The 1,153,433-nt window shown below is 40.1% G+C and overlaps 3 protein-coding genes, 3 long non-coding RNA genes, 1 other non-coding gene and 7 pseudogenes across 17 annotated transcripts; 8 read left to right on the top strand and 6 right to left on the bottom strand.

The window, feature by feature from the left end:
• The first annotated feature begins 7,493 nt into the window (after positions 1–7,493).
• Positions 7,494–44,886, top strand: LOC105713587 (tubulin beta chain-like; annotated as a pseudogene).
• Positions 15,028–15,146, top strand: LOC135276002 (5S ribosomal RNA; annotated as a pseudogene).
• LOC135275987 (U1 spliceosomal RNA) lies at positions 29,903–30,066 on the top strand. Its single transcript, XR_010343563.1, has one exon. It is a non-coding gene; the product is annotated as a U1 spliceosomal RNA (small nuclear RNA).
• Positions 44,887–92,480: 47,594 nt separating the features above from the next.
• Positions 92,481–93,633, bottom strand: LOC105713588 (thioredoxin-like; annotated as a pseudogene).
• Positions 93,634–106,173: 12,540 nt separating this feature from the next.
• LOC135275896 (uncharacterized) lies at positions 106,174–152,109 on the bottom strand. 3 transcript variants are annotated; one of them, XR_010343483.1, is made up of 4 exons: positions 151,720–152,109; positions 131,205–131,235; positions 120,171–120,262; positions 106,174–117,286 (listed from the first exon to the last, which is right to left on the bottom strand). It is a non-coding gene; the product is annotated as an uncharacterized LOC135275896 (long non-coding RNA). The 3 variants fall into 3 exon arrangements; XR_010343484.1 differs by having other exon boundaries at positions 120,171–120,259; XR_010343482.1 differs by lacking the exons at positions 131,205–131,235; positions 151,720–152,109 and having other exon boundaries at positions 120,171–121,950.
• On the bottom strand, positions 138,938–139,050 carry LOC135275953 (U6 spliceosomal RNA; annotated as a pseudogene).
• A 65,823-nt stretch (positions 152,110–217,932) lies between the features above and the next one.
• Positions 217,933–225,538, bottom strand: IL12A (interleukin 12A). Of its 2 annotated transcripts, XM_012447326.2 has the most exons (7): positions 225,508–225,523; positions 224,362–224,507; positions 221,244–221,357; positions 220,740–220,781; positions 220,623–220,664; positions 220,390–220,533; positions 217,933–218,088 (listed from the first exon to the last, which is right to left on the bottom strand). In XM_012447326.2, exons 1-7 carry the CDS (start codon positions 225,521–225,523, stop codon positions 217,933–217,935), a joined length of 660 nt encoding a protein of 219 aa, XP_012302749.1. The 2 variants fall into 2 exon arrangements, with proteins under 2 accessions (XP_012302749.1, XP_064234589.1); XM_064378519.1 differs by lacking the exon at positions 221,244–221,357 and having other exon boundaries at positions 225,508–225,538.
• Positions 225,539–320,598: 95,060 nt separating this feature from the next.
• SCHIP1 (schwannomin interacting protein 1) lies at positions 320,599–894,750 on the bottom strand. Of its 7 annotated transcripts, none has more exons than XM_064378864.1 (8): positions 894,105–894,750; positions 454,336–455,034; positions 351,988–352,106; positions 331,249–331,366; positions 329,630–329,827; positions 328,593–328,716; positions 325,763–325,856; positions 320,599–321,245 (listed from the first exon to the last, which is right to left on the bottom strand). In XM_064378864.1, the coding sequence occupies exons 1-8, from the start codon at positions 894,165–894,167 to the stop codon at positions 321,194–321,196; spliced, it is 1,467 nt and encodes a 488-aa protein (XP_064234934.1). In that variant the 5' UTR covers positions 894,168–894,750; the 3' UTR covers positions 320,599–321,193. The 7 variants fall into 7 exon arrangements, with proteins under 7 accessions (XP_064234934.1, XP_064234935.1, XP_064234936.1 ...); XM_064378865.1 differs by lacking the exon at positions 894,105–894,750 and adding an exon at positions 456,161–456,314; XM_064378866.1 differs by lacking the exon at positions 894,105–894,750 and adding an exon at positions 455,341–455,387.
• On the top strand, positions 408,225–408,376 carry LOC135275996 (U2 spliceosomal RNA; annotated as a pseudogene).
• LOC105713591 (uncharacterized) lies at positions 450,867–454,092 on the top strand. The gene is made up of 3 exons (XR_001106589.2): positions 450,867–450,905; positions 450,979–451,169; positions 453,732–454,092. It is a non-coding gene; the product is annotated as an uncharacterized LOC105713591 (long non-coding RNA).
• On the top strand, positions 455,902–484,576 carry LOC135275895 (uncharacterized). Its single transcript, XR_010343481.1, has 3 exons — positions 455,902–456,381; positions 456,603–456,757; positions 483,015–484,576. It is a non-coding gene; the product is annotated as an uncharacterized LOC135275895 (long non-coding RNA).
• Positions 490,583–496,905, top strand: LOC135275907 (splicing factor C9orf78 homolog; annotated as a pseudogene).
• On the top strand, positions 730,937–731,804 carry LOC105713552 (histone deacetylase 6-like; annotated as a pseudogene).
• A 5,960-nt stretch (positions 894,751–900,710) lies between the features above and the next one.
• On the bottom strand, positions 900,711–1,091,502 carry IQCJ (IQ motif containing J). Of its 2 annotated transcripts, XM_064378869.1 has the most exons (5): positions 1,091,297–1,091,502; positions 923,595–923,659; positions 915,147–915,227; positions 904,462–904,597; positions 900,711–901,849 (listed from the first exon to the last, which is right to left on the bottom strand). In XM_064378869.1, the coding sequence occupies exons 1-5, from the start codon at positions 1,091,303–1,091,305 to the stop codon at positions 901,661–901,663; spliced, it is 480 nt and encodes a 159-aa protein (XP_064234939.1). In that variant the 5' UTR covers positions 1,091,306–1,091,502; the 3' UTR covers positions 900,711–901,660. The 2 variants fall into 2 exon arrangements, with proteins under 2 accessions (XP_064234939.1, XP_064234940.1); XM_064378870.1 differs by lacking the exon at positions 915,147–915,227.
• Positions 1,091,503–1,153,433: the final 61,931 nt, after the last annotated feature.

Raw genomic sequence — 1,153,433 nt, 5'->3', positions numbered from 1 at the left:
TAACCCCAGGATGTGATATCAACAGGGAAAACACCCAGTAGGATTAAGGGCCTGGGCCAGGGTCATGGAGTTTGGGAGAAATCTATAGAAGGGCCTAGGCCTGTGCATGGTGCTGGCCCCGGTCCGGGTCAGGGCCGGGGCCTGGTCCTGTGGCTGGGGCTCGGTCTTGGGCTGGGACGTGGGGTTCGGGGTAAAGCTGGGGCTGGGGCTGGGCCTGTGCCATCTAGTTGGCGTAAAGCTATGGCTGGGGCTGGGCTTGGGGCTGGTACATGGAGCTGAGCGTAAAGCTGGGGCTGGGGCATGGCCTGGGACATGGAGTTGGGGGTAAAGCTAGGGTTGGGGCTGGGGCTGGGGCTGGGGCTGGGGCTGGGGCTGGGGCTGGAGCTGGAGCTGGGGCTGGGCCTTGGGTTAAATCCGTAAGTTTGGCCCGGTTGTTAAAACCAGGTATCTAAATCCAGTTAAATTAGGAATATTTCAGTAACCTCAGGTTGAGAAATCAACAGGGAAAACACCCATTAGGCTTACGGGCCTGGGCCAGGGACATGGAGTTTGGGAGAAAGCTATAGCTGGGCCTAGGCCTGCACATGGGCCTGGGCCCGGGCCAGGGTATGGCCAGGGGCTCGGTCTTGGGCTGGAACGTGGAACTGGGGGTAAAGCTGGGGCTAGGGCTGGGACTAGCCGTCTGTGCCATGGAGTTGGCATAAAGCTATGACTGGGTCTGGGCTTGGGGCTGGTACATGGAGCTGTGGGTAAAGCTGGGGCTGGGGCATGGCCTGGGACGTGGAGTTGGGGGTAAAGCTAGGGTTGGGGTTGGGGCTGGGGCTGTGGCTGGACTGGGGCTGGCGCTGGGGCTGAGGCTGAAGCACGGCCTGGGTCGTGGTGTTTGGGGTAAACCTAGGGCTGGGGCTAGGGCGGGGCCGTGGAGTTTGGTAAAACCAGGCAGTGGCTGAAAGCCTGGTAGAGAAAACCAGAACGCTAAGGACAGTTGTGAAATCTGAGTGTGGATCCATGTGGGTCATGTATACTCAGTAAGAGGTGGCCAATCTAGTTGGCTAATACAGGGTTTTAAGGCCACGAAGTTACGACCCACAGGGTTATATCAGCTGGAAAAGGCGAATGTGGTCGGGCCAGGGCTGTAAAATGAGGTGGGTAAGGCAACCAGGCAAGGGCAGGGGAGCAGTGGCAGGAGCTTCAGAAGGCAGGTGGGTAAATCATATCGGGTAAAATCAGCCGAGTCTGCTGGGAAACTGAGGCCAGCAACTTACATCCAGGTGAAGAACACGTGGACAAAGGTAGGAAGTTATGGCCAGTCCGGTAAGGCCAGGAGTTTTCTGCAAAGTCATGAAGACTGGGTGAGTAGGGGAAGGAGGTGACTAAGGCCAGATGGGTAATGTCAAGTTCATCATCCCATGAGGATAAAATAAGGTGACGAATGTAAACAGATCTGTTAGGTTGGCTGAGTTTGGCCAGGTTGTTAAAACCAGGTATCTAAATCCAGCTAAGTTAAGGAATATTTCAGTAACCCCAGGTTGTGATATCTACAGGGAGAACACCCAGTAGGGTTAAGGGCCTGGACCAGGGACATGGAGTTGGAGAGAAAGCTTCAGCTGGGCCTGGGCCTGGAGTTGGGGGTAAACCTGGGTCTGGGCCTGTGCCATGGAGTTGGGGTAAAGCTAGGGCTGTTGCTGGGCTTGGGGGCTGGTACATGGCATTGCGCATAAAGCTCAGGCTGCGGCATCTGCCTGGTACATGGGGTTGCGGGAGAAAGCTACACCTGGTCCTGGGCCTGGGCCAGAGTCTGGTCCTGGACCTGGACCTGGGGCAGGGGCATGGGCTGGGACTTGGAGTTGGGGGTAAAGCTGGGGCTGGGCCTGTGCCATGGAGTTGGGGTAAATCTAGGGCTGGGGCTGGGCTTGGGGCTGGTACACGGCATTGCGGGTAAAGCTGGGGCTGGGGCATGGGCCTGGTACATGGAGTTGGGGAGAAAGCTACACCTGGTCCTGGGCCTGGGTCAGAGTTTGGTCCTGGACCTGGGTAGGGGCATGGGCTGGGACATGGAGTTGGGGGTAAAGCTGGGGCTGGGCCTGTGCCATGGAGTTGGGGTAAAGCTAGGGCTGGGGCTGGGCCTGGGGCTGGTACATGGGGTTGCGGGTAAAGATGGGGCGGGGGCATGGGCCTGGGACATGGAGTTGTGGGTAAAGCTAGGGTTGGGGCTGGGGCCCGGCCTGGAGTTTAATCAGTAAGTTTGGCCAGGTTGCTAAAACCAGGTATCTAAATCCAGCTAAGTTAAGGAATATTTCAGTAACCCTAAGTTGTGATATCAACAGGGAAAACACCCAGTAAGATTAAGGGCCTGGGCCAGTGACATGGAGTTTTGCAGAAAGCTATAACTGAGCCTGGGCCTGGTCCTGGGGCTGGGGCTGGGACGTGGAGTTGGGGGTAAATCTGGGGCTGGGCCTTGGCCATGGGCTGGGACCTGCAGTTGGGGGTAAAGCTGGGGTGGGGGCATGGGCCTGGGACATGGATTTGGGGTTAAAGCTAGGGTTGGGACTGGGGCTGGGGCTGGGGTTTAATCAGTAAGTTTGGCCAGGTGGTTAAAACCAGGTATCTAAATCTAGTCAAGTTAAGGAATATTTCAGTAACTCAGGTTGAAAAATGAACGGGGAAATCACCCAGTAGGATTAAAGGCCTGGGCCAGGGATATGGAATTTGGGAGAAAGCTATACCTGACACTGGGCCTGGTCCTGGGGCTGGGGCTGGGATGTGGAGTTGGGGGTAAAGCTGGGGCTGGGCCTTGGCCTGGACCTGGGGCAGGGGCATGGGCTGGGACATGCAGTTGGGGGTAAAGCTGGGGTGTGGGCATGGGCCTGGGACATGGAGTGGGGGGTAAAGCTAGGGTTGGGGTGGGTCAGGGCCTGGGGTTTAATCAGTAAGTTTGGCCAGGTTGTTAAAACCAGGTATCTAAATCCAGCTAAGTTAAGGAATATTTCAGTAACCTCAGGTTGAGAAATGAACAGGGAAAAGACCCAGTAGGATTAAGGGCCTGGGCCAGGGACGTGGAGTTTTGGAAAAAGCTATAACTGGGCCTAGGCCTGATCATGGTCCTGGGGCTGGGGCTGGGGCTGGGGCAGGGGCTGAGGCTGGGACATGGAGTTGGGGGTAAAGCTAGGGTTGGGGCTGGGGCTGGGGCTCGGGCTGGGGCTTGGCCTGGGACTGGGCCCGGGGTTCAATCAGTAAGTTTGGCCTAGTTGTTAAAGCCTCGTATCTAAATCCACTTAAAATAAGGAATATTTCTGTAACCTCAGGTTGAGAAATCAACAGGGAAAATACCCATTAGGCTTACAGGCCTGGGCCAGGGACATGGAGTTTGGGAGAAAGCTATAGCTGGGCCTAGGCCTGTACATGGGCCCGGGCCTGGGTCAGGGCATGGGCGGGAACTCGGTCTTGGGCTGGGACGTGGACTTGGGGTTAAAGCTGGGGCTGGGGCTGGGGCTGGGACTAGGTCTGTACCATGGAGTTGGCATAAAGCTATGACTGGTGCTGGGCTTGGGGCTGGTACATGGAGTCGTGGGTAAAGCTGGGGCTGGGGCATGGCCTGGGACGTGGAGTTGGGGGTAAAGCTAGGGTTGGGGCTGGGGCTGGGGCTGAGGCACGGCCTGGGTCATGGTGTTTGGGGTAAACCTAGGGCTGGGGCTAGGGCGGGGCCGTGGAGTTTGGTAAAACCAGGCAGTGGCTTAAAACCTGCTAGAGAAAACCAGCACCCTAAGGACAGTTGTGAAATCTGAGTGTGGATCCATGTGGGTCATGTATACTCAGTAAGAGGTGGCCAATCTAGTTGGCTAATACAGGTTTTTCAGTTACGACCCACCGGGTTATATCAGCTGGGAAAGGCGAATGTGGTCGGGCCAGGGCTGTAAAATGAGGTGGGTAAGGCAACCAGGCAAGGGCAGGGGAGCAGTGGCAGGAGCTTCAGAAGGCAGGTGGGTAAATCCTATCAGGTAAAATCAGCCGAGTCTGATGGGAAACTGAGGCCAGCAAATTACATGCAGGTGAAGAACACGTGGACAAAGGTAGGAAGTTATGGCCAGTCCGGTAAGGCCAGGAGTCTTCCGCAAAGTCATGAAGACTGGGTGAGTAGGGCAAGGAGGTGACTAAGGCCAGATGGGTAATGTCAAGTTCATCATACCATGAGGATAAAATCAGGTGACGAATGTAAACGGATCTGTTAGGTTGGCTGAGTTTGCAGGTTGTTAAAACCAGGTATCTAAATCCAGCTAAGTTAAGGAATATTTCAGTAACCCCAGGTTGTGATATCTACAGGGAGAACACCCAGTAGGATTAAGGGCCTGGGCCAGGGTCATGGAGTTTGGGAGAAATCTATAGAAGGGCCTAGGCCTGTGCATGGTGCTGGCCCCAGTCCGGGTCAGGGCCGGGGCCTGGTCCTGTGGGTGGGGCTCGGTCTTGGGCTGGGACGTGGGGTTCGGTGTAAAGCTGGGGCTGGGGCTGGGCCTGTGCCATCTAGTTGGCGTAAAGCTATGGCTGGGGCTGGACTTGGGGCTGGTACATGGAGCTGAGCGTAAAGCTGGGGCTGGGGCATGGCCTGGGACATGGAGTTGGGGGTAAAGCTAGGGTTGGGGCTGGGGCTTGGGCTGGAGCTGGGGCTGGGGCTGGGCCTGGGGCTGGAGCTGGGGCTGGGCCTTGGGTTAAATCCGTAAGTTTGGCCCGGTTGTTAAAACCAGGTATCTAAATCCAGTTAAATTAGGAATATTTCAGTAACCTCAGGTTGAGAAATCAACAGGGAAAACACCCATTAGGCTTACGGGCCTGGGCCAGGGACATGGAGTTTGGGAGAAAGCTATAGCTGGGCCTAGGCCTGCACATGGGCCTGGGCCCGGGCCAGGGTATGGCCGGGGGCTCGGTCTTGGGCTGGAACGTGGAACTGGGGGTAAAGCTGGGACTAGGGCTGGGACTAGCCGTCTGTGCCATGGAGTTGGCATAAAGCTATGACTGGGTCTGGGCTTGGGGCTGGTACATGGAGCTGTGGGTAAAGCTGGGGCTGGGGCATGGCCTGGGACGTGGAGTTGGGGGTAAAGCTAGGGTTGGGGTTGGGGCTGGGGCTGTGGCTGGACTGGGGCTGGCGCTGGGGCTGAGGCTGAAGCACGGCCTGGGTCGTGGTGTTTGGGGTAAACCTAGGGCTGGGGCTAGGGCGGGGCCGTGGAGTTTGGTAAAACCAGGCAGTGGCTGAAAGCCTGGTAGAGAAAACCAGAACGCTAAGGACAGTTGTGAAATCTGAGTGTGGATCCATGTGGGTCATGTATACTCAGTAAGAGGTGGCCAATCTAGTTGGCTAATACAGGGTTTTAAGGCCACGAAGTTACGACCCACAGGGTTATATCAGCTGGAAAAGGCGAATGTGGTCGGGCCAGGGCTGTGAAATGAGGTGGGTAAGGCAACAAGGCAAGGGCAGGGGAGCAGTGGCAGGAGCTTCAGAAGGCAGGTGGGTAAATCATATCGGGTAAAATCAGCCGAGTCTGCTGGGAAACTGAGGCCAGCAACTTACATCCAGGTGAAGAACACGTGGACAAAGGTAGGAAGTTATGGCCAGTCCGGTAAGGCCAGGAGTTTTCTGCAAAGTCATGAAGACCGGGTGAGTAGGGGAAGGAGGTGACTAAGGCCAGATGGGTAATGTCAAGTTCATCATACCATGAGGATAAAATAAGGTGACGAATGTAAACAGATCTGTTAGGTTGGCTGAGTTTGGCCAGGTTGTTAAAACCAGGTATCTAAATCCAGCTAAGTTAAGGAATATTTCAGTAACCCCAGGTTGTGATATCTACAGGGAGAACACCCAGTAGGGTTAAGGGCCTGGGCCAGGGACATGGAGTTTGGTAGAAAGCTGTAGCTGGGCTTGGGCCTGGGGCTGGGATGTGGAGTTGGGGGTAAAGCTGGGGCCGGGCCTTGGCCTGGGTCTGGGGTAGGGACATGGGCTGGGATGTGCAGTTGCGGGTAAAGCTGGTGTGGGGGCATTGGCCTGGGACATGGAGTTGGGGTAAAAGTGTCATTGAGGCTGGGGCTGGGCCTGGGGTTTAATCAGTAAATTTCGCCAGGTTGTTAAAACCAGGTATCTATATCCAGCTAAGTTAAGGAATATTTCAGTTACCCCAGGACGAGATATCTACACGGAAAACATCCAGTAGGATTAAGGGCCTGGACTAGGGACATGGAGTTTGGGAGAAAGGTATAGCTGGACATAGGCCTGAACATGTGTCCGGTCCTGGGCCAGGGTATGGGCTGGGGCTCAGTCTTGGGCTAGGTCGTGGTGTTGGAGGTAAAGCTGGGACTGGGGCTGGACCTGGGTCTGGGTCATGGAGTTGGTGTAAAACTGTGGCTGTGGCTGGGCTTAGGGCTGATACATGGAGTTGTGGGTAAAGCTGTGACTGGGGTATGGCCTGGGACATGGAGTTGGGGGTGGAGCTGGGGCTGGGGCTGGGCCATATTTTTTTGTATAAACCTGGGGCAGTGTCTAGGGCAGGGCCATGGAGTTTGGTAAACCCAGGCATTGGCTTAAAGCCTGTTACAGAAAACCAGAATGCTAAGGACAGTTCTGAAATCTAAGTGTGGATCCATGTGGGTCATGTATAATCAGTAAGAGGTGGCCAATCTAATTGGCTAATACAGGTTTTTAAGGCCACGAAGTTATGACCCACAGGGTTATATCAGCTGGGGAAGGCGAATGTCATCGGACCAGGGCTGTAAAATGAGGTGGGTAAGGCAACAAGGCAAGGGCAGGGGAGCAGTAGCAGGAGCTTCAGAAGGCAGATTGGGAAATATTATTGGGTAAAATCAGCTGAATCTGATGGGAGATTGAGGCCAGCAAATTACATCCAGGTGAATAAGAACACGTGGCCAATGGCAGAAAATTTTTGGCAGTCCGGTAAGCCCAGGATTTTTCCGCACGGTCATGAAGACTGGGTGAGTAGGGCAAGGAGGTGACTAAGGCCAGATGGGTAATGTCAAGTTCATCATACCATGAGGATAAAATAAGGTGATGAATGCAAACAAGTCAATAAGGTTGACTGAGTATGTCCAGGTTGTTAAAACCATTATCTAAATCCAGCTCAGTTAAGGAATATTTCAGTAATCCCATGTTGTGTTATCAACTGGGAAAACACCCAGTAGCATTAGGGGCCTGGGCCAGGGACATGGAGTTGGGGAGAATCCTACAGCTGGGGCTGGGGTCTGTCCGGGTCTTGGGCCAGGGTGAGGCTCAGGTTGGGGCTGGGACATGGAATTGAGGTTTAATCTGGTTTGGGGCTGTGGCTGGGCCATGGAGTAGGAGTTATAGCCTGGGGATAGGGCTGGCGCTGGGGCTGAGGCTTGGGTTAATCTTGAGGCTGGGGCTTGACCTGGGCTTATGTCTGGGGCATGGAGTTGGATATAAATCTTGGCCTGGGCCTCGAACATGGAGTTAAGGGTATACCTAGGGCTGGGCCATGGAGCTAGAGGCAAAGCTGTGGATGGGACTTGAGCTGGAATATGGAGTTGAGGGTAACGCTAAGGCTGAGATTGGGGCTGTGCCGGGGCCTGAGCCTGGGATATGGAGTTGGGCATGAAGCTACGGGAAAATGGCAGGGTGGTGTTGATACCAGGGGACAGAACCAATGGAAGTAAACCCAGAGGCTTGTAGCCTGTTAGATAAAATCAGAAGGCTAAGGACACTTGTGAAAACTAGCTGTGGAGGCCATGTGGGTCATGTATGATCCTTGAGGTGGGAAAACTAGGTGGCTAATACAACTTTTTAAGGCCATGAGGTTAAGACCCACAGGGTTGTATCAGCTGGGGAAGGCGAGTGTGGTTGGGCCTTAAATAAGGGCTGTAAAATAAGGTGGATAAGGCAACAAGGCAAGGGCAGTGGCAGGATCTTCAAAAGGCAGGTGGGTGAATCATAATGGGTAAAATCAGCTGAGTCTGATTGGTTATTGAGGCCAGCAAATTACATCCAGGTGAGTAAGAACACATGGACAAAGGCAGGAAGTTATGGCCAGTGGGTAAGGCCAGGAATTTTAGGCAAAATCATGAAGATTGGGCGAGTAGGGCAAGGAGGTGAATAAGGCCTGATAGGTAATGTCAAGTTCATCATACCATGAGGGTAAAGTAAGGTGACGAATACAAACAGGTCAATAAGTTTGGCTGAGTTTGGCCAGGTTGTTAAAACCAGGTATCTAAATCCAGCTCAATAAAGGACTATTTCAGTAACCCCAGGCTGTGAAATCAACAGGGAAAACACCCATTAGGAATAAGGGCAAGTTGCCAAGCCAGTCAAATAATAACTGTAGGTAAATACTAGGTGGGTATGACTGGAGTGAAGGCTAGGAGGTGGAGGCCAGCCAAATGAAACAGGTGGTAAACACCAGTAGGACATGAAGCCAGCAGATTGTTATCCAGGCTGAGGCCAGGCAACTGGAGAGGGCAGGTGTGTATTGTTGAGAAACATTAATTTCATCCTGCCCCCATGGCTCCTTTGTGGAGGATACCTTTTAGTTTGTAATTAGTGGGAGGCGGTAACAGCTGCCTACTTGGTATATTCTTGCATTGTGTGGCTAATGGGACGTGTTTGATTCCAAAAGGAATGGGGAAGCAGGAGTGTAAATATAGGAAACAAGGCAGGGGAGTACACCTAGGGAGATACATCCAGGGGTAACTCCTGGTAGATAAAATCAGTTAAGGACATTTGTATCAACCAAGTGTCAAGGCCATGTGAATAGCCTATGGTCTTTAAGACTATATAGGAAAACTATGTCGCTATTACCAGTTGTTAGGCCATGAAGTTAAGGCCCTTAGGCTTAGGACAGATGAGGAAGGCTAATAGGGTCTGGCCAGGGCTGTAAGATGAGCTGAGTAAGGTCAGGTGGGTATGCTAGGTGCATAAAGCCAAGAGACTCCTAATGGGTGAAATAGGTCAGGAGGTTCATAAGATAGGTGGGTACATCTAGCTTGGCAAACCCATGAGGTTAAGACCAGATCAGGAAGCCAAATGACTGAAAAGTCTGGAGGGGCTTACACCAGTAAGTTAATGCCTTCCGAAATAGAGGTAGGTTGCTAACTCTACCTGGGTAATGCCAAGAGGTTAATACTAGGCAGACTGGGCCATGTGGTTAAGGCCGTGTGAGTTAGAATGAAAGGTTAAGGCCAAGTGTGAATGCCAGGTTGGGAAGATCATGAGGTTAAGGCCATGTGGGTAATGCAAGATGTCTAAATATGGGGCTGGGGCGGGGGCATGGAGTTGCAGGTAAAATTAGGGAAAAAGGGCAGGGAGATGATAAAACCAAGGAAGAAAACCTAGGGAGGTAAATCCAGGGGCTTAAGTCCTATTAGGTAAAATCAGAAGGCTAAGGACAATTGTGAAAACCCAGTGTGGAGGCCATGTGAGTAATGTAGAATCAGTAAGAGTGGTTGGGAAAACTAGGTGGCTAATTCAGGCCAACAGGTTAAGGCCTATAGGGTTAGGCAAGGTGGGGAAGGCTAATTCAATCTGTCCAGAATCTTATGAGGTGAATAAGACCAAGGAGCAAGGGCAGGGGAGCAATGACAGAAGCTTCATAGGGTCATAAGGCAGGTGGGTGTTGAAGGGAGATTGAGGCTAGCAAATTGCAGCCAGGTGAGTAAGAACAGGTAGACATAGCAGGAAGATAGCCAGTTGGGGTAGGGCAGGATTTTTAAGCAAAGTCATGAAGACTGGGTGAGAAAGGCCAGGAGGTTAATAAGGCCAGATGGATAATATCAACTCTTGGAACACATTCAGAGGATGAGAGGGGACTACTGTACCTGTGAGGGGATCAGCTCATCTTCAGCTTCCTCTACTCTCATGGGGATGCTCCCTGTCTCTGAACATTAGTCTGGGTGAGTATCTGTGAAGTTCTTAGTTCAGCACATGACCATTTTTTCATTAGTGCCCCTTGTCATGGTCTACTGTAGTAACTTACCTGCATGGGACTAACTTACCTGCATGCTGGAAAAACAAAATAGTAGCTGTCAAAGGACATCTGCCTTCTCACTTGCTCAATGTCAAGGCCATGCCAGACCCCATGTCCCCTGCAGATCATTGCTCTCCATGACAACCCCATTTCATAACTCTGTAAGGGGGTCATTTTGCTACTGACTTCTTTCTTCATCATGACAACTTACGAATGAAGGAACACTTTTTAAACTGCACATGGTCAGGGACTGCAGGTAGGAGGTGTTCCCTGCCTTGGGTAGGGAATTGGCTTTACTCATGGTGGAGAAGGGTGGAGCCGAGGCTGCTCCTCATCCCTGTGGCAGCAGAACATGTAGAACATTCAGAAGACACCTCACAAACAGGATCTGTTTACTGCCTGGTGCAATGGCTGAGGATGCAGCACACCCACACACAGCCCAGGCAGGAATACAGTAATGCCAGCTGTTGTACTCACATTTATAAATCCCATTATGTTGTTGTTCACAGCAGTCAGTCGCAGCCCTGGAAGGAGGTCCTATTACTGCCATCTTTTTAAAAAAATGCACAAATGACCACAATTCTCATAACCCTGAAGTTGCATTCATTGCCCACACAACAGGTGCAAACTCTTAAGAAAGAGACTGTGCAGAAAGGAGATGGTGCCCTGCCCACCCTGCCTCCCACTGCTCCCCCTCCAGCTTCCCCTCCCAGCCTCTCAACACCCTGGCCACATGGCCCTGTGGTGACTGTGCCTGTGTTGCTCAGTTCAGGAGACTTTCCCTGGGGATCCACAGGCCCCCAAGGAGGGCACTGATGAGAAAAGGTGTGAAGACAGTCCATTACTCTGGAAGGTCCCTGTGTGAAAGGAAAGGTGGGGTCAGCACACAGGTGGAAGGGCAGCCAGGTTGGGCACAAACCCAGAATACCTCAGTGCAGCCTGTGTGAGCTTCCCACTTCTGCTCATCACTCCCATCTTGACTCTTCTTGAATTTTCTAATTTACTGTACACTCTACTTATTCTTTATTGCCTATATCCCCCACTGAAGTATAAACTCTGTAAGGGCAGGAATTTTGCCAGGTAATAAAAGTGCTGAAGGAAGTGCCCTTCAGTCTAGGGTAAACAGGCACAGGGCCGGGTGTGGTGGCTCATGCCTGTAATCCTAGCACTTTGGGAGGCCGAGGTGGGTGGATCACCTGAGGTCAGGAGTTCAAGACCAGCCTGGCCATCATAGTGAAACCCCATCTTGTAAAAAAAAAAAAAAAAAAAAAAATGCACAGGAGTGGATAGGGAGAGGCAAGTAGAGGGTGGAAGAACTTTCTCCTTAAAGGGCTGCTCCATAAATAATTCAGGCTTGAGGGTCCTCCTGTCCTCATTACAAGTTCTCAGCCACACCACTTTAGCAAAAAAGCAGCCAAAGGTGATTGTAAACAAATCAGTGTGGTTGAGTTTTAACATGAAATTAACATTCCAATAAAAAGATACAGATAAGAACAGCAGATGGGGGGATCTGGCCCACAGACAGTAGCTTCTTAGCTGAAATGCAGGTGATGCTCCAGCACAGAAGTAATGGAAGAGGAGAGGTTTAAGTATAATAGTGACACAAAAATCTGAAAATGAGGCCACAGAACAACATTACAACCAACCTAATTTGTAGATATTCGTTACCAGGCACAGTGAAAACACCTACTAATGGTGAACCGGAGACAAAGCCACACATGGACATGATAGATATCTGCACATATTAATGTCCACACTGCCTCAGCAATGGACTTGATAAGGTTAACACCCACGCTAATGGCAAAGGCAACTTTTTACCCACTCGTACATCTCAACTCCATAATCAGCACCATGATTAACTAGTCAAAGGGCAGAAGCACTGAGACAGGCAAGAATGCTAAAGCCACCTGGTGGCAGCTGCACCAGTTCCACAAGGGAACAGAAAGACACAAATTCACCACTCTTTGCCCCCGTGAACATCAATAGAAAAAATAATAGCTTTTCTGTACATAACCAATAATGTGGTAGATAAATCATTTTTGCAATAGCCATTCAAATGCAAAATACCCAGGAATAATTGTAATACTAAACAAGTATGCAAAGCCAAGAGGAAAGCTAACATATCCCACGTTATAAAGCAGAAAACAATAATACTGCAAATTAAAATGCATAATACACTTTTAATCAATACACAAGTTTTGAGTGTGATTTTAAGAAGCTGAGAAACAGATTTGGGGCATAAAGCAGAGAACACTAATATTACAAATTGAAATGCATAATGCACTTTTTGTCAATACAAGTTTTGAGTGTGATTTTAAGGAGCTGAGAAACAGATTTGGGGCCTGGCACAGTGGCTTGCACCTGTAATCCCAGCACTTTGGGAGGCTGAGGTGGGCAGATCATTTGAGGTCAGGAGTTTGAGAGCAGCCTGACCAACCTCGTCTCTACAAAAAATACAAAAACTAGCCAGGTATGGTGCCGCATGCCTGTAGTTCCACCTACTTGGGAGGCTGAGGCAGGAGAATCATGAAACCAAGGAGATGGAGGTGGCAGTAAGCTGAGATTGTGCCACTGCCCTCCAGACTGGGCCACAGAGTAAGACTCTGTGTCAAAAAAAACAAAACAAAACAGATTTTGGAGAGCCCTGGAAAGGAGACTAACCAACCCTACAAATACAACTGCCTCATCAGTGGGAACCTTATGCCAATGCCTCAGTTGTGCCCCACTGGAGCCCTGGCCCCCCTTGCCACAGCATTCAGACGGTCTCCACTTAACCCATTCTTGCAACTCCTATGTAGGCACTTGAGATACTCGCTCAGACTTCAGAATAAATACAGCCCACAGACAAGAAGCATCTTTCTTCTGTCTGGCCATGGACCCAGGCAGTTACAGCATGAGGCTCTTGGAGGAGAGGTTTGCTCTGGGGCTCAGCTGTTAGAGCCTCAGCCTAGAGTGGCCAGTAGCTGTCTTGGCACCTGAGGGAAGCAGGCCTCAAAGAAATCCCACTCCCTCAGGTAAAATGTAGAGACCTCCAGGATGGCCCAACTATCCTGCCATCAGAACTTATGGCCTCATCTAAAGCCCTCCCTTTGTGAGAGCTGATCTTCTAGTGGACTGATCTACTGACTTGCTTCTATTTATGGGGTCTGGCAGAAGTGAGATCAGGTCTCAAGAAACAGAACATGACTTGTGTCTTATTGGTGTATACTCACATTATCTGAGGAAGCCAGCTATCATAATGTGGTCAAGGAACCAAGGGAGACTCCAGCCACATGCCCACTACACACTGAATCCTGCCAGGAAACCTGGGGAGCTCAGAGGTGAAGCCCCACATAGAACAAAGGAACAGAATCAAGGGACCAGAAATGAAGCCACACATTTAAAGCCATTTAAGTTTGCAGAAAGATGACAAAAGCACACAATGGGGAAAGGACAGTCTCTTCCTAAGTGGTGTTGGGAAAACTGGACATCCACATGCAGAGTGAAATTAGACCCTTATCACACACTTACACAAAAATGGAATCAAAATAGGTTCAATACTTAAAAGTAAGACCTGTTTCTGACCAGCTTGGCCAACATGGTGAAACTCCATCTCTACTAAAAACACAAAAATGGGCCAGGTGCAGTGGCTCATGCCTGTAATCCCAGCACTTTGGGAGGCCAAGGCGGGTGGATCACGAGGTCAAGAGATCGAGACCATCCTGGTCAACATGGTGAAACCCCGTCTCTACTAAAAATACAAAAAATTATCTGGGCATGGTGGCACGTGCCTGTAATCCCAGCTACTCAGGAGGCTGAGGCAGGAGAATTGCCTGAACCCAGGAGGCGGAGGTTGTAGTGAACCGAGATCGCGCCATTGCACTCCAGCCTGGGTAACGAGCGAAACTCCATCTCAAAAAAAAAAAAAAAAAAAAAAAAAAAAAATCTGGGCATGGTGGCTCACGCCTGTAATCCCAGCTACTTGGGAGGCTGGGCAGGAGAATCACTTGGACCCAGGAGGCAGAGGTTGCAGTGAGCCGAGATCACACCACTGCACTCCAGCCTGGTTGACAGAGCAAGACTCTGTCTCAATGAAATAAAGTATCCAACAGGCAATGAAAAAATACCAAGCAGACAGGAAGGAAAAGTCATGACCTAAAAGCACAACCACAGAAACAGACACACGAGGTTCGCCAGGAGTAACCCTAAAAAAAAAATTATATGTCCAAGATATTAAAGCTCAAGATTGAGAATTTCAACAAAGGAACTGAAAACCATAAAAGACATCTAAAGGAAGTTCCTGGGGTTGGGGGGGAATACATTAACTGTACAGTAAATCCTCACAATGGAAACTATGTCTTTAAGCAAGCCTATAACAAAAGAATCTTAGGCTAATTAATATAAGCCAGAGTTAAACGGCGTATTTCTGATCACAAAATGTCAGCAAACTTCTAAAGAAAGATTAAAAACATTTTTTAAAAAGTGAAGGCAGATTAAAAACATTTCTAACATTATACATTGAAATAAATGTGAGCTATAGATCCATTGAATATTAATAAAAAGGCAATTAATGAAGTTTTGATGAATGAGTGCGTGATGGCGATTGCGGTGGTGATAGGCTGGGCATGGTGGTTCAGGCATGTAATCTCAGTGCTTTGGGAGGCCGAAGTGGGTGGATCACCTGAGGTCAGGAGTTCAAGACTAGCCTGACCGATATGGTGAAATTCTGTCTCTATTAAAAATACAAAAATTAGGCCGGGCGTGGTGGCTCACGCCTGTAATTCCAGCACTTTGGGAGGCTGAGGCGGGTGGATCATGAGGTCATGAGATCGAGACCATCCTGGTCAACATGGTGAAACCCAGTCTGTACTAAAAATACAAAAAATTAGCTGAGCATGGTGGTGCGTGCCTGTAATCCCAGCTACTCAGGAGGCTGAGGCAGGAGAATTGCCTGAACCCAGGAGGCGGAGGTTGCGGTGAGCCGAGATTGCGCCATTGCACTCCAGCCTGGGTAACGAGCGAAACTCCATCTCAAAAAAATAATAATAAAAAGTAAATAAAAATACAAAAATTAGTCTATGGCTATACCACCCTGAACGCGCCTGATCTCATCTGGTCTCGGAAGCTAAGCAGGGTTGGTCCTGGCTAGTACTTGGATGGGAGGCTGCCTGGGAATACACGGTGCTGTAGGCTTTAAAAAAAATAAAAAGCACAAAAATTAGCCAGGCATGGTGGTGCACATATACTCTCAGCTACTGGGGAGGTTGAGACGGGAGAATTGCTTGAACCCGGGAGGTGGAGTCTGCAGTGACCCAAGACCGTGCCACTGCACTCCAGCCTGGGTAACAGAGCAAGACTCCATCTCAAAGAATATATATATAAATTTGAAATAAATGTTTGTAAAGCCACAATTGGAAGGAGCACCTCCACCACACCATACAGTCACGATCACAAATATGAGTGGATGCTTTCAAACTACATCGTTTATTGTCATAGGATTGTATAATTATGTTTCAGGAATTTTGATTTGATGTTAATTTGTTTTTTTGGATTTCCAACCTGCTTATTCCACTTCAGGGTCTCAGGTAGCCAGAGCCTGTCCCAGTGGCTCGTGGCACAAGGCACAAACTGATCCTGGCCAACACACCATCCCATAGCAGGGTGTTCTCACATATGCCCACCGTCACTGAGACTGTGACCATAGACCCACCAATTCACCTCAGGAGTGCAGTGTAGGATGTGGAAGGAAACTTGAGTACCAAAAAAAACTTGCAGACAAGAGGAGAACATACAAACAAAACCCAGACAGTGGCTCGACAGCTGATTTGTTTTCTCATCAGTGTTATAACAAAATTATTTGCGAACCTGCTGTGAGACAAAGCTAGAGAAAATATCCAGATTTCAGGAGTTCAAGATCAGCCTAGGCAACAGAACGAGATGCAGTCTCTGTAAAAATAGTTTTTTAGGCCAGCTGCAGTGGCTCATGCCTGTAATTCCAGCACTTTGGGAGGCCGAGGTGGGCAGATCACCTGAGGTCTGGAGTTCAAGACCAGCCTGGCCACAGTGTAACCCTTTCTCTTCTAAAAATTACCAAAATTAGCCAGACATGGTTGTGGGTGCCCATTATCCCAGCTACTGGAGAGGCTGAGGTAGAAGAATTGCTTGAACCCAGGAGGTGGAGGTTGCAATATGCCACCGCACTCCAGCCTGGGTGATGAAGGCTTTGTCTGGAAAAAAAAAATCTAAGGTGCACAGAATAATGTAAAAAGCCCTAACAAATGTGTAATTTGAATGGAAGAAAACAAAGACTAATGCAGAAGCAATATTCCAATAGAAATAGGCAGATCAATAACCTTTTCATCAAAAGAAGCCCTTAAAAATTTTTAAAACAAGCCGGAGATAGGGAGGATATACTTGCAATACTTAGACACGACCCAGGTCCAAAATAAGACAAACCCTACAAATCACCATACAAAGACAAACAGCCCCCCCTTTTTAAAGAGATGCAATCTGTTGCCCAGGCTATGGGGGCAACATGGGGTCTATGCAGTGTTGACCAGCTGGTCAAAGCTATCACCAAAAGGTGTGAGCCACTGCGCCCAGCCAAACAACCCATTCTTTTAAGTGGACAAGAGCCTCTAACAGGCATCTGACAACAAAGGTTATTTGAAAACCAACAAGCACAAGAAAAAGTGCTCAACGTGCTTAATCACCATGAAAAACAAATCGAAACCCCAATGTAATCAATGCACACCAAATAAAAAGGCTAAAAGCTGTTATACAGTGACATGACACAACATGCAGGTAACCAAGGAACAGGAGAAGGGCCCCACATGCTAAGTGCTCTGTGTGCGCTGGAAAACCGTTGGACATGAGAGGGAGACCCCATGGACTTGCCACTTGCCCTACCACCCTGCTGTGCCGCCCTGTTAAACACTCAGTGGGAGCACAAACAGATGTACACCAAAGCCTGTGGCAAGATATTCAAAACTAGTTTATCATCATTCCTAAAAATGGAAAATAACCAAACTCAACTTTTAACAATAGAACAGGCCAGATGCAGTGGCTCATGCCTGTTATCCCAGCACTTCGGGAGGCACCACTGTACTCCAGCATGGTGGCAGAGTGAGACTCCGTCTCAAACAAACAAAACAGTAGAACAGATAAAGGAGGCCCGTTCAGTGAGCAAAGTATTGCTGTTGCAAGCATAGTTAACTTAGGCTTGACATCGAGCCTGAGATGCAGAGGGAAGGCACTGCCCAGGATGATCTTGTATGGTTTGTAGTATCACCTGGGTGGTAGAGACACAAGTGTGCAAGGTTTTTAAAAATCATTGAGCTCTATATTTAAAGCTATGCATTCTGTAGTATGTGATCATTCACATTCAGGTTTTATCAGTCATAAGAATCCTTGAGAAAAGTAGACAAATATCCACAAAAGCAAATAACCAATGCAAAAATACAATGGGGAAAAACTCACTGATGACGTCATTTAAAATGTATATATAGTAACCTATAAACTTACATGCAAGGTTAACATTTACAAAATGTTAAAACTTTCCTGAATATCTTTATTTTTAGAACTAAAGAAAAACTGTATATGAAAGGACAGTCAGACCAGGCTTTGAATAAGAACTGTTAAGTCAATTAAAACACAAATGCCTCCTAGAATACCAATTTTATAAAAGACCCTAAGTTCTGAACACATAAGCCACTGCATTCCATCCCTTTCATACTGAGAGAAATACAAAGGAAAACCTCCACCGCTGGACCTACAGAGATGCGAGCAGAGACAAATCCGGCTCTGGTGCCCAGCTCCTGCCTAACCCTGCCTAACCCTGCCTGACCCTCCCAGTCCTTCCTCCTTCGTGACTCTGTAACTCCACTTCCAAGAAGCCAGCAAGAGGAGCTGTGATGTCCCCCAGTTCTCCCACTTTCTCTCCTGTCCTGATGAAGAAACACCAGGTGCTTTGACTGCTCTGAGCTGGGCAGCTCATTTCTCTTGCAGGCTTGAACCCAAGCTGGGGCCATGAATATTCCCAGGCACTAAACAAAGATGTTAGAATTGTTACCCAAAATGCGGAAAGAAACTGGCACCAGCCCTGAGCCAAATTCCTGAATCTTTCCTGTAAACTCCATACCATGACACCCTTGACAGGGACATACCTAAGCAGAACATCCTTTTCTCTCAGTGCCTAGCCAAGCATAGGCTACACCACGAGATCAGTTCCCCTAATGAACACTGGACCAACCACCCTGGAGCTTGGTGCTTCCTTCTTTGGAGTCCCAACAAGTCCCATTTTCATAGAGACTAAGGCACTCCCATATGGGAATTCCTCTGCCACACTTTTGGGGCAACTCCAGCTGGAGGTTCAGCCTGAGGAAATGAGAGCCAAACCCAATTCTAGTATATTCATCACAGATATGATTAAATAAAGGCAAACAACCTAGATGTCTCTTCGGGCTGCTCTACGAAAGCACCAAAGCCATGATGACTTACAAACATTATTTCTCACCTTTCTGGAGAGTAGAAGTCAGAGATCATGGCCGCTTTCTGGTTGCTGAAGCTGGCTACTCACTGAGTCGTCACAAGGTAGAATGAGAACAAACTCACGCTCGGACCTCCTTTAAGACAATGTAGGCTGGGCGCGGTGGCTCACACCTGTAATCCCAGCACTTTGGGAGGCCACGGCGGGTGGATCACGAGGTCCCATGTTTGTCCTGATGGGCAAATCATTCCTCCAGTGCAAGGGCAAACAGCCTTCATGGGAGGATGGAGGACCTTAGGCCTAGGGGCCTCAGAGGCAAGTTGTCTGCACAGCCCTTTCCTGAGACCGTCCTGGTCAATATGGTGAAACCCCGTCTCTACTAAAAATACAAAAAAATTAGCTGAGCACTGTGGTGCGTGCCTGTAATCTCAGCTACTCAGGAGGCTGAGGCAGGAGAATTGCCTGAACCCAGGAGGCGGAGGTTGCGGTGAGCCGAGATCGCGCCATTGCACTCCAGCCTGGATAACAAGAGTGGAACTCCGTCTCAAAAAAAAAAAAAAAAAAAAAAAGACAGTGTAGATACAATGTGGCGGCTCTACCCTCAGGACCTTATCCATCCTTAATAACCTTCCAAAGGCCCCACCTTCTAACCCCACCCCCTTAGAAGGATAGAGTTTAATTATGTAAATTACATTCAGTTCATAGCTCATCAACAGGATAGATTAAATGAGGGTACAACCAAATAGCATACCCACACAACCAATGAAAAATAATTTAGAACCTGATACAAACAAACTCTGCCAATTCTGAGACAAGAAGGGGCTCCAAACACTGCCTATGTGACAGTAATAATGAATTATTATTGTTAACTGTTTGGGGTATTCTTTTTTTTTTAAAGTTCTTTTTGAGGCCCAGTGTGGTGGCTCATGCCTGTAATCCCAGCACTTTGGGAGGCCAAGGTGGGTGGATCACCTGAGGTCAGGAGATTGAGACCAGCCTGGCCAACATGGCAAAACTCCATCTCTACTAAAAATACAAAAAATTAGCTGAGCGTGGTGGCAGGTGCCTGTAATCCCAGCTACTTGGGAGGCTGAGGCAGGAGAATTACTTAAACCCGGGAGGTGGAGGTTGCAGTGAGCTGAAATCTCACCATTGTACTCCAGCCTGGGCAGCAGAGCAAGATTCTGTCTCAAAAATAATAATAATAAAAAAAAAGTTCTCTTTGAACAATACAAACTAGAATACTTAATGACTGTTAGTGAAATGATTACCCTGGCCATGCACAGACAGTTATCTAAGACCGCAATAGGGATGCAGGGCATCAGCACAATCTCTCTTCTTTTGTGTTCCTCTCAACTGTTTCACAAAAGCTTCTCCACTCACTCCCTCCACTCCCCCAGATGGAGTCTCACTCTGTCACCCAGGATGGAGTGCAGTGGAATGATCTCTGCTCACGGCAACCTCTGCCTTCCGGGTTCAAGTGATTCTCTTGCCTCAGGCCCCCAAACAGCTGGGATTACAGGCACCCACCACCATGCCTAGATAATTTTTGTATTTTTAGTAGAGACGGGGTTTCACTGTGTTGGCCAGGCTGGTCTCAAACTCCTGACTTCGTGATCCACCACCTTGGCCTCCCAAAGTGCTAGGATTACAAGCATGAGCCACGGTGCCCAGCCTTTTTTTTTTTTTTTTTTTTATCTTTTTCTTTTTTTCTTTTCTTTGAGGTGGAGTTTCACTCTTGTTGCTGAGGATGGAGTGTAATGGCAAGATCGCAATTCACTGCAACCTCCTCCTCCTGGGTTCAAGCGTTACTCCTGCCTCAGCATCCCAAGTAGCTAGTAGTGGGATTTCAGGCATTTGCCACCACACCCAGCTAATTTTGTATTTTTAGTAGAGATGGGGTTTCTCCATGTTGGTCAGGCTGGTCTCAAGCTCCCAACCTCAGGCAATCCACCTGCCTTGGCCTCCCAAAGTGCTGGCATTACAGGCATGAGCCACCTGCCCAGCCTCTCCCAGAGTTCTGATCAGCCCTGTTAAGAGCTCCTAATTTCTTCAAAGCTTTGTATTTCCCTCTTTTGAATCTGTCCAAGTTCAGCCAGAGACAGGGACAAGCATCTGCTGTATTACCTCCTTTATCCCTCAATTTCCTGGGAGGATGGTATGCCTGACAGTCTTCTTTATTTTTCTTTTTTTCATTTGAGTCAGGGTCTGGCTCTGTCACCTAGGCTGGAGTGCAGTGGTGGGATCTCAACTCATTGTAACCTCTGCCTTCTAGGCTCAAGTGATCCTCCCACCTCAGCTTCCAGAGTAACTGGGACTATAGGTGTGTGCCACCACACTGTGTAATTTTGTAATTTTTGTAGAGATGGAGTTTCCCCATGTTACCCAGGCTGGTCTCAGTCTCCTGGGTTCAAGTGATCTACCCACCTTGGACTCCCAAAGTGCTGGGATTATAGGCATGAGCCACTGCACCCAGCCTGTCACCCTTATTTTACAGAATAAACTGAGGATCAGGAAAAGTATTTGCCTAGGGTCACAGCCTGGGCAAGTGGCAGAGCTGAGAATTAAACCAAGCCATGTAGATCCACTCAGAATCCTCTGCCCCATGCAGTCTCCTGCTCTGCTACAAGCCATGTTTGTCCTGATGGGCAAATCATTCCTCCAGTGCAAGGGCAAACAGCCTTCATGGGAGGATGGAGGACCTTAGGCCTGGGGGCCTCAGAGGCAAGTTGTCTGCACAGCCCTTTCCTGAGAATACCACCAACCCATCCCCTTCAGAGGAAGAGACAGTATCTGTTTGTCTAGCCTGTTTATTTCATTAGATAAATTTAATGATAGCAACACACTGTAATAACTTATCTTCTGCATAACTTTTTCCTTTTACAAAATTTAAATTTCCATTTAAACAAAAACTAAGTCACTCGGCCAGGTGAGCGGCTCATGCCTGGAATCTCAGCACTTTGGGAGGCCAAGGTGGGTGGATCACCTGAGGTCAGGGGTTTGAGATCAGCCTGGGCAACATGGTGAAACTCTGTCTCTACTAAAAATACAAAGTTAGCTGGGTGTGGTGGAGTGTGCCTGTAGCCCCAGCTATTTGAGAGGCTGAGGCAGGAGAATCACTTGAACCCAGGAGTGGAAGTTGCAGTGAGCCGAGATCGTGCCATTGCACTCCAGCCTGGGCAACAAAAGCAAAACTCCATCTCAAAATAAAACAACAACAACAACTAAGTCACTCAAGGATATGCACTTTGACAGAGTGACCTACCATCCTTCCTCCAAATCTGTCCTCCAGGGCCTCCCTGAAGCCCACAGTCTGGAATCAATGCAGGGCAATAATCCTGGCTAAATGGGTGGTGTCTGACCACAGGACCCAGTGTGGACAGTTCTGCTACAGTGGGCCATCACCATTTATTCTCCAGCAGGGTCCTATGACAATCTATGAAATGTGCCATGTGGCAAGTTTAGGCCTCAATAAAGGAATGCACAATCTCCTCACCATTAGCCTTTCAGACTAACACCCAAGTTAACAAAAACAGGGGCCCAAGGGAAGGAGTGCTCAAAAAACATGGACAAAGTAGAGTTCCAAGGATCAAATGTCACTCAAACGATGACCTATGATTTCTCTTTTATGCTACACATTATTCCAAACAAGATGTTTCAATTAATAAATGACAAATTTTCAAAGAAAGCTCTAAAATTATAATAACCTCCAAAAATAAATAATTGGATTAAAAAATCTCAATTATTTTAAAAGTTACACCAGACTGAAGACGTATGATTTTATGACTGATCCCCAAACTCTGCCATGAAGACAAATTTAGAGGTTGAACACTCACCATAAATATCTCCCTCTTCATCCTTCTTCCTTACAACATATGATTTAGGTTCCAGCAACACAGGTGTCATAAAATATTTTAATTCAAACCCTGATATTTCTGAAGGGAAAAAGAAACATCTGTCCAAAAAATGGAAGCATATAAAATACTTCAAGTCATCGTTACTTTTAATCAGAGAACATAACGTATTATGCAGTAGTTGCAAAGATCCGATGTGCTACAACTATGCTATTCTGTAATCCTTTACCTGAGACATTCCAAGAGTATACAAATTACTGTTTTAAACAGGGATCTCAAAGAATCTTGATGATCATACTGAATAAACATGAACAAATATGTACAAAAATTAACCAAATAAAAAAAATTTAAACTACCCCCAAATTGTCTGTATTAAGTGTTAAAATCCAAGATATGTCCTCCATAGGCTTCTATTAAAATAAATGACAGTTTCGATGTTGCTCAATGAAAGAAGCAAACATAATGTGAACATTTTGCTGTCAGTGATGGACTAAGGTTTATTATCCTTAATTAATAAAGAGTAGAGCCTGGCGTGGTGGCCCCCATCTGTAATCCCAGCACTTTGGGAGGCCGAGGCGAATGGATTACTTGAGGTCAGGAGTTTGAGACCAGCATGGCCGACATGCTGAAACCCCATCTCTACTGAAAATACAAAAATTAGCCAAGTGTGTGGCACATACCTGTAATCCCAGCAACTTGGGAGACTGAGGAACAAGAATCACTTGAACCTAGGAGATGGATGTTGCAGTGAGCCAAGATTGCACCACTGTACTCCAGCTTGGGTGACTGATAGAGTGAGAATCTATAAAAACTAAACTAAAATAAAAATAAAGAGTGGATGCAAACCAACAGGAAACAGGTAAACACCTGAACAGAAAAGTGAGCACAGGTTATGTTCATCAGGTCACAAAGAAAGATAATGTTTTTAAAAGAAAAATAAGCATTTGTTTATCAAAAATACTAAAGATGCAATTTAAAATTTCACCTATCAAACAGCACATTTTGTAGATTTTTTAATTGTCATCTAATTATTTTCTTTTTTGGATTTAATTTTTTTTTTTTTTTTGAGACAGAATTTTGCTCTTGTTGCCCAGATTGGAGGCCAATGGCATGATCTTGGCTCACTGCAACCTCCACCTCCCAGGTTCAAGTGATTCTCCTGCCTCAGCCTCCTGAGTAGCTGGGATTACAGGCATGCGCCACCATGCCCAGCTAATTTTTTTGTATTTTTATTAGGGATGGGATTTCACCATATTGACCAGGCTGGTCAGGAACTCCTGATCTCAGGTGATCCACTAGCCTCTGCCTCCCAAAGTGCTGAGATTAGAGGTGTGAGCCACTGTGCCTGGCTATTAAAATATGTTTTTTGAGATGAGGTTGTGCTCCATCACCTAGGGTATAATAGAGTGGTATAATCATGGTTCACTGCAGCTTCAAACTCCTGAGGTAAAGCAATCCTCTCACCTCAGCCTCCAGAGTAGCTGGGACTACATACGGGTGTGTGCCAGCATGCTTGGCTAATATATATATTTTTAATTTTTAGAGACATGAGGGTCTCCCTGTGCTGCCAGCTGGCCTCAAACTCCTGGGCTCAAGGGATCCTACCACTTCAGCCTCCCAAGGTGTTGGGAATGGAGGCGAGGTGTGGTGGCTTACGCCTGTAATCACAGCACTTTGGGAGGCCAAGGCAGGTGGATCATGAGATCAGGAAATCACAACCATCCTAGCTAACATGGTGAAACCCCATCTCTATGAAAAGTACAAAAAATTAGCCAGGCATGGTAGCACATGCCTATAATCCCAGCTACTTGGGAGGCTTAGGCAGGAGAATTGCTTGAATCCAGGAGGCAGAGGTTGCAGTGAGCCAAGATTGCACCAATGCACTCCAGCCTGGGTGACAGATTGAGACTCCATCTCGAATAATAATATTACCAGGAATAGGCTGGGTGAGGCTGCCCTTGCCTGTAACCCCAGCACTTTGGGAGGCTGAGGTGGGTAGATTACTTGAGGTCAGTCAGGAAGTTGAGAACAACCTACCTAACATGGAGAAACTCGGTCTCTACTAAAAAAAATACAAAATTAGCTGAGTGTGGTGGCATAAGCCTGTAATTCCAGTACTCGGAAGGCTGAGGCCCAAGAATCACTTGAACCCAGGAAACAGAGTTTGCAGTGAGCTGAGATTGTGCCACTGCACTCCAGCCTGGGTGACAGAGTGAGACCCTGTCTCCAATCAATCAATCAATACCAAGAGTGAAGAGCTTTTTAAAACAGTTATACCTGAGGCTGGGTGCAGTGGCTCATGCCTGTAATCCCAGCACTTTGGGAGGCCGAGGCAGTTGGTTCACTTTAGGTCAGGAGTTTGAGACCAGCCTGGTCAACATGGTGAAACCCAGTCTCTACTAAAAATACAATAATCAGCCGGGTGTGGTGGTATACACCTATAATCCCAGCTACTTGGGAGGCTGAGGCAGGAGATTTGCTTGAACCCTGGAGGCAGAAGTTGCAGTGAGCTGAGACCATACCACTGCACTCCAGCCTTGGTGACAAAGCAAGACTTCATATATAAAAAAAAAAAGTCTGGAAATTTTTCTTTCCTTAAAAATAAAGACGAGCATCTTGCTTTGTTGACCAGGCTGGTGTTGAACGCCTCACCTCAAATGATCCTCCTGTCAGCCTCCCAAAGTGTTGGGATTACAGGTATGAGCCACCACACCTGGCCTAGCCTGGAAACATTTGCACCTGATCTAAGAGGTTGTGTTAAGTGTCTTTAATGTTCTTTTATATTCTGAGCTGGGCACTGTGGCTCATGCCAGTAATCCCAGCACTTTAGGAAGCTGATGGAGGCAGGTCACCTAAGGTCAAGAGTTTGAGACCAGCCTGACCAACATGGCGAAACCCTTGTCTCTAATAAAAACACAAAAATTAGCCAGGCATGGTGGTGTGCGTCTAATCTCTGATACTCAGGAGGCAGGAGAATCGCTTGAATCCAGGAGGCAGAGGTTGTGCAGTGAGCCTAGATCTCTCTCCATTGCACTCCAGCCTGGGCAACAAGAAAAAAACTCCATCTCAAAAAAAAAAAATGTTTTTTATGTTCTGTCTTTATTCATCCATTCTACAAAAATAAAAACTGGATATTACAGGGATGGTTTAGACAAGAAACTGAAATAAGTGGATCCTCTTTCCAAGAACAGGCTTTATGCCTGTAGCCAAAAGATTGCAAAGTGAGACGGCGAGGTGGCTCAGACCTATTATTCCAGCACTTTTGGAGGCTGAGTTGGATGGATCGCTTGAGTCCAGGAATTCAAGACCAGTCTGGGGCTGGGCGCGGTGGCTCACACCTATAATCCCAGCACTTTGGGAGGCCGAGGCGTGTCGATTACGAGGTCAAGAGATCAAGACCATCCTGGTCAACAAGGTGAAACCCTGTCTCTACTAAAAATACAAAAATTAGCTGGGCATAGTGGCATGTGCCTGTAGTCCCAGCTACTCGGGAGGCTGAGGCAGGAGAATGGCTTGAACCCAGGAGGCGGAGGTTGCAGTGAGCTGAGATCATGCCATTGCACTCCAGCCTGGGTAACAAGAGCGAAACTCCGTTTCAAAGACCTGTCTGGGCAACATGGCAAAACCTCATCTCTATAAAATATACAAGAAAAAATGTACTTGTAGTCACATCTAGGAGGGAGGCTGAGATGGGAGGATTATTCCAGCCCAGGAGATTGAGGATGCATTCACCGGAGACTGCACCATTGCACTTCATGCACTCCAGCCTGAGTGACAGGGTGAGACTCTATCTTAAAAAAAAAAAAGAAAAGAAAAAAAGACAAAAGATTGCAAAGTAAATAAATATACTGTTGTTTAAATTTAAAATAAAGTGTTTATACATATATTTTATTTTCCATATTCATTCACTTCTTCAATAACTAAATATCTACTATTTCCTAGCATATAAAATAAATATATACAGCTCCTAAAAACATGGTGCAAGTCCAGGAACATTGGCTCACACCTGTAATTCCAGCACTTTGGGAGGCCACGGTGGCAGGATTATGTGAGCCGAAGAGTTTGAGACCAGCTTAGGTGACACAGGGAGATCCTGTCTCTACAAAACAATTTTAAGAAAATTAGCTGATCATGGTGGCATGCACCTGTGGTCCCAGCTAATTGGGAGGCTGAAGTGGGAGGATCATTTGAACCCAGGAGCTTGAGGCTGCAATGAGCTATGAGGCTGGGCGCAGTGGCTCGCACCTGTAATCCCAGCACTCTGGGAGGCCAAGGTGGGCAAATCACCTGGGTTCAGGAGTTTGATACCAGCCTGACCAATATGGTGAAACACTGTCTCTACTAAAAATATAAAAATTAGCCGGGCGTGGTGGGTGCCTGTAGTCTCAGCTACTTATGAGGCTGAGACAGGAGAATTGCTTGAACCTGGGATTACTTTTATTTCTTCATTAAAAAAAAAAAGAGTGTCACTCACTGTCACCCAGTCTGGAGTGCAGTGGTGAGATCTCAGCTCACTGCAATCACTTCCTCCCAGGTTCAAGTGATTCTCCTGTCTCAACCTTCCAAGTAGCTGGAATTGCAGGCATGCACCACCATCCACGGCTAATTTTTATAATTTTAGTAGAGATGAAGTTTCACCATGTTGGCCAGGCTGGTCTTGAACTTCTGACCTGAAGTAATCTGCTGGCGTCAGCTCCCCAAAGTGCTAGGATTACAGGCATGAGCCACTGAGTCTGGCCTAAGATTATTTTTATAATCAGAAGAAATATTACTTAAGTTTTTGTTAGTCTCCCCAACTTTTCATGTGGAAATGCTACTAAATTGATAATCAAAAACATGATTGTGACAGAAAAGGCCTTTGGTGCTACATGAGCACTTGGAGGTCACTCAGTAAGATAGAAACTCAGTTTCTGTGGAGAAGGGACTACAGTGACACAGAATAAACCTTAGAATGACTGAATTTCCTCTGCAGGATAAACCACAGGGGAGTGCACAGCACCCCAGTCACCCATGGGTGGGGGGACACCAAGAGACACAGCAGGGAGGAGGGGGGCAGGGCAGAGCTGGGGGAATGCTCTGGAAAGGTCAGAGTCTGGGTTGATCCTGTTCAGATTTCTGACTTCTTTGTGCTCATCCTCTATCAGAGCTGCTCACACTGTCTCCTTTTCTCAGACCCTAGGGCTTAAGTGATGAGTTGTTATTGAACCAGAGACCAGGGTGCACAGGACAAGCACCTGTGTTAAAAGGTGCTGTATCCTAGAACCACAGGGGACACACAGTGGTTTCATTCCATCAAATAAATTCTTTTTGGATGGTGTAAATACAGGATTTGATGTAGAGTCTTAAGTTCGGCTGGGCATGGTGGCTCACGCCTATAATCCCAGCACTTTGGGAGGCCGAGGCAGGTGGATCAAGAGGTCAAGAGGTCGAGACCATCCTGGTCAACATGGTGAAACCCTGTCTCTACTAAAAATGCAAAAATTAACTGGGCATGGTGGCACATGCCTGTAGTCCCAGCTACTCGGGAGGCTGAGGCAGGAGAATTGCTTGAACCCAGGAGGCGGAGGTTGCGGTGAGCCAAGATCAAGCCATTGCACTCCAGCCTAGATAACAAGAGCAAAACTCTTGGCCGGGCCCGGTGGCTCACGCCTATAATCCCAGCACTTTGGGAGACCGAGACGGGTGGATCATGAGGTCAAGAGATCGAGACCATCCTGGTCAACATGGTGAAACCCCGTCTGTACTAAAAATACAAAAATTAGCTGGGCATGGTGGCACACGCCTGTAGTCCCAGCTACTTGGGAGGCTGAGGCAGGAGAATTGCTTGAACCCAGGAGGCAGAGGTTGCAGTGAGCTGAGATCACGCCATTGCACTCCAGCCTGGGTAACAAGAACGAAACTCCATCTCAAAAAAAAAAAAAAACCAAAAAAAACCCAAAACAAGAGCAAAACTTTGTCTCAAAAAAAAAAGAAAGATTCTTTTTTTTTTTTTTTTTTTTTTTTTTTTGAGACGGAGTTTCACTCTTGATACCCAGGCTGGAGCGCAATGGCGCGATCTCGGCTCACCGCAATCTCCGCCTCCTGGGTTCAGGCAATTCTCCTGCCTCAGCCTCCTGAGTAGCTGGGATTACAGGCACGCGCCACCGTGCCCAGCTAATTTTTTTTTATTTTTGTATTAGTAGAGACGGGGTTTCACCATGTTGACCAGGATGGTCTCGATCTCTTGACCTCGTGATCCACCCGCCTCGGCCTCCCAAAGTGCTGGGATTACAGGCTTGAGCCACCGCGCCCGGCCAGAAAGATTCTTAAGTTCAAAAGTTCAAATTTTGATAGGAAGACCTATATAAAACAATTTATTTACTTTTTGACATAAGGTCTCCGTCTGTTGCCCAGAATGAAGTGCAGTGGCATGATCAGGACTCACTGCAATGTTGACCTCCCAGGTTCAAGTGATCCTCCCACCTTAGCTTCCTGAGGAGCTGGGACTATATGTGCTGTCATCACACCTGGCTAATTTTTTTTATTTTTATTTTTATGTGGAGATGAAGTCTCCCTATGTTGCCCAGGCTGGTCTGGTACTCCAGGACACAAACGATCTTCCTGCTTGGGTCTCCCAAAATGCTGAATTGCAGGTGTGAGCCACCAAGCCTAGCCTTGAATTCTTAAAATCATCTGTAGCACATGTGAATAGAGTTTGTGAACTGTACACAAACTTTAAAGTCATAATATGCATTAACCTAAGAACATTGTAGCAGAGTTAGCCTTTTGCAGGAATATCAGCCAGCCAGTAAATATTCACTAAACAATGACTCTTTTCAGGGCCCCCGAACTGTATACAAAGACATAGATTCCTTAGTAGTTGTCAATATCCCATTAATTATGATCATTTGAATAGAAGGTGCCTCGGGGTGAGGGGTTATTAATTCCAGTATCTGATTCAGACAATACTAACCCCCAGGCAATCTGGCGCCAACCCCATTTGTACTGTAAGCTATTGTTGCCAATTCTCTCTCAGAAACACTTTAGAAACATAATCCCTGGTAAAGAACAGCAGAAAGCTACACTACAGGTAAAACAAAATATCAATTCCAAATGTAAACTGTTTGACAATAAAAAAATACAATTTAAATAATAGTAGGAATGGGCTGGGCAGGTTGGCTCATGCCTGTAGCCCCAGGACTTTGGGAGGCCGAGATGGGCAGATCACTTGCGATCAGGAGGTTGAGGCCAGCCTGGCTAACATGGAGAGAAACCCGGTCTCTACTAAAAAAAATGACAAAAATTACCCAGGTGTACCTGTAATCCCAGTTACTCAGGATGCTGAGGCCTGAGAATCACTTGAACCCAGAAAGCAGAGTTTGCAGTAAGCTGTGATTGTGCAACTGCACTCCAGCCTGGGCCACAGAGTGACACCCTATCTCTAATAAATAAATAAATAATACCAAGAGTGAAGAGCTTTGAAAAACAGATATATGTGAGGGTGGGCAAGGTGACTTGTGCCTGTAATCCCAGAACTTTGGGAGGCCGAGGTGAGTGGTTAAGCTGATGTCAGGAATTTGAGACCAGCCTGGTCAACATGGTGAAACCCCGTATCTACTAAAAACACAAAAATTACCTTGCATGGGAGATACCATAATCATGAAGGTGGTTTTCCCAGGGCGAGGCTCATCCACTGCACTCTCGATGTGCTGACCCGTGTGATTTCCCCAAATGTGGGAAACTGGACTGCAAAATTTGTGGTAATGGGGGACTGTGTTTGTGCATTCCCCTGATAAAAAATAAATAAAAATAAATTTAAAAGTTAGCCAGGTGTAGTACATGCCTGTAGTTCCAACTACTTGGGAGGCTGAGTGAGAAGACTTGCTTGAACTCAGAGGCAGAAGTTGCAGTGAGCTGAGATCAGGCCACTGCACTCCAGCCTGGGCAACAGAGCAAGACTCCATATCAAAAAAAAAAAAAAAAAAAAAAAAGGCTGGAAATTTTTCTTTCATTCGAAATAAAGATGGGGATCTTGCTTTGTTGACCAGGCTGGTGTCCAACTCCTTGCCTCAGATGATTCTCCTGTCAGCCTCCCACAGTGTTGGGATTACAGGTATGAGCCACCACACCTGGCCTAGCCTGGAAATATTTGCACCTGATCTGGGAGGTTGTATTAAGTGTCTTTAAAGTTCTTTTACATTCTGAACTGGGTGCTGTGACTCACGCCAGTAATCCCAGTACTTTGGTAAGCCAAGGGAGGCAGATTACCTAAAGTTAAGAGTTTGAGACCAGCCTGGCCAACATGGTGAAACCCCGTTTCTATGAGAAATACAAATATTTGCCAGGCATTATGGTGTGCATCTGTAATCCCAGCTACTCAGAAGGCTGAGGCAGGAAAATCCCTTGAACCCAAGAGGCAGAGGTTATGCAGTGAGCCGAGATCTCTCACCATTGCACTACAGCCTGGGCAACAAGAGCAAAACTCCATCTCAAAAAAAAAGAAAAGAAAAGAAAAGAAAAAAGATCTTTTACATTCTTTCTTCATTCATCCATTCTATAGAAATCAAAACTGGATATTACAGGGATGATTTAGACAACAAACTGCAATGGGTGGACCCTCTTCCCAAGAATGGGCTTTACACTTGTAGCCAAAAGATTGCAAAGTGAGACAAGGCAATGTGGCTCACACCTGTAGTCCCATCTAGGAGGGAGGCTGAGATAGGAGGATCATTCCAGCCCAGGAGGTTGATGACAAATTCACCCAAGACTGCACCACTGCACTTCATTCACTCCAGCCTGAACCACACGGTAAGACTCTATCTCAAAAACAAAACAAAAAAAATTGCGAAGTGAATATCCTGTTGTTTAGAGTTGGGCATGGTGGCTCACTCCTTTAATCCCTGAACGTGGAGTGTCCGAGGTGGGCAGATCATGAGGTCAAGAGTTCGTGACTTCTCTGGCCAATATGGTGAAACCCTATCTCTACTAAAAACACAAAAATTAGCTGGGTGTGGTGGCAGGCCCTGTAGTCCCAGCTACTCAGGAGGCTGAGGGAGGAGAATCACTTGAACCTGTGAGGTGGAGGTTGCAGTGAGCTGTGATTGTGCCACTGCACTCCAGCCTGGGTGACAGAGTGAGACTCCATCTCACAAAAATATATATATAATATATATATTTTTTACATAAAAATATGTATATATACAGTTTAAATTTAAAATAAAGTGTTTAGGCATATATCATATTTTATTATTTTCCACATTAACTCACTTCTTTAATACTAAATGTCTACAATTCCCTAACATATAAAATAAATATATACAGCTTCTAAAAACATGGTACAAGGCCAGGCACAGTGGCTCACATCTACAACCCCAGCACTTTGGCAGGCCACAGTGGAAGAATTACGTGAGCCCAAGAGTTTGAGACCAGCCTAGGTGACATAGAGAGATCCTGCCTCTACAAACAATTTTAAGTAAATTAGCTGATCATGGCAGCATGCACCTGTGGTCCCAGCTACTTGGGAGGCTGAAGTGGGAGGATCACTTGAGCCCAGGAGCTCCAGGCTGCAGTGAGCTATGATTATGCCACTGCACTACAGCCTGGGTGACAGAGTAAGATCCTGTCTCAAAAAATAAAAAATAACAAAATAAAACACGGTAGAAAAAATGACTGATATGCTAAAATACTGATAATACATTTAGATGAAAAGGAAGATTAGAACAAAATGTTCAGTACCTTCACATCTTAGTAAAGTATGCCTTGTTGCATATCACTAATTAGAAATCCAACAGGAGTCTACTACAAAATCCTAACAATTCCTCCCAGACATGAACTAACAGATAATTTTATTTTCTTCCTTCTGCTTTCCTTGGATTCTGCAAATCTTCTAAAACTAAGATTACTTTTATTTCTTCTTTTTCTTCTTCTTTTTTTTTTTTTTCTGAAACAGAGTCTCACTCACTGTCAGCAATGCTGGAGTGCAATGGGGGCCATCTTGGCTCACTGCAACCTCTGCCACCCTGGTTCCTGCCTCAACCTCCCAAGTAGCTGGAATTACAGGTGTGTGTCACCACACCTGGCTAATTTTTGTATTTTTTGTAGAGACGAGGTTTCACCATGCTGGCCAGGCTTATCTTGAACTCCTGGCTTCAAATGATCTGCCTGCCTAGGCCTCCCAAAGTGTTGGGATTACAGGGGTGAGCTACCTCATCTGGCCTAAGATATTTATTTATTCATTTATTTATTTATTTTTGAGACAGAGTCTTGCTCTGTCACCAGGCTGGAGTCCAGTGGTGCAATGTCCGCTCACTGCAACTTCCCAGGTTCAAGTGATTTCCCTGCCTTTGCCTCCTGAGTAGCTGGGACTATGGGAGAATGCCACCATGCCCAGCTAATTTTTATTTTGTATTTTAGTAGATACCGGGTTTCACCATATTGACCAGGATGGTCTCAATCTCCCGACCTCATGATCTACCTGCCTCTGCCTCCCAAAGTGCTAGGATTACTCGCATGAGCTGTAGCACCCAGACAGATCATTTTCATAATCAGAGGAATCTTTCCAACTCTTCTTGTGGGAATGCTACTAAATGCATAATCAAAAAATGATTGTGACAGAAAAGGCCTTTGGTGCTACATGAGCACATGGAGGTCACTCAGAGACAGAAATTCAGTTTCTGTGGAGAAGGGACTGCAGTGACACAGAATAAACCTTGGAAAGACTGAATTTCCTCTGCACAGCACCCTTGTCACCCGGGGGTAGGGGGACACCAGGAGACACAGCAGGGAGGAGGTGGGCAGGGGAGAGCTGGGGGAATGCTCTGGAAAGGTCAGAGTCTGGGTTGATCCTGTTCAGATTTCTTACTTCTTTGTGCTCATCCTCTATCAGAGTTGCTCACACTGTCTCCTTTTCTCAGACCCTAGGGCTTAAGTGATGAGTTGTTATTGAACCAGAGACCAGGGTGCACAGGACAAGCACCTGTGTTAAAAGGTGCTGTATCCTAGAACCACAGGGGACTCACAGTGGTTTCATTCCATCAAATAAGTTCTCTTTAGATGGTGTAAATACAGGATTTGATGAAAAGAGTCCTGAGTTCAAATATTAGAATTTGGTAGCAACATATAGATACAATGGTTTATTTAGTTTTTGGGATAGGGTCTCCTTCTGTTGCCCAGACTGGAGTGCAGTGGCACAATCACCACTCACTGTAACCTGGACCTTCCAGGTTCAAGTTGTCCTCCCACCTTAGCTTCCTGAGTAGCTATGACTGCAGATGCTATCACCACACCTGCTTAATTTTTGTGTGTGTGTATAGATGGCATCTCCCTATACTGCCCAGGCTGGTCTCAAACTCCTGGACTCAAATGATCTTCCTGCTCGGGTCTCCCCAAATGCTAGAATTGCAGGTGTGAGCCACCCTGTCCAGCTCTGAATTCTTACAGTTATCTGTAGCACATGTGAATAGAGTTTATGAACTCTACATGAACTTTAAAGTCATCATAGGCATCCACCTGACAACATTGTAGCAGAGTTAGGCTTTTGCAGGCATCTCAGCCAGTCAGTAAACATTCACTAAACAATGACTCTTTTCAGGGCCCTGTGCTGCATGCAAAGATGCAGATTTCATAGCAGTTATCACTATCCCATTAATTATGGTCATTTTAATAGAAGGTGCCTGGGGGTGAGGGGTCATCACCTCCAATATCTAATTCAGACAATGCCTACTCCCAGCCCATCCAGCACCAACCCCATAGGCACTCTAAGCCATAGTTGCCAATTGCCTCTGAGGAACACTTGAGAAATCTACACCCTGATAAAGAACAGCAGAAAGCTATACTACAAAACCAAGCTACATATCAATAGCAAATGTAAATTTTCTTTTTTCTTTTTTTTTTTTTTGAGACGGAGTTTCGCTCTTGTTACCCAGGCTGGAGTGCAATGGCGCGATCTCGGCTCACCGCAACCTCCGCCTCCTGGGTTCAGGCAATTCTCCTGCCTCAGCCTCCTGAGTAGCTGGGATTACAGGCATGCGTCACCATGCCCAGCTAATTTTTTGTATTTTTAGTAGAGACAGGGTTTCACCATGTTGACCAGGATGGTCTCAATCTCTTGACCTCGTGATCCACCCGCCTTGGCCTCCCAAAGTGCTGGGATTACAGGCGTGAGCCACCGCGCCCGGCCCGCAAATGTAAATTTTCTAATTGTCTGACAAGAAAAAAATGCAATGTAAATAACAGCAGGAATGGGCTGGGGGTGGTGGCTTATGCCTGTATCCCCAGCACTTTGGGAGGCTGAGATGGGTGGATTACTTCAGGTCAGGAAGTCCAGACTAGCCTAGCTAAAATGGAGAAACCAGTTCTCTACTAAAAAAAACCCAAAAAACAAAAATTAGCTGAGCATGGTGGCATGGGCTGTAATTCCAGTTACTCAGGAGGCTGAGGCCAGATAATCACTTGAACCCAGGAAGTGGAGGTTGCAGTGAGCCGAGATTGTGTCACTGCACTCCAGCCTGGGTGACAGAGTGAGACCCTGTCTCCAAAAAATAAGTCAATAAAGAAATAATACCAAGAGTTAAGAGCTTTTAAAAACATATATGTGAGACTGGGCATATTGGCTTATGCATGTAATCCTAGCACTTTGGGAGGCTGAGGTGGGTGGATCACCTGAGGTCAAGAGTTTGAGACCAGCCTGGCTTACATGGTGAAACCCCATCTGTACTGAAAATACAAAAATTACTCAGGTATCATGGTGGGTGCCTGTAATCTCAGCTACTCAGGAGGCTAAGGCAGGAAAATTGCTTGAGCCCATGATTTGGATGTTGCAGTGAGTCGAGATTGTGCCGTTGCACTCCAGCCTGCACAAGCCCGACTCCATCTCAAAAACAACAACAAAAAAATAGGCCGGGCACAATGGCTCATGCCTGTAATTCCAAAACTTTGGGAGGCCTAAGCAGACAGATCACAAGGTCAGGAGTTTGAGACCAGCCTGACCAACATAGTGATACCCAGTTTCTACTTAAAATATATAAAAATTAGCCTGGCGTGGTAGTGTGCAATTGGAATTCCAGATACTCAGGAGGCTGAGGCAGAAGAATCACTTGAACCAGGGAGGCAGAAGTTGCAGTGAGCCGAGATTGTGCCACTGCATTCCAGCCCAGGGGACAGAAGGTCAGGAGTTGGAGATCAGCCTGTCCAGCTTGGTGGTGGGTACCTGTAGTTCCAGGTACTATAGAGGCTGAGACAGGAGAATCACTTGACTGGGGAGGTGGAGGTTGCAGTGAACCAAGATTACATTACCGCACTCCAGCCTGGGTGACAGACTGAGACTTTGTCTCAAAAAAATTTTTTTTTCTTAGAGGCAAGATCTTACTATGTTGCCCAGGCTGGTCTTGAACTCCTGATCTCAAGGGATCCTCCTCCCTTAGCCTCCCAAAGTGCTGGGAGTGCAGGCATGAGCCCCCATGCCCAGCCAACAGAAACATTTTTAAAATGAAATGTTACCTAATAATCACCAAGGACTTAGAATTATTTTCATATATAGCTGGAAAATATGGTGTTTCTTTAAAAAAAATTAGTGTTTTGTTTTCTCTAGATATCTATTTTATTTTTGTTTTATTTTATTTATTTGAGACAGAGTCTTGCTCTGTCACCTGGGCTGAAGTGCAGTGATCTGATCTCAAGTCATTGCAACCACTGCCTCCCAGGTTCAAGTGATTCTTCTTCTTCAGCCTCCCAAGTAGCTGGGACTACAGGCATGTGCCACCATGCCAGGCTAGTTTTTGCATTTTTTTTTAAATTGCATTTTAGGTTTTGGGGTACATGTGAAGAACATGCAAGATTGTTGCATAGGTACACACATGGCAGTGTGATTTGCTGCCTTCCTCCCCATTACCTATATCTGGCATTTCTCTCCATGCTATCTCTCCCCAACTCCCCACTCCCCACTGTCCCTCCCCTACTTCCCCCGACAGACCCCAGTGTGTGATGCTTCCCTCCCTGTGTCCATGTGTTCTCATTGTTCAACACCCACCTATGAGTGAGAACATGTGGTGTTTGATTTTCTGTTCTTGTGTCAGTTTGCTGAGAATGATGGTTTCCAGGTTCATCTATGTCCCTAAAAAGGACACGAACCCATTGTTTTTTATGGCTGCATAGTATTCCATGGTGTATGTGTGCCACATTTTCCCTGTCCAGTCTGTCATTGATGGGCATTTGGGTTGGTTCCAGGTCTTTGCTATTGTAAACTGTGCTGCAATGAACATTCGTGTGCATGTGTCCTATAGTAGAACGATTTATAATCCTTTGGATATATACGCAGTAATGGGATTGCTGGGTCAAATGGAATTTTTTTTTCTAGGTCCTTGAGGAATCGCCACACTGTCTTCCACAATGGTTGAACTAATTTACACTCCCACCAACAGTGTAAAAGTGTTCCTATTTCTCCACATAGTTTTTGTATTTTTAATAGAGATGGGGTTTCACTATATTAACCAGGCTGGGCTTGAAATCCTGACCTCATGATCCACGCACCTCAGCCTTCCAAAGTGCTGGGATTACAAGTGTGAGCCACCACACCAGTCCTCTAGATATGTTTTATAAAAATATGTAAAGGGCTAGGCATGGTAGCTCATGCCTGTAATCCCAGCACTTTGGGAGGCTGAGGCGGGCAGATCGTGAGGTCAGGAGTTGGAGAACAACCTGAACAACGTGGAGAAACCTAGTGTATTCAAAAAAATTGCCAAAGGTTTATGTGTGTTTTAGAAACAGAACAGTAGGCATAAATTTATAGTTGATGCCAGAGCCTACACTTGGCAACTGACATCCACCTGACTTGCTCTGAAACTGATCTAATAGTCCCATAGGGAGTTTTTTTTTTTTTAATTAAAATCTTATGACTGGGCATAGTGGCTCACATCTGTAATCCCAGCACTTTGGAGGCTGAGGTGGGTGAATCACCTGTGGTCAAGAGATCAACACCATCTACTTGGGAGGCTGTGGTAGGAGAATTGCTTGAACCCAGGAGGTGGAGGTTGCAGTGAGCTGAGATCACACCACTGCACTCTAACCTGGCCAACAGAGCAAGACTCCATCTTAAAAAGAAAAATTAGAAACTTACCCTTCTGATCTAAAAGCTGGAAAAGCTATACTTGTTTTATCTGAGCTCCTCCTCAGCAAAAGACCTCCAGGCCTCTCAAAAAGTATCAAAGACCTGGACTCACCAGCCCATTGGCTCCAGACAGTGAGATGCCTGGCCCTCATTCATCACGACTGCTTCCTTGTCCCTCCTGTGTTCCTGTTTTCCCACACATGGTTGCATTTCTTTCCTGCTATATAAACCCCTAGTTTTAGTTGGTCAGGGCTTATGAGTTGGAGATTGATCTTCCACTTCCATGGCTGCAGCACCCAATTAAACTCTTCTCTAGCAAGACTCCCCTCTCAGTCACTAGCTTTCTGTGCTGTGAGCAGGACTCCGGCTGAAACCCTGGCATTGTCGTAACAGCTGAATGTCTGCAGAAAGACATATACCACAGGATGCATGAAAAGTTCCAAGTTCTTTTGGAAGGCATCTTAGCAAAAAGGATCCCTAAAACTTACCTTACTAGCCAGGTCCAGAATTTTAAGTAGAACCTCCATACTGCTCAATCCCCTTCCCACTTCCCACCAACCCTGCTCACATCCCTGCTCACTCCCCACCATGCCAGCTCACTCTCCCATTTGGTATCCTTTTGTGTGATATCTCTTTTCCCTCTGTTGGACACTATGGGCTGTAAAGTATGTTCCTTGGTCTAAAGAAATGCAAGCCAGTGGTTCTACATGGTATACTATATCTTTTATTTATTTTTATTTTTTTTGAGAAACAGGGATAGTTTGACCTCCTGTCTTTCTATTTGCATGCCCATTATTTTTTTCTCTTGCCTGATTGCCCTGGCCAGGACTTCAAATACTATGTTGAACAGGAGTGGTGAGAGAAGGCATCCTTGTCTTGTGCCAGTTTTCAAAGGGAATCCTTCCAACTTTTGCCAATTCAGTATGATATTGGCTGTGCGTTTGTTATATATGGCCATTATTTTGAGGTATGTTCGTTCAATATCTAGTTTATTGAGAGCTTTAATTATAAAGCATTTTTGAATTTTATTGAAGGCCTTTTATGCATCTATTTAGATAATACTGTTGTTTTTGTCTTTAGTTCTGTTTATGTGATAAATCACATTTCTTGATTTCCATATGTTCAGCTAACCTTGCATCCTGGGGATAAAGGCTACTTGATCATGGTGGATAAACTTTTTGATGTGCTGCTGGATTCAGTTTGCCAGTATTTTGTTAAGGTTTAGGTTTTTGTTAATTTTCTTCAAAAATATCAGCCTGAAGTTTTCTTCTTTTGTTCTGTCTTTGCCAGCTATTGGTAGGAGGATGATGCTGGCTTCTGAGACTGTCAGGGAGCAAGCAGTCACTTTTCCTCAAGTTTTTGGAAGAGTTTCAGCAGGAATGTATCTAGCTGTTATTTGTACATCTGGTAGAATTCACCTGTGAATTTGTGTTGTCCTATGATGCTTTTTGGTTGGTAAGGTATCAATTAGCTGGGCGTGCTAGTGCACACCTGTAATCCCAGCTACTCAGGAGTCTGAGGCAGGAGAACCGCTTGAAGCTGGGAGGCAGAGGTTGCAATGAGCCAAGATCGAGCCACTGCACTCCAGCCTGGGTGACAGAGACTTCATCCAAAAATAAAAATAAAAAAGGAGAGGGCCGGGCGCGGTGGCTCATGCCTGTAATCCCAGCACTTTGGGAGGCAGAGGTGGGTGGATCACGAGGTCAAGAGATCGAGACCATCCTGGTCAACATGGTGAAACCCTGTCTCTACTAAAAATACAAAACATTAGCTGGGCATAGTGGTGTGTGCCTGTAGTCCCAGCTACTCAGGAGGCTGAGGCAGGAGAATTGCCTGAAACCAGGAGGCGGAGGTTGCGGTGAGCCGAGATCGTGCCATTGCACTCCAGCCTGGGTAACAAGAGCTAAACTATGTCTCAAAAAAAAAAAAAAAAAAAAGGAAAAGAATAAAGAATAGAAGTTTATTTGGCTTGGAGGCTGAGGAGTCTAAGATCAAGCGACCACAACTTGTCAGGGCCTTCTTGCAGTGCCATACCATAGCAGAGGGACAAGTGTGCACAGGACACTGAGAGTGCAGGGAAACAACTTACCCTTTTATCAGAAGCCCACTCCCTGAATAACCCAATCTACTCTCCGGATACCAACATTAATCCATTCATGAGGGCAGAGGCCTCATGACCTAATCAAGTCTTAAAGGCCCTACCTCTATTCTTTTCTTTCATTTTCTTTTCTTCTTCCCTCCTCTCCCCTTCCCTCCCCTCCCCTTCCCTCCCCTCCCCTTCCCTTCTCTTTTCTTTTAGATGGAGTTTTGCTCTTGTTGCCCGGGCTGGAGTGCAATGGCATGATCTCCACTAACTGCAAACTCCACCTCTAGGATTCAAGTGATTCTGCTGCTTCAACCACCAAAGTAACTGGGATTACAGGTGCCCAAGATCACACCCGGGTAATTATTGTGTTTTTAGTAGAGATGGGGTTTCACTATGTTGTCCAGGCTGTTCTTGAATTCCTGACCTCGGGTGATCCACCCACCTCAATCTTCCAAAGTGCTGGTATTACAGACATGAGCCACTGTGCTTGGCCAGGTCTCACCTCTTAATGCCATCACAATGGCAAATTTCAACATGAGTTTTGGAGGCATTCAAACCACAGCACTTACCTTGCCTTGTTCTTCTGAATCTCTTGGGATGTCTTCCCAAATTGTTTCATTTCTTTGTGGAAGGGATAAAAACAAATAGTTGTGGTTTATCATCAAACATCAGAATTCAGAATGATTTATTTCCTTTTTCTTCTTTTTTTCTTTTTTTTGTCAAGAAGGGTACTGCTTACTGAAACCTGAACTGATTTCACAGAACTCAGAATAACTCTAAATTAACCCAGGATTTAATTTGTTCCACTTTTCCTTTATCCTCCCTTCCCTTTCATCAATGCTTGACAGGCTCACTCTTGGAACAGTTTTTCCTAACCCACTTTCAAGGCCCAACAGAGCATAGAAGGAGTCAGAGAGTGTTTATATTTGACCCCAACACCTCTGAAGGTGCAATCTCAGCTCACTTCAACCTCCACCTCCCAGGTTAAAGCAATTCTCCTGTCTCAGCCTCCTGAGTAGCTGGGATTACAGGCGTGTGCCACCACACTCAGCCAATTTTTGTATTTTTAGTAAAGGCATGGTTTCACCACGTTGGTCAGGCTGGTCTCGAACTCCTGACCTCGTGATCCACCCACCTCCACCTCCCAAAGTATTGGGATTACAAGTGTGAGCCACCTCACCTGGCCCTCTATTAATCTAAACATTTTAAATAAATAAAACATTTGTTAGGTGTATAGTAGCTAATACAAAGGTATCTGAACATAAAATTAAGAAACAGCATATTGAACCCAGAAGCATATTAGAAAAGACAAAATAAAGCAGCAAAGTGGCCAGGCCTCCTCTGGGTCGGGGGACTGGGTCTGGGATGGGTACCCTCCTCATCAACAAGATCCAAGAGGAGTACCCAGACAGGATCATTAACACGTTCAGTGTGGTGCCCTCACCCAAAGTGTCAGACATGGTGATGGGGCCCAACAATGCCACCCTCCCCATCCTCCAGCTCATAGGAAACACAGACGAGACCTACTGCATTGATAATGAAGCTTTCTATGACATCTGCTTCAGAACCCTAAAGCTGCTATGCCCAAGTACAGTGACCTGAACTACCTGGTGTGTGCCACCATGAGTGGGGTCACTACCTGCCTGTGCTTCCCAGGCCAGCTCATTTCTGACCTGCAGAAGCTGGCTGTGAATATGGTCCCATTCTCCCACTGGCATGTCTTCATATCCAGCTTTGCCCCACTGACCAGCCAGGGAAACCAGCTGTCCCAGGCCCTGACAGTGCTGAGCTCACCCAGCAGATGTTGGATGCCAAGAACATGATGGCAGCCTGCGACCCCCACCATGGCCTCTACCTGACAGTGGCCACCGTGTTCAGGGGCCACATGTCCATGAAGGAGGTGGATGAGCAAATGCTTAATGTCCAAAACAAGAACAGCAGCTACTTTGCTGAGTTGATCCCCAACAATGGGAAAATGGCTGTCTGTGACATCCCGCCCCGAGGACTAAAAATGTCTGCCACCTTCATTGGCAACAGCAGAGCTATCCAGGAGCTGTTCTAGTGCATCTCAGAGCAGTTCACAGCCATATTTTCGCACAAGACCTTTCTGCACTGGTACACAGGCGAGGGCCTGGACAAGATGGAGTTCGCCAAGGCCAAGAGCAACACGAATTGCCTGGTGTTCAAATACCAACAGTACCAGGATGCCACAGCCAAGGAGGAGGGTGAGTTCAAGGAGGGGGTGGCCTAGAGCCTCCAGTGACCAGGGAAAGCAGGGAAGCGGTGTGAACTCTTTATTCACTGCCAGTCTCTCCTCCGGCCTGTCCCACTGTGTGTGCACTTGCTTTTTTCCCTGTCCATGTGCCATGCTGTACAGACACCATTATTAAAGCATTTTCATAGTGAAAAAAATTTTTTTTTGGTGTATTTCCATGTGATCTTTTTTTGCCCAATATACATTTTGTCTTCCATAAAATACCTGTGCACCTACTGAATACTTCCGTGTGTGGCTGCATATGTGTCTGTACATCATGAAGAATAATTATCTACATATCACAGATATAGATTTCAGAGTTTAACAGTGTATGCATTCCTATTATCTCTTCTTCTTGCAAGAATCTGAATTTTAATCTTGGAGACAAAGGCTATCCCTTATCTTTTGAAACAGAGATTGGAAATCCCTGGGCCTGAGCTGTTACACCCTAAGGTTAGTAAACTTCAATGAACATCTTTTGCTGATCTTCTGAGTGGGAATATTTTTATTTAACCAGTGGGAGGGATGAGGTTCTCCCTTTTAGCAGCTATTTTGCAAGATGCTTTCCTCATGGGATTGGTCTCCTTGTCCTCACCATGACCTCATAACCACATCAGTCCCAGCGCATTTCTGAGAATTGGTGTCTGGGCTCAGGTAGCAGGGACACAGTGAAGGGGGAGGATTTTGCATGTCAAGGTTGGGAGAGGCAAAGCTGGGAGTTGCAGGGGGAGAGAGGTTGCTGGGGATAAGATGATGCCAGAACAGCTTGGGATTGGCCTTGAATTCCCCACCAGAGTTGACCTGATTCTGAAGACCAAGGCCACAGCTCCAATAAACCAGACCCATCCTTATTGTTAGTCTGGGGCCAAAAAAACTAGGGAGACACGGTCCCTTGACAGAACCAAGTTAAATTTCCCAGAGCTCTAGGCATTCATTCACCCTGATCCAAGGCCTTCACATGTCCAGGGAAAGAATCATGCCTACAGATAACAGACTAAGGCCAGTAGGGCAATGAGGAAGTGCTGGGGACATAATTCCCTGTGGACACCCAGCCATCTGAGCTCTTCCATGGCAGCTCTGTGGGGCCCTCACACAGCTTTCATGCTCCTGCTCACACTGCTTGCCCAGCCAGGAGCCTTCCAGCTCCACCTATCACACAAACCCCCAAGTGAAACCAATCCATTTCAGCCTTCTCTTCCATAGCCTCCTATTTATTCCCAGGAGATTTGGTCTCTTTCTTTTGCACCCTGGGTCCCTTCACTTGTGCTTCCACTGTGGGTAGTCACAAGCTCTGTGCCCTTTGGTGTGGATCTCTCTGTTGGAGGACCCAGGATGCCCTGCAAGTCAGGGCAGGTGTCATCCTTCGTGGAGATGGCCACGTGGCCCAGATTCTATACGCACCTACAAAACTGCTATTTCTGGCTTCTATAAACAATCTCTGGCTGGGCTGGTGACTCACACCTGTAATCTCAGCACTTTGGAAGGCTTAAGTTGGCAGATGGCATGAGTCGAGGAGTTTGAGACCAACCTGGGCAACATGCAAAACATGGTCTCTACAAAAAATTTTAAAAAAAGGATTACAGGTGGCTCACACACTTTTGGAGGCCAAGGTGGGTGGATCACCTTAGGTCAGGAGTTCAAGACCAGCCTGGACAATAATGGTGAAACCCTGTTTCTACTAAAAATACAAAAATTAGCCAGGTGTGGTGGTACATACCTGTAGTCTCAGCTACTCAGGAGGCTGAGACAGAAGAACCACTTGAACCCAGGATGCAGAGGTTGCAGTGAGCTGAGATCTGAGATCGCACCACTGCACTCCAGCCTGGGTGACAAAGTGAGACTCCATCTCAGAAAGAAAAAGGCAGGGCACTGTGGCTCATGGGTGTGATCCCAGAATTTTGGGAGGCCAAGGCAGGCGGATCATGAGATCAATAGTTGAGACTGTCCTAGCCAATATGGTGAAATCCTGTCTCTACTAAAAATACAAAAAATTAGTTGGGCATGGTGACATGCACCTGTAATCCCAGCTACTTGGGATGCTGAGGCAGGAGAATCTCATGAACCTAAGAGGTGGAGGTTGCAGTTTGCAGAGATGGTGCCAATACACCACAGCCTCATGACAGAGTGAGACTCTGTCCCTAAAAAAAAAAAAATAAATAAAAAACAGCCAAACATGGTGGTGCATGACTGTAGTCCCAGCTGCTCCTCTGGAGGCTAAGGTGGGAGGATCACCTGAACACTGGAGATGGAGGTTACACTGAGCCCGGATTGCACCACTGCACTCCAGCCTGGGTGACACAGTGAGACTCTGTCCCCACAAAAAATAAAAAATCTGTCTTTATCTACAAGAGATACCTGCTGCCAAACTCATGAAGAGAAAATAATGCAACCGACTGTGTACTCTCAGAAACTTGAGAAAAGTGAGCAGGATCTCAGCCAGTGTTACCCTTGTACTCCAAAGCCCTGCAGTACCATCTGTGACATTTCTTTCTATTCACTCAAAAAAAGAAGAGATGGTTTTTTTCTTTTTTTACAAATTACTTTATACCATTCAAATCAACACATCAAGTGGTGCATTTAGAGGTGTTGTTCGAGGTCCAGAGGCCACGTGACTAGAGGAGGGGGCTGAAGTCCGAGAGGACACTCAGGTAAAGGTTGAGTGTCGGTTGAGACAGCAGGTCAGCCAAGTGAAGGAGTTGACTGAAGGACTAGAGAAGACCTAGGTGAAGGAGGTGGCTGAGGGCTAAGAGATCATGAGTAGATTATTTAAATACTAGAGGAGACTCATTTGAAGGTGTTATCTAAGAGAAGCCACTAAGGTAGAGAAGGTGGCTGAGGTTCCAGAGACCACTCATGTGAAGGTGGTAGCTGAGGTCCCAGAGGCCACCAAGGTAGAGAAGGTGGCTGAGGTTCCAGAGGCCACTAACTGGAGAAGTAGGCTGAGGTCCCAGAGGCCACACTGCTGGAGGAAGAAGATGATGTCTCCCAGGACAGACAGCTGGACCAGGTGGATAAGGTCCCTCAGGACAGACACCCGGATGAGGTGAATGGGATGCCCCAGGACAGACAGGTGGATGAGGTGGATGGGGTCCCCCAGGACAGATACCTGGATGAGGTGGTTGAGGCAACTCAGGACAGACAGCTGGATGAGGTGGATAAAGTCCCATAGGAGATGCAGCTGGAGGAGGTGGTGGAGGTCCTACAAAACAAACAGCTGAAAGACATGAAGGAGGTCCCAGAGGACACTCGATTGCTGGAGGGACTGCAGTTTCAGAAGATCACCAGCTGGATAAGATGGTAGAGGTACCAGAGAGCACTTGACTGGAGAAGGTGACCGTGGTCTCAGAGAATCTTCACTTGGAGAAGATGGTTGAGGTGGCACAGGACACTTGAGTGAAGTAGGTGGTTGAAGTCCCAGAGGACATGCAAGTGAAATAGGAGGTTGAGGTGCCAGAAAACACTCAAGTGGTGGAGTTGCCTGTGGTCTCAGAAAATCATTAGCTGAAGAAAGTGGTACAGCTAACAGATTAAACTCGGGTGGAGGTGTGTGTGGGCTCAGAAAATCTTCAGCTGGAGGTGGTGGTAGAGATATCAGAGAACACTCAAGTGGAGGTGTGTGAGGTCTTAGAACATCTTCAGCTGGAGTCAGTGCTGGAGGTACTAGTGTACACTCAGGCGCAGGTGTCTGTGGTCTCAGAAAATCAAGAAGATGAAGAGATACCAGAAGACCCTCTATTGAAATAGGTAGTTGAGGTTCCAGGGGACACTCAAAAGGTGGAGCTGCCTGTAATCTCAAAAAATTATCAGTTGGAGAAAGTGGTTGAGATCCCAGAGGACACTGGATAGAAGGTGTGTGCGGTCTCAGAAAATCATCAGCTGGAGATGATAGTAGAGGTTCCAGAAGACACTGGGGTGGTGGTGTCTGTGGTCTCCAAAGATCGTCATCTGGAGAAGGTGGTAGAGGTATCAGAAGACACTCGGGTGGAGTTGTGCAATGACTCAGAAAATCATTGGCTAAAGGTGGCAGAGGTAACAGAAGACACTCATGTGCAGGTGTCTGTGGTCTCCAAAGATCATCATCTGGAGAAGGTGGTAGAGGTATCAGAAGACACTCGAGTGGAGTTGTGCAAGGACTCAGAAAATCATTGGCTAAAGGTGGCAGAGGTAACAGAAGACACTCAGGTGCAGGTGTCTGTGGTCTCGAAAACTCATCATCTGGAGAAGGTGGTAGAAGTACCAGAAGACACTCAGGTGGAGTTGTGTCTGGGCTCAGAAAATCATTGGCTGAGGAGGGTGGTGGAGGTGCCAGAACACATTCAAGTGTAGGTGTCTGTGGTCCCCCAAAATCATCAGCTGGAGAAGGTGGCTGAGGGCCTAGTGGACACTGGAGTCGAGGAGCTGTCAGAGGTCCCAGAACACCTTAAGCTGATGGGAATGGTTGCGCTCCCAGGTGACACCAAGATGGAGATGGCCAGCAACCCATCAGTGGTCTTGAATGGTCAGCCATGATGTAGGGTGAGTAGGGCAATCCTGAGCAATGATGATGCTGTGCTGCAGCCATATAGACCTGCAGGCAGAAGGAGGAAATGTTTTGAAATATATTAATTTGACAGACAGAACCACCACCACCAACACAGGCTGCACCTTATGCTGCTGCTGATAGTTTTTTGCACCTTTCCATCCTCCAGGTTTCAAAATAGCATCAGTGTCATGAAGTCACCCTTCCTCTAAGTACCGCCAGCAGCCAGGGAATGAAGAAAAGTCATTGGGACAAACTGTTTTCTCCACATGACACTGTGTCTTTCTGCCAGGCAGGTTGGGGGCCTGCCCCAGGGAAGACAGAGTCATAACGCAGTAAGGAAGAAGCATATTTGAGACACAGGAGTGTCTGTGTCTATCCTCATTCCTCCCTCACCGCCATCACCAGAGCATGCTCCTTGCATCTGACAAACAGCGAATAAGAGAGGCATGAAAAGCCCATTGTCCACACAGGTGTTGCAGCTTCTTTTTGGAGAATGTTCTCCCAGCTTTTTGTGTTCTATCTTCGATTCTCAGAACTCTACAAGTCAGTGTGACCACCCTGCTCCAAATCTAAGAAAACAGAGGCTCCCCAAGGAAGGAGAGCATGTGCCCAGGGTCACACAGCTTGCAGGAGGCAGAGTGGAAGTTGATTCCAGCTCTGCCTGCAGGACCCTCTCATTTCCCTTCTGCTTCCCTTCTTGACAGAGGGTCTTCTTCACTCTGGGCATGCCCCCTGTGAGCACAAATGGCTCTGGGGAAGTGTGGATTCCTGAAGACACGCAGGGGAACTGGGAAAGGGTTTTCTGACAGAACAATCTGACATACAGAAGTCAGTTAGGCATGGCTAGAATATTTCCTTTAACTCCCAGGTAATACAAATTTTAAGTGCATTATGACAAAAATAATACTTTTGCCCATGGAAAAATGAGATGGGAATTCTGAAAAAAGTGAGTTTTAGAAAAGTGTTTGATTTCAAGTATACAATTCCCATCATGTGCAATCATGGGACTTGACAGCTGTTGAAGGTATAGAGGCCACGTGAGAACAAGCATAGCTGAGCATCATTTAAGGACTTTGTTGGGAATTGTTGCTGTGGGTAATAGGTTACATTCACTTTCACTAATTCACAGTCGAGGCATATTTTCTATTACAAATGTGGAAACCCTGACACTTAGAATATTAGATCAGGGGCACCACCAAACGGGGGTGAAAGCATTTTGGCACAACACAGTTACCAACAGGAATGGGACTGTGATGAACTATGGAATTGACCTTGTCAAAGAGCATTCAAAATTGCACAAAGCACATATTAATGTTGGATTAATGAGTTTTCACTTTCATCAATTCTGGGAATACAGCAGATATTTCAACTGTTAATTACCTACTTTATAGAAGAAAACAAACAAAATCACAGCAAAATAAAAGAAAACCCCACATATTTCAGGAATAGACCGCACAGTATCTTGAGTAAAAGCGATCAGTCAGAGTTCACTGGACCATGAGACCTACAGCAGTGGAGGTCAGTCCACTCAAAATGACCAGCTGGAGAAGCTAGTCCCAGAAAGCTTGTGGGGAAGATTTTGCTTCTGAAAAAATCCAGACAGAAAAGGTATCACAGAACCCACAGAGCAGATGCCAGGCCAGGAGAGGGAGATGGAGGAAAATACTACAGTGTCCTGACACAGGCAGAGTGAAAATGACCCCAGCATTTACCTTTGTCTTCTCTGTGTTTTCAGTTGGGACACACCTGCTGTTTCTCACAGGAACTGAATGAGATCCTGAATCTGCTAAGGGCCAGAGAAGGGAAGGGGCTAAATCTGGCTTGCATGTTCTGTGCAGAATACGAAACCCTCCACGCCCTCCGCTGCCACCTCACACTCTTTGCCACACTCAGGTCCCTTACCAGAGGCACAGGGCTTATTGACCAGATGACTCAGGGGGCCCTGGAGCCCTCTGGGCCTCAGCCTTGAGGAAGAAATCTCAGAGACTTGGTCCAGGGGTTTTCTTAACTCTCAACAGGCTGTGGACAGGTCGGGTGCTAACCAGCTGGAAATGAGCTTTAAATCATGCTCATTTAAACATGTTCCCAGTACATATCAAAGGAAATCACCCATCATGTGAGCACAGACTCAAAATTAAAATAGAAACAGCTATGGATGGAAAGAACATCTATAGGCCCAGGACAGGAGCTTCACTGCTCCTTTTCTTCAAGCTATAGGGGCATTTAAAATTCTGTGGAATCACAATGAATCTAACTTCCATATCTCACCAGGCATTGTCAATATTTATGAACAGAAATGAACATCAAGAGAGTAACAGTCATGAGAAAAGGTAAGAGCTACCTAAATTAAGTGGAGGCGAGATGTGGTGGCTCACGCATGTAATCCCAGCACTTTGGAAGGCTGCGGCAGGCAGATCACTTGAGGTCAAGAGTTGACAAGCCTGGCCAGCATGGTGAAACTCTGTCTCTACTAAAAATACAAAAAGAAAAATATTGCCAGGCATGGTGGCAGGCACATGTACTCCTGGCTACTTGGGAGGCTGAGGCAGGAGAATTGCTTGAACTCGGGAGGTGGAGGTTGCCGTGAGCAAAAATCATGCGATTGCACTTCAGCCTGGGTGAAAGAGCAAGGTTTTCTTTTCTTTTTTTTTTTTTTTTTTGAGATGGAGTTTCGCTCTTGTTACCCAGGCTGGAGTGCAGTGGCATGATCTTGGCTCACCACAACCTCCGCCCCCTGGGTTCAGGCAATTCTCCTGCCTCAGCCTCCTGAGTAGCTGGGATTACAGGCACGTGCCACCATGCCCAGCTAATATTTTTTTGTATTTTTAGTAGAGATGGTGTTTCACCATGTTGACCAGGATGGTCTCGATCTCATGACCTCGTGATCCACCCTCCTGGCATCCCAAAGTGCTGGGATTACAGGCGTGAGCCACCGCGCCCAGCCCAAGCAAGGTTTTCAAAAAGAAAAGAAAAAAGAAAAAGAAAAAAGAAAAGAAAAGAAAGAAAGAAAAAGAAGGAGAGAAAGAAAGAAAAGAAAAGAAAGAAATCAACTGGAAAGTTTTAGGGTCACACTTCAAATGTTAGAGGAGTAATATTACATAGAAATTTAGCTTACTAAAGGAGTTATATAATTCACAATAAAAAATTTAAACAAGCAAAAAGAATAAAGGAAGTTCCAAAGAGTGCAAACAAATGCTTCCTTTCTTAAAGCAGATCTCATGGTACTGATTTATTGATCCATGAAGACATTGCCTAAAAATCTCTGCTCTCATCAGCACTTTCAGCTCCAATTCTAAAATGCTATTGTTGTTACTTTTCTCAAATGAAAGAAAAGTAAAGCCTTCACATTGGCTCAAGGTGGGAAGCGGAGCCCATTTGCCTTGCAGACTCATCTTCACAGTTAAAAGTAACCAAGATGTCAGGATGAGGCAATGTCCACAGTCAGTGCAGGGGCCTGAACTGCACCAATCACAGGGGACCAGCCAAGAGCCATTCACCTAGGGCACCTGAGAAAAATGGAGTCCTGCCATCCAATGGGATAACTGTTCTCTTCATAAGTGCTTGGAACTGTTTCCAGGAAACATGTCAATTACCCCACCTGAGCCCTCACCCCCAAAAGGAGAAGCAGAGTGTGTGGACTGTGCAGCAGAAATTAAGCGGCTGCCTTCACAGGAGCTCCTACCTCTCTAGAAAGGGTTCTCTAGGCCCAGGCATTTCTGGGCCGACTCCTCACTCACATGTCCCTGGCACTCTCTGCTTTTTCCTCATTTCCCATCTAGAAGACAGAGAAAGAATTGACTTGAAGAAGAATTAAAACACCACATTCTTTACTAGACACTCAAAGCTTCATCTTAAAAAAAAAATCCTTGCCGGGCGGTGGCTTACGCCTGTAATCCCAGCACTTTGGGAGGCCGAGGCGGGTGGATCACAAGGTCAAGAGATCGAGACCATCCTGGTCAACATGGTGAAACCCCGTCTCTACTAAAAACACAAAAAATTAGCTGGGCATGGTGGTGCATGCCTGTAATCCCAGCTACTCAGGAGGCTGAGGCAGGAGAATTGCCTGAACCCAGGAGGTGGAGATTGCAGTGAGCCGAGATCGTGCCACTGCACTCCAGCCTGGGTAACAAGAGCGAAACTCCATCTCAAAAAAAAAAATCCTTAAAAATGGCCATAGCAACTGGGTGAGGTGGCTCATGCCTGCAATCCCAGCACTTTGGGAGGCTGAGGGGGTTGGATCACCTGATTTCAGGAGTTCGAGAGCAGCCTGACCAACATGGAGAAACTCTGTCTCTACTAAAAATACAAAATTAGTCAGGCATAGTGGTACATGCTTTTAACTCCATCTACTCAGGAGCCTGATGTAGAGAATTGCTTGAACCCAGGAGGTGGAGGTTGCAGTGAGCTGAGATTGCACTATTGCACTCCTTCTGAGCGACAGAGCCAGACCCCTGCTCAAAAAGAAAAAATAATTCATCACAGTGACCTACCTGTGCTGCTTGTAGGCAGCCTTCCTCTCTGCCATCTCCCTATCCAAGGCTTGAGCACAGCTGTGGGGAAAAAACACATCCATGTCCTGACCTGGCTGACTATGCCCAAAATCAAGGAAAACAAACAAACAAAACTTACCCAGTTGTCAAGAGCCTTTCTTGCAGAAGGGGTCATCTGAAAAAGCCACCACGCCCAGCCTGAAAGAACATCTTTCAAGTTCTTTGTAGAATTTGATTTTTCTGATTTTAACTCCTAAGTAAGATTTTAACTCCCAGGCAATACAAATTACCTGGGAGTTAAAATCAGAAGTGGTACATTAAAAAAATTCCCTCCCCAGGCATAGTGGCTCACATTTGTAACCCCAGGACTTTGAGAGGCCGAGGCAGGTGGATCACTTGAGATCGGGAGTTTGAGACCTGCCTGGCAAGCATGGTGAAACCCCATCTCTACTAAAAATACAAAAATTGGCTGGGTGTGGTGGCGACCGCCCGTTGTTTCAGCTGCTGGTGGGGGGGGGTTGGGGGGTGGGTGCTGAAGCAGGAGAATCACTTAAACCCAGGAGGTAGAGTTTGCAGTAAGCCATGATCACACCATTATACTCCAGTGTGGGTGACACAGCCAGAGTCTGTCAAAAAAAAAAAATTATAAAGAAAGAAAACTTCCCCTAATTTATATGAACAATTCTCTCTTCAGGACTAAGTGGGGTAGAGACTGTTAAATGTGGCAGAGCGTGGTGGCTCACACCTGTAATCCCAGCACTTTGGGAGGCCGAGGTGGGTGGATCACCTGAGTTCAGAGTTCGAGATCAGCCTGGCAAAAATGGTGAAATCCCATCTCTACCCCAAATACAAAAATTAGCCAGGCATGGTGGTGCATGCCTGTAATTCCAGCTACTTAGGAGCCTGGGGCAGGAGACTCACTGGAACATGGGAGGCAGAGGTTGCAGTGAGCTGAGATTGTGCCACTGCATTCCAGCCTGGGCAGGAGACTGAGGAGAGACTGTTAAATGTGCCTAGATATCTTCATAAGTCATCTATTTTCTGTTTTCTTCATATCTTGAAAGGCAGGTGCTCAATAAACACTTGAGGAATCAATGCATGTGGGCTCCACAGTCACGCTGTTTAGATGCTATTCGGCCTCCACTACTTATAAGCTGAGTGATCTGGGCAAGGTAATTCACCTCTTTATGTCTCCGTTTCCATCACTATAAAATATAGGTAATAAGAATCCCTAGCTCCTTAGATTGTTGCCAGAAGTGAATGATTTGGCACACAGTAGGGGCTTTTTAAACATTAGCTGTGATGATCTCCTTCCAAATCTTCCTTTTCAGAGCCACAGATGAAGCCGCAGTGCCGCCTGGTGACCCTAGAGTGTAAGTACACATGATCGCCAATATGCTCTCTCTCCACTACAGGTCCCAGACTGGCTGGTTACCACTTGGAAGTTTCTGCTGCATCTGCCTTCTCAGTGCTTAAGTAAAGACTTTTGTATTTTCTTCCTTGCATCCCTGCAGATGGGGTTCAGGTTGCCCAGCACAGCTGGGTGATCCACACAGGGCAGTGACCGCCTGTACCAGCCCTGTGAAGTAGCTGGAGAATGTTCCTTCTCAAGCTCTGGGCAGATGCCAGGGCTGGGGTGACCCATGCCCTGAAGTTTCTTGCTTTGGAGGGTCACATTTTCTGTTGGCAAGGAAGGCAAAGCTCACAGGAAGGCAGAGACCCGGGACCTCTCTGTGCCATGGACCCAAACAATAAAGACCTGAACACTCTATGCTAAAAGCCCAAGGCTCAGGTGCTCCCCAGGACCTTATGGCCTCTGCTGAGGGAGGATGAATACTATGTTCTCCCAGAGCTTTGGGAGCTGGTAGCAAGCAGCCTCCCCAGCACAAAATCTCTTGGAAACCTCAAACTGTGTCTAAAACATTCATGTACATTTTGCATCCTATTTCCCATATGTAAGCATGTTTTAGAAAAAACCCTCAATTTCCTAAATATGCAAGAGAAATGGGCATTGTAGGACAATGTGGCTTTTTAAAGCATGTTGTTATTAGGCCGGGGATGGTGGCTTATGCCTGTAATCCCAGCACTTTGGGAGGGTGAGCTGGGTGCATCACCTGAGGTCAGGAGTTCGAGACCAGCCTGACCAACAAGAATAAACCCCACGTCTACTAAAAATACAAAATTAGCCAGGTGTGGTGGCGCATCCCTGTAATCCCAGCTACTTGAGAGACTGAGGCAGGAGAATCACTTAAACCTGGAAGGCAGATGTTGTGGTGAGCCAAGATTGCCCCATTGCACTTCAACCTGGGAAACAAGAGCAAAACTGTCTCAAATATATATATAATATATATATTTAAATAACCATATATAATATATATGGTTATATAAAAATCTTCCCCACCCCCTTTCTGAATTCCAAGAATGACAAATACTTGTTCAACAAATATTATTAAATGCCTACTATGGGCCAGGTGCAGTGGCTCACATTTGTAATCCTAACAGTTTGGGAGACCAAGCCAGGTAAATCACTTGAGGCAAGAGTTTGAGATCAGCCTGGTGAACATGGTGAAACGCCATCAGTACTAAAAGTACAAATATTAGCCGGGTGTGGTAGTGCATGCCTGTAATCCCAGCTACTAGGGAGGCTGAGGCAGGAGCCACTGCATGCACTCCAGCCTGGGCAACAAAGCAAGACTCCATCTGTAAATTAATTAATTAAAATAAATAAATAAATGCCTACTATATGCCAGCCATGATTCATGGTCTTGGGCTATAGCAGAGAACAAACTGACAGGGTTCCTCTCTTCTGTAACTTACACTCTTATGCGATAATGATCAGGGTTAACATTAACTAAGCTGTTACTACATGTTAGTCATGGTGCAAAGTCATTCCCACACATTACACTTAAACCTGCTAGCAATCTTACAAAAGGACATAGTTATTTTTCCCTGAAAAACAGTATTGGACAGGCATGGTGGCTCACGCTTGTAATCCCGGCATTTTGGGGGGCTGAGGCAGGTGGATCACAATGTCAGGAGTTGGAGACCAGCCTGGCCAACATGGTGAAACCCCATCTCTACTAAAAATACAAAAATTAATTGGGCATAGTAACAGGGGCCTGTAATCCCAGGACTCCAGTGGCTGAGGCAGGAGAATCACTTGAACCCAGGAGGAGGAGGTTGCAGTGAACCAAGATCACGCCATTGCACTCCAGCCTAGGTGACAAGAGCAAAACTCTTCTCAAAACAAATAAACAAAAACAAACAAACAACAACAAAAAACTAAGTCTCAAAATGATGAAGAACTTTGTCCAATGTGACACAGCTAGTAAATGTTGAGACCTCGCAGCCAGTCAAAGCCTATCTCATTCTAAATGCCATGCTATGTGTTCTCTAGCCCATAGAGAATAATTTTAACACAGTCGATGACATTTCTACACAACAATATTCTTGTCTCAAGTCCAAGAGTGCCTCCTATACCACCTACAATACTGGCTTTCCAGTCATTAAAGATACCATTCTAATGTGTAATCAGGTGGCAAATGGAGATATGACCAAAGTCGTCATGTGTGTACACCCATAACCCTGTACACACTCGTCCTGTATTTGATTAAATTCAAGTCTTCATTTTGATTACTGAGCAAAACTGAGCTTTAAAATGGTTAAAGGTTTTTTGTTTATTTTTGAGACTGAGTCTCTTTCTGTTGCCCAGGTTGGAGTACAGTGGCATGATCTTGGCTCACTGCAATCTCTGCCTCCCAGATTCAAGTGATCCTCATGCCTCAGCCTTCCTAGTAGCTGGGATTACAGGCATGCACCATCATATCTGGCTAATTTTTGTATTTTTAGTAGAGGTGGGTTTTTGCCATGTTGGCCAGGCTAGTCTCGAACTCCTGACCTAAGGTGATCCATCTGCCTCAGTCTCCCAAAGTGCTGGTGCTACAGGCATGAGCCACTGTGCCTGGCCTAAAGGGTTATGGTTTTTATATCCATATCCATGTAACTTTCTGTATTGCTTTTGAAGAATCTGGTTAAATGAATATTCTTTATTTATTTTTGAGTCTGAGTCTTGCTCTGTCACCCAGGCTGGAGTGCAGTGGCACAATCTTGGCTCACTAAAACCTCCACCCCCTGGGTTCAAGTGATTCTCCTGCCTCAGCCTCCTGAGTAGCTGGGACTACAGGCACTTGTCACCACACCCAGCTATTTTTTTTGTATTTTTAGTAGAGACGGGGTTTCACCATGTTAGCCAAAATGGTCTAGATCTCCTGACCTCATGATCTGCCCACCTTGTTCTCCTAAAGTGCTGGGATTACAGGCATCAGCCATCATGCCCGGTCTGCATATTCTTTTAAAAGTGACCTGTGATTCTCTTCTGATCAAGTGTTTTCAAACTTGGTATCTTTGATGGGTTTTGCCAGCATCAAAATCCTAAATCAAGTATTTTTGGTTTAAAATTAACTTTGGGATTTTTCAGCTGTGTCCCTTGGGAGTCTAAAGAATGTATCTCTGATCTTGTAGAGATATTAAATGATTAGATTTATTTGGCAGGTTGTATGGGTGGACATTGTCAAATGTGGTGACAGTAGATCTCATCTCAGTTATATTTATGGGTATATTGTGGATATACATGTTCCAGAAGTTATATACATTTATACAATTTTAATATGTTATGATTTGTAATTTTGATCATTATGCTAAATATTTGCTAAAGTCATATGTGTATAAGCATGTTATTAATGGCTTGGCATGGTCGCTCATGCCTATAATCCCAGCACTTTGGGAGACTGAGGCAGGTGGATTAACTGAGGTCAAGGAGTTTGAGACCCACCTGAGCAATATGATGAAAACACATTTCTACTACATTTTTTTTTTTTTTAATCAGGGTCTCACTGTCATCCAGGTAGGAGTGCAGTGGGGCAATGCGGGCTCATTGCAGCCTCAACCCACACCCCCATCCCAAGACCCCTGGGCTCAATCAGTCCTGCCACCTCAGCCTCCCAAGTAGCTTGAACAACAGGCATGCACCATCACACCCGGCTAATTTTGTAGATTTTTTTCAGAGACCAGAGCTCCGTATGTTGCTCAGGCTGGTCTCGACCTGCTGGTCTCAAGCAATCCTCCTGCCTCAGCCTGTCAAAATGTTGTGAGCCACCCCGCTTGGGCAGAGTGAGGATGTTTTTGAGGACTGTGGTAAACAGCCTCCTCATATTTACGTCCTGTATAATCCTCTTCCTTTGAGCATGGGCTGGACCTAGGGACTATAGGGACTCTTTTCTTTCTCTCTCTTTTTTTTTTTGAGATGGAGTTTTGCCGTCTAGGCCAGGCTGAAGTGCAATGGTGTGATTTTGGCTCACTTCAACCTCCACCTCCTGAGTTTAAGTGATTCTCCTGCCTCAGCTTCCCAAGTAGCTGGTATTACAGGCGTGTTCCACTACATCCAGCTAATTTTTGTATTTTTAGTTGAGACGGTGTTTCACCATATTGGTCAGGCTGGTCTTGAACTCCTGACCTCAGGTGATCTACCCACCTCAGCCTCCTAAAATTCTGGGATTACAGGCTTCAGCCATCATGCCTTGCTGGACCTAGGTGCTATTTTCTAAGTAGCAATAGAATACCTAAAAGTGATGGGATGTCACTTCTGGTATTAGCTTACAAAAAAGGACTGTGATCTCTCTCTCATTTTCTTTTTCTTTCTCTTTCTCTTTCTCCTCCCTAACCCTGGGGCAAGCCACCTGCTTCTTATGAAGAGGTACAAGTCCAGGAACTGAGGTCTCCAGCCAACAGACAGAGAGGACCTGAGGCCTGCCAGCAGCTGTGGAAGTGAGTTTGAAAGAGGATTGTGAAGCCTTGAGAGAGCTGCAGCCCTGGCTGACAGCTTGATTGTATCCTAATGAGAGCCTGAGCCAGAGGACACAGCTAACCTTACCCAGATTCCTAGCCCATTGAAACTGTGAGGGAAAAAAAAGTGTATTGTTTATTAAGCTTCTAAGTTTGGGGAGACTTTTACCCAACAATAGGTAATGAACACAAGGATATTGCTTATTACTCAAAATCTCTATGTAAAGCCCCTGAAAAATTGAAAGTTGCGCCGGGCGTGGTGGCTCACGCCTGTAATCCCAGCACTTTGGGAGGCCGAGGCGGGCAGATCACGAGGTCAAGAGATGGTCCAACATGGTGAAACCCCGTCTCTACTAAAAAATACAAAAATTAGCTATGGTGGTGCTCGCCTGTAGTCCCAGCTACTAGGGCGACTGAGGCAGGATAATTGCTTGAACCCGGGAGGCGGAGGTTGCAGTGAGCCAAGATCTCACCACTGCACTCCAGCCTGGCGACAGAGCGACTCTGACTTAAAAAAAAAAAAAAAAAAAAAGTTGCAACAAAGGAAACACTGAGAGTCTCCAAGAACACTGTGTTTCTTCTTAGAGACAGTGAGAAAAGCACAGACATGTGCTTTCCTTTTAGTTTTGGCCACCAGGAAGCTCAGAGCCAATGTATGACCCAATTTTAATAACTGTGTAAGCCCCTATGACTGGTTTATCTGTGTTCTTATTCCTGGCCTTTCATTTTATTCTGACTTTTTTTTTTCTTTCTCTTTTTTTTTTTGAAAAAAGACAGTTTCACTCTTGTTGCCCAGGCTGGAGTGCAGTGGCGCAGCTCACCGCAAACTCAGCCTCCCAGGTTCAAGGGATTCTCCTGCCTCAGTCTCAAGAGTAGTAGCTGCGATGACAGTCATGCATCACCATGCCCGGCTAATTTTGTATTTTTAGTAGAGACAGGGTTTCTCCATGTTGATCAGACTGGTCTTGAACTCCCGACCTCAGGTAATCCGCCTGTCTCGGCCTCCCAACGTGCTGGGATTTCAGGTGTGAGCCATCACGCCTGGGCCTGACTTTTCCTTTGCTTCGTACTGATTTTATTAGCTCATCTATGTTTTTCTGTATGATATGGATTACGGTAAGGCACCTCAAATTCAGCTTACAGAGAAGCAAGGCGTTCATAAATTTTTTTTTTAAAATTCCACCAAACATTTAAAGAACTAGTACCAATCCTACTAATTTTTTTTTTTTTTTTTTTTTTTTTTTAAGACTCTTACTCTATGGCCCAGGATGGAGTGCAGTGGTGCTATTTTGGCTCACTGCAACCTCCACCTCCTGGGTTCAAATGATTCTCGTGCCTCAGCCTCCCAAGTAGCTGGGATTACAGGCACACACCACCATGCCTAGCTAATTATTTTATTTTATTTTTTTTAGTAGAGGTGGGGGTTTCACCATGTAGGCCAGGCTAGTTAGTCTCTAACTCCTGACCTCAAGTGATCCACCTGCCTCAGCCTCCCAAAGTGTTGGGATTGTAGGCGTAAGCCACTGCGCCTGGCTCATAAGTCATTTTTGAAAAATAGTTTTTTAATTTAAAACATAGTTTTTTAAAAAAAAAAAAGTTTTGCACAGGTTGAACACAAAGTGCCTGGAGGTGGTGATGGGAAGATCAGGTCATAGGAGAGTGGCTCAGAAGCCTCAAGCTCTGGACAGGAGTGATTTGGATTGTGTCAGAAATATCAAGTGATGATAACGAAAAAGGGAAAAAGGATGGTTGCCATCCCTGAGGGAGGGGCTGAGGGTTCACCCAGCCACCCACAGTGGGATCCTTGCTAAGTGATCCTGGCAACTGCTCCCCTAAGTCCCTCCCACCTAGTCCTGCCCCTCCCCTAGGCCCCTCCCCCACCATGGGCCCCGCCCTTCACGCGCCCCGCGACGCCCCGCCTCAGTCACCGCCAGCCAATTTGGCTTCCTGGAGGGTTGCGCGCACAGCCCCGTCCATTCGTGCCCCTGCAGCCTTGCGCGCTCTGCCCGCCTCATTTCAGGGCAGTTGGGCTGCGCCTGTGGGGGTGGGGTCCGGAGCAAGCGATGGAGCCAATGAGGCGCGGCGGCTGCGTCGGGCTGACTGACAGCAGCCGCTGAGGTGGAGGCGGAAGGAGGCGGTGGCGCAGAGGGGTAAGATGGCGGCCCTCGACCTCATGAGAGTGTCGGTGCTGTAGTAGGAGCTGGTGGCCCGATAGACTGTGCGCGGCCGGGATCCTGCTCTCCGTCTATGCCTACCACGTGGAGCGGGAGTAGGAGCGGGACCCCGAGCACCCGGCCCTCTGCGACCTGGGGCCCTGGGTGAGGTACTTCACCGTCCTTGCCTCCAGGTAGCCCTTGGGGAGTGGGCCGGGAGCGGCCGCGCAGGGCAATGGTGGAGGAGCTCGCGGCGGGAGCTCAGGCCTGGGCCACCAGGGACCTGGCCACGGGGAACGGAGAGGGCGGGCTGGGGCGGGCGGGGGAGTGGCAGCTGGGCGCTCCTGCCCCAGGGGCGGCCCGAGCCCAGGCCGCGGAGCGGAGGTGGCGGGGCCGCGAGGCCGCCGGAGAGGGATGGGGTGACAGAGTGCAGCCCGGAGTCCTGGGCGGTCGGGGTGCGGTCGGGCGAGCGGGGGCGGCCCTGGGCTGGAGCGCGAGGGTCTCAGGAGGATGGGTCCCGGCCACCATGACAGGTTTTCAGGTTCTCGGGAGGCGGGCCGGGGTGTGGGACCCTGTCCGCCGCACCCGCGAGGCCAGCGGCCACCTCTTGTCCCTCCATCGCTGCAGGCGAAGCTTTGGGGCCTGCGCAGACTCAGGGAGGTTGCGTTTCCCAGTGTCTTTCTGGTCAGGCCACTTTGTACTCCAACGCTAGTGAGAATTTGCAGACTTACTGGGACGGTGACATTTATGGGCAAACACGAGTTTTGAAGAAGATACCGGCACTTAACATATCTGATTTCTTGGATTTCCCCTCGTATATTTCAGTGTGGTAAGAGGGGGAAATGGTCTGAGTTTGAGTCTGAATTTAAGTTTCATTGGAGTAAAGGACAAGCATGTTATGTGTATGGTGGTGTTTTAGGTACTGGGATGACTTTTAAAAGTCGTTGCTTATTAGTAAATAGGATACCCACAACAGATTAAAAACACACGCTTTGCTAAACTTCGATTGGTTTGTGTTACTGATCATTTTAGTTTTTTTTTAATGTTGTAATTGGTTTGTCTGTTACATTTTATTTTAACGCGTTAAATTTTCCTAGGCAAGTTACTTTGAAAAAGGGAGTAATTTACATTTTAAAGGTTGCTCCCCCTTTTTTTTATGGGAGGGTATTACAAACAACAATTTGAAGGCGTGATTTCAGAATTGATAGTTTACGATTTTAATAGAGACTATGTCTAATATTTAGATGTTCGTTAACATGTTTGTTAACAGTCACATTTGAGCAATTTCTTCCCCTCCTGTTGATTGGTAAATTGGTATGTAGACAGAAATGTATAACTCACTAGTTTATTTTGACTCACATATTGTTGATTACATGAACAAGGTAGCACTGGAGTTTGTCTTGTTATTGGTTACAAACTTCAGGGTGCAGATCTTTCCACTTAGCCTTCTAATGGACCAGATACTCTATCTCATTTGCTCTTAAACCAAAATCCTGTAGCTTTTTACAGGGGGAATAATTATCACATGGCCAAATGAAACATTTTGAAAATGCATTTAAAATGTAGGTATTAGTTTTCAGGGGAAAATACATAGATGTGACAAAAAGCTCACAATTGTTGTTGGTGTTTATTCCGAACCAAGGTAATAGGCTGATTAGACCCTCAGATACCCTTTGAGAACCATTGTCTTTTAAGCAAAATGTTTATGTTATTTCCACTTTGGGAAAGGACTTTTAAACTCATAAATACCTTCCACCTGAAGTTAGTTGATTGAATAAATATGTAAGGAAAACATTATGCAGCAGCACATATCAAGTATTTAAGAAACGAGAACTAAAAATAATTTTTGATCCTAGGTTAATATGGAATTTAAGCAGAATTATTACCAATTTTAGATTTATTTTTGAAACAAGTAGTCTAAAATAAATGGACCTTTTAACATAGTGACATGGAAGGAGTATATTGTATATTTAAGTTCTTAAAATTGACTTTTTTTAAAAAAGAGTTTTGAACCATTTAATAAGCATACACTCTAAATATTTTCATAGTTAGATGTCCTGCAAGAGCTGTGTGTGCATCATAAAACATCAAGAAGTATATTAAAAGTATATATAAGTACATGTAAGATTAAAGGTAACTGGATTTCTTTATAGTTTAAATTTGAATTTAATATGTTGTGACTGAAAGGGCCGGGCACAGTGGCTGATGCCTGTAATCCCAGCACTTTGGGAGGCCGAGGCGGGTGGATCACGAGGTCAAGAGATCGAGACCACCCTAGTCAACATGGTGAAACCCCGTCTCTACTAAAAATACAAAAAATTATCTGGGCATGGTGGTACGTGCCTGTAATCCCAGCTACTCAGGAGGCTGAGGCAGGAGAATTGCCTGAACCCAGGAGGCGGAGGTTGCGGTGAGCCGAGATCACGCCATTGCACTCCAGCCTGGGTAATAAGAGCGAAACCATCTCAAAAAAAAAAAAAAAAAAAAAAAGTTGTGACTGAAAGTGTTGTTTCAGTGTGTAACTGTAGACATGAAACAGTTTAATTTAAAAAATAAGATATGCTAATAAGAAGAGTGAATACTTGCTATCTATACAGTGAAATTATTTTAAGAAATTCTGTTTGATCAGGCTGTTTATAAACTCGCAAAAATCAAGTAGTTTATAAACTCATTTAATAAATGAATTTACAGGTCAGCTTATTTTGGAAATAGTTTATAAACAGGCTGATCAAAAATCACATATGTATATATACATATATAATCCATACACACACACACACACACACACACACACACACACACAGAGAGAGAGAGACTAATTTTCTTTTGGAAGTAGGTAGACAAAACATTGAAAGTTTTTATTTTGTCAAACTGAAAGAGACCTTAAATGAAACCTGGTTATTGGACACCTCAAGTTAGTTTCTTTTGAGTAGTGATTGCCATGTAGCAGTACTATTCAAAGATGTGACTCTTAGGAAAAGAAAGTTTGAGCCCAGGCTGGGTGTGGTGGCTCATGCCTGTAATCCCAGCACTTTGGGAGGCTGAGGTAGGTGGATCACCTGAGGTTGGGAGTTCGAGACCAGCTTGACCAACAAACATGGGGAAACCCTGTCTCTACTAAAAATACAAAATTAGGTGGGTGGGTGTGGTGGTGCACGCTTGTAATCCCAGCTACTCGGGAGGCTGAGGCAGGAGAATTGCTTGAACCCGGGAGATGGAGGTTGCAGTGAGCTGACAACAAGAGCGAATTTCTGTCTCAAATAAATAAATAAATAAGAAAGTTTGAAGCCACCTGGCTCACGCCTGTAATCCCAGCACTTTGGGAGGTTGAGGTGGGTGGATCATCTGAGGTCAGGAGTTCAAGACCAGCCTGACCAACATGGAGAAAACCCGTCTGTACTAAAAATACAAAATTAGCTGGGTGTGGTGGTGCATGCCTGTAATCTCAGCCTCTCAGGAAGCTGAGGCAGGAGAATCACTTGAACCTGGGAGACAGAGGTTGTGGTGAGCTGAGATTGCACCACTGCACTCCAGCCTGGGCAACCAGAGCAAAACTCTGTCTCAAAAAAAAAGAGAAAAAATGTTTGAGCCCAGAGAAAAGTTAACAGATGAAAAAGATTCTGAAGAAGGCCCTCTTTCAGGATCCAGTGTTAGCACATGGTTTTGAATTGCTTATACTCAACTTTATTCTCATTTCACAATCCCAGATGTCCTAATCCAAACAGAATAAGGTAGGGATTAAAGAGAGAATCTTGAGGGGCATGTGTTATCTGTGTGTAGAGTCCCCTATTATTTTGGGGCCATAATGATGTAAAGGGCCAGACTTTTAGATTTCTAAAGAAATATTTCAAGGAGGGCGGGGAATAAAAAAAAATTAAAAAAAAAAATTTTCCCAAAATTAGGAGGCTACAATAGAAATGCGGATTTTTTTTTGTTTTGTTTTTTGAGGCAGAGTCTCTCTCTTTCACCAGGCTGGTGTGCAGTGGTGTGATCTCAGCTCACTGCAGGCTCTGCCTCCTGGGTTCAAGTGATTCTCCTGCATCAGTTTCCTGAGTAGCTGGGATTACAGGTACATGCCACCATGCCCAGCTAATTTTTGTATTTTTAGTAGAGATTTTTAGTAGAGACAGGGTTTCACCATGTTGGCCAGGATGGTCTCGATCTTGACCTCGTGAGCCACCATGCTTGGTCTGATCTTTTATTTTTAACAGGTATAGCCAATAAAAGTAAATATCACACCACTGTCTCCTGTCACCATCATTTCATTTAACAAAAGGATATTTTCACTCAAATAATTTGAAAGAATAGAATCTCTCACAATAAATTTTATTTTTTTATTTTTTTGAGATGGAGTCTTGCTCTGTCACCAGGCTGGAGTGTGGTGGCATGATCTTGGCTCACTGCAACCTCCACCTCCTTGCTTCAAGTGATTCTCCTGCCTCAGCCTCCTGAGTAGCTGGGACTACAGGCATGCACCACCATGCCCAGCTAATTTTTGTATTTTTAGTAGAGACGGGGTTTCACCATGTTGGCCAGGATGGTCTTGATCTCTTGACCTCGTGATCTGCCCACCTCAGCCTCCCAAAGTGCTGGGATTACAGGCATGAGCCACTATACCTGGCTAGAATAAAAGATCTTTAAATGGAATCATTTAGTTATATTAAAAAGTTTACTTTCAGACCAGCCTGGCTAACATGGTGAAACCCTGTCTCTACTAAAAACATAAAATTAGCTGGGCATGGTGGCGTGCACCTGTAATCCCAGCTACTCTGAAGGCTGAGGCAAGAGAATCACTTCAACCTGAGATCAATTGAATCAATTGCACTCCAGCTGGGCTACAGGAGTGAAACTGTCTCAAAAAAGTAGTTTATTTTTGTGTCCTTACTTTTCCCCATTTTCCCATAAATCAATGAAAATTCTGCTGCAAACTTATACCGGCCTGCCAGCTAACATTAAGTTAGCCCTCCCTGCCTCCTTGGTTTGGTATACTGAGCTCAAATCTAAGAGATCTGGCAGGGGGGCTTCCAGCTTTCCCAGTTCTTAGACTTGTGGCCTTATCTTCATGATACCTCAATTTCTTATTTTAAATAGGGATTTTTACACCTACTTAGGGCCTGGCTCACACCTGTAATCCCAGCACTTTGGGAGGATGACACCTGGCAGATCTCTTGAGCTCAGGAATTTCAGACCAGCCTGGACAAAGGGCAAAACCCTGTCTCTAAAACAAACACAAAAATTAACCGGGCATGGTGGTACATACCTTTAGTTCCAGCTTCCTGGGAGGCCAAGGTGTGAGGATCACTTGAGCCTGGGAGGCTAAGGTCACTGTGGAATGAGCCATGATGGTGCCTCTGCACTCCAGTCTGGGTGGTAGAGAGAGATCCTGTCTCAAAAAACAAACCAACCAACCTACTTTTCCAGATGAATGTTAGGATGAAAAGTGATTACATAGTGTTGCTGAAATAAAGTCTGTCCTCAGTTATAGCTGTTACCATTGATTGGAGATGTTATTTATTTTTTCAGTGTTTGATAAATGCCTTTAAGTATAATAAGTTTCTTGTATATAGTCATTTATGTGTTTCAACATTGTTTTAATGTATTTTATTGCTGACTTCATGACATAGCATAAAGATGTGTTCATTTAAAACACTTTTTTTTTTTTTTTTTTGAGACGGAGTTTCGCTCTTGTTACCCAGGCTGGAGTGCAATGGCGCGATCTCAGCTCACCGCAACCTCTGTCTCCTGGGTTCAGGCAATTCTCCTGCCTCAGCCTCCTGAGTAGCTGGGATTATAGGCATGAGCCACCATGCCCAGCTAATTTTTGTATTTTTAGTAGAGACGGGGTTTCACTATGTTGACCAGGATGGTCTCGATCTCTTGACCTTGTGATCCACCCATCTCGGCCTCCCAAAGTGCTGGGATTATATGCGTGAGCCACTGCACCCGGCCCATTTAAAACACTTTTAAAGTTGTGCAAGAGAAACTAATTGGAGAATATTCTTTTTTTTTTTTTTTGAGATGGAGTCTTGCTCTGTCATCCAGGCTGGAGTTCAGTGGTGCAATCTTGGCTCACTGGAACCTCTGCCTCCCAGGTTCAAGTGATTCTCTGCCTCAGCCTCCCAAGTAGCTGGGATTACAGGCACCCACCACCATGCCCAGCTAATTTTTGTATTTTTAGTAGAGACTGGGTCTCGCCATGTTGGCCAGGCTGGTCTTGAACTCCTGACCTCAGGTGATCTGCCCACCTCAGCCTTTCAAAGTGCTGAGATTACTGGCATCAGCCACTGCACCCAGCCCTAATATGTAGAATATTGTATGTAGGTATTTTCTATATATTGGGCCCCCTCTAAGAAGGGTTGCTATGTAAGAATAGTAAAAATGATCTGGAGGTTAATAGGCTTGACAAATTTATGCTTCTTAACACTGTAAAAGTAGTCCGGTTTCCTATGGTATATGCATAGGACATATACCGTAGGGGCTTGGTTCCAGGACCCCTATTTCTACCAAAATCCTGGCATACTCAAGTCCCCACTGTGGGCCCTGCAGATCCTGAATGTGTGAAAAGCTGGGCCTCTGTATATGCAGGTCTGCATGTGGTTCAAAAAGATCCACATATAAATGGGCCCATGCAGGTAAAACTGTGTTATTCAAGGGTCCGCTGTATTTGAAAATCAAGTCCACAAAAAAAGTTGCCTTGTTTTACAAAATGTTGGATTACTACCTCTCCCATACCTTAAAAAAAAGTACCATCTATTTACTACCCCGTTGAGATAATAAAACTTTTAGAATAGAACCTAGGGCCAGGTGTGGTCATTCACATCTGTAATCCCAACACTTTGGGAGGCTGAGGTGGGCAGATCACCCGAGGCCAGGAGTTTGAGACCAGCCTGACCAACATGGTGAAACCCCATCTCTACTAAAAACATAAAAAATTACCCAGGTGTGGTGATGTGTGCCTGTAATCCCAGCTACTCCTGAGGCTGAGGCAGGAGAATCACTTGAACCCTGGAAGTGGAGGTTGCAGTGAGCCAAGTTCATGCCACTGCACTCCAGCCTGGGCAATGAGTGAAACTCCATCTCAAAAAAAAAAAAAAAAAAAAAGACCCTAGAAGTATTTATTGCTTCTTGCTTTGTCTGAGGCTCAGAGGTTAAGTGACTTGCCCAAGATAACAGGTCATAGCAAATTGAGACTTGACACCTGGCTTCCAGAGTACTTATTTAGAGTCACCTCTGCACCCCCATTTTAAAAATTAAATCTTATCTAGGTAATGCATTTTCTGCTTCATATTTGAAAGATAACAAGGCATGTATAGTGAAAAGTCTTACCCTTCCCACAATCAAACAGTTCTCCCTGTCAGTAGGCTGCTCTGAAACTTTTCAGAGCCATTTGACACACAAACATCCATATGACCATATTATTCCTCCCTTTTTTTTTTTTTTATTTTAACAGAGAGTGTCATGTGTATGTTCTGGGATAGATAGCCTGCTTTTGGCTTGGCATTTGTTCCATTACTCTTGTACTTTAAATGCTGGTATTTATATTTAATGAAATGTTAATAACTGCTAGGATGTAAAAAAGAATTTGTTCTAGTAGTTTTGACTAACCAAGATGAATTTAAGAAATAAAATTCTTAACATTGTCATTGTTTCTTGGTATGGAAATTTTTGAAGCAGGTTGAACTGCAAACAGTCCAAGAGGAACAGAGAACTATCACAAAGAAGTGAATCTGGACTGTAGTAGAGATAAATGTTAATACTTACAGATAATACTTACTATGTGCTAGGCAGTGGTCTAAATGCTTTACATGTATTATTGAAGTCTCACAACAGTTCCATGAGGCAGGTAGCTTTTATCCCCATTTTACAAATGAGTAAACTGAGCCACACAAACTAAAACTGGATCCAGGTAGTACAGTGGCAGAGGCCTGGTTTTAACCCAGGCAGACTAGCTCAAGAGTTCAAGCCCTTTACCATTATTTCTTTCTGTCTTCCTGTCTTTCCTTCTTTATTTCTTCCTTTCCCTCCCTCTCTCCATCCTTCCCTCTCCTTCTCTTTCCTTCCCTCCCCCTTCTCTCCTTTTTCCTGCCTTCCTTTCCTTCCCTTCTTTCCCTTTCTTTCCTTCCTTTCCTTTTTTCTTTTCTTTCCTTTCTTTATTTTTTGAGACATTGTCTCACTCTCTCTTCCCAGACTGAGTACAGTGGTGCAATCAGGGCTCACTGCAGCCTCAACCTCCCCTTATCAAGTAATCCCCTCACCTCAGCTTCCCAAGTAGCTGGCTCTACAGGTGCATACCCCACCACACCTGGCTTATTTTTTTAATTTTTTCATAGTGACAGGGTCTCACTTTGTTGCCTGGGTTGGTCTCGAACTCCTGGCCTCAAGTGATCCTCCCACCTTGGCCTCCCAAAGTGCTGGGATTACAGGTGTGAGCCACCACAACCAGCCTTTTACCACTACTACAAATTCTATTTAGATTTAATATTGTCAGAGCAATAACCATATCAGCGAGATTTTTAGAATTGCCAAAAAATAAAAAATGCTGGAATTTTTGGTATCTGTATGACAAAAACATATAGAGTTTGTATTATAGCTTTTACCTGTTAGAGCACACTTTGGAAAGGCAGGGAAATTACTGTGAAGGTATTGGTATTCGACACATAAGTTTCTGGAGTGTTTGCCTTCTAAACCTGAGGTGTGAGGAGTTGGTTTGTCACACCTAGTTAGCTAACAGATAGGCAGCGGGGGTGAGCTGTCTGGAAGATTTAGCATTAGCCTAGGGAGGAAGGAGATAGGGGATCTAGGCACCTGGAGGGAGGGAGAGGGAGAAGAGTTTGTTTGCATCTGTCCTAGGTTGGGGTAGCTCTTTCTGAGGGAGGCCTTGTCACGTGGACCTGCTGCACATAGAGATGGGCTAATTGGACCCGAGTTGTGGTGCTAGCTAAAGTACCGCACAGATCTGGAAATTTAAGAGGATTTCATTCATTTGATCATTTCTAGGAAGAACTTGAAAGGATAGCAAGTGGTCATATTTGAATGTAACATACTCAACTGGGTTGGGAAAGAACTGGAATCTAGAGCTTGGCCATAAAAAGTGCAAAACCAGGTGTTCTTGTAAACCACGTACTCTTGTAAACACTGATAAGACATAGCACTCAGCCCTGGGCCTTTCTTCTATAAAGTGCTTGTACAGGCTGAGGATTTCTATTCTAAAAATCCAAACTCTGAAATGCTCCAGTGAGCATTTCTTTTGAGTGTCATATTGGCAGTCACAGTTTTGGGATTTTGGAACATTTCGGATTTCACACTTTCAGATTTGGGATGCTCAACCGGTATATAATGCACATATTCCCAAATCTGAAAATATTCCAAATCCAAAGTATTTCTGCTCCAAAGCATTCAGATAAGGAATACTTAACCTGTAATGGATTGTAATAGACATATTAAATTATCAGTTTTCAAAATTTGTATCTCAGAATCCTTGTTCTGTGTCAGTGAACCAGGGATTTCATACACCTTTGATTCACATTTTAATGTTTTAAACTTTAAAATATTATAAATGTTTATATACACTCAAGGGCATATCATGCTAAATTTTAATGTATTAGAACAACTGATTTGTACCGCCAGATTATCTCAAGAGAGTTATACTGAGTGAAGGCCGAGCATGGTGGCTCACGCCTGTAATCCCAGCACTTTGTGAGGCCAAGGTGGGTGGATTACCTGAGGTCAGGAGTTCAAGACCAGCCTGACCAACATGATGAAACCATGTCTCTACAAAAAATACAAAAATTAGCCAGGCATGGTGGTACATGCCTGTAATCCCAGCTACTAGAGAGGCTGAGGTGGGAGAAATACTTGAACCCGGGAGGTGCAGATTGCAGCAAGCTGAGATTGCACCACTGCACACCAGCCTGGGTGACAGAGCAAGACTCCGTCTCAAAAAAAAGAGAGAGAGAGTTAAAGGTTACGTACTGTATGATTGCATTTACATTATTGAAATAACAAAACTGCAGAGATGGAGAACAGATTTAGTGGTTGCTAGGAGTTAGGAATGGGAGGTGAGGGGTGGTGTGGTTTAAAGGGTAGCATGAGGGAGCTGTGTAGGGATGGAACAGTTCTGTGTCTTTGGTGCGATTATACAAAGCTGTAGATGTGATAAAATTTCATACAGCCACACACACACACATACTGCATACAAATCCTAGCATTCTCAAGTCCCATTTTGCGTACAAAACTGGTGAAACCTGAATAAACTTAGGATTGTACCAAGGTCAGTTTCCTGATGGTGACAGTGTACTAGAGTCACATAAGTTACAACGTTGGAGGAATTTGGGTGAGCATACTTTGGACCTCCCTGTGTACTTTTTTGCAAATTCCTGTGGTTTGTAATTATAGTACTTTTAAAATATAAAGGTGGCCAGGCATGGTGGCTCACACCTGTAATCCCGGCACTTTGGGAGGCTGAGGCAGGTGGATCACCTGAGGTAATGAGTTCGAGATCAGCCTGGCCAACATGGTGAAACTCCATCTATACTAAAAATGCAAACATTAGCCGGGCATGGGGGGCTGTGCATCTGTAGTCTCAGCCACCTGGGAGGCTGAGGCATGAAAATTGTTTGAACCTGGGATGCAGAGGTTGCAGTGAGCTGAAATCACCCCACTACAATCCAGCCTGGTTAACAGAGCAAAACTGTCTCAAAATAAAGTAAAAAGTAAGAAAGCAAAAAAAAAAAAGTGCATTTAGAAGGCCGGGCGCAGTGGCTCAAGCCCGTAATCCCAGCACTTTGGGAGGCTGAGATGGGTGGATCACGAGGTCAAGAGATCGAGACCATCCTGGTCAACATGGTGAAACCCCATCTCTACTGAAAATACAAAAAATTAGCTGGGCATGGTGGCGCGTGCCTGTAATCCCAGCTACTCAGGAGGCTGAGGCAGGAGAATTGCCTGAAACCAGGAGACAGAGGTTGCGGTGAGCCGAGATCACGCCATTGCACTCCAGCCTGGGTAACAAGAGCGAAACTCCGTCTCAAAAAAAAAAAAAAAAAAAGATTTGTATTAAATATTTGCACTGACAAATTGAAAACAAAAGTACTGTGCATTTTATTCTTAACTAGGACTTGGGCAGCAAACTCCAGGGTAGAAGACTGGAATGAGCCCAGCTGATACTGGAATGAGCCCAGCTGATTCATGTGGAAATGCTGGTTTTTTTGTAATCTAGTTAAGCTTAAATTGTTTCAAACTAAAGCAGGCCATGAGAGGAATGCTTTTCATCTCCCCAGTTCTCAAACACGCGGAGATCTTCCCCAGGTTTCACTCCTTTCTGTCAGTTGCCCCAGGTCATGTAACCAGAGTGAGCCCATTTGCCCTGGCTGACTGCTGATCTGGCCTTGGACACCTGCCCTGGCCTTTTCTGCCCAAGCAGTAGGTTTGGCCCTGGCTGTCACAGACATTTGGGGGTACAGTGAAACTTCATGTAAGTAACATGGAAGAAGGAGAAAAGTGAGCTCGCATCTGTGTGCTGAGGTTTTAACAGTGATGCTGCCCAGTGACACACAGAACCAGTCAGTGTTCTAACATCTGCCTTCCTCCTTTCTGAGAATCAGGAGAAAGAAGAGCTCAGACTTGATTTCTCACCTCAAAAGACAGCACATAAAAACTTGCAGCCATTCTCAGAAGTATTGGTTTTCTGTTAGGTTGTTGCTTGTGTCAAGTCAGCCAGAAAGAGGTAGAATAAAAACTGACTTGCTGAGAATTACACGTAATCCATGTCACCCCCCAGCTATGCATCAGCCTGCAGAGTGACTTCTTACTCTTGAGATGTTCTTTCCTCTTGCTTAATGGTTCATGACATGTTCTTCATTTTCCTCCTACCACTTTCAATTTGTTTTTTCTGTTTTTTTTTTTTTCTGGCTTATTTTCATGTATTTGGCCATTAAATGTTGATGTTCCACCAATCAGCCCTAGGCCCTTCTGTCATTCTTCTTTCCCTAAACAGTCACATCCATATCCATGGCCTCACTCCTATAGGTAAATCCAACATTTTCATTTCTACCCCAACCTCTGCTGTTGAGAACTCCATTTGCTAATACCTAATTGCCTAGTGGACATCGCTACATGAATGTCTCAAAAGTATTCTAAATTCAGCATGTCCAAGATTTATTTCATATTCTTCCTCCAAAAATGCTGTTTGCTATCTTAACGAAAGGCATCACTGGCTGGGCATGGTGGCTCATGCCTGTAATCCCAGCACTTTGGGAGGCCAAGGTGGATGGATTGCCTGAGATCAGGAGTTCAAGACTAGCCTGGCCAAAGTGGTGAAACTGTCTCTACTTAAAAAAAAAAAAAAAAAGCACAAAAAATTAGCTGGGCATGGTGGTGAGTGCCTATAATCTCAGCTACTTGGGAGGCTGTTGCAGGGAAATCACTTGAATCCAGGAGGCAGAGGTTGCAGTGAGCAGAGATTGTGCCATTGCACTCTAGCCTGGGTAACAGAGCAAGACTCCATCTCCAAACAAAAAGAAAAGAAAAGAAAGGAATCACCACCCAAGCAATTGTGCAAGTCAGAAACCTGGGACTTGTCCATGAATCTTTCTCTCCCCTCCCCTCCCCTCCCCGACCAAATTCAATCAATCACCAGGTCCCATTGGTTGTTAACCTTGTTCTATTGTGAACTATAACATACACACAGGGCCGGGTGCAGTGGCTCACACCTGTGATCCCAGCATTTTGGGAGGCCAAGGTGGGGGGATTACATGGTCAGGAATTCAAGACCAGCCTGACCAATATGGTGAAACCCTATCTCTACTAAAAATACAAAAATTAGCTGGGCAAGGTGGTGCACACCTGTAGTCCCAACTACTCATGAGGCTGGGGCAGGGGAATCACTGGAATCCAGGAGGCGGTGGTTGCAGTGAGCCTTGATCATGCTACTGCACTCCAGCCTGGGCGACACAGTGAGACTCCATCCCCTCTCCCAAAAAAAAAAAAAAAAAAAAAAAAAACACAAAAATCATTGAGCGGTGCATCTTTTGTTGGTATAATCAACAAAGTGTAACCCTGTAACCAATATTCAAGTCATTAAATAGACTAATGCTAGTGCTCCTAAGAGCCCTAATCAGCTATATGCCTTCTCCTCCTCAAAAATGTTACCTCTCTCCTGACTTTTATGAAAATCATTTTCTTTTCTAAGATCGCACCCAAACATGGTAGTTTAGTTTTCCCTGCTCTTTGGACTTTATATAAATGGAACCATTTAGTTTGTTTTATTTACTTGACTACTTTCACTCAGTGTCATTTTGTGAGATTCACCTGTGTTTTATGGAGCTGTAGTTCGTTTTTTAGACTGCTGAATAATACTCTACTATGAATCTAACACAATTGTTGTATTCCCTCTCTCTCTCTTTTTTTTTTTTGGAGACTGAGTTTCACTTTCTTCACCGAGGTTGGAGTGCAATGGCTCAATATCGGCTCACTGCAACTTCCACCTCCCCGGGTTTAAGTGATTTTCCCACTTCAGCCTCCAGAGTAGCTGGGACTACAGGTGTGCACTACCATGCCCAGCTAATTATTGAATTTTTAATAGAGATGGGATTTCACCATGTTGGCCAGGCTGATCTCAAACTCCTGACCTCAGGTGATCTACCTGCCTTGGCCTCCCAAAGTGTAGGGATTAGACGAGAGCCACCATGTCCAGTCTTCACTCTCTTTCTGATGGATATTTGTCTCCAGTTTACAGCAATTATTAATACTACTGCTATGAACTTTTTTTATATCTTCAGTTTTACTTAGTAATGCCATGCTATTTTTCAGAGTGGTTGCACCAGTTTAGGTTCCTATCAACAATGTATGAGAATTCCTGCTTATCCACCTCTTTGCCAAGGTTTAGAATTGTCAATCTGTTAAATTTTATTGCCCATTCTGGTAGGTACATAATAGTTTTTTGTGTGTAACTGAGGTGTATGTCATAAACAATAAAATATGAAAATGTGCAGCCTAAAAGAATATTTTACTCATAAATGTATCTATATAACCACTACACAGATGAAGATGTAGAATATTTCCATCACTCCAGAAAGTTGTCTCATGCTCTTTTCCAGAAAGAAGCTGCTATTCTATCCACACTGTTTTGACTTTGGCCACTATACATGTGTTTTGCTTGTTTTTGAACTTCATATAAATGAGCTCAGACAGTATGGACTCTACTGTGTCTGGCTTCTTTTGCCTAGCATAATGTTTTTTTTGCAATTTATCCAAATTGTTGGTTACTCTTTTTCTTGCTGTGTTCTGTTGTATGATTATATTACACTTTGTTTATTCATTTTTTTTTTTTTTTTTTTTGAGACGGAGTTTTGCTCTTGTTACCCAGGCTGGAGTGCAATGGCGCGATCTCGGCTCACCACAACCTCCACCTCCTGGGTTCAGGCAATTCTCCTGCCTCAGCCTCCTGAGTAGCTGGGATTACAGGCATGCACCACCATGCCCAGCTAATTTTTTTTTTGTATTTTTAGTAGAGACGGGGTTTCACTATGTTGACCAGGATGGTCTCGATCTCTTGACCTCGTGATCCACCCACCTCGGCTTCCCAAAGTGCTGGGATTACAGGCATGAGCCACCGCGCCTGGCTGTTTATTCATTTTCTTAATGATTGTTTCTAGGTTTTGGATATTGTGAATTAAGCTGCTGTCAACATTCTTATATATACTTATTTCTCTTGGGTATATATCTAGGAGTGGATTTCTGGGTCATTGGTTAGGTTAGTGTTTAGCTTTATTAGAAATGACAGAACAGTTTCCCAAAGTGGTTGTACTAATTAACACTCCACATTGGTTTTAACTGTCATTTCCCTGATTACTAATGAGGTTGAGCAGCCTTTTATGTGTGTGTGTGTGTGTGTGTGTGTCTGTGTGTGTGTGGCCATTTGTATATCTTCTGTTTGAAGATCTCATTGAAGTCTTTTGCCTAATTTTCTTGTAGGTGTTATTCATTTTATTGGTTTGTATAAGGGATACATATATTGATCCCCTCCCCTCCCTGCCTCATATCTGTGTTGCTGCTATCTTTTACTAGGTAGTGGCTAGCCTTTTTATTCTCTTAAAGGTATCTCTTCGCTAACAGAAACATTTTTAATTTTTGTTTTTAATTATTACAGATACATAATAGCCATACATATTTATGGGGTAGATGTGGTATTTTGATGCAAACATACAATGCATAATTATCAAATTAGGGTAGAGTACCCCACCTGAAGCATTTATTGTTTCTTCTTGTTAGGAATATTCCAATTCTAGTCTTACTAGTTATTTTGAAATATAAAATAAATTACTGTTAACTGTATTGCCCTATTGTGCTGCTAAACACTAGGGTTATTCATTCTTTTAAACTGTATTTTTGTACCCATTCACCAATCCCTCCTTATTTCCCACTTCCCTTCCTGTCCTCTACTCTGTCTACATGGGTTCAGTTTTCTTTAGAGTCCACATATGGGTGAGAACATGCAATGTTCGTCTTTCTGTGCCTGGCTTATTTCACTTAGCATGATGTCCTCCAGTTTTATCCATGTTGTTGCAAATGGCAGGATTGCATTTATTTTGATGGCTGAATAGTACTGCATTGTGTACAAGTACCACATTTTCTTTATCCATTCATCTCTTGATGGACACTTAGGTCGATTCTGTATTATGGCTATTGTGAATAGTGCTGCAGTAAGCATGGGAGTGCAGGAATCTCTTCAATGTACTGATTTCCTTTCTTTTGGGTGTATACCCAGCAGTGGGATTGCTGGATCACACAGTAGTTCTATTTTTAGTTTTTTTGAGGAAACTCCACATAGCGATTGTACTAATTTACATTCCTAACAACAGTGTGCAAGGGTTCCCCTTTTCCCACATCCTTGCCATCATCTGTCATTGCCTGTCTTTTTGATAAAAGCCATTTAAGCTGGAGTGAGATGATATCTCATTGTAGTTTTGATTTGCATTTCCCTGATTAAAGAAATTCTTAATTTTAATGTAGTTGAACATTACTGACTTTTCCTTTGTAATCGGGTTTTCGTATCCCTGTGTGAAGATAAGCTACATTATTTTCTGTTATCATTTGCCTTTCACATTTAAATCAACAATCTCTGGAATTTGTGTGTGTGTGGTGTGAGATGGGATCAGTTTGTTTTCCTAGATGACATGATGATGATGATGATGATGATGTTGATAATGTTGTTTAGTTCCATTTATTAAAAAGGCCATTCCCTCTTGCTCTGTAGAGCTTCCTTGGTCACAAATCAGGTGATTGTGTATACAAGGATTTTCCTGTTTTGGCTGGGCATGGTGGCTCATGCCTGTAATCCCAGCACTTTGGGAGGTTGAGGTAGGCAGATTGCCTGAGGTCAGGAGTTCCAGACCACCTGGGCAACATGGTAAAACCCTGTCTCTACTAGAAATACAAAATGAGCGGGATGTGGTGGCACATGCCTGTAATGGCACATGCCTGTAATCCCAGCTACTCAGGAGGCTGAGGCAGGAGAATCGCTTGAACCTGGGAAGCAGAGGTTGCAGTGAGCCAAGATCATGCCACTGCACTTCAGTCTGGGTGACAGAGGGAGACTCCTTCTCAATAAATAATTAATTAATTTTCTGTTTTAATTTCTAATGTGATAAGCATAATAGTTATAACCCATGTTAACTAAAACATTTTAGAATCTCAATAGTTTGCAGGAATGTCACACCAGAAAATTTGAGAATCATTCATCTAGTTTTATGTCTTGATATCCAGTGGATAATAAATCTTGGTTATATGTGGACCTGGGCCCTGTGCATTTTTTCCACATGGATTTTAGAATCAGCTGTGATGTTCCACAAGAATATCTGTTAGGATTTTGATTGGAATTGTGTTGAATTGGTTTGGAATAATTGACATTTGTTTGTTTTGTTTTTAGTTACACCTGCTGTAATAATTTGAAATTTGAAATCTTTATACCATTGAATCTTCTGATATTCATAAACTTTATTTCTCCGTGTGTTTTGGTTTTTATTTTTTTCTCAATATTGTTATATAATTTTTTGTATAAAGGTTTTGCACATTTTCCAAACAGAATTTTTGAAGGAAAAAATTCTATTTAGAAATAAACTGGCCAGGCACAGTGGCTCATGCCTGTAATCCCAGCATTTTAGGAGAGAGGGCAAGGTGGGAGGATCATTCAAGCCCAGGAGTTTGAGACCAGTTTAGGCAACACATTGAGACCCTATCTCTACAAAGAAAAAAGTAAGATAAACTTAATAATTAACAAGACTTAACAAAAAAATGAAAGATACTTCTGAAAAATATTATAGAACTTTACTGAAGCTCATAAAATAATTGAATAAATGGTAAAACATATTTTATTCTTGAATAGGATAGCTCTCACATTGATGAGATGTAAGTATCCCCTCTAAGTTGCCGTATTTTATATTGTTAGAAAGACACTTTTTTTTTTTTTTTAATCTTTCATGATTTTTGAAGTTAAGGTATGCCTTAAAACTGATGACATCTTCCAGGTACTTCTGGCCATGTGGTAATTATGAAGTTAGGTTAGGAGCATCTTAACCAATTTATTTTACATAACTTTTCTTTCATTATAAGCACAAGTCAAATGTGATATGAAAACAGAAGCATTTAAGTCTACAGAGAGTTTAAGTCTAAAGAAGCTCTTTCAATTGGCAGAAAATAACTGTGCATCTTCCATTGAAAATGTCTTAGATTTAGTGAAATAAGCCAGGCACAGTGGCTCTCACCTATAACCCAGCACTTTGGGAGGCTGAGGTGGGAGGATTACTTGAGGCCAGGAGTTGGAGACCAGCCTGGGCAATATAGTGAGATGCCATCTCTGGGGTGGTGGTGGTGGGGAAATATATGTATATATACACACACACACACACACACACACATAATTTGTGTATTTAAAGTATTCCCAATTAATATTTCAATAGGCTTTTCAAAACTTGATTCTTAAGTTTATATAAAGAACAAAAATAAAATTTTTCACAAAAATTATGAAACTCTGTTCATGAAGGGGGTATTAGTGCTGTCAAATATTAAAGTGTATGTTGAAGCCAAACCAATTTGAGCACCAGATCATTGGCACAGAGTTGAGAGCACTGAAGTAGCCTCATTTATAGGAATGTTTTGTGTGGCCAACAGTGGTATATGATGAAAGTAGTGAATTCTTTAGTAAATGGTGTTGGATGAACTGAGTAGCCATTTGGGAAAAAAGAGAACTAGCCTGCTATCCCACATTTTTTTTTCTTTTTCTTTTTTTTTTTTGTTATGGAGTTTCCTTCTCACCCAGGATAGAGTATAGTGATGTGATCTTGGCTCACTGTGACCTCCACCTCCCAGGTTCAAGTGATTCTTCTGCCTCAGCCTCTCGAGTAGCTGGGAATACAGGCATCTGCCACCACACCTGGCTAATTTTTTTTTTTTTTTGGTAGAGAGAGGGGTTTCACCATGTCAGCCAGGCTGGTTTTGAACTCCTGACCTCAAGTGATCCACCCCCTTTGGCCTCCCAAAATGCTAGGATTACAGGCATGAGCCACCAAGATCACACCACTGCACTGCACTCCACTCCAGCCTGGGTGACAGAGCGAGACTTCTCATATACAAAACAAAACAGACAACCTTGACATGGCAAAAACTCTAGTATAAACAAAATGGGGACTCTAGTGATAAGCTGGGAAAAAGTAGGTGCCATACAGCATGGTCAAAGGGCTAATTTCCTTTACAAAGCAGGATCACTTGCTGATAGAAAAGGCCAACAGCTCAGTAGACAAGTGGGCACATTAGAGACAGTTCAAAGGAAAGACAAGTGGCTTTCATACATAAATGTATGAAATGTTCCTCATTTTCAGTCGTTATAAGAGAAAAGCAAATTGAAACTATCCTGAAAGCATTTAAAAAATATCCGATTAGCCAAGGTTAAGAATTTTGATTAGCTGTTGGCTAAGGTGTTGGAAAATAGCTACTTCCATATATTAATGGTAAGATTCTAAACTCTATGGAGAACAATTGAATAATATTTATTAAAATTTAAGAATGCACATACTTTGTGTAGTATAGCTAAGTTTAGATAAGTTGTGATGTATTTCCATAATGGGATACTATAGAGCAATAAGAATGAATGAATTACAATTCCCACAACATGAATGGCTCACAAATATAATGTTAGGTGAAAGAGCCGAACACAGAAATACATGTTCAAAAACAGACAAAATTGTTGTGTTAGAAGTCAGGGTAGTATTACTCTTGGGGAGCTCATTGGATGGAGACATGAGGGGCTTTTGGAGGCTTATAATCCTTTTTTTTTGTGTGTCTGTGTTAGGTGGGATTCTATTGGGAAAATTCATTGAGCTATAAACTTAAGAATTATGTACTGTTCTGAATGTATGCTATACTTTGATACACACTTTTATGTAAATAAAAATAGCGTACATACATGCAGTCACAAAGAGTGCACATAACTTTTGTTTTAGCAGTTTTATCCTAGGCATATAACATATATTTACACACACTCTTGTACAAAGGTATTCATTGCTGTGTTTGTAAGCACAAAAGTTCATACAAAACCTAATTACTCATAAGTAGGGAACTGGTAAAATAATTGATATAGTCATATAGTGAATTAGTAGCAGCTCTTAAAAGGAGTAAGGCAGCTTGATATAAAGTAATTTAGTAAAGTCTCTAAGGTATAGTAAATGAAAAGACCAAAGTGCATGAACAGTACATGTAGTATGCTACTATTTGTGTTTGGGTGTGTTTTGTCTCAAAAGGTATATATTTGCAAGGATATATAGTTAGAATATATTTGGAAAGATGAGACTATATCCTAACATTGGCTGTCTCTGAGGAGTGGAAGTGAGTGGCCAGAAGGCACAATTGGGTGATACTTTCTATACTAATTTGTGACTTAATTTTTTTAAAATGTTTAATAGTGATAAAATGCATATACCAAAACTTACTACCTTAAACATTTTAAAGGTACAGTTCAGTAGTGTTAAGTATATTCATGTTGTACAACCAGTCTCCAAAACTTTTTCATAGCCATTAAAAAAGTACTTAATACTTCCTCCTGCCCTTGACAGTCACCATTCTACTTTCTGAATCTATAAATGGGACTACTCTAGATAGCTCATGCAAGTGGAATCATATAGTATTTGTAATTTTGTAACTGGTTTGTTTCACTTAGCACAATGTTCTCAAGGTCCACACTATTTTGTGACTTTTGAATTCTGTACATTTTTCATTTATTACCCATTTTCAAGAGAGCATTAAAGTAAAAAGACATGACATTATTCAGAGCCGGTTAATTACATGGTAGGAACTTGATGGCTGGTGTTTCCTTTTCATTTCAACCAATATTAAATGCCAGTTTGGGCAGCAAAACAACTTTATGCCAAAGCACCATTTGAAGCTGGGTTTATGACTGTTTCTCCTTTTGTCCTCTATGGGTACCCCCAAAATGCAGGCTCAAGTCCCCAGCCTCTTGACTCTGCTCAACATTTTTCCCCCTTGGCTTACAGTCCAACTTTGGCCTGCTCTTCCAAATCTACCTCTTTTCCCCAGGAACAGCCTGCTTTTATGCCAAGGTTATGGCTTCCTCCTTGCAGATTTTCCTCACATCTGTGACCTGGAAAAAGGGGTGTTTTTCATTCTGCTAGCTTTTTAGTGCTCCTTTGAGATTAGTATTCTGGAGCCCTCTGCAGTAATATTGTTTCTCATGGATTGAAATTCATTGTTCCTAGTAGGATTTTTGACTAGATGTGGGAACAGAAAAACAAGTTGAAATGACTCTGAAGCTTGTAGGAGGACTGGGTATCTTTAACTGGCACAAAGGGAGACAGGCTCTATGTGGAAGATACGTGACTTGCTTTTGAAAATAGTGGTGTGAGATTCTGGCCTGCAAAAACAGCTGGAGTTATGAGCTAGAAATGGGGACTTAAAAAATAGGTGTTGGTGTGTGTGTGTGTGTGTGCACGCGCACATGTGTATATTGAAAGTACAGAAAAATAAGATAATGTTACCCATAAAACAGATAATCATTCTTAACACTTTAAGTGAATTAACTTCTGTTTTTTTTCCTCTGGCTGTATGTGTATAAAAGTATTTTTGTAGCCAGCATGGTGGCTCATGCTTGTAATCCCAGCACTTTGGGAGGCTGAGGCCAGTGGATCACTTAAGACCAGGAGTTTGAGACCAGCCTGGCCAATGGTGGAACCACATCTCTACTAAAAATACAAAAATTAGAGTCAAGCATATTGGCACCTGCCTGTAGTCCCAGCTGCTTGGGAGGCTGAGTCACAAGAATTGCTTGAACCCCAGAGGCAGAAGTTGCAGTGAGCCAAGATTGCACCACTGAACTGCCTGGGTGACAGAGCAAGACTCTGCTCAAAAACAAACAAACAAACAAAACACACACACATTTTAAAATGTAGAAATTATATTTTGTATTCATCTTTTTCCCCCCTCTGTGAATGAAGAAGTCCAAGGCCAGTCACATAGTTACTTCTGTTAGGAGCCCCAAAAGAGGTCATGAATGAATTTGTGGGACTTGTTGAAATTTCACAGGATGAAGTCCTACACAGATGTAGAAGAAAATATGGCAAGAATAGGATTTTGGAAACTTGCCTGAACTTTCCTAAAACTTTCAGGATTCAAGAATCAGAAATCATAATCAAAGAGGTAGGAGAATTAAGAGTTCGGTGTCAAACTAAAAAGAGCAGAGCAAATTCCAAGAAAAAAGGAAGAAAAATATTGTTTGTTGTTTTAAAGAGGTAGAGCTCGATGAAGACTAATCCTTGAGATACTAAATTGAGGGCGTAATGGCATGCACATGCTTTTAATCCCAGCACTTTGGGAGGTCTAGGTGGAAGGATGCCTGGAGCCCAGGAGTTTGAGGTTTCAGTGAGTTATGAGCCAGCTTGGGTGAGAGTGAAACCTTGTCTCAAAACAGCAACAACAAGATATGACATTGATAAACTGTTACTTGAATATATACTTGAATATATATTCTGTCCAGCAGTGATGGAATAACAAGGAATGGATTTACCTTGCTATTTTAAGCAACTAGAAAACTGGACAATATGTGAAATAGCAATTTGTAATGCACTGGGTAACAGGCAACACAAGACTGTGGTCACTGAAAGGTGGGAAACAAACCTGCTGAGTTCTGTGGTTGCTCCAATTTATTATCTGGAGGTAGTTTTCAGTGTGCAGAGCAGGGTTGGGGAACCCAAATTAAAGCCTGGTGTCTTACTGAATTGAGAGGACAAGATGGGGATTGGCAGGGAGCAAAGATTGTCATAATTTGTAGGGCAGAGTACCAGAGATGTGGGAGTTGTACACAGAACTCCAGAGGCAGGTGGAGGATTCTCCTGAAGTCAGATTGAGTCCTGACCTACACATGCATGAGAGGAGAGCACCTGAGGCCAGAGAAAGAACCCCACTGGAAAGGAGCAGGCCAAATGATTCCTGGAACTCGCACAGAGCTGGGAGTAGTCTGTGTTGCCATTAGCCAGAGTATATACAAGGGCATCAAAAGGTCATGGCCTTTTGTAATGAGGCTAAATTAGCCCTAAGTTAAAGGGTACTCTGGACCTACTCTAACAATGAAAAAGCAAGTCTTGGAAGATCCATCCAATTTAAAGAATCTTACCTGTGTGTGAGAACAAAGTCCAGTACTATTTAAGGAAATACACAAAACCTAAAACTCAAAACTCACAATGTTAGGCATTCAATAAAATAACCACACATGCAAAAAACAGGAAAATAATGGCATAAGAGAAAAATCAACTAGATCCAGAAATGACAGAGATGATGGAATTAACAGAGACATGAGAACAGGAATTACAAATATGTTCTTGGTTCAAAAAAGTAGAGGAAATGGTTAACATAATGGAAAGAGAACTAGAAGGTATGTTTTGAAAAGACCCAAACAGAACACCTAGACTTGGAAATAAATTTTAAAGTACAATGATAGCATTAACAGTAGTTGAGGCACTGCATATCAGTGAACTTCAAGACAGCAGTAGAAACTGTCCAAAGTGAGAACAGAAAGAAAAGTGGAAAAATTGATAGAGCATCAATGACTGTAACAAGGATAATTGTTAGAGATAGAAACAGTCTAACATATATGTAATTGGAGCCCCAGAAAAGAGGGAAAAGGGAGAACAGAAAAAAGATTATAAAAAAAGAATGACCAGAAAATTTCCAAATTTGATGAAAATTATAAGGCCACATATTTAAGATCCCAAGGAGAATAACTATAAAGGTAACCACACCAAGGCACATCATCATCACATTGTTGGCCACCAATGATAAAGAGAAAATCTTGAAAGCAGACAGAGAAAAAATACACATCAGGTACAGAGTAATAGAGATAAGAATGACAGCAGACTTCTCATCAGAAACTTAGCAAATCAAAACACAATGGAGAGACCTCTTTAATTAATTAATTAATTAATTTTTTTTGGTCTGAGACAGAGTCATTCCTGCCCAGGTTGGAGTGCAGTGGTGTGATCTTGGCTCACTGCAACCTCTGCCTCCAAGGTGCAAGCAATTCTCCTGCCTCAGCCTCCTGAGTAGGTGAGATTACAGGTGCATGCCACCACACCTGGCTAATATTTCTGTATTTTTAGTAGAGATGGGGTTTCACTATGTTGGCCAGGCTGGTCTCAAACTCCTGACCTTGTGATCTGCCTGTCTCGGGCTCCCAAAGTGCTGGGATTACAGTTGTGGGCCACTGCGCCTGGCCTGGAGAGACATCTTTAAAGTACTTTTTTAAAAAGTCTACTGGAGCTGGGTGCAGTGGCCAACACCTGCAATCTCAGGAGTTTGGAAGGCTGAGGCAGAAGAATTGCTTGAGTCCAGGAGTTCAAGAGCAGCCTGGGTGACATGGCAAAACCCCATCTCTACAAAGAACACAAAAATCAGCCAGGCATGGTGGTGCACCTGTGGTCCTAAGCTCCTTGAGAGACTGAGATGAGAGGATCGCTTTAGCTTGGGAAGCGAGGCTGCAGTGAGCTATAATTGAACCACACTGCACTTTAGCCTGGGTGACAGAGCGAGACACTGTCTAAAAAAAAAAAAAAAGGCCTACTGGAACTTGTTGCTGGTAGACCTCCACAGGAAATGTTGACGTTGTTCAGGCAGAAGGAAAATCACAAAGGATGGAGAAGTATTAGAAATGGTAACTATGGGAGTAAAAATAAGACAATTTTATTTTTCTTTTTTAATCTCTTTAAAAGAGATTGTCATATTGAAGGTGATTGCTAACAAGTACAGGATTTCCCTTTTTGTGTGATGGACATGTTCTGTAATTAGTGGTGGTGGTTGTCCAGCATTGTGAATTAAAGAAATAGTAGCTTTAAAAAGTTAGTTGTTTAAAGCAAAAATAGTAATGCATTATAAATTTTATAATGTGGGAGTAAAAGGTATGATAGTAGCACAAAGAATGGAAGAGGATGGGAAGGGTATAAGAAACCTTACTAAGGCTTTACTTATTTATTTATTTGACAGAGTATTGCTTTGTTGCCCAAGTTCTATTTATTTATTTGACAGAGTGTACCTTTGTTGCCCAGGCTGGAGTGCGGTGGCATAATCCCTGCTCACTGCAACCTCTGCCTCCTGGGTTCAACAGTTCTGTCTCAGACTCCCAAGTAGCTAGGATTTCAGGTATGCACCACCACACCCAGCTAATTTTTGTATTTTTAGTAGAGGTGAAGTTTTACCATGTTAGCCAGGCTGGTCTTGAACTCCTGATCTCAGGTGATCCACCTGACCTCATGTGATCTGCCTTCCTCAGCCTCCCAAAGTGCTGGGATTGCAGGCATGAGCTACCATGCCTGGCAAAAACCTTAGTAAGGTTCTTAAGCTGTACATGAAGTGGAATCATCAAATTTACATCTAAAAAATTAAAACAATTTATGTTCCCACTTCAAATGTATGAGAGTGCCAATTTAACCATATCCTTGTCCACGTGTGGTATTCATTTAAAAACATTGCCACCCAGATGTTTTTAAAAACTTGATTACCCTAGACACCCAATCCTCACCATGCTTGAAGGATACTTTGTCTCTGAAATCTTTGAAATTCTATCAGAATCTATTTGCCTTAAATTTGGCTAAAACATAAAATGTATACATTTATTTTTTTCCTTTCCTTCTCTTCCTACCCCCTTTCTTCATAAGAATAGTTTTCTTCAGTAATTTCTTTAGTTACTACTTCAGCTTCATTTGTTCTAGAACATGGATGTTTTGAAGACACATTCCATGTCTCTCTTATTCTCTATTGTATCATGGCTGTAGTATAGTAGATGCTCGATGCTCAATACATTTATCAAAAAAAAAAAAAAAATACTGTTTTCTTCCTATCCACAGTGTTGGTAAGGTTGATCTGCATATTTCTAACATTTTTTTCTTTCATCTTGTTAATCTATTTTGTCCTTTTGAGTTGTAGGATAATTCATTTATTGATTTTTTTGTGTTACTAATTTTTGTTTGGTTATATTTCATCTGCTACTTATTGCTTTTATTGCTGTTTTAAATTTGGCAAATCATGCTTTTCATCTCTGAAAATCTTTTCATCTCTGAAATCTTTCCTCAGATTATTCTGATTTCATTTTTACAGGTGCAAAATTCACTCAAATTCTTTTAAAATATTAAACAACTTGCATTTCATTATTTTTTTTCAACTTATACCAGATACTGTAAGACTGTCAAGTTTTTAAATCTCTTTTTCAGCTCTAGGGCATTTAAACTTTAATATTAGTGTGTTTAAAACCCCTGAGGACTGGGAAATAAAAGAAAATGGAGTACCCATTTATTCCTTCAATCCAGCCACCTCAACACATAATTAAAATGTGGTATTGGTGCTGGACACAGTGGCTCACACCTGTCATCCCAGCACTTTGGGAGGCTGAAACAGGCAGATCCTGTGAGCCCAGAAGTTTGAGACCAGCCTGGGGAACATGGTGAAATGCCATTTCTAAAAATAATTAACCACACATTGTGACTTGTGCCTGTGGCCCCAACACTTGGGAGGCTGAGGTGGAAGGATTGCTTGAACTCAGGAGGATGAGGTTGCAGTGAACTGTAACTGTACTCCAGCCTGGGTGACAGAGCAAGACCCTGTCTCAAAAAAAAAAAAAAGTATGAAATTTTTTAGTGGTATAAAGTTAGGTCTAAGAGTTTTATTTGCAAAGATTATCATGTGGGAATAATCTCTAGACATTTTTTCCTTCCTGGCCTATTTTATAAGATCCCCCAAAGGTGGAGAACTGGATCAGGAAAATAAGCAGAGCTCGAATGCACACTGCCATTTTTGAAAGGACCACGAATTCAGAACTTGAAAGAACTGGAGTTATTTCTTTCCTTAATTACACTTTGGAGTTTTGCCCTCAGGACTGAGAAATGAATGTGAGTTCCTCTTCCCTAGGAGTCCAGTCTAATGCTAGACATACATGGTAATAAGCACAGTCAGTGCGACAGAAATCGGTGGTGTGAAGGTAAAGTGAAGAGACCCATAATTCATGGCTGATGTTTTCCACTGAGGGGCCAGCATTGGTTTTATTAAAAATGGAGAACATTTGAGAATTCATTTTGGGGTAAAAGGAGACTGTAACCTGGGATGGGTAAAAAAAAAATTACAAAGCAATGCTTATACTCAGGTTGGAAACCTTAAATTTGTACTGGCGCTAATTATGGTTTTTTTCCTGGTAGTATTTACCACCCCTATACAGGGGTGGAAAATGAAACTAGTGTATTTTCTCAAAATAGGTGATTTGAAGGAAAATGGGACTGAGCAAATTAGTACTTTATAATCAGCCCCAGTTTTCGGGATAAGACTGCTAGAGACTCGTTACTTTTCACATTATAATGTGAAATTAATCATTAAAACCTTAAGTAAAAATGGAGGTTTTTGGCCAGGTGCAGTGGCTCATTTCTGTAATCCAAGCACTTTGGGAGGCTGAGATGGGTGGATCACTTCAGGTCAGGAGTTCAAGACCAGCCTGGTTACCAACAGGGTGAAACCCCATCTCTACTAAAAATACAAAAATTAGCCCAGTGTCTTGGCTCATGCTTGTAATCCCAGCTACTTGGGAGGCTGAGGCGGGAGGATCACTTGAACCAAGGAGACGGAGGTTGCAGTGAGCCAAGATCACACCACTGCACTCCAGCCTGGGAGACAGAGCAAGACTTCATCTCAAACAAACAAACAAACAAACCAAACATACATGGTATGTTTCAGTCCGTTGCACTTACTCTCCTTATCCAAGGTCAAATTATCCCTTTTTTAGCCTGCAGTCCCACTTCTGCTTGGCTGTTGGGCCTTGTAACAATCCTGTTTATGCTTAGATTCCTTGTTGTTCAGTGTGACACAGTGGTCTTGGCTTATCTTGCATATTTCCTGCCCAGCCACTTTTCCAAGAAGAATGTGAATGTTTAAAACAAAAAGGTTTCAGGGCCCCAGTAGCACCCCAAACCAGCTTAATCAGAATCCCTGGTGAGGATAGGGCCCAGATACAGACAGGGTCCCCAGAGTGGAGTGGAGTGGTGGGATCTCAGCTCACTGCAACCTCTGCCTCCTGGGTTCAAGTGATTCTCCTGCCTCAGCCTCCTGAGTAGCTGGGACTACAGTTGTGAGCCACCACTCAGCTAATTTTTGTATTTTTAGTAGAAACAGGGCTTTGCCATGTTGGCCAGGCTGGTCTCCAACTCCTGACCTCAAGTGATCTGCCCGCCTTGAATTACAGGCATGAACCACCACACCCTGCCAGGATACAGTATTTTTTAAAAAGCACACCCAGCCTTGGATGGAAAACACTTCAGGAGAGTATGCTGCCTTATCAGGCTCTGTAAACACCTTATCTCTGCACAAGGCTGAAACTTTGAGTGGAGTCCTTGGCTAAAGCTCTCATTGCTACATGGTGACCTTTCTTCCTCTCCTGCTTAAAGTTTGTGTTTCAGAATTTTGACCCGAATGCATCTATGTTGGAAGCCAGGCTTGGTCTATCATCCCAGGACTCTGTGTTGGTTTCTTTCCTTGCCTGTATGTTGAGTTGGGGCTCATCTTCGTGCTTCTGGGAAATAGGTTATTTGATAGCTTGCTTAGAGTCTCTCAGTACTTTCCCTTGCCCTTAGAATGAATACCAAAATATGTGGCCTGCAGTGTAGACTGTGCACAGCCTTCAGTGTAGACTGCTCAGGTCCCCTCTTGGTACCTGGAGTCTGCCATGCTTCCTTCTACCACCAGTCCTTTGTGCATGCTGCTGTCTGCTTGGAATGCTTTGCCTTTCTTTGTTACTTTGCTGTCCTCTACTCATCTTTCAAGCACTAGCTTGACTGTCTTTCTCGGGGGAGCTTCTCTGACCTTGGTACACCAGATCAGCCCCCATGTGCTGACTTTGTCCCATTGGTAATATTTCTCTACCTTCAGGACACATATCAAGGCCCAGAAGTTGCAGTTTTGCATTTGTTTGTGTGGTCATTTGATGCATGTCTCTCTGGAGCCTGACTCTTTGGGGCTCACATCCTGTCTCCACCACTTTTAGCTGTGGGACCTTGAACAAATCATTTAATCTCTGGTCCCCAGTTTCTTTTAACTGCAAAACAGGGATGCTGTAATACTTTGACCTACCTTGTGAGGTGGGGATGAAGATTAAATAGGGTAATTTGTGTAGAGCACTTAGAACAGAGCTAGGTATTAATAGTAGAGAATCTTGGCAGGTATTACTGATGATTACTGCAGTAGACAAGCTCCATACATGCAGGGGTCATTTCTGTTTGTTTAGATTTGTATGCAGTATGCTTGGCACATGGATGGTGCTCAGGAAATATTTGTTGGATGAATGAATGAAGTGGAGATAGTAGTAATACCATGTTTGTAGAATTCCATGAGGATATAAAATAATGTAAGTATATAAGTTCTTGGTAGCATGTCTAGCTCATAGTAAATGGTCAATAAATATTCAATGCCTGAATGAGGAAAATGGGGACAATAGTAATACCAGCTTAGGAGGTTGTCATGGGGATCTAAGGTAACCCTGTAGTACCTTGTAGAGTGCCTAGCACATAGTAGGTGCTCAGAAAATACTTGTTGAATGAATGAGTGAAGTGGGGATGATGGTAACACCAGCTTCTAGGGTTGCTGTGGGGACAGAAGATAAGGCAGGTTGATAGGTTGTTGTATTGTGGTTGCATCTGGTAGACACTGTTGAGTGAAACGAGAGGAGCTACTATTAGTTTCTTTCTCCTGGGGCTTAGGAGAGAATCCTTTTGGGGTGCAGAATGGTATGGAGTGGACACTGGTCCTCTTGAAGGAAGAATGGGCAGCTGACTACTCCTTGACAAGCTCTGACCTGGATGAAAAGTTGAATCATTCCTTTCCCTCTTCCTCCGTAACTTGTTCTTTTTTTCCATTAGAATCCTTGCCCAGCATCCAGCACCTCCTTCCTGTCCAGGATCACCTTCTGGTGGATCACAGGGTAAGGCTGGGCCCCCGAGACCTCAGGGAGGTGGTGGGGAATGAATGACTGAATGAATGAGTGAACATGCTGAGTTCCCTGCTTGACTTCTCTCCTTCGCTCTTCTGCAGAGTTGTCTTGAATCTGCCTGTGCTGGCCATGTGGTCTCAGAGACACCAACTCTGTCCCCCAAGTCCATCACCTTGAATCTGATAAACACATGAGCCATGAGCAGCTTAAATATCTACAGCAGCCTTGGCCTGGGACAGCCATACACTGGACTGCTCTTGCTTTAGCTTTAGATTTGGGTTTTTACTTATTTATATATTTCTTGCTTAGACATCATGTTCACCCTGACAGATTTGAGTTTTTTAAATATTAGGTATAGTTATTATTGACATTTTTCCCTCCCATGCCCCACTCCTTAGAAAAATAATAGTCTCACCATAGGAAACATGGGTTAAAAAAACACATGTGCAGATCAGTAGTAAGGAAACACCCAGAGGCAACCACTATCACCATTTTAGTATGCCTTCTTCTGGTCTTATTTTCTTTTTGAGATGGAGTCTCACTCTGTCTCCCAGGCTGGAGTGCAGTGGTGCGATCTCAGCTCACTACAACCTCTGCCTTGGGTTCAAGCGATTCTCTTGCTTTAGTCTCCCAGGTAGCTAGGATTACAGGTGTGCGTCATCGTTCCTAATTTTTGTATTTTTAGTAGAGACAGGGTTTTGCCATGTTGGCCAGGCTGGTCTTGAACTCCTGACCTCAGGTGATCCACACACATCGGCCTCCCAAAGTGTGGGATTACAGGTATGAGTCACCATGCCCAGTCACCTTATGGTTTTCTTTTTTTACTTCTATTTCTGCCCATTGTCAACATCTGATTGGGGATTATTTGAAGAATCTTTCTTTCACCCTAATATGCATCATCTTTTTGGTTTTTTGGAGACAGGCTTTCACTCTGTCACTGAGTCTGGAGTGCAGTGGCACAATCGTAGTTCACTGCAGTCTTGATCTACTGGGTTCAGCTGATGCTCCTGCCTCAGCCTCCCAAGTAGCTGGGATTATGGGCATGCTCCACCATGCCCAACAGATTTTTGTATTTTTTGCCAGATGGGGTTTTATCATGTTGCCCAGGCTGGTCTCCAACTCCTGAGCTCAAGTCATTCTTCCACCTCAGCTTCCCAGAGTGCTGGTATTATAGGAATGAGCCACCATGCCTGGTCTCATTCTTCTCTTTATGAACATTTTACAAACATCTTTTTAAAAGATTAGATGTTTTAAATAATTTCTTCAAATTACTATTAAAGAGAGTCACTGGGACAGTTGATGTAATTTATATATGACTGCAGGACACTAGATGCATGCTAATAACGTTCATTCTTGTTTTGGAAAATTGTGCTCCAGTTACATAAGAGCATGTCCTGGATTGTAAGGGGATACCCCCAGCTTTTTGGGAGTAAAGATATGTAGAGCCTATGTCTTACCTTTTTTGAGACAGAGTCTTGCTCTTATCCAGGCTGGAGTGCAGTGGCATGATCTGCAGCCTCTGCTTCCTGGGTTTAAGTGATTCTCCTGTCTCAGCCTCCTGAGTAGCTGGGATTATATGCATGCACCACCATGCCTGGCTAATTTTTGTAATTTTAGTAGAGATGGGTTTTCACCATGTTGACCAGGCTGGTCTCAAACTCCTGACCTCAGGTGATCCACCCACTTCAGTCTCCCAAGGTGCTGGGATTATGGGTGTGAGCCACTGTGATAGGCTTTTAACTGTCTGAATGGTTTAGAAAAAGATGATGTGTTTGCGTGTGTGTGTGTGTGTGTGTGTGTGTTTGAATAGAGACAGAATGTTACTGTAAACTTGGCAACATGTTAGTAGTGGTGAGTTGAGTGAATTCTTAGTATGATTTGAGTAATTTTTCTATAAGTTTGAAATTATTTTAAAACAAAAAATGAAAGTGTTTTACTTTTTATTATAATAGTGTTCAGTTGGCCGAGTGTGGTGACTCACACCTGTAATGTTAGCACTTTGGGAGGCTGAGGCGGGTGGATTACCTGAGGTCAGGAGTTTGAGACCAGCCTGGCCCATGTGGTGAAGCCCTGTCTCTACTAAAAATACAAAAATTAGTCGGGCATGGTGGTAGGTGCCTGTAATCCCAGCTACTTGGGAGTTTGAGGCAGGAGAATCGCTTGAACCCAGGAGGCGGTGGTTACAGTGAGCCGAGATTATACCACTGTACTCCAGCCTGGGTAGGGTCACACAGAAAGACTAATAAAATAAAACTCAATAAGCTTATCACCCAGATTTCATGATTGTTAATGCTTTGTCATGTCAGCCTTTTTTTTTCCCCCTTCAACCTGCTTTTTTTTTTTGGGTCTGGCTCTGTTGCCCAGGCTAGAGTGCAATGACACTATCATGGATCCCTGCAGCCTCCACCTCCTGGCCTCAAGCAATCCTCCCACCTCAGTCTCCTGAGTAGCTGGGACTACAGGTGTGAGCCATTATGACTGGGTTTTGTATTTTTTATTTTTACTTTTTGTAGAGATAGTCACCCAATGTTGCCCAGGCTGGTCTTGAACTCCTGAGCTCACGAAGTCCTCCCACCTCGGCCTCCTGAAGTGCTAGGATTATAGGCATGAGCTACTGGTCCTGGCCCATATTAGCCTTTTTTAATGTAAAATTTTTAAAAGTTGGCAGGGCATGGCGGCTCATGCCTATAATCCCAACACTTTGTGAGGCCAAGGTGGGAGGATTGCTTGAGCCCAGGAGCTCAAGATCAGCTTAGGGAACATAGGGAGACTCTGTCTCTACAAAAATAAAAAATAATTAGCCAGTCATAATTGCTCACACCTGAAGCCCCAGCTACTCAGGAGGCTGAGGTGGAAGGATCACTCTAGGCCAGGAGCTGGAGGCTGCAGGGAGCCATGATCATGGCACTGCACTCCATCCTGGGTGACACAGTGAGACCCTGTTACCAAATAAATAAATAAATGAATGAATGAGGCCGAGCATGGTGGCTTATGCCAGTAATTCCAGCATTTTGGGAGGCCAAGGGGGCCAGATTGCCTGAGCTCAGGAGTTTGAGATCAGCCTGGGAAACATGGTGAAACCCCGTCTCTACTAAAATACAAAAAATTAGCCAGGTGTGGTGGCGTGTGCCTGTAGTCTCAGACTTGAGAGGCTGAGGCAGGAGAATTGTTCGAACCCAGGAGGCAGAGGTTGCAGTGAGCCAAGAACACGCTACTGCACTCCAACCTGGGTGACATAGCGAGACTCTATCTCAAAAAAACAAAAAAATAAAACATGAATGAATGATGAGAAAGAGTGAATTAGAGCCATCTTGATATTTCCCTCCTAAATTACCTTTTTTTCCCTAAATCTTTTCTATGCACCCCCACAAAAGAAAGCCATTTTTCCTTTATGACCCTACAGAATGAGCTGTAATAACCTTGTAATACATGCAAATGTCTATCCAAATTCAGACATCCCCAGCTCTGTGGCTGCCTTCATTCCCAGCGGGCAGTTGTGCTTGGGAGGGGCGCAGCCTCGGCATGCTTGTGGAATGAGTGAGCCCCGTCCTCCTCCTCTCATTGCCTAACTCCCTTGTGTCTTGGCCTCAGGTTGATCATCTGGGGCTACCAGCAGCCCCTGGAGAACAATGGCCTCTGGTCCTTAAACAAGGAGGACACATTGGAACAAGTCATGCCTGTTTTGGTAAAGAACTGGGAGAAGAAATTCACCAAGTCTAGGAAGTAAGTGTGTTTCCTTGTCCTCTAGAATGCCCCAGTTCCCTCCTTCCCACTGCTATGGCCTGAATCCAGGCTGCAGCCCTGGCAATGCTGCTTGTTACTAGCTTTGTGGTTCTTGCTTCTCCTCCGGGCTTTGGTTTGTTTTTCTGCCAAATGGGATAAAAATCTCACAAGTCATTAAGGCAACTGAGTAGAAAAGAAGATAGAAGCTGGGTATGTGCCTCACGCCTGTAATCCCAGCACTTTGGGAGGCCAAGGCGGGTGGATCACAAGGTCAGGAGTTTGAGTCCAGCCTGGCCAACATGGTGAAACCCCATCTCTACTAAAAATACAAAAATTAGCTGGATGTGGTGGCAAGCGCCTGTAATCCCAGCTACTTAGGAGGCTGAGGCAGAAGAATCGCTTGATCCCAGGAGGTGGATGTTGCGGTGAGCCAAGATTGCACTTCAGCCTGGGAGACAGTGAGACTCCATCTCAAGAAAAGAAAAGAAGAGAGAAAAACGCTGCCCAAGCAGGCAGTTGATGTTGTTTGCCATAGCACATGACTGTCCCTCCTTGAGTCAGTCTCACTTTTTCTGTCTCTTTCTGAGCATCTGGTATCCCGCCTGTTCCTGCTGTTTGAAGTGTTTCTGTCCAACACACCAAGCTGACCCTGTACATTTGTTTAGCCAAAGAAGCTCCATTTGCAGGTGATTTTGGCTGTACTGGATTTTAGACTCTACCCCCTATGTAAAGCGTTCCCCACTGTACCACCTCTGTCGTTCTTTTGGAAATCAGGTCAGGGCCTCCACTGTACTTACTTTAACTCTTCAAATCTGAGACACCATCAGTTGCACGATACGTTATTATTGTGTGTAATAGTAAGAAAGAAAAGCAACTGCCAATTAAACAAGGACATAAGATGCATCCCGAGCCCAGATGAGCTGGAAGGTGAAATTGCAAGTGATGTGGGGGCAGTGGATTGTGGCCATGGGGGCAGTAGGGTGGCTGTTTTGTTTTTTTTTTTAAAGTATGAGAATTAATGATTTGTTGTCACCCAGATGGCAATTGGATTTTTAGTCTTTATACTTTACATTTTTTTGTAAATAAAAAAAAAGACAAGTTTTAAATAGCCAATGCTGGTTATGTTTTCAGAAAACATGATTAGACTAATTCATTAATGGTGGCTTCAAGCTTTTCCTTATTGGCTCCGGAAAATTCACCCACCTTTTGTCCCTTCTTAAAAAACTGGAATATTGGCATGCATTTGACTTCACACTCTGAAGCAACATCCTGACAGTCATCCACATCTACTTCAAGGAATATCACATTGGAATACTTTTCAGAGAGGGAATAAAAAAAGGCTTGATCATTTTGCAAGGCCCACACCATGTGGCTGAGAAGTCAACTACTACAAGTTTATCACCTGTGGCATCCAAGGCTTCCTGAAAAGCGTCCTTGCTCTCGATCTGCTTGACCATCTTGGCTGCTAGGGTCTGACAAGCAGCTGCTAGGACCGATGGAAACAGATCCAAAGCACCGAACTGAGCTTGGGTGGCTGTTTTTGTTTCTGTTGCCTGTTCCGGGGTAAGCTTACTATGGTAAGCTGTGACAAAGCCAGCCTGGGACACTGGATTCTCCACACACCTGTTGGCCTTACAGAGAAATCCCCAGACCCAGGTTCAGTTCCTCATTCTATTCCAGGTATGCCAAGGATACAGGCCTTCAGTCAGACCCAGATGGTGCTTGGAAATCTGGGACATCCATGGTGCCAGCCACTAGGACATCAGCAGAGGACCTTGTGACCCTGGTGGGAGGCTGTTTGGGTGGTCCAGGTGATGGGAGAAATTTTCTCATGGGAGAAAGATAGAGCTTGGGCCTCCATGGCTGAGCATTGTACAGAAATGGCCCATGTCCATGACCCAGTTGAAGATTGTTGGCAGGCAGATGTGGCGTCCCTGTTTATTACATGGAGACAGAACTAGTAGGATGAATGGATGATAAATGATAGATTGGTAGATGATAGGTAGATGATAGATGGTTAGATAGTGGATGGATACCGGATAGGTGGATGGATAGATGATAGATGGATGATCGATAATGGATGAGTGGATGGATTGAGGATGAGAGGGGATCTACTATGGAAACTGGATCATGTGATTATGGAGAAGTCCTGTGCTAGGCCATCTGAAAGCTGGAGAATCTGAGAAGCTGGTAGCATGGCTCAGGCCAAGTCTGAAGATCTCAGACCCAGGGAAGCTGATGGTGGAATTCTCAGTCTACAACCAAAGGCCTGAGAACCTGGAGTGACTGGGGTAATTCCCAGAGTCCAGAGGCCAGACAGCCTGGAGTTCTAGGGGCAGGAGAGGATGACATCCTGGCTACAGAAGAGAGATCACATGAATTTACCATTTCTCTGACCTAATTTCTTGTGTCTGGACCCTCTGCTGATTGGGTGGTGCCCAGTCACATGGGTTGAGGATGGATCCTCCTTATTGAGTCCACTGATTCAAATGCCAGTCTTGTCTGGAAACACCCTCACAGGCACACACACTGAAATAACACTTTACCAGCCATCTGGGTATCTCTTAACCCTGTCAAGTTTACCCTTAACATCACTTATCACCTGGATTCCTTCAGCCTCACCTGCAATGTTCTCCCTGCTATTAAGGCCACATTTGTAGCATGGACTTCAGCATTCCTCATCACCAGTGCCTCTGCTGATCACCTGTCTTGGCTTTCTTTCATCAAAGAAGGATACCTACCTTTGTGTTCCTGGAGCTTGCCAGGTGAGCAGTTGTTGGAGCCACCATGGCAGAGGCAGAGCCTCAGGAGGAGGACGGAGTTTGAATCAAGAAGCTCCTCCACTGACCTGGCTTTTAATTCATTGAAGAGTTGAAACTGACTACTGTTTTTGTGCTTAGTGATGTTTAGTCCCCGAGGGTTCAGAAAGTGGAACAAAATACGTATTTTTTTTTTTTTTTTTTTTTAAGACAAAGTGTTGCTCTGTCACCAGGTTGGAGTGCAGTGGCATCATCTCAGCTCACTGCAATCTCCACCACCTGGGTTCAAGCGATTCTCATGCCTCAGCCTCCCAAGTAGCTGGGATTACAGGCCTGCACCATCATGCCTGACTTATTTATTTATTATTTCATATATGTATTTTTTTTTTAGACAGTTTCACTCTTGTCACCCAGGCTGGAGTGCAATGGTGCAATCTCAGCTCACCACAACCTCTGCCTCCTGGGTTCAAGCAATTCTCCTGCCTCAGTTTCCTGAGTAGCTGGGATTGTAGGCGTGTACCACCACACCCAGCTATTTTTGTATTTTGAGTAGAGACAGGGTTTCTCCATGTTGGTCAGGCTGGTCTGAAACTCCCAACCTCAGGTGATCTGCCTGCCTTGGCTTCCCAAAGTGCTGGAATTATAGGTGTGAGCCACTGTGCCTGGCCTTTAAAATTTTTTTTTATTTTTCTTTTTCTATAGAGACAGGTATCACTGTGTTGCCCAGTTTGGTCTCCTGCTCTTGACTTTCAGAGATCCTCCTGTCTCAGCCTTCCTACTAGTAGCTGGGATTACAGGTGTGATCCACCATACACAGCTGAGTTCTGGTTTATAACAACCCAGGCTGCCCTGGGGAAGGTGGATATTAGGGATGAGAGTGAAGGCAGATAGACCTGGGTAGGGACCTCAAGGCCTGTCCATGAAGTTCCTTCATATCTCACTGGGAGCCTCCATTTTATTTATTTATTTTGACACAGGGTCTCACTCTTTTGTCCATGCTGGAGTGCAGTGGTGCCATCTCAGCTCACTGCAGCCTCCATCGCCTAGGCTGCAGTGATCCTCCCACTTCAGCCTCATGAGTAACTGGGTCTATGGGCAGGCACCACCACACCTAATTTTTTTTTTGTAAAGATGGTATCTTGCATATTGCCCAGGTTGTTCTTGAGCTCCTGAGCTCAAGCAGTCCACCTACCTTGGCCTCCCAAAATGCTGAGATTACAGGCACAAGCCTCCATTTATTACCCAGAGCATTTTCTGAAAATTCAGTGAGATAAATGTCATAATAAGCTGTGCCCTAGTCCTTAGTAAGTGCTGGGCAGGTTTTAGTTGTACAAGTTGTATTTATTCATCTCTACACTTCCATCTTGCCAGGGAGGGTGTGGTGAGAACTGGCTCATTGGGCTTGAAAGCAGGCCACCTGAAGGGGGGCTGGCTCTGTGAGTACCTTGCTGTTTAGGGATGCTCAGCTTGGAGCCAGGGCATCATTTCCTAGGGACATTGATAGATGGATCGGTTGCTTTATTCCCAGAGGCATAAGCCAGATCTGGCACCTTTAACCCCTGTGGAACTGGAGAGAATGACAAGAACAACCCTGTCTTAGGCTGGAATTTCCTGATGTGGCCCTTTATACCCAGATCCCTTTAGTTAACCGGAGAAGGGAATGCAGCCCATGCAGCTCTCGGCTGCTGGGTTTCCTAGGCTCAGGGACTGGGTGAGGGAGGCCTGGGCTTGGGGGTTTACATGGCTTCTTGGACCCCTTTACAACATTTCTTCACCCCTCAGTGACTTCCTCTCAAAAGCCAGGTGTGCTGGGGCACAGTAGCTCATGCCTGTAGTCAAAGCACTTTGGAAGGTGGAGGTGGGAGGATCACCTGAGGTCATGAGTTCGAGACCAGCCTGTCCAACATAGTAAAACCCCATTGCTACTAAAAATACAAAAAGTAGCTGGGTTTAGTGGTACTTGCCTGCAATCCCACCTACCTGGGAGACTGAGGCATGAGAATTGCTTGAACCTGGGGAGCAGAGGTTGCAGTGAGCCGAGATCACACCACTGCACTCCAGCCTGGGGGACAGATTGAGACTCCATCTCAAAAAAAAAAAAAGCAGGTGTGAGTGATCTCCCTGCTTCTACCTTTGGGTTTGAAAATGCAATGCTTCATTGGTTTGTGTGTAGTAGTTTTATGTTCTCTTTTTTGTGTATGGCCTCTTAGAGCCTAGGGCCATTTTGGATTGAGGTTTCTGCTGGCATGACTATAAAATGCTTCTGTGACTCTGAAAGAGTTTGGCAGTTTTTTTCTTTAAAGTTAGACATAGTTACCATACAGCCAGCCACTCCCTTCCCAGACATCCACCCAAAAGAGCTGAGAACATATGTTTATAAAAGACTGATACGGGAATGTTCTTAGCTACTTTGTTTGTGATAACCCAAACTGGAGATAAGCCAGACATCTATTAGCAAGTAAACATACAGATTTACCCATTATGTGCATCTGCACAACTGAATAATAAGTTATGTACAAGAACGAACTATTGACTGGGCACAGTGGCTCATGCCTATAATCTCAGCACTTTGGGAGGCTGAGGTGGGTGGATCACCTGAGGTCAGATTAAGACCAGTCTGGCTAACATGGTGAAACCCCATCTCTACTAAAAATACAAAAATTAGCCAGGTATGGTGGTGTGCATTTGTAATCCCAGATACTCAGGAGGCTGAGGCATGAGAATCACTTGAACCTGGGAGGCGGAGTTTGCAGTGAGCCGAGATGGAACCACTGCACTCCAGCCTGGGTGACAGAGCAAGACTCCATCTCAAAAAAAAATTTAAAAAAAAAAAAAAAAAAGGATGGTCGTCGTGGCTCACGCCTGTAATCCTACAAGGCGGGTGGATCACCTGAGCTCAGTTCAAGACCAGGTCGGTCAACACGGTGAAATACTGTCTCTACTAAAAATACAAAAAATTTAGCTGGGCAAGGTAGCTTGCACCTGTAGTTCCAGCTATTTGGGAGACTGAGGCAGGAGAATCAGTTGAGCCCAGAGGCAGAGGCTGCAGTGAATGGAGATTGTGCTACTGTACTCCAGCCTGGATGACAGAGTGAGAATTCATCTCTTAAAAAAAAAAAAAAAGAGGTTGGGGATGGTGGCTCATGCCTGTAATCCTAACACTTTGACACTTTGGGAAGCCGAGGTGGGTGGATCACCTGAGGTTGGGAGTTCAACCTGACCAACATGGAGAAAACCCATCTCTACTAAAAATACAAAAAAAAAATTTGAAGAGAAATAAAGAGTTCGTCAACACACCCTGGTAAAGTTAAGGGACTAGGGTGTAAGAAGAATGTGCTGTACAGGCGGAATGCAGGGGCACTGGAGCTAGAAGTGATCTTGGGGAACATGGAGTCACAGAAGAGCAAAGAGATGCCATTTCTTGCTCAACTCCAGTCCACTGACAGCAGTCACCTGGAGGGCTGCTTGCACGTAACTCAGTGAGAAAGAACGCCATGAGTGACTATGGGTGTCTGCTGTGTGCATGAGAAGGAAGGGAAGGGCCCAGTATTTGAGATGCTTGAGATCTAACCCCTTCATTTTCAATATGACAAAATCTAGAGCCAAGGAGATGAGCTAACCAGCTTCAGGGACACACTGTGAGCTGGCAGTAGAATGTGGCAGGTGATCTGATTCTCAGAAGAACATTCCTGTAAGCCAGGGGCTGGCCAAAAATGGACTGAGGTCCACATATGGCTCATGAGCTCAGCATGGATTTCATTTTTAAATTTTTTGGAGACAGAGTCTTGCTCTGTTGCCCAGGCTGGAGTGCAGTGGTATGACCTTGGCTCAACATGACCTCCACTTCCCAGGTTAAAATGATTCCCATGCCTCAGCCTCCCAAGAAGCTGGGATGACCGTCATACTTCACCTTGCGTGGCTAATTTTTTTGTGGGGCACAGTGTCTCTTTTGTCCAGTCAGGAGTGCAGTGGCATGACCTTGGCTCACAGCAACTTCCACGTTTTGGGTTCAAGTGATCCTCCAGCCTCAGCCTCCTGAGTAGCTGTGACCACAGGTACACACCCCACGCCCAACAAATTATTTTATTTTTAGTACAGACCAGGTTTCACCATGTTGGCCAGGCTGGTCTCAAACTCCTAGCCTGAAGCAATCTGCCCACCTCAGCCTCTCAAAGTGCTGAGATTACAGACATGAGCCACAGCGCCCAGCCAGATTTCATATTTTTAATGGTGAAAAAAAAAATCAAAAAAATATTACATGACAGATGCTAATTCTGTAAAATTTAAATTTTAGTGTTTCTAAATACATTTTTACAGGAAAACAGTCAGACCCATCAATTTCTGTATTATCTAAGGCTACTTTTCCACTACTAGGGAAGAGACATATTTGTGACAAAGACCATATGGCCCAGAGTGCTGAAAGTTTCCAGAAAAAGTTTCTTACTCGCACTTTCTTCCAGTGTCTCTTGAACTTTAATGTCCACACACACCACCTAGAGAACTAGTTACAATTCAAATTCTGTTTCAGTGGATCTGGACTGAGGTCTAAAATTCTACACTGTTAATAAGCACCAGGTGATGCCGTGGCTGCTGGTCCACAGACCACACTTTGAGTAGTGAGGATCAACTCCAGCGTGTCTCTACATGTCAACCCGAACCAGCAGCAGCAGTACCTGGGGATGTGTTAGGAATCCAGATACACAGGCACACCTAGACCTGCTAAACTGAAAATCTGAGTGGGGCCCAGAAAGCTGCATTTTATAGTAATAAGCTATTGGCCAACACAGTGGCTCATGCCTGTAATCCCAGCACTTTGGGAGGCTGAGGCAAGTGGATCACCTGAGGTCAGGAGTTTGAGACCAGCCTGGCCGATATGGTGAAACACCATTTCTACTAAAAATATTTTTAAAATTAGCCAGGTGTGGTGTTGCATGCCTGTAATCCCAGCTACTCAAAGGCTAAGGTGGAAGAATCACTTGAACCCAGGAGGCAGAGGATGTAGTGAGCCAAGATCACGCCACAGCACTCTAGCCTGGGAAACAGTGATACTCCATCTCAATCAATCAACCAACCAACCAAATATATTAAGCTATCCAGGTGATTCTGATGCAGCTTGAATTTGAACACCATCTCTCCTGCTGGTCCAGACTCTGAGAGATTTAAGGTAAGACTAAGAAAATTCAGTGTCAGCATTAGCATGCTTTCACAAATGCTGAAAAGGCTAGAATTTCCTTAAACATTCCACCGGCAACTCAGCTAACATGAAGCAGATGGTAGTTTAATGGATAAAGTTCATATTTATAAAAATGTTTAACGCTGCTTCACAGAAATATTTGTCAACCTGACCAAGAAGGAATAGTTGTAATGAGCACAACATTGCAAAAAGAATGACACAGTTAATAATAAAAAGACAGAAAAGACATGGGGCATCATCTGAAGTCATCCTTCACCATTAACTGTTTTTAACTGTGCTTTAAAGGGAATTTCCATAGTCCATCTGTATATGGTCTCCTGATATGGGGCCAGCTTTGCAAAATGGCACGTTGCACTGTCTTTTTTTTTTGTTAGATGGAGTTTCACTCTTGTTGCCCAGGCTGGAGTGCAATGGTGTGATCTCAGCTCACTGCAACATTCGCCTCCTGGGTTCTAGTGATTCTCCTGCCTCAGTCTCCTGAGTAGTTATGATTACAGACATGAGCCACCACACCCGGCTAATTTTGTGTTTTTAGAAGAGACGAGGTTTCATCATTTTGGTCAGGTTCATCTCGAACTCCTGACCTCAGGTGATCCACCCCCGCCTCTGCCTCCCAAAGCACTAGGATTACAGGTGTGAGCCACTGTGCCTGGCCTGCATGTTGTCTTTAAACTTTTCAAAGCCAGCTAGGCAGGGATAGACCTGTCACCATACCTCAGGACAGGCATCAGAATACTCAGTGTAGCATGGATCATGATAGTAAAAAACAGGGAACAACCTGTTTTTGCAATGAATGGGAGAAAGGTAATTCCAGCAGGGCACATCCACATGCAGACAAGCATGTATCATGAACACAAATGAAGCAAGCCAGGCATGGCTGTGGTGCAACTGCAGTCCCAGCTACTTGGGAAGCTAAAGCAGGAGGACTATTTCAGCCCAGGAGTTCAAGGCTGTAGTGAGCTGTGATCACACTATTGTATTCCAGCCTGGGGGACAGAGCGTGAACCCATTTCAAAACCAAAACTAAAAAATGAAAAAAAAAAAAAAAGATCAGAATGAACCCAGATGATATATTATTAACTACAAAAAGAGAACTCTATGTAGAGTATGATCCCATTTAAGTCTGCCAAAATATTTTTTAAAAGCCTATATGCTTATACATTTTTTTCTAAAAGCATGCACAAAACTCACTTTGGAGGAGAGGAACTGATGGAAGAGAAGACAATATACTTTTATATCTTTCTGTATGATTTTTTTTTCCTACAGTGGATGACAAGTATTTGTTCAGCACCTGCTGTGCATTGTTTTATGTACTGAGGATACAGCAGCCCACCTGGAGCTGACATTCTAGTGGGGAAAGAAAGTAAGTGTACTTTAAAAAATTCTTACTTTTAATTTTTTCTTTTTTTGAGACAGGGTCTTGCTCTGTTGCCCAGGCTAGAGTGCATTGGCTCAATTTTGGCTCACTGCAACCTCTGCCTCCCAGGTTCAAAGGATTCTCATGTCTCAGCCTCCTGAGTAGCTGGGATTATAGGCATGCATCACCATGCCCAGCTAATTTTTTTTTTTAAAGCAAAGACAGGGTTTTGCCAGGTGGCCAGACTGGTCTGGAGCTCCTGGCTTCAAGTGATCCACCTACGTTGGATTTCCAAAGTTCTGGGATTACCAGTGTGAGCCACCATACCCAGCCCAAAATAAGTAAATTTTAGAGTGTGTTTAGACCATGCCATATCTGTGGTCTAACCACATTTGACATGTGGTCCATAGGACACTGACAATCCACACTTTGTGAATAGTTGGTGATAATATGAGGAGGCAGCACCATAATGGAGATCAACTATGGCACCATGTGTGCCATTTAGCTCAGCTCACATTTTTGTTTTCTTACAAGGCTTAATGCAGGAAGCAGAAGGCACTGGTTTCCATCCTGGCACAAATGTCTTAGCCTGCCACGTTGGCCAGACTGGTCTCAAACTCTTGGCCTCAAGTGATCTTCCTGCTTTGGCCTTGAAAGTGCTGGCATTACAGGTGTTAGCCACCATGCCCCACTGCCACCTGCTCATTTATCGAACTCTGCGATTCATTTGCAACCAAGATTGAGAATTCCTGGTGCAGAGTGCCTCCCTGAGTCCAGGAATGATATGCAGCCCCTGTTTCCCTTCCAGGCATGTCTGTGTCTCCCTGTGATTGTTTCTGTGAGACCCTGTATTTTTGAGTTCTGCTTTTATTTGTGTCACGTGAGCATGTGTTCACAGTCACCCTGACCATGCTGCCAGCTTCATATTTATCCCTTTTGTATCTTCTGTCCTGGGTCCTCTCCCACCTCTTCTGGGGTCAGTCTTTTCTTGCCTTACATTGTGTTGCTTTCTCTCCTGGCACCAAAGAATGAGGCAGCCAGTGCAGAGTGGGGACTGTAGTCATCATCATCACTGAGGTATTGTGAACCAGGAAAGAGATATGATCTGTTTCAACACAGTACAGTGCCTGAGTACCCTGATAAATGTTGGCTGTCGTTGTTGTTGATGTTCTGGTGATTATTGTTGATGCTAGGTGGATTCTTCCTGGGATCAGGGGAGATACCCAGCTGTCCTGTCCCTTGGTGTCCTTATCAGGGTCCTTCCCTAATTCTGCAGCTAAGGCATCTGCCAGGGCTGGGGTCTCATCAAGATTCAACTGGGGAGGGGCCCACTTTGAAGCTCACCTGGTTGTTGGCAGAACTAGGTTCCTCAATTGTTCAAATGTTGAAATACTTCCTTATTGCTGTGGAAACAGCCAGTTCCCCAGGTACCTTTTACAATGAACTCTTGAGAGCTCTGTGATCTGGGCACCAAAGGGTTAATTCCTGGCACTACAGGGGTCCCTGGGCATCTGCCTGTTGGATGATGCCCTTGTCAAACTGGTTATCTATTTTGAATATCACCTCTTCTTGCAGTGCTTGGGAACCAGGGGGCTATGCCATTTCCCTCCTGCAGTTCCTTGCATCCTGGTCCTGGGAAAGTTAGCTTAACACAGCAGAGATACTGTTATCTGGGCTGGGTTTTACCCATCTCTGCTGGTACAGGATGCTGGCTTGGGCCATGTCCCCTCAGTGGATGGAGCTCTCTGCACAGCTGCAAATCACCGTTCCTGCCCCAAGGGACTGAACTCCAGATACCACCTGCCCCTCAACCGGACAGCCTGTTTATGGCCTTTGCAGAGCGGGTCTACTTTGTGAGCATCCTGGCTGCCCGGTGCTCCGCTGTCTCCTCCCTGAAGTGGCAAATTTTTCTTGCCCTTTTAGCATCTGACTCATATAACTCCCCTCCCCTCCTTTGTCTCTTTTTGCCAGGGGTCATGGGCATCAGCAGTCCAGGGAAGGAAGCAAAGCAAATGGAGAATGGCATGCTGTGATAGACAGTGCAGGGAAGCAACTACAGAGGTAAGTGGGGGGAGGTAGCCTGACTCACACAGGCCTCATGATTTCACCATCTGCCCATGCTTCTGACACTCGAGTTTCCTACATGGTGTGGATCTTTGTTTATGTCACTTGGGAGGGCCTGGAAGGTTCAATCTTTGTGAAGCAGCATTCGATATAAAACTGTCTCAAGGCCAGGAATGGAGGCTTATGCTTGTAATCTCAGCACTTCGGGAGGTCGTGGCAGGAGGAACACTTGAGGCCAGGATTTTGAGACCACCATGGGCAACATAGCAAGACCCCATCTCTACAAAAAAGGAAGTATTCTCATGTTTGATTATAGAGGGCTTCCTTAGATCCCTGGGAATTTATAGCATATGCAGTATGTTAACCATGCTTTTAAAAACTAGCTAAGTTGGCTGGCCATGGTGGCTCACAACTGTAATCCCAGCACTTTTGGTGGCTGAGGCAGGTGGATCACCTGAGGACAGGAGTTCAAGACCAGTCTGGCCAACATGGTGAAACCCTGTCTCTACTAAAGATAGAAAGATTAGCCAGGCATGGTGGCAGGCACCTGTAAATTCTAGCTACTCAGAAGGCTGAGGCATGAGAATCATTTGAACCCAGGAGGCAGAGGTTGCAATGAGCTGAGATTGCGCCATGGCACTCCAGCCTGGACAACAGAGTGAGACTCCGTCTCAAAAAACAAAAACAAAAAAACAGGAAAAGAACAACAACAAACATTGACAATGTCAGAGCCTAAACATACTGGACCCTGGGATTTGAGAAAGGATGGTGGACTTGCAGTTGCTCTAGGGGTCAGAAGAGGGCAAAGATGATGTGGCCTAGCACTGTGCCTTGGTACATGTCGCTTTTGCCATTGTTATCATCTTACACAGCCTGCATTCTAGTGGGAGATTCCAGACAGTGCATGAGTGCAGAAGGATGTAAGATTTTAGTCTGAGGTGCTAGCTTGGATTTGTGAAGCCCTAGGTCATGAAGCAGGAAGCCCCAGCACCCCACCTGAATTCTATATTTCATCCAGAGTTGGTTCTGATTCTTCCCTCTGCTGCTCCCTGAAAACCCACACTTGCTTTTGGATTTGAGGGCCACTTCCACCTCACTTGGCCTTAACCAAAGACCTTTGCACAGATCTCATTAGCAAGGAAAGGTTACCCACCCCCTGGCCCTAGATCAAAGAGGGGAGGTGCTGGAGGTTCTCGAGGTTTATTTGGCCTTCAGGAAGTGTTTTCAGGGGACACAGTTTTGGGGGTGCAGTGATGAGTCACATGGGGCTCGACCTCAGGTAGCTTGTAATCCTGTTCAGGAGATAAGTAGGTAGAGGAAGGCATAGAAAGTGCTATGGCAAAGAGCCACATCTGTGTTTTGCATGGCCTCCATAATTTCTTTTTTCTTTTTTTTTGAGATGAAATCTCCCTCTGTTGTGCAGGCTGGAGTTCAGTGTGCAGTGGCACCAACTCAGCTACTGAACACAAAACTGTGGGCAATGCAGTCTGTGATGTTCTCTGGTGTCTGCATAAAGATAATGACCACTGACGTACAGAAAGTCCTTTTTTTTTTTCTTTTGAGACAGGGTCTCTGTCGCTGAGGCTGGAATGCAGTGACACAATCATGGCTCACTGCAACTTCTGTCTCGGGGTTCAAGCGATTCTACTGCCTCAACCTCCCTAGTAGTTGGGACTACAGGTGCCTGCCACCATGCCTGCCTAATTTTTGTATTTTTAGTAGATATAGGGTTTCACCATGTTGGCTGGGCTGTTCTTGAACTCCTGGCCACCAGTGATCTGCCTGCCTTGGCCTCCCAAAGTGCTAGGTTTACAGGGGTGATCCACCGCACCCAGCCAAAAAGTGCTTTCTGAGTAACATGCTTGCATGAAGGAGCAGCCAGGACAAGATCCCACCGCAACACCCACCACCTTTGTAAAACAAGAAAATTGAAAGAACTAGGTACCTTGCCCTATTTTTTATCGTTTCATATTTCAAAACTTTTTCATGTTTGAAAGATAATAGATGTGTCCTTTCTGTTTTATCTTTTGAGATCAATTAGAATTGCTCTTTAAAAAAAAATGCATGCACTTTTTGCATATCAGTGGTCATGGGCTTTTTGCAGACCCCCAGAGATCATCACAGATTGTTTTCCGCAGGCCTCATTCCTGTCTGAGACATTCCCTTTCTCTGGGGACCTGTAACCCTGGGGACTGACATGGCAGTGGGGGTTGCACATGTGCACATGTTCATATATATGCTTACATGTATGCCTGTGCAATTGACATCCCTGTGCTTTCCTTCTCCAGACAGCTCAGCAGCTCCTCCTCCTATAGCAGGGACATCAGTAGGCACCACAACAGCACTGCAGAGCTGCAGAAAGCCGAAGCTGATGGAGGCTGACAAGGCACAGACAGGGCAGGTGAGATTTTCTCCTTCAGTGATGATGGTGGCTGCAGCCTACAGAGCACCCACTGTGCAAAGTGCTTGTCTGTAATACACCATAAAGGTACTATTTTCTGCACCAGAAACTGAGGCCAGAGAGGTTTAGTGACTTACCCAAGGTCACTGCTTCTCGGGGATACAGACACTCACTACCACGCCCAGCTAATTTTTGTCTTTTTAGACACAGGATTTCACCTTGTTGGCCAGGCTGGCCTTGAACTCCTGGGCTCATCTTCCCTCACCCTCCCAAAATGCTAGGATTACAGGTGTGAGCCATTGCACCTGGCCTGTTTTTCATTTCTGATGTAGTCCTTATGATTATGTCCCTGAGAAAGTCTCAATTGGGTCCTAGCCTGCTTTTGGTACCTAACAGCTGCTAGCCTCTCTTTGTAACAAGGAGAGTGGGTTTCGAGCTCCTGTTTTATTTTTTAAAGATCATCTATTTTGGGCAAGTGTTAATAATTCTCCATTTATGGGAGTAATCGAAAGTTTATTTTAAAAAATAAATGTGATTATGCTTTTTAAAAAATAGGGAATGGAATTTTTAACAGTAAAAAATAAGCATACAGATAAAGAAAAACAACAACAAAAAAAACCATGAAAAGTGGTAGCGGGGGAATGAGGCTGGGACACTTTCTTTTAGATCTGCTCTATTGTCATAATTAAAAGAACTAGAGGAGCAAGATCAAACAAATTCAAAAGCTAGCAGAAGACAAGAAATAACTTAAGTTCAGAGCAGAACTGAAGGAGATGATAGAGACACAAAAAACCCTTAAAAAAAAAATCAATGAACCCAGGAGGTGGTTTTTTGAAAGGATGAACAAAATAGACCACTAGTCAGACTGATGATAAAAAAGAAAAGGAATAAGAATAGATGCAATAAAAAGTGATAAAGGGGATCTCACCACTGATCCCACAGAAATACAAACAACTACCATCAGAGATTAACTACAAACACTTCTTGCAAATAAACCAGTAAATCTAGATGATATGGATAAATTCCTGGACATATACACCCCTCAAGACTAAACCAGGAAGAAGTTAAATCCCTGAATAGATGAATAACAAGGTCTCAAATTGAGGCAGCAATTAATAGCCTACCAAACAAAAATCCAGGACCAGACGGGTTCATAGCCGAATTTTACCATAGGTAAAAAGAGGAACTGGTACCTTTCCTTCTGAAACTATTCAAAACAATACAAAAAGAGCAAATCCTACCTAACTCATTTATGAAACCAACATCATCCTGATACCAAAACCTGGCAGAGACACAACTGAAAAAGAAAATTTCAGGCCTATATCCATGATGAACATTAATGGGAAAATCTTCAATACAATACTTGCAAACTGAATCCAACAGCACATCAAGAAGCTCCATCATGATCAAGTCAGCTTCATCCCCGAAATGCAAGGCTGGTTCAACATATGCAAATCTATAAACATAATCCATCACATAAACAGAACTCAGACAAAAACCATGATTATCTCAATAGATGCAGAGAATGCTTTCAACAAAATTCAACAGCTCATTATGCTAAAAACTCTCAGAAAACTAGGTATTAATGGAAGGAATCTTAAGAGCTATTTATGATAAACCCACAGACAATAACACAGTGTGTAGGCAAAAACTGGAAGCATTCCCTTTGAAAACTGGCACAAGACAGGGATGGTGTGTCTCACCACTCCTACTCAACATAGTATTAGAAGTTCTGGTCGGGGAAATCAGGAAAGAAAAAGAAATAAAGGGTATTCAACTAGGCAAAGAGGAAGTCAAATTGTCTCTATTTGCAGATGACATGATTGTATATTTAGAAGACCCCCATTGTGTCAGCCCAAAATCTCCTTAAACTGATAAATTCAGCAAAGTCTAAGAATACACAATCAATGTGCAAAAGTCACAAGCATTCCTGTACATCAATAACAGACAGCCAAATCATGAGTGGACTCCCATTCACAATTACTATAAAGAGAGTAAAATATCTAGGAATACATCTAACAAGGGATGAAATTACAAACCATTGCTCAAATAAGAGAGGAAACAAACAGTTGGAAAAACATTCCATGCTTATGGTTAGGAAGATCAATATTGTGAAAATGACCATACTGCCCCAAATAATTTATACATTCAATGCTAACCCATCAAGCTACCATTGACTTTCTTCACAAAATTGGAAAAACTACCTTAAACTTCATATATAATCAAAAGAGAGCCTGCATAGCCAAGACAATCCTAAGCAAAAAAACAAACCATGACAACAACAACAACAAAAAGCTAGAGGCATCATGCTACCTGACTTCAAACTATACTACAAGGCTAGAATAATAAAAACAGCATGGTTCTGATACCAAAACAGAGATTATAGACCAGTGGAATAGAAGAGAAGCTTCAGAAGTAATGCCACACATCTACAACCATCTGATCTTTGACAAACCTGACAAAAACAAGCAACGGGGAAAGGATTCCCTATTTAATACATGATGTTGGGAAAACTGGCTAACCATCTACAGAAAGCTGAAACTGCATCCCTTCCTTACACCTTATACACAAATTAACTCCAGTTGGATTAAAGATTTAAATATAAGGTCCGTAAAAACCCTAGAAGAAAATCTAGGCAATACCATTCAGGACACAGGCATAGGCAAGAACTTCATGACTAAAACACCAAAAGCAATGGCAACAAAAGCCAAAATAGACAAGTGGGATCTAATTAAACTTAAGAGCTTCTGCACAGCAAAAGAAATAATCATTAGCGTGAACTGTCAACCAACAGAATGGGAAAATTTTTTTCCAATCTACCCATCTGATAAAGGGCTAATATCCAGAATCTAGAAAGAAATCAAACAAATTTACAAGAAAAAACAACCCCATCAAAAAGTGGGCAAAGGATATGAATAGGTGCTTCTCAAAAGAAGACATTTATGCAGCCAACAAACATGAACAAAAGCTCATCATCACTAGTCATTAGAGAAATGCAAATCAAAATCACATTGAGATACCATCTCATGCCAGTTAGAATGGCTATCATTAAAAAATCAGGAGACAACAGACGCCAGAGAGGATGTGGAGAAATAGGAACACATTTACACTGTTGGCAGGAGTGTAAATTAGTTCAGCCACTGTGGAAGACAGTGTGGCAATTCCTCAAGGATATAGAACTAGAAATACCATTTGACCCAGCTATCCCATTACTGGGTATATACCCAAAGGATTGTAAATCATTCTATTATAAAGACACATGCACACACGTTTATTGAGGCACTGTTTACAATAGCAAAGACTTGGAACCAACCCAAATGCCCATCAGTGATAGACTGGATAAAGTAAATGTGGGACATATACACGATGGAATACTATGCAGCCATAAAAAAGGATGAGTTCATGTTGTTTGCAGGGATATGGATTTAACTGGAAACCATTCTCAGAAAACTGACACAAGAACATAAAACCAAACACTGCATGTTCTCACTTATAAGTGGGTGTTGAACAATAAGAATAAGAACACAGGGACACAGGGAGGGGAACATCACACACCGGGGCCTGTCAGGAGGAGAGTGGGGTAAGGGGATAGCAGGGGGTGAAGGGATTGGGGAGGGATAACATTAGGAGAAATATCTAATGTAGATGACAGGGATGGATGTAGCAAACCACCGTAGCACGTGTATACCTATGTAACCTGCACGTTCTGCATATGTAACCTAGAACTTAGTATAATTATTAAAAATAAATAAATGTATCAGATGCAACCTTGTTATGTTGCCCAGGTGGTTCTCAAACTCCTGGGCTCAGGCAACCTCAAACTCCCAAGTAGCTGGAACTATAGGTGTATATCACAACACCCAGCTATTTTTTCTACAATTTTTAATATTTTACTCTCACTACAGAACCAATAATATAAGTAGAGGAACAATTCTACCAAGTATATAATACACAAATAATAAGTGTCCAAGAAAAACATCTATATGCTATTTGTTATACAGTTTTTCAACTAAATGGTGCCAGGGAGATTCCATCATTACCACAAGCAATTTAATCCACTGAAGATTTATACTGGCAAAAATATAGATGTCACACTAGTATGATTTAAAAGTCAAAGTATTAATATTTATATAATTAAACCTTAACCAAATTTCATATTTTCTCTATTGGGGAAAGCATTTCCTAATGTGATTTTTCTGTTGCTATGTATCTTCCAGTTTAATTTTGTTCAGCCCACACCCTGTCACAGTACTCATCAATATTTTGTTAGTTACCAACATTAAATAAAATTTTTAAATCAATTAGCCCTATGTCTATGGTTTTCTCTGACCAACTTCCAACTTTGTATTACCAACATAAAAAAAGATAGATAAACCACTGCTAAATTTAAAAAATTTTTAAAGTAAATACTATGCAAAAGTTGAATGAGTGAGAAAATTTTGCAAGAGACCACTTTACCTTCATAATAAGTCAAGTCTTCATCATCTGGTTTAGGGCATGAATCCACACACATTTAGTGGAAAATGCTTCAGTGCAAAAATATAAAATAAAAATGAGCAAGTTGATTTTTTTTTTTTTTGGTAATTTTTTAACTGCCAGTTCATGTTCAGCTTCCTCCTTCAAAAAACAAAAACACAATCTGGGAAAAATCAGTCAGCCGTCTGTATATTAAATAACATTTCTTGATACAATTAAAATATGGCCTCTGTTCTAAAAATAATTTTGGTTACCTATTTCTGCCTCCAGCTGTCTAAATAAATAAAATATTCAATGAAAACTGACCTTGAGCTCCATAACAAATGGTGACAGCTAATATATTGGCAGAGCTTGACAATAACTTACCCTCACAAATTATCTGTCCTGAAGCAGAACATGAAATTCAATTAATGGATGATATAACTTCTGTCACCTAAACTGGAAGGAACCTTATGACCTAAAACAAGGTAGAAAGATCCACTGTCCCTTGTCCATTATCTATCTTTGGTTAAAAGACTAATCTGTGTCACTTCAAAATGGCAGTCTTGATTCCTCAGCATGAAAACCACTTAAGAAGGTCCCAATGCTTTCCTTTGTCCTAAAAGAGTGCAGAGAATCCCCTGCTGTATTTGAAATGTATGAGAGCTAAATGTACAAAAGTCTAATAACAAAGGTGTATTTTCTTATTGAGGATACTCTTCCCAGAAAGATTAAAACAACAATTTTCAAAATCCAATTATTTTCACTCTACAGGTCCTACCTTATTCAGGTCCACATCAACTAAAACCTTCATAGTGCCCTTAAAAACCTTCATAGGCACTCAGATATCCAATGAGAGAGACTGCTGGAAGAACAGCGTCCTGGCAGTTGTACCTCTATTCCCCTAAGTACTATCTAAATATCTTTCTTCCTATGGGTTCCCACTTCCAGATTCTACTTATGCAGGGCTCCATGGCAGTTTCCAATAATCTTCAAATCTTCAGTCTATGAAAGTACAGATTCCTGAAAAGATGGCCTCAAATGACCAGGAATGGGAGTGCTTTATATCCCTCCTCCTGAATAACAACCTAACTGGAGTCTTGACTAACTACCAGCACAGACACACCTCCAACTACCCAGCTGAACTTCGTGACTGATTTGACAGCCAATGATGCCCCTGACCCAGCCTGCATGGCTATGGAAAGGACATCAGTGATTTGGGAAGAGAGGTGGAGATGAGACACCTGCCCTGGTCCACAGATCTTTGTAGTTCAGCAATCTCCAGCCCATCAGTACTCAAGGGGCTCTGAGCCACCCCTCTGTAAGTCAGGATGGAATTAGATGATACCACATTTCTGTCTGCTGTAGAGACTCCTCCCAGTGTCTCCAAATGTTTTAGCATATTACAGCAAAAATCATTTGTCAATTCTTGATTTAAAAAGAGCACAGCAATCTGTTTAGAGCTTCCTCGAACCCTCTATTTTAATGTGCCTTTGTAGTTAATTCACAGTATCTTGTGTCCTTCATCTTTATAATTTATCAGACTTGTCATAAATCCCAATATTCTAATCTCTTATTGAATAATCCATATCCAGTGTCGTTTCTCTTCAAACTTGGCCTTCCCCTGCTCATTCCATTCTTAGCCATTTTCATTGGGTTCACCAGCTAATTCCCTTCTCATTCTATCCACTGGGTGCACCAGACCCACTCCCACTTTGTATTATTAAAACACATGCCAGGCCGGGCATGGTGCTTCACACCTGTAATCCCAGCACTTTGGGAGGCCGAGGCAGGCAGATCACCTGAGGTCAGTTCGAGACCAGCCTGACCAACATGGAGAAACCCCGTCTCTACTAAAAAGTACAAAATTATCTGGGCATGGTGGTGCATGTTTGTAATCCCAGATACTCAGGAGGCTGAGGCAGGAGAATCGCTTGAAGCCAGGAGGCAAAGTTTGTGGTGAGCCGAGATTGTGCTATTGCACTCCAGTCTGGCAACAGGAGTGAAACTGTGTCTCAAAAAACAACGAGCACAAAAACAAAAAACAAAAAACAAACAAAAAAACCTGCCAATGGAATAAAAAAAGAAGGAAGAGTATTGGGCTTTAAACAAGTTCAAATCTCATTTCTACCATGTCTTATGTCCAAAAATAAACATCCTTATCTCTTTGAGTCTCAAGTTGTCTATCTGGAAAATCATTTGACCAGAACATTCAACACAAATTGAAGTACTAGAAGATACTTTGATTAGTCCTAAGATTCCTTAAATACCTGTAATCTATGTGCTTTTGGTTCTGTGTATAGGAAAATTGGGAATACATAGCCAGCAGAATTTGAAAATATAATGGAAGAAACACCAAGGAAGAAAAGTTATGGAAAAAGAAAAAAATAAATAAAAAAGCATTATGGAAGTAGGCAGAAATACTAGCCTAAAAGGAAATCAAAACTGGGAAGTTAAATAATTTCTCTCCAAGACTTGCCAAATCTTGGTTTTGTAAAACTTCCAGTCCTATGGCCAAACCTTTACTCTGCCCTAAAGGCTTTGATGGTTAATTTAAAAAAAAAAAAAAAAAATGCTGGTTACCACAAAAATTGTCAGATTTATTAGGACAAACTCAAGGACTAACCTCATTTCTAACAGTAATCTAAAATGAGAGTTTAACTTATTTAAACTCATTCATTTAGACATTAAAATTAATCTAATCTTATTCAGACCTATACATTGATCAAAGTGCTGCACAGATATCTCTATTAATCTGTACTGAGGAGTAAGAGAAATGATTTGAAAGCCAGATAGCCTGATGGTCAAACTGTGGGTCAGCTACTTTGTGAACTATGGGATCATGATCTAATTAATCAACCTCTCTAAACCACAGTTGCCTATTTAATAAAAACAGTAGGTTATAAGAACACAGATGTTGTGAAGGCTTTATGAGATAAATGCATAGCACATAATAGGGTGGTTAGCCCAGAATACAACACTCAACAGATATTAGTTTCTTCCATCTATATTTTCTTAGTTAACATAATTTTTTAAATCTGTAAAATCCTACCTGACTGCAGATTAATCAGAACTCCCAGAATCTATTAAAGGAAAAGGTAAAATGCATTTTAAATCAATAATGTATAGAATATTAAAACCATAAGAAAGTACAGTGATGCATGCCTGTAATTTCAACTATGGATGGGAGGCTGAGGAAGGAGGATCACTTGAGAAATCCAGAAGTTGGAGGCTTTAGGAAACCTTGCAAGACTCCACCTGCATAAAAAAAAAAAGTATGCACAGTTGTGTACATGATTTAGTTGTGACATCATTTTTCTTTAAAGTATAGGACTGATGCTTTGTTTCAAAGCATTTATTTGAGAGCATACCTGGGACCTTATTAGAATTAATATAAATTATACCTATTGGTATGTAATTAATGCAGTAAGAACTCTTACTTCCCTTATTTTGTATTTATTAAATGCAAAGAATAAATTTATCAAAATTTGATATCTACAAGTGAACTGCTGCAGTATACAAGTCATACTAGCCAAACCCTATGAAATTGGCTAAAAATGGTATTGTTAGCAGAACAGATGGAATGAGTGACCAGTGTCAAACAGCATGATTTCTGGACCAAAATATGAGGGGGGCAGTTAAAACAGTAAACAGTAGTACCCCTTATCCACTATATGTGTGGAAAAGACACACTTGCCATGTTTTTCTCTGCTCTCACACCACAGCAATAATCATCAACAAAGAAGGCTTCTGTGACCAAATGTGTGGAGAGGTTTTCCCCAACAACAAGAAGAAGCAGTCACTTCTGCAGATGACACACACTGGGTGTCCTCTAATTCTCTTCTCACACTGTCTGCAGATAGCATCAGATTCCACAGGTAAAGGGCTCAGTACCATGAGACTGCCTCTCTACATCAGTCCTAAGTCTGAAACTCCAGAACTTCTGACCAATCTGCTTCAAATTGGGGTTCCCAGGATTCCTTCTTTGGGTTAAATTGAATTGCTGGAATGGCTCAAAGTACTCAGGGAAACACACCAGCATACTATGGATGACATTACAAAAGGTACAGATGAAGAGATGCATAGTTCAAAGTATGGGGCTAGTGGCACAGAGATTTCCAAGCCCTCCCAGGACACACCACTCTCCAGGAACCTCCATGTATTCAGTGATTTGGAAGCTCTCCAAACCCAGTCCCTTTGGGTCTTTATGAAAGCTTCAGTACATAGGCATCACTAATCAATCACTGGCTGTTGGTGACTGACAACCTTCAGCCCTTCTGTCCTCCCCAGAGTTTGCAGAGTGAGACAAAGGATCTCAACCCTCTAATCAGTCATGTCTTCAGGATGGTGACCAGTTCCCATCCTGAATCGACCTAGGAGCTTCCAGCCATCAATCATTAGCATGCCAAAAGTCATCACTTTGGAAATTCTAAGGAGTTTAAGAATTGTACACCAAGAAATGAGTCAAAGTCCAAACAGGTTTTACATCTTCAGTTTTGAATTATGTGGTTATGGCTACTAACAGTTAACTGTATTCCAAACATATTACATTGAAAACTCCAGAAATAAACAAGTCATAAGTGTTAGTGTGCCAGTCTGAGAAGTACAATGAAATCTTGAGCTCCTGCCCTCTATCCATCCCAGGATGTGAATCATTCCTTAGTCCAGTGCATTCACACTGCATGTGCTGTCCAGCCATTAGTCATCAACATGATCTCCTCCTGCATCCAGCCATCAACATCATTAAGTCCTGAAGGTCCAGAAACACTCAAAGCTGATAGTCTTTTTCTGACTTAAGAGTCAGGGGGTGAATAGTGGCCTAACACTACATGACAATGCCTACATCATTCACCTCACTTCATCTCATTACACAGGCATTGTATCACTTCACATCATCACAGGAAAAAGGGTGAGAACCATACCGTATATTTTAAGAGACCACATTCAGAAACGGATTCTTGCAAAAACTTTCCAGCTGCCAGTGGAGAAAAGCTCAAGAGATATTAATGTGTTACTCTGGCTAATAATCTTGGGGAAGGTGCTGGGTGTTTTACTAAGTTGTAGCTATGTGCTCTGCCCTACATATAACAAGGCCCAAATCACCTGTCATTTTATCCCCCACAGAAAGAACCAGTGGAGAGATTACTGCTTTAACAGCTTATCTACTCTGAACCACATCATAGAACAAGACTCTGTCTCAACAACAACAACAACAACAAAGAAACAAACCTAATTGTTCCCATGTAAAAATAAGTCTAGGTCCACATTGGACCTGAAGAGTTCTCTGTGCCATGAGACAGGACAGATATTAAATATTAAATATTAAAAAATTGTATTCCTGCTTTCTGTAGAAATAAAACTTGAATTTAAGCTTTTGTAAGACAAGTCTGGAAAAAGAGCAAAAAATGCAAAAGTAAAATTTGAAAGGCCATTTCATCATCAAGGGCTCATGATCACAAGACATTCACAAACTATACATATTGTTCAAAACTTTCATTCTGAATTTTGACATAAGTTGCAGTTTCATTTGAGGATGTCTAAGGTCAAATAAGATGTCATTTGCTATTTTCAGTTTTTTTTTTTTTTTTTTTTTAGAGAACAGTAAACTTCTTTAGAGAAATGAATTGTCATAACTTCATAGACTAAAGGCTCATGAGTCATAATTCTAAAGGCATTTGTAAAACATGTTGGTGCATGCCTGCATTCTGAACTTCTCAGCCTTAAACTCTCATATAGTAAATATTCACAGATACAAACTGATTAAACAAAAGCCCTTTTAATCTGACATTATTTTTCCTTTTCTTTTTTTGTTTGAGACAGAGTCTTGCTCTGTTACCAGACTGGAGTGCAGTGGCACAATTTTGGCTCACTGCAACCTCTGCCTCCTGGGTTCAAGTGATTTCTGTCTCAGCCTCCTGTATAGCTGGGACTACAGGCATGAGTCACCACGCCCAGATAATTTTTTATATTTTAATAAAGATGAGGTTTCACCATTTTGGCCAGGTTGGTCTTGATCTCCTGACCTTTTGATCCACTCGCCTCAGCCTCCCAAAATGCTGGGATCACAGATGTGAGCCACCATGCCCAGCCTATTTTTCTTTTTCTTTCTTCATTTATCAGCAACAGGAGAGAGTAATTAAATGTGCTAGAGTGGTATAAGGGAATACAATAAAAAGTGTAAAATGAATTAAACCAGAGCTAATCATATCAGTGTGAATACATCTGGAAAATATAATAGAAAGTACGCAAAAGAAAGTGGCAGAAAGATATGTAAAGTGTAGAATCACTCACCTTCCATTTTAGGACACAAATAAAAATTCTGCATAGTATTTCTGAGCATCACAATATGGGTAAGGATTTCAAAAGGGTACTGAAATGGAAGACAGCCAGTGATGTTGGTAGCCTCAATGATGTTCATGATGTTGGTCGCCTCTATGCAATTATTTTTTTGAAAGACTTTTATACCAAAAAAAGTCTCAAAACCACCATTTTAAAAGACTGTCTTCCAGTTATGAATGAATACTTTCCTAGTTCTTAATAATCAAAGATGTCACAAACACACCCATACACACACATGCATACATAGTCTGCTCATTAGAACATCTCATTGGCTTTAGATTATCAGTGTAATATTAACAGGAATTCTTTAAAGACAGAAACTGACATCTAAGTAAAGCATTCCTTTAGGTAGATACCAGAACTCCAACTAGCACATAAGACACGGGAAACATCTCAGAGTCTCAAAATTCACTGCTTTCAATCCCTGACAAGTATAAAAATTTCATATTGGAAATGTTATGCTATTCAAAATATTAAAATAGAAACATCTGAGTTAAAACTCCTATTTTTAAAATCTTGTTTTCTTCTAAATTTATTTTTATTGAACTATGGACACTAACAATAAAATTTATGTCAATGCCTTCCATTCAATTTAGAATAAAAAGAATTAGGGGTAAGAAGAATGTGAGTACTTCCAATCATTTAGTGTACTTATTTCCAGCATTCCATTTATATTGAAAATGTACCTGCTCTCGATGTCTGTACATTTTTTCTTTGTATATCTTCTCTCTCAACAGGATCTTCCATTTCAGTGGTAGGCTGAATGGGTTTTTAAAGAAAATAACGAATAAATCATATATTTTTTATACAATATAAAGTTAGTAATTAAAAATAAATATATATAATTATCTTCAAGGAAGGATGTTATTCAGGAGGCCCTACAAAGCAAAGGGGACATGTCATCAATTATATGTAGGTATGACTGGGCCAACCAAACATTTATGCAGTGAAAGTATCAAGCTGAGTCCTCATGCCTGGCTATGAAAATAATTACTTTCTTCTTTTTATTGCCTAGGACAGCAATGTGATGGTAATATACTGAGTAAAATAGGAAGATAGGATCCCTAAATCACAAAGTTTATTTTTCAAAGTAAGATTGTTTCAAATGCCTATAACTAAAATAGAAGAGTATGGATATTAATGTGAACACGTCGGGCTGATAAGGATACAAGGGACCATTAAACAGTGGAGCAAATTATAACAGAGAATCAATGTCAAGGCTGATGGTGAATGCTCCAGAGTATTTAAACTTCAAACGTCAGAGGCGTTGATGCCAGAACACCACAAATATTTATCATGTGCTTCCCCTTGTTCTGGCACTTAGGAAATACACAGCTGGGATGCCAGTTCAGGTGAATGTGTGATTCACCTCTCATCAAAGAAAGTGTTCTAAATTGATCAGCTATGATACACACTTATGAAATAACAGTTTCTCAAAATTCTCATTTTCCCATGCCCATGTGGCTACTGAAGCACCTACATTTCTCATATCCTCTCGTTTGGCCTTAAGATTTCCTTGATCCACTCAATGCAAGACTTAAAACACATCAAATAAACCATATAGAATAAGCTTTCAGGCTGGGCGCGGTGGCTCACGACTATAATCTCAGCACTTTGGGAGGCCTAGACGGGTGGATCATGAGGTCAAGAGATTGAGACCATCCTGGTCAACATGGTGAAACCCCACCTCTACTAAAAATACAAAAATTAGCTGGGCATGGTGCTACTCGGTAGGCTGAGGCAGGAGAATTGCTTGAACCCAGGAGACAATTAGGTTGCGATGAGCCGAGATCGCGCCACTGCACTCCAGCCTGGGTAACAAGAGCGAAACTCCGTCTCAAAAAAAAAAAAAAAAAAAAAAAAAAAAAAAAAAAAAGAATAAGCTTTCAATATCAAAATATTTATCAAAAGAGAAAACTGAATTGCCACAGTCTTGATAGAAAAGAATAAATGTTTATATTTCAAGATCAGTGCAATATTCTTAGAAAATGACAATTTTGGTAGTCACAGAATGAATTTTATAATGTGACTCCTAAAATTAGCTAAGTTTGGCATGTAATTTTACTCTGTAAATGACTTTTATAAAACAGCTATCATATCAAAGAACTGGCTGACCCCCCCTCAAAATTAGCCAAAATGCAACTTAATCACATCTTATTCCCTCATGTCAATGAAACTTCTTGCTCTGAGACCTGACACTTATGAAGAGAAATTAGCTGCCATGGTTTACCCTAATTCTAGCATTCGCTCCTGCCTCCAGTACTGTCCACAGCAATAACTGATTTAGTTAGACTGGGCATATGCCCAAGGAACTGGAAGTGAGGTGTCTCAAGCTTCCTTGGTTTTAACTCCAAAGTCCCCCAACAAGCTTTCTTTTCTTCCCCCTTCCTTGCCCTTTCCCAATCCCTCTTCCTTTGCAAAAGTAATCTTTAGATCTGTCATCCTGATGCTTCTTTTCCTAACTGCTTTTTATGGATAAATTGCAACCACTTTTTTCATCTGTATTCTGCAGTAGTATACACCAACAATTTCTGTTTTCATCTCATTCGGCTTCCTCTGTGGCTAGAATCCTACTTCAGAAATAGAAGGAGATTAATGCCTTCCCTTGATTCTGTTATTTTTTAAAATTGCTGTCCAACGGTTCTTTTTCCAGATTTCTCTAAGGAAGGCTATTTCCTTGTTATTCTTAGCTCTGTCCAAGGAACAGCACCAACACTACCTGAGTACTCCTGAGAAGGGCAGAATCCCACACATGCCGAATGAGAAAATGTCCATTTTCCAGAAGCTCCTCAACTAATTCATGGAAATTTGGATGCCCTGTTCTACACTAATGTGCTTCCACAGTTGTTTACCTTAATTGCCCATCTGGAACTTAGCCTGTTTCTTCCCTATTAAGACCCTGAATTTAATTCTGCATTATAAGCCATGATGTTTCTAATACACTTTTAATCAGGCTATACCTTCTCTAACTTCCTCTCCATAAATCACATGACACTATTCAATTATGTTAATTTGTCCTATATGATACTATACGACGGAGTTATAACATTTTCTATAAAACTAAATTATGGCCATACATGGCTGACCATTTATGGTGATATTCATCTATGGTAAATACAACAAAGGACTGTATGGTGAGGTACCTCAATCCTTAATGCCTCTCTAATAGTGAGAATGAGAGCAAGGGCAGGAAGATGTTACTCTAATTCTCTGACACATTTTGGTGCTGGAAGCTGACATGACCTTCTTTCCTATTTCTATCACCCTGCTCTTCCTTCTACAAATCAATGTGACTTTACTGCCCTCCTTTACACACTCCCGCATACTGTTTCTTCATTTATTCCATGTACACTCTGCCCTCCTCATTCTTTCTTTTATTCATTTCATCTTCCCTCTTTCCTGATTTTCTTCAGATCTTAGTATCTTAAAATGGGAACTAATAATTCAGCTCCTTGAGTGGTACTCTCAATAAATAGACTCAACTGCTCACCCCTGATTAGACATACAACTTCTCACCATTTTACTTCTCCTTTACTTACTATACATTTAATAGAACATTTTCTTTAGCTATTTGAATATATTAGTGCTCATATATATTTTTTAATTCCATCAAATGACTTTTTAAATAAAATAGTATTCTTACCTTCTTTTACATTGACCATACTGTGTTTTTTGTTTCGTTTTTCCATTGGCAGGTCCAGGTAAAGGCTCTGACACTTTGTCAAGGACACACTGCTGAGGTAATATCAAGCATGAGTTTCCATTTAAAAAATTATAATGAGTTGCATAAAGACTTTCTTATCAATTTTTTTCTTTTTTTGAAACAGGGTCTCTGTCACCGAGGGCTGGAATGTAGTGGCAAGATTATGGCTCACTGCAGTCTCAACCACCTGACCTCAAGCAATCCTCCCACCTCAACTTCCTGAGTAGCTGAAACTACAGCTGTGTGCCATCATGCTAGGCTACTTTTTTACTGTTATTTTTGTAGAGTCAAGGTCTCACTATATTGCCCAGGCTGGCCTCAAACTCCTGTTGTTGTGGGGTTTTTTTTGGAGACAGAGTCTTGCTCTGTCACCAGGTGCCAGGCTGGAATGCAGTGGTATGATCTCAGCTCACTGCAACCTCTGCCTCCTGGGTTCAAGCAATTCTCCAACCTCAGCCTCCTGAGTAGCTGGGACTACAGGCATATGCCACCATACCCAGCTAATTTTTTTTTTTTTTTTTGTATTTTATTAGAGATGGGGTTTCACCATGTTGGCCAGGATGGTCTCAATTTCTTGACCTCATGATCCACCCCCCTTGGCCTCCCAAAATGCTGGGATTACAGGTGTGAGCCACTGCACCTGGCCCAAACTCCTGGTCTTAAGTAATCCTTTTACTTCTGCCTCCAAAAGTGTTGAGATAACCAATGTGCACCACCACAACTCAGGACTAATCAATTTACTTAAATAAATCTCAGTTTACCCAAACTTGGTGGTTCACTCTTACACTCCTAGCCCTTTGCAAAACCAAGGTAGGTGGATTCCTTGAGCTTGGAGTTCAAGACGGGCTTGGGCAACATAATGAGAACCTATCTCTCTATATTAAAAAAATACCAAAATGAGTTAGTCATTGTGGTGTGTGCCTGTAGTCCTAGCTACTTGGGAGGCTGATGTGGGAGGATTACTTGAGCCTGGGAGGTGGAGACTGTAGTGAGCCAAGATCATGCCACTGCACTCCAGTAGGCAACAGAGCAAGACTCTGTCTCCCCTGAAATTTCAATTTTGTATTTTAAAACTAATTTGACTTAAAAAATAAGAGGAGAAGCATGTACTGAAAACCAAAGCATTTCAGTAGAGAATGTCATGTACACTTTCTAGATCAGCCTCATCTGTTATCTTCATATGCCCACTGACTTGCTTATCCAAGCATGGCAGTCCAAAGGAAACAAATTCACAGACAAAATACTAGCATGTGCACACCTCAGTCAGGAACTAGCTTCAAAGTACCTTAGTCTACTTTGCAATCTCCATCAAAAACAAGAAAACCTTTTAAAAATAGGTATTGGCAGCTGAGCATGGTGTCTCATGCCTGTAATCCCAGCACTTTGGGAGGCTGGGCATATCACAAGGTCAAGAGATAGAGACAATCCTGGCCAACATGGTGAAACCCCGTCTCTTAAAAAATACAAAAATTAGCTGGGAGTGGTGGTGCATGCCTGTAGATCCAGCTCCTTGGGAGACTGAGGCAGAAGAGTTGCTTGAACCCAGGAGGTGGAGGTTGCAGTGAGCCTAGATTGTGCCACTGTACCCCAGCCTGGCGCATGGCAACAGAGCAAGACTCTGTCTCAAAAAAAAAAAAATATATATATATATAACATACATATATATAAAACAGACATATATATAACATATAAAAATATATAAAACATATAACATAAAACATAAAACATGTTTTATATATAAACATATATGTAAAAAACATAAAATTATATGTTTTTTAATATATATAGAGAGAGAGAAGAGAGAGAGGAGAGAGAGAGAAACCAGGTGCATTGGCTCATGTTTGTAATTTCAGCACTTTGGCAAGCCGAGGTGGGTGGATCACCTGAGGTCAGGAGTTTGAGAGCAGCCTGACCAATATGGTGATACTGTGTCTCTACTAAAAATAAAAAAAAAAATTAGCCTGGATTGGTAGTGCGTACCTGTAGTCCCATCTATTTGGGAAGATTAGGCAAGAGAATTGCTTAAACTCAGGAGGTGGAGGTTGCAGTGAGCAGAGATCATGCCACTGCACTCCAGCCTGGGTGAAAGAGCAAGACTGCATCTCAAAAACTTATATACACACACACACACGCACATATATTAAAAATATGTAACATAAATATATTAGTGTAATACAATGTTAAATTTAAATATCCTCATATAAATATTTCAGTCTTCAGATATATATGATAGAAAACTTGGAATATGTCATATTGAGCATCAACAGAACACCATAGAAGATGCTTCATTTAGGTAAACAAAGACTTGAAAAAACCTACATGTTTTTTGATAAAATCTTTACTGATAGGAAAAAAATGGTTCAATAGAATAATGTAGTAATAAAATTTATATTACATTTAAATAAAAGCAAGTGAAGATGTGATCAACTGTGCAACTATTTTATTTTTTTTTTTATTTTACTTTAAGTTCTGGGGTATATGTGCAGAACATGCAGGTTTGTTACATAGGCATATACATGCCATGGTGATTGGCTGCATCCATCAAGCCAGGGGCAGTGGATCACACCTTTAATCTTAAGAATTTGGGAGGCCAAGGTGGGTGGATCGCTTGAGTCTACTAGTTTGAAAACAGCCTGGGAAAAGTGGTCAAACCCTATCTGTGCAAAAGACACATAAGTTAGCTGGGCATGGTGGTGCATACCTGTAATCCCATATACTCAGAAGACTGAGATGGAAGGATCACATTACCCTGGAAGGTCAAGGCTGCAGTGAGCTGAAATTGTACTACTGCACTTTAGCACAGGAAACAAAGTGAGACCCTTTGAAGAAAGAAAAGAAAAGAAGAAAAGGAAAGGAAAGGAAGAGAAAGAAACAAAAGAGAGACAGAGACAGAGACAGAGGAAGAACGAACTTCAAAAGTGTAGCAAGCTGTCTTTAAAAGGAAAAAAAAAAGAACATTTATTTAGGAAGCACCTAAAATGTGCCAGGATTCTATTTCACATTTGTTGTACATATTGTAATCATAAAAAACAATGATGATGATGGCTTTCTGCCCATTCCAGGGTGCTAAGAGCAAAATGATGAATAGATGTGACCCTTTGTTCTCTCCATTCAGAATTTCCCTCTCTTAGACTTTCACATGGCTGGCTCCTTCTCATCCTTTATTTGGCAGCTTAAATATCATACTCAGAGAGGTCTTCTCAGACCACAGATTTCCATTCCTCTCCCATTCCCATCCTAACTACAAACTTCCTTGCTATCTTCTTTTTTTTTCAGACGGAGTTTCGCTCTTGTTACTCAGGCTGGAGTGCAATGGCACGATCTCGGCTCACCACAACCTCCGCCTCCTGAGTTCAGGCAATTCTCCTGCCTCAGCCTCCTGAGTAGCTGAGACTACAGGTGCATGCCACCATGCCTAGCTAATTTTTAGTAGAGATGGGTTTAAAATTTTTGTATTTTTAGTAGAGATGGGTTTTTTTTTTTTTTTTGAGATGGAGTCTTGCTCTCTTGCCAGGCTGGAGTGCAGTGGCGCAGTATCGGCTCACTGCAACCTCCACCTTCTGGATTCAAGTGATTATTCTGCCTCAGGCTCCCAAGTAGCTGGGACCACAGGGATGTGCCACCACGCCTGGCTAATTTTTGTATTTTTAGTAGAGACGGGGTTTCACCAGGGCCAGGATGGTCTCGATCTTTTGACCTCGTGATCCGCCCGCCTCGGCCTCCCAAAGTGTTGGGATTACAGGCGTGAGCCACCGTGCCCGGCGAGATGGGGTTTTATCATGTTGACCAGGATGGTCTTGACCTCTTGACCTCTTGATTCACCCATCTTGGCCTCCCCAAGTGTGGGGATTATAGGTGTGAGCCACTGCGCCCGGCCGTTATCTTCTAACATTTTCTATTTTCTTTATAGAAAGCATTTATAGTGAAAAGTATTTGCTCTTTCTTTCTTTTTCTGTTCCTACTACTATAGCATAAGATCTCATCTTGTATATTCAGTGTCTCACTGACTAATATACTCTGTGATCTATAATAAAAATAAATTCTAGGTCAAAACACTTAAAATTTCATCAGAAAGTCTCATATGCGAAACTGCTATGTTCCTACAGGACATCTTCAGTCATAGTAGCCTGCCGAAATTGAACACACCCCTACCCCAAATTTAAAATCCCCATGCCATTTCCTACTTTCCTATTCTTTTCTTGATGCTACTGCCATTTTATCATCCTTCAGGTTTACAAAAATTTTCCTTGAGTTTTACTAAGTCACTGAATACTGTTGTGATCATTTTATCTCACATTTGTAAACATATTTTCCAATTTACAAATGTTTTTACATTTCCCACTACTTTTGTTCATTACACATACCTGAGAGGTACCGTTAGTACCATTTTTATGAACGAGGTCAATGACAATCAAATAAAGAATATTGCCCAAGGTCCCATACATCATAAGTGGCAGAACCAGGATGCTAACATGTCTTTGGACTTCTACTTGTGCTGGTAAAACTATGCACCAGCTGCTTCTATTGAAAAGTCAGGCCCCTCCCATTTCTCTCCAAAGTCATAGCATTAGAATTCACCATTATTATCTTATACTTCTGCTCTAAGTGTGGCTACCACGAAAGTCCTCAGTGTGTTCTCTTTTTGAAAATGACTTCCACTTACTACAACACTAAACTAAATTGTTGTTATTACAGTCCCACATAGTTACTACTCTCCAGGTTTTTTTCTTAACCTAAAATGTTCATTGTAGATCTATATTGGACAATCAAAATACATAAACATACTAAAATCTTAGCATTATCTTTTCAAGTTCCAATTTCATTAAAAACTACAATTCAAACTATTTCTAACTCTCCTTATGATGTTGCACATGCAGATATACCACAGAATGATACATTTGGCCACAGCTTAACCTGAAATAATTCTTTAGATTTTAGATAAACTTATTTTCAGAACACAAAGTGATTTTTTGCACATTCTAAACTTTATTTTTCTGGCAGTATACACTTGCTTCTTAAACGAATCTTGCAAATTAGTAGAATTATACTATGAAGCAATAATTTACTTAGCACATAATTACTTTATTATGAGCTAAAAACATGAGAAAATAATTCATTATTGGCATATGCAGGAGGTAATTATTGGCATAAATCACTTCTTGTGGGGGAAAATGAGAATTTAGTTTATAGTAGTATCTTATTTAAGTGGGTTGGCATTGCAAATAGTGTTAGTTGTTTTTATTCCGTTTGTCAAAAAGATAAAGATAAGTGCATAAATTCAGCTCTTCCAAAGAAAAGAAAAACAACAACAACAAAAACAAAATGAGTAAATCTTGTGGGCAATAATTGTTGAATGAAAGCCACATATAGACAACTAAAGAGAAAGCTGTAACTAAGTATGCTGACAATGAAGACACAGATGGACTGAAAGACCAGTCACTAAAGAAATGAAATCTGTGAGAAAAAATTAGGTGGGAAGAAATCATTTAAAAAATGTGAAGATGAAGGGAGAAACAACAAAGAAGCCTAACTAGTCAATTTAATATGAGCTTCAGCCAAGAGAGAAAAGAAACAACATGATGTACCATAAAGTACGTGGAGAAATAGATCTGTAACAGACAGAGCCTTTTGTTCCTTTACAGCCCTAACAACAGTTAATACTTACACTACAATTAGTTTTTTAAAAATATTTCTGTGATACAGAGTTTAATTTTATTAATATAAAACATTCAATTAGCTAGCCATGGTCATCTACCACTACCTGAAAGACCGTTATTATTACAGAGAGGGAAAACCAGAACTTTCCATCAACTTTTGACCTAGAGAAAGAATTAGTCACCAGAATTCTAAAGAGTAATGCATGGCTTATAAAGGTTTGTTTATTAGAGCATGAGTTGGGGCTAATAAAATGTTTAAGAAATTTTAGTCTAAAATCATAATCTAAGATTCCAGTTGAATTATACCAGAAAATACATTGTAGCCCTCTTTGCTATTAATGACTATTTCTAATTTATTTCCTTTTTTTATGGCATAATTTCTCAAAATAACACATCAAAACTTATACATCCTTAAACATTAAAAAATAATATAAATGTAAGCAATATTTTCAAACTGCAGTATTTAATCAATAGATACATTATGTATATTACTTATTACATTCCATTATATAAAAATTCATTCATCTATTTATTCAGATTAAACAACTATTAAGGCTGAATGTGGCAACTCATGCCTGTAACCCCAGCACTTTGAGAGGCTGAGGTGGGCATATCATGTGAGTCCAACAGTTAAAGGCTGGGCAACAAGGCAAAACCCCATCTATACAAAAAAATGCAAAACTCAGCCAAGCATGGTGACAAAGGCCTACAGTCCCAGCTACTTGAATGGCTGAGGTGGGAGGATGACCTGAGCCCAGGAAGGAGACTGCAGTGAACGAAGATCCCACCATTGCACTCCAGCCTGGGTAACAGAGTGAAACTCTATCTCGAAAAAGCAACAATTACATGCTTCTTACATGGAAGACTGCATTCCAGGTACTCCAGGATACACACAAATATGTCTATGACCTCCAGTAGCTCGTAGTGTGCAGCAACTTTAAGTGATTATTTAAACAACTAAATATAAAAATTCTGAAATTTTAAATTTCTGAATGTAATATAAAGACTTTGAGTGGATATTTTAAATAAACTACAATTACAAAATTATGGTGTTAAAGTCTTACCATATTGGTATTGAGTCCACTTATATAACTGGTTATTTGCAGCAAAATACATGTTATTCATTAGATGAAGTGTTTTACATATACCCTTTATGGACAACTTATAAAACACACAAAAATCAATTTGTAATACAAAGTTTGGTAACATAAATTTAAATTTTTACATTTCTACTATTTATATTTTTAAAGCAGATACAATCTGGTTATATTGCCCTGGCTGTTCTCAAACTCCTGGGCTCAAGCAATCCTCCTGCCTCAAAAGCCCCAAGTAGCTGGGACTACAGGGGTACACCACCATACTCAGCTAGTTTTCTACAAATTTCAATATTATTTTAGTCTCACTACAGAAGTAATAATAGAAGTAGAAAAAAAAAACCTCTCCTAAAAACTATATGGTACCAAAATAATAAGTGTCCAAAAAAAGCTATATTGCTGTGTGCTGTAGAGTTTTGCCAATAAAAAGTACCAGGGAGATTCCAGGATAACTACAAGTAATTTGATTCACTGAAGATTTATACAGGCATAAACATTATGAAAGTAACACTAGTATGATTTAAAAGCCAACATTAATATTTATCCAAATAAACCTTAACCAAATTTTGTATTTCCTTTATTGGGGAAAGCATTTTCTAATGTGATTTTCATGTCACTATGTATTTTCCAGTTCATTTTCTATCAGTCCCCACCTCATCACAGTACTTAATCAATCCTTTGTTAGTTAACAAGTTTAAACAATTTTTTTTTAATCAACTAGCCATGTCTATGCTTTTCTCTGACCAACTTTGTATTACCAACAGAAAAAAAGATAGCTAAACCACTGCTAAATTTTAAAAGTGAATAATATGCAAAATTTGACTGAGTGAGAACATTAATTTTACAAGAGGCCACTTTACCTTGGTGGTAACTGTCAAGTCGTCATCTGGCTTAGGGTATGAATCAACACACAGTTCATGGAAAATGCTTTACAGCAAAAACATACAATGAAAATGAGCAAGTTGATTTCTTCACAAATTGTTTAACTGCCAGTTCATATTCAGCTTCTCTCTCCAAAAAACAAAAACACAGTCTGGGGAAAGGTCAGCTATCTGTACATTAAATAATGTTTCTTGATATAATTAAAATATGGCCTCTGTTCTAAAAATGGATTTTGGTTACCTATTTTTGTACCTCTACCTGTCTAAATATATACAATATTCAATTAAAAGTGACCTTGAGCTCCATAACAAATAGTGATAGCCAATATATACCAGAGCCTGATGATAATTTACCCTGACATATTATCTATCCTGAAGTTGTACTTAAAATTAAACTAAAAAATGACATAACTTTTGTTACCTAAACTGGAAGAAACCTGATGACCTAAAACAAGCTGGAAAGATACACTATTTCTTGTCCATTATCTATCTCTGGTTAAAAGACTAATCTGTCACTTCAAATTGGCAGTCTTGATTCCTCAGCATAGAAACCACTTAAGAAGTTCCTATTGCTTTCCTTTTTCCCAAAACAGTAGAGGGAATCACCTGCAATATTTGAAACATGAATGCTAAGTGCACAAAAGTCTAATAACAGAGGAGTATGTTCTCTTTGAGAACACTCTTCCCAGAAAGATCAACATACTAACAGTGATAAAAACTCACTTACACTCACTCGGTACATCCTACCTTTTGCAGGTCCACATTAACTAGGAAGCCCTTAAATCCTTCACAGGTAGGGTCGGGTGCGGTGGCTCATGCCTAAAATCCCAGCTCTTTGGGAGGCCAAGGGGAGCAGATCACTTGAGTTCAGGAGCTCAAGACCAGCCTGGCCAACATGGTGAAACCCTGTCTCCACTAAAAATGCAAACATTAGCCAGGCATGGTGGCAAACACCTGTAATTTCAGCTACTAGGGAGGCTATTATGCTTGAACCCTGTAGGCAGAGGTTGTGGTGAGCTATCATGCCACTGCACTCCAGCCTGGGTGATGGAGCGAGACTCCCTCTCAAAAAAAAAAAAAAAACTTCATAGGCACTCAGATATCCAAGAAGAGAGACTGCTGGAAAAACAGAGTTCTGGTAGTTGTACTTCTATTTCCCTAAGTACTATCTAAATATCTTTCTTCCTATAGGCTTCCAGATTCCACTTGTGCAGGGCTCTATGGCAGTCTCCAATCTTCAAATCTTCAATCTATGAAAGTACAGATTCCTGAAAGGATGGCCTCACATGACCAGGAGTGGCTCTCTACATCCCTGCTCCTTAATAACAAGCTAACTGGAGTCTCCATCAACTGCCCCCAGCATAGACACACCTCCAATTTCCCAACTGAACTTCACAACTGATTGGCCAGTCAATCATGCCCCTGACCCAGCCTACATGAACATTGGAAGACCATCAGTGAATTATGAAAAGAAGGAGCGGTGAGGAGGCACCTGCCCTGGTTACAGATCTGTTGTTCAGCAATTTCCAGCCCCTAGTACTCAAGAAGCTCTAAGCGACCCCTCCGTAAGTCAGAAGGGAAGTATGTGATACCACATTTCTATCTGCTGTAGAGACTCTTGCCAGTGTCTCCGAATGTTTTAGCATCTTTCAGTAAAAATCTTCATTTGTCAGTTATTGATCAAAAAAAAGCAGCAACGTGTTTAAAGCTCCCTTGAACCCTCTATTTTAATGTGCCTTTGTAAATTCCCAAGATCTTGTGTTCTTCATTTGTAATTTATCTTTATTAAACTTGTCATAAACTCCAATATTCTGATCTCTTACTGAAGATTTCATATTCCTATCCAATAAGATATTGTTTCTCTTCAAACTTGGCCTTCCCCTGCTCATTCCATTCTTAGCCACTGCCATTGGGTTTAACAGTTAATTTCATTCTCATTCTATCCACTGGGTGCACCAGACTCACTTCCCTTTGTATCATAATCATCATCATCATCATTATCTGAGACAGAGTCTCACTCTGTCACCAGGCTAGAGTGCAATGGCATGATCCTGGCTCACTGCAACCTCCACCTCCCAAGTTCAAGCAATTCTCCTGCCTCAGCCTCCCGAGTAGCTGGGACTACAGGTGCCTGCCACCATGCCCCGCTAATTTGTTTTGTAGTTTTAGTAGACTGATTTTCACCATTTTTGCCAGGATGATCTGGATCTCTATTTGGGAGGCTGAGGCAGGAGAATCGCTAGAACTCAGGCAGCAGAGGTTGCAGTGAGCCTAGACAGCACCACTGCACTCAAGCCTGGCTGAGAGAGCAAGACTCTCTCAACAACAACCACCACAAAAAAAAAAAAAAAAAAGCCAAAAAATAAAAAAAAGAAGGGTGAGTACTGGGCTTTAAAATGAGTTTAAATCTCATTTCTGCCACTTCCTATGTCCAGAAAGAAAACTATCCTAATCTGTTTGAGTCTCAGGTTCTCTAGCTAGAAAGACACTTGACCAGAATGTTTAACACATGTTGAAGTACTAGAAGTTATTTTAATTAGTCCTATGATTCCTTAAAATTCTGAAATTCTGCATGCTTTTGGTTGTCTACAGGAGAATTGGGGATACATAGCCAGCAGAATTTGGAAAAATAGTAGAACAAAAGAAACACCAAAAGCAGAGAAGAACACTTTAAAACATCAAGAGAAGGTTATGGAAATGTCATGGAAGAAGAAAAAAAGACTAAAGAAAAGTATTGTGGAAGCAGAAATACCAGCCTAAAGGGAAAACCAACCTGGGAAGTCAAGTATTTCTAAGACTTGTCTAATCTTAGTTTTGTAAAATTTACAATCCTATGGCCAAACCTTTACACTGCCCTAAAGCCTGTGATGGTAAAGATAAGATATTGGTTACCACTGAAATTGTCATATTTATTAGGACAAACTGTTAGACCAACCTCATTTCTAACAATAACCTTAAATGAGTTAACATATAGCTAGATTTGACTGTATTCATTAATCTGATTCTAACATATATCTTGATCCAATTGCTGCACAGATCTTTATCCATCTATGCTGAGGAGCAAAAGGAAGATTTGGAAGCCCGGCAGGCTGATGGTTTAACTGTGAGTCAGCTACTTTGTTAACTGTGGGGTCATGAGCCAGTTAATCAACCTCTCTAAACCACAGTTGCCTATTTAATAAACAGTAGGTTATAAGAACACAGATGTTGTGACGGCGTTATGAGATAAATGCATAGCACATAATAGGGTGGTTAGCCCAGAATACAACACTCAACAGATATTAATTTCTTCCATCTATATTTCCTTAGTTAATACAATTTTTTAAATCTGTAAAATCCTACCTGACTGCAGATTCATCAGAACTCCCAGGATCTATTAAAGGAAAAGACAATATGCATTGTAAATCAGTAACAAATATATAGGATATTAAAAACATAAGAAGGCATAGTCATGCCTGCCTGTAATCTCAACTACTTGGGAGACTGAGGCAGGAGGATCACTTGAGAAACCCAGAAGTTTGAGACCAGTTTGGAAAACAAAGCAAGACTCTACCTTCATAAAAAAAATTATGCACACTTGTGTGCATGCTTTAGACCATTTTTCTTTAAAGTATAGGACTGATGCTATGTTACAAAGCATTCCTTTGGGAGCATACCTGAGACCTTATTAGAATTAATATAAATTATACCTACTGGTATGTGATTAGTGCAGTAAGAACTCTTACTTCCCTTATAAATTTATCAAAATTTGATTTCTACAAGTGAACTGCAGTATACAAGTCATCTTATGAGTTGTAAGTATACAATCACAAACCATATGAGATTGACTAAAAATGGTATTGTTAGCAGAACAGGTGTGATGAGTGACCAGTGTGAAAGAGCATGATTTCTGAACCAAAATATGAGGGGCAGTTAAAACAGAGTATACAGTAGTTCCCTTATCCACAATGTGTGGAAAAGACATACTTGCCACGTTTTTCTCTGCTCTCACACCACAGAAACAATCATCAACAAAGAAGGCTTCTGTGATCAAACACAGGGAGGGTTTTTCCCCACCAACAAGCAAGCAATCATTTCTGCAGATGACGCAAGCTGGGTGTCCTCTAATTCAGTTCTCTTACTCTATCTGCAGGTAGCATCAGATTCCACAAGTAAAGGGCTCAGTCTCATGAGACTTCCTCCCTACATCAGTCCTAAGTCTGAAACTCCAGAACTTCTGACCAATTGGCTTCAATTTGTGTTAAACTGAATTGCTGGAATGGCTCAAAGTACTCAAGGAAATCATTTACTAGTTTGCTATGAATGACATTACAAAAGGTACAGATGAAGAGTTGCATGGTGCAAAGTGTGGGGGAAGTGGGACAAAGATTACATGCCCTCCCAGGACACACCATCCTCCGGGAACCTCAATGTATTCAGTGAACTGGAAGCTCTCCAAGCCCAGTCCCTTTGGGTCTTTATGAAAGCTTTATTACATATGCACCACTGATTAAATCACTGGCCGTTGGTGACTGAAAACCTTCAGGCTTTCTCTTCGCCCCAGAGTCTGCAGAGTGAGGCGAGATCTCAACCCTCTAGTCAACATCTTCACGATAATGACCAGTTGCCATCCTGAATCTACATAGGGGCTTCCAGCCATCAACCATTAGCATACAAAATGACATCAGTTTGGAATTTCTAATGATTTTAAGAACTGTACACCAAGAAATGAGTCAATGTCCAAACAGATTTTACATTCGTAGTTTTTATTTTTGTGGTTACAGCTAATAGTCAACTGTATTCCCAAAATATCACATGGAAAACTTCAGAAATAAACATGTCATAAGTTTTAGTGTGTCATTCTGAGAAGTACGATGAAACCCTGAGCCCCTCCACGCAGACCAGGATGTGAATTACCCGTTTGTTCGGTACATTCACACTGCATGTGCTGTTCACCCATTAGCCATCAACACAGTCTCCTTCTGCTGTCAGCCATCAACATCATTAAAGCCTGAAGATCCAGGGTCACTCACAGCTCATGACGTTTTCTCTGACTTAGATTCAGGGGTGCATAGTGGCCTAACACTGCATTACAATGCCTACCTCATTCACCTCATTTCATCTCATTACACAGGCATTGTACCACTTCACATCATCACAGGAAAAAGGGTGAGAACCATAACAATGTATTTTATGATGAGTTATTGTTGTTAATTTCTTACTGCACCTAATTTATAAATTAAATGCTATCATAGATATATATGTGTAGAAAAAATTGGTATGTGATTCAGTACTCTTTGTGGTTTCAGGCATTTACTGGGAGTCTTGAAATGTATCTCTTGCATTTAAGGGGGGACTACTGCACTTACTTTGTTGAATACAATACAGCCTCCCTAGCTCTGCAGTTAAAACTGTTCAGGTTAGGATAAAATGACTGAAGAGCTCAAGAGAGATCAATGTGTTACTCTGGCTAATACTCTTCTGGGGAAGGTGCTGGGTGGTTTACTTAGTTGCAGCTATATGCTCAGCTCTACATATAACAAGGCCCAAATTCACCTGTTATTTTACCTCCCACAGAAAGAACCACTGGAAAGATCACTCACTTAAGAACTTATCCACTCCGAATCACACCTTATATTCAGAGAGAAGCTTAAGAAACACGGGAGGTGTGGCAGGCTGCCAGGCAGCACTATCTCATGTGAAAAATGTATAGAAAGAAAACTATCAATGCCCTCTTGCTGCTAGAATGTGCCAATGCTTTCCCCTCTCCCTAGTAGGAGAAAAAAATTCTTTTTTTAAACCCATATAAAGCAAAATTGTGTGATTTCCTTGCCCTCCCTCATGATAGAGAATCTAGTTATAGGTGAGTCATGTCATCATAACACAGAGTGTTTTCAAACTCACCCCTCAAAGGAAGAGGATCAGTGAGGAGTGTGGGTATTTACCTATAGCATTCACTGCCTGGTCTTATTTCCAACTGAAAGTACGTATGGAAGACTTTGCGATTCCAGTTTTATAAAGTACAACCGCTTGAACTTGTTCCCTTCCAAGGAACAGAGAGTCTATCTGAACCCACTCCATAAACCAAGATGCTCCAGTGTGTGCTGTGTGGTTAATGCATGGTGTCATTCTCCTCAACCCTTTCCGTTATGTGGCAAATATCTAAACAAATCATGTTTTCTAAATATGTAAAGCACATGTCACCAGATCTTATAATTAAAAAAGGAAGAAAAACAAAAGGACAAAGTACATCTTAAATGACTACGTTCAATTACCATAGAACTTTAACTGTTTAACTAGTGAAAAATATATCCACTGTATTATTTCAACTATATGACTCTTCTGAAAAAAGTAAAACTATGAAGATAGAAAAGATCAGTGGTTGGAGTTGCCAGGAAGAAAGGGAGAGATGAACATAGTATTGAGAATTTTTAGGGCAGTGAAACTGTTGTATCATATTAAAATAATAGATACATGTCATTATACATTGGTCCAGATTCACAGAATGTACAGTATTAAGAATGAAGCCTATGTCAACTATGAACTTTGAATGATTTTAATGTGTCAATGTAGGTTCATCAGTTGTAAGAAATATACCACTTTGGTGGAAAATACTAATAATGGGAAGGGCCATGCATGTGTGGGAGGCATGGAAAATAATGACAAATCTCTGTACCTTCCTCTCAATTGTGAACCTAAAACTGCTCTAAGAAATAAAGCTATTGATCTAAAAAAGATACTCATTGTCTATGCATCCCAGGATTTCCAGAACAAAAACGAAAATGAAAAATAAAAGATATTCACTGAACCTATTATGACATATTTAAGCAAGACATGGTGACCTCCAAAATTGGAGATCATTAAAGACCAAAGTAATAGCATGTAGACATTATTTCTCAAATTGAAGTATATAAAATATGTAAAACAAATAAATTTAATTGCATGCTCAGGCAAGAAAATATTGATAAAATGATTATTTTATCTTATTTCACAATTCTAAACAGGGAGTTAGCACAAGATGAAAACTAAATTATTCATGTAGTAAAAATAAAAGACCATTTTTATTCTAATTTTAAATCAGAAATTATTAGATTATTTAATTTAACAATTTTACTGAAAGGCTAATGAGATAAGGAGGACAGACTGTAATTACCTAATACTGCTATGGTAACTTACAAACAAATACCTGTTAGTCACCAAAACTCAAAAAAGTAACCAGCATTGCAACTAAGGATGGATCATACGACAGAAACTAGTACCAAGTGACCTTATCTTAGATTATTTGCTGTTAAAATAAAATTTTAAAACAACACCAAAAATTAAGTTGGGGCTAAAACTTCTGTGCAGAAAAGATTTCATATAGCAGGCAAAAGACTGACATCCTTAGAAGGGCCTCCATGCAAGGCTGGCCCCTTGGTGGATGTTTAGGAAATTGAAATTGAGAGTTTTCCCACCATTCCCTGAGAAGAATGGCTAACTGTGTCTAAAGTGTTTAGAGAAACAACGTGGTTATGCTGAACAGATGCTTTCCTTCTGGGAGTCTGGAATTCGGGTACATGTGAGGGAGATGAACCTCCATTTAAAACACTTAGGTCCTGAGTCTCTAATGAGATTCTGGTGCTGGTAGACATAACTGCAACTGAGTTGCCAAAATGTAAGCCTGGGAGAATTAAGCAGATTCCAGGAACTCCACAGGATAGAACTCCTCGAAACTTGTGCCCGGTTTCCTGCAGACTTGACCACATGCACCTTTTCCCTCGAATTTTGCCTGTACCCTTTCAGTGTAATAAATTAAAGATCTCAGTATGATTATTTTGTAAGTCCTGTGAGACCTTCTAGTGAATTGCCAAACCTGGGGGTGGTCTTGGAAACTCTGACACAAATGCATCATGTAAGATTTTTACTAAATTGATATATGTGACTGTCATCAGATGGTTATTTCACAGAATAACTTTCCCTAATCTGTTTTTCTTTTATTTTCTTTCTTCTCCTTGATATTTGACTTGGGGATTCTTGTATTTCTGTATCTAATTGCATAAAGCCATTGATGCAGAAGGATTATTTGAGCTCAGAAGTTCCAGACCAGCCTGGGCAATATAGTGAGACCTCATCTAAAACAAAAAATACATACATACATACCTTACAAAAAATAATAGCTAAGCATGGTGGTGTATGCCTGTAGTCCCAGCTACTTGGGAGGCTGAGGTGAAAGGATCACATAAGGCCATGAAGCAGAAGTTGCAGGGAGCCAAGACTGCACCACTACACTCAAGTGCTAGCAACGCAGGGAGACACCGTCTCAAAAATAAACAGATAAACAAACTAATCCATCAATAAATAATTGTGTATCCAGCTGGATGTAACCACACATGACTATGGTCCCAGCTACTCAGGAGGATGAGGTAGCAGGACTGATTAAGCCCAGAAGTTCAAGGCTACAGTAAGCCATAATTGGACCACTGAATAAACACTGTATTCACAACATAGAGAGACCCCATTTCTTATAATAATCATAATAAATTAATTATTTAAGTAACTTGTATACCTGGAGAAAAACGTGACTACCGAGTAAAGTACAAGTCTACTACTGATCATAGAGTTCCCTTTACTTGCTTCTAATCTTTTTATTTCTTATAAAACTAGAAACATGGTTCACCCATTAAAGGCAGTTAATCACAGAACAAGTCAAAAAATCAAAAGAACTGCATCCAAAGTGTAGGATGTGTTATCCGCTGCTCCCTGCAAATAGTGGATTTGGTCATAAAGAATCAGCAGGGATTTTAACTTATTAGTGTGTACATATGCACGTGCAAGAGCACATGTATGTGTGTGTATATGTGCATGTGCATATGTGTATGTGCGTGTGTGTAAACAATGACAGATAAAACCATTCTGCTTGTGTAAGAATATGTAACATAACTTGTACTTCTCACAAAGGAAATGTTTTTCTGTCTTCTGCACCCGGTAGGTATCTCCAAAACATAATCTCCAATTTGTATGGGTGCACGCTGGTTCAATTGTACAGTTCTTATTGCTATTTACTTATGGTACAAGAAAGGGACTGTTGAGTTCCCAGTTGTAAAGATAGTTACTTTCTTAGTGACAAAAATTAATATGTAATACAGTTAACCCTTGAACAGCAAGGGTTCGAACTGCAGGGGTTTACTTATATGCAGATTTTATTCTGCCTCTGAAATCCACAGACAGATGAAGACCTTTGTGAGGATCCACTTATGTCTTATGAAAAGTCAGTATATTTTTTCTGATGAGTTTCTTTCTAACAGCTTCATTTCTCTACCTTACTTTGTTGTAAGAACACAGTATACAATAATGCAGCACAAATAAAATAGGTTTTAATGGACTGTTTATGTTATCAGGAAAGTTTCCAGTCAATGGTGGGTTACTAGCAGCTAAGATGGGGAAATTAAAAGTTATACTCAGATTTTCAACTGCACAGAGATTAGAGTCCCTAACTCCCAAATTATTCATGGGTCAACTATAATTATTTATTTACTAAATACAATTTATTATAAAAATGAAATAGAAGATCCCTATGTATAACAACTTCAATTTGCTATAATGTGACTACAGAGAAAACATACAACATACTTCCTTAACGATCTTTTTTCTTATCTATGCAAAAAATATTATACAGTGTTTTTGGGATTGTAATTAAGTAAATGATTTTTTTTCAAACAATACTGTTTTAGATTATAAATTAGATACAACTACCTTCTTAAATAACTCTGAATTCTAAACTAAAGTTAAATTTTGAAAATTAATTTACATATATGTATATACATATATATATTTGCAATTTATACATATTTTAAAACTGGTCATTTTCCATTAAAATTACCTTAATCTTACATCTTACTTTCTTTTTTATCAAGAGTAGTACCAACAAGATAAATGAGAAATTTACTATAAGAAATCTTACTTGTCTTGAAGTATCTTCTTTTTATGTTCCAAAATTTGGTGTCAAATTCTATGTATAAAAAAGTAATAATGAAAATTGCTATTTTAATACTAAAATAAAAAATATTTACCAAATATATTAAATTCTTAAGCCATTTCAGGCAATATCAGCACTAATACCAGAATTTAATTTCTGTCCCGTACATTTCAAAATTTTAAGCTTTACAAGTTTATTAACCTTTTAATTAAAGAAAAAAAAGTGAAGTACTCATAAATGAAGGGATCGCAGCTCAGTAAATTAACTATAGTTAGCTGGACATCATGCAAAGTGTCCTGCACTCAGAACAAGTCCTTGCTCTGTAACCAATAGGTATTTGTGTTCAGACAAGCTGCTTCTCTTAGGCTCCATGGTTTCTTCTAAAAAATAACAATTTTGCTACCTTACTTCACTAGGTTGTTAGGAAGATGTCATGAGATTCCATGCTTCAATGTTCAGAGAAATAGTAGAGCAATGGAATAACTTATTCTTGAACTTTATGGCTGAAGCTATTTTGGAGTCCCAAATGAAGCTTGATGTGTGTTTTTCCATACGTTCTAATATTCAAATGTTGCAGTTTTCATAAAATGTTATTAAGTGCTAATTTTGTTTATTAGCTGTATTTATTGTGGCTTGTAATTCAGGGCATTTTAGCTAATTCATAATTATAACTAAATTTATATATAAATATCTCTAGATAATATAATTGTCCCCTATTACTGAGCTCATCAATCACACCAAGAGCAGAAAATTAACAGATGTCAAAACCTGGCTTGGACAACCACCACTCCTTCTCCACCTCCTCAAACTCTGAGCCAGCACATCTGTGCCAGGATGCTGGATCTCCATGGTCCTCTCCAACTAACACACAAGAAGACAACCCTGCTTTTATTGTTTTTAAGGTTTATGAGGGAAATGCAAGTTGACATTTTCCCATTTCCAAGACATGTACTAACAACATATTTGCATGTAACATCCCATATGTTACTCAGCTCTGTTCTCATTTCATACATCACCATACATCAATAGTTTTACAGTGATAATCACAATTTTAATACTGGGTATCTCCTGTTTTGGTTTGACTCACACTGCTTCCTTGGAGCTGATCAAGAAATAGTCAAATGACTTTCCAGGGGCAATGCAAAATATGGAATGCTGTATGAATTTGTGAGTCATCCTTAGGCAGCAGCCATGCTTATGCTTATCTGCTCCCTATTAATCCAATTTTAAAGTATATGCTGCTGAAACAAGCAAAAAACCCTGTTTTATACATGGATACTCATGAGTCATAGATGAAGCTTAGCTCTGTTCAATCCAACTCACCTACTTGAGATTCAGAGAATTTTATCCAATGGCTTCCTGTGAAGTGGAACTTTAAAATATATTTGAAACTTGAGGTAGATATGCAAATAGCCTGGGAGTTTTTTATTACTATAGAAATGGATTACTTGAGGGGCCAACTGCAAGTTGGTTCCCATTGCTCTGTGGAAAGATAACATGGAACCTTCTGCTATCTAACCAAAGCTGCTGCACAGGATATAAAAAAGCCTCAAGATACAAATCTGATAGCAAAAGGGAAAGGGAATGCTAATCTCTTCCTGCAACATTATTTGAACATCTCTAACTGGTGGGAACAATCTCAACTAGAGAAAAGACCAACAGTGTCTCAAAGGATAACTTACCATGAAGGCCTAGGCTAAGTCTAGCTAAGATGTGGGCTCCAAATAATGTTTTTAGTGTAGGGGAAGCATCAATTTGCTCACTATTTGTGTGGGTAAAGCTAGGAGACCCAGATCCCAGAGCAGGGTGCTGAGAAAAATGGCTGAGCATAAGTACATAAATTAATAAACACCGTAGCTTTGAACACTATGCATGAATCACCATGAAAACTGAGGGGTCTGAATCAGTGAATGCATCCTGGTGGCAAAGGTCAATCATTATCAGATTGCAGGACCAGTTACAATGGCAACAATACAGCAAGTGAATCCATGAAAACAACAGAATAATTAAAATGGCCTATTTTCCCCCTTCTGACTTGTAAAGAAAGACTGCCTTCCTTGGACTTAGAAAACACCTTAGCTTCTTGGAAAATTCAAAGAAGGAAGACACGGGAGATAGCCCCAGGGGACAATACAAGATTTTCTGCTAAATTGAACATCTGAAGACCCAATAACTCATTAGAAAAGTCAGGCCAGGCATGGTAGCTAACACTTTGAGAGGCCAAGGCAGGAGGATTACTTATGCTCGGGAGTTCAAGACCAGCCTTGGCAACATAGTGAGACCCTGCCTCAAAAAAAAAAAAAAAAAAAGAAGAGAAAGAAATGAAGAAAAAAGAAGTCAAAGATGTGGCTCTATTTTTATCTGATGCATGGCAATTATACTTAGAATAAAATGAACCACATTGAGATCCCTAGGCATAAAGGTCTTAAAAGTCCTGAAAGGGTCTTGCATTCTACTTCTAACTAATCTAGCCTTCTGCTTGACTTCTAGCTAAAAAGTGGACTAACTCTTGCTATTTCAAACTATCTGAACCAAACTATGAACTCTCACTTAATCTATAAGATTCAATGGTTGCAATTATTTTAAACATCAATTTAGTATTAACTGGCCTTTTAATACAAACACTTACCTTGTCAAACCATGATAAATAGCACAATCTTCTGCATCTCACAATACATAACTTGAGTAAAGACATTAATATTTTGCTGCAGAAAAATATTGACAATATCTGATGAGCCATAATGTACAGGAAGCATGACGGCTGCTCTAAAATAACAAAGAAATAACTCCATTCAAGAACTTTAATAAAGTCATTACTAAACAGCTAGTTTGATACACTCTATCAATTTAATATCCTGCCTGTCAATGTAGACATAATAACCATTTACATATGCTAGCTTGTGTCTATAAGCATCTTGGCTGCTCAAGTGTTCATCTTTGTAAATTATCACCAAAGCTAAAAGGGATGACAAGGAAGTCTCTTGTTCCACTGGGGTATGACATAATACAAGTTGCTAACTTATAGTCCCTTGATGGCCAAAAAACTGTGCTGAGGTCATTCATCTAAAGTAGGCAAAGATTTAAATGAAGATTTCCCCATTGCTTTCCTAGTCTGATATATTGTAATTCATATCAGCTAGGAGTCAGATAAGAGCTATCTACAGCCTGAAAACAATAAATAATAACAATAATGGCAATACTAGTCAAACTAAAAGTCCACACTTCAAATATTAATAATACAAAAACCTTTAGCTAATATAAGATTACAAGACCAAAAACATCAGATTACAAATAACAAAAACTCTGTAAGAGAAAATGAATCCTACTATATGTTCTTTACGTTGCTTAGTCCAAATATTTGCTTTTCTACCCAATTTGTGTTGATATTTTTCACTATATGCCAATAATTATGTTAATCTTATTAATATTTCTGACTTGAATGACTCCACTCTAGAACACTCGTTTTTATTTTAAACAAGAACGACTGTACTGTCTCAGCCTATCAACAGCATGTATATTTGCTTGTTTTTTCCCTAAAAATTCTACCATTTGCAGTCTCTTGCAAATTAAAGCAAATAAAAGAGGTGTGTTTCCATCCTATAAAACAGGAAAAAAAATTTCAAAAAATTAGAAATTTCTCAAGTGAACTAAAAATCTCTAAGATGTTTGAACTTCAACATACAATATAGAAAGGAAGGAAATGAAAACCAGTCCCTTCCTTCTCACTCTGTGCTTTCTGAAGCACTGCTCTTTGCCTTGCAAGCACCCCTCTTCTGCCTCCCCGCATTAACTGTGGTCATCACCAAAACTCCCTTCAAACATACCAGTCCCAAGAATCCTTGCTTTGATCACAGCACTTAGCATGGTATATTGTAATCACTTCATTGTTTCCCACTGAAACCAAGATTTTCTTGAGGGTAAGGCCTATATCTTTTATCTCTATAGCCCCGAAAACCTAAAACATAGTAGCAAATACTTTAAGATTTTTACATAAATTAAGATCTAAATTGTTATCTCTAGAGCAGTCTTTCTTAAACTATATTCCAAAGAATATTTGCTTATTGTAACCCAAGAGAAAGACTCCATGATAATCTGCATATGAGAAGTATTACAAAAGTGTATTTTATATCCAATAATCAAGAAATCTCTTGAACTTTACCTAATACCCATTTGACAATACATTTTGTGGCAAATATTACCATTTAAGGAATTAAGAGTCTCAGAGATACAGTTTCCAGAGCTTCCCAATACAGCTGGAGGTTTCCTCTGGGTGGTACAAACTTGCTTGATTTGCTTCTATCAATGATATCAGGATCCCAGATGCCAATGTCAGGCACTCCTGCTCCAAATGGGTCACTAAGGAAATGAGCTCTGAATTAAGAGTGATTGGCTTCTAATGTACATATTTTCCATATTATTAAATAGTCCATGGGTTTCTTTTAATACAAGAGAACAGATTTTCATGTTAACTGTTACAAAGCTCAGTATGTTCTGTGTAAGAGAGAGAGAGGTTAAAAAACTTAAAAATAAATATTTTAAAAAACCAAAGCTCAGTAAGAAATTCTATTTTCAATTGTAATGGTAATGCTGGGACCCTAATGCAACTCTACTTTTTAAATCCATTTTTACTGGTTTCCATTTAAATGGCTATTTAAAGTTATTTTTTATTTTAGGCTAAATATAAAGCAAATACAAATATAATGGCTTATCATAAAAGTTCTCATCCTGATCCATATGGCTTATTTCTAGCATAATGAAAGTCAATAAGTCACTTGCATTTTTAAGGAAGACTGCTAAGGAGAAAGATATAACGTCTGCAATTTTCATAACTATCCAACTATAACCAGGAATAACCTAAAAGAAACTTCTAGGCATTCATATGGGAAGATGATTATTTGTGGTATAGATAAAGAAAAAGAGATTTAAACTAAATTCTAAAATTCAACCCCATAACTGAGGGATTTATATGATCTATAGACTGTATATTGTAAACAAATGCACATTGACTTAAAAGCCTTGAAATCTTTATCAAAATATACTACAACATAAGAGTTGTAAACTCAAATACTTACAAGGACAAAGGAAGGTGATCTGAGTAAGGAAAGTACTGACGTGGCGCAGCAGCAGCTGGAGCATATACGCCTTTTATAAAGGAGCATCCTCTGCACAGCAGCAAGCTGGAGCATATACGCCTTTTATAAAGGAGCATCCACCGCACAGCAGGCCAACAGTGACAGAAACTCAGGGGACACCATAGTTTATTTTTTAAGACAAGTCTGAAGTCCAGATTTCTGCATAAGTCTTTTAAATTTTACATATTGGCTCAATTTATAGAGGCAAACAAATCTGTGCACATTTAGAATATAGCCCTTTTATTTTTATATTTGCTATGAATGTGTAACTAAATGGTTGTGTATAATCCAAGTATTTGCATGTAAAATATTTTCTTTCTCTAGTATCATATGTTTTACCAAAAAAAATCAGGCCCTCATATATAATAAAAATTACTATTAAGAATCATAATACCCACTTCAAGAATTTTTCCAACATGTATTCATTTACAATCTATGTGTATATAATTTTCCCAGATTGTTAGCCAAATCGATAGCTTATATGACTGCCAACACTAAATTATTAAAATAATTTCTATGGAAATTCTCTTAATCAAAAGAATTTTTATTTATATCAAATTTATATCAACTTCATGGATTTCAGGGTGCAAAGCTGACATCCTGGTTATGCTAAAGATCTATAAACTTAACAGACATACTGAGATAGTTCATAATACAACTTCAACTAAAAAAAAAAAATTAGGATTGGCTATTATTTGAGAAAACCCAACTTGTAATGAACATTTGTTGACACATAATCACTTGTATGGTGACAAAGGGACATGAAATCACTAAAGAGTCAGCTTCTACTTATTGAAAGATTACCCATAAGCAAATTTTTAAAAACTCTCTGAATAGCAGGGAATGACTAATGGTGGGAAAAAATGGTGTTATTCTGTAAGCTGAGAGATACTGCCAATAATATTCCCTTTCACTTCCCAGTCACAGGCAGAGAAAGACAGGTAAGTCAGGCTGATCTTACTGAAAAGGAGAACTCTGAAGAAAGTAGCAACTAGCAAATGCCAACTCTTCTAGAGATGTTTTACATTTTTTTTGAGATACAGAATGTATATGTTACACTTATCTATTCTCGGGTTCTTAAACAGGAGTGTATCCAAACCTGAAGGTTTTTCTTGTTTGTTTGTTTGCTGTTTTTGTGGTTAGAGATAAGAGTCTCACTATGTTGCTCGAGCTGGACTCAAACTCTTAGGTTCAAGCTGGGACTAACGGAACATGCCACTGTGCCCAGTTTCAAGAAAACATTTTTAAACATACACATTCAGGCCTCATTAGATCTATTACATCCAAAGCTTCAGGGGAAAGACTAAAATTTTAAACAAAATTTGCTCAGGTCACTATAATGCACAATTCTGAGACTTCGTGCAGCAGGCAATCACTTCAGTCTCATCCCTCACCCACACGGCTAATTCCCTTTATCAGTTGTAGATGTGGCCAAAAAGGAAAAGAGTAAGAGACAGAGTCATTTATTAAATCTACATTTAATTTTCATGGGTATGAGCAGAACAGGGACAAATAAACTCAAAATAATAGCTTATTTTGCTATTAATAAGCTCCTTATCTCCCATGTTTCCATCAAGACATTCTAGATTTGAGAAGAAAGTTTAGACTCTTAGATCTAAGTGGCTGTCTCTGCCTGGATGGGTAATAAGTCAGTTAATAATTTGTTTCATCTCCTGTTGAGTGTTTCTCATATTGTCACCACATGTTCACTGCCAATATGGTTTCCTCGGAGTCCTCCTAAAATTAATCTCTAGGCATGTTTCAACTCACTCTCTATTTCAAACCAAAATGTATTAGCCCCAAAGCTAAAGAGCATCTTGTCTCAACACATAAACTGGAAGAACAGCAAACTAAAAAAAAACTCTTCTTGGCACTTTCCCCTATTACCTAATTTCCAAGCGACCTGCGTACTCCTGATGGCTCTCCTTTTCCCTTCCCATTTTTCCCTCTTAAGCCTCGCCACTGAGAGATGATACATCAGGTTTTTAGAAAATTGTCAGCAGCAGCAAGATGTCTATTTATTCTAAGTTGCTTTGGTTTTGTTTGAGTTTTAAGATAAAGCCTATTTTCAGGGCATATTTTCTTTCCTGTGTTGTTTTACATTAATGAGGGGGGTAGGAACCCCTGCATTTAAAAAAAAAATTGAAAAGGTTTTACCTTTAAGAAATTCACAAGTATTTTCCAAAGTGTATTTTAAAAATAAAATACAAAAAAGTTGTGCCCTTTAATGCTTCTTTCAAAGTATCATTATTTAAAATTTGATTTTAGATAATTAAGCTATTTCAAAATAACTTAATTTCCTTGCATTCAGTGAATGCTTGAGCTTCCAAATATAAAACATTGAACCTTACCTATGTCAAGGTTAAAACAAATATTTTGAAAAGAAAGTTGATTGATCTACACCTTGTCCATTGCTTCAATATTTGCATCACGAGTAAGCAGTTTTTCTGCCAGTAACATACTCTCATTAAACCCAGTAAAATGGAGAGCAGTGATGCCGTAGGTATCCTTAAGATGTGGGCTGGTGGAGGAGAGACCCAAGATGGCTGATCACTAGCAGCTTGGGATTGTAGCTCTCAGTAAAAGTGCAGAGAGCGAGAGGACGCCACACTTTCAGACAAATTTTTGTTGCTCACAGACCAGGAGATTCCCAGTAGAGGAGCCCCACGGGTCACCAGCACAACTCTTGTGGCCAGCACGGCAGTTTTGCTGGCACCTTGGCACAGCGTTTCTTGGTGCAGAGTGAGCGGGACTGGGTCCCCTTTTGGCCGATGTTGTTTGGAGCTCCGGGAAGACAGAGTCACCTATAGAGCTGATTGAAGGACGGACTCAAGAAGGGAGCTAGACCGGAGATTCCTGGGCAGAAAAGCACCATCAATCTTAACACCGCTGTTTTGGTCGGCACAGTGGATTGCTCAGATTTCAGGGCTGGGAATCAACAAGTTAGACGTCCACTCAGAGACCTAATTTGAAAGTTGGTAATCACAAACACGACAGGTGGATAAATTTACAATGATGGGAAGAAAACAGTGTAAAAAGGCTGAGAATACCCAAAATCAGAATGCCTCTCCCTCTGCAGGGGATCACAGTTCCTCATCAGCAACGGAACAAGGCCTGATGGAGAATGACTGCATTCAATTAACAGAAGTAGGCTTCAGAAGGTGGATGATAAGAAACTTCTGTGAATTAAAAGAACTTGTTCTAACCCAATGCAAAGAAACTAAGAACTTTGAAAAAAGGTTTGACAAAATCCTAATGAGAACAGACAATTTAGAGAGGAATATAAGTGAATTAATGGAGCTGAAAAACACAATACGAGAACTTCGCAAAGTATGCACAAGTTTTAACAGTCGAATTGATCAAGCAGAAGAAAGGATATCAGAGGTCGAAGACCAACTTAATGAAATAAAACGAGAAGTCAAGATTAGAGAAAAAAGGATAAAAAGGAATGAGCAAAGTCTCCAAGAAATATGGGACTATGTGAAAAGACCTAATCTACGTTTGATAGGTGTACCTGAATGTGATGAAGAGAATGAATCCAAGTTGGAAAATACTCTTCAGGATATCATTCAGGAAAACTTTCCCAACTTAGTAAGGCAGGACAATATTCAACTCCAGGTAATACAGAGAACACCACAAAGATATTCTTCAAGAAGACCAACCCCAAGGCACATAATCGTCAGATTCATTAGGGTTGAAATGAAGGAGAAAATACTAAGGGCAGCCAGAGAGAAAGGTCAGGTTACCCACAAAGGGAAGCCTATCAGACTTACAGCAGATCTCTCAGCAGAAACCCTGCAAGCCAGAAAAGAGTGGGGGCCAATATTCAACATCCTTAAAGAAAAGAACTTTCAACCCAGAATTTCATATCCAGCCAAATTAAGCTTCACAAGCAAAGGAAAAATAAAATCTTTTGTGAACAAGCAAGTACTTAGAGATTTCACCACCATCAGGCCTGCTTTACAAGAGCTTCTGAAAGAAGCACTACACATATAAAGGAACAACCAGTATCAGCCTTTCCAAAAATATATCAAAAAGTAAACAGCATCAACATAATGAAGAACTTACATCAACTAATGGGCAAAACAGCCAGCTAGCCTCAAATGGCAGTATTAAACCATATATATTATTAACTGGATAAAAAGCCAAAACCCTTTGGTACGCTGTATCCAGACCCATCCCACATGCAAAGATACACAAAGACTCAAAACAAAGGGACGGGGGAAGATTTACCAACCAAACAGAGAGCAAAAATAAATAAATAAATAAAAAGCAGGAGTTGTAATTCTCACCTCTGATAAAATAGACTGTAAAGCAACAAAGACTTGAACTCAGACCCGGAACAAGTAAACTTAATAAACATTTATAGAACTCTCCACTTCAAATACACAAAACACACATTCTTATCAGTACCATATCACACCTATTCCAAAAGTGACTACATAATTGGAAGTAAATCACTCCTCAATAATTGCATAGCATTTCATAGGTTTAAATGAAATATTGGTTGGCTGCTTATTTTCTTCCCTTATTCCTTCCTGTCTCCATTGTTAAACACAATTATTGGCTTAAAGGGTTTTTCAATACCCATTTTTAGACTGCATTCTAGCCTGGGCAATAAAGCAATATTCCCGTTCTCTCTCCCTCTTTCTCTTCCTTTTTCTTCCTCTTCATTTTTTAATTTCTTTTTTTTCTTCTAAAAAAAAAAGAAATTATTGTATCAACAGAAAGACATTTCTGCAATTAGAAAAAGATGTAGGTTGGTGCCATGTTTCGGCAGAATGATGGCACAAGTCTCTTCCTGGCAATGTACAGCCTGTCCATATTAGACCAAGAAATAGATTGTAAATTCTAAGAATTCAAAATACACATTCCACAAGTTTCACCAACTAGTTATATTTAAATAAGACAAATTTATTTAAATTTTATACATATAAATCAAACCCATATCGTGCTGAAAGTGCTGACTACTATATACCTATATTAAAGGTGTTCTGTTTTGTTTGCCACAAATGTCAACCTGGTATTTTCTGTTCACCAGGAGAGTGACCACTTCCACACAGCCACTGGCACAGGCCAAACGTAGAGCAGCAGTACAAGAGTGAGAGGGCCTTTTAGGAAAGTGTAGTGCAGTATCTCAAAACATACAGTCATTGCATAATTGTAAATATTGAATAGCATGTTTTTCCTCTTCCTTATTTTTCTTGAACAAAGTACAATACTTATTAGCTCTTATTGCTCACTACCTTAATGAAAACAGCAGCCTATTTGAATAGAAAGAGCTCAGTCTTTGGATTCAGTTCAACTAGGGTTTCAGTCCTACTTTAAACTCTGTCATTTACCAGCTATTACTTAGCCTTTCTGTGCCTCAACTTCCTCATTAATAAAAACAACAATAATAGCTATCTCATAGGACATCATGATGCTTAAATGAGAAACTATGTAAAGTATTTAAAATGGTTCCTTCAGCAACAACTCAAAATTGTTAGGTTTTTGTTTTTTGAGACAAGTCTCACTCTTTTGCCCAGGCGGGAGTGCAATGGTGTAATCATACCTCACTGTAGCATGGAACTCCTGGGCTCCAGTGATCCTCCATACACGGCCTCCTGAGTAGCTGGGACTACAGATGTGGACCGGCATGCCCAGCTACTAATGTGAAATTTTATGCAGAGCAAGAATCTCATTTTGTTGTTCAGACTGGTCTCAAACTCCTGGCATCAAGCGATCCTCCCACCTCAGCCTCCCAGAGTTCTAGGAGTATTTCTATTACTACTACTTAACAACAAAATTTTAATTAAGTAAAATAAAACAATTATACTTACTTTGTAGGATGACTTAAAGAGTAGGTCACATTTTAACACCTCTGATATCTGAATGTCACTTATAATTCATGATTTATTACAACTATAATTGGTAGCATTTTAAAAATTATTGTATTGAAATATATAATAATGGGGCATCACACAATCCATGAGTCCTTACATTAAGTAGCATATGGTATACTCAGCAGATCTAGGGCAGTTCTAGGGATATAACTGGCACTTAAATACATTTCAGTTCTTAAAGGTACTATGGGGAAAAACACTGAAATAACAGTAACACATTTTTTTAACAAATTAATTCTTGGGTTTTTCAAACAACTTGAAGTCAAAGGAAACTCATGATTCAAATGAATAGGTATGGATCATTTAATTCAACACTTATATTTAGAGAATATATGCACATCAGACTTTCTGATGATTAATATTAGTGTTTTCCCAAGACTGATAAACTTTTGAAAGGGCAGTTAAAGGTTATCTTCTACTATTTTCTAACTTCAGAAATTCTTTCGTTTGAAAGATGGGAGATAAAGTTTAAATGAGATTAAGTCCTAATATCCCCGTTTCAAATCTCTCAGCTTGTGCAGACAGGGCAGGTAAACATGAAGTTTTTAAGGATGGAAGGGTCCTGAGATAGTAGAATATGTCTGCCACATAATAGGTACTCAGGTTATGTTTGATGAATAAATTGAATGAAAGAATGGATAAATACAGATGGGGAGTTCAATATTTTTAAATAAACTCCTATAAAGCAGTATTTTTGCAATAGTAATCATTTATATTTATTTTCAAAGAATACAAGTAAAACCAAATGATTAATCTATCATTGTTTGCATATATAAGGTAATCTACATGTAAGAAAAATATATGTACATAATAAAATATATACATAAAATCTGGAGACAGATAAAAACATTCCCTTTATTTCTGAAGAGGCTAAAAGTTCAAAAATAATAACACACAACAATAATAATAATGATAAAAAATAGAAAGTGAGAAATTATTTTTATCTGGGCAAGATTCATATTCCTTTTCCCAAGAATTATTCCATTAATAATAAACTTTTACTAGAAGTGTTGTTCATGCTCACTGCAGCAATCACAGATAAGAAAAACTTTGCTTAAAATGCAAATGCCCAGAAATTAGAAATGTTATCATACTTTGTACACATTTTTTTTTTGTTAACACAAGACCATAGTATGTTTACGTGTATGTATAATCAACTGATTCTTTTTTCCTTGCTGGCTGTAACAAAATACATATTGGCACGTCAACATACTTCTATACCTATTGTCACATTCAATGGTCACATATTATTCCATCCTATGGCTGCAATAGAAATTTACTTATAGAATTCATTCAATCTGTTCTTTTTAAAATAAGTGCTGCAAAAAACAAAGTGCATGTATCTCTACTTCCTAAGGGCATTTTAGTGTAATGGAATGGATGGGTAAATAGTATACACATTTTTTAAATGTAGTACTTACCACCAATCTGTCTATTTAAAAAGTTATCAGCAACTTAAACTTTCAGCAGCAGCACAAAACATCCTCACACATATTGTGGACAGTAAACAGTTTCATTCCTCTTTTAATTTAAATTCTTATACCAGAAACGCACAGGATTTTTTCCTATGTACATAAGTAACTTGTAAATCTGCAAAAAAGTTGTTTGCCCGCTTTTATTAGAGCTTTTGATTTGAATTTCCTGTAAAATGAAGATGCGCTTTTCATCTAATGTGTATATATGTAACTTTCCATCTAGTTTGTATATATAACTGGTATACATATAACATTATGTATGTAATATATATGCTATACATACCAGTACTATACATATCACGTGATATATAATACAATGAATTCCCTGTAAAATGAAAACACACTTCTCATCTGAATATGTATATAATATAGGAAATACTTTTCAAGTATGTTTTCTTTCATTTCTTTTTTTTTCTGATATACAGGCAGTTTTAATGTTTAGTTTGCTAAATCAACCTTCAGAATGCCTGCCTCTGAGGTCATTCTTAGGAAGGCCTTTGTCAACATAAAATATACCTGTAAAATGAGCATTTGTGTTTTCTTCTGGTATTTTTCTCACTTGCATATGTAAAAGTTTCAATCTGTGTTCCATCAGGCACTCATGTTTGTGATACAAAATTTCATTAGTTTTCTTCAAAGAGCGGGCATTTTTTCATTAATAATTCATCCTTTCCTATTCATATCTGTGAACATTATCAATCCTTACATATATCATATCATTTCAGTGTTTCTGAATTTCCTATTCTGTTCTATGCATTTATCTGCATTTTCAGCTGTTAGTAAACAATTAATTATAGAAATTAATAGCACATTTTAATATCTAGAGAAGCCAGTATTTTTTCAGTCCATTACACAATTATTTAAAATGTCATCACAATAGTAAAAGACAGCAGGTGTCGTGCAAAAATGTTAAAACCTTGATATTTTCATTCGGTTTACGTAAAATTGATACACACAGAAAGAGCTCACATTTTGAGAAAAATGTGTCTTCTCATTCAAGAACACAAAACCCATCTCCCACTTCCAAGTTTCCCTCTAAGACCCTTCAGTAAAGAACCGAGCAGTTCTGAGAAATTTGATAGAACTGCTGTAAAACGAGCAGTTTTGTCTGAGAAATTTTCGCCTACTTAAAATGACTCCCGGTATTTTTGATAGGGGACTGAGTTCTCTCAGTAGGGACCTCCTGTAATGTTTAAAACACCACGTTCTAAACGTGAACGTTAAAAATAACAACACTGCATATGCCTAACTTAGTGAGTTAAACCACTCACATTCTCCACGAAGTGCTCCAGCCGGGGAATTAGGAGGGATAAAGCAGCTGAGGCTCATTTGGCTCCGCTGCTCCGAGGGTGCCCGGCGCCCTCCAAGGCCCCGTTCCAGGGGGGAAGCCGGGCCTAGGGAACCCTCCCACCCCGGGCTGAGCCCTGCTACCTGTGCGGTTGTCCCAGGCGTCCAGGTCTCCGCTCCTGCACGCCAGGCAGCTCCACCTCCGCGGCGTCGCCCCTGACAGCCTCCCTGTGGATCTTCCGCGGTTCCGCGTCCCGGATTTGGTGCCCAGAAGCGGTGTAGACGGGGTCTGTGGAGCCCAGGACCTGAGGTTCTGCTCTGCCTTGGTCCATGGCTCCCGCCGAGGAACTTCTTCAAGGTGGTGACTTCTTCTCAGACCCCCAACAACCAGCTGCTGAGCCATGGCTTCTCCCACCCACACCTGGCGCCAACCCCAATCTGCAATCCCAAATCTGCTTTCTAGCCCAGAATCCGAGATCCAGCCGGGTCCACTACAGCCTTCAGCAGCAACACTCGCAGCCTACGACCTCTCAGACTGAGGGAGCCCCGCAAAGCCCTTAGGCGCGCGCCTGCGCCGCGGTGGCCGCCCGGCCCGGAAGCCGCTCCCAGACATGCGCAGGCAGGTGGGGCTGCAGCTCGGGGCAGGCACAGCTGCGCTCCGGGTTCACCTGTGCTCGCCCGGGCTGCCCGAGGACCACAGGTGCAGGATCTCAAGCGCAATTTTTATATCACAAACATGAGTTCCTGATGGAACATTATCAATCCTTACATATATCTCATGTAAGGGAGGAGGGAGAGGCCTGTCTGACCCTGCGGCCTCCCCGCTCCTCAAAGGGAGATCGGATCTGGCATGGGCACTCCGCAGCACTGGAGCAGCTTCGCGGATGGCCTGGCTTCAGCGCTGAAACTCTGGCCCCAGGGTCTGCCTGGCAGGTGTCGCGGAGCGGGAGATGCATGGAAAGTCAGGGTTTGCTCCTTCCGCCAGCGGCCCCCACTGCTGCCAATTGTCGGTTGCGCAGTTTTCAGGTGCAGCTCTCGTACTAGTGTGGGATGGTGGAGCTTCCCTTGGGTGGCATCACGGTCGCTGAGTGCACAGCCCATCCGGCCTGAGGGTTCGCTCCTCTTGGACACCTGTCCGGATCCTGGACCCCTGCGCTGGGCACTCTTCATCCACACCGATGAGGCTGAGCGGCTGCTGGTGGGCCGACCACCTGACTTTGCCGCCTGGGCGCCCAGACTTGGGATTCATGCTGCTGGAGGTGTGGGCCTGGTCTGGGGTGTCCAGCCACTTGCTACTCCCATGCCACGTCTAGGCTGCAGGGGTGACTTGGGCGCCAGCAGTGGATGGGGGGCCGGGTACCTGATGTCCTCAGGGTCAAGTGCATTGCCTGCCCACCTGAGGGTCTGCTCTGCCTTGGCCTCCTCCAAGAGTGCAGGGGCCATCAGGTGGCAATTTAGGAATGCTTAAATTGAAGGAAATATTCTTTATCTCTCTTTGAGAAATAAATGGTGATTTTGTTTTGTTTTTGATACTCAGCTACAGCACAAAACAAAGGTGATGCAGAGGTGAAGGTCCACAGCCAGTTCCTCTGTCGATTACCTCCAGACCTAAATGTTCAACATAACTGCTTTGCTTGTCACTTTCACCTCAACACTTACATAAGCCTACAGATCTGTTCAATCACAACTGTTGGATTTAGAATTATTTAATACACAATTATTTCATAATAATTTAATACACAAACTACTTTTAATAGTTTACCATCTCTGCAATCCTGAATTATTCATTTTTTTCTTTGTTTATAAAACCATTGCTATAGTAAGATCAAAATCACAAAACTCACATTTCATTTGGTTAAAAAAACATTAAAACATTATACGTGAAAGATGAGAAAATGTATTTGTTTCATCATAAAAATTATGGGTTTGCAAAATTTTTATATGTTTAGCTACATTCCTGTGATTCAACTTTGACCGCTCAAATCTTATGTCCTCATATTTCAAAACCAATCATGCATTCCCAACAGTCCCACAAGTCTTATTTCAACGTTAACTCAAAAGTCCACAGTCCATAGTCTCATCTGTGAAAAGGCAAGTCCCTTCCACCTGTGAAGCTGTAAAATCGAAAGCAAGCTAGTTACTTCCCTTGAATATGAACTTAGTGCCCTGCTTCTGTAAGTAGAATACAGCAGAAATGTTGCTCACAACCTGCCAAAGTTAGGTCATAAAAGATGATAGTGTTTCCACGTGACTCTCCTTCCTGGGATGGGTGCACTTAGAACCCATTCACCACTTTGTGAAAAAGCCCAGACCATGTAGGGAGGTTACGTGTGAGTGTTCAGATAGCCCCAGCTGAGGCCCTAGCTGACAGCCCACATCAGGAGATATTTGAGCAAGGAAATCTTCAAGACTATTCAAACTCCATACTGTTTGAAGGCAACCACATCCTGAGCCAGAACTGCCTAGGTGAGTGTAGTCAGCCTCCAGAATTGTGAGAACACTAATAAGCATCACTGTAACTTTATACCTTGGGGTGGTTTTTTGGTGTGTGTGTGTGTGTGTGTGTGTGTGTGTGTGTGTGTATGTTTGTTTTCTGAGACGGAGTCTCACTCTGTCCCTTAGGCTGGAGTGCAGTGTGATCTCAGCTCACTGCAACCTCTGCCTCCAGAGTTCAAGTGATTCTCCTGTCTCAGCCTTCTGAGTAGCTAGGATTACAGGCATATGCTACTACACCTGGCTTTTTTGTATTTTAAGTAAAGACGAGGTTTCATCATGTTGGCCAGGCTAGTCTCTAACTCCTGACCTCATGATCCACCTGCCTTGGCCTCCCAACTGCTGGGATTACAGGCGTGAGCCATCCTGCTGTTACATAGCAATAGGTAGCAAATACACAAAGTCATCTTCCAATATAAATATTATGTCACTTTTCCACGTGACAGCATTTAATGGTTTAGAATTGAGTGTAAAATAAAGACAAAACCCAATCCTGAATCCATCTGACAAGGGATTAATAACCCTTGAGGATATAAGGAGCTCAGGGGATACAAAACCAATAGGAAAAAAAGCTCTAATAATCTGATTTAAATGGACAATAGGTCAGAATAAACATTTCTCAAAAGAAGACATACAAATGGCAAATGAATATGTGAAAAGGTGCTCAACGTCACTGATTATCAGAGAAATGCAAATTAAAACTACAATGAGCTATCGTCCCGCCACGGTTTTAATGGCTTATATCCAAAAGCCAGGCAGTAACAGATGCTAATGAGGATGTGGAGAAAAGGGAACACTGGTACACTATTGGTGGGAATGTAAATTAGTGCAACCACTATGGAGAACGGCTTGGAGGGTCCTCAAAACACTAAAAACAGTGCTACTTTATGACACGTAATTCTACTGCTGGGTACATACCCAAAAGAAAGAAAATCAGTATAGAAAGAAATATCTACATTTCTATATTTATTTCAACACTATTCACCGTAGCCAAGATTCGGAAATAATCTAAGTGTCCATTAACAGGTGAATGGATAAAGAAAATGTGGCACATATACACAATAGAATATTATTTGGCCATGAAAAAGAACAGAATCCTGTTATTTGCAACAACACAGGTAGAACTGGAGATCATTATGTTAACTAAAATAAGCCTGATACAGAAAGACAAATTTTGCATGCTCCCAGTCATTTGTGGGTGCTAAAAATTAAAACAATTGAACTCATGGAAATAGAGTAGAATGATGGTTACCAGAGGCTGGGGAGGGTAGTGGGCTGGAGGAGGTGCACAGGAATAATTAACGGGTACACAAATACAGTTAGAATGAATAAGATGTAGTACTTGGTAGGACAACAGAGTGACAATGGTAAACAATAATTTATTGTATATTTTAGAATAGCTAAAAGAGGCCAGGAATGGTGGCTTATGCCTGTAATCCCAGAACTTTGGGAGACCAAGGCAGGAGGATCACCTGAGGTCAGGAGTTCGAGACCAGCCTGACATGAAATGAAACACTGTCTCTACTAAAAATACAAAAATTAGCCGGGCTCGGTGGCGTGCACCTGTAGTCCTAGCTACTCAGGAGTGCAGTGGCGTGATCTCGACTCACTCCAACCTCCACCTCCTGGGTTCAATGGATTCTCCTGCCTCAGCCTCCTGGGTAGCTGGGATTAGAGGTGCACCACCATGCCTGGCTAATTTTTGTATTTTGTATTTTTAGTAGAGATGAAGTTTCACCATGTTGGCCAGGCTGGTCTCGAACTCCTGACTTCAAGCAATCTGCCCGCCTCGGCCTCCCAAAATGCTGGGACTACAGGCATAAGCCACCACACCTGGCTATTCATTCATTCTTATATTCATTAATTCCACTAATAACTACTGCCTGGTTATCATATCCCTGGCAGCATTCTAGGCTTTGGGGAGACAGCAATGAACAAAACAAAGTTTCTGCTTTCTGAATGGATCCATCATTCTAATGAGGGGGAGAGAGACAGGTGAGCCATAAACACACCAGTAACACAGACGGCACATCAAGTGGAAAGCACTATGAAGAATAAATACTAAAGCAGGTGCAGCCAGGTGTGGTGGCTCACGCCTATAATCTCAGCGCCTTGGGAGGCTGAGGTGAGTGGATCACTTGAGGTTAGGAGTTCAGCCTGGCCAACGTGATTAAATCCCATTTTTACTAAAATTACAGAAAAAATGAGCCAGGCATGATGGCACCTGCTTGTAATCCTAGCTACTCAGGAGGCTGAAGTGGGAGGATTGCTTGAACTTGGGTGTTAAATGTTGCAGTGAGCCGAGATTGCACAACTGCACTCCAGCCTGGGGAACACAGCAAGACTGTATCAAGAAAAAAAAGGAAAGGAGAAAGGAAAGAAAACGAAAGGAAAGAAAAAGCAGGTGTGGGTGTAAGGCGCGCTAGCATGAGCAGGGTTGCAGTGGTGGTGGTGGATAAGGCAATCAGGGAAGGCTTCTCTGTGAATGTGATAGAAGTGAGGGATGAGCCCTGGGGACTCCTAGGGAGAGATTTCCAACAGTGGGAACAGCAGGTGCAAAGGCCCTGGGGCTAGAGTATGCTGCAGGAGATCAGGGAACATTATAGAGACTCAGGAAGCTGGAGTGAAGCCAGGAGATGATGATGGGAGATGGGGATGATGGATACCAGAGCAAGGTGACAGGGACCTTGCCAGGTCACGACTTGGGCTTTGACTCTGAGGGAAGTGGGGAGATCACCTGAGGTCAGGAGTTCAAGACCAGCCTGGTCAACATAGTGAAACGCTGTCTCTACTAAAAATAAAAAAATTAGCCGGGTGTGCTAGCACCTGCCTATAATCCCAGCTACTCAGGAGGCTGAGGCAGGAGAATTTCTTGAATGTGGGAGGGGGAGGTTGCAGTGAGCCAAGATTGCACCACTGCACTCCAGCCTGTGCAACAGAGTGAGACTCCATTTGAAACACACACAGACACACACACACAAGTGGAGGGCTGGATTTGGCCTTGGGGTCATAGTTTGCCAGCTCCTGCCCAATCCATAGCTCCAGATGCATATATCCTGTGTCTTGGACATCTCTGTCCGGACCCTTTGGTGAGGCCCAGAGAGGGGAAGCAATTAGATCAATGTCACCCAGCAAGGCAGGGCAAAGTAGACAGGAGTCTAGTCTTCTCACTCTCAGTTGTCAGAGCCCCTCACTGCCAATCCCTAACACAACTCCTTGCCCCTCTCTTTACGTCCATTTCTATTTATTGATTAATGATTATTTATTGAGCACCTAGTATGTGCTTGACACTGAGCTGAACCCTTCTTCTCCCCCACTTCCCTGACCACTCCTGCATTCTCCATCATATTGCCCATGATGAATCGGGGACCCAAATGATCCCCAACTGCAATGCCTCCCTGATCCAAAACACCCCGACATTCTCACCTGATCCCCAAATGAAGTGTGGACTCCCGCAGGGAAGCTGTCCACATCTGGCCATAGGGGTACAGGCCTCTAGGACTCTCTCCAGCCAGTCTGGGTCAAGCTCCTGCCCGAGGCACACTTCCTCCACCACAGAGGTGTTCTGCACCCAGGCCTCCTGGAGCATGTAGGCCACTGAACACTAAAACACAACTTACTTTGGTCACAGAAGGATGATGGGGACAGAGGTATAACAGGTTTTGAGGAGCAGTGGGAGCTGGGCTCTTGGTGGACGGGTGGTGGAGAGAATGAATGAAGGCGAGCTTGGCTGAGATGGGGGGGTGGAAAGGCAGTGAGGAAGGAGGACTTTCAGGATGATGGGGACATCCTCGCAGACAGGCAGGGGGTGGCCTCACCTTGATGCTCACAAACCCCTCCACCTTTGACAGCTCCCCAAAGAGGACAGAGAGCAGGGAGGACTTCCCTGTCCCCACTGGACTGACTACAGCCAGGAAACAACCCTGGGGTATGTTGAGTTTTATTCTTTCAATGCAAGAAAGGAGACATGACCTTGGTTAGGGCCCAGCCCCCACCTTTGAGGAAGGGTGAGCCCCAGATAGAGCCGAGCTTCCCTGCTGTGGGAGTCTAGAGCACCTGTTCTTTTGGGCTGTTCTTTTCCCAGTCCTTGTCTAGATATTTAAGCAACCATCCTCTACACATCTGTGCCTGTGTGCATGCATACACACACACAAAGTATGCACACATGCATGCACATTTGCACACATACAATCATGCTAGCGTGCACAGCAACACACACAAGGTGGGCACACATCCACACACATAAGTGCAAGCGCATACCCAAGCAATCCATGCTCACATGCATACATGTGTGCACACATGCATGCCATGCACACACACGCATGCACGTCCACCCACGTGCACACACAGAGTTGGCAGGAGCCTGAGGGTTTCACCAGCCTGGCCTCCTGCTTTGGCTCTTGCAATAAATAGGCTCTTTCCTCCCCTCCCTGCCCCTGCTCTTGGTCCCTCCCCACTCCTGTCCGTGTCCCATAGCCCATCCTCCACCCCGTGACCAGAGGGATTTGTTAAAACCCAAGTCAGGAGTGGCTCATGCATGTCATCCCAGTACTTTGGGAGGCCACGGTGGGCAGATCACCTGAGGTTGGGAGTCCAAAACCAGCCTGACCAATATGGAGAAACTTCGTCTCTACTAAAAATACAAAAATTAGCTGGGCGTGGTTCTCCAGCTTGGATGACAGAGTGACTCCATGTCAAATAATAGTAAATACTTATTAGAATACATATTATATATTTACTTTTAATGATATAACTATAATAATTATTATAACCATTATAATCAATAATAAATATTTCACTGTGACAAGTGTAATTAGATTACTGGTTCTTGATCCTTAATACATAGTTAGAATCTCCTGAAAGATTTTCTAAAAATCAAAGTTCTCATGGCTCAGCCCAGATCAATTAAATCCATTCTCACAATCAGCTGCTGTGATGATTGATATGCCCATTTTGCAGATGGAAACATGGAGGCTGAGAGAGATGATCTACTTGTCAGGATCAACCAGCTAGTCAGTGCTGGGGCTGGAATTTGGACCTGGGCAGTCCAATGCCATAGGCTAGGCTTTTTACAACTAGGTGAGTGTTTTTCAGGTACAGAGTTTGGCCAGGTTCTTCAGTACAACAAGGGGGATGGTGTCTTGGTCCGTGGGGTGACAAAAGGATGGGGTGGAGGGGCAAGCCCAGGTAACTTGAGTTTGGGGACTCTCATCGTGCAATGACGCTTGCAATGATGCTATTTTCTTTTTTCCTTTCTTTTTTTTTTTTTTCCTGAGATGGAATCTCACTCTGTCACCCAGGCTGGAGTGCAGTGGCATGATCTTGGCTTACTGCAACCTCCGCCTCCCGGGTTCAAGTGATTCTCCTGCCTCAGTCTCTTGAGTAGCTGGGATTACAGGCACACGCTACCACCCCTGGCTAATACTTGTATTTTAGTAGAGACAGGGTTTCACCACGTTGGCCAGGCTGGTCTCGAACTCCTGACCTCATGATCCACCCACCTCGGCCTCCCAAAGTGCTGGAATTACAGGCATGAGCCACCGTGCCTGGCTTGCAATGATGCTATTTTCTAGCTTGACCAAAATGTTGCCATGCTCATCATCTTGGACTTTCTGCGTGAGGACAAGGACCTGGTCTGTTAGAGCAGGAGTCCCCAACCCCCAGCTCACAGACTGGAGCATGAACCCTACTGTGAACTGCACATGCAAGGGATCTGGGCTGCATGCTCCTTATGAGAATCTAATGTCTGATGATCTGTCACTGTCTCCCATCAACCCCAGATGGGACCATCCAGTTGCAGGAAGACAATCTGAAATCGTTATTTCATTACATATTACTGTAATAATAATAAATGTACAATAAATATGATGTGTTTGAATCATCCCAAAATCATGCACCCCACCCCGGTCCATAGAAAAACTGTCCTCCACAAAACCAGTCCCTGGTACTAAAAAGCCTGCGGACCACTGTGTTAGCATGTTCCCTGCTGTACACCCAGGATGGCACAAAGTGGATGCTCAGTGAGTGGTTGCTAAAAAGCTAACAGAAACAGCAGCACGATGTCTGTTTCCAAGTGACACGCAGATGCCATGATCTGCACGTGCCAGTCCATTGCCCCATCCTCCCCTAGCGCTGATGATGGCTTGCCATTATGGGCCAGGGCGGCCCCCATGCCCTCATCTCTCCCACACCCCTCCTGCCAGACTCGGTACTCACAGCGTCCAGAGGGACTGAGTCCACTGCACCAGGCTCAACTCCTTCCAGGCAGAGGAAGGCAACCAGACGGTCAAAGGACACCCAGGCCTAGGGAAACCAAAGCCCCAAGTCACCCAGCCAGAAGAGCAAAGAACTCGGGCTTTGGGTTTTGGTATCTCAAGATGTGTGGTAACAGCTTCCTGTCTACCAAGTTCTGCATGTGCAAGGCGTGGGGACAAAGCTTTCCAGTTCATGGGAAACAATGCACCTGAGTGGTGATCTTGATGGTGGCAATCTCCCACCTCTGCGCTCCTACCACTCATCTGCCATTCCACAGACAAGATCTGGGAAGATGATAGTGGCTTTTCCAATAAGGTTATCAAGCCATTATATGGAACAATTTCAAATGTTGTCCACCTGGGGGCGCCCTCTCTCAGTCACAAACCCATCTTTGGGGAAGAAAGAGACCAGTCCTTAAAACAGAGATTAGGGGCTGGGTGCAGTGGCTCACACCTGTAAGCCCAACACTTTGGGAGGCCGAGGCAGGTGGATCGGCCTAAGGTCAGGAGTTCGAGACCAGCCTGGCCAACATGGTGAAACCCCGTTTCTACCAAAAATTCAAAAATTAGCCAGGCATGGTGGTGGGCACCTGTAATTCCAGCTACTCAGATGGCTGAGGCAGGAGAATTGCTTGAACCCAGCAGTCAGAGGTTGTGGTGAACAAAGATGGCACCACTGCATTCTACTTTGAGTGACAAGAGCAAGACTTCATCTCTAAAAACAAAAACAAAAACAAAAACAAAAACAAAAACAGAGATTAGGTTAGGTGCTGCAGCTCATGCCTGTAATCCCAGCACTGTGGAAAGTTTGCGAAGCCAAGTGCAGGAGAATCACTTCAGGCCAGGAGTTCAAGGCCTGGGCAGCACGGCAACACTCCTGTCTCTACAGAAACATTACAAATTAGCCTGATGTGGTGGCCCATGCCTGTAGTCCCAGCTACTCAGGAGGCTGGGAGGATCGTTTGAGGATTCAGTAGGCTGAGTTCACGCCACTGCATGCCAGCCTGGGTGACAGAGTGAGACCCTATCTCAATAAATCTGAGTGTGGTGGCTCATGTCTGTAATCTCAGCATTTTGGGAGACCAAGGTGGGCAGATCACCTGAGGTCAGCATTTCAAGACCAGCCTGGCCAACATGGTGAAACTTCACCTCTAATAAAAATTCAAGAAAATTAGCTGGGCATGGTTGTGCATGCCTGTAGTCCCAGCTACTTTGGGAGGCTGATGCAGGAGAATCACTTGAACCCAGGAGGTGGAGGTTGCAGTGAGCCAAGATGGCATCATTTGCACTACAGCGTGGGTGACAGAGTGAGATGCTTTCTTATAAATAAATAAATAACAAATAAAATAAAATAAATAAAAATAAAAAATAAGAAACATAGGGATGGCTCAGGTATGCCACCATTTCTTGTTTATATCATGCTGAAAGGACTAGAGATAGCAAAAGAAGAGAAACAAAATTGCTGTGTATAAAAAAGGGAACTGACATGATTGCTTGTATGTGGAATCGCTCAACAAATGGATAAGCCTGCACATTCTGAGGGTGTTTGTGAAGAGGTCCACACATTATACAAAACATTTCAAATGTTATCCATCTGGGGGTGCCCTCTGCCAGGCACGAACCCATTTTTTGGGGATCAGGCCAGGTGTAGCAGCTCATGCCTATAATGCCAGTACTTTGGGAAGCCAAGTGCAGGAGGAGAGCTCTCCTGGTTCTAAGTGATGGTACTTGTGACCAGCCTGCTACCTGGAGACCAGCCTGACCAACAGGAAGAACACCCATCTCTACTGAAAATACAAAAATTAGCCAGGCGTGGTGGCACCTGCCTGTAATCCCAGATCCTCAGGAGGCTGAGGCAGGAGGATCACTTCAACCCAGGAGGTGAAGTTCGCAGTGAGCCTAGATGGCACAACTGCACTCCAGCCTGGGTGACACAGCAAGACTCCATCTCATAAGAAAAAAAAAAAATTCAAAATATTAGGTGGGTGTGGTAGTGGAAGCCTGTAATCTCAACTACTTGGGAGGCTGAGGCAGGAGAATCACTTGAACCCAGGAGGCGGAGGTTACAGTGAGCCGAGATCGTGCCACTGCACTCCAGCCTGGGCAACAGAGCAAGACTCTGTCTCAAATGAAAAAAAAAAAAGAAAGAAAGTGAAAAGACAACCCACAGAAAGGAAGAAAATATTTGTGCATTATGTGTCTGACAACAGTCTGCTAACCACAATGTTAATTTGCGTAACTCAACAACAAAAACAACCAAATTAAAAAACAGAGAAAGAATTGAACACACACTTCACCAGTAAGACATGCCAATGGAAAACAAGCACATAAAAGGATGATTAATGTCATCATCATTATGGCCACCTAAAGGGAAACCACGGTGACATACTCCTTCACACACACTAGAAAGGCTATAATCCAAGACATGTAAAATAACAAGTGTTGGCAAGGTCAAAGAAAAATCACAACCCTTAAATACTGTATGGGGAATATAAAACTGTGCAGCCTATTTTTAACATAGTTTGGGGTTTCCTCAAAAAGTTAAAAATAGGCGGGCTGGGCGCGGTGGCTCACGCCTGTAATCCCAGCACTTTGGGAGGCCGAGGCGGGTGGATCACAAGGTCAAGAGATTGAGACCATCCTGGTCAACATGGTGAAACCCCGTCTCTACTAAAAATACAAAAAATTAGCTGGGCACGGTGGCGCGTGCCTGTAATCGCAGCTACTCAGGAGGCTGAGGCAGGAGAATTGCCTGAACCCAGGAGGCGGAGGTTGCGGTGAGCTGAGATCACGGCATTGCACTCCAGCCTGGGTAACAAGAGTGAAACTCCATCTCAAAAAAAAAAAAAAAATAGGCTGGGTACAGTAGCTAATGCCTATAATCACAGCACATTGGGAGGCTGAGACAGGTGGATCACTTGAGTCCAGGAGTTCAAGACCATTCAAGACAACACAGCAAAATGCTGTCTCTACTAGAAATACAAAAATTAGCCAGGCATGGTGGCATGCACCTATAATCCCAGCTACTGGAGAGGCTGAGGCAGGAGAATTGCTTGAACCCAGAAGATGGAAGTTGTGGTGAGCCGAGATTGCCCGATGGCACTCCAGCCTGGGCAACGAGAGCAAAGCTCCATCTGAAAAAAAAACCTGGGAGGAAATGGTACATTCAGAAATGAGGACTTTTCTGCTGAACTAGAGTTTTCGATGAAGGTGACAGTTTACCCTTCAGTCTCTGCCGGCCAACAATTTGCCATCCAGCAGGAGGCAGCAGAGGGAGCGCAGTCCCATACCAGAGGTGTGACATAATTACATTCCCTTACTCATTTCACTACTTACATATTAATAATTCATCTGTTTAAATATCTACACTTATGGCTGCACACAGTGGCTCACACCTGTAATCCCAGCACTTTGAGAGACCGAGGCAGAAGGATGAGGTCAGGAGTGTAAGACCATCCTGGCCATCATGGTGAACCCCCATCTCTACTAAAATATAAAAAATTGGCCAGGTGTGGTGGCCCTTGCCTGTAGTCCCAGCTACTCAGGAGGCTGAGGCAGGGGACTTGCTTGAACCCAGGAGGCAGAGGATGCAGTGAGCTGAGATCGTGCCACTGCACTCTGGCCTGGGCAACAGAGCGAGACTCCATCTCAAAAAAAAAAAAACCACTACACTTACTTCACCAATTTTCCATTGTATAGATGGAGAGGTTTCCAAATACTTATATAGTTTATCATGATGTGGACAGGACTTTTTGATAGTTTGATTGACTATATAAAATATAAAAGTTTAAACATAAACTACCCTGCAACTGCTAACACAAAGCTACAAAATATAGCCAAGTAATAATCTGTCCACTAAATTCTTCTAAAATTCTAAAATTTCTTTTCTTTTCTTTTCTTTTTTTTTTTTTTGGAGACAGTGTCTCCCTCTGTTACCTATGTTGGAGTGCAGTGGCACGATCTCGGCTCACTGCAACCTCCAGCTCCCGGGTTCAGTTATTCTCCTGCCCCAGCCTCCTGAGTAGCTGGGACTATAGGCATGTGCAACCACTCCTGGTTAATTTTTGTATTTTTAGTAGAGACGAGGTTTCACCATCTTGTCCAGGCTGGTCTCAAACTCCTGACCTCAAGTGATCTGCCCATCTTGGCTTCCCAAAGTGCTGGGATTACAGGCATAAGCCACTGCACCCAGTCTTCTTCTGAAATTTCAATAATCAACTGTGCCGCTTGCCTTTCCTAATTATCTCAAACATAAACTTGGTTCCAGGGAACTAGTATTTCCTTGATTTATAAATTGAGAGTGGCTGAGCATGGTGGCTCACACTGGTAACCCCGGCACTTTGGGAGGATGAGGTGGGCGGATCGCGAAGTCAGGAGTTCGAGACCATACCGGCCAACATAGTGAAATCCCACCTCTACTAAAAATACAAAAATTAGCTGAGAGTCGTGGTGGCTCCCTGTAGTCCCAGCTACTCAGGAGACTGAGGCATGAGAATCATTTGAACCCCAGAGGTGGAGGCTATGGTGAGCAGAGATTGTGCCACTGAACTCCAGCCTTGGCAACATAGGGAGACTCTATCTCCAATAAAACAACTTAAAGGTCATCCCACAGACGATCTTATAAATAATGAATTACTTCCTTGTCTTCAGAAAAATCACATTAACTTTTCTACTTTTAGATAACATAACTGCTGTGACTTTATGGACTTATCTAGAAAAAGCCTTAAAAAACTAGGGTGGGCACTGGGTGAATGGGTTGAGGTTACACACATAAAATCCCCGAGACGCCCGGGAGCCCATGTACCTATGAGTGGGACTGCAGGCAGCAGTAGTGGACTGGATGTGCGAGAGCAGCAGGCTGGAGCACTTGAGATCCAGAGACCACGGTTCTAAGGTTTCCATTGGGAAACCATTGGCAAAGTTAAATCCGGAGCTTGACAGGATGAAATCTGTGGTTGTAAATAAATATTTGCCAGTGAGAGTGAGATTGCCAGTGGTGGTGGGATGGATGGAAGCTCCTCCAGGTGGGCTGCAATGAGGAGAGCGCAGCACCAGGCCAGGGTGTTCCTGCTGGGAATGCGGGGTCTGCACCTGTTCAGGAGGAAATGGTGGGCAGACCCAGCTTGGAGTCATCTCAGCTCTTTACATCTGTCAAGGCTCTGAAAACTAAGAGAGTCAGCTGGGCGTGGTAACTCATGCCTGTAACCCCAGCACTCTGGTTGACCAAAGCAGGTGGATCACCTGAGGTCAGGAGTTCGAGACCAGCCTGGCCAACACAGTGAAACCCTGTCTCTATTAAAAACACAATAAATTAGCCAGGCGTGGTGGTGGATGCCTGTAATTTCAGCTACTCAGGAGGCTGAGGCAGGAGAATCTCTTGAACCCAGGAGGTGGAGGCTGCAGTGAGCTTAGATTGCACCATTACACTACAGCCTGCACAAGAGCGAAATTTCATCTAAAAAAAAAATTGAGAGTCTCAGGAACAGTTCCCAAAAAGGAAAATTGGGCCTCCATGGAAAGAGACATTTTTGTCTCAGCTGGGGCAGGCAGTGAAGTGAAGTAGGTCTGCAGACCGGACTTTCACATAGAAACCATATATTTTCAGCTGGGCACAGTGGCTCATGCCTGTAATCTCAGCAGTTTGGGAGGCTGAGGCGGGCAGATCATAAGGTCAAGAGATTGAGACCATACTGACCAACATGGTGAAACCCCATCTCTACTAAAAAAATACAAAAATTAGCCTGGCGTGGTGGTGCGTGCCTGTAGTCCCAGCTACTTGGGAGGCTGAGGCAGAAGAATCACTTGAACCGGGAGACAGAGGTTGCAGTGAGCCGAGATTGTGCCACTGCAATCCAGCCTGGGGTTAGAGCAAGACTCTGTCTCAAACAAAAAAAAAAGAAAGATAAAAAATTAGCCGGGTGCGGTGGCACACACCTGTAATCCCAGCTACTGGGGAGCCTGAGGCAGGAGAATCCCTTGAACCTGGGAGGTGGAGGTTGCAGTGAGCCGAGATCACACAACTTCACTCCAGCCTGGCAACAGAGCAAGACTCCATCTTCAAAAAAAGAAAAAAGAAATTGTATTTCCAGATTTGGGGTTATATGGGGGTCACCTGGAGGAGTGTTCCTGCTTTTGGTGAAACACACGGGGGTATTTTGTGTGAAGCTGCAAATCTGGCACAGCAGTAACTGCCGGAGAATCGGAGAGAAAGGAGAAGGCACACTAACTGCAATTGCAAGTTTCTCAGAAGTACGACATTACTGGGAAGTCAACTACTTTTTTAAACAACCGTGTCAATACCACGTCAGAAAGGCAGAAAAAACAACATCACACTTCGTAACAGGTCAAATCCAGCCCAAACCCAGTCGGCATAGGCTGTGAACCCAGAGCCCTGGCAAGAGCTGGAGGGTCCCCTTCTTAGTGCTGCGGGTGCTCTGAGTGGGCTCCAAAGGCCATGTCTGCGTCCCGCGCAATATGTGTGTTCTAAGGGACATGTGTGTTCCAGAGGTTATATGAGTGTGATGGGTGCTGTGTTAGTCTGATGGTGTCATAGGTGTTCCAGGTGATATGTGCGTCTGAGACACACATGCGTGTTCTGGGGTTTATATGAGTGTGACGGGTGTTGTGTTAGTCTGACGGTGTCACAGGCATTCCGGGCATTACATGTTTGTTCTGAGGGACATATGCACATTCCGGGGGTTATATGACTGTGACAGGTCTTGGGTTAATCTGATGGTGTCACTTGTGCATTCTGAGTGATATAGGCACTCTGAGTCTGACACTGTCACAGGCGTTCCGGGCATTACGGGTTCTGAGGGACACATGCGTGTCTCGGGGGTTATGAGTGTGATGGGTGTTGAATCAATCTGATGGTGTCACTTGTGCACTCTGAGTCTGACTGTGTGACGGGTGTTCTGAGCGTTACGTGTGTGTTTTGAGGTACAAATGCTGCTCCAGGGATTATACGAATGTGTCGGGTGTTGGGTTACTTTGAGTGTCATGGGCGTTCCGGGTGATATGTGTGTGCTCTGAGGGACGCATGCATGTTCAGGGGGTTATATGAGTGTGATGGGTGTTCGGTTAGTCTGACAATGTCACGAGCATTCCGGGTGATATCTGCATGCTCTGAGTGTGACGGTGTCATGAACGTTCCAGGTGTTCCGTGCGCTCTGAGGACACATCCGCATTTCCGGGGTCAGACCTGCGCAGCGGCCGCTGCGTTCCCCTGATGGGTGTGACATCTATATAACGGGTGCTAACACCAGTGGCACAGACAGAGCCTTAATGGCATCATGGGGGTTATTATCAGTGTGGCGGGTGCCCCATTTGCTCTCCTGATGCTGCATTTCTGTTCCGAGCCCGATGCTTGGTCCTGTGGCCGCCTCGCCTCGGTTGCGCTGGGTTCACCGGGGTTTTTGGCTTCTAATTTTCCACGTGAAGGGTCTCTGCCCCTCAGCAGTCAGGGTGGCGAACAGGAAGGATTCTACTCACCGTGGACGCAGGCTCGAGGTGTCCAAAAGTGAGGGGCGTTCCCCGGTCTGCGGCTAAGAAGAATGCGGCTCTCGCCCTCGCTGGGCGCCTGTGCTGAGGAAGTGGGAGGGACACGGCGGCCTCCGGCGTAAGAAAAGCTGGGCTGGTACGCCCTCTGCTGGTGGTGAGGGGCACTGCAGGGCCCTTGGGCGCCTGAGGAGGCACGCCCTCTGTTGGCTGTCCCACTGCACCACTGAAAGTCGGAGCAGAGTGTTCAGCACCATCGTTCTGGAAACCCAAACTGACATGGACCCACTAGCCCATGTGTTTCTAAAAAGGAAGACGGGACAATTAATTGGAAACCATAGGAAATGAAATAAACATGGATGCACATTTTACAGCTTATGCAAAAATCACTCAACATGGTCTTCACACTTAAAATGCAAAGCTGTCAGAGGTGTCTCAACCTCAGTGACTTTATTTTAAATAAAAACTTAAAAAAAAAAAGTTAAATCCAGACAGGGTGCAGTGGCTCACGTTTGTAATCCTAGCACCTTGGAAGGCTAAGGCAGGAGGATCACTTGAGATCAGAAGTTCAAGACCAGCCTGGGAAAATAGTGAGACCCCCTCCATGTCTACAAGAAATATAAAAATTAGCTGATGTGGTGCCAAGTGCCTGTGGTCCCAGCTACTCGGGAGGCTGAGGTAGGAGGATAACTAGAACCCAGGAGTTTGAGGCCACAGTCAGCCAGCCACTATCACACAACTGCACTCCAGCCACGGTGACAGAATGAGACCCTGTCTCTCTCTCTCTCTCTCTCTCACACACACACACACACACACACACACACATGTACACATATTAAATTTGTTAGATTATATATTTAGGGGGTTGAGCACTTTTGGTTACAGAATATTTGTGGTTTCAGGAACAAGTTAATAACTAAATAAAGACCCTAAACTCATAAAAATGTGCCAGTACTTTAAGAACAAAAAGCATTCTTAGTTTAAAAATGTTTTTCTTTAAAGATAATATTACACTCATAAATTCTTGTTAAAATCAACAGTAATGTAGAAAAGTAACAATACCAATAGGCTGTCACAAACTGATCACAAGCCTCTTTATAAGAGACAATACTATTCTTAGTACCCTATATAAACAAACATTAAGGCCAGGTGCAATGGCCATCACCTGTAATCCCAGCTCTTTGGGAGGCGAAGGAGGGCAGATTACTTGAGGCTAGGAGTTAGAGACCAGACTGGCCACCATGGTGAAACCCAGTCTCTACAAAAAATACAAAAAGTTAGCAGGCCATGGTGGCGCACACCTGTAATCCCAGCTACTTGGGAGGTTGAGGCAGGAGAATCCTTGAACGCAGGAAGCAGAGGTTGAAGTGAGCCAAGATCATGCCATTGTAACAAGAATAAAAGTCTCAAAAAAAATTTTTTTTTGTTTTAAGAAGGTGTGTTCCTCCTCTTGCTTTCTGAGGACGCCCTGCTCTGTAACTGAGTAGTTGCTAATCAACTCTCTTAACGTCACTAGACTCTGTGAGTCACCATAAATTCTTTCTGGTGTGAGATTCAAAAACCCATTCTTGGGATCTGGGTCAGACCCCTTTTCTGGTGACAAAACTATGTAAATTCTTTTTTTTCTCTTATTTACTTTTTTTTCTCTTTTAGACAAAGTCTTGCTCTTTTGCCCAGGCTAGAGTGCAGTGGTGTGATCTCGGTTCACTACAACCTCTGTCCCCTGGGTTAAAGCGATTCTCCTGCCTCAGCCTCCCAAAAGTAGCTGGGATTACAGGTGCCCACCACCACGCCTGGCTAATTTTGTAATTTTAGTAGAGATGGGGTTTCGCCATGTAGGCCAGGCTGGTCTTGAACTCCTGACATCAGGATATCCACCCACCTTGGCCTCCAAAAGTGCTGGGATTACAGGCATGAGCCACCATACCTGGCCCATAAAAGTATACAAATTCTAGAAGAAAACATAGAAAGAAAGCTATGTGACTTTGGATTTGGTCATGAGTTTTCATATACGGCACTATCAGAGACATTTGAACCACAGCGACTCCATCTTGAATAGGTGTTGGGTAAAATAAGGTTGAGACCTGCTGGGCTGCATTCCCAGGAGGTAAAGTGTTCTCAATTGCAGGATGAGATAGGAGGTCGGCACAAGATATAGGTCACAAAGACCCTACTGATAAAACAGAATATGGAAACAAACAAACAAAAACAGGCCAAATCAAGATGGCAATGAAAATGGCTTCCAGTTATCCTCACTGCTTGCTATACACTAATTATAGTGCATTACTGTAACCGCCCAAGTGGTTCACCTTGCCCTCTACCTAGGTAGAGCTGACTGATCAAGACAGGAGAATTGCAATACAGAAAGAGTAATTCATGCATAGCCGGCTGTGATGGAGACCAGAGTTGTGGTATTATTCAAATCAGTCTCCCCCCAGCCATTCAGGGAGCAGAGGTTTTTTTTTGTTTTTTGTTTTTTTTAGACAGAGGCTTGCTCTCGTCACCCAGACTGAAGTGCAATGGTGTGATTTTGGCTACTGAAACTTCTGTGTCCTGGGTTGAAACTCTTCTCCTGCCTCAGCCTCCTAAGTAGCAGGGATAATAGGGGTACACTACCACACCCAGCTAATTTTTGTATTTTTAGTAGAGACGGGGTTTTACTATGTCTTCCAGGCTGGTCTCCAACTCCTGACCTCAGGTTATCCACCTGCCTCAGCCTCCCAAAGTGCTGGGATTAGAGGTGTGAGCCACCTTGCCCACCAAGGGAGCAGAGGTTTTAAGGATAACTTGGTGGTTAGGGGAAAGCCAGTGAGCCAAGAGTGTCGATTGGTCAGAGATGAAATCACAGGGAATCTGAACTGTCTTCTTGAGCTGAGTCAGTTCTGGGGCAGGGACCACAAGTTCAGATGAGCCAGTTTATTAATCTGGATGTTGTCAGCTGATCCATCAAGTGCAGGGTCTACAAAACATCTCTAGTACTGACCTTAGGAGCAGTTTAGAGAGGGTCAGAATCTTGTAGCCTCCAGCTGCATGACTCCCAAGCCATAATTTCTAATGTTGTGGTTAATGTTAGTCCTACAAAGGCAATCTAGTCCCCAGGCAAGAAAGAGGTCTGCTTTGGGAAGGGGCTGTTATCATCTTTGTTTGAACTATAAACTAAGTTTCTCCCAAAGTTAGTTCAGCCTACCCCAGGAATGAACAAGGACAGCTTGAAGATTATAAGCAAGTTGGAGTCAGTTAAGTTAGATTTCTTTCACTGTCTCAGTCATAATTTTGCAAAGACGGTTTGAGTAGCATGCTAAAATACACTTTCACCAGTGACATGACAGTTTACAAATGCCATGGCAACGTCCAGAAGTTGCCCTATATGGTTTAAAAATGGGAGAACCCCTGAGTTCTGGGAATTGCCCATCCCTTTCCCAAAAAACTCATGAATATTCCACCCCCACCCTCCCACTCCCACACTCATTTAGTATATGAATAAGAAAAGTTTATACTCTGTGAAAGATCTTGTATGAAAAATAAAAAAGACAGGCTGGCCAGGCTTGTAATCCCAGGCAGGAGGATCACCTCAAGCCAGGAGTTCCAGATACAGGGAAGTTCTGAAAATAGAGTAGAAGTTAACCTTTTATGAGGGAAATTTACATCTCTCAAGAAAATCCCCATTTTAACTGGAGTCTCCCTCTCAGTAACAAGAAGAGAATGATGACTAAATCAACAGAGGTTCTTATCAAGGGACTTCCAGAAATGCCTTCACAAATACACCCAGAAATAGTGCTTTACCAGGTATGTGAGTATCCCTTGATCCTGTCAAGGGGACACCTAAAATTAACCATCACAGTATTTATGCCTAATTCGTGGCTAACATTTATTTTTTTAATTATTGTTATTATTTTTGAGACGGTGTCTCACTCTGTTGCCCAGCCAGGAGCAGGTTGTTAAAGAGTCTAGCTTCCTTGGTTTCTCTCTTACTTTCTCTTCTGCCACGTGATCTGTGGTGCACACTGGCCCCCCTTCTGCTTTCCACCTTGTTTTGAAGCACCATTAAGCCTCACCAAACGCAAGCTGCTCAATCTTCGCTGTTCCTGCCACCAAAATCATGAGCCAAATGAAATGAACTTTTTTTTTTTTTTTTGGACAGGGTCTTGCTCTGTCACCCAGGCTGGAGTGCAGTGGCGTAATCATGGCTCGGTGCAGCCTTGACATTCCTGAGCTCAAGCATGAAGTGATAAAAATAGCACTTCACCTCTGTGATCTGCTTCCCCCAAACCCATTACCCCGGTCAATTTATCAGAAAAGCACCAGGTAAATAACAATGTGAGATATTCTACAAAATGCTTGACCAATCCTCCCTAACACTGTCAAGGTCATTGGAAGAAGGAAAGTCTGAGAAACCATCATAGCCAAGAAGAACCAAAGGAGCCGTGACAACTAATGCCATGTGGGATCCTGGGGGGGCCGGGGGAGGACAGAACTCCTCCTCCCTGAAGGGGGGAAAGATAGAACTAAGGAAACCCAAATAAAATATGGGCTTCGTTTTATAATAGTATGGCAATATTTATTCATTCTCTGTGACAAATGAAATGAGACATCCTGACAGAAGATGTTAATAAGAGAGGACGCTGGGTTGCAGCTACATGGGAAATGTGTGTTTTCTTTGCTATATCTGTGTAAATCTAAAACAACTCTAAAATAAAACTTAATTTAAACAGTGTTATATTTTTTCAAACACCTGCTTAATAATTTGTACTGTTAATTACTAGTAATTGACCCTGTTAACTATTCCTGTCTCTTAATAAGAACATTTATGACACAAAAATTAAATCATACAGATGAATATATAATTCCAAATAAATGCCTCTTTACATGTTTTAAGTTAAAGTAATAACATAGATGTATAAACTTACTTAACATAATTTGTTCTGGTATTGTGATTGTGTCTTGGGTTCACTCTCTAAAAGGGTGGTCCTTTTAGAGAACCAAGAAAAAATTCCTTTTAGAGACTTTCAATTCATGGTTGAACACTGTCAAAAGAATGACTATAAAAAAAGGTCCTTTCGAGACCGTCCTGACCAACATGACCAAGTGAAACCCTGTCTCTACTGAAAATATAAAGCTAGCTGGGCATGTTGGCGCATGCCTGTAATCCCAGCTACTTGGGAGGCTGAGGCAGGAGAATCATTTGAACCCGGGAGTTGGAGGCTGTGGTGAGCCAAGATCATGCTATTGCACTCCAGCCTGGGAAACAAGAGTGAAACTCAATCTTAAAAAAAAAAAAAAAGTTCCTTAGTATCCAAGACCTTTTGTTGTTATTCTTGTTGTTTTACTATCCAAGATTTAGAAAAGAAAATGTTTCAATGACAAATTGATTCCCTGTGACTGGATCACTTACTCCAAAATATCCCTGTCTTTGTTTTCCATGCATGCTTTTCAGCAATTATATAACAGAATGCAATATTGTCCACTGGGAAAAAATATTCTAAGAAAGAAAGAATGTGAAAAGAATTTACAACCACAATGATTTAATGTTTCATTGTGATGCTTTCTAAAACAGAAGAGTTTAAGAATATTTAAAGTCAATTTCCTCAATGATACTTTGCAGAAAGTGATGAAACTAGAGAAAAAAAATGGCTGAATATTCTGAGTGATTTTAGATGTTGCTATGTTTTATGGGAAAAAATAATTTACCTTTTAGAGAATCACAGATAATTATTGGAAGTCCAAACTCTAAAATGTTTCCAAATTTAGTTGAACTTGTAAGTAATTATAATGTCAATATAGCTAGTCATGAAATTAATCATAAAAAATGATCTGTGCCTTATTTATGAAATAAAATATGCAATGAATGATTAATGCTCCTAGGAAAATACATTTGACTTAAATTTAATTGAGAGTGTCAGAATCAAAATATATTTGATTATATAACCGAAGTAGCCCATCATGAACAAATGTATCATATCATAAGGTATGTTCATGTTAAATATACTGTCAAACCAGTGGGAGAAAGCTGTATTGCCTTTGTTGAAAGGAAAGAATAATGGAGACAGTCTAGCCTGGGGAATTATTACATTGGAAACATGCAATGCCGACATAAGAATGTCCTGGACAGGGATGTAATGTGAACAACCCTGGCAGGTGTAGGAAAGGATCGAAGCCATCATATCCCATCCCCAGATGCTCAAGCTAAATCTGCACTTTGTTCAGCTCACAATCTTTATATATCTATATAGTAGTACGTGGTACATGTTATTTTGTTTGGGGAGGTATAAGCAATATATTTAAACTTAATGTTTTTAGTTATTGTATGCCTACTGTTAAATATTTCCTGTTTCAACTACTTTAATGCTGTGAGACAAATGAGCTATTAAAACATGAGTGAAAGTATTCAAAAATATTCAAAGAAAGAAAGAATGTGAAAAGAATTTGTAACCACACAAATTTGTGACTCCCTTAATCTAAACCCACTCTAACCGTTACTGTAACCCTAATAACCCTTTCACCCTAACCCTTCACTATAACCCTGACCTCTCAACCTAACCCTGTTATTCACCCGATCTCTCCCTCTAATCTCTACTATGCAGCTCCCAACCACCAACCTGAACCTCCTATCTTGACGTCCTTATAACATAATCTTTAATTGGTAAACTCTGAACCCTTCAGCCCTTATCTCTTGATTCTGCAATACCCGGACACACTAACTCTAAATACTAACTGCAGTCTATACACAATCTCATGCTCATCTATCCTACTCAGCGTCATGCCACTTCCAGGACTGATCTATAACCTCAGAAATGTAGACTTAATAATCCTCAACAAAATAATAGCAAATTTAAACCAACAGCATTGTGAGAGGATCAAACACCATGAACATGAGTTTTCATCCCAATAAATCAACAGTGGTTCCACACACTAATGCCATTCATGTAACACACAGTATTGTTAGAATGAATGGGAAACACCCCATAATTTTCTCAGCTGTTGCAGAAAGGGCTTTCAACAAGGCTAGGATTACAGGCATAAGCCACCATACCCAGCTAAGTTTGTCTTTTTAGTACAGACAGGTTTTCACCATGTTGACCAGGCTGGTCTCAAGCTCCTGACCTCGGCTGATCTGCCTGCCTCAGCCTCCCAAAGTGCTGGGATTACCGGCATGAGCCACCATGCCTGGCCAAAAAATCCATTTTATACGTATACACTAGCAATGAATACTCTGAAAACAAAATTATAAAAATTCCACTGCAAATAACACCAATAGCAATAATATGCTTAGGAATAAATGTAATCAAAGGATAAGACTTAAAAAGGGAAAATTATAAGACATTGCTTAAGGAAATTAAAGCCCAAATAAACGTAAAAACATGTCATGTTCACGGATTTGAAAACCATATTTGTTAAGTTTGCCGAACTACACAAAGCAATCTACAGAGTCAATGTTATTCCTACGAAAATCCCAAAGGCCTTGGGACAGAAATGAGAAAGCTGATCCTAATGTCTGTATGGAGTTTCAAGGAACCCTGAGAAGCCAAACCAATCCAGAAAAATAACTCCAAATCTGGGGATTTGCACATCCCAATTTCAAATCTTATTCCAAAGCAATAGTAACCAAAACCGCATGACCCTGGCATAAGAATAAGCAGAAAGATCAAATGAACTGAATTGGGAGTCCAAACATAAAACGATACCTCCATGCTCAACTGAGTTTAGACAAGATCCATATCCATTAAATTGGGGAAAAAATGCTGTCCTCAGCAAGTTATGTAAAGCAGCTTGCTGTCCACCTTACCTATTACCACATTAAAAAAAAAAAACTTAAAATGGATCAAAGACCTAAATATGGCAAAACCAAAAACTCTATAAGAAAACAAACAGCTAAACCTTCATGACCTTGGATGTAGCAGTTTTGTTCTGGAAAGTCCTACCTGACAGGCAACCCAAGTGGCACTCAGGGGAACAGAGGAACACACTTTATTACACCGGTGGGCCCAGAAGGGTTCACACCCAAAAGTCTGGACCCTGCCTAAGAAAAGTACACAGTTTTTATAGGTGAAGGGGCAGGGGAAGTAACTCAGGACTTCAGACAACGCAGCAGGTTTTATTTATTTATTTATTTTTATTTGTTTTTTTTTAATTGCATTTTAGGTTTTGGGGTACATGTGAAAAACATGCAAGGTTGTTGCATAGGTGCATACGTGGCAGTGTGATTTGCTGCCTTCCTCCCCTTCACCTATATGTGGCATTTCTCCCCATGCTATCTCTCCCCGACTCCCCACCCCCTGCACAGCAGGTTTTAGACGACGTGGCAGTTTTCTGAAGGCTTTCCAGTTAGGAAGCAGTAAGCTGAGGCAGTTACTAACAAAAACAGGGACGGTTGTGACAACGTGCTGACAAAATCCTGGGCAAAATTTCCACTTCACTCCCTCCTTTGATGCTCCCTTATGGATATCGGGGAGCATCACCTTTTACACCTTGGTGTCTGTACTTAGCTGCTTGTACCCACGGAGAGCTAGTAACTGAGCATTTGTTTTTCTAATTACTGTGGCTTCAACAAAACGCCAGAGTATGTTAATTAGGCAAGGGCCAAGAAGATTATTCATAGCAAAACAGGAAGTGATGTATTACACCAGACATGGATAAGGAATGTCCCTCAAGGGAGGACAATGATGACAGCACAACAGTAGAACAACAAATGCTATCAGAATAGTTCTGAGTATTAAGATTTCAGTCCACATTTGCTGATTCGGTGGAGGCTCCTCAAGCTTCGGCCATGCGTTGACTGGTCAGCTTCCGGTTGTGTGACTAGAGCAGGGCTTAACGAGTTCTCAGGATTCAGCTCACCGGAGCATGATTTTTTTCGGGTGCCGAGGGTCTGGATGAGCAGTCCACTGTCTGGCGATGTGTTTGGGTGGGCCCTCTTGGCTCTGGAACAGTGTACCCATGGAAAAACTCCTGCAACTTTGGGAGCAGTTGGGGTGACAAGGATTACAGTATGGGGCCCTGTGCAGACAGGTTGGAGGGGTTCCTTTTTCCAGTCTTTCACCCAGACCTGGTCCCCTGGTTGGAAGGGATGTACTGGATTGGCTAGGGAGATAGGTGCTCTTTCTATTACAAACTGACCTGGGACAGCACCTTCCCCGATGCCTGCAGCTGGGATGTTATGCTGGTTTCCCCTAGCTGTCTGAGGTCTCCCCTCACTTCGTTAACCAGAGGGGGGTCTTCCCAGATAGTATTTCAAAGGATGAGTAGCCAGTGGGTCCCAGTGTACACCATAACCACAACAGGGCTAGGGGAAGCATGTCTACCCAGGAAGCCTGGGTTTCCTGACAGAGCTTTGTTAGCGTAACCTGCAGGATTTGATTCATGTGCTCCACCTTCCCTGAACTTTGTGGCCTGTAGGCCGTATGAAGTTTCCACTTAATCTTGAGCATGCTCGTGAGGGCTTGGATGATCTCTGCCACAAATGCTGGCCCATTGTCACTGTGAATGGTGAGTGGAATACTGTACCAGGGAACAATTTCATGAAGTGGGACTCTTACTACTTCTCAGGCTCTTTTCGCCTTAGTTGGGAGTGCCTCAGCCCAGCCTGAGTATGTACATACAAGGACCAGTAGGTATATGTACCCTTTACTGGGCTTGACTTCAGTGAAGTCCACCTCTATGTCCTCAGAGGGGTAGCCTCCCACTCGTTGCACTCCTGGGGCAGGGTTCAGCCGTGGTTGGGGGTTGTTTTTAGCACAGGTAAGACACTGATTGCTTACTGCAGCACAGAGTTCAGGGAGGGTGGCAATACAGTAATACCTGTTGAATAAGGTCTCCAGAGCAGTTTTACCTAGGTGGGTGAGACCATGGCACTGAGTAACGACAGTATGAGCCAAGTTTGTGGGCACCGCCGGTCGGTTGTCAGGGAGTAGCCACCGTCCCCCAGCACTCTGCTCTGCGCCCTCCTGCTGTGCCCACTGGTTTTCTTCCTTAGAGTACTCCGGCTTTCCCACATCCTTTTGGAGCCAAGGGGTGACTGTGAACAAGTGAGCAGGGGCCTGCACAGGCTCTTTTGCAGTGCGTCTCACCCAGCTGGTTTCCTGTAGAGATAAGATCAGTTCCTCTTTGGTGGCCCTTGCAATGTATGACAGCTACCTCTTTGCACTTCCAAACTGCTTCCAGCAGTCTGAGAATTTCTTCCTTATTTTTGATTTCTTTTCCTCCTGCTGTTAGCAGCCCTCTTTCCTTGTATATCGCCCCACGTATGTGGACAGTTGCAAAGGTGTACTTGGCGTCCGTGTAAATATTGGCCGCCTTACCTTCCGTGTGGCACAGGGCCTGAATGAGGGCATGTAATTCCACCCATTGTGCTGACCAGCCTCTGGTCAAGGGGGCTGCCTCAACCACTTCAGTGGCGGGGTGACTTCATACCCTGCATACCTCTCCCCATTTTGGACATAGCTGCTTCCATCAGTGAACAGGTTGAAGTCTGCCTTTGGGAGGGGACAGTCCTTGAGGTTTGGCCGACTAACAGAGACCTCATCTACCACTTCCTCACAGTCTTGGTCCAGGGCTCCCTCCTCCATGGGTAGAAATGTGGCTGGGTTGAGGCCACAGATGGTCTCAATGGTGATCCGTGGGTTTTCACAGAGCAGCTCTTGGTAGTGGGATAAACAGGCATTTGAGAGCCACCAGTGCCCCTGACTGCTCAAAAGGGTGGTCACTGAGTGGGGCACTTTGATATGGACAGTCTGGCCCAAGGTTAGCTTGTCAGCTTCCTTCATCAGAATGACTGCTGTGGCTAAGGCTTGGAGACAAGGGGGCCATCCCGATGCCACTGCATCCAACTGTTTAGACAGATATGCTACTGGTCTCTGCCAAGGCCCAATGGTCTGAGTGAGGACCCCAAGTGCTATTTTGTTTCTCTCCTGAACAAATAGATTGAATTCTCAGGTGACATCTGGAAGTCCTAGTGCTGGGGCACTTTGGAGCAGTGCCTTGATTTCCTGGAAAGCCACGTCTTGGCTACCACCCCATTCAAGGGGTCTATCTTCTGGCCCAGCTAGGGCCCCACAGAGGGGCCTTGCTATGTCCAAGAAGCCAGGAAGTCATATGTGACAGAAGCCTGCTGCCCCAAGACACCGGAGCTTCTGCTTGGTGTTAGGAGTGGGCATGGAGCAAATCACCCTTTTTCTCTTTGGTCCCAAGGACTGGTGTCCTTTGGTGTTGAGGAACTCCAGGTTCCTCACCTGTTGTCTGCAGATTTGGGCCTTAGCCATCCCTGGGGGGTTTGTCTCTTCCCAAACTGTAGGGGAGGCATCCAGGAATTCTGGTGGGTTTTTCCCTGACCTCTCGGCAGTGTGCAGTTTCCATTCTTCCTCACATGGAAGTGTGACTGCCAGGACCAGGCCCCCCTTTGACTCACTCAAAGTCAGACTGGCTGGGCCCCCTGGTTCAAAGGTGATTTGCACCCCCAGTTTGCTTAACAAATCTCTCCCTAAAAGGGGGACAGGACATTCCGGTAGGTAGAGGAACTCATGGCATGCCTGGTGCCTCCCCCCAATTGGCATATCCAATCTTGACAGAACAACCGGGGCTCTACCTGGCTGCCTGTTGCTCCCACAACAGTTGCCTTCCAGTTGCAAAATGGGGCAACCGGAGTGGTGACCACCAAGTACTCCATTCCGTGTCTACCGTAAAAGTCATTGGGTGGCTCCTGACCTTCATCCTGACCATGGGCTCTCAGGGGCCAAGTTTCATAAAGCCTGACCTGTCCTAGTCTGAGTCCATCCTGGCCAAGCTGATCAGGTGGGCCTGGCTAGGCTCTGGCTGGTATTCTGCCTTCCCTTGGTGGGGATGTCCCACCTGGGACCGTCCGCTTGGGGCACTCGTTCTTCCAGTGTCCCACCTCTTTGCAGTATGCACACTGATCTAGCCACAAGGTCGGGGGTGCTCAGATCTCCCCACTTTGCATGGTGGGTGTCTCAGGCAAGGCTGGTGGGTTGGTGCTGGAAGGACATAAGGGACATAAGTTGGTGGCAGCTCCTCCTGGGGGTCACCCTGATGAATGGGTTGCTTGGGTCCCTTAGTTGCTTGGGCCATGAGGACCTTGCACTGTCCCTTCTTGCCAGCACAGAATTGAACCCACGGGGGAAGGGTCTGAGCTATCTCCAACCAGGAATCAATATATGGGAACTGATTTGGGTATCTTCCTGGGGTCATTTTAACCCCATAATCTCCAGAAAAGTCCTTCCTGAAGTTTTTGACCATACAATCTGGGACTGTGGGCTTAGATTGACTTTTTCCCATGATGTGTGTCCCCTTCTGACCAGTGGCACAAGACAGACAAAGGAGGGGGTGTCCCATGATGGACCACTCAGGTACCCACCTGGCCATGTCCCTTGCGGGGACTTAGGCACATCTAAGCATCAGCAGATCGGTATAATCCCCCAACTTGGATTGAGCTTAGCTTGCACTCAGCTCGATACTGCCGTAAGCCTTATGAGGTCGCCAGGGAACCGCAGGCTCGGGCCCTCTCGGACTCTGTAGTTTACACTGTGGAGCCACAGACTGGAGGTTCAAGGGCAGGCCCTTGAGCTCCCCATGCACTCACACACTCACTCAGAGGTTACCACATTCCCACCCTAACCTGGGAGATCTGCCTGCTGTCTCCAAATGGAGACCCTGGGAGGTGATCAAGCTCCCCTTCCATCTGTAGATGGGCCTGCCTAGGGTTAGGTCCCGGGACCTTACCTTATACGGAGCTCCCTTCAGTTCAGTCCGTCTCCCCTGAGAGTCCCGCGAGCCGCAACGCTGGAGCAGCAGTGGTTCCCCTTCCAGGGAAGGAGGCCTTGTAGAATCTTACAGGGTGGGGGGGCCTTCCTCATTCCTCAGCGGGGAACAGGCAAGTTGTCCATCCTTTCTGACCTCAAACTGTGGCTCAAGGGGCCAGCGCAGTTGGGTTTCCCGGTCAGGGAACCAAACGTTCTGAAAAATCCTGACAAGAAACCCGAGTGGCACTCAGGGGACTGGAGGAGCACACTTTATTACGCCGGCGGTCTCAGAAGGGTTCACACCCAACAGTCTGAACCCCGGGTGAGAAGAGTACCCAGTTTTTATAGGTGAAGGGGCAGGGGAGTAACTCAGGACTTCAGACAACGCAGCAGGTTTTAGACGACCTGGGGGTTTTCTGAAGGCTTTCCAGCTAGGAAGCAGTAAGCTGAGAGGCACAGAAGCAGAAAGAGGCAGTTACTAACAAAAACAGGGACGGTTGTGACAACGTGCTCACAAAATCCTGGGCAAAATTTCCACGTCACTTGCAATGCAGGAACAATATCAAGGAACTGACACCGAGGAGAAGCCAGACCCCTCACCTGTCATGATTGCCTAACTGACCACCTGCTTCCTCTTAAGCAACTCCTCTTCCTCACCCTTCTCTAATTCTTGTTTTCCTAGTGGTTACATTTCTTCCCTCCTATATAAACCCCTGATTTTAGTTGGTCAGGGAGATGGATTTGAGACTGATTGTCCATCTCCTCAGCTGCAGCATCTGATTAAGCCTTCTTCCCTGGCAAGACTCATCGTTCAGTGATTGGCTTTCTATGCAGTGAGCAATTGTACATAGATCAAACTCCTGGCATCTTGGTAACACTTTTTTTAGGTAAGGAAGTTGAGAAATGTTACATGACTTCCTCAAGTTCCTATAGCCAGAAAAGGGCAGTGCTGGGTTGGAACTCAGCTGGTCTAGCAGCTAAAGTTAATGTAAGTAAGCGATATGCTAGCCTGTCTTCCAACAAAACTATGTGAAAATGAACCCTAGCTTTTAACTTAAAGCCCAGCAGCCCTGTGTGAGCTGTGTAATCTCAAAGAACCTCAGCTAGCTCATGTGGGAAGGGGGCGGAATAGTTTTCTTGCACTGTTGTTGGGATGTGTAAGTAAGATAATTTGTCAATGCTTTCCAGCCAGACACCACTAGAAACACACCTATAGTTAAGAAAGTTGAGTTTAATTCTCACTGAAAAGAGGGAAAATGCAAACAATGGGAAACCCTGGGGGTGTCTCAGTGAGAGGATGTTAGAAAACATTATTAAAGGGTTTGAGCTTTTGTTAGCTGCCTTGGGAGAAGTTTAAGAAAGCATAGCTTTTGAGTTGGATAGGATCAGGAAACTGGTAATTCTATGAATGTGTATCCTCATAAATCTTACCCACACGGCAAGCAGACTACACCAAGTCTAAAGCTGTAATTAGGCTGGGTGTGGTGGCCCACACCTGTAATCCCAGCACTTTGGGAGGCTGAGGTGGGAGAATTGCTTGAGCCCAGGAGTTTGAGACCAGCCTGGGCAATGTAGCAAGACCCTGTCTCCAGAAAAAGCATTTTTTTTTAATGGAGTCTCACTCTGTTTCCCACGTTGGAGTGCAGTGGTGCAATCTCGGCCCACTGCAACCTCTTCCCGTTGGGTTCAAGCAATTCTCCTGCCTCAGCCTCCGAGTAGCTGGGATTTACAGGTGCATGCCACTGCACCTGGCTAATTTTTTGTATTTTTAGCAGAGACAGGGTTTCACTGTGTTAGCCAGGATGGTCTCTACCTCCTGACCTCATGATCCACCCCCTCCGCCTCCCAAAGTGCTGGGATTTCAGGCGTGAGCCCCGCACCCAGCCATCACAATTTTTTTTTCTAAAAATCAGCCACGTGTCGTGGTGTGTGCTGTGATCCCAGATACTCAGAAGGCTGGGGTAGGAGGATTGCTTGAGCCCAGGAGGCGAAGGTTGCAGTAAGTCACTGTGCCACTGTACTCCAGTCTGGGTGACAGAGTGAGACTCTGTCTCAAAATAAAAGCTACAATTGGCAACGAAGCAGCAGCCAGTTCTATTAGTCAAAACAACTGCTATATTTGTGGGTTGAACAATGTTTGTGCTTCGTCTGTTTTCAGATATGATGCTGGAGTGGGCTTATTCTGGTCTAGATTCATCCTGGTCACAGAGGAGTCTTGTCTAATGGTGTTGTGGAAAATTGTTCATGTTCATGTCCAACAAGAGAACATGGCCCAGGATAGCACCAGGCCAGATCTATTGCAGAGTATAAGGTATCCATCCCAGTGCTGGACTCACAGGTGTTGGAACCACAGGGGTTACGACTCTAATGGTGCATACCCAAATGCCATCCCAGACCTCTGAGCCACAGTGACACAGGTAGGTGCATTCTGGAGAGGCTAAAAGACAGATGTCCCATCAGGGAGTAATGACTCATTTTCTTCCTTGGCTTCAGACATTACATGAAGCCATTTCCATGAGGTCAGTGGTATTTCAGCCCAGGGAGAATTGTGGATACAGCAAAGAGGGGCCTGCAAGTTACATGCCCTATCCTGTGCTCTGCCTTTACGTCCTTCATGCAGAAACTATGTGGTGCATCTCAGAGCTGGGCTAGATACTGTGACACCCACCACATCATGAAAAAAGCAGAGAAGCAAAGTGTCTAGCTGAAAAAATGTAAAAGCATGTAGTGTTCAGTGATGGCAGTGGTGCCCACACTTTCCTATGCACTGGAATCACCTGTGAATCTTTCAAAACACTAATGACTGGAGTCCCATCCCACTGAGTTAAGTGACCGGGGCTTCCACTCCGGGCTTCCAGCTTTTAAAACCTCCCTGGATTGGCAGGGTGCAGTGGCTCATGTCTGTAATCCCAGCACTTTGGGAGGCTGAGGCAAGTGTATCATGAAGTCAGGTGTTGGAGACCAGTCTGACCAATATGGTGAAACCCCGTCTCTACTAAAAATACAAGTATCAGTCAGGCATGGTGGCATGTGCCTGTAATCCCAGCTACTCAGGAGGCTGAGGCAGGAGAATTACTTGGACCTGGGAGGCAGAAGTTACAGCGAGGCGGGATCATGCCACTGCACTCCAGACTGGGCAACAGAGCAAGACTCCATCTCAAACAAAACAAAACAAAACAAAACTCCCTGGGTGATTAATGTGCAGCCAAGTTTGGGTACTACTGGTTTAATCCATCATTTTTGCAGGTTTGGTGGGGGTTGGAGGGGCGGGGTGGGGATGGGGAGTGGGCAGTGGGGGGATCACAGATGTTGAATTGGATAAAAGCTTTTGTCCCTCATTCCAGGCACTTGCATTTAGATGTAAAACGTGGCATAGTATTTCAAGAGATTTACACATCCCAAGAAGAGAATAAGGGAATGCCTGTGGGTCTTGTCAAGTAAGAAAAGTCCAGCTGCAGGAGTGTCCACCTCCAATCAGGGTGACAGGAGCTCTCTGTCCTGTCCAGAATGGTGCTGGCCATTTGTGTCAGTCTTTATGTGCTGTAATAACAAAATACCCAAGACTGGGTAATTTCTAGAAGACAAAACAACAACAAAAAACCCAGGAATGTATTTCTTACAGACGCACAAAAGAGACCAAACTCCCTTCCTCAAGCCCTTTTACAGGAACACTGAGACGCTGACAAGTGCTGAGCCCTCGCCTCTAATGCATGTTGAGTTGTTTTGAAGGAGACCCATTCAAAGCATTGCACCCTTCCACTTCATAGAAGCTCCGGCCCTGTTGTCAGCAAGCCAGTTCCCCCAGGCAGAGCTCCAAGAAGCAGTCCAGTTGATCTCAAGGCGCACAAGTGCGCTCACCAGGCTGCACGCTGGCGGGTCGGTGCACAGGGGCAGGGCGACTGCTCGCGCGCGCGCGCGCTTGGTTCGGGGATCCCAGGCTGCCCCCACCTGCGGCTACAAAAGTGCACCGAGTCTCCTTGCTGACCTAGTCGCCCCACCTGTCGGCGGCTGGTCGCCTTGCGGTGCACCGCTGGGCACGCGAGCCCCTCCAGCGGCTGTTCTCAGCGCAAGCACCAGCCCCGCAGAGGTCTCGGGGAGCAGGTGAGCGCAGCCTCCTGGCTGGGGAGCCTTGGAGAAGAAAGGGCTCCTGGGTACCACGTCCCGCTAACAGGACAAGCTATGCCCTTTCACTATCCCCTCATCCCTGGCTCTGCTTCTGATCTAGGAATAAACAAGAAAGTCCGTAGTCTTTGAAAAGAGAATTATTCTCAATTATTCTCAAATACAAAAAAAAAAAGTTAAAAAGTTAAATATTACATGTTTGTTTGGCTCAAAATAATTATACATGCTTTTAGTAGGGAAATCCAAAATTCACAAGCCCCTTGATTTAAAATAATTTAAATATATTTGACTTGAGATTGTGTGGTTACGATCCTTCAGAAACATCGTGCCAACAAAACATACCACAGCTGATGGGAAAGTGGTTTACTTCCCATTAGGTTGCAAATGTCTTAGAAACGCACTCCTGGACCACAGCTTCAAGAGATCCAAGCAATCACTTCATCTGCTGGTTTCCAAGCTGTCCTGCCAGGAGCAGGTCAGGGGCTCCACAGAGCTCCTCATTAACTCCTCAAAAGCCTCTCCCATCAATAGCCCCACCAGAGCATCCCTACTTTTGAACGCTTTTCCAATGCAGGTTCCAGGTAAGATTTCCTTTCACAAGTGACTTCCGTGGCTAACGAAAAATTAAACACTCCAGAACGAACCCAAGTCCCTCTCTGCAGCGGTTTTTGTAAGAAGCATTTTGTAGATTTCTAAGCTTGCTGGAAAATAAAACACTGCTATAAATGCATAGACCCTTCTCCCTTGTGAAAAGGAAACTCCTGCCAGAGGTGAAAGCAACAGCAAGAGTGGCGTTGCGCAGAGTAAGGGTGACTAACTCCAGTCTTCCTCCCTGGGGATTTACGTCAGGATTGTAGCATATAAGATGTAACTCCACCTGTGGGCTCCAGGGTGAAGTTGGAGGTTCAAGCACCAGGGAGCTGGGGTCAAAACAAATGGAATAACAACTAAGGAATAGGATGCTTTTTTTTTTTTTTTTTTTTTGAGACAGTCTCACTCCGTCTCCACGAGGGGGTGCAGTGGCATGCTCACTGCAACCCCCAACTCCCGGGATCAAGCAATTCTCCTGTCTCAGCCTCCAGAGTAGCTGAGATTACACCACACCCAGCTAATTTTTGTATTTTTAGTAGAAACGGGGTTTCACCATGTTGGCCAGGATGGTGTCTATCTCCTGACCTCGTGATCTGCCCGCCTCGGCCTCCCAAAGTGCTGGGATCACGGGCATGAGCCACAGCACCTGACCTAGGATGCTTTAATATATGACTTGTGGCTGGGTGAGGTGGCTCACGCCTGAAATCCCAGCCTTTTGGGAGGCTGAGGTGGGAAGATCAACTGAGGTCAGGAGCTCAAGACCAGCTTGCCCAACATGGTGAAACCCTATCTTTACTAAAAATACAAAAATTAGCTGGGCATGGTGGTGGGCGCCTGTAATCCCAGATGTTTAGGAGGCTGAGGCAGGCAATAGTTTTTATATACAAAAATTAGCTGGGCATGGTGGCAGGTACCTGTAATCCCAGCTACTAGGAAGGCTGAGGCAGGAGAATTGCTTGAACCTAGGAGGTGGAGGTTGCAGTGAGCCAAAATCATGCCACTGCACTCCAGCCTTCGGGATAGGGCAAGACTGTCCCCCCGACCCAAGAAAAATGACTTGTAAGTAAATAATGACACAAAGAAGACACAGGAGCAGTGTCAAAAGGCAGGTTTATTTTTCTTCCCTTCATCCATAATTTAGGGATTCTTCGAAAGAGCTTAAACAAAATATATCCAAGTTGTTAATCACTACATTCACGATGCGGGTGGCTAATTCAGTTGGTGAAATGGTTTTGTTGGTCAGTAGAGTAGCAGTGTCTATATGCACCAACAAAACCATTTCACCAGTTAACAAAAGCCAATGTGGCCCATTGTTCTCTGTGGCAAGTCTCCTTTAAGAAGTGGCATGCACCTGTACTCCTAGCTGCCTGGGAGGCTTGAGGCCTCCTTTAGCCCAGGAGTTCCAGGGTACAATGAGCTATAATTTGCCACTGTGCTGCAACCTGGAGGACACAAATCCTGTCTCTACCAAAAAAAAAAAAAAAAAGAAGAGAAGGAAGTTTAAGCTACTTCTGAGTGGCATTCTTCCCCCACCCTGAGAGTAAATGATTCCATGGTGAAAGACAAGGAAAGAACTTCTCCAATGGGATGAGACCACCCTTGAGCTCACATACCAGCATCGCCAGATGGGTGAGAATTGCATTCATTTCTAATCTCTTGAGGCTTCAGCATTGCAAGACTAGATGGTAGAAAACTTCAGCAGCTCTCCAGACAAAGCTGGCTGGGGGGTTCAGAATGCTCGCCCACCATGTCTGAAAAGCATCCAGAGAGATCATAATGACTTCTGATACAACATTTTGGGGTGTTTATGTACTTTTACATGCTTTAAGGAATAAAAAGTCTAAATAGAATTCTAAATGCAAAACCTCTCTCTGCATTACTGAGGATTCTCAGAAGGAACACTACATTTGTTAACCATGGTAACAACATATATAATCAAAGTTTTGCATTGTTTTGAGCTTGGTTATAGCAATGTGCTACATCCATCCACACACACACAGAAAGAGAAGTGCTTGAAAACCAATACAGGTACCCTGTGGTTTCCTGGATCAAGACCAAGAACAACCCCCTCCGAACCTCCCTGGGCTCTGCTTTCTCCCTTTCCCTCTTTGGTGGTTGAACTTTGCTGGTGTGACCTCCATCCCCATGAGCCACACTTCAGTGCCCCAGAAGGCCCAGAAGACTCAATGTCACCAGCCCTGTCTCAAGTACCAGAGTGACATGACTGCTGTCTTACTGATCCAGACCCCCTGCCTGAATCTTTTTTTTTTTTTGAGATGGAGTCTCACTCTGTCACCCAGGCTGGAGTGCAATGGCAAGATCTCGGCTCACTACAACCTTCACCTCCTGGGTTCAAGTGATTTTCCTGCCTCAGCCTCCCAAGTAGTTGGGATTACAGGCTCCCACCACCACACCTGGCTAGTTTTTGTGTTTTTAGTAGAGACGGGAGTTTCACTACGTTGGCCAGGCTGGTCTCGAACTCCTGACCTTGTGATCCACCTGCCTCGGCCTCCCAAAGTGCTGGGATTACAGGCATGAGCCACCACGCCCAGCCCACCTGCCTGGATCTTGATGTGCCTAGTCGCCTTTCATTCTCACCACAGCCCAGGATATAGGAGGACCCATTTTACAGATGGGAACAGAGAAGCTTCAAGTTAGGTTGAGGCTTTGCTTACACTCCCAAAGCTACCCAGCACCGGGGCTGGGCTTCAACCCTTCCTCTGACTCAGCTGCACACACCATCCTTACTAAACGGATGGCAACCCCATGCTTGCTGTTGCATTTGCATTAACTCTCTGAACCCAAGCTTGTAAATGACCAAGCAACATGTTCCGTACTATACATTTGTTATTCCCAAACACACAGCTTGATTCCAAATAAAATGACCAAGTTTATTTTTTTGCTCACCTTCCAGCACATCTTGGACTTCAAGAGAGATGACGTCTTTCAAGCACTTATGTAAATTCTATGTTGTGGCAAGCCTCTGATCCTTTTCTTGCCATGTCTTCAGCATCCTAAACTTGCACATAATAACATTTTTTTTGTCCTCCATCAGATATCATTGGTATTGCTAATCTACAGTGCCAGGTTGGCCGTAGTGATTTTTATCCACTCATCTCTACATTCCCAGAAAGAGTATTCAACTTAGTATCTATTCGGGTGGCGGGGGTATTAGTCTTTGCTTCATCTAAAAGTAAATGAGGAATTCAGTAGTTCCTCTGACCACTTCAATCACTTACAGACACATATAACGAAAATATATTCTTCTTACTTAAAAAAGATGACCTGAGGTCAGGACTTTGAGATCAGCCTAGCCAACATGGTGAAACCCTATCTCTACTTCAGAAAATTGGAGGTGAGGGGCTAGTGGCCTCAATGAAGTAGTAAAACAGGGTCTAGGCTGGGGCACAGTGGCTTACGCCTGTAATCCCAGCACTTTGGGAGGCCAAGACAGGCAGATCATCTGAGGTTAGGAGTTCGAGACCAGCCTGGCCAACATGATGAAACCCCGTCTCTACTAAAAATATAAAAACTAGCTGGGGATGGTGGCGGGCACCTGAAATCCCAACTACTCAGGAGGCTGAGGCACAAGAATCGCTTGAACCTGGGAGGTGGGGGTTGCAGTGAGCCAAGATTGTCTCACTGGACTGCAGCCTGGGCAACAAAAGCAAGGCTCTGTCCAATCAATCAAATAAAAAAGTACACCATGATTGGGTACTTTAACCACTTTATTTATTTATTTAGAGACAGTTTCGCTCTGCCACCCAGGCTGGAGTGCAGTGGTGCCTCACTGTAACCTCCGCCTCCCAGGTTCAAGTGATTCTTCTGCCTTAGCCTCCTGAGTAGCTGGGATTACAGGTGTGCACCACCATACCTGGGTATTTTTTTGTATTTTTAGTAGAGATGGTGTTTGACCACATCGGCCAGGCTGGTTTCAAACTCCTGACCTCAGGTAATCCACCCTTCTCGGCCTCCCAAAGTGCTGGGATTACAGGTGTGAGCCACCGTTCCCGGCCTAACCACTTTTTAAAATATATTTAAGTGCCCCTCCAAATCACTGCTTTCTAAACTATTTCAAAAACTGAAGGGTACTATTTCTATAATAATAAATTGTTAGAGTATAATATTCATAGTGGTAATTCAGGTAATGAGAATATTTTATAAGGCAGAACTAATTATTTTTTTATTTTTTAAATTTTATTTTGTTTTATTTTTGAGATGGAGTCTCACTCTATTGCCCAGGCAGTGGCGTGATCTTGGCTCACTGCAACCTCTGCTGCCCAGGTTCAAGAGATTCTCCTGCCTCAGCCTCCCAAGTAGTTGGGATTACAGGCATACACCTCCATTACTGGCTAATTTTTGTATTTTTAGTAGAGATGGGGTTTTACCATTTTGGCCAGGCTGGTGTTGAACTTCTGACCTCATGATCCACCCGCCTTGGCCTCCCAAAGTGCTCAGATTACAGGCGAGAGCCACTGCGCGCAGCCGGCAGAACTAATTAGGTTGGAATAAAACAATATCAGACACCAACAATAACTCATGTGTCTCAGTGCCCTTGCCCACCTGTTCTTTATCTAAATATTAGCTCCACACACTGACACCACTTTAGTGGCCTCTAAAAAGAACAGCAAGAGCTCTGAATTTTAGTCTCTGTTATGCCATTTCCTGGCATTTAGGGGGAAAGCATATTCACAGAAAAGTCATGGGCTGGTACTATCTATTTTGTGTCTAATTTATAACAAGTTATCCCTAGATACAGGGTCATGCCCTTGGAAGGTGTGATATTGTGAAATATGTATTTGGTCTTCCTCATATTTTCCTGACATTGGGTTCCTTCAGTCCTTGCAATCTTCTGTGCTAATGAGGTGACTGGAGGCTGAGGGTCTGTAGTTAGCCCCAGGGTGGGAGCTTGTTGCGTGAAAAATCAAGGTCTGATTAGAGGTCAGTTCTAGCCCCAACCTCCAGGGAGGGAAGTGGGGCTGAAAATTGGGTTGATCATCAACAGCTAATGATATAATCAATCATGCCTACAAATGGAAGCTTCCATAAAGATTCAAAAGGACTGTGTTCAGAGATGTCTGGGGTTAGTGAACACCTCCACATGCTGGGAGGGTGGTGCACCCCAATTCCATAGGACTGAAGTTACTAGGATTGGATCATTTGCTGACTTCACCCCACGGATCTCTTCATCTGTATGCTTTACCATATTCTGTCTTTTAGGCTAGTCAAGTGAACCTTTATTATATTCTTTATTTTTATTTATTTATTTTAAGACAGAGTCTCTCTGTGTCACCCAGGTTGGAGTGCAGTGGCATGATCTCGGCTCACTGCAACCTCTGCCTCCTGTGTTCAAGAGATTCTCCTGCTTCAGCCTCCCAAGTAGCCAGGATTACAGGCACACACCACCACACTGGCTAATTTTTTATTTTTGGTAGAGATGGGGTTTCACCATGTTGGCCAGACTGGTCTGGAACTCCTGACCTCAGGTGATCTACCTGCCTCAGCCTCCCAAAGTGCTGGGATTACAGGTGTGAGTCACCGCGCCCAGTCAATTATATTCTTTATTAATAAACTGGTAATTGTGTTTCCCTGAGTTCTTGTGAACTGCTCTAGCAAATTAATTGAGCCTGGGGAGGGGCATGTGGTAACCTTAATTTGTAGCTGGTGGGTCAGAAGTTCTAGAGGCTCAGATCTGCAACCAGTATCTGAAGTTGGGGACAGTTTTGTGAGACTAATCCCTGGACCTGTGAGATCTAACACTGTCTTTAGGTAGGGAGTGTCACAATTGAATTGAATTAGCGGACACCCAGCTACTGTCCACTGGAGAACCTGTTGAAAATTGGATTGTTTGGTGTCTAGGGTAAACCTCCCCCACATTTGGTCACAGAAGTATTCTGTGTTGATTGAATGAGAGCAGAAAAAACAAACAAATGCACGCTTTGATTTGGGTTTTTCTTCTCTATCTCCTATATTGCACAAAAGGGCATATATGTTGCCAATAAAAACCATTGACCACATATAAATATCAGTCCTATCATTGAGCTAGTTTTCCTTAGCTGGTTGTGCTACAGGGTAGCACAGCTACCTGGCTGCAGAGTTTTAGTTAAGGATCCTCAAAGCATTTCAAATACTGGAGGTGACACTAGGGGGGAGCAAGAGGTGAGAGGAACTCTTTCTGCCCTTTCATCTGCACCAACTCTTTATGAAAGTGGATTTGACATGTGTACTTGGACTCTTCCCCACTTTACAGGATTCCTCTCTGATCACTTTCTAGACTAAGGAGTGGGCTCTAAAGGATGGCCCCTGCCATCTAGTGGCTTCCTGATGGATGGCAGATTGCTCCTGGCTTTCAAATTTCCGCATCATGAAAGATGCCCAGAGAGCCTATGAAAAGCCCAAGACCTGGCTGGGTGTGGTGGCTCATGCCTGTAATCCCAGCACTTTGGGAGGCCAAGACAGGTGGATCACCTGAGGTTGGGAGTTCGAGACCAACCTGGCCAACATGGTGAAACCCTGTCTCTACTAAAAAATACAAAAATTAGCTGGGCCTGGTGGCAGGTGCCTATAATTCCAGCTACTCAGGAGGAGGCTGAGGCAGGAGAATCACTTGAACCTGGGAGGTGGCGGTTGCAGCAAGCCAAGATTGCACCACTGCGTTCCAGCCTGAGTGACAGAGCAAGATTCCATCTCAAACAAACAAACAAAGAAAATGAAAGAAAAGAAAGAAAATCCCAAGACCTCAGGGCCATCCCCAAACCTTCTGTATCACATTCTGAATCTACCTTTTCTTTCCTCTTAGGAGACAGGCTCTCACTCTGTTGCCCAGGCTGGAGTGCAGTGGCATGGTCATAGCTCACTGCAGTCTTGAACTCCTGGGCTGAAGCTCCTGAGTGGCTGGGACCACAAGTGTGTGCCACTATGCCTGACTATTTATTATTTATTTATTTTTGCATAAAAAGATGTCTCCCTATGTTGCCCAGGCTGGTCTTGAACTCCTGGGCTCAAGCGATCCTCCTGCCTCAGCTTTCCAAAGTGCTGGGATTACAAGTGTGAGCTATTGCCCCTGGCTGAGTTTGGGATTTTAACTTGCTTTCCAACACATCCTCTCAGCCAAATCTTTCTCAATCTTAAGTCATTTACCTTCCATTGTATGATTTTTCCCATACGCCAGCTGAAATGTGATTTCCTCAATATTTATTTAAATTCATAACTAATATAAATGGAACATTGGTATCATTTGCCATATGAAACAAAAGTCAAAAAGAAACATTTAATAATTTATTTTCAGAAATTCCCCCTAAAATAATCTCCAGTATCATTCTGTACTTTGGGAGCTCCTTCTGGACATTTCACTCTGATTCAATACCACATTCCCAGTTTGAAATTTAGCTCCTTTTCTAACAGGTGTCTATGTCTTATGCAGAACTTCCATAGTTCCTTTCGGTGAAGATGCCTTAATAGTGATGCATAGTCTCAATTAGCCATTGGCTTAGGCCTGAAAAAAGAGTCGAGACCAGAAACATCTTACAGTGCTGATAACTATTAAAGAGATTAAATTTAAAAATTATTAAAAAGGTTAAACTAAAAAATTAAACCAGAGGTCTTTTAAAGTAGTTTTTTAAATAATTAAGATAATTAATCTAGAAGAACCAGTTATTCTGGTTGCTACAGCTTGAATACTTCTGTATCATTTGTGATAATATAAAAGTAATATCTTTCACCTTCATTTATTTGAACAAAGCAATGACTATCAAGAAAAATAACATAAGCCCTGACATGCAATGTCCCTACTAGGACTCTTTATGAATCAAAAATTTTAGCTTGAATAAACAGGCCTGTTTTAAACTGGCTAATTGAAGGGTAAAATATTGAGAGCAAAAATCAGTCACATCCATAGGAAAGGCTGAATTCCAAAACAATTGAGAATCAAAAACCATTTCCTTTTGAAAGATAAAGACATGGGGCCGGGTGTGGTGGCTCACACCTGTAATTCCAGCACTTTGAAAGGCTGAGGTGGGCAGATCACAAGGTCAGGAGTTTGAGACTAGCCTGGCCAACATGGTGAAACCCAGTTTCTACTAAAAATACAGAAAATTAGTGGTGGCATTCACCTGTAATCCCAGCTACTTGGGAGGCTGAGGCAGGAGAATTGCTTGAACCCAGGAGGTGGAGGTTGTGGTGAGCAGAGATTGCACCATTGCACTCCAGCCTGGGTGACAGAGCAAGACACTGTCTCAAGAAAAAAAAAAAAAAAAAAAAAAAGAGAGATTATGGGAAATAATGATCTGTAATGATCATAATTCTGTGTCTTGGAAAACAGACATCAATGGATGACTGGTGCAGAGGAATCCTTCTTCAGTAGTTACAGAATCATCTGTCCACATATAACTTGATGGATGCCATAGAAACAAGTTGAAAAATTATTCAAAAGTTATTCAAATAAGTAGATGTACAGAACACCTAACAGATCCCTGATATTACATTCATGCAGCAAAATAAAAATTCTGAAGGACAGAGGCCAGGTGCAGTGGCTCACGCCTGTAATCCCAGCACTTGAGGCCAGGAGTTTGAGACCAGCCTGGCCAGCATGGTGAAACCCCATCGCTACTAAAAATACAAAAATTAGCCAGGCGTGGGGGTGTGGGCCAGTAATCCAAGCTACTTGAGAGGCTAAGACATAAGAATTGCTTGAACCCAGGAATGAGGTGGAGGTTGCGGTGAACCAAGATTGCACGACTGTACTCCAGCCTGGGCAACAGAGCAAGACTCTGTCTCAAAAATTAAAAAAAAAAAATTGGAGGACAGAATAAAGAGAAGAGTGGGTTAAAATTCCTTTGATGTCCAGCGACTTAGCCACTTGTGTGGCTTTTCAGAATGATATAACCAACACTGGGTTGTGTGTGTTACTTACTGGGAAAATGGTGAAATATCATAATCCAAAATGTAAAAGATGCAGAAATCAAATCAATCAAGCTTCTGTGCTGCTAAAACAAACCAAACCAAACCAGTTCCACTCATGGCTGAGCACACCTACTATCTGATGGGTTCCCACACTCCCTGTGTACTCCACTGACCTCCAGAGATTTGGGCTGTGTGTGCCTGTGGAACCAGGGCCAGTACCTGTGCTCCAGCAGCTGGGGGCTTTTGTTTTGCTTAGTCAAATCTTTAAATGTAATAGTGATGGGACAATTACGTTTCTTTATTTCTTTTTTTTTTTCCGAGATGGAGTCTCGCTCTGTCACCAGGGTGGAGTGCAGTGGCGCGATCTCGGCTCATTGCAACCTCTGCCTCCTGGGTTCAAGTGATTCTTCTGCCTCAGCCTCTCAAGTAGCTGGGATTACAGGTGTGTGCCACCATGCCTGGCTAATTTTTGTATTTTTAGTAGAGACGGGATTCCACCATGTTGGCCAGGCTAGTCTTGATCTTCTGACCTGGTGATCTGCCCACCTCGGCCTCCCAAAGTGCTGGGATTACAGGTGTGAGCCACTGCGCCCAGTTGACAATTATGTTTTCTTACTACTCTGTCCCCAGGTCCACCCACCCCACCCTGAAAACAGAGTTTATTTATTTATTTTAAATTTTTTTTTAGCGACAGGGGTTTCCCTATTTGCCCAAACTGGCCTTGAACCCCTGGGCTCAAGTGATCCTCCCACCTCAGCCTCCCAAAGTTCTGAGATTACAGGTGTTAGTGACCATGCCCAGCCAAAGCCAGAGTTTTGTTCAAGATACAATTTACATTATCTCAATTTTCTGTCCATATAAGTTCCTCAGAATCCATTTCAACCAAAAGTAATTTAAATTCCACTGGTTTCTCCCAATACATTTCAATATAACTGTTTTATGTTATCATTTTTTGAGACAGGGTCTCTGTTGCCCAGACTGGAGTGCAGTGATACAATCGTAACTCACTGCTGCCTCAAACTCCTGGGCTCAAGAGATCTTCCTGCCTCAGCCTTCCAAATAGCTGGCTACAGGTACAGGCCACCACACCAGGCTAATTTATTTTTATGTATGTATGTATTTATTTATTTATTTAGGCTGAATTTTGCTCTTGTCACCCAAGCTGGAGTGCGATGGTGTGATCTCAGCTCACTGCAACCTCTGCCTCCTGGGTTCAAGTGATTCTCATGCCTCAGCCTCCTGAGTAGCTGGGATTACAGGCGAGTGCCACCACACCTGACTAATTTTTGTATTTTTAGTAGAGACCGGGTTTCACCCTGTTGGCCAGGCTTGTCTTGAACTCCTGACCACAGGTGATCCACCTGCCTCAGCCTCCCAAAGTGTTGAGATTACAGGCATGAGCCACAGTCCCTGGCCAATTTTATTTTTTGTAGAGATGGAGGTCTTGCCAGTGGCCCAGGCTGTTTTTGAATCTTGGTCTGAAGGCAGCATCCTGCTGCCTCTGTCTCCCAAAATGCTAGGATTACAGGTATGAGCCACTGCACCTGGCAAACTTTGTAATTTTAAAAGTGATTAATTAATAAATATCAATTTCCTTTAAGATAACTTTTTAAATTAAAAAGTTGGAGAGAGACCCAAGATGGCTGATCACTAGCAGCTTGGGATTGTAGCTCCCAGTGAAAGTGCAGAGAACGAGAGGACGCCACACTTTCAGATGAATTTTTGTTGCTTACGGACCAGGAGATTCCCAGCAGAGAGCCCCACGGGTTGCCAGCACGACTCTTGTGGCCTGTGCGGTGGTTTTGCTGGTGCCTCGGCGCGGCGGTTCTTGGTGCAGAGTAAGAGGGACTGGATCCCCTTTGGCCGATGTTGTTTGGAGCTCCGGGAAGGCAGAGTCGCCTATTAATCTGATTGAAGGACGGACTCAAGAAGGGAGCCAGACTGGAGATTCCTGGGCAGAAAAGCACCATCAATTTTAACACCACTGTTTTGGCCAGTGCAGTGGATTGCTCAGATTTTGGCGCTGGGAATCAATAAGTTGGACGTCTGCTCAGAGACCTAATTAGAAAGTTGGTAATTACAAAGATGACAGATGGATAAATTTATAATGAAGGGAAGAAACTAGCCTAAAAAGGCAGAGAATACTCAAAATCAGAACGCCTCTCCCTCTACAGGGGATCACAGTTCCTCATCAGCAAGGGAACAAGGCCTGATGGAGAACGAGTGCATTCCATTAACAGAAGTAGGCTTCAAAAGATGGATGATAGGAAACTTCTGTGAATTAAAAGAACTTGTTCTAACCCAAAGCAAAGAAACTAAGAACTTTGAAAAAATGTTTGATGAAATACTAACGAGAATAGATAATTTAGAGAGGAATATAAGTGAATTAATGGAGCTGAAAAACACAATACAAGAACTTCGCTAAGTATGCACAAGTTTTAACAGTCGAATTGATCAAGCAGAAGAAAGGATATCAGAGGTCGAAGACCAACTTAATGAAATAAAACGAGAAGACAAGATTAGAAAAAAAAGCGTAAAAAGGAATGAGCAAAGTCTCCAAGAAATATGGGACTATGTGAAAAGACTTAATCTATGTTTGATAGGTGTACCTGAATGTGACCAAGAGAATGAATCCAAGTTGGAAAATACTCTTCAGAATATTATTCAGGAGAACTTTTCCAACCTAGTAAGGCAGGACAATATTCAACTCTGGGTAATACAGAGAACACCACAAAGATATTCCTCAAGAAGACCAACCCCAAGGCACATAATCGTCAGATTCATTAGGGTTGAAATGAAGGAGAAAATACTAAGGGCAGCCAGAGAGAAAGGTCAGGTTACCCACAAAGGGAAGCCTATCAGACTTACAGCAGATTTCTCAGCAGAAACCCTACAAGCCAGAAAAGAGTGGGGGCCAATATTCAACATCCTTAAAGAAAAGAACTTTCAACCCAGAATTTCATATCCAGCCAAATTAAGTTTCACAAGTGAAGGAAAAATAAAATCTTTTGCGAACAAGCAAGTACTTAGAGATTTCACCACCACCAGGCCTGCTTTACAAGAGCTTCTGAAAGAAGCACTACACATATAAAGGAACAACCAGTATCAGCCTTTCCAAAAATATATCAAAAAGTAAACAGCATCAACATAATGAAGAATTTACATCAACTAATGGGCAAAACAGCCAGCTAGCATCAAATGGCAGTATTAAACTCATATATATTATTATTCAAACTGGATAAAAAGCCAAAACCCATCGGTATGCTGCATCCAGACCCATCTCACATGCAACGATACACAAAGACTCAAAACAAAGGGATGGAGGAAGATTTACCAACTGAACAAAGAGCAAAAATAAATAAATAAATAAAAAGCAGGAGTTGCAATTCTCGCCTCTGATAAAATAGACTTTAAAGCAACAAAGACCAAAAGAGGCAAAGGACATTACATAATGGTAAAAGGATCAATGCAACAAGAAGAGCTAACAATCCTAAATATATACGAACCCAATACAGGAGCACCCAGATACATAAGACAAGTTCTTAATGACTTGTAAAGAGACTCAGACTCCCACACAATAATAGTGGGAGACTGTAACATCACATTGTCAATACTAGACAGATCAACGAGACAGAAAATCAACAAGGATATCCAGGACTTGAACTCAGACCCGGAACAAGTAAACTTAATAAACATTTATAGAATTCTCCACTTGAAATACACAAAACATACATTCTTATCAGTACCATATCGCACCTATTCCAAAAGTGACTACATAATTGGAAGTAAATCACTCCTCAGTAATTGCATAGCATTTCATAGGTTTAAATGAAATATTGGTTGGCTGCTTGTTTGTTATTTTCTTCCCCTATTCCTTTCTGTCTTCATTGTTAAGCATAATTATTGGCATAAAAGAGGTTTTCAATACCCATCTCTAGACTGCATTCTAGCCTGGGCAATAAAGTAATACTCCCATTCTCTCTCCCTCTTTCTCTTCCTTTTTCTTCCTCTCCTTCATTCTTTTTTTTCTTTCTCTCTTTCTTTCTTCCTTAAAAAGAAAAAATGTTGTATTAATTGAAAATATACAATATCAAGATATAAAATGATGACAATTAGAAAGGTTAGTGATTGCTTGAGTGGTAACTGAAACTTTGGCCTTGGGAATCCCCCTCTGGAATCACACACCTTCTTTTCTTTTACTACCAGCCCCTCCTTCCAGATCCTGTTTTTTTGTTGTTGTTGTTTCTGAGACACAGTCTTGCTCTGTTGCCAGGCTGGAGTGCAGTGGGTGATCTCGGCTCACTGCAACCTTCATCTCCCAGATTTAAGTGATTCTCCTGCCTCAGCCTCCCAAGTAGCTGGGACTACATGTGCGTGCCACCACACCCAGCTAGTTTTTGTATTTTTAGTAGAGACAAGGTTTCACCATGTTGGCCAGGATCGTCTCGATCTCTTGACCTCGTGATCCACCCGCTTTGGCCTCCCAAAGTGCTGAGATTACAAGGTGTGAGCCACCACACCTGGCCTAGACCCTGTTTTACTGCTTCATTGAGGCTTCTGGCCCCTCACCTCCATTTTTCTGAAGTCTTATTTTTCTGCCCTCTCATAGTTTCACAGTGTTTCATGTTTCAAACTGGAACATGAGTTTACCACCACCAACTGTTTCATAAAAGCTTTCTAACCTCCTAACCATCTTTGCTTGGATCATTCTCCAATCTGGAATTGATTCAGCATTTACAGAAGTAAGCCAGTGGCTTAACTGCCTACCCTCACTGAATAACATATTTCCCTAACAAACCCTCTTATCACTATGAGCTTGTTGTTGTTATTGGAGATGGGGTTTTGACATATTGCTCAGCCTGGTCTCAAACTTCTGGGGTCAAAGGATGTGCTCACCTTGGCCTCCCAAAGCGCTGAGATTACAAGTATGAGCTACTGCACTCAGCCTTATGACTATGTTATAGACAAAGAACCTCAGAGCAGCTACTGGTCTCAAAATCCCAGCCTCAGGTGATCTGCCCACCTCAGCCTCCCAAAGTGCTGGGATTATAGGCATGAGCCCCTGGCCTGTCTCATTTTAAGACTGCATTGGTGTGGAGCTGTGATGGTTTGTGCAAGACAATTGAAGTGCAGTTTATTATAATATTGCTAAAGACCAATCTGTGGAAAAGTTCACTTTATCTGGGGTCTCATCATGGGGTCAGAATTTGTTACTTTAGTTTCTCTTATGAAAGAGTGCGTTTGGGTGTATTTGAATGATTTATTTTATACTCTTTGAAGTCAATGAACCCGTTCCTGTCTCCATCCCACTGCCTGAGCTAAGGGGCCTCCTACAGTTGATCTGGAGTGTTCAAGTGCACTGTACTCGAGTACGCTCCTGGGTTGAAGCTGCCACCTGGTACTCCCAGAGCCTGTGCCTCTGAGGCTTCCTCTTGGGTTTTGGCTCCATGAAAGAGCCCTTCCCCTGGGAACTGACATTTCACTTAGAATAGGGAGAGAATGGAAGGTCTTGACTGGCATTTCTGGAGAAGCCAGATAAGGCTGATAATTCCTGTAAGATTCCTTCTTAAGATGTTTGCCTACGTGTTCATATTCTATATTAGAAACATATGCTACTTTTCATTTAACAGTCTATTTTTCAAAACTTTCCTCTGTTATGAACACTTTCTTGATTTTTAATGGATTCTCCAAGTCATAACCATATTCTAGAAGACTGTGGCATTTTGTTAACTGGAAGTAACCACAGTTTGAGCATTGCTCCAAAGACTTAGATGCTCTTCTGGCTGTCGGTGGAGTCTGCTTCTGATATTTTACAGAAACACTTGACAAGCCCAGCTAATTTTTGTATTTTTAATAGAGACACATTTTTGTATTTTTAGTAGAGGTGTGGTGGCATGTGCCTGTAGTCCCAGGGACTCGAGAGGCTGAGGCAGGAGAATTGCTTGAACCTGGGAGGTGGAGGTTGCCGTAAGCTGAGATCATGCCACTGCCCTCCATGTTTCACCATGTTGGCCAGGATGGTCTCAATCTCTTGACCCTGTGATCCGCCTGCCTCAGCCTCCCTAAGTGCTGGGATTACAGGCATGAGCCACCGCGCGTGGCCTGACATCTTTTGCAACTAAAGAGTGGGAGGATAAAGCCTTGCCCACAGATTGTTGTCATGTTCTGGAAAATTCTACCTGACAGGAAACCCAAGCGGCACTCAGGGGAATGGAGGAACACACTTTATTACACCGGCGGGCCCAGAGGGTTCACACCCAAAAGTCTGGACCCTGGCTAAGAAAAGTACACAGTTTTTATAGGTGAAGGGGCAGGGGAAGTAACTCAGGACTTCAGACAACGCAGCAGGTTTTAGGTGACATGGCGGTTTTCTGAAGGCTTTCCTGTTAGGAAGCAGTAAGCTGAGAGGCACAGAAGCAGAAAGAGGCAGTTACTAACAAAAACAGGGACGGCTGCTGACAACGTGCTGACAAAATCCTGGGCAAAATTTCCACTTCAGTCACACAGGTGTAACCTTACATTTCCCCAAATAGTCTTAAATGCCAGTATTGTTGAGTGGCATGCACCTTTTCAATTATGTAATCTGGGCATATTGTATACATTTATTTTTAAAATTTTGTTTAAAAGTGCCAATCACATTTATTTTACTTCATACATATAAGTAACATTTTTTCTATCACATACAATTTAATAAAATCCAATCTCACTGTGAACACTGTACTGCTAAAAATGCATTTTTATTATAAAATAGGGTTCTGTAAATTGCTTTAAGAAAACATTTATTTATATAGTACTTACATATTGTAAGGTTAGCCTAGAGAAAGAAGAGTAGACCCAAAGTCAGGCAAGCAAGTTTTATTAACCTGCTGGGCTACCCTGTAACAGAGGAGGCAGCCCCAAGCTTATATAATGAGGGGTTTATGCGGGGTGAGAGGGGAATAAGGGAGTTTCAGGACTAAGATAATTTAGCAGCTTTTAGCAGGCACTGAGATAGTTCGTTAACTTGTGATAGACTTACAAGACATCATCCTGTTACTTTTGTGGTCGTGGTTTTTTACAAAACAGGATTTTACAGGTATGTGTAAAAGGGGAATTTACAAATATGGATAACAAACATTTGTTTTCCCTCTCCTCCCCTGAGCTGCAGCTGCCCAGATGGCTGTAATCAGGCTTTGCTTAATTGTAGCACCTGGATAGAAGTCTAGGAATGCAGCCACACCCAATCAGAGTTGGGGGGGTCAGCTTGCACGGAGGGGGTTTGCTGAGGCAGCTTGTCCCTAAGACACATTTTCTATGTACTTTTCCCCAGACACACATAGTGAACAAGTGAACACTGGGCTCCTTTCCTGGGTACAGTTTTTGTAAGTAACTGTGAATGCAGGATACCTAATATCTTTCATAATTTAAGTTTTTACATAAAACTAACTCTAGTAGGAGAAAAACAGAGGCATATAACTCACGTTCCTACATCTTTGTAATCACTTTGATTGTTTTCTTGGATAATGATGCTCTGTTAGAGTGCTATTGAGTTCTCTTAGTGCTCCTCCCCCCTTCCCTTTCCCCCTTCCCCTCCCCCTCCCCTCCCCTCCCCCCTCCTCTCCCCTCCTCTCCACTCCTTTTCCTTTTATTCCTTTCTCTCTTTCTTCTATTTTTGAAAGAGTCTCTCTCTGTAGCCCAGGCTGTAGTGTGGTGGCATGATCTCAGCTCACTGCAACCTCTGCCTTCTGGGTTCAAGCGATTCCCCTGCCTCAGTCTCTTGAGTAGCTGGGATTACAGGCACCTGCCACCATGCCCAGCTAATTTTTTGTACTTTTAGTAGAAATGGGGTTTCACTGCATTAGCCAGGATGGTCTCAAACTCCTGACCTCGTGATCTGCCCGCCTCAGCCTCCCAAAGTGCTGGGATTACAGGTGTGAGCCACTGCGTCCGGCCAATCTTAGCTGTCTTAATGTGAATGTGGGGTCTCCTCTGTGTCCTGGGGGTGGATCTGCACTCTGCCTGATGGCCCAGCTACTTTGTCAGACGCTGCCTGCTTGGTCTTCGCTGGGTTGCTCCTGCACGAATGGTTACAGCCTTGGCATGGGACCGCATTTACCCTGTTGAATGTTGGTGCTGGGAAGCCCTCTTGCAACCACTCCTTTAATCTCCTCCTCTCTCCTGGGAGAAGCTGGAGAGAGATACAGGTCACAAGGGCCTCCTCTGGGAGAAAGGAGATGGAGAGAAACACCAGATACCCCTCCATCTCCTGCAGCTGTTTTGAGTTTGATTTCTCATTCTATCTGAAGGAAGCTTTTTAGAACAACATACACACGTATAGTAAACACATTTTTGAACTTCAAGAGGGGCAGTAGCAATGGGATGGAAGTGAGGCCACATGGGTCCAGTTCTAGCCCTGAAATTCACTGGCTCCATGTGGGAGCTCAAGGCTGCAGTGCCATCATCTACAAATAGCATTGAGGTTTTACCTGCCATTGATACAAGTTTGAAGTAGATATTATTTCTGCACAGTTTGCATTTTCAGTTATGATACTTCACCTCTTTATCGGTATCACACACAATTCAGTGTTGTATATGATATTCTGAAAAGCACACAGGCTGGGCATGGTGGCTTATGTCTGTAATCCCAATGCTTTTGGAGGCAGAGGTGGGTGGATCTTTGGTGCCAGGAGTTTGACACCAGCCTGAGCAACAAAGTGAGACCCCATTTCTTTTTTTTGAGACAGAGTCTTGCTCTCTTGCCCAGGCTAGGGTGCAGTGGCGCGATCTTGTCTCACTGCAACCTCCACCTCCCAGGTTCAAGTGATGCTCCTGCTTCAGCCTCCCAAGCAGCTGGAACTACAGGTACCCACTACCACATCCGGCTTCTTTTTGTATTTTTAGAAGAGATAGGGTTTCACCATATTGGCTAGGCTGGTATCGAACTTCTGACCTTGTGATCTGCCCGCCTAGGCCTCCCAAAGTGCTGGGATTATAGGCATGAGCCAACTGCCCCGGCCGTGATACTCCATTTCTATAAAAATATTTAAAAATTAGCAGGCATGGTGGCATGTGCCTGTGGTCTCAGTTACTTGGGAGGCTGAGATGGGAGGATAGTTTGAGCCTGGGAGGTCAAGGCTGTAGTGAGCCATGATGGCACCAGTGCACTCCAGCCTGGATGACACAGTGAGACCCTGTCTCAAAAAAAAAAATAAATAAAAATAAAGCATACAAATGATTTTACTAGTTGAACATAAAGGAGTTTTAACCCATTCTTTTATTTCTTCTCTCTCTTAAAAACTACATGTTGCCCACAAGAAATTATATTTCTTCTGTCCTGTAAAATTTTTATTTCACTCCACAAATTTACATTTATGTAAATGACAGAAATGATATCGGGATATCATGGATCTGTTAAGTATTCTGTAGATCTACTTATCATTTAAATAACTTTTGAATTGTTTTTTAAGTTGAAAGTTTGTATTATATCCATCAGGTTATATGTGGACAGATGATTTGGTAACAACCAATGCTGACGCAGAATGAGTGCTGTGCACAGGCCATCCACTGATGTCTGTCGCCTATCGCATCTTTATCTCTCAAAAAAAAATTGTTTTGGAACTCAGTCATGTTTGGAATTCTCAGTCCCAGTTTAAGCATAAGCCTCTCCTATGGATGTGGCTGATTTTTACTCTAGATATTATCCCCATTCAATTAGCCAGTTTAAAACAGGCCAGTTCATTCAAAGCTAAAATTACAGTCCTGTAAAGAGCTAGTTTGGACTCTGTATGTCAGGAATTGGGTTGTTTTTCATGGTATTCATTGCTATGTTCAAATAAATGAACCTGAATGATGCTACTTTTTCATCACTGCAAATGCCACAGTAATAGAGATATTTAACTGGTAGCAACCAGAATAACGGATGTTCTTCTACACTGATTTTCCTGGCTGTTTAAAAAACTACTTTATAATACTTCTGGTTTACTTGTTTAGAATCTATTTTAATGATATTTTGCACTGTAAGATGCTTCTGGTCTCTGCTCTTTTGTCAGGCATAGGGCAACAGCTAATTGAGACTATGTATCCCTAGTAAGGCATCTTCACTGAAGGGCACTGTGGGAGCGCTGTGTGAGATGCAGACACCTGTCAGAAAGGGGGCTAAATTTCAAACAAGGAACAAGTGTTTCATCAGAATGAAGTAAGTAAGTAAGTGTCCAGAAGGAACTTCTGCAGTACCGTGTTTTCCAAAGTGCTGAGTGAAATTGTAGGAGTTTATTTATTTATTTATTTATTTTTAGCTGGAATTTCTATGAATACATTCAAAATAAAAAGGTTTTTTTTTTGAGATGGTGTCTTGCTCTGTCGCCCAGGCTGGAGTGCAGTGGCATGATCTTGGCTCACTGCAACCTCCGCCTCCTGGGTTCAAGTGATTCTCCTGCCTCAGCCTCCCAAGTGGCTGGGACTACAGGTGTGTGCCACCACACCCAGCTAAGTTTTGTATTTTTAGTAGAGGGGGGTTTCACCATATTGGCCAGGCTGGTCTTGAACTGCTGACTTAGTGATCTGCCCACCTTGGCATTCCAAAGTGCTGGTATTACAGTGTGAGCCACCGTGCCCGGCCAAAAAGTGTTTTTTTAATATTTAAGTTTTTTGGTACATAGTAGGCATATATATTTAGGGGATACGTGAGATGGTATACAGAAATGAAATGTAAAATAAACACATCACGGAGAATGGGGTATCCATCACCTCAAGTGTATATCCATTGTGTTACAAACAATCCAATTACACTCTTTAAGTTATTTTAACATGTACCATTAAGTTATTATTGACTATAGTCACCCTGTTGTGCTATGAAATAGTTGATCTTATTCCTATTTTCTAATTACTTTTTTGATATTCAAAATAAAAATTTTTTTAATGACTTCCTTCTCCATATACCAGTGATAGCAGTGTTTTATTTGCAGTAATTACAGATTTTTTTTTTTTTGAGACAGAGTTTCACTCTTATTGCCCAGGCTGGAGTGCAATGTCACGATCTCGGCTCACTGCAACCTCTGCCTCCCGGGTTCAAGCGATTCTCCTGCCTCAGCCTCCTGAGTAGCTGGGACTACAGGCACCCACCACCATGCATGGCTAATTTTTTTGTAATTTTAGTACAGACAGGGTTTCACCATGTTGGCCAAGCTGGTGTTGAACTCTTGATCTCAAGTAATAGGCCCAACTCGGTCTCCCAAAGAGCTGAGATTACAGGTGTGAGCCACCGTGCCTGGCCTCAAACTTATATTTGAAATTTAGAAAGATTGCCAAGACCCTAGAGTTTTGCATGTTCTCACAAATTGATTTTGTTAGTTTAAATTTCATATCACTTTTTCTAATTGACAGTTCTTACACCTTGACAGGTGACTGAGTTCAATGTGATCAGAATTGAACCATTTCAAAAAGCACAAGCGATGATTGCCAGTAACCAGACAATAACCGAGTTTGAGCGCCCTCTTCTGCTCCTTCCCTCTGATGAATTCTCATTTTCCCTGGCCTCCCCCATTGACATTCATCCAGTGCCCATGGATCAGCCTTCCTGGAGCCACATCCAGCTTAGAAAGATGAAGGACTTCCAGCCTTTTGGGAGATGACAATATGTTATCAAAATCAACAAATTAATAGATTTACTTCCTTTGTGTATTTTTGCAACATTCTGTGAGATATCAAGTCACTTTCCTGGTAGTTTCTTATTCAGTGTTTCACTGTGCTGCTTAAAAAAAAAAATGGTCAGGCCTCAACTCTAACAGGGTCACTTTGAGATCCTGTTAAAAAGTTGGGTTTAGAGTCTGGTACAGGTTTTGAGATGGCCCTGAAAACTTAGGTTTTTCATAGACTCTCTGGGAACTTTCAATGAGCAGTTTAGAAAGCTAGGAGCAATCTGCCAGGCATTGAGAAACCACTAGAGGGCGGGGCCATCCCTCGGAGCCCATTCTGCAGTCTAGAAAGTGGTCAGAGAGGAAACCTGTGGAGTGGGCAGAGTCCAAGTACACATGTTAAATGCATGTTAATAAGTGGATGGTGCAGATAAGCTGAGGTGTTGGGTCTTAGGGGGAGAGTGGGAAGGATTCCTGTCACTTCTTGTCCCCTTCTAGCTTCACCTGCAGTATTTGAAATGCCTGGAGGATCCTTAACTGAAACTCTGCACTAGTCAAATGTGCTGTGCCATAGCACAACCACTTTAAAAGGTGGAAGTAGGAAGACTAGCTCAATGAGAGGGCTAATATTTTTATGGGGCCAATGATTTGAATTGGTAGACATATATGCCCTCCTACATGATATAAGAGATAGAGTGCAAAAACCAAAGCAAAGTGTTTTTTCCTACCCTCACTCACCACACACTACGACTCACATGCCCAGCAAGCAAGCAATTTCTCTGCAGATTCTGCATTGCACAACAGCTGGGTGTCCTCTAATTCAATTCAATTCTGACAATAGCTATCTAGAGATAGTGTCCGATCCCACAGGGTAAGGGGTCAGTCCTATAAGACTGTCCCCCACTTCAGAGGCCAGTTATAAGACTGAACTACCAGAACTTCTGATCCACAGGCTACAAATCGGGGATCCCAAGACTTTCTCGAAGGGTTTGATTAATTTGTTCGAGTGGCTCACAGAACTCAGGGCATCGCTTTACTTACATTTACTGGTTTATTAATCAGAGGTTTAATAAAGGATACAGATGAACAGCCAGATGACAAGATACCCAGGGAGCTGTCTGGAACGGTCCCAGCACTGGAGCTCCTGTCCCTGTGGAGTTAGGGTACACACACTCCCAGCATGTGGATGTATTTGCAAACCTGGAACTTCTCTGAACCCAGTCCTTTTGGTTTTATAGAAGCTTTAATTTGTAGACATGATTGATTACATCATTGGCCATTGGTAATCAACTTGATTTTCAGCCCCTCCTCCCTCTCTGCTTGTTATGGGGTGGAGCCGGAAATCCTAACCTTCTAATCCAGCCTTGGTTTTTACTGTGACCTGCTCCCATCCTGAAGCAAACCAGGGGCCCTCAGCTACCAGTCACTTCATTAACATATAAAGGAGTATATGTGAATTAATTAGCATATATTATTATGTCATATAATAATATCTATAATTACATGCTATATTATATATGTTATCTAGTACTATAATTAGCATATAATCCTTTGTATGCCAATATATTACTATGCCATATAATTAGCATGTACACTCTAAATGCTCCTTAGATTTCAAGGATTTTAGTTTTATGCCAGGAAAAGATAAGGAAGACCAAATGTATATTTCACAAAATCACACCTTCTAAGTGTATGACACTTTTTAAGAAATTGGCAATGAGCAGATATTACAAATCAGGTAAAAAACAGATATTCCCATCCCATGAGGTTTTTTTCTTTTGAAATGTGCATTTCCCCCCAAAACCAGGAAATGGCATAATGGAGATGAGAGTTCAGATCTCCTGCTTTTCTCTTTAGTGGTTACTGAGGTCACTAAGTGTCTCAGTGTGCCCCTAACATTTAGATAAAGGCAGGTGGGTAAGACCAAAGCTGTATGTTTTTCTTTTTTAAGCCACTTGAATTATTTTTGGTGTCTGAATTTCTCAAAATTCCAACCTAATTTGTGCTGCCTTCAAAACAGTCTTATTATTGGAATTATCACTGTGAATGAACATTACACTCTAACAGTGTAATATTATATGAAATAGTACTGTTTAGTCCTTAAAATTGATTGGAAAGCAGTGATTTAGGGGGCATTTAAATGTATTTTAAAAGTGATTAAAATAACAGTGCTACACTTTTTTTAAATAAGGAGAGCATATTTTCGTTGTAAGTATCTATTAATGATTGAAGTGTTCAGAGGAACTACTGAATTCATCATCTGTTTTTAGATGAAGCAAAGACTAACCCCCCCTTAACAGTTACTCAGTTGACTACCCTTGCTGGCAACCTGAGGAAAGAGAGGATAAAAATTGCCACTGCCAATCTGGAGTTGGAGGTTATCAAAACTGACGCTGTCTGGGAGAGGGCAGAGCATGTTACCATCTGCAAGTTTAGGATGCCTGAAGAAATGGCAAAAAAGGGATCAGAGCCTTGCCACAGCCCAGAATTTATGTAAGTGCTTGAAAGACATCATCTCTCTTGAAGTCCAAGATACACTGGAAGGTGAGCAGAAAATTATCTTAATTATTTGTTTGAAATTAAATGTCTTTGGGAATAGTTACAGAACATGTTGCTTGGTTATTTAAAAGCTTGAGTTCAGAGAGTTAATGCAAATGCAACAGCAAGCAAGGGGCTGCCATCCTCTTAGTAAGGATGGCGTGTGCAGCTGTCAGAGGAAAGGTTGAACCCCAGCCCCAGTGCTGCCCTAGCTTTGGGAGTGTAAGCAAAGTCTTAACCTAACTTGATGCCTCTCTGTTCCCATTTGTGAAATGGATGCAAACCCCTCACGACCTGGGCTGTGATGAGAATGCAAGGAGACCATGCACATCGAGATCCAGGCAGGTGGTCTGGCTCAGTAAGGGAGCGGTCACATCACTGGTACTTGAGACAGGGCTGGTAGCATTGAGCCTTCTTCTGGGCCTTCTGTGGCACTAAAGCAGGGTTCATGGGGGCCACTGGGTGGCGCCAGCGATGTTCAACTGGCTAAGATGGGAAGGGAGAAAGCAGAGCCCAGGGAGGGCTGGAGGGAGTTGTTCTTGGTCTTGAACCAGAAAACCACAGGGTTCCTTGTCTTGGTTTTCAAGTACTTCTCTTTGTGTGTGTGTGGTATGGACGTAGCATATTGCTGTAAGTGAGCTCAAATCAAGTCAAGACTTTGATTATTATACGTTGTTACCATGGTTAACGAATGTAGTGTTTTTTTTTTAAGAATCCTCAGTAATTCAGAGAGAGGTTTTATTTAAAATTCTATTTCGACTTTTTGTTCCTTAGGACATGTAAAAGTATGTCAACACCCCAAAAGGTTATATCGGAAGTCAAAGCATTATGATCTGTCTGCATGCTTTTCAGCCATGGTGGGTGAGCGTTCTGAACCCCCGGGCCAACTTTGCCTTGAGGACCACTGAGGTTTTCTACTCTCTAGTCTTGGGATGCTGAAGCCTCAAGAGATTAGAAACAAATGCAGTTCTCTCCCACCTGGCAATCTGGGATGCAAGCTCAAAGGTGAGCTCCTCATCCCACTGGAGAAGTTCAACTGGCCAAACACTACTTTTCCTGTACTTTCTACGGTGGGATCATTTACTTTTCAGGAGGAAGGCTGTACTCAGAGACAGCTTTCACAGAACCAAGGGAAACTGTCTTCTTTTCTTGAAAAACACTTGCCTCAGGAAATAACGGGTCTCATTGGCTCTTGTTAATTGGTAAAATGTTTTTTTTTTTTTGGTCTGTGTAGATACTGGCACTACCTCAGCATCATGAGTGTGGTGATTAATATTCTGGATATATTTTACATGATTTGATCCATAAATTCATAAATCATGGATGATAGGAAGAAAATGAAATCTGCTTTTTGACACTGTTCTTCTTTGTATTGTTTACTTGCAGGTCCTATTTCAAGCATCCTGTTCCTTGGTTGTCATTCCTTTGGCTCTTTGGCAACAGTTGGTTTTGATCTCAGCTCTCTGGCTCCTGGGCCAAGGCTAAATGAGTGTCAGCCAGGGCAAATTGTTCACCAGGTGTTCACACAGCTTCAGGACAACCTGCATTGTCCCCACAGCCCTTTTGCCACAGGAGTAATTATGGTTTTTCTCCCCTCCAAGGATGAGAAGGTATGTTTTTATTCAAAACCAGGGAGATTCCTATTACCTCCTCATCTGTGCATTTGTCTTGACAAGGGATTTTTCTGCACTTAATGTTTCTCGTTTGGTCCTTTTGCAGTATTCCTTTAGGGGAAAAGTTTCTTCCTGCTTTTTCATGAGAAAGCACATTTCTCTTCATTCTCTGAAGAGAACACCATAGCTGCTGAATTTTTCATGTGTTCCTGAGAGAATGGTGGTTTCCAGCAGTCAGCCTAGCTCATGGCTAGTTTTCTGGAAGTCCTTCCTGGGGTGAAGCAGCACGCTGCTTGCTGAAGAGTTTGATCCCAGGGATTCACTGCTGGTGTCATGTTTTCAGGTGACAGGCGTTCTGAGCCTCCTGCCTACATGTCAGGGTTTGAGAAGTCCTGATAATGGCTCTGCAGCCGGTGATGCTAACACAGGCCCTGGGGTTGAATTCCAGGCTCTGAGTTTTGAGGTTCCTCCTGATTCTTTTTTTTTTTTTTTTTTTTTTTTGACATGTCACCCAGGCTGGAGTGCAGTGGCGGCAGGATCTCGGCTCACTGTAACCTCTGCCTCCCGGGTTCAAACAATTCTCCTGCCTCCGCCTCCCAAGTAGCTGGGATTACAGGCGTGTGACACCATGGCACTGGCTAAGTTTTGTATTTTTAGTAGAGATGGGTTTTCACCATGTTGGTCAGGCTGGTCTTGAGCTCCTGGCCTCGGGATCCACCCACCTCGGCTTCCCAAAGTGCTGGGATTACAGGTGTGAGCCACCACACCCAGCCGGTTCCTCCTGCTTCTTAGCTGAGCTCTCCGGTTCCACCCTGGAGTCCACTGCAGATTTAGACCTAATTTGTTCCAATCCTGGTGTAAGTCCTCAGTTAGGAAGTCTAGAGTGAGTCAGCCACCTTTATTCTTTGCAATCCCATTCTTGCTGCTTGTTCTAACCTCCTAGCGCAAGTTTCCTTTTCAGAAGGGAGGATGCGCTATGCTTTTATAGCAGTGTTTTCTTTTCGAGCTAGCTTGGAAATCAACAGGTGGTTCTGTTATAAAAACAACTGTGGCGAGGGGCTTAGAGTTATTCGGCATGTTTTCACTTTTCCTTACCCACAAAAACCTTTTGTGAAAGGAAATCTTACCTGGAACACGCACTGGTAAACTATTCAAAAGTGGAGCTGCTGTGATGGGTCATTGAGGGGAAAGGGATTTCGAGGGCTTACTGAGGAGCCTGCAGGGCCTCTGACTTGCTCCTGGCAGGGCTGCTTGGAAACCAGCAGATGAGATCATTATTTGGATTTCATTTTTTTTTTGTTTTTGTTTTTGAGACAGCGTCTCACTCTGTCAATCTCAGCTCACTGCAACTTCCGCCGCCCAGGTTCAAGCGATTCTCCTGCCTCAGCCTCCTGAGTAGCTGAGATTACAGGCATGCACCACCACGCCCGGCTAATTTTGAATTTCTAGTAGAGATAGGGTTTCTCCATGTTGGTCAGGCTGGTCTCGATCTCCCTATCACAGGTGATCCACCTGCCTCAGCCTCCCAAAGTGCTGGGATTACAGGCGTGAGCTACCACGCCTGGCCATTATTTGGATTTCTTGAAGCTGTGATCCAGGAGTGTGTCTCTGAGACACCTGCACCCTAATGGTAAGTAAAACACTTTCCCATCCATAGGTGTGATGTATTTATTGGCACATTGTTTCTGAAGCATAGACATATACCCAGACCGTAGGTATTTAAATTATGATAACTAAATCAAAAGGTTTATGAATTTGGATTTTTCCCCATTATGAACATATATAATTATTCTGAACCAAGGAAGCATATGCATTTTCAATTTTTTTTTTTTTTTTTTTTTTGGACAGTCTTACTCTGTTGCCAGGCTGGAGTTGAGTGGCATGATCTCAGCTCACTGCAACCTCCGCCTCCTGGGTTCAAGCAATTCCCCTGCCTCAGCCTCCAGTCAGTTTTTTAACTTTTTTTTTTTTTGAGACAGAGATTCGCTCTGTTGCTCAGACTGGAGTGCAGTGGCGCGATCTTGGTTCACCGCAACCTCTGCCTCCTGGTTTCAAGTGATTCTCCTGCCTCAGACTCCCGAGTAGCTGGGACTACAGGTGCATGCCACCACACCTGGCTAATTTTTTTGTTGTTGTTGTATTTTTTTTTTAGTAGAGACGGGGTTTCACCGTGTTAACCAGGATGGTCTTGATCTCCTGACCTGGTCATCCGCCCTCCTCAGACTCCCAAAGTTCTGGGATTACAGGTGTGAGACAAGAAGCCTGCCTTAACTCTTTATTTTTGTAATTGTGCCCTCTGTCATCCAGGCTGGAGTGCAGTGGCACGATCTTGGCTCACTGCAACCTCTACCTCCTGGGTTCAAATGACTCTCTTGCCTCAGCTTCCTTAGTAGCTGGGACTACAGGCATGTGCCATCACACCCAGCTAATTTTTGTATTTTTAGTAGAGACGGGGTTTTATCATGTTGGCCAGGATGATCTCAAACTTCTGACCTCAGGTGACCCACCTGCCTTGGCCTCCCAAAGTGCTGGGATTACAGGCATGAGCTACCACGCCCTGCCTTTTTTTTTTTTTTTTTTGAGACAGTTTCACTCTTTTTGCCCAGGTTGGAGGGCAATGGCACGATCTCAGCTCACTGCAACCTCTGCCTCCTTGGTTCAAGCAATTATCCTGCCTCAGCCTTCTGAATAGCTAGGATTACAGGTGTCCCCCACCATACCTGGCTAATTTTTTTGTATTTTTAGTAGAGATGGGGTTTCACTATATTAGCCAGGCTGGTCTCGAACTCCTGACCTCAGGTGATCCACCTGCCTCGGCCTCCCAAAGTACTGGGATTACAGGCGTGAGCCACGACGCCCTGCCAATGTAAATAATCTTCGCTTTCCACATCCATAAAAAGGGTTATTAGGATGATTATGTTTATTTGTGGTAAACTCTTAGGAACATGCCTGGCACTTAGGAATCACAATTGAACAGTTGCTATTACTTTTTTTGTCTCAGATTCCATAAATATATTGTTTTTGATATTATATAGATCTAATTCATACTCATATTTTTAATGTAAAATTGAAAGATACATGAATATAACTAAGGCTTTTGTACTTGTTCTCACCAAATACATTTCAAAAGGTTTATACACATCCTATTTCACTTTTTTAAATAAAATATTTCAAGTACAGAGAATTCAATTGTTGGGAAATGCAGCTGGATTTTTTTCTTACTTAACATACTGTAATGCAGTTTGCTTTAAGCTAGGAAGCCAAATTATGCTAGCCAGAACCAAGTTTTTACTCCTCAAATAAGGATAATAACTGAATGGCCAGCGTGACACAGGGAAGAGGACTTACGACGGCCGTTGGTGCTGCCCTGACAAAGCTGGTGTTCTTTTCTCTTTGTCTGTAGTTTCTTATCTTCCTTTGGGTGTCTAAGGCTGTTTTACATCTCTTGAGTTTTCCAATACCCACCTTTGGATGTCTGGCCAGACCATGTCCTAGAACTGTTCTGCCTCCCCAAAGTCCTGGACTTTCAGTGGGGGCAGCTGACAGCTAAATATTTTTCATGTTAATTCTCTAATTTAGTCATTCTTAGGTGTGAGATACACTTTCAAAAGAAACTTCAGTTTCTTTTGAATAAAGTAGTTTGTTAATCAAGTGAATCTCCAGCTGACTGGGGAGTATTTTTAGATGGGAGCAGTCCTTGGTTTCGATAAGTTATTTTGCTCCCGGCTGGGCTTAGTGGCTCACACCTGTAATCCCAGCGCTTTGGGAGGCCAAGGCAGGTGGATCACCTGAGGTCAGGAGTTTGAGGCCAGCCTGGCCAACATGGTGAAACCCCATCTCTAAAAATACAAAAATTATCCAGGCATGGTGGTGGGCTTCTGTCATCCCAGCTACTTGGAAGGCTGAGGCAGGAGAATAGCTTGAACCCAGCGGGTAGAGATTGCAGTGAGCTGAGATCGCACCGTTGCACTCTGGCCTGGGTGACAAGAGTGAAACTCCATCTCAAAAAATATAAGAAAGTTCTTTTGCTCCCCATCCTTTGTTCTTGGAAGACAGGGATCCTGCCTTTTACCCTCATACCTCACACTAGGCAGCTACTTGTGCCAACCACTCATAATATGCTGGGTGCCATGGGGGCACAGTACATCAGCGAGGTGTTCTGAAGCACTGTGGGAACTTTAACAAATTTATGTTAAGTAATAACTAGGTGCTGGCACTGCATTGTGTTATTTAATCTTCACAATAACACAGTTAATTAGGTCCCACAGTTTTCTGAATTTCATCAATGAGGAAATAGCAGCAAAGAGGATGTAACCAATTTGGTGCAGGTGCCAAGCCCAAAGACCAATCATACATTTCAAAATTTGCTTACATTTTTTGTGCACTTACTATGTGCCAGGTGCAATGCTGGTCCTTTGCATGAGTTGTTCCATTTTATCCTTCCTCTGATCCTTCGAGGGAGGTGATAGAACTACCTTCCTTTTTCAGAAGAGAAGACCAATGGGGAGCGTTGGAACGATTTGGTTGCAAGCATGCTACACAACTTGTAAACTGCAGACCAAGCTTTTTAAAAAAAAAATGAAAAATCACCATATAATAAAGAATGGGCCGGGTGCGGTGGCTCTCACCTGTAATCCCAGCACTTTGGGAGGCCAAGGCAGGCAGATCATGAGGTCAAGAGATTGAGATCATCCTGGCTAACACAGTGAAACCCCGTCTTTACTAAAAATACAAAAGTTAGCCAGGTGTGATGGTGCGTGCTTGTGGTCCCAGCTCCTCGAGAGTCTGAGGCAGGAGGATCACTTGAACCTGGGAGGCAGAGGTTGCAGTGAGACAAGATCGCGCCACTGCGCTCCAGCCTGGGTGCAGCCTGGGTGACAGAGCGAGACTCCGTCTCAAAAAAAAAAGATAGACTTAATCATGAAGGTGTTTCTGTGGCCAGTCATGTTTTTGAAGCATATCGCATGTTAATTTCTAGAACAGAAGAAACATGTATTCTTGTGTATAAACCCAGTCCATGGAAGACACAATTTCGTTGTCCCTCCTTATTTCTGGGCCCAGACAACCAGTAATCACCATTCCCAGTGAGGAGTGGCTGCAACTCTACAGCCGCATTCGTCTCTCCTCACCATCAAAGCTACTGAGACCCCAGACTTGACACTTGAAAGAAACCTGTGTCTGTGAAGCACTTGCAGAGCACTCAAGATTGTGGAGGAATCACTCAAGAAAAGGAGATGGGTGATGGGATGTAGCTTCTGGTGATTCCTATTTTATTGAATGTCTAATAGGGCAAGAATCTGAAAAACAAGAAAGTTTGTCATGCAGGAGGACCTGGGAAAGAGATAATGCATTCTCCTCCTGATTCACAGGGATAAAGATTGGGATTCAGTTGGGAGGAGTAACTGAGGAAAGGGGTCACTCTAAATATTGTGTGTTTTAGGTCCTTTTTCTATTAAGGAGGAATGTATTATCAAAGCCTTAACATTACACTGTATTCTGTCAGGTGAATTGCCATGGTTTGAATGTGGTGTGTCCTCTCCCAAACTCATATTGAATTTTTTTTTTTTTTGAGATTGAGTCTTGCTCTGTAGCCCAGGATGGAGTGCAGTGGTGGAATCTCTGCTTACTGTAAACTCTGCCTCCTGGGTTCAAGTGATTCTCCTGCCTCAGCCTCCTCAGTATCTGGGATTATAGACATGTACCATCGTGTCCAGCTAATTTTTTTTTTTTTGACAGGGTTTCATCATCTTGGTCAAGATGGTCTCGATTTCCTGACCTGGTGATCCGCCTGCCTTGACCTGGGATTACAGGCATGCTGGGATTACAGGCGTGAGCTACTGCGCCTGGTATTTTTGTATTTTTATTAGAGATGAGGTTTCACCATGTTGGCCAGGCTGGTCTCGAACTCCCAACCTCAGGTGATCCACCTGCCTCGGCCTCCCAAAGTGCTGGGATTACAGGCGTGAGCCACTGAGCCAGGCCTCACATTGAAATTTAATTGCCATTGTAACAGTATAAAGATGTGGGACCTTTACGAATTGATTAGGCAGTGAGGACTCTGCCCTTCTGAATGGATTAATGCTCTTATCATGGGAGTGGGTTCCTTAGAAAGGGACATGCTCAGCACCCCCTTGTTCTCTCTCTCACCTTCCACCATATGATGATGTGGCACAAAGGCCCTCATCAGATGCTGGCTCCTTGTTCTTGGACTTCCTAACCTCTAGAGTAGTAAAAAAATTAATGCCTGTTTTTTACAAATGACCCAGTCTCCAATATTCTGTTACAGCAGTACAGCCTTTTTGGCAGCAGGGGCTGGTTTTGTGGAAGACAATTTTTCCACAGACCCAGCGGTGGTGGGGCGGTGCAGGGGGCAAGGATAGTTTCAGGATAAACTGTTCCACCGTGCATTATCAGGCATTACTTAGATTCTTTTTTTTTTTTTTTGAGACAGTCTCGCTCTGTTGCCCAGGCTGGAGTGCAGTGGCACAATCTCGGCTCACTGCAACCTCCTCCTCCCAGGTTCAAGCAATTCTCCTGCCTCAGCCTCCCGAGTAGCTGGAATTACAGGTGTCTACCACCATACTCAGCTAATTTTTGTATTTTCAGCAGAGACGGGGTTTCAGGATATTGGTCAGGCTTGTCTCGAACTCCTGACCTTGTGATCTGCTCGTCTCAGCCTCCCAAAGTGTTGGGATTATAGGCATGGGCCATCGTGCCCAGCCTACTTAGATTCTTATAAGGAGCATGCAGCCTAGATCCTTTGCATGTGCAGTTCACAATAGAGTTTGTGCTCCTATGAGAATCTAATGCTGCTGCTGATCTGACAGGAGGTCTCAGGCAGTAATGCTTGCTCACCTGCCACTCACCTCCTGCTGTGGGGCCCACTCCCTAACAGGCCATGGACCAGTACTGGTCAGTGGCCTGGAAGTTGGGGACCCTTGGTTTAGAGAATTAAAAAGATGGAATTTAACATTTAGCTCATTAAGAGCACATCTCTTAAGCCAAAGTAAAGCAATTAGCCATGTGGTTCAGGCAAAATTTCCATACAATTTTAGGTAAATGGAGAGATTTTTCTGGTTGTAAATTAGAGACAATTTTTCTCTCAGAGCCCAAAGGGTCATGAAAATTAGAATAATTAGGCTAGAAGACCTCTTAGTGACTTTTTTTTCTGGTTGAAGAATATTACGATGTATTTGTTTAATGCATAGCATACTTTTAGACTCATGTTGAACAAAAATAATAAACTCTCAAAAACCATTACTCACTTGGCTGCCTTAATAGTAAAGCACATCTTGTCTTACTAGGGTCCTTTTAAAAATGAGATGAAAGGAACTAGGAAAGGAATAAGAATATTGTGGCATTCTTTCCAAAGTAATTGTGTTGAAGTCTCATCAGAGTTTTCAGTTTTCCCACAATGTGTATTTTAACACTTAAAAGTACATTAAAAAATAGGAGAATCACTTTAATTCAATAATTTTATTTTCAGAACACTTAATATTTTTCAAATCTACTTGATAAATAATTTAATAAATATAACATAAATAAATATAAGTTAGTTCAGATGCATTCATGATCACAAAGCTATATAAATAAATATTTTATAATAAATTACGCTTGCATGTTTGTTTCTACAAACACTTTGGTACAGAAATAGCTTATAAATTCTTGCTCTTCTATTAAAGTGAATGAAAAACATTTTCAGGATGGACATTTTCCCTCCTTAGCAATTTGTTTATGAAAACTTAAAAACAATTTATCCACAGTAAATATGAAAAATACTTGATCAGAGGTATCATGTGAATGTAATAGTCCCATCCTTCAAATTTTGGTGGTACACTATTGTAAATATAAGCATGAGAACTTCTATAGGAGATTAAGTAGGGCCGAGTCAAGACCCCCCTCCCTAGTTCTTAATCCACATCCTTATCAAAATTTCTTCATTTCAAATTCTTATAAAAATGGCAATGGTCTGGAGGGACCTCGCTTTTTAGGAAGCATTCAGATAGCTCATCACTCTATCAATGGTCACTGCCCGAATTCTGAAAGCATGAAGAAGTATGCAGAGCTTGGTTTTAGTTCTATAAAAATCCGGTTCTTCAAGGGAGGATTTTTGTGGCACAGTCTCACTGTTGAAATTCAGGTCCTAGGAGAATGAACAGTAAGTGTGACCTACATAGTATTTCAAAATTAAAATATTCATTTATAAAAATGTGTGAAACCAGTGAATGTCTCAAAGCCTGCAATTCAGTCCCTCATTCCACTCCTAAACCCAGCCCAAATCTACTGTCAGCCAGGTCACCAGGCAGAACCTGAGAAAAGAAATACTCCTTTTCCAAGCACGTGCATCTTCAATGAGCTCTGAAAAGATCCTTAAAACTATTTAGAAAAAAGTCATCAGTGGGAGTTGTGTTTTAGAAAGGAACAGTTCCTTTAAAATGACATCTGTTGCAATATCTAATTAAATTTATATACGTTACATTAAAAAGCCACTTCCGTTTTGCACAGGGAGGTGATGGATTGCTACCGATCAGAACTCAGTAACAGGTCTGTTTACTGAAGACATGCCATTTGCGTTAGATAAATAAACCTGGCAATGGATTTCCCGTTTAGCACTTTGATTTGACAACACAACATAAAACCTTATATTTGCACCCTTGATGAATAAATACTTTCATATGTTCCTCGCAAAAAGTCTGAAAGAAAGCTAGAATAGATAAAGTCACCCCATTTTATACGGGAGGAAACTGAGGCACAGAGGGGTTAAGTGACTTGGGCATAGTTGTCTGGTTACTGGTAGAACTGATTCTAGCACCCAAATCCCCCAACTCCTCTTGGTCTTAAAAATAAAAGAGCCACTACAGCTCTCTAGATGGTAACATTCTTTGACACTTGCATAAAGCTCATTGCCTTTCAAACAAGTAATCTGGCACACACACACACACACACAAACACACACACAAACATGTACAAGAAAAGAATAAAAGTAAATCAGTTACTTTCCAGACAACGATTTCTGCCACTATATTTTTATTCCATGTCCTAGTCACCAAGGCAATCACTTTCTCTTATGTGAATATGTCTGTTTTATATTCGCATCGTATTATGGTGATTCAGAACATTACAAAGCAAGCTGTGCCTATGAGTAACATTATAGATGCCCCAGATTATAGGTCATTCTTTTTTTTTTTGAGACAGAGTTTCCCTCTTGTTACCCAGGCTGGAGTGCAATGGTGCGATCGCGGTTCACCACAACCTCTGCTTTCTGGGTTCAGGCAATTCTCCTGCCTCAGCCTCCTGAGTAGCTGGGATTACAGGCATGTGCCACCATGCCCAACTAATTTTTTGTATTTTTAGTAGAGACAGGGTTTCAGGGTTTCACCATGTTGACCAGGATGGTCTCGATCTCTTGACCTCGTGATCCACCCGCCTCGGCCTCCCAAAGTGCTGGGATTCGCGCCCGGCCCTATAGGTCATTCTTTTATTTGGTTCACAATGGGTCATAATTAGGCACCAATCTTGCTTGTTTTCCCAGAAATATTTGCAGATCATACCACAGAATCAACACTTTGAAGTCTGGTTTTCTCTTTTTTTTTTGAGACGGAGTCTCGTTCTGTCAGTAGGCTTGAGTGCAGTGGCACAATCTCAGCTCACTGCAACCTCCACCTTCTGGGTTCAAGTGATTTTCCTGCCTCAGCCACCTAAGTAGCTGGGACTACAGGCGCACGCCACCATGCCTGGCTAATTTTTGCATTTTTAATAGAGACGGGGTTTCACCATGTTGGCCAGGATGGTCTCTATCTCTTGACCTTGTAATCTGCCCTCCTCAGCTTCCCAAAGTGCTGGGATTACAGGCGTGAGCTACTGCCCCTGGCCTGGAGTTTGCTTTTTTTAATGTAATCTGGAGTCTGCTCTTAATGTGATCTGCTCACATCTATGCTCCCTATAGAGGGTACCCTCAAGGCTGTCTCCTTGAAAATGTAGGTCTGTTAGGCCTTTAAAAGAGTGGGGGATGGCCGAGCGCAGTGGTTCACGCCTGTAATCCCAGCACTTTGGGAGGCCAAGGCAGGTGTATCACCTGAGGTCGGGAGTTTGAGACCAGCCTGACCAACATGGAGAAACCCCATGGAGAAACCCGTCTCTACTAAAAATACAAAATTAGCCGGGTGTGGTGGTGCATGCCTGCAATCCCAGCTACTCAAGAGGCCGAGGCAAGAGAGTCACTTGAACCTGAGAGGTGGAGGTTGTGGTGAGCTGAGATCGTGCCACTGCACTCCAGACTAGGCAACAACAGCAACACTCTGTCTCAAAAGGAAAAAAAAAGGCGGATGGGGGAGTGATTCCAAGCCTTTAGTAATCCAGAAAGAGCTAATTTTCCACCTCTTCCTTGAGGATGCTGGCTGAAAAGCGTGAAAAACGTGCTCTCACTGATAGAATGAAGTCTTACCTGCATCAGCTTGTCAATAACTGCCAGCATGTTTTGATCTAGAAAGATCTGCCTCTTAGGATCCATCAGAAGCTTTGCATTCATGGCCTTGAACTCCACCTGGTACATCTTCAAGTCTTCATAAATACTACTAAGGCACAGGGCCTGGGTGACATGACAAGATGGGGAAGTATCCATTGAGATGGGCTAAAAACATTCCCCCCATTGCATTTGAGGAAAAAGCTGTGTCTTACCATCATAAAAGAGGTCTTTCTGGAGGCCAGGCAACTCCCATTCTAGAAGAAAAAATAAACAGACATCAATGATATGATTTCATCATATGAGCTGAAACCTTTCATTTTTTGACTTACAGTTATAAAAGAGGTCTCTCTGGAATTTAGGCAACTCTCATTCTAGAGGAAAAAGAAATCATATATCAAAGTATTAATGCTTAGTATAAATCTTTCTGACTTTACAGGTAAAACTTTTTTATTATGGTAAAAACACATATCGTAATATTTGCCATCTTAACTATTTTTTTTTTAGAGACAGGGTTTCATCATATTGGACAGGTTGGTCTCCAACTCCTGACCTATGGTCATCCACCCGCCTCGGCCTCCCAAAGTGCTGGGGCTACAGGCGTGAGCTACTACGCCCAGCCCATCTTAACTATTTTTAAGTGTTAAGTATATTCATATTGTTGCAAAAAAAAAAAAAGAAAAAAAAAAAAACCGTCTGTCTTTATAATTTTTCTCTAAAACCTAACTTCTGAAGTAGGACCAGTTAAAGTCTCATCATGATGGATACCAGAAACGTGAATTTGTAGAAGCAGGTGAGGTTTGATGCACATGCTTTGGGAGGAAAACTCCCCATACCTTGGTTAATTCCAGTGGTAAACAGGCCTCCACTGTGCTGGTTTTGTCTTTTGTGATATCTTCATGATCAATCTCTTCAGAAGTGCAAGGGTAAAATTTTAGAGTTTGTCTGGCCTATAAGAAATGAAAAAGAAACTCAGTTTCTAACATTGATAAGGCACCTGGCACCCTGCAAGGCTGATACACCAGGGTGCCAGGCAGGCTCCAGCTGGTTGCCCTTGACCTCTGTCTCTTTGACCTGCAGGAAATTCTAAGGAAATAGATTCCTTACATTCTGTCTCTCACCCTCCTTTCCCTATGCTTGGGACATGTTTCTCTGGATGACATATTTTTTCATTATATAAACACAATAAATCATGTCAACAGCCTATGCTAACCAGCCTCCATACCACACTGTAACACTTGCTTCTGGTGAAAACTGTTTCTTCTTTTACTAAAGTGATTGTGTTCTATGAATACCTATTTAAAGTATCACTTCTAAAGGGGGAACTGTTAAGGTCACAGCTTGATGGATATAATAACCATGCAAACCCTTAAGACAAGCTGAGACTTAATTTGCAGTGCACACACACACATACACATACCCAGAGATGTCATCTTAAAAGTGTGTTGGAAACCTTTGGGTAAAATTATGAAATGTATCTTAGGAAATAAAGGACTTTATGATTGAAGATTATGATCATTTTTCCATTCAACACCCTGATGGGTGCCAGGCACTCCATTAGGTACTAAGAACATGACAGAGAAGGAAACCATGTATACTCTCCTGGATTCCAAGTTTAGCTACTGAGACAGACAAGTGCCCAAATGACCAGGAGGCATCAGCAGGCGAGATATGCTGAGAAGGGCATGAAGCTTCGGAGGAGGAGCAGGAAGGGAAGCGAAGTTTCCTAGAGATGGTACATCTGCCTTGAAAGGAGTAAAACTGGCCAGGTGTGGCGGCTCACGCCTGTAATCCCAGCACTGCGGGAGGCCGAGGCAGGCCTGTCACGAGGTCAGCAGTTTGAGACCAGCCTGGCCAATGTGGTAAAACCCTGTCTCTACTAAAAATACAAAAGTTAGTTGGGTGTGGTGGCACCGCCTGTAGTCCCAGCACCTTGGGAGGCTAAGGCAGGAGAATCACTTGAACCTGGGAGGTAGAGGTTACAGTGAGCCAAGATTGTGCCATTGCACTCCAGCCTGGGCAACAGAGTGAGACTCTGTCTTGAAAAAAAAAAAAAAAAGTAAGATGTTGACAATGGAGGAGGGAAATTTCAGACAGAGGTGAAACACGATGAAAAACATGAAACAGCATGAGCCAAGAAGCAAGGCCTGAAAATGCAGAATACATTTGGGCACAAGTAGTAGAATCCCTTTCTGTGGTAGGCAGACCGATTCCCCATCTCCAAAGACATCCACCTCCCAATCCCTGGAATTTAGTAATGTGCTATGTGACCTGCCAAAGAGGAATGAAGGTGCAGATGATATTCGATTTGCTAATCAGCTGATCTAAGAGCAGAGAGATGATTCTGGATTATCTGGGTGAATCCATTGTAAGCAGTGTCCTCAAAAGTAGAAGCAGGTAGAAGGTCAGTCCAGAGGGAGCAGCATGAGAAAGACTCAAGCAGACATTGCTGATATGGACAATGGAGGGGGCCACAAGTCAAGGAATGTGGGCAGCCTCTAGACCTGGCAAAGCAAAGCAGCAGATTCTCCCCAGGACCCTCCAGAAGAGCGCTACCGCTGTGCTGACACACTGATCTTAGCACATAGGACCCATTTTGGACTTCTGATGCCCAGAGCTATAAGATAATACATTTGTGTCGTTTAAACCCACTACGTTTGTAGTAATTTGTGACAGCAGCAGTAGGAAAGGAATACACTATTCCTCGAGGTGTTTAAACAGACCTGTACAACTCCACTATTCTGAGCAGGTTAAAAAGAGATTCGGAGGTGTCAGTCCAGTGTTGTTCTTCAGGTCTTTTTAAGAGAAGCTAGAAATTTGAAATCTTAATTGAAATGTCTGGTTTTTGACTGGCACCAAAATAAAAAATAAACGTAAAGCCCAAACTCTTCAAACCTGGATACGGTCTGTGAATCACAAGCATCTACCTCCTTTGTTTTCTACTGCAGCAAAGTTGATAAATAAATGATGCACAAAACATGAAATTGATTTCTATAATCTTTTGGCCCTTAGGACCGTATCTGGGAGTAGAGGCATCAGCTTTTGCACACAAAACATCTATATGCATTGGAGCATGTACAGTTTACCCATTTTGAACGTTTCTTCAGGAAACAAAGCAGTTTTCACCTGAGCCCTGTGTCCAATTAAGATTAATTGAATTGTGAGGAGCAATGCACAGCCCATTATGAAAGATTAAAAGGGAAAAAGAGCCCTTTAAGAAGGCTCGGTGACACTGAGCTTTTTTAAAGATATTCATAAGGCAACAAGCTAGAAAACACTCAAGAAAGGTTTCCTAGAGAGCAGACAGGAAGGGGACATCTTTTAAAACACTAGCCTTTAGCCCTTGCACCATAACTACTGGAGTAGTTTTTAAAGGCAATATTTTTTGCATTAAAATATGAAACCTAAAAAAAAAATGAAGAGAGCTGCGAACAAAATTAGGTAACTGTTCCCTAGAAAATGAGGGCTACGTGTGCGCCGTCGCAGTCCTCCCCGAGACGTGTCGCTCTGAGGAGGACCTGTGTCGCCAAGCAGAGGCTGGCGGGCAGCAGGAGGGACGAGGCTACTTCATCTTCATCACCCCTACCCCCCAACACAGAGTATGCTGTTTCTGGGATGGATCAGTGGTGTCAGAGAAACCGTGTGGACCTGACACAATCCTCTCTCTGTTGGCAGGCTACAGGAGCACTGTAAATATCCACTTTACTCTGTGTAGACACAGCCAAAATCACCATCATTATAATTTATTACTACTCTTACTTTCTCTGGAGACGCAATTTCACCAGGACTCTCTAACGCTCGGGCCATTTGTAAAGTTCCCTCTCCTGCTGTTGACAGCTACTAATGAACTTCCACAATTTCTCTGCAGTTCCCTCAGGTGCCAGAGGATAGGACCAGAGGCTCCGTCCTCAGGGAGGGCGCAGGTGCACAGTGAAAAGGACAGGAAAAGCTCACCTTCTGGAGCATGCTGCTGACGGCCCTTAGCAGGGTTTGCGAGTGGTGAAGGCACGGGAACATTCCTGGGCCTGGGGTGGCCACGGGGAGGTTTCTGGCCAAGCTAAGGCAGTCCAGGAGGACAAGAGTGGCCACAAGCAGGAGGCCTGGAAGGGAAGGGAAGGGAAGGGGCAGGAAGAGGAGCTTCAGCCTGGATGGGCTGCCTGCACCACTTTTCCTCCATTCTGGCCACCTTTGCCCATCCATTTCTGCTTGGCACCCCCTCATCCAAAGACATGCTCCCTCCACCTGTTTCCACCACTTTTCCTTCAACACCTGAAAGATGACTCGAGTTATTACTCAGCACCACTCTATTCTAGGGCTAGAGGCCAGCTCCCTGTGAGGGTCTGGGGATGAGCTTGGACATGGGTGTTGAACCCTGTGCTCACCCAGAGAAAGCCTCCATGTTTTGATCAGAAAAACCCAGACCAGGTGTGGCTATGTCAGACTTAGGACCCAGTGTTTTAAAAACAGAGGGGTGAGAAAGCCTTTTTTGTTGTTTTTTTAAAGACGGAGTCTTGCTCTGTGGCCCAGACTGGAGTGTAGTGGCATGATCTTGGCTCATTGCAACCTCTGCTTCCCTGGTTTAAGCAATTCTCCCTGCCTCAGCTTCCCAAGTAGTTGGAATTTCAGGCACCCACTACCACACTTGGCTAATTTTCATATTTTTTTAGTGGAGACAAGGTTTTGCCATGTTGGCCAGGCTAGTCTTGAACTCCTGACCTCAGGTGATTTGCCCACCTGGGCTTCCCAAAGTGCTGGGATTACAGGCATGAGCCATTCACCTGGCCAAGCCTGACTTTAGAGCTGGCTAGGATCTGCCTTCTACTTGTAGCTGAGGGATCCTAGGCAGGAAGGCAGGAAATCTCCCACGCTGGGCCTCAGTTTCTCCTCTATGAGTGGGCATAATGATAGCTCATCAGGCTGTTTGGAGATGAAAAGAGACTTGCCTGTTTAGCGCATGGTGAGACCCCTATTTATTCCTTTTTAGTGGAGACGGCTGCTGTTCCCGTCTCTCCTTGGGCAGACCCGAGTTTCTATCCCTCTTCCCAGGCAGCCGCCCCTCCGCACCGAGCGAGCGGGAGCCCGGGCCGGCTGGGTACTCACTGCGCGCTGGACACATGCTGGGCCGGCAGTGCAGGGACACTGGGCGAGCCGCTGGATGCAGACCTGTGGCCGCGGCAGGTGAGGGCGCTGGCTGCAAGGCTGACCCAGGGGGCCACAATTTTATAACTGTCTCGAGGCGCGGCAGGACTTTCCCGGGACTCTGGTCTCTTGCTTTCTCTCTCTCTCTCTACATCAGCTTCTCGGTGACACGTGCGGCCTGGCCGGCCCGCGGGGTTTGCGGCGCTTTCGGATTAACTCCCGGGGTGCCCGGCCGCGCCGTTTTGGGACGGCCCCGCCACCTCCAGCTCCGCCCAAAGTGGAAGCGAAATTTTCGCAGTTACTGCGCGGGGTCCACAGGCGGGCGGGACACCCCGCCCACCACCCTGGTCCCCCGGCCTCTGCCCGACGCCCCTCGTCTCAGCCACCCGCCCCGCAGCCGTGCAGCGCCCCCTGCTGACGCAGCGAGAGTAGTGCCACCCGGGGTCCTTGTCCTGCGTAGGGATGAGCCCAACCCCGACCTCCAGCCTAGTTCTGGAAGGGGTGGGCAAATCATTCGTTCATCATTCGTTCCTTCAGGTGGCCCACTGGATGTCAGGCCGATGTTGCGCCGGGCGCAGAACACCCAGGGAGAACAGGACCCTTAGGGGCACTGTCACACTAAATCAGACTCAATGCGTTTTGTTCACGAGTCTTTTCTGAGACCTGAAAAGGGATGAGAGCTGGCTGTGTGGGAAAGAACGATGAGATAAATGCACAGGGGCCTGGGAGGAAAGACCTAGAGAAAGAGTCCAGCTCAGCCGGCGCAACGGGGTCCAGGAGGCAGCAAACGCTCCCAGGGGCCCCAACCTGAGTGTTAAAAACAAGCAGGCATTAGACAGCTTCCAGCGGGGTGGCATGCCGAGTCTAGCCAGGGGAAACAGGGATCAGAGCCCAGTCATGGAGGGTTGAGGGAGGTGGGGGTCTAGGTGTCCTTGCAGAGTGTGAGGCTGGAGAGCTGGATGGGGCCCTGCCATGAGGGCAGGGAATGTCATACTAAGGAGTGTACCTTCTGTGCTGAGAGTAGTGGGGAGTCGTCCTGGTTTTTTGTTTGTTTGTTTTTGAGATGGAGTCTCACTCTGTCACCCAGGCTGGAATGCAATGGCGTGGTCTGAGCTCACTGCAACCTCTGCCTCCCAGCTTCAAGCGATTCTCCTGCCTCAGCCTCCAGAGTAGCTGGGATTACAGGCACGTGCCACCACACCTGGCTAATGTTTGTATTTTTTTTTTTTAGTAGAGACAGGGTTTCACTATGGTGACCAGGCTGGTCTCGAACTCCTGACCTCATAATCCGCCTGCCTTGGCCTCCCAAAATGCTGGGATTACAGGCGTGAGCCACTGCCTGGTTTTCCCAGGCTTTAGGCAGGGAGATGTGGCGGAATTTTCACGATGGGAGGATCCTTCAGCCACAATGTGAAGGATGGATCCAGGGGTCAGGAGTGAAGCAGAGGAACCCTTGACAAGGTCAGCCAAGTCCTTATTCAGTATGGAGAACACAGGGTAGGCAGGAGGGACTCTCAGGGGGCCTGTGAACCAAGACTTGGTAACTCCTCAGGAGAGAGGGAGATGAAGGCCCAGAGAATGGGGAATGGAGGTTGTTCTAGCTCCCGCAGCAGGGATTACTGTATAAGAGGACTGAGTTTGAAGGAGATGATGAGAAGTTCCATTTTGGATATGCTGCGTTTGAGGTTCCTGTGGGACTTTTTAGTTCACTTATTTTTCCCACAGGCGTTAGTCACCCTGGGCGTGGGTAGCGGGGAAAATGCGTTTGGTCTATGACTTGGAGCTTCCAAAGGGCTTGACTACACCCAGGCTCCAGGACCTAATAACTGGAGCTGCCTTTTGGGTGGCTCATCTGCTTGAAGCTAATGAAGCACCACCATAGGGAGTTTTAGGCGTGTGTAAAATAAGAGAGATGGCTGATCTCTAAGGCCCCTTCTAATGCTGTCCGTGAATTCCCCCATGGGGACACAGAGCAATCTATTGTCAGAAACAATTGTATTTAGCAGTTTGTGTGAAGCAAATGACAGGTGCAGAACTGTGTTGGCCACAGGGGTTTAGTGTGGAGTTGAATGTATTTACAGTCAGGATAAAGACAAGTATATCCCATCTAAGCTGTTTCTCCCCTGGAAGGGCCATCTCCTATTGAAAAGTAATTTCCATTGCTTAGATGAGCACAAGACCACTGTTAAAAATGGATTCTTGGCCACCAGACACACTTTCTAACCTATATTTTTTGTGAAACTGTTGCCTGATGTGCTCCATGTACTCTAGCTAAGGAGAAACGGAAACCTTCAACGAGGAGTATGTGATTTTTCCGTAAGCGACCTTCTTTGTCCACAGTCACTATTTCACAGTGTGCAGCATTGTCGTGGAGGCCTCAGTCAATGATACGAGGAAAGAAAAGGAAATTAGACATTTAAACATTGGAAAAGAAAAGGTAAAACTGTCACTATTTACAATTGATATACAAAAAGAAAAAAACAAAATTCATAGACTATTAGAACTAAGAAGAGAATTTAACATCACTCAATGCACATATCAACTTTAAAAAAAGCAAGCTATTTTCTTTGTAACTGCAGCAACCCATCAGAAAATATAATAAAAAGAAGATGACATTTAGAGAAGCGGCCAAACTGTGAAGTAACTGCTGATGGCTGCAGAGGCAGCATAACGGCCAAGAGCATGGTCTCTAAACGATGTGAATCCAGGTTCTGCTCCTTACCTGCTGTGTGTTCTTAGGCGAGTTATTTATCTCTCTGGGCTCAGTTTCCTCATCTGTTAAATGATGATAACAAAAGTACCTACAATATAGAGTTACTACCGTTACTACATGAGCTGGAATAACTGCAGAACAGTCTTTGGAGAAAAATTTTAAAGTTCAGTCAAGAACATAGTGTGATTTAATTAAATAATTCTATACCCTTGGCTGATAGGTTTCTCTACATAGAAAGCTTAAGTCTCTTATGATTAATTCACATGCTCAGTGTAATTCCAATACAAGCTACAGATAAATTTTCTCAGAAACTTAGTAATAAACCTACTCTAAAATACAGATGTAAGAACAAAATCTATGACTATCTAAGTAAAAAAATTTTTCTGGGAGACATGGTTTTGCTGTGGTGGCACAGTCACCACTCACTGCATCCTTGACCTCCTGGGATCAAGCCATCCTCCTACTTCAGCCTCCTGAGTAGCTGGGACAACACCACCATGTCCAGCTAATTTTTATTTTTACATTTTGTAGAGGCAGAATCTAGTTTTGTTGCCTAGGCTGGCCTCAAACTCCTGGGCTCAAGTGATCCACCCACCTTGGCCTCCCATAGTGCTGGGATTACAGGCATGAGCCTCTGTGCCTGGCCTTAAGTTAAAATGCTAAAGGAGTAATGAAAAGGGGGACTAACCCTACCTCATATAGACATAATTTAAAGCCATGGAAATAAAAGTAGTGATATTGGCAACAGATCAGGCGTATGGACCACTGAAACAGAGTAGAGAAATTAGAGACAGATTTGTATATTTGGGTATTAAGTATAAGATAATACTGATGACCCCCAGATCAATGAGGAAAACATGCAGTATTTAGTAGAAGATGCTCAGTGGGCTGGGCACAGTGGCTCACACCTATAATCCCAGCACTTTGGGAGGTCAAGGCAGGAGAATTGCTTGAGGCCAGTTCAAGGCCAGCCTGAGCAAAAAATCCCTACAAAAAAGTAAAAAAAAAAAAAGTGTTTGGCTCAGCACGGTGGCTCACACCTCTAATCCCAGCACTTTAGGAGGCCGAGGTAGGCAGATCACCTGAAGTCTGTAGTTTGAGACCAGCTTGGCCAACACGGTGAAACCCCGTCTCTACTAAAAATACAAAAATTAGCCGGGCGTGGTGGCACATGCCTGTAATCCCAGCTCCTCAGAAGGTTGAGGCAGGAGAATGGCTTGAACTCCGGGAGGTCGAGGTTGCAGTGAGCTGAGATTGTGTTATTACACTCCAGCCTGGGGGATAAGATCAAGACTTTATCTCGGAAAAAAAAAAAAAAGTTCAGTGTATGATGAAAAATAAAACTGGACTCCAATTTAAAACAACAGAGGTGAATCCATTTGGAAGTGAATTAAAGACTTACAGTAGTAGAAGATAATATAGAGGACTATCTTTTACACTTAGAAGTGGGAAGGACTTTTTAAAAACTTCTAAAACTCCAAACCATAAGGCAAAATACTGATTAATTAGATTACATAAAAATTACGATTTCTGTCGTACACATTTCTGCTATGCATGAACCAAATGAACAGACGGCTGACAGATTGGGAGAAGATATTTTTCAGTGTCTAAAACAAATATTTTCAATGTCTAAAAATAAGGAACTCCCGTAAATTAGCAAGAAAAAGACAGAACCACTATAAAAAATGGCGAAAGCTCATGAATAAGCAATTTATAGAGAAGAAACCCCAAAGGCTAAGGAGCGTAACTGGATGCTCAGTTATATTACATCAGAAAATGCAAATGAAAACAAGAGTGAGATATCTATTTACACTTCTTAGACTGACAAGTTTAGAATATTGGATACCGGGCCAGGAGTGGTGGCTCATGCCTGTAATCCCAGCACTTTGCCAAGACAGGCAGATCACAAGGTCAGGAGTTTGAGACTAGCCTGGCCAAGATGGCGAAACCCCATCTCTACTAAAAATATAAAAAATTTAGCCAGGAGTGGTGGCACATGGCTGTAATCCCAGCTACTTGGGAGGCTAAGGCAGGAGAATTGCTTGAACTTGGGATGTGGAGGTTGCAGTGAGCCGAGATTGTGCCTCTGCACCCCAGCTAGGGCAACAGAGCGAGACTCTGTCTCAAAAAAAAAAAAAAAAGAATATTGGATACTGATAAGCGTTGGGAGCATAAGGGACTACAGGATCTATTATATCGCACAATGCCAGTAGACTGATATGGCTGTTTTGAAAGGTGTTCTGGCATTCCTTGGCCGGATTAAGTGTATTCATGCCCATGACCCAGCTGTTATACCCTGGGTGTACATCCCGTGGAGATTCTCACACAGGTCCATAAAGGAACACGTATAAGGATGTTCATTAAGTAATTGTTTGTAGTGATTGGGAGCTGGAGGCAATGTCGCTGCCCATTACTGGGGGAGTGGGTGGGTGGAATGTAGGGATCCACCTCATGGAATATTCTGCTGCAGTTAGAAGTTATAGATTAGATGTACATGCAGTAATATGGATATCTATTAAAAATATAATACTGGGTAAAAACAGAAAAACAGAATAAGATATCTCTATATAATGTATAGTAGACAATTAGAATCTTTGGAGGGCTGGGCACAGTGGCTCACGCCTATAATCTGAGCACTCTGGGAGGCCAAGGCAAGTGGATTGCTTGAGCCCAGGAGTTTGAGAACAGCCTGGGCAACATAGGGAGACTCCTTTTCTACAAAAAATACAAAAAATAGCTGGGTATGGTAGCACATGCCTGTATTCCCAGCTACCAAGGAGGCTGAGGTGGGAGGATCACCTGAGCCCAGGGGGTCAAGGCTGTAGTGAGCCATGATTGTACCACTGCACTATAACCTGGGGAACAGAGTGAGAGCCTGCCTTAATTAAAAAAAAAAAAGAAAAAGAAAAGAAAAAAGAAAGAAAAAGAAAAAAAATGAGGGGGGGGGTCCAGATTTGTTTTGGAATTCAAAATACTTGGAATTTAGAAAAGGAAGAGGTGGCGTCACATGATCAAGCACAATAATGTAGGAATAGTTACATCAAGTGGCAAAATAACCTCAAGTAACCTCATTTCGCTTTGGTCAGATTTTGCTGCTAAATGAATTTAAGGGAAAACTTTTGGTGTCCAGAGCTGTGTAAGTTTAAGAATAGGGAGTAAGTGATTGTGGAACTCTGTTGACTTCAATGAGAATGATATCTTTAAAACAGCATACATTATACAAAGACAAAAACACAAGAATATATGTTAAACACATTAGGAGAGGTCCCACTGGGGAGTGAGGGGAATGAGAACAAGGAATAGGGATAATGAATGTATATAAATACATTTATATATATATATGTATGTATGTATTTGACGGGGACAAATAATGCCATGTATTAAAGAATATGGTCCACTCCATCCTCTTCCTCTGAAGTCCTTTGTCCAAAAGATAGACAAATAGACACCCTTTCTAAGCAGATGACTCAAGGTAGCTGTTTGCAAACTTCAATTGCCAATTGGTACATTCAGATAGCTTTTATGTTAGTTAGCTTTCACATTGAGTTTGAGATATGAGTCAATCAGGCATCTTTCATCACCGAGAGACAAGGGTCTTTTCGAAAACTTGACAGAATATACTAAAGGTCTATTTCTGTGGTTTTCAGTTGGTGATGATCTTGCTCTCCAGGGGACACTTGGCAATGTATGGGGACATTTTGAGTTGTCATAACTGGAGAAAGGGGGTTGTGACTGGCATCCAGTGGGCAGAAGCATGCTGCTAAGTGCTGCTGAGCATCCTACAGCACACAGGATACTTCCGCACCCTCCATCCACCCCCACCCCCAACAAAGACTTTCGTGATTCAAAGTATCAGTGCTGGAAGAGAAACCCTGGCTGATTTGAGTAGGTAGCCCGGTGTGCCTGCCTTCGTCGTTATTTTTCCTGACAAGTAGACAAGGTCAGAGTCAAGCTCCTGAGCAGAAGATTTGGGACTATATCTTTGGTGCCATAATTTAGAGTGGCAGCTCATCCTCAGACGAAGTGAGATCCCAAAGAGGCTTGTGATCAGTTGAAACTAAATTTGCATGTGTAGGTCAGCACTGTAGACGCTAGTTTCCTTCACAAAATAGCAAGGTGTCTGCTATCAGTTTTCCTGCAGTTCTTGTCCATAAATATCATTCAACTTGAGCATAAATCTGCCTGTGCCCACATGGCATCAGACAATCTGGGCTCCAATCCTGAGCTTCAATCCTGAAAGGTGGCCTGTCAGGGTAAGAGGCAGAGCTCTGTGTTCCTTGTTGAACACCAGCCGCCAGTGTTACACGCTGAAGAGGCTGGTTCTGTGGAGTTCTTTCTTCTTTGCTGAAATGTCTGAGCAGCAGGGGAGAGATAGTGAGTGAGCGGAGCCAGAAAGGCTATAGCTCTAGAGAAACTTTGGTCCTACGATCAAAAGACCTAAGTTCTAGTCTCTTTCTGCTACTTGATACCTGTGTAAGCCTGGGCAAGCCACTGCTTTTCCTAATTTTCATATTCTGCAAAAGTGGAGATAGTAATATTTTGTTGTGCTAGTTTTGTCATGCAGATCAATTATACAGTGAACAGTTAAGAATTTTGTCAAGTGGTAGAATGTCATCATTATGAGCTATCATTCTACAGTGAGTGATAGTGAGGTATGGTTATTAATTTTGGATTAAGACACACACACAGGCCAGGCACAGTGGCTTACGCCTGTAATCCCATCACTTTGGGAGGCTGAGGGTTGTGGATCACCTGAGGCCGGGAGTTCGAGACCATTCTGGCCAACGTGGTGAAACTCTGTCTCTACTAAAAATACAAAATTAGCTGGGCATGGTAATGTGTGCCTGTAATCCCAGCTACTTGGGAGGCTGAGGCAGGAGAATCATTTGAACCAGGGAGTCGGAGGTTGCAGTGAGCCGAGATCACTTCACAGCACTCCAGCCTGATAACAGTGTGATACTCTGTTTCAAAAAAAAACCCAAAAAACAAAAACACACACATACAGTTTCTTCCAAAACTTCTTTGTTCTCTTTGAAATATTAAGTGGCAACTTCTCAGTAGTGGTGGAGGAGAGTCAGCAGTTTCTACAGGCAACATCCAAGTGCCATCTATACTATTGTTGAAAGACTTCAAAAATCTTGACAATGGGCTTCAAGAAAAAAAAAGTCCAGAAAGTTGCCATTTATTGCTTATTGATGCTCCAGAATAAAGATTTTATGAATGCTTTTGCAAAGTTTTCTGCATCTTGAGATAGTTTAACAACTTCTCTGAATATGATACACCTGCTGGGCATTGTAGTCTCATGAATAACTAAGATTATCTGATGCCCAGACATTATAAAGAAAAAAAAACAAATTTGACTGTGAAAATCAAACATTTCTGCTAGGATAATTATTATAGACAACCCTTAAAGAGAAATTACAACCCAGAAAAAAATTTACATAAACATGTAACAAACCAAGAGCTAATATCAGTATATAAATGTAAATATCAATAAGAAAAAGGCCAATAATTCAGTTCAAAAATGGGCGAATGATATGAACAGAGTTCAGAGAAAAAGATACGCAAATTACTTATAAACATAAGAAAAATACTCAGCTGCACTGATAATTGAAGAAATGTAAATAAAAGTAATAGATAAAATATTTAACGTGCAGTTTGCAAAGCCAAAAGTTTGATGGTTTCTAAAGTGTGTAAGAGGATGTGGAAATGTGTAACCTAGTGAAATCTATTTGGAGGGCTGGTTGGCAAGAGCTATCAAAATTAAACATGCACATACACTCATTCAGCAATTCTACTTCTAGTAATGTATCCTATAAAACTACTTGCACATATGCATAAAGACTTATTTCCATTAAAAGTATCATTTTTATTAGCAAAAAACTTGAAATGCTTCAAATGTCTTATTAACGAGAAACTGTTTAAATAAAGGATGACTCATCTTTTCAAGGGACTATTATGCAGCTATTAAAAAGATAGGTAGATTTATATATATGACAGCAAAAATCTTCATTACTTGAAAAATCATGTGAAAAATCAAGGTTCAGACTAGTGTGTAATATGCTTCTGTTTGTACAGAGAAAAAAGTGTATTCATGTACATACACGTACAGATACAGGTGTAGTGTAGATACAGATGCCTCTAAAGAAGTAGATTGAGTCTTTGCAGTAGGAGGAAACCTGACCTTTATTGAATATACTCTGTACTTTTTGAATTATTTAACATGTAAATGTATTATAGCTTCATTTATTTTTGTTTGGTTTTTATTTGTATCTTAACTGCTAAGACAGCTGCTGTTGCTACTCTGACAGCTTTTGAACAGAGAATTTCCTCTAGGTAGCAGCATTCTTGCAGGATTTACCATATGAACATAAAACATTGACTCTGTGAGTGGATTAACCCTCTACTCCCAAGTCAGGGGCTTTGTGTCTGACTCCATATATCCATCTATCTTTTTATCCATCCTTTCATCCATCCATCCACCCATTCATTCATCCATCCATCTATCCATCCATCCATCCATCCATCCATCCATCCATCCATCCATCCACCCATTCATCCATCTATCCACCCACCCACCCATTTGTCTTCTCACTCTGTTTTGTAATTATTTGCTGTGCAATTTAAATTTATAATACCATTTTAACTCTATTATATGTACTAATGTAATTTAACTGGCTAGATTTTTTCTGGCCTGTGGCTTTGTAGAGTGGAAAGACTATGGGTTTTGCAGTTCAGGCTAAAATCCAGTTCCCATCCCTTTCCAGCTGTGTGATCTTGGTCATTTCCTTAATGTTTCTAAACCTCTATAAAATAGGGAGAAAGACACCTGGGTGGTGGGGTTGCTGGGAGTAGATATTGGATACTGTATACACAGTGAGACAGAAGATAGAGCACTGTAGCACAAGCATCATTGCCCCAGCAGGCTGTCAGTTTCCTTTCATGGCATTGATCACCAAACGGTGACTAATAGGGCTTTAAGTAATTCCTCAAGGGTCCATCACATGCCCTCTTTGGTGAGTATTAGTAATACTATGATGCTATTTGGGCTCCTGTGGAAGGAAACAGCATATTCCTAATCAAAGTCTTATTTTTTTTCTTTAAGAAATGAAAATTTCTCAACACGAGACTTGAAAGGCAGGCTGCTAGCACTAGTGGCCGAATAGCCATTTTTATTGTTTTATACAGTCATTCATGTTTAGCTTCCAGTGTTTATCTTTTTTTTTCTTTTTCATTTTAGAGACAGGATTTCACTCTGTCACCCAGGCTGGAGTACAGTAGTGTGAGCGTAACTCACAGTAGCCTGAAACTCCTAGACTCAAGCTATCCTCCCACCTTTCACCTCCTGATCTACAGGTGTGTGCCACCATGCCTGGATAATTTTAAAATTTTTTGTAGATAGAGGAACTCACTATGTTGCCTAGGCTGGTCTCACATTCCTGGGCTCAAATGATTTTCCCAACTCAGCCTCCCAACGGTGTTTTTCATTCATTTCACTTGTATGTGCTCTTCCACCAGTGATAATGTTCCTTCTACCTCAAGAGCAAATGCCTTTAGACTTTTTAAAAGCACAAGCCTGCTGGCAACAAATTCCTTCACCTTTGTTTGTCTGAAAATATTTTTACTTTGCCTTAATTTTTGAAATATATTTCTGCTTGTCAGTTCTATTCTTTCCTCCCTTTAAAGATGGCATCACAATGCCTTTGGCTTCCATTGTTTCTGTCAAGAAGTCAGCCCTCAGTCCTGTGGGTGCTTCTTTGATGGTAACTTGTTGGGGACAATTATCTGACTGCCATTAGAATTTTCTTTCTGTCTGTTTTTCCCCTCTAGCAATTTACTTATTACATTCTACGTCTTTTTTTTAATTTTTTTTTTTTTTAATTTATCCTGCTTGAGGTTTGCAGCATTTGTTGAATCTGTAGCTTGATACCTTTAAATCAGCTTTGGAAAATTCTTTGTCATTACCTCTTCAAATATTGCACCTATTGCTCCCAACTCAATTTCACTTTCCTACCCTTCTAGAGCTCTAATTACACCCATGTCAGACCTTTTCAAATATCCTGTTTTTATGGTATTTCCTACATTAAAAAAAAAATTTTTGGGTGCTTCCATAGGGATATTTTCTACCAACCAAACTTCTATGTCACTAGTACACTTCTTCACCTGGGTCTAAACTGTTGTCAAATTTATTTATTGAATTTTAAATTTCAGTTGTCGTATTTTACACGGTTTTATAATTTTCACTTGTTTTTCTAAAAAACACATAGATTTCAATTTTCTTGTGAAATTCTCCATTTTATCATCAGTTTTCTTAAACATGTTAATCACTGTTATTTTATATTCTATATCTGACAATTTTAGTATCTGGATAATCTGTGTGTTTGTTGTTGTTTGTGTGTGTGTGTTTGTTTCTATTGTATATATATATTTTTAATCTCTTGTTCCTGTCTTTGTATGCCTGTAATTTTAAGTTGAATTCTAGACATTCCATACGAAAAATTGTATAGGTGCTCAATGATGTTAGTTTCTGTCAGGCAGTCAGAATAAAGCAGAACACTTTAAACCAATCAGGAAATAAGCTGATTTGAACCTGAGTTGCAATGCTTATGAAGGCTGATTTATGTCTCTGTAGTGTTATTTTTAGGATGTAATTCCATGAGTTCCTGCTAGAAGCAAGAGGTGTTTACCATGGCCCGTCTGCTTTGGTGGGCTCTGAAAGTCAATGTTTATTTACCTAGCACTATGAGACTGTCACCAGCTCTGTCTTGTTTCTCAATCTCTTAGCAGCCACTTTTTGTTTTGCCTCGCTAACTTTTGGCCTGTTCTGGGTCTGCTCACGGTTTCAGTTGCAAAGTTCAGGCCTCAGAGTAATTATGACAACTGATGATATCCTCCTATCAGACATAATATACTGCCCTTGGTACTAGACGGGCTGTGAGGGACATAGAATAATAATAATAAAAGCCTGTAGGGTAGGCATTGCAATTATCATCCCCATTTTTACATCCCCATTTTACAGAGAAAACTGAGGAACAGAGAATCTAAGTCAGTCACTGAAAGTCATATAGCTAGTAAATAGCAGTGCTGGGATTTGAATCCATGTGGTATGACTCTTGAAGCTATTTTCTTAACAGAAACGTAGACCTTCAAATAGGCTTTTATTGCCGAGAAGGCTAGATGGCACTCTTTCTCTCCCCTGTCCCTCCATGTATAACAAACAATGAGAAATATGAAAAACAAACAAAAGCCCTTTTTTCCATAGCATCTTTCAGGAACTCACAGACGCATTCTTCATCTGTACACCCTGCATGTCTTGCATAGAACTAGGCACATGGAGATTCACCATAAAAACGTTTTGATTTCCACATTAGAGCCTAGGTCAGAAGTTGTATTTTACCACTCGTCCCTGGTGCTTTTCTTGTGTTACTGCAGGAATTAAGCAACACATATGTGAAAATAAAATGTAGGATTGCACCGTACAGACCAGGGAGGTAGTTTGAGGCAAAGTCTAGCCTGTGTTTTATTTGTCAAACTGTGATCCTTACTGCAGCATGAATGAGAGGGTACCTTTTCCTTATTCAGACTCTGGGTAACTCTAAGATAGAATTTTTCCCTAATCCATCTCACTGGACTAGTTTCCCATCTTTTCAGGCAGAAAAAGTTGGCTGAAAAGTTGACAGTCTAAGCCTAACCGTTTATTATCACACATCTCAGTTTAATTGGTGACCTGCATGGGAAATTTATAGGTTCTGATGGCACTGAACTTAGAGTAAAGAGAAGGAAAATAGAACAGGAAAACACTGGGCATGTTTGTATTTCAGAAAGGGCACAAATCTATTGCATCAGCTTTCTGTTCCCAAATACCTCCTTCAGTGTCAGACTGAAGCTTTTTATTTAGTAGATTCCCAGAAAAGAAACTCCAGGTGACAGCAGTAGCTAGGACCTTTTATGATATCCTACAATTTCATTTCCTCTGTTGTTTTTACATCATGAAATGCCCCAGTGTTTAGTGACACAAATTTACCCAATGTCAAAAAACTCCAAAGAGTTTAGAAGAACAGATTCTGTATATTTACCCCCTGGTAGTAATATCCTTTTTGACAATGGACACAGAACAATTTTGAGTAGTTTATTTCCAGAAGCTGAATACTAATGTTCCCACGCCTAGTAAATATGTAGTTCTGTAAAAGGATTAAGCAAATGTGTGCTCATAAAGCAACAGAAAATAATCTATTTTGTATTTAAATAGAGCTAAACCAATTTCATGCCATTGTTTCAGGGCATCCACCTGACAACAGCTTTCCACAAGTGATTTTGTTTATCTTGGGATCATCTCAACCAGAAATTCTGGGAACAATCAAACAAAAAATTGACTGAATTCTACACAAAATTCCAGAAAACTTTTGAATTAATTGGAATGGCTTTTCTCAGTTAAACTGCTCAAGGACATTTTTAAAAGGCTTATCACATAGATCTCTTTTGGAGGGGCTGAGGACCAGACTGTGGCAGATTGATACCTGTGAGATCTGCTTATGATGATGAGTTATGAAGCTATTTATGTGGACTTCATCTTTTTCTGTTAAAAAACCTTATTTTCCAGGTTGGAGCCATTTCTCCTTAAATAAATTGGTTTCTCTTGGAATAATAAGGAAATATATGCGATTGTCAAAATAACATATAGAAGGCAGAAAACATCTTCCCGAAGATTCTTTTTATCTCCAGTGGTAACCAAATAGGCTATTATTTTTAGAATACTGAGTTCTCTTGTGTGGATACAATAGTTGAGTGACTTCAGCCATTAAACCATTTTATTAAACAGGGAAACTTGGTACTTTTTCCAACTGCGTTTAGGGGATTTTGCACCCAAATATTACTCTGGCCAGGAGTGATTTGGGGAAGAATGATATTACTGGTTACTGGTAACAGTTGCTAACATTTATTGACTGTATATGTTATTTGCCACAGACTGTACTAGACAATTATACATTATTGCTTTATTAAATTCTCATAGGAACCCTGTGAGCTGTGTATTATTACTACCCCTGTGTTATAGACAAGGAAACTGGACATTAGCAAGGTTATTAGCAAAGCTGGGATATAAACCCAGCATATTTTTGCTACCCTCTTAAAATATAATGTGGCTTGTCTTTTTATTCTTTTAACAAGGTCTTTTCCAGAGTATACACTTTGAGAGGGATGCTTGAGGGTAGGAGAGTATAAATTAATACAACCTTTTTGAAAAGCAATTTTGAAGTTCTTATCAAAATTCTGTAAAATTAGCATACATTTTCATCAACTAATTCCACTTCTAGGTCTCCAGTTTAAGGTATTAATCAGAGATTTAGACAATGGTTATTTACAAGCATGTTCACTGCACATTATGTACAAGACTTTACAATAGAGGAAAGAAAACATACTGTTTCCCTTTTCCTCTCACACTCAACACAGAACACTTCTGTGGCCATATTTATGATTCTTCCCACTCCCCTCCCAAAACCAAGCAATTCTCCAGCAGACGCCAACTGGGTATGCTGTAATTCAATTCTGAGGCTATCTACCTGGAGACAGTGTTAGATGCTACAGATCTAGGGCTGAGCCCAATAAGATTGCCCCCACTCCAAGTGCCAAACACAAGTCCAAGCCACCCCTACTTCAAACTGACTGGCTACAAATTGAGGTTCCCATAACCCCCTCCTTAAGTTCCATAATTTGCTAGACCAGCTCACAGAACCCAGGGAAACACACACACACACACACACACACACACATACATATATATATATATATATTTTTTTTTTTTTTGAGACGGAGTCTCGCTCTGTTGCGCAGGCTGGAGTACAGTGGCTGGGATTACAGGCATGTGCCACCACACCTGGCTAATTTTTTATTTTTAGTAGAGATGAGGTTTCACCATGTTGGCCAGGCTGGTCTCGAACCCCTGACCTCAGGTGATCCACCCACCTTGGCCTCCCAAAGTGCTGGGATTATAGGTATAAGCCATCGCCCCCGACCAGAAATGCTTAATTATATTTACTGGTTTATTATAAAGGATATGACAAAGGATACAGATGTGTTCATCATGTTTCCAGGTGGAGGGATGGATAGGGTAAGTTTTAGTGGGGCATGGAGCTTCCATGCCCTCTCTAGTCATGCACCCTCCCAGCACCTCCATGTGTACAGCTCATTAAATCTTATTGTCCAAGAGTTTTTAGAGAACTTGATCTCCAGTAACCCCTTCTTTCCTAGAGGTTGTTGTGTGGGGCTGAAAGGTCCAATTTTCGGAAAAGCAGGGTAGGTACAGGGAAGCCTTGATTATAATGCTAAGGACTTTCATTTGTTTGATAACAAGTTGCCCTCTGCTTTTGGAAGCTACTGTGAGAAGGGAGAATCTGAGGGCAAGGATCAGAGAGCAGACTTTAACCCATTTATGCTGGAGGTTGCAATTTTTTTGTGTGTGAAAATCAGACCTTGGCAATGACTTTGAGCAGTAGGATATAAATAACTCCCACAGGTTTAGCATTCTAATAATGGAACACTAGGCATAAGTAAAACATTGGCTAGACAGACAGGATCAAAGAGAGAGGCTTTGATCAGGAGGTATCTTTAGGCCCAGCATTGGACTGGATATTTACAGGTGTGTGAGTGGGGAGGAAATGCACAGACACAAAGGAAACTCTGAGGCTTTCAGCCTGAGTGATGGGAGAATGATGATGCCATTTATTGGTTTAGGGAAGAAAAGGAGGAAAAGAGTCATGCATAGACCCTACTCATTGTCTACCCAACAGTCATGTCACTATTCTTAACAGAGCCCAGATTTTGTCAAATGGTTAACCCACCCTGAGCCCCTGAGGAGTGTCCTAATTGGTGTAAGCCAGTCAATTCAAGGCATCCCCCTGCTGACTGTTCTTGGTTCAGGGATAGACAAGGCACTGAAATTGGCCCTTTCATATTGAGTGCGTATTTTGTGGCTGGGGATGCATACAACATATGTTGGGAAGTACACGGAAGAGTAGGGTAACTGAATACTCAGACCGAAAAGGGAAGCCATAGTGAATTGGAGAGAATCAGAGAGATCTTGGAAAGAGAAAGGCTCAGAAAATCCACCCCGTAGAGTTGTTTATGAACCCCAGGGCTCCCCCTTGACCTGCACTTGTGTACCTCTGACCCTAGATAGAATACCAGACACTATGAGAAGTGAACTATGAGACTGGGTGGCACACATGAGACAGATCCAATTAGGCTTGCAAAGGCTTTGTAAACTGAATCGTCATTAAAACTGTAACCCACAGAAGCTGGTTGGGCTTTTGATCTGAACCCAGCTGGGTTAGTTGCCTGCTAAAACAAAAATATCAAAATTCTCCATAGGATTTAAACAAGACTCTGAGTCTCATAATGTAACATTCAGAATGTCAAGAATACAATCCAAAATTGCTCAGTATACAAAGAACCAGGGAAAATGTCAACTTCCATGAGAAAAGATAGGCAACAGATGCCAACACTGAGATGACACAGTTTTGAAATTCTAGCCTTTAAATATTATAGAAATGCACCACAAAATAAGCACAGTCTTGAAATGAACGGAAAGATAAAAAGTCTCAGCAAATAATAGAAAACATAAAAAGAAGCAGATGGAAAATTTAAAACTAAAAAATATAATAACCAAAATAAAAACTTTTTCAGATTGACTGAATAGCAGAATGAAGATAACAAAAGAATCAGTACATTTGAAAAAAGATCAATAGAAATTATCCAATCTGAACAACAGAAAAAAAGACTTGGCAGAGGTGGGAAGGGCAGAAGCACTTTTTCTCCTGTGGAACATCAAAAATTCTAAATTTATATTATCAGAGTCCCAGAAAAAGAGTAGAAGGGGTAAACTTCAGAAAAAATATTTGAAGAATAATGAATGAAAACTTCCTGAATTTTGAAAATGAGCAACAGAGATACAGGATAAGAACAAGGCAAAAAATACATGTCATAGAAAACAAATAAGGATTAAAAAGTTTTCAAGACATCTGAATGCCCAATAGTGTCTCTTTCCTCATTGTGTGATCTTGGAGAATTTTACTTATCTTTCCTCATCTGTAAAATGGGTAGAATAAGTCTAAAAATAAGGATGTCATGAAGATTGAATGAGATAATCTAAATTAAGCGCTTAGCACAATTCCTGACTCCCAGTAAGTGCTGAATAATGGCACTTATTTTTAAATGGGAAGGAAGGAGATCAGCAAAGGTGTCGGGAATGATGAGGACTCTAAAGAGAACTCAGGGCTTTGCAGGGTGAAGATGATCCTCTGAGACTGTTTTGGTTGCATGTTTCAGAGTAGGAGCCAGACTATCTTGAATTGAAAAGTAATTAAGAGCAGTGGAAAGGGAGGAGGTTGACATAAACTTTTTGACAAAGTTTGATGGTAAGACTTGCCTGAGAATGCAAATCTGATAGAATATACCTTTCTTTTTTAAGATGGAGAATTTGATTCTGTTAATAAGCTAAAGGGGAGGAGGGGTAGAGAGGAAGAGGTTAACAGTTCAGGAGAGAAATGCATGGCTGATATCCCACGGTCCTGCAGCAGATAGGAGAGACGCTAAATCCCACGGGTGTTTTGTTGTTGTTGTTGTTGTTGTTGTTGTGTGTGTGTATTTGCAGAAGTTCTCACTGATGCAATGGTTTAAGCAGAAATTAAAACTCTACAAAATTAGCCGGATGTGGTGGCGCATGCCCGTAATCCCAGCTACTCCGAAGGCTGAGGTAGGAGAACTACTTGAACCGGGAGGAGGAGATTGCAGTGAGATGAGACTGTACCATTACACTCTAGCCTGGGCAACAAAAGTGAAACTTTGTCTCAAAAAACAAAGTCTAATTATTATCAGAGAATATTTAAGATTATCATTATTTGCTGATAATATGCTTGCTGCTCTCAAACAGTAATTCCCAACCTTTCCACATTATAGAATGTGAAAAAAAATGATAATATCTGTAAGATATACTGGAGTGAACCATAGGGGATTCAGAAGCAATTTTCTTTGTATAATTACGGTAATAAAAATAAAATGTAAAGTATGAGGGAATACATTAAATATCAAATTTATATAAAACATCCAAGTAAAATATTCTCACATTGGTTACCTAGAAACTTTGGCTTATTTCTGTGGACAAAACTTTCATATCAGATCATATGCCTGAAAAAGCTATAAATATTTATTGATGTCAATTTTTCAATCATCATCTCTTGGTAGTCAACATGAATGAGAAACTTTGCTCATATTAGTTGCGGACAAAATATTTTATTTTTTATCTATCAAATTTACAATAGTTGCCAAGAGAATGTAACAGCTCTTTTATTCTTCTAGAAAAATGTGTTGTTGAAATCTGTTATGATAATGCAAATAGATTTTTTTCCTTTTTTTCAGAAGCAAATAGATTTTTTTAAAAACATATATTTTTTTCCCCTTTAGATTCTCTTTTTAACTTTTAGGTTCAGGGGTACAAGTGCAGGTTTGTTATATAAGTAAACTTGTGTGATGGGGGTTTGTTGTACAGATTATTTTCACCCAGGTATTAAGCCTAGTACCCATTAGTTATTTTTCGTGACCCTCTCCCTCTGCCCACCCTCTACCCTCCAATAGGCCCCATTGTGTATCGTTCTTCCCATGTGTCCATGTGTAAACAGAAATTTTATTACACCGTGAATTTCGAAGTAGTGAGGAAGCACTCATGTGAAGGAAGGGCATGTGTTATTGGAGCAGTCATCTTGCAAGTAGTTTGAATGTCACTAAAAAAATCTATCAGCCACAAAATAAATGACAGTATGTGCTTAGTGTCAGGACAATGATTCCAAGCTGCCAACAGGTGAAGCATCTGCCCCGATCCCACAGTCTATTGCACCTTGGGCTGTGATCCAAGTATGGTGGGCACCTGGAACCCAGAGTCCTCCAGCACCTTGTAGACCCAAGTTCACATGGCACAGAGACGCGCTCTGCTGCCAGCCAGAAGTTGCTGCCCAGGCTGTAGAGTGCTTCTTTGGCTGTGTGTAGGTCCGGTCAGGAAGCTGGGAGTGCTGCAAATTGGTGTGGGGAACTATGCTCAATTGCTAATGGTGACAACACATAGTCAGAAATACTCTGCTTAGGGCTCCCCTCAGGGGATTGAATGAGCCTGGGAGGTTGAGGCTGCAGTGAGCCATGATCAGGCCACTGCACACCAACTTGGGCAAGAGAGCCAGACCCTCCAAGGATTTCATGATTGCAGGTGACCAGCTACAAGTGGTGGCCCCAGACTTTCCTTGCCTACTGGGACAGTCAGTATCTCACAGAGGACCAGGATCCCCATGCTTGCCACACCTGAGGGCTGCATGCACACTCATAGGAAAGCTCTGGTCTAGAAAACCCAAGGGGATTGTACGAGAAAGTATAAAGTATTAGCATTAATAAAAGAGTGAAAAGAATGACTTAATAGGCTGGGTGTGGTGGCTCATGCCTGTAATCCCAGCACTTTGGGAGGCTGAAGCAGGTGGATCACGAGGTCAGGAGTTCAAGACCAGCCTGGCCAAAATGGTGAAACACATTCTCTATTAAAAATAAAAAAATTAGCCAGGCATTGTGGCCCATGCCTGCAATCCCAGCTACTCAGGAGGCTAAGGCAGGAGAATCACTTGAACCCAGGAGGTGGAAGTTGTGGTGAGCTGAGATGGCACCACTGCACTCCAGGCTGTGAGGCAGAGCAAGACTCTGTCTCAAAAAAAAAAAAAAAAAAAAAAAAAAAGAATGACTTACTATATGAAAGATACACACATATAAAGAGAAACACATGAGGCTAGGCACGGTGGTTCACGCTTGTAATCCCAGCACTTTGGGAGGTCGAGGAGGGAGGATCATGAGGTCAAGAGATCAAGACCATTCAGGCCAACATGGTGAAACCCTGTCTCTACTAAAAATACAAAAACTAGCTGAGCGTGGTGGTGTGCACCTATAATCCCAGCTACTGGGGAGGCTGAGGCAGGAGAATCACTTGAACCTAGGAGGCAGAGGTTGCAGTGAGCCGAGATCATGCCACTGCACTCTAGCCTGGCAACAGGGCAAGACTCTATCAAACCAAACAACAACAAAAAATTTAAAAAAAGAAAAAAGAAAAATTACCAGATTTTCTAGATACTAACTATAACCAGAGAGGAAACATAATGGAAAAATATTTCATTCCCAATATAGCATGTTTCTTGTTAGGTTATTCCTAGTTAGTTATAGTTATGTCCATAGAGATGAAATACCTAGGAATAACTTAAGAAATATGAGAGATTTGTATGAAGATATAATAAGATTTTACTACAAGATATAAAAAAGACTTCAATAAATAGAGCCATTATGTTCTTGGATGGGAGAACTGAATATTATAAGGTTGTCAATTTCTACCAAATTAATTTATAGTTTAATATGGCTCCAATCAAAATCACAATAGGGTTATTTTTGGAATATTACAAAAATCATTCCAAAGTGCATCTGGAGGACAAATAGGCAATAGTAACTCATCCATTTTGAGGGTAAATAAAGGGTGGTGGAGAGGGTTTAGCTTTCCAAGAAAGTAAAAGGCAACAGAAGATAACATAACGTTATCAGTTTATCTCTCCAGCTAGAATAATTTAGCAGGACAGAATAGATAGGTCAGAAAGAGGCCATACGATATATATGATGATGATAATGATGATGATGATAAAGACATCACAAAGCAGGAAGGAAGGGAAGGATTCTTCAATGAATGGTGCTAGATATTGGTTGGGGGTGGGCACGGGGTTGAGGAAGAAATGGAGAGAAATGCTTTTCCTGAGTGTGTGTTTCTATGTACTCCAGCTACAGCTGCACTTCTGGGTTCTCTCCCAGTCTTCATTTTCTCTCTTGGGTCAGGAAGAAGGAAATATCTGATTGATGAGTTTAGAAGAAACAGATTGTGTGGCTCAGGCCCCTCCTCTCTTTCAGGATCTGTCTGCTTGCGGAGAAGCTTCAAGCTGGTCTGCCTTAGCTCAGTGGCTCTTAAAGAGGCAGTTTCTGCTCCTGCCCTTAGGGAACTCAGTAGGTGTCGAGCATGGCCTGGGATTGTGTGAATGAGGCAGCTTAATCCAGGGTAAGGTATGGTTGCAGACTATTTTGGCTGCTTATCTAAAATTACATTTTCTAATCAGCTTTAATTAGGAATAGAGAAAACAACATCTGAGGTGGGAGGATCACCTGAGGTCAGGAGTTTGAGATCAGCCTGGCCAACATGATGAAATCCCATCTCTACTAAACATACAAAAAAAATTAGCCCTGTGTGGTGGCAGGCTCCTGTAATCCCAGCTACTTGGGAGGCTGAGGCAGGAGAATCTCTTGAACCCAGGAGGTGGAGGTTGCAGTGAGCTGAGACAATGCCATTGCACTCCAGCCTGGACAACAAGAATGAAACTCCATCTCAAAAAAAAAAAAAGAAAAAAGAAAAAGAAAAGAAAACATTTACCCACATTATATGTATATCTCTTAATTGGTTTCTAACTCATGAAGGGGAAGGACTGTTATTTGTTGGTCATGTTAGAACTCCAAAACTGGAATAATTGGCTGGAGAAAAATGTATGTTCTAACACATGTAATATTGAAGGTATACAAATTTTTTTTTTTTTTTTTTTGAGACGGAATCTTGTTCTGTCTCCAGGCTGGAGTGCAGTGGCGCAATCTTGACTCACTGCAACCTCCACCTCCTGGGTTCAACAGATTCTTCCGCCTCAGCCTCCCAAGTAGCTGGGACCACAGGTGTGTGCCACCATGCCCAGCTAATTTTTGTATTTTTAGTAGAGACGGGGTTTCACCATGTTGGCCAGGATGGTCTCGATCTCTTGAACTTGTGATCCACCCGCCTTGGCCACAAATGTTTAACTATTAAAAATGTTAATGTTATAAATGTTTAATAAAAATAAAAAGATATATGATCAAATTTTTGGATCAAGGAAGACTGTCTAAGATTAAAAGCAAAGAGACATAGCTCTAACAAGATTTTCATAGAGTGTGTTGCTCAGGCACAGTGGCTCATGCCTGTAATCCCAACACTTAAGGAGGCTGGGGTGGAGGATTCTTGGGTCCAGGAGTTTGAGGCCATCCTGGACAATATAATAAGACCTCATCTCTTCAAAAATTAACCTGGCATGGTAGTGTGTGCCTGTAGTCCCAGCTACTTGGGAGGCTGAAGTGGGAAGCTCAGTGGGCTCTGGAGGTCCCGGCAGCAGTGAGAAGTGATTGCTCCACTGCATTCCAGCCTGGATGGCAGAGCAAAATTCTATCTCAAAAAAATAAGTAAAATAAAATCGTGTGTATATAGAGTAATAAAAATGGAAAAACAGAACAAAAGGCAGTTATTAAACTGGAAAATTATTGTTCGTAAATATTATACATAATTACTACATGAAATTTATTAAGAACATAGACAAAATAATCAGGAAAATGAACATTTCAGTAGATGGTTAGAAAAATATTAAGAAGGAATTCACAAAAAGAAAAATACAAATAGCTAATGAATGTGTTTAAAAAGTCATATACATAAAAGATCAAAGAGATGCAGTTAAAATGAAATACCATTCTTTGTCTATCCAGTTAGAAAAAAATTATAGAATGAGAATTCCTAGGCCTGGTGAAGGTATAATGAAATGGTCACTGTGAGGCGTAGGAACAAATCAGTGTGACTTTTCTGAAAAGAAATTTGGCAACAATCACTGTGAGTCTTAAAATGTTTATACCTTTTAACTCCAGTAAATCTGGGAATCTACCCTAAGGAATTTGCAGAAATGCAAAATAACGGCTATGTCCCAAGATTTTTGTAAAAACAAAATAAGTGGAAAAATATATGTCCAACATTAGTGAAGGTTTACATGATCACATAATGGAATATTAGGCAGCCATTAAAATTAAGTTTACAAAGAGCTTTTGGAAATCACCTAAGAATATTAAAAATATAAACGTGTATAACCTCTCTGTTTAAAAAGAATAATAATTTAAGGCAGCTCATGAGTAGACTTGAAATTTAGCAAGATTGCCTAAATTAGAAGTAGATGAGAAAAAGAGAAGACGACAAGAGCAGGAACCTATTGCAGAAATGAAAACAGTTGCTGGAGTCTGAACAGTGGCTATGAGTGAGTTGAAGATCTCACTCTGCAAATCCAACAAGGAAAGGTGTTTTAGAACATCACAGCATGGAGTTTGCTGGGGACGTAACAAGATAAAGACAAGGTTTGTCAGGCATGACTGAGGCATGTGTGGGGTTTAGCAATACAGTTTTACAGTGGATCCTCTTGGCAGATGGCTATGATTTTCTACAGTAACTCTCACCAGCCTGAAAATGGCCTGAAAATAGCAGAAGCCACAGTATCAGAGGCTGAGAAAATGATGATTGATAAATTCAAGTTCAGAAGTTGAAACAATAAAGTGGGAGGAAGCTTGGGTGGTGAAGGCATCTGGGGTGCTTGTTTGAGCAATCATTTATTCATTCAACAAAAAGCTATTGAACACATACTGTATACCAGGCATTGTCTTAGTCATTCTGGGGATACATTGGTGAACATAACAAAGATCTCTAAACTTTGTTTACAGATAAAGTGGGATGAGGAATATATAATAAACAGAATATATCATGAATACAATGAAACTGAGTGCTTGGGAACAAAGTAAACTAAGGAGTAGGGGATAGGGAATTGGGAGTATAGAGTGTGTGTGTGTGTGTGTGTGTGTGTGTGTATGTGATTGAGAGAGAGCGAGAGAGAGAGAGACTGGGCAGTGAAGACCTACAGGAGGCGAGAGAGTGAGTCATGAAGATATCTGGGGGGAGAATGTCAAGGAGTGAGATCATCTGGACCACTAGGATCTAGAATAGGCAGTGAAGAAAGAAAGGTAAGGCAAGGACCTGTCTCAGATGGAGAAAACAGAGATGAGAGAGGTACAATTCACTAGGGAAAGAGAGAGTAGTCCAGAGGTCATCAGCCAGACCAGGGAATTCCTGAGCCTGGAGTCATAGAGCTTTACAGCTCTCATCTGAAATCGACCGCCTTTGCTCACAGGACTGTTGTTAAATGTTCCAGTGACACAGTCTGCAGTGTACTCCCTTTCCCAGCTCTGAGTTCAGAACAAGTGCTAGGCGGGCAGAGTGAAAATTAAAATTTCGTAGGAGAGAACTTTTTGGTAAAAAAAGTATGAAAAGAATTGAGTGACTTGCACATTCAAATATGTCTTTAGAGGTTTAAAAACAAAGGTAGAGGTCAGGAGTGGTGGCTCAAGCCTGTAATCCCAACAGGGAGGCTGAAGTAGGTGAATCACTTGAGGTCAGTAGTTGGAGACTAGCCTGGCCAACATGGAAAAACCCCATCTCTACTATAAATTAGCCAGGCGAGGTGGTGGGCTCCTGTAATCCCAGCTACTCAGGAGGCTGAGGAAGGAGAATCACTTGAACCTGGGAGGCAGAGGTTGCAGTGAGCCAAGATCCCCCCACTGCACTCCAGCCTGGGTGACAGAGGAGACTCTGTCTCAAATAAATAAATAAATAAATAAAAAGATAGAATTCTGAGGCATATAATTGTATCAATAAGATGATCACAACATTGTGAGATAACACCACCTAAAATCATATTCATAGAAAAAAAGGATAGAAGAAAACACCAAAATATCTACTGTAGTTGGGTATCGTTGGGTAGTGGGATTACACAAGCTGTTTTCTATGTTTATTTCTACTTGTTTTACTTTTAATAACGGCCGAAGAATTTTTACTTAAAAGTAGGCTGTGTCGGTTTAAGTATAGTCTCCCTGGACAAGAAGAAAATGCAACAGGAAGAGTACAAACAGATAACTAACATAAGAAATAAAAATAGTAAAGACATGGAAATATATTCAGCATCATTAATAACCAAATAAATGAAAATTGAAAATTGAAAATTCAAACATTGGTAATTTTAAAGAAGACTTATAATGTGGAACTAAAAAAAAATGGGGGCAAAATAATCAATGAAATCATTTGATAAAGTTTACTAGAACTAAAGAAAATTGAGAGTCTACTAAGTTGCCATCAACATAGATGAAAGTAGCCTCATATCAAGGCATATTTTCACAAAATTTCACAACACAGGGGACATAGATAAAATCCTAGGGAGAAAATAAAACAACTTATGTAAAAAAGGATCATGGAACAGGATGGTTCAGGATTGTCCAACAGCAAAACTGGAAAATTAAAGAAAATGAAGGAATGTCTTCAAAATATAGAGCAGAATAATTTCCAACCTTTAGTTTTCTATCTGCCAAGTTATTAATCAAATGGGGATAGTCATTTTCGAAATATAGTGAATTTACCTCTGATTCATTCTTTCTCAGGAAGGCTATTGGTGGGTGTGTCCACAAAACTGGGGAGTAAACCAAGAAAGAGAAGAGCTAAAAGAAAAGGCAGGAAAAAGGAATATCTAGAGTGGCATTAAAGAAAGACCCTAGGCCAGGTGCAGTGGCTCACATCTGTAATCCCACTACTTTGGGAGGCTGAAGTGAGAGACAGGATGGCTTGAACCCAGGAGTTCAAAAGCAGCCTGGGTAACATAGTCCCATCTCTACAAAAAATAAAAAAATTAGCAGGAGTAGTTTAATAAAAAGTTAGTGGTGCACATGTAGCCTTACCTACTCAGGAGGCTGAGGTGGGAGGATCACTTGAGCCCAGGATGTCGAGGCTGCAGTGAACTGTGATTGTGCCACTGCACTCCAGCCTGGGCAACAGAGTGAGATCCTGCCTCAAAAAAAAAAAAAAAAAAAAAAAGAAGAAGAAGAAGAAGAAAAAGAAAAAAAAGAAAGACCTAAAAATGGCAGCCAGTTCAGATCAGAGGTCAGAAGTCTCCAACACAAAATTCTTCAGGGCTATGATTTTATAAATACCTGATGCTTCTAAACACCTTGAGAGGAATTAAGATGATCCACAGAGACCCTGTGATTGACACAATGGAAAGTATATTTAGAAAGAAAATTAGTAATTATTAACTCTAAAAAACTCCACAAAGTTGTACAGGAAAGGGACTATAAATCCTAGTATAGCTTTTGACTCATTTCTGAATAATGTCTAAGTTGCCATCAGAATGTAAATACTGAATATCTCTAGTCGAATTGCGATATAAGTCTGTTGGGAAGACAGGGTGCTGAGAAGGGCTATGTGTGGGTTGGAGAGAAGAAAGTGAAATCGTTCTCTCTTATGGAAGGCAATTTAAAAAGAATACCTAAGCCAGTTACCCCTTCTTTCTGGGCATTCTCATGTTGGGATGGGGAGTTATGAGAAAGGCAAACAGCCTGAGGATGATGGTGACACACTGAAGACAGCAGAATGGAAAGCAGAGACTGGGTCCTTGATAATCTGTGACTGAATTAGCTAATCTCGGAATTGGTCGACCTCCAATCATTTGTGTAAGGTCCTCAGTGAAGATACTCTGAGCATCTATGGCTTCCACATTCAAGGCTTTGCACAACTATCTCCACAAACTGGCACAACTTCTTAGACAAGGCATATAAAACTCCAGAGGCCAAGAAAAAGGACAATGTTAATCATAAGATATATTATTATTAAGCACTGACACGCCATGTCCTTCAGGCTACCTGAAGATTGATAGCCCTTTCCGACTGTGAGTTTTACTGCCTCTGGCCTTAAATCTTTGCATCCACAGAATTATTGAAAGAAAAAATGACTTTATTGAAAATAGCCACACTAATATTTGTATAGAATTTTATACTTTTAAAAAATAATTTTGACACATGACAAGTAACTATTCTAAACAAATACATTATTATGTGTTACCTACTTCAAAAATGATAAATTAAGGAAATGAATAAGGCCACATATACATTTCTACAAGAACTCTTTTTTTTTTTTTTTTGAGACAGAGTCTCGCTCTGTCGCCGAGGCTGAAGTGCAGTGGTGTGATCTCGGCTCACTGCAACCTCCACCTCCCAGGTTGGAGCGATTCTCCTGCCTCAGCCTCCTGAGTAGCTGGGATTATAGGCATACGCCACCACGCCTGGCTAATTTTTGTACTTTTAGTAGAGATGGGGTTTTACCATATTGGTCAGGTTGGTCTCAAACTCCTGACCTCATTATCCGCCCGCCTCGACCTTCCAAAGTGCTGGGATTACAGGTGTGAGCTACCACACCCGGTCTGGCCCAAGAACTTTTAAATATAGTTGACCATTGAACAACATGAGTTTGAACTGTAAGGGTCCACCTGTTTGAAAATTTTAAAAATGAATATATTTGAAAACTTTTTGGAGATTTGCAACAATTTAAAAAAACTTGCAGATAAACTGTGTGGCCTAGAAGTATTTTTAAAATTAAGAAAAAGGTATGTCATAAATGCATAAAATATATATAGACACTAGTCTGTCGTTTACTACCATAAAAAATTCAGAAATCTATTATAAAAAGTTAAAATGGGACTATGACTCAACACAGTGAGACTCTGTCTCTACAAGACATAAAAAATTAGCCAGGCATAGTCCCAGCTACTCAGGAGGCTGAGGTGGGAGGATGGCTTGAGCCCAAGACTTCCAGTCTGCATTGAGCCGTGATCCCCACTGCACTCCAGCCTGGGCGACAGAGCAAGACCCTGTCTCAAAAGAAAAAAAAAAAAATCACCCACACAAACACAGACTTTATATGGTGCTAAAGGTAAACAAATGTAAACTGCAATATTAAATCATAACTGCATAAATTAACTGCAACAATACTGTAATACTGTATTACTGTAATAATTTTGTAGCCTCCTATCATTGCTGTTGCAGTGAGCTCGAGTGTTGCAAGTAGCTGTTTAAAATGCCATTGTGACATAATCACCTCCCAGTGCACAGTTCATTCCTCCAGTAAATTGTGGATTTCAGTAGAAAGTGATCTCTCCCAGTTCTCCTGTATTTTTCGTGTTTAGTGCAGTAACGTAAACCTGGAATAACACCATGAAACTCATATGATGTGCCACTAGTGATGCTGGAAGTGCTCCCAAGAAGTGGAGAAAATACATGACCTGCAAAGAAAAGTTGAATTGCTTGAAATGAACCACACATTGAGGTCTGCAGCCGTGGTTGCCTGCCATTTCAGACAGATGATTCACCTTAAATACAGACAATGTAAACCTACCGTGTCAATAAATAGAGTGTAGGGTTGTAAATGTATTTTTTCTTCCATACGATTTTAATTTTCTTTTTTCTTTTCTACTCTTTTTTTTTTTTTTTGAGACAAGGTCTTAGTCTATAGTCCAGGCTGAAGTGCAGTGGTGGGGTCATGGCTCACTGCAGCCTCGACCTCCCCAGGCTCATGTGATTTTCCTACCTCAGCCTCCTGAGTAGCTGGGACTGCACGTGTGTGTAATCATGCTTGCGGATTTTTCCATTTTTTATAGAGACAGTGTTTCCCCATGGTTAGTCTTGAACTCCTGGGTTCAAGAGATTCACTCACCTCAGCCTCCCAAAGTACTGGGATTACAGGTGTGAGCCACTGCACTTTGCCTCCATATGATTTTCTTAATAACATTTTCTTTCCTTCTTTCTTTCTTTCTCTTTCTTTCTTTCTTTTCTTCTTTCTTCTCTTTCTTTCTTCCTTTTTCTTTTTTTTCTTCTTTCTTTCTTTCTTTCTTTCGAGATGGGTCTTGCTCTGTTGCTCAGGCTGAAGCGCAGTGGTGTGAACAAGCTAATTGTAGCCTTGAACTTCGATCCTCTCACTTCAGCCTCCAGAGTAGCTAAGACTATACTACAGGCACATACCACTACACCTGGTTAACTTAATTTTTTCTTTTTTTTTTTTGTAGAGACAGAGTCTTGCTATGTTGCTCAGGCTGGTCTTAACTCCTGGCCTCAATACAATCCTTCCTGGGATTCTAGACGTGAGCACCACACTTGGCCAATGTTTTCTTTTCTCTAGCTTATGTGAAGAATATATAATCCATATAGCATACAAAATATATGTTAATTGATTGTTTTATGTTTTCTGTAACCAGTCAACAGTAGGCTATTAGTAGCTAAGTTTTGGGGGAGTTATATGCAAAAGTTATGTGCAGATTTTCAACTGAAAGAAAGATCCATGTATGCATTATTCAAGGGTCAATTGTGCTGTATACAGAATCAGAAAAAAAAATTTTGTCTGTAACCTCACAGGACAAGATAATGAAAATAGGTAGAATTTTAAAAAACTATGAAACTCACCTTTATAATAAACATTATGATCACAAATGTTGAAACTAATCTTATTAATGTGTTTGTTGGATGGGTAGGAATTCAAAGAAGCTTCAATCTCTAACCCTTTATCCTTAGCTGAAAAGGAATTCATCTGTAACTTAATACACAACAGTGGCAATAGCTTATAACTAGTAAGTTTTCTGGATATGTTAAACACCATATTCAGTATTTCATGTGCAGTTTTATCATCTAATTTTCACATTTATCTTAGGAAGGGGTTATTATTATTGTCCCCATTAGGCTTGAGAAAAGTGTAATTCATGGAGGTAAGATTTATGCTTAATTCCAGAGCCTGGGTTCTTAACCTGTGTGTTATATGCTCTTTCATTAACTATGAAGAAATCTGAAATCAAATAGAATAATAGTACCTCATCCACTTTCTAATAGATTTCTATATCAACTATTTCAGCGTAGGCTAATATGGGCCAGATGCTCTCTGATTGCAGGTGCATACATTCTAGAAGCTCCACACCTCATATTCCCACAGCTCCAGTCTCTCTTCATGCACAGATATACTTGACCCTGGACTGGATGAACTTTATCAAGGCTGCTTTCATATTTGCTTGGGATTTTAGTATTCTGTCTGAAGGTCTTTCACTTGTTCACCATGTGGTATGTGATGTCTGGTTTTGAATGCATGTGCCCAGAGACCACGGAGTGTGTCTGTCTCTCATGCTTGTTACAGAGTTGCCACAGTCACAAGCTTTTCCAATTATTCATGCAATCTATGAGTAAAAAAAAAAAAAAAAAATGAGTGGGAAGGAGGGCCTCAGTAAGGGGAAGACAGTGTTCATACCCCCCTCAGATATGGAGCCTGGGAGCTGTCTGAACCAAGTACCCAGGGAAGCATTGGCCCTCCCTGCACCAAACAGAGACACAGAGTCTGAATTCTTCTGATATGGGCATTGCCGACCTGCCACCCTCCAAAGATATTTCATTTGCTTGCCATGGAATCAGGATAGAATGCCTTGTAAATAATGTCCCAGCATGCTCCTGATGAACCCCAAAATGAGATTCGAAAGTGTTAAACAGGATTGGATTGTCAATAAATGATATGTAAGAACACTGACATAAAAAGCTTTTTTATCTGCCTCAGTTATTTAATCTCTGCCAGTTCAGATGTGCATCTTCCCTGCCCTGCTGATAATACATACTGACATCTGAAGTGAAGCGAACTGTTTCCATATCCTTTGGAATAGAAATGGAGGTGTCAAGGGAGCACAAAAAATAGAAATGACGGAGTGCTGTTCATCATAGTAGTGCTAATTGAAAACGCACAATGATGCCATCAGGGCCATGGGTTTATACAGTGGGTCTTCTGGATGATAGAATGTTAGTCCACACTTTCATCAAACAGAGGAGGGAATATAACGCAGAGAGAAGAGACAGCTTGCTAAGATCAAAGTGATGATTTATGTCAGGGTCCGGAACAAAACCCAGGCCTTCTGGGAGTTCTTCCCCCTGCTCTGCAAGGCCTTCCCTAGCAAAATACTCTGTTGTCTGTTAATTCATCTGTGAGACACATTCTCACATGGTGCCAACAAGCACATGGCTTGGCTGACAGGACACGCCCATCTTGTGAAAGACTGGTCTGATCTTTCTCTCAGGCACCCAAACTCCTGGGATCATACTTGCTCAGCCATGTTCTATTATTTCTGTAGGGTGTATCATGGGTGAGTTTATTTTTTTCCCTTTTCCTGTTTTTTAATTAAAAAAAATTGTTGTGAGTACATAGTAGCTACGTAATGGGGTACATGAGATGTTCTAATACAGGCATGCAATGTGAAATATTGCTCCTTTTTCAAAAAGTTAGAATTTACACTGTTTCTCCTATAATTAGTCTGTATTTTTTTGTGTGCTTTAAAATAAAATATTTTAAAATGGATTTCAAGGTCCAAGATAGGATCATCAGAATAGGTGATTGGATCGGAGCAGAATGTTGAAGCTGGGGGAGGGGGATGTAAACATTTGAAGACCAGGTTGTCAGCTGATTTGGCCATGTAGGTGTTGAAGTGATGATGGTGTGAGATGGATCAGAGTCAGAGAGAAAGCTGGGAGTCAGGTGCCAATGTCCTCTTCAATGAAGGGGCAGGGGCATGGGGGATAGAAATCAAGAAGGACAGTGGGTGCCTTAGCAAGGTAGCACCGACTTCAATGGAAATAGGAGAGTTATACTCTTGAAGCAGCATTGAGGCACTGAAAGGGCAGGAGAGATGTGGGTGAGAGTCAGAGCTCCACCAAGAAAAGAGGATTTAGTAAATGTTTTCTTTGGAAGTTGAAGGTATAGAGAAGATGAGTTTCTCATTTTCTATTCTTTTTATTATAAAATATAACACACATAGAAAGAAGTATGTTAAGACCTAAATGTACAGTATAACGAATAATTATAAAGCATATAGCCATGTAACTGCTGCACTGTTAAAGAAACCGTTCATTGTTGGCACCCCAGAAGCACTCTGTGGTGTTCTCTCTTTACTACATCCCCTTCCCTCTGGAATTAACCACCATTCCTGACTTTTAGGGCAATTACATCCTTCCTTTACATTTATTGAGGGTTTTTAAAAATTCCACTTTTCCTGTCTACTCATCTGGAAGTTATACATTACTTTTGATATGACAACCTGTATTCTTAATATATTAAAGCCTAGTGTTACCCTCCTCAAGAGTAATACAAAAAATTAAGCTATCTTAATTCTATTTGCTGTTTTCCTGGTATATATGCTATTATTGTCATATATTTTAATTCTATATATTTTAAAGGCACAAAGACACTATTATCATTGTGGTTTTATACTGTCTGTTCATTTAGCTTTATACACATACTTCCTACTTTCTTTGCTCTTTTTTCCTTCTTACAGCTCAGATCTCTTTTTGTAATCATTCTGTGATGGGTGTCTTTCAGCATTTCCTTTCATACGGGTGTGATGGTGACAACATTGCTGTTTTGTTTATTTGAAATGTCTTTATTTCACTCTCTTGTGGGATATATTCGCTGTGTATAAGATTCTAGGTGGCAGTAATCTTCTTTTAGCACAATGGAAATACCATTCCATTGTCTTCACGTTTCCATTTTTGCTGTTGGGAAATTATATGCCAGTTTAACAGATACTCTTTTGAAGTTAATCTGTTTTTTTTTACACCTCTGGATGGTTTTTGAGGTTTTATCTTTGCCTCCAGTTTTCTGTAATCTCACTGCATTAGTCTGTTCTCATGCTGCTAATACAGACAAACCTGAGGTTGGGTAACTTATAAAGGAAAGAGGTTTAATTGACTCACAGTTCCACAGTTCCTGGGGAGGCCTCACAATCATGGCAGAAGGTGAAGTAGGAACAAAGTTGTGTCTTACATGGTGGCAGACAAGAGAATCTGTGCAGGGGAGCTCCCCTTTATAAAAGTATCAGATCTCATGAAACTTATTCACTACCATGAGAACAGCATGGGAAAGATCCACCCCCATGATTCAATTACTTCCCACTTGGAATTATGGGAGCTACAATTCAAGATGAGATTTGGGTGGGGACACAGCCAACTCGTATCACTCACTATGATGTATCTGACATTTTAGCTATATTGCTTAAGAGTTGTAGCGATTGATTCTTAAATCTGTGGATTGATAGTTTTCACGAATTCTAGAATATGCTCAGACATTATCTCTTCAACTATAATCTCTGTCCCATTATATCTAGCTTATTCTGATACCAATTATGTGTATGGTAAATTTTTTGGTCTATCCTCTATGTTTCTTCTCTTCTGTGATTCCCATTTCTATGTCTTTCTTTGCTACACTGTGGATACTTTTTCTGACTTATATTCTAGTTCACCAATTTTCTCTTTGGCTATGCCTGGACAGTCGAAGAGAAAGCTGGATACCATCTGGAGGCTGAATGAACCTATATTTATTCACTAAATTTTTCTTTGTGGATTGCATTTTTCTTTCACAGTTCTATTTGGTTCTTTTTAAAATGTGCTATTTTGCTTTTTATGGTTTTCTTGTTCCTGCAGATATTTTCAAGCTTGTCTTTGTAACTTAAACATCATAATTGTCAGTCTTTGTCTGACAATTTCAATATCTGAAGTCTTGCATGTGATTTTTATTTATTCTGGTGCTTGTTGCTCTCAAGTTGTTAACTATGATTGTGTACTTACAATTATATTCGGAAGAAAATTATTGTTTGCAATTGAAGGCTTAGGATGACTAACCAGAGAGAATTTTCTGTGCTTGGGATCTTTGTCCTCCAATAGTCAAAGGCCACATTATATCAAATTTAAGAATTGAAGTTCCCAGAATGAGCCAGATAAGCCTTATTCTGAGGCTGTAGTCCTTTGAGTTCTAGCTTACTATGGACATGTTTGTGTGTCTCCTGTTAGATCTTTCATCTTGTGCAGGTCTTGGAATTGATAAATGTTCCTTTTTCCCCACAAGGATGTAAACACCAGAGTTTAAACTTTTCAGAATAAGGCAAATGCCCTCAGTAGCTTTTCTGGTTATTTAACTCACTGGGTTCTCATTTTCTCTTCAGTTTTGGAGTTCCTTGCTGTCTTCTCAGCTTTTGGATGTTTTTAAGAAGTCTTAACTGTAAATTTAGCTTTTTTAAAAAGTCATTTCTAGCGGGATGTTGTTCCAAGTAACCTATGATCTTATCAGAAATAAAAGGATTGGACATTTTCTTACATAAAGTGAGAACTCCAAAGGGAATTGTAAGTTTTCTTAGGAAACAAGGGTCATAGTAAAAGGAGGTGGAGAGAGAAGCTTCAAGGAATATAGAATTAACAATATATGAGATACTAGAAACCCAGAGAGGCTTACCATTTGAATATGGAATATGAGGAATTACGGGTTAATTGGTCTCTTAAGATCCCATTCATATCAGTCCCATAACTGGCCAGACTTGGAGACTGGGGCTATGAGCACTAGATTTGCTGGGACTGCAATAGGGCGTTGTTCTAGTAATCCTGGAGATTCCTCTCCCTGGTAGTTTGGGAAGGGAATTCTTTAGTTCTAAGAATGCTCACCTTGTGAAAAAAAATAACCAGCAGCACTAGGTGGCTTGGAAGCCTCTGTGCCCTCACTATAATTTTGAATAACATCTGCAGTAGGAATTATGAACATTACTCATGTTAAAGGACCAACTCTTCATTTTATAATTTTTTAAAGATTATAGAAGTTTGTGGACATCGCAGTGTTTTGTGGTACATCCTTTGTGGTCTCTGCAATGTATAGAATGCTGAAATCCAAATCAGAAGGCAATCCCAATTATAACAGTGTTTCTATGGGAAAACAGATCATTCTTCTTAATGTTATAATTACGGATATATTAACATATGTACAGAAAAAATTCTCTAAGAAAACACATCAAATTTTGACAGGAAATTTGTTTTCTAAAATTTATCAATAAGTATATATCATTTGTATAATCGAAAAATAATAGAGGTTATTTTGGAACAGAAACAAGGTGCTGTCTGCTCCACAAGCTGAATCAGAACAATCCACAAATCTTCTGTAATGTGGAATTAGAATGCAATGACACTATAATTCAGAATCAGAACGTACCAAAGAGTAAGTATTAGGAATATGGAAGAAGGTATCTTACGTTCTCTGGTTTAGGGAGTAAAGTCAAAAGCTCCTTGAGGATAGGTTCCAGGGTTGTCTTGTTATTCCCAGTGCTTAACCCTGAGCTGGGCACAGAGTAGGGAAGAATGACAACAAGATTAAGTCACCTTCAAAGGACTGGGGAATGTTTTTAAACATATGCTGCAGAGTCTGAAGGCAGTAAGCATGTGTTTATTAAATGCATGCTACTGCAGGCACTAGGCTTACTGTAGTGACTCAGAGATGCAGAGGACCTAGTTTTTATACCTGAAGAGGTACAGACTAAAGGAGACAGAGGGGAAGCTGGCAATCAGGTGTCAGTAGGACATGTTGTGGAAGAGCTGAGGAGGAAGGAAATCAGCGTGATGATGGCATTTTATGATGTGATTTCATTGTTCACTGATTCGGGTGACAAATGCTGGCCCTATTGTTAAAACAGCAGTCTAATGAGATAGGGTTTTATTTTTATTTACTTATTTATTTTGACAGAGTCTCACTCTATCACCCAGGCTGGAGTGCAGTGGCGAGATCTCGGCTCACTGCAACCTCCGCCTCCCAGGTTCAAGCAATTTTCATGCCTCAGCCTCCTGAGTAGCTGGGATTACAGGCACGTGCCACCACGCCTGGCTAATTTTGTGTGTGTGTTTTTAGTAGAGACGGGGTTTCACCATGTTGGCCAGGCTGGTCTCGAACTCCTGACCTCAGGTGATCCGCCCACCTTGGCCTCCCAAAGTGCTGGGACTACAGGTGTGAACCACTGCACCCGGCCAAGATAGGGTTTTGAAGGACCCATCTAGGTTTGGCTTGGCCTCAGATAAAGTTCTCTTATTGCCCGTCCTTCATTGCCTGACATTCCCTTTATAGCCTACCCCTTTAGAGAATAGTAGTATTTGCTCCAGAGTTGTTAAAATATGCCCATGTCTTGCTGAAATGATCTAACAGTAACTCACATCCTCCAGACACCCCAGGATGATGGAAGTCATCCTGACTCCTCCATCTCGCTTACCTCACACCTCTGGTCACTCTTCATGTCCTACAGATTCTTCTTCCTCAGTGTCTCTCACATCTGGCCCTTCTTCTAACTCTCATGGTCACCATTTTAGTTCAGGTAACTGCCCCTGGAATTATCTTCTTGGCTTCAGGCTCTCCTCACTGTGATCCATTCCACTGCTTGAATGATAATCTGCTGACAATAGTATTTGAAAATCTTCTGTGGTTTGCCCAAGCTTTTAATTTAGCTTTCAGGGCCGTTTGTGAGTCGATTCCAGCTGGCTTTTCTAATTGTGTGTGGCGGTGATTTCATTAGGAGACAGATGAGGCAGCTGTAAGAAAAAGACTCCAAGTATGGTGGTAGCGTAAACGCAATAGGTGTTTATTTCTTTCAAAAGCAAAAATCTGAAAGATGGTCCAGGGCTAACATGTGGTTTAATAGTGACAGGGGCCGTGGTAACCTGCCTTCAAGATGGCCCCCAATAATTCCTGCCTCCTTCTGTTCATACATTTGTATAGCCCCCTCAAGATGTACAAAGGTAAATACAGACAACTATTTTTATTTATATTGTGTGATGATTTATTTTATGTGTCAAATTGGGCTAAGAGATGCCTAGATAGCTGGTGAAACATTTCTCGGTGAGTTTGTGAGGCTGTTTCTGGGAGAGATTAGCACTGAATCAGCAGATTGAGTGAGGAAGATTGCCCTCATCCATGTGGGCAGGCATCATCCAGTCCACTGAGCGTCCACTGGAATACAGCAAAAGCGAGGAGCAAGGGTGGATCCTCTCTCACTTCTCGAGCTGATATATTCATCTTTTTCTGCCTTCAGACTCAGGGACTTACACTAGCACCCCCTGCCCTCCTACGCCTACTCCAGTTCATGGTCTTTGGACTCAGACTGAATTACACCACTAGCTTGCCTGCTTCTCCAGGTTACAGATGATATATTGTAGGACTTCTGGTGAAATGAATGAAATCAAACATTTTCCATCGATTCAAATGGTTACTCACAGGGTTAAGCAGTGCCCTCACGCCCAGAGGTTATACTCAGTCACATTTATCCTTCAAAATTATTTTCAGTTAAATATATTAACAAATGATGAGTAACATCAAGAGGGGTGTGTGCCCCCCATTTCCTCCTCCATCTTTTTAATTAATCAACCCTTCCCCTTTTCTGTTGGCTCAGAGATAGAAAGATTTGCATAATATCCTGGTACCGGGCTGATAACGTCTTCTTTGTTAGTTAACTCTTAAAGGAGGAGTCATGTAAAAGCCTGTAAATGACCATATGAATTATACATAAAGGACACAACTCAAGCCATGCATATAAAATGGGTATTAAGAACACAACCTTGACTCTCTCACTCTTTTACAAATAGACTCCCACAGGGCTTGCTAGCCTAATGTGTACCCTCTCCTAAGCACAGAATGGAGTTTGCTTTGTTGGTTTGAACTAATTTACAAAATTAAGACTACTAAGAAAATAAAATTTTATAAATGCAGTTGGTATCTGGTTAACAATCATAATATCTTTAAAATTTTTTGTGTATCAGGTTGGTGCAAATGAAAAACCACAATTAAGTTTGCACCAACCTAATACCTTGCAGAACATTGTATCACATTCTACACACACAGTGACTGATGAAAGCTAACTTCTTCTTTTCTTGTGCAGACAAGAAGAACCAGTTTTAGACTGGTGAGTGACTCGCTGAGGAGTCCAGAGGGAACCAGAGGAGATCCATAGTTGCATTAATCAGAGGACGCCAAATAAATGGAACCAACAGGAGATGGGATGGGGAGCCTATGGTGGACCTCCTGGCCCAAGAACAAGGAGTCCCAATGTCTGAGGGCAGGAGAAGATGGGTATCCTAGTTCACCCAGAAGAAAATTCACCCTTCCTCTGCCTTGTGTTCTATTCAGGCCCTCAGTGGATTGGATCATATCAACCCACATTGGTGAGGGTGGATCTTCTTTACTCAGTTTACAGATTCAAATGCTAATCTCCTCCAGACACACTCTCAGAGACACACCCAGGAATAATATTTTACTAGCCATTTGGGCATTCCTTAGCCTAGTCAAGTTGTTGCATAACATTAACTATTGCAATACTTAAATCCTGTCTCCTGTTCTCCAACCATACTTCTTGTGGCGCCTTTGAGGTCAAAATTGCATCTCCAAGGCCTTTTGGGTTGTGGCCTTGCCTAACCTAACTAATTTTGTGCCACACTGCCCCTGGCCCATCACTTTCCAGCCTTTAGCTTCTTTCTACTTCTTGGGCACAGTAAGCTGATGTCTACCTTAGGCCCTTTGCATTTACTTCTTTTGCCTGGAATGATCTCACCATCCTATCTTGACATTTCCAACTCCTTCTTGTCACTTATGTTTCTTACTAAATGTCATTTTCCCAGAAAATCCATCCCTGATCACCCAATCTGAATTAGTAGTTCTAATACATAACTTGGTTTTATTTTTGTCTGATCTTTTCCTGATACATGCTTGTTATTTGGTCTTTTTTATCGTCTGTCTTTCCCCTACCACACTGTAAGCTCTGCAGGCAGGAACTTGTGTGTCGTATTCTCCATCGTGCCACCAGTGCCCAGAACATTGACTGGCACTGGCTGACACTCAGCGTTTGTTGAATGAACAAATACCTTTGTTTTAGTTTGAATCAGTCATATTGGAAAAATACATTGGTTTATTTCCATTTAAATTGATAGTCATTTTATAAAAACAAGTCTTTTCCAGTTAAGGCCAATTTATAGCTTAATAAAAATTATTAAGTGAACCAATCTAAGCTTCAGCAATTAGTGTGCCATACCCCTTACATAAACAATTCAGATTCCTGACTCAAATATCCAAAATGTCATTTGAGTTACAATTGTTGGTTATGGGACTGTCTTCCTTTTTCTGAGATCCTAGACCCAACTCAAGCCCCGTGTCTTCTGTAAAGCATTCTTTGACTACCCCAAACTCCTCTCCTCTTCTTCCTCTTCCCTTTTATAGCATTTAGTATACCAGTTGCTCATAGGGCCTTGGGTAGAGGTGACTTTTAGATAGTCTTGCTCTATGGGGATGTATTTGCAGGTGGGTTGTTAACACTTGGAAGGCAGGGTGAGAATCTATGTATGTCCTTTATTTCTCCTGGGCTTCTGGCTTGGACCCCTTCACACAGTGTTTGTCTTTTGGATATTCTTTAAATATTCAACTTCAGTGAGTTACTCCTCCAGTTTTGTTTGTTTTAAAATAATCATCTGCTCTTGGCAGAAGTGGGACCCCAGAATGGGCTGGTTGTAACCTTGGCCATGGTCAGTGGCAGTGGGCAGGGCAGAGTTAAAAACTGGGACTCTTTCCAGGATGCCAGAAGCATGAAGGACACTTCACCTTTTCTTTGCAGTTGAGATCATCCAGTGAAGTCATTCTTAGCCAGAAACTGGTTGTAAAAAGGCAAGAACTAGATTCCTTTACTTCCCCATAATAACTTTCTACCAAAGAGGGAGCTCCTGCCAGCTGCGATAATGCCTAATTTTAGCTGATGCTGCTGGACAGACTCATGATGGTCTCCTCTCCATGGCCAGAACCCAACTCAGCACCTCCTTACCACATAAATAATGACGCATTAGCAAGAGACTCCCGGCATCGTCTTCCCCTGAAAAGGGCTTTGGACCTTAGGAGGAATTGTGTCCTAAGCATAAAGATATGGTAAAAGTCCTACTTTTCTCAACAGCAGACAAGTCTTCTCCTTCCCACGGAGAAACCTGTTACTATTGAGTGATTCTTTTAACAAGATACTTGGCATGAGGGTGGGGGCATTTGAGTTACAATCTTGAGTCCTAAGACTGACTTCTAAGGGGAGTGGATTCATGGTCCTAAGACTGATGTCTAAGGGGAGTGAAATGTGTGAGGAAAATCCCTGCCCCCAAATCTTTATTACTCGTAAGAAGTTTCTACCCTACAGATGAATTCCTTTTCATCTTGAAAGTCTTTCTGTCTTTTAGCACTTTTGTTCAAATGCAACTCTCCCAGACAGGGGTAAACTGTAAGGCATTCATCAGGTGATGAATTATGGGTATAGACCCTGTCTTTTTCCTGGATTTCTATGATAATATAACTGTCCCATATTGGCAGAACTTACTATGTTTTTTTTTCTCATGTCTGTGACCCCACCAGGCAGACAGGTATCCCAGAGAGCAGATAATATATCTTATCCATCTTTTCACTCCCAGGTCCTGGCAGAGCCCCTGGCACATAAGAGGTCCTTGATCATATTTCTGAATGAATGACTGACATTACTAGATGCTTCCAAATCTAGAAGTCAGCTGAGCTGAGAACAGAACACAGATGCTGGGACAGGAATATTTGTGGAGAGAAGGTCTCTATTGTGAATGGTATAACGAGGCCCAGACTTCCGAATCTTCTACTCTTGGCCACAGGAAACACAGATGAAGATAAGGAGAGCTGCTTCAGCAGGGAGGAAGTGAAAGTTCCCTGGAACTGCTATCTAAGTCTCTTGTTTTTGTTTTTTAAATAACATGTATTTTCTCTTTCCTACTGACAAGCCAAGGCTCTTCCTTCTATGACTGTGATGACTAAGAGAAGTAGTTTCATCTCATTGCTAATCAACAAAATTCTCTTCTTGCCAAAGCATTTGGATTGGGAAATCTAAAGATAACCCCAGGAACGGCTCCTTCAATAAATTGGGGGAATCGATACAGCCTTCAGGGTTGCCTGTGCCTGAGATAACGGCAACTAGATTTTCTCAGGTCGCATCTCCTCCTGCAAGAAGCAAGCAGTGCTTCCTTGCCGACCACATGCTGAGGGCCAGGGCTGTGTCTGACTGTGTGGCTGTGGGGTGTTCCCATAGTGCACACTGTGATAGAACTGGAGGCATCAACCCTGGGGCAGCCCTCAACCAGGGTAGCCCCCATGGCTTTCCAAGCCTGGAGCGAAGCAGGACTGTAGCTGGTGGGATTCTAGGGGCTTGGCTGGAATGCCAGCCTCCTAAAGCAGAAGGCATCAGCTCAGCAGAAGGCTTTTTGAGAGTTGCTCGAATGCCATCAAGATGCATATTTGACACTGAGGGGTGTGTGTGTTCCTCTGGCACTTCCTTTCTTGAAGCTGTTGCGGCTTCTGTTTAGGTTTAGAAACAACAGGAACAACAATAACCTTTGTTAAGCGTTTACTATGTGCTAAGCAGAGTTCTAAGCAGACTTCACCAAGTGCTTACAATAGCCCTACGAGAAAGAAAGGCACAGTTTAAGGGCCACGCCTTAGCCGTTCTCTTCTCATTGGAGAGTGATGTTTTATAAAAAGGTCTCAGCTTTTAAGTTTTCCATCTCAGAGGGTCTCCATGCTCCTGGCCCTGTCGTCTGATTTGCCTCCCTTTTCATGGCTCCCGCCCTTCATTTCCATTGCAGGTCCGGCTGTTGATGTGACCTTGTCTGTCTGAGTGCCCTGGGCTCTGGACTTACAGCACACAAACCAGCCCCGCCTCATCCTAGCACCCAGCTGGTCTCTGAAACCCCTGCCTGGGGCCAGATGGGTGGTTTCACAGGCTGCCAGGGTCTGGGATTAGAGAATATCATTGGGTGGAAACACCAGGTCCTCTTGCTAAAGCAGATACTTAGCAATGGGCAGGTCTCCCAGTGCTAAGTATTAATGTGTGTAAGAAGCACATTAATATTCCATTTTCATCATCTGGGATTCTTTCCATTTTCTGAGTCGTTCGAGAGTAAAATGGAGCCATAGATAATAGAGTAATTTCTTTTTTGAAGAGTCATTGTTATCACCCAAAGTTCATAGTTTATATTAGGGTTCACTCTTGGTGTTGAACATTCTGTGGGTATAATGTATCTTCACACGCATCTATCATTACACTACTACACAGAGTGGTTTCACTGCTCTAAAACTCCTCTGTACTCTACCTCCTTCTCCCGTAACCCCTAGCAACCACTGATCTTTATACTGTATCCATAGTTTTGCCATTTCCAGAATGTCAGAATTGGAACCATTAAGTATGTAACCTCTTTTAAAATTCAACCTCCTACTTTACATCTGTCAATAATCTTCTCTGCCAGGTCCTTCTCAAATATGATGTTTGGATCCTGAGGTATCTTAAGTAATCACATCGTGAGCAGAGCCTACAGGCTTCCCCCAGAGTGAATGAACCAAGAGAGAGCCAGGAAGAGGCCACAATGCCACTCATGACCTAATCATTTCCACCATCTCTTATTTGTTAGAAGTGAGTCACCAAGTCCAGTCTATGCTTCACATTCAAAGGGGGGGGGCATTGAAGAATTTGTGGACATATTTTAAGACCTCTGAACTTATGTCGTATGTGCTTGTGCAGTCTGGACTCCTGGGAAAGTGGAGATTGAGAGAGAATGACAGATAGATTGAGAGACAGAAAGAGAGAGAGGTGATTATCTTAGTCTGTTTTCTGTCGTTTATAACTTTCTTGGTGGTGGGGATTCTGCAGAGTCCCAAGGCAGTGCAGGGTATCACATGGCAAGGGGGCTGAGCATGCTCATTTGTGAAAGTGCTTACTCAGGTCTCTCTTCCTCTTTTGTAAAGACACCCGTTTCCCTCCCATGACAACCCATTAATCTATTAACCCATTAATTAATCAATAAATGGATGTAATCATTCGTGGGGGCAGAGCCCTCATGATTCAGTCACCTCTTAAAAGCCCTACCTCTCAGAACTGCCATAATACATTGGGGATTAAGTTTCAACATGAGTTTTGGAGGGGACATTCAAACCATTGCAGTGATGTAGTGGACAGAATAACCTATTTAGCAGCAGAAGACCTGGCTTGGTCACTGCTCACCAGCTGACAAATTGCAAGTGCTCTGAATCTTAGTTTTCTTGGTCAAAATTCTATAATCAATCATGCCTTCCTATAAGCTGCAAAGAGCCTTATAGAGGGCTAAAGGTTATGTTTGTGAGGCCTATTTGCACATCACAAAATACTATGAAAACTCAAAGTACTTTTATTTTACTTAAGTGGGCTGTACATGTGGCTGAGGGAAATATTCATAGCAAAATTTTTCCACACACAAATGTCCCCTCTTCTCCTATGCAGTCACCCACCCCTTTCTCATCATAGAGTACAGGTCTCAGAGCTCCTGCCCAGGTTAATTTCAGGATGAAATGCCAGAGAGAAATTCACAGGATCAGGCCTTCTTGTTACATATTCTTTGCCAAGCTCATTCTGAAGGCCTGGGTGGAATATTCTATGCAAGCTGTAACCCCTTTTCTTGTGGAAACAAGTTGGAAACATCTCTAAGTTCAGATAGATTTGAATTCAGAGAGAAGATTCTGCTTTTTGTGTGTGTGTGTAACTGATCATTTCATATGTAGCCATATCTCCCTATTGTTAAGCTTTATTTGATTTTCTGTTATATTCACTTACATAGTAACACATTTTCAGCTCAAACATCAAAATGATATAGGCCAGATTTGTGATGTGGGGATGCTATAATTTCCCTTCCTTTAAACTCACTACCATTGATTATTGCATTTCAGTTTACTTCTTTAAAGAATTTTTATGACTAAGTCATCAAGCACAGGAAAATGTCTTATGATAAGAAGTTTAAATGGTGTGTTTGCTCCAAGGGATGCTGTGATTTCCACCCCCTGCCATCCAAATATTTTTCATGTTGGGAAGGTTCTTGGAAGTAGAAAGAGAATAGACATTCCAATTTCAGGGAGTAATCAGAGAAATCAGTTCATTAGTGTAGCCATCTAAGCAGGCATCATCTGAAATACTCTAGATACACTTATGGAAGAAATGCATCTTGGAATGCATTTCTTGGAATGCTCACCGGAAATGGATTCTTGCAAAGTTCACCATAACCTTTATTTCTCAACCAGGTTTTCTGTGTGGCTTTCTGTGGTATAGTGTCTAAACAAGACACAATTTTTATCTTGTTGGATTCTTGATCTGCCGAGTGTTTTCATTTTTCTGGAGTATGGTGGGCCATAGTAGTTTGAACTCAGATTGTTTTCAGGGCAAATCTACCCTTGGAACACAGTTAGGAGATTTCTGTTGTCTCAAAGTATCCAAAAACTCTTACAGTTAAATCAGTTTAAGTCCTCTAGAAGATATTTAATAACAGATGATGAATAATTTCTTAAAGTGTTGGGGGAAGTAAAGAAAGTGAGGGATTATCATGGCTCCCAATTGGAAACATTCATTTTCTACCAAATCTCCTTTCTTTTCTATGGCAGAGATTGCCAATTGTTCCAATATCAGAGCTGTTTTCTTAGATTCTGGAATCTAGGGAAACATGCCCCTAGTTTCTAGCTGGATACATGATCACCCAACATCACTTGCAGCTGGATGCGCCATGTGACTAAGTTCTGAACAGTGGAATATAAGCAAATAGAGTCTGTGCCTTTCAGAATGTTTTCTAGAAAACAGGGGTGCCTGCTCTTCTCTTCTATCAACCTTCCTAATGACTGGAATGCAGATATGATGACTAGAGTTGGAGCAGCCATCTTGGACCAGGAGATTATGTTGGGAAGGGAAACCACACATGGCAGAGCCTTGAGCTAAAAGGTGTCTGAGTGAACACCATGGAGAATGATGCCCGCCCTGGCCCATTCGTCAACCCTGTATATCCAACTGAAAGATGGTCCAGCTAGCATCTTTACCCTACCATGTTCCCTCTTAGAGTTTCACTCAGAAGAGCAATGTCACCTGGTAGTTAAGAACGCTTGCTTTCAAAGTCAGATGATTTTAGGTTGAAATCCTGGCTTCACCACATACCAGCTATGTTACCTTGGGCAAACTGTTTAACTTTTCTGTTATGATTTTGTTGCCACATTAAGAATTCCCCCTGTATTGTATATTCATAAATTTGGAGGTCAGAAATTTAGACAAGGCATAGCAGGACAATTTGTCACTGTACCAAAATGTCTGGGACCTTAGGTGGAAATTTCGAAGGTTGAGTAGCAACTCAACAGCTGGGAACTGAGATCATCTAAAGGCTCATTCACTCACATGTCTGGGACCTCAGCTGAGACTTTTGGCCAGAGAACCTGAACATGACTTTTTGAAGCTTGGACTTCTGCATGTTGATTGTAATCCACCAGTAGGTGTTTGTAGAGAGAGATCTCTGGAGAGATAACAGTGAAAACTGTTACCGCCTTTGCTAACCTAGCTCCAGAAGTCATATATCACTTCTGCCACATCCTATTCTCCGAGACAGTCACATGAGCTCACCCAATTTCTAGGAGATGGGAGATAGACTTCAATTCTTGATAGGAAAGCAACAAGTTTCTTGAAAAGCATGTATGTCTGGAAATTATTTTTAGCCAATTTTGGAAAATAGAGTCTGTCTTACTCCTTAAAGCTTCTAGTTACTCATTTCCAAATAAAGATAATCATATCTGCTCCACAGGCAAGGATGACATTAGAGATAGTTATGTCTATCTGGTACATAGACACAGGTACAGGATGGTCACTGATCAATCACAACAGTCACTGGCATTAACATTTTAGTCCTGGATCATGAAACAATCCTGGAAGTGGAAAGGTAATGGTAGAATATGTATGCATGAGTGGGAGGGGGCTGCTACTCAGTGGTGTCAGGGCAGTGAGTATATACCAACCAGTAAAGAAATACTTCTGCAGTTTAACAGTCTACTGTTGTGTACCAGCTGAGTGTCAGCTTTGCTGCTAGGATCATTTTAAAGATTAAATAAGATATTGCATATGAGGCACTTAACTCATAGTAAATACAGAATAAATGGCAGGTATTATAGCTGTTTTTGGTAATTTTCCATTCTAACATGCAGCATAGAAATTAAAATCTTAAAAACATAAGGCCCTAATGTTTTCTCTTTCTTTTAACATAAGGACAGACTCCACTTCCCAAGAGCTAATACATCATGCAGCATCAAAGGTCTTTAACGGAACAAGTAGATGACATTTTAATGGATAGATTATTCTTAAGAAATAAGGAGTCTGGTTTTTATCCCTCCTTTTGGAAACCATGAGTCAATGGCAGTATTGCTTTGTGTAAGTCTCTTTCAGCAGTTATACAATGCTTAAAAATTTCCTAGAAGTTTGATACAAGTTCTCAGTTAATTAATGTGATAACAGAATAGAAACAAAAGAGTATTACCCAACTGAAATTTCAGAAGGGATTTCTGTGGCTTCATACAGAAGTGTGCATTGCACCATGGAATCCCATATTCTAAAATTAAAATAGGCCAGGAGGTACAGAGTCCAGGTCTATAGTTCCTCATAGAATAGTAACATTTTCTAATAATGAAATTATGCTTGGAGGGCCTGACTCACCAACACATTTCCTGGACATAAGTGAGCTTCCCAGAGTTAGACTGGCAGATATCTGAACTATCTGGAAAAAGGCTGATTTGTGCTGAAGGATTTTCCACAGTGCTGAGGGGTCCTATTTTTTGACACACCACGTCAGCTGGGAAAGGTCAGACTGAGTTCACTAATAAAGGTGACAGGAATGAAAGCTAACTTCAACTTTGCCCAGCTTCCCAATGATGGGGCTCAGAAGGTGGTACCTCAAAGACTGGTGCTTGGACACACTGAGGGGCCTTAGAAGCTGCCTCAGAACCAAGGTCCCGCTAGCCTTGTCTTGTTCTTTCACCTGAAGTGCAGGGAGGGGCTCTCTCTGGAATTCTCTTATCTGAGTGAGGAAAACTTCTTGCAAAAGAACTGGCTGGGCGCGGTGGTTCATGCCTGTAATCCCAGCACTTTGGGAGGCCGAGGTGGGCAGATCATCCAAGGTCAGGAGTTCCAGACCAGCCTGGCTAACATGGTAAAACCCCGTCTCTATTAAAAATACAAAAATCAGCTGGGAATGGTGTCAGATGCCTGTAATCCCAGCTACTTGGGAGGCTGAGGCAGGAGAATTGCTTGAATCCAGGAGGTAGAGGTTGCAGTGAACTGAGATCGCGTTGCTGCACTCCAGCCTGGGTGGCAGAGTGAGATTGTGTCTCAAAAGAAAAAAAAAAAAAGAAGAAGCGCAATTGTCTTAAACCCCTTCCCCAATAATCTCATCAAATAACCAGGAAAGATTAGCCGCCAGAGAAGAGAAGAAACAGAATTGTCACCATGCCCAGACAGACTTTTCTTTTATTCTTCTAAGGTCAGCTCTGAGAAATAACTTGGGGGTCTTTTCCTACATAGTAAAATAACCTTTGTTTCTGCGCAGTTTTCCCCCTCACCTTCCCAAAGAAAATTATTTACTAACCATTGACCGAGCATTGGGTCTATTCACTGCCCCATTTTCCTCTCTTCTATGAAGAGGGAATTTAAGCCTCAACTATCCGGCCCTCTTTGAGTTCATATTTTGTATGACTCCTACACACATGTGTGCATGTAATAACTCGGTTATGCCTTTCTTGTTAACCTGTTTTTGTTGTTGTTGTTGTTATGGGGTGTTGGCTGTGAGCCTCTGTGATGGAAGGAAAGGGATCACTCCCTTTTTGCCCCATAGCAACAGTATTCATCTCAGGATTCTCCTTTCCTCAAAGTCTCTCAGAGTCTCCATCGCTCTTCTTGATGCCTTTTCGAGTATTTCTGTGGCTGCTGCAGGCTCCATACTTCGTCTCTGCAGAGTCTGAGCAGGAGCTGCTACTGCCACAGTCTCCTCTGTCCTAAGGATGAACCTTAAAGCCATCTCTGTGAGGACATTATTGCTGGGAAAGTCCACATTTAGCGGACTGAGAGGAGATAGGCCCTCCCCTCCAGTGTTACCTATCCTGAATTAGCACAGAAAGGATGCTGTATAGACTCAATTTCTAATCACTCTCTCTCTCAAGGATTGGTACTAACTTCACTTGGAGCAAAGTTAGGGTTCAGCTTAGTGGCATCAAGCAGGTGCCCCTTGGAAATGTCTCTCCTCACTAACCTTCACTTGGTTTCCATTCATTCCAGCATCTTCTCTGGCTTCTGAACCTGTTCCTGATCCTCCTGAGGGGGAGTTCTCTCTGAGACACTAGGCTTGCCTTCACTCCCTTTCTCCTATGCTCAGAAGTCTGCCCCAAATGTAATTATTCTTCATCTCCCAGGTGTTCTTTGTCTTCTAATGCAAATAAACATCCTCTGGGCAGCTCTCACTGGAATCTGCCATTTATGGGATTGGAACGCACATCTCCCAGATCCTTCACTGTAACTTGGAGACCTTCACTTAATCCTGGTAATTGCAAGAGGAGGAATTCTAATTTCAAAGCCAGACATGTACTATGCAAGCAAATCTCATTAACCCTCTGGTTACTGAAAGAAGTTAACAAATTTAAATGTGGTACATCACCTAGTGGACCTTTAAAAGATAGATTTGCTCATTTTTAAATTCACAAACATTTAGGAAGTGCCTAAAACTGCATATCAGGCACTGAGTTGTGGGAACGCAGGGATACAAAACAATTCCAGCAGCAAGGGACTCACAATTTGGCGAGAGACAGATGATGAGATTGTGACATCTCTGCATGGTGAAGTTGCAATGGAAGAACAGAGTGGGACCACTCGCTCAGCATAGGTTCACCAGGAGTCTGTGCCCAAAACTCAGTGCACAACCCTAAAATGAGCAAACATTTAAGATCTGAAGCCTTCTTAAGTGGTTAAGAAAAAGGCATTTAAGAAATGATCACCCGTGTTTCTCTGTCTCCTCCTTGGATTGAGGATTAAGGGTTGGGAGAGAAGCTTCAAGACACAGTGAAAAACCTGAAGGGCTGTTCTCACATTCGTACAGTGAGCTGTCAGGTTTGTAGAAACGAACACTTCGGAAGTGCTTCCCACTTAGTCCAACAATTGTGGAAATCTGGTAGTCTGTGTTTTGAAGAATTTTTTACTTTGAAGATCATGACCGGTGCTTCTCAGTGTTTTTAGACTGCAACCACAGTAAGAAATTCATGTTTACATCGCGTTCCCATAAACATGTATATTAAATCATTATTTCAACCAAAAGTTGTTTCACAAAACAGTACTTACTCACACTGTATGAAATTCACTTGTCTCTCTCGTTTCCCCTTCCTTCTTCCTCCCTCCTTCCTTCCTTCCCTTCCCTTCCTTCCCTTCCCTTCCCCTTTCCCTATCTCCTTCCCTACCTCCTTTCTTTCTCTTCCCCTTCCTCTTTCTCTTCCTTTCCTTTCCCTTCCTTCCTTCCTGTACCCCTCTTCTTTTTCTTTCCCTATTTCCTTTTTCTTTCTGTCATGTTGGTTACTACTCACTAAATTGATCCAACAGATAGCTAATGAGTTTTTAAAACATTGCTCTAGAACACTGAGCCAAAAACCTCCAGTTGTCAGTCACCCGCTTCTAGCAGCTGAATGACTCATAATGAGATGCTATCTTCATGTCTTCAGTCCCTCTCATCATGTCTACAGTAAAGGCAACTAGAGCCTAGAAGTCAAGTTTGGATCACTGGCTGGGTCGGAATGGCTCACTTGGAGCACTGCTCCGCTCTGTTCTGCCCAATTGAGTAAATTAATTTTTCTGCCTGTGGATGATGAGGCTTGCAGGACTGGCCAAAGTAGGCAGTTGGTGATGGTGTGTCTGTCATATAATAATTTTATTCTATAATCCTCAGAGCTTACTTGGACGTAATAAGCCTAAATATTTGAATTACTTCAAAATGTATTCAGAGCCATTTTTAGAAAAATTAGCTTCAGAATCAATTCGTGATTATGAAGAATATGTGGGTCGTGGTGAATCCATTTTCATTTTTTGGACCGAGCTTCAGTAGTGGTTAGAAAAGTCTCAGTGTGTTGTAGTGGTGGGGTTAACACACTCTGAAGTCAGGCTTTGCTGCCACTAAGCAGTCTGAGCCCCGTTTGCTCCTCTGTTAAATGGGGATAATTACAGTCCTGCTGGCATGGGGTGTTACGAGGATTAGATGAAGGCATAGCTGTAATATAACATGCTTGGTGGCTCATGGTATGCATACAGTGGCAGCTGAGGTTCGTTGTTGTTATCATTCTGCACTACTGCAAACTCATGTCCTTACTCACTTTGCTCAGGTCAACCATCCCTGCCACGGCTGTGGAGACACAGTTCTGCTGAATGTAGATTCTTGAGATATTAAGACTTCCTTTAGATCCTTCTTGGTTCCTCCTTCAGGCTACCATCCTTCATTTGTTGAATGACAGGAGAGAACCTTACATTAAGAAGGAAGAGAAACTCTCCACTGCTCTTCAAGAGGACATGTAAGGGAACGTGCCAGATTCAAAGTTCTCATAAATACATTTTTTCAAATTTTCTTGGGGATGCCCTTCACCTAGTAGACTTGTCCCTAAGTGGGAGATACTGAGAGAAGACTCTTGGATCTACCTGAATTTGGATTAAAGGCTGACGGTAACGATTTGTGATTTGGGGAGGAGGAAAATGAGGAGAAGTGGTGGGTCTATGAATAACGGAAATCCCAAGAACAGTTTTTACAAGCATTTATTGTACACCTACTGCTCATGTTTCCCTGTGCTAAAAAATACTGATTCAGACCTCCAGGAACTGGCCTTATAACTGGGGGTTAAAGTATAATGATATATATTGACATTTAAGAGCAGACTGGGTGCAGTGGCTCACACCAGTAATCCCTCCACTTTGGGAGGCCAAAGTTGGGGAATTGCTTGAGGCCAGGAGTCTGAGACCAGTCCAGGCAACGTAGTTAGACCCTGTCTCTATTTTAGAAATAAAAACAAAATATAATAAACATTTAAGAGTAATCCAGGAGAACTTATGGGCCATTGGATAATGTACTCACTATGAGTTCTAGACATTCTCCAAACAGGTCTTATGGAGGAGAAAGGACTGAAGCTGAGTCTTCCAAGCTGTAGACTCTAGATAAGTGAACAGGATGGGGAGGGAAGTGTATATGGTGCAGAGGAGTGATCTTGGGAGAAAGAGAGTGTCAACTGGGATGGACCACAGGATGGATACTTGAAAGAAAAAAAGCTGAGCAGGTAGACTGAGGCCAGATTGCAGAAGATAACCAAGATGTCTGTTTTTAAAGACGAGATTTGTTATGTTCCTGCAACAAGCCTTTCATCAGTGTTAGTAACAAGCAATGAAAGGACCAGGGCTGGGTTAAGGTCAACTGATGCCCTAAGCACGGAACAGTAATGGTGCCCCTTGGCCCTGCTATTGCTTAAAACAAACGGTTGGTTACACAACTCAGCTGATGAGTTAAAAGCTAGTCAGACCCAGCCCTTGTGTTTATATTGTATGGAAGTGAAACTCTCACACCATGAGATGGAAACAAATGAGGTATCTGGTAACACCTTCATGCCAAACTTTTAAACTTTAGTCACTCACTGTGCCAAAGAAAATGTTTTTTAAACAATGCAGAGTAAAGGTGAGCATGGCAGATAAGGACAATTATGAAAACATTCTACTAAAACTGAGAGTGGCAGTGAAAGAGTGAAGGGCATGAAATCTACAGGAAAACTCCATGGGCTGAAAAGAACCAGGAAAAGAAGAAGGGGGAATGAGTACTTTCTAGGCTTATGTAATGAGTCTGGGATAACTGATAATGCATAATTGTGAGCTCCTTGAAGCCAAGGCCATTGTCTCATTCATCTTTATTTATTATTATTATTTTTTTTTTGAGACGGAGTCTCACTCTGTCACTAGGCTGGAGTGCAGTGGTGCAATCTCGGCTCATTGCAACCTTCGACTCCCTGGTTCAAGCAATTCTCCTTGCCTCAGCCTCCCCAGTAGCTGGGATTACAGACATGCACCACCATGCCCAGCTAATTTTTGAATTTTTAGTAGAGACGGGGTTTCACCGTGTTAGTCAGGATGGTCTCGATCTCCTGACCTCATGATCTGCCTGCCTCGGCCTCCCAAAGTACTGGGATTACAGGTGTGAGCCACTGCGCCCAGCCTCATTCATCTTTTTACCCTCAGTGTTTAAAACAGGATCTGTCACATAGAATTCAAATTAACAAGCATGTATTAAATGCTACTATGTGCCAGCAGTCAGAGCTGTGAACAGAAATATGAGTGAGACCTGGGCCTTGCCTTTAAGATGCTCACAGTCTGGTATGGGAGACAGGTAGGTGAGAAAGCAAAATATAGTGTGATCAATTTATATAATTATATAATAATCTATTTCATTATATATAAGATGTAAATATAGATTGAGTAATGCTATATGTATAAAAGTTGAGTTTTTACAGGAGCAATATAAAAGCTCTTTATTCTGCCCCATTCTTCCCAAGGTGGATTGTTTCCAGAGTTGAGAGATCACCCAAACTTGTGGATAAAGTGATTATCTCAGGAAAGGATCAGAATTAATATAGCCAGGCTCATACGAGTGAGTACGCTTGCTTCATTCTATTACCATCTATTTCACTTTACTTTCTCTCCTCAGAGGTGGTCGGGTGAGCAGAGCTCTAGGATCAGAAGCAGAAAAGTATAGGTTGAGTCTCTCCTGCATCCCACCAGGGGTGCCTTTCTTTAACTTTAAGGACTAGGCAGGCCTGGGCTTCAGAGGCTTCCTGGGAATCTTTACCCGTCATGTCCTGACCACATTTACACCATAGTGCTTACCTTGAATCCCTACCCCATTGGTAATAATATGCTTTTAGTTTTATAGTCCCTCTCAGAGCACTTGCATACACATTATTTCATTTGAAACTAACAGTAGCTCTTGCTCTGTGCTTTATTTTTACAGATGAGGCAAATGTAGCCCAGATCTCCAGACTATAAAAGGCCTCTGAGCTGAACCAGCCTGTTTGATTTGGCTAAGTAGCCACAATTGTTCCTCCCCTGAGAAGGAGACATATATGCCTATAAGCAAAGAAATTGACTACTTTTTTTTATATAAAGAAAATAGCCTTCATGTTTTCCTAGTGCTATAAAATCCAAAATGCCCAAGCAAGTTTGTATGTGGGGGGTGTGTGTGTGTGTGTTCTACAAACTGTTTATTAGGTAACAAAAACCCCTCAATAAACGTTAAAAGTAGAAATATTAAAGACCATTTTTTCTTAAAAGGCAATAACATCAGACATTAACAATAATAAAAAGGGGGAAAAACTCCCACCACTAAACCAGGAATTTAAAAACATTATCTTTGGATCCACAGAGCAAATAACAGAAATAGTAATATCAAGAAAATAACAATAATGAAGAATCTTTATTTCCCCAATCTATGATTTAGCCTTTGCCAAATCATTACTCAGAGAGAAATTAGAACTCAATCCAGTGTTGTATTAGGTAGCTGTTGATACAAATTTGATCATTAATGTGGAGAAATAATACAGAAAGCTATAAAAATGCATGTTGATTTAGTCCTAATTGAAGGCCACTTATAGTAGAAATAATTTTTCTAATTGTGTTAGGTCTTCTCTCTAAGGATTACCAACAGTTCTACAGAAGTGAACATGTTTTCATATACAAAAATATCCCCAAAGCATACAGAAATAAAGTTAATTCAATAAGCAAATATGAATGCTTACAGGTAATGAAATAAAGGTTGTCACATAACTCAGATTTTTAAAGAAAATTCCAATTTATAATGATTAAAAATTGCATAGCTTGTTATGTATACATGTATAGCTAAATCTATTTTTTACATGAATTTTGCTTCAATAAAATAATTTGTTAAGTATACCACTGAATGTGACTCGTAAGTCAGAAGATGATTTGTCATTAGACTTTATGTACTAATTTTTAGTTTTGAAAAATATAGTCATTACGTGTAAAAGAAAAAATACATTAGCTTTTGAATTAGTGTGTCCTTAGGGTAGACTGGCCCCAAACTGACTTTAAGTGGACCAGATTGGTACAATGCAGGACTATATCTGCAGAATGTGGCAGAATTCGGATGGTGAACAATGGGTGTGCTACTGTTAGGGCAGGACTCTGTAAAACCAGCATGATGCTGGGCCATTGAGTCATACCTTTTTGTCTGTCTTCACCAAGGTAGATTGCTTCCAGATTTGAGAGATCTTTCAGACTACAGGTGTAAAGTGATAGTGACCACAGCTATAAAAATAAAAAAAAAAAATGCCAGGACAGGGAGTTAAGTAGATCATTACAATAGAGACATTTGTCCATCATGCTGAAGAGCCCCAGGCTGCTAGTTTTTTTTATTTTTAACTCTTAGAATTTTAAACTTGTTTTTATACTTTTACACAAATTCTTAAAATTGTTAGAATTGTGTATGATATAAAAGTAAATTGGCTCTGAGTGATGATATAGAAGTTGCTTATAATGAGGAGGATTGTAAATTTCAAGGCATAAACAATGGAATGTCTTTTCTGGACATTGTAAGGGCGTTTCACCTTAACATTTCCTTTCTGCTTTTGGGAAGTTATTTCTAAGTAGATGAAATATTGTTATAAATAGTTGTGAATACACATGGGTCACAGGATGCATGGAAACCTTCAGGTTTTTAAAATATCTATTGGTTGATGTATTTTCTTGGCATCCACAGAAGGCAGGAGGAGGTGGGTGTCTCACAGATGCATGGGACACTGAGGCTCAGCTATGTTAAATGTTATCTGATACTTAAGCCTCTAGAATAGATGCCCCTTAAAATAAAGCTACTGCATAAAAACCATACTGTTATTAAAAACTATGTGATATGCTTTCGCTGTGTCCCCACTCAAAACGTATTTTGAATTGTAGCTCCCATAATTTCCACATGTTGTGGGAGGTACCCGGTGGGAGGTAATTGAATCATGGGGGCAGGTTTTTCCCATGCTGTTCTTGTGATAGTGCATAAGGCTCATGAGATCTGATGGTTTTATAAAGGAGAGTTCCCCTGCACATGCCTCTTGCCTGCTGCCATGTAAGATGTGACTTGCTCCTCCTTCACCTTCCGCCATGATTGTGAGGCTCCCCAACCATGTGGAACTGTGAGTCCATTGAACTTCGTTTTATTTATAAATTGCCCAGTTTCAGGTATGTCTTTATTAGCAGCATGAGAACAGACTAATATACCGTGGATACCAAATTTTATTTGTTTCAGGTATTTTGGGACAGAAAACAACACAACAAATGACCAAAAAGCTTCTATTTTGGGGGATTCAACCAATCACTCAAGATCTTTGGTGCATATGACTCTTCTCTAAAGGGCCAATAATTATCTTCTATTGGGATCTTTTGGAGAATTCTATGGAAAGGTTTAAGCACATGTGGGAAGCTCTCTTTCATGATTTTGATGAAAATATACTTGATTATAATAAATAGTTAAAAATATTTTAGCAAGTTGTGGTGGTTCATGCCTATAATCCCAGTACTGTAGGAGGCTGAGGTGGGTGGATCACTCAAGGTCAGGAGTTCAAGACCAGTCTGTCCCACATGGTGAAACCCTGTCTCTACTAAAAATTAAAAAAAAAAAATTAGCCAGGCGTGGTGACATGCACTTGTAATCCCAGCTACTGGGGAGGCTGAGGCAGTAGAGTTGCTTGAACCTGGGAGGTGAAGGTTGCAGTGAGATATGATCACGCCACTGCACTTTAGCCTGGGTGACAGAGCAGGATTCCATCTTAAAAAAATTTTTTTTAAAAGTAGCTTTGGATCAAAAATATATGACTGGCTAGAGTGTAGTGAATATATCATTTTGGAGAAGAAGAAACTGGATCAGCATTTCTCACACTAAGTTCCTCTGCATAACAGTGTTTCATAAGATGATACTTGGTGTCCAGTGAAAAATAAGAGTGAGATCCCTTGGGCAGGTTTTAAGAAAATTATTACTTTCTTAGAGATTTATAGTGCACACCAGAACATTAAAGTTTCTGAGAAGTCCTGTAGATTTGTATTTAGTTCGTACATTCAATCAACAATACTTACTGTATACCTATTATGTGCCAGGCACTGTTTTAGTTATAATAAATTTAAACGTAGCATTTATACCACTTTCTTGACCATGAAACCTTGTCTTTTTGTAATATGCTAACATGACTTGCTGCAAAGAGTGTCATTTGGGAGATTTGGCTAGGTCTTCCTGATCTTTTGTTAGCATTTGGCAATCTGGGATAGACGCTCCTAAGCACCTAGGATAGAGACCCCTTAGTAAAGTTGCTGCATGAAAATCTTACCAATATTAAAAACTATGGATAACAACTTTTATTTGATTCTCATATTTTGGGCCAGAAAACAACACAACAAATGTCCAGAGAGCTGGTTTTCTCCTCCCAGAGAAGAGGAGCCTTTTTTTTTTCTTTTTTTAGGCGGAGTCTTACTCTGTCACCAGACTGGAGTGCAGTGGTACGATTTCGGCTCACTGCAAACTCTGCCTCGTGGGTTCAAGCAATTCTCCTGCCTCAGCCCCCCGAGTGGCTGGAACTACAGGTGTGTGCTACCATACCTAGCTAATTTTTGTATTTTTAGTAGAGATGAGGTTTCACATGTTGACCAGATGGTCTCCATCTCTTGACCCTGTGATCCACCCACCTCGGCCTCCTAAAGTGCTGGGATTACAGGCATGAGCCACCGTGCCTTGTTGAGAAGGGGAGCCTTCTTCAGGGAGTTGAGCTGTGGTGTTGGAGCTGATCAGTAATGTTGGGTAGGATTTGCCCTTAGGCTGTAAAATATGAAACTGAAGATGAGGCAGCAAATGAACTAGGGCTGAAAGAATAAACAAAACCAGCATCTCAGGACAACTGAGTAATCCACCCAGAGACTGTGGGAAGACTCTAGATTTGGCAGAACAGGATGGCATTTTAGGAAGCAGGACTAGAGAGAGAGAGCGCTCGAAGCAAGTGTGATATGAGAGAATCCTAGAAAGTTCTCAAAATCTTTGATGCCTGGTTATCAGCATTTTTACAGGGTGCTGGTGACCTTTGCCATGGTGGCTAGGGGACTATCAAGGACAGTTGTGATAGCTAAGATAATGTGTCCACTCTTATGAAATCCTGTATTTTTAGTGATCTTATTTCTGTTCAACAGTGGTTAATAGCTACATGACAGCCATTTTGAAAAATGAGAGCTACAGAGATAAAGTCCTAGAATGAGTTTTACATAGTTTTGAAGCACAAGCAAACTTCACGATTCTCTAAATAGCTTTTGAAACACAGGATAGTAGTTGGGGGAAGGCAGTGTGCAAAATGGGTTAAGGCAGGGGTCCTCAGGGTAAGGGTACCCCACCCTTGGGCCATGAGCTGGTACCGGTCCGTGGCCTGCTAGGAACCAGGCCTCATAGCAGGCGGTGAGCAGTGCCAGTGAGCATTACTGCCTGAGCCCTGCCTCCTGCCAGATCAGCAGTGGCATTAGATTCTCATAGGAGCGCGGACCTTATTGTGAACTGCACATGCGAGGGATCTAGGTTGTGCACTCCTTATGAGACTCTAACTCATGCTTGATGATGTGTGGTAGAACAGATTCATCCTGAAACCATCCCTGCCTGCCGCTCCTGTGGAAAAACTCTTCCAGGAAACCAATCCCTGGTACCAAAAAGATTGGGAACCACTGGGTTAGGTGACTGGGTGGCTAGTTAAGTACATTTTCTCACTTTCCCCCCGTGGATTTAAAAAATCTTGCTCACCATTTTTCACATACCTTGTTATGTGTTTAATGACACTTACTAAGTCTCTCCTCCCCAAAGCCCCGTCAGTCTCTGCGGGCTTTTTCTTCAACCCATTTCTCCAGATGAAAAAAGAATTCAATACTGTAGTTTTCCTACTTAACAGTCAGTTTCTCAGCCCATTTATCATTTTCATTGATTACCGAAAAAGACTCTTGGTTTATGAGCTCATCTTTAGGAGCCAGACTTAGTCAAGGCTGGTCCATGCTAGTGCATGCTAGTCATACGTGCATCAATCAATACTCTCCTCCTGGTTGGGTACAGTGGTTCACATCTGTGATCTCAACACTTTGAGAAGCTGAGGCAGGAGGATCACTTGAGCTCGGGAGTTCAAGAGCAGCCTGGGAAACATAGCAAGACCCTGACTCTACAAAAAACTTTAAAAAATTAGCCCCATGTAGTGGTGCGTGCCTCTAGTTCCAGCTACTCAGGAGGCTGAGGCGGAAGGAAAGATGGTTTGAGCCCAGGAATTTGACGCTGCATTGAACTATTATTGTGCCACTGCACTCCAGCCTGAGCAACAATGAGACCCTGTCTTTAGAAAATAAACAAAAATAAAAATACATGCTCTCTTCTCAAAGCCCAGTGCCTTGGTAAACCTCAAACCTAGACACTTGAGTTGTGGTATTCAAAGATGGGAAGACATGCTTCCATGGAAGAATTTTTACTGTATACACAGTTTGTGAAATAACTGCTTGTTTCTTGCTTGAGAAGTGCTCATCATTCCTGGGGTGTATGATTCAAGGCATGGTTAATAGTTATACATGTCAAGTTTTCATCAGTCTTTTTTCTTTTTGAGGTGGAGTCTCACTTCGTCGCCCAGGCTAGAGTGCAATGGCGTGATCTCACTCACTGCAACCTTTGCCTCCTGGGTTCAAGTGATTCTCCCACCTTAACCTCTCAAGTAGCTAGGATTACAGGCACCTGCCATCATGCCTGGCTAATTTTTGTGTTTTTAGTTGAGACTGGGTTTCACCATGTTGGCCAGGCTGGCCTCGAACTCCTGACGTCAAGTGATCCGCCCACCTCAGCCTCCCAAAGTACTGGGATTACAGGCTTGTGCCACCATGCCCGGCCTCATTAGTCCTTTCAAAATGGATTTTCAAAGGCAAAGACTAGTGGGAACTTTTGAATACTAGAGCCTCATTTCTTTCTGAAGCTCCTCTGAGGATGAAGCCACGTGCAGGCAGAAATGGAGGGGTCTGTTCGGCCTAGAGACCGGCCTCAGGAAACCCTTGTTCCTGAACAGCAAGAGGAAATCCTGCTCCCCTTGGCTCCACTCACAGAGCCACAGTTCACATTTGTGGTAGTTTTAGTTTCCTTCTTTGTGAGGTAAGCAGCTTTCTCCCAACCACCCCCGCGTCCACGCCCCTTCTTTATTTTGGCTTCCAGAATGAGTGGTGGAGTCCTGCTGTCACTGAGGGCAGGGCCTGGACTTCCTGCAGGCCCCTCCCGACACAGGATGAGCTCACAGGCCTTCCCCTCTCGTGTTTCCCTCACCACTACTGCTGAACCTTGTGGAATTTTAAAACCATTCTTTTTGAGGAATGCGACTCCATCAGGGTGAGTTGTTTGTGGAAGTAATGCTGTTTCAATGTTTTGGTATTGCTATTCATACCTGCCTGGAGGCCAAGAGAAAGTGAAAGTTCATGTTTACTCTTTTATGGGAAACATCCACATCTCTCCTCACGCTTCTTCCTCAAAGACCTGACTTTGGTTCCCTCTGGTGTTCACTACAGCAAGTGAGCCAGACAGAGCTCCTGTTGGTTGGCCGTGACATGGAAGGCTTGGTTTTTTGCAAGACCTGTGACCAACGGAGCCCTGTTGCAGCCTCTACAACATGGCCCAGTTGGATTCCATAACCTAACCAATCACAGCCGGGGCAATCACGGTTTCCAACTTCCATTCACATCAAAGCTCTGTCCCTGCTCCCCAGGCAAGCTAGAGTGGTCGGGGGAGGCCTATCTGAGGAGGTGATGGCAAGCCCAAGGGCCAGCTAATTTTTTATTTTTTTGAGACAGAGTCTCACTCTGTAGCCCACGTTGGAGTGCAGTGGCACGATCTTGGCTCACTGTAACCTCTGCCTCCGGGGCTCAAGTGATTCTCATGCTTCAGCCTTCTGAGTAGCTGGGACTACACATATGCGCCACCTCACCTGGCTAATCTTTTGTATTTTAGTAAAGATGGGGTTTCACCATGTTGCCCAGGGTGATCTTGAACTCCTGAACTCAGGCGATCTGCTGCTTCGGGCTCCCAAAGTGCTGGCATTACAAGCGTGAGCCACTGCGCCCAGCCAGGCCAGTTCATTTTATACTGGCCACGGAATCATGGCCATGGAATACTGAGCCAGACACACTTTTGCTTACATGAAACTCAACAGTGGCTTCTGCTGTCCTCATAAGTACAACTTCAAACTTGGTTTACAGGCTCTTGGTGACCTTGCCCATCCCTGGCCCGGCAGCCTCCTTTCTCCACATTCCATTGCCATCTTATCCTTCACATTCCTTACAACATTCCCTAATTAAAAGCTGAAGATTTCTTCACAAACCAAGACTTCTGCATGTGTTCCTCTCTCTACCTCACATCCTCCTCTTTCACCCAGTTCTCCTTCCTCTAAACTCTGCTTGTTTAAACTCTATTCATGTTTTAATCTCAGATTTCCTCCAGAAAGTCTTGCCTGGCCCCACAGACTAGGCTAGCTTTCCCACTCCTACAATCGTCAGTCTTTGCTGTGATTGCCTGTGTCTCCACTGGACCATGTATTCTGTAAAGCAGGGAACCGTATTTCCCTTATTTACCACTTGATCGCTGGCATTGAGCACAATGCCAAGCACATATTGTACAATATGCTTAATAAATATGGAATGAATGATGGTTTTAAAGCGGCTATTGGCCAGGCACAGTGGCTCACGCCTGTAATCCCAGAACTTTGGGAGGTCGAGGTGGGCAGATCACCTGGGTTTGGGAGTCCGAGACCAGCCTAACCAACATGGAGAAGCTCCATCTCTACTAAAAATACAAAATTAGCTGGTGTGGTGGTGCATGCCTGTAATCCCAGCTACTTGGGAGACTGAGGCAGGAGAATTGCTTGAACTTGGGAGGCAGAGGTTGTGGTGAGCCGAGGTCGTGCCATTGTACTCCAGCCTAGGCAACAAGAACAAAACTCTGTCTCAAAAAAATAAATTAATTAAAAGCAGAAAGCAGTAGCAGAGTTAGAAGGCTGCTCAGACCAGGTTCCTTGTATTGCAGGGATATGAAGTAGGCTGATGCTTGACATGGTTGGGACCCAGAAACATTAGCACAGAGGAGACAAGTCTGTCAGTTCTTTTCTGACAGCAGGAAGTAGCTGCAAAAATGTGCTGAAAGGCGAGGAGTGGCGCATGTGCAGCCCAGGCTCAGAGCTGGCAGGCTCGAGGTCTCTGTCCAGATTTCCACAGACCTGCCTTGCTCAGGGCCAGCTGGAGTGCTTTGCTTGAGAGCCCCCAGAGGGGACTTTGGACTCGATATTTCATGAGGCCCCTGGATCTAATCCGCAGATCTGTCTCAACCCATCTGTTGAAGTTTCTCCACTCAAATGTCAGTCCTGATTGGAGATTGATGATTTGTTCCCTCAAAGTCAGGCAAAGGCCAAAAGAGGCTGCAGGACTTGGTGAGCGAGGAGTGGAGAGGGCTCAGCTGCAGGACTTGGTGAGCGAGGAGTGGAGAGGGCTCAGCTGCAGGACTTGGTGAGCGAGGAGTGGAGAGGGCTCAGCTGCAGGACGGGGGCTATTTGCTTGGCCGCCATTGTGTCTCCAAGGGCTTTTCTGTGTGACTTGGGAGATGCTGGGAAACCGCTCTCCCAGGCTGACTGAAGGCTGGGAGAAAACAGCAGAGAGTAAGCTCCTCTCTCAATTGTTACCTGGGCTGCCACTCACACCACCTCTGCTCTCTGCCTCAAGACCAGGCCTTGTCTGGCATGCTGGGTGATGATGAGGGTATCCTGACATCATCAGGATACCCTGCAGTGGACCCAAGGGAAAAGGGCTGGTGTCTTGCAATGGACCCAAGGCCTGGCAGCTCCCAGTGGGCCCATGTCCTACTCCCCAGTTAGTAAGACAGACAGGTTAGTGGTCCGCAGTGGACTCTGAAGCTGGGCCTTCTGGGTTTGAATCTCAGCCCTGCCATTTATGCCTGGCTTTGCAATCCTAGGTGAGTTACTTAAAAGTTCTTTGCCTCTGTTTCTTTGTTTGTACTTATCTCTTATTTTCAAAGTCCTTAGAATATGGTAAATATTTAGAATATTGAAGCAGGATTTTCATCTATAAAATGAGAGGATTGGACTCAGTGAACCTGAAGAACCCTTTTGATGTAAAACTCACAACCTGCCTGGGTTTAGATCCTGACTTCACCACAGACCAGCTGGTGGTTCTCAAGGTTAGGGACTGTACCTGTACCTGGCTCAACTCTGGTATGCCCAAAGTACCTGAGACAATGCCTGGCACATAATAGGTACCCAGAAAATGTTCTTGTGGTGGTTAGTTGGTTTTTTAGAAACAGGGTCTTACCCTATTGCCCAGGCTGGAGTTCAGTGATGCGATCATAGTTCACTGCAACCTCGAACTTCTGGGCTCCTATGATCCTCCTGCTTCAGCTTCCTGAGTAGCCGGGACTACAGGCACACACCACCATGCCTGACTGATTTTTATTTTTATTTTTGTAGAGATGGGGGCTTGCTATGCTGCCCAGGCTGATCTCAAACTCCTGACCTGAAGTGGTCTTCCTGCCTCGGCCTTCCACAGTGCTGGGATTACAGGTGTGAACCACCACTACTGGCTGGTCTGTAATAGGAAATTTTGAATGGGTGGTGCGTGAATGAGAATCCTATGAAGAGGTATAGAAAACTGCTATGAAGCAATGAATACTGGTTTGCCTCAGCCCAGGGGCAAAATCCTTCAGGAAGAAGAAAAGGCCTCCTCTATCTTAACAGATGGGTTTGTGGTCTTGAGGAGCAATGAAGCCCTGAAGAGAAAAGGGGAAACTGGGGTTTGGGAGACCAAGAGTAGAGGAATATGCAGAGGAACCCATCAGACACTGTGGCCTGGCCTTCTGAGCAGGGAGACTTGCTTCCTGCCGACCTGGAAACCAGCTGTCCAGCAGAATGGAGAAACAGGCAGACTCAGACCCAGAGACTTTTGGGTAACTCCAAACCTGCTCTTCTCTACTGCATGCCATGGCATGGAGCACGCACATGCCACAACAGACAACTGATCTTAATAAACTAGATAATGATACTTAAAATACTTCTTATAATATTGAGAGAATGAATGACTGAGAGCATCACCAAATACCTTCCCAGGATGCTAAATATCATGGTTTTTTTTTTTTTTTTGAGATAGAGTCTAGCTCTGTCACCCAGGCTGGAGTGCAGTGGCACAATCTTGGCTCACTGCAACCTCCATCTCCTGGGTTCAAGTGATTCTCCTGCCTCAGCCTCTGGAGTAGCTGAGATTACAAGCTCATGCCACTATGCCTGGCTAATTTTTTATATTTTTAGTAGAGATGGGGTTTCAGTGTGTTAGCCAGGATGGTCTCGATCTCCTGACCTCATGATCTGCCCACCTTGGCCTCCCAAAGTGCTGCGATTGCAGGAGTGAGCCACCACGTTCGGCCAACTTTGTCTTTTACATGAAAATTTGTAGTTTTCAAAGTGGTTTTAACGTACTTTCCCATATACAGAATACCCCTGCAGGGCAGGAAGCTTTCTTCTGCCCATTTTGGAGATTTGATTCAGAGCAGTTGCTCAAGATCTGTGAGCTAATTTGAACTCAGGTCTTTGGACTACACATTTTTCTTTCTGCTCTGCCTCCTAGTAGGTGGCATGAATCTCCACACTAATGTGAGACCTTTTGGATGGTTGAATAAGGAAGAAATCTGGAGAACATATATGTGGGGTAGAAGTCATTATGGCTCTGAAATCTCAGGCTGATGCCATCATTACTGGGAACTGGAGACAGAGCTGAAGGACCCACAGAACTGGCCAGCCCAGCTATTAACACCTCAGGGAGCTCAGCTTGTGCATGGATGAGGCATCCAGGAAGGCAAGACAAGGTAGATGCCAGGCTCCTAGGAGGGAAATTCTTCTAAAGAAGGGAAAGCACTGGAGGGAAATAAGTGTAATTGCTTCTCACTTGAGATTTTCAGCAATGTCTGATGTATGTCTCCGGAGAGGATACTCTCCGTTTAGGGGAGGATTTGAGAACTTGGTTTGGGAATTCTAAGCCTAGTATGAACAGTGAAGAAAATATTTTATGTCTCTTTACAGAATCTTCACCAAGCCATGTTCATGCACATATTCATTCATTCTCAATTCTGTGTACCTACAATGTGCCAAGCACAGTCCTGGGCTTTTTGGAGTGGTGTAAAGTTGATTCAGCTATCGTCTCTGACCTTGAGGAACTCCTGGAGTCTTGGTTGTATAGTCAGGATTTGAACCCAGACAATTTGACTCCGTGCTATAAATTAACACCATGCTACCTCAGTTAGAAAACACACACGACTCGGCCTGGAGGAATCCAGGAAAGCTTCTAAGAAGGAATATCAGCTTTGAGTTGAGTTGAATTGAATTCAGCAAGTGGATGGAAAGGGAAGGATGTTCTAGGGGAGGACAATAAGTTGTGGTAATATGTTGAAAGGCTAAAAGGTGTAAGGAGAGAAAGGCATATTCAAGGAAATGTAAATTATGAGGAATGACATAACAATAATGACAATAATAGTAAGAGGGTAGAATGTGTGTAGGAAGTGGAAGGAGAGGAGGCCGGGGACTGAAGATGGGCCCAATCCACAAAGCACGTTGAACTCCATGCTCAGTCTTTTGTCTCAATGGCGTTGAAAAGTGGTGGATATGCTTTGGGCAGAGCAGTGACATGGCCAGCACCGTGACATGGGGCATTATGTGAGGAGCTTCCTCTAAAACAGTGTGTCCCAAACCCAGTCATTTACTTCCTGGAGTAACCATTTTTTCTTCTTTGAACCCACCCCTTCTCCAGCCTTCCTCATCTCAGTAAATGGTACTCACAAATGTCTGTGTCTCAGGTCAAAAATCGAAGGGTCATCCTTGATTCCAGCTCTTCCTGTACCACGTACATCCAACCCATCAGCACAGTCTCTCAGGTGGCTCCTGAGCCCATTTGCTTCTCTCATATCCATCGTCTCAGGCCTGGACAACTCTGTCTGCTTCCTACTCAGGTTTCTCCTGCCTCCCTGCAATCCGATGTCCACACAGAAGCCAGGGGATCTTTGGAAAGATCAGATACTGTCTGTGATAAAGAATAACTTGAGGAGGTATGCAGGAGACACAGAGTGCAGAACCAGATTGTCTGGGTTCAAATCCTGACACCATTAAGTAGCCAGGAGTTCCTTTTTAAAGACAAAAACTTTTTTTTTTTTCCCCCTGAGACAGGGTCTTACTCTGTTGCTCAGGCTAAAGTGCAGTGGCATGATCATAGCTCACTGAGGCCTCAACTTCCTGGACTCATCGATCCTCTCACTGCAGCCTCCTGAGTAGCTGGGACTATAGGCACATACCACCAAAGCTGGCTGATTTTTAAATATTTTGTAGAGAAGAGGTTTTGCTACGTTGCCCAGGCTGGCCTCCAGTGATCCTTCTGCCTGGATCTCCCAAGGTGCTAGGATTACAGGCGTAGCCACTGTGCCTGGCTGACCCCTTCTTAAACCCCCTTCAACAGCTCTTGGAATTTCATTACCCATGGAACACAATCGAAACTCCTTATGATGCCACAAGAGTGCTGCCCCTTCAGCCATCTCAGGCAGGTCCGCTCGCTGTCATGTCAGCAGGCTCTGGCCAACTGGCCATCTGACCCTTTCCGGAACCTGCCAAGCTCTTTGTGACTCATGGTTTTGCACTTTCTATTTCCACCCCTTCCCTGAGCAGTGCTATGGCCTGCTCCTTTTTCTGCTTTCCAGCTCAAATATCATTTTCAGGGAAGCCGTCTGCACACCTCCTCAAGTTACTTCTTATCACAGCAACTTATTACTTTCCTTCATAGCTTATTTTAAAAGATTTTTTTTTTTTAGATGGAGTCTCATTTTTGTTGCCCAGCCTGGAGTGCAATGGCACGATCTTGGCTCACTGTAATCTCTGCCTCCTGGGTTCTAGAGATTCTCCTGCCTCGGCCTCCCAAGTAGCTAGGATTACAGGAGCCCACCACCACACCCAGCTAATTTTTGTATTTTTTTTTTTTAGTAGGGACGGGGTTTCACCATGTTGGTGAGGTTGGTCTTGAACTCCTGACCTCAGGTGACCCACCCACCTCAGCCTCCCAAACTGCTGGGATTACAGGCATGAGCCACCACACCCAGCCTAGAAAAAAACCTATATAGTCTTAATTTGGTCTTTCTGCTTGGTTATTTAATGTCTGTCTTGCCCTGGAGGAATGTCAGCATGTCAGTCTTTTCACTGTGGTGCCCCACAAGGCTGGAACAGGGGCTGGAGTGTGTAGGCATTCAAGAAATATTTGTTGAATGAATGAATAAATGAGTGCAATTTAATCCTCCAGAGCATGAGTTTTTCCTTAAGTTACCCCTCTCATTTTAATAAAGGAAGAGATTCTGAACAGGAAAAAAAACCCCACACAACGATGGTTTATTCCCTTTAGTCTTGTCTTTCTCTTTTGCCAGGCTTCCCTAACTGGTTATGAAGATGAATGTCTGACACCTTGTTTTCCCCCAAGATGCTCTTGTAGAGTGCTGACTGGTTGAAACCTGTGGCGACAGCTTTCATCAAGTCCAAGAGGTGTTGCTTGCTCCAGCTGGTCAGAAAACAGCACTGTGTCATAGCAGGGGAACAGACACAAAGCCAGATCATGCATGAGTGCAAACTGCAGAGTGGCAGGGACTTGAGAAAGCGTCTCAGGCCCAGCACCCTTGATGTATAAATGAGGAAACTGAAGCTTTGAGAGGCCAAGGAAACAGAACCCCTTCTCTTTTTCCTGACACCTCTCACCAACCACAGCCCACCCCTTGCCTTTCCTCTCCCAGTGAGAGCCTGGATCTGAGTTGGCTGGTGACACTGTCATCCTCTTGTCCATTTCTCATCAAGGTTTGTTCCAATGCGGCCGTGTAAGGCCATGTTGTCAACAGCCTGCGTGACCTTCTTGAGCACTTAGGGATGCGCCTTACATCTCTGAATACCCTCAGCAACTCTTAATTTTGGTTATACCATCTGTGAATTTGGTGAGACTTGAGGGGAAGCTTATTTTTATTCTCACCCCTAATTGTGCCCTAGGGGTTAATGAGGTTCCTCATTTTACTGCTTATTATGTAGCAGTAGAACTTTACTTATCTTTAATTAACTCCTCATAAAAGCTAAGCCAGGAACCACCACAAGCAACTTAAGAGTCTTATTTGGCTCCACTGGCTCAGGGCAAGTGTCCTTTGTTGAACTCCCACAACTAATTTGAACTAATTGGCAACACTAACATTTGGGCAGTTTTGCATAATAATTTGAGATTATGTCTTCTCTTGAGAAATAAGAAAACCTGGCAATTCTGGGACTGTGATCCTTCGTGGTAACGGTTAGCTGGAACTGAGTAGAGGCTGCCCCATTTAGACCTGGGGAACACTCAGTTAACACAATCACCACCATTCCTCATTGCATTACATGCAGCTGGCTCTACCAGCTGCATGCTCTAACCAGGCAGTTACTTTACCTGCCCAGCTCCTGAAAATATTTTGAGTTGTATTCCTGAAATATCCTTCCAAAGCATTCTGGAACTTGAGATCTGTGATACATGATCACATTCATGATCTATAGATTTTTAGGATCGTATTCTTCAGACTTGGTCTTCCTTGTGTGAAACCCAGCTTCAAGGACCTGCGCTGGTTGCTCTCCAATGGGGCATAATCATCAAGTGCTTTCTCTAGAAAAACTGTGAGAGTCAACTTTTCTACGTAGACAATTATTTCATAAGCAAATTACAATGTTGTGTTTGCTGACTCAAAAAATGTCTATTATTTCTCCTTTTCTTTCTGTCTCTCCTCTCCCTTCTTTAGACCCTCTTTCCCTTCCTCCTCCTTCTATTTTTGGTCTAGTTTTCTTAATTTTTGAATAATTTCTTTTTTTCATTTATAACAACTTTATATATATATATTATTGCATTTTAGGTTTTGGGGTACATGTGAAGAACATACAGGATTGTTGCATAGGTACATACATGGCAGTGTGTTTTGCTTTCTTCCTCCCCATCACCTATATCTGGCATTTCTCCCCATGTTATCCCCCAACTCCCCACCCCCCACTGTCTCTCCCCTAATTCCCCCGACAGACCTCAGTGTGTGATGCTCCCCTCTCTGTGTCCATACGTTCTCATGAGTGAGAACATGCGTTGTTTGATTTTCTGTTCTTGTGTCGGCTTGTTGAGAATCATAGTTTCCAGGTTCATCCATGTCCCTACAAAGGACACAAACTCATCATTTTTTATGGCTGCATAGTATTCCATGGTGTATATGTGCCACATTTTCCCTGTCCAGTCTATCACCTATGAGCATTTGGGTTGGTTCCAAGTCTTTGCTATTGTAAACAGTGCCACAATGAACATTCGTGTGCATATGTCCTTATAATAGAATGATTTATAATCCTTTGGATATATACCCAGTAATGGGATTGCTGGTCAAATGGAATTTCTATTTCTAGGTCCTTGAGGAATCACCACACTGTCTTCCACAATGGTTGAACTAATTTACACTCCCACCAACAGTGTAAAAGTGTTCCTATTTCTCCACATCCTCTCCAGCATCTGTTGTCTCCAGATTTTTTAATGATCGCCGTTCTAACTGGCGTGAGATGGTATCTCAATGTAGTTTTGATTTGCATTTCTCTAATGACCAGTGATGATGAGCATTTTTTCATATGTTTGTTGGCCTCATATATGTCTTCTTTTGAGAAGTGTCTGTTCATATCCTTTGCCCACTTTTGAATGGGCTTGTTTTTTCTTGTAAATCTGTTTTAGTTCTTTGTAGATTCTGGATATTAGCCCTTTGTCAGATGGGTAGATTGCAAAAAATTTTTCCCATTCTGTTGGTTGCCAGTTCACTCTAATGATGGTTTCTTTTGCTGTGCAGAAGCTCTGGAGTTTAATTAGGTCCAATTTGCCTATTTTGGCTTTTGTTGCCAATGTTTTTGGTGTTTTAGTCATGAAGTCCTTGCCTATGCCTATGCCCTGAATGGCTTTGCCTAGGTTTTCTTCTAGGGTTTTTATGGTGTTAGGACTTATGTTTAAGTCTTTAATCTATCTGGAGTTAATTTTAGTGTAAGGTGTCAGGAAGTGGTCCAGTTTCTGCTTTCTGCATGTGGCTAGCCAATTTTCCCAACACCATTTATTAAACAGGGAATCCTTTCCCCATTGCTTGTTTTCATCAGGTTTGTCAAAGGTCAGATGGTTGTAGATGTGCGGTGTTGCCTCTGAGGCCTCTGTTCTGTTCCATTGGTCTATATCTCTGTTTTGGTACCAGTACCATGCTCTAACAATTTTTGAGACATAATTAACATACTGTACAATTGACCCATGTTAATTGTAAAATTCAATGTCTTTTAGTGTATCTTCACAGCTATTGAACCATCATCACAATCAATTTTAGAACATTTTCATCACCCCATAAAAAACTGCATATGCCTTAGGTGTCAACCCTCAATCCTTCTTCTCCAGGCCCTAAGCAACCACTAATGTGTTTTTTGTCTTTATAGATTTGGCTATTCTGGAATTTCATATAAATGACATGATATAATATGTGGCCTTTTGTATCTGGCCTCTTTCACTGTTTTACGTTTTCAAGCTTCATCCATGTTGTAGCATGCATCAGCATTTCATTTCTCTTTTTATTGTGGTAAAATATAAATAACATAATATTTATCACCTTTAACCATTTGTAAGTGTAAAATTCAGTAGCGTTATATACAATCACCATGTTTTATACCCATCACTGCTATCTCTACTCAAAACTTTCTTATTGTCCTCCCCGAAAACACTGTAGCCATTTTATAAGTCTGTCTTCCCCTACCCTCCAGCCATATAAGTTGAATCATATAGTATTTGTTCTTCTGTGTTTGGGTTTATTTAACTACGCATAACGTTTTCAAGGTGCGTAACGTTTCATTCCTCTTTATAGCTGAATGGTATTCCATTGTATGTATGTACCACATTTTGTTTAGCCATTCACCTGTTGATGGATATTTAGGTTGGTTCCACCTTTTGACTATTATGAATAATCCTGCTATGAACATTGGTATACAAATACCTGAATCTCTGCTTTTTTTACTGAGTTATTTTCAGTTCCCTAGGAGTGGAATTGCTGAGTCATGTGGTAGGTCTATATTTACTTCTTGAAAAACCAGCCTGGGCAATATGGTAAAACCTCATCTCTACAATAGATGCAATAAAATAGAAAAAACACCACCACCAAACTGCTGTCTTCAGTAACCACACTTTTATATTCCCACCAGAAAAGTACTAGGGTTCCAGTTTCTTCAGATTCCTGTCAATATTTGTTATTTTCTCTATTTAAAAAGTTATAACCATCCTAGTAGATGTCAAGTAATACTTATTGTGGTTTCGATTTGCTTTTACTTTATGACTAACGATGTTGAGCATCTTTTAATGTGCTTATTGGCCATTTGGAGAAATTAGTTTTAGGAGTTCCTTGTATATTCTAGATAGAAATCTCTTATCAGATCTGTTTTTTTTGCAAATATTTTCTCCCATTCTGTAGATTGTCTTTTCACTTCCTTTGATGAACAAGTTTTTAGTTTTGATGAAGACCAGTTCATAGGTTTTTATTTGTTGTTGTTGTCTATGCTTTTGGTATTATATACACGTAGTTGTGGCCAAATCATGTCATCTTATTGCCAAATAACATTCTATTACACAGATAAACCACATTTTATTTAGCAATCTATCACTTTATGGACATTTGGGTGTTTCTGCCTTTTGGCTATTTTGAATAATACTGTTACAAACATTCATACATTCATGTTCTTGTATGGACATGTTTTTATTTCTCTTGGATATATACCTAAAATAAAATTACTGGGTCACATGGTAACTGTCTGAGGAACTGCTAGGCTGTTTTCCAAAGTGGCAGCACCATTTTACATTCTCATCATCAGCGTATGAGGGTTCTCACTTCTCTACCTTCTCACCAACAATTGTTTTTATCTGACCTTTGATCATAGCCATCCTAGTGAGTTTGGAATAGTGTCTCATTGTACTCATATTTATGTGCATATGTTTTATTTTGTTCATTAATACACAAAGGGTTAGCTTGTATTTACAGGGTTTTGTTTACATTTCCTTAATGACTAATGATGTTAAGTGTGTTTTCATGTGCTCATTGGCTATATCTTATTTGAAGAAATACCTATTCAGATCTTTTACCCATTTTTAAATTGGCTTGTCTTCTTGTTATTGAGTTGCAACAATTCTTTATATATGTGAAAATGAGTAATCCAAAATCTAAGCTATTGTAACTCTAAATTATTTTAAGCCTGAAAGGAATGTGATTATGAAGCCTGAGTCACATGACGGGCAGCTATAACCTAGGCAGCTATAACCTTTGTTTCTCTGATTATAGATTAGCCTTCTTCCTTATCTGCATTGTTTTATAAAGTATTGTATGTGACTGAAAGGTGCCAGGGAAGGCCCCTTCTCTCTTCAGTGTTGATCTTCATTATAAATTAACTTCCCTCTTTCTCACAGAAAGACTTCATAGCTATCACATTGCCTTAACATGGAATGTTAAATATACTCTTTTAAATTGGAAAGAAAATCAAAACAAGCCATACAGAAAGAAAACAGATTGTAATTAATTAAATTATTGTAAATCATAAACCAGCTTTGTATAAAAATGCTATAATCTTGTTAAATTTCTTTGTTTCCTGCCTATATAAGCAAGAACTTGACTTTTAACTTTGGAATATTAACCCCATTTCTCTGGAGTCTGTGTCTTCCGAATGGCCATTCCCAGCTTTTTGCTTGAATAAACTCTTCAACACTGAATTCTGATTCTTTTAATTACATCGGGTTGACGTATATTTTAGATAAAATTTTTTTATTAGATATATGATTTGTCAACATTTTTGTGAAAGTGTTTTTTAATGTGTTTGTTTTGCTTCTTGAATTTTCAATAATTTCTTCAGTAACCATGGATTTTATTTAAAAATTTAAAAATCTGTTTATTAATTTTAAATATATATTTCCTTGTAAAAAATAAAAGCTTTTAAAAATAAGAAAATGTAGACATTATAGAATAAAGTTCTTGCCTAACTTCTGTAAGTATACAGAGCACACATTTACTAATTTAAAAGTAGTATTATATAAAAATGTATATAGGTATGATTTATACACATACATGTATGTATACTTAAACACATGGTTGAATGTATGATTTACACACCTACCCTCTTTAAATCTCACTGAAACGACAGCACAGAGGTAGCTCCAAAGAGATCAAAATATGAAAACAAATCCTGAAGAGGATAATGAAAGGTAAAACATAAAGAGAGAAAACCCTACCAAGTTCTTAAGAAATGACGGTACCAGTTACCCAGGAAGGTGAGGATATAAAGCAGATGTGTTGAAAGAGCTGACCATCTCTTCTTCCTTCCTGGCTTCAGTCAAGAGTTAATTCTTCCAAGAAATGAATGAGGGAGGCTCCAAACATGGAAATACCAGACAAGGACATTTCTCTAAGATACATTGGTAAGTGAAACAAACAAACATGTTGTAGGTACACATGAGCAAATCTCTTGAATATTAACAAACAAAACAAAACATATGTACATAAACATAAATGTGAATGTATAGAGAAGGCGTGGAAAGATACACCCAGAATCTGTAGCCACATTATAATTTTTTAGGACTTGTTTCTGGGGATATTTTCTTCTCTAAATTCTCTCCCTGGGTGATTTAATCCAATTCTGTGACTTTAAATGCTGAAGACTCCCCAGTTTTCTTCTTCTTTGGGTGCAGCTCCAACTCTGACTCAGCATAAACCAACCGGGGAACTGCATTCTGCAACCACAGTGATGGGTTTAGGAATGGGGATACGACCTAGGAGGTATGAGCCCATGGATTGGATGGGGATATGAGCCCATGGACTGGGTGGAACTTTGAGGCAGACCTTTTTTCAGGTAGCTTTGAACCTCAGAGGAAGACAGATCTTGTAACGTTCTTGCTATTGACTGCATCAGTTCACACTGCCACCAGCTGTTACTAATCCTGGGTATTAACAATTATCCCCATATGAAGAATATGTGCTAGTTTGCATTTTGGTTGTTTTTAGTGAGACTAAGCATATTTTTATACTATGTAGTCATTTGCATTTCTTTTGTAAATTGTCTATTCACTTTGTTTTGTCATTTATAAGTTGCATTGTTAATCAGTTTCTAATTGACAACTAAGAGGTATTAAGATATTGTGAATAAAATATCTTTGTTATATGTGCTACAGATATATTTAACATGTGGTTTTAAATAACTTTTTTCTAATTACTTTAATGCTGTTATTGTTGCTGAATGTGTCCTGGGACAGTCACTAATCTACTAAACCTATAAATTTACCTGGGAATAAAATGGCATAATGGGATCTTTCCTAGTATTTATTCCTGTAATAGCATCTTCCAGTGATGGCTTAGTGTACATCAGTAAAATATGAAAATTCTCCTCCACTGACCATTCAAGTTATGAAAGCACAGGCTAAATTCTTATTAACATTTTAAACAAATGGAGCAAAATATTTGTGAACTTCTTTCCTCTTTTTTTCACTGAAAACGCAAATTGCATTGAAAACATTGGCTTACCATATAATTTACCTTATTGATTAAGAATAATGTGAGTTTGTGTCTTAAAAAATAAACCCATTTAGTGCTAAGTTTTTGTGGTCTCTTTGCGTTCCATGGAACAGCAGTTAGGAAGTGTAGGTGTATTTGACTAGTAAATAATATAATAAGAATGAGTAAAAGACTAGCCAACTTTTATAAGCATCAATATAATAATGTGTGAGGCATCGTTGTAAGTGTGCTACACACATTACGTCCTTTATTTCTTAAAGCAAGCCCGTGAGGCAAGTACCATCACTATCCCTATTTTCCAGATGAAAAAGCAGGCACAGTGAGGTTAATTAGCTTATTCAAGCTCACATGGCTACTTGAACTTAGATAGTCTATGTTCACTGGCGATTGAAACATCCATGCATTCTTAGCGCTTCTTTTCTTTTGGCTTAATTGTCTTAACCTTGATTTTATCATTTAAAGCCACGTGATGTATATCTGAGTTTGTGTTATATAGCATGACAGTGGGAATGTATACTGAGTTCTCCAAATGGGGTTGGCCATCTTTCTATCTTTTTAAGATACTAAGAATCATTTAAAACGCTCCGTGGTGACTTATGTAGCCCTAGCAAGAACTGAAGTCAAATTCTGAAAAAAATTATAATTTTGAACTATACCTAGAATGTGGTACTCACTGAGTTTGTCTTTATCAAACTGGTGGTTGGTTGGTTCAAATGGCCAGAAAGGCAGATCCAAGCAGTCCTGGCAAGTTTACGGGATTCCAAAGTGCCACTTTAGGGAATGTTGGCCATTGCCTGCAGTCAGGTTGAGCTAGTAGGCTGGCCTGGGCAGTACAGGCTTACAGGGACCTGGCTACAAGAGCTGAAGGGAAGCCCTAGGAAAATCCAGGTCAAGGGCCCTCTGATTCTTGGATGCCCACCTTGGGGAGAGTGGTGCCTCATCAGTAATCCTGTGGTCCAGCACGGTGGGGGCACAATAGCTCAGGAGGTAGAGGTGGGATGAGCCCGAGGCGCTCCCAGACATGTATTTGGGAAGCATGGTGGCCACTGGGTCATTCTGAGTGGATTTGTGATTATTTTATAGGGCACAATTTCACATCTGGAAGCAAAACCACTCTTGGTCTGCTGCTTTCACTCCCTTGCTCTACCCTAGTGCTAGTAAGAAAACTTCCTGGTCAATAGGGAAGCCAAAAATAATTAAGTTTAAAAATATTAATAAAAACAGACATCTACTGAACTCATATCAAGGGGTAGGCATGATTATAAGGCCTTTCACATGTACCAACTTTCTGAGACAGGCATTGTCATTGTCTTCCGCATTATATAAGTAGGGCAGATGAGGCAAAAGGAGCTTATGAAAGTTGCCCAAGGTCACACAGCATGTAAAAGGGGTAAGATTTGGTGGGGAAAGAATTTGATCTGAGATAATTTGGCTCTAGACAGCTACACATCAAGCTATTTTGCTATATTACCTTCTCGCTATTTTAATAAAATGAATTTTCTCTCTAGGTTTAAGAGGAGCACTAAATTTACCACATTCCTTAGAATAAAATGTCAGTCTCAAAACAATAGTTTCTTTCAGCCCCACAGATTTGTCTCGGAATTCTAATTGTACATATTCCTATGTGAGGTGGCCATTTGTCTGAAGGTCTTTAAGTTTAGATTTTCTTGGGCTAAGGAAGGGCTTAGGTCTCAGCTTTTAATTCACAACAGGAAGTTTTATTTACACCGTGGATACTTAATATATATTTTTCATTGCTGCTTCTCTTGTCCAGTTGGGCTCATGTTACCCATGAAGTTGCCCCTGAAGAACCAAGTCAAACTGTGTAATGCTGGGAAATGTCTGGCTACTTCCTGATTGACAGTCTGGCAAGGTAGCATTGGGCCCTGGCTTTTCCTCTCAAGGCATCATCACTTTTTCTTTTCTTTCTTTCTTTTTTTTTTTTTAGAGACAGCGTTTCTCCATGTTGGCCAGGCTGGTCTCAAACTCCCGACCTCAGGTGATCCGCCCGCCTCAGCTTCCCAAAGTGTTGGGATTACAGGTGTGAGCCACCATGCCCAGCTGGCATCATCACTTATAGGGAAATGTCTGCTGAAGGCCAAGGCCCAAAGCTGCTGGAACACTGGGAAGCTCAACAAAGGAGAGCTGCTTCTCACAAAACCTGGACTTCCAAATTTCCAATAGGGTCTAGAATGAGCAAGTTAGCAAATCATCTTCCTTGGAAACAATGATAAAACTAGACAATGTTGTCAACAACAGCCATATTAGAAATCTAGAAATTGACCAAAGGCAAACAACAAACTGAGAAGCATTTTGTTTTTCGTGAAAAATGGCTGTATTTCTGCAAAAATAGTGGGAGTTTATGGCTTCTCACCCAGGGCTGCTTTGCTCCCCACCCCAGCTCAGTCTGTATAAAGGTTCTTGCAGCATGAAGCAGACTGAACAGACCTGAAGTTTCACTGCCGGAAGAAACTCACTCCAGGTTTGGCAGAGGGTTAGAAACCTACTCCCAGCCATGTTGTCGGGTGACACAGTGGTCTTAGGGACAAGCAAATAGGGAAGGCCAGCAATTCATTAACCTGAGGTTGCAGTCCTGGTTGGGAAAGCATCAGAATGGCAGACAAACTAGAAATTTAGTAGAGATAAGCTGGAAATGAGACACTCCCAAAGGGGCTTGACCCCAAAGTTGTCCACACACCCTGGCTGCCTTCTGAGCAGGTGCAGGGAAAGACCAGAAAAGGCCTAGGCTATCCACACATCCCTGGCTAACCCAGGCTGTCAAGTGTGGAAGAGACACAAGAGGTGGATTGATACTAATGGCACATGGGGGATCTTACTGGGTTGACAGGAATGTTTTCAAATTGGATTGTAGTGATGCTTGTTTATCCCAAATTGCTAAGCTTTACACTGAAATGGGGTGAATTTTAGGGTATATAAATTAAACATCAGTAAAGTTGTCATAAAGCATTCAAGTTCTAATAAATGGCTCTAGGAAATATTGTTTTGAAAATTTTCCTTTGGTCTATTACGGCACTCCAAAATCAACTTCTGTCAGAACAATAATTAGCTATTTCTGATAATAGATATTGGCCATCTACAGTGATTTCTTCAGTCTTTTATGTCCTACATAAGATCTTAGAAGGCTTTAAATTTCTACGACCATCAATAACCAGGACTCACCTGAAAACTATATATATTTTTTAAAAGACATATGCTCTGGGACACCATATGCCAACATTTGTTGAGCACACAGTTTGTCACAGAGGTTAGGAGTGTACTATTACTTATTTATTTATTGAGATGGAGTCTTGCTTTGTCTCCAGGCTGGCGTGCACAATCTTGACTCACTGCAACCTCCACCTCCTGGGTTCAAGCGACTCTCCTGCCTCAGCCTCCCAAGTAGCTGGGACGACAGGTATGTGCCACCATGCCTGGCTAATTTTTGTATTTTAGTAGAGATGGGGTTTCACCATGTTGGGCAGGATGGTCTCAATCTCTTAACCTTGTTATCTGCCCACCTCAGCCTCCTAAAGTGCTGGGATTACAGGAGTGAGCCACCGCTCCCGGAAAGGCGGTGTACTGTTTAAAACTAACTTCCCTCAAGGGGCTCACACGATTACAGCGGTAAGCTAAAGAGATAGAAGAAAAGAAGTTTATATATAAAATCTCAGTACTGGGGTGGGGTTGGTAACAAATGAGATGCTGCCACTTACACTTGATAAATTATGAAGTATCTACTGCACTACTGCATTCATTATTACAGGCTGACCCTCATAAAAACCTTGTGGGTACTGCCAGAAGACAGGGAAACTGAAGCTCAGAATGGGTCAGCAACTTGTTTGAGGTCAAGTATCTCATGTCAAAGCTGAGATTTAAACGTGTGTGGCTAGGCTGGGCATGGCGGCTCACACCTGTAATCCCAGCACCCTGGGAGGCTGAGGTGGACACACTCCTTGCTTGTGTCCAGGAGTTAGAGCCCAGCCTGGGCAATACAATGAGACTTCATCCCTATAAAAAATAAAAAATTAGCTGGGTGTGGTGGCATGCATCCCTGGGTCCTTGGGAGGCTGAGGAGGGAGAATGGCTTGAACTCAGAAGTTTGAAGCTGCAGGGAGCAGTGATTTTGCCTCTGCACTTAGCCTGGGTGACAGAGTAAGACCCTGTCTCAAAAAAATAAAAATAAATAAATGTGTGTGGCTGATTCTCATGCAAATATTGATGAAAATCTGGTAGCAATGTTAATTGGCAGAACCTCAATGGGAGATAACTTTGCAACATCTATCAAATAAAAATTGTGTGTATCCTTTGTTTCAGGAATTTCACCTCTAAGATGCTTTTAATATAGCAGGAATGGTTATCCATAAAGAATTAGTTCAATAAAGCTCTATCTGTAAAATGGAATGAAATGCAGCTGTTAAAAAGGAGGCATATCTGAGTATACTAATACAGAATGGTCTGCAAGATATATTCAGTTTTTTACAAAAGCTGTTCCCCACACTTCTTTGTGTTGTTTGTTTTTGTTTGTTTATTTGTTTGTTTTTGAGACAGAGTCTTGCTCTGTTGCCCAGGCTGGATGGAGTGCAGTGGCGCGATCTCGGCTCACTGCAACCTCTGCCTCCCGGGTTCAAGTGATTCTTCTGCCTCAGTCTCCCCAGTATCTGGGACTACAGGCATGTGCCACCATACCCAGCTAATTGTTTGTATTTATAGTAGAGACAGGTTTTCACCCTGTTAGCCAGGATGGTCTCTATCTCCTGACCTCATGATCCACCTGCCTCAGCCTCCCAAATTGCTGGGATTACAGGCGTGAGTACCGCACCCGGCCTCTTTGTGTTGTTTGAAAGACATAAAGACTCAGACAGGCCTTCATTGTGACTTGCCCAGTATGAGTCGCAGGCCTGAGATTCCTACTTAGATGTCCAGATTTATAGGTGTCCTCCTTGCTTTATCCTATCTCATAGACTCCTCTTGCCAGAGTCCTGGAAGGGCTTTAAGGAGTGGAAAGGTAGGTAATTGGGTTTTCCTTTTTGAAAGACTGTGAGGAACAATGTGGAGGATGGACCGGAGTCAACCTAAGTGGAGGCTCGAACTCCGCGCAGGAGGTTTTGGTAGCAGCCCGGGTGAGAACTGATTACTGCACTAGGGCATTGGCCCTAGGACTGCTGAGGAGGAGAAGGCTGTGGATTGACCTAGAAGGCAGCAATGACAGGGCCTGGTGATGATCATATGTGAAGTGCTACAAGACAAGGAGTCAACAATAAGTCCCAAGTTTCAGTCTTGGATACCTGGATAGATGGGAGGGCTGTTTGCTGAACAAGAGGAAACAGAAGAAAGAGTAGTTTTAGGGGAAACACTCATGGTAATAGATTTGAAGTGTCTTCCAGAAGCAGGTGGGAAATGCTGGCTTAGAATGCAGAAGAGCTCAGGGATGGAGCTAAATGCCGGGAAGTCATCATCAGCAGCTGAAGGATTGCTGTGAAAGGATCTCTTCTTTTGGGTTCCTTGGCCCCTGCCCCTGAGTGTGATTTCCAGGGTTTCTTATTTGAAGGCCATGAGCAGAAACTTCTCACGGCTCGTCACCACATCCAAATGCCACAGAAATGAAAAGTGAAACCACTGGGAACAGACTCAGAAATCAAAACAAAACAAATTCTCCTCTCAGAGGCTCTCTTTATTCATTCACTTGGTTTCCATGTGTGCCAGTGTAATTGAACAACTCCTTCTTTCTTTTACTTGGAACTCTTCATTTGACCACCAGGAACTTCCCTCTGGCAGGAGCAATAGCCACTCCAAGGACTTACCCAGAGATTTCAGAACAGAAGCAACTGCATTTCCTCTTGAACTGTTATTTCTCTGCCCAAGGAATCTTCTTGACCATCATTCCGCTAACCCTTCATGGGAAATTTGACCTCTAGGCTCTATAACAGATCTCAAACTCATAGTGAAACCGTGGAAGACTCCCATTCATTAAAAATCCCATTCATATTGTGCATGTGAAAACAAGAAACCACACTTTGGGTGGGTTGTAGAGGCAGCCACTCAAAATGACCCTCCTGACCAGTTGTTCCTGTTATAATGTACATTTCCTGTGAATTCCAAGGAATTCATTAAATAGTGGAAAAAAGAAGCATTTTCTTATTTCACTTTTTATATAGACACTAAAGCTCTGTTGGGAGGTTACATGGGTATGGGCCAGGGACATTTTCTCAGTGGCAGCTATCTAACAGGGGCTATGTCACGGATGCAGAATTTGCCTGGATTCAAGGTATCTAGAGATTGTTTACTTGCTAAAACACGATCTAATGCTGACTAGACTGGTGACCTCGGCAAGCCACTTCATCTTTCCAGACTTCATTTTTTTTTCTCTAAGTAAAACAAATGAGATCCAGTGGCCACTAAGTTCCCTTCTGGACTTCAAAACGTTATGATTTTACAAATGACACTAAACTAATTAGACAAATATGTTTTGGGAGCCTACTATGCGCCTGTCACTCTGCTTGGTCCTGGGGAAACTGAGGACAAAGGTCGCAGTACATTGCCCTGGTGGGCTATAAGACTGACATGTTCCGAGAGCAGCCACAGCCTGAGCTTCCTATTTCTGTCACATCCTTAGTTTGCTCGATGTCAAACTGTATCAAATTCCAAAGCTTTATTATCTGTCTGCTCCACTAGCATAGAGGGCAGCAATTTTGTCTCTTTTATTCCTTGTTGTAGCTCCAATACTTGCAAAAATGCCCAAAATATTTTTGGTGATTGATGTACATGGTGCAATGATGAGATACAAGTTTGAAGGATACATTGAAAGGTCATGGACGAATGAGCTACAGGAATGGTCTTTACACTGCAGTATGCTTATCTCAAAAGAGTTTACAGAGACTTTCCAATGGATGTGTGGGCATGGATAGCTTTAGAAGAAGCAGTTTCCAGATCCTGAACTTCTGCGTGAGCCATTTCCCAAAGTTCACCTGTCTGAATGTCTACTGAGAGAGTGGTCTTGCTGGCTTCTTTCCCCTCTTAACTTTCTACACGTGTTCTCCTCTCACTTAGTGAACGAATGGCTTTTTTTTCCTAGTCTTCCTGAGATGCATTCTCCCAAGTGGTAAAAAGAAACAGAAGAAAGCCTTAGAGGTTTAGGTACAGGCTTGGGTCAGCAAGTGGCTGTAATGACTGGCTAATAAATTTTTGCGACTCAGATGCTCTCGAATTTTTTGTTGCCAAGAAAATTTAAGTAGAACCTAATGGAATTTTCAGCAATAGATTTTTTTTTTTTTTTAAGACAGATTCTCACTCTGTCACCCAGGCTGGAGTGAAGTGGAGTGATCTCAGCTCACTGCAACCTTCACCTCCTGGGTTCAAGCAGTTTCCTGACTCAACCTCCCAAGTAGCTGGGATTACAGGTGCCCGCCACCATGCCTGGCTAATTTTTTGTATTTTTAGTAGAGATAGGGTTTCACCACCTTGGCCAGGCTGGTCTTGAACTGACCTCGTGATCCACCCGCCTCTGCCTCCCAAAGTGCTGGGATTACAGGCTTGAGCCACTGAGCCCAGCACAGATAGATCATTAACAATAATTTTTGATGCATCCAGGTGTGGTGGCTCACACTTGTAATCCCAGCACTTTGGGAGGCCAAGGCAGGCGAATCGCTTGAGGTCAGGAGTTTGAGACCAGTCTGGGCAACATAGGGAAACTCTGTCTCTACAAAAAATACAAAACATACCCAGGCATAGTGGCATGCACCTGCGGTCCCAGTTACTCAGGAGGCTGCGGTAGGAGGATTTTATTTTATTTTTTTGAGACTGAGTTTCGTTCTTGTTGCCCTAGGCTGGAGTGCAGTGGTATGAACTTAGCTCACTGCGACCTCTGCCTCCTGGGTTCAAGCAATTCTCCTGCCTCAGCCTCCTGGGTAGCTGGGCTTACAGGTGCCTGCCACCACACCTGGCTAATTTTTGTATTTTTAGTAGAGATGAGGTTTCGCCATGTTGGCCAGGCTGGCCTTGAACCCCTGACCTCAGGTGATCCACCCACCTCAACCTCCCAAAGTGCTGTGATTACGGGGGTGATCCACTGCGCCTGGCTGTAGGAGGATCTTGAGGCTTAGAGACAAAGGCTGCAGTGAGCCAAGATCCTGCCACTGCACTCCAGCCTAGGTGACAGAGAAAGACCCTGTCTCAAAACAAAACAAAACAAACAAACAAAAAACCCAATAATTCTTTATGAGAGATCACAATGTGATTTTGGTATATAATTCAAAGGGAACTCAAAGAATTGATTGCTGTTGCCATCACAAGACTTTTCCCATTTCCACCTACTTATTTATAAACAAGTTTTCTCAAGGTTTACAGCTATAAAAACAAATAATAGAAATAGAATTGATGGAGAACTCTGTCTCATTCTGTCAATAAATAATATTCATCAATAGATACATGAGTGATTGGAAAAGAAAATAGGCTTCTCTTTCAACAAAGGCACATTTCCAATAGTTTTCCTATTTATTCTATAATTTTGATCAAAATTTATAACATTATTTTAATCAAGTGATGATTAGTAACAGTAATTATAAAAATTAAATATAGAAAAATTTTATTACTTATAACTTTATGGTCACAGAAAACATTAACAATTTAGGTTGATATTTTTATACATATTCTGGTGCAACGAAGTTTGATAGGATGATCAATAAAACATTTCTGAAAATGAAATAAAATTACATTAGGGCTAAATTCTGAGGGGGATGTAGAAATGGAAATAAATGTAAATTCAAGAATAAAGGATGTAAAATTTCCAACAGTTAAATAACAGCTCATTTATCCATTTTTTAAAAAAAATTGGATAAATGATCTAACTGCTCTGGTGCTTATATTCCATTTACTGTATTTAAAAGACACATTATATTGGATATATCAGATATATTTAAAATTTTTCATGTTTAGAGTGATCTGGAAATGATATTTTTGCAGTTCCTTAAACATATGAAAAACATTGTGAGGTCAACTTAGAAATATGTGAGTAGTATATGGCTTTTTTTCTTTTTCTTGAGACAGGGTCTAGCTGTGTCACCCAGGTTGCAGTGTGGTGGCACAATCATAGCTGTCTGTAGCCTCAAACTCCTGGGCAAGCAATCCTCCTGCCTTAGCCTCCTAAAGTGTAAAGTGTTGCGATTACAGGAATAAGCTGCTGTGTCTGGCCCAGCATATGGTTTTAAACATTTTTCTTTTTTTTTCCTTTTTTTTGAGACCGAGTCTCACTCTGTTGCCCAGGCTGGAGTGCAGTGGCATGATCTCAGCTCACTGCAACCTCTGCCTCCCAGATTCAAAGAATTCTCCTGCCTCAGCCTCCCAAGGAGCTGGGAATACAGGCACATGCTGCCACTGCCTGGCTAATTTTTGTATGTTTAGTAGACATGGGGTTTCACCACGTTGGCCAGGCTGGCCTCAAATTCTTGGCCTCAAGTGATCCTCCCACCTTGGCCTCCCAAGGAGTTGGGATTACAGGCATCAGCCGTCACACCTGGCCGGCTTTAAACATTTTTCTGGGGGCTTTGCAAGCAGCAAAGTTTAAAGACCATTAGGCTAATAGTATAAGTGTGGCATTCTAATCCTGACCCAACTATCAAACCTTGGGAAATGCCCTTCTTAACCCCTCTGCATCCATTTCTCTTTCTGTAAAATAAAAATCACATCTGCTTCCTTTTCCTTATTCTTAGGAAACTTCTGAGATCATAAGAGATAATGAGATAATGTGAAAAGGTCTAAATTATTTCCTGGAGACAAGTTGAACACCTCTGGGAAGTTTCAATAACTTTTTCAGGCCAACAGGATACCGGTTAGTTCCTCAAAGAACATAAATAAAAGATAGTCTTATTACTGCTTCTACTTTACCACTTCCCATTTTCCCCAGCTTTGATTCAGCCATTGGGCGTCCAACATTGTAACGTTAATCTCTGCATCTCTGTATCATAAGGTTAGCAAGAAGGAACCTAATTCTATTTCAGGGCTAAGCCCAAGCTTCTACCTGGATGTTCAGTAAGTGAAATCACAGACATACACAACAGGCAAGCCAAAAGGCCTAAACTCCCTTCCCAAAGCACACATATCTTAGCCCAGAAAATACTGATAGAACTTCTGCATATTGCCCCCTATTCAGACAGCTGGGAATGGTCAGCCCATACCACATGAACCTTATTTTTTGCTTGCTAGGCTATCTGTCATCTGTCTTGTACTCAATCCCCTTCCTGTTAAAAAGATGCTTATACTTTTGTAAATAATTAGTAGACAGTTTATAACTTGAGCCTGTCATCTCAGTTTATAAAGCATCTTAGGTTCTGATATCTAGCAGGCTTAATATACTTCAGAATTTGCTCTGTTAGAGACCTTATGAGAACATTGCGTCTCAAGTGGGGGCTTTTAAGACACTCGTTATCTTGAAAAGACATGGAGTTTTAAGTTGCTGCATAAGGTCTAAGAATGGTGGAGAAACAGATTGGTGAGGAACTGCATGGGTGGTGAGAAGCTAGGAGTAGAATTTCTCTGTGAGATGGTATTGAACACTTATTCATTCACCTCTTCAACATGTTTATGAGTATTTATTTAGGTCCTATTAAGTACCATTTTCTAGGCTGGTCATGAAAAAAAAGACAAATGACCTTCCCTGCCCTCAGGTGGCTTATAGTCTGGTTGTAGAAAGGCAAAAACAATGACAATACTATACAGTTTCTGAAAGGAGGACACAGTGGAAGCAAAGAGGAATAAACAGCAAAGTCTAAGAATGCAAAGGAAGGCTTTCCAGAGGAGATGACATTTGAGCTCAAAGTAGACTTGGGCATCTTAGGAACAAAGAATGTCATAGGCAAAGTCCGGGAGGCCAAGGGGAGCTTAGGATCAACAAGGAGCTCAAACTTCTCATGCTCGAAGACTGAAGGGGAGAGGGCCTAAAGATAGGGTGTCCAGGGAGGGAAGACAGAACACACTAAGCTTTGAATATCACGTGAAGCATTGGTATTTTGTCCTGTAGGAGACAGGCTTTTAGGAAATTGGGCAAGGCCATGTCAAGATCAGATGTCTGTTAGAAACATTACAAGATTACTTTGACAGCTGTGTAGGACGGATTGAGATGGTATAGAACCATGAGATTAGAGACAACAGTACAGTCAGGATGCTTTCAGTCCTGACAGAAAGTCTATGTAAACAAATACAAGCAAAATGGAGTATTACTGACGATTATTACGATAAAGATGTTCAAGGGAGAAACTGGCTTCAGAGGAAATTCAAGACCTCAGGATATCATCAGGGCTCTTTCCTTCTCCTGCACCGTCTCTCAGCTCTCTGCACCTCTTGGCTTCTGTTGTGAACTCTCTCTCCTATAGTGGACAGAGATGACTGTCAAGCTCTTATTTTCTCATTTTAGCATCCCAGTATCCACAAACCAATTCCAGAGAAGCTTCTGATTGGCTTTGCTGAGGTTACATACCCATTAATGAACCAATTATTAGTGGAATGTGGGGGAATTTGTGTTCTGATTAACTGCCTGGTTCATGCCTGTGATAAAGGGGACACATAGCCAAGTCTGACGACAGTCCCGGTGGAACCACATGGGAGCTGAGGAAGAGATCCCGGAGAAACGAGAAGAATGAGAACATGCAATGGCAACATTAAAACTGTAGTTAACACTGACCATGAGAGCAGAACTTGATTGCAATATGATAGTGAAAATATGGACAAACAAAAGATGTTTGGGGAGGTACAATTGAAATCAGGACTTGGTTTTTATTCACTTAAACAAATAGATTACTGCCTTTGGCAGCTCCCTGGATGCTTCCCTGGGAGAAGATTCCAGGGGTTGGTAGCCAGTGAGGGCTAAATAAATATACAGTTACATTTGTAAATAAAAATCAATACAAAAAAATTAAAAAGATATATAGATTTATTTACTTGTGATAACTTTTCTGGTTCCCCAAGATATATATATTTTTTCTTTGAGACAGAGTCTCACTCACCAGGCGCCAGGCTGGAGTGCAGTGGCGCCACCTCGGCTCACTGCAACCTCTGCCTCCTGGGTTCAAGCAATTCTCCTGCCTCAGCCTCCTGAGTAGCTGGGACTACAGGTGCGCGCCACCACACCCAGTTAATTTTTTTGTATTTTTAGTAGAGACGGGGTTTCACCATGTTGGCCAGGATGGTCTCGATCTCCTGACCTCGTGACCCACCCACCTCGGCCTCCCCAAAAGATTTTGAGTCAACTTAGAGGGTTGGTACAGCAAAGTAAGAGTCACATTACCCAACGCTCTCATCTGACTTTTCATAGGTGGGCTGCAAATTTACTGCCTTGCTTCCTGGAAGCCAGTGCAGGCAGGATAATGTCATTATCAGTCAAATAATTTACAATGATAATCAGAGAAACTTGACTATTATTGGTATTGACATCTGAAAGGACTATCTCCCCTGGTGCTCATAAAGTTGCCATTGTGTAATGCAGTAAATATTAGGCTGTCAGTAAACATAATCATGAGTTTTGTGGGACTCTTTTTTTTTTTTTGAGACAGAGTCTCTGTCACCCAGGCTGGAGTTTGCCCAGGTTGGAGTGCAGTGGCGTGATCTCAGCTCATTGCAACATCTGCCTCCCAGGTTCAAGCAATTCTCCTGCCTCAGCCTCCCGAGTAGCTGGGATTATAGCAGCTAAGTTTTGTATTTTTAGTAGAGATGGAGTTTCACCATGTTGGCCAGGCTGGTCCTGACCTCGTGATCCACCTGCCTTGGCCCCTGAAAGTGCTGGCGTGAGCCACTGCGCCTGGCCTGTGGGGCTCTTGCTTTCTTAAAATGATTTTCAGTGGTGACCAATGTCATATAGAGAAAACGGTTAATAAAAGTAATGTATTTTGTATGATAAATTCAGATATTTTGAAATCTGAGAAAAGCAGGTCAGCCCAGGCCAGATAAGTTGTATTTACTTAGCGGTGAATCCCCTTAGTCAGGGCATTTGCTCCTCGCCACTCCTGAGTCTTGTATCCTGCTTGCTTCAGTTATTTATTTGTATTATCAGTCTGGCCCCTAGAAGCTTTTGTATCTGTGACACTTGGAAAGATACGCATGACCAGGGTCTGTCTAGCCCTTTCCCCTTCTCACTTTTCAGCTTCCATGTTACTATACAGTGAGTTCTTTTCCTCTTCCCAGCTGCCTCTGACAGTAGTTTTATCAAATATTTCTTCCATTCTCTTTCAGTCTTCTTTGAGGAAGGAGTGCTCACATTCACTCTTCTCCTGCTCTTGGCTTTAGAACCTGGAGGATAAAGCCACTGACTTCCTGAAAACCCAGAAGCTCCACTTGCGGTGCGTGAGAGGTCCATATTTGTGGAAGGCTTGCATGACTGGCCTGGAAACTGATGCCAAAGGAATTCTCATGAAGATGCTTTTGTCTTGAGCCAAGGAGCCTGGGGTAACTTTGAGTAAAGATTGATCATGAGTACTTGTTTCAGAAATTTTAAGTAGCCTCAAGATTTGGCTTTCATTTTCTGGTGTGATGTGAAAGAAATGCTGCTTGCCCAATTAATTGATAGTAGAGGAAAATCCATGCAAGCACCTGAAATGAGAGTCATTTGTATGTGAACTTCCTGCTTTCTTTAAAATCCAGAATTCTCAGAAGGATGAGTGAGGGCATTTGGCCCCAGCTAGCAAGTACTGTTGCTCTAAAAGCATCATGTGAAGTCAAGGCCATTGGGATGTTTTACAGGAGCAGTTAACTATCTCAACATCAACCCTTTCATGATTTTACAGCCAAGAATTCTTGATGATGAGCATAATTTAGGAAGTGATACATATGTGTGTACTTTTTTTAAAAAAGGAAGTGGGCATTTTGACTTTTTATTTTAGCCGACTGGAGAGGGCATTATTAATACAATATTGGCACACTATATGTAAATTAGGGGACTGAACTGAAAGAAATGAGAGGCTTTGCATATTCTCACTCATATGTGGCAGCTAAAATTTTAAAAAGTTGAATTCATGGAGATAGACTAGAATGAGGTTGCCAGAGGCCAAGGGTAGTGGGGAGTGGGGGACAAAGTGATGATGGCTAATGGGTATAAAAATATGGTTAGAATGAATAGGATCTAGTATACAGTAACACAATGGGGTGACTACAATTCACGATAATCTATTGTTTATTTTAAAATAATTAAGAGTGGAGTTGGAACGTTCCTAACACAAAGAGATGATAAATGCTTGAGGTGATGGATACCCCAGTTATCCTGATTTGATCATTACACATTAAACACCATATCAAATCATTACGTATATTCCATAACTACATACAACTATTATGTACTTACAATAATTTAAAATAAAAATAAATGAATAAAGGAAATGAGAATGAGAGAGAGAAGACCGGAAATACAATTTAGATTCAAAAGCAAGATGAATTAGCTAGGACTCTTTCTTGTAAGGAGAAAATGAATAACACATTTAAAATGTGGCCGAAAAAGTACAATTCAAAACTTTCGTGTTTTACTGTTTATTGTTGGCTATGCCCCTGCCCTCCAAACCACATTCATTTATTGATAGTTTTTGAGTTACTCTTGCTTACGTGTTTGTGGGGAGGTAGCCCCCCAGATCAGCTTGGGAAGTAGGGGAAACTAACAAGAAGTTTGTGGGCTGGGTGCAGCGACTCATGCCTATAATCCCAGCACTTTGGGAGGTCGAGGCAGGAGGATCACTTGAAGTCTGGATATTAGCTAGGGCTACAAAGTGAGACCTTGTCTCTACAAAAAAATTAAGAAAAAAACTTAGCCAAGCATGGTGGCATGTGCCTGTCATCCCAGCTACCTGGGAGGCTGAGGCAAGAGACTCGCTCAAGCCCAGGAGTTCGAGGCTGCAGTGAGCTGTGATCGTGCCACTGTACTCCAGCCTACGTGATACAGCAAAGGCCTGTATCTAAAACAAGACAAAACAAAAAATTGTATGTATTCACATATTGCCCTCCAAATTCATTAAACCTCAGTTATTTAGCCCCTTCAAAGCTGCCTCTGGCAAATGCCCTCTAAGCCTTAGCACTCGTGGGGTGGGCCTGGCTCTGAGCTTCCCTGGGTCCCACTGTACTGTCCTAAGAGTGTCCTAATAGGAAACTGCAGATTGGTGACAGACAGGCCTGGCAGTGACTCTAGTCTTAACTCTCCTGAAGGCAAAACCCACCAGGCACTTTTTTGGCTAATGGGTTCAAGACACCAAAACGCATTTGGAGGTGTTGGCCAGGGCGAGGCCTGCAGTGGAGCTGGCAAGTCTGCAGATGCTGTCCCGGGACCCCCGGCCTCTCACTGAGCAGCTCTCTCATTCCCCAGTCCTCTTGTTCAGCCAGGTTTCCTCTCGTGCTCTTACGCTGTCACCCTAAAGGCCCGGCGCTCTCACTTGCAGTGTGTGAGACAGGTTTGCAAACTCCAAAAAGCCCCATGTCTGTCTTACTCCCACTCTTAGTTTAGCCAGAACTGCAGCGAGATCGATTCATTACTCCCATACAAACATCCCCATACCTAATTATTCTTCCTGAGGCATTCATTACTTCCCTTAAAAAAATTACTTAGAGCACCCGCCTGGTGTTCTATTCTCAATCTGATTTGCATCCGAGACAATGACACATTCTCGAATCAGCTTTCTTGAGCAGCAGGGACAAGAGTCCTTCGCTTCGCTGGAAAGAGGAAGTGGATGTCCTGTGATAAATAGTAAAGTCTTTTCTCCCCACTGCCTGTAAAAGTCAACATCATTTTCACCTTGTACCCTCACATCGAATTTGCTCTCCAGGTGAAGCATGGATCCCTGGCTGACTTTCACATGCCCTTTGTAATCCATGGGGATGTTACGTGACCTAAAAAGCTCCTTCACAAGGTGAGATGAGACGTCATTACAGACTGTAATTTCTACTGAGAACTAACACACATCTGGAAGGAAGTAACTTTATGAGGCAGAAAATTAAAGCACTTACTTCCAGCCTTGCCTATGCTTTACCACGGCCAGGATACACACCACTATTTTCTGAAAAGCCAAAAAAGCAAATAGGGATTGACTGAATACAAAAGAAAAGAGAATCTAGTAGTAAATAATAAACAAGAAAGTTTGAATGGCTAGTCTGGAGGGCGAACACAAAATCACTTTCCCTGTAAGTATCACTTTGCTGCCTTGTGCTCTTGTACTGTGGTGCAGGAAAGTGGATTCAGTTGCAGAACATTGTTCTAGAGCAGAGAAATGTACAAAAAGAAGTTTGCTACAAAAAAGAATTTCTTATGACCAATTAGTCTTGGTGACTCATTTCTTACCAAAGCTACCAAATGAAAAGGCTCTAGGATACTCACTCAGAAATTAAAAAGGCATTTCATTTTGCACAGCCAGATCATTAACTCATGAATTATTTAATATAACGTTAATTTATACTGACAACTGACTATAAGCCTCAATTAAAATATCCTGGAAAACTCATTACCCATCAACCTATCTCCTAATGAACGTGTCATATCCTATTTAGAAAAAATAAATGAACACCAGTGCAAAAGGTAATTGTGTTTTGTAAGCATCAGAATTCAGCTGGGGTGGCAATAATCAAAGTGTGGTCTTAAAGACTATAGAAACCTAAGACTTTTCCAGATAGATACCAAAGAGGTCACCTGTTGCCACTTAACAATATTCGTGTTTCTGGCATCATCATAAATTCCATATTCTTGTTTCTGGCATAATTTGTTTGTTCATGATGAATCTCATTTTGATCAACTTCTGATTTCTGTCCTAATGGCTAAAGGAAAAGATAGAGCAGGGAAAAAGATTTAAACTAAACCGAGGAGGTCCATCAACTGACAAAAGGGTCAATCTCTGGCCTAGAGGAGATTTTCTATAGAAAAGAAGCAGGTGGCATGGTGGTTGAGAACGCAGGGTTTGTCTTCAGAGAACTGGGTCTGTGTTTCAGCTCTTTCTGAAACGATCGTGGCTGTCCTTGTTAAGGACGTGCATTAGTTAGCATACTGCTAGCTGTTGTAACAGATTCAATGCGGTATGAAGGCACAAATGTAATCATTGTTTATTTTTCACTTTATTTTTTCCAGTTTGAGGTGAATCCTTTTGGGTGGCAGGTAGCTCTCTCCATGCAGTGACTCAGGCACCCCGACTTTTTCCATCTGGTGGCTCTGCATCCCTCTAGGTTCATGTGATTGTAGCTGGTACAAGGAGAAAGAGATTAGAGAGGGCAAACCCTTTCTTCCAAGCCTTGGCTAGAATTAAGGGCCATCACAGCCACTGACATTCCACTGGTGAAAATGTGTCATGGGATCACATCTAGGGCCAAGAGGCAGGGGGCTGGGAATGTTCCTGTCTCTCTAGCCATTTCCCAATAACAATTCCAAAACTATAAACATGGTGGAGAGGCATGAATTTTAGCAGATGGCTGGCTAAAAGGGCTGTTTATCAGAGATGACAAATTCTGTGGAAGGAAATTTTTCTGGTCTTAGATTAGATTTCTAGGTAGGTGAGGAATTTAAGAAAGAAAAAAAAAATCAACCAGTTGTCGGGGATTAAACTTGAGAACAGTGAGATTAAACCCGAAGGAAAGTCAGTCCCAGGGGCTCATCCCTCAGCTAAGAGGAGAGGCATCACACATCAGAAGAGTAGAGTGAGGCCAGTTAACGGAGGCGTCGAAAGGCAGAGTCCTAATGATCAGAGCTTCTTATTGGGCCAGGCGTCAAGCGAGGACTGTCTGCTTGGTTCTGTTCTGGCGGCTACAGTTAACAAGGGTGGCTGAAGTTTGCCTCTACCCTCAAAGAGGGAATAGAGAAAAATCTGTACTCAGGAGGCAGAGGAGAGTTTTGGAGGCTACCTGTGTGTGTGTGTGTGTGTGTGTGTGTGTGTGTGTGTGTGTGTGAGAGAGAGAGAGAGAGAGAGAGAGAGAGAGAGGCCCTAGCTGAATCTTTGAAGAAGAAAATGCGTTGGTGTGGTCCAATTTCATTGCAAGGAATCAGACTTCTCTGCAATGACCCCTCCTGGTCTTCCCTACCTTAATTAGCTCTCTGTACTCTCAAGTATTTAAGCAGTACCAAGCAATGGTTAAAGAAAAAATGAGGTACTCACAGAATAAAAGGTATATATAGATGTTAAGTAACAAGCATGATTATTGCATCATTGCTTTTGGTGGCAGAAATCTGGAAAGATTCTTAATGTCCATCATTAAAGGGAATGGCTGAGTAAGTTATGTTCCACCAACACTGGGGATTACTATACAGCTATTAAAAAGAATGACTTTGGGCCAGGTGCAGTGGCTCACGTCTGTAATCCCAGCACTTTGGGAGGCTGAGACAAGTGGATTGCCTGAGGTCAGGAGTTCGAGACCAGCCTGGCCAACATGGCGAAACTCTGTCTCTACTAAAAATACAAAAATTAGCCAGGGGTGGTGGCACATGCCTGTAATTCCAGCTACTTGGGAGGCTGAGGCAGGAGAATAGCTTGAACCCGGGAAGCAGAGGTTGCACTGAGCTGAGATCATGCCACTGCCCTCCAGCCTAGGCCACAGAGCGAGACTGTCTGAAAAAAAAAAGAACGACTTTGATCTGTACATCCTGACCTGGAAGGATATCTATGGATAAAGCAAGTTGCAGAGATCCTACCTTTGTATAGACAAACGGAAATATAAAACCCATGCATGTGTATCTGTATAAGCATAGAGAAATGTGTTAGAATGCATTCTAAGTTTTAGCACTGGTTATTTGGAGGAGGGGGTGGGACTTGAAATTATTTTTTCCTTAAGCATGACTGTTTTGTAAATTAATAATTAATAAACAAGAAACAAAGTCACAAGGATGCCTTAAATCTCAGAAACTGATAAAATACAGAATGCTCTCACTGCCTGAGAGCTATTTACTTTTTATTGAACACTTATTCATTCAGTATTTCTTAGGTGTCAGGTGCCTTCATAAACATTATCCAATCTTTTTAATAATCTGAGGAGATGGTATTTATAGGTGATGAGATAAGACACAGGCAGCTTTAGGAACTCGCTTAGGGTCACATCCTTGGGAAGATCGAGTCAACATTTGTAGTCAGTCCCTTCTGGCCCCAGAGCCTGCGCACTCTGATCTACCCTCACTCTAAAAATGGGGAAGAGAAGCAGAACTTGATTTTTTTTTTGAGACAGAGTCTCGCTCTGTCACCAGGCTGGAGTGTAGTGGCTTGATCTCAGCTCACTGCAACCTCTGCCTCCTGGGTTCAAGCAATTCTCTTGCCTCAGCCTCCCACGTAGCTGGAATTACAGGCGCCCACCACCACCATGCCCAACTACTTTTTGTATTTTTAGTAGAGATGAGATTTCACCACGTTGGCCAGGATGGTCTCGATCTCTTGAACTCATGATCCGATGGACTTGGCCTCCCAAAGTGCTGGGATTACAGGTGTGAGCCACCATGCCTGGCTGGCTGGCAGAACCCTATTTTTAAGATTGGTTAGTCCAGCATTCTAAGTCTGGTTAACTAGTAAAGGTCCTAGCTCACATGTGGGAGAATGACTTAGTGCAGGTAACAATCCTGTTGGATATAATCCCAGTCTTTGATGGCAAGCTTAAGCAAAAATACTGGAAAGACTCATCTTGAAAGAATCTCCTTAGAGGAGAATCACTTGGTGACATTTCTACCACAGGCAGAGAAAGCTGAAAGAAACATCAGTAAATTGAATGTAACTCTCCTCTGAGTATCTTAGGGTGTGGTGGGAAGGACTGCTGTACTACTAGGGAGGCTTTGACCCACAGGTATTCTGAGAGGCCCTTTGTAGGTATAATGTCATTTTCTCTCTTTTATTCTCCAGTTGGGAGCTATTTGGTTATGATTATAGGCTTCAAACAATTAGAAGAGCTTAGATGCCACGGATTTCTTCACAACATGCATTCCCAGCCAGGGACTGCATTGCTTAAGACATAGAGAAAACGCATTTCTATCTTTTTACTGGAACTGGCAGTTCCGGCAATGACTTTAAAATGTAAGTCTTTTGTGGTGTGCTGAGTTTTAGTGCCAGGCTCCATGTTTTGAGTGTCACCACAGGAGGTTCAGAAGGCCACACTACTTTTTCTTGCTGGAACACAGGCATTTTCCATAGCCCTCTTTCTAGGTCTGCTCTCCCCACAGATTGCAAACTAATAGGAATATAATATTTTTTAATTAGGAAAAAAACCATGTACTTAGAAACATGGTTTAACAAAACCAAAGAAAAGAAGAAAGTGGAAGGCAATAGTTTCCAACATTAGAATCTTCTGGAGACCTTTAAATGTCTCAAATGGCTGGGCACCTAATCCCAGCACTTTGGGAAGCCAAGATGGGCGGATTACGAGGTCAAGAGATCGCAACCTGGCCAATATGATGAAACCCCATCTCTACTAAAAATACAAAAATTAGCCAGGCGTGGTGGCGTGCGCCTGTAATCCCAGCTACTCAAGAGGCTGAGTAGAATCTCTTGAACCCGGGAGGTGGAGGTTGTGGTGAGCCAAGATCGTGCCATTGCACTCCAGTCTGGGCAACAAGAGCAAAATTCTGTCTCAAAAAAAAAAAAAAAAAAATTCTCAATGCCCAGGCTACCCCCCAGACCATTTAAGTCAGTCCATGGGGGGTGGACCTGCAGGCACTAGTGTTTTCTGAAGTTCTCCAGGTGGTTCCACTGTGCAGCTAGAGGCAAGAGCCATTGGATCACTGACCAACATTCTCACCCAGTAGAAGCAGCAACGGTCCAGCAGCTCTGTTTGGATTCGCAGGGCTGGATAGTCTCAGGAGATCCCTGAGAGCTGGTGTGGGAATTCAGGGCCCAGTTAGAGACCTTTTGGCGGAGAGGATTTAGGGCCCCATCCTTTAGCTCAGGGGCGAGGCAGCAACGTGTCCTCCTCAACAGCCAGCTCACAAAAACCAAAATATATTTATGAACCGTGTTCTTTTTCTATTCTGAATGGAAATAACTTGCTTGAGGCCCATAAAAAGTGACTAGTGTTACAATTTAAGATTACCTATTTTGAACGGGCATGGTGGCTCACGCCTGTAATCCCAGCACTTTGGGAGGCTGAAGCAGGCGGATCATGAGTTCAAGAGATCGAGACCATCCTGGTCAACATGGCGAAACCCCGTCTCTACTAAAAATACAAAAATTAGCTGGGCATGGTGGTGCATGCCTGTAGTCTCAGCTACTTGGGAGGCCGAGGCAGGAGAATTGCTTGAACTGGGAAGGTGGGGGTTACAGTGAGCTGAGATCGTGCCACTGCACTTCAGCCTGGTGACAGAGTGAGACTCCATCTCAAATAATAAAAAAAAGGTTATCTATTTTGCTAAACACAAGCCTTCTAGGAACACTGGCAAACTTTTAAATTCCTTACAATACTTACCTATTTTTGAGAAAAGAAAATGGAGGCAGTTTTTTTTTTTTGTATTAGTAGAGACGGGGTTTCACCGTGTTGACCAGGATGGTCTCGATCTCTTGACCTCATGATCCACCCTCCTCGGCCTCCCAAAGTGCTGGGATTACAGGCGTGAGCCACCGCGCCCGGCCCAGTTTTCTAAAGTTCTATCTTCAGATTACATCATGGACCTTAGAGTGAAACCAGGTGGTCTGTGGGTGGTTCTGGAACGTGGAATTGCTCATCTTTGCTCTAGTTTATTCTTCCCTAATCCCTACATGAACATTAGTTAATTAAATCTATTTTCTGAAACTCTCCACTTCTTAAGAAACAGTCTGTAATCTGCTTTAGACTTGGAATCTTCTTTCATGAGACCAACAGAATGGTTAAAAATTTGAAAATAGCAACAATTGGCCTTGGAGAAAGAGTGAATGCAAGCATCATTTGTTCACGTGGTAAATTTAGTACATGGAGTTTGATACAATCATAGTGCTTAATAACATCAGCAGCTGTTAAATACGAAAGTGCTAAAATTCCAGACTGATCACTCTCAGCAATAGTAGAAGTGCAGGCTCTGATGTGACTGACCTTCAGTGTTCTTCGGACCACTCTGTCACACACACATACTCACACACATGCACTCACACGCATAATTTTCTGGGCAATTTGTCACCCTGCTTGTCCTCTGGAGCAATTCGTTTTTTTCACTGATAAACACTTCCTGGTGGGGAATTCAGCTGCAGTGGGGTTAAGCCAATATAAGGCTTGCTAGTGAGCAAAAAGACATATCATATGAAACAAAGTTTTAATTTTTATTTTACATATTTATACATAAAACTTTCAAGGAACCCTCTGAATCCAACAGAATGTTAATAGCACGTCTAAAAAGGAACTTCAGGTAGTCAACATTCACAAAATGTTGAAAACTGAGTAAAATATACATATTACGGAGAGCTACAACTTCACTACGAGGCAGGCATGTATTTTTTGACTTGTATAGCACCGTCATTTACAGTTCTTCTTTAAAACTACAGTGAAGAATGAAAAGTAGTCAATGGGAAAATACTGCTCCAACTTAAAATCTCTAAACAAATAAAAATAAAGTTAAAACTACGCTCTTTTATTAACCGTGTTTCGTGGTGGTGTCAGTACTGTACATATTTTTGTAACAATATTTTATTAAAATGCCTGATATTAAGTGGCACAAGTAAAAAATTAAAATAAATTAAGAAGCAAAGGCCAATCACTGGACATTAAGCTTCAGACATTATCAATGACTAACACTGATATTTGTTTGTTTCTGTGCTGCCTTTAGCAACAGTATTTTTACAACCACAGAAGCAAAATAAATTCTAGCTTGTTCTCTGGTTGAATGGCTTCTTTTCACTTTGCAGGCATTTTCTCTGCCATGTGCTTCTGCTGACTTTCAGCATGTCTGCAAAATAATTAATACAATTATTTAGCATTATATAGAAAGATCCAAACTGCTTTCCAATCAGTAACAACAGCATCCTGCAAACCGAAGTCCAGAGTTACTGACAGTGAAATACATGAGAATCAAGAAAAAGTACCTTATTCAAACTCTCTGAACTCTGATCTGAACTCTTTAATTTTTATACTTTGTGTATGATTCCTTTTATTTAGTAAGCCACTGGGTGAACCTGAGACTTATAGACATCATTACTTTTAAGAAGAAAAGTTCTGTTTGAAAATGAAAATAAATGTCTGGGATACGTTTATCAACAAGTATTGAGTATGTGTCTTCCATGGGTCCTGGTACTGGGGATTTGATGGTGAGCAGGACAATGAGGTCTCTGTTCTCGTGGGGAATATATTCTAATGGAGAGAGACAAGAAAGGAGTAAATAGCGAACCAGGAAATACAGGTGGAAATAAGCACTAAGCAAAAAGTCAAAACAAGGTGTTATGACGAGAGTAATGAGTGACTACTTTATCTAAGGACACACGCAGACACAGACCTAGATATTAACCAAGACACCGATAGAAACCTGGAGCCAAAAATCTCATTCACTCCTGCAAAAACCAATGTCTAACAAAGAGCAGGTCTTTGTGGATGTAAAGCTATTTCATGTTGGCATATTCTTCCTGCCAATTAATCCTAAGGGCATGGTCTTGGCAGTGAGGATAGGGTGAGTCTTCTTATTTATCAAGCTCTATTATGGGCCAGGTGTGGTGGCTCACATCTGTAATTGCAGCACTCTGGGAGGCCGAGGTGGGTGGATCACCTGAGGTCAGAAGTTTGAGACCAGCCAGGCCAGTGTGGCAAAACCCTATCTCTACTAAAAATACAAAAATTAGCTGGGCATGGTGGCAGGTGCCTGTAGTCCCAGCTACTTGGGAGGCTGAGGCAGGATAATTGCTTGAACCCCAGAGGTGGAGGTTCCAGTGAGCCGAGATTGATCCATTGCACTCCAGCTTGGGCAACAAGAATGAAACTCCATCTCAAAAAACAAACAAACGGAAAACCAAAAACATGTTCTATTATGACCTGTGAACCCAAAGATAGGTCAATGCAGCAGCTAGACAGTGGGGAAGAGAGGGAGGAGTGCGGCCAAGCTGTTTATATCACCTGAATGGTCACTTCTTAAAGAATAATGGGGTTTGAAGGCTGCAAAGGACAATGGTTTTAAAGGACGATTTTAGGAAATGATAAATTTGGCAAGAGAAAAACATCTAGGACTGTGGTTTCCAGCTATAATCAAAGGTTTAGGAATAGTTTGTGTGTGCTGCCTGTACTTGGGTAGTCAGTGACATCAGGTTGAACTTACTGGTTTTATGCAGAATGTGACACATCTGTGGTACAGGGAAGACAAACTACCAATACTTTCACAAACAGGGAAGTGACAACGGTGTCCTTCCCAATGGCGCTATTCATCTGACAATAAAGCTACTCAGGAAAAAGTACTTTATCAATAGCTCTCCGTTTCCTAAAAAATCTGTCCCCTTTCACAGACCATCTCATGGATCTGTTTATGTGTAACAAGAATCAAACATTTTCATAACTAATTCATATGCCTCACTTAAGCAAATCCAGCATAAGATATTTTGATGCCCAGTGAACTTGATTCCACTGTAGCTAATTACATTACAGTTCTCACAGCAATTTAAAAATATACTACGACGTACATGTACATGCACACTCTACTCTGCCTATGCACACACATACATCAAAAGGTTTCTGAGAAGCAAAGAAGAGCAGACGGCAAGCAACTTCAGAAAATATTGAAAATTGGGTGATTTTTTTGAGACATGCATAAAATAGTGAATTTCATTAAAATTTTAAACGAAGGAGGGAAAGAGTTTTAGTCCATAAAACTAAAAGGTTCTTATCAGCAAGTTATATAAAAGTCCCTGTTAGGATTTGTTTCACTGAAGCCTCACTAGAACTCTTTTTTATTTTTTAATCAACAATTGCTATTGAGGACCTACTATGTGCTTGGCAGGCCCTGTGCTAGTAATGAATGAAAATGATATCATCTCTGTCTTCAGGGAATTCATAGTCAGGTGGGGACAGACAGCAGACAAATGAAACCCAGTGCCATTAGGCTCCACACAACAGAGATGAGATGCTGTTAGGAAACCTGAGGAGAGGGTTCTAACACAGTCTCATGATCAAAAGCAGGTCACATAACTGCCAGTGCTGCTCTGTAGACCCACCACATGGCTGTTCATGGGCTGGAAACATGCCAGCATGGAATGACTCTAACACGCCAGTCTCAACCCCCCTGGGAACAGTCCTGATTGACATGGAGGTGTAATAAGTTTAATGCACTGACAAACCACACAAGGGGAGAATGAATGCTAAAGACCAAATGTGTGGAGGTCAGGGAGGGCTTCTCCAAAGAAGCATCATCCAAACCTGTGGTTCTCAAGTTTGGCTGTGCATCACAATCACCCAGGAGCTTTAAAAAAGTCTTCATGCCCAGGCTAGCCCACAAAAATAATTAAATAAGAATATCTGGGGTAGGATCCAGGCATCACTACTTTATAAGCCTCCCCAGATGGTTCTGTTGTGCAACCCAAACTGAGAACTACTGATTTGAATGGACATCTGGAATGGCAGGAGTTGTACAGGTAAAGGGAGGAGGTGGACAACATGTCCCAGCAGGCCCCACAGACACCTCCTCAGCCTTCTGAGATCTGGCTGCAGGACTCTGGGGCTGCTGCCTGTAGGAATGTTTAAGTATCCTCAGGTCCCTCCAATGAGAAAAGTTACTTTTCTGCAGCCAGGTGCAGATGTAGAAGATTCTTCCCACCAAGAGGAAGGCTCGGCAAGGAGATCATGGCCCCTCTCATGGTAGGACTGCTCCAATTCCACGGGTGCCTCCAACACCTTTACGTTCGTAACTCCTCTCCTTTTAACTCCATGGTTTTGCCTGCCCTGTTTCCGGTGGTCACACTATCTGAAACTTACAAAAACATACACCGCAAACCTAAGTATTAGCCTAAACACTTAAGAGAGAAGGGGAGGGGCCTCTCAGCATCCTCCTGGCCAAAAAGAAATGCCAATACTATTTTTAGAGACAGAGAAAAGATCTCTACTGTCACAGGCAAATCACAGTTCACAAGAGTTTATATATATTTTTAAAAAAAGTAGGTCCTGATTGCATATTTCACCACTGGTTTCCCATCATCTTAACACCTGCATGCACGTGTTAACGTGGCCAACTTCTTAAACTAACAAAAAAGGGATGCTTTCTAATTGTTGGTGATGCAGTGCCTGAATACACCTTTAGATGGCAATAATATTATTTGAGTGTTGTTGTGATATTTCAGATGCAGGCAAATATGTTCAAAGAGTATGAGAAGGCTTACTGTTTTATTTTTGGCTAGGGATAAGGCAATACAGTATGTAAAACAATATGTAAAACATACAAAACAGTGCTGCTTACAAGTCTTAAAAAAGAAAGCTGAAACGTATTTTTCCAGCATTTATTTTGCTACCAAAACTATTTTTTATATCACTACATCATTAGACAGTTATTTTACCCAGCTCTACACATTAAGATGCGGTCCAATGGTAGGTGCTGGGAGTATTATTATCACTACATATGTTTTCAAGCTTCTATGGGATTGTTGTAGATCATGTGGTTAACTCCTTACACCATGGTGACAAGAGGCGTTCCTTCTTCAGGGAGCCTTCTACTCTCTAAATACTATTTCTGGGATTAATAGCAATTATTGTTCCTTGGTTTAAAGACTCCATAAGGACTGTCTCGGAAAAGGTACCATAGTAAATATGTGCTCATAGGAATGTTTACAGTATTCCATGTACTTTATGTACTTACAGTGACACGCAGGACTGCAAGGAAAACTACAAAGAAATGCAAAATGTTGACCAGCATTAGCCTAGTTTCCTTGTCCCCTAGGGAGGGAAGCATTCTTTTTTGCTCTTTACAAAGAGGCAGCTGGAGCAAAGCCCAGCTAAAAACTCAAGTCCTGGAGTTTCCCCATGGTGAGAACAATCTGGTGGCTCTGTGGCTGCAGAGAGATGCCAGTGTCCCTGCCTTCTGGGCATGGCAGACGCGATCAAGAACTGGATCACATAAGAGCTTGTGCTTTGGAGAACTCACCACATGGCTACTTGTGCTGGAAACCTGCCAGCATGAAATGGCTTATGGCCAGCTTCCCAGGGGACAGTCCTTCAGGATAAAGCCCTCCAAGACCAGAACTACTGACCTGATTTAGGTGGAGGTGTGAGAAGTAACACACTGGCAATTCATCCCACGGCAGGGATAATTGCTAAAAAGCATGCATTTGGTAGGGAGAGCGGAGTTCTGCTTCCCCTCCATCTGAACAGCTGGCACGAGCAAAGGCTCGGTGGGTTATTCATGGAGGAAGAAGTTCTCTAGAGCTAGTTTTTACCTAATTCTTACATTTCGGACAGCCCTGGGCTTCTTTTCTTCTTTGGCAAGAGTGAAGCCACACTGACCTGGTCAAGTCTTCGATGTCCACCAGCATGGCATCCTGCTCTGTGTGCAGCTCATCTCGGATGAGAAGCAGCTGGACCAACTCTTCATTCAAGCCTGAGGCAAATGCAAGGGCATTTAAAAACAGATAAAACCACCTCCAAGTCAGAATGTATAACTATTTACAAACCAGTATACATACAAACAGCTAAACATGACAGGAAAGATATTTTTGTAAAAGGTTAGATTTATGTTGCAGAAACTTGTCTAGTTTGCATCATTATAGAGGTGTTGGAAGAAAAGGAGTAAACTATTTCCAATTACCTTGACATTAAGGTGGGAAAAGAAATTGCTAGCTGTTAGGAGAATAGCTTGTTAGAAAAAGCAAGATTTTGTTGTGAAGAAATGTGAATAAAGCCTGGAGCACATTAAGTTTTCCACCCTTCAGCTTCAGGATGCTCCTGCCATGCTGACAGTCAGGAGGGCCCCTGGGGCCTGACTACTACATCAGATGCCCAGCTGGAAAGGAAGGTATGTCAGGGATGCTCAAAGCCTTCACATGGCCCTAGGAAAGGAGAAGCCCTATGTGGAGGTTGTTTTCGGAAAAGTATTATCTGAAGATATCGGAAAGTCAGATTTGTAATATAGTTAGATGTGCAAGACCTTAAGAAATAACCCCAGAAATTTCTAAACAGGGTGCCAAGGAAAATATCACTTAAGACTTATACCAGGAATGAAATATATAGAGATAGAAATATTTCTGTTTCTTTTTTTTTTTTTTTTGAAATAGAGTCTTGCTCTGTCACCAGGCTGTAGTGTGGTGGCACGATCTCAGCTCACTGTAACTGCCACCTCCTGGGTTCAGGCAATTCTCCTGCCTCAGCCTCCTGAGTAGCTGGGACTACAGGCACATGCCACCACGCCTGTCTAATTTTTTGCATTTTTATTTTTAGTAGAGATGGGGTTTCACTGTGTTAGCCAGGATGGTCTCGATCTCCTGACTCATGATCCGCCTGCCTCGGCCCTCCAAACTACTGGGATTACAGGTGTGAGCCACCGCGCTCGGCCCCTGAAGTCAGTGCACTGGGTTAATTGGGCTCCTGCCACTGACAATCATGAGCAAGCAAAGGCTCTCTCTTGCCTTTTCCCTCAGAGAAGCTAAGCATTACAGCTGCTAGGCCCAGGCGCACGGAAGAGAGTACCCAGGTAGCAAGAGCTCTGGGCAGGGAAACAAAAGATAAAATAGGGGTGATCAGAAAAGTCCCCCTTGGAAATGCTTTTAGATATCCTGACTTCAAATGATGCATTATCTGCCTTTAGGTCAAACTAGTTTCCAATTTTAAAAAGAGAAAAAAAAAATCATACAAAGACGTCTAAAATTTCACCTATTCCTGAAGAGGACTAGATGGCAATTTTAGTGTTTAAAAATCTAAGGAAGATGTTTTAGTGGTGAAATATCAAAAAGTGTTTGCAGTCCTTGAAAAAATTCTCAACTAAAATTAAATACAGTTGTAGAATTTTTAAAAAATCCTGTGAATCTATGGTTTCTTATCAAAATGTCTGACCCTTTCTCTTAATTTTAAAACAATATTAAATGTGTTAATTGGCACTGAATACATCCATTTTTTTATTTGGATCTTGTGGAAAAATTTCATTTTTTCCAGTGTGCACTTAGGTAGCCTTTTATAATGTCACTTAGTAAAGTGTCTGCATATCTGAACCCTTAATGCATAGATTTTTTTTTCCAATATGAAGTTTTAAGCTTTTTATTATGGAAAATTTTCAAACTGCTACAAAAGCAGCAAAAATAGTTTAATGAATTTCAATGTATCCAACTAGCTTCAACAATTATCAACTCATGGCCAAGCTTGAATCATTTCTCTCTAACTTCTACCAGATTATTTTAAAGCAAATTCCAGATATCTCATTATTTTATCTGTAAATGCTTTAGTATGTATCTCTAAAAGACAGGGGCTTTTCTGTTTTAAATTCATATAACTGTAACACCTTTCTCACACCTAAAATAAATCATTCTTGACTAAAACATTCAGTTAGTATTCAGATTTTCCTGTTTGGCTCATAAATGCTCTTTTCTTTTTATAGTTGGTTTGTTTGAAAATATTTGGTTGGCATATCTCTTCAATTTCTTTTAATCTATAATACCATATAATTATATAGACTCATTCCTCCCAGGGGCTGAAGAGATTGTTAATTCATCTAGCTTAACCACACTGCCTAAGTGAGAATGTTCTCTGTTTCATCAGGCCAAGCAACTGCCTATTCTCTGCATGACCAATCACCTTGAGTGAGCACCACTCAGCACTCCCTGTGGCCACCTTTGTTAGAGGTCCTTCTTTATTCTGGGGAGAAAAGTCCATAGATTGTCACCCTGCAGTTTTCACATATTGGTTCCACATACTTCCACCACCTGGCGTCCCAGGAAATGTGTCTAATTGATTTTATTGATGATGATGATGATACCTGTGATGTATGTGTATACTAGTAAAGTAGAAGGTATACTTGTACAGCAAATGACTTGTAACTATTGAATTGTGTTCCAGAAACAGATGTGGTAAGTCAGACACATGCACTGTGCTAGGAGCAGGGGATTTAAGATAAATAAAAGAGACCTGTAACTGTTGTGAATCTTGAAAAATTTTTAAAGCTTCTGAACATTTTACAGCCAAAACAAACAACAGCAACAAAAAACAGCTTTGTGATTCTCTAATTTTCCTTGCAGTCACACAGGAACCCAATGAAATGTTGTATGAAAAAACCAGACCAATGAAGTAGCACACTATTCCATGATGTTTTACATTGAATATCCTATTTTCAAGGCCATCTGACACTTACTTTCTATCTGGGAATGGAGATCATTGACAATCACTTGTAGCTGCCCAATAGTCATGTCTCTCAGGTCGGTGGGTTTTAAACTTCTTTTCATCAAGCATTCACTTATATGAGGCATGTGTGGCAGCTGAAGATACAAAGGGGAAGAAATGGAGGAGTGAATAGAGCCACAAACTCACTGAACGTAACACCCAGTTTTCTCTTAGAAGACCCACTCATCCACCCCCTGCAATTCAGTGATTGAAAGCTTTCCCTATCTGTATCTTTCCCAATGTGGACCCCTACATCCACTTTACATTACCTAATATGTAATTGGCATCAAAACACAACACCACCAGCATCAAAAGCTTTTTGACTGGTCTTTAATATGGGTCATGAGTCAATGTTATAGCCACAAATGAATTACCAAGGAACATCAATAATATCAATGACATGGAAAAAATTAGTATCAGCTACTTTTTAAGAATTTATACCATGCTACAAGCACTGTGCTATGTGCTTTGAATACTTTATCTCACTGAATCCTCACAATCATATTCTGACACAGGCATTATTATCCCCATTTTGTAGATGAGAAAACCGAGACTTAAGTAACTTGCTTAGAACTTCATAGCAGGTCAATGGCAGAGCTAGATTTAAACTCCAAAATCCAGGACTCCTATTCACTATGCTATATTATCTTTACTGAAACATAAGAATGAGAATTATAGCAATAGTAAGTTTGCCAAGATCAATAGGTTTTTAGACTGAAATTGCTTTAAAGGAATTTAAATACCCCCATGACAGCTAATATTGTTCCTAAGAAACAGCAGATATCAATCAAGAGCAAACTTTACTTTTGCGAAATCTATTGCTTATGTATTTTTCAGTGCTACAGTAGGAAAGAGAAAGAAACAAACCTAATCATTTCTCAATGACAGGACTTTTTACAAACTGCCTTAGAGAAACCCAAGTTTGCATAATTCTGGGAAAGGACTGGGACAGTATCAACCATTTCCAGCCCCCAAACACTTGCTTGCATTTCAGCCTCTGCTGCTTACAAGATCAGCGACAGGAGACTTTTTCCTGTTCTGTTTCTCCACTTCTACTTGCATTTTGGCCATTGGTTTGGCCATGGCGAGGGCCATTTTGGCTTCAGCTTGCAATTTCTTTTGCCTTGTAAGGAAGTCCATGTCATCCAAGGATTCAGATTCCTCTTCAGTAGTGTCTCTATCAGAATAGGAAGAACTCTGTTTGCTCTGCAAAGGGAAAAAGGGCAGCCTGAGCCTTCCACACATGCCTGCTAGCGTCCACTTAGAGATGGGCTACAACATCCTTTGAGCCTTCTCTCAGGACAGCTCATAGTTCCCTCTGCCGATGCAACTTGCTGCTTGAGTTGATAAATCTCAAGTAACATTAAAAGGATCTAGTTCAAAATAGATTTTAGCATAAATAGAGCAGTATAGTTAATAATGGGAAACATATCTATAACAAACTTGAAATATTTCTTTGACTCTTCATCTCAAAACTTTCCTGAAGTGACCAGACACAACAAAATATTGACTCAGAGCCAAGGCCCTACGGAGGTTCTTCAAGTGGACAGGATCTCAGGTATCCAATGACGTTCTGCTGTTGCACTGCACTCAATGACAACAGTTTCCTCTTTGTTGGTCTTTGGTAGGAAAAAAAAAAAAAGGCTATAGACAGACCTCACAGAGAGCAAAGAATTCCAGCAACAGGCAGCCATGATTATTCAGCCAATTTCATGAGCTCTTATTTCGAAGCCCAATGGGGAAAACTGGATTTAGCTTATTCTCCCTTTATAATTTTTAGAGCATATCTAATTTCTCTCTCTCTCTCTCTCTCTCTCTCTGATATGGTTTGGCTGTGTCCCTACCCAAATCTCATTTTGAATTGTAATTCCCACAATTCCCATGTGTCATGGGAGGAACCCAGTGGAAGGTGATTGAGTAATGGGGATGGGTCTTTCCTGTACTATTCTTGTGATAGTGAATGAGTCTCACCAGATCTGATGGTTTTAAAAATGGGAGTTTCTCTGCACAAGCTCTCTCTTTGACTGTCACCATCCATGTATGATGTGACTTGCTCCTCCTTGCCTTCTGCCATGATTGCAAGACTTCACTAGCTATGTGGAACTGTAAGTCCATTAAACCTCTTTCTTTTGTAAATTGCCCAGTCTCGGATATGTTTTTATCAGCAACGTGAAAATAAATTAATACACTCTCTCTCTCTTTAGAGACAGGGTCTCACTGTATTGCCCAGGCTGGAGTGCAGTGGTGTCATCATAGCTCACTGCAGCCTTGAACTCCTGGGCTCAGGTGATCCTCCTGCCTCAGCCTCTAAGTGACTGGGACTATAGGCACCATGATCAGCTAATTTTTGTATTTTTTATAGAGACAGGGTTTTGCCATGTTGCTGAGGCTGGTGATTTCTCTAATAGTTTAATATGAAAGTAGTTATTAACTTTAACAAAGCTTATATATCTTTATTTTATTACAACTTTGACTTTTTAATCATTGTCAAATTTTAGGAGCATGCAATTCCAAGAAACTTTGCTTTTTTAATCTCTGAAATGTTTGTTCCTGATTCACAACAGAAAAGAAGCTAAATGGCCAGGAAATCACAACACCGAGCTTCAGCTGGTGCTGTTTGGACTCACCATGGGAGACAGGGGGGTGTCCAAGCTGGTTTCAGTCTTACTGTCATCAGCATCGCTGTCCTTATCACTGCCACTGTCGTTGACAAAGCATATCTGCAAGTTCATCCCACTCTGCAGTCTGGGCAGAAACAACAGGACACTAGCCTACTTAGCTATTTGTTACTTGGCTTCAGTCAATAGAACTGTCTGATTTTGCTAACAGAAAGTAGTCTTATGCGTTCTTCACATGGAGAAGTGAGCAACCAATATTACTCTCCACATATAAATGATAACTTTTAGTAGAGGATTTTCCAATGTTCTGTGAGTTTTCTTCCTCACCAGTTTCATGTTAAGTGAAAAATAATTTAAGGCCACGTGTTAGAGCACCCAGCACAACAGCAAACACACAGTTGGTGCGCAATAAAAATGTGCTGAGTCTTTGAGTTTACAGTCCTGTCAATCAAGATGAATGGGGTCCTCGGGCAAATGAGGCTGCCTGGTGTCATCTAGAGTCCCTTCCCAGGGGGACAATCAAAGACACTCTCATTGGAGCCAGCATCCCAAGGCCACAGCTCTCTGAAGAAAGACTCCTTTTCTCTCAAATAGACAGAATAGGGTCATCTGAAGGAAATCTTTAAGGTAGATGCCAAAAGCCAACCAAGGGAGCTCATTTATATCATTAAGAAAGAAAAACACCACAGCGTCACACTAAAACAAAAAATGTAGGGTGGGCACGGTGGCTTACACCTGCAATCCTAGCACTTTGGGAGGCCAAGGCAAGCGGATCACAAGGTCAAGAGATCGAGACTATCCTCGCCAATATGGTGAAATACTGTCTCTACTAAAAATACAAAAATTAGCCGGGCATGGTGGCACGCACTTGTACTCCCAGCTACTCAGGAGGCTGAGGCAGGAGAATCGCTTGAACCTGGGAGGTGGAGGTTGCAGTGAGTGAGATCGTGCCACTGCACTCCAGCCTGGCAACAGAACGAGACTCCATCCCAAAAAAAAAAAAAAAAAAGTAAGGAAGCCCCAAACCCAGGCAGAAAGGCGCAGCCTTAGTAGACAGCAAGGTTCTGCAGACTGCCTCCTGCACACAGAACCTCAGGGACAGAGACCCCCAGGAAGCCACTGTGTATGTGGTGAACCCTGAAGCTCCAGGGCGGGGGTTGTTGGAAGTGGAAGCACAGTCACAAAACGTAACCCGGCCACGTAGCTGCCACATGCAGGACAGACTGCACAGCCAACATTTTATCCTAGTCTTCTTTTGAAGAAGTTGAACACATTTCAATACTGTTTGGTGATAACGTGTTTTTAAAGAAGTAGTTTTCCTAGCATTCCTCGTAGCCCCAGTCTCTGTGTAAGCTTAGGGAAAGAAAAGGCAAAGGAGGTTCCTATGCAAGAAGAGATCCCAAGGAAGCTGATCTAAGCCAGGTTTAGGGCAGAGGACGCTGAACTTCTCTGGCATTATTACTGCCATAGGGACAAATGCCAGGAACAACTTACCTGAGATTTGACTTTTCAACTCCAATGATAGGAATGTTTTGTAGAAATTGCTCAGATCACTCATTTAAAGTGCTTCTTTTATTGAAAACAACACAGAACCCAGAAAGAGAAAATCTGATTTAACACGGACACCATAATTGTTACGGGTATGCACTGCCACCTATTGTTAAATTCCATAATTACTGAAAGTCCCAGCTTCCGTCCCCTGTAAGAAAATGCAGCCGTTCCCTCAGTCTGCCCAGCCCTATTTGCTCCCTACCCTAATGGCACAGGTGAGGGGAGCCAAGCCCAGAGCCAGGAGTTAGAAAGCAACATACCCCACTCTGATCATCTGAAGGTGCTTGGAGTCAGCTGAACTTAGGTTCTGAATCCTTACTTCTTTCTCCAGGCACATTACAAAAGCCCTATGACCCTCAGTTTCCTCATCTGTAAAATAGGCTGAATAGTAGCCAACACAATGTTACGCAGAAAGGATTAAAAGAGTTCGTTCAGAGCTTAGTGCAGGGCAAGTGACCTGTACATGTTAGTTGCTCTCCATTCTCCGTTTACTGAAAACCTAACAAAAGGAACATAGAATCTGAGAGGTGAAGTGACTCTCTAAAGTCACTTACTCTAATACCGCTTGTCCTGTCACAATAATCCCTGATGTGGAATCAACTCTCTGAGACAGCACATTGTCTGTTAGGCAGCTTGTTCTTCTACTGAGCTGGGATTTGCCTCCTTTTAACTTTTATCCATTGGATATACATACTTATACACACACACACATATACATACACATATATATACACATAAACACACACATTTTTTTTCCTGCAGAAATCTAATATGTTCAGGTTACCGTTTGATTCCATACAGGTTTAGAAATTTTAATGTCTGTCGGTCTAAAAAAATAAAATCAAACCCCTTTTAATAATAAAACTCGACCAGGCATGGTGGCTCACGCCTGTAATCCCAGCACTTTGGGAGGCCAAGGCAGGAGGATCATGAGGACAAGAGATTGAGATCATCCTGACCAACATAGTGAAACCCTGTCTGTACTTAAAAAAAAAAATACAAAAAAATTAGCTGGGCATGGTGGTGTGCCCCTGTGGTCCCAGCTACTTGGGAGGCTGAGGCAGGAGAATCGCTTGAACCTGGGAGGCAAAGGATCACGCCGCTACATTCCAGCCTGGTGACAGAGTGAGACTCTGTCTCAAAAAAAAAAATTAATAATAATTAAAAAAACTCAAGATCCATGGGTTGAAAGATGACGGGAAAAAACTGCAAATAAAAACAGACACATTTTAAAGACAAACCCTAATGTGAATCTAGGATTATGTCGCATTTTCTATTTACTGAATTAAGTCTTGAGAAGTGTCTGGCTACTGGATACACAGATTTAAAAAGTATAAAATAACCCCCAATACAAAATACAAAGAAAAATAGAGTTTACAGTGTCCAGAGATATACATTTTCATTCAGAAGAAAGTTTGATCATAAATTTTGTTGTCCTGCTGCCAAGCTGACTTCTTTTTGAAGGGTTAACCCAGACTTATATCAAACATCCCAGAGAGTCTAACTCAGGAAAGGAAAAAAAAAAAAGAAAGAAAAAAGTTGGGGAGATTTAGTAGTCTGTGTAAAATAAAAAAAAAAAACGCCTCAGGTAGAAATTCAGAAAATGGCCTTGGTACCACATTATCCCCATGGGAAACTGAAGAGAGCTTCTTATAGGGTGACACATAATTCCTTATAGTGGTAATCACCAAGAACGTTACTCTCAGGAAAAGGAAATTATATGACATAACAGCTAATGGCTCAGAGGGGATTTTAGTAAAGACATCTTAAAACAGGCTCAGGTTTCAAGAAGGATTTGTTTGCCTTTAGCCTTTAAGAGGATTTTAGGATGAAGTTGGCTCTCGGTGAAACTCAACCACAGTTCCCAAGCAATCTGAATGGATGCATGAGGCCACCTGGGGCTGCTGACGACCTCTGTGCCCAGGATGAAAGAACAAATAACCCCTTTTCCAGGACCCTGCCCACCCTGGGAGACATGGCTGTTCTTGAGGCTCACATTTGAAAAACTGAAATTCCTGGGACCTCTGTCCCTCACACGGCAATGTATCTGGCCGCCCTCATAACCAGTCTTGCAATATTCAGGCTGCAGGGGGCCTAATTTACCTAGATTTCTCAAGCACAGTGTGAGGTGAAAACAAAACATGATCCTCATCTTGTTAATTACAGATATAATTTCAAGGTATCCGATTCAAGGTTACTTGATGTTTCTAGTGGCATTTAGCAGAGCGCTGTGCAAAGGCTGCTGGAAGTCAGCCTTGCCTGTTGATTTTATTTCTGAAAGGTCCGTCCTGGTTATCCTAGAAGCCTCTTCTCCCTTACACACCACAAGGCAATTAAAAACAACACTGCAGCCTGGAGCTACTGACGGGGGCACCAGGGGTCTGGAAAGAGCGTGTCCTCGGAGAATGCCCAGAAACATGAAGAGATAAAGACTAAGTATGTCTTTTGGACATCTCAATGTGAGCAGGAGTGGCCTCCGTGTGACAGTGCCTACTGGCCAGGAGCAGGAGGGCACTTGGTTGGGAGGCTGCATAGCAACCACGTCAGCTTGGCATTTACAGTGAGGAAGGCTGTTATTTAGAAAACGCGTGTGCTGGCTTCCAACGACTGTTACCAGGGATACTATTAAAATATGCACAGAAATTGAGAGGGTGGCAGAGATAAAAAGTTTTTTTTTTTTTTTTTTTTTTTTTTTTTTTTTTTTGGATACAGAGTCTTGCTCTGTCGCCAGGCTGGAGTGCAGTGGAACGATCTTGACTCACTGCAACTTCTGCCTCCCAGGTTCAAGCGATTCTCCTGCTTCAGCCTCCCTAGTAGCTGGGATTACAGGTTCCCACCACCATGCCCGGCTAATTTTTGTATTTTTGGTAGAGACGGGGTTTCACCATCTTGGCCAGGCTGGTCTTGAACTCCTGACCTCACACGATCTGGCTGCCTTAGCCTCCCAAAGTGCTGGGATTACAGGTGTGAGTCACTGCACCCGGCCAAGATGAAAAGTTTTTAACTGCAAAGAGAACATCTCAAAAACTCAGCCAAGTGGTAATATGATTTTGTATAAAGATAACATTTCTTTCTTTTTTTTTTTTTTGGAGACGGAGTTTCGCTCGTTACCCACGCTGGAGTGCAATGGCACGATCTCGGCTCACCGCAACCTCTGCCTCCTGGGTTCAGGCAATTCTCCTGCCTCAGCCTCCTGAGTAGCTGGGATTACAGGCATGCGCCACCATGCCCAGCTAATTTTTTGTATTTTTAGTAGAGACGGGGTTTCACCATGTTGACCAGGATGGTCTCTATCTCTTGACCTCGTGATCCACCCGCCTCGGCCTCCCAAAGTGCTGGGATTACAGGCGTGAGCCACCGCGCCCAGCGGTAACATTTCTTTCAAAACACAGGGGCAAGAGCAGTTTATTCCCTGAGAGAAACAATGGCATGGCCCTGAAGTTTGCTGGTGACTTCTAGAGGAGCAGTGGCCATTGTGCATTGACCTTTGTTCTTGGCTTTGGGTTGGAATGACCGGGATTGGGCTGGTCTGAGGCCAGCTCTGAAGCCTGGAACTACTGCTTTTCTCTGATTTTAGGAATGGGAATCTCCCAGCACCTGCTTAAGACCACTAGTATCTACACATAAACGTTTAAGATTCATTGGTAAGATTTTTACCCCCCTGCCCATAGCACCTTAGTATACTTCACTTGAACTGATGCATTAAATTTTAAAGTATGTTCACTTACATTCTCTCCATGGGCTGTATAATCACCTGTGGATTACAGGCAAGATACAGTTACAACGGAGAAGTCCAATCACTTGCCCCAGACCTGCAACAGCCTCTTTATAAAAATGGTCTCAATTCTTCCTCTTGTTATACCCATCTCCTCTGTAATGTGACTCTGTAGCTTCTCCCATTGAGATGTGGAGTCTATTTCCCTAGCCCTAGGACGCCTTGAAACTTGTCCTTGCCAGTAGAATGCAGAGGAAGTGAGGGTGTTCTAGTCTCCCCCTCAGGGAGCCCTGCCACTGCCCTCAGAACAGGTCCAGGCTAGCCTGCTGGCGGTGTGACTTCATAGCAAAGAGTTCAACCGCCAGTTGTCTCAATGGAAGCCCTAGACACATGTGAGAGCCCAGCCAAGAGCAGTAAAGACACCTCAGCAACCTGTAGCTGACCCCAGATGCATGAGTAAGCTTGTGCAAGCCTAGCTCTGATCAGAACCACCCAGCTGACCTATAGGATCCTAAGTAGAAATAAAGGTTGATCGTTGCATGCTACTGATGTGGGTGGCTTTTTTTTTTTAATTATGCATCATCATTGTGGCAACAGGTTACTGGCACAGGGTCACAAAGCAAGAGGCTACAGGCTGGACTTCTGATTTTAGAATCCAGTGGCCTTTCCCTTATACTACACGTAACCTCAGGTTTGGATTTATTAGATCCTTTCTGTATCTGGCAGTATAATTTTAAAGGGCATATGCCTCCTATACGTTCTTATAATTTCAAGGCAATTGTATGGCTTTCCTTAGGAAACAGAGTGAAACGGAATTTCCCATATGCCAGGGATTTCAAACATGCATTGCTCATTATCTGCCTACAACCAGTGTGGCTTGAGAGCCATTGGCCCTGCTATGCCATTCATTACTCAATATCCCCAACTAGTTTGTGGCTGGGTCATTAAAATATATTATTTCCATTTATTTTAAAGGATCTTTGATGCATTATTCAAAGATTTTATATATAATGAAGAATCACCCATATTTTTATACCATATCTTTTTCTGTTTCATGAGAATTTCAAAAGTGATGAAACATAAAATATGGATTGTAACTACTCAAGGGAAGCTATAAACACATTTCATTTTTCTGAGACTCTGTCATGAAGAAAGAATGTGAGATAATTAAGGTTTGGTAAGCTTTAGATGTACTGCATGTGTGATGGTGTCTCTATAAAATCTGTTCAGTTAGGTTAAAATGAAGTATTGCTACTCCTTGTAAATTGTAAAATACTTTTCCCATCCTGCAAATTCTGCCCCTTTCCCTTCTTTTCCCTACCGACTGCTCCATGTTGATATTTACCATGAGAGTTACAGAAATGCCTATTACTACTTAAAAACACACAAAAAAAGAAAGGAAAGGCAAAGTTTCTGCTTCCCAATATTTGTTATGAAAATACATGCTTTATTTTAGCAAATATTGCTGGTCCAACATAAATGATCACACATACAAGGACTATAAATGATTTTCATAACAATATAAGGAGAGAAAAAAGAGTTAGATGTCCATGTATGCATGCATTCACTCATTCAATCATTCATTTGATGATCAGGCAACAATAGTTCTGTAAATTTCATGGCACCAGTAGGCTGGTGCTGAGTAGCTGCTGTCCCCTTCAGCCAGGGCACACACTTTCTAGTTTGCTGCAGTACCCAGTATTCTCTATTGCTTTTTATCTGTGCGACTTCACTCATTTATGTTTCTTTTTAGCTCCTGAAGGCATTTTACGGTTCATGGCCCGTAATTAAGTGGATGCAAATAAAAAATAGGTCTTCTAACAGATACCAAGTGCTTGGATCATTAAATTACAACGTATAAATAGAAACGTGGAATACACAGAGCATCGGAAGGGACCTCAAGAAACACTTAGTAGAATCTCCCTGTCTTATATATGGAAAAATGCTTTTGCTACCCGGACATTAATAAAGTGTTAACCAGAAGAGTGAAAGAGCAGAGAACTGCAGAAGGAAGGAGGTCTTGGTGAACTGAGGTTTGGGGGAATAAATGCGGGAGAGAGAGAAAAGCTGACCCTCCAGTACTTACGTGCCCAGAGAAGTACTTATATGCCAAAGAGATGATTGGGGAAGACATGATGTCTCTTTATACCCTGTCCTGACCCCACACCTTATAGGACTCAGGTGTTTGACTTCCTCAGCAGAAGCTGATGAAGGCAGGTCCAGAGGTAGCTGGAGTGTGAATGGCCCTCTCTGGGTTTTCTCCTCCTAATCTTACGCATACTCTCTTTTTTCTGCTTGCTCTTCTAAGACTAGTTCTGAACCCTTCCATCTGTACATGTTCACATAATGGCTGGTAAGAACACTAGCCATTCTGTGGTACCACATGGCCACAGAATCTCCTCACTGACTCAGGCAAATAATAGAAAAGGGAAACTACCACTCACCAGCTTTTCTTTGGAGAAGCATCCCCCCTGTATCCTAACCCAACTCTCCAGAGAGCTATAAATACTTGCATTCCTCAGACAGCTGTTGGTTCTAATTCTACATCAGTGTCCATTTCCTTCACTAACGACCACTTTCATGTAATTAAATTTGGAATTATAGGATCTTAATGTTGGGAAAATGCATTTTCAACAGAAATGTTCTCTAGCATGAATGAAAGACCAGAACGAGGCCTCTTCTGATACTAGAAATAAAACTGCCATCTCCTGTAGGCACCAAATGTTATCTACTTCCATCTTAAATAAGGCCAAGTAATTTCCAAGTAATCTGTATTCTGAAATAAAAAGTTACTGTTTTTGAGCATCTACTGTGTGCCAGGCATTTTACTATTTTACCTCTAAATCTCAGGTACACATGAAGTCGGCACTGTTAATCCTGTTTCACGTATGAGAAAACAAAGGCACTGGGAGGTTAAATTACACACTAGCACAACACTGGTGGTACTTTAGGAAAGTCCGTCTTGAGATGTCAGGGCACTTTAAAAAGAATGACATAAATTCATTAATGCTAGCAAAAAAAGCAAAGAAAGATTTTAAAAAAGAAAGCAAAACAAAACCAAGCAAAAACAAAAAGCTGGCAACAACTTAAATGCCTCACATTAAAAGACTGATAAAGTATATTACAGTGAAATATATGATGGGTTATTCTGCAGCTAGTAGAAATACTAATCATATGAATAAGATTAGTGCCATATTATTAGATTGGCTGAATCTTATGAATAAGATTAATCCAATATTATTAGATTGGATGAAAGTTTCCAATGTACTGTTAAGTGAAAGAAAGTAGGCTAAAAATAGTACCTATGCTATGATTCCAATTTTATAAACAAAAATATGGAGATACATGCATAGAAAAAAATGTCAGGAAATGTAATTTTTTTTTTTTTTTTGGTGAAAGAGATTCAGTTGGCTTTGAATTTTCCTCTTTTGAGCACCTCTGAGGTGCTACATATGGGTATTTGGCAGGAATTTATTTTTATTTTTTTGAGAAAGAATCTCACTTTGTTGCCCAGGCTGGAGTACAGTGTGCAATCTCGGCTCACTGCAACCTCTGCCTCCCGGATTCAAGTGATTCTCCTGCCTCAGCCTCCCAAGTAGGTCAGACTACCGGTGCCCACCACCACGCCCAGCTACTTTTTGCATTTTTATTAGAGAAGGAGTTTCACCATGTTGGCCAGGCTGATCCTGAACTCCTGACCTCAGGTGATCCAACTGCCTTGGCCTCCCAAAGTGCTGGGATTACAGGCGTGAGCCACTGTGCCCAGCCTTGGCAGGAATTCAAAAAAGAAAAGGAAAGAACATGACCGAGTTTATGATTTGTACTTGTGTGGTGGAGAAAAGGTGAGTAGATCAGTGTTTGACAGGTGGAAGAGGATGGCTGTGTGTCTGACTCAGCCAAGTCTATGCAGGGACTGACTCACACATGAGTCAGGCTGGGCTTCTGTTTTTGGCAGGGTGCTGGGGGTGGTGGGAGATCCGTGGGCAGCAAGAAACATGTTTTATAAGTGAACATTTCTGTGGATGGACTCTGATTCAACTGTTAACATCCCTCCTCAATCCAGTCTCGAGCTCATTCTCCCCTTGGATCTGCAGTAAATTATAGACTCTAACGTAATTGATATAAATTTAACTGTATTTTTAAAGCCAGGCTGCCTATTTATTCCGCTCAGCCCAGACAGAGTTTAAACTTCTATCTGCCCCACCTGCTGACGAGTTTCGGCTGTTGAGGCAATGAAGGTTAGAGAAAATACTTTTCCCCTTCCAGACTTGTGAAAATGTTCACGCAGACGGGGTAAAAACATGGCAGCGGTCAGGGCCTGTGTGTGTTTCTGAGGCATATGCCGAAGTAGACGGAAATCGTAATTGCAAATTATTTTACTCTTTTGACCAATGAAGCACTGCTTTTACCACTCATGTTTAAAAACATTTTAGGGCCACCATTTAGGCTTGGTTCCATGGCAAGCTTCATCTCAAAAACATTGGCTTTCATGATTTAGTTTGTGACTGTCTGAATTCTAAGCAGTTGTGAAAAAGAATGCAGTGGATCATAGCATTGCATTGATTCTATGAAGCATGGTTATTTACGTTTTGCCATATTTATTTATTTATTTATTTTTATCTTTTGAGATGGAGTTTCGTTCTTTTCACCTGGGCTGGAGTGCAATGGAATGATTTCGGTTCACTGAAACCTCCACCTCCAGGGTTCAAGCAATTCTCCTGCCTCAGCCTCCTGAGTAGCTGGCATTATAGGTGCCCACCACCATGCCTGGCTAATTTTTGTATTGTTGATTCTATGAAGCATGGTTATTTATATTTTGTTATCTTTATTTATTTATTTGTTTTTTGAAATGGAGTTTCACTCTTGTCACCCAGGCTGGAGTACAATGGCATGATCTTGGCTCACTGCAACCTCTGCTTCCAGGGTTTAAGTGATTCTCCTGCCTCAGCTTCCCAAGTAGCTGGGATTACAGGTGCCCACCACCATGCCTGGCTAATTTTTGTATTTTTAATGGAAACTGGGAATTTCATCATGTTGGCCAGGCCAGGCTGGTCTCGAACTCCTGACCTCAGGTGAGCCACCTGCCTTGGCCTCCCAAAGTGCTCAGAATTACAGGCATGAGCCACCGCGCCGGGCCTAAAATTGAGATGTATCTCAGTTGCTGTACCTCAGGTAGGTGGTGGCATGATTGCAGTAATTAACCCTATCAGCCAACAAACCAGGTAAAAATCCTCAAGGAAGAGGTGGGCACTGGTTGTCCACTCATGCCTTCGGATAAGAACAACAAAGCTCCAGCATCAAACCCTGCGGATGGAGGGACGATGGCTTGGAAGGTGATGTACTCCATCTCCTGATGGCCCAAAAGCTGAGACATGACAATCCTCAGGTAAAGTGGTTAAGTGGAGAGCTGGATTGTAAATGTGAAAAAGTTTTAGGACTACTTTTGCCAACGTATTTCACCCTTTCTTCTTCTTTTGTGTGTACAAAAGACATATGATAAAAGCACATGTCCAAACAAGTATAAAATGAGACTTTCACTAACTAAAATAAAAACTCTTAAGTGTTAAGAAGGCATGTGTCACTGTTAAAATGGCAGTGGTTTTTCTTTTTTAGTGGTGCATAAAATAACTATTTGTTTTACAATCAGTAGTGTCTAGGAGTAAATAAAAAGGATGATGAAATACTGTCGTAGCACCTACCTATGCAGCACTGACTCTCGTCAGGCACCCTTCTGAGTGCTTGCCTGGTCTTCCTCACAGTAACCCCATGAAGTAGACACAGTTATTATCCCATTTTGCAGACAAGGAAACTGAGCCACAAGTGAAGTCATTATTAAGTGCTAGTAAGTGGCAGAGTCAAGATTCCAAGCCAGGCCCTCTGGCTGCCAATACCCCGCTCCTACCCACCATGCTACATTGCCTGCCTAGTGAACAGACCTGAAACCTACTGATGAGTGAAAAAGCACGGTGATTAACAGAGCTTGTGGATACACCATCTCACGATAGATGGTGGAGGAACAAATACAAATCCTGGAACAGTGATTGTCTCTGGTGAGAGAAACAGGGAGACTAGAAGAATGAGGGACAGATATGGCAGGATCTGAGCTTTTTATAGTGTTTTCAATGACACTGATTTTCTAACACCATACATAAATATTCTGTCCACTTAGAAAACACTTCACAAATTATAGCCATTGGATCTTATCTTCCTCTTTGTAATCTGTTGATTGCACTAATGGTTTCTGTTCTCATCAGAAATCTCTTCCATGGTTTGTTTTGTTTTGTTAAGAGACAGAGTCTCGCTGTGTTGCCTAGGCTATCCTCAAGCTCCTGGGCTCAGGGGATCCTCCCATCTCAGCCTCCTGAGTAGCTGCGACTACAGGCACATGCCACTGTGCCTGGCCTTCCATGTGTTTTCAATGCATGCAATAATCTGAATGAGAACAATCCAAGCAGGACAGAAAATGTTACAACAAGATTGAGTAAAAGGGTGATGCTACACCTTAGATGACATGGCTCACCTGCAGTCATTGAGAATGTCTTGTAGCAGCAGTGCATGCTTTTGCACACTCTCAATGAAGCCCTGTCACATGAGCTCTGTGTGTCTAGATACATGTGTGGGACCACTGTCCAAAGAGAATGCAAACTGCAGTAATAAAGTCATCATAGTTTGTCAAGGGTGATGCACTAATGAAAAATAATTCCTGGAAGTTCTTTTAATTAAACATTCAGCTGTCCACTAGAGCCATTTTTAAATATAAAATGCAGCCCTGTGGTCTTTTTCTTCCCACCTCCCCCTCTTTTGCAATAGCTCAGGCAATTGAATTCTCATTGGTGATAAAAAAAAATTCATAAGACAGGGTACAGCTGGTTATGCCTCTAGCAAGATGTCAAATTCAGCTTGCACAAAATTAATTGCACCTAATTAAACCAGGGTCATTGGCATTATTGTAAAGTGAGGCTATTTATTAGACAAAGAAAATTTCACAAATACCAATTTGCTTTTCTTTCAGGTTTGTGAAGGAGAAGAATTACCTACATAATTAAATTTGTTTTGCCATTTTAATCTTATTACTCCTCAAAAGATCCTTCAAATCTTGCTTCACTCTTGAAATTGTATAATATTTTAGAATACTGGAAATAGTCCTTGGAGGAGGGCATAAAAGATGATAGTTTTTTTTGTAGATTACCCAGGGGTTTTTCAAATAGTATTAAAAAAGAATAAGTCATAAGTTACCATTTGCAATGACACACACCTTGGAACTACTTATATCAAGGGTTTTTAAAACAAATCTTTAGTACATATGTATGACATTAATATGAAATTTTAAAGCTATGTTGCATGTTATAAGTAGGTCGCTGGAGTATGCACCTATCATTTCAAGAAAGATGCCACAGACAGGCAATTTCACTAAGTTGGAACAAGATGACCTCTTTCCTCACTAATACTGGGCAGATATAACCATTCTGCTTACTTCTTCCAGAAAATTATACAAAAATTATTATTGTTAGAGACAAAAGGATGATTGACTTTCTTGGCAAAATGTTGCTGGTTCAATCTGTGAGTCTGTGGCAGATTGTATATACAGATTCCCAGTTCCTCACTTTTAAAGTCCCTGTGAATCCTATTTCTCTGAAGTCTTTCTGGATTCAGTGTTATTGGTCCAGTTGATAACAGCTCCCTGGTTAGGGTGCCCACCACTCCTTGCCCTCCAGCCCAAACACAAAAGGAGATGGCAGGTGTCCATTATTGGCCTTGTCTCAGCCATTTACCAATAAACCTATAAGGCCAAGAAAAAAATGAGTTTTGATTGGGGGATGTTGGGATGGTTGAGTTAACTAAACAGTAATCATTCAAAGCGACTGCTCAAAATTCTCTGGGGAATTTCTGTTTTTCATACTATTCAGTGTTTGGAGAAAAATGGAATAGCCTATTTTAGGTTACATCATCCCATTGCATACTTTATAAAAAAGACTGTATTCTACTGTATTTATATTTATATGTATGTAAATAAGATCTCTCTTGTGGTAAGGTAAGAAGAGAGGTGAGAATCAAATTTATTTTGTGATTACTTGGAGAAAAGGAGAAAGAAGGCAGAGAAAGTTTCCTCCACAATATTAGGTCAGGTTGTAATGTTTGAGAAATAAAAGATTACCTAGATATCTATTAATAATGACCACTCTATCCTGTGTTCCCACAGCAGCTAAGCCTGTTTCTACTCTTTTAATACATTAAGCTATATAAGCTCATAAGCTGAAATATAATGCTAATTGATAGTTTGTCCAATGAAAACATATTTTATAGGAAAGTGTTATACTAGGAATAATAGAAAAAATATTTTTTCAAGAATATTACTAAACCTAATATGACTAAGGTTCTTAGAAACCTTATTTCAAAAACAGATAATTCATTTTTCTCAATTCTTTTTAAGCTTTAAGAAACTTTTTACAGAAACACTTTTAAACAGAAAAAATGATAAAGGTTATACAGTTTCAGTTTGAAAAAGGCTGACAATGTGTGGATTAGCAAATTTTAAAGAAAAAATGACACTCCCTTGCCACATTTCAGTATAAGTCAAATTTAATTAGTTGAGTTACGAAGCAACATCAAATATTATTTTGCTGCAGTATTAGGCATGAAATGTCTTTATGGGATTATTGTAAGCCTAGCTTTCATTTAATAGCTTGTCACTCTTAAGAAGTGCTTTAGGAGATAGTAACATCTAGAAAAATCCAGCGGGGCTAAAACCCAACAGACAACTGAGAGGAACTCATGCTCACAGGAACAGCTGAAACTCCAGTTTTCCCAGACCCTCATGTTACTTGATAATTTCTCACATACTGTGTATGAAGTTAGTTTTTACAGGCAAATATACAACTTTTAAAAAAACATAAAAAGAATTCCACTCATTTGCCAAAGATCCCACTCACCTCAGTAGGCTCTGCCCCTAAGTTCACCATTCAGGAATCCATTGCTTGGTCAATTAATTTTAATCTTCAGCCTCATTTAAAATTGGGCGTTGAGTTCTTCAGAGTAGTACATTCATGTCAGATTTACCTGGTTTTAACCTTATTACTCCTCAAAAGATCCACTTAAAATCTTATTTCACTGTTGAAATTGTGTACTATTTTATAATACTAAAGGTAATCCTTGGAGGAAGGCATAAAAAATGATAGGTTTTCTGTAAGTTACCTAATGGCTTTTCAAGACTTTTCTCCTACAATTATTACTGATGAGAAGGATGACAGTCAGTCTTGGCAAACTTTAAATTTACAGGGACAAAGTGATATTTCTTAGAAACATTTAGTCTCATTATTAACCATCATTCTGACAGAGATCGTGTTCTCAGTCATCATGTTCTCAGAGGATGATCTCATCCCAGAATGTGGAGATGAAAGTATCAGAAGGAACAGGATATAAATAATTTTCCTTATGGTGAGTCAACAAGTGTAGCTTGTTATGAGCCACTGTGAAATACATATGTGTTTAGATAGCTGTGTCTCTGCAGGGAGCAGATGACTCAGTGATTTTCAAATTCTGCTCTGCCAGAAGAGTTTTAGGTAGGCTTCGGGGGCTTGTAGAGGAAGGAAGGAGAGAGAGGTACCAAAAGGGAGGGTTGGAAAGGGGCAACTAGGATGGGGGACACGTTTTCTGGGCAGAGTATCCCAGTCCCTCTCCTTTAGTCCACCTGAACCCAAGGAGGACTGTCAAACTGGGTTTCCACACAGGGTTTTAGTCAACATATTTCTGCTATTAAAAATCGTGAAAACCTTTCAGTTAACATGGCATATTAAGCACAAGTAACTACTCTCACTTCTGAAATCCTACTAAAGTAATATTAAAGAAAAGAAGAAGGCATAAATCTACACGGGCAAAGAAAAAGGAAATGGAAACAGCATGCAAGAGATTTTGATGAAATTTTGGAAGAGAATATGTAGATGGGTGGGGGGTATTTGACTCAACTACCTCAATCTACTATGTGCCCACAAGGAAGGTGGGTAGAGGAAGCACAGGCATTTCCACTGCAGAATCCTGGAAATGCTCAGGTACATGTGAAAGCAGGGGAGTGAAGTAGGACTGAACACAAAGAAAGATTGATTTCACACCTGAAAGGACCCTCTTTGCCCTGCCATCTTCCCTGACCACCTTTGACCTGGCAGAATCTGGAAATTTACTGTCTTAAGAGACTGAGAGTAGAGCATGCTTAGGCACAGCTGAGGTGGCAAAGAGATGCTTTACTGAAATCAAGGAAATTAAGTAAAATTTTGCATGCTATGGTTCCTAGCTTTCCCCTGCTAGAGTCTTAAAACATTGGCAGCCAGGTTTAAAATGCCTTAAGATGAGGTTGGAGGGTTTTAGCCGCAATTCATAGCCCAAGAGAAAAGACCCCTAGATACTTTGAATTACATGTATCCCAATGAAAGAGCTGTGTCCTTCTTCAGGCATTCTAAAGTGAAGTTCACCAGTCATTTGTTCAACAAATATTTAGTGATTATGTATTAGACACTATTTTAGGCAATAGTTACAGTGGTGAACAAAATAGAGACAAACCCCTGCACTCTTAGAACTTATATTTTAGAGCTAGACTAAAAACAGATTAAAGTATACTACAATGTTAGGTAGTAAAAAGGAACACACACACACATACACACACAAAAAAATCAGGGTAAGAAGATAAGCAGGATAAGACTAGTAGATTGAGGTCAAAGTGATGAGTACTAGAGTGTTTACTTTTAATAGGGTGGTCAGGGAAGGGCTCTCTAAGCAGATGAGGTATGCCAACTAGCCCCAACCACAGTTTATAAACAGTTTTTAGTGTCTTATACTTAGTTATTGGTGGGCAGAAGGCAAAACAAACAAAAAATAAACTCAGAAAAAGTCATGATGGACAAGAGATCAGAAGAAAACATTTTAAACAACTTAATTAAAATGAATACTTTCAGCGAAATGAGAAAATATCATGCCAACAATTTTGAAAACAAAGAAAATGGACACATTCCTAGAAAAATACGACTCATCAGAACTAATTTGAGGAAATAAAGAGCATGTATAATATTATAACCACTTAAGAAACAGAAGCTGTTGTTAAAGCAAATAAACAAAATAAACACCAGGCCCAGAGAGAAATGAGTCCTACCAACCTTTATAGAAACAGATCATAAATATTTTATATAAACTTTTCTTAGACAAAATGAAAGAGGGAATAATTCCCAACCCATTTTTAAGCCAGCATAATCCTGATACTAAAACCAAACAAAAATATCAGAAGAATACAATAGATTCATGTCAATTATGAATATAAACCTAACAATCCTAAACAAAATATTATAAATAAAATATGAATATTTATAATTTATTTATTTAGATTTTATTTATACTATTAGTACCTGAAAAACTATAATACTCCAACAGTATCTGAAAAAATATAAAACTCCCCAACCAGGTTAGGTTAGACTGGGTATGCTAGCATCATTTAACATTCTGAAAACCTATAAATGTAATTCATTAATTCATCTAATAGATTAACAGAGTAAAACTGTACTTTTTCTTCACTTCAACAGATAAAGAAAAAACGTGATAAAGTTAAGTAACCATTCATGATCAAAATTATTTGTAAGTTGTAACTGGAAGGGAACATCATTAACCTCATAAAGAAAATCAAATAAAACACAAAATTAATATCATTTGAAATGGGAAAATAGTAGAAACATTTCATTTATTATGAGAAATGAGCTAAGGATTCCAACTACTCCTATTTCTAATCTTCACTGTATTAGGGTACCTACCCAATGCAGTAAGACAAAGAAAGAAACCAGAGGCATGAGAATTGGAAACAAATAAAGTTGTCATTATTTTTAGATGATGTAATTGCTTAAAAATTGCAAGGAATCTACAGACAACTTTATTAGAAACAACAGGAGAGTAGAGAAATAATAGGAGCAGTAACAAAGTGGCTGGATATCATACTAGTATACAAAGTTAATTGCATTTCCGTTCACCAGCAGCAAATGAGAAAACATTACTGAAGAGAATTTAAGATATCAGAATAGCAAGTATCTAGAAATAAATATAACAAGAGATATATGTGTAATATCTCTAAATGGGAAATTATAAATCCCTATTAAGAAATATATAGTAAGATCTAAATAAATGGAGAGGCAGACTATATTCATGGATGGAAAGATGTGAAAATGTAATGCTTCCTAGACTGGTCTATAGAATCAATTCAATTACAGTCAAAATTACGAGAGAGTATTTTGTTGAACTTGATTATATTATTTAAAGTTTATGTAGAGGAATTAAAAAAGTCGTAACAGGCAGCATACTTGTAAAGAAAAAGAATAATGAGAAGGACTTTCCTTTCCAGATATCAGAACTTATTTGGAAACTATTGTAATTAAGACTATAGTTTTCCTGCTGGGATAGAAACAATAAAATAGAAGATAGCTCCATTAATATACAGTATATATGGGAGTAAAAGAGGGTTTGTTCAATAAATATGATGAAAAAATGGTCTATAAGGAAAACAATCAAATTTGACTTCTCCATATCATATCAAGAAATCAACTTTTGATTGAGTGCAGACTTTTAAAAACTCAATTCTTTCAACTCTTGGTAGGAAATCTAATGAATGTCTATTTGATCTCCGGGTAAAATAAAATTTCTTATACAAGATACAGGAAGCCATTGATTAGAAAAGTTTGATAAAATTCACTATGAAATTAACCCGTAAAATTAACTTATGGTCATAAAACACATATCAAAAAAGTGAAAAACAAGTTATAACCTGGGAAAAGATACATGCAATTCATACAATATATTTAAGGATTTGTATCATGACTGAAGAACTTTGATATGTCGATAAAAAAAGCATAAAGAATCCAACAGAAATCTGGCATAGGACCCAAACGGATATTTCACAGAAGAGAAAACAAGTATGGCTAATAAACACAATATAAACCATTTTATACCTATTAAATTCACACAAATTTAAAAGAAATTGACAATATCAAGTGCTAATAATGTTATGGATCCATAGAATGTCTGAAACATTGCTGGTAGGAGTATAACTTGTTGCAACCATTTTGGAAAACAATTTGACATTATCTTCTAAGTGTGAACATTCATGTATTTTCCTAGTAAATCCACTTCTAGGTATGCACCAAAGAGAAACTCTTGCTTATGTACAGCAGAAGACATGTACAAGAATGTTTATAAGTAGCACTATTTACAAGAGCAAAACTTTTGAAACAATCCAATGCCCATTATCAGAAGAGTGTCCAAATAAAATGTGGTATATTCGAACACTGGAATACAAATGCAGTCCATGGGGGAAAAGGAGGCAATTCTAATTTCGGGACAAAGAAAATAAAATTTCTCAAGTAATTATAGTTTACTACATGGTTCAGTGAGAATAATGCATGATCTTAATAGTGTAAACATTAAATAGCTATTTGACCCTAAATTGTGAAATAACTATAGAAGAATAGAAGAGATGATAGTCTTTGGGAGGGCTGTAAGAAAAAGCTAAATCCCTATTTTTTTATAGTAGGTACTCTGATGGCTAAAATAAAAACTAAGAAGAAAGCATTTTATTTAGAGATATGTAAGTAAATACCAGAAGAAACAGTTGAGCAGTGAAAAGTTATTTCTGGAGAGTGGGACAAGGATAGTATAAATATACTTGCAGTATACATATACATGCATACACACAGACACATATACATCCATGTATACTATGTACATATACATATATATGGATTATATCTATGTACATAGGTATATATGTGTGTATATATATTATATATATAATATATGTATCTTTGATTTTCAAAACCAAAACCTCTCATTTGTAACAGATGGATACAACACTGCTGAACAGGGAGATTGGGCTTCTAAAAGAAGATATTTTGGCACTCTGGGAAATATTAGAGAGCAGTAGTAGAGATCTATGAGATTTGGTCCAATGCTCTCATTTCACAAAAATGAGGAAAACGAGACATGGTAAAGCTAAGTAAATTGTTAAAGTCTCAAAATTAGAAGTGTACTAGGACTAATCCTCAGACCTCCAGGTTCCTAGGCCAGAGCACTTTCTGCCACATCTAACTGGGAGGGGAAAGAGGTGCTCCCAAGAGAAAGGAGAGGGCTGACCGTCTAGTTCTGGAGGGATCTGTAGAAACACAAGGGAATATTCTGAGACAGAGCTGGCAGCCAGCTGAGGAAGAGATGCTGGAACACTGCCTGGTGAAACTGGAGCTCTTGGATGTACTGATCTGCCTGCAGTGCCTCACAAATAGGTGTATGTGTGAGCACGTGTCTGCTTTCTGATTTTTGCTGATTTAGAATCTCTCAGGATCATACAGTAGTACAAGCTTTATTGAAAACGAGATGGAATAAAGATAGATATTTTTTAAATGCCTAGTTCCAGGCCTCACACGAAGCAGAGACACAGAAGAAATATGTTGGTTAAATGGATGCATAAATACTACAATTTGTTTCCAATGCCTAGCTTAAGATGGTAAAATAACTGAGTATTTTAACAGTATATTTGCTTTTAGCCAAAAGGAAGACTGAAAGGAAACAGACATTTGGGGAGCGAAGGGAGACCATGAGAATGCTGATAGGTCATCAGTTACTCTCATCTTAGTAAAAATGTTTTATGCGCTTTCATTACTTGGAATATCCATATTTGTAATACCTAATTTTGCAGACTGTCTATACTTTCACTAATCAAAGTAGCCTATGGAATGGAAGCATGACTATCGCAGCTGGGAGCTTCATAGAAATGGAAGATCTTGAGTCCCACCTAGATCTATTGAATCAGAGTTTTCATTTTAAGAAAATCCCCAGATGATTCGTAAGCACATTAAAGTTTGAGAAACTCTGGCCTACAGCATATTTTTTTTTGGATGAAATTATAATTTAAATATATCTTACTTGGAATTAGAAGCTATGCAAATGACCAATAATATCCTGAAATAAATTATGATAAAGAAAAACCACCTGGAGGACAGGTTAAGAACTGTAATAAACATTGAATGATCAAAGCGGGAATTGTATGTCTCAGTTACGAGTATTTATTGCAATCAAATGTATCAGGGGGGTGATTCTGGGTGATCTGGGACTGCTTAATGGGAAATTTGGTAGTCTGCCACATGTCTGTAATCATAAGTCAGCTTGCTTAGGCGTGTGGCTTGATTCCTCTATCCGTGTACAAAATCAGTATTAGGTCTAGAAAAAAATGGAATATAAAAATCTGACCTCAAGTAGCTAGCCAATGAGCCAATGATAACAATAGCAACAACAAAGAAACCAACGAACAAGTGGGGAAGGGTCTGTCTAAAATCCAAATAAAGATGGCAGTGTTATGCAAAGAAAATAAAAAACTACTAGAGGATTTAAAGGCTATTTTATTATTAGAATAGTCAAGTGACAAAATCCATGGGGTGTATATCAGAAATTCAACTCAAAAGAACACTCACCGGGAGGAAAGGCTTGGCTTTCCACTTTTGCTACAGCTGGTATAAATTCCTGGGCCATCATCAAAGAAGCTTCCAAGTGCCAACTTCTGTCTGATAGACTCTCTCTCATTTTTCTGTGCCTAAAATTTCAAAAAAATAAAAAATGCTGATAAGTGGGCAGATACATCACAACCACAGGCAGTCTAACTTGCTAAGTTTCTTAGAACTGTAACATTAGATGAAAAACAAATAAATAGGCTGCAGCACAAGAGCATTTGAATTATTAAAAGCTGAAATTTTACCAGTCTCTTCTGGCTTGAATTTCAGTTCTTCAGAGCCCATTCTAATCTCTAGTCTAAGAAATCACCATCATGGTGCTAAATGATTTTCACCAGGATAGAACTAGATTATTTGTCATTGTAGTCTTTCTTCTTCTTACCTGCTAGGTATAGGTAAAGTTGTGGAGGGCAAGTACTTTCTCCTGAATCAAATCACTTTGATCCCAAATGTGGCCTTTCCCTGACCTTGTCTACTCTCTTCTTTACATGTCCCTTTAGCCAGATCATTTTCTCTATGGCAAGAACAGTAGTTCACTTCACCAACATGCAGCCTCTGGGAGCTGGCAGACACCACAATAAGGCCCAGGACAAGAGAGACAGCACCTGCCTCCATGCAGCTTACAGTCTTGTTGGGGACTGTTGTTTCTGTCCAAGTGCTAGCCTCATCTCACCAGGTTTTAGAATATGAGAAACCTTGACAATAATGTCTGGAATCACTGGAGAATTCTAATTGGACCCATCTGTTTCATATTTTGAAGGGAGGTCAGGTCAGTGTGCATAGAAAAATGATTTGGTAAACTATACTACCGTGATCATTTGGATATTTACAATGCTTGGCTTCCCATTAAACACCTCGTAAAAACTCACCATGCTGAACTTTTAAACCCTTTAAACAACAGGAGAGAAGGTTAAAAATGATTTCCTTAGTTAAAAATGAAACTACTACAAAAAACAAGCCACACGAGTCAAAAATCCTGGGCTGAAGATGAAATTTTAGTTTTGTGAGATGACAAAGGCTTTGAGAAGTACCATTTGATGCACTGAGCGAGGGTTTGAAGACCACACTGCACAAATTATATTACAAAATGCAGGTCATGTGACTGGGTGTGGCTACTAAAGGCCTGGTGATGCCTTCATTCTCCTAGTAGGAGGTTCTGGAGCATCACTGTGTCACAGCGACAAAATGCACAGCCTGCTGTAAGGGTGCGCTGAAAATAATTTCATTCCCAAGTGAAGGACAGTATAAAATAGGTTAAGGCTGCTCTGTCTAATGTGGTAGTTATTAGTTTCATGTGGCTATCTGCATTTCAACTTAAGAATTAATTAATTAATTAATTAATATTAAACATTCAGCTCCTCGGTCACACTACATTTGAAGAGCTCAACCATCATAGGTGGCTAGTGGATACTGTATTAGACAGCACAGAATAAAATATATGACAGCAAAGTACAGCTAAGACGGTGGTTCCCAAGATCCAGCTTCAACAGGCAGCTTCAGAATGCCCCAGACTCTAGTGCCAGATATTTAATTTCAATAGGTTTGAGAACTTCTAGTCCAAAGAAACCTCATCTCTACTCTCATTTTCTCTCACACTTTTTAATCCTTGGACACCATAAGCATTCTTTCAACTGTTCACATCTGGCGATTATCTCTGTCTATATAGATAGCATCCTATTTTAGCCTGTATCAATGAAACTGCATCATACTAGGAGCTAGAGTGTGTGTGTGAGTGTGTGTGTGTGTGTGTGTGTGTGTGTAGTACAGCCATCAAGTGAAAGACTACTTTTATACAGGTTTTGTTTTTTTTTTTACAAATGTGAAAGACTGCTTTCATAGTTTATATATATATATATATTTTTTTTGCTGGGCTAGCCCAAAATCAAGCTTTAAGAAAGTAACCATAAGGTTATAGAGGAAAGCAAGAATGCCTTTTATTTCACTAACCACTTGCAACTGTACTGCTTGGAACCTTAATTGGAGCAAACCACCTTTCCAAATACACAAGGCTGGCACTTGGGATGGTCCAGCCAAAACAGAATCACATCACTTGACATCTTTATTTAAAACAAATTCATTTCAAATCCCCATATCTGCCAGGCAGATTTTGTACAGTCAGTGAACCTATTTCTCAATCCGTTTCACAGACAAAAGAGATTCTCACCAAAGTCTTCAATAGGCAGAAAACTATTGAGTAGAGCTGAATATCCAAATATAAAATCAGTAGAAGCAACATGAATGTTAATGATTAATGTTCAACAACACACTGGTCTGACATTAGCCTAGGGTCTGAACCAGGCTTAAAAGAAAACACTTATCCCAGGGCTTTAAAGAAAACACTTATCCCAGGGCATGAATGTGTGAATATACCCTTGATTCCATGTCTCTCTTTCTTAATTCGAGCTACAGATATTGGAGGAGGCCTTAAAAATATTTCTATTTACGTTAATTGCAATTTTTTACAGCTGGCTATGTCATCAACAGTTTAAAGAGGACTCTTTTATAATAATTCACTCTCTTTCCCCCTTTCTCCTTTCTCTCTCTCTGGATACCACTGAACAAATCAAGAAAAGCATGAAGAATATAAACGTCATCCATAATCCCACCACTTAGAGAGGGATGATTGCTAACATTTTAGTGTATTTCTTCCTAGTTTTTATCATATGTGTGCATTATTTTCCTTTTTATAAAGTTGATATAATGTTGTTTATTATATTTTGAGAATTTCCCTTGTATCACTTCATATTCTTTAAAAACCCAATTTTAAAACATTTAAAAAATTTTTCCTCCAGAGCAGCCAGAAAGGAATAAGACACAATTTTTAATGGTTGCATATCATTCCATCCTATGGAGTTATCCTCTATGGTTAGCCATTTGGGTTGTGTTAAATTAAAAATAACATGGAAGTTAGCCTCTTTTTTTTTTTTTTTTTTTTTTTCTATTTTGAGATGAAGTCTTGCTCTGTTGCCCAGGTGGGAGTGAAGTGGTATGATCTTGGCTCACTGAAACCTCTGCCTCCTGGGTTCAAGCAATTCTCCTGCCTCAGTCTCCTGAGTGGCTGGGACTACAGGCATGTGCCACCATGCCCAGATAATTTTTGTATTTTTAGCAGAGAGGGGGTTTCACTATATTGGTCAGGATGCTCTTGATCTCTTGACCCTGTGATCCACCCGGCTCAGACTCCCAAAGTGCTGGGATTACAGGCGCGAGCCACCACACTTGGCCAGAAGTTATCCTCTTTACGTAAATCCCTGCCCACATGTCTGATTATTTCCTCAGGATAAGTTCCTGGAAGCGGAATTACCAGATCAGCTGAGTGTGAACATTTGTTGAGGCTCTTGACACATTTTGTCACATTGCTCTCAAAAAAATCTGTTCCAATCCACATGCCCGCCAGCGATGTAAGAGGGTGCAGCTTTCACTACATCCTGGCTAACACTGAACATTTTCACTTAAAAAAACGTTTTAAAAAAATTTGATAGGCAAAAAGTAATGTTTTTAAATTTTAATTTCTTTGATTACTGTGAGAGTAAATATTTAAATGTTTTTAGTGACTGTACTTTCTTTTCTCTGAATTACTTATCCTTAGCTTTGCTCATTTTTCTACAAATGTCTGAGAATTTTAAACATTTTATAGTATTTGTCCTTTTGAGTTTCAACTGTTAGTGTTATGTAGTGTTGTCAATAGCTTGCTTCCCCTGTCATGCTGTCAGTGGCTTTTGTGCTTGGAAAGCCCTTCCCAGTCCAGAGGTAAAGGCTCTCACTTGATGCTGGAAGATTCAAAGAGAAAACTTAGGTAAATTACTTCGCAGCTGTACCTGACCCATGGTAATGTAAATCTGTGATAGATGGTAGCAGTATGATTCATACTCCAACAATTTCTGCTTTGATGAGGAAACTGAGGGAGATGAAAAGTTACCATCCTGTTAGGCAGGAGCAGTAGGATTCAAGTCCATGCTTTCTAATCCCAGATCTTTCTGCTTTTTCACATTACTCTTCCTCATTAAAGAGTAAAGTGTTCAGACTAATAACAATGGTGGATACCTTGTAGGGGATAAAATGTGACATGAGGAGTTATGGGTCTACTTCTTCCCGAGATAGATGTGATGTTTTCTCAGAAAAAGAGAAAACACCTGCAAAGCATACATACCACGGGCTAATCGTAACCACAAATATCCACAATACAAATAAGGACCGCTCTTCCTATCACCACTGCTCAATCTTAAAATTAACAATTAGAACCTAATTTTTTTTTCAGTTGCCCACATGTGTAAAATACGTGTGTGTGTGGTTTCAAAGGCTGTTTGTTCTCTGAGGAAGAGAACAAACCATAAACTGATGGTTTCACTTAGCTTAAATCCTTTAATGGCTTCTTCTTTGATATTGTTTGGCTGTGTCCCCCTCAACCCAACCAAGCCCAAGACGCTCCAGGGTGAGAAACAGCAAAGTGTACAGGAAAAGGAAAAGGCTGACTCAAAACACCACTGTCTGGCTGCACTTACGACAAGCAGAGTCATGTCCACTCCTAAAACAGCCTTGGGAAATGCCCTCATAAAACAAAAGTAAAACATCTAAAATTGGTATTGCTAGCAAAAGCAAAGGGCAATTGAGGAATAGGGTTCATCACTAATGGGCAGAAAAGGTATTCAAGCCCCAGATGAGAGCAAAAATGTGCTTAGAAACTCACCGTTATTCAGCCCCAGGAAGTTTTTGTTCTTATCTGTCACTAAATTCCCTAATGCCACCCACTGTGCCTGAGCAGATAAGGCTCACAATGACTTTCAATGACACCAGGCAAGCCACCATGATCTTAGAACACAGACCACTGAGCACTTATAGACTCAACACCAACGCTCAGCCTTGCCTGATACGCCCTGTTCTACTGCAGTTCCCCAAACTGGACAAGAACAAAGGGGTATTCAGTAATGAAATGAAAAGCAAAATGTTCAGCATGGGTAAGTTTCATCTATCTTCAAATCACATAGGTCCCCAGGACCTTTCCACATTTTTGTTTGGGATATGGCATGGCCTCATCCTTTATACACCAAGGTCATTCCTGCATCCCCTCCCTAGGTTCTGCCTTCTTGCCTTTGGCCCAGCCCACCTTACTAGCAGCATTATGGTGTCTCAGAGGCAGGGGTCACCTAGCCTTCAGTACGCTAATCTGCACGTAAATTTACAAGTGGAAGATTGGGTGTTTTCTGCATTTTCAAAATGTATTTAATTGACAAACCGTACTTTTTGTGGGGAAACATGGGGGACCCTCTAGCGTTATCAGGAACACACTGCAGGAAATAACATCTTAAACCTGAACCTAAAGCCATCTGGTGCTTAGGATACAACAAACAGCTGCTTCCTTCTGAGTCCTGCACAGATGATGAAACCCACGCAGCCGGAAAGGGCCTGTCAGACCAAGAGGAAGGGACTCCTTAAACTCCCCTGAGAATGAACGGATTTAAAGAAACCTGGCCTAGAGAATCAGGGGACCAGGCAGATGAGAAAGGCTCAGAGGTGGGAATAAAAGCAGATGTAAGATTTGGAGCAGGAACAGTTGCAGGCCTGGACAAGATTCAGTTGTGGGAAGGAGGAGTGGGAAAAAAAAAAGTGTTTCTCCCAATTTCCTGTCTTTCTGCCCTTCCCTGGATTGAGCTTCCCCTTCTCCCAGATTCATTTGTTTCTCACTTTTCACTTTTTGCCATGGGAACTGAAATAGACTTTTTAAAATTATTGGATGGACTTGTTTTATAATGTTCACTGTCTCAGTACTGATTTGTTACTAACCTCTACAGATACCATGTTTAGCATCCTCTTTTTCACATTACCTGGTGCAATACTTCTCAGGCTTCAGGGTACTTATGAGCCACCTGAAGATCCTGCTAAGATGCATGTTTCTAAATTAGAGGCAGGGCCTGAGTCTCTGCATTTCTAATAAGCCCCAGGAGTTGCAAGAGGTTAGAGGTTTTGCAGGAGATCTTCTCTAAGCTTAAGAAGCCTCGCAGGCCTTGACTGCTCTTTCTCTGTCTTCTACACTGGTGTTATCTACAGGCCTCAGGAAGTGCTTGTTAAAGCAATGAAGTAAATACTTGCCACCAATGGTAAAAAGGAAAACAATATGCCACTGACGAAAACCTTCCTAAGGATTATGGGCTGCATCATCCCAGAAGCTGATGACTACACTGGTCCCCCATGGCCCAGAAAGGAACTCAGGATGCCAGGGGTTGCTGGGACACTGGTCTCCCAAGTGGAGACAGGCACAGGGAGGAAGATGCATGTATACATGTGCAGACACACACACATACCCTCTGTGTCACATATTTCTTTAAGCCAATAGCTCTAAAAAGTGATTGATTGTGCAAGAGGATTATCTGGAGGGCTTGTAAACACACAGTCTATTTTTCTATTTCAAGAAAGTCTGGGGTGGTGCTGAGAATGTGCATTTCTAACAAGTTCCCAGATGCTGCTGAGGCTGCTGGCATAGGCACTTTGAGAACCACAGCTTTAAACAACTGAGCAGATCAAGTAGCTAGATGAAACACAGAGTTGGTTCTTCTGTAATTGAGCACACATCTGTTCCATGTGGCATGGCCAGACTCTGGAGCCAGGTGGATTTCATTTGTAGCAGCCTGGCCTCTGCCAAGGCCTTACCAGGATGCTTGTTTTGAAGCAATTAATGATCCCATTGCTTCAGTGCAATCTATTGCCTAGTGATATCTGGCATCATCACCATTAGCAGCATCCGCCAGGGAATGTAACCGGGATTCTGAAGCTCTCTGTGGAAAAATACTCTTCCTTTAGGAAAGTGGTAGTCGCTCTTATGTCTTTCCCCAGCTTGTAAGACAGCTTTATTCTAACATTTATAGGAAGCATTACAGTGTGAGGTGTCTGAAGCTCTTACACATTATGAACCAGAAGTATAGAACTTATGTGTTATGTTAATTGTATTAATTTTCTTTGAAACGAAAAGGCCAAAAGAAAACCCAAACATACTGACAGTATTTTCTAATTATTTTCTCATTGAGACAAACCATGAATTTTTCACTAGACCAAAATATAAAAACAGCATTCCATAAGAAAATAAATTGTATGCTGTTGAATGTCAAGTGCATAAATTCTTGCACCAGCCAGGTTATTTTAAATTCTTGAATCTTATTTTATCCCCTGGGAAGTGCTTTTTAATTGGTAGTGGAAACATAAGTTAAAAGATAATATCTCTCAATTGCATCACTGAATGGATAGTAAGTTAGGACACTTTCTTTTCATTTTATATTCCTGACATTTTCCATTTCAGTCACTTACACTAAACATCCAGAAAAGTCAAGATGAGCTGCCAAATACTGGTTTCCCGAAATGCTGTTGAAATTTCTTATCTTTGCATCCTCGTACCAACCTGCCTAAACATGTTTCCCTAAATAAGTGTCAGCCTGGGCTGCTGGGCAACATTGAGGCCTTTGGGTGTAAATTGCTCAGGACCTGCACCCATGAGAGAGCTAGCCTCGAATATCTAAAGCCCAGGATGGGCACCCAAGGGGAGGGACTCTGGGGCCCTGCATCTTCTGACACTTATTTTACTTGAGTATTGGCTGACATCAAAAGAACTGGGATGCCAGTCCAGAGAATACAGATATTTATGTACAATTAGTATAACCGTGAGGACGGTTTTGCCTAATGTTGACTGCATTCCTTCTCATGCTACAGGGAAGAGACATAAATAAAAGCAGGCAGGCAGAAGTACTGCGGCGCAGAGTCCTTAATGCTTGAAAATTCTGAATGTGAAGGTAAGCAAAGGTATTTAACAAACACCTAGGGTTAAAGTTCAGTAGCTACTTCAAATGGGAACCTTGCTGAAAGTGAAGGAGTCCAAGGTGCAGTCCACAAAGATGACTACTGTAGAAGAGGTGTTTCAACATTAACTCCTCAGAGATGTGGTGGAAAACTAAATGAGTGTCCTCCCCTGTGAGCAGCATATCCAAAACACAACTGCTAGGAATGTACCTGAGCTCATTCTGCTTCTCAAATGGTTGCCTAACAGAGACTACTTTTTAGCACAAGACAAGGTTATCTGGCAGCTCTATTTTTAACAGGTGCCATTTTAGGAGCCTGGAAACCCATCACAGTCATTCAGTATCACTGTCAGGAACGCAACAGTCCCAAACTCCTACTGCAGGGTTATGAAACAGCCAAGCCTTAATCAGCAGCCAGGAAGCTGGTGTCCTCAACCTCCTGTGTCAGAATGGACTCAGGGTCTGGAGGAGGTAGACACAGACTCATGGCGAGAAAGAAGGTGGGGAGGAGTATTTGGAGTCAAGAAGACCCTGGTTAACTTGTTGACTCTGACACTACTACGAGTTACTGAGACTCTTTGAGTCCCAGTGTCTTTGGAAGAAAAGGAATAATACTTATTTTTAGGTTGTTTTAATAATTACATGAAATACTATATAGAAAGTGATTGGAACAGTGCCTGGCACAGTCAGAAAATTTATTAAGTGGTAGCTGTTATCGGCCAGGCGCGGTGGCTCACCTGGGATTACGCCTGTAATCCCAGCACTTTGGGAGGCCGAGGTGGGTGGATCACCTGAGGTCAGGAGTTTGAGACCAGCCTGACCAACATAGAGAAACCCCGTCTGTACTAAAAAAAAATCCAAAAATTAGCTGGGCATGGTGGTGCAAGCCTGTAATCCCAGCTACTCAGGAGGCTGAGGCAGGAGACTTGTTTGAGCCTGGGAGGTTTGCAGTGAGCTGAGATCTCGCCATTGCACTCCAGCCTGGGTGACAAGAGCGGAACTCCATCTCAAAAAAAAAAGTGGTAGCTGTTATTAACGTTAAAGGGAAGGGGTGGGTAAGGTAGTGAGAAAAATGGAGAAAGGAAGAAAAAAGGAGCCAGAAATGTCTGAAACAGATCCATTTATAAATACATAAAGTAAATTAGTGGTTGTCAGAGGCTAAGGGAAGGAAGGCTTTGGGAGTGACTCCTGATGGGTACAGGGTTTCTTTCTGGAGTGATGAAAAATTTTGGAATTAGATGATGGTGGTGTAGCCTTATGAATACACTAAAAACCATCGGAGTGTATACTTTAAAATGGTGGCTTTTATGTATGTGAATTATATGTCAATTTTTTTAAAAGCCATACACATAACGAAATGAGAAGAGCTAGAAGCCTAAGAAAACTAGTGAGAAGAAGGGAAAGAGATGGCTGAGGTGGGTGGATCACAAGGTCAGAAGATCAAAACCAGCCTGGCCAACATGGTGAAACCCCATCTCTACTAAAAATACAAAAATTAGCTGGGTGTGGCACGCGCCTGTAGTCCCAGCAACTTGGGAGGCTAAGGCACGAGAATACTTAAAACAGGAGGTGGAGATTGCAGTGAGCCAAGATTGTACCACTGCACTCCAGGAGACTCTGTCTCAAAATAAAAATAAAAATAAAAATAAAAAGGAGGAGGAGGAAAAGAGACAAAGTAGGGAGTGCTGCAGAAGATGACCATGACATGGAAAGGGGCGTGGGTGTGCATACGTGTGTGCATGTGTGTGTGAGAACCAGAATACATTTAACACACTTGCATTTAACTGGAAATTCTAGTTACCTGAAACAAGCCATTCCCTGACCACGCTGGCTAACCGAGGTGTGCCAGTGGGGTGATATGATAAGAAACCTGAACCAGGAGCCAGGAAGCTTTATATTTATAACATCTAAGACCTACAAGGCGAATTCCTTCCTTTTAAGAAAAGGAGACCCTGGCCCAGAAAGCGGAAGAGATTTTTCCCAGGTGGCTGAAGTGGGGCTAGGTCCCAGGCTTCGGTAACTTAACATGGTTCTTCAAGCGTATTCAGCCCTCACAGGCAGGAAGATGTGAGGGTTAATGGAGGTCGACGGCTGCTTTTCCTCAGTAATTGTGTGGGGAGGGCAGAGCGCTTGCCTGGAATGGCAGCTGGCATTCTGTGTTACTGTTTATTGCAGTTTATCTCAAGCAGTCATTTCCATTCACCTTTTAAAAAAAACATGAGGCGCAGCTGTGGCTTCACTTTAAATATTGTTCCTTCCAGCCTTTTAATTTCTTCACAGGGTCCTCCCTAATCTTTCACCATAATTGGATGCACAACACTAGAGACAGCACCCCTGAAGAACAAAGCGAGCCGAGCGGCTGGCCCAGCCCTGGGCCCACTCACCGCCCTGCTGTCAGCTCCGTGATTCTGTGCCCAGTAGCCTAGGAAGAGAAGGTAAAGCCAGCTTCCCTGCGTTTTCTCTGCTCTGGGACAAAGTTGGAGCCAGCCTTCTGCCATATTCTATATTAAATTTTCACGATTTCCTTTTCTCTCTCTCCATTAGTGTCATTTAGATCTTTCCCTGCCCCAAGAATGTACACATGAACAATTCCATGCTTAACACGTTCCTGGGGCAGGGGAAGATCTAAATGGCTGCACACTTTAGAAGCCCACACCGGCTATCTGGATACTCCAGGCAGCATCAGTTCCGTGTAGTTTTTGTTCCTTTATGTACCTCCCCCATTGGGACTGTAAGCTCCAGGAGGGAAAGCTCAGTCCCCCTTGGGGGATCCTAGCGCCATGCGTAGTGCCAGGAACATGAGAGGGCTCTTGGTAAGTGATGGTGAAATGAATCACGACACTGACTCAGATGCTGTGGACCACGCTGGTCCTGAAGACAATCAGCTCTGTGGTTCTTTATCGGGATCAGAAGTTGCTCAAAGCAGGGCAGGGAAATAATGGGCTGAAGTATACACCTCGGATTCTGCTAAGGTCTGCACTTTTCTTCTTAAACACTAAGATATGTTTTCTGTTGAGTGCAGTTTTACTGTTACTATTGAATAAACCAGAGGACCTTAATGCAACATCTTTCTTACCATCAGAAGCTTCCCCACGGAAAAGGAACAGATGCATAATCTTTTTCTTCCTTTGCCTCGGTGGAATCTAATTTTAGTCATCAGAAAGTGACCTTTCCCCCTGAAGGCTGTTTGTCTGGCTTTAAAACAACCCTGTAAAATAATCCCTATACACATGTGGTATTTATTAGTGCAATTGGTTCAGGGAATTCTATGGTACCTAAGCAGAGGTATACCAATTTTTTTTTTTATTGTTTTTGACAATTGACCTCAAAATGGGGTGAAAGTATCACAGGAGATTAAAAAAGTTACAACTTTTACTTATATTTATATTTTAAACATTTTATTCTTTAAAATATCTATTTATGCATATGTTTTATTGTATATAAAACATGTATACTGTGTAAACAAATGTATATTGTGTATCAATATAAATATGGTGGGTGCTATTTCTGAATAAAATGTATGTATATTACAGGCATGGACTCAAAATCGTCTTACTGATGAATGCAAGGTAAAAAAAAAAAGGCTGCAGAGCCCCAGTTTATGACATTTAATTTAATTTTCTACTTAGCCGACAAACAGCAAAAATAGAGAAAAAATTAGGAAAAGAAGATTCTAATTAGGGAAAGTCATTTTTATACTAGGTAACTATTTTCTTATTCCTCATATTTTTTAAAAAAGCGTATGTTATCTTGTTTCACTAGAAGCTCATAGTAAAATTACAAAGCGTGGGTTTAAAAAAGATGGAAAATTATAATGAAATCTTCCTAATAAGCATGATACACATAAAAATTGAAAGCACTTTGCCTGAGAAAGGTATTTAAAAGGCTGGAATGACAAGCGAATGACTCATCTTTAAGGTCCAGAACACAATGAACTGATCTCTGAGTACGCCACACATCTAGAAGCTTCATCTCTCAGTTTTTTGTACTAACCTATCAGACACTGAAATCATATGCAGCATTTTACCACCTTGGTTAGAAAATGGTTACACAGTGCAATTCTGTTTTGTTGTTGTTGATGTTTTAAAGCTCCTTGAGCCTCACATGTCTGTAGCTTTAGTCAGCCCTGTCTCAGGTTGCTGGCCTATCATTGCTTACTTATTCCAGGCATCTGGGTTCTCTCTCTGTTTCTAAGTAGGATAAAACTACAGTGATCGTGACTTCATTGTTAATGCATTAGTAATGGTATGTCTTTCATTTTTCCTAAGTGCAAACTGACCTGTACTTTTCTATCTGAGAAATGGTTTGACAAAGGAAACCATGACCAGTTCTTTGACACTGAAAATAGCAGAAGTATGAGATGGCTACGTTTGCTCTGCAGAGTTGGATAAGCAATCTGACTCTTATGGCAGAGTGTCCCACGCATCTTTTGCACACTGCTTCTGGCAGAAGCAGACAGCTGAGAAGTGTTAGGGTTATGGGACTCAGCGAACTATCACCTTGGGTGCTCATTCTTGTCTTGGGGATCACAAGGGGTGAAAAATACAGAGGGCAACATGGCAGGTCACTGAAACCTCTTTTATACATTTAAGTTTCAGCTTGTGGAGAAAGAACATAAGCTGTTGTGAACTGCGCTAAGAAGTACAGTATATACTTAAAACAGCCCCCACACTCATACACACATATATATGTATATAAGATATAACCTATCATATTTTACATTACTATGCATAAGGATCTATCATGACAGAAGCTTCTTTCTATATCTCTCTCCAGGGAAAAAAGGTAGTGATGTATTTGATCAAATTAAAAATCAAGTAGCATTTTACTGTTCTAGCAGGCTGTATTAACTGATATTTGCCTCTGAGGTAAAGAGGTTCATGATGGAAGGGCTCATTTCCAGACTCATGATGGAAGGGCTTTTATTTTTCATCTTATGCCGTGTTGTGAACTACACTTGACTTACGGCAAATAATGAAGAGGGAAGGACATAGTGTGTGTTTTAGGCTTCTGTGGACAGATAAGCATATACTTGTTTAATTTCATGACCTCACCCGTGTAACTAAAGCTATTTTTACTTGGGCCTGTTATTACCAGAACATTACCATATAAAACATTCTCAAAATATATTCACTGACTTTCAAAAAAAGGTAGGCAAAAGATGAATAGATACTATATCAACTTTTAAAAACTCCAAACATGGTAACTAAAACTTTGCATTTTTTCATTGTCAAAAATGTCAAACAAAAAATTGGAAAAATAGCTTAAACATTCTAGTAATTATTTTTTGCTAGTGAACTGTCAATATATGTCAATAATTTTTTTAAAATTCCTTCATATAAAAAGCCTGCCTAGCAATTAAATGCGTGATAGAATTTTTTCAACTTCAGAATAACAACATGTGTGTTTTAGTTACTGCTGTAACATTATTAATGAATATAAGCTGGGAAAAGCAGAAAGAACTGTCCTAGCTTAATGCATTGGATTCTGTGCATTTAACTTTCCCTGACTATATTATGGCAATAGCCACTGAGTGTGGAATTTGGCCACTCCTCAAGGGTGATCTTTCTTCCAGTTAGAAAAATGGTCCAATTGTTTATAAACAAAAGAGCTCTCCCCCCTTACCTTTTTATAATTCCCCTCCATATCCAATGAGGATTCTTGACTGATGATGTCATCCATTCCATCACTGTCCAAATTCATCCTTTAACTCTTTAGAATTTCACTTAAGAAATAACCTCCCATGAATTCTGATAGGCTGATGTGCCAATCGCCCAGTTCCCTGCTTACTGCTCATGCTGACATGGAGAGCTGGCTAAGAGGCTGTGCCCGGCTGTGGGTGTTCTTGCCCCGCTCTGTCCCACAGACACTGCCCCGCCCCGCCTCCCTGGCCTTTCCTTGCTCTGGCACCAGGCAGCTGCTGTTCTCTGAGCCTCACTCTGCCCCTGACACTTGGCTTGCTGACTCCGGCCCTCACCATCTGCTGTCACCTTCCCCTGAATGATCCCGCCCCATTCCTCTCCACAGCACCTTTCCTGTTCCCAAGAAAGGAAAAGAGGCACTCAGCTTCAGCCAGCTGATTCAACGCCCCCCGCCGCCCCCCCGCCCCCCACCCCGTTCAGGGCCGAGTGTGGACTGGAGCTCTGTGAGGAAACTAGCAATCTGAACCAAGGGTAGACTGTGTGGGATAAAAATAGATGTGAAAACTTCCAGCCCAGGCGGCTTCACTACTGAGTTAAAAGCCGGGTATCCCATGACAAAACGAAAACTGTATAATTTAATTTAAAAGCTGACCTGTAAGACAGATGTCTGCTTTTCTCCCCTCTAAACTGATCATTTCTTAAAATCAAATGTAAGAGTCTCATCTGGTAGGAGCTCCAGGACGAGACTGAAATTCACTTCCAACACAGAGAAGGACCCTTCTGCCCTAGGCGCAGGGCTTTGTTCTATGTTAATAGAACAACAGAAAAAGATCCATCAACTTTGTTTTAAAATTCAACCGGTGGCGGGCTTTTCCACAAAAGCAAACGCTCTTTTCTGCTGCTCTCTTTACCCTTTTCCCATGGCTTCTGGTTTTGTTTACAGGCTTTACTAAAGAGAGGGAAAAGGCCCACAGCTGGAGGATGTTTTGGTACAAGAGGCAGGCAAGCAGAAGTGCACACACAAACACACACTCATCAGGATCAGCTTGCTATGGTCATAAACTAAAAATTACGCACACTATTTATTTCTAAAACATAAAGTTACTGTTTGGAGGAGAAATAGGCCAGAAAAGAATTCAAAGGGCAAGCCTTCATTTAGCAACACCGTCTTACACTGACATGCTTAGATAGAAAGCAGCAAGTATATTAGTCAATAAATTTTCCAATATAGATTCTTGTGCAACCACAACACTGTTAAGAACAGTTCTAAAAGCCAAAAGGCCATTCAAGATAACCTTCTGGCATGTGAAGCTCTGCTGACATGCTCACCTTCAGTGTCTACTTATTTCTCTCCATCATTTTAAAAATTCAATTTGTAGAAGACTTGTGGCATAAAGATGTCTCAAGATAGTTTATAATAGCCCTACTTCTATAAAGCAAATACTTTCCTCAATAGTCTGAGCCAAAGTGAAATCCTCCCTTTACTCCATTCTCATTGCCCCACCTCAGTTCCCAAAAGAATAAATTGCATGTTTGTCAGATGCAATTTACAACAGCAAGTTGTCTCTCATGAACCACATTTGCATTTGGGCAGGGCTTTTCCCTGGAGGAGATTGCCCTTGTCTTACTCTCCTCCAAACCCCAGAACCCTCACTCCAGATGGGGGTTCCACTGTCTGCACGCAGGCAGCCCAGAATGCTTCCTGGGGCTGTGGCAATGCTGGCCACAGACTGCTGCCCCCAGTGTCCAGTGCAGGTGCCCAAGACACAGGGAATTCACCAAGGCTAAGGCTTTGGGGTTAAAGTATGCTCTAGTTTGAAGAACCCTATGTATGTTAAATCCTGCCAAAGGAGGTTAATAAAAATGAAGGAAGCATACATCTTCTTCAATGGCATATATACATATATATATTTTTTTTAGGAAGTGATGTAAGTCGCACTCTGTTTTCTATAGAGTATTAGATATCTATTATTGGGTCTGCCTTTGCAGATTAACCTTGCCTTTCTCAGAAATCATCTTTCTATAATTCACGGATCACCTCTTGATTGTTTCCCTATTTTTTCTTTTTTTTTTTTTATTGCATTTTAGGTTTTGGGGTACATGTGAAGAACATGCAAGATTGTTGCATAGGTACACACGTGGCAGTGTGATTTGCTGCCTTCCTCCCCTTCACCTATATCTGGCATTTCTCCTCATGCTAAATGGCATATATTAACATAACAATAGCTACCCTTTATTGAAGGAGGAGTTGCTATGGTAGACACTGTCTATGTGCCTCCTATATATGTCTTTAATCCTCTCAATAATCTTCTGGAGTAGATATTACTATCAGTTGCATTTTATAGCAAAATGAAATAGTTCAGTGAGGTTAAGGAAGGTGAACATGGGCTCTCTGCCTCTGTGGTCCACACTGTAAATGGATGTGTCAGACCGACCCACACTGGCTGCCTCTGTAAGAAATAATTGTGCCCAATAAAATAATCAAACATAGCTTTTATTGATTTATTTATTGAGACAGGGTCTTGCTCTGTTGCCCAGGCTAGAGTACAGTGGCATGTTCATGGCTCACTGCCACCTTGACCTCCGAGGCTCAAGTGATCCTCCCACCACAGCTACCCTGAGTAGCTGTGACTATAGGTTTGCACCACTATGCCTGGATAATTTTTAAAAATTTTTCATAGAGATGAGATCTCACTATGTTGCCCAGGCTAGTCTTGAGTCCCGGCCCCAGGTGATCCTCCCATCTCAGCCTCCCAAAGTATTGAGATTACAGGTGCAAAGCACCATGCCCATCCAGATGTAGCTGTTAAAGATTAGAGTTCAACACAGACAAATCTAGCAGAGCTCCTGATATGTGGTTTGGATCTGTGTCACCACCAAAATCTCATGTTCAGTTGTAATTACCAGTGTTGGAGGTGGAGCCTGGTGGGAGGTGACTGGCTCATGGGGGTGGTTACTAATGGTTTAGCACCATCTGCCTAGTGCTGCTCTGGTGATAGAGCTCTCATGAGATCTGGTTGTTTAAAAGTGTGTAGCACCTCCCCCGCTTTCCCTTCTTTCTGCTCTGGCCATATGAAGATGTGCTGCTTTCCCTTCTGCCACAATTGTAAGTTTCCTGAGGCCCCCCCAGCATGCTCCCTGTACTGCTGGCAGAACCATAAGCCGATTAGACCTCTTTTATTTATAAATTACCCAGTCTCTCGAGTTATACAAAAAGAAATAAAAAAGAAAAAAAATTACCCAGTCTCAGGTATTTCTTTTTTTTGAGTTGGAGTCTCACCCTGTCACCCACCCTGGAGTGCAGTGACACAATCTTGGCTCACTGCAACCTCTCCCTCCCAGGTTCAAGTGATTCTCCTGCCTCAGCTTCTCAAGTAGCTGGGATTATAGGCACCTGCCACTACACCTGGCTAATTTTTGTATTGTTAGTAGAAACAGGGCTTCACCATGTTGGCCAGGCTGGTCTCAGACTCCTGACCTCAGGTGATCCACCTGCCTCAGTCTCCCAAAATGCTGGGATTACAGGCATGAGTCATCATGTCCAACCAGGTATTTCTTTATAGCAGTGTAAGAACAGACTAACACAGCTCTCTGTATAACAATATCACAAGCTGAACCAATATTTTCCAACTCATACATCTGGAACGCCCAGCATGTATTGTTACATATCTCTTCCTGATGAGGCATCAAGAAATGAAACGGAAGCTACTTCACTGATGTCAGGACCTAGCACACTACAAGATGAATTTTCCTTTCCAGTTTACCATGGTGTTTTTAGCACCACTGTTGCTTCTTTCCAATGGTGATTGTGGTTTCAGGCTCTTTTCTAAGGGAACAGGGATTTGTGTTTATTCAACTTGTTTACCCCATAGCATCTAGAACACTGCCTTGCACACGATAAGTACACAATGAAGAGCTGTTGACTAAGTACGTGAACAGAGGAAAAATGAATGCACTGCTTAAAATGTTTCCTCTAAATGGCGTCCACAATAGGAAACATTAATAGTGCTTTTCAACTGAAATCTTCTGTGGAACCCACATATGTTCAAAAGGAAAAAAAGGTCTGCTTTGATTGAACGAGGAGGGCTACCACGCCCCACCTGGGTGCTCCATTCTCCTATTATCCCAGCCCCAGCACAGCCTCTCAGGACAGCTCTGTGGAAAAAAGCCCCAGGACCCTGCAGACCCCACTCACTCCGCAGAACAGAGTTTGAAAAGCTCTAAGGACCGTAAAAATGTCTCTTTCACAGTAGCAGCAAAGCAGTATTCTGCACCTGGCTCCATGACTGTACTGATTTCCAGACCTCAGTCCACTCCACTTGGGGTCCAGCTGCTATATGAATTGCATTCTTATTTGGGTTAGTATCTTAGTTCACTTAGCAACCTATAATCAATAGCTAACATGGATGAAATTACAAAAATCTGGAGCTTGCAAGACTCAGTAATATACATAAAACAATAAGCCTAATTACTAATATCTTTTTACTTTGATTTTAACTGACCAAAAGACCATTCCACTCCTCTACCTGTTAACTCCTTTTTTGTCATAAGTGATTCTCTAATAAGTGCTATACAGAGACAAGTGATAGAACAACTGCTCCTGAAACATGGATGCAAGAAGTTGAGGGCAGTTCTCAGTGGTGGTGACATCATGGCTCATCCTCCCTAAAGAAGCTCAGCACGTAGATAGGCTCATGGCCCAAACCCTTTCCAGATGGAGTTGTGCCACCCTTTTCAGGACAGCTTGTGCCAGCTTAAAATAGAGTTTCCTATAATGTGTGGCATCACTGATCTGTGAAACTTTCTAGAGTTTTGCTACTCAAAGTGTATTCTCCAACCAGAGCATCAGCAGCACTGGGAGCTTTCTAGAAATGCAAACTCTCCAGTTCCACTCCAGAACTACTGAATCAAAAATTGCATTTGAAAAAAAAAAGAGATGCCTAGAATTTTTGAATACACCTTAAATTGTAGAAGGGCTGCTTAAACCACATTTCCAGGCAGGGTGGCAAGACCTTGACTACATGCTTGGGATCAACACTATAATTAATTTCACTTCCATGTGGTCCAAATGAATACAGGAATGGAAAACACAAAACCAAACATCACCTTGGCAGAGACTTGCACTGAATGTAATGCTTGATGGTTCGGCAGTAGCTGTGCAAACGGGGAGACAGTCAGTCACTCTTCTCCTTCTATGGGGATTGTCTCCTCTGCTGCTCCCCTCTCTAGAATAAACTGTCCATGCATAAGATGGGCCCAGATAGTAGCGCTCTCCCTTAGAACACCTACTCACAGTCACTGAGAATCCCTGAGGTTGAAAGGGCCTCTTCCCACTCCCTGCTCTGATTTTCAAGGACTAGCACGAAGAGCTTCGGTTTCCTGTTGAGCCATGATCTGAATTGCAAGGCACACTGCTCACGTGAGTTAATGCTTTTAAATGATCATTATCAGCCACTGGTGGAAATTATTGACTCTGAGAACACTGACCACATTACTGAGAGATCACTTATACACTGTCAAAAGATTTTCCTATTCATACATGGAAACTTGATTTCATCCTGATTAACCCTTCATCTCCCATTGCCTTCTCCTTGGTCTTAACATCCATATTCCATATACTAGATTTATAATCTCTTTTCAAATAATTTTTTTCTTCTTTGCAAAGTTCACCTAAATTTGATTTGCACCTAATTTAAGGTATTCTGATAGCTAGAAAAGGCATGAAAATTTGCAGGCCATTTGAAGGACTTTGCTGTATAGATTTTTTTTTAAACTAAAATAATGGTATTAGGAATGTGGGGTGGGGAGGTGGCAGTGTTGGGAGTAGACAGATTTTCACACATTTTCTCACATCTAAAAGAACATGGGCCATAGTTGTAAATCTTTCTGCCCAACTAAAACTGAGCACGAGAAACTCAACTATGGCCACTCTGACGACCATGGTACAGCTTCCAAGTGGAACCAATTTTAATGTCCTCATTATGTTTCTCTGTGTGTTCTTTCCCCATTAATGGCTTTCCTACATTGATTGTCACTTAGGCCTCTCTGATGGTTGTTTTCTTTTGAATTCAAGCAGTTTTGTCAAATTACTTTCTATTTCAGGAAGTTTGGTAGTTTCTGATTCTTCTATATAGTGCACAGGGGAATACTAAGTATATCAAGATTTCAAACTTTTCCTTGGTATAGAGAATATAAATAAATAATGGGATATGACTTCAATGGGATACAGTTCTATTAATGCTGAGCTTCTGCATGTGAAATTGTGATTAGTTACCCAAGATTTTATATATTTGTGTGTATGTACGTGCATGAATGGGGGATCTCTACTTTCAAACAAGCATCAATGCAGTGTGATATTTTCTATAGAGATGCTCCATTTCCTTCCCATCCCCCATCACCACCTTCCTTTCCAAGAATAAATACTAGACCTTTGGCTTAAAATATGTTTTACATAGTTACTTCTTAAAATCACTCTAAGCCTGAATCATGAAGTTTGAGGCTTCTTTAAATAGAAATGATGTGTTTGTACTGAATTTCTATTTCAGATCAGGCCCATAATAAAGCCCTGCTGATTTTTTTTTTCCATGTGAGACTCTCATCATTGTGCTCCTTTTGTGGTAAAGCATATAAATTAGATTTTCAGACATCTGAGCTAAAAAAATGCATATGACTTTATATCCAAAATTATTTTCTTAATTTCAAAGGTTACTACCTCTTTGAAAAACAGAACTATTGCTCTACAAGTCGGAACATAATTATACTTTAAACAGGCAAAACAATGATGACCAAGTACTCTTCAGCACTATTAACTATAGAAAAAAATTTCCCCATCAAAAAAATCTATAGACTAAAACAGAAAATTGTTTCATTGAAATTGCATTTAAAAGCCTCCATCAAATACAGCACTAAAATGCTTTGAAAATCCCTTTTCCATTCTAATATCTTTTTCCCTGCTGTGGATGAAACCAGGCTTAAATTGGGTGGAATCTTGAACTCAAATTTGATACCCTGTTTTCTCAATCACAGGAAGGAGGGATTGAGAGACTAGTCCTCACCTATTCTAGTGTCGATAGGGATAGAATATATTTGCTTTCCTTTGTTAACTATTAAACGACCCACTAGAATCTGGGCATAAAAGGCTATTTACTACTTTCTCCAGCAAGAATTTTAAGAATATCTTGATGTGCTAGTTAAACTGATATATTCCCTAGTTTTATCATTTAAGAGCAACATAGGGTGTCTTTTATTTTATTTTCTGGGTATGATTCCTCAATTTGGCTGAAACATTTGGCCACAGAAAACTTTGCTGTTCCATGAAGCAGTAAAATTATCCCTTTATAAGGCAGATGGATGTATTTAAACTTTGCAAAACTCATCATAGTAAGAAAGGCAGCTTTGAGATGAGTACTTGCAAAGCACTTGGGAATAGACCATGAGGTTCATCTTGAGAAAATTCTCTGGATGAAGAAGTAGGCATGGAAGTATTTTCTTAATGCATTGTTTCTGGGAAGGCTGGAATGTCTGTGCATCCCATTCATTCATTTATTTTGTGCCTTGCACTGCACCCCCCATTCTGGCACATAGAATGTTTAAAGTGCTGGCAACTGGCCAAGAGGCTGAGAAGCCAGGTACATGGACTTCTGAGGTTAGCTTCAGAACTCCTTGTTACAGTATATGGACCTGAGTTTATCTCTGGGATTTCAATGGGAAACCCTGATCCTAGGGACTCAGAACAGCAACAATTGCAGAAAGTGCAATTCAACCCAACAAACATTTATTGAACACATACTCTGTGTATAAGGCAGAGACTTGTGAAAATTAAAAGAAGGTCTCGTGTCTTCAAGAAGCCTGTTGTCAGCCAGGCATGGTGGCTCACACCTGTAATCCCAGCACTTTGGGAGGCTGAGGCGGGAGGATCATCTGAGGCCAGGAGTTTGAGACCAGCCTGGCCAACATGGCAAAAACCCATCTCTACTAAAAATACAAAAAATTAGCTGGGCATGGTGGTGGGTGCCTGAAATCCCAGCTACTTGGGAGGCTGAGGCAGGAGAATGGCTGGAACCCAGGAGGTGGAGATCACAGTGAGCTGAGATTACACCACTGCATGCTAGCCTGGGCAATGGAGCAACACTCCATCTCAAAAAAAAAAAAAAAAAAAAAAAAGAAGCCTGTTGTCTAATGGAGGAAACAGATCTATATGTAAATAGTTGTAAATAAGTGCTAATAGAAGTAAAAACAAAGTGTACTGAGCAGGAGAAATCTGGACTGAGAGATAAGTGGGAAAAGTTTCCTGAAGGAGGTGGCATTTGAGCCTTGAAAGCTGCATTCGCCGCAGTGGGTGGGAGCAGGTGGTGTGTGGTAGGAGATGTCTCAGCCTGAGGCACTGCAGCAAAGAACTGGCATGAAGGCAGGAGTAAAGGGTCTGCAGTGAGAAGTGTTTCTGCCCAGGGTTCAGAAACCAATGTCGGGCCTTGAATGCCATGCAAAGTAGCCTGAAATTTATCCTAAGCAGGGAAGCATTAAAGATTTCTGACCATCTTCTCATGACCTAGTAAGTGTTTGAAGAAGGGACTCTTTATGCTCCCAAGGGAAGAAAAAGATGAGACTTATTCACACACTATTTGCGATATTCTTCTTCAAGTCTCCATTCCCACAGTAGCTAAGAACGTAAGGGTGTGATCTGTATCTGGGGTGGTCATAAGGTAATTTAAGCAATGGCAAAAAAGGTATGAAAGCATATCACTGTTTTTATATACACACTTATCCCAAAACCCCACTGCAGGGAAAAGAGAAAAAATATTTAAGAGCTTTTAAGCAAAATGAACCCTTCGAACTAAACTTGTGCTTTCAAGTTTACAATATTTCTAAGTTGTCTATCAAATTCTATTTAGAAAAATTTGGCCTTTGAAGGCTGCCAGGCCTGAAGCTGTGGGCAAGTTTCTTTCCTGAAGAGACTGGCTTCCTCCCAAGACTGGAAAATGGAGGTCGATAGCTCTATCTTTTAACAGGGCTATGACCAAAAATGACAACACATGCCTCAGTAACCCCTTTGCTAACATAAATCCTGTGAGGAAGAAAAGTATATGAAGATGACAATGATGTGAGCACCTTTAAAAACAAAACAAAACAACCATGAAAAATTCTGCATGAGAATTCCTTCTGTTTATTCCTCCTTGGCTTAAGTGGTTCAAAGAACAGCGCATAAAAACCCTTGCTTACAATGGGTGCTCGGGCTCTTGGTAGCAGTGAAACTCTTTTTCAAAACAATCATCCATTTAGAAAAGCAATATATAAGAATTTGTTGTATTTCTACATATTAGCAGGATACAACTGGGTACTGAAATGAGACATGGTTTCCCTGGGCCACTGAACAATCCTCACAGAACCCCTGATGTGCTCAGAAGAAATGACACAGAAGAAGGTGGCTCTTAATTCACGATAACTGACTTGTTTATGCAGAAAGGCAGCCTCTGGCAGGGGATCTGGCCATTCTCATGCCAGGATGTCAAATGGGAAAGTCTCCATTTCACAGATGAGAAAACTAACAAGAAACAAGGGGATAGACAGCCAGCCCACACATAATGAAAACAGTACAGGTTAATGGTGGGAGGTGGGGAAGGAGTAGGCCTGAAAGTCATAATAGAAGAAACCACAGTGTCGTAGAATGTTTACATGCCTTTTTTACTAGTCAATTTTACAAATAGTAGACATATTCATTGTATTACTGGAGAACCTATTCTAAGCGCTGGGAAAGCAGACAGAGCAAGGATAAAATCCCTGCCCTCATGAAGTGAGACAGCGAGGAAGTCAGAAAATAGACAATTAAGTAAAATATGTATTACAATAAATGGTGATAAATGATAAGTATAAAAATAAATTAGAGAAGCATGATAGAAATATTGGGATAGGCTTGGTGCAGTGGCTAACACTTGTAATCCCAGTACTTTGGGAGGCTGAGGTGGGCAGATTACCTGAGGTCAAGGGTTCGAGACCATCCCACTGGCTCTACTAAAAAAGCAAAAATTAGCTGGGCCTAGTGGTGGGCACTTGCAGTCCCAGCTACTTGGGAGGCTAAGGTAGGAGAATTGCTTGAGCTCAACAGATGGAGGTTGCAGTGAGCCAAGATTGTGCCACTGCACTGTAGCCTGGGTGACAGAGTGACTCAGTCTCAAATAAAAAAAAAATTGGAATAGAACTGGAGACCTGGAAGTTTACAGATTACATCCAGAGATGGCTCACCTAGAAGTGACATTTGAGCAAGGACTTGCAGAAAGTGAGAGAGTGATGAATGGGGGTAGAGGTGACAATATAAGGTAAATATACATCAGATGTAAAATATAAGATGCCTGGTTGAATGTGAGTTTCAGATAAACAGTGAACAATATTTTAGTACAAGCATGTCCCAAATGCTGTAAGTTACTTGCTAAATCTGGCAACCCTACATGGTGTGGGGGGTGGGGGTGCTGTCGGGGAGGTGGGGTGCATGCCAGGCAGAAGCAATAGCAGGTGCAGGGCCAGCCCAGCATGGTGCGAAGGTAGTGAGGAAACCGGGAATGTAAGAGCGGAGTCCAAGAGGAAGCAGGGAGGAGCTGATATAGAGCCCTGTGAGGTGTTGGGATTTTTACTCTGAGCAGGGTGATAAACTAAAATTTTTGAGACATGGAACATGATCTGTCCTCAGTTTTAAAAGCTCATTTTGGAAACTGTGTTGAAAATACACTATGGGGTGTGGGCAAGGGGGGTACGTAGAGCAGATAGAAGGCTATTATTGCTGTAATTATGATGACAATAACCACCACCACAACAACGATGTACATCTGTACAAAAGCACCAAAATGCACATGCAATTTTCAGGGGAATGGCCCCAGAGTCCCATTCATGGACTATCCATTAAGAAATCTTGGTATACATCATTTATGGGAGAAAAGAAATGAATGTTTCAAATGAATTCTATCAACTGACTAAAGATGCTAACCTAAGAAATTTGCTTTTAAGCACTGCAATATCATCTTTAAAAAAAATAAGTCCTTGTAAAATGGTTGGGGGGAGTTTCTGAAAGCCATTCAATTACAGATATCATCAGTGACTGCAAACATCAAGCTAAGGACTTAGAAAAAGCATCTTTTCTGAATCCAATTGCATGTGGTGCCAGCTGGGTTCTAAAATGAAGGTTTCTAAGTAGGATTAAGATTTGGCTTCAAGGTTAATGTTTCTGTTTTTGCTGAGCTACGTTTAAAGACAGAGCACTTCAAAAGAACAGACACATGAAGGTAGTTCTACTATAAAATCCCATGAAGATGCAGAATCTATTGACCATTATTACCCAACCCGTACACTTAATTTTATTGTGGAAATAAGCAATAAATACTTCAAAACTATTAAACACACGATGACGCCGTTATATATTGCAGCTCATATAAAATAAAATCAATTTATCTTCCTTTGGAAGAAGCAGAATGCTAACATAATCCCTTCTCTCCAGATGAAATTGCTGTAAAATATTTGACCAATTTTCAACCTACAAAAAAAATGCTTTCATATTCAAACTAATGAAATGACATAGGGAATAATCTTATAGTAGCTTACCCTTCAAAAACAAATTAAATAGCTTCTTTGAAAAGAGAAAGTTGTTTTAATTATTTATTATAGTAATTTAATCACCTGGAGCCATGCCATGCGTAGATTAGGCTTTCTATAGATACTTGACATCCCCTACCCTCAAGTTCTGTATTATGTGTGTAAGTGACATGTTGATTGTTTTCTCAGCATCTCTGACCGCTTTCTCATGGAAAGAATTACTGGGAAGCATGAAGCTCAATATTTAGGATCTATGGCCCTAAATGTACCATAAAATGAAAATACTGTATACAATAAGCCTGTAAGTACAAATTTCTAGTTATTAAGCAAGACAAAGTATATAAATACATTTTATAGGCACACTTTACTTAGCTGAGAAACCACTGCCTTGAGTCTTGTGAAATGTACTATTTTGCCTGCACATATTTCCCACTGTGAAATCTGACCTTATGAGAAACACTTGCTTGTCTCAGGTAACCTACCTCACACAAGGAAGAGGCATTGTTAAGTTAGAGAACTGGTCTCTCAGAGATCCTAAACTCAGTCAGTTGAGAAATATCCTAATATTAACTCTCCAGGACTTGGACCAGCCATGCCTGCTGCTGTCTGTTTCTAACAAAGATACTTTCAATGTTGCCTCAACAGTCCCAATCCAACCAAGGAGTTACTGAACACTCTAGAGCTGATCTTTTGAAATTGTCTAAGTGTTTAATTCATAACTCCACTAGCAAATTAGTATACAAATGAATATGTATTTCTAAGATTTTTCTATTTGGAGTTTTTGATGCATGTTGATACTTTAATGCTTATTTACCAACCATTTAAAACAGCATACTAGTAAAAATAAGTTCAGAAAGACACACAAGTGCAACTTTAAACATCAAGTGCATACTGGCTGATTTTTGAAAATGTCTAAGATTATCAATCATGACTTTCTATTTACATAATCACATCCTATGCAACGAGCAAAAATTGCATTTTTCAATTTTATCGATGTGAGATTCCAAATAGATTTTCCTCTGAAATCCCTTAAATTCAAATTACAGTCCAAAGCAATTCCTCTTATTTGCAGACACACAGAATATGCAAAGCACAGATTACCTCCGTGAATTTCACAAATGCTTTAAAAGCCAAGGAAGCAGTGTTTTCTGCCCCATTACTCCCCAGAAAGCCTAATTACAATTCAGATACTCTACGTGATGAAGGCCAGGCGCAGAGGATGGCAAAAATCCCTTGAATATCCGGAAAGAGGCAACCTGCTGCTTTGGAAGAGGAAGGCCTCCTCTCCCCAAGGATGCCGGCCTCAGAATCAGGCTTTAAATTTTACCTGATACGAGCAGTTCTCCTGATGTACCATCTCAGTGCATCCTAGGGCGCAGACCCCAACGCAGGACTGCTGAGCGAGGCTGCGGAGGGCAGGCGCGGAGCATCCACCGGCGGGCGGAGAGAACGCCCTGGTAAGACAGGGGCTCCCCGCAGATTAAAATGGATGCTGTTTCGCTGATCAACCTGCGCAGTGGCACTGCCTGTGCCGGGAAGCGCGCAGCTAGCTAGCCGAGCTGCTCTCCAGTCCTCCGAAACCAGTGAGGCAGGCTTAGGAACATGGAGCTGGGACCGGGCTGGGGGAGGGGGCGCTCATCACTCGCACAATCAGCCAATTATATTATAGGCACAAAGAAAAGGATCAGTCTGGAGCTGGTGTGACCTTCTGGTGCTTTATGAAGGCAGTTAACTGATGTGGAAACATTCTAGTCCTCATTAACGAGAAAAAGGCCAGCGAGGGAGAGGGAGAGAGACAGACACAAATCAATGTTGCATTTGAACATTTCTAACCTCAGGCATCATCCTTCTTGCCCACTAATGCTGCTTGGCTGGTGCTTATTAAAAAAAAAAAAAAAAAAAAAAGCCTTAAAGATAATTTTGGAACTTTTAACATGCTAAAGGGAGAACAATCTATTCTGATTACCGACAATGAAAGGATATTTTTCTATGTTGAGTTTTTCAAGTGTTTGTCAACTTTATAACCGAAAGGAAGGTCTTTACTCTTTAAAAGGATTATTTTGTAATTCTTTAAATCCCCCACTTATTTTTGGCTCCTAGCTATTTTTAAGTCAAACAGAAATAAGACAGAATAATTGCTGTTACAATTTTTTTAGGGAGAGAGCTTATTAAAATATTAAAGTCACTATAATTTACTGCATGAAAACTAAACTCTTAATTGCAAGTTTTTTTTTTTTTTTTTTTTTTTTACTGTAAGGCTGTGTACATACATTATTACCCAGTGCTGTGACTTGAAAATATGGACACCCGCAATGTAGCACATACAATTCTTGGAACAGACCCACTCTCCCTGAAAGAGAGTAACTGGACTTGCAGACGATAGTCAAAGGAAATACAAGTCAGACAATACATGTTTCTGAGGAAAAACTGGGGCCAATTTCTGAGTGGCTTCAGGGCCACTTTAGGACTTGAGGATATATAAAAAGAAAAAACTGGGCTGCAAATTCTTCAAGCTAATGTAATGAGAAAATTAAGGGGAAAAAGTTAAATAAAATGTTCTTATTTATATTTCTTGGTTGCCACAGGCAATTAGTTTTGTTGTTTCTTAATAAAATAGCCCTGAGCACATAAATGGTATCTAACAAAAATGTGACTGAATTTAAACCATCAAATTAAAAAAACCAATAAGGACATTATTTTTAAGCTATTTTAGTATCTATCTGTCCTATGTCCTATTTACACAGCTGTCTCAAGAACTCTTCCTCTTCCCATTAACCACATAGTTTCACCATGCTACTGACAGAGAAAACATGTACTTTTTTGCGCAAGGAATGGAACTGACATGTTTGACAAGTTTTCATATCAAGCACTCTCTTAAGGAATGGTGGGAGTTTGTGTTAGGAACATTTGGTCATGCACTTCTAATAACTTACCTGTTTTGTGGAATAGAAAAACTGTTTTTTAGAAATATTCTTAAGTTTTACTATTTGAGGTTCAAGCAGGAGCAAAGCCTGCTATCTCAATTTGACTCCATTGACGTACTCACATGCACACTCATTTCAGCCTTCCTAGTGAAGAAAATGAAAAGAGCCACGAAACTCAACTCCTGGTATCCTTACAGGCTCAACTTCAGCACCAGGTTCAAGGAAAAGTACTCTGGAGACTCACCCTGCGGAAGCTCACTGCCCTTGTCCTTCCAATCCAGGAGACAGGTGGGCCACATAACATGTGCAGGACCTTCTAGGCCTGCTCGATGGCTGCACAATGAAAGCTTGATGAATGAAGCAGAAGCCTGGGGGTATGGAATGAGTCTTCTTATATAAATAAGATGAAGAAAAGAAGATGGAAACTTTTCAGGGAAAAGAAACAATAAACAATATACCCCCATCCTAAAACCCCATTCTTCTCTACGGAATAATCCATGCAGTACACAGACTTCTGTGTAGAATGCCTCGCAATACAACCATCTAATGAAGGTTCTGGAATCCTTCTTTTTTTTTTTTTTTTTTTTTTTTTTAAATTCTGGGGTGGACTCTCAGTCTGTTGACCAGGCTGGAGTGACGTGATCAGCTCACTGCAACCTCCGTCTCTTGGGTTCAAGTGATTCTCCTGCCTCAGACTCCTGAGTAGCCAGGACTATAAGCATGCACCACTACACCCAGCTAATTTTTGTATTTTTAGTAGAGATGGGGTTTCACTATGTTGGCCAGGCTGGTTTCAAACTCCTGACCTCAGGTGATCCACCAACCCTGGCCTCCCAAAGTGCTGGAATTACAGGCCTGAGCCACTGTGCCCAGCCAAGGTTCTGGAATTCTAAGTATGAGCAAGGAAGAGCAGGCCAAAGGAAAAAAGGTACCTTCATTTTGCAAGGTAGCAGATAAGATGAAGTGGAAATCTTTTGTTTAATATAAAAAATACTTTCCAAGACAGAACAGCTCTAACTTCAAAGGCTATTAAAACCTTACTCAAGTTACTACCTTGACAATCTATAACCCTAAGACTCAGGAACATGCTTCGAAGCTGTGCAAAGCTTAAAAAGCTGCTTCCTGGACTCCATCTCTTCTGAAAACTGAAGACACTGGGATATATTACATAAGCTCCCAAAGACATTTATCATGTGTTGTTTAAAAAAAAAGTCTAAACATGATTCCACTCTTCACAGTTGCTGTTCCATAAATAGCGGAAGTGACTCAGAGGTGGCTCTAGGGAGAACAGATTTCTGACAATTGTATCCCAAATCCTGTCAAAAAAACTCTCCCAAGGTATAAACAAGATGAAAAAAATGAATATATTAGACAGACTTCTCTTTAGAGTCATTCATTGGAAAGAACTTTGTGTTATAATTTGAAGTATGATTTGCTGGTGCAAAAAATTTTAAACAGAAACCAGCTGTTCCAAGAACACTTAAGCTAGAATAATTTACCAAACTGCAGTAACATTGTTATCTTTAACTACAAAGTATTGATGAACTTTTTATGTGAAGCACAGTCTTTGTAGCACAGAGATGATTTTTTTTTTCTTCTCAGGTCTTCACAGCTTCCCTTCCCATAAAAAGTATTGAGTTTCAAATTTAGATGGGACCTCAAGAGATCATTTAACCTAACACTGTTATTTTTCAGAAATGGAAACCGGGGCCTGAGAAAGTTGTGGCATGCCCAACAACAAAAAGGCATCAAAGCAAGGAAAACAAAGAAACAAACATGATTTTCTAGGTTCATACCAAATGAATGTGTCCTATAGAAAACAATGTTCCTATGATCTGGATGTCTGTGTCCTCAAACTCCACATGTTGAAACCTAATCACCAATACGATGGTATTAAAAGGTGGGGCCACTGGGAGGTAATTAGGTCATGAGGGGGAGGCCCTCATAAATGGGATTCATGCCCTTTTTAAAAGAGGCCCAGGAGAGCTGCCTTGCCCCCTCTGCTGTGTGAGAACACAGTGAGAAGATGCCATTGCCATCTATAAATCAGGAAACGGGACCTCATGAGACACCAAATCCGCTGGTGCCTTAATCTTGGACTTCTCAGTCTTTGGAACTCTAAGAAATACATTTCTGTTGTTTATAAGTTACCCAGTTTATGATATTTTGTTATAGCAGCCCTAACAGAGTAAGACGAATACTAGATCAGGACTCACTAGACTTGGAGAAATAAACCCCTTTTGACTAAGCCAAATGAGGCTGCCCTTGAAATCAAAATCTATCATAAAGTAGGAGTGAGATTGCAGTGTGAGTCTGCCTAAATCTCAATTCAAGGCATGTTTTAAGGGAAGAAAAATGTGATTATTTCCTTATTAAAACATTGTTTCTGCTACCATACAAACTACTGTGTCTTTAAATTCAGAAAAGCATTTTTTTCCAATGTGGCAATTAACAACAACAGAATGAAAGGGAGTTTTGGACAATAAATATAATAGTAAAAGGTTACATCCTTAGGCCATCTGAGCATACAGTTTTCAAAGTCAATAACTTGGGTCAGGAACTGACCTAGAAGAGGCATAGGAAACTTTCTGGCATAAGCTGTGTGAGGTGATTAAATGTTTGGCTACACAGGTGTCTATATCTGTCAGTAACATTGAATAAAACATTACAGGATGTGCATTTCTTTGTACATAAAATTTATCCTGAAAGAATAAACAAGGATAAACATGAACTCAAGTTGATGATATGCAGGCTAAAGCATTTAAAGCACTTACTGATGTCTGCATCAAGTAAATGAGAGGAACTGATGGATGGGTAGACGGACAGCTCAGTGGAAAGCTGTGACAGAGCAAGTTCATTAAACATCAATTGTAGAATCTAAGTGGTGCAGCAATGGGTATTTGTGGAAAGAAGTCCACTTGAAAGTCAACTCTTGCACTTAACGCAAACGGCTTATGCCAGAAAGTTCCCTGTGCCCCTTCCAGGTCAGTTCCTGACCCCAGTTACTCACTTTTGAAACTGTATTCTCAGATGGCCTAGGATATGACTTTTTAGCACTATATTTATTGCCCAAAAATCCTTTCCACTCTGTTCTTACTATGTTACTGTTCTGTTCACAATGAAATGTTAGAAAAAATGAAGTATTGGGGGTGGGAAAGATGAGCAGGGAAGTCACCATCTTAAGTAATAACTTTTAAGCTTTTCCTTAGGAAATTAGGGAAAGCAAGTAGACATACAGCTTAAGTGGCAGGGCAATTAAAGAAAAGGATTGGTGAGAACAATTAATGCCATGGACATCAGGGAAACTAGGTCCTTGAATACCTCACCCAAAGGAGAATTACTTGTCACTACAGATTGAGTAAACCTTATCCACAATGCTTGGGAGCAGAAATGTCCTGAATTTCGGAATATCTGCATATACATCATGAAATACTTTGGGGATGGGACCCAGGTCTAAACACGAGATTCATTTTTGTTTCATATGCGCCTCATACACATAAGCTGAAGGTAATTTTATACAATCTTTCAAAATAATTTTGTACATGAAACAAAGTTTTGACTTCATTTTGACTGCAACCTGTCAGATGAGGTCAGGTGTGGAATTTTCCACTCGTAGCATCATGTTGGCACTCAAAAAGTTTGGGACTATGGAGCATTTCAGATTTCAGATATTTGGGTTGGGGAATGCTCAACCTGTATTGTTGCCACCAACAAAACAGGCATCATCTACCGACAATAAACCTTTGAAAATGCTTCACAGAAACACAAAGGGTTTTCCTCCACATCTCCCTTGATTTTTGTAGTTGAAACAAACTTCTATCATATGCCACGTGAGGTAGTGTTTCTGCTCTCAAGAAGTTTGGTAAGAGAAATAAGGCAGTACACAAATGACTATATATGATGAAGATGAGTTAAATGCCTCCAAATATTTTGTTTGCTCACTAGAAATTCAAGAGGCGTACACTTAGCTAGAGTGAACCCAGAGACTGCAATAATCTTGTTCATTTGGTTATTCACTTCTTTAATGTCTGTCTTTTGTAGATCTAGATTAATGTAAATTTCCTTAGAACTTGGATCTTGGTTGGTTTACTCAGTGCTATATCCCCAATGTCTGAAATAGTACCTGGTTCTCAATAAATATTTTGAAACAATTGAATAAATGAATATGACCTTCAGAGAGCTATCACATTTCTCTTTGCCTTAGTTTCCTCATCTAGAAACTAAGAATGTTTATTCCTTGCTCACTGGGTTGGTAACATGATGAAATGGGAGTAACGTAAAACAGCTCTTAAGTACTCAGGAAAGGAACAGAAATGGATGTTTTCCTCTCCTAATTAAGAACAACATCAACTGTCCAAGGAATGGAGTCCTGTGGAGGATAGAGGAGATCATGGGACTGGAAGGGCAAAGACAGAGAGATACATCCCAAGACACCGAAAAAGGAACTGATGGCACTTAGGCAGTGATCTACGTGGGGGAGTGAGGAAGATAAGGAATTGTGAGGTTTTGAGACCATTACTGGAGTAACAACAGTGCTGTGAAAAGAAACAGGAAAGTTAGGAGAAGGAACTGATTCTGAGGGGGTTGGGGTGCAGTAAGGAGGTTTAAATTTTCATCATAAAATTTGCAGTTGAAGGTGTAAGACACAGCTGGGGCTCAAGAGAGATCAGGCCGACAGGTAGAATTTGGTGGTCTTTTGCACAGAGAGGTCTGTGGAAGCTGTAAAAATGAATTAGATTAAGGGAGAGATTGTAGAGGCAAAACTAGAGAGAAACACAGGTATCACTGTGGAAGGCACAATAATGCCTCTGTGTCTCCTGGGCCAACTGTCTACAACCTAATCCCCAAGTGGCAAAGTAAAGTTATGATTAGCCAGCTGCCTCTGAGATGGCGAAAGTAGCCTGGTTATCCAGATGAGCTCAACGTAATAATCACAAGGGTCTTATAAAGTAAAAGCCATGGAGGCGTAAGAGGAAGAACCAGAGAGATGGCAGCATGAGAAAGGCTTGGTCCAATGTTGTTGGCTTTGAAGACGGAAGAAGAGGCCACAAGCCAAGGAAGGTGGGCTGTCCCTAGAAGATGGAAAAGGCCAGGAAACGGATTTTCTCTAGAGCCTCCAGAAAGAATGCAGCTCAGCGGACACCTTGATTTTAGTCCAGTGAGACCCATTTAGGACTTCTGACTTTTGGTATTACGATATCAATAAATTTGTGTTGATTTAAGCCACTAAATTTGGGATACTTTGTTATAGCAGAAATAGAAAAACTAACATAGCACTCACCTCCTTATCCAAGGTGAATACATTCCAAGACCCATAGTGGACGTCTGAAATTGAAGATAGTACTGAACCTTATATATACTATGTTTTTTCCCATACATACATATCTGTGATAAAGTTTAATTTATAAATTAGCGCAGTAAGAGATTAACAGCAATAATAACAAAATAGAACAATTATAACTATATACTGTAGTAACAGTCATGTGAATGTGGTCTCTCTCTCAAAATAGCTTAATATTTTCAGACCACAGTTGACCGATAGTAACTGAAGCTAAGGAAAATGAGACCTCAGATAAGGGAAGCCCACATTTAGAGGGCAAGGGGATGCAAAGGAGACATGGTCAACGAAGTGAGAGGAAAATGAAAACTAACACAGTGAGGAGTCAAGAAAAGAGAGGGGAGGCTGACAGAGCCCAGTTTCTTCAAATACTGCAGGGAAGTGGAGGGGAAAACGATCAGAAGCCATTAGTTTGGACTATTAGAAAGTCATGAGTTATGCTGAGGGAATAATTTCAGTAGTTGTGTGTTAGGGGTGGAAGCTGGGTGGTTGTGGCTAAGAAGTTGAGGGACTGAGTTGAGAGTTTGTGAACAAGTTTGTTAATAAATCAGAGCATTAGGGTGGTAGCTTGGAGAGGCTGCTGATGTAGCTGATGTTTAAGATCTGGGAGAACCGAATGTCTAGGTGGACAGCAGGAAAGGAGCCAGCAAAGGGAGAAATTGATGATGGTGAATAGAAAATAAGGGCCAGGTGCTGGAAGAACTGGGTCAGGAGCGTCTGGCAGGCATTCATTCAGTCTTGGAACTGAAGATATGGTGAGTAAAGTTACAAAGAAATGTTGAATAAAGAGAAAGTTGTGGTGGTGATGGGGGAAGATACAGGAGCACAGATGGCTGGGCGGCCTTGATCTGGTCCCTAAAGCTGCTTGGTTTGAGCCGTTGCAGGTTAAAACCCTTAGGGCAGGTAGGCTGGCTGAGATGGAATCAGAGGCTGCACCAGTAAGGAGAAAGTATTTCCAAGAGATTTTGTAGGGGCTTTGTTGTATTATTTAGAGTAGTCAGTTCTGCTACAGAAGAACAAGAGGAAGAAGATGGATGAAACTCATAAATGTGTGTTAAGTACAAATAATGACTGTGTAGTAGCTTATAAGACACAGGTGAAATGTATGTGTTAGATTTAGATAATGAGTAAGTAGGTAGACATATAGTCGTTCACCCTTATCCATCGTTTTGCTTCTCAAGGCTTTAATTACCTGTAGTCAATCATGGTTTGAAAATATTAAATGGAAAATTCCAGAAACAAGCAATTCATAAGTTTTAAATTCTGTGGCATTCTTCTAATGAATTCTCATGCCATCCATCCCAGGATGTGAATCCTCTCTTTGTCCAGCATATCCATGCTGTGGACACTCTACACCCCTGAGTCACTAAGTAGCTGGCTCAGTATCAGCTTGACAGTCTTGGTATCATAATGCTTGTATTCAAGTAACCCTTACTTTACTTAATAATGATCTCAAAGTGCAAGAGCTGTGATGCTGGCATATTGTTATATTGTTCTATTTTATGATTAGTTATTATTGTGAATCTTTTGCTGTGCCTAATTTATAAATTAAACTTTATAATAGGTATGTATAGGAAAAAAACATGATATATTGGATTTGGGACCATCCACGGTTTCAGGCATCCTCCGACAGTCCTGGAAAGTATCCCTGGCAGGCCAAGGGGGAGACTACTGTAGTCAGAAATGATGAGGTGTGTTAAATATCAGTAACTAAGTTAGTTAACAGATTTGTTAGGCCTAGATCAAGTGTGTAGGTGCCAAGCATAGAAAGGGACAAAATGCCTCGTAATACTCATGACACACTAAATAACCTGAGGCATGTGAGGACCTCATTCATTAGATCTTATGCTGGTTTCCCATTGGTGACACCCATTCTGGTCCTATGTGTCCTCTGCCTAAGAAATGTAAACACAGGCCCGGCACGGTGGCTCATGCCTGTAATCCCAGCACTTGGGGAGGCTGAGGCGGGTGGATGATGAGGTCAAGAGATCGAGACCATCCTGGTCAATATGGTGAAACCCCGTCTCTACTAAAAATATAAAAATTAGCTGGGCATGGTGGCGCACACCTGTAGTCCCAGCTACTCAGGAGACTGAGGCAGGAGAACTGCTTGAACCCGCAAGGAGGAGGCTGCAGTGAGCCAAGACCATGCCATTGCACTCCACCCTGGGCAACAAGAGCAAAACTCCGTCTTAAAAAAAAAAAAGACAAAAGAAATGTAAATGCAATCCTCAGCTTCTCATCAAGCTAAGAGGCAAGCTACAGAGAAAGCCAGAAGGAATTGCCTCTGTCTCTTACAAGCAAGTTGTGTGTCATTGGCAGATATCTTGTGTCTAAGTGGAATGGGAATCCTTTCTTAAACCTCAATTGTGGCTCATAACCATATTCTCAATAGGAAAGGCTGTTGTGGCAGAGAGGCTGGACATGTAAATATTGCATAACTCACATTTATTAAGAGTAAAATATTGCATAACTCAAAGTCCCTCCACACTCCTGTGCCATATCCTAAGTATGTCAGCCCATCCCATCTCTTTCCATTGCTTCTTGCTTTGCATTTTAAATAGAGGTAATGAACTGTGAGATCTGAACATCTTAATTTGGCCTGTGACTTCTGGGATAGAATGTCTGGTAGTGCACTTGCAGCTACTATTGCATCAAGGTCATTGCCCATACTACAGAAGACCCAGAAAAGGACAGTTGGGGTCAGGATACTTCTCCATTTCTAGCAATACTCTGAGGCCCAAAAACAGAAAGTGAGGGAAGAATAAAAATGAGATAGGTTATAACTTTTTATAATATTTTAAAATCCTTATAATTATAAATAAGAAATTTACCTGAGAGTCTTATAGCCTATGTAAATTAATTTACTCAGAAGTTCAGACTATTCTGACCCTGGTTATTCTCATGTTTGTTATTTCACATTATATGAAAACATAGTTTCCTGAGCAAATTATTAGTGTGAATCAGTAATTGTCACTTTTTCTTCTATTTTCTTAAATACTAGAATTTGCTTTTAAAATGAAAATCAATATGAAAACCAATGTGCAAAACAATCAAATGTTTTTAGCAGGATAAAATTATTCTGAGTTCAAATCTATATTTGTGTCTCTCAATGAGAACATGACGCTGTTTTGTGATACAAAAACAACAGAAGCAGAATTGATAGATGTCAGTTACAATCTTATTCCAGATGTAGCTTTACGTTTAGTTCTATGTAAAGCCGCATCTGGAATAAGATTTTGTTTGGCTGTGTCACATCAAAAGAATCCTGTTTCACACAAATAAGTAGTTGTAAATGGTAATGGTTCTTTTTAATGGATTATGCTGCAATCTCTGAATATTCTTCATTAAATATATCCAGAAGCTTAAAAGCAAAGTAGCAGGAAATTTATTCAAAATTGACTTGCTAACAATATATAGCAATTGCTCATATTTCTGATTATAAACAAGATAAGACAGGGTACCCAAACTTACAATAGGCCATTAATCTATAACAGGACCTTCTCATTTGATATATTGGGTATTTGCTTGTCATTGCACAACTGACTATTAGGCTTGATGAGAGACTGTGCCAAACAGATGTGCCTGACCCTAACCTGGCACGGAACCAAGCTGGGTCTCTGGACAACTTGTGTAATTTTATTGCTTAGGCATGCACAGGCATGAATTTTTAAGAAAGGCCATGAGCTGTATGAGCTACCACCTCTATGGTCAGTGACACATATTTATAAGTTCATTGATTTTGAGGACTGTGAAAGACTACTTCTCCTGGCAAAATAAATTCAATATGCTGATGTTGAAAAAGGGGGTTGAGAGAAATATTTTGCACAGATCATGAGGGAATTATATGAAAACAGTTTGGGTTGAAGAGTTATATTCTTCTTACCACAGCTTTACAGGACTTTTCTCCAAAGTTCCATAGACTATCTCATTTGTAGTTGTATTCTGAATTATGTTCACATTTCAGAACTATTTAATATCCAGTTTGATTTTTTTTTTCTGGGATTGGGGATAAGGTGTTTAGCTGCTCATGTAATAGGTACAAATTAGTCTCTAAAAATACCTCCAGCAACCCTGGGTTTCTACAGACACAGTTTGAAACATAATGCATTAGACAGTGCTATAGCAGGCAGCCTCCCTTTGCCTCTAGAATAATGAGATAGTTTTATATTTCAATAGAATCTGCCAGAATATTTGTTAATTATATACAATCCTATTCTTTTCCCCATAGTATTTTCTGCCCAGCACTGACTGAAATTCACATGCTGTAGAAAAACAGCAGCTGACGCATCGGTAAATTTGGGTGAAGTCTACGTGGTTTCTGTCCCAAATTCATGTCAACATTTAAGGACCATCTCTTTTAGTCTCTGTTTTCCAGCATTTGGAGTCAGAGAAAGCAGTGGCAGAAAAAGTGAAAAGTAATATAAATTTGCCAGGGCTAAGGCAAGACTTTCCAAATAAAAATAAGTTGGGTTGTCAAGAAGAGCTAAACCCAAATTAACACAAAGTTTGTGTGCATACGTGCATGCGTGTACGTGTGCAGGGGAAGAAGGGTCATGCTTCCCCTTTATCCTTCCGGGTTTCTTAGTGGCACAGATAGCCTTGCCCACCAATATACATGCATTTTGCTAAAGCAATACATGTAATCTCTGACAATAAAAAAGATTTTCAATGCTCCAAGACGACAGTGGTTGATTAAAACCAGGTTAATAGAGTATTGAGGAAGGGAACTGACCCTGATGCTGAAGAAAGGTGCCCTCTAGTGGACTATTGTGTTTTTTAATCTGTTCGAAATAGGAATAGGATTATGAAACAAAAACAATGTTAAAGGTACGATACATTGTCTTATGAACATTTCAATAATACCTTTAATAACTGTAATATGGACATATAAGTCTTCAGCTACATTAGTAAAAACTATATATATATAAATGTTACACTAATGCCAATTCATCCAAAGTTACAATCTAGGCCATCTTTGATGGCTCTGGAGTTGATAAAACTTTGGATCAAATCGAAGATCTGGTTCTGGGCTTTACTGCACTTCTTATTAGGTGTGTTTCCTTGGGCTACTGCTTCATAGCTGTCAGCCTCTATTTCCTAATCTACAATATGAATTGAGTTATAAACTGCCCCAGTCCCCCCACTTTCAGGCTGTCAGATGGCTGTCTTTTTATATCAATTTCATTTTATATCATGAGTTTTCCACATCAGCAAGACAAAATAATAGCACAGTAATATATCATATACGGCATTGGGTGAGTCAACAAAAAAATTAGATTTCAACTGAAGGTCTTACAGAAATTTAATGACAGTAAAGGTGATTTTTTTTTTCTTTTTACATTGATCATGGACATTTCAAAAACTAAACACACTAGATCACTAGTTCATTATGAAAACTGAATTTACTATGAAAATCAGAGTTACTATTTTCAAAAAATTATTTCCAGAGTTACTATTTTAAAAAAATATTTCACTGGATAAAGTAGAATAGTAACAAAGAGAAACAATTTACATAGCATATCTTTTCTAAAAATGTATTTTCCTAGTACATCACTGAACACAGAAGAGAAACATAAAATTTATGAATAAACTGTTAACATCATCTCTAAAGCAGCTATTAAATTTGTCAATGGTCCCTAAACTTCTTTCCTTTTTATATACAGAGGTAGTGTTGAAATGCTATTACTATTAGTTATAATGGAATTTTGTACATAAGCGTTTCCTTAGGTCTGTTCTCTGACCAGTTTTTCTAGGGCCAGTTAAGCAGCAACATGTTTTTACATCCTTTCTCATTCTCCTTCTCTCAGAAGAGATATTAAAATGATTTTAGTCATTTGAATAGTAGAACAAACACTGTTCTAAAAAGTTTTCTGGGGCCGGGCGCGGTGGCTAAAGCCTGTAATCCCAGCACTTTGGGAGGCAGAGGCGGGTGAATCACGAGGTCAAGAGATGGAGACCATCCCGGTCAACATGGTGAAACCCCGTCTCTACTAAACATACAAAAAATTAGCTGGGTACGGTGGCACGTGCCTGTAATCCCAGCTACTCAGGAGGCTGAGTCAGGAGAATTGCCTGAACCCAGGAGGCGGAGGTTGCGGTGAGCTGAGATAGCGCCATTGCACTCCAGCCTGGGTAACAAGAGCAAAACTCCGTCTCAAAAAAAAAAAAAAAGAGTTTTCTGAAGTATAATAAAAGTGCCAGGAAAACATTGATAATGAGCTACTTAATTTGCTTTATCTTAAAGCTATCAGGAAAGTTTCTCATCTTTTAGAAGCAAATTATTTCAGAATTATAAAGGTACTAATTAGGAAATTATGCTACTCCCAACACATGACAACAGGTAAATTCATTCTCAATGAGAAGGGTTAAAATCAGTCACAGATGATGCATATGCAGTCAAATTAATCTGCACATCAATCCCAACTCTTCTCAAACCCCCTAATTTAAACCAGTTTTCCTTGGTAAATAGCAAAGAGAGCCTCTTTGAGACACATAAGTTGGGTCCACAAAATGTTCACTTGCTGAAAGTACTGGGGCTTTTGTATTATTTACTAAGAATGTCAAGACAAAAATGAGCAGTCCTTTCGAGTTTCAGCATCTTACAGCTAAACCTACCTATCTCATTCCGACATCTCTCTTCTCCCCTTATCTGAGACGATGCTAAGAGACTTTAGGGTCGGTTTGTTTTCACTCTTGACATTCAATCGAATTTTTTAAATTTCGGGAAATGAACACATCCACCATGCCCAAACACCCACACTTGCTCTCTTCCTCTCATGGCCTCTGATTTCCAGCACAACTGAGGAAGAGCAACCAGCTGAAGAAGCACACATTTGCATGGCAGGCGCCAGTGGAAACCTGTACCGATGGTTTAAGCTACTTGTGCTTTGTTTTGAGGTTTTTAAAATCAAACTTGTTTTCCGAAGGACAGAAGGGATTTCTTCAGCAGAGCTGTCACTACAACTGAAGCCATCAGAACTCTGACCTGATTTCAGATGTCACAAATTTAGCCCCACTCAGTCACCCAGCTGCCCCTGATTTGATCATTTTGACGGTTTCATGCTCTTTGATTCGTTCCCAAAGTGCAACAAAAAATTAAGAACTTGCCCTTAATTAAACCTTACCCTTTGTGAATTAAAAATACTTGTAAATACATAATCAGATTTTGTCACATCTCGGTTTAAAACTACTCGGTTTTCCACACATTTAGGATAAAATCCTAGATCCCTAATGCTGTTATCCAGCATTACGTTATTGGTCCTGATCTACCCTCCCAACTTCTCTGCACCTGTCAAAATCTGGCTCACTAAGCTCTAGGCACACTGGTGGCCTTTGAGTTTTCTGGAAAAGCCAAGCTCCTGCGTGCACCTGGCTCAGGGGCCTCACACAAGCTGTTTCTCAACCTGTATACCCTCCCCCCTCACCTGAGTCACCTCTCTTGCTTAAAGTTGGAGGCTTTTCCTTAGCCCCCTGTCTAAATAAGGTCCTGCTTTACATTCACTTAGCATCCTGTTTTTTTTTCTCTAATTTGTGGGATTTGTAATGTGGATTTGCCCCACCAGATTGTATGCTCCGTGAGAAAGCAAGGGCCTTATGTATCGAGTCGACCATTGCACAGCTAGCATCTGGCAGTGTTAGGCATATAGTAGGTGTCCAAAAAAATGTTTGAATAAATGAAATTCTCGAGAAGTTCTCTCACTTTAGGGCCTTGGGATTGAGGGCAGGAGTATGCCTGTAACCAGCTGTCATTAATTCTATTGACTACCTGTGGGAAAGCTGGTCGAGTGGCCACTTGCTCACCTCACGACAATGAATGAAGCTGCCCTGGACGCTAAGTGACTGCTGGCTTGTGAGCTAAGCCTGGCGAGGCCCTTGGGCTGTACTTCCCTCCTCACTGTGAGCTGTGGCTTGGACAGGCTCAAAGGGGCCTGTTCACTCTGCAGATGTGCCTCAGGTACGGGGCTGACTGTGCCAGCTGAACCTGAGGGTCAAATAATAACTTATAGCTTCCCGGGTAAGGTACACACTTACTCAACTGCAGTAACGAGATGCCCCCAATTTGATAAAAATTAGCTAAGAAGAAAAGAAAAGCCTAGTTTTTTTCCTTTTCTCAATTTGCCACCTTTTGTGATAAATTTTTAGCTCCAGAGGATAGCCCAGCAAAACAAGCAAATAACTCGATATTGCCAACCTGAACACTTCGAAAAAGCCTACTGATAAGTGTAAAAAGTTAGGATTCTTATATCTAAAGAATAAAGTATCTCGATTAGTTTTTAAATCAAAGAATAGAAGGCAAAATGACCAGCAGGAAGATAAACTGGGTTTTTGAAAGACATACTTTTTTTTTTTTTTGAGACAGTCTTGCTCTGTCACCCAGGCTAGTGTGCAGTAGAGTGATCTTGGCTCACTGCAACCTCCACCTCCCGGGTTCAAGCAATTCTCCTGTCTCAGCCTCCTAAGTGGCTGGGATTTCAGGCGCTCGCCACCACGCCCAGCTAATTTTTGTATTTTTAGTAGAGATGGGTTTTCACCATCTTGGCCAGGCTGGTCTTGAACTGCTGACCTTGTGATCCACCCACCTTGGCCTCCCAAAGTGCTGGAATTACAGGCGTGAGCCACTGTGCCTGGCTAAAAGACACACTTTTAAATGTGCCTGCTTACTCTGGGGGTTTAGGTGAGAGAAAAAAGTAAATAAAAAAGAAAAAGTAAAAAAAAAGAGCATGTTCGTTTTCTTAGAGGAAACCAAACAAATAAAAATGACAGTTAAAACCAAAAAACAACCTACAATTTGGGCCGTGGCTTTCCAAAAAGTATTCTAATGTTTGAAGAAGAAATTGTGGCTGTGGTACGTCTCTCTCTAATCTAAATGCTGTCTCTCTAGGAAATATTTGCTACGTTTTATATTACAGCATCATTACTGTGATTTCCACATTAAAGAACTACTAAAGTTTCAGTACTCCGGGCACTTGCTTGCCTGTCTAGGTGATAAATTACTTCTGAATCCGGGTCAAGAGTACATAGAGTATAGGTCTGGCCCTGCTGAACCTAGAAAGCCCGTGTGGACTCTTCATTTAGCATTAGTCACCATAATCTAAGTTTGATGGCTATATCTGTATAGGGAGTTTGTTCTTCCCCAGCTGGTGAGTGGAATGAGGCCAGTATGCCCTCTGTCCAGATAAATGACAAATGACGATCCAGTCTGGTATGCACGCCTGCCCTGCCCATGTTATTTCTTTCCTCATCTCAAGGCTACAGCTCTTGGATGTACACGCTGGAGGAAACAGATGCCTCCTGTAAAATTAACAAGAGTGCTTCTACATCCAGGCAAGAAATGCTCTAAAGAAAGAATTCAGTGCTTTGTTTGGCATGAATAATAATAATTCAGTCAAGCTTCACTTGTTACGAATAACTTTCAGATTTTCAACTTATTAATACATGGGGATAATGACAATAAATAATCTTTCTGAAAGTGACACTGTTTCTTCATGCTGAAAACAGGATTAAAAATCAGGAGTTCATAGGGGTTTAGATGCACTCAATTATTTTCTTGTTTACAAAGGACATGGTTAAGGTGTTTTCCGTTACTTTCAAAATATCCTTCATCCTGAAATGCTGACATATGAATGGGATGATAAATCAAATTACCTGACTGCCCTGTGGTCATGTTTACCAGTTACTTAGTTTTTAGGAGTTAGAATGGGCACTTTGTGCAAAATGTAAATGGAGAACCACTGTTCAAAAGTAAGAATTTTAGGGTGGCAACAGCAGAACATTAGACCAAGAGCAGGGTCTTTCAAAGTCTACAGAGGTCACATACCCACGAAGCTCGTCAAAGGTGGGCAGATGGAAGTAGAGAAAAACCAGACACACGGTCATTTATGTCGAGAGTTACACAGGTTCTCAGTCTTGGAAGGAAAAAGCATCTTTGTCTTTTGGCACGCAGATACCAATGGAAAGACAACTTCCCTTCATAGGAGAGGAAATTCAAGAGGGAGCTGAGGGGGGAGAGGAGGAAACTGACAACTGCTGGGCCCCACACTGGCCCTGACATTGTCATCATTTGTCCTTGCCTCAACACTCAGCTCTACCATAGGATTAACTCCACACTATAGAAGAGGAAGCTAACTGAGGCCATTGATGAGTTTAAGCCGAATTGCTTCAAGTTTAGAAAGGGCAGGTTAAGACATTCAGGCACTATAGGACACCTGGGGGGTATTCCGTAATTTTTGAGGAGGTTTCCTTCATGACCCTCATCCTCTTCATAAGATCACCCACCTCCAATTGCCATCAGTCCGAAGATCCCAGAGATCTTGCTCTGAGTCAGAACTCTTCTCTTGCCTCCCACTAACAGGTAGGCACTAGCAGCCTCCCCTCTGCTGTCTGTCTTAGAGACGACCAAGCTTCAACCCAAGGTGCATCTTACTCCAACTTATACTCCTCAACTCCAGGTCATCCCTCATTCACCTCCTCATTCACTCTCCTTCCCATATGGCCCTGTCCAACCCTCTATGGCCTCCTCCTATTCCTCCCCAAATCCATCCTAAGTCCTTTCAGTGAGCCCTCTCCCCTGAGCATTCCTTTCACTGTCTTGCTCTAACAGAGCCTGAAGGCACTGCCTTCTTCTATGGCTCTCAAGAGGTGGCTGTTTTCTCTCCCACCTCCCTCTTGCCAAAGGGTTTATTGGATGAGTAGGTATCTCTTGCTTGCAAACAATTAATTGTCTGTCCTTCCTAACATCCTGCTCTGAATCTCCTACCTACAGACTGCTGATATCAACACCAGTTAGCCTTCCTAGTTGCAGTCACCTATTCCTCCTCGGATTACTCTGCCTCCTGCCTTGAGGAGTCATTTTTCAATGTTAGTGCTGGTATTAGATTGGTGCAAAAGTAGTTGCGGTTTTTGCCATTGGAAGTAATGGCAAAAACCGCAACTACTTTTGCACCAACCTAATATAATTCCTGGAAATTTCCTTGTCGATTAGATGATCCCTGCAAAATTTTGGCCTGTAAATTCCATCTTCTTCCATTCCATCTCAGTTATACCTGCTCCCATGGCCATATCCTACCTTGCCATTACCAAGAACTTCATGCCCTCCATAATTTCATCTTCAAGCCTCCCGTTCTCCAACAATCTTGCATTGTCATTTCAGCTCATTCTTTCTAACTACTTAATCCAATAACTGCACTAAGCCTTACACTCCATATACTGTCCACTTTTTGCCATACCATACTCTCAGGGTATCCTCCCTCCTCTCTGTGTCTTACATTCCCTGACCTATCACTGCAACCCTCAACTCAATCACTTCTCACTTGCCCCCTCACTTCATACTCAATTGGTTAAATCCCATACTCAATTGGCTAAATCCCAACTGTGGATAAATTCATCTGTTTGCTACTAGTCTGTACCTGCTCTCAGCTGACATATGTGGCTGGGGAAAAATACACAGTGTCTCCTCTTATCTGCCATTTCATTACCCACAGTCAACAATGTTCCAAAAATATGAAATGGAAAATTCCAGAAATAAACAATTTATAAAATTTAAACTGAGTGCCATCCTGAATAGCAAGATGAAATCTCACACCATCCTGCTCTGTTCTATTCAGGACTGAATCATCTCTTTGTCCAGTGCATCCACACTGTCTACAGTCCCTGCCTGTGAGTCAGTTAGTAGCTGGCTTGGTGATCAGATGAACTGTCACAGTATCACAGTGCTGTGTCCAAGTAACCCTTATTTTACCTAGTAATGGTCCTGAATGAAAGAGTAGTGATGCTGGTAATTCCCATATGCCAAAGAGAAGCAGTAAAAGGTTTCCTTTAAGTGAAAAGGTAAAAGTTCTTGACTTAATAAGGAAAGAAAAAAAAATGAATGCTGAGGTTGCTAAGATCTACAATAAAACCAAATCTTTTATCTGTGAAATTGTGAAAAAGGAAAAAGAAATTTGTGCTAGTTTCACTGTCATGCCTCAAACCGCAGAAGTTACAGCACAGTGTACAGTTCTTAGTTAAGACGGAAAGGCATTAGATGTATGGGTTGAAGACATGAACAGAAACATGTTCCAGTTGATGGCAATTGGGTTCAGTACTATCCATGGTTTCAGGCATCCATTGGGGGTCGTGGAATATGCCCTTGGTGGTTAAGGAGGGATGACTGTACGACTACACTAACTGATCTCATTTAAATTCATGACCACTAACCTCAAGTACGCCCTCGGCACTGCCTGGCCCCTCTACATTTTCCCAGTCTGTTTACTCCCAGACTCTCCTAGACAACCATGAAACTCCTTGAAAGGCTTGTCCAGACTTGCTGTCTACAATTTCTCTCTCCCTTTTATTCTCCTTTGAACACCTTCCAGTCAGGTTTTTGTCTTCAACACGCTACACCATCCTAAATCTTCCTCATACTAGATCTATGAGCAACATTCAACATAGTTGGCTTCTAAGACAACATTCTCCTCTGGTTCTTTTCCTGCATTAAAGGACTCTCCTCTGCTCACCCCACATTGCTTCCACTCTCACCCACTGGAGCTGTAGTCACTAACTACACATGGCTATTTAAACTGAAAAAAAGTATAAATTCAGTTTCCCAGTTGCACTAGCCACGTTTTAAGTGCTCAACAGCCACATGCGTCTAGTGGCTGGCGTATGGGACCGTGACGAGAGAGAACATTTCCATCTTGGAAGAAAGTTCTGTTGTACAACGTTACACTACAATATCCAAGGCTCAGTCCTTGGGGGTCTTCTCAATCTAAACTCACTCTCTGGGCAATGTCATCCATTCTCTTGGTGGGTCACTTGTACCTCTACCCTGGACCTTCCTCTGAACTCCAGACTCCTTTATCCAACTACCTATTCCTCATTTCCACTTGCATATTTACTAGGTATCTTAAAGGTATCATGCCTAAAAAATAAACTCGTGATCGATCCCAACCCTGACCTCCTGTCCCTCTCGCACCCACGGTCTTCCTTTCTTACTTTTCTTCAGGTTTCAGTTACTTTACTTCCCACTACTATAAACTAAAATTCATTTCATTTCAGACAGACTGAAAGTTAAATATTTTAAAATATTCTATATCCTATTGATAAACTCATTTGAAAATGTATACATATATATTTTTCTTTAAGGATTTGTGTGCAATCATAATTTGTGGAAATTTTAATTATTTCATCTCACAGGAAGAAATTATAGTTTCAAGTGTTTAGGCTTGGTGTCTGATTTATCCTTAAGTGGAATAAGTTCCTAATACTCAGTTTGATTAAGGTAGGGTTGTGGGAGTTGGGGTGGGTGTAAAAACACCTGTATTCTAGAATTGGTTCTGCTCCCTTAACCCCAAAATCACTTTAAACTACAGAATTAACCTTAGGATTGCCCTTTTGGGGCCACAGAAGTCTTTTTTTCAGAATGTTCACCAGGAGTTTGGTCAGAGGGGTGGGAAGAGCCAGCAACAGAATTCTCCTGGTTGTCGGGTGTGTGAGCCTGGTAACCTTGTACAACTTTCATTCAAGTCTATGTGATCCCCTACAAAACTGCCAGAAATATCTGGCCAATCCCAGCCAAGATCAACTGGCTCTGGGAGACATGGCTCCCAGGACCTGGTTATCTGAGCCATCTGCCCTGTGTCTGGGCATCTCATGCAGGAGTGGGCTAGGTGGTAACCCTCATTCTCTGAGGGCCAGGCCTCACCTAAGGGTGACAGGAAGACGAAAGCACCTGCAGAAGAATCTGTGGAAGGCCCCAGGCACCACCAGCTCAGCCACCTGGTGGCTTCCCTTATGCTACTGGACTACAGTACAAAGAATGGAAGTCAGATCCTAGATATACTGCCTGGTCTACAGTCAGGGCTTAATCAAGAGGACAAACTATTATTATCTCTACACTTTCCAGTCGCCATAAATTCCTTTGAAAGGTAAATATTTCTCTGCTATGCAAACACTCCTTATGATGTAGTTTAGGGATGGGGAAATGTTTTTTTAACTGGAGCCACTGGTGACCAGAACATGCAAGTGACAGTCAAACAGATAAAGAGCAGTGCCATTTACTTTTAGTGGTGATGCTGGTTTTTTTTCTGTCTATTTTTGTTTTGTTTACTTCAGAAGATTTATATATATGGGTTGGGGAAGGTAAGTGGTTTTCAAATATGTCCATAAATTCTTTGATACTCTTGCCTTGAAAAGGAGAGCTTGATTCCCTTCCCCTTAAGTGTGGGTTGGACATAGTGACTTCATTCTATAGAAGCAAAAGCAGAAATGACATACCTGCTAACACGAAGACTAGGCTAAAAAAGGCACAGCAGCTTCATCTGTCCATCTCTTTCTCCCTCTCTCTCTCTCTCCCCCCACTCCCCCAACACCCCATGCTCTTTCTTTCTCTCTGATCACCAGCACTGGGGGAAGTTATCTGCCATGTCATGAAAATATACAACAGCCCATAGAGAAGACTACGTGGTGAGGAACTGAGGCCTCCAGCCTCCAGCCATGTGAATGAGGAGGACCCTCCAGCAGCCCCAGTGCACATTCTGCCTAAAGTCTCATGAGAGATTCCGTGCCACAAACACCAGCTAAACAGCGCTGAGATTCCTGACCATCAGAAATGGCGAGACAGTAAATGTTTGTTGTGTTAAACTGTAGTAAACTATTATTTATGAAGCAATCTAGTCAGTAATTTGCCAAAGGGTCCCATGGGTTAATTTTAATCTAATCTAATTAGTATAAGATGGTATTCTTTTGTTTTAGTAATCCATGAAGAAAAATATGCCAAAGTTCAGGCATTTTAAAAAGTCAGCTACAGAGTCGCCACACAAAAGTGAGGAAACTACTTTAAACCCAGCTTAGCACTCAAAGTGGTTCTTTTTCACTGGAAACCACATACAATTCAATGTCCATGTTGCTTTATACCACACTGAAGTCATTAGAATCTGCTCAGTGCTACTCTCATTGACAATGCACCTCCCTCCCGACCCCCGCCACACCCCACCCAACACCCCGACCCGTTGCTGGCTTTTCTTCAGACTTCACCAGCCATACAAAGAAAATTCTTTACCTAAGAATTGGTTATATTTCTGATGTCGATGGGTTGCTATTAGCTTAGTTTTATTCATCATAGGTATCGAATTCCTTCATTTAATCCATACATATTTATTAAGTGCTTGAAATAAATGCAGTCATGATAATAGGCACAAGGAATACAGAGATAAGACACATTCCCAGCCTCAAGTCAAAGTTAGACACATAAACAAAGAATTACACTATATATCATACTTATATTATTTATTTATAGCACAATATATATAATTGGTTAGGGCCCTAATCAGGCCTGGGGGTCAGGAAAGATTTTCCGGCATGGGTGACGTCTGAGCTCTGGGTTTCAGTGATGAGTAGGATTACCCGAGCAAGGAAGAGAAAGAATGGAGAAAACATTTCAGTCAAAGGGAACCACAAAAATAAAGGCATGGAAGCTACAGACAGCACGAGTTAGGAAGATCAGCAGATTGGTTTTGTTAGACTACAAGGGAGTGGCAAGAAATGAGACCAGAGGTCAGCACGGCTGATATGGGAGTTATTTAAAGCTGAATTTAGGTTAGGCTTTACCCTATGGAAGTCATTACAGTGTTTGAGAAGGAGACACACTTGAATAGACTCTCAGGTAGGTAGATTAGGGGAGGGGCTTAAAGAGTACAGGATCAGAGGCAGAGGCCGGGCTAGCTTCTGTCTGTAATCTCAGCACTTTGGGATGCTGAGGCAGGAGGATCACTTGAAGTCAGGAGTTTGAGACCAGCCTAGGCAATAAAGCAAGACCCCTGTCTCTACAAAAATTAATTTTTAAAAAGTCAGGTGCTGTGGTGTTTGCCTGTAGTCTTAGCTACTCTGGAAGCTGAAGCAAAAGGATCCCTTGAGTCCAGGAGTTTGAGGCTGCAGTGAGCCGTGATTGCACCACTGCACTTCAGCTTGGGTGACAGAGCAAGACACCATCTCAAAAATGAACAAATAAAAAAATTTTTAAAAAGACCAGGGGCAGACTGGGCAAGGTGGCTCACACCTGTAATCCCAGCACTTGGAGAAGCCGAGACAGGAGGATCACTTGAGGTCAGAAGTTCAAGAGCACCTGGCCGACATGGTGAAACTCTGTCTCTACTAAAAATACAAAAATTAGCCAGGCATGGTGGCATGCATCTGTAATCCCAGCTACTCAGGAGGCTGAAAAAGGAGAATCCCTTGAACCTGGGAGGCAGAGATTGCAGTGAGCTGAGATGGCACCAACGCACTTTAGCCTAGGCAACAGAGCGAGACACTGTCTTAAATAAACAAACAAATAAATAAAAAGGACCAGAGGCAGAGAGACTACATGGAGGTTGAGGTGAGAGTTAATAGCATTTGCGGAATGTGGGTGGTATCTGGGATGGAAAGAAGAGTAATTTGAGACACATTTGGAAGGTAAAATTGGCACAACTTGGTGACTGATGGGTTGTGGAAAATGAAGACCAGGGAGGAACCATGGGTGTGTTCCTGGAGGCCACCACCGTCATCTGAGGTGGAGAGAACTGGCATAGAAGGATTAGAGATGATTGTGAGTTATTTTTGAACACGCTGCACTTGAGAGGGTTTAAATAATTTATTCTCCTACTGTCTTCAAAAGGTAAAGGAGTATATACAGTAAAGGTAACTGTGGTCTAAAACAAAGGTGGAGAATGCTGTTGTTAATGGGTGACGTGACTAATACATCACAGCACTCCTGTTCACACAGCCGAGACACACCTTCCACATGCTTTCAACATGTTTCATCCCCACAACTGTAAGTTTCAACACATGATGGCTACTACTACTATTCCAATGGAGAGTGTACACCTTGGAAAGCCATGTTTCTCCCAGTCTAAGAGCTTGAGAGAATAACATTCTTTAAAACATACATGTCTTGAACACAGATTTGGAGGTATCCTTGAAGTAAATTATACCTCACCAAATGTCAATAACCAAAACCGCATCAATTGTTGAGTGCCAGCATCATTGGGAGCTCTGCGTTTCTGAGACTCCTAACTTAGTTTAAGGTTAAGGCAGTGCAGACCGTGGTAATCAGTAGAGTCTAATTTGACATTTATTAACTGCCCATTATGGGATGGGACAAGGCTTCTCAATATGACTCCAGCAAGATCCAGGCATTAACACTCCATGGAGGGTGCTGGTAGCAAGAAGTCTTTCTGATGGATTGAGACAATTCGGATTACACCCCCTCCTTAAGGAACTCAGAAGGAAGAGCAACATACAAAAGCCTGAGAAATCCTCAGAAATCAATTTAATTTAGTTTGGTCTAGTGCCACCCAGACATATTTGGCCATGAAATCCTCCTGTCACATGACACTCATGAAGAGCCCCTGAAATTAGGATCTTTTCAATCCTCAAAGCACACCCATTTTTCAAATGAGAAACACAAGTTCTAGAATCACAAAGCCACAACATTGGCAAGGGAGACCTAAAATCAAATCTCCCAGTTCCAGCTTCAGGGCCCAATTCATAGGACTGCAGCTGAAGAGGACAGGAAGTAGCGAAGATCAGAGCTGATACCTGGGCTACACACCCACTTTACAAAGGGAACATCGGGGTCCCAGCAGTATCCCTACTCGGCAAAATGTGTGTCACATGGGTCAGCTATAGCTTTCTGGGGGGTCCCCATCAGGGCTGACAGCTCATTCTATCTTCAAAGTCCTCCACCATTGTTCCTTTCTTTTGTAGCCACTATGAAACACTACTCTGTTTACCCTCTGCTACACCCATGAGAGGAATTCTGGCCTTTGAAGCATTTCCTGTTGCCTAGAAACCTTATAGATCACTGGGTGCAGGAAGCTGACTCTCAGGTAGAGATTCACAGGCAGGAAGTTTACTCAGGGTGCTCTGGGGCAACACCTGTGCCGGAATACAGGCAGTAAGGCAGGGCAGAGGGAGAGGCTGAATTCTGATGAAGCTGCAAACAAAGGCATCGCTGATCCAGGAGGATGCTCTGCAACGGGGCTGGGCCTTCAGAGTGGATCCAAGCCGGGCGAAAGGGCCAGACCTTCATGTCCCTGCATTAACCTGTCTTTGGATATGGGTTACTCCTGCTCCTACCTTGGACATCCTAGTTCTCCTCAGCCACAGGCAATCCCAAGGAGGGTCTCAGCTGAGCACTGTCAGCTGCCAACACTACCAGCAGCTGAAGCAAGTCCTTCCCTCCTGGGAGCAGGTAGAGGGAGTGCTGTAGATCTGGGCTGCCTGACAGCATCTTCTGCATTGCTCAGGGCATGCTTCCCACTTAACTACTCAGGTCTAAATAGTTGTCTGCTTTCTATAGATGCTGCTAGAACCTAGAGTCTGGACTGTGGTCTCCATTATATTGACCCTAGCTTTACTATGTTTCATGTTAGTTTTATCTTGGTACCTATAAAGCTTTCCAAAAGTTTTATATTTCTCTTGCCTCCTAGCAGGGTTTAAGGAAGTGATCAATAATCAATATGGATGTACAGGAAAGAGTAAGAGATTTGGAGCTTGAACTCCTAATTTTCTTTCTTTTTCTTTTGAGACAGGGTCTCACTCTGTTGCCCAGGCTGGAGTGCAGTGAGGTGATCGCAGCTCACTGCAGCCTCAAACTCCTGGGCTCAAGTGATCCTCCCACCTCAGCCTTCTGAATAGCTGGGACCACAGGCACACACCACACCTGGCTAATTTTTTTTTTTTGAGACTGAGTCTCGGTCTGTCACCAGACTGGAGTGCAGTGGCGTGATCTTGGCTTACTGTAATCTCCAACTCCCTGGTTCAAGTGATTCTTCTGCTTCAGGCTCCTGAGTAGATGGGATTACAGGTACATGCCAACACACCCAGCTAATTTTAGTTTTAGTTTTTTTTTTTTTTTAGTAGAGGTGAGGTTTTACCATGTTGGCCAGCATGGTCTCAATCTCCTGACCTCGTGATCCACCCACCTTGGCCTTCCAAAATGCTGGAATTACAGGTGTGAACCACTGTGCCTGGTCTAAGTTTTAAACCTTTTGTAGAGATGGGGTCTCGCCAGGTTGCTCAGGCTGGTCTAAAACTCCTGGGCTCAGGAGATCCTCCTGCCTCCTGGGCTCAAGAGATCCTTCCAAAGTGCTGGTATTACAGGTGTGAGTCACTGCACTCAGCAATCACGGAACTGCCATTTATGGAAGAATACAATTACACACATCACTTAATTTCCGTCAATCATTTATAATATGGGAATTTTAAAAAAGCTCTATTTTACCCAAGCTCTAATGTTACCGTGAGAACAATAAGATGGTGAATTGAAAATGCTTTGTAAAGTAAAAAAAACTAGGGCCAGTATTTCACAATAGTGAGTATAAAATAGATTGCTGCTATGATTTGAATATGAATCGGCTCCCTCCAAAACTCATGTTGAAGCTTGGTCCCCAGTGTAATGGTGTTGAGAGGTGGTGGGACCTTTAAGAGGCATTCGGTTGAGGAATCCACCCTCAGAAAGGGGTTAATGCCATCTCTTAGTTACTGAGAGAGCAGGCTGTTATAAAGCAAGGCTGCCTCTCACGTTTTGTCCCTTTTTGTACACTCCTGCTTTCCCTTCTGGTTCTCGGCCTTTCTCTGCCATGTTGTGATACAGCACAAGGCCCTCACCAGAAGTGAGCAGATGCCAGTGCCAGGCTTCTTGGACTTTCCAGCCTCCAAAACTGTGAGCCAGACAAACCTCTTTTCCTTATAAATGACCCAGTTTCTCAGGTATTCTGTTATGGCAACAGAAAATGAACCCAGACAACACCTATTAAAGGAAAGCAATATTGAGCCGATACATGTAAAATAAGGTGTAGATTCCTTTTGCTAATAACACTTATAAAAATCCAAAAGAATTTACAAAATATAAACAAAAATAAAATACAATTAATTTCAATTAACAATACTGATTATTGTGCCAGATGATGTTGTTTTATTGGCTTATATACATATGGTACTGAGTGTACGGACGAGGTTCATTTGGACTGGATATGCATGCCACATAATCATTCCGTTTTCTCCATTGTTTCCACTGTGAAACTGTTTATTTACACAATGCACCATTTGGCTTTCACATAGAAATATCATTTATGTGTATTCAGTACACTTCCACTTCTTTAAATTTTCCATTTTATTTGGCGATCAGAATAGGTATCGTGATTTCAGTTTGGCAGTATGTATCAGAAAACCCATATAACAGTGACTTGAAAAATTAGGGAACAAAAGAAGTGCAAGACTTATACACTGAAAACTACAGGCTAGGCATGGTGGCTCACACCTGTAATCCCAGCACTTTGGGAGAGTGGATCACTTGAGGCCAGTGGATGGGTGGATCACTTGAGGCCAGTAGTTCAAGACCAGCCTGGCCGACATGGTGAAACCCTGTCTCTACAGAAAATACAAAAATTAGCCAGGTGTGGTAGCACATGCCTGTAATCCTAGCTACTTGGGAGGCTGAGGCATGAAAATCACTGGAGGCTGAGGCATGAAAATCACTTGAGCCTGGGAGGCAGAGGTTGCAGTGAGCTGAGATCACACAAATGCAGTCCAGCCTGGGTGACACAGCGAGACTCTGCCAAAAGGAAAAAAGAGAGAAAGAAAAAAACCCCTATAAAACATTGCTAAGAGAAATTAAAGAAGATCTAAATAAGGGAATTGGAAGACTCAGTATTATTAAAATAGCAATGCCCCTCAACATGATCTATAGAGTCAACATAATTCCTACAGAAATCCCAGCAGGCTTTTGGGCAGGAAGTGACAAGCTGATCCTAAAATGTATATGGAAATGCAAAGGACCTACAAAAGCCAAAACAATCTTAAAAAAGAACAAAGTTGGAAAACTTAGACTTCCCAATTTTAAAACTTACTATAAAGCTACATTAATGAAGACTGTGTGGTGCTGGCATAAGGGTAGACATACAGATCAATGGAACGGAATTGAGAGTCTAGAAATAAAACTTTACATTTATAGCCCATTGATTTTTGACAAAGGTGCCAAGGTAATTCAATGAAGAAAGGACAGTCTTTCCAACAGATGGTGCTGGGACAACTGGATATCTGCATGCAGAAAGATGAATGTAGATACCTCACACTATACACAAAAATGAACTCAAAATGAATCATATGCCAAGTGTAAAAGCTAAAACTATAAAACTTGTAGAAGAAAACAGAAGGTCTTTGTAACCTTATGTTAGACAAAGCGTTCTTAAACACAACACCAAAAGCATAATCCATGAAAGGAAAAATTGAAAAAATGGACATCATCAAAATTGAAAACTTTTGTGCTGCAAGAACCATCAGTAAGAAAATGAAAAGCCACAGTCTGGGAGAAAACATAGACAAATACTATATCTGGTAAAGGATTTGTATCCAGAATATATAAAAATCACTTGCAAGTTAATAATAAGACAAGCCAATTAAAAATGGGCAACAGTTGAATAGACATTTCACCAAAGAAACATGAATGGCTAGTAAGCATTTGAAAAGATGCTCAACATCATTAGTCATAGGGGAAATGAAAATTAAAACTACAATGAGATGCTATTATACTTCATGCCCAGCAGAATGGATATAATAAAAATACAAAATAATTTTTGATAAGAATATGAAAAAACTGTAAACCTCATGCATTGCCAGTGGGAGTATAAGATAACGTGCTTACTTTGGAAAACAGTTTGGCAGTTTCTTATAAAATGAAACATAAATTTATCATATGATCTCAGAATTCCTCTCTTAAGAATCTACCCAAGAGATGAGAAAACATACATCTATACCAAGATGTATATGTATTAATGCAACATTATTCATAACGTCTAAAAAGTGAAAACAATCCACATGTCCACCAACTGGTAAACAGACAACCTGAATATAATACAGCCACACAACAGAATATTATTCAGCAACAAGAAGGAACTACTGATAATGTGCTACAGCATGGAAGACTATAAAAACAACATGTTAAGTGAAAGAAGCCAGATATAAAAGATTGCATTCTCTATAATCCCATTTACATGAAATGTTCAGGCCAGGGGTGGTGGCTCAAGCCTGTAATTCCAGGACATTGGGAGGCCGAGGCAGGTGGATCACGAGGTCAGGAGATTGAGACCATCCTGGCCAACATGGTGAAACCGTGTCTCTACTAAAAATACAAAAATTAGCTGGGCATGGTGGCATGTGCCTGTAGTCTCAGCTACTCAGGAGGCTGAGGCAGGAGAATTGCTTGAACCTGGGAGGCAGAAGTTGCAGTGAGCTGAGATTGTGCCACTGCACTCTAGCCTGGCAACAGAGCGAGACTCCGTTTCCAAAACAAAACAAAACAAAACAAGAAACTATGCTTACTAAAAATCAGTGTACATTTATAACAGGTGAATTTTATAGTATGTAAATTGTATCTTTTTTTTTTTTTTTGAGACAGGGTTTCATTCTGTCACCCAGGCTGGAGTGCGGTGATGCGACCTCGGCTGACTGCAACCTACGCCTCCTGGGCTCAAGTGGTTCTCCTGCTTCAGCCTCCCAAATAGCTGGTACTACAGATACATGCCACTACACCCCAGCTAATTTTTGTATTTTTTTTGTAGAGACAGGGTTTTGTCACATTGGCCAGGCTGGTCTTGAACTCCTGGGCTCAAATGATCCACCTGCCTCGGCCTCCCAAAGTGCCAGGATTACAGGCATGAGCCACTGCGCCTGGCCATAAATTATATCTTAGTAAAGCTGTTTTAAAAATCAGCTTATTTTTTCTACATAATGAAGTGTCTGCAGACAGCCACATCCTGGGCTGGTATAATGAGGATTTTTTTGTTGTCATTAGAGACCGAGACTCCTTATATCTTTGCCTCCACCACTGCTAAGATATGGTCTTGCCCTCATGGTCATATCTCAACTTCCTTCCTGGCTACATGAGGAGAAAGAATGGAGAGTGAGAAAGACATTGACCATTGCTTCTTGACCTTTTGTCTGAGATCAAATGTAGCACCTGCTCTTATCAGTTTAATACCTGATATGTCCTCTATCTCAAGAGTCAGGATCTTTTAAGGATCCTTCTGGGAAGCCTCATCCAGTAGCTCAGATATCATGAGCTAAAACCTTGCCACATGAATATTCGTAACTGCAAGGGAGTTTGAGAAGAGTAGGACTATTGCTGATTCCAGTCGAACAAGGTTTCTGTTAGTAAGGTAGAAGGGAAGAATGGATATTGGGTAAAGTAGCTTGAAATCTTTGGGGTTGAGAAACACGTCTTGGTGTCAGTGTAAACACAGATAGAACCAGCATGACTTATATCACAGAGCAGTCCTTGCTTATAAGGTGATAAACCGGAATATACTTAATATTAATGGGTTCTTATCAAAATAAAAACAAAACAATTAAATTCTTAGTGAAAGCATAAGGGCTCCAGAGAAGCTATCTTTTACTCTGTTGAGAAACACTAAGCTGAACAAATGTTCCTTGTTGATTGTATTTTTATTTCTAAGATAAAAGCTTGAGGGCTGAGCCATTTGGTATGGTATGAAAAACAGGACTTTTGAGTTAGAAATGTCTAGATTTAAAAATTGACCACACTGTTTACCTATGCTTTGGGCACATTCCATAACTTAGCTAAGCCTCAATTTCCTCTTCTGTACAACAGCAATAATACCTGCCTTACCGGGTTATTGGGAGGACTTAAGAATACAGCCATGTGGCCAGGCGCGGTGGCTCACGCCTGTAATCCCAGCACTTTGGGAGGCTGAGGTAGGCGTATCATCTGAGGTTGGGAGCTCGAGACCAGCCTGGTCAATATGGTGAAAACCCGTCTCTACTAAAAATACAAAAATTAGACAGGCGTGGTGATGCACGTCTGTAAACCCAGCTATTCAGGAGGCTGAGGCAGGAGAATCGCTTGAATCCAGGAGGTGAAGGTTGCAGTGAGCTGAGATTGTGCCACTGCACTCCACAGCCTGGGTGACAGAGCAAGACTGTCAAAAAAAGAAGAAAGAAGAAAAGAAAAGAAGGAGGTGGGGAGGAGGAGGAGGAGGAGGAGGAGGAAGAGGAGGAGGAGAAAAAGGAGAAGACAGCATGTGTAAAACACTTGCCTGTACATTTGTTTCCTTCATAACTCACACTGCAGTGACACAGCCCCGCCTCATGCACCAGCAAAGAACAAGTCCTCTTTTTTCTTGCCAAAATTAAACAGCTGTCCAGCTATATTTTCTCCACATTTCCTATGCTGAGACTTTTTCCCAAGAGAATTCCTACTTAGAGATCATCTATTCAGCGCGCGCACACACACACACACACACACACACACACACACACACATTATGATGTGGGGCAAAGCAAAACAAACAAAAACCCACTGAAAATAAAATTAACACATGGAGACAAAATTCTAGAAATACTCTTCTATTTTTGTATCCAAAGTTTTGTAATCTTCCTAATAGCTAATCTTTTTACAGAATCAGAGAGATTATGTACTTGGCACATTAAGAAAGGTAGGTGCTTTGTCAAGTGCTTGTGAAAGCAAGTGTGCAGGCGGGTCGGCTGGCATGAACCCCAGGTCATCCATTACTTGACCGTTCATTCATACATCAGTGTGACTAAGCCAGCGTGGAGCCTCTTCCATCACTTTCTCCCTGAAGCACAAACACAGGTTAAAACAGGGCACTGTTCAAATGGGTGGACTGTGATAGACTTACAATTCTTAAGTGGTTTGCAACTTCAGTAGCTTTTAAAAGTCTCTGTAAACACTGATGGAACAGGGCCGGGCATGATGGCTCACACCTGTTATCCCAACACTTTGGGAGGCCGAGGCGAGTGGATCACCAGAGGTCAGGACTTCGAGACCAGCCCGACCAACATGTAGAAACCCCGTCTCTACTAAAAATACAAAATTAGCCAGGCATGGTGGCACATGGCTGTAATCCCAGCTACTCAGGAGGCTGAGGCAAGAGAATCATTTGAACCTGGGAGGCAGAGGTTGCAGTGAGCTGAGATTGCACCATTGCACTCTAGCCTGGGCAACAAGAGTGAGACTCCATCTCAAGAAAAGAAAAAAGCAAGCAAAAAATCACTGAACAAAATCCGTATTTCTGCAAGAATGTGATGTCTCTCAAAGAAGGACTCAGAAGCAAAATTGTGAAATTTGTCAACTGAAATGTAGAACCAATATTTAGCATCTATCTTTATTCTCTACAAAATAACAAAAGTGTAATCATGACCCTTTTGATCATACACAGCATTTAGTTTACTTATGAAGAGACAAGTGCAGGCTGGCAAAACTGATACAATACTTAAGGACACAATGTTACAGTGTGGTTTTCCAGTCACTCTTTCCCAGTGATTTATTTTTTCCCTATCCCATGACCTACCAGATCGCTAAGACACGTATCTGCCCATTTTTCTCCTCCCCTGTGAAAAGGTGAAGAGAAAGATGGCGCATGCCTCCTCTCCAAAGCAGGTCTTACAGGCACCGTGGAAGGGGAGGGCCCTGCCCAGGAAGCAGCACAGCTTCTCCAGCTTCTCCAGTGAGCAGCAGCCCCGCCTGCCAAGACCAGACAGCTGTCGGGACTTCTACAGCTGTGGCTGCCGCTGTTTCCCAGAACTTGCCCTCAGCTCCCAGATTGGGAAATCCTCTCTGTCCTTTGGTGCCCCCCACAGCTAATGGCAGTGACATTCTAATACTGTTTGTGCAAAGTTTCTCCAATCCTGAGAGCTGCCACATTTCACGCTTGAATTACAAGTCAATTAAGAGCAAAACAAAACAAAACCTATTTTCTCTTTACTTGAGGCATTCTATATTATAATTACCATGCTGTTGCTTTTCCTCTCTATTCCTCACCCAAATCATGAGGCACAGGAAAAGTCTTGTTACCTGACATGCACAGACCAGTGAAGAACTCCTTATAACACAGCATTGCCTACTGCTCAAAGAACTCACAGTAGCACTGTTGATATGCTTGTAATAAAAAATTCTGCTTCCTCTGCTGACCAGATAGTGAGTGTTCCACAACACAAAAACAGCTGCTCAGATGTGTGTTTTGGGTTGTTGGAATGCTTTCCCATTTGTTTAATGTGCAGTTTCAAAACAAAATTGATTGCTTAGTTGTCTTATTAGGAGTACAATTGGCTGGGCGCGGTGGTTCACGCCTGTAATCCCAGCACTTTGGGAGGCCAAGGTGGGCGGATCACCTGAGGTCAGGAGTCCGAGACCAGCCTGGCCAACATGGTGAAACCCTATCTCTACTAAAAATACAAAAATTAGGCTGGGCACGGTGTATGCCTGTAATCCCAGCACTTTGGGAGGCCAAGGTGGGCAGATCACGAGGTCAGGAGATCGACATCATCCTGGCCAGCATGGTGAAACTCCATCTCTACCACAAATACAAAAATTAGCTGGGTGTGGTGGTGCACACCTGTAATCCCAGCTACTGCAGGAGAATCGCTTGAATCCAGGAGGTGGAGGTTGCAGTGAGCTGAGATTGCTCCACCGCACTCCAGCCTCCATCTCAAAAAAAAAAAAAAAGGAGTACAATTAGCTGGTAGAGCTGATATTTATAAGAGAAAGCACTGATTATGCAAGGGAGAGGAGAGTTGAACAACAGCGGGGTCTTTTGTTTGCTCATACAAGTGTCCACTAAGCATGCAGGAGCTCAAGTTGAGGAGCTGGGTGTTTTGCACTCAGACTCCACCCTCAAAAAGCACGCCCTCTGTCTAGAGAGAAAGAACACTGTGGACGACAATTCACAGGTGCGAAAAGAACTACAGAGAGTGTTCTGAGGTTGCTGGTCAGCAAGATCAGGGAGGCCTAAGTCTTAGAGTGTCTTTGGAAGACTTTTTTTTTAACAGACAGAGTCTCGCTCTGTTGCCAGGCGCCATGCTGGAGTACAGTGGCGCAATCTCGGTTCACTGCAACCTCCGCCTCCCAGGTTCAAGCAATTCTCCTGCCTCAGCCTCCTGAGTAGCTGGGAGTACAGGCACATGCCACCATGCCCAGTTAATTTTTGTATTTTTTAGTAGGGACAGGGTTTCACCATGTTGGCCAGAATGGTCTCGATCTCTTGACCTTGTGGTCCACCTGCCTCGGCCTCCCAAAGCGCTGGGATTACAGGCGTGAGCCACTGTGCCCAGCTGGAAGACTTTCAATTAAACTCACTTATTCATTAAAGTACTTCTAGAAGTTTTAATTTGCTTACAACCTCCTTGTGTGTGAGAAGGTGGCACAGCCACTGTGATTCTTATGAGAGGTAAACCCATGCCTCTGGATTCTAGAGCCAATGCTTTACTCAGACACTAGGGGTCAGCAGCTTCCAAGAGTTGTGAGTCCAGCTAAGAGCCCAGTTCCTTGGGTGCTGCTAGGAGTGGGTTGGAGCTGATGCTCACAACAGGAGTCTAATTGCACTGTAGTTGCTCTTCCAACCCCACTCTCCTTCTTTTAGTAACTATCTTGGCTTTTATTTGAGCACCCTCAATTCCTCCTGCAAGGCCATTCTGGCCACATGCTGGGGCTTGTGGTGCATTATCCCATCCCCTGGCTTCACATACGGGTTCAAGGATAAACACAAGACACTATTTAGGCCAATGAGATCGAGGAGAAATCTGCTGAGGATGACTGGGAAAATAGTTCCTGGCTCTTCTGAGAGACTTCCGGGGAGTGACCATTTCTTTTTCTCTCTCTCTCCCTAGATAGTGATGAAGAATCTCAAAGCCCTGAAGAGGAAATGCAGACAATCATTTGGCAACCGGAAGGTGTGTTGGGACAGCTGTAAATGAAACTGACTGCAAAAAACAGAGAGGTTTAAAGGAAAAAAAAAAAATAACAGGGTGACTGGTGATGCCCCATTGGGTCAATGAAACAAACACATTCTGAAGCCTTTCCTAACCAGATCTTCCTGCTGCAGGAGCCAACCAATCTCGTCACTGTGAAGCCAGGTTAGTTTGGTTTTCCAGGATTTTCATCTGATTAAAGGCATCCCAAGTATACACTGAGGGGACAAAAGCAGCAACTACCAGCAAGCTTTGGAAAATGTGGTAGCAAGTGATCTGCAAGCTACTACTTACTAAACTTTATGCCAGCTTACTCTACCCTGCAGACACCAAGCAGCAAATAAATGAGAGGGAGGGGATCCAGAATGCTTAACTGGGGAAGAAAAACTGGGTGAGGAAGACGTTGTATACCCACAACCTGCCTCTTTTCCAGTTGGCTGAGAAGCCCTTTTCATTAATTTGTTCCATTTCCTTGCCATGTCCTTAGTAGTGGAGATATATTTTTTTGGAAATGTATTGATTACAATTATATTTCCCTACACTGGGAGGACAAGGAGATTTCCTGCCACAGACCTTTGAAAGTAATGAACTGGCAGAGAAAACAGGCCTCCAGTTCCAGCTCTCTGCTACCAATCTCTCTCATCTGCTCAGCCCAAATCAGTCTCTAAATCCTCAGAGCTCCCAAAGAGCGGGATTTCCTATAGTTTATTGTGGGGTTTTACCTGTAACTCAGTAAAGAATCATTGAGAGGTGAAGGGAGCCCTATTACAACTGCAGGGACCAGGGAAAGTTGACTCTACCTGTCTACTTTCCTTAGGTCATTATACAAAAACAAAACATCAAAGGGGTCATTGTACTATTTTTCAAAGGTGTGAGGCTATCGTGATACAGGGTGTGGATTTGAGAGTCCAACAGATCTAAGTTTAAATCTTGGCATATCTCCTTACTAGTTGTGTGACTTTGTTTCTGAGCTTCTACATCTGTAAAATGGGAATGTATAAAGCCTATCATTCAGGTTGCTCTGAAGCTTAAGTGAAATATACATGTAATTGGTTTGGTATTTAAAAAACAGTTGCTAGGATTATTATTTCAGTACTCCTCTGGAGGAAGGAACACTGTGACAGAAGAAAACAGAAAAGTAGCCAGCTCCCTAAATATTCCCAATGTATACATATACTTCCCTGTGTGCATGCTGATGAAAGCAGTGCAAGATCTTCAAAATTCATGCCCCACATGCAGGCTCTTTATCTACGTTAGGGAGTTCAGACTTTGTAATGGAAGTCATAAGCTTCTGAAGTAACTGCAGATTTGGACTTATTTATTAATGATCTAATTCCTTAGGTAGGTCTTATTTGTAGTGAAGTAGTATACAAAGGAGCTGCTCAAAAAATAAAGGTTATGGTTATCTTTGCCTTTCTTTTTTTCTTTCTTTTTTGAGACAGAGTCTCCCTCTGTCTTCCAGGCTGAAGCGCAGTGGTGCGATCTTGGCTCACTGTAGCCTCCACCTTCCAGTGTCAAGCGATTCTTCTGCCTCAACCTCCCGAACAGCTGGGATTACAGGTGCCCGCTACCACACCCAGGTAATTTTTGTATTTTTAGTAGAGACGGGTTTCACCATATTGGCTGGGCTGGTCTTGAACTCCTGACCTTGTGATCCACCTGCCTCGGCCTCCCAAAGTGCTGGGATTACAGGCATGAGCAACTGTGCCTGGCCTTTCTTTGCCTTTCTTTTTAAAGATGTGGGCTCCTAACAATTTTTATAATTCACTCAGAAACAGGTGCTCAGAGGAAAAGTTTAGAACTTACACCCACACATCTGTTCTAGGATTCCTGTCCTAGGCAAAGGACTTGGTAGGTATTCTGGGACAGAGGCTGGAATGGAGGTAATCTTTCTATGCTGCATGGTTAACCGGTTTTCATTGATTCTTTCTATGGGTCTGACTTTATTCATTTTTTCCCAATATTTTTTCTCCTTTTTCCTTATTGGCAGAACTCCCCCCACCCTTTGCAACACACACACACACACACACACACACACACACACACACACACCCTTTTAGCTCGGCATATGGATGCTTAGGATAAGAATACATTCTCCAGCTTCTCTTGCAGCATGTATGTGGTGTCACAACGATGTGACTAAATTCTGGCTAACTGGATTTAAGCAGAGGTGTCACAGGTAACTTCTGGGAAGTGTCCTTAAAGGAAGGGAGATGTGTTCTTCTTCTTCCCTTTCTCCTTCCTACAGTCAACTTTAACACAATAGCAGTTGTTTAAGCAGCCAATTTGGACCACGAGGCAGAAAGCCATGTATTGAGGATGAGCAGGATTGAAAAAAATAAATAAATAAATACAATGAAAAAAACCTTCAGTCATCTTGAACCTGCCTTAGACTCCTGAACTCCACACTTCTTTTACATGCACGAGAAATAAAATCCTATCCTTTCTGAAATCCTGGCATTTTAGGTTTTCTATCACTTACAACTAAACCTAATCCAAACTGATACTTTGCTATATTCATTGTTTATGTTTTCTCTGTTCATCTTGTACTGTTTTCAACATGACAAGCCACTTATAAATGGAGTATGGATTCATCAGCCATTCCCATCATATTCCCAAAATCCCACTCACATTCTCCAGAATGAATTCTACCCACAGTATAACATCAGAAAGGTCACGTCTCAGACATGGAAAGAAATAGATTTTTTTTTTTAACCAGGCACAAAACCCTTTTGCTTGTTTTACAGAAAACGCTACCTATTAAAGATGACTACTTCATGCTACTTTAGCTGGCTATTTTATGAAATGAAGAAAATGTGCTCTAGTTGCAAGTGACACAACCTCTTAAATGCCTACTATCAATTAAAAGGAAAATACTTGCTACTTGCAACCATCAATTAGATACAGTGTACTCTAGAAGGAGGTCAGGGCCTTGGCATTCAGACATGCAAGCGTTTTTTTTTTGGGTTTTGCCACTTACTCGCAATGTGACCTTGGTAAGTGACTTAACCTCTTTTTCAGTTTCTTTATCTATAAAATGAAACCTCAAACAGTACCTGCCAAAAATAAAAATAAATAAATAAATAAGCTAATATGGGCAATGCATCCAGCACATAGAGGTGTGATGATAACAAAATGCCCTCTTTGTTTTTTCTGATTTTTTTTATTGGTATAAATGAAGTGTTATGGATTTTAAGTCCATAGATCTGTGATTTAGTAAGTTTTTGTCTCTAAAATTTACTAATTTTATAACCATAGTGGTCTTAATTTCCTTAAGACTTAGTTTCTTCCACTGTCAATCAGGCTTATAAAACAACAACAGTGACATTATTAATTGTAGCAATAACAACTGTAAACACATTGTATGGCTAGCAGATGCTGACGGCTGCATCAAGTTCTTTGTTTTTATTATTTCATTAAAATCTGGGTTTTTTTCTACCTCCTAGGGATGTTTTTAAGGCTATAAATAGAATTAAAAAGTGATTATAAGGATACTGTATGTAAGAGAATTTTACAAAATTGTAAAGCACACAGAAATATAGAATTATTATTGATTGAATAGATAACTCCCTTTAAAAAAAATCTTGATTTTTAGAAAGCAGAAGATTTCGATTGTAACAGGGGGTTAATTTTTTTTCCTTTTCAAAACCTGTATTTAAGAAGTAATGTAAAATTATATAATGCCAAAATAGAGGCACATGCTTATGGAACTGTTTACCGTAAAAGTGACAACAGAACGTCCATGCAGAATAGACTGGTTTTCTCTCTTTTCACCTTTAAATGGTCTTCATTATTTGATCCAGGAAAAAATATCTGATAATTCCTAAGAAAAGTATGTTATGTACTCATATGTACTGGGTATAATTATGGATTTAATGCATCTGCATGTACTTTCTCTCTTTTACTTACAAACAAATGTTTATGTTCCAGAACACAGGTTTGCAAACTGATTAGAAATCAGAAATTTCTCTCCTTAGAGAAACAACATTTACAACAGTATCTTAGTTACAGTAACTGTGACCATCCCCAGCTGAAAATTCTTCCTGATATAAAATCCTTGTATACAGAAACTTACTTTTGTATACAGCTTTTCCATAAATTCAAGAAGATTTTGGCTTAATTTGAGTCACTCCAATTTGACTTAATGAGGGACTAAAGGACCCAGGATTGGGAAGCGAAAAAGAAGAAAAGCAGATGCCGGCAGTGGAGGTTTGTACAGAGCAGCTTTAGAAAAGATAAAGGGAGAATCCAGCCCACAGATAATTAAAAACTGCATGTTAAAAAACAAACACACGGGCCGGGCGCGGTGGCTCAAGCCTGTAATCCCAGTACTTTGGGAGGCCGAGGCGGGTGGATCACGAGGTCAAGAGATCGAGACCACCCTGGTCAACACGGTGAAACCCCGTCTCTATTAAAAATATAAAAAATTAGCTGGGCACGGTGGCGCATGCCTGTAATCCCAGCTACTCAGGAGGCTGAGGCAGGAGAATTGCCTGAACCCAGGAGGCGGAGGTTGCGGTGAGCCGAGATCGCACCATTGCACTCCAGCCTGGGTAACAAGAGTGAAACTCCGTCTCAAAAACAAAACAAAACAAAACAAAAAAACAAACACACATACACACATATACACAAAGACACAGACTTAGTTGCCAATATTTAAATATAGAAATTTTCACATAAAAATCCCATGACCTGCATTTTTGATGCAGCCACAAACAGCTGGCCATGCACACTGCTATTGAGGTCCTCTTAGACTGGCCCACTTTCACTCTCCATTTGTGGGGAAGCATACCTCATTTAGAAATCTGTCTGGATTGTATTAAAGGCATATGAATTTAAGGTATCTGAGCTTGCACACATACCTCTGCCCTGTATATAAATGAAAGTCAGTGAAACTGCAGGTCATGGGCCCTTAACAAAGAAAGAAAGATCTAGCATGGTTATCTTTTCCTTATGTCCCTGGGACCCTCATGGGCCACCAGTCAGTAAAGAACACATGTGGAGAATCACTGCCATGCAGCCACAGACCAGCAATCACTATTGAGGTCAGTGTTCCTCAGACCCAACAGCCTTGTTGCAAAGTTCACCTTCTCGCGCCAGACCCCATCTGTGTAACACAAAGCTCTTAACGATATTCTGCCCCTTTAGGTGTCTGAGTTTGCGACCCCGGCTTTGAATCGGTTCCCTTCCTGTATCTGTTAGTGAGGGAGGGGCAGCCCCAGAAAGGGCTCCTGGAACAGGTTAATCAAGTCAGAGATATGCCCAGAGAAATGCACTGGAGAAGCAGACATGATTAACACCTGCTCAATTACACTTGACTCCTTCTAAAAGTAGGATCAGGGAGGTGAGTATCAACTAGGTCATAAAATCAGTGTTACCTACGTTTTATTTATATTCATTCACTCATAGATTCATCTGTTTGTTTGGTTGTTTTTTTTTTTTTTTGACAGTCTCCCTCTGTCGCCAGGCTGGAGTGCAGTGGTGTGATCCTGGCTCACTGGAACCTCTGTCTCCCGGGTTTGAGCAATTCTCTGCCTCAGCCTCCCAAGTAGCTGGGATTACAGGCAGCCACCACCACACCCAGCTAATTTTTCATATTTTTAGTAGACATAAAGTTTCACCATCTTGGTCAGGCTGGTCTTGAACTCCTGACCTCATGATCCACCCGCCTCGGCCTCCCAAAGTTCTGGGATTACAGGCGCGAGCCACCATGCCCCATCCACTCAACTGTATTTTATGCTGAATGTAGCTCCACTGAGGTAAGGACTTTGTTTTGTTCACTATCATACCCTTGGAAGTTAGTGGATGGCACATAATAGATACTCAATTAACATGTGGGGAATAAGTGAATGAATGAAATCACCACTTTCTTCTTACCGGAAGCCTTTTCTTTCCAAGATCAGTTCTCCATCATCTCTCATCTCGAAGACTTCAGCTGGGGGTCCCAGCTGAACTAGATCCCAGGTATTGGTGTAGCTACCCCTCAAATCTAATCTCTACCTTGAGCTATCTTTCTAGAATCCAAATCTGTTGCATCACCTCTCCACTTAAAATGCTGCAATGAGTTTCTCACTATTCTTTGGATACAGTCCAAATTTTAAAATGAGGCTGAGAAGGTCCTTTTAATCCGGTCCCAACACATCCCTCCCGTCCTAGGCAGCCTTACGAAACTTCTCTGTGTGCCCAGCTCTCTCTTACATACCCATCAGACTGTGTGGCAAGCTCCTAACTCACTCAGCAGGTCTCAGCTTAAGTCTTCAATTTGTTCTTCACTATTACCCCGTATTCCCTTATTATCACACTTACACCTGTTGGATTATCTGTTGCTTGGCCAGCAGGCCTGCCCGTCTTGTGACAAGACACCTGTGTCCCTGGTCACCTGTATCCCTGGCCTTCCTCAAGGTGGCAGCAAGGAGACTTCTATCGGATAAACATATTTTATTTTGTGCTAGGTTCAGGGCCAGGCTCTTTGTAATCCTCCACTTCATTATCTCATAGATGAGAGAGAAGCTGAGGCTCAGCGAGGTGAAGTAGTTTGCCCAGGGTTAGGAGTCCAGTGTGAGTCCAGGGACCCTGCAGTCTGCTTCTGTCCACTGTGCTGCATAGTGGTCTTGGCTTTTCCTTTCTAACAGAGAAGCCGAGGCAGCATACCTGCGTCTGAGGGCCCCAGTGGCGTGCACATCTGTTACCTCAGGAAGAAAGAATGTCTGGGGAGATGGAATTTGCAACCGGTTACAAAGGACCACACACGCAAATAGGAATAAAGCCTCTTGAACTCCAGAGTAAAGGAATGTAGGTCAAATAATTGCCCTGCCCAGTGTCTCCCTCTCCCTCTATTACCCAGCTCCTCTTATTTGCATATATGAGGCCCCAAGTGGCAGACAACTTGGTGGGAAATTCCAGAAGCTTTGCAACTATCATAGAAACCAAAAGCTCAAGAAATAAGGAAGGGATTTTAAAATCACTGTTTTAACGCATGATTATTCTAATTGAAAAGCTCAGATTTAGTAATGTGTTGAGAGCCAACTAGGCATAGAAAACTGTAGTAGGCCCCTGGAAAAATAAGTCTTGTTTGGCTTTTTTTTTTTTTTTCAAGACAGAGTCTTGCTCTGTCACCTAGGCTGTAGTGCAGTGGCATGATATCAGCTCACCGCAACCTCCGCCTCCTGGGTTCAAGCAATTCTCATGCCTCAGCCTCCTGAATAGCTGGGATTACAGGTGTGCACCACCACACCAACTAATTTTTGTATTTTCAGTAGAGGCAGGGTTTCACCATGCTGGCCAGGCTGGTCTCGAACTCCTGACCTCAAGTGATCCACTTGCCTTGGCTCTCAAAGTGCTGGGATTACAGGCGTGAGCCCCTGCGCCTGGCCTTATTTGGCTGTTATGAAAACAAAGCAAATCATGATAATGAAGAAGAAAAAGATGAGGAAAAATAACTAACATTAATTATGAGCCAGGTACACACACTGCCACTTAATCCTTCTAAAAAGTCTGTGAAGTTAGGTAGTATTAATACTCCCATCTTACAGATGTCAAAATTAAGGCACAGAGAGGTCAAATAATTTGCTCAAGGTCACACAGTTAGGAGAAACAGAAAAGATTAGGATCCAGTCCAGCTGTTTCCAAAACCTGCTCTTATTCTGCAGTGCCAACTTTCCAGTTTGTGTAATACTAATTGTTAAATAAAATTTATAGGAGGCCATTGGTTTGATCTAAGCTCCTGTGCTAGGCCCAACAGACCAAAACCAAAATAGCGTTATTCATGCTGAAGTTCCATGCTACCAAGTTGAAACTGAGTTGTTCATCTGACCTTTCAAGAAACCAGGAGAGAAAGGTAACAGCCAGATTCTCGAACAGGCCAGTTGTAGCAGCATGATAAGGAAGCCCCCTCTGCTTTAACTTTTGCAAAGAAAGTAACGGAAACAAACAATCCATTTTCTGCTCCCTCTTCCTGCTTTCCTCAGCCCTTTCCTGTCTATAAAGTCAACTTCCTCTGCTCAGCTTATTGCAATACTCATTCTGTTCTACAGAATGAGGCGTTGCCTAATTCTAGAATTGCAATTAAAAACCAAAGATCTTTACATTTGCTTGTAATTTTGCTTTTTGAGAAATGTAAATGACATTTTCTATAGTTAGATTTATATTTTTTCCAGAAGCATTTATTTCAAAATACAGCACAGAATTAGACTAATAACATTTCAGTACTAATTTGTATCTTACCAATGTGTTCTTCACAATAAGAAACTGCATGAAGTTGGTATTGTGCTTAATTCATTTTAAAGTAAAAATCGAAAGGAAGAAAGAAAAATCCTTTGGAGGGAGAATCCGAAGGTAAGACTGAGGAAATTACAAGTGACTTTAGAAGTTCCACATTTTAACCTAAGAGAAACTAAAGGACAGCCAATAAAATCAAGTTTTACAATGATGTGCTAGATACTGTCACCAAGAGGGGCGAAATAAACATTCAGGTTCAAAAGCATGCAACAACCTTAACCTATAAACAGTATGCTGCAGAAACGAGTCGTACTATTGCCTCCTATTAATCTAGAGGATTTCACAAACAAAACAAAACAAAAAAACTGCTGTTTATGTAAAAAATAACTGTGAAGAGTTTGAGGTTGAACAATGGAGATGTGGATCTCCTGGGCAACAGAAAGCCTAAGACCAAACATAACAGGAAAAGTCAGTTAGTCATGGAAAACTAGAATAATTCAGTAGCTGGTTAAGTCCTTGTTCTAACTAAATGACATCATCTGGAAGAAAGACACGCTTGTCCAGACAACTTCAGTCATTTCCCTTCCTATAATACAGAGTATATGGTTTTAGTTTTACCTCCCTTTCATGATTTTTGCCTTGGTACTGTCTAAGGCATTTACTTCGCCATGGTCAATGTCAGGTCTCTCTGTCACCAAAATATTTAATAGGTCAGTACTTTGCTGTAAGGCAATGGTTCTCAATTCTTTGCATTGCATCTTATGTCTCAAATCAAAACTCCACATTTTTTTACAATCATGATCATGAACTAATAAGTGTCACAGGAAGAGGGGGGCTGTAGCTAAGCAGTTGGCTTTCTCCCTGTCACCTGCAGATGTCATTGCTCCAGTCATGCTATGTTCACATTTTACATCTCTGCTTTCCTCTGGGAAATCTGGGAAGGCTGGGTGCATGATCACTCCTCCCTGGCAGGTCTCCCTTGCAAGTAGCACGTCAAAGACTCAGTGAGTTCCAACCAGTCACTTTGTGCCAGCCCAACAACCAAGACTCCTCTGACTCTGCTCCCCCTCCCCTCTCCCCCTAGCTTCTGATGATTTGACATGCTTTATATGGCTTGTGTTTCTGCCATTCTCTCTTCCACTGCCCCCACCTTGTCTTAGTTCAGGAGTACTTTTTCTTAAAACTAGTATCTCCCTACTAGAATGCGTTCTCACCACCACCAGACACCACTCCCTGGCAAACCTCTTACATTCCATCTTCTACACTGTGTCCGGTGATCTATCTGACATGCAGATTTGTGGCTCTGCCCCAATCCAAGCACCTTAGCACACACAGACCTGCTATGATCTACTTTTTGCCTCCAGCCTTGCCTGTGCTTCACCAAACCTTAGTTCTTATACCTTCATATGGCTTGCTTCCTTTAACATGCAGATTACCTCAGTGATTTTGATTCATTACGCCTGGGGGAGGCCCAGGATCTGCACATCAAATGCTTCTAATATAGATCTGATGCAGCAAAACCCTGGAGAAACACTGCTCCACAGCCTCCCTCTTACCACTGGCTTCCCTCAACACATCCTACTCCCTGGCCATATGGTCCCCAACGCAAACCACTCTTCCTTGTCTCTGAAATTTTACATACACTGTTCCCTCTGCCTGGAATGTCTCCTTCCACCTCCTCCTGGCAAATTCTAATTATTTTTCAGGACCCAGCTCAAGAGTCTCCTCTAACCTACAAAGTGAACACTTACTTCTACCCACCACTGTGTCTATAGCATAATTTTATCACATGTATTACTCAGTCCAGGGACTGTCTGCATGTCAGAGACACCTCTGTCTGGGTATTAGAGGACCCTGACTGGCTGTGATGTCCTGGGCAAGTGACTTGGCATCCATAAGTCTCATCTGTGAACTGAGCCAACAGAAGTACCTATCCCATTCACCTGTTGGTACCATCCTGGAAGTATTATTACTAGTGAGGAAATGAAGGCAGAGAGATTGAGTAAATTTCCAAAGATCACAGAGCTAGTGAGTGGAAGGGCTGGGATTAGCCTTGAAGCAGTCTGGCTCAGGCCCACATTCTTAACCACTGGAGACCCAGCTTCCCTACTAGGAAATAGGCTGGCTAAGGAAGGTTAGTTGTGCTGCCAAATGTCTAAGTTTGGTTCTATCCTGCTCGAAGGTCACAGATAGTCTTTAGCAGATGGTGCTTAGCAGAAGAATTGGAGCAGGAACAGGGAGGGCTAAGGGACTTATTAACCATATCTATGTCCCAACTTTATAGAGCAGTTTACAGCTCCTTTACTGAGTCCATGATTTCTGTTCTGCTCTCTTAGGTCTTCCCATTCTACCTCACACCTCCAAGACCAAACACAACATCACTTCTTCTGTGATAGATGCCAGAGTCCCCAGGCCAATCAAATCAGAATCTCTAGGAGTGGGTCCCTGATGCTCATGCTTTTTAGGAGGGCATCACCCATCATCCCAATACGCAGCTAGAGTTGGAAACCACTGCCAGGAGCCTTTCCCCTCCCTTGGGCAGCTTCTTCCATCTTGAGATCATCTTTGTGGTGAGACCTACCATTTTATCATAATACTATCTTTTGGCCTCTCCTAGGGGTCCCTAATGATTTTTGTGCCACAGAGGGCCCTTCTGGCACTCTGGGGAAGCCTGTGGACCCTTTCTCAGAATGGTATTTTTACATGCATATAGTAAAAAACAGGATTACAAAGAAAACCAATTACATTGAAATACAAATATATTGGCCACTAGAGATGAGTTATTTGACTTTGACCTGGAGGTTAGGAATCTAGTCTTTTTGTGTATAGGGGTCTAACACACACTTGGTAGTCAAAAAATTCTTGTTGGAAGAAAAAAAATCAAGAATAAGCCACACCTACTCCCTGTTGAGAATCACTGTATTAGTAGCAGAAAAGTTCTCTACCTGAGGGAGACTTCAGCAATACACCATGGCAGCGCTACGAGACCCAACTGTTACGCAATTCACTTCTGAAACAAGCTATTAAAGCACCTGAAAATCTAAAAATTGGCAGCCTTTTAAAGAAATCATAAAATTAAAATTCTGAACATGGTATTATCACTTAGAGACTTTGCAAAATCATCCTCTCTTACCTATCAGAAACTGTAGAGGAGAGAAGCTGTGGCTGACTCAGGTTTCTGTGCTCGAATGAGAAAAAGTAGGGATTTGAATTTTGATCTTGCTCTGGGAGGCAGAATAATGCCCCCATCCTCCCATATGTTTATGTTCCGATCCCCAGAATCTGTGAATATGCTGCTTTACCTGGCAAAAGGGACTCTGTAGATGTTAGGACGTTAAAGGTGTTGCTATGGGGAGAGTATCTTGGATTACCTGGGTGGGCCCATGTAGTTACATGGGTCCTCATAAGAGAGAGGAATGAGAGTCATAGAGGAGATGTGATGATAGAAGTGGGGGTCAGAATGATGTGGGGCCATGACCCAAGCAATGCAGGCAGCCTCTAGAAATTGGAAAAGTCAAGGAAACAGGTCAGGCACAGTGGCTCACACCTGTAATCCCAGCACTTTGGGAGGCCAAGGCAAGTGGATCACCTGAGGCCAGGAGTTTGAGACCAGCCTGGGCAACATGGTGAAACCTCATCTCTACTAAAAATATAAAAATTAGCTTGGCATGGTGGCACATGCCTGTTATCCCAGCTACTAGGGAGGCTGAGGCATGAGAATCGCTTGTACCCAGGAGGCAGAAGTTGCAGTGAGCCAAGATGGCACCACTGCACTCCAGCCTGGGCAACAGGGTGAGACTCAGATTCTCCCCCAGAGCCTGCAGAAGGAATCAGCCCTGCCAAAAACCCGATTTTAGCCCTGTAAGACCATTTCAGACTTCTGGCCTTCAGAAGTATAAAATAATAAGTATGTGTTGTTTGAACTTGCCAAGTTTGTGGCAATTTGTTAATGAGTCAATAGATAACTAATATATCTGCCTGTATCAAATACGCAAGAAAATAGCCAACAGACACAATATAAGAGAAAGAACCAAGTGCAAAGGTTGGTTTTATCCTTTATGCCAGTGGTTTTTTGATCCTGACGGCATGTTAAAACCACCTAGGAAGCTGAATTAGAGAGAGAGAGAGAGGGAAAGGGTTGAGGGGTGGTGGAAGGGAAGGAGGGAGGCAGGGAGAGAGAGAGAGGACAAGCGTGCACACGCTAATGCTAGGGTCCTAAGTGAATCAGAATATCAGAATCTTAGGGTGGGGTGGGGGTGTGATTTCTTCGATCTGAACATGTTAAACGCACTCAAGGATTATGATACATGGGGGGGCTAAGAACTCTGCTGCACATTAACAAAAGTAGGGTAAGTTACAGTTTGCACACAGCTCTTTTCATCCAAGGTAAAAAATACACTAGTTGCAAACATTTTCATTAATTCTTATAAGACCATTGTGAGTCAAGGAGATGGCAAACGCACAGTGAAAACAAGCAAGGAGAATAAAACAGGTTGCTTAAAACTGTGGACAAATTCCTGACTTGGTTAAAAATTGCATCCAAATTCTTTCTAAAATTTCAATTCAGTACTCTAGCCACGAGAACAGAACACATCTCCACACCCCACCCCACATAAAATCTCCATTCCAATAAGCAAACTGTCAACTTGTAAATAAATATGAAAACCAAAGGCCTGAACAATGGTTAAAGCATTTGCATGCTTAAAACTTTTCTTGTTAAAATCTTATAAATGACAAGTCAGCCACTTCAAATCCTTACTAGAGATGAACAAGAGAACTGTAGCCACTTCCCTTCTAGGCCAATGACTAAAAACTAACAAACAACTAAAATGCCAACTAATTGTGTGAATGAAATACAGATATCCAAGCAAATGAAACTCTACTATTAAATTTATGATGTCTAAAAAGTCTGTACCCAAACCGTAGATGATTATCAAAATAATAACAATATGTCACCATTTATGAAGACTGTATTATGTTCAGGACAATTGTCAAGTGTTTGACCACATACAATCCTTTCACAGCCTTGCAATACCAGCGTTCATTCTCACATCCAGGATGAAGCAACTGAGCTCTGCAGGGTGAGATGCTTCAGCGGTACAGCTGGATCATTCTCAGCAAACTGACACAAGAACAGAAAACCAAACACTGCATGTTCTCACTCATAAGTGGGTGTTGAACAATGAGAACACACAGACACAGGGAGGGGAACGTCACACAATTGGGGGTCTAGGGGAGGAATAGCAGGGGGTGGGGGGATTGGGGAGGGATAGCATTAGGAGAAATACCTAATGTAGATGATGGGGCTGTGGAGGCAGCAAACCACCATGGCATGTGTATACCCATGTAACAAACCTGCACAATCTGTACCTATATCCCAGAACTTAAAGTATAATACATAAATAAACAAATAAAAAGTGGTAGAGCTGGAACTCAAAGCCAAGTCTGTCCTTTGCCCAAAGCCATGCTCTTCCACATTGCCTGAGTCTCCTCTGCCTCCATATCTTTGGGGCACAGCCTGGCACTTGACAGGTCCCCTAATAAAGGCTCATTGAACTGAGCTGAATACAATACAAGGAGGCACTATCAGTACCAACTCCATCATCTCCAGAAATGAACAAACAAAGGAATTGTACTAAAAAGAGATGCCCATGGAATTCTAATCTTTAAAAGAAAATGAGTCATTTTTTTTTTCTAGGCCCAAGATAGACACACACAGATAAGAATAATTATTATGGGCACACATGTTCATACCCCAAATAGAATATGACTTTTTTTAAAATGTCAAAAGTTAAATAAGAATATTACCCAGCATTCCATTTTCCAGGATTTTCAAAACAAATTGAGATTTTTTTTTCATTAAGATAAAAGTATTTTCTAATAATCACTGGGGAATAATCTGTATGATAATCAAAAGGGATTAATCTATTCCCTCCCTTGTTCTTTATAAACAACAGATTCCTCTCTCACTAATACTACCCGGTTTTGTAGACAGATAAGTGAATACAACTGATAAGAATGCCACAAGGAAGGCGGAAGGCAAAGGAAGAATGTTTCCCAGGCTCCCTTCTCACCTGGCTCCCTGCCAGATCCTGTCAATGGGAAGCACAGGGGAATGGCCAGCGTGGGATACCCCTCCAGCAGCTGCAGAGAAAGCTGCCCTCAGGCACCCCTGCTGTGATTTGACTGGGGCTGCCAGATGCCCCAAACAGGACTCCGTCTCCCCTCCCGGAGGGCTATGCCTGAGCCACAGCAGGTACCTGTGGGAAGGTTCTGGTAACCTTGCCTTTTCCCTTTTGTTGCCTTGGTCCCGGGGTGGTGGCTGCTTCTTGCAGTTACTAGTCTCTGGGTTACCTTGGTGTCCACCTTGTGCTCTTTCTGTGGTTTTTCACTTGTTTTACCGATTCCTTGCCTTAAATCTGCTCCCTGAAATTCTTAGAATGGTTTCTATTTGCTGATGGGCCCCTGGGCTGATAGGACAATGAAACCGGGAGGTTAAACAAGAGAGGAGATGGACTGCACCTCCCTACACTGAGTGGTTAAGTTTACTTCTTATCTGCACTGAGGTCCCTATTCCTTTGGGGCAGTTCGAAGGCCACCTTATCCCCTTGTCCTAAGGCTATCTATTCAATTGTCTTTCACAAGAAGCCTCAGGCAAGGTATGAGGGGTCCACCCAGACTCAGCCCACATTCTGATTTCTCAGAAGCAGTTTTAGGGTCAAACTTTCCACGCTGTGGATAACTGCATGATTCTAAAAAAAGAATATTAAAACAAAAACATAAGCACAACTTTTTCACAACCCAATTTGGTTCAAAGGATTAAGAAACAAATCCCATTTTTAATGTAAAAATCTTTAAATAGCATCACAGAGGCAGAAAGCCAAAGCTTAGGGAAAAAAAATTGCTTCTAAATGGACATAGACAATTTTGAAAATGTGAAATGTGTAAGTATTTTACGAAGTCAGATCCAAATGTGCAAGGCAAGATGGAAATAGCCTTTTTTTTTTTTTTTAGACAGAGTCTTGCTCTGTCACCCAGCCTGGAGTGCAGTGGCTCAATCACTTGGGTTCAAGAGATTGTCCTGCCCCAGCCTCCCAAATAGCTGGGATTACAGGTGGGTACCACCATGCCCAGCTAAATTTTTGTATTTTTAGTAGAGGTGGGGTTTTACCATGTTGGCCAGGCTGTTCTCGAACTGCTGACCTCAAGTGATCTACCTGCCTCAGCCTCCCAAAGTGCTGGGATTACCGGTGTGAGCCACGGCGCTCAGCTGGTAATAGTCTTTTAAATGAAGATTGTAACTTCACTCAACTTATTACCAAGAAAGGAAACCAAGCATATGAAGGACATACATTAACACATTCTAATGCTGACCAAGTTCCTCTTTCATAAAAACAGTATCTAACTTACATCCAATAAAATGTTTCTATAAAATCTAATATTTTAATGATTCACTAAAAGCATTTCCGATTTCCATGGACTTTGAGCCCAGCTGCTGAGTAGAGTCTCAGGAGCAGAGAGGAACATTCTTTCAGACCAGTAAATACTGAAGCTTTCCACTGAAAACATCCATTCCCCCAAAGTTGCCCCTGTCTTAATCCAAGTACAAAGTCCAGGGAGAGGGAGCCTTGGCTGGGGACTGAGAATGTGACCCTTCTGGTGGGGCGGGCGGGGGCGGGATGGTGGCAGCAAACAATGAGATCACCTGTGTGAGATGATTGGCTGGGATCCCCAGCTGCTTCTGATCACTGACTGCTCATCTTTCGGTACAGCTACCCACAGGGTGGACTGCCCCTCCCAGGCTGATAGGATTGTTCTGCTCACTACCATAGTTTTAGTGTTTATCATAAATCAGTAAATTGGCATTGCTATGTTACACATCGGGTTTGAAATCTTGGTTTATTGGGTACATCCCTGATAAATACAATGATCTTTCTTATGATAACAAAATCAATTTCTGGGCCAGGAGGCTAAGGGTCAGACTCTGAATTATGTAATCTTGTCATTCTCAAAGTATGACTCCCCAGACCAGCAGAATCAGCACTACTTGGGACTTGTTTGAAATGCAAGTTTTGGGGCCCAACTCTAGACCTCCTGAATCAGGACTGTGGAGCCCAGAAACTGTATTTCAAACAAGTGTTCCAGGGGATTCTGATTCCTGCTTAAGTTTGAGAGCCACTAAATTGAAATGACAGTTATTTGGAGGTGGGTGGGGCTTATGGTTAATTTTGTGTCAACTTGGCTAGGCCATGGTGCACAGTTATTTGCCAACACCAGGTGAGATGTTGCTGTGGAGTGCTTTGGATGTGATTCACATTTAAATCAATTTTGAGTAAAGCACATTACTATCCATAAAATAGATCAGTCTCAGGCCGGGCGCGGTGGCTCATGCCTATAATCCCAGCACTTTGGGAAGCCGAGGCGGGTGGATCACGAGGTCAAGAAATCGAGACCATCCTGGTTAACAAGGTGAAACCCCGTCTCTACTGAAAATACAAAAATTAGCTGGGCATGGTGGTGTGCACCTGTAATCCCAGCTACTCGGGAGGCTGAGGCAGGAGAATTGCTTGAACCCAGGAGGTGGAGGTTGCGGTGAGCCGAGATCGCGCCATTGCACTCCAGTCTGGGTAACAACAGAGAAACTCTGTCTCAAAAAAAAAAAAAAGATCAGTCTCATTTAATCAGTTGAAGACATTAAAAGAGTGAGGTCCCCTGAAAAGGAAGAAATTCTGCCTCCAGACAGCCTTCAGACTCAAGATTACAACATCAAGTTTCGCTAGAATTTCCAGCCTGCTGGCCTGAACTTGCCAGCCCCCACAATTGCATGAGCCAATTATTTAAAATCAATCTCTGTCTCTCTCTCTACACACACACACACACACACACACACACACCCTGTATACATACACATATACAGGTTTAGTATCTCTTATCTGAAATGCTTGGGACCAGAAGGGTCTCAAATGTTGGATTTTGGAATATTTGCATTAATGCTTACTGGTGAGGCATCCCTAATCTGAAAATCTGAAATACTCCAAAGAATTTCATATAAGCATCATGTCGGCCCTCAAAAAGTTTAGAATTTTGGAGCATTTTAGATTCCATATTTTTGGATTATAGATGCTCAACTTTATATATATATATATTATATATATGTTATATATATATAATAACATATATATAATATATATGTATATATAACATATATATTATATATGTAATATATACATATATAGTATATGTATATATAACATATATATTATATATGTATATATAACATGTATATATATAATTATATATATAATAGATACATATATATTTATTTATATATATATTTTTATAAATATATATTTATATAATTTATAAATATATAAAAATACATAAATATATAAATATATATACATATAGTTATATAATTATATATAATTGTAATTATATATATAACATATTAATATATAATATATTAATATGTATTGTATATATATTATATATACATATATACATGTTATATATACATATATACATGTTATATATACATATATACATATATTATATATACATTATATATAATATGCATTATATATTATATATACATATATAATATATACAAATATATAATATATAATGTATATATAATATATAATGAATATATACATATATTATATATTATATATATACATGTATATATAATATATACATATATTATATATTATATATACATGTATATATAATATATACACATATATTGTACATATATGTACATATATACATGTATAATATATAATACATGTATATATAATTTATACATCATAATATATTATTATATATTATATTAAATATAAATGTATTATATATACATGTATATGTAATATTATTATATAATATATACATGTATATATAATATATATTATATAATAATATATTTAATATATAATATTATAATTATTATAATAAATTATATATAATATATAGTGTAATATATAGTATACTCTATTGATTATGTTTCTCTGAAGAACCCTGATAAATACAGGGTTCATGTGTTCATATGTTTAATGCATTTATCCGATATTAGGACTAGGATTTTATCTTTTTTATTTTTAGCACTGTATGCTCAGTGCCTAGTATATAGTAGTTAGTCTCACCATGCATATTTTTGGTGAATGAATTAACTGTAGTGAACTCACTGAGAAAGGGAATTGGATAATTTGGCCCTGAGAGTGGGTTCTTGGAAATCAGCCAACCCTAAAAATACCTCCACTGAATTCCTTCTGGGTAATAAACCTCTCCTCAGGAATCTTCTAGAGCATGCAGATGAACCAACAGGAAATCACATCCAGCAACTGTATTGAGTGTCTCTGTGTTTAATTCCTCACAAGTGAAAGAACCTCTACACTCGGCAGGCCCCGCTTCAGCTGTGTTTCTATCCACGGGCCGTGACTTGAAGTGCAGTTGACTGCATCTGGCACTTCTGTAACGCCTTGTATTTAGAACCAGCTGTTAGAGTAGATCCCTATCAGTACTTTGTTTTTCTGGAAAGAGTGAAATTGAAACTTAGCCTCAAATACCATCTCTTTTAGTGTCAGCTCCAATACATTAATCTAAGGAAGGTGCTTTCCTGAGCAATGACACAGACTTTGAGGCCGACACTCATCTCTACTCCCACGCCACACCCTCTGTGGGGCCAGCTCACTCAGAACAGCAGCAGGGCTCAGCTGCGGGGGTTGTTGTAATACTATTGAAGACCGGTCAAAAGTCATCTTGATAAGATTATTTTGAAACCTCCAGGATGGAAATTCCATCGCTATATGAAATCAGAAAAAGTAAACATTCCTTGGTTAACCTTCATCATTCCCCTACATAAACCCCGATCAAATTTCTTTGAAACCATGCCAGATTTTCAGTGCTGGCTGACGGGATTCAGGCTCAGATGCGGGGAGTTGGTCCAAATGTGTGAAGTGGACAAAAGTGGGGAGGGGAGGACTTAAGGCCCAACTAATGCTTCTTCAACTGAGTAGCCAGTCCTCAGCTTAAAACTTTGACAGTGCTGTTCAACTGCAAAGTGCTCCTTTGGAGGAGGAAAAAAAATAAGAATTAGTTTGGTGAATTTGTTCTCCGCTTACCTAAAAAAAACAGAATACAAGGAAAGGCATTCATTATTTCACTAGGAATCCATGAGCTCACTAAGCTCCTACCAGATGTTGGAGCAGCCTCTAGGACAGGCCCCCGGTAAGACTGACAGTCATCTAGTGTCCCGAGAAGGAACCAAGAGGACTGAGCCAAGTGTGTATGGATATATGTGGGGTAAAGAGCAATGGAAAAAGTAGAGGGAGATGGCTCAGCAGCTTCTAGTGTTTACAAAGACAACGAACACCTAAGCCAAACAGAAAGACTGGAGGCTCGGCAGAGGCTCATATTCCATGTTCAGCCCATATGAGAGTTAACCTAAAGTAAATTTTAATTAAGTCACTTTGAGTTGGAATTCTAACTCATCCACTTACCAGCTATGTGGAAGTTACTAAATCTTCCTAGGTCATAATGTTCTCGTCTTTTTACTAAAAAGGGGTACAAAGGTTGTTGAGAAGACAAAAATAAGATTACATGGGTCGAATCCCTGGTATATTAGCCCCAAAGTCAATCCTCAACAAGTCTTCTCTTTGCCAGTCCATATGAAAGCTGGCCAGCCACGTACCTGCCGATACTCCATGTCTGGACTGTGGCTTTCCGTGAGTTAGTTCTTCTTTGTCTTCAAAACTGTCTTCAGCGTTCACTTTAATTTTTACAAAAATATTGGGCTTTTTAAAGGGGGAAAGGGTTACTTTAAATTATTTGTCTTGTAAACTGAGGCCCCAGGGAAGGAGTCTACACACTGTGGCTGGTCCAGCTGTGATGCTTCATTTCTTAACCAGCCCCCACTATGCACAGACCACAACCACACCACAAAACACACACACACACACAGAGTGCACACACACATACATACACACACACAGTTTGACTCAGAGTCGCTTCGCTGCTTATCTGACTAAGGGTGAGAAACTAAACTACAATTTATGACCATTCCTTCTCATTTAGGTTTCAGCAGCACGAAATCCATTTCTCAGTACATTTCAAGGAAGAAAAGTCATTGATATTTAAGAAAAATTAATTTTTTTGAAAAGACATATGCCAATACCTCTAACAAGAATTAATAACAACTCAATTCCATATGAAACCATTTTGGCTTGATTTGAATAATTTGAGAAATATAATAATCTTTAAAAGTATCTTTTAATTTCATTATACCTTGAAGATAGTGATGTTGATATCCAAATGACCATCGAAATAAGGGTATTATAGATTATTTAGAGGTTAGAAAATGTCTATTAAAACTTGTTGGAATAAAAAGCAGATTTTTTTAGATTACTGTATTTGCTGAAAAGGAGACCTATGCTTAAATCATTCTAAGTAATAAAGAATAAACAGATTTTGCTTCATGGTTCTACAAACAGCCGTTGAGTAAGTCTTCCTGGTATTTCCTGCAGGGTTTAAAAGTCTTGGGATTAAAAAAATAAAAGATCTTATAATGAACCTTATTAACAGAAAGAAGTGGAATAAAAATTATCTTTAATTTTCCCCATGGAAGGAGGGAAAGTATAAATTGAATATTTTAAACAGACATTTAAAACAACAAAAAAGAAGCTGGGCACGGTGGCTCACGCCTGTAATCCCAGCACTTTGGGAGGCTGAGGTGGGTGGATCACCTGAGGTTAGGAGTTCAAGACCAGCCTGACCAACAAGGAGAAACCCTGTCTCCACTAAAAATACAAAATTAGCTGGGCATCGTGGCACATGCCTGTAATCCCAGCTACTCAGGAGGCTGAGGCAGGAGAATCTCTTGAACCTGGGAGGTGGAGGCTGTGGTGAGCCTAGATCGCGCCATTGCCCTCCAGCCTGGGCAACAAGAGCAACATTCTGTCTCAAAAAAAAAAAAAAAAAATACAGATACAACAAAAATAAGAAATAAGATGTTTTAAAATTTCCCAAACATAAATTCATGTCCCCAAAATAAATCTGATGTTTCAACTAGTTTGTTTCATATAAACCAAATAATCAGTGTCTGTGAACGTGTAAGCTGTCCCAGTGATGGACAGCTCTTTTCTTTCTACAAACAGCGTGTTCGGTGGGTACCCTGGATGTTTTGCTAAAACTTCTAACTAGTATTCTATTTATTATGCAGATTGATTAGAAAAATAAATTTTTCTTTTGACAGTTGTGTTGCTTTTTAAAGAATTACTTGTTTTAATTTACACCCTTCTATTGCAACACTTGAATCTGACACCTCAAGCATAACTCACAACTTGTAGACCCCCCATGTCCCAACAGGAAAAACAAAACAAAACAAAACCTATGGCCCAGAGAGGATGGCTCTGTATTTATATTCGGCATCATATATCAGCATTTACCAGGGTGAGGCTAATGGTTGTCAACTCCTGGCTCTTAGTCAATATTTAATCACTGTGCAGTTATGTAGGAAGAAGGAAACATTCCCTCTCCCGATAACATGTCTCTAATATGAAAAAAGCTTTCATTACATTTATGGAAGCCTGGTTATGCTTTTTAGAAAAGCTATCAAACTGAGAAGTTGCACAACTGTTCTGATATGGCATTTTAAGTGCATTGCCATTGGTAGGTGTGTAAAACGGTAACACTTAATCATGATTTTTAAAAAGTATTACAGAATTTTGGGTTCATCCCGCAACCTTTTTATTTTATTCATTTGCTTATTTATTAACGGAGAAAGGTGGCTGGAGAAAAAATGTATGAAATCCTCGTCTAGTTCATAACCTCTAGCTCTGGTTCAGTCTGTGGGACATGAAGCAAAGCAGCCATACCAAGGAGAAAATTCACATTGGCTTTTTGACTTTTACTTAATCTAAAAGATTCCACAGTTTTGTTTTTTGATAGACCTTTGTAAATAATTTTCTCAGACCCAGCACCATGATTTAAAACCATTTACTTGGGCTGGGCATGGTGGCTCATGCTTGTAATCCCAGCACTTTGGGAGGGTGAAGCGGCTGGGTCACTTGAGGTTAGGAGTTTGAGACCAGCCTGGCCAATACAGTGAAACCCCATCTCACTAAAAATATAAAAACCAGCCAGGCGTGGTGGCATGCACCTGTAGTCCCAGCTACTTGGAAGCCTGGATCAGGAGAATTGCTTGAACCTGGGAGGTGGAGGTTGCAGTGAGCTGAGATAGCACCATTGCACTCCAGCCTGGACATCACAGCGAGACTCCGTTTCAAAAATAAAATAAAACCATTTACTTTCCCATGTATTCTATAGGATAACTAAAGCAGCACAAGGCATAAGTTAAGGGAAAAGAGCAAAGGAAACGGATGGGAAAGCCCACATCACTGGGATTCCTTAGATTCCTACCTGACAAAATATTTCATGTTTCTTGTGTAGCACATAGCTATTCTAATGAACTGATCAGCTGAGCTGCAGACGTTTTTACCACTTAAACAAGACCTACACTGTTCCATAGGGAAGGCTCATGCGATCCTTATAGTGTCAAGATGAAAGAAAAATTGCAGAGAAGGTGAAAGCTGGAAAGTGAAACAGAGTAATAAGTACTGAAAATGTCTTAGCTCAAAGGCACACAGTTTCTCTCTTTCATTCTTTCTGCTAACCCATGACCAGATGAACAGGTGTAGACTTTCTCAACAGGATGACATGTGGCAGAAAACATTTTCGCTTCAAAGCTGCAAACCATATTTGACATTCAACAGCTTTTCATTATGGTAGGTAGAAGAGAGAAGCTTTACCTCAGTTCGTTACAATTCATTGGTGGTGCTCTGACATAGTAATTACCCTTTGCTCCTAACCAAGACTCCCCAGTCCAATCATCACATATGGGATGGAAGGAGGACTGCAGGGGTTTCTCTAACCTCCTTGGACCTGCCTACAAAGCATAGAAGGATTTTAGAAAGAAGCCCCGGGGTGGAGTGCTCACGTGGCTGGCATGAGAATATCTGACTTTCTCTTGGCACCTGGCATTATAGCGCCTTTACTTCATATTGGGTTAATGTGCCTAAAGCTTCAGGTAAATCACAAATAACTCATTAGGAAAAACGCTGGGACCTCTGTGTTACTATATTCCCAGCTCACAGCTTCCAGTAGACCTGCGAGAAAAACCCACAAATATGTCAGCTACTTTAAACCAACATACTCAAGAAACTCCTGGAGCCTGAGAAATTTAACACTAATTCATTACCGGATTCAAGCAGTGTCTTCCCACTTACTTCACTAAAAGTCTCCATTCTCCACTCCACACCAGTTCTCCCAGTATAAGGAAGTGACATTTCAAGCATTATGCCTGTTACTAAACTCCTTGCAGCATAAAAATATTTCAAATCAACTACAGGAAAATTGCAAGTTTATTTTATTGTGTGCAAGATGGCTTTTAAAACTGGTGGAAAGTTCCATAAATGAAGTACAGACTCGATGCCTGGGAATGATTTTGGTGAGGGTCCCCCTGGTGCAGTTTCCATGAAACTTTCCAAACTCCCTCCTGCTCCGAGTCGGGCAGCTCTTGCCATTCCTCCTTTCACCTGGCTCCCAGGAGCTCTTCGGGTCTCCACTCAGCTGTCAATCCCTCAACACTGCCTCTGGCTCCGCAGCTAGCCAAGTCAATCTCCAAAGTCAACTAAATCACTTATCTTGGATGTTAAATAACCAACTTCAGTGTTTGTTTGATGTCCCTCTCCCTCAACGAAATAAATAGACCACTTGGGAAGAAATCCTAGCTAGGTTGACTCCCTATGGTCTAGCAGAGTGCAGCTACTGAGTAAATAAATGACTATTAAGTGAATAAGTAAGTGAATGGGCAAAAACATTGCAGAAGGTAGCGGATTTCCCTGTAGCTTGAGCACCCTCAGCTTCCCCTACCCAAACTCGTCTCCCTTCCTGGTCTTTCAGTGACAGTCTCTTTGCTGGACATGGTGCCGCAAATGAAGCTATTGCTGGATGTGATTTCAGGATTTCCGGGAGGAGAGTTCTCCGGGTGTGTTGCCACCAGGTGGCAAGGGCTCCCAAGTCATGCCCATCACAGCAAGGCTGCCCATAACCTCAGAGACCCATAGTCCTATTCTACATATAAATCAATTTATAAGGAGCAGCTAGCTTGGCATCAGGTGTCAAGAGAGCAGTACACATGAAATGCATCCTTGAACCTCTCAGAGCCTCTGCTAAACCTAAGGATCATTACAATCCCTTCAAGCAATATAGACAGCAAGTTTCTAACTGAGCCTTAAGACTGGATGGATTTGATAATTAGAAGTAAGCACAGAGGTGGTGGTGGGGGCCTTCAAAACAGAAAGAAGAGCACAAAGCCATGCATTTATGTTTAAATAATTTTTTGGCAAATTAAAGTTTCCATTTATGAAAAAATCATATATAGAAGTCCATAGACATAGAAGGTATTACATACCAAGACATAACAGTATTCAGATGTGGCTCTTGGTATTAGCAAAGAGAAACAGCTATCGTGTGATGAAGGTTACAGAGGCTAACTTCCAACTATTTGGTGTAGTAGTTTATAACTAAAAGTGGAAAGCACACTCACTCTGTGGTTTCACCATAAGCTTCAGTTTCCTTGTCTGTAAAATGGGATGAATAGTACTCATCTGCCCCAGTATGAGCATGTAATGAAAAGTATGTGGCCCAGCACTCTACCCTAGCTTGAGCACCCTCAGCTTCTGCCTACCCAAACTTGTCTCCCTTCCTGGTCCTTGGGTGGGAGTCTCTTTGCTGGACATGCTGCCGAAGGTGAAGCTACTGCTGGATGTGATTTCAGGACTTCTGGGAGGAGAGCTCTCTGGATGTGTTGCTACCAGGTGGCAAGGGCTCCCAAGTCATGCCCATCGCAGCAAGGCTGCCCGTAACCTCATGGACCCAGAGTCCTATTCTACATATAAAGTCAATAAATAATAGCTATTATTATTAAATACCACATAATGTGAACATGCTTGCTTTTTTATAATTTCCGGCTATTTTCTAGATTTTTAGTGTAAGGGTGTGAAGGCTAGTGGTCCTGTGCCACAGAGAAGCCCTGTCCTGGGAAGGGATGACAAGTGACTCCTTAGCAGGTTTAGTGTGTGTCTGTCCGCTTCTTGCAGCATCGTCCCCCTCCTAGGACACATCCACCACATTTGTTTGTTGATGTGATTTCTGTCAGTCTTCCCTGTGTGACCACAACCTCTATGACATGACAGTTCCCTGTCAGCTTCCGATCCTCCTTGTCCTCCGTACCTAACACATAGTAGGCATTCAATCTATATTCACTCATTGAATAAAGTTATAAAGAAAAAATCATGACATATATTAAGAAAATTCTTGGCAGACATCATTTTGTGCACTATGCCTTGCTAAAAAGCTTCACATAAGCAATTTAAAAATAGAACTCATGGGCCAGGTGCGGTGGCTCACACCTGTAATCCCAGCACTTTGGGAGTCCAAGGCAGGTGGATCACGAGGTAAGGAGTTCAAGACCAGGCAGACCAATGTGGTGAAACTGCATCTCTACAAAAAAATACAAAAATAAGCTGGGTGCGGTGGCAGGTGCCTGTAATCCCAGCTACTTGGGAGGTTGAGGCAGAAGAATCGCTTGAATCTGGGTGGCAGAGGTTGTAGTGAGTCGAGATCGGGCTACTACACTCCAGTCTGGGCAACAGAGTAAGACACCATCTCAAAAAAAAAAAAAAAAAGTAGAACTCTTGGCCAGGCGTGATGGCTCATGCCTGTAATCCCAACACTTTGGGAGGCTGAGGCAGGTGGATCACCTGAGGTCAGGCATTCAAGACCAGCCTGGCCAACATGGTGAAACCCCGTTTCTACTAAAAATGCAAAAATTAGGTGGGCATGGTGGTATGCACCTGTAATCTCAGCTATTCGGGAGGCTGAGGCAGGAGAATTGCTTGAACCCAGGAGGCGGAGGTTGCAGTAAGCCGAGATCGGGCCATTCCCCTCCAGCCTGGGCAACAAGAGTGAAACTCTGTCTCAAAAAACAAACAAACAAACAAACAAATAAATAACTCTTGCTCCAAAATGGATTCAGAACATTTACCCCCTCAGAACTCAGAGACTTTCTACACTTAGAACACACAAAAGCAGATTCTACAAGATAAGGAATGGTTAGAAAGCAATCTTTAATTCACATTAAAAATATAAAATTTATGCTGTAAAACTACTTGTTTTTATCTCAATAATCATAAGGAGATGATGATCTGATTCCTAGGGCTACTGATAACCACCTCCTCATGCACAGTCTCAGCCGCATCAAGTGGACGCATCTGAGCTGGCATCAGAGCACACAGGCACACCTGTGGCTGCAGCTAGACACTGACATTTCAGCTCTGTGTCTGAATCGTGGTATTAACACTACCAGAGTCACAGGTCGAACCCTGCGTCAAAGATAATATTAAAAATGTTTCCTATGTTTCTAAAGAAACATGAATAAACATCCCAAAATTGTTTGTTTGGAATCTGTTAACTTTGTACTTAGAGCCAGTAGTTCCAAAGAGGAAAAGAGTCTCAACTTTTATATTTTCAATAGGTCCTCCACGATATTATGTAGTGACAGCTGCAATTAAAGAAAACCTCAATATGACTGAGCAATATTGAGGTTTCATTAGATTCTGTGTAACAAGAAATTTTATAAAGACTCACCATCACCCCTTGGAATTAAATTGTCTCAGGTGAATTTCTAGCAGATGAAACAGCTGAAGCCACATATGTGTGTGTGTTTACATTTCAGATACTGTTCTTAAAGAGTTCTTCCCTTTTTATTATTCATAAATAATAAAAAATAAATGATACATTTCCCTGATTACAAATAACAAGTCAATTTTTGAACTGCTTTGAAGATGAAAGAGAAAAGTAAATGCTAAGTAATGAGATGTGTATAAAAATTAAGTGAAGTAGGTGTGTAGTGGGTCTTGTTTTTTTCCTTTGGATGTGATTATTTCTAATTATTTTAAGCATTTAAAGGAGAAAAAAAGCTACTCTGGTGTCAATAAATAAGAACAACCCTCTTTCACAGGTTTTCCTCCTTAAAATCTCTTCTACAAACTCACCAGACCTCTTGGCAAATGATCCCACTTGCCCCAACTCATTCTCATTTCAGGTAAGACATTTAGCCTCTTTGGATCTCAGTTTCCTCATATGAAAAGTGATGAGGTTGGATTAGGAGCGGGATGGGTAACTGGTAACCTAGAGGCAGTATTCTGGATAGCAGATACTTGTTAGTCTCACAAACGTACATGTGTATTTAAAGATATTTGCCAATATTTAATAGTCAAGATAGTTCTCATGACATCTCAGGCATGGATCTTGGGCTTCTCCTGACACATCAGAACACTGAGACCATGTTCTGGTATGGCACGAAGTCAGGCAGCAAGTGACAGCAGCCGCCCTTTTACCCCTGAGACATACCCTCTGGTACACCACGGTCCTCTCCTGCTGGGCTCCCATAGGTTACCTATGTGACCTCTGGAAGTAGCCGAGTTTGCCACCCTTGCTCTGGAGTCCCTTTCGGCTCTAATATTCTCATTCCCAGTGTGATTGTTCACTAAAAAGGGAGCTTTGATTTGGCTTTCAGCACACTGGAACTCTATAGGGGTTTTACTCGTGTTAGCACAGACACAACTGTTCATCTGCTTTGTTTAGAGTTTCTGTATGAGACACAAGAAAAATAAATCTAATATTTAGATCACTATCCCACAGTAAAGCTGTGAAATGTTTTAAAGTTACTGCTGACTAGAGTTCGTCTAGAATGAGCTCTCATTTTAAAGGTTATTTGGATCAGACGATGGGGTCAGTGTAGGATGGATAACAACTCTAACAGATTACTGGTTATACAATTTAGGTGTTCAAAAATAAAATTCCAGTGTTATACTCTCTTATTCCTTGCAGAACCAATTTTAGAGTGGAAACAAAAAGGACTGACTACGTAAGACATAGTTGTTCAAAATGAAATGTCAGACTAGGTCAAAATGGACCAAAACTTACGTAAGACTGCATAAAGAAAAAAAATTGTCTGCAATTTTCATAAGTAGAGTCATTTTTAGCTACTGGTGTCATGAAGAGAAAAACAGGAGACTGAATTGGTTCTGAAACTGTTTGAAAACATGTTTTTTTATGAGTGTAGATTAGCCTTTAGGTTCTTTTCTAAGACGATGCTGTATCACTTTCCTAGAGGCTGAGACTTCTTTTATTTTGGAAATAAGCCAACACTACTCTTTCTTTAGGTGAGGAAAAGAAGTAAAAGCTATAATGCTGCTGGACTTGACATTAAAAATACCCTGGCATTTCATAGCACAGCAGGGTTTTTGCTTTTGTTTTTATTTTTTAGTACTCTAACCTCAAATCTAAATTTACAACATTGCCGGAGATCTTAGGAATTATGAGGAAATTACCTCATTCCCTTTAAACTTTTTCAGAAAGCAAGGTTCTCTCCATATATGGCAAACCAAGAAGGAAGCAGAACCACGTTACTTTCATTTAGGAGCTGCCAAGACTTAACAATTGTTTTGTTTCAGGCACGCCTACAACCCACGTGTGAGCAAGCTGACCCTGGCACAGCTGGGTGGCTAGGGAGTGAGTGCCTGTCCTCCTCATCTCTGCAACATCAGGCAGTACAACAGTGGGCCTGGAAAGGAGTCCTGGCCACTAGAGGCACCCTGTGCTAGACGAACCACTTTCTTAGGGACTTTGAATTGGTAACCTGCATAGGAGAGAAAGGTGAAACAGGCAGGCTGAGGACCACAGTGGGAAGATCCCAGAGAAGGAAGAATGGGCGTGTGGGGCTGAGGAGTAACAGCATGACCCAATGAGCTGGGATGTGCCCAGGGAGGCACGGACAGACCATCTGCTGTCTGCAGGCCTGGCTGGGAGGCTGTAGAGATGGTTTCCGGCCTTTCCTAGGCATCCTGAAAAGCAGCCCCATCAACCTCTGGCAAATGGAGCATCACCTGCCCCCTGTACCTGGAAAAGCCCAACCTTGCACACTTTCTTGGTAGAAGTTTCTCGTAAAACAAAAACAAACAGGGCTAGCACAGTGGCTCATGCCTGTAATCCCAGCACTTTGGGAGGCTGAGGCTAGCAGATCACGAGGTCAGAAGTTCAGGACCAGCCTGGCCAACATGGTGAAACCCTGTCTCTACAAAAAATACAAAAATTAGCCGGGCATGGTGGTGCGCACCTGTAATCCCAGCTACTTGGGAGGCTGAGGCAGGAGAATCACTTGAACCCGGGAGGCAGAGGTTGCAGCGAGCCGAGATCGCGCCACTGCACTCCAGCCTGGGCAATAGAGTGAGACTCTATCTCAAAAACAAAAACAAACAAAACAAACAAAAAACAACTCTGTGAATAACTAAGACATACTAAGACATTTATTTCTGTAAGGCAGAGTTTTGAAGGGATCAATCATCTCAGACATGGGCAGTAAAACCCTCTCGAACTGATGAATTTGCAGAAATCAGCTGCAGACTAATGCACTGCTTCTTCTAATCCATAAAAATTGAAGCTTTTTGTTTGGGTCTACTATGCTAATATCCCAAGGAAGAAAGATTCACAGTCACTTTCATGAACCATAAACACTAAGAAGAGACTTTGAGAAATGGAAGAAAAAAAAAAGAAAGAAAATGAATAACGTGATATTGCTGCTGATGGATAAGCCAGAGGTTATTTGATTACACATAAATATAAAATGTTTGGGTGGAAATACAGAAGCATCAGTGAAATGTATGGATATAAGTGGGAATTATTAGAAAACCTGATACACAAGATCAGACTAAAAAGATTGGTAACTCTAGCTTTCTTTCTTTCTTTCTTTCTTTTTTGAGACAGAGTTTTGCTCTTGTAGCCTAGGCTGGAGTGCAATGGCGTGATCTCAGCTCACCGCAACCTCAGTTTCCCAGGCTCAACTGATTCTCCTGCCTCAGTCTCCAAAGTAGCTGGGATTACAGGCATGCACCACCATGCCAGGGTAATTTTGTATTTTTAGTAGAGGTGGGGTTGCTCCATGTTGGTCAAGCTGGTCTCTAACTCCCAATCTCAGGTGATCCACCAGCCTTGGCCTCCCAAACTGCTGAGATTACAGGAGTGAGCCACCACGCCTGGCCCAATTCTTTAGTTTTCAGTAAGTTTGGCTTTAATATAACCTCATGTTGGTTAGAGGTAACAAAAAAATGAGTTTACAAGTACCTTTTAAAAAACTATCAACCTGGGGCTGAACAAAACTCTGAGATCATTCCTACTACCTGGGCGTTTCCGAGCCTAAATATCATCTTTGAACTAACTACGCTTTACGGCAAATACACCACAAGAGTAGGGGGAAAAATTTAAATAACATAAAATGATGCAAATATTGAAAAACAGATTAGTGGAGAGAAAAAAATTAAGTATATGTATAAATGAGAACAGATAAAGACCAGTGATGAGGAGCAGTGACACAGCATGCTCGACATAATTAACAAATATGTATAAGAAAGGCAACAGTTACTTTTTGTTTTATTTTATTTTATTATTTTTTTATCTTCCATTTTCAGAAGACAGGAAGATAATTATTCACAAAAGGGAAGTAGTAGCCAAAACGAAGCCAAAACAAATACACAAACATCAACAACAAAAAGCAAGAGCATCTGAGAAACTAGGGGAGCACCTGCAGATCTGAAGAGAGACTTGGTGAGTTAAGGAGAATGATTATTACAACTATCCTGGACAGGAAACAAATAATTAAGGACACTTCAGCCCTACAGATTTAACTGGGGAAACACACAAATAAAAACCCAAATGAGGCCGGGCTTGGTGGTTCATGCCTGTAATTCCAGCAGTTTGGGAGGCAGAGGAGGGTGGATCACCTGAGGCTGGGAGTTCGAGACCAGCCTAACCAACATGGAGAAACCCCGTCTTTACTAAAAATACAAAATTAACCAGGCGTGGTGGTGCACGCCTGTAGCCCCAGCTACTCAGAAGGTTGAGGCAGGAGAATTGCTTGAACCTAGGAGGCAGAAGTTGCAGTGAGCCAAGATGGTGTCATTGCACTCCAGCCTAGACAACAAGAGCAAAACTCTGTCTCAAAAACAAAACAGGCAAAAAACAAAAACAAACAAACAAACAAAAAACAAAAAAACCCAAATGTATTTCTCTTTCCTTATATTCATTTTTCTATTTCTTTCTCTCACCAGGGAACACTCAAAAACACTAAAAATCAGAAAGCCTTTTAAATTCTAAGTACAAATAAGTGGCATACAAGTGGAATAAGAAGTTCTCACACATATTCTAACTACGCCAGGCATCCTAATCTAGACTATTTCATGAGCTGCTTCTGAACCCCTCAGATACCTTTCCTATTAGCCCTTTCTTGGTTTTGTTATTTCTCCTTTTGGGGGGGTACTCTTTAGCTAGAACAAAATCTATCTTCACTTGTGGGGTGAGCCACACAGAGATCTTCTCTCCCTTAGCTTTCTTTTTTTTTTTTTGAGACGGAGTTTCACTCTTGTTACCCAGGCTGGAGTGCAATGGCGCGATCTTGTTACCCAGGCTGGAGTGCAATGGCGCAATCTCGGCTCACTGCAACCTCCGCCTCCTGGGTTCAGGCAATTCTCCTGCCTCAGCCTCCTAAGTAGCTGGGATTATAGGCACGCACCACCATGCCCAGCTAATTTTTTGAATTTTTAGTAGAGACGGGGTTTCACCATGTTGACCAGGATGGTCTCGATCTCTTGACCTTGTGATCCTCCCGCCTTGGCCTCCCAAAGTGCTGGGATTACAGGCGTGAGCCACCGCGACTGGCCTCCCTTAGCTTTCTATCATCCAGGGAGAGCACTGTTCTGTTGCTATAAATACACACAATGATGAGCTGAAGTCTAAAAGGAAGAAAACAATTTTATAATTATTCTGACAACACAGGTTTAACAACAAAATGAAATCTTTTCTATCAAATGATAAAAATTAGAATCTACTTCTAGATTTGGAAGCTCTTAAATTATGAAACTGGATCTGTACTCCAAATTAAATTTGGGAAACACCCATTCTTGAAAAAAAAAATTTTTAAAGGTGGCATCTACTGAAGCACTGAAGCGGGGCAGAGGTCACTAAAAGTGGGAATTAGAAGCAGGTGACTTGAGGCTGGGTCAGGCTTGGGCTGAGGAAGTTGGATGACGATATTTAATCTTCATAGACCTCAGTCTCCTCCTTTGAAACAGTGAGACTTTGATGAGATGATCTACCAGAATCCCTTTCTGTCTCTAAAACCCTATTACCTTTCTACTGAAAATGCTCAATTTCACAATTGACACTTGAATTTCTACAAAAGTTTAGTGCAAAATGGTCTCCCTGTAACTGACAGTAGAAAGTGTGCTTAGAGCACAGGGAGTATCAAGCAGCTAAGGAAGAGCACCTGCAAACGCTGTTTTCATTAAAACACTAAGGACCGAATTTCAAAAGTAGGAAAGCAAGACCATTCATCTCCTCAGGGGCAAAGGTCTAGAAATAAAAACAAATTTCTATTTTAAAATGTAAATGTAATATCACAGCATTTGGATAAGCTTTTAAGAAAGGACCTGGAATTAGTACCTTAGCACTAATGAGAAGGTTTATAGTGTAGCAGCTTTGAGTAAATTAAAGAACTAAACAGAAAGGCTTGCACAAAATACATTCACCAACCAGATAACAACCATACATAAAATGTCTACACTTCAGGGAATGTGCAATATGTGTTTAAAGGGGAAGGGAAACTTAAGATAGTTGGACTGTTAAGAGACATATCCATAAGAAGACAACAGAGAATTCAAGATAAAAGTAATTATGAGCCGGGCATGGTAGCTCACGCCTGTAATCCCAGCACTTGGGAGGCCAAGGAGGGTGGATTATTTGAGGTCAGGAGTTCAAGACCAGTCTGGCCAACATGGCGAAACCCCATCTCTAAAAAATTAGCTGGGTGTGATGGTGGGTGCCTGTAGTCCCAGCTACTCCACAGGCTGAGGCACGAGAATTGCTTGAACCTGGGAGGTGGGGGTTGCAGTGAATCAAGACTGTGCCACTGTACTGTAGCCTGGGCCACAGAGCAGGACTGTCTGGAAAAAAAAAAAAAGTAGTTATGATGTCACCAAAACAGCAGGGAACCAAAATCAGAAATTGACAAGTCGGGCCTGATTTCTGTCAGGTGTGAGATTTCTGTCAGGTGTGAGATTTCTGTCAGGAATGCCAGCAAGGAGTCTGGAACTGAAAGTGCAGGCAGAACAGGAAGGGATGGAGGGAGGCAAGGCGATGCCAGTGGTGAGATGTTCAAGAAGCTCTGCCAGTGTGTGATGAGAATATCTGCCTCTGTTTTTTAGATGTACATCCTGAACATTTTCCTGCGGATGTCTAAAAGGTCCACTATGTGCAAACTAATTGGTAGGCAAAGATTTCTTTTAATCAAACTACATTTTCAAAGACTTGGACAATACGATGATACATCCAATAATAACTTAATTGTACACACACATAGATAACCCCAGAACTAATGGTATATTTTCAAAATTTTAAGAATTGTTTACATGTGGTTTACCTGCAACCTAATTTAAAAACAAACAAAACCTAACCATATTTCTTTGAAGTCTAGAGTACATGCCAGTAGACAGAGCAGCTTTTGCAGCTCTTAAGCAAAAATCATCATAAATAGGAAAGTAGGTAAGAACCTTTCATTATAGTACTAGATATTTCAAGGTAAAAGGTTGAAGCACAGAATACATTTCACCCTGGTAATTTCCAGTTATAAAAATAAAAAAATTAACACTGTCATGTCATGCTCTCTAACTAACAGAAATAAGAGACAGCTGCATTCCACACAGAATGTTTTCAATGCTGTGCCCCAGGCTGCAGAATCACACAACTTATTAAACTTACAAACTTTACTATATTTTGTAGGAATACTAAAGGCATCTTAATTCAAGTCTACCAAAACAGAAACTCATATGATTTAAACATAGCCCAAGTAACTAAGAAATAAACTACTCAGCCGTTCAAGCGACTTTAGTAGTATCATTGATGGGGAAGGAGTAACTGAGCTGTAATTCTTACAGAATAATACATTGAAAATAACCTATAATTAGTGCCATTCTAGGAAGAAATGTAGGTAATTTAAAAAGTGTGCTACTAGCTAATAGTAAAAACTAATAAAAAAGACAAATTATTTTCAAGTACTTTGGAAATAACTTCATCAGAAGAATTTGCTTTCAATTAACGTGTCAATTAAAATTGTTCTTATCTTCTCATTAAATGAGGAAAATCCACCTGTCATAGACACTAAAAAATAATAAAGCCGCACTTAAAGTGTGTTGAGTCTACAACTAGAACTCTTCTCTAATTTAAAAATGGTTCATTTCCTTCTTTTAAACAACAGGAGTAAAGACTAGTTGGATGTGACATGTGATCTCATTGCTCTCTTGTTTTCTCTTAAGAGAGAGGGCACAGGCCGGGCGCGGTGGCTCAAGCCTGTAATCCCAGCACTTTGGGAGGCCGAGGCGGGTGGATCACGAGGTCAAGAGATCGAGACCATCCTGGTCAACATGGTGAAACCCCGTCTCTACTAATACAAAAAATTAGCTGGGCATGGTGGCGCGTGCCTGTAATCCCAGCTACTCAGGAGGCTGAGGCAGAAGAATTGCCTGAAACCAGGAGGCAGAGGTTGCGGTGAGCCGAGATCGCGCCATTGCACTCCAGCCTGGGTAACGAGCAAAACTCCGTCTCAAAAAAAAAAAAAAAAAAAAGAGAGGGCACAGCCACCCAGCCACCTGAAGGGCGGTATCCGAGAAAGCAGGGTGAAGACGGAATAGCGCAATAGGAAAGAAGGAAAACCTCCTTCAGTGCTTTAAGCATCATGGGATGGCAAAATAAAATAGTACTTCTTTGGAATACAGGAGGCACCTTCTTATACAAGTAAACATATACCTACAATGTGATCAAGCCATTCTCACTTCTAGTTATGCACCCAAGAGAAATGGAAGTATATATTCAGGCTGGGCACAGTGGTTCATACCTGTAATCCCAGCACTTTGGGAGGCTGAGGCAGGTGGATCACCTGAGGTCAGGAGTTTGAGACCAGCCTGACTAACATGGTAAAACCCTGTCTTTACAAAAACACAAAAATTAGCCGGGCATGATGGCTGGTGCCTATAATCCTAGCTACTAGGGAGGCTGAGGCAGGAGAATCACCTGAACCCGGGAAGCGGAGGTTGCAGTGAGCCAAGATCGCACCACTGCACTCCAGCCTGGGCAACAGAGCAAGATTCCATCTCAAAAATAAATAAATAAATAAATAAAGTGTATATCCACACAATGACTTGTACATGAATGTCCACAGCAATTTTATTTGTAATAGCCAAAACCTAGAAACAACACACGTGTCTATCAACAGATTAAAATGGTATATCCACAAAATGGAACACTACTCAGCAAGAGTTGGAACAAACTAATATACATAACATGGATGAATCTCAAAATAATCACTTGTTGAGTGAAGGAAGCCAGACAAAAATCCATACATATGTGTGATTCCACTTATGTTAGTTTTAGAAGACATGAACTAATCTATAACATAGAAATCAGATCAGCTGGTTGCCTAGGGACAAGATGGTGGTATTACAAAGCAGTGCAAAGATACTTTTGAGGATGCTAAATATATTCATTATCTTGATTTTCATGATGGTTTCACAGGTGTCTCAAAACACATACATACGCCATACGTACGTCAAAACTCATCAAACTGTACATTTTAACTATGTACAGTTGATGTATGTCAATTATACCTCAATAAAGCTATTTTTATTTTTTATTTTATTTTAATTTTTGAGACAACATTTTGCTCTTGTTACCCAGGCTGGAGTGCAATGGCGCAATTTCGGCTCACTGAAATCTCTGCCTCCTGGGTTCAAGCAATTCTCCTGCCTCAGCCTCCCAACTAGCTGGGATTACAGGCGCCCACCACTACGTCTGGCTAATTTTTGTATTTTTAGTAGAGATGGGGTTTCACCATGTTGGCCAGGCTGGTCTCAAACTCCTGGCCTCAGGTGATCTGCCCGTCTTGGCCTTTGTAATCCCAAAGTGCTGGGATTACAGGCATGAGCCACTGATCCCGGCCAATAAAGCTATTTTTTTTTCTTTTTTTTGAGACACAGTCTCGCTCTGTTGCCAGGCTGGAGTGCAGTGGCATGATCTCAGCTCACTGCAACTTCTGCCTTCTGGGTTCAAATGATTCTCCTGCCTCAGCCTCCCGAGTTGCTGGGACTACAGGTGCCCACCACCACGCTCAGCTAATTTTTGTATTTTTAGTAGAGACAGGGTTTCACTATATTGGCCAGGATGGTCTCCACCTCTTGACGTCATGATCTGCCAGTCTTGGCCTCTGAAAATGCTGGGATTACAGGCGTGAGCCACTGCGCCTAGCCAATAAAGCTATTTTAAAGGAAAGAGTCAAAGTGGGCTGCATCTCCAGGGACAGAGAACAGGCTAGACATGGAAGAACACACCCTCTGAAGGAGAGGAACTCTCAGGGAAAAACACAGAGAAAAAGATGTGTAATTATATTCCATTTAGGAGGAAGAGTACACTGAGGCAGTAACCCACTGCCCTCCTTGGCAACAGGTCCACCAGAGCCTTCTGAATAGGAGGAAGAGGGCTACAGTGATGCACTAAGGCCCTGGAGAAGCAGAAGAGAGAAAGCCGACTATCTGTGGCTTGCTCTCTAAAGAGGGAAAACTGTCCAGTCCTGTGCAGCAGAGTCAGAATAGGCAGGAACATAAGAATTTAAGGCCAGGTGCAGTGGCTCACACCTGTAATCCCAGCACTTCAGGAGGCCAAGGTAGGCAGATCTCGAGGTCAGGAGATCGAGACCATCCTGGCCAATACAGGGAAACTCCGTCTCTACTAAAAATACAAAATATTATCCAGGCATGGTGGCAGGCACCTGAAGTCCCAGCTACTGGGGAGGCTGAGGCAAGAGAATCACTTGAACCTGGGAGGCAGAGGTTGCAGTGAGCCAGTATCATGTCACTGCACTCCAGCCTGGGTGATAGAGCAAGCCTCCGCCTCAAAATTTAAAAAAAAGGAATTTAGGAGAAACATAACTTCTGCAAGCAGGACTCCTAATCTGACATCAAAAGCACCAACCCCAGAACCTTTCTTTACTCCGTGTATGGCCCTTGAGTTTATAAAGTGTTCACCCACAAGAGGGAACGCAAACCCAGGGCAGGACTGTGAGCAGCACGCTGACACCAGATGAGCAGGGGCTGGCCATGGAAGAGCACTTCTGGGAGTAGTTCTGGTTTTGGGTAGAGTCCCTCACCCTCTCTGCATGCGTCAGGCATTTATTTGTGCCAGGTACAATGCCAACTCCTGGGGATATGGCTGCCCCACGTGCTGACATCACAGTGGAGGGCTGGGTCAGGTGCTGGAGGTCTATCTTGAGCTCCCAGCTCTGAGATGGAGCAAGGATCCAGTCACCAGAGTGTTTCCATCAAGATTCCTCAGGCCCCTCCATGCTCTGACACCAAAGACAGTTCCTGACAGCATCCAAGCTCATCACCCTTCACAGATACCAAGAGGGAGATTAGCTGTTTAAACCCATCACAAAGTGAAGGTCAGTGCTAGCTTTAAATCCCACCTAAACATTGCGTGTTTTTAAATTTGCCTCTCAATCTTCCCTGAATTAGGGACAGCAGATTGCCAACCCATTGTTGAGACTTCAGTCATCCTTCTGTGTGCATCACAGCAACTGAGTGGAAGGAAAGAGCACTGGATATGGAGTTAGGAGACCTGGATTCTGTCACTATTCTGCTCTGTAGAACAGTATGTCGTTAAAACAAAACAATATAAAACACTGTCTGTGAAAGGAGACTCATAAGTAAGAGGATTTTGATGATTCCCAGTTCACTTATGTCCTTAATTCTAAGAGAGTGCAATAAGGGACTTGTCAATAGGAAACCCTTTAAGTTTCAGGGAGGTGGGAGCGCCTTCCTTTACTTTTATTTCAAATTATTTTAAGCATTAAAATGAGGGGGGTGGGGGGGAACTAGTCTGCTGTCAGAAGAAAGAACAATACCCCATTCATAAGTTTCTCACTGGGCCTAAGGCAAATCACTTAACCTCTCTGGGTCTCGATTTTCTCCAACTGTAAAATTAGGGAGTTGGATTAGGTCTGGGTTGTGTTGCTGTTATAAACCATTCATTCATTCATTCATTCATTCATTTGATATTTGAGAAACTACTCCATCCCAGGCATGTCCCACACAATAGGTTATAGAATTAAAAAACAGGCAAAAACCCTGCACTCCTGCCTACATTTCAGAGATAACAATAATAGAGAACTAAATCACATGATGTCAGAGAGTGACAAGCACCAGAAAACAACACACCAGGAGTGCTTGAGTTGGAGTGGAGTGCTGTTACTTTACTTCAGGAAGGTGGGTGGGCAGCTTCTCTGAGCCAGTGAGAGTTGAGCTGAGTTGATAAGGAACCAGACACTTGCTTCCAAGCAGAGGTAACAGATGGGTAAAAGCCCTGATGTGGGAATAGGCTTACTTGATGAAGAGAACCTATTCGCCTTTCATCGTATACCCTCCTCCTAGTGGTGTGTATTAATGTCACTTAAATGTGTTCCTACAAGACATTTTAAAGAGGAGTAAAATATCATTGGATTTGAACAATTCCTTCAAGACAGGCCTTCTTTTCCACATGACTCCTTTGTTCTTCTCAGGTTTCTGTCTTCATGATCATAAATTCCCATACTTATTCCAGGCAACACTAAACAGGATTTAAATCACTGCTTTTCAATCTTTTATAACAGCGACCCATAGTGAGAAATAAACTTTATGTTGCGACCCAGCGTACATATAAAACTAAACAAAACTTTTAAAAATCACCAACTTTACTATGACTCCCTATAGTACACTATCATATATTCTATTTTATTTAATTTTTTAAAAATGCTAAGGTGACTTCATGGGTAACTTACAGTTTGAAAAACACTATTCTAAACCACCATTGACTAGTGACTAGTAATTTTGTTCAAACACAAACCAAGACACGAAAAAGTCCAGCATTAACCTAAAAGGCCATCTCCCTCTTCCTTTTGTCTGTACACATCCTTGTTTTGACACTGAAATCTAAATCTCTCTCTGTGTAACTTGTAGAGGAAATGACCAGAAGGGGCATTTTCAGGAAAGCTGGGAGTGAAAGAAAGAAACTCAAATATGCAAATATGCAAACTGTTCACTAGGTGAGGATACACCATGGTTTCAAAGACTGCCCAAGAAGGAAAGATTCATAGTCTTCACAATAACGAGAAGAGGTATGTGTGTGTTGGGGGTGGGAGTGTGAGGTGGTGCTACGTAAGCCATCAAAGTTTAAGTTCCTGGAGGGAAGGCAGTCTGTATCCTTCCCTTCCCTTACCCCATGTGGACTGATGTGTAACTACAGCACTCAGAACCATCCCTGACACACAGCACATACATGGGTGCTCAAGAAAATTTTGTTTCATAACTTTTGAATAATGGAGCTCGTCGTCACCATCAAACCCTAACTTTGCATGTATACTCAATTATTAAATTTTCCTGGAATGTATAAATGTCATGCAATAGTAAACTAACCGCTTGCTTATTTCCCAGTCATTGTTCAAGTCCAGGTATTAATGAGGTATTTTTCTCAAGCGCAAAGTGGGAAAAGGCTGTTTTCTATTGCAAGGTACAAGAGATAGTATTGGCTGCAAAGGAAAGATTCCATGTCTGTTAGTGGCCATGGTAAACTCCTAAACAGCTGGGATTAAAACGAGTATGTTTAATCTAGTAAGTGGTTTCCCAAGGGAAACTAACCAGTGGGCTCTGTCAGCCAAGGGTCTCTCTGATAGAAACCATGGCAATTTCTCTGTGAAACACAGTTACCATCCTCACCCCTGAAGTCAGAAGTGTATGCACCCAATTTTCAGGAGCTCCGGGGTCCTAGTGTCGCAAAAATTACACCTGCAAGTCAAGCATTTTCCCACCTGCCACACAGCTGCCACACACAGAAAGCTCCTTTCAACTGTGCTCTTCAGCCCTAATTAGGGTCATCATTAATGATTTCAAATTACAACTGTTACTTTATCTCAAAACAGTGCTAAAAAGGGGAGCTAGATTCATGATGGTTTTAAGTCATTTATCTGCTCTTCTCTCAGGGGCAAAAATGATGTTGAGACACGTGTGAACCTGCCAGAGCTGCTTCTTATAGATGCGGCCCTCCTCTTCCTCCCCCTTTTCCACTCCAGCACCCCTCCCTGTCTGGCTTTCCTGAATTGAGGAAGTAGCCTCCGGTAAGAAACTGTAAGTGGCTCCCTTATCAAAACAAGGAGGGATTCACAGCAGAGGGAGTGAGTCAGGCGACCAAGAACCGCTCCCTTATCCTGACAGGTCCATTTACCCCATTCCCCCAGGTCAACAATAACTTGTGTTTCATAAAGGAAGAAAGTCTTAGAGAAGGAAAATCAACCCATCCAAATACAGGAGCATCTACTTAACGCAAGACAGAACCAACCCCGCTGCCAGACCGGTGGTGTGGGCAGGCGAATGTGTGCGTGTGCAGAGGGACAGCCTATATATGGATGAGACATTAGTGGCAACGACAGGAGAGACACCACGATTGACAAAGCCACAACTATTACGACTTGAAATATCCCCCGCAGGCACTGACTTTCGGTGCCAGAATCTCCCCGGATTTATTTTCAGGCAAGTGACTCACAACCTGGTCTCCATAAGTAATTCCATTAAAATGAGTCGCCGGTTCCACTAACCCGACTTTCCGCTGCCCTCTAGCTGCTCCTCCTTCCTCTCCGCCCATCCTGCAAACCCAGACAGCTCAAAGACTGAGCAACCTCATCCCCAGGGGAGCAGACAGCAAGCCCGCCGGCCCAGACACTACCCTCGGAAAAGGATGAATGGGGCCGCGGGCGGGAGGAAGCGCAGTGAGGGGGCGTGCGGGCTGTGCGCGGGGTGTGTACGCGTGTGTGCGCGCGTGGGCACGCACCCCGGCCAACTTACGGAGGTGGAGTTGGTCCTCGCCTGGCTCTGGTTCCGTACCTCCTGCTCCCGGAACTGCAGCCCGGCCAGATGCTTCTCCAGCGCCTCCCAATCCATAGGTGGCACGGGGGGCTCTTCGGGGACGCACGTCCCGCCGTCCGGGGGCTGAAGGCAGAGCCCCTCAGTCGCCGGGCCGCGGCCATCCCGCCGGCCCCCAGCCGGCTGGGGCTTTTGGATCGCCCGGCGGGGGCCTCGGGAACTGCTCGGCCGGCCAGCCACCACCACGTTGCCATTGTGCCTGAGGTCCTGGGGGTCGTGCTGGTGGAGGTTGCCGTTGGGCACCGGGGGCGGCATGGCGGTGGTGGCGCTCCTGCCCCCGCCGCCGCCGCCGCTGCGGGTCCTGGCGCTTAAGTCCCTCGGTTCCCGGGTCGGACAGCGGTCATCCCGGTACCCTCGCTGGTCGCGCTCGTCCTCCTCCTCCTCCTCCTCTCCGTCCTCCTCCGGCGCCCACTCATCAATCACCTTCTTCTGGTAGACCGGGAAGCGCTCTTCATAGTCCTCCAGGGCAGACACCAAGTCCAGGCTGCCCCCAGGCGACGATGAAGATTTGCACTCGGAGCAAGGGGTCACTTTGGTGGAGTTGGACTGTGAACTGGCGCGGCTGCTGCTGCTGCTGCTGCCGGCGTCACTGCCTAGATCCATCCCATCCTCTCGGTAATCCTGGGGGGAGGAGGTAGAGAGTAAGCCGCTGGGCCGAGCCTGCTCCAGCCTCCCGCCGCCCGCCGCGAACGCCCCGGCCCAGTGCCCCGCAGCCTGCGCCCGCTGGGTCCGAGGTGCGTCCCCCAAGGAGGCCTGGGGGGCGGGAGCCTGCACCAGCCTGAGGCTTCCCTCCTGCCTGCCTTTCCTCTCGCACAACCAGACTTCCTGCCGGTAACTAACCCTCAAATTAGCAAAGGGGTGCCCAGCCACCGGCGCGCACACTTTTCATACAAGGGGCCCCGCGGCGCGCGCAGACTTTGTATTAACCATTTTGCGCCGGGCGCGCCCCTTTACCCCGCCCCAAGGATTCTCCGAGAACCAGACACTTTCCCAGGAAATTATAATTCCCCGGGGGCGGGAACTGAGAAGGGGGTGGGCGGCTACTAATTTCGCACCTCGCTCGGCGCCACCCCCGCCCGGCCCCGCCCCTTCCCCGCCCGCGGCTGGGAGCCCGGGTCTGCGCGCGAGCTGAGCTTTACTTTCTAAGGAACGCCGGGCAGTCGGAGGTCTCCCGCCTCCGCGCCTCCACGGCCGGCCCCTCCTCCCACCCGCCGGAAAGCTAGGGGTCTGGGGCGTTCTCAGCCCGCGCCGGGAAGGGCGGTCACCCGCCTCCCCAAAAGGTGTGCCTGGCCGGGGCGCGGCGACGGCAGTAGCTGCAGGCGCCGCCACCGCCCTGGGGGAGGGAGGACGCGCCCTCCTGGCGGCGGAGCCGGTCCCGCCACCGAGCATGCCCAGAGGCTGCCGGGCGCGGCGTAGTCCGCAGTCCCGGTTTTCGCGGCAGCTGGCTGGAGCGGGAGGCAGGCTGGGATGAGGTTGGAGGGGCCCAGGATAGGCCCCAAAGAAGGGGGCACTGGGCGTTAGGGACGCAGACTCAGCCAGTCAGCCAGGGCGGCGAGCTGGGGAGAGTGCTATATTTTCACGCCGACACCCGTATTTTCTTGGCGTGCCTCAAGCCCTCTCTGCGTGACTCGTTACCCCGCCGAAGCCACCTGGGACCCCAAAAGCACAAGCCTGACGCCTCCTATTCCACGCGGAAGTGCCCGAGTGACCCTGTGAAGAGCCTCCCTCCCCTCACACACGCACATACACAAGCCCATGTGGGAGCCCGAGTGACGTGTGCTCGGTGGTCATGCACCATCATTTCCCTTCCACCTTCCTCCTCGCCGCTTCCTCTCCCTCCACCGCACAGCTCCAGCTGCCCCGCCACTGCCGCATCCCCTTCCAAGTTCAGACTGTGGGTGGAACCTGTTGCTTTAGCTCGCGTTTCCTTTCCCCTCTGGGCTGCACACTGAGGATGACCTCGGCGAGGTGTGTACGGGGAAAGGAGGGTAAGGGCGAGAGAGGGCTGCTGTCTGGCAGTGGGCCGGGGGGAGGAGGTGGGGGGGGCGTCTGTTTTAAAGGGTTGGGCGAGCCACCAGAGACTCTTTCCTACACCTCCAATCAAGGGGACCTTAAGGGAGGGGAAGAGGTAGACATCAGGTGAGGGTGCCCCTGGCACATCGCTGCCTTTGCTTCCCTAAATATTTCAGCTACCTGAGTCAAAGAAACCTATGCTGGCGTTTTCGAAAACACACGGGCCTTTGGAAGAAGGTTCTGCGAAATGAAAAATACCAACACTTGGAAAGACATGGATGCATCACAGAGCGCCTACTAAGGATTTCCTGTGAACCAACCATTCTGACCTGTAAGAACTGGGAAACTAGGAAATGCCCTTTTCTCTGTGGTGATTATGAAAAATATTAATTTTATAACAAAGTGGAGAGAACCAGTTTCTCTGAATTTCCAGATTTGGGCCTGTTGCTAATTATTCCCAGTGAATTCTAGCCTGGACCAAATGACTTCCCTGTCGTGGCACAGTCCAGATGGAAGAAAAGGGGAATGCACGGGGATTCCTAAGTAGGGAGTGGCTGCCACCCTGAAGATTCTTCTAAGCCCCAGTGGGATGTGGTGCTGAGACCCTTTTTGAAGTGATTTCTGTGAGGCACGACTCTCATGTCCTAGGTATACCTGAGCTAGGGAAGATAATCTAACCTTTCAACTCCTCTGGAAGCAGAAATCTTAGGAATAACAGGAAAAGGGGCCTTCTGGTCTGGCCAGCTCTTTTGTAAAACGGTACTGATGGTGATTTAAATTGTCTTTTACGGTAACATCTGTAAATAGCCTGTCTTGTGCCCCAAAGATGGTTTGATTTCGAGATTGCTGTGGAGCCCTGCCTGCCACTCTAGCGGGGTGGAGGTGGGCCTCTGATTTGGAAGATGTGAGTAGAAAACATTGGTATGCTGGGAATTAGATAGCTGTTTTTCAGTTCACCATATGACCTGGCATGGCTTAGATCACAAAAAGCTCCCTGCTCTGCGGCAGGACACAGGTAGACATTTAAGTACTGATTACCTGGGGTGATAAGGGAGACTTGTGGTTTCATTCCAAGTTTTGAACATTAGGGCCTCCTAAGCCACCCACCCAGACTCCCTCTGAGCTCTGGGCTCATCCCCCTGTTGCCCAGATGGTCCATGTTCAGGGAATGCAAAATAAGACCTAAGAAAAATGTTCGGGAAAGTCAGTCTACTGCCAAAAATGCATGGCATTTCAAAGCCAAATATAAACATCTTTGAATTACCTGTGCTTTTAAATTGTTTTCCGAACAGATATTTCTGGATCAGATAGGAAAATACCAGGTTTCCCTTTTTCTTTTCTCCTCATGGAAGGTGCCTGGCTAGCCCAGTTTCCTTTCTGTTTCCAGCCTTCCATCTCCTGCCAGGAGCCCTCCCACTTTGGAACAGGAAGCCCTGCCAACTCCTAGGCCCAGCAACAGCCTGCAGATATGTCCAGCAGGATGGGGAGATGATTTGCAAAGTGATTGAAAGATTCTGTCTTCCTGTTTACAGGAACATTTTTTTCAAGTTAGGGGCTTGGAGACTTAGTGTCTCCTGAAACCTTTGTAAATTAGACATCGGAGGTGTGGGATAAGCACCTTCATGCTCTGGCTCCAGCACCTTTCCCCATCAATCAACAAGTCCTGTCAATTCTACCTAAAGACAAGGTCCCTCTTAAATACCCACTGTCCCCACTCCAGTCTAGGCCACTGTGTCCTGAAATTACTAAATAGTTTCTCAACTGATCCCTGCCCATTCTCTTCAGGCAGCCAGAGTGGCCTTACTAAAATGCAAATCTGAACAAATCTCTTGCTTCATTAACTACTCCTCTACCCACCCAGGTCTACTCACTGCTCTTAAAGGAACTACTTCTCCTCCTCCACCCCACTTCTTTTGGTAAATTTTTACTCATCCTTCGAGTCTCAGCTTAAATGTTACTTCCTCAGGGAAGGCTTGCCTGATTCTCTGTACCTGCCCTTACTGGGTCAGGTGACATTGCGTGTGCCCATGACACTCACTGCATCCATCTTATGCACTGTGTTGAGGTTGCTGTTTAATTGCTCATCTTCTCTGCTAGACTTATGGTGAGAAATACATTTTATATCAAGACATAGGCCACACATTCATATAAAAATATATGCAAGGGAAAGAAAGTTTCATAAAACACTTATTTTATAAAATTGTATTCTAATTCATTTAAAACAAAATCTGGTCACACTTTACTGCATTGACTTCCTAACCCTTAGATGGGTCAGGGCTTCTATTGTGAAAAAAATACTCTAAATTCCGTGAAGAGAGGGACGATTTCCTTCATTCACGGTACATGGAATGGAATAGGAGCTTAATAGGTATTTGTTGCTGGAATTATTAAGGATAATATCTAAATCGTGTAATCCTCAAAGAGCCTATGAAGAAACTACTATTATCCCCACTTACAGATGAGGAGGCTGAAGACAGTAAGGTTAAGTAACTTGCCCAGTGTCAAAAAGCTGGTAAGGTAGATGGCAGAGCCAGGATTTGAACCTGAGTAGTTTGCATTGCCCCTTGCATATTATTTCATGGATGAATTTACCAAGCAAAAATGTCAGAAAGGGTTTCCTTGCAGCAACTTCAAGCTAGATCTCAGTCTGCCCTGCAGAGGCTCCTTGTGCAGTATTTATGTCCGTGCAGTGAAGACGGCATCTGGCAAGAACAGCTGTTCCCCTTTGCTCACATGTGCTCAACCTCCTCAACCACCAAGTCCAGCAATATTTAGCAAGTAGGGAGATTTAATTGTGTAAAGGAAGAGTACAGATACTTTCAAAAATGCAATTTCACATTGTTAGGAACTATGTGCTATATGTTCCCCCGCAAAAAACAAATCCTTTAAAAAGAAAGCCACCAGGAGATTGGGGTATTTATTTTGTCATCCATAGGAAATTGTCTAGATTAATACTCAAAGATAAGGGTAAGAAGATAGTATTCCTCAGGGGTCAGTGCTATTTATAGGACTTTAATCCGTAAAGGCAACATTTGGGAAAGGATATGATTAAAATATTAGAATCGAAGAGTATGAATGGGAAAATATTTATTTGCAGAATTCCCTAACTAATTTTTACATTATTAGCCCTGATGCCGAGCCTTAAGTTGTGCCATTTAGAGTAATAAAGAAATGGCTGGCAAAGGGTTGTATTTCATCTTTATTACATGAATTACATGCAGGTCACATGCAGTACACAGATGTTCTCCTATTTCATCATCTGAGTATAACTACATGGAGATATTTAACAGCCCTGTGGGGTAAAGTGTCCTGGATACAGAACATCTGGGGTTTGTTTCTGACCTTATCGCTAACCAACTTTACGACCACAGTTTCCTCATGAAGGAGCCCAGACACATGATCACAGTGTTTGGCAAATAGTAGCAATTAATTAAATGAATAAATAACGAGGGAACTAAAAAGCTTCTCCCAGCTTGAAGACTATGGATTTCATTCTAGAAACTATGAGAAATATAGTATAAAAATGTCTCTGAATCTTTTCATCACCTTCCTTGTTGGGGGATATAAAGCTGGTTCTTCCACTAATTAAAAACCAAGGTCTATCTCTATTAGGCAGGTTGGCCTTCTTGGGTGCATGGTAGTTCTTTTTTATTTCTGTAGAGCCAATGGGTTAATCTTAACTTACTAGTCTATACTTGTAGATATTTTGGAAATGGATTCTATGTACACTTAAAATCATTTTCTTCTTACTTTCACTTACAGAGCTATATTTTAATGAAAATAGTTCCTTTAAAAATTAACATATTAGGGCTGGGCGCGGTGGCTCATGCCTGTAATCCCAGCACTTTGGGAGGCCGAGGCGGGTGGATCACGAGGTCAAGAGATCGAGACCATCCTGGTCAACATGGTGAAACCCCATCTCTACTAAAAATACAAAAAATTAGATAGGCATGGTGGTGCGTGCCTGTAATCCCAGCTACTCAGGAGGCTGAGTCAGGAGAATTGCCTGAACCCAGGAGGCAGAGGTTGCGGTGAGCCAAGATCACGCCATTGCACTCCAGCCTGGGTAATAAGAGCAAAACTCCGTCTCAAAAAAAAAAAAAAAAAAAAAATTAACATATTAAATGTTTTTATTTTCTGGCAAACCATGAGATTATATTTGTTTTCAACATTTTCCTGAATTAAAAAAAAAATGAAATGGTAAAATATAGGCAAAATGGCACTTAAAAGATATCTCCAGTGACCTATTTTCCAAACTTGAAACCAGGACACGTCTTGACAAATACTACAGTGCTTACAGAAAGTAGGTGAATGTATGTTTGAAATGAAGATTATCCTGAACTATCTGTAGACATTGGTAAATGAAGCAACCCTAATGGCAGCAGAGGAATGGTGTCTTTATCAGAGAAAAGTCACACAGAGGGTGCCAGTCAGGACCTCAGCATGTGGCTGTACAGATTGTGTCCTGTATAGTGCCAGGATTATGAACCATACAACAGGTCTCTTCCAGGAGGGACCATTTGGCACCATTCACATAGATGACAATGTGAATGGTGTCCTCTGGAGTTGTGCAGTGCACAATCTGCATAACAGTACACGGAATCTCTGCAAGAATTCCACTGGTAGGAAATGTGCTCTCTTGACAAATTGGAAGAGGGAGGCTGGTGTTCTTTTGCTAATAAAGTCATTCCTCAGATTGGATGGCAATGTCAAAAATTCAACTAAATTCTAGTGTTTTTTTCTTTTCCCAGAAGTTTTTTACCACCATATTCTACTTTCCTTAAGTTCCTAGCAATTCTTAAAAATGCAAGTCTGGGCTGGGTGCAGTGGCTCATGCCTGTAATCCCAGAACTTTGGGAGGCTGAGGCGGGTGGATCACGAGGTCAGGAGTTCGAGACCAGCCTGGCCAACATGGTGAAATCCTGTCTCTACTAAAAATATAAAAATTAGCTGGGCGTGGTGGTGAGTGCCTGTAATCCCAGCTACTCAGGAGGCTGAGGCAGGAGAATTGTTCCAACACAGGAGGCAGAGGTTGCAGTGAGCCAAGATTGCGCAACTGCACTCCAGCCTAGGTGACAGAGCAAGACTGTCTCAAAAAAAACAAAAGCAAGTCTGTAAGCAACTCTGAACTTACTTTTTAAACTTCATTGAAGGAAATAAATTGAACAAAAGGGCGTTTAGAAAAAGCTGGGTATGTTTGTAGACAACCGCAAAAGGTCAGGGAAGCATTATAAGTCATAGGCATGGAAGTCCATGTATACATGACCCTAATATAAGATGAAATGTCTCCGAAACTGTATGCCTTCTACTTTAAAGTGTTTTGCTTATCAAAGAGGAACATTTTCACAAGATACTCTAGGAAGTTAAGACTGTTTTGGTCACGTCTTGACGTAATTCTGGAAACCTTATAAAGTCAGAAAATAGCTACGCAGCAGTGCCACACAGCAGGAGGAATGGAGGTAGCTCGGTGGGACAGGAGAGAACTCTTCAGGAGACTTGGCTCTGCCTCTGACTAGCTCTGTGTTTATGGGCAAGACCATCCCTGCAGCTAGCTCTCTGGGCCACTGGCTTCCTCATGAAAGTAGAGTTGTATGAAATTATCTGAGCCTTAGAAACTGCCAGAATTTCATGGGCTGTAACTTAGGTGCCTCCAGGGCCCAAACAGGTGAGGTAAATGAATGAAGGGGGCACCAGGGGTGACAGGGAGTTCCAGAGCTGAGTCATTGAGTCAGTGAACCACACAGCACAAAGGCATCTAATATAGCTTGGCTCTGTGTCCCCATCCAAGTCTCATCTTGTAACTCCCATAATTCCCATGTGTTGTGGGAGGGACCTGGTGGGAGATAATTGAATTATGGGGGCAGGTATTCCTGTGCTGTTCCGGTGATAGTGAATGGGTCTTATGAGATCTGATAGTTTTAAAAGTGGGAGTTTCTCTCACAAGCTCTCTTTTTGCCTGCTGGCATCCACATAAGATGTGACTTGCTCTTTCTCGCCTTCTGCCATGATTGTGAGGCCTCCCCAGCCATGTGGAACTGTAAGTCCAATAATCCTCTTTCTTTTGTAAATTGCCCAGTCTTGGGTATGTCTTTGTCAGCAGCATGGAAACAGACTAATGCAGTAAATTTGTGTCAGTAGAGTGGGCCACTGCTGAAAAGATACCTGAAAATGTTGAAGCCACTTTGGAACTAGGGAACAGGCAAAGAGATTGGAACAGTTTGAAGGGCTCATTAGAAGACAGGAAAATGTGGGAAAGTTTGGAACTTCCTAGAGACTTGTTGAGTGGCTTTGCTCAAAATGCTGATAGCAATATGAACATTAAGTCCAGGCTGAGGTGGTCTCAGATGGAGATGAGGAACTTGTTGGGAACTGGAGCAAAGGTGACCCTTGTTACATTTTAGCAAAGAGACTGGTGGCATTTTGTCCCTGCCCTAGAGATTTGTGGAACTTTGAACTTGAAAGAGATGGTTTAGGGTATCTGGCAGAAGAAATTTCTAAGCAGCAAAGCATTCAAGAGGTAACTTAGGTGCTTTTAAAAGCATTACATTTTAAAAGGGAAACAGACAATAAACATTTGGAAAATTTGCAGCCTGAAAATGCAGTAGAAAAGAAAAACCCATTTTCTGAGGAGAAGTTCAAGCTGGCTACAGAAATTTGCATAAGTAACAAAGAGCCGAATGTTAATCCCCAAGACAATGGGGAAAATGTCTCCAGGGCATGTCACAGGTCTTCATGGGGGTCCCTCTCATCACAGACCTAGAAGCCTAGGGCGAAAAGTGGTTTTGTGGGCTAAAGGCCGGGCCCAGGGTCCCTGTGCTGTATGGAACCTAGGGACTTGGTGCCCTGTGTTCCAGCCACTCCAGTCATGGCTGAAAAGGGCCAGCATATAGCTTGGGCCATGTCTTCAGAGGGTGCAAGCCCCAAACCTTGGCAGCTTCCATGTGGTGTTTAGTCTGTGAGTGCACAGAAGTCAAGAACTGGGGTGTGGAAACCTCCAACTAGATTTTGAAAGATGCATGGAAATGCTTGGATGCCCACGCAGAAGTTTGCTGCAAGAGTAGGACCCTCATGGAGAACCTCTGCTATGGCAATGTGGAAGGGAAACGTGGGGTCAGAGCCCCCATACAGATGTGACTGTCTAGTAGAGCTGTGAGAAGAGGACCACCATCTTCCACACCCCAGAATGGTACATCAACTGACAAGTTTGCACTGTGCACCTGGAAAAGCCACACTCACCCACAGCCCATGAAAGCAGCTGGAAGGGAGGCTGTACCCTGCAAAGCCACAGGGGCAGAGCTTCCTAAGGACATGGAAATCCACCTCCTGCATCAGTGTGACCTGGACGTGAGACATGGAGTCAAAGGAAATCATTTTGGAGCTTTAAGATTTGACTGCCCTGCTGGATTTCAAACTTGAATGGGGCCTTTAGCCCCTTTGTTTTGGCCAACATTTCTCATTTGGAATGACTGTATTTACCCAATGCCTGTCGTATTTACCCTCCTGCCATTGTATATCTAGGAAGTAGCTTGCTTTTGATTTTACAGGCTTATAGGTGGAAGGGACTTGCTTTGTCTCAGATGATACTTTGGACTATGGACTTATGAGTTAATGCTGAAATGAGTTGAGACTTTGGGGACTGTTGGGAAGGCATGATTGGTTTTGAAATGTGAAGATATGAGATTTAGGAGGGGCCAAGGGCAGAATGATATTTTTTGGCTCTATGTCCCCATTCAAGTTTTATCTTGTAGCTCCCATAATTTCCATGTGTTGTGGGAGGGACCCAGTGGGAGATGACTGAATCATGAGGGCAGGTCTTTCCCGTGCTGTTCTCATGATAGCGAATGGGTCTCATGAGATCTGATGGTTTCAAAAACAGGACTTTTTCTGCACAAGCTCTCTTTTTGCCTGCTGCCATCTGCGTAAGATGTGATTTATTCCTCCTTGCCTGCTGCCGTGATTGTGAGGTCTCCCCAGTCATGTGGAACTGTAAGTCCAATAAACCTCTTTCTTTTTTAAATTGCCCAGTCTCGGGTATGTCTTTATCAGCAGCATGAAAATGGACTAATATAGTATCCAAATTAAAATTTAGAATGAAAAGCAGGTTTCATCCTCAGTTCATCCCTAGATCACCACTTGGATCTCTGCTCCATATTTCCAGGGTACCAAGTCTGCATGCACATGAAAGAGTCAGGAAGATTGTACATCTCGGCCAAGATGGTCCTACTTTATACCTGTTGTCCTGGCATAATTAGTAACGGCACCCTCCTTAACTCTCAAAAGTGTCCTAGTTTACGTGAAAAGTCATACGGCCATCCAAAGTAAGGGGGAATCAGCAGTGACTAAACATAAACTTTTGGGAGCGGGTTTATTTATTCATATCTGTCCATGCCTTCAGATGAAGCTAAGTAGATTTGGCATTGTTTTGTAAGTGTACAGATAATTTATCTAAATAAACTTCCAAAATATCCCAACAAAAATGGTTCAATAAAAGCAGTATGTCATGAATTTTAAAATCACAGACAATGTAGGAAAGGCTATCAATATGTGAAAAATGTTGAACTTCACCAATAATCAAGAAAGAAATTTCAATAACAATAAGGTAACATTTTCCCTAACAGAATATTTAAAAATTACTTAAAACTCTAATACCCAGTGTCAGGATAGGTGTGATCAAAGGAACACTCATATACTGCTGGTAGGTTTCTAAATTGGCTAATACAAACTTTCTGGAATGCTATTTGATAACACGTTTTAAACTTCTTTATGAAGTTTATATTCCATAACCTGTTATTAATTCAGCAAATGCTTATTGAATACCTACTACATGCTAGGCACTAAGGGATAAAGTGGTAAAAGAGATAGGTGCTATTTTCTCCAAATGGGATTTCAGTCTAGTGGAGGAACAGACATTACAGGGAAAAAAATACACAAGAATTTAAATTACAGTTTGCAATAAATACCCAAAAAGTAGACTCACATGATGCTGAGAGAGGAACATGTGGTTAGTGCATGTATTGGGGAGGTATTAGGAAATGGGTTGAGCTGCTGAAGAGGGAGGGAAGGGTGAATAAAGGCCTGAATAAAGGTTTTGAGGCTGGAAGAAGCTTAGCACATTGGAGTAAAAGGAAAGAACCACTAGGTTGGAGTAAGAGAGTAAGAGAAAAAGTGGCAAGCTGAAGGTAGAGAGTGAGGAGGGACTGCAACTAAGATTTTTATCTTAACAGCCACTCAAGGATTGTGAAAGCAGATTGGTATTTTTGAAACTCTCTGATGGTGGCTTCCATGAGGGTGGGGAAGACAGAAAGAAATAGAAATATTAAGATATTTAGGAAGTAGAATCAACAGGATCTAGTGACTAAATAGATGGGGGTAGTGAGGGAGAGAAGAGAAATGTCACTGATGGGTTCCAGTTTTGTATCATAAGCAACTTGGTGGAAAGATGGTGTCACTTTACTGAAATGGGCAATAGGAAGAGGAGGTTTTGGTAGGGGAGAAGAAACAAGGAAGATATTGAATCTTTTCTGGATATTCTATATCTAAGATGTTACAAGACATACAAGTGGAGATGACAAGTAGATATTTAGCTATGTAAGTTTGGAGCTTAGCAGAGAGATCTGGGGCTGAAGATATAAAGATGGGAATCATAGCATAGGGATGGTATTTGAAAGCTTCGGCTTGGGTGACATGGTCTTGAGACAAATATGGAGTGAGAAGAGAAGACCAAGTTCCTAGTCCTAATGGACTCTAGCCCTTATAGAACTAGGAGAAGAAGCATGAGTTTGTAAGGAAGACAGGGGGTGGAAGCAGGGAAGGGCCAATAGTTACTTTTCTAATAGTCTAGCTTAGGGACACAGAAATGAGGACCTAGATAGATTTATGCATGAAGAGGCTCACTATGGCATTTACAGTAGTGAAAAATTAGCTTCAACCTCAAATGTCAAAAAAAAAATAGGTGTTTATATACATTGTGACACATTAATTCTGGGGAATAAATGCAGTCAAATAAGATGCTTTTGAAAATTATAACATTAAGTGAAATGATACGGTTTGGATCTGCGTCCCTACCAAATCTCATGTTGAATTGTAGTCCCCAGCGTTGGAGGTGGGGCCTGCTGGGAGGTGGTTGGATCACGGGGTGGATTTCTTAGGAATGGGCTAACACCATCCCCTTGGTGCTGTTCTCATGATAGGGATTTTCAAGACAGCTGGTTGTTTAAGGGTGTGAAGCACATCTCCCCCTGGTCTCTCTTGCTCCTGCTTTCACCATGCGAGACACCTCACTCCCACTTTGGCTTCTGTCATAAGTAAAAGCTCCCTGAAGCCTCCCCAGAAGCAGATGCTGCCATCCTTCCTGTACAGCCTGCAGAACTGTGAGCCAATTAAAACTCTTTTCTTATAAGTTACCCAGTCTCAGGTATTTCTTTATAGCAATACAAGAACAGACTAATACAGTGAATAAAAGAGGGTATAATATTATACATACAACATTATCACATTTTTAAAAATTAAATGGTTATATTCTTAGGAAAAAAACGTAGTGGAATGTTAACAGAAGTTAACTATGGATGGTAAGATTGCAAATGATTTCTTACCTTTGTATCTATTTGTATTCTTTAGTTTCTTTGCAGTAATCACAAGATTGGTGGTGTATTAGTTCATTCTTGTACTGCTATAAAGAAGAGAGGTTTAATTGGCTCACAGTTCTGTAGGCTGTACAGTAGCATAGCAGCTTGTACCCCGTTTCTGGGGAGGCCTCAGGAAACTTACAATAATGACAGAAGGTGAAGGGGGAGCAGGCACATTTTACATGGCCAAAGCAAAAAGAGGAGATAGAACTGTGCCTGGGGTTATGGGGGAGGGAGAGTGGGAGAGGGTGCTACATACTTTTGAATAGCCAGATCTTGTGACAACTCACCATCACGAGAACAGCCCCAGGGGATGGTGCTAAATCATTCATGAAGTATCCACCCCTAAGATTCAATCACCTCCCACTAGGTCTCACCTCCAACATTGGGGATTACAATTCTACATGAGATTTGGGTGGGGACACGGATTCAAACCATATCAGCTGGTAATATTTTTACAAAACAGAGGAAAACTTATGCATATTTATTTTACTTGAATGATTCTAAAATTTGTTAAGGAATTGCATTAAGAAGTAATTGTGGGCCGGGTGTGGTGGCTCACGCCTGTAATCCCAGCACTTTGGGAGGCCGAGGCGGGTGGATCACAAGGTCAAGAGATTGAGACCATCCTGGTCAACATGGTGAAACCCCATCTCTACTAAAAATACAAAAAATTAGCTGGGCATGGTGGCGCGTGCCTGTAGTCCCAGCTACTCAGGAGGCTGAGGCAGGAGAATTGCCTGAACCCAGGAGGCGGAGGTTGTGGTGAGCCGAGATTGAGCCATTGCACTCTAGCCTGGGTAACAAGAGCGAAACTCCGTCTCAAAAAAAAAAAAAGAAATAATTGCTCAGAAGGGCTGGAATTAATTTCTATAAGTTCTGTGATGAATCCCTTATGAAAAATAATTTTATAGTTCCATAAATCATCCACTAATTTGAAGTTTTTGAGTATCAGATTTTCTTTCTCAATATAGACTGCATCAGCACACTATGGTGTCATGACAGACTGAAGGACAGGTTGGCAAACTTTTTCTGTGAAAGATTAAATAGTAAATATTTTTGGCTTTGTGAGTCATATGGTCTCTGTTGCATATTCTTTTTCATTTTTTTAAAGCAACCTTTTAAAAATGTAAAACCTTGTAGCTCCCAGGCCATAGGAGAATGGATGACAGGCTGGATTTGGACCCTTGACCACCGTGTGCTGACCCCTGGACTAAAGGATGAATGCACAAGAACAATGCATACATACTTTTAAAATAAAAAGCTAACATAATATTGGAATTGTAGGTGAATCTTCGATCATTAGAGTACTAGAACCAGTTTGTATCTGTTTTCAACAGGAAGCAGACTAAATGGAAAAGATCTAAAAGAGCAATATTTAACAAGAAAAGTATGAGTTTTTAATGGAAAATTGATCCCCCGCAATTATGTCAAAGAGTTGTTATTTTTAACCTAGAAAAGTAAAAGCTAAAAGGATTTTTTTTTTTTTTTTTTTTTTTTTTGTAAAATGAAGAGTCTTTTAATATTTCTTCTAAAATCTTAGCTTTTTGATATTAGGAGGGGAGCATTGCTGTTATATACAAGAAGCTATTCAGTTGTTCATATCACAAATTTGGGAGCCATCCTTGTCTCCTTCTGCCCCCTGCCCCATCACAAAATGTGGTTAATGCTGTTAGTGCTCCAAGCAGATTCAGGTTCCTGGCAGCTGTATATGACCCACCCTACCCCCAGCTGCTGTGAGTGTTTAGCTGTGAAGGATGCACAGCTGTCCTCTATGGTGAAATTTATTCCTCTGCTTTCATCAGGCCAAGGATAGACTATCTGATTCCACGTCCTACCTGGCATTTCCTTCCTCTCTATCCTGCTTCTCTCACTTTCTTACCAGTTTATCACTTAACAAAGTATCAGCATCCAAATCCCTATCTCTAGCTCTGCTTCTAGGAGACCTGATACTGGATACCAAGTCCTAGTGATTCCAGCTTCTAAATATATTGGGCTATACACCTACTATGTACCCACAAAAATTAAAATTGAAAAGTTAAAGATATAGATTATATGTATATGTATATATATGTATATGTGTGTGTGTGTGTGTGTGTGTGTGTATACACATATATGTATATGTATGTTTGGCTTTTTGACCAGTGCATCTGCTTGGACAAAGCATATTGAAGTAATCTTATAACTTTATTCTACTCTATAAATAGACTTCTAAATTTAGTATATGATATCAATACTTTTTATGAATATCAGGAAATAGTTTTAGTGAAGTGATGCTCCAGTGATCTGATAAACAAGAACTCCCATAAGGATAAACAAAGAACTTGGAAGAGGTTTAATTTTCAACTGATATTACTTTATAGAATTATTGCTAGTATTACTTGTACTAGTGAGTGGAAACCACTGTACATCCAGTATTATCAATTTTGCTAATTGTTACTGATTATGTTTTAAAATTACACTAATAACTAATAGCCTACAAATAATTTTCTAAGACCTTTCCACTTTATTATACTATATAACATTCATTGATGTTTAATAGGATGTGAATATTTGCTGACTCGAAAGAATACCTTTATTAGGACATGCATATGTGTTCAATTTATCTTCTCAATTATACCTACATTAAAACCTTAAAAATTAAGTTTGCTAAAACAGGCTATGTGCAAGTCGTGGAGCCTCTATGACTTGTGACCTTCTGCTCTATTGCATTCTGGTTAATGATTCACAATAACCTTCAAGAATAAGCACTGAATAAATCAAAGGGTCCTGCATGGCTCTCTGGGAAATGTTGCACACAATGCCCAGCAATCTAAGGCTCCACCTAGTGCAGGATGGGAGCTGGGAGCACCATGAACACAAATCCACAGCAATGGCCAAGGAGATGGGGTTTTCCCAGTGGAAATTCACAGCTTTCCCCAACTCCATCTAAAATGGTTCTCTCTTCACTTTTCTTATTCTGGAAGTAGGAAATTAGCTGTTGTTGCTTTTTTTTTTTCTTTTGGAATGGGGGTCTCACTCTGGTCACTCTGTTGCCCAGGCTGAGTGCAGTGGCACAATCTCAGCTCACTGCAGCCTTGATCTCCTCAGGCTCAAGTGATCCTCCCACCTGAGCTGCCCCCATCCCCCCAACCTCCACCCCACCAATAGCTGGGACTATAGTTGCACACATTTCCCTTCCTCCAGTAGTTGGGACTACAGTAGTGCACCACCATGCCACTAATTTTTCGTATTTTGTGTGTGTGTGCGCGCATGTGTGTGTGTGTGTGTGTGTGCGCAAAGATGTGGTTTTATCATGTTGCTTAGGCTGGTCTTGAACTACTGGGCTCAAGCAATCTGTCCACCTCAGCCTCCCAAAGTGCTGGGATTACTGGCACGCACCACCATGCCCAGTTAATTTTGTACATTTAGCAGGGACGAGGTTTCATCACGTTAGCCAGGCTGATCTTGAATTCCTGACCTCTGGTATCCGCCTGACTCGGCCTCCCAAAGTGTTGGGATTACAGGCATGAGCCATTGCACCCAGCCAGGAGGATGGAAATTTTTGACCGAAAAAGTTGGATATGCTACTTGATAGTTTCAGACAAAGTTGAGGATCCACATTAATGAGACAAATCTGTCCATTGTTATATTAACTGACATTAAATATCTGAACTTGCATGGGGATGTGGTTGGAAAGCTCAGAAGATATTTGACCACTTTATGTGCTGTAATTAAGTATACATGTATGTACTCTGCAACTTCAGGGAGTGACATTTCAACATATCACTGAATAAAACACACACATGCCTATGGAATTCAGTGTATGAAGTCTCACCCTGTTAGGGATCCTGGCTGTCTATGCTTCTCATGGGCATGAACCCGTGGTCATGCCCATGAGAAGCATAGATAGCCAGGATCACTAATAGGGAAAGGAACATCTCTGAATATACATGGGCACCTCACCCCTGCTTTATGAAGTTAGGGTAAGGTTGATTACGTTGGCCCTACCTATATTTGTCTCATCCTAAACAACATTCTGCATGAAATCACAGATCTTATGTGCTAAATTTTTCCCCAAATATAAATGAATGTACATAGAAGACTGCCAAAAAACATTTAGCTGAGTATCACTTAAAAATTATCTTCTCCCACATTTGGAAAACACTTGTGTAGATAAAGCATTTAATAGGAAGAACTCACAGAGAAAAGGAAGATTGCGTTATATAGCTGGAGCCAGATGCACCAGGTGATAAGCAGAGAAATTAAGAGGCCAAGACTGGAGGAGCTTCCCAGGTCCAAGATTGTTGGCCCAAACTTCTAGAGATGGCCCTTGTAGGAAGGTGCTACCTTAAGAAAATGACATAGTATTCATTTATCCATCTCTCTGTTCATTCAGTTACTCTTTCATCCAAATATCTACTATATGTCAGGTACTAGGTTGGGTTCTGGGGAGAGAGAGCTGAAAGAGGTCAAAGAGTTTATGGCCCAGAAAGGAAACAAAAAATACTCATGGTTAACAGTTGGGTTTCAAAGTATTAGGGTAGACAAAGACAAAGAGTGCTATGGAAGAGGTGCTGGAGAGGTGTTTAACTCAATGTGGACAGCTCAAGGAAGCCTTCCCAAATGAATCATGCTTGATTTGGGTCTTGAGGTGTAAACAAAAGTTGCTGAAGTTCCCCAAAGACTGAAAGATAGAGGATATTCCAACTTTGGGGAACAGTATGGTCAAAAGTTTGGAGATGTAAGAAACCATGGTTCGGCCGGGCGCGGTGGCTCAAGCCTGTAATCCCAGCACTTTGGGAGGCCGAGGCGGGTGAATCACAAGGTCAAGAGATCGAGACCATCCTGGTCAACATGGTGAAACCCCGTCTCTACTAAAAATACAAAAAATTAGCTGGGCATGGTGGCGCGTGCCTGTAATCCCAGCTACTCAGGAGGCGGAGGTTGCGGTGAGCCGAGATCGCGCCATTGCACTCCAGCCTGGGTAACGAGAGCGAAACTCCGTCTCAAAAAAAAAAAAAAAAAAAAAAAAAAGAAACCATGGTTCATCTCCCACAAGAAAAGGCAGTTTGGTATGGAATAGCTGGAAAGAGAGTGAATATTGGAGGATATAGGGAAAGAGGCTGGAAATGGTAGGAAAAGCAAGAGTAGATATGAAGGATATTGAACTTGACTTTAAACCTGAAATCGATAAAGAGATCTGAAGGATTTTAAGACAGAAATGGCTGGATTATGTATGTTTTACGTGTTGATTGATGCTGAGAAAAACTAAATTTTATATCAAAACATACCTAAAGGCTTTAGCCAGAGCACCAGACAGTCAGCAATATAGATTTGTACCACTTAAAAAATGATTTAGAGTCTAATCAAGGAGTAGTGGTGACTGGAAGGGAGTGAGAGTGCAGATGATTAGTGTTGTGGATATAAAGCACTGGATAAGCCACACATCCAGTAATCTCAATGTAATCTCCCACATGAGAAGTAGGGTTTTAAAAGAAAGAAAGAGAAGAAGCAAGTGCTAAACTTCTCAATGAATGTAAAGAAATGGCTGGACCACCAATAGATGAAAAGACAATGATACGATCAGGTAGAGGAGGATAGAGGAACTCCCCTTCTGTAAATCCTAAAGGAAGAATTCATAGGAACTAATTTTCTATCTATAGATCTATATTTTTTGCTTTTAAAAAAATAATTTTCATTATGGAAACGTTCCAGGCATTTACATAATTGCATAGAACAATGAACCCCATGTACCTATGACCTCACTCTAGAGACTATCAACCCATGGCAATTTTATTCCACCTATTATGTTCCTCTCACCCCCACTAGATTATTTTGAAGCAAGTCTCAGACATCATATCATTTTAAGACGGTGGTCTTTATTCTTCTCAGCCCAAACTTGTGTCAGAATCACAGGATATGATAAACCTTGCACTGTGACTAATTAGACAAACACTGAAAGTAACAAATATAGAGGCAAAGTCTACTCTCTAATAAAGAGAAATAAAAAATAAGACAACATTAACATGACTACAAGTCATTTGGAGAAGAAGATAAAATAGAATAATTTCTAAATAATGGTAATCTAGCAAACAAGGTTACTAGCAAAATCCCACAACGTGAATTAAACTAGTGAGGTTAAATATGTGAGCAGGAAATTCAATTTTAAAATGTGTAAACGAAAGCATTGATGAAATAAGCTATGAAATAAACTGCTAGACTTCAGTGAAAAACCTGAAAGCAGAAAGAGACTTGGGCTGAGGGCGCAAATGGGAAAGCAAGTGAAGTACAAGTTAGAATATGGCCTAACCCGTTTAAAAGAGATGTCAATTAATTCCTCCATTTGGTGATCATTACTATGCATCTGTCATAGAAGGACACTGTCTGGTCTCTGGAATTTTTAGTAAATCACCTCTTCTGCTTAAAGAAGACACTGTACCTAGAAGCAGGTGGGGCATTTACTTGATTCAACACTCTACCTGGGAGCAGGCAGGGGCGTTTACCTGATTCTGCCCGACTCTCATCCAGATTCTTTATTAAACACCTGGCTCCTTGAAAAATGGAGGCAACTGGAAGAAGTTCAAAGAAGTGGAACAGAAGATAATTAGAGGAAGAGATTGATTTTAGCAGAAAGATCAAAGGAAGCAAATGCAGAGAACTTGGCTAAGCAAGGCCTCAGGAAAAAGTGAGCTATTTGAGACACATGAAGAGTGAAGCAAATAAGAAATATGGAACTGCTGCACAGGGCGTAACGAACAGCCCTGTGATGGACATACACACAGGGAAAGGCAGGCCGTGGGCGGGAGAGGCTGCTCACCCGGCACAGGATGGCCCAGCAGCCCCGTTGAACACTCTCTGACATTCATTCAACAGCCTTCTGTTCAATGGCTACCTTGAACACCAAGCTAAAAGAATGCCAGCTTCCAGACAGGTAGGCATTATTTTTAACCTTTCAACTTTGGACAGGAAAGTGTGCTAAATCAGTACTGCTCTGGCAAGCAAGATGGGCAGGGGGAAAAAGTATTTCTCTTGAATGTAATTTATAGATAAGTTCTAGTGCTCCTCACGCCTACAGAATTTTTTCTAGTCAGCAAAATTTTTACCAGTGAAGGCAGACACAGAGAGAGAAAGAAAGAGATTGATTCTGTCTGTACTGGTTCTAATGGGTTATATTTTAAATTTTTGCCTAAGGTCTTATTGACCTCATTTTGGCAACATTATAAAGTTCTTGATCAGTTTCTTTCAGACCCTGGGTCTTTATGTTCTGTGGAGAGTTAAAATTTATCTTTTTATTTTTAAATATATCATACATACAAAGCAAAATATAAAAACATGTATGTGTAGTTTAAAGAATAATGTTTAAATGAATTCCTGCATTTCTCACTTCCCCACTTTAAGTCAGAATATTTTGTTTAGTACCTTTGAGGCCCTCTGCGTGTCTTACTTGAATGACATTTCCTCTTCCACCTCTTCCCTCTCAATACTATCCTAAAATTCACCTTAATTCCTTGCTTTTCCTTATAGTTTTACTATAAGGTACAGTATATATACTGTTTAAAAATTTGGGGGGTGCTTCTTTTAAGACTGTGAGTTAGGGGTTCATCTCTGTCCATTCATTTAACTAGTTATTTTTTTAATTGAACTTTTAATTTTGATATTATTGTATATTCATATGCAGTTTTAAGAAATAATATAGAGAAAATATAGACAAAAAGCCCTTGTGCCCTTTACCCAGTTTTCTACCAATGGTAACATTATGCCACCCCCTTCAGCTCAGCCTGGGCACAGGATGCTCCTCCCCTCAAATGAGAATTGAGTTGTTCTGCAGGTGAATTGACAAGTTTCCACATTGTCACTTTGTGAATCTCTGCATTTGCAGAGACACACTGAGGTTGGTCTGGGGGCCACTGGCTGTGGAGCTGCAGAAAGAAGAGTTGGCTATGAGGAGGGACAAGAGGAGAACAGCAAGAAGTTTCTGGTCTTGGAAGCTGAGTTGCCTTTGTCAGGGCGGAGCCAATGCACCTGGAGACTATCTGTGAGGCTTTAATGCCTAAGTAAAATGAGTACTGAAATACCTGAATCTCTTCAAGAGATTCCGACATTCAGTGTTACTCTTTCAACAGAATAAATGTATTCTTGGTCCCAGTTATTCATGTAATTAGTCTCCCGTTTAGTAAAATGATGTATGTAGGCTAATTCATATTGACCCTCAGAGAAAAAAATCACATATTGTTATTCAAGAAGCACAAGTAATTTTATCTCTTTTTACAAGCCCAAATCAAATAGATTACCTTTCTGAGCAATGAACAACTTGAATGCAGATGGATATGCAAGGTTAAAGAGCAAGGGGATAAGGACTTGCATTTGAAAGAGCAAGGTCTTCTGTAATTTGGTGCCACGAAATTCTCTTAAACGTATGTAGAGAAACGAGGGGATTCTAAAACTGAAAAATCTCTCAAGGAAAAAGAAAAAGATAACACAAAGGTGTCACAGGAAACAGCATTTTATATGTATTTAGCAGTCTTCTTGAAGGAAAAACACTTCTCAAGACCTTTGCCAGTACTCCTCTTGTCCAGGCCACCGTCATCTCTGTTGTGGACTACTGAAAGAGCTTCCTATTGAATGTCCCTCTTTCACCTTTGTCCCTTACAATTCACTTTCCACTCAGTAGCCAAAGTGATCTTTGAAAGATTGCCTTTTAAAGCTTGCAACTCTCCAATAGCTTCCCATTGTACTTAGGATAAAATTCAAACTTCTTAGCCTGGCTTTAAAGGCTCTTTAGGATTTCTCAATAGAGACAATTTTTCAGGACAATATGAGCAAGACAAATCTTGTGTAAGTCTATCGAGAGCAGTGCAAGATGTTTATCTCCCTGGTCCCTGTCCACTAGAAGCCAATAGTGTTCTGCCCTCAAATCTAGCATCTTATATGCAAATTGCCACCCGCACATCTTCAACCATCCCATAGGCAGAAATAGAGAGGTTGCAGCATCCCCAGCTGAAACTCCCTACCAGCCTACTCAATCTGGCTCCTATGGACTTTTAACCTCAGGATCTTTGCACTGGCCATTTTTTTCTGCCTGGAATGCTCCATTCCCAGACCTATCCATGTTTGGTTTCTTGTCCACATTCAATGTTACCGTGTCAGAAAGGCCTTCCCTGACCACTTGTAAAATAGCAAAACACACACACACATATGCACACAAATACACACAGAGTTTTTCTCACTCCCTGAACACACTTTGTCACTACATACGGTTTTCTTCTTTGTTTACTCATTTATTGTCTGTCTCTCCTCTCTAGAATGTAAGTTCCATGAGAACATTATGTTTTGTTTGTTGTTATATCCCCAGTGCCTGGGGGTACATTTTTGTAAATATTTGTTGATCAAATAAAATAGATGCCATTAAGTTATATGTCATTTAATCACACTTATAATAAATGTTAAGATGCAGCAGGAAAACATTATTTAATTCATTGTTCATATAAAGCACTGAGGCATTAAAAATAACAAGTCCCACAGTGAATATGAACACGGAGAGAGGAACTAAACTAGAAATGTCATTACCTTCCTCCTAAATCACACTGAATTATTTCAGTATAAGACAATCCATTAGATAGGTCACATTGAAAGATAGAAATATTCAAAGACTGTAATTAACATGACTCCCTTGTCCGAGCCACTTTAGGGCATCATACTTACGTTGGTTACTACTATCTATATACCAGTTGCATTTCCTTTTGTTTTTTTTTGTTTTGAAATTGAAAGAAAAAATCTATTGAAGGTCTGAAAAACAATTCCTAAAAGGTTGACTTTTCCAGAAAACTAGCTACACAACGCATTGTGTCAATCATGTTAAAACATGCATTAGACACAAATATAAAAACCAGGACTATTTCATTTCACTTTACAGTTTATTATACCTCAAATGTAGACTCAAAAACTTAACCTAACCTTTCAGAAAAAGGGACAAGGAAATAAATTTATTGTTTCCTCTGGAATAAACTTAAATACACGTATTTCATCAGATTCCAGGTCCTAACAAAATTGATCCATGAACAAGGCAAAGCATCATGTGAGGTTGCAAAGACAACACACACCCATTGCTACTCTCCACTCCCACACCCGTGCAGTGTAGCTCAGCAGTTCTAGAGCTCTCTCCTGCCCAGCACCCATCCCACCTGAAACTCCTCAATCCAGTGCTCCAGGCAGTTGCTGCCAATGAATTGGAGTTGACAGCAAGTTAAAAATCTATTTGCCAGCCCTGGGATCATGGAAAGAGCTAATATTTTTCACATAAATCTGAGTTCGAAATCTTCTCTTTATCACTTGTAAGATCATGGTTATTTAACCTCTTTCTGTTTAATGATACCAAATTTGTAGTTGAAATAATATATGTCTTGCTTATTACAATTAGAATTCAATAAATCATAGCACATAACTGCGGTGAGAAGGCTATACTTCACCTCCAAAAATGGAGGAGGTATTATATAGAAAGGCGGGAGTAAGTGCAAGTTACTGGGAACACTAGAGTGAGATTTATTGTTGGACTAGAGGAGCAGTTCCCAAAGTGTAGCCCAGCTCACCTGTAAACTTGTTAGAAATTGCAAACATCCAGGCCCCGGTTGAGACCTACAGATCAGAGACTCTGGGGATAAAGGCTGGCAATCTGTGTTTTAACCTTCCAGGTAATTCTGATGCATGCTCTCGAGTTTGCGAGCCACTGCATCAGAGGGGGAAGTGGGAGTGGAGAATAGAAGTGATGAAGTCAGGGAGGATTTCTACTTGCCTGATGATTAATCAGGCGGAAAACAAGGAAGTGCTACCCCTCACAGAGGCTTTGACCATATCAGCACTCCCCGCTCTAGTGGAAATTTCCCATAGACAGGATATCAATTTGCCACAAACACAAAGTACAGACCAGACCCAGAGCATACTAAAAGAAGATGGGCTTGTATTACAAGTGTGGGTGTGGGGAGAATGTTCCCAGTGTAGCCCCAGTACAGGCAGGAAATAGACTGGACTGCAGTCTCTTTCCCTTGGAAGGGTAGGTAGCCATGGTTCCTGATTGCTTCAAGTGCAGCTTTGAATGAAGGCAAGAAGCTGGCCTAGACACTTCTTCAAGCTTCCCCAGCTTGGTGGTTTCATGAACGAATTACATCTGAAAAGCTAAAGGCGAATAGTTGGGCGGTTGGGGAAGAAGGGAGTCAAAGATGTATCAAGAGATTTAACTTCACCAGGATCTCTCATCTCCATCTAATTAATGCTTTCCCCATTCTAACTGCTTCTGCCAGTGTACCAAACACAGAGGTACTTGCCTGGGGGTAAAAAGTTAAAAAATATTTTTGGCTGGGTGCTGTGGCTCACACTTGTAATCCCAGCACTTTGGGAGACTGAGGTGGGTGTATCATACGGTCAAGAGATCGAGACCATCCTGGCCAACATGCTAAAACCCTGTCTCTACTAAAAATACAAAAATTAGCTGGGTGTTATGGCAGGCGCCTATAGTCTCAACTACTCAGGAGGCTGAAGCAGGAGAATTGCTTGAACCTGGGAGGTGGAAGTTGCAGTGAGTCGAGATTGTGCCACTGCATTCCAGCCTGGGCGACAGAGTGAAACTCCATCTCAAGAAAAATAAATAAATAAAAAATATTTTTAAGGAACACAGCCAATCCAAAGCTGTTTGAGACCCAGCAGCTTTTAAACCACATCTGCATTTGTAGGCTGTTTCCACAGTGAACCCCTGTAGCAGGTCTATGATTGCCTCAGCATCTATTTCTGTTTGATTCCACCTAATTAGAAACATAATTTACATTTTTATTAAAAATAAAATTCACACTTCCTTAGAAACATGTCCATACTTGCAGATTGTTCTAAAGTGTGTAGACAAGATCTGGGGCCATTACCTTATTAAGTTACCAGACTTTGTTAGAGACTATTAGGCATTCAGATCCAACATAATTACTGAGCAACTGTCCTGGCACATTTCATACTTTCCCTCAACCACGTGCATAAGTATCATTATCATTCTCATTATGCAGGCCATAGATCAAGGCTCAGACACGTGTAGGAACTAGCCCAGAGTTTCACAGCTACTTGAAGTGGACAAGGGTAGACTCTAAACACCAGTCTCCTGACAGAGGCGGTGTTAATCCATGACTAGAAGATTGGCTATGTGTGTGACCTGTTCTTAGTTGAGTTAAAAATGGCATGCTCAATTCCCAGCTGATGTATGTGCTGGGATGTGTGTTTTCAATGGAATGTTTCTGCCGCTGAAATTTGTCACCACCTTTCTAAGCTGGTGATTTTTTTGGTTTGTAAGTGAATCATACACAGACTCATTGCAAGTAAGGCAAACTTACTCTTAAAGTGACCTAAATAGGCCAGGCGCGGTGGCTCTCACCTCTAATCCCAGCACTTTGGGAGGCCGAGGCAGGTAAGTCACGAGGTCAGGAGTTCGAGACCAGCCTGGCCACATAGTGAAACCTCATGTCTGCTAAAAATACAAAAAAATTAACTGGGCATGGTGGTGTATACCTGTAATCCCAGCTACTCAGGAGACTGAGGCAGGAGAATCGCTTGCACCTGAGAGGCGGAGGTTGCAGCAAGCCAAGATTGTGCCACTGCACTCCAGTCTGGGCAACAGTATAAGACTCTACCTCAAAAAAAAAAAAAAAACGACCTAAACAATGAAAATGCTGAAAGTAAAGAGAGTCATGTTCTTAAAGACAGCTGTGTGAATGGGTTAGTAGATTTTATAGAAAAGTAGCAATTGGTTATTTTTGAAACACTTGTAAAAGGTGCCTTGTAAGAACCAACAAAATTCCTTTTTAAGCTTATTATTGGGATAGACCACTTTTATAGAGATTCTAAGATAACTTACTATTGTTCTTTAAGCATATGGAGTAATTTTATATTTAAAAAATCAACAATTATTGACGTCTCTGAACACAAAATAAGTGGAAGTAGGTTTGCTTTAAGAGGAGTTTCCTGCCAGGTGTGGTGGCTTATGCCTGTAATCCCAGCACTTTAGGAGGCTGAGGTGGGTGGATTACTTGAAGTCAGGAGTTCAAAACCATCCTGGCCAACATGGTGAAACCCCATCTCTACTAAAAATACAAAAATTAGCTGGGTGTGGTGGCGCATGCCTGTAATCCCAGCTCCTCAGGAGGCTGAGGCAGGAGAATCGCTTGAACCTGGAAGCCGGAGGATGCAGTGAGCCGAGATTGCGCCACTGCACTCCAGCCTGGCAACAGAGCAAGACTCAGTCTCAAAAAGAAAAAAAAGAAAAGAAAAGAAAAGAAAACTGAAGTTTAGACTGGCTAAGTAATTTGCCTATGGTTATGGAAATAAATGAAGAAACCAGAAATTTAACTCAGATCTGCTCAATTCTAGGTCAGAAACTGAGGCACAGAGTGAGTGGCCTGTGTAAAGTTGTAAGATCCATATGTGACTGAGGGCATGGAGAGTCACTGTGTGAAATGTTCGGGAAGACATGTCTTTTTTTTCCTTTGAAATGCCTTGATTTATCTTATAAAAGATAACAGTATAGTACTTTTAGCGATTTTTCAGCTTGGGGATAGAATTTTCTTTTTCTTGGGGGCATCTATATTTGAAAACAATGTATTTGACACTGCTTTCTGGATTTAGCTTGATGCAAAATGAAGCAAAACTATACCCATGCACTCTGCTCTCTTCCACATTGTGAATGCAGAAGTTAACTTTATGCTTGGGACACCAGTGCTTCTGAATGAGAAAGGTCCAAAGTAGAGCCCTTTGTGATTTTAGAGTCAAGAACAGATATTTCTCTTCAGTAAGCAATAATCACCACTTTGCCCATCCATCAGAAGTGAGGAGGAGAAGACAGGAGCCCTTACACTAACAGATCCCTCTTGGTAAATCAAAATATTGATAAAACAAAATCTTTTTTTCATGAACATTCTGTCTTTAGAAAGCACTAACAAGTGGATAGAGCACTTGTTAGTTAATAATAAAAAGAATTCTTCAGTGACGACTCAGATGAATGAATATTTTTAAAAGGCATGGAGTATGTAAGGAATGTTAATCCAGCCTCCTTGTTCACTCCCCCACACAACAACTGTAGAGAAACCACTGACCTCTGCATGATGAATGGCCCTAGACTCAACTAGGAGGGAAGAGGACCCCAAGCCCTGTAATTTAGCATCTCTCTTTTAAAATTCCTGGGTGGACTCCTTTTTTGGCTGTAGTTGATGAATGGGCTCAGTTAAATGGCTTTGGATATTATATAAAATGACCATCAAGTGTTTCTCCTTCTACACCACACCCATCTCTTTTCATGCTCTTAATAAAATCCCAACCTCAGCTGTATATATATATCTCAATCTTCCAGAGAAATATTCTCTGCTAGCAAATCTTTAGCTATTAAAAAGTTTTATTAGTTAATTTCAAATAAATATCGTACACGGCTCCAGATCATGGAGGAAAAAAATTCAAGAAGCTGAATTAGTAAATGACAGAGCAGTAATTAGCTTAAATGAGATTTCTTCCAGCCCTTTGCTGGAAGAAGGATGACACAGAAAATCGGAGATTTTTCTGTGGATGACACAGAAAATCTGAGCTTAGAAAATCTCTCTTCTCTGCACGTGGTACTGTGGGGATGCCAGAGATGCATTTCCACAATCACAGTCTTGTTTATTTATTTGGTCTCCTACTGCAGTACTTCACACATGCAGCCCCACCTCCTGCTCTGTGGCAGCCAAACCCTAATGGTTAACAAGGCAGGCTGCATAAAGGGTTAAGGCTGCAGCCTTCAGGCCCATAGACATTCCAAACATTTGTGTATACTTTCCCCTCTGCAGTCAGTCCTGTAGCTCCAGCTCCTGGAAAGCCTTCAGCACTTGCAGAAGCAGTGTTTCCTGCTGGTTATGTGTGGTTTTAACTTGCAGTTCACCAGGTTATATAGCTCAAGAGTCTAAGCTTAGCCCTGCATGGTCTTATCTAGAATCTGTCCCTCCTCCCCTGCTGAATTTGTTTCCCCTGCCCTGCCCTGCCCTGGAAATGCCTCAGGGCCTTCTGTAACCTTGCTGTCTTCTCCCCGCAGGAAGTTAGATGCATCCTCACTGGCTGCATTACTGCACATTTCCCTTGTAACCTTGTTTTTTCCTTCAACTCAAACTTCTCCAAACGACACCATCTCTGCTGACCCTGAAATTCTCTAGCCCCTTCATATCAGTATTTCTCACCCGCCATGAGAACAATTATAGAGGGCAAATTGGGGAGAGAAGGTTTGGGAACTCACCTGCACAGCAGCAAAGATCAGACACTGGATGGGGCTGCCCGCAAACTTCCCAGGGACTGTCTGCAGCCAAATCTCTTGGCCTTAAAGGGACAGGGCGCTTTTCACCATATAAGGAAGACAATTTCACTTGACTGCTTTGGAACCTGTTTGGGCAAAGCAGCTCCTTCTCTTGACATTGCCTGCCAGGTTTCAGCCTTTTGAAGAAATATGGAGCCTGACAATTCACAAGGATCTGCACATAGTAGGCAATTTAATAATTCCCGAATAAGGGGCCAGGCATGGTGGCTCACGCCTGTAATCCCAGCAGTTTGGGAGGCCGAGGCTGGCAGATCACCTGAGGTCAGGAGTTTGAGACCAGACTGGCCAGCATGGTGAAACTTAGTACCCAGTCTCTACTAAAAATATTAAAATTAGCCAGGTGTGGTGGTGGTCACCTGTAATCCCAGCTACTCAGGAGTCTGAGGCAGGAGAATTGCTTGAACCCAGGAGGCAAAGGTTGCAATGAGTCAAGATCATGCCATTGTACTCCAGCCTTGGCAACAGAAAAAAAAATCCTGGATAAGGCACAAGAAAGATATTTGGTGGGCTGCTTTTAAAGGCCAGAAAATGCTTTATGTGGGGCTTATTCTCTTACAAAAAGGGTTTCTGGAAACTGTGAAGTCTTCCTCAATTATATGAAAGGGCTTCTGCTTCTGTTTCAGGTTTGGCTTCCTTGAAACAAATGATCTTGCTCACCTCAAAGAGGAGGGGCAGTTTGCCCCCTTCCTCCTGACTCCGAGACAAAAGAGAGAAGACTGGAGTGGTAAAACCTGTGGTGTGAAATTTGGATTATTGTCAGACACATTAGCACTGCAGCCTGAAAACAGTGAAGTGGAGATGATTTTGCTTTTTCGGCAGGTAGAGAGCCCTTCCGAAACAGATGAACACGCACAGTCCTCAATGGAGGCCCTTTACCAGCCTCATCTATTCCTGAGCACACCTCTTGGAGTCCCTTGGTTAAGACCACAGATGAAGTTTGAGGGTTCCTTTTACCTTCTAGCTGTCATAGACGAGGATGTGCTTTAGCAAGAGCAAACATTTTCTGCTGATAATATTCAAATACAAAGCTGTCCTGTTGATTTGGGGGTGGATTAAAAGTAATTATAAAATGTTAGATTCTAAGAAGACAGAATAACCTAATTTGGTCATCACTTGGATGGTAATATACTTCTTTCTTTGCTGCCAACTGGATATTGGCTTTGAAAATGCTTTGACGTCTGCCAGGTGGCTCTAGCCAGCACCTACTCTTTTTTTGTTTTGTTTTGTTTTGAGACAGAGTTTCACTCTTGTTGACCAGGCTGGAGTGCAATGGTGCAATCTCAGCTCGCTACAACCTCTGCCTCCTGGGTTCAAGCGATTCTCCTGCCTCGGACTCCCGAGTGAGTAGCTGGGATTACAGGCATGTGCCACCAAGCCCGGCTAATTTTGTATTTTTAGTAGAGACAGGGTTTCTCCATGTTGGCGAAGCTGATCTCGAACTCTCGACCTCAGGTGATCCACCCGCCTCGGCCTCCCAAAGTGTTGGGATTACAGGTGTGAGCCACTGCACCCGGCACCAACACCTACTCTTTATTGCTTAGTTTACTATGCCTAATATCTAATGTCTCTATCACAGATTTGTTTTTTTTTTTTTTTTTGAGGCAGAGTCTTGCTGTGTCTCCCAGGCTGGAGTGCAATGGCACAATCTTGGCTCACTGCAAACTCTGCCTGTTGGGTTCAAGCGATTCTCCTGCCTCAGCCTCCTAAGTAGCTGGGATTAAAGGCACCTACCACCACGCCCGGCTAATTTTTTTGTATTTTTGTAGAGACGGGGTTTCACCATGTTGGCCAGGCTGGTGTTGAACTCCCGACCTCAGGTTATCTGCCTGCCTTGGCCTCCCAAAGTCCTGGGATTACAGGCGTGAGCCACGGCACCCAGCCTGGGATATTTTAAAAATGGAATTTGGCTCCTGATTGTAGAGTCTCATACTATCTTCACATCTTACTTTCTTGCATAGATTTTGAGTTTTAAAGACAAAGGCCACTCCACGTTCCTCCATCCTCTGATTAACACCCAGCATGGAATGGAACAGGCATGTAGTAGACTGGGAAATCCTTGTTGGATTTAATCAACTGAATGGAACCCTGGGTTTTTGTATGGTGTCTAGATGGTTTTATGAATGAAGTAGGTGTTTACTAAATTATTGTTGCTGTTGTCAAATAAATACATGATTTCTTTGCTTTACTCTTTTATGTCGACTAGTAATTTTCATATCATAAAATTTTCTTTAAGTGAAGAGGTCAAAGGAATATCTTTAAAAGGTAATTATTGTGATCACTATTTGATTCAGCAATCTGATTTCTGGGAATTTAATCTAATGAAATAATTAAACAGAAACAAAACATTATATTAATAGAGCTACTCATTGCATTACTATCTATAATAGCAAATAACAGGAAATGACTTACAGGCTCTAAGGTTATTTCATACAGCAATAATAATAGCTCATGCTTACTGATTGCTCATCATGTACCAGGCACTGCTCTAAAAGCTTTATGCAGATTAACCAACTTAATCTGTAATCTCACTTAATCTGTCTCAATCCTCATGACAAACCTATGAGGTAGGAATGGTCATCATCCCCATTTTATAGGCCAGAAAAACTAAGGCACAGAGGTTGAAAAATCCCCATTTGGGCTGAGGTACTTTGGCACCAGCACTTACAGTCTTAGCATCATTGTTTGCTTTCATTAGGACTATATAATAGGCGTATTATAATAGGCACTAGGGACATCTTTTTCAGTGTTTTATACATTTATTTCCTCTTATTTAATTGGGTAGTACTTAAACAGTATTTGTTAAATATGTTAAACAATGTTGCCATTTCCTAATATTATTGGGAAGGCTTTTTGTATTTCATCAATAAACAACATGCTGCCTTGGAAAAAACAGATAATTTCTTACCACCACCACAATATTATAAAGAGAGTTTTATCTGGAACACATCTACTTTTTCTTTTTCTTTCTTTCTTTCTTTTTTTTTTAATCGAAGTCTCACCCTGTCTCCCAGGCTGGAGTGCAGTGGTGTGATCTCAGCTCATTGCAACCTCTGCCTCCCGGGCTTGAGCAATTCTCCTGCCTCAGCCTCCCAAGTAGCTGGGACTACAGGCACACACCACCACGCCTAGCTGATTTTGTATTTTTAGTAGAGACGGGGTTTCACCCAGGCTGGTCTTGAACTCCTGACCTCAGATGATCTGCCTGCCTTGGCCTCCCAAAGTGGTGGTATTACAGGCGTGAGCCACCACACCCTGCCTTAACACATTTACTTTTGATGACTAAACCTGATAGCTCCAAAACCCCCTGGACTGACTGCCAGGAATAATTCTGCTTCTAACTGTCCCCCACTATTTCTCTTTCCCAAGGCAGGTTTGTTCCCTCTACCCTGCTGCTACTACCGCAAGTGACTTTCGCAAGGTGCTCTGAACCTAACCTTCCTCTGCTGGTGACTACTGCAGCTAACTCATCCCAGCCTCACTGCGAAAGAAGGGGAAAGGGGAGCTCCTCTTTCTTTTGTTTCTCCAACCAATGTGAGACAGACTCTCCCCTTTATCTCATAAGACAGCTGATACCAGAATAAAACTTAACAAGGCATTACTGGAAGTTGGAAGTGAGTAGGGGAGAAGTAGTATAGCACATCCTAGACTGGCCTTAGGGTCCCCTGTGAAGCTGGTTATCTGCATCATTCTCCATCCATCTTCCTTCAGATGTCAAGAGAATTTCTATCTCTTGAGGCTTGGACAATATTGGCCACCTACCCAGAGAGAGGAGGAAGATAATCCCTGACATAAATGTAAGGCCCACTTCCTTAGTCTTTATCCCCTGCCCAGGTGTGATCAACTCTCAGAATGATAGTGAAAAGATCCATTTCCTTCTAGGAGGTACTCATCTACCCACCCACAGGCATATGGTCTGTCCATAAGGCACTGGCAAGATAATCACAGCATAATCTGACATCATGCAGTTTACGTATTTTAAATGTGCTCTGGGGAGGTAACAATGGGTGCAGATTTATTAAAGTTACTGTTAAATAACAGACTGCCTTTTTTTAAAAAAAAAGAATTTTTAGGCCGGGTGAGGTGACTCACACCGGTAATCCCAGCACTTTGGGAGGCTGAGGTGGGTGGATCACAAGGTTAAGAGATTGAGACCATCCAGGACAACATGGTGAAACCCTGTCTCTATGAAAAATACAAAACATCAGCTGGGCATGGTGGCATCTGCCTGTAATCTTGGCTACTCAGGAGGCTGAGGCAGAAGAATCACTTGAACCTGGAAGTCGGAGGTTGCAGTGAACCGAGATCTCAAAACTGCATTCCAGCCTGGCGACGGAGTGAGACTCCATCTCAAAACAACAACAACAACAACAACAACAACAAACCAAAAAAACCCAGAAGTTTAAAATTTGATGATCTCATGGCTGTGACAAAAAAAATATATATATATATATATATATATATATTTTGGAGCCTGAGGGAGCAAAACCAGGAATCATCTGAACACCCATATAGGGGAAGGACTGACCAGAGCATGAGGCAGCGTAGATATACTGAATGGGGCTTACTAATTTGTTGACTGTGATGAAGGCTTTGCTAACAGCCCTTTGTTTCATATAAAAGTATAGGCATGGAACCAAGCCTATATTCCCTATGTGTTGGCCACACTTTGCCTTTTTCCCCAGACCCACGCTAGCACAGGAAATCAAAGTTCAACCTAACCACTTCTTCTAGGAAACTCGATTCATCCTATAAGTAACATCCCTCAATCCTCCAAGCCCTTTATTGCTATACTTAAGCACCTAAAAAAAACTGGAATAAATATGTTAATAAATATTACTGATATTTGGGGCTTCATTTTCCAACCCTTGTGAGTTTATGCACCTTCTTAGGGTGGGAGTTTATTCAGTCATTTGATAAGATTTACAACAAGCTGGGCTCTTCAGAACCCTGGGGATACAGCAGTGGAAAAAAATAGGCAAAAATCCTGATGCTTATGGAGTTTATGTTCTTGTAGGAGGCAGACCAGTAAATAAATAAAGAAGAAAATGTCAGGCAGTAATAAATTCTGTGATGAAGATAAAATAGGATACATGAAAGAGGTGACTGGGTGTTGATCAGGAAAAAACTCAGAATTCTTGAATTTTAAGCTGATCACATTTTTCTTTTCTTTTTTCTTTTTTTGAGATGGAGTTTCACTCTTGTTGCTCAGGCTGGGGTGCAATGGTGGGATCCTGGCTCACTGCAACCTCCGTCTCCTGGGTTCAAGAGATTCTCCTGTCTCAGTCTCCTGAGTAGCTGGGATTACAGGAACTCACAGCTAATTTTGTATTTTTTTTAGTAGAGCCAAGGTTTCCTCCATATTGGGCAGGCTGGTCTCGAATTTGTGACCTCAGGTGATCAGCCAGCTTCAGCCTCCCAAAGTGCTGGGATTACCAGCATGAGCCGCCGTTCCTGGCCACATCTTTCTTTTCAGAAAAGATTCTGCAGCATCTACCAACCAGTTCACCTTGCAAATGATTAGTTTTCAATAAGCATTATAGGATGGTTTAAAAAATATTTTTTTGGAGCCTGATAAAAGTTTCTTTTTCATGGCCTTAACTACATTAGTTCACAGAGGATTTGTTTTTTGATCTCTAAATCAGGTGGTGTCCTCAGTGGGTTTTAACGTAAGCTTCCTCTCCTGTGTTTCCAGCATATCGCCAATTGCCACTTATACAAGTTACATAAAAGCAAATGTAAAAATAAAGTGATCTCAAATTCTGGTCAAGAAACACCTGCTAAATAATTGGCATTATCCTTAGACAATCTTCTCTTCAAGCAATTTTGGAAACTCCCTAGTTGTACTTCTGTAAAGGTTTGCACCTGGGAAATGGCACAGAGGCTTTTACGAGAAATGCTATTATAAGCCTCTCAGTAAGGCTGAGAGAAAAGAGAGGCTGCAGGGAGCCCTATTTTATAGTACAGTAAGGTTAGCCATTTACTATTCCCATAAGTTATTTCACTTGCAATAAAGGTCAATGGGCCTTTTTAGGGAGGAGAGCTAGACCCCTGTCTAAAACTGCCATCTTCAGCAGTCAAAAAGACAGGCTGCTTTAGATTCTTCTGGAAAGTGGTAGGAATTTTAGTTAGCTGGGAGAGTGGTTCAATATGATCAGCTGATAAGCAAGGCAATAAGAATTCAGACTTCAGAGTGGAAGACTTAAGCCCTAAGGTAGCTTGACCACAAAGCTAAGCGGGGCGTGTCAGGCTGTGGCCCTGCTTATTACCTTCATGTATGAATTTTGCCAAAAAATGTAACATTTCTGTCCTGGGAACTTTTTATCCGTAGACGTCCTGAGAAATCGGTGTCCTAAAGGACAGTGGCTTGCAGCGCACAGAGCTACAAATACAGTACAGCAAAAGCCGTCCTACTGACAGCTGATTTTTTTTGTGAGCTTCTAAATAATGAAATCAAACTAAGTGAGTATTTGCTTAAAAACACTGGGCTTCGACATTTTTGTTCAGTATCTCCTAAAGGAATTTTGAAAAACTGTATACCTTCCTTCAGTTTTATGTTGTAATTTAAAAATATTCATCAAAACTTAAATGGTTGCAATGGGTGTAATGTATGGTCTGTTGTAAATATTGGCTTTCAAAAGTAATACTGTTACTCAGCTTGTTACAATATATCTAATGGAATATAAGTAGCATAGCACCGTGACACCCACCGTCATCCACTAGGTAACAGGTAGGAATTTTACATCATTTCTTTTTCCCTTTATTTCCACTCTTTTACAGAATTTTATCCTAATCAAAGATCTTTCTCTGCTTAGGAGTATTTAAATATTACCTTAGTATAATTTTACCTTAGTTTTCTATATTAAATATAAAGCGAAATTACAATTTCTTTCTTTCCCGTGACCCTTGGCTTTGTTAAAAGACAATGCATCTGGATGGGGCTGTCATTGCGATTATTGCTGGTAGTACCTGTGGCAGAGACAGTGCTCTGTGCTCACCACACCCTTTTTCTTCCTGAACATCCAGGAAATTTATATTTCGTGGTTTTCCACTGAAAGACTGGGCAGAAATGAAGTCTTGTTTCCTATCCTAAGCAGTTAAAAGTGGATTGAGGCCCAGCGCCGTGGCTCATGCCTGTAATCCCAGCACTTTGAAAGGCCGAGGTGTGCAGATAACTTAAGGCCAGGGGTTCAAGACCTGGCTAACATGATGAAACCCTGTCCCTCCTAAAAATACAAAAATTAGCTGGATGTAGTGGCGTGCGCCTGTAGTCCCAGCTACTCAGGAGGCTGAGGCAGGAGAATCACTTGAACCCAGAGGCGAAGGTTGCAGTGAGCCTCGATCGTGCCACTGCACTCCAGCCTGGGCAACAGAGGGAGAAAAAAAAAAGAAAAGAAAAGTCGGTTGAATTTCTCTGTCTCTCTCTCTCATCTTTCCAGTTGGAACTAGAAACTCTGGCGGTAGAGATACAAGATGGAAGCAGAACTATCTTGGTCACCCTTCAAAGAGAGTCCCCAAGAAGGTCTCCTCATCTGCATCAAACTGTGAGGTAAATGAGCAATCAAGTTTGTTGTGTTAAACCATTGAAGTTTTAGGTTTATTTATTACAGTTAGGTAGCTTCTACTGTCTGATGATTATAGGGCATAACTGATCAAAACAATATAAATATATTACAACTTTAGACGGGTGATTAGTAAGAAAAAAAAAACAAACCTTAAAATGCATCTCAGTAAAAACATTGAGAAATCTTGTTTGTGTAGATGGGCATGAAGGCAGCTATAGCAATGTCACTCAATTCCCATTGAGTTATAATGCACAAGGTGATTTATAAGAAATTTTTTTTTTTTTTTAAGAGACGGGGTTTCACCATGTTGGTCAGGCTGGTCTAGAACTCCTGACCTCGTGATCCACACACCTCGGTCTCCCAAAGTGCTGGGATTACAGGCGTGAGCCACCACGCCCGGCCAAGAAAAAATTTTTAATAATCCGTCAACTGACAATTGAATTATCTTCTTTAAATTTTATTGAAGGCAAAGATTTAGCAACCACTTGACTTGCAAAGGAATTTTTTTACCCAGGGATTAGAGTCATTCTTTTTCTTGACATCCTCCCCAGTATTTCAAATTATCATTTGTTTGGAGCTCCAGAGTGCTTTATACCCCCTTGCAAATCACCATAGCAAAATTTGGTAAAATGGGAGCAAAATACTGGAAAAAGGAGGTGGGTAAAGATTTCTCAGGCAGTCAATTTTATGAACAAGTTATGTGAAATTTGAAAATCCATAAATTAATTCCCTAAGAACTATCTGTCTATATACCTTTTGAAAGCCTATGAATGCCTGGGGAAAAAGATGCTGGTGTAGGGAAGAGGGAGAGGAATCAGGAGCTGCAGTGTCTCCTGGCCTAATCCTCCTTTGGCTGCAGAACTTCACCCAAACCCTTGGGCCATCTCTCCCTGCCCCTCTCCTAACTCACATTAGCATCCAGCAAAAAAGGTCCTTATCATGATTCAAGTCTGTAACATATAAGGAGTTATTTTTAAATCAATGAGAAAAACAGAAAAAGATGAGCAAATGATATGAAAAGGGAATCAACAAGAGAAGAAATACAAATGGTCGATCTCTGTAGAAAGTCTTAAAACTCATTCAGAAATCATAGATAGGCAACTTAAGACAATGAAATACCATTTTGAAAATCAAATTGGGAAAAATACATGAACCTCTAGTGGTGGATAGAAGGAAAATAAACTGGTTCAACTCTTCCAGGTAGCAATTTGGCAATATGCATCAAAAGTCTTAAAACATGTATAAAATCGAGCTAGCAAACCCAATTCTAGAATTATTATAAACAATTATGAATATGGAAAATGAAGATTCAGCCTCAAGCTTCATCACAGTGTTTTAGCCAAGGTTCTTTTGGTTGTTAAGTATTAGGTTGCAAAGTACCTTTCATTTGAAATGCCTCCTCTCTACTGCTTTTGCTGGGTCTCAGTTAAAATTCTTAATTGATATAGACTGATTGCTTGCTGAGTGCCAGTAGATTGGCCTCATCCTTTCAGCTGTTTGTCTGGGAGAAGAGGTGTCTTATCACGTATAGGGCTGCTTCTTCCAGGTACTAAATGGGGTTAGGACTGGGTTGCATAATAAACAGAAAATGAAATAAACATAGCATAGCTAAAATGATGATGAACAGAACTAATTTAAAATTCTGACCTAGTATGTGAAGCAAACTGACATCATGCAACGAGATAGTCACTAAAAATGTTCTTATAGAAGATGACTTAAAAACATGGGAATAGACTTGTGATACTTTTCTATTTCTAGAGAAAACACAGAAACATTGCAAGAGAGAATATATAGTATAATTTCATTTAAAAAATTATTATATTTATAAAGAATCAATATATAGCAAAACTGTAGTAATAGAAATATATGAATGGTGAGCTTACCAGCTACTATTAATTTCTTATCTTTATGAAACCATTATTTTCCTAATTAATTGCAGTTAATATGTTTCAGTATTTTGATAAGAAAAACAATATTAAGATTCAGCAAGAGTTCTCCAATCTCTAAGAGGACTGAAAAGAAACAAAGTGGAACTCAAATTTTGGATGAACTATTAATAATTAGGTTCTGCTCAGGGATTCAGACAACAGGCTGCAGAACGCCTACCCAGCTCCTGGAAGCGCTGAGCACACACGGGCTCAACAGCTTCAGCAGGCTCCAATTGCTATAGCCACGGGAGGAAAAGGTGTCACAGAGACGAGTCCCCACATCTACTCTTCCTGCTCCCCACTTTTCTCCAGAAATTCTAAAGCTCTTCATCTATATTTTGTGATTTCTATAGGAAATCATGTAGTTTAGGGCAAAGAAAATTGGATTCAGAAACAGAGGATTCAAATCTGTTCTAATACTTTACTAATCTTCACGAAGCCACTAAATCTCTTTGAGCCTCAGTAAAATGGAGAAAATAATAGGCAACTTGTTTATTCATATGGTTGTTTCAACAATTTAATGAGACAATATGTGAAAGCATGTGAAAAAATGATATGCATACAAGCACACATGCATATATCTCTCACACACTCTATACAGATACACACAAACACACACATACACACATGCACAAACACAAAATATTGTGTCTCAAATGTATACATTAAGCAACTGGGGAAATAAAAATTGGAAACTTAAATCCTTGATTGGGCCTTGACTAAATGTAAATGAAATTATAGATCCTGTGGATTTGATGAGATGCCTTGAGAAGGAAATGTCTTATTGACTTGAGTACTTTGAGAAGTGCCGATTATTACTCTCTCTATAAGACAGAAAGAGAAGACTTTCTGTCAGTGCCAAGCTGACTCAGAGTCAGAAGAGGATGAACAGGACTCAGAGGAGGTTTGATTAACACTGGAAGAAACAAGAGGGTGCAGAACTGGAGGAAGAGGTCCAACAGGCTGAGTGCTGTGGCCTTGCTGGTGGGAGAGAAGGTACAAGGAGACCACTCTAGTGGATGATCCCTTTCAGATGGTATCCACCATAGTCTCCTAAAGAAACTAAAGGAAAGGGGCAAAGATAAAATCAGTAAAGAGGAAGACCCTGGGGACATCGTTTTCTGCAGAAACCACCTGAAGGGATGAGGATACAGACATAATAAAGTACATTGAGACAGAGCTAAAGAGGAGGAAAGAGATTATGGAACAGGAGGAACAGAAAGTCAAGCAGAAGAACACAGAGGACTGCCTTTATGAACTTCAAGAAAACATTTGTGTTTCTTTAGCAAAGAAGAGATGCTTTCCAGCCAGATGCTGAGTGGCACCCCCAAAGTGGACCTCAGCATCGATGATAAAATAAAAAATAATATCATTTCCATGGAGGATGCCAAGGCCCATCCGGGGAAAGAACAAGAAGAAAGACAGTGATACATCCTTCACGCCTACCAATGTGGCTGTGAATTATTTGCTGCACAACAGATTTTTTTTCTTTTCTTTTTTTTTTTCTTTTTAGACAGAGTCTCACTCACTCTGTCACCAGGCTGGAGTGCAGTGGACTGATGTTGGCTCCCTGCAACCTCCACCTCCTGGGTTCAAGTGATTCTCCTGCCTCAGCCTCCTGAGTAGATGGGATTACAGGAGCCTGCCACCACACCTGGCTAATTTTTGTATTTGTAATAAAGACAGGGTTTCACCATGTTGGCCAGGATGTTCTCAATCTCCTGACCTTGGGATCTGCCTGCCTTGGCCTCCCCACCTGTAAGCCACTGCGCCCAGCCCCGGTTTTTATCATGAGGAGCTCAACAGCCTCATACACAGAAACAAAGAAGAGCCTTGAAAGCAGGTGATGGGGAGAAGCCAGAGCCCGAGTGGTCCTTTCCAATCGGCAAGCATCCTGTTAATGAGAAGGTCTCTGATGACCATCACTATGAGAAGTTCAAGAAGATGAAGGTGGTACTGAGATGTGTAGAATGGGATGTAAATACCAGTTCTTTCTCCCTCCATCCCTCTCATGGAAAAATGCTTCCTGGATAGACGCATGCTCATTTGCCAGTAGATAGTTACAAAAACAGACTATCTTACTCCTGCTTCTTACCCGCTGGATTTTTCAAGCACTAAATTTGTAACTTTTTGAAATAAAACAATGCATAGATTTCCTATTTAAAAGCAAACTCCATTCTTGTGGGCACTAAATCTTGTTTGTAAATGTATTGGCTTTCGCTTAACATTTGTTCTTGGTCAGGAGGAAACAACTATGTGTCCATGTTATGCTATTAATAATACCCTTTAGATTGTGCTTTTATCATTACATATGCAATCATGTCTTCTACTTTCACATAAATACATTCTTCATTGTTTAGAGTGGGTTCAGCTGACAGCAGAAAATACTAGAATATCAGTATTCAAAGGAATATTGGTATTTTCTGACCTTTACAGTTTCTTATCAAGAAAGAAAAAGCAAAACTATATATATATTTTTATCTCTTTTTGAATTTAGTTATTAAATACAAAATGAATTTTAAAAATGAAAGTTAAAGAATGTTTACTTTCTGGTGAAAACAGGAGCTAAATAGGCCAGGCATGGTGACTCACACCTGTAATCCCACCACTTTGGGAGGCCAAGGCGGGCTAATCATCTGGGGTCAGGAGTTTGAAACCAGTCTGGCCAACATGGCAAAACCCCATCTTTACTAAAAACACGAAAATTAGCTGGGTAGGGTGGCAGGCCCCTGTAATCCTAGCTACTTGGGAGGTGGAGGCAGGAGGATCACTTGAACCCGGGAGGCAGAGGTTGCAGTGAGCCGAGATAGTGCCACTGCACTCCAGCCTGGACAGCAGAGTAAGACTCTGCCTCAAAAAAAGAAAAAAGAAAAAAAAAAAAAGAGCAAAATAAACAGGAAGCATTGCTGAAAGATAAGGGAACAAAGGTCTTATTTAAATTTAAATATTTGACTATAGTTTAGAATATAATAAATTACAGCTACTTTCTTTTAATGTTTACTGAGAAGGGGAAGATGTTCTCTAAGTTATTCAATTTTTTTTGTTTGTTTTGAGACAGGATCTCGCTCTGTCGCCAGGCTGGAATGCAGTGGTGCAATCTTGACTCACTGCAACCTTGGCCTCCTGGGTTCAAGCGATTCTCCTGCCTCAGCCTCCTGAGTAGCTGGGACTACAGGCACCTGCCACCACCCCTGGCTAATTTTTGTATTTTTAGTAGAGACGGAGTTTCACCATGTTGGCCAGGATGGTCTCAAACTCCTGACCTCGAGTGATCTGGCCACTTAGTCCTCTCAGTGTTGGGATTACAGGCATGAGCCACTGTGCCCGGTCAGTTATTCAAATATTAACAGTAAGTGTGACCATTAGCCACAAATTCTGAGATTACCACAAAGCTTGTAAAACACCTGATACAGAACATTGTATTTGTTTGCTTGACTATAAAATATATTATAAGAAATTCACTTTGCTCCTAGCTGAATATGAGCTATCCATTTTGGAGAGGTCACCTATTCCTCAGTCACTAAACTCACCAGCCAAATTAACCCCCAACCATACATATTGGCTAGGTTATCTTATTAGTCCAACACCTTGGGTCTAGCTTTCTCTGTGTAGACTCCCTGAATCAAAGGATGCTTCTAGCAGATTCAACTTCTAACACAGGGAAGCCTGACTCATTTCATGTTATTGCAGGTTACATGTGGGAAGTGGTAGTGGGCAGAAAAAGAAGATAAACTAAATTTTACTACATGCATTTATGTGTTGTGGAAATATTATTTTATCAAGAATTTACTACTTTTGTAATAATAAATACATTTGTCAGTGCTTTGAATATAGCACAACACTATAATCATTGTTATTCATATATGAACTGGATCCGGGGGTTGGGCTTCACATCTTCCTCCATGCACTGAAGTGAACCAAAAGCTACCCTCCAGTTACTTGTCCTGAAGCTGAATCTGTTCACAGAAGCATTTTCTCCCTTCCCCCTCCCCTTCCCTTTCCTTCCCTTCTTCCCTCTTCCCTCCTCTCCCCTCCCCTTCCCTCCACTCCCCTTCCCTTCCTTTTCCTTTTCCTGATTCTTTTCTTTTTTTTTTAATACAGAGTCTTGTTCCATCACTCAGGTTAGAGAGTGGTGGCATAATCATAGTTCACTGCAGTCTTCAGCTCCTGGCCTCAAGCAATTCTCCCACCTCAGCCTCCTGAATAGCTGGGACCGCAGGCGTGCCACCATGACCTACTAATTAAAAATATATATTTTGTTTTAGTGGCAGGGGCTCTCTATGTTGTTCAGGCTCGTCTTGAACTCCCGGGCTCAAGCGATCCTCCTGCCTCAGCCTCCCAAAATATTAGGCTTGCAGCCATGAGCCACCAGACTGGGCCACAGATGCATTTTCCTGACGTCTACATTATTGGCCTCCCTATCCATTAATTAAAAAAAATTGAATTAATTGCCAGCATTAAAAAGCTCAGATGATCTTTGCCTAAAAATACAACAAAGTGAATAAAATGGATTTTTACTTTGCATACATTCTGCATATTGCCACTCCCTGCCCCCGGAGGCCGGGCAGCTAAAAGGGACATTTCTAAGCTGGGCATTCAGATGTGATTTAGCTTTAACTTTGACCAGCGAGATGCATTCAAGTAAGATTTAAAAGGCAGCAGTCCTGGCTGCTCCTGGTGGCAGGCATAATCAGATCAAGCCCACTTTGGGTTTTTTCTGTAGCAGTGTTCCTGCCACCAGCTTTGTAAGGGTCAAAAGGTGGATGGTGTCAGCAGCATCTTTAAGCTGTTGTTATTTTGTTGTTAGCGTGACCCTGGATGAAGCCTGGCTCTGGAACCAGCAGCAGCAGCAACAGCAGCAGTATCTTCCTAATCTCCAAGTTATTCCCAGAGCAAATTGCTCGGGAGGAAGCTTACTGACTTCCGGGCCTCTGACTCAGGCAGGGTTGGCAGCCTCCTTCAAGGCCAGCTCTTCATTGTTCCCTGTCAGCAAGTCCTGGAGGCCTGGCCTCAACACATTGTAAGCACCTAATTCCCTGTGTTGAAGCCCTTTGCCCTTTATGCTTAAAATAGCTAGAGTGGTTTCTGTTTTCTCTAATAGAACTCTAATACACAGGAAAAATAAGAGACCTAGTAACATCTGGCCCCATTTCAGTTCTGATAACAATAGACTGGTTAAGAGCCGTAGGCTCTAGGCCGCCTAGTCCCTATCACACCTGATTGTACTCCCGCAAATGAAGACCATTTGTCAAATGCTATTTGATTATTGTATTTGTAGTATGTTTGTTTCTAACAGGCATCCATTTCTTTTCATTATTTTATCTTCTTGCACTCTGTAGGGATTTGAGTTTGAAACCCCACTAATACCTGAAGCTTGGTGGAAAACATTTTTTAAAAAATTTCTTAAAGAATGTAATTCTTGGCTGGGCGCGATGGATCGCACCTGTAATCCCAACACTTTGGGAGGCCAAGGTAGGCAGATCACCTGAGGTCAGGAGTTCAAGACCAGCCTGACCAACATGGAGAAACCCTGTCTCTACTAAAAATAAAAAATTAGCTGGGCATGTTGGCATATGCCTGTAATCCCAGCTATTTAGGAGGCTGAGGCAGGAGAATTGCTTGAACCCGGGAGGCAGAGGTTGCAGTGAGCTGAGATTGCGCCTTTGCACTCCAGCCTGGGCAACAAGAGCAAAACTCCGTCTCAAAAAATATATATGTAATTCTTTTATTTTGAACATACTCCGAAATGTCCCCTAATTAAAGCTGGAAAACTGTACACCTAAACTGCATTATTTAGGTCCCGGTTAGAACTGTTTCTTACTGAACAATGAAACTAGTGTTATTAATCCTAAGGATGTTGTTAACTGTGTGTGTCACCTCTGTGGGGACACAACAAAGAGATTTCTTTCCAGTCAAGTTTTATCTTATTGTCACGTAATAGGTCACAGTTGCTTTTTGCATTGGCCGTACATGGTACATGGCTTTATTTAGGCTTTTTTTTTCACATGTATTTATTTATTTTTCTTTCCTTCTTAATATACTTTAGGTTCTGTGGTACATGTGCAGACCGTGCAGGATTGTTACATAGGTATACACGTGCCATGGTGGCTGTGTACTAGCCCTACTCCTGATTGAGTCTCATGGTTACTATCCTGTTTTTCTCTTTCGAAGATTTATTCATATTTTTAAAAATTCCATTGTGCTTTTTTTCTTTTAGTTTTACAGTTTCAGATCTTACATTTAAGACCTATTTTGAATTTCTTTCTTTCTTTCTTTCTTTTTTTTTTGAGATAGAGTCTCGCTCTTGTTGCCCAGGCTATAGTGCAGTGGTGCGATCTTGGCTCACTGCAACCTCCACCTCCTGGGTTCAAGTGATTCTCCTGCTTCAGCCTCCTGAGTAGCTGGGATTACAGGCACCTGCCACCATGCCCAGCCACCGTGCCCAGCTAATTTTTGTGCTTTTTTTATTTTTAGTAGAGACGGGGTTTTGCCATGTTGGTCAGGCTGATCTTGAACTCCTGACCTCAGGTAATCCGCCCGCCTCGGCCTCCCAAAGTGCTGGGATTACAGGCGTGAGCCACCGTGCCCAGCAAGTTGATTTCTTTACATTTAATTTTTATTTCTTATTGACAAATAATTACATATTTATGAGGCAAATATGATGTCTTAGTGCATGTATACACTGTGGAATAAACAAAGTAGACTAATTAACATCCCCTCACATACTTATCATTTCTTTGTGGTAAGAACATTTAAAATCCACTTTTAGGAATTTTGAAATATACAATACATTATTTTACCTGTAGTCACCTTGTGCAGTAGATCATCAGAACGCATCCATCCATCTAACTGAAACTTTGTACCTTTTGGCTAACATTTCCCTTTGCTATGCCCGCTGCTCTCCCCTCCCCTACCAGCCTCTGGTACCAGAGAGATCATGCAGTATTTGTCTTTCTGTGCTTGGCTTATTTCACGTAGCAGAATGTTCTCTGGATTCCACTATGTTGTCTCAAATGACCAAATTTTGTTCTTTTTAAAGGCTGCATGTTATTTCATTGGGTATATATAGCACATTAAAAAAAAAGCGATGCATCTGTGGATGGTCACTTAGGTTGGTTCCATATCTTGGCTGTTATGAATAGAGCTGCAGTGAACATGGAAGTGTGGACATCTCTTCAACATACGGATTTCTTTCCTTTGGATGTATACCCAGAAGTGAGATTGCCAGATCATGTGGTAATACTACTTTTAGTTTTTGGAGGAATCTCCATGTTGTTTTCCAAAATGACTGTACTACTAATTTACATTCCCACCAAGAGTGTGCAAGGGTTTCCTTTTCTCCACATCTTTGCCAATACTTAGATCTCATCTTTCTGATCATAACCATTCTACCAGGTGTACGGTTTTTATTATACTATGTTTAATACCACTATTAAATCTTCTTGTAACAAGATGGAGAATGAACATTTTAGTAAACTGCCTTCACTTCCCCTGCTCTATTCCTTTGATTATTTCTAGTAGATATCTGTTCCTTAGTTCTCTCTGCCTTCCTGTGCCCAAGCATGCATTTCCTTCAGTGTCTTAACAGACCAAAGCTATTCATGGATGTGTTTGGGATTTTGCAGTCTAACAAATATTCTAAAGATATGGCCAAGTCAAAGAGTGAGGAATTTTTGGCAAAAATCAATTTGTTTATTGATCGTTGCTAAGAATCACAGGAGTTATAGATTTCTTTGTAAATCAAATGGAATACTCAGTCGTTTTTGGAAGCAAATAATTATACTTCTTTTGATGACGTAAGACTGAGAAATATCCAACATCTGATCCTAAGCTAACCTTTTTCCTTTTTTAATTAAATATTTTATTTTGAGATAATTATAATTCACATGCTATTGTAAGAATAATACAAGGGCTCTTGTATACCTTTACCCAGTTTCCCCTAAGGATATACCTTACAAAACTAAAACAATATCACAGCTAGGATGTTGATATAGATACAGTCAAGATACAGAATATTTTCATCCTCACAAGAATCCCTCATGTTGCTCTTTTACCAGGATTTCCAATCCCTGGTAACCACTAATATTTTCTTCATTTGTATACTTTTTAAATTTCAAGAATGAGCCAATCTCTTTGGCTGGCATAAATATTCATCCCCAGTCAATATGCTACACTTGCCAGCACCCTTCCTCCACTGTGATCCATTATTTGCTCTTCTCTAACCTACTCTGTGCCTGAGAAAGCTGACCTGTGAGGATCACATCAGCCAGGCTCCCTGTTTTCTGGCTTCCAATTGGGTTGAGCTATTGGAGGAACTGGCAGAAAATGGAGGGAGTGGGAGAAGAGGGATGTAAGAGTATTCAGCCCTCTGTGCACCTCCCCCTTTCCATTCCTTATGATTCGGGCACTGGCTCCATTAGCTGTATTGGAAGATTGCAGCTCCAGTTAGGTGGTCCTACTTCCATGGCTTGAGGTTCTCTCTAGACTCAGGTAACTTGGTTCATTTCCTTTTCAGCCTAAAAGTGACAGCTCTCACTCTTGCTAGTTCCTGTGTACCTCACCATCTCAGATTGGTTTCCCTAACCCTGCCCATACCTCTGTAAATCTGTGAAGGTCTCATAAAACCTTTCTCAACCAAACTCTTTCAACGGGCTGTTGGTGCCTGCCAAGCCCTCATTGATAGAGTGATTGTAAAGATTGATTTAAAAACATCTGCCCCTTGTTTAGCTTTTAAGAGAGAGAACCTTTCATTCATGCCCATTTCAATTCATCTACGCAACTTTAAAAAAATTTATCCTCTCTCTTTTCCTCTGTCCATCCCGCTTCATCTTATCTTCTTGAGCACTGACCTCACTCCAAATGCTAAGTCTAAGCAATTTAAGCTTTCTCCTAAGCGACCTCCAACTTAGCCTTTTATCTTACCATTTTCCTTCCTTGGCCTTGAAGCAAAGGATGCAACAAATAATCTCTGGAGACTCATCTTAAATGTAGGACCTATTTGTCTCACCACAATTGCCTACATTTGGAGTGAATGCATAGGTTATATGTTGAATTCTTATTTGCAACCTCTGCCTCCCAGGTTCAAGTGATTCTCCTGGCTTAGTCTCCTGAGTAGCCAGGATTACAGGCACCCGCCGGGGTTTCACTACGTTGGCCAGGCTGGTCTCGAACTCCTGACCTCAGGTGATCCGCCCGCCTCGGCCTCCCAGAGTGCCGAGATTACAGGTGTAAGCCACAGCACCCGACCTTTGTGTTGAACTCTTGTGCTTTCTTCTCTGTGCTTTTCCTTCTTCTCTTTGCCAGAATGGACCTAGCCCTTTTGTGTCTCCTGACTTAGGGGTTTTGGGAAGACTCAGGCCTATTTTGTGTCAGGCCCTGTTCCAGCCTTGGCCATCAAAGACACTGGCTTTGTGTTCTGGAAGACAGGGAGAGACAGAGACATTTTGAAAAGAGGGAAGAAGAGTAGAAAGAGAGAAGGAAGTGGGAGGGAGAGAGATAAGAAGAAAGAGGAAGAGGAGAAGAAAAACCAGAGAGGAGAGAGTGCATCAGATGAGAAAAGAGACAGAAACCTTGGCCAGGTGAGTTGCCTGCTGTCAAGGGGTGAAGAAGCTATCTTGGAAAATGAATTTGTCAGGCACCATCTTGATGAACTGAAAATTAAGGGGGGACAAAGGAATCCAATAATAATTGAGATTGCATTCGTCCATCTAGAACAATTGTTTGATCTACAAAAAAAGTTTCCTGATGTAGGTAAGAGTAATATTTAATTAGGTTCAAAGAAAAATGAAAAATAGTGGGACTTTGTTTGTAACAGATTTGTGGACTATGGTTCATATTACTTACTATTAATGAAATTTGATGCTCCCAGCCTTAATGCTGAGATTTTTAGGATCCAAGAATGGACTGTTTTGTAATTTAAAAGGTTCTTGTTCTATTTTCTTTTTTTCTCTTTTGAGACGAAGTTTTGCTCTTGTTGCCCAGGCTGGAGTGCAATGGCATGATCTCGGCTCACTGCAACCTCCGCCTCCCAGGTTCAAGCGATTCTTCTGCCTCAGACTCCCAAGTAGCTAGGATTACAGGCATGCGCCATTACGCCCAGCTACATTTATGTTTTTAGTAGAGATGGGGTTTCTCCATGTTGGTGAGGCTGGTCTTGATCTCCCGACCTCAGGTAATCTGCCTGCCTTGGCCTCCCAAAGTGCTGGTATTACAGGAATGAGCCACCATGTCCGGCCTCTTGTTCTATTTTCAATAAATAACTTGTCATCGTCACTTCATGTCCATTTGTGGATTATCACAAAATTTAATAAACGCTACATATTGACTTGGGCTAATCATTTTTTATTCCTTATTTCATTTATCTTAGTAAGAACCCTGTGAAATATATATTTTCCCAATTTTGCTGATAAGAACCCTTAGGTGCTGAGAGCTTAAATAACTTACCTAAGGACACACAACTCATATGTGGAAGGTATGGCATTCAGTTCTATCTTTTAATGATGATGCCATATTATTACCTTTTGATGAGGCATACTTTATTCTCTACCTGGAAATGAGAAGACTGTTCTTTCCAATGATCTTGATTGCTCTTCTCTTTGCTCCTGGGTAGCTTCACAGGTGGCATGAGAACACCTATTGATAGAAGGAATAGCAAAATAGCCCCTCCACCCATGCTGTTCGTAGTGCTCTTTCAAGCTATGGTTAGTATCTCAGCCACATAGCTCCTTACACATCCTTTGGATCCCTGATCAAGAGTCATATCCTTAAGAGAGGCATCCTCATATCCATCCTGCTACTGAACTCCAACAGTTCTGGGTGGTCTTCTGATGTTGACCATCTTCTCCACCAAACCTCTTCCCTGAGTGACCCCAGGTCAGGTTCTTCTTTCCCCCATCCCTGACTCCAAGTGCTGTTCCGTCTCTATTACCTGCCAGCTCTCCTTCGGGGGATGCTTAGGTCTTGGCCCTTCATCTAGAAAGCTGAACTCTTTCTATTTCTATGTCATGATCTCTGGGCTCCCTCAAGATGTGGCTTTGGTTCTCAAAAGCATGCTTCAGAGTCACAAAGCTAAACATGTACCATTTATTCTCTTTCATTCTCAATGTAACCATCCTACTTTCCTTGAGACAAAGTGGTCACATACAAAGAAGATGGAAAAGAAAAACACAAAATTAATTTTTGAAAATGTTGTAATGTTGGTCAGGTGTGTTGACTCACACCTGTAATCCCAGCACTTTGGGAGGCCGAGGTGAGTGGATCACCTGAGGTCAGGAGTTTGAGACCAGCCTGGCCAACATGGTGAATCCCTGACTCTACTAAAAATACAAAAAATTAGCCAGGCATGATGGCAGGCGCCTGTAATACCAGCTACTTGGGAGGCTGAGGCAGGAGAATCGCTTGAACCCGGGAGACAGAGGTTGCAGTGAGCTGAGATTGCGCCAAAAAAAGAAACTATTGTATTGTTACAATTGTGTTGCTGCTAAGCTTTATCTGTATTTGTGCAAGGATCTCTTTTGGCCTCAATTATATGATCTGAACACTTTTGAATGGAGATTGTTTTGGTGTTGAAGAGATTATTTTGTTTAAAGAAAATTCCCATTTTAATTTTTAATGGAATTGCCTAATATGAGATATAGTCTTTCAATAAAAATGCTCATTTATTTAAGAAAGGTTTATTAGGTGATTGCTAGAGCTAGGATGTTTGCTTTTCTACTTTCCTTATTTAAATAGCGTGTGCCTGGGAATTATCGGAATCGACATACTCTGATAATGAACAAGATAGTCTGTTCTAATGGGCTAACTTCTAGTGCAATTTTTTTTTTGAGATGGTGTCTTGCTCTGTTGCCTGGGCTGGAGTGCCACGGCATGATCTTGGCTCACTGCAACTTCTGCCTCCCGGGTTCAAGTGATTCTCCAGTCTCAGCCTCCTGTGTAGTTGGGATTACAAGTACATGTCGCCACACCTAGCTAATTTTTTGTTTTAGTAGAGATGAGGGTTTCACCATGTTGCCCAGGCTGGTCACAAACTCCTGAGCTCAGGCAATCCACCTGCCTCGGCCTCCCAAAGTGCTAGAATTACAGGTGTGAGCCACTGCGCCCAGCCTAGTGCAATTTTAATATGAATATATTCATGTATTCATTTGACATGTTTTCTGAGTCCCAGCTTAACCTCTGGCACTCAACAAAGGAAAGACATGGCACCTATATTCAACCATAGTGGAAAAAATAGACAAATAAGACAATAATTACTTTAAAGAGTCTTTAAGGTTATTTGATGCAGACAAGGAAGGCCTCAAGTCAGGGAGGACTTCTCAGAGGATATGAGCCTTGGGCTTTAATTGTGGGGATGAGAGGGAGTTTACCAAGTGAGGAAATATGAGATAGAGGCTTCAGAACTTACAAAACACAGAGACAAGAGAATGAAGAGTGTGTTTGGAGAATGACAACCTGTAGACCAAGCAGAATGACTTTTGTCCAAATATAGCTCAACATGTAAGAAAGAACTGCAGTTCTCTGAATCCCTGTGTTCCTTCTTTCTTAACAAGAATAAAAACTTGACAGCCTAAGTGGAAGCCATCCACCTGCTTGCTGGTATGAATGAACTGTATCATGCTGAGAGACACTGGTACCTCAGAAATGCTTCAGCACACTAGAAAGCAGAGAAGGGTCAGGGGTTGGCTCCAGAAGTGAGAATGCTTGGGAATCCTTTTTTTTTTCCTAAAATATTATGCTATGTCCTGCTGTGGGACCTCTAGTTCAATCCTGCAGCATTTTTCTGACACAATTTACCTATATCTCTATGGTGTATCAGCTACAAATCCTAGGAAAAGCTCCATACCAGGCTTTGGTAGATATCACTTACTATCAAGCATGATCTCAACTTTTCCTCTGTCCGGTGTTCTTAGGTTAATAATAGGAAAATAGTTTTGAAAAGTGAACGTTTATGGAGGACAGTTTGGTAAAACAATTTTCTTCAATGTAAATGGTCGATGGAGTTTTTATTTATTCAACCTGTAAGTGCCCCGAGACGCTCCGTGGTACTGCAGCTGAAGTTCTTGGATCATTTGATTCTTTGTGACTCACCCTTCTTCCCTGCTTCAGTCCAAACAGAAAAGTAACACATTGAGTTCTAATTACCCAGCTGAATTAAGATCAAATCTGTAAATTCAGCTCAAGATCCCAAATAACAGCCTCCTCCTTTACACCTCAGCACTCAGAGGATGACAAGTAGATAAAGAATAAATGTATATACTATGCCGATTATACTGACAATTGTTTAAGGAAGAATTGCCGATTTTTAAATGGAAATGCAAGTAAAAAGAGATCATTGACCTTTTAACTGATAGGTCTATTTGTTTCAAAAGGTCATCACAAAATTTTGCTATATCTTGGTCTTGAAAATAGCCCTTTCATTGAACTGGAAAAAATATTTTAAAGTTTTAAAATGTACAAACCTTGTATAATAAAGTTGGTATAGTTGAACCTCGGAAAATTAAGTGCAGGAGTACAATCGCACTTTCTGTTTCAAGTGCTTCATTCATTTTCTGAAAATTTCACTAAGAAACTAACATCAAGCTCTAAATTAACTGACTAGGAGGAATCTGGACAAGTTATTTTCAGAGCGCATTTTTTTCTTTCAAGAATTCATCTTAGCTTCTTGCTTTTAGTTGATTTTTCCAAATGTAGAGAGCTCTGTATAACACATTTGAAGTTAGAATATGACTATATGGGCAATTACTTTGCAAATATTTTCTGGTTAACAGCAATTTTTTTTCCCTTTCCATGTACAACATTTGTAGGTTATTTGCTTAAAGAGTCTCAAAAGCATAAACCTGTAAGTTTGCCATTGTGAACAAACATCAATTCAGGAACCACATTTTTAAGAGTCAGCTAGTCTCACTCACTCCAGACACTTTCATATGTTTAGTACCTTTTTTTCCTTTAAACTGAAGAAATGTTATGATAAGTCCTTGCTGCTCTAGGATGTCCTGAAGTCTTGTTTAAGATGATGCATAGGTTTTTCTATTTATTAAAATAATTTTGTTTAGAATTTTGACTTGAGATACAAAGAGGGATCAAAACACAGCATGTAAGTGCTGTGAAGGTGAATGTTGATTCTTTAGGAAGTCATCTTGTTTGTGGCTATTTGGTATCAGATGGAGGTCACAGGTATCTGATGCTCAGAAAGCCAGGGAGATCACCTACATGTGTGAGGCAGGCCGGGTGCAGACTATGGACACCTGGGGAGTATGTGTGCCATCTAAGAAGAGCAGAGCTTCTTAATTCTAGTTGACTGTAGCCAGACAGCAATATGGGTCCAAAATTCTGTGGTTTCTGTATTTGCTGGCTCTTCCAAAGAACTTCCAAACTTGTGTTTCTATTTGAAATATCTTGATTAAAAATTAACATGCTGTGTGGGGCAGATGTTTTCAGCCTCTGGTGTAAACCTGTATTAATTCATTGCATTAACTATTTATTAAACAGACTAGAATTCTCCTCACCATGGGCCATGTCTTACTAACTTTGGTTTCCTTAATTCCCAGAACACTGCCCAGCACATAGTAGAGGCATAGATAATTGTTATTACACTAAACTGAGCTCTGAAATGAGGGCCAGAGAAGAGAAGAAGGTGTTTTGTTTGTCTTTTTTAGAGCTGGACAAACCTGTGAAATCTTTCCTTTGGAAAGTTAAATATTCACAACTGTTACACACTGTGTCCATTCCAGACAAGGTATTCCTTTTAGCCATCTGCAGACTTTGAAGCTCACTTCTTTAGATGGATTTTGTCAGGAGAAGATTAGGCTTGGCTTTATGAACTGTCATGGAAAAAGAGAGATAGCCAGAGGGTCTTAATTTACATAGGAAAGTGAAGGAACAGGCATTGAGTAAAATCCTGTTATTACTTTGACAATTAATAGTTTCTTGGGGTATTAGGAATATTATGAGTGAATTAATAGATTACTTTGGTTTAGTCAAAGTTTACTCACAAAGTGATAACTAAGGAGAGATTTCCTCCTGCTTTTGGAACATGCGATGAAGAGTTTGGGGGATTTCTTCTTTATCTGCATCTCATTTAGTGCCTCTGAAAACTGAGGTGATGAAGCAGTGATTCAGGAAAAATGACCAATTACACTATGCCAACTGGAGATTTTATTTTAGCTAGGAAAGTTTTAAAAAAATTCCTTTTTCATTACTACGAGTAAGTAAACTCTCCCAAGCTCATGTATTATTCAACATCAAAATGGATTTATTTCCCAGTTAGGACTTTCAGGAAATTTGTCAGGCTTCTGCAATGCCCAGCCTATACCCCAGGGTACCTCAAAAGTGTAGATTTGGATTGGGGTAGGTACAATGATCATCAACTACATTTTACAGATGAGTAAACTGAGACCAAGCGTTGGAGCTTGGACTTCGGTCTAGATCAGCCTTCATTCAAAAAACATGCTAGTAACCACTATGCTATTCTGACTCTCATATGGCTTGAAGTCTCTTTCCCTCATGCTGCCTTTTTCTCATGCAAACTATTTGCATGAGAAAATAGAACATAAGGCCAAAAAAGATCACTAAAGATTAAAAGGGCCACTACATAGCCTTGAAAAATCTAAGAAAACTATAAGACAAATTACAAGAAAAATGGACAAATACATGATTGTGATCCAAGATTTAAAAGTATATATATAAAACAATAGATCACATAGAAAATATATAGAACCCAGTATACAGAAAATATGCTTTCTTTTCAAATATTTACCATGTATTAGGTTATAAAGGAAAATAAAAGTTATATAAATATAAGTTCTTAAAGAATCAAGATCATAGAAACTATTTTCTTTGATGACTATGCAGTTAAATATCAAATTAATATTTAAAGGTACCTATTTCTTTGAACATTTAAAATCACACCTAAAAACTCATGGTTTAAAGAGGATACACTGTTGACAGTAGGGAAGGTTGTGCCTGTAGGGGGACAGGCAGTATATAGGAACTCTTTACTTTCTGCTCAGTTTTGCTAAAAACAGAAAACTGCTCTAAAAAGTAAAGTTGATTAGCTATAAAAAATAATGCACATATACTCATAATGAAAATGACAAAACTGTTAAAATTGAATGACAATGAAAGGCTATTTAAAATAGAAAGGGTAAAAATGTTCACTATAGTTCCTTCTCTAGATAGAGATAATCATTCTCAAAAGTCTGGTGTATATTTTGGAAGCATATATTGAATGCTTCCTCTGACAGGCCTTGTGCTTAATGTTATTGTATTTAATCTCATAATATCCCTATCAGACAGGAACTTTAATCATCCGCATTTTAAAATGAAGAAATTGAGTCTTAGAGAGGTTAATTTGCCCAAGCATGTTAAAATCTAGGTTTTCTGATTACCATGCCACACCATATCACACCATGCCATGCCATGACATACTGTACCTACATATGTTGCTTCGCTTCTGCCTTAATTTATTTTTCTGTCTCTAAACTACATCTTCTTCTTTCTTCTTTTTTTTTTTTTGAGTCAGAGTCTCGCTCCGTCACCCAGGCTGCAGTGCAGTGGTGTGATCTCAACTCACTGCAACCTCTGCCTCCTGGGTTCAAGCCATTCTCCTGTCTCAGCCTCCTGAGTAGCTGGGACTACAGGTGCATGCTGCCATGCCCAGCTAATTTTCATATTTTTAGAAGAGATGGGGTTTCACCATATTGGTCAGACTGGTCTCAAACTCCTGACCTTAGGTGATCCACCCACCTCAGCCTCCCAAAGTGCCGGGATTATAACTAGGTTTGAGCCACTGAGCCTGGCCCAAACTGCATCTTTTTTTACGACTACAAACAATAAAGCAATGAAAACTCACCTACATACATCTGTACTCTCTTCTCTAGTTGTTTACTTAAGAGAACTTACTATAAGTTGTATTATTACACAACTACTGGTTTTTACATTAATATCTATTAAGTATATTTTGTTCTATAATCTATCTCCCCTGAATTTATGCCATTAATTTTCTGGAAAAAAACTGGGTAATTTATTTTTGGAGAAAGTGCATCACTTGTCCTACAGAATATAGGATTTGCCTGAGTACTTCATTTTGGTGTCACTTAGCTCGTTTCGCTATCCCATGTATATCATAAACTGATCATTATGTGGACGTTGGATTAGGTTTAGATTCAATCTTTTAAGCAAGAATACTTTATAAAAGCCAGTTGTATCCAGTGAAAGCAATTCATGTACTTCTGATGTGGCACCATCCCATTTTCTTAAGGTAGAAAAGTTTCTATGGTTACCTCTGAGGTCTGCACCCTGTGAAATGAGATGGGTTGACATTATAGAACATTAGCACCAATTGCACGCATTGTATCTTCCTAGTTATAATTTTCAGAGACATGAGATCTCTTCCTAGCATACCTTCTCCATCTCCCCTTTCCTTCTTTGCCTAATTTGGAAAGCCTTTCTATTGTGCCTTTCATGAGTCACTGGGAGAAGCTCTAGCACAAACAACTCGCCACCTGTTTCTGGGGTCCCTTTCCATTGTCTTAAAGATATTCTCACTCTATTTTCTTATGTCATCACTAGGTATTGTTTGAAGGAGAATTTTAGAATAATCCTGCTGTACCTCATCTCAGTATGAAGACTTGGAGAGAATTCTGCTAAGATCCAATACTAAGAAGCTAAGATTCTCCAGGTTACCAATGTCACTGCTTATCTTCCTATGTCCATCCTTGCCTCTCCCTGTGGATGTGATACTTCCCACAGCCTTATAACCACAGTTTGAGCAGCCCTCCAGCATAATCTTGATTCTCCCTTCCTTGTTCACCTCTTAAGTCTGCATTTTGTGGATAAACATCCCTGATGACTTAACTCAACACTCCTTCCTGGGTGTTACCTGCCTCTACTGGGTTCACTCCAACCCTTGGAGAGAGACGCAGCCAGAAATCCAGATATGACATAGTGGTTGAAAGCACTCCAGGCTCTGGAGCTGGCAGATCTAGGGTTGAAATTCACCAATAGCACTTTCTGTCAAATTACCAACATATACAAGTCCCAATTTCACAGTTTGTAAAATGAGGATGTTAATATTTATTATATAAGGTTGTCATGAATATTAAATGAGATACAGCAAATGCCTAGGTCAATGACTGATATGTGGTAAATGGCCAAAGAATAGAAACATTATTATGAGTGTTATCATATTCCCATACTCATGCTGTGTTCCTAGATCTTTAGCTTCCACTGGGCACAGAGACCTAGTATATAAAAATTTGCTAATTAATAGAGAACATAATGAAGCAAAGTCAAATTTGTTAAAGTCAAATTTAACAAAGTAATAAGATGTTTTTGAGGATAGAATGGTAAGACTATTGAGCTACAAGTGATCTTAGAGTAACTAAATCCAGACCATTGCAGTGGCTCACAACTGTAATCCCAGCACTTTGGGAGGCCGATGCAGGCAGATCACTTGAGGCCAGGAAAAACCCCATCTCCAATAAAAACTCAAAAATTAGCCAGCTGGGGTGGTGCACACCTGTAGCCTGTAATCCCAGCTACTCAGGGGACTAAGGTGTGAGAATTGCTTGAACCCAGGAGGTGGATGTTGCTGTAAGCCAAGACTGTGCCACTGCACTCTGACCTGGGCGACTGAACAAGACTCTGCCTCAAGAAAAAAAAAAAAAAAGAGTAAATCCAATTCCTCATTTTACAGTTGAGACAAATAAGACCTAGGGAGGTTGAGGGATCTTCTGTACCTACCAAGCAAGTGCACTGCAATGCAAACCCATGTCTGTCTTTGGCCAGGATGCTTTCCGCCACAATGCACTAGTAATAATGACTCACTTGCCATCTATCTTTTGGCCTTGCACAAATGATGGATTACATGCCAAAATTCAAAAGAAAAATTTCTGAGTGTACTTGTACTTTCTAGGTATTCTGATTAAATGAAAGAATCAACAAAAATTTATTTGAGAGAGGGAAAAAAAGACATGCTTGAAAAGTACTGGGGAACATATCCTTTCTTTGAAGAGTGAGACTGATATTTATTACCACTGCTGGCAGACACTGTTTGGTCTCAGGGAATGTATTCCCACATTTAAATGTTATTCCCAACAAAAGAACAAAAAGATTCAAAGAGTTTCCTTTGAATATAATTATAAAATTACCATGATAATACACAAGAAGAGTTTTGTTGTATCCCCACATGTAAGTTCTGTGAGGGGATCTAGTGGAAAATGAAAAGCAAGCCACCATGACGAGCTGTTGCTGAAAGCAGATGTGTGTGGTGCCAAATGCGGGGCTGAAAGGTTGCTCGTTCTGGTTTTTCTTTAACTATCCTTTTAATCTCTTTGTCTCTTGCTAATTATCATGCATAGAAAAATACATATAACAAATTTTAATTGCTCCGTCACACTGTACAAATGATGATAAAATAGCATTTGCAATCTGCTTTCATAATTTTTGGACAGAAACTATGCTTTAATTTGTACAAGTGAAATGAATTTCCTTTGTCTTCAGAGTAGTTATTATTCTGCCCAACTTTTTTTTAGATTATCCATTTCAATATCACTTTACTAAAAATTTGATTGATACATATCAGTACCACCCAATTTTTGTATTGCAATATTTTATATTAAGGAAGATTTTCAAATTAAACATAATTGTATTTCACACTGTTAATTAATTTTCATTAAATTCAGTAAAATTACCAAAGCACCTACTCTGTTCCAGAAACAGTATCAGATCCTGGAAATGCAGAGGTAAATAATGTATGATCCTTGCCTCACTAGACCTATAGTTTAATGGAATTATATCCACCCCCATGGCCTTAATTACAATCTATGTGATAATGACTTTCAGGTCAGGCGAGGTGGCTCTCGCCTGTAATCCCAGCACTTTGGAAGGTTGAGGTGGGCAGATTACTAGGTTAGGAGTTTGAGACCAGCCCGGCCAACATGGTGAAACCCCGTCTCTACTAAAAATACAAAAATTAGCTGGGTGTAGTGGCGTGCGCCTATAGTTCCAGCTACTCGGGAGGCTGAGGCAGGAGAATTGCTTGAACCCAGGAGGCGGAGGTTGCAAGGAGCCGAGATTGCACCACTGCACTCCAGCTTGGGTGATAGAATGAGACTCCATCTCAAAATAAATAAATAGTAAATTAAAAAAGATAATGACTTTCAAATTTCTAGACCTGCCTCTGTCATGTCCTTTGACCCTAGATTCTTGCATATTCAGATACTTACTGGATAACTAACTACTTGTTTTAAAAGGCACTTCAGAATCAACATGTCCTAAACTGAGCTCATCATCTTTCTCTCAAAGCTGCCTCTATCTCCATCCAAAAATTCCCAGTTGCAGCAATGGCACCCATAACTACCTAAATCTAAATATTTGGGAGTGTCCTTTAGTCTTTCTTCTCCCGCATGTCTTTTTTTCCTAATAAGTCAATAAATCCTGTTAATTCAACCTCGCAGGCAGCTTTAAAGTTTGTCTACCTTTCTTCTTTCCTACTGGTACTCTCTAGTCCAGCCACTAGCATCTCTCACTTGAATTAGTAACAGTATCCCAATTACCCTCCCTGCATCTCTAATGGGCAGCCAGAGGGACCACTCCAAACGGCAAGTCTCACCATATCACCACTCTTCTTAAAATCGCTCAGTGACCTTTCCATTGTTTCAGGGATAAACAAATATGACTTCCTTAGACAAGGCTTTTACAACTTTCTACTGGCCAGCACTGCTGTGACCCCTCCATCTTGCTGTCTTGCCTGTGCCCTGCCTTTTTCCGTTCATAATTAACTTATTTCAGTTACCTGAAGAGAGGCCCCGTGCATGTGCTCTCTCATCTTTAGTCCTTTAATGGGCTGCTCTCTTTTCCTGGTACATACCTCAGGCTCAACCGAAGGATGGCTCCCTTAGGAAGCCTTTCCCGACCTCCTGGATTGTATTAAGAATCCCGACACCCACAGAGTCTTCTACTTTACCACCTATGATCCACTATTGTTACTTCTGAATTGCCTTTCTCCCTGCTAGCCTATAAGAATCAGAGAGTAGAAAACTTGTCTAAGTTGCCCACTATTGTAGGACACATAGTAATAAATATTTGTTGAATGAATAAATGAAACTGACAAAATAAATATGTTACGTATGGTAAATGCTCTAGTAGAGGTATTTAGAGTGCTATGGAACCCAAATGAAGGGCACCTAAGTTGGAGGTGGGATTTGAGGAATACATGTACTGCTCTCAGCACAGTGGGCGACACATGGAAAACTCAGTTTGAGGGACTAATAAGAGCAGTAAGAGTTAACTTCACTATTCATGGAGAGAAGGGCATTCCAAGTAGAAAAAATAGTCGGTGTATGTGAAATAATGGAGGTGTGACTCAGCTAGTAGGGCCTACAAGAGCAACACACTGTTCTATATGGGTGACATAGACAATGCATGGATGGATGGTAGGGTGGTGGAAAAGAAGCCACAAATGTAGGTAGGACCTTATCGTAAACCATTTGTTATATACTAAGGAGTCCGCACATTATTCTGAAAGCCAAGGGGATTCAGAACATGAAGTGACATATGTTTTGGAAAAAAATGTGATACGTTGCATAGAGATGAATTTGATGGGTAGCAATGGTGGCAGCAATGTGTTGTTTGGTGATGGGTGTTGGTAGATTTGACTATCAATGAGGTGGCGGGGTTGCAGTAGGGCAATAAGTCAGGCCAGAGTGATAAGAACCTACATAAGGCACTGACAGTGAAGATGAACCCATAAGGCTTGGTGAACGAGTGGATGAGGAAGGTTAGTGAGCAGGAAGGGCCTTGGATCAACTCTAGGTTTCTGGATGATTATATGGATAGTGGTCTCTTCACTGAGAATTCAGGCTGGCTTAGGGGGAAAATGAAGAGGGTAAATGGGCTGTACGGAACATGGAAACATTTACCAGTAGAAGCAATGGGACAAATAGTGACTAGATCCTCACAGTAGTACTACAAAGCTTTTTTAACCAGTATGTAGCCAAGGTGCAAATCCAAGTCCCACACTCATTTATTGTACCCCATTAAGCCCTGAACTGTTCAAAGACAAAAGCCACATGGTGCCTTGATTCTCCCTGAGTCTTGACCACTTCAAAATCCTCAGTGAGAAGAGAGATGAAGGTGGAGATCAAAGAAACTAGGTATGAGATGGAGCAGCTAAGTGGTTCTAGGAGTCAGAAGGTAGAACACAGGATCAGAGTGAGATTGGGGATCAAGTGGCAATTTACATGCTACCAGCAATGCAAGAGGAGAGTAGTGAAGTCTTAGGAGGGAGGGCCAGTAGTAGGGCAGGACCTTGGAATATAAGATGAAAGCCTGTAATGGAAGAGGAAAACCTGGCAGTGGCCATTTCGTAGCCATTTTAAGGGTTTGGTCACTGCGAATGGCCTGAGTGAAAATCTTCTCTAACACTGTTCACTGTGCTATGGATCCTTATTAGAAGCCATTCAAGGTGTTTAGTTACAGGGTCAGCATAGGACCTCCAGTGACAGCACAACTCCCTGCACATGGTAAGGCATTCTATAAATATTTGTTGGATCTATTAATAAATGAACACCAAACATGCAATGATTTCATTTAGAAGACAATCTTGCCATAAGAGAACAGTGGAACAAGAAGCTCTAGAGTAGTTGGGGTGGAGCTTGTCTTCCATGGTGGGGACAAGTATTCTAAATAACTCAGCCTGCTAATTGTACTACTCTGCAGTCAGTCAAGCATTGGGACCTAGTATGATAGATACATTGAGATTCCCAATCAACCAATTTATTGAGATTGATTCCCAATCAACCAATTTATTGAGAATCATAAGGTAATTGAGACAACCAGTTAGAAGGGACTGAAGTGTTGTTTCACGAACCCCAGATACACAGTTTTAAGGCAAATTGAGCTGAAATATGTCATTCTATTGGTCCAGTTTCTGGAATTAATGAGCCCAAGAGAAGATATTTTTTGAATCAGTGACAGAGTTGTTACTCACTTGTAAACTTAGGGGATTTGGATTATTCCATATGCAATCCTTTGATTTTTAAAACTATGCTGTTGGTCATAATTTCTTTTTTTCTTTTAGAGATGGAGTTTTTCTCTTGTCGCCCAGGCTGGAGTGCAGTGGTGTGATCTCAGCTCACTGCAACCTCAGCCTCCCAGGTTCAAGTGATTCTCTCGCCCCAGCCTCCTGAGTAGCTGGGATTTTAGGCACACGCCACCTCGCCCAGCTAATTTTTGTATTTTTGGTAGAGATGGGGTTTCACCATGTTGGCCAGGCTGGCACAAACTGCTGACCTCAGGTGATCTGCCTGCCTCGGCCTCCCAAAGTGCAGGGATTACAGGCGTGAGCCACCATGACTGGCCCATAATTTCTATTACAAAATATTTTAGTATACTTCATGGGATTTGAAAGCCCTGATAAGGCTTTGTTTATTCCAACCTTAAATGTTAAGTAGATCATGACATGATAAGAAGAAAACCTTAGTCTTATGAGAAATACTCTATCACAGATAGCTATGTGCACACCTATATTCACCTACAGGTGCTCACCTCAGGCCTAAATTTACAAGCACAGGCTGAATAAAGTGCAAAGTGAGGATTCAAGCAGACAGAGCTGTAGTTGCTGTGGAAACCATAGCACTGATCTTCATGACACACGTACACTCAGCTCTACCATTCTACAAATGACTTAATAAGGGATATTTACTTTTTGAAACAATTTTGAAAACTTATTAACAGAAATATTAAAAAATAAGAAGGTGCTATAGTTTGGTTTTGTAAATTTCAGCTCTAGGTGAATTTTTCTACATACTTAAATCCTGGAAATTGGAGGATTTTCATTGTTGTTGTTTGCTTCCCAGGTGGATGTACAAAATAAATGTTGATTTCATAGGACTGATGTGAACTCTACCTATAATCACAATCAGGAATATGCAAATAAAATCATGGGTATCTTGGTGTTTTCTTAATGCTTTCTCCAGTTTGTCTTTTAGACACTTCAATTCTAGCTGAAAGAGTCACTATACTCTCCCATCTAAAACATTAATAGCCAGTGTACCAAAAGTGGCAGCTCAATTACATATGGACCAGGATCCAATTAATCCATTCTGATAACTTTATCTACTTGGTCTACACCCAATACTTCTGGCAGGAAAATTGTCTCTGAATTTCCTTCCAAATATAAAGTTGGCAGATTTCATTTACGCTCTTTACATATATATATATTCCTTGAAAGAGAGATCTTAGAATTTACATTATTTTGTGTGAAAACAGTTTTTGCTTCAATGAAACTAAAACTATTTTTAATAATATTAGATATTGTACTATTTTTAGATGCTGAGTCATTTTTGAATTGTCAATTTATAGCATCAATTCTCATTAAAAACAACCCATCCCTACTGATATTCAGAGGTGATATAATCACCCTTGCTGGTGTCGGTAGAGCACTGTTAATTTTGAGATTGAAAAAAGTTTCATTCCATCATCATAGCTAATAGGGTAAATATGTCTTTATTCAAAATCTTCATTTATTGCAATAACACTGTTTCTGACCTGTGAGAAGTGCATGGTAAGTTAATTCAGTTTGCCAGTGGCCTGCTCTTGAAACCTGTGAACTGATGAAATCCTTATATAACAAAACTCTGTGGGTCCCACATTTTTTTTTTGTCACAGGATGATTTTGTTACAACAATTTTTTTTGTTAAATATGTTTTCTTTTTGTAAGCCAGAAGAGAGTGGAGGCCAATATTCAACATTCTTAAAGAAAATAATTTTCAACCTAGAATTTCATATCCAACCAAACTAAGCTTCATAAGTGAAGGATAAATACAATCCTTTAAAGACAAGCAAATGCTGAGGTATTTTGTCACCACCAGGCCTGCCTTACAAGAGCTCCCAAAGGAAGCACTAAATATGGAAAGGAAAAACCAGTACCAGCCACTGCAAAAACAAACCAAAATGTAAAGACCATTGACACTATGAAGAAACTGCATCAACTAATGGACAAAATAGCTAGCTAGCATCATAATGACAGGATCAAATTCACACATAACAATATTAACCTTAAATGTAAATGGGTAAATGCCACAATTAAAAGACACAGACTGGCAAATTGGATAGAGTCAAGACCCATTGGTGTGCTGTATTCAGGAGACCCATCTCACATGCAAAGACACACATAGGCTCAAAATAAAGGCATGGTGGAAGATTTACCAAGCAAATGGAAAGAAAAAAAAAAAAAAGCAGGGGTTACAATCCTAGTCTCTGAGAAAACAGACTTTAAGTCAACAAAGATAAAAAAATACAAAGAAGAGTATTACATAATGGTAAGGGATCAATGCAACAAGAAGAACTAAGTATGCATCCAACACAGGACCACCCAGATTTATAAAGCAAGTTCTTAGAGACCCACAAAGAGACTTAGACTCCCACACAATAATAGTGGGAGACTTTAACACCCCACTGTCAATATTAGATCAATGAGACAGAAAATTAACAAACATATCCAGGACTTGAACTCAGCTCTGGACCAAGTAGACCTAATAGACATCTACTGAACTCTCCTCCCCACATCAACAGAATATACATTCTTCTTAGCACCACATAGCACTTATTCTAAAATCGACCACGTAATTGGAAGTAAAATGCTCCTCAGTAAATGAAAAGGAACAGAAATCATAACAGTTCGAACCATAGTACCATCAAATTAGAACTCAGGATTAGGAAACTCACTCAAAATCCCACAACTACATGGAAACTGGACAACCACTCCTGAATGACTACTGGGTAAATAACGAAATTAAGACAGAAATAAATAAGTTCTTTGAAACCGATGAGAACAAAGACACAACATACCAGAATCTCTGGGACACAGCTAAAGCAGTGTGTAAAGGGAAATTTATATCACTAAATGCCCACAGGAGAAAGCCAGAAAGATCTAAAATTTACACCCTAACATCACAATTAAAAGAACTAGAGAAGAAAGAGCAAACAAATTCAAAAGCTAGCAGAAGACAAGAAATAACTAAGATCACAGCAGAACTGAAGGAGAGAGAGACACGAAAAACCCTCCAAAAATTCAATGAATCCAGGAGCTGGTTTTTTGAAAGGATCAACAAAATAGACTGCTAGCTAAACTAATAAAGAAGAAAAGAGAGAAGAATCAAATAGATACAATAAAAAATGATAAATGGGAGATCACCACTGAGCCCACAGAAATACAAACTACCATCAGAGAATACTATAAACACCTCTACACAAATAAACTAGAAAACCTAGAAGGAATGGATAAATTCCCGGACACATACACCCTCCCAAGACTAAACCAGAAAGAAGTTGAATCCTTGAATAGACCAATAACAAGTTCTGAAACTGAGTCAGTAATTAATAGCCTACCAACCAAAAAAGCCCAGGACCAGGCAAATTCACAGCCATATTCTACCAGAGGTCTGAAGAGGAACTGGTACCATTCCTTCTGAAACTATTCCAAACAATAGAAAAAGAGGGTCTCCTCCTTAACTCATTTTATGAGGCCAGCATCATCCTAATACCAAAACCTGGCAGAGACACAACAAAAAAAGAAAATTTCAGGCCAATATTTCTGATGAACATTGATGCAAAAATCCTCCCTAAGATACTAGCAAACAGAATCCAGCAGCACATTAAAAAGCTTATCCACCACAATCAAGTTGGCTTCATCCCTGGGATGCAAAGCTGGTTCAACATAGGCAAATCAATAAATGCAATCCATTACATAAACAGAACCAATGATAGAAACCACATGGTTAACTCAATAGATGCAGAAAAGGCCTCAGATAAAATTCAACCCCCTTTCATGCTAAAAACACTCAATAAACTAGGTATTGGTGGAACTTATCTCAAAATAGTAAGAGCTGTTTATGACAAACCCACAGCCAATGTCATACTGAATGGGCAAAAACTGGAAGTGTTCCATTTGAAAAAAAGCACAAAATAAGGATGCACTCTCTCACCACTCCTATTCAACATAGTGTTGGAAGTTCTGGCCAGGGCAATCAGGCAAGAGGAAGAAATAGAGGGTATTCAAATATAAAGAGAGGAAGTCATATCATCCCTGTTTGCAGATGACATGATTATATATTTAGAAGACCCCATCGTCTCAGCCCAAAATCTCCTTAAGCTGATAAGCAACTTCAGTAAAGCCTCAGGATACAAAATCAATGTGCAAAAATTGCAAGCATTCCTATACACCAATAATAGGCAAACAGCCAAATAATGAGTGAACTCCCATTTATAATTGCTACAAAGAGAATAAAATATCTAGGAATACAACTACAGGGTATGTGAAGGGCCTTTTCAAGGAGAACTATAAACCACTGCTCAAGGAAATCAGAGAGGACACAAACCAATGGAAAAACATTCCATGCTCATGGATAGGAAGAATCAATATCATGAAAATGGCCGTACTGCCCAAAGTAATTTATCGATTCAATGCTTTTCCCAGAAACATATCATTGACTTTCTTCATAGAATTAGAAAAAACTACTTTAAATTTCATATGGAACCAAAAAAGAGCCTGCATAGCTAAGACAATCCTAAGCAAAAAGAACAAAGCCAGAGGCATCACACTACCTGACTTCAAACTATACTACAAGGCTACAGTAACCAAAACAGTATGGTACTGGCACTAGAACAGATCTATAGATCAATGGAAGAGAATAGAGGCCTCAGAAATAACACCACAAATGTACAACCATCTGATCTTTGACAGACCTGACAAATACAAGCAATGGGGAAAGGATTCCCTATTTAATACGTGGTATTGGGAAAACCAGCTAGCCATATGCAGAAAATTGAAACTGGACCCCTTCCTTAAACCTTATACAAAAAATAACTCAAGATGGATTGACGATTTAAACATAAGACTTAAAACCAGAAAAACCCTAGAAGAAAACCAAGATCATACCGTTCAGGATATAGGCATGGACAAAGACTTCATGACTAAAACACCAAAAGCAATTACAACAAAAGCCAAAACTGACACATGGGATCTAAACTAAAGTGCTTCTGCACAGCAAAAAGAACTATCATCAGAGTGAACAGGCAACCTACAGAACGAGAGAAAATTTTTTCAATCTATCCATCTGATAAAGGGCTAATATCCAAAATCTATAAGGAACTTAAATTTACAAGAAAAAAACAACACCATCAAAAAGTGGGCGAAGGATATGAACAGACACTTTTCAAAAGAAGACATTTATGTGGCCAACAAACATATGAAAAAATGCTCATTATCACTGGTCATTAGAGAAATGCAAATGAAAACCACAATGAGATACCATCTCATGCCAGTTAGAATGGTGATCATTAAAAAGGAAACAACAGATGCTGGAGAGGATGTGGAGAAATAGGAGCACTTTTACACTATTGTTGGGAGTTTAAGTTAGTTCAACCATTGTGGAAGACAGTGTGGCGATTCCTCAAGGATCTAGAACCAGAAATACCATGTGACCCAGCAATCCATTACTGGGTATATACACAAAGGATTATAAATCATTCTGCTATAAAGGCACATGCACACGTATGTTTACTGCAGCACTATTCACACTAGCAAAGACTTGGAACCAACGCAAATGCTCATAAATAGACTGAATAAAGAAAATGTGGCACATATACACCATAAAGGACTATCCAGCCATAAAAAAAAATGAGTTCATGTCCTTTGCAGGGACATGGATGAAGCTGGAAACCATCATTCTCAGCAAACTAACACAGGAACAGAAAACCAAACACCTCATGTTCTCACTCATAAGTGAGAGTTGAACAATGAGAACATACGGGCACAGGAAGGGGAACATCACATTCTGGGGCCTGTCGGGGGTGGGGGGCAAGGGGTCGGATAGCATTAGGAGAAATACCTAACGTAGATGATGGGTTGATGGGTGTAGCAAACCACCATGGCACATGTATATCTATGTAACAAACCTGCACGTTCTGCACATGTATCCCAGAACTTAAAGAATAATAATAAAAAATAGGCAAAAAAGAAAAGAGGTTTTCAAAGTGAGATCTTTCGACTGTGAGAGCAAGCTTCTGAATAAAAGAATTTTTTTTTTTGAGGAGAAGGTTATTATTTGTTTGTTTTTTGGTTCCAAAATCTTGAATATCAAAACAAAGCCTGGAGGTCTCAGAGCATAGTTTATTCAATAAGCATAAAATAGAAAGAATTCTTCAATAAACAGAATGTCTTCTTGCCATTCAGAGAGGGGACAGACTCATTTCTGAGATGGGTAAGAAGGTTGACAGAGAAGGAGAGGAGAAAAAAAAAGAGCTTTTTTTCCCCTATTTTGTTTGAGTCTGGCTGGGGAAAGGACTGGGATTGTGCAAGAGAAAACACACAGATAAGTTTGTGGATCTGATTGTAAAGGGGATTTTTCTCCTACTTTCTGTCTGAGAAAATACAGCTTCCTAGATGGGACTTCATGACCTGAGACAGTCCATGGAGATTTTGAGTCTCCAGAGGGTAACCCAGCAGGTGAAAAGTTTGCATGTTTTCTAGAAGTACAGGCGAGGACTAGATGCAAATCAGAGGACCTAAAGCAGACTCATAGTTCAGATTGGCAGGCGCTATCAAGAGAGTGTGGGCACTTCTGTAGTGGGTGCAGTGAGGAAAGAGGTCCAATAAATGCCTAAGAATGAAAGAAAGTAGGGTTAGTGCAGAGCAGAGGACAGAGACCTCACAGACCAAACTGCCCTCCAAGGATGTGCCAGACCCTGGAACTTAGATTGGTTCTTAGTTACTGACTACTAAGTTATCATTTACCCAAAAGAGACAGAGTTTAATCTGGAGGTCACTGAGTTAGCTTTAATCATGAATACATTTGTAATTTCCACTATCAGCAGAGATAAGGACTCAGGAGCTAAGTTAAATTATAGAAAAAAATTTTTCATATGGATTATTATATTTTTAATTTCTAGGGCTATTTGCCTCTTTTTAAGAATGGCTTTGACAATTTTTGTAGATTCTTGTGGCTTTCTGTATCTTCAAGCTTTAAAAATTCCTTTCAGTATAATAAACATTTTTCTTTAATAATCTCTGTGTGGTAATTCCAATATCTTATGTTTGCAAATGTCTGATTCTGCTGTCTGCTGGTACTTGCTCATGGTGCCTTGTTTCTTTGTGCTTGGCTATCTTTGATTCTGTGTTACTCATAGCACTTGAAAACTATTCCTGAGGATTCTCAAAGACCTACTAATAGGAAGATACGTTCCTCTGTAAAGGTCTGTATTTTCTTCTTTTAGAGAATTAGGTAGAATATCAGTCTGGTACTACTCTAAACTAGACTTTTGGCAGTAGTACAAAGTCGGGGCTGCACATCAGGGCTTCAGATATTCCTCTGGTTACAGCCTCTTATGGCTGGATTTCCTTTTTCTTTTCCTTCTGCTCTGCTTTGTGCTGAGCTAAAGCAACTCTTTCTGTAGTTGTCTGAGCATGAAGGGAGGGAATGGCTTTACCTCTGGTATGGCCTTTTGTGTTTCAGTTTAATATGGGGTTGTCCTGTTATATTCCCCACTTTTGGTGGGCCTTGGGATATGATTTTCATCTGCCTCACCCCAGGAATTCATTGTAGCCATAGCTCAGTTTTACAGTCCAAATAGGCGAATGCCCTTGGAACAAAAACAGCTTCTAGTGGTTGGCCTACTTTTCTGCGCTCTCATTTATTCTTGGTTTTGGCCTGATAGTGCCTTACTTATGTTTTGGCATATTGATGTTTTAAGTAAAGATTAAAACATATTTTATTCAGTAGTTTTAGTAATTTCCAGTGGAAAAAAGTGGTCTGAATAAGTTAGCCCATCATTGCTGGACATCAGAAGTCATATCTGAGTTATATGTGGGTAAAATTCATGTTGAGTACATTGACAGTGAGGCAAGAAAAAGCAAGTGTTTTGAACCAAGAAGAGGAAGAGGGGAACTGATGGAGTAACATGTTCCCCTTTTAAAACTCTTTGTGGTTTTTGAAAGTAAAATAAATTGTTGGGTAAACTTGAGAATTTAGACAAGCTCTTCTTATAAGGGTAGTAGAGATATTTAAGAAGAAAGTAGGAGAAAAAATTATATCATTTTGATTATAGAATTAAAGAGTTGTAAATAATTGTTTATTTTTTTCTCTCTAAATTTTGGGTCTTTGAGTCTCAATAGAATCAGAGATATGGGCAGGAAGCAGTTATAGAAAGTGTTGTTCATAATTATTTTTTAAATAGCCAGAAAATAAAAACTTTTTACTCTGAGTTTTGACAGTAAGTCGTGAAATGGCTTTGTCATTAATTTTATGTTATGTTTTCTGTAATGAATGTAATTAATTACTTTACTGTGTCCTATGGGAAGATGCAAAACAAGTAGGAGAACAACCTACTATTGTGGAATTTACAATCTCTGGGGAAGTCATGCACGCGAAGATATAAGTTCCTTGAGGGACAGGGGTTTTTGTCTATGTTGTTCAAGACTATGTTTCTGGGACCAAATGCAGGTTCTGGTACATTGTGATGGGTCAATAAATATTTGTTGAATAAATAAATAACTGAGACAAGTATAATTTAAGAACTAGGGCTGCACTTGCAGTGAGGTCACCTGAGCTCTGGATGTTAAAGACAATCTGGAGGCTGGCAAGTTAAGCAGGATCCAGCTGCATCTTGAAGAAGGTTTGGAAGTTTGATGGGCAGTTATGGATTGTTGACAAGGAAGCCTTAAATGTGAGACAATATGTTTTTGAATCTACCTGAGATGTAATTTACAGAGGTATGACTGACTGCAACATGGAAAGGCTAATGCCATTGAAAGGAGAAAGTATTACTCACATTTCCCAATAGAAGGAGGCATACACCTGGCCACAGTGAGAAAACACCAGTGGTGTCAGGAGACAGCAAGGAGTAAGGAGAAAGCCTAAGCCAGAGCCCTTATTAGGGTTTTCGAGGGAAAGGCAAGGCAGGGCAGAGTGAGCCGAAGGCAGGGTGGAGTGAACAGTTTAGGACTGGCTAGTTTGAATAACATCAGTGGTTTCTGGGATATAGGGGTGGTCTCTAGTCAGCTATCTGGCTACTGGGATACTTTAGAGCAAGAGAAATATTGGCTCAATGAGTGAGAGTTAGATTAAGAGGTGTAGGTTTGTAGACTCAGATTGTTTGGTTTATGTATAAAAGGTGTGCTCAAAGCCCAGCAGAGCCCTTTGTTATCTCTCAGGGTTTCATAGCCCTGGGAGAGTCAGTCTCTCCCTGGCCAGCAAGATTTTTACGAGGCCAAAACATCTTTTAAGATACAGAAAATGAAAACCATGATTAGTACAGAGGGAGAGAAGTTTTACACAAAGGAAAGAAGTCTTTGCAGACAGGAAAGGGGCGTAGTAAATTTAATCCAGGACGGTGCTTTTTAGAAGATTGTTCTGTACACCTGAATCTTATCTTCAAATAACTTCTATGTGAAAGCACAAGTGGAGCTCTGGTTGGAATGAAAATAGAGGGTTCTAAAAACTCCATCTCTCACCCTGTCTCCCACAATGGTGGCCCCGACGGTCCTCTATGGAAACTCCAAAGCTCTGCTGAGCACACTTTGAGGACATCTTATGTTAGCCCAAGTGGACAACTGAGCAGAAGATGAGTTGGGAACAGGGCTAGTGACATAGTGTGATGGCATTGGAAAGAGAAAGGGAAGGCCTTTCACCATCAAGGGATAGGTCTAAACAGAATGAGGTGATTGAAAGGAGACATGCCAAGTTCTCACTGAAGGAATGGCACACAAAATCTAGAACCTGAGAAAGAATATTACAAAAGAAAAACACAGTGGAGCAAGAACACTAGCTAAGGATCTGAACCTTAGTGTTCATGTGAAAAATCTAGATAGCACATGTAAAATGCAGGTTCCTGGGCCAGGCGCAGTGGCTTGTAATTTCAGCACTTTAGGAGCCCGAGGTAGGCAAATCACTTGAGGTCAGGAGTTTGAGACCACCCTGGCCAACATGGTGAAACCCTATCTCTACTAAACAACATAAAAAATTAGCTGGGCCTGGTGATGCGCGCCTGTAATCCCAGCTACTCAGGGGCGCTGAGGTAGGAGAATTGATTGAAACTGGGATGTGGAGGTTGCAGTGAAGCGAGATCCCACCACTGCACTCCAGCCTGGGCAACAGACTGAGACTCCATCTTAAAACTAAAATAGAATAAAATGCAGATTCCTAAATCATGCTCTCAGAAATTCTGAGTGAAGAGGTTTGAAATGGGGCTTAGGAATCGGAATTTTTAACACCATCCCTAATAATTCTGATGTAAGTGGTCTGAAGATCAAACTTAGAGAAATACTCCTATAGCTAAATATTTCTCACTTTCACCCTCCTCATCATCTTTGCAGTTAAAAGTTTATCAGAAATAAGGAAAAACTACTTAGTTCAACACTACATTACGTTGAAGGCATCAGTGGAATATACAAATGAAACAATGGTTTGAATGTCAGTTGTGAAATTTGAGCCCAAATAAAATTTTGTTATTTCTACATGTTGGTAGAAATAACCCGAGCTGCCAAGGGACCTAGATCAAGTAGAATCAAGCTCAGATTCCACACTTCATCTTGTGTGCTCAGGTCACCGGATGGTCTGTCAATTCCAGTAATATTTCTATAATGTCCTCAGGAGACTTCTTGGAGAAGTACATAGTTTCTCTCTAGATTTAGAATTGTCAGAGATTGAGCAGGTACCTCAATCATTTTCCATTTTGTACTTATCATCTATTCATTTAAGCTCTTTTTAAAATTTATAGGTCACTGATATCACTGTACCCAATATGTAAACAGTCAGGATATAATTAAGCAGCCAAACTCTGAGTGGGTGTACCAGCTACCTTCCCATGCCACTTGGTTGGAGCTGAGTCCTTTTCTCAAGAGTCATTTTATGCTGAATTGGCTTTTCTGGCAGCAATTACTGAACCTTAACAGTTGTCTTCTTTAGACATTGATATTTACTTAACATAGGAAAGGAAAAGGGAAGGGGGAAAAACTAGTATTTATTGAGTGCTTACTATGTGTTAGACCTTCTAAATCTGTTATCTCATTTGGGGGAAAGATGAGGATACTAAAGCTCAGAAAAGATAAACAATAAAGGATAAGTAAGTTGTCTGCATTAAATGCTCCCCTAGTACATTCAAGGACAGGACTTCTCCCTTATCATCCCTCCTGCACATAGCACACAGCACCTGTTAGTATCTTATGGGAAGGTCTGTGGAACGTGGTTTGAGTAACATTGAGTTAACCCAAGTTAACCTAAGTTAACATTGAGTTAACTCAAGTTAATCTACATTGGAAGATTTTGGTCAAAGTACAATTGATAAGAAAAGATGAGAGAAATAGCCCAGGAAAAAGGACAACTTCTCCTGAACAAGTAAACTCTGTGGTACATCAGTGACTCCACAGAATATTATTCAGGCACAAAAATATAATTTTGAAAATGCTAGGGTAATGTTTATAGAATATAATTATGCAGGGAAAAAACCCTAATACAAAACCTTTATCCATGCTATGGATACAAAACTTTTATCCATGCTGCGATTGCAACGATATGAAAAATTACAAGTGCATGTGAGCAGGAACTAGCGGGAAATATGTAATAATGAAAACAAATCTTTATTAGGGTCATAGTCTCAGCAAAGACTTTAAAGAATTTTATTGTGATGATGTTAGTTTTACAATAAAAAGTAAAAATAAAAAAAATTGCTTGAGAATTTAATTCTCCCTTCTTTTTCTTTAGTTTATTTTTTAAAATTTATTTTATTTACTTATTTTTTTCCCTTTCTCCTCTTCTGAAAATCCAAACATTCTGCAGGATAATAATAAGTTCTGGAAACTGCTGGTGTGCTCACTCACTCCCACCTCTTATCCGTTCCCACCAAAGAAGAACTCTCTGAATACATTGTGTATCTCTCAGTTGCTGCAGAGAGATTAACAGCCACACACCAAGACCATGTGTGGCATATGATTAAAACATGGCACCCACAGGTCACAGAGGAGCCAGTCAGTAGCCAATTCTTGATATGCACCATATTTTTCTGCCTTCTTTCAGATAAATCAAAGATAAGTAAATTACAAAGCCAAGCTTCCAGAAGTTGATATTCCAAGAATATGTAGCAATATACTGGCTTTAGGACTTTCAGTCATATTGATACAAAATAAAAGTTTAAAAATTTATATTTTTAGACTAAACATTCAAAAAATAACCAGGAATACTATTCCTCATAGATCATGCTATTCATGCTATTTTGTGTAAAACTCCAAAGAATATTAACCACTGGGTAAAAAATTACTTTACCTGTAGGTGGGGAGGCAAAGTATATACTCTCTCTTTTTTTTTTGAGACAGAGTCTCATTCTTTCACCAGGCCAGAGTGCAGTAGTGTGATCTTGGCTCACTGCAACCTCCACCTCCTGGGTTCAAGCGATTCTCCTGCCTCAGCCTCCCAAGTAGCTTGGACTACAGGTGTGTGCCACCACACCCAGTGAATTTTTATATTTTTAGTAGAGACGGGGTTTCATCATGTTGGCCAGGCTGGTCTCAAACTCCTGACCTCAGGTGATAGGCCCACCTCAGCCTCCCAAAATGCTGGGATTACAGGCATGAGCCACCTTGCCCGGCCCCACATAGACTATTAACAAATGTTCTAACATATTTATTTAGAAACATGTTTTTGCCTGCCTAGTGTGTTCCCGGTGCTAGGCATATGGTGGTGAAAAATCCCTGTCCTCACAGAGGTTATATTCTAATGAGAAGACATCAAATGAACTGAATAGAAAGTAATGCATGTGATGTGGGAAGTACTGAGGTGATAAATAAAGCAGAGCAGGGAGCTTGGCAATGCAACAGGGACAATCTCACAGGAAAGGGAGGATTTGAGTGAAATATCCGAAGGAGGGTGGCTCTTGGATGTCTGGAGTGGAACACTCCAGGCAGAGGGACCAATGGGGCAAAGGTCCTGGGCTGAGTTGTGCCTGGTATAATGGCAGAGGAGTGTAGAGAGAGCACAGAGGTCAGTGACAGTGGTGAGGGGCATTGAGCAGAGGACGGTGAGCACAGTACTGCTCTCAGGGGTGGGGAGGGGACAGCAGGAGGTGTGCCAGTGGGCACACTTTCTACCGGGGCTACCATGGGGAGCTTCCCCAGAGCCTTGTGCTCCTGGGAAACTGACAGTTAAAAAAAAACCCTCCCTGTTTGCATTCTGACACAGGTGACTGTAAATGATCACTCTTCCCTATGTAATTTAGATAAGACTTGAGGAGGATACCTCTGTTTACCCATGACAAGACCAGACACGGAGCCTCCAAATCCCCCTTTGTCTCAAAAATGATTAGCTAAACTATTTGTCCTGCTGAAACTAGCTAGACACAGAGGTAGACGTTGCCTGTGTACGACAGAGAGAAATTCCCCCAAAGACAAAAAAAGCATTTCTAACTGTGAAATTATTTCATCTACAGTTTGTCTACTCTTCCCCATAAGTCTGAGGTGAAATCACCTGTTGAGAGGCTCTGAACTTCAGATCTGTGATCTCCTGATTGCAATTGGGAGAATAAAATCAATCTCCTTCCTTGTTCCATGTTTGTCTTTGAACATGGTAGTAGCTGTATTATAAACACATTTGAGAGAGATTTTTTTTTCTTCACAACGTGTTTGACAACAAGCCATCTCTAAATTTTGAAGTCACTCTCTTGGGTTGAAATCACCTTCAGATAGGCTTGAAGAGCAAAGACAATCATGATTCAAATTTAATTATTAAATTCTAAAGTCATACTTTGTGAGAATTAAATTGGGAGATAGAGGAGAGAGTTCATCAGTCAAATCCTTTGGGCATTATTTAATATTGAGAAAGTAAGTGATATAGTTTGGCTCTGGACCTCCACCCAAAACTCACCTTGAATTGTAATAATCTCCACATGTCAAGGGTGGGACCAGGTGGAGATAATTGAATCAAGGGGGCCATATCCTCCATACTGTTCTCGTGATAGTGAGTGAGTTCTCACGAGATCTAACTGTTTTAAAAGGGGCTTGCCCCCCGCCTTCCCTTGCACTCATTCTTTCTCCTGCCGCCTTGTGAAGTGGTGCCTTCCACCATGATTGCAAGTTTCCTGAGGCTTCCCCGGCCGTGTGGAACTGTAAGTCAATTAAGCCTCTTTCATTTACAGATTACTCAGTCTCAGGCAGTTTCTTATAGCAGTTTGAGAATGGACTAATACAGTAAGTTTCCCTTCTACTTTTCCAGCCAGTGCCATTGGTCCATCAATGAAGTTTAATTAGTTTACGTTCCTTTAGATACTTATGTGGAATATTTTGTTGTTAGTCTTAGTTATAAATTATAAAATTAAAAATATATGTTATCAATGTCAGTAAATTTTTGCTCTAAAAACTTTACCGATAAAAAAGCAAAAATTAACACCTGCCTTATCCCCAAAATGTGTCTACTAGAGTCAGCAGCTGAAATCACTCACTTTGTTTAACCAGAGCTTTTTGAAATAGTCAATTATACTTGAAATAGTAAGAAGGGGACTATCAATCATTCATTTCTCAGTGTGAATTAGTCTCTGAAGACAGCTTTTCTTTCACTTGGATGAAATAATCTTCAGTGAGGAAATGGGACTTGTAACAGACTTGTAGGGAAAGTGAAAAATTGGACAATTTAAGGGAGTTCAGACGTGGGTGAGTGGAAATATTGGCTAGCTTGAGAATAGCACAAAAACTCTGGCTTCAAAAGAGGAGATGAGACGAAACAAAAGACAGGTGAGATACTAGTGGCACAGTCTGCCCTTGGAAGAGAGGATGTGAGGCAGAAGTCTGTGTAGGTCAGAGAGTAGGCTTGCAATAAAATTCCCTCAAATGACCAGGGAATTCTAGGGTCTTGAGTACCTGAATCATTGCCTAGAAGGGGAGGCTTGGGTTCCAGGTGGGCAAGAACTTTTGGCCCCTTGAACTCCTTGCTATGGGGGATGGAAACTGTGTCTGAGAACGTGGCTCTAGGATGGCCAGAGATGGTCCTGTAAAGCATGTGGCCTTTCTTGCTAGGGCAGTGTTAGTAGGTGTAACCCCGCAGAAGTTCTGCCTCTACTGTGTGTAATGTGTTTGCTTTAGACATAATTATTCACTAAATATATTTCATTCCATAATGTGGACTTAGATCTTCTCAAGGACCTATTATTGTCTCTCTAAAATCCTGAGTAGAAAGACTTCCTTTGGGTTGCAGGGAGGTTGGGTGGTTGGATGATGATGGTGGTTGATCACGGAGCTTGGAGCATGCAGCCCAGGTGTCAGCCCTCCTGGGAAATGCTGCTCAGTCGTAGATTACTCCAGCTGGCTGGGGCATCAGTCTGCCACTTCTATCCGCCTACGTGGGTTTTGAGGGTTAGTACGCACCTAGAGGAAACTGCTCAAGATCTTTCTGTTTACCCAGGAGACTCCATGTGCTGAAGGAATGCAGAAGACTTGAAGTTTCAGAAATGTTTTGTGTTGTTTGTTTTAAGGATCTTGAAAAAAACTTTGTCACAGATTCAGGCCAACTCGGTATTCTACGTAATGAAAAAAGAAAGCTCCTCACAATAGGGGATCCCTAAAGCATTCATTCTGACAGTGAAATAGAGATTTTTGAAGTACTCAATGAGTTTAATTTGCCAAATAGTAATTAGCTATGATTTCAATGGAAGAGTATTTCAAGAGCTGAACAGAGTAACACTGTTTATCTTCAGCATAATCTGAGTAATTGACTGCTCTCAAACTTTGATGTAGATAGAGGAAGCTACCTACTATCTGTTTCCTTAGAATATTTTTGAAAAGAACTATAAACCCTTCTGGAGCCCAGTACCCCTTCCACATCTAAAGGAGTCCATAGATTTCGTATGTAAATATTAACACACACTTCTGACCCCAGACATGACTCCAAGTTTTCTGCCATGGACAAGGGTGAGGAGGCATCACTTTTCTTTGCATAGATGTCAATTTCCAAGCAGGAGGGACTTTTGCTTTCTCTCAGGTATGCCAGGGAGGATTTTTATGAAAGTAAAACTGGCTTAATAAGTGAAAATTGCTTAGGGCTGTCAACGTTCCTGAACTATCCTCACCAGAACTTCTTAAACACATAATTCTGTCTAAACACTTGGTGCAGACCAAATTTATGCAGGCCTGGAAGGCAGTTTGCTGACCTTTTGGTGGAACCATCCCGAAAGATTTCATAGTGATGCACATTGTGTTCTTTCTACTTAAGGTGACTATTTTTAGAGTGTGAAAAACAAAGCCCATGATTTGACATTCACTTAAGTTAATTTACTCATCATGCATAGTTGGAGATGGTATCAACCTTCACTGCTCATCTGTGTGTGTGTTTCAGAGAAGCAATGGAATATATCTGTAGCTATATTTTTTCTTAATCTGCAGGGACTGTGTAATTTAATAAATGCATTTTCCTCTTCACCAGCATTATTAGACATAGCAAACATGGGGTTTTTCAAAGCATAGAGAAGTTGTGCCTGTAAACTAAAAGGTCTTTCCGCCTTGTACAGGAGATCCACTAGCATGTCAAACCAACAAGTTCAACTTTTCTGCCTCTGAATGTCTAAAACCATACAAACCAGCTACCTGTCTGTTTTCTCCACCTCTGCTTCTGCCCTTGTCAAACCCTGAAGCTAGACTCTTTAAAGCACGGAAAACAAAGAGCGCAAACCAGAGTCGGTGGCCTGGGCTCCTGCCTGAGCCTTCCTGGTTCAATTTAGGGTATGCATCCATCAGTGACCTCCTCTTCCCTGCTGCTGGGGTTGACACAAAGTTGCTCCCAACTTTGAGTGCTGTATACCCTGCTGCCATTGTAGGGCTCTTTACCATCTCTCCCTGATTCCTGCCTCTATTCCATGAGTTGTGGCTTCCAAGGAGGCCTGTGCCCATATATTCAAGAGGTGTGCCCAGTGGGTCCAGGTACTAGAGTCATGTCCTAATTGGAAATGGCCCAGCCTTTGGGGTTGCATTTTTTCTAGGTTCTCACTTAATGAGCAGTGGCCTTGCTTATATACACCTTGCCTCCCTTTTTATCCTACTTTTAATTCATATCTAGTTTTTCTAGGGCTAGCTTTTCCAAGCTTTTTTTTTTTTTCTTTTTTTGGAGGTTTAAATCCTGACTCTATATGTAAGAACAGTGGATCGAAATCCTGCTATGCATGGACAGGTTTCCTCCAAAAACAGCTGCCACGTGTCTAACCTTGATCTTTCAAAGACTGCCAGGACTCCCAGTTGTTATATCTAGTTCACCTGCTGGATATGCTAGCCACAGACACTGGAAATTAGGTCCCTGGGCACTCTGCATGGGCTGCCCAGACGCCCTCTCAGGGGCACCTTCTCTAAGTGGGCCAGTCCTCTCGAGGCCCTCTTCAACCAGTGCTGGGGACTTAGCGTGGTGCCCCTCTCCCTCACCCTTCTAGCCAGTTTGTTGGGGATCAATGATTATGACTTTAGCTTAATTAATGTCATAAATCGGCCCCATTTTAAATGAATTTATAAGTTACATTTTATAAATATATGAAGGAGATGGCAAGGGGTGATGGAGAGTGGAAGTTTGTGGGATAAATGGAGCATGCCCATCACCTGGTGCAGGTTTTGCAGATGAATTCGATTTGGAACTAACTTTGAAGAACAAATGAAGTATTCTGATAAAAATATGTGAAGAGACAGTTTCAGGTAGGTTAGATAAGCTCCCGGGAAAGGATTGGGTAAATACTTTCACAATACGGGGTACCAGGGTAGAAGGAACTGCAGGAGAGAGCAGCACACCGGGAACATCCTGATGGCCGTGACTTGTTCATTTTTGTATCCTGGGCCCAGCACAGTGCCCCAAACATGGTTGGCATTTGGTCAACATACTGTAATTGAATGAATGTTAAATGAGGCTGCACATGGTGTTTTTTATGTTAAGCCATTTCCTGGTGGGAAACAACATATTAGGCTCAGCTCTCCCCTCTGACAAAGGGTAAGCTGGCTTATGCATTTCTAGAGATAAACGGGGACCTCTCTTCAGGGGACCTAGAAGGATTTGCAGTAAGGCTTATTTTCTTCCTAGAAGAAAACTCCAACCCCTGGGCCTGTATAGCTGCTCACATGAGAACTTTCTGAAATTCTTTCCTGCAGGAACGTGTTAGTTGTCTGATATTACTGACAAGAGTTTGGAATCAGGTGAGAGATTGCCAAATCAGCCTCGGCTATGCCTTTTTGATCAGTTTACTCAACACATTCCAAAGCAATGATATCTGCATACTGAAGAAATGGCCTATAGCAGTATCAAGAAGTCATAGACATATATGGCTATAGTTAGACAGGATGGAGGAACAGTGCATTTTCTTGGAAGTGCTTGAGAAGTAACCCCAGAGTAGGGCCATGCAGACTGCTCACCTGGCTCAGCTATGCTTAGCCTCAGCTAAGCTTTGTATCTTACTGTTGTACTTTTTTTTGGAGAAGGTATTAGCTTAATTAAGGCGGAGACACCGTGTCAACAATAACCAAGTAACTAACAGAACAGAAACATTGTTTCAAGGCCTTGTCACTGGACAACTGGGATTTTCCTGTATTGGAGGAGGCAGGAAATAGTGAAGAGAAAAACAAAACAGATTTGTTATTTTTTTTTTTATTTGGACAACAAAAACCTACATGGTTTCAGAGACACTCTCTCTTTCCTGTGGTGTGAATAGGGAGAGGCATGTTGCATTAGAAACTGCAATACTCCGCCTGGGTATGGTGGCTCACGTCTGTAATCCTAGCACGTTGGGAGGCTGAGAAGGGTGGATCACAAGGTCAGGAGTTCAAGACCAGCCTGGCCAACATGGTGAAACCCAACTCTACTAGAAAAAAAAAAAAATTAGCTGGGTGTGGTGGCAGGTGCCTGTAATCCCAGCTACTCAGGGGACTGAGGCAGAGAATTGCTTGAACCCTGGAGGCGGAGGTTGCAGTGAGTCAAGATTGCGCCACTGCACTCCAGCCTAGGTGACAGAGTGAGACTCCCTTAAAAAAAAAAAAAAGAAAAGAAACTGCAGTACTCACCACCACCCTTCTATTATTACTGGTGTAACTAACCATCAGGATTTTCTGTGCCAGAGACTCCGCCACGTGCTTTTCATTTACTTTTACTTCTATTTTATTTACCACAGGCTTGCAAGTAGAATGTTACTACTTCTCCTTTCTAGTGATGAGGAGACTAAGGACCAGTGAGGTTAAATACTCCAGCAAGGTCCCAGATAGAGCAAAAATTCTCAACTTTGGCAGTAATGACACTTGGGATTAAATGTTTGTTGATGTTGTTGTGAGGTGAGGGGCTGTCCTGTGCATTGTAGGATGTTTAGAATCCCTGGCTTCTGTCTATGCTAGTAGAATATCCCCCCAAGTATGACAACTTAGAATATCTCAAGACCTTGCCAAATGTCCTGGGTAGGGGTGCAAAATTGCCCCAGTTAAGAATCATTGTTCACGGTAGAGTTAAGTGGCTGACCTGGGCTTTATTTTATTTATTCTTTTGAGATGAAGTTTTGCTCTTGTTGCCCAGGGTGGAATGTAATGGCGTGATCTCAGCTCACTGTAACCTCTGCCTCCTGGGTGCAAGTGATTCTCCTGCCTCAGCCTCCCAAGTACTTGGAGTCACAGGCGTCCGCTACCATGCCTGGTTAATTTTGTATTTTTAGTGGAGATGGGGTTTCTCCATGTTGGTCAAGCTGGTCTCGAACTCCTGACCTTGTGATCCACCCGCCTCAGCCTCCCAAAATGCTGGGATTACAGGGATGAGTCACTGTGCCCGGGCTGACTTCGGCTTTAAATTCCCATCTTCCTTGGCTTAGCTAGAAACTAAAGTAGCATGTAGATCATGAAAATAGCACTCATGTGAAGAGACTGCCTTGCATGGCAGCAGAATGACCCTGATCTACTTTATTTATCACAGTAGTTAATGTCATTTCAAAATAAGGGAATATGTAGTAACAAGAGCTAACATTTATTGAGTGCTTACTGTGTTCCAAGAATTGTGCCAAACATTTGCTCATTTAATTATTTCCATACCTTGTGAGGAATGATAAGCCAGCAGCCCCAGCAGATAATAAAATAGATTCAGAAAAGAAAATTTTGCCACTGCAGCAGCAGGAGGACATCCTGTAATGGCTAATAGTTTTGCAAAGTTCAATTGTAGAGTCCTTGTGAGATATCAGATTTTGGTGACACTTGAGGTTCCAATTAGCCCCAACTATGGAATGCACCTGGTTAAGCTTGCTCTCTCAAAGAAGGGTTGTTTTGAACAATTTTCATGGAGTACATCGATTACATAATATGATCACACATTCTTTTTAGTAGCAAGTGCTCTCCTGGGGTGGAACTGCATGTCACTTCCTGTTTGGAGAAATGCATGGAGGCTTCTGGGAAAATGGGATTCGTTCAAAACTGGGTTCCTGCATTTCTCAGACTCTAACACTGTCTCCCCTAAAATGCCATCAGTTTTGAAAACATTTTCTAAATCAAAGTCACATTCTTAGGGGAAAAAAAATGATTGTGAACTCATTAGTTTGAGTTAAATTAATAACTTCATAGTGATCATTTTAAGGGGAGAAATTTAAGTCTAATGCCAGGCAAAGGCAGCTCTGGCATCTGCACCCTACTGCCAATAAATAACAGGCTGACCCAGAAGCTGGTCTAAAAACTTGACAATAAACTGACCCATATTATGGTTCACATAGAGAAGACTTCTGACTTACAGAGCATGATAAATCTTTATTGAGTGCACTGTTGGGGTTTGTTTATGAGATCCAATAATTTGAACAAGGAATGGGGGAAGAAAGAGCTTGGGGAGTGAGGCAGAGATGCTAATTCTAAAGTAGAAGATACCTGGACTGAGAAGGAGGCCAAAGGGGACTAGAAAGAGGAATCAATGAAGAAAAGAAGCTGACACTGTGCAGGGCTCAGAGTGGGAACTATATTGCCCAGATCCACGTCAGGAGATCTCCCGAGGCTTCACTGTGCTCACAAGGGACTTGCGCTTCCTTTCACAAGACACAGTAGAGTACTTGGTATGCGTAGAATAGGTTGTGCCAAAATGTGTAGTGGGACTTAGCTGGGGGATGCTATTGAGAAAAGCTTAAGTATCGGTGAGGGAGGGCTTCTGGAGCATATGAGGACTTGTGTAGTGTTTAAAGCTCAGCACCTCCTGCTCCATTCATCAGCAGCAGGGCCAGGTCAGCGGATGTGTGACCTGTGTAGTTGCACAGGGCTCTGTGCTCAGAAGAGTCCTATGCTTGGTTTAATTGCTCTGTTGTTGCCATCCTGAAATCCTTAATTTTTGAACAAGGGTCCTATGCAAATTATATAACTGATCTCACACACTCACACACACACGGAAAAAGAGAGAAAGCAGGAGAGGGAGAACACTATCTGGATATACCTTTGTGATGTGCCACATCTACAGTATTCTAGGACCCCAGGGAGGGTGGGGGTTGTTTAAGGGGAAGCTCAGTAGTAATGCACAGGACATTGTATTGCCAGTTCTCAGAGAAAAGCAATGAAGTACCTTATTTTTTTTATTTTATTTTATTTTTTTTGAGATGGAGTCTCACTCTGTCACCAGGTTGGAGTTCAGTGGTATGCTCTCGGCTCACTGCAGCCTCTGCCTCCTGGGTTCAAGTGATTCTCCTGCCTCAGTCTCCCTAGTAGCTGGGATTATAGGCATGTGCCACCACACCCAACTAATTCTTGTATTTTTAGTAGAGACGGGGTTTCACCATATTGGCCAAGATGGTGTTGATCTCTTGACCTCATGATCTACCCGCTTCAGCCAAAGTGCTAGGATTACAGGTGTGAGCCACTGTGCCCAGCCGAAGTATCTTATTTTTAAAAATGCTAAGATACCATCAAATATGACTTTCACTGGCTTGGTGACAGCCTCTTTTTTCATTGAAAAGTAAACACATTAACTGTCCGTATAGGATATCTGACATGTACTGATTTAATAAACATTACATTGTGCAACAAAAAGAAAAGCATATATTAGAGTGGCAGATAGGCAGTTCATGATGCATTTTCATAGACCCTCAGATTGACTTTCGGACAGCGAAAGGAAGCATTCACCTAGCCTGGCTGGTCTGTTTTCAGTTCAGAGAATTTTTCTGGGCTGCTTAAATTCAACTAAACATTGATATACTTTGTCAAAGAGCAATAAAAGAGCTCTTTTACTTGTGATTAGTTGAAAGATAACTAATTGAAAACAACTAGATACACAGACTCTGAGACTTAACTTTGATGACATTGAACATTAGTGAGAAGAGGCCATTTGAATATTTCTTCTTGATGTTTGTTTATTCTGCTTCAAACTTTACAATCTCAACACCTTGAATGGTCTGATCCAGCTGAAAATCAAACAGACATATTTATATAACCAAGATTTTGCCTGCAAGCAGAACATAAAGTCCCTTTTCAGGATACAAATATTCCCTACAACAGATCACTTTCTTAGAGTTTTGGTTGACATCATCCCTCAAGGTGTGCTCTCTAGCTGTCCTGGCAAATCTCGTTTCATTAGAGAGCCCCTTACCAAGGAGCTTCTTGCTCACAATAGGCACGGACTCACACAGCTCTCTTATGACAGGCTCAGGCCCTCTCTTCCTCACACACGCCTCCTACCAGCTCTGACTTGAAAGGCGATTCATCACATTGCTTCCTCCTAGGGCTTGTGGGCAGAACACAGTGGGTTGTCTCCAAAAAGGGCCTTGGCATTTGCTCTTTATCTCGAATCACCAACAATGCACTAAAGCATAACCTAGGTTTCCAATTCAGTGTCATAGAATGGTCTAATATTTATCCATCGAGGAGAGTTTTGCTAAACATTAATACCTTCTAAGTACATGGAACGGAGTGGGTGAGGGTTGGGGAGAACTTGAAGACAAATGAAGAGAGTCTGCGATCTGGAGCGAGGTGGGAGAGCTCTTAATCTAGCAGAACAGAAAAGATCCGTGCATAAAATCTGTACCAGTGAAGACACTTGTCTAATCCCACTTCCTGTAAACTGCTAATTTCACATTATTAAATAGAATACTATCACATCACATCCATGTTATCCTTTTTTTTTTTTTTTTAAGGCAGACTCGTTCTGTTGCCAGGCTGGAGTGCAGTGGCATAATTTTGGCTCACTGCAACCTCTGCCTTCCAGGTTCAAGTGATCCTCCCGCCTCAGCCTCCTGAGTAGCTGGAAGTACAGGTGCATGCCACCATGCCCAGCTAATTTTTTTATTTTTAGTAGAGACAGCATTTCACCATGCTGGCCACGATGGTCTCCATCTCTTGACCTTATGACATGCCTGCCGTGGCCTCCCAAAATGCTGGGATTACAGGCGTAAGCCACTGTGCCTGGTCTGTGTTTTCCATCTTAAAGACCTTCCTATTGGATAGGCACTGGGTCCAATATTGTTTATATAGTGATGTGAAGAGCAGACTGCCTCATAAATACTTAGTAAATGATGACGACAGTCATGATCCATTTCCGATTTGGTTCTGTCTAAATGAGCTGGGCTTTCTTTGGGTCTGTCTAAAAGGAAACTTACGACTATGACAACTTCTCCTCCTTTTCCTCAGATGGCGTTTCAGAATCTTCATGTGCCTGGCCCTCTCCTTTGCTTTATGTACATTGATCCTTTACAACACCACCACAAGTTAGTTATTAATAGCCTTCTTTTCCAGAAAAAGAAATGGAATGTCAGAAAGTTGAGTAACTTGACCCGGGGGTGGAGCTGGAGTTCAGGCATGGCTTGCTCCTAAACACCCCACTGCAGCCCTTCCTTAAATGAAAATTCTGGTCTTTTGCAGCCCTTCCTCCCAACAGGAGCATCAGGGATGAAAGCTCAGGTCTTCTGAGAGCATGGGGAAGGGCCTGAGGGTAAAACAGAGACTGCATTGCTTCAAATGGAAGTTGCAGATGTGAGGTAGAACCTACTGTCTCATAAATGTTTTTTGTTTTGTTTTGTTTTCATATAAGCCTTAGCATTCTGGAATAGCCAGAGCATGCACGTGCTTGCGGAAAAAATACCGTAACATTTTAATTTGAAAAGTCTAATGGCATGAAGTGAGGAAAAGGAAGAAAGTTGTATACTGCAGAAAGAAGAAAGGGAAGAGTCAAAGGGAAAGCATTTCTAGAAAATTCAAGTAATGTCTGAACAATTTTGAATAGTTGTTCAGCTCTCCCCAGCTGACGGGAACCTAGACTCTGAACATCCTTAGAATATATTCAGAGAAGCCGGGTGTGCCAACCCCAACAGAGCACGTGACCTTGACTCTGTTATTAAGAACTTGCAAAAGCCCAGGTGAAGATGATGGGACACACCATTCACCTAGCCCTCCAGGTTTCCTGTATTTATTTTTAACAATTTTTAGTTTTTGTGGGTACATAGTAGGTATACACCTCCAGGTTTCTTGAATGCCTACTGTGTATAAGGCATGAGAGACTCAAGTCCTTCATGGGACTCTTTTAAAGAGACAGGGTTTCACCATGTTGGCCAGGCTGGTTTCAAACTCCTGACCTGAGGTGATCCGCCCGCCTCAGCCTCACAAAGTGTTGGGATTACAGGTGTAAGCCACCACGCCTGGTGGGACTCACCCTTTAACCTAATTTGCGGTCACATTACAGGGTGAGGCCTTCGGCTGTTACTAAGTGTCTGTTCTTTTTTTGAGACGGAGTTTCGCTCTTATTACCCAGGCTGGAGTGCAATGGCGCGATCTCGGGTCACCGCAACCTCCGCCTCCTGGGTTCAGGCAATTCTCCTGCCTCAGCCTCCTGAGTAGCTGGGATTACAGGCACGCGCCACCATGCCCAGCTAATTTTTTGTATTTTTAGTAGAGACGGGGTTTCACCATGTTGACCAGGATGGTCTCGATCTCTTGACCTCATGATCCACCCGCCTCGGCCTCCCAAAGTGCTGGGATTACAGGCGTGAGCCACCGCGCCCGGCCTAAGTGTCTGTTCTAATGAATGTTTTCTCTCACTGGCTTGGACCCAGGGTCCCCCAAAATAGGCCTTTCTGCAAATTTTTCCTTAAAGCAGTATTTTCAAAACTGAAATAAAACAGCATTAAAAAAATAGAATGGGTATGATAATGGCAGAACACAGTGTCCGGGGTGGGACTACGAGCTGTTTGGTGGAACTCGTTTGGTTATTATATGTGTACACATGTACTGGGATGTGATGTAGAATATATTTCTCATGATAGATTATGGGCTGAAAAGTTGGACAAGTACATGAGGGAGCTCTCTGTCCTCTACTTCCTGACTTCTCCTTTTCTTGTCAGGTCCCATAAAAGACATTTCCCTGTGGGGGTCTTTCTGGCTTTGTGCCTGTTTTTTGGACTCAGTGTTTCAAACTCTTTCCTTCCAGAGGTCAGCTGATTTGGGACTAGGATTATGGCTGCTGTGTACCCCATGCCCACTATGTGTGTCAGCCTCCTTCATCCTTCCACCCACCGCGCACACCAGGCTGTGGCTTGAGTCTCCAGTCTGGCCAGATCACTGGATGTCCTGATCATCACTCAGGAATGACTCAAGAACCCATAACATGTGGGGGTTCCTTTTGCATTTGCAGCAAAACTACTGCTAACCTAATAGTTATTTCTATTCCATGTCACCCACTGGTTGCAAAGTGATGCTTTAAAGAAGAGCAAAGGCTTGCCTGAGGGGTGGAAACTGGGCTTTGTTTAAAGTCTTGGGTACAAAGGCTAGTCACCTCAGGATTTCCCCAAAGGCTCCTCACTCTGGCTTCCTTGCCCTGTCTCCTCATGTGTCCTTTGATTATAAATATTCCTGTCTGCTTTGGGCATCTTGGCGTATAACTCTAGCATCTGATCTGAGCTACAAGCTCTCACTCCCCCTCTACCATCCCAAGCTTCAACAATGAGAACAAACATATACTGAGGGCTTGCTGTGGAACAGATGCTGTGTTAAAATGCTCATCATTGCTGTTGCTTCATGCACTCTCACAGGTAGGCCATAAGGTGGAAAACATTTTACTTCTGTTTTATAGGCAAGAAAACTGAAGCCATGCTAAGCAGCTGGTCCAAGGTCAGCTTGGATTTGAGCCTAACTGGCTGGCTTAAATGCTTGCAACCTTGACCTCTATACCAGGCAGGCTTTGGGTAGACATAGGTATCTACCAAAGTTCCACCCTCCCACCCAATCTCACCATTGCTACCTGGCCAAGATGGGAAAGTACATTAGCTTCATAATGATACATTTCTTTAAGGATTGAGAGTCAGGAAAAGGAGTTATGCCCTTAAAGTTTTGGTATCTTTTCATCTATTAGCTAGGCATTATAAAATTACATTATTTCTCTATTTTGCATTTGCTTCCAGAAGACTTAAATGTAATGTTTACAGTAAGTGTGTTAATTCCATGGTTAGTGTAATTTCTTTATCCTTTTCACTTCTTCAGTCTTTCAATTCCGTTTATGTGAACATATGTACGTATATAAATATAACTCTAAACCACCTCAGATTTGTAACAGGGAAGGAAATAAACTAGTAAGCATTCTATTTATTCAGAAAGACATCTGATTTTCTTGAGCAGATGAGAATTTGAATGACTTAAAAGAAGTCTTGGTAACATCATTATAGAAAATTATGTACAGCAGGGTCTTTATTCCTAGTTTGTCTTGGAAAAAATGAATGTACAGGATTATCCTTTATTATTTGTCTGAGCAAAGCCTCAGGGCTAGTTGGCAGGGCTTTCACATACAGCTGTGCAGATTATGTGCTGCACAACTTCAAGGAGTGCTATTCACTTTGCAGTCTATGGAGTTGCTCAGTGTGCAACCTGTACAACTATGTGCAGGAGCTCTAAGGGTTTAATTGGGCTCATACCATTCTGCTTTTCATTAACTACTGACTGGGATTGGAGTTAGTTATTTGGAGGGGAGGTGGCTGTAAAGCAGGAAAGTATTCCATTGCTCCTTTTTCTTTCAAGGCAAACATATTACTCTCTGCTCTGGCTTGAAGTTCCAGGAAATGTAGGCAATAAGGAGAGCTTTTCCCTCTGCAGAGTAGCATGGAGTCTGGGAGGCAGGAGGAGGAGGGGAAGAAACCAAGGAGACACTAAGCTGAGCAGGCAATCAATCATCTGAAAACCTCTCCTGCATTTCTTCTGGCTTTATTTTGGGCACTAATTGGAAAGGCCTGCCCCTTCACAGAGTCTGCTCTCTCACTAGAAAGGAAAGAAGGTTCCAGCTGAGCCTGGGGATGCTGAAAAGAAATGAGACAACTTTTCACACTGTTGGCATCTTCCACTGCTGCTTCCTCCAGAGCCTCACTTTGGGGTGCTTGCATGTGCTGTCATTGGCAAGGGAAGTCCTGTGTATTCTGGGTTCCCATATCTGGAGACCCCTGGGCAGGGGATAGAGGGGATTTTATAAAGTGTGTTGAACGTATGGCCTTAAACACATACAAACACACACACACACACAAAACATATATAGAGTATGTTTGACCAGTGTGAAATGGGAGCAAGGGCTCATGTGAGCCCTGCTGTTGGAAAAGGGTGGGGGCCATGCTCTGGGAGAGAAGAGACCAAGTTCTGACTTGATCTTTCTTATAGCACTGGCCTCAGCAATATTGCTGGAGTCATAATTAATTTCTGAGAAAAGGTTCATTGTTACTAGAAATGAAATGAAGATAAAACGACCCCACTGAAGAAAAATCATTTTAAAGTTGGCTCCAGTTTTGGGAAACAGTGGGTCTGAGTGCTGTTTTTGCGCACACTACATCCCAATCGTGTTACAGATTATGAAACTTAAGTTGGAACCAGTGGTTCTAAACCTGGTCCTACATTGAAGTTACCTGGTGAACTTTCAGAAAATACCAATGCTGGAGCCCATCTCTCTGATTTAATTGGCTTGGGTGGAGCTTGGATGTCTGTACGCAAAGCCTCCCCGGTGATTCTAATATGCAGGAGAAATCTTTCAGCTTGGTCTACCCTCCTGGTTTTCAGGCCTTTGGAACCAAATTGGAATCACCTGGGGGCTTGTGAAAGCACAATTTCTAGGCCTCCTTCCAGAGTTTTTCATTCAGTAGATCTGAGATGGGGCAGAGAATCTGCTTTTCTCAAAAGTTCTCAGATGGTGCTGGCACTGCTGGTTCTGGGTCACATTTTGAGGGCCACTTGTACACACAGCGAGTGACCAGCAAGATCAGGTGTTCTCTCCAGCCTCAGTGCAGTTCTTGTCTGCTACCTCTTTACATTCTGTTCAGTCCATCCAGAACATCATATGTGCCTCTTCAACACGTGGTGCTCTCTCTGCCTTATACCCCTCTGAACACACCTTCCTTTTGCCTGCAACACCCTCCCATGTGGTAGCACACGTTTCATTAATACCCCATAATTTAATTTTTACTAATTGGCATTAGAGTTCCTTCAGTGACATAAATTAGGAAAGTTCTATTGAACTTGTAATGTTAATATGTACGCTTTTACAACATGTAGTTTTCTTTTTAAGATTTCATTTCATAAATTGAAGTAAATAAGAAAATAAACTATGGCTGTTCATTTTAAAAAACACGTGAGATGCTTTAATGAATTTTAAAATATGCCATTATATGCTTTTAAAAATCCATAATTTTAAAGGAATGAATAAGGGAATGAATATAACTGCTATATTAATAATAGAATCACAGATGTGATATTGAGCAAGTATATATCGGCGTAAGTAAATATAAAGTAGATTCTACATCTCTCCACCCTCCACCCACACCAGCTAGAGACTCATTTCTCTCACAGTGACTTTGCCTCTGGGGAAAGGGCACTGTGCTGAGTGGGGAGAGATGAATGAAATGCCCTTTGCTCCTGCAGTTTCTGTGCAAGTTTCCCTGATCTGTTAGTGCCTTATGACCCTTCTTGGCTTCCGCTGCTTCCATTAAGTCCTGTCAAAAGGACCAAATAAAAAGAAACCTCAAATGATGGAATATGAGATAGTGTTCAATGTAAACTTTGTGTTTTTATTTTTCACACCAAGTTAGTGATTTTAAAAGTAAGAAAGATTCTTATGTCTGTTAAAATTGAGGCCCAAAGTAATGATTTTATACCTGATATCCTAATATATTGTGTTGAAATGAACAATTTTGATGTCCTTTTTGCTAGCGAGGAATTGCTGGATAAATGCAATTAATATATATCCTATATATTCCTCCTGTTACAAGTTGGCTTTAATTTTTCTGTCCTAGGGCTTGTCCATCTAGGAAAAACAATTTGAAATGAAGAATATTTGAAAGACTTCGTCTGAACAATGTAAATAGTTACTGCATGTGACAGTTATTAACGTGCCAGTCATTGTTCTAAGTGATATGTGCATATATGTGTCATATACACATACACGCTTATTACCTCGTTTAAGCTTCACAAAACACTGAGGGTAGGTACTATTATCCCCATTTTACACATGAGGATATTGAAGGTCTGCTTTCTGGAGCAGACACTACATTGGAACTTGATGGCTGTTGAGGATCATAGAGACCCATCCAGGTGCTGATGTGTTTCCTTAACCATGTGAAAAACAGATTCTTTTCACTGAGCCACTCTCTCAGCCCTCTGTCTTCTGCTTCTTGTGGGAGGTCACCTCAGAACTTCACCCGGAACCCTCCCCACCTGTCCTGCCAACAGGCACCCTTACATACACACTCACTCCAAGGGTTACTCAGCTTTTCAAAATCCTGCCTCAGACCTGAGTCACATTTAAGTGAATGGCCTCAAGGACATTCATTTACACTCACACTATGAGGGACCATCTCTATGGATTAGGTTTTGGGCTATACATGTCCCTGGAGACTTAGAATTCTTGGGGTTAGATAAGGTCTTTCTGACCAAGAATATCAGAGTGACAAAACCCATTTCCCATTCGAACCTTCCAAGAGATCTGAGGAAAATGTCATCTGAAAGCGATTATGATCTTTCTGTCCAAGACACACATCTCCCAGAATGTAGCTCCAATGCTGTTTATGGCAGAAAGGATACCCACAGATGCTACATCTAGATTAAAGCAACACAATTCAATAAAAAGTGAATATTCTATTGTCTAGGTCATTCTACCTTTTTAAAATTTTTATTTGTATTATTTATTTTTGAAACGGAGTTTTACTCCTCTTGCCCAGGCTGGAGTGCAATGGAGTGATCTCGGCTCACTGCAACCTCCACCTCCCGGATTCAAGCGATTCTTCTACCTCAGCCTCCCAAGTAGCTGGGATTACAGGCATGCACCACCATGCCCAGCTAATTTTTTGTATTTTTAGAAGAGACAGGGTTTTTCCATGTTGGTCAGGCTGATCTTGAACTCCCGACCTCAGGTGATCTGCCCACCTCAGCCTCCCAACGTGCTGGGATTAATGGCATGAGCTACCGCACCCAGCCTCTTTTTTTTTTTTTTTTTAATTGACTATTTGATAAAACAGACTAACATGCCCAAAGAGGCAGTTTAAAATAACACATAGACTCTAAAGTGGAGCTGAGTTCATATCTCGGCTCTGCCTTTCATAAGCTGCACGATCTTGGGTGTGTTGCAGAGGAATACACAGCAATTATTAATGGGTTTGACCTAGAGGATAGGAGACTAGGAATTTTGATTATATACTACTTTGAGTGGTTTGATTCTTTTAAAATGTGCCTATATTTCTGTTCTTTCCCCCACAAAGGCAGAATTTAAAAGTATACATACAGAAAACAACCAATGAAGCAAAAGTTGCTTAGTTGATTCTGATGTGTGGCTGGATGTAGAACCCAAGAGGGCTGCCTCATGTGGCATTTGGAGTGGTTCACATGAGTTACCTTGTCTCCATGTCTAGAAGCCAAAGTGCTGGAGGGCAAGGACCCCTGAGCACTGACTTTGGGAAGTGAATTAATTTCCCCTAGGCTACTTTTCTTCACTTGCAAAAGGAAGGGCTTGCATCAGGATTCAGGGATTATTAAAGTCTTTGCACAAAGCTATGAGAGGGTGCCCTGGAAAGCACAAGACGTGGAGCCTTACCTGCACCCTCCCCATACACACCTAAGATAAACATTTAAATTAAGCAAAAAAAGACGTTGGCCCAAAATGGGCACATTTCACTTGCGGGTCACCATGAATTAGACAATTTTAAATTTCTTTCTAGGCTAACCCTACTGATCATGTGTCCTATGTTGCAAAATACTAGGGGATAAAATGTATATATTTGTAGTATACATTGTGAGGGTAGCATAACTTTCTAGCACAAGGGTTGGCACATATCGGGCTCATATAAAAATCCGCAAATATTATTTGATTATGGGAATGGTCTATAGGTAGCTGTGATTGAGCAGGAAAAAGTCATTTATGTCAGTTCTTAGTATATGGAGAGATAATGGAAAATGCCTCTAAAACATAAATTATTATATAAGTTACATGGTGTAAATAAAATAGGAAATTCCACTTTCATGTAGCTTAATCTTCACAGAAAGGAGTTGCTTTCTGACTCTTAAAAGTCTGGAATCTTAAATAGCTTTGTGATGAATAATTGTTGCCCCCTCTTTCCATACCCAGAGCCCACTACTCCCTTCTCATCATAGCCCAGTATATGATAATCAAATTCTGGGTTTCCTTGTTTCTCTCACCCACTGGGGTGAGAGCTCAGTGAAGCGAGGGATTCTGGTTTTTATTTCATATCCACAGTACCTTGCATAGTGCCTGCATTTGTCTACACTCAGTATGTAAACAGATGGGCAGAGTGAATGGGTAGATGGATGGATGGACTGTCCTTTCCCCAGTTGCAGACTGCTGCCTGATTCTGTGGGCTGATTTCTTTACTTTTCCATTTGTTCTAATCCCTTTGGGACAACTTCTAAAAGACAACCTGCAACAGATAATTTATGGATTGACTCAAGTATCTATTGATTTATCTTCTCTGCTGAACCTCTGAAAGAGAACTTTAAATTCATAGTCTTCCTGAGATTTAGTCTTGCCCTAATCACTTAAATCCTCATTCTTTATTAATTTGAGCCTTGAGCACACTCATTGTAGTTAAAAGAAATTCTTTGCTCCTCCGTTCAAATATATTCATTGTATGTGTGTATGGGTTATATGTATATGTATATGTGTGTGTATAAAATATACCCACACACATTAGACCTGTATGTATATATGTATATATGTACACACACAGGTCTACATTATGTGCATCTGATGGAAATTCAGTCTTTTGAATATTAACCCATGACTATATGCACAGCTAAAATAAACTCTGCTTTCATTTGGCACACTATAGCTCAAAAGTAGTTTCAGGGGAAAAGACAATGAGAAAAAAGATATTAAAGCAAAAAGGTAGCTCTGTCACCTTTTATTCGTGGCCTACTCACAGTCAGCATCTACACTCTAAGCTTCCTTTCAGGCCATTTCATATCCAACTCCCATCATCGTTTGCGTGGTAGAGATAAGGAGAGAGGGCACCAAACCAACTGCTACCAGCGCTGTTTCCTGCTTTCCTTTCTTCTCAGTGGCCATTCCTTCAGGATTTGGAGATTTGAGTTCAAAAATAGACTCTAATTTCACTGGGCATCAAACATTCAGTCTTAACTCTCCTCAGCAGCTGCCAGAATCAGAAGGAACTAAATATGGTGTCAGAAGATTTCAGTATAATCCCCTCAAAATGACTAGGTGGTGTTCTATGTTGCTTGAACTTCTGTTAACCCTCTGAATGCAAGGAGATCGCTGGAATACACAGTATATCTGCCTGTCTTTCCAGAAGCCCCCTCCCCTGTTTTTCCTGCTTTAACCTTTTGCAAGAAGGGGAAAAAAAATCAGTGTCTTATTTGAATTATTCATGGCACTTTCTGTTCTGCCAATTCCAGGACACATTTGAAATCATTAATATGTCATGACTTTCCTTCATCTAGCTTTCTCAAGTTTTTTTTTTTAACTGTGAAGCACCACAAAAAGATATTATGATTCATTAAAAGGATATTTTTATATTTTTAGTTCACTATTCTCAGTCTTAGCACAATTTTAGAAGTGCTGAATGTTCGATGAGGTGGCACTGAAGATTGTACACCTTCAGGGAGCTGTCGTAAGCAATTCTGCCAGACTCACAGTGGCACTTGGAAATGAAGCTGCATGGTTTGATGGTTCTTGTAGCAGTGCCATGCAGGTAAATATCTCATCCACTCATGACATTCTCATAAACATCAAAAAAAATGGCACACCATTTAGAGATGCTGAGGGCTCAGTCTCATCCCTCACTCGAACGAGAGTGACTCTCACTAGTTCACCAGCAATCTTCTTTCTCTGGTGAGCCTTGTACCTGCTAACCTTGTGCTGGGCTTTGTGCTGGCACAACAGAGAGCACAGCAGGCATGGTCTCTGTCCTCAAGGAGATTTCATGATCAGTCGGATCACCACAGCATCAAGCATCCTGAAAGCAAGCCCAAGGACATGCCAACTAGGAACAACAACGAGGAGGTGGCTAAGGGCTTCTCTGTAGCTTTTCAAAAATAACTACAGATGAATGTGAATCTGATCGACAAAATCCAGATTCAAATCCAGCCAATATTTTCAAGTACGTACTACATGCTGGGTCCCAGACAGCATTCACAAATATAATCTCATTGAATCCAGAACACAACAAATGCACCTACTCATATTCATTAAGTGAGAGAGGCATATGTCTAACGGAATGAATTGTTGAGCTGACAGGTACACGTGTTGGTATCTTTTGGGAAAACCAAAAGAGTAAACATTTGCTGGATTAGATGTGGGGTGCAAGAGTTGAGAACTTCAAGGTTTTTGGCTCCTACAACTAAAGCGGAATTATTTAGTGAGATGTAGAAGACTGGAAGAAGAAGAGGATTGTAGGGGAAATATTAGAGATGCAGTTTTGGGCTTGCCTGATGTGCCAGGTAGACATCCAAGTGGAGGTGTTGAGTGGAGAGTTGGATATATAAATGATGGTGTCTGGGTGGCATGTCCAGGCTAAAGATGCCTATTTAAAAGTGGTCAGGGTGTGAATGGGTTTGGGATGTGAAAGGCTGAGAGACTGGATTAGATTGCCCAAGGGAGTGAGTACAAACAGATGAGAACTGAGACTCAATATCTGAGCCAGAGACAGCCCAATGTACAGGATTGTGGAGATGAGAAGGAGCCAGCAGGGGCATTGGGAGTGCGGCATCCTGGAAACAAGTAAAGGTAGGACAACATTCCTTTCTTTAATCTTTCTCAGGTTCTCAAATTTTAATATGCATGAGGATATCTGAACAGTATGTTAAAAACTAGGTATATTGTATCTGACTTGCAAATTAAGGGGTTTCCAACCGTTATTTTAAATAGCTGCCATTGTTCCCTTTCTCACTGACTTCAGAATCTAACCCTTGTTCCCCAGCCTCAGATTTTGGAAGTAACTCCATGATACTGTCATCTAGATATCATAAACTTAGAATGGGGACTGGTGAAAAAGCCAGATAACATGTTTTGTCTTTGAATCAGGAAGAACATCAGTTCTTCTGATGTGTGTTCTGATCAGTGTTCAGAATGAATTTTATGAAATGAATTCACACATCTCATCACAACGTCAGGGCTCCTGTTCACTCATTCTTCCTCTCCATATGCACAGGCAATTTGCTGCTCTTTCTAGTACCTACCAGAGGGAGAAGCTGGGCTAGGCACCACTCCTGGAACATTTGCCAGACTTCAGTGGCATTAGCCCACAAGCTGCTGCTTTTGCCAAGGCAGTGCTGGAAGCAAAACCGCCTTTGGTGGAACCCTGGAAGCTTCATAGCTGTAAGTCAGAGTGGGCTTCATATGGACAATGACATCCTAGTTCCAAGCATCCTGTATTCCAGCTTCTCTCTCCTGGAGAACAAACCCATCACCATAGCAACGGCATCCACAGAATGCACCTCTAAGCGCCCCTCAAATCCTATCAGTTACTTCTCCCCCATTGATGGCACTTATTAATTTAAAATTGGATCTAACAATTAGCTTATCTTCAGGAGGCTAACATCTCTTTTAATCCCCACTGTTGCGCTTACGCCTGGAAGGTTCAGCATGCTCATCGCTGTTTCCTGAAGAGTTAAATGACATTTAGACAGTAGAAAACTGGTGCCAACAAGATCAAAACCTAAACCGGTTGCCTTTTATTATCACTTAAATTATTCTCTCCACTTGACATGGATTTATTGGTCAGTTTAGACTCTGTGACAGATTTGGTTGTATTCACATGGAGTGTGACCAACAGGCTTCACTACAAGCCTGTAAATGGAGTGTGATGCACATGTACATTATCACCATCTAATAATATCTGCGGGCTAATTATATAAAGGCTAAAGTAAGTGAACACAACAGTGACTGCCATGCACGAGTCCAGAGAGACCCATAAATGTGCTTTGGCAGCTGACTTGGACTTTCAGGTGGAGCTGGGGTAATTGAGGAGGTCACTGATCTGTGCTCACATCCCTTATTAGCACCATGTCTGCTGGAAGATGGTCACTTGCATCTATTTCATGGTGATTTCATCTCTCCTGGAAGCTTATTTTAAACAAAATAATTAATACAATGTTTCTGGCTATTTTAGTATGTGTAGGTTTATAGTAGCACATGTAGTTGTATGGGGAAAACCCATTATGCTTCTAGTAATTTATTTGGTATGTGCATTCTAGATTGGGAGTATGCACGAGGAGGGACCCCCCACCCCATCACACACCCTGAACACAGGCATTGACCCCAAATACCCCTGGATGTCACTTCCAGGGCATACATTATTACAACAGAAGAGGACGGGTGGACGGGAGGCAGATGACCTGGCTTGGAACCTTTTCCTTGTCACTCTGAAGCAGTGTGTCTGGGCAGTTTACAAACTTCTCTGAGCTTCAGCCTTTTCTTCTGTAAAACGGAGAAAGTACCATATATATATATATATATATATATATATATATATACATCCTGAATGAGCTGCTGAAACTAGTGGCAACTCTGGAACCAACATTTACGGAACTATGTTTAGATGCTTTCTAAGTCCTTTATTCGTATGACTTAACTTTTTCCTCATGGAAACCATATAAGGTGGGTACCATGTAATTCAGATGAGAAAACCGAGGCAGAGTGGATGAATGACTTGCCCAAAGCCACACGCCAAAAATAATTTGTAATCTACAGAATACCATGCCGTTGTATAGGATATTTAAGATTGCTAACATTATTAACATTATCATCAATAGATTAGTCAGTTGCCACCTGGGAAGGGCAGGAGAAGCCAGGTGGGCTTGCCATTCTTTGGGAATTCTCTAAGGTCCAAGAGGAGGTTGTGGGGCAGCATGGGCTTAGGAATCGGGAACATCAAAGGATCAAATGCCAGTTTGCACTAAGTAACTGTGAGATTCTGGAAATGTCAACCTTTATTAAACTCGGTTTCCCTATCTGTAAGAGAGAATGATTCCTACTCATAGGATGTTTGGGGATTACTGAGTTCATGCATGGGAAGTACCCAGAGCACCTGACAGATTGTAGCTACTCATTTAATGTGAATTCCATCCTCTTCCCATTCCCTTTGCTTATCATAGAAGTCTCTTCTCACCAGATCTGTCCTCATGTCTCTGAAGTCTATGCCACACAATGATACATCTGGTCTTCTCTGAACAGCCAGGCCATCCACAGCTCTGTGCCTTGTGACTGCTGTTCTCTTTGCTAGGAATACTATTCCCCCACCTTTCCTTCTAGAAAACTCTCATTCATCCTTGAAGACCTAGTCCATTAACTGTCTGTTAAAGCACCCACTCTAATGCATCGCAGTTTCTTTCTCTTTGGTTCTATGTCCACCTCTCTTTTAGTAACGTTCCTATCTCCAGCTTCTGATACATCACCCAGCCCTGAGAAGGACCAGGGACTTCAATGTTGTCCTACCTGAGAGAGCTGAGCATTCAAGTCAGCCTCATACTGACTGGGCCCTTGTTAGCTCTTATAAGTAGTAGCTATCGACATAATCATCATCATCACCACCATTACCACTACCACTGCTGACATTGTCACATGCTTCAGAATCCTGGCCCCTTGTTAGCTCTTAATAAGTGGTAGCTATCATCATCATCATCATCGTCGTCATCATCATCACCACCACCACCATCACCACCACCTACTACTACTGCTATCATGGTCACATGCTTCAGGATCTTCTCCAAAATGTCTTTCCACCTACTTGTTGACATTTGAAAATTGTTCACAGACTTTCATTTCATACTTAGAGATGCAAATACAAGTTTATTCACACCCAAGTCTTAACTATACAATAGTAGTAGCTGGTGGCATATTAAATACTGTTTGCCAGATATTTTATATTCAATTTTCATAAAACCTATGAAGTAAGTTCAGAGAAATCAAGTGACTTGCTTAAGGCCATGCAGCAAATAAATGATAGAGCTGGGAGTTGAACCCAGAACTCATCCTCTTAAGGACTCTACTGCACTGCGCTGAACAGGGACTATAAGTGACTGGCAGCACAGCCTTCCTGTGTTATGAAGGAGGTAGTTCGTGGGCAGCAGACACTAAGGTGACACGAAGGGCCTCAGGGTGGCCAGTCCCATCACTTCTGGTCAGCACTGCTCACTGACAACCAGCTGGTGACAAATCAATGTGTCACTTTGAATGTATACAGATTGTCTTTGCATAATTTGTGAGGATTTTTTTTTTTTTTAAGTCATAAACCATGTTGTAAAGTAGCTTCATTTTTCAAGGAGGTAGGAATTGAAATTGAAGGATCCTGTAGCTCCATCCATGCCAACACCCCAATTTTACATGGGTCCTTACTGCCTTCCCCGTGCCGTGCCACCTCTGTGGAGCTCATGTACACTAAACACCTTCCTTCCACCTGCTTTCATCACCTTCTTCACACAGACTCATCTCCTCAGATTACCAGCACCAGACACACGTAGGCTGATGCACTCGGAGTAAGGAGGTGGAGAGATGACTGATAATATATATAAGTGGGGGAGGGGTTTGTAGCTAGTGAATTGTAGACCAGAAAAATGTTGGACTTGAAAAAGACATTATAGATAATCTAGGCCAGCCTCATAATTTTATAGGTGCAGAAACTGAGGCCCAAGGTGCCTCAGCAAATTAAATGGGTCTGCAGAGTCAAATGGTAAATAAGAAGTGAGTACCAAATCTGAGAGAGAGTAGGGAACAATGAGCTAGAGATGAATAGGAGAGAGAACGAGTGAGGTTGCAAGGGGGAATGAGCATGGTGCCAGAGACTAAAAAGTAGTTCATTTTTATTAACACAAAAATTCTGTAACTCAGAAGAGTATCTTGGAGGAAGCTAGACTAGGGAGTTTTCTGACATCTTTATGTGATTTGCATGTGAATATCTTCCTAATTATTTGTAAGTAAGCAATTAAAAACTATATTTGAAAAGATAAAAAGCAAGAAATAGTGACTGACACCAAGTATTAAGGGCAATTTCCCCAGAATGTATGATGGCATATTTTAGATAGCAAAATCTGAGATTATATTCTTCGACCAATCATTTTTGAGGGGTACATGTGATAATTTAGTCACATAATTTGTAAAGATGAAATTGGTGTAATCGGGATATCCATGACCTTAAATATTTGTCTTTATGCTAGAAACCTTCAAATTATTCTCTTCTACCTCTTTTGAAATACACAGTAGATGAACATAAACTATATTCACCTACTGATCTATCAAACAGATTTTTTAAAATTTTTACTTTAAGTTCTAAGATACACGTGCAGAACGTACAGGTTTGTTACACAGGTATACATGCGCCATGGTGGTTTTCCATACCTATCAACATGTCATCTAGGTTTTAAGCCCTTCATGCATTAGGTATTTGTCCTAATGCTCTCCCTCCCCTTATTCCCCACCCTCCAACAGGCCCGGGTGTGTGATGTTCCCCTCCCTGTGTCCATGTGTTCTCATTGTTCAACTTTCATTTATGAGTGAGAACATGTGGTGGTTGGTTTTCTGTTCCTGTGTTAGTTTACTGAGAATGATGGCTTCCCACTTCATCCATGTCCTTGCAAAGGACGTAAACTCATCCTTTTTATGGCTGCATAGTATTCCATGGTGTATATGTACCACATTTTCTTTATCTAGTCTATCATTGATGGGCATTTGGGTTGGTTCCAAGTCTTTGCTATTGTAAAGAGTGCTGCAGTAAACATAGGTGTACATATGTCTTTATAGTAGAATGATTTATACTATATATTCCCAGTCTATATATTTACACCCAGAATATATTTATACTATATATTCCCTTTGGATATATTCCCAGTAATGGGATTACTGTGTCAAATGTATTTCTAGTTTGAGATCATTGAGGAATTGCCACACTGTCTTCCACAGTGGTTGAACTAATTTATACTCCCACCGACAGTGTAAAAGTGTTCCTATTTCTCCATGGCCTTGCCAGCATCCAAACGGTAGATATTATTTCCTCTATCAAACTGTGTATTTGTACCCTTGATTAAACTCTCTTTATCCCTCCTTCGCCATACCCACCTGTGGTCTCTGACAACCACCAATCTACTCTCTAATTTTATAAGATCCATGTTTTTAGCTCCCAGATATGACTGAGAGCACATGTTTGCCTTGTTGTGCTTGGCTTATTTTATTTAACACAGTAATCTCCAGTTTCATCCATGTTGCTGCAGAAATAGATCATTTTAAAAGAAACGAGAATAATTTATCATTAGAAATTAGTCCTAAATGGTTAATTTTAAAGATCACCTTATCCTTGTTTCCTTCATTGCTCCTCCAATGCCTCATCCTCTTACGTGGCTTATTTCACTGCTGCCTTTTAGGTTTCAGCTCAGATGTCATTTCAGCAGTCGTCACTATGTACCCCTCCCCACCCACCTTATCCATGAGGTCCTTTCCTTTATAAGCACTCTTAGTATGTCCTTCATGGTTCTTATTGGCTGCAATTGTCTTCTTTACATATCTGCTTCCTTGTTTCTCTCCCATTAGGACTTGAGCTCCACTGGGCCACAGCCCACCCCAACTTACCACCTGACAGTGTAGGTACCCAAGGAAAACACACGGCTGGTCGGGTTCCTCTATTGGCTTACGTAAAGATAATTTTTCAAAACCTGAAAATTTGTAGTGACTGTTGGTTTTATTCACTTCTAACTTTATGTTGTATTTAACCATGTCTAATGCTATGTTAAATACATTAAAAACCACCGATCACTACCTTAGCAAAAAATAATAAATGTAGCAAAAAATGCCTTACCAAAAATAAAAAATATGATTTTTTCTTCCAATAATGCTCAAAAAGAAATCTTGAAGGTGTTCTAACAAATCCTAATGAAGCTGGCAGCCTGAATAATGAATAAACTGCTTATAGACCATAAACATGAGCCAAATATACAAAAAGCAGCAAAAGCACATTGGACCTGTTCTTTTAAGGTTAAATTGTAATGTATAATTTTGCTCTACTTATGGTAATATTTTGTGTAATTCAACAATAAAATGCTTTAGGCTTTCAAACTTGATGCTAGAGTTTTCAGTAAAATGAAAGTTTGCTTACTAAAAAGTAATAGAAAATGATATGAAAAGTTGGGTATAATGCTTTCATAATTACACAATTTGCCTTTTATCTTGCAACTGCTCTCTACAGAGGTGCTAATGGAAATTGACAAACCTTCAGTGCACTTATAGAAACAAAAATGCGTTTTAATGTGATTGAGGTGATAACCAAACCACTCTATTGTTAGTGATAATGGTAGTAAAACTGCTTAAGATGTTGTGCTCTTACAAATGGGAGAAGGAAAGCCACAGTCTTTGTGGTCAAAAGGCTTCCGGGAGTGTGGCCGTCTACACTGTTCATCTATGGGAGATTCAAGTGCATGGGGACACTTTAAATTTACCTGATACACTTTACTAAAAAAATCTTTCCTGCTTTTTCTCTTAAAAGTTTCAGTCATCTGAATTGGAAAAGTAACACACATTTGTTGCAAGAGTTTGAGCAAAAGCCAAGTATATAAAATTCGTTATTTTTGCTTCCCCCTCTAATGCTACTCATTTCAAATAACTGATGCTAGATATTTAGGCTATGAATTTCATATTTTCTCTTTTGCTTGTATAAACACAAATATTGATATAATAAAATGATAGCAAATAACACTTATGTAATAAGTGTTACACTTATGTAATGCTTAGAATATGTAATACTTAGATATATGTAATACTTAGAATATGTAATACTTATGTAATGCTTAGAATATGTCTGGTGGTTTTTTTCTTCCCCCTCCTAGGTGGAGGTTCACTCTTATGCCCAGGCTGGAGTGAAGTGGCATGGTCTCAGCTCACTGCAACCTCAGCCTCCCGGGTTCAAGCAGTTCTCCTGCCTCAGCCTTCTGAGTAGCTAGGATTACAGGTGCCCGCCAGCATGCCCGGCTAATTTTTGTATTTTTAGTAGAGACAGGGTTTTGCCATGTTGACCAGGCTGGTCTTGAACTCCTAATCTCAGGCGATCCACCTGCCTTGGCCTCCCAAAGTGCTATGATTACAGGCGTGAGCCACCGTGCCTGGCCTATGTCAGATGTTTTTTAAGGACTTGACATATACTATGCTATTCGTATGACACTATGAGATAGTACAAATATTCATCTTACTTTATAGATGAGAAAGATGAGGCACAGAGAGGTAACATAATTTGCCTGAGGTCACACTGCCAACGTATAGCAGACACAACATTTTAATGCAGGTAGCCTTAATTACTAGACTATACTGTCGCTCACACTCAGCTTTTCTGGTTGGTTTATGTAAAGAAGATAGTACCACATGTCTCCCATACACTTTTCACATACCTAACACAATATCACTGGTCTTGTTCCAGTACAATGAAGGTAGATTGAAGACATTCTTGCAAATGGCTGCATGACTTTCAGTCACCTGGAGGGATCATACTTTGTTCCACTACTCTCTCGTGATGAAGATGTAGATGGATTCCACTTTTTTGCTGTTGTAAACAATAATGCAATAAACAGCTTTGTGCATAAATTCCAATGCACTAGCTCTTTGCACTTTTATTTTTCTCAAAATTGGACTTCTTGGGGGCTCAAAGAAAATATACATTTAGATTTCTAGTAAATGCTGCCAATTAATCTTCCTCAAATATTATGGAAATTTATAGCTGTGCCACAAGTGTATTAGGTTACTTCTTCTCTATACCCACTCTACATCTTTTCTCACTACCTAACATTTTAAATAAGACAAATTTTGTGACTATGTAACTTTTATAACAATTCTATTATTTTGTAGCTTTTGATATTCTGTGCTATTCCTGAGAACTTATGTGTAGGCTAGTCATAAAATAATTAGCGCAAGTAAAATAATTTAATGGTGAAATTATAAATAGCAGTTTGGAATTTCCCCCTTTTTCATTATTTCAGATATACAGCATTTGTTTTTCCCTGCCAACAGTGTTCATTTCTTATTCATTCTCTTCTATCTCTCTTGTGCTCCAGGGAGAACCAAGAGGGGACAGAATACCATCTGTCCTGGGTAGTTTGTACCAGATGATCTCTCAGAGTCCCTTCCAGCTCAATGATTCTTTGAGAGTATGAGTTAAAAAAGAATAAAACTACAGACTCTATGAGGCTGGCTTGTGATTTCACGAGGCTTGTGTGTGGTTCTATGAAAAAGTGTAGCTATGCTATTAAAACAAATAGAATGTACCTATGTAGCTAATGTCTTGGGAAAATAGAATTTCTGGAAATATGGCAGCAATGAGAACGTTCTGGAGGTCGCATATTCAGGACTGTGTTTGGGGCACAGGATATTTGGATCCCCCTGCACTTTGGTCCTACTATTTTGACGCAAAGGACACGTTAAATGTGTATTAAATATACATATTTCAATCCAAATTATAACAACATTGATGAACTTTCACTGAGGAAACAATTCCTGAAAGGGACTTCAGCAAGCCAATGGAAATCTCTCCATCAATCATCCATATGATGTAGTCACAGCATACCTATCTTGTTCAATTTACGTTTTTATTTTGCTGAAATTATTTGCATTGGCCTAAGTTCTTTTCCAGTTAACTTTTACAGATTTGATTCATCAATTAGTTTTCTATCTATATAAAATATATTGATTTTATCTGCTGACTTTTTTTTCATGGTCATTATTTCTCAGTGCATGTTTTGAGTCTACTTTTGCAGGTCTAAATTTTGTGATGATGATTTGGTTCTTTTGCTATTTTTATTCAATGTTGATTTCACTTTTACCTTTTTAGCCATTGTCAGTTTGGTGTTTATTTTCAACCATCAACATTCATTGTTTATTATAAATCGGAATAAAAGACTGATGGTTTGCATTTATTTCCTAGCTAATTCCTGATAAAATTGTGAGCACTTTTGTGCTCTATTAAGGTAGGCATTATTGTCTTTATTTAAGAAATAGGAAACTAAGACTGAGAGATGGAAAGAAATTCACTGAACTTTGTATAATGGGTAGTAGAGACAGGGGTCTAAACAAAGTTAGCCTGACCTCAGGGTCATGCTCTCAATCATGATACTATTTCCTGCCTGAATATCAGTCCGGTGTGCATGACGTCAGGACAGAGGTATGCAGCTGCCCCACCCTAACTTCCTGTCAAGGGCAAGGCCAACACTCTTTCCTTTCACTTTCAGAGAAGGGAAGTTGAGGCTGGGAGTGGAGAGGAGTGTGCCTGGGATTGATGGTTTCAGTCTTCCACTTTCTTCCCCCTCCACCCCACCCACCACCCCCCGAGATGGAGTCTTGCTCTGTCACCAGGCTGGAGTGCAGTGGTACAATCGACTCACTGCAACCTCTGCCTCCTGGGTTCAAGCAATTCTCCTGCCTCAGCCTCCCAAGTAGCTGGGACTACAGGCATGCATCACCATGCCCAGCTAATTTTTTTGTATTTTAGTAGAGATGGGGTTTCACCATGTTGGCTAGGATGGTCTCAATCTCCTAATCTCATGATTCTCCTGCCTTGGTCTCCTAAAGTGCTGGGATTACCGACATGAGCCACCGCACCTGGCCATCTTCGACTGTCTATTTCTGTTCCTTTCAGGAAGCTCTTGCAGCCTCCTTCCTCAGTGCTGGCTTGGTAGCCAATTTCTGAAAAAACCTGGGCCATGGGCAGGTTCAGTTTGTTTGTTTAGTGGGATTTGGGGGAAGAAGTGGTTTGCCTGTTCCCTGTCTTATGAGCTTTACTTCTAGACCAAGATCTCCAGAAAAATCAGTTCCTCCATGACCCTCTGGAATAACAAAGTCTATTTTTTGGGAGGGAACTTCTTAAAGAAACGTATTATTTCTAAAATTTTCAAATCTTTTCTGCTCCTTAAGGAAACAAAAAGGGAAGAAATACTGATTTAGTTCTTATGGGTTTCCATTTTTTATTCTGTCAGCAATTAGACACAATTAAGCTTCCAGACAGGACAAAGGAAAATGAATAGTGCTGAACAATTGTTTTATCTCGGACCAGTCCAGTGGGTAAAAGTAGTAAAAAGCATCAGAACATTAGCGATAATGGCTTTGTAGGGCAAAGTGCGATGACTATGAAGGCACACAATTAGCAGAGTCATTTCTTCTAATAAACACTGCTGGTACAGGGCAGAGCGATCATGGGGACTTGCCTCTCCATATGAAGTTTACTGTTATTGTTGGAAATTCTCACAAGCACATTGTGATCCTCTAATCCCAAGGAATCTGAGAAGCACCCACATCCCCTTCCCTGCAGCCTTGTCTCTCTCCTTCAATCCAGTGACAAGGTTCTTGAAAGGGCATTGGAGACTTTGGGTCCCCATCTCATTCTCTGTTCAACCCTTTCCTCCTCCCGCCTCCCCATGCTCCCCAGTGAACTCATTTCACAAACATCTTTCATTGCCTACCACTTCCTTATTTTTGGATTTCTCCCCACTCTTGGCTATTTCGACAACATTCTCTTCTGATTTTCCTTTTCCCTTTCTGCCTTTCTACTTTTCCCCTGTGCACTAACGTCTTCTCTCCTCTCTGTCTTCCCTCAAATGCTGATTTACTTTCTGGTTCTTCCCTTGGCTGTTTTCTCTCTTTCCTTAGCACATCTTTTTTTGGGGGAGTGTTTCTTTTTTATATACATATATATATATATATATTTGCACTTTAGGTTCTGAGGTACATGTGAAGAGCATGCAGGATTGTTGCATAGGTACATACATGGCAATGTGGTTTGCTGCCTCCCAAACCACCCAAATCTGGCATTTCTCCCCATGTTATCCCTCCCCAGCTCCCTACCCCCCGCTGTCCCTCCCCTAGTCCCCCCAAACAGACCCCAGTGTGTGATGTTCCCCTCCCTGTGTCCATGTGTTCTCATTGTTCAACACCCGCCTATGAGTGAGGACATGTGGTGTTTTTTTGTTCCTGTGTCAGTTTGCTGAGAAAGATGGTTTCCAGGTTCATCCATGTCCCTACAAAGGACACTAACTCATCATTTTTCATGGCTGCATAGTATTCCATGGTGTATATGTGCCACATTTTCCCTGTCCAGTCTATCATCAATAGGCATTTGGGTTGGTTCCAGGTCTTTGCTATTATAAACAGTGCTGCAATGAACATACATGTGCATGTGTCTTTATAATAGAATGATTTATAATCCTTTGGATATATACCCAGTAATGGGATTGCTGGGTCAAATTTTTTTATTTCTAGGTCCTTGAGGAATCACCACACTGTCTTCCACAATGGTTGAACTAATTTACACTCCCACCAACAGTGTAAAAGTGTTCCTATTTCTCCACATCCTCTCCAGCATCTGTTGTCTCCATATTTTTAAACGATTGCCATTCTAACTGGTGTGAGATGGTATCTCAATGTAGTTTTGATTTGCATTTCTCTAATGACTACTGATGATGAGCATTTTTTCATGTTTGTTGGCCTCATATATGTCCTGTTTTGAAAAGTGTCTGTTCATCTCCTTCACCCACTTTTGAATGGGTTTGTTTTTTTCCTGTAAATCTGTTTTAGTTCTTTGTAGATTCTGGATATTAGCCCTTTGTCAGATGGGTAGATAGCAAAAAAATTTTCCCATTCTGTTGGTTGCCGACACACTCTAATGATTGTTTCTTTTGCTATACAGAAGCTCTGGAGTTTAATTATGTCCCATTTGTCTATTTTGGCTTTTGTTGCCAATGCTTTTGGTGTTTTAGTCATGAAGTCTTTGCCTATTGTGTATTCAGTCTCAGTTACCTTATCTCCTAGTCTTCACTTGACAACCACACACCATTATCTTCCAGTCCTTAGCCCATCTCTCTCTCCTGTGTCCCAGATCTACATGGATATCCAGCTCCCTTAGTAGATGGAGCTGACAGTGCTGGTGTACTGCCCTAGGCACCCCGGGTCCCTTTTAGTATTCTTGGTTGTTTTCTTCCCCAGCCATGAGACCTGCCTTTTCAGCTCTTTTTCAGAAGTCTGTCCTTGGATTACTGGAGCAGTTCTGCCTACATGCCTGGAGAATTGTAGCTTTCTGGGAGTTTATATGTTACCCCCCAACTTCCCCATCTGCCCCATTGTCAGCTCTTAGCCAGTGACTGTTCTCTACAAGGTATGATAGACCAGCTCCCTTGTATTCAGTGTTGTGTTGGGTCTGCCAGGGAGCAGATGACGAGATGGAGTTTGAAGTTATCTTATTACTACCTTACTGAAGGCCAGGTCTGTGAAAGGTTAAGGGGAGAGGGAGCAAGAGTAGGCAGAGAAAACCTCTAGACCATGATGATGAGCTGATTCCTGTAAAGGAGAGGAATCAATCCAGAAGGAAGGAGGGTGAGATAGAATAAGCCTCAGACTGCAGTGCAGCTCTGGGAAAGTCTCAGTCAGTCCATCTGGGTGCTCTTGTGCAAAGACTGCATTGTAGAGGAGAACCAGAAGTGGTAAGGCATTACACTGCCCCTGTGCTGAGCTGCTCACTGGAGGCTGCCTGGGAGGCACGTGGTCTAAGCTAGAAGCTGAGGCTGAAAGCACCAACAGCTAACTGATAATAGCTAATTGTACCTTGCGGAAGGTTTTCTCTTGAGAGGCACTCTGAGCTGCTTGCATCCGTGGCTCCACAGGTAGAGAGGTGAGGTGCATCTTACCCCATCAGAATTCCCCCATGGATCAGAGTAAAGCTTGTGCTCAGTGGAGTTTTTGCTTCAGATCAAGGCCTTGCTTGGCTTGCTCCTCTTCCCTGGATTGCTTTGCCCACTGTCTTACTAATCTCCCCTGGGAGCAATTTTTAAATAAATAACTTGCATATGACATCTTCACTTGCAGTATGATTTGGAGGACCCAATTTAATACAGGGATAAATTCATTTTTATATTCCATAGAATCTTTAAACACAATGCTATCAAAACAGAATGTGTTTTCTTTTCATTTAGACTTTCCCTTCGCCACAGCAAGCAGCAACGTCACTCACCCAGTCACCCAAACCTGAAATCTGGGCACCACCCCTGATTTTCTTCCCTATGGTCATTCACCACATCCAATACATGACCAATTCCTATTCTTTTTGCTCACTGGTATTTCTCTACTTTTCCTCTCCAACTCTATGGACGTGGACACAATGGACATCATCTTTTTCCTGGATGCCCTTGATGGCAATGGCTCCCTCACTGGTTTTGGCCTTTAGGATACCCGGCACAATCCATTCTCCACACTCCTGCCAGAGGAGATACCAACACATACAGAGAGTGTCTGGTGGAGGCAGAATGTGTAGACTATTGAAAGACTACAATGGTCATTCTGAAAGTTGCAAGCAGTCTATCCATTCTAGTGTGTAAAATGGAATTTACTCTGAGGTTAACCTATCACTTTGTTCTGGGAAGAACCTTTTGGGTTGTCTTTTTTGTAGATATAAGGCAAGCTTCTACCCACTGTTCTTGCAGGAGTTAATGTGTGATGAGCACTTTTTGGCTCTTTGGCTCTCCAAGGAGCTTGGATGTGTTGGTGAGTGTAATAGGCAGCCTGCCTTGTTTCAGATAAGCCTGATTGGAGGGTCAGGCTTGGGGAAAGAGGTGATCTTAATTGAAGGAGGGTTTTTCTCTGGTTTGTGCCAGAGCCGTGGCTTCTCCAACTCTGGCTTACATGGGTTGTCTTGCCCTTGTAAGAATTTCTAAAAATGAAAACAACTGCATTGACCTTTTCTTCCCACTGGAATAGTGATTTATTAGATAAAATAGGAAATAAAATCAAGGCAATTTGTTTGTATATGTTTGGTTAAAGCAGACATTCTCTGCCTCAGACTTTTAGGGGATGCTTGCATAGCTGTGTTTCAGGGATCAGTTAGAAGGGTATCAAGATTTAGTTAAATATTAGTATTCCAGCCTTTCTTCCCTCAAACTAGAGTGTTAGATCCTTGGAGGCAGGATTTTTGTCTGCTTTAGTTTTTATTCCCCAAAATTTCTGCATGTGGTAGGTGTTCAGTATTTTTGTCTGACTGATAATCTCTTTCCTATGTTGCAGAATGCTTATACATTAAATGCCACAAGATAAGCACAGTACTTAAAAAAGTAAAGAAAACGGATAATGTTGTGATTTTGTAAAATAATGAAGTTAACTTCTGATTTGACTTTAATGGGCGTTAGTCGATACACAGAGTCATGTTCCACCTTGTTTACTTTTGGAATAACAAGTACTTTTATGGCTCTATTTATCGATCAGTGTGAGATGAGCTTTTTAGCTAATCGTGTTTCAATCTTTTTGTGGTCACCAACGTAAAAGAAAAGTGGCTCACACAAAACTCCAAATGAATAAAGAGTAAAAGATCAAGAAGAAATGTGGTTGATGCATTTATATCACACCAGAATTACAGATAGCCTGGACAAGGTCGACAAAACACTCACTTTTTGTAGAAATTCATTCTGTACTAGGTACCCAGATATTTACATAGTTCCTGATCAGTGATAAACCAATTTTAACACATTTGATAGTCTGTAATAATGGGTCAAAGTATGCAAAATGAAATTTAATAGAAGTAAATAAAAAATACTACTCAAAATCTAGAGATGTTTAGTTTAATTTAAAAAGACAATTCAAGAGATTTAGTTTAAAGCTCAAGGTAAATCAGCAATGCAGTATTTCTGCTAATTTGTTTAACAAATTCTCTAGAGTACGTTATTGGAAGTATAGCGTCTGAGGAAAATGGGTGGGCAGGTTGGAGTTTCTGTGAGCCCCTCAAAACATACCTGGAATATTGTGTTAAATTTAGGTATAGCTTTTAAGATTGACACTCATAACCTAGAAATATCTCTATTTTGCATGGGGAAAAGCAAAGAGCAAATTCAAATTCACTGTATCTGTTATCAGAAAACAGGGTTGATGATAAGGGTGCTCTCTGCCCTGCCCACCCTCCTCTGCCCCTAGATAGAGAAATGATGGAAACAGACTTCCCAGAGTCAAAACATCAAAGGCAACATATATTGGATGAGAAGAGAGAGAGTTTAGGCCAGATTAATTATGCATTAAACAAATCTAAGGAAGAAAATATCAATTATTGAGGTGGATCATAGGAAAAAAATGAGTCAGAGAAAATGATCAGCCATGCCCAGCCTAGTCCAGGGCAGAGAAGGTAAAAAGTTAGTTTTGCAAATAGTCAAGAACATTTCTATTATGATGAATGAATACAACCTTCTGTTGTAGTTTGGTGCCATTAAACATTCAAATCATCTCTTCCCTCATGCCATGAGTCTGTATCCACTGAGCTACCCTCTGGTTACAAATGGACTTCCCACATAGGCTTGCTACAAGGAGAGAATGTGCTGGTTGTGCCATGTGAGTATTCTGGGACGTATGACAGTAATGGCTCCCATTGTAAATGAGTCTGTTGGCACTCAGTCTCTCATGGGCTTGGCTACTGCAAATCTGTCCTGCAGGGTTAGAATCACTCTTGATGTGCTTACAGAATCCAGTTTTAGAAATTGCAAAGCTGAGCCACAGACTCTGGGTCATGGTAAATTCATCGAAGTAACAAATTCTACCTCATTGAGAGTTCTTGGAAAACAGCTAGCATTGTACTTTGACAATTTCAGTCTGTTTACTGAAAATTAGGATAATAACCTTCTTGTGAATACCTGTAGCAGGCATGTCGTTTGATTCTTGGGTATTGCCTCATTCAATCTTGACTTCTTGGAGGGACTGAGTTTCATTCCTTTGGTGTCATTTATAATACCCGGCACATAGATATTTCACCAACCAACCGGTATGCTATCCCTCACCACCCTAGATTTGACTATTACTCTTCATGTTCAGTGCTTACTCACCTTTACCTCCCTCCATTCCACTAGAACAAGCAGGACTAGCCCCTTCCCCAGCAATCTCCTCTCATTCCCCAAGAATACTCTAAATTCCGTAGAATCGCAGCCAATTCTCTGTTCTCCCCCTACACCACAGACCTCACGCTCTCCTTTGTTTCTGTCTCTGAGTTCTTACAGTCTCTCCTGTCTAGCAAGCATCCTTGGCTTGCTGACTACTATAAGATGATTCAAAACACCGTTTCTCCTAATTGGCTTCACAATCTGCAACCCATGAGCAAGTGGTGCTCTGTCCCTGTGTCCAGCCCAATATTTTATATCCTCAGATGTTACATTTGATTTTTATTTCTCGCCTATGCCTTAGAGCTTTTGGACCTCAGCTTATCTGGGAGAGGTGGTCTGGCAGTGCCCTTCATAGAACCTTCCACATAATAACCCTTAATCCAGTGTTTGTTCATTGAATGAATAAATTAACTATATTATTTGAGTAATCTGTGAACATGTCAGAGAAAGTTAAACAGAGATGCGAAACCACAGGAGGATGTAGTTGAAGTCTTCACATATTGGGTATTATGCCATGTGAATAAGGAATTATATTCGTTATGCCCTGAACCTGAAGGAGGTGCGGATAGTAGTTTCCTGGAGGCAGAGGTGGGTGTCTATGTAGAGATAGGGGATGTGGACCTGATAATAGAATCATACTTCCTTAGACCAAGGCAATGCAAAAATCTCAATGTCAGTATTACTATTATCACTATTGACACTAATATTACTACACTGAAATTAAAGTTTATTTAGCACTTTACAGTATATTGAAGGCTATTTATATGTACTTTTTCATTAATCCTCCTAATAAATGTTGAGGTAATTTTTATTGGGCTTTGCCATTTTACATATGGGGAAACAGAGTCTCCACAAAGTTAAAAATCACTGATCATAGAGTCAGTGGCAGAAGTGAGTGGTATTCAAAATCAGGTCCTTTGGCTTTAAATCTCCTCCTCCACATTTTCCCTCAGTGTACTGCTTGTACAATAAGGCTGCAAAAGTGAACTCGGCTTGAAGATCTAGCTCAAGGTGAGATCACAAGTGATGAAAATCATTTAATGTATTAGTATAACAAAATCATTTCCTCCTTCTGCTTCAATGTGGACTTTCTTCATGCTACAGTAAAATGTCCATAAAGAATTTAGCACCAAGATTTCAGAGACTACCACTCGTTTTTCTTCCTTGGTAAGTTATCCACTGTGAAGAGTGGGGCCTTTAAGTATTTCCAAGTGTGCTGTAAACTGCCCGTGTACAACCCACTTGGGTGAATTACACTCAGGAGCCAAGGCAAATATCAGACATTCGTTCTGTAATCTATGCTTGTAATTTTTCTGAATTTCCTTTGAAACACGGCCCTATTTGAGTGTCATTTCTCAGTAGGTTATAAGATAACGGTTGCCATTTTCAAATGAACATTTGAAAATAAAAAGCACTATTTGTATCCAGCCACAGAAAACCATTTAAACTCATCTCCATGAAATTGATGTTAAAATTTAAGAGCATAACTTTACTAACTTTTGAACAAATGAGAAAATAGGAATGGCTTTTGCAGAGCATAGCTCTATGCAAATATTAAAATTCATAGAAGTAAATCTTTAAATTCTATTTTTGATGCAGTAAAATAATTAATACTGAATTAGTATCCAAAAGAACACAAATCAAATCAATGATAAATGGTTCTAAAAACAGAATTAAAATTTTTTGGTCAAATTTCCATGTTGGAGGGATGAGATAGAGGGATATAAACTTAAATAAGAAACTTCATTTTATTATTTAATGCAGATTCAACAACACCTATTGAATGGCTATTACGTACCAGGTATGCTGTAGATAATTTTTAACATCTGTTCTTTCAATCAATTCTCCCCGCAAAATTTATGAGAATGTTGGATACCCTAATTTAGGCTGCTTTTTCAAGCTCACATAAATATTAAATGAAAAAACCAGAATTCTAACTAAGGTCATTTGATTCTAAGTCAAAAAAATGTGTGTCTACTATGACATGGCACCTGCCACATTATGCAGATTTAACCATTGTCTTTCTAATGTTGGCAAGAACTGCTTCAGAGCTGATTAACCTTATATGCATTTCTGCTCAGAGGGAACTATCAGCTGGAGAAGCTGATCTTTCCACAGCATGATCAGTCCCCATGGCTGCATGGCGTGTGGGCTTTGCTAACCATTCAGTGGTAACGAAACCAACAGAAAAGTTGGGCCTGTGTCTCAGGGAGACAGCCTCTCTGATTGTGACGCTGTGCCTTCTCACGGCCTGACCCTTTAGAGTAACCTGCTTTCTTGTTTTGGGGCTAATGATTAAAATTCAGGTCCAGTTTCTTACAAACTAAGGCAGAGAGTTGTAGAAGATGAAGTTGACTATCTCTGCCTTTTTTGTGTGTACACGTATCCACTCTCATACTGAATCTAATCTGACTATATATGGGTAGAAAAACCAACATTCCCTGCTTCCATCGAGAAATAAGATCAGGTTTATCCCCAAAGATGGAGGCCAGAGGATTACCCAAGTCACCAAATGGAGAGGATTAGATTTGACCGCCCACGCCCAGAGACCTGCATTGTGGAATTGACCCTGAGAAAGGATTTGCAGATCTATCATACACAGTCACTGGTAGAATCAGGATTAGAGCACCTCAATTTCTCACTGTACCTCATAGCTCAGATAACTTCATACCCTGGGAATCGATGTTCCGTATGCTGGAAGAGCAGAGAGGCCTGCACAAACAGACGTTTTGTTGTTATATTGTTAAACTATTTTATTTTTAATCTCTAAAATATAACAGGTCCTCAGAACATCGTTTACTTCTATGAAGTTAAATAAAATTATCAAAGTGTCAGCGATTACCTGTTAGTCAATAGAAAAATTCTAAACATTAACTCCAGATAAGATAACTGCTTTGTACTAAATGGGAAAAAAAGATACAAATCATAATCTTTACGGATTTGAAAGAATAGCAAAAATACTTGCCATTTAATATCTGCCCTTTTCTGGCACAGAACTAAGAGCTTTATAAACACCAAGTCTTTACAACCAGGTTAAGAGGTAGTGTTCTATTTTGCAGAATAAGAAACTGAGACTGGGCCAGGTGAGGTGTCTGATGCCTGTAATCCCAGCACTTTGAGAGGCCAAGGCAGGCAAATCATGAGGTCAGGAGATCGAGACCATCCTGGCTAACATGGTGAAACCTTGTCTCTACTAAAAATACAAAAAATTAGCTGGGCATGCTGGCACACGCCTGTAATCCTAGCTACTTGGGAGGCTGAGGCAGGAGAACTGATTGAACTTGGGAGGCAGAGGTTGCAGTGAGCTGAGATCATGCCACTCTACTCCAGCCTGGGTGACAGAGCAAGACTCTGTCTCAAAAAAAGAAAAAAAAAAAAACAGACTAGGAGGTTAACCAATTCAGTTGTCTAGTGTCACATGGTTAATGATGGACTCTGGTTTAAAGTCCTCCAAAATCTGTCTGTACACCACATTACCTTCTAAACTAGGTGGAGAGACTAGCATCTACAGTGGGGTCTATGAAGAAATAATAGATTGTTAAAAACCATAGACTCATATGATTCCTTTAATGTATAAATTGTGTATATACTGATGATAAAGATGCTGTCGTTCCTCTTTTGATTTACTGTTGGAAATCTAGCACATACTGTTTTAAATAGCCCCAAGGATGCTAAATATTTGCTGTTATTTTTAGCCATAAAACACACCTCTTCTATGGTCTGATTTTTGGAAATGGTTAAAAATTTTTAATGGCTTAAGTAAATGAGTAAGATGGGTCATAGAATTAAAAAGAAACAAAAATAAAGTATAATCATAAAAGGATATGAATGCAATTCTATACTTCCTGGAGTGTTTGTTACCAAACCAGTATTACTATCTTATTGTCATGCTTCATGTGCATATAAAAAAGGATTTTCCAATAAGAAGGAAAACACATTCAGGATCCAATAAATGGTACATAAAAATGAGGGCTAAGGGTGAGATTTTGGAGGGCTGAGATGAATCAATAATTTTAATGGTAAAGATTTGGTCTGATATGTGCCTGCCAAGCTTGACCTTCATTTACCTCTTTTATTAACAGTAATGGCAAAATTGACTGCCTCTCACAAAAATATAAAAACTTGGGGATTTAAAAATTAAAAACATTTTACAATTTTAAATAAGCAGTTATTGAGAATTATACAGGATTAAAAATGAATAGATCAATGATGTAAATGTCTGGGTCATTCAGAAGAGTCAGCACTTTAAAACAACTGTCTCCAAGTAGGGCATTTGAGATAATCCACAAGAGTTCAGAAAGAGTATTGGAACTTCAATTTCTATTAATTTTTAAAAATCTCATACTTTGAAAATTCTCCTTCTGTTTATATTTTATAATCTACATGACTTAATAGTTCAATATTATGCAAATATTATAAATAAGTATGCATATGTAATATATAAATAAAAGAATGTAAGTATATTTATATATTATTTGATGAGGTGGTACGTGATCAGAAATCCCAGGACCACCGCTCTAGACCCATTCAGGAGAGATTAAGTGGAACAGGCTCAATGGAGACAATATAATGCTACCAGATGGCAGAGGCAGCACCCCCTCTAGGTAATTGTTTTTTTTTTTTTTTTTTTTAAATAATAGGGCCATAGGAGGTTATCTGGAGAAAGGTTTTTTAACGCTTTGGGTGTCTGCCACCTTGAAGTCTTTCATATTCTTTGTGTACTCTGACTTGGGCTTGGGGTGATATAGTTGAATGAGCAGCCCTTGCTGGGCAAAAGCGTAAAAGAAGAGCATTGGTCTAATGTGCTCTGCTTAAGGGTGGAGAAATACAACTATGACTCAGGTGAGACAAGGCAAGCTACAGTTAATAAGACCCTTGATCTCCATAGATGGGACTCTTGCTGAAGAAGTGTTTTTATTGACTGGTGTCGGGAAATTCATTAGGATGTCAAACATGAAGTGAAAATCTTGTAGAGTGACTGTTAGAGCTGAGAGACCTTAGAGGTTATCCAGTCTATCATCTCATTTTACAGCAAAAAATTGAGGTCCGTGGAAATTGTGTAGGTACATCTCATTAATACAGGGGGCAAGGACAGTCTATGTCTTTTAGGCCAGTCCAAATCTTAGCTGAGCTCAGAAGGAGGACTTGGAACTTGAGAACATGAGACCATTTTACTTTATAAGGAATGCACATTCCACATAACTCATGTTAATCTTGTAATTCTCCATTTATATAGGGAAAACTATGTTATGGAGAGACAGTTTTGAAGAGTTCACATTGTGATACATAGATGGACTACATGAAACCCTTCTAAAAATATTCAAATATAGCACATTTTAGTCTTAATTTTATGGGCATAAGCATTTAGCATTTTATTTACCCTCTGAGGGACAGAAATTTTAAATATTATAGAAATATCTTGTAATGGCCAATGCTGGCATTTTCCCAAGCATTTTTATAGCTAATCCTTGGGAAGTTTTCCATATATATTTTATTGAAAGCAACAGAGAACATAATGCAATAATAACTCTCAAAAGGAAAATGTTAATTATTTTACTCTGTATGACTTTTCTAGAAGGAGATTTTGAGCCTCTGTGTGTCTCATTAATTTAACACTAGATTTTCTCTGAGGACTTCCAGTCTGAGTTTATGCCTTTGCAATTCCACATGCATTTCCCAAGTTTTCATACCCTCTGTCTGGCATATCCTTCCTGCCTGGCTATTTCCTTACAAACTTTCTTAGCAAGCTCAGGGGTTGCTTAAGAGACTTTCCCTTGGTTACTCCTATATCCTACCCTTAGCAGAGAGGAGAGCCACGTAGGGGTGTGTGTGTGTGTGTGTGTGTGTGTGTGTGTGTGTGTGTGTGTGTGTTTGTGTTTAGCTGGGGCAGGGGTTTCTTTTGTTACGAAATCTCTCAGGCTTTGCTGAAATTATCTGTGGAATTGTCTGTTCCCTGCACTAAGTCTTTAGTTCCAAAATGTCAGAGATTGTTGTTTATGTCGACATTTTCAGTGTGGTGATAGTCTAGCACATAGTAGCTCCTGAAGCCTGTTACTACAGAAACACAATTTATTCTCAGAATCTTATTAAAAAACAATGAAACATATCCTGAAATCTAATGGATACTAGTTATAATGATTTGATATTTACTTCAAATGATCAACGATTCTTATAAATAAACCATTCAGTTGCTTGGAAAGAAACAGCCTTGATTTGATTCATATCAGTAGTGTAATATAATAAGTTAACTCCCCTTAGTTTCAGATTGAGCTGAGAGAATTCCAGTTAATTATCTTTTGAGAACATGAGTAGCTAAAACTACAACTAATAAAGTATTGGAGAGGCAAGATGATACTTTGGCCTTAGTCTCTTTGAAAATTGTTTATTTTGGTCTATTTCTATCATCTTACATTAATAGCTGTAGTTCAAAAGGAATTATTACTTTAATATACTAGAATTTTCTTTTTGTCCTAGGCAGCCATGCAATGCATGCTTTAAAAGTGTAGTCCCTTGATAAATTTATTTCATGCCAATTTCTCTCTGGACGAAAAATAAATGTTTTAACCTATGAATTCATGTTTCAGATCCTGCTGGTTTGGCACATTATAGATGCCTATCACTTCTACATTTAAATTAAGAGAGGAAAACAGCTGTAAATTTTATGGCCTAGATAAAAATCATATTCCTTTACAATTCTTTATCCTTATAGCTTGATAACTTCTTAGGTCCTGAAATTGATTCAGAAAAAATCTAATTTCCTCCTTACAATTTATGGATTTCTTTCCCTTTTTGTTCTTCAATTAGCTCCAGAGAAAACAGAGTTGCCAGTGTGGTGCTTATGATTTGATTCTCTTGTATTAATTTAAAATATTACAAAATTATTATTTCTAAGTGAAATAACTCAGGAATGGAAAACCAAACATCATATGTTCTTACCCATAAATGGGAGCTTAGCTCCGAGGGTAGAGAGGCATAAGAGTAATAAAATACTGTAGAATTAAATCACTGTCAGTAAAATCTCAATTTTTTTCAAAATAAAATTTTTAGCATGAGATCTTTTCCATTGCATTCCATGCCTGCCTACAAAACTAACAGTACAAGAAGTATATTTCATCTTTCTCCCAAATATCTATTATGACAATGATAACTTTTTTTTTCAAGAAAAGAGCACAGTTTGATTCCTGAATGTTTAAGTTTCTTGTCCTCACAAATAACTGTATTTGTGATTATGAAATGTCCTTTTTAACCTAAGTTTTGGCATGTTTTCAAATGAAAATATTTCAAATGAGAGTAAACAGAAATCCATGTTTAATAAATCATGTTGGGAAAACTGCCTAGCGATGTGCAGAAAGCAGAAACTAGACCCCTTCCTGTCACCTTACACTAAAATTAACTCCAGATGGATTAAATATTTAAACATAAAACCTAACACCATAAAAACACTAGAAGAAAACATAGGCAAAACCATCCAGGACATAGGCGAAGGCAAGGACTTCATGACTAAAACACCAAAAACAATGGCAATAATAGCCAAGATAGACAAATGGGATCTAATTAAAATTCACAGCTTCAGTACAGCAAAAGAAACCATCATTAGAGTGAACTGGCAACCAATAGAATGGGAAACAAATTTTGCAGTCTACCCATCTGACAATGGGCTAATATCCAGAATCTACAAAGAACTAAAACAGATATACAAGAAAAAAAAAACCCATTCAAAAGTGGGTGAAGGATATGAACAGACACTTTTCAAAAGAAGACGTATATGAGGCCAACAAACATATGAAAAAATGCTCATCATCACTGGTCATTAGAAATGCAAATCAAAACCACATTGAGATACCATCTCATGCCAGTTAGAATAGCGATCATTAGAAAATCTGGAGACAACAGATGCTGGAGAGGATGTGGAGAAATAGGAACACTCTTGCACAGTTGGTGGGAGTGTAAATTAGTTCAACCATGTGGAAGACAGTGTGACAATTTCTTAAGGATCTAGAAATAGAAATTCCATTTGACCCAGCAATCCCATTACTGGATATATACTCAAAGAACTATAAATTGTTCTATAAAGACACATGCACATGTATGTTCGTTGCAGCCCTCTTTACAACAGCAAAGACCCTGTTTACAATAGTAAAAACCAACCCAAATGCCCATCAATGATAGACTGGACAAAGAAAATGTGGCACATATACACCATGGAATACTACACAGCCATAAAAAACAATGAGTTTGTGTCCTTTGTAGGGAGTTGGATGAATCTGGAAACGATCATTCTCAGCAAACTGACACAAGAACAGAAAACCAAACACTGCATGTTCTCACTCATAGGCGGGTATTGAACAGTGAGAACACATGGACTCAGGGAGAGGAGCATCACACACTGGGTCAGTTGGTGGTGGGGGCTAGGGGAGGGACAGCGGGGTGTGGAAAGGGTGGGGAGGGATAACATGGGGAGAAATGCCAGATATAGTATGCACCTATGCAACAACCCTGCATGACCTGCACATGTACCCCAGAACCTAAAGGAAGAAAAATAGTTTTCAAATGAGAATAAGGAAGCTAGACTCAGAAAGGAGAAGAAATAATTTGTCATTCATTACTCATTTACTCATTCAAACACTCATCCAGAGGAAGCATTGTGTTATACAGATAAGAATTTGAGTCTCAATATCCCCTCAAACTTACAGACTAGAAGGAAGAAGCTATATTATAACTATATTATAGACAGGCTTGAATCACGCGGAATGGTATTTCACTATGCATAGATACTGCTCTATGGGTTATCAAAACACAAAAATACTTCCATATCAATTAGTTATAGCTACTGTTCTGGCCTCCCAAGCACCACTGTTGCTCCTCAGGTCCCTGACCAGAGACTCCCTAACTCCTTTGGTCCAGCAAGTAAAGGTGGAAGGCTCGTGCTGGCTAGGAGCTCTGGCCTGACTGTTCCTCCGCTTGCTTGGCCCATGCCTAGGCAGTTGTGGTTGTGAAACATTTGACTTATCACTCACGGATAAACGATACAAAGAGAACACGTTCATTGGGAAACAGCTGCCAACTTGATATCAAGTATCTGCAAAGGTAGAATTGTAAAAAGCAGAGTAAGAGGAATTAATTGAGACTCCATTTTAGAGCCTAGGTTTGCGGAATATCTTCAGAAAATTGATTCTTCTTGCAATACAAAGAACAAGGTTGTAAGCAGGGCTGGCTGCTAAAACGTGTGCCTTTATAGATCAGGTGGAGCTCTCAAAAAACACAGGCATGGAAGTTTAGTTGCTTTGTTTGCCACCCATGATTTTCAGCTTGTGTTGTCAAATTTGCATTTGAAGGCGCTATTAAACCACGGCATCAAAATAATGATGACAGTTGTTGCAGAATATAAGAAATCAAAAGAAAAAGGAGGGGGAAAACTTCTGAAGAGAAGAATGGCTCCAAATGTGGTAATTATGCAGAGCTGTGACGAGCCTCATTCACATATAATGTATACTTTGGGCAAAGGAGGAAGTGCTGTACAAACAAATCTGAGAATAACCTACAATTCCCATCAGCCACACACCGTGCAGGGGCCACTCTTGCGGTCTAGACAAGAGTGACTCAGAAAAATAAGTAATTTGTGTCAGAGCGCAGGCACTAAGGGAAATTTGTCAAAATCAGCGTGGAAGTCATAACAAAAGGAAGACAAATTTGGTTGTTTGCCTTGGTTAAGCCAATGACTAAGCTGAGAGGTGGGTCTCTAACTGTTCAACATTTCCCTTTTGTTTATTCTGGCCGGAAAAACTTGGATTCTTACAGATTCTGATGAAATCTGATACACTGGTTTAAAAATAAATATTTGTTAACCAAAGTAATACCTAGTTTTTTCTCTTTTTTCCTTATTTTTACTATACAAAACATTACTAAAAGTAAACCAATCGTCTTCCATTCTTCATTTCTACCTCCCAGAGGCAATCCATTTAAACTCTTATTGACTTTTTTTTAAAATACACACTCTCTGCATTTCTAACTAGCATCTTGATATCACTATTGCTTATTTAACCAAGTTTAAACATAATCTCTTGATTTTCTGTTACTAAGCTCTCTAATTTACCTCCAAAATCCTTGAAAAACAAATCCCCCAAACTTTCCCGTATCCCATCCCTTCATATATCACAATATTTGGTTAAATCTATAGTCAGTCTTTATATTTTTGTCACTAAATATTACTACTAAATTGAGTAGTGTTCTCACATTACAGGCTGCTTTTTTTTCGAGAGTTAATTACTGCTTTTTCTCTCATTATGCTTAGGTCCATGTATGTATTATTTTCCCCACTCCAAGTATTTCAGAAAACCCTCTGATGCCTATCATTAATCCTTTCCAAATACTACATCTCATCACGTATCTGATCGTTCCACCTGTTCTTTAGTGGAAACTCTTTTTTGGTTTATTCCCTTGTTTTGCTAAAAATGAATTCTCAATGTACTTCCTAATTAAGAGTGCATAGGATATACATTTCTTGAGCTGTGTATATGGAAAAATAGCTTTTGCTTGTGCACTTGAGTTTTGATATGTCTGGCAGAAAACTTCAGGTTAAAATTACCTCCCTCAGAATTCCAAGGGCACTACTCCATTCTCTTCTTGCTTCCAGTGTTGCTGTTGAGGAGTCTGATGTCATTTTAATTTTCGAATTTTGTATCTGATTTATTTTTCTTCTCTGAAAGTTGATAGGACTTTTTCTTTACTCCCAGCGTTCTGCAATTTAATTGAGATGGTGTGCCCTGTGGATGGGGCTCTTTCTCTCTCTCCCACCTCCAAAATGCCAGGCATTGGTGGCACCTTTCAATTTGGAGACATATGCTTTTCAGGTCGGCTGCATTTTTACATACTACATCTTTAATACGTTTCACCCTCGGGCTTTTCTGTTGTCCTTGTGGGATGAGTTTCCTTAGAGAATAAATTCAAGCTTTATTATGTGTGTATAGATGCCTGCATTACAGTGAGATATCTCAAAGGAGAAAAACACATGGAAAATGAAGATTTTTTTGTTAAAATCTGTGTCCCAACCCTTAGTTCAATTCTGAAATCATGAGACGGCAGAGTTTAAAAGGAAAAGAATGAAATTCCAAGGTGTGAAATTTTGGGGTATGGTCTGAGTTTTCAAGGGTGTGGCCATAAGTTTTCTCAGACATAGAAGAAGTTTCTCACTGTTGGTGCTTGTTTCCCGGGGCTACAACAGAACTAAATGTAGTCAACCTTCTGAAACAACTTTAGGAGAAAAGGCAACTTTCATCTTCAGCACCTTATTTAGAAGTCTCACACATGTGCCCTTAACAGTTAAGAAGCTTTCAACCTAGGGGTCTACATGTCCCCACCTTGTGGTTTAAACCTATCTGCTTTTGAAATATGCTGAGTATCGTCAGCATAAGGACAGATTTCCTGGGAGCTCATCATATTCCGTCCTCCCTTCGCAGTTCACTTAGACCAGCTCACGACAAAACCCTGAGCAAACTGGCAGTGCCCTAGGTCTTTGCTTGATGATCCAATTCCATGGCAGGGCCCAGCTCTAAAACTGTTTCAAGTTTGATATACATGGCTACAATACCGTGTGTGCTTTCTCTCTGACAAAGGGAAGGAGAGCAGAGGGCCAGAAGCCAGTTGCTAATACAACAACACTAGCTTAAACCTCCTTTCCCCAAAATAAAAGGGGAAAAGCCTTGGTGCCCAGTGTTTGGTCCTACCCAGCCAAAGGCCTTGCTCTGAGGGAGTTCCAGGAAGAAACTGGTTGATGTTTGCTCCCACCTCCTAGTCAGTGGAAAGTTTCTACCAGACTCTTCTCTTCAGGCCAGCTGGGCAGCCGCATTCCAAGGGAGAAGTGTCTCTTTGAAGCTGGAGTCTTTAGACATCTTGCCCTACATGGGGCTGCAGCTGCCCTACATGGGACTGCAGTGCAAAGCTAAAGCTTTGCAGAAGGCTCACAATAATCAGCATTCAGGCTACATCTCCTCCAAGAGAGGTTTTCTGGGGCAAGATGACACATAGCCACATTTTTCTAGCCCGCAAATGAGCTGGTTGCAAGGTTGTTGCCAGCCATAGTACAATCTAGATGATGTCCTCTCCATTCCCAAGGCACTTCGTACATAGATAAAACAGATTTTAAAAATCTTACCATATTTGTTTTGTTCTTTCTTTTTTGAAAAGTAAAAATTAGAATTTTTAAAAACGTAAAATACACATGCATTAAGGAAAAAATAATACAAATAAGTAGAGAAAGAAAGAGATGAGGTCGGGGTGCGTATCACAGAGAAACCATTGTTAATGTTTAGAGATGTTTTTCCATTAATTTTTTCCCACTGCTTATTTAAAAATTTTTTTTGTGGTAAAATATATGTAACATAAAATTTACTATTTTAACCATGTTTAAGTGTAAAATTCAATGGCATTAATTATGTTCACAATCTTGTATAACCATCAGAATTATCTATTCTAGAGTTTTTCATTATCTCAACCAGAAATTCTGTAACTATTAAGCAATAACTTCCTATTCCCCACTCCTTTCAGCCTCTGGTAACCTTTATTCTAATTTCTGTCTCTGTCGATTTGCCTGCTCTAAATAGCTCATATTAGTGGAACCATACAATATTTGCCCTTTTGTTTCTGGCTTATTTCACTTAGCAAAATATTTTCAAAGTTTATTGAAAGGGTAGCATGTGTCACAGCTTAATTACTTTTTATAGTTGAATAATATTTTGTTGTATGTATTTTGTTTGTTCATCTGCTGGTCAATACTTGTTTTTACCTATAGAAACCAATACCTTGGCTATTGTGACTCGCACAACTGTGAACATTGGTCTTCAAGTATCTGTTTGAATTCCTGTTTTAAATCCTTTTGAGTATATACTTGGAAATGGAATTACTGGGCCATATAGTAATTCCATGTTTATGTTTTTGAGAAACCATAAAACTGTTTTCCACAGTAGCTAAACCATTTTATATTCCCAGCTGCAGTGCATGAGGGTTTCAATTTCTCCATATTGTTGCCAACACTTGGTATTTTCTGTTTTTATTTTATTTTTTAGTAATAGCCATCCTAGTGTGTGTTAAGTAGTATCTCATTGTGGTTTTTGTTTGCATTTCCCTAATTACTAATGATGTCGAGCAACTTTTCATATGCTTATTTCTCCTTTGTATATTTTCTTCAGATAAATATATTTTCAATTTCTTTGCCGAAATTTTATCTTTTTTTTTTTTTTTTGCTACTTTCCTTGTAATTCAACACTGGGTGAAAATGCACCACTACCCAAATCAGGAGGTTTGAATACTACATCTAATTTTAACACTGTTCTTTTTTAAAATTTTACTTAATTTTACTTTTATTTCAGTAGGTTTTTGGGGAACAAGTGGTGTTTGGTTACATGAATAAGTTCTTTAGTGGTGATTTCTGAGATTTTGGTGCACCACCTATCACCCAAGCAGTGTATACCATACCTAATTTGTAGTGTTTTATCCCTCACTACCCCTACTTTTCCCTGGAGTCCCCAAAGTCCACTGTATCATTCTTATGCCTTTGTGTCCTCATAGCTTAGCTCTCACTTATGAGGGAGAACATATGATGTTTGGTTTTCCATTCCTGAGTTACTTCACTTAGAATAAGGGTCTCCAGTTCCATCCAGGTTACTGCAAATGTCATTATTTAGTTCCTTTTTATGGCTGAGTAGTATTCCATGGTGTGTGGGTGTGTGTGTCTGCGTCTGTGTGTGTGTGTGTATGTATACTACATTTTCTTTATCCACATATATTCATTGATTGATGGGCATTTGGGCTGGTTTCATAGTTTTGCAATTGTGAATTATGCTGCTATAAACATCTTTGCCCATTTAAAAATTGGATTGTTTCTCCTTTGTTTTTAGTCACTTTTATACATAATTTTAAAGATTTCTATAGATGAGATCATACAGTATAGAATTTTTTTCTTAATTTTCCACATAACCATTGAGTTTAATCATATGTGTGTTTTTTTCATCAGATTGAGTCCCTGAAGGTCACTAATCGACATTATGTCTCTGCTTCATTTTATATATTCCCAATGTGCAGCTCATATTTTAGTAAAAGGGAAATTGAAATAGAAACTTTACAGTTTTATAAATGTGTAATGCTCTTATATGCTTCTGGGTCTTTGCACATTCCCTTTGGCTGCCATGTCTTTCGAATTTCCTTCATCTGCCTAGTCTCCTTATCCCTCAAATCCCAGCCTTTCCTGACTTTTAGAAGAGAGTTGATAACCTCCTGTTTTGTTCCACCACTTATAGTGTCTTGCAATACTTAATTTACTTATCTGTCTTCCCTCCTGGGCAATAAGGTCCTTGACTGCAGAGTGCATGCCTTACTGGTCTTTGTATCCTCAGTGCCTATCAGGGATTCTAGAACACAACAGATATTTAATGAATGTGTATTGAGTGAAGGAAATATGGAAATTTGTTTTTTTAAAGTACAGGATTTTCCTATAAATAAAAATGAGGGCCATGGCTTTTACATGGTCTATTTTGTTTAATCTCTACCACAGCCTTGTGAAGGAGGTGGAATTGAACCCACTTTACAGATGCAGAGGCTCAGGGAGGCTGCGACTTGCCCCAGGTCACATGCTGGCAAGTGTCATTCTGCAGCAAGGAACTTGCATTCTGGAAATCACACTTTGCTGCTGATTGCAAGTGCCATGCCTGTTGATAGGCACGATTCATCCTTTAAGCTAACTGCCTGATCCCTGAACAACAAGATTTGGTAGGAATAAAGTGTTAATTCAGAAGCTCAAAGATAAAATGAAAGGTTTTGGAAAAGCAAATTAATGAAATAAGCAAATAGAGGATTTAGCCAGAAAAAGAAAATTCAATAATTTAATGTCTTGGGGGTTTTTTTTTTTTTTTGGACAGGGTCTATTTCTGTCACCCAGTGTAAGAGTTCACTCAGGGTGGTGGCAAAAATATTAAGGGAAAAATATTAGAAAAAGTTACAGAATATAGCCACAAACCTTCTTGGAAGGCCAAGACGTTTTCATAGTTTCAGTAGAAGTTTCAGCTGAAGGCAGCCTTATCCCCTTTACCTTTAGTTGATAAGAAAAGCAAATAGCTAGGAAATGTGGGGGATTTTATCTGAATAACTTGTCTACTCATGTGGTCCTGTAAATGAACCTTTGATCATTCTGGATGGCTCTTTCGGGGGGAGGTAGACCAGGGATATTACTCTCTAATGGTGTTTGCTTTAGGTCTCAGAACCTGTCCTTTAATCTTTAACCTCTAGTGGTGTTGACCCAGTTTTTGTCATTTAATGTGTGCTGAATAAAGGCCAGTGAGGCCAGCAAGTCAGGGCTGGGAGTTGCTATCTCTTTATAGCACTCTTCTCAAGTGTCTATTAGTGGCCTGGACACCCCAGCCTGCTCATTCACTGTAATCTGTGTGTGAGTGAATTGATTCATCTGTTGTTGAGTCAGGGTCTGCAGGATAGAACCCTGCAGGTGGTGACCCCAACAGTGGTGCCCTGTGTGAGGCAACTTGGCAGCCCAGGGTGGAGTGCAGTGGCTCCATCACAGCTCACTGCAGCCTGGACCTCCTGGGGTCTCAATGTCTTCTTAAGAGAATAATGTAATCAAGTTGTGTGTATGTATGTGTTTTTTTTTAACCTCAAGTAACTTGGTGAGTTACAGATACAGAATATATTATACATTCTCATTACTGTATTTTCAGCATGTATAATTGATAGAATGTGCTCTTTTGGATTTATCATCTATTATATTTAGGATAATGTCTAAATAAAGATTCACCTTTTTTACCCGATGTTTTGTGCATTTTATAGAGACAGTTTTTTAGAGTGACCTTGTCCATTCTCCAATTGTGTATGTTTTTTATGATTTTGCTTTTTAAAAATAATTTTTCACACATAATCTGTAAAACGCATAATTCAGGATTTTGGTCTCCAAGTCCTGGCAGCCTCAGAAGCTCTCCAATAGATTTTTAAAAATAATTTTATTCAGCTTATCAAGTTGTTCTTCAGATGAGTATTTTTTTTCATCATAGGCTCAACCTGGCCAGGCCATCTCAGTAGGTGATGAACTCCCAGCTAAGCAACATAGCACAACTTAGTGGGAGGAATATGCCTGATAGACTTAGGTGCAACTCCTGGCTTAACCAGTTTCTAGCTCTTGGGAAACTATTTTACATCTTTGATTCTTCATTTGTCCATCTGTAAAATGGGAATTATAATAATACTTCCCTCATAGGGGGAAGATTAAATGAGGTACTTAGAATAGTGCCTGTTGGACTACAAGTGCCAAGTAAATGTTCTTTTTCTGTTCTTTCTTTGCCTAGAGGCCATTCCTGTGGATAAAATATATTTGCCTCACCATGCAGTCTGAGAGAAAAGAAAATATTTAAATCAACTTTTAAGAATAACTCAGAAGAGTCTCTGCTCCCATAGTGGTGCTGAGAAGCCTATTGGCTGTAATTTGACTAATAATTACAGAAATGCTGCAGTCTTTGCAGGGACATGGATAAGGCTGGAAAACATCATTCTCAGCAAACTAACACAGGAACAGAAAACCAAACATTGCATGTTCTCACTCATAAGTGGGAGTTGAACAATGAGAACATGTGGACACAGGGAGGGGAACATCACACACCAGGGCCTGTCAAGGGAGTATGGTGGAAGGGGAGAGAGAGCATTAGGACAAGTAACTAATGCATGTGGGGCTTAAAACATAGATGACAGGTTGATAAGTACAGCAAATCACCATGGCACATGCATACCTACTTAACAAACCTGTACATTCTGCATGTGTATCCCAGAACTTAAAAAAAAGAAAAAGCAGCTGGGCATGGTGGCTCACGCCTGTAATCCCAGCACTTTGGGAGGCTGAGGCAGGTGGATCATGAGGTCAATAAATAGAGACCATCTCGGCCAACATGGTGAAACCCCATCTCTACTAAAAATACAAAAATAGCTGGGCATGGTGGTGTGCGCCTGTAGTCCCAGCTACTTGGGAGGCTGAGGTAGGAGAATTTCTTGAATCCAGGAGGCAGAGGTTGCAGCAAGCCGAGGTTGCAGCAAGCCAAGATTGCACCACTGCACTCCAGCCTGGGTGACAGAGCGAGATTACATCTCAAAAAAAAAAAAAAAAAAAAAAAAAGCCACAGTCAAATGGCAGCTGACTGGCAGTATAGTACTCTCTTGTCTGGGATACTTGGCAATCCCAATGCATGTACAAAAGGGAGGGCAGAAATGCTATCTAGGAGACCAGCTTTTTCAGGGACTGCCTCAGGAGACAACAAACTGCACAACAGCCTGTAGAATCCTCACATGAGAAGGGTACTTCTTATAGCTGGATGGTCTGGTTAGTTTGGTCTGAATGTGAAAAAGCTAACTACTATCTACACCAGGCAAACTATTTTGTTTGCTAAGGTTTGTTTGGTTGAAAAAATTTTTTGACCTCTTAAGTTTATTATTACATTGTATAATATAATGGGTCATTCACACCCCAGATGACCCTTGGTGGACCACTGATAGACACAGAGCCACTACTGTAGAAACTAGTGACATCATGTCTGATTAGAACCTTCAAGAAACATGGGCAGGAACAACTGACTCCAGGTACCATCCGAGACAGTGGCCAAAAGTAGCAGCCCCTGAGGTGAAGGAAGATAGACTCAACAAGCCCTCATTCCCAAAGTAAATACCTTGTTTCCTTTTCTTTTGTTCTTTGGTTAAGGTTAAAAAATATATGAGCCGGACTCCAGAGTGGGGAGTCCTTTAATCCTAGTTTTAGAAGGTGCTTCAAGTTTAGTATAGAGTAACTACCATCACCGTTCATGTCAAGTCCTTCTGAAGGGAAGGCTACTGTTGACCCAGTAGTGGCTTAACAGCATCTTTTTCCTATTCCACCAGACAGCCCTGTATTTGCTAACTGGTTTCTTCTTTGTCCTCTACATATAGAGAGAAGCACAGTTGATCTACATATTAACTGCTGAGACACAGGGAGAGTAATATAGGAAGAAGCGAAGCTGTGAAGCTTGAGAGTGAAGGATGAGTTTATTCTAGGGACAGGTGGGTGGGGATAAGTTGGGAGTTGAGGAGAAAGGCTTTGGAGAAGCTGTGGGTTGGAGCAGTGGTGTGCTGGTAAACCAGCTTTCTGGAAACAAAAAAAGAGCCCATTTGTAGCATTTGCCCAGTTCCATGGTGTAAGTATTCCCACTACGGCTGATTGCAAACTACCAATGTGAAGCAAACTCACTAGAAAAATTCAGTGCAACATTAGGTAGGAGGGAAATAAAGAGAAGAGGAAAAAAAAGATTTAGTATTTTAATCACTTTAATGTTCTTTGAGAAAGAGGACTGAAGAATCCTGTTACTTTGGGCTCTTGAACTATGTGTTGAAATGTAATGCTATTCGAACTGGTCCCCATGAGTCCTCCTGGTTAATAAGGGTGACTCTAGAAGAAAAGAGGGAAAGAGGCTTTAAGTAGCTGAACACTTATTATGTGTTGGCTCTTTCACAGGCTTTATGCCATTTACGCCTTCCAAAACCCCTAGGAGGCAAGTGTGATTGGCCTCATTTTACAGATGAGGAAGTGCAGGTTCAGAGGTTCAAAGTAAGGCCATAGGGTTAGGAAGTGGCAGATTTAGGATGTGGACCTGGTTTCTCTGTCTCCAAGGACCAAGGTTTTATCAGCACACTGTGCTGTACAGATCCCTGGTTCCACTCACCCAAGGAAAAGGTCACTGTGTTGTCTTACGTTTGTTGTTTGTTGCTTCTCCTCAAAGGACCCCTGTTCCCATGTTCTTGCTTTCTCTAACTGCCTCTTCCTCTCCTGTAGTGGCTCCTTTTATTCCAAAATTGATATATAGTCTTGGTTCAAGTGCAGAGCAAACTTTCATCTCAGTGTGAGAGTTTCAGAGGGTATAGACCTTACACACAAGGAAAGCTACAAGTTTAGGCTCAGGCTATCCAGGGAGCTTTGCCAAAGCCCCCAAACAAGTCCCTCAGGTGCTGTGACTCACAACCTTTTAGTTGAAAGACTCTTCTAGTTCTTCCTTGGGGCCCTGGATCTCTGGATGGTGGGGGTTCTTACTAGCTTAGCTCAACATTGCTTCCTTGGCCCAAATTGAGCTATTATTTGCGGCTGTTTTTTCAATCTCCAGCTAAGTGGATGCCTATCTGCCTTCCTCCCCCAATCTCCATGGCCTTGTTAAGTGAGCAAGTCTATAATCCATGAATTTTGGGTAAAACACACACCGCTAGATCCAGTGATTATTCTGTCTTCTTCTAGCTGCTTGTTCTCTGCATGGTTTCTCCCTAATTACCCTGCATTTCTCCACCTCTAGGATTTGTCTGTCCTGGATACAAGTCACCTCCATGCTGGGAGGATATTATATCTTGGCCAGTTAAAGTCAATTGCTGAGTTGTCTAGGGAAAGCCTGGTAGACTTTAATGTAAAAATGTTAGAAGTACCTGGATGAGTACTTGGAAAGGTGGAGTGTACAGGTCTATTAAAGTATGGTCCTGGCATCACAGGTTCCTTCAGTTCATTTCCATTTAACAGCTAATTTATTTTCAAATCTCACGTTTTTGATCTGGAATATGGAACTATCAGTGAAACATATTTTACGGGTTGCTGTGAGGATCGAATGTGATAATGCATATCTAATGCTTAGCACAATTCCTGGGTCAATAAATAGTAACCATTATTATATTTTTTTCTTAGAATGTAGTATTATACATAATATTTCACAAGCTGCCTTTGACATATGAAATTAACAATTTGTGCTTTTATTGGCTTGGAACACATTAACTTGGAAACATCAGATTTCTGCCTCGGGAGAATCCTGTCCCTCCCATAATCAAGAGGCTTAGACTCAGGTAGAAGGCAATGGGAATAGCGAACACCTTTTATTATGGACCTAGCATTCCCAAGTTGTCTACTTTTGCCAGAGAATATGGGATATGGGCAAAAAAGGGATTCTTTTTAAATCAAGGCAGAGCTTAAATGTGATCCCAGTAGGGTTTTGTGGGATACACTACATTCTCTCTGCAGGATTCTTTTATCCCAAACCTTACAAATTTTATACAAGTACCCTACAGCCTGCACCTGAACAGTTACTTTTTCCACTAAAGATAATGTAGGAAGCAGTTGCCGTGTAAAGTGGAAAACTCTTTGTTTGTTTGGAGATGGAGTCTCAGTTTGTGACCAAGGCTGGAGTACAGTGGCACGATCTTGGCTCACTGCAACCTCCACCTCCCAGGTTCAAGCAATTCTCCTGCCTCAGATTCCCTAGGAGCTGGGATTACAGGCATGCACTAGCATGCCCGGCTAATTTTTGTGTTTTTAGTAGAGACAGGGTTTCACCGTGTTGGCCAGGCTGGTCTCAAACTCCTAAACTCAGGTGATCCACCTCCCTCAGCCTCCCAAGGAAAACTGTTTATTACCTTTCTTTTTTGTTACTCAACATTAAAACAACTTTAAACACACAAAAGAGGTATATTTTTCAAGTTTCCCATTCCTATAAAAATTTTTCTCCCTACTTTAAAAATATTTCCTTTCAGGTTTTGTTTATATGCATTTATTATTTTTTTCCACAATTGTATCCATAGAATAAATACAATTTTGCAGTTTACTTTTTAAAACACTTACAACTACATCATGAGCATTTTCAAGTCTATATGACCTGAAAGTCCATTTCTGTTGCCTGAGGATCATTCATTTAAGAGAATTTGCTATAGTTCAATCAATGCTTTTCTAATAGAAGGTATTCAGTCTGTTGCCAATCTTACAGATGACACTGCAACAAACAATTTTGAATGTATATTATATATTTGTGTATAGACACCTATATTTCCTCCATGTAAATTATTTCTTTACAAAAAATTATTGTAATTTGGATTATCAAGTTAAGGGAAACATTTATATAGAGGCCAGTGTTTTTAAGCATTCACTTGTGAGGATTAATGAAATTGCAGAGGTCTTTACGATCTTGAGATATAAAGAACTCTAGTGACACTATAAACCTAGTATATTACTCCATGAAATAAAGCTATGCTCAGCTTCTGGGAAAATTCATCAAAAATAAATACCGTTTCTTTTCAGATCATGCATATCTCTTATGCCTACAGATGCTATTTGTTTATATAATTATCTTAGTTGAAATCGGCAGAGCCCTTTAACCCAGAGTGGAACCATTCCTGGCAGTCAGATGTGTTGACATTGCTGTCTTGGACTTGCCCCCCACACGGCTCCATTCGTTTCTGGTCAGCTGTGCCCCTGCCTGTGCGTTCTGGTGGTGCCTTGCCTGCTTAAGAAACATGATATCAGCTTTCTAGGTCCAAGCCTGAAGCAAAGTGGGTTCTGGGAAGCCTGACTGAAAATAGAGCTGCTTTGGGATTGTCCTGTGCATCTCTGGAACTGTTTACTCCTTTACTTCTGTGATAAAAAGGGCCGCTGCTGTGTTGAAGGGAAGGGGTTAGAGGTTCTGCCAGGGGCCTTGCAGCTTGGAGACAGATGCCTTATTAAAACACACATGCAGGGCCGGGCATGGCGGCTCACACCTGTAATCTTAGCACTTTGGAAGGCCAGGGTGGGCAGATCACCTAAGGTCAGGAGTTTGAGACAAGCTTGGTCAACATGGTGAAACCCCGTCTCTACTAAATATACAAAAATTATCCACATGTGGTGGTGGGTGCCTATAATCCCAGCTACTAGGGAGGCTGAGGCAAAAGAATCACTTGAAGCCAGGAGGCGGAGGTTGCAGTGAGCCGAGATCATGGCATGGCATTCCAACCTGGGTGACAAGAGCAAAACTCGGTCTCAAAAAAACAAAAGAACCACACACATGCACACCCACTCTGCTTCAGCTGCCTTTTAAAAAAGAAGCAAATGTAGTCATTACCTTATTAGAAAATGAAAGGATTAGCAGCCTCATTGGGGAACACAATGGCTTCACTCCAAGTTACCTTTACTGTAGGCACTGGTGATGCCAATGAATACTGTGAGATAAAGAGTTGGAGATATTTGAGGTATATCAGAATTGCAAAGATTAAAAACTGTTAGTGGCTATGAAGAACTTTTCTGCCCTTCAGAAACCCTGAGTTACTTCAGCTAAGTACTCAGAAATGGAAGCAGTCTTTAATGTTAGCTTGAAATTGTCAAATTTCCTCCCATTATGGTACTTATAGTACACTTGGCATCTACAGAGGTGGTGCTTCTTTGAAACATGTACAACTCTTGCAGATTCTGTCCACTCATCACCTTCCTATCCCAGCTTTCTCCATCCCAGGAACCTGCAGGCTTTTAGATGACGACAGGAGCACACCTGCCAGTTATATGATGATACCCCATCAACAGTGTTTCTCATCATATAGCATGCCACTGATTTCCTTCCAATCATAGTAATGGATGACTTAGTTGGGATGTCAGAAAGGTGCTGGTCATTTGCTTACTTAAAAGGGCGTGTTGAAATGTGATATCTATATACGCTTAACATATTTGTGCAAATACCAGAAAATACAAGCTTACAGCTATAATCCAACAGTCAGGCTAATTCCATGATGAGGTAATTTAAGGGATGCCGTGATAAAAATAATTAAAATAATTTTTAAAAAGTCTGAAACTACATTCAAGGAAAAGAAAAAGCTTTGCTCACGATGCTCTGTGGTTTTGTTACTTTCCTGATGGGGTCAACTGATCTCTACACCCAACAAGCCAAACACAGGCACGACACACCCATGATCACACAGAATGTGCCGGGCACTGCACCAGGTGTGAGGACAGAGCTGAGTGGGACCCAGTTCACAGCATCTGCTCTGCCTCCAATGGTGCCTTCTCACAATGTCCTGCAAAGTATATTATTTCTGAAGAATTACAAGGTCAGTTCACTTGAAAAGTCTGGGCATGAAAAGAGAGAAGGGACATGGTTGCTATGTTACTTTACCAGACTTCTTTCCAGTCACCACAAAACTCGGATGAATGCCATTGTCTATTTCTTTCTCCAGTTGAAATTGGGCTTTATGCATGTCATAGTTTCCAGATGAATTAAATCTTCAAAGGAACATGCCGTTCCACAGAAGCAAGCATGGCCTATCATGTCATTCTTAGTGCCATCTTTCTTATCCTCTCTGCTACCCATTTTCCATTTTGGATGAAAACAAAAGCTCTAATAAATATGCAACACTCAGCGAATCAGAGATACATTTTAGTATTACACAATTAATAGAAGCTTTGTCACAATTTTTTTATAGGGCCTTCACATGAAGTGTTATGCTTCAAAATTAATATCTCATATTCTGCAAGGCAGGGAGCAAGCACAGAGGGTGAGAACTCTGAGACAATAACAGAGACACTGTCTACCTCCAGCTGATTCTGTGTTTCTGTAGTGAATGAACTGAGAATGGGATGGGTCCTGGACTGAGTCAGTATACATATCCATAAAATGGGATAAATGTATTTTCCGCTCACCTAGATACACTGTTGTTATGAAGGTAAATTTGATTTTATTAATGCTTTTACTACTGCCCACCATGGACGTAATATTTTAGTATTCCCCCTTTCTAAGATTCTATTTTGAAAATGATAAGGCAAATACCAAGCACTAGAAACCTGTAATATATGATGTTACATGAAGCGTTGCATTTGTTTTCTTTTTTCCAGGCCAAATAAAACTAGAAAGCAAACCACAACAGTTCACTCATGCTGCAAACTTTTGGACTGCAGCCTAGATTAAAAACAATAACAACAAACAAAATGCGTACAGTTTTCCCAGCTACAGAAATTTGTTTTATGGACTGCAGTAAATTCTTGGTAAATAAACAATCTGCAGCCTTTATTTGGCACAGGTCAAAGGTTATCCATTTACAGGGATGTTAAGACAGTTTTCCTCGAAAGAGATGGGTGCTGAGGTTTGAAAGGATTCTGGCTGGCAGAGGAAAAAGCGTGTAAGCCCAGTGATGCTGGTGGCTCAGCGGGGTTTCTCTTTCAGTGTCTGCTAATCCCTCTGTTTTCATAAGCAAGCGGGAACCAATGGCGATGGCCCCAGTTGCACTCCAGAGTATAGGCTGTCAGGCATGCATGTCTGCAGCTGAAAGCATGGGGTCGGTGAGAAGCAATGGTTGGTGACACTGAGGATCTCTCTCTATTTCCAGGCATTACCAGAGAGGTTTATGAACCAGGCTGTTGAAATGCTTCAGTCAGTTGCTCTTCATGGATGTTTTCCTTTTTTCTTTTCCATTAAAAAAGAGGAGAAAAGAAATACATTCACTTTTTTGAATGCAAAGATAAATGCTGATGGAAACTTTATTTTCTGTATTTTCTATCTTCTTTTTAAATGGAAAGGCTTTCCATGGTTGACCTGGTAGAAATTTACAGCCCAGGCTACCAGCCCTGAAGTAAATCTACATATATATTTTATTGAAAGTCACCTTTAAAATTGCTGAAGTGGCACTGTTTACCCTGCCAAGGAATGCTCCAAAGGGAAAGAGAGGAGTACTGAGGTGAGATGATGTGATCTATTCGGCCAATCAGAGAGAAAAATGGCCTAGGCCCTGTGGCTTCTGAGATGAAATCAACAGGCCACCAGGAGCAGGCCGCCACACTCCCATCCCAAGCAGGACTCATGAAGCAAGGGTTGCGGGTCACAAGACTTATGGCCAGCACTCAGAGGGCTGGAGGACTTGCTGCCAGAACCAGTTTCCCCAACTCTATACAGAAAACAAGGTTTCTGCTCCAGTGCTAACAAATATGCAAGAACTGTGTACTCACTGACAGTCTAAGTTTTTGTTGTTTTTGCATCTAAGAAGATGGAAAGCTGGTAGAAGGACTACTTTAGAAAAACAAAAAGAGTAAGACAAATGCCGCATACTTAATAGTCTCTTCATTATAGTTGGACACTTTGCACAAATTTGCTTCCTTAGATTTTCAGGATTTCTAAGGAGCCTAATCAACCCAGATCAGTCTGATAAACATATACGTGTACATACATACTTTTTCTAAGCAGTTCAGCATATGAAATATGAAATAGACTCATTTCTTACCTGTATACTCATAGTTGTTCATGCTTACAAAGGCTTTTAAATGAATAGGTTTGTAACGAAGCCAAAAATACCTACCCAGCTTCTTTAAGGCCTTTCTGGGAAATTACAAGTTAGAATTTGAGTGATATCATGGAACTGAAGGGTAAAAATGAAAAGACCTGGGAAATAGTATTTTCCTTCTCCAGATAGAGCATCTCCAGTGCTTTGAGATGGTCAAGTCTGTTGGTCAAGTCACTTAACCTCTCTGAGCCTCAGTTTCCTCATATTTAAGGTGGAAATTACAGCATACCTACACAGGGTCATTTTGAAGATAAGGTGCATAATGCAGATGTTGAGCCCAGTGAAATGTCTTTTAATTTAATTCTGAGCTCACAACTTCCTTGAGATATCTTGGAGCAAAACACTAAATTACTTTTTTTTCTGTTCGGTTTTTCACATGCCTGAATTATGAGTTTTCTCCCTGTTCACATCCTGGATTATAATAAAGGTAAGGGAATGGCGAACTCTTTTGAAGTCAAGAATGGGTACATAGGGGTGACGGTCAAGTTTCTGCTCTGCCCCCTAAATGTTCACTGAAATGAACTGAAAATAGGTCAATAGGAAGAAAATACATGGAAAATTTATTAATATCCATAAGCATGGGAGCTGTATCAAATATGACACACTAAGTAAGGCCAGATGGTTGAAGCTTATGTATTCCATTCCTAGGGGTGGTAAATGGTTTTCAGGAGAAATGAGTGAGCCTAAAGAACAGTAGCCTTGGACAGAGTTCCTCTGAGCTCTGGGGAAGATGGTGGGAAAGTCAGGGCTGGAACTTGACTGTGAACAAAGGTGGTCTTATTATGCAGATAAAATCTCCCAGATAGTCTCTCAGAACTGCACACAAAAGAACAGATGAAAAGTCTGAGTGTGATGAAGACTGTGTTAGTTTCTTCCCTCTTTGTTGGTCAGCCTTTTCTGGTTATTTAATGAGATTGTTAGGGAGAGAGTTTTAAGACAATTGCATTTTTCCTGGAAAAAACTTTGCTTAATCAGGTAAGGGAACCTCAGAAAAAGTCACTTCTGGTTACTTGCAGAAAGAAAGGATATCTGAGAGACAAGGAGGCAGGGAAAGATCAGAAAGAGACCTTGGTTCTAAGGCTTATTTCTGAGGACTTTCCTTTAATTCAAAACATTCGACATGCCAAAGTGCCATATTTTGGGGTCTCTTTCTCTGCACCTCAACAGGTCGTTGTTAATGTTGCTTACCAGATATCTCTAGCTCTTTGTTTTCAGAGCACAGGAAGGAATTGTACTTTTTAGACCCTAGTGGTTGGATGAGACCGCATTACATTTAATTGTTGGTGCAAGAACCGGAAAGCCCCAATGCTCTAACTCAGCATGTCTAGTAGAACTTTCTGTAATGATAGAAATATTCCCCATCTATATTTTCCAATAGAGTAGCCATTGACCACATGTGGCATTGAGCACTTGCAATATGGCTATGATAACTGAGAAGTTAAATTTTTAATTTTATCGAATTTTAATTAAGATTTATATGGTTACATGTGGCTAGGGACCACCATATTGGGCAGTGCAGATCCAGATAGTGGCTTCTCCGTTAGCCTGAATCCAGGAGTGAGGACACTGATGAGGTAAAAGGGAGCCCAACCCACCTGCAAGGGACAGGGGGCATGCATGAGAAACAAGCCTGTGTTTTTCTATCTATTAAGGTTTGGGGGTTATTTGTGACCACAGCGTGGCCTAGCCTATCCTTTCTGATATACTACCTGAAGGAAGATATTGTTAAATTGACAGGGGTCTTATATCAACCAATAATAAATGATTCCTGAGCCACTACCTCCTCTATGTGGCACTGTGTCTAGTCCTGGAGTTCCTGGAAGAAATCATCCCTGACCCCAGCCCTCATATTGATCATTTCCTTGGTAATTTCTGATACGGTTATTATGCTCTGTTAGAGAGGAATAGGCCCCCTCCTCTGTCCCAGCTGGATACAAGGGAAAGCCTCAGAATGCCATCTTATGGCTCGGCGTGGCAGCTCACACCTGTAATCCCAGCACTTAGGGAGACTGAGGCAGGTGGATCACTTGAGGTCAGGAGTTTGAGACCAGTGTGGCCAACATGGTAAAACCCAGTCTCTATTAAAAAGACAAAAAAAATTAGCGGAGCGTGGTGGCACGTGCCTGGAATCACAGCTACTCGGGAGGCTGAGGCAGGAGTTAAAACCAAACAAAAAAACACTATCTTGCCCCAGAGTTTGGAAGCTCCAAACTCTGCTCATAGTATTCCAGGTCAGCTCTCAGGAAAGCCCCAATGTGCACGTGGCTCTCTGAGAGGACTTGTCCCCCACATTGCCATCACTGAGACTGGGAAAAGAGAAGCAACTCTAGGTTTGATGGAGTGGGGGATGTGGTGTAGGCCTCAGACTCTCAGGGGCCATGGGGCAACTGTACAGGGCACAGAGAAAGTGACATCCTGGTAGAATTAGGCACTGCTGATCATCAAGTGGCCTTTCTGGATAGACAAATACGTTTTGATTCTCCAGCATGTGTGCATTGAAAGCATTCATTTTGACATAGTTCCCTGTTCTTTCAAATCAATTTTTAGCAATTTTTCTTTTTCTGTAAATAGTACTGTCATTCATCCAAATTAGAAATCTGAGTCATCCTAGACGCATTATTTCTGCATCTCCCACATTCCTTTCAGTTCTATCAGGTTACCCTTATTCCTCCTCACCCCTCACATCATCAGCCAAGGCCACGGTATGTTGCATGTGCCGAGCAGTTTGTACCCACACAGAGGCGCCTGGCTAAGGAGGGTGAGGGTCATCTTCATCCAAGCCAATGGAGCTTCTCAGCCTGAGTGAGGAGGTGCCTTTTTCTAAATCCCATAAAGGTGCCAGGCCAACTGTGGCGCTCTCAGTTGCCTTACTATTGCCCAAAGTCTTTCGCTCTTAACGAAACAGCCTCCTAATCAGCCACCTCGCTCTTTTTCCTCTACTATTCAAGCTGCAACCAGAGTGATAATTCACAAATACACATCTGATATTAGCACTCTCCATTCTCTTGCTTAAAATCCCAAATGGCTTCCCACTCCCATCAGAAAGTACAAACTTGTTTAAGTGTGGCCTCCAGGGCCAGCTGTGACATGGGCGTGGTTACCTGTCCAGCTCTTCCCTCCTCCTCATAACACTGAACATGATCTGATTGCCTTGTAGAACCCCGAATGGGACCTGTGGTTTAGAGTCTGTAGATCTTTGTCCCTCTGTGCCTTCTGCTTGGAATGCCCCTACCTCTACCCGCTTGTTGGGCTGGCTGCCTTGGAAACTTTTCTTTTGAGAGTTAGCCAAAGCATCATACTTTTGAGGAGACTTTTCCTGACTACCACCAAGAATAATTTATGCTTTCTCTTTCACATCCTCACTGAACCTACTATCATGGCACCTGTGCATTTTTAAATTCTCACGTTTGTCTTCCTGTCTGAATCTCCTGACTGTCCTGTGACCTCTTGGAGGACAGTCTGTCAAGCCTTATTTCACTTCATGTCCCTTGCACCTAGAGCAATGCCTGACTGATAGCAGGCTCTTCTTAAATATCCATTAAATAAATGAATGAAAGGCAGTTTCATTTTATTTTTAGGGATCAGGTGTACAGTTTTCCAGTGAAAGTTAACAGAAATCGAAGTTACTTTAAATTTAAGCTTCCTTCTTTCATTTAAACACAGTGGTTTAAACCATGCAATTGCCTTTCTGAACATGGTCATTTTCACAGTCTTATCAGAATTGAGAAGGGTTGAGCTAGGAGTTGGGAGTGAAGAAAACATTACCGAGTTTGCTGGTATTACTCCATCACTCCTCTCACCTGATCCTCCCAAAATGCAAATGCAAAAGAACAACAACACCGTGGTTAAGTTTAAAGAGATAAGGCAACTGTAACCCACAAACGGGGTGAAAAAAAACAAGATAAGGACATTAACCTAGGATTCTTAGGGTATACTGAATTCTAAATGGCTATTAAATTGTAGTCAAACAAGAAAGGGAAACTTTAAGATGAGAAAATAAAATCCATATTAGAAAGGACCCACAAGTATAATTTTGCCAAAGAAATTATGGCCTTTAGATTTATAGTTGCAAAGGAGTTGCCTTCCACGTTAAAGAGAAAATGTGTCTAAAGTTCTCAGCTGGTTGCTGTAGAGAAGAAATTTAAATTTCTGCATGCAATCATTTTCTTCCCAAAACCCACACTATTCTGGGGAGGCTGAACTCCACAGGCTTTGGAACCACACTACGTGTATTCATATCCTAGATCTGACATTTTCTAGCTGACTTTGGGCAAGTTATAGGATCTCTCTGAACCCTAGATTCCTCATCTGTAAAGTGGAGATGATAATGGCACCTATCCCATAAGGTTTTAGTACAGGTTAAATATGTATGAGCTTAGAACAGCAAGTGCTTGGCTGGGCGCGGTGGCTCACGCCTGTAATCCCAGCACTTTGGGAGGCCGAGGCGGGTGGATCACGAGGTCAAGAGATCGAGACCATCCTGGTCAACATGGTGAAACCCCGTCTCTACTAAAAATTCAAAAAATTAGCTGGGCATGGTGGCAGGCACCTGTAGTCCCAGCTACTCAGGAGGCTGAGGCAGGAGAATTGCCTGAACCCAGGAGGCGGAGGTTGCGGTGAGCCGAGATCGCGCCATTGCACTCCAGCCTGGGTAACAAGAGCGAAACTCTGTCTCAAAAAACAAAACAAAACGACAACAACAAAAAAAGGGAGTGCTCCAGTAAAGGTTAATATACATTATTGTTATTATTAATTGAAGGCTGCAATAATTTTTTCTTTGAGATGGAGTCTCTCTCTGTTGCCCAGGCTGGAGTGCAGTGGAGCAATCTCAGCTCACTGCAACCTCCACCTCCTGAGTTCAAGCGATTCTCCTGCCTCACCTTCCTGACTAGCCAGGATTACAGGCGCACACCACCACACCTGGCTAATTTTTGTATTTTCAGTAGAGACGGTGTTTCACCATGTTGGTCAGGCTGGTCTCAAACTCCTGACCTCTTGATCCTCCCACCTTGGCTTCCCAAAGTGCTGGGATTACAGGCGTAAGTCACTGTACCTGGCCAGCTGCAATAATTTAAATCTGCCGAGGAACACAACCTTGATGATCTCTAAGACAAGTGATTCTCTGAATGAAACCCAGGTTTTTGTTGGAATGCTTTGTTGTATATAATCAAATATATACATAGAAAAATGAGCAAAAATGGTCACATTTGCATGTTAACTTCTTTTTGAGGACCTATAAGTCCTCCAGCCTGGGAATGGGAGGACTAGCCGGTATAACTACTGAACCAAGATCATGATCCTTTGGTAGTAGATCTTGCTGGCTTCTCTAGCCAGATGGTTAGCTGCACAACAGCGGCTTCTGAATGAGAGCCCTGCATATTCTGCTACAGGCTGTCAGGATTCATCCTAAGTTCAACCTGTAGGTCATATAATCACCTTAACAGGAAATTTTAATTAGGGAAAATGCCTTCAAACAGGAATATCTCAAACAATGTTTAAAGTTTTAAGTGAAATCAGATATACATAGCAAAACTAGAGAAACAAATTTTGACAGAATAAATTCATAAACCTATTGATTGTTTACTTGACTCAATTTTATATTAGTTGATTTTTTTTTAATTGCATAATGTGCTTTATTATCTTATGATTGCTCTGAATGAAGTGTCTAGTTCAATATTTAAATATTGTGTCTGGCCAGCAGCATAAGATATAAAAAAATCAGATTTTGAGGACTTAACCTCAGACTCCATTATTCATATAGATTCAAGGGTGTCACTCATATTCTATCTTGCAGAATTTCAAAAATGAAAAAGGAAGATTTTTGTCTTGGTTTATATAGTAAATCAATTTTTTGTTATTTATCAAAGTGAAAAAGTGTTTTCATTGCTTTAACTGTGCCATTTATATGAGTAATTCGCTAAGTCTTCTTCTTATGTGACCAAAAATGACTTTTTGCCTTGGTTTATTTCTGACTGACTTCCATGATCTGTTTCCATTTATAATAACTTAGAATTTAGTTTTAAAAATTGTTAAATAATTTAAAACTTATCTGCCTCATATAGTTATAGAAACAAAATAAACTGTATCTGGCTAATCATATGATTAAATAAATAAGGGAAAAATCTGTTTCACCGTCTTCATCTGAAAGAGATGAAAACCCCAGTCCAGAGAAGAGATTTTCCTGGCTAAGGAAATAATTTATAGACTTTCAGATATCCGAAGTCACTGGTAAAAGACTTTTAGCATCCACTGTTTTGTCCTAAATATTTTGACTCCAAGGACATTCTTAATTAAAACATTTCAGTCCGAATTATGCCAACATTAAATAATTTGGTTCAACAAAGTATTTTCTGGCATAAAAACCTCTAGGCCATTTTAATTTCCTGATTAATTTTCTATAGAATGCATTTGATGGTTTTTAATATTTTTCCCTTACCATTTTTTTTTACTAAAATTATTTTCATCAGGATCTATTCTTTTCATTTAAACTTTATGTCAGTATTCATTTTTGTCATTGATAAGTTATCTTAAAAAATGATTACAGCTTTGGTCATAATGAGTTTTTATCTTATGGCCATGATTTCTACAAAGTAGAGTTTTCTTGAGTCAGTTTTTTCCTAACCAAATTTTCTTAAGAATATTTTATATTTTCACTAATTTTTAGTTAATAAGTTTTATTGGATACAGTTTTAATGCTTATCAAGTTTTGATTTTAGCAGTAATATTAATCATTCCCATCCAGAATAATTCATAATAAATTGTATAAATTATAATTTGCATTTATGACAAAAATTGTATGGAATTTTATACGAGAGAGATTGAGAAATACACAGGGGGTCAAGAAAAAGACACTGAAGGGAGGAGTGGAGTGAGTGACAGTGAAAGCCAGCAATGCAGGTGGGGTCAGAAGCAGAGGGTCTTCCGGTTTATTGATAGGCATCTTCTTCAGTTCACTGCAGTTTACTGTTGGGGTCAATTTACTCATATATAAAATATTAGAGTGGGTTTACCTGTGCTATTTTGGCAAAATAACAGCAGCAGAGCTCTTTTTTTTTTTTTTTTTTTTACTTTAAGTTCTGGGATACATGTGTAGAACGTACTGGTCTGTTAGATAGGTATACATGTGCCATGGTGGTTTGCTGCACCCATCAACTCATCATCTAGATTTTAAGCCCCACATGTTTTAGGTATTTGTCCTAATGCTCTCCCTCCCCTTGCCTCCCACTCCCCAACAGACCCTGGTGTGTGAAGTTCCCCTCCCTGTGTCCATATGTTCTCATTGTTCAACTCCCACTTATGAGTGAGAACATGCAGTGTTTGATTTTCTGTTCCTGTGATAGTTTGCTGAGAATGATGGTTTCTAGCTTCATTCATGTCCCTGCAAAGGACATGAATTCATTCTTTTTTATGGCTGCATAGCATTCCAAGATCTCATATTTTTAATCAGTTGCACTCTGAGTGTGTCCTACAACTTCTCAACTATCTCATCTCTGACATTCATAAGGACTGGAACCATAAGCCTGGCTCCCCAGTCTTGACTGTGCTAAAGGAGTTATTTTTCTAGAAGTTCATGAAATTGCACAGAGTTTGAAATAGGAAAGAGAATTTCGCTTCTGAATTACATTTCTGCCTTGTCTGTATTGGCTTTACACCACAGAGCCCATGGACAAGTCACCTAACTGTTTGAGCCTGTTTCTTCTTCTGCATATGTAGATAATAATTCCTACTTTGCCTGCTTCTTAGAGTTATTACGAGGGTAAAATGTCATAATAAATATGGAATTATTTTTAAACCTGTGAACTGCTAGATAAAAATAAGATATTATCATATGTGGAGGTTGACTTTCGAAACACAAATACACCTGCCATGGAGGGTTAATCTGATTTTCAAACTCTTGCTCTGGATGTTTCATTGAGCTCTTTGCTGAAAAATGACCAGAATTTTATATCTCAATGTTTCAGCACAATTAAACATCTTCCATGCATGCTCTGAAGGCAGTAGAGATTTTTTAGTGGCATTCTATACTAGACCTCTGGTCCAAGCAAAAGATGATTTCATGCTAATGATAGCAGGGACTAATATAACCAGTTTTCCAGCTTTACAAGAATGTTGCCAATAGCTTGTTTCAAACTCCAAATGGTAGGTGTTTGATGTGGAAAAGTAAACAGAGATACCCTAATGAAAACAGAGGGAGGTAGGAAGCCTTTGGATACTTCCACTGCAAGGGTCTTTGAACCACATGTGGCATTCAAAGTGAGAAAACAAATTGAATGAGCTCTGAAAAGAACAAGAAAATATACTGAATCCAACTTGGAAAAAAACACAAAGAGGTCAGTGACAGCACATCACCTGCCACAAAATCCTGGATTCATGCCTGGAAAATGAGTAAGTGAACAGGTAGGTAACTCCTCATTTTCTGAGGCTGTCAGTCCTCAGTTTCTATCAGTTCCACCTCTGAAATCTACTTTATATTGTTTGCTGCTCTTTACCACCGACTCCACCTCCATCCCATGTCGTATCTCATCTAGGGGGAAGTTTCGTGCAGAAGAGAGAATACTAGCTTTAGAGACAGACAAACTTAGATTTGAATTCCAACTTGACCACTTACCCAGCTGTGAGACCCTGAGCTTGTCTGTCAGACCTGTCTGAGCATGGGATTCCTCATCTGTAAAATGGTAATAATATCATCTTTATAAAGTTATGAGGATTACATGAGACAATGCTTATTATGAGGCAAGTTATGAGGATTAAATGAGAAAATGTCCCATATAGTATGTGGCACAGCACAGTCCCTCATAGCATAGGTCCTTCTACTCCTGTCTCTTCATTTCATCTTTTCCCATCAATTCTTACTTTCCATAACACATGTCTGATTAGGTCATGTCCCTCCCTGCTTGCTGTGGTTTTCCATCATTTAGCAAATAAATTCTAAATTCCAGAATGTAGTTATATCAGTGCTGTAAAAGAAATAATTTAAATGCAGTTGCTTAAATAGGACAGATGTTTATCTCTCACATGACACTCAGAGGTGAGTCATCCAGGGCTGGTAGGGCAACTCTGCTATCTCTAGGTTTTTTTTGTGTTTTGTTTTGTTTTTGACATGGAGTCTTGCTCTGTCGCCCAGGCTGGAGTGCAGTGGCGCGATCTCGGCTTACTGCAACTTCCACCTCTTGGGTTCAAGAGATACTGCTGCCTCAGCCTCCTGAGTAGCTGGGACTACAGGCATGCACCACCATGTTAAGCTAATTTTAGTAATTTTAATAGAGACGGGGTTTCACCATGTTGGTCAGGATGGTCTCCATCTCTTGACTTCATTATCTGCCCACCTCAGCTTCCCAAAGGGCTGGGATTACAGGCGTAAGCCACCATGTCCAGTTGCTATCTCTAGGTTTTAAGTGGCTGCTCCTGTCGGTTCCATCTCTCAGCCAGTAGTAAGGGACAGGGCTGGAGGAACTCACACTCGGCTTTTTAGGGGGCACATTCTTAAAGTGGCACTTAACACTTATAATCTTACTAGCTGACCCTTAGTCATGAGGCTACATCAAGCTGCCGGGAAGGCCAAAGGGAAATATCATCTTCAGCTAAGTGGCCACACACTCAGCCAAAACATGGGAGTTATTTCATTGAAAACAAAGGATCCTGGATGTTTGTAAACAGCTAATAGCCTCTTCCATTAGCTGAGACATAAAGAGACATAAAGGAGCATTCTTCTAACTTTATTTCAAGTTTCTTCCCTTCTACATACCTCATGGCCTGTCAACACTGGATACTCACTACTCTTCAACATACAACCTGCTTGTTCACCCCAGTGCCTTTGCACATGTGGGCTTCCCCTCTGTCCACCTAGTGAGCACCTCCTCATTGCTAAAGGATCAACCAGAATAGCTCTTCCTTTGTGGAACCTTCCTTGATGCCCTCCTTCCACTGGAAAATTTAGCCACTACACTTGTCTTCTCTTGAAATGTTGATATAACTCGATTGGAGAACTTTGTTTATGGATCCATCTTCTCACTAGGTTGGAAGCTCCTCAAGAGTAAGGGTTATATTTTCTTCTTATTTTGAATCCCTAGAAATTAGTATTTGCCTGGTTTATATTTATCTAGGTATGATGAATGGATGGAGTTTAAATAAAAGTGGAAAAATCAAGCCAGTGATTCTACATTAACCGCTACAAAAGTGATGGCTGACCCCTTGTAAACTGAGAGAGGGCATGGACGCAGAAGCAACAGACATAATTGGAGTAATTCATCAACTTTAGAACACCAGCTATCTGTTGCTCACACAGCCTTAAACAACCAAATACTTATTCTGTTCATTTTAAGATGGCGAAATTAAGGCCCAGAAAGGCAAGAAACTTATCCGTGGTCGTTCAGGTCCTAAAAGCAGAGCTAGACTCTTGCTGAGGTCTCCAAGTTTTCTTTGTAGAGCTACTTCCTATATCCCACTGCTCTAAAAATAATTTTATGCAAGATGGCAAATATTGAAGTACTTAACTGGCTGACTGAGGTTGGATGGATTTATTGTACAGCATTTTGAAGAATCTCCGGTAAGTTAGTATGACTCTGAAACTTGTCCACAGTCTGACACATTACTGGCTGAAATAGTAAAAAGGGAACAGACGGACAGAGTGTTGTGTGCAGCAAAACAGTAACTGTCCTAGTCCAAAAATTGTAACAGTTTGTGGCCTAGTAAAGAGTGAAATATGTCACTTTTTCTTTTTACTCATGACAATTTCCATGTATATATTTTGAGACTGATTTCTGAGAATGTACATTTTAAGTAACGTGCTTATAAAAATCAGTATTGGAGACAGCATGAAACTCTCAATCCACGAATTGAGATTTTACTTCAATTCCATAAAGGTAACAAGTTGAATCGGTGAGGTCTTCTTGGCCAATATCAGATACATCATCATAGCTTTCCAGAATTTAGTGTTTAACTCAGATGCCCATAGCAATCACCCTGTCTTGTTGAGCTTGAAATAACATTGCCTTGAGAGCCCGAGTCTGACTTTCAGAGGGCAGCCCAATGGCTTCCTCAAGAGTCTTGTGAATTCCTGTGACTCGTGTTCTCTTGGTCCCTCACAGCTCCTAGAGTCCATGGCCTCTGGATTCTCAGTCATGGTAGGGGCTCTCCTCCCACACTTCAGACTTCCCTGCTTCATGCTAAGCCACAAGTGTCACTCAGCTTTTTTTTTTTCTTCCCTCAGACCATCCATATAAGACATTTATATGTATGTCAGAGGTTGACTGAAGTTTGAGTTTATGGAGGAAGCATTACATTATGGAATACAAAACTACTAGACATCAGATATCCCTCGTTCTTCACAGCCCTCTGTCCCAGGTACCCTGCAGGGGCCTCCTGTTCTCCTCAAGCTCTGGCTCCACGCCATGTTACTCAGTCCTCCTACACTCAGGTTTCCTACCTCTCTTTCCTCCTGTTTTCCGATTGTTGACAACCTCTGAAAACTCAGTTTCTTTCCCACTTTTGTGCTACATGGTTTTGCAGCTATTTTCTGTGGCCCTGGTTCTCCCTTGGATACCCAGAGCCTCATTAATGTTCTTAGAGAAAGAAAGGGCCCCTTCATTTTATCAGCAAGAACAACTGACAGAGGCGTTGATAGTTGAATGTCTTCTTTATCCCTTCCTTATCGGTCTCTGTTACAATTTTGGAATTTAGTTTTCTACTGATACAAATATGCTACCTACCTCTTTCCTCATCAGAAGTAGCTAGGATCAGGTTCAGTTTTAAGCAAAAAGTTCTGCCAGATTGCTATTTATGATTTACGAACAAATCAAGCAGACAGTGTGTAAATAATTATTGGAACTGAATGACTAATGGTGGTAAATCCCAAACTTACTCAGAACAAGAAAGTTTTAGAGAACAAAATGTATGTTTATATAGAATTTAGGGCCAGGTGCAGTGGCGCATGCCTGCGATCCCAGCACTTTGGGAGGCCGAGGCGGGAGGATAACCTGAGGTCAGGAGTTTGAGACCAGCCTGACCAACATGGAGAAACCCTGTCTCCACTAAAAAAATACAAGAAAATTAGCCAGGCATGGTTGTCCATGCCTGTAATCTCAGCTACTCGGGAGGCTGAGGCAGGAGAATCTTTTGAACCTGGGAGGCGGAGATTGCGGTGAGCCGAGATAATGCCATTGCACTCCAGCCTGGGCAACAAGAACAAAACTCTGTGTCAAAAAAGAAAAAAAATTAATTCATACATCAGTACTGAACTCTTCAATAGGAAAATGGCACTAGAAAGAAGATGATAGTATAAGAAGGGTGGGCATATGAAAACATCCTCAAGACTGCTCTTTTGCAGTTGAGTCCATGTAAAGAGTTTTAAGTTTCTAAGACTGAAGTGCTCAAAAGTAGAATGACCACCTATTATAATTCTGAAATTATTTGTTTTGTATGAGTATTCTCCATTCCACTTCTTTGTCCAGCCACCAGGTCCATTCTTCTTTCTTCTTCACTTTGCTTTAGGCCCAGGAGGTTGAGCACTTGTGGATCACGTTATCTGGGCTCTCTCCTGGCTTCCAGTTGGATTCAGCCAATGGAAAGTCCAGCAGGAATCTGGAGCACAGGAGAAGTCAAGATACACCTTTCCTGCTCCTTCCCTACCCTGAGTAGTGTTTTCTGCAGATGACTGTGTTACTGCATGACTACATTATTTGCCTGGTGGCTTCAACTCTCCTGGGTAGCCTGCTTCCTCCTCGCGTCCTTCAGGCCTGGGTGGTGACAGCTTCCCACCCGTGTTTGCCATGGGTGTCCTGCCATCCTTCTTGTTCCCTGAACTCTGCCCCTACCTCTTAAGTAGCCCCTTCACTAAAATTTCTCAAACTATCTTAGTTGGAATCTATTTCCTCTTAAAGCTGTTAGTAGATACTCTGAATAAATGTTTGTGATGGTAAAGATATTTTCTGATGCAGTAACATCATGGTTTCCAAATGCTGTCTGCGGGCTGGTTGGAAACAGCTCTGACAAAGGTTTCACTGGTCCAGTATGAAACGAAACTTTAAAAACAAGGGCAATATAGATTTTCATAAAGTTGAATTGGTACTATATTTTTTTCATTATATACTTCCTTCCTACTTTTTTGAGGTTAAAGTGATTCTTTTTTGATATAAATGTATACTTAAAAAATGTTCTCGCTTGGCAAAGTAGAAAGCTACCGGTGAGCACTGTGAATTTATTTGAAAATGTACTAGTCCGTAAAATCTGAACGTTGAGGGACTACTGGACTCTATGTTTATGAATCAATTCCCCCAGAAAGACATTTACAGAGACTGCCAATTCCGCAGTATTTTATGAACAGAACTACCTGGGGAGATTCATGTAAGAACACTCTGCCCCAGATGTCACAGTTCGAGTGCTTTCTGCGATGTGTGAGGCAGCTGTATCGTAGATTTAAGATTCCACTGCAGAGTCCTGTGAGGTAGTTCTTGCATCTGAGTTCCTCACGAGCCTGTGATAGGGATGTGGGGTGAAATTACTCTTCTTATTTTTTCAGAGGAGTGAGTCTCCAATACCTTAGGAAGTAGACTGCTCTAGTTTGTCCCCACCGAGATCCTTTAGCTACCCATTCACCCGAGGTAATTTCTTTATATGATCAGAGTTGACAAGAACTGTGGTCCTCAATTAAAGGATTCTAATTAATTATTTAAATGAGACTTAACTTTGATTCATCAGTTTGAATATCTGTACTATCTGAAACTTTAACATAGCTGTTTTTTTCTACTCATTTGATTGCATTTTTAGGTCAGCTGTCATTTCATATACTGACATGTCAAGATTTTATGTGTATCCTCAAGTGCAGACTCTGTTTGGTAGACCTGCCACTGCCATTAACTATCTGGGCGACCTCGTCTAAGTCCCTTAACCCCTCGGATACTCAGTTTCCTCATCTTAGAGGATGATGGGATTGGTCAGGAAGATCTCTACATTTCTTTCCAATTCTAAAAGTCTATGATCTAAGCCTCAATTATTTCCTAGCACTGAGTTCACTCAGGAGTTCAAAACCAGTTCAAACCCATAAATTAATTACTGGGATTTTAATTCATTTTTGCCAGTATTATAATGCCTGTCTGTGCATGTGGCACTGTGAAATTTAATTTGGTAGATTAGTAACATAGCTGATTAAAATTCTTGTCAAAAAGATATGCTCCCTGAAGCCCAACATTTATTGTTTCCTAGCCCACCCTCCCTCTAATGCTTCACTCTTTTAAATCTTGCCTCTGACTATGAACTACAGGTTTCAGCCTCATCTAAATTTCAACTCTACTAGCTTGGGCTTTCCTGATTGTCATTTTGGATCAGCCCTGTGGGTGCATGCTTTGTTCATCTCAGGTCCCTTGATTGTTTTTCTCTGGTAGAAGAAAAGCAATATTTCAAATTAAATCAGTGGCTCTGTTACCAAATGTCATTGAAAATTTCCTGGGTCAATTAGTAGCTGCTTCTTGTTTCAAAATTTGGTCATTTTAGTGGCTTGAGGTTATTGTTGATCATCTATGAGAAATTAGTTTTTTTGGGCTGTATCTATACTATTTTCAAGTAACTTCATGAAACGTTTTAATGTAAGAACTCTGATTACCTGTTGGATACAAGTCATGACAAATATTCTTATGAGAAACACGTGAACTGTCAACAGGCAAAATGTGCCAACAAAATCTGAAATTTTTACCTTTAGATTGTGTTTAGGTATTGAAACAACTTCAAATGTAGATCTAATTTATTTGCCTGTTTTTGGTTCATGGTGGAAAGGTCACAGTGGCGCCCTCAATTGCTGGTTTACTTGAATAACTTCTCTACTAAGCTGTAAATGAGCTGGGGCAGGCCACTGTCATCTGCCTTCACTTATCTCAGTATTTCCAGCCCCTGACACAGTGCCTGTCACAAAGAAGCCACTCAGCAAATTTCACTGTGGGCACCTATATCATGCTTTGCCCACTTGTGACCAAGCTCTTGGCATGAGGAAACAGTAAGGTAGAGGGAGATGTGAGTCAATTTCATCTAAATGATTCTCCTCTTGGGTCTGCAGACTTATTCAAGAGAAGATACTATAATCATCTTCAAAGAATGTGCCTGCAATTCTCAGGCTGCTTATGGCTTCCTTAGGAAATTGGAGATAGGCACACGGCATAGAAAAGGAATCTTCCTAAAGATGAATGTTGGTTATTATTACATTTCACGCAAATGTATCTGGAAAATTGCCAAAAAATGAATCATAGTTACATTTACATTTTTGATGAGTTTTTCTCTTTCAGCCCTGTACTAGATTATGGGGTGCTATAGTTTGCATGTGTCTTCCAAAAGTTCATGTGTTGAAAACTTGATCTCCAATGCAGCAGTGTTGAGAAGTAAGACCTTTAGGAGGTGATTCGGTTATGAGGGCTCATTTGTTCATTCATGGCTTAATGGGTTATCAAGGGGGAGTGGGTTAGTGATGGTAAGAGTGAGTCTGTGATAAAAGGCCGTTTAGCCATCCTTGTAAGCCCCTTATCATGTGATGTCCTGTGCTCCCTCAGGACTCTGCAGAGTCCTCACCAGCTACAAGCCTCTAAACAGATACAGCCCCTAGATGTTGAACTTCCCAGTCTAAAGAATGGTAAAAAAAAAAAAAAAAAAAAAAAAATATTTCTTTATAAATTACCCAATCTTAGTTATTTGGTTATAGGAACAGAAAATGGATTAAGACATGAGACTCTAGGTATCAGATAGGGTTGGAAATGATTCAATAATCAGGAAATTCCTTAAAACAAGATAGAGACTTTCCTAATCATTGATATTGCACAATATATATTTGGTCTTCTTTCCCAGTGTTCTGGCATAGAACTCTAAAATCCTTAAAACATTCAAAGTTATGTGTTATTTTGTATGTTAATGAGTTCAGTGATAGCTGGCGGCCCCAAGATAGCTTCAGGATGGTGGCTTATCACTGGAAACAAGGCAGGACTGGAGAGTTGGGACTTTAAGCCTCACCCTGCCACCAACCGCCAGGTAGGGAAAAAAGTCTGAAGGTTAAACTGATCACCAATAGCCAATGATTTAATCAATCATGCCTATGTAATGAAGCTTCCATAAATCCTTCAAAAGGACAGGGTTCAGTGAGCTTCTGGATAGCCAAACACATGGAAAGTTCTTGGAGGGTGGCATACCTAGGGAGGGCATGGAAGCTCTGCCGTTTCCCCCATAACTCATCCTATGCATCTTTTTATCTGTGCTTATATTTTTTGTAATACAGTTTGTAATAAATGGATAAACATAAGTAGTTCTTCCTTTAATTCTGTGGTCCACTCTAGCAAATAAACTGAACCCAAGGAGGGCATTTTCAAAGAACCCTGATTTATAGCCAGTCAGTCAGAAGCACAGGTGGAAAAAAAACCTGGGGCTTATGATTGGCATCAAAAGTGGGGGACAGTCTTATGGGATTGAGCCCTCAACCTGTGAGATACCACGCTATCTCCAGGTGGAGAGTATCAGAGTCGAATCGGAGAACAGCCAGGTGATGTCTGTGGAAGTGCTGCTTGCTTCGTGTAGGGAAAAACACTTCACACGTTTGGTCACAGAAGTCTTCTGTGTTGATTGTTGAGTGAGAGTATAGGAAAATAATTTTGGTTTGTTTATTCCTGTATTTTCAGACAATCCAAACATTAGGCTGATGTTTTCTTTTAAAGTTTAAATAAGATCTGGATTCTGGTTCACAATGGCTGACTAGAGACATCAGGCACCTGTTGTCTCCAGAAAAAAGGGCAAAATTATAGGCTATCATGCCTCAAATAGAACATCTAGGAGAGAATACTGGAGTCCAACAAAAAACTCATGGGAAACACCCGATGCACAGATGAGAAGGAAACAAGTGGCCAGCTCAGCCAAGATCAGCCAGGAGCCTGGAGGATCATGGTATTGAGGGGAAAGCAAAGATTAAGTGAGACAGCTTCAGTGGGTCACATTTCTACCACAGACTGTTGTAATGTGAACCATGGTAGAGCTCCTCTAGCTACCTGAAATCCTGATAATAGCATGGGTGGCGATTTGGAGACCCCATGAGGTTATTGGGCCAGACAAGGAATTTGTTCTGCATTACTCACCCTCTTCAATGAGACCTAAATGGGTATGGCAGGGTACACTTTTGGAGCACAGCCATCAGGAACAGCATCCTGCTCTGGGAACAACAGCCCTTGTATCTCCCTGTCCCGGGAGCTCTTGCTGACATTACCCAGTGACCACTTGGAGGTCTGCAACAGCATACCACTGGCTAGAGCCAACGGTGCTGCAAAGTCCCCAGTACTCTAGTCCTCAGGGAGTGCCACGGTCTGGGAAAAGGATAGTGCAGTGAACCAAAAGGCAGCCCATGGGAAAAAGAAAACCAAAGTGTTTGCTTTCTGAAGCTCAAGAACTTCCTGTCTGGGGTTGTGGGAAATGACTCCACCCTTAGCAGCAGCAGAAACTCTGCTCAGCTTTGCAAATGAAGAGTGAAATCCTTTGCCACTGGCAGAGCATCCTCTGTGCTTAAGCTGTCATATAGAGAATATCACTCCTCCCCCTCTGCATACCTGCTCCTACTGCCACCAAAGGCTAGGGTGGGTGAGCTGGAGGGCTACCTGTCTGAGGTGGTGAGTGAAACTACAACCTAATGGGCAGCATGGTCTCTGTGCTGAGACTTCCTTGCTAAGGCACAGTGTCTCTCCCCTTCTCTGTGGTGCTGTGTTGCTGCTTCCATAGAGGGCAGAAAAGCCTGATAATAGTGTATTGGGAGCTATTGGGGGTGATCCCATACCACAGCTACTGTTAACACCAGCCCATACCACCGAAGACCCAGAGGGTGTTCCTACCACTGCTACTGTCATCACCCACACCATGCCAGCTGCCCAGAGACCCAAGAACGCACTCATCTGCCCAGTCCACTGCTGCCACTAAGGCGTTTGAGCAAGGCACCTGGAGGCTCAAGAATCATCCCAGTGGTGGCTACCAACACAAGTGCCAGTGTACACCACTCTGGGGCACAAAGACAGGTATGGTCAGACTACCACTGCCACTCTTGGGACCTGAAGACTGGCCCACCTGACTTTCCAGGCCTCAACACAACTTCACCACAGCCTACACTAATAGCCACACACTAACCCTCTGAGGAAATCACCAAAAGCACTAATACTGTTAGTTAAATAAATCATGCAGAGAATAGACTACTGCATGCATCCAGAATCAAAGCCAAGAGGTCCTACTCAACCAACATCACAGATATATCTTCAGGAAAAAGTCTTTTCCTGCTAAAGTAAATTCAGAAATAGGAGATGTGATTGTTAGACCAGATAGGCAGATGTCAATGTAAGAGCACAGGAAACATGAAAAAAGCAAGGAAATATGACATCTTCAAAGAAACAATAATTCTGTAGCAATAAATCTTAATCAAAGAAAACTTCAAAATTTCCAATAAAGAATTCAGAATATTGATTTTAAAGAAGCTTAGTGAGATACAAAATAATTCTGAAAAAAAAAAAGCAAAAAAATTGGGGATATGAATGAGAAATTTACTAAAGTGACAATTTTTTTTTTAAAAGAACTGAATAGAGTTTCTAGAACTGAAGAATTTATTGAAGGAAATGCAAAGTGCATTTGAGAGCTTCAACAATACACTAGACCATGTAGCAGACAGTATCTTGGAACTTGAAGACAGGTATTAAAAACAACCCAGCTGGACAAAAAATAAAGAAAATGCTGAAAAAGTATGAGGAAATCCTTCATGACAAGTTGGACAATATAAAGTATCTGAATATACAAATTATCACTATCCTTGAAAATAGAAAATGTAAGGATTAGAAAATTAATATTTCATAAAATAATAGGTGAAAACTTCTTACATTTGGCAAGAGAATTAGGCATTCAGATATAGAAGGTTCAACAATCCCCAGGTAGATACAATGAAAAAGGTCTTCTCTATAGTATTTATACTCAGAATCCCTAAAGTCAAAGATAAAATGTGAGCCCTAAAGACAGCATGAAAAAGGTGCTTAGTCACCTATAAAGAAAACCCCATCAGACTAACCACAGATTTCTCAGCAGAAACCTTACAGGCCAGAATAGAATGGGATGATACATTCAAAGTATTGAAAGAAAACAACTAGCAACCATGGATACTATCTCCAGCAAATTATCCTTCCTAAATGAAGGTAAAATAGTCTTCTGGACAAGCAAATGCTAAGGAAATTTGTTACCAATAGACTGATCCTACACGAACTGCTTAAGGAGTCCTACGTTGGAAGCAAAAGGATGACATCTACCATCATGAAAACACATACAAGTACAAAACTCACCGATGAAGCAATAACACAAAGGAGAATGAGAAAAGGCTCAAACAGGTCCAATACCAAATCCACCAGAGCACAATGACAGTAAGATATAAAGATACTTGCATATGCATGTTTATAGCAGCACAATTTGCACTGCAAAATATGGAAACAGCCCAAATGCCCATCAACCAATGAAGGGAAGAATAAAATGTGATATATGGTTAGTATTTTTATAACAGTGTGAAAATAAACTAATACACATTCAATCCAACAATCTCATTACTGAGTATTGACCCAAAGGAAAACAAATCAGTATATTAAAGGTATACTCCACTTCCATGTTTATTGCAGCACTCTTCAAAAAGCAAAGATATGGAAACAACCTAAATGTCCATCAATGAATGAATGGATAAAATGTATATATACACAATGGAATATTCTTCAGCCTTTACAAAAAAGGAAATTATGTTATTTGCAGCAACATGCAGGAACTGGTGGTCATTCTTAAGTGAAATAAGCCAGGTCCAAAACCAAAAATATCACATGTTCTCACTTACATGTGGGAGCTAAAAACTTGATTACATGTAGGTAAAGAGTGGAAAGATAGTGGACAGAATGACTGGGAGGTGGGAGCATGAAGAGAAATGGGTTAAAGGATACAAACTTATGTAAGAAAGAACATATAAATTCAATATTTAAGAGCAGAATAGGGTGACTATACTTAATAAAAATGCATTGTACTCAGGTGATGGACACCCTAAATACTCTAAATTTATCATTACAAGTTATACACACACAACAAAATTTCACATGTACCCCATAAGATCGTACAAATAAAAGATCCATATAATAGTTTATAGTTTCCATATTTCATTTTACAACCTTATGCCATTTGATTTTCACAATCAATTTATATGGTATGCATGCCCTGGGCTGGTGATATTTCCCCCACTTTATAGAGTAGGAAACTGAGTTGATGGTGGTAAGAGAAGTCACAGTAGATTAGAAAATGACTTATCGAGATTTAAATTCAAGTTCCGTAATTCAAGCCTAGGGTTCATTTCTACTCTGCCATGAAGCCTAACTGGGTTCCTGAATTCTCAGTTGTATTGTATTTGCTTTGTTCTGAGAACAAATGAGTCCAGTTCAGTGAATAACAACTGAATACCAGGCATTTTCATGGTAGATACCAATCTTATTTACAAAAGTACTCATAAATTTTCCTTTCTAGGCCAAGATCAAAGCAGTTTATCTTTTTATGTCTGTAAAAAAACACTTCTGGTGTTTTTTTAAATAGTAGTGATTTAGGGGAATTCGTATTTAGGTTTAAAAATCTGAAGTTTTCATCTCAAGGGCACTGTTGATCATGTGTGTGGTGGTAGAATTCTGACCATTGTCTTGTGTTTTCAGATCAGGTTTGTATGGCTCCTGAAGGGCAGAGACCTCTTCAGAGGCAGGCCTTGGTCATCTACTTCCTCATGTTCTTGGTCTCCCCTTTTACATCCTTTCCCAGCCTCCATGGCACCCAGTCCCTTGATCTTTGTGATTTCTCTCTCTCCCCTTCCCCTCCCATCCCCCCTCACCTCCTCTCCCATTCCCCCCTCCTCCCCTCCCATTCCCCCCTCCCCTCCCATTCCCCCTCCTCCCCTCCCATTCCTCCTCCTCCCCTCCCATTCCCCCTCCTCCCCTCCCATTCCCCTCTCTCCTCCCCCCTCCTCCTCCCCCTCCCCTTCCTCCCTCTCTTCCCCTCCTCCCCTCCCCCTTCCTCCCCCCTCCCCCTCCTCTTCCTTCTCCTTCCCCCTCCCCCTCCCCCTCCTCCCCCCCTCCCATTCCACCTCCCATTTTCCCTCTCCCCTCCTCTCCTCCTCCTTCACTGCTGCGGCTTCTCCTCCTCCTCCTCCTTCACTATTGAAGCAGGAATAACCTTCACATCTCTGGACAGTTATATAGGCCCTCCTCTCCAATTCCTTGATTTGAGAGCTATAGATATCTGTTCTTCTGTTTTTAGGACAGTTTTAGAGGCAGGGACTCAGTAGGCATGAGAATTGCTCTGTGTTTGCTAGCAGTGGTACATGTAGTCAGCATCATGGGGTCTGCCCTCCCTGGATCAGTCTTTTTAGATGTTCTCACATGCATGCAATCCTTACCACTAGCAGAACATGCCTCAGCCAGTGACTAATTGAATCTCATTTGCTTTGTCACTCGCTGGTTGACTGCAGTCTTTCCCTTGAATTTAAGACAGATTCTGGCCAAAGAGCTCTTTAGAAATTGCGGGATTTGGGGCATTTTAAGAGAATTAGGCTCTGAGTCTACACAGGGTTGGAGACCTGACATCCTTCCCATTTTTCATCTCTACAGATCCAACAACATAATAGTCAATTAAGTGAACAACCAGCCTTCCTGCTTTATTGGGTATTGTTTCCATCATTGAAGAACTTAGCAGACTGAACAATTTGTGTATTTGGGGTAAACATATTTCAGAAATGAATGCATCCAGTGATCTGAGTTTATATTCAGAAATAAAATTATAGTTAAATATAGAAACAATTGGCTTGCCTCTATGCTGAAGATGTTGTTAATGAATTTTTTAGAGATAAGCACCATCGCTTTCTGTATTCCAGTGATGTTCAAGATTCATGGTTTATAGATCCCTGCATCATTTGTGATGGGCATGGAAGCCTGGATGACTGATGGCTGGTTTATTGGAAGCCAAGCTCTTAGACATTATGTGCAGATTTAGGAGTCACCGTGGCTATAATTTCAATTGTCCTATGTTACCTAGAATGGACTGAGTCCAATATTTTTATTACTAACTTCTTTCAATTAACTTTGCTTTATCTTAGTGGGCAAACATGTCTTATTGTCACTCAGTGTCTGAAGGCAATTAACCAACTGACATAACATTTTTAAAAAGTTCAAAGACAAAACACATTTGTTCAGGAAAAAACACTTGGTGATTTTCTCTTCTTAATTAATTTCCCAGCCATCAACACCAGCCTCTAGCTTTTGTCTGGCCACTTTCCTTTTTCACCAAGTTGCCATTTCTTCAGCCTTGTAAACACAGGAAGCTGGTGAATTGATCTAAGCCATACTTTGACAAAGAAATGTAAGCAGCTGCATCCTGAGCATCTGTTGCCTTCTGGAAATGTGTCAAGGTTCCTTTCCCTACACAGGGGCAACCAGGGGTCAGCAGAGGGAAATGCTGAGAGCAGCTCCAGAGTGAATTTGTGAATAATCTTGGTGTTTTCTACTCTGTGCAGGTGAGGGCTGGGGCCAGTAGCAGAGGTGATCACAGAGGCAATCAGGAGAGAATCGCATCTCCCTAGTTGAGCCAGGAGCTCTGGATGCAGCCAGAGAGCTTTTACCCTCTACTTCAGAGAGAAACATTTGGAAAGAATTGAACAACATTCACAGAAGCATAGTCTATGCAAATTCTCCCACAGTACAACCCCTGTGTGCATTTCCTATTTGGACACTTGTTAAGAAGGGCCCAGATCTCTTCTTCCAGAGTGTGCAGCAGGGGGAGAGAGTCAGGTTCCTTCTGTCCAGGAGAGCCCTCAGTTATCTTTGTTTTACATCGGGTCACCTGATCTTTTGAGGGCAGCCTCTTGAGGACCTCTCTTCACTCCACTATCTCTCACCAGAAAGGGCATTACAGATGAGGGCATGGATCCCCAGAGAGGCTGGGCTGCTCTCCTAGGTTCACACGACTACTTGGTGATGGAGGCAGCTTCTTCCAGAATCCCCACTCTTGCTTAGGACTGGGATATTCTGGGCTGGGGCAGCAGACCTCTGCAGAGTGGGGCCTAAACCAGATGAGTCCTCCATCAGCTGGGTCAGAACGAGGTACCCCATAAAGAGGGCAGACGATTGTTCAGGAGGGCGCTTCTCTGGGGCTCCTCGGGTGTGTCATTCCTCAACTCTAGAGTTAGGCTAAATGCCTCTTTCTGATTACACTTAGGTACCTACTCTTGTATATTGAATTTGCCTGTCTTCTCCAACTGATTATTATTAATGGCTAGTTTTAATTAAATATTTACTAAGTGCCAGGGTCTCTTCTATGTTCTCTAAAGTAGTGTCTTTTTAAATTATCACAATTGTATAAGGAGATTGCTATTATCCCCATCTTGCAGATGAGGGAACCAGAGCTCACAAGGTATAAATGTTTCTGGAAGGCACACAATTAAAAGGTGATAGAGTTTGAAGCTCCCTCTCCCCACTCCAGGGCAGAGCTTTCTGCATAGCAGATGCTCAATAACAGTTTGTGTCATCTGACTTATTTTTATAAGGTTAGGCAAGATCTTCCACTCTGGAAGAACAGAGGGGCCAGTAGAGACGATGTTTCTTACTTAGATGAGCAGGATCCCACCCTCAAGCACCAGCCCATTGTTGTTTCCTCTCTCTGCGTGTAGTCCAGTGTATATTGTTCATTGCACAGGGACAACAGGCCATGACTCGTGTTATGAGGAAGGTTCTGTACAAAGTGTTATATAAACAAAGTAGATGGAGCCATAAACTGCTGGAGGAGCAAGAAAAGATTTCACATTGGACTTGGGCACTGCAGGATGTGTAGGAGTCCTCCAAGTACAGGCAAGCAGAGGGCATGCACAGGAACAGCACGTGCAAAGGCAAGGTGGCAGGAAGGGGCCTGATGTGTTCACAGAAAGGAGAAGTTTGGTGTTATTGTCGGGTAGGGGATACATGGTAGAGATTTTAAGGACAGGAAAGAAAAGGAAGGGAAAAAAATCCATGAGGCTATGAAAAGGCCTTGTGCTGTGTTAAGAAGTTTGGAAGGCTTTTTCAATCTATAATTTATACTGCAGGATGGAATTATTATTTGATTAGGAGGTGGAGAAAACATTGTGGCAAATGTATATTCAGAGGTACTTTCCCTAATAAAGCAGAAAGGGTAGAGAGCCTTGGCAGCAGAACACCTTGGAGATGACAAATTTTCATGGATCCCTTCTGTTCAGCAAGTCAGAAAAAATGGGAAATGAGGGTTAAAAAAATCCCATTTCAGTTCCATAGAACCCATACAAGACAACAATTCTGTTTTAAAGGCTATGGGGATAGCAGCTGAGTACATCAACTTGTGTTTGCTGCAGAAGTGAGAAAGGGATTTGACCAGACCCCAAGCAGACTAAAAGCAAGCCTGGGCAAAGAAAATCCACACTCAATTTCTTTTTCTTTTTTTTTTTTTTTTTTTTTGAGGGCACCCTGTGTTTTTTAATTTTTATTTTTTAAATTTTGCTTTCAGTTTTGGGATATATGTGTAGAATATGCAAGTTTATTATGTATGCATACATGGGCTATGGTGGTTTGCTGCACCTCTCAACCGTCATCTAGGTCTTAAGGCCTGCATGCATTAGGTGTTTGTTCTAATGCTCTCCCTCCCTTTGCCCCCAACCCCCACACAGGCCCTGGTGTGTGATGTTCCCCTCCCTGTGTCCATGTGTTCTCATTGTTCAACTCCCACTTACGAGTGAGAACATGGTTTTCTGTTCCTGCATTAGTTTGCTGAGGATGATGGCATCTAGCTTCATCCATGGCCCTGCAAAGGACATGATTTCATTCCTTTTAATGGCTGCATAGTATTCCATGGTGTTTATGTACCACATTTTCTATGTCTAGTCCGTCATTGACGGGCATTTGGATTGGTTCCATGTCTTTGTTATTATAAATAGTGCTGCGGCAAACGTATGTGTGCATGTGTTTTTATAGCAGAATGATTTATAATCCTTTGGGTATATAGCCAGTAATGGGATTGCTGGGTCAAATGATGTTTCTGGTTCTAGATCCTTGAGGAGTCACCACTCTGTCTTCCATAATTGTTGAACTAGTTACATTCCCACCAACAGTGTAAAAGTATAGTATTGGAAGTTCTGGCTGGGGCAGTCAGGCAAGAGATAGAGAAACAAGAAGAGAGGAAGTCAAATTGTCTCTGTTTGCAGATGACATGATTCTGTATTTAGAAAACACACTCAATTTCTATGGGAAAATTCTAGGTTAGGCTCTAGGAACCAGAAGAAAGTTCAGAATATCATTTGGGGGTCTTCAGTAGTTAGTCTCGCTCTGTAGCCCAGGCTGGACTGCAGTGGCATGATGTCGGCTCATGCAACCGCCATCTCCTGGGTTCAAGCAATTCTCCTGCATCAGCTTCCCAAGTAGCTGGGACTGTAGGCATGTGCTACCATGCCTGGCTAATTTTTGTATTTTTAGCAAAGATAGGGTTATACCATGTTGGCCAAGCTGGTCTCGAACTCCTGACTTCAAATGATCCTCCTGCCTCAGCCTCCAAAAGTGCTGGGACTGTGACTGCTTTAGGTGAATGAAAAGTTTGGTCCTTTCATGCACGGGGCTGGGGTGGGTTAGGGTTTGACTTTGCCATGTTGTAGAGCTGTGCCAGATTCTGAGACATGTCAGAGCTAGCGAACCTTTGCCTCGACCTTGTTCTTGACCTGGAGTCTGGTCATGTCTCTGACCACCCTCTGCTTCTACTCTGAACCAACTCTGCTTCAGCAAAGCATGGGGCCCTTCCTTCTAGGGCTGCCAGATTTAGCAAAGAAAAACACAGTATTCCTAACTAAACTTGGATTTCAGATAAACAATTTGGGACATATATTCAAAAATTATTGGCTGGGTGCAGTGGCTCACGCCTGTAATCCTAACACTTTGAGAGGCTGAAGTGGACAGATCACTTCAGGTCAATAGTTCAAGACCAGCCTGGCCAACATGGTGAAACCCCATCTCTACCAAAAATATAAAAAGTTAGCTGAGTGTAGTGATACACACTTGTAATTCCAGCTACTGGGGAGGCTAAGGCAGGAGAATTCTCGAACCCAGGAGGCAGAGGTTACAGTGAGCCGAGATCATGCCACTGCATTCTACCCTGGGCTACAGAGCGAGACTCTGTCTTATTTATGTGAAATTAAGTTTGAAATCTGCATTTTATCTGGCAACCCTGCTCTTTCACTTGCTCACACTTTATCCTAACACTTGCCTTCATTTCCTTCCGTTTTCAGACTCTTGTATACATATTTGAAGGTTTTTGGTTCACTTGCCGATATTTGGGCTAGCACTAACTTGAAAAATTCTAACATCTAATGAGGTAGGATATTGCTCAGTAAACATTAACACTTCTTCACAGTATAGTCCCTTTTGTCTCAGGTCTTACGGAAGCTTTTATGTAATTTCGAATTTTTTCATGAAATTTCTGCTAAAGCCTGTCCTCAGAATGCATACTCTTGGTTAACAGAATGATCGTTACACATGTGTAGAGTTTAGCTAAGGAAATTGACATCTATTTAAAATTATATATGTTTTCATGTCAAATGGTTTGGAGAAATTTCTCCAAAATGTTAGCAGTGATTACTTCTGGGTAATAAGATTTTTTAAAGCGATATTTAGTTTTTATTTATCTTGTTCTAGATTTTTGAAGTGTTAACATGAGAATAAAACAATTCATAATAAATAAAGATACTTTCATTTAAAAAAGAAATTTGTATTTCAATATAACACATAATTCAAAAGTCTTGCTAGTAGCTTTTAAACTTGATTGTGCATCAGAATCACATGAGGGGCTCTTAAAAATTACGAACTGCTTCCTGCGTTTTACCTCTTAGCTGATGAATCAGAATCTCTATCACCAGACCCAGGAGTCAGCAGTTTGGAAAAGCTTCCCAGGTGGTTCTGATGGAGTCTGAGTGGCATCTGCCCTTGGACTGTCATTCAGGAGCTAGAGACTTAGAAACAACACGTGCAGTTTTAGATTTCCCAGGTGTGGAGAGAAGCTTCCTCTCTCTACTGACGTGTGTCATAGCCGTAATGAGGATAAATAACTATCTTTCTAAAGTTACCTGCTGCCACATAAATTTCCTGATTGCCACGGAACCTTTAGTTGGACTGTTCTGTTTATTTTGACAAGAGTTGCTAAAGTATTTTAAAAGGAACACTTGGAATCTGTGATGGAAGAGCTTCAGGCCGCATCATCCCAGCAGAGGGCAGCAGCCCTGGGGTCTGCAGAGAAATTGCCTTGGACCATCCTCGGGCCTAGCATGGAAATTGGATCTTTCCTTTTTCTAGCCAACCCAGGAGCAAGGCAGGAGATGAGACAAGCAAGTTGAGACCATCCTGGGTGACAAGGAGGCTGAAGCCTTACGGCACCCTTAGGGATCTGCTGTGATGCCATCCATTTGTAAGAAGTTACGTTTAAACATTAGCAAATGTCTTCTGAATACAGCATTTAATGCAATGAAACAGAAGCAGGAGGAAAGAATAGCGTTAAAGGATTCACTAGGATGGTCAGGTAGCCATAAGGCAGTTTGCATTCTTTCAATTCTAAGCATAGCATTTTTAAAAATTTACTTTTATTGTTGGGTCCTGATTGCATATGAAAATAAGGGTCCAGTAACTGAGGGGAAGCTGGTTCATCCTTGCAGCCTCACACATAGAGGAAGGGGGCATAGCCCTGCAACATTTGCTCCCCTGCTGGTGCTGCTCTTTATCTTTTGGGGGAGGGAGCAGGATAGTTGGAGGAATAGACATCCCTGTGGCCAAAACCACGTGGGGACAAATGTCCTTAGCATTCAATTTCCCTTATCTGATCCCCAACATGGTTTTTTTTTTTTCCAATTGCAAATCCTCAGGCTTATCTGGCAGATTTAAGTTGAGAAAAACCAAAGCTTATTAATTTATTTCTGGAGTTTCAAGGGACTGTTTAATTATCATAGCGCTGAATGTAACAGCCAGCCTGAAACTTAGATCCTGTCCATCCATCCTTCCATCCATCCATCCTTCCTTCCATCCAATAACATCATGCTAGACACTAGGTAGGTAGGGATGATGAACAAGAAGGGATTCCCCCTTAAAATTTTTTTCCAGTTTAGCAGGGAAGATATTTCTATAAAAATTATGATAAAACATTCTAAATGCTAATACATAAGTAAGACATTAATTTTGAAATGGCTTTATTAGATATAGAATAGCTGTTAACAGTTATACTATAGGGTCAGATTGCTAGGTTCAAGTCCTATCTCTTTCATATACCTTCTGTGTAAACCTGGGCAAAATATTAATCTTTCTGTGCCCCAGTTCCTCATTTATAGAAGAAGGATAAGTGTGGTATCTATTCATAAGTTTCTTAGGAGATTTAAATTAATATGTATTTATTTGAAAAACTCAGAAATCACAACCTGAAAGGCAAAAATATAATTAAACATGGAGTTTGCACAAACAGTTCTAACTTCTGCCCAATGTCATTTTTGAATATTTTCTCTACCTTTTATCTCCATCCTTCCACATAGCACCTGGAACAACATGAAAATAATGGTAGGTGAATTGGCTATAAGAAAGGAATCTCCTGTGAAAGAAAATTACCAAGTTTTCTCTGGAATAGTGTTTTTCTTCCTTTTAGGGTCATGGACTCCTTTGAGTATTCATTCGCTTTTTTGTTTTGTTTTGTTTTGAGATGGAGTTTTGCTCTTGTTGCTCAGGCTGGAGTGCAGTGGCACGATCTTGGTTCACTGAAACCTCTGCCTCCCAGGTTCAAGCAATTCTCTTGCCTCAGCCTCCAAGTAACTGGGATTATAGGTATGTGCCACCTTGCCTGGCTAATTTTTTTTTTAATTGTATTTTAGGTTTTGAGGTACATGTGAAGAACATGCAAGATTGTTGCATAGGTACACACGTGGCAGTATGATTTGCTGCCTTCCTCCCCATCACCTATATCTGGCATTTCTCCCCATGCTATCTCTCCCCAATTTCCCCCACCCCCCACTGTCCCTCCTCTATTTCCCCCCGACAGACCCCAGTGTGTGATGCTCCCCTCCCTGTGTCCATGTGTTCTCATTGTTCAACACCCACCTATGAGTGAGAACATGAGGTGTTTGATTTTGTGTTCTTGTGTCAGTTTGCTGAGAATGATGGTTTCCAGGTTCATCCATGTCCCTACAAAGGACACAAACTCATCATTTTTTATGGCTGCATAGTATTCCATGGTGTATATGTGCCACATTTTCCCTGTCCAGTCTATCATCGATGGGCATTTGGGTTGGTTCCAAGTCTTTGCTATTGTAAGCTGTGCTGCAATGAACATTTGTGTGCATGTGTCCTTGTAATAGAATGATTTATAATCCTTTGGATATATACCCAGTAATGGGATTGCTGGGTCAAATGGAATTTCTATGTTTAGGTCCTTGAGGAATCGCCACACTGTCTTCCACAATGGTTGAACTAATTTACACTCCCACTAACAGTGTAAAAGTGTTCCTATTTCTCCACATCCTCTCCAGCATCTGTTGTCTCCAGATTTTTTAATGATCACCATTCTAACTGGCATGAGATGGTATCTCAATGTAGTTTTGATTTGCATTTCTCTAATGACCAGTGATGATGAGCATTTTTTCATATGTTTCTTGGCCTCATGTATGTTTTCTTTTGTAAAGTGTCTGTTCATGTCCTTTGCCCACTTTTGAATGGGCTTGTTTTTTTCTTGTAAATCTGTTTTAGTTCTTTGTAGATTCTGGATATTAGCCCTTTGTCAGATGGGTAGATTGCAAAAATTTTTTCCCATTCTGTTGGTTGCCGATTCACTCTAATGACTGTTTCTTTTGCTGTGCAGAAGCTGTGGAGTTTGATTAGGTCCCATTTGTCTATTTTGGCTTTTGTTGCCATTGCTTTTGGTGTTTTGGTCATGAAGTCCTTGCCTATGCCTATGTCCTGAATGGTTTTGCCTAGATTTTCTTCTAGGGTTTTTATGGTGTTAGGTCTTATGTTTAAGTCTTTAATCCATCTGGAGTTAATTTTAGTGTAAGGTGTCAGGAAGGGGTCCAGTTTCTGCTTTCTGCACATGGCTAGGCCTGGCTAATTTTGTATTTTTAGTAGAGATGAGGTTTCTCCATGTTGGTCAGGCTGGTCTCGAATTGCTGACCTCAGGTAATCCACCTGCCTCGGCCTCCCAAAGTGCTGGGATTATAGGTGTGAGCCACTGCACCCAGCCTCATTCACTGATTTAATAATTACTTAGTGAGTACCTGCTCTGTGCTAAACATTACTCTAGGTTCTAAGAAAAAAGCAAAGATTGTTGCCCTTGTGGAGCTAATATTCTGAGAGGCAGGAAATAGACAAGCAAAAACCATGATACAGAAGTCAATTATCTAATATGCAGGAGGTGACATGTTTTAGAAAAACAAAAAGTAGGAGAGATGGAGTCAGAAGTGCTGGTGGGTGCGGTGGGGCGGGGTGTAATTTAAAATAGGGTGGCCGGGGTAGAACTCACTGAGAAGGTAACATTAGAGCAAGGATGTAAAGAAGGTAAGGGAATTGGCTGTACACATATCTGAGGGAAGAGTGTTTGAAGTCTGGGAGGTACTAGGGCAAAGGACCCGAGGCAGGGAATGCCTGGGTGTTGCAAGGTCAGTGTGGCTGGGGTAGAGTGAGGCAGGACGTGGTAGAAGATGAGCACAGACTACCTAGGAAAGCCATCATCCTTTCTTTGGAGCAGTGATTCACAAACTTCAGCATGCATCAGGGCTTATTAAAACACAGGCTGTCATGGTCCCATCCTAGAGTTTCTAACATTCCTGACAAATTCCCAGGCGATACTGATGTTGCTGGTTATAAGGCCACACATTGAGAACCTCTCATCTAATACATAGTTACACGATGGTACGTGTGTTTTGAAAATGGTTTTCCGGGGCCCCCAAAGTCTCTCCGGGACTGCAGTTTAGGAATCCTCTAGTAAAAAGTATGATATTTGACCTGTAACTCAGGTTAGGCTAAAAAATTCCTGATAATGTTCCTGATTAACTTCTTAACCATAATGGTGGCTCTTTAGCTCTGCTGTATGTATGTTTTATTCTACTCACTGAATAAAAATTTGTGGAGTACTTGGTTACAAACACAAATTTGAGCTTCTTGAAAGATAACATTAAGAAGCACTAAAAGCCTTTCCACAGGGCACATAATTGGCTTGACTTATTACCTTCTAAAATAGCACATGACTCTGTCCATATCTCAAGAGGGGAAGATTCAAGACCTGGAGTTCCACAGTGTATCCTCATCAGGACGGTACCCATAAATTGAGAAGGAGAGGGCAAGAAACACCTCAGACTTCTAAATAACAAAAGGGTTTTTTGACTGTTTTTAAAGAGAAGCTGAAGCAGCACTCAAAGAACCAAAACGACCTGGCAAAGAGTTTTTGTTGCGAAGAGACAGTGAAGAGAATATTAAGTGAAAACAGGGAAATGTGACAGCTAGAATCAGATAGCTTAATCAGTGCAAGATGAGGTCTGAATTATGTGCAACCTACTTTATATTTACTTGGTTTTGCAAATTAGATTGGAGTTTGATCTATAGGCTGGACATGAGCAATTGTGCATTACTGGGATACCTCAGAGAAGAAGTACTCAGTGAGAGAATAAAGAGCCAATTGTCATATTAAGAATGCAAATAATGAGGACACAGAAATGCTCCAATGGGCAAGAGAGGACAACCTGGCAGTGATTAAACACATCAACAAAGCTAATGTAATCATTGCCTTATGACACTTACTGTTCCTACCATGGAGAGGGCTAAGCAGCCAGAAGATTCACTGACTCAATAATACTGATTTCCAAAGATGACTGACTAAGGCATATCTGGCCTTAGAGGGACTTAAATTACAAAGCAGTGGCTCATATTTTGAAGCAGTTACCATGTCATTTTCAGACACATGTTTCTCTTCATTTTTCTGTGCTTTCTTATGCTCTGGGTTTGGAGATAGTGCCCCTTTTCCAGTTGAAGTCAAGGTGACTATATTCTTTCCGTTTCAATTAAACCCACATCTCAAATAAATGTCTACAGTGTTTAGCTGATACTCTGCTTATCAAAATAAATAGTGGAGCACTACTTTTAAAATAGAATTGTCTTTTGTAAAGGTATAATCATAGGAGTATAATTTTCTAGTTAAAGCAATATTTAATAAATTGGGCTGTTTTGTGGGTCTCAAATATTCACCGACAGGAAGTCAGATTGGTGACAGGGAAAAGCTGCTACACTTGGTACTGTGACATGTGAGTTAGAGTCTTTATTGGGTTTCATGATTATGTTGCCTTAGAAAACTCACATACCCTAGAAAATCTGTACAATGATTGCAGTGAAGGGGTTGTTGGAAGGTCAAATGTGTAGATTGTATAAATTTAATTTTAAATCCTAAAGTGTGGTACAAATCTTTGATATTAGTATTATCTATATTTGAAAATGGAAATTTAATAGACTGCCAATACTGCAGTCTGTTAAGTGTGCAATAGCGTTATATTTAAAACGCTTTCTATCAGCTTCATAAAAAGAAAAAAATAAGACCTATATGAATATATTGTTTATAGAATAATCTTATTCTCTTGCTAGAGGACGTGAAAGCTTTTAAATAAATGAACTATTTATATATCAACAAAACATTGTATTAAGAGTAAAACTGAGTTAACCAGTTGGATGTTGTGCTTATTGATTAAAATTGAATATAGGCCCTTGTATCAGAAAATAGTTACCAACTACATTAATTAACACCAATTTGCATTTAGTGAATTAATTTCTATGAGTTAAGAATAATGGATATTTTTGAGTATGTGTATATGTATCTACACACACACACACATATATTTCAACTGTGTATCTTATATTTATAAGCATACCTCAGGGATATTGAGAATTTGGTTCCAAACCACTGCAATAAAAGAAATAGCACAATTAAGCTAATTGTATATATATATATTTTTTTGGTTTCCCAATGCATATAAAAGTTATGTTTACACTATCCTGCTGTCTATTAAGCAATAGCATTATATCTAAAAGCAATGTACATACTTTAATTTCAAAATACTTTATTACAAACATATTCAGACTGTCCGGCAAAAGGAAAATTATTAAAAAGTACTTTATTGCTAAAAAATGCTAACAATCATCTGAGCCTTCAGGGAGTCATAATCTTATTGCTGTCCTTTGAAGCCTGAAGCTAGGCACTGACCTCTGTCAAGTTATGAAAGTCCTGATGGCATCTTTATCTGCTATAAGGCTGTTTCATATACACTGGAAATCTGTTGTTTAGCACAGCCACCTTCATCAATGCTCTTAGCTGGAGCTTCTGGATCACTTGCTGCAGCTTTTCCATCAGCACGTGCTGCTTCATTTTGCACTTTGATGTTATGGAGATGGCCACTTTCTTTAAACTTCATGAACCAGCCTTTGCTAGCTTCAAACTTTTCTGCAGATTCCTTGCTGCTCTCAGCCTTCATAGAACTGAGAAGAGTTAGGATCTTGCTGTGGATTGGGCTTTGGCTTAAGGAAATGTTGAGGCTGGTTTGAGCTTCTATCCAGACCCCTCACACTTTCTTTGTATCAGCAATAGACTATTTCACGCACCATCCATATATTCACTGGAGTGGCACTTTTAATTTTTTAAAGAACTTTTCCTTTGTGTTCACAACACCGATAACTCTTTGGCTCAAGAGGCCAAGTTTCTTCCCATCTCGGCTTTCGACATGGCTTTCTCACTAAGCTAAATCATTTCTAGCTTTTGATTTAAAGTGTGACTCTTCCTTTCACTTGAAAACTTAGAAGCCATTATAAAGTTAACTGGCCTAATTTCAATATTGTTGTGTCTCATGGAATAGGGAGGCCCAAAGAGAGGCAGAGAATGGGGGAATGGCTGGTCAGTGGAGCAGTCAGAACACACACAACATTTATCAGTGAAGTTCATTGTCCTACTCAGGCGTGGTTTGTTGTACTCCAACCAATTACAATAGTAACATCAAAGATCGCTGATCACAGATCATAACAGTTATAATAATGATTTAAAATTTTGAAATATTGCAAGAATTACCAAAATATGACACAGAGACATGGAATGAACACATGATGTTGGGAAAATGGCATCAATAGACTTGTTTAATGCAGGGCTGCCACAAACCTTCAATTTGTAAAAAATGCAATGTCTGCAAATGCAGTAAAAAGCAATAAAGCAAGGTATGCCTATATATTTATATACATTTTACAACATAGTCCTGGCCATCTCAATTTTATTTGTTGACACAGATAATTCAGACTTAGAGTCTCACTTAAGCTAACATATGAGTGAATGAGTGAGAGTACAACAGTTAACAGAACTTTTAATTATGAATTTACAAGTTCTTGGTTACAATGCAAAATTATCTAGATTATCTAGTGTAGTTAAAACTATTGGCTGGGCTTGGTGGCTCATGCCTGTAATCCCAACATTTTGGGAGGCTGAGGCAAGAGGATCACTTGAGTCCAGGAATTCAAGACCAGCCTTGGCAATATAGTAAGACATCATCTCTACTTAAAAAAAAAAAAAATCGCCAGGCATGGTGGCACTTGCCTGTAGTCCCAGCTACTCAGGAGGTGGGAGGATTGCTTGAGCCCGGGAGACTGAGGCTGTAGTGAGCAATGATTGTGTCACTGCACTTCTGCCTGGGCTACAAAGTGAGACTCTGTCTCAAAAACAAAACAAAAACAGAAAACCCAACAACAAACAAAAAACCAAACAACATAAAAACTATCTAGATCATAGACTGAATTTTGACTTTGCATCTGGGTTTTGACTTCACAAATAACACTCAAAGTATTTTAAAATATAAGGCCACATATTATGTAAATATAAATCATGATTCAGTTTTAATTATACACTAAAATTGTTTTTCCAATTGTGAAGTTTTTGTATAGGGAAAAGACCCCTCAACTCTTCAGTAACATTTTCTATCAGCTTCATAAAAAGAAAAAAATAAATGAGACCTATATGAATATATTGCTTATAGAATAATTTTTTCATTTTGAGATAATTGGAGATTCACATTCATTGATCTGTATGTTTATCCCTCTGCCACTATCACAATATGCTGATTACTGTAGCCTTGAAATCAGGTAGACTTTACCTGTAGTCTTGAAATCAGGAAGATTTTACTTTTCTTTTAAAAGATTGTTTTACATACTTGAATCACTTTCCCTTTCCATATAAATTTTAGACTGCTCTCCCCTCCTCTGTCGAGGGGTGGATAGTCCGGGCTTTTACGTGGTGTCCTCTGATATCATGGGGCATGGGGGTGGGGGTGCTAGTCACCACTTAGCAAGGGTGAGAAGTACTGCACCTCATTTGGCTTTCTCTAACACCACCCTGGCATTTGACTCCTAACTTGGTCTTTGTTGGAGTGGGTGGGTGTAGTATTAGGCTGAAGGAGAGTGGTTATTGTCTGAAAGTTTTCTCTTATAGGATACTGTTTGCTGTTCTTTTGGCTAGAGACAACAAGCTTTGGTTGAGCCTTTTCTGTGCCCACACCCATTGGTGCATTTTCGTTGCCAGCTTCTTTAGCTCCACGTCTGAAATGTATGAGACAAAAAGAACCTAGGAAGCTCAACACTGTCATTCTGTGGGTCCTGAAGTCCTTAGCCGTTCTGCTTCTTTTCTCTGTTTTGTATAAACTGCCCAAGATTTCTAGTTGCACTTACAGAGAGGAATAGGGATAATATGTCTATTCCAATTCTCAGAAGAAGTCTTTTCCCCCCAAATTTTATTATTTATCTACAAGAAAGTGCTATCAACAGTGTTTATTTTCTAATATGATTGGTAAAATGGGGGTAATAAAGATGGGGTGATGCATACACCAAGACAGGTTTTTCAGAGCAGTAGGCTGAAGTTCTAAAAAGAGACACAATTTTTCAGAATGACCTGCCACGTTTCTCAGAATGTTCAATTGTTCCACAGTCCTGAGAAGTAGCATGGATCATGGAAAGTGCATGGGAAGGAGTCCTAGCTTTGACTCTTTCTGCCACTAATTTTGATTCTAGGAAAGACAACCATCTCTTAGGGAGGTACAACTGATGCTAAACCATTGGCGAAGCCATGTGAGAGCGCTGGACACTTACAACTTCTATCTCAGTTCTCTGAAAAGATGTCTCAAATTCTGCTGGTATCAGAAAAATGAAAAAGGGTATTGTCTGCTGAGGCAGTGTCTTGACGAAACTGAATTTTCATGAAAGCAAGCATCTTTTTTCTAGCCTCATTTTATTTTTGCTATAAAATATTTGCTATCATTTGTGGGAAATTCTGTATTTCATCCAATAAATATTTTATGAGACATTTCAATCGTCTTGTAAAGAGATGGTAGTTACTTTGTTCTGGATTGTCTGAAGCAGCCACCTCTCGCCGTCTGCCTTTATCATGCCTCACGCATGTACTGGCCTCACCTGCTTCTTCCTCCAGTTGAAATAAATTGCTGTCCAGTCCTATGTGAACTCCAGTATTAACCAAAGTTTGAGGCCCTGTGTCTGTGCAGGCTGTGGAAATGCCTGGCACTTAGACATGCTTAATTAATAACCATGACAAAATAGGGCCTTGGATTTTCAGGTTGCTCCCCACAGATGCCTCAAATTGGAATCCTGGTAGAGCCCTCAGGATAAAGTTGCTATTTAATAGATGGATGGATGGATACATAGATAGAAGGATAATGTAGGTCTATGTATAATTTATAAATATGGAAATTTTCTGCAAGGGTGGTATATTTAGTCCATAACAGAATCTTAAATGTTTTGAAATGTATAGTAAGTTAGAGCATGTGCCTACAGTATCCTGAAAATAAGCCGGTTTCTATTATTTTGACAAGCTGGTTTATGGCTATATTTCTGAAATCTGAACACAAGTTATTTTGAAGATAAGAAGTATGTGGGGGAGAAAACTGCAATAATTTCTATTTTTAAAATATTTTTCCCTTGTCTTCATTTTCTGTGTCCTTTGCTTCCTCTACTGCTCTAATTTCCAAGGTTAATGTTTAAGAAATAAAAAAGAGGAAAACTCAATACTGCCAACATCCGTATTTATTACAAAATGTGCCTCTTAAACAAAATAGAAGACTTACGGAATTGTGAACTCAATTCTTAAGGTATCCAGATTAGATTTATTTCCTTTCTTGAAAATGCAGGTCAAAGTCTGCTTTGCCAAGCAATCTTCCTAGATCATTTTGAGCTAAGACCTTGCCACACTGCAGTTATTCCTTCCTCTCAACTCCTTAGTTTCACCACCACCCAGGTGATATTTTTCACCGCCTATCTGGGCAGTCTGCCCTTGGTGTTCATGTCTTATTTCCCTGCTAGATTGTGAGCAGCTAGAGTCCAGACACATTTCAGCTTTCTCAAATGTCTTCATATAGGAATACCCCAAAATATTTTTTCAATAAATTTATAAACAATTTACTAGGAGAATCAGCTCTGAAAATTACACTGAGTCTTTTAGGCATATTACGCTGTAAGTGGATTTTGACTCTTCTGTCCAGACTTTATATTCATGAATCATTTAAATTCATTACCCCTCACCTACCAATTAACGGAAAGAATTAATTGAGGGCCATAAAAATCTCTTAAATTAGAAAGCAAATCCAATATTCTGGATTATTTTCAATACTTAACAACCACAAAGCCTATTTATATTACATTGAATCTATTCAGAAATAAGACTCCATTCAAAAATACATTTAGCTTTTTTAACCCTCTATTTGGCATTGCGATACTAAAATAATAAAATAGTTTATTTCATATTCCTGACTCCATTTATACAGTGATTAGAGTACACAGCTAGCTATGCAATAATGCAAAATGGATGAATTATGTAGATCAATGCTGTCCAATGGAAACTGAGGTAAACAAAACACCCCGCCAAGATGTCCACATCCTAATCCCTGAAACCTGTGAATATGCTATTTCACATGGCAAAGGGAATTTGTAGATATGATTAAGGATTGTGAGATGGGGAGATTATCCTGGATTATTTGGGTGGATACAAGGTAATCTCCAGGGGTCCTTATAAGAGGAAGGGAGAATCAGAGTAAGAAGGATATATGATAACAGAAGTAGGGGACACACACACACACACACACACACACACACACACAGACACACAGACACTTGAAGATAATATGCTGCTGACTTTGAAGATGGAAAGAGGGGCCATAGCCAAAGAATAAAGGTGGCTTCTGAAAGTTGTAAAAGGTAAGGAAACAGTTTTTCTTAGTTCCCTGCCAGACCTTGATGTTAGGGTTTCTGATTTCTAGAACTAATTGTAAGATAGTGAATTTGTGTTGCTTTAAGACACTGATTGTGTAGTAATTTGTTACAGCAGCAATAGGAAACTAATAGAGAAACAAATTTTGAGCCACAAATATGACCCACATGTAGAATTTTAAACTTTCTAGTAGTCACAGTAAACAAAGTATAAAGTGACATAAATTTAATAAATTTTGCTTAACCCAAGATGCCCATAATATATCATTTCAACATGTAGTCAGATTAAAAAACGGCTTACTGGCCGGGTGCGGTGGCTCACGCCTATAATCCCAGCACTTTGGGAGGCCGAGGCGGGTGGATCACAAGGTCAAGAGATCGAGACCATCCTGGTCAACATGGTGAAACGCCGTCTCTACTAAAAATACAAAAAAAAAATTAGCTGGGCATGGTGGCACATGCCTGTAGTCCCAGCTACTCGGGAGGCTGAGGCGGGAGAATTGCTTGAACCCAGGAGGCGGAGGTTGCGGTGAGCCGAAATCGCGCCATTGCACTCCAGCCTGGGTAACAAGAGCGAAACTCCGTCTCAAAAAAAAAAAAAAAAGAAAAAGAAAAAGAAAAAAAACCCGGCTTATTTTATATACCTTTTTCTTAAGTAAATCTTCAAAATTCAGTGTGTGGCTGGTGGCTACTGTATTGGATAGCTCAAATGCAGATTATTCGAGTATAACCCATTTTGCCCTAATCTTTTAAGACCTTGTCACTCAAAATGAGGTTCATCGGCAGCAACATTGTCACCTGTGAGTTCATTAGTTAAGGTTGCAGCACTTTGTCCGTCCCTCAATCTACGAGCAGAATTTTCATTTTAACAAGGATGCTGGCAGTGATTCAAATGCCCATTAAACATTGAGAAGCACTGCTCTAGATATTGGATAAAACTTTTTTTTTTTGCTTGCATTATCCGTATAAAAAGTTATTTAAGTATTTTGTTTCAAACACCTCTTTCTCAAATGATCAGTACTTTCTGGTGATGGCTTTGAAAAATGTTAAGGACTGCTGGGGAAATCCAGGATTTTCTATGGAGAATTCTGCATTTTATCTGTTCCTTCACAGTGAAGGACTGTGAATGCTATAATCACCTGCAAAGGGATTAAATTTGGTCTCCCTTCTAGCTGCCTTCAAGGCAAAATGGTGAATGAGTCCATTCAAAAAGTGCTACCACCCACTGAATAGACCTGCAGCCATGCATGAGAATAAATTGCCCACAGATTTTCCATAATGGTGTGGACAGGTAGTCCACGGGAAATCTGTGATAAAGTTGCATCGCTCCCACCCTGCTATTCATTCATACACACAAAAAGGAATTGTCAATGATGTGAAAGCTAAGGTTATACTTTCTCTAAGTTCCTAACAGTAACCAGCATCTTTTCTCTGGAATTTTGTGATAGTCACACTTTGAGATGGATCACTTATCAGCAAAATGAACACAATACATTTGGGTGCTCAGAAAATGTTAGAGTTACTTGACAAAGTTAATACCATTTAAAACCTCAGATGAACTTCAGCAACTGTGCAAGATAAAGTGCAGAGTGTAAATTCCATAAGGCCCCCACTTCATCTTTGCTTGGTAATTTGTCTTCTTGTTTTGCTTTGTTTTTTTTCTCCTTTGGTTCAAGGGAGGATTTGACAAATGAATCTTTAGCTAAAAGTAGGGAAGAGCAAGTTCCTAACATTTTTTAATACCTGAAAAGTACCTTAGGATCATGAAAATTAGGTTCTTTAATGATCTAACCAGGACAATGGAAAGGCCATTTAAATATTATAACAAAAAATACACTGCTTTTGGCAATACTGCAGTCTAGATTTTATATGCATAACTTTAAGCAACAAAGCACTTAGATATGTTGAAAAAATGCAAGAAATATCTTCTCAAATATGTACTTGAGATCACAGGAATATAAGGGAAATACAGAGGCGGAACCAAAATATAAGTAGTAAGTGGACAGAGGCAGCTGCTCTCAGGATATTTGCCTATCTTAGTAAACGTGTGTGTTTCAACAGATGTAGGAGGTGGGCATAAATTGGGGAGTTGAAACTGGGACCTCTTCATAAAACCAGGATCATAGGAGAGTCACATTTCAAATGAAAGGGTAGACTAAAACTTCTGTCTACAATCAAATGGTGCTAACAAAGCTGTTAATGGAAATACAAGGTGGAGAAAATAAAGAGAATTGGGGAAAATGATCATTCAAAAAGATAGTGACTGAAATCTTACAGAATTGATAAACTATTAGAGACTCAGAATTAAGAAGCACAACAAATCCCAAGCGCATAAAGAACAATAAATCCATAGGTAGACACACTAACGGGTAACTGCATAACACGAAAGACAAAAGATCAACCAGAGAGAAAAGATGGATTCTTTCAAAGGGATAACAATTAGATTGATAGCAGAATTCTCTGTGGGAAACATAGGAGTCAGAAGACTGTGTTCAGAGTGCTAAGTGAAAATATCTGTTATTATTCAATAAAAACGGCACAATAGTCTTTTAAAAATTTTTAGTTGATGTGTAAGATTTGTACATGCTTATGGGATATGAAGTGATACTTCAAAATGTGCATACGATGTGTAACAATCAAATTAGGATAATTAGCATATCCATCACCTCAAACATTTATCATTTGTTTGTGTTACAAACATTCAAAACCCTTCTTGCTTTTTGAAAACATACAATACGTTTTATGGCAAAAACATCAGTGAGTTGACCATAGTCAATTACTGAATGAAGTTCCAAAGGTATACTTTCTGAAAATTAAATTGAGCCTAGACAAATTGAGGTATGAGAAAGACTGATGAACAGAGTAATTAGAATACATGGTGTGAAATATAAGCAAATACTAATTGCACAAATCAATAACAAAATATTAACTAATCTTGGTGGGGAAAAGTGGGAAAATATTGGAAATCAGTAAAGTGAAAAGGAAAGAGGGATGATCACAGTTTTTAGGAGTGTAGAATTACGGATCAACTTTGACTTTAAAAATAAACATTTTAAAGGTAATTAAAGTAACAGTGGCTAGGCACAGTGGCTCACGCCTGTTAATCCCAGCACTTTAGGAGGCTGAAGTGGGAGGATCATTTGAGGCCAAGAGTTTCAGATTAGTCTGGGAAACAGCAAGACCCTGTCTGTACAAAAAGTTTTAAAAAATTAGCCAAGCATGTTGGCACACATGGGTAGTCCCAGCTATTTGGGAGGTTGACGTAGGAGGATCACTTGAGCCTGGGAAGTTGAGGCTGCAGTGAGCCATGATTGTGCCACTGTACTCCAGCCTGGGTGACAGAGTGAAACCCCATCTCAAAAAAGATAATAAAGAAACAATGTGTAATTTCAAAGTAAGCAAGTAGAGAAAAAGAAGAAAAAAAATAGAATAAAAATAACTCAATCGAAATGCTGAGAAAAGAAGTGGAAATAGAAGTATAGAAAATTTCAGGGAAACTAGCAGAAAATAATATGGTAGTACTCTAATAAAAATTATAACAAATCTACGTGGTCTAAACTGCTAGCAAAAGACACTGTCATTGAATTACAAGAAACCCACATCTAGTCTGCTTATGAGGGAGACGTCTAAAACACAGGGACTCAGAAGGTTGAAAGGAAAAAATGCAAAACAATATATTGGATAGATTTCAACCAAAAGGGAGCTTTTGTTGGTAAATTAATAGTAGGTAAAATAGTTTTTAGGGCAGAAAGGATTTTCAGAGTTAAACAGAATTCCAGCATAATGATAAAGGCTCACTTCACTAGAAAGAGATAACATTTCTAACTTGTATATATCTAATAACAAAATATTCAGAGATAAAATTTACATGCTAATGAGAAATTGACAAATCCCCAATTGTTGAGGGAGTTATGAATATAATACTCTCAGTAATTGATAGATGAAGAAAATAAAAATTCATTAAGGATATAGAAAATCACAACAACATAATTAACAGCCTTGATCTATCCAAGACACACATACACACGCATGCACGCACACAGACTTACTCTCACCAATTAGAAAATACATGTTTTCTTAAACAACATGGAACATTGAAAAGAAAATTGACCCAAAATATTAAGAAACCAATTCTAGCAATCCATTCGAAAGTACATCATGACAATTAAATGAAATTTATCTTAATAAATTTAGGAAGTAAGACCTTATGAGAATCTCAATATAAGCAGAGAGGCATCTGATAAAATTCAGTACCCATGATAAAAACTCTCACTGAACTAGGAATAGAAAGAATTTTATTAAGTTTGTGAAATATATTGATAAAAAGCTTTTATAGTAAGTACATAATGGTGAAATGTTAGGCATCCCTTTTAAAATTAGAAATGAGAAAAAACTCCCATCTCTGCTTTAAGATTGTACTGAGGGCCTACTCAATGGATTAAACTGAGATAAAGAAATACAATGTTTATGAATCACAAAGGAAGAAATGAAATTGTTGTATTTCTCAGATGATAAGATTTCTATGATTTCTAGCATAGAAAACCCAAGAGCATCTATAGTAAAATTATTAGAGTTAATAAGAACTCAGCAAGCTTACTGGCGGTTAGATCAATACAGAAAATTGCATTCCTTATTCATCAGGAACAAACAGTGACAATCTATAAAAATAAAATGTGGCCATAGCAAAAATGGCTTCCAGGAATAAGTCTAACAAAAGTTGTACATGAAGTGTATGATAAAAATTACAAAATTTTAATGAATGACAAATTTTAAAAAACATAAACAAATGAAAAGATATACCACATCTGTAAATAAGTAGACTCAATATCATAGATATTAACATTCCTAAATTCAATGCAATTTCAATAAAAAATTCCTAAGTGTTTTCCAATGGTACTTGAAAACAATAATTATAAAACATTCATGGGGAGCAAAGGATCAAGAATTACCAAGACAATTTTGAAGAACAAAGTGGGGAAAATCATCCAGTTGTACAAATTGTTCAAGTTTCGAATATATATTTGTGTTTGTACATGTATCTGTCAAGACTTATAAAGCTATAGCAATTAAGATGATGTAATACTATTGTAGAGAAGAAAATTTGACCAACAAGAGAGGTAAAAAATCCAGAAAACACCTGTGTGGAGCTTAACAAATTACAGAGCTGCTATTTTGCTAAAGAGGAAGGAGGATAATTGGTTAGCCATGCAGAAAAAAAATTCTATCCTCCGCATCATTCCAGGGAGACACAATTACTAAGTATAAAAACTAAAATGTTAGGCCATCAGGAGAAACAACAGGGATGGTGAAAATCTTGTGTATATTAAAAAATATTTCTCAAGACAAGTTCACAAATTTGACACTTTAAAATCTAAAACTTCAAGGCATCAATAAACACTGTAGGAACAAAATAGAGAAGCCACAAACTTGGAGAATGGAGTAGTGTGTTCAACAGAGGAGTAATATTTTGGACATGTAAGAATTTCATGTCAACTGGAGAAAACTAATGTAGTAGAAAATTAGAATATAAAAAAAAATTATAAAAGGAGAAATCTGGAATGGCCAATAGGCAGATGAAAAGATCTTTAAACTCACTAGTATTTGAGGAAATATTCTAAATATTTCGATAGAAAGCATTTAAGAAATACCCTCAAACTTCAATAGATACCATTTCATATCTATCAGATGTCCAAAAATTTAAAAGTCTGAAAATATCAAGAATTAGAAAGATGTGAAACAACAGGAATTCAAAAGCTGATAAAAGTGTGAAAATGTGCACTTGAGAGCAATTTGGCAATATCTAGCAAAACAGCAGATGTTCCTGTCTTTCAACCCAGCAGTACCACTCCTGGGTACACATCCTGAAGAAACTAGCACATGTACTCTGGGAGGTATGGTGCTCTGTGGCCTGCTCCTGGTTACCTCTCTGATGCCATCGTCTGCCATTCTTCCTCCCAGTCTGTTTTAGCCACATTGACCTCCTTGTTTCTAGAACATACCAGGCACATTTCTACCTCTGGGCCTTTGCACTGGCTATGTTTTCTGCCTGGAATGCTCCTCCTCAAGGTGTTCCCCAGGCATCTTATTCCTTTCCAGTTTTTACTTGAATGTCAACTGTCATTGAGGTCTTTCTTGCTTCTTTATTCTCTATTCCCTTCTCGATTTCATTTTCTTTTACATTAACACTTATTAACATAACGTACATTCTATTTATTTTCTTATGTATGTAAATGTATGTATATAAATGAACTTATAAAGGCAGGGTTTTGGTTTGTTTTTGTTTACTGCAGTGTCCTGGTACCTTGAACAATACATGGTCCATAGTAGTTGCTCGTGAAATATTTATTATATGAATAAATGTACATAAATGTTTATTACAGCATTGTTTGTAATATTTTCACCTTTGTGAAATAAAGCAGGACAAGTAACATGCTCATTTGCGCACTGAGAGGAAACTCAGACACAGAGAGGTAAGGAGCTTACCTGAATTCACAGGAGTGTCCAGCCGAGTGTCAAGTGTATAAAGCAGCCCTGTCTCTGACTTGAATAAATTCTACATTGCAATGTTTTAGTTAAAAAATATTAGAATGGAAAATCAGTTTATTCTCTTAAATATTATATAATCTCCTAGAACATGTATTACTTTGGAGAAGATTTTTTTTCTATTTATTTCATAAATAAGAATTACGTCAAGCCAAATTGAATGCAAACGCCTCTCAGTCATGTTTGCCCTGACGTATATAGGTTAAGTGACTATCCTACTGTGAATTTTACTAGTGGGAATTTAAGTAGTAAGATATTCATTATATAAGGCATGTGAAGAATGCTGGGAATATAGATGTTGTACATTACATGCATTTACTGTAATCGCATAATATCATTTTATCTAAAAGGACTTTCTATTCCACTTTGTTTAAAGCCAAAATGAAGGAGAGAAAAAATGCATTTAAGAGGATATAATTCAGCTTTTCCCTACAAAATGCAGAGGGCTGCATATTCCAGAAAAAACATCTCCTGGCTTTTAGTGTTAATGGAACTTATGAGCTCAAGTACAGACAAGACGTTCCGTTAGTGTAAAAACACTTAAGAACAGTCCATCTTGTATCCCTAACTGTTCTTTCTCCTTGTGGAGAAGGAGAAAAGTGCAAAGAGAAAAACAATTGACATGCTGCTACTAGGGCAGGAAACAGAAACAGCGTTGGATAGAAACGTAGGAGATGCACCAGTGACCCAGGCAGAAGTCCAGAGTCAGGTGTTCGTGTCATTACAAACATCTAAAGCTGTATTCTTCAAGGAAGGTGGAAAGTGGGGTGGATGAGTTGAAGAGAAATGCTGAAGACTTAGTATGATGTTCTTGTTTATAAGGGATTTATGGCTAATTATGAACACATCATGTAGACAAACAAAAATGGCTTTCCTGTTCACTAGATGGGGTTAATGAGACAAAGTAAGCTATGCTAACCAGGTTTTAGGGTGTGGATGGGTGACTACCTACCTATGAGCTGAGCACTGAGAGTCAGGTGTGACATGGCTGTCCACCGGGCTTGGTATCAAGATTGACTGCTTTAAGAACTTCAGCTTGAGATAATTTTAAAAAACAACATTGCATGTTTGTAAAGCTATTTGAAATGATCTACTAAAACTAAGTACATGCACATATATGATCCATCATTTCTACTCTTAGATACATACTGAAGAGGAAAATGTTGTTCTGTTCTTTAAAAGACATACATAAAAGTATTCACGTCAGCACTATTCACAGTAGCCTCAAGCTGGAAATAAACCAAATGTCCATCAGAATTCAAATGGACAGGAATAATCATTCAATGGGATATTACACAGCAATGAAAATGAACAAAGTACTGCCATATGAAACAACAATGGATTAATCTTAAAATTACAAGGTTGAGGGAAAGAAGCCAGACATAAAAGAGTATATACTGTATAGGCAAAAATAATCTATGGTGCTAAAATTCAAGATAATGTTTCCTCTTGGTACAGGTGGGAGGAAAGTACCCAAAATAGAGCATTGTGAGAGCTGCTGGAGGTTGCTGGTAGTGCTCTTGATCTGGATTTTGCTTTATGAAAATTCATCTAGCTGTATATTTGGGATTTATGCATTTGTCTCTGTGTACATTATACCCCAATAAAATATTTACATTCAAAATGCAACGTATAGGCAAGTAGATGTGAGGGCAGGGTACAGAAGTTGGACAAAGTGGATTGGAGGATGGGACTGATAAAGGAAAACTTGAAGACAGTACATTTTTAATTGAGTATTGAGATTCGGAAAGTACATGATTTGGCTGAGAAATGTGAGTGCTTAAAGGAGATAAAAATGAGTCATACGTTAGGAATGGGAGAGAATGGGGCAAGCAGAAGGCAGTAAGTACTTTGTTGAGGAAGAAATCCACTGATGGTACATAAAGAGAAGATACATTCTTATGTATGAGATACATAAGAGGACATTTAGATTTTCATATGCAATAGAGAACTGCTGTTTGTCCTTCCAGTTTTTTTTTGAGACAGGGTCTCACTCTGTCACTCAGACTGGAGTGCAGTGTGCTATCATAGCTCACTGTAACCTCAAAGTCATTGGCTAAAATGATTCTGTTGCCTTAGCCTCCAGAGTAGCTGGGACTGCAGGTGCGCACCACCATTCCTGGCTGTTTTTATTTTTTTTGTAGAGACAGGCTTTAGCTATGTTGCTCAGGCTGGTCTCGAACTCTGGGGCTCACATGATCCTCCTGCCTCGGCCTTCCAAAGTGCTGGGATTACTGGCATGAGCCACCACACCTGGCCTCCTTTAGTAATTTTTAATTAAAAAAATTATGTATGTAGCATATGTTACCTGTATTTATACATAAATTTAAGTACAATAAAATAAATACTTACATACAAATCTAGGTATATCTAGGTAGTTTATGCATTCTATTTGTACTTAAGTATATGTATAATTATAGCTTATATAGATAGTATTCTCTACTTGTGGAAAATTTTTAAAAATAGTTAAGCATATAAAAAGTAAATGACTTTTAACTCCATTCCCCTGATATAACATTGTGGCAGCCTCCAAGTGTTTATATTGAAAATAGTGGAGATATAATTTGAGGATTAATATTAATCATATGGAGGTGTAATATTAAAGAAATATAAGTAGTAAATTCATAGGGATCTGACTTCAAGCTTTGTATGCTTCCCAACTGCAACTTGCTGCCAGGGAACCGACATTCTCTGAAGAGTGTCATCTGCAGTGGTAGTCGTCTTTTTCCTTTTCCTCTCACAAACACATCTAAAGATGTCAAACACAGTTATAACCTCCACCCTTTCAAAATTAGTTTCCATGAGAAAGGTAACGAATGTGAATTTTTACATATAAATTTTCGAGGAGCACATCTTTAAGATCAAGAGCGGAATGTCTTTCTTATGTTTTGTCAAATCTAGAATTTAGGATGTTGGAATTTTGTCATCGGGAGGAAAGGATTTTGGCCACAATTTAGCTGAAATATCAAAGATTGGGTTGAGGTCACAGAACAAGATAGGACAGGAGACCTCCTAGGAAAAAAAGGTAAAAATTGGGTTCATTAATTTTGTCTCCTCCAGTATAATTTTCATATTTGTCTCCTATGTGGTTGCATTTGGGAGAGGATGAGTTGGGAACAGACTTGTGAAGTCACTGCAAGTTGGTAACTGACAAAAACTTTATGAAAGTTCCTCCTGGGTGTGGACTAGGGCATTACTCAACTCTCATAGCTTGGGATACAGATCAATATTGCCAACAAAATCTGGACACGTAAAAGTCTCTGTCTTGATCAATTCTGCCACAGAAACCAGAAGGCATAGTGTGAAAGGATCCTGTTAGCGGAAGCAAATTTACTTCACCCTCAGCTGTTTTTGTACACAGCTGATGAGTAGCCAGTTGGTACCTCCCTTCCTGAAGAACATCAGCTCTAAAGTTCTTGAGGCTGGCTCCTTGGAAAGGACATTCACCTATAATGGAGATGGGACAGACTTCTGGAACATAATTTGGTTACAACCTAGACTTTCCTCAGCAATGAGCATTTTAGAAATACCTTGCTCATCAAGGATAATAATTGTTTATTATTTAGAAATATATTCTTTAATGAAAGCAGAATTTGGCATATGTTGATGAAAACAGGGAGTAAATCCAAGGGCACGGTGGTTGTTTGTCTATGTACTGAAAATGAGAGCAAAGGATTGAGGGAATTTAGGGTAGATTCAAAGGACATAAATTAGGAATTACAAGGCCTGCTTAAGGAGCATTCAGAGACTTAGAGGTAACATTTTGAACTCTATCTCAGGAAATGCAAGGAAAGCACTTGTATATCCTTAGTTCACTTGTATGCTTAGTTCAAGGGTATCTGATGCACATGTGATTTGTTAAAAATAATTCCTTCTGCTTTTCACAAATATAAAGCTCAAGTTTACTCTAAGGAAACAATTACTGGGAAAGGTAAAACCACTGTGGGAGAAGGGAAAGGAACTCCTATTCTCATATCAACTCATATTAAGAATAATGGCAGAGTCCTATTGCTCCAGAGGGGCTAATTTGTCCCTTTGTTTCACTGAACAGTTGCTGGGATCCCCTGGGTGGTTCAGAAAAGTGTGCCTTAAACTACCATCTACTTAAGTCCATTAAAATTGATGTGTCCTTCACACAAACTCATGCCTAGAGTCCTAAATTTACAAATAAAACATGGATTATTTGCATCATGAAAGAATCTTTTACACCAAGATAAACTACAAGATTTCTTTAAATAGCAAATTACCCTGGTGTGTTTTACAATGCAATTTCGTGTACAATAATTTGATCTACATATAAATTTTCGAGGAGCACATCTTTAAGGTCAAGGGCGGAATGTCTGTATATTCATGATGGTTTCTGATGTGGCTAAATGTCCCAGCATATAATGTATTGGCATCTGATGAATTATTGGAATAACAACCTCCTGACCACTACAAGGTGTTTAAGAAAGATTCCAGTCTCATGGGAAAGCTTTTATTTTAACTGTTGATTCAGTAGAATAAAACCCAGTGCGGTGGGGAAAAGCAAATTTTTCATTAGCCTGTTACAAAAGAGGTATTCTCCTGATTAGCTTCTTCATTGACTAAGTATAGTTATTCTGAGATTCTCCCTCACTGTAATTCTTGTGGGTATTTTTCACTTAAAAGTGGCAATCATAAAAATGACTCTAGTCTGATAATCATTGATATTAGACTCAAATTAGACACTGTGTAAGAATACACTTTACAAAGAATAGGGCTCTATGAATATCATAAAAAACACTGAATCTGGTGTCCTATGTGTATAAACATCAGGATGATTTCTGTTGCTGAAATATGGCACCAAAAATAAGTCTTCAACAGAAAAATGCTTTCCAAAGTATCAAACTCCAATTTAATAATGAAAGATGGGATGCATATAGGTTCATAAATGAAAAAGCTGACGGAATGTTACAAGATTCACACAACATCACAGAGAGCTGTCCTGTGATGAGCATGACTGAGTCCTACTTCCGTCTGCTCCGAGCACCCCATGAGCAAGTGACAAGCCCAGTGGTGCTGCAGGCTTCTCAGTATTGTGAGCACAGCTCATCAGCAGGAACAATCATTAAGCAGCAGGAAAGAGAAACAAAAAAGATAATAAGTGAAGGGGGGCAACTTGAGAGCAATGAGGGAGAGTGGAAGGGGTGGGAATTTACATGAAGAAATGGCAAGTTCAATGATGGGAATAAAACATGTAATGACGTGTGGAAAAAGAGACATGGGGAGGGGTTGTAGGGGACTTAGTAAAGAGAGTCCAGAAAGAAATTTAACTCAGTGGGGTAAAGAGGAAGAATGATACCAGCTATCAGAAAACAAACCTGAACAAAGACCAGTGCAATAGACCACACGTTGGAGGTAAAGATGCCACAGGGGTCAAAAAGTTTCCATTTAATTTGCAAAACAATGGGCCAGAAAGCCACTTCCTGCAGGCAGTTTCCATTTTAGTAGTCGGATTCATTTTCACAAGCCATTAGGTACCGTTCCTGAGCACGATGCAACAGTAACTCCCTGCTCAGCTTCCCTTTGGCTTGGAAAAAGAAACGTATGCCTTCCATAATTCTTAACTTACACCCAGGAGTGGCAAATATATAGTTATCGTATTTACATTTTTTTGAGGACACCATATTATTGATAAGGAAGAATAATTGGCCAAAAAGAGCTTGTTAGTAGTATCAAAATCTGTTCTCTTTTGTTCTATATTCTGAGACCAGTAATCACATGGGGAGTATATTCAGAAATTGAAGAACTTCCTTGACCCTTCATTATGAGACAAATGAAATTGCTGATTTATCAGGCAGAGACAATGTGTACTTTATTTCTTATCTAGGCTATTAGATATGAATGAGCAGGAGAGGAAGATGACTTATACGGTAGAATAATTCTCCTTTTACCCATTTATCTACAATAATCAGTTATTTAAGAATGTTAACTTTTTGTTGGATTGAAGCCAAATGTCCCGAAAGTTTGGCTGACTACAAAGGTTCATCACTAAAGCCATTATTTGCACAACTCTGTCATGCATGAATACACTCTCATCTAAAAAAAAAATCAGAAGAGTTGATGACTATGGCCAAGATTGAAGGGTGGGAATTGACTACAAAGGGCAGGTGGGAACTCTCTGGGACTATAATATTGCTAGAGAGAATTTAATATATATAAAAAATACTGTATTTTAATAGGAGGTAGAATCGCACAGACAATATATTTCTCAAAACTCAGCAGATGAAAGAAACTTAGCAGATACTTAAGATTTGTACATTTTATTACAGTTAAATTTTGTGTTAAAATCTGTAAGCTAATATGAAATTCTAGCTAATAATAAACATACTAAAGTATTCAGGGGAAGTGTTCTGATGCTTGGATTTTGAAATGCATACAACAATGGCTTATTGATGGCTAGATGGATTTGTGGTAAAGCAAGCATAGAAATATTGATAATCCAGATGGTGGATACATGAGTGTTCACTCTATACTTTGTCCTAGTTTGTTGTATGTTTAAAATTTTTCATGACTAAATGTTGGGATTAAAAAAATGAAAAAATCTCTCACCTTGAAAATGACTCTGTACTGAAGATAACTCTGTATTCTAATACAAAAGCAATGCAAGCTAAGATCTGGGCTTTGAGTGTAAATTAGAGACCCAAGCAGCCTTTCTCTATCTGTGCAGAGTTGGGTCTCTAACTCTTAAGAAGTCACTTCTGTTCTGAGAGAGAAACTCCTTTTTTTTTTTTTTTTTTGGGACGGAGTTTCACTCTCGTTACCCAGGCTGGAGTGCAATGGCACGATCTCGGCTCACCGCAACCTCCGCCTCCTGGGTTCAGGCGATTCTCCTGCCTCAGCTTCCTGAGTAGCTGGGATTACAGGCACGCGCCACCATGCCCAGCTAATTTTTTTGTATTAGTAGAGACGGGGTTTCACAATGTTGACCAGGATGGTCTCGATCTCTTGACCTCGTGATCCACCCGCCTCGGCCTCCCAAAGTGCTGGGATTACAGGCTTGAGCCACCGCGCCCGGCCGAGAGAAACTCCTTTTTAAAAAATGTACCAAGCACTTGGCTATCCCAATCCATCTTGCTCCCATTCCATTCTTCTGTTCTTTTGGGACATTCCTTTGTTCATTCCTTCTGGGAATGGCATTGAGCTGAAGGGGCAACATGAGACATATCGTTACTATAGTTACAAAAAGTGTATGGGTGTCAGACTATGCAGAGTCATAAGGAAAGGAAAGGCACCGTTTCTGCTCTTAATGGGATTATAATGGAGACAAGGGAGGTGGGGTAGCAAATAAGATTGGAAGACCTAATAACCAACTAGCTGATAGAAAACACTTTCTCATACATACTCTACTGGTATTATAGCATTTGTGTAGTCACGGAGCCTGGAAAGTGAGCTAGTAAGGGGCTACCGATGAGACTCTGGTGTGAGTAAAGGTGCGTACTTCCAGATTAACTTCTGGGCTCTTTCTCTTTTCTAGGTCCTTAGCCTGTAACTCCCCTTCTTGGCACTTTTCTTTAAGCTCCACAGATTTACTATTTTTCTTTCCTCTGTAATCCTCAGAATTCTTCTCTTACCAAGTAGGACACCAAGTTAGATGTAATCTCCCCAGATTCTCCTATTGTCCTGGAAACAAGAAGAAGCAGGTTGCTTCTTCTTGTTTCCAGAACAATAAGAAAGAGAATTTCTTATCTATTGTCAGAAATGCAAATAAAATAGGTAATAGACATGAAAAAGCTACAAAAGTTTAAGAAGTCACACAACTTCTTTAGGCCAAAGTTCCTGATGCATATTTCATGTTTTTCTGTCCAGCTGGTATTTAGGAACTGTGGAAAAGTACTTTCCAGTTTTATTCTTGAAAGAATTTCTCAAACCTCCTTATGGCTTTTGAGGCTTGTCTTCTGACTCTTGACACCTGGTCCCACAGGCACTTTCCTACATGAGCACCCCAGATCAAGATTCAGGGACAGCTTACAGTGAGCATCCAATTTAGGCACTGTTCTTGAATGGGTGGGGAAGCTACACCCTGAGGATCCTTCTCAGGCCAGTCATTGCCTTCTCAATAACCCTTGTATCTTACCCGGGAACCGCCCCCTTATACTTTTTCACTTAGAAAACTTGTTTGCACAAAAGACCTGGATGGGATTTGCCTTATTTTTCTATACTGATTTTAATCTTGTTTTGAGGAAAGGTTAGTTTATACCTTTTTCCTAGAGAAGAGAGTATTTGCTATGATTTACTTTTCTTCTTAACTCGTAGAAGCATATTACTGCAGCTCAGAAGAAAGGGGATATATTAAGGGGGTTATTTTAAGGGACTGAATTTTCAGCTTTTAGTTTAATCTGCATGTGAATTTTGATTCTTTTTTAAAATAATAATAATAATAATAATAAAGGTGTCACTATGTTGCCCAGGCTTGTCTTAACTTTTGGGCTCAAGCAGTCCTCTCATCTCAACCTCTCAGCATGCTGGGGTTACAAGTGTGAGCCAGCATGCCCAGCCAAAATTTTGATTCTTAAATACCCACCATTCCAGTGTTATAACTAAGTAAAAGTTACTGTTTTCTGGATGAGACAATGAATATTCCATTTTTTCCTAATCCTTTCTATGGAATATTAAAGAAGGCCCACAAATAGGATCATTTCTTGGAAGAATGAGAAGACACAGTGGGAGTCAATATCATGGGTTTTCTAAAACTAATTCTTATTTACAAAAATTTTTCTCTTTAAAGATACAATTATGAAATATAATTGAATTTTTATATGCTTATAAGAATGGTTACGTAAGTATGATTTAAGAACATTTTTAAAGGAAATTCTTTGCCATAACACATGTCCTAAATTTTGGTTTGGAAAACACAGTCACCATAGAGATAGAAACGTGTCCAAGACTACAGCAACATGCTCTTAGTTTTCTAATTGGAATTACAACAAAGTTTTTAATACACTTATTTCTTATTATAAAGAGGGTTATGAATGGTGAATTCATGCCTTTTAATAGAGAATGAAAGTCAAATTTTAAAAACCATACCTGACTCCAACTCCCTGTGTATACATACATGCAACACACACACACACACACACACACACACACACACACACACAGAAACACACACACAGAGAGATACCCACCCCAGAGAGAATTTGCTCATCAAGAAAGAGCAGTTAGATTGGTTATAAATTACCTAATATAATTTGCACCAAGTGGCATTTAGCTTTGCAGAATGCTCAGTTCCCACATACTGTGACCATTAGAAAACCACTCAGTTTTAAGAAGTAGATGTTTTCAGTTCTGAACCCTGTATAACACAAACCAAAAGTAAAAAGAAAATGTATCCAGGGCCAAATAGCAGTAAGTCTAATGACCACAAAGACCATTAGGAAATGAGCAAACAAAATTAATTCTCAGTGGGAATTTCGGGCTCTCCAAGCACATATTCTAAGTTTCATTAACCTCCTACCTACCACAACCAGGACCAGAGTCACTATTAATACTGGATCCTCCTGGTGTCTTTCGGTAGCCAGAGAGTGGAATTAGCCCTACCTGTGAACCTAGATAGAAAGATGGTAATATAATACAATCTGGAATCCATCTATTTGAGCTTTTGTCTTAAAATAGAGCAAGTGTCAGGAAAGACCAATTAGGTGGAGATTAAATGCCAATTAAAAAAATTAATATGTGTATGTGGTGCTGTTACCAGTTTTTATTCTTCTTTTTCATAATGTATCCATGTCATTTTGGGTGTCTTCCTTTTCCTCTCCCATCCTAAGACTGCAATCTCCTTTTCTCCTTTTGATTTAATAAAGAAATCGGAGGTGGAAGCATATGGAAGGAAGTGGGCTTAGTATTTGCCACAGCAACTTGGGAAATAACTAGATATGCCTTAGCTACAAAGGTGTTAGAGGAACTAAAAGAGCAAGCAGGGAAGGCAAGGCAGCCCAGAGATGAGCAACTTCAGGAAGCCACCACCAGCCCTAGGGTTGGAGATTCAAAGGAAAGAAGGGGCATCAAAGCCTGGAGCAGGGACCACTCAGGTGAAGCTAGAACCATAGTGAATCTACCTAGAGAAAGCTGCAGCCACGGAGGGGAGAAGCTATTGATAGAAAAGCTATCAAAACATGGTGAGAGGAGGAGAAATACTACGGCTTCTTACTTGCTTTTGCATCCTATCTCCTTCCAGTATCTCCCATTGACTAAACCTAGCTAGAAGCCAGTTGGCAAAGGAGCCTTGTTAATACAATTTTTCAGTGTCGGCACCCTAGTAAAGCAGGGGAAGGTAGGAATGTATCTAAGGGCAAAAAGACAAAGAGCACAAAAGTGCTGGTGAGTCCCGCTTCTCTTTCCACTGCCCTCACTTAAAGCCCCAGTTTATATAAAACTCTTGTGCGTAAATAATGTTAAGGGAGACAGACAGAGTACATGAAATTTCAGAGCTAAACTTCTGCATTTCTATGGGATCCAGTTTTCATTCAGAACAGCACAATCAGGATACAGTAGATGTGGCGAATTCTAAGAAAGCCAGTTGCTTTAAAAATATAATTACTGGCTGGGCGCAGTGGCTCACACCTGTAATCCCAACACAGTGTGAAAGACTAAAGTGGGAGGATCTCTTGAGCCCAAATTTGAGGTTGCAGTGAGCTATGACCATGCCACTGCACTCCAGCCTGGGCAACAGAGCAAGACCCTGTCTCTAAAATATGAGATAAATATACATAAAATTACTATTTCATAAAATTGAGAGCAGGAAAAGAGTTTAAGTAAAACACACATAAAGGTGAAACATCCTATTATTAAAATAAAGTTATATTTATCAACATTTCTATTTGTTTTTCTAGAGTAACTTAATGACCAGACATTCAAAATATCAATAAAGGCCATACATTGAACATCTAGACAATAACATCTGTTCTTGCCAAAAAGAAACTTGAAAGTTATCTCATTACTGAATCTCTGCAAAACCTTTGTGTGAAAAATTGAAATAAAAATAACACTTTTCTCACCACTCATAAAAGGGTCCATTTTTTTTTCTTTTCCATGTCTTTTTTTTTTAACCTTTTCTATTTGAATGAGCACTTTTTCATAAATATATCTATTTTGTTTGCTCACATCTAGTTGTGCTTTCAACATCTGGCTAAAGTACATATCCAAATAATTTATATTTGCCTTAAAATATCTGTAATTAGAAATCCTGCTTGATTAGAAAGGAAAATTATTTGGTTTGACAATACCAAACTTAATAGATACTCTCATTTAGGTACTGTCTTTCAGTTTTCTAATTTGTAATGTGATAAGATGGCACTTTTTGACAGTAACTAATATGATCTATGGTCATAAAGATATAGTCTCTTGGTTATAAGAAAGATGTATGATTCTGGTTATAAAAGATATTTTACTCCTCAGCAACATTATAGGCATGGCTGAAAGCCCAACAAAATCGAAATAAATGTACAGAATGAGCAAGCTTGTCAGGTAATAAAGGAAGTTCTTCAAATCAATGGTAAGGTTACATAAGGAGCTAGGGTTTGATTGTAAGTATAATTTTAATGCTATTTTATGATTTCATGTCAAATATTTCTAGACCTGTGTCGCTTATGTTTAGAAAAGTAATTATCCTTGAAAAAAATAACTGAAAAGCAAGAAGGATGGATTGAGTGGTTTTTAAAAACACTGATCACATAATCGTGTGTCTTAGCATTTGTTTTCAGGGACATAGTGACTATATGTAAAGAATGTTTCTAGAAATTTCCTCTATTCAAATTCTTTATTCTGTAAAATAGTCTTTTAAAGCTGAATGTACTGCAGTTGAACACGGAAGTAATGTCACCTTTAGATTCAGGCTTGGAAACTTACTTTTTTTTTTTTAAATTGTTGATTCATTCAGAGAGTGATTATCAGAGAGTGATGATTAAGAAACTGAAGGTCAGAGGAGTTATTCTGTGGTCATTGTCCAAAAATAAAGGATTTTAATTAAAAGGTAATGTGGGCTGGGTGCAGTGGCTCATGTCTGTAATCCCAGCACTTTGGGAGGCTGAGGCTGGTGGATCACCTGAGGTCGGGAGTTGGAGATCAGCCTGGCCAACATAGTGAAACCCTATCTCTACTAAAAGCACAAAAACTAGCTGGGTATGGTGACACATGCCTGTAATCCCAGCTATTTGGGAGGCTGAGGCAGGAGAATCAATTGAACCAGGGAGGCAGAGGCTGCAGTGAGCTGAGATTGTGCCAGTGTACTCCAGCCCAGGCAGCAGAGTGAGATTCTGTTTCGGGGTCGGGGGGAGGCAACATGGCAGCTTAAAGGAATATCTGTTCATGTGAAATTACAACAAGCAAGTGCAAATTAGGTAATTTCACATTTTTACTTTTGTAAGTATCACAAAACATTTAGTCAACAGCTGATTTTGTAAATCTTAATGCCATATTCTAGTAGAATCAACTGGGGATAACTTGCTTCCTATCTGAATTCTGGCATCCCTAATGTGGTTTTATGTACCAACATAATGCAAATCAATCTGATCTCATAATTACTTTTCAGCCAATTTTATTCAAATTTGCTAAATCTTTTTTTTTTTTAATGGAAAAGAATTAGAAAAGCACAAACAACACTTTAGTATAGCGGTATAAAGATCAACTCTCCATGGTGTTAAAACTTAACATTTGCCATATTTGAAAAATATATAAGCCTTAAACATTTTTACTGAGCAACCCAGAGGCTTTAAAATGAAAATATTATAGGGTTCATTATTATTTCAAAAATTACCACTGAAAGAACAATTTACCGATTCTACTGGAAGAAATCTGTTTTTCCTTCATAATCACAATCTCCCAATCTTGATTTTTTTTCTCAGTGTACTATAGCTGGTGATAAATGGAAGGAAAAGAACCCAAGTTTATAGAAAACTGCTACACAGCAGGCCATTTTAGGCAGTTTGATTGAGATAAAAGTTCAGATGGGATTTAGTGTGGTGCATTTTATCATATTCTATTATATAGTTTGGCATATTCTTTTAACAGTAAACCCGTCAAAGCAGGATTCTGTAAAGGAATTGCTTTCCTTGCTTTATTTACTCTGGGGACCTGAATTCAGATACTGATGGGATAGCAGTGATCCTTAAATTTTGTGTGTAGGAGGAGTCATAGACGTTTTCAGGAAACAGATCAAACAAAGCTTTAGAGCCTCTCCCCAGAAAAATGTTTAGCCATCCATTCGTACAAAATTTGGTACTCACCCATGGCTACCAAAGCAGGATCTGTAGACTAGACTTCACATTAACACCCCTGGTGTATTAGATAACTTAGTGTTTTTTGTTTTGTTTTGTTTTGTTTTGAGACAGAGTCTCGCTTTGTTGCCAAGTTGGAGTACAGTGGTGTGATCTCAGCTCACTGCAACCTCTGCCTCCCGGTTCAAGTAATTCTCCTGTCTCAGCCTCCCAAGTAGCTGGGACTACAGGCACATGCCACAACATCTGGCTAACTTCTGTATTTTTAGTAGAGACGGGGTTTCACCATGTTGGCCAGGATGGTCTCTATCTCCTGACCTCGTGATCTACCCGCCTCCTCCTCCCAAAGTGCTAGGATTACAGGAGTGAGCCACCGTGCCCCGCCTGGGATTTTTAAGAACATAATTAAAAATCATTGAGAATAAATAATTTATTCATAAAATTTATATATTTATTCATATGATTTATATTTATTCATATAATTTATGAAATATATAAAGTTAACACAATAATTACAAATAAAAAGAATTTTTTATTTTAGCATAAAATTATTTTAGGATTTTTAAGAACATAAGATCGCATTGAGAATGAATAATTTAATCATAATTTATATATTCATATAATTTATATTCATATGATTTATGAAATAAAATAATACAAAGTTAACACACAGTAATTATTTATAATAAATAAAAATATTACTTGGGGAGGCTGACATTAATTTCTCATGATTTACTGGTCTGGTCTAGGGTGCCATGTCATTGTAGGAGTTTTTCTGGCAACAGTTAACTCTGTCTCTACAACTGTGATTATTCATAGTTCACTCTAAGTACAGAATTGGATTCCATTGATTTTACTGTATTTTTGCCTTAGTATGACAATCAATTATGAGATGAAGATAGGTTGGATACAAATTTGGATAAAAAAATATAAAAATATAACTTTATCTTACTTTAAAAAGACATATAAAGAAACAGAAAACTTTTACTTTCTATATGGAAATGAAAAAAAGTGCCATGCAAAACACTAAGCAAAAGAGAGCTGGGTTATCAACAAGAATGCTAAACAATATAGTCTTTAAAGCAAAATGTCTTAGTAGAGATAAAGAGGTATATTTTGTACCATTAAAAGCACTAGTCTCTAGACTGTAGAACAATTAAATCTAATAACATACATCGAAAATATATACAGCAAAAAATCAGAACTAAAAGGATAAATAGATGTTTTTATAAGCATAGTGTGAAATCTTAACTTTGGTAAATAATTATTGGGAGGCAGAGGCTGCAGTGAGCTGAGATCATGCCAGTGCACTCCAGCCCAGGCAGCAGAGTGAAACTGTTTCAGGAAAAAAAAAAAAGCCACATGGCAGCTTAAAGGAATATCTGTTCATTCTGCACATGTATCCCTGAACTTGAAGTAAAATTTAAAAAAATCTTAGCAAACTAGGAATAAAAGGCACTTTCTTAGCCTAATAAAAGTTATCTATAAAAACATACAGAGAATATAATGCTAAAATAATATGTCTGCTCCCCTTTATTCCTTTCTCCCAAAAATTGGATTAAGAAAAGTATGCCTACCATTACTACTCAATTCAGTATTTTGCTGGAGGTAGAATGAGAGAATAAAAATAAATAAAACATACAAGATTTGGAAAAGAAGGAATGAAACTATGATTATTTACAGATAATATGGTTGTATATGAAGAAAATACAAATAACTCTCAGATTAACCACTAGAATTAAAAAGTGATTTTATCAAGTTGCCATGTAAATAAATATATATGCAGTGAACATAAAACAGTAAACAAAAGTATCTTTCACAATAGCATACAAACAATAAATACCTATGAATACATCTTATAAAATGTGTAAGACCTCTACAGAAAATAATTCAAAATATTTTTGAAAATTTTTAAAAAAGATTTAATCAAGTGGAGGGACATGCTCAGTCCCCAGATTGGAAATTTTAATATTGTCAAGATGTTAACTGTTTTTAAACTGATGTATAGACTTGTGTTAGGGTTTTCTAGAGGGACAGAACTAATGGAAGTGCAGAACCAACAGAGGGACAGAACATATATAAAAATATATATATAAAGAGGAGTTCATTAAGTATTAACTCACATGATCACAAGGTCCCACAGTAGGCCATCTGCAGGCTGAGGAGCAAGGAAAACCATTCCAAGTTCCAAAACTGAGGAACTTAGAGTCTGATGTTTGAGGGCAGGAAACATCCAGCGCTAGAGAGAAAGATATGGGCTGGGAGGCTAGGCCAGTCTCTCTCTCCACATTTTTCTGTCTGCTTATATTCTAGTCTTGCTGGCAGCTGATTAGATTGTGCCTACCCAAATTAAGGTTGGGTCTGCCTTTCCCAGCCCATTGACTCAAATGTTAATCCCCTCTGGCAACACCCTCACAGACACACAGATGATCAATACTTTGTATCCTTCAAGCCAATCAAGTTGACAGTATTAACCATCACAAGACTTAAAGCAGTTCTGATAACCAAACAGACCTACACATGTTTGGACATTAATGACAGAGGAGGCATTGCCTGGGACTTTGTAAAACCCAATCTCTTCAATCCATGGTGTTGGGCCAATTATATATCCATATCCAATTGGAAAACATGTCTCTTGATCATCCACAAATATCAACTACAAATACAAATTTCAGGTGGATTATTTGTTTAAATGTGAGAGTGAAATGTTAAAACTTCTAGAATGTAACACAGGAGAACATTTTTATGATCTTGAAGTAGGCAAAGATTTCTTAAAAAGGAAACAAAGGATACTACATATGAAAAGATAGAAACACTGACTACATTAAAATTTTAAAAAATTCTCTTCATTAAGGATACATTTAACAAGTGAAAAGGCAACTACATTATGGGAGAAGGTATCTGGAATACATATAGCTAACAAAGGACACATGTAGAATACATAATGAATTCCTACACATCAGTAAGAAAAAGAAAATGCAATTAAGAAATATTGGCAAGGAACTTAACCAGGAACTACATAAAAGAGGATATTCAAATTTTAAGAAAACATAAAATGATGCTTAACTTCATCAGTCTTCAGGGAAAATAAATGGATGAGATATTATTTTTTTCAAGACAGGGTTTCACCATGTTGGCCAGGCTGGTCTTGAACTCCTGACCTCAGGTGATCCGCCTGCCTCAGCCTCCCAAAGTGCTGAGATTACAGGCATGAGCCACTATGCCCAGCTGGATGAGACATTATTACACACCTACCATAATGGCCAAACTTAAGCATCTTGATTGTACAATGGTGTTAAGCAATGGGAATTCATATACTGATGGTATGCTGATGGAACTGTGAGTTGGTATGACTCATGTTGGAAAACTGGCTTTATCTACTAAATTTGAATGTATGCATACCCTACTACTCAGCAGTTCCACTCCTCTACCCCTAGGTATATGTCCAATATGTATAAGAATGCTCTTGAAGCATTGTTCATAATGCTCTAACACTGGTAACCCCTCAAATATCCTTGAATATATAAATGGATACATAAATTGTAGAATACTCATTCAATGAAACTTAAACAACAATAAAGATTTTAAAAAGATTGCATGGAGTAATCTCATTAATAAAATGTGGACTAAAATAGTTCATATTATATACACATACATATATATATAAAATACATGATAGTATGTACATAAAGCTCAAAAACAAAAAATCTGTTGTGATAGAAGTCAGGCTAGTGTTTATCTTTGTGGAGGAGCTTCTTAAATGCCAGTAGGGTTTGATTTCTAGATTTAATTGGTGATTTATGAGGTTTCTGTATGTATGATTTGTTTTAAAAGTGCCATTCTATTCATTGACATTAAATAGAATGAGTTATAAGTATACATAGATGTATAAATGTATTTATACACACATATATGTGTATATACGTATATGTGTGTCTGTGTGTGTGCATTCAATCAATGTGATTTTTAAAGTATCCTAGGTCCTGGTGCTCAGAATAATAATCCTTATTCATTCAAACCAAGAGAATTTGGAAAAGATTTCCAGACTCCTGCGTCCGTTGCTTTTATTAATTTTGTTGCAGAAACAACTGCTTTGCAATCTGTACTATTTATGCTAATTTCTTTATTTTGGTATCAGTTCTGAAAGGCCCAACAGATCACTCAGTGGAAGGCATAACGCCATTCCCTCAATTATAGAAATCATAACTCATTGGTATAGTTCTCAAATGGCAGGTTCAGAAATTCCTTTGTGGGAGAATATAACTTATCATTAAGCGTCCCATCATGCCTCATGCTGAATGGACCTGGAGGTGGCAGGATTCTTGTTACCACCAACTCAGTTCCTGGACTCCTTTCAATAGAGGGCCCAGTGTCACCCAGTGCTTTACATATCCAAACAATAGAATACTGCCCAGCCATAAAAAGGAATGAACTATGGGTATGTGAAACCACAAGGCTGAATCTCTAAATGACTATGCTAAGTGAAAGGGGCAGACCCACTAGAGCACATACTATAGAATTCCACTTATATAAAACTCTATTAGTAGAAAACGTAAGTTAATATGTAGTGATGAAAAGCATATCAGTAGTTGCTGGGGATTAGGGGGAGATATTCAATGGGCATGTGCAGATTTTTGGTGGCAATGAAAATGTTCATTATCTTGATGGTGATGATGGTTCCCACTGTATACATGTCAGAAGTATCCAACTTTACATCTTATATGCATTGTTGTATGTCATACCTCAACAATGCTGTTTAAAGAATAAATATTGTGGAAAAAAGAAAGGCGATTTAAATAATCCAACAGTGGATTTCTGCATTTCATTGCTGAGTTTAGAGCTTCAATTTACTAATGCAATATTAGCAAAGCTTTGATACACTGTGTTTTCATTTATAAGGGAAAATATAAAGAAAGTAGAATTAAATAAGATAAATGAAATCCCAAATATCCCATCCCCAAAGGTTCCTGGAAGCCATTTTCATGCTACAGCATCATAGAGAGCTGAACTTCATCCATAAATTGTAGCCGGGCAAAACTGCAGCCTTGAAAATGTGTGTGACACATTTCAGAGCAATTTTACAGCTCCTTTCAACTTTATTATTTCTGATTTTTCTCCCTGAGTAAACCTTGAGTTTATCAGTTTAGGTAAAAAAGAACGTGTTCCCTCATACAAGGCAAACTGCATGGAATATTTTAACATTTGAGGTGGTTTTGATTCTACTTCTAATACATTTGTGATCCAAAAATCATGAAAATTGCCTATGAAACAGGAATGCAGACTTGTCTCAAGTTGTTTCAATTAAGGAATGACACAAATTTTACAAGTACAGTTATTCCCATCCACTCTTCCGGCTCATCCTCCCCACTGCCTGCCACTTTTCCAGGCTGAGATTTGATCTGGAAAGATATCCATAAATCTATCAGCCACAAGGGAAATAAGTCACCTTTTCACAGGATTTGCTACAGTGGATCTATGAAAGCCCATTTAAGTAACTGCTCTCTGGGAGGTAAATTAATCAGACTGAAGAAAAAGGGAAGAACTAGTTATAACTTCCCTACTTTTAATCCTTTCGGAGATCCAACTGCACATCTCCCATAAAAAGCTCCCTTTTTAAAAACCATTTTAGAATGTTTATGCCCCTGTAGCCATCTGCTCTAACTTTCTTTGTATCATTTTAGTTTATGATCCTCCAAAACACATATTGCCCGTTTTCTGAATGGGCTTGCTGATGCTCTTTGCTGTCAATTTCATCTAACTCCTAAGTCCTCTGTATTTGTGATTCACAAGGGCAATTGATGTGCCCATCATTTCGAACTGCATCAGCAGTTCAATCCTTAGGCTTAACCTTCTGTTGAGTGTCTTTATTACTCAGCTCCTCAAGAATATGGCTGAGGAGTGGGTATGCTGGTTCATCTGCAGCCTGTTACACTAAAGAGTTTCCAGGCAGTATTTTATCAAAGCAATGTGTCAGAGTCTGTTACTGCTCCTTGTTTTGATGGGTTAGTGTTAGTTATTAAAGGAGAACACATAGTTTTTTTCTTTCCCTTGACAGGCAAGTTGAGGGCTCTCAGTAATAGGTGCCAGAACAGGAACATCTGGTGTACGTTTAATGATGCATTGTTAACTTAAAGCTGTTGCATGCCTTGATAAACGCATAATGGGCCTCAAGAAATTAAGAGAAAATTAAAATGTAAATGTTTACCCAAACTATATTTCCCCTTTATTTCCATTCAGTTGTCTACACCTGCACCTTATACAAATAAAAGAAAAGGTTAGTGCAAAAATTCTCTTCCAGCCCTCTGTGGGTCATGTTGTCAGGAACTAAAGGAAAGTTTTATGTCTTCTACATAGGAGACATAGGTGAGGCCAAAAGGCACCATGGTGGTCTTGGTAAGTTACTTGAAGGCTATCTGTGTTTCTGAAAATAAGCTAGATCATTTAAAAATCTCCTTCCCCTCGGAGGCAGATTTGTTCCCCCTGGGGCAAAGATCCATATGGGATAAAAATACTGTAAATATGTTGAAAATATTTCTTATCACATCACTAGTTTTCAGCTTCAAGGTTTGCTCATGGTTAAATATTTAAAATGCATTGGTCTCTTTTTGGCTACATTGCTGGAGAAGTGCACTAAATAGTCCTTCCTATAGTGAAAATGTTCAGACCCAAGGAGAGAAAGTACCTTTCTACACCCTTACCAATGACTGGGCTTGGTGAGATAAATAACTCTTTTTTAAAGAACATCAGGCCTAGACATTTTACAGAAGGTGGACCTCTTTCCCTCTTTGATGAAGGATATGATGTAATGCAATGAAATGGTCAAGGAGATGTAAAAGGGAAATGGGGAAGAGGAAGGGAAGGCAGAAGGGATGAAGGGAGAGAAGGAGGAAGGGAGAGGTAACAAAGAAAAGGGAGAAAAAGGAAAGCAGGGACAACATAATATTTTTAAAACTTGAATTCATAGAAGTTTTTACAAATTAAAACACAGTTATGTTTCTGTTAACAAAACTAATAACAAGGTTTGAGTAGATTTTGAAGAAAAACTATGTCCCCTCTGAAATGGTTACAACTTGACAAATGGACTGACCTTTGACTCACAGCTGTTTGATATAAACTGCCTAATACGATTATTTACATATTTCCAAGGGTTCCATTTTACATGTTTAAAAATATTCAGTTCTGCAGAAATAGCTTGATAGGGTGAGGGTGTGTGTGTGTGGGATTTCACTGTTCGGTTCCCTGCTTATTTTTTATCTAAGAATTGTATTTTAAAGAAACTCAGTAGTTGGAGGTAATGAGTGGCCGGCTGCCCATGTATGAAGCTAGGTTGTATCATGAGCAGGGCGACTCAGGTGGGAACTCCTTAAGAAGATTCACTTTTTAAAAACAACCAGACCATCTGAGTTGAAACACTGAATATGGTTTACAGACGTAGACACAACTGGAGTCCCTTGCAGAACTATGGAAACCTTTTATCAAGAAATTAGAGCAAATAAAATGATTTTTCTAGTTTGAGCTTAGAGAATCTACACAGCCAACATTAGGTAGTGGTTAAGATAGCTTACAGAATGTCTTCAATATGCTTCCATCAATCCTAAAAAATACTGAGGCATATTGGATATTCAAGCCATTTATACCCAGGCACTACAGCAAAGACCATTTCATGTTCTTGGCCTTCCTCCTCCATTATTTAGTTGAAAAGGTAACTCTTCTCTTTCATTTGCATTTGAAGTTTTCTCTGGTAAAGATAATACAGATTTTCTCCTTTAAAAGTTTCCGAAAATGGGATTGCTGACAATTTACTTCCTCTGGATGTAATTTTAAGAGGGGCCCAGCATTTTAGGGACTTCATTGAAATAAACTCAAGATAGCCGCCTGGAGAGGGCAAAATGGAAGAGGGACTAAATTTGGTAACTGAGTGTGAAACCAATTTTCAGAGAGTTTAAAGATCCCTCAAAGGTGCTCCTAGGAGAGCCTAACCCTTAATTACCTTATTTCAGGGAGCAAGCCAGAAAATTCCTGTGGGTAAGAAGACTTCTCATGCATTCCTAAAATGAAAGGAAGGAAAGATGGCCAAAGCACTGACAATGCTTGGAGAGAAATGTGTTCCATTCTGTGCTCTTTTGAAAAATATTTTATAGCACAGACACAATTAAAATTTGAGAAATGGAAAAGCTAGAGGTGACATTAGTAAACACAGTAAATATACTACCATTTAGAGTTTCTTCTTTGAAATAGCATTGGATTTATATCCTTTAGGAATCCTGATGGGAAAAGGAGAGAAGAGAAAGATCATTTATACCTATATCTATACAAAAATTAGACTTTTGAACTCAAGGGAGAGAGAGTACAGAACTACATGCCTTTCCTAACTTTAGAGAAACTCTCGTGTCTCTAAAATAGCATGAAATGACTACGTTTCCTAAAGAGGAATCATCTCTTTGTTTCTTTAGAGTGTCCATAGTTATCACTGTAAGATTTTTAGCCAAAATAGATACATGTTTGTTTTCCTGTCTGCTGCAGTGTAGGTGCTGTAATAGTGTGCGTGTTTGCTTTATTCCTTTTATTATCTAGAGCGCATAGTAATGACTAAAATGGGGGAAAAGCACTCAGAGGAGAAAATAATGTGCAAAGGAAGTAGATACAGTAAATACAGTCAATGGAGAGTGACGTCCTGTTGTGAGATCATGACAGAGTCATGTTCACATGGTCCAGGACATAGCATAGATATTCCACAGATATGTAAGGACTGTATATCTAGCCTCAAGGATCTGCCATTGTGGTAAAGATTCATGAAGGGGGAAGAAAAATGTGTGTCAAACATAACCACAACATTTCAAACTAACACCCGGTGGTTCGTTGCTCATCCTTTTCCTCACTCCCCACCCATTCCTTAACTCTATCTCAAGTCCATTCAAGATTATTAAACTGTGATATACCGAATTATGACTTACATTATTTTCTCTTCTTTTTTCTCTTTTCCTTGTTTTTCAGATTTACTTTTGTTCCAATATTTATGCTGTCTTGCATGCATCTTTGTGTGAATCTAAATCCCATTTGAGTCAAAGACTTATAAATAAAAAATTATAACACTGTTAATTGCTGATCTTTGAAAATTGATCCAGATTGTTGACTATCAAGAGTTAAAAAAAAAAATCCCTTTAGAGCGTAGGCAGATTCACATAGATTTTAACCTTCAATGGGCACTGTATTCTCTAATATGTCATCTTTATGGGTTCATATTGCATTATAGTTTAAAGATTTTTATCCTACAGCCTAAACCCAAGGCTACTCTTACTATTAGGCATTTGTAGCAATAGATACTGTTTGGAGGGAGGGTATATCCACTTATGTAAACATCCATGGATGAGAGGGAGAAGGGCGTTACTGAAGGCAGACAGAGGCTCTTATCTGTAAGATTACTTTGGATATAGCATGTTCTTATAGAGGCATAGATAGCATATATGCAAAGGATTATTTTAAAAGAAAGACAAATATAATATGAAGCACCAAATAAGCCATTCCAAGTAAGGCAAAGAGAACCTAAGAAAAACAAAAATAATGTTGACTTTTTACTTAATAATCTGGTCAACGAATGAAACTGTAGGCAGTTATACAAAATGGTTGCTTTCAGCGTGATGACCAAAACCAATATTAAAAGACACTGGCGCGGTAGGTACAGGCGTACCAAACCACTGCTTCCTAAAACTTAAATACCTAAGGCTGCTGTCATGCTCCTTTTATCTTTTTATGGCTGTGCTTTCACTATGTCAAGGTTGAAGCTATGAAATATTTCTTTAGCTTCTTGGCTAATGCAAGGTATTATGCACAGTAAATTATTGCTGCTGTCACACAAGAGGAGGTGGTAAGTGTTTAGAAACAAAAAGTATCCCTTAAAGTTCCCAAGCCCCAGTTCTATACAAAGGATTTGAAAGGGAGCATTAAAACCTCTTTTCATTTAGCTAATGAATATTTTAAAAACACTTCATAAGTAAGGAAAATAAGGGGAATAAAAGTCAATTCCTGAAATCATTAGTGGACAAAACAGTGTAATTTTCAGTCAGATATTGCCTTCTCACCGTCAAATTGCTATGACAATTGGTTTTTACTACTTGAGTTATTTGTGGCTGTATCCTAAATCTTCTCCCCACTTTTCTGAACAATTTTGGTAATGCTAGATTACCGTCTTTAAATTAGCAACTTCTGGTATTGCATGTTTTTTCTTTTTAAGTCCAAGGACTCTCATTGTAATCACTGTAATTATATGTAAGTGATGTGCTCTGCTTTTGTGGTTTCCTTCCTCAGTCTGGCAACATAGGCTAATCTCCCTTGATCCACCACAGTGTACAGATCAGATCAGATCACAAAAAAGGATGATGTTTAACAATTTGTGTCAAGAGTCAAATGAGTTTATGCCTGTTGGCTTCTGTACTGTGTATCATTTTAATTTGATCTTCCATGAATTGCCTTTAATACAATATATACATTTATTTCTGCTGTTTATAAGTCTATTTAGATTAGGTCGTTTAAAACCTCTAACAGTTAATTTCTTCTAAGCCCCTTGAAAATGCCATTTTATTTTTAATAATACTTTTTAACAAATGTAAACGTAGATATAAAAGTTAATCTTGTGCCCACCCCTCCCTCCCATGGAAGCCATGTTTATGACTCTATGGTTGGGCAGCTGTACCCACGTAGTAGAAAGAGATTAAAAGAGGGCATTGGCAGGGCTATTCAGACCAGAAAGGTTAGGGTCAGATGACTGAACCCTCAGGAAAGTGGGGTACAGCATGACAAGGTGATCACTAGTACAGGAATAGCAAAAATTTATGATCAGAAAGAAATTGTGAAAGGAGATTCATCCAGGGGAGGGAAGACTGGAGGGAGACCAACATTGTCAGCTGTGACTGAAACAGGTTGATCATCTGCGATATCAAACCAGTGATGGGATAGGAAATCAAGGGAACTCGAGAGGGCGAGTCATTCTCAGATGCCCTGAGACAGGTATTTGGTATTCAAGAAGCCTGGCAACAGGTATCTGGTAGAAAAGCCACGAGGCAGGATGGTTCAAGGTGTTGGGGCAATTCTACTTGGGACGATGCTCCTTCAGAACTGGGGTGAACTACAGTCAGCTTTCAGTTTCAGAAGCAGAAGTCCAGAGTCAACAGAAATGTCATCCCTCCTTTGTCTGAGTTCCTTTCTCTTGCCCTTCTGTGATGATGATTGATAGCTGCCTAATATCCTGCATTCCCTTTTTTCTGGCTTGCACAGGCACAGTGGTATTCTAGTAAATGTTTAACCACTGGCTGTCTGGGTAAAAGCAAAACAAAACAAACCACCATGGCCAATTTTAAACTCCCAACCACGACATTATTGAACATGGAGTTGGAAGGAGATGTGCAGCAGCAAACCATGACGTAACATTTCTACCACACACGTACCATCGGCATGAATAACCTCAAGAGCTAGATGATAGTAAAATGTAGCGAAATCATTAGGAAGAGATGAGTTTTATGTATGTATCACCTTTGTTTTCAATATAATTTACTTCGCTGTAAATTTATATAATTTAAAGGATTCCTGAAAGTGTAACAGTTGGTTCTCATGAGCCACTAGGAGCCGACTCCAGCTCCGCCTGAACTGTCCTCCCTATTTCATCTGCTTTTCCTTCTCCCCTTGCTCCTTAGGTGATACTTCTAGAGGGATGGTGTCTTCTCTAACATCCTGCTTTCCTATCTCCTTAGAGCTTTCACAGTCTCTTTTGGAGTTGGGTAGATTAGGATGTTGGTAGATGGTCAGAGCTGGGGTTCCTCACATTCTTCTATTTGCTGTGGGAGATAGAGGTTCTCTTGGTATTTCCCTTACCCATTGATTTAGAAGTTGGTAAGAGCATGAATAGGACCAAGAAATGCAAGACTCTGCTCTAAAAGAAGCCTTATCAAAAGCTGATTGGATAATTTCTATTAAGAGCCCAGATCATTAGGAAACAAATAACTTGAGTAAAAGTCAAGTTTACAAGCTCACTACTTCATTTCTCTTGATCACAGCCCCCACTACATATAGGGGCATAGCGTGGATTGTGATAGGAGGTCATTTAACTGGGAGGAAAATGACATAGATGTGGGGGAGAGGATTGCAGTGTGAACAGGGAATTAATCTAAAGAAAATTCTGTGAAAAACTTAGTAGTTTGAGCCAGGCTCTAGACCTGTGTTATATAATTGAATTTTCTGTGATGTTGGAAGTGTTCTGTATCTTTGCTGTTCGACATAGTAGCCAATAGCTCCATGAGGCTACTGAGCAACTGAAATATGGCTATTGAGCTAGCACACCTGAGGAATCAAATTTTATATAACTTTAAATAATTTAATTTTAAATCTAAATAGTCACACGTGGCTAATAGCTACCATACTGCATAGTGCAGCTCTGGACCCGAAGTCTGCAAAGTATGGCTCACAGGTCACACCCAGCCCATCATCTGTTTCTCTATAGCCCATGAGCTAAGAATGGATTTTACATTCATAAACAGTTGGAGAACACACACACACAGACACACACCTGTGCACACAATTAATGTGAGACAGCAACTGGATGTGACCTGCAAAGCCTAAAATGTTTACTATGTGGCCTTTGGTAGACAATGTTTGCTGACCGTTCTTCTAAACATTGTAATTAACTACTTCTACAATGACAGTGGTTACGATGAGGTCAATACATTTTCCTAAGAGTCTACAATCCAACTAGTCTATGTTGTCACTCTATTATCCTCAGGTCCCTGAGAAGGCTAAAGCTAACTTAGAGGAGTTCTGATATTGGTAATACAAGACAGGAACTAAGCAGGGAGAAGCTAGCTACAAGACGGAAGCCAAATAGCTGTGGACCGGAGAGGCAGGTTTGAGCAGAACCAGGAGGAAGCAGGACCTGAGGACCAGCCCTCAAGGCTGATGCTCAGGGTCACTTTGGGCCAGAATTGTTTCTAGGCTGAGTTCATAGGCAGGAGTCAATCCAGCCCAGTTTCCAGGATTAGGATAGTGACCTGAGAGATCTTTTGAAAAGTAACAAAACTTTCCTGCATAAACTTGTAGAGGAATGATGGGCTGGGGAATGGGTGGAGAAAATGAGAGATGAAAGAGGAGAAATCACCAAGAGTCACTGGATATCATAATGTGTGCTAAACACTGTCGTGTTTGCAAAAATATCATGCAATTTTGTTGACCTCAATTGTAATACTATGCTGTCATTGTCTCATAGTAGGGTGCCTGATTCAGCTATGAATCCCGATACATCAAAGGTGCTCAATGTGTTCAATTAAATATTATACTCATTTCATAGTTGAGGGAACCAGGACTCAGACCAGCAGACGGTGATTGTCTTTTCTTCTGCTCGTATCTGAGAGGATGTGTTGTTACTAAACTTCTTATGAAAGGGAGAATTGGGAGAACTGAGAAATGTTTGTCAGATCTGGGATTGGGAGTGAATAAATAGAGAAGCCTTCATAGATACATAAAGTTGGATTTAATGTCAAGGTGTGGATTACATTTTCTTCATATCCCAAATTATCCCACTGAATACAAGTTTTAGAAAAGAAAGCAGAATTCTCCTAAATCCATCTTGTATGGAAACTGATACTTGATTACCAATCTGTTCCTTCTCCTCTGTGGCTTACAGTAAAATCATGTGACCACAGTTAGGTGTGACTATGTTGCTGAATTCTGGTCAATGGAATGTGTCAGGAAGTCACATACACCACTCTAGGGCCTGGCCATGGAACCCACACACACCCTTCTGTTTTCTCTCTTTCCCTACCTGCCTGTTGGATGTTAACACCCAAGGCAACTTGAGAAGCACACACTGAAGATGGCAGAGCGTGCATCATCCTGGGTCTCTGAATGATGTATGGAATCATCAGCTCTACCCCTGCCACTGCCAGGATTTTGAGAGCAAGAAGTTAACTTCTACTGAGTCAAAACTGAGATTTCAGGTTTTATCTGCTATAGCAAACAATATTGTCTTAACAAAGCCACTCATCCACCCCAGCTTCCACCCAGTCCACTTTGACATCAACACCATAAACATTTGCTTAATTCATCTATTGGCATTAATAAATATAGCTCTTTCATTTTGGAAAAGGGTAAAAAATAGAAGTAGAGCATTTTATCTTGGAAAGAGGTTGACCCTTGATTGAATTCTACCATAATCCAGAGATGTCTAGAAAAGGTGAAGTATTAAAAGGAGACAGTACATGAAATAAACAGAATGTACACTAATTTGAAAAAAGCATTTTAGATTGTTGTCTGGTTGTGTTTTACCCCCATGGAACTTGCAATTGACTGTGGTCTGCAAAGAGTGAAGATGACCAAGCCATTCGCAACCACAAGGAGGCGCAGGGTTCTCTTCTTCACATGAAGCCGTGGTTGGACTTTCCAAGTCTAGGCTTAGCGCTATTGCTAATCACAAAGTTTGTTTAAAAAATTGTTCCAGTGTATCTTCTCTGGCCAATTCTTGACTTAGATCCTCAAAATTAAAAGTTTCCTCCTTTCTTCTCTGCTTAATTAGAAACCCCCAGAATTAGAGGTACATTTTATTTGGCCTTGACTATGCTCACTGAAAACCATGAGATTAGAACTGCTGGGTTAAGAATCCATTGCTGACTTAAAGAAAGAGTCTTGAATGTTTCCTTGAAACTATGACCAAATCGATCCACTTACTGCCCTCTGTATTAAAGAACAGAGAACAGAGACGGGGGAGCAGACAGAGCAGTGAGATGGCTTGTGCAGGAGTCAGACCATCTAAGTTAAGAATTATTTATCTGCCACATTTATGAATTTGAACAGGTTATTATGTCTGTTCCCTTAATACCTAGAATGGAAAAATGTCAGCCTCATTGGTTGCTGTGAGAATAAAACCTGAAATAATGTGTTAAAGCACCTTTCCAATGAAAACTCAGAAGCAACGCCTTCCAGAAACACTGTCAACCCTGCAGGGTTGAGACGGTGTGTTTCTGCCTCCTGCCTTCCTCACTTTGTCCATTGCTCCCATTCACCTTTGTGTTCTGGTGACATCAACCTTCCTTTGCTTTTTCGGTTCACTCCGTTCTCGCTCATGAGGAGGTTCCATGCCTGCAGTGCCTTGTCCCCTTCCCCAGACCCTTGCTTTGGCCCCACCCTCTGTCACCCTACGACTCAACTCAGTCTTCCTCTGACCCACCAGCCTTGGTCGTCAGCTTCCTTCATCATGTGCTCTTTTTTTTTGGATGGAGTTTTGCTCTTGTTGCCCAGGCTGGAGTGCAATGGTGTGATCTCGGCTCACCATAACCTCCGCCTCTCAGGTTCAAGTGATTCTCCTGTCTCAGCCTCCCGAGTAGCTGGGATTACAGGCATGTGCCACCACCCCCAGCTAATTTTTGTATTTTTAGTAGAGATGGGGTTTCCCCGTGTTGGTCAGGCTAATCTCAAACTCCCAACCTCAGGTGATCCACCTGTGTTGGCCTCCCAGAGTGCTGGGATTACAGGTATGAGCCACCACATCCGGCTGCTCTTTTTCCTTTACACCACTTCTCTCAGTTTGTAGTTTGCATACTCATCTGTGTCATTATTTAGAAAATGTTCATTTAACCCAGTGGGCTATCACTCCATAAGACAGGTATAAAAGTAACTACTAAATAACTACTAAACTAACTAGTAATGTAGTTAATATGTGGCTTATTTTTTACATGGCATAACATTATGTATTTTCAAGTTAATTTTGGAACATAATTGTTGGTCATACTCATAAGTAATCAAAAGTAGCGCCTGTAATCCCAGCACTTTGGGAGGCCGAGGTGGGTGGATCACGAGGTCAAGAGATCGAGACCATCCTGGTCAACATGGTGAAACCCCGTCTCTACTAAAAATACAAAAAAATTAGCTGGGCACGGTGGCGCGTGCCTGTAATCCCAGCTACTCAGGAGGCTGAGGCAGGAGAATTGCCTGAACCCAGGAGGCGGAGGTTGTGGTGAGCTGAGATCACGCCATTGCACTCCAGCCTGGGTAACGAGAGCGAAACTCCGTCTCAAAAAAAAAAAAAAGAAGAAAAAAAAAGTAGCTTTTGTGACTTAGGGTTTGTTTTGGGACTTAGAACTCACTCAATACACAACTTTGCTTCATTTTCACTTGAAGCTTAAGCACATGGCAGCTGCTTAGCAGAGCCTTCCCCTCAGTTCTAGTGATGTCATCAACAAAGTCTGGTATCATGTTCAGACCACAGGAGGCATTTCCTGTAGGCATTGTAGACTGAAGTAAGCACTCCAGCTGGAATTTGGTCATGACATTGGAATAACACACTGCACCCCAAGAAAGCCTAGAGTATTATTTTTCTGGTGCATCTATTACCTTGTTTTTTAGATATTTTTCCTTCATGAAACTCCATTACATTTACTTTGTTTCTGTATTTTGTCCTGCAATTGAACAAAAAAATTAAGGATAGGGATAAAAACAAATTTTTGAATACTAAATATGTTTATAGCATAGAAAATCATGACACAGCTCAGCTAATTTACTGTTTTGCATTTGCAGTGTACACATGAGTGAACCAAATGATGTTTAGATTTTTCTTGGTTCTTTCTCAGTGATGGGTCAGATAAATCACAGTCTGAATTGCCTATTACGTTGTTGAGATTGCACTGGGAATGACTGGCAGTAAAAGGCCCCAATTCAGACTCACTTGTATGCAAACAATAAACATTGTTTACCATTTTTATATTTATGTCAATGATTATAAAATACTCAACAGCTAAAAGATACTTAGAAAAAAACAGCATCTTGCCTACAGAAAGAAATCTTTGACAATTTTTTTTTCCATTTCCACTTGATTATGTTACTCCACAGCAAGACAATAATGTGAGATATGCAACAATCCCTAAAGTCATTTATAGCTTTGCTATCAATTATAAAATCGTAAGCTAGAGAATACAAACATGCTGAATATTAAGGAAAAACAATACTTCTGTTTGATCGAAATGTTGTTTCTGAGTGCCTGTTTCAGAATCTCCAGATTGACCCAGTTTACTGCACAGATTTTTCCCTGGGCCTGATTTCACCCACTTTCATTGAAATAATAGTGGTAATTACCAACATTTACATCATTTATGAGGCTTTTGCTCATTCATCCTCTCTTTGGTTTGGTATTATGTTTTAAAAAAATGGGGCAAACAATGTCTAACTTATCTAATGTTTGGTTAAATAGCCAAACAGAGCTTGAACTCACATAGCATTACTCCAAATCTGAATCTTTACTTTTAGGCAAGGATAGCCCTGTTTGGTAAACTTAAGTTCAGGGCATGACTTTCTGGATGATGTTTCTAGACTTATATGCTTTTGCATTGATTCATTAATTGATAGATTAATTTTCTTGATCATTTAGTCATTGGCCCATCCGTTTTTGTAGGTATGATATCTTGTATTCTGCAGAGAGTTTGGTCTTTTGTATGTAAGTTATCTTACTAAGTTCCATGAAGAAAACAAAGGAGAAAAGAGATAGTGTTAACTTAAAAAGAACTTAAACAGTTACAAAGCAGCCTCGGTGCAGGTGTGTGATAGTGGGACTGGAAGGAAAGGATTCCTTGTAAAAGGTGAGACTGGAGTCTTGCAAGGAATGATGGACTTAGTTATCAAAGAGAAAGCAGACAGGCATCTCAGGTGGTGGAGAATGCAGGAAACATTTCTGGGAATCATTTTAATGCATGCAGTGAGTAATTAATGTGGCTATTCCCTAGTATGTCTGCATACTGTATTTTAAATGATAATCCATGATTGTGAGTACTGTCTGATTCTCATGAGTGTCGGTTAAAATTATTCCATAAAGATTTTATTAATTAAAAATATCCAACCTCCATTATAATAAAATTCTGAAATTTTTTAGGGTCTCTTGAGGTGAATGAAAGTGACATATGCCCACAAACCAATATATAGATTCAATTGTGATGAGGCTTTGGATGATGACAGTGAACTGTCAGAAGAGAGTTTTACTTGTGAGGAATTTTATAGGCAGAAATGTGGCTGCTGCTATCAATTAAAAACCATCACTCCCTGGGTAACACAGAAGAGTACTCATGACTCTTTGCATTTGGATTTCAACCTCTTGGTCATGTGTATTTTGTAAGCAGAACCAGATAGTATTCTGAGCAGGGCAGTGCCCGCAGGGGACAGGGACAGAGACAATATGACCCCCTTGTCAGGGCATGCAGATGAAAGGGCAGCAGGAGATTCTGCTCCCTGTGCAGGCTAGATGTGTTTGAGAGTGTGGGAAATGGGTTTCTGTTAATATCTTCTTCCAGCTCATTACTCTTACTTCTGTGGAGCCCTCCAAGGACACATGGTAGAGAGAAGGTCAAAGTGAAATCCAATGGTGAATCTGCACAGTACATACCATGGTGAGGTGGGAGCCTTAATGAGCAGAGGAGATGGATATTCCCAGGAATCAGGAGGGCTGCTAGTGGAAGAAATTATAGAAGTCAGGAAATGGCCAGCCATCTCCTGGAATATGTGGAAGGGAAAGAGGGGCTGACACCCAACCTTGATTGAGGGTGGAGTGGGGAGAAGGCTGTTGGTGTCAGACCTAAGATGGTGGTCAAGCAAGCAAGAGCTCTTTCAGCAGCTCTCCCTCAGGACTGAACTTGAGGATACTGGGCCAGTGTTGTGAAGAGAGAATTGGGAAGGGAAGGACACTAAGGATACTAGGTCATCAGATGACTGGGAGCAGCTTCCAGACTGAAAGACCAAGAGAGCAGGTGGGTGAGTGCTTCCCTGTTGGTGGGAATGTAAACTAGACGAGCGACTATGGAAAACAGTATGGAGCTTCCTCAAAAAACTAAAAGGAGAACTATATGATCCAGCAATCTCACTGCTGAGTATCTATTCAAAAGACAGGAAATCAGTATATTGAAGAGATATCTGCATTACCATGTTTAAAACAGCACTATTTGCAATAGCCAAGATATGGAATTGACCTAAGTGTCTATCAATCAGTGGATTTTTAAAAACATGGTATATATTCAAAGTGGAATACTATTCAGCCATAACAAGAATGAAATCTTGTCATTTGCAGTAATATGGATAGAACTGGAGGATATTGTGCTAAGTGAAACAAGCCAGGCACAGAAAGACAAATATTGCATGCTCTCACTCATATGTAGGATCTAAAACAGTTGATCTCAGGGAACGAGGGAATAGAATGGTGGTTACCAGAGGTTGGGAAGGTGGGAAGATGGGGGTGAACAGGGTTTGGCTAATGGGGACAAAAATACAGTCAGAAGGAATAAGTTCTAGTGTTTAATGCCAAAATAGAGCAACTACAGTTAACAATAATTTATATTTCAAAATAGCTAGAAAGGAAGAGGTGGAATATTCCCAATTCAAATAAATAATAAATGTTTGAGGTACTGGGAATCCCAATTACCCAGATTTGATCAATACACATTATATGCTTGTATCAAAATACCACATGTAACCCATAAATATGTAAAACTATTATGTATCCATAATTTATAAAAACGGAGCAGGTAGGAGCCAGCAAAGGTGAATAGTTTTTAATATCTCAGATATCACATCCTGACTTGCAACCTGGCTTCTAATTTATGTCTTGGGACTTCTCCCTGGCTGGTAATTTGGTGTTCTTTTAACCCAACATTTTTTCAATATTTGTTCAAAATTTGTTTAGTTAAGGAGGGGAAGAAGTCATTTTCTATCAATAAAACTAGTATGTACACAATGAAGGATTTATTATGTGCCCTGAAGTTACCACTATTTTTACCCATTCGGATTTCCTTTTACTTCTGTGGTTTTTCTATCACGCACGCCTGAATAGTGTCTGGCATCACACTCTAACTGCAGAAATGTATATAGATATGGTTACTGAGACTTACTACTGGCAAACAGCAGTATTCAGTGTCTGAATTTTAATTGACTCTGATGGCTGACATCAGAGACTGTCAGGTAGCTGATCTCAAGTTGGTGATCTACCCCGAATATAGAAATGGTCATGTGCACATACAAAAAAAAATATTTAACAGAGATTGGAGTAAAGGATTTTTATTACAGTTTCTACTTTTCATTTCTCTCTTCTTCTGCCAACCAAATTAGCAGAACCAAATTAGATTTTGCAGATTACAGAGTTGTGTGTGAAAATGTGTCAGATGTTTTCCCGTGGTGATCCATCCTTTTTCCATTATGGTTCGGGGATCCAGGCAGCTGCCCAATTCTCTTATGCTTGACTCAGCTCAGGCTATGGGGCATTCTGAGGCTGATATGCCCAAGAAACCAACTGTTCTCCAAAACGTGGGAGGGGAACTTTGAGGGGGAGATTTCACGAGAGAAAGGTTTGGGGTGTGTGTGTGGTGGGGAGGAAAAGGTGCAGAAAGGGATACAATTAAGCCAGAAGTGGGTAAATGAGAGAGGCAGAGAACGAATGGAATACATGTAGAGTTGCCACTGCCAGCAGGCCTCTCTCCATCACTAATAGAGAAACAGCAGCCGGCCCTTTCTCCTTTCATGAGGGGAAGGATCAGGAGTAGCATCTTGATGGTTGTGCCATTCTCCTCTTTCCCCTTCATGGAAGGCTACTGGCTGTTACAGCTTCACTGATCTAGATTTATATATCCTCAGCAAGGCTATTTTACCACTGCTGATCTGCCTAAGAATGTAAATGAGTACATTTAAATATCTTGTTCTCAACAATTTTATGTTTTGTTCTAAGCTCAAAATAAAGTTACCCAGGTGTTCTTTTATAAATAGGACTGTATGAATTTAAACAAACCTTTGCATTATTCATTGCAACAAAGGAATTGGAGTTCCTTCTCTAGCTATAACTAATTTTGACACTTTTTTTAAGTAATAAAAGACTGAAGGTAATTAGCACATCATTAGGCATTTTCTATAATAGACATATCAGATTTGACTGGGAAACCATTTTGTTGGATGAACAATTACTCTGAAATTCACTAAAAGTTATCTGTCATCACTTTTTGGCCATGCTAACTTTATATTATCATAGATTGTTTTTAATTCAAGCCTTTGGCAAACAATTTAAATGAGATTTGCAACATAACACTGCTAATCTCATGGTTGAAATATTAAGACTTCATGCATGAAAAATTTATCCTTTTAATAAGATCAATCACACTGGACATCACTTACCCTCCCCAATTAAAACCCATTTAATTTGCAAGCAATTTATTTAAAAAACTACCTACTCCAAAAGCAAATTAGCATAATAGATTTTCAGATCCATTTAAGATGGTCAACAATTAGCCATATATAAACTCAAGTAATTCTTATTCTATCAACAATTCTTTATTAATAGATAGCACTTTAAGTCAAAAACAAAGCTTGTAATAGTTTTACGAAATAGGTACACCAAAGAGCATGCAGTAATAAACAATTTAATTCTATCAGAATTTCCAGTTCTAAATCCAAAACTTACAACTAACTAAGAGAGTTTGGTTGTTTAGTCAATTGTTTCTTAGTGTCACCTTGGCACAGAAATCTCCTCTGCTGGAGGAATCCCTTCAGTGGCCCCTTTTAGCTTTGGACATATAAAGCAAGTGATGCTTTCTCAGGAGGAGCATAAGTGGACATTTGTTGGTCTGACAGAGGCCCTGTTTTCCCATCCTCTTTGGTTGTGAAAACAAAACATTAATGAGAAGAGAACAGGGGATGTTTGCATGGGTATAAGGCATCTTTCTGAAGGGGAGGGATTAAGATTTTGATACACTGTTACGAGGTTGATCCTTTCTCTTACACGAAGGTGGCCCTGAGAGAGATCAACTGCCAAGAGAAGGTCTCAGAAAGTTGTGAAAGGGAATTTTCCTTAAGGATGAGGGCATCTGAATCAAAGGGCTGGTTCTGATGACATTTTCCAGGCAGAACTAGAAACCTAGCACTAGGAAAATATGACTGTGTGGATATAGTAGTAGGTGGGACCCAGGAGCATGGTGACATGAGATGATTAAGGTAGTTTAGCACTGGAAAAGAGACCTTTTGTTCCCTCTTCTGTCCTGACAAACACTAGGCAGGGGCAGTGTCAGACCGTCCTGGACCACCAGTCTACACTGAGAAGCAGTGCTTGCATCAGTGGCAGCAGGGAAAGAGACCAGGGCTGCTCAGAATGTCCACTTTTCTCCACACTGTGACTGGCTGTAGTGCCAGGTAACACAGATTTCCATGTGCCTCACCTGCAAATACGGCAAGATGTTGACGGGTCCAGCACCAGTTGAAGAAGCTATTAAACAACAATGACAAAAACAAACAGAAGATACTTCCCCTCCACAGGAACTTACATCTCCTGTGCGTGTTGGAGACCTAGGAATGCACCTCTCATTCTATAGCCTATCATTTGATGGGCACAAGTCAGCGTTGGAGTCAGCAGAAACAGGAACCAAATAAAGATCTAAGAACAAATGATTTATGTTACTCACTCAACTTTAAACCCCTTAATACATTGCTCAAGAAGTTGTCTCAGGCCAGGCATGGTGGCTCATCCCAACAGTTTGGGAGGTTGAGGTGGGAGGATCACTTGAGCCCAGAGTTTGAGACCAGCCTGGGCAAAATAGGGTGAAACCTGTCTCTACAAAAAATAAAAAATAAAAAATTAGCCGGGTACAGTGGTGCATCCCTGTCATCCCAGCTACTTGGGAGGCTGAGGTGGGAGGATCACTTGAACCCAGGAGGTCAAGGCTGCAATGAGCCATGATGTACTTCAGCTTGGGCAATAAAACAAGACCTTGTCTCAATAAAAATGAAATGTCTCATTTGAGGAAAAAAAATGTAAACGTCAGAGAGAGAAAAGTGGGAAGTATTTTGCCAACATGAAGGAGAGAAGAAAAGACAATTTAAATATATTTTGAACAAACTAATGTTAGTGAAGTTTGTTTTCAGTGAGTTTGATAACTAACTCTAGTTGTGAGTGACAGAAAAACTGTGAAGAATTCCAAATATATTAAAATATGGTGTTACTACTAGCAAATAAATACCTCACATTGAATTTAAACAAAAAGTTTGCAATTTTATTAATAGAACATTTTTTCTCATGTGCTTATTAAATGAAAGTTGAATGAATATGTGTAAAATAAACATTTAAGGAACCTCAACTCACTAGCCTGTCCAGGCTGTTCAGCTGTTCTGCCTTCCCCTGGGCCTGCCCATTAGGAAATCTGGACTGACCTTGAAATGACTGATGCTGCCCTGAGGTCCTAGATCTACTTCAGCTCATGAATATTTTAAATCAAAGGAAAATGCAAATGGTATATAACGATGCAGCCTTTCTCTCCAGCATCTTGTCCTCATCACCCTGTGTCTGGGCATCCTTAACGCACTAAGAATTTTAGCTGAATGATGCTCTTCCAATACACCAACCACCTTCCGACATACTAGCATTTCCAATTTGGTTCAATAACTGTATTAGATATGTGTTTGCTATCACCATTCAAGTATTGTGTGCTTTAGCACCTGAAGGGCAATAGTTAGGTCTCACTTGGTGCCACACAAAGGGCTCCCTAATATTTTGGGAGAGGAAGTCACTCATTCATTCATTCAGCAAGTATTTACGAAGCACTTACTATGTGCTAGGTTCTGTTTTTGGCACTAAAAGTACAGCAGTGAAAATTAAAATCCTTGCCCTTTTAGAACTCACATTCTAGTAACAGATAAGGAGAAATAATATCGTGTATAAGAAAGTGGAGGCAAATGAACTCAGGAAATGACATTGGAACAACTGATACTACTGCACACATTTCATAATTTTAAGTAGGGGTTCAGGGAAAGTTTCACTAATAAAGTGATATTTGAACAAGCACCTGAAGAAGAAGGGGAGTGATCACTGAAGATGGAAGTTCTAAGGGGAAGAACTTCCCAGTAAAGAAAAGAAACTGCAAATGTTAAGGCCTGGAGGTGGGAAGGTGCCTGGTGTGGAAGCAGGGAGACCGGTCAGGACTTCATGACACTGATCTACATGAGACATGTGGCCAGGGGTGGGGTGTACAGTGGGGGTCATGAGGAGCGCTTAGATTCTGGAAATGCTCTGAAGGAGGGGCCCGCAGGATTTGTAATTAATTAGATATGAACTGTGAAAGGAAGAATAACTGTGCAGAATGGCTAATGAGCTTACTGAGACTCCCTGGCTTCTGTACATCTCTTGACTGGTCACATCTGCCTTTTCTTCTTCGGGTCATCTGAGACCTAAACCTTTTCTTGGGTACAGCAGTCTCTAATTTACACAATCCCTAACATCACATGTTTAAGAGGCTTGTTTCAGACTCCCACTATCTCTTACAAAGCCTAGCTTATATGTCTATGGGATAGAAAGCTCAAGGAAGGCAGCAATTTATAGGACTTCTGGAGGAGGATGCTACCGGTCTTTGGATCTACTAAGATAGGTTTGAATGTTTAAGCAGAGGCTAAAGGAAGAATTTTCACTGACTACAGATTCCCTTGATTGGAGCAATACAGGAATCTGGGCAAAATGAAGTATGAGCAAGTTTGAGAGGGGATCTGGCTACAAGGCTTTCTTGGCTTGATAAGAATGCATCGGCCGGGCGTGGTGGCTCACGCCTGTAATCCCAGCACTTTGGGAGGCCAAGGCAGGTGGATCACGAGGTCAAGAGATCGAGATCATCCTGGTCAACATGGTGAAACCCATCTCTACTAAAAATACAAAAAATTAGCTGGGCATGGTGGCGCGTGCCTGTAATCCCAGCTACTCAGGAGGCTGAGGCAGGAGAACTGCCTGAACCTAGGAGGCGGAAGTTGCGGTGAGCCGAGACTGTGCCATTGCACTCCAGCCTGGGTAACAAGAGCGAAACTCAGTCTCAAAAAAAAAAAAACAAAAACCAGGATGCATCAAAATTAGGTGCGAGTTGTAGAAAAGGATTCGACACAATTCTAGGATAGACCCAGGGAGGGATAGGAGACCTTTCATTTTTTAATGAAGAAATAAGCACTCACTGTGAAACCAATCTTTTGTTCTAAGAGGGTGGCAGAGTATCTGCCAAAAGCATGGACGAACACATGCCAACCCATGTCCACCTCATGTGGCAGCTGGCCATTTCTACATGGTGCATAGTGAACTGGATTTCAATGAATCCTTGACAAACATGGGGGTTAATTGATAAGGGTAATCATGTATGCAGATGCACACTGAGACTGGGATCTGTATCTTCAGGAATCAAAAGTGGTATAATAAGAGGATGCTGATATTTCTGCATCGGGAAATGCTGAGTGGGGGCTGGAAATAATCCCCAAGGCATAGAATGCCTGTGTTGACTCAGATTATTGGGGGATTCAGCAGTTAAGCTAATTAAGAAATGCAGTTCTGAATCTGAGGAGGCAATTCTTTCTTTCCTGTGTGATTGAGCGGTAGGAATAATTGGAGTGTGTGTCACACTGTATTTGTTTCTACGTCTAACTCCTAACTGAGCAAGCAACTACAGGACAGAAATCAGTGTCGTGTTTTACTTGGTAGGCCCTACTGGTTGGAGGATTGTTGGTACATAGAGTTCTCAAAGTGTTAGCAAGTGAATGGGCGGATGATGGGAGGGATAGGTGGATGGATACATAAATAAATGAATGCATGCATAAATGAGTAATCACACTGTTGCTAAATGTTCCTAAAAAGGATACTACACCACACACACACACACACACACACACACACACACACACACTTATATACACATTTACAGACATACACTGTCAGACATTGATTCCTCTTTTTCCCTATTTTAAGCAGATACTTTTTATTTATTTCTTAAAGATACTTACTTTTTATAAGACAAAAACCTACTTTGAACTTTATTTCCAAAAGTTTAAATAATTTGAAACCCACTTCCATTTAAGAAATACACTTCAAGAAAAAGCAAAGATGATGGAGCAGGAGTCTATCAAATTAATGCAACATCAATGAAAAGGCAATAATTATAATGTGAGTACCTTACTTGAAACTTAATTTTTAAAAATAAGTGACAAAACTATAACATTTATGAGACAATTGGAAGTTTGAACACTAACAGAATATCTGAAAATACTGAGAAATTACTTTTTCCAGTGTGATAATGGGATTATGGTTATGTTTAAGAAAAAAAATTTTATTTTTTAGAGATACATTCTGCAACATGTGTGGATGAAATATTATAGCTGAGATTTGCTTTAAGTTAAAACAGAAGGGATGAAGATGAATAAGAGTATGGATATAGCAGTACTGGCCAGTATGTGATGGTTGTTGAGGCCAGATAATGGGTATATGGAAGTTCCTTACATTACTCAGTCTATTTTTGCTTATGTTTGAAGTTCTCTTTGATAAACAAATACAAAGTAAAAAACTAAAGTGGATATTAAGATCTAGAAAACTGGTATAGCAGATCCGGTGATGTTTTAAGTTAACCACAGTAGGCAGGCTTCTAAATTCTTTATTCATCTAATCTATTGCTACTGTACATGCATATTCATAGGGCAATAGATGCCTTGGTGAAGAAAGCATTTATTTTTTATCTTGCAAGTCATTTAAATAAAACAAACCTTGGAAACTTTCTCTTTCTTCCTTGTCATGTAAATCACTTTATATAGGACATCTTGAGACCCACGCTTTGTGCTTTCCTTGCAAACCTTAGCATAAATCCTCTTGATATGTTTAAGATGTACTAAAATAAAACCTTAGGCCCATTTCTTCTGACAAAAGTATGTGTTGATAATCTATCATTTGTTCCATTTTCTCCTGAGGGCTTTACCATCTTTATTCTGCATGACTGTATTTATGTTGCAATTGAAAAAACTTCATAACACTGATTTCACAGGCTTTAATTTCTATGTGGTTTTGCATAACTAACTGCCTGTAGAATTCTGACACCCTGCACAGATATATGTCTAATTACACTTTTGAACTTAATGAAATGAATATAATTCTGTCCTCTCTGATCACAGGCTAGATATTTAAAATTTTTAATTGGCTATTATTTTTCCAAGTAAGCTTATTGGAGTTTGAGGTTGAATTAAATTGGAAAGTACATGTGAACAAAATTCTTGTATTTTAATGTCTGCAATCTATTGTTGCACATATTTCTAATAATAGACTAGCAATTGTATTTTTAGCTATGCATATTTCACACATGAATTATGTATAGATTTATGTAAACATTTTATGGTAAAATCTCTTTGTAATGTAAAACTGGATGGGACTCACCAACTCAGGGGCAAAACATACTGCTATATTTCAGAGGTTATGGTTTGATTTTTACTATATCTGAATTTGTGTTATAATTCTGCTCCAGCATAATTTTACTTTATTCCAGTGAAGAAGCAGTACTTGGAGTATTCAAACTTTCAAACTCAAATGCTGACAATGGCCAGGCTGGTAATACAAATGAGTGGAGGCACCTGGGTGAAATATGTGATCACCTGGAGGTACCTCCCTGTCTACAGGGGCAGCACCTCTCAGCTCGTCAGTAGTATCTTTCATGCATAGTGTTTCCAGATGTTGCAATATTTCTAGAGAAGGCATAAATCCAGATTTTTATCTTCTGATTTTGAAATGTGGGCCAAAGAAAGTATGCCTGCATGGAACAAATAGTAATCCAGGATAAACAGCAGTAGAAGAATTTTGCCCCTGACTGCCTAGCTTGCTACTCTAGAATTTCTACAACTTGCTTGCCTGTTCAATATATGCATTTATTTCTTATAATCAGGATAAGAGTATCCATTAACCATGTTTGTATGCTGACTGTACGTGTTCAAGCAAGACATGAGGTCACTTTGTAGATTCAGCTCAGCATTTTGGACTGAAAATAACTAGGAAGGTGGGGAGACAGTCACTCTCCTCACAGCATAGTAAATTGGAATAACTTTTACAGAGAGCAAGTGGGCAATATATTCAAAAGATTTTTAATATGTTCTCTTTGACTCAATACTTACACTTCTATAAATTTATTCTTAGAAAATTACAGATGTTAAATCACATGGGTTTAAAATCACATAGTTCATATAAAGTTTGTCATCTCAGTATTACCCATGGCAATAAATATTGAAATAACCAATTTGTTAAACTAAATTATGATGAAATCACTTCTGTATGATGTAGCAATTTCTGTAATTAAACATAAATATTATTTTAGATGAAAAAAATAAGTTGTAGATTGATGGCATGTTTTAAAACATCATAAGGAAGCCCTTCGTCTAATTCATTAGGATGGAGAATTAGTTGAAAGCTGTCAATGGCACTTGATGCGAGGAAATACAGGTAAACCAAGAAACAGAAAGTAATCAGTAGATCAAATGTGTCTAATGGGATGCACACTAGAAGCGATTGTATGCAGATCATCAGGCTCTAGTTTAATCTTGTAGAGCACATATGGAAGGCAGAACTTTATAGATCTGGGCTCTTCCAAAGCAGGTGGTCACATCTGCACTTGTAATGCTAGACAACACACAAATCAGATCCGGCATTTTGAGCAGTCACCTATTTGTTGCCCGACGCCTTGATTCATAGGGTCCTGTACCCTGAGACTGCTCACAGCTTTATGGATACACTAGGCCGTTTCTTGTCAGTACCTTAGTCATTGCTGCTCATCTGCCCAGGAAGCTCCTGTCCTGCCTTCTCTCCATTAGCTGCTACTCACACTTTAGGGTCCAACTCAGGCTTCGACTCCCCATAAATCCTTAGCTGAGTCTTTTCCTCCATGCTGTGTCAGGTTCTCATCTTCTGTGCTTACCTCTGTATTGGCACTCTCACCTTGTTTTATAACTTTATCTGTTTATGTTTCTGCTTTCTCCACTGAGCTGGGAGTTTTTTGATGAGGGAGATTGTGTCTTCCTGATACTTATATCCTGGCAATAGCATAGTGTATGGAACCCAATATAAACGAATAGCTCTGTCCTCACCCCGTTATAGTCTCTGTGATCTTTGCCACCTAGGGTTGTGCTGTGCCTCAATTGTACGACTATAGGTGGTGGTCCTGGGTCCCAGTGGCTTTGAGTTCCACGTATATATTTGTGTTTTTACATGACTGATAATGCCTTGAGGGCCTGCTCTCTGTCTTTACAGAGAGGAAATATCCATTACCCTCTTCCTAACCCCCAGCAGCTAGTGCTCAAGATACTGCTTTATACAATCTTGAGACTCATAGACTTTTTAAATGATCACATATTTTTACAATTTCTGTAAACCTGAAACATTAAATGCTTTCATAATTTTACTTTAAAAAAAGAAAAAGGGAGCCACTAATGGAAATGTGCTGTTACAACAAAAATATATTTTTTTGAAGTTTTTATGTATTGAAAGTGAATCTTCTAATGTCCTCTTTATTCTAAATAATTTGGAAATGAGCACAGCAGTTTGGAAAATGACAATGAGATCTTGTTGGGATCTTGTGAAATTCTTATGTTGGAATCTTTTAGACATTTAGAGAAAGCTGTCATTTAAAAAAAATCAAGTACTAGTATATAATGAAATCACATATTTTTTCTTTCACTAGATCCTCAAAATAATCATATTTTCATTTTACAAGTGAGAAAAATGAAGCTATGAAAGGTTATAACGACTTAGCCCAATCAAGCATGTAGTTGGATTCTTCTGATCACAAATCTTCTCCACAACACTGTATCTTAAAGTTTGCTTAATTGCTGCTTCTCTTTTATTTAAAAGGGACTAACTTGGCTACTTCAGTATACTTTAAATCTATGTTAAAAATTTTTTTAACTTCATCATTTGGTTGGAGATTCAGTTATAAGCCTTAAACTTGGATGACCTCTGTTAAGTTGGTAATGCTTTGTTTTATTAACTATTGCTTGTTTGAGTTCTAGGACATACATTATTAATATTATAGAGCTTGGCTTCTTAAATGGAAGTCATCTATTAAATTAACAAGAAATATTTATTCAAGTTAAATAAGTGTAAATATTTACTTATTTTGACTTCGACGTGCAGATTTTCTACCTATTTTTATTGGGTCTCTAGGAAAAAAATCTAATCTGAAATCATGCCTGACACAATATAATGAGAATGAATTATTTTATCTTTCTTAATGCATTTTTATTTGATTTTCTTATGCATGGGAAGATATTTTGGCACTAGAAATTGTTGGAGGAATATGGAAAAATGCCTAAAGTCCAAAGATGAGAATACAGTACTGACCTGATTCTACCTCTACCCTCTACATTTCTACTTTCTTTTAGATTCCAGAGATTATATCTCTCTAGGTTGTTCAGCCATTTAGTATTTTATGTTTAACACTCTGAGAAAGCGTCCTTAATGGGCAGAAAAACACAACACACACTTTCAGAAATCCACAGTCACTCCATGCCAGCTTTCTAAAATCAATAGAGCATCTCAGAATGTTTTTGCCATAGAAATAAGTCTACAAATTTGTCATTGTTGTAATTTCTTCAAAGGGACTAAAAAGACATATTCAATAGTGAAAAATATTCTCTTGGTTTTATTGTTTTTTTTTTAATGATACTTTAAGTTCTGGGATACAGAATGTGCAGGTTTGTTACATAGGTACACACGTGCCATGATGGTTTGCTGCATCCATCACCCCGTCATCTACATGAGGTATTTCTCCTAATGCTGTCTCTCCCCTAGTCTCCTCCCGCCTGCTACCCCTCCCCTAGCCCTCCACCCCTGACAGGCCCAGATGTACAATGTTCCCCTCCCTGTGTCCATGTGTTCTCATTGTTCAACACCCACTTATAAGTGAGAACATGTGGTATTTGGTTTTCTGTTCTTGTGTCAGTTTGCTGAGAATGATGGTTTCCAGATTCATCTATGTCCCTGCAAAGGACATGAATGCATCCTTTTTTATGGCTGCATAGTATTCCATGGTGTATATGTGCCACATTTTCTTTATCCAGTCTATCATTGACAGGTATTTGGGTTGGTTCTAAATCTTTGCTATTGTAAGTAGTGCTGCAATAAACATACATGTGTATGTGTCTTTATAATAAAATGATTTATAATCCTTTGGGTGTATACCCATTAATGGGATTGCTGGGTCAAATGGTATTTCTAATTCTAGATCCTTGAGGAATTGCCACACTGTCTTCCACAATGGTTGAACTAATGTACACTCCCACCAACAGTGTAAAACATTTCTATTTCTCCATATCCTCTCCAGCATCTGTTGTCTCCAGATTTTTTTAATGATTGCCATTCTAACTGGCATGAGATGGTATCTCAATGTGGTTTTGATTTGCATTTCTCTGATGACCAGTGATGATAAGCTTTTTTCATATGTTTGTTGGCTGCATAAATGTCTTCTTCTGAGAAGTGTTTGTTTATATACTTCACCCACTTTTTGATGGAGTTGTTTTTTTTCTTGTAAATTTAAGTTCTTTATAGAGTCTAGATATTAGCCCTTTGTCAGATGGGCAGAATGCGTAAAGTTTTTCCCCATTCTGTTGGTTGCTAGTTTACTCTAATGATACTTTCTTTTGTTTTGCAGAAGATTTTATTTAATTAGATCCCATTTGTCTATTTTGGCTTTTGTTGCCATTGCTTTAGGTGTTTTAGTCATGAAGTCCTTGCCCATGCCTATGTCCTGAATTGCACTGCCTAGTTTTCTTTCTAGGGTTTTTATGGTGTTAGGTCTTATGTCTAAATCTTTAATCCATCTGGAGTTAATTTTTGTATAAGGTGTAAGGAAGGGGCCCAGTTTCAGCTTTCTGCATATGGCTAGCCAGTTTTCCCAACACCATTTATTAAATAGGGAATCCTTTCTCATTGCTTGCTTTTGTCAGATTTGTCAAAGATCAGATGGTTGTAGATGTGATATGTGGCGTTATTTCTGAGGCCTCTGTTCTATTTCATTGGTCTATATCTCTGTTTTGGTACCAGAACCATGCTGTTTTGATTACTGTAGGCTTGTAGTATAGTTTGAAGTCAGGTAGCATGATGCCTCCAGCTTCATTCTTTTTGCTTAGGATTGTCTTGGCTATGTGGGATCTCTTTTGGTTCCATATGAAGTTTAAGGTGTTTTTCTCCTGTTCTAGGAAGAAGGTCAATGGTAGCTTGATAGTGATAGCATTGAATCTATAAATTACTTCAGGCAGTATGGCCATTTTCATGATATTGATTCTTCCTAACCATGAGCATGGAATGTTTTTCCATCTGTTTGTGTCCTCTCTTATTTCCTTGAGCAGTGGTTTGTAGTTCTCCTTGAAGAGGTCCTTCACATCCCTTGTAAGTTGAATCCCTAGGTATTTTATTCTCTTTATAGCAATTGTGAATGGGAGTTCACTCATGATTTGGCTCTCTGTTTGCCTGTTACTGGTATATAGGAATGCTTGTGATTTTTGCACATTGATTTTGTATCCTGAGACTTTGCTGAAGTTGCTTATCAGCTTAAAGAGGTTTTGGGCTGAGATGATGAGGTCTTCTAAACATACAGTCATGTTGTCTGCAAATAGAGACAATTTGACTTCCCTTTTTCCTAGTTGAATACTTTTTATTTCTTGTGAAAGATATTTTTTGTTATGAAATAATTCAGGTGCACATAAAGGCACAGAGAATAATAAAATAAAACCTATGTATCCACCACCCAGTGTAAGTAATCAAACATAAAAATAGCCATGAAAATCCTTTCAATGTCCCCTCCAAACCCCATTCTTTCTCCTCTCTTCCAAATGCAATCATTATCTAAATTCACTGTGTCTCACATTCATGGATATGTTTTTATTTTTATTACATATGGATATATTTAGAACAATAAGCTCAAGATTTGATATTGTTTCATATGTTCCATGACAAATAAATAGTCTTAATCTTTATATATCCTTCTGCAACCTCTTTTTTTTCCTCAAAAATGTTTTTTGAAAACTATATTATTGCATGTAGCTCTAGTTCTTCATTTCTGCAGTTGTATACAATGACATTATATGACTAGACTACATTTTTTTTTTTTTTTTTTTTTTTTTGCTATTTCCATAGTGATGGATATTTAGGTCAATTCTCCTTTTGTGTTATTATAAATAATGCCCTACTGAATATTTGCTTAAAGCTATGTAGTTCCAAGTGGAAAAAGTGCATTGATAGCTACACTTACTAAGTCACACTTACTAAGTCTTTTTAAAATCTGTCTCACTAGTTACGTGAAAGCTGTTTGTTTTGTCTTTAAAAAATATTGGCTTCCTATAAGGACACATGCACACGAATGTTCATTGCAGCACAGTTGACAATAGCAAAGACCTGGAATCAACCCAAATGCCCATCGATGATAGACTGGACAGGAAAAATGTGGCACATATACACCATGGAATATTATGCAGCCATCAAAAACGATGAGTTCATGTCCTTTGTAGGGACATGGATGAACCTGGAAACCATCATTCTCAGCAAACTGACACAAGAACACAAAATCAAACACCACATGTTCTCACTCATAGGTGGGTGTTGAACAATGAGAACACATGGACACAGGGAGGGGAGCACTATACACGGGAGTCTGTTGGGGGGGAGGGGTGGACAGTGGGGGGGTGAGGAGTTGGGGAGGGATAGCATGGGGAGAAATGCCAGATATAGGTGAAGGGGAGGAAGGCAGCAAATCACACTGCCACGTATGCACCTATGCAACAACCTTGCATGTTTTTCACATGTACCCCCAAACCTAAAATGCAATTAAAAAAAAATATTGGCTTCCTTTCCCTGAATATGTAGCTTCACTGAATGTCAATGAGTTGGTTTTGGAAGCCATTAAGAAGGTTTTAGGGTGTATTATCAGTAAAAATGCATAAAGAAATAGGTAGATGCTGATATACAATATATATATTATATACACATAAACACAAATGGATTTTAAAAACATTAGAGACTGGTTTTTTAGAAAATTTTTAAGCAAATTAGAAAATTTAATTCCAAGTTATTAGAATTAAACGCCCATATAGCTTGGGCATTTTAATAGGTGACACACATCATATCAGTAATAACACCTTAACAGTGAAAGCATTTCTACACTTACTTTCTTAAAGTGCTCTCTTTATCAAAAAATTTATTTGAACAGTTAATTTTTCATCCATGATCCAAATGTCACCTTATTTTGAGGGCATGTATTTATCTTTATGTTTTAAAATATGTACCGGGTAGCAGGGTCCCAATAGTCATTTTTCCTCACAGAAAAGGCCAGAGGTTTAGAAAAACTTATCTTTCTTGAAAGAAAAAACTGCCAACTCAGCTTTAAATTTGCTGACTCTTTTACCAAACTTTTGTCTGACAAAAAAGACTTTGTGATTATTGCTCATCTCAGTATAATATTTTTTTTCTGATAATATAATCCATAAAACCACTTAATTGGCACTTGAGAGTTTTTTTTGCCACAGTGTGCTGGAACCATAAAGGGGTGAGTAACTTAATACTCATTGTTCTGGGGAACGTCTTCTCGCCTGCAGAATATTTTCTGTCTGATACGCCACCTGAGAAAGGCATATCATACAGCAGGTGTTCACGTCAGCATCAGCTTGCATATTACATATTAATAAAGCTCAGTATAAAAAATAAACAAAATAGAATTTTCTGTTCTACTTCTGCCCCCAAATGGATTATCTTGTGCAGTTCCTGTAGTGCGTATACCTTACTTTGAGGATCAGTGGCTAAAATGATGAGTGGGGTTTGGATAGACTAAAGGCAGGAGTGAGGGCTTTTTTAGTGGCAACAATTGTGAGCAGAAACTCAGGCTGGAATGAGTGGTACATATAGGAGAGATGACAATAAAAGGAGTCTAAGCAGTGGGTAGGAGTGGAAAAAAGGATTCGTGTCAGGCAGGTGTTTATTGCCACGATTAGGAATTATGTTAAGGGCCAAAGGAGGAGATCTTGAAGCAGATGAGGAATATAATCAAAGCTCCACTTTGAAGAAATTCATCTAGATGCAGAGTGGAAGAGGGGTTGGAGAGGGGAGAAGACAGAGAAAGGTTTTTAGAGGCTAATTTCATGTTGAGTTAGTGAACATAAGAATGATGAAAGGAGGAGAAGGATTTGAGAAATTTTTATGAATATGAGTTTGACAGGCTGTATGTCTGATTGTGCAAGACTGGAGAGGCAGAGGGAGGAGCCATAGTACACCGAGGTGTCATTCTTCAGAGGGCTCCTGGATGGCAGTGTCCCCACTTAATGGGGCAGAGTCAGGAGGAGACTTGGCCAAAGGGAGTAGAGTTCATTGTAGACACATGGAATTTTGATGTCCATGTAGACAGGTTCGGGAGTGAAGGGAGTGGGTTCTGTCTTGGTCAGGTGAAGACTTGGAGCTTATCATTTAGAAGAAATAAATGAAGCCATCAAAGTATAGCCTGAAATCATGCAGTGAGAGTTTAGGGAACAGGAGAAGAGTGCTGCTGATATTTAAAATCCAGAAAGAAGGAAAGGAGTCACCAAAGGGACCCAGAAATGATCTGAGAGGTAGAAGATGTGGTCATTCCTCACTCCCCTATCCAAAATTTCCCCCCAACTCTTTATCTTCCCCTTGCCTGCTTTGTATGCTTCACTTGGCACTTGTCTGCAAATACTATGTATTTTTCTCATTTATCTTATTTATTTTCTGTTGCTTCACACGAACATTCGAGCTTTGTGAGACCAGGAGTTTTTGTCTATTTTATTCACTACCATATCTCCTGTGCATGGTACACAGTATGTATTCAGTAAATGCTTTCCAATAAAGAATAAATCAGTGAACTAACAAAGTGTATTGTATCCCAAAACCCAAGAGCTTTATGAGGGGTGAAGTGTTCAACAGGTTCACTGCTGCTATTTAAACATTTTCAAGTAGTTACTGTACTACATGTGCCTTACAACTATGCCATGATAAACAAGTCTTTTTCCATTAAAAACAGATACTAATAAAAGCAGCTCCATTGATCACAATATGTAAGGCAAGCAGTCTATATATTTTGCCTTATAATCATTGTATGCATTATTTCCATTTTACAAATAAATCAAGAAATTAATTTGACCAAATAAACTATGAAGTGACTGAGCTGGATTTTAAACCAGAACTGTTCTCTTCCCACAGGATCAATCTGACTTTGAGACCCAAAAATAGAAAAATACAGCACATGATTCATTCCTGCATTCATTCATGGATTTATTCGAGGAGGCTAGAAAAAGGAAAAACAAAAATAGATGAGGTTAAGTAGGTAATGGGGGTCCAAATCTGTTTGTGTGCTGAATAAGATGAAAAATTATTAAAGGATTTTGAGCAGAGGAGGTCCAGGATCTTAGTTTTTTTTTTTTTTTTTTTAACACTTCGCTCTGTTGAGAACAAACTAAAGTGGAGCAAGGCAGAAGGAGAGAGAAGTTTTGAGACTAAAATAATCCCAGCCAGAGGTTATGGTGAATTAAAACAGGGTTATAGTGTTGCAGGTGCGAAGATGTGATCAACTTCTTGATGTTTTGAAAATAGATATGAGAGGATTTCCTGATATACTGGATATAAGGATATGTGACTGTGATGTGAGGGCAAAAAGGAGTCTAGGATAGCTCTGAGGTTTTGACCTAAGCAATGAGAAGGTTGGGCTGTCATTACCGCTAGGGTAAACATCACTACAGAAGCAGTTTGGGGGTAAAAATGGGAAGATCTGTTTTGGAAACAGTAAGATTGAGACACCAAATTGAACATCTGAATGGAGATGCTAGGAAGCAGGTGGATACCCAAGTCTGGAGTTCGGGGAGAGGCCCAATGTATTAGTTGTGTTTGAAGTGATAGATCAGGTTGAGATTCCAATTACATTTAGAAACAATGAAGAAATAGTTTAGTTTTCAACAAAAATAGTGTTAAATGTAAAATATTGTGGCTACCCTCATTTTTACTCACAATAGAAGGTTGGCAACTAAAGAACTTTGGAGAAATCAAATAAGTGAGTCACAGCTTCACTGCACTTCTTCATCAGCAATGAAACCGACACATTCATTCATTCAATGTGGTAGAACTGTCAGGAATAGCCATGCTGACTCTGTTCATGAAGGACAAACTCAATTTGTTAATAAACCATGTATGCACTGAACTGAAGCTTGTTAATAATTCATCATAAAGTACCTTATGCACAAGTTATTTCTTTCAGTAATTTATTTGAACCAGCTGAATGCACCATAGTGACTAATTCCACAAGCCTAATAGTTGTGACAGGGTATCAGCAAACAAGAATTTCAGTGTATCATCAGTTGATTTTTTTTCATTTTTCTTTGCTAAACAAAAATGGAAAGGCCTTTCTGATGCACATTGATAGTTTTCCATGATGGTGGTGGCTTTCCGATTCTTTGTGTTCTGGGCCTGCCTGTGAGGGAAACCGGTTTGCCTGTGGAAGGTGCTTGGGCTAGAAAAAAGGGCTGCTTTCCAGATGTCTGAAAGTTAATTCCACTTTAAAACAATTATTGTGTCTTTCTGCCTAATGCGAGATTCATTTCACATCTTGCATCTGAATTACTATCAAGATCACCTAATTTGTTTTTATAGGATGCTATTGTCCAACAGACACAATAGTTTACATCTAAAGAGACCGATCTTTAATCATGCTCTGAGTGGGGATTTAGAATATTGCACTGCTAGTGAGTGGCAAGGACTGTTACAATTAGTTTCTGGAAATGTGAAAAGAGGGAGGCTGATCAGACTCCTGCCCCCCTGTCGATGCATTTCTGCAGTCGCTTGATTGGGCGGCATGCAGTCTTATCCCACTGACCCTCAGCATCAGCTATGGAAACAGGCTCTCTGTGCTGCTGTCTGGAGAGCACTATTTGGAGCAATTTGGAGCCCCTTTCTCCCTTCAATCAAGCCATTTCAGACTGTCTCCATGGTACCAATTTTTTCTCTGACACTGAGTGGCAGCAGGGCTGGAGGAAGTCATGGTGAGAGACAACCAGCTGGTTTTGGTCTTGGTTCTGTCATTCAATTAAGTTGGCTCAGGAAAGACACTTAATCTAACTCTCAGCTTTGTCTCCTATCTAAAAAAATGCTACTAGAAAGACAAAAGAAAACAAGAAATGTGAAATTCTTTCTTATACAAAATGTGAATAATTATGGTTAAGTAACCTATGATTCAAATAGAATAATACCCAAATCAAACTTATCCAGAAAAAGAATAAGGTATGTGAGGCATATAAAAAGGTATAATAATATAACAAATATCTGTGTACCACAGTTTGACAACAAAACAGTAAATTTATAGTAGAAGCTGTCTGTGTACTCCCCACATCAAATCTCCCCTCTCCCTACCCTGCATAAGAGTAACCACAGTTGTGAATTTAGAGTTTATCCATTCAATGAATATTTTTTAAAATGTAATTATGTAAGTACTTCTAAATAGCATCAATAAATAATATACAACAATTTTGCATACTCTAAGGTAGGAACCTTATTGTATGATTCTGAAACTTACTTTTTCTTCAATAATATATTTTTGAGTTATCCAACTTGATACCTGTGAGTATTAAATCCATTCAACTGCTGTATTTTAAGTGAAATAAGCCAGGCACATAAAGATAAGCCTCACATGTTCTCACTTATTTGTGGGATCTAAGAATTAAAACAATTGAACTCATGGACATAGAGAGTAGAAGGATGGTTACCAGAGGCTGGGAAGGGTAGTGCGGGGCTGTGCTGGGGAGGTGGGGATGGCTAATAAGTACAAAACGTAGAATAAATAAGACCTACTATTTGATAGCACAACAGGGTGACTGTAGTCAATAATAACTTAATCGTACGGTTTCAAATAACTTGAAGAGTGTGATTGGATTGTTTGTAACTCAAAAGATAAATGCTTGAGGGGATGTCACATTCTCCATGATGTGCTTATGTCACCTTGCATGCCTGTAACAAAACATCTCATATACCCCATAAATATATGTACCTACTATGTACCCACATTAATTAAAAATAAAAAAAATTAAAAATGCTGTAGTCCACTGTATGATTAAACCACAATTTATGTATTCTATTCTTTCCATGACAATACTTCACCAGCAAACTTGTTCATGTAGGATAGGTTCTCTTGGGGCACTTAGGTAGTGACCAAATTGCTGGGCTATGAAATACTCATATGAAGAAGTTTGCTTTTTTTTGTCAAATTGTCTTCCAAAGTGGTTGTGACACTTTATATTACCTATAGCAATGTTCAGATACCCCACATTTTCAAGAACTCAAAATTACTACCAGTCTAATACATATAAAGTGCTATCTCATTGTGGTTTTAATTTGCACTTCCCTGATGAATGATGTTAGCATTTAAAAATATATATTATCCATTTAGACTGTCTATTTTTATCATTCCCTCTCTCCTCCCCTCTAGATCTCCTTCCCACTCCTCCCCTCTAGATCTCCTTCTCACTCCTCCGCTCTAGATCTCCTTCCCACTCCTCCCCTCTAGATCTCCTTCTCCCTCCTCCCCGCTAGATCTCCTTCTCACTTTCCTTCTTTCCCTCTCTGTCTCCCATTATTTTTCTATACATTTTTTTGTTGTTGATTTGTAAGAGTTCTTTTTATATTCTGCATACTAATTATTTGTCATCTATGCTGCTTACATTTTCATTTCTCTAGTGATAAAAAGCCCAGAATTATCAAATTAAATGTCAAATGTATCATTTTTTTTCTTTGGAGTTTGTGTTCTTTTGATGTGTTAAGAAATTCTTCTCTAGCCCAAATGCATAAATATATTCAACTATACTTTCCTAATAAAAGATTTAAAGTTTTGTTTTTCATAGTTTGGTTTCTAATTAATCTATAATTGATTTTGTGTATATGGTAAGAAATAAAGTTCCATTTTTTGTTTCTTTCTAGAAAATCAATAGTCTCCAAAATTCAAAAAGAACATCCTTTCTTTCTTTTGATCTGCAAAGCGGGCTTTGTCAAATGCTATGTTCACATGCAAGTGTAGTTCTGCATTGAGATTTTCTATTTTGTTCAATTGATCTGTCTATCCTTGTACTGAAACCACACTGTAAAAATTGCAATAGCTTAACAATAAGTTTTGATTTCAGATATCACATGTCCCCCAACATTGTTCTCCTTCAAAATTGTTTTGGCTAGTATGCTTTCTTTTCCTTTTTGTATAAATTTTCAAATAATCTTTCCAAATTATTTGGAAAATCATGTTGAGATTTCTATTGGATTACATTGAATTCGTAGATTAATTTTGGTAGAGAGAATGTTAAAGCAAGCTGATGTACATTGACTTATTCAGTAATTTTGAGTCTTTACTTTGTGACATGCCCTGTGCTAAAGTTATACAGGAAACTTTATGATCCAGGCTTGGTTTAGTCATGGCCTCCCACTCTACATCTTGTCTAGCTCTATACACCTCAGCCATCAGGAACCTCTTTCTTATGAGCAAATGCACCTTGCTCACTTCTGTCTTTCTGGTGTTTGCACATGCTCTTCCCTCTACTTGGAGCACTCCTTGTTTTCTCTTCACCTTGCTAACTCCTACTGGCTTTAAAAATCTTCCTTCTTTGAGAATGCTTCTTTGTTCCTTAATTTAGGTGTTATGCTATGGGCCTCCCTGGCATCCTCCATTACTCCCCTGGCATAAGCTGCCTAACACAGTATAGAAATTTCCTATGTCCCTTGTGGACCGTCATCTTAGTGAAAACAGGGCAAGTAGGCTTCATCCAGGGATGCAAGGCTGGTTCAACATACACAAATCTATAAACGTAATCCATCACATAAACAGAACCAAAGTCAAAAACCACATGATTATCTCAATAGATGCAGAGAAGGCCTTCGACAAAATTCAACAGCCCTTTATGCTAAAAACTCTCAATAAACTAGGTATCGATGGAACGTATCTCAAAATAATAAAAGCTATTTATGACAAACCCATAGCCAATATCATACTGAATGGGCAAAAACTGGAAGCATTCCCTCGGAAATCAGGCACTAGACAAGGATGCCCTCTCTCACCATTCCTATTCAACATAGTATTGGAAGTTCTAGTCAAAGCAATCAGGCAAGAAAAGAAATAAAGAGTATTCAGTTAGGGAAAGAGGAAGTCAAACTGTCTTTACTTGCAGATGACTGGATTATATATTTAGAAGACCCCATTGTCTCAGCCCAAAATCTCCTTAAGATGATAATCAACTCGAGCAAAGTCTCAGGATACAAAATCAATGTGCAAAAATCACAAGCGTTCCTATACACCAATAACAGACAAACAGAGAGCCAAATCATGAGTGAATTCTCATTCACAATTGCTACAAAGAGAATAAAATACCTAGGGATTCAACTAACAAGGGATATGAAGGACTTCTTCAAGGAGAACTACAAACCACTGCTCAAGGAAATAAGAGAGGACACAAACAGATGGAAAAACATTCCATGCTCATGGTTAGGAAGAATCAATATCGTGAAAATGGCCATACTGCCCAAAGTAATTTATAGAGTCAATGCTAATGCCGTCAAGCTACCATTGACCTTCAAAGAACAGGAAAAAAAAAAAAACACCTTAAACTTCGTATGGAACCAAAAGAGATCCCACATAGCCAAGACAATCCTAAGCAAAAAGAACAAAGCTGGAGGCATCATGCAACCAGACATCAAACTATCCTACAAGGCTACAGTAATCAAAACAGCATGGTACTGGTACCAAAAAGAGATATAGACCAATGGAACAGAACAGAGGCCCTGGAGGCAATGCCACACATCTACAACCATCTGATCTTTGACAAACCTGACAAAAACAAGCAATGGAGAAAGGATTCCCTGTTTAATAAGTGGTGTTGGGAAAACTGGCTAGCCATGTGCAGAAAGCAGAAACTGGACCCCTTCCTGACACCTTACACTAAAATTAACTCCAGATGGATTAAAGACTTAAACATAAGACCTAACAGCATGAAAACCCTAGAAGAAAATCTAGGCAAAACCATTCAGGACATAGGCATAGGCAAGGACTTCCATGACTAAAACACCAAAAGCATTGGCAACAAAAGCGAAAATAGACAAATGGGACCTAATGAAACTCCAGAGCTTCTGCACAGCAAAAGAAACAATCATTAGATTGAACTGGCAACCAATAGAATGGGAAAAAAAATTTGCAATCTACCCATCTGACAAAGGGCTAATATCCAGAATCTACAAAGAACTTAAACAGATTTACAAGAAAAAAACCCATTCAAAAGTGGGTGAAGGATATGAACAGACACTTTTCAAAAGAAGACATATATGAGGCCAACAAACATATGAATAAATGCTCATTATCACTGGTCATTAGAGAAATGCAAATAAAAACCACATTGAGATACCACCTCAGGCCAGTTAGAATGGCGATCATTAAAAAATCTGGAGACAACAGATGCTGGAGAGGATGTGGAGAAATAGGAACACTTTTACACTGTTGATGGGAGTGCAAACTAGTTCAACCATTGTGGAAGACAGTGTGGAAATTCCTCAAGGACCTAGAAATAGAAATTCCATTTGACCCAGCAATCCCATTATTGGGTATATACTCAAAGGATTATAAATCGTTCTATTATAAACACATATGCACACTTATGTTTATTGTGGCACTGTTTAAAATAGCAAAGACCTGGAACCAACCCAAATGCCCATTGACAATAGACTGGACAAAGAAAATGTGGCACATATACACCATGGAATACTACACAGCCTTAAAAATGATGAGTTTGTGTCCTCTGTAGGGACATGGATGAATCTGGAAGCCATCATTCTCAACAAACTGACACAAGAACAGAAAATCAAACACAGTGTGTTCTCACTCATAGGCAGGTATTGAACAATGAGAACACATGGATACGGAGGGGAGCATCACACAATGGGGTCTGTTGGTGGGGGCAAAGGAGGGACAGCAGTGGGGTGGGGAGGTCAAGGAGGGATAATATGGGGAGAAATGCCAGATGTAGGTGACGTGGGGATGGAGGCAGCAAACTACATTGCCATGTGTGTACCTATACAATAATCCTGCATGATCTGCACATATACCCCAGAACCTAAAGTACAATTAAAAAAAAAAAAATCTGGAGACAACAGATGCTGGAGAGGATGTGGAGAAATAGGAATGCTTTTACACTGCTGGTAGGAGAATAAATTAGTTCAACCACTGTGGAAGACAGTGTGGAGATTCCTCAAGGATCTAGAACTAGAAATACCATTTGACCCAGCAATCCCATTACTGGGTATATACCCAAAGGATTATAAATCATCCTATTATAAAGACATATGCACACTTATTTTCACTGCAGCACTGTTTACAATAGCAAAGACTTGGAACCAACCCAAATGCCCATCAATGATAGACTGGATAAAGTAAATGTGGCACATATACAACATGAAAAACTATGCAGCCATAAAAAAGGATGAGTTCATGTCCTTTGCAGGGACATGGATGAATATGGAAACCATCATTCTCAGCAAACTGACACAAGAACAGAAAACCAAACACCACCATGTTCTCACTCGTAAGTGGGTGTTGAACAATTAGAACACATGGACACAGGAGAACATTACACACAGGGGTCTGTTGGGTGGTGGGGAGCTAGGTGAGGGATAGCAGGGGGTTGGGGGGTAGGGGAGGGATAACATTAGGAGAAATACCTAATGTAGGTGAAGGGGGAATGGAGGCAGCAAACCACCATGGTATGTGTATACCTATGTAACAATCCTGCAGGATCTGCACATTTACCCCAGAATTCAAATTTAAAAAAAGAAGCAAACTGGGGTTATTATATGTTGTTCATAGAGTTTTTTCCAGCACTAATGGGTTTCTAGTATCTGGTACCTGATTGGTACTCAATGAAAATATTGTTGAGAATATGAATATCGATTCTCTACATAAAGTGAGTCTTTGTGATATGCAGTTTGTAAGGAAGGGGTACAAAAAATTGAACAAGCCCTCAGGGAAGGAGTTTAGAGTCTGATGAGTTCATGTCCTTTGCAGGGACATGGATGAATATGGAAACCACCATTCTCAGCAAACTGACACAAGAACAGAAAACCAAACACCGCATGTTTTCACTCATGTTTACTTAGAGTCTTATGAGTGTGATGGGCTAATCAGACTTGTATGTATAAATTACACAAAGCAAAATATAAAAATTACTGGATTGAAGATAACCAATGCTCGTGTGTTAAACTGCCTTCCCAGACTTATTGGAATTAGTTTTCTGTTGAGTGTATGAAGATTTACTATCATTCCTGGTGTTTTAAGTCATTTTAAATGTACATATACTTTAAAATTTCACTGATATTTTCAGCAACGGTGATCTGTTAAAATTACAAAAACCTCTAATTCTGTGGCAGATCGAAATTGGTTCTGGCTTCATATGCAAGATATTCTGGAAGAAGACTTTTGACAAAATAATTTCTGGTTAGCTCCTTACATCATTTCTTCATGACACTTCTAATCTTGAGTACAAATCAATGTTTCCTGTAACAGGATTTTAAAAGAAGGGAAGTGACAATTTTTTCACTGCCTGGGTTTGGGCCCCTGTTGTCTTTCCTCCAGATGATGCTGTGTCCTCTCTCCTCTGTTAACTGTCCTCCATAACCTGAAATACAGAGTTTCAAAAGACAGATCTGAATAGTCATTTTTATCCTTAAGAGGCTCTGGCCAAAGGGTCTAGTCTAAACTTCTGGTTCAGCATAAAAGGCCCTTTACTTCTTCCACAAACTTAATTTTCCTTCCTCGTCTTCTAATCTATATCCTAATTACTCTTTTTCACAGCTCTCTGTCTAGACTCTGAGTTCCTTAAAGGTAGGAACCTGTTATTCCACTTTTTATCTACGATTCCTGGCACCTAAAGGTTACTCAGTAAATGTTAGGTTAATTACTTTTATGAGACTCAGGAGGCTTCTCTAAATTCTGAATGATTTTTGGCAACATCAAATTGAAAATGTCATGTTTCTTAATTGAATGTTGAAAAGGTATAATTGGTGTCATTTGGTCAAAGGAAGTTCATTTGGTAGAATTCTCAATGATCCTTTTTACTTGTGAGCCATGTCATTAACAGCCACTCATGTGGCTGTTACTCTGAATTGCATATGAAAAGTGTGGGCAGTGGCTAAGCCAGAACTGAGTCCAGGAGACCAGGGAGATCCCCTCATGGCTTCTACTGTCAGATTCCTAGTGTAATGATAACCGTGCCTGACATTTTCTCATATTGCTGGAAGGATATGTACGGGTATTGAAAAAATAGTATGTATAAATATGAAAGCAATATTTTCCTCCACTGCTTGAAGTCTGTATTATTATTCACCATGTGTAGTTGGAGTGATGAAAGAAAAACAAAGACTAAATCGTGTAAGCAAACTGGGAAAAGGCCATAGTTTGATATTGTCTCATTTATCTTGGACTTGGTCAAAGAAAAGGAAAAGAACAAAGTCTATGAGCTGTCAAAAGAGACAGGTCATCATGCCTCCCAAATGAAGCGAGGCACCTTCAAATAATACTAAGCTGGGGGGAGCCAACTGTAAGGGATACTCTTTACCTGTTTTCAAATATTGATTAATGTTAATGAGACACACTTTACCTCTACCATTTCTCCCTGTTTCCACAGAAAAACGGCAAAGTCCACTCCTCAGAAAGGGAAAGTATGGGAACACTTCCACTGTCTCCTCGGGAGAGAAGGCATCGCTTATCTGATTGGTGAGTTTGGTGAAGGAACTGACCATGTTCAGTCTACCCACTTTTCTTATAGGCATTTGCTTGTGTTTTCTGCCCTTCCTTGCTTGATCCTGCAGGGGCCAGTCTGTCCCTGTTTGGGAATCTGTGTTGTTCAAATGTACCTGCACTTGGCCAAGCAAATATGTCTAATTTAGAGGTAAATGTTAGAAAGGCCATTGTTTCTTTTTCTTGCCTGATTGCCGTGGCCAGAACTTCCAATACTATGTTGAATAGGAGTGGTGAGAGAGGGCATCCTTGTCTTGTGCCAGTTTTCAAAGGAGTGCTTCCAGTTTTTGCCCATTCAGTATGATATTGGCTATGGGTTTGTCATAAATGCTCTTATTATTTTGAGATACGTTCCATCAATATCTAGTTTATTGAGAGTTTTTAGCATAAAGGGCTGTCGAATTTTGTCGAAGGCCTTCTCTGCATCTATTGAGATAATCATGTGGTTTTTGTCTTTGGTTCTGTTTATGTGATGGATTACGTTTATAGATTTGTGTATGTTGGACCAGCCTTGCATCCCTGGGATGAAGCCGACTTGATGGACAAGATTTTTAATGTGCTGTTGGATTCTGTTTGCCAGTATTTATTGAGGGTTTTTGCATTAATGTTCATCATGAATATTGGCCTGAAATTTTCTTTTTTAGTTGTGTCCCTGTCAGGTTTTGGTATCAGGATGATGTCGGTCTCATAAAATGAGTTAGAGAGGATTCCCTCTTCCTGTATTGTTTGAAATAGTTTCAGAAGGAATGGTACCAGCTCCTCTTTCTATCTCTTGTAGAATTTGGCTGTGAACCAGTCTGGTCCTTGACTTTTTTTGGTTGGTAGGTTATAAATCATTTTATTATAAAGATACATGCACATATATGTTTATTGTGGCACTGTTTACAATAGCAAAGACTTGAAACCCACCCAAATCCCCTCAATGATAGACTGGATAAAGAAAATATGGCACATATACACTATGGAATACTATACAGTCATAAAAAAGGATGAGTTCATGTCCTTTAAAGGGACATGCATAAAGCTGGAAACCACCATTCTCAGTAAACTGACACAAGAATAGAAAATCAAACGCTACATGTTCTCTCTCATAAGCTGGTATTGAACAGTGAGAACACATGGACACAGGGAGGGGAACATCACACACTGGGGCCTGTTGGATGGTTGGGGAGGGTAGGGGTGGGATAGCAGGGGGTAGGGGGACAGGAGAGAGACAGTATTAGGAGAAATACCTAATGTTGATGACAGGGTGATGGATGCAGCAAACCATCATGGCTTGTGTATACTTATGTAGCAAACCTGCACATTCTGCATGTGCACCCCGGAACTGAAAGTATAATTCAAAAAAGAAGAAGGAAAAAAAAAAGAAAAGGCCATTGTAACTGCACATTTCAGGCTTGTGCACCTACCAAAACTTTGTCAGTAATGGAGCTGATTTTGGTCACTATATGTAGGTCTGCCCTGTAGGGCAGATATGGGTATGGAATCAAAAGGGTGTCCTTCTCCATGTTCCAAAAAGCACAATCACCCATTAGGCCCATCTATGTAAACATCGTGCCAGACACCCATTCAGTGGCCTCTCCCAGGTCCCACACATGCATATAATGCACAGAATACATGACGATCACACTAACGCCTGCATCTCATTTGTTTTCCCTCCTTCCTCAGAAGCAATCAGTACGACTAGGTTAGTATGTCTTTGTCCCAAGCAAACTTGAGACCCAGTTTATAGCTGGGTAGGAGATATCTTTTTCCCTTTTATAATTACATGTTAACACCTTTATTAAACTTGTTTTCTTCAATTCATATTCATTGACTTTCTATAAATGGAAATTTCTCTGTATCGAGTTTGTTAGTGGAACTAACTAGTGGAAGGTTCATTGCCCTGACTTGTAGTTAATGATGACTGCTGAAGTTTGAGAAATCATAATGATGAGGAGATCTGGGTTGAAACTTGGTGTGTAACTATGAACAGGTCAGATTCTCATTCAGTTTCCTCATCTGTAAAATGGGAACTTATGTATCCAAATGCAACATTTGGTTTGTGTGGGAACCAAATAATCATGTATATGAAAATACTTTAAATAACAAAGTACTAGTCATTAGTGATGCCACTAGTTTTTCAAATAAATTAATATATCTGCTAGGAAAAACAGAGTAGGTACTACACTATTCATTATAGGTGACTATTAAGTTTTAGAAATGCTATGTATGAAATTGAATAATCATAATTTGAGAAAAAGTATTACTTTGCTCCAACACATGGTTTATTAGTAGAATCTGTCAAGACCTGGTCAGTAGTATATGGGATTTAAATATGTCATGAGAATACCATGTAAGTTATTGATACATAAATGGAAGTCCAGTTTTGTGCCATATTTTTAATGCCTGACGCTGTTTATCTGGTTATCCTGGTCAAGTCTCCATCACTTTCTTTACCAGCAATAAAATGTAAATTTGCTTTTGGGGAAAATTAAAAGGTTTGGAGATGGTAGGAGCTGTAAAGGAATTAAATCTGTCACTAAATTAGTGAAGGTACAGAATTCCTTTGGTTTATGAACTTTAGAATTAGGCAACTGTTTACCAACGTTTTTAATAGATGAGGAAATAAATGTCCCCAACTGGGGACCAGTAAGCTGTGAGAAGTCACAGCAATAGACGAGAACACAGCCAGAATTAGATGTCATAGTCCCTGAGTTTCTGGTTTGAAAACCAAATAAACAACTATCTTCTTTCCCAGTTCAAGTGTAAAATATCACTTTGTCCTAGTCCTAGTGGCTGAAATTTTCCAGAAAAACATTGAGTAACATCCAAAACTTTTTATTATAATAAGATGACTGTTTATGTATATGTCTACACACAAGTGTATAGAATACCATCACTAATGTGTTGATTAAAGCAATTTATTAAAAAGAATTAAGACCTAATTTGTGAGTAGGAACTAGAATAAGCATAAGTAGAGTAGCTTTTAGTTGGTAAACAGACAATTCAATATACAAGTATAATGTAAAATTATAAAAAATAAGGTTGGGGAAAATTCCAGAATAACAGTTTAGTTCTTAGGCAAATATTCTAATACTAAAAAGGTACCAATAATTTGCAACTTATTAGCAGATATGGGGTCAATAACATTTTTGGTCTCTTTTTTCTTTTAAGAGCATGAAATAGTACCGTTGTCAAGAAAACAAGAAAGTTGTGATACAGTAACTAAACTATTTAAGGAATGTCAACAATATAAATCTTAAAACAAGAGGGCACTGGTAAGAACAATTTGAAATGCCCTGGCACATATCTGAGATTCATAAGTATTCAGGGGAAAATAGCATTTTTTCCAGGAGTCAAACACACATCCTGAGAGTGACATTTCCTGTATATACATCTGTTATTTTAACATCAGTTTCCTCTGATTAAAAAACAAAAACAAAAACAAAAACCTGGACTTAGTGGCAGTGTGGTATGATGGAAAGAGCCCAGACCGAGAGCTTCAATATTTCAGTTCTACTTCAGCTTTTCCATTAACTATTTGAGTCTTGACAAGTCACTTTCTTTCTCTGGGAGTCATTTTTTAAAAAATCTATAAAATGAGGGGATAAACTGAGACTGATAAGAATGTGACTGACCAAGTAATTGAACTTGTGATTTATTACACTGATGTTTCAAAATGAGAAACCAGACTACGGAATAAACCTAAGTTCTTTAGCTTCTTTGAGCCTCAGTTGCCTCATTTATAAAATGGGTGTAGTGGTACCTGATTCGGTTGTGGTGATGGTTAAGAAATATCAGGCATGCAATAACTAGCATAATGCCTTACACTTGTTACATATTTAGAAATTGGCAGTTATGATTATTACTATGCCCTAGATGTTTTAAATACTTTATCACAGTAGTTCACAATTTTGAGCATGTATCAAAGTTACCTGGAGGTGGGGCTAGATAATTTGCAGTTCTAACAAATTCCCGGGTGATGCTGATAAGAAAATAGTTGTGAATACCTAAGACTGTGTGATCCTAAGAGTAGAAAGTGTCAGTCTATTTGATTATCATCTCAGTTGACTTGGCAATACCAAATATGGTTGACTTTTAACTTAACGTGGATCCCTAATGACTACTTAATATCTTCAGAAAGATCACAGTATGATGGGGCTTTGAAAGGAAAAGTTATGGTAAATGCAGAAGAAAGCCTACCATACCCTAGGCAGTGGAATCAAAGGGAGTGGAAATGGCCAGCTTCTTTAGAGTAGATTGTAGTATTTTCAGCTGGGATAATAGATGTGACTGATCACAATTTGTGACGGCCTATCACTCAGGCACTAAACATCTCTGTCAAAAACTTCCAGACTGCTTTGAGGAGAAACTATTTAATATATGGTGCAAGTAATTCAGTAGAGGAAAGAACTGAGTTTAACCCAAGGAGAAATGCAGACAGAACTCGGATATTCTTTCAAATGCCCAGAAATTAAATGGTTAATCCCAAAGGTGTTAATGGGGTGGGGTTGAAATCAAGGCCTGGGTTAGAAAAGCAGGATGTCCTTCCTGAGCTATGCAAGCTGCCCAGGGTCAAAGTACTCAGATGAGACTTTCTACTAGAAAAGCAAATGAAGAAGACTCCAATCTTGACTGAAAGAATGTATAATTGTACAAATAAATGGTAATATCAGTTAATAAAAAATATTTGGTGAATATTTACTATATGATGCATTTTCCCCCAAAGAAGCCTGTAAAATAAGATTGCTACTGGCAATCAATGGCATCTAAGGATCAAAGAAATGGCATATGTTTATATCATAATTTATTCAGTTATTCTCTTTTTGTTAGTAATTTCTAGTGGTTGCTATTATAAATAGGACTACTATGAGCATCTTGGTTCCTATAGATTTTTCTATAACTGAACATTTTTTCCAAGCACAGTGTGACTTAGTCTTGAGGAAAAGGGATTTTGAAGATATGTAGGTGGGAACACAATTGTCCCTTTCCCTAATGTTGAAGGATGGACATTCCTAAACTTCCATGTAAAGACTCTATCTTAAGGCAGACTTCCTCCACTCAGCTCTGTTGGTGATTGCTTAAGTTAAAGAGAAAACAGAGATGACCAGTTCTATTCCTTTTTCTTTGACATTTAACCACAAAAATGATTATTTTTAGTTAATCTTCCTAACCTTTTCTTTTTCTTGCAACCCAGAGCAATTTTCTCTTATAGTATAAGGAATTACTGGTTGTTCTTCTTTTGCATCTTTTTCATATTCATGGATAAAATTGCTGCTCTTTGAACAAGACAATTATTCCTTAAAAGATAGAAATGAGTTTACTTTCCCTTTGGTTCTGAAGTAATTATATAAACAAAATTTTAGAATGCAAGTGAGAATAACAAAATAGAGCTGTTCGCAGAGTTAATTGGCTGATCTTTTTATGTAGATCTAATTGGGGATGTCAATTGAATTTTTGGAAATCATTGCTTATTTCCTTTGAGAATTATTTATTGCTCTGTGTAATTTGAATGTATAATACATAGTTTGTTCACTTCTGCATTACGGCTTGATTGAGAAAAACTATTTCTACCAGGGAGAGATAAAAAAATATTTTTGAATCAGTTTTCTGCCCTTCCAGTAATGGTTTAGGGAAAATACACAGATGTAAAACGAGCACATAATGAATTGTTAGATTTATCATGGTTTAGTTATTTCTTGACATTGGAGAGCCGGCAGTGGTATAGGAGGGGAGGGTACTTGGGTAATGTGAGCTTTGTTCTGGATTTTGCTGCTTATTAGTTGTGACCTTGGCAAACTCAACTAACTTCTGCAGTCCTTAATTTTAAAGCGATGTAATCGATAGTGTTCCCTCCGCCCCTCCCTTCCGTTCTTCCTCTTTCGCTCTTCCCTCCCTCTCTTCCTTCCTGCCATCTTTCTGCTTCCGCTTCTTCTTATTCATCTTCTTTTAGGAAACAGTGCACTGGCTTCAAAATGAGATAAACGTTGATTGGCATCTTAATTCTGCCATGTGGTGACACTGGCAGTTTGCCTAGGCCTTCTGGGCCCCAGTTTCTTCCCTTGTAATGTGGTAATAATACATACTTGTGGGTGGTTTTGAAGATTGAGATGGTCCATATAAAGCAACAGGCGTGGCATAGACCCATCTCAGGCCCTCAGTAAACACTGTTACAATGTGGCTGTGAAGAAATGTCATGGAACTTTTATAAAGGTCCTTTATTGAATAGAGTGCTAAAAAGTCGAATGTGAAGGAGTTAGCATGTGCTCCCCTTGGTAAGTCTGACTCAGTCTTGACTGTGTGGCAGCTGAGGCTCAGCACTGATGTTGCTCTCTTCCTGCCTGCCCAGAATTTGCAAAATGTCTATGTCCAAACTACTAATTTTAATGAATTCATAAACATGTAAATTAAATGGGACTCTTATTGAATGACCCTTTAAAGGTGAAACTCAAGCCGGGAGCTTACTTGGCAAAGTTGAGAAATATCATAAAAATCAGATCCTAAACTTCTTGGTGTAGAGCCATACTCACTGGATCAATTCTCCTTCCCTTCTTGGCATCTCTCTGTATAAGTAATCATTTTTCCAGTTAATCTTATAAGTGAAAATCAAATCTAAAGATTAATTCCTCTCACTCCACCCTAGGACCCCAAAGCTTCCTCCTGTGGTGTTTGCAGTGTAAATCTTAGAATTTATCTCCTCCCCATACATGAGGGCTCCATTTTATATCCACAGCTTTGGTACTTCTTAATAGCAAATCAATTAATTCAATCTTAGATCCATCATTTCTCCACTGTATGCTGGTGTGCATGCATTTGGGCATTTATCTTAGCACTTGACAAGTTGTAGGCACTCAATAAATATTGCTTGGATAACTGAATGAAGTTTAGTGTTGTTTGTGTGTGTTTGGTAATGACACATCTAGCTATAAAAATTCATTTAACTACTCTGTTTTCCTGATATCCTTTCTTCTTTGTCCATCAAGTCATGGCACTCACAGAGGCTGGTTATTTGAAAGTAAAAATTTGCACACTGTTATATTTTTAGACCTGAAGGAGGTGAGAGCCAAGAAAAAGCCTCAATATTCCACAGCAGTGTGTTGACTATAGTTAGCAATGATCAATTGTATAATTCAAAGTAACTAGAAGAGAGGACTTGAAATGTTACTAATACATAGAAATGATAAATACTCAAAATGATGGATAGTCCAAACACCCTGACTTGATCATTTCACATTCTATGCATGTAAAAACTATCCACATGTACCTTACACATTTGTAAAATATTTGTATAAATTACAAAACAAAATAAAAACAAAAATTACCCAGCAATTACATAAATACATTCTCATTGTGAAAAACTCAAATAATATAAAATTATCTCAGCAAAATGCTGAGGATGTTCTTCCTATTCAACCCGTCTTCTCTCCAGAAGTAACTAGAGCTGATAATTTGGTGTGTATTCTTCCATTCTTTCTATAAAATTACATACATATAAAAATATACAAATATATAGTTTTTTATATGAAATACACCAGATCATATGCATTGTTTTACCACAGCCTTGCTTATCTACATGTCTTAAAACACTTTCTATTATCTCTGTGCAGATAGATCCATCTTTTAAAATACTTATGGAATGAAATACAACTGAATTATATTTAATCAATTAAATATGTTTCTATCTTGTGTATTTGACCACTTTGCTCATAATAAACACATGCATCTTCCCACAATTTTTGGCTGTTTTAATTCATATTGCAGTATTGAACATTGTTATTCATATGTACAAGTATTTCAGTAGGACAGATTACTAGACATGAATGCTGGTCAAAGAGCATACATACTTAAAATGTTGACATATATTGTTTTGTTAGTTATTTACACTATCACAAATAATGTTTTGGGAAGCCCAGAGTGAGGCATTTGTACTCTAAATTAAAAGATGGTTTTTATCTCCTCATCACAAGCATTACTAGACAAATTCAAGGATGGTGTGTGTATGTAATGAAATAAGTTAGCACAAGATGTTGGCTCTTTTAAAAGTTATCTTAAATAAATGTTTCTGGCTCAGTGGTCTCATTTAATAGAACACAAATTCGCAAAAATAGAGGGAGTCAAAATGGGCAGAATAGAAGAATAGGGCAAATATTATTTCTTGTAGTCCCAGCACTTTGGGAGGCTGAGGCGGGCAGATCATGAGGTCAGGAGTTCAAGACCAGCCTGGCCAACACAGTGAAACCCTGTCTCTACTAAAAATATAAAAAAAATTTGCTGGGCATGGTGGCAAGTACATGTAATCCCAGCTTCTCAGGAGGCTGAGGCAGGAGAATCACTTGAACCCAGGAGGCGGAGGTTGCAGTGAGCTGAGATCACGCCACTGCACTCCAGACTGGGCGACAGAGCTAGACTCCATCTCAAAAAAACCAAAAAAACAAAAAACCACAAAGAAACCAAAATGAGTATCAGCACCTTGTTTTAAAGCCAAATTTACAAAGAATATACACTAAAACTATTGCATGATTAAAATAAGAGATGGAAAGGACTTTCATATCACTTAAATTTGAAAGTAAACAGTGCTATGGCTTGCATTCTAGCATTGCATACAGAGGAGCAAGAAGAATTAAAACATTACATTAGCTCAACACTTAGGATTTTGGGCAATAAGTATATACTAAAAAAAAAAGACTCTAGAGAAATACAGAGGCTTAGAGTTATCTTCCTATTCAACATGTGCTCCATTATCTTGGGAATTCCAGAATCAGGACCAAAATTCTCACAGCTAGGCTAATTACTTTAATAAGAACTGCTTTATTTAAAAATAAATGTGAAGCCGATGCCGGAACTGGACCTGGTGCTGCTTATTTGTCCTCTCCGTAGTGGTGGTGGTGTTTTTTTTTCCTATGACATTGCACAGTTGGTTCCTGATCTCCACTTTGATGGTGCCAAGGGGCAACATAACTTTTGCCAAATGCATAAGACAGAATGCCTGTTTTTTATAGAGCTGCCCTGGCCTTCTTTCTGTGCTCTTTCTCCCCAGCTGTCTAGTTTCTTCTTGGCAGCCAGTGCTCACCCCTGTCCCCTGAGAGAACCTTCTGCCTCTCAGTTCTGTCCTCCTCCGACCTTCCCATCTAACCCTATGTCCCATCCTCTCTGTCAACTTCAGCCATTATTCCTTTTTTTTTTAAATTTTGTGGGTACATAATAGATGTATATATTTATGGGGTACATGAGATACTTTGATTCAGTAATACAGTATGTAACAATCACATCAGGGTAAATGGAACATCCATTACCTCAAGCATTTGTCCTTTCTTTGTGTTACAAATGATTCATTTATACACTTTGTTATTTTACAATGTACAATAAATTATTGTTGACTATAGTCACTCTGTCACACTATCAAATACTAGATCTTATTCATTCTAGCTATTTTTTTGTGTGTGTCCATTAACTATCCCCACTCCTGCCCCACTACTACCCTTCCCAGCCTCTGGTTACCATCATTTTACTCTCTGAGTTCATTTGTTTTGATATTTTGCTCCCACATATGAGTGAGAACATGTAAAGTTAGTCTTTCTGTGCCTGTTCAGCCAGCATTCCTTGATGCCTCATCTGTGCCCAGCATCATGCCAAGTCCTTGGATGCTGGGAGAAAGCATAATTCCTGCTCCCAGGAAAATTGTGACTTAGTGGAATTTTCTAGAGTTAATTTTTTAAATGTATTTAAGATCATGCCTTATGGAAGATAAATTATCATGTCACTTATAAATAGCATCTGTAATTTAACAGAGACTTTAAAAGAGTAAGTAACATAAAACCTTCAGCTACTGGGTTGAAGGGAGTGCAGAACAATTTTTATTTTTCCTTGTGGTAAGGGGAACTTTCATACTAAGATGGTGATTCTGCCTCCCTTTAAGATCCCCTGTAGCAAACAGGAATAGACACTTAGGTGGCTTATATCACACAGGCCTGCTATGGACATTAACATTTATTTTTTGTATCTATGGCTCCAATCTCAGTTTTATGTGTTTGATTTATCTTTCCTTCTCAGACAGAGCATTCATAGCAACACCTCAGGCCTGTGTGGAGTTGGGCCAAGCTTATTTGGATAGAATTTGTATTTCAGTTGAGTGCTCCCCTCTTCACATGGAAAAAAGCAGTTCCAACTGTGAAATGTGGGTGGCTGCTCATGTACTGCTGTGCTGTGCCTGGCAGGATGTCAACCAACTAAAAAAGGGGGTCCAGACTGGTGTGGGGAACATAAAGTACCTGAGGGAGATGGACCTCCAGCCATAAACCGTGGGAGACGGGAGTGTGTCTGCCTGGACACCTGAGGCAGTTGCAAACCATAGAAAAATGAAAACAGTGAAACTGAAACCAACCAAAACAAACCAAAAGCAATCAAATCACAACCAAACCACCACCACAGATATGAACTACTTCTCTCAATTGCACACCCACATGTCCTGAAAGTAAAGTAGGAAAAGCAACATTGCTCCGTCTAAGACAGCCTGAATCTTAGAACTGCTAGAATGGTTTGTGAACTGTTTTCTTATCTCTATCACACTATGCTAGAATTCTCAGTGCAAAGCCTAAATTCTCCTGAAGCAACCTGAGCAGACCTCTCTCTGTTGAAGGTGTCACCAGCTCATCATCACCAGTCCCTTCTCCAGCAGTTCAGACTACTGAAGACATTCCTAGCTGCCAAAAAATATCTATTCTCTCCTTCTCTCAGGCTCCTAGAATCCCAATTTTATTTGGGGCAACAATATATCCAATTAGATATGTTTTTCAGACTCCCTTGCAGCTAGAGGTGGCTATGTGACCTAGATCTGGCCTATGAGATATGGAATGTGTTTGCACAGCAGCCATGGAGACAAAAGCTAGTGACTAAGACAGCAACAGCAGGTAGATGGAAGGAGCCCATGCCTGTGGTGGCACTGCTGAGCCGCTGAACCTGCTTCAGAGTGTCTTCCCTGCATCTTCTCCTGTGTGACATAAAGAAATCCCCATGTATTTAATCTGGATTTCTGATATTTGCTGCAGAAAGCATGTCACAAATGAGGCCACTATCCTGAGGCAGTGCCTTCTTTTGGCACCAGAAAACATGGTGATTCTGAGGCTTCAAAAGTCGTGAGACCTGAAATCACAAAACTCCTAGAAGAAAACATACAGAGCAAGCAACATTCCCTATTACCAATGAAATGTTATTCAATCTTAAAAAAGAAGGAAACCCTGCCATTTGTGACAAGGATGAACCTAGAGGCTAAGTGAAATAAGCCAGTCACAGAAGAAAAATACTGCATGGTGTCATTTACAATTGGAATCTAAAAACCTTGAATTCAGAGTAGCAGAGAATAGGGTCAGGAGCCGTGGCTCACATCTGTAATCCCAGCACTTTGGGAGGCGAAGGCAGGTGGATCACAAGGTCAGGAGATCGAGACCATCCTGGCTAACATGGTGAAACGTTCTCTTTACTAAAAATACAAAAAATTAGTCAGGCATGGTGGCGCATGCCTGTAGTTCCAGCTACTCGGGAAGCTGAAGCAGGAGAATAGCTTTAACCCAGGAAGCAGAGGTTGCAGTGAGCCAAGATAGCGCCACTGCACTCCAGCCTGGGTGGCAGAGTCAGGCTCTGAAAAAAAAAAAAAAAAAAAAAAAAAAAAAAGAAGCAGGGAATAGGATGATGGTTACTGGGACATGGGAAGGAGGGTGGGGGGAAATTGGGAAATATTAGTCAAAGGATACAAAGTTTTAATTACTTAGAAGAAATAGGTTCTGGAGATCTAGTGTGCAGCATGGGGTCTATAGTTAACAATAATGTATTATATACTTGAAATTTGCTGAGAGACTAGAACTTAAGTGTTCTTACCACACACACAAAGGTAACCATATAAAGAGATGGATGTGTTCATTAGCTTAACTGTAAGAATAAATACATTATGTACACCAAAACATCACACTATATACCTTAAATATAAACAGTTTCAATAAAAATTCAAACAAACAAAAGTCATGAGACTTCAAAGTTCCAAAGTTTATGGTATATACACCTGGCATCTGGGAGGTAGGAACTGATAAAGATTTCTTCAGGTTCTAAGTGGGGTTTGGAAGAAAGAGCTTACTGGCCCATCTTCTAGAACAGCAAACTAATAATGATGAGGTCAGCAACTTATATCTACATAGTGTGATATAGACAAGAAAATAGTTAACAAACAATGCACCTGCCCTTTATCCAGTCCCTATGCATTAGGAACTTTATAGAAATTAACTCTAAATTCTCTTGGTAACTGCAATGAAGATATTACACTGCCTGTTTTACAAATGAGGAAATGGAAAGAGACAACTTGCTCAAGATTATAGAGCTAAAAAATGCGAGCTGGAATTCAAATCCTCCTTTGGAAGCCAAAGTCCATGCTCTTTCAGCAGTGTTTCCCAGAAGTATATTACTTTAATTTCCTCCTCACAAACAACCACAAAGTAATTATGTTCTCCTTTTTTACCTAGGAGAAAGTAAGTGCTAAGAGATGGCCCAGTATCTCACAGCTGATCAGTTTAATTTCCAAAAGCACAGCTCTTTCTACTCTACCAAAATATAGCCCTTCAGAGATTTCCAGAATGTTTTTCCCCCATTGACATTGCTAAGTGCTTACTTGATAAGCCTGGCACTATGTGTTATTCTTATTTTATAGATGTTATTCTTATTTTACTGAACATCAGAGATGAAGTAATTATTCAAAGTCACTCAGAGAAGTAAGTGGGCCACTGCAGACCTGACCCCAGGCAGGCTGGCTCCTGAGCCTGTCTCCTCCCTCCTTGCCTCTTAGACATAGTAAAGCCATTCTGAGATGATTCTGGGTAAGTGTGGCTATCCAGGAAGTATAAGGGAGCTGGGGAGAAAGTATTTACTGAAATTTCCTTAGAACCAAACGTTGATTTTGAAAATTCTGCTTCTGTTTGGCCAAGAGAAAAGTCTGACACTTGTTCTGTTCCTCAAGGTCAAATATATAAGGTAATAAAGAGTTATGAAATTACTATCCATGTCCTGAATGTAAAATGTCCATTTACTCTTTAAAAACCAAAAAGAAGAGGAGAATTCAACATGCTGAAAAACTAAACATTATCTTTCTTAATAACCCAACTTGGAAATTAATGAGCTGTAGGAACCAAAAGAGTCATTTTGCTTTGGCTCAGACAGAAAACACTGAAGGGATTCTGTGCCAATGCATTGTGGAGCTTTGTAATTGTTCCCCTAAATGGTCAATAGTTTTAATCTGTATATAACACGTGATTTTAATCAGCCTAGCCAACTGTTTATGCAGATTTTTCTCAAAGAGGTTGCAACATGACTGATATTTAAGTAGAGTCTCTCATCTGATTTTTCAAAGATAAATGCCTGCATTTAAGAAGGCAGACATTTTTCTGTGGATTATGACATCAAAATATACAGGAGGTCTCCTCTCATGCCACATAATGACATACCCACTTGATTCTGATTCTGGGTGAGAAAAACTTTTGGTGTCAACAGGCCATTGCCAGTCATACCGTGGAGATTTTTGTGGACCCTAAACTACCATGAGAAACTCAACTCTGGTCATAATTATGTAAGCAATAGCAATTCCAACTACATGGATTGCCTGCAAATAGCACATTTTCCCTTAATTTAATTTTTCACTTTTCAGTCAGTTTCAATGATGTCATGTTGATATAGCCTAAGGGACACAAATTAGAATATACTTTTAATAAAATCATAGTAACGCTTTTATTTGTATTAGATATTTGAGAAATGAGGCAATTGGTTAGTTGAATGTTCTGGTTTATCAGCTACTATGTAACATGCATGGTCATAAATTTCAACTAATCAGAGTACAGCATAAACTCCTATGATCATGCCTGTTCACATGTGATGGCTCTGTTCCCTCCCCACTGTCATTTTTAAATGCAGGAGAAAGCAATGCCTCTCTGGAACTGTCCTAGTTTGCACTATGGTCTGTAAATACCTCTTTTAAATTTACTTTTTAGGCTTTTGAGGGATTATAGACCAGATAAAAATATTGTTTTTTAAAATTTACTGCACAACAAATTAAGTCCACATTTGGATTTTTTTTTTTTTACTTCTCACATCATGGTGTGGGTTTGCTGTATTCAGTAATAATGTTACTATCTGTTGAGCAGATAGTACAGTGTTCCAGAACATTACAAAATATATGCATACATTTACATGCATTTATATACACATGCCAATCTGCATATAGCCATGTATATATACTACTTCAAGACTGTCATTGATATAGAAAACAAATATCTAAGATTAAAAATGATCCATTTTATCACAAATTTCATTTCTATTTAATTCTGAATACTAGTGTTTGAGTTAGTAAAATGCAAGAAGTTAAAAAGTAAGTTATAAGCTTTCTGGAAACTTCAAGTTTATAGAATATCTCTAAATCAAAAGTATTTTTTGACACTGATGTTGGCATGCATCTCCTGCTGTATTTTATCAGGGGTTCCTCAGCACCACATTTCAGCACCTGGCTTAATAAAGCATGTAATAAGTATCTGTTACATAACTGAATGCCTGCAGAGTTCAAATGCCATATGCTGATGGTTAGTACCTACACTATTGGACAGATGGCCCTTCCTGTCCTTTAGATTGTTCTCACTTCTCCCACTACTTTCTGCAGATTAAATGAAATTCTGTGTAGACCCAGGAAAGCAAATGAAATCATTATGTCAAGCGATCCCTTGTCTTTTGGTTAGAAATCACAAAACCAGCATCTTTGATCGCGAAGGAGAAATAACAAGAGCAATTTGAGTGCCCATAAAAGTGATTCCTAAATTTGAATTCGTTTAGAAAAAAAATCTCCCCAAACAGCTGTTTGGTTAATGGCTAGTGAAAAACGGTGGGAGCTATGTCAGCGATCCCCAAATCGCAGCTAAACTAATTGCTCGGGAGGCTGCTTTGAAGAGAGAGAAAATATATTGATTAAATTTTATGGAAAGTGGCAAACAGTTTTAGGGATTTTGATCTGCCCTTCCTTAAATCCAGTCCAGACCCTTAGGGCCACTCTCTCTTCTTTACTCCTTTCTGTTCTCCCACTGCCCTGATCCCACTGCCTGGCCATTTGCACACTGGTCATTCAGTGAAAATGTGCTACTCACTGTTGGGCATTGCCAGAAATGTGACTGCAGGTTCTTCTCCACCGTCATGCTTGCCCCGAGGTGGTAGTTGGAGAGTGTAAGGAAACATTTGGTTTCTGTCAACCTATAATTACTCTCCATTTGAAATCCTCTTGAATTTCAGAGGTCGGAGATGGAAGGGGTGTTGGGCTGTTTACGCTTCTCTCCTAAATCCTTAGTAGCTAAAGTGTATATATACTAGAAAAACAAATTTGAAACACAAACTATTTCTATTATTGGTTAAGAAATACATATTTATGTAAACTAGTTAATAAAAGTACGGCTGTCATCATTTTCACAGTGATTCATAATTAGTACCTGTAGATGTGGGTACTCAACAGGATGATTAAATTTGTGAACCACATTCAGTGGAGTCTCTCTGGAATCGTGTTACATCTCAGTGAATCAGTGCTTCCATAGCTTCTTGTTAGAAGATTTCTCCTTGGGGCAACCTCAGAATTTAACTCCTAGCAGTTTAGGACAGATTTTCCCTCTCTTCTAAAAGTATTCTTATGTCCTTCTTGAAGTGAAGGCATGGGCAATAAATATAATAGGTGTCTTCTTTTAGCTACACAGGCAAAGCAGAGGTCATGGTTTCATGGAGAAGCACATGTAGCATTGGAGGGGCAATATTGACATCTGTGCTAAGCTACCTTGTCTTCAACATACCTTTCTGAAGGAATGTTTCTGCAATAACATCAAGATGAAATACATCCTATGCAAAGCACCATGCACAGTGCCTGACCCCAGTAGAAATTCTCTATTTCATTTTGTCCACTCTGCCCGATTTTCTGAAATTATCTGGAGGGACTAATGAGAAGGACAGCTCGTGCTTTCTTATTAAGATTAAAATGGAGAAAAGACATTCTCTTTTTCCATGATACAAAATAAACAAGTAATGTTAAGTATAGTAATTACTATTTTCTCAAATCGCAGCATGCAGCAAAGTGATTATAAAAGGCCCAGACAGGAATTACATAGTGTTTCCTACTAGCTTGCTCTACTGCAGAGTCAAAACAAGAAAAGTCACCTGGTTGCACCAAACTAGCAGTTACTCTTACCTCTCAGAACTCATGGAAAAATGGGTTGGTGATCAGGTTGCCAGATGTTACAAATAAGAATGCAGAATACCTAGTGAAATTGGAATTTCCCATAAACAACATTTTTCTTTTTTAGTGTAAGTACCAAATATCTTATGGGAGATACCAAAATTTTATTTGTTGCATATCTGAAATTTCAATTCACCTGGACATCTTGTATTTTATCTGTCAACCCTAGTAAGTGTGAAGCAAATTAAATAGACTACCTAATTCACTCTGTCTTAATGATCTTTTCAGACCTGTAGACTTTATCACCTAAAACTTCTTTTTAAAAGAAAATTATTTATATGGACATGGCTTTCATGCTTAGGGTACATCAAGATCATCTGCAGGGCTTTAAATACACAGTTGGCTGGGTCCACAGCTCCAGAATTTCTGATTTAGTAGGTCTGGGCTAGAGCCTGATAATTTACATTTCTAATAGCCCAGGTGTTGCTGATGCTGCTGTTCATTAGAGACGTCAACATGAACTTTATTTGCCTAGGTTATCATGAGTCAAAGCTTCACAATGAAAAAGCTTGGTTTAGTCAAGGAGGTGGGAAAGAAGGAAAGAGCAATGTTTTAAACAGTTTCTGTTAAATGAGAGCAACATTAGTGTTCTTTTGTTCTGAGAGAAGGGATTTACAATAAATGCTGAGAGAATAAGCAATAAGAAAAGAAAAAAGTTCTCAAATAGATTATATTTTATATAGAAGGAAGATTAAATTATTCCAAGCCATCATCATTTTACTCTCTTTAAACAAGCCATGATTCAAACTGACGTCAACCTAGAAAGAGAGTGAGAAAATTGGATTTGTCTATGTTTTGGTACAGAGGGAACATGTGGAACAGCTACTGGGCAGCTACCAGTGATGGCATCTTCTGAGGGAGAAGTTTCTAAAAAACTTGTGAGAAAAGTGGGGCAAGAGATAATTATAACCACATGCTCATACACTGTGCCAGACAGGAAGTATCTTTCACCTTTATCCCTTTCAAAAGCATTCTTTTTATCTAACACCAAAGAAAAATGGATTCTGACCATGACCCACCCAAGTAGCTACAAGTCAAGGCAGGTAGCAAGTGTGCCATATCCAAGGATATTGGTGATGGAAAGCCACGATCTTAGACAATAAAGCCTGTTGTTTTCTATGTTTAGAAGGCTGGTAGGCTTCAGAGTCAAATGGTCTACATGAGAATTCCAGTTTGGCTCTTACTAACTGAGTGATCTTGAGAAACTCTCATAACCTCTGAGCCTAACAATTTTCTCCAACTCCAAAGTATGAATAGAAATAATGTCTCTATTACTGTGAGGTTATGGGGGTTCCACAGGATGATGTAAGGAAAAGAGCTTTGCATAGAGCTACACATTATAGCGGTTCCATGCCTATTAGTCCACAAACGACAAATCCACTGGGAGCACTTCGGACCTGAATCATGAATGCTTGTAATCATTTTTTTTCTCCTATATAAGTGTTCTCATAGTTGTTGAGTCACATTCTTCCTAACTTCTTCACCTAAAAATAAATGCCGGCTGGCTGTGGTGGCTCACACCTGTAATCCCAGCACTTTGGGAGGCTGAGGTGGGTGGATTACCTGAGGTCAGGAGTTCAAGACCAGCCTGGCCAACATGGCAAAACCCCGTCTCTACTAAAAATACAAAAATTAGCCGGGTGTGGTGGCAGATACCTGTAATCCCAGCCACTCGGAGGCTGAGGCAGGAAAATTGCTCCAGCCCAGGAGGCAGAGGTTACAGTGAGCCATGATCACACCACTGCACTCTAGCTTAGGTGAGAGAGTGAGATTTCATCTCAAAAAAAAAAAAAAAAAAAAAATGCCATTTTTGTAGGCATCTATTTTAATTACCAGAAAACTGCAAGTTACTTCAAGCAATCATCAGAATAGATAAGGTAGCTTTAAAATTATGCTAATAATTTTCTGTCATCATAACTAGCCCTATTGATACTGTCAGCTGCCAGGTTAGAACTCCTGAATTTTAGTCTTCATTTTTCACTAATCAGGCTTTTGCCCTTGAGTCAGTTGTTTAACTTCCTTGGTGTCAGTTTCCTCATCTGTAAATGTGGGTGGAGTAGAGGTGGAGAGTTAACCTTCCACTCAGGGAAACCCTTCTTTTAAGATACAGCTCACACGTCTAAATATCCAGTGCAAAATGAAATGGAACTTTAAAAACTAGCCAATTAGTTGCCTACTATTAGGAAAAATAAATGTCTTTGTTATTTAAAAGCTAAATAAACTTCCATCTGACCATATGTGAAAAAATGACCGCCTTTGGAATACTGCAAAACTCGTGACATAAAGGCTATTCTACATCCTGAAGATAGAATCTTGTTGTCTTATTCTTCTTGCATATGTGCCATCATATACAATGACATCTGGGAATTTCAGCTTTCTCAGACCTGGCTTTTAGATTTATTTTGAACTTTTAGTGAATGTTTGGAGGTTTTTTCTGAGTTAAGAAAGTATATACAAGAAAATTTAGAAAACTCAGAAACATATTAAAAAACATAATTAGTAATCTCACTATCTAGAAATTAATCATTGCCAAAATTTTAATCTTTATTCTGAACTATTTCTGATATTAACATTGCATAATATACAAAACTTGGCATTCTATTTTTCTGGCTTAATATTATATTGTGTGAATTTCCTCATGCTTTTTTAAACCTTTGTAAACATCATTTTAAAAATTGATGCATATTAGGCAAGAGAAAGAAAAGACATCTTTATAGGAAAGGAAGAAGTAAAATGGTCTCTATTTGCTGATGACATGATTTTATATAGAGAAAATCCTAAAGACTCCAGCAAAAAAAAACCTATAAGAACTGATAAATTTAGCAAAGTTGCAGAATACAAAATTGTCATACAAAACCTCAGTAGCATTTCTATACACCAGTAATGAACTATTCAAATAGCAAATTAAAACCATTCAATTTACAATAGGAACAACAACAACAATATTTAGGTGTAAATTTAACCAATGAGGTGAAAGAAACGCTGATGAAAGAAACAGAAGAAAACACAAATAAGATATTTCATGCTTATGGATAAAAAAAATTAATATTGTGAAAATGTCCATAGTACCCAAAGTGATATACAGATTCAATGCTATCGCCATTAAAATTTCAATGCCATTTTTTCACAGAAATAGAAAATACAATTCATCATATGGAAACACAAAAGATTCTGAATGGCCAAAATGATCTTGAGCAAAAGGAACAAACCCAGAGGCATTGCACTCCCTGATTTCAAAACATATTATAAAGCAATTTGTAATCAAAACAGCATGGTACTTGCATAAAAACAGACACATAGACCAAAGAAATAGGATAGAAGCCCCACAAATGTAGTTCACACATGTGCAGTGGAGTTTTGATAAAGGTGCCAAGAGCACCCAATGGAAAAAGAAAAGTCTCTTCAACAAATGGTGTTGGAAAAACTGGTTATCCATGTGCAGAAGAATGAGAGTGCATCATTATCTTACATCATATTAAAAATTAACTTAAAGTAGATTAAAGATTTAAGGCAAGGTGTGGTGGCTCATGCCTGTAATCCCAGTACTTTGGGAGGCTGAGATGGGTGGATCACCTGAGGTCAGAAGTTCGAGACCAGCCTGGCCAACATGGTGAAACCTCATCTCTACTAAAAATACAAAAATTAGCTGGACATAGTGGTGCACACCGGTAATCCCAGCTACTCAGGATGCTGAGGCAGGAAAATCTCTTGAACCTGGGAGATGGAGGTTGCAGTGAGCCAAGATCATGAGATCATGCCATTGCACTCTAGCCTGGGCAACAGAGCAAAACTCTGTCTCGGAAAAAAAAAAAAAAAAGATTTAAAATGAGACCTCAAACTGTAAAACTACTAGAAAAAAACACAGGTAAAAAGTTCCACGATGTAAATATGGGCAATGATTTTTTGAATATGACCCTGGAAGCATAGACGACAAAGGCAAAAATAGACAGATGGGATTATATCAAGCTAAAATCTTTTGCACAGCAAAGGAAACAATTAATAAAGAGCCAACCCACAGAACGAAAAAAATATGTTTGCAAACCATACATTTCATAAGGGCTTAATATCTAAAATATATGAAGAACTCAATAGCAAGAAGAAAAATAACCAGTTAAAGAATGGACAAAAGACTTGAACAGACAGTTCTCAAAAGAAGACACACAAATGTCCAACAAGTACATGGACAACATGCTCAACATCACTAATTATTAGCAAAATGCAAATTAAAACCACTAAGAGACATCATCTATCACCTGTGAGAATAGCTTTTATCAAAAAGATGAAGGATAGTAAGTTTTGGTGAGGGTGCAGAGAATAGGAAACTCTTGTATGTTGCCAGTGGGAACGTAAATTAGTCAGCTATTACGGAAAACAGTATGGGGGTTCCTCAGAAAACAGTATATGATTCAGCAATCTTCTTGTTATATATCTAAAAGAATTGAAATCAGTAAGTCAAATGGGTACATTGCACTTTTATGTTCATAGCAGCATTATTCATGATAGCCAAGACATGGAATCAACCCAAGTGTCCATCAGTGAATGAATAAAGAAAATGTGAAATATATACACTATGGAACACTCCTCAGCCTTAACAAAGGAGAAAATTCTGTCATTGTGACAATGTGGATTAATCTGGAGGACATTATGTGAAGCAAAATAAGCAAGGCACAGAGAGATGAATCCCACATGATCTAACTTATATGTGGAATCTAAAAAAGTCAAGCTCATAGAAGTAGGGTAGAATGATGGTTACCAGAAGCTGGGGAGGGGGAAAGGGAGGAATGGAACTATTGGGCAAAAGGTACAAAGTTTGAGATAGATAGAATAAATAAATTTTGAGATCTATCCCACAGCACAGTGATGATAATCAATAAAAACGTATTGTAGTTTTCAAAATAAGAGTAAATTTCAAATGTCTTTATATACAAAATGGTAGATACATGAGGGTATAGATATATTAATTAGCTTGATTTTATAATTCCACATTGTATCTATCAAAACATCACATTGTAGCCCCTAAATGCATACAATTATGATTTGCAAATTATACTTTGTCAATTAAAAATAAAATAAAAATGATATTTAGAAATTGCTGCATAACATCACATTATATAAATTTACCATAATTTGTATTTCCATTTCTTAATAAATGGGTCTACTCTTTATTTTGCTTTGTTTTTAATTGTGTATTCTATTCATAGTGCATGTTGATAGCTTAAATAAAAATTAAAACTACTGAGTATACTCTTATAAAAGTTTGGTATATCTAAATATTTTGAAAGTCTTCAACCAAATATGAGAATTCTTCTCCAAGAGAATCTGGAGTTGAAGAATTTCAGAGATTATAGAAAAAATAAGGCTAGAAATGCAGCTTAAGGCATTAAAAGTATTGAGGGCAATAAACTCAACCCATTGTCATCTAAAGATCATATCAATGGCATACTGTGTATCATAAATTAATGCTAGTGAGTACAATACAGCCGATTTTGACTTAGCCCTTAATTAACTTGAAACATTTTGGATTCTCCTTTGAAGTCTCATTAAGATGCCTGTTAAGTCATTTTGAATGATCACAGAGGAGCTGCCCACTAAGAAACACAGTTGTCCTCCTGTGACTGACCCTTCAACAGAAGATTTTTTTCAGTTTTTCCAACTCAGAGCTGTCAACTTTCCGAGGCTTCTACATTCTAATCAGGCCCAAGTGGCAGCTTCGAGGCACAGACCCCCGGTCTCTGGTTTACACAATTCAGCATTTGCCTTCTCACAGACACAGAAATGTGGATCCATGCCTAAGCTGAGGACACTCAGTTCCCTCTATTTTTCCCAAGACCTCGTTATAAAAGCTTCAGCGCCTGCCATAACTTTTGCCTTACTTCCTGTTTCCACTCCCAGCTCTCAAATGCTTTTCCTAACTATATCCAACTGGAGTGACTCTTAGCTGATGGAACAAAATTTTTGAGGTTGCCAAAAAGAGATACAGAATTGATATCATATATATGAAAAATTTAAGTACAAGAAACTCCAAAATTAGTAGTGGGTTTAGGGTTGATAGGGGAGCCCTATGCTTTCAGCATGAAGCTATAAGTAAAATAGGTAAGTAAATAAACTCATACCAAGCCTTTACTTTTATTGGAATATAATTTAAATACAACTCACTCTTTTAAAGCATACAATTCAGTAGTGTTTAGTACAGTCTCAGAGTTGAAACCACCACTGCTATTTAATTCCAGACTATTTTCTTCACTCCCTGCCAAAAAACCCTATACCTATTAGCAATCATTTCCCATTTCTCCCTTTCTCCAGCCCCTGACAACCACTAACCTACATTTTGTCTTTGCAGATTTGCCTATTCTAGACGTTTCATATAAATTGAATCATGCAATATGTGGTCTTCTGTATCCATCTTCTTTCATTTAGCATAATTTTCAAGGTTCCTCCATAGTGTAACATGTATCAGTACTTCATTCCTGTTTTATGGCTGAATGATATCTCATTGTATAGCTATACCACAATGCGTTTATCCATTCATCAGTTGATGCACATTTGGGTTATTTCAATTTTTTGTCTATGACTAATGCTGCTATGAACATTCATGTACAAGTTTTTATGTAGATGTATATTTTCAATTCTCTTGGACACATACTTAGAAGTGGAGTAGCTAGGTGATGTGATAAATCTGTGTTTAATTTTTTGAGGAACTGCCAACTGCTTTCCAAAGCAATGGCATCATTTTACATTCCTACCTGTAACGTATTAGGGTTCTAATTTCTTTGCATGTTCACCAACACTTGTTATTGTCCATCTTTTTTTTTTTTTTTTTAATAATAGCCATCCCACCAGGTGTGAAGTGGTATCTCATTGTTGTCAAAGCTTACTTTTTAAAGTAATTGTCAAAAACATCCAAGGATAGATACAGGGCATATTCATTTTATCTGCACTGGAGGTCTCTGGAGGTTCCTCAAGAGCCAGATTTGACCAGTGAATGTGTTTTGTTTGGCTCTTAGGTAGGATATGAATTCTTTAGTTCTTCTTATGCCTTTAAGCTCCCTTCCCACCTAATCTTACATCTGGCTGGACTCACTCCTTTATGTTACCTATCTTGCTCTTGTGGGTATGTCTTTGGGATCTCTATCTACATTTTCTGTTTCTGTATTTAGATTTCTTTATTATTAAGTGTAATGAATCTGGATACAGTTTAGAGAGATTTTGAAATAATGAATTGTGGGGATTAAGCTTTCTGAAATGCAAAACTTAACCAATATATTTATTCACAAGATATTCTATTTGATCAGGACCTTAAAATTGCTTTGGCAATTTAGCAAGTTTTGTCACACCATTTTAGGGATTGTCAAAGCTTTCAGAACAAAGACCAACAGACACAGTTGTTGCAGCAATACCTTGCAGACACAGTCCATCATCCCTAATTGTGTTGTTTTCAGAAATCTTGAAGTTTGCTTAACATGTTCGTGATTTGACAGATTCTGTGACATGGTCGAAAACAAGGCAAAATTGAAACCACATTTATAAAACCAAATACTATTTGAAGTATTAGAAATTGTTTATAAGCTGGGATAGTTTGGTCTCATATCTGTAATAACAACTCTAGGACATCAAGCAGATAGTGGAGAATAATGATTATTGAAAAATGCTTCAAAGGAGATCAATACACTTAATAAAAAGATAAGAAATAGCCTGTTTTCAGAGTGAATCAGTGTCCATCAGAAACTAGACACTTTTTATTTAGAGATAATTTAACCTGCACTTTGGAATAAAAACCTATCTGCACTGAAGATTGAAAGACAATTAGGGTGGGAGAAAAAAAGGGAATCAAATTATTTACAAAGTTAATCTTTTCAAGATGTGTTATGTAAACTACTTAGCACTTAAAATATTAGCCATACTTGTTTCATTTCAAGAATTTATTTTTGAAATTAAATGTGGAAAAGTCAAAAGTAAAATGTTTATAAATCTAGATGCTCTATCCGTCCAATATTTATAAACTTAGATTGTGAATGTTTTTGTTGTTTTCTTTCTTTCTTTTTTTTGTCTGCATGTTTGGAATCCTGTAGTTACATCTCCTGTAGGGTAGATTTCAGGGCATTAGAAACTGTTATTTCCCAAATTCAATAAAAATGGGTTTTAGCATCAGACATTCTACAACTGTACAGGGTGTAGCAAATTTGCTTTTAAGAATTAATAGGATTTCCCAAAGGATATATTTTCCTGTCAAATATAATCCTCATGATCAACAGCTATAGCTCCAAGTAATTCTTTATGATTTCTTTTATTCACATTTTTCTAAGCTTATTCTTACATATCCTCTAGGGTAACTTTTATTACAGGAATTACTGGCTTTTCTGCCAAGTAAGAAACACACTTTATTTTTTGATGACAAAGTAACAGAGTCAATTCTCTTTTTTTTCCTATAGTAATATTTTAAAAATATGGGCTATTTTTATAATATTGATTTTCCCCCAATTGCAGCCTAAAGCATTGACGGCAAATCATCTCTTCTGTTTCAAAACCTAGAGATAAATTATACAACTTTAGTCAATATTATTCCAATGGGCTTTAAAAAGTAATTTGCCCTATAGCTACAGAGCTTTACATAAAACTGGTATAACTCTTTCATATGAATCTGGGCAATATGTATTTTTTTTTAAACTGAGTTCATTGACAAAATAGAAACACATCCAGCATTCTTTTTATTTTTCTATATAATGCAAAGTAATGATCACGCACTGGGACTAGTAAATCAGGGTTCTTGCTACCTAATGTGTTGGTATAGATGAGCCCGGGAGAATTAGAGAACAAACATTTGACTCAGCTGCATCACAACCCACTGTGTGACTCCACATATGTGAATCTTCCACTGAATCTTAACTACAGAAAGCCCTTCCAGTCCCTCACCCCGTATACACTCATACAGAGCACACACCAGCTTCCCAGCTGGTCAGGTCAGGACTGGTGGCTCCTTCAGTTTTATAGCCTCTGGGCAGCACATGGGCCAATTTCCTTTGCATAGACCAGTGGCTGTGATTCCTTCATTGCCCTTCACACTTTTCACTCCTCCACTTGGGGCCTTTAAATGCCTTCTACTTAAAATTTTTTGAAATGTGTGTTTAAATAGTAATGTTACAGGAAGATTAGAAAATAAAAGTCACAGGTTGTATTAACACAACCACAGCCTAACATAATTACATCAACTTCTCTGCTTCAGGGGGCACAGCCGACTCAGGCAATACAGCGTAAGAGGTTAAGAGGCTGCTGCATGCAAATACCAGCAATTGCACTGTATGACCTTGGGGAAGTTACTTAACCTCTCTGTAGCTCAAATGCCTAATTGACAAAATGGAAGATGTGAGGTTGTGAGTATTCAATATTTAATGAGCTATCACACAACAGGGTCTTAGGACAGTGTGTGGCACAGTGTGAGCTGTATAAGCATTGTCCTTAAGCAGTATTTGCTGTCTTTTTCTCTACACAAAACTCTTTAAAAACACAGTTGAATAGATAACAGGCATGCAATTTTGTATTTTGCTTGTTTCATTTAAGATCATAACAATTTCTTCCCATGCTGTTTTACAGTTCGTATAATTAAGATAGTAAGGACTGCATACTATTCTATCCAGTACAAGAGTTAACGTTCAGGTTAATCTCACTTTTCCACTGCTGTAAATAATGCTGCAATGAATATCTTTATGTAAATATTGTCTGTCTTTATTTGAAATAATAAAGGTAACAAAATGATCAGAGAAGGGAATACTTTTATACTGCATGTATGTCTTTTATACTGCATATATGTCAATTTTTTACTATCAGCAACAGGAAAAGAGCTCATCAATGTTACTGTACACAGAACAGCATGTTGTGATAAAAATAACATGTATCTTAATATTTACCATGTTAAAATAGTTCCATATGTTGGGATTACTAGTTATATTTACTTTTTTATGGCTGGTGATATTAAGTCCTTTGCCCAATTAGTCTATTGCAGAGTTTTAATGTTTTCTTGTTAATTGGATTGCATTGTACAATAGTAAACATAGCTCTTTTTGCAGTTTTTGCTGGGAATATCATCTTCTAATTGTTTTTATTTCTCTTTGGATTTTATTTGTATGGGAAGGTATATTTTAGATGGTTGGATTTATTTTTGTCATTTATTTATAATATTTCTAAATTTATGAGAGTCCTGGCAAATGATTTAACTTTTAAGATTTGACGCTGATTATCTAAAGTCAGTATGATATTTATTCTATTTTATGGTGTGAATTATAAATCTAAATAGAAAAACTGTTCACTAGTTAGTACTATGACAATTTACCGAAGAATCTTTTTCTTCCTCACTATTTTGGTGAAGCTGCTTTTTACTGCATATTTAATTGTCATGTAGAATGAGGTTGATTTTGTCCTCACACCTTCTGTTCCAGTGAACTGTTTATCCACTTGTAAATAAGATACTGCTTTATTTCTTTTGCTTTGAAATACATTTAAATATCTTGTAGGACTAAAGGCACACAACTCCTTTCCAGGAAGGGCTTTTAATGGTTCACTTTTTATTTTTAGTTGGGGGTGTGTGTGTGTTGTTTTATTGTTCATTTAGGTAGAATACACATACAACAAAATTTCCCCTTCAATAAATGAGGACAAACACAGAATCATATAATCACCACCATCCCCAAAATATTCTCTCGTGCCCTTTTGTAGCTAGTTTCCCCCTCTCCCCCAGCTCAGGCAACCACTGGTTTGATTTTTTCCCCCCTACACTTTCACCTTTTCCAGCATGTCATGTAAATGGAATCATACATGGATAGTCTTCTGAGGCTTCTCTATCTTGGTACAATGCTTTTGAAATGCATCCATGTTGTTATATATATCAATACTTCCTTTTTATTGACGAGTAGTAGTCACACTTTGTAGATGTACCACGGTTTGTTTTTTGGTTCGACAGTTGATGGAATAATGTTGCTACAGACATTTGTCCCTTGTGTTCTGTGTAGACGGAGAGACAGACAGATTTGAGACGCAAGGAAATGACATGATTTAGTCTTCGTAACCTGGAAAATAAATCACTCATGGTTTTTTTTTTTATCACGAGTGTATATGTGTGTGTACCTATACAGTTTTCTTCAAATAGGACATACATTTTCAACATGAGATAATTACTAGGTATATTATAGCTCTGTTGTTAATGTGAACAAAATCTTTTTAAACGATATTCTAAAATAGTTATTGGTAGAATACAGAACTATCATTGGTTTTTGTATATTCATCTTGTATTCAGCTATCTGTCCGAATCATTTATTGTGCCAAATCATTGTTTTCTTATACATTTAAGTCTCTGTGTATACAATCATGCCACCTCTTTCTTCATCTCCATGTATAAAACTGTTTCATGTCTTTGATTTAATATTACTTTGAAAATAATGTTCAATGCAATCATGATGACCATATCGTTTTTGTTTCGTTTCTGATTTTAGTGAAAATGATACCAGTAGTTCATGATGAAATATAATATCTGATAGTTTGTAATAACACCATTTAAGTCAAGCATCTTTTTATTATTTTTAATGTTTTTAGGAAGACTGGTGTTAAATTTTATCAAAATCATTTTTTGCATCTATTGATCATGTGGGTTTTCATATCTAACAAGCTAGTGAAGTGTTATTTATAAACATTTTATTACATTGATCTATGCTTGCATTACTAGAATGAAATGTACTTGGTCATGCTCATTATTATTTAACTATATATTACATTATCCTGGCTAGTATTTAACATTTTAACACATATATTAATAAGGGGAATTGACTTTTGGTGACATCTTTGAGTTATCCAGTTATATTTGCTTCATAGTTTATACTGGATACCCTTTTCATGCGATTTGTTCTGGAACAGTTTATGATAATGTAGCAATCACTAGTTCTTCGAATAATTGAAATAACTCATCAGGGACTCATTCAGAAGCTTTTTCAGGATTCATCTGAGGGAGAGATAATTGTTTGATAAAACTTCTATCTCTTTAAAGATGCTGTTCTCCCCGGCATGCCTGTTCTCCAGTGCTCTTGGTGGCCTTCCACCAAGACCTGCCTGCACATTTCTGTCCCCAAGAAAGGAAATAAATGAATACTTGTTGAATGAGTACTATCCATTTTTTTTTATATTAACTATCTCATTACATTCTCACAGCTACCTTCTCAGGAGAGTTTTATTGTACTTCTATGAAATGGAAGCTCAGAGGATATTTAAGAAATTTTCCAATTTCACTTTCAATTCAGCTAGTAATTATGTTTAAATTAGGATGAAGGCCTAGTTTTAGCTTGGCAGTGTCAGCACTAGAATTCCAGTCCAGGCTGCTTTATTTATTATGCCAATACTCCATCATTACTTAAAAAAACATGGGATTTAAAACTTCCTTCTTTCACCTTCTTATTTGTGTTTTACATAGGTAATACTTTATATTTTCACATTTTCACTTATAATTAAATGTCTTTCCAATAATGTTAGCTCCTCCCAGGGGTTGCAAAGTCCTAAAACTGGTCTTGTTTGTGAATGAATAGACCACAGTTGTTTTTTTTTCTTTTCTTTTTTTGTTGATTATACTTTAAGTTCTGGGGTACATGTGCAGAATGTGCAGATTTGTTACATAGGTATACACATACCATGGAGGTTTGCTGCATCCATTGCCCTGTCATCTACATTAGGTATTTCTCCTAATGATAGCCCTCTCCAGTCTCCCCACCCCCTGCTATCCCTCCCCTAGCCCCACCAGACCCCGATAGGCCCCAGTGTGTGATGTTCCCCTCCCTGTGTCCATGTGTTCTCATTACACCAAAGTTGTTGATAGTTCTGTTTCCTTGATAAAAATACTCATGATTTCCCTATTTATTGGCACATATTTGACATGTAGTAACTTAACATGAAACCAATTTAGAATAATTTTATTGTTCACTCATGTAAAATGAGGAGATTAAATATGTGCTTATCTAACTAGTGACACAAATAATACTGTTTTAATGAGTATTTTATAAAAATTAATCACAAGATCAATAATCAGTCTGTGAATGGTTGTGTGTAATATAGGATTTGGGCACATATAGGTTCATGAAAGTCCTTCAGTAGAAAAACTTGCTGTTTATCTGTTTCCCAAATTTACTTATGTCCACTCACGTGTGTGTGTATGTGAAAATATATATATATATATATATATATATATATATATATATATATGTATTTGGATAACACATATGACATTATTTTCCGGGGACATATGTATCTTGAGGGCTAAATTTTGGGAAATAATGAACCATAATTTTTCTGGTTCTAAAACTTTTACAATGCTTTAAGGAAATTACAAGGTTCAGTAATTAGACTGGTATACACAGACACATATTCAACAGGACAGAATCATTAAATCCAGCCTACTATAATAAATCTGAGATTTACATCAAGAAAATAATATTAAGAAGCCACACTTGGAACAATCAGGTCACATTGACTGGAGGCTTCATATGCGAACGAGAAAACAAGACAACTCGTGATTAAATAAAAGTAAATTACTCAATATATTCTAAGAAGAAATGAGAGGAAAGGAGAATTTCATAGAATGGATTAAATTAGTGCTAGTTCACAGGTCCTCTATACAAGAGATTTACAATCACTCAATTTAGTTCAACATTGTATAATAACTCATCAAAATGTCAGACAATTGCACTGGAAAGTCAATTAATTTAATTGTGTAGTCAGACACTTAAATTGAAAAGTTTGGTTAGTTTAATTGGAAGACTTTCTACAATAAAAACACCTCAATTTGATAATTTTTTTCTCTCATTTTTTCCTATTGTTAAGACATTGGTTTATATAGAATTACCCAATTAGAATATTTCTAATTATGAACTCATATTTTTCAAGTTTTGGTTTCAAACATTAATTTTGAAAGAGTGGTTGTTTTATTTATTCATGAAAGTTAAGACTGGGCCAGTTCTTCTCCTTTTTTTTAAATCTTCTAAGATTAAAATGTGGTGATTTTATTTATCATTTCTGGTTCTAAACACCAAAACTGTAAATGTGCATTTGGTCTCTCTATTCCATTTCTAGTTATTTTTCTTAAGGGGATAACCATAATCATGTAAGTGGACCAAAATGAATGTACAATGATGTTCGCTGTGGCACTATGGCACTCTTTTTCCTTATAGAAAAAAACTGGAAACAACTAAAACACCCATTAAAGAGTTTATTAACTTGTGTTCTATATATGCAATCAAATGTGGTATACTCATTTAAATATAATGAGGTTTTGCTTTGGGATGAAAAGATATTTATGGCATATTGCATATTTTTGAGGGAAAAAATGAGATTAGACGTGTGTGTGTGTGTGCACATGCATGCACACAGAGGGAGAAACAGAGAGGTACAAAAAGGTTTGTAAGGACCTCCAAAGTATTAACAGGAGGGTGATATGTTTTGTTTTTTTCATTTTTCTTATTTGATTTTTTAATGTTACTTATTATTGAAAGTGGTTTTTCACTTGTGGGGACTAAAACGAAACAAGCAGAAGTGCCAACAAAGGGGACCCAGAAGAAACAGTTGAAAAAATACTTTAACAACCTGGAGCAAATGTTGGTATGTAATTAACCTAGAAGAGAACATTCAGAAGGAGGATGTGCTGAGGCCCAGGCTGAGCAGACGACTGCTATTTTATTGGCAGTTGTAATGATCATCACTCCTCTTTTACAACTAATAAAACCCTATTCCTCTCTCAGCATCTAGTTCAAATCCCACCTCTTTTTGAAGTGTTGACAAACCATGAAATATAATTGTAAGAGCTCTCTTCTCTGGCATTAAGGTAAAAATAGTGTTTTATTGCAAATGCTGTCATCATGTACCTCTACGAGTTACCTCCATAAAACTATTTTCATCTGTCACTGTAGCAGTACATCATTAAAACTGCTACCACTTATGGAGTGCTCTCCTTTTGATGGGTACCTTTTCAGGCCTTTCCAGACCTTTAGTTCTTACTGTTACCCTATGAAATCAATTATATTATTCCCTTCGTACACATTCCAAAACCAAGGCTCAGAAAACCTTGTCAGAAGTCATAGTGCCAGAGCTAGAATTCATATTCATTAACATTCCAAATCTATTTTTTTTTTCCTTTTTTTCTTGAGACAAGGTCTCACTCTGTCACCCAGGCTGCAGTGCAGTAGTGTAATCATGATCATCCCCACTCCACCCCCCAAGTAGCTGGGACTACAAAATCTCACGTTCTTAACAACTGCACAATTCTGTATTTGCATGTATCTGCTCCTCTCCCCAATTAGATTATAATCTTCTTGAAGATACATTTCTATATTTCTTACTCCCTAGCTAAATGATATTCAAATGTTTTATACTTACTATGATATAGTTCTCTTTTGAAAGAAAAATATTTTTTTCAAAATCCTATGAATTATTTCTCAAATTGTATAACAAAGCACATGTCATGAATGTGTAGGAGGAAAAATAGTTCATTCACTAATTAGGATCATATTAAAATTTTGTTAATCTTTCATTTTAAGTCAGTAATGTCTAATCTTTGTCATATTTATGTACCTTGAACTTTTCATAAATGAATCTATTCATCTTCTGTTTCACAATAAGGACTCAGGCTTAGCCAACATTTAGGCCAACATCTGCCATCAGATCTTAGCCAAAAGTGATTATCCTGTATAGCATTATGCATAAAAGAAAGATGCCTTAGAATTTGCTTGATAATAATATTTTTTGCTGTGGCTTTGGATAACGTTCAATCATTAGCTATAACATGAAATCTTGTTTGCGTGTATAGAAATATTTATTGCAACTCAGAGGAAATTCTGACCTTTGCTTTAGTCAGTATTTATCATCCAGGTAAACATATTTCAGTATTTACTTGAGCAGAAGTCAAGATCTATTTACTAGAAGCCTAGAACATATCATTTAATCCTCTACCACATTGCCACTTACCCAGTGACTAACATAACAATTCGATAAAAATTATTAAAATGCTTTCCATCTCCAAAATTCTGTGGATTAAAATAAATCGTCTCTCTCTCTCTTTTTCTCTCTCTCACACACACACACACACACACACACACACACACGTTAAGCTAGGAATGTAGGACAAGAGCATTAAAATGTACATTAAAAATATTATTTTCCCTATTGGATACTTCCTTTTGTTCAAATTTTCAGTTTGATACCTGACCAAAGAAATAAGGAGTATTTCTGTAGAAAGCAGCAGCAGAAAACTTAGCATCCTGACAGCAAAAAAATTGCACTTAGAAGAAGCACTGTACAGGCAACACTCCTCTCCTTGTTTCTGGGGGAGGAGGACAGTATCCCTAGACTGAGCCCTCTGGGGGAAGAGTAGGAGGTGACTGCTTTCATGCAGGAAGAGAGGCGATAGTATGTTGCGTTAGGCTACATTGTTTCTGATATGATAATGAGATCCAGGTCCTTATATCACCCATAAAGAACTGTAGTTCTAGTGAATATTCTGCAGTTTTTATGCCAATGCCTGTCATATGTCTATTCTAGTATTAAATGCTTAAGGGAAAAAAGCAACACCATAGAGAAGATTAGCTGTGCCCTGTTCTCATGTATGGGCATGCGGCAAAGCAAACAGATGAGTTTGGATAAATGAAAATCAATACACTTGAAAAGCCCTCTTTCATTCAATTGATTCAAGCTCAGTGGGTAATAGCATGGTAGAATGTGAAATGGTGTTAACGTGGCCCTGGCGCAAATCCCATTTACAGGAAATACAGTAACTAGAGTGGATAAAAGCATGAAGGGATTTAATGAACCATAATGAACTCTTTACCGTGGACCTTTTATAAATGCTTTTAATGTGGTCTTATCACCATACCATTTGAACTTTCAATGAGGCAAGATAACCCTTTACAGTATCTATACATTTTTCAAAATCTAAGAAGCCGGAAGAGCAAAATGTAATCCTTGTCTTTAGAGTTAAAAAACATTTAGTGCCAGAGCTAGAAAAGTCTTATTTTACAGAAAAAGAAATGGGAGTCACCTGTGGCATCATTTATTGCTCAAGGGTATATAGGAACTTGTTGGCCAAGAGTTCATTCATCAGAACCCATGCAGTTCATACTCCAGTTACTTTTTTCTACAAATCAATTTGGAGATGCTGGAATGACAAATGTGTAGACGGTTGCCGATGCTGGTGAGGCTGTGAGTAGGAAATGAGGCCACAAAATAATATAAGCAGCTGGTTTCTGAATCATAGTCTCTCACTGCTGCTAACATTTTCAGAAATTCTGATGCAGGAAAAGGCCTATATTTTTTGACCTAGTAATTCTATTTCTGGAAATCCATCTTGCAAAAGATAGTCTCACATGTGAACAAAGAATTAGACAAAGATGTTCATTCTGGTATTGTTTATAGTAGCAAAATTTACAAACGACATAAATGATCACCCATGGGGGACTGGTGAAATGATTCTAGCACATCCATGCAATAGATTACTATGGCAGTGTTCACAAATACGTTGAGCTTGATCAATATGTACGGACAAGGGAAGACATACAGGATGCACATTTTAAATGTAAACCAATTCAACCAATTCATAGGATAATGTAATATGTAAAATGATGCTGTTTACATTTTAAAAACCTTTATTTGTGCTCTGTGTGTCTGTCTTATATAACTTTCATTCTGTTCTCTTCCATGGTTGTCATACTTGGGGATATGGGGACAAGAGAAGGTCTTGGGGGAGCAAATAAGTGCAGCTGTGTAAGACTGAGAGAACATATTAGCTTTTATTTTTGGAAAAATGATACTTCAGTATTATGTAACACAATGCCTAAGAGGTGCTTTGGAATCAGATAAACAGGTTTGAATCCCATCTCTCCCTCTCACTAGTGATATGACCCTGGGAACACTTCTTTACTCCCCTGACAGTCAGAACTAAATAAATAATCAAAGGTAAAACATCAAACACAGTACGTGGCAAATAGCCCACAATAAATGGTAACAGCTGTAATTGGCTTGTGTTTAAATAAATTCAAGTTAAATACAAAATACCAAAACAAAGTAAATATCAACTAAATTCAACCACCTAAAGTTTACCTCTATTATAATTCAATGTTTTTACAAAAAGCTCTGCAAACATGCACTTTTAAAACATATTTACAAAAGAATTATATAACTTACTGTTTTGATTGACACTATTCTATAGACTTTCCCCATGTCGATATAATAAATGCAGTGTACATATATACTATACACTGTATGCTATATATAGTATGTATATACTATATATATAGACGATATTCTATAGACTTTCTCCATGTCTATATAATATTGAGAATATTCTATAGGCTTTTCCTGTGTCTATATAACAAATACAATGTGTATATATACACACACGTGTCATTTTAACAGCTGAACTGTATTCCATTGAAAAACTGTATGCACCATACTTACCTAATTGGTTGCTTTCTGGTGAACATTTAAGTTGGCTTTAATTTTCCCCTGTCGTAGACTTGACTGTAATGCACATTCATTCTTGTGCAAATGTTTTTTCATACTTGTTAAATTATCTAAAAGAGGGGCATTGTAATGGATGGAAATGCTTGGATAAAATGGTATTTCTCTTAGAGAAAATAATATGAACAAGAACTGAGGGGAAGAAAAGTTCTCAAGGGGATAGTGAAGTTCAGTTTTAGCCTAGACCATGGAGTCTGGCACTTTTTATAGGTGATAGGGAGTTGCTGAAGGTTTTTAAACAAGGAAATAACATGATCAGAGCTAGGCTTTAGGAAGATTAATCTAGAGGCTGTGGGTGACTGATGCAAGGAGGGAGACAAGAAATAAGTGAGAGCCAGATAGGAGGCCACTGCCAGAGAGCAGGGGAGAAATAATGAGAGATTTGACAAGGGTGATGGTAATGAAAATATACTGACAGATATGAGAGGCCCTACAAGTGCTGAAACAAACAGGAGGGTTTTGCAACTTGCTAAGGGTCATAGTCAGTGGGGAAGGTGGCAAGGCAAGCTGGGGAGATGCCTTCATTCAGTCTTTGCGTCTCCATCAGCAATGGTGCCCAGAGGGAGGACTGGTAGGCCGTTTCCCACACTGCTAACAATGGTACCTCTGGTGGTGACATTTCAGATGGTTTTATTTTTATTACTTATTTTTATTATTTATTTATTTACTTACTTATTTTGTGACAGAGTCTTGCTGTGTTGCACAGGCTGGAGTGCAGTGGTGCAACTCGGCTCACTGCAACCTCACCTCTTGGGTTCAAGCGATTCTTGTGCCTCAGCCTCCTGAGTAGCTGGGATTACAGGTGCGCGCCACCACTCCCAGCTAACTTTTGTATTTTTAGTAGAGACGGGGTTTTGCCATGTTGGCCAGGGTGGTCTCAAACTCCTGACCTCAGATGATCTGCCTGCTTTGGCCTCCCAAAGTGCTAGGATTATAGGTGTGAGTCACCATGCCTGGCCTTCAGGTGGTTTTATATTGCTCTTTATGCTTATTTGCAATTTTAATTTTCTGTGATGATCATGTATTATTTTAATTTAATGTTTCCACAATTAACATGTATTATCTTTGCTTGGAAAATAGTTACATATGCTTACTTTTTAGAAATTTAAAGTAAAAAATAAAAGGATCCCCTTCCATTTCCCATCAGACACTCTCAGGACAGTAACTGTTTGGAAGTAAAAATAAGAATAGGATGCAGTGATGGATTCAAGAGTTAGACTACATATGATTTGGCAAAGACAGGAGAAGGGGAAGGAGTCAAGGATGACTGAGTGAATGGGAGATTGGCAGTGTTTTAACAGGCACAGTTAGGAGAAAGGGTGAGAGGGAGGAACAAGATAAATTTTATGTTGAGTTTGAGTTGGCTGTAGAATATCCTGATGGAATCCTTTGGAGTATTTGGTGGAATTGTAGGCATGGCATATGGAGGCAACTTCTTTGGAAGTAATGGCAAAAGTAATGGGGATAGATGAGGCTTTCAATGAGGACACAGAGGGCAGAGGGTCAAGGATTATGGTTCAGAATTGTGGTAATTTACATTTTTAGGGTTTGAAGGAGGAAGGTGAACCAATGATGAGAGAAACAGGAGAATTAAGTGCAGTGTAAAGGATGATAGGAAAGAGAAAGCTTCAGGAAAAAAAGTGGTAAGCAACAGGACAAAGTGTGGGAAGCTGCTGTTGAAGTGCTTATTAGAAGTTCCAGAGACCCTTAAGCGAGTGGGTCCTTTCAGAGCGATGCTGTGATTGCTGCTTTCATATTAACTTGAACGTTTCTGCAGTGCAGGAGGCAATGCCACTGCTTGGAGTCAGGTTAGGGGGTTGAAAATAGAGCTGTACATGCAAGTTCAGAAGAGCCAAGTGGGGAATTTCATCAGCAGTGAGGGGCCAGCATTGGAAAACAGCATTGAAACTGAGTTCAATCAGCATGGTTTGAGAACTTAAAAAAAAAAAAAAAAAAAAGTTTGTTAAATAGTGTTTCCAGGGGCTGGAAAGTGGCAAGGCAGTTTCAGTGGGCAGTCAAGGAGTTGAGGGAGGGGCCAGGGCCAGGAAGGACGGGCTGAGTGAAAGGGGTGGGTGATTATCCTGGGAGAGAGGCCGAAAGGGCCTCAACTATGACCTCAACCAGCCAGGATTCCACAACCAGACAGCAAAGAAGTAGGCAGAACCTCCAGTCTTCCCCTCAGGACTCCAGTGTCACCTCAAAGCGAAACATTAAAAAGGGAGCCATTCCCCGCTCCATCCCTAATCTAGCGGAGGTAAAGAAGAAAAGCAAAATGAAGAAGGTCGGCCAAGCAATCAAAGAAGACCTAATCATGGGACTGCAAGGGATGGATCTGAACCTTGAGGCTGAAGCACTGGGTTGGTGCTGGATGAGCAGCTAAATGAATTCCATCGCCTCTGGGATGACAGCTTCCCCGAAAGCCCTGAGCGGCTCCATGCCATCAAGGAGCAACTGATCCAGGAGGGCCTCCTAGGTTTCTGCGTGTCCTTTCAGGCCTGGTTTGCTGAAAAGGAAGAAGTGATGTTCACAGCCTAGAATATATTGATCTGATGGAAAAAACCCAGTACATGAATGAGGGAGAACTCCGTGTCCTAGCAGACACCTATGACTCAGTTCATCTTCATCTGAAATCATACTCCTGTGCCTGCCTGGCCTTGGTCTCTGTCCTCAGGCTGGTGGATATGGTCCTGGGGGCTGAAATCCGGAATCGCATGGCCATCATTAGGCCTCCTGGACGTCATGCCCAGCACAGTCTTACAGATGGCTATTCCATGTTCAACCATGCGGCTGTGGCAGCTCGCTATGCTCTACAGAAACACTGCATCTGGAGGGTCCTTATCGTAGATTGGGATGTGCATCACAGTCAAGGAACACAGTTCACCTTTGACCAGGATCTCCCCCTGCCGGCTTGCGGGGGCACCAGTACTCCAGCCCAGAAGGAAAGTGAGGCAGCTCAGTGGCCCCCAAGAGGGAGCTGATATGAAGATAACATTGGCGGGAGGTTGGGGGGGACAGGGAGTTAACTGGCAGGCATGGCAAGGTTGCATATATAATAAAGTAAAACCTATTAACAAAACCTGAAAAAGAGAAAAGAGTTGAGGGACTCCAGTGTGCTTGCAAGAGAGGAGGCTTCAATGCCTGGCACTGAGCCCTACTGGGCAGTAGGGTGAATGAAATTAGGAAGTGTGTGAGACCCTTGTTCAGAAGAAATTACGATCCAGGAGAAAGGGCGAATGAGATCCAGGTGAAAGGGCGAATGATTGGCTGTCAGGATAAGGGCAAGGATATAGTTAGCCGGAGTGAGCATGTGCACAAGCAAGGCCTACCCAAAGGAGGGAATTTCAGGGTTTTGGACTTTTTAGCTGGGGTAGTTTACAGCATTGTGATTTCCCAGGTATTAAAGTAGAATGGGGATGAAAATTCTGCGGTTCCACAGATCTGGGAGGTTTTAAGTCAGTGCTGAAAGATCATCAATATGTATTTTTAAAATAAAATTATTTAAGTCTACTCTGTCCCAAATATTATGCAAAATGGTTAATAGTATGCCAATTTACAGATATGGAATGAGTCCCTAGAAGTGTTTAATAAACTTGTCTGGAATCATCCATGTAGTATTTGGTGAAGGAAGAAGAGTTTGGTATACCAAGAACTGCTTGAACCAGGGAGGCAGAGGTTGCTGTGAGCTGAGATTGCACCACTGCACTCCAGCCTGGGCTACAGAGTGAGTGAGACTGCATCTAAAAAAAAATAAAAAATTTGGTATATATACTTGGTATATCTACTTCTAGATGATTTTTCCTATATGTTTGTATTAATATATATCTGAAAGTATCTAGATGTAATCTATATGAATATGAGATCATTCTAAATAATCATTGCTTGCAACTTTTCTTCAGCCACTTGTTTTCATTGACTGCGGTATATTCCACAGCATGGGGGTGAGTGGCTGGGGAATGGCAGCATCCTCAACAGACGGAAGGCTGTAGGTGGAAGAGGTAGTGGTGGGGGGAAGGTGAGCAGTTAATTGGTAGGTTTGGTGGGTTTGAAGCCCCAGGTTGGCAATTGGAAATGAAGGCATGAAAAGGTAGAAAGAAAAAAGAGATAGAGGAAGGTATGCAGACGGGATAGTTGAAGAGGCAATTCTATTTACTAAGGGAAGCCTGTTAACCAAGAATCAACTACCATTTGTGGAGCCTCGCAATGTGCCCAGCAGAGTGCTGCTCTTAACCCCAGGGTTCAGTGTCTCTGAGTCAGAAGAATTGGCCTGGAACTTTCTGCTGCTCCCAAATGCTATACAGCCCTCAAGGTCCATGAACTTCCTGAAACAGGTCAAGTTGCAAAAGGTCCATGGCATTTGTATGATTGACACAGACTTCCTCTCACCTCCATAGAATAATATCCTACTAACTTATTTTTGCAACATGGCAGAGGAACACTACAGATTTTTTCTCTACTTCAAACTAGGGTGCACGAAAGGCCCTTTGCAATTAGTTTCAGCCAGTCTTTCCAATTTTATCTCCAGCCAATTTGCTTCATAAACTTTGCTCATAATTCCCCCAACATAGAGTGACCAACCACCCAAGTTTGTCCAAGACTGAGGGGGTCTTGGGATGTGGGAGTTCCATTTAAAATAGATACAGTTCCAGACAAACTATATCTGCCAGGAACCAAGGGAGTTCTCAGGATGTAGGACTTCCAGCACTAAAACTGGAAATGTCCAGGTAGACAGGGACATATTGATTACCTTACCAGATATAGCAGGCTCTTCTGTGCCCTTATATATGCTGCTTCCTTTGTGTGTATTATTCTTTGAGTCCTTCTCTACAGAACACCTATTCATTCTCTATGACCCACCTTAATTTTTCTCAGGGTTACTTTTGCTCAGCTTTTCCAGGTAGATTTATTTGATCACCTTCTTTGTGTCTTTGTTGGTTATCTCCATGCTATGCTCCACAAAAATACCTTTATCTTCCTTTGGGGACCTCACCTTATGTGGTTAGGATGGAACTGACCTCACCCACCTCAGGGGCAGGTCCTGGTTGTCTTACGCTCATCCACAAATTGCATTCCCTAAGCCACAGCAACCGTTCAGACAAAGGCATAGGAGAGAGTGGGAATTCTAAAACATGGAGAGCTACTAGAAGCTTCCTCTTGCTGCACTTGGAAAACATAGTGAGAAATCTTAAAGTGTGGAACAACTGATACTATTTTGTAGCCCAAAGGGTGATGCTAAGAGTTGATGAGAAGCCGCCATGGAGCCTGAGTCAGTGCTCAGTATTAGTTTGCTAGGGCTGCCATAATACAGGACCACAGACTGAGTTAAACAGAAGACATTCATTTTCTCCTATTCCTGGATGCCAGAAGTATGAGATCATGGTTTTGGGAGGGATAGTTTCTTCTGAGGCCTCTCTCCTTGGCTTATGGATGTTGTTCTTCTCCCTGTATCTTCATGTGGACTTCCTCCTGTGCATGCCTGTGTCCAAACCTTCTTTTAAAGACACAGTTGTACTGGATTAGGTCTTACTCTAATGACCCGTTTTAACTCAGTAAACTTTTAAAAGATCTATCTCTAAATATAGTTACATTCTAGGTACTGGAGGTGCCTGGGATCAGCAATAATTCTGTTTTAGATACATAAGCTAATAAATTAGCTTTTTTGTTTGGACTACCCTGAGTTTTAGTCTTACTTTGTGTCTTTGCATTGAAATATTTCTATCTGATACCGTCTCATCACATCTTTTTGTTATATATCATTTTTCACATGGTACTTTAATAGCTTGTTCAGCTGCTGATCTATTGCAGTTATGTGTAGTCTTTTCGTATCTCCATCCCCTTAGATTCTGGCACATAGGAGGTGCTCAGTGATACTTGTCAAATGAATAAAGACCGATTCGCATTATGAGCAAGAATCCTGGAAAAGCAAGGCTCCCCTCAATCTTCATTTTATTAAATTTTTTGATTTGCATTTTCTGGGCCATAACCTTAAAATGGTTGCAGTTAAATCTCTGAGCTTTGATCCCAGCATTATAAAACCACCGTGGAGCCCAGGAGACCATACCTGGGATAGCAGCAGTTGGAGCATAAGGACATCTAAGAAGGTGAATAATGTGAATGAACAGCAAACATGACTGAGTACCAAGTACGCAGAGAGTAAATGTGCCCTCGTTACATTTTGCATAATAAAAAAGAGAAGAGAAACTTATAATTATCTTCTTTGAATCGTCAAATATACGTGTAATTCTCGATGCCAAAGTTTAGAACAATGAAGAATATACTTACAGAAATAGCATAAAGGTATTCAGTGAAAACAAGTCTACATGAAGATGCACGTTAAAGAGCATTCAGAACAAAACCTCTTATTTCATCAGAGCACAATCTCAGGAAAGCCCCTGTACTTTCTAGCAAATATGTAGCTCTCTCAGGAATTTTTTTTTTATTGTTTAAAGCAGATAAAAGAATACTTCCAGTTTTCTCTCTTTTAACTTTCTAGCTCCATGGATTAAAGATTAGTTCCCTAATGGGATTTCACCATCATTTATCGTGTTAAAATGTCATGAACTGTTCTTTAGTGTGCAAGTTCTCCAAGCAATTACCTTCATGTGTTTTTCACTGAAGGTAAGTTTGGCGTCAATCCAGAAAATTCTTTACTACCTATTACAAGGAGCTGTTACAACCAGCCCAAACCATTAACTCTTTTTTTTTTTTAAGTCACTTCATCTGTTATGAGGCTGAACTAAATGTATAACTTTTAAAAATTGCCCATGCTGAGTCCACTTGTTACCTTATTCTTTGTTTCCAGGAGCCAAAGAGAAAAAGAAGCCAGGAGGCCACTCTTGTGTCCTGAATACTTTGCCTGCTGAGATCACTCCTGGGCTTGTAGCTTGTCTTTGGGGAGGATGTAGTTAAACATATCCTCCAGGGAGTGCCCTCAGCAGCTGGAGCGAGGTCCTGGAGAGTGGACCTTTCTCGGGAGAGGGATGTATGTGGTCAGGCAGGTGGGGCCACCTGTTCCTGAGAAAGGACAGAAGGGTTGTCACTGGATCAATGCCATGAGTCACACAGACACATTTGCATTAAGATAACTAATGATGATTTCATATTATAATTATTTTTAAAGTTTCTTTTGGATTATTTCCTCAGAGCTCTGCATCACTTTGCAAGTATGTGCATGATAAAGTGCTTAAAATTCCTTGCACAGAAGACATGCTCAAAAGTTTTATTAATTGCTAAGGCAAGTTTGAGGTCTAATATATTTCTGCCAACATTCTTTAAAAATACTGTAGTGCTCTTTTATCTGTGGTTTTGCCTTCTGTAATTTCAGTTACCTGCAGTCAACTGCAGCCCAAAACTGCGTGAGTAGAGAAGGGTAAGATATTTGGGGGGGCACATTTACATAAGTTTTATTACATATATTGTTATAATTGCTCTATTTTATTATTATTGTTAATCTCTTACTGTGCCTAATTTATAAATTCAACTTTATCATAGGAATGTATGAACAGCAAATACGTATAGGAAATAACATAGTATATATAGGGTTCAGTACTAGTCACAGCTTTGGTCAGCCACTGGGGGTCTTGGAACACATCCTTGAGAATAAGGGAAGACTACAGTACATATTTTCCTTAATGATATAGCTCTGTTGAAGCAACATTTAACACATGATATTTTAAATCAGATATTAATAAAACTAAACAATCTCTTTATAGCTTCCTTCCTTCCTTTCATTAAGGACTGCTCTTGCTCCTCCAATCCAGCTCATACCTGCTCACTAAATGAATTGTCCCATTCATTTAGTAAAGCACAGCACCAATGTTGCAACTTCCCTACTTCCAAAATGTCATGCACATACAAAAAACACAGAAATAGCACAAGCATAAGAAATAATAATTACGAAGAATGGTAAAGACAAAGATATTCCCCATAATTCTGTACCAGGATATCACTTTATTCATTTAACATGCATCATTAGCGCAACTCACAAATACATCCTAATTTGTTTATAATGATCTTCAGTTAGATGAGCTATTATTCTTAGAATCTCCTACTTTTTAAAAGCAGCATTCCCTAATGAGGAAGTTGGAGCTAATTATAGGCATGGTCATCAGTAACCACATCCAGAATTTCTCATCATCTCTTATTTTAAAAATACCATGTATAAATGAATATATTTAATTTTTACAGAGACAAATGGTGTCTGCAAGCTTTTGTAATATGGGAAAAAATTCTTATAGTAAAAAATTTCCCAATCATAATTATATTAAGGGTTTTATTTTGCTACTTTATTTAGATAAAATTAACTTGATAAATACATACCACGTGAATACAATGTTATATTGTGTGCTTCTATAAAATCCTTTATTAAAAATCATGATCTTTAGAAATTTCTGCATATTTTTATGAACATACACATTTATGATTGATACATGACTTTCTCACTCTTTGATACTTCTAACGTCAGGTTAGGGTGACCAAGAGGTTTGGAAAGGAAAAATCTTAATGAATTACTTTATGAAGTGGAAGTCTGTTACCCTATTAAACTTGAACCTCTCACCCTGAATATTTATTAACAACTTCTCAACACTTCTGCTCTCTTCCTTCTGTTCCCCCAAATGAACTAGAGGAGCATTTATACATAGGCATATATGTATTAGGTATCACTTAAAATGTAAGAAAAGATCTCTATCCTTCACAGGATAGAGAAAGTGAGGTATAGATTTCTTATAAGATCTCTTTTTCATGGAGGAAAATTTTCTGGGATATACATAAGGCATTTAGTTGGCTATGAATTTTGTTTGTCTTTCCAAACCAAAGTATGAAAGCTCTCAGTATCCAGATGAAAAGATTGATATATCTGATTTTCTCTAAAATGAAGTCCATTATTCTATCATTCCCTCAACACAGAGAAAAGACACAGAAATGCTTTTATTCTTTATTTTAAATAACTGACTTAAGTCCCACAATATTTATTCAAGTTAAACAGAGACCTAAGCCATAAGGCAACATTGCTCAAATCCTGGCACTGGCCAACCCAGCAAGCTCCAGTGGAGGGAGGACGACAGAACAGCTCAGGGAATGTGATCAGTCATCCTAAACTGGGCCTGAAACCATCTGATCAGAGCAAAAAATTCCATTAAGTTTTTATTAGGTCGATGCTATATCTGAGTGGTCATTTCAGAGACAAACTTAATACTACTCAGCCGGCTCAGATGGTCTTCAGTGCAGATACAACCTGTACAGACTTTCCAGAAACACTCATTAATAACAGCAGCATCTCTTCCTCCATAAAGGCCGACAGCAGCCTTAGGCCTCTGCCCTAACTCCAACCACCTACTTACTACTCACCAGCCCAGGATGTCTTATACCCAGTCCTAGAAGTGGGCTCACCAAACCTGCTTCTTGGTGCTGTTCTTGCTAACTCTGGCTTCCTGGTCTTTCAGCCCTGCCTGCGTTTCTTTTACTTGAGGCATCTGTGGTGTAATAGTAAAATAGACTCTGAATGTGAAATAACCTTAATCATTAGGATCGGGCCTATCATTATTTTCATGTCACCTTGACAAGTCACATAATCTTGCTGAACTTAGTTGTGCCACCTGTGAAATAGGTTATTCAAATCATGGGGTATTCCCACAGTGATTTTTCTCCCCAGCTTCTTAAAATAGCTAAAGTTGTTTCAACTTATTTTGTAACACTTGCTTGACTTGTGTACTTTTCTGAGACGTGGCCCCAATGATGTTCTGTAAACTATAAAGTACAATGCACATATTATTGATACTGCCTTGCTTGTCTTCTCTGGCCATCTGGGTCTGTAGGTAGATTTCATCAGACTCAGCCCCAGTTAGCTTAAGTCCTTCAGGGATATGAGTCTTCTAGTGGCTCACTCCTGGCCTAACATTCACCTATATGGAAATACTATTCACACGTACTTGGCGTCTGCCTATATTATGAGACCTTAGTGGAATCAATACCCTGACCCTTGGTAAAAAATGCTTCCCAACGAGGTGATTGCCCTCCCCAAGAAATTATAGAGCAAATATATTAGAAAATCTTAATAATTAATCTCCTGCTATCTGGGAAAAATCCAATAAAATATCCAGATCCGTTTTCTCCCTCTTTTCCCTTTTACAGTAAGTGGCAAATACCTGAGTCTCACCTGCTGGGCTTCCAGCCTTAACAAAGTATCTTGCTCTACAGTTTCAAAATGGAGAAAGAGTTTTAAAAAACATTTTTGTGAGTCACAAATGTTCTAAGTAGTGATCTATTTTAAAAGAATATTCCACATAGTTCTTGACTTCATGGCTTAAATACATGATACACAAATCAATTTCCTATAGGCCCATTGTTGGGTAGTGACAGAATATCTGTCCTCTACTCTTAAGCCTGCCTTCAGATTGCTGTGTGACCTTGGACAAGTCATGTCCTCTCTGGGCCCCAGATTTCTCTTGCATAAAATGATAAGTTTGGCCTTTGAGGATCCTGCCACCTTCATTTTTTTTTTTTTTTTTTTTTTAATCAGACATTGTATGTGGGGAAGACCAAGGCTTCCAGGACCCAGAGTGGGTACAAATTTGTAGATGCGAACAAATCAGAATCAACTAAAGGCTGACTTTTGAGACCATGGAAATTCTATTCTTGTTTGCTGTAGGGAAAATCATGTTCATTTCCTTTAACCATGTCCCCTTCCCAAACCCAGGGATAGAATCTAAACAATGCCTAACTGGGGACACCAAGATCTGGTCTTGACATACCTATTCCTCTTTTTACTGAGTTCTGCTGCCTGAGACCTGGTGATCCAATTGGACTGGCTGCTATTTTTTTTTAATATCCTTTTTATTGCTTTTTAGGTTTTGGGGTACATGTGAAGAACATGCAAGATTGATGCATAGGTACATACATGGCAATGTGGTTTGCTGCCTCCCTCCCCATCACCTATATCTGGCATTTCTCCCTATGTTATCCCTCCCCACCCCCTGCTGACCCTCCCCTAGCTCCCCACAACAGACCTCAGTGTGTAATGCTCCCCTCCCTGAGTCTCTGTGTTCTCATTGTTCAATACCCGCCTATGAGTGAGAACACGCAGTGTTTGATTTTCCGTTCTTGTGTCAGTTTGCTGAGAATGATGGTTTCCAGGTTCATCCATGTCTCTACGAAGGACACGAACTCATCATTTTTTATGGCTGCATAGTATTCCCTGGTGTGCCACATTTTCCCTGTCCAGTCTATCATCGATGGGCATTTGGGTTGGTTCCAAGTCTTTGCTATTGTAAACTGTGCTGCAATGAACATTCGTGTGCATGTGTCCTTATAATAGATTGATTTATAATCCTTTGGGTATATACCCAGTAATGGGATTGCTGGGTCAAATGGAATTTCTATTTCTAGGTCCTTGAGGAAGCACCACACTGTCTTCCACAATGGTTGAACTAGTTTACACTCCCACCAACAGTGTAAAAGTGTTCCTATTTCTCCACATCCTCTCCAGCATCTGTTGTCTCCAGATTTTTTAATGAACGCCATTCTAACTGGCCTGAGGTGGTATCTCAATGTGGTTTTGATTTGCATTTCTCTAATGACCAGTGATGATGAGCATTTTTTTTCATATGTTTGTTGTCCTCATATATATATTCTTTTGAAAAGTGTCTGTTTATATCCTTTGGCCACTTTTGAATGAGTTTGTTTGTTTCTTGTAAATCTGTTTTAGTTCTTTCTAGATTCTAGATGTTAGCCCTTTGTCAGATGGGTAGATTGCAAAATTTTTTTCCCATTCTGTTGGTTGCTGGTTCACTCTAATGATTGTTTCTTTTGCTGTGCAGAAGCTCTGGAGTTTAATTATGTCCCATTTGTCTATTTTGGCTTTTGTTGCCAATGCTTTTGGTGTTTTAGTCATGAAGTCCTTGCCTATGCCTACATCCTGAATGGTTTTGCCTAGGTTTTCTTCTAGGGTTTTATGGTGTTAGGTCTTATGTTTAAGTCTTTAATCCATCTGGAGTTAATTTCAGTGTAAGGTGTCAGGATTTGGTTGAGGATTTGCCTTTGATGTAGATTCTGGCCACCACACCCAATGCAGGTGAGAGGTGGGTTGTCACCAGTCCCCACCCCCATCCCAGGTTACAACTTGGCTAGGAACAACGCTGTAAGTCAGTGGTTCTCAAACTTGGCTACGTAGTTAAATCACAGGAGTAGTTTTGAAAAATTTTAATGCTCACACGACTCTCCAGACCCATCATATCAGAATCTTCATGGGATAGTACCCAGGCATTGTTATTCTTTTTAGATTGCCCTTGTGATTCTAATGTCCAGACAATGCTGAGAATGCCCTACTTGAATCTTCCAGGAATGAAATGAGACAAAATCAGCTGTGAATTTTGACAGTCTAAGCAACAGAGAGTTGCAGGCTATGGAAAAAGAAACCTGGAATTGTCAGGTTCTGAAAATTCATGGCCTGGCTGGGGCTCAGACACACAATGGTGGAGTAGAAGGAGCTTGGTTCTGAAATATGGTTTTTGGAATGATGGTCAGGGTAGAGTGGGGCACTGCAGGGTAGGAGCATGAGCTGTATTAGCACTCAGTGGGCCAGAATCAGAGGCAAGCAGGACTTGAAGGATGAGGAGAAGGCTTAAAGACAGCAGCAGGTGACAAGCTACATCTAGGTGGGTGGTTTGAGGAAAGGGTCTGGCACTCAGTCAAGAAGTCTGGGTCAGAAATCCAGGGGGAACCTCCATATCAGCATAACATTAATATTTATGGGGTGCTTTATCTTCGTAATTCACTTTTACATCCTTTTATTAGATTATGATAGTGAACCTCCAAGATAGGCAGTGCAGACATAATTACAGGGTCCACTTTGAATGTGAGAAAAATGAGGCTCAAAAAGTTTCAGTGGCTTATCTGAGACCACACAGCTAAGTGAAAGCAATAAGAAAGGCCTGGATGACAAAATTAAAGCACTTTGGCTCAGTAAGGGAGGTTCCTTGTTTATGGCAGAAACCATCTACCGATGGTGTTAATGCAGACACTCACTGAGATTTAGGCAGCAGTTTGCAGAGAATTCTCACATGGCTTACCTCCCTGAAAACTCACAACAAGCCTGTGATGTAGGCATGGCGATTTGCAGATGAAAAAACCGAAATGAGACAGACATGACTTATCCAGGGCCAAATGGTGGGCTAAAAAGCAATGCCCAGACTTCAGGGCCAGGAGGGTGCTCCTTTTCCGGTCCCATACTGTCTCTAGGTGTGGCTGCCCTTGTATCTGCAGATAGAATTGCTTGGGGAACCCTAACTGAAGTGAGGAGCAAAAGATGAGAGCAGTTACTGACTGGTGGATCCTGACACTGATGGGACTCAGTTGCAATTGTTGTAACTTTTCTCACCAGTGTTTGTTTGTTTGTTTGTTTTAGAAGCCCAATGTTATTCAGAAGCCAGCTCCGTGTGGTGTGGTTTGCAAAGTCAAAGACAAGTTTGGTTTTCTAGGCTGAGCCAAATTCTAGCAATTTAACTATTGTCATCTGATATTTTATTAACTTTCATTTTGTACTTAAAAAATTCTCCCTTGCATTGGCTGTGGAAAAGATCTGATACAAGAAATGTTTTGAAACAGGAAACAACAGATCCTGGTGAGGCTGTGGAGAAATAGGAACACTTTTACACAGTGGGTGGGAGTGTAAATTAGTTCAACCATTGTGGAAGACTGTGTGGTGATTCCTCGAGGATCTAGAACCAGAAATACTATTTGACCCAGTAGTCCTATTACAGGGTATATACCCAAAATATTATAAATCATATTACTATAAAGATACATGCACACGTATGTTTATTGCAGTACTGTTCACAACAGCAAAGGCTTGGAACCAACCCAAATGCCCATCAATGATAAAGAAAATGTGGCACATATACACCATGGAATACTATGCAGCCATTAAAAAGAATTGAGTTCATGTTTTTTTGCAGGGACATGGATGAAGGTGGAAACCATCATTCTCATCAAACTAACACAGGAAACCAAACACCACATGTTCTCACTCACAAGTGGGTGTTGAACAACGAGAACACATGGAGACAGGGAGGGAAACATCACACACCAGGGCCTGTTGTGGGGTGGGGAGCTAGGGGAGGATAGCATTAGGAGAAATACCTAAAGGATGCAGGGCTTAACACCTAGATAACGGGTTGAGAGGTACAGCAAAGCGTCATGGCACATGTATACCTATGCAACAAACCTGCATGCTCTGTATGTATATCCTAGAACCTAAAGTAAAAAAAAAAAAATGTTTTGAAAGTTTTTTTTGCTTTTTGTTGTTACAGCTTAGTGAAATTAGGGGCATTCACACGATGCAGACCACTTGGCCCATGTGATTCACCTTCTCAAACGCATCTTTGTGTCATCATCTTCATATTAAGATTAGAAAAGCTGGACTCCCCTTTCTGGAAAAGGAAAGAAGTTTATTTATTTGGGGGTAAAAGTCCACCCCTCTTTTCAGTATTGACCCTAATCCCAGCTGCTTGTTGTGGCTTGTCTGATCTCTGTCTCTCCACAGGCTCCAATCAAACCTTTCTCCTCAGCTTCACAGTACTTTGTCTTCCTCCTAGAACCTTCTGCTTTACATAAAGCAGAATGAGTCTCTATGTGCATTCTTTTCCCTTCTAGATTATAGTCTCTCTAAGGGCAGAGACAGTTTTATTTATCTTAGCATCCTTCCTAGCACCAGGCAGATTATTCAGTGAATTCAGGTGCCAACTAGAGATTCTTAGACATGGATTTTAAAGAAAATATTGATTTAATTTTTTTCAGAGGATTCAAACAAAAAATGGTATAATCCAATTTACACCAATGATCAGTTAAAGCATAGTTCATGTTTTTCTAATTGACTGTTTAGTTAAACCTAAAATGACAAAGTAAACATCATTATCAGGCATTCACAGTGGAAATGTGTGTTCTTAAAAAGAAATGAATGGTTGTGATTCTCATGTGGTTTATCCATATACTCTCCCTTTTATTTTGACCACAGTGTCTTTTTCTAACACTCTCTTACCCATTGGCATAAAAAGTCATCAGGGTTAAGAGGGGTGTGTAAATATGAACATAAAAACAAATGGTGTTGGGAAAACTGGCTAGTTGTGTGCAGAAAGCAGAAACTGGACCGCTTCCTGACACCTTATGCTAAAATTAACTCCCGATGGATTAAAGACTTAAACATAAGACCTAACACCATAAAAACCCTAGAAGAAAACCTAGGCAAAACCATTCAGGACATAGGCATAGGCAAGGACTTCATGACTAAAACACCAAAAGCATTGGTGAAAAATGGGAACTAATTAAACTCCACAGCTTCTGTACAGCAAAAGAAACACTCATTAGAGTGAACCGGCAACCAACAGAATGGGAAAAAAATTTTGCAATCTACCGATCTGACAAAGGGCTAATATCCAGTATCTATGAAGAACTAAAACAGATATACAAGAAACAAACAAACCCATTCAAAAGTGGGCACAGGATATGAATAAACACTTCAACAAACATATGAAAAAATGATCACCATCACTGATTATTAGTGAAATGCAAATCAAAACCACATTGAAATACCATCTCAGGCCAGTTAGAATGGCATTCATTAAAAAATCTGGAGACAACAGATGCTGGAGAGGATGTGGAGAAATAGGAACACTTTTACACTGTTGGTGGGAGTGTAAACTAGTTCAACCATTGTGGAAGATAGTGTGGCAATTCCTCAAGGACCTAGAAATAGAAATTCCATTTGACCCAGCAATCTCATTACTGGGCATATACCCAAAGGATCATAAATCACTCTATTATAAAGACACATACACACGTATGTTCATAGCAGCACTGTTTACAATAGCAAAGACCTGGAACCAACCCAAATGCCCATCGACAATAGACTGGAAAAGGAAAATGTGGCAGATATACACCATGGAATACTATGCAGCCATAAAAAATGATGAGGTCATGTCCTTTGTAGGGACATGGATGAATCTGGAAACCATCATTCTCAACAAACTGACACAAGAACGGAAAATCAAGCACTGCATGTTCTCACTCATAGTTGGGTATTGAACAATGAGAACTCAGGGAGGGGAGCATCACACACTTGGATCTTTTGCGGGGGCAAGGGAGGGACAGCAGGGAGGTCGGGGAGGGATAACATGGGGAGAAATGCCATATGTAGGTGACGGGGGATAGGAGACATCAAACCACATTGCCTTGTGTGTACCTATGCAACAATCCTGCATGATCTGCACATATACCCTACAACCTAAAGTACAAAAGAAAAAGAAATTTAAAAAAGAAAAAAAAAACCAAAATGACCACCCACACGTACTTTAACATGTGCCCTCCACATAGAGAATGGTGTTCCTAAGTGTATGCTTGTAACAAAATCTTAGCTTATTACAGTGAATCAGTAGGAGTGGTTTAAAATCTCATAGGCTTTACAACAATACTAAATGTGCAAAGGTAGGTATTTTGAACATTTTCAAATGTCATGCTTTTGTTCATGGGAAGGCTTCAAAATTTTCTTATAGGATGAGCTTGGGGGAGGCCATAGAATTGAAGAGGAGAAAGGCACTTGGCTTGAAGCTGTATTTGCATAGCAAGTGTCATGCTCCTGCTCTGATTATACATCTATTTGAAGAAGCTTTGGGCAGGGGCTGAAGGAGATATGAAAGGGTGTTTCATCACCATAGAAATCCAGCATTTATGCTTTGTATCAGATGTGTTATCAAATATGCTCCTTGTCCTGAATCTGACTTGACTTCCAAAAGCCTCAGTTACCACGAGTGACATTAAAGGCACTGCTTATGAATGGAGCCATTGCTTATTGAAACTGTGGATTTAGAAGCATGTAGCTAAAGTCTTCTATCAATTCCAAAGGCATCTTGAGGTCAGGGGCATTTTGTTGATGCCTATAAGCAGGCAATAGAACTTACGGATGAAATGCTGTTCATTTTATATGCCTCATAGCATCACTTAGTTGTGAATTTATGGAATGAATCCCTTTCTGTGATTTTCCTGTCCACCAAAAACATGATCATGTAGAACATAATTGAATATGAAATAATATTTTCGGATAGGAAGAGTGAAAACACTTCTAAATTAAGTAGACCAATTCACTGAACTTGAAGCCTATAAGATACAAATCTTACTATTGAGAAGCTGATTCTTTCAGCTCACTGGAAGTAATTTCTCTCCTCCCCTACTCTCCCTTTTCTTTCCTTCCTCTTCTCTTTTGCTTCCCTTCTTTATTTCTTCCTTCATGCTTCAAGCTCATTTAGTTTTTCATTACCATTCCACAAACAATTTATTTTCCAGACTCAGAAATTTAAGTTCAGCCTCTTTAAAGAAAATCAAGTTAAGAAGTCCATTTCTAGTTTGAAATTAATCTAAATGGCATTGGGCGAATCATTTTGAGTCCGGGGCACTTTGAATAATAGCCATAGATTTCAGTTTCTACATAGTAATGAAATATTTATGTTTAAGTTGCATTCAAAACGTGTTTATGATATGAAGAAAGACATATATAAGGCCTTTTCTTATCCAAATAATAAAAATATCCTTTAAAGAATTATGATGCATGACTGAAAAGAACTCCTACTATGTTGTTAGGGTATTTTTCATTATTGTTAATGTCTTTGAGTCTATTGGAATCCTGAGCCTCATTTGCAACAAGGCAGGATTAAATCACTATTGACTCCCTTTCCCATGTCTTTAACTGCTCCTCATCAAGGAGACCTTCCCTCTGCTGCATTTATTGCCCTGTCTCCTCCTTGAGTTTGCTGCCTTGCAAAAGGCTTCGATTCAGCTTGCAGGCTTGTGTTCTTATCCAAGATCTACACGCCATTCTACAAATGGAGTCAAGAGAGGTACATTAGATTAAATATTGATTTAGGTGTAAATCCATCCCTTCAGCATTTGAGCAAAGCAGAAGGGCATCAGGTTAGCTGCAGGTAAGGCCATGCTGGGACAACGATTTGATCAGGGCATGATTATGCAAGCCAAGGGCAGCTAAAGCCTGGCGGTGCCATCTCTGGTACCCAGGTACAGACATGGAAAGGAATAGCGGTGCTTTAATTTCTTTTTTCTTTCCTCTTCCCATCATCCTCTAGAAAGCTTAGTCGAACAGTATTTTTAGGTATGAATAGACATGAAAATGGACGGCGTTATATAAAAAGTCAGTAAAACCATATTCAGTTCCTGGCTCTCATGCTGGCCAGGCATGAGTAACTTCTCAAGGGCATTCATCCCCTCGTGGACTACCTCATGATGCTGTTGCAAACAACACATGAGTTCACGAGTGTGTTAGGATACATTAAGATGATAGAGGCTAGAGAGGAGAAAGTTCCATTGTCTGTAGCACAGGATGACACGCTCGATCTACAAAATGATCATGTTGTTTATTTTACTTCTGTTCTTTGAGATTGTTATCACCAAACATGGATCCTTGCAAAGAAAGCTCTCTTGGTTTCCTGGACACCCCTTAAAACACCTATTTTATGGCAAATATTAAAATTATACAAGTTAATCAGGACACAGCAGCCTCATCAGACATACTCTACCAACCCATTCCCCACAATTCCCTTACAACAGAACAATAATGTTAAAAGGCTTTTAGTTTGCCAAACTGTTACACACTCATGAACTTATTTGATCCTCACAGTTACATCATCAGGTGGTCAAGGAAGGGATTATTATCCTGGGAGCTAAGGAAACAGATTCAGAGGGTGAAGTTATTTGTTCTGGCCAGCACTGGGCCAGGCATTGTTTTTTCAACTTCCTAAATAAGCCTGTATATTTTCCTGTCTACTCTTGCCAGGATCCCTAGGCTCCTTGTTCATTGGACACTGTGAGACCCTGATTCCCTTAAGGGGAGCGTAACCTTATAGCCCCAGGGCCTGAGTAGTGCAGACTTGATACATATTTTAAAATGAATGCAAAAGGAAAAAAATTAATTGTGGACAGTTAGGAGTTAGAATAAGAGAGTACTGAGAAACTGTGCGTTTATATGATACCACCCCCTTCACTCATATGTTAAAGTATTTTTGCAAATATGTTCAAAGTAAACTTGTTGTAATGATCATATTGAGCCTGGGAAGCAGGGTGGGAGAAGAATCAATAAACTGAAGCTCATGTTGCATCATAATGAGAAGAATCTCAGGACTCATCTAGGCTTAGTTAAAAAATAGTGATTTGTTTGATTGGTAATACCTGTCAATCCTATGGCACAGCAATGGGAGCCCAGATAATGACCTAGAACAGTGGCTGAACAGTAGGATCTGGCAGACAGAAATTGGCCGGGCAACGTATTTTGTTTGGAAAGCCTAGACTCTCATGTATTTTTAAAATTGAAGACCTTTATATACTCCCCAGCTCCCCATGGTGTCCGTCACTGTATTTCCTACTCTTGGCTATCTCAAACTTTTACTGGCTCCTGAAGGCATTTTGGATTATGATTCTGACCTACTGGCCAAATTACTTAGTCTGACTCCTTCTGTAGCCTGAATCCTGCTATCAAGAGCCAAGATTTTAACAAGATACATTATTTCATCATCACAATTATTTTGCAAGGTTGATCTTTTTACCTCCATTTTACCAATGAGCACACAGACCAGGATGAGTAACTTTCTAAGGTCACATACCATTAAGTGTCTTTCTGACCTGGCACTTAAAAGGTCTCTTGTGTTCAGTTGGAGTCAGTACATAATTGTCAAATGCTTATTGATAAAAGTTGATGTTGGAGGCTAGGTCCTTTCTTTTACACTTATGTCAAGAGTTGTCTCTAGTCCCAGAGTGTTCCATTCAGTTTCCCATTTTTACCACGTGCATAAGCTGTGTTGAAAGTGGCCTGAACACACATTTTTATTAGAGAAAACCCTCATCCACAGAGAACCATGGAGAACCCATGCTATTGCTCATGCTCTTAATAACAGGTCACCTTACCTTTCTCCAAAAAACTTTGAGATGGTTCTCCATTGCTTTAAGATGATTAACAACCCTTGTGATTTCTTGGCACACTACTAAATATTAAAATTGGGTGGGGGCAGATTCCCAGCTGACAGTATTGAGTGGAACTGATCCCTAATCACTAAACTGTTGGTTGCCTTTTGCATTTGAGGTATGTTTGAGATCTCCTTGTTGCCCTGCCTGTGCCTGTTTATATACATACAAGACAGTATGTTTTGTGTTGCTGTAAACATTGTCTCATTACTCTCCTCTGCCTCTCTCTATTAGTTTCTTGCAAGTTGTACCCTTTTACACACTGACTAATAGAAGTTTATGACCTGAGAGATACCATCGTAACAATATTTGTGTGTGCGTGTTTGCATATATGTGTATCTCTGTTGCAGTAAATTTAAAAAGTGGTATTACACCTGGAAGGGTTGGTGCCACCCCATATGCCTGGTACACCATTGCAAACCACTGGCCTAAAGGTAAAGGCTGACACCCTAAGCCTGGTATTGAAGACTCTACATAATTAGGGCTCAACTGAATTTTCTAATCCTCCTCAAACTCACCTTCACTCCCTAAACATCAGGTTAAATGGATCCAAACCTCGTCTTTCCATCCTCTGTGTCTGTAATGATTCTGCTTCTGCATGGAAGGCCCACCTTCTTCATCTCTGAGTGTCAAAGCCAAGTACTGCCTTCTCTACGAAGTTGTTCTTGAGTCCTTCCTACCTAGAGGTTGTTCCTGGCACCTCTCATTCTGTATATGATTTGCAATATCTCTCATCACTTTGTCTCTTGTATTAGACTTATTTATAAATGCATCTTAACTCCTTTATTAGATTATAAATACTTTCAGAGTATGATCCATGGCTGAATATCTCCTCTGACTGTGTCCCTCAGAGACATTCAATTCACCACCTTTAACATCATGGCAGGTTCTTTAAGGACACTCGTGACTTTTTTTGAAGGTGCAGCAATTAATTTTTCCCCATTCATTTTGTATCAGCTGCTGATTGTTCTCTGCCATTTCTCCAGGGACAATCCTGGACGTTGCCTGCAGATGTTTCTTGTGTATACAAATGGCTTCTTGGGGGCATTCTCTAACTGCAGGTGCATGCCTTGCTTGTGTTTGGGTGAAGAGTAGGCTGGGAGCACTGAAGATGTAGCCCCACCCTTGGAGTGACCTTCAAACGAGGAGTTGGTGGTTAAACACTTCCTCTCCTCTCAGTGGGACAGTTCTGAAGTGTGTCCCACACAGTCTCCCTGAGGGTCCTCCATGGGACTGCGCCCCCCTGCTCAATGATGCACATTTCATTGCCTTTTCTCTCTTCCTGTCTCACTTCACCACCCCCTCTCAGTGCTCCCTAAATAAACTAGCTGCTCTCAGATTTTTGTCTCAGGGTCTGCAATCGGGGGACACAAACTAAGACCAATTCTGCTCCTTCCCTACAGTCCTCTGGTAGTCAGAAGCAAACCTTTCCTAACTGGTGTCTGGGATTACACTATGGGACCTGGTGAACCTAATTCATAGACACAGGAATTGGCCTCATTCTCTCAAGCAGATTCTTCAAGGTGGGATTCACACAGAGAATCCAAAGAAGGCATTAATGTTATTGGAATAAGTTCACTGCAGGCCGGGCATGGTGACTCATGCCTGTAATCCCAGCACTTTGGGAGGCCATGGCAGACAGATCACAAGGTCAAGAGATCGCGACCATCCTGGCCAACATGATAATACCCCGTCTCTACTAAAAATACAAAAGTCAGTTGAGCATGGTGGCACATGCCTGTAGTCCCAGCTACTTGGGAGGCTGAGGCAGGAGAATCACTTGAACTCAGGAGGCGGACGTTACAGTAAGCTGAGATCACACCAGATCCAGCCTGGTGACAGAGCAAGACTAAGATCACCAGAACCATCAGGGCCAGCTGGGACTGAGGCCAGAGTTTTACCACAGTGACTTCACCTTGAAATTCCTGCTGTTTCTAGGGTTGAGAAAAGAGACTGGCTCCACTGAATAACTTGGAAAAAAAAAACCCTCCTATTACTGTTTGGGTAATAAAACAAAACTGGTTGTCATATATTTAGGGGTTCTCAAACATGCTTGCTTATAATGCTGAGGATTACAGAACCAGAATCTCAGCTAAAGATAAAATACCTGATCAGAAAGATTAATGTTCCTCCCAGTAATGACATTTTTACCATTACAAAAAGAGCAATTTACTTTCCAACATCCTCTTCTTTCTACCCCAGCCTGTCAGAGAGAATCGCAGTCTCACACATGAAATATTTTCAAACTAGAGGTGGCAGGTTTATGGAAAATTACTTTGAATGTATTTGGGTTCCGACCAACTCTCTCAGCTCTATATTATTCATGATAAGCATGACTTCCAAGCCTTGGCTTTGTCAGATTTTCCTATTAATTGTTAATGTAACAGCTAAGTCTCCCTGGAGTGTGTGTTATTTTCTCATTTATAAAATCATAAGCCTTGGGATAATCCTTCATTAGATCAATAATATTCTCATCACATGAACGTAACATTGTCTAAGTGAGGGATATTATAGGTAACTGCGGCCGTGGAGTGCTGTTCCTATTACCCTGTGAGCCTCACCTCCATCTCCACGTTCACTCTGAAAACAGCAGTTCTCACCTGGACCAAAGCAGTAGCCTCTTAGCAAGGCCACTGCCTTCCCCAAGTGTCTGCAAGCCCCCCTCCATGTTATCAGGGGCAGCCACATTATGGATCTAACCATGTGGGCATCCAGTTCTAAAAGTGTAGATAGTTTCTAAAGAGGAATTTTTTAAAAAATCCACCATGCACCAATTCTCCCTGCCTAGCAGAGCCCCTCTCTTTTGTTTCTGGACAATTACTCTTCCCTTTCATGTAAAAAGCTGAAAAAACTACTGGATGCTTTTCCCACAGCCTTATTCCTTAAGGCCTGGGGAGGATAGGGAGACCTGAGCTCAGCAAGCTAGGTATTGTCCTCCTAGACTCTGGATTTCCAACGGGTGATGAGGGACAGAAACAAAGGTTGGAGTGCTCTTATCCTGACCACACTCTTCTGCTCTCCAAGCAATTCCTAGCCAGTCTCAAAGACCAGCTCTCCAGCTGACTCTGTAAGCTCACAGTGTACTGCCTGTGAGTTTACTTTAGCTCAACCTAGAATGTTTGATTGCGCACATGCAAGAAGCCCCGGCTGATACAGCTCACCATATAGCTCACCATAAAGACCCATTCGCAGTCTGTTCTCCCATTTTTACACTCTACCCTAGCCACTACTCTCTGGACACAACCTATAGCCATGCAATTGTTCATGCTGTTTATTACAAAGATTCTTTTTCTCCTTCTCAGTAAGTTTTTCCTTCCTGCTTATAATTCTAGCTTCTCGGGAAGCTGAGGCAGGAGGATTGCTTGAGCCCAGGAGTTCAAGGCCAGCCTGAGCAACATAGGGAAACATTATTTCTAAATAATAATAATAAATAAAAGAATCTTTGCCTACCATTCAAGGACAAGATGAAAGGCCTTCCTTTGCAAAATTCTTCCTGATCTCTTCCTCTGCTCTGTTCCCTCTAGGCAGACTCACTCAATTCTCCCCTGGCCCACAGCCCTACACTGTAATGTTCTACGTAGCACCTATCACTCCTCATCAGATTTTGGTATTGGTGTGTTTGAGGGTCCCAAAGCCAGGGTCTATGACTTAGTGTTCTTAATCTTCATCTTCCCATGTGAATCCCATCAGGTAGAGGCACTTCCCATGGTGGTTGAGAGTGCTGGTTTGAAGACTCACATAATACTTGGCTTCAAATCCCAGCTCTCTACTTCTCCTCCTCCCTCTTCCCAACCCCTGCCACCCTGCCAAAAAAAAAAAAAACAAAAAAACAAAAAAAAAAAACCTAGCTGACTGGCTTTGTGCAAATTATTTTAGCTTTCTAAGTTATCTCACCTGTAAAATGAGGATAACAGTGCTTAATTTATACAATGGTTGTGAATGTAAAAGAGAGTCTGAAGACAATATTCATCGCCACTAAGTACTCAATAAATGTTTGTTGAAAGAATAACTAAAACAGGTCCATGCTACCTCTGGCATCCTGATGAAAACAATCCACAAATAAAACATGTAATGTAGAGTCACCTAAGGGTAATGAGAAGCACATATGACAAGTAATGTAAATGTGTGTATGTGCACATGTGTGTGCATATGGATGCACACACAGACGTGTTGTTTCAGGGCCTCTCTTTTGGTCAGAGTCTAGAAAAGCAAACTAATGGGAAAGATCGATTTTTTGGGGGATGAATCCACATGCTTTTGCATGTAACAAGGAAGCTGGAAGTGCCTCTTCTATCACCACAACGATTATAGTTCTCTGAATCCAGCCATACAAGGATAACTTTCTTGTCTCTTGAGAAAATAGTCTACACAGCTCTACAGTGTGTAGCTGGTCAGAAGGGCTGTGCTCTAGAAAGCAAAGATAGATTATTTTCCCCATCAGAGTCAGCTTTAGTTACTAACACAGGAGCTGTTGAGTTGAGTGAGGATAATAACCTGCTCTGAATATCTATGCTGAGTCAACCAAGTGTGCAATGGTAACTACAGCAAAGGCTAGGTTGGTTTACCAGGGTGTGTATTTACATAATAATACAAAACTTCTGATTTAATTACAGTATAGATGTAGACAGTATGGCCATAGCCTACTGGGGCAAATTAGGAATAAAAGTTATGGCTGGTAATGAATTAAGAGTAGGGCAATTCTTAAAGCATTTGGCAAAAGAAAGAGTGACATCCAGTTCTAATCTTGCCAAACAGAACAGGGCAAGTTGCAAGTAAAAATCACATCCTCATTTCTTGTCCTCCTTTCTTCAAATTCTAAGATGTAGATCTTGGAGTCTGTAAAAACACATTGTTCCACCAGGCAGAAAACAATGAGGTGCAGCCATATCATTAAACAAACTTTTTGAGGGGCCACTCAAAAATGACTGCAGAAAAAAAGCTGAAGGCATCATGTTACCTGACTTCAAACTATACTACAGGGCTACAGTAACCAAAGCAGCATGGTACTGGTACAAGAACAGACACATAGACCAATGGAACAGAATATAGAGCCCAGAAATAAGACTGCACACCTACGAACAATCTGATCTTTGTCAAATCTGACCAAAATAAGCAATGAGGAAGGATTCCCTATTTAGTAAATGATACAGGGAGAACTGGCTAGCCATATGCAGAAAATTGAAACTGGACCCCTTCCTTACACCATATAAAAAAATCAACTCAAAATGGACTAAAGTCTTAAATGCAAAATACGAAATTATAAAAACCCCAGAAGAACATCTAGGCATTGCCATTCAGGATATAGGTGTGGGCAGAGATTTCATGACAAAGACACTAAAAGCAATTGCAACAAAAGCAAAAATTGATAAATGGGATTTAATTAAACTAAAAGAGCTTCTTCACAGCAAAAGAAACTATCAACAGAGTAAATAGACAACCTACAGAATGGGAGAAAATTTTTGCAAAGTATCCATCTGACAAAGGTCTAATATCCAGCATCTATTAGGAGCCTTAACAAATTTACAAGAAAAAAAAAACCCTGTTAAAACATGGGGAAAGGACATGAACAGATATTTCCCAAAAGATGACATATATGCAGCCAACAAATGAATGAAAAAAAGTTTGACATCACTCATCATTAGAGAAATGCAAATCAAAACCACAATGAGATACTGATACAGACAGGCTTTGTGTCCCCACCCAAATCTCCTCTTGAGTTGTAATTCCCATAATCCTCATCTGTCAAGGAAGAGACCAGTTGGAGGTATTAAATCATGGGTCAGTTTCTCCCATGCTGTTCTTGTGATAGTGAGTGAGTTCTCATGAGATCTGATGGTTTTATAAGGGGCTCTTCCACCTTTCGCTTGGCACTTCTTCCTGCTACCTTGTGAAGAAAGTGCTTTGCTTCCCCTTCACCTTCTGCCATGATTCTAAGTTTTCTGAAGCCTCCCCAATCATGCTGAACTGTGAGTCAATTAAACCTCTTTCCTTTATAAATTACCCAGTCTCAGGCAAATCTTTATAGCAGTATGAAAACAGACTAATACAGATACAATCTCACAACAGTCAGAATGGCTATTAATAGAAAGTCAAAAAACAACAGATACTGATGAGGTTGTAGAGACAAAGGAACACTTTTAATACTGTTAGTTGGAGTGCAAATTAGTTCAACCATTGTGGAAGACAATGTGGTAATTCCTCAAAGACCTAGAGAACAGAAATACCATTTAACCTAGCAATCCCATTACTGGATATATACACAAAGGAATATAAATCAGTCTATTATAAAGATAAATGCATGTGAATGTTCACTGCAGCACTATTCACAATAGCAAAGACAAGGAATCAACCTAAATGCCAATCAGTGATAGACTGGATAGAGAAAATGTGGTACATATACACCATGGCAAACTATGCAGCCATAAAAAGAAATGAGATCCTGTCCTTTTTAGGGACATGGATGGAGCTAAAGGCCATTATCTTTAGCAAACTAATGCAGGAACAGAAAACTAAATACTATGTGTTCACACTTATAAGTGAGAGCTGAATGATGAAACAATGTGGACACATGGGTGAACAACACACACTGGAGTCCATCAGAGGGTGGGAGGTAGGAAGGAGGAGAGCATCAGGAAGAATAGCTAATGGATGCTGGGCTTAATACCTGAGTGATGGGATGATCTGTGCAGAAAATCACCATGGCACATGTTAACCTATGTAATAAACCTGCACATGTACCCTGAACTTAAAAGTTGGAAAAAAAATGACTGCAGAAAGAGGAACAGAACCCAATTCCTTCCATCTAGTCCATCCTAATTCTGTGTTCTTTGCAGGGATAGGGGTAGAAGAGAGGGCTCTTTGAAGGAGCTTGCTCTGGATTGAGGATCAGGTGAACTGAGTCCTTCTAGAAAATGTGGGCTTTGTGATGTGATCACAGCTTCTCAACCAAGCTTCTATAGCCTTAAGTGCTCCAAAGAACCCCTCTGGCATGGTCAGGGAGGAACTCTGGGCTTAAATCCCAGCCCTATCCGCCATGTCAATAAGACAGCTCTGCATTTATGTTTTATATGTGACCTTATTTGGAAGGTTGTGTCAAACAAAAGACTCTGCAGATAAATATTTAGAAAAATTCTGATTTAGACAGTGAGTGAGAATGAAGGCTCATATAGTGCTTATCATGTTCCAGACTCCTTTATAAGTACTTTACATATATGAAATCCTCCTCACAACCCCTGAGAAGTACTATTATTATCCCCATTTTATAGCTGGAAAAGCTGAGCTATTAAGCAGCTTGCCAAATTAATAAAGCTTGTACATGGCAGAGCTGGAATTTGAACCAGGGCAGTCTGTCTCCATGATTGGTGTTCTTAATGCCAATGCTATATTACTACTTACTAGTATCTTTCTCAAAGATTCCATGATTAAATATCAGAAACATAGTATCAATTTTAATCATAAACCTTGTCTCATAAAACTAATCTTGGTATCCAAAATATTCTCTCCATTACAAGGCTTCCTTTGAGCAAGAATTCAGCTTGAATTCCCTTAGCAAGATGTAGATTTTTTAAAAAGACAAATGGAGATGAATTTTCCCTTTCACCTTCTCCTTCCTCAGGAATTTCACATTTACTATCAGTCATGGTCCAGGAACAAGACAAAACAGTGGAGGTAAGGGGGTTGAAGTCACAGTTCCTGACACTAAAGACCTCAGAGTCCAGAGTGAAATGAATATCTATAACTCACAGAGCATGCCCTGAGGCAGCTGTAGGACATTAATAAAGAAGAACTCAAAGATCCTTGGGTCTGAGAGTCAAGAAAAAAATCCTAGAGGAGGAACCATTACATAGTAGAGGATGATCACAGAAGGATTTACCCAGACAGACAAAACAAGGGAGGCCAACTTTGGCTAAGGTAGAGCATTTTCAAAAGCATAATGTGAGACAGCCCAGGATCCTTGGAGCCCCTCAAATATTAGTAGTTGGCATGGCTGGCAGCTAGCAGGTATCACAAGCAGCAATGAAGATGGCTCAAAAGAAGAAGGGCTGCATAAGGGAAGACTTCATACACTAAGAAGCTTGAATTTCTACGCTTAGACAATGGAGAGTCTCATAAATTATAGTATGGGCCTAGCAAAGACCAGCAGGAGTTAGAGGTGGAAAGGGTGAACAATCTTTCTATTCCCAATTAATCATCAGTAATTGGGCATCTATAAGTCAAGGCTAAGAATTGGAAGGAGCTGATCACCCGCACCATGACTTGCTTTCCATGATAGCTCCTTAGAACTTACTAGAGGACAAATAAAGCACCCTAGAGATTGATGGAACCATGAAGGGGTTGACTCCGGGCATATACCATATGCACAGAAGAGGAGGCAAACTGACATCCAGGACTAGAAAACCTAACTCTCACTAAAGCTCAATTGTACCTGACACCTAAGGCATTACTGCTCGGATAATGAATGTGCCACTGGCCCTCTCAGTATTTAATTCCCTTTGCAGATACCTTTCAAGTAAACTTGGGTCCCGACTTTTCATTATTTTTCATATTTTGGTCTAAATAGACTACCCTCCAAGTATAAGTCCCAATTAAATAATTGGGGCATTCATCAGATTTGCCAAAAATTAATTATTTCAGCCATTAGTATTTGGAAAAAGATGATGGATGCAGCCAAGAAAAGGTACAAAGCTCCTCTAGTACCAGTGAGAAGGGAAAGGAAGACACTATTATTGATCACTTAATATGGAGACAAATTCTCTGCTAGATTCTCTCCAGGAGTTAATTTCCCTTAATCCTCAAAGCAATCTGTTGGGGCAGGTATTTTCTCATTTTACAGCAAAAAATACTGAGGCGCAAGAATGCAAATATCATTCAACGAGCAGGTGCTGAAAAGATCCCAGCCCAGCTCGGCTTGACTGCAAAGCCCACGCTACTACTTTTCATGCACAGCTTATCTTAAACTATTGGAAAAGATAAATGATTAAATGATTGTGTGCAAGTGTGTGCATGGATGTGTGGAAAATTCCAGCATGATTATTTGGATACCAGTGCTGATTAAATCACTAGCACTATTGTGGGGTTACTTTGGGTGACCACACCTGTAGAGCATTTTCAGCAGCTTTCTGTTCACTATCATTTTCCAGATGAAGCTCTCAGGCTGAGCTGTCAGATCTCATCGTTTAAGATACACACTTAGGAGGTTCTTATCATGCAAACAGGATTAATCTGTTCTTCTTCCCTTTGGCCTGCCTGTCTATATCTCTTGCTGGGTGATAAGATGCAATAAACTTGGCTCTTAAAGAAATCAAGTTAGATTTTTGGAAATTATTACACACTCACCTTCCCGCAAATATCTCCAAGGATTTGAGTCTGGTGGGAGAGAAACTCTCACCTGCTTTGTGTGAGGAGTATCACACACTCGGGCTGGAGAGATGACACTGTGCAAAGAGTGGCATTGCCATGAGCACAACTGAACACAAACATGGTCTTATTAGCATGCTTCAAATATTTAGCAAGATTAATTAAGAATTACATTTACATGCATAATGTAAGAATGTACCTTCTGTTATGAATGAACCTTCAAATTGTGAGGTGCCAAAGGCAAAGTTCTTCACCTGCCTTTACTGGTTCACATTCAATCATTCTGAAGATCCCAGAAACCCAAGGGGACACACTCAAACAAGAGCTCATGTGCTGGCACCTGTGGGGAGAAAACTGACAACTCTGCCTGCAGTGACCCCAGGATTCCATATGACGGCTAGCCCTTATGCCTGTAGGTACAGGGTCAAGTGTCTGGGGCTTGTTTTGAATGTTCTGTTACTTTGATATGATAGTTGGGATAGCAGAATTGTGTAAAAATGTAGTAATAGCAACAGCTTACAAAGAACATTCTCCTCAAATCCTCTGTGACAGTAATCAGGCAATAAACAAAATGCAAATTACATGGAATATCTCATTTAATCTACATAGCAACCTTGCTATTGGGCATAATTATCTCCATTTAAATGATGATAACTCTGAAGCCTGGAGAAGACATGTGACTTGTCAAAATCCAAGGCTCTGACTAGAACCCAGATATATTGACTCCTAATATTATGTTCAAATGAGTGTAAAGTGTGTACAGTATCTGGAACATAGTTATTACGCCAGAAATGCAAGCTGGTTGTGATCAAACTTTGCTGTCCATGGTCTGTGGTCACAGACAACTGATTCTAAAAAGCAAAGCTGAATGGACCCTCAAGGACCACCCATTCTGTCTTATTTTACAGGTGGAGGACAGGGTGAGGTTGAGCGCAGAGAATCACACGTTGCCTGCTCACACTCTCTTCTTCTGTTAGGTCATGGGAAACCAGAAGAGTAAGAGTAGCCAGACAGTGGAACACACTGTTGTTTGACTACCCTGAAACCATTCCCTACTACTTTTTCCTCTTCCAACTTATCATTAAGGCTCAACAAAATAGAAACTTAGTTTCCCAGCCTTCTTTGAAGGTGAGAATGCCACCTGATTCCATCTTAGATGATCTAAAGAAGATCTACTGGCGAGATTTGGGGAAAGATATTTCTGCTGTTAAAAGGAGACAGGCACATGGAAATTCCTCATGCTTCCTGCTTTGGGAGATGATGGAAGTGAGGACATGACTGGAGCTTTGGTAACCATCTTGCTACCTTTAGGAGAAACCCAACAATTGCTGATACACTCACCTATCACCCTGACATCAGAGAACTAATGAACTATCTTCAGAACCATCTAACATCAGACTTTTTTTTGACTTGAACCTTATGTGTCCTTAAGATTTAAGTCACTATTAGTTGGGTTTCTGCTATCTGATGTCTTAGACAACCTAACTGATAAGAAGTAGGATCTGAAAACATTAGGCATTGCCTTCCTGCCCCTCTCTCAGTGCCTTAGAGGGACCCAGGAATCTGCAAGCAGCTCTACAACTGGTAAACTCCATTAGAGCAAGGATAGTATCTGCCTAGGTCATTGTTACATTCTTGCAACTAGCAATGTGCCTGGCACATTGTAGGTACTTTAATGAATATTTGCTTATTAATTTTAATTAATTAATCACTCTATCCACAAATATTTATTGTGAACTCTTACAGAGTTCACTGAGATAGATGCTGATGATAAAGAGATAAATAAGACATGCGCTCTACCCTTAAAATGTTTGCAGTTCAAGTGGAGGAGACAGATGTGGATGATTATGATGATTCAAGTGCACAATTATGATGCAGTGTGTTAGAGCATGGAGGGGCAGTAGATGGAGTAGCTAATGCTGTAATGGGGACAGGTGAAGATGAAAGAGTAACCTCTCCTAACAGACTCTGCTATATTATCGGTCTTAGTGTTCAGTTCAAATAGCAAATATTTATTCAGCGTCTACCTGGTGCACAACTATTCTTAGTAATAATTAAGAGTCATCATAAAAAAGCTAACCTTTGCAGTTATAATGCACCAGTCACTGTTTTTGTCACTTACATATATTTATCTACTTCTTCACAGCAGCCTTATGCAGTAGGTACCGTTATTTTCCCCATTTTACAGATGGGAAAACTGAGATAGAGAAGAAGGAAGCTAATTTCAGCTGTGTCAAATCACACAGCTAGTAAGGGGCAGAGCCAGAACTGAATCCAGGAAATCTGGCTCCAAAGACCATATTTTAATCAGTATGTGAAAGACATGATCACTATCCTCTAGGTATTTTCAATCATTTGAGAAGAATAGATGTAGATGTTTTCATCATTGCCCTGATTTCTATATTTGTTCTAGACAGATTATTTTGCTGGATTTTAATTCTAGTCAGGAACCTGGCACTAGCTCTGCTCTTAAGCCATCACCTCTTTCTTGCGGAGCATGCAAATAACCTAAATCATGAGTACAACGATTTCTACCTTCATTTTAAATGTGGTCCACAAAAGACTAAGCCCAGGGTTGGGCTTAGAAAGTCTTTTCTGTTCCTTGGAAAAATGAGTTTAAAGACACTTTCCACTAAAGACATTTTTTTTTCCCCTTTACAAAATGTGAGAAATGTGAAGTCTAATTATTTAGCTGTGCCAGATATGCTTTTTCAGCTTCTGCTAGACTTAGCTCAACACAAACTGTGCTTACCCTTGCATACACAATGAGCCTCATTAATTCCTTCTTCCTTCCAAGTGCATTGAAGGAAAATGGTAACAAAACTGGGGGCAAATTCTTCTCTTTTTATTGTGCCACGCTAGAAGCTTCACCTCAAATCTGGCTCTTTTTACTTTACAAGGGCTGCCCTGCTCCAAGCAGCTGGACAGGGGAGGTCAGAACTTACAGAAACTCTGTGACTCACATCATTGTTTCTCCTGTGAAATACAACATGAAAGAGGACTCACTAAGGAAATCTGCAAAGAAATGGAGTAACACATGGAGCCACTGGTGCATCTGCTCCCTCTCTCTCCCATTCTATCATCAATGCAAGCACTGCCCTGTACTTATCTGAGGCCATCGCGGATATGACTGAGTGATAATATACTCTGAATATTATACCTTCCCAGGCTTCTATATAAATATATATACACTTCATTATTTCACACCTAATGAATCTTAGATCATTTAATGATATCAAACATCTCCAATGTGAGATTCCCCAAATTCTTCATTTATCCACCTCAAGATCTAGTTGCCAGTGGTAGTTTTAAAAGACATCCACAAGTTCTTTGATACTCCTCATTTCAAGTGGTAGAGCTGGTTCCCTTCCCCTTGAGTGTGTCTCTACATAGGGAAGTACTTCTAACAATGCTGTAGAGGTGAACATGTATGACTTCCACAAAATAATTTGTGACTTCCTTCGAGTCTAGGTATAGGATTTGAGATTTTCTCTCTTTTTCTCTCTTTTTTTCATCACCTACCCTGGAGGAAGGCAGCTGCCATGTTGTGAGGGCACTCAAGCAGCCCTGTGGTCCATGCAGAGTTCCCAAGGCCTCCCGCAGTAACTTCTCATGTGTGAGAGTGATCTATCTTGGATCCTGCAGCCTCAGTCAAACCTTTAGCTCCAGTCAATATCTTAACTGTAACCTCACGTGTGAGCCGAAGCCAGACCACCCATCCAAGGTACTCCTAGGTTCCTGATCCACAGCTACTGAGTGAGATAATAAGTGCTTATAGTTTTATACTACTGCATTTTAGAATCATTTGTTAAGCAACACTCATTAACATAATGCCAACATAAAAAGGTAAATGACCTATAAGGAATGACATCTCATTTTGCAGACTTCCATCAGCAATAGTAATCCCCAAACATAATAACAAACATGATAAAGTACAATGAATGATAAAGAAGAAAATCATTGCTTTTACCTACTCTTTTTCATTGTTAACCCTGTTTACTTTTTGAGTCCAGACTTTTCTGCTTCCTCCTGGTTTTTGCTCTATTATGGTAATTTGCATTTCAACCTCTCACTCACTCTCTCTTTGACTTCTTGCTTATAAACATATAAATAAACATATATTTTATCCTTAAATGATAAAAACAATCATCAAAAAATGAACCTATTCAGGCCGGCTACTTCATTTTTCTGCCTTCTTTCCCCCTCACCTTTTACACCTCCTCTGCCTCAGCTACCTCTACTCCTTCATAGCTACTTCCTTTTGCGCACTCCCCCACCACACCCTCCCACACACCTGTCACCAGGGAGACTGCCGACGGCTCTCAGACTGATCCTCCCTTGACCAACTTTAAGACCTCTCTTCCTGGCTCACAAGTCGGCAGAGTCTGCTTTGTCCACTTCACTTTTGGCTCTCTCCCAGCTCCTTTGTGGTTCTACCTCCTTGTGCTGTTTTGTCTTGATTTTTTTTCCTTCCTGAATTAAATGCTCTACTTCTCAAACCCTCTTTAAAAGCTAAGAGCCCTTTTCCATAGGAGATACCTCAAACTGGTATTGAAGGTCCTGGTTCTAAGGTTGATTTTCCTCCTTGGACTTGTTGGCTTCAACCCCAGCTTATGATTCCAGCTATGAGTCCCTTTTCATTTCTGGTATCTCAGGATATCCTTTGCCTGCTTGGAGCACTGCTCTGTATTTTGGTAAACGTGTTACTATTGAGGGGCATTTCTATACACCATGGGGGCTGGGGATGTGGACCCCCTGACCAGCTCGGTCCACTCTTTTGCAGAAGATTACATGCCCTGTCTATCTCACACTTTAGACATATGCCTACTTGACTTATTTCTGCCTCTATCTGTAGAGCCCCTGAGGGCAGTGGCTCTGTTTTATTCTTCTTTAGTAATTTCCCACATGAGGCTTTCACCCCAGGAGTGCCTAGATGGATAGAAAAAAAATCAAATATTAAGCATCTTAATTTCTCTTTTGAACAAACTAATCAAGCCTAATAACCACTTATTTCCTCTCTCACTCTCTATTTTTCTTCTATTCAATGCCCCAAGGAGCCTCCTGTGCCCTCAATATGCACAAAAAAGTTCTGGGAAACCAGAGTGAGTGGAGAGCATAGAACCAGAGCAGAACGTAGCCTCAGGAAGAATTCTTTTTTGTGTGATATAATCACTAATTCTGATTACTTTTCTGGTTCCCAATTTTAAAAATGTAGGTTGAATCTAAAATTAAAAGTAGATTACTCCACTTAATGCATCATAAATACAAAATGAGAGATATTTTCTATAGGTTTAGGCTTTTTTTCCATTAGAAAATAATAAACCAAATTTAATTAGCGGTTAATATCTGAATATAGACAACCAGAACTTACATGAAATCTGATTATTTTCAAAAAATCAGAAGAGATTCATAATCAGATGCCCATTTCTAATCACGAACACATGAAGTAACAGACATCACTTTTTCTCTATACTTACAAATTTAAGTGTCATTTCACATATGCATACTTTTCTAAGCAATTTTCAAATTTTCTGTTTGGATTGTGGTGGAATGAAGGGAACTGAGAGTAACTTTTGCTTAATCACTTTTGCTCAGTCCCACGTTCAGAAACATTTAGCAATTTTTCCCTCTTAAGGTTCTTCCACAGCTTCCCCAGGAGCTATCACATCATCCATATTCATGAGCAACCACTGTGACAGTTTAGTAAATAAATCCAACAACGAATCCATCTTTCCTGTCATATGTGACAAAAATTCTTCAGAGGCTTTATTTGTGCAATTTAGACCTCCAGGCTCAAAGTGTGTGGTAATTTTATTTCCTGAAGGCCCCAGGCAGCGAAGTATTTATTTTACACTCCTGGACCTCATAAATGATATGGCATAACCTGTTCTTGTGTTTATCATTTTGCAAATGAGTGACACAATATGGAGATGCCACCTGCTTCATGGTGGGGAGAAAAGGTGTGGCAACAGGAGGAGAGAAGTGAAGGATTAATTAGTTAATATCCATAAAGTACTTTACAGATGGAGGGTGATTTGCAAGCATGAATTTTCATTATGTTTCCCTTCGCTCCTTGGTGCCTGCTAGAAAGGCAGATACAAATAGGATAATTTCCTGGAATGAGAAGCAGTGGTCTAACTTAACACTTAGATGCTTTGATTTTGGAAAGTAAAGTTGTCTGTGGCTTTTTTAGTGATAGGAATATTTGCCGCCTCCCCCCACCCCATCTCTCTGTGGGAGAGATAAGTTATTTGTATTCTTCATACCACCAAGCAGGGGAGCTTATGAAACCTTGTAGTCCTCTTATGAAATCATCAAGAGCTTATGACTACTACTGGATTCTATTGCCATGACACATTCTTTACCTGTTTATGCATATTTGTATGTTTTCCTTTTGGGAGAACAATCCCTTCACTTACAGAAAGGTGTTGGAACCTGAAATCTACTCCTAAGTATATAACCAATAGAATTTCCTACATGTTTATACCACAATTCCATGCACTAGAATGTACATGGCAGCATTATCTAGTGCAATAGTCCCTCACCAGAAACTGTCCAAATGCCCACTGAGTGTTGAAAAGACAAGTAAATTTTGGTATATCCACACAATGGAATAGTGTACAGCAATGAGAATAAGTGACCTTTAACCTTATAAAGCCAATGCAAAATATATATCTCACAGATATCAGAAAAATGAAAAGCAGCCAAACACAAATGGGCACACAAGTTATAATTCCATTTACATAAAGAACAGAAAAGAAGGGAGAACTAATCCATACTGGTATTGGTGAAGATAGTGGCTCACCTTGGAGGGTGGGCAGTGATTGCAGGGGATTAGAAGGAGGGCTTCTGAACTGCTGACATCGTTCTGCTTCTTGATCTGGGTGTTGTTACACAGGTGTGCTCAGGTTGTGGAAATTTACTGAGCTGCATGCTTGGGATCGGTGCACTTTTTAAACAACAAATTTCAATAAAAGTTTAATAAAAAATAGTACCAATTGATTTACTAATATTAGCTGGGTTTCAAGGTGCTAGATGTCCCTTATTTCTGGGTTACAACTTGCTCAGTATAGCAAAGCATTTGCTAGATTATATTTGCCAAAAATGATATAAACTGGGAGATTTTTGTGAGATTCAAGGAGTTTTTCAAAAAACCTAAGTTAGTGGATAAGTAGGTAGCATGCTCCCCCCCTTTTCATTTCCTACCTAGCAATCCATGGATGAAATAAAAGAAGGCACCCTCAGATTTCCGCTTAGCATATTACTAACCACATACAATATATTAAAAGCCACATCAGACAAAAGATATACAGAATGCTTTCCCTTATGGAGAAAATGCTGAAAATGACCATTGGAATTTAAATTCAGAAACTGAATAACAAAATATAATATAACTCTCACATAAATATATGCCATTCACTTTCAGAAGATAACAGTGGAAAATCTTGTCTTTATTTAAATGTTTCTCATTTAACTTTCTTTCTTTCCCAGACCTATCTTTGAAGTATCATGGTGCTAAAAGATTGCAACATGACTTGATAGTGTTCTTGAAGGGTTTGAGAGAAGCATATAGTGGGCTCAGTTTAATTAACGAGGATGGGTGATGGAGGGTTAGAAACTACTTGTAAAAGCTGAAATCCAGCAAATGAATTGATTTATCCAATTTGATTACTTTGGTAGAATATATAGTCCCAATCCCAAACTCCAGTGGTTCAGAGCAATAGAAAGTAATTTTTGTAAATCAGAGACATAAGAAATGCTTATGTCCATTTCTGTCAGCTTTTCTAAATCAGAATTCCATCCAGGCCATTTATCAAGTTAAAAGACCTACCTTGGCATTAGACATGTCTGTGACATGTTGCTACACACGTTATATCTCAATCAATACTAAGAATATTTTAACTTTATTTTTTCTCCTCTTTCATAGTATAAAGTCATAGATTCCTATAATAAAGAAAAAGCAAACCCACAGAATCAGATATGGAACTTATCCCAGGAGCATATGTTAAGCTTCTCCACAACATTCCAGGCTTCCTGTTGATGAAAACACTTATCCAAGTGACAGTTCCTCAAATATTTGAAGTTTGTAAACTTCAGGCACTGTTCTAGGCTCCCATGATACATCAATTCACAGAGAAGACTAAAACTCTTGCCCTTGTAAGACATACATTCCAGCTAGGTAAGAAAATAATGAACAATAAATTTAGTAAATACATATATATCAAAAGGTGACAAATTCTGTGTAACAAAACCAAAGCACAGCAGGTAAAGTGGTCTAGAGAGTGCAGGATCATGGGGGGACAGGGAGCAAGTTGCAACTTTCAATGGCTTGGTCAAAGTCTCAGGTCGCACTGCAAAGTTCAGTCTCATCCTTGAGGAACATTGGGAGACTTTAATGAGGTAAAACTTTCTGCTGGATGGGCTCACTTTCTTAGCATCAGGCAGGCTTGTCTTAAGAAATTGCCTGGATTTACTCCATAAACAAATAATTGCTTATGACTTAAAAGTTGTATACCATATGGCCAGGATAATACGGGCTTGTGTGATCCTCAAAGCAGGTGTTACCAATTGCCCACTGTGGCCATAGAAATGTCTCAATAAAGCTTCTTAGTAACCAAATAAATCGACTGGCTTCCTGGGGTTATCAAATTGAACCAATTACATTTAAAAGACATCTGCCAAAAATAATGCTCTCCATTTCTGAGTGGTTGATAATTATGCCATTGTTTCCAATAATAGTCAGATAGCAGGACAAATTGTCTTTTGAGACCTCTTCTAGTTCTGAACAATCAGATCAAATCATCCATGAAGAAGAAATTTCCTTCCTATTCTCAATGGCCTAAATGGCAATCATGCACGAGCATTCATGTCATTAACTTATGAATTAAAAGTAGGGACGGACCTCCAAGGCGACTTTAACGTCATAGTCTAGCCTGTACCTAACTCTCTCACTTTATTTTCCACCCTATTCCCTTCACCTGGTGAACCTGATGCATCAATCTAAAGAGGGTGCTTCTATTTTCTCATACTCTTCAGGTATTTTTCCCACTGCTCCATTGTTCCAACCATCCTCCATCCCTGAAAGATTGCCGTTTCCTGGAAGTCCAATTGGCATTTCAAAACCTGATTTTTTTTTTCTCTTTTGTGAGACTGTCTCTGAATCTTCACCCTCCCAGCCATTTCTCTTGTCTTTGCCCCCTGAAGCATTTATATAGTGTCTGCACTAGTGCTTGGCACCAGCCACAGACTGCTTCATAGTTAATTACATTTTAAATCTATGCCCTATTTCCCTGGTGATATTTAAGACCCTCAAGGGCTTTATATTGCTGGGTCTCAGCCCAGATCCTTCACTGTTAGGCTCTTAACTGATGGTCATGAAAAGAGCAGTAGTGGAAATAACAAGTTTTCAGACAATAGGCAGAAATTTTAGACCTTCCTCAAATGGTGTTTAAATAGTCTTTAAAGTGAAACATGGAAAGTTTCCAGTTGTCAGTCATGCCACCAAGTTTTTGCACGCACAGGCAATGATAATTACATTATAAATGTGGCCTGGCTGTTTCACAATTATAAGATATCATCAATTTGGTTTTTTTTTTTTTTTTTTGAGATAGAGTTTCGCTTTTGCTACCCAGGCTGGAGTGCAATGGTGCTATCTTGGCTCAATGCAACCTCTGCCTCCTGGGTTCAAGCAGTTCTCCTGCCTCAGCCTCCTGAGTAGCTGGGAGTATAGGCTCCTGCCACCATGCCCAACTAAGTTTTGTATTTTTAGTAGGGATGAGGTTTTACCATGTTGCAGGCTGGTCCCAAACTCCTGAACTCAGATGATCTACCCGCCTTGGCCTCCCCAAGTGCTGGAATTACAGGTGTGAGCCACCATGCCCAGCCAGATATCATCAATTTTAAGTCACAGACTATTTCCAGAAATGTGAACATGTGGAGAAAGAATATGCTCCCTAAATTACATTAAATACTGTGGGGGCTGGGGGAGAGTGAGGTAAAATGACAACCACTCATTTGTGGTCAAGAGAACCACACAAACAAAAGTACTAAGTACCACTATTGAGAGTCCACTGTGTGTCAAACCTTGTGCTAGGTGCTTCACACACAGCACCCCAGTCCTCCCTCCAGCCCTGCAAGATAGATTTCATATCCCCATTCATAATGGAGGAAACAAAGTGCAGAGAGATGAACTGACCACACACAAGGTCACTCAGGAAGATCAGTCAGGAAGACGCACTGTGAGCCTTTAAACACAGGTATGTGGTGCTCTGTTCACTTCAATATGCTTCCTCATTCCTGGAAGTGAGTTGTCCCAGTGGCTGCCTCATGATTTTGTTTGTTTGCAAGGAGTAACAGATATGAGAAGTCTAGATTTCACAAAACAATAAATATCACTATCTTCTTGCACAGCTGAGAAAACTGAGGCCCATGAATTTCTATAACATACCTAAACCCACACAGTACATGAAAGGCAACACACTCTGATCAAACTAAATTCTGGTGAACCCCAAAGCCTTCATTCTTTTCATTATCTAACATCAAATAAATGAGAATCTTATGAAGGGAGAGATAGTCTGGTGGCTACTGAGTTCTGCCATCAGCTCCCCTGAGGCTTCAGGCTATCACCAAGTCTTAGAACTGAACCCCTGCACTTCCAGTCCTTTATGGGAATTTCCTAAGCCAGAACTTCAGAGCTAATGAAGTCTGACCTTGAGGATAGAACTTCGCGTATTAGAAATAAGTGAAGAAAGAAAGAAAAGGCTCTGTATATCAAAACATAAATAGTGATGACACTAGTCAATATTTTGTATACTTTGAAGACAAAAAACATTATAACGTTAATAAAATTTAGAAGTTAGTATCAAATTCCTGTAACATTCTTTCAAAAAGACACATTATTTTTAGAAGAGGCTAAAAGCCTTTCTCATCCTTAAAATATGATGACCTGCACAGACAGCAAGTTTTTATGACAATAGTTAGCAAAATTTGAAATATGAATCTCTTGATCTAGCATCTCTACCTCTAGAAATTAATCCTTTAGATCAATGTGCCAAGTCTACAAAGATATCTATCTGGGGTATGTGCTTGGCAGTGTTGTTTGGCTAGCAAAAACTTGGAAACAACCTAAATGCCTGTCAATAGAGGATGAATTAACTAAATCAGAGTACTTACAGTACTTACACATAATGGGATATTTTGAAGTTAGTGAAAACAAAAAGGTAGGTCTTTTTATGCCAATATGGAAAAAGCTCTAAGATATACGTATTAGTTACCTACTGTCATGATAATGTTGCTTAACATGTAACTACCAACCTCAGTGGCCATAGAACAGTGTGTTCATTCCCCAAGCATCTGGGGTCAAATGTGGGGAGAGTAGCTAGCAGTCTTTGTTGATCTTTGTTTAACTCATATATGGGAAGGTTGTTGGCAGGCTGTTGGCTGATCCAGGCTGGTGTGGGCTGGGGTAAGTGGGCTCACTCAGCTCTGCTCCATGTGTCTCATATGCCCCAGCAGGTGAGCCTAGACAAATTCTTAATATGGTGGCAGAGGTTCGAGAGAGCAGCCCCAATGCATACCCTATTTTAAACCACTGCTCTTTCAAATCTGCTAACATCACATTAGCCAAAGCAAGCGACATGGCTGAGCCCAATGTCAAACGATAGAGCAGGTCAACTACCCATGGCAGGAGAGCACTGCAAAGTTACAGGAAGGAGTGAAGAATTAGGGCCGTCATTGCAGAATGCCATGCTCATATTCTTTGATTGGTCCCATCACTATCCATCAGTCTACCTACGCATGAACATATATATATATTTCTAAATATATATATATATACCTAGAAAATATATATATAGCCCCTCCTATATTTGTTATATAGGAGGGGCTATATATATAATATACATATATAAAAAATATAGGAGGGGCTACTTTTTTAAGGTATATATATTATATATAACACATATTTGTATAGTGTATAAATAATTATATGGAATATATGTATTTATATAGAAAAAAATATTTTTTCTAGGTGTGTGTGTATATATATATATATATGGAATATATATATATATAATAATTTAATGCCCTGCCTCTCTCTCTCTTTCTATATATATATAGATAGATAGATAGATAGTGGATAGATAGATAGATCTAGAAAATGTTTAGAGGGATGCCAAGAAAACTTATAATAGTGGTTATCTTTTGAGAATATGCTTTTGTGGAGGTGGGTGGGATTGGTTTTTAAATCTATTTTCCAATCTCCAAGACTGTATAAGACTGTAAAATTTGCATGCTTACCATGGATAAACCTTTTAAAATTTAAGAAATACTTTTTCAATTGGTGTATCAAAGTTTATGAGATTCAGAGTGATCGTGTGACTCTGTACAATTGGTTGATTTGGAAACCCAAATTTCTTCTTCCAATTCAGTCTCCTAAGCTCTGAGCAGTCCTCCAGATCCTTCAGATAGTGACTTGGACCCCAGCTTGGGAGGAACTTCTCTGTTGGAAGAAGAGCTCATTAGTGAGCAGGATAAATCATTCCAGACTTTCCTTGAACAAATCCTGCCAAGTGAAGTGAACCAAAGGGACTGAAATATGACACATGTAATAGCCAGTGCTGCAGAAGCTCTCTGGGCCTGAAATTGAACACCCAACCTCTGTTCATTTTCAGCCACATTACAGATTGAGGTTGGCCAGAATCATCATAGAGTTTATTTTTCTTAAAATGTGATTGTGTCTGACTGCAGCTTTCTGTCAGAGATCCACATTGGCCTTCACAAAGCTAAAGGCTGCTTTCCCTTGAGGGAGCAACAGCACTAACCACACACAAACAGATCATCCTGTCTGATGCAGCCTCAGGTGTGTTATTGGTATTCTGTTATTGTCACATAATTTAATGCCCTGCCCAGAAGCCCTGCGAAGCCACACCATATGCATGCATCAGATGCTGAGAAGTTGCACAATTAATGGCTTCCTACTTTCATTGAATTCTTCTACTAAAAATACTAAATCAAGATTTTAAATGTAGAAATCAATCCAAATTTAAATTTACTCCAGGATGTTGATGAATTATGGAATGACTGGGGGATTCAAAAGTGGAAAAAATCAAATTAAGTGAACAAAAATATTTATAGATTTCCTTCTAGAATAAAACAATTCAAGAAAGTATGAAAAACAAAATTAAAATTTGTTTATTTAGTCAACAAAAATTTAAAAGCCTGTTATGTGCCAGACACTGTTGTAGGCTCTGAGGATACCAAAGTAGAAATAAGATGTCTATGTCATATATCTAACATTTTACTGGGTGAAAATAGACAATAAACAAGAAACTAAATACATATATAAAGTAATTTCAGATAATGACAAGTGTTGTGAATAAAATTGGTAAGGTAGACGGTAATGGATGGAGGTGGGGCCAGGACCTAAGATGCATAGTCAGGGAGGCTTTTCTAGAGAGATCACATCTGCTCTGAGATCCAAATAATGAGAAAGCATCAGCTTTGTGAAGATTTTTGGAAAAGAGGGTACACTGATGCAAAGATCCAAGGATCAGAGAATTTGGGAAAATATTGAAAATGCCCAAGAATAGTAAATGAAAGGGCACTGGTATGAAATAAGTTCGGAGAGATAGGAGAGGCTAGATTATGTGAACTCCTGGAGGCCATCAGTTTGGCTCTGTTTGCCATCAAATGGGTCTTATCCCATTACACATTTATCGGCACATTTTACTAATAAGAATATAGCTGTAGAGCACAGAAAAACAAAAGTAGACTTTTGATATGTTCATTGAAAGTATCACTTCTTCCTTTTCAATAACATTTTGTAACTGAAGTATGTCTTACCTTAAATTAATAATAACAATATTGAGTACTTACTATGTGCCAGGCACTGTACTAGGGGTTTTGTATATTTTCATTTCAATATTTAATTTGTATATTTTTATTTAATCTTCAAAAATATGTAGCAATCATTCACGAGAGCAAAGGCATTTGAATTAACCTAAATGCCCTCAATGAAAGATTGGATAAAGAAAATGTGGTACATATACACCATGGAATACTATACAGCCATAAAAAAACAAGATCATATCTTCTGTGAGAATATGGATGGAGCTGGATGCTATTACCCTTAGCAAAGTGACACAGGAAGAGAAAACCAAATACTACCACATTCTCACTTGTAAAAGGGAATTTAATGATGAGAACTCAAACACAAAGAAGGGAACAGCAGACACTGGGGTCTACTTGAGGGTAGAGGGTAGGAGGAGGAAGAAGAGCAGAAAGGATAACTTTTGGGTACTAGGCTTAATACCTGGGTGATTAAACAATCTGTAAAACAAACCCTCACGACATGAGGTTACCTATATAACAAACCTTCACATGTACCCCCGAAAATAAAATAAAAGTTAAGCAAAATATCCAGTAATACGTTATTTACCTGTTTTACAGTGAATAAAACACTCAGTTGGAGTGATTTGCCAAAGGTCATGTTGCTATTAAGTGCCCAAATTAACATTCAGTACATATATAGTTTCTGAATCTACAGACTGTTCATTCTTCATGAACATGCTGATGCCAAATCAACTGTTTCCTTATTTATTTGGCTTAGCTGCTGGTCTGATCTCAAAACAAATCAATTTTCAATAATATTAATTAGCCTAGTTGGGAAAGCACAGGCTATAACCATTTAAGGCCATCTGCAACCCCTGGACTGCAGACCAGTACTGATTGGTGGCCTGTTAGGATCACCTAAGAGCAGGAGGTGAGTGGCAGGTGCACGAGCATTATCATTTGAACTCGGTTCCTATCAGATCAGTGGCAGCATTAGAACCTCATAGGCGCATGAACCCTATCATGAGCTACGTATGTGTGGGATCTAGGTTGCATGCTTCTTATGAGAATCTAATGCCTGATGATCTGAGAGGTTAAACAGTTTCAGCCCAAAACCATCCCTGCCCCTGAACCCCATACCATTCCATTGTCTTTCATGAAACTGGTCCCTGGTGACAGAAAGGTTGGGGAATGCTGGTTTAAGAAAAATAGCATATTTGAGCATCTATATGTACTGGGCATTGTGCTGCATATTTACACAGCGATCAGGAGCACTTCCATGTGTTGTTGATGATATAACGATGCTACCAGGCTACATGTGAACACCTAACAGTTAAAACTGTGAATATAAAATCAAATTTGGAGTCCCTGAACTGGATTAAACATGTTAAGGTATCCCAAAAAGGAGAGCATCTGGAAAGAATGTGGCTTTGGACTCAAATAACATCTACTTAATAATGTGCAATTACTTGGCCTCTTTCATCTCTAGTTTCCTTATCTTAAAACAAGACAATAATGCTGACCAGGTCAACTCCTTGTGAGGGTTAGAGGTCATGCATGTAAGTCATGGCATAGGGCTGACATGTAGGATGGGAATATTAAAGTTATTTTCTCTCTCCCTTCCCTATATTAGCTTTCCAAATGTTACCAGTCCTGATCCTGAAATAGTGAAATTTTCTTCTTCTGGAAAGGAGCAGTACTCTTTAGAGTCCTTTTCTCTGTTTCTGATACAAGAATAATAAGAAGGAAAATACAATTTCACCTTCAACCATAGTGCCCTGCCACTGCACGGTTTCTCTGAAGTGTTGGTCCACATAAGGCCCACAAAGAAAAATTATCTGACCAAGACTACTCTCCAGAAAGAGTAAGTCTTTCTGGTGTAGCTTTCAGAGGAGGCCACTGGACGGGTTTGTTACATGTTGGCTGCATAACTACACTTCTTGCCTAGCTCCTCAGTTGATATATGTGTTTAAACTTTTGATTTGATTTGTATTCTGTGTATAACAATATTGAATTGTGCTGTTTTGAGACTCTCTCTCTCTCTCTCTCTCTCTCTCTCTCTCTCTCTCTCTCGGGGGTGAGGGGAGAGAGAGAGAAAAAAAAAAGAAACAGAGTTTTGCTCTTCTTGCCCAGGCTGGAGTGCAATGGTGTGGTCTCTGCTCACTGCAACCTCCACCTCCCAGATTCAAGTGATTGTCCTGCCTCAGCCTCCTGAGTAGCTGGGACTACAGGGACATGCTACCACGCCTGGCCTTTTTTGTTGTTGTATTTTTAGTAGAGACGGGGGTTTTGCCATGTTGGCCAGGCTAGTCTTGAACACCTGACCTCAGGTAATCCATCCACCTTGGCCTCCCAAAGTGCTGGGATTATAGGCATGAGCCACTGCACCCAGCTGAGATAAATTTAGATTTTTAACATTAAGAATGGAAAAGTTGAATAAAGAAAGGCATTGTCTTTCACATTAACCTGATCAAAGTGACAGCAGGGCCACTGGATTTTAGAGTTGGAAGAGACCTGGAAAGGTATCCAGGTCAGTGCCCTTATTTTGCACTTGAATGAACTTAGGGCTAAAGAGGGGATATAATTTTCATGTCTTGGAAAAACATTGTTTATATACCTTAAAAAGTGTCAATTTCCATAAAGGCCTTCAGACACACTCAGTAATGAGGTCAGAGAGTTTGTTGTGTTCACCACTCACCCCCAGCTCCTGGAAGACTTCCTGGAATACTTAATGGGCTCTCAAGAAATTTCTTGAATGAATGTAAAATCTTCAACTCCTAGAGATAAAGTGCTATGCCTTATGATGGTTTCAAAGAATATTGGAGTACAAAGGTTTTAAAATTTCATCTTTTCCAGTTAATAAAAGTTATAAAAAGATCAATATCTGAGGGGAATCTGCATAACCAGCATTCAGGATGGCTCTGCTTAGCTCTGCAGCCTCATGTGACCCTGTTTCTCCCTGCCCAGCCTCTATGCCTGATACGGGTTGGCTCTGTGTCCCCACCGAAATCTCACCTTGAATTCTAATAATTCACAGGTGTCAAGGGCAGAACCAGGTGAAGGTAATTGAATAATGGGGGCAGTTTTCTCATACTTTTCTCATGGTAGTGACTGAGTTCTCATTGGATCTGATGGTTTTATAAGAAACTTTTCACCTTTTGCTTGGCACTTTTCTCTCCTGCTGTCACGTGAAGAAGAATGTTTTCTTTCCCTGCCTCCATGATTGTAAGTTTCCTGAGGCCTCTCCAGCCATGTGGAACTGTGAGCCAATTAAACCTCTTTCCTTTATCAATTTCTCAGTCTCAGGCAGTTCTTTATAGCAGTGTGAGAATGGATGGATACAGTGTCTCGACTACCCATCTTTTGCCTCTAGACCTGCTCTGACATCCTAGTTCAGTCTGGATCCAGGCTGCAGCTGTATCTATCACCTGTTTAGTATAACTGCTTTCCTGCTGGTCCAGGGGCACTGGGAACTGGTTTTGTAAAGAGGTACCAGCCTTTTGTCAGTCATTGACGTAAAGGTTCTTGCCTTTGTGAAATTTCACAGTGCAAACTTGCTCCCCATGGCCCCAAAGCACCACTTTGGACCCATACAATTGATTGGTCCCTTTCAAGCCAGGAAAATAGATTTTCTTCTAGTGTACTAGAGGTCTATTAACACATCACCATATATCACAATGGTTACCCTGCAGGTGTTTGTGGTACCCAATCTAACTTGTACTCCCAATTACAAACTGGTGTTCGTAATTTTTGCTTATGTATGTATCATGTCATGATGTAGATTGGAAAGATATTAAATAGGACTGCCATATATCCCTGTTTGTCTCGGACAGTCCTTGTGAATGCCCAACAAAATTCCTAATCATGCCTCCTCCTACTGTCAAAAGGATCTCAGTTTGGATAATAATCCTCATAATAAAAGATGCAGTCTAAACTGTGATAGGACATTAACTAATAGTACATTAAATATGGAATACAATGATAAAATACAGTGATTAAGAGCATGGACTTTGGGTCCAAAATCTTGTTTCACTACTTATTGGCTAAGTGGTATTGAAAGGAGTTGCTCATCCTTTCTAAGCCTCAGTTTCTCAGCTGTAAACTGGGTGTGGATAACAGTAACTACCTTGTTGGTTTGTTTTGAAGTTTAAACCAGATAATATATGTAAAGCAGTCAGCACAATTCCTGGTACAAAATAAGTACTTCATAATTGTTACCTCAAATAATAAAATAATATTGATAGTTGTATTAAGAGATAGTGCCTCATTTCTTGGCCGGATTTAGCTCTTCTCTTTCAAGTCTAGGCCTTTCTTGGGGACCTCACTATGCTTTCCTTATAATACAATGTATCACAATCTTGGTCTTCATGCCTCCTGAATGTTGTCTGGTTCAAGAACTCAAAGCAGCTTTTGGATCAGATGAACACGGACTCAATTTTTATCACTGTTACAAGGTTACATGAAAGCAATTCTCAATGTATAATTTGTGGCTCAGTGCCAAGCTATGAAAGTCCAGATAGTAGCCAGAGAACTGATTCAAACATGCAAATATTTTTTTACTTTTACAGATGACATGTGACTTCATAGACTTCAGTTTAATAAAGAATTAAGAGTTCCTTATGAATAGTTTTAAGATGTATTATTTATTTCTTGGATTTAATCATTCCATGTACATTGGTGCATTAACATTATTGTTTACTTATTTTCCAGTTGATACGCAACACATATGTGCTGCAGTTCAAGTGAGATCTTTACTTTTGTAAATGAGTTTTTGCCAGCTTGAGGGTCCCTGGCCCATGGTCTTCCCTGATGCTTCAATTTAGATACAATATTAGCCATATTTGTGGGAGGCTCTCACATTAATAAGTATTTAGATTGGGGGGATATTTCTACAAGTAACTCACAATGTATAAAGAGAGTATGAGTTTTGGAGTCATGTTCTCCTGGATTTGAGTACTGGTTATAGGACTTTTAAACTGATTGTACTTGAACAAGTTGCTTAACCTTCTGAGACATAACTTTTATTTTAAATAAGGATGAAAATAATACCTATCATATAGGGTTGGTGTGAGGGTAAAATAAAATTACGCATTATGCATAAGACCTGGAAGTCCAGAGTCTGCTGTCATCACTTGTGCCCAAGAGATGGATATTATGTGCTTATGTCTCAACATGGGAGCCCCAAATGAAACGTGAGTTAGAGTGTAACTAACTGAGGAAAGATGAGAAGTGAAGAATAAAGCAACAATCCATCAATTGTTTCTTGCTCCTAGAGCCCACGATAGGCTCACTGCAAATTATTCAGGGGCTGGAGGAACCTGAGGATTTCTGGTGAGCAGAAGACCCCACAGTGAGACTCATTCACTTCTGAAAGGCATGATACTGTAGTAGTAGAAAGAAAAGGAGCTCTGATGTTCAACAGACGCAATAACAGTTACTAGCTATTTAATTCTTCTCCTTCATCAAAAGGAGATAATAAATTTTACAGATTGAATTGAAGGGGAGATTAGGATAATATACACAAAGTACCTGGCATGTAACAGCTATTGAATTTGTTTGGAATATTATTTAATGAACATTCAATACATCACTTTTGTTCTTTGATAGTAACTAAACATTTCTTAACCAATTGCCTCTCAACCAATTATCATAGGTGAGTACTCCCCACTTCCACTTTGACATCCCCTTTCCTCAATTCTCACAAGTGACAATTTTGCCTATCATGGCTTCTGCCACTTAATTGTCTTAATGTATTGCTACCTAATTCATGTTATTCTATCTTGTTTTTCTTCTTCATAGAAATGACAATCTTCTAACATACAGAAAAGTGTCTGTGACTTTTAGTAGGTATTAACCAATAGTTGGATGTTCTTTCCAGTTCTTGCTATCAACGTGTGGTCCACAGAATATTAGCACTGGCATTAGTGGAAGTTTGATAAACATGCAGGATATCTGGCTTCACATTCACTGATTGGTCCTAATCTACATTTTAAAAAGATGCCCCAGGAGAAGCCTGTAATCCCAGCACTTTGGGAGGCCAAGACAGGAGGATCACTGGAGGCTAAGAAGTCAATTCCAGCCTAGGCAACATAGTGAGACCTTGTCTCTACAAAAAGTGTAAAAAACAATTAGCTGGGCATAGTGATGTGTACCTATAATCCTGGCTACCCAGGAGGCCAAAGCAGGAAGATTGCTTGAGCCCAGAAGTTTGAGGCTGTAGTGAGCTGTAATTGTGCCACTGCACTCCGGCCTGGGTGAGAGAACAAGACTCTATCTATCTCTAAAATAAATAAATATTCTCAGGTGATTCATGAGTATGTCTAAATTTGAGAATCACTACTCTAAGGATTTGTTGCATTGGGTTAATGCAGTAGAGGAAGTGATGGAAATAGGGGCTCCCATATGGAGATTCTAGTGCTTCAGTAAGTCAAAATGGGGCAGTTATGTGCTAAGAAAACATTAATGTAGACAACAAGTATTTATTGAGCACTCACTGTGTCCCAAGCACTGTTCCGGGCACTTGGGATACACCAGTGAACAAAGATCCTTACACATATGGACCCTCCTTTACTGTGGTGGGAGAGACATAATAAGCAGTAAATATCATAAATACATAATCTAATACAAGATGATAAGAACTATGAAATAGAGTAAGTAGAGCTAAAAAGGAAAGATCAGTAATATGTTGGCGATGGGGGCTGGACTGTGATTACAATTTTAAACAGCGTGATCTTGGTTAGGTTACACTGAGAGGAGAAATTTGAGCAAAGCCTTGAAGGAGATAATAAAGTTGACTGTGCAGATTTGGGGAGAAGAACATTCCAAGCAGACAAAACAGCAACTGCCAAGGCCTCCAATCTGGAGTGTGCCTGGTGTTTGGAGACTCAACAGTGAAGCCAGTGTAGCTGGAGGGGAGTGAGGGTATGGGGTGGGTACTAGAATATGCGGTTAGAGTGGGAACAAGTCTCTGGGCTGGGCTGTAGACTGGGCATATTGCCCACACTTGTTTGAATAAGTCTCTACAAATCTAAGTTCCGCATACAGAACGTTTCTACTTGAGTGCCCTAAGGCACTCAAACTCAACATATTCCCCTCCAAATCTGTCCTTTCTCCAGACTTCTCATTCTTATGAATGGTACATCTACCCACGCAGTCACCTAAGCCAGAAACCTGGGAATCATTTTTGAGTCTCCTGATCTCTCACCCTCTCCTTCATCAGATTCAGTCAATTATCAAGTCCTGACTATTCTACCTTAAAATACATCTCAAGTCCTTTTGCTTTTCTGCATTTCTATGACCTATGAGCTCAAATCACCTGTAAAGATCACCAGGATTACAGCTCCTGCCTCCTGATTGTTTCCCCTGAATCCAGTCTTACTTTCATGCTAACATGCTACTGCCATAGTTACTATTCTAAAGTTACTTTTCCAAAATAGTCAATAGGATATTTCATTTCCTAAATTAAAACCCCTCCATGACAACCCCTGACCTACCAGAACCTTCACCATGTCTCTCAAGGCTTTTGTTAGCCTGCTCTAATTGTAGAACTCCTTAAGAAGAGTGCTGGCAAGAACATTTTCTTAAATCTCAGCCATGTTTACATGTATTCATACAATAGTACCTTGGACTCTGGCTGATTGTGTTAACACTAGCACTGCTTTGTTGAAAGCTCAGAAATGACTCTGCTTGTGTGAATGAAATAGGTAAAGTTGATGACAGGCAACTAAGGGGATGTTTGCCAGCTCTGAAGTGCTTCCAAAGATACAGGAACTTAAAGAAAAAACAAACACACACCAAAAGGTCTTTTAGGACCTTCCTCTTTTCCCTACAACAGGAAAAAAGCCAAAAGACCTGAACAAGTTGCCAGAGTCTCACTGTACTCTTTACTGGTGTTATGGAAACATACCCAACCCAAAAGACAGTCTAACATAATGAATATCATTGGATTTACAGATGGAAGGCATGGATTTCCATCTGGCTGTTATGCCATTAACTTGCTGTGTGGACATGGGTAAGCCCCTTCAAAAGTCCAAGCCTCAGATGCTTTATCTGTAAAGTATAGAAATTGGCTTTAATTGTTGTTAAGATCCAGCTGTGTAAATTCATAATTTAGGGGTAAGTAGGCAAAGAATGGCAAAGGGAAATAAAAAGATAATTTATCCTTATTCTCCCACTGATGGAATAGAATAATGCATGATGTTTTCCGTGTGCTCATTGATTCAGTAAATTCTTATGCAGTTATTAGGAACAGGTTCTGAGGCTAGGACCTTGACCTAAGAACTAGCCTTAAACAAAAGTACATTGACTTGCAGGAATGGTTTTTATACAGATATACATTGCATAACTTAATTGCTTTTAGGCAAATGTCCCACTGTGCCTAGATATCTAAAGGTTTTCCTTAGAGAATATATCATATTTTTAAACTCTCAATGTCTTTAATATTATGTGTTAAGTTCCTGCAGTAAAAGAAAAAGAGACCCTGAATTGCCACCTTGAAATCTAACATTTGGATGAAATAATTTTAATTCATGAATTCATCAGGATTGCTATCAAAATGATTGAAAGCAGTAAAAGAAATTCTAGGAAAACTGGATCTTTAAGAACTGATTTTTTGTTGGCAGTAGAAACATGTCCACTATAATGGGACAATTTAAATGCATAACTGTTAAAACAAACTCCTTAAACTATTCCCTGCATGTCCCAACATTCATCATGTTGACTACCAAGACATCAATTTTTCATAAAATACTATATAACTGAAAAGGAGACATTTAAAGGAGAGAAAAAAACTGAACTCACTGTTTCGGCTCAGGCTCTGATGATTTCAGCATTTTATAGGGTGATTAACTGATTGTATGAAGGGAAAAAGCAAGTGGTACCTCTCTGAGTTGTACAGATTGAGTTCTCTCTTCTTTTTTTTTCCCCCTCCTTAAGCACCTTAATTTTTTTCCTCTCCCTGAGACATTGCTTATGTGGCAAGAAGAATGAATGGCTGCATGACAAAGTCTATACTACTGTGCCTTCACTTCTACCTCAATAAATAACCAATGTTGGTAACCCACACGTGGCCAAATGGGTAGAAGAAGGTGCCAGTCTGTTTTGTTGAAATTTAGTACTGATGATGCATTTTACCTTGGTAAAGGGGAAAAATGTAATAATTTAAAAAACTTAAAAAATTTTAAGGACATTCTTAATATGTTAATTTTCATGGAAGCGGAAGGTTTGTTTGGTTTTGTTTTTTTAAAATAAGTTTACTCCAAGGCCTCAATTGTTTTGGTGTCTATAATCCCCTTCTCTTTTAGCACAAATTTTATCTTAGATCTGTTTTGAAGGACCTTGGGATAAGATGACACAGAAACTCCAGGAAACATTTCTTGTTTTCATGTATAACAGATAAGTCTCATCATTGTCCCAACCTAGTTCAACAGTATCACTAAATAGAATCTTATTCTTGTCCAGGGCATAATAAAATTCATTTTGATTTTAAATAAGAAAAGATAGTTAAAGCCATAGCAAAGACCATGCAATAAAGAACTTGTCTCATAAAAGTTAACTACTTTAGTACTGTACTGATCCATAATTTTCACAAAAGAACCCTGACTCTCATGCAAATATAAAATAACCACATCAAATATTGTTTTAAATTCATAAATAACGGAGTCAATAATATGTTAAGTAATGGTTAAATAAGCTCAAAGGACAACTTGAAGAACAAACGTTACATATTTTTATACACACACACACACACACACAATCAGGATTGTGAAATATAATTTGTTAATAAATGTAAAACTGCTTAATATTCCATTGAGCAATTTCTATAGGGTCCAAGTCAATTGTATTTATATGGAATAATTCATTTGCATTTCTATAAACAGGAATCATTTGTATTAATATCTGTTTTCTAAAACTTCTACCATTTCAGAGTTATAAAATATCTGACTTAACAGAATGTAAAAGTTGCGCCCACCTTATGGAATCGGATCATTCATAGAGAGTCACCATAGACAACTATACTCCATTGGAAGACTATTCAGTAACATCTTTTGCCTATTTCCAAATCTTGGGCAATTTTTTTCAAACAATATAAGGTAAAAGAGTAATCACATTTCTCTTATTCTTGATTTGTAACAGTAATGCACTGCAATGTTTTTGTTCCATTTCTTTGTCAGAAACAATACTTATCTAATTAATTATCTTTATGCCTGTATTTTAATACATATATGCAAGTATTTTTGCAGGAGAATTTTCTGCAAGTGGAATTGCTAGGTCAAAAGCCATGATCATTTTGAAGAGTGACCAAGCAGTCAAATTGTCCTCCAAAAATTCTGTGCTTATTCCCTCTAAGTATAAGGGTAATTTTATCCTCAAACCTTGCTAACACTTAGTACTCTAAGTCTTTAAAACTTTCATCAATCAGATAGAGGAACATTTTTGTTTTAACATGCCTTTCTATAATGATTAGTACTGTTGGAAAAAAATATGTAAAATTTTTGTAAGGATTAAATAAATAAAGAACTTTAAAAACATCCCCTGCCATGTAAGTAAACATTAAATACATGTAGACTTTGTTCATTTTCTTGGAAAAAATTATACTTTCTAATTTCAATGAATTTTAGGAGCCTTTTCTATATTGGGGATATTAAAACTTTGTCCAAAATATGTATTGTCGTATATTATATACTATGTCTACACACACACATCCCATTTAGATCAAATATCTCAGTATTTTCCTTCTTGGATCCAGGATTGTATGGTGTCGTATGAAAGATATTTCCTAGCCTGAGCTTATGAAATATTTTCTAATGCTTTAAGACATTTTTATATATTTAGGTTGTTAGGCCATCTGGAATTTATTTTATGTATGGTGTGAGGAAAGGATGAAGATTTATGCTCGTTTTCAAATGAATAAAATGATTGTTTCAAGAGACTTTATGAAATAGTTTATCTGCTTCCAAATTTAAATTATTATCTTTATTACAAATTTCTTCTTATGTCAGTTCACCTTTGAAGTTCATATTCCATAGCATTGATCTATTGTTTATTTTTCAAAACTACAGAACACTTTTAATTACAATGTCCTTATAGAAATTGTGATATTTGGAAAGGCAAGTGTCCCTCACTGCTCCTCTTTTTCACATTTTGCTTAATTCTGTCTTCACATTTTATCTTCCCACAGAATTTTAAAATCACTTGTCTGGTTCCGCAAAAGATTTGTAGAAATTTTGAGTGGTTTACATTAAATTCATAAATATATATAAGGAATATTCACATTTTAAAATTATTGAACCTTTTATCTAGAAACTCAACTACCACTTCATTATTCTTGGTATGATTTTATGTCCTTTAGAAAAATTTTTTGGTCCCTTCATTTGGATTTTATACGTTGCTTAATTTGCTCCTTGGCATTTTAAATTTCTGACTTACTGTTCTTTACTATTACATTTTCTAAGTGCAATGGGTGGCATATAGCAAAGCAATTGTTTTTAAATGTTTACCTTATAGTTAATTTTGTAATTTTATAAGTTTTTCAGTTGTCTTAGATATTCCAGGTAGAGTTTCATACTCCTTATAAAAAAATAGTTTGCTCTCCTTCTTTTCAATATGTAGTCCACATTTTTTGCTTTCTTATTCCGTTGGCTGGAATTTCCAAAACATCACTGAATAATGAATGTGTGCCAGGCATTATTTTCATGTTCTTTACTTCAAGCCTAGTGGAAATTATCTTAATATTTTATCATTAACTGAATAATATCTTATGTTTCTAATAGCTCTTCTTTTTTCAGAAATAAATGTATATGGAAAAAATGGCAACTACTGAGACAACTGAATTTCTGTCCACTCCCTTTAAAGTCTATACTGATATCACATGATATTACTTAGAGTAAGCACTGCTATGTGGATGGTGTACTGCAGGGATCAGCAAACAACAGCTCAGGTCATGGTCCAGTTTAAGATCACCACTATTTGTGTGTGTGTGTGTGTGTGTGTGTGTGTGTGGTGTGTTAGAATACATGCTCATTTATTTATCTATGGTATTTGACTGGTTTGCACTACAATGGCAGAGTTGTATCGTCTATTCTCAGCATTCTTAGTAGGCAATTTCTACCTCCTGTTTCAAGCTAAGTTTGCATGACATTCTTGTTTGCGCAGGTATTTTATTAATCCACTCCTTGTGTAACTCTAAAAATAAACTGCCTTAAATGATTCACCTCACACAAGAGCACTCATAAACAAACTGTAGTAAATTAAGCATCTCCTTGTAAATGTAGTTCATGAGGTAGTTAAAATTTGCCCATAGGAAGGTGACACTTATTTGGCACATTTACAGCATTAACAGAGACTAAAATAGCAACCACTCTTTAAGCTCTGTGATGAGCTGCTGCAGACTGTGTTTTTCCATACACAACACATCTTTTACTAGAGTGTGGTCCACTGCTTGAGAAAGAGATGCAGTAGGATAAGATAAAAACTACCTGAGTTTTGGAGTCAGACCATATGGTATTTGAATCTTAGTTCTAATTACTAGCTATGTGGCACTGAAAAAGTTGCTAAATCTCTCTGGGCCTTACTCTTCATCTATAACCCTGGGAAAATAATTTCCATCTTGCTTGGATGCTGTGAAGATTTTAACAGTGAATATATAGCCTGGCACTTGGTGGGTGCTACGCAAATAGAGATATTATAACATGTAATATATTGTATAAAGCTATATTTTAATATTGCTATTAATATATAAGTTTTATGTAGTAATATAATAGTAATGATGATAATAGTATAACAGTGACATAAGAAAGATTAAAAGCAGATTTAATCTTATTTCTTTTACAAAAGAAATAAGAAAGTTCTATCTTACCATGTCACGTCTAGAATTTGGGTGGCCTATATATCACTAGTGACTCTGAAAGAAAGAAAACGCACAAATTTAAAAACTATGTCAGCCTTAAACACAACAAGAATTTGATGGAAAACAAAGCAACCAACAGCTGTTTCCCGATGTGGTGGTGACACTGCAAGAGCTAGAAGAGGGAGAAAGATTTAACTACCCAATGTCCACCTATGAATGGAATTTGTGCTGCCAACCACCCTCTTGAGACTATAGGACTGCCTGTCTTTAAAAGGAGATCATTAAAAAGTTAGTTAGGAGACAACAGATGCTGATGAGGCTGTGGAAAAATAGGAACACTTTTACACTGTTGGTGGGAGTGTAAATAATTAGTTCGTTCATTGTGGAAGACAGCGTGGTGATTCCTCAAGGATCTAGAACTACAAATACCATTTGACCCAGCAATCCCATTACTGGGTATATACCCAAAAGATTGTAAATCATTCTATTATAAAAACACATGCACACGTATCTTTACTGCGGCACTGTTTACAATAGCAAAGACCTGAAACCAACCCAAATGTCCATCAATAATAGACTGGATAAAGAAAATGTAGCCCATACACACTATGGAATGCTATGCAGCCATAAAAAAGAATGAGATCATGTCCTTTGCAGGGATATGGTTGAAGTTGGAAGCCATCATTCTCAGGAAACTAACACAGGAACAGAAAACCAACCACCACATGTTCTCACTCATATGTGGGAGTTGAACAATGAGAACACATGGACACAGCGAGGGAAACATCACAGACTGGGGCCTGTCAGGGATGGGGGACTAGGAGAGAGATAGCATTAGCAGCAATACCTAATGTAGATGATGGGGTGATGAATGAGCCAACCACCATGGCATGTGTATAGCTATGTAACAAACCTGCACATTCTGCACATGTACCTCAGAACTTAAATATAATAATTTTAAAAAGCCAATTTTTTTCAATGAAAGAACTTCACAAATATTTCCAGGAACTTTTAGACACTCAAGGCAATATCCCTCAGCATTACAAACTAGATATAGTTTTAAAATTTTTCCTTCTGCAATATTTTTTCTAACATTGCCACATTTGGATCTTAGCTCAAATTAAATCGACATCCTATGGATCAAACTGGGGCTCTGCAATGCAAAATCATATTTGTGACTCCCTGCTAGAAAACAAAAAGAAAATATAGTTGGGGACTTCAAATGGGCCATAGCATTGATTCCTTTCACGTAGTTCTTCTGGAAGAGATAAGGAAAAATCACGGCCCTCTGGCACAGGCTGCAGGTGACTGAACAAATGAAAGAGTCTAAATTGCTGAGCACCTTTTCCTGAACAGAAACTGTGCACAGTTCTATCATCAACACCGTCTCATCAGTCCTCTGAACAAGGCAGATGTTATGACTCCCACTTTACAGATGAGGAAACTGAGGCTGAGAGAGATTAAATCACAAGCCTAAATTCACATGCCTAGAACATGGTTGAGCTAGCTGACAACATGGACCTCTCGTTTCCCCAGAGAATTCTCTTCCACATTTCTTCTCAGAGATGAAGTCACTGACCCATCTCTTTTTCCCACCCTATTGTTTTCCCAGAAAACCAGGCAGCTTTTCTTTTTGTCATCTGGTTGGGATCAACACTGCCACTAGGGTGTCCATAACTCTGAGTTAGAAGAATAGTGGAATCCCCATTAAAGGCCTGAGGAAAAAGCCTATGGAACTTCCCAGTGTGCAGTGGGTGTTGCCCACTAATAGGGGACTATGAATGTACTACATGGATCTTCAGAATCATATGAAAATCCTAAATATCTGTTGGGGGAATTAAAACTATTTATTGGCTGAGTGCAGTGGTTCACGCCTGTAATCCCAGCACTTTGGGAGACCGAAGTGGGCAGATCACCTGAGGTCAGAAGTTCGAGACCAGCCTGGCCAACATGGTGAAACCCCATCTCTACTAAAAATACAAAAATTAGCAGGTGTGGTGGTAGGCAACTGTAATCCCAGCTACTTGGGAGGCTGAGGCAGGAGAATCACCTAAACCTGGGAGGCAGAGTTGCAGTGAGCCAAGATCTCACCACTGCATTCCAGCCTGGGTGTTGCAGTGAGACTCCGTCTCAATTAAAAAAAAAAAAAAAAGGAAGGAAAAAAACTAGTTATTTCCAGTAATTACAAATTATATCACTCCATTTTATGCACGGATGGTTTAAAAGCCACCGCAGGCTATAAAATCGTTGGCTAATGAAAAGAACATCCTAAGGTTTTGATTTATTGTCCCTGCTATCAGAGACGACCACACCACCCTTACAAATGTGTAAACAGCCTCAATGAAAGTTTAATGTGCTTTTATCACAAGCCTCCATTGTCTGCTGGCCAGGAGATGAAGCTTTGTGCTCCTGTGCATTGTGTAATTAAAATCCTTTCACTCAACAGAGAAGCAGACACAGTTATCAACTAATTTATGAAAGAAACAGGAAGAATCTTATATTACCAGCAAGAGCAGCACTAGGAATTCTGATTTAGGTGTGGGCATTATTAATTGCCACTGTGACTTTAGAGGCGAACTTCTCAGATACAAAGCCTTTACAAGAGGCTGTGTCTACATGATAATAACAGGTGACGGCGAACAGATCCAACTTCCAGAGTTGATTTCAGTTACTTGCTTTCCTGCCTGAGAGAGCTCAGAGGCTCCCAGAGTGCTATATTAGGAGATCAGAGGGTACAGTGTGAGTCTGACCTAAAAACAAGGGAGTCAGGAGCCCATGTCTTGACACCAATTAAGCAATCACATAACAGAAAGATGAAGATTTACTACCTCTTCCTCCTTAGAGAGTTTTTGTCTGTGTGATTGGTCAGATATGAGATTTAACAGACTCCAAATATTCTGAAAGTTAAAAACAACAACAACAAAACATCAACAAAAACAACCACCCAAGAATCAGTGATCTGTTCGATATTATACCTCTGTGAAAAGACCTTTAAAAATCAACAACACACCCTCATGAAGAAATTATTCTTTTTGCCAAAATAAAGGGTATTCAATTTGGAAAAGAGAAAGTCAAATTGTCTCTATTTGCATACGACATGATTGTATATTTAGAAGACCCCATTGTCTCAGCCTCAAATCTCCTTAAGCTGATAAGCAACTTCAGCAAAGTCTCAGGATACAAAATCAATGTGCAAAAATCACAGGCATTCCTATACACCATTCATAATTGCTACAAAGAGAATAAAATACTTAGGAATACAACTAACAAGGGCTGTGAAGGACCTCTTCAAGGAGAACTACAAACCACTGCTCAAGGAAATAAGAGAAGACACAAACAGATGGAAAAACATTCCATGCTTATGGTTAGGAGAATCAATATTGTGAAAATGGCCATACTGTCCAAAATAATTTATAGATTCAATGCTATCCCCATCAAGCTACCACTGACCTTCTTCACAGAATTGAATAAAACCACCTTAAACTTCATATGAAACCAAAAAAGAGCCCACATAGCCAAGACAATCCTAAACAAACAAACAAAAACAAACCTGGAGGCATCACGCTACCTGACTTCAAACTATACTACAAGGCTACAGTAATCAAAACAGCATGGTTCTGGTATCAAAACAGAGATACAGACCAATGGAACAGAACAGAGGCCTCAGAAGTAATAGCACACATCTACAACCATCTGATCTTTTTGACAAACCTGACAAAAACAAGCAATGGGGAAAGGATTCCCTACTTAATAAATGGTGTTGGGAAAACTGGCTAGCCATATGCAGAAAGCTGAAACTGGACCCCTTCCTTCCATCTCATACAAAAATTAACTCCAGATGGATTACAAATTTAAACATAAGACTTAAAAACATAAAAACCCTAGAGGAAAACCTAGGCAATACCATTCTGGACATGGGCGTGGGCAAGAACTTCATGACTAAAACACCAAAAGCATTGGCAACAAAAGCCAAAATAGACAAATGGGATCTAATGAAACTTAAGAGCTTCTGCACAGCAAAAGAAACTATCATCAGAGTAAACAGGCAACCTACAGAATAGGAGAAAATTTCTGCAGTCTACCCATCTGACAAAGGGCTAATATCCAGAATTTACAAAGAATTTCAACAAATTTACAAGAAAAAAACAACCCCATCCAAAAGTGGGTGGAGGATATTAACAGCCACTTCTCAAAAGGAGATATTGATGCAGCCAACAAACATGTGAAAACAAGCTTATCATCACTGGTCATTAGAGAAATGCAAATCAAAACCACCTTGAGATACCATCTCACGCCAATTAGAATGGTGATCATTAAAAAGTCAGGAGACAACAGATGCTGGAGAGGATGTGAAGAAATAGGAACACTTTTATATTGTTGGTGAAGTGTAAGTTAGTTCAATCATTGTGGAAGACATTGTGGCAATTCCTCAAAGATCTAGAACTAGAAACACCATTTGACCTAGCAATCCCATTACTGGGTATATAACCAAGGATTATAAATCATTCTATTATAAAGACATGTGCATACATATGTTTATTGTGGCACTGTTCACAATAGCAAAGACTTGGAACCAACCCAACTGCCCATCAATGATAGTCTGGATAAAGAAAATATGGCACATATACACCATGGAATACTATGCAGCCATAAAAAAAGGATGAGATCATGTCCTGTGCAGGGACATGGATGAAATTGGAAATCATTATTCTCAGCAAACTGACACAAGAACAGAAAACCAACCACCACAGGTTCTCACTCATAATTTGGAGATGAACAGTGAGAACAGATGGATACAGGGAGGGGAACATCACACACTGGGGCCTCTCAGGGGGTGAGGGACTAGGGGAGGGATAGCATTAGAAGAAATACCTAATGTAGATGATGGAGTGATGGATGCAGCCAACCACCATGGCATGTGTATAACTATGTAACAAATCTGCATGTTCTGCACATGTATGGCAGAACATAAAGTTTAATAAAAAATTTAAAATTTAAAAAATTCAAAAAAAAATTTTTTGTTGTTCAGATAACTCTAAGTGCCACCTTATTGTGGCTAGAACTGATTGTCTGATGCATTAAAGATTAGTGGAACGTCCAGCTCTACAGGCTGAATTACTGATGCCACACTAATACTGAGATTAACCTTCAATACTGCCTGGTCTGCTCTGTCACATGCTACAAATTATGTAATAAGAATACAGATGTGTGGGGCTACTAGATAGCTTTTTTTCTCAACCTGAAGTCACCTAAAAAAAAATACTTTTGCATTTAAGAAAGAAGTTGAATCCCTGAAGAGACCAATAACAAGTCTGAAGTTGAGGTGGCAATTAATTAGCCTACAAACCAAAAAAAGTCCAGGTCCAGACAGGTTCACAGCCAAATTCTGGCAGAGGTACAAAGAGGAGCTGGTACCATTCCTTCTGAAACTATTCGAAACAATACAAAAAAAGAGAATCCTCCCTAACTCATTTTATGAGACCAACATCATCCTGATACCAAAACCTGGCAGAGACACAACTGAAAAAGAAAATTTCAGGCCAATATCCATGTGAACATTGATGCAAAAATTTTCAATAAAATACTGGCAAACTGAATGCAACAGCACATTAAAAAGCTTATCCATCACTATAAAGTAGGCTTCATCCCAGGGATGCAAGGCTGGTTCAACATATGCAAATATGTAAACATAATCCATCACATAAACAGAACCAAAGGCAAAAACCACGATTATCTCCATAGATGCAGAGAAGGCCTTCAACAAAGTTCAACAGCCCTTTATGCTAAAAACGCTCAATAAATTAGGTATCGGTGGAACATATCTCAATAAAAGCTATTTATGACAAACCCACAGCCAATATCATACTGAATGGGCAAAAGCTGGAAGCATTCCCTTTGAAAACTGGCACTAGACAAGGGTGCCCTCTCTCACCATTCCTATTCAACATAGTATTGGAAGTTCTAGCCAGAGCAATCAGGCAAGAAAAAGAAATTAAGGGTATTCAATTAGGAAAAGAGGAAGTCAAACTGTCTCTACTTGCAGATGACATGATTGTATATTCAGAAGAGCCCATTGTCTCAGCCTCAAATCTCCTTAAGATGATAAGCAACTTCAGCAAAGTCTCAGGATACAAAATCAATGTGCAAAAATCACAGGCATTCCTATACACCAATAACAGACAAACAGAGGGCCAAATCATGAGTGAACTCCCATTCACAATTGCTACAAAGAGAATAAAATACCTAGGGATTCAACTAACAAAGGACATGAAAGACCTCTTCAAGGAGAACTACAAACCACTGCTCAAGGAAATAAGCGAGGACACAAACAGATGGAAAAATATTGCATGCTCATGGTTAGGAAGAATCACTATTGTGAAAATGGCCACACTGCCCAAAGTAATTTATAGATTCAGTGCTATCCCCATCAAGCTACCACTGACCTTCTTCACAGAACTGGAAAAAACCACCTTGAACTTCATATAGAACCAAAAAAGAGCCCACATAGTCAAGACAATCCTAAGCATAAAGAGTAAAGCTGGAGGCATCACCCTATCTGACTTCAAACTATACAACAAGGCTACAGTAATCAAAATAGCATGGTACTGGTACCAAAACAGAGATGCAGACCAATGGAACAGGTCAGAGGCCTCAGAAGTAACAGCACACATCTACAACCATCTGATCTTTTTGACAAACCTGACAAAAACAAGCAACAGGGAAAGGATTCCCTACTTAATAAATGGTGTTGGGAAAACTGGCTAGCCATATGCAGAAAGCTGAAACTGGATCCCTTCCTTCCATCTCATACAAAAATTAACTCCAGATGGATTAGAGATTTAAACATAAGACCTAAAACAATAAAAACCATAGAAGAAAACCTAGGCATTTGATGAGTTTTCATTATTGTTAGGCATATATCCATTTTCCAGGGAGAGTCATTGATTCTGCCTTCATATGCTGTGAATCATTCCAAAAGCCTATCCTATTTTCTGGATCCACACTGCTCTCACACAACAGGGGTTACAGCAAATTTACGAAAGGCACTGCCTGATGAAGAAGAACAGAAGATGTACGTGTCCATCTTCCTGAGTCTGAATGATCATGGTCACTCCTCTCATTCCTCTCTTACGCCTTTTTTGTGGTTGTGCACCCTTCTTTTGGTTTATAAGTTCTAGATCAGTAAGATTTCTTCTAAGAATCAGGCTTAATAACACACTTTTAAAATAGTGTTTAAATACCACAGGATGAAGAGGAGATAAAAAGACAAAATTAATTTTGCATTTATAATTACAGATGAAAAATTAAAAATTACTCCAATATAAAGGACTCACTATCCCCAGGATAAGTATTTGTCTTTTCTTACCCAAAAACAATCACTTCCTGGAGTCACTCAGTATCTCAAATGACTACCCAAAAGTAGATGATTGAAAGAGCCACCTTCAGCCGAAGTCTGAACAATGCAATAGATTTTCCATGGCCTCTTCTTACTACTTCATTTTATTTCCCACATGCTTACAGGCATTAGGTCTGTAGGCTGCAACAAATCATTTGCAAAAGAAAAGCAGATCCAGTCTTCCACTAGATTAAACCTATAAAACCCCAAACATGTCCATGAAGAAATCACTTGGAAGAAAGTGATTCAGGTTGTTGTTCTTTGGTAAATGAGACCCAGAATCAGACACTGGGGTCCTTGGTGACAAGCTAAAGTTGTCTACCCATTCTGGATTGGAAACTAAGTTAATAGATATGTAAAGAAATAGGCTATCTGCATCAAAGGAGGTGGTGCTTGGCTTTTAGAACTATCCATTCCATTTTTCCACAATCTAGCTAAACAGTTAATCTACCTCCAACCCCTGGCAATAAAAGTTACTTTTTGGTTCAAAAAAACCAAAGAATTGAGAAAGAATAAAGTGAAAATTGAAGCATTCAGCCACCTTTGAAGATTCAACTTTGATATTACAATGGATCAATTAGCATGTGAAGAGAGAATCCAAGCTCATAAAATTAATCAGATGCCACGTTTAAATAATAGTGAGGGTCAAAAATAGCCATTTCAGCAGAAGTCACAACTTCTCCTGACTTCTTATAAAGTGTGCTTTTCTCAGTAAGTGTTTTCAATATGGAGCCCAAAACTGGGTTACGGCTACAAAAGTAGGGGTGTCCAGGCTCCTAAGTTGTGGTGCACTGGCCAGGAGGTAGGCAAGTCCCAGAATCACAATGAGCTTACTGGAGTAGGACAGGCATGAGAAGTAAAAAGAAGGGAGAAGCCCCGGTCAAGAATATGAAGCACAGCACTTGGCAGATGGGATGAAAAAGAATGACAGGTGCCCATTTGGGTGATACTGAGGTTCACAGTCAAGTGCTTTTCCAGAGCCTACTTTTCAGACCTGGAATTTGAGGTGAGAACACATAGAAGGCCGGGTGATGTGGTGCCTCACACCTGTAATCCCAGGACTTTGGGAGGCCGAGGTGGGTGGATCACAAGGTCAGGAGTTCAAGACCGGCCCGGCCAACATGATGAAACCTGGTCTCTACTAAAATACAAAAATTAGCTGGGCATGGTGGTGCATGTCTGTAATCCTAGCTACTCAGGAGGCTGAGGCAAGAGAATTGCTTGAACCAGGACCTGGGAGGCAGAGATTGCAGTGAGCCGAGATCGCCCCTTGCACTCCAGTCTGGGCTACAGAGCGAGACTCTGTCTCAACAAATACACACACACACACGAAGTGATAGTGAGCCAAATAACCTGCTAAATTAGAGGTCTTTAAATAGTTCCTTACTAAGGAATCAATTGGCTCCAGGATGAAGGGTAAAGTTCAAGTTTTTGGGGGGAGGCAGGTGGCCACAGCTATTGGCAGAAGAGGACTCTGCAGGCAAAAGCCAAACAATGGTTGTGCCAGGTTGAGCAGCTTCCAGTGTAGAACTGGCCCAGAAACTTGATTTCTTTACAAAGTCCTTGAGGTTATGGTCATTTGTCACTTTCTCATGAAGACTACATAAAGAATGAAAAGCTGCATGCTGGATGGTGGAATACTGCTTCCTTTTTGCATAAAATAGTGACTTGTAAGCTGAAGTAAACAGCCTTTTTCTAATGGTTGTATCCTCCAGAAAACCCTTTTCCCCCCTATTACCTAATAGGGCTTTTTGGCTTTTCATTACCTTTGTAAGCATTATTTATATTTCATACACCACATAGCAATACTATTGGGCATTCTTCCTCCGTTTGAATAGCCATAAGTTAGTTGATTTATGGAACAATTGCAAAGGAACAGTCAATATCATTTCTAGAATTCATGTTAGGCTGTTTTAGAGAAGATTCATTCCAAAGCTTGTAAGTGCTTCTTCAACATTATTAGAAAAGGCCACATTTTTAGATGTAAGACCAGGTCTAAATTTCCTCCAAGTTTTCCTTAGTGCCTGACTTCCAAATTCTTTCATTGATGATTCCTGCCTGTCTAGCTTTACTTTTCCCATTCCCAAAAACCTATCCTAGTTTTAAATGTATCAAGCTATTAATAGTTTTCCAAATATGAGAAGCTATTTCAAACTGCTGTACCATTGAACATGCTGTATTTGCTACCTGGAATGTTCTCCACCTGACTGAAGGTTGTCTCCTGCCCATCTGTGAAAATTCAGCCCAGGCATCTCCTATCACTACAGGTTCCCCTGATCCTCCTGGGCTCATCTGAGCATCTTCTTTGGATGCTGTCAAAGCAGCTCATGTTTACCTGATGGTCATCCCTCACTGCTCATTTACTTATTGATCTGACTAAAATGTGAGTTCCCGAGGGCACTCTCTTTCTTCTATTCCAGCATTGTCCAGTGGAAATACAATGGCAGCCATGTGTATAATTTGGAATTTTTTTACTAACCACATTATAAAAGGTAAAAAGAAACAGGAAAAATTAATTTTAATGACATTTAATATGACCTAATACATCTAAAATATTAGTTTTTTTCAAAATGTAATAAATATAAAAAACTTATAGTTTATAACAAAGAAGTCTGCATTCTATTTTTTTTCATAGTAAGTCTTCAAAATTCAATGTACATTTTTATACTTAGAACACACTGCAGTTTTGACCAGCCACAACCGAAGTGCTCTACAGCCACATGCGGTTAATGGCCACCAGACTGGACTGCTTCGTTCTATCACTTTAGTCCACAGTTCTAGTGTAGTATCTGGAACCAGATGGATAATCAGTTAATTGCACAAATGAGTCTCAGGCATAAGCACTATTAAGTAATACAGCTATTAATATAGTCCTAAGGTTGAAAGTTCCCTGGAAGGCCATTTTGATAGACAATTGTGAAATTAAATATTTCTGTAATTTCTAAATTCTTAATAATTTTTGGTGCATGAATTGATTTTTGTCATGTCTCATCATTGGGTAACAGTATGACTAATAACCTTACTGTGTTTCGGCTTGCTTCTTCATGATATGTGGAGTGACTAAGGAAAAAGAAAGCTTTTCCTACAGCTCATCTACCTATTAGGGCCCACAGATTCCCACAGGGCACAGAGATGTGTATGCTTCTTTGACTCTAATTTGCTCAATTTCTTTCAGTGTCTTCTGTTAAATCAGTGCTTTGCTATCACCCTGCTCACCTCCTCTGCCCTTCCTACTTATCCCTGTTTGCTCTTGCTTTGTCAGCTCCACGAACATTGTTGAGCCCAGAGCAAAGTACAAATAATGGAGCCCCATCTACAGTTTGTCTAAATACTTAAAGCTGTAAATCAAGTCAACAAACTGCTGAATATGTTTTAACTTGTTCATTCCTCCCCCACTGTCAAACATGCAGTCAGAGTATCAAAATTTTTAAAAATGTGTAAAGTTATGATTTTATATATTACTGGGTCAGTGATATTTAGAAGGGTAACAACATTTAAGAATATTTCAGTGGGAATGTAAATTAACATAGCCATTGTGGAAAACTGTGTAGAGATTTCTCAAAAAATTAAAATGGAATTATCATATGATCCAGCAATCTTACTTCTGCATGTTACCCAAAAAGATGAGGTCAATAGGTGGAAGAAATGTCTGTATGCTCCTGTTCATTGCAATAGTGCTCATAATAGCCAAGTTATGAAATCAACCTAAATGCTTATCAACAAATGAATGCATTTTTAAAATGTGGTATATGTATGTGTGTGTGTGTGTGTGTGTGTGTGTGTGTGTGTGTGTATATGTATGTATGTATGTGTGTGGGTATATATATATATACCCACACACATACACACACACCACATTTTAGACGCTCACATACACACACACAATGTACTATTCAGCCTTAAAAAAGAAAGGAATTTTGTAATTTGTGACAACATTGATGGAACTGGAGAACAGTGTGCTAAGTGAAATAAGCCAGACATAGAAAAACAAATACTGCATGTTCTCACTTACATGTAGAATCTAAAACAACCAAACCCAAAGAAGCAGAGAGTAGAATGGGGGTTACCAGAGGCTGGGAATTTGAGGGAAATAGGAAGATGATGGTCAAAAGGATACAAAATCTCAAACAGGACAAATAAGGCTTTATTTTCTTAGAGATACACTGCACAGCTTGATAAATACAGTAAAAGTGTATTGGACAAGTCAAAATCCCTAAGAAGGTACCTTTCAAGTGTTCTCATCTCAAAATTGATAAATATGGTGAGGGATATGTCTATTAGCTTGATTTAATTATTCCACATTATATTCATAAATTATAACATCACTTTGTATCCCATAAATACATACTATGTATATAGTATAGTTGGTATTAACAGTATAATATGAATAATATGTATACATTCATATACATATATAACTATATAAGATGTATTAACTCTAATTTGTCAATTTAAAATAAATAAAAAAGGCATGTAGAGGATATTGAGCTACATTAATATTCAAATTCAAATATTTGCATATTTTAATTTTTTTCTTTTATTTCAAAATAAGATATGTTTCTGTGGCCTTGTGTTTTACTGTTTTAGGGTAAACAAAATACCCTTTTTTCAAAAAAATTAAAATTTTTAAAAAACATAAATGGATAAATGATTTGCTTATAAAAGTTATTTTTTGTGCTCTATTGACAGTGATGATCTAAAGCAGGAGTCAACAAACTTTTTCTATAAAAGATATGTAGTAAATAGTCTCAACATTTTGGACTATAAGGTCTCTGTTGCCACTCCTCACCTTTGCTGTTGTTATGAATGTAGCTGTAAACAACATGTAATTGCACAAATGGTTGTAGTTGTTTTTGAATAAAGTTGTATTTATAGACAGTAAAATCCAAATTTTATGTAAATTTTACATGCCAAAACTATTTATTACTCTTTTGACTTTTCCCAAAACTATTTAAAAATGTTTTAAAGAGAAAAACCCTCAAACCCATTCTTAGCTTTTATAGGTTGTATAAAAATAGGTGACAGGCCAGATTTGATCTGCAAAGCATAATTCACTGACCCCTAATCTAAATTATTGAAATCAAAATGCAATTGATTTCAAAGTATACAAAGTTTAAATACATTATAAGTAAATGCAAAAATATAAATAATTTCTCATTTTAAAAATATTTTTTCTAAAATATTTAAAATTCCCACTAAAAAACAAAATGCATATTTCATCAAGTATAAAAACATTAAATCAAAATTATTTTTAAAATTATCTATTTCTGTTTCAGCCTCCATAATCTTAGTTCTTTATTAATGCCAGTGCCAAACATGGTCTGTTTTCAGTTTTAATTTGAAATTGAAGGTCTTTATTTTAAGCTCCTTCTGTTCACTTCCCAATTCTAATTAACAATTTGTACACTTGAGAAATATAGCATAGCTTATTTTAAGACTAATTTTTTTCACAGTGTCCTACTTAATTTGTACTCAGCCTGAGAAATTAAAGATAACAGTTTTTAATTACTGAAAAACAGGTTTAAAAATGCTGAGGCATGCTATTTCATATATTTATTGACATATATTCTTTCACCAATATGAATATTTCAATCCTGATAAGCTATTTCAATAAAATGTAAATGTCTATTACTGTCTTTTGTCATAAAGGTGCATCATGGAATATCTTGTGAGATAATGGAATTGGGAAAATAAAAAATTAACACAGGTAAATAATGATAATACATATATAGTGGGCCTTCTGTATCTGTGAGTTCTGCATCCATTAATTCAACAAATCACAAGTCAAAAATACATTTTTAAAAACTGCATCTGTATTGAACATGTACAGACTTTTTTCTTGTCATTATTTCCTAAATAATATAGTATAAATATCTATATAGCATTTACATGTACTAGGTATTATAAGTAATCTGCAGCTGATTTAAACTATATAGGAGAATGTACATAGGTTATGTGCAAATTCTACCTATTTTATATCAGGGTCCACAAGCGTCTTTGAATTTTGGTATCCTTGGGTGGTCCAGGAACCAATCTCCCATGGATACCAAGTGATGAACTGTACTCTATTAGTGCGTTACCTGGCAAAGCACTTCCATATACACTATTTTTTTTTTAACTTTTAAAACCCTGTGATGTAGGGAATGCCCTTATACATGACCTCTCCCTTCCTTTATACAGACCTTTCTCTGGTCTTATCTGATTGATAAATTTCTATACAACTCAGCTTGAACATTCTTTCTCCCATGAAATCTTCCTCAGTCCCTTCTGTAGTAGAGTTAATTGTTTCAACCTCCATGTTGTAGTTACTTATTTTATTAAACGTGCCCAGTTGTTTAAGTAAGGGTTGGCTTACACCAGCAGTCTGTGACCCTCCTCTAGTGGTTAGGATTGCAATTTTATTCACCTCTGGATTCTCAGCAACCATTATGATATACGGTAAGCTACACATGTTCAGGACATATACTATTAATTCATCTATTCAACAAATATTTGTTGAGTGTCTTTTATGTTCCAAGTGTGGTTCTAGGTGCTGAGGAAACAATAGTGAATAAAATAGATAAAAATCTCTGCCCTTGTTGACAATCAACAAGATAAGCCAGTATATTATTCAGGGTTCTCCCTAGAAACAGACTAAAAGAAGATTTATTATAAGAATTGGTTCATGTGATTATGGAGGTCTAGATATCCTGCCATATGCCATCTGCAAGCTGGAAAACCAAGAAAACTGGTTGTTGTCATTCAGTCTGAAGGCCTGAGAACTCAGGGAGCCAATGGTATAATCCCCAGTCTGATTCTGAAGGCCTGAGAACTAGAGAGGTGGGAGGACAAGATGGGGAACTGATGTAATTCTGGAGTCCAGGGGACCAAGAACCAGGAGCTCTCATGTCAGATGACAGGAGAAGATGGATGTCCCAACTCAGGAAGAGAGAGAGGATTCATCCATTACTCCACTTTTGTGTTCTCCCTGGATGATTCTCAATTACATTGACAAGGTTGGATCTTTTTCACTCAGTCTACTCACTCAGAAAGATTCAAAAGCTTTCATCTGGAAATATTCTCACACACTCACCCACAAACACTGTTTTAGCAGCTATCTGGGCATTCCTTAGCTCAGTCAAGTTGACACATTAAAAGTAACCATCATAGCCAATAAAATGTTTAGTATGTTTGATGGTTATTAGTGCCATGGAGAAAAATTGAGCTGGAAAGGGCATAAGAAATGTTGGGATAAGGCTGCCTTATTGCAAATAACATTTAAGTAAGGAATTAAGCAAGTATAGACATGAACCACACTCATGAATACACACCTGGGGAAGAAAAGGATGGAGTGTTCATGGTCTTTTGGAGGCCACCATGGCTGAGATAGAGCGAGCAAGTGAGAATCAGGGAGATGGGAGGAGAAATGGGGAGGCAGGTCTGCAGCCTCAATGGCTGTTGCAAGGACTTGTCTTTACTCCATTTGGAAGCCACTGGAGGGTTTCTAGCAGAGCACTGCCATATTCAATTTAGGTTTTAACAATATTACATTCATTTATAAATGTGCATGCATCGAAATTGATGCCTAAAAAAGAAAGAATTTTGCCTAAGGTCACATAGTTGGTACTCGGAAAATACGGGACCAGAATTCATACTTCCTGGCCTAAGTCAAACTCCTTTGCTATCATTGCTCACTCAGAAACAGTTCTCAGGAATGTGAATATGGTTGAAGAGAATGATTTAGTTTCCTTTTAAATTGTTCACTGATTATGCGTAGGACTAGTTGATTGCCCTCAGGAAAAAACAAAAGAAATCAATCAATCCTAATATTTTAACTGGATAACCCCCACATTCTACATATGTTGAATATTTAAAATGTCCACATGTCTGTCATTGCTCAGACAAAACGTTTGGATGTGAGGCTGAACTGTTCCCTTTACATTTGCCTTCTCTTGGGTTATTTATGTACCAAATTGACTTCTTTGATTTTACTCATATTCATAACAAGTATCACTTGGGGGCAGTAATCCATGAATTTAAAAGCTATATGGCATTCCTTTCTTTCAGAAGAACCAATATATCTTTGCACATATTATCAAATACATTTGTTTTATTCCCACCCCCTTAAGATCCTTTTGCTATAGATGATCAACCTTATGTTAAAGGTATATAGACATAATGTTGATTGCATATCTCTCTGAAATACTCTCTCTATTCTTGAGAAAGAATACTCACTATACAGCTGACAAATAATACATATCACAATGAAGTATTACCAATATTCCAGTATTTCTAAATTGACATTATTGAAATAAAATTCCTCAACAGTACATTTATATTATGTATTATTTCATTGGAAAAGGATTTTATGGTTGCTAGTTAAATAAATTATTGAAATAAAGTGACGCTGGACTAGAAATTTGAACAGAGGAAGAGATGTGAATAGTTAACGGGTTGTTATTGAAGATAATAGACTAAAAAACTGAAAATTGTCATTGATTTTTTGTCATTTAATTTTTGAAACTAGAGAAAAAGGCTCTATGTTTTCAGGTAAAAATACAAAGTCCCAGAGAGCAGAAGCCCTCCATGGGGCAGGGACAAGCCATGACCTAGCCCCAGATACCATCACTTCTCTTCCATTGCTTATCCAAAAGCATTTGGTACCCAAGTATAACATCAGTAGGATTTAATCAGCTGCAGAATAGTGGTTGTCCTGACTTATTTATGAAGTGCAGTCACACACATCAACTCATTTGTTGATGTATTTATTTGCTTACACTCAATAACTTACCCATTATTATAATCAGTAGTTTGTGTCAAGAAATGTCTCTTTAGGATTAAGCACTTGCTGACTCTCCAGACTCATCTCTTACAAGCCCTACTGGACCTAAAGTTGGCAAAAACTAAGCTGCATTATTTCTCTACCCGTATCTCTCACTGTGTCCACTAATTCAGGCATTGTCACACACGTAGTCTGCATGTCCCAGCAACACTTCCAAACATAGTTTTTAATGTTATTGTTAGGTGCAAAGGCTAATTTATAGGGTTGTCAAATTTTTATTTGAAGTAATTATATTTTTAATAGTACCAATATCTAGTACCACTTTAACTCTGTGGTCACCACTGATTCAGTAATTTGTTCAATACTAGCCATTATGAAACTCTTCAGGACTTAAGCCGTGGTCTTCTGACGGCTAGACCAGTACTAAAAACTGCAGTTTAATTCTATAAATATCATAGGGCTGGTAACTAAAAGTTAGTGTGATTAGATGTGTGAAATAAGAGAATAAATATGATGGTGGCAGAAGAAGCATGTGGTGGGGAGCTAGGGGATGGAGCCTGATTACCCAAGAAGTGTTTAGTCATGGAACCAGAGAGCAGCAGCATCTTATGGTAAAAAAACAAGGTAGGAAAGGGCTGTCAGGTAAGCCAGTAATTGGGAGTCTATGAAAAGTTGTAGAGGATACTGAGAATATGGCAAACAAAAGCAGGTACTTAATGGCAGTAATTGTGTTGGGTGCACTTAAGAAGTGGAGAGGTTTGATCAAAGGAGCTGGGAGGACTCAGACAGGAAAAAAGGAAAGATGGTTGACATGGTGGTTAGAAAGATTCCTGCTAAGACCAGGAGTTAGACAATAATTAGAAAGTTGGAATAGAAATAAAGAGAGATATTGGAGAAATAAATAAAAGCAGTAATGTGCTATCTTATGAACAAGTTAACACAGACGTACTAATTCTGAGTTAAGCAAGGATTTTCAATGCCATTCATTTGACAGTTAATCATATGCTGTCTTGTGACATTTTTTAATATGGTTGTTTGAATAGTTATTACTTCTTGTATTCAACTTTTTATCTAGTAATGTCTTATCTCTTTGGGATATTCTGGGACGAGGGCATTATGGATGAAGCTAGCTGATGGGAGCAAAGTTTCACAGCTCTGGGTGAGAGAGGGAAAAAAATCTGATGTGTGGATAAACTGTATTAGGAATATCAAGGAAAGCCCATATGTCTTAACTCTATGCAGCTATATAAGCAAAGTATCTGATATGCAGCTATGCATCTACTGTTTGACTGGCAGTGAGGATATACTAAAGTTAATTAAAACAAGTCACAAGCTACAACATGTGGGTCATAGAATTTCACAGAAGATTAAAGTTTCTCACAGAGTAGGATTGGCCATTAGAAAGTGTGGTTTAAAAAGAAACTCAGAATTTTTCCTGGAAACTTTTAAAGAGAGTTTGAGATGGGGGCGTACAGCAGAGAAAAGTTTTCAAATGCCAGCCTATGGGCCAGTGTTCATCTGTATTACATTTTCATAGGTCTTCAGTGAAATGAGAAAACATAGATGGCATGGCTCAGATACTGCTGTTAGATCTTCATTTTTAGGAGGGCTGTGTGTTCTGTTTGGTTTTTTTCCTTAGTATTCAGGGGCATTGAAATATTTTTTATTGAAATCATGGTGGTAGTACAGACTGGTATTTCTAAATGTCATATGTTAAATAAAAAATAGTGTTTCTGTGATGTAGACTTTTTTTTTTTCCTATCAAAAGCATCTTTTGAAATGTTGCTGTCCCATGCAATCTACAGGCAGGACTCCCCTAGGTTAACAGGCATAATGGGAGATGTGGGCAGGGAGATGATGTGGCTGAGTTTTATTGGATGATTCTTAACTCTAAATCCAGTGAGGCCTGTGAGAGGTGGGTCTGGAGAGTCAGCAAGTGAGTAAGCCTGGAGGGACAAGTCTAAACATGAATTATTAGTAATAGTAACAGGCAATGTTTATTAAATGCTTACTCTATGCCACCATGTGAAGTGGATATTATCATTAATTTTTACAGATTAGGGAAATGAGTGGTAGAGACGTTAAGTAACTTGTAAAGGGCACACACATAAGTGCTGACACAAGGATTTGAACCCAGGTTTGCTCGAATTCAGCGCCCAAGTTCTTACTTGCTGTACTATAATAATATAGTTTGAATATTTGGCCCTGACCAAATCTCATGGTGAAATGTAATCCCCAATATTGGTGGTGGTGCCTTGTGGGTGGTGTTTGGATCACTGGGGCAGATTTTTTATGAATAGTTTGGACCATCCTGTTGGTTGTAAGTGAGCTCTCGCTCTGAGTTCCCACTAGATCTGGTCATTTAAAAGTCTATGGTGCCTCCCAGCCCACTCTTTCTCTCTTGCTCCTGCTTTCATCGTGTGACATGCCTACTCACCCTTTACCTTCTGCCATATTTGGAAGCTTCCCAAGGCCTTCCTAGAAGCCCAGCAGATGCCAGCACCATGCTTCTTGTAAAGCCTGCAAAGCCATGAGCCAATTAAATTTTTCTTCTTTATAAACTACCCAGTCTTGGGTGTTTCTTTATAGCAATACAAGAATGGTCTAACACTACCGATTATTATTAATATTTAAGTGGTGTTGAAAACCCTAAGTACAGAAAAGCCTGCTCAGAGGATCAGTGTGGAAGAATAAATTAAAAACCAAGAGAGGGGGTCTTAGGGGTGATACAAGACACAATGACAATTCACTGTGTCCAATGTGTGATGTAGCTAAAGCACAGGAGCTCTTGCTTTGGGCCACACTGAGGTCACTAGAGGTGAGGGGCGTGCATTCATTATGAAGTTGCTCAGACAGAAGTCATCCTGGAAGGAATAGAGGGCTACTGACCCAGACAGACTGCACCACTGGATTCCAAGGCACTACTCTAGATCACAGCAACCAACTCAACCATTTAATGCAGTGCATAGAAATGGAACTTAAAGCAAACAGACTACCCATGCCAGGCACTGTTCTAGACACCAGGGAATAGCACTGAACAGGCAAACAAACTCTCTGCCCTTATGGTGCTTACATTTATATAAATATAATAAATATATTTTATATATATTGTTGGAAATAGATGCTCAGTGCCGCAAAGAAGAATCAGCACTGAGACAAAGTATCTTTCAGCAATGCAATTTTCGCCTCCTGGACTGCAGGAAGGGTTCCCTTGCTAGCCATCGTGCCACGAGAGTACAATGAAAAAAGGAAAACAGACAAATTTATCCTTTATGCATTTGGGGTCGTCCTTACTGCTGTGTTTGGTTTTTGTTGGCTGGAGACAGACCTTACAATTTAAACTAAAACCCGATTGGCTAATGACTTAAAACTTTTTAAAACTGGTAAAAGCAATGGCAAGCTGGGATGTGCCTGTGAGCACATTCAGCACAGATATTTTGGTTAAAGTACAAGGACATAGAATATACTACATGCCTGTAAGCATGGCATGTCTAACAGCTACACAGAATAGGGCTTAACAAAGAGTTATTAGCACACTTATTTTTTAACAAGAAAAGGAAACTTTAAAAAGGAACTTTTCTACTTTCTACATATATAGTATGAGAAAGTGATCAAGACAAAGGGATAGGGAGTAATTGAATGGGTGCTATTTGAGACACTTAGTGATGATACACATCATATGCCCCAACAGTCAATCCCTATTTCCCAGAAAAAAAAGCACATTTCAATATATCCATAATGAAGTAATATCATGAAATAACCTGTGACATATAGTTTCTGTTACAGAATACTCTGAAAGTGGAATGTCTGTCTCTGAAGCAATATCAGTAGAGGCAGGCCAATATTACTATACTTCATATCAGAAGACTTCCCTGTCAAGACTGCCATCTCTCTGGTACCCACCCCAATCCTTCTCTCTTCAGGGTGTGGAGATGGTAATGAATTAATCACGATCCAGCATTGCTCCATGGCAGCACTGTCAGGCTCAATTCTTGCCATGAAATGAAATAACAGATTTAGGAACTAGTGTGTGGAGGATGCCTTAACTCTAAGCCTATTAGCTGCTTCATTTTGCACTGAAACAATTTTGAAACATTATCAGCAAACCAAGAGCATCCAAGGGAATGAATGAACAGCCCCCCAACAATCCCGTGCATACACAGGCATTAGCTCTGAAAGTAACTGATGAGATAAATTTGATAAGGACTACCTCAATTCCATCCTGAAGGGAAAGGGCCATGTTAACTCCCACATAATGCAGGGATGAATTAGGCCTAAGTGGAGGATTTTTGGTGAGCTTTGGACCCATGACTCACTTTCACATTGCTCTTCCCAACTCCTTGCAATGGGAGCTATTTCCCCCAGTTCTGCCCAAACTTGCAGAGGTGATATTCAGTCAAACTACAAAGCACTTCTAAATATCTGACAGTAGAGTTGAGGTAATTGAGAGTTGTGCCTCTGGCGTTGCCACAGGGAGATTATAAATATTTTCTGCTATAAATTTATTTAACAAATATTCATGGAACACCTACTATGTGCTACACACAAGTACTAAGATGCAAACTTCTCTTTTGACTGCAAGAAGCAGAAACAAATATTCCTTTCTCTGTGGGTCTTGATTTTATCCCTATAGATCGTTTATATCCTATTTTAATTTCTAGATCAGTAGTTCTAGGAAATCCATATATTCTAGGCCAGAAAGTCTTTCCTAATAACCTAATAAATCAAGAAGTATTTTTATTGAATGTCTACTATGTGCTCACTTCTAAAAGTAACATTCTCATATATTATTTTGTACTGGCCATTTAGAAGATTGCATCAAACTCCAAATCCCTGTTTCCCAGCTTCCCTAATATGCAGTTCTTATCTTGAGACAAGCTGAAAGTAGTCAAAGTGATAAGATGTGCTGCCAACGAAAAACAGTAAAAATGTTCTTCCTTTGAAAAGCTATCAGAATCTATCTTATACTATTATTGCATTATTGGACCCAGCAACGTGAAAACTAGAAGTGCGACACTGTGAGGAAAAAAAGAGAAAGTTGGCTATTTTAGACTTGCTTTGTCGAAAGAAATTCAGTTTTCATTTAAAAAATGTTGAGTTTCTGTGTATTTTTCCTATTTGAATTCAGATGTATTCTGATTTTCTATTTTTATTCTTCCCCAGGTACCAGGTAAAAATAGACCTGGTTATCAATACCAAAAAGTAGACGTTTATTTTTCTGGCTGAATAGGGATAACTAACACTGAAGAAGTAGCTGTCACATGGCACTGTTAGTTGCAATCCCAAACACCACACTAGGGAAGAAGTGGTCTTGCTTGACTACACATTAGGGATCTATGGAGCAGAGATGACAGATAATCACCCTGTATTGTAAAAATTGTTATTTGGAGAGTGAATGGGTTGGTGGGTGTTTTGCTGGGGTCTCAACAAATCCAAAATAATAAAGCATGACAATGTCATCCACCAAAGCCTGCCAGATGGCTGCTTGCACAGATGTGTATCTGTCTGGAGGGGAGGAGCAATGGCTATCATATTTATTCAATGTTTATTTTATTTTATTTATTTTGAGATGGAGTCTCACTCTGTCACCCAGGTTGGAGTACAGTGGTGCAATCTTGGCTCACTGCAACCTCTGCCTCCTGGGCTCAAGCGATTCTCCTGCCTCAGCCTCCCGAGTAGCTGGGACTACAGGTGTGCGCCACCATGCCCAGCTAATTGTTTGTATTTTTGGTAGAGATGGAGTTTCACCATGTTAGCCGGGCTGAGACCTCATGATCCTCCTGCCTTGGCCTCCCAAAGTGTTGGAATTACAGGTGTGACCCACCGTGCCCAACCTCAATATATTATTATTGAACAACCTATGAAAGCCCACTGGGTTCATCTTTTGTGCTAGTTACTATTGCATTACTAGTTTTGAAACCAATGTAGCAGCTGCTGTACTCATTTTTCATCTTTCTATCCATATTTCACTCTGCTCTTTACAAAACAGGAAATTTTACTTACTACATAAGTACATGGTCCTTGATTATTTTTGTTTTCTTACATACAAGATAAAAATAACTATTACTTATGAAAGTGATTTACTTATTGGGCCAATTTTTATTTTTTTGAATCAATTTATGCTACTTTTTAAACTTTTTAATAAACATAATTCTATTGTGGCTGTTTATTTTTCTTTGTTGACCTTTCCTAAGCCAGACCTTGGTCATCTCCAACTCTACACACCCAAGGGAGAGTAAGAAGAGTAAGTATACATTTGTTTTCAAAAGGGTTATCACTGGGAATATTTGGAGGTAGAAAACTGAGAAGGAAGAGAAGGAAATAGGGTAAGTGGCTGTTACTGAGGCTCTGTGAATCACACTTCGTTGTTCATACAGCCTTCTTCATAAGGGCCCAGTTACCCCAGTACAGGAGAAGGCAACGGCATTACAGATCCAGGGGTGGGGTTGCTTCATCGGGCAAAAGCAGAATCACTGGGGAGTGTTTTCTTAAAATGACCAGTGTTCAGGGGCCACCTGTATAGAGAGCAGTATAGAGGGAGGAAATGGACATGGATAAAGCACAAAGGTCATGATCCCTCCTGCCTGAAGCACATGCTTGGTGTTAGGAATGACAGGCTCATGGCCAGAGGGGGAGCTCCTGGGCTGTACTCTATGAGAGGCAGCTGTTCTGGGCTTGCCCAGTTTTCCTGCAGACAACTGAGGTGGAGTGGAGGGGAAACAGTTACTTGAGAATGGTGTATGCAGGAACACATAATGCCCAACTGAACAGTGAGGCTGGTTTGGTTTCACAGGGAGAAAAAGCAGTTCTTGGTAAATTGTAACTAATCATGTGTCACTTGAAAGATCTGCCTTATTCCGAAATCACAGGCTTACTGGGCAACTTGATAATCCAAACACTTGCAAATTTGGAGGTGCAGCTGAAATAAGCAATTGTCTCCCATGCTGTGCAGAAGTCCTTTATTAAATCTCACTGGCTGCCTTCTCCCTCACAGCCAAGATTACAAAATTCGACACCATCCTTTTCAATAAAATTTGGATTATTCTTACCTCTAACTCCAGTAGTCCTCACCTTACTTACATTCACCATTTGACAGAGTTGGCCACTCTCTCATTCATACGCATACCTCGCTGGTTTCCAGGAAACTTCACTGTCTTGGATTTTTTCCTACCTTTACTATCATCCTTCTAGGTATCTTCAGCTGCTACTTTTAATGTTGGAAGTCTGCAGGCTAATCCTTGATCCTCTTATTTTTTCTATTTACAGTAACATGTTAGATGATCTAATCCAGTCAAATGACTTTAAATACCAATTATATACCAAGAAGTCTCAAGTATTCCTAGCTCATACCTCTCTTCCAAACTCCAGATATAACCCAAATGTCACGTATCTAATATCTATCTCTCTTACATTCAGCATGTCCTGATCTTCTTCCCTCAGATCTGCTGAATTCATGCCTTTCTATGTCATTTGATGGGACTTCCACACCTCTAGTTCTTTGGGCCAAAAATAAATGGAGCCATTTAATACACTTTTTTTTTTTTTTTTAACACAAGCCACATTCAAACTCTGAGAGAATCATGTTGAATCTACCTTAAAAATATATCCAGAATCCATCTCTTCTCACCCCCACTGTGAATGGCATGGTCTGTACCACCCTGGTCTCTTTTCTGAATTACTGCAATTGATTCCCTGCATCTCCATTGCGCCCTATAATCTATTCTCCAAAACACTTGCCAGAAAGATCCTTTTAAATGTAAGTCATATCAAGCAAAATCCATTCTCTCAAAATCCTGCAGTGGTTCCAATTTCTCTCAGAGTAAGAGCCAGATTCTTTAGAGTGGTCTATGTGGTTCCATGTGAGCTCATTCTCCATCCCTTAATTATTTTCTGATCTCATCTACTAGCCCGTTGCTCTCTGTGCTCTAGCCAAGGTGACCTCGCTCTTGCTTAAACACTCTGGACATGCTCCCACCTCAGGATCTTGGCACTGTCTGTGTCCTCCACATGGGATATTCTTTCCCAAGGTAACTTCACAACTAATTGCCTTTCTATCAAATATTTGCTAAAATGTCACTATCCCTAAAAATGTACACCACCAATTATTTAAAATAGCAACCATATTATCCTCTGGCACTCTCTTATTTCTTTCTACTTTATCTTTTTGCATATCAATCACCCTTCACTTTCTAACATACCATGCAATTTATTTATTTATCGTGTCTATGGTTTATCATTTGTCTTCACAAGCTGAGCTGTAAAGTCAATGAGGATAAGAATTTTTGTCTGTTTTGGTCTGTTCTGTTCTGCTGGTTTTATCCCAAGTGTCAAGAATGGTGTCTGGCACATTGTTCAAACATTGAATATATAAGGATAAATATAACCCCAATATTGTCTGAGGAGAATTGAGAATTCCATAGCAGACACCTGGCACCGGAAAGCAGCTGATGGAGCACTTCTTGCCTCTTGAGAGCAGAGACAAGGGCCTTTTTAGTTTCAAATTTCCAGCATTGTTCACCACAGCCTAATTTAAAAACAAATGGTCAGTAAATGATTATGGAATAAACCTTAGTTCCATTGATGAAAGCAAGCTACTGATGCCCTTGAGAAGAAAGGCCTAATGCAAAAAAAAGCATTTAGAACATAATCTTGTCAACCTCATGTCACAAAGAACAGAAAGCATATGGTTAGCCAAAATTAATTCTATCTCCAACTGAATCTGAGCTTAGCTTACTTTTGATAGCCTAGTCTAGATGCACTTTCACAATAACCTGTCATAGCTCAAAACCTAAATCAGCAAATGACTGCAAAACTGAACAATTCCCTTTAAATGACATTCTGGACAAAGCAACACTACAGGAACAGAGAACAGACCAGTGATTGCCAGGAGTTAGGGATAGGGAAAGGGTCTAACAACGAAGGATAGATATAAGGAAATTCTTTGGGAAATTGTTCTGTTTCCTGTTTGCAGTGGTGGTTACAAGAATCTACACACATTTTAAATAAAATTCATGCATCTGTGCACCAGAAAAAGTGAATACTACTATATGTAGTATACTAAATGTAAATTTTTTAAAATGACATTCCCCATTTAGAAGATACTGCTGATGCTCTGCTAAAATCTAAGCTGTAAGGCTACATGCTCATAAATGTGAAAGAAAGTGAAAGCTTAATGGTCCCTGGGCTCCTTATGATGTTTGCATTGAACATCTTTAGACAACCAGGGAGGGCTCCTCTGGGTCCAGATATTTACATTTGTCCAGTCATGTACTATTTGGCAGTGAAAAGTTCTGTGTACATGTTTGCTCTAAGGTGTCATTTATTAAACCCACCTTTCCCTGTCACCTCTGTGTTTGTGCTGTCAGCTAACAAACAAGGGAAGTACACAAAACTTATACCTATGGGTCTCTGTTTTCACAACAGGCCTGCTGTTTGCAGTAACTGCATGAGACTAGACTTGCTTTCTCTTTATAAGACTTGCCTACTCAGGTATTTTATGACTCGTTCTTTTGCAGGAGGATTTTTTTTTAGAGGAGCATTCAGTCTTTTGATTATTGGTTTAAAGCATAAGCTTCCTTCTGCTTTTTTTTTTATTACTATACTTTAAGTTCTGGGTTACATTCGCAGAACGTGCAGGTCCTCACTGGTCATTACAGAAATGGAAATCAAAACCACATTGAGATACTATCTCACGCCAGTTAGAATGGCGATGATTTCTTCTGCTTTTATTTGATTATTGATTATTGGCATTCAGTCCTTTGATTCTTGGTTTGAAGTATAAGCTTCCTTCTTCTTCTATCCCCACTTTACCCCACCTGACGTTTTTGTTCTACTCTAATTCCCAGTTCATAGAATGTATTATTCACTTAGAAATAAACTCCATTTTGGAAATTTTAGTTATACAATAGACTACTTTGATAATACTTATCTTTAACATATATCTTATAATTTACCAAACACTTTTATCTGTGTGACATCTTTTAATTCTCACATTAATCTATTAAGTAGACTTGTGGGTAGTGTCATTTTCATTTCTAAAATAAAGACTCAGGAATCCAAAGTGGTTAAGAAACTTCCTCAAGGTCACATGACCCATCAGAAAGGCAGGGCAAAGACTAGATTCCCATTAAATGGAAGGAATCAGTAATCTTCAATTCTTTTATGAAAAATTAATTTTCATCACTTTATGTGACTGTGAAACCTACCAGCATATATTCTTCTTTGCTGTCATTTAAATACCAGTGAATGTGGATAGCATATTGTGAACTAAAGTGCATATTCCCTATGTACTTTAGCTCACAATACCATGCTTGCATTTTTATTTCCATTACTAAGGGAGTCTCTCATAAGTGCAGCCTAAGCATGTCCCAGTCATCGATATCTCACCTATTTTCTAGGTTGTTTTGTGGATTTTTCACAGATTACATATTTTAAGCCTACCTGACATACCAACTGTAGTTCGGTTCAGGTTTTAGGCACCTGTTTTCTTGGCACATATCTTTGAAACTCTCTGAAGTCTTTGGTTGGGAAACTTAAGAGTCAACTAAGTTCTCATTGAAGCAGTTGTATCAATAGCAGTGTGGGTCTCTGGGGAAGTGCAGAGACTGTGTTGAGGCCCCTGCAGCACCTGCTGTGCAGAGAAGGTAATCCTGTCAGAGGCATAATCTCCTAACAGGCGGAGCCATGGTATCATACATCATGCTCATGATTCACACTCAAGCCACAAATACCTCTTGCCAGTTCCTAATTATACTGCGGAGTTTAGCCTTAGGCTGTTTTCCCAGCCTGGATTGCCTTTTCCTGCTGTGGTTCTGGGGACTGGCCAGACATGCCCATCTACCTTTATGAGAGCCCCTGGGGTTGGGAATAATTACACTAGGTGCTGGGGATAATCAAAGACACTGGAGCAGCCAGGCACGTCCAGCAGAAATTTCTCATCTGACCCTGCAACTGCCAGCCTTCCCTACCCTTCTTACCTCCCTATCTTTAGGCATTTTGTTTCCATGACAGTCATTGCTGGCTCCTGGTTTTGCATTAAACCAAGTACCTTCTAATTTTGTCTTTTGACTGCTATTCACGTACCATCATTCCCCAGATGCCAAGTCCCATCCTTCAAAGTCTGGTTGAAATATCACCACCCTGATCTTCTCATCTCTGCAGCTTTCCTCTCTGTGTGCCCCTTGGGGGCAGAATCAGTTGTTCTTTAGCCTGAGCTCCCAGGACCTTCTGTATATCATCCCTCATGGCACTTCTCACATTTAGTCCCCAGTTCATCATATCTTGTAGTCCTGCTAGATGCTAAGACTCCAAGGGGAGTGGCTGTGTTACATTTATCCATGTTCTCATCAGATATCCGAGATAGAACCTGGTACTTCATAAATTCTCAATAAACATTTTTCTTCAATAAATAAGTATATTTTACTCCTTATGAGGATTTATACATATTGATATTATGAAGAAAAAAACTCTAATGAAGTAAATATGGTGACTCTAAAAACAGGATGAATAAAGTACCTTTGTTTCAGAAAATTCCCTAGCAGAACTTATTCATGATCTTTGATTAGGTATTTGAGTCATTCTAGTCTTCACAGTAATTTTTCCTCTGAAACAACCTATTCAAAGGGGCAAGAGTTCCTGTCCTGTTATTGATAGAACTTACCTGAGTCTGTCTTTACTAATTTTCCAGTTTGTGTGCATTTGTACATGTGTGTGTGTGTACACCCAGACTCATTCTGTACCAAGCTCATTACTTGAAAAATACATATCACCAAATAATTTGAATTATTATCTTGAAATATATTAGAAAAGAGCACTTTCTCCTTAGTGTCTTCTGTGTCTCTGTATTTGCATATATGAAAATCCTAGTAAGTTCTGGAGGATCTCTCTCCTGAACTTAGGTTCTTTTGGGTTTGTTTTAACAACAAAAAACCCACATTGCCAGACAGCAAAACATCATGAATACAAGTGATATTCAATTAGAGGAAAGCTATCTCTCCATCCTGAAACAAGTCACTTTCTGTCTCTTAAAAATTCATTCTACAAATTTGTGTTAAGGTGTTTTATCTCAAATTTGATCTAACTGAATTCAAATAATGGGAGTGTAGTGAAATTATGGGAATGCAACATATGAAACTAGGTTGGTTGTTCGGATTTATTTTCCTTCAGATACTCAATTTAGTTTAAAAGAATTGAATTCATTTGCCAGGTTCTGTTTTGGGAAGCACTGTGAAAAGTATAATTTAGAACTGCTCTCTCTTTTGCATGGCCTCTACAAGGTATAAAGGGGGCTTGCCGTGCATGTTTCTGCTATAATGAAAGCTCTGTTCTATCTGTCTGCTTCCATGTGAATTGCTCCTTCAGACAGAAAGTTAAAACTAGAATGAGTCAAAAATCTCCCAGGGCCTAAACTACTCTTAGAGAGTAAAGTAGGCATCTTTGGATACTTAACTCTTTCAGACCCTGACACACATTTTTAAAAGTTGTCAATGGTTCATGAACCTTGATTCCACTGTCAGAACTGTCTAATTAGCTAATTAGGAGTAGTTAAGCTCAGGATGTTCTCATGACTATGTTCTTCCATGCTAAAATGGCTAATTCAGACCCTGACAACAAAATGAAACTTTTTCTCAGGTGTCTGTCTACTACCCTCACTATAGAGGTAGCAACAGGGACTTGCTAAATAACACACCACCGCCCTCCAAAACAAAACAAACATCCCCATCAAAGCCTGAACACAACCTATCATTCTGAGGAAATATATGGCCTCATTACAGAAAGAAGACAGATTGGCAAGGCCAAAATGGGCACATGTTACACTAAAATATGTTTAATATTTTCCTTGCCTAAAATAGCATATTCAAGGTATAGCATAGGATTAAACGATAACACAACTCAAACCGAAGAATTTTTCTTATGCATAGAATCAGGCTTGATTAAAGATTTTTGAATTAAACTACTTCTCCTAACTTCTAAAATAAAGCAGTAAAAAAAAAAAAGAAGACAACTTTATAATGACTTTAGTAAAAGCAGTAGCGTCCTAACTCACTAGAGTTTATAACCTCTGTAAGGAAATTTCAATTTAAATTGTCCAGGTCAAGTTTAGCCTCGCCAGGAACAAAATAGTAACGTAGGAAATGGCAGAGACTTGGTAACCACGGGGAGGGGGTTTTGATGGGGTGGGGTGAAGGGACAAAGAGAGGAGAGGCCAGGAGGAATCAATATTATTAAAGGAAGAAACTCTTTCTCCAAGAAATTGAATATAATTTTGAATCCAGGATAAATGCGTGGGTACCAGAACCACAATAGATGCTTATCAAGTTTCTATTTCATGCATCTGAGGAAATTGATTTTCAGATTTCTGAGTACATAGCTATCTGATCTTATATAATGTCACCTTCTTGTGCACTAATGACTAAGATAAATGTCCTTAGCCCTGGCTGTTTTGATCTAGTCATTTCCTAGTTTTTGCTCTGACACAGTAATAGCGTTGGGGGGTTCAGTGCAAGAGAGATGCTGCATTGGGATGAGTGTCATTGATTTATGCCCTCCAAGAGACTTTCAGGGAGTAAATTATTAGGTACCTTTTATCCTTTTGGCAGTTTTGCTCAGTTTCTTTAAACTCTTTTTTGGTATATTTGGTGATGTAAGGGGACGGGGGTGTGTATGTGTGTGTGCACGTGTGCCTGTGTATGTAAAAAAGCATCTAGCTGTCCTATCCAGCCTGAATCGATGTAAAGTCTGCAAGGTATGACAACTCCAGAGGGCTCTTGATGTGACTCAAAGTCTTTCTTCACCTATAAGCTGAGTAAAACTGTGGCAAACGTAGTGGCCCTGGAAAATGCTTTATCAATAAATACACCCAAAAGTTTAGTACATCTATGGGAGGCAATGGATTCAGACTTGTCAATATGTCTACATTTAGCATCTTAACAGGATTGGAAAAGGCAAAAAATCCTTCCAAGATAATCATTGCTTTCTGGGGTTCTTTTCTTTTAATACTGCCATGAAGAATCAAAATAGTGTTATTTGCATTTTTTTCTAACACAGATCTAGTCCTCGATGTGAAATAAATGCTTTGTTTCCTTCTTATAAGTAGCTATCGTACTTCTCATGCATAAAGTTAAAAAAATGCTAATCCTAGTTCCCTTAGAATAGTTTCTCCCCTTTTCCTGTCAGTTATATTTGGAAATAAGAGTTACTCAGGCATCATCAGTCCTTCTTCGATATAATTTCAAATCTCCATCCAGCCATTTTCACCCATACTCTTTCCTCAAGAAAATAATCACTCTACATTCTTCAAAATTCCAATAAGAAAATGTGATAGAAATCTAGTTTATAAAATTTAGATCATGAAATGAAGTTTTCTTCTTTCTCAAAATAACCATTGAGAAACTCAGACACATTTTTCTAAAAGAATATGCACTGCCTCTCTTCATAATATTCAGGGGAAAATTCTATGAATTAATGCAGTGATAAATATTACAGATATAGCTTCTAGATATATAGTATCATGATGTTTCTAATTAAGATGCAGTAAAATTCTCAAATACAAAATTGTTCTTTTATATTAAGAGCCAGAATTAGAATAACTTGTGTTAAAGATTACACTAAGTCTAGCACAAGCCACTTCCATTGTGCATTTTCAGTAAAAGCTGACTAAATTTATTTCTTAGAATGTAATGAAATTATGGAGTGAATCTAGTTGAAATAACAGATTTGTTTTTAGTGTTATAAGTTAGTGAGTAACAACTTTTCATTCAATTTTGTTGTTATTGTTTAGAACTTCATGGGAAATGAAAGCAAAAATTTAAAGTAACTCTAGTGGTAACAGTTAATTTTCATGAAATGCAATATGCACTTCCCTAGAAATGAAACAATTTGTAACTTTTGAATTCACTGGTAAACTAGTAAGATGTATCCTAAATTAAATAAATGAAGTAGCCAACAAAGAATTATTGAACCCTAATTTGTTTATGACAGGATAAAAGGTGGTGTTTCATAGAAATGATGTTGCATTTCAACTGGAACAAAACTTACTTCAGATTTTCTATTCTAGTTTACCAGTTAGAAGACAAACATTAAGAAATACATCTGGGGTGAAAACTTTATTTTTATTACTATAAGGGCTACCTTGGCAAAGTAAATTTTAAAATACCTGTACTTAAGCTCTTTTTAAAAACTGTATTTTCTTTAGTATCACACTTATAGGATGAATGAAACAAACAAAAATATGTTAGACTTAAAGAGTCATGTATTTTTAGCCCTGATTCTTATTTATTTATTTTTGCATATGACAGACAAGTAAGTTTTGTAGGCTTGTACAAACTCCTCAAGAACAAGCAGGTTTTGTTTTTTTTTTTTTTCATGCCTTGTGGTATAACTGAAAATCTCTCAGGTATTCTAATTCTACCCCATTTCTCCCCTTGATTCAGAAAGAACTAATTCCAAGTGGAAAACCAAAACTTTTTCAATGAAAACTTTCAAGGTTTAGACTCTGCCTGACATCTGGTAATTTTCTATTCAACTACAGAGTCAGCCAGAGTGTTTGTAAACTCTTTTGTACTTAATGCCACATGCTTGCTCAAATGAATGAGGGCAACTAGCTGATTTTATAACTAAGCCCTAAAAACTGGACTGGAAGTATTGACTTGGAATGCCTAGCCACATTTAAAAGTTACTTTTAGCATGAAAAAGGGTTGAACAGGTGGTCTTCCTGCCTTTAACCACTTATTCTATCCTGTTCAAGTTTGCTGTCCCCCAAACCAACATCTACCACCTTCACAATTTTCATCAGAGCTGTGTACCACCTGAATTATTCTTTACTTACCACGTTTCTTTAAATTGACTACTTTTTAAAAACGTAAATATCCAAGTTACTTTGATCCAGCAATATCTCTGAAATCATGATTTTAGAGGACTTCATATACATGCATGTTATTGTACTTTAGATTCTGGGGTACATGTGCAGATCATGCAGAGTTGTTGCATAGGAGGATTTTTTTTTTTCCCAATACATGTTAAAGTAAAAAAAAAAAAGCTATTAAAATATTCATCTCCTAACAAAATTAAGAAATAGGGAAAATATGGTTCCAGGCTTTGGGGAGGGAGAAAAGGAGGAAGGTGAGTATAACTACAAAGAGTGGCATGAGAGAGCCTTGTGATGGAACTGTTCTGTATTTTTATTGTGGTGGTTCTACACTCTACATGATAAAATTGCATCATGCACACACACACACAGAGTTTGTAAAATTGGCGAAATCCGATTAAAGTTGACGGATTATACTGCTGTCAGTTTCCTGGTTGTCATTTTGTGCTATAGGTATGCAAGATGTTACCACTGAAGGAAATTAGGTAAAAGATATGCAGTATTTCTCTATCACTTGTTTCTCACAGCTGCATATGAATCTACAATTATGTCAAAATAAGAAGTTAAAAAAATAGAAGATCCACCTATCTAAGAGAATTAGAGGCAGTGAAAATCACATGCGCAGATGGCCTGGGGCAACAGAACACTTGGTATATTTAAGAAGTTGAATGAAACCTATCAGCATGGTGGGAAATAAAGCAGATAAAGAGCTGTAAGAACCAGGGACTCCTGAGTATGCCCCAAAACACAGTAGTAGAGGTGTGATCATCGTAATGCCTACTACAGTTCCAGGCCCCAGTACTGAAGCACAAGGTCCCATAATGACCCCAGAAGCAATGGGGCTGCCCAAACTCAGATGAGGCAGGGTTTGGCCAACTATGAAAAAAACACCTTCAATTCTTTCATGTATTTTTCTAAAGTAAGAATAAAAAATGCATAATTATACCAGTACATTTTTTTTTTTAAATTTCTCATCTCAGTAGCACCACAAATTGTCCAGTATACTGGTAGTGGTCTGCATTCTCCACACTGTTAGGGAAAATGAAAGAGTTCTTGCCTCACTCTGCCCTAGACAAGCTGTGGAAACTGTCACCTCTCCCTTCATATCTGAGGTTCAGTTTCCTACTTTTTTATAGCAAAAGAGTTTGATAAATTAAGGTTCCCCCAGCTCCTGTGGTCTATGATTTCTCTACCCATCTTTCTGTGCATTCACTGTACCATAAACCAGGACTAAACCAAATGATAAATATTAAAACACAATTGCTAGAAAAACTTACCTTGCAATTTGATCTTGTACTTACTAATGTATGCCATGGAATGCATAGATTCCTACAGAAGCAGCACTAAAATAAAAATTTTAAAATCAAATAAAATTTTAAAATAGATATGTTAAAATAAAAAGACTGGTAGCACTAAAAAGTCCTGCCATTACTATGTGGTAACTGTGCTGTTAAGGACACACAATGTTAACCATTTTCCCTCAACTCACTGAAAACACAGAAACATAAGTAATTATGTGTTGGATTATTGCAATAGTAAGTGGCAGGTATTGGGAAATGACTGGAGTGAACTTTGAAAGATCTGATTCTGGCCCCCAAAATTTGAATAAGTCACTTCATCTCTCTGAACACTGACTTCCTCATCTGCAAAACAGGCATATTCATACCTGCACAGCTAATATACTGGGAAACTACAATATTACCTGGGAAACCACAGGCAAATGGAAAGCATAATCATCACAAATCTGCACATCTTCAGCTCTACAGAACTGTAAGAGTATGAAGGTGTCAGGAGCTGTTCAAGGCAAAAATTGATACATCAATTCCTCCATTGGTTTTCTGAGAATCTTGGGTCTGAGAGAGCTGACATGACGCTTTCGTTAGTCAGAAAATGAATTCCAAAGTACGGTGCAGATATGTTTTTTAAATTTTTATATCTTCATATGAGGTAATTTCTCTTAATTGCTATTGTTTACAGATTCTGTTTTTTAAAAAATGAAAACATCTTAGAAGTATTCATCAGTTTTTTCCAACAGATTCCAGCTTAAAAACATCAGGATGAACAAGTCAAAAAATATAATGTACTACATGAGGGCTATAGTTAATGGTATATTGCGTTCAGGATTTTTGCTAAATGGGTAGATTATTGCTGCTCTTTGTCACCAGGGGAAAAAATGAGTAACTATGTGAGACGATGGATACATGGATACCTTAATTTGTTCCACTATAGTAATCATTTTGTTATATATATGTATCTTATAACATCATTTTGTATACCTTAAATATAAACAATAACATTTATTTTAAAAAGCATCAGGTGGTCTTGCTGTCTCTTTTTAAAAATAAATATTAAAAATATCAAGTTCATTGAAACGAAAAGACCAGTTTACTCCAATTCCTATTTTACCATCACCATTTCTAATTAAAACAGAGGGAAAAAAATCAAAACATTTTCTGATGATTTTAGCCTGTCAAGTTTAATAACCTCAATTTCAAATTTTAGTATATTTATAACAAAAACCCTTTTTTACTACACAATCTCTTAATTTTTGCATAAAAATTTTCACCAAAATTTTCATAAGTTCATTTAAATAACAAATAATTAAGCCCATGCCATATTAGATATCGTGATGAAATGAATGTAGGTTTTAAGATCAAAAGGAGCTGGGTTTTTAACCTTAATTTTTCCACTTTCTTGTTTCTCTGAGGTTCAGTTTTCTAACTATAAAGTTATTGTGAAATTAAAATCAGATGATATTAAATACAATAATATGTGTAAAAAATCTAGGAGCTAAGTACAAAGTGCTTAATAACTATTAGCTATTGAGCCTCCATGAAATGTATCCAGCATTTCTGTGGACTTTCAGCAATGTGAAAGTCTCCTTACACCTTGAGAGCTAAGCACTATTTCGTAGAATTATTTACACACTTACAGAAATAGAACCAGTGCTCACCAAATACTGACCCACCTCACAGAGTTGAAGAGGTAAGGTGGCTAAAATGTTTCGTAGAGCTTGAAAGTTTAAGCTTCCAAAACCAGTGTTTAGCTATGGAAGAATTTGTTTTTAGTTATTTAGAAGTTACTTATTAAAGTTTGGGCAGATGAGTAATCACAATGATAATAAAAATAAGAACAGATTTTAGTAGCAATATCTTATATTTTCTGAACCTTCACCCATGTTAGAACTGGAAGGAAATTTGACTATCATCTTCAAGCTTAATCCTCTATTTAAATATAAGGAATATGAGATTCAGACATGCAAATCCTGACCCAAAGATCCTAGAGGTGATGAACCTGAGATATAGTTCAGGTGCCCTGACTTCCAGTTGTTACTTTTTCTCTCATGTCACACATAAGAGCTGTATTTGATAGAAGTTATTTAGTAAAGTTTGGGTAGATGAGTAATCACAAAGATAGTAAAAATAAGAACATATTTTAGCAGCAATACCTTACATTTTCTGAACCTTTACTTATGTTAGGCAGTGGGGTAAGTTTTTGACATACATTATCTTCCTCAATTCAGAGAATAACTCTAATGATTGGCATGATTGCTACCATGATTCTAAGATGTGTAAAAGGATTAAAAAGGCATTAAGAAACTTGCAGAATTAATAAGAGGCAGAGCCAAATTCAAATCCTGTTTCAACTCCATAGTGGGACTCTAAGCTACCTATTAATGTATAATAATATTTGCAGAGTTGGCTTATTAAATAAAGTAGCATATAAAGTACCTCTCTAATATCTATCCTCACCTACATCTGAAACTATGAACATCTCTTGCTCAACATGGGTGAAAATAAATGTGCCGTCTCATATCACTGGTAAAAAAAAAATCAATGAGCTTCTGGAAATTTGGTTAGCACACCAATCATCACCAATCTTGAAAATGGTAGCTCTGAGGATGAATGTTATCTTTGCACTAAAAAAGATGGTATTCATTTAAATAAAATAGAAGATTCTTGCTCTATAAGATCCCAATTCTATGACAGTCACCTGTCATTAACTCAGCACGTAGCTCTTTCATTCAAGCTGAATAATGTTCTGGAAAACTCAGCCAGACTACTTAAACATTCATACCTATATTGAGTAGAAATGCATTTTTGCAACCACTGAATACTCATTCCTTATGGACAGAAATGGTAAGATAGGAATAGAATATGTATTGAAGAAAGAACTATTTCCCCAAGACAGTTCAAAATAGGTGGAAAGCACTATAGTAATTTCCTTACAATTGCATAGTTCCTTTGCTTATTAAATTTTGAAGAGGTTATCAATTTGGAATATAACCTAAAGAGTTTATGTTTCATAATTTTACTTTATTGCTGAAATATTTATGCAAATATTCAGTGTAGGAAGATGCTGCCAGATGGAAATGCAATAGTTGTGGAATCCTTCCTGGCATTTCCGACGGAATATATAATATCGAATCGCTTTATGCTAATGTCTTGCAATGGAATACATATTTTATAGCTACTTTGAAATGCAAATTTAAAAGATCTAAACACTTTAGAAATCATGCCAACGCAAAGTAAACTAATATAAAAAGTAGGAGTTAGATGGATAAATTACAGCAGTGTCATATCAATTGCATTTTGGTAAAGTAATGAGCCATGTCTTTATAGTCTTTGTGTAAATATGCTTTAATATTTAGAAATAAACCGTGTTTTGGTAAGATTAACATTAACCTCAAGATTTACATGACATCTGTCAAATATCTGACTTCTAAAGATACTTAACTTTCTTACTACATTTCCTCACCCTAATTTCCATCATTGATAAATTCTCTGATGGTAGGTATGTGGTATCTTTGCTGCATTCAAAAACTGAAGGAAAAATGTGAGGTGTCTGTCACAAATAAGTCTGAGTTACGAGAGAATTAAAGTTTTATTATTATTAAAGAACATCAAGTCTAAAATTTGTTAAGATTTTACAACTTGTCAAATCAATTTCATTTCACTACATTACAAAAACTTCTAAAAATCAGTAACTGTATGCTAAGCTTGTCATTTCCTTTTTTTTTTTTTTTTTTTTTTTGAGATGGAGTTTCGCTCTTGTCACCCAGGCTGGAGTGCAGTGGCACAATCTTGGCTCACTGCAAGCTCTGCTGCCTCCCAGATTCAACAGATTCTCCTGCCTCAGCCTCCCGAGTAGCTGGGATTGCAGGTGCCTGCCACCACACCCACCCCTAGCTAAATTTTTGTATGTTTAGTAGAGATGGGGTTTCGCCATGTTGGGCAGGCTGGTCTCAAACTCCTGACCTCAGGTGATCCGCCTGCCTGGGCCTTCCAAAGTGCTGGGATTACAGGCATGACCCGGCCAGCCTGTTATTTCTTAAACTTATGGTCAGAAACTCAGTGTTTAAACAGTGAAACATTCTGAAAAGACACTATAAGGCACAATCTTCTCACTGAATCCGTTGAATAATTTCCTCTTTTCAAATTGGGATGTATTTCATACCAGGATTGTGAATAAAATGACATCTTTTTTTAAAAGGCACAATTATTCTTGGCAATGCCTTCTCTCCTTTTGAGGGTTATTTCAACACCAGTCACAACTCAGGAATTGAATCTGGACAAAAAAAGGGAATTGTGAGCTTCTTGAGAATGATTAAAATTATGGACCCCAAAGCTTGATTAAAAATAACCACTTTGGCTCATGAGAGGTCCAAAAAACCTGGAGTATTTTCTCTTTTGCCTCATTTCTCCTCAGTGTCAGAAAAGGTATTTTAAAACATCAATGCCACTGTTTTTTTTTCTCAGACCGTAGAATGTTCAAATCCAGTAGAACTGAAAAACAATGTTGCCGAATTCACTTTTAATAAAGTATTTTACATTTTGGCCTTTACAAAATGCTTTAGTAGCCCTTATTCCATTCATTTTTACAACTAGTGTAGTAGACAGGTATTATTGTTTCTTTCCACAGTTGGACAAATTAACTCATAGAGGTTAAGTAGTTCACCCAAGTCACACATCGAGGGAATACTAGTGTGTGGTTTTTTTTCTCTGAAATGTAAGACTTTGATAATCAAGGTTGGGTTTACATACATGCAGAGATTATGATCTGGAATACTTCAGTGTCAGTTTCACTCTGCTTTCTCTAACCAGGAGAAACGGAGAAACTCTTCTGAACAACTGCTACCCTCTGATGCACCTCGTTTTCTCCTACTGTAGTCTGTAAGTGTAGAACCAGACTTACTGGTGTACTTCCTACAGTACTATGGTATGGTATGCACACTTACTATCATCTCTAGATGTGGAACATATGAGGCATATATATTTGTGGAGGACAGAGTTTGTGAGAAATTTAGGTCTGGTCATGAAGCCAGTGAGATGTAAAGCTGTAGAAAAAAATAAGGAAGCTACAATGTAATTCCTCCTACTCTGATTCATTGGACGTCATGACTGCCACTGTGAGTGGCCCTCTGTTTGGCAGTATTTCTTGGCCCTGAGGCCTACTACTCAAATGTCATTTTGCATTTGCAAACCTGAAACTGATATCCCCCAGGTTTTATTTATTAACGAAGAAGCACTAGTCTATTTCTTTTTTGAGAGTGCATGCATTAAAGTTTTACACAAAGTCTTGTTCATTCCATTGTAACTCCCAGGTGAATATCTGTAAGACATACCCACTAATGCCAGTGACCACACCCCTACACATCTACTTGCCTCACCTAGAGGGGGTGTTGTGGGTGATTATTTTTTATAACAAAATTATTATTCTCTACGATGCACTAACTCAACCTAATCCAAAATGAATCATGTGGCTCCCAACACATTTGAGGTAAATTAGGAATCACCATCTGGCAGAAAGCTTCTCTTCTTAAAACTGCTCCTTTTTTTAATTAAAATGTGTTTTAATTAAAAATAGGCATGTCAAGAAGCACTGTATATCAATTATATGACTGACAATATGCTTTCATTTTTTCCCTAAACCATATGAACCAGAAATGGGATGTCATGATTTCTCTCAAGAGAAACAGTAAAATATAGGACAGAGAAAGTAAGGATTGCTACAGGGAGCCGTTTCGACTACAGCAAAATCCTACCAAATCTTTCATTGAATGTTGTATTGCTTAAAAAAAAAATCCTGAAAAGGTGTTTATTCCTCATTGTTTTTGATGAGACTAATGGAGTCTTGCCTTTCCCTCCCTCCCCAACCCACACCTCCTCCCCCAACCCTTTCTCAGAGTCTCACTCTCTCACCCAGGTGGGGGTGCACAATTCTCCTGCCTCAGACTCCCGAGTAGCTGGGTCTACCTACAGGTGCATACCACCATGCCCAGCTAATTTTTTTATTTTTAGTAAAGACAATGTTTTCCCCGTATTGGCCAGGCTGGTCTCAAACTCCTGACTTCAAGTGATCTGCACACCTCATCCTCCCAAGTGCTGGGATTACAGACATGAGCCACCGCGCCCAGCCAACTAATGGAGTTTTTCATCCATTCCATATTGTCAGTGGTTTTGGAGAAATTCTCAATGTTCTTAGCCAGCCTTCTCTTAGTGAACCTGGGATGTTCCAAGACACATCCTCAGGCCCAGGCCCTCCTCTTAGCCCTTTCCTGTCTGAGAAGCACAAAGTAGTAAACACAGATTTGTTTTGCCAGAAGTACCAGTAGGGAGAATAAAGAAGGTGAGGGTAAGATATAAGGACTCCAAAGCAGTAGGTGGGAACAGAAACCACAGTGAGGATGGATGGCACCGCAAAAATGCGCAGGAGAGAGAGAGAGAGAGAGTGAGTGTGTGTGTGTGTGTGTGTGAGAGAGACAGAGAGAGAGAAAGAGAGAGAAAGAAAGCTGTCAAAAAAAAAATCTGAGCTTCTCTTCCATTAATGCTAACATTTGAACCTTCCTGGCTCTGCCTTGGGGAGTCTTAGGGCAATTCCTTCAGCACACCCAGCTCTAAATGTTCAAAGGTTGAATATTAATGATCACAGTGAGACTCACACATCATTTTTAGCATTGATTGGTTTCCCCAAGTGCCACAATATTTAGTATTAATGCAATTTTCTTTCTTTAAAAATTTTTTTTCCTGGTATTTGGCTTTGTCTTCTAATTTCCTTATGTCACTGCAATTTAGCATTTTCTTAAGTAAAATTTTTATTTTAGAATAGTTCTATATTTACAGAAAAATTGTGAAGACAATACAGAGTTCCCATAACCCCCATGCCCAGTTTTCCTCCTGTTCACATTAGTATGACATTAGTATGATATGTTTGTCACAACTTATTAACCAGTAAGAATACATTCCTATTCACTATAGTATATACTTCATTCAGATTTTCTTAGCTTTTGGTTAAGAAACTTCTTAACTAATAAGTTAAAAACGTTTTTCTAGTCCAGAATTCCATCCAAAGTATCAGTTTACATTTAGTTACCATGTTTATTTAGCCTCCTCTTGGCTGTGACAGTTTCTTAGATTTTCCTTGCTATTGAGGACCTTGACAGTTTTGAAAAGTACCCGTCAGGTGCTTTGTCAAATATCTCTCAGTTGGGATGTGTTTAATGTTTATCTCATGATTAGACTGGGATTGTGTGTTTGGGGAAAAAGATCAACAGACATGCAGTGCCGCTTGGTCTCATCATGTTAAGAGCAAATATCCCAGTGTTTCTCACTGCCATTTATATTAACTTTGATCAATTGGTTGAGGTAGTATTTGTCAGGTTTCTCCTCTGTTTTCATACTTTTCTCCTTTATTGAAGAATGGTATTAGAAACCAAGATACAATTTAATTTTTGTTATTTTATTTTGTTTTTTGAGACGAAGTTTTACTCTCATTGCCCAGGCTGAAGTGCAATGGCGCTATCTTGGCTCACTGCAACCTCCGCTTCCCAGGTCAAGCGATTCTCCTGCCTCAGCCTCCTGAGTAGCTAGGATTACAGGCATGCACCACCACCATGCCCGGCTAATTTTGTACTTTTAGTAGAGATGGGGTTTGTCCATGTTGATCAGGCTGGTCTCGAACTCCCAACCTCAGGTAATCTGCCCGCCTTGGCCTCCTAAAGTGCTAGGATTATAGGCCACTGTGCCCGGCCAATACAATTTAATTTTTATATTTGTGTATGTTTGTTACCAAGTAACATATCTTGTTTTAAAATAATTTTAAGCCTTATTAGAGTTATTTATCCAAATAATAGAAACTTGGTTTAATTAAAAATTACTATAACATTAAAATGTTATCCATAAAAACAGAAACACTACTTGATAATTTATAATATGCCTCTGTTCTATTCTATATAGATCTGAGACATATATATATACAGACTGACATTGTGCAGATTAAGCATATGCAATATTGATAGCAAAAGAAAACATTCAACCTATAGCATTGTCCAAGTAATATGTGATAGATTGACTTTGTGTTAGAAATATTCTCTTCGTTCTCCCTTCTTTCTCTCCCAGATGAAATATACTTCCCTGCCCCAGTGACTTGGGACTTGGTCCTGTGATTTCCCTTGGTTAACGGACTGTGATACAAGAAACATTAAATGAGATTACATGGTTTGGATTGTCCTCTTGTCCTCCTGTGATTACCATCACAAGAACATGCCTTAGAGAGTTGCCGGTCCAAGAAGAACATGGTGACACATAGAGCAGATGTGAACCCAATTCTAAGCCTGAAACCAAGCCCAGTTGACCAGCAGTTTGAAACAGGGTCTCCCTGGCTTTCCCACACTCCTATGATCAAGAAAAACAGATGCTGATTGTTGGAAGCATTGAGTTTTGGAGTGTTTTATTACATGACATTGCAGAAATAACTAATTAAAAGGTACGTATGTCAAGAACAACAACATTTAATACTAGGTGTCTTAGAATGTGATTACTTGATACATAAAATACACTGGGGGCGGGGCGTGGTGGCTCACATCTGTAATCCTAGCACTTTGGGAGGCCGAGGCGGGCAGATTGCCTGAGCTCAGGAGTTCAAGACCAGCCTGGGCAACACAGTGAAACCCTATCTCTACTTAAATACAAAAAATTAGCCGGGCATTGTGGTGCGCGCCTGTAGTCCCAGCTACTCCAGAGACTTAGGCAGGAGAATTGCTTAAACCTGGGAGGCGGAGGTTAAAGTGAGCTGAGATCGCACCACTGCACAGCCTGGGCAACAGAGCAAGACTCCATCTAAAAAAAAACACACTAGGGAAGGAGTATGGTTAAGTATATGGGAATTAGGTCTGAGTTGAAACCCTTGCTATGCAACTTACTAGTTATATCTTAGACAAGTTGCCTGACCCCTATAAACTCAGCCTTCTTATCTCTAGAATGTAGATAAAAGGAAGACTATTTCATAGGGTGTTATGAAGGTCAAATAAGAGTGATCTTGTAAAGGGCCTGGCAAAGGGGTTGGCATAGAATAACTTTATTAAATGCCAGTTGTTATTTTTAGCTGAGATGTGTAAGTCATAAAATAATGAAAATTTACTATATTCAAAACTTTATACACTACAAAAAATATTTTTGATTGTGGAGGAGGGTAAGCCTAACCTAATGAGAAATGTAAAGTCTGGTGTTGTTTTTACATTTGGTTTGCATGGATATATAATCAGGGTAAGTCGAGTCCTTCAGCTATTAGGGAACTTGCTTTACTGAAAAACCAAGACATTTATAGTTGAGCTTTGCAATTGTCTGGTTATCTCTAAAGTATTTGAGAATTAAAAACTATTTGATTTAAGCTAGTTTTTGGTTCATTAATTACGGTTATATAACTAATTTACATTTTAAAGAACTGGTATTTAAAAGAGAAAAATTTTATTCTATGTTCTGCCCAAATACTTATGTCTTGAATTAATAAAGGCTGAAAAAAATAACTTTTTCTACTGTGGACTAGCTAGTCATTTGGCAGCATGTGAAGCATTCTAAAAATCAATAAACAAGGAGGCTGAGGTAGGAGAATTGCCTGAACCCAGGAGGCAGAGGTTGCGGTGAGCCGAGATTGCGCCATTGCACTCCAGCCTGGGTAACAAGAGCGAAACTCCATCTCAAAAAAAAAAAAAACCAATAAACAATATAGCCAAAATTTACCTTCAAGTAATTCTGCTAAACTGTCATTAGTTATCAAATGGCAAAATCAGCAACCTTTCTATAAGTTGTTACCTTTCTTTTTTTTGAATAATGAAAAGTGGTTTTATAACCTTTAAAATCTGATTGCATTAAATGTTATGTAATAAATACTTTGGTTTTAGAAAAAGAAAATTGAGTAAATATTGTATTATAGGTGATATATTAAAAATGTAAAGATATTTCCTGCACTATATGTTGGACAGTGTTTATTTTGGATCAGAATATTTCACACTGCTGACTTAGTAAAGCAAAATTTGCTGTTACAATTTCTTTTTCCCAGGAGCAACTCTGAATTCTAAAATGGATTATATTTGGGTTGGCAATTGAAACTAAGCTTTATCTAAATCAGGGATATTTAAAATTATACATCTTTAAGATGAAAATTACAAAATTAATGTGTTAGCTTCTAAGATCTGTTCTTTAAAAGAGTTCTAGATTAGTCTAAATGTCTGCAATTTCTGTCTAGTGAGAAGTTGACAAGGTCTTGAACCACACCCCCCCACTCCAGCCTGCCAGAAAGGATTGGCGCTGAGCCCAGAAGACCCATAGCCTGAAACAAAGCAAAGCCAGTCACCCACACTGCCCTAATCAAGAAAGAATAAAAAGATTCCCTTTACTATTATTCCTGAGCTCAGTCACGTACTCCCAATAGAATAATGAAAAACTATATATTCCCTTACATATTTTTAAGTTGACATCTAAATTTTCCATTATAAGTTAAAATGGTTCTGAAAGATATAATTCTTGACATAGTGTTATATTATTATTTTAAAATCAAATTGAAATAACATTTTTAGGTGAAACTAATGGAATCTAAATGCCAAATGATTTGATAACCACAATCATCAGCTTTAATACATATTTGAACAGGACTTCTGGTTTGGACATAGAAAGTAGCAAAAGATCATCACCCCTACCCTAACAAGCAAAAATTTTAAATAAATAAATGGATAATAAAATAAGCTACAAAAAAACCCACATTAGTTATAAAGATGACTAGATAAAGCTCCACAAAGTAGCAAACCCTTCAGGGAAGAGGAGAGATCTATGGCTGCTCCCACAGATTGGGGTAGAAAGAAGCTAGCCAAACACTTAGCAACTATTGAACAGCCCTGTGTGAGCTGGCATGATGGATGACATCCCCAGGAATCTGATAGCCCTGTGACAGTGCATCTACCTGTCAAGTGCCACTTACAGGTCTTACATAGGTCACAGTATGAGGGATAATTTGCCTAAAGTAAGGGGACCAGAGAAGAAAAGCTGAGAAAAAGTTTTTCTTTAAGATATTTGCCTGAAGTCAAATCCCCTTCAAAAGATGAGGAGTATTGGGGGGCACAGCAGGAGAGCTGAGAGAGGCACTCCAAGCTTTCAAATGCTAAGAGAAACCCTTCCAGGACATTCCAAGTAGTCAGATAGCATAGGGCAATAAAGCAGCAGCACTTCAAAAGCTAGGAAAGGGATCAGTAGGCTGAAAGATGTCTCCCCAAGTGCAGAAAGCAAGGGGCAGGATGAAATAGCAAAGAAAACTCTCCAGGGACTCAAAACCATGCCAGCCGGGCTGTAAACGGGCAGATATCACCCACAGTTCCAAAATTTGGCAGCTGAACTCTAAAACTCGGGGAAGTTTCTGGAATCTTTCCAGCGCTCTGATACCAGGCTCTGTTGAAAGAAAAGTTGATCATATCCTCAAAATATTTGAAAACAGTAGTGAACCAAATAAAACCACCAGTGCAAAAAAGCACTGGGTATTCAAATATGGTTTAGATTGACTAGGTTTCCACTCTAGAAGTTGATAGAAAAAGGAATGTTTTACTTTTTGGAAGAAATTTTATTTTTTTCAGTTTCTACAGATCTCTTACACAAAACATTCTTCCCCGCCAAAACTATAATGCACACAGAAAAGAAAGGAAAAAAGTGACTCATGATCAAGAGAGAAAACAATCAATAGAAAAAGACTCCAGGATGGCCTTGAAGAGAGAGCCGAAGACAACTGAATAAAAATGCTGAAAGATTTAGAATAAAGGTGCACATATGAGTGAACAGATGAGAAATTTGACATTTTATAGAATTCTATCTGAATTTATTGTAAATTTTATGCATAAAAGTTTTTTGATTACTCAATTTTATTTCTCTATATAAAATATGAATGCATTTTTAGAATTCATTTCTTATGCCTTCTTAGCAACTTTCAGTATTTAAAATTTCTAGTTTTAATAATCATTATAATTATAGGTAGTACATAAAATTGATTTTTGAAACAACATAAATTCACTACAAATTTTGATAATTAGAGAAAATTATTTTTATTGGAATTGCATCATTTAATGAAATAAGTCGCATCATTTTTCTGTTAGTTCATCTGTCTTTGAATGAGTATTACATCTTAAAATGAGAGAGGGTTTTCCATCTATTCTATTCTTATTCACCAATTTTAATAAACCTGAGAAAACTTATTTATAAACATATGTAGACAAAGTTGAACAGTAATGTTGCTCAAGTCTCTAAAATCCTTCCAAGTTATCTTCTTAAAATCATTGTCTATCATCAAACAGTATATTTAATGGTCTGCCAACTGAGAGTTGATTAGGTCCTCTTCAATTTTATTATAAACAAATAATTGAAAACTATCTGACTTACAAAATAATTTGTTTCCTGGTTATTAGAATCACTACCTTTCTCAGAATCAGCGTCATCTTTTATATCTTAGACATTTTTGCACCTTGGGAAATGCAGCATATTAAATTTTGAGTGGACGAGAACTATATCTTTTCAGTGGACAAGGGCAGTTATGAAAGAATACGTGAAAAAGGAGAAATACATTCTCAGGCAGATTAGTTCTAGAGAAAAGTTTAACAGAAAGCTGAAATTTTAAGAATTTTTATCCATCAAATTCCAACATGCCCTCATACTCCTCGAAAAATTGTTGTGTACCCTAATTTTGAATACCATGGACTTAAAACATCTGGTAAATAAGTAAATGCATGAATGCATGTCTATCAAACTATTACCAAAGGAAGCTTTGTTCTTAACTGAAGCTGCTGCCTGAAAGAGATCTTCTATGTAAGGAGAAAACCTTCACATTCTGTTTCCACTTCTTAATGAAACTCCTTATAAAAGTGGTTCTGAAGAGGTGATTCTTGTGACTTTGGACAAGATTTCTTTCAAGCCTGCTGGCAGAGACTAACACCAGTGCTTGCTGATGTGAAAACAAGGAGTTTCTTTATTTACCAAAATAGCAAAAATCAGATGAGTGATCAAGTATCACAGTGCTACCATCTGAGTAAAGAACACCAAGATTTTTTTCTTCTAATGATATTATGCCTGGCAAAGACAGTTTCATCATTTGAACATATTAGAGGCCTCTGTCGCTGCTGAAAGGGGCTCATAATATAGTAATTCTTTGATGGAATAGCCATGTACAAAACAGATGAAAATCTGGAGATGCTTTATTTGGTTGTTTCATCAGTCTGCTGTGAATGGCCATGGAACCTATGAATATATTATTGGCCACAAAATGTTAAGAGAAATGTCCTCAGTAATGGTAACGGATTGTGTCATCTGATTGAGGCACTACATTTTAGGTTTCTTCCTCAGTTATAAGCTATAGATGTCCTATTTTCCAGAGTATATAAATTCAAGATTCTATTAGTGACATAGCTTCTTTTGCTTAGAATTTCAGTATGTATGACAAAAATTCTTCAAGCACAGCCTTTTGTATTTGGTGAAATGCAAACATTGGCAATATTCCAGCATGTGGAAAATAAGGTCTTAAAAACAACCATATCATCCAATATATTATCAGAACGTTCACATAAAAGGTATTCATTCAGCTTGGCTGGATTCATATTTCCATTGGGTACCAGCCTGATTCAAGCCACCATTATCTCTTTCTTGGATTACTACAATAGTCTCTAAACTAGTCTTTCTACATGTACCCTTGGCCCCAAGTCTATGCACTGCATAGAAGACAGAGTAAGTCCTATCACATCACTTCTCTTCTCAAGGCCTTCCAATGGTTTCCTGTCTAGAACACAATCCAAAATCATTAAAGTGACTTATAAGGTCCTATACAAGACGGTCCTAACCTCATCTTACACCATGTTCTTATTCACTCTCTCCACCAGCCAACCTGGCGCTTCACCGCTCTTCACTCATGATATAGATGGTCCTATATCAAAGCCTGTACACTTGTTTCCTCTGCGTGCAACACAGTTACGGAGGTTTCTGCAGGGTTTGTCATCACTTTTACTCAAGCATCACCTTCTCACTGACGCTTTCCCTGTCCCTACTATTTAAGGTTGCAAGCTCTTTCCCTGAATTATTGTTTATAACACTTTGCATTTGAAATATTACCTATTTCAATTATTTATTTTCTATTACCTGATCCACCCCCAAATTTTTAGGACTGTAAAGGCAAGCATTTGTGTCTGTTTTGCTCATTGCTGTATCCCTAGCATCTAGAAAATTTCCTAGCACAAAGGGAATTCAGCAAATATTTGTTGAATGCAAGGTTGCTAGAAAGGAAGGAATCATGCTCTTGCTTCATCACGAGTGATAACGAAGATAAGATTAAAGGACATGTAAAGTTTTATTGAGTATTCTTTGATACTTTTCAGGAAGACCCATGGTAAACAAAAGTGAAAGCTCATTTACACAGTAGCAGGGCTTGTTTAATTACTAACAATGAGAAATATTCTGGATGTCTTCCGATGAAGATGATAATGGTTCTGCGATACTTGATAGTCTTTAGGAGTATCTCATAATACCACACACTTTTTGGATTGAAACAAGGCTAATACTATAAATTGGAGAATGTGTTCCAAGCTTTCTTGGTGGAACAATTTGTGTGGAAAGTTGCCACTGGTGGTCCCTAATGGTATAGAGGACAGAAACATGATTAGAAGACAGGGCACCTATTAGAATGATTCAACTAAAAGAGACTGGTCATGCCAAGTGCTCACAGGGATGTGGCAGAGCTAGATCTCTCATTTGCTGTGGTGGGAGTACATGGTCCAATCACTCTGGAAAATGGTTTGGCAGTTTCCAGAGTGCCCCAAGGTAAATAACTTAGTTATTTAGAAATGAAAACATCTGGGAGGACAAGGTGGGTGGATCACTTAAGGTCAGGAGTTTGAGACCAGCCTCGCCAACACCACACAGCTTTGTCTCTACTAAAAATCCAGGCATGGTGACACACACTTGTAATCCCAGCTACTCGGAAGGCCGAGGCAGAAGAATTGCTTGAACCTGGGAGGCGGAGGTTGTAGTGTGCTGAGATCGCACTACTGCACTTCAGCCTGGGTGACACAGCAATACTCTGTCTTGAAACAAAACAAAACAAAATGTATATCTACACAAAAACCTGTACATGAATGTCTATACATGTAGGCAAATGCTGGAAACAAACTAAAATACCCTTAAATGGAAGAATAGATTAACAAATCTATTGTGATTGTATGGCAAACCATACAATGGAATACAATATAAAGGCACAAACAATTGATGTATGCAATAGTGTGAATGATTCTCAAAAGCATTATTCTAAGTGAAACAAGCCAGTCTCAAAAAGTTACATGCTGAATAATTTCATTTATATGTCTATTCAGAGAAGGCATTGGGTCTGGGGGATGATTTGATTATGAGAGGCAGCAAGAGGGCATTTTGGAGAGTATATGGAACTGTTCCATATACTTGTTATGGTGGCAGTTACCTGAATCTATGCATGTGTCAAAACTCATAGATGTGTATATCAAAATAATAATAGTAGTAACACAGCATCTAATTTTTTAAAAATCACCAGGTTTTTTTTTTTTTAATAAAAAAGGGCAGGATTTTCCAGCACTGAAATGGGGGCAAGCCTGAAGGCCTATGGTGTGTATATCAAACCAAATACATAATTGTCTCTTATAGAAAATCTCTATAGATTACCTTCATTGCCTCTCCCCTGTATCATGAGTTGACATGCAAAAATCAACTGGCCATACACTTTCAGATGGTCTGTCAGGCCAATTTAGAAGGAGCAGATATTATCAAGCAATGTTTCCGCACGATAAAGGTGATTCTCTAATAATATATTCTCTTATGGCTTTACATGTTTAGGGGTATGTAATATTGTTTTGTTTTTCTTTTCCCCACATTATATGATCTTTGGCAATATATTTGACTAAGATATTGAGCTATGTGTTTTAAAAGTGGTAGGTACGTGTTATTGCTTGCTTTCTTTTCTATTAATTATCTTTTGTGGCTTAACCGGGAGGATATTGTTCATTCCTAGAATTAAATATTTGAACTACAGGTCCAGCCCATTAGGACTAAAGATTAATCACCTCCTAAATTCCAATGTGTATTTGAAAAATCACATGAATGTTAGTACTTCCAGTCTCCAATTTAATATGAATTTTTTTCACAGATAGAGCTGGTTAACAGAAAGAATCCTATCATATCTTGTTGATAGCAGACTAATGCAAAAATTTAAACTAAAGGCTAACTTCAAGCAAATACAAGTATTGTAAGAAGGTGCATTTGTGTAAGAATAGTCTTTGATATATTCTACTTGTCATTTGTGTCTGCTGTGTTCATTGAGGATGGTATTGTGAGTATCTGATAAATCATGAATTTTAATTTCAGTCTCATAGGAAGAGTCAGTGGGGTGTGTGTGTGAAATTGCTAATAGCTGAACACTGATTAATATTGGAATAACAGAAGAACAGTATCTCATTCAGTAATTGTATTTCTTATAATAATATGAATAATAATTATAGCAAACATTTATTGACTATTTACTATATCCCAGATACTACACTAAGTGTCTCACATTTATTTTGGCATTTATTTTTCCCCTAAATTCTTATTTGAATTTTACAATTCCAGTAATTTGCATCAGGGATCCAACGGAACCAGAACTGACATGGATGTAAAGAAACGTACTTTGTAACTTTGAATTTGTAAACAACTTAATAACTTCTGTAAATAAGTAAATTGGTATTTTAAGTTACAAGACACTAAAAACAAACAAAAAACCCATCTTGTTAGACTGAGATTTTATTTGGGGAAAGTGTTTCCTTATAATTTCCCAGGTATGTGATTTATTTCAAAAGTAACATTCTTTCAGTATCATCTCTTCTTTTTTGCCTTTTATTTGTTTCTAAATCCAATAACCTCTCTGTGTCTCCAACATGCACTGAAAGTGATGCAGACTGTCCAGCATGGACTGTGGTGCAGGAGCAGCTCTTCCAGGAGACCTGGATTCATAAATAGTGCAGTAAAATCCCAGAAACACGTCCACTTAACTGCTTTGTAATTGATGGATAATCATTTCAGTGTCACAATCAGTGATGTATGAAAATTTACTGCTTATATTTCCAAATCACTTCACCCTGCCCACCCCCAAAGCCCTCATATATATCCTTTTGACTGTCAAACTGATGGATGCTTATTGAAATCCCACAGCTTCACAAACTAACCATGGATATTCACTCCCATGATCTGACCCAAAGCATAAAAATTCCACTACAAAGTCATAGGCTTTTCTCAGCAATGTCTACACCAAAACCTTGCAGGGCTTATATTCCTGGGGACTGAATATTTATTGCATTTCTAGACACCACTTGTGAACACATTTATTTCAAAAAAAAAAAAGATTAAGGTTATTTAATTTCATAAAGAGGCAAATAGAAGAAGTATTCGGAGCATTACAATATAAAAATTAACATGATTTAATGGAAAGAATATAGACTTGGGAGACAGATTTGAGTTCAAATCCTGATTTGATCATTTATTAGGTCTGTAATGCTGAGCAAGATGTTTAGCCTACCTGGCCTCAAAATTTTTGCCTGTAAAGACAGTAATACTTACCTTATAGGACTGCTTTAAGGATTAAAGAGGACCATATAGACAAATTAATTCAGCAACTATTTGAGCACATATTATGAACAGGTATTGTGCTAGGTGTTAAAAATTTGAGATTAATATAGACTCACTGCCTGCAAAGAACTTACAGCTGAGTTCAAGAGATAGTCAAAGAAGGAGGCAATAACACTGTGGTATGCTAAGAAATGTGAACAAGCAAAGCCACAGCTGGGGCAGCTGCACAGCTTGGGAGGGGGAAGGTGAGGAGTCAGGAAAGGACACCCTCAGGAGGTGACACCTGAGCTATGATGATGAGCCAGGACTGGGTAGATCTTATGCAAAGACCCAGGGTGGCATGCACGATGAGGCGAGGCAGGAATAGCGACAAGGGATGAGATGAAACCATGAAGGGTCTCACATGCAGTTCCCTGCACTATCATTAATGACTTTAAGCAGAGAATAAACATGGTCAGATTTTCAGTTTGGAACCCTCACTCTGGCTATAGGAAAGATCATAGGTTGGTGTGACTCAAGGCAGAGAGACGGTCAAGAGGCTAATGCAGAGAAGTGTGGGGAAAATACTGGATTTTCAGTGTGGTGAGAGAAAAAAGGGAACAGAGTAAGGATCTTTGAAGAGACGAAACTGATAGCATTTGATCTCTGAGAGGAAGTAGGGGGATGGAGAGGGGTTCCTCCCTGGATCAAGGAGTACACTGTAGCACATTCTCCAGGGTGTAGAAAAGCAAGTTTAGGGAGCTAGGGTTGGATATGCAGAGCTTGATGAATCTGTGCACACTCAGGTGGAAATGTCACTCTCAGACACTGCAGTGCCCTGTCCTCACTTACATCCCTTTGGCCTCACCTTGTCAGTCTGTATGCCTGTGACTTTCCACCTGAGGGCTTTTGCTCCTTCTTGTGGGAGGTACAAAGAAGGAAAGAGTGACCATTTAACATCTGCAAAAGCAGCTTTCAGGCAATGACAAGATGGAGCTAGAGGATAAATGTCCCAGCTCCCCGGCCCTCTGGAAAATCCCTCTGGGGGAGATTAATTCTAAGGTGTCTTGTGTCCTGTCTCCCAGAGTTCCCCATCAGGATTGAACTTCAGTGGCCCCCAGTGGCAATCTGCCTCATGATGAACTCTTGATTCCTGTATCACTTCCTCACCCCCTACTAGGGCCTCTGGGACACTTTCCCAAGTAAGTACTTGCACTTAAACCCTTGTCTCAAGGTCTGCTTGTGGGGAAATCCCATCCAAGACATACTTAGGAGGCATGGAGGCGTTGAATCTATGTATTGGAAGAGAGGTCTAGGGAGGAGATATAAATTTAGAAACTCCTACATATAGGAGGTAGTTGAAGACCAAGGAGGGAACAAGCTCATCCTGAGGAAGGAAGTAGAGAAGAGCTACTGGGATGTAAAGTAAAAGAGAAAAAACTCAAGCACAGTGTATAAAACTGGACACACTTAATGGAGACCAATTCCTTTTCAAACAGTGATCTGTGGCAGGGAAGTTCTTTTAAAAAGTTGTCTGGAAACACTGCACTAATTATTTTATAGTTATGTAATCAATTTAATTTATAGTTCTGTGGCTGTACCTTGAAAATTGAGTATTTACTGGTTCTTTATGAGCTGTAACATTTTATGACCTGTCAGGGCATTGATTGATACAGTGCACTGAAAAATAATCATATAAGATTACCTTAAAATACGTATCAGTATCTGTCATTTTGACAGTGGAATCGCAATACTATAAATCTACAAAGATTAAAAATTTTAAGTGGAAGGTTCTAAGCTGAATATTTATTAGAAGACCTTAACTGCACCAAAAGAAGAAATAGAAACAAAATACTAATTTGGCCTGAAGAATATTTAGCTCTGGAATTCTAAGACTACAACGGGACTCATATTTTTTATGGACCTTAAAGTTACCTGTCATTCTTAATACATTTCTCATGGCAAATGATTGCCAGACTAGTGTGCAGTCTTACAGGATGCCATCTCTCCAATTACATTTCTAAGGAACACATGAAAATAGGAAAAGGAATTACTGACCTATTCGTACTTTGATGTCTACTTTAAAAATCAAGAGAAAATGTATATGATTGTGACTGCCTCTCGACAATCTTAAAGAAAAGGTGACGTGGTTGGTTTTACTCTTCCACATATTGCAATAGTCCTGATAGGGGCCAGTGATGAAACGTGTGTTCACCTCCTAGAGTCGTTCTTAACTCATCCTCAATGGACCAGGTATTTCGAAAGATGATGCATCAAACTGCACATATCGACAATTATTTTTCCAGTGTTTTATTAACAGGAGATAAATGCTACTTGGAGCTTTAGATCAATAGGACATAACCATCATCACCACTCTGACTTAAAAGAACTTAAGCCAAAGCTTGTTTTAAAAAAAAAAAAAATACTGAGGGTGCTGTGCCTTTCACTTTTATTTCCACCTGCATGTTCTAGTTGAGTTTTCAGTTGGGAAACACTGCTATAGCTTTACAATGAGAACTAGACTTCCAGTGTACTACATACAGTTTTCAACTGTTAACAGAAAATAGGAAATGTTGGAAACTAAAAATGGAAGGGAGATGATAGCTATAGAAAAGAAGCAGGATTTGGTATAAAATCTGAATACAGATGGCTTTTTGTATCAATAAATAGGAAATCTAATGAACTCCACATCCAGTGCTCCGTATCTTAGACTTAATCCTCATGCCCTCACTCTGAACTCTATCCCACTGTGTCCTCTCCTTATAGTGCCTCCCAGCCAGGGAGTCCCAGGGCAGCCTGTTGGAGAGGAGGAGGTTGGGGGTGGTTCCCTACAGGCCCCATCTCTTTCTACTTCATGACCACACTGGAGACCATCTTTTCCTTCCTGCCCTGTGACAACGTCATCTTCTTCATGGTTCCATCAATTCTCTGCTTTTAAACACTCATTCCTTCATTGAAAACGAACCATGAGCAAACTCTCCCACAGGTTAGTTGATGCCAGCCCCCTGGATCATAGCTTAGACTGTCTCCTTGGGCAGAAGAAATTATGTGTTTGTGTGTGTGCATATGTGTTAGCATGGCTGTGCGTGTGTGTGTTTTGAGTGTATGGAGGATGTGGACATAGTTACTTATATCCTCGTTTTACTCATCCACACAGGCCCACTCCCTACATTAAGCTCTCCGAGGGCACAGATGGATCTCACTCATTTTGTTGCCCTTGCCACAGTAAGATCAAAAGGAAAGGATCTAAGATTTTTTTGTCCACCTACTATGTGTCAGGAACTGTACTGGCTGCTTTACCTATATTATGTTATTTTATCCTCATATCATTTCTATGAGATGGAGATAAATCTCATTTTATAGATGAGAAAACGAAAACTCACAGGAGTTAAATAATCTGACCGAAGACACAGTGAAACGTGGAGTATTTAAAACAGCATCCCATTAGAAACAAACTCCAAGCTTTTTCCATTCCCATTCACATAACTCTGATCATAAAATTCATTCTCCATTTAAAATCATTCACTGATTTCTCACAGCCCAGAAGACAAAGTCTTGACCCCTAGTGTGGTGCACAAACCCCCCAACCTGGCCCACCTGCCTCATGGGGCTTAGGTCTGGCAGCACACTCCAGCCAGGCTACAACAGGGGCGTTTCTCTCAATGCTGCGTGCTGCATCTCCCTTCTTGGTCTGCACTTCTACTTTTGCTTATAATGCCTTTATCCACCCTTTTCTACCTGAGGAAAAACAACTTAACTTTTAAGACTCTGATCGTGTTTCGCCCTCTATGTAGCCTTTTCAAAAAGCTGTTCTTCCTTCATCCTACTATATTTGACCACTGTCTCTTTTAGGCTTTATCACCCTATCCCCAGTTCCTGTAACAGTGTGCTGACATACTTCTGTCACAGCCCCACTAACTTACATCCTTCTTTACATGTTCCTCTGCCTTCCAAGGCCGTAAATAGGGCAGGAGTCAAATATTGGCTATCCATGTACCTCTAGGACACCGTTGTCCAATAGAACTTTCTGTAATTAAAAAAATGCTCTTCTATGCCATCTAACATAGTGGTCACCACACACATGTTTTGTGGCCTGAGAACTTGAGAGGTAGTTAAAGCGACTGAGGACTTGAGTTTTTAATTTTATTTAATTTTTTTTTTTTTTTTTTTTTTTTTTTTTTTTTGAGACGGAGTCTCGCTCTTGTTACCCAGGCTGGAGTGCAATGGCGCGATCTCGGCTCACCGCAACCTCCGCCTCCTGGGTTCAGGTAATTCTCCTGCCTCAGCCTCCTGAGTAGCTGGGATTACAGGCACGCGCCACCGTGCCCAGCTAATTTTTTTGTATTAATAGAGACGGGGTTTCACAATGTTGACCAGGATGGTCTCGATCTCTCGACCTCGTGATCCACCCGCCTCGGCCTCCCAAAGTGCTGGGATTACAGGCTTGAGCCACCGCGCCCGGCCAGAATTTTATTTAATTTTAAGTAATTTAAATTCCAATATGCACATGTTGCTAACGACTACCATATTGGATGGCGCAGCTCTAATGCTATCAAGGGTCTGGGACATAGCAGGTATTAGTAAGTATTTGCTCAATTGTCAGAACTCACTTAGTTCAGGTCACTCAGGGTTTCCTCTTAACCCAGTCCAACAGTCTTTGCTGTATTTTTAATTCTGTTCAACTACTTCACTGATGGAGGCTTTCTGGGCCACCCTTTATCTTCCTCATATACCCTCCGGGCCTGGCTTGAAGAACATACTTTTCTGTCTTGGAAACCTTTCTGCCCACTAACTGGCTTCCTTTGCTTTTCTTCTCTGCCTCTCATCTCTACAAAGGCTATAAAATGGGATTGTATTTCCAACCGGGGTCTCATTCCACAGCATGTAACCATAAAATATCGAGGCAGAGTGATTAGAGTCTTGAGGGAAGATGTATGAACAAAGTATCAGCCTGATTCATTATGAACAGTTATTATAAACAGTGGGCTTGCTAGCAAATGACAGGAAAACCAATTTGCATTTGCAACAAAATTATGTCATACAATCTGCCACAGCTCCCATCCCCCTAACCACCATATTACTAGGACTCTTTAATTAAAGAAATCCTGTTAACTCAGAAAGCTTTGGGGCCTGTGACTTGTGTTCTTGGCTGCTTGACTTGAAATCTTTATTAATAATCTCAATATTGCCTAGATTTCCAGTCCTCAAAATACCCGAGAGGAGAACCTGAGCCAAGATCACTAGGCACTTGTAACATTCTAGACACTATGCTAAAGATACCCTCTCGCCTCACCCCCACTCAGTAACTTCTGAGTAAGTATTAATATTTCTATTTGACCAACAAGAAAGTGGAGGATGAGACAAGTTGCTACTTTCCCCGCGATCTGGCAATGCAATACTGGGTGCCCAGCTCCTAAGTCCATGTCCGTCCTGATCTACCTCTCAGTCCCACGAAGATTTCAAACCAACAGTCTAGCACTTAACAGCTTCTAAAGCAGGTAGTTTTCTTTGCTAGGGAAGTTTTAAATGCAATTATTTTTCCCCCATATAAAAACCTTCATGATTATAAATTACATTTTTAAGCTATCATTTAGATTCTTTATCCTCATATTAAATGATCCTATCTATTGCCAGTTTTTAAAAGTTTCTTATTTTGTAAAGTCACCTAAGAGCTCCACAATCATCATAAAGATGAAATTCTGGAACAGGAGAGTTCTATCTGGATCTGCTTGGTGCCTAATACAGTTGGGCTTATAGTTTTACTCCAGCCAGGTAATGCTTTTGTGGAAATGGTCCAAAACTAGCTATAAATGTACCCAGTGCAAATCTATACTTAGCCAAATATTAGTTTGGGGCACATCACTTTCCTCTTTGTTTTTCAGCTCCTTCACTCATAAAATGATCAAGATAATAACTGGGACCATAGGAGAGGTTTGTAAGAAGAACAAATGAATATAATATACATAGGAAAATAGTAAACTATTGAACAAATCTAACCTTGATATCATCTTCATTTTATTATTGATACATATAAATCATAATGAGCATATATTATTAATATTAAATTAATAAAAGAATTGGAGCTTAAAAATGGGTTATCTTTGGAAAGGGTAGGGCTGAGATGGGAAAAGAGGAAACTCTATCACATAATATTTGGTCATAATTGTAATGGTTAAACATATGAAGAGATAAATTACGTAGGAGAGAAATGAGTTTCATAGCTTCTTAGCTGATGTACTTTTGGAATATTTATTTTAGCCAATAGAATAAGGTAATAGTACAATAATACCCAGCCCAGATTCAATATTCAGTAGATAGTATTTAACTTGCCTTACCTCTGAGGTCTAGATAAGAAGTATTCATCAAATTAAACTGCATTTTCATAAGAAGGAATGGGCAATTCAAGAATTAGAGTGGTTGTCAAGAACCAGTCTGTGGATTTTAATTTAATCCTAAGCCCCTATTTGCTTATGGGCTTGGACAGGTAACTTAGTCTCTCTGGGTCTCAGTGACATTATCTATAAAATGGGAATAACAATATTACCTAACCAATAAGGTTACTGTGAGTAAAGAAATTAATACGTGTAAACCTCTAAAAACAATGTGTGGCACATTATAAGTCTCCAATCATGTCCTCTAAAATAAACATTAAAGAAGAACTAATATAGGCATTTTCGCTGTAAAACACCTTGGCTACAGTGATGCAAACCTTTCAATATATTAATCTATTACTATTATGAGATTTTAGGAGAATGGTAGTTCTTTCTCTCAAAATCAGAAACACTAAGAAAAATATATAAATAGTGAATACATCAGTATCAGAGGATGTGTGCTTTGTTTTTTCAGTAGGAGAGCAATTCAACCTTCGTATAACCAGATTCAGGTGCTTTTAGAGTAAATTAACAATAAAAGAAGGATAGAAATTTCCAAATAGTGGTGGTGAAAAGGAAAGGAAGAAATAATGAGTATGAGAAAATTTATCCACATAAATTAATGTATTTATTATAAACACATTAATGGCGATGATAGAGAGGCTCAGATTAAAGGGCCGTTTGGATTCAGAATGACACCAAAGCAATTCCAGCTTTCATTATGCCCATGGAAGCCAACTTTCCCAGACTGGGTAAATTATTTTTTAACATTTTCTGGGAAAGACATTTGATTGCATGTGTGTATGTGTATGTATAACCTCTCTTCAAATATCAACGATTGTGGTGTAACTTACAGACAAATGATTTGTGATTGACTTCTGGCTTACACACATATTGCTTTAACTATCAAACTGGAGACATTAAAACCAGTATTTTTCTGAAAAGAAAATATTCGGAAATATCAAAACAGAGCTGAGGAGAAGGTATAAAATCCACGGGAAAATACTGCTAATTCTTATCTTAATAATTACGTTGACGTGAACAGGTGAGGATAAGGTCTCATTTCTTTCTAAAAATCTAGTGTAGTGGCAGAGATATTGTCTCTGGTATGGGACAAATGGAATTGATGCATAAAGAACCTACCAAACTCAGTAGGAACACTACTGAGTTCAGTTAATTAGTGAACACTATTTGGTCTCAGTTATACCCACTAATGTATAGAACTTTATGAAGACAGAAACATCTTCCAAATGCAAACACATACTTGATCAGGATTACTTGAGTTTACACTGTATGGAAAAAGTATCTAAGATAATATTCATTGTTTTATTATTGCTTTTTTCTTTAGATTGCTCAGATAGGTAATAATTCTATTTCTTTTTTTTTTTCTTCTTTAGTTTTTTTATACTTTAAGTTCTGGGGTACATGTGCAGATCATGCAGGTTTGTTACATAGGTATATATGTGCCATGGTGGTTTGCTGCATCTAGCCCCCCATCATCTACATTAGATATTTCTCCTAATGATATCCCTTGTATAATTTTATATATTTTTTTATCAATGCATCTATGTAAGCACCCATGGGTGATTCTTTGAATATCTGTATGTGTGTGTAAAACCCATTTACTTTGGAATTAGTTGAACAGTTCAAGTCTGCTGAGAGTTGGAAACATTAAAAACAAAACTAGTGATAATGATTCCTTTTTTCCCTGTACTCCCACATTTATTGTAGCACTATTCTTTTCTTTTTTTTAATTATACTTTAAGTTCTGGGGTACATGTGCAGATCATGCAGGTTTGTTACATTGGTATACACGTGCCATGGTGGATTGCTGCATCCATCCGCCCGTCATCTACATTAGGTATTTCTCCTAATGTTATCCCTCCCTAATCCCCTCTATCCCCTGCTATCCCTCACCTAGCCCCCACCAGCCCCAGTGTGTGATGTTCCCCTCATTGTGTCCATGTGTTCTCATTGTTCAACACCTACTTATGAGTGAGAACATGAGGTGTTTGGTTTTCTGTTCTTGTGTCAGTTTGCTGAGAATGATGGTTTCCAGATTCATCCATGTCCCTGCAAAGGACATGAACTCATTGTTTTTTATGGTTGCATAGTACTCCATGGTGTATGTGTGCCACATTTTCTTTATCCAGTCTATCATTGATCAGAGACTACTACAAACATCTCTATGCACATAAACCAGTAAATCTAGAAGAAATAGATACGTTCCTGGACACTTACACCCTCCCAAGACTAAACGAGGAAGAAGTGGAATCCCTGAATAGACCAATAACAAGGTCTAAAGTTGTAGCAGCAATTAATAGCCTATGAATCAAAAATGTCCAGGACCAGACAGGTTCACAGCTGAGTGTTATCAGAGTTACAGAGAGGAGCTGGTACCATTCCTTCTGAAACTATTCCAAACAATACAAAAAGCAGGAATACTCCTTAACCCATTTTATTGGACCATCATCATCCTGACACCCACACCTGGCAGAGACACAACTAAAAAAAAAATTTCAGGCCAGTATCTATAATGAACATTGATGTGAAAATCCTCAGTAAAATACTGGCAAACAGAATCCAACAGCACATTCCAAAAGCTTATCCATCAATATCAAGTCAGCTTCATCCCGGGGATGCAAGGCTGGTTCAACATACACGAATCTACAAACATAATCCATCACATAAACAGAACCAAAGACAAAAACCACATGATTATTTCAATAGAGGCAGAGAAGGCCTTTGACAAAATGCAACAGCCCTTTATGCTAAAAACTCTCAGTAAACTAGTTATCAATGGAACACATCTCAAAATAATAAGAGCTATTTATGACAAACCCACAGACAATATAATAATGAATGGGCAAAAACTGAAGCATTCCCTTTGAAAACTGTCACAAGACAAAGATACCCTCTCTCACCACTCCTATTCAACATAGTATTGGAAGTTCTGACCAGAGCAATCAACCAAGAAAAAGAAATAAAGGGTATTTAGTTAGGAAAAGAGGAAGTCAAATTGTCTCTATTTGCAGATGACATGATTGTATATTTAGAAGACCCCATCGTCTCAGCTCAAAATCTCAAGCTGATGAGCAACTTCAGCAAAGTCTCAGGATACAAAATCAATTTGCAAAAATCACAGGCATTCCTATATACCAATAACAGTGATAATTCTATTTCTTATGTCATAGTTGAATATCTCAAGACCCACATAGAAAATAAAAACGAAAATGAATTAGGATTCCAGGTTAAAACTCTGCCTCTATCACTGATACCTTTAGTCCCTCTATTATTAGTCCTCTGTAAGAGAAAAAGATAGATGCTAGTTAGAGGTGTTTAAAAAGAAGTCATTTCACTTCTCTAATGATCTATTCTATTCCCCAATATTTATTCCCTGGCCTGATTCCAAGTTGAATTTTTTAAGGTAATAATTCCAGAGACTTACTCTGTTATCAATAACTTCCCTGGTCTGGGAGCATTTTAAAATATGCTAATAACACAGACATGAATAAATAATTCACAAAGAAAAAAAACATTATTTAGCACATGAAAAAACATTCTCAACCTAAAGTACAAATTAAACTACACTGAGATATGATTTTTTACCCATCAGACAGGCAAAGATTAAAAAGTTTAGTAATACATCTTGTTATATCCCCAGAATATGGGGATTGTAAATTTATCAAACTTTGTAATTGGTCAAGATATACATAAATTAAATGTCATAAATCTTTGACTCAACAATTCAACTTTCAGGAATTTATTTCTAAACTATTTTATTTATAGTAAGTATATTATCATATTAAATATATACAAATATGTTTACATATGTGTTGAGAGACTGAATATACAAATGGACAATGGTTGGACCACATATAAAAATGCAGCTCTGACTTACAAGTTGCAGTAACCTGCCCAGGCAATTACCCACCTCATCTATAATAAATAATGTGTTATAAGTCAGACTTGCAAGAAGGCAGATTGCTATCTCTAGTAACAATCTAGGAAGGTAAACAATAACTCTGTAACAATCAGCCCAAAAGGGCCAGTTACTGATTAATAACTGACAGTTTCTCTATTTTTCAATCCCTGCTGCCAACTCAGGATGAACCGAAGAAAGCTAAATATGCACTCCTAACCAATCCCATACTTCTAATTAGCCCATCTATAGCATTCCCAGGCCAACAGCCTTCAGTCAGCCTTTATACCTAAAGCCTGCACTTTTCTCTACTGTAAAGCTTCCTTTTTCTTCTGCCAGCCTTTGATACTCTGCCAAACCAAGTGACAGCAGCCGATTCCTTACTAGAGCAAGCTTTGAATACATAGCTTTTGCTTTTCTCATTTGGTTGGTCTTTATTTCCACAGTGTACAAAGATGTATTTGAAAAGATATTTATTACAGCATTGCTTAATGGAGTAAAAGACTGAAGACAACTCAAATGTTCATCAGTAGGAGACTGGTAAAATAATTTATGGCCCATGCATTGACTACTGTGCAAGGAGAGAAAGGTAGATAAATGTGTGTACACAGACCCATCACCAAGATATATCATTAGAAAAAACCACACAAATTTTAAAAGGTGCAAAGCAGTGTGTGTAGTATACAACCATAGATAACTACATATCTCTAAATTGGTACAAATGGTTATTCAGAGAGACCAAGTGGAAGACTAAGAAATCAAAATACGGTGCAAAATTACCATGTACCTATATCATTTCTTTTAACTTTGGTATTATCTGTACAATTATCTATTTAAGCATAAATACAATCTATTACTTTTTAAAAATCTAAGTTTGCAACATTTGCAATAATAGGAGAGCAGCCATCTCCCCATTAAGATATCCAAATTATATATAATTTTCAGGCTTAAAAATATGACAACATAATACAAAGGTAATTTTAATGCCAATCTTTTGAGTAGGGAAACCAAGCTAATCAAACACCGCACATCTTCCCATTCCTCCACTATCAGGAATGCTGCCCTTGCAACAGAGTAGTTACAGTTGGAACTGTGGGTGACAAAGAAGATATTGCCCACCAACTCTGGTGGTCACTGAGGAGTCACGGGCAGGAACAGCTGGTATTCTTAATTTTTGTTACTCTTTCAGAACAGAGTTCCATAGCCTCATGGAACTCTGTTGTTCAGTAACAACCCCATTATTATGAGAACTTCGTTGCTCCGCCAGCCTTTTCTTTTTTCTTCTTCAGGAAAGGCCAGACACCCTGCATCACGATTACTGGGGCAAGGAAGGACTAGGGAGGGTGTTAAAAGTGCAGATTCCTGCCCTGAGTCAGGTTTAACAAGCGTCCTGGAACATTTTTGTGCCTAGTGAAGAAGGCAACTCCACCTGACCTCCCACTCCAGATTAAATTATCTAGTGATACTTCTTTCTAAGGAAGGGGCTCAGCTGGGGACAGGCCAGACCTTAAGTTGCATGTTTTTTTCACTGGGCCATAGACTCAGTAGCGCCCCCTGGTGACTCTGTGGTTGTGAGTGGCATTCAGCACTCGGTGGGTGGTGAAGTGAAGGATTGACTCCTTGGACTCTGACAGCAGAGCTGGGTTATCACACAGTCAGCAAAATGGGCCAGAGATCCCACGGCTTTCAGTAAATTTCAAGAAGTCAGAAACAGAGTGACGATATTAAGACAATAGCATGGTCTATCTGTTTCCATCTGATAATTTTGATTTTATGCCCCATACCAGAAAACAGGCTCTGCCGTAAATACATTTGGTTCTGTTTTGTTGACTGACATTGCTGAAACACCAAAATGGTGTCTTCCACACAGTGGATGCTCAATACAAATTAGACAATTCAGGAGCACCAGTGTCTCACACTCAAGTTTAGGAAGCTGGACTTAGCTTCGATTAGCTACTCAGTCAAATCCAGTTCTCTAATTCTGCCCCAGTGCTATCCAACTTTAGTATCTTCTGCTTGGACAAAGTGATGTGAACTATTGGCAAAGTCTGGAATAATTTCCACACATGATAAAATGGATTTAAAGTAAAAGATACGTATTCTCTGACTAAAATACTGCTTAGAAAAAGTAACTCATGAAATATATATCCCTACTAACAAGAAGAGTTAGTAAATATAATTTTGAAATAACACTGTTGTAAGTCAAGAAGTTTATTAAAAGAAATTCAAAATGTTTAGGATGTATGCTGTTACCTAGAAAACATTAAAGATGTCTCTTTTACTTTCCCTGAGTAACTGATGACTTTATCTTTTCTAAATAGTACAGATTTATTTTTTAAAAAAACTAAAAGCCAATAAAAATAATCATTTAAAAAAATAAATATCCACTTTTCTACTTCAATTCTTGTCTAAAAGATTAAATCATTGGCATAATGTCTTAATATTCAAGTATTTATCTTAACAGAATCTGCTTCACAAAAAAGCAGATTATGTTCAATCACCTCTGAACATCAGAAGTCTCTATTTCTCAGATTCCTAGTTATTTATTCAGCTGAAATGCAGAGATTTTGTCATTGCAGAAAGGAGAAAGTTCTCATTGAGGACACAATGAATACATGAGTGAGAGGGGATGTTTCTCGTAATTAAAATAACCACCAAGGCCGGGCATGGTAGCTCACGCCTGTGATTCCAGCACTTTGGGAGGCGGAGGTGGGTGGATCACCTGAGGTCAGGAGTTCGAGACCAGCCTGGCCAACATGGTAAAAACCCCATCTCCACTAAAAATGCAAAAATTAGCTGGTTGTGGTGGCAGGTGCCTGTAATCCCAGCTACTTGGGAGGCTGAGGTAAGAGAACTGCTTGAACTCAGGAGACAGAGATTGTAGTGAGCCAGGATTGGGCCACTGCACTCCAGCTTGAGCAACAGAGTGAGACTCCGTTTAAAAAAAATTTTTTTAAATAATAAAAATAAAATAACCACCAAGTATTAAGTATTCACTCCATGCCAGGTACTTTAAACATATTACATCTAAATCTGCATAGCCCCCAGGCAAATGATACCATCTTTATTTTTTAGATGACAGAATGAGATTAAATGAATTTTCAAAGGCCACATGGCTGAGAAATAAGGGAGCTGGCATCGGAAGCACTTCTATGATACTGTATGGCACAGTCTCATTTCATGCTGCTCTTGCACATTTTTGGAAATTGTAGAAATTAAGAAATTATAAACAAAAATGCACTTCACAAATAGGAACGTCCATGATTTAACCAAAAAAATGAACAGAACTTACCACCATGTGTCGGAAATAAATGGCTCTTAAGTACAAAATGCCAAGAAGATCTGAATCTGAATTTGATTGATGGTCAGAGCTGAACCATCAGAACCAAGTAGCCAAAGTATGGTAGTCAGTCTGGGCTGCCATAACAAAATAGCATAGACCAAGTAGCTTATAAGCAACAAAAATTTATTTCTCACAGTTCTGGAGGCTAGAAGTCTGAGATCAGGGTGCCTCCATGGTCAGGTTCTGGTGAGGGCCCTCTTCTGGGCCGCAGACAGCTAACTTCTTACTATGTCCTCACATGGCGAAAAGGGGAAGGCAGCTGTCTTTGGCCTCTTTTATAAGGGCACTACACATTGTTTTTCAGTCTCTATCAATTATAATTATTGAGGAAAAAATAGAATGAAATGTTTCTTTGTTTAATACCAGCTCCTTATAATGCAAATTAATTATGTAGCCATAATTAATGGAGAACTAAAAACTAACTTAAATGAAACAATTTTTTATTTGGAGGTAACCAGACAAACAATTACATTGCTCTGCCTTCATGACCTGATCACTTCCCAAAGACCCCACTTTCTAATGCCATCACATTACTGATTAGGTTTCAACATACAAATTTCAGGCGACTCAAAGGTTTGAACATAGCACTAAGCAAACCTATGTCTCATTATCTGTGCCATGATGTGATACTATTAGAATATCAACAGAGCAGATCTGTGAAATGCTAAAACACTTAATTGGCCAACACGAAATATTGCTGTACAGATTCAAATGAGGAATAAACCATGATTATAAAAGACGAGGAAATGCTTTTATCATTAGTTATACTTGAAAACTAGAAAACAACATGTGGATAGATGTTTAAAAAAAAAAAAGAGCAACAAATTTCAAAACAAATAGAAAATGAGGACTAAATGCCAGAGAAAATATCTGCTTATTCAACCAGACTTAAAATATTAACATCATTGCCCAAGAAAATGTTGCTCCCATTGACATTTTAATAGAACTTTAACATATCCATTGAATAAATTGTCTGGTCCAGTTCTCAGCCACAATCCATGATCTTAAAGGCGCACCCTAAATAAACATGGAGACTTGCACAGACATTTGTAACAGATATTTAAGTTACCAATGTGCAGATATGTTTCTATCAGAAGTTTTTGGGTTCAAATAGTCATTTGTCTTATAATTAGCTCTCTCTTTTCAAAACCAATAATGGAGCTTTTCATGCCCAAACCTTTGTTACACTGACGTTTATTGCTGCTCACAAGTATGAGTTTTAGCCTAAGGAGAAGATGAATCCTTATTCCAGAGAAGTGTCCATATCTCATATCACCAGTGCTCACATTCAGATGTTGAGTGGGGTCCAGAACAGGAGAAGGTGCTTCGACAGGTCCAGGCTGCTGTGCAAGCTGCTCTGCCACTTGGGCCATTTGACCAATGGCCACTATACATTTTTTTCAGTATCTATCAATTATTTGGGCAGAAAATAGAATGAAATTCTATTTTCATCCAGATCCAATGGGGCTTGAGGTGTCAGTAGCAGATAGGGATGCTGTTTGGTGCCTTTGGCAGGCTCCTGTAGACGAATCACAGCAAAGGCCTCTAAGATTACGGAGCAAGGCCCTGCTGTCTTCTGCAGATAATTACTTTCCTTTTGAGAAACAGCTCTTGTCCTGTTACTGGGTTTTGGTGGCAACTGAACATTTGACTATGGGTCATCATGTCACCATGCTACCTGAACTCCCTGTCATGAACTGGGTGCTCTGTGACCCATCTAGCCATTTTCAAATGAAAGTGGTATATACATGATCTGGCTTGAGCAGGTCGTGAAGGCACAAGTAAGTTACATGAGAAAGTGGTTCAAATGCCCACGGTCTCCACTCCTGCCACCCTGCCTTCTCTCTCCCAGCCTGCACCGATGGCCTCATGGGGAGTCCCCTATGATCAGTTAACAGAGGAAGAGAAGACTAGGGCCTGGTTCACAGATAGTTCTGCACAGTAGGCAGGCACCCCCCGAAAGTGGACAGCCATAGCACTACAGCCCCTTTCCAGGACATCCCTAAAGTACAGCATTGAAAGAAAATCTACCAAGTGGGCAGAACTTCGAGCAGTGCACCTGGCTGTGCACTTTGCATGGGAGAAGAAATGGCCAGTTGTGTGATTATATACTGATTCCTGGAATGCAGCCAATAGTTTGGCTGGATGGTCAGAGACTTGGAAGAGGCATGATTGGAAAATTGGTGACAAAGAAATTTGGGGAAGAGGTATGTGGATGGGCCTCTCTGAGCGGTCAAAAAGTATGAAGATATTTGTATCCCACATGAGTGCCTACTAACAGGTGACCTCACTGGAGGAGGATTTTAATAATCAAGTGGACAGGATGACCCATTCTGTGGACACCACTCAGCCTCTTTCCCTAGCCACACCTGTCATCACCCAAAGAGCCCATGAACAAAGTGGCCATGGCAGGGATGGAGGTTATACATGGGCTCAGCAACATGGACTTCCTCTAGGAAAGGATGACCTGGCTACGGCCACTGCAGAGTGCCCACTTTGCCAGCAGCAGAGACCAACACTGAGCCCTCAATATGGTGCCATTCCTTGAGGTGATCAGCCAGCTACCTGCTGACAGATTCATTATATTGGACCTCTTCCATCATGAAAAGGGCAGAGGTTTGTCCTCACTGAAATGGACACTTACTCCAGATATGGGTTTGCCCATCCTGCACCCAGTGCTTCTGCCAAGACTACCATCCATCGACTCATGGAGTGACTTATCCACCATCATGGTATTCCACACAGCATTGCCTCTCATGAGGCACTCGCTTTACAGCTAAAGAAGTACGGCAGTGGGCTCATGCTCATGGAATTCACTGGTCTTACCATGTTCCCATCATCCGGAAGCAGCTGGATTGATAAAATGGTGGAATGGCCTTTTGAAGTCACAATTACAATGCCAACTAGGCGACAACACTTTCAGGGCTGGGACAAAGTTCTCCAGAAGGCCATATATGCTCTGAATCAGCATCCAATATATAGTACTGTTTCTCCCATAAGCAGGATTCATAGGTCTAGGAATCAAGGGGTGGAAGTGGCACCACTCACTGTCACTCCTTGTGATCCACTGGCAAAATTTTTACTTCCCGTTCCCATGACATTACATTCTGCTGGCCTGGAAGTCTTAGTTCCAGAGGAAAAAACATTGCCACCAGGAGACACAGCAACAATGCCATTAAACTGGAAGTTAAGATGGCCACCTAGACACTTTGGGATCCTCCTACCTTTATGTCAACAGGCTAAGAGGGGAGTTACAGTGTTGGCTGGGGTGATTGACCCAGACTATCAAGATGAAATCAGTCTGCTACTCCACAAGAGAGGTAAGGAAGAGTAGGCACAGAATACAGGAGATCCACTAGGGCATCCCTTAGTGTCACCATAACCTGCGAATCAGGTCAATAGGAAACCACAACAGCCCAATCCAGGCAGTACTACAGATGGCCCAGACCTTTCAGGAATGAAGGTTTGGGTTACTCCACCGGGGGAAAAAGAAATGCATGACCTGCTGAGGTGCTTGCTGAAGGCAAAGGGAATACAGAATGGGTAGTAGAAGGTAGTCATCAATACCAGCTACAGCCACATGACCAGCTGCAGAAATGAAGTCTGTAACTGTCATGAGTATTTCCTCCTCCTTTCGTTAAAAACATATGTGTGCATGTATACACTTGTACTAAGAAAATATCTTCATTTTATTTCCTTTTTCTTTATCATGTGACATAAGATTTAGTAACTTCATATCAGCATTTAAGTATTGTTAACTTTGTGTGATAGTATTCAGGTTGGGGATTAGTGCGTTTCCAGTTGTACAAAGGATAGCTGTATTATATTAGATGTAATTATGACCTCATTATTGTCTTTATTTGAAGATTATGTATCATCTCAGGAGGTGTGTATGGGTTCAAGTTGACAAGGGGTGGACTTGTGATGATTAATACTGAGTGTCAAACTTGACTGGATTGAGGGATACAAAGTATTAATCTTGGGTGTGTCTGTGTGAGTGTTGCCAAAAAAGATTGACATTTTAGTCAGTGGGCTTGGGAAGGCAGAGCCACCCTTAATCTGATGGGTACAATCTAATTGGCTTCCAGCAAATATAAGCAGGCAGAAAAACATGAAAAAGAGAGACAGACCTAGCTTCACAGCCTACTTCTTTCTCCTGTGCTGGATGCTTCCTGCCCTGGAACACTGGACTCCCAGTTCTTCAGTTTTGGGACTTGGACTGGCTCTTCTTGCTCCTCAGCTTGCAGGCAGCCTGCTGTGGAAGCTTGCGATCATGTAAGTTAATACTTAACAAACTTCCCTTTATGGATATATATCCTATTAGTTCTGTCCCTCTAAGAGAACCCTGACTAATGCAGATTTGTACCAAAGAACCAAAAAAATCCCACCACCTAGGTATCTGATTTCCAGGTGTTATAGGCAATGATTTGAACCTCAGGAGCCCTCCTTGCCTCAGACTTAGTCTCAGCGTCTGATGTGAATGACAAGCAATATTTACATTAAAAGAATGTAAGGAAAGTAGGAAAATCTTATAACTCCATTTCATCACTTTATAGTTAAGTCCAAAAAAAAAAAAAGTGACTTGATGAAGACCCTTCTTTTCACTGTGACTTTTTATGTCTCTCCTATACTGGTGAGTATGTTTTATTTCTAACACATCATAAGTTGGAGCAGTTTCTGTCTTTTGTTTTAATCTTACTGTTCTACTCTACAAAAGAACTCCTACCCTTAGAAATGAACTAGAGCTTAGTATCTCTCCCTTCTTACCCTCTTACTTTCTCAAGTTTGCATGATTAATAACTGTCTTCTGATGGTTTACCAACAATTTATACTTAGGCTATGATTCTAAAATGATAACGTATATAGACATTAATTTACAACTGATATAAATATAATTATGAATATGTATATAAAAGTCATTAGTCACAATGTGATACTACCACACACGTGCAAGCATTAGAAGGCCTAAACAAAAAGACTGATAATACCAAGTGTTGACAAGGACATGGAGCAACTGTAACTCTCATACATTTCTGGTAAGAGTGTAAATTAATATAAACCCTTTAGAAACCATTTGGTAATAGCTACTAATACCTAACATAAACATTGTTCGTAACTGAGCAATTTTTCTCTTGGGTACATGTACATGCAAAAGAAATGTGGACATATCCAACAAAAGACATCTATTAGAGTATTTATGGCAGCACTGTTCCTAAACAATAAAACTGGAAACAATCCAAATGTCTATTAACAATAGAACAGATAGACTGTAATATATTTGGATAAAAATCATACTTTCCTTAAAGTGGTGATATCAGTTACAAGTCATTGGGATCCAAGCAATTGAAATACCAAGACTCAAACTGGCTTAAACAATAAAGAAATTTACTATTGCTCATAACTAGAAATCCATAGATAGACTCAGGTCCATGGTAAACTGGAAGGACAGCTTAGTAATGCAATCAAGGATCCAGGTTCTTTCCAGCTTTTGTTTTGCTGTCTTCAGTAACAGCCTCATTTTCATATTGGAAACAAGATGGTAGCCAGAGTTTTAGGCAATATATCCAGACATACCTATATCTAGAGGTAGAGGAAGGTGCTATCTTTTACTTATTTTCCCTCATTAAGAGAAAAGGTATTTTCCTTAGGAGGACAAGAGCACACTTTGCCTCATCTCACTGGCCACGAGTCAGTCACATACCTATTCTAAAGCACATCACTAGCAGAAGAAATGGGATGATGAAATTTGACTAAGACTGATCTTCTAGAATGAAATGGAGTATTGATCTCCAGACAACTGACAATAACAGTTCATATGAAGAGTACTTATTTGACCTCCAAATACTGGATTTCCAGTTTCTGCTGAAAAATGGAAACAGGGCTGTTCTCAAGCTTGCAACAAAATTACTGGACAAACAGTAAGTTTACAAACTTCTACCCATCCGAGTGCTAAGGTTGTAGGGCCATCAACTATTCAGAGTCTAGGGGAAAGCAGGTGTCTGCAGTGAAAGATAAATGCAAGCATTGACCCAAAGTATCTCCCTCAAAATACCTATTAATTACAAAAGAAGAAAAAGTACCTTTACCATAAAGAAACCTGGCAGACATCACTTTATACAAGTGAACAAAGATAATATCACTAGTGATAAATCAGGGTAAAATCACGTGGCTTCTTACATGACCCAGCAAAGCAGGCACTTTAACTCTGTGGTATTCTCTCAAATCCATAACCTCAGTCTAACCCCGAGAAAACATCAGACAAATCAAAATTGTTGGACATTCTACAAAATACCTGAGAGTATTCTCCAAAGGAGGTAAGGTGATAGAAAACAAGGCAATAATGAGGAACAGTTGCAGATTAGAGGAGTCTAAGGAGACATGCTAACAAAATATAAGGTGGGATCCTGGATCAGATGCCAGAATAGAAAAAAAAATTAGTGGGAAAAATGATGATCAAATGTCGTCTGTGGTTTGGTTAGTAATATGCCAGTTTAATTTCTTACTTCGATAACTGTACCTGGTTACGTGAGATGTTAACATGAGGAGAAACTGGGTGCAGGGTATATGGGAACTCTCTGCACTAGGATTGCAACTCTTTTGTGAATTCACAGTTAGTCTGATATGTAATGTTTGCCTACAACTACTTACTTCTGTTCTTATTTCAGAACTTAAAATCTTCAATAAATACTATTGAAGTTTCACATATTTTCTCAGTTCTCTACAGCAGTGGCATTTGTGCCAACAAAATGTAGTGGCTGTCTTTATGATCCCTAGACACTAAACATAAAAACAAACAGAAAGTGCCCAAGTTTCAGGAGGCACAGACAGACACAGGCCAGCTAACAATAATTTAAATGTCATGAAACCAAATATCTTTGCTTTTGTACTATTTCTTTCTTTCCTGTGTATCTTGCTTCAGAAGTAATTTCCTCAATTCTTCTAGAGCTCATAAATCTTCTTCTATAATCCTTATAAATCGCTGATAAAGAAGCTCCTTTTTTGTTAACTCCATTATATGCTTTAAATAATAAGGACTATAGAGGATTTTACTAAGTAGCTTCATAGCTGCTAAACTGAGCTACAAGAGACCAAACAGATTTAATAGGTTCTTAATATGATACAAATACTTTGGCAATTTCTCAAGAGGAATAATAGCAAAAAGGAAAGGAGATGACATTTGTGATTGAAATTAAAGAACAATGCAAGGATCTGCAAAAGCAAAGGAAAGAAAAATGCTTTCTAGCTGACTATTGATTATCTGTTTTTCCCTGTTGAAAAATGCCAGCCATGGTGTTTATCCTTGTTCTGCTATGGTTTACTGAAGGTACAGAGGAGGGTGAGAGTTGATAATTTGCCTTTTTAATTAATAGGTCAGCAGATCATAAGGAGTCACCTCTGAAGCTATTAAATTGGACCAGGCACCTCCCAGAGATCCTAGACTCTGAGATCCATGCAAGGATTCAGATTTCCTCATTCTACCTAAAGGATGAAGTGTGAAATGAGTGCTTGGTGACCAAAATGGTGGGGGCGGGGAGAAAGAGAGGTTTATATGTGCTCACCAAATGCCATTTCCACTTCATCCTGAGTGGACAGCCAGAACATGGTTTCCAGTTTTCCTTGCAGTTAGATGGGATCATAAAATTGAGTTTTGGACCTAACGTGGGAAGAAGTGATGCATGTCACTTGCGAAAATGGCACAAAAGTTCCATGCAATCCTCCACACCCTCTCTCTTCTGTCATTGTTTGGCTGAATGTTTATACCCAAGGCTTCCTTCCTTGTGCCAAGTTCAAAAGAAGGGAGCCCTTGTCTGCCTAGGTTACTGAGCCATGGCCCATCAATCACCACTTTCTCTCCAATCCATGATGAACATTGATGTGAGAAATGAATATTTATTGTTTTATGCCACTGAGATTGTAGAGCTCCTTATTATAGCAGCTAGTCTATCCTAACTAATACAGCATTCCTTATGACTTAGAAAACAGTAATATAGGAGATCCCTGGCTCATAACCTGCTAAGTGATATACTGTATGTTTTGTCTGGAAAGATGAAAACCAGGCAAGCATGCTTGAATGTCTTTCCAGGTACAATGTACAATACTCCTTCTTATAACTTCTTTGCCTTTTATGTTGTGTTGTCTAGGCTATGGTTTTATTGTATTTGAGATTTTTTGGTATGACTATAGTTTCCAGCTCTCCTGGGACAGTGCTAGTTTATGTCTTTTACCCCAGCACGATGATTAAATTAACCTTTCACTCTCAAAAGTTTGGAAGATAAATTATATGGTCACTCTAACTAAAAGCTACCTTATCTCCTTCTTGGGAGTGAATGAGACATAAATAAGAAAATAAATAAAACAGATTTATCATAAAGGGTATTATAATTTATGAGTATTTGAAGTTGCATTTTCCTTATTATTTTTTAGATAGTCAAAATATGGTACTTTGCAGTGCACTGCACAATATGATTTCTTTACAAGTGTATAAATCACAATAATTAAGAAAAAATTAAATAAGCTAATATAATATAGAAATTCTTTCTTGATTTAGAATAAATATTTTGGTGTATATTACATATTATTACAATATTGAGTTCTGCATTTGATTATTAAATTATAATAATTATAGATTATCAGCCATAATCATTTTTGATAAAGAAAACCACAGAAACAGGATTCTCAAGGGAAATACAAACGGAAAAGTGATCTGGATCACATATTATACCTGGGTAGCTAAGAATTTAAGTTTGCATCAAAGCTATGCATAAAAATTAATTCCATTTGAATTTTTTCCATTAAAGAGAATTTCTAACTGATGCAAAATATTCTTCATTGGCAAACTGGGGGTAATTCTTGATTTTCCATATCATTAATTGCAAATAGACGTTCCTTCATACTCCTTAGAGATAGCTTTAAGAAATCACTTTAGTTTAGACCAGCTTTTCCAAAACAGGTTTTAAAAAAGAAACAACAAAAAGGAAGTTCTAATGCCTATGATTAACCTTAGGCTTAATTAGAAATTAACCTTAAAATAGCTTCCTTTAAACAACTACAGTGAAGAAACTTCTTTTTAGGAAAGGAGAGTGTGGAAGTGGGGGAATGTGCTCTAGTAAAGATGGTATTACAAAATCATAAAAACTATCATGTGACATGGGAAGGACTATGAATAGGTAAGTAGAAGATTCACCTTTCCTATATCTTCCACAATCGTCCAAACCCTTGTGGTTTTGAAGATGGATCATATCTCTATTTTAATTCTGGCATGCAAATCTTATCAATTTTATTCAGGTCACCACCTGAACCTATATTACCGAAATCTCCCTCACCTTAGCTCTAATTTATTATAAAAAATGTTGTTAACCTTTCATGAGAATTAATCACAAAAGATGCTGAAATTTTGTGTGATAGCCTGTCCCTGCAAACCTATTTGAAACGTGCTCTACCACATTGAGTTTCTGTCTGAAAGAGCTGATTTAAGCCCTTGATATAGTAGAGCTGGTACCCCATTCATTGTGTTATCATTTTATACAGTCTGTCCATAAAAACCCCAAGAGAAGAATGCACTGTCTGTCCATGAAAAATAACCCACCGTCTGTAGCTTATGGAAACAACGATAGAATTTTAAATACTTTGGAAAAGCCAGGCATAGCCATTTACATGATTTTTGCCAGCCTTCCTCTGGTTGAATGGCAATATTCAAATATAATGAGGAAAGGAACACAATTAAATATGGACCCTAATGAGGAATAGAAGACAGATTTTTGTCATTTCTTAAAAAACAAAGCTTCTAAAATTTGAAATAATGAAGTAACATGGCTGCTAGAGAGAAGTAAGGGATGCATTATTAGACACAGCAGTAAATGTCAAATATAATATACTACAGCAATATTCTTCAGTTTGACTATGGCTCTTTTATTTCTTGTTCCCATGTATCTCCTGCTGTTAACTGTTCATCTCCCATCAATTTTATTCTCATCAGTAGTTGCCCTGGTCAGGCAGAAAGACTGTCTTGGTTTAATTAAATGCCCCCACTAATAAGAGGAAGCTAAGCAGACTTGGGCGTGCCTAAAGCACCAGCTCTCACATTTGAGCAGGTAGTGACAAGCCCTGGACTTACACTGAACCCTGGATTTTATATCTGCTTGAGTTGAAGACTCAGAAAACTATTCTCTCTAAAAATTTCTTTGAGTCTTGAGGCTTTCCCTAAAGAATGAAAATAATTTACACCGAGGTAATTATTATTGATTCTTGCTACATGGAACTCTATCGTAATGACTTCAGATACATTAAGCACTCAGTGATTTTCCCTTCAGTAAAATTGTGATTCAAATATTGCGCTGTGGGCCCTGCAAAGTGTTCAGCCAAATAAAGTTTATTAGAACTAAAGTTTAGGTTTTGAAACATTCCAAGAAGTTATTGGTTGTTTTCAGGACAAGGGATAATAATGCAGGCACCTTTAATTCATCTTTACCAATTTTAGCCTGATAAGAGGAAGATGAACAAGGAGGAAAAAGAAAAACAGTAGTGTGTGATCTGATAACCTGGAGGGTTACAAGATACCTTCCACACATGAGCAGGAATCCAAAGGACCAGGAAACACCATCGTCATTATCACATAGGCATGAGTCTGCATACCCATATAGCATGAAATGAGTCTAACTCCACATTTGTTTTGTGGAAATTGGGTGAACCAGTGAATGGCGGCAGAGTCTCAATAGTTCATGAGCAGCAGGAAACACAGAAGCATCAGTCCTGCACGGACCACCCTGAGAGAAATCATCATGGTCCATCTGGCTAACTTCACTTGTTTGGAATGATAGGAGTCTAAATTGGAGACTAATTTATTTTAAATGTGACTAACCTTAATATTTTAAATGTGATTTCCTTTTTCCATTAGTTGTTATTCATTGCATATGTGTCATAAAATACACATTTTTTTCCTGTTTAAATATTTGGAAGTATATTTACGTAATTTTTTCCCCTATAATTTTTTTTTAATTTTAACTTTTATTTGAGATAAAGAGGGTACAAGTGCAGATTTGTCACATGGGAATATTGCATACTGCTGAAGTTTGCAGTATAAATCCCATCACCCTGGTAGTGTGCACGTCACTCAACAGGTAGTTTTTAAACCCATCTCCCACCACCCTCTCATAGTCCACAGTCTCTGTTGTTCCCATATTTACGTCTATGTGTGTTCAATGTTTACCTCCCACTTACAAGTGAGAAAATGGGGTATGTAACTGCTCTCTGTTCCTGCATGAATTTGCTTAGGGCTATGGCCTCCAGCTCCATTCATGTTGCTGCAAAGGAATGATTTCATTCCTTTTTTATGGCTGTATAGTATTCCATGGTGTATATGTACCACATTTTCTTTATTTAGGCTACCATTGCTGTGTACCTGGGTTGATTCCATGTCTTTGCTAGTGTAAATAACACAGCAATAAACATACGAGTGCATATGTCTTTTTGGTAGAATGATTTATTTTCTTTTGGGTATATACTAAGTAATGGGATTGCTGGGTCAAATGGTAGCTCTGTTTTAAGTTCTCTGAGAAATCTCCAGACTGCTTCCCACAGTGGCTAAACTAACTTACATTCCCACCAACAGTGTGTAAACATTTCCTTTTCTCCACAGCCTCGCCAGCATCTGTTTAATAATGGCCATTCTGACTGGTATAAGATGGTATCTCTTTGTGATTTTGATTCACATTTCTCTGAAGATTAGTGATACTGAGCATTTTTTCATATGTCTGTTGACCACTTGTATGTCTTCTTTTGAGAAGTGTCTGTTCATGTCCTTTATCCATATTTTGATGGGGTTATTTGATTTTTGCTTATTAAGTTCCATACTGATTCTGGATATTAGACCTTTGTTTGATGCATAGTTTATGAGTATCTTCTCCCATTCTATAGGTTGTAGATGAATAAATGAAAAAACATGCTGTGATCATGGATTGAAAGAATCAAAATCAGAAAAAATAGCCAAACTGTCAAAAGCAATTTACAGATTCAATGCTATTCCTAACAAACTGCCAATGTCATTCGTCACATAATCAGTACAAACTATTCTATAATTCAAATGAGACCCAAAAAAACAGCCTATATAGCCAAAGAAATCCTAAGCAAAAAGAACAAAACTGGAGGCATCACACTACTTGACATCAAAAATATATATGCTGTAAAGCCACCGTAACCAAAACAGCTTTGTACTGGTACAAAAACAGATGCACAGGTCAGCAGAACAGAAGAGAAAACTCAGAATCAAACCCACACACCTACAACCATCTGATCTTCAACAAGGCCAACAAAAGCAATGGGGAAAGGAATCCCTAATCAATAAACGGTGCTGGGATAACTGGCTAGCTATATGCAGACGACTGAAGCTAGATTGCTACCTTTTACCATATACAAATATTAACTCAAAATAAATTAAAAATTTAAATGCAAGACCTCAAACCATAAAAATCCTGGAAGACGACAGACAACCTAGTAAACAGTCTTCTTAACATTGGCTTTGGCAAAGAAATTTTGGCTAAATCCTCAGAGTCAATCACAACAAAAACAAAAATAGGCAAGCGGAACCTTATTAAACTAAAGAGCTTCTAGACAGCAAAGAAAACTACCAAAAATAATTTAAATTAACCCACATGAATTCTACCCAAAAGCATCGATTATCTTTTCTTTGTCCATATTCCCTACTAGTCCTTGGTCCTGTGCATACTAATGGATCTGTGTGCCAGGTGCCGTCCTAGGCACTGTCCATGCTTGCTCATTTAGTCCCCACAATGACCCTGAGAGTGCTGTCCTCATTTTGAAGGGGAGAATGAGACTTAGGAAAATTAACCAACTTGCCCTAGGTGTCGTAAGTTAAAAGGTCCTGGAATCGAGTCCAGGTCCAACTCTAAACCCTGTACTCTTGGCCATTCTGTAACATCTTGTGTTACACCATCGAGTTGTAAGTAAACTTATATGTCCTGCTTTTATTTTTTCATCTTGGTGAATGTACTTCTAATCATTTTTATTGGCTGCCTGCAATTCACATGAAGAAATGTATCATAATGTAATCTTTCCCTATTTTTGGATAGTTATGTACATCTCATTTCTCTGCTTCTGTAGCCAGCACTGCAATGCACATTTTTTTCTTTTTGCATAATTTGTTTTTCCTCTTCCTTCTATTGAATTAGTTCCTAAGGATTAAATCCTGAGAGTAGTATTATTTTGTCAAGGGATATAAACATAAAATCTTTAATTATTTTAAATACATTTACATACCTCATAGAGGTTTTAGGGGACTTTCAAGAAAGGGATAAGAATTACCATATTACATTGTTTTAGCACTTTTTATGAGTTCTTGCTACAAGCTGTACACTGAGCTAAATGTTAGATCTACAGAATCATCATCAGATCAGACTCCTGCCTTCCTGGTACTTACTTCAACTAAGGTAGAAAAGTACACATTTATTATAAATATACATCTTCTCCATAAATCATACGATGTCAAAATTCTAACCAGATCCTTAAAACATCATTAGAAATAAGGCTAAAGTAGTGAGGTGTTTGTATTGTTTTTCATAAAGGAAAATAGCATTTTTAGGCACTCAGTATAATTCTAGATCCCACACATGGTGGTATGACCTTGGCCAGTTTACTTAATCTCTCAGTTTCTTCATCTGTGAAATGGATAAAAATGTATTGCAGGATTAAGTGGACAATACTTCTTGACATTTAGAATGCTGAAAGCACCTAATAAGTGTTCAATAATTGTTAGCTAATACAATGGTGTACTGGAATCAGCTCAGAAAGCCTTGTGATTGTTAAATTTTTAGGATTTTGCAAGAAGGTTATTAAACATAGGCATTATTAAATATTCCTCATGGTAGGAGTATTTCAGTATAGACATTTGCAAACACTACTAATCAAAGATCTTTATTCAGAAAGCAATTGTTAAACATTCATCGTCATATCACGGACTGTTATTATTCATGTGTGTAGTATTACCCTTCCTGTGAAAAATGTTGTTGCAGATGGTGATTAATATCCAGAAGTTAAGTGGGTAGCTAAAGAATCCATGGTCAGCAAGGTTTCTTTCTGCATCACTGACCAATCAAGTGTATCTAGGTTGGGTAAGAAGCTCCCGGTTGCATATTCATTGTGTGGATACATCTTAAACAATCCCACATGGACAACTCATTAGCAAATCAGGTTGAAGTAAAACTTAAGTGATTTGTTACTCTATTAAGAAATATAATTGTGAAGGGAAAGCAAAGTGAAATTGGAGCAGGCTAATGCAGGTAGCATTCATGGTTTTGCCAGTAGACCAAGTCAGCTTCACTTCTGGCTCTGCCACTTACTGTCTTAAAACTTTGGTCCATTTCACCTCCCTGGATCTTGGTTTTCTTATCTAATCAAAGAATAGAGACAATAACACCTAACTCACAAATATGTTATGAGGATTACATAAGATTTCAAGTAACCAACATATAGTAGGCACTTATAACTCAGTCTTCCTTTCTCCCTTAAGATGGGAGAGTCTTTAGTGTATCTCCATGTTGAAAGAAGGAACCAGCGGAAATGAAAGAGAACTTATTAATGGGACATGGTCTCAGAGGAATCTGAATGGGATGGTAGAAGTGGAAAGTAAAAGGATTAGCTTTAGTCAGAAAGAGGAGCAATACTTTCTCTGCGAAAAGGAAGAAGAAAGGCAGGATTTAAAGAAAGACAAATTTACAGGTATGGAGTGAGAAAATCAAGAATTTCACACCTGGTAGTCTCTTTTTTCTCTTAGATAACAAAGAAGGTATTGTTCAAGAGCCAAGAGCTGAAGAATACAGGTAGTCAGGAACGTGGGAGACTGGGGAAGTCTCTGAAAGGGAAAGGCTGCTGAGAAGCCTGAGGACACAGCTTAGATGGGAGGCCACATTTGTGAGGTGTCCCCTGCTCCTAGACCCAGCAGGGCTCTGGGCCAGTCGTGGGAGTGAAGACTGCATTCAGGTGAACTGGCCCAGGTCAGCATTGGTAGGACAGGGCAGTAGAAAGGTGAGGCAGGAGAGGGGGCTGCTTTAAGAGGGAATCAAGGAAGTCACAGGCATGAGAGGGAAAAGCTGGGAAGTTAAGAGCTGGTTTAAAGATTTGAAAAAATGGGAACGAGATCCCTATGAGCTCCATCAGCAGCAGGGAGGGATCAGGGTTTGACAGAGACACAAGGGTGTGTTTGGGCTGTTGTCAGAAGCTGAGAACAGAGGCAGGGATTTCTGAGGTCAAAGTCTGGGTGGTAACAAAGGTTTTGGTCAAACCCAGTGTTATTTAATGCCAAGTCCTCTAAGGCAGGAAGCGATGTGGCTAAATGAGAATTGAGTATATAAGTAAGACACAGGCCAATATTCCCAGGTGGCAAAGATATATCTGAAGGAATTGCAAAGAAGAAAACAAATCTAAACATTCAAAGTAATTAAAAATGCCAGCAAGACAAGTAAATGCTTCTCCAAGGAAACACTTTTTGCTTCTTTAAAGGAGACAACACACACTTGGATATGTTAGCACGAGTATGTTTACGTGAAAAGTGAATCTTGTTGCTTCATAGCCACATGGAAGCGAAGAAAAGACAAGATATAAGACCCATATGAGAGCTAGTTAGATTGTGGGAAAAAAATATAAGCATGAAGATGTCATTCTAGCTTCATTTATGGAAGGAAAACATTGGAAATACTAACGAAGTATAATGATTAAGGAAATTGTGGACTATACCCAGGATAGATACCCAACACTGATATTAACCTTCTAAAATGGTTTAATCATCCTTGGAGAGCTGTAAAGTTTTAAAACTCTTGTCCAAATTCTGAATCTTAAAACCACAGATAATGTATTCACTGGTTGTTAAAACGATGATTATAAAGACTATGCAATAACACAGAAAATACTTATGGTAATAAATTAAGTAAAAAAGAAATGCATCATTCAGATCTATAAGTACACTATGATTTTAGGTGTGAAAGAAACAAACATATGGTAGAAATCTAAAATTATAGTGTACTTTATGGAAGATTTTTCTTTTTATTTTCCAGAATTTCTTATAATAAGCCTATGTTATTTTTGAATTAAAAATTATTAATGTGCAATTTCAACTCCCTCCTACTGCTCAGGAATCCTCTTGTTGGACACCTGTGGTTATCCTAAAACACCTCAAGAAAGGAGCTTGTAAACCTTCACACCTTTCCCCTAGCTCTCAATCCACCTCTCAATAGGTGACCTTGTCTGTGACCCAAAAGGTTAAATCTCTCCTAGGAAAGCTTTTCCTCCCTTCCTCTCTCCTTCCTTTCTTCCTTTCATTTCCTTCCTTTTCTGTCTCTTCCTTCCTTCCCTCCTTTCTTGTCTCTCTCTCTCTCTCTCTCTCATACATTCATTTGTCTCAGTATCCTCCTACTAGGGAAAAGGGCTCCATCCTTTTCCCTAAAACGTACCCCTTTCTGCCTCTGGAAAAAGAAGGTTCAGCCCATTCTTCACTCCAGACCACTGCTTGGGTGATTTTTATAAATGATGCTTTCATCTCTTACTAGCTTTCTTACTTTTGCTCACTTTTTAAAGCCAAGATGTAGTCATCCAGCCCCTCCATGATGTCTTCTCCAGTGCTCCTGTCTCTGTCTGTCTCTCCCCTTGGAGAACTCTCCATACAGTGCTGATTATAGTGTGAACTCTAGAGCCAAACTTTGAGTTTAAATTCTGATGTCTTCACTAAGTTATTTACCCTTGCTGTGTCTCAGTTTGTTCATCTTTAAAATCTAGATAATAGTATAAAACTTACCTCATAAGCACTCAGTAAACGCAAGTTTTTATTATTTGTGTTCCTTGATTATTAGAGTGTTCAACATGTGTTCCTAGCCACAATGAAAGTGTTTGGACATAATTTCAGCCTTATTTGGTTTTCTCTTTGTATGGTAACCACCTCTCAGTTTGCCCAGGACTGAGGGATTTTCCAGGATGTGAGATTTTCAGTACCAAATCTGGAGCAGCCTCAAGCAAGTTGGGATGATCACTCTATATTCCCACCTGAGACAATGTTTTAATTAGCAGGTGCTTGAGGATTTTTTTATCAGTTTGAATATAAATTCCAGGCAACATCAAGCACATAGAAATATTTTCTGCATAAACATGAATCTACAAACCTACTTTCACAATGGGATAACTTCAAAAATAGTGAATTCTCTTTTCCAGTGTTGATATGGCAACTGACATATTTAAATACATCCTCTTTTGGACAGATAACATACCCTGGCATTAAAAGCAGGTTTTCCTTTTCTCATTTTACAGCACTGATACTTTCCATAATGGTTTAATCATCCATTAAGGAAGATGTAAACTTTTAAAACCTATTACCCAAATTCTGAATCCTAAATTCCCAGATACTATATTAACTTCCCGAGTTTCTTCTACCTGTAGAAAACTACTAGATTTCAATGAATTATCTCTGCAAGATGAAACCACATACTTTGCTAATTGCTGGGGATTGAGAATTCCTCATCTCAGATAAATCCTAGCCAATAGAACATGGGGTTGAAGCAAATTGTCATCTTAACATCACAGGCCTAATTCTCCTCACTACCCCTAGCAACCAATATGCAAGCATAGCAACAGCAGCTGGTGCACCGGAACAGCATTGTTTAAAATAAACATTCATCCTAGTTGGCATTTGCAAGTGATCTTTTTTTTTCCATCGTTTAAAATATAAGTGTGAACATATCTTAAGAAAATGTAAAACAAATGAAAATGAAAACTACTTGGAAAGGTATACAAGAGAAGAAGAATGAGAAAATACTAACTTCCAATGCAGATTTATGCTTTGCCCTTTACCATCATCAGAAATTTCAGTCTCAGATATACCGGAAGTTCTTTCCTAAGGGTTCCTGTATTAGTCTGTTCTCATACTGCTATAAAAACATACCCGAGACTGGGTCATTTATAAAGAAAAGAGGTTTAATTGACACACAGTTTCACATGGCTGGGGAGGCCCCTGGAAACTTACAAGCATGGTGGAAGGCAAAGGAGAAGCAAGGCACATCTTACATGGCAAGAGGAGAGAGATTGAAGGGGTAAGTGCCACACTTTTTTTTTTTTTTTTTTTTTTTTTGATATGGAGTCTTGCTCTGTCAACCAGGTTAGAGTACAATGGCATGATCTTGGCTCACTGCAACTTCCACCTCCTGGGTTCAAGCAATTCTCCTGCCTCATCTTCCTAAGTACCTGAGATTACAAGTACCACACTTTTAAACCATCAGATCTCATGAGAACTCACTCACTATCACAAGAACAGCAAGAGGGAAATCCACCCCCATAATCTAATCACCTCCCACTAGGCCCCTCTTCTGACATGTGGGGATTACAATTCAACATGAGATTTGGGTGGAGACACAAAGCCAAATCATGTCAGTCCCAAAAGTGAGAATTCTGTGACCTCCTAAAAAACTCATCCCATGTAGTGTCACTCCTCAAGTGTTTGAAGAGTGCCCACCATGCGCCAGGAGCCACAGGACGCAAAGATGGAAGAAAAGAAGTCACAAGTACTCACACCTGTAATCCCAGCACTTTGGGAAGCCGAGGCGGGTGGATCACGAGGTCAAGAGATCGAGACCATCCCGGTCAACATGGTGAAACCCCGTCTCTACTAAAAATACAAAAAATTAGCTGGGCATGGTGGTGCACGCCTGTAATCCCAGCTACTCAGGATGCTGAGGCAGGAGAATTGCCTGAACCCCGAAGGCAGAGGTTGCGGTGAGCCAAGATCGCGCCATTGCACTCCAGCCTGGGTAACAAGAGCGAAACTCCGTCTCAAAAAAAAAAGAAGTCATAAGTACATAAACAACTACAAAAGTAGAGAGGAGCAATGTAGAGTAACTGTTAGGAGCATGGTCTCTGGAGCCAGACTAACCAGGTTTGAACTATGACTTACCCACTTACTAGTGGTGTGACTCTGTAAGTCAGTTAGCCTTTCTGTTTTTAATTTCCTCACTGTAAAACGGGGGTAACAGTGATACTTACTTCCAAAAGCTGATGTAGGCTTAAATGTGTTAATTATGTAAAGTGTTTAGAACAGGGTCTGACACATAGCAAGTGCCATATATATATGGATTATGTACTATTAATTTTAGTAGTACTATATAATATTAGTACATTACATAATTAGTAAATTATTAGTACATATTAATATGTATCATTAATTTTAAGATAGAATGTGACAGATGACATAAGGTAGGTTAAGAAAACATGTAATGGATATTTAGAAACAGCGTATCTCACAAAATCTGGAAAAACTAAGGAGGAGGTGATTTGGGTTTTCCATTGAGTATGATAAAGACAATGAGAAGTATAAGCAAAGTAACTTTACAGAGGGGAGAGGAGGAATTATGGCTTGAGAAGGAAGAAGGCAGAGGGGGCAGAAGGGAGCAGGAAGGGAGCCATGGGCTTTATCAGATAAAGTGGCTCCACTCTGACTCTTTCAGAATAAGCAGAGCTTTGCAAGGCCTGAAGATGAAAACAGGCCATTGTAGTCAGTGCAAAAGCTCTGAATTTTAATGTAACTCCATGTGTTCAGAAAATGTTAAGAGTTTAGTTTCATCCAAATGTTAATTGCAGGGAGTTGTGGGTTAAGTGAAGCGGGTGCAGGAGAGGGGCAAAAGAGGGAGCTGGAAAAATTAACCAACACCATGCTAAGAAACTGGGCTTTATTATGTAGGCTGGTGCTTTTTGAATGTAGCAGGCAATTTCCTTGAAGTCTCTGCCTTAGAACCTATTAAAATGTTGGTTAAAAACGCAGATTTCTGCTTGAGAACAGGAATTACAGATGAGTCTGGGCAACATAGAGAGACCTCATCTCTACATAAAGAAGTCTTTTAAAAAATTAGCTGGGTGTGGTGGTACTTGGCTGTAGTCCCAGCCACTTGGTAGACTAAGATAGGAGGATTCATTGAGTCCAGGAGTTTGAGGCATGGCTATGATCATGCCACTGCACTCCAGCTGGGTGCTGGAGTGGGACCCCATCTAAAACAAATAAATAAAGCAGATTTCACAGGGGGCCAGAATATTGAGATGAAAGTGAGAGGGCTATAGAAAAAGGAGGCAAAAGGAGGTGCCTCAGGGAAAGAGAACACTCCACAGTCACCTCCTGAGGCCCCCCGCCTCTAACCTCTACCTCCCCAAGGTCTTGCTTTACTATGTGGTAGGAGGCAATGACATAGCCAGACAGGACACTTTATAGCCTCCTACTGTCCCCCATGGGTTGGCAATTATCACTGGAATGCCTAAGTGAATGTCTGAACCTTCCTTGAGGTCCAACGTGTGGGCCCTCATTCCCCAACATGGTAGACAAGGCTACATCAGGGAAGGAAGAAGCCTGTGGCCATTTGTGGGCATCAGAAACACATTTCAGAAGATCAGGAGTGTCCTGCAGACAATGGGGGATCACTGTGAGGACCCTTGCTCCATCCACACTGGAGCAATCCATCCAGACAGCCAGAAAGGGATTCTACCATACAGGTCACAGGTTTTATGAAAAGTAATGTTGTATAAAAAATGATGCAGTGGCAACAGAAGCCCTAATAAAGATGCTGAAAATATAAGCTGCAGAACCAGGGAAATGAGGAACACATACTTTTCTCTTCTATACATTCTGGCAACAAATCTAAACAACTTTTCTTTTTAGTATAGTAAGTGCCTACATGGAGACATGAGCTATCACCATGGTTTTACAGGCGTCCCTTCAATTTCTACCCTTTGGCCTTTATTTATTTATTTTTTAATTCAAGGAGCCATCTGTATCCTTTTCTTAATTTGATAGAACAGAAGCTGGGTCTGTTGTAAATTCCATCACTCAAACCAGCACCTGTGTAGGCTTCCTATCCACATTCACATGGCTAAGAGGATAAAACAGTCCCTGTTGAAGCTCAGACTGTTAGAAATAAAGGGCACTTGAATGATCAGAACATAAGGGGCGTATCTTCCTGTGCAGACTAATTTGACATTTTTTGAGAGAGCAAAGTACCCACACCCATACACTCAGTCAGCCAAATAATCTTGTTTGTAAAATCAATAAAGAATTCAGTAAACCATATGTTTTAAAATTAAGTAATGATTTCATGCTCTTTCTCTTGGAAGGCTTGGAAAGTTTCTAACTCATTATAAAGCTTTGAGAATATGTATTATGAGATGGTAAGTCCTAGAACTTTCGACACCAAGTTTTTTGTTGAAGACGCTCACACACTGAATGTGTGAAGCAAAAGGTACAGAGAGGAGAGGCTTTACAGAGATTCAAGAGGGCTAGAGTAAGTGAACTGGGGCCGAATACAAAAAACTCTCCAAAATGAACTTTCACAAAACTCCCATCTAGCTGAATTCCAGAAAAGATGTGGCATGGGCCAATAATGTTTATTTTTAAAAATGTGAAATTCTGTTTATTTTCTGTGCCTTCAGTCCCCTTTACCCTTTCTGATGCTTGCCTTTCACTGTTATTGCTCCTTTACAAACAATTCTATATTGCTTTTCATGGAGGCTTCTGTAGCACTTGGTGTTGGGTGTGAAGTGTTTGAGTGGCTTCTGATGCAGATCTGATCCACAAAACTAGAAGTGAGAGCTCTGCAGGCAATACAAGAGTGTCCTTTTATATTAATCAGCATCTAACTTAAAGGGCCCTTAATAAATGCTCCAAACATAAGCTATCAGGTGCTGAATTATGTGTAGTACTATAAAGATGCTGGGGAGCCCATACGTGACACAAATGATTTGCTGCAAGAAATTTCACAACAATTAATAACAACTGTAGGTCTATGCGGGTGATTTGTGATAAAAGGCACCTATGGCAAAAAGCAAGAGAATTGTAGGAAGTAGTTTGGGAAGTAGTAAGGTGAGCAAAGGCAGGAATCTTCTGGACAGCAGGAATATAAATGGAGGGAAGAAAAATACTCCAAATTTTCCAGTCATTGAGGAAGTACCTATAGCACTAACTAAGAATCAGCTATGTGAGCTGTAGAGTGGTCTTTTCTGTGTTTGTTCATCCATTCCATAAATATATACTGGGGGTGGCCATGTGCCAGGCACTCTCTGGACACTGAGGATACATCAGTGAACAGAGAAAAGTCCCTGCCCTCTTAGAGCTTGCTTGCATTCTAGTGAGCAGAAGACTGGGACTACATATATAGACAAATATCTCGTGATGTGCCAGATGGGGATGCATGCTCTGAGGACAAATACGGCTAGTTAAGACAAAGCTTGGTGGTGGGATGGGGCTGCTGATTTACAGGATGGTCAGAGAAAGTCTTTCTGACAGATGCCATTTGAGTAAAGCCTGCTGGAGTGAGAGGATAAGGGTGCAGCTACTAGGGGAAGATCGTTTTAGGTACGGGGAAGCTGAAAGACCTCACGGTGACCCTAAGTTGACTGGAACTTACAAATGCTGCCCTTTTCTAATTGAAAGTGTATTAGTGGCATCTGGAATATGGAAGAAAACTTGCAAAAGAAAACTGGACTTTGGCAGTGGTGTGTCTGCACATTTTTTTTTTTAGCATTTTACTGTCACCACTGCTTAGGGAGGCAGTACAGCACATTAGAAGAGCTAGGCCTTCGGCCTCCCACACTCGAGTCCAGATTCTGGTCCCAGCTCTATTGACTGTGGCAGCCTATGCAGTGACTCAACCTCCCTGAAAAATGAGAATAGCAATGCCTTTCTTAAAGCACCAAGTGCAACTGTTAGTGGAAATGTAAATTGGTACAGCCTTTACAGAAAACAGTGTGGAGATTCCTCCAAAATTAAAAAAATTAAAAATAGAACTATCATATGACCCATCAATCCCACTTCTGGGTTTATATCCAAAGCAAATGAAATCAGTATATCAAAGAGGTATCTGCAGTCTCATGTTCACTGCAGCATTATTTGCAACAGCCACACTATGGAAGCAACCTAAGAGTCCATCAGTGGTTAAAGAAAAGGTGATTATGTGTGTGCGTGTGCACACACACACACACACACACACAATGGAATATTACTTAGCCTTAAAAAAGGAAGTCATACCACTTACAACAATGGATCAACCTTGAGAACGATTACGCTAAATAAAATAAGCCAGACACAGAAAGACAAATCAGGCATGATCTCATTCATACATAACATCTAAAAAAAACCAAGCCCATAGAAGCAGAGAGTGGAATTAAAGTTGCCAGGGGCCAGAGAGTGAAGGAAACAGGAAGATGTTCATTAAAGGATATAAATATTTAGTTTATAAGATAATAAATTATAGGAATCTAATGTGCAGTGTGGTAACTATGGTTAATAATACTGTATTGTTGACTTGAACTTTGATTAGAGAGTACATTTTTTTTTTGAGATGGAGTTTCACTCTTGTTGCCCAGGCTAGAGTGCAACAGCACAATCTTGGCTCACTGCAAGCTACGCTTCCGGGGTTCAAGTGATTCTCCTGCCTCAGCCTCCCAAGTGGCTGGGAATACAGGTGTATGCCACCACACCCAGCTAAGTTTTATATTTTTAGTAGAGGGGGGTTTCACCATATTGGCCAGGCTAGTCTTGAACTGCTGACTTAGTGATCTGCCCACCTTGGCATTCCAAAGTGCTGGTATTACAGTGTGAGCCACCATGCCCGGCCAAAAAGTGTTTTTTTAATATTTAATTTTTTCGGTACATAGTAGGCATATATATTCACACCCCTACACCCAGCTAATTTTTTGTATTTTTAGTAGAGACAAAGTTTCACCATTTTGGCCAGGCTTTTCTTGAACTCCTGACTTCAGGTGATCCTCCTGCCTCAGCCTTCCAAAGTGATGGGATTACAGGTGTGAGCCACTGTGCCCAGCCCAGAAGAGCAGATTTTAAGTGTCCTCATCTCACACACACATAAACACACAAAATGATAACTATGGGTGGTAATATGTTAATTAACTTGACTATGGTAATTGATACACTATATATGTATATCAAATCACCATGTTGTACACCTTAAATATATGCAATTTTTATTTGTCAATTAAACATTTTAAAATAAAAAAGTACTCCTTCTATAGGTTCTGGGGTACTTGGCAAGTTCAGAGCAAATTCTGCTAAATGGAGAAAAGTCTTAATTCTATTTTTTATGTTCACATGTGAAATAATTTTGGCTCAAATATTTTCACAAGTAAACACATTTTACTTCCAATAATAAAAGCAGCAAGCATAATCCCTACCTCCTCAAATGTTGGTTGTTTTCCTCTTTCCTCCTCTCTCAGGAATGACATTATTTATTATTGGAAATTAAGGTTCGAGGCAATGAAATCTAACTGTGCATCCTAGTGCAAAAAATGAACACTGATCAACTCTAAAGTTTCCACCCGTTTCCTCTTAACATTTAATCTTCATTTTACCTAGTTTTCCCCTGTCGTTGACATATATATGTACATTGTTAATTATACCTTAAGACTAAATACAAGTGAATTCAATTTAAAAATTTTATGGAATATATATTATGTATAAACATCATGCAATAAATACAAGGGGCAACATCAATCACGTCTGCCTTCAAGTTTACTGTCTAGAAGGAAACATATAAGCACGTATAGTTCCAACACAGGGCAGGGGCAACATGAACAGAGATCTACACAGTAAATGCCACGGGCTGGCAGGAGTTAAAGCACTATTTCTCAGAGGCTGACAGGTGGAACCTGGAAGCCGGCCATGCTAAGAACTGTATAGGTGGATATGAAAGCAGGGATGCGAGAGGATGCTGCTGGAGGCAGAAGGAAAACATGGAGTCTGAGAAAGAATGTGAGGGAGGTAAGAGAGTAGAGAGTGCTGAGGATAATGTTTTAAGATGGGCGAACCTTATTAGCATTTTTGTTTTTGAGACAGAGTCTCTCTGTCTCCCAGGCTGGAGTGCAGTGGCATGGTCTCAGGTCACTGTAACCTCTGTCTCCCAGGTTCAAGCAATTCTTCTGCCTCATCTTCCTGAGTAACTGGGACTACGGGCATCTGCCACCACACTCAGTATTTTTGTATTTTTATTAGAGACAGGGTTTCACCATATCGGCCAGGCTGATCTCAAACTCCTGATCTTGTGATCCACCCACCTCGGCCTCCCAAAGTGCTGGGATTATTAAATTAAACGAGAAGAGCAATTCTGGGGAATGCTGTAAACTTCTTTATTGGACTCTTCTTTCATGTGAGGTTTGACCTTTATGTTGAATCATTTAGGCTAATATGCTGTAGGATACATGCCATTTCTATCTGCAAAGCCCAAATTTGGGTCAGTTGATAAAAGAACATTGTAATAAGATAAGGACTCAGGAGAAAACTACCTTTCCTTTCTGATAATGATCTGGTTCTGATCCACTCTAAGATGCTTGTGGAGTCTTCTAATTCTTATGAGCCAGTCAGACACGAGTCTGAAACGCCGACGGAGACTGAGTAGATTGCCAATCTAGTCCTTCAGTGTAGTTTAAGACTCTAAAATCTACATCGTCCTCTGAGAAAAGACAAAAACTTGGCCTCTCTCATTTACTTTTTCCCATCTCCGAAAAAGTCCAATCTTGATTCTATATGGAGACTTTAAAATGTTTTGAAGGAGGGAATCTGAGTAGCAGAAAAATAACTGTAAATACACTTGGCAGGATTTGAATAATTTTTCAACTTTCTGCAGCATATGCAGACAATAGCCAAATAAAATTATAAATCATGGTGTGCCACTGGAGAGTTTTGTTGAAAGACAAATGTCATTCAGCCAAAAGGTGGGCTATAAATAAATACCCATATATTCTCAAGTTACAATTTCCAAAGTTCTTTCACCATACAAAGGGGAGTATTTTTAAAGCAACTCGTTAGCAGTTCCAGCTTGTGAGAGCTTGTTGAGAACCCCAAATCAACTTGATTATATTACAAATTTACTATTGATGCAGAGATGGAACCACATAGACATTCTGCTACTATTAAATAGTAAGATGAAAGTAATCCACATTTTTTTTATCCTGCTAAAACAAATATTTGTGAGTTTCAGAAGTAGGCCACTTGCCCTAGTACATGAAGCCATCATACTAGAATAGCAGTTCCCAAAGATCCAAATGAGCAACTAATCCAATCTTCTTATCACGTACATGTAGAAACTGAGTCCTAGAATGGTTAAGTAACTTGTCCACGCTCTCCAGCACAGGAGAACCATTCAAGATGGACAGTCACATAGCACCTAAGACGTGGTACTCACAGAATACTGTCTTTGGACAGTACTTGGAAGCATAATCATCTTGCCCTGTAGTGTCTCACCTGGATTTCTAAGCATGAATCTACCACTAATTTGTGGGCCTCTTGGTTCTTGAAGTCCCCTATGTTACTTCAATTTTTTTCCAAAGAATAAAGAAGTTGTGTGTGTTCTCTCTCTTTCCCTTCCCTTCCACCTCCCTCCAAGAGAGAGAATTATTTTTCACCCTGTAACTATTGAGTTAAATTGGCTGAAAGACATCCCGAGAATAATAGGCTTTTAAGCTCCAGCAGCTAATTTGATATTAGGACAATAAACAGAGGAAAGGAAGTATAGAGGAAGGACTTATGCTTCCTATTTGTCTGATATTCCTTTTGCATTAAGGACATGCTCCTTGCCTCATTTATAATTCTTCCAGACAGACTGCTACTCGGTATTGTTAATAGCAACCTATCAGAATTGCGGTGTAGCTTCAGACCACATATTGGAGCAGGTGCAGACCAGAGCAAGAAACAAAATTGTGACCTACCACCTTCTCTCCTCTATACCACCTTCTTGCCTCTATAAAAACATTGATGCTGCTCAAGATGAATGAATGGAGCAAATTTGGTGGCCTGTATAAGTTCACAAATGCCTCCAGGACATTTTTCCTTGGTCTGACCAACCCCTTTTGAAAATAGGTGTTTTCCCTTCAGATTTGGTACCCATAGCTACATGGGAACATGACTGGGCAGATCTTGGGCCATTCTTACTATTAGAGGTCATAGTGAATATTCAAAGAACTTCAAAGATAATGCTGGCATTTTGTTCTAGCATATCTGTTCCATCCATTTACCATAGGTAATATATGCAAATTTCAAAACAGCCAAATAATTGAAAAAAATTGTTTTAATTATTGGTTATGTGACCCCGATGAAATGTTGCTTAAAAGCTATTATTTTTAATCTACACAAAGTTTTGTTGGTTATGTACCTCATTATATGGTGTTGAGATGACCGTCGGATGATATGGTCATTGCAAAGCTGCTCCTTATTGACAATCAACTCCAGGAAAAAATACAAGGGGGTAGCTATAAACAGAATGAGAAAAATCTGCCCAGAGCAAGAAAGACTAGTGCTTTTAGAATAGAAACCCTATATACATTCCATGATTCCCTAAAACAAAACCAAAATAATATGATGCCAATATCCAGAAATCTTTGTATACTGTATAATGACATATTAAAAAGAAATTGAAAATAAAGCAAAAGTGAAATATGTATGATGTAGTAGAAAAACCAATCACATATTAAAAATTATTTTAGTTGTTTAACTAACATGTACATTCCAGTCACTGATGCAAACACTTAACAATTCCTAACCTCTCAGTCCTCATGCTGAGTACTTTGGGTTCTTATGAGGAATGTGCTACCTTGAATGCTGAGTTCTGCTTTCCAGGTTCCCCTCTTCTCCTAGATCTCAGCAAAGTAATCGCTCCCTTTCTTTATAGCTATTTCATGCCCCTTTTAAAGCCTTATAGTTCTATTATCTTTATATTACATAAATGACAAACACAAAGAACACATTATCACTTATAATGAGGAATAAAGTATTTGTCTCATTTAACTAGCCAACTAACCAAGACACTGCTTCACCAAGCTATAAACTCAACATTCTTATATTTCTGAAAAATTTAAATATACAAATATAGAATGTTGCAATGAGCCCTCATCTATCCATTACGCAGGTTTTAGCAATTATTAAGATTTTCCTATACTTTACATCTTTTTCTCTACCTTCCCTCCTCTCTTTCTACCTGTCTTCCTCCCATCTCTTTTTCCTTCTCTTCCTCAACTATTTTTAAAATACATGCCAGATATCAGGTTACTTTACCCCTAGAATTTCAGTATTTGTCTCTAAAATGACATGGAAGTTTTCTTCGATTATTATGGCCTAACTATATTGTCATCAATACAAGTAAGAAAAGTATTAATAATATTTTGATACCATCTAATACTCAACTTTTTATAATTGTTGCAGTCGGTCTGTTTGCATCAGAAGCCAAACAAGGCCCACAAATAGTATTTGGTTGTTACACCCTTTAAATCTCATTTAATGTAGAGTAGCTCTCTCTTCTTTTTTTAAAAAATAATTTTTTCATTTCATAGACGTATTGAAGAATCTGAGTCAGTTGCTTCACAGAATATCACATACTCAGTTTTCCAGTTGGCTTCTTCAAGTGGTCGTTTAACTTGATCCTTCGCCTGCCATACTTCCTATAGTGGAAGTTAGCCACAAAGACGTGACTAGATTTGGACTTTATTATTTTTACAGGGATATATACTGTGGTGATGCTGTATACTTTCGGCTGAATTACAGCAAGAATGTACACTCTTACTGATGCCAGGAATGATGAATAAGTGGTTTCAAGTGATGAAAACCTGATGCATCCTTGGTATAATTTCGCATCAACCTTTCATTTGTGGCTTCACCCATTCACAACTGTCTTAGATCATGATCTATTATTTCATTAGGGTTGCAAAATTGTGATTTTCGAATCATTTCACTTTTCCTATAGTTATTGCTTGGAATTTTGTAAAGCAGAAATTTCTTTTATCAGCTAGGTTTATTTGGCTGCCCAAAATATAGTTCATGCTGGAGAAACATAATATATGCCTGATTTTCATATTAATCACATTTTTAAAGTAATGAGTGTTGCTCTACTGACTGCAGTGGTGTCCAATAATTTCTCTTTTTATAGTTTTATTATAACACATAGGCTTTTACATACTTATTTTGTTTCCAATAATTACATTCATTATCCTTTTCTTGCCCAAATATTCTTATCTTTGGCCAGAAAAGCTTCTGTGTACTTTCACACAACTCTATTGATCTTTGGAGTCTTCCTTGCATATTTTGTATATTTTTGCCTGAGACCTGGAATCTGCTGCTCCTCTAAGTAATCCTGGTTTTTACAGGCTGGAATAGTATTTGGAGACTACAATCTAGGCACATAAATTTCGGTTATTATTTCTTTTATGCTTTTTCATGGAAAAGAACTAAGAAATACACTTTTTTTAAATAAAAATAAAATATTCTGCTGATACTGCTATTTTACATTTAATAATGCAGAATTTTAGGTAATTTTTTTGGCTTTATACGGATTTCTTTTCTCATACCTAAAAATCTTGATTCCTTCTAACAGTAAAATAATCACTTGCATTATATAAATTATAAATGGAAACACTGTAAAATAGTTCCAGTACAATACTGCCAATATTGCTATTGAGTAAATTTTAAGATTTCCTTGTAGTTCTGTATTCCCTTACATAATATTCTTTTAAATAATGTTATACTTTAAAATCTTTTACAGATAGTCAAAATATTATGTCCAAAAGTCACATGAAATAATTTTTTTGTGTGGTTATGGCACAAACAATTAGATTCATTTGTTTTCACTAATTTACTATTCTTAGAGATTGCCTTATTTTATTTGGTTTTCTTCTATGAATATATTTACCTTGTTCCAAGTTCAAAACTTTAAAACAAGGTATATTCAAAGAGGTTTTATTTTCATCACTGCCCACTTTGTGTGCTTTCTCTGTCCACACGTAGATAAATATTTTTGTTAGTTTTGTTAGGTTTTCCTTTTGTTGCTTCTTTTTTGGCAAACAAAAACATACAAGTACAGAAACTTAATACCACTCCCTTCCTGCCATTCTTACACAAAAAGTAGCATGCTGTATATACCTTTCTGACTTTCTTTTGTTCTTTCAATAATACATCCCAAAGATCACTTCATATGAGTAAATTAAGATGCTCTTCACTCCTTTTTATAGCTGTATAATATCGTATTATGCGTTATCCACCATTTTTCTAGTTGTCTCCAATGGAAAACCTACTCTAAATTACTCAGTTCCCCATTACCAACGTCGTCTTCTTAGGTCTGTAGATAAAAAGTTAGTTTGACAAGTCTAGCATCATGCCCCATATTTGGGGTTAGGAGACAGCTGTTTAGTGCAGCATCACTGAGTGCAGCAGAATCTTTTCTTACCCCGGTCCTCTGGCATTCTGCTCTAGTGGAGTATAAAAAAGACCACGGTACTATCTGTAAATGTTCCCAAGATTTTCCTTCTTTCTTACCCTTCGCTTATAAGAATGTTGAAATGTGTCACCAACTTGAAAAATGCCACCACCATTTATTTCCTCTCCTGTTGTTTCCTGAGGGCTGCAGCATCTGGTGGATTACCTGATTCATTTGTTCAAGAAATGTTTATGGAGGATCAACCCGTTGGCGGGCCCTGAGCATATATAGAAACTAGGTATGGCTCTTGCTCTCATAGAGTTTTAATGGAAAGACAAACGATAAACAAGTAAAATAATAAAGGAATGATAAATTGTGATAACCCAGATTAAAAAAAAAAGACTAGGGTACAGTCCGAAGAAATAATGGTAGTTGTGAAGAACTTGTGTAAGGAGCTGCCACTTAAGCTAACAGTCAAATCATTAGGAAGAAGCTGCCAGGTGAAGAAGAAGAAAAACATTCCAAACACAAAAACTGCAATATGCAAACATCTAAGGCAAGAAATAAATAAATAAGAGCTTTATGTGTTCGATGAACTGATAGGCTGGTGTGGCTGAAGCAGTATGAAAAGACAATGACAAGATCACATAGGACTTTGGAGTTAAGATATGGCAAGGAATTTGGATTTTACATAAGGGGAAATTTGATGCTAATAAGCAAGTAATATCAATGCAGTTTAAGTTTTAATAAGTTCATACTGGCTGCTTTGTGGAGATTGGATTAGAACAGGCAGGGAACTCAGTGTAGGAGACTATGGTGGTGATGAAGGTGAGAGATGATGGTGGCTTAGGCCAGGGTGTTGGTAATGGTGATGAGGAAAAGTTACAAATTAAAGATACATTCTTGAAGAGAAACTCAACAAGACTTGGTGGTTGATCAGATACACATGGGAAAGATGGAATGGTAATAAAGAAAGGAGTCAAGAATGAATTTCAGCATTTCTCTTGATCGGCTCAGTATTGACTTACTGACTTACAGAAGACTGAGGGGGACAAAGTTATTAATGTGACTGAAGAAAGGTAGTGTGGTGTGTGGAACATGGGGAGGGGGCAATAAAAATCTGACTAACCTCACCACAATCAGAGCATTCCCATTTGCCTTGCCAGTTCAGATTTTGAGGTTGCTTTGTTCATGAGCTGAAGCATGTGTTCTCAATGTTGTTCACCTTCACTGATTCTGTTGTCAGAGCACACGCCTCTAAAATCCTAGCAAAAGGTTGTCAGCCATCTGTGATTTCAATGGTAATATGCATTTTCATTTTTTACTGTGACCTTGTAGGTACGTTAATGGAGAATTAGAAGTAGTTGCATGAGGGGATACTAGCTAGGCATAGTTTTAAATTAGAAGTCTTTATTTATTTTTTTAAAAATCATACAGCTAAAAGTAACTTTATTCATGTGTAGGAGTATAGCCGAGAGCATGGTTGTCTTTGATCTCTTCTTTATAGCCTGCACACAGACTGTCATTCAGACTCACAGTGCAGAGGGAATAACACTGAACTTGAACTAGTATGACATGATTTTACAGTTTTATTTCATGTAGTATATCTCAAAGTGGTATTGAGAAGATCAAATCAAACACCATATGTCACCTCGGACACATCAATACTTTTCTTCTTATCTTTTCCCTATTTTTATCAAGTATATTACATTCTGGAAAAAAATCAAGAAAAATATCAAGAAATTGATATCATATATGAAGCTCTGTTTTGAACCCTACAGAAAACAATTTAATATTTTCATTTACTTTCCTATTTTACATTGAAAAATATTTGTTTATTAATAGTACAGGCATCAGAGTATGACGGTTAAGATCCAGCATGCTGAACTAGCTGCATTTTAGCTTCACTTGCTACTGTCTATGTAGTCAGAAAAAGTTCCTTAGCATCTCTGTGACCCAGATTCCTCACCTATAAAATGAGAATAATTACAGTTCCTATTTTATTGGATTGCAATGATCATAAAAGGACTTAAAGGAGTTAGCATATGTAAAATACTTAGAAGAATGCTTAGCATATAGCAATGCTGTATAAATTTTAGCTATTATAATTATTGTGTCCTAGACAGTAATTTAAAATAGAATGCAGTTTATTCTCCAATAATACAAAAATAAAAATTAAATTTTCATTAAAATTTTCTGTAACACAAATTACTAAAAGATAATAAAGCAATAATTATGGAATAGTTCAATGAATCATTAAGAGTCAACAATTTTATACCCAGCCCAGCTAAAATTCATGCACAAGTGCCCCAGAAGACATTATCTGACATTGAAGTATATGAAGTTTTTTTGTGTGCCTCAAAAAAATTGAAATAAAAAACATAATGGAAAAAGTATAGTACAAACAATAGTTAAAAATCCTTATACCACATATAAAAATCAACTCAAAATGGATTAAAGACTTAAGTATAAAACTTAGCACTGTTAAAACAAGGGAAGATAACCTAGGAAATATAATTCTGGACATAGGACCTGGTAAAAATTTCAGGATGAAGACGCCAAAAGCAATCACAACAAAAACAAAAATTGACAAATGAGACCTAACTGAACTAAAGAGCTTCAGCACAGCAAAAGAAACTATCACCAGAGTAAACAGACAACCTATAGAATGGGATAATATATTTGCAAAGTATGCATCCAACAAAGGTCAAACAGCCAGAATCTATAAAGAACTTAAATCATCATGCAGAAAACAACCCCATTAAAAAGTGGGCAAAAGACATGAACAGACACATTTCAAAAGAAGACATGCATGTGGCCAAGAAGTATATGAAAAAATGCTCAACGTGACTAATCATTAGAGAAATCTAAATCGAAACCACAATAAGATACCATCTCACACCAGTCTGAATGACCATTATTAAAAAGTCAAAAAATAACAAGGGCTGGTAAGGTTGCAGAGAAAGGGGAACACTTACACACTGCTGGTAAAAAGTACATTAGTTCAGCCATTATGGAAAGCTGTTTGGCCATTTCTCAAAGAACTCTAACCAGAATCACCATTTTACCCAGCAATCCTATTATCAGATATATACTGAAAGGAATATAAATCATTCTGCCATAAAGACAGATACACATGTACGTTCATCACAGTGCTATTCACAACAGCAAAGACATGGAATCAACCTAAATGCCCGTCCATAGTAGACTGGATAAAGAAAATGTGGTACATATACACTGTGGAATACAAAACAGCCATAAAAAACAATGAAATCATGTCCTTTGCAAGCAACATGGATGCAGCTAGAGGCCATTATTCTAAGTGAAGTAACATAGGAACAGAAAACCAAATACTACATGTTCTCACTTATAAGTGGGAGCTAAATGATGAGAACACATGGACACACACACAAAAAAACAAAAGACACCAGGGCCTACTTGAAGCTGGAGGGAGGAAGAAGGATGAGCATCAAAAAACTACCTTATCAGATACTACGCTTATTACCTGGGTGGCAAAATAGTTTATACACCAAACCCTATGACATACAATTTACCTATATTACAACAAACCTGCACGTGTACCCCTGAACCTAAAATAAAAATAAAAAATACATGAATAAACACAATGAATATACACTAAATCTAATTAATTGTTGTTAAAAGATCACAAAACAATGTAAATGTCAAAAAATAGTTCTTGAAATACAAGTTTTAAATATAAATAAAAGAGATATAGAAACAACAAACTGAGAAGTGAAAAGGAGAATAAGATAGGAGAGAAATTGAAGAGAACAGGAACTGCGTCTATGCTGGTTTCTACTGTATTCCCAATGCTAGGTCAATGCCCAGCAAGGATTAGGTCCTCAACAAATGTTCATTGAATGAGTGAACATTCACTCAAAATATTGCAGAATGATAAATTAAAATATTTTTATTATTAAAACAAGAAACACATATCATTACACATCTGTAATTAACTACCAACAGAATAAAAATGGAATGTTTATATTACAATTTGAGATGAAAAAAACAATATAATTGATATAAGGAGAGAGAAACAAAAGAAACAGCAATGAAATATGAGAAACAAAAAAAACAAGGCAAAAGAAGATCAAACTTAATAATAGTTTGTTCTTATGTTATTAAAATGAGCCCTTGATTAGTAAAAACAACTGTGTTTATGTTTAAAACAAAATTCACCTCCATACTGCTTAAGAAATAATCAGTTAAAGTAACTCAGAAATGTTGAGAATAAGTTTTGTAACTGTTACCTATCAGGGAAACACAAAATAAAGCAGGGATAAAGAATGTGACTATCTGATTAACATAGGAACTCTTTGTACCTTAAAAAGAAAGATCAGAAACTCTTTTCAAGTATCAGTGGAATATATGATCATCTCTGTATATGAAACTAAAAAACAATCCCTACACAAATATCCCAAAGTAAAAAATGTAAAGGCCATCTTTGATGGCTTCAATTTAACAAAATAAAAAAAATATATTGTGTTAATATTTAACATTTTTAGAATTGTCACTAAATAAAAATTTTAACTGCTTTTATAAATGATAGTTGAGTCAAAGAAAATATATATAATTATAAAATATTTACAAGATAAAGAAAATGAGGATGCTGCTTATTAGATTGGGAACACAACTGAATGAAAACAAATTCAAAACCTTAACTGTTGTTAAAATATTAATTCACTGAAACAAATAAATTATGCATTAAACTGAAGAAAAAACAAATGGAACAACAAAAATACACTAACGTTGGTCAGACGTGGTTGCTCACACCTATAATCCCAGCACTTTGGAAGGCCAAGGCAAACGGATTATCTGAGGTCACGAATTCGAGATTAGCCTGACCAACATGATGAAACCCCATCTCTACTAAAAAAAAAAAAATGGAAATTAGCTGGGTGTGGTGGCATACACCTGTAATGCCAGCTACTCAGAAGGCTGAGACAGGAGAATCACTTTAACCCAGGAAGTGGAGGTTGCAGTGAGACGAGATCATACCACTAACACTCCATTCTAAGCAACAGAGTGAGACTCCATCTCAAAAAACCAAACCAAACTGAGACACCTAAAGTTAACAAAGTAAGTATTACGTTAAAATATCAAAATGTATTAATCAGAAAAATACAGAATGCAATAGTTGTTACAAAATTTCAATTAACAAAATTATAATTAAAGGTAACAAAAGAGCATGCAGACAGAAATTTTAAACAAAATAATATGATAGTTAATTTCAAGATATTCACTGATACATCTTAGAAAATAAGTATCAGAAAATATTCACTGATATATCTTGGAATATATGTATATATATTAGACCAGCCTGGCTAACACGGTGAAACCCATTTCTACTAAAAATGCAAAAAATTAGCCAGGCATGGTGGCGCATGACTGTAATCCCAGCTACTCAGGAGGCTAAGGCAGGAGAATCACTTGAACCTAGGAGGCGGAGTTTGCAGTGAGCGGAGATCACACCACTGCACTATAGTCTGAGCAACAGAGTGAGACCGCATCTCTCTCTCTATACCTATCTATCTATACCTATACCTATATCTATATACATATATATATAATGAAATTTCAAATCTTTCCTGCTATCTATGTCTATTGATGTTCTTATCCATGTTTATTTCAGTATTTATTTACCTACACAGTGTTCCTACATGGTAAGAACAAATTTGCAAATGTATCAATTCTTATATTAGTTTACCGATTCGGTGCAATTCATATTAAAGTCTCTAAATAATTTCTTAACTATACAATTGTAAAGTTTATCTGGAATGAGTGTGACCATTCAAGAACATGAAAATATATGAAGTGGAGAATTTCCTATTAGATATTAAAACTGATCATATAAATGCAATATTTAAGACACTAAAATACAGGTACTAGGATAGACATGTGAAACCAGGAAGGCAGTTCAGAAAGAGATTCTAATGGATAGATTTTTACATGTGGTTAAGATCACATCACAAACTAGTAGAGAACAAAGGACTGGTCTGTAAATTGTGCTCAGGTAAAGGGTTAACTACTTGGAATAAAGTAAGACTATTGTTTACTATGCCATACACCAAAATGTCAATGAACTTAAGAGAAATGATAAAGCTGAAACCATTTTTTTAAAAACACAAAAATATATAGGTGAATGGGATACTAAGTAGGTTTTATTTCCAAAAAAATATTTAAAATTCTATAGATTGAAATATGCAATCTAGGAAGAATATCCCACAAATATGAATGCAGAAGCTTAATAATGTATACATAATATTTAACACATAAAATCTCAGTGAAACAACAGACAATTCACAGAATAAGTCAACGTGGCCACAAAATATGACAATGTTAAACTTCAACAATTAAAAGTACAGGTAAAAATGTTGAAAGTATGTTTAAGAGGTATATTTTTATATATACATATTCATTCCTAGTGTATACACATTTAGGAAACTCCAAGGAAAAATTCACTGAAATGTTAACAATAGTGGTCTTTGTTGGATTAATGTGGAGTTTTTTTAACAATTTATATTTTCTGAAATGAATATAGATATATACAATGAGAAATGAATAAGCATCGCTATAAAATCAGACAGAATATTACAATGTAGTTTAGAAATAATGTCATTCAAAATGTGTTGACTGAAAAACAGAGTAACCTGCCATTACTAATAGATTTCATTTTATAGAAGCCTCATTTCCTATCAGTTTTAGATAAATTAATGATCACTGTACTTTGCTGTAAAATGTAAATAGATTCGTCTTCTGACAAAGCACAGATTTGTTGGTCTTCACAAAAATACAAAATATATGTACATTAAGAAGTGTAAGCACATTCATTAAAAACTATAGTTTTTAGCTCTTGACACCGAAATAATAGTAACATCTTTTATTTTAATATATGAAGCATTTTTAAAAATACATGTGAATATGTGTTTTAGGCACATATGTGGAAGCCTATGTATTTGAAAATAATTCTTGTCCAAATAAAGTAAACCATTTAGAATATTTCTGGGTAATTATGATCACATAGCTTAAACATCAATTATTGGGTATGAATAAATGTTTTCCCAGATTCTAGCAAGTTTTCCTGCCTTTCTCTTCCTTCCAAAATCATTAAAATTAAGTTCCAAGAGAATGTATTTCTCTTTCCTAGCTTCTAATTAGCCCAGTCTTCGGTTTAGTTGGCAAAGGTGACTTTTGCATAACCAGTAGCTCTCTTTCAAAGCAGACTGTGATGTGGGAGGCTGTGAAAGGCCTACAGAGGTCCTATGACCTTCAGTAGGGTCCATCCAAGCACCCAAACAGAAGCCTCCCAGCCATGAATGGCCCACGTCTCACACAGGGAATGTACTTAACACATGCAATCGTGAATTACTTCCTTCCCATCATCCCTTTTCTACTGGCACAAGTCAGAGGTGCTGTTCCAAGTGGAAAATGTGGGTTCACACAGCAATTTACAGAATGTGCTTTGCTTTTTTGTCTGTTGGTGGGACACTGGAAGATAGGCCTGGCACAGTTCATCCTTTGCAAGTGCTTAATGCCATCCCTGGGGACAGGAATATCACAAGCCCAGAAAAACACAGCTTTTAGCTGCCTGGTGTTGAAAATTTCAGGCAAAATTCCAAAAGCCCTCAAACCTAATGTTGAATTGACAAACTGCCAAAAGCTCTCTGGCATTAAATTTCCACTCTTTATTTTCCCCCTTCAGGTTAACAGCTTGTGAAAATAATAATGTGATAATACCACCCTGTGTTCCAAATATCTCGAAGCACCATCTTGTTAAGCTTTGGTGTCCCTTTGAGACTAATGGGAATTGAGCCGACTTATTCATTTTACAGATGAGAAAACCCCCCAGGAGATGAGTCAAATGTTGAATGATGGCCCTGCAGACTTATCACATAGGTCCCGGATCTAAATTTAATTCTCTAAACAAGGCCAAGTGTTGTAGGAAAGGACCTGAAAAGCTCAGCTAGCATCAAAAAGGGCCAGAGTAAGATTCATAGAGGTTATTAGGCAGACTAGGGTAATAAACTGGTAAAAGTGGTGAAAACACACATTCCAGGAGGGGCAACAAGGCATTGTCTAGGCACAGCAATAAAGCACAGTCTAGGTGTGTGGCCAACTGGAATCAACGAGAATCACCATTGTCATCAGTAGATCTAATGTGACATCAGGGGCATCTTACAGTATCAGGCACACTGAATTTTGGCTTTTCTTTTTTAGTTTATCTGAGACCCTTCTCATAATTACAGAATATACTGTTATACATATTACAGTAAGGAACAGGACTCTAGCCACCACTACAGAAGTAATTCCCTTCCCTGAATTCTAGCTGTCAGCCCTGAATGCATGATTTAAACCAGTCAATGGCATGGCCCACTTCGGGACTTTGACTCTGGAAGAAGTGTCTCAGAGAATCGAGGGGTAGTTTGGAACTGTGTAACCAGTGCATCCAATGTACTGTGAGGCCAACAGGATTCCATTAATGTTGTCTATTGTGTGCCTTTCCGTGGGTTTCTGGTCAACAAACTTCTTCAGTTCCTCTTTTTCTGAGCCTGATTCTGTAGCCTTCCTGTCAATTTAGTAAGGTATCTGTTGTGTTTCTAATAAATTATTTTTCAGCTTAAATTAACTAGAGTCAAGTTCTGTAGTTTGCAACTTGGAAGACTGAAATTAGCAGTGGTCAAGGCTGCAGTAAAATTAACATCAACCAGATCTAGCAGCCTACACCAGGTTTACAGCAATAGGAACTGTGGTTTTGGAGGAAGAAGTCTTCCCATAGTAGAATAGAAGTCCATGTATGGCAGAAAGTACTAAGTGCTCTAAAATTATTTTATTTTCTTATTTCTATGTAATGTGAAGGATATTTCCCAGTCTCCCTTGCAGTTAGGTATGACATGTGTATTAGTCCATTTTCATACTGCTATGAAGAAATACCAGAGACTGAGCAACTTATAAAGAAAAAGAGGTTTAATGAACTCAAAGTTTCACATGGCTGGGCCTCACAATCATGGCAGAAGGTGAAGGAGGGGCAAAGGCCTGTCTTACATGGTGGCAGGCAAGAGCATGTGTGCAGGGGAACTGCCCTTTATAAAACCATCAGATCTCATGAGACGTATTCCCTATCATGAGAACAGCACGGGAAAAACCTGTGCCCATGATTCAATTACCTGCTATTTGGTCCCTCCCATGATTATGGGAGCTACAGTTCAAGGTGAGATTTGGGTGGGGACACAGCCAAACCGTATCAGCATGTGACTGGGTTCAGTCAAAAGAATGTGAGTTGAGTGATGTACGTCTTCAATGGATCCACTACAACCTCCCCCATATGCCCTTTTCCTTTCTAGTTTGCTGGGAAGGGAGACAACTCTAGGGTGGTCTTGAAAGCCACATGTTGAAGATGGAATAGTTCCCACCATCCTGGGTTCTCTGAATGACTATATGAAGAAGGATCACCCTGCTGTATTGCTTCCCCTTTCAGTACTGATGACTAATTAGGAAATGAACTGCTGTTTGTGAGCTATTATACTTTTAGAAATCTCTTTGTTACAGCATAGCCTAGATTCACCATGTATGATAAATTAATCAAGCAAAGATTCAAATTCAGAGCAGGGCCAGTAGCTAGGCTGACTTGATGTTGACCCCTTGAATTGATGGTCTACAGCTTCAAGATTTCTCCCAATTAATAAAAGAACAAATGACAACTGTAACCGAATCTCTAAAGGTATACGATGCAGCTATAGCCACACAGATTGAAAGGATACAGGCTAAAGAGCAAAAAAGCTCATTATAGATTTGACAGTCCTGAATAGAATCATAGAACTGATTAGGGATCAATAAATTCGAAATTTTTTATTTCTTTTTTATGCATTGTAGTATCTCTATGCTAGAGATAATGAAAAGATAAATTATAACTCTAGTTCTGCTTTTTTCTCCTTTAACCTAGTTTTCCCTTCTCAAATAGATCCAAGTGATGCACCTTACTCTCCCTCGTGAGTTTTTTCCAACTCCTGACATTTAAAATAAAACCCACCTGGGGTTTTATTTCCCAGTTTTCCCTTTACTCCTTTTCAAGTGGGTGGTTTCTCAAGGAGTTCAGGGAAGATTAATCATCTCAGTTCTTGTAATCACAAGATTATGTATCTAATATATATTTGTTGAATTAAGAAATTGTTTTCTCTTTTTAATGAGATGATACTGCACTGATGACTCTTACCCATGTCTAAGTTGGAAAAACCTTAGAGATCACATAGTCCTTCTACTACACATGCACGTACACACTCCATTAGGGAGTCCCCTTCTATAGCATTTTTTATGTAGGTCATCCAGTCTGTGTACTCCTATTTCTGGTGATCAGAAGCTCAATGCTTTATTCCTATACCATTGAAGAACAGCTTCACCTTTTTGTTTTTTGAGACGGAGTTTCACTCGTCACCTAGGCTGGAGTGCAATGGCACGATCTTGGCTCACTGCAACCTCCACCTCCCTGGTTCAAGCGATTCTCCTGCCTCAGCCTGTAGCTGGGATTATAGGTACCTGCCATCATGCCTGACTAATTTTTGTATTTTTAGTAGAGATGGGATTGCATCACTTTGGCCAGGCTGGTCTCAAACTCCTGACCTCAGGTGATCTGCCCACCTAAGCCTCCCAAAGTGCTGGAATTACAGCCGTGAGCCACTGTTCCCAGCCTGTACTTATTTTTAAAATATTTCTCCATAAATCTTCCAGACTGCTCAGTGTTGGGGTCCCTTACTGGTCACATAGTCCATAGAAATTTCCTTGCCCGGGAATCAGTAAACTGGTTTCTAGCTCCAAATTATTATTTCATTCACAGGTCTTTATCTTCTCCACAAAGACATCAGAAAAAAATCTTCAAACCCATACTATAGTTCAGATACAATGCCTGCATTTTTATTTCCAGGAATCTCAACAATAATTAAACATAAGCAAATTTGTATGAATTTCTCGAAGGCACTGAAGCTTTATAATCTTTCATATCTACTGTCACATCATTAGGCTGAGTCTGTCTTTGCTATTAAAAAGACATATTCACTATATCATGGGTAGTCAGTGGACATGCTTTCTATCCCAACATTGTATTCCACACAGTACAGTTCCATCAGTTCCAATGTACACAAAATGAAACCCAAGGTGGAGAGATGGGGTTTTTTTTCTTGCCACTGTGGTGCACAGGAGTCAGAGATCAAGCACTAAAACAGCATTTTAGAGAAGTATGCTACTGAGGTTAATCCAGAATGTTGGATTGAAAACGTGTATTGCATCAAGATGGGTCTTATTAATGGAGTCAAATACTGTATGATGTAGTGTGTCAACTCCAAAAGTGTAGATAAGATGTTGTCAAAAATCCAAGATGAGAGTCAGAAGCACAGGACAAATTAGGCAAGGTGGAAGTGGCCTGAACTCATCCCCAGGACTGGCTTCCTTGATGTGTACTTGTTCTTTACATGCACCAATTTAAGTTTACTTATGGGAGAGAGTAAAATCCATCTAGAGGGACTGGAATTTGAAAGATTAGTCAACGTGAGAAAAGCATCATATCCAAACATTTCTATTTGGATAATATTCTTGGACTTTCAGCTCTGTGTATATCTTCCATGAAAAGTCCCTAAGCTCTTTTCAGTTCTCTGAATAAGGTAAGATGACTCCATCATTTCTAGTAATATTTAATGTAAATCTCAAATCAGTCAGGTCATATCTAGTTAGGCCCATAATGTAATATAAAGTAGAAATGTACCTTGCAAATAAAATTGGGACAGGAAAGGAACAACTAACAGTAAAATGTAGTAACTGAGGACAGAAATCACTTGATAGAAAGTTTTATAGTGATTCTCTGGGATGCTGGAGTACCTCTTTCCAGCCCCTAATTTCCACTGAACCCTACTTATAGTGTTAGAAACATACTAAACATACTAAAACATGCATAGAACCCATCTGGAACCAATCAGCATCCTCCTCACTGAAATAACCCCAAGGATCCCTATGTCCCTCTAAGAAGCTACTATTTAGGACCTTCTTGCAACACATTCCAGTTCCAGGCTCTTCCCTACCGGAACTGGTCCTGTTGGGACTATAGCTAGAGGAGTTGCTTCTGCAGGAAGATGTAATGAAAACTGACGCAACAGAGATGAGTCTGAATACCTTGGGTTAAGAACTACTTCCAAGATCAACTAATCTTTCTTAGTGCCAAAAGGGGTTAAAATTAGCAGTAAAAACCACACCTGCCAATTACCTGCCTCTATATTCAGTCACCCTGAAAAGCATCCTAACTAAGGTGGCTTTCATAAATAAATATGCCCCTAAATTCTTTGTAGCCAAAGGTTATACATCCCTTGCAAGGGTGGGTGGACCACAGTAAAGAGATCTGGGAGCATATTTTTACATTGGCAAGAAAAGCAAAATGTCACTCAACTAAATTTAAGATTGTTCACATACATCTGCTACCACCAGAATGTTATTTTAAAAAAAAGAAAGAAAGAAAGGAAAAGAAATGTGAATATCTAATAATTTAGCTCTGAACATTTTTCTACTGTTCAGGTAACTGTTTCAAGAATGATTGAAAGGCTATCCAAACAGAAGCAAACATGTGTTTGTAGTTTGTCATATAGCAACAATTTCTGGTTAAATACATAGACAACCATATCGCAACTACAGAAAAATGTGTGTGCTGGATAGCTGTAGTTATAAATATATCACTAAAATGTCTGCAAAAAAAGCAACAAATATAAAATGTTACACTTCTGACAATATCATAAATGAATCACATCCTTCAGAGAGACAGAGACAAAGATCAAATAAATTTCTGAAACAGGTCCATCTCCTGACCCCATTTCAGAGCAAGCAGATGCATTTTATCACATGAGTCTTAGATTCTTCTGGATTAGGGTATTACAATTTAATAAACCAGAATGATTTGTCCAAAGTTCACCAGCAGCTGCAAATGGATACAGTTTACCATAAGGGAACAATTCAAGTTTGAAATCACAGAGGTGCAGGCAATGGTGTGTGAAAAGTACTACTTACCTATTAAACCAAAGCAGAATTCTAAAATTTTGGGAAATGAAACTAAAAAAACTAAAATGATAAATCTGTCTTTCATTCTTTTCAAAAACTGAGGCCTTTTAAATATTGACATCAGTTAAGGAAATTATCAGTGGATCTATTAAGCCAAGATGACAAAAATGTATACCAAGGTCTCTTTTATATAAAATCGTTACCTCCTCTAAAATTATGCACTTCATACACTGTCAAAATGTAAGTACCATTTTATCCTAGAATGAAATGCCAAATTACTAAAGAGTTAAGAAGCAACAGTAATTCACTTGGAAATTATCCATAACAGAAGGAATCCATTATATTTGAATTAAAGGTTGAGCTGAGTAAATTGCATTTACTTCTGGTTTTTAAATATGAGGGAAACTACTGAGGGAAATAAATATAATATTAAAATATATCTTTATTAGGCTTTAAAATAAATGATTCAGTATAAATAAATTTTCCAAACCACATTTAACTGGCCTGAGAAAAGAATCATGATTTGTTAAAGCTATTTTTCAATGACAATATGTTCTCTTAGAAAGAAATTTGAATAATCAAAATATCTGTTGGGGTAATTCTTGGTAGTAAGTCAAAGTATTATTTCTTCATTGGTTGTGTCATGTTATAATATCATAAAACCACAACTTTGATAGTATTAAGGATGGAGTTAAGAGATGTTTTTGAAGAAATATTTTTGATTTCTGGTTTGAACATTTAAATTGAACATTTTGAAACTAAATATTTTCAATTATGCTAAAATTATGACTTCAGTGGCCCATATATAATTTTATGAAGTTATCTGTTTATTTCTACTTATAATAGGCTCCCACTGTATACATTTCATACCAATAAATTTGAAATTTTGTAAGTCATCAAATATCTCCCATGTACTGATATTAGAATACTTAGATATTTATTCTTTTGGTAACTGAAAGTATAATCTACAGTGGAAAAGTTTAACATTGATCTTACAAAATTGGACAAATCAGGAACTACTTTCCAAAGAGTCTTGTGCATACAAAGGACAACAGATTGTACATTTGGAACTATTTATATGTATATATTAAAATGCTATTTCCAAGGCTATCATTTTGTCTACTGCAATGCAATTAGTTTTGGTGGACTAAAAAAAAAAGAACACCCAAACTTAGATACTCAAAATTCAAAGCACCAAACATCCACATACTAACTATCCACTGAGAAAGTATTTTTTTTCAAATGAATACTCTGATATATTTCAAATGCTTAATCCTGAATTTAAAAATGTAATGAAGGCCATCAGCTTTTATAGCTTAAATTTAAAATAACTCAGTTCGACTTTGAAATTTTCTGTCTTCATATGTAAAAATATGATAAACTTAAAATAGATGGCAGACATTTGGAAAACTTACACTGTCAGAGTGCTTGCCCTGGTCACAGTCCCACGTTGTAACATGCTGCCCAGACCTCTCCATGGTGCTGAAGAGTTACTCTTGCCCATTTGAGAGGGAAGAGTTGTTTATTCAAAGTTGACTTTGAAAGAAATCCATAAAGGGTCACCTGGGTTAGCTTAGCTAGTAAAGTTATCTGAAGAACTTCTACAGCACACACTAAGTAGAAGATGCTTTTGCCCTTCAGTTATCAACCACCATGCTCAAGCAGCTCAAAGTAGATTTTGGAGCAGAAATCTTCAAGTATTGGCAAAAAATAGTGAGAGCTCTTTGGGAGATGAAGTTTGCTGATTTTTGCCAGTGTTCTTCAAATTGATAAAACACACAGAGAAGACAAGGTTACGCAGAGAACAAAGGATTCCAGAAAAGTTCTTGATCTTAATGCAGAAAACAAGCTCCCATGAGTCCAAAGCAGCCGATTCACTTCGTGCTATCATCTGATCTACTTTTTGATTAAAAATAATAGAATGAAATAGAGTTACGAATTCCACAAGGCACTGAACATACCATGTAAACAGGTCTGCCTCATTCTAGCCCCAGCCTCCGTCTGCTGAAGATTATCACAGCAGAAATCAGGCTTTGTGGCTTTCACAGATTATCTCTTTCTGAGGCTGAAACGTATAAAGAGCCACATGACACCCAATGATGTCATCTCTAAAGCAGGTCACAGTTGCTGCTGTATGTAGATAAAGTCCTTCTAGTAAAGTATTTAGCATTGTGATTTTCTTGAAAATCTACTTGCATTAAATTGCATAGTCTTCTACCAAAATACTTAACCCTATCAATACAGTGCCATGAAGAGAAAAACCAATTTGCTGCTCACATGTGAGACAAAGTCTCCTTTTAAGCCAACATCAGCTTCTGGTGATGCTTTACAAAATGAATAACTGCAATTAACTCATGGTGAATATAGTGAAGAAGGGTTTTGCCCTGGAGAAGCTGCTGTGGCAACTAGAGGGTTTCTAAGGATATAGGATCTACTTCTAAAACACTTCTCAGAATATTTAGCATGTTCAAAAATTATTTTTTAATTCCCTCCATAAAGATTGCAAAATAAAAATTAAGGCAACTTTGTTCAACTTCTAACAGTTTATTTATTAAAAAGTTTTATAAACATAAAAACATTTTAGTATCTCTGAAACGATTTGAGTATATTTTCAAGTGTTAAAGAAAAACTTTAATGCACTATTTTTAGATGTTTTTCAGCTGTGAATAAAGTAACAATAGAAAATTAGCTATACTGTGACTAATCTGTACACCTAACTGGTAATTGATAGTACATTCTTTTAAAGAATGTTCAATGAGCAATGCCCATGATCATTCTTTACAACATATTTCTTTTGTCTATTTAGTAGCATGCCATAATTTATGATTTTCAGTCGTAATTGCCATTTCTGCCAGTTAATAGTTAAATTATCTAATCCCCTTTCATGCTAATTCTTATAGCCTGAGAGAAGAATAACTTGAAACTAATCTAATCAGTGCTTATTAAGTGTATTCCCTCTCTTAAGGTCAAATAGATCAAACAAAAGCAGTTTTCCTTGAAGAGCATAGTACTCTGTCATATTTTTGAGAAAGAACCATAAATCTGAGGAGAAAACAATTTTCCACATAACCAGTGCCACTGAACAAATTCTATTAAAGCAATGGTGATTGTTCTGGCATCTCATCAGGAAAAAATTGCCTCACCATCTTCTTATGGCATATCTAAGCAATGCTAAAATATTCAAATGAAAACTGGAAAAAAAACTGATCACCTAAATGTTCTGGTCCAGTTACCTTTCCTAAATAGGTAGTTTTCTTCAATTTATACAGCTTAGTATTTTCTATACTTTAACAATAATGAAGATTATCTGGGGCATTTTAAAAAGTTAAAAGTCCCAGGCTGCTTCTCAGATATTCTGATATGATAGATCTGTTGTGGTTCTGGAATCTGCATTTTTTAAAAAACGTTCCAAAAGTAATTATTATTTGGAAAACACTACAATGATTAACATATTACAATGTATAAAGTCATATAAAAATAAAACCAAACAAAAAGCATTTATGATACTTAAAATGATTTAAAAAAAAAAAGCCCAATTTTTGCTACCTGAAGTATCCAGTGTTGAGCCCCCTTCTCATTTTCTCAGGTTCCTATAAGAAAGCATTTTTCTAAAGACTCCCAGCTGCTGATTTCTATTGTTTTCACCTCTCCACAAAGGTGGAAGGAGTTACATTGATTGGAAGATTAGGCAAAGGAACTGGGCATTTACAGCTCAGGATCACCTTCCCTTCATTTCTGTGTGGGATCCAGCTCCCTGCACAAGATTCACTCTGGCTTGCCCTGTAGGTGGGACTGGTAAGTTTCTCTCAATCCAAAGTTCAATAGCAAGAGGTCAAATGTTGCCAGAGTCAGAGCTGCACCCTCAAATTCAGCTTTGACAGGAAACTGAGATTTTGATCTCCCTCTGCCTAAATCTCTTATTTCTCGAAATAAGTTTCTAGATCAAGAAGGGAAAAGGAGTTATTTATTGACTTTCTGAAACTCCATCTTTCAGTACTATTGTTTTGTTGACTCAATTTTTTTTTATATAAGCCCTATGAGCCAGTTAATGCAACAAGTTTTATTTGTGAACTAACTTAATAAAATTTTCATTTGCATAATACCGCTCTATAGATAGAGGCCTATAAAAAGAACATGTGTGTAAAACTTTCATTGGAAATTTTATGAAATGCATTGTTCAACTTATTAATTGCATTATTGAGCCACTTAGAGGAAAAGTTGAGCTCTTGGAATTTTTCTTTAACAATAATGTTTACCAAAGTGTGTTCCACGGATCCATTAAGTCCAGAAGATATGACTTACTTCAGGTTTCATGCTCGAAGCAGCATAGAAAATGGCAACATAGCCTTCCTACAGAATCAAAATGTGTATAAACTTGAAAAGGCTCGGAGAAGTCATAAACAAACTGACTTATTTTGCCCCTCTTCTAATTAACATTTACCAATGTCCTATAAAAGTAATATTTCAGGTGCCACATTCCAAGAAATTCTGCTCTAGAAGATGTTTCAGCAGTAAGATTTTTGTTAATAGTACCTAAACCTTCTATACAATTAATCAATTAATAGTTATTATTTCCTGTTATCAACAACTGTTTCAAGAATTGTCAATCATGACTGAGGAATTTGTAGATTCTGCAAAGGCGGAGGTTGTGTTTCTTTTGGTGATCATTGTATCCCCAGTGCTTTGCAAAGGCCTGGCACACAGTAGACATTCAGATAGTTGCTGAATGAGTGAATGAATATAAACCTAATCCAGGGATGTGAATAATTATAGCCCAACCCCCTAAGATGTCCTATTTGCAAAAGACCCTTAGGCTAATGAGCTTTCCAGAAGAAACAGAATACAATGATATATCACAATCCAGTTTCACCACATCTGATTTCTCCTTGGACCCTAAAGCATTTTTTATACTCATTCAATGAGTGGAATGTTGGTTTGTTGTTAATTTTTATTTTTTTGTAGATATAGCAGGTGCATATATTTATGAGATACATGAGATGTTTTGATACAGGTATGCAGTGTAAACCAATCACATTTTTATCCATTAAGTAATCATGGAGGATGGGGCATCCATCCAAGCATTTATCCTTGTGTTACAAACAATTCAATTACACTCTTATAGTTATTTTAAAATGTACAATTAACTTATTACTGACTATAGTCACCCTGTTGTGCTATCAAATAGTATGTCTTATTCTTTCTTTTTTTGTACCCATTACATTAACCATCCCCACTTGCCCCCTGCAGGCTCCCACTACCTTTCCCAGGCTCCAGCAACCATTCTTTTCTCTCTGCTCATTAGTTCAATTGTTTTGATTTTTAGATTCCATAAATAAGTGAGAACATGCTATATTTGTCTTTCTGTGCTTTGGAATATTTATTTGTAATAATAAAACTGGATTTATTATGTAGAGTACACTCTGTGTCTAAATTAGAGGTATAACAATTTATCTCACCTAAGCTGTAAAATTAGGACAGAATTTATGTGAGGACAAATGCCAAGAGTGGACTTAGGTAAACTATAGAGAAAACAAGTTCTCAACTATCTTTATCAAAGGTGACGTACTTGACTTCTAGGTTTTTGCATCTATACTCAGAGGTCATTAAGTGTGCAGACTGTGAGGAAGATTTATTATGTTACTATGGATGAATCAGGGATCAATTGTCAATTTTGCATATCATTTTGAACTCACATGATGTTTAATATTAGCAGTACTTTTAAAAAAATTTTAAATCTCAAAACCAAAACAACATGTTTATTTTTAAGCCCATCAAGAAAAATTATCCTCAAACCATGAAGTTAAAAGGATAATTTGGGAAAAGGAATCTATATTAGCAGCCGATATTTAGAGACATAAAGGGAGGGAATGTTTGTGTTATAAAGATAATATTTTATGTAAAATATATTTAGGCATACTGACATATGGTTATATAATTTCTAAAACTTTGGAAAATGAAATTCTCAGGCTCTGGTTTAAAAAAAGAAATATATCTACTTCTATGTAAATATCAAGAAGTCTTCTCTTTTTATATATGGTTAATATATTCTCAGAACCAAAATTTGGAACAAATAGACAAAGAATTTGTGCTCTTTGGGGATCTGAAAGGAAGGGTGAAAGGTAGTGTTTAGGTACTAAAACATTAGAATTCCTGGGACGTAAATTTACAACAGCTGGGCTTAATAGTGTAACCTGTCCCTGACCTGGAAAAGTTAGGTTATTAATTATTAAGTAGCACAAAACTTGTATTCTCTATAGTTTTAAATCTCTCAATGTTGTATTAGAGGGGGTCCCAGAAATCCTCTTTTGGGCTGAGTTTCCCCCTAAACAAGTGCACTTTCTAACAAGTCTTTCTCCCTAGTCACCAGAGTTTTCCTGTTGTATTTAAAGCCTGGAGGTTGTAAATCTGAAAAGGGCAATAAAGCTTGAGGGCAATGAAGCAGTTTGAACGTTGATGAATATGCTGTGTTCAACAGCAAGGTTAAGACTGACTTTTAGAACTGTATTTGGAAAGGTTTGGTGGGTCACCTGGCTGGCTGTTGCTGAATATCCAGACACTCTTGCTAAAAGCTGAGTAACAGCAGTGCTGTTAACTTTAGCGTTCCACAGCCTTCCCTCCACACCTGAGGTTAACAGTCTTCAGCTGGCCCAAGTCACTGGTTTTGACCCTGCTCAGTACTCTAATTCCTCTTGACCATGATGAAGGTGAAGCAAGGTCTGCTGGTAAAAGTTGGGCAGCTGCAGGAATGGCACTTAATTCTGCTTTCCCCAGTGTGCTACGAATCCTCCCATTTCTTATTCATCAGGAGAACGATCTATGCTTGCTTTTACTCTGAGTGTGGGGGTGGTTTCTCAGAGGAGGTCTACTCGTTTTGATGCAAAAGGATCCAGTTCATCTTCAGAACTGGAAAAATTAATCTTTAGTAAGAGCAACACTAAAATAAATGCATAATTTATTACCTTTGTAATGTATAGTTCCAGTATATATATTCATATTCATTCTGGGACATGAGTTGATTCTCATGGATCAATCACAAACAGTGCCCCTCAATCAGTGTCAAGTTAAAACTTTCATCTCTGCTCTCCACAAGTTTTCTACAGCATTTTGAGTAAATTCACTTAGTGTTTTCAAGAGCAGATTCAAAATCAACTAACACTTATTGAGAGACTTCAGAGTCCCAGGTTCTGTGCTGTATTCTACATACGTAGTGCCGTTTAATCCACAGCAATCCCAATCCATTTCTGAAGTGGGTATTATTTCCAGTTGCAGATGAAGAATGTCCTTTCTAACAATATATCTTGGACACAAACAGTGGCAGAGCTGCTATTTTAAGTCACATCCTCTTACCCAGGCAGCGCCTCATTTCATGAGCCACAGTGCCCCCTATAGGCCAGATCATAATAATATGGGAACCAATGGGAGAAAACGGGCGTGACCACAAGCAAGGCCCACGCAGGTGGAAACAACTCAAGCCAAAAGAGATTGAGAATGTCTGTAAATAATCCCAAAGATTTTTCTGGACTTATGTGTAAGGGCACGCTAATGATTTCTGAAAAGGTTATCAATCTTGAGATTTAGAAAATATCATATTGTAGTTTCTGTGATAATCCTATTAGACAAGTTACAGATCTCTGGGAGCTAGACACGAAAAGCATTAAATATTTTATAATATAAAATTGATTAATAAAAAGTACAGAGGACATTTCCTACTGTTGTCCTTTGTGCAATAACTAATATTTTTAAGGAGAAAAGATTACTCTTTTAAAAAATCATCTTGATATCCACAAGCTCCATTCCCTCATAACAGTTGCTATTCAAAATTCCTATTTCTAAAACCAGTTTTTCTGTGGCCACATGATACATTGTGGTGTAAGGGCACTTAATATGCAAATTGCTAACATAACTTAATATTATCTTCCCTCCTGTTGCTCTTTAATTTGGCATTGAACAGCTGAGTTTTGAGGTTTTAATCAAAGAGCATTGAATGAAGCAATTTATAAAATCAAATGAGGGTTTTAAAATATTGTTTCATTCACTGTTTATAACTACCAAATTGTAAAATAGTCTTAGAAATGCATGAACTGATTGCTACCCCTACAGCTTGACCATATCTAAATGCAGCCTTCTTTTCAAGTGATATAGTGGAAGAATAAAACATGGAACTCCACCCCAATGGGTGGCCCAAGAAAAGGTAGTTACTTCTTTAAGTCTCATTTTCATCATCTGTAAAATAAAGATAATAATAGTGCCTTTCTTTATATGATCATTGAAAGGATTAAACAAGATAATAGCGAAGTCCTGGTACATAACAAGTGCTCAGCTCTTATTAAGACAATGAACTTGAGCACTCATACTTAAACATTGCTGTTGTTGTATATTTTAATGCAGAAATGTTCTAAGAACTACATTAACCATTATGCTTAGCCAAAACAATCAGAGCAGAAGCATACAGAAGCATCATTCTCAGCTCCACACAGGAACTCAACCAGATCAGAGAGCTGATTTCCCATGTCGTGCATGCATGGGGTAGACAGTTGAGATAGGCGGTAATTGCAGATATAATAGGCATGGGGCTGGGGAGCAGCTGGCAATGTCCAGAAGTTAGGTAATGGCATGTTGGCCTCCACTGAGGTTGTGCTTGAGGTTAGTAGAAGGCAGGCAGGGACTTGGGACAAGACAGGCAGTTGATCTGATTTGAGAAGATAGAAAAATGTTCTAGGCAGCAACAGCAAGAGAGTAAACCCAGAGAAAGAGGGCTGAGTTCAACAACCTGGAAAAGACCAAGTAAGAGGAAGGGCTCAAAGAACTCTCCAGGGACACAAGTCACTGACAGAGTTTGACTTGGACTGAAGGCTTTTAACACAGAAGTTCCAAATGGACTCATGGCTATTAGAGGAAGCTCGTTTCTTGATGACAGGCTTAGTCAGTGTGGGCCAGGGGTCATCCTATTCCCTCCATACACGAGGTCCATTCACTGGAGGGTGAGAAAACCAAGTCTTTCTATCTGGGGCTCCCTGAGAGTGTCTATGAACCCAGTAGGTCTGGCAGGCTGGTCAAGGTAGAGCAATATCACCTTCCTTCCAACAGGCAGCTTGTCCCCAGGTGACTGCAACCCCCAAGAGATGTAAGAATGAATCTTCCCAAAAGGGGCCCTGGCAAACTGATGATCATGGGAGATAAAACAAACTTAGCTCACTAAACTCCAAACAACTCAAAAGCAAATTTTCTTTTAAATTATGACTTGGATATTTTACCTAAGTGACAAACTAGAGACTTGGAAACATCGCAACACCTTATACTTTCATATTTTATTTTTTATATTTAGTGTCACATCACTGTCGTCATCAATATTTAAGTCACTGTTATAATCAATAACTTTTTTTTTAAGGATAACATAATTTAATTTTGACAAGGTCACAATATCCCACAAATAGATCTGCAGATTCAGTGCAATTCCTGTTGAAATCCCACCTGTCTTTTTACTTAGAATTTTGGACAAGGCCTGCTTGCTTTCTGACAGCTAATTCCAGTAATTCTTTTTAAAAATATGTTTAGAATCTCACTTTTTTTTTTTTAGATGGATTTTCACTCTGTCACCCAGGCTGGAGTGCAGTGGCATGATCTCAGCTCACTGCAACCTCTGCCTCCTGGGTTCAAGCGATTCTCCTGCCTCAGCCTCCCAAGTAGCTGGGACTACAGGTGTATGCCACCACACCCAGCTAATTTTTGTATTTTTACTAGAGATAGGGTTTTGCTATGTTCACCAGGCTGGTCTCGAACTCCTAAACTCAAGCGATCTGCCCACCTTGGCCTCCCAAAGTGCTGGGATTACAGGCATTGATTCTCACTTTTTATAGGCAATCATGAGTAAGCCAGACTGCCATTCACTGAATACAATCGTCCTTGTCCCATGAGCACAGAGCTTGACGGTATGGTGGGGCTACAGGATGCACCCCCAATTCAGTCTGATACACCTTATGGGAGATCAAATTGCTAGGAACATTTGAGGGAGGAAATCTCTTCTCCTAAAAACCAACAAGGGACTGGGAAGCTAAGCTAAATTAAATAAAGTAGAACTGTTAGTGAAGCTGCACAGAGATACAAATGAACTAGATGACTCATGAACAGGGAAGAACACACATTTATGCACAAAACACTTATGCTAGAATCGAAGCGGTACAGCAGTACAAATATAAAGCAAACATATATTCTCGTAGGATTCCAATAAAACCAAAAGGCTAAGCACCCAAAAGCAACATTAGAACTCTTGCACTGACAGCAAATGAGAATTGTCTTGAACTGCAGCTGTGAGAAGGTACAAAAAAAGTAAATCCAAATATATAGCTCACGAAGTGATTTCTAATACTGAGTTTCCATCATTCAGATAACATCCTCAAGTCATCTAATTTGCACTTTCTATTTGCATTCCCAGCAAAGACATCCTAAATACTCAATTCTCACTTTATTTTCTACTCACAAATTGTGAGCTACACACAAACGCGAAGCCCCGGCTTTTTCCAGTGCGGTTCACGAGTGCCCTCTAGTGACAGCGAGGTCAGTTAGGATAAGCCATTCCCCCAAATAACTGTTTTAAAAAGTGAAGATCCATTAAATGTTCAATTTCTGCTGCCCATTAGAAATAGATCTTTGGCCACTTTTATCTGCATTGCTATAAACTCAACTTATTCTCTCTCTTTAGATCTGTATCTAGGAAAAAGCATTTATTAAAGAATATGCAAGCAACCATCTGAAAACATTTCAAACGCAGTCACTTTTACCTGATCTCAAAAAGAATACATTGTTTTGAGCATCGGGAAACCTTTTTACCACAGAATAACCATGATAACCAAGTAGTAAAGGAAACATTTTTGAAAATAATATACTTGTGTAATTCATTTCTTTAACTTTTCAGCATTTCAGTGACTGGTTACAAATGCTCACAATGCTTAAATCCACCCAACTCTGGTTCATAAACTTCTAATCACTGATTTCCTCCCACTTTTGATTTTTTTTTAAATAAAGACTTTCAGCAGATTTCCTTATTCCTTATCTTTCTATCTCAGATTTCTTAAACTGGTGGCCCAGGGGTCAACTGTGGTGTGTAGGCATAGTCGCTTTACCTTTTAAATTTTCGTTCTGGCACTAACACGTAAACAATACAGATTTCTGACATCTCCTGAAAAAAGAAAATCACATTTGGCCATGCCCGCCTCTATCCCCACATGGTGACACATTCTCAGGAGCCAAGTGCACTGCCCGTCTAGTGAGACCTACGTTCTCCACGTAGCCAGGGGCACAGCTCAGCCACCTCTGTCAGGAGGGTGACTTACCTGGCCCCTGGAGGCATTTGAGTTGCAACCCTTGAGTATGTGACAAATTTCAATTCTTCCTGTAAAAGTTCTCTTTCTACTCCTTATAACCAAATGTATCTTCTATCATAAGAACCACCACATGATAAAAGAAACACACAGCACATACTAAAAGAAATATGCTATTATAAATAAAACAAAACACCTCAGTAGGGAAACGTGAACACATAAATGCAATCTATTTTTCTCCAGACTTAATAAAGTTCACTTTGTGCTTATGAGTTTTGTCTTCATTTTGAGATAACACAACTCTCACCATGGTTCCTGTGTAGCAAATAAGCAACCTAGATCCTCACTGTCACACACCACCTGCTCACATCCCAAGATTTCTCTCTTAGAACCAAAGTCCAGGCTTTCAGCTGAATGTCAAGTCAGGCCATAGAAAAAGAAACACGACACTCACGGGTGTGCTGCTGTCGGAGAAAGTGTTCATGCTGACGGAGCTGCTCAGCTTGTCTGAGGAGATGGAGGGTGGGGACGGGCTCCTCTTCTCCAGGGGCTCCTGCCGCTGCAGGTACTCTCGCCATGCTCGCTGAATGCTGAAAACAAAACAAAAAACAGCACACTCATTATTACTCCTGGATCACGGTCCACAGACTCAGAAAATCACAAGGAGTCTGAAGGAATTGGCTTGGTGAGAAAGGAAGTAGAACACACAGAATGTGATGCAACAAATCAGGAGACCCGGACTTTAATTCGGCCACTGAGACCGTCTCCCTACTTTATTGGTTTGACTTTCACAACTTGATGGTGCTAAGTTGGCCTAAAAGAGTCAACTTAGAAATAAAATTCATCAGCCAAAACAAACTAGTTTGCACAAGTAAATGTACTTTGATTTATGAGACACAAAACTCTTTCCATTTTTCATCTTATATTTTAAATGAGAATAATAAATAGGCTGACTACGACTTACGCCTTCACTCAATGTATCGTTTTTGAGGGGACATTCTGTGCCAGGGTCAGCTGTAGGCTCTGAACGGGGAGGCTGCCCTGCACAGCTCTAGGGCTGTCCTTTGCATGACTGCAAGGTGAAGGATGCCAGGGAAGTGCAGCACAGTCTGCATGGCCAAATGCAGTGGCCCTGCTGTGGGGCAAGAGGCAGGAATCATGGGTTTTACAAGCTGTGGAAGGGAATAGGAAATGGCCGAAGACTATAAAGAAACGGACAAAGATTATTCAACTGTTATATACTACTCAGATAATTAATGTTATGTGATTAGGCAGCTAATTGCAGATTTCACCTAAGGAAGCTATTTTCTGTGATTAGTATAAAAAAAATCATCTTCTCCTTTGGATAACAGAAACCTCTTCTTAGTATAAGCTAAGTGATTCCCCCACAGACTGTGTATTAGTTCATTTTCATGCTGCTATGAAGAAATACCCGAGACTGGGTAATTTATAAAGAAAAGAGGTTTAATTGACTTATAGTTCTACATGGCTGGGGAGGCCTCAGGAAACTTACAATCATGGCAGAAGGCACCTCTTCTCAGGACAGCAGGAGAGAGAATGAACGCCAAGCAAAGGGGGAAGCCTCTTATAAAACCCCCAGATCTCCTGAGAACTCACTCACTACCAACAGAACAGCTGGGGGAAATTGGCCCACGATTCAATTATCTCCACCTGGTCATATGTGGGGATTATTACAATTCAAGGTGAGATCTGGGTAGGAACACAGAGCAAATCATATCAGACTGGCTTCTGATCTTTGAGATTAACATCTAGGTTTTCATAGGGGGTCAGTGAACACAATATAGCCTCTTCTAAGAGTTGGCAGTACAAGCAGACCAGTTGTTAGGATTCAGCCTTTTAAAATAGTTTAAGATAGTTGTATTAATTCTGTCACTGTCTCTTCTAAACTCCTGCAAGCATCTGGTCTTCTGTAATTCTTCCACACACAACGTAAGTCATTCAAGTTGTGTCTGAATAAACAAACTGATTTATTTTCATTTGGCTGGAGTAGTTCAAAGATCATCAATTCTCAATGGTCACAGGATATAAACAACACAAAAATGCTACTACATTATTGAATCTGTATGTTTTCCCTAATGTATTAAAGTTCTGGGAATTATAATGCTCAAGGAAAAATCTAGAAACGCAGGAAACTTACAATCATAGCAGAAGGCACCTCTTCACAGGACAGCAGGAGAGAAAATGAGTACTGAGCAAACGGGAAAGCCTCTTATAAAACCACCAGATCTCCTGAGAACTCACGCACTATCAACAGAACAGCTGGGGGAAATTGGCCCATGATTCAATTATCTACACCTGGTCACACCCTTGCTCTGTGGGTGAGTGGCCAATTCCCTGAAGCTAGGAAACTTAAATTTCAGGGGTTCTTACTTGGAGGCCAGGAGCCTCTTCCAAGACCCTGATGAGGGGTTCTTCATGATTTGTATAGAACTGTAAACATAAGATATTTTTATAGTTTTTTTTTTTGTTGTTGTTGTTTTGAAAGGACCTTCCAGATTATATATTCTTCAAGCCCCACTAAAGCAGAATCTGGCCCGAATTTAAATTATATTTGGTCACTGTTTTATTATGAAATCTTGCTCAAAGTGCATTTTTATTTCTCAGTTTTTCTTTGGTTTACAGATTTTAAGCAGAATCCGAAAGAGTCCTGTAAGGTTGCCTGCCTTAGTTTGGTGGTCTCGTTGCTTCTTCAGGACCCATCATATCAGGGAGGAGTGAACTTAAGGAAGCTGCCAGCGATTTCCACGTCCTCCGAGTTGCTTGGGGTATCCCAGAGCCCAGTTATCAATTCTGCTGCTTAAAGGTGCTAAAGTCTCTAAACCTGCCCATCAAGAGCTCAAAATGTGTAACATTTTAAAGACAGTTTACAAATTAGAAAACGTTGACCACTCATAGAAGACCACAACTTAGACTCACAACTTTATAGGACTTTGAGGTATTCTACACTGTCCTTTTTTCACCCTTTAAACAGTCTTCATTATTCAGAAAATAAAAAAACAAAATGTAGTGACCATTTGAGATATTACATTTTAGCTTGTTGAACACCAGAGGGCGGTGTGACATCTTTAAAGAAAGAAAGAAAACACTGGGCAAAACAGATGAGAGGTTTGTCAAAGTGTATTTGCATGTAAGCATCCTCGTCTCCCTCCTGGTTTTATGAAATTTGGAAAGTGGCATATCAGTTTTCCTTAAGTCATATATTAAGAAGACAATATTGTTTTATTCCTAGTTAATGGATATCCTTTAATTTATAAGATGACAATATTAAGTACTTTTAAAATATGCATTTAAAACATCTACACACTCACTGACTTTCTTAATCCAAGAGCTATTTTATTTTGGAATTTTACTATATAGTCATGCACATATGTGAAAACAATTTTACTTAGTTAAAAGCATATGACACTATCTTATTTTTAAAACATGCTATAATATGATATACATATTTCCTGTGACTACTTGCCCTTCATAATTACAGTTTTAAGTACTAGATGATAAGCTGGACAAGTCTTTAAATTAGCATTTGGGGTTAAAAATGACAGGGCCACCATGTCACACAAGGCTATTACCCAAAATTGCCACACTGTTTTTAAATGATAGAGCTATGCTATGTTACTCTCTGTATCATAGAAAAGTGTTTACATCACATGTTATTTACTCCTCTTGGCCAGTTCTACAACATGGCCTTCGAAGATTAAATTGTTCCAATATTAAGCTGTCTTAATACCATCTCCAGATGCTATTTTACAGTAAGAGGGAACTAAAATAAAATGTAGAAGTACCTCGTCTTTCAATCATAAGGAATCACGTTTCAGCCTTCTTCTTCCACATTTACCATAATTCCTGCTTACAAGTCTCCTTTATGGCTACAGAGTAAATTACACACTACCTTGACATTTTTATTTTTGAAACTAAATAATGCTATTCATATAATTCTTTAAAGGCTTGTTGAAGTAAAAAAGAGCACGTGTGTTCCTGCATTTTGACTTATAAATAAAGTATAACGGTTTACCTCTGAACAGATGAAAAATGCATTTTCAATAAATTTTTGGCAAAGTCAATTCCTATCTATCTTCTCCACAGCAGGGGTGGCACAGTCTGCCTGCCTCTGCCCTTTTTCTATATATTCCTCTTTGTTTTACAGTGGATGTGGCTCTCTCATGTACTCACAGCCACACGGGGGACTCAGCCTGTGCAGTCCTGATTACCAATGGATGTGTTTCTCTAGAAGAGAAGAGGAGGGGCTCTCAGAGAGCTAGGGTACTTAGAAAAAGCTTGAGGAAGTCCTAGTATTTCAATTAGGCCTGACACATGGATAGGATTTAGGTTAATGGGGAGGAAGAAGATCTTTGGGTAAAGGCACAGAAGCGAAGACACCAGGCAGGAGGCAGGAGGATCCCAGACAAGAGCAGTAAGTCTGAGGCTACAAAGATGGGAAGAGGATCTCAAAAGCCACCTAGGGTCAGGTTGGGACAGACCGGGCAGTGGGGCACAGACTGAGCAGCGAGGGCAACCCTGCTTTGGTGCAGTTGATAATTGGCAGATGTTTCAACTTTTCAAGAACAGCCAGAAATCTTGATTTTTTTTTAATGAGAAAGTACTATTTCTTATATGTTACCAAATGATTATAAAAATTTCAAAATACATTATAACTCAAGTAGGCTGAATTTAGGGATGGGCAAAAGAGGATATCATCAGAAAGGATACATTGAATCTGAGTTTCCTGGAAACAACAGCTAATACACATAGAGCTCTTTTTTGTGTTCATTCTCCCACTCAATCCTTACCACAAGTGAGCTGTGAGGGAGGCACCATGATTATCACATGGGTAGATTTTGGGTGCCAAATAATGAATTTCTCCTTTTGGCTTGTTTTGCAGAACCACCGCTCTCTACCCATGAGCTTTGGATGAAACAGATGATACCCTATCACCGTAGAGGGTGGCCCGCACTCCCAGGCTGACCAGCCAGAGGGAAGTGGTTGGTTCAGTTGGGAGACATGCACCTGGTTCAAGCTAGGCCTATTAAAGACTGCTCTGGGAATTTTACTGAGAGACTACTGAGAAAAAGGCCCTCTCTTTCATCTAAAGTTTCAGCAAGTAGAGCTGAAACTACCTGCAAGCCAGGAGCTGGCAGTGGCCACTTTGTGGAGATATTAGGAGAGCCCACATGAGAATGAATCACGGGGAGAGCAGAGTTTACAGAAAAAGAGACAGACACCTGATGACATCTCTCAAACACCTAGCTTTCACTATGCTTAAAGCACGTTAGCCCATGGGTGTTTCTGTTACGTGATTCAATATAATATTTTTACATAGATTAGTTTGAGTTGAGTTTCTGATACCTACAACCAAGAGTCCTGGCCAGTCTCAGGGAACAAGATGGGAACTGATCATCATTCTGAACACTCAGAGCAGATCCCTGTCTCCCCATTATATTTGTTCACTCTTCACGGTTCAGCAAAAGGCAGAAATAGAGAAGCAGGATGAAGACAGTGGGTTTGGAGTGGAGAAGTAGAACGCCTGCTTGTTTAAGTCTGTTCGTTGACTCTTCTACGTGCAGCTAGCTAAATGCTACCCTAACAGATATATCATATTTTCATTATTTGTTGTCTATCCCAACCCTGTATCCTGATACGAACATGCCCAAATGTCAATATGGGGCCACTGCATGCAACAGGCAGGTTTTCCACAGGAACTGCCCTCTATCGCCAGCCTGCTTCCCCTCCATTCCGGCATCTGCCCAGTTTGTAGCTTGCAACTTCACTGCCACGCTGATGGATGATGCTTCTTATGCACCAGGGCCTATGCTCTCTTAACAGAGACCTCTCTTAAAGAGACCTCTTTCCACAGGTCTCTTCTCAAATACCCATGACTGTGCAGACTGTCAAGAACGCCAGTGTTCTCACACGTGAGAATGTGGGCAATTTGGGTCCTAGATCTATAACACTCTCTTCTTTATGAGGACTGAGAAGACACTTCAGAAATAATGAACCCAGGGTTACTGAGTCTAAGAAAGAGAATAGTTAGTCCTGCAATGCTATTCAACACCCAAAAAGAAGAGTATCAGATTAGGCCAATCCAAATGCCTCTTATCAAACAAGTCCTCTTCCCCCACTAGAATGTGAAACCCTTGAGAGCAGTGACCAATCCACAGTTCTGGGATATATGAAAAGCAGGTGATTAACAAATGTAATTATTCTAACACTGTATCCCAGAAATACCTCAAAGAAGAAACAGTTGTATATCATGATAAAGTGTGCTTATAGTAATAGAGGTTCTTGCCTCGTTCACCTCTCATGAGCAATGCTAAACATGCTGGCCTCCCTCTTGCTTATCCATAAAATAGGAGTAAGAATAACTTCTTTGTAACCCTTGCAATAAGTCAAGGATAATGTGTATGAGTTACCTAGCCCCAAACTTGACAAATAGAGCTCCTAAACTATTATAATTACTTAAGAAAAGGACATATCAAACACTTTCAAATATTTTGAAGTCTCATGTGCAAGTCATATACTTTAATATAACATGATAGATTCCTAAGGATCCCTCTTGATAATTATTTTACTTTTATTTTTGAGATGGAGTCTTGGTCTGTCACCAGGCTGGAGCGCAGTGGTGTGATCTCACTCACTGCAACCTCTGCTTCTTGAGTTCAAGCAATTCCCCTGCCTCAGCCTCCCAAGTAGCTGGGATTACAGATGCGCACCACCATGCCAGGCTATTTTATTTTAATTTTTATTTTAGTAGAGACCGGCTGTCACCATGTTGGCCAGGATGGTCTGAATCTCTTGACCTCATGATCTGCCTGCCTTGGCTGACAGGCATGAGCCACCGTGCCTTGCCCCTAAGGGCCCCTCCTGGTAATATTTTATTAGCTCAAGTGGACATAGAAATATGTTTGAAAAAGGTATGTTTGCATGGAAAAAATACACTAGACCAAATGTTTTTCTTGGATTTTTTCATTGAAAGCTTACTACAATTTAATAAGACATGTTAGCATTCTCATTTTACAGAGGAGTGCAACTGAGGCCCAGAGAGGCCACTGGTGTTCCCAAGGTCACACAGTGGGTAAAAAGCAGAGCTAGGATTTGAACCTAGGTTACTCAAATTCCAAAGTCTGTGCTCTCAACCACTCTTCTCTCCTATCTTCTTTTAATTAAATTTTTTACTGAAGAAGATATGGATTACTCTCAAATGCAATTTAATAAGGGTTTAATAAACATCTTTAAAGCTCTTTAGGAAATGCTTTCTCTCTCTCTCTTTGCCTTTCTCTCTCCTTTATAGAACCTAAATGTTGTTTCATCACAAAATCAAATATAATAATAAAAATCAGGAGAGGAATTGAACATATTTAATGAGCTGACTTTCAAAACACAATTTGTATTCAAGACATCTCTGTGTTGTTCTATCACAAAGTAAATACATTGTTAAAACATAAGGAGGGGACTGGGGGATTGCACAGAGCTGATGAACACCCTTTACATGAGGTTAGTATTGGCAGATCTGTTTCAGATCTTGCTACAACATGCAAAGAGTGACTTACAAGGTGAAGGGCAGCAGCTTGTTGGGGTTTGGGGAGCCCACCCCTTCCTGTGCCGTGAGGCCTTCTCACTAAACCTGCACTCCTTCGCTGTGCACCTTCATCCCCCAAAGCTTGTTCCAGCCTTAAGGCTCTTAGGAACACATGTATCTTTAGCCGTAGAGTTGCTCAGAGAGCCTTCCCTTTGGTGCTTTCACTATTACCTTTACTTTCACTAAATTTTCTGACTTGAGAGGCTTGTCTTTGTTTGATCTTCAGAGAACTTGCCTTTTACCTCCTCCAAATGCCTTTTCATTAATAGCCATGCGATCTTGATTGCGGTTGCCCTTTTGATGCACTCTTTTGATCCTCTGGTCTAATACTCAAAATTACCTCTCAACAGCTGCATTCATGAACCATGTGACACTCCCTTCAACTTCAGTACACACACCCTCCCCGACACTCACACAGTTTTTCACTGAGTCACACTTTCTGACAGGCCTCTGCTTCCTGCCACTGATACTGTGTACTGCCACATTCAGATTTACACTTTCTTATAAATTCTTTCCTTTTCATGGTGTCCTGAGTACGAGGAACCATCTGAGCCCCTTTCCTGCTGTTCTGAGCACCATCCTGGGAGTCCCACAGGTACATAGTGAAGGCAGCCCACACCCGAGAACAGGTCTCATCTTTCCTCATCTTTCACATTCAGAGATTACCTTGCCACAGCACCTCCATCCCCCTCAGGGCTTGCAGGCGGTGGACTATCCAGAAACCCAGTATAGGAACTGACTACTTTCTCCTCATCAGGGAGAGGAAAGAAGAGCCTTCAGGAGAGTGAATTTTATGGTGGAGTTACCCTCACTTCACTCTACCCCTGGGAGAAGACAGCCTCTCAGCTGGTCCCCACCAAAAGAAGTCAAAAGACCCTAAAAGAAATCCTGTGATGATGGAAGGTGACCGTGGCACCTGGGACAAAGGCCCATCTTTCATACCCAAAGCTCTGCAGGACTAAAAATCTCTTGGAAAGCAGGAATGAGAGTATCCCAAGATTGTCCCTGCTGAAGATGCCATGGTTGGCTGGAGGAAGGCACTGCTTGGTACATCATGGGACAAAGCCCCACAGAGCAAGGGGCACAAACCCAGTGAGGATGTGCAGCCTACACCATTGGGGGTGGGCCTTAGGGGAGACCAAATGATCCCTTCCATAAGAGTCCCGAAACATAGCACAGTTGTTAAGGAAGCAACTGCAGGGAGTGAAAATGTCCGCCATCTATTCATGGGAAACCTGGGGCAGTCTTGGTGTTAGCACATGGGGGTGGGAGAGGTGACACTGATGATGAAGGAAGGGAGAAGGATGGAGGAGAGAATGGAGATAAGAAAGAGGAGAGAGAAAGGAAGGGAGCAGAATACACAGCTGTAGAAAAGGTCTCGTGTATGCAGAGGGGAGATTTTCAACCTGCCATGAGAGTTAAGAATTGAATAACCCGCCTGTAATCCCAGGACTTTGGGAGGCCGAGGTGGGTGGATCACGAGGTCAAGAGATCGAGACCATCCTGGTCAACATGGTGAAACCCCGTCTCTACTAAAAATACAAAAAATTAGCTGGGCATGGTGGTGCGTGCCTGTAATCCCAGTTACTCAGGAGGCTGAGGCAGGAGAATTGCCTGAATCCAGGAGGCAGAGGTTGCGGTGAGCTGAGATCGCACCATTGCACTCCAGCCTGGGTAACAAGAGCGAAACTCCATCTCAAAAAAAAAAAAAAAAAAAAAAAATTGAATAACCAGATTAGACAGAAGTTACTGAACTAAACTCTCCAATGGGACTGAAGTTCTATTGTTGGGCAAGATTAAGTTTTCTCTCCCTCCTTTCTCTCCTTTTCTGAGCAGAAATGGGATTCAGAGTTATTAGAAGAGAAAAAAAAAAACATTCTGTTTGTATCTCATTGAGCTGGGACTCCTCCATCAAATCAACAAACATAAAATCTCAGGCTCTCTGAGCTGGCTGGAATGTCAAGCACAGAGATTTTTTCTTTGCCTAGTCCTTCTCCTGGCACCTACCCCTCAGCTTCTACAGATTGAAAGTGATGGGAACTAAAAAAGACCCGGGAGTTTTTCTAACTTAATTTCAGCATTCACATTAAACACTCTAATTTTTCATATGCCAACTTTTCTTTCCAGCGCATTTTCATTTAATAGAACCTTGTCTTAGTGAGAAAATTCCTTATGATAAAGCAACCTATGTTTGCAAACTCACGTCCTGTGTAGTGAGACTGACACACTACTTACACGAAATGATTTGATAGCCTGATTCATTATGTAGTTTATAAGTGTGACACAGAACTTTCTAGCTGGGGACCCAACTGGTTCAGAAGTCTTGTTTGGACTTTATCTTGTTTAGCCTTATGTGCTCATGCAGAGGCAAGCTTTTTACTGATGACCAAGGTTAACAAAGATTTACAGGGGTATGTATTAGTATTTGCTTTTATCCAGCAGGATATTACATATTTGTGTCATTTCTGTTTCAGTTCCTAAGTTCAACAACAACTTGTTGTGTTCAAAGTTGTACACCTCAAGGCGCCCTTCTTTAGGGTAACTTATTTTCTAAAAGATTCCTCTTTGCACTTAGAAAAATGGTCAGTGATTTTGGCCAAGCTCAGATATGTTAAAATTCTCATGTTTAAATTCTCATGCTTCTTGGAGTGTTAAACTGAGTGTGAGTGTGTGTGTGTGTGTGTGAGAGAGAGAGTGAGAGAGAAGGGGGCAGGGAGGGAGGGAGGGAGGGAGGGATTAAATATACACTCATTGGCATTTCTCATATATGCTTCTGAAGGAAAATCAGAACAGGAAAAGATCATAGAAAACAGTAATAAATATTTTTGAAATTGCTTCCAAGGTAATTATAATAGGCCCCTTCTCTACTTAAAAACGGTTTTAGAAGGTTAATATTTTGTTCTATAATAAAGCCTTTCTCACTTTGGATCTTGTTAGTTTTATTTTGTTAATATTGAGATGCTGTTAGCACGATTTTAAGGTAATAGTCATTTATAACAGGGGAGGAGACTTACATTTGGGTAACTTAAGAGAGAATAAGAAGAAAAGGATAGGAAGTTAGCAAAAAGAAGAGAAGAAACATTTTCCCAAAATAATTGAAGAAAAGCTGAAATAGAACGCAATTTTTATAAAGGGTGTGGGTGTGTGTAGGTGGGTGTGTGTGTGTTTAATAAACAGATGGTTTCAGGTGGAAATAATCACATTGTTCTAAGATAGAACTAACCAAGTTACTAAGATGAAAGGCAGAAGAAAATGCTAGTGGGAGTTAAAGAATTGTACTAGCCCAGAAATGGAAAAACCAGGAAGTGATAAAAGCAATGGCAAGCAAATAATTCCCTGTACTACACAGTAGATGGCGCTATGTACCCAAAGTAGCTTTGTTCCTGCTTAGAAGAGGGAGGAAATAATGTGCAGCACATATAGGAAATAATGAATGTAAAATAAAGATGCATAACTGTTGTACCCGAAATTCCAGATTTATTCAGGAATTCACAAAACAAGAACTGTAGTACTAATTTCTTAATTTATATTTTGAAATAACTTACATTTTCACCTTTGATTCCAAGGGCTGTAGATTGAGGGGATATTTTTCAATATTATTCTCCGCATCCATGGCCAGCTGGTGACTAGAAACAGAAATAATGTCTCAATATCTCTCAATCCAGAAAGTTAACATTTATAGCAATACTACTACTAATTTATACTCATTTGTAAAATAAGATATAGATTCAATTTTGTTCATTTTAATTTATTCAAGTTCCTGTTGATGGATGATGGATGATAAGGACCATAATATCATGAAAAAAAGTTGCTTTGCCTTTTATGTCTGCTGTCCTTTTGCTTCTGTCAACTCAACATTCATAGCTATAGTATGAAAATCATTTCCTTTAAGAGAAAAGAAAAGAAGAACATTGGACCATTTTAGGATAAGAAAAAAACACACAGAGAGGGTTATAAATCCCATGATACTGGCCAACTAGTAAGTTGTAGAGAAGACCTTACACATCCCCAGTTGTGCCACTGCCACTGGACCTTTCCTCATTTCATTTGTAAGCCATTTCAGGGCTTCCACTGGGAACAAAGCATGGTCTCTGACCTGCAGAAAGGCAGAGAACTATATAGAAATGATCACTGCTTTCAGTGAGTTTATAGGACTCTTAGTGCTGCAACAATCAAGAAGGGCTTCATGGACAAGGCAGCTCTTGGGATGAGTTCTGAAGAATGGATAGGAAGTAGGTAAGTTGAGAGTCAAGGGCAACATATGAGGAAGACAATAAAACAAAGAGCAGAGGTGAAAACATTCAAAGGATATTTTTAGAAAATAAAGAGAAATTTAGTGGAAGTGGATTAAAAAACAGGAGATGGATTAAAGACTTAAACATAAGACCTAACACCATAAAAACCCTAGAGGAAAACCTAGGCAAAACCATTCAGGACATAGGCGTAGGCAAGGACTTCATGACCAAAACACCAAAAGCATTGGCAACAAAAGCCAAAATAGACAAATGGGACCTAATCAAACTCCACAGCTTCTGCATGGCAAAAGAAACAGTCATTAGAGTGAATCGGCAACCAACAGAATGGGAAAAAATTTTTGCAGCCTACCCATCTGACAAAGGGCTGATATCCAGAATTTACAACGAACTAAAACAGATTTACAAGAAAAAAACAAACAAGCCCATTCAAAAGTGGGTGAAGGATATGAACAGATACTTTACAAAAGAAGACATACATGAGGCCAACAAACATATGAAAAAATGCTCATCATCACTGGTCATTAGAGAAACGCAAATCAAAACTACATTGAGATACCATCTCACGCCAGTTAGAATGGCGATCATTAAAAAATCTGGAGACAACAGATGCTGGAGAGGATGTGGAGAAATAGGAACACTTTTACACTGTTGGTGGGAGTGTAAATTAGTTCAACCATTGTGGAAGACAGTGTGGCAATTCCTCAAGGATCTAGAAATAGAAATTCCATTTGACCCAGCAATCCCATTATTGGGTATAGATCCAAAGGATTATAAATCGTTCTACTATAAGGACACATGCACACGAATGTTCATAGCAGCACAGTTTACAATAGCAAAGACCTGGAACCAACCCAAATGCCCATCGATGATAGACTGGACAGGAAAATGTGGCACATATACACCATGGAATATTATGCAGCCATCAAAAACGATAAGTTCGCATCCTTTGTAGGGACATGGATGAACCTGGAAACCATCATTCTCAGCAAATTGACACAAGAACACAAAATCAAACACCGCATGTTCTCACTCATAGATGGGTGTTGAACAATGAGAACACATGGACACAGGGAGGGGAGCACTATACACTAGGGTCTGTTGGGGGGAAATAGGGGAGGGACAGCGTGGGGTGGGGAGTTGGGGAGAGATAGCATGGGGAGAAATGCCACATATAGGTGAAGGGGAGGAAGGCAGAAAATCACACTGCCATATATGCACCTATGCAACAATCTTGCATGTTCTTCACATGTACCCCAAAACCTAAAATGCAATAAAAAAAAAAACCAGGAGAACAAAAGGAAATAAGATTGGATAAACAGAAAGTTAATAGTTACTCGTCTATAATGTGTACAAAACACTGTCATAGACATTTTATATTCATTATCTTATTTATCATGATAACTTCCATCAACTACATATCACTTTCCCCACTGTAGAGCCGAAAAATCTGAAGTTTGGAGAGATTATGTTAAATTTACTATACAGGAGGAACCACATTAAAACTTACATCTCACAGCTCTCTCCACCAGAAGGCACTGGTTGGAACATTGTAACATCAGGATTACTAAAAATAATCCTACTGACTGAAGTTTTCATAGGTAATATATTTAACATCCCAATTCATTACCCATGCATGTGGTAAGGCAGGGGCGTGTGTGTTTGTATGTATGTGTGTGTGTGTGTGTGTATGTAACAAAAGTTTCAAGAAACTTTACTTTCCCAACTACATGTGATATACTTTGATTTTTGAATTATATTTGAAACTTTTTTTAAAAGGCCAGTGATGACCCATCAAATTTATTTAACAAACCATCAACAGATTATGATCTACAGTGTCAAAAACTTTACAAAAGTTTTCACATTGTAGATCATAATCTATTGCAGCAAGGAGCTCCATGCATTTGGAGCAGGGAAATACGATAAATGGAGTGCTTAAGGATGGTGGGAGTGAGTAAGCAGAGTGAAATAAAACTAGTTGGAAAGCTATTCAAATAGTCCAGGTTATGAGGACTAGGATTGTGGTGGTAGTTAAGAAAAAAATTGTGCTGGAGAGACCCCTTAGAATCACAAATGTATTTTCTTCTTTCTAAAAGGAATGACCAGGCAGTAGGGAAAACAGAGGAAAGCACATAAATTCCTACATGGCAAGTAGGTGGTAGCACCACAAGATGGCTTGGGGTTGCTCAGCCTGGTTGTTGAGGAGCAAGGGAATACTCTTACTCTGTGCCATTGGTATTCAGGGTCCGTTACTAATTGATTGTTAATCATTCATTCTAACCATTTATTTAATGCCTTCTGTGTGCCAGGAAGGATGCAAAGCATGGAGGATAAAATGGCAAAAACACCAGAGGTGGTCCGTGTTCCTGTGGTCCCACAATCTAGGAGAACATGAACGTTACACAAGTATTTGCAAGCATGACAGATATTATTAAAGGAGAAATCCAGAAGGACCTAATCCTGGGTAGGTGGGCATAGAAAGTGATATGGTCTGGCTGTGTCCCCACGCAACTCTCACCTTGAATTGTAATAATCCCCACACGTCAAGGACACGATCAGGTGGACATAATTGAGTCACGGGGGCAGTTCCCCCATGCTGTTCTCATGATAATGAGTTCTCACGAGAGCTAATGGTTTTATCAGGGGCTTCTCCCCATTGCTTGGCACTCATTCTTTCTCCTGCTGCCCTGTGAAGAAGTGTCTTCCATCAGGATTGTAACTTTCTTGAGGGCTCTCCAGCCGTGTGGAAATATGAATTAATTAAACCTCTTTTATTTATAAATTACCCAGTCTCAGGTATTTCTTCATAGCAGTGTGAGAACGGACTAACACAGAAAGTCTTATTTTTTTTTTTTTTTTGAGATGGAGTTTCGCTCTTGTTACCCAGGCTGGAGTGCAATGGCGTGATCTCGGCTCACTGCAACCTCCGCCTCCTGGGTTCAGGCAATTCTCCTGCCTCAGCCTCCTGAGTAGCTGGGATTACAGGCATGTGCCACCATGTCCAGCTAATTTTTTGTATTTTTAGTAGAGACGGGGTTTCACCATGTTGACCAGGATGGTCTCGATCTCTTGACCTTGTGATCCACCCGCCTCGGCCTCCCAAAGTGCTGGGATTACAGGCGTGACCCACCGCGCCCGGCCGGAAAGTCTTATTTTTATAATTCTATGGTCTTGTAGAAACAGCAGCCTCATGACAAGTATACTTTAAGACTGTTAATTACTTATTAATCACAAATTAAGCAATAGAGATTATACTGTGGGGCCTGTAGATATGCAACAAAATAAGACAGAGCTAATGTTTTCATGAAGAAAGTAAAACTTCCATAATATTAACAAATCTGCTAATTTGGGGGTATAATTTATATATCCTCAGCAAACTATAAACTACCAATACCAGTTGGTTTAAATCTGATAGCATTAATTCATTCCATGAATAACTGTCTGTGGGTAATAAAGTGGTTACACCTCAGTACCATAGGTGACTTGCAATCACATATCCCCTGCCAGAAACCCAGGCTGATTTACTATTTTAAAAAAATATGGCAGTCAGCCTAAGGTCTTACTTAAGTTAAAAAGTGATTTTCATAAACAATGGAGTCATAAGTAGCCTTCCAATTAATGGCCTTGCCAATCGCTCTTCTCTGTTTATTGGCACATGCCAACCTTCACTAAGCTCGTGTGCGTGTGTGTGTGTACACAAACGTACTTGACTGGCTCTGCCCATGGTCTCGGATAGTATGGAGTTGCAGCTTCCCTCCCCTTCACATTAGCCGTCTACCACAAAACCCTGTTGAGCATTCAGAATAAATGTGATGTTCCAGGGGGAATAACCGATCAACTGCTCTGACACCTCTATCACTTAACTTATGGTCATTTCAAGTAGCTGAGATGATTTACATCAGCACCTAAGTCAGCTGCAGCTATAACAAAACGCCTAATCTGCTCACTCAAAGTACACCGATTTTTCAATCAAATTTGACAGCTTTCAAGGACACAGTTCTGACCTGAGACAGACCGAAAAAATCTCCAGAATTCCAGGCAAATGGGCCTAGTTGTTAGGGCTGGCAGCCACTGCTTGTTTTCTCTCTGTCCTGGACAAACATGTAAGGGAAGGTTACCACCATGGGCCCATGTGCTTTGAAGGAAGTCTTCAATTCCCATGGCTGGAATTTCTCAATCGGGATTGAAAAAAAAAATAAGCACACAAAACAGACTGGTCATTTCCAGAAGGTTTGAGCTTTCTCAGGCCTCTGGATAATAAAGTGGAAAAAGTAGGGTGGGGCAGATGGAAGCCCACATATATAGCATTAATTTTCAAATATCTTCCTGAGAGCAGAGAGCTGAGAAAGATACATGCTGGTGTTAGTGAGAGGTTTAATATAGAATTGTGGTCAATTAGCAGAACAACAACAACAAAAAAAACTTCGTTTCCTACATTAAAATCAATAATGAAAAACCAGCACGGCCAGGTTTAATAAATAAATGGGCTGAACATCATAGAGAAAGCATGTCCTCAGAGAATTAAGCTGCATGAGGAGATTGTTGAATAACTGAAATGACTCTAAAATACATTTACACTACTGGTTCTCAACCCCAACTCCTTGTTAGAGTACGTGAAGGAGCTGTTAAGAAATACTGATTCCAGGGCCTCTTCCCCTGAGAATCTAATTCAATTTGTTTAGAGTGGAGCTTAAGCCAGGGCCTTTGTATTAAGCTCCCCAGCTGATTCTAAGTGCAGCCAAGGTGAAAAATAACTGATCTAGACCCAATGTCATTACAACACTAATCTCCATAGAAGAAAAGTCTTCGTTCTAGTGTCAGCTAAAAACTCTTCAGTTATTGTTTACATATAGCTAGTGATGGTGGTGGTGAGGGGTGGAGGGAAATTCTATTTTATTCTTATTTATTCATATTAACAAGAGCAGGTATAATGGAATTAAATGAACAGAAACTTCATTTGGCCATAGGGCTGAGACTACCTTTCATGACATGGCATATTCTTAGGATCATGCAGATGGAATGAACCTTTTAGATTGTCTTGTTCAAACCCTTGTCCAGATGAAAAGGAAAGGAGGCAGCATTGAAGGCATCTGGCTGCTATGGGCTGTCTCATTTAATGCTCTCAATAAGACTGTCAGGTCAGGACTACTATCCTCATTTTTAAAGATGAGTAAACTGGGGCCCAAGGTGGGTAAAATTTTTGTCTAGACTGACAAAGCTAAGAAAAAGTACAAAGAGGCATCAAACCCAAAGTTTTCCATTTTCCAGAATATTTTTTTTTAAACATTTCAGATTTATCATCATTTGTATTCTTCTTGGGCACTTCCGGTATCTTACCAGCTATCGGGGTACTCAGAGCATACTGTGAAGTATGGTGTTCGGCATACTTAGTTCTTTGAAATGAAGGAGAAAAGGACTCAGAGGCAAAGTGTCTCTCTCTCAGTTTCTCCTGCCTTTCTTTCCCCGCCCCTCTTTCTTCCCCAATGCAACCCATAAAATCCAGAATTCCTCTTCTACAAGGCAGGTCATGGAAACTAGAACCCTTCTCTCCCAAAACAAGCCACAAAACCTGAAAGTACTATTCTAACCTTCCCCTGCCTTTCTGTGTAAAATGTGGCCATAAAGAAATTCTCTGACCTGCCTAGTCTGATGGAAAGTCGTAGGACTGTCATTCCAGAGGTTCTTGTCCCATGCCCAAGAGGAAGGAATGCTGCACAGAGAGGCCAAGAAGAATCTGAACAGACAGCCTTGCTGGGTTTTCCCAACTCATACATTAGATCCTTTCTTTCTGTCCAATCACATTTCTACACAGCTGTCCATTCTTCATCAAAACAAAGTGTAAAAGTGGACAATTTTCCCTGGGTTTTCATTTCTGAAGGCTCCCAAGCCACACAGAACCCTGATTACATAGGTCAGGTATAGTGGCTTACACCTGTAATCCCAGCACTTTGGGAGGCTGAGATGGGTGGATCACTTGAGATCAGAAGTTCAAGCCCAGCCTGGCAACATGGTGAAACCCTGACTCTACTAAAAGTACAAAAATTAGCAGGGCTTAGTTGCACATGCCTGTAATCCCAGCTTCTCAGGAGGCTGCGGCAGAAGAATCACTTGAACCCAGGAGGCGGAGGTTGCAGTGAGCCGAGATCGTCCCACTGCACTGCCAGCCTGGGCGACAGAGTTAAGACTTCATCTCAACAACAACAACAACAAAAAAACACTCTTGATTAAATAAACTTGTGCTTTTCATTTGTTAATGAGTGAGGAAAGGTGTGATGCCTTTCTCATCACATGGCTCGCTTCTTAACAAAGTTCATTCTGTTTGGGGTAGGCTGAATTTTCACAAATTTTTTCCTTATCTGAGTCACAAAGCTGTTTCTCCATGTATCCTACTCATTGACCCTTGTTCTATTTTCTGGAGCAAGAAGAGCAACTTAGCCTCTCTTTTATGTAACATCCTTCGAATGTCTGAGGATAGCTGTTATGTTTTTTCTAAGACTACTTTTCTCCAAGCTACAGATCCTCAGCTCTTTATAGCAGTTTCACATGGTTCCAGAACTCACAATTTTAATTGACCTCTTCTAATACTCTTGAGAAGGTCAGTGTAATTTTTAAATGTGGTGTCCAGAGCCAAGCATGACACCCAATCAGTTTGACTGGTCCTGAGTACATCGGGGCTTAGCCAGTGGTTGAGAGCAAGGGTTTCGGAGGCAACCAAACCTGGGTTTATTTCCTATTCTCACCACTCACTAGCTGAGTATACATGAAGCTGCTAAAACCTTTCTGAGCCTGCTTTTCCTCATCTGTGAAATGGGAATCATAATGCCTAAATCAAAAGGCTATAATCTGGCTGGGTGCAGTGACTCATGCCTATAATTCCAGAAATTTGGGAGGCTGAGGTGGGTGGATCACCTGAGGTGAGGAGTTCAAGATCGGCCTGACCAACATGGTGAAACTCCGTCTGTACTAAAAAATACAAAAATTAGCCAGGCATGGTTGCGGGTGCCTGTAATCCCAGCTAGTCAGGGGGCTGAGGCAGGAGAATCACCTGAATCTGGGAGGTGGAGGTTGCAGTGAGCCAAGATTGCACCACTGTACTCCAGCCTGGGCAACAGAGCAAAACTTGAAAGGAGGAAAGAAAAAAGAGAAAGAGAGAGAGAGAGAAGGAAGGAAGGAAGGAGAGAGAGAGAAGGGAGGAAGGAAGGAGAGAAGGAAGGCAGGCAGGCAGGCTATAATCAGAATTTTATGAGGAGTGTCTGTGAGCATTCAACAGTATGGGGTACCTTATAAATGTTTACCTTTATCTCTGTTCAATTTAATTTCTTCTTTTTTGCTTTATTTGAGCTCCTATTCTGTAGCGTTAATTTGAATGTTCAGTCTATTAGTGTTAGTGTTAGCCTTGTACTTTTTACAAATTTTGTGCCTGCCTTCTATAAATGTCCCTGATTAAAAGCCTAAGACAAGTCAGAGTTAAGTTTAAGTTTCAAGTCCTTAGACGTATCACCAGAAAATCTCCCAGGCATCATATTACTCTGTTAAGCAGTAGAGCTTGTGTATCATTGCTCAGCTGGTCATACATTTATCTACCTACCTCAAATGGGCCACATTACTGGGTTCCGGCCACAATGATAGCATAAGAAACTGTCCAATTTACTTACTTATTTTTACCAGAAAGGTTTTCTTTTTACTCAAGCTTTCCAACCTTGCAAAACGATTTAGCTCACTTTAAGACTTTTTACTTACTTTGCAAATAAATATTTTCCATCATTAACTTGTTCTAGAGGATTCTGCAATCTTTTCAGTTCTTCCTGTGAAAAAGAGAAGATGTATCTTACAAATTGACACCAGCTATCTTCCAAGAAATACGACTCAAGAATAACTGTTAGCAAAATTGATACAATACAACATTAAGAGGACTGGACTTTGTGATGATTAAGTGTTGAAACACACAACAATACAAAGTGATCCTTGATCAAAGTAGAATACTGTCACTCAAATTGTGTGATTTTTTTAACTCATAATGTTTCCTGTTATTTTTTCAGAGCTGGGATATGTGTACATGGATCCACCCGCACTCTTTCCAAACTGACTTTCTCAACAGTATTGTCATTGCTGGTTGCTGGGTAAGAGATGCTGATGACTGTATGCTGCGTTTGGCCATTCGGCAACCACTGTCTCTTATCTCTTGGTAACTCTTGGCAACCTCTTCTCCATAGCCCAAGTGCTCACACACACACACACACACACGCACGCACGCACGCAGGCACACACCCCTCTCCTGAATTCCAGGCATTTGTAGTCTCTGTAATCCCATTTCTCTGGCCACAGAGGTGTGACAGAATTCGGCCCACGTTCCTGGTGAGACTACCTGTCTTCAGTTTTATCAATCATGGCAGCATTTAAGGAAGAGTCACAGAACTCTGTTCCTGGGAAGACCACCATTCCCACCATTCCCTGAGGCCACACTATCTACCATACCATTTATCACACCACTTACCCCCCTCCAGAAATTGTCAAAGTGACCAGTCCCAAGAGGAAGTCATAATTAGAAATAATTATCCAATTACATATAAAAGACCGTGAGAACTAGTCTCTACATGCTTATAACCCACCAGACACCCAAGTCACCTAGCTCACCTCTCCCATTACACAATTATTTAAACCCTATACTGCATTCCAGAACTTGGCCCAATCACCCACCTTTCCCCAGTCCTTCCAACATTTACAATGGGTCCTTTGCAGTCTATTATCAGCAAAATTCTGCATCTCCCCACTTCTCTGAATATGCCCTTAATTATGTTGTCCTAACTAAACTATGCCTCAGTGTCCTGGGACAGCTAAGTTTTTGTTAGAGCAAGAAGCACAAAGAAAAGATGTCTAGTATGTAGGGGATTTTGCAGATGAAAAACTTGTGTGAGTCCCTGAGCACACTTTCTCCCCTGCAGTCCACTTAAGAGATGGCCATTTTTTCCCCACATGCTACATATTACATGGTGTGGAGGTGGGGTGGGATTCTCCTTGCTCCTCATTGCTGCTTCCAGATCTTCCCCACTCCTATAAAACCTCTAGAAACGCACTGGCTGCCAGTCCCGGCCATCTGTCCTCTTCTCTATCCTCACTCCTCAGGGGATCTCAGGGGATCTCATGGCTTCAATTTTATATTTGTACCGACCTCTTCTCTAAACTTCACTCTTCTGCATTCATCTGCTACTTGACAGTTCCATGTGCATGTCTGACAAGCATCTCAAGCTCAAAACCAAAATGTTGATTTCCCTGCTTATACCTACCAACCCAAACCTCCTTCTTCACTGCTTCTGCCTCATTTTAGCAAATGGCATCACTATTCACCTAGCTATGACAACTTAAACCTAAGAGCCAGATTTTCCTCACTTCTTCCTCTCACAATCTACAGTCAATCAATCAGCTAATCTTACTGACCCCACTTTCAAAATATATTTGGAACTTGGCCCCCTCTCAGTCTGGTCTAAGCCAACCATGGTAATCATCTAATTATTGCCCTGCTTCCCATGTTAGGCTGCACCAGTCACTTCTCCTTACATCAGCGTGAGTGATCTTGTAGTACCTGACTTTTCTTTTTTTTTATTTTTTTGAGACAGAGTCTTGCTCTGTCGCCCAGGCTGGAGTACAGTGGCATGATCTCAGCTCACTGCAACCTCCACCTCCCAGGTTCAAGCAATTCTCCTGCCTCAGCCTCCTGAGTAACTGGGACTATAGGCATGTGCCACCACATCCAGCTAATTATTTTAATTTTTAATAGAGATGCGTTTTCAGTGTATTACTCAGGATAGTCTCAATCTCCAGACCTCGTGATCTGCCTGCCTCGGCCTCCCAAAGTGCTGGGATTACAGGCATGAGCCCCTGTGCCCAGCTGCATTTTCTTTTTTAATTGGAGTATAATTTACAAAGCATGAAATGCACCTTGTAAGTGTACAATACAGTGAGTTTTAATAAATGCTTCCATTGGTAGAACCACAGCCAAAACAATATATAGAACATTTCTCATTCCCAGAAAGTTCCTTTGTGCCCCTTTGAAATCAATTCTCTCCCAAAGGCACCCCTGTTCTGATTTCTATCTGTGTAGATTAGTTTTGCTCGTTCCAGACTTTCGTATACATTTATCTATTCTTTCGTGTCTAGCTTAATTTACTCAACATTATATTTTGACATTCGTCCATGCTGTCCATTGCATATATCAGTAGCTTACTTCTTTTTATTGCTGAGTAGTTTTCTTTTTTTTTTTTTTGAGACGGAGTTTCACTCTTGTTACCCAGGCTGGAGTGCAATGGCGCAATCTCGGCTCACTGCAACCTCTGCCTTCTGGGTTCAAGCAATTCTCCAGCCTCAGCCTCCCAAGTAGCTGGGATTACAGGCACGCGCCACCATGCCCAGCTAATTTTTGTATTTTTAGTAGAGACAGGATTTCACCATGTTGACCAGGATGGTCTCGATCTCTTGACCTCGTGATCCACCTGCCTCGGCCTCCCAAAGTGCCGGAATTATAGGCGTGAGCCACCACGCCTATATTATAATTCTGATAATTAATAATGCTGAGTACTTTTTGCATTTGTTTTTAACTGAGTTATATGTCTTATTTATCGAGCAGTAGGAGTTCTTTATATATTATAGGGTACAACTCTTTTGTCAGATATATGTGTTGCTAATATTTCTTCCCAATCAATATCTTTTGACAAGCAAAAGCTTTTCATTTTGATGCAATGTAATTTATTGTTTTATTTTTGTTACTATTTTCTGTGTCCTAAGAAATGTTTTCCTGTCCCAATGTTGTAAAGATAGTTTCCTATATTTTCTCTTAGAAAATGTATAGTTCATTTACATTTAAGTATATGATTAGTTTATTTTTGTGTATGGTATGTGGTAAGGATTGAGATCAGTTTTTCTTCATATGAATATGAGCATAAGTCTACTAAATGGGGCTCTGTATAAACTATTGTTTTTCTGATACAAGAAAAAAAAAAAAAGAAAGAAAAACAATTCAGCTGGCATGTGGCTTTTAATGTTTGCTCTTCCTTCTTCTTCCTGCCTGGATTATAGTAATGAAATCCAGAGTGCAAAAGCCATTGTGCCTATAAGGAGGAAAACCACACATTAAAGATAATAAAATAGAAAGACAGAAGGTACCTGGAACCCCAATGAAACCATGGAGCTGCTGCTTCAACTCTAGTCTACCAACATCTGAACATAATTGTCATGTAACAAGACCAACCTATTAATTTACTGATTCATCAGTTAAATAAATGTAGATAAGTAATATTTTCCTCTTCATAATTCAATGGTTTTCCATCACTTTTGGAATAAAATCCAAACTCATCACCATGGCCTATAGAGCCCTATGTAATACACACCCCCACCTATCTCTCTGACCTCATTTCCTACCACTCTCTATATGCACAACCCACTCTTGTCTAGCCATATGGGTCTTGGGGTGTTTCAGAAACAGCCACAGTTGCTCCGTTTTAGATCATTTATCTTTGCTTTTGCTGTTCCTTGTACACAGAACATTAATTCTTTGCACAATTACAATCAACGTTACCCTCACATGACTTCCTCACTTCATCCAGATGTTTGCTCAAATATCGCCTTCTCAAAAAAGTCTTCCTTGGCTGGGCTCAGTGGCTCATGCCTGTAATCCCAGCACTTTGTGAGTCCAAGGTGGGTGGATCACAAGGTCAGGAGATCAAGACCAGCCTGACCCACATTGTGAAACACTGTCTCTACTAAAAATACAAAAATTATCTGGGCATGGTGGCACATGCCTGTAATCCCAGCTACTCGGGAGACTGAGGCAGGAGAACTGCTTGAACCGGGGACCCAGGAGGCAGAGGTTGCAGTGAGCCAAAATCACACCACTGCAGTCTAGCCTGGGCTAAAGGGTGAGACTCCATCTCAAAAAAAGAAAGAAAGAAAGAAAAAGATACAACTACCATCTATAAAAATGCCCTTTTTGTTTGTTGAACTCTCTAAAATGTCACTCTTCACTTGCTGTATATTTACGATACTTTATGATCTTTATGACTTCCTAATATATTTGTGTTTATTTGTCTACCTTCACTAGATTGTAGACACATTTTTTGTCACATCCACCACTATATTGCCAGTGCCTAGAATAGTGCCCAGCACATAGTAGTTGCTCAACCAATGTTAATTATTTAAACTTCACCTCAGGATTTGGAGAACTTCAGTTTATTCCTCTGGATTTTGGAGTGTCAGGATTTTGAAGTGTGAGGGACACTGAAATTGTGACAGAAGTATTTGCATCTATGACAGGTACTAACTGATGGAAAAAATATAACACAGCAAAGAGGAAGGAGACAAAGGAAAAAGAGTCAAGAGGCCAGAGCCAGGGTGATACTGTGAACATCGGTTTCAAACTGGAGCTTGAAACCAGCACATTGATGGACTTTTCAGTTTTTTCAGTAGGTTCTCTCATGTTATTTATTTATTATTGGGGGGAAGGAGTGTTGCTCTGTTACCCAGGCTGGAGTGCAGTGGCATGATATCGGCTTGCTGCAACCTCTGCCTCCTGGTTTCAAGTGATCCTCCTGCCTCAGCCTCCTGAGTAGCTGGGATTACAGGTGCCTGCCACCATGCCCAGCTAATTTTTTGCATTTTTAATAGAGACAGGGTTTTACCGTTTTGGCCAGGCTGGTCTAGAACTCCTGACTTCATGACCCACCGCCTCAGCCTCCCAAAGTGATGGGATTACAGGCGTGAGCCACCGTGCCCAGTCAGATTCTCTCACTTTCAAAAAACACTTTCAGTTCAGTTTTCTATTTTGTTTTGTTGTTTTTTTTTTTATACAACTGAAAGATTCCTGAGAAGTGACCATGTGAGTCATAACCTAGGACTAGTGAATACAAAATTCTAAGATGGAGTCATAGCATTATAAAAGTTCAGAACTGAACTGTTTTTGTTTGCTTGCTTTGTGTTAGCCATGCCTTTTAAAATGTTTTATTAGAACACAAACGGGACCGAGCATGGTGGCTCACACCTGTAATCCTAACACTTTGGGAGGCCAAGGTGGGCAGATCACTCGAGGTCAGGAGTTTGAGACCAGCCTGGCCAACGTGGTGAGAACCCATCTCTACTGAAAAATACAAAAAATTAGCCAGGTGTAGTGGCGCACTCCTGTAGTGCTGGGCCTTGGCCTCCTAAAGTGCTGGGATCATAGGTGGGAGCCACAGTGTTCTGCTGTGAATTACTTTTTGTGTATGGTGTGGTGAGGAAGGGATTGAGATCTATTATACAGTGCCTACATAAATAAATACCAGATCTCTCTTTTATATAATGAAATGAAAGAGAAATACAATTTAGAATTTAGTACTAGGGTATATTTGCCCCTTTTGATGTAATAGTACACTTCTTTTTGTCAACAATAACTCGTAAGTCTTAATGAGGTCATTTGTTTTGCTTTGGCTGGTAGAAACTTAAGCAAAATTAAATATTTAATTGCCACAAGGATTCTTTTTAGGCAGTTAGAACAACCATTCCCCACCTCTTTAACTACATGATCTATAAACACCTTGACTTTTGTGTTAACTCTTATTACATCTGTGATATTTATAGTAAGTGAAAGCAAATACCATATAGGCAGAATAATTATAATAAATAAAAAGATAAAGATGATTGATAGATCGACAGATAGATTGCCCTTTGCAATCTTTAACATGACATTTTATTTTTAGGGTAAAACTTACTCTTTAGCCCTATAGACTCTGGTTCCATATTCTAAGAATAAGACTCCACATTTATCCTCTATTTTCCCCTACACCTGATACCTATTTTTTTTTATGATATCCCACCCCACCTCCAATGACATAAGTAATAAATCTAGGTCATATATTGTCACGTGTTGCTTAATAACAAGGATATGTCCTAAGAAATCTGTCATTAGGAGATTTCATCATGGTGTGACCATCACAGAGTACACTTTCACAAACCTAGATGGTATCACCTACTAGGCTCCTGTGCTATGTGATACAGCCTATTGCTCCTGGGCTACAAACCTATACAGTGTATCTTACTGTACTAAATGCTGCAAGCAAATTATGGCACAATGGTAAATATTTGTGTATCTAAACATATCCAAATCTAGAAAAAATAAAGTAAAAATACTGTATCACAGTCTTCGTAATGTCATGTTGCTCTGGCTTGTATACGTAATCAATCATTGGCTAAACGTCATTATGCAGCGCAGGACTGGAAATTGTTGTGCTTGAAGCTGTTTTGACACAGAAAGGAAACAGTTTGAATGAGAAATCTTAATTATTCTTGAAAACTAGAGGTGAATTTTTAGGTTGTAATTTTTTTTATTTTTATTTTTTTGCCCCCTGCATCATGATTAGAAAAGAGATGAAGCGGCTGGGCGCGGTGGCTCACGCCTGTAATCCCAGCACTTTGGGAGGCCGAGGCTGGTGGATCATGAGGCCAGGAGATCGAGACCATCCTGACTAACATGGTGAAACTCTGTCTCTACTAAAAATACAAAGAATTAGCCAGGCGTGGTGGCGCATGCCTGTAATCCCAGCTACTTGGGAGGCTGAGGCAGAAGAATCACTTGAACCTGGGAGTTGGAGGTTGCAGTGAGCCAAGTTCGCACCACTGCACTCCAGCCTGGGTGACAGAGCAAGACTCCAACTCAAAAAAAAAAAAAGAAAGAAAGAAAAGAAAAGAAAAGAGATGGGGCTGCTGCCAGTCCTGCACTTTCTTCTCCAGGATGTGACTATGGCGTGCTTTCTTCTATTCTTTTTCTCTGGGGACTTGGGGGAGCATAAAGAAAAGCATTTTTGTAATTTGTGCCAGCCATTCTCCTTTCCCTGGATATTTCACTGCGGAAAGCTTGCTTGGTGGGGAGGGCTTTGATGCAGTGCTTTATTCAATATCTGACTGTCCGCATTCTAGGAAATCATATTAAACATAAGGTCAATGACTAACAAGAGCTTTCTGAGCAGCTGCTCTGCTGACAATTTGGAGGATTGATTTCATCATTTGGTTATTTAAGCTAACTATACAAAAACACTTCAATTCAATTGGCCTGGAAGTTCCAAACCATGTCCTCATTTTCTCAGAGATGGATAAGCAAGTCAAATTACTCCACAGATCTTCTCTCAGAGTTTCATCCTTTGAGAAAGCTTTGTTTTATTTTACTATTAAAAGCATATACAAATAGATCTATCCCATCATTAGTTTCTCTTACTAGTCCCATTTGTCTATGATTTTGTATCTGGCAATTCCATTTTCTTACTAGAAACCAATGCCGTTTTCCTACTAGCTCCCTGCTGCTGTCAGGATAGATTCCAAACTCCTCAGCCAAGGTCTGTGTGACAGGGCCCAGCCTGCCTCTCCCGACTCCACCTCAGTGGCCCCTGCACACACTTCTTCTCTGAGCCCAGTCAAATGATTCATCACAAAGTCCCAGAACTCACATGCCCACTGGACATTTCAGTAACTATATGCCTCTAACTTCTACTGATCCACTCCATTTTTCTTTCAGGAAGACCCCAACTTTTCCCTCCTCCATGCAAATATTCCTAACCCAACAAGATAGTTAGGTACCCCACCCTGCATCCTCAGCAACCTCTGGTGATCCCTTATTTTTAATATTTACTCTTTACCTGCCTCCCCCATTCAGCTCTTCAAGGTCAGGGATGGTAACTTATTCATCTCAATGTGCCTATTCCCAAAATGAGTTATTGAAGAGGCGCTTGATATTGTCTGTTGAATAAATAATGAATGTGTTATTCTGACAAAGATGAAAAGAAACTTTAGTAGCTTAATGGCCCAAAAAAATCCCAAGAAATTTTATGTCCTCTGCTGATTATTGTCCGTCTGTCAGGTACAGTCTTCTCTCCATTCTTCACTGTGTCCTGAGAGACTCATAATTTTGAGCTTTATCTATCAGGCCCTTTATTTTATGGGAAATGTTTGAGTAGAGGGAGGCAATGGCATGAGCCCAGAGTGTAGCAGAAGAAAGAAGCTGAAATATTTTTTTATTTTTGTTCTCTTTTGCTGGAGCACAGGTTGAACATAACTAAAGTCCACAGTTTCCCAGAGTGGCCTTTCCCATAGGATAGTGCATGTTCCTATAACTGCTCCATTTTCTCACCCCTCCAAAACCTTCCCTTCCTTCCTCTCCCTTCCTTTGCCCCATCCAACTACTGATAACCCCAGATGCTTCCTTCTCCCTTGTGGCTTCTCCTCTACTCTGCCACATCTATGCAAAGTCACTTCATCAAACTTTCAACTGCCCTTTGACATGAGTTGCCCCTGAATCCTGGATGATCGCTCCAAGAATCCTAGGTTTCTTTTGTTTGCCCTGTCTTTGCAATTCTTTTTTCTATAAACCAATAAACTTAACTAATCATATTAATTAATCATATTATATACCAGAAAAATATATGTGTTTGATGACTGATCTTTATAGGAGAAGCTGTCACTACTCAAGGACCTGAACCCAGCTTTCTGGCTCAGTTTGACCCTCCAAATAACAGAATCTACTATGCTCTATTTACTGCTTTTATTTTAAATGTAGGCTAAACCTGTCTGCAAAATACAAGTTGAATTGTTCAAGTACAATCCAGACACACAGCATTCCAGAGTCCTTAATCTCATTTCTCCAAATGAAGTCTGTGTTATGAGTGGCAAAGGAATCTAGGCTACACTGTTGTGGTGAAAAATTACTGACTACTTGCCAGACTTCCCGCTGTTGTAAGAGTTGTTCTAAAGTAACTTGGGTGTAAACTATTAGAATGAATGGTGGATATTGAATTTTGTTCTTTTGTGTCTGGCTTTACCCTCCTGTCTTAATCCTACAGGCTTTTCTTCTGTCACAGACAGTGGAATAGCTGAGGTTAGACAAGCCCATCTCTATGGCTGCTTAGTCAGCTCCTTGACCTGCCCAATAATAAAACACTGCTCTGGTTTGTTCCTTATTTTTCCTTTTTTTCCCGTCTCTACCACTTCTACTGTCTAAACAAGCAGTGTATGTGCTTTGGACAGGGTTAAAATCAGAAATCCAATCAAAATGGCTTTTTCTCTAAAGTACACTTGTTCACTTGTTTCTAAATGTCAACCTTTTCACTTTTCTGACTTATGTCACAGCCATTTGATCCCAGCATATCCCAGAGCATAAAAATGTGAAAACAATCTGCAATTTACTTTACTGTGTAGCTATGGGTGACAAAACTTGTGCCACTTGCATAAATCAGGTGTTTTTTTGTGTGTGTTGGAAATAATTATATATTAACCTAAGGGCAACTGTTTAACAAAAATTAAAAAACAAAATCACTTTTGATGCTTTTGATTATTCAATAATTTCACGTATATTACCAGGCTTCCTCCCTACTTCCCCCCATTCTTTTTTTAATGGAAGTGTAATAAGGGCACTGAAAAAGGGGTTACTAATGTTTGCATAATTTGGAAAAGTAGAAGACATAAAATCTATAGTAATTTTAGCTCTGCATCATTAAACATGAAATATTGATTATTGCTCTTTGCAACAGAATTTATGAAGCTAGCTAGGCTGCTGTGTCCACATAAAGTGATTCCGATGCTTTGCCCTTAGACCTCAGTGGCTGTAAATGATGGTCCTTGGTGACAACTGGGAGGTTGGCATTCTGATCCACAGCCTTAAGAGATACATTTCCCAGATTAGACCAGGAATGACCCAGCTGCACAGCCCAACTTCAGAAAATTAAATTGGAGGGAGTCCAAACCTCTGTTGAAATAACTGTGTGAATTACAATGCTTCCACAGGCCTTGTTATAATGTAAATGTGCTTTACAATTTACTGCCATTTCCCTTCTATCCCTGCTGTGAATATGGGCATTAATAGTCGTCTCATATATTTAAAGGCAAAAAGGCATCAAAAATAAAAATGCAAGATTCATGTATTCTCCCTTTGGAAAGCAAGGACTAAATTCCTTGTTTTTCTTTCGCCATTTTTTTTTTGCAAAAGGAGCATACATTTTGTTTATGTATTATGCATTAATGTTTTCTATGGCTAGCAAACCTGTAAATTTCACACAGGGAAGTTACCTTGCAGCTAAACATGAATTTCTTTGGGAGGAAAAAAATGGCAAATAGAACATCAACAGCTCATTTAAAGGATTCATTTAGGTAAGTTACGGGCACATGAGGCATACATGAGGTAGTGGACTTAAAAAGAGATTTGCCTGTTTCTAACACTTTAAGGACATTTTGAATGTCCAGTGAGATTCAGAGGGATAGATTTTACAGCAGTAATCACTGAGTGAGATAGTCCTGGGCCTTACCACACTTGTTGACGGTCAACTTATTATTAACATCAGCTGCCTCATACATTGTAAACTTAGAAACTTACAAACATAAGATATGCCCAGGAAAACTGTTGGATAGCTCATTCTTCATTCTTGTTTGACCAACCAGGCTATGTTCATAAACATTAGGACATAAAAGCTTTTGCCTGCCTAATGTGAAAATGTCAAACACCTGATCTAAGTGGAACCATAACAAGTACAAACCTAATTTTGACAGGTTAAGCCACTGTCCCTGGTAACCTTGGATCTGAGATGATTTGAGTCCCTGAGATCCTCCAAGAGTAGATGGTAGTTCTGGAAGGGTATACTTAACAGTCAGATCATTCAAGCCAGCTCTTTGCCCTCATCTGAATAAGCACCAGCAAACTGCAACCACTCGCACTGGATCCAGGATTGTCAGAGAGGATGAGCCAGCTCAATGCTATTTTGAAAAATACACTTCAGGCTTAAATATTCCCCTCTCCTTTCCATAAGTAGTACATGGTCTCAAAACTTTTGCTAGTTTTAGATAATGACATTGAAAAACTATCATTATAGAATGAAGAACCAGCTCATTACAAAATGTCTAACCACTTCCATTAATCTAGGATACAAGAAATTCAAACACTACTAGTAACATTTTTAAAGTGGTCTTTTTGCTCAGTGTTAATTCAGCTTAATAGCAGGACAATATAAAAATTCAACTGAGATCAAAATATAGGTACAGGCATAAGGGTGTAGCTATTTTTACATTTCATATATTTCTGCATTCTGAGGAAAAAATCCTAGAGACAATGCTTCAAGCTGAGAACACAAGTACAAATAAGCACAGAAGCCAACAAATAAACGCCTCTCACAATGCAGACAGAAAAGCAAATGTGGATATGTGATCCATACACCGGCTCCGGGTTTCCTGCACCAAAGGACAAAAGCAAAGTGCAGGCAATCAGAACAACATGTAACTCCCAAACTGTTTATACCTGATTCTGGAAAGCATTTTGTTGTAGTGTAGCAAACACCATTCAGATTAGATTTTTTTTCCTTAGCCAGTTTAGAAAATGAGTTTTCATTTCTTATGTATTTACTAAGTGATGTTGTGAGAAAGCAACCCAAATTCATGCTGGGAAGAGCTCCTAAAACGCCCTGCAGCCCCTCATACCCAGTTATCTCCCCGTTTCGATCCCCTCCACTACCACCCTTCTTCAGGGCCTTGATACTTCTCCCTGGGACTATTTCATTGTGCTGCCTAATTGCTTTTAAGTACATATTCAATAAGTTAAAACATCATTATTTCTGTGGAGACAGGGTTGCACAGGCTGGTCTCAATCTCCTGACCTCAAGCAATCATTTTGCCTTAGCCTCCCAAAGTTCTTGGATTATAGACATGAACCACCGTGCCTGGCCCATCTCCAGTAATTTAACTCTTCTGCTCATAAACCCTACTGCTAACTTAAATAAAAGCAATCTTCAGGATTAAAAACATTCCTAACTCCCTACGCACAGAATTGTTTCTCTTATACCTTCTGAAATTCTTCAAAATTTGTTTGAAATGTGATTTTATATATTTTAGTATTTCCTTTTGCAACTAATTTTGTCATTTCTTTCAACTATTTTTATTACTACAACATTTATTGAATTTTACTAGGCTCCAGGCATGTTGCATGAATTATCTGTTAAAAATTATCATGAGGCCTTATAAAAATAGCAACATATGCAATTATTATTCCCATTTCTTGGATAAGAAAATATACTTAGGAGATTAAGTAACTTGTCCAAGGTCTTATAGCAGAAATGGAATGCCAATATAATAAGCAGTCTGATCCCAGAGTATAAACTGTATCATCTGCACTCTTTTTCCATGAATGACTTGGGACTTACACCAGTGTGAGTAGCAGCAGTATCTTACCCATGGTACTTGTAAAGAAGTTGTCATGTTTTGTAAAGTGCTCAGATTTATCATTTAAATTAGATGTATCACCCTAATTACTATTTGACCTTAGAAAGCTGACTCCTTTCCTCTAGATCTCAGTTTCATCATGTGTAAGATGATGATGGCAATGCCTACTACACAGTAATATGTGGGGATTAACTAAAATAACACATTTAAAAGTGTTTTGTGCACTCTAAAGTGCTGGTCATCCATAGGGAGATTCTGTAAGTGTCACACTGGGGATAGCAAGTATGTCTTACTTGTCTTGTCATTCCTGTGGTACTCAGCTCTGCTCCATTCCTGTGTAATCTGGGGCCATGTGACTCCTTTGAGCCTCAGTTTTATCATCTGTAAAATGGGGACACTAATTGTACCAAATTTCCAAGCTTGATGATTAAAAATTCAGTCTTGCACCATGCAAATAGCAGGTGCTCGATGTCATCAGTGATTTTCACTGTCATATACATTTTTATTATTATGTATTTCCAGCCGCTTCAAAACATAGACATTAACCTAAGTATCTTCTCCTGGTTCACACTCAACCCATTTCCCGTTAGTAACCCAGTTTTGCCAATTTTATTTCTTAATGGCCTCTGGAACACTATCTATTTCTACCGTCCTTATTTGAGGACTTACTGCCTGCCAGAAGGAGCAACCTGAAATGCCAGCCTCATCAAGACAGTCAACTTCCTGGAACCTTTCTTGATCCCCCTCACCTAGCAGATAGAGCCTAAGCCCCCGGGCCTGACAGGACTTCATACAAAGTTCTGTGTGATGTGCCCTCTCTTTCCATCCCCAACCTACCTAATTCTCTTGGAACATCAACATGTCATCAAAACCCAGAATAGGATCATGAACTCAAAAACTTGGGATGAGTCAGTCCAGATGAGAGTTTAAATAAATTGATAAGAGAATCTTTTAAAAACAAAAGAAAAGGGTAGTAATACCTTGCAGTGTATATATTATCATTAAATAGCACAGCGTTACCTCAATTATTTGGAGAGAAGTCTCTAGGAGAGCTCTATATACTGAACAAATCTCTATACTTGGATATTAAGTCCTCTGTGTCCCAGAAGATCCGTCACACAGCTCCCAGACAAACCCCACCTACTTTACCTTAAAGTTTTCATTTAAAGCCCTCTTTAGGAACAATTCTTAAACAAGCTTTTATTATGTCCTAGCTTGCAGCAAATAAAAGAATTCATAAGAATGTGATTATCAAAAAACACAAATGAGATAAGGTGATCACAGACTAGATGTGGGGGGAAGAAACAAGAAACTAAAAACCAGATTCTAAACTACATTTTCACTGAAGACATAAATAAAGGTTTCTACTGTTTGGAATGTTGCCTCCTCTTGAAACTTCTGGAAGTGTCCTCACTTGATGTAAGCTTCACTTCCTGAACTCTTACAGCAGGATGTGGCTATGCTGGGTATAGCCCTCATGTTGCCCATATAAGTTGTCTGATCATCCTTACTATAGCCTAAATGTTGGGAGCAGAATCTTTTTTTCCCCATTAATTCTAAATATCTTTCAAACTAACAAACCCTGCTTTGGCCAACTGGACTGTGCCAGCTACAAACTCGGGACACGTGGAGCTTGTGGTCAGGGATACATCTTCCCAGAATATCAAGCTTACTCCATGAACAGCAAAAGCATGATTTCAAAATGTAGTACAAAGTTTCAATTAATTTTAAAGCCAAAACAAGAAGCCTCAAATAACGTTTAGGTTTGAATATGACTATTTTTCCTACACACCCCCAACAATAATATACGCAGTCAATATTTTCTGCCTTTAAGATTTCTGGGTGGAGAATTTAAGAAACACTACCCTAGATAAGACAGAAAGTGAATATGAATGCATGAATATCATGTACTTTAAAAATTAGGATGGCTAGAAAGTATGTAATAGTATGAGTTCTATCAACAAGGGATAAAATTTTATGTTCATCACCATGCTATTCACAATAGCAATGACATGGAATTAACCTAGCTGCCCATCAAAGATGGATTGGATAAAGAAAATACGGTGTATATACATTATGGAATACTACACAGCCATAAAAAAAAGAATGAAATGATGTCCTTTGCAGCAACATGGATGGACCTGGAGGACATAATCCTAAGAGAATTAATGCAGAAACGGAAAACCAAACACTGCATGTTCTCACTTGTAAGTGGGAGCTAAACATTAAGCACACCTGGACATAAATGGGTACAATAGACACTGCAGATTATAAGAGGGTGGAGGGAAGAAGGAGAGGGACATGCGATGAAAAACTACCTATTGGGTACTATGCTTACTACCTGGGTCCAATTTACCCATGTAACAATCCTACACATGCACCCCCTGTATCTAAAATAAAAGCTGATTTTTTAAAAAATGGACAAAACTGTGCTTGAGGTGGCAAGCAACTTTAACTTGGAAAAAGAAAAAGAAGAAAAGGAGGAGGAGGGTGGAGAGGGAGGAGAAGGAGAGGGAGGGGGAGAGGGAGGGGGAGGGGAGGGGGAGGGGAGGGGGAGGGGGAAGGGGAGAGGGAGAGGGGGAAGAGGGAGGAGGAAGAGGGAGGAGGAAGAGGGAGGAAGAAAAGAGAGGAGGAAGGGGGGAGGAGGGTGAGAGGGAGGAGGAAGGGGGGAGGAGGGTGAGAGGGAGGAGGGAGGAGGAGAGGGAGAGGGAGAGAAGGGAGAGGGAGAGGAGGAAGAGGGAGGAGGAAGAGGGAGGAAGAAGAGGGAGGAGGAAGGGGGGAGGAGGGGGGAGAGGGAGGGGGAGACGACATTAAGGGGTTGAGTAGAAGCCATAACACTGAAAGCATGGAATTGAAAACAGAAGTTGAGAAAGAACATGAAAAAAGAAAGAAAACTTTTAGTCATTTAATCATTGTTCCATTCACCGTTTAACAACAATGTAATCAAATGTTAGACACTGTGCTATGGATGGGGCTACAATGGCAGAAGGGGAAGATAATAGGAAGACACAGCCCCTGTCTTCCTACAGCCTGAAAGGCCCAGTATAACCAGAAAGAAGGAAAAGAGTTGTTGAAGACTGTTTCTATGCAAAAACTGACTTAAACATTTTGACCTTCTGGACAGAATGAGATCAAATAAGCCAGACTGTTGTATGCATGGCAATGGAGCTTGAAAGACAATATTTTAGAAAGGGGCCAAGAAAAGGCTAAGAGTGGACCCATATGCTCACAGCGGGGAAGTTGCCCCTTGTCGGTCAACTGGAATGGCATGCCTCTGTGGGGAATGTGGAAAGAGTGATGGAAATGCCACCGAAATTAAAATGTAAAATTCCAGGATGTGAATTAGGGCCTTATTTAATAAAAACGGCGTTTACTGTCAGAGACAAAGACAAGGCAGGCAGATAGACGAGAACAAAAGACAGTGTGGCCAAATCTGCTTTGTCATGTGATGACCCATAATACCCTTGTGGATTAGAGGGTCCATTTATCCCCTGCATAATATAATCTATTAGCAACAATTGACTACCACACCACATCTGGTAACATCAAAGATAGATTGTGTAGCTTTCTTCTATAGCTTCATCCATTCTAAACCACATATTCATTTTCTTAAAGATACACACACCGAAGGGAAAATATTAGGTTTATGTAAACAGATCATCACTTTTTAAAGCCAACAAGAAATTACCAATAAGATGACTTAATTCTGCTCATATGTGAAATTCTCCATTAGTAAACCATTACATTTCATAATCTTAGTAATTGCCCCAAATGGCTTCATAACAAGTAGGCGAGCAACATTGAGAAGGAGAGGTATTTTATTCTAAACTGAGATATGTCAGAATTGGTATTTTTTCTTCAGACAGTTACCGCAGAATGTTCAGAAAGAATGCCTAAATCCCAAAGAGGAAATTAAATCTCAGTTGAGCTTTCTGCTATTAACACTATTATTACATCTTTTAGACATGTAATCTCTATGTGCTCAAGATATTGACACAACTGTTATCTAAAAACCAAGTGGAAATAAACAGGGGAACAATGCCTGGTTTTCTCAAAGTAGAGGATGAGGAAGGAAAGAGGAGATGTAATAAGAAATTATTGGAACAGGACATGGAACGGAGTCCCTACTATTCAATTGTCTAGAATCGCGGTACTAATCCCGCAGTGCACAGCTCACTAAGGCTCTCATCCCCAGCCTGATGACTGCTCTTCTCACTTCTACTGATCTACTTTAAATTGTCTTGCTGACTGTTCTTTGCCCCTCTCTCTTCAATACGAAATTGTCAAGCTTAATATCTACAAAGTCTTTAAACTGAAGATTGCATTCTGTATTCTCTGCAGCATCCGAGTTCTCACCTGTATTGGAAAGGCTCTTCCAAAAATGCATTAGGTAAAGGTTTTCCTTTGCTATGTAGAACACTGGAATAATCCTCTTTGAGGAATGTTCCAGCCAGAATTAGTGAGAAATCTGATGCATGCAATAGGTTCCATCTAGCTAATAGTTTTTGAGAATCCTGGAATGGTCTAGACCTGGCCATTTTCTGCCATCAGCAGCTTTGAAGTTCTGAGGTGTGGAGCCAGCCATTGAAACCACAATGTCAAGTAACTTGAATAAAGCCAAATGCATTTTTGGATATCCCTTTAAGGGAAAGAATCTTGATATTTCACCCCACCATCCCCCTTACAAAATAATAAAGATTGTTACTCTAGGTAAGCAGGTCTCAAAAATATCAATATAAGTAGTTATAAGCTTTAATAGACCTTGGAATCCAATTATCTACAGTTTCATGGTGGCTAAATAATTTATGATAATTGCAAATTCATTAGATTATAATTCGCCACAGCCAAACCTATGAATGTCCTGATATCTTTAAAAACATGCATTCTCAAGGTGAAACATGGCATTGTCTTTGTTCATTGCTACCAAAATTGTCTAATTATAACAATTTAGAAAGCCTCCCATTACTTAAACCTGGATCATTTGGAGGTTTTCCTTGTAAACGCAAAAACATAAACCTAAGAGTATTGCACTATCTCATTAAGCCTCCTGATTTCAGCAGCTGTCTGGTATTAGCTGAAAGCGATCTACTGTGTGTGCTTAAATGGTCTCCTGTTCACCTCTGCTCTGCAAACAAAAGCAACTTTAGAGAATGTACACATACATGCACATGGACACAACACACACAATACAACATACAACACTTACATAAAACACGTGTAGATTGGTGAATCATAAGGTAAACTCTGATGACCATCACCCAAGTCAAAAAACAGAACTTTGACAACCATGTCACAAGCCCCTTCGTATGCCCTGTCCTGATCACACTTCTCTCCCTTTCTCCAGAACAAATCAGGACCACAATTTACAAAGCAACCACTTCCTTACATTTCTCTCTACTTTTCTCACCCAATTGGGCATCCTGAAATGTTATTGTTTAGTCTTACCCATTTCTAAAACTTTTTATTTAAAAATATAGATTCACAGAAGTTCCAGAAATGTTCAGGATGGCCCCACACACCTTTTACTCCTCCTCCCCTAATATTAGCATCTTGCATAACTGTAGTTGTAATATAATTAGAAAGATATATTTGGTCTCCGCCGCTGGTTCCTGACATAGAGCTCCTAAAACTCTCACTTCCTGAGTGATAGGGGTGATAAAAGCATCTTTCATTATAATATTTGATCTTGGTTCCTGGCTCCATACATAAGAACTTCTAAGATTCTTGGAATCTTCAGAGTGATGAGTGCCTTTCTGTATGCTAATGAGATGACCAGCAGTTGGGCCCCTACATAGCTTCATGATGAGGGCTGGTTGTCAGAGGAACCAACCATGTGAGGAGAGGATTAAAACTTTGAGCCCCACCCTGGACCTCTGGAGATGGGAGAGGGACTGGATATTGAGTTCAGTCACCAGTGATCAATAACTTAATTCATCATGCCTAGATAATGGAACCTCCATAAAAACCCTAAAGAATGGAGTCTGAAGGGCTGGTGAACAACTTGGAGCTGCTTGGAGGGTGGCATGCTTGGATAGGACATGATTAGCTCCACATCCTTTCCTATATACCTTACCCTACGCATCTCTTCTATTTGGTTATTTCTAAATTGTATTCTTTATAGTAAACCAATAACAGTACATGAAGTGTTTCCTTGAATTCTGTGAGCTGTTACAGCAAATATCAAACATGAGAAGGAATTGTGGGAATCCCATTTGTAGCTGGTCAGGCAGAAATGTAAGTGGCAACCTGGGACTTATGAATGGCATCTGAAGTGGGGGTAGTATTGTGGGATTGAGCCCTTTAACTTGTGGTATACATTGCTAACTCTAGGTAAATAGCACTAGAATTGAATTGACTGCACCCAGTTGGTGAACTGAATGAACCCACTTAGTGTCCACAGAGAACTGGAGAATTTCTTGATGGTGGAAAAAACACCATATTTGGTGTCAGAAGTGTTGTGACTAAAAAAAAAAACAACTTTTTTTCTTTAATAGTATACTGTGAAATCCATGAAATTGACATTGATGCGATTCACAAAGTATATTTGAATTTTATTAATTATTCCCTCATTTGTGTGTGTGTGTGTGTGTGTGTATAATGCTATGAAATTTACACCACATACATAGCTTTGGCTAACTACTACTGCAATCAAGATACATAACTGTTCATTACCACAAGGCTCCTCTGCTCCCCCATTATAGCGATAACCACCCCTCCTTTCCCAAATCCTTACCTCTGGTAAATATTGCTCTCTTTTCTATCTTTATGATTTCATTATTTTAAGAATATCCAAGTGAATTTATACATCAGGCAACCTTTTGAGGATGGCTTTTTTTCACATAACATAATTTTGTGGAGGTCCATTCACTTTGTGTGTATGAATACTACTGTGTTATTGTTGAGTTGTATTCCATGGTATGGATGTGTCACAGTTCGCTTCATCATTCAACCATTGAAAAACATTTAGGTTGTTTCCAATTTTGGGCTATTATAATAAAGCTGCTATCAATAGATACAACTTTATTATAAATATATCATAAATCTACCAGGTATGTATTTTTGTTTGAACACAACTTTCTATTTTTCTGAGATAAATGCCAAATTTTATGGGTTATATGTTTTAATTTTAGAAAAACTTTGTTAAACTCTTTTCCAGAGTGACTTTACTATTTTATATTCCCACCAGTAATACATGGGTGATCCTGTTTCTCTGCATCCTTGCCAGTGTTTTGTGTTTCCCATTTAATAAAGAATTTGTCATACATTTAAATCTTTAAAATGTACAGATTCTCCCCTTATCTCTTTCTTTTCCTTATAATTTGCTGTAGAACTCAAGCAGGTTGATCCGTAGAGTTTCCCAGTCTGGATTTTACTGAGTATATGCTCACAATGAAGTTCAATAAGAAACTAGATTCTGAAGCTTGATCAGATTCTAGTTTGATCCTTTGCGGAGGTGTTGGGTGGTAGTGTATACTTCCATCGGGAAGCTTATAGAGGTCTACTGGTCTTATATCTCTGTTGACAGCAGCTCAATACCTAAATCCATTAATTTGTGCTATATTGAAAATGGTTCTATGTTAAGTCCATGATTATATTTATTACATGAAACAAATTTATAAAGAAACTTTTATCTACTCTTTGCTCACTCAGTAGTATATTCACACAGAAGGAGGACAAATCTTATTTTCTTTTACCAACTTTCAGGATGAAGTAGTTCTTTATTATCCTGCAAAGGTGGCCAGTTATCTTTTTAACATCACTAGTATTCATGAATGTAAATAAATTTGACAGTTTCTTATTAAATATTGGTTATTTCTAATTACTTTTATTTCTCCTATTACTGTAACTCAAATTGTTCTACTTTGGGGCAGTGGGAACCTCTTCAAATTGTCTCCTGAGTCCTTTTGACACAACCCTTGTAGCCTCAGCTAAATTTGTGGCTATTTGCTCTGACAAAGTGGTCCAGGCTTACATACTTCCTGCCACACACCCAGAGCCAACCATTTCTTTAAGTCTTGTGTTTTTTTAACGTGGGAAATATTATTTTAATATTATAATCTGGGCTATATAAATGATTATTACAGGTTGGATATCCCTTATCTGAAATGCTTGTGACCAGAAATGTTTTTAATTTGATTTTTTTGGAATTTAGAATATTTGCAGATACATAATGAGATATCTTGGGGATGGGGCCCAAATCTAAATACTAAACTCACTTGTGTTTCATATACACACCTTATATACATAGCCTGAGGTAATTTTATACAGTATTTTAAATAACTTTGTGCACTCATCACATGAAACATAGAATTTTCCACTTGTGGCATCATGTTGGTACTCAGGAAGTTTCGAATTCTGAAGCATTTTGAATTTTGCATTTTTAGATTGCAGATATTCAACATATATTACTGCACTGGTCATTATTTCTAGGGCTTTTTGGTAGGTAGAGCTGGAATATATATGGTAAAATGCCTCATAGGTGCATTCTGATATTTTGAATTCAATTTCAGGACAGTAGGGTTTTAACTAAACCTTTTTTTACACTATGTCTGTATCTCCATCTTCCAAAGCAGAGTCTTAGTTCTCAAGGATATGTGAGGTGATAAAATTAGAATAACGTACTCATTCTGCAATTATATCAAACACATGAGAACTTACACATGTAACATTACTAATACTACCACTGACTATGAGACTAAAAAGTCAGATTTTTACATATGCGACCCTCCTTTTTATCCCCCATTTCTTCAGATAGTTTTATTATATCTACATCATTGCATATGGCCACTACGTGTCATATTTTCCTTTTTGACACTTATTTCATCTGAACTTCTTAGTGAGTATATATTGAACGCTTGCCATCACTTCCTAGGTTTACATCTCTCTCATCATTTTGGTTGTCTAAAGCTTAGTCTCCAGCAAATTCCTCAAGAACTCTTAGAAGCAAAATCCCCTAAGTTCTTAGACGTTTATAACAGTTTATACTTTCTGTACTTGGAAGTTTTGTTTTCAAGTATATAAAATCTTGGCAAATGTTCTTTCCTTGAGTAGTATAAATATGTTACTCTATTTTCTTCTGGCATAATAAAAAATTGATGAAAATCTCAATTTCCTCAAGTCACATGGTCTTTTTGCACAGATATCTAGTGGTTATTTTTCTTTTTCTTTACAGTTGAATAACTTTACTAGAATATGTCTTGGTATTTATTATTCTGGGTTGGTACTCTCAGGTACATAGGGAGATGTCCCTGTTTATAGATAATTTTTATTATATAAATTTAAGGCGTATAATATGAACTTTTGATTTACATATCCATGGTGAAATGATTACTACAGGTAAGCAATTTAATGTATGCACTGCCTTTCTAGTTACTGTTTGCTTTTACTTTTTTATTTTTGTGGTAAGAGCACCTAAAACCTACTCTCTTAGCAAATTTTTAAAATACAGTATTATTAACTATAGTCCTGCTATACATTAGATCTCTAAACCTATTTATTCTACATAACTACAAGTTTGTAACCTTTGATCTTCATCTGTTAATTTCCTCCCTCTCTCCACCTTTGGTAAGCAGCATTCTACTCTGTTTCTATAAATTTGACAATTTTTTTATTACACTTAGAAGTAAGATTATGCAGTATTTTTCTTTCTGTGCCTGGTGTATTTCACTTAGCATTATGGGCTCCAGGTTAATCCATGTTGTCACAAATGGCAACATCTCCTTGTCATTTGTTATCACAAATGGCAATGTCTACTCCTTTTTAAAGGCTGAATAATATTTCATGTGTGTGTGTATAACACACACAATTTCTTTGTCCATTCATCCATTGACAGATACTTGTTTCTGTATCTTGGCTACTGTGAATAATGCTGTGACAAACATGGAGTGCAAATGTCTTTGAGGTTCCGATTTCATTTACTCTTGGTACCTACCCAGAAGAGGGATTGCTGGATCATACAGGAGTCTATTTCGATCATTTTTTATTTCAGGAAAGTTTCTTATGTTACAATTTTAGTATTTGGTTCCCTTGCTTTGACTTTTTTCTATAGGGGTTGAACACATTGGATGTTCCTTGCATGTGTTTCAATATTAGTCGGATTCTTTCAAATATCTCTTTTCTCTTCTTTAAAGAATTTTTTAAACCTTTTATTTCTCTTAAAGTATAATATATTCACTCGTGTGTCTTCCAGTTTAGTGTCCAATTCTAATACAATCAGTCCTTCCTTCCTTCCTTCCTTCTTTCTTTCTCTCTTTCTCTTTCTCATCTTTCTTGGTTCTCTCACTTCCCTGGCAGAGAGGCTGACTCTAGGTTAAGCCCACCAGATTGGAAGAGAGTGGATGGAGTTGAAACTGCTTTCTAAAACTGCACCGGTATAGCTTAACTGGTTGAGACAGCAGGGCCTTGTTTTTTTAACTTAGAAGAATTTGGATCAATGGGGAAAAATGTAGAAAACTGACAGGTGATCCATATTCACATCTCCAAGATGTCTCTGAGATGTTGAGCGGAACATTATGTGCTTTTAAAGCACTAGTGTTTGCCTCTACTTAAAGAAAATTGTAGTAATTTATAATGACTTTATTCTCTGCAGGAAAATACTCAAGGGCAATTACCTTCAGGCCCTTCTCTTCAGAATTCTAGGACTGCAGCAGAGACCATTCTAAAAACAAGTTTTCAGAAAAGGCTTAACCCTTTAAGGTCTCGTATGAAGCATCTATGGTGTTAACAAATGAGGCCTGGAACTTACGTAGCATCTACTTCAAGTCAGGTACCTTATATTGATTATATTATTAAATTCTCCCCCACTATTTTAATCATCACCATTTTAATTGAGAAGAAATGTCAACTCCAAGAAGTTAAGTACTTGCCTAGGATCACAGAGAATGGTAGACATTTGAATTCCGGCCTTTTCTAACTCCATGATCATAAACCACGTTGCTTTCCATTTGAAATTGGAAGAAAAAGTAAAACAAAGAAATGAAACAGGTGTTGTTTTTCTGACTTCCTAAATTACCTGATCTCTGCTGCCTTATTCTATTTTTCAAATGCTGTCAACCTGGCTTTCATTCTCTCCACAGCACACAAATTCCCTTGTATCGTTAGATTTCTTCTCGGAGCTCATACTCGGAAATAACCCAGCATGTAAATGACAACGGTGTGGGAGCAGCATGGGTCTGTAATGGAAGCTTTAGTCCAGAAGACAGAAAACTTTGGGCAAATCACCTGAACTGTAATTTTGTTTCCTTGTTTCTAAGAAAGAAATAACAAGCCCATAGTTAGTGACTAGGCTGTGCAGTTCCCAGATGTTAGTTTCTAAAGCCACAAGGTTAATGTTTGCTCATGTTCCTGTTCATCAGGGATCTTCCATTAGTAGGCAGAGTTTTTGTTGTGCTGATGTTGGAACCCAGGACCACAGAGCAGCCACCTTCTGGAGTGTCTCCAGTCCCCATGACAGGAGAAAGAAGAAATTCTCCTCGTTTGCTAGAGCTGCCATAACAAAATACGACAGGCTGGAGGCTGAAACAATAGAAATGTATTTTCTTATAATTCTGGAGCGTGGAAGTCCAAGATAGAGCACAGGCACAGGATTGGCTTCTTCTGAGGCCTCTCTTGTTGACTTGCAAATGACGGCTCCGTAGCTGACCCTTGCTCAGTGCCCACACTTCCCTGGTGCTTCCTCCTCTTCTCATTAGGACACCACTCTTAAAGAATTAGAGCCCCACTGTATCACCTCATTTAGCTTTAATTACCTATTTAAAGGCCCAATCTGCAAATACAGTCACATTCTAAGGTACTGGAGACTAGGGCTTCAACATATAAATTGGGGGTGGCAGGGACACAGTTCAGTCCGTAACAAAGGCCATGGAGAGCTTTGACTGCATCCCCATAATGCTTTTCCCATTTTTAACCAGCTGCAGAAGATGCCTTTTAAAATCTACAAAGTGAGAGTAAAAATGGATTATCAAAGACTCTTAAGGGAGCACACGTCATAGAAATCTGAGATATAGAAAGAATGGAAGCACGCCACTTGTAGACTTGCCATCCATTAGGGTGCTTTTCATGCCTCAACAGAGAAACATTTCAAAAACATACAGGGCAAAGGGAAACCTGTCAAACTCCTCCAGAGATACCACTGAGTGCAGAGGAAAGCATCCCACTTAAATCGGCTTTCTCCTTCATTCACCCAGGGCATTGTCCAGTGGGACTGACATGGAGAGAGCATTGCAGGCTTGGATGTGAAGCGGAAGTTATGCAGTCTTTCCAGCTGGGACCACAAGTCATTTCCCAACTATAGAATATGGCTCCACTAACATGTATCTCCCAATGAGACTAGTCCCTCCATGTTGCTAAGACAGGTCTGCAAGTCAATACAGTCAGAAGTAAACCAAAATCTCTAGCAAAGGAGAGATCTTTAATATTTTTACGTGTTGTACCTCAGTACACAGAAGAGAAAGGATGTGAAGACACCAAGAGAGCAACACTTTCCACAGCTGGATACATTTTTTTAATGAATTTTTTCTAATTTTAAATTTTTGCTTCTTTTGTGATATAATTTGTCCTGTTTTTATAATAGTTGGTGATTTATCACTGACATGTAAGATAAATGTATACAATTGTGGATTTAATTGTGAAGAGTTCTTTTACATTTAAGTTTCAGTCATTTTTTTTTTTTTTTTTTTTTACCTCTTGTCAGTATACAGAATGCTAAAAGAATAAAAAAAAGACAAAACATTAAAAAACAAAGTGATCCTTTAGAAAGATCTAGAACTGGCTCTCTTTTTTTGAAGCTTGCTAATTTATAACTACAGAATTTACCTTCCCTCCTCTGCTGAGCATCAAATCATCTTGTTTCTCCTGAGTGTCAAGAGGTCATGTCTTCTGTTGACCACAGGCCAGTACACAGAGTGGATGTTAATGTATCCCCATATAGAGAAGAAGACCAGTAATGTTTAGGTGTCATAGAATTGAAATGTGGCATTTTCTAGCCTCTGGCTGAAGACTTCCCTCCATCCTTCCTGTGACATAATTCTTATAAAGAACAGTTTTCTTTTAAATTCTAAGTTTGAAAAAAAAATTCTGAGTCTATAGTTTTATTTTCTCCAGTACCTCCAAACAGACAGAATGTATGAGGGAGTCCTTTGATCAGACATGCTTCTCCTAGAAATTTTTGATGTAAGGTTTTAATAAACAGATTAATGGTCCCTAAAGATGTCTCCTAGAACTGTGGATTTGGTACCTTACATGGCAAAAAGATCTTTGCAGCTATAAGTCAAGGATTTTGAGATTGGGAGATTATTTTGGATTATCCAGAGGGGATTAATGTAATCACAAGGGTTCTTTCTAAGAGAAAGGCAGAGGGATCAGAATAAGAGAGAGAGATTTGAAGATGCTATGCTGCTGGCTTTGAAGATGGAAGAAAGGATCGTTAACCAAGAAATGCTGGGAAAAACGAGTGAACAAAAAGAAAGATTCTCTCCTAGAGCCTCCAGAAAGAACAAAGCCCTGCATACACCTTAATGTTTACTCAGAAAAACTTGTTTCAGACTTCTGGCTCTGAGGACTGTGAGATAATAAATCTGTGTTGGGGCCAGGCACAGAGGCTCATGCCTGTAATCCCAGTACTTTGGGAGGCTGAGGCGAGCAGATCATGAGGTCAAGAGTTTGAGACCAGCCTGTTCAACATGGTGAAACCCCGTCTCTACTAAAAACACAAACATTAGCCAGGCATGGTGGCACGCACCTGTAATCCCAGCTATTTGAGGCAGGAAAATCACTTGAACCCAGGAGGCAGAGGTTGCAGTGAGCTGAGATCACTCCAGTCTGGGCAACAGAGCAAGACTCTGTCTCAAAAACAATAAATAAATAAAACAAATAAATAAAAATTTTAAAAAAAACTGCATTGGCTTAAGACACTAAGTTTGTCATAATTTGTTACAGCAGCAATATAAAACTAATATGAAGATTCACTCCAAACAGCCCCCAAATGGAATTTGAAATAGAAAATTCTTCCTGCTTGATATTCATTCTCACTGATAATATAAACACTTCTTCAACTTAAAAACTCAAATCTTCCCCAGTCCCAGTCACCTACAGAATTTCAAATGGTCCAATTAAATTACAGGCATATTCTGACATTACTTCTTATCCTCTCTTCTTATATAAAAAACTGGTTCAAAAAACTTATGACACAGTATTGTAGTATTTTTACCATTCTCACCTGATCTCTAAACCCATCCCAAACATGTCATTGACTGACTTATGATCTTGCATCTCTCTGAATGTCTGAACTTCTGATAATATGTTATCTCTTTTTCTCTTACACACACACACACACACACACACACACACACACAATTTCTGTTTTGGGAAACTGTATCCCACTGTCCCTAAATGTAAGCATAATCCCTGGGACACCCTAAGTGGGACTCACACACCATACCCCCAGGTACGCATCTGTATAAGAGGGACTCTGTATTCCCTCTTACATAGTTGTTTATTCAACAATACGTTTTTTGTTTGTTTGTTTGTTTTGTTTTTTGTTTTTTTCCCGAGATGGAGTCTCATACTGTCACCCAGGCTGGAGTTTAGTGGTGCCATCTTGACTCACTGCAACCTCCACCTCCCAGGTTCAAGTGATTCTCCTGCCTCAGCCTCCCAAGTAGCTGAGATTACAGGCACCTGCCACCACACCCAGCTAATTTTTTGTATTTTTAGTAGAGATGGGATTTCACTATGTTGGCCAGGCTAGTCTTGAACTCCTGACCCCATGATCCAACTGCCTTGGCCTCCCAAAGAACTCATTGACTCTGGGACCATAATCTCTGGGTTCAAATCCTAGCAACTCCCCTTGCTAGCTATGTGACCGTGAATATTCAATTTAATACACTTTTTAAAAACTTCATTTCATCACATTTAAAATGGGAATAATAGCAGTAACGGCCACATATGATTGTTTATGAGACTTGTATTAATAGATAATATTCATACTTAGGAAAGTGACTACCATGTACATAAGTGTTAGCTATTATTATTATTGTATTACTATCATGTGCCAACCACTAAAGCTGTAATAGCGAAGAGAATGCATCCACTGTCCTCAAGGAACTTACTTTCTAGTGGGAGATTCAAGTAAGAAAAGAGGCCAGTGTGATTCAGGGCGAATATCTAGAAGGAAGAAGCGGCTCTGGGAGCACATAGGTGGCTGCAAAACCCAGTGTGGGTGGAGAGGGAGGACTGTCAGGTAAGGCTACCTAAGGAGGCAGGGAAGACCCAGGAAATGAAAAGAGTCTGTTAGGTAAATGGAGCAACTGGGGAGAAGGGACTTTAATGTGGAGTAGACATAAGAGAGAAAAGGACAAGAAAGCTTTGGCAGTGGAAACAACACAGAAGAACGTTCCCTGAAGGAAGGACAGGATGTGGGCAGGAAGGAGAGTACCTGGGGTAAGAAGTAACATCACCTTGATTTATTAGAACACCGCAGGCTGAATTTTGTTTTGAGTATAATACACACATTCAAGATCATTATTCCCAAATAATAGAGATTGAGTGGGAATCAACATCCTTGATTCTTATATGGCAGAAATTATGTATCTTACAAACTCTCGTGCCGCTATGATTAAGTGTAGCCAAGCATGTGATAACACTCAACGAACACAAAAGATATAATTCCATTTTTAAAAAGAAAAATATCTTGAAGGACTACCTTGAAATCTGGATGACAACTCAGTCATCCAATAAGCAAAGGACAATTTAATATTATTTATAAGTGCTATAGAGCAAAATTTCTACAGAAATTTTCAACACTGATTGGACACTAGAATTACCTACAGAGCTTTTGAAAATTACCTGTTCTCAGGCCTCATCCCAAACCAATAAAATCTTAACACATACGGATTAGACTCGTTCAACAGCATGTTTTAAAACTTCCTGGCTGGTGATAATGTGCAACCTGTGCAGCCAGGGATAGAAACGACTGACTCAGCATGATCTGTGAGATTTTAAGATTTTTGAAATATTTCAAACTTTTCTATTAAATGATCTAGTTCAATTCAGAGTACTCAAATTTGTTGGACTGAAAAAAGGGGAGATAATTGAGGTATTAAATTGGTAAAATGGGAGCTACTATTTCAATGATTAAATTGATTTTGCAGTTTGGATTGTCTTTTTGCCTTCATACATAGTCGTAAGTCAAGTTATTGACTTGTATTAAGTCACTTTATTTTGTTTTTAAAGATAACTTCTATGGTTGTTTTGATAACACCCCTCTGACATTTTATTGTATTGCCAACCGAACACACCATTCATGGGAAATGGACTGTGCGTTTCTACAAACTCATTTATTTTGAAAAAAAATGCATGCATGTCAGTCAGTCAAAAAACAAGTCACAGGCTGCAGAAAAATGTCCTGCTGAACAGAAAATTAGGCAATGGGCAGGAAACAAAGGGCACCGTAATGGAAATCTTTCAAGCTTGAATTAAGTTACCGACTAATGAGGATCCTGCAGGGAACAGTGATAAGGGGGCTGGATGTTTATTAAATAACTATTCTTGCAAATTATCTGACTGATGGTGTTGCTGGCAATGCCCAGAAGATCCCCTTGATAAGGCAGGATCTAAGGGGCAGCAGCCATTAAGCAATTTACATGCAGAAGCATCTGAAAAGAAAGTAATTAAGAATTTTCTCTATGTGTATTCCAGGAGGAGAAATAGCATTATTTATCAAAAGAAAGGTACTTCAGCAAATATGCCTTAAAAAAAAAATAGACCTGGTTGCCAGACAATTTAAAAAGAAGGATCTCTCATTTGCTATTCACCTACAACTGTGTGACCCATTGTTGACAGGTTGACACTAGACAATCAGTGACAAGCCCATCAGATGCCTGGAGTTAGCAGGAGGGAAGAGTGGGGGAGCAGAAGAGCCTGAATTCTTTCTCTCTCTCTCTCTCTCCACACACACACACACACACAAGCTTTTTCTCAAAACATCCTCCTCTTCAAGAGAGGGAGAAAATCTTACAGTTTGAAAATTCACACATTAATTTGTTACATATGCACTTAGTGAGACATTTCCTAATATAACCTAAGTGTTCTAGGCCCTGTTTGTACAATGGTGACTTGAACACCAGCCCTCTTCCTGAGCGAAACATGACATGAAACAAATAATTACAGTGTCATGTAGGAGAAAATCGTGCTTCACTAAAAAATAATGCACTGTTAACATCCAGTACCTCCTTCTGAACTATCTGAGTCTAGCTGTTCATCACCTTTGAGCTATTTTTCAAGTCTGCAAATTGTAGATAACTGATAGCAATACAAAATCATTCTTGCCAACAGATACACAAATACTGTCCTGTCTGGTGGAAGTTCAAGTGATTTCTCTCTCCCACTATGGAAGAAGTTCATTTTACCTCCATTTGCAGACTCATCTCAACATTCCTGATTTATAAATGTGTCTGGTTTTCTACTTCTTTGAAACAGTTGTAACATCTTTGCTGGTTTTCTCATTGTTTTTGGTTTTTAGATCTGTATGAGTGATGATTTTACTTTTAATAGGTGCAGGAAGTAAGAATAAATAAAAGGTTCCTCTTCAAAGCTTTCCTTTTAGTTCATTACTCACCCAACACCAACAAAAAGAAAAAAGAAAGAAAAAAAAAACTGTTTACTGGTCTCTACAACAGAAGGATGGATGTTGATGGTGACAGCAAAATTTGCTCCTCCTGTCTCGTCATATACTGAGGGCAAAAGTCAGGTTTAGTGGTTGAGGAGTAAATTCCTCTTTTCACAGCCTTCTGCCACAAAAGTTGGCTTAATATTTTCTCTTCAAGTATTTTCCTTTTCAAAGACAGAGACCTGAAGAGATGAATTGTCAGCATGCACTCATTCATCCTTTTAATACATATTTATTGAGCACCTACTATTATGAAGAACTCAGCTAGACTGTGGGATGTAGATCCAATATTTAGTGGAAGGAGCTTAATGAGTGGGAAAATAAAATAAAATAAAATAATTAAAGTGTAGGGCATGCTATACACAGGGCCTTATATGAGGATGCCCCAAGACAGCCAGGAAGCGGGGCCAGAAAGTGTTCCCAAGAGGAAGTGATTTCTTGGCCTAGTCTTAAACAATTGGTAACATTTATGTAGTACTTATCAGGATCCGGGTTTCATCCTAAGTACCAAACATTTAATTTATTTCATCTTCATAACCACTGCCCAGGGTAAGCAATACCATGATCCCCATTTTACAGATGACAAGACTGAGGTACACAGGTTGACTGGCCTAGGACCATGCAGCTAGAAAGTGATAGTGGTGGGACTCAAATACAAGTACTCTACTTTCAAAGTTCATGCTTAAAGCCACCACAGTACATTGCCTTTTTTTTTAATTGTACTTTAGGTTCTGGGGTACGTGTGCAGGTAATGTAGGGTTGTTGCATAGGTGCCTGCCTAACCAGGCGGTTTGCTGCCTCCATTCCCCCTTCATCTATATCTGGCATTGCTCCCCATGTTATCCCTCCCCAACCTCTCCACCCCTCACTGTCCCTCCCCTAGCCCCCCACCAACTGCCCCCAGTGTGTGATGCTCTTCTCCCTGAGTCCACATGTTCCTATTATTCAACACCCGCCTATGAGCGAGAACATGCGGTGTTTGGTTTTCTGTTCTTGTATCAGTTTGTTGAGAATGATGGTTTCCAGATTCATCCAAGTCCCTATAAATCATTCTATTATAAAGACACATGCACATATATGTTCATTGCGGCATTGTGTACAATAGCAAAGTCCTGGAACCAACCCAAATGCCCATCAATGATAGACTGGACAAAGAAAATGTGGTACGTATATACCATGGAATACTATGCGGCCATAAAAATTATGAGTTCGTGTCCTTTATACACTGCCTATTAAAAGATAGCTCAGAATTTATCCACTGAATGCAGGAGGATGAGTGTTTCTATCCTAAAAGAGCACACATGAAGACAAAGAAACACAGAAGAACTCAGCACAGTTAATGGCAGGTTCCATTCACAGCTACCCTGTGGAAAAATATTCTCCCATGGCTTGCATCATTTGGTCTTATCTAGTATCTAAGTCACACTGGGTTTTTAGTTTAAATTCAGGTTATAGATTTATTCTCTCAACAGTTAGATCCTTTTCTACTGAACTATTTTCGAGTATTTTCCCTTTCAAAGACAGAGACCTGAAGAGATGAACTGCCAGCATTCTCTCATTCATCCATTTAATACATATTTATTGAGCACCTACTTTTATGAAGAACTCAGCTAGACTGTGGGATGTAGAAATCTGTGAGACCCAATATTTAGTGGAAGGAGTTTAATGAGTGGGAAAATAAAATAAAATAATTAAAGTGTAGGGCATGCTATGCACAGGGCCGTATGTGAGAACGCCCCAAGACAGCCTGGAAGCAGGGCCAGAAAGTGTTCCCAAGAGGGAGTCATTTCTTGGCCGAGAAGCTGCTCTCACCCACACTGTCCACCACATAAATTTCTCTGCCTCCTTCACTACTTGGCATGGACTCCCTTTCCATTCTCCCTGATTTGACTTTAGCTCTGATCATTTTCAAATTTCACCCTCAAACTTCTCTTCTGTCTACATTGTATTCGTCACTCTGGCATTGCTTTCAAAACTGTCAAGCAAATAAATAGAAACTTGATGATCCACAGCAGCGCTTTACCGCTACAATATTCATCTGCAAGTCCAACCACTGAAAAGAGTTGCAGCTTATCGCCATTGAAACAGACTCACGATCTTCCTGCACTAATCACTGGTTATTTAATATTTATAATTCGCAATTGAAAGTAAAGTGGTCAATTGCCATTCTTACCACTAGGTGATCATTAATATTCATCTATTTAGAACTAAAAACAGTATTTCAGATTCTAAACTTGGTTCTGTGTGGGCACAACTTGTCCCTCATCTACAGAGAGACCAATGTGCGGGACACCTTTGAGAGGGAAAAGAAGTTTTGTTAATTATAACACTGAGCAACCACTTAAACAGGAGCTTTCCTCAGCAAACCAGAATATGCAGTCACCCTGATAATCCACATAACCTTCTTGTTTGCTGTGAAAGTTTTGTTAAAAGTTGGCTAGGATAATTTTAAGCGACAGATTTAAATTTAAAGGAGTGAACACCCTTAACTTCTTCCCGGCCTTCCCCATCCACAGTGGTGTACTTCACGTGCTTGACACCTAGAGAGGATCATTTTTTAATACCTCCCCCAATACAATAAAGTCATTTTCAGAAATAGCCATTGATAAGCAGTAATAATCATATTGATTTGCTGTTTAGTTTTCAAACAATTGATTTAAATTCATTTTATTTTTAAAAATATTCAAATTCGGTAAAATATTTTACATATGAAATAAAATTTGCACTTACCTAACAAAAATAGTGCTTCTTGAAATGTGCACTCTATTTCATAGTTTCAAAATTTAATCGATCACAAAAAAAAATTCATAGAGCGGTTGCATAGAGTGACGCAATCAAAGTAACTCAAGTTGTTTCCTTGTCTTTAGAATCCATGTGCGATCGTTGCTTCTTATTACTCTATTATTTACACACAGGGATATGAGTACCACAGGAGTCAGAGACATAAACATCACCTAAAGTGACCTCAAGCCATTTCTTACCATTATACACTTAATCTCAAAACAAGCACATGTGGTTGATTCTGTACATGTGAGGGGCCAACTCTATAGCTCAAATGAACTTCTATGTGGAGTGCATGGTTTATGAAAGGCTAAATGACAAAAACGGGTTAATTGGAGATTTACATACATAGTATTAAAACTCAGCAGTATTGCAGCAATTGTTTAAAACTTATACAAATGAAAGATTTGTGGGGAGGATCATTTTATCACGGACGTTGTTTCAAATTGGTGGCCCTTGGTGATAAAAAATAAAAAGCAGAGTGGTTTTTAGTTGATTTTATTGTTTTCTTACATTCCCTAAAGACAAGGCACCCTTTTTTTTCTTGTCTGCACTGGGAAGATCATTTCCATTGGCCACTCTTGGTTGGCCTCTGCTTCCTTCAGGTCATGGCAGCCCTTCCAGGCCACCAAACTGCCCCATCCTCTGGGTTCATGGCCTCACTTTTTCTTAGCGTTATCAGTTTATTTTAGTGTGTCCTGTGCCTGTCCTCACAATTAGCTTCTATAGTAACATAATATTTAAAAAATGTACTTAGGCCCTGTGCTAGCAACTAAAATACAATATAAACTACTCAAGAGTGGAGGCAGACCCAACCCTGCTCAACCCCAGAGTGATGTCAGCAGGGTTGCATCCCTGGAGGATCTTTGCTTCTTCTGATGGCTCTCTTCCCTGACCCCCTCACAGGACTTGCAACAGGGTTGGCTCTTCTTTGAGCTCAAACCCCTCGTGGATGGGAGGGGGAGCAAGCAGGTGAGTGGGTGCAGGAGCCAGGGTAAGCGCTGTTAGGCGTTGGCAGGAACAAACGTCCATACCAGCCCACAGCAGTGTCTAGCAGTTGCCCATGACCTCTGGAGCCCCAGAGGATATGTGTTACAAGCAACACCCTTTTAGCAGTTGCTGTTTGCAAATGGCCAAGTGCTAACCAGCTCAGTGTAGAGACAGGGTGACATACACCCTGCCCTTTTGGTATTCGGGTTCTTCTCCAGCATCCAGGAAGAATAAGCTCACAGGGACTTGAAGGGTGGTGAATGCAGAGACTTTATTAAGAGGTGGACGTGACTGTCAGCAGAAGGGGAGCTGGAAGGGGGATGGTATGGGAAGAAAGTGATCTTTGCCTGAAGCCTGGCCATCTCCATTAGGCTTGTCTCCAAAGTCCTGCCATCTGAAGTTAAGCAGCATCCATAGTAGTCCCTGACACTCAGTTGCTGCTTCTCCTCCTGACATTCAGCACTTGTCCTCTTCTCTTCTTCTCTGCCACACTGCTCTGCTCCTCTGCCAGTGGAGTTTGGGGTTTTTATGGGTACAGAATCGGGGGGTATAGCACATCAGGGTGGTCTTGGAAAAGGCAACATTCGAGTGGGAAAACAGGGATGTGAAGTTCTCATTTAGCGCAGTGGGCTCAGGCTTGTGAGTGGAACCCTTGCCAGGGATTCCACCCTCTTCTACCCAGTATTTCCCTGCCTTCTGTCCATATCAGCTCTAGGTGTTCACTGGCATGTGTTGACATCATTCCAATGTCTATTTTTGTCTTCATATGGCCTTCTCTCTGTGTTTCTTCTTGTGTCTGTCTCTTCTCACTAAGAATACTTGTCATTGGATTTAGAATACTCCCTAATCCAGGATTGTTTCAAAAGATCTTGAGATCCTCAATTATCTCTGAAAAGATTCTTTTTCCAAATAAGGTCACATTCACAGGATCCAAGGTTCAGGACATGGAAATATATTTTGGGGAGCTATTATTCAACCCACTACAGATAGCGACAGTGTTGGGTTATCCAAAGACCCCTCACAAATAAGTTGCAGAAAAGAAAATTCCCCTTTGCAAAATGAGGATTGTTAGGAATTGAATAAATCCCAGTCCATTATTTAAGAATCCTAGATGGGACAAGTGCCCTAGAAGGAGGCTGAAAAATATTAGAAACCCAAGATGCCAAGAAAGAGGCTTAGGTTTGCACCTGATCTCATCTTAGAGGAGAACAGAAGGAGCCAAAAATACCACAGAGAAGACTGTCAGTGGGCAGAGTGTGGGAAGAACAATCTGTGGACTCTGCAGGCATGTCAGCTGGGGTAGGTGATGGCTGACCTGGTCTCTCTCTTGACAGAGAGAGAGAGAGTAGAGCAGCTTGAAAACCACAGAGCATTCCACAGGACTGGCTGGGCTGGGATGAGGTTAGCAGCAAAGGCTGAGCATAGTGCAGTTATTTCGAGGATGGATTTTCCTGGAGGAATAGTCTGGGCCCTTTTTATTATCTGTCAGGAGCTCCCCAGAGGCACTAACAAAGGACTCTTTCACACTGAAAGGTCTCTGGACTTGATGGTCCATGAAGACTCAATGAGCTCATTTTTTTCTCCAAGTTGCTCCACTCCCAAACTGGCAAATGCACATTCATTATCTTGTCACAACTCTGCTAAAGGATAAATTTTAAAATAATGGTGCTCTGCACCACAGCCCTAATTACCTCCAAACTACGGTGTATTTGCTTCCTTAGAATGTGTACAAATGAAGTCAGAAGATCTGCCTGCATTTGTTTTTCAGCTTGTTCAGCTGGGAGTGCAAACTGGAAAAATCAGCAGAATTTCTAAGTGCCCTAAAGGTTTGAGACAAAGTTCGTTATTACCCCTCCCAAAACCAACCAGATGGAGCTACCTTTCTAATAACTACCACAAAAGTTTTCAAAAAGATCTTTTTAAAACAACTTTCTAGCCTTGTTTTGCTATACTCCCTAAACACTGAACTTCCTTTTTCATCGGGTTTTGATGAATGATCAGAAATCTTATTTACAGCTTCTATGAGTGAGAATATGACACCGTTAGGCCTGCTTACCCCAATGATATCAGAGCAGCAATAGTTTTGAAACCCATCAAGGCAACAACAGACAAGTGAGTTTCAAAGTCATCTATTAATTTTTTTTTCAAAATGGTGTATTGGACATTTATTTTCTGCTTTGATCATTTTATGGTACCTTGAATTTCCCCATAGCTCTTCATTCTGACATGCCATAGCTTTTAACTTTTGTATTTTATTAATGGGAAAAAAAATATGACAGAAAATAAAACAAGCCTTTTTCTAGTTTTTCATGACTACATGCAGTTGAATGCTGTGGCCACTAGGGTTTTGAAGCAAGAAGAAAATTATAGACTGCTAACTACGAAATTAATTGTTTGGCTTTATGACATGACAGCAAAAGTAAGTTATAAAATAGGGCTTGTAAACAGACACTATGCGTAATGATACCTTCCGGTAGCACTACATGTAGAACAAAGGTTGCTGGGCTCAGAAGCTTTGTATAGTAATTTTGGGTTTTAGTAGAAGTCTATTTGGATATTGGTTGCTGAGTAATAATATTCCAGAATCTTAGAGGAGGGCAAGATACAGAAACCGAATTCGTAGGGCTCAAGAATGGTGAGGAGCCTAGATTAGGAAATCAGCAAATACAAATGTCTCAAGAAATGTAGAAGTGATGAAACAATACAAGACTTTAGAAAAGGTATATAACCTTTCAGACTTCAAATTTACTTGAGTGATCTTAACTAGAAAATTTCAGTAAATATTAGTTTTACTTATCTCCTGTACTTTATATGTGATCAATGAAGAATCAAACAAAACAGGCTATTAGAGTTCTTTGGTTGCGGGCAATGGAAGCTGAATGACTAACTTAGAGGAAAAGAAGCATGTATCAAAAGGATATGGGGTAGCTCATAGGATTATAAGAAAAGCTGAAGAATTAGGTCTTGGGAAAAGGCACGAACAAAGGCAAGGTTAGAGGATGCAGTAGTAGAATCTAATGTGTGGCCTTTTCTATCAGAATCATGAAGATGAACACACATTAGCCACTTTCAATCTTGATTCCTCAGTAAGACTCTTGTTCCAAGGAGAGATTCCCTGAATGATCAGCCAGGGTCACAAAGCAAGATCAGGGTGAACATCTTGATTGACAGTTCCAGCAAGATTCTTAGTCCCAAATGAAACAATGTTTTTCTGCAAAATTGGTGTGCTGTTAACTAAAGAATGGGGAACAGGTACTAGGTACACAAAACCAAGGGATCCCACCATAGTATGCAATAGTGTTTGGTAAACTACTCAGCACCACATAAATACCAGTTGCAATCATTGTAATTCTATTGGCGGAGACGGCTAAAAAAAAGTGGGGGAAAGGAGGAAATTGCTTAGTTTAAAAATTGAAGATACTGAAATACTGAAAATGGTGGCTGGAAGAAGAGCTGGTGGGTTTTAGCATGTTCCACTGAAAAGGGGGAAACTGAAACTGAAAACAAGGGATAATTAAAGAAGAAAGATTCAGAGAAGTGAGTGGAAGAAGAAAGTTTGAGAATGGAGGGACTGGCCCAGGCCAACACTCCCATCTCTACCCAGTCAGGAAGCAAAGAACAGAGAAGATAACGAAAAGAAGAAAAATCTATGGCAGAGAGAAGTTAAGGCACTGCCCACTTAATTCATTCTCTTACTGTTTCTGACAAGTGCAAGGCGGTGTCCAGGGTTGGGTAAGGGGCTGCAGAGAATGCTGAAAGAAGCGAAGAAAAAGGAGAAGCAGGAAAGGAACAAAACCTGAAACATTTTATAATTTGGAAGCAGAAACAGTCAAGTTGCCAGAATTTGCCTGCCACAGAGAAACACGTCATCCTAATTCCTGGATGTCACAAAGAGTATTCACATGAGGCAACTCCCTCCCTGCCCAGCTTGCTGCCATCTCTTTATCACACTGCTTAGTAAAGGATTTAACCCCACCAAAAAAGACATCTGGCCTTTGCCCTCGACTGCTGTGAGATAATAATCTTTGTTTAGCTGAGGTCTTCGAGTCAGTCAAATTAGTAACAGTATTATTGGGGTCGGGGGTGGACACCAGAAAGACCATCAGTGTAATTTAGGATGAGGCTCTGGGTCACACAGTGTTAGTTGACCTGAAGACTGAGATCAATCACATGGACAATTGATCAATCATGACGACAAAACAGAACCCAATAAAAACTCTGAACATTGGGGCTTGGATACAGTTTCCTGGTTGACAGTACTCTGAGTATGTTGTCACGCATTGATGCTAGGAAACTAACATGTCCTAACTCTACAGAGAGAGGACACAGAAGCTCCATATTTGGTACTTCCCTTACGCTGTTCTATAGTTTCCTCTCAGCCTATTTTAATCTGTATCCTTTCCTTTTAATATACCATAATCATGAGGGTAACTTCTTTCAGTGAGTTCTGTGAATCCTTCTAGCAAATTCTGAAACCTGAGGATACTTTCAGAAGCCCCCAGACTTGCAGTTGGTGTCAGAAGTGAGACTGTCTTGGGAATTCCTCTGTCTTTGCAGCTGGCCAAACTCCTTGCAGAGAGACTGCGTGGTGCAGAATTACTTGCTGCTGGTCAACCTGGACACAAACATGTGAGACCAGGAGGAGTAGGTCCAGAGTGGACGATAAGGAAGACCTGCCACCTGATGTTCAATCTGACATCCATAGCAGGACATCCCTGGCCTGCCACCCCTTCAAAGCATCAGTTGGCTACTCAAGGACACAGGAGATGACAGATGCAGAAAGTAAAGTACAGAACACAGAGGCACATGTTCTTTCTCTCCCATTCAGAAACTTCCTTGTTTTGTCAATTCTCCTACCTTCATTTACACTCACACTCACAGATTCTGTCCTCTCAAATACCTGAGGACCTGGCCCTATTATTTACAAGAAGACTCATTCATCATTATGGCAGACTGAAGATGGCCACAAATTCTTTGACACTCCTCTCATTAAAAGGTGAAATCTATGGTCCCTCTCCTAGAACCTGGGCCAATTCTGTGACTGCTTTAACCAAAAGAATATAGCCGAAGTGATGCTGCATATCTTCTGGGCTCAGGCCTTGAAAAACCAACAGCTTCTCTTCTTGTCTCTTGGAGCACTAGCATAAGAAATTCAATGTAGCCACTTGAGAAGATGATGGCCAACCTCAACTGTTCTAGGCATCTGAGCCCAGGTGCCAGACATGAGAGAAGAAGCCCCCTAAATATTCTAGCCTCAGCAGATGCAATCTAGAGAAGAACCAGGAAACAGCCAGAGCTGAGAAGACAGATACATGGCCCCACTAAAACCATTCAAGCATCTATGGTTATCTGAGCCACTCCAGCTGAGGCTGCAGTCAAGAAGGAGCAAAAACAAGCTATCTCCACTGTGCCCTGCCAAGTTTTCTAGCCCACAAAACTGTGAGATAAGATTAAACAGTCATTGCTTTATATCAGTAAGTTTTAGGAAGTTTGTTACACAGCAGTAGATAACTATTTCACTGCCTCATAAATGAAGCCCAGTCTTTCATAGGTGGAGACTCAGTTCTTTTGTATCCATTGGGTCTCTTCTTTCTTATGCCTACTGGTGCCTGGTTCTCTCTCACACACAGAGCCATGACCCTGTGATCTGACAGCTACAGAGAACTGACCCTGTTAAACATACAAGAATTCAATCCTCTCACTTGAAGACCCAGCCCTCTTACCACACGAGTACACAACCTTCTTGTAGCCACAGAAAATTGCTCTTGACATACACACAAGGACTGAATATCCTCCCATCTGGGGACTCAGACTTCTCACACACGTGGTACACCATCTTACAATCTTACACCCACTTGGAGAGTGGTGCTCCTTTTGGTGACCTGCCCCCAAAGGTGCATCTCTCTTTCACAAACAGGACTTGGCCTTCCTCGGTCACTCTGTCTCTTCTCTCACCTCCCCCAACCCCGTTCTCTCTCTCATACATACACACCAATATAGAACCCTCCTCATCCCCTCTTTTCAGCTACAACCCACACTTAACAGTGCTTTGTGGAGACTATGAGGCTACCTTTAGAGTTCAATGCATGAGTTACTAAAATTTCGAACCTCTTAGGAGGGAAGGGTGGTGATGGAGTAGATGGCAGAGCAAGGGAGTGGAATTGAGAATGATGTCTGGGGCCATGCTGTGACAGAAGGATCACACACTAAACCAGAAAACCTAAGACCCAGAATATCCAGCCCTCATCACTGCTGTAAACTTGAGTTCTCAACCCTCTTCAGCTCCCTGATCTGCAATTTCCTCATCTTTAAAGGAAGCACAATCACCCCACAGACCGCACTCTCCATAACTGCTGCTGACATGTTCAAATCCATCCCGAGTCCCTTCAGTAAATAACTCCATACTACATGACCCAAGAAAAGGGAGCAGAACTCCCTAACTCATCCAGTGACACCAGGAGTTTACCTCTTGAATGAAGGAAGAAAAGGAGTTATTTAATTTCTGGGTAAGAATAGACAGCCAGGAGAAAGAGATATAGTTAAACACATTTCCAAGAATGCTAGATCCACTAACAGTTATCAGGTATGGGTCAAAAGGCAGTTAGAAATGTAGGAGTCAATTAAAAACCCATTGTACCTTATCAAAAAGAATCTGTGTTACTTGTCTGTGGGCTCAGCTGTGATCATTGAGCTGAAAAGAAAGCTGACTGAGGCAGCTCCCTCCTTTCCTCAAATGGCACACCCAGCAATCTGTGAAATTATCTTCTACAGCCCCAAAACAAGCGTAGTGATTTGGTATTTAAAATTTGCTTGGCTTAAGTTGGGCATGGTGGCTCACTCCTGTAGTCCGTCCCAGCTACCCAGGAGGCTGAGGCAAGGTGGGAAGATCTCTTAAGCTTAGGAGTTTGAAACCAGCCTGGGCAATATACCAAGGCCATGTCTCTAATATATATATGTACACACACACACACATTTATATATTATTTTATTATATATATATTTACATATATATTATGTATATTTTTATATATGTGTATATATATATATATATAAAATAAAAATTGCTTAGCTTGACACTATGGAACAGTTCCTACACTTTGGCAATGGAGGTGTAGATTAGGAAAAGCCAACAGGACCAAGAGGAACCACGAAGGAGTAATTGCCACTGTATCCTTATCTGCTTCTAGAGAGAACTCACTTAGGCACTGACAGCAAGAATGTGAACGGATCCAAGTAAGCACCTGGGAAACTGAGACAAATGGATGGAAATGCCTCCAGAGGACAGAAACTGAGGAACCTGCTGTTAAATTGCATCTTTGTATTTCTACTTGCTTCCAATTTGATAAACCATCTGGCCCTGAGTTTTGGGTTCAGAGAATGATGCTGATTCATCAAATTATCTTCACCTTCTTTCCAGGTCTCAGACTGGCAACTGATCTTATTTTGTGACATTTCAAAAGGGAGCCTGGGGTTTAAAACTCAGGACAAGTTGTAGCCACTAGAATCTTAAAGAGTCTTTAAAGTTACAAATGGATCTTTGATGGGGACAATGAAACCAAGTTAGAAAATCCTCTTCAGGATACCATCCAGGAGAACTAACTCCACCAACCTAGCAAGGCAAGCCAACATTCAAATTCAAGAAATACAGAGAGCACCACAAAGATATTCTTCAAGAAAAGCAACCCCAAGGCACATAATCATCGGATTCACCAGGGTTGAAATAAAGGAAAAAATGCTAAGGGCAGCCAGAGAGAAAGGTCAGGTTACCCACAAAAGGAAGCCCATCAGGCTCACAGCAGATCTCTTGGCAGAAACCCTACAAGCCAGAAGAGAGTGGGGGCTAATATTCAACATCGTTAAAGAAAAGAATTTTCAATCCAGAACTTTATATCCAGCCAAACTAAGCTTCATAAGTGAAGAAGAAATAAAATCCTTTACAGACAAGCAACTGCTGAGAGATTTTGTCACCACCAGGCCTGCCTTACAAGAGCTCCTGAAGGAAGCACTAAACATGGAAAGGAGCAACCAGTACCAACCACTGCAAAAACATACCAAATGGCAAAGAGCATCGACACTATGAAGAAACTGCATCAACTAACGGGCAAAACAACCAGCTAGCATCAAAATGGCAGGATCAAATTCACACATAACAATATTAACCTTAAATGTAAATGGCCTAAATGCCCCAATCAAAAGACACAGACTGGGGCAAATTAAATAAAGAGTCAAGACCCATCCGTGTGCTATATTCAGGAGACCCATCTCACATGCAAAGACACACATAGGCTCAAAATAAAGGGATGGAGGAAGATTTACCAAACAAATGGAGAGCACAAAAAGCAGGGGTTGCAATCCTAGTCTCTGATAAAACAGACTTTAAACCAACAAAGATCAAAAGAGACAAAGAAGGGCATTACATAATGGTAAAGGGATCAATGCAACAAGAAGAGCTAACTATCTTAAATACATATGCACCCAATACAGGAGCACCCAGATACTTAAAGCAAGTTCTTAATGACCCACAAACAGACTTAGACTCCCACACAATAATAGTGGGAGACTTTAACACTCCACTGTCAACATTACACAGATCAATAAGACAGAAAATTAACAAGGATATCCAGGACTTGATCTCAGATCTGGACCAAGTGGATCTAATAGACATGTACAGAATTCTCCACCCCAAATCCACAGAATATATATGCTACTGAGCACATCACACTTACTCTAAAATTGACCACGTAATTGTAAGTAAATCACTCCTAAGCAAATGCAAAACAACGGAAATCATAATAGTCTCTCAGACCACAGTGCAATCAAATTAGAACTCAGAATTAAGAAACTCACACAAAACTGCACAACTACATGAAAACTGAACAACCTGCTCCTGAATGACTACTGGATAAATAATGAAATGAAGGCAGAAATTAAGATATTCTTTGAAACCAATGAGAACAAAGACACAACATACCAGAATCTCTGAGACATATTTAAAGCAGTGTCTAGAGGGAAATTTTTAGCACCAACTGACCACATGAGAAGCAAGGAAAGATCTAAAATTGACACCCTAATGTCACAATTAAAAGAACTAGAGGGGCAAGATCAAACAAATCCAAAAGCTAGCAGAAGACAAGAAATAACTGAGATCAGAGCAGAACTGAAAGAGATAGAGACACAAAAAAACCCTTCAACAAATCAATAAATCCAGGAGCTGTTTTTTTTTTGAAAAGATCAACAAAACAGACTTCTAGCTAGACTAATAAAGAAGAAAAGAGAGAAGAATTGAATAGATGAAATAAAAAATGATAAAGGGGATATCACCACCGATTCCACAGAAATACAAACTACCATCAGAGATTACTACAAACACCTCTATGCACATAAACCACTAAATCTAGAAGAAATGGATAAAAATTCCTGGACACTTACACCCTCCCAAGACTAAACCAGGAAGAACTTGAATCCCTGAATAGACCAATAATAAGGTCTGAAGTTGAGGCAGCAATTAATAATAGCCTAACAACCAAAAAAAGTCCAGGACCAGACCGGTTCACAGCAGAATTCTACCAGAGGTACAAAGGGGAGCTGGTCCTTTTCCTTCTGAAACTATTCAAAACAATACAAAAAGCAGGAATGCTCCTTAACTCATTTTATTGGACCATCATCATCCTGATACCCAAACCTGGCAGAGACACAACTAAAAAAGAAAATTTCAGGCCGATAACCATGATGAACATGGATGTGAAAATTCTCAATAAAATACTGACAAACTGAATCTGACAGCACATCAAAAAGCTTATCCATCATGATCAAGTCGGCTTCATCCCTGGGATGCAAGGCTGGTTCAACATACACAAATCTGTAAACGTAATCCACCACATAAACAGAACCAAAGACAAAAACCACATGATTCTCTCAATAGATACAGAGAAGGCCTTCAACAAATTCAACAGCACTTCATGCTAAAAGCTCTCAATAAACTAGGTATCGATGGAACTTATTTCAAAATAATAAAAGCTATTTAGGACAAACCCACAGCCAATATCATACTGTATGGGTAAAAACTAGAAGCATTCTCTTTGAAAACTGGCACAAGACAAGGATGCCCTCTCTCACCACTCCTATTCAACATAGTATTGGAAGTTCTTGCCAAGGCAATCAGGCATGAAGAAGAAATAAAGGGTATTCAACTAGGAAAACAAGAACTAAAATTGTCTCTATTTGCAGATGACATGATTGTATATTTAGAAGACCCCATCATCTCAGCCCAAATCTCCTTAAGCTGATAAGCAACTTCAGCAAAGTCTCAGGATATAAAATCAATGTGCAAGAATCACAAGCATTCCTATACACCAATAACAGACAAATAGCCAAATCATGAGTGAACTCCCATTCACAATTGCACAAAGAGAATAAAATACCTAGGAATACAACTAACAAGGATGTGAAGAACCTCTTCAAGGAGAAGTTCAAACCACTGCTTAAGTAAATAAGAGAGGACACAGATAAAAAAAAAAGTTTCCATGTTCATGGTTCAGAAGAATCAATATCATGAAAATGGCCATACTGCCCAAAGTAATTTATAGATTCAATGCTATCCCCATTAAGCTGCCATTGATTTTCTTCACAGAATTGGAAAAAACCACCTGGAACTTCATATGGAAGCAAAAGAGAGCTCACATAGCCAAGACAATCCTAAGCAAACAAACGAAACAAAACAACAACAACAACAACAAAACAAAACAAAAAAAACACACAAAGCTGGAGGCATCACATTACCTGACTTCAAACAATACTACAAGGCTACAGGCCATGGTAATCAAAACAGCATGGTATTGGTACCAGAGATATAGACCAATGGAACAGAACAGAGACCTCAGAATTAATGCCACACATCTATAACCATCTGATCTTTGACAAACCTGACACAAACAAGCAATGGGGAAAGGATTCCCTGTTTAATAAATGGTGTTGGGAAAACTGGCTAGCCATATGCAGAAAGCTGAACCTGGATCCCTTCCTTACACCTTACACAAAAATTAACTCCAGATGGATTAAAGATTTAAACATAAGACCTAACACCATTTTAAAAAAAAACCTAGAAGAAAATCTAGGCGATACCCTACAGGACATAGGCATGGACAAGGACCTCATGACTAAAACACCAAAAACAATGGTACTAAAAGCCAAAATAGACAAATGGGATCTAACTAAACTTAAGAGCTTCTGCACAGCAAAAGAAACTATCAGAGTTAACTGGCAACCAACAGAATGGGAAAATTTTTTGGCAATCTACCCATCTGACAAAGGGATAATTACCAGAATCTACAAAGAACTTTAAAAAATTTACAAAATAAACCCAACAACAAACAAACAAAAAAAAACCATCAAAAAGTGGGCAAAGGATATGGACACTTTTCAAAAGAAGACATTTATGCAGCTAACAAACATATGAAAAAAAGCTCATCATCTCTGGTCATTAGAGAAATGCAAATCAAAACCACAATGAGATATCATCACACGCCAGTTAGAATGGCGATCATTAAAATATCAGGAGACAACAGATGCTGGAGAGAATGTGGAGAAATAGGAATGCTTTTACACTGTTGGTGCGAGTGTAAATTAGTTCAACCATTGTGGAAGACAGTGTGGCAATTCCTCAAGGACCTAGAAATAGAAATACCATTTGACCTAGCAATCCCATTACTGGGTATATATCCAAAAGATTATAAAACATTTAATTATAAAGACACATGCACATGTATGTTTATTGCGGCACTGTTCACAATTGCAAAGACTTGGAACCAACCCAAATGCACATCAATGATAGACTAGATAAGGAAAATGCAGCATATATACACCATGGAATACTATGCAGCCATAAAAAAGGATGAGCTCATGTCACTTTCAGGAATATGGATGAAGCTGGAAACTATCATTCTCAGCAAACTGACACAAGAACAGAAAACCAAACACCACATGTTCTCACTCATAAGTGGGTGTTGAACAATGAGAACATATGGACACAGGGAAGGGAACATCACACACTGGGGTCTGTCAGGGAGTTGGAGGGAACTAGGTGAGGGATAGCAGGGGGTAGGGGGATTGGGGAGGGATAACATTAAGAGAAATACCTAATGTAGGTGATGGGGGAATGGATGCAGCAAACCACCATGGCACGTGTATACCTACGTAACAATCCTGCACAATCTACACATGTACCCCAGAACTTACAGTATAATTAAAAAAAAATAATTGTGCTACAATAAATGTGGGAGTACAGGAAAAAAAAGAATCATTATCACCAGTTTTGTTTTTAATGTTTCCAACTCTCAGCAGACTTGAACTTCTATTCAACTCATTCCAAAATAAATGGCTTTTACACACATACACACACAGATACTCAAAGAATCACCCATGGGTGATTACATAGATGCATTGATTAAAAAAATCATAAAATCATATTTTAGTGGTAATATTGATAATTTTTATAAACCCCATTTTTTCTTTGTTTCACTTTGCAAACAGTTCATGCTTAACTGTTTACAAAATAGCTTTGGCGTTTTCTAAATCACACTACTATATAAAACCCAAATCTTCACTTTTCAAAAGAATTACAGAACGGCATCTGTTGTATGTAGTATTACTAAATCAGGCTATAATTAATTTTAACTCGTGGGTATATACACATGGTAAGTACAGTTTCTTATACAATTATTAAATGCAATCAGCCTATTACTCCAGTTTTTATCCTAGTGCCTTTTCTTTTTGAAAAAAACACACTCCCTAACTCTCTTGCTTCATGCCCCAGCCAAGTCAGTTTCAAGCCCTTCATGTGATTACTGATGAATTTCTCTTAGTTTTTACTACATATACTTCTTCACTTCTTTCTTATACTTGTCTCTTTCCAGTCTCAGTTCTACAGATATCATTAATTTATATAAGGAAGCTCCTCATCAGAACACACAATTCCCTATACTTCTTTCTTTAGTCACCTCCCCCAGCGACACGCTTCTATCTCACTCAACTCAGCCACAGGTCGGGCCCCGCCCCCAGCCTGCCACCACCACTAGCCTTCTCCCCTCATCTGTCCAGGAGGCTTTTTAGAAATCAGTAAAGATGTGATGTAGTCTTGAATGTAGTGTTGATATGCCATGGATGCCAGAAGCCATATCCTTTTCCTTTCTGCCCCAGCACAGCCAGGAGAAAGGCATATGACTGAAGCGCAATGAATCAGATGTTCTCTTCCAGGGAGAGGACCCTGAATCTTGAGCAAGAGACACAAGGACCAAATAGATTACTTAGTGCTTCCACCCTAACCTGTCCCTTCCTGCTGGAGGGTGATGGCTGGGTCTCCTGCTTCCTAGGTCTTCAGCCTTCACATTAATTCTGCAAGTCCCCTCCTCATATCAACAACACCCAAGCCTGTCAAGTTCTCTTTCATTTAAATCAGCTCAAGAAATTCCTGTGGTTGCAGGAGAATAACCCTGACTGATTCATTAAGAAATCCAGGGAGCAGGCTAAACCAGGCCATTCCACTTCCTCTTTGACGCCACAATTATGATCATACCACTAGAAGGTGGTTAACTGCTTCTCCTCCACCGGCTATTTCAGAAGGTCACTCTGTCTACAGGGAAACAAGTCACTTAATCAGGAGATAAGACGTTTGGATACTGGCTCTGGCTGTGCCAACAACCAGCTGTGAGTCTCAGTGTTATCCATTCACTCTCAATGTGGCATGTGGCAGTGCCAGCTTATACCTATTGAGGACTTACTATGTGCCAGACATTGTTCTAAGTGATACATATACACACATACATATATATATACACACACACATATATAACACATATAACTATATATGTATCACTTAGATTATATATATAAATATATATATATAGTTGTTTACTCCTTATAACAATGTTATGAATAAATTACAGTTTTCCCTATTTTTCAGAAGGAAAACCGAGGCATGGGGATGTTAAGTGGCTTACTCAAAGTTACACAGCTAGGAAGTAGCTTGAACCCAGAAAATCTAGCTCAAGGATATGTACTCTTAGCCACTATACTATGCTGTCCCTGTGGGTCTTGCTATCCTTTTCTCTAAGTTGTAATTGGACTATTTTGAAGATACTGAGATTTATACTCCAATCATAGGACCACTGTGACCCAGTATCACGGGTCTGGGACTGCTCCACACATAATGGTTTAGAGTTTTAGCTCTTTCAGAAAAGGCTTGGTCCTTCCTGTCAGCTCCAGATGAATGTTTCTTCTGAGTGGTACCCTCAGAACCCATCTAATCAAGAAAGAGACCAGCTTTTCTCTTGCCACATCAGTGATTATCGCTTTAACTGTCCATATTTATTCCTATTGCTACTGTAAAAACTGCCACAAACTTAGTAGTTTAAAATAACACAAATTTATCCTTTTACAGTTCTGGAGCTCAGAAGCCTAAAATGGGTCTCACTGGGCTAAAATGAAGGTGTTAAAAGTCCCTTTTTCTCCCGGAAGCCTTAGGAGAAAATCTGTTTCTTTTCCAATGTATAGTGGCTGCCTGCATTCCTTGACTTGTGGCCCCTTCCTCCAACTTTAAAGCCAATAGTGCATCATCTTCAACTTTTTCTCTAATTATGACACTTTACTTTGGTCATTACAGATTCTCTGACTCCTTTAAGGAAACTTGTTATTACATTTAGGGCCCACCTAGATAAGCCAGAATAATCTCCTGGTCTTACGGCTTTTAATCACATCTGCAGTTTGTTTTTTCATGGAACATATTCTGCAAAGATTAAGCTAGCAAAACCTTTGGGGGGCCATTATTCTGCCTACTACAACTATCTGAATACACAACAGTTAAACTTAACATCTAAGTCCAGAAATGAGATAATTCCACATTTCTTAAAATATTCTAAGTGAATATTTTTTAAAGGGTCTAATCCTTCTGACTGTGCCAGATAAATGGAGGCAGATACCTAGAGGAAGGGAAGATCACAAGTTGGAAGTCTGATCAAACTGCAAAGATTTTCCAAGACTTTATTGTTCAATGCATTCTTTAGTCCCTTTCATTACTGAAATTCAGAAGCAGTTGGCTTTTAAAGCCAGTGAAGCCCCCAATTTCTGTATTCCAAATTTCTATATTTCCTTTCATTTTAAATCTCAAACCAGTCAATTTTTGCTTGATTATCTTGTCTAAGACAGCAAAAAGAAGACAAGACACACGAATAGGCTCTTTCCAGCCAGTATCTTTCATGTGACAGTCTTAACAGGGAGGTGGCCTAACTCATCCCCTTCCTAGCTATGTGATCTCTGATGAGTTACTTTATTTCATTGAACTTCCTTTTTTAATGATAGAAATTATTCTCTTTTCCATTTATCTAACAGTCTAACTACTGGTACCTCAACAGCAAAGCTAATAGCTTTTCATCATTGTCTTAATATCCTCATGTCAGCCTATTGCTTATATGAAGAATATACTCAGGAAGTAAATGCTCCCTCAGGTACATTTCTAAAAGCCATATTTATTCTACCTACCAGCATGCTTTGCATATCCTAGAGTCTCCATAATGATAGATACCATTATTTTCTCCCTTCTTCTTTTCTAGTTGTTCAGAATCAGAGAAATTTGCCTCTGCAAGGAAATGGTTGTCCAGAAAAATGCATAGTACACATGCTTTTCTACTTGATTAAAGTTTTACAGTCCATCTAGTTACCCTATAACCATTGAGGAAACTTCTCAATTGCTGCCATACATTCTTTGCTTGATAGGATAAAAACTCATTTCAGAGATTGCTAGAAAGCACTTTTCATTAGGATCTACTTTTAAAATTCATGGCCTTAGGTTATTTATAATTCAACTAGAGAGTCAAAGTACCTGGACGAGAAAACAACCTTCTTTAGACTACTGGTTGCAACCTAGAGGCCACAGAACACATCAGCCCATGTGCATGATTTGTTTGTGTGTGCAATAATAGTTAAAAAAAAAAAAAAAAGATTTGGTTTCCAACATTTAAAAGCCAAAAGATATCATATTCAATTTGGATTTCTAACTTGTGATTTAGAAAATGGGTAAAGCTGACCACATTGGGTCCACAGTACCACAAAGTAACAATGTGCTTACTTGAGAGTAGCTACTCCCCTCGCACAGGACTGTAACTCTCCAGTTCAACTCCCTCCACCCCCATACTTTCCTACTTGGCCCTGTAAGCAACTGAGTTTGTGACCCTTTGTTCTGGATCCCATGATCTACAAGGTATATTTAGATTTTTTATTTGCATAGCCTCTATTCCTTCAGGAGAAAATCTGTTGGATCAATGCATGTTATTTTTCTAAGTTTTCTAATATTCTATGAAAATTATCCTCACATTTGGAAATGTACCTCTCACCAGCTGATCCAGGAAAGGCTCAGATGCCTTGACCAGACCTGTGTTTCAGTCAGCTTTAACTATATCAAAGACAGATTGGAGGGAGGAGAGAATAGTTAAAAACAAGAGCAATTGCTTAGAAGAGAGGGAATGGAGGATTGAATTAGGGTAATGGTAGTAACAAGGGAGAAATGACAGATGTGGGAGATTTTGAAGAGGCAGAATCAATAGGAGGTTAACAATTGGTTGGATTTTAGTATTTAATTACTCTTCACTTCCTCCATGAAGCTCTTACTGGACTTTCTACATCCACTTCCTCACTTCAGCCAGACTCTACTGCTGTTTTTCTCTGCCTAATGTTCTCATAGATTGCTTGCATACAAGTGGCAAAGGAAGTAGAAGAAATCAGGATGAATCTTAAATGTTAGGTGAAAAGACCAACTAGGTGCCTTTAATGAAGACAAAGAATGCAGAAAATGGTCAACATTTGTTTTCATCTTTGGGGGTTGGGTGGGACACAGGAGAAGGCTGGAGATAAGGGAAATTAGAGTTTAGTATAGCACATAAAATTCAAGCAATGGATGGAGATGTCTACATCTAGTAAGTAGTGGTATTATTTAATGGTCAATCACATGGACTAGAATCAGAATGCCTAGGTTTGAATCCTAACTCTGCTAGTTCCTATCTCTGTGACATTAGGTAAGTTACATAACATTTCAGGGCCTTGATTTCTCTGAAATGTGGGAATAATGTGTCTATTTCATAGAGGTAGGGCAGTAATAAGACTGGGACCTAAGGAAGAGACATGAACCATTACAGTTGTAGACAATGAATGTGCTCCCTTGGGAAGACCCCGTGGAGAGGGAAGAAAGCCAAGTGCAGAGCCCAGCTGTGAGGCAGAGTGGCAGATGGGGCCCAGAACATCAGTTCTGAAACGTGGCTGCATACTGTAATCGCCTGGAGAACTTCCAAAAATACTGATGTTTGGGTCTTGTTGAATTGTTCTGGCATGTGGCCTGAGTGTTGGGAGTTTTAAAAGGTACCCAGGCGATTCTAATAGACACCAATTTTGAGAACTACATCCCTAAAGAAAGGCACTAAAGATGTAGGATTTCTCATTTTAAAATGGGCTCCATCCATTAAAATGTAGATTCAAATATAAATTCTAACGAAGTCCTTTCTAATTACATTATTATATATCAGAGACTTGTTAGAAGATATAATACAAATAATAGCTACCATTTGCTAGCAATTGGAGTGAAATACTGTACTAATTGTGTGCATGAGCTCTGAAATTAGACATAGGTTCAAATCACAGCTCCACTACTTACTTAGCTGTGTGGGTTTGAGAAATTTACTTACATTGCTGTATTTTACTTTCCTCATCTAAAAAATGGGGATTATATCACTATTTATCACACAGGGCTAATTGTAGGGTAAGCTCACTCATGTGTAAAAATAATGTAGAACAGTGCTTGGCACAGAGAAAACACTAAAGGTTTGCTGTTACTATCCTGATTGTCACCACTGGGTGTTTATCCTATGCTGGGCACTATACTATCCACTTAATAAGTAACAGTGTGAATTACTGAGATATTATTGGTGTCTTGTCTTTCTGCTACTGAGGACCCATCAACAAAAACAAAGACTAATTTTCCTTTTTCTTCTCAAGAGATGGTCTGATAGACCTTCGAGTCTCAACTGCACTATGGGGATGAGAGCAGGTTTTATGTTTCAGGCTCAACTAGGAAGATTAACCTGGCCTATTCCAGGTGTACTGGATGCTGAAGAATCAGGTTGAGTACTTAATCGTAAGGAAAGCTGTTTAAAAAAGGCTGAATTCACTACCCTAGCAAGTTCACTACAAAAGAGTAAGCTATTGTTTGGGAAGAAATAAGACACTGAGATTTGTAATAAGGACATCAGATCTGGCATATTTGAAAATCCTGGAAGATCCCACTGAACCATTTGAGCTTATAAAAGAGGCCTACTCCTCCCTGTTAAAGGCTACCACTCCTCTGTTGCTTGAGGATAATATTGCAGAGACTATTTACTTGAAAAACAACGTGTGCTTCCTCAGTGTCTACCGCCACCTCCCCTCTTGGCCACCAAACCAAAAACCAGGGTCAAGCTCTAACATAACCAGCTGGGGAAATGCTGGATCCCTGAGAGGAAAGGCACTATGCCCTGAAGGAGCACAGGACCTAGCAATATGCACCAGCAGCCTCGGCACAGTATGTAGGACTGGATCCTCAAAGTGCTGGATCAAGGAGTAAAACTGAGGTTGAGTAAGGAAGAGTTTATAGATACGGAAATGTGCTCCAGTAATACAGAATTTAAACCCTGCCCAGACTCTGAGGAGTGGTGATAATATGCTGGTAGGGTGACTCTAGGAAGCTTGCGTGCTTCACACTAAGCCATACCATAATTGCCATGGCAGAAGATGGAAGAAAAGACCAAATGGCTCAAAAAAGTAGGATGCTAAAATGGATATATTGTGCAAGGCTAGAAAATCCATCAGTCAACTATGTTCAGTGAACCCAGAGGGATCAGAGGATACTCTGAGCATCTAAAATGCTAAGAAATGTTCTGCTGATGGAGCTACAAGCACGTCAAGAAGCTTGACAGTGGCCACCTTCCCTAATCTAGGGCAAATTGTAAGAGATGTTGTTATAGAACAACAGCGTTGGGTTCCCTTACAGCAATGGGTCTGACAGGATCCCAACATGGAGACAGGGTGGTGCCATGGAATCATCAGAACCAAGGTGGGTACAATTATCACAGTAAATGGCAAAGTCACAATGGCTACCATAGACACTTAACATACAGAGAGCTATCGACATGGTTAATAGAATGCAGTGTCTCCAGGGCAAGATAGACAGGCAGCCAACCAGGATATTGCATAGCCATGTAATCAAGAGAAATTACGGATGGATTATCAGGAGGTCAAGGGTAATTCTTCAATAAAAATCCCTCACACAATTTTCATATCTGAGCAAGTTTTCAGACTAGAGCCCACTGACTGAAGAAGAGGCTGAGAGTTACTGAGCAAAAGGATTTTGGACCACCACAGCAAGTGTTTATGGTAATGACTTCCTCAGTTCTTCCCCTAAAAAGACCTATGACCATTTCCTCACATAGCCATACACAGAGGGAAGAGGAATATCAAAATGTCTGAAGAATTTCTGGACATGTATACCCCTTGAAAACCAAGTAGACAGGATTTGATGTAAGCCAGCCTCTGTCATCAGCCATATCAGTTTTGGCACAAGAGTCACAAAACAAAGTATCAATGGGGGCAGAGTTGGAGAGTTCACATAAGCCAGACATCATGAGGTTGAGGTCCCTTGTGCTAAGGTTTATCTAGCTTTCACTGCTGACCAAGGTCCCATCTGCCAGTGAAAAGGATCAGTGATCCTCCATATGGCACCATCCCTCGAGAAGATCAAATATCCACCTGGTGGCAAGTTGATTACATTCTAATAGAAAGGGGTGATGGATCATTTTGACTGGTATTAGCATACATTTTGGGTATAGATTTTCTTCCTTTGCTCATAGGTTCTTAGCCTATACTACCATACAAGGTCTTACAGAATCTTTGATCCACCAACATGGAATCACACATAACATCACATTAAACCAAGTAAACCACTGTAAAGTAAAGAAAATACAGCAGCGGGCATACTCATATAAGTGTACTCCCTTTGGAAGTCTCCCTGAGGTATCAGCTTGGAAATGACACTCTTCAAGGCCAGTACACCATCAATACTTAGAATATATGGATCTGGAATCAAATAGGTAGAAGGAGAAGTGGTCCCACTATCATCACTGTTAGTTACTCACTTGGAGAAATTTTGCCTCTCACCTTTACAACTCTAGGCTCTTTAGACTTGCAGGTCTTGGTTTGCAGAGAGAGATATTTTCCTCTGACCATGTATCTATTAGGGTATATGTTAGTAGTCTCCTGCCCAGTTTTGAAGGTCAGATACAGCAGTTACAGACTGAAAAGGATGGTGACCAGTGCTTAAGACCCCTTATAGGTAGCAGTCTGGGTTGCCTCACAAGATAAGCCACTTTGATCCGGAAAAGTGCTAGCTGAGGATGAAAGGAAACTAGAATGGATAGTAGAGGAGGTAAATGGTGAGAGTCAACTGTGACCCTAAGACCAGCTGCATTGTGGGGTTCAGGTTCTTCTTCTAACCTTCTTGCAAGTTTCCCCTTGATAGAGGCTAACCAGAATTCTTGAGGACCTGTTCCCAGATGAGGTAACTTAATATTTCAAGACAGTGGACCCAGCATGTAAGGAACGACGGGTAGTACATGCTGTGGTGTGTTGTCCAGGCCACCCTTGAGGAATAAGACCCACATTTCCCCAGATGCCAGGCACTGGCCACTGATAATGCACAATAGAATTCCTCTCAGGAACTGCTCTTGGCTGAAGAGGGCCTCCTTACCCAAGGTTCTACCCCCTTCTACAGGCAGTCAACTCCGATGGCTGATCAGAAACCAGGTCCTTTTGTCTCAACTCCAAATAACTCTGAAGGGCCATGCTAGCTCCAGAGTTTCCAGTAGGACTAGCTGAGGTCTTTGTCACAATTGTTTCACAGTTCAATTTCTACCTCTCCCCAGCTCTGCTTCCTTCACTTTCTTATGTATGTGGTTCACAAAACCACTCTCCAATAAGTTCCCTGCATGCAAATATCCATCTCAGAGACTGAGAGACTGGACCTACAGCACCAGGATACAAGTTTTGTATGTAATGGACACAAGAGAAACTGTCCCCCACCCCAAATTGCCCTTGATGGGAGTAGCAATGCTTGGATTCTAAAAGAGGTTTGTCTGTCTCCAAAGCACATAAATTATTAATAAAATTTAAAAAGAGAGAGATGCCAGGGAGGGTATGCCTAAAGATGCCAAAATTCTGAATTTGCCAACAAGATCATCTACAAAGACCTTGGACAGCCAAGTCCTACTAAAGCTTTTGGCATAAAGTCATGCATGAACTTTGCTAAGAGCATAGATTTTGCTCTCACCTCTTGGACCTACAGGACTGTCATTTCTCTGGGGAGGAAGGGTCAGTTTCCTAAGGGAAATCATTTTCTGATGAAAATGTATGGAAGGATTTCAATGGCTTCACTGGTCTCCTTTATGGAGGAATGTACCAGAGATGCCAACAAGAAAATCACCATAATGATAAAATATAAATTTCTCTATAGTTCCTAAGGGGAAGAATGGGAAACAGAGCTCATGTCCAACTGCCTCCGTTTTTTGAATAGAATTTTTAACCTTGGTCAGAGTGATTCCAGAACGGCTTTATACTAACTCGTACCAGAGATAAAATCTCCCTGTTAAAATAGCTATAATATTAGTCACCTCAGGGGGATGCTGTCAGGCTTTGTAAAGTACTTTGTAGCTCCTCAGATAAAAGCAGAGATAAAGCCGCAGTGTTATTATTTCTCAACTTGGAGGGCTATTTGGCTAACCCTCGGCATGAACTCACTCTAATAAACTGACTCAAAGCCTTATATAGGCTATAAATCCCATCGCCCACTTCATTGCAGCAATGACAGGGAAAACACGATGACCACTTGTTCTGTGGGCCTCAGGAAGTATCACACTCTCACCCTGGGGAAAAATAAAAACTGACCAATGAATTTCAGATGGTGCCTAATGAGATGTACCATTTCTGTCCCCCAAACCCTAATGTCTTTGGACAAAATCATCTTAGATCCTCAGCCTGTAAACCAAGATGCTCCATGATCCAACCCCAGCCTCCTCCTCCTCCTCCTCTTCATCATCTTAACTAACAGAGGCAGGGGTGGCTAACTGTACACCTAAACCCATGCTCTTCCATCCTGAACCTTGAGTTGGTGCTGGGAAGCCACTGTCCAGCCAGGAGCTGTGTTTCTCACTACCTACTGCATCAGCTAGGGCTGTGGAACCTGTTTCCACCAAAACGTGTTATTTTCAGGCCTGGGTAAAGGCTAAGAGTTGTATTTTCCCCACTCCAATCTGTTGATTACATGTCAAGGGCACTGAGATTCCTGGGAGCAGTAAAGTTGTTGAAGAATCCTTGAGAATAGGAACATCTGTATAGGACTGAAATATGAGTAAAAATGGACTTTTGTTAAGCACCGCAATGTGGAGGTCTATTTGTGCGATGTCTAATGTTCCCCTAACTATACAAGAATACCTTTTGAGCCACTGCTATGTGCTAGGAACTTTTCCAAGAACTTATCCTACATGTCTCGTTTCCTCCTGACGTTAAGCCTATAAGATAGCTACTATTATTATCCACATTTACCATATTGGAAAATGAGGCACAGAAACATTCAGCAAAATGTCCAAGGTAGCAGTGAAGCTAGAACTGGGACATGGGTCCATCTGAGTTGAATGCTGCATCCTTAATGACGCCAGGTTGCTGCCTCCAATGACCTCCCTTTGTCTTTCTCCTGGGCACTCCTCAGGCTACAGCTTCACCCAAGCACGCACCTCATGGCTAGTCTTATTGCCTGGAATGACTTTCCTTTCATCCATCAATTCCTGTCAAACAAGGAACTGCTAAACTTCCAGCTGCCTCTGAAGCAGTCCTTCCTACTTATGATTCACACATCCCTCTCCCCAGCCTCCCCTTATCACTCATGTGTCCTTCCATCACCAGAGAACAATGCATTCCCTAACGAGACTGTAAGTCTCAGAAGTCAGCACTACCAAGTCTAGCCCAGAGTTTTGAACGTGCCATGGCAGAAGTAGGTGCTCAGGAATGTTTTTGAATTGAAAACTTGCATTTGAAATACAGAGCAGTGATACAAATGGCTGTTTTTCTTGATTATATGCTGAGAGAACGGCAAGATCCCAGGATCAAATGATGGCACAAACCCGGAGGAGTCTTGCTTGAGAAAGGAGAGGTTTTTTTCCACCCACTGCAGCTGAGCAAGGTGCTAATCCCCTGGTCACACACAGGGAACTGGTACTTAGGGCCAGCCAGGTATCAGGAGCACTGGGATGAAAGGGATCCTGCCTCAAACTATATCTATCCTCCATTCCATAGACAGTCCACTGAGGACTGAATCTGTATTATTAAGGGTTCAGATATTGACAAAGGATGAATATTTTTAGGCGTTGGTATCTTGATACAAATGGGTTTGTTAGGCCCTTTCCTGAGAGTGAGTTTTGAAGAACCCTAACATAAGTGCAGACTTGAGGAGGGAGAGATCGGAATTCAGCAATGAAGGAAAAGAACAATTAGGACTTAGAAGACCATGTTTGCCTGCTTCACAGGTGTGCTAATGGTTTGTCTGAGCCTGAGACTGGATCCACAGAAAATCAGATGCCTCTTTTTAGAAGGGGAACAGCTAGTGACAGCCTCTCTGCCTTATCCAAACCTGAGTCTTTTTGAAAGAGGACTAAAAATTCCTACTTTTGACAAAGACTAAACACTAATGTTCTTTGGCAAAAATGCTGGACTGGGTGGGAGTGTATTAGCCACTAAAATGGCCCTAGGGCAGCAAAATACACACAATTAGTTTCTAGAGCTTCAGTTGCTATTCCAATCAGTTTCAGGAATCACCTGTCACTATCTCTCTAGTGACAGAGGATGAAGTTTGTGCAGAGAAAAATGATGAGAGCCAAAATTTGCTAGAACAATATTGCTCTTGAATGTTCCAGTGCTAAAGGTTATAGGGGCTGTTAGCAAACTGTAAGGGACTAAACACTGATTTGTTAGTTACAGATAGATAAACCAAACTAAAAAAAAAACAAAAAAACAAACAAACAAAAAGACACAGCAATCCTTGTCCCCGGCCTCAAAAGCTATGAAAAATGCAAATATGTCTACAGAACTTTTTCTCATGTACTTGAACCCCAGCCTCTCTTTCCAAATTTACCTTTCCTTTGACAGGATGAAGCAAGTTACCCATAGTCATTATTCTTGGTTCTTACCCTGATGCTTTGGCTAGTAATTTTCCCTCCCAAACATACGACCATAGTTGCTATCTTCTGCATCCTATCCTCTATCATATCAAAGTTCTGCCGCATGATGTGGAACCTGACAAAGGCCTGCATCTAGAGTATGAATTCAGATGGCCATGAAGTCCCCAAAGGCTAAATACAATCTTCCCTCTCCCAACCCCATTGCTCCCTCCCTCCCCACCCCATAACTGAACCTGTAATTTCAAGCTCAGAGCATTGTCCCCTCTGGCTTCAATCAGATTCTAGTTTAAGATATAAATCCCCATGGAGGGAACATTCCTAAAACCATTAAACAAACTGAGAATATAAAAGTCAGCTTTTATTATTCAGTGAATAATTTCCTCAACTCCTATGATGAGCTGGGCACATTGATTTAGTAAAGTTGACCCTCGATTTTAAGTCACAAGGAGAAGTGGGGAGACGCCAAGGCAAGTAAGAGAACTGCCACAGCCAAGACAGGATGACTAGATGGAATGAAGCCATGAGAAGAAAAAGGACACTAGGCAAAAATAAAATCTGCGTAAAATATAGGCTATACTTAATAATAATGTCTTAATAGTGGTTCAGTAATTGTAACAAAAGTACCATAAAATGTAAGATATTAATAAGAGGGGAAATTGGGACTGGGAATAGGGGAAATATGCAAACTATCTGTGCTCTTACCAATCTTTAGTGTAATCTAAAGTGGTTCTTAAAGTCAATTTTTTTATTTTTGAGATGGAGTTTCACTCTTGTTGCCCAGGATGGAATGCAATAGCACCACCTCTGCTCACGGCAACATCTGCCTCCTGGATTCAAGCAATTCTCTTGCCTCAGCCTCCCAAGTAGCTGGGATTACAGGCATGTGCCACCATGCCCAGCTAATTTTGTATTTTTAGTAGAGACAGGGTTTCACCATGTTGGCCAGGATGGTTTTGAACTCCTGACCTCAGGTGATCCACCAGCCTCGGCCTCCCAAAGTGTTGGGATTACAGGCATAAGCCACTGTGCCCAGCCAAAATCTATTTTTCAAAAAGTAAGAAAGAAAAAGGAAGGAAGGCTGAGAGCACCAAAGACAGTGGCAGAGGCATCTATAACTATTCCTGTTCAAATGATGCCCAAAATTCCTTTAAAAAAAAATCACCTCTCTCTCTGCTTGGTCAGTAGCTTGGGTGGACAAACACACACCCAGCTCCGGTGGAAGACTTCTCATTGGTTAAGCCTATTAGTGTCCCACCCACCCAGCCACAGTGATTGGTTTAAAACAGGGCATGTAGTCAGTCAGAGCAGAGATTTCAGGCCCTGCTTATTGAAGCCTTAGGGAGGAAAAGCTTTTACTCAGGACAAGAATGTGAGAATTATGAGGCGTCAGACGCTGCAGCTCCTTTATGATCATGAAGAGAAGGACACCGAGGGACACTGTGAGACAGCTCACATCCAAAGGGAACAACGCTAAGAAAGGGACCCTGGTGCCATCCTTTGAGCTTCCCTGATAACGTCTGCTGTTAAGAACAGTGAGACCTCTGGGTTCTTGCCACCTACAGCATGGACAATTCCAACTCATCCTAGGGACTGACACAGTTACAGCGTGGCCTGTGGCCGCCTGACCGCAAGGAGCATGGAGCGCCAGGAGTGAAGCCCTGCCATGCTGGTCACAGGGCCTGTAGCAGAGACAGGTTCATTGCAAAGGATGTGTAGTCACAGCTTTCATAGTGCTTGCTTATGAATTTGAAAGCAGAACAAATTGAATGAGGTAGCATTAGGCAATAGGCCCTTTGGTTTCATTCCAAAGAGTTTATCAAAAGCAAGTTATCTTCCAGTTCTGGGCCAGACCAAGTAGAGGTCAAAAGTCCAAGGCCTTTTTTTGGCTCTGTATTGGGTTTTTAGTCAAGAATAAAAAGCCGGCCTTTATGGGCCATAGAGACAATAGCCTTTTCTTTCTGTTCACCCTGTATTCATTCTCTCTGTTCACGCTCTATTCATTCTCAGGGCTTAGCACAAAAGTTTCTAATAAGAGCTCAATAAATACATGCTGAATAAAATAAATGCTGAAAATGCTTTTATTTAACTGTAGAATTCATTATCCAGATTTTTAAAAATTCTGTTATAATAGCTTGTCTAATCCAGTGTCTTTGAGGCAAATCACAAGTCTGGATGCCCAATACCAACATTTTAATGGGGAGCTCAATAAAGTTCTCAGAACTCATCACCTGAGCTACAGAATGCTTTCACCTGGAGACTTGTTTTTCACTCTTCAGAAACCTATCCATGTGATTCAAGAAAGCCTTTCAAAGATGACCAGTCTGACATCCCGTTTTCTCTCACCAGCAGCATGTTCAAAAGTGCTGTGCTGGTTTAGACCTGCTAGGTCAGATTGATGAGTGAGAAATTTGCTGCTCTGTCATTAACTGCATCTTGCTCGAAAGGAAGCAACTTTTCAAAAATAGCAATTCAGTGTGTTGAAGAAAGGAAGTAAGATAGAACAGTAACAGTCACCTTTCCTCCCATCTGCATTTGCTAAGCCAAGAGCATGAGCACATTTTCTGCTGCTCAAAAGTAATGGCTGTCTCCTTAAAACATCTAAAGCATGTGGGGTGATTGACCTGCTCTTGACTAGGGCTTCTGTTTGCTGATTCTGAGTAACAGATGCATGAGGGTTTCAAATTAGTCTTCCACAATGTTTGGAATTTGTGAAGTGTTTGAAATGCATTGTCTTATTATTAAGGTAACAACTCACTGACCTAATGTAACCAGATGGGCCATATGAAACTCCATATTTGAAGGATTACTTTAATTATGATTTGGGATCCTAAAAATTAGAATGTATTTATCCAGTCATCACCTACCTATTCAATAAGTTCTTCATTCCTTCCTTTATTCATTCAATATTCTTAATGTCCACTATTAAGTGTAGTGTAGCATTTATGCCATGCTAGGCACTGGGGATATACAATTACTCTTAGAAGAATCAGACTCACCCCATACCCCAAAGTTCATCCCTCACTAAGTCAACCTTCACTGTAGCATTTATTCTCTTACCTGTTTATTGTCTCTCTCCCCTTCTCCATTAAAATTTCCATCCTAGTCACTATCCCCCTGCCCTGTCAACCCAGTGGTTTTTAAACATGTCCACAAATTCTGTGATACTCTTCTCTTCAAAAGGTGGAGTCTAATTCCTCTCCCATTAAAAATGGTCTAGAGTGAGTTATTTCCTTCTAACAAACAAAATATAGCAGAAGTGAGAGCCTGTGACGTTCCCAAGAGGAGGTTTTAAAATGCTTGTGGCCTTCTCCTGGTTCTCTCTCTTAGAATTCCTGCTCTGGGGAAGCCAAATACCTTGTTTTGAGGACAATCAAGTAGCTTTACGGAGAGGCCTATAAAGATGAAGAACTGAAGTGCACCAGCAAGTGAAGAACTGAAGCCTCTTGCCAAAAGCCAGCAAGGAATTGAGAACTCCTGCAAAAATTCATGTGAGTGCCATTTTGGAAGTGGATCTTCGAGCCTCAGTCAAGCAATTTCATTGGGGATGCTGAGTCAGAACCACTGGCTTGAGTTTCTGGTCCTGAGAAACTATGAGATAATAACAGTTTTCTGTTTTCAATGGTTAAGTTTTAAAATAATTTGTTATGCAGTAATAGAAAACTAATATGACAATGGTCTAACAACCGTAGCTTTGATGAATATAGTGGATTGGCACTCAGGATCCTTTCTACCCTTCTTTTAGAGTGCCCACCATACTACAGAGATTAGAATGCTGGAAAACACATTACTACATTTTAGAAACTCCCTTACAGCCAGGATTCCAAGATTCTACCAATCAGAATGCCTTCCTGTGAGATATGGAAGGAGCAGGCAAGGATGGTCTTATTTCTGTTGCCTCCATTAGTAGGCACATTTGTAGAGGGTTGTCTGTTTTGTGGCAGCTGAGACAGAGGTCAGAGTCCCAGCATCCTAACTACTTTTCTAATTACTAAGAAACAGGATTCTGTTATGGATTGCAATGCCCCGGATATGGCTCTGGAGCTGACAGAAGTAGGGGCAAAGGATTTAAGTTTATAAAAGGTTACTGATGCTGGATGTTTCCTGCTTGTGGCTATGGGGCCATGACTTTGAAGCCAGCAGCTAACGTGGAAGCTTCTGAATTCAATAAGTAACTTCTTGTCATACAAACAATAGTGGTTCTTTGGTGACACGGTTTCAGAGTGGAAATTTTAAAGATGCTCTTGCAAATTCAACCCAGACCCTGTTTTCTCAGTTCTCTTAAATTTAGAGGGCTTTATTTTACTACCCTTTAATAAGCTCCTTTCTAGTTTTATTAGCTAGACTAGATTCTGTTCTTTACAACAGAAACTGGGTCAATATACCAGATCAGTCTTAAGATTCATCCAAATATGACTACCTGATTTAAAAAGTAAATAAAATGATGGACTCAGTCCTCAAGAACCATGGAATACAAAAAAAGCAGACATGTAAGAAATGTGCAAAAATAGTTGTGGTTGTTGTTTATTCACTTACTGGATATTTAGTAAGTCTCTTGTGTGTTGGACTATTCCAGATTTGGGGAATACACCAGCTAAAAAGTAAACAAGCAAACAAAAAGGCACGGTTCTTCTGAAGTTTACATTTTAATGGAGAAAGGGAGAGAGAAACAATAAACACACAAGCAAATAAATACCTCAATAAGTTTAGACATTAAGAAGAGCTACAATAAGTTATCAAGAAATGTTTCAGGGGCCACTTTAGAAGGAATAATCAGAGAAGCTTTGCTGAGGAGGTAACATTTAAGCTGAGACCCAAATAATACGATGGTACTAACAACAGGAAGATCTGGAGACAGAGCATTTCAGATGGGGTAAAGAATGGGTTTAAAGGGCCCAAGGTAGGAACAAGGGTATCTTATTTTAGTAATATAAAGAAGGCAAGTGTAACTTAAATATAGCAAGTTAGGGGGAGAATGATGTAAGATGAAGATGGAGAGGCAAGCAGGGGTGAATCACACAAACTTGTGTAGAACATAGCGAAGAGTTTTTATTTTATTCAAAGTTTAATGAGAAATCACTTAAGTATTTTAAGTAAGGGTGGCAAAGGGCCTGATTTAGGTTTTACAAAGATCTCTGGCTGCTGCATGGGCAACTAGATTGTAGAGAGGCAGGAGAAAAAGCAGGAATTCTATGGTCATCTGGGCAAGCAATGGTAGGGGCTTGAATTAAACAGGAATAGGAATGATAATAGATGAATTCAAGAAACATTTTGGAAGGAGAGTTAACAGCAGGGGACAGTGGATATGGAGATGAGGATAAATCAAAGATTACTGTGAAATATTTGATGAAGCAACTCAATGGACAGTAGTGTCATGTATCATTGACCCTACACACTGCCTTTTATGTGACAGTATAAGATGGAAGAAGCTTGGATCCTTAAGTTACCTCTTGGAGGAGAGCTATTCAACTAGCATTAGACTGACACATGATCAACAAATAAAGCCTTATTGTAACAAGTCTTTGATATTTCAGGGCTTATTTGTTACTGTCAAGCCTAGCTAACCTTGACAGTTGTCTATAAGAGTCTGGAGCTTAGAAGAGAGGTCTTGTCTGGAGAAATAAAATGTGGAAGCCATTGGCAAATATGTGGAATTTCAAATTTGGGCCTGAAATAAGATCACATAGAGAGAAAGGAGCATAACAGACAAGTATAGAGGGGGCATAAAGAAGGGAACCATCACTCCTAGGTGTAGTGGTAAGATGCTGGGAAATCAGTCAGAAAAGACTTGATAGTGAAATAAAAACCTAAATAAATTATGAAGAGCTATGCAAATACTCATCATAATTATTTGAAAGAATCTCAAAATAAACCAGATATATGAATGGGACACATGCTGTAGAAAAATAAATGACATTTCCCTGCCATGTCCTTTCATCATTTCCTAATTCTGAACCACCTCCTCTTGACTTTGACTTTGGCCTGCAGGGGCTATGTCTGATGGCTACGCTGTGCCAAGTCAAAGGAGTCCTATGAATGTCTACTCCCCCAGACATGAACTAGAACTTTCCTTACTCCTATCACCTTCATAACATTCTTGCTGTACATACCAAACACTCAGACACCTCCATTGCTACTACTTAGACATTTGATTCATTAAATATTTGCTGAATTCTTGCCATGGACCAAGTAGTGTGTAGAACCCACACGCAAAGGTGAATGAGATAGATTTCCTAGTTTCAGAGCTCCCACGTGGAAGAAAAGACAGGCTTGAAAGCAAATCACTTCCACCCACCATGGTGAGTAAAGAGTGCTGTTGGGGCAAAGCTGATAAGAATTAGTAAAAATAGCCAAGCAAAGAAGTAGGGAAAGAGGTTTTTTTTGTTTGTTTGTTTTGTTTTGTTTTGTTTTGTTTTGTTTTTTTGAGATTGAGTCTTGCACTGTCGCCCAGGCTATAGTGCAGTGGCTCAATCATGGCTCACTCAATCTCCACCTCCTGGGTTCAAGCAGTTCTCCTGCCTCAGCCTCCCGAGTAGCTGGGACTACAGGCATGTGCCGCCACGCCCAGCTAATTTTTTTGTATTTTTAGTAGAGATGGGGTTTCACCATATTGTCCTGGATGGTCTTTATCTCCTGACCTTGTGATCCACCCGCCTCGGCCGCCCAAAGTGCTGGGATTACAGGCATGAGCCACCGCACCCGGCTGGGAATGAGTATGATTTTAGAAGGAAAGAACAGCAAGGAAGTTGAGGTAAGGTATTTGTTGAGCTACATGCATGGATATAACAACAGGTACAGTTAAAGCAAATAAATGTAAAGGAAACAGGGCCATTGTGCAGGGTCAAGTCACATAAAGCTTGGTGATGCACGTTAAGAGGCTGGGACTTCGTCTTATAGGAAAGATAAGAGAGACACTTTAAAGGAATTTAAGAGGGGAATGGCATGGTTGAATTCCTATTAAATTGTTCACTCTAGTGACTGCGTGACAATGGACAAGGCAGGAGTAAGGAACATCAGTTTGGAGATGGTGCAAGAATTCAGAAAGAGTTGATCAGAGCCTAAACCAGGGCAGTTGCAACAGGAACACAGAGAATTGGAAAGATTAGAGAGGTGGAAAAGAGAAAGTCAACAGAACTTGGTATTTATTGGATGTGGAAGGATTCTAGATCAGGAATGTGGGTAGATGAAGCCATTCACTGTGATCTATAACTCAGGGAAGCAAGGGTGTCTGGGTGGAATGGGGAAGCTGAGGAGGTGGCAATGATGCGTTCAGTTTATGCATTTTGCCTTCAGAGGACTGTGGAAATCCTTGGTCGATTTCCCAGTCAGCCGTGAGATTCTGAGCCCAAAATTCAGTCCAGGTGAGAGCTCAGAGATAAAGAGGTAGAGTCAGAAATCATCAGGTGGAAGTTAAAACCAAGTGAGTGGCTAGACTTCCTGCCCAGTGAGAATGCCAGCAAAAGTAGAGCACAAACCAAGAACACAGCACTGAGGAGCACAGCGCTTAAGACATGGGGAGGAAGAGAGGCCTGTGAAATTGCTTTAAAGAATCCTACTGAGGCAGGAAAGGCAGCAGGAGAGAGTGGTGCCATGACAGCCAAGAAGACAGGGAATCTCAAGAAGGAAAATCAAGGCACCAGTGAGAGGCAGACTGACACATGTCCACCAGACCTACAGTGGGTTTCCATTGCCCAGAAGTGGGGATGATGCGGATCTTGGTGGGTAGGAAAGTGAATGGAAGTTGAGAAAGTGGAGGCTACACCTGAAGATACTTAGCTATGAAGGGAAGAGGAGAAGACATGTAGGTTTAATCCAGAATGTAGGTTTTTTCATTGAGGGCTTTTACTGAAGTGATAAAATACTTGGGTCACAGTTCTAAGTGAAGAACAGTAGTTTACAGAGCTGGACATATACTTGATGACAAAATGTAAATTTTAGAAAAGTATATCTAGAAAAAGGACTAGAGGGAAGCGCATCCCAATGTTGTAGTGTATTAATGCGGCTATGTCAGGCAGAGTTATAGGTGGTTTTTATTTACTTCTTTTGCCATTTCCAAATCTCCCTTGTTTCTCTCAACTTTTTAATGGGAAATTTTAAACAAAGAAATGTTAAAATATAGTAAAATGAAGTTAAACTATAAATCTAGAATCTATATTTATTAGTTGTTGACATACATTTTTGTTTTCCCTCTCTCTCTTCTGCCCTCTTTCCATCCAGTTGTTCATCTATTTATCAATCATCTGTCCATTCATCCATTCACTATACTCTTTTTAAAGAGCACTGTATATATAATGTTTGACATAAAACATAAAATATATACTTTTTGCTGAATCATTTTTAAATGCCATATAGCATGCCACTTTGCCTTTTAGTGTTTCTAAGAAGAGGGACATTCTGAGGAGGATAATTTATTTATTTTTTTTGAGATGGAGTCTCACTCTTGTCACCCAGACGGGAGTGCAATGGTGCCATCTCAGCTCACTGTAACCCTGCCTCCTGGGTTTAAGTGATCCTCCTGCCTCAGCCTCTTAAATAGCTAGGATTACAGGCATGCACCATTATTCCTGGCTAATTTTTTTTTTAATCATTAGTAGAGACTGGGTTTCACCATGTTGGTCAGGCTGGTCTCAAACTCCTGACCTCAGGTGATCTGCCCACCTTAGCCTCCCAAAGTACTGAGATTACAGGTGTGAGCCACCACACCCAGCCTGAGAAGGATAATTTTTTAAAACATATTAATTATACTATTTGTCTTTGTGTGCACACAATCACTAGGAGTGTGTGTATGAGAGAAGGAGAGGGAGGGAAGGAGAGGCGGGGGGAGAGAGAGAGAGAGAGAGAGAAAGAGAAACTGTACTGAGTTTTGACCCATGATCCAAAAAATGATTTCAAAGAAAACCTCAAGAGCCAAAATTTGCCTGTGGTGTTCTCTGCTGATAATGCAGAATCAATGTTCCATTTAAGCATATTTCTATTTAAAGGCTACAGATAAACTTCCCTGTCTATTACAGAAATCCCACCTTTCCTTCCAAGCTCACCTCAGGTGTCACGGCCTTCACAAACTTGTGCCTTTTACCAGGTGAGAGCTTTGCTTCTTCCCAAATCTAAAGCACATCTGCTCATCCTCCTCTTGTGGCTCCCATTTCACCTGCCATGACCTGCTATTTCTTCACATGCTTAGTCTTTTCTCAGGGCCCCTTGTATATTTTAATCTACTTGAGAAGCAGGTCTGTGTCTTGGTCACAAAGTCATGGCCGTGGCAGATCTGAATTTGAATTGGGCTCTTCCACTTTTTTGCTGAATATTATTTAACCTCTGAGCCTCACTCTCATTCAAAACTTCCTCAGAATGTTGTTGTAAAGAAAATAGTGTGCTAAACATTGATTCTTATTAAATGCTTAATAAATTGTAGTTATTTTTATAGCTATCATCAGTTTCTTTTCATAGAAATGTGCTTAAGTAAAACAGATACTGGCCTAATGCCTCACCTAATTTTCTCCCACGTCTATGATAGATATTTTAATCCAAGAAGAAAAAATATGAGACATAATAGATTCCAGTGAGAAGATGATTTACACTTTTGAGAGCCTTTTTATCTTCCCTGAAATAACTACGTCATGATAACTATACTTACGTTGGTAAGATCAATATTGCTACCAGTCCATCAACCCTTTACCGGTTTGATAGGTTCCTGGAAAGTCTTTGAAATTAAGATGAATCAGGGTGGACATAAAGCTTTCAGGGTCACTGCTGCTGTAAGTAGATGCAGAGGTAGGAACCTCTGACCATAAAGGAAAACAGTTCAAAACCAATAGTTCCGAACTATTAAATGGAATTATTAAACAGTTCCAAACTATTAGCCTCTTAAATGCAGAAGACCAGGGAGCTACCATTCTACCGTGCCTGGTTTCATGTCTGGCACACAAACTGCATATTAAAAAATCAGACATGAGGGCAATTGTTAGCATTTGAATAAAAGAAGGAAGAATTCCTTCATTTAATACCAGTTTGCATAACTCCTGTTCACGGACATTGTACTAGAGACTGTGGTGTCTGCTGTCTGTCCTCCACACTGGAGGACAGAAAACATCCTGGTTTAATCAAGAATGTATTTTCTCTAGCATAGTTATATACACGTGCACACAAACACACACAGACAAACACACAAAGATATGTCACCACCCACAGCATCTGAAATCAAAATCAATAATGAGGCATCATAGTACAAGGTAAGTGCCCTGAGCTAGAGATCAGAAGACCCAAACTTGAGAACTGATTGTATCGTTTTCCTGTTGGGTAACTTAGACAACTTGTGACTCCTCTGGACCTCCTGTTTTCTCCTACAACGGAGATAATAACACTTCCCCTGTCCACTGCATAGAGCTGTTTGAGGGTAAATGTACTCTAAAGCTATTAAATGCTACGCAAACGTAGCTGCTGTTATCTATTTGGCTATCTAACAAGCCTACTTCCTTCCAATAGAGCAGAGCACAGTGAAAAGGTGAGAAAGCATACAGTGCAAGGGTGTAACATGAGGGGCATGAAAGAAAAACAGCATTAGTACAGTGTGTATGTGTAGAAGCTCAAGCTGCACAGAGGAGGTTGCACTCTGAGAAAATAACACTTTTGCAGCTGTCTGAATATTCACCTATGCCAGGACTCCCACTGTATTCCCACCAGGAATGACTTCTGGGCTGACTGAAGTACTGCAATGTCTTTAGTTGTCAGGGTAAGTGGTTTCATTACTGGGTAACAAGTCATTCACCCAAGATTAAGTGGTTGTCAGTCAAGTCGAAGCCTATACGGAACCATCAACACCAAATGTGCAATATATCTTAGCAAATCCTCATCCCATGATAGCTTCCTTTTTATTGCTGCTAGTAGCAAGTATCCTTTTACTTCATATCACCTTTCAGGGAATACACTCTGAGAGTAATGACATCCCAGATATGAGCGGGTACAGAAATAAAGAAATCTTTAAAAGTTTCAACTATGTGGTATCCTTCTGAACAACATTCTTAGATTTGCTTTAAAGCGCCAAACATTCTTAGAACTATATTTGCTTTGCTTCAGAGGAGAGCGAGTTATAAAAATGTTCATCATATGCCTGCATATGTCTCACAAAAAAGAACATTACTTCTTGAAGTTAGCAGCCAGCTGTGTCTGATATACCATCTATCCCTGACACAGCATAGGCACCCAAATATGAATTTGTTGACTTGAACTAAATTGAGGCAACACTGATTTTCAAGTCAAATCCCATCACTTGTATAAATTGGTATTGCATTTATTTTCATACCTTCTCCCTCCCCTCTTTTGGTCCTAGTATTCACCAATTACCCAATACATTTTTAAAACTTCTTTAAAAATTGAGTAACATCTACAGTAACAGTTATTATTTTCAGTGTACAGTTGTATGCATTCTGGCAAATGCCTACAATCATGCAACCACCAGTGCAGTCAAGGTAGAGTTCCACCACCTCAAAAAATTCCCCTGTGCTTCCTCATAGTCAATGTGTCCCTCCAGCTCCAGTCCTTAGCAATCCCTAATCTGCGTGAATTTCAGTTTTCATTTCACCTCAGGAAATACTAGGAGTGGGATTGCTGAGTCATGTAACAAATGTATGTTTAACATATTAACTTTGCTAACTTTGTTTCTTCATAAGAAACTGCCACACTTTTCCAGAGCGGCTGTGCCATTTTCTGTTTCCACCCGCAAAGAGTCTCAGTTGCTTCACGTCCTTGTCAGCACATGGTATTGCCAGTTATTGTTTGTCATCGGTTATTCTAATAGGCATGCAGTCACCCAGGAAATATTTATATGAGGATTACTGAGCAAGCAGAGGAAAGAAGAGGGCACCCAGTTTCTTATATTCTGTGGGAATTCTGTAATAATCAAACCAATAAAGGCAATTCAAAAGGAGTCTCATTGATATGGATCATTAAACAATAATATTACTCAACTATTAATTCCCTGGCCTGGAAAAAGAGACTTGGATGTGGAGTTTCTAGCCCAAAGCCTCCCCACTGCTTTCTATTTAATGATAAAAGTGTTACTGTCACCAGCAGGATCTTTTGGGACCAACATCCACTTTCCAGACTGTAACAATCAAGTACAGCTTTACTGAAGTACCCAATAGTGTTGCCAGGAAAACTTCAAAGATGAAATTAGTGTTTTATATTCTCCTGGCTACACAGTTGAATCTCATATATTTTATCATCACTTTGTACAGTATTGTGGATGCCGTAGGAGCTTATTCAATTGAAATAAAGTTTGCCTTCTCTTAGAACTGCCCTGGCCAATATGGTACCCTTCCTCAGCTACCTGTGCTACTAAACACTTGAAATGTGGCTAGTGCCATGTTAAAAAGTTTTTAACTGGAGTAGTATATGAAAGAAATAATTTAAAGTATCTCATTAATTTTTACATTGAGTACATGTTAAATCATAGCATTTTTTATATATCGTGTTAAAAATATATTACTAAAATCAATTTTACCGGTTTAATTTTTTAATGTAGCTACTAGAAAATTTAAAATTATCTGTGTGGCTTCCATTCTATTTCTACCAGAAAACATTGTGCTAGAAAATAGTACTATTGGCTGGGCATGGTGGCTCACCTGTTATCCCAGCACCTGGGAAGTCGAAGCAGGCGGATCACCTGAGTCAGGAGTTTGGGACCAGCCTGACCAACATGGAAAAACCTGTCTCTATTAAAAATACAAAATTAGCCAGGCGTGGTGGTGCATGCCTGTAATCTCAGCTACTCAGGAGGCTGAGGCAGGAAAATTGCTTGATCCCAGGAAGCGGAGGTTGAGGTTGCAGTGAGCCGAGATCATGCCATTGTACTCCAGCCTAGGCAACAAGAGCGAAAATCCATCTCAAAAAAAAAAAAAGAAAGAAAGACAAGAAAACAGTACTCTTACTGAAGAGTTAAATTTTACTTTCATCTCTAAGACCCATAAACCATTTCAAAATCTAGTGTTGCTTTTACATATGCATTATTAAGTGTAGTAAGATATGTATTTAATAAATTATTGAGTTTTAAAAACCTATCTGTATCAGTATTCTAAAATGAGTATGTCAATTTTTAAGATAAAAGGTATTTTAGAAAATAAAACAGACAAAAAACAGTAAAGTAAAATAATAACAAGCTAAAACCAGAAAAATTAAAAACAACTTTAGCTTTTTAAAAGGTACTGTAAGCGAGTGAAAAAGCAAACCAGAAACTGGGAGAAGATATTTGCAAAATATGTATCTTATTAAAGACTTTTATTCATAATGTATAAAAATCTCCTACAACTGAATATTAAGAAGACAAGCAGTTTGGTTAAACATGGACAAAAGATTTGAAAAGAAACTTCACCAGAGAGCTTACATTAAAGGCAAATAAGCACATGAAAAGATATTCAACATCATCAGTCATCAGGGAAACGCACACATCAACTAAAATTGCTGAAATTAAGATGACCGACAATTTCAAGTGTTGGCAAAGATGTGGAACAACTAGAACTCCCATACATTGACGGTAGGAATTTAAAATGGTAGAGCCATATGTGAAAACAGCTTGGCAGTTTCTGACACACTAAACACTTACCATACAACTTAGTGGTTCCAGCTCTAAATTACTTATCTAGTCCACACAAAGACTTGTAGGTAAACAGGAGCTCTATTTGTAATGGCCCAAAACTGGAACCAAACCAAATTTCCTTCAATGTTGATAGACAGGCATATTGTAGTGTATCTGTATGAAATACTAATTAGCAATAATTAGTTTCTAAAAAATTAGAAACAAACTATTGATATATGAAACAACCTGAATGAATCTCAAGAGCATTATGCTAAGCAAAATTCCAACAAAGGGAAAACTCTCATGACTGAAGCAGACCAGTGGTTGCTAGGCTCCCGGAATGGGAAAGGGAATTGACCACAAAAAGGCACCAGGGGAACTTTTTGGAGTGATAGAAAATGTTGTTTGTTTTGTTTTGTTTTTTTTGAGGGTCTTGCTCTGTTGCCCAGGCTGAAGCAAAGTTTTGCAATCACAGCTCACTGCAGCCTTGACTTCCTGGGCTCAAGTGATCCTCCCACCTCAGCTTCCAGGGTAGGGGGAACTACAGGCATGTGCTACCACACTTGGCTTTTTTTTTTTTTTTTTGTATTTTTTGTAGAGATGAGATTTCTTCTCAGCCATGTTGCTCAGGCTGGTCTTGAATGCCTGGGCTCAAGTGATCCACCGTCTTCAGCCTCCTAAAGTGCTGGGATTATGGGTGTGAGTCACTGCACCCAGCCTGTTCTCTATCTTATTGTGGTGGTAGTTACGTGACTGTATACATTTGTTAAAACTCATAGAGTTATACATTAAAATTAGTGAATTTATTGTATATAAATTGTTACTCAATAAAGCTGATAAAAGAAAACTAAAATCAGCAATGCAAGTAACAATGACAACATAAATAATGGCAATTCTACATTGCTGGTGGAAGAGGGTATCAATTGGAACCATCACTTGGCTAACAACTGGCAGTAGCTAGTAAAGTTGACAGCGTTCACAGCTTATGACCCAGCAACTCTATTTCATATATGCTGCCTTGAGAGAGTCTCAGACATATACATGGTGAGATATGTACGAGAACATGTGACTTATATGCACTATCATGATCTCAAAAACATGGCTAAGAAAAAAGATATGTTACAAAATAATGCATACAATATATCACATTTGTAAATTTTGAGAAATAGTAAGTATTACAAATAAATTTCTGTGTAATATATGTGCACAAATATAGATAAATATGGATAAGAAATATTATCCCCAACTTCCGGAAAATAAAAATCAGCCTTTCTAAGAAATTTGTTATCTTCTTGCTTTTGTTAGACTTTAAACAATTTTTTGATTGCTCAAATATTTGAAGCAAAAATAATGAAGTTAAAGATAAAGTATATTTTAGGTATATTCTTAATGATCTACTTATCTAAAAAATGATTTGAAATATTTATGACAAAATTTTAACATGTTATTTTTAGTGATGGAAAGATGAATATTTGTATTTATCTCTGTGCTCTTGTGTACATTAATTTTTAAGTGGAGAATAATGTTTTTAATCCACCCATTTGCATCCTGAGAGAATAATTTTCAAAGCTATTTTTCATCACAAAATATAGGTTAAAAACTGTAACCAAAAGGAAACTTCACATTCAAGGGTAGAGAAATATTTGAGCAATCAGAAAACTGTTTACAATCTTAGAGAAATCTGGAAGACGGCAACCATAAAACAAGCATAAGAGCTTATGAAACAGAAGAGAATATAAAACTGGAACTGGCTGATATTAAAAAAAGCATTAAAAGTTTTAAAATGACAAAATATAGGCATTAAATTTTTTTTTTTTTTTGAGACAGAGTTTCGCTCTCGTTGCCCAGGCTGGAGTGCAATGGCGCAATCTTGGCTCACCACAACCTCCGCCTCCTGGGTTCAAGCAATTCTGCCGCTCCAGTCTCCCCAGTAGCTGGGATTATAGGCATGTGCCACTATACCTAGCTAATTTTGTATTTTTAGTAGAGACAGGGTTTCTCCATGTTGATCGGACTAGTCTTGAACTCCCAATCTCAGGTGATCCACCCGCCTTGGCCTCCCAAAATGCTGGAAATACAGGAATGAGCCACCATGCCTGGCCAGTCGTTGAATTTTTTAAAGAAATTCTCAGAGGAGATGACTGAACATAAATGTTATGAGATAACATTTTAAAAACTACAGTTGAGAAACTCTCAGATGATGGAGTAAAGAAATATAAATGGATGAAAACTATGAAAGAATTAAGATACATATAGGATTTAATGAGAAGTTTCCAGATATATCTAACAGAACTTTCAGAAGGAATAATGCCTAAGGATTTTTTAAAATTAGAGAAAAAGTCTTCCGATGGAAAAAGACATGTAACAAGAAAATAGTTAAATGCAATATGTTTTCATACATCCTGTAGTAAAGTTGCAGAATATCAAGGAAAACAAAAGCTACAGGAGGAAAGAAAGATTGCCCATAAGGAATGACAATCAGGTGGCAGCAAACTTTGCAGCAGCAACAAGGGAGTCAAGACAGTAGAGAATATCTTCAGAGTATGAAGGGAAAATCTAGAATTCTCTACCATAATTAATCAGAAAGGATGGAAATAATGACATTTCCAGGTGCATAAGAGAATTAATACCCAGAGATATCTTCAGCAAGAAGAGAAATTATTCTGAAAGGGTCACGTAAAATTATCCTGGGATTTAGGAGTGGAATAAAAGAAATTAACAGTCAGCAAGGAAATTGGGAAAATTTATTTATAAATCAAAACATACTGCTATTACAAGTAATAAAAAATATGCCCTTCAAAATACAGAAAACACTTTGAAGATATATAAAAAACCATCTGAGTTCCAAAGACAACTCATTTCTGAACATTGTATCATTGTCAATAGCTTAGAAAATAAACTATAAAAGTGATTGGTACAATGAAAAGAACCTAACATTAAAGAATGCTTAAGGACCAAGTGTGGTATTATACACATTTTTGACAATTTCTGTTCTGTGTCATATTCGGGGCTGCTCATGGTCTACTCCTGAAGATGGCGTGATCAAAGCTGAAGAGGGTGTTTATGGCAAGTAATCCAGTAATAAAAAGGTCTGCAAAGCAAGATTGCCCCAGGCCATCTAAGTCTTAGATCTATTTTACTTACAGTGTGCAATCTCCTGAAATAATATTTCCAGTCATTTGATTTCCAGTCATTGGGATTTGTTCTGTTACATATTGTCTTACACAGTGACTTAGGAAAATAACTCTCAAAACCTCTGGTGAAACAGTACAGAATGAGAGAATAAATGGAGTTTCTTCTAAATCCTTTAGATATTGAAGGCATAGTGAATAGAGATGAGTTTCATATGTATGCTCTATCATTCATCATAAAAACAAAAAGTCAACATGTCCCCCTCCCTCACCTTTGGCTGCTTCCTGCCTAATAGGAACCTTTAAGCTCTTTCTATGTCACCTCTGAGTAATTAGTATCACTCAGGAAATATCTAAGCAGGAGCCATAGTAGAGAGAGCATGTGCTGTCAGTCAGGAAAAGTTGGAATTAGGATCTGCAGGCAATTGCAGAATTCTTAGAAATTTTATTTCAAACCAAGATAAAGCCACATTATCACAAAGAGAAATGGTAATGAGTAATTTGATGCCAACATACATATATGTTATATATCATATATCATGCTGGTACATAGTTATAATTATAGTTATAAAATTGATAAACACAAAGAAAATTTTTAAAGAAAAAATAAAATTCCATCATCTTAGCATGACTTTTACTGTTTTAGTTTCTTTCCGTCTGGTATTTTTTCTATGTATACTTTTTCATGGTTGTAAGTATACAACATTTATACATTTTTTATTCAGATTTAAATCACAAACACTTTTCCATGTTGCTACCTTCACAGCTATCATTTTTAATGACTATTCCATTATGGGTATATCCCATGATGGATATTCCATTAAACCAATCACCTACTTACGGACATTTTTAGCTTTACAATATTTTGACCATTATAAAAATTGATTCTGTGAACATCAAGCTTATAGCTATTTTCCATATCTAGTTTATTTTCTTCAGCTAGAATCCCCAAAGCAGAATTACTTGATCAACGGGAATGAAGGTGTTTATGATTCTTAATATATATATTGCTGAATATTTTCTCCAAATGTGACAATTTGCAGTGACACCATGGAAGTGTTATGATTCAGTCTGCCATCACACATCATGAGAGTCTAAATTTTAAAGCAGCATCTCTCAAAATGTTGTCCTTGGACCAGAAGCATCAACATCACCTGGGAACATGTTAGAAGTGCAAGGTCTCTGGTCAATCGCACATCTAAGAATCAGACCCTCCGGGGGTGGGGCCCAGAAATTTCTGTTGAGCAAGCCCTCCAGGAGATTCTCATTCACACCCAAGTCTGAGAATTATTGGCCTAAAAACAATGACTTTCAACTTTAACTGTACTTAAAAATCACCTGTGAAGCTTCTAAAACATCCTGAGGCCTGAGACATAGTCTCAGGAGGGCTGATTTAATTGTCTAGAGTGCAAGAAAAATATCAGTATTTATTTAAAGTTTTCCTCAGGTGATTCTAATGTGCAGCAGACCTGAGAACCACTCATCTGAAGCAGTGCTGACTGACACATGATTTTTGAATCTGCAGCATCAGCATTACCTGGGACCCTGTTAGAAGTACAAATTCTCAGGCCCTATCCCAGAATCTTTAGGGTGGGTTCCAGGAACCTGTGTTTAACAAGCTGATAGGTGGCTAATGTTTGAGAAGCACTCATCTAACAGGCTCTTTGGATAAGGACAGTCTCTCTGATGCACAAATGCCTATATACCCTGCTATCTATGTCTACAATGTCTAAATACGCATACCTGCATTCATATATACTCCTACATTCATGTATGTAAACAAACAGAAAAGTACATTGATAACACTGATATGGACAGATATAGATTTAGATAGAGATGTTGGCTAATTTCATGGGGGAGTGGTGTTTAATAGTACCTCATTTCTGGTTTTATTATATTTCTTTAATAACTAGCACAACTACACAAGAACAGAAAACCAAACACCGTATGTTATCACTCATAGGCGGGTGTTGAACGGTTAGAACAGGTGGACACAGAGAGGGGAGCATCACACACTGCTGTCAGTGGGGGGAGGGGCTGGGGAAGGGAGAGCAGGGGTGGGGAGGGTAGGGAGGGATAATGAGGGGAGAAGTACCAGATATAGATGATGGGGGGATGAAGGCAGCAAACCACCTTGTCATGTATGTACCCATGCAACAATCCTGCATAATCTGCACATGTACCCCTGCACCTAAAGTACAATAAAAATAAATAAATAAATAACTAGCACAACTAAATATTGGCCATATTTGTTCACCTACTGGTTTCTGAGAATAATGACTTTAAAAATGGGGTTTGGATGTTTTAGTCCATATAATTTTTAAATAATTTGCTGATTACTAAGTTGCTAGCTTACGAAGAGCAAAGGAGAAAATTTTCCACAAGCACATGAAGAAACTGGAGAAGTTATTTAAATACAATCATGCCTAGGAGAATGACTGAAGAAAATATTGCACCTTAATTAGCTGAGAATGGAAAGCTAATATTAGATGATACTAAAATGACAGATGACTTCACTGTTCTTTTTTAACTTGAGCTATGAGAAAGGAATCCACAGCGGAGGCTTTAGGACTGGTTGCCACCAGGCACGGGCTGTCTGAGGAGCTGAAGTTTCCCACCTTTGTTGCCTATGGCAAGGACTGGCCACAGCACATTACCCCAGCTAAGGCAATCTTTGACTCTGACCATTGCAAAGACAAGCAAAAATGAGGGGGGAAAAGAAAAAAAGGGTGAGGAGCCAGAAACGGCTGAAAGAACCATAGGCTGAGTCAGGAGGAATGTGTGCCTTTTCATCTTCTAAAGATCTTAAAGTTACTAAAATTTAGTTAAGTATAAAAAATGTTCATTAAGGGCTCACTGGCTGCAGTCTCCTTTCAAAATAGCAAACCGGCCAAAACTGAATGTTAGTGTCCATCCTACTTTTTAGAACTGACCCAATTAGACAAATCTTCAAAAGTTATTTACATAAATGGCTATCCTAGCCGGAGGAAAAGCGAGGGTGGGGGGCATTCATATTGTTTGACACTTCATGTCTTCTTTTCTTCCCTTCCTCTCTGTCTTTCCCTTCCTTCCTTCCTTGCTTTCAATATTCTTTAGAATCTTGAAAAAAATATTGGAAAACATTCATCTATGACACTGAACATCCCCGAAGATTTCTTCCTAACGTGAGTTCCTTGACCTCTCAGTAGAAGCATGGATAGGCTTCACGAAGTCTCCAATTCTTTAAAATTATAAATAATGAGTTGTATGCAAGTGTGTTGTACATCTTTTTCTGAGTAAGACCACAGCTTCTATCAGATGATCAAAGATATCTGTGCAACAAGAAAGTTTACTAACCACTTACTAAGGGAAAGTAAACTTCCTTCTAGGACTGAGTCACCAGAGTACATACAAAAGGTCAGTTCTAGAAACGGGTGGAAGACAATCTGCTTGCAAGTTCTGAATTGGAGTGATGAGGTGGGGAAGTCTGAAGTTGGATGGGTACAAGTCAGATCTGGGTTTTCAAACTTCATGCCTCAAAACCACCCAGGAACTACAATCAAAGGCAGCAGGTAAAGTCCTCAGGGATCCTCTCACTCTCTTGCATTGCTGCCCCCACACACTCCCCGAATCTGACCTTCAAAATTACCCTCAAGTTCAAGGAGTACAATTGGGTCCAACTGATCTAAGCTGGAGTCAGAAACCCTGAAAGTGGGTGAAGCAAGCCCAAATTTCTCAAATGCCCCTATTTATTCATTTTTATTCTGGCAACTTGCTGGAGCTATGGTATGATTAAGAACATGGGCTTTGGCTGGGCACGGTGGTTCACACCTGTAATCCCAGCACTTTGGGAGGCTGAGGTGGGTGGATCACCTGGGGTCAGGAGTTTGAGACCCACCTGACCAACATGGTGAAACCCTGTTTCTACTAAAAATATAAAATTAGCTGGGCGTGGTGGAGTGTGCCTGTAATCCCAGCTACTTGGGAGGCTGGGGCAGGAGAATTGCTTGAATCCAGGAGGCGGAAGTTGCAGTGAGCCGAGATAGTGCCACTGCACTCCAGCCTGGACAACAAGAGCAAAATCCATCTCCAAAAATAAATAATAATAACATGGGCTTTGTAGTCATTTAGGCTCACCTTCAACATTTATTTAGGAATTTTAGAAATTATACATTCTTCCCTGAGTTATGGCAAGTTACTTAACCATCTGAGCATTGGTTTCTTCAGTTATAAGAAAGGAATACCAATAGTATCTCCCTTATGGAATCAAAATGACAATTAAATGAGATAATGTATAAAAAAGAGATCAGAACAGTGCCACAGTGTCCTTCAGAGAGTATGTGCTAAAATAAAGGGCAGGTATTTAAGATCATCATCATCATCAGTCTTCATCATCATGAGAATGATGGCCTGACATCATGAGAACTGTTCTCTGGGCTGCCAGGCCAACAAAGAGAACAATTCCCACCGAAGAGTAACTTCAGCTATTTGGGTTTGTTGACTCTAGGTTAAACTAAGTTTTTGTTTTTTGGGGCTTTTTTAAACATATGGCTTAAAAGTATTTTGTTTCAAGAGCAGTAACCATCATCACTGTTAGAAATAAACTGTTGCGTTAAACAATCGGGGGTAGACATGCAGCCTTTTACTACTAACCTCATAGATGAAATGACAAACATACACTGGAGTCAGGGAAAAAGTCAGGCACTTACATGTCTACTCAAATACGGTAGTTGATTTTGTAACACTAGTGTTTAATCATCTATAACCATTGGTACCATTTATAAGATCACTTCATTGTGGTGGTTATGGTAGAGGAGGAACCACAATTATATTTGAATTTTTAACATAAAAATACATGTTTTAAAACCATTGATCACTAGTAATTTTTCAAGACACAAGATTTATACAGTATTTTTGCTGCATGAGGACAGCCTCTGCCCATTAAGCGTTCCTGTTAAAATGATTTTTTTCATGAAGCTTCTTCACTCACTAGGAGACTCAAGTTAATCCCCAGCCTAGTCCCTTTCTAGGGCCTCCCCACTGGCCTTCAAGCACTTAGCTCACAGCGAAAGGAGACTGGTAAAGGCTGGATCCCTAGCAGTGAGAACTTCTGCAGGTGGACATCGAAGCAGGACTGACTGGTTGTTCTCACATTCAGTCTACTCAATACCATCAGTGCCCTCTCTCTGAGGCCACAGACAGTCCCAGAATCAGGGGGAAAAGGCCAGCTCACCTGCACAAGAATTTTACTGCCAGCATCTACCAAACTTCCTTATGTTCCCTGCGTCTGCGGGTCCATCTAGGTGGTACAATACTTCTCTGAAAAGAAGTGACACAAGAATAGTTTGTAAACCTACGGAATTTAGTTTTACCTCTTGTCTTAGCTTCTCTTCTTCCTCTATCATGGTCAGGATTTGCTAGTCTTGCCTTCATAGCAGAGGCAACCTTAGATGTAGACAAAGTATATCTATTTTACAGATACAAGTGAGCTACCTGGGATGTAAAACACATGAGGGGAGGGATCATGTCTGTTTTGTTTCCTAGTGTAACACCATGGCTGGAAACCTGGTAGGAACTCATTAATTACTGACTTATTAATTAATTCAAGAAATCTGCCTGAAAATATTTTCTTCCATTTTCAAAACAATTCATGACACTTTAAATATCCTCTATTGGCTTCTTTTAAATACGGCATTATATTCCAGGAGATTAAATGTTATCTGTAAAGGACAACACTTTGAGCTAAAATGACCCAGTGAGAATTTAACTTACTTTAACGTATTAATTAACCAATTATTTAGCAGGGTGCACTAAAAAAGAGATGCAAAACAGAAATTATGAGCTGCAATGTTATGACTAGAGCCCTGAACTGAAAATAGAAAGTTCTGGGTTCCAATTTCAGCTCCACCATGTGTATGACCAATTTTCCTTATCAGAAAATGTAAATAAATTATTCTGCTTTGTGTTATTGATAGGGTTGCTATAGGAAGCAAATGAAATAAGGACTATGAAAACTCATGTTATAAATAGCAATAGAAGTACAAGAATTTCACAGTAGCCAAATCCAGTAGATTTGCATGGTCAAATGGCAAGAAATACTGTGCTGGGATTGATTTCTGGGCAACAGGAATGCTGGGTGAGTCCACAGCAGAATAAATAAGTAGGGGTCAAGGCAAACCTCATCAATTTTAAGTTTGATCAAAGGCAGCCTTGTATGTGCAAGTCCACCAGTCAGACTAGGAAATAAACAGGGTTGCTTCCTATAGAATTTAATTTTATGGTATAGGCAGGATTAAGTTTCCAGTCTCCATAGTATTTGCAGATGCATTAGACACATAGCCCATTAACAGGATCTGCCCCAGCTTACCAGGGGTCACTCCTAACGGCCTCTTGGAAGCCCTGCTGAGGGAGCACACCTCGAATACTAAAATATTCTTTAATATTTCCTCTAGGAAGAATTCCGAGCCTTTGTCCTGAAATCAGCTACTGGCTGATAAAAGGGATCATTCACTTTTTCCTTTGCACAAAGTATTTCTGTAACCTGAGGAAAGCATCCTCCAGCCTCCACACAGCAGCAGATCTGATAAATACATCGAAATGCTCCCGAATGCACATTATTGCACTTGGTGCTAGAAAGGGTAATATTCCTAAATTCTTGAGCTAATTCTTTTACATTAAATCACTTGATTTATTTGGGGGCGTGAAGGAGTTATTGTTAAAGTTTAGTTACAATCCAGTGCCCACAAAGAATCCACTTTTCTGAAGGACCTAAGACTTGTGCCAACATAATTTTAACTCCAAGGACATCAAAGACAGATTATAAGAATCCTCATGCCAATGGATGTCAGGTTGGCAAAGTCATAATTGAGAGTAGAGCAGGACTTCCAACGGTACGTGTTATGTTCCACGGTTAGCTTGACCCAGATCTAAAACTGCATCTTTGAAGGTTGTGTCATTTTGACGAAAGTTACAAAAGAGTAGGAAACAGAAACAGATGATATAATTTTTGTAAATTACATAAGTTTGCACAAAGTTGGATGAAGAGATCTCATTTATCACATGCTGCTGGTATTTAAAAGGAAGGTTTGTTTGGATTTTTTTTAAAACAGCGAAAACGGTCGCTTAGCAACTCCTTCCTGCATTGCATGATTCTGTTAGGATTTCCACCTGCTGGAGAAAAACATCAATAAAATTATTTCTTTGAAAATCAGAAAAGTAGGAAAATGAGCCAGTGGCTCAAATGCACGATACACTTTCAAGATTCCAAAGGCTTCCAAAGACATATGTGCATTTACTTCAAACCAAAAAACAGATGCTTTAACATTTTACAAAATGTACTTTAACAAAATTTAACAATAGCCCCAGCTTCACAAAATGAGGCTTCAGTATAGTTTCTGTTGTAATTGAAAACATAGACATAGCTCTATTTTCACAGAGAATACACAACTGCCTGTGTAATATAATCTGAGGGATAAACCAAAGTCCTCCCATACCCCACATCTGTCTCTGGCACATAGTACCTGAAGTTACCACTCTCGGAGTCAGTCTCTGAGTTGAGCATTTGTATTCAGAAGACCCTGGTAACATGATGTGCCATCCGGGCGGGCTAACACCTTAGCACCTTGTGATATGTGCTATCATCACAGTATATATTTGGACATACAAATATAACCTTCAAGACATTTATTTGCCTCATGAGGCTACTGAGCTTAGGGTATGTGTCCCTAGTGATGCTTCTATCATAATTAAGGTAATCAAGTAGTTTGTGTAGCAAAGGCTGCTAGCTACAGGCCTACATCCATTTCACCTTTCTTTCATAGCATGAAAACTCCTACTTTTTAGTTTTGTACATTTCTCAGTTTCACTTGCCTAGATGTAACCATGTGCCGAATTTTGGTGAATAAAATGTAAATACGAATATTGTATAGCATCCAGCCCCCTTAAATAAAGATGTGGTTGCTGGAGTTCTAGCAGCCACGGTAGACCATGAAGTCAAGTGTGAAATGTGAGAATAGTGAAACTAAGATCTGGAAAATGCTTAATCATGGTATACCTCCCAAAAGAGCTCTAGAGAAAAAAAAGGCCTTTATGGTATTTAATGAACTGTAATTTTGGGCTTTCTGTCACATACCGCTGAACCTAATTCTAATTATAATAGGCTTACACAATAAAGCAAAGCTTGACTGAGAGTTTAGTAAGCATATTTTTTAAATACCTTTAAAAACAGTAAGACAAAGCAATATACCTGAAATTCAGTAGCAAAGAAAATACAGCCACTCCCTACTTTGTGAACATCTGATTTGTACATACCTAGTACTGTAAAAGGCAGGTCAGTAGGGAAGCAGGAAGTACAACCTGAGACTTTCTTATTGTAGCAAAAAGCCAGTAGTGATCACGGCTCCGGCAGAGAACCCAGGGATAAGCTTTTGATGTGACTCATTTACTTTTGGGTTTTAAGATCTCTTAGAAGTTTTATAAAGTAAGTTAAAAAGGTTACCACTTGGATGAATTTAACTTGCCAAGCTATTAACAAATATAGCACAATTATACCTAGAAATGACTTCATTTCTAGATTTTTTTTCTAAATTATTTTGCATATTTAACCTAAGGATTAAAGACTCCCAGATTTGCATTCAGATTGACTTCCAAGCCTCTGAAGTTAAGGCAGTTAATCACCATGTAATCACGGTGAAAGAGAATGCTCTCTGCCCGGTACGCATATGCAGAGAATAAGGCCTGATCTGCTCATATCTCAAGCATAGTGTATGATGTGTTCCGGTGTAGGCTTTGAAGTCAGGCTTCCCAAACTCCAGTATGGCTCTGCCACCAGTGTGTGACCTTGGGCAGATAATAAACACTCTTTGCCTCAGTTTCTTCCTATAAAATGGAAGCGATAGTCACAATCCTACTTCGCAGGTTTGTTACAAGGAGGAAGTGAGAGAATACATGAAAAGTAAGGCTTGGTGTGGTGGCTCATGCCTGTAATCCCAGCACTTTGGGAGGCCAAGGTGGGAGGCTTACCTGAGCTCAGGAGTTCAAGACCAGCCTGGCCAACATGGCAAAACTCCGGCTTTACTAAAAATACAAAAATTAGCCGGGCATGATAGCACACATCTATAATCCCAGCTACCTGGGAGACTGAGGTGGAAGAATGGCTTGAACCGGGGAGGCGAGTATTGCAGTGAGCTGAGATCATGCCACTGCACTCCAGCCTGGGTGACAGTGCTAGACTCTATCTCAAAAAAAAAAAGAATAGAATTATGTTGGGTATGTGGCAAGTGCTCAATAAATTACAGCCATAGTCAATGTCTCCTCCCCCAGGTGAATGTGTGAGTGTTGGTGGTGGAAACAGGACAGCATCTCTTGCAGTATCCTGCTTCTGTCCTAAGTTTTGCTGAATCTCAGTCCACAAGAAAGAAAAGTGGAAAATACAGAAGAGTTAGGTAAAAAACTGAGTCTCTCTTGATAGCTTAACATCAAGAGCCATTTGATGAAGACCATGGTGCCTCTGTTAGTCAGATTTGCAAAGGAATACCTCAGGTTGGGTAATTTGTAAAGAAAAGAGGTTTATTTGGCTCACAGTTCTGCAGACTGTATATGAAGCAGAGGGTCGGCATCTGCTTCTAGTGAGGGCCTCATAAAGTTTACAATCACGGTGGAAGGTGAGAAGGAGCAGTGTGTCACATGATGAGACAGAGAGTAAGATAGAGACTGGGGAAGTTGTAGGCTCTTTCAAACAACCAGCTCTCGTGTGAACTACTAGAGCAAGAACTCACTCATAACCATGGGGGCGGCACAAAGCCATTTATAAGGGATCCACCCTCATGACTCAAACACCTCCCTCTAGGCTCACCACCAATATTAGAGGTCACATTTCAACATGAAATTTAGAGGAAATAAAACATCCAAACCATAGCAGCATCCTTCTCAGAATAATGTTTTTAAAGACAGAAAATAAATTACATGAGTTTACAAAGGAAGCTAGTAAGATTGGAATATAGTTATTAAAAACACTTTTGAGGCACAACTATGATTATGTAGTACCTGTGCTTATTAATTGGCATGTAAAATAAGTATCTAGCTGTATTGATGATTTTTAAAATTTTCTGTATCTTGATATTCTGGCATTTGAAGCCTTGATCGTGGGGAGACTGTCCCTCACAGAATTAGCTAATTCCTAGAAAGAGCAAATTACCCTCCTGCAAACACACCTTTGATATACGGACCGATCAATTCAGAGCCCACAGCCTCAGTCCTCTCCTTTATCAAACTCTCACTCACTCAGCCAATATTCTCCCTGCCCTGAATTACCCCAGAGCCAGGAACCAGACAACTAGGGACTACTTCTATAGACCAGAGCCCACTAAAATCATTCAGACCACCTAATCTTAGCTTACTCAGCATACCCATGCTTCTTCACCTCTTCCTTCCTATGAAAACTACAACAAAGGGGTTTTCCTTTAACGAGCCATGCTCTCCCCTCTTCCTCTCCTGCCTCCTGACCAACCCCAGTTCTTCCCGTTTGGCTCTGTGTGGCCTGCTGGGCCTCCAGTTTTTCAAGACCTGTGGGTATAAACTTCCTTCATGAAAATCATGTCTGTGTCTTCCTATCTTACCATACCTGATTAAAACAGATTCCAAGTATAAATTTTAGGACACCAGCAGTGGGTCTAATAACTTTACCATTTGACACGATGATGAATGTAAATGATGTTTTGGAATACTTGCAATGGCTATAGTGTGACTTGGCTGCATCCTTCATTTTAGTGACAAAGTCACAGGTACTGCCAATTCTACTCTGGTTTTGCTTACAATTGTTTATTGAAGAAAATGTTTCATTTCAGATAGAGATTAATAAAAACAAAAATGTATTTTTTTCCCACAAAGTTCACCAATCCTTGATTTCAACAGTCCATGAATCCTAGGTTAAGAGCTCCTGCAGAAAAATACAACTAGCGTTGTACTCATCATAATGCTGGCAGCTCTCCAAAACTGGGTTCTGAGAATTCCAGAAACCCCTTTCAATCAACCACCAGGGAAGGAAGACCAGTGACACCACTAAGATGCTTCACCACCTGAACTCACAAAACTTGGGAGTAATTGTTCTTCATCAGAAGGGAGACTTCCCACTTTCTCAAGACAGTATTGTTCTGCCTCCTACAGGGCTTCCAGCAACATCACTGCAGCCATCACTGGCCTCTAATACAATAGCCCTGTAAGATACATCAGCCCTGGAGCTTCTAGAACTGCTGCTTGTAAGGGAACATCTCAAAATTAATCTCAAAAAGATTTTTGCTTTTTTCACACAACAGTACCTTTAAAACATTTTATAACAGAAAAACTTCACGTATAAATACAAGGTTTAAAAGAAAATTGTACATATAAATATAAGGCCATTTGTATCAAAATTACAAATAAATATTCTCTCTGACCCAGTAATTCTACTTCTGGAAATTTATATACATCCCTGCTTGCACAGGTGCACAAAAAAATATTCATTGTTGCATTGTTTGTGATAGAAAAGGATTAGAAACAGCCCAAATGTCTCTCAGTAGGGAACTGGTTAAATAAACTGTGGCCCAACCATATGGGAAAATTATTTGGATCTACACAAAGAATAAGGAAGCTCCCTATGCAGTGAAGTGGAAATGTTTTTAAGATCTGTCATATGAGAAAATAAAATGCACAATAATGTAGGCATAGTATGCAACCTCATGTGTCAATAAGAGGAAATGAATATATATTTGTATGTGCATAAAGTGGGAGGATATCTGAGAAATTATTATAACAGTGGTTATTTGCATGCCAGGCCATGAGAATCATGTAGATGTTAGACAAGGGGAGAAGGAAAATTGTTCACTTTTACCCTCGCAGATTCCTACATCTGTATCTGTATGTATAGGCATATATTTAAACTGAGACCATATAAATATAACATCTATTCAAAACATTTTTAAAAGAACTGTTTTACCTTAGACCCACTTGTGGGCTACAGTGACTTTAATACTCACTGTATAAATGTTTGCTTATCCAACAACATTGCCTAAGGCTTCCACTGACCAGAAATATTGTCAAATGTTTGGTTTTGTTAAGAAGTTAAAGACAGTCATGAGAAAAAAGGATATGGAGGGAAGAGGCAAGAAATGAAAAGGGAGCCACTTATAAACACATTTATTTTAGCAGACTGACCACAGTTGAAAAGCGATTCTGGTCAATTGGCCATACCGTAGTTGGTTGTAATGACCTGCGAGGAGATGTCCACAGACCAAACGATGTGTGACAAATGCCACAGCCTGAGCCAGCTTCCCTGGACAACAACTCTTCTCCCTTATTTTTTCTTCTCAGTCTCCTCCTCCTTCCCGCAACTATCCAGTCATTATGTGCTTGGGAAATGCAAATTAATTTCAACATTCGACTAAGAAAAACACAACTAAGAAGGTAAATCTTCCAGTGAAAAGATCAGGCCACACAGTACAAACTCAAATATAACTGACTTTTGGATTATCTGTTGATTTAAAATGCTGGGTCCATTGGTAAAAACAGTCAGGTGCAGATTATAAGGACTTTAATAGTTGAAAATAGTCTAGTAAGTCCCCTGGCTGGCCTCCTTCTCATATCTGAATTGGAAGATGAGTCTTTATATGTTATTAATCATTTGATGGGCTCAAATATCTTTACTGTCTTTTTATTTATTGGGGCACTGGTTTTTGCACTTTTATTTTAGTATAGGAACCCTTCTTCTAAAGAAAATTTTATGCATGAACTTAAGGGTATGTAAAGCATATGCTGAACACCTGGAGCTGTGTCTGCTTACACCTCTTCCACCTGCAGGCCTTCCCCAAGATATGACCAATGACCAAAGTCATCTCCAGAAACGCCTTAGTGTTGAAAGTTTTTCGGAAAACACTGATCAAGTTCAATCTGCTTAGCCTCGCGTTCAAGGCTCTCTAGGATCGGGATTTCATCTGCTCATTTTACCAACCTTCTCGCCCATTCTCTTCTACAGGAACACCCTACTCCAGCAAAACTTGTCTGTTTATCACTCTTGGAACATACCATGCAGCCTCTTCTTTCTATTCTTATTCTGTACTCAGAAGGCCCATGTGCCTCCCCTCTACTTACTCCTCAGGAGTCCCACATGGCCTTCTAAACCCAGCACAGGGCCCCCATCAATGCTCACCTCCTTCAGGAAGCCTTCCTAGTTATCTCTTGCTTCTCCACACTGCATTTTATCCACCTCTTTCTAAATATATTCAGTTTTCCCACTAAAATTCAAAACTCCTCCAGAACAGGATCTAGTTGTGTCTTAGATTCCTCTCATCTCCAAGATCTAGCATACCACACAGCAGGGCTTAAGAAATATTTGATGAAAACATGTAGGGATTAGATAAAATCGGGAGGCTGTGTAAAATGCATACAGAGTGCTAAACGTGTATATATTTAGAAGTGAGATGGCATGTGTTTAGTGTCTTTGCCATTTCTTTCAGGTATATATGTTATAACTACAGTTCAATTTTCAAAATAGGTTGGCTAATTTTAACACTAGCAAGAAAAGCCAAATTTCACTACCTCAGAAATGATCTACAACCACTTAATAAATGTACGCTGAGTGCCCACCTGCTGTCTGTTATGTCATTAGTTTGGTTACATAATACGGTAATATGCATTATCTTTAAAAGCCACAAGTCCAGGACTGCTTTATTTTGCCAAAAATATTAGCTTTTTTCTAGAATTTCAAGTAATTTGTATGTACATTTTTAATGCTTGTGACACAGTCCTTTAAAAAGGCAAATTGAAATTGGCATACTAAAATCATCCTGAGTAACTGCAAATTCATCATTGGTATTTGTTTTCTTGTGTAAGAAGTTGAAGTAAAAATTACTTTAAAATTTTCCTGTAATCAAATATATTTTTGTTTGATATCATAAAAGACTAGATAATGACTTAATTTTTTAGAAGCATATCATACAGTCTTCTGTAAAGTCCTTAAGGTTACAAGTAGGATCTATGTTAGCTAAGCGTTATGCAAAAGTAAATGATTGAGGCTGGGCATGGTGGCTCACACCTGTAAACCCAACACTTTGGGAAGCTGAGGTGGGCAGATCACTTGAGGTCAGGAGTTTGAGACTGGCCTGGCCAACATGGTAAAAACTCCATCTCTACTAAAAATACAAAAGTTAGACAGGTGCGATGGCATGTGCCTGTAGTCCCAGCTACTCAGGAGGCTGAGGCAGGAGAATCTCTGGAACCCAAGAGACAGAGGTTACAGTGAGTCGAGATCATGCCACTGCACTCTAGCCTTGATGATGGAGCAAAACTCTGTCTCAAATGAAGGAATGAACGAACGAATGAATGATCGACTGGTTACTGCCCTTCATTAAAGATCAGCCAGAAACCTTAGTTAACAAAGGTCACTGAAGAAAAGGGAGCCTGTGCTCAGTGTAGGCAATTTCTGCTTCATTTCATACCAGGGTCTCAGTCTCCCTAGGCCTGGAGGAAGGAAGGAATGACAGAAATGGGGATGGGAAAAGATGGAGAGGAAGAAAGTGGGGTGGGAAATAGAAATGTGAAGGAGAAAGAACAAGGTGGAAGACAGAGTAAAGGGGAGGGAGAGAAAGGAGAGGCAGGCACAAGAAAAGGAAAAGCTTTGAGGTAATCAGAAAAGTAGTCAATGTATGTATTAGAAGACAGCAGTGTTGAGTATGGCCATTGGCTACAGGTGTGACACCAGACATCGTGACTACAATGCTCAATAACTGACCAGAGACAGCCTGAATTCACAGTAACCTCAGAGAGCAATCCTAATCAAAGAGGTTTGCGTGGAGCTCCCAGAGGCAGCAGACTTGAAAGGACAGCTTTGAGTTTGAAAAGTCGTTGCTTGAAGAAATGAGTAGACCAAAACTCTAGATCTACCTGCAGTAGAGGAAACCCAGAGAAGCCAATGGTGGTTACAGGGGCATCTGACAAGTAGAACCTAAGTCACAAGGGAAATGGAAACTTTAGACAGAGAAGAAATTTAAAAGATCTTGGGTAGTCACAAAGGACAGATGCCCACTGTAGCTTTTCACTGAATCTTCATGAAAATCAGCAGTTGGCCTTTTACATTTTTTCTTCATTATTTAGTTGATGGAATATTCAATTTACATAATTGTAAAAGTAAATACAACTAGCATACAAGGAACATTGGTCATTGCCATCTCTCTAATACCTAAGGCAATGTCTAACATGAAGTATTAAAAAGTATTTGGTGGGATAAAGAAATGAACTGGAGTTAATAGCTATGATAACCAGCACTCTTGACGAGCACACAACTCCACTGGTTGTAGTAGACATTCATAGGTGCTAGAACCCAGACCCTTCGTTGTGCTGTGGGTATCCATTAGAATACTTTGTAGAGGAAATGGAGGGTTTCAGTTATTTGGGGGAGTTGATTAAGGGCAAGTTGGCTAATAGGTCTCCTACAGGGAAGTTTCTTCAACTGCCATTAAAGGATGCATTGTAAGGATCCTTGGTAAAATTTTGATTTTTTTCCTTAAAGTTTATATATTAATATAATTCTACGTAATTTTTATAACTCCATCAGTATGCCAAAAATTATCTCAAAAAAATTTAAAAACTGTAATGTTTGAGATATAAACTTTCCTAAATATATTATATACTTCTCTGACCCTTAAACATTATTTAACCTTTCCTAAATGACTCAGGATTACTCTTACGTCTTATTATTAAGGTACTCAAGATATTTTTTCAGTTATGAAGTATGAGTGACATTTGCCTTTGTGCAAAATGGCCCTGACAGCTCTCCAGAGGTCAGTCACCTGTGACGTACTACCTTATCTTTTTGCAGTAGATTATTTGCTGCTTAAGTAGGAGAAGCAAAATAAATTTTACTGAAAATTGCATATGCTGTTTCTAAGGAAATTATTAATTCACTGAATCTATTGTTACATTTATCAGGTTATTTTGTAATAAGTTTTTCTCTCTCCCTTTCTAGAATGTGAATTAGAGATAGCACAGATAGTATCTAATTTTTCTGGGTGGCACCCCCCCACACCCCAGTTTAACACAATAACCTAGGCCATAGTAAGTACCCAATGACTGTTCATGGAATTAATTCTCAAACAATACAGCAAACCAAGGGCTATTCTCTTGTTCCAGGTGAAAAAAATAAGCTGCAGAGAGGTAAAAATCACACATTTAGTGAGTGGCTGAGCTAGTATTTAACCCCAGGTCTTTAGACTGACTTTAATAATCCATGGTCTCTCCTAGTCCGGACACATGGTAATATACATTGGAGGGTCCTGAGGAGCGACATATCACCTCCCTCATGCAATGACAGTGCCCCAGAAAACAAAATGGTGGATTCTGTGATCTCAGAGGAGGGGTACCATGGCCTCATGTAGCCAGAATTCACAGCCTTTTTCAGATCAGTATTTATTTCTAAGCACAAAAGAAACTCCTAATGAGGCCACAGTGACCCAATTTCATAGCCATCATTACCTTACGGGACAGCTCTGAGGAATAGTTCTTCACTCGCTTCTAGCATGGGGGTCTACCTGAAGACTATTTCCCTCCAATCAGATGGTGGGTCCTGGAGGGATAAATCATTGCTATGCCCACCTCACCCACCCATTTATCCACTGGAGGGCTTTTTAACTTCAGAATTCACAAAATCGAGCATGGATTGCCAACCTAGAAATTAGGTATCTGTGGCTGGGAAGGATAGTGGGAACAACCTTGGGTCACAGAATTTGCAACTGGTATTTAGAAGGAGTCTTAAAAATAGTCTGACTCTCCTTAAATTTTGTTGTTGTTGTTTTGTTTTTTGGTAGGGAAACTGAGACCAGAGCAGGTAAGCAACTTGACTGTGCTCTCCTAAGGCCACAGCCACAGAAGGGGCAGCTCCACCGAGGACAGGCTGGGGAGACAGCAGGCCAGAGCAGAAAGGGGAAGCTTGGAAAGAAAGACTGGCTGTCCAGCATGCTGAAGAACTCAGTCAGAAAGAACAGCAGTGCTGAGGACAGAGTTGAGCCAGACAGCCAAACTAGAAGACACAGGCCAAGTAGGCTGGATCCTAGATGTCCTGGCAGGAAGCCCTGGCCTCCGAAGCACAGGGCTGGCTGGCATTTAGGGAGGGAACACACAAGGAGGGTGTGGGCTGACAGAGCACAGTGGCTCCCCACGCCACCAGGCTAAGATTACTGCTTCCAGGAAAGGGCTCTCTACCCATTGCCTTGGATTTGGGAAGCTTCCTGGTAGAAGAGATGTTCTGCTCTTTCCAAGGCGAAGAGCTCTGGGGGCATCTACCACCCAATCCAGTGTGTTGGAGGAGGAAAGTGGAAGGTGACAAAGGGGCTAAAAGCTTGGCATTGATTCCACCCCCACCACCTTCCCATCTGTAGTCCCACACAGCTCCCACCATTGGCTACCTCCACCTGAAAAGGTCTGACAGAGCATCATGCAGGACAAGGGAATGGCATGGGCTGCAATATTTATCTATTCGTGGAAAAATCAAAGCAGCTGGGTAGTCATTCAGAAACATAGATATGACACTCTGAACCATGAGAGCTGCGTAGGACGAGGAAGGTGCCTCAGTGATTGACAGAGCGTGCTGATCAGGAAGCACTGGAAATCAACATTCAGGGTGGGTCAGCCTAACAGAGGCACTCAATCATTCCACACTCACTGCTTCAACAAATGTTCACTGAATAGTTACTGTGTGCTGAATATCACATTAGGACACAAAGGGCAGAGAAATGAACAAGAAGCAGTTCCCTACCCTCAACCTACAGAAGCACAGCCCCCAGAATGGGTGTGTGTGTGTGTGTGTGTGTGTGTGTGTGTGTGTTGGGGACAATGCAACAGATGCTAATACACATCTTATATACACCCTCTGTGGCTCTCACTGCTCCAGTTTACACCTATGCATCCTACTAAACCCATCCACATTTCTCCACCAGTCTTCTTTTCACAGCATAGCACAGGGCAGACTCTCGGGAATTCATTCAGTACTTCCAGGAGCAGCCCTCAGCCCTCAGCCAATGGCAAGTGGGAACTGGAAGACACACTTCAGCTTACTTCTCCCTGGATGGCCTAACTCTATACTATCTCCCAGAGCTCCCCCAGAGGATAAGCCTCAGTTGCTCACAGTGGCAACTACTTATGATACAATACACTTTCTATTGGTTTCCATCCCTTCCCTCTCTCACTTATCCAGTACCCTGTCAGTATTTCCTGGAATCACTTTCCAAGAAATTACTTGCATTCAAATCCCTGCTCAGAGTTGGTTTCTGGGGAAACCCTCCAATCCAGGCAGTCAGCAACCATTTTGGGAGTGGGGGAGATGAGCACTAATCTAAGTTTAAAGGATAAAGAAATAGGTAAAAGCAGGGAGAATAGGGTGTCGGTGCGTGGGAAGTGCTAGGCAGTTTAGGCACATGAGACAGTGCAAAGAAGAGACAAAGAATCTTCCTGGTAAATGGGAGAATTTAAAGGACTTTGGCATGCTGGCAAGTAAAGTGAGTGAAGGAGACCAGGAGAGATGAGTCAGGGGAGAGATGGAGGGACCACATCTTCCTGCCCTTGGAAGCCTCCCTAAAGAGCCTTGTTTTTCTCCTGAAGGCTGAAAACAGATTCAATGCTTCATGTCAAATGGGGCATAAGAACAATAGAATCAGCAGAATGAATCCCTCAAATCCAATTTATTTGTAGTTTAGATTGCAGTGAATGAGAATAAATGTTTAGGAGAATAACTAGAGTCTCCTAAACAATGCTTACACCAGGAGACTATGCTGAGACTTTCAAAAGCTGCATCAAAATGAAGGCTTTCCCAAGAAAATTGTATTACCATTATATTTCTCCATTCTCTTCTCCCTTACCTGGAGAAGTCTTAGCATTAGCCCCAAACAGCCTCTTAATGTTTAACACTTTGCTAATACAACCCCACTCAGAACTACCCAAGAGCAATTTGGAACAGGAAAAAAAAAGTTCTATTTTTAAAACGCCAGCAAAAAAGACGCTGCCTGTGAAACTGTACGATAGAAGCTGTTCACATCCAATATCTGAAAGAGCTACCGTTGGTATGAATAATTCAAAAACAGCTCCAGACAAATGATCCTGGGATTATATGGAAATAGAAAAAACCTCCGGAGTCTGCCGTTCCTTTTATTAAAGCCTGGTTCACATCGAACACTGTTTTCTCTGGGGTGATTCCTTCTACAAATGAGCAGTCGATAAGGCAGAATCTGTCCACGATTATGCCCATGTGAGCATGGGAAGAAAAGTCATTTTTATCTTATATTCATTTTTACCTTGTAAATTATTAATGAATGTAGATTGGGTAAAAATTAAAAGTAAGCAAATTAGTCTTCATTTGTTTATTTTAATTATTTAGGAGGCTCACAGCTTCATTACAAAACATATAGGAGGATGAATCTTCCCCTAAATATTTCTGCTTTCTGCACAGATCTGACACAATTAAAAGGTGACAGAGGTGCCATCCGTAAGTTAAATAAGACAGAGTTTTAGTGGCCCAGATCACACTGGTGCTATTAATCCTGACTTTGTTAATAATGCTATTGCTGCCAAAAGCACCTCAAGGGGTGGACCCTGCACGTTTGAATTTTCCTGAAAGCTGAAGTGTTACATAACCTTTGACCTTATCCATCCTAAATGAAAGCACTTGTTTAAAAGATCCATCTTTTACAACTACATTTGGCTGTCAATGCGTTAATAAAACCATTAGGCAGAGGTGATTTTGCAATGTCAGAAGGAATGACTTTGATGGCAAGGGAATCTTTGATGAAAAATTTCACTGCCATTAGGAAAAGATAGTACCTATAAGAGGTAAATAGGACTTCTCAGTTTCAATGTATGTAAGTTAATGGATCACTTCATACTAGAAAGATGTCAGTATGTGGGAGCTATCAGATAAAATGAACCTGGATATTTAAGCATACGTCTTACATATTCTTTCGAGAATATCCCCCAAATGAAGTTTTTACTTTGTGTATAAAACAAACATATTGAGAACTGACACCAGGAAATCCTGTCAGGGATCTTCACTTACTACTTATGCCAATGAACAAGTTTGCTTAAGTAAACTCATCGTTCAAAATATTTCACATGATAAGATAATTAAGCGGGGGAATTAGGGCAAAGGGAAAATAGAGCAGAAAACAAAAAGAGACATAGGAAGGAGTCTCTAAGATCTGTATAAGCCTTCAAATTTGTCTGTGAGTTTCCTAGCAGACAAAATTAAAGAGGAAAACATGATTAGTTGTAAGAGTCACAGAATCCACAGGAAACAAAAACAGTTAAGTAAGGAGTAAAGTACATATATCAGCACAGCCAGGTAATCTACTTTCCCAGAGTATGGTGCTATCCAATTTTAGTTCACCAATGGACATACTAAAATGTATAGCTTATTGGGCCCCACCCCTAGAGGTCCTGATTCAACACTTCTAGGGTGGGGCCCAAGGATTTGCATTTTGCACAAACGCCTAGGTGCTGTTGACGCTGCTGGTCTGGGGACCACCTTTGAGAACTACTTTTATAAATGAATGTCTTAGCAGAAAGACATATAAACAAATTCACAACTCCATGATTCTCTCACTATAGTTAGCATCCTTGTCATTTCTCTTTTAATACATTTCAAAGAGAGATTGAGATGTAAAAATTACGTAGACAAGATGACCAGGAATTATGTTGACAAGATGACCATGTAGAGTTTATATATTGTTATCTTGGAATAAACTGAGATGATTGATTAAAAAAAGTTTGGTAACAGTAATTGCTTTGTAATAGTAATTATTTTGTTACTTCCATTTCCTTAATTCCCCTCCCTCAACCTAACCTTCTTCTTCCGAAAGAGAATTGTTGGTCTCACTGAGATTTGCCTAAGGTCACAATCAGTTCGCAGGATGTTTCCGGATCTGGGTTAAGTTCAGTCCCCTACTGGGAGTATAAAGTTCTGAGAAAGAAGACAGACTTCCACAGAAATTGGCATTTGTTCTTCACAGGTCTCCTATTTTTTGTCTTAATGTGAAAACATAACCTATTATTCTGTTTCATGATAGACATCATGAGGAAGAGGAGAAGCAAAGGCTGTGATTGAAAAGGGAAGCACTCAGCATCAGCTGCTGAAAATGATAGTCTTTATGCCTGAATGAGTATTTAAATCTCAGTCTGAATTTCAGGAACAAATAAATAAACCATTTCCCCTTGCACTAAACAAACGCTTCTGTCTATTCTCCCATCCTTAAATTAAAGGAACTCAAATGGAACCTCATTTTGATATGAAAGCTTGACTTTAGTAAAAATTAGCATAAATTCTACATTGGCATATTAAAGGGAAATTACACAAATGTGAAAAATGAATAGAATGTTCTCAAGGCTAAATCTTGGCAGAGAATGAGGAGTGTGACTTAATACATAGATGCTGAAAACCTTTGTGTGCAAAACAGGGATATAGCCTTTGTTCATTTATTTTAATAACTGACATCGATTTTAATTATTTATGATAATTCTTCAAAGTGTATTTTTAATAGTAATGAAGTCTTAGGAAGCTGAGCCCACCTGACAGCCCTTAACTATTTTATCTTAGCTGAAATATGTGATGAAATCACAAAGTTCTCATCAGTGAGATGATACAGCTGATGAATTAATAAAGTGAGAATTACCATATTTCCTTTATGTCTGGAGCTTTTACTTACATATTTGAAAATATATATTAAATTATTACAGTCCTTTCCAATTCTAATATCATGATCTTATGAAATGTTTCAGCTTATAGGTTGTTCTGCCCTAACAGAAGGGAAATCTAAGGTTCCTGGAAGTTAAATGACTTGTCTGAAGTTAAAGAGTGTCAAGGCCAGGCTTGAGACATGAACACACCCTTGATTCTTGCCCCTCACCATCTATGCAACCAATCCTGTGTGAAGACAGGGTTAAGGGAAGCTTGCATCGTGAAGTGAAGGAATGGAATACCCCTCTCCTTATTCTTTTACGCGGCTGAAATCTAAAGTAAGCTTCAAAGGGCCACAGGAGGCAAGAAAGGCCCAGAAAATAGTGCCCGTGACTGCACTCCACTTGGTTTCTGTTCTGTTGTATTTACACTACCCGCTTCTTGTTTTTTTTCACCTTTGATTTAGAGAAGCTCCAAATGTTTATTTCCAAAGCCTTCTCACCCTCATCTCCACTCAAACAAAAAACATCAATTTGCCACATCTTCAAGCTAGAGCTAACACCATGTCCCAAGTTCAGCTCCTGCCTTTCAAAGGCCAATGATGTGAATGAATAGTGGGATGATTTCAACATGTGTCCATAATCTTCAGTCTGTAAAGGAAGCCGATGTAATTGCCCCTTTCCAACCACAATTGTATGCACTTCTCACAGGTTCTCTTCTTCTCCATTCTACCTCAATGTACCTATCAAAATCCTCCATGTCCTTTAGTTTTCTCTTCAAATCTACTTCATGTAGCCTTCCTTAAAGCAGAAATAGCTGTTCGAGAGCTCTGATAATTATGGAACAATAATAATGGCTCTTCATTTGGATGAATGTGGGTCTAAACTTTCCATCCTATTCCAGATTATAATCACTGTGAGGACAGACTCTATTCAGTTCTGCATCTCACCTTGACCTATACATTTTCTTGCATGTTTAATGCCCAATACATATTTGTTAAATTTAGTAACACACATTGAATGTATCAATGTATAGCTGAACCCTGGAATAAAGGATCAGTATTTGTTGAATGGAATGGATAGAAAGTTGGAGAAATAAAAAAAAAGTGATCAATTCATTAAAATTTATGGATACATCCACTTTTTCTCCAGAAAAGTCTTTCTCATACAATATCCAGAAATATATTTAGGAAAAAAGAAAAGCATAATCAAGAGAAACTATTTCAAGAATCAAAATGTTTCTGGTTATAAACTTTTTTTTTTTTTTTAACAATTCACACTCATTATTCTTGTGAAAAAAACTTGGTAAATTTTAAGGCTACTTATGATTCAGTTAGCTGCCTGTGTGATGAAAACATTTTGTTGCTCCTTAAAATGCAAATAGATTGTTTGTGATCACTATAGGTGAATTAATAGTAAACTGAGAAGAAGACATTGACCCTCTGCATGGGTAGATGGGTCAGAAATGCCTTCCACAGTTCATTATGTCTTTTTCCAGGTTTGACCCTTTCTCCACCATTCTTTTCAACACACTCTTCTCTCCCTCATTTTCTGTCCATATCAGTAGGGAAATCACCATAGCAACAATCTGAAATAAATCAATTCAGCTATTATTTTCTGGATGTTACAGCCTTGTTCAGAGGTCAGTTTTCAAAGAAAGCAAAAGACTGAAACTCCTAACAGATGAAGGAGGCACAATTTTCTGCTAACCTGAATAACACCAATGAAAGGGAACAGAGGTGATCTCATTGCTTCAAGCTCAGTGAGACAGCAGCACAAAAAAAAAAAGAAAGACAGAAAATGAAAAAGAATATGATCACTCAGATGCCTGCTTTCCTTCCAAGGAGACTTTTAACCATCTGTGAGCAGTACTAGAAGAAAAGGTGGAAACAATTCAAGCAAATTAAAAGAAGACAAAAATATTTTTTATTAGAAATGAGGCCATTTCTTCATATCTGATTCTTCAAGGATAAAAGAATTTCATTTAATGATGAGTCATTGCCTTATTTCCTCCTACAGGTACTAAGGTTGTCTTCTCTACCAAAGAAGATACCAAGCTCTTACAACTTCCTATTTTACACAATGATTTGAAATGCAGCAGGGAGAGAGAGAGAGAGAGAGAGAGAGTGTGTGTGTGTGTGTGTGTGTGTGTGTGTCTAGACAGAATATAGCAGTAAGACTGAAAAATAGACCAGATTTCAGGCGATTTGGGAATTTGTTGTGGCTCAATCCTTTACCCAACAATGTTACCAGGAACAGGTCACTTAACATTGCTGATTCTTTTTTTTTTTTCTCATTAGTAATAATGTCTATCTGTTTACCTTAGAGGATTTGTGAGGAGTGGTAAGAAAGGAGTTGTCAACTGCATGTTTGTTCAGCCCATGGTATCAGAGATACTTAAGATCCCTAAATCATGCCAAGATGTTCTAGCTATCTGTGCTTGAACACACACAACTTTCAAGCCTAGTGTGCTTACACACAACTGAAGACTCTTTAGACAACTATTTGCATAAGGATAGTAAGAGCAAAGGGTCAAGAGGCTTGGGTTCAGTCCCGGATTTGCAACCGAATAAACGTTCAAGCTTGTGTGGGTCACTTCAGCCATCAGAACGTCAATTTCCTTCTTAGTTCCTAGTATACTTTGCTGTGGTTTGAATGTTTGTGCCCCTCCATAATTCACGTTGAAACTTAATTCCCAGAGCCACAGAATTAACAAACAGGTCCTTTCAGAAAGTGATTGCAGCATGAGGGCTCCACCTTCATGAATGGATTAGGCACTGTTTGTCCCTTTTGCCTTTCTGTCCCTTCTGCCATGTGAAGACACGGGAGGAGACAGCATTCCAGATGCCATCTTGGAAGCTGAGACCAGGCCCTTGTGAGACACCAAACCTGCCATTGCTTTGATCTTGGTCTTGTAGCCTACAGAACCATGAGAAATAAATTTCTGTTCTTTATAAATTGCCCAATCTCAGATTTCCTTTTTTTGTGTTACAATAGCACAAATGGACTAAGGCATACCTCCTGGCTCCAATATTCTTGTGAAGCCCAGAAAGAGTTGACTGGTTATAATTTTGAAGTAAACACTCCCATTTATTTCAGAGATAATTATTGACATGTGGAGATTCATGACCTTCTCTCCTTCCTCCAACCTGTCAAGACCACTCAGGAAACTAATGTTTAACTTCCACTTCCCAATCCTCGTCTGCTTCTCTGAGAAGAACAATGACCCATGTTCTGTGTTTAAGGCAACAGGAGAATAATACAGTGTCCATGGAGCATATGTGGTGAAGAAAGAATATAACGTGATATGAGACTCTGAAGAAAAGAGCAATGAAGGGAAGATGAACTAAGCAATTAAAGAAAAAGGTCAATGCAGATGAGAAAAAAGATTCTCCTAGGATAGTGGGGTAAGGAACTATTGAGAGATTCAGGCTGTTCAAGAATAGAAAGAATCCTGAGAATTTGTATGGAACAGTATTTGGATCATACTTGAGAGAAATGCTAATAAAGATGAGATTTAGGCCCTGAATCTTTAAATGTGGTCCTGCTACAGACCATGTGAGTTTATAAGCACTGCTACCAAAGATGCTGTGAGTGACTTCCTCACACTTCATCATTGGCTATGTGATTCTGAAATGGTGACTTCAGAGTTTTATTCAAAAACATGAACTTTCTTAAGAGCTGATGTATGGATATGACTGTACCCATTTGATTTAAAAATGCAGCAACATACACTAAGCCGTTTACCCAAATGTGATTGAATGTTGTGTTTTCAGAGAAATTATTTTGGGCACAATAATGAAAAACAAATGGCCATTTAAACTATCAAGACCTAATATATGCTAATTATAGGAAAATACCCCAAAGGTTTACATGTACATCAATTATAGCACCCTCTAAGGCTGTTTCTCTATCACTTAAAAAATTATAATAATCAAATTATTAAGACTATAAAAAGACTCAGTGGGATGTGAGAAAGCCAATATTATATATTTTGGGCCATAATTTGGCATTACATTCCAAAAATAAAATAAAATAAAAGACTTGCCCTCAGGCCAGGCACAGTGGCTCATGCCTGTAATCCAGCACTTTGGGAGGCTGAGGTGGGTGGATCACCTGACATCAGGAGTTTGAGACCAGCCTGGCCAACATGGTGAAACCCCATCTCTACTAAGAATACAAAAAATTAGCGGGGCGCGGTGGCAGGCACCTGTAATCCCAGATACTCAGGAGGCTAAGGCAGGAGAATCACTTGAACATGGGAAGTGGATGTTGCAGTGAGCTGAGATCACACTAGTGCACTCCAGCCTGGGTGACAGAGTGAGACTCCATCTAGCAAAAAAAAAAAAAAAAAAGACCTGCGCTTCAGTGCATGTCCTGCTGGCCTGGCACTTACCATCATGGGTATTTGAACAATGCAGCTTCTCACTAACAGCCCATGGGACCTTGGAAACCAGTTATGAAGAATACAAGATTTATATTCTCTTGGGTTACACACATCAAGCAGTTTTTACCTCTGAACAATCCTTGAGAACCCTCAGGAAATAGTTAACCATGATAGTTCAGGACACAGTCACAGGTTTTCTACTGTGACTGCAGACTAAAAAACAAAATCAAATCAGATATTTATGTTCCATTTCAAGGAACTGTGACAACTCGCTGTTCAAATGGAGGAAACAGAACAGTAATGTAATTAGTCTACAGAGGCAGGACTGGAGATGGCTCTACCAAATGCAAGGAAAGGGATTACTCCATGCCTCAAGGTAATCAAACCAACTTAAGAACAGATAGACTAATGTTAATCTTTTATCTTTATTTCCTCTAGCAACAATAAAAAGGTACAACTGGAGTTGATGAAATTGTAAGTAATCACTGGGCAATGGATGATATTCTAATACATTATCATAAACTATTTGTTCCATGAAAGTAGATAAATATGACAACATAATTAATGCTCAAGTGTATAGGATGTCTCAACATAACTCTAGCAGGATTTATCAGAGTATATTTCATATAGTAAGTGCTTACCTAATTTGGAAGAAAAATATGGCTCTGGTTAGTAATTTACTTATCGAAATCATACATCTAACTTGTAAAGATAATTTATTCAAATACTATAGATATTAACTTATAAGGTTTGTGTGGTTTTAACAATATTTGAAGAGAATTTATAAGACTCTCTTAGCTAATTAGAAACTTATCACAAACATGGACTGTATTGTAAATGATGTAAGCTGCTTCATTGCCTTATTTGTAGTCATAGTTACAGGTGGAAAATTCTTGATTGTCAAAATTCTAAAGAGATTGTTATTATCCTAATAAGTCTCACCTTTACTGCTTAAAACTCTCCAATGGCTTCCAACACATCTTAGTGTAATGATTAAAACAGTTAATACAGCCTACTGAGTCCTACGTAACCCATCTCTGCTTACCGTTCAATCTTATCATTCACCTCCACCTCCTCATTTAATGCTCCCAGCCCCGCTGGACCTCAAGATTTCCTAGCCTGACATTGCTCGTGTTCTCACCTCTGCATATGGTCTTTTCTTCCAAATTCCACTTTGCCTGGATAACTTCTATTCATTTTTCAAAATTCACTCTGCAATACAATTTCCTCAAGGAAGCCCTCCTGGAACCTCCATATGAGATCTAGCACTTCTTGAGAAACAGTTTTTCCTGGCCTTGTTTGCGTATGTGTTTTGCTAAATAGGTCAAAATTGCAGGGTTCTGTCCATCCTTTCTCTCATTAACCAGGCCATTTCTCAGGATTGTTTATACAATCAGCAGTCTTGAGAGGTGAATGAAGTAGTATCTTATGGACAGAAAGCAAGCTTGCTTACTGCTGGCTATGGGAAGTACAGGGCTCTTTACCCTGATTTTCTCAGTTGTGGCACAAACCCACTGGGTGCATAGCATGCATCTGCAAGACAATACATTTCTGCAGTTTTAAGCAGCCTAGTTTGGTAGCCTAGTTTCTTGTGGCAGCCCTAGCAAACTGATATAGGTACATGTCATCATTCTCATTTTAGATGAAAAAACTGAGGGACAGGGCAGTAGAACAACACGCCTAATGATTCACAGTTGCTTTGTAGCAAATTCATGAGACAGACTGAAGCACTTTCATCCAGACCCTGCACTCAGAACCCCTATTTAATCCTGCCTCTGTCATGCTCTTTCTTTTTTGCTCCATGTTTGCTCTTAGGTATCCCTGGGAAAACCATCTAATGACTTAACACCGTGGACTAGCACAACATTTACAACATGTGACATTACGTATAGTACTATTCAAAAACTGGAAGATACCAGAGGCTTGCAACCAGACCAGTGTGATCCACAGACCTGAGCACACATCCTCTCTACTGTGCTCCAGCTACAACTGCTCGTCTCTGGACCTTCCTTTCCTTCTCTGGGGGTTACTGGGGCAGCTGAAGTCACATAGAAAAATCACTAGATTTGGAGTCAGAAGGCCATTTACGTTGCTATTTAAAAAATTTAATGCAGCTATTCTGTATGATACTATCATGATAGGTACATGTCATTATGCATTTGTCAAAACACATAGACTGTACAACACCAATCATGAACTCTAATGTAACTATGGACTTTGAGTGCTGATGATGTGTCAATGTAGCTTCATTAACTAACAAATGTACCACTCAGGGTGGGATGTTGATAGTGGGATATACATGGGGGTGAGCAGGGGGAATATGGGAACTCTATACTTTCTGCTCAATTTTGCTGTGAGTCTAAAACTTTTCTAAAAAGTTATCTATTTAAATTTTTTTTAAATTATATCCTATCTTTTTTTGTTAATGACTTCAGAGTGCTCAGAGGACTTGGGTTTGGATCCTGACCCTGTTCATCACTAAATGTAGAATGTTAAGCAACATATCTTTATTAGGCAAATGGTCATAATACCTCATCTTATATCTAATCCTCACTCGGAAACAGTGACTGCAGGGTCTTGGAGAGATGATCAGTTCTCAGTAACTATTTGCTCAAGGCCCACCTCATTGCCAGTTGCTTCAAATGGAGGCAAATGCATGAGGAGACTCTTTCTGTTGAGCAGCACCCTGGCAGCTGTCCCAGCCCATCGCTCCTGGGCTCCTTAGCAAGCCCACAGGGCATTTCTCCTGCTGGTCTTCTCAGTAAGAGCCCCAACAGTTGGCAACCTGTTACCACCTCTGGCTGGTAAACAGGGTCAGCCTAGCCAGGCAAAACTTTGGCAGGTAGACTTCAGCTGGGGTGAAGTGCAGTGAGCCAGACCTCATGAGAGAGGACCATTTGGTAACTTGACGGTAAAGGTATGTGTTAATAACACCAGGGAGAAGAAGCCATCCATGACCAGGAGGCAGAAGCTGGGGTGCATCCAAGTCACGCAGTCTCACAGCAAACGGGCTAACAATATGCCATCACATAGAATGCATTTTTCCAAGTAAAGCTGTTTTGAAATATAGTTCTATTTAAAAAAAAAAAAAACCACAAAAACAATCAATTTATTTCTTTTAAATTTTGTTACTTCAGGACCAAAGTGTTGACAGAACTAACTTAGGATTCACTTTTCATCACTATGTCAATGCACAGATGTAAATAAAATCTAACATCCTTACAACACACAATCCAAGAAAGAAAAAAAAATGGTCTTTGATTTCATATCTCTCTCACTCAGGAAAATCCATGTTATAAAAATATGTATATGAAGGCATAGATTGACTTAAATGTTAGTTTGGCTTCTTTAGGAAATAAAGTCATTTGTTTCAAAGCAGCAAAGAAAATTGTTCGATTTCAGGCTGGGTGACAAATAGTCTCTAGGTCTTGTCTTCAGGATTTCATAGTGTGGACAGATAACTGTTTTTCATATAAAAATCAATCACTACTTTATGACAAAATCCTCAAATTGTCTCTTATTAAAGAGTTCCACAAATAAATATGTATACAAAACTAAGTATGAAATACCAGGTTAAGAGTTTCAACCCCAGGCCAGCCACAGTGGCTCATGCCTATAATCCCAGTACTTTGGGAAGCTGAGGTGGGTGGATCACAAGGTCAAGAGTTCGAGACAAGCCTAAGCAACATGGTGAAATCCCGTCTCTACTAAAAATACAAAAATTAGCCATGCATGGTGGCACGCATCTGTAATCCCAGCTACTTAGGAGGCTGAGGCAGGAGAATTGCTTGAACCCGGGAGATGGAGGATGCAGTGAGCCAAGACTGCACCACTGCACTCCAGCTTGGGTGGCAGAGCGAGACTCCGTCTCAAAAACAAACAAACAAACAAAAAAACCAGAGTACCAACCCCAAATACAAAAGAGAATAGTCTCATCTGAAAGCACTGGAACATACTTACCAGGTGAGCTCAGACACCAGAAGTGAAGAAAGACTGAACATGAACATGGCCATTAACATTAATACAAACATATTCACTCAATTGGTAATGCACACAAATAAGCACCACACACGGCCCAGAGTAATGACCAATTCTTCCTCGCTTTAAGTATTGTCCAAACCAATACAGGTGTCTGCTTAACTAAGGTTCACTGTTTAACATAATACAGGTATGTCTAAACACACAGAGTATCTAGAAAAAACATTTTACTTTGAAATAAATATTTTTAAAGCACAGAACTGATCTAGAAGAACAGAGGCTTGAATTCAAATTTTATGGCATTAACCATGAACTCTTGGGTAAGTCTCACAGTCTTTCAAAATTTTATGGTTTTTTACTTATAAAAAAGAGGATAGTAACAGGAACTCCAGAGGATTATTATGAGGATTAAGTGTTTAGGAAGAAGGTCAAGTGTCCAGCAGATTTCTGGGAACCTGAAGAAGGCTCTTCCTTCGTTCACTGACTATAACTGCCAGTGCTTTAGTGGGAATATTCCTATTAACATTTGGTCAGCACAAAGAGTCAGGAAAAACCAGATTGTGAGTCTTTGTGTAAAGAACAGGCCTCAAACGGTCCCGTCTGAGCTGTGGGGCAGGAACATGTCACTGCGCACCTCAGAACCTCTGTTCCTTTATGTGTAAACTGAAGGCAAGTAAATGTGGTTACATTTACCTCCAAGAAATGTGGCTAATATGTTACGTAAAATGATGTATATGAAATTAATCTATATATTTCTAAGTTCTCTATAAACATTGTAATTTGCATTATATATAAAGACAAAAGGGAGATATACAGATATATAGAAATATAAAGGGTTATGTTGGAATGGTAAAAATCCCTTTCCTATTTGTTTTGCTTTTAAAATTTCTTTTAAAAATCTAAGTTTAACAAAAAACATCGGGTTTTTTTTTTTAGCGATTCATTACTCTTTTAAAAGAGAGCATTAGAGATTTAAAAATAGGTTTCTTAAAGCAGAGTCACTTGTTATTGATGCTAGAATCATGTCATTCATAAAATAGGCATTAATAAACTCATGGTTTCATCCAGGTATCCTGGTCATGGAACTTAAATAAGATGGTCAATAAATCAAAAATAAAGAATAAAGTTATACAACTCTTTGCTAAATGTTATTAAAATGCTGAAACAGAGATACTGTCCCAATTTTTTTTGTTTTATGTTTTTAAAGGATCATTGTCTTATGATGAACCTGATAAAAATCTGAGAATTCAAGGGAAGAGTTTAAAAGGCAGATCGTTAAGTATTTTTCATAAACCGAAACATGAAGTGTAAAGGTCAAATCACTGGCTGTGATATACTGTTTAATACTCTGTAACCTTTACTCATAAAGAAGCATGAAGGTCACATCAATAGTTCTATGTATTATTTTTCAACAATAAGTAAACTTGAACCAGGCGAAGGATTTTCTAAAGCTTACTGTATTTTTTTTTTTTTTCAAGATGGAGTCTCATTCTGTTGCCCAGGCTGGAGTGCAGTGGAGCAATCTCAGCTCACTGCAACCTCTGCCTCTTGGGTGCAAGCAATTCTCCTGCCTCAGCCTCCTGAGTAGCTGGGATTACAGGTGCCCACTACCACACCCGGCTAATTTTTGTATTTTTAGTAGAGATGGGGTTTCAACATGTTGACCAGGCTGGTCTCGAACTCCTGACCTTGTGATCCACCCACTTTGGCTTCCCAAAGTGCTGGGATTACAGGTGTGAGTCACCACACCAGGCCAGCTTACTGTATTTCTTAATACCAGTGGTTGCTGGCATCACCTGACACAGAAACATTCTTTGTATTCGTGCTGTCAATTTATACCATACTTAAGACCTCATGGTACCTTGAAGGTAGTAACATCTGCTCTTCCCTTCTTGGATTAAATGAGTTGCTATAGTCTGAATGTTTGTCTCTGCAAAAGTCATATGTTGAAACCCTAACTTCCAAGGTGATGGTTTTAGGAGGTAAGACCTTCAGGAGGTTATCAGGTTATGAGGGCAAAGCCTTGTGGAATAATTTTAGTGACCTTATAAAAGAGACCCCAGAGAGATTCTCGCCCCTTCCACCCATGAAGACCCAGCAAGAAGACAGCTGTCAGGAAAGTGGGACATCATCAGACACTGAATATGTAGGCACCTAAATCTTGGACTTTCCAGCCTCCAGAACCCTGAGAAATAAATTTCTACTGTTCACAAGTCACCCAGTTAATGGCATTGTGTTACAGCAGCCCAAATGAACTAAGACATCAGTCTTTAGCCTTAGATATAATGCTCATATTTTTGCCTATAAAAGAAGCACCAAAATGGTCTCTGAGGGGAACACACTCAAATAACCATCAAGGAAAACCAGATGTGGCCTGAAGAACATTGAATTTAATTCAAAGTGGAATTCTTCCCAAAGGCCATGGCAATTTATTGCTTCTGGTTGTGTGATTTGGGGAGGTTCATTAACTTTCTGTGAACTGTACTACATAATCTATAAAATGGGGATAATATTGTCTTTTCTCAGGGGGCTGTACTAAAATATCCAATTTTCTTATGAATAAACAGGTTTTATTCTGATAAAAGAGTCACAGTACTGATAGAGTCAGCATAGTGATGAAACACATACTCTGAAGCCAGTATGCCTAGATTCAAATTCTCACTCCAGACATTTACTGGAGCTGTTGTCTTGAGCAACCTACTTAAGTACTATGTGCCATCGTGATCCCTTCTGTAAATGAGGATAATGGCAGTACCTAGTTCATTGGGTGGTATAAGGATTAAATAAATTATTATTTAAAATGCACTTAGAGTAGTATCTTAACATATTAAGTTCTGCATACTTGTTTAATACATAAATAATTGGTTATTCTCCCTTTCATTAAAGGTGCTGCCCACTAAGTTTGCCCAGCATGAATGTGGGTATAGCTTCACGGCTGTCAAAAGGTTCCATGTAGCAGAAACTGCTGCTAAGTTTCCCCTTCTTCTTGACCACATAATTAAACTACATTTCCCAGACTCCCTTGCATTTGGTATTGCCAGTAAAAGGAGTGATGGGTATTACTCCACACTTAACCCATAAAACCTTCCATATACAATCTTCCATTATCTTTCCCTCTCTATGTCTTGATACAGATATACACAGTGATGGAGGAAGTCATGTGTTAAAGATGGCAGAGCCACAGGTAGAAGGAGTCTGGGTCCCAGCATCACTATATTTTGAGAGAGTGCCTGACCAGGAACATCTGCCTTATCCTCATATGTCTGTAAGTCTATAAGCATGTGTCTTATTGTTTATTAAGCTCCTGAGATTTTGTTACAGCAGCTAGTGATGCTGTCTTAACAACACAGTCCAGTACTTCTTACATGAGGCTTTATACTGAGGTAAAGTCCCTAGACCCTTCAGTGCCTAGAGGGGATGTCTGGGTTAGAATTGTGGTTGGGCTGGGATTAGATGCCAGGAAAGCATGGGTGACACAGACAAGCCTTATCCAGAAAAGAGAGAGTTATGGGTAGGACAGAGGTGGATACCAAGTCAGCCTTGCAATAAATGTAAATCCAAAGCTTAAACACAAACATCTAGGAGAAACCATGAATTGAAAGATGGCCACAGTCATCACAGCTGCCAAAATCATAAGAACAAGCACCCAAGTTCAACTAGCTTTAGATAATTTCTAGAAGATGGCCTCCCTCTGTTGGCCAGAGTTCCTATTTCCATCAGCACAAACTGTCCTGGCACATAATTTTCTAGGTCTGGCATTTTTAGTATAATGTGCCCAAACATTTTCTCAAGTAGACTTGCCTCAGGGACTAAAATCCCCATAATTCTTATAACCCTGAGCTGACATAGTGCTGCATGTTTTATTAACATGAAAATGCAACTCATGTTGGATAATAAATAAGGTCATTATTCACCCTGAATTTATGAGTTTGAATTTCTTTATAAGAACAGTTTTCCCATTGCTTATAGGATCCAAGAGAAAGGAACACACTAGCAGTAATTGTTGATGGTGAAAGTGGAGCTGGTCTTCTGTATGAACAGCTACCAAGAAAAATAAGTTTGGGTATGTCACTTTTTAGAGAAATGCTAGTCATCTGAGTGCTAGAAAGCCATCTGCTGAGAGTCCCAGAATGACAGAAAAGGCCACTGAAAGAAAGATGTATAAGCTTCTTTGTATAAATGTGGTTCTAGTCACTCTTGGGTTTGTTCCATGACTTTCTCTCCACAAACAAATCTATTCTAAATGTTTAATCATAAAAGCTGAATTAATTCATGCAAATGAATAGGCCCTTAGATTTTGTGAATGTTGGACAGGCTTATAGGGGGCTCCCTGTGATCCCCACCTACTAGTGTTCATACTCTTGTGTATGTCTATTCTTGAAGGTGGAAGAGACCTATGACTTGCTTCTAACTTAAAGAATGTGGCAAAGGTGATGGGCTATTATTCCCATAATTGTGTTTTAGCATATTAGACTCCATCTTGCTATCAGACTTACTCTAGAGACTCTTCTTGTTGACTTGAAAAAGTGATCAGCCACAGGAGAAAAGCCAGCATGGCATGGAGCTGTGAGCAGCCTCTAGGAACCACAGGCAGACTTAAGAATGCCAGACAGCCTCTGAGAACCAAGAGCAGCCTCTAGCTGTGACCCAGCAAAGATGGAACCCTCACTCTTCTTCTTCTAAGAGCACAAGAAAAACAATTCTGCCTGCAATCCAAATGAGCTCAGTAGTGGTTTTTCCCCAGTCAAGCTTTCAGAGGAGAACATAACCTGGTGGACACCTTGATTGTGGACTGGGAGGCCCTAAGCAGACGACCCATTTAAGCAGAACTTTGACTCTTGACTCACAAAAATTATGAGATAATAAATTGTTGTTTTAAGCTGCTAAGTATGTGGTAATTTGTTACATAGCAATAGATAATAAATACATTCTGTTAACAGAAACAGTGACCACCAGTGCCTTCCACTCTACTAATGTTACTCTTGCAATGTTATTCACGTAACATTAGTGGCGCATTGGTACAGAACCCCATTCTAGCAAACTATAAAATGTTTCTCCCATTTCCCCAGCCATCCTCTGCACAGGTTGAAGCCCCTCAAAGATCCCATGTATTTTGTTCTTGGAGGCTTCAGCCCTATGACATAAATAATATCATGTGTACCCACGTCACACATTAAATATCATTTTCTCTGCAGGGAAATTAAAATGAAAGTTTTTTATTTACAATTTTGCCTTGGAAATTAGTTGGCTCAAAAACTCATTTAATTTAGAATGTCAATGATTTCTTGGCAATTATTATGCAGACTTAGGAATTTGTGAAAGAACATCTCACCTTCAAATGTTTTCTAAGACAATGAAATTTTTATAAATACTAAATTGAACAAGTAATGAAGTTGGAATAATGTTATTTTAAGGAGATGTTTAATTAAGTATTTATTAATTTCATTTGTGAAGGATTTTCTAAGAATTTTGAAGCCAATGATTTCTTATTCGCTCTTAATCTGCTCTGGTTTTCCTGGTGAACCACATGTGTCCTGGGCTCTGTGCCAATAACACCTGATGAATAAAGGGCCCTGCTTTTCTTGCACACCTTTCTTTTCTTATTAAAGTTATAATTTTTCATACAAGCAAATGTCATGCACAGTTCAAAGACAGCACTATTTTTTTTTAAAGTAGAATTCAGACATACACACACGTAGAAAAACTGAAACCAAAGATTACAGTTCTCAGAGCTTGTTAGCTTAAAACAAACAAAAAAGAAAGAAAACACAACACACACATGCACAGGCAGATTTCCTTCTTAATTTTAAACTGAAGGTCATGTAGATCAGTGTTCTCAAGCTTTTGCTTCTCTTTCTGAAAGAGTCAATGAAGATGGTAACTTTTCTCTACTCAAGGTTCTGAGATCAATAGCAACACTTAGATTATGCTTTTGAGTTCATTAGCCCTGAAAACTAGATACGACATCTTCCTAAATGAGCAAGTAAGTTCCTAAATTTGAGACTCTCGCAGTGGCCTCATCTGTAAGAGGAATTGATTGGTGATCAGTAAGGCTCTTTCCATCCCTAAAATCCCAGGAATCTAAGCATCCAAAGGCAGGAAACAGACTTGAATTTGACTCTGAACATTGTCAATCACATTATTTGTCTCTGGTCACACAACTTCATTACTCACCAATCTTTCTCCTACTGGAAATTATATAATAAAAAATTATTTGTGATTACCAGAGGAGGTGCTATAAAATTAATTGTATTAAATCAATCGTTTAGAGGAAGAGGAAAAGTCTAAACACAAAGATCTTCAAATGACAGTATCATAATCTATGCCTGAATATCGTGGGAGAAGAGCAGGGGTTTCTTTTAATCCTTCTCCAAATTACATGTCTTAGTTACCCAGAGCTTAAAAGATTGGATTGTGTAAGAAAAAGATGCTGAAGGAGACAACCCCAAGGTAACTTCCAATTCTGAGCTTAAATCTTAAAAAACAAACAAACAAATAAACAAACAAGAAACTCCAAGACCTTCTCAACTGAAAATAGCAGGCTGTAAAAATTCCAGGAGAAGCTCTGCTGACTTGCACAAGATCTTTCTTTAGCATTTAGTACAAAAATACAGATAGTTCCAAACAGGGGATGAGGATCTATGGGGTCAGCTGGAAGGGCTGACAGAGGCAAATTCAGGGCAGCGTAATCTCTGGATGGGGAACCAGGCTTGCTCTATTTGTCTGTGTGTGCGCTTAGTGTAAAAGACTGGATTTTGACATAAGTCATAAAAAATAAAAAGAAGTTACTCTCTACACAAAATCTAAGCAAACTATGTAGACCAATGAGAGCCTGACAAATCCTGTGTATTATTGTGTGCCAGATCCAAGGCTAAATAATATTCATTTATATTTAAATTTAATCCCTTCCCACCTGTACCAGTTGGGATCTCAGCAGGAATAATAATTAGCTTAGGTGGTTCAAAGGAACAGACTTTAATAAAAGGAGTGCAGAGGTGCAGAGAAGAATAAGTGAACTAGTAAGGGATGGTGAGGTATCCAGAGACAACAGTAGACAGCTGTTGCCATCCTCCAGGAAAATATACTGTTACCAGAGCCCAGTTAGAATTGCACCTGTTGAGAAGCGGCTAACCTGGAGACTGAGTTCAAGGAGGGGCACAATCCTTGCCAGAGACTAGGCACAGAAGCAGGGAGAGCAAAGAAGTGCCCCAGCTTCTCTTTCTCATAACCTTCTGATCTTCCAGTGACTCTCACTGGCCAAACTCAATTGACAGCTAACTGGCCAGTGAGCTGGATGAGGCACTCATAGGGATCAGGCACCCAGAGTGCAGAGAAAAGAAAAGCAGAGAGGGATTGGGGTAGGGGGCGGGACAGGGGGAGATGTGTAGTGCCCAGAACACAACATTAAGAGAGACGCATATTTATGTGTAATGTCATTCTTATTTGACACGCCGGGAAACTGAGGCCCCAAGTAGTCAAATTATTTGCTCCAAGTCACACAACTAGGACCATGTGGCTGATACAGGATTTGAACCCAGGACTTCTACCTCCAAGTATGCGCTCATTCTTCCATGCTACTCTTGTGGTACCTCACATTCCCAAGCTTTGCTGTTTACCAATTCTTTTACTAACTGTGCCTTCTCTGTTCTTCCCAAATTCTTTCCCTAGAATAATTCTGAGGAGCAAGAAAGCTAGAGTTTAGTTTTATTTTACAGATGAAGGAGTTCAGGATTAAAGAAGCAATTAACACTTTTCTTCTAAAAGGTAGGTGATAATTAACAGCTTTGATCAATAGCAGAAAGGAACAGGCAAGAGAGGGTGGGGTTTGCCTGGCACATAAGTTAGCAAAATTAAAAAGATTAAGCACAGATTTGATGACATTTGAAATTTAAAATAAGAAGGGCACTAACAGGTATTTATTATTATATTTCTTACTAAGTTTCCATATGTCTTTCATCATTAGGTTTACATTCCCTAAGAATGTATAAACAAAGACAAGAATTAACATCTAGCTAATTGAGTGTTGCTATTTGTATGGTGAGACTTCTAAAAACAATCACCCAGTAAAGCTACAGACTTGATTTCAAAGGTGTGATGGCAAACCTTTTCCTTTTCTCTAGCATGGTAGGAGCATGGGCTTACAATCTTCGTTATTTAACAAAATGAAAGGGGTTGTTAAATTGTAACAAAGAATGGATAAATTTAGTTTATATTTAAAAAACTTGGCTGGGCATAGTGGCTCACACCTGTAGTCCCAGCACTTTGGGAGACCAGGGCAGATGGATCACCTGAGGTCAGGAGTTCAAGATCAGCCTGGCCAACACCGTAAAACAGGTCTCTACTAAAAATACAAAAATCAGCTGGGCATGGTGGCCGGCACCTGTCATCCCAGCTACTCAGGAGGCTGAGGCAGGAGAATTGCTTGAACCTGGGAGGCGGAGGTTGCAGTGACCCGAGATTGTACCACTGCACTGCAGCCTGGGCAAGAGAGGGAGAATGTCTCCAAACAAACAAACAAACAAACAAACAAACAATTTCTATAGAAAAGTAAATCAGACTAAATTTTGCTCTATTCCTGCTTTTGTATGTTTTCTGAACCATACTTCACTTAACTAAAAGAAGTGGATATTTCTTAGAGATCAATCTACCCTTGTTCACCTTTATATCTGACCCTGGTTCTTCCTGGCATATAGTAAATTCCCTATAAATACTTGTGAAATAAATCTATACCTGAGAAGCTACAATGTTTCAAATTGTACATGCCAGGCAAGGTATACAATGTATTTTGTCTTCTCAAACTTATGAGATTGATATCATTATCACCCCCATTTTACAGATGAGGAAACAGCTTACACAGTTAGCAAATGATATGGCCAGAATGCACTCACATCTCTAGTTGCTGAAGGTCAAATATTATCTAATGCAATGTCACTGGTACCTCTCTTGCCCCTTAGAAATCTAGATACTATGGGCTCACAGTCCCACCAATTCTGTGGTCTTTGAAAGTCAAAGCTCTACCTACAACATCTGTCAATTCCCAGGAACTCGCATTCCATCACATATTACCTCTGCATGGCCTAAATTGTAAAAGCAACAAAAGCAAGCGGCATAGACTATCTTGGAGATGACATTAGAAAGACCGACGAGCTGCTTATATCACAAAACTTCCCCAACAAATAAGTGAAAAGTTTATATTAAACGTTTACTGTATGATTCTATTTATATAACGTTCTTGAAATGATAAAATTATGGAGCTAGAGAAAAGATTAGAGGTTCCCAGAGGTTAGGGATGGGGAGGGAGGGAGGTGGTTTGCTACAGGAGCGCCACACTAGAGATCCCATGGTAGAACTGTTCTGTCCCTTGACTGTGGTGTTGGTCACACCAATCTACACTTGTGGCAAAATTGCATAGAGCCAAATACACATAGGCATCTGCACACACCCACTTGTGCACACACACACACGTGCATGTAAAACTGGTGAAATCTGAATAAGGTCCACTGAATAGGGTCAGTGGATTTTATCGATGTCAGTTTCCTGGTTGTGATACTGAACTGCACTTATCCAAGATAATACTGCTGGGGGAAACTGGGTGATGTGCGTAGGGAATATCTCTGTATTATTTCTTACTGCTGTGTATGAATCTACATTTGGGGTAATGTATATTAGTTCTAAAGGAAACAATTTTTAAATGTTTCTGTATGCTAAAACTGGTCTTTATTATGAGGTTTTTCTTTTAGATCATGCCTTTCCTTCCATACAATTGATTTCCCTTTAGCTCTCATTCTCCTACCTTGAACTTTTCTTGTGGGAACTTTATATCCCTTTCCCCTCTATTACACACAGAAATTTGGCCTTTTTGAGCTTTTACCATCAAAGATGCTCACCAAGTTTATAATGGTGCTGAGCAAACAAAGAACCCCTCTAGTCAATTTGTGCCACATCCTTAGAAGGCAATGAGGTTACAAATAACAGAACTTATTTTCAGGAGCAATTAGATTTGCCGATGTTACCTAGGGGGAAACGGCTAGCTCAGTAGGACGAGTCCTGGGCTTCTCAAACTATTAAATAAAAACAAGAGACAGAAATACATTTTTTTGATTTCACCATTCAGCAGTTTTGGTGCAGACTGGTTATAATCCCAACTTTCTGCTAGTTACAGAATGTGTGGCCCAGGAGAGTTACTTAATGTCTTAGGGCCTCTGTCTCCTTATCTACAAGATGGAAATACTAACAATTATGAATACATCAGAGACTTGTGACTGCTTTCTCCTAATCTTCTAAATTATCAGTAACGCTATAGTAATTTTTTTTATAAAAGTTGAAAAATGTGATGTTGTTGAACATGTGAAAAGTTGGTATGGTTGGTTGTTATTAGCAATGGATAAGATTTTATCAAACAGAGATGGGGATAAAAAAAGAGTTCTGAAGAAACAGGATGAGCAAAGACACAAACAGGAAAGCAAAAGGCATGTGAGTTCTGAAAACAAGGGGCCACCTCGTTTGGATAGAATATGAGGAAGTATTTAAGAACTGTGCAAGACATGGGTAGAAAAAGATGAGCTGGACTATATTGTGAAGGAGAAGTTTGCTCTTAAAGCATGGTGGGAAGAAAGGGTGCTTTGTAAGCTTTGGGAAAGAGAAGGGGAGTGATGTGTTAGGAACAGATCTTTAGGGAGACTGATCTGGCCACATAGGCATGATGGACTGGAATGTTAGTAAACTGGAAGATGAGAGTGGCTGACAGAGTCCAGGCAAGATTTTACACAGCGGTGAAGCACGGGTTCAGTCAAGATTTTACATGGCGGGGGTCGAGGGGTGGTTCAGTCTAGAAATGAGGGAATGTGTGTCAGCACTACAGAAAGTGTGGGATTTCTGGACAAGACACCAAGACTGAGAAGCGGTATTCCAACAGACATTCCTAGAAAAATATTTGTGAATTATGCTTGTGTATCTTCAGATAATGAGGGAGGAAAAGACATATTTCTAACATCTATTTCATCACCAGATGGATGAGAATATTCTTGTCTGCACTAAGTTAAATGACATAGCCAGTCTGAAATTAATTCTTAATGTCTAGATTTCTATCCATTCCTCTGGCTCATATATAAACATATCCACAACAAATTCTAATTTCAGTTATTACTAATTTTCCTTCCTAGAACGCTTCAAGTACATAGCCTCCCAAATTTTTCTTACGAACGTATTCTCTGGTAATCTCAGCCCATTGTTTCATGAATTTTTACGTATACCTTTGCCTGATAATAAAACAGAAGGATCTTGTTAGACTGGTTTATTCAACCAAAATGAAATTTTAAAAATTCTGTGTTGCTTTACAGTATTATGAAGATGGTAACTAGGAAGGGATTTCAGATATTTCTCTCTACAGTCTTTCAAACACACTGTAATAAGATGACCAAGGTCTCTTTTTAAATAGACAGCAGCAATAACTTAAGAAAGATCAATGATAATCATTTATCATATAAATAAGTGCTATGGAGTAACAGACCTCCCAGATTAAATGAGAAGCATTTATTACACTTCTGCACTGCAGCAAAATCTTTGGTACACGTTGTACAAAAGAACCCAAATGATTTTTAATTAAGTGTCATTCCCACTGAGTTAATAAGCATACACCAATAATATGACTTTCTTCAAAGTTTTGATAATAATAGTTCATGATATATTTTGTAATTACTGATAATAGATTCGATAAAATTCTCTAATTGCCACTTCTTCACAGTCAACACGACTAAATGCACTATGCTTTCTGTGTCCAGGAACAGTCCGTTCATTTCTAGAGCCTTAATAAACATAAATCAAGTGAAACTGATGTGCACCTTGAGAATAACATACAATTAGGAGGTTCAATCTTGAAACACAAATAGATGGTTTATGGCTAAAAAATAACTGCTGCCAGGATTTAAAACAACTAGAGTTTCCTGAGCTCTTATTTTGTACCAGGAAATAGGCTAGGATACATTATAAGCATTTCATGAGCGCTCACTGCAACTAGGAACCAATACAATATACAGGGATGTAAACTGGGAGGCAGCAAGATTAGGTTTCCGGCCCAAGTTCCCACAGCTGGTCAGTGGAGCCAGCATCCCAAAGCCTGTGCCCTTGGCAAAAGCCCCCAACTCCCTCCACCTGATGGGAACTTTGTCCACTCAATGACAAATGAGAAATGAAGAAGGCAGTAATGGGCTCCAGATGAGCAATGGCTTGATTAATATCACATTCATTTGGCTATGATGGTGCTCTGCCAACAATCAACCTTCAAAACGTGTTTTTTTAACTGCATGGAATTCCTTGTTACTAAATTAATAGAAACCTGTCAGCATCATGCCCATTTGTTTCCCCTCACCTCTGTGCTCCCTAACCTGTGCCACACAGGAGCCGAAAGCAGCGCCAGGGCCCACTATGGCTAACGGCCAAGCAAATCTGCCCAAGGCTTCCAGCAAGGGGATGTCAACCACCGGCTGACCCTCCTGTGTCAGTCACTGGTGTTTGGCTTGCCCTCATTTTCTGCCCTTCAAGCAGGATCAGCCGAGGCTGAAAAGAGGTGCATTGAAGTAGTGGTGAGTTGACTTCAGTTAACTTGGAAGCATTGTATCAACAGATGATCAAAGTCCTTTATCAACAAACAAAAAACAAGTGTCAGTGTGCTCCTGGAAAGACTGCATCCACCAACACTGACAGAAAGCCTAGGGCGCTCTCAGAAGTCATTGGGTGTGCTTTTATCCATTTCTGTCAAATTCCCTAAGAGGAAACATTGTTTGGAAAACACGCAGCTTTTTCAATTCAGCTTAATTCAGTTCAGTTAAATTGATGATTTATTCAGAACCTACCCTGTTCTGTTTCAGGCATTGGAAATACAAAGATGAATTAAACATAGCCTGTTCCTTCAAGAAGTCTGTGGTCTTGTGGGGACACAGTCATGTTTATAACTAGTAGGAAAGATTGAAGCCGGTACTTCATAATGGCATGAGAAATGTGCTGACTCCATAGAGAGGAAATTGGGAAGGAGACACACAGAACTTACTCTTACTTAGCATTCATTTTGTGCTGAGCTGGGTGCTTAAATATTCACCTTTCTCTGTAATTCTTCACAACCCTAAGAGGTAAAAATTTATATCCCTGTTTTTAGATGAGCAAATTGAGGCTCTAAGAGGTTGAATAGCTAGCCTGGGGTCACAAGCCCAGGACTGGCAGAGGCAAGATGCTCACCCATCCATTTTAAAGCACATGCTCCTCCACTCTGACTTCACTCTGTTGGAGTTCGCTTTCTCTGGGACTATCAGAGAAAGTTTTATGGACGATAGGGATATTGGAGCTTATACATGGAATTTCAATAGAAGGAGTTTGAGGAAAATCCATCCAGATGCCAGCAATGAGCCCCGCCCTGCTCTCGGCATAACTTTTCGTGGGAAACTGCTGTACTTGCCACCTCAGACCAGCCCAAGTCTGAGTGCAGGAATTGTCTCCACTTCTGATTAGCCATTGCCTACAACCTGCTTCAACCCGGTTAGAGTACTGATCCCACAGCACACCTGATTCTGCTACCAGAGGCACCCCACGTTGGTCCCCTGTAGGGGTCAAGGCTGCCATCAATCAGTTCCATATTTGGACCGATTAGGCTGAATTTGAACTTGAAATTTGGAAAGTTGTCATATCGTCCTCGGATGGCCCTAGGGAAAACCTCCACAGTTAAGAGCAAAGAATCTGATCAGATGACAGGGCCGTGAATTTCTAACTATGTCCATTACCAGCTCTTTGAGCTTGCCTTTAAAAAAACATAAATTTCAGCTTTTAGAACAGTTTTAGATTTACAAGGAAAAATACAAAGGTAGTACAGAGACTTCCCATATTCCCCACATCCAGTTTCCCGTCTTATTGGCAACTTATATTAGTATGGTTCATTTGTCGCAATTTATCGCAAACCAACATTGAGACATGGGTATCGACAAAAGCCCGTGCTTTATTCAGATTTTCTTAGTCTTTACCTAATGTCCATTTTCTTCCCATGAAGTCATCATGTCTCCTTAGGCTCCTCTTGGTCATGACAGTTCCTCAGATTTTGCTTGTTTTGAATGGCCTTGATAGTTTTGAGAAGCGCTGGTCAGGTATTTTGTAGAATGTCTCTGAATTGGGATTGCTATTTCTCTCATGATTGGTGTTTTGGGGCAGAAGATCACAGAAGTAAAGCGCCATTTTCATCACATCATGTCAAGGATATGCACCATCAATAGAATGACCTTGATCACCTGGCTAAGGTGGTGTTTGTCATGTCTCTACAGTATAAAGTTACTCTTTTTCCCCCTCTTCATATGACAGTATTTGGAAAGAAGTCACTATGTGCATCCTACACTAAAGGAGTGGGTACCTTGCCTTTTTGTGCCTGAACTTTCTCATATGTAAAGTTGGGGATGATAAGAGTAAAATGTACCTTGTGAGTATGTTGTGCTTCTTGAGGTAATCAAGGTAAAGCACTTAGCATAGTGTCTGGAACAGCATAAACCGTAAGTATTAACCACTCTTGCTGTCATTTTCCTTATATATTATCTTCTTTGTGGAAAAGCACGTTGAGTCATTCATACATTTATTCATTCATTCATTCAACAAACATGTTTTGAGCATCTACTTTGTGCCGGACACAGTGCTAAATCTGGTGTTGCAATGGTTGCAAACATAAATACAGCAGTTGGCCTTATAGAACATAGTAAGGTCTACAAGGAGAGAGAAATATTAAAGAGATAATGATGCAAGTGAACATATACATCCAAAAATTGAGAAGTGCAGTAATGAAAAGTCACAGGGTGCTATGACGGCATGTTTCAGGGGAACCTCCTTATTTTTTCCTTGAAGAGGCGAGAGTTGAGCTCACAGCTGAAGGATGGGGCCCTGGGGAACACATGACTAAGGAAACAACTGTTAGGAGAGCAGTACAACAGGGTGTAGACAGTGAGGAGGAGAGTAATCCGACAGAAGGCAGGACAGGGAGGCAGGGGCCAGAACATGGGGAGCCTGCAGGCCACATTTTGGTATTTATTCATAGTAACCATTGCAGCCAAGCAAGGAGTGACCTGATTCAATATTGGTTTTAAAGACATTACTGTGGCCACAAAATGGATCAGCATCCGATGAGGTCAGAGTAGATGTGGGAAGACCAAAAATGCCGGCAGTAATCCATGTGGAGATGATGGTAGCCTGCACCAGACAGGTGATCAGGAAGAAAGAAGTGGAAGGACTCCAAAGCACCTAGCAGCTGACGGCAAATGAGGGCAGAGGGAGCTGGAACTAGGAAAGATGACTGCTTTTCTGCCTTGGCGTGATTCGATGGCAGGTGGTGATATTTAAGGCAAGTGGGGCACTGAAATAAGATAGACAGGTATGACACACAGGTGCATGAAAGGATGCTGCAAGACTGTAAAGAGGTTGGGGCCAGGCAGTGGTGGACCCTGAAAACCACTGAAAGAGTTTGGACTTTATACAGTAGAACCTAGGAAGGATAGGAACATTTAAGCGGGTCTGTCTCTAATATTCCCACAGCTCAGGGCAAAAATTTAGATGAAGTTCCTAATTCCATGTGTCTTGAGGCTTTTCCTCACCCAACTAAATCAAAGACAGGCAACCTCTACTTTCAGGGAGGCCCAAGGTCCTCACTCCTGACAGCATTTTTTCTTAGGTTCTTTAAGAGCCTGGAGCTGGAAAATCAAAACGTAGAATTCTAAGACCATCTGGTGTTTCATGCTTAAATATGGGGGTGTGGAGTGATTCAGCCTATCCCCCAGCCCCTGCCCTGCCTGCCCCTTCTCTTCCTACCCCATAGCCAGTTCCGTGTCATGAGGAGCCTCAAGTGCAAGTCAGCAGACGCTTCAGCCCACCCAATCAAGCTCTAAACCACCCACCATCATCACCCTTAGGAAAAACAGCTGCCCCTTGGCCACCTCCACAGATCTCAGAAGCTGACTGGGCAGGGCGTGTCCAGAATCCTGAACATCTGCAATGAGGTTTCTAAGAGGAGCATATATGTCAGGTGAGCAGTGTGAATTCTCCTCCTATGGGGAGAGCCATGACCATAGTGGGGTCTGAGCAGGCTTTCTAGATGAGGGGACAGAGAGGCCACACTACACAGATCTAAGGGCAGAACTGACTTTAGGTGGTTATTTTGAATAGAGATGTGGGTCTTTCGTATTTTGGATATCAAGTCACATAGACAGCCATTGAGCAGAAGGAAAATTGTACTGAAATACAAAGGTGTCCAACCTGGAGCTTATTTTATTTCAATTACATTAACACCATTGTTGTGTTACCTTTAGCATAACTTACTTACTGCCTGTCACATTTAAAATTTGCTATTTTGAAAGAAGGGAAAAATCTAGCGCCCTTACCTTTCCAAATTCAAAGACTGACTGAGATAAATGCTGTTTCCCTCCGAAAGTTCAAATAAGAGAGAAACCATCATAATAATAACACCATCACCATTCATCTCAGTAGTAATTACCCATTCATGCCAACCCCACTCAAGATTTAAACTCTAGTTAAAATGCAGAAAGACGAACAGATTGAAGAATGCAACTTATTTATTTGCTTCCAAAGTGAAAGTGCCATTTTGCCACCCAAAGACTGTAAGACAAATCTGACAGCCTAAATTACTCCCTACCAAAAGAAATAGCTTCTGTAGAATAAGACATTAATAAACAATCTGGATTTTTCTTTTATTTTCACTTTATTAACTTATCATTTTTATTCTACCTATATTTCAAAAGGCAGCTGAAGATAAAAATACACAACAGAAGATAGTGAAAAGTGAAGTTAAGAAAAGGAAACTTTTTGAAGATAAAAGGAAATAAATTATCAGGAATCTGAAATAAGAAATGTCTTATTCATTTGAGCACAAAATTGGCTCTGAGTTTCCTAGCAGCCAAGACAAAGAAAAAAATCTGTGAGGAGAATCAAGTATCTCTCGGTCTTCTAAGAAGCACATTCTCAGTTCTTTAGAAGAGATACATCTTCCCTTGTCAATCAAGTCTCACATCAAATGGTTCCTCTAAGTAACAATGTTGAGTACAAAAAGTCTTCATTAATCTGCATATAGTCTGTTATGAACTGAATATTTTTACTCCCATCAAAATTATATGCTGAAATCCTAACCTTCAATGTGATGGTATTGGGATGAAGGGCCTTCGAGAGGTAATTAGGTCATGAGAATGGAGCCTTCATGAATGGGATTAATGCCCGTTATAACAGGGACCCCAGATAACCCTCCATCTTTCCACAGCACAATGAACCAACAAAAAGCCAAGAAATTGGAAGTCCGTCCAACCCAGAAGAGAGTCCTCACCAGAACCCAACCATGCTGCCACCCTGATCTTGGACTTCCAAACTCCGAAGCTGGAAGAAATAAACTTCTGTTGTTTATAAGCCATCTAGTCTGTGGCACTCTGTGATAGCAGCCTGAACTGAGTAAGACATAATCTAAATGTATAATAAGAAATGTTATTTGTGGATAATAAGCTAATGTCAAGTACATTCTTCCTGAAGAACCAGATTGTTGCAGGGTTTAATATTGGGGAACCCAGAATATGGAAGTCACTATATCCTTTCTGCTCTCTTCAAACATCAGTTACCCAGGTGCATTTGGTAAACAATACAAGAGTGAGCTTTAAATGCTAGCTCTCACGTTTACTTAGAATATGTGTTTCAAAAGGCTTCTATGATAGTTGACTAAGAGGAAATAATATGTAGAGAATTCCAACGTCAAAGAAAGTATGGCTTAATTTTTAGGCCAGTTATAAAAGATCCCAGTAGTCAACGGGAGCTTAGACAAAAAATTGAAAAGGCATGCCCACCAACCTCCTTTCACCAGAATGGACTTATGCAGAGACTGAGATTTCTGAATTATGAAATGACTGTGGACAGTAATTTGCCCCTTCTTTCCCTCTATTTTGTTCCAGTTGATAATATGTTCAGTTTAAGCTAGATGCAGCAGCTCATACCTGTAATCCTAACACTTTGGGAGGCTGAGATGGGAAATTGCTTGAGCCTAGGAGTTGGAGATCAGCCTGGGGTACATGACAAGATCCATTCTCTAAAAAAATTGTTTTAACTAGCCAGGCATGGTGGTGCATGCCTGTGGTCCCAGCTATTCAGGAAGCTGAGGTGAGAAGATCCCTTGAGCCCAGGAAGTTGAGGCTTCAGTGAGCTATGATCATTGCCACTGCACTTCAGCATGGGCAGCAGTGCAAGACTCTGTTTCAAAAAAAAAAAAAGAAAAGAAAAAGGCTCAGCTTAAGACTCTCTTGCAGCACAGGCTGTGTCTTAGGATAGTTACGGCCAAGGAGATTGGAATGAAGGTCTACCAGAAGGGACTTCAGAGCTACTTGTTAAATGAGACAGACTCAACTAACATTTGAATTTGCATTTTGCTTTTTACTGTTCACCCTTCATCTTATTGGAAAAAAAAAAAAAAGTCTAGTGAAAGAGCAGTCATCTGGGGACAATGAACATAAATCCAGAAATAGGCACAATGAAAAGGGAGTTAGGAGGAGCTTGGCTGCTTGATGCCTTTAGCAGCTCTGACAGTTCTAGTCTGCCTACCACCATACTCGTTACGACAGAAGAAAACTAAAACCCTTTATAGTTAGCCACTTTAGATGAGTTTTTGTTATAATCAGCAGAACTTACTCCCTAGCTGAAAATAGTCATATACCCACCTCTTTAAATGCCATATTCAACAAACTTCAAGTCCAGTGACACTGGAAGGAAGGCAGTCTCTTCTTGAGTACAGCGTTCATTCACGTGACAAAAAGGATGCTCTATGTTCACCAAGTTCTGTTTTCCTAAACTCCTGGGCTTCTAGCTTTCCCAGATATGACTATAATGGCTGAGTTCTAGCCAGTGGAAAAGAGAAGGAAGTTATGTATGCTATTTGCAGATATGATGCAAAAAACCCTTTCCCAGATTCATCATGCTAGTTTATTTCCCATCTTTCAGCTGACTGTGTAGGAAGAAAACTTCTGGAAAGCGAAAGAACCATACAAAGGGAGAAGCCTAGGTCCCTGAACCATGAAGCAGAGCTCTGCAACAGCTAGAACTGGATGGGGATATACACGAGAAGAAATGTTTATCATGTTAAGCAACCACCATTTTGAGGTTGCTGTTACAGTAGCCAGCCTACTACAAATAAAGCTCTAAGACCCTCTCCAAAGTGGAGGGCCAGCACTGCTGGGGGTTTGCATGATGATCCCCTGGGGTACAGGGACAAAATACTGCAACTCCTACTTAACCACATTTTTAACTAATTTTTGACCATGTGGTAATGCACATATTAATAAAGTAGTACATGTATATAACAAATGAACATATTGAAGGCGTGCACAAAAACAGTTTTTACTAATGAAATGTACAATTCTAAAAAATAATTGATCTCATACCAGAGTTTTTAGATCATTTTAAGCCACAAAACTCATTCTTCAAATGAGAACTATAAGGTGAACACAGAAAACAGGTGATGGTAGTACTTCTCTGGTTAATGAAGGTGGGGAAGCCCACAGCCCCGTTCAACTCTTCCCCAACCCCTACGGAATGGGGATACATGGGAAAAGGAGAGGCTCAGTATTGAAGTTCTGCATAAGATTTTGATTAAAAGGAGATCAAATTGCTTATTTTTAAAAAAATCACACTTTATAGAGAATCTGTGGAGCAAAGCAATGTTGACAACATTCTAACGATCCTTAGAGTTGACATATCTCTAGTCTCCTTCCTCTTGGTTTTAATTTTCCAAAGCTCCCTCTCTATATAATTTTACTACTTCATGGAATGTTTTTTTCTGATGTTTTGCTAGGAAACTTCTTCAAAATTCTGTTAAAAAGCAAGAAATTTATATACTTTTTAACCTTAAAGAGGGCATGGGCCTAATATCACATTCAACATTTGGGGACCATTTAAACTGAGACTCATTCTGCATCTCTGATTTTAAGTTTTGGTAGTCTGTCCCATGTTCAGGGATCAGGGAAAAGTGATTAGTTTCACAAGACTAAAGATGGCAATGCACACAGTTTAGAACAGATCCCCAGCACCCAACTAAAATGTCCTGTACCATTTACAAGCTCCACCTGGAGCAGCCTCCTAGGCTAAGTGGTTATTCTAAGGTCTTGGTTTTGAAATGCTGAGCTTCTAGAACCAGGGGACACTGCAGTAGGGTAGCCAATCCTCTGCCACAGCAGCAAACAAGAATGTACCTGGGCTTCCACAGGAAGCTAAGGCTCAGTTCTCAGAGTTGTGATCTGTTTTTATGGAAAGCATGAGTAGATATAGCCATCAAGTCTCTGATATCCTGGAAACTTTCTTCCATTCATATCTCCTCCTCAACCTCAAACTCCATTCTAAGAAAATGCTCCAGAGTGCTTAGTGAGAAGAAAGGCTGTTGTCTGGTCACTTTTCCTGATAATGATCATTTTATCAGGAGCTATGAACAAACATTCCTTCAGTACTGTAGATTAGGCATAGACTTTGCTTTTAAGGAGTTTACAATATAAGAAGATGCCAAAGATTTTACTTTAACAAGATAGACCAGGATTAGCTAAGTTGAGACCATAGAAATGGTGTTCAGTATGTGTTTGATTTATATTCTTAGATCAACACAGAAGCTGAGGTTGGGGTAAGAGCAGTATAACTTATTACTAAAAACCTAGGCTTGAGAGCCAACTGGCTGAATTCAAACCCTACATCTGCCACTGATTAGCTGTAACCTTGAGCTAGTCACTTCACGTCCCTGACACTTCCTTTCCAAACTGTGAAATGTGACTGATGATAACTTTTACCTCTTCAGGCTTTTGGAGACTTTATGAGCTGATACATGTAAGATGTTTATAACAGTATCTGGAAGGTAGTAAGCATTCATAAATACTGATTGGGGTCATGGTCATTTTTGCCATTATTTGAGTAGTTCTATGGAGATAGAGGCCTTGAAAGAGGTCAGGATGCCTTCAATAGATTCCTTCTTGATCAAGGGGAAGTCCCCTGGGAGCATCTACTAACTGGTTCTGCTTTCTGTTGTGCCCAGGATTTCTTCCTGTTCTGCAGGGAGCCTTGCAAGCCTGCTCCCTTCTCCCCTCTAACAAGCCTTATCACTTCCCCGTTTCTCTCTTCTAAGCTCACACCTACATTATTTGACTTTAGTACCTTAAAATTTCATTTTCTAATTGCTGCTATTATGAAACTAACTAAAGACATAAAAGGTTTACTATTTTGCTTCAGGAAAAAGTTAATACATTTTAGCAATGCTTTCAAATATATTTTGAGTCAATGAGTAAGAGTACTCTACCATTTTTATGGAATTATTTTTTAAACTACTTTGCACCTCAGTTTGATCATCTTAAGGCAGAGCTGGGGGATATAAGATGCATCATTGAGTAATGAAAATGAAGTGAAATGATGCATGTGGAAGCTCCTAGCATAGCAGCTAGTAAATCTGATGCAGGGTAATTTACGAATAGTAAAACAGTAAAAACTGTTTCATTCTTTTAAATAAGCTGGCATTACTATTGTGTCTTCTCTGATAGATTGTAAGCTCCCTGAAGGCAGAAACTGTCTCTTTTATTTAGCACTATGTCTCCAGGCCTAGAAGGGTACCTATCACATAGAAGATACTCAATAACTATTTGTTGAGTGAATGAACTTTTGAGTGGCTTCCTGGTGTCACACACTTTATGAATGGAAGATCCAGAATCAGAACCCAAGCCAAGAGCTCTCTCCACTATGCTCTGTGACTCTTTAATAATTCAGCTTTTACAAAATTTTAATCACTTCGCTATGCCCAGAATTCCTAGCGTATGCTTTGCATATATAAAAGCTCAACATTTTATTAAATGATTAAATAAATGAATGGACTAGACAGAAAATACGGCAAAAAAGGATTAGTCAGAGAATCACAGAATCTAGAGCCTGGAATTGGAAGGGATCTAAAAGGTCCTGGGTCAGGAAGCATAGCCCTTTCCTGACACATGAATTCTCTCCATACTATCACAAGTAGTAGTTGCCCAGCTTCCTCTTAAGCTATCTTCAACAACAGAAATAGTGGAGGAGAACCTGGACAGAGCAAGGAAGAAGACAGCTTCAACAGTCTGTGGGTTTGGGAGGGAAAGACTATAAAATTCAGTGACTAAGGGGATTAGTGATATTCATGTGAGCTTTAGTTGAGGGTTGTGCTAAGGATTTAGGAATTAGGGGAAAGCAAGTTGACAAAGGCAGCATGTAGGCACTACTCTTTAAAAATGTAATTAATTAGCAAGAAATAATTCCCTAATGTGAACTAAAGTGTTTCAGGATGCTAAAACTTCTACTTTTCTTTCCTCCCTCCCTCCATTCACCCTGGGTCTCCTATTTCTGCTCCTTTTTCTCAGGGGCTGGTTGTAAACAGTGATCCTTCTCAGGAACATCTCAACTTAAACAGAAAGCTTAAGAAGAGACTTTAAAGACTCAGATTATTTTCAATGAGTCTTAAAAGTGTGGTTTGGTTCTTATTTTTACCCTTTTTCAATTCCACAAAAGATCTCTGAAGGTTTACAGAGATGTTTACATATGCAAATGTTCAAGATGTTCAAAATAAAATAAAAGAGAGCAGATGAGAAAATCTGGATGAACGGTACATATAAGAGCAGGATGCTAAAATAGAACAAGAGGTATAGCTCTTTCATAGAAATGCATGTTAACAGATGCTACAGGTGGCCTGAGTTGGAATGCTAGCTTAACTTCAAAATGGTAACCGTGCGAAGGGAAACAGACTAACTTAAGAGATCTACAATCTTCTTGAGCTGAAAAGACAGTCACTGCTGAGGAAAAGATTAAATTTCTCCTAAAGATCTTTAAAAAAGAGACAGTGTTGGACAGAATGGACAAAGCTTTCCATATATCCCTGAACCAGATACCAATGTGAATTTTGAAAGCTGCTGCTGCTGCTGCTTCTTTCTCTTCCTCCTCTTCTTCTCCTCCTCCTTTTTTTTTTTTTTTTTTTTTTGAGACAGGGTCTTTCTCTGTTGTCCAGGCTGGAGTGCAGTGGCACTAACGCGGCTCACTACAACCTGACCTCCCAGGCTCAAGCGATCCTCCAATCTCAGCCTCCTAAGTCACGAGGACCACAGTTGTGCCCCACCCATGCCTGGCTATTTTTAAAAAAAAATATTGTTGTAGAGATGGGGTCTCCCTGTGTTTCCCAGGCTAAAAGATTATTTCTTGTAGGATCCTTAAATACAAGATGGTTGCATGAGACAAACATGAATTGCAGAAAAATTAATTCTGGAAGAACTAAACAACAAGACAAAGAACTTGCTGCTGATCAGACAAAAGGCAAACGAACTATTTTTCACCATGGCTTCCAGTCACTCCTAATCTTCCTCACTAGGATGAATAAGACAGATTGCAAATTTTACTATCTGTGGCAGAGAAAATGTTATGTGTTCACTACGACTTATGTTCTTCTGGGTGCACAGCTAGGCTCCCCCCAAACTAAATTTTGACCCATGGAAATGGGGCAGAAATTATGTATACCACTTCTAGGAATTGCCTCTAAACTCACCCATGCAATCCTCCATGCTCTCACTTTTTTCACCATCCATATGTTAATTAGGGGTGGGGGGTTGAAGGGATGAGGCCTCACCTAGAAGATGACAGAGCCACACAGGAGAGGAAACCTCTGTCTCCACTCCTTTACAAATCCAAAATGGAGAGCGGACAAGAAATAAACTTTTATTATCTGAAACCACTGAGATTTGGGGATTGCTTGTCAACAAGCAACTTTCCTATTCAAACTAATATACCGGCTCATGAAGGTGGTTGAAAAGCCCTTTCTAGACAGGATGAATCATATCATGTGCTTTCTAGTGAAGGAACTAGAAATACGGGAAGTCTTGAAGTACTACTTGAGCTGACTATTCCAGATTGGATATGCTATTTTAAAGCATGAATTACTCACTGGCCCTTCCCCAGTAGCCCAGGGTGCAGGGGGCCAGGAAACCTGACCACTAAGATTTGCATGATTTTACTGCCAAATCTCTTCAGCTTTATTTGAGCTTCTGGAGCAGGTCAAGAGAAATAGAAAGAGAGGAAATGGCAAAGCTAAGAGAAAAGGATGTTATTTTGGCAGTTTAGAAACCGGGAGCAGCTTTGAAGTCTCGGGCTTCTTGTGGCAGATGCACAGAGCACTCCAGAGCAGAGGCTGCGGCTTTCCAGCTTACCAGTTCCCTGTTTATCAGGTTGAGAGTGCAAAGGAGTCCAGAATTTAGCCCAAAGAGACCACTTAAAACCATTTAGAAACAAGAAGTCTTGCATGAAATTAAACCTATGTTACTGATAAGTGTGAGACACAAAAGATTATTCACACCCCAAAGGAATCCAGAAAATGCAGTGTACTGTTCCTATGGGAAGATTGCCCAGACACCCAGTGCATGCAGACAATGCGAGGTTTGCTTCCATGCTTCCTCAACTCAGAAAAACGAGGTCAGCAAAATAGCAAGTACCAATTTGACAAGCCTCTGGCTAATTTCTTTTTCTTCAAGGTGGGGAGAAAGAGAAGAAAATGATAAGAAAATCACCCTTGGCAGTCAAGTATAGAGCTGAAAGGAGTGATCCACTGGACCAGTTCTTTTTCTATTATCTAACGCTTTCAAATATTTGAATCTGTTCTTAAATTATCACTGCCTGTTTATTTCTTAATGTATAGAAAGAAATGTTTTGGGGTCTTTCCCCTTATTATGGCATCATTCCTCTTACTCACTACTTTAGGCTCCATAGAGTTTGTACAATTTATATTGTCAGAGATCACTGAATAAGCAGTAGTTAATTAGAGTTATGAGTCTTCCATCACTAAATGCTTTCCCCACTCTCTGCACTTGCCGGCCCCAGCATCTGACAGGTACCGATGATGTAATTACTATCTCAGCCCATTACACTGAGGTGCCAAGAATATCACTTCCCATTGTAAGTGTTGTAAGGGCAGAGCTACCTTTGAACTCAGTATTGCTTATTAAATGAACATAAAGGACAATAAAAAGCAATTCTTTAATGGAATGTCCCTTTAAGAATATTCATTTGCTTCTCTATGACAGACGCTGTCACAAGGCTCATATGTCACTTCTCTTTCTTTTCCTCCCCCTAAATACGTTTGCTGTCCTGATGATAAATCTACAGTCTACACTGAGCAGAAGAAAAACGGCCAGGGCTTTTCTGTATGCCAAGGCTGCAGGTCACATCTATCATCCTCTTGCGTCTGTTTTTCTTTTAATTATCTCACTTCAGACAGAAACTTGAAATCATAAACCTAAGAGAAACTAGATTTTAATTTACAGAAGCACAGCTAGGTATTTTTATTCTAAGACTGTATTTCACAATAAAGATGGGTGCCCCAGTGCTGTTTAAACCAAATGGCAACCATAAACATTTTTCTTCATGGCATGGTTTTTCACTTCAAATCAAACCTGAGTTCACCTACAGCCCATCAACCAAAAAGTTATTATAAGATTACATTCCCCTTTTCCAACACGCCACCAGCACACAGCAGCCTGAATTAATCACACATTAGAGAGAAATTTTCTTACATGTGCCAACTTCTTCTGAAGTTGATTTAGGCCTCTAGTTGGGGCTAGGTGACCATCTCAGAGGCTGGTAGTCTCCACTTCATTGGGAAAGCACCTTCTACTTCCATGTCTTTCCATTTCCCTCCGGGTCTTTTGGTCCCTCCTAAAGAAACTAAGGAAGCTAGTAATCTGGACTACATTAAAATTGTTCAAACAAGCTCACTAATTCATTAAGCGCAAGGACTGTTCTGAGGTGCCTCAGCTTGTGTCTCCCATAACTGAGCAGTTCCTACTTCCCCAAGCCCCAACAGGACAGTGTGCAAGGCTGCAGTCAGCGTCCAGGTCCGTCACAGTCCAGGGGAGATTTCACACCAAGAGAACGAATGGCCTCAGGATCAGAGACAGGGAAGGGACTGTTAACGTTCTTCAGCCTCTGTTCAGCAGCCTTTGTCAGAGATGTTAAAGGTCTTTCCAAAGCGATGTATTCGTTCTATATGTCCAAAGGCCTGGGTTAAGTGCTTTCCTTTTATTTCTTTTCTTTCCAGAAAAATAAAAGGACTTTACAACTTCCAACAAGAAAGGTGAGTTTATGTTTCAAGAAAGCTGATTGAATGAACTCAGACGTGGCATTGTTGTTGCTGATGTCTAAGAAGTTGAAAAAACAAATCCAATTTTATGGGTCAGGCTAGGTGACACAGTGAGGCAGAAGAGTAAACAAATGGCAGAAGTATCTGGGGTTTGTTGACTCAAATTTTAGAGATGGAAGGAGCTAAAGAGATCCTTAAATCCAAGCCCTTTCTTGGTCGTATCAGCCAGAGCTTGCTCATAAACATGTGGCAGAATGAGGGCAGGACCCAAGGGCTCTCCTCGTATCATGAGGATTTATTGAGTGCCTATGGCATACAGTGTGCCACATAACAGTTTTGTCACTGGCAAACTTTTCCGGAAAAATCAGCATCATAAATGGGACCATTGCAGCGTTTCTCAAAATGGACTGGTTATATGATTAGCTTTCAGACAATTGAGGGAAAAAGCCCCCAAGACACAATGATGCATTACATTAAAAACATTATTTAAATATGTGTAAATGTAAAACTAAACCCCTACACTTATTGCTCTTTTAAGCAACCATCAAACTAAAACAAATTTTCAAATTAAATGCAAATAAAGCCACAAAACGAGTAAAATCCAACTATTACTTTACTGTGACAAATTTACATGCTCTTGCTGCAACTGAATCATCTCTGGAAATGTGAATGCAGTGCTGACTGCTAAGATGCAGGTTCTTTGGGGTCGAGCAGGTGCATTCCACTGTGAGGAGTGATGCCATTTGTCCCCTCCTGGTCTTTCTCCTTAGACTAGGAAGTTATGATCATTTGGCATCCACAGGAGCAGAATGGAAGCCCAGTATTCAGTTACAGGATGGTCCAGAAGATCCTTAGATTAGTTGCAGACCAACATCAGAACAAAAGCCCGAACCTCCAAAAGTCTCCCAAAACACGCATGTAGTCCCAAGAATATAGCCCCAGATCAGTTTGAGAGATACTGGTCGATTTAGTATTTCAAGGTTTTTTCATCATTTTCCATTAAAAGTCATATAATCAAAGAGAAGAAAGCTAGTTCAAATATAAATATGTTCAATATAATATGATTAAGACAAAAGAGTTTTTAATGGATTGTTTTGTGTTACTTTAAATTAGAGAATCATTTTGATACTTGAACTCCTTTGTCTATAACAAATGTATTCCATCCGTTTCCGGGTAAGACATGAGAAGACATCCTCTGTATTCATAAAGGTTTTGTTCTAGAGCTTTCTGAGAATATTAAAATTATAAATGTACATCAAAACTGTATGACAGTTACATAAAATGTGGGAGCAGCAGCAGCAGGAGGCCTGCAGCCAGAGCAGTGAGGCCCAGGGCAAACATTTGAAACTATTACTTGCAAAGCCACATCAATAAGGTTTGCTGAAAGTCTCTTCTGTTATCATAAAGGATCTAGTCATATGCAGGTCATTTTCTTTTCATCTCTATTGTCTACAATGTTGCACTGAAATTCCTTTAACCACAATTTCAGATTGGATTTTGTTTTGTTTGGTTTTGTTTTTTAAGCATAACAACAGATCCCAACTTGATGCTGCAGGTGGAGAGAAGGACATGTTTATTGTTAAACATCCCCAATTCTCAGATTCAGAATCCTTGGGCCCATTTATGCCAGATTCAGAACAGCTTGTGACTGTCAGAAATTGAGTAATCATCCATGGAGCACCCTCTGTCTGCCAGGTACTATGCTGGGTGCTGGGATACAGTGATGAGTAAGAGAGACAGCCCCTCCTAACAGTCACAGTCTACACAAGGGGACCCCCCTTGTAAACAACCATCACGGCAGGGTGTGTAGGGCCACAGACGAATCACGTAAAAGGTGAAGAAAGAGCACTGAAGAGGAACAAATCATTGTGTCTGAGTTGGACATGAAGAAAACCTTCCTGGAGGAAGTGACATTCTTTAAAAAAAATGAAAAAGACTTTGCTGGAAAGAAGACAAACTGGGGAAAGATGCAGAGGAAACAGATGCAAAGGTATGAAGTATACAACAGTATCAGGTTTGGGTGATGCTGATGATAATCATAATGTTCATTCAGTGGTTCTGTGTGCCAGGCACTGTGCTAAAAATAAGCACTTTGGGTGCACTGTTTCATTCAGTCTTCACGAGAGATTCATCCCCATTTTACTGATAGGAAATGAAAACCTTAGAGAAATTAATCTGCCCAAGATCCTATAGCTAATAAGCCACACAGAGTTCAGGCCAAAACAGGAATGAGGTTTTTGCAGCCTACATTTTCTACCTCTCTACTCCAGTGTTCAAAAAGCTACAGGAAGCTATAAACAGTCTGATATTGCTAAAGCATGAAGTTGAAGGCAGAGGAAAAAAACACATCTGATTGCTAAAATACTACATGTCTATGAACACTGATCTGTATGACTATTAAATATAGTAGAACCTCCAATGTCGCAAAGGTTAGGAGTGATGTTCCATACACAAACCACACGTTAGTGTATACAGGTATTAGAGACCCTTGCTGTACCAATCCCTGATTTAATTCTTGTCAGAACAGGTGGGACATTGTGTGTTTATTTATCACTTTAAATACTGAAGTGGAACATCATCTTGAGATGTTCACCTGCAAATAAATTCACAAGTCAGACAAAATCCTTTTGCAGTCCATGTGTCCTAATCCCATGTTCAGAAATCATGACTCACACAGAGGCATTTGCATGTGAAGATGCAGGAGACACACACACACACACACACACACACACATACACACACACACATACACCAAAGAAAATCCCAAAATCTAGAGCGCAGTAATGATGATAGAGATTCATGGCAAATGGCAAAAGGCAAAAGGGGAGTAGGCATCTCACGTGGCAGGAACAGGAGCAAGAGGTGTGGTGAGGAGGTGCCACAATTTTAAATAGATCTCGTGAAAACTCACCAACAGCACCAAGCCATGAGAGGTCCACCCTCATGACCCAAAAATAAAAAAATAAAAGATGACACAGAGAAGATTCTTTCTTGCTGGACAAGTGGAACATTTAATCAGAAAAACAAAACTAAATAATGACAACTGGTATTTTTAGTTAATACAAGTAAGAATACTCTATAGCCTTATGTGCTTTCTTAGCTTTTCAGAAATTTTATTTGCTGGTTTTTTTAAGTGTGGCTATCTGTGAGTTAAAATGCAGTTGTCTCCCAAGTGAGATCATTAACTTAAGGTTCCAAGTAACCCTCGTGGGCTGTGTGATTTCTTCCTTATAAATGCCTTGCTCTCCTCAAGTAAGCCTGAGAGAAAGGTAGATTTACATATTCAAATTACCACAGTTGGAGAAAGGTCTTATACTGGCGGGCGCTAATCCCGTCTTCACTACAAAAGGAAAACCATAACAAAAACAGCACGAATGGAAACAACTTTCCATCAACCTGCTCAGTAAGTACTGGGTGCAAGATTTTTTCCATCTGGGTTCCATTCAGATCAAGCTGCCATAAGCCTGGAGATTCCATGTCTAGAGCTTTCAGTTCAGGGCTTGTCATTGGTAAATTAAGAGCAATTACACCTACCTCTATATGTTGTTAGAAGAAAATGTGTTTGAAGTGTCTAGTACAGTCCTGGGATCCACGAGGCATTTGATGCTGGTTGGTCCCATTCCCTTTCCCACATAAGCCTCACTCCCTCCTCTACCATGTGGTTGTGAGTGTCATTTTTTATTAGTTTCTTAGACAAGTGAAGACAAAAATAAAAGCAATAAAACACAAGGAGTCTATGGCATAATCTTTAGATGTTTTTGGTGATTTCAAATAGTTGCTTCTGTGACCAAGTGGCAGGAATATGAAAGTATCAAGATGATGGGGATTTACTGCCTAGCCCAGTCTTGGGGGATGAAATTTACCAATAAATTGCTGCCACAGAGTTTTGCAGCTAATTCAGGTATATGAATCATTAATTTCACAGCTAATACATCTATGTAAATAACTGAAAATCTTTTTCTTAAGGCTCAATTTAAGTAACCAATAAAGTATAAGGTATTTTTACAAACAACCCCACCCCCAATTTTTTTTTTCTCATCGTCTATTTTGTATAAGGAAGAGGAAACTCTCTTTCAACCCAAGAAATTAAATACCTAAGAGGACAAAACACTGCCTTTATTTTTGAAGAAGTGAAAACTAGTATAGATTTAAGCTTTTATCCTTTCTAGTGTTCTTGCTATATTTTATTTTCTAAGATAAGAAAATATTCCAATTCATAAGGAATGAGTGATTAACAAAATATATGCAAATGAAGTAATTAATTTTAACCAGATCTTCAGTGTCCTTATTACTGACAGAAGAGGGGAGCTGGGAAATTTAATCACAATGTGTCAATATTTATAATTTCCAAATAAAACAGCAATCACAATTGGTAGCTTCTTGGGACCTCTGGCAGGCCACTTACATTGTGCAAATTATCTTTTCACTAACTTGAACTAGAGAGTAATACCCTCTCTGCCATCCCAATATTAAAGTTCTTTTCATGCCCATTGGTCATTTTCTAGAATTTTTTTGCGGGGGTGAAATCACAGACACAACCTGCACAATCTCAATTCACACAGCTAGGCTAAGGAAGCCCTGCAAGCAGGAGCTGGGTGTGGCAGTGAGTTCTTCAGAGGAGAAGGTGCCTGTTATGCCTGTCTGTCCTCAATGCTCAAGTTGTCCAGCACATCTAATGAATGGATGAAGACAATCTTGTTGGTTAACAAGCTCAGGCTTTGGGTGCTCAGGTCCCCCGCTAACTAGATGCTTGATTTTTGGCAATGTGTTTACCCTCTCTGTACGTCAGTTTCTTCATCCATAAAATGGAGTAACAACTAAACTTAGCTCATCGGTTGCCCTTAGGATTAAATTACTTAATAAACATAAAGTATTTAGAGCAATGCCTGGCAAATGATAAATGCTAAATAAATTATTAATTTTACTCAGACTCAGCCACACTGTTCTTAAACAAATTGGACAGAAGTTTTGTTATCTGGTAGATTGTCACTTCTCAGAAAATAAATTTAAAGGCTTTAGGCCCCTCAAGCAGTTAGGTAGTGTCTCGGTCTGCTTGGGCTCCTATAACAAAATACGATGAACTGGATAGCTGATAAAAAAATAAATATTTTTTCACAGTTTTAGAAGTGGAAAGTCCAAAATTAAGTTTCCAGCAGATTTGCTCTCTGGTGAGGTCTACCTCTTGGTTGCTGAAAGGTATCTTCTAGCTGTGTCCACAAATAGTAGAAGCGACCAGCTAGCTCTCTGGGGTCTTTTTAACAAGGGCACTAATCCCATTCATAAGGGCCCTACCCTTATGAATTAATCACCTTTCCAAGGTTCTACTATATTTAATAGTCATACAGATCAGTGTTGGGATTTTTCACATATGAATTCTGGGGTGGAGGAGACACAAAAATTCAAACCATAGCAGGTAGGGCAGATAAAGGAATGAGAGCTTTACTTGAGAAAGAAAGGACATCCTGAATATGAGTAACAACTTTAAGAAAAAAACTTGGGGGTGATAATTTGCAGAACAACAAAATATTTGACTTCACAAAAGTAATATCTGTAAAGTCAATGTAATATGACCTGTGGCACCTACAAAGCACAACTTGATTTATAAAAATATAAACAGCAAATAAAAAAGCACACACATTAGCTTTTCAGCACACTATGAGCAAAAGGTCTTGAGAAGGTCACTGATAAGCCCAGTTTTTGCCAAATCCAGTGACCAGTGTCCTCTCCTTATGCGACCTTTCAGCAACAATGACACAGCTGACCGTTCTTCTTGAATACTGTGGTATTGTGAAATAGTAATAAATAAATAGTTGATATATACACTTAGTATGTTCCCACAAAAATTAAAAATAAAAATGGCATGGATGTGGTGAAAAGGGAACCCTTCTACACTGCTGCCGAGAATGTAAACTAATATAACCACTATAGAAAACAGTGTGCAGATTCCTTAAAGAACTAAAAGTAGAACTACCATTTGATCCAGCAATCCCACCACTAGGTATCGACTCAGAGGAAAAGAAGTCATTATACAAAAAAGATACTTTAACACTCATGTTTATAGCAATGCAATTTGCAATTGCAAAAATATGGAGCTAGCTCAGATGCCCATCACTCAAAAGAATGGATAAAGAAATCGTGGTGTATATACATATATATATTCCATATATACATATATATATTCCATCATATATATATGTACATATATATATTCCATCATATATATGTACATATATACTACTCAGCAATAAAAAGGAATGAATTAATGGTATTTTCAGCAACCAAGATGAAACTGGAGACTATTCTAAGTGAAGTAACTCAGGAATGGAAACTCAAACATCGAATATCCTCACTCAAAAATGGGAGGTAAGCTACAAGGATGCAAAGGCCTAAGAATGATAAAAATAAATTTTAAAAAAGAAATAAATAATTGATCTTCATCCCTGAGTCCTGGCATACAGCTACTAAAATCCTTGTGATTTCTTGAGTGATAGGGGTGAGAGGAGTGTCTTTTATTGTTCATAAGTTTCTTTCAACCATACCCAAGTTTATACTAATGATATGACTGATGACTGGGGTCCCCCAGATAGCTTCAGAATGGGGGCTGGTTGCCAGAAAGACCAAGGAATAATTAGAGGATTGCAACTTGCAGCCCAGTCCACTGGGAAGAGGGGCTGGAGATTGAACTAATCAGTGACTAATGATTCAGTCAGTCAGGCATAGCTAGTGGAATTTCCATAAAAACCCTAAAGAATAGTGTTCGCTGAAACCATCAAGGTGCCTGGAGTAGTGGCACACCCAAAGATGACATGGAAGTTCTGTGTCCCCTCACCCCCTTTGCAAGAGATGTCCTATGCAGCTCTTTTATTTGGTTGTTTCATAGTGCATTTTTTATAACAAATTGGCAATAGCAAGTAAATGATTTTCCCTGTAACAGAATGGTTCTGTCAGCCATTAACAAATTATCAAACCTAAAGAAGGGGTCATGGGAACCACAATTTATAGCTGGTCAGTCAGAAATATGGGTGGCCCAAACTTGTGACTGGTGTCTAAAATGGGGGCAGTCTTATGGAACTGAGCACCTAACTTGTGGGGTATGATGCTAATTCCAGGTAGATAGTGTTAGAATTGAATTGAATTGTAGGACACCTAGTCAGTGTCTGGAGAATTACAGGTTTTGTTGGTGGTGTAAGGAAAAATTCCAAATATTTGGTGTTCTGTGGGTGAAATAAACATCCTAATAGTAGTAAACATCTCTCTGTCTCTCCCTGCCTCCTGCACCCCACACCACCCTCCTACCTGACTGGCCATTTCTTCAATCTCTCTTGCTGGTTGCTCCTCAAATTCCTGACTTCTAAGTGGTGAGGTATTCTGAGGCTAAGCCCTCCACTCTCTTCTCTAGCTTCCCTCACTCCTTAAATGATCTCCAGAGGTCTGGCTTTAGCACCATCTAAACACAGAAGACTCTCATGTTTACATCTCAAGATCTAACCTCTCCTCTGAGCCCTAGGCTTTTATTACAACTTCCTATTTGACAAGGTCTCTGAATGTCTAGCAGGTATCACAAACCAAGCATGTCCACAACACAGCTCCTGGCCTTCCACCTGAAACGTGCTCCACTCTCAGCCTTTCTCATCTCAGTTAATGGCTCTGTCATTCCCCTACAGTCGATTCACCTTAATTCCTTTCTCTCACCTCCCGAACTCCATTCTCTTCCTTTTCTCCATGCACACATTCAATGAACTAGTAAATGCTATTTGCTCTACTTTTGAAACATGCCCAGATCTGACCACTTCTCACCATTCTCACAGCTACAACTTCAGGCTATTGCCATCGTCTCCTAACTGGTCACTCTTCTTCTACTGTTGTTTCCCCCTGTCATCAGCCAAACTGATCTTTTTAAAAACACAGATCACAGAGTCTCTGGCTTAAAAACCTTCAGATGGCTTCCTGCCACACTCACGATGATATCCAAAGTCCTCATCACGTCCTATATGGCTCTGTATGATGTGTCGTACCCACCAGCATCTATCCACCTTAGCTCCTCTCCTCTCACACGTGTTCACCATGCTGCAATCTCAGGACCTGTTCGTTTTTCCTTACACCACCAGACCTATTTTTCCACCCTCCACCCCAGCCCCAGTGTTCTGTCTGGATCACTCTTGCCTTGGGTTTTTCTCATGGCTGGCTCCTCCTCATTCACATCTTTATTCAAATATCCTGACCAACCAGTCTAAATATCCACTATTGGCAGTGGCTCACTCTCAAGCCTCTTATCAGAATCTGAAACTCCACTTTTACTTGCTCCTTGTGCCCCCCATGAGGGTGTAAGCTCCACTGGGACAGAGATTTTGCCTGTTACCCTACCATTGTGTCCCTAAGATAGTACCCAGGATGTGGTAGGTGCTCAATAAAGATGTCTTAATGAATCAGTCTGTCGTCTTCCCCTTCAGCCTACAGCTCCAGAAGAGGCGGGCTAAGAAATGGTAGATATCCACAGGTAGGAGGGTAGTAATTATAACAAATTCATCCATGAGAAAAAGCCATACTTGAGTCCCCAAAGGCTTCTGAGTCTAAAATATGACCATACAGAGTCAGATAGACATGTGTTTAAATCCCAACTCCGTAACTTATCTATGTGTGACTTTAACAATTTACTTTATCTTTCAGAGCTTCAGTTTCCTTCTCGGTAAGACAGAAATGTTATTACTTACTGGTTAGGTCTTTGGGAGCACTAAGAATTTCTTGGATTCAGTGGTCATGTCTTGATTTCGTTCACACATTTGTTTATTCAATCAACAAAACATTTTTATTGAGTATCTACTATGTCCTAGACATTGGGCTAATTACTGAGAAGTCAACCATTCAACAGTGAGCAAGGCAGACATGAGCCAGGCCCTTGGGAGCTTATTGGCTAGTACAGCATTATAACAAAGTGTGACCTTGATTTCAACAAGGGAAGTACAGGGTACAATAAGCACAGAATGGAGGGCTAAACGTATTCTGAAATGGGAGATCAGAAAACGTTTCCTCAATTAAATTACACTTAAGAAGAAATCTAAAGATACATAATAATAAATGATACTTAGGTGGTGGTCACAGGGGCAAATGGGAGTTGCAAAGACCTTCTGCTTCTTTAGAGGAAAGTAAAGAAGACACCATGCCTAGAATGGCAGGGTGTGAAGAACTGGTGGGAGACGAGGCCACTGAGGTGGACAGGAGCTCTAGGAGAACAGGTAAGTAATGCACAGGGGATTTCTTCCAAAACAATCACGCAGTAGTAGAAGCAATGAACTAGCTATACGCACATGAATAGATGTTTAAAATGTATTAAAGGGAAAAGCTAAGAAAGAATGAGAACTATAGCACATTAACACAAAATCACACTTGCACACAATGACTGCATATTTTATAAAGAATCACACATCACCATTCTCATAGCAAACACATTCTAGTGAACACTTTGGGGAAGAGGGATGAGCGTTATCATTAGGAGTTAAGAGGCAAATAAATTCACAAGAGAGGGACCTTGCATGGACTGTCAGTGAAAGTGTCCAAAGAACTGAGGAATGGGTTAGCTCAGTTCTAAATCCAGGTCCACAGGGAAGGGACAACTGGAGGGGTGAAGCGGGAGTAGGCCAGAGACTGGCTCACCAGGAATCCTAGGAAAAAGCATTTATGGCACATTTGGGGGAAGAGCAAATGGCCCTTTATGGCTTGATATCCTCTGAGGCTACAGCCCACATCTGCTTTGCTCATTTCTGAACTATCCACTCCCCACCAACCAGCCCTGCTGAGGCCAGTAGGCCATGAAGCACAGAGACTGGATGAAGCCTCTCTCTGCCTCACTAGATGGGGTCCTCAAAATGAAATCAAGCAAAGAAACTCACATATGTGTATGCAATTTGGATGTACATTAAATTAAATCAATGCAGTATTTCCATTTCAAAATGGAGAACTAAAACTACCTAGCATTATTACTTCTCAAAAAAAATGGAACTACACCAGATTTAAGCCTCAGCAGCTGCTGGGCATTTAAAGTGTTCCTTTCTAATGTAAAGAGAAGAGAGTTCTGCTTCTGTCCCAGCAAACCAGCAACTTAGATGTGAAACACCATGGACAAGTGAGTGATTATCAGCACTGGAATGATTCATGACAAGTTTCTATGAGAAATACCCACATTATGGAATTTTAGACTTAGCCCAGAAAAGGAAAATACAAAACTTGTTTCATAAATATTTTATTTCAAAATGGTGAGCTTTAGTTTGGGCTTTTGTCCTATAAAACATGTTTGTTCTTTAGTTGAGGAGAAAGTCGATCCTAAAATACCCTTAATTCAAGCCATAAGCTATTGCAACTCCATTTTGTGTTTAATTTAGTCACCAACTACCTCAAGAGTGGAACATGACATATCCCAGGAAGCTTCATAAATGTCTATCAAATCATATGACAGTGCCTAAAAGGGGAAAGCATAAGTCAAGTCAATTTATGTATAAAAAAAGTAATTCTCCAGGTTTTCAAAGGGTAAAATAGACAGGAAATCTACAGATTTCTTGCAAATGTACAAATTTTGTGTATACATTTTACAACTGGGAGGACATTTAATAACACTAAACATTAAGCCTCTACTAATTTGTAGTTACCTTCAGGTGAAATCTTTGTGAATGAAAGTGGATAATTTTCTATGATATGGATCAGAGCCACACCTGAAATATACCATCAAGTGACAATAGCCAGAACTATATAGAAATAAATGAAAAGCCTAGTGCTGGAGGCTAGTGTGAGATACAGAGATGCTTGAAAATGCATGTTGATTTGAAGCAAAAAGGTATATAGGAAGGCCTGTGGAAATGGCAAATCATTTTTTGTAGCTTTAACATCAATGAAGTTAGATTAAAACAGGATGATCATATCAGGAATAAATAACTAAAATTTGCCACCTTTGGTTCTTCTGAGAGGGAAAGTTAGAGATCCCCTCACTCACGGAAAAAATGTCAGAAGTCACCAGGAATTTTAATTGCTTATACAAAATGAAGAGAAGAAAGCATAATATCTATGCTTTTCTTAGTATCAAACTAAAAGTTTGAGTACTAGCTATGGTTCTCAGCAGTCAATTCATTAATTTTGGTTCTGATTACACATATCCTGTCAAAGCTAATTATTTTTTATTTTATCATTATTATTATTTTTGAGACAGTGTCACTCTTGTTGCCCAGGTTGTAGTGCAATGATGTGATCTCGGCTCCTCGTAACCTCCACCTCCTGGGTTCAAGCGATTCTCCTACATCAGCCTCCTGAGCAGATGGGATTACAGGCATGCGTCACCACACCCAGTTAATTTTGTATTTTAAGTAGAGATGGGGTTTCTCCATGTGGTTAGGCTGGTCTTGAACTCCCAACCTCAGGTGATCCGACTACCTCAGCCTCCCAAAGTGTTGGAATTACAAGTGTGAGCCACCCCACCCAGCCTTATTTATTTTTTTAAATGGTGTTGCAACTTCAAAGCCATTAGTGCCAATAAAGAATAATGTATTAGAAATGCCACAGGTGTGTATTAGTGCTCAGAAAATTCAGTTTAGCCAGCATTCGCCTAGGCAGACCCATGGGATTGGTGCAGGACATTTCTGTAGTAAAATCACTACCTTTCCCGATCAGAGCCTAAATAGAAGCCTGATTCATGAATTAATGCTTATTCTTTCCTGCTACAGATATTAGTTGCTATTCATTTCTAAGCTTTTACCATACCCACTCAATCTCTGCAACTATTTTTTCCTAAAATTTTGAATAGATTTGTCTTTTATCACCCTTCTCCCTAGGTGCTTAGAAGGATAAATACTATTATCAAGGTGCACTGCAAAAGTGAATACATTTTAATAGGATTAAGATAACAGAAGCTTTATCCAGTGACTATTGCAAAGAGAAGAGAGATTTCTGCTTTAAGATTAGAGTACGGACTTTGAAATGAAAAGCGGATTATCTTATTAGGTTGGCAACTGATGTACAGCACTCAAAGTCCTGTTTCTTGTTTGTAAAAGGAATCATTTTAGGTGAACATGCTTCTGACTGGCTACTAGTATGACATCCATTATAGTGAAAGAGCAAGAGAAAATACAAGAATTGCCATTCTGCACGTCTCACACCAGATGTGATTACTTTTTTTCTGAATCTGAAAAACAGTCAAACACCTCAGTAGCTGAAAATGTGCAGCTGCTGTGTGTAAGTCGTAGATACATGAAATTGTATACTAAAGCATACACTCATGGAGACTGGATAGAAATGTTTTTAATTCAACTATAAAATAATTTAATGAGTCTAGTCTTTCTGTCAGTTAAGATAAACCACATTTAACCAAGCATGAACTAAGGACTGGGGTGTTGACATTAAGAAAGTATTGATCCCAGAAAGACTTGGGGTCCTATCTTGGTGAAACTTAAACACAAAGATCAGTCTGGAAGACAGTAGATGGGCTTGAGTCCACATTCAAGAGGGAGCATTGTGGGGGACAGCTAAAGCCAGCTCCTGTAAGGTCACTACACGAGCTCTGTTGGCAAAGATGAGGTGCAGAGAAGATGCCAATGACCAAAGAAGGTTGCCGCTAAAATCAAACACATGGGGAGGACAGCTGATGCCCACCGAGCAGCTCTCCCCTCCCCATGAAGCAACCTGGCCTCCAAAAGGACCAACTACCAGCGTTCACAGAGCGCCTCAGGTATGCCAGGCTCCCTCATGCTTGATTCCATTTAAATTTTCCTCTTGATTTGTGGTCTCTATATTCCAAAAAGAAGCAGCTTCTCTATCAACCATAAAGGAATACACTGTCTTACGTATGTACTTTTACTATTTTAAATTTAAAAATTAAGATTGTGATGTTTCACTTGATGCCATGGTTTTGAAATATAGCTTAACGGTTTGCCAATGTCTAAGGTATGAAGGTATTATAGAGAAAGAATTGTGCAATTGATTGGCAAGAAATTAAGAACTACAGTATAATAACTAGGGAAAAAGAGATATTCAAAATACGTGACAATCAGTGTCCTTGCCACACCAAGCATTAATCCTTGGGTGGCTGAATTTGGAAGTGGGAATGGGGAAACCAGTCGCAGAGAAGATGCTGAGAGAGCAGAGGTGAATGTTCTCATGGGGCAGCAGTTATTAACAGATGATGTGAAGTAACATCAATATTGTAACTACTGATACAGGTGCATACTAGATAAATATCAATTTGCTTATGATGAGAATGAAGTTACATCACCTGACATGGATAATAAAGATGCCTATAAAATATCATTCATTATTTGACCTGTCCAAGGTCAAGCCCTGTTTGCCAAAACAAAAGTCCATGAAGTTAAGACCTGATAGATATCAGACATCTTTTAGCAACTCTACTCTCATTTTTCTGTCCTAAGGATTCTAAGGGATTTACAGGATTCCCTGTATTCTCTGCCTCTCAGTGACCTCACCCTAGGGTGAAACATTGGCTTTCACTATTTTGTAGATGCACAAAGACAACATCGAAGGATGAAATAGTGTAAGTTGTGGTCTGATACTGTCTTCCTAAAACTTCCCCAGACCTATGCTTGTTCTAGAACCAAAGAAATCATCATAGATGTATGTTTATTTAAAACTTCTAATAGTAAAAAGAAACACATCTTTGTTAAAAATATATATATAGCAGATTCTGTCCAAAAAAACTGCAGAGAATTAAAAAAGATCCTGAAGACCACTGAGGTGCCTCTAAACAATTTGTCCACCTTCCTTTCCTATAATATCAAATATCTGCTATATAATAGTTTCTACAGTAGCTGTAATCTCTAATGTCTAGTTTTTTTGAACCAAACATAAGAGGCTTGAGGTTAATATTTATCTTTGTCCCCAGTATCTGTCCTGGTCTGGACCTACAGCAGTTTTTCAATGCTTTATCGTAAATGAAGGAAATGCCACTTTGAAGATGTCTAGAAGCATAGATTTTGGACATTGCCAAGAGAAAACATGCAAAGGAGAAAAAGCTCTAGTCAAAGAACCAGGAAGCCCAGACCCTGTTCCTATCACTAACCTACTAATTACTTGTGTGAGTGACAAAGGCTCCTTCCTGGCTGATATGGTTTGGCTGTGCCCAACCCAGAATTTCATCTTGAATTGTAATCCCCATGTGTCCAGGGAGGGACCTTGTGGGAGGCAATTAGATCATGGGGGAGGTTCTCCCATGCTGTTCTTGTGATACTGAGCAGGTTGTTATGTGATCTGATGGTTTTATAAAGGGCTTTTCCTCCCTTTGTTCTGCACTTCTCTCTCCTGCTGCCATGTGAAGAAGGATGTGTTTGCTTCCCCTTCCGCCATGATTGTATTAATAAGTTTCCTGAGGCCTCTCCAGCCATGCGGAAATGTGAGTCAATTAAACTTCTTTCCTTTATAAATTACCCAGTCTCAGGCAGTTTTTCATAGCAGCATGAGAACAAATTAATACACCAGCTTCTCCAGCCTCCACTTCCTCATCATGAAAAGGAAGGTATCTCCTGTCCTGCCAGGCTCCCCAGGTTATGGTGAGGTCACTTTGGAGGAAAAAGCACAATACAGCTGACTCAGGCTGCCACTCAAAGGTGAAGCACCTTATGGGAAACGTGGGAGCCAAATCTTGACAAAAAGATGTAAAACACATACACAGAATATCATCTATTATCAAAGAATTAGTTAGCAAAAGGAGTTTTAAGTGGTTATATAAAAGCCCCTGACTTTTCTCTTTTGTAAATGATCAATGTCTAGGAAACTGAGCTAGATTCATTTTCAGGCAAAGACTAGCTGGAAACAAGGAGAACACTAAATGCTTCTTGCCAAATTGTCATGAGAGTCTAATAAAATGGTAAGAATCCTACAGGCTTATATGCTAACCCAAACCTGCTGACTGAGATGCGAGTAGAAGATTCTGAAGGACACAGAAGATTAATACAAATCCAGCATTTGCTTCATCGTTGCTAAGAAGGTACGGAGGTGAAAAGGAATCAAAAAGCAGATAAAAATGGGGGTCAAAGTTTGGACTACCACAGCGGGATTTAAAATGAACTGTCATAACTTTGAGAAATAAGGAAAGTTCAAATATGTCACCGACAAATTAAAGGCCTAAACCAATGGTATCAGACCATAAATCCACTATAAAATTAGCTATTTGAAAGTAGAGATGAAATTTTACCCGTAAATACCTCAGCATGTGACTCCTAAGAATAAGGGTATTCTCTTACATGACTACAATATACTATCCTGGCTAAGAAAAATTAATTCAGAAAGGTTATCTTATAAACAGTTTACATTGAAATTTCCCCTATTGTTTCTAAAATGTCTTTTAAGGTCTTTGTAAATTAGGGGAATCTAGGATCTAATCAAGGTCCAAATAGCATATTTGGATGTTGTGTTTTTGTTTGGTCCTTCCACAGCTAGAACGGTCCCTAAGATACTAGCCACCTGTCTTACAAAATGTCCCACATTCTGGATTTGTCTGATTGTTTCCTTGTGATTATATTCTGATGTAACATTTTTGTCGAGTACTATGTAGGTGATATTGTATTCATCTTACTACAACTCATCAGGAAGCAGACAATATCAGGGGTCTCCCTCTTGGTGATGCCAGGTTGGGGAAGGTGATGTCCTCCAGATCTTTCCACTGTAGAGGCACATTTTCCCCTTTGTAGTAATTTAAATCATCTGTGAGGTGAGACTTTGAGTATTCTGAATCCAATATGATTTTAGCATCTATTAACACTCTTTGCTGAATTTATTAGAAATTTCAAAATAGTTATTATCTAATTCTATTATTCTTTCTACACTAATTAGCTGAAATTCTATGAAGCATAGCTTTCTGCACCACTCTTTCCTTTCTTTTAGTATCACTATGAACCCATGCACTTTTAAAATTTTTATTTAATAAGTTATATTTTAGTGACATTATTCTGATGCTCAAATTGTCCCAGACTTTAGCCAAAGGGAGTCCTTCAAGCTGCCGTGTGTGTGTGTGTGTGTGTGTGTCTGTGTTTGCAAATAACCTTTTAGGGTTTTGAGAACAGCCTTAATTTCTGACACTGCAGACTCACTGCTATGGTCTGAATGTTTGTGTCCCTCTCAAATTTATCTGTTGAAATTCTAATATCAGAAAGTCTTTGGGAGGTGATTGCATCATGAAGGTAGAGCCCTTATGAATGGGACTAGTGCCATTAATCCCATTAGGGACTCCAAAGAGCTCTCTATAACTCTTTCCACAAGTTAAGAAAACAACAACAAGTTGAGAAGTCAGCAATTGGCAGCCTGGAAGAGGGTCCTCACAAGAGCCCCACCATGCCGATATCCTGATGTCGGATCCCAGCCTACAGAACCAAGAGAAATAATTTTCCGTTGTTAGCAAGCCACCCAGTCTATGGTATTTTGTTGTTAATAGCCTGAATAGACTAAGATATTATCTCTGTCCTACATCTGTATTCACACATTTAATCCAGAAGTATTCTTTCTAATCAATGTTACTGTAGCAAAAGCTGATGAATTGTAAAGATGACAGTATGACAGTTCCCAAAAAAATGCCCTAAGAAAAATTCAAGTGAGGGTTTCCATAGGTCAACATTAATTATATTAATATCATTTTGAAACTACCTCAGTTGAAGCTTTTCACTATGTTTGAGGGATTTAGTTTTTAGCTACATCTGCAGGAATTATAATATGAATCAACTGAGGAATTAAGAAAGAACAAAACCACATTTTATCCCTTATTCCTGAAAACTGGTAAGGCTTTTATGTTATGTCTACATGAAACCAGACAACTGATCAATTCTGTTGATTTCTTTCAATTGACTAATTTTGTGAAAAGAAAACATGGGAAGTCCAAGTCTAGGTCAGGCAAATGGGCTGTGTGAGTCCCAGCTCTGCCCTTCAAGGGAGGTGCCTGGCTGTCCCAGACCTTGTGGAAAGAGAGGCCGCAAATACGCTCTCCACAGCCCTGGACTCAGCTCATTTCTCCTCCTCTCGCCTCAGCTTCCTCACAGCTGACCTTCATTCTATTCCCTTTCCCCAGTTCCTCCAATATGACACACCCATATATGCCTGCCAGTTTTCAGACCTGGACAAGTCTCTTACTTCCCTCCCATGGTCCATTGACTCCATGAATAGACCTTGACCAGTCCCACACACCACCTCCATGGACCGTGTGCTTTTCAGAAGCTACCCAGCATCCAACAATCTTGTACACACAGAATTTATGCATTTCCCCTTGAACAAGTAACAAGCATGTGCCTCCAAGACCTGAAGGACAGGACTAGAATAAATGCCCATAAAGGATCAGGACATAGAACCTGGGTCTTAATGGGGTTACCTCCTCTGTCATTTTCATGAACTTGTTTTTCCAGTTTCTGCCAAAACTTGAAATGATCATATTCTTGTGATTTTATTCAGTGCTTTTCTTTCATGCTGGTGGCAAGGTAACTTCTGGAGTCACATAGATCAGCTCCTCTGATTACCAACTGTGTGACCCTGGCAAGTTACTTAACCCTTCTATGCTTTAGTTTCTTCATCTGTAAAGTGGATTTAATAGTAGCTACATCACAGGATTGTTGTGAAGAGTGAGTAAGGAACATGTCTACAGGATGCACAATGTCTGACAATGATAGGTCAATTATGTGAGCTCTAATTATGATCACGGCTTTTTTCTCACTCCCTGGGCAATCTCACCAAAGACTTTCCCATTTCTATGCAAACAACTCTCAGATTTACCAACACTCCCCAATTAGTCTCCCATTCTTATGCTATATAACTGTCCTATGAACATCCTACTAGACTTTTCCAGTTTCTCAAACTCAACATTTCCAAACCAAATTATCTTTTTAGTACACTCATTTTTCTCCCTATTTCACTTTTTATTTTTGATAATTGTAGATTCACAGAATTTTCACTATAAGAAATACGAGAAAAATCTTGTATACTCTTTCTCTAGTTTCCCCCAGTGATGACACCTTATGTAACTATAGTGTAGTATCACAACCAGGAAATTGATATTGACACAATCCACTGAGCTTAATCAAGTTTCAACAGTTTTACATGCACTGTATATATGTGCATGTGTTTTTAGTTCTATATAATTTTATCACATATATGTGTTCATGTAACCACTACAGCAGTTGATATACAGAACAGTTCCATCACAAAGATGCCTCCTGCTACCCTTTACAGCCCACCTGCCTTCTTCCCTCTTCTTTTCCCAACTCATGGCAACAACTAATCTGTTCCCCATCTATATAATTTTGTCTCTCCCAGAATGTTATATGAATGGAATCATACAATATATAATTTTTGATACTGGCTTTTCTCACTTAGTATAATTTCCAAGAGATTACCCAAGTTGTGTATAACAATAGTTCTCTTCCTTTTACCACTGAATGGTATTTCAGTTTATGAAGTACCACAGCTTATGACTAACCAGTCACACACTGAAGCATACTGGAGTTGTTTCCAGTTTGGGGCTATTACAACTAAAGATGCTATATACATTTGTGTACAATTGTTTATATGAATACAGTTTTTATTTTTGTGAGATAAACATCCAACAGCGCAATCACAGTGTTGCATGGTAAGCACGTTTTAGCTCTGTAAGTAATTGCCATATTTTATTTTAGAGTGGCTGTACCACTTTGTACTCTCACCAGAGTCTGAGTGATCCAGTGTCTCTGCATCCTCATCAGCATTTGGTGTTATCGCTACTTTTAATTTTAACCATTCTGATTGATATGTAGGAATATCCATTGTCATTTTAATTTGCACTTCACCAATGGCTAATGATGTTGGACATCCTTTCATGTGCTTATTTGCCATCTATAGAGCATCTTCAAGTGAAATGTATGTGTATGTATTTTGTCCATTTTCCAAAAGGATTGTTTGGGTTATTTATTGTTGAAAGAGTTCTTTGTATATATTCTAGATACAAGTCCTTTGTTAGATACATTGTTTGCAAATATTGTCTCCTACTCTGTAGCTTGTCTTTTCTTTCTCTTGACAAGGTCTTTCACAGAACAAAAGTTTTTAATGTTGATAATGTCCAATTTGACAGTTTTTTTCTTTTATGAATAGTGCTCTTGGTGACAAGTTTAAGAATGCTTTACCTAATCTGAGGTTCCAAAATTTTTCTATCTTTTTCTAAAATTTTTATAGTTTTCCATTTTACATTCCAGTCTGTGATCTGCTATGAGGTAATTTTTATGTAAGGGATGTTGTTTAGGTGAGGCTCATGTTCTTGCTGAAGGATATCAGATTTTTCTCACATTTTGAACAATGGCATTGCTATTCACAGAGGGGTTACTGAGCCTGTGGGTCTTCCTCTTGTCATCTCCTTCCCCAGCTAATCTGGTTTTCTCTATCTGTCCCAGAATCATTTTCTTAAAGCCACATTTCATCATGTCACTCTCTTAAACACCTTAGATGGGTGTTGACTCGTGATGACAGACCTCTGGCCCTTTAGCTGGGTATATACCACTTAGACAACCCAACCACAGCTTCCCTTTCCTTAACTTCCACATATTTGCACAGTGCTTCAGCCACACAGGACACACAAAAATCTTTCAGAGATAGATGCCATTTTCCCCACTACAAAGCCATTTATTTTTTCCTGGGCCTTTTGCCTCAACCCTAGCTTAAAGGTCACCTTTTCTCCATCTTTCCGCTAAACACCTGCTCCCCTACCTTCCCAGGAAGAATTAATTGCATCCCCATCTGGATTCTCATGAAACTCTCCTTGTGCCTCTCTATTACCTCTGTTTTTGCCATCTGTAAAATAGGGCTAATACAGAAAAAAAGTTAGAGTTGTTTGGGTACTAAATGAGTTAATACATGTAAAGCAAATAGAAGCACAATCTAGGCCATCATCAGTGCTCAATGCATTCGTTATTGTTATAATTTTCATATATCTTTGTTGTATCTTACGAAATAGCTTATTATAGATACTTTTTATAAGTCGATTATTTATTCTTCTCTACCAGGTTGTGTAGGATTTTCTATAGCTTGTCTTACCCACAATGTTAGTACATCACAGATTTTGATAAACATTTGTTGAACTAAATTGACTGTTTAAATTTAATTAACAAGCCAATACAATGAACAAAATAACTGACGTTTCCCCTTGAATCTACACGTTGTTTTATTGAACTAAATATTCTGGCAATTAATGGACATCCCTCCACTTCAATTTTTGCTTTTATTGTTTGAATACAAGCATAAGTGTTAAATGAATTACTGAAGAAAAAGATGATCAGATTATTTAAAATGACAGAAAAGTTGGTTTATTCTACTTAATGCTCTCCAATAATACAACACTCTTTTTGTTTAACGGTAAAAAAAAGTATGCTAACTCTAATAGACAGGGAATATTAGGTTCATCTTCACTTTGCATTGAAATCATACTCTCCCCACATTCTTGGAAGAAGTTGTATCCAGAAGGACTGTGAAGAAGAGTTCCAATAGGTGAACATTTGGGTAGAGAATAAAAACATAAAATTCTATTACAGAAGGTAATGGAAATGGGAAGGATTTGGTCAACCACACTAAAAAAATGACATGCTCATTTGTAGTTGGTAGTTATATAAAAATAAAACTATCTAGAAAAGCAACAGTATACTTTTATACCACTGAAGTATCCCAGAATATATACACAATTAACTACAAAAAGAAATCTCAAAATCTCTCGAATGCTATGTTGGCAGTATTTTTGGTGGTTCCTCCTGCCACAAAATCTGGCTCTGGTGTCAGCATTCACCCTCCCTAGCCTCAGGTGAATCTTGGCCTAAGTTATTCCCAGAGCCAATGTTTGGCTTAGGAAGGGGCCTATGGCACAGTCCTGGACAATGAGGCACAAAAGAGTCTACTGGGAAGTTTGTCTTGCTCTTACAAAATAAAAAGGATATGTGAGGAGGAGCCATTTTATTTTCCTGTCTCTGAGCATTGTAGTATTCATGAAGATCTTGCACTCAGAGCTTCTGAAGCCACCACAGTAGAAGACACCTAACAAGACAGCACCGAGAATGGCAGAGAGGCAAGGTGGGGACCTGAGTTCACGATGAAATAACTGTGCCTCTGAAAAAAGGCAGGAGTCCCTCTGTCTCAGGACATCTTTTTACCTAATAAACTCTTTATTGTCTTTAAGAGTTTAAGACAATAAAGCAGATAAACCTGCCAGTTAAGCAGATTTTCTGTTTCTGGCCTACAAAAGTTTCTCAACAGATACAGCATTCTGAGTGCTCTTAGCCTCACATACTGATTTTAAGAAGAAACCTGCAGTTTAGTTGGCTAGAAGTATATTCGTACTTACAGTGACTATTCTAGAAAAGAGACAGTCGGACTTGTACAACCAGTGAGAAGCTGCAGCATAAAAAGCACAGACTCCAGAAGCAGGGAGACCAGATTCAAATCTCACCTTTGCATCTCACCAGCTGTGTGGCCTTAGGCAAGACACTTTATTTGACTGAATTTCAGTTCCTTCATTGTAAAATGCCTACAGTGATACCTACCTCATAGGTTGACAGGGTGTATTAAATGCAATAAAGTAATAATAAAGGTCCTGTCAAATAGGAACTCAAATAAATGTTAGTTTCTCTTCCCCTAATGAATCCTTTGCCAAGATGAAACACTAACTCGGTGTATTAGACCATTAATTCAGACGCCTTCTTTCCAGCAGGAATTACTCTGACAGAGGGGCTGGTGTCATCAAGAGTAATTTCTGCTGAAAAGGTTCCAATCTTCACATTTCTACTGTGAAGCCTAGTGTGGTGCAGAAGGGATCAGGCAGGGTTACTTCCAACCCTAGAGAAAATTGATGTGACGATAACCACAGTGGAAGGGTTTATATGCCCTTGATCGTTTTATTCTCACACCTTACAGAAGGTATGTGGGTGGAATTAATGGGCTCCAGGGAAGTGTGCTTGTAGTAACTTTTCCTCCAAATTATGTCCACATTTTCCATTACATTCCACCAAAAGCTAATTGTTCTGCTAATAATGATTACCAAGCTCCTGAATACAATTAATTAACACACTGTCTTAAGGATATATTGTGTTTGGATTATAAAAACAAAAGTAGGAGTTAGTGTTACCAAGAAGTCCTCTTTATTTCTCTCATAGCAATAGAGGCTACTGTAAAGGTATTCAACTTTTACAATAAATAAACAGAAGTCATGTTTACCTAAATAGTCATTAATCGCATGCTTGTACTAATAATGAGGGTAAAACTGGCAAATTTAAGTAGGAGACAATTTGACATCAAAACCCTTTAACGTTCATTTACTCTTTGACCTAAAAATTCCACTCCTAGGAATTTATTTTTTACAAAGGAATAAAGATTTGTGCAGCAATTTTTCAAGAATTTTTCTTGCAGGGAGAAAACAACCTAAGCATTCAAGATCCAAAGATTAAATTATGAAATGTCTACCCAATCAAATACTACGCAACCATTGAAAATGAAATCATAGAAAAAAATGTGTTGACATGGAAAGACACACATGATATATTCCTAGATTTTGAGAGGTAATAAACTGTACAGTCAATGCTTTAGAGTTTTCATCAAAATATATTTTTTAAAGTTTCAGTGATATATGCCAAAATGAAGATGAAATTCTTCCATTAAAAGTTTTTATTTTATCTTGATTTTATATATTTTTTCAGTAAGTATGAACTGTGTAGAAACAAAAAATAATTTTTAGAAACTCAAAAGAGAAATTCGTAAAATACTTTTAAGCTAAGTAGCTAGCAAATAGACCCTTCATTGTTTATTATCTGGATTCTGAGCTCTGGCTTCTCAAATTTCTGCCAAAATCTGACTTTTCAAGTTGCAATTTAGGTGACTGAAGACCAACTCCCCAGGGAAAGAAGATCATACGGTTGCCCTTTTAGGGAAGTTGACTGCTCCCTCATCTTACTGTTGATCGTAAACTAGAAAACTGGTGAACTCTGAAACTAGGGGTAGTCTCTTTAGTCAGAAATGCCCAAGCTTCTACTCTGACACTCTGGAAAGTTTAGAGTCGCTTTTCTGCCCATGCTTAGTTGGTTCTTTGTGTTTCCAGGGAAGGATCCTTCAAAAGAGAAGAAGCTGACTGGCAACCACTCTGGGATGCAGCTCCTGGCTGTCACCTCCAAGTGGATAAAAGCTCTGGCCTCTATCAGAGCCCTGCCTGCCATGTTGACCTGGAACCCTAATTTAGTTATTATTAATCATTATTATTTCCATGGGTGTTTACTGTCCCTCTGCTATGTACCATGCACTCTGCCAAGCACTTTTCACACATTATTTCATTTAAAATCTTAACAGCAGCCATGAAAGATTAAAGCTATCATTATCCTCATTTTATAGATGAGGAAACAATTTGCCCAAGATTATATGGCTAGTAAGGACTATAGACAAAATGAGAACCTAAATCTACCTGGATTTTATTAGTGGCTCCTTAATCAATTAAATTAGGAGTTTATAATTCACTTTGGGGAGAAAGTTCAATTTGCCATTCCTGGGTCTTTCTGGACGAGAGTTAAAAGTAATTCCAAGAAAATACTAAACCACTTCACATTTCACAACCATAGGAGTGATTCTGCTGTACAGCCATGCCCTTGACTGCTGGTGGCAAAAAAAAAAAAAAAAAAAAAAAGAGCCAAGACACAGCCAAGGAACTTTCTATGTGTTCAGCTCCAGGTTGAATTGCTTGTCACTTAATTTTTTCCAAACCTCAGATTCCTATGCAGAAAATGAGTTTTATTCTTGTCCTAAATATCTTGTTTGTCAGTATCAAAGATAATGTGTGATGTGTGTGTAGGCACTTTTGAAAGTACAAAGGGCAAGGAATCTTGATTACTTCTCATGCAAATTACTTCTGCCCCCAAAACCCAAAAGCAACGTAACTTTTATACAGCATTTTGCAAAAGACTGAGTGAGGGCTTTTAGAAACACAGAGAAACATTAATGTAAAAAAGTCCCCCGTGTAATGTTTCCCCATGTTTAGCATTAATAAGTCCTGAAGAAAAGTGACTGACTCAATGGCTCTCTGCTCCCATCTAATGCTTTTGATTTAATGTTTCCTCTCTAAGTGCATGAACTTTTGAAATACAGGAAATTTTGCCATAGGACATAAAAGTCTCCTGTGACTTGATGTTAGGATATCTCCTTAGTCATTTTGGTCTGTGCACCCTGGGAGCACATTAGAGCTTTGCCAGTGAGTTGATACACATTCTGTTTTAACTTAAGATGATAGTTGGCTCAATTATTCAAAAATATTATACCAAGGCTTAGGATTATATGTGCAAGAAGGACTAATTTTTTTTATTATTATACTTTAAGTTCTGGGATACATGTGCAGAAACTGCAGGTTTGTTACATAGGTATACCATGCTGGTGGTTTGCTGAACCCATTAACCCGTCCGTCATCTTCATTAGGTATTTCTCCTAATGCTATCCCTGCCCTAGCCCCCCACCCCCTGACAGGCCTCGGTGTGTGAAGTTCCCCTCCCTGTGTCCATGTGTTCTCATTGTTCATCTGCCACTTATGAGAATGTGTGGTGTTTGGTTTTCTGTTCCTGCGTTAGTTTGCTGAGAAGGATGGTTTCTAGATTCATCCATGTCTCTACAGAGGACATGAACCCATCCTTTTTTATGGCTGCAGAGTATTCCATGGTGTACGTGTGCCATATTTTCTTTATCCAGTCTATCTTTGATGGGCATTTGGGTTGGTTCCAAGTCTTTGCTATTGTTAATAGTGCCACAATAAACATACATGTACATGTGTCTTTTTGAGTAGAATGATTTATAATCCTTTGGGTATATACCCAGTAATGGGATTGCTAGACCAAATAGTATTTGTAGTTCTAGATCCTTGAGGAATCACCACACTGTCTTCCACAATGGTTGAACTAATTTACACTCCCACCAACAGTGTAAGAGCATTCCTATTTCTCCACATCCTCTCCAGCATCTGTTGATTCCTGACATTGTAATGATCGCCATTCTAACTGGAGTGAGATGGTATCTCATCATGGTTTTGATTTGCATTTCTCTAATGACCAGTGATGATGAGTTTTTTTCATATGTTTTTTGGCTGCATAAATATCATCATTTGAAAAGTGTCTGTTCATATCCTTTGCCCACTTTTTGATGGGGTTGTTTTTTCTTGTAAATTTAAGTTCTTTGTAGATTCTGGATATTAGCTCTTTGTCAGATGAACAGATTGCAAAACTTTTCTCTCATTCTGTAGGTTGCCTGTTCATTCTGATAGCTTCTTTTGCTGTGCAGAAGCTCTTTAATTAGATCCCATTTGTCTACTTTTGCTTTTGTTGCCATTGCTTTTGGTGTTTTAGACATGAAGTCTTTTTCCTTGCCTATGTCCTGAATGGTATTGCCTATGTTTTCTTCTAGGATTTTTATGATATTAGGTCTTATATTTAAGTCTTTATCCATGTTGAGTTAATTTTTGCATAAGGTGTAAGGAAGGGGTCTAGTTTCAATTTTCTGCATATGGCTAGCCAGTTTTCCTAACATCATTGTTTAAATACGGAATCCTTTCCCCATTGCTTGTTTTTTTCAGGTCTGTCAAAGATCAGATGGTTGTAGATGTGTGGCTTATTTCTGAGGCCTCTGTTCTGTTCCATTGGTCTATATCTCTGTTTTGGTACCAGTATCATGCTGTTTTGATTACTGTAGTCTTGCAGTATGGTTTGAAGTCAGGCGGCTTGATGCCTCCAGCTTTGTTCTTTTTGCTTAGGTTGTCTTGGCTATACAGGTTCTTTTTTTGGTTCCATATGAAATTTAAGGTAATTTTTTCTATTTCTGTGAAGAAAGTCAATGGTAGCTTGATACAGATAGCACTGAATCTATAAATTATTTTGGGCACTATGGCCATTTTCACGATACTGATTCTTCCTAACCATGAGCATGCAATGTTTTTCCATCTGTTTGTGTCCTCTCTTATTTCCTTGAGCAGTGGTTTGTAGTTCTCCTCGAAGAGGCCCTTCACATCCCTTGTAGTTGTATTCCTAGGTATTTTATTCTCTTTGTAGCAGCTGTGAATGGGAGTTCACACATGATTTGGCTCTGTTTGTCTGTTATTGTATATAGAAATGCTTGTGATTTTTACACAATGATTCTGTATCCTGAGACTGCTGAAGTTGCTTATCAGCTTAAAGAGATTTGGGGCTGAGATGATGGGGTTTTCTAAATACGCAATCATGTCATCTGCACACAGAGACAATTTGACTTCCTCTGTTCCTATTTGAATGCCCTTTATTCCTTTCTCTTGCCTGATTGTCCTGGCCAGAACTTCTAATACTATATTGAATAGGAGTAGTGAGAGAGGCATCCTTGTCTTGTGCTGGTTTTCAAAGAGGAATGCTTTCAGCTTTTGCCCATTTAGTATGATATTGGCTGTGGGTTTGTCATAAATAGTTCTTATTATTTTCAGATATGTTCCATCAATACCTAGTCTATTGAGAGTTTTTAGCATGAAGGGCGGTTGAATTTTATCAAAGGCCTTTTTACATCTATTGAGATCACCAGGTGGTTTTTGTCATTGGTTCTGTTTATGTGAAGGATTACGTTTATTGATTTGTGTATGTTGAACCAGCCTTGCATCCCAGGGATGAAGCTGACTTGATCATGTGGATAAGCTTTATGTGCTGTTCGATTCGGTTTGCCAGTATTTTACTGAGGATATTTGCATTTATGTTCATCAGGGATATTGGCCTAAAATTCTCTTTTTTTGTTGTTGTGTCTCTGCCAGGTTTTGGTATCAGGATGATGCTGGCCTCATGAAATGAATTAAGGAGGATTCCCTTTTTTTCTATTGTTCAGAATGGTTTCAGAAAGAATGGTATCAGTTCCTCTTTGTACCTCTGGCTGTGAATTCATCTGGTTCTGGACGTTTTGGTGGTAGGCTATTAATTACTGCCTCAGTTTCAGAACTTGTTATTGGTCTATTCAGTCTATTTCTTCCTGGTTTAGACTTGGGAGGGTGTATGTGTCCAGGAATTTGTCTATTTCTTCTAGATTTTCTAGTTTATTTGCATAGAGGTGTTTATAGTATTCCCTGAAGGTAGTTTGTATTTTGGGGGGGATCAGTGGTGATACCTCCTTTACCATTTTTTATTGTGTCTATTTCATTCTGCTCTCTTTTCCTCTTTATTAGTCTGGCTAGCCAGGTCTATTTTGTTGATCTCTCAAAAAACCGGCTCCTGGATTCATTGACTTTTTGAAGGGTTTTTTGTGTCTCTATCTTTTTCAGTTCTGCTCTTTTATTAGTTATTTCTTGTCTTCTGCTGGCTTTTGAATTTTTTTGCTCTTGTTTCTCTAGTTCCTTTAATTGTGATGTTAGGGTGTTGATTTTAGATCCTTTCTGCTTTCTCTTGTGGGCATTTAGTGCTATAAATTTTCCTCTAGACACTGCTTTAAATGTGCCCCAGGGATTCTGGTACATTGTGTCTTCATTCTCATTGGTTTCAAATAATTTCTTTATTTCTGCCTTAATTTTGTCATTTACCCAGTAGTCATTCAGGAGCAGGCTGTTCAGTTTCCATGTAGTTGTGCTGTTTTGAGTGAGTCTCTTAATCCGGAGTTCTAATTTGATTGCACTGTGGTCTGAGAGATTCTTTGTCATGATTTCCATTCTTTTGCATTTGCTGAGGAGTGCTTTACTTCCAATTATGTGGTCAATTTTAGAATAAGAGTGATGTAGTCCTGAAAAGAATGTATATTCTTTTGATTTGGGGTGGAAAGTTCTGTAGATGTCTATTAGGTCTGCTTGGTCTGGAGCTGAGTTCAAGTCCTGAATATCCAAGAAAGACTAATTTTTTAAAAAAACTAACATACGAGGGTAGAGGGAATGGATTTTTTATTTACCATTTTTTAAAATAAGCTTTTTTAAAGTCGTAATAGCAATATGTGCCCATGTTTTAAAATTCAAAGAGGACACACAAAGTGAAATGGACAAGTACTCACTCCACGTATATTCCATTTCCAATTGGTAACAGTAGTTTCTCCTACATGCTTTGAGAATTTTTCTATGATTATACAAATAGATGTAAATATATACCTATTTTTAACACAGTATCACTCATACTATAGACTGCCCCCCAAAATGCTTTTTTCTTAAACGTATGTTTGTATAGTTGTTAATATCCGCAGGTACTGCTCAGTTTTAAGCTCTCTCTGCTGCAGTATTCCATTGCATGGATATAACAAGTTATTTCAATATTTTTCTCTGGGTTAATACTTAGTTATTTACAGATTTTTAATAGCACAAACAATGCTGCAACCAAAATTTCACCACGTCTTTGATCAGTTATATGAGTTCATCTGTAGAAAAATTCTTAGAAGTAAAATTACTATGTCGGAAGAGAGGTAATTAAAGTGTTGACAGATTTTTTTAAAATGAAAAGTACCATCTAAAGTTGATTGTACTAATTTGCTTTTCTCTCACCCTTCCTATTGAGAGCCCGCCTTTGTCAACAATGGGTATAGATGATACAAGAACCTATTAAACTAAGATGGATACTATTAATTTTCAGTGGACACTGGATTGAAACAAGTATTTCTAGGTCTTAGATAACAAGAAACTGGAAATACCTGCCTTTAGATGTACTGTGAATCTCCAGGCCTTGAGCTCTGAGAAGAAATCACATTGAAGTGAAATAAATCTCAAAAGAGGGGCTTAACGCTGATGGAGTGTTTATTATGTACCAGACACTGTTCTAAGTACTTTATATACCTTAAATCTCCTATAATCCCAAACAGCCCTATTAAAAAGGTGCTTTAGTCATTCCCATTTTACAGACAAAAAAACTAAGGCACAGGGAAGTTAGTTCCCCAAGGTCACTCAGATTTGAGCCTAGGTAGTTTGGGTCCAGAGTCAGGTGCTTTTAACCACTTAGGCATTCTGTCTGTGCTCTTAATGATGTGGTAAACACATTTATTGAATACCTACTATATGCCAGGACTGATACGTGAGCCATCTTATCCTCACAGCAATACTAAGACATGTTATTCCTGTTCCAGAGATATTAAAGTGGCTTTCCAAAGTGACAGCAAGAGGATGTGTACCGGGGTATGTCTGATTCCAAAGCCGGTATTTATTCCACTACACCATGCTTCTTTGTAGGAACTAGTTGTCATAATACTCATTTTATAGATAAGAAAATCAAGACTTCAGAATGAGACATATTAGGGAGTTTAAATGGGGTCATCCTTGCTAACAAACAGAACCTACCAGGGAGCTCCATCACATCTACTTCTTCCTTCATCAGACTGCTATACAGTTGGAATATTCATGTATATTTAATTAACAGATATGTGGTTATAGAGTAGCATATACTGGCAATTTGCTGTCTGCCATAAAGTATGAGCTCAAATTGTCCAATGTGGACTAAAATTGAAGGCAGAATAAAGTCTCCCAATTCCAAGTGTCAACAAAGCCCATTTTAAAAGACTGACATAGTTAGGTGAGGATGAGCAGATGGACTCCCACACTGCAGAGACATACATCACTAGAATATGGTAGCAACATATTTTTAAGCTCAGTGAGAAACTCATTATCAGTCCATCAAAAAAATAGGTTTGGTGCTGGTTCCTGAATTTACAACTGTATTTCCTTACAGTATGTAGGAAAGTTTGAGAGCCCAATGAAGGTAAGAAGAACAGCACAAGGACAGAGAGCTTCAGAGAAGAGCCTTCTGCATGGGCAAATCCCACCAGTCAATCACTGCTTCTGCTCACACCCTCCATGCCCATCTCAATGTCTAAGAGTTCAGGCCCTCAGCCAAATCCACTGTGTTACCTTTAATAGGTTATCAAACCTCTCCAACTATTTTTCTCATCTGTAAGATAGGCAGTAACCAATAATGCCTGCCTCATTCATCTGCCATGAAGATTAAACATCTTCCATACAGACTGCTTCCCTGAAGTTTGGAGTTAGAGCACAGAATCACAAACGTCCACATACAGATATCCCTCCCTTTTATGTTTCATTGTCATAGTCATTTTTTAATGAAATTTAAAAAAAACATATTGTTCTATCTCTAAGTCTGAAACTAAAAAGGGAATTTATACTCATTGGCTTATGACAGCTCCATGCTCTGGAGGTCAGAGTATGCAAATCCTGTATTTCTATGTCTGGCAGCCCTAGTTATGAATGAGGCATTAGATATCTGTTATCACTGTCACAAAACAAACAACATGTTACCAGTTTATCTTTTGATTGTCACAGCTTGTTAGGCACAAGTCAGTGTAGGTGGTTGTTCAGTCAGATTTGGAGGTTAATTTGATTATCTCTTAAATTTTTTTTTTTTTTTTTTGTATACCATGGTTGCTAATGTAATATTACTACAAGGGTTTTCCTGCACTCTACAGTAAAACAACTCAGCCTCAAAGAATATGTAAATGTGACTGTTATGTTGTTCCGTTTTCAGGGCAATTAAATATTTGCTTTGAGCTTTTCATATTGCTTTGCAAATTCCTATAAAACTTACTATTCATTTCTGTACCTAAAGCTTATTTTGCATCAAGTCTTTGCCATTATTTCCTTTTTATTGAAAATTGAGTTTTTAATTATGTGTCACAATCATATATAATATGAATCTTTATTTGCAAAGTCTTTTTTCTGTTCATGTTAAATCAATTACCTTTGTCCCTTTGCTAGTTGGGCAGTGGAAGGCAGCAGTTTCAGATTTTCTGTATGAGAAGATGTCTGCAACTCATGATAACAGTACAGGCTCTTCCAGCTACCCCAGGAACAAAGACCTTTAATTAGGTAGGCCAGTCTTGTCAGCCTCTGCTGGGCGAGATCAGGTCTATACGAAGCCAAGTCGACTTCTTTAAAAATAAAATGTAATAATAATTATTTACTCAAACTGGCTGTTAGAAATTGTGTGGATCCCCAAAAACAGGTGTTTTCACAGTTGAGTTTAGAAAAAGGAACCTAAACTTTATCAGAATGGTTGGTGCCTGTAAACATAACTTTTGTCTTTGGTTTTGTGGCCTTAATCTTTTGCTTAAAGGATTATAGTCAAAATCTCTAAATGACAGTAAATTAAAAATCAGGCAAAATTAGAAGAGTTAAGCAGTGCCTGACATGAAAGAAAAATGAAAGATCTGTATCATAGTCATTGGGGGAAATAAATATGCTGGTTCATCTGCAGACACCTCTTAGACTTTTGTCATCTTTTCTCAACAAGAGCCTCCTCCTGTCCATTTCTGGTTCCATACACGAGGCTCCCATCACTCAATTCAAATGTTTAAGTCCCTTTTGAGTACTGCCTTCACATCACATCTTCTTTTAATAAGCCTTAAAATCTGATTTATCCTTACTTCATATTTTTTCACGTCTTATTTTTTACATTTCAAACTGAAACCTCATTTCTTCTCACCCGGAATAGCAACACAGCCTTCTTACTGGTCTCCCTGACCCCTGGTTGCTCTCCATTCAGTGGAGCCTCCACATCGCAGCCTCATTCACCTTCACACAAGCCTATTTTGATCATCTTACTTCTCTGATCAGATCCCTTCAAAAGAAAAGTTAAACTCCCTGACCACAGTTCTTCAGTCAGCTCCAATTTACTTTTCTAGGCATATCTCCCATTAATTCCCATATATTCTCCAAATTTCAGTCAACTACCCCCACTCCTTCGAATCACCTCCAAATCATCCAATTCTACTTACTCCACATGGGAAATCTTCTTCTCAACTCCACAAATTCCCACCCATCCTTCAACCCCGGAATTAAATATGACCTACTCTATATTCAAAAATAAGCACTTCTTTTTTTTTTTTTTTGAGGCGAAGTTTCGCTCGTTACCCAGGCTGGAGTGCAATGGCGCGATCACGGCTCACCGCAACCTCCGCCTCCTGGGTTCAGGCAATTCTCCTGCCTCAGCCTCCTGAGTAGCTGGGATTACAGGCACGCGCCACCATGCCCAGCTAATTTTTTGTATTAGTAGAGACGGGGTTTCACCATGTTGACCAGAACGGTCTCGATCTCTTGACCTCGTGATCCACCCGTCTCGGCCTCCCAAAGTGCTGGGATTACAGGCTTGAGCCACCGCGCCCGGCCAAAAATAAGCACTTCTAATGTTCCTTAGATATAGCATTGGAATTGCTTCAGCCCTGAGTCCAGACTGTCCATGCATTCAGATCATACAGGTCTTTACATGCCACAGAAAGAAGCTTGGAATTCATTCTTTGGGCTACAGGGAACCAATAAAGAGTACTGTGCATTGGAATTATAAATCAGAGTCATATTTAACATAGATGATGCTGTGGCGTGGAGACTGAATTGGATGGGAGAAAAGAGACTGTGGCAGGATCCACTGAGCAGTTTTTGGATTTGCCTGAGACATAAGACTGAAAGAGTACATTGGGAGGAACTATGATGAGCTCAATTCTAAGTGTGTTGAATGTGAGGTTCTAGGGAATAGGGTGAGACAGGCAAGGTGCCTGAGTGCGTGACTTAAGGAGGCACTTACTTTAAGGTGCTCACTCAGCACTTGAATGACCCAAAGCATACGTACTTCCTTAAATTCTTCACCCTAGGCACCTAGCTTGCCTTACTGCTAAGTTCCTATGATACATTTCGTAGAGATATCACCTTGGCAGCCAGGGATGTACACTGCTCACATCTCCCTTCAAGGAGGAACTTGTTATTCAGCTGCAAGAAGTGCAGTTAGCTGACAACATCCAGCTACAAGACTTTCAGGATCTTCCTCAACTTTTAAGCTACAGCCATGCTCTTTCAGGGAACCCCCAGTCAATGACTGAGCATGGCAGGGGTACTAGGCCTGGACATTTCTGCCCAATGCGAGACTCCTTTAATGGGCAATCTTTTCTCTGGAGGTTGCCACTGGGTTGGGTGAGATTTTGTCAGATCTGCATTGTGTGGTCAGAAGGCTCTCCCTGCCCAGTTTTGCTTCCTTCCCCATTTGTCTTTACCCTCAAATAAACTACTTGTCTACTAATTCTGCTCAGAATCTCTTCCCAGAGAACCTAAATGACACACTCAGTGAACAGCTAGCCATACCAGTCTGAACCTGGAACTAGAGAAGAATTGGTAAGCTCAAGTGATTTTGTTGTGTAGTGGCTAAAAGGCTGGGCTCTAGAATCTGGGTTCAAATCCTGCTCCTCTATTTCTGATCTTATACAAACTTAGGCAAATTACATAAACTTCTCGGTACCTCAGTTTCTTCACCAGTAGAATGGGGATATTAACAGTAAATGAGAACTATTTAAGATAATGCATTTAAAGTATTTAGTGCAGTACCTGGTCCATAGCTGGCCCATAGTAAATGCTGAAGAAATAGAAATTAAAATTATTATGTAGGCTTTAAAATACTATTTACAGAGGTTGTCTGGCATAACAAAATATGAGAAATGTTAACTTAAATAATTTTCCAGACTGATAAAATTACTGAAGACTAATTTTGAAAAATTTGAAGTCCAATTCTGTAATTTTTAAAAAATTACATTTCTTACTTCCAATATGGCTCCTTTCTCCATACAACGTCATCACCTCCTTGTCTCCTGTCATGATTTACCTCTCCTTTCTTTTCCATCTGCTCCAAACTCTCCTATTCCTCTCCTTTCTATCAATTTTTGCTAATAACCTCCTCCCACACTTGGTTGAGAACTCCTCTTCTCCAGAGAGTGTCTCATGACCAGCATGCCTGCCCCACCCCAACTGTGATTGTTCTCTATTGGCAAATGCTCCCAGGATTCTGTCCTTTTAAAACTAAGAAGTACAGGAAAAAAAAAAATCCAATGCAATTCTCAAACCACGTTGAAGGTGTCTTGCCTCCATAAACAATGGTTAATAATGAAATAGCAGGAATGCAGCAAACCACCACCATGACATGTGTATACCTATGTAACAAACCTGCACGATCTGCACATGTGCGCCAGAACTTAAAGTGTAATAAATAGTTAAAAAAAGAAAAGAAAAGAAATAGCAGGAATGGTATCACCTCTTTCTTTAGACAGGACCTTCCCTCCTCCACACCTTCTTTTGTCCCAAAGCTAGAAGCCAGCTTGGAGATGTGATGCTTAATAAATGCTTAAAGGATGAATGTTTTCAGCTGTGGATGCATGGTCAGTCTACAAATTATATTTTTCATGTCTGCATTCTGTATGTGAGCCTTAAAAATAAAACGCTTGGTAAGACAATCTCAGTCACATAATGGAGAAACTATTGTATGGGGACAAGTGTTTTACAACCATGTTACATATTTTTGGGTAATATAAATTTGTTTCATAAAATAAAGACCTGGTCTACAATACATCTAAAAGCCAGTAGGAGGTCATAATTAGAGACAGATGGCAAATGCAGCATTCTTGCCTCTATTTAGTACATATAATATTCACTACAAAATGGCACTGAATGTTTTTCCGTTACCACACAGTACTACATAAGCTCTGAAAAACAAAACCTCTTTTTACACCTATGAAACTTCAAACAAAATAACTGACTTCAAAAGTAAAGTGAGAGTATTTTGTAATGTGATGGAAGGCAAGGAGTATTTTTACACAGATTATTTCTATATATGTCTTCATGCATATTGCAATACTCATGAAAAAAGGTGCTACTAAATCTTCAGCCACCCTATCCATTCAATTTAAAACCTTCTTTAAGGTATTTACATTCAAGGCAAGATTCCTACATTGAGTAGGACACAATCTCAGGTTCATTTATAATATTGGAAATTAATAGAACCTAAAATAGCAATCAGTTATACACAGAGCAATATATGAGTATAACATTAATAGCCTACACAGATTTTTAATGGCTCCTAATATAATATGCTGTTTCAAGGAGCCATGTCTACATATTGCAATGCATTTTGACTGTACTATTATACTTTAATTATAAATTGAACATGGTTGATAAAAGCAGCATTTAGGAGTTATATAAATTTTTAAAGATACACATAATCCTCTGTAAGTACACAGCTCAACATGTAATAAAATATTAGATCTTGGATGCTAAATAGTAAAGGTAGCTTTCACACTGACCTTAATAATGTTTATTTTTATTGTTACAACTAAGTAAACTATTTTAGTAAAGTTTATAATTGTCAACAATGCAAAGTAAATCAAAAACAACTGTTGCTTTTGTGATCATTATCATGAAGCAAAAGTAACAGCCAATATGAAATAATTAACCTATTTACTACCTCAGCTTAAATATATTAAGAAACTACAAGATGGCATTAATACTATCCTAATCTGCTTCATTTAACAAGTTGATATTTAAGATGCTTCCATTTTCAAGTATCAACACCCACTATATATTTAGAAAACCTACTTATGAAAATCTATTTTATTTAATTTCTTAGAAAACTACTAGCTCAAAGAAAACCTACTTTTCTTTGTGAATGCTATCTGACTTGCTACCTTATTTTCTTATCTTTACAACAATTAGTTAATACAGATCTCAAAAAGCAAGCACATAATGCAAAGTGAAAGAATTATGATAAAGATAAGAAAACAAGTTTCTATTACAAAAGTAAGCAATACTCAAGATAAGTTATTTTTAAGCATATAGCACATTACAGGCATAATTAGCTAACCACCAGTTAGAAATATACATACACATTTTTTCAAAATAAGTCTTTTAAATATAGTGTTGCAAGTATCTTTCTAGCTTAAGAATTTGAAATAGCAATTAAGTATGAACCTTAAATCATTCGTCTTTACAACCAGAAGAGCAAGTCCCAAAGATGTAAATCTCATCCAATGAGACAAGGGATGCTGAATGTATTATTAATTGTTAAGTAATTTCTTAATTTTAGAATCTGGCACCCAATACTAGCAAATAAATAATGTGATTTATGAGCCTGCACTCTCAAGCTGCTTTACTAGAGTTCAATAAACACATGCAGATCCTAAATGTACAGTGTGAATGTGATTCCTACAAGCCAGAAAACATAGCAGGATTTGGCTATAGCAAATCTACCCCATCTACTTATTATTCAAGCACTAGTATTTAGAATACCTAAAATGCCTGCTGAACACTGCAGATCAATGTTCCCCTGGGGTTACTCCAAAGCAGAACCACATCTCTTCCCCTCACTGCTTACTGAGTTTTAAGAAGGCAGGTAACACAGGGTAGAAATTCTCGTATAGCAGCAATATAACTCTTCTCTCCAAATTCTCAAAAACAACACCTCCTCCCCATACACACGCACACACACATCCACAAGAAAGGAGGGCTTTTTAAATAAGTGTTTAAAACATACCATTTGCGTGGGTTTGAAAAATGTATTTTTCCTTGACTTGCTGCTGTTGTCTAAGATGTTTACAGATCTGATTAGAAAATCTGGATGTTCATAAAAAAGTATTGCTTTCAATGAGATTCCTTTAGTGAAATCTGTCTGCACAGACACACGTGTACATAAATAATACATACTTATGCACACATGCCTACATTAACAAGGACACATGCACACACACCTAGACCAATAATTAAGCCCACACAGTTCTATAAGCCCTTTTCGACGGTTTTTGCATGCATGTTATTCAGAAGACAGATTTTTTAAAAATGATAAGCAGCTGCATATAATGCACATCAGAGTGGCACGTTTAGAAAAGCAAATACGTTACCAGACGCATTTTGAAGTTTCTGGAACACCTGCAGGTGAAAGGAGACTGGATCGGTTGCTGGCACACTGTATTCCTCAGAATCACAGAGCTCGATGTGACTGTGGGGGAATGTGAGGCGAGTGTGAGGCTGGAAACCTTTGAGTTGAGCTCACTCTAGGCATCAGAAAGCCTCAAAGAGGGAAAAGAAAAAGGCAGCCCACAGACAGCTAGATGAGAAACTTCTGGCACCTCTCCAGCTCAGGAATGAATTCTCTGTAATTTGGAGACGTATAGTGATGGAAATGAAGAGAAACTTGGATTTACGGGTGAGTTTGCTCAGCCATGCAGAAATAGGCAGGTAACAGTCTCTCAGCTCATTTTAAAACAGTCATTCAGAAACAAGACTGAATCAAAAAATTAACAGGCATTTTCCTGCTTTTGAAAAAATGAAAAGGCTACTCCAGTCAGCTTCCCTAGATGCCTTTACAAACTTCAAATGGATCATTCCATCAGCTATTTGTTGCACATTTTATTAATCCCAGTGCAGAGGTAAACTGGAAAATCTAATTCCTTTTATGTAGAAAACTAGATTTATTGCTTCTTTTTATAATGCACTTTAGACATATAAATACATAGATTTACTTGCAGAGTTCTCGTTTCTCGTGTAAAACCACTACTGTTTGGTCCAGATAAAATGCTAAAAGGCTTGTTCACAGCTTTTCAAGGAAGTGGAGAAAAAAATGCTTAATACTCAGAAGCTGAGCTGAGTACTGATATTTAAATGTACAGTTTGAAGCAAAGAGTATAAAGGAAGAGCCCTGAGCCACTAAGTGGCAGTTAAGAGGTACGATTATATAGAAGCACTGAGCAGGCAGGTGGCTCAAGTCTATAAATTTATACATAATTAAGGATAGGAAGAAAAGGTTTGACAAATTAAGTTCTTAGAGACAATAGCTGTGATTTTTTTCAGGTTTTCAAACAGGCTAATAATTTCTGAGGGGCGCACGTGGACTTCACCTTGTCTGAAGAACTCCGAAACCTCACAAATACAGAGCGAGGTCGAAGGCACTGCACACTGGCAATCTATATTCAAATGTAATGAGGAGAAGGACGATATTACCATGAAGAATGTTGTCACATTACATTGTGCCTGTGTGGCTTAACTACTCATCCAACCTTGCAAATGGCCATTTGCCTGGACTCAATAGCAAATGTGCTATTGATGGGAGGGAGGAGGTGGGAGGCTGATTTTATTTGTTTTACCAGGGATGCTCCTATGGGAGGTTTGGGGATAAAATGCCTGGGCTGAGCATGGGAGTCATTCTGCTCAAGGCCACACTTGCCTATAATAAATTTGAAGTGGAATTAATGATGATCAATTAAGCTATTTATTATTTTAACTCTTGAGGTCAAGGGCAGGACAGTGTTTATAGATAAAGAGTCAATGGACAGACTGTTGCAGAAGGCCAGACTCACCTTTACGCATGCTTGATTAACATGTATTGACCGAGGCACTGCTAGTCCCCCTCACATTCCGGTGCCAGACCTAGTGAGAGAGAGGTGTTTGTCTAGATTCTGTTCTTATCTCTCCACTACCATTTGCTTCATCCGTTCGTCGAAGAAACATCCACTGAATTAGACACCCGATGCTGTGGAGAACACAATGACCCTTAAGATGAGAACTCCCTCAAGGGGCTTACCATTGTCAAATAGTACCACAGGGACTTAGCAGGGCACAGGCACGTCGGGATTACTTATAAAACTCATGCTCACCGCCATCACTTGCACTGTGGATTACTCTTGGTAGCATGAGAAAAGCAGAGTTTGCACGTGTGTTTTGAAACTCTCCCCAGGTGATTCTGATGAGGTCCTCCCTGTTACCCATAAGAGCAGCTGCAATTCAAGACCGCTGTTACAGAGCCCTGGAGTCATTCAAGGAGGAAGGCATCCCACCGCCACTGCCTCCACACTCAAGCAGCACAGCTAGCTCGAGCTGACCTGCACTGCTGTGCTCTCGTCCATCCTGCCACCACAGGAAGGTCTGGGCTTCCTCGGTTCACCCAGAGCCTGAGTGCACAAGGCTCCAAATGAATCTGGAAGCCAAAGCTAAAGGCAAAAGAAAGCCCACATCTTTTGGTTCATTTATATAACCTCTCTGGGCCTCTGTTTTGTTTTGGTTTAATTTTAATCTGCAGAATGAGAGGGCAGGGCAGGCTTTGAGTCTATGTTTCTTCTGCCAAAGCATCTAAGAGGAAGCCAGTTCTGGGGCATACTGGCTCTATGCAAGAGCACGCCTGAGCAAGAACTCAGAATTCCTAACCTAAAGGCAGCAAATCAAACCCGGTCCCTTCTGCCTGAGGAGCGAGGGTCCCAGCACTCTTCTACCCTTCTTCATGAGAGGAACCACTGACAAATCCGAATGAGAGAGCACATTATCTGCCAAGTCCCTTCATTTTTTGCTTCAGCATCTGCCTCAGCTCCAGACCCAAAGGACCACCTAGTGAGTGACAGATCCTGGAATCTTCAAGCAAGGGGTCACACACTGCTGGAAGCCAGGTTACCACCCGGCTCCACCACAACAGATCCTCTTCAAGTGAGTGTAAGAACAGAGGGGAGTTCAGTGCCCACAAAAATAGCATCCCCGCACCCAGGCTCTACCCCTCAATCTCTGGTAGTGGCAGAATGTCCCATGTCTCTCCTGAGAGTCATAATATGGCCACAGCATCCTCCACAGCCAGTATGCCTTCCCTCTGTCCGCTGCCCCAAATGTCAGCACTGGCTGATCTACATCCTGCAAGCTCACCCATGGTGAAAGTAAGAAAAGCTCCGAATAGCTCAGAGTAGAGGGCTCACTCTGCTTCCCCCACTCCACCTGATTGCCCTGCACTCAGCACCACCTTCACTCACTGAGGAAGAGTCTAACCTTCACAGGTACTGTCTTAGCCTGCTTTGTGCTGGTATAACAAGACATCGGAGACTAGGTAATTTATAATGGACAGATACTGATTAGCTCATGGTCCAAAGGCTCAGAAGTCCAAGATCAAGGGGCTGACACCTGATGAGGGCCTTCTTCCTGATCATAACATGACGGAAGGATGAAGGGCAAAAGACAGACAGACAGAGAGAGAGAGAGAGAGAGAGAGAACTGAACTTGCTCTTTTATGACCCCACTCTGGTGATTACAGCATGAATCCATTCTGGAGGGCAGAGCTCTCACACTCCAATGATCTCATATTAAGCCCACCTTCCAACACTGTTGCATTGGGGATTAGGTTTCCAACACATGCTTTTTGAGGGAGACATTTAAACCATAGTATTCCACCCCTAGCCCTCCAAATCATGTTCTTCTAACAGTGCAAAATACATTCATCCCATCCCAAATGCCCCAAAGTCTTAACTCATTCCAGCACCAGTCTTATCTGAAGTCCAGAGACTCATCTAAATCAAATATGGATGAGACTCAAGGCACAACACATCATGAGGCAAATTATTTCCAGCCATGAGCCTGTGAAACCAAACAAGCTATCTACTTCCAAACTACAATGTGGGACAGCATAGGATAGATATTCCCATTTCCATTTTATGAAAACAAAGCTCATCTGACCAAATAAATATAATGCAAATTATGTAGTAAATGTACTTTAAAAAATGTGTTTTTAAATCTCCTCTAGTTCTCCGTTAAGAACAAGCAGAAAATCTCGACCTTGAAACACCAAGAGATAAGAAATGTTCAAAGGTGGTAGCACCATCAAGATATTAGAGACAGATGGGTCTGAGCTGAAAGACAAGATTCTCTATTTAGTAGCCAAGTGTCTTGGTAAACCATTTAAATTCCCTCATATTGTTTCATGCTCTGTAGAAGAAAGAAAATACCTATCTTATGAAGTTACTTTGAGAGTTAAAGTCTGAAAAGTACTTGGAACCACATAAGTCACTGAAGAAATAGTAACTCCTAATAACCAAAACTTCTAATTGCCCTTGATAGTTCCAATGGCCTGGGAGCTCCACGAGGACAAGGACTATGTCTTAGCCACCTTCATCTGCCATCCTTCATATCCAGAATATCATGGGCCTCCACATCTATCCCCAAAATTTTTATTGCCTACCTACTATCACCACCACATTCTGAGTTATGTGCCAGAGATATAGCAGTGAACACACAGGTGTAGCTCCTGTCTTCATGTGGTTCACAGTCTAGTGAAGAGATCAATGTTAAATAGTGCCATGAATGACCAAAAATCATAAACGAATTAACTAGTTAATAATAATCTTCTTCGTTTTTATTCATAATAACCCAGACAATGTCAAGGGCACAAATGGAAGAAAATTTGTGACTGCTTCAGACAATTACCTTTAAACCTGGGGGGCTGATGGTCTGTCCCTCATTAAGTGGCAGATCTCTCCCAGGAGCTGTCTCCTGAGACCTCTCAGGCTAGCCTAGACAGAGCTTTGATCTGTTCTTATAGTCCCTTATCCCACCGGCAAAACGTTCTGGTTCCTGGCTTCAGGAATGTTTTACATCCAAGCTGTCTGAAATGCAACATTTTTTAAAGAGCAACAAGGATTTTAATTAAAGTTCCAGGGATCCAGCCAAGGATATTTTTCTAAAAGAGAAGCAATATCTGTTCTTGGAGACAGAACATTTCATAACAGAGATCTCATACACTGTGGTGAATGACAAATAGTGACATGGGCTGTATCCCCACAGAAGCGTGTGTGCATGTGTGTGTATGTGTATTTGTGTGTGTGTTTAAGCTTATCTTGCCTAATGAGGACAGAGACAGGGAGACAAATGCACTCTAGTTCCTTAAACCATTCAGATGTTTAAGGCAGACAGTTAATGGAACAGCTTAAGGGCCTTTCTCTTAAGGATAGGGGATTACTTTATGTTCTCTCTGATGATTCTCTTTGATTTAAAAGGCTCTGGCTACAAGACTCCCAGAAAACAGCATTAGATAAGAATTCGACTTCTGCAAGTGCTGGTCAGCAGATGTCTACCACATACCCAAATCCAGGGAGGGACCACAAGAGGTCCTGTAATTCCATGCCACTTGCACCCAGTGGTAAATGGATTTAAAATCAAATGAAACCCAGAATATCATAGCTGGCAGTTTGGCAAGATAATTCCACCTATGGGTTTTGTTTTTTTTATAAATTCATGCTTGCTGCTTGGCAAATCATTGAAAATCCCTGCTTATCAAACCAGGAGCTGTAAAAAGTGAACTCCAAAGCCACTCTGTTTCTTCCATTAACCTGAAACGCCTGCACTCATGTCAGCGTGGGCAGAGGTACACTCATGTCCATTTCAGGCTCATCTGGGAGTCCCCTGATACTGTGAGCAGAGGCATTAGAGGAAATTCTGTTAGAAGCTGGCAGACCATGTCAGGCAGAAGGGTTGGAAACCTGGAGGTTTCTGGTGTCCACCCACCCCCAAAGGCTTTGGTACTGCCTCGGGGCCAGCAGTTACAGATGTTTCCCAGGCACAGACAGCTGAAGGGCAGACTGCCATGGATCTGCTGAGAAGCCTCAGCCAAGGTGCTGGCTGCGTACCCTTATGGGGTCTGTGGACTTGGAACGGGAAGCTAGATGGGGTACTGAATCTCATTTCCTTGACGTTGTAGATTTTATTTCACTGGATCCAAAGGACAAAGGATAAAAAGGTGATTTTATGAGAGGGTGATAGTGGCAGACTAGACAGACGTCTCAACCCTAAACACTTGAAATTCATCTAAGGGAAAATTGATCTGATTTTCCCTTCCCCCCAGCAAACCATGAACAATTAGGCTAAACTGTCACCAGCCTATGATTTTTCATCAATTTTAGCTTGTGATAATAGATACAAAATCACAGGAAAATATACTACATACACACACATATGTATCATTCTCTAGATATGGCTACTTTTTGCTATAAGACAAATATATTTTTGTCTTTAAGTGACAACAACAGGTGACATACTTTTAAGTCTTGAAAGGCAAGCCAGTGGACATAAATGAGAGCAATGTGCACACACCACCCACAGAAACCCAAGGCATGGGAAGTGAGTGACTAGGAGCCAATTACCAACTCAGAATCAAAAAGTAACAACATCTGAGCTGTCACTGATTCTCCAACTGTACAGAGCACTGGGGGCTTCCACAGCAGGCACAATTGACCCTTATGCCACAGGAAATGGGTCCATGTGCCGCTGGTGTAGGGGACAAGCACTGGTCAGAAAGATCTCGGTTGTTGCTCCATCACCTAGCACTATGACCTGAGCCTTAATTCTCCCATTGCTATAGAGGGACCAGTGTAGGAGGAAGCAGTGAGTGCTCTGTCTACTTTACAGCGTCATTGTGAAAAAACTTATTATATATGCCAATTTGCATACTAAGTGAAAAACAGTATACAGATGTATAGTATCCATACTGCCCAACCTCAGCCCAAGTCAAAAGAGCATCACCAATAAATCACTACTGTTTTATCAGCAAAATGTCCTAGCAAAAAGGAAAGTGCTTATAGAAACCCTAAAAGAGGCTCTGTGGATGGAGAATTAAGCCATATGAAAAAGAAAAAAAAATCAAACATCCCCCGCGCCTGACAATGCAGCCCGGTCAGGGGTAGTGCACTTCAATTAAGTGCTAGGCTTACAGAGAGCCCTGTAGATTGACTATCAAAGTTCTTGCTCAACTGAACTGAAACCTTACAAAGTGGCCACCACTAAGACTCACCAAGGAATTCCTCATATAAACAGTAGTCGATGTCAATTAACCTTTGTGAACATGAAAAATAAATGGAAAGGTTGAGAAATTAACAAGGAGACAAGCATAGATTCCAGGTGCAAGCATGTTACTGTAAATGCTACAATCACATGGTGGTTAATTTTAGGACATTATGAATGGCTCTCATGGTAAAAGACATTGTCTAAAAATGGAAGTGAATTAGAAATAAGGACTAAGTCAAATTTGTATCTTCCCCGATAGCACTCTGGTTTGTCCCACATCTACAGTGAGAATGCAAATATTTATTAATGATACCATCTTGGTAAGTCTTGATCTGCACCAAGATTCTTTCAACTTAACACAAAAATGTTCATCTATTTCCATAGTCAGCAGCTCTCAAATTGGGGAAAACAATTTTTTAAGACACTTGATGCTCATCTTCTCTATAAAGTATTTCTACATTAACTCCACTAAGATCTAATCACTCCAGATAATAAACAATTATGCTAAGGCTGGGGTTCTATCTTTGTACAAGTGAAATGGAGGAGAACCCAGAGATGGTAAAAGGGCTTCCTCTTATTTGCCAAGCCCACTAATGAGTCTCATGCATTCTTAGAGTCACATTGCACACACTTTTGATGTGCACAGGAATCATCTGGGATTCTGTTAAAATGCATATTCTGATACAGTAGGTCTGGGTGAGCTTGAGAACAAGCATTTCCAATAAGCTCTCGGCAATGTTGATGTTATTGATCAGTGGGTTACACTTCAAGTTCCAAGTACCTAGAGAGCTATACTACAAATTTTTCTGAATATGAGTTTGGATTTAGTAGTAGAGAGTGTCATGATTGATTAGTAATGCCTGTCATGAGCACAGGAAGAGTGAATGCCAACATCGATCAGTATGCACAGAGTAAAGGTATAAAAAGTCACTATCCTTGCTGAGCCTGCATTATAGTAGGTAGAGGGACAACTAAAAAGGAAACAAATAAACATGGTAATTGTATACAGTGGTAGGTGTTATGAAGTGATGTAGGCAATAAACAGGTGATGCCCAGAGAGTAACTGGAGAAAGCTGCTTCCTATCTTCCAACCAAGAGGTCAAGGAAAGCCATTCCACTGAGGTCATGGCTGGACTGAGGCCTGAAGAATGGAAAGATCCCAGACATAAGGACATTAAGGAGACAGCCTTTCACCAGGAAGAACAGAAAAAAAGCAACAGCCTAGAATCAGAAAGGGGATTGCAGGGCTGCATACTTGCCATTCCCAGAGAGTAAAAAAATACCACAGACTTAGATTCAGGCAAATGTATGTTCTAATGCCAACTGTCTCACCACGGACAAGCTATTTAACCCATTCTTTACTTTTTATTCTTAATATTCTTTATTTCTTGCTACCTTGTCAGAACTTTGCTAGATGCCAGAGATACAACAGTAAATAAGATAGATGTGGTGCTGCTCTCATGAAGCTTCCATTCCAGCCCTGTAAGCCTCTTTCCTCATCTATAAAATGAGTATAAAAATACTGACTTTGTAGAGTCATCAAATGAAATGACGTTTTGAAAAATTAACGTATAACACTTGGTAAGCTGCCAATAATTATTAGAACTTCTATTTTCCTTATATATTTAGAATGATGTTAACAAAGTTCATGTCTTTTGTATACTGAAGATTTGCCAGCCAGGCGTGGTGGCTCACACCTGTAATCCCAGCACTTTGGGAGGCCGAGGCAGGAGGATCACGATAACAGGAGATCGAGATCATCCTGACCAACATGGTGAAACCCCGTCTCTACTAAAATACAAAAAAAAAAAAAAAAAAAAAAAATTAGCAAGACGTGGTGGTGCACACCTGTAGTCCCAGCTACTCAGGAGGCTGAGGCAGGAGAATCACTGGAACCTGGGAGGTGGAGGTGGCAGTGAGCCAAGATCACTCCACTGCACTCCAGCCTGGCAACAGAGCAAGACTCCATCACAAAAACAGAACAAAAAAAAGAGATTTGCCTTTTTAAATCTGTTTTATATATCTCCTTAGATTATAATGTCTTGAATTTAGGAAATAATTTTTTACGGCTGCCTGTCACCTTAGAGAATACTTCACTCATGCAATTGTTCAGTCAATATTTAACAGATGCCAAATAAATAGGTACGTTGTTTGGTGATTGTATTATACATATTTTTTAAAAACTGGAGCAAGGTAAGAGGAAGAAGGAATGATAAGAAAAGGAGAAATGTTATTATGCTTAGGGGTGGCCACAAGAGGTCTCACTGATAAGGTCACATTTAGGCTGAGGTCTGAGGGTTGAGGGTGCAGGCCATGTGAGTTTCTGAGGAAAGCTTTTACAGGCAGAGGAAACAGCAAGTGCAGAAATCTTGAGTGTCCAGAGTATGTCTGGGGAAAAGCAAGACGGTCCATGTAGCAAATTTCTTCATTTTATGAAAGAAGAAATTGAGGCCTACAGAAATACCTTCGGCAGACCCAAGTGTATCAATTAAGCTAAACTTAGCTGCTGTAACAGAATTAACAATGACTCAAACTTCAGAGAAGTACATGTCTTGCTGAGGTAAATTATTATACCAGTGCCCCAGGGTACCACAGGACTCTCTTCCAAGCAGTGATTCAAGGACCCAGGCTCCTTCCATATTATGTCTGCCATCTTCAACATGTGTCTCCCAGGATCACATTGTCAATCTCTTGTGTCTGATAGGGACAGGTTATGGAAGATCACATATAGGAGGCTTGTAATGAGTCCAGACTGGTGGATTGTGGGGAACATCACTTCTGGTCACACTCATTGTCCGTAATTTAGTCACGTGGCCACCACCTGCCACAGTGGAGCCTGGGAAATGTAGTCCAGCAGAAAGATGAAAAAAGGGATTTGGTAAGCAGCTAACCAGTCTCTACTAGGCCAGCCCTCTTCCTGCTGGCTGTGTTTTCTTGCTTTGCCATACACATATGAATCACAATAAAGCTGTCTAAAAAGTGGCCTCTATGTTAATGATAATCGGCACTAGTGTCAGTGACAAAATGAGACCAGAGATGGAAGAATCCCTTATTATTTGCTGCCGACCACAACATACTCCATTGGTCAAGAAGTTTAATGTTACCAAAATGGGAGTAGTGGTAAAAGTGGGATACCTATAATGAAATGAAGGTATTTATACAGACTCAACCAGGAGACAGTGTGATGAGAGGGGAAGCGTGAGGAGACAGAAAATCATATCATAGCCCCTACTTCACCTACCTCCATGGGTTCACAAGATCCAGCTGTAACTTGATAACCAATTGCTCTCAATAACCAATTTCCTCACCTCAGCTTTTTACATTAGCAAGATTGCTATGAGAATCATATGGAGACTATATATGCAAAAATAAAATTGAGGCATCGTAGTTGTTATAAAATTCAATTATAAATAATGGAAAGAAAATACCAGCGTTAGGGCAGCAAGAAATTAGAGTCAGACAATGGAATTGGATTACTCTATGAAAGTCTTTTTAGGTAGCAAAAACAGTTTAATTAAAATTTTCAAAAGCAATACACATCTAAGAAGAACACGATTAGAGAATAGGTCAGGATGTAAATAGTCTCTAATGAACAAAGTATATGGTTTAAAAATCCTACCCTTGCATCTTAGACTAACACGCCAAAAAAAGCCTTTTTAAAAATAGCCTTCTAGGGCCGGGTGCGGTGGCTCAAGCCTGTAATCCCAGCACTTTGGGAGGCCGAGGCGGGTGGATCACGAGGTCAAGAGATCGAGACCATCCTGGTCAACATGGTGAAACCCCGTCTCTACTAAAAAAAATACAAAAAATTAGCTGGGCATAGTGGTGCGTGCCTGTAATCCCAGCTACTCAGGAGGCTGAGGCAGGAAGAATTGCCTGAACCCAGGAGGCGGAGGTTGCGGTGAGCCGAGATTGCGCCATTGCACTCCAGCCTGGGTAACAAGAGCGAAACTCCGTCTCAAAAAAAAAAAAAATAGCCTTCTATAGTTGTATATTTCTTAGGATGAGACTAAAGTTATATAATTATAGCCAAATGAACCCATCCCACATGAACATGTATCATAATACCAGTATCATAATTAAATCAAGGTTTGGGGTGAAAGAAAATGGTTCAGACACTTCTTTGACAGAAAATGTTACTTAAAATGCTATTATACTGGGTTTCATTTAATACTTAATGATTAGAAAACATTATGTAAATTAAATCCATTATTGATTTTAAATTAATACCTGCAGATAACTTGAAACCTCCTCCCAAAACAAATAAAAGTCATTAAAATATTTGAATAATATACAACAAAATGTTAGGAAAGTGTCTATCAACTGGGAAAAAAAATCATAAAACCTGAGTCAGTATCATTTCATGTTAACAAATATTTGCTGACTCACTGTGAGAACTTTTGCTGACCACCTCCTGCAAATGACTCTATTAACACTGATAGGAGAATAGTCACAATTCCTCCAAATCTGGTCATGAGCTTCAAAGCCTTATTTACATCTGGTATCAGATTTTTCCTTTTACAAGGACACGTTAAGGATGATATGGAGAATTGCCATAGTTTTGGAGCCATGCTTGACGGAATTAGTTAAGTAGTAATGGATAATGTATGAGCAAGGGGTACACACAACACAAAGAGTTCTCCTTTCTCAGAACTCATTACTCTTAAGTCCTGTTGCACTGATTTGCCAATTAATCATTGATCATGTGCTGCCTGTGACATTTCTTGTCTTGTCAATCTGTATTAATACATTATTCTCATGCTGCTTTAATTTCTTCATCTTGCTTTCCTAACACTGGAAACAGAAACCACGTAAAATATACATTTTAACTTCTTTGAAAAGCACTTTTGCACACAGTAGGTGACAATTTGAAATATCTGCCAGTGCAATGAATGATTCAGAATCTGTGAATCATTTTAGATTAGGCCACACCAAATTAAAATTAGGTTAGACCAAGGTAGAATATAATTTTATCTCAATAACTGAGGCTCTCAAGCCTCTGGTGGAAGTGTTGAGGTTCGCTTATGTCCATAATTATATGCTGAAAAGCTTTGGGTAGAAGGAAAGACAGGGATGGGGTAGAAAGAATAGACTGGAGAACAGGAAAGACCAGGGGTTTGAAAAGCACATCACAACCAGACCTCATCAACTCCACTTACTAAAGAGTTGGCTTTGAAGAAAAGAATGAGGTAGGCGCAATGACTCCCCAAAGATGTTCACATTCTAATCTCTGGAAACTGAATATCATGCATTAAATGGCAAGGAGAAATAAGGTTGTAGATGGAATTAAGTGTGCTAAATGACCTCAAGAAAGGAGTTTTTCTGGAAAATCCAGATAAGCCCACTATAATTACTAAAGGTTACTAACAGTGCAAGAGGGAGAAAGAATTTGTGTCACAGTGAGGTGATGTGAGGAAGACTTGACCAGCCATTGCTGGCTTTGAAGACAGAGGCGAAGGGTCACCAGCTACAGAATGTGGGCAGCCTCTGGAAGATGAAAACAAATTCTCCCCTAGAGCCTCTAGAAACAAACACAGCCCTGGGGACACCTTGATTTCAGCCAGTGAGACCTGTCAGATGTATGACCTCCAGAAACATACCATAATAAATTTGTATTGTTCTAAGACACTAAGTTTGTGGTAACTTTATAGCAGCATAGAAAATGAACACAGGCCAGGTGCTGTGCCCCATGCCTGTAATCCCAACACTTTGAGAAGTCAAGGTGGGTGGATCACCTGAGGTCAGGAGCTCAAGAACAGCCTGGCCAACATGGTGAAACCTTGTCTCTATTAAAAATACAAGAATTTGCCAGGCGTGGTGGTGCATGCCTGTAATCCCAGCTACTCGGGAGGCTGAGGCAGGAGAATCACTTGAATCTGGTTGGCAGAGGAGATTGCAGTGAGCCAAGACTGTGCTACTGCACTTCAGCCTGGGCAACAGAGTGAGACTCAGTCTCAAAATGTAATAATAATAAAATAATAATATTAAAATAAAATACAAAGGCCAAACATTTTAAAGCCTTCAGACCATTATTTGACATTAATCACAAATTCACTTACAAAAAAATAAGGAAATAAAACTGTACAATTAGAAAAAATAGTTTGTAACATCAATAAAACAAGGGAACCAAAAACAAGAGTAATAAAAAAAAAACAAGAAGATTCAAATAGGATAATACTGTTCTTATTTCCAGAAAAAAAAAAAAAAAACCTGAACTAAAACTCAAAAGCATGTGTGTGATTTTAAATCTGCCCTCTTTGGGCTACTGCGTGTCTCTTTTTCGTTCACAGTAAGGTAAAGTGTAAAACATCTCTTTAAAAATGTAATGAAGAATTTTCTCTCAGAAAATGATGAGGTACCTTAGATCCCCCGTTCCCTAGTATATTGCTTTGTTGTAGTCCTAAACCTTACTGTGGCTTTAATTTTAAAGAGCATAATATAATAGTTGCTTCAAGTTCTCTGATGAGAAGAGGTACTGTACTAGGAATAGCAAGCAGGTAGACTGTGACAAGGTCAAAATAAACTGTTCCCAGGGTAATAGCAAAACTCCAGCTGTTCATCACTTCATCACATGCAGTGTCAGGGGGAGAGGGAGGGGAATGGTACTCATGGTTATCACTGATTTGCTGAAGTTGAGTTTAATTCAGTCTCTTAATTTCAAGAACCTCCAAAATTCAAATTCAAATTCATATATTATGTTTAACTACAAATAAGACATACAAATGAGCAAGCAGATATGTAAAGGGAATAGTAAATCCACTTAAACAAACACAGGAAAGCAGAGATCACTCTATTACCAAGGGCATCATCCACAACTGGTTATAAGAGAGTTCAGATATGCCATATTCTAAATGGACAAGTTATGTCTAAAAAGCGTCCTACTTTTATATGTTTTCAGTTATGAAAAGAGGGCACAGGAAAGAGATCAGGGATCAGGAGACCCAGATTTCAGTGCCATCTTCTCCAATATTGATCTCTGTGAATCTAGGTTTTCTAGTTTGAAAATTAAAGAGATTAAACTAAATTAATGTTTCCCAAAGTTTGAGATCTATATTAGCAGAAGTAGTAAATTGGCAAAAAGTATTAAATACGACTTAATTTCAAAGTAAGAAAATTATTTTCTTTTCAATGTTCTTTTTAACTTTTCTATGAAAGTCAAAAAGAAAGTCTCAGTTTGATGCTGGTATAGCTTCTCCACATACCTAAGAGCAGCAAATCTCCATTATTAATGAAGACAGGGCAGGCCTCAAGTTTAGGGCCTTCCAAAGGCAAAGTCTCTAGCTAGAGTTTAACTACTGTTTTACCTTTATAGTATTTGATTTTGCATTTATAGTATATAAGATTGATTTCTTTTAATTCATGGTATAATGTGATTTATTTTTTTTAAAAAAAGGAAAAAATTTGCTAAAATATAGGTGTTAATTATGTAAATATAAGAAATACCTTGAAAAAGCAATATCCAACTGACTTCAAGTTGAGAAAAAGTGAATAAAATTATTTCTGGAGTTCTTTCTCATTCTAACATTCTATAAGCCAATAATAAAAATTTGGCCTCCAATGTTAGACCAATTTTTTGACACACAATCTATTCTATTTGGTGGTTAATGTAACTCCTGGAATTTGTATTATTACTGAATTAATGTGTACATGTCTTGTTTTCCAAGATAAATAGCACATCGCCCAAGACAGGAAAGGAAACATGCAGGTCTCATTAATGTATATTCAATAAATAAAGGGATCCTTGCTTCTATTACATATGGATGTTTCTGAACCTAAATAGAATCCTGTTTAAAGCCAAAACTGAGTCAGAATAGCCATATTGCTTTTTTTCCTCTTCTTGTTTGTTTTGTTTGGTTACTTGGTTGAATTTTTTTAGAGATGGTGTCTCACTAGGTTTCCCAGGTGTATTAGTTTGTTTTCAGGGTACTAATACAGACAGATCAGAAACTAGGAAGGAAAAGAGGTTTGACTGGACTTACAGTTCCACATGACTGGGGAGGCCTCAGAATCATGGCGGGAGTTGAAAGTCACTTCTTAACATGGTGGCAGCAAGAGAAAAATGAGGAAGAAGCAAAAGTGGAAGCCCCTGATAAACCCATCAGATCTTGAGAGATTTATTCACTATCACAAGAATAGCACAGGAAAGACTGGCCCCCATGATTCAGTTACCTCTCCCTGCATCCCTCCCGTAACACATGGAAATTCTGGAAAATACAATTCAAGTTGAGATTTTGGTGGTGACACAGTCAAATAATCATTCCGCCCCGATTCCTCCATATCTTATGTCCTCACATTTCTAAACCAATCATGCCTTCCCAACAGTCCTTCAAGGTCTTAACTTATTTCAGCATTAACCCAAAAGTCCATAGTCAAAAGTCTCATCTGAGGCAAGGCAACTCCCTTTCACCCATGAGCCTGTAAAATAGAAAGCAAGCTAGATACAGTGCTGGTACAGGTATTGGGTAAATATAGCCAATCCAAACGGCAGAAATTCACCAAAACAAAGGGGTTACAGGGCCCATGCAAGTCCAAAATCCAGCAGGGCAGTCAAATTTTAAAGCTCCAAAATGATCTCCTTTGACTCCATGTCTCACATCCAGGTCATACTGATACAAGAGATGGGTTCCCATGGTCTTGGGCAGCTCTGCCCCTATGGTTTTGCAGGGTATGGCCTCCCTCCTGGCTGTTTTCATGGGCTGGCATTGAGTATCTGTGGCTTTTCCAGGTGCACAGTGCAAGCTGTCAGTGGATCTACCATTCTGGGGTCTGGAGTTGGAGGAGCTACCATTCTGGGGTCTGGAGGATGTGACCCACTTCTTACAGCTCCATTAGGCAGTGCCACAGTAGGGACTCTGTATGGGGGCTCCAGCTGCACATTTCCCTTCTGCACTGCCCTAGCAGAGGTTCTCAATGAGGGTCCAGCCCCTGTAGCAAACTTTTGCCTGGGCACGCAGGCATTTCCATACACCTAGGCGGAGGTTCCAAAGCCCCAATTTTTGACCTCTGTGAACCTGCAGGCTCAATAGCACTGTGGAAGCTGCCCAGACTTGGGGCTTCCACCCTCTGAAGCCACAGAAGCAGCTTTACATTGGCCCCTTTCAGAGTGGCTGGGACACAGGGCACACATGTCCCTAGGCTGCACACAGCATGTCAACCCTGGGCCCAGCTCTTGAAACCACTTTTTCCTCCTGGGCCTCCAGGCCCATGATGGGAGGGGCTGCCCTGACGGTCTCTGACATGGCCTAGAGACATTTTCCCCATGGTCTTGGGGATTAACATTAGGCTCTTTGCTACTTATGAAAATTTCTGGAGCCAACTTAAATTTCTCCTCAAAACATAGGTTTTTCTTTTCTATGGCATTGTCAGGATTCAAATTTTCTGAACTTTTATACTCTATTTCCCTTTCAAAATGGAATGCTTTTAACAGCACCCAAAGTCATCTTTTGACTACTTTACTTCTAAGAAATTTCTTCTACCAGATACCCTAAATCATCTCTCTCAAGTTCAAAACGTTTCACAAATTTCTAGGGCAGGGGCAAGTTTCTTTGCTAAAATATAACAAGAGTCACCTCTGCTCCAGTTCCCATCAAGTTCCTCATCCCCCTCTGAGACCACCTCAACCTGGACCTTAGTGTCCATATCATTATCAGCATTTTTGTCAAAGCCATTCAACAAGCCTCTAGGAGTTCCAAACTTTCCCACGTTTTCTCATCTTGTTCTGAGCCCTTCAAACTGTTTCAACCTCTGCCTGTTACCAGTTCCAAAGTCACTTCCACATTTTCAGGTATCTTTTTGGCAACACCCCACTCTACTGGTACCAATTTACTGTATTAGTTCATTTTCACACTGCTGATAAAAACATAGCCAAAACTGAAACAAAAAGAGGCTTAATTGAACTTACAGCTCCACAAGACTGGAGAGGCCTCAGAATGATGGTGGGAGCAAAAAGGCCCTTCTTACATGGCAGCAGCAAGAGAAAAATGAGGAAGAAGCAAAAGTAGAAACCCCTGAATCAGATCCCGTGAGACTCACTCACTATCACAAGAACAGCATGGGAAAGACTGGCCCCCATGATTCAATTACCTCCCCCTGGGTCTCTCCCACAACACATGGGAATTCTGGCAGATACAATTCAAGTTGAGATTCAAGTGGGGACACAACCAAACCATATCACCAGGCTAGAGTGCAGCAGTGCAATCCTAGCTCACTGCATCCTTGAACTCCTGGGACTCAAGAGATTCTCTCACCTCCACCTGCTGAGTAGTTAGGACTACATGCACGTACCACTGCACCAAGACTTTTCTTGGTTTCTCTAGGAACGTGTTTCTATCAGATGATAAGACTAGCCCAACCCAAACAGTCCATCTAGAGTCAATTGTTAAGAATTGTTTGTGTTCCTGGAATTACCTGCATCTCTTTTTATGTTTTCTAGAAGGCCCACAAACATAAGAAAGAGAATAGAAAATACGTATGATAATCAAGGTCTTAGAGAGAGTGGATCCCAGGCCAACCACATTTTCATTTTTGAAGACGTAATTCTGAAAGAGATTTCAAAATTGTTTGGAAACATGATTTCTATCTTCATAAGACTCTGTAAGGAGGGATATGTTCAATAATCAAAGTAAATTTTAAACAATACTCAAAAAATGCAATATTCATTGTGTGCTACATATATACTTTATATACACTATACACTACATTATATATAGTGTGTGTGTGTATATATATATAGTGTATATGTAGCATACAAATTACCTCCTAAGTATATATTCCTACTATACACTCACAAAAATTAAAAATAAAGTTTTTTAAATTCAGATTTCAAAAAATAACAGCTATCACTTATTGCATTCTAGATCTTGTGTTAGAAATTCCATATACATACAATTCTCAAAAACCAATCAAAGTAAAACTTTTCCAAGGTAGATGTCATCTCCATTATAAAAATGAGGAAACGAAGCTCAGAGGAGTTAATTGTCCAAGATCACGCAGGTAGGAAGTAGATCTACAATTTGCACATCAGTCTTCCTGACTCTAAAGCCCATTCTTTTTCCATTATGCCACTGTGCCTTATAATAATTATTATTTTTTGAGGCAGAGTTTCACTTTTGTTTCCCAGGCTGGAGTGCATGGTATGATCTTGACTCACTGCAACCTCCACCTCCCAGGTTCAAGAGATTCTCCTGCCTCAGCCTCCCAAGTAGTTGGGATTACAAGGTATGAGCCACCTGGCTAATTTTTTATTTTTGGTAGAGACAGGGTTTCACCATGTTGGTCAGGCTGGTCTTGAACTCACAACCTCAGGTGATCCGTCTGCCTCAGCCTTCCAAAGTGCTAGGATTACAGGTGTGAGCCACTGCACCCGGCCAATGATAATAATTATTTATTAGCTTCAAATGACTTCAAAAAACAGCATCATTAATTATCATTTTTTATATCTCAGCTATATACCAATGAAGTTCCATTGGTCTTTAATGATTGAAGTGAAAATATTTTTATTAATACTAAAACATGGTGAAAATTAAGGTATAGTGGTAAAGGAGGAAATATGCTCAAATACTTATCCATACTTCCCTGAAAAACAAGGAAACAAAAACATGGATGTGCTGGGATAGGGAGTAGAGTAGGAAGGTTGTCAATGTGTTGTACTGCTTTGTTTTATGAAACTATCTGAGAATAATTAGACAAATGAGTTTATTACTGAGACAGCAATGCATCATTAAAATCAGACCATATGTACTTTTAGAATTTGATGTGTATCCATAATTCTATTGGACCTTTGTTTGAAAGAATTGTAGCAAAGGGATTGAAATCTGATTCTCCTGAGCACTTGTCCTGGAGTTAGTGTATTTCTCTAGTGGTATCTCATCAGACCATGTCTTCAGAGAATAAGAAATTCCTTCAATTTCCCGCATAACCCATGATGCTAAGCTATGTGTATAAACTATGACTCCTTCTTAGAATCCTCTTCAACCCTGAAGCACCAAAACCTGTGATGGATCCCTGTGTGTAGCAAGGTTGATCAATCCTCAAAAAAGTATATCTATACATGTATAGATATAACATATAGATTAGAAAATACACAACATCAGTCAGTAGAGAAAACTAAACAATTGGAAGTACTTTTTCCATAATAAAGGATGATGTTAAATCTAGCACACTGTTCAAGCCTAAAAGTTTTCTAATTTACATTAGAAATAGTTTACATAACCTTGGGAATGTTAGAAGGATAAATGACTTCAAAGTTCTCCAAAATCATGTACCCCAATACAATTTGAAAGCCTGTAACTCAGTGATATTTTATTACTGGTGTGCATTATTTTTCTTGCCACAATAGGGAAGGTATAAGAAGATAGATGTTCCATACTTACTTTGCTTACTTTTTATAAGGTTTTAATCACCAAATCAGTTCAGACAGTACAAAATCAGGGAAAAGAAAAAGGCGTAAAGCTGGCCAGAGGGAGGCCCATCAAGAAAAGCTGTGAATTATAGTAACGATGCCTCCCATGGGCCTTGAAGAGCAAGGAGTTGTTGCATGTATTGGGGTGAAGAGTAGGGAAAAATATGAGGCTCAGTAGATCATGGGGTTCAAAACGGAGGCATTATCCTACTGAGCAGAAATTAGGTAATTCATGGACCAGGCTGCCTACATCGACTACTTGCTGGTTGTGTAACACTGGAAAATTTGCTTAATCATCTTTGTTTCCATTTCTTCAGCTGTAAAATGGGTTAGTAGTAGTATACACCTTACAGGGGCTTGCTAGGGACTACATTAACATTAGTACATGTTAAGTGCCTACAGTGGTTTCTTGAGCATAGTAAGCATCCTGTATTGCCTATCATTGCAGCACTTCTCCGTTGCATGGTCGTTATCTATTTGCAGGTCTTGCCCTGCTTCATTGTACCCATAAGAGGCAGGAACTGTACTTAATTCACTGTTATTTCCAGAACATTGAAAAATCCATAGCATATACTAGGACCTTAATAAATTTGTTTCGAATTTGTTAATTAACAGACCAATGTTACTGCAGGGATTTTTTTCTTTTTTGAGACAGAGTCTCACTCTGTCATCTAAGTTGCAGTACAGTGGCACGATCTTGGTTCACTGCAACCTCCGCCTTCCAGGTTCAAGTGATTCTCCTGCCTCAACCTCCTGAATAGCTGGAACTACAGGTGCACACCACCACACCCAGCTAATTTTTGTATTTTTAGTAGAGACGGGGTTTTGTCATATTAGCCAGGCTGGTCGCAAACTCCTAAACTCTTGATGACCACTCACCTCAGCCTCCAAAATTCTGGAATTACAGGCATGAGCCACCGTGCCCAGCCTACTACAGTGATTTTTATCAATACACAGCCCAACTCCTTTAAGTGGGTACACTGAAATGTGTACTCATTAAAATTAGAAAAAGAAAAAAAGACTTAATTCATCCCAGTAGGACTTGAGGTTTATTTTTATGAAGGTGAAGAAAACTTAAATTAAAAACACACACTGTGCATCAAGAAAAAACAATGATGAAGAAAGAGTGGGGGAAGGCACAGAGCATTATCACTTTGTGCCAAGAATTTTAAAACCAAATCTGGTCTTTTATACACACACTGTAGAAGATAATCTCTCCAATGGTTCTTTATTTTTTCCCAGCATCACTAATTAACCTGATGAGAGAGGTTTAGCCAAACTGGCTAGTACAGTACAAAATTTGGATGAGGACTTGGTGAGGGACATCGTTCTCCTACAGCCAGCTGAGAGTTTATCCTCAGTGTGTCAAATAGACTCTTCAGCCTCTATAATGCCGCCTCCTCTGACTCTCAGAGCTTATTTTCCAAAACACTGTGCCACTTGGACTTACTCTCCATTTAAAGTATTTTGAATGTTCATGCCAGTTTTTTTTAAAGAAAATATGTTATTTAACTTTATGATTCTAAAAGCCATAAGGAGGAGACGATGTAATAAACATAGTATTTTTGTGGTGTATTTTGTAAACCACAGCTAGTTTATCTCTTATGTTACATAGACTCTCTTTCTGTGGTGGTGAGTGGGAGTGGGAGGAAGATTTTTAAATAATACTGTATCTGAATGCCAGTAGGTGACTAACTTTGTTAGTTCGCTTTGTTTAAAGCTGAACCTAGAAGAAAAACAACAAAAACTCTCATTCACCTCCTGGGAGCTAATTAGCAGGGAACATGCATGCTTAAAAAAGTCATCTCCAAGCACCACATGTACTTCATTTAAAAACATAATTTACCTCTCTCATTTCAAGTTACCAGACAGTTCTAAAAATGTGCCTATCTGTAACTGTTGGAAATTAGTACAGTTTAATATTTTCTGAACTTGGCTTTCAAATTCAGTTTGCAAAAATTTCAGTCATTTGCTACTGTGATGGCAATAGAAAATGGCTGCTTTCTCTTTGCTTGCTACCTTTTCCTTCTAGAAAATGAAATACAAAGAGCTCAAACCCTGAAACAGGTCTACTGTCATTTAGAACACATAATCTCTCTTTACAATACTTCTGCTTTATGAATTAATCAATCTGTATATTAAACAACACTAGATAACAAAGAGGTAATAAAGTCCCCGAACCTCAACTTTCACCCATTAAAATAGCTTTGACCTAGATTCAATGACACTTTGTTGATATTCTTATTAAACATGACTTGATCTTTAAAATGTGGTTGTACTAAATGTATCAATCCCGAAGTAAATTAAAAGTAGCCTTGAGTCTCTTAACACAAAGTTTATGCAACTATTACAGTATGCAATTTGCTAATAAGATTAAAAAATTCAGTTGGTTGCCTCCCCAGAAATTTCCAACTGGCTTACTTTCAAGGTGTGAAGTTTCAGAAATATAAATACCCTTTACAAGAAAAACATTTAATTATTGTCATACACTCAAGTCAGGGCACCCAGTGTCAAAAAACAAAAGAGCATTTGATGACTCCTAAAGTTCAGTAAATCATTGTACTGGTTTGCACAAATGGAAAAATATCTCAAGACATTTGTAAAATCTAGATATTTCTAACAAGTGTTCCCATACAATGAGTATCATGAATATCATCAAATAACAAGTATAACTGGAAGGAAAGAGCACTTTTAAAAAAACCAACTTCATCGCTAACACCGAGGCCTTTCCCTAGGATATTTGACTCCCTTTGTTTCACTCCTAATATCTATTGCTTCAAACCTGCAACCCCTCCGCCTAGCAGAAGATGGTTTCAATGGCATTTCAAAATATGAATCACCCTCGTCCAGGTTTTAAACCCTAGAGCATTCTGCATTTTTCAAAGGGAATGTTTGGGCAATGCCAAAGGTCTAAATGTCTCCCTCTACATCGGATCTTACAGTTCTCACATATTTGCCAGGAAGATGGCTGGAAATAATTAAGACTCTCAAGATCATTTTTCTGGGTGCTCAGACTTCTGTCACTCAAATTTTTAATTATAAACTGACATCTAATAAAGCAGAATGTCAGAGAGCTACTGCAACTACACTCGACTTGCAGTTTTACTGTGGACCGGGTTGTATCAAAAGCCTGCCTTGCCAATCATTTTTAATTAAATAAAAGGCAAGCCATCCCAGAGCAAGAATTACAATGAAAGTCTGCTTTCCAGTGGAGCAGCTGTGTAAACGAGTTCTAAAATTAGTCTAGTCATTTCCAAGCTGTGTTTTACAGCTTCAATGTGTCTTCTGCAGCCCATGTCAGGATGAGAAAACGAATTTTCTCAAGAACATCCCATTCATTTTAGGTTCAGTTCATTTTAATGGTGTCATAGCTAACTCAAACCTCTCGGTCCTAAACAGTCTGGGCACAGGGAGACATGATCAAAAGGTACCATTCAAGAAGAGTGTTTGCTTTAATTTACATGATGTTGACAGAGTCATGGGTACTGTAATAAAACCACCCGGCCTCTTGCCCAGGGGATGTAAAATCTAAATAAGACAAACAGGAAGATAATGAACAACTTGCGCTGACAGGCAGGAGTACTAGCTTCAGATTTCATACTCCCTGGGAAATCTTCATTAGGACAGTAAGACTTCTTCAGTTCCTATTTCTAATTCTCTGGTTTTTTTGTGGGCACCTCAGTGCCATTATCCCTTTACTACCGATAAAAATTAAAACAAACAACAAGAAAAAAAATGAAGTGATATTTAACCCTCTCATAACCAAAACTCCTGCACTGCTGCCTGAGAAGATTAAGGGAAAAGGGAGCTAGAACAGCGGAGAGAGAACAGGTGAGCAAAGACTGCAGCAGGGAAGAGACGAAGGAAAATGAAGTTGGCCTTGCACAATAGAACGCTATCAAGAACTTAATTTATATTTCTGAGAGCATTCAAATTATACATAACTACACAGAAGTGACCGTTTGCAGGAAGCACTGAGCTTTCTCATCTTTTGTTAGTGATAATCTGATGTTGCTAATGCATATGACACTGTGAGAATCCTAGATAGGAGGAGCACCAGACCTTACAGGATAAAAAAAAAAAATGACAATACTTTTCTTTATAGAAACAGGTATTCTAAGGCTGGAATCCAGATTATGAAGTCATAGCTGACCTGACTCAGAGAGAGAAAGAGAGTATGTGTCAAAGGTCTCTAGGGCAGAGAGAGAAGGTCATGTCGAAACCACACACTGGCCAGTAAAACATCTTTTTAAAAATGTGATGAAGAATTGTCTCTGAGAAAATGGTAAGGACCTTAGATCACCCTCTCCCTAGTGTATTGCTTTGGCATACTCCTAAACCCTACTGTAGCTTTAATTTTAAGGATCATAATGTAATATTTTCTTCCATGTTATATGAATATGTAATTCATATAATATATTCATCCTGGGTTCATACTAGAAACCTGGAGTATTCTATAGTAATACAGTAACTTACTTATTCATAGTAAGTTGCCAGATCGCCTGCCTGTGCAGGAACTGTTCTTGTAGACCATGGATCTAAACTGTGACTTACTAGAACCAGGAGACTACAAAGTGGCCTTCTGACATGCCTGTGGTGATCCTTTGACATGTGTTTTTAAATTCTGCTTTATCTTACCAAATAAGGAGCACCACAAAACTAGGTGCTCTAAGTCACCTGAAAATGGTAAACAGAGATAGATCTACTGAAGCTACTGAAGCTTAAGCTTCGAGACCTGTGATAGGCACCACCCTGTGAAATCTGCAAGTTCTAGAATGTTCCAAGTGGGGAGGAAAGCCAAGTTAGAGTCAAGAGTTTCTGATAAGTTTCCCAAGTAGATCTCAGAAGAAAGGGACTTGAATCCCCAAGTTTCCATTAATTTATTGTGACCTTTTTCTTGTATTAAAAAAAAACACTTTGATGTTGAATGCATTCATAACTTTATCTTCTTTTTCTCAACATTACCTAACAAAAGTTAGGTAAACATAACCAACAGGATATATTTTATGTAAATACAATATATATATTTATCCAAGTTTTGTGGGCCCTAAAAAGGGTCCTAAAAAGGGCCCACAAAACTTGGATCTGCCCCTCATGGTAATACTGGGCCTTTTCAATATGTTTTCATCAGCCTGTCATTTGAGAAACATGTAGCTGGGGTGTTGTTCTGGAGTAATTATTACTTGTGTTCCTTTTCATTTTCACAAGTGTTGGCAAACATGATGGCTCGTGCCTGTGATCTCAGTTCTTTGGGAGGCCAAGGTGGAGAACTGCTTGAAGCCAGCAGTTCAAGACCAGCCTAGACAATATGGCAAGACTCCATCTCTTAAATTAAAATTAGCCAGGTATGATGGCACACCTGTAGTCCCAGCTACATGGGAGGCCAAAGTGGCAGGATCACTTGAGCCCAGAAGATCAAGGCTGCAGTGAGCTATGATCATGTCACTGCACTGTAGCCTAGGCAACAGAGAGAAATTCTCCAAAAAAGAAAAAGTTGGTGGCGGCAAGTGTCTTGGTTTGAATGATAAATTATGTGCTCACTCTAGCTATAGCATAATCTATAAGAGCCCAAACTCTGGAGCAAATTATTGATTTAAAACCAGTAACTGTCACTTACTAGCTATGTGGGAATAAAAACCTGAAAAATTTATTTTACTTCTGTGATGGTTAATTTTATATATCAACTTGACTGGGCCATAGGATGCCCAGATATCAACATTATTTCTGGGTGTGTCTGTGAGGATACGTCCAGAAGAAATTAACATTGGAATTAGCAGACTGAGTAAAGCAATGACTCTCCCAATGTGGGTAGGCATCCCCAAATCCTTTGAATAGAACAGAAAGGTGGAAGAAGGTTGAGTTAACTCTGCCTGACTACTTGAATTGGGACACTAGTCTCCTCCCCTTGTTGCCACTTATTCTCAGGGCTTCAGACCTGGATTGAGACCTATACCATCAACTCTGGCTCTTCAGCCCTCAAACTACACCACCATTTTCCTGAGTCTCCAGCTTGCAGAAAGCAGATCATGGGATTTCTCAGCCCCATGATCACATAAGCTAAAACCGTATGATAAATCTCTTTATATATATATTATATATTATGTATATTATATATATTTATATATAACATGTATATAAATATATATATTTACATAAAATATATCCTGTTGGTTATGTTTCTCTGGTGAATATTGACTAATAACTTTTTTCTGCCTCAGTTTTCTTATCTGCAAAGTGGGGATAATAGTGCATACCTCGTAGGATGCCTTATATCAAATGAGTTCATATATACAAAACACTTGGGGCAGTGCCTGGCATAAAAGAAACACTATATGCTAGGTTTTGTTGTTATTATCGTCAGTATCACTATTGATAATTCATAACTTATTTTTAATTCTTTTCCCTCAATGCATACTTGGAAACTCCTTTTTGTGAAACTTAGTTTTAATCATTGCTAAGAGTGGCAAACATGCCTTTAGAAAATCATTTTATATAAAATAACTTTAGGAATTACCTAATCCATGTAATATCTCCAGGAGTGATTTCATGGGGTTAGGAAATTCCTAAAGTTATGGCTCAGAGAGAGGTAGAATTGAACTTAGGATAAGTAAGAACTTTCCCAAATTGAATAGTTTCCACCCACAGTCTACATTGGGCTGGCTTGTGAAATGCTGAGCTCTTAAACACTGACAGTATGCAAGAAATGACCAGCTGACCAACCACCAGGAGATTTGGTACCTGGATTCTCTAATAAATAGGTGGTTCAACTGATGATTTCAAAGGTCATGACCAATTTAAAGAATCTATGTTTCTACTGCTCTTAGGCAGGACCTCATATATTGGACAATTTCCTTCCTGTTACCACATACTCAGCTCTCCTCACTGCTGCATGTAGCACTATAGGTTTAATACACTCTACCCTGAGGGACACTTAGCCTTTCAGTTCACCGTGGAGATTCGAAATTCGTAATAATGCATAGAAAAATACCAAGATTCTCCAAACTTACAAACAACAGAGAAAAGTGGGAATGGTCAAGTCATTCGAGAACTTTGTAGCAAGCAAAAGTTTTAAATATTTTATGTGCCTTGCAAGGTCTTTTTAGGAGAGATTAATATTATTCAAATGCAGTTTGTTTGTATTAAAGTATTTAAATGCTATGCATTTAATATAAAATACATATTCTCACTTCTTCCCTGATGCAAAGTCACATTGGGAATTATGTGATCATGTGTAATTTGTTAAATGGAAATCACTTTTTAAATATTCATATACCCTATTTGCATTTTTTAAAATCAGAATTTTCAAAAAAGGAGAGCAAGAGCATAGGAAGAGCAAGATCTAAAATACTTTCTACTGAAGACACCAAAGAAAAGAAAGTAACATGCACGATAGACCAATTTCTGCAACTACTGACAGGACAACCAGAGAAATCTGCACAGATATGAAAGGTGAGGCTCACAATAACAGATGTATCAGAACCTTGAAGCCAAATAGCACCTTGCCAGGCAGCTGGCCTTGCCCCTTCATTTCATGAATGAGGAAATAAAGGTTGGAAGAAGCTAAATGACCATACTTTGGAAGGTCAAGAGGACACAGATACAGATTATATGATGGATGTCCAAACAATTGAGATGCCCTCAGCCCAGTATCTTTTCACTCCTTACTCAGCCCAGCCCTTTCTGATGACTTGTTAAGTAGACTCAGTAGAATCCAAAAGCAGAAAATTAAAAATCAGTAAGAACACTAATTGCCTAATAGATGAATGGTAATGCCCAGTGCTGGCTGGGATACCCTGAAATATATTCTTACGTTGCTGGCAGCAGTCTGAATTAGTATAAATTTTTGGAAAGCAATTTGGCAATCCTCATTAAAAGTCTTAAGCGTATTTACATTTAAGACTTTCTAGTAATTTCAAATTTAAGTAAGTGCAAAGAAATAATACTAAAACTGAAAAAAGTCTATGAATACAGAAGTTTATTACACTATTATATATTATAGCAGAAAGCTGGAAACAGCTTAAATGTACAACAATGAAGGAATGGCTGAAGAAAGTGGAATTTATTCTCATTAGAATATCATATTGGAAATAAAAATGGCAGTTATATCAAGATTCTGTGGAACTGGAAAAGCTTTTAGCTTAATAAACAATGTTTTAAGGGTGACTGGACCCACAATCTGGAATAACTACATAGCATCTACCCCATATTAACTTGAGCATAGATAATTAAAACCACCAAAAGCATAGTTGGTGGGAGTGTGATATCAACATCTAAATAGGAATGCTTTTACACTGTTGGTAGGTGTGTAAATTAGTTCAACCATTGTGGAAGACAGTGTAGCGATTCCTCAAGGATCTAGAAACAGAAATTCCGTTTGACCCAGCAATCCCATTACTGGGTATATACTCAAAGAAATATAAAACATTCAACTATAAAGACACATACACACGTATGTTTATTGCGGCACTGTTCACAATAGCAAAGACTTGGAACCAACCCAAATGCTCATCAAAGATAGACTAGATAAAGAAAATGTGGCACATATACACCATGGAATACTATGCAACCATAAAAAACAATGAGTTCATGTCTTTTGCAAGGACATGGAAGAAGCTGGAAATCATCATTCTCAGAAAACTGACACAAGAACAGAAAATCAAACATTGCATGTTCTCACTCATAAGTGGGTGCTGAACAATGAGAACATATGGACACAGGGAGGGGAACATTACACACTGGTGCCTCTCGGGGGTATGTGGGGCTGGGGGAGGGATAGCAGGGGTGGGGGGATTGGGGAGGGCTAACATTAGGAGAAATATCTAATGTAGATGACGGGGGAGATGGATGCAGCAAACCACCATGGCATGTGTATACCTACGTAACAAACCTGCATGTTCTGCACATGCACTCCATAACTTAAAGTATATATATATATATATATATATATATATATTTTTAAAGTCTAGTTTCTGCTCACTAAGAAATTGGTGAGAACCATTAGGCCAATGTAGCTAAAACTTCACTGTGAGCAATCCATGACTCAGAGTTTCTCAAAATTCAGATTTTGATTGGTGGTCTGGGACAAGGTTCGGGAGTAGACTTTTTTTTTTTTTTTGGAGACAGAGTGTTACTCTGTCACCCCGGCTGGAGTGCAGTGGCATGATCTTAGCTCACTGCAACCTCCACCTTACAGGTTCAAGCGATTCTCCTGCCTCAGCCTCCTGAGTAGGTGGGATTATAGGTGCCCACCACCATGCCTGGCTAATTTCGTATTTTTAGTAGAGATCGGATTTCACCATGTTGTCCAGGCTGGTCTCAAACTCCTGGCCTCAAGTGATCCACCCACCTGGGCCTCCCGAAGTGCTGGGATTACAGGCAGAACCACCACACCTGAACAGGAGTGGACATTCTTAAACAGACATTCTTGGTCACCATGGGTCAAGAAAAAGGTTTTTTTTTTCCTTCTAGATTTTTCTTCTGCAAGGCTTCACAGATTCTCGTGCTCTTACCCAGCAGACTAATTTGTAATGGAGGGAACCCTTGCATTAGGGTTTGTACCTCTAACTGTGCTGTACAAATGTCTTGGCTCAAAGTTAAGGCAGAGTTACAGATAGTTTTTCCTAATTTTATATCATGTTTTGTAGCTTTAATACATTTAAAAGTACATTTTCAAAAAATTTTGAAGTCAGGTGTTTTCTAGAACCATGCCTAGATCTAATTTTTTTAAAGTTTACTTAAAAATATATTTTTAAATTAACTCCCTGGAGGAAAGCTGGAAAAGTTTACTTAAAAATATATTTTTAAATTAACTCCCTGGAGGAAAGCTGGAAGAGAGGAACAAATTAAAGAATGTTCTGAGCTGGTATGCTTTTCCTTGAAGACCTAATATTAAGGCATTTGTTTATTCACGGAAAAGATCATATCTTTGCCTTCAGTTTTACATATTTCAAGTATACAGGATCAATTATTTTCTTAAGTGAAAAGTGAGTAATCCTGAGATCCTTTTCCAGTAGTATGATGGACTAGAAGTAGATATTATGAATGACCTTCCCATGAAATATAACTACATCACAGATTTAGAAACATATTTTATAAAGCATTTTAAGGGTCAGGAAGTATTCTCAGTAACCAAGATAGGGAAATAACAATGGTGAAATGAATTTTGCATGGTACCAGTAAGCAAACACAGATGGAGAAGCAAAGCCAGAGGAATGTCCTGGAATAAATCCTAGAGGTATCTGGAATCTTGCCCATGGTAAGGTAAAGGAGCTGAATCTGATATCCCCAGGTCAAGCAGGGATGCTTAAAAGGGTTTAAAACATTCTAAGATTGGGAGCCAACCCAGATGCCCATCAAAGACAGACTGTATAAAGAAAATGTGGCACATCTATACTACTGAATACTACACAGCCATAAAAAAGAATGAGTTCATGTCCTTTGCAGAGACACGGATGAAGCTGGAGAACATCATTCTCAGCAAACTAACACAGGAACTGAAAACAAACACTGCATGTTCTCACTCATAAGTGGTAGACGAACAATCGGAACACAAGGACACAGGGAGGGGAACATCATACACTGGGGCCTGTCAGCGGGTGGGGGAAAAGGGAGGGAGGGCATTAGGACAAATACCTAATACATGCCAGGCTTAAAACCTAGATGACGGGTTGATGAGTGGAGCAAACCACCATGGCACATGTATACCTATGTGACAAACCTTCACATTCTCCACATGTAGCCCAGAACTTAAAGTATAATTTTTAAAAAAATGTTAAAATTTATGAAAACTTACATACATAAACACAGACCATACATGGCATCATTTGCAGTTGAGAAAAATGTAAACAAACAAAAAGATTCAGTATTAAATCATAATGCCTAAAATTAACTGTAATGTATACTGTACTACAGTAATAGTTTCACAGACACCTCCTGTTGCTGTTGTGGTGAGCTCAAGCATTTTGAATATCTGCTTAAAATGCTATGTAATGCTAATCATCTTTTCATGAGCTGTGCTCTCTCCAGTAAATTGTGTATCACAATAAAAAGTGATCTCACAGGGTTAAAAGAAAAATTTACAAGACTGGCAGAAACTCCTGGTTTTCAGCAGATGCAAACTCAAATCTTCTCTCCAGAAAAATGATAAAATTTAGGCCTTCAGTTCTTCCACAGAACAAGTTCAGTCATTTATGAGTTTACAGTCAAAACCCACCAAGCACACAAGAAAATAAACCTTCGTGAATAAGAATGAATAGATTTTTTTCAAAGTCTCCAAAAGCTTCCAAAGTTGGAGTTATCTGATACTACATACAAAATACCTGCATATAAAAATGCTTTAAAATTAGTATAAAAATGAGCAAGGGAAAAGAGACTATTAAAAATGACCAAGGAAATTTGAAAACAATTAGAAATTTGAGTAATAAAAAGCATACTTTTGAAATTAAAAACCCAGCTGAGGAGCTACATAGTATATCTGATACAGCTAAAAAGAATGACATATAATTGATCAATGGTTATTGCAGAATAAAAGTTGGAGATAGAGATCAAAAACATAAAAAGGACATAATGGACAGATTGAGATTACATAAAATATGTTTAGTTGGAATTCCTAAGAAAGTGAATGAAAAGGATGTAGTAGTAATTTTTCAAGAAATAACAGTTGAGAGTTTTTCATAACTGATCAGACACATTGTATAAGTTATTTTTTGCTGCATAAAAAAGATGTCCTGGGAAGGAAGGGTTAAGATGCAAGAAAGAATGTTTAGCAAAAGAAGTGGAAACAGAAATCTAAATCCAAACCTACATGGCAGTAACAAATACATCAAGTCCAGCTTTAACAACAAAAATGAGAGAATTCTACAGCGGAAAATGTTTGCATGTGAACCAGTCAGGAAAAGAGTGATCAAACTGAGTATTTTTAGATAACTGTATTCATGTACATGTCTGTGTTACGTGTTTTATTTTTCTCAGAGGCTTGACATACTCATAAACCTCAGATGTTTTTGGATTGTTAAACATGCATGGTAAGATTTCAAGAAAAAAATATTAAAATAGAATATACTATATAAGCTCAAACTCATGGAGGAGGAAAATTATAAAAAAAACACTAAACATTTTCAAAAGAGGTAGAAGAAAAAATAGCATAGACAGAGTAGAAGCTATACACATGTAAACTCTAAGATGGTTGAAAGAGTTTCAGCTATTATCAACAGTAAAATAATATAAAATTAACTTGCTGGTTACAAACAAAACAGAAGTTGTCTAATTGCAACAGAAGAATTAATCTGTTAATATGTCTTGTTTACAAGAGACATACCTCAAAGATAAGACTACAGAAAGACTGAAATAAAAGTATGGAATAAGATAGTCATATAAGTACTAACCAGGAGAAAGCTGAGGTAGCTATATTAATTCAGTAAAAAAAGAGAGACAGACTTTAAAACTAAGTATTTACAGCAAATTCTCTTCTAGAAAGACAGAGCCTCACCTAAGGAAAAACTGCTGGAATAAAATAAAAAACAAATTGGGTAGGCGGGACACTAGCGACAATGTAGAAAGAAGTTTCAAACACAACAGCTAGGGAGAGCTCAAAGGAAGCAAAACTCAAGAAGTACTGCAACAGCAAAATTACTACAGTTAGAGGTAAGAGCACTGATTCTGAAGATAAGATGTCAAAAGCCCTAGGAAAAACAAGGCTGGAAATGGAAAAATTTCTGCTTTCAAAACTAGGGTTTTCCTGAGACAGAGAAATAGTATCAGAAAAACCACGTATTAAGTGTCTCGTGTTAACAACAGAAGTCTTTAATCTCTGAAGGAATGAAAGCTATTTCGGGCAATTTCTACCTCCTCCTCAGAAATCTTCTGCTCATAGCCCAAGAAAACCCATCTCACTTAAACATGAGGGGGAGAAAAAAGGAATATATTCTATAATTTCATGCAAAACCGTTGCCAAAAAAAAAAAAGAAAAATAAACTTCAAAGTATCTTAACAGACAATAAGAACAAACCAGAAAAATATAGTATAAAATAGATGAAAGTTATAATATTTGAAAATGAGCTAAAAGAAATTTTAAAAACAGAGTTATGGGAAAATGTCACATCAGAAATGATAATAAATAAATGGTAAAACAGGAGATGAATATTATTTACAATTTCTCAGAACTCAGAAAGAATTAGAAAACAAATAAATGAAAGGAACACAGGAGAAAATAGACCCCATAAAAATTCAGAAAATAGACCCCAAAAAAATGCAATAAAACATAAAATGTAAAAGAAATTAAACAGAATTAGAGAAAGCAATTTTAAAAGAACCTGTGGGAAAGAAAATATAGGAAAAAACATATTCCAATATGCATATAATTCAAGTTCCAAAAAAGAAAACTAAATGAAACTAAAAAACTAAAACAGAACAGAAAATAATAATTCAAGAAAACCTAGGCTGGGCGCAGTGGCTCAAGCCTGTAATCCCAGCACTTTGGGAGGCCGAGGCGGGTGGATCACTAGGTCAAGAGATCAATACCATCCTGGTCAACATGGTGAAACCCCGTCTCTACTAATACAAAAAAATTAGCTGGGCATGGTGGCGCGTGCCTGTAATCCCAGCTACTCAGGAGGCTGAGGCAGGAGAATTGCCTGAACCCGGGAGGCGGAGGTTGCGGTGAGCCGAGATCGCGCCATTGCACTCCAGCCTGGGTAACGAGAGCGAAACTCCGTCTCAAAAAAAAAAAAGAAAGAAAGAAAGAAAACCTACCTGAAATAAAAGACAACTTAAATTTTTACACAAAAATGCCATACAGTATGTCCAGGAAAATTATACCACAATAGTTATCACCAAGATATACACTAGTAAAATTACTGGACTTTAAAGAAAAGGAAAAAAGTCATTTGGGTATTTAAACAAAAAGACCAGGTTACATGTGAGGGGCTTATAATCAAACTGACATCAGACTTTTCAACAGCAACATTTAGGGGTAGAAAACAATTGAACATTTTTAAAAAGATAACCTGGGAAAGAAAAACGTAAGGCAAGAATTTTATATACATCTTTTTATGACAAATGCTTCAGTCAAACAGTGGTAAGTATGCAAAAAATGTAGGAATTTTGATTCCATGGGCCCTTCTTGAGTATTCTACTAGAAAATGACCTTCAGACAAAAAAGAAATTATTGCAAAAGCTTTGGAATAGATAATGGACTGAGCATAGAATATATTTAACTATATAAAATTAAAGATGAGGATAGTATGAGAATATTACATGCTCTAATAATGGAAAAGTGATACAGCTAACAAAGAGAGCAGGAAAGGGAAAGAGTCAATAGAAAGTAGAATAAGATTACTGATCATTTTGTGAGCATTGGAGCTGGCAAATCATATGCTAAGAACTTACACATAACTAAGAGTTAACACCAAAACAACTCCATCGTGAGTAAACCTGTTATTGGAGAAAAGTCTGGTGGAGGAAGAAAATGTAAGCAGAGAATTTCAGTATCGCTCATGTTGGGTAACAATACTCAATAGGTAAATGAAGATGGTACTAAGAGTATTATATAAACATATTTCTATAAAAGTGACCACTATCACAAAAATACAAAACTTCCCAACCAAATACTTAAATAAATATGAGGAGGAGAGAGAGAGAGAAAGGTAAAGGTGAGGGGAGGAGATGAAAGAAGAGAGAAAGGGAAAGAGAGAGCAAAAAGGACATACTACAAGATCTGTGTGTAATTGAGGATTTTTTTAAAAGTATGTATAGCCACTATGCTGTATGCTACTTTTTCGTTTACATAGTGTATTATTCTTCACATAAAAAAGATATAAATTTGTGCACATATTTATTTGTATTTTTAAACAAACATTGGAAGAATAAGCCAAAATCCAATTTTCAACAGTTACTTATAAAAATGGAGAAGAAACACAGTTGAGGGGACAGAGATGGAAACAAGACCAGAATAAATACTTGAATACATAGTTCCAACTTTGGAATCACATAAATTATATGATGTTATATAAAAGCGAAATACAAAACTTAGTCTCCAAGATTGAAACACACCGTGAAAAAGATAAACGTAGCTATATAATAAGACGGTGGCATGACCAGAAAACACAATTCTTTCTAGTGACTTTAATACATAGTCGTTGGAAGGTACTTTCATTGTGAAATATATTCTAATAGAGACACAAAAAAATGTTAAACTTTATTCAGTAGGCATCATGTTAGTAGTAATATTTACATTAATATTTAGAAACTATTTTATTTATATTTTAGGATAAAATTAAATTTTTGTCAGTGGTTTTAGGAACTAACATTTAATGTCCAAGAGAAGACATACACACATACACCAAAATAAGAAAAGTTCAAGGTTAAATTTGAGTTGTAAACAGTATGAATTCATATTTTTTCTTTTTTTAAAAAAATACCTCTTTCCTAGTTCTGCCCACCAAAAAGAACCAGAAGCTAGGATAATTCCCGATGTCTAGATTACCATCATCAAGTATTATTCCCACCAACAGGAATGATAACTTCTTAAAAGAAAGGCTTATTAAAGGTCTGGAGTAGGAAATGTATAAGCTGCCCAAGACTAATAATGTCATGTCCATGGTAACCCCAAAAAACGTGAGTCAGCATGAAGACACTCGCATTGAACACTAGAAAAAATTACGACAGCAACAGTTGAAACATGTTAAATGTATAGAAGTTCATGTGCTCATTTAAAAGAGAATTAAAACGGAAACAACATTTTATTGGTCATTTTAGGAGAGAACAAGGGTACCAAATCTATACTCAGAAAATTACCAAGAAGAAGGGATTAAGATTATTTTCTCCATTTCCTGTACAAACCATATTTTAGTTCCACAGAAGTATTCTAGATAGTAAATGTAGAAAAAATCCCCCTTTTGACATTTCAAATGAAATAATTGATTCAAACAAAAATCATCAATGGATGAAAGCATCAGGTAAAAAATTAATGAGAGGAATCTGGCTGTTACCACCTGAAACCACCAATCAATCTTAGCATCACCTGGAAAGTAACCTTGCTTTTCAAAATTGACCTGAACTTAGTAAAGCCTTTAGAATAAATTCTTCTTACCATACAAAATATATGGAGAATGAAAGAACAAGTTAAATGATACCATAAGGGACAAATAGATGAAAAACAGATGAATATAGCACAACTGTGCTATAGAATGGGCCACATTTGGAGGATGTGGGGAAGGATAGGGCACAGTTCTTTATATTTGCAAACTATGCATCTGACAAAGCTCTAATACCTAGTATTTGTTTAAGGAACTTAAATTTGCAAGAAACAAACAACTCCATTAAAAACTGGGAAAAGGACATGAACAGACACTTTTCAAAAGACATACATGCAGCCAACAAGCATGTGAAGAACTGCCCATCATCACTAATCATTAGAGAAATGCAAATCAAAACCACAATGAGAAACCATCTCACACCAATCAGAATGGCTACTTTTAAAATGTCAAAAATAACAAATGCTGGCAAGGCTGCAGAGAAAAAGGAACACTTACACACTGTTGGTGGCAGTGTAAATTAGTTCAACTGTGGTGGAAAGCAGTGTGGAGATTCCTCAAAGAGCAAAAAACAGTATTACCATTTGACCCAGCAATCCCATTAGTGTATATATACCCAAAGGGATGTAAGTCCTTCTACCATAAAGACACATGCATGCCTATATTCAGTGCAGCCCTATTTACAATAGCAAAGACATGGAATTGACCTAAATGCCAATCAATGGTAGACTGGATAAAGAAAACGTGGTATATATATATACACACACCATGGAATACTATGTAGCCATAAAAAAATTAAGATTGTGTCCTTTGTAGGAATATGGATGGAGCTGGAAGCCATCATCCTTAGCAACTAAACAGCAACAAAAATACAAATCTACATGTTATCACCTATAAGTGGGAGCTAACTGATGAGAACACATGGCAACAGACACTGGGGCCTACTTGAAGTTGGAGGGTGGGAAAAGGGAGATAATCAGAAAAAAATAACTATTGGGTATTAGTCTTACTACCTGAGTGACAAAACAATCTGTACAACAAACCCCTGTGATATAAGTTTGCCTATATAACAAACCTTCACATGTACCCCTGAACCTAAAATAAAAGGTTTTTTAAAAAAAGAAGCTTAACAACTACAGTAATTATAAGGAATATGTAGGCCTTGTTTGAATCCTGATTAAAATTAATCAACTGGTTGTGAATTTCAGGTATGCTTTCAACGTATTCAGTTGACTTCATAGAAGGGAGTATACTTCCAATTTATTTTATGACATTTATGTTTTCTTGACACTAAATCAAGAGTAAACCTAATTCTTTTTTTAATAAACAGGGTCTCACTCTTTCACCCAGGCTAGAGTACAGAGACTCAAGCACAGCTCACTGCAGTCTCAAACTCCTGGGCTCAAGTGATCCACCCACCTCAGCCTCCCCAGTAGAATGACAGATCAGTATAATAGATTTGCATAAAGAAAGAAAAAAATGTGGACCAATTTCATATACTTCATATCACAGAGGAAAAAAATCAATTCTGAATGGCTTCATGACTTAAATGTGAAAGGCAGTATCGTAATATTTTTAGAATAGAAATGTCTTTATGATATCCATAAACAGAAGAATTTCTTACAAAATCTTTACAAAAAGATACAAATAGCTCTAACCATAAAAGATAGATGAATTCAGCTATGGTAAGATTAAGAATTTCTAGGCACCAAAAGATGTCATAAAGAAAGTGAAAAGATAAGCCACAAATGGGAGAAGACATTACAGTACCCATAAACGGCAAATAATTAATATTTAAACAACAACAAATTAAAGGCAAAAATCTAATATTTACAAAAACACACACAAAAGCACAACAGGCATTTCCCAGAAGTAACTATAAATAGTCCACAGATTTTTTTTAAATATGCCCTAGTGTAAGTAAATGAGAGAATAAAAATTAAGAGCCACGAGTCATCAGTTTATACTTAATTTTTTTTAAATGAGGAAATCAGACAGTTTTAGTGTTTGCTAGAAAGAAGAGCCACAAGACGCTTACACTCTTACAACATGAACAAATTTTAGAAACATAAAATTGAGTAGAAAAGACACTTTGGAAAGATTACATTCAATTTGATGTCATTTTACATAATGCTCAAAAAAGCAGTGCTGAACAACATAATGCTTAGGAATACATGTTTTTCACATTTAAAAAGAAAAATCAAGGAAATTAAAAACACGACATTCAAGGAAGTGGCTACCATGTTCCGGGTGGCAGAGCATGAGATGAAAAAGTACACACAGGAAATTTCAATAGCATTGGTAAAGTTCTCACTCTTAAACGGGGAGTAGATTCGTGAATGTACACTTTAGTACTGTGCTTTTTGATGCATATCTTAAAAACTTTCCTTTAAAAGTTTTTGAAGTACCAAGTTATCATCATCTCACACCTGCTATCTATAAATAAACACTACTAAATCTAGCCAAATATATAAAACGAAATAAGCCTTCATAAATGGATCACTAATTCTATTTGAGAGCTTCTTTCGCCAATGTGAATATTACAAGAATCTAAAAGGAAGTCCACACTGATTGTAACAATACATCAGTAAGCAGCCGCTGCCTGGAGAAATATGTATATACATATTTGGCAGGTAAATCAAGGTTGAAGGAATTGAGTTCTTAGAGAAATTAATTATTTAATCTCTTGTGGAACAAGAACAGTTCTTTTTTTAGAATTAAAATTGGCCTGATACTTGGAAAGCCAAGCCAATTGCTGAAGTATTTGGTTTTAAACCATGCCTCAAATGTTGTAGAAATGGAAGGAAGCCTGAAGCAATGAAAGTTCTTGTTTGTGGGTTAAGACAAGTACCAATGCTCTCCAAATATGTCTTAGTAATTAGTGGCTGGCATGACTCCCTTCAAGTCTGTTGCTTACCATCTGTGATGTCTTTTGTTAATCTCTAACTCCTTATTAAGAAAGATGACTATTCAACTAAATGATATTTTGAGCTATTGATTACTGAATCAAGCCCCAGTACTACAAAAGAGGGCCATATTTCTTAATCTGTGGCTTCTCTGAAAAAAGGAGCTGGAAAGATATGTGAAAGAGATGATGGTCCACTTGGCAGTGAAAAAATACAACTGGGTCTTTTCTTGTATATATTTGACTTCTGGGAAAAAAAAAGGCATCCGTAGATAATACATATACCCCCTCAAAACTGCCTTTATATACACATTTTCATATCTCACTTGAGTAATAAACATGTAAATCTATCACATTATGGCACTGCCTGCTCACAGCCCATTCCATTTTGGTAGTCACCAACTTTATACAGCAATTTGTGCAATTATGTGAATACTTTATTGCATTTTGTCTTTGTTGGTTTACAAGGTGAGTGGACAATGTAAAAATGAAAGTGCAAATGCTAGTTTGAATTAGGTAATTAGATTGGAAGCACAATTCTCATAAAGTTAATATAATTGGTACAAAGTTGGAAACCACTAGGTGTGCTGGAAACAGTGAATCTTTGGGCTTAGTTGGAAGCTCACTGGACTGAAGCCAGCTGTCTGTGCCTTCAACTGTGAAGGCAAATAAGAAAATTAAAGAACATGCATGACATTCTGGCACTGAATAATGAAAGATAATGCCTACAAGGCAAAGTGAAATCAGAGATGTTATGTAGTTTAGCTCTATTATACAACAGTGGCAGTAGTAAGGATAGTATCTACCATTACATGCCAGGTTCTAGGTTGTCTTTTGTCTTCATGGCTGAGTTCTCTCTCTTTTCTATTACTCTGCTTGATCTCTCAATGCTGGAGGCCAGACATAAGCCCTCTTTGCTTCTTCCTCTACACCTTCTCCCTGCATGATCACATCCATTCCTGAGGCTTTAAATGCCATCTACCTACCAATGATTCTCAAATGTCTACCTTCGGTTCTGATACCTTCACTGAGAATCAAATCCTTGATCCAACTGCCTACGTGGTATTTTCACACAGCTATTTATTATCTGATAGACATCTCACACTTATGGCTAAAACAGAACTCTTGATTTCTCCATATACTGTACCCATAGTATATGTGAGGTCCCCCTAAAAAAGCTGTCTTATCTTAATAACTAGTACCCACCCAGTTGTTGCTCAACCAAAATATTGGAGTTATCAGAACACATTCCTGCTTACTAATATCCCCTTTCTATTTCTTCTTATGTTTCTATTTTGGTCAGATTATTAAAATTAAAACTGAAGATAACCTGGAGGGAAAAAGAATATACCTCAAAAAGGTATCAAACAACCCAGAAATCTGTGTGTGAAAGGAAAGGGAAGGACATATTCTGGCACCCTGGATTCATCCCTTTCCATCTTTTCTTACATTAAATCCATGAGCAATCCTTTAGATTCCCACATCTAAAACATATTTAAACTTATCTACTTACCTCTGTCTCCACTACAACCACCCTGATACAAGTCACCATCCTCTCTTGAATTCGATTATTATGGTGGGCTTTTAACTGGTCTCTCTGTTTTCACTTTTACTCTTCTCTGATACAAAATAAGACTATGACTAATAGTAAAATTGTCACATGCAACTTTCATGAGTTTTCAGGCACAAGACAAAATAATAAATAGTAAGGACTTGACCATAAAAAGTAAGACCTGAGGTGTTCATGTTCACACAACTGCAACAAGGAGTGTGTTTGGGTGCCAGAGTATGTCCTTCCCTTTCCTTTCACACATAGATTTCTGGGTTGTTTGATACCTTTTTGAGGTATATTATTTTTCCCTCCAGGTTATCTTCAGTTTTAATTTTAATCATATTTCACCAAAATAGAAACATAAGAGGAAATAGAAAGGGGATATTAGTAAGCAGGAATGTGTTCTGAATTTTTCTGGCCCCTCCCCCCAGCCAAGTACAACCAGAACCACAGATAAACTGTCTTCAAAATGACCAGTGATGCAACCCAGAAAGGAGTGACATTTCCCTCAGGCTCAATAAGGCAGAACTTGGGTCAAAAATAACATTAAGGCATCCTCTCTAAACAGGATATATTCATTTAGCTGAAGAGCAAAAAAAAAAAAAAAAAAAAAAAAAATCTCAAATGATATCACACTGCGGGCAGAAGCAAAAGTGGTGAATAAAAAAGATCACAAATCACCAACCACATTCCTCCTGGTTTGTAATGGTGAGCCATTACAAACCCTGAGTAGCAGAGCATAGGGTTCTTAGGGATTGAAGAGCTCACATGGCCCCCCAAAGCCATTGTAAAATCGAAGAATGGAAGGCACTTGGTGTCTAAGGAGAGACTGGGAGCCGAGATCATGAGGAAGGCGGCAGGTGGCATTATCATCAGAGAAGGAAGGAAAGGAGGCTTGACTGTTCGCTCATAGTTAGCTACTATCCAGCTCCCTTAACAACTTCTGTCCTTTTTCTGAAGTAGTTTACTTACAGCCCTCCCTTGACAAGCACTCAACTTTCTCTCACCTCTTCTCAATCAGTGTCTGTTGCCTGACTGCTCTATGAGACAGAATGAGAAAATGCTGTTTCACACTAATAACCTGATACTGCTGACATCCAGAGACAACCCATTCAATTGAAAGAAGAAAACTTTAGCAATTTCAGGCATCGAGGAATAAATGGAAGACAAATTCCTCTGCTAAAGCAGCACCCTAAGCTTCTACTTCTATGAACATAATCCCTTCTTTTCCTTCCATCTAGAGATGATTGGACAAGGAAAGGAGAGCTGGAACTAGAAGCTATAATATGGACAACTCAAAAAAAGAAGCTATGAAAGTAGTTGAACAATAAGTACAGGGAAGACTGAAATCTAAGACCTCTAACTATGAAACTACTAAAAGAAAACATTGGGGGAAATTCTCTAGGACACTGGTCTGAGTAAGTATTTCTTGAGTAAATACCCCAAAAACTTAAGCAACCAAAGCAATAATGGACAAATAGAATTACATCAAATTAGAAAGCTGCTGCCCAGCAAAGATACAATCAACAAGGTGAAAAGGCACCCAGAGAATGGGAGAAAATTTTTGCAAAAAATCTCTCTAACAAGGAAATAACGAAAATATATAAGGAACTCAACTCTATAGGAAAAAATTTAAATAATCCAATTTAAAATGGGCACAAGATATAGACATTTCTTAAAAAGAAGACATGTAAATGGCAAATGGGTATATGAAAATGTTCTCAACATCACTGATCATCAGAGAAAAGCAAATTAAAACTACAATGAGATATCAACTCACCCTAGTTAAAATGGCTTTTATCCGAAAGACAGGCAATACAAATGCTGACAAAGATGTGGAGAAAAGGGAATCTTATATGCCGTTGGCGGGTGATACGGTTTGGATCTGTGTCCCCACCAAATCTCATGTGTAGTTATAGCCCCCAGTGTTGGAGATGGAGCCTAGTGGGAGGTGGTTAGATCATAGGGGTAGATTTCTAATGAATGGTTTAGCACCATCCTCTTGATGCAGTTCTCCTGATAATGAGTGTGTTCTTATGAGATCTGGTTGTTTAAAAATGTGCAGCATCTCCCCATCATAGTTTCTTGCCTCCAATCCCACCACATGAGACACCTCACTGTTCCTTTGACTTCCACCATGACTGTAAGTTTCTAGAGGCCTCCCCAGAGCCAAGCAGTTTCCAGCATCATGTTTCCTTTACAGCCAACAGAACCATGAGACAATTAAACATCTTTTCTTTATAAATTACCCAGTCTTAAGTATTTCTTTATAGCAATTTGAAAATGGACAAATACAGTGGGAATGTAATGAGTACAGCCACTATGGAGAACAAAATATAGATAGATACATAGATAGATATAGAGATATATATCTGTATCTATATATCTATATCTATATCTGTCATATGACCCAGCAATCTCACTGCTACGTATATAACCAAAAGAAGAAATGAGTAGTATATCAAAGTGATATCTGCACTCTCATGTTTATTACAGCAGTATTCATAATATGCAAGATTTGGAAGCAACCTAAGTGTCCATCAACAGATGAACAGGTAATGTCTTTTTTCCAAGATGGCAGATTAGATGCATTTTAGCATACCTCAGTTACTTGAAAATAGCAAAATAATGCATAACAATCAGTTCTGTGAGTGATCATTCAAGAAACAAAATGGGAATCCATTGGAATAATGAAGGACATCCCAAATCCCTGGGAGGAGAATATAGGCAAACAGCCCCCATGTTGGCATTCAGCTGACAAAAATAGTTAGAGAGTATATGAAAGAGGCACAGAACCTCCCTCTGTGATATACCTTTCCACGGGGGATCCAAGCAACCCAGGTTGTAGGAGAGCACTTTGTTTCTCCCAAGCCCTGAAGCTAACTTTGGGAGAGGCTTAGCTATGCTGAGAAAGACACTGGGAGAAGCTGCAGGCATTTTCCCAGACCCAGGATGCCATTTTTAATCTGGGAACATACAAAGTCAGCCATTCTTTGGCAACCCAGTAGTGTGGCCATGCAGGCATTTTTGTCTCAGGCTACAGACTGAATCTCTTGCCCTGGAGTGGGGTAGCCAGCATTGTGGAGAGCACCTCAGCAGTAGCAGTCACTGTATTTATGCTCTCCCCTGTTACAGGCCTAGGGCAGGAGGAGACTTCTACTACAGCAGCTTCTCCTGGATGACAAGACTTACAGTCAGGCCCAGCTTGGTGACCTGGAACCAGTCTGCCTATGTTATTGCTGGGTGCCTCATCCTGTTCCCCTCAGGTTGTGGTGCAGTGGGATTGTCTCTACTCCACCCATAGGCAGAATTCCAGGCGTTCAGAGCACATGCTTGCCTGTACCAGCAGCCTGAGCTGCCCCATACTTCCTGGGCATAGATCATAATACACTAGGGCCTTCTCTGCCACATCCCCAGGCACATCTCTAGGCATTCAGAGCACCCACTTACCTGGACCAGCAGGCTAAGCCATCCTACCCTTCCTGTGCATAGACTGTGGTACAGTAGGGCCTTCTCAGATATCACCCAGGCAGATCTCTAGGTAGTCAGAGCACCCACTCACCTAGATCAGCTGCCTAAGCTGCCCCACCTTTCCTGAGCAGAGATTGTGGTGAAACAGGGCCCTCTCCAGACAACGACCATATGTATCTCCAAGCAGTTGGAGAACCTGTATGCATGGATTACCAGCCTGAGCCTCCCTACCTTTCCTGTCCAGAGAATATGGTGAAGCAGGGTCCTCCACACTCCAGGCATCTGGAGCACCCACTCTCTCCTGAATTGGGAGTTTAGACCACCACCCTGCCCATGCAGAGAACTAGGGGCTGAGGAAGTTTCCCAGCACCATGCTTAGGCACACCTTTGGACGCTTGGTGGCTGCCCATTGGATTCTCCCCCTGTTCTGCTGGTGGTGCCTGCCGTCAGGGAATCATGTAAGCCAACTGCAAGGTTTGGCCCTTCCCATCTTATACCTCCACCCCCACCCCACAGGGATGAGGAGGGAGATCAAAACACTGTGGACTTGAGGGAGCAGTCCATTGTCTGAGGCAACAGAGAGCTTTTCCCCATAAACAAGGATCAGGTGTATACCCAGCCACATTGGCCACAGCCGGCTATTACTCATAAGCGCCACCTATTGGCTTGTAGGTCAAACTGTATCACCCGATATAAATCCTGCCAAAAGACATGCATAGGGCTATAGAAACAATCCAAAAGACTCTACCGAATCTTCTCTACAGTCACACCACCTAAGGACTGGGGGGAGGGAGGTAAATGAAAAGGAAAATTTTAAAAAAGTAATATTATAAGGAAAAAAAAAATCCTACCTGCATGAAAGTAATTACAAAACTTAGAAGTACCAGCATCTCCAGATAATACCAGCACAAGAATTCAGGCACCGTGAAAAATCTGAATGTAGCAACACCACCAAAGGATCATACCTGCTCTCCAGCAATGGCCCATAACCAAAATCAAAACTCAGAAATGACAGAGAGGATTCAAAGCATGGATTGCAAGGAAGCTCAATGAGATCCAAGATAAGGTGGAAAATCAACACAGAGAAACTTCTAAATTAATCCAGGAAATGAAGAAACAAACAGCTTAAAAAGAAATCAGTCATCTGGAATTGAAGAGCTCACTTATGGAATTTCAAAATACAATTGAAAGCTTCAACTAGACCAAGCAGAAGAATGAATTTTGGAACTTGAAGACTGGTCTTTTGAACTAACTCAATCAGACAAAAATAAAGAAAAAGAATCATTAAAAATGAACAAAACCTTTAAGAAATATAGGATTACATAAAGTGAGCAAACCTATGAGTGATTGGTATTCTGGAGAGAGAAGGAGAAAAAATAAACAACCTGGAAAACATATTTAAGGGAATAATTCAAGAAAATTTTCCCAATTGCTAGAGACACAGATATCTAGATACAAGAAATCCAGAGGGCATGAGGGAGATACTATACAAAATGAACATCACCATGACATATAGACACCAGACTATTCAAGGTCAACACTAAAGAGACATCTTAAAGGCAGCTAGAGAAAAACGTCAGATCATGTGCAAAGGGAACCCCATCAGCCTAACAGTGGAATTCTCAGTAGAAACCTAAAATCCAAGAGAAAATGGAGGCCTATTTTTAGAATTCCTAAAGAAAATAAATTCCAACCATGAATTTCCTATTTCATCAAACTAAGCTTCATAAGGCAAAGGAGAAATATCATTTCCAGACATTTAAGAGCTTAGAAAATTCGTTACCACTAAACCAGCCCTCCAAGAGATCTATAAGGGGGTTCTAAATATGGAAACCAAAGAATGATACCTACTACCACAAAAACACTCTTAAGTACATATCCCACAGACCCTATAAAGCAACCACACAATAGAAACTACAAAGCAAAAAGCTAACAACTTCATTATATAATCAAAACCTCAACAGGCTAATATTGACCATGAATATAAATGGTCTCAATGTCCCATTTAAAAGGTACGGACTTGCTACTTGGATTAAAAAAAGAAAAGATTCATCCATCTGCTGTCTTTAAGAGACCAATCTCCCATATAACAACACCCACAGGCTTAAAGTAAAGACTGAAGAAAGATCTATCATACAAATGGAAAACAAAAAAAACAGGGGTTATTATTCTTAGATGAGATGAAACAGACTTTAAATGAGCAACAGTAAAAAGAACAAAGAAGGGCATTACATAATGATAAAGTGTTTAATTCAACGCAAGATTTAACTATTCTAAATATATATGCATCTAATATTGGAGAACCCAGATTCATAAAACAATGACTTCTAGATCTACAAAAAGACGTGGACAGGCACACAATACCCTACTGACGGCATTAGACAGATCATTGAGGCAAAAAGCTAACAAGAAAATTTCAGACCTAATTTTAGTATTTGACCAATTTGTCCTAATAGAAATCTACAAAACACCTTACCCATCAACCACAGAGTATACATTCTTCCCACCTGCTCACAGAACAAAGCTCCAAGATTGACCACTTGCTCAGCCATAAAGCAAGTCTCAATAAATTTTAAAAAATTAAAATTATACCAAACATACTCTTAAACTATAGTGAAATAAAAATAGAAATCAATGCCAGGAAGGCCTCCCCAAACCACACAATTACATGAAAATTAAACAGCCTGCTTCTGAATGACTTTCAGGTAAACAACAAAGGCAGAAATCAAAAAATTCTTTGAACTTAATGAAAACGTAGACACAACATAATAAAATCTTTGTAGTGCAGCAAAAGCAGTGTTAAGAGGAAAGTTTACCACTAAATTCCTACCTCAAAGAGTTAGAAAAACCTAAAATGCATGATCTAACATCATACTTAGAACTAGAAAAACAAAAAAATTATCCCCAAAACCAGCAGAAAAAAAAATAACTAAAATCAGAGCAGAACAGAATGAAATTGCAAGCCAAAAATCCATCCAAGTATGAGTGAAACCAAAAGTGGTTTTTTGAAAGAATAAACCAGATAAAAAGCCTGCCAGATTAACAAAGAAAAAAAAAATCCAAATAAGCACAATCAGAAAAAACAAAGATAACATTACAATGGATCCCATAGAAATACAAAAGGTTCTCCAAAACTATTATGAACACCTCTATGCATACAAACTAGCAAATCTAGAAATTTCCTAAAAAATTTTCTAGAAATCTAGAAATGGATAAATTCCTGGAAACACACAACCTCCCAAGATTGAATCAGAAAGAAACTGAAACCCTGAACAGACCAATATCAAGTTCCAAAATTGAATTCACCATTTAAAAAATCTACCAATCAAAAAGAGCCCCAAACCAGATAGATGCATACCCTAATTCTACCAGATGTACAAAGAAGAGCTGATACCAATACTACTGAAACTATTTAAAAAAATAACCGAGGAGGAGTGACTCCCCACTAATACATTCTACAAAGCCAGCATCACTCTAATACCAAAATATGGCAAAGGTACAACAAAACAAAATCACAGTCCAATATCCCTGATGAACATAGACACACACACAAAAATCCTCAACAAAATAACTAGGAAACTGAATCCAGCAGCATATCAAAAAGTTAACCTATCATAATCAATAGGCTCCATTCCTAGGATACAAGGTTCACTCAACACATGCAAATACAAAATTTAATTCACCATGTAAACAGAATTAAAAACGAAAATGATTAACTCAATAGATGTAGAAAAGGCCTTCAATAAAATCCAACAACTTTTATGATAAAAGTTCTCAACAAATTAGGCATTGAAGGAACATACCTCAAAATAATAAGAGCCCTCTATGACAAACAAAGCCACAGCCAACATCATGCTGAATGGGCAAAAGATGAGAGCATTCCCCTAAGAACTGGAATAAGATAAGGATGCCAACTCTCACCATTTCTATTCAACATAGTACTGGAAGTCCTAGCCAGATGAATCAGGCAAGAGAAAGAAGTAAAAGTCATTCATACAGGCAAAATAAGAAGTCAAACTATTTCTCTTCACTGATATGATTCTATACTTAGAAAACCCTAAAGACTCATCCAAAAGGCTCCTGGAAGTGATCAATGACTTCAGTAAAGGTTCAGGATACAAAATTAATGTACAAAAATTAGTAACATTTCTATACATCAATAATGTTCAAGCTGAGAGCCAAATCAAGAATATATTCCTGTTTACAACAGCCACAAAAGAATAAAAGATTTAGGCATACATCTGAATAAGGTGAAAGATCTCTACAAGGAGAACTACAAAATATTGCTGAAAGAAGTCAGAAATAATAGGAACAAATGAAAAAACATTCCATGCTCATGGATTGGAAGAATTAGTATCATTAAAGTGACCATATTGCCCAAAGCAATCAACAGATTCAATGCTATTCCTATTAAATTACCAATGTAATTTTTATAGAATTAGAAAAACTGTTCTAAAATTCATATGGAACCAAAAAAAGAGCCCAAATAGGCAAAGAAATCCTAAACAAAAAGAACAAAGCTGGAAACATGCCATGATTCAACTTCAAACTATATTATAAGGCTACAGTAACCAAAACAGCATGAATCTGGTACAAAAACAGACTTATAGGTCAAAAGAACAGAATAGAGAACTCCAAAAATAAAGCCATACACTTACAACTATCCGATCTTTGACAAGGTCAACAAAAATAAGCAATGGGGAAATGACTTCCTATTAAATAAATGGTGCTGGGTTAGCTGGCCAGCCATATGCAGCAAAGTAAAATAAGATCCCTACTTTTTCACCATGTACAAAAATTAACTCAAAACGAATTAAAGATTTACATGTAAGACTTTGAACTATACAAATCCTAGAAGAAAACCTAAGAAACACCATTCTAGACATCAGTCTTGGGAAAGAATTTACAACTAAGTCCTTGAAAGCAATTGCAACAAAAACAGAAGTTGACAAATGGGACCTAATTAAACTAAAGAGCTCCTGCACAGCAAAAGAAACTATCAACAGAGTAAACAACCTACAGAATGGGAGAAAATATTCGCAAACTATGCATCTGACAAAGTCATAATATCCACAATTTATAAAGAACTTAAACAACTCAACAAGCAATAAACAAGTAACCCCACTAAAAAGTGGGCAAAGGAGATAAACAGACATGTTTCAAGAGAAGACATATTAATACAGGTGACCAGCAAACATATAAAAAATGCTCAACATCACTAATTATTAGGGAAATGCAAAACAAAACCACAATGAGGTACCATCTCACACCAGTTAGAATAACTATTAAAAAGTTAAAAATAAAAAAAAACAGCCCCTGATGAGGCTGCAGAGAAAAGGGAATGCTTATATGTTGTTGGTGGGAATGTAAATTAGTTGAGCCATTGTTGAAAGTAGTTTGGAGATTTCTCAAAGAACTAAAACAGAACTACCATTTGATCCAGCAAATCCCATTACTGGGTATATATCCAAAAGAAAATAAATCCCTCTACCAAAGGACACATGCACTCATGTTCATTACAGCACTATTCACAATAGTAAAAATATGGAACCAGCCTAGGTGCCCATCAATGCTGGATTGAATAAAGCAAATGTGGTAGATATACATGATAGAACACTAGGAAGCCATAAAAAAGAATGAAATCCACAAAGAATATAAAGGACCTCTTTAAGGAGAACTACAAACCACTGCTTAAGGAAATAAGAGAGGACACAAACATATGGAAAAACATTCCATGCTTATGGTTAGGAAGAATCAACATCGTGAAAATGGTCATACTGTCCAAAGTAATTTATAGATTCAATGCTATCCCCATGAAGCTACGAATGACCTTCTTCACAGAACTGGAAAAAACGACCTTCAACTTCATATGGAACCAAAAGAGAGCCCGCATAGCCAAGACAATCCTAAGCAAAAAGAACAAACCTGGAGGCATCATACTACCTGACTTCAAACTATACTACAAGGTTACAGTAATCAAAACAGCATGGTACTGGTACCAAAACAGAGATATAGACCAATGGAACAGAACAGATGCCTCGGAGACAATACCACACATCTACAACTATCTGATCTTTGACAAACCTGACAAAAATAAGCAATGGGGAAAGGATTTCCTGTTTCATAAATGATGTTGGGATAACTGGCTAGCCATGTGCACAAAGCAAAAACTGGACCCCTTCCTGACACCTTACACTAAAATTAACTCCAGATGGATTAAAGCCTTAAACATAAGACCTAACACCATAAAAACCCTAGAAGAAAACCAAGGCAAAACCATTCAGGACATAGGCACAGGCAAGGACTTCATGGCTAAAACACCAAAAGCATTGGCAACAAAAGCCAAAATAGACAAATGGGACCTAAAATCCAGAGCTTTCATACAGCAAAAGAAACAATCATGAGAGTGAACTGGCAATCAACAGAATGGGAAAAAATTTTTGCAATCTATCCATCTGACAAAGGGCTAATATCCGGAACCTACAAAGAACTAAAACAGATTTACAAAAAAAAAAAAATAAACCCATTCAAAAGTGGGCAATGGATATGAACAGACACTTTTCAAAAGAAGACACATACAAGGCCAAAAAATATATGAAAAAATGCTCATCATCTCTAGTCATTAGAGAAATGCAAATCAAAACCACAATGAGATACCATCTCAAGCCAGTTAGAATGGAGACAACAGATGCTGGAGAGGATGTGGAGAAATAGGAACACTTTTACACTGTTGGTGGGAGTGTAAATTGGTTCAACCATTGTGGAAGACAGTGTGACAATTCCTCAAGGGCCTAGAAATAGTAATTCCATTTGACCCAGCAATCGCATTACTAGGTACATACCCAAAGGATTATAAATCATTCTATTACAAAGATATGCACACTTGTGTTCATTGTGGCACTGTTTACAATAGCAAAGACCTGGAACCAACCCAAATGCCCATCAATGATAGACTGGACAAGGAAAACATGGCACATATACACCATGGAATACTGTGCAGCCATAAAAAAAACAATGAGTTTGTGTCTTTTGTAGGGACATGGATGAATCTGGAAACCATCATTCTCAGCAAACTTACGCAGGAACAGAAAATCAAATACCGCATGTTCTCACTCATAGGTGGCTGTTGAACAATGAGAATACATGGACACAGGGAGGGGAGCATCACATACTGGAGTCTGTTGCAGGGGGCCAGGGGAGGGACAGCAGCGGGGGGGAGGGATAACATGGGGAGAAATGCCAGATACAGGTGATGGGGGGATGGAAGCGGCAAACCACATTGCCATGTATGTATGTACCAATGCAACAATCCTGCATGATCTGCACATGTACCCTAGAACCTAAAGTACAATTAAAAAAAAAAAAAAAAAAAATGAAGTCACGTCCTTTGCAGCAACATGGATGCAGCTGGAGGCCATTATCCTAAGTAATTTAACACAGTCACAGAAAAATAAATACCACATGTCCTTACAAGTAGAAGCTCATATTGGGTACTCATGGACATAAAGATGGCAACAATAGACACTGGGGATTACCAGAGGAGGAAGGGAGGATTGGAGGCAAGATTTAGAAATCTCACATAGGTACTATGCTCACCACCCAGGTGATGGGATCATTCATATCCCAAACTTCAGCATCACACAATATACCCAGCTAACAAACCTGCACATGTACCCCCAAATCTAAAATAAAAGCTGATATTAATTTTTTAATGTGGTACATATAAACAATGGAACACCATTAAGCCATAAAAAAGAATGAAATCTGTCATTTACAACATGGATGCCACTGGAGAACATTATGTTAAGTGAAATGAGCCAGGCACAGAAAGACAATTCTCATGTTGTCACTTATTTCTGGGAGTTAAAAACTAAAACAATTGAACTCATGAAGACAGAGTAGAGTAATGATTACCAGAGGCTGGGAAGGACAGTGGGGTGTGGGAAGTATGCATGGATAATGGGTAAAGAAAATAATTAGATCGAATGAATAAGATCTAGTACTTGATAGTACAATATATTACAGTCGATAATAATTTATTGTACATCTTAAAATAACAAGAGTATAGTTGGAGTATTTGTAACACAAAGAAATAGTAAATGCTTGCAGTGATGGATACCCCATTTACCCTGATGTGATTATTACACATTATATGTTTATATCAAAATATCACATGTACCCATTAAAATTAAATATTTTTTAAAAGAAGTACATGGAAATATGGAAGCCTGTTTTAGTTTGTTTTGGGGGTTGTTTTTTGGGGGTACTATTGAGTTCCTTACGTTTATATAGTCACAGTGAATCCATGGTGGTAAAGGTCAAAATAGGAGTCACTTTACGTGGAAATAGCAGGTGGTTATATAGGAGAGGGTATGAGAGACCCTTCTGAAGTTCCTTGATCTGGATGATGGTTACATAGGTATATTCATATGTATAAACTATTAGCTGAACACTTAAGATTTATATTCTATACTATATGTAAGATATAAATTTAAAAGTAAATTAAAAAAATACTTTAACAAATGTTGGCCAACAAAGTTTGTTATTTTATGTAAAATACTATGAAGAATTGTATGTTAAACATGATTTAAAAAGTCAAAATCTTGAGCTATCTTATAGAAATTAAAATGTCTTCCTGAGGCTAAACTAACTCAGAAAGCGGCTAAAAGTGATTCAGAATTTCTAGATGTAAGGATTTAGATTTTAAAAAGTGTCACAATATGAATAAAGTATGCTATTTTCAATTAATTTTAAACAGTACATTTGATGTAGTGCAAAGCAGCTTTCCTTAAAAGTCAGCTAGATGTGTTTAAGAGTTAAGGGTCAGCTTATCTTTCCTTAAAAGGCAGCTAGGTGTGTTTAAGGGCAGGAACACAAAGTATCCCTCTAACCTCTCCAACTCTGAATATCTTGCTTTCTAGAAATGGGGATTGGCCATATTCATAGCCTTCAATGTCACTGCTTGGCTTTGAAGAAGCAACTTTTGGTTGCTAATAATGCTTGACTTCAACGCTGCATCACAGTACCAACCTTTTAGAATACATTTTAACCACAACTAAAGATAGGAATTTGAGTCAAAATTCAAAAGAGTGTGGTACAATCAGATCCCAGAGCTCAGCTGAGGTGATAACTGGATGAACAGATTCTTCCCAGGCTCTGTCCACATATGCCCCAGGCCTTGTCAAGTCTGTCTCAGCCCACTCCTCCACCTGGCTGCTGGTAGGAGTCCCTGAAAGCTAAGTGTTGGAGAGGAAAGGGAAACAGCAGGTCTTAGAATGGAAGAGATCAACATAGATGATCACTCTAGCTGTCTCTATTCACCTGCTGTCATACTTAACACACTCCCATCTGCCCCATTATATCTCATAACTGTACTCAGCAAGATCACTAATGGCCTCCACGCAGCTAACAGAATGAAGACATCTCTATATGCTTGACCGCTCAGCAGCTCTCAACCCTTTGTTTACCCCTCCCAGTACTCCTTTCCCTTGGTCTCCATGACCGCATTATTTGCTGGTGTTCCTCCCATCTCCTTGGTTTTCTTTGGTGGCTTCTTCTGCTCTACTTATCTTTGTTGCCGTGCTCTTTGGGGTTCTAACCAACTATGTTCTCTTCTCTTCTCAATTTCACTTTTGTCCTTTGTGATTTTACCCCGCTTTCATATCTAAGCCTCTGAGATTCTATTTGTAATGTAATGAAAGAGAAACCCAGATATTTTTATTTAATCTATCATAATAGATCCGTTGTTTGAAAAGGGAAAAAAGAAATACAGCAATTCTTAATCTATGTATCACCTCCAAGCTTGTCCCCCTCCTATGTGACTCACCTTGACCTACAGACAGGCTAAAGACTGCTCATTCTCTTTCTTTAGAAGTTGAACTACCTATCTTCTGAACAGTGGTGAATAAAAAGAAAAAATAAAGAAGCGAACCGCAAACTTAAATAGGTATATGAATTCTGGCATAGACAATATCTAGGAGGAAGGGAGTTGATATGAAAAGGAAAAGGAAGAAGAGAAGAGAGATAGGGGAAGAAATTTGGGATCAGCAGGAAGATTAAATATGATTGATCTGTATAATACATAGTTGATAATGAATTTGAGAATAAAAACCTTTTTGCCTACTCAAAACCGCATGGCTGAGCCTCACCATGCCACCTCAGATCTTTTCTAAGGAATTAGTCTAGTCCTGTTTATAAAATGAACAGTACATGAATCGATGCCCAATAAATATTATTTTGATCCATGAGGATATGCTTATAAGGAAAGATTACTGATTCTAACTAGTACCCTAACGGCATAAAGAACTTTCAGATGGTAAGCATTTTACTCCTCATTCAGTGATAGGATTAGGTCCATTGCCTTTAATATGAAGAAATTATATTGTCTATCATTAGTCTAGCAGATTAATACAAATTAATTTCTTCTATATAAATTTTTAGGTAGAGATCTTTAGGAACTCTTAGAGGGGTGAGGAGCAACACTCAAATGGTCATCATTCAGTTCCTGCTTTTTTTTTTTTTAAAGAACCAATGCTTATTTAAGTACAGAATGATGAGCTATTAATCCTGTACTATTGTCTTTCTTGAGTTCTAATGTCCCACAGAAGAAATACAAGATAAAGATTAGGCAGATTAATTTATGCAATGTCAGTAACGTGACTAACACGCAGCTGTCAAAGCCAGAATGCTTTAACCTCCTTGAAAGAAGGTTGGGAATGAATAGATTGAAAAAGTAGGAGACTATGGTTTGAAAGCCAAGTGCATTGTCCAATTCAGGAACAATGAAATAGAGAAAAGTATGCAGCAGCCAAGAAATGAAATAAATAACGACCTGAAGATGAATCTTTTACATCCAAATTTTGTTCCAGTACTCTGCTCATCACACACCAAGACTCCACTGTCACCACTACCAGGCTTACACTGACCACTCACATCTCAAGATCAGATGCTTCCTCCAGAGCCCACAATTATTCTACTTCCTCCTCCATTTGGTCTTCAGCGAATTATCACAAAAATATGACAAGACCTGGAACCAGCAGAAGTCACAACCACCAAAGCCTTCATTCAGGTTAATATGTTTATAAAATAAACACAAGCTGTGGTGCTGCTAGCAATCAATGGCAGGGATAACTCCTCCCTCAAAAGCACTCACCACTGTGGGGATCACTCCAGCATAGAGACCCCTAAGTGTCTCCGCCATAATGGAGTTTGAGCCCAGATACGTTTCTCCCCACCTGGAGGCAGTCGAGCTAAGGGAAAGAAGGGGCTGAAAGAGGTTTGTTTTGCAGAAGTTTATCCCTGGTTCACTGACCTAATATTATGGGTGGGTGAAGGCTGTGTGGTTTTACTAGACATTGTGTTTCTAGAAGTTCCTGTTCTGGGCTAGTTTTATGACTTTGTGACTAAGCATTTACTGAATTTTGTGATTATTCACAGGTCATTTTGAAATTGTTACCCTTAAGATGTATAACTTGGTTTGACTCAGTTTCTGTGTTTTTGATTATCAGATATGTAGGAAAAGGTCACTTGTTTGTCATATGACTTTGGATTAATCTTTATGACAGCTGATTGTATGTTTCTCCTTTTATTAGTTTTATCTTGAACCCCAGGCTTGCAATGTTGTAACTTTGTTCTCCTTTGTTATCTCCACAATGTGACTTGATGTCAGCCACTGCAGGTTGAAAGATATATAATGAGACCCTGTGCATAAAATAAATTGCTGGTTTAGGCATAGCCTATTCAGTCCTCCAGACCCTGTCTATCTGTCTCTCTTTCCTTCCACGCACTCTCTCTTCCAGGTACTTGGACCCTCTTGCAGGTCAAGAGACCACCGGCAGACGTGCCATCATGCTGGTCCCCTACACACCACATATAACCCAAATCTGAGTTTTAGAAGAACCTGTGGACCACATGTCATCATGTTCTATAAATGAGCAGAAGATGGCTTCTATGTATTGGTTCTGGGTTGCATATTTCTTCACTGCAGCTAGAGACCCATTAGCTCAAATGCCTGTCACCTCCAAACTCAAATTTCTATATACCCATTTATTTCTTAAAACAGCCCAAATAAGCAAATTTTTAGCCATTAAGAGCCTTCCTGCTTTGCGGACACCAAGAAACCTCACCCAATAGCTATTACCTATTGGTAACAAAGGATCTTGTGGTGATAAGACCTCCAGTCTCTGCTGCCTGTCAGAGCTCTCTGACCAAGAGACTGCCATGGTACAGCTGAGCAACACCACAAGGTAACCACCTTCTCGGATCCCCCCCATCCCCTGGAGTTCCCTTGTCCTCTTCCCCTTCAGAAGGGGTGACTCCCCTCACCATAAGCTTCTGAATGGCTGCATACTGAGAGGTGCTTCCCCTCTCACACAACACAGTCTAAGTACCACAAAATAAAGCTGGTTGTGCCTCTTGCAGTCATGTCTTTTTCCTAGATTACACTTCAAATCCCCCAATCTTCTACACACGATTTCATTTCATGATTGAATTCAGTCAAGTAGCCAGTTGATCACTAAGGTCTTCTTCCTATTTATAGGGCAATATGTTAGACAAGGTACAAGGTAAGTTTCCTGTCACCAAATTTTATACTCTCTAGTTGAGTGGGGTCAAGAAACTCACAAGGCCGGGGAAAGTGGCTCATACCTGTAATTCCAGCACTTTGGGAGGATAAGGTGGTCAAATGACAGGGGTCAGGAGTTGAAGACCAGCCTGACCAATATGGTAAAATCCCATCTCTACTAAAATACAAAAATTAGCTGGGCGTGGTAGCACAGGCCTGTAGTCCCAGCTACTAGGGAGGCTGAGGCAGAAGAATCACTTGAACGTGGGAGATGGACATTGCAGTGAGCTGGGATAGTGCCACTGCACTCCAGCCTGGGCAAGAGAGCAAGACTTCAATTCAAAAAAAAAAAAAAAAAAAAGGAAAGTCACAAGTACAAGTAGGTACCCATATGCTTTGAAGACTAACAGTCAAGTCTCAGTTCCACCATTTATTAGCAATATGAGTTTCTTTACTTCACCAAGCTCCTGGCTCCTCTTCTAAAAAATGGTGATAATGTTAACCTCATGTATAGGGCTGTTGGCAGAATGGCAAGAGCAAATATGTACCTAGTACTTGGTACAACCCTTCATACATTTTACAACCACTCCCTCCTAAAGATAGTGAAGCAAATGCAAAATGAGTAGGACCCTCTCATTGTCCAGTTTTTCTCCTTTCCAGAACTAAGGGTAACAATAAATGATTAATTTTCTAACAGGTTTTTAAGAGTCTGTCTTCTCCATTAGAAAATTAACTCCAGAATAAAACAAGACTGTCATCTGTCTTGTTCCCTCCATACAACAAACAAATTATTTGTAGAATAAATGGATGAGTAAATTAGCAAAGACAACAGATATTTTTGGATCTGAGAGGAGGGAATGATCACTGAGGAATCACATGAATAGAGGTTTATGAAGCATCAGGACGTGACTGAGCTTTTTTGAAGGATGAGTAGGATTTACCTTCATGAAGTAGGGCAAGAAGAAGGCACTAAGGTGGGAACGGCCCATTCTCAGTTGCCAGAGAGTGGACAGCCTGTTGAGAACACCCTCTCCATGGGAACAATTACAGTAAGGTTAGGGAGGAAGGTTTAGGACTGGATTTCGGGGCTCATTTTTTTTAAGACTATTACAACAAGAAGTAAGTAGAATCCAGTCAAGCTCACAAACATCCAGAAGACCTGAAACCACACCTTCTAAGCCCACCTAAACCCACATCATTTTCCACGTTCACATTGTGAAATAGCAAACATCAAAATCCATATTCTCGGACCAAGTCACAGTATATTGTATTAATTACATTAACTGAAATGCAGGATGGAAATTAATTCTTATTACCAGATGCCTTAATGGAATTTCCTGAATAGAGTCCGGGTTTTTACCTTTAAGGATTTAAAATTTACTGGGGTTGGCAGAGCCAAATCTTGATAACAAAGGCACAAACATCAAATACCTTTCCATGTCTGTAGGCTAATTACAAAGATCCATATTCTCCAAATTAGATGCCATCTGAAGTCTTAAAAAGAGCAGTTACCTAAGATGTAAGATACTCTGGTCTCCTCTGAGACTTAATGATATGAGATCCTGTTAACTAGTAATCTAATCACTAATTCTTCCCAACCAAACCCAGCAAATAGCCCTTAAACTATGCAGGAGGCCCAGCTCCTGAACTCCCAGCACATTCTCTTTGAGGAGGAAGGAACTTGCCCAGTTTTGTTTGCATTCACTGATCTTTGGGTAAACTGTCCATTCTGATGGCTGCAACCTCATTTTAACAATACTGTTTTATAGGGAAAATTCTACTAGGGCAGGAATTCTAGATGAGCCATCAGCCTGGGCATGGTTAAGGACATAGAGCAGGAGTTGTTTTTTGAGGGAACAAGTGTGGAAACACTTGGAAAGAGGACATATGCCAGAGTTCTATGAGACATCTATATGTGGAAGCCCAAAGAGGTGCCTCACTTTTGCAGGTGACACCCACCTGGGCTTCCTCATGTCACTTCATAGAACTTGAGGAATAAGGGAAATTGACACAAATGGGAAACTCGTATTTCTTGCTGGGCCATAGTAGTAAAGTCCTTTGTCTCTGATCTAGGCATCTTGTGTCTTTTCCCAGCATCCATAAAACTGTAGCAGACTAGCTTATTAGCTTGCAAGTAGGATAAAATCTCAGGCTCTTTATAGTTCTTGACAAATAGCAAACAAATTGGTCAGAATTATACACACTATAACACACCACCTTTCCTCCAACCAAAATATCTTGTGTAGGAGTCTTCATGTAAATATCCCAGCCTGCTGTCTGACTCCTGAACATGTATAATCAGAATTTTTTTTTGTTTTGTTTCAAATAAAGGCTTCACTGAGGCTGCTTATGCATATTACTTGCTCTTCTGAAGGCTCTCTGGGGCTTCTATGTGCTCTTCTAATTTATCTCAAACCAGGCACTTGGGGAGTTGGTGATTTGGGATGGTAGCTCCATTCTTTTTTTCCTTATAAACACTACCTGTATTATGTAGTATAAGCCAAGGGCGATTAAGCAGTTGATAAAGAATGTATTTTTAAAATTATTTTTGAAATAGGCAAACAAATATAAAAGTACAAAAGGTTATAACCAGAATTTTAACAGTAAATATCACTGGATGGTAAAATTATGGATAGTCTTTTTTTTAATTCTTATTTTCTGGTTTTCTAATATGAACATGAATTACATTGTATAATGTTTCAAAACAAAACAGAAGATTAATTGAAACCATGGCTTCTCACCTAGCAGGATAATATCTGACTCATCGCCTCCCATGCCTTTATGCCCCAACGCCAACATGCAAATAATCCTACCAATATTCTCACTTCATCCCTTCCTCTAATCCCTCTTCTGATCTTACTGGGGTTGGGGAAAAAGCAAAGTGCAAATAACTAGGTATTAAAGTAATATTTGGTGATTCAAATTAGTTTAGCCAATATAACCTTTACAGGACTTTCATTAAAATGTACACAAAGACCTTTATCAATCCCAAGCACAAATACAGGATCCAATTTAAAACATCTTGTGTTTCTGCTGAAGCCAAAGCAATGACAACCCCTGTAAATTCCCTAAGGTAAGACCAGAAATGCACTGAGTGATATATAATAGCTCTCTCCCAAGTAAAGAACAAGAAGCCATTTATGAAATCTCACCATGTAGGAAGACTAATGTGTCTATTAAAAGCAAAATGTGAACTCCAGGTCTTCTCACTGGGGACTGATTTAAATGCAGTTTTGCTAAACTAGTGGTAGAAGAGATCTAAAGTAGAAGACTAACAATGAAGTCATATAAAACAGTACATCCTTGGTAGAAATAATTTATATGGTAAAATTCCTACACAAAGCAGATGAGTAAATAGGCTAAAAATGGTTTTTCAAGGTGTTACTATATACCCAAATCATGTTAGTAATTGTTCAATATTCACTTTGTTGTTAAGAATAACTCATTTTTAAAAAGTCAAGCATTCATGAAAATTAACTGTACTTTATAATTGGAATTTTTTTCTAAACTAAATATGACTTTTACTCCAGAAAGTCGATATTAAAGGCCAACATGGTATGAAGAACATTCAGCAAGTGACTTCTAATCCTATCAAATGCATTATAAACACTTTGCAGCATAAGCATTTTCTATTGCCTCATTGGTTCTCACTATTTTCCCAATGTTTGGAACACTTTATCTGGCTTTTAGGGAGCAGTATGTGTCAATCTGTCAGTCACTTTGGGTTAAATTAAAGCTGACCTGTGCCTGCTACACAAACAAACATGAAAGTCTATTAGAAGCCTGAAGATGTATGTTTATAATATCCTTTAGAAGCCAGAAGTCTTTCCTCTAGAAACAACTTCATATGTCCCACTGTTTCTATCCCCATCCATTACTCACCAAAGTGCCCAAACAACAAACATACACACACACCCTTTAGATTTTAAAACATAATTAAGAAAGATATTGAACAGCATGAAAATATTCTTTACTGACAGAGAACCTAATTCTCCTCTATACAGCAAAACAAAAACATCTGTTAATCCAGTTCCTTTATTTGACTTTTGCAATAAAAAAGCTCAGAGGTTCTGTAGGTATCAACAACACACACATGCCCAAAGGCATAAAAGGATGAGAAATGCAACCACCAAATCTGCGGCAGCAACAGCAGGTAGGGAAGGTACCCTGGGTACTGCTTGAGGCAGCTAGCAGCCTTTAGTGTTTTGCAAGCCATCAGACTTTGTTAGAACAGATGTTTTCTAGCCACCAGAGAGGTCTTGGTACCACGCATGCCTGCCTGCCCAGTGAAGGAAACTTTATTGTATGAAAGAGTTAGTACACTCTGTTCAAGTCTCCTTTCCCTTTCTTCTCAGAGGTCTTGAAACTTAAAGGCAAAGAGAGTGAAGTGAGGAAGAAGATTATCTATTCTGAATTGACTGCCAGTCAAGAACACAGCTTCTGCTCTAGCTTTGTGGAAGAAATCACAAAAATATGATGGGCCAATGTGCTCTTGGAAACAAGGAGAAGAATATTACCTGGGAACAGCCTAGGACACTGCAAAGAAGAGAGTCCACATCATTTGAATAAACTACAAGTGATAAGTCATTTTTTATTCATTCAGCTAACATTTATTAAAAGCCTACCTTGTGCTGGTACTGTTCTAGGTGCTGAAGATACAGCCTTAAATAAGATAAAGAAGGTCCCTGCCCTCAGATGCCTACATTCTACAAGAAGAGACACAATAAAGCTAGGAATAAATAAACTGGGTAATTTAAGTGCTGGGAAACAAAATTAGGCAAGATAAAAGAATGGAAAAAGTCCAAAGGTGGATGGGCAGAGGTGCAAGGGAAGGAGGCTGCTGGTATTTTAGATAGGGGTGTCAAGATGGACCCACATAAACCAACCAGGATTCCTGCAAGGTCAACCTTCGGCTGCCTGCTAATTGTCACTTAAGATATGCTGCCAGGAAAGGACACATCCATTTATTCAAAAATGTACTTGCTAGGTACAACTCGTGTGTACTGGACAGTGTGCTGAGCACTAGGGAGACAGAGTAAGCAAAAAAAAAAAAAAAAAAATGCTGGAGGAAGGTAGGCCTCACCACTGGTGACCTTTGTCAAAAGTGCAACAAAGGAAACTGTACTTATTCGAATTGAAATAGCTAAGCACTAAAACCAACAGAAGTCATCCATGCTCAGAGGCTTCCTGGCTTCTCAGCTAACAGAGATCTGAAGACAAGTGGGAAGGGGAGGAATCTTGAAAGCTCCAAGCTTGAGATTTCTGAATGTCCGAAAAGGTAAGAAGACTTCCCCAAGGGTTGAGAGGGTCACAGAAAGGGGCATGGGTATAAATCCAGAGGCTCTTGGGAGTGGAAGGTGCCTTCGAGTAAATTCAGCAAAACCCACACCCATTCCTCAGGTGAGGCAACCAAAGCCCAGAGATGTCAAACGGCTTAAGGTCACAGAGCTAGATCGTGGAATATCCGCAAAAAGAATCGCAGTCTACTTGTCAGTGAAGTTCAGCATTTACATTAAAATTTATATTTACTTTGAGGTGTGCTAGGGAGGGTAAGAAACAGGTATGTGTTTTCCTTCTATTTTCAAAATTTGATGAAATAGAGGAGGAATTAAGAGAATTTGCTACTAGACTCAGAAATCTCACCAATCTCAGAAATAATCTGTAAGGCCTCTTTAAAATAAATCAGGATTTTATTTAAAAACAAAGTCAACCTTCAGACACGGTAGACATGAAATCCTCCTGTCAGGGCAGGGATTTGCTGGGGCTCATTAATTCTGAGCAGGGCTGTTTCCTGCCCAGCTTTCTTCAGTGTGTACAGTATTTTCATTTTTCTTCCTCTTACTCTTTTGGGCACTGAGCCCAGCTCCGAGACTCCTGGGTACACAGGCATTTACAGAACAGCTGCTGCTGGGCATGCACGCTGGTACCATCCCACAGCAGAAGAAAGGGAAGATAAACCACCATTTATTTCTAAGTGTAAACCTTTTAGTTACTTAGAATGGTGATGCTCTAAATAGCCAGTGTTCTAAGTGGTAACTTATCTTCATTCCCCTGACACAGAGCACTGTCAGCACAGCCTGTTGTGGCGTGGGGAGGAGTCCCAGCTAGGGGCAAGATTCGTCAGGATAACCTGATGTTTAACAAATGATTACCAGTAGGAATGTTTTATCCATATCTCTTTGATAATCCTTTCAAGTGTAGGCAATGAACCTTGACAGTCCCTAATGGTTTGGGTAGTTTGCTGTTTTTTTCCTCTGGAATCTCACATCAGCAGTCAGTGGCCCAAGGTTAGCTTCACTGACCACAAGGCAAAATGCTTTTAGATAAGAATGAGCTCGCACTCTGCTTTCACCAAAGAATTTAAAAAAAAGAAAAAAAGAAAAAGAAAAACCCTCCAGGTTTTCTTTTGCTTGTTTTTCTGTTTGCTTTTTACCCTGTTTTCTGGAATCATGTAGAAGTTGAAGTTACCAAAGTGAGATGGGCTCAGCAGGTGCATGGAGCAGAGCCCCACAAGAAATTTCTAGATTCTACATA

Source organism: Aotus nancymaae, unplaced genomic scaffold (genome assembly GCF_030222135.1).
Source record: "Aotus nancymaae isolate 86718 unplaced genomic scaffold, 86718_ANA_hifiasm-v0.15.2.pri h1tg000019l, whole genome shotgun sequence".
In the NCBI taxonomy this organism is placed as follows: domain Eukaryota; kingdom Metazoa; phylum Chordata; class Mammalia; order Primates; family Aotidae; genus Aotus; species Aotus nancymaae.
The sequence above is the reverse complement of the archived record's forward strand: the minus strand, read 5'-3'. Positions and strand labels throughout refer to the sequence as shown.

What these genes read in the sequence shown, in the direction of transcription:
- IL12A (XM_012447326.2), bottom strand. An exon ending in TACCACTGGAATTAACCAAG is followed by an intron (nt 220,782 to 221,243) that starts GTATGGGGAGTT and finishes TTTTTCCTCTAG; the next exon opens with AATGAGAGTTGCCTAAATTC. An exon ending in TTATTGACAAGCTGATGCAG is followed by an intron (nt 218,089 to 220,389) that starts GTAAGACTTCAT and finishes TCATTCTCCTAG; the next exon opens with GACCTGAATTTCAACAGTGA.
- SCHIP1 (XM_064378864.1), bottom strand. Translation starts at nt 894,167, where the DNA reads ATGGAGAGGTCTGGGCAGCATGTTACAACGTGGGACTGTGACCAGGGC. An exon ending in AGGGCAAGCACTCTGACAGT is followed by an intron (nt 455,035 to 894,104) that starts GTAAGTTTTCCA and finishes TCCTCCCCCCAG; the next exon opens with GATTACCGAGAGGATGGGAT. An exon ending in AGTCTCCTGTCGCTGATCTT is followed by an intron (nt 328,717 to 329,629) that starts GTAAGCAGCAGA and finishes TTGTATCTTCAG; the next exon opens with CTGCCACACATGCCTCATAT.
- IQCJ (XM_064378869.1), bottom strand. An exon ending in GGAAAATATTTATTTGCAAA is followed by an intron (nt 915,228 to 923,594) that starts GTAAGTAAAAAG and finishes TTCTGTTTCTAG; the next exon opens with TCACCAGCTGGCCATGGATG. An exon ending in TTGGAATCAAAGGTGAAAAT is followed by an intron (nt 904,598 to 915,146) that starts GTAAGTTATTTC and finishes TTTTGTTTTCAG; the next exon opens with CATTCAGCGAGCATGGCGAG.